The sequence below is a fragment of the Saccopteryx bilineata genome, chromosome 1, assembly GCF_036850765.1.
Source record: "Saccopteryx bilineata isolate mSacBil1 chromosome 1, mSacBil1_pri_phased_curated, whole genome shotgun sequence".
NCBI lineage: Eukaryota > Metazoa > Chordata > Mammalia > Chiroptera > Emballonuridae > Saccopteryx > Saccopteryx bilineata.
In genome coordinates, this window is record NC_089490.1 from 167,999,335 (window position 1) to 169,152,767 (window position 1,153,433).

Below are 1,153,433 nucleotides of genomic sequence, written 5' to 3' on the forward strand. Positions count from 1 at the left end.
ATATGCCAACAATGAAATATTAGAAAACGAACTCAAAAAAATAATCCCCTTCACGATTGCAACAACAAAAAAAAAATACCTAGGAATAAACATAACAAAGAACGTAAAGGACCTATATAATGAAAATTACAAAGCATTGTTAAGGGAAATCGAAAAAGATACAATGAGATGGAAAAATATTCCTTGTTCTTGGATAGGAAGAATAAATATAATCAAAATGGCCATATTACCCAAAGCAATATACAAATTTAATGCAATTCCCATCAAAATCCCTATGAGATTTTTTAAAGAACTGGAACAAAAAATCATCAGATTTATATGGAACTATAAAAAACCCCGAATAGCCAAAACAATCCTAAGGAAAAAGAATGAAGCTGGGGGCATTACAATACCTGACTTTAAACTATATTATAGGGCCACGATAATCAAAACAGCATGGTATTGGCAGAAAAATAGACACTCAGACCAATGGAACAGAATAGAAAGCCCAGAAATAAAACCACATATATATGGTCAAATAATCTTTGATAAAGGGGCCAACAACACACAATGGAGAAAAGAAAGCCTCTTCAACAAATGGTGTTGGGAAAACTGGAAAGCCACATGCAAAAGAATGAAACTCGACTATAGCCTGTCCCCGTGTACTAAAATTAATTCAAAATGGATCAAAGACCTAAATATAAGACCTGAAACAATAAAGTACATAGAAGAAGACATAGGTACTAAAATCATGGACCTGGGTTTTAAAGAACATTTTATGAACTTGACTCCAATGGCAAGAGAAGTGAAGGCAAAGATAAATGAATGGGACTACATCAGAATAAAAAGTTTTTGCTCAGCAAGAGAAACTGATATCAAAATAAACAGACAGCCAACTAAATGGGAAATGATATTTTCAAACAACAGTTCAGATAAGGGCCTAATATCCAAAATTTACAAAGAACTCATAAAACTCAACAACAAACAAACAAACAATCCAATAAAAAAATGGGAAGAGGACATGAACAGACACTTCTCCCAGGAAGAGATACAAATGGCCAACAGATATATGAAAAGATGCTCAGCTTCATTAGTTATTAGAGAAATGCAAATCAAAACTACAATGAGATACCACCTCACCCCTGTTAGATTAGCTATTATCAACAAGACGGGTAATAGCAAATGTTGGAGAGGCTGTGGAGAAAAAGGAACCCTCATTCACTGTTGGTGGGAATGTAAAGTAGTACAACCATTATGGAGGAAAGTATGGTGGTTCCTCAAAAAACTGCAAATAGAACTACCTTATGACCCAGCAATCCCTCTACTGGGTATATACCCCAAAACCTCAGAAACATTGATACATGAAGACACATGTAGCCCCATGTTCATTGCAGCACTGTTCACAGTGGCCAAGACATGGAAACAACCAAAAAGCCCTTCAATAGAAGACTGGATAAAGAAGATGTGGCACATATACACTATGGAATACTACTCAGCCATAAGAAATGATGACATCAGATCATTTACAGCAAAATGGTGGGAACTTGATAACATTATACGGAGTGAAATAAGTAAGTCAGAAAAAAACAAGAACTATATAATTCCATACATTGGTGGAACATAAAAATGAGACTAAGAGACATGGAGAAGAGTGTGGTGGTTACCAGGGGTGGGGGAGGGAGGACATGGGAGGGAGGGAGGGAGAGAGTTAGGGGCAGGGGGAGGGGCACAGAGAACTAGATAGAGGGTGGCGGAGGACAATCTGACTTTGGGCGAGGGGTATGCAACATAATTTAATGACAAAATAACCTAGACATGTTTTCTTTGAATATATGTACCCTGATTTATTAATGTCATCCCATTACCATTAATAAAAATTTATTTAAAAAAAATAAAATCAAATTAAAAAAAAAGAAAAAAAAAAGAAAAAAATTATTAATAATTCTGAAGTGACAGCATTGTGCTAAGTGCTTTATGTAGGGTCAGCTCATCATACGTTTGTAAATAATCTGATATGAATATTACTTCCCTGTTTTGCTGATAAGGACATGTTAACCCAGAGAGTTTAATAACTTATTCAAAAGCTTATGGCAGTGGTTCTCAAAGTGTGTGCCCTAGAAGACGTCCAGGTGTGCCCCATGGTATTCCAGAGAAATATGTGCCTGTCGGGGACCAAAAAACCAACAGGGTTTTTGGAGTTGAGATTTTTGGGGGACAGAGGTGTGGGGAATTGGCTGTAAGCTGACAGTCTGCCCAACCCCCCACCTCACTTGCCTGATTAGGTTGCAGAAGGCTGTTAAGCTGTGGTGCTGGATTGTTTACACTACCCCCCATGTTCCCCGGAAAGACTGGAGACAAGTTTCTTTATCCTTTGTTTGGTGTAACGTTAAGATGATATGTATGGTGGGGGTTTTCTGCACTTGGTAAAAATCTTGGGTTGCCTTGGAAATGTGATCAGAGACCATTGATTTGCTAATGGCCTCACTTTGCCCTATAAATAAAGCAAGATGTGGTTTTGGGGCACGCTTTGTTCTTGTCAGCAGCAATTACAGGGACCTCCTGACCCTGTATTTTCTTAATTCCACACTGTCCCCACTTGGGACCTGGAATTACTAGCTGCGCTGGTTTGCGGCATGTGCCCCGATATAAAAACAAATATACTCTATTATACCATTTCATTATGGAAATACCGCTCTTTTTGTTAACATATCATTATTATATTTATTATTAACACATCATTATATTAGTTTTAGATAAATACACCCAAATAAAATGGATAGATTTCTCAAAAAGAAGCGTGATATTTAAGAATTCAATTTTGGAAAAAGTTAAGTGTAAATAAAATAGGACTTGAAGGCTGATGGGCAGAATTTAATTTATAGCATTTTCCATCACTTAACACTGAACAATATGATTGGATTAGAAACTTATTCATGGAAGCTTCAAGTGATTTTGGTTTAACATTAACAGAAGAAGAAGAACTGACAGCTATATCCACTGATCGTGGATTGATGATTAAACATAAGGAATTGTCTCTTGAAGCCTTTTGGATTTCTATAAAAGAAAAATATGTGGAAATATCTAAAAAAGCTTTGAACACTTTATTACCATTTTAAATATCCTATTTATGTGAATTAGGATTTTCTACCCTCAACACAATTAAGAGTAAAAAGAGAGGAATTCTTCAATGTATTGACGAGGAAATGAGAGTTTGCCTTTCAAATATATGCCCAAACAGTGAAGAAATCTCTAGGACACATCAGGCTCATGTTTCTCATAAACACAAGAATGAGAAAACTTAACATATTTGCGCCAGGACTTGCCAAATTTACTAAATTTACTAAGAATGTATCTATATATAAAAAGATAACTTTTTTGTCATTTTTTCATTTTTTAACCCCTCTTTTTTACGAATTCTAAAAAGTATAACTCAAAAAATGGTAACATAAAAACGTTTTTTAATGTCAGAATAAATTTAATTTTGTTCTATTTATTTAATTTAATTACCATAAAAGTACACTTGGACTTTATATTTTTTAAATAATTGACTTAATTATTATAACATATTTTTCAGAAATTTGTATATAGTGTGCCTACAACTATTTGTAGGATTTTAAAAAGTTTGAGAACCAGTGGCTTATGGAATGGCCAGGATCAAACTGAGATAGTCTAGTTAAATATTATGCTCTATTGCTGATTGAATATTTATTTTTAGTCTTGCCCAAAATAGAAGTCTAACTCTTTGTTTTGTCTGAAAATTATTTGTTTTAGTATATAACCTTATAAACAAATTGTCTTCAACTGATTTATCTTTCTTCAGCAGAAGGGAAAACAGATACTTTCCATAATTGTGGTTAAGGATCATCCACTCTATACTCATTTATTTTAAAGCACTATGGTCTAGGGATTAGTTTTATAAATTAGTCAGACAAATTATTATGTCATTTTTTTAAAATGAGAAGATGAATTTCCTATTTTTTTAACTCATAGTTTATATAGAGACCTATAAATATTGCTTCTTAATTCCCTAACTTAACAAACCATGAAACTGGTTTGCAGAGGGGATTGATTCTTACCCCTCACAGTATCAGCACCTGTTCTCTTAAAAAGAATTCACATAGCTCTCCTCAGACATCATCACCTTCATTTCTATCTCTCTACATATTACATGTCCCTTTAGGAAGAAGAAGGAATTTAGAACAGAGCAGAGCAGAGAAGCGGAATCTTGTGGCCTCAGAATAAGAAGTTTGCAGAGAGATGTGCTGCTGTGGACCCCGAGGTGTCCCGATGACCACTTCCAGTTCCTTGGGGCCCCAGCTTGCTTTCTGAAGATGTCACATCCTATACAGCAGCAGTCCCCACCCCCCGGGGCCGTGGACCAGTACCGGTCCGTGGGCCATTTGGTACCGGTCCACAGAGAAAGAATAAATAACTTACATTATTTCCATTTTATTTATATTTAAGTCTGAACGATGTTTTATTTTTTAAAAAGGCCAGATTCCCTCTGTTACATCCATCTAAGACTCACTCTTGATGCTTGTCTCGTAAGTTCGACAATTATATTTAAAAATACCACAGTTTTTACGCCGGTCGCATAATTTTATTTTGTGCATTTATCCATCTCACCCTAAAGGCTGGTCTGTGAAAATACATTTTCTGACATTAAACTGGTCCGTGGCCCAAAAAAGTTTGGGGACCACTGCTGTACAGTAATTCCTGGAGATTTGAGTTGCTTTAGTGTGCCTCTCAAATATAATTACAATGACCTAGACCTAGACTGTTTCCAGCTCTGGCTTCCCATGTATGTGGTACACTTACCAGCGGGGCTCCTGCAGGACCTGACGGACGCACTGTGATGTCCTGGCAGGGGGAGCGGGCTCTACAGCTAGACTGCCTGGGTGGAAATCCCAGTTCTGCCTTTTACCGGTTGTGTGACCTCGGACAGTGTTCATGCTTTGGTTTCCTTATTCACAAAGCTTTATGCTGTTCTATTATTTACCACTTAGAGAAAATGAATTTCGAAGTCCACCCTGAAAGTAAGCATTGGCAAGAGAGTCCTTAGGAGTCTGGATGTCTGTGAGCGATGGGCAAGTGAGGACAGAATAATTCTCATGCTAACATCTCTCTTCCCAACTCAACTCACGTGATCAGTGGTGGGGCATGACATTATCTAGCAGTGCTTTGGTCCATTGTGTTAGTCTGCTGGGGCTGCCATAACAAAGTCCCACCGGCTGGGCACCTGAAATAACAGACATAACTTTTTCATAGTTCTGAAGGCTGGGAAGTTCATGATCAAGATGACATCATGGCTTATTTCTGGGGAGATCTTTCCTTCACGTTGACAGATGGCTGGCTTCTTGGTGTGTTCTCATATTGCTTTCCTCTGTATTTGCACAGGAGGAAGAAAGAGAGAGAGCTATTATCAGTTCCTCTTATAAGACACCAGTCCCACGGGATCAGGACCTTGTCCTTACTATGGATGAGTGGTAGTCAACCTGGTCCTTACCACCCACTAGTGGGTGTTCCAGCTTTCATGGTGGGTGGTAGCGGAGCAACCAAAGTATAAATAAAAAAGATAGATTTAACTATAGTAAGTTGCTTTATAAAGATTTATTCTTCCAAACTTAGCAAAAATCCGACATAAAGTAATTGGTAAGTAATTATTATTATATGCTTTAACTTGCTGTAACTCTGCTTTATAAATTTTATAAAGTAAAGTTACTTCCCTACTTTATAAATCACCATTACTGTGGAACCGGTGGACGGTTAGAAAATTTTACTACTAACAGAGATACAAAAGTGGGCGGTAGGTATGAAAAGGTTGACTACCCCTGCTATAGATGGAATGTTTGTGTCTCGTCACAATTTCTACATTGAAATCCTAACCCCTAGTGTGATGGTATTAGGAGGTGGGGCCTTTGGGAGGTGATTAAGGCATGAGGGCAGAGTCCTTATGAATGAAATTAGTGCCTTTATAAAAGAGGCCCCAGGGAGCTCCTTTGCCCCTTCTGCTATGAGAGATTATAGGAAGAAGATGGCTATTTATGAATCAGGAAGAGCATCCTCCCTAGACACTGAATCTGCCACTGACGTGATCTTGGACTTCCCAGCCTCTAGAAGTGTGAGAAATACATTTGTTGTTAATAAGTCATCCAGCCTATGCTGTTTTGTTATAGAAACCAGAAAGGACTAAGACAACTTTTATGACCTCATTTAACCTGACTTACCCCTTTAAATGCTCTATTCCAAATATAGTCCCGTTGAGTGTTAGAGCTTCAAAATATGAATCTTGGGCATACAGTTCAGTCTATATACATAAATCTCAACTGGAGACCTAGTTCTTTTCTTTTCTTTCTTTTTTTTAAATAATTAAAATATTTTAATTTTTCAAATTTTACAAAACACAAACCCATGTAAACATGTTACTTAGTCCTCTTCTCATGATTGTGAAGAGGACTGTAACTTATTGTTGATCTACTCGTGTGAGACCTAGTTATTTTCTATAGTATTTCTTAGTTGGTGTTCTTTTATTTCATGAACATTACATCCTTAAGGAAGCCTTTTCTGACCTTGGACTCCTTATGGATCAAAGCCCCCAGTCATGCCCATTTTCAGCAGCCTGGACTTCTCCTTTATAGGCCTTCCCACTATTGCAAGTAAATAGCAATTGTATGATTAATTGTTTAATGTCTTTCTTCCTTGCCAGATTATTTCCCCAGTGAAAACAGGAACCAGGTCTATTACGATAATAGCCATATCCAAAACTGGTTCTTGCCCCTAGCAATAAATTCCTTTTAAATGAGTTATTTCATTCACTCATTTATTTATACATTAGCTAATGTATTTAGTATTCACAAGCCCTAGAAACTGCACTACAAACAGGGAAGCAAAAACTACTGTGCCTGCATTCAAAGAGTTCACAATCTTACAGGCAGGTCTTCACCATTGTAGCTGGAAATTCCCCTTGAGAACCCAGTGAAAGAAGTGGTCCCTCTGTCCAGAAACTCTTCATTTAAAATAAATGCATGATGTTGTGGCTATGTTCACAGATCCCCTGAAGAGTATTCATTATCTTCCCAAAGATCCTTGAATTCTAAGGTCAGGATCCCGTCATGACAGACAGACTTGGAGACACAGCTGAGACAAGGAGAGATAAAGGAAGGCATCAGCATGTCCTGCTGTGGGTCAGGAAGGGCTTCCACTGGCGGAAATGGGTTTCACCAGGACAGGAAGTGAGAGCATTAGAGGCAAAGAAGACAATGTTTGTTTGGAAAAGCATGAGGGTGGAAAAGAACAAGTCACTTCAGGGGACTCCAAGTACCTTGTACAGAAGAGAATGTGTCAATGGGAAAAAGTGTGGAGGGCGAGGGGCAGGAAGAATTTGTTAGGAGAGAATACTGGAGCAGTAACAAGATCAGGGAGGACTCTGCTTTATCCTGGACTTGATGTTTTTATTGTATTTTTTTGTTACTGAATGCAGGGTTTTTTTTTAAGTGAAAGACAATGTTGGATTTGTATTTTAGAAGGAGCCCTCTGGTGGTGGTATTGAAGGCCGATTATAACCTGCAGACCAGCTATACTAGTCATTCAGGCCCAAAGGCCTGAACACAGGTTGGACAGGGAATTTTAGGAGAGGGTAAAGGCTGGAGTGATGTTTTGGAAGGAGAACCAGCAGAGCTCTGTGGAGTGTGTGAGAGTGGGTAGGAATAAATTCCACGTTTTTGCCGTAAGTGAGTGCATGATGCTGGCATGTTTAAAAGGTCTCCTTGGGCAGCCTCTTTGGCATGAGTGCCAATTCAACAAAATAAAAGTGCCCACGGATATTTTTCATTCAAAATAAAATACACTTTTGGGAATGCGGAAAAGTGCATTCCTTACCACTTAGATTACCCAGCAGATTGGAACAAAGAATGTCAAAAAAACCAACACTGCCTTTTCATCCCGGAAGTTGTACCTGTGCAATCACACCGAGGCAACATTCTAATCTTTTTTATCTGCAATGAGAGTGTGGGCTGCATTGAGCAGCTACGGTGGCCACATGCAAGCTGAGTATGGTGGGTTACTCATTCCTGACACATAAGTGTTCCTATAGATTAGGATTCCTGGGGATTATAAATCTTAATTTATTACAAAAATATCTGTGAAAGATTTAACCCACTTACTATTTGCTGCAGTGTCAAACTTCATCTACTAAGACAGCTGGCTTTCAAATAACTTTTTTTAAATAGCAGCTTAATAGATGTATAATACACATACTCTATAATTTACTCATCTTATAGTGTACAGTGTTTTCAATTTTTTATATCTTAAAATATTGTTTTCTCTATAATTATCTTTGCAATTAAATGGTATTTCTTTGGTAAGAAGAAAAACTACAACATATGTATATTTAAACATTTGGCTAACAGTTCTTATACAAAATAAAATTTCTCAGGTGCCTCTGATTATTGGAGTCAAGAAAGAATATAGTCTTGTGTGGTTTTAAATTAAAATGGGTAATATATTCAAAATATTATCACAGAAGCAATAATTGTAGTCAGAAAAAAAGACTAAAGGTGGACTGTGCTAATGGCTCTCTTTGTTGCCTGCTGAGGAGGACAGACCCAGTGTAATTTACAGCTTCTCAGCCCACTATCAAGGGGCAGGGGAGACCTTCCCCTGCCATACACCTCCTGGCTAATGGTGGATGTGTTGTGATGAGTGTATTCTCACCCAGGGCAGTAGTAGTAGCATTGAGGGGGAAAATAAATAAATAATAGCCTTGGGGTTTGCACTGAAAAATGTGTTGAAAGGAAAGCTCAACATAACTGTTAGTATAGATACACAGTGAGAAAAATTGGAAGATCTTGAGAAGTTTAAATATCACTTCACAATTTATATTAATGACCTCTGAGGTCAATGTAACAGCACTCAAAAAACCATGATTTTTGCAAAATAACAATTGTAGGAAAACTATAACCGTTTTCCTATTGTAATCAACAGAACTTGTGCCCTGTGATCCTGAATGCCAGGAACACACTTGGCAGTTAGGCTGACCCACATATTGGTCATTTGTCTAAAACAGAGTTTTCTTGTCAAAGTTGCATATGAACGGATAGCAACAGAGGGGCTTTGAAAATTTCAAAACAACCCATCTTGACATCACTGTTAGACTATTTGTTGTAAGATACAACCTTTATCTTGTAACTTTGAAGGTTAAAGCACCTCCTTATTCAATGCCTGCATCCTCTTTAAAGCCTGCTATACGCCAGCACCATCCCAACTTTCCCATAATCAAGTTTATTTCCTCATTGCTGTAAATATACACAGAGTAATTCTTATGTCTGAATGTTTGCTTATATTGTTTAGTTTCCTATTGTATTCACTTTCAGTATAATCTGCTTTGGTGTGTTGTCTTCTGCTTACAAAAATGGATGCTATAGGGGAGACCTGAAGATAGCAGCAGAGTAGGCAGACGTACAGACTCCCAGCTCACACCACTGAACTGGATTACAAACTAATTTATGAACAATCAGCATGAAAAACCAACTCTGAACTACAAGAACAGCTCTCAAAAACCAAGGAGCAAAGAAAAAGCCACAACAAACCTGATAGAGAGTGCCTGAATCTCTCTTGTTTACAGGAATGGGGTGGTGGTGGTGGTGAGGCTGAGAGCCCAGAAGGGCTCTCACTCCAAGGAAAGGAGCAAAAAATACTGCTCACAGCCACTTGCCTGGTGACCAGGAAATGAGGTGTGTTGAAAGGGCTGGCTTGTCTTCCAAAAAGAAAGGAGAGAGATAGAGAGACAGATAGTGAGGGGCAGAAGAATGCAGGGGATGACCTGAGAAGCTGACTCATCCAGTGCTGGAGGTGGCCATAGCTGGGGGAGGGGCTGATCCTTCCACAAAACAAAAGAATAAAGTGCTTCTGGGTCACAGATTTCCAGACATCTCTCCAGTTCCAATCAGTGCAACAAGACACAACTGAAAACAAGAAGTGGGGAGGAGGGGCAGAACTCAGGTCTCCATGGAGATCTGAGATACACCTCCCCATACTGAAGCTGAGAAAACACCCTGCCCCAGAGAGGGTAAATAGCAGAAGAGGCCTTCAGAGTCTCAGGTTACAGCCACCACATTCCTGAATACAGTTTCAAATAAGCCCCATGCTGAGATCAGTAAACAAGACTATCACCTGTTAAGAAAACAAACAAATCAAGACTTCAAGGTAGCCCAAATCCGAAAGTGGATTGCAAATAAGCTGATGCCAACCCAAGAAGACCTAGAAATAACACAATTGAAAACTGGAGGCAGAAAACACCAAGCTTAGACTCAACCAGCTCTACAAACAAAACACCCAAACACACAGACATAATAAGAAGACAGAGAAGTGCAATCCAAATGAAACCACAAGAGAAACCTTCAGGAAATGAACTGAGTGATATGGAAATAACCAAACTTCCAGATGCAGAGTTCAAAATAATGATTGTAAAGATGCTTAGGGATCTTAGAACAACAATGGATGGTCATTACGAACACCTAAATAAAGAAATAACAAGTATAAAAAAGGATATTGAAATATTAAAAAAGAATCAGTCAGAAATGACAAACACAATATCAGAAATGAAGACCACAATGGAAGGAATTAAAAACAGGATGGATGGAGCTGAGGATCGAATCACTGAATTGAAGGACAAGTTGAATGAAGGCATGAAAGCAGAGAAGAAAAAAGAAGAGACTCAAAAAGTCTGAGGAAACTCTTAGAGAGCTCTGTGACAACATGAAGAGAAATAACATCTGCATCATAGGGGTTCCTGAAGAAGAAGAGAAAGAACAAGGGGTAGAGACTTTGTTAAATCATATCATAGCTGAAAACATCCCTAAATTAATGCATCAGAAACTCTCACAAGTTCAAGAAGCATAGAGAACTCCATTAAAGAGAAAACCAAATATACCTACACCAAGACACATCATAATTAAAATACCAAAGCTAAGTGATAGAGAAAATATTAAAAGCTGCTAGAGAAAAAAAGGCTATCACCTACAAAGGAGCCTCCATAAAGATGACATCAGACTTCTCAACAGAAACACTTGAGGCCAGAAGGGAATGGCAAGAAATATTCAAAGTAATGCAGAACAAGAACTTACAACCAAGACTACTTTATCCAGCAAGGCTATCATTTAAAATTGAAGGAGAAATAAAAAGCTTCCCAGACAAAAAAACAACAACAACAAACACTCAAGGAATTCATTACAACCAAACCAATGTTGCAGGAAATGTTAAGGGGCATGGTGTAAACAGATCAAAGTGGAAAAAGAACATAGCAAAAGAGGAATACAGCTTTAAAGAATAAAATGGCAATAAACAACTACATATCAATAATAACCTTAAATGTAAATGGATTAGATGATCCAATCAAAAGACATAGGGTAGCTGCATGGATAAAAAAATAGGACCTGTACATATGCTGTCTACAAGAGACATACCTTAAAATAAAAGATGCACATAAACTGAAGGTAAAAGGATGGTAAAAACCATTTCATGCAAATGGAAATGAAAAAAAAGCTGGGGTAGCAATACTTATATCAGACAAAATGGACTTTAAAACAAAGGCTATAGTAAGAGATAAAGAAAGCCACTACATAATGATAAAGGGAGCAATCCAACAGGAAGATATAACTATTATAAATATCTACGCACCTAATATAGGAGCACCTAAATATATAAAGCAGACGTTGATTGTTTTAAAGGGTGAGATCAACTGCAATACTACAATAGTAGGGGATTTCAATACCCCACTAACATCACTAGATAGATCCTCAAGAAAGAAAATTAACAAAGAAACAGCAGACTTAAAGGACACACTATATCACCTCAATTTAATAGATATCTTCAGAACCTTTCACCGTAAAGTAGCAGAATATACATTCTTTTCAAGTGCTCATGGTACATTCTCTGGATAGACCACATGTTAGGGCACAAAAGTGGTCTCAACAAATTTAAGAAGATTGAAATCATATTAGCACTTTCTCTGATCACAATGGCATGAAACCAGAAATGAACCATAACAGAAAAACTCAAAAATTCTCAAACACATGGAAACTAAATAGCAGGTTGTTAAATAACGAACGAATTAAGAATGAGATCAAAGAAGAAACAAAAAAAATTCCTAGAAATGAATGATAATGAGCATACAACAACTCAAAATTTATGGAATACAGCAAAAGCAGTACTGAGAAGCCTGACCTGTGGTGGCACAGTGAATAAAGCATTGACCTGGAAATGCTGAGGTCGCCGGTTCAAAACCCTAGGCTTGCCTGGGCAAGGCACATATGGGAGTTGATGCTTCCAGCTCCTCCCCCCTTCTCTCTCTCTGTCTCTCTCTCCTCTCTCTCCCTCTTTGTCTCTCTCTCTCCCTCTCTCTGTCCTCTCTAAAAATGAATACATAAAATAAAAAAAAATTAAAATTAAAATTAAAATTAAAAAAAAAAAAGCAGTACTGAGAGGAAAGTTCATAGCACTACAGGCACACTTTAAGAAGCTAGAAAAAGTTCAAATAAACAACTTGACCCAGGATCTAAAACAGGGGTCCCCAAACTTTTTACACAGGGGGCCAGTTCACTGTCCCTCAGACTGTTGGAGGGCTGGACTATAAAAAAAAAAAACTATGAACAAATGCCTATGCACACTGCACATATCTTATTTTAAAGTAAAAAAACAAAATGGGAAAAAATACAATATTTAAAATAAAGAACAAGTAAATTTAAATCAACAAACTGACCAGTATTTCAATGGGAACTATGCTCCTTTCACTGACCACCAATGAAAGAGGTGCCCCTTCTGGAAGTGCGGCAGGGGCCGGATAAATGTCCTCAGGGGGCCACATGTGGCCCGTGGGCCGTAGTTTGGGGACCCCTGATCTAAAAGAACTAGAAAAATAACAGCAAGTAAAGCCCAAATGTAGTAGAAGGAAGGAAATAATAAAGATCAGAGCAGAAATAAATGACGTAGAGGCTAAAGAAACAATACAGAGGATCAATGAAACTAGGAGCTGGTTCTTTGAAAAGTTAACAAGATCGATGAACCTTTAACTAGACTCACCAAGAAAAAGAGAGAGAGGACTCAAATAAATAAAATTAGAAATGAGAGTGGAGAAATAATAACTGACACAACGGAAATACAAAATATTGTAAGAAAATACTATGAAGAACTGTATGCCAAAACCTAGACAACCTAGATGAAATGGACAAATTCCTTGAAACATACAATCTTCCAAAAATCAATCTGGAAGAATCAGAAAACCTAAACAGACCGATTACACCAAATGAGATAAAAGAGTTATCAAAAACTCCCAACAAAGAAAAGTGCTGGGCCTGATGTCTTCACAAGTGAATTCTACCAAATATTCAAAGAAGAACTAACTCCTATCCTTCTCAAGCTATTTCAAAAAATTCAAGAGGAAGGAAGACTTCCAAGCTCCTTTTATGAGGCGAGCATAATTCTGATTCCAAAACCAGGCAAAGATAACACAAAGAAAGAAAATTATAGGCCAATATCCCTGATGAATATAGATGCTAAAATCCTCAACAAAATATTAGCAAACCAGATCCAACTATATATGGAAAAAATCATACACCATGATCAAGTGGGATTTATTCTGGGGAGGCAAGGCTGGTACAATATTTGCAAATCAATCAATGTGATTCATCACATAAACAAAAGGAAGGAGAAAAACCACATGATAGTTTCAATAGATGCAGAAAAAGCATTTGATAAAATCCAGCACCCATTCATGATCAAAACTCTCAGCAAAGTGGGAATATAGGGAACATACCTCATCATGATTAAAGCCATCTCTGACAAACCCATAGCCAACATCATACTCAATGGGCAAAAATTAAAAGGGAATTCTCTTAAGATCAGGAAAAAGGCAGGGGTGCCCCCTTTCACCACTCTTATTCAACATAGTCCTGGAAGTCCTAGCCACAGCAATCAGACAAGAAGAAGAAATAAAAGGCATTCAAGTTGGAAAAGAAGAAGTAAAACTATCATTATTAGCAGATGATATGATATTGTATATAGAAAACCCTAAAGTCTCAGTCAAAAAACTGCTGGACCTGATAAATGAATTCAGCAAAGTGGCAGGATATAAAATGAATACTCAGAAATCAGAGGCATTTTTATACACCAACAATGAACAGTCAGAAAGAGAAATTAAGGAATCAACCCCCTACACTATTACAACCAAAAAAATAAAGTACCTAGGATAAATTTAACCAAGGAGACCAAAGACATGTATTTGGAAAATTATAAAACATTGATAAAAGAAATCAAGGACGATACAAACAAGTGGAAGCATATACCCTGCTCATGGTTAGGAAGAATAAACATCATTAAAATGTCTATATTACCCAAAACAATCTATAAATTCAATGCAATACCAATTAAAATACCAATGACATACTTTAAAGATATAGATCACATATTCCAAAAATTTATATGGAACCAAAAAAGAACACGAATAGCCTCAGCAATCTTAAAAAAGAAGAATAAAGTGGGAGGTATCACACTTCCCTATATTAAGTTATACTACAAGGCCATTGTACTCAAAACAGTCTGGTACTGGCATAAGAACAGGCATATAGATCAATGGAACAGAACAGAGAACCCAGAAATAAACCCACAGCTTTATGGACAACTGATATTTGACAAAGGAGGTAAGGAAATACAATGGAGTAAAGACAGCCTCTTTAGTTAATGGTGTTGGGAAAATTGGACAGCTACCTGCAAAAAAATGAAACTAGACCACCAACTTACACCATTCACAAAAATAAACTCAAAATGGATAAAAGTCTTAAATGTAAGCCGTGAAACCATAAGCATCTTAGAAGAAAACATAGGCAGTAAGCTCTTCGACATCTCTCAGAGCAATATATTTGCTGATTTATCTCCACGAGCAAGTGAAATAAAAGACAGGATAAACAAATGGAACTATATCAAACTAAAAAGCTTTTCACAGCCAAAGACAATAAGAACAGAATAAAAAGACAAACTACACAATGGGAGAACATATATGACAATACGTCTGATAAGGGGTTAATAACCAAAATTTATAAAGAACTTGTATATCTCAACACCAGGGAAAACAAACAATCCAATAAAAAAAATGGGCAAAAGAAATGAATAGACACTTCTCCAAAGAGGACATACAGATGGCCAATAGGCATATGAAGAAATGCTCAACATCACTAATCATTAGAGAAATGCAAATTAAAACCACAATGATATATCACCTCATGCCAGTCAGAATGGCGCTCATCAGCAAAACAACACAGAATAAGTGCTGGCAAGGATGTGGAGAAAAGGGAACCCTCCTGCACTGCTGGTGGGAATGCAGACTGGTGCAGCCTCTGTGGAAAACACTATGGAGATTCCTCAAAAAATTAAAAATTGAACTGCCTTTTGACCCAGCTATCCCACTTTTAGGAATATATCCCAAGAACACCATAGCACTGCTCCAAAAGGAGAAATGCACCCCCATGTTTATAGCAGCATTGTTCACAATAGCGAAGATTTGGAAAGAGCCCAACTGTCCGTCAGTGGACGAGTGAATTAAAACAGCTTTGGTACATATATACTATGGAATACTACTCAGCCTAAGAAATGATGACATCGGATCATTTACAATAACATGGATGGACCTTGATAACATTATTTGGAGTGAAATAAGTAAATCAGAAAAAACTAAGAACTATATGAATTCATACATAGATGGGACATAAAAATGAGACTCAGAGACATGGACAAGAATATGATGGTAATGGGGTTGGGGCAAGGAAGGAGAGAGAGAGGGTGGGGAAGGGGAGGGGCACAAAGAAAACCAGATAGAAGGTGATGGAAGACAATTTGACTTTGGGTGAGGGGTATGTAACATAATCAAATGTCAAAGTAATCTGGAGGTGTTTTCTCTGAACATATGTACCCTGATTTGTCAATGTCACTGCATTAAAATTAATAAAAATAAGATTTAAAATGGATACTATAAAAGTAGCCTTGTAATATACTGTTTTTCATGATAGCAAAGTCCACTGTAATGATGAGTGTACACTTTATGAGGTTCTATGCAGGGGAAAGTTTGCTGAGATCTCCCTGCTGCACAAGTGTATGTATTATAGATATTTCTATTTGTAATTAATCATGTTTTCTTATTTTCTTTGGCCACTAGGAAATAGGAATCACATAGGCATCCCTTCTTGAGTACTGAATATATTCTTATGACATGACTTTATGTGTAACTTTTCCACTGACCTCATGTTACTTCTCTGGCGTTGGGGAAGGTGAGAGCGGTCCCCAGCCCTTTAAAGTTGTTTACTCATTTATTTTTTTAAGATAACAGTACATTAATTCTGTGGGTCAGGATTCTTGGCACTGTGTAGCGGAATCCTCTGCTATGCCTCACAGACTTGAAGTCAAGGTGTTGGATGATGCTGCAATATTCATCTGGGGCTCAGGGTTTTCTTCCCAGCTCACTGATTATTGGCAGAATTCACGTCTATGCACCTGTCGGACTGAGGCCCTCTTTTTCTGACTGGTCAGCTGGGGCTTGCTCTTACCCTCTCAGTGAGAAGTTTATCACGTGGTGGTTTGCTTGCTTTCTCCAGGATGAAAGAAGCATTTCCTTTGCCTAATCCCTTCGTTCCTTAAATGTCTTTTAGCTTCCCTCTTCTGCCACCAGCCAGAGGGTTTCACCTGATTAGATTAGGCTTAACCAGATAATCTACATATGTTCAAGTTAATTGAATTGTGATTAATTATATCTTTAAGTTCCTTTCACAGTTGTTTCTAGGTGTTTGATTGCATAGCTGGGGTGGGAAGCAGAAAACCTTGGGAGGGTTACCTTTAGAATTCTGCTGATCACAATCCCCATACTGTAGGACTATGCAGCTGTGAAAAGGAATAAGAGGATCTCAGTACAAAGCTGTGGAGCAATTGCCAAGATATATTATCCTAAAACAAACAACAAAAATCCAAAAGGAGGTGTAGAACAATATTTACAGTGTAACAGGCGTCCCCAAACTACTGCCTGCGGGCCTCATGCGGCCCCCTGAGGCCATTTATCCCCCACACACACTTCCGGAAGGGGCACCTCTTTCATTGGTGGTCAATGAGAGGAGCACTGTATGTGGCGGCCCTCAAACGGTCTGAGGGACAGTGAACTGGCCCCCTGTGTAAAAAGTTTGGGGACCCCTGGATTAGAAAATGCATATATAATAGCCCACAGCCCAAGTCGAAAATCTGCCTGTCACTGCGTATCTTCTGGGTTCTAAGTATGATAATGAACTTGTCTATTTGATGGGGACTGTCTTGACAAAGTCCAGCATCTTAACAACCCCATTACTTCCGGGCAAACTGGCGTAGTTGGTCATCTGAGCTTTAATTTCGACTCCCCCGTCCCTAGGGGTGTGGAGTACTTTTCTCTCCGACCTGCGTGCCCATACCTCGCCTCTCCTGCATCAGTGCAAGTCCTATTATGCGGTGCAGCCCTTCTCGGCCAGGTTGGACATTCCGGCTCATTCAGGCAGGTGTCCACTGAGGGAGCGGAGCCCATGCACACTGATGCCACCGCGCTGACGCTTCACTCTTAGCGCTTCGTCCTGGCCTCTTGGATGGCCAGAGTCCTCGGGCAGGAGGAGGGATAGAGCGGTGCCTTTCACGTGCAGTTTGGCCTTTTTTTGGTGGCAGTTGAGCTTTTTTTCGTGGCAGTTTGACTTACTTATTCATTCATTCATTCATTCATTCATTCATTCATTCATTCATTCAGCGTTGATGGTATGGAGAGGGACCGGCACTCCTAGCTCTCTTTCCTCCAAGTTCTCAACTCGCTAGTCCGAGATGAACAAAGTCTGTGCTGTCTTTGGAGGCTCCCGGGGTACTGGCAGGGCGGTGGCCCAGTTAATGGCCCAGAAAGGCTACCGATTGGCCATCATCGCCAGAAACCTGGAAGTAGCCAAAGCCGCCGCCGGAGACCTCGGCGGTAGGTACCGAGCTGGAGCTGTCTGCTCATGTGATGTGGTCCAAGTTGCGCCCGCAGTCTCCTCGTTCCTAAAACGGGCGGGTCTGGGCGATCCAGCTGCCCACGTGCAGGCGCGCCTGTCCCGCGTGCAGACTGAGCTTGTACCGCCTTTCCCCGTAGAGTCCTCCTGCCAGGCTGCCGGCAGCAGGGGACTGAACCTCGGGTTTTCCTTGTGACCCAAGTCTTGTGAGGCCCCATTAATAATCACCCACCTCCCTGGTGCTAGCCTGGAGGACATGCTTTGGTTAGGCGTCTGGAAGGAGAGAGCCACAGGCCAGAAAGCTTCTTATGTAGGGCAAAGGGCTCACCTGGGGTGCAAGATCCGGCACCTGGGAGGCCCGTTTGGGCAGCAAGGAGTTCAGGCAGAAAAGAGTTGCTTCAGTTTTGCTGAATGCTGTTCCAGCCTGAGTGTGGACGCACAAAACTGTCTCATGGAGATGTTTGAGTACCAGCCAGTTTTGAGGTGTTCCTGGTTTGCTTTAACACCTCTGTAAGCACTTAATTAGTTATCAAATGCTTTTGGTGACTTTTTACAAATGTGCAATTGTGATTTGTCCTGGCAAATTCCTTTGTATTGCACTTAAACCTCAAAATAGAAAATATTTTCTTCTTTTCTTCTTGGTATTTGTAATGCTGGTGGTTGAGATTTTGCAGGTTGACACTGAATTCAGACAGAAGGTAGAGGAACTGCGGAGCCAGAAAGCACCGGGCCATACCCATTTATCGGAGGCTCGCAAAGACAGGTGAGAGAATACAATTCGCAGTGGAGGGCAAGGCATCAGGGAAACTGCACCTCATAGTGGCGGGAAAGCAATCCGGGAGAATTGCTTCTGAGGGAAAGCACCTGTAGCTTTGCATAGAGACACACATGTGGCTTTCTGCCACGTGCTCACACACTAATTGCGCAAAGTGCTTGCGGTAAACCAGCAAGCAAGCCTAACACAGCTGTTTTCCCCACATTGCACCCTTTAGGTTTGCTCACCTCATAATCTACACAACAGGTATCTTCCATGATGGTCTCTGTGCGAGGAGTGAGGTACCTTACAGCACAAGCTACAGGCGAAACCAGAGTTGTCAGGGGCAAGAGAGGCAAATCTTTGCCCTCTGGCAGAATACAGGCCAGAGTTTTGTCTGCACACAGCACAGTAGTTGGTACCAGAGGCTACCCTGGGTGGGCATACCAAACCTTATTAGCCCATACACCAGGATCTGCTGGTTCTATGTGTAACAGAATTGGAGAACTCATTATTGGCTGTAAAGAAATTACATAGGTGCCCTTCACTGATGCTGTCTCCCTGAGCACTCAAGGGATAATACACTTCTATCTCAGGTGGCCAGGTGCTGGTTGCTCAGGGAGTTAACTGGAGTCCAGCTCTAGCCCCTTACCTCACAGTGCCAACAAGGCTTCTCATCATAGGTGGGGGCCTGTACAGTCCAGGGCCATGTCCATTGAACCCACTGGCCTTTAAGGAGGGCTGTTGAGGCAGGCAGGAGCACGTTGCCCTGCCGTCCAAAGCTCGGCTTGAATAAAATGTCCTTGGTGCATATCTGCAACTGGATGGGAGCAGCTGCCCAGTGCAAGAGGGCCTCCCCCAGAGGCCTCCCTCCCATCGAGGTCTCTTATTCAAAATCTGGAGTACCATCCACAAATGGCATGTCCACCCTCCTGTCATAATCCCTGCTTTAAGAGTCCATTATACTACTCAGTGATACCAACAGCCTGTGGGGGTAGGGGACATGGTACTTTCAGTCCAGCACCAGGTCTTGAGCCCATTGCCTCACCATAGAACCTGTGAAATGGGTGACTTGTCGCTTTCAAGGACCAGCGGCCACCCGTACATAGCACTCAGGTGGTCCAGAGCCTGTATGACTGCCCTCTGGTCAGCGTTATAGGTGGGGTAAGCAGCAAGCAGACTGGTGGCAGTATCTACACAGGTGACTGCATACTGGTACCTGTCTGATTTTGGTAAGGGTCCAATGATGTCTATTTGCCACCATGTCAGTGAAACACAACCTCTCTGGATCTGTCCAGGTGATGTCAGTTGTCTCCGCGGATGTTCCTTGTAACACACTGCACAGTTCTCACAAGCTGCAAGAACCTCTGCATAAGACACAGGCAAGTTCCATGGCTTAACCACATAGTTTTCTGTCCCACATGGGGCAGATGCTGGTGGAACCACCGTGCCATGTCACCTGCAGGTGCAGTCTCCAACCATCACACCCTTGTCAAGGTGTCTGCCTCATTATTCCTAGGATGGGCTAGAGGGGCATGCTCCGTGAATGATATACTGTTGCTTGCGTCTGGTGTTTTATTTTCCATAATCCTGCCACATGGCCTGACCCAATAGCAGGCAATGCATTACCATCCGCTGGTTAATGTGCCAAATAGCATAGCAATCCAAAGGGTCAGCCCACGATGGACAGGCCAGCTGTCAGTACAAATCACCAGATGTGAAGGCTTATTATGGGCAATGAGCCATATGGCTATTAATTCCGCCCATTGGCTGCTTTGGCCTTTACTTGTCTTTATACAAATAGTGTCAGTGGCCGGATGGAAGGCTATGGCTGTCCACTTAGCAGGTTGGTTGCTGCTAGAATCAATAGTATACTAAATATCCTTGGGGATGGGCATCCGCCCCTCCTGGCAGGGACTGTCTTCAGGTTCTGCCTCCTGAGCCCCAGCTGCACCTGACTCTAAGGTCACATAGGTGACTGGACCCAAGACTTCCTGCAGGTCTGCCCCAACGGGCTGGTGCTAAGAGCACAGCCTTTTGCAGGTAGGCACCCCACTTGGCCAGAGTGGAGGTTTGGGCTGTACCACTATGTGGTTTGGTTGCTCAGTCTCTCACCCATCCAACAATAGAGTATGTTGTTTTGACCGTAACTGAAGTTGTGTTCATAATACTCAGTGGCTAGGAGGGCAGGATACACAGCTGCCAGCTGCTTCTCTGCTAATGAATAATGGACTTCAGCACCTTTCCACAATTGGGACCAAAACCCAATAGATTGCTGTAAGTGCTCTGTCTGTTGCCACAAGCCCCATCCAGACCCCTCAGAGGTTACATGAACATCCAGCTCACAGGGCCTGGCAGAATCAAACACATTCAAGGCCTGTGCCACCTTGACAGCTCTCTTAGCTGCTGCAAATGCACCTTGTGCCTACTCAGTCCATTCCTAGTGAACCCCCTTCTGAATAAGGTTATATAAGGGGTGCAGAAACTGAGCCAAATGGGGTATAAATGCTCACCAATACCCCAACAGACCTAGAAATTCCTGTTAACTGCTTTTACCATAGTGGGCATGGGGAAAGCTTGGATCTCATCTATAACTGTATCAGGGATAACTTTTGTTTTATTCAACCAGATAACCCCCAATAACTTAACAGATAATCCAGGTCCTTGTAATTTGCCCTCATTGACTGCCCAGCCACATGCTCAAATGGGATAGCAGGGTAGGGGCTGCTTGCTCCAATTCTGGAAGAGAGTCACTACTAGTTAGCATAGTATCATTGATATAATGGTACATATGAACTGCCTCTGGCTGTTTCCATTTAGCCAGGTCAGCAGCCACCAACCCATGACACAAGGTGGTGCTATGCAAATAGCCCTGTGGTAACACTGTAAAGGTCCATTGCCGCCCTTCCCAAGTGAAGGCAAATTGGTCTTAACTCTCTGCAGCTATATCAATAGAGAAAAAAGCATTAGCCAAGTCTGCCACAAAGTGGTATGTTCCCAACTCATGGCTTAGCCGATCCATCATGTTAGCTATAGAGGGAACAGTAGCGTGCAAAGGGGGAACAACTTTATTAAGTTCTCTGTAATCTACTGTCATTCTGTCATTCACCAAGTTCTGTCTGGTTTGCACACGGGCCATATTGGGGAGTTGTAAGGGCTGTTCAGCGGCCAGATGATCCCCACCTTTTCTAGTTCAAGGAATGTCCCAGTGATTTCTTCATAACTACCTGGCAGATGGTACTGCTTCGTGCTAGTCACATGCTGGGGGATGGGTAATTGCAAGGGGAAATATGCTGCATGTCCTGCTGATACCGTCTTCATGACCCAGACCCACAGGAGGGACTCCCTGGCTGTGATTTCCAACCATAGTTCTTGTAAGACATCTACCTCCAAAATATATTCAGTAACAGAAGAGACGTATACCTTGTATGGCCTAAGAAGCAGTCTTCCTATCCCCAATGGAATAGTTATTGACTTCATTCCAACAGTTTGGCCTCCAGAACTGTCAATGGCCACTGGGGTCCTAGCGAACCACTTAGAGTTCCCATAGAGAAGGGAATATTCTGCAACTGTATCCACCAAGACCAATATCGTTGTGCATTAGAAGAGGACCAGTGGATAGCCAGTTCCACGTGTGGCCTCTGGTCCCTGCCCATCCCTGTTAGGCAGGTCCCTCAGCCTTCCCCCTATTCAGACTGGAACAGTGGGTCTTGGGGGTCCTCCTCTCCTTCAGCGGTCTCCATCATGTAATCTTGTAACAATGCCGCCTGCGCACCAACCATTTACTTGGTAGCTGCTGGGGCCATTCGTCTCAGCAGCTGGAACCTCTGTTCTGGTTTAAGCTGCTGCCAAAGCTCCAAAAATACTTTATTGGACTTGCCATCTAACTTCTCTCTATCTGCCCCAGCCACATTCAAATCAACCCACATCTGTGTTTGGGTGACCTTTACAGGCCCATTGCTCTTATTGTCAGGGGTGGGCAGCATGGGCAGCATCCCTCACAGCTTCCGTGCTGCCTCCAGTTCCCCCAAATCTGCTACCATCTGTGTAACTGTGTTGATGGGCTGCCCCACAAAGGGGCTTAAGATAGCCACTAGTGACCCAAAAGGGGTTGATGGGGTGCTACAGAGAATAAGGTCCCTCATCCCTGCTGTAAACACTTCCTCATCTGGCCCACAGGACCTCGGGTTGAAAGCAGCATTCTTCATACCTAGTTCCTGAAGGACCTGGGGAAGTCTGTATATGTCTGCCACCAACTCACTGCCCCTGGCAAGTCTTCAGCATTGTGCCAGACTGTATGAATGGCATCCATCACCTACTCTAATAAGGTATTATTTCCCAGGTTGTCATGACAGCTCTGAAGATGCTGCCTCAAGAAGGAGTGTGTGGTAATGATGGCCAATTTCTCCATCTCTGTTCCAGAGAACATGGTGCCATCAACCCCCTACAAAAGCAGCAACCAGGCTGCCAGGGGTTCGGTGAGTTTCTGCCTGAATTGTGCCCCATCAGCTCTGCCTGGGTGTAGGGCCAGACCACAGAGTGCTCCACCACCTACAGAAGGGGTTGTGCCTGCCCCTGAGGGACTCTTGGTGCTGGGTTTTACCTTCTGGGTGACTACCAGCTGTCCTCTGAGTCAGTGGGTGGCAGTTTTAGCCTGAACCTCCTCCTCAGAAAAGGAGGAGTTGGAAATGCCTGCTCCTGCTGACTCAGAGCCACTCCACTGGCACAGACACTGCTCCTTCTTCAGCACCTGCTTTGGCTCTTGTGGCTACTTGCTGGTGCTCAGCCCGAAGCTGAGATTCGAGCTCTTGAACCTGCAGTTGTTTCTTTAACAACTGTCACTGCCAATGTTCAGCCTCCAGGACAAATTGCAGCTCACGGAACGCAATCCCTTCTCCAGAGACCGTTCCAGTTTCAGGTGCTGTTGGTGCTCAGCCTGAATCTCACACTGCAGCTCTCGAAGGCAGTCAGTGTTTTTCTCCAGTGCTTGTTCCAGTTCACACCACTGCTGGTTCTCAGCCTGTAGCCTGACCTGCAGTTCTCAAATCTGCCGCTCTTTCTTCAGAGACCATTCCAGTTCATGCTGTTGTTGGTGCTCAGTATGCAGTTCATCCTGGAGCTTTTGACCTTGGGAAGCCTCTCACACAGAGCTCTTGGTTTCTTCTCATAGAGCTGTAAAAAACACCCAGCCCATGGCCCCCAAAAGGACAGCCACAGGGAACCATATGCTGAAGAGCGACAACTCCATTACCCCACCCTTCGAGGGTCTTGGCAGCTCCATACTGATCTGACCTGAATACTGCCCACTACACCAGCTGTAATATTGGTGGTTGAGGCCAGGCAGGTTTGCATTGAATTTGGGCAGACAGTAGAGGGACTGGAAAAGCATTGGGCCATACCAGTTTATTGGAGGTTTGCAAAGATAGGCGAGCTAATAAACAAAGGAAAACCTGTTTTCACAGTGGAGGGCAAGGGATCAGGAAAAACTCACCTTGCAGTCACAGGAGAGTGATCTGGGAGAATTCCACTTGAGGGAAAGCACCCATAGCCTTTCATGGAGACACATGTGTGGCTTTCCTTTTTCTCTTTTCCTTCCTTCCTTCCTTCCTTCCTTCCTTCCTTCCTTCCTTCCTTCCTTCCTTCCTTCCTTCCTTCCTTCCTTCCTTCCTTCCTTCCTCCCTCCCTTCCTTCCTTCCTCCCTCCCTTCCTTCCTTCCTCCCTCCCTACCTCCCTTCTCTCCTTCTCCTTCTCCTTCTCCTTCTCCTTCTCCTTCTCCTTCTCCTTCTCCTTCTCCTTCTCCTTCTCCTTCTCCTTCTTCTTCTTCTACTATGTGAGAGGCAGGGAGGCAGAGACAGACTCTGCATGTGCCCCACCAGGATCCACCTGGCAAGCTGGTACCATGTGATGCTTTGCCCGCCTGGGCTGCAGCTTCATTATTCAGCAACTGAGATATTTTAGTGCCTGAGGCAAGGCCATGGAGCCATCCTCAGCACCCAGTGCTGACTTTGCTCGAACCATCTGAGCCATAGCTGCAGGAGGGAAAGAGAGAGAGAGAGAGAGAGAGAGAGAGACAGAGACAGAGAGACAGAGAGAGAAAGAGACAGAGAGAGAGAGATGAGAAGGAGGGATGGAGAAGCAGATGCTTGCTTCTCCTTTGTGTCCTGACTGAGAATTGAATCTGGGACATCCACATGCTGGGCTGATGCTCTATCACTGAGCCAACTGGCCAGGTCCTACAGATGGCTTTCTGCCACATGCTCACGCACTCGTTGCGCAAAGTGCTTGTAGCCTGTAAAATAGCGAGCAAGCCTAACAAGCTGTTTTCCCCACAGTGTTTAAACATTTGAAGAAAGTAATCAGTAAATAAATGTTGCTTTTAGTTAAAAGGTTTTTTTCATGGTTTGTAGTTTTAAGCTTTTTTTTTTTTTTATAGCTACCTGTTTTGTCTTATGTCTCCTAATTATCAGGCTTAATGAAAAATAATAATCAATTTGCAATAGTGAAAAAGTAAAAGGAACTCTAGAGTTTATGTTCAGGGCAGGGCCAGTATAACAATTGACAAAAACCTAACAGAATTAGGCATTCATTAAAGAAAAGGAATATAAAACCCAGAAGACTCGAGTTGAGTTGATGTGGGTCAATGTTAAAGCTACAAATGTTAGTAGAAGAATTTTTACTAATACATTATGCACACAAAAAAATGCCCTTCCTCTACCTTTTGTTGATTAAAAACAAATTTTAAGATTAACATTCTGTAGTATTTATTTGTCCTTGCTTTCCCCACCTGCCCTCAATCTAGTTTTATTAGAGTGAACTTCATGAGAGCAGGAACCCATGTCAGTCATCTTTTGTCTCTAGGTTCTGGGTTTGCACAGGCCTCGCTCATAGTAGGTGCTTAACACATGTGTATTATATTAAATAATTTGTAAATTCAAGTTACAATATATAAGTAATCCTAATCTTTGTTGTGTAGGTGGTCATTTGGCATTTAGCTGTGATGTTGCCAAAGAATATGATGCTCAAAATACCTTTGAGGAGATGGAGAAATATTTAGGTCCCATTAACTTCTTGGTAAATACAGATGGAATGAACAGGTTGGTCACAAATTTAAGTACATTTCTAATGTTATTTTTTTCTTAATATGTCTTTGATTAGTTTGAGTTAATGGAATTACCTTATTGTATTTCTAATTGAGATGAAAACTGTATTTTAAAATGTCTGTCAATCCATACTTTCCTTCATTTTGAGATAATACATAAAGAGTTCAGTTGGATCGGTTTTAACATTGTAATCAACATTCATATTGAGCGGTAGTCTTCCAACCCTTTAGAAGGCGCTCTCAGTTTCCCAATGAATATTCCTATAGGAAACCACTCTGACTTTGTCATCATAAATCAGTGTTGTCAGTTCATGAACTTAACATTAATGGGATCAAAGCAGGTATTTTTTTATGATGAATTTGGACAGCATACTTAGAATAATACATTAATTTTCTTGCTAAACAAGGAAATGCTATTATGGAAACTGCTTGGTTAATTTAAGCTCTTTTGGCTACCTGGCACTACTTTTCACAGTTCAGAACATGGCAAATGTTCTACCCGAGAGGGGACAGGAAGGCACTTCCAAGTGACTCCTCTCTGGTTGTCAGTTATTTCCGCGCCTTTCAAACCAAGTGTTAAATGGGATTTTCTAGGTATTTTTGCTCAGATATGAAGCATTTCTTACACTCTCCTTTAAGTAATGTTTTTTTATTTCTTTTTCTTTTTTTTGTGTGTGTATTTTTCTGAAGCTGGAAACAGGGAGAGACAGTCAGACAGACTCCCGCATGCGCCCGACCGGGATCCACTCGGCACGCCCACCAGGGGCGACGCTCTGCCCACCAGGGGGCAATGCTCTGCCCCTCCGGGGCGTCACTCTGTCGCGACCAGAGCCACTCTAGCGCCTGGGGCAGAGGCCAAGGAGCCATCCCCAGCGCCCGGGCCATCTTTGCTCCAATGGAGCCTCGGCTGCGGGAGGGGAAGAGAAAGACAGAGAGGAAGGAGGGGGGGTGGAGAAGCAAATGGACGCTTTCCTATGTGCCCTGGCCGGGAATCGAACCCGGGTCCCCCGCACACCAGGCCTACACTCTACCGCTGAGCCAACCGGCCAGGGCCTGTATTTTTATTTCTTGATGTTTTTGTTTTATATAATTTTTAATTTACATGCTTTTTTTTTTTAAAGAGATAGCCTTTTAGTAGAAGTACAACTGAAGACACGATAACTCAGCTTCATACTAACTTTTTGGGTTCCATGCTGACCTGTAAAGCTGCCATGAAAACTATGATTCAACAACAGAGAGGGTCTATTGTTAATGCAGGTGAGTTTTATCAGCTATTATCTTTCAGAGCCATAAAAATATGTAATTGGCTAGATTGGAATTTGTTCATGTGTGAAATTTGGATGAAATGAGTTATTTTATTATCTGTAAGAAAAGGATTTGAAAAGCTAAAACAGGAATTACAAATTCGCATCCTTATAGTGGACAAGTACATGTTAAATGTGTTGACACCACCACATATTTTGACAGCACAAACCATGTGATAAAAGGTGCTAAGCGTTGGTGTCCAGATGCCATTTGGAATGGCAGGGTGACCACTGCCCAGATCCAGTAGAATGTTACTATGCACACATGTGGTCCCAGTTTTATCAGCTATTTTGATTTTGTAAGAGAAATTGGACATCCTTATTTTTATGTTAAATCTGATTTTTAAAATATGGAGAAGAAATTGAAAAATTTTAGATATTGGGGGCTAAAATGATGTCGAGAGCAGTTGCCTGGGTCACTGATAAATTTAGTTCAGAGGTTTAAGAGAAAGCTTTCTTAGAGAGCAATGTTTTTTGGCCTGGCCAGTGCCGTAGTGGATAGAGTTTACTCCCAGAGCCAAGGTGGTCAGTTCAATCACTGAGACACCGGCTTGATCTGGTGGGCATGGATTTGAGTCCTGGTCAAGGCTCCTATGAGAAACAATTAATGAGTACACAACTAAGTGGAACAATGAGTTTTGATGCTTCTTTCTCTCGCTCAAAAAAAGTAACTTTTTCAGTTTTTTAGCATGGATATAAGTAACCTGTGTAGTATGAGCCTTTAGACCTTAATATGCAAAATGACTTGAAATTTTATTTAATTTGGTAATTTGAAAATAGTGTCATTTAGGATTTCTTTTTCACTTTTAATTTTAAGTGGTAATACCTTAAAAAGCTACAAAAGGGGGATGCTTCTTCATTGAAGTAAATGACCTTATTCTTTTAATATAGGAAATGACTTATTAATCAGAATGTAGGGTTTTTCTCTTTTGAAAATGAGAAAATAATACTGTGTTAATAAGCATTAGAATATTTATGACATTTACCCTTAAAAATATGAGATCAGTTTTATTCTAAGAGATTAGTAATGAGTGGACCTTTGCTTTTTCTTTTTTAAGAAAATTCATTTTAGAGAGAGAAGGGGGGAAGAGCAGGAAGTATCAACTCCCATATATGCCTTGACAGGGCAAGCCCAGGGTTTTGAATTGGCGACCTCAGGTCAACACTTTATCCACTGCACCACCACAGGTCAGGCTGGACCTTTGCTTTATAACACAGCCAGATAATGAGCAGTGTTTTTCAGCTACCAGTCCATAGATCAATCTGCCAGATATTTCGTGCCAGTCTGCAAAAGAGTTAACCATCCTGATGTTGTATGAAAATGATAGGCTCAATGATCTTAGTTGAATTGGCTTATGCTCAGGGTAATTTCTGCTTTAGTAGCCCCTGAAATAGTCCTACTCTTTTCACCAGTTCCCAAGTATGAAAGGGTTGAAAAACCACTGATTAAGATTCTTGTAAGCTGCTAGTATACTGGCCCATATAACTGCTCACAAAAATTAGGGAATCAGGGAGCGTGCTGATACTCCAGTACTTTCAGCCTGTTGTATGGTGCATTTTCACCAATGAAATAAAAGTTGGTTTTGCATCTCATTTGCATAATTGAACAACTTTCTTTGACTTGTCATTTGCTTTTCTGATATTCTTGTTTAATAAAAAAATCAAATGCTTCTTTTTTTAATCACTTCATATTCACTTTGAACTATCCCCTAATTTTTGTGAGCAGTACATATTACCTAATAATGAGGGGTGTCTTTTTTTAACTCTTAAATATCCACTTTTCAGATATATGTAAAAAATCCTTGTTATTCTCTTTTATACATGCCAAACTTTAGAATTGTGCTAAAGATTAATAAAATAGATAATTTAGAATAAATTAATAAAATCTTATTATATAGAGAAACTATATTAAGCTACTAGAAAATGTTATTTCAAATGTTACTACTTTTGACCAGAAGAACAACAGTATGTGGCATTATCCAAACCTTAAAGCTTCTTGTTTGATCTTTCTGCCATGACTGCATTTTCCATTTTTTTGTGTGTGTCTCTTCATATTCTTTTTCTTCCCAAAATCCCTTCTCTGTCTATCTGCATTTCTTCTGTCTGATATCTCCTTTCTCTCTTTCTGTGCTTTACTATTCTCATCCTTTATAATTCATATACCACGTAGATCAGGGGTTGGGAACCTATGGCTCGTGAGCCAGATGTGGCTCTTTTGATGGCTGCATCTGGCTTGCAGACAAATTTTTAATAAAAAAAATAATAACGTTAAAAATATAAAACATTTTCATGTATTACAATCCATTCATTTTCTACCGCTCATGATCATGGTTGCGGGTGGCTGGAGCCAATCACAGCTGTCCTCCGGGACAACACCAAAATTTTTTTGGATAATGTGTAACGTACACGGCTTATATGGCTCTCACAGAATTACATTTTAAAATATGTGGCGTTCATGGCTCTCTCAGCCAAAAAGGTTCCCGACCCCTGATGTAGATCAATATTTTACTGTTGGATTTGCGAATTATAATATGTAGTTAGAATGTTTTCTAAAATAAAATTACTTTTACAAAAATTTTGTGAGGTTCTTGATAATTTTTATATCATATGAACAAGTCACTGGTGCAGAAAATGACATCCTCACTTATGTATAGCATGAATTTATTTGCATACCATTGATATTTGAATTATAAAGTATTCTTTCATATTCATATAGATGAGGCCACCCAAGGATCTTTAGTAGGCAATACAAGTTATAATACATCACTGAAGGTAACTAAATGCAATTTTATAAAATGTTTATAATTGACGCTTTTCTTAGATGGACAGTGTAGGCCCAGTAGTTGCGGCCGCCATTGCTGCCAGGCAGGTGCAGGTTCCCATTAGATTCGGGCAGACAGTAAAGAAACTGTGGACCCAAAAACTGGTGGGCAAATTCCTTTATTCTAGCCTTGCATCCGGCAGGCTAGTAAAAACACACAGGGCTCAAAAACCCATTAATTCAGAGCTTACAAAGCTACTGACACATCCGGGTTTTCCTAGAATCAAAGGCCCCCACCAATCTCAGTCATCTCTGGTTCCCCATCTGCCAACATGGCTTCTTACTCTGCAAAACTGGCTTCTCTCTCCTTCCCCTCTATCTTGGCTTTTTCTAAAAAACTGCTTGAACTCATAGAGACCCCTCCTTCAGTAATATTAGCACAACAAAGCCTTTTCCCAAGCAGGAAGGTAATTAGCAGTTTCACCTGGCAGCACCATTCACCTAGGAGGTGGCCATTTTTAACAATAAAAGTGAGCAAACTCAGAAAATACAGATTTTACAAATTTATTTGCCCAACAGACAGTAATTCAAATTTAGTGACATTTATCTTCAGATGAACTATTTTTTTTAAGTAGAAATGAATGCTTTCTTATGTCTGTGTTATGGAATTATAAAATCAAGGAGCCATTATCTAACTTTTCCTGGTTATAAGCTCTCCTGCAGAAAACCTGGAAGCCTGTATGAGTACTGTAGAATTGCATCATGCTGATCTAGTCAAAGATGAGAGGGGGTTTCTGTCACTTAAGGGATCAATTCTCAAACCACATTTGGCATTTGAGGTTTCAAATAAGCATCTTTCACATCCTGTTTTCTGTTTTTCTGGAGCAGATTCAGACTCTTATTATTCGAATGACAATGGCTAGAATTCCTCATTTTAGCAAAGGACAAGGTAAAATGATTTGTACTTTGTTTAGTATAAAGTGTCTGCATATTCAAATAACCCAGTGAATTGGTTTTAATTTGCTTTCATATTTCTTTTCTAGGAAGTGTCGTTGGTTTAAAAGGCAATGCCGGCCAGTGTGTGTACAGCGCCAGCAAAGGCGGACTGGTCGGATTCTCACGCGCTCTTGCTAAAGAAGTAGCAAGAAAGAAAATCAGAGTGAATGTGGTTGCACCAGGTCAGTGAAAAGTTATCCTTGCACATAATTTATGTATATTTACGGCTTTATACAATAATCGCGGAGCTTGGTCTTGTGTCTGTCCGTGCGTCAGCACCACCAGGCAGCTCTCAGAGGACTGGCACAAGGACACGGACGCTGCACTGACATTCACCTCTTAGGCAGCGACATGCGGGAGGGCAGAGTGTGCCCTGCCAGGACTCACCTGCTGCATTGCCGGGCTGTGCACCAGCCTCAGGAGGAGGCCAGGAGTGATGCCAGGCTGCTCGGTTTGCAGAAACCATGTAGCAGTTATTTACTGAATGATTCCTCCCTGACTAAAACCACAACAGAAACTTCTCATTTAAAAATCAGTAATAGCCTGACCAGGCAGTGGCGCAGTGGATAGAGTGTCAGACTGGGATGCGGAAGACACAGGTTCGAGACCCCAAGGTCGCCAGCTTGAGCATGGGCTCATCTGGTTTGAGCAAAAAGCTCACCAACTTGACCCAAGGTCACTGGCTTGAGCAAGGGGTTACTCAGTTTGCTGAAGGCCCGCAGTCAAGGCACATATGAGAAAGCAATCAATGAACAACTAAGGTGTCCTAATGAAAAACTGAGGATTGATGCTTCTCATCTCTCTCCGTTCCTGTCTGTCTGTCCCTATCTATCACTCTCAGTCTCTGTAATAAATAAATAAATAAATAAATAAATAAATAAATAAATAAATAAATAAATAAAGTTATAAATTAAGAAGTAGGAATTTCAGGGGTGTGTGTGTGTGTGTGTGTGTGTGTGTGTGTAGAGGGAGATATTAATAACATATACCCAGTAGTTGAAAAGGTCAAAATTGTATATGTTTGGAGAACCTTTCCATTTTAAAGTGTTCTTGTTGGGATGATCTACTGATTTACTGCTCTCAACATTTGCTAATTAATTTAGACTTTGTCAGTTTCTCAAAGCAGAACTTTTTACATAATGCTTCTGTTACCTAAATATATTTCATATGTCTCTATTACAGAAACAATAGTTTTATATTTAAAATATCTGAGTAGTTCTATAATACAGTATGCTTTTAATAACAGTACAAACCGGAGGAAATAAAGAAGGCTGCATAGGTAGATCCTTTGTACACTTGACAAAGCAGCCATGTACAATAACTGATATACTAACTACTCCAGAAAGTCAGTATTTGTACAGAAAAAGAATTGCCTGAGGTCATGTAATGTTTCTTTAGAAAATAGACAAGGTACCTTTCACTAGACTTCATGGAACCCCAGAGAGCTATCTGGGATTCATGTTAAAAATAGAACACAAAGAAAAATTTGATGGGGAAAAAAAGACATTTACACAGACTGAGGAGGAAGCAGCATCTTTTAGAAGTCACTCTCTGGAGTACTGAGATTTTAAGTGAGTTTAGCGGCACAGCCTGGTCAGTGAAGGAGTGGAGGCTCCTTGAGCGATGTTACGGGAGGAGGAAGCTGGTTGTGCGTTGTAACGGAGGTGCGCACACTCGCACTCCGGCCCCAGCGCTTTCTACCACGTATGCAGGAGGCACTGCTTAGAGGAACTAGCCTTCTAAAATGAGACGTGTTTGGGAGTGGCCGACAGTGAAGTTGTTTAGGGAGGTGGCTGTTTAGTGAATTTTCAAAATAGTAGACGTCATAGGGCGTTACTTACCATAGAGCTGCCCTCCTGTAGGGCCTCTATCAGGAACACTTGTGTTCTTGTTAAAAAGGACGTAAGCCTGACCAAGCGGTGGCGCAGTGGATAGAGCATTGAACTACGATGCAGAGGACCCCAGGTTCGAGACCCCGAGGTAGCCAGCTTAAGCGCGGGCTCATCTGGTTTGAGCAAAAGCTCACCAGCTTGTATCCAAGGTCGCTGGCTCGAGCAAGGGGTTACTTGGTCTGCTGAAGACCCGCGGTCAAGGCACATATGAGAAAGCAATCAATGAACAACTAAGGTGTTGCAAGGAAAAACTAATGATTGATGCTTCTCATCTCTCTGTTCCTGTCTGTCTATCCCTCTCTCTGTCTCTGTAAAAAAAAAAAAAAAAAAAAAAAAAGGACATAAAAGCCAAGGAGAAGCTATTCACCTATAAGACAATACAAGTGTGATGTGAGCTAAGTACACAGAAGTCAGAGCCTCTTTAAGAAGTCAAGGGAATGGTTTTGTGCACCTGTTCCTTTTATTATGCTGACTTTGGGTAATCCACATTACTTGAACATATTGATGAGTTAAATGGGACATAAAGCCAATTAACTTGGTCTGTGAGTAACTGGTAATTGGAAAATATTAAAACATAATGACCAGAATTATAGTTCAGGTTGCTACAGGCTAAAGAAACTAATTCTTTTTTGTAGTTATTAGGAAGGGAGCCATTAATTGGCCTCTTAATTGGTACTTGTAGATTGCCATCTGGGTAGAATAATTCTAAAACGATTGTGAAAAGAATCAAGTAATACATTGGTGACTAGAAAAAGAATTCCTTGAACTTAATATTTTCTTTAAAATCTTTATTTTTAAAATTTAGTTATGAAATAATGTGAGCTGGAAGAAATCTTGGAGATCATTTATTCCAGTCGTTTTTTAACAATTTAGAAGACTGGACCCTAGGAGACAGTGGCTTGCTGAAGGTTTATGCCAGGACTGTTAGGAAAAGCTTTATCTTTTGGTTTCGAGCTAAGGTAAGCTTAATAATGGTCCCTTAGATTTCCTCTGTATCATTAGAAACTTTTTACGTCTTTTTTTTTTTTTTTGGTTCTTTTGCTAATGTGGTTTGTCTAAACTATTTGGAAATAATCTAATTTTTAAACTTTTACCATTTTATTATTTGCCTTTTGCCAAGTTACTAATTGTTAAGATTGCATGGGATAGTTAAGAGGCCAATAAAAAGGGAGATTGCAGTGTTGTGGGTGAGGAAGAGCTCATTCATGTAATTTAAAAGCTGATGGTGGCCTGACCTGTGGTGGCGCAGTGGATAAAGCGTCGACCTGGAAATGCTGAGGTCGCCGGTTCGAAACCCTGGGCTTGCCTGGTCTAGGCACATATGGGAGTTGATGCTTCCAGCTCCTCCCCCCTCTCTCTCTCCTCTCTCTCTCTCTCTCTCTCTCTCTCCCTCCCTCTCTCTCTCCTCTCTAAAAATGAATAAATAAAAAAAAATTAAAAAAAATTAAAAAAAAAAACCAGCAAAAAAAAAATAAAAGCTGATGGTTTACCTGACCAGGTGGTGGTGCAGTGGATAGAGCATTGGACATGGACATAGATAACCCAGGTTTGAAACCTTGAGGCTGCCGCTTGAGTGCAGGCTCATCCGACTTGAGTGCAGGCTCACCAGCTTTGAGCTTGGGGTTGCTGGCTTGGGCTCACCAGCTTTGAGTGCAGGGTCGCTGGCCTGAGTGTGGAATCATAAACATGACCCCATGGTCGCTAGTGTGAGCCTATAGGTTGCTGCAAGGTCACTGACTTGAGCAAGGGCTCATTTGCTCCGCTGTAGTCCCCTGTCAGGGCACCTATGAGAAAGCAATCAATGAACAACTGAGATGCTGCAAGGAAGAATTGATGCTTCTCATCTCTCTCCCTTCCTGTGTGTCCCTCTCTCTGTCTCTGTCAAAAAAGAAAGAAAGCTGATGGTTTAAGAGTAAAAGAAGCATTCCTAACTCATAATAAATCATTCAGCAGACTTACTGGAGTGTCTCTTATATGCAAGGGGCATGTTATAAAAATGAATAAGATAGTTCTGTCACAAGGACCTAAGTACAGTGGGAAAGACAGACCTATAAACAAATAATTATAATACTGTGTGATGAATATAAAGATATACGTAGAAGGTATGGAAACACCAAAGAATGAATACTTAATTTTGTTAGAGTGAATTAGTTGTCAAGGCAACAGGCTAAATTGTGGGAATCCAGTTTGTATACAAAGGGAAGTTTTATGAGTGTTATAGAAGTGTGTTTGTATGTATAATCTTTCCTAAAATTCTTTCTGATGCAATTTATACTACAGGAAAATAACCCTGTTGATAAAAAACTAGCCATTTAATAAGGTGATCTTTATTAGATTTAATTGGCTATATATATTTAGCGTGTTTCATAGTATGGATATGATTCATTTGTCAGAAGCAAAGTGTAAGTTGAAATAATACAATTAAATTGATTCTATGGATTATTTATTAATTTTATTTTCATGGGTAATTATAACCAGATTCTTCACCAGATCTTTTCATAGACATGACAAATACCAGAATTAACAAATATGTTTCTTCTTATATCAGTTTTTCTGGTCACCTTCAAATAAAGGTTCCAGGTAAGTAAAATAATTGAAAGGTAAATCATAACACAAAAAGAGAGGAACAAGGGAAATAATAAATTAGGCTGTCATTCATTTCCTACTATTATTGATTTTTTTAAAGATCAGTTCATTGCTAAACTTTGACATTACTTTAAAATAAATTATTTTTCACAAATAGATCTTACTGATTAAAAAATATTGAATATAAGAAATGGTATATGATAAATGGAAATTATAATGGGTAAAATGCTTTTAAAATATGTTTTTAATAACTAATACAAACATGGCATAAAATTAAAAAATACAAAAAGGCATAGAAGGAAAAGTGAGTCTTCTCTCCACTACTCATTCAGTCTCCCTTCCCTCAAAAGCAACAGACTCTGAGCTAGTTTCTCTACATTTCATAGACAAGTCAATAAGGCAGTGGTAGTCAACCTGGTCCCTACCGCCCACTAGTGGGCATTCCAGCTTTCATAGTGGGCGATAGCGGGGCAACCAAAGTATAAATAAAAAGATAGATTTAACTATAGTAAGTTGTTTTATAAAGATTTATTCTGCCAAACAGCGAAAATCTGACATAAAGTATTTGGTAAGTAATTATAATTATATGCTTTAACTTGCTGTAACTCTGCTTTATAAATTTTATTTTTATTTTTATTTTTTTCATTTTTCTGAAGCTGGAAATGGAGAGACAGTCAGACAGACTCCCGCATGCGCCCGACCGGGATCCACCCGGCACTCCCACCAGGGGCGAAGCTCTGCCCACCAGGGGGCAATGCTCTGCCCATCCTGGGCGTCGCCATGTTGTGACCAGAGCCACTCTAGTGCCTGAGGCAGAGGCCACAGAGCCATCCCCAGCGCCCGGGCCATCTTTGCTCCAATGGAGCCTTGGCTGCGGGAGGGGAACAGAGAGACAGAGAGGAAAGTGCGGCGGAGGGGTGGAGAAGCAAATGGGTGCTTCTCCTGTGTGCTCTGGCCGGGAATCAAACCCGGGTCCTCCGCACGCTAGGCCGACGCTCTACCGCTGAGCCAACCGGCCAGGGCCTTTATAAATTTTATAAAGGAAAGTTACTGGCCTGACCTGTGGTGGCACAGTGGGATAAAGTGTCGACCTGGAACACTGAGGTTGCCAGTTCGAAACCTTGGGCTTGCCTGGTCAGGAACATATGGAAGTTGATGCTTCCTGCTCCTCTCCCTTCTCTCTCTCTCTCTCCCCTCTCTCTAAAAATCAATAAATAAAATATTTTTAAAAAAAATTAAAAAAAAAGAGAAAAGTTACTTTCCTACTTTATAAATCACCATTACTGTGGAACCGGTGGGTGGTTAGAAAATTTTACTACTAACAGAGATACAAAAGTGGGTGGTAGGTATAAAAAGGTTGACTACCCCTGATAAAGCTCTTGCCTTCTCTCCCTCTTCCCCTCCTGCAGCCAGTGGCTCAACTGGTTCGAGCATGGCCCTGGGTGCTGAGGATAGCATGGTTGGTGAGAGCGCATCAGCCTCAGCTGCCAAAAATAGCTTGGTTGATTCAAGCACCGGCCCCAAACAGATTGCCAGGTGGGTCCCTGTTGGGGTGCATGCGGGAGTCTCTCTATCTCCTCTCCTCTCACTTAAAAAAAATAAGAAAATTATAAAGATCACTTAATGAATCCTATTTTTCATTTTTGAATTATGATTTTATAGAGCTAAATGAAATCTCAGTGATCTATCATTCTCAATCTACTTCGTTCATTTTATGATACAGAAACAGCCATATAATTTTAGAGAGTACATGAGTTTCCTCAGGTTATAACTTTGATAGTGTTAGCAGAATGGGAGCAGAATCTATATTAATGTGTCCTAATCTAGTATGGTTTTTTTTTTTACCACAAAATGCCATTTTTAAGAAAAGATTACCAGAGCCCACATTACAAATTGAGACTAGAATTTGTTAGTCATAGTGGAGGTCTTTCTGAAACTATCAAGGGAACCCCAAGATAGTTGGTGAGATGATTGAATTGCCTGTTGATTATTGACTCTTCATGGTAGCTGAACTTTCATTTACAGTTCACTTAAAATTATGCCAAGGCTGGCCATCTAGTTTTATCATTTCTGCGTCAGCTGCTGCTGTTATTCTAGCATTCCTTCTGACCATTGAATTGTTCTTAAGGATGAAAGAGAATGAGGGAAATGTTGCTGACTTTTTCAATAAATGAGGTGACAATGGAATACTACTCAGCTGTAAAAAGAAGGAAAGCTTCCCTTCTGTGACAGCATGGATGGACATGGCGTGTGTTATGCTAAGTGAAATAAGCCAGGCAGAGAAACACAAATACTACATGATTTTACTAATATGTGGAATCTAATGAACAAAAGAACAAAATAGTAACAGATCCACAAATACAGAAAACAGGCTGACAACTGTCGGAGGGGAGAGGAGTGGAGTGGGGACCTGAGTGAAAAAAGTGAAGGGATTAAGCAGCAGCAGCAAAAAAAAAAAAAAAGGCCTCATAAACAAAGACAACAGTATGGTGAGTACTGAAGGCAAAGGGGGTAGGGAGTGTTAGGAGAGGGTAAAGGAGGCTGAATGGTGATGGAAGGAGACTTGACTTTGGGTGGTAAATGCACAATACATTATACAGGTGATGTATTATAGAATTGTACACCTGAAACCTATGTAATTTTATTAACCAGTGTCATCCCAATAAATTCAATAAAAAAATAAAAATAAATGTGCTAAGATTTTATGGTTTCTCAGAGAAGCACACAAATAATATAATTTTTTTATTTCAAGCCCTCATTATGTATAATGAAAAGTTAGTATTGTGCATCTTTCTTCAATAACTTTTAATCTAAATACAAAAATAAAATATATCTGTTGTAGACACTTAGTACAGACAACTACAGAGGAGAAAATAATAATCATAACCTGTAATTCTAATGTCTAAGGATAATTATGATTAATATTTTGTTATATACTTTTTTCAGTCACTGGGATATTTTTTTGTTTTATTTATTTAATTTTTTTATTGAGGTGTAATTGACATATAACTGTATTAGTTCCAGGTATACAGTATAATAATTCCATAGTTGTGTATCCTGAAAAATGATCACCACAATAAGTCTAGTTAACATTTGTCCCTATGCATGTTACAAATTGTTTTTCTTGTGATAAGAACTTTCATGGTCTACTTTCTTAGCTACTTTTGAATATACAATACAATATTAACTTACAGTCAACATGCTATGTATTATATACCTGTGACTTATTTTATAACTGGAAATTTGTCCTTTTAAGTATAACTGAGTTCATTTGTAACCTAATTTATAAATATACAAATGTTTTTTTCTTACTTTAAATATCTTTCTATGATCATTTTAATGCCTGTTATGTGGATGTACAATGATTGATTTAACTAGTTTCTTATTGAAAGACATTCAGCTTATTTCCAGTTTTTCCCTAATAAAGTTGTCATTGTCATAAGCTTCATGGTAGAAGAATCTATGAGTATTTCTCAGAGATTTTTAAGAAAAAATTTAGCTATCTATAAGTGAAAACCTAAGGCAAAGAAAAATTAAATAATTACATAGTAGGGCATAATAAACCTGTGGCTTAATGCTGATTATTAATCCAGTGCCTAGTTCACTTTTAACCTTGTTTTTTAAATGGCAATGTATCTAGATTGATTTTTAGTTTGAATTATAAATAATTTAATTTTAACACAAGCCAATTTGGAAATAGTGTTTTTGAGATTGCACATTAAACTTTCATTTCACATGGCACGTCTAACTCTTAATCCATCTATTTTTTTTATGACTTTAAAAATTTGACCCTGGCCAGTTGGTTCAGTGGTAGAGAATTGGCCTGGTGTGTGGAAGTCCCAGATTTGATTCCCAGTCAGGGCACACAGGAGAAGAAACCCTCTGCTTTTCCGCCCCTCCCCCTTTTCTCTCTCTCTTTCTCTCTCTTCCCCTCCCACTGCTATGGCTCAATTCAAACAAGTTGGCCTCGGGTGCTGAGGATGGCTCCATGGCCTCTGCCTCAGGCACTAAGAAGAGCTCTGTTGCTGAGCAGTGGAGCAGCAGCCCCAGATGGGCAGAGCATCACCCTGTAGAGAGCTTGCCAGGTAGATCCCGGTTGAGGCCCATGCAGGAGTCTCTCTGCCTCCCTGCCTCTAAGTAAAAATAAAAAGAAAAAAATTTAATATTTTAAAAATTATTTTTCATTTTACAAAGAGTACTTATTTGCCTTCTTTTGAAGCTTAAGTGATTGAAAATCGTGAATAGTGATTATATAAGTTAATTATCTTATTGGTAATATATATATTATGTCTCAGACTAATCACAAGGTTTTATTAATAAATCTATAGTTCTTCTGGCATATGTCTATGATATGAGGCATTTAGGATTAGTTGCCTAATATATTATGTAGTACTTTACAGAACTTTAGGACATGTTCTCTGCAAGCTTTATTGCATATACCATTGTCCTGTTAAATTTTTAATATTCTGTGTATACTTGTATCAGAATTAGATATGACTTTTAAAATGTAATGTCCAGATTACTCAGTTATAATGGTGATTAGACTCAAGGGCACTTCATTGATTAGACAGTCACATCTACGTGGTGACACTTGCTAATCAAACCTATTCATGCTACAAATGTTGATTTCCATCTTTATTTGGGTATCTGAAAAGAACAATGTTTGAACAACTGTGTTTTCTAAGTGGTATGTAACTTATAGACTGGAGCGATTTTAGTATAGAGACATTTTTCAAGTGACATAAACACGTATTACCCTAAATGACATATTTTGTCTCAAAAGTGGAAAAAATTATGAAGCTTAATTTTTGTGAGTTATTTTATTATATCAGGCTGAATTCTCTAGAAGTTAACCTTGTGGGCCATTGCCAAAATAGGAGTATTTACAGGTCATTGGTTAGCTGTCAGTACTTTAGCAGCCCTGCTCAAGTTAAATACTGTGTTCTTTTTCATGTGCCTTGGAGGATCAGTTACTATACTGGTTGACAAGAACGTATTGGCTTGATACAGACATGAGTTTAAGTCTGTTTTTTGTCCTGTGGAATTACCCCTGGTTGAACAGCTGGGCATAATAGTCTAGAAACATAAATGTGGTACAGTTGATTCATTCTATAAAAATTCTCAATGATGATGGGCATCAACCTTTATCTTAAGTTTTAATTTAGAAGGTGAAAGTGTCACTTTTTAATCTACAAAACACTCAATATAGCACGTTGCTTAAAAATAAAAAAAGACATTTTAAAAATTAAGAGTATTTTGAATATGATTATTACCCTAAAATTTTAGATAGTACATGTTTAATTACTTATGAACAATTGTAAATGATAAATATACAGTAATAACAAATTAGGTGTCTTTACAAGGAACAGAAGCATTAGTTTTAAAAGAAAATACTTATCTGAAATAGAGACAGAGACATAAACTGAATGTACAGTAACAGGCAACATTTATTTTGCATTGAACTACTTTGTGGGGAATAGTGTGATATTTTAACATCACTGGATTCATACTGATTTTTGTTACTTAAAAATGTTTTAAATATTTACTGTTTTAAAAAGTAATCTTTTTACAGTTTTATTGGAGTTGAACATTATTTTAAATAATCAGATTTAATTTGACATTGAAAGTCAAGGCAAAAAACCTGAATAGGATATACAGTACTAAATAAATGCAGAGTAATAATAAAAAAAAGTAATAAAGCCAAATTTATGTTTAAGATAAGATTGCAGGTTTCTTAAAAATAACTTTAGAATTTATCTTTGAAATAGTCTTCTTTACTTACAAGAGTTTATTTAGGATGTAAGAAAGCAGTTAAGTGGGAATTAAATTAGTATTATTAACCAAATTGTCTACTAAATGCAGGCATGGTAATTTACAGAATTTGTCAAGCATTAACAGTCCCAGGCATATCTAGGAAATGCAACATTAAAGATGGTTTCGAATGCGGTCGCTGATGCTTCTAAGCGAGGAGTGTTTCTGCAGACAGAGCAGGCCATTTTTCTCATGCTGTCTCACCTGCAGGCTTTTGGCTCCTGCAGTTCTTCATTTGACATCCTCTCAGGCTTGAATTCCCTTCTCTGGACACCTCATGTCCTGAAATGATCAGTGAGACTGATTTGACTGGTGATCAGGAAGAAAGCAACTGATGACACTAAAATGTAGCTTAGGGATAGGTTTAAACTTGAAGTGTGTATATTGACACTTTAAAAAATATAACCCTTTTAACTATTGCACCCTCACCCCCAGTCCCTTTCAAGCTGCTGGTGTGATATGCAGAGAGAGCTTGCAGTTGGTAAAATAAGCTTTTACTGTTCCATCCCAGGTGAATTTTACCCATTTCCACTAACCTGGAAGAATTTGTAATTTAATGCTTATCAAAATAAATGCCAGCTGTTGCTTATGTTCAGAGATTCAAGAACTTCAATGAATTCTTAACAAGTCTCATCTGTAGCTGCTCTGTGACTCTTATGAGCCCATAATCCAACCTGTGTTTAGTACCTTTTAAAAAACGGTTTGTTCTTAAAGACAACATATTAAAATTTTGTATGGAAAGTTTTAAAATTGGTGCTGCTTCTCATACTTTATTCATATTCAGTTTATGAGATAGTTTTTAACTGCTTTCTAAAGATAGAATTATATGCTATAAATTACTTTGGTGAGCAATAATTGAGAAGATAACAGAGAAGATCATCTAATGTATATGCTTCTGTTATGTAGAATAAAGGAAGACTAGAGGTATTCTAGATTTACAAGAGTTTTGAGCCTGATCTGTGGTGGTGCAGTGGGTAAAGTGTTGACCTGAGGCCAACACAAACGCTGCAGGTCGCCAGTTTGAAACCCTGGGCTTTCCTGGTCAAGGCATGTATGGAAGTTGATGCTTCCTGCTCCTCCCCCTTTTCTCTCTCTCTTTCCCTCTCTCTCTTCTCTCTAAATGAATAAATAAAATCTTTAAAAAAATTTTTTAAGAGTTTTGACCTAACGCTGTTGAAACATTTTTTGATGCTTTCAAAATGGAAAAATGTGCAAATTGAGAAATCATACCACTACCCTAACTTGAAAAATATATGAAAAGAATTTAATAAGTTTAAGCTTTTTATATTAATTTTACTTTTAGCTAAAATATAAGCTCTTTGGAGTTAATGCCTGTTTTTATTTAGTGTGATCTTAAAGCAAGATTTTGTAGTTTTCAGCATACACATCTTTCACATATCTGTTAACTCTATTTCTAAGTACTTTGTGTTTTTTAGAAATATAGTGCCGTATACAACATCATATTAGTTTGATATGCTCCACATCATACAGTATTTGTATCTATTGGGAAATGATCACCACACTAAATCTACTTATTATTCATCACCACATATAGTTACAAATTTTTTTTTCTAGTGATGAGAACTTTTAAGATTAACTCTTTTAGCAATTTTTGGAGATAGAATACATTATTGTAAACTGTAGTCACTGGGGTGTACATTGCATCCCCAGGAATTAGTTATTTTATAACAAAGTTTGTACCTTTTAACCCTCTTCTCCCCTTTCACCTACCATCTACTTCTTGCCTCTAGCAAACACTAATCTGTTCTTCATATCTATGACCTCTTTTTTGTTGTTGTTGTTAAAGACTACACATGTGGGTGCGATCATATGATATTTATCTTTCTATGTCTGATTATTTCACTTAAGACAGTGCTTTCAAGGTTCATCCATGTTGTCACAAATGTCAAGATTTCTTTTTTTTTTTTTTTTTGGTGGCTTATATTCCTCTATGTGTGATATCACACACACACACACACACACACACACACACACACACATATACACACATATTTCTTTATCCATTCATCTGTTGATGAACATTTAGGTTGCTTCCATGTTGTGTGTGTTGTATATAATTTTAAAAATATTTTGAGGACCCTCTATACTGTCTTCCATAGTGACTCCACCAATTTACATTCCCACCAAGAGTGCACAAGGGATCTCTTCACTCCATCTTGTTATTTCTCGTCTTTTTGATATTAGTCATTCTGATAGGTGTAAGGTGATTCCTCATTATAGCTTTGATTTTCATGTTTCTGATGATTAGTAATGTTGAGGACTTCTCATGTACCTGTTGGCCATCTGTGTGTCTTTGGAAAAACGTTTATTCATATCCTTTGTCCATTTTTAGTTGTATTTTTGTTTTGCTATTGAGTTGATTGAGTTCTTTGTATATTTTAGATATTAACCCCTTATCAGATACATGATTTACAGATATTTTCTTCCATTATATGAAAGAAATCTTCCAAAATGAAATGCCTTTCATCTTGTTAATGGTCTCCTTTGCTGTGCAGAAGCTTTTTATTTTAATTTTTTTTTTAATTTTTTATTTTTTACAGAGACAGAGAGTGAGTCAGAGAGAGGGATAGACAGGAACGGAGAGAGATGAGAAGCATCAATCATTAGTTTTTCATTGTGCATTGCAACACCTTAGTTGTTCATTGATTGCTTTCTCTTATGTGCCTTGACCGTGGGCCTTCAGCAGACACAGTAACCCCCTGCTGGAGCCAGCAATCTTGGGTTCAAGCTGGTGGGCTTTTTGCTCAAACTAGATGAGCCCGCGCCCAAGCTGGCGACCCTGGGGTCTCAAACCTGGGTCTTCCGCATCCCAGTCCGATGCTCTATCCACTGCGCCACCGCCTGGTCAGGCAGAAGCTTTTTATTTTTAATCTATTCCCACTTACTTATTTTTGCTTTTGTTGCTTTTATTTTGGGTGTTAAATTCTAAATATCATTGCCAAAACTAACTCAGGGAGCTTGCTGCCTATCTTTTCTTCTAGGAGTTTTATGATGTCAGGACTTACATTCAAGTCTTTTGCGCATTTATGGTATAAGAAAGTGGTCTATTTTCATTCTTTTGCATGTGGCTGTCAGGAGCCCCACACTATTTACTGAAGAACTTTTTTTTCTACTGCATGTTCTTGCCTTCTTTGTTGTAAATTGGTTGTTCATATATGTGTGGGTTTACTTCTGTGTCATTGGTTTCTGTGTGTGTTTTTCTGCCAATACTATACTTTTTGATTACTATAGTGTTGTAGTATAGTTTGACATTGGTGTGTGTAATACCTCTGGCTTTCTTTTTCCCCCTTCAGGATTGCTTTGGTTATTCAGGGTCTTTTGTGGTTTCAAGCAGCTTTCAGAAGTTTTTGTTTTATTTCTGTGAAAAATGCTTGTTGGGATTTTGATAGTGATTGCATTGAATCTGTAGATTGCTTTAAGTGATATGGACATGTTAACAATGTTAATTCTTCCAATTCATGAGCACAGAATTTCTTTCCTTTTTTGTGTCTTCAGTTTTTTTCAACAGTCTTATCTTTTTCAAGTGTACAGGTTTCCCCTCCTTTGTTAAGTTTGTTTAGGCATTTTATTCTTTTTTTTTCTTTTTTCTTAAGTGAAAAGTGGGGAGGCAGAGAAACAGACTTCTACATGTGCCTGACGAGGATGCACTGAGCTAGCCCACTAGGGGGTGATGCTCTGCCCATCTGGGCCATTGCTTCTTTGCAACCAGAACCATTCTAGCACCTGAGGCGGAGGCCATTGTGCCCTTCTCAGAACCTGGGCCAATTTTGCTCCAATGGAGCTTTGGCTGCGGAAGGTGAAGAGAGAGACAGAGAGGAAGGAGAGGGGGAGGGGTGGAGAAGCAGATGGGCGCTTCTCCTGTGTGCCCTGACTGGGAATCGAACCTGGGGCATCCATACACAGGGTTGATGTTCTACCACTGAGCCAACCAGCCAGGGCTTAGGTATTTTATTTTATTTTGTTATGATTTTAAGTGTGATTGTTTCCTTTATTTCTCTTCTTGATAGTTATTACTATATGGAAACACAACAGTTATTTGTATATTGATTTTCATATTCTGTAACTTTACTGCCTTTGTGTATAATTTCTCATAGTGTTTTGGTGAGGCCATTAGGGTTTTCTATATATGAAATCATGTTATCTGTAAATATCCTAGTTTTACACATTCCTTACCAATTTGAATGGTTTTCATTTATTTATTTATGATTTATTTATTTTTGCTTATAGGCTCTGGCTAGAACTTTCAGTAGTATGTTGAATAAGAATGGTGAGTGTGTGCATCCTTATTTTATTCTTGATCTTACAAGAAAGGCTTTTAGTTTTTAACCACTGAGTATAATGTTAGCTATGAGTTTGTCATTTATACCCTATATCAAGGGTCCTCAAACTTTTTACACAAGGGGCCAGTTTACTGTCCCTCAGACCGTTGGAGGGCCGGACTATAAAAATACTATAAACAAATCCCTATGCACATTGCACATATCTTATTTTAAAGTAAAAAAACAAAATGGGAACAAATACAATATTTAAAATAAAGAACAAGTAAATTTAAATCAACAAACTGACCAGTATTTCAATGGGAACTATGCTCCTCTCACTGACCCCCAATGAAAGAAGTGTCCCTTCTGGAAGTGCAGCGGGGTGGGGTGGGGCGGATAAATGGCCTCAGGGGCCGCATGTGGCCCGCGGGCTGTAGTTTGGGGACCCCTGCTCTATATTATGTGGAGATACTTTTCTTATATACCCATTCTATTGAGATTTTTTATCATAAATGGATAGTATATCTTTTCAAATGCTTTTTCTGCCTCTATTGTGATGATCATATGATTTTTATCCTTCATTTTGTTTACACATTGTATCACATTGATTTTTGGATGTTGAACTATCTCTACATCCCTGGAATAATTCCCACTTAATTATGGTCTATGATTCTTTTACTGATTGCTGTATTTGAATTATTAATATTTTTTGGAGAATTTTTGCATTTATGTTCGTCAGAGATATGGTCTGTAGTTTTGTTGGTTTATTTGTATGTGTTGTCCTTGCCTGGTTTTAATATCAGGGTAATTGCCTTATAAAATGAATTAGAAAGCATTTCTTTCTCTTTAATTTTTTAGATGAGTTTGAGAAGACTGGGTATTTAATCTTTGAGCGTTTGGTAGAATTCACCTGTGAGTCTATGTGGTGCTGGACTTTTGTTTTCTGGTCAGTTTTTGATTGCTGTTTCTTATTTTCTTACTAGTGATCTATCTATTCAGATTTCCTATTCATGTGTCAATCTAGGAAGGTTATATGATTCTAAGAATTTATCTATTTCTTCTAGGTGGTTCGATTTGGTGGTGTTTATTCTTTCAGCATATTCTTTTATCATGCTTTGTATTTTTGTTATATCTGTTGTAACTTTCTATTTCTTAATTATTTGAGTATAGTCTCTCTTTTCTCCCCCCACAGTGAGGCTTGCCTATTTTGTTTTACTTTTTTGAAAAACAATTTTTTTTTTTGTTTTCCAGGGCCCTTTATATTCCTATTTTATTTACTTCTGCTCTGATCTGTGTAATATCCTTCTTTCAACTTACTTTGGGCTTCATATTTTTTTCTTCTGCTTCCTCGAGGTATAAGGTTACGTGTTTTATTTGAGATTTTTCTTTTTTAATTATAGTTTACATTCAATATTATTTTGTATTAGTTTCAGGTATGTGTATAGTGGTTAGACAATCATACACTTATAAAGTGGCCCTGATATTTCAAGTACCCACCTGACACTCTTATAGTTATTATGGTATTATTGACTGTATTCCCTACACTACACTTTACATCCTTGTGACTGTTTTGTGATGAGCAAATTGTACTTCTTAATCTCACCTGTTCTCACAGTCCTCAATGCACCTCCCCCAAGCAACATTCACTCTGTATCTATGAGTCTGTTCTTATTTTTGTTTATTTTCCACTTTAGTTTTCTCATAAGTGAAATCATATGGTATTTGTCTTTGTCTGACTTATTTCATTTAGCATAATACTCTCTAGGTCCATCCATGCTGTTACAAATAGTATGATTTCTGGGCTCTCCATTGTGTTACAATGACCTCTATATCTATTTTTATGCCAATATCATGCTGTTTTTATTACTATAGCCTTGTAGTATAGTTTGATATAAATAGTATGATACTTCCAACTTGGTTCTTCTTTCTGAAGATTACTGTGGTTATTCAAGGTCTTTTCTGGTTCCACAGACATTTTTGGATTATTTGTTCTAGTTTTGTAAATTACGCCATTGGTATTTTGATAGGAATTGCATTAACTCTATAGATTGCTTTGGGTAATATGGACATTTTAGTGATGTAAAGTCTTCCTATTCCTGAGCATGTCATATGTTTCCATGTATTTGTATCTTTTTCAGTTATTTTCTTCAGTGTCTTACAATTTTTTTAGTACATTCCTTTTACCTCCTTGGTTAAATTTATTCTTATGTCTTTTATTCTTTTGATTCAATTGTAAATGGAATTGTTTTCTTAGTTTTTCTTTCTGACAGTTCATTTTTGGTGTATAAAAATAAAACCAATTTCTGAACATTTATTTTATATTCTGCTACTTTACTAAATTTGTTTATTAGTTCTTGTAGTTTTTTGGTAGAATCATTTGGTTCTCTATATGCAGTATCTGTCATCTGCAAATAATGACAGCTTTACTTCTTCCTTTTTAATTTGTATACTTTTTATTTATTTTTTGTCTAATTGCTGTGACTAAATAAATCCATACCTATATGGTCAATTAATATATGACAAAGGAGGAATTCCAGTACTATAGATTGGTGAAAATGGACATCTTGTCTTGTATCTGATCTTAAGGTAAGAAGTTTTAGTTTTTCCTTATTGAGTATAATGTTATCTGTGGGTTTGTTATCAATGGCCTTTATTATGAGAAGGTATGTTCCTGCTATTCTAACCTTGCTGAGAGTTTTTATGAAAAATGGATGTGAAATTTTTTTCAATTGATTTTTCTACGTTTATTGATAATATCATATGACTTTTTTCCTTCATTTTGTTTATGTGGTGTAACAGGTTAATTGATTTGCAGATGTTGAATCATCATTGTATCCCAGGAATAAATCCCACTTGACTATGGTATATGATCTTTTTAATGTATTGCTGAATTTGGTTTGTTTAGAATTTTTGCTACTTGTTCATCATGATTGGCTTATAATTTTCTTTCTTTGAATGTTTTTATATGGTTTTTAAATAAGGAATGCTAGCCTTGTGAAATGAGCTTGTGAGATTTTTCTCCTCTTGAATTTTTTGGAATAGTTTGAGAATCATAGGTGTTGGTTCTTCTTTGAATGGTAAAATTTACCTATAAGACCATCCAGTACAGAACATTTGTTTATTGAAGGTTTTTTATTACTGCTTTGATTTTGTTGGTTGTAAGTGGTGTATTCAGATTTTGTTTCTTCCTGATTCAGTTTTGGAAGATTATGTTTCTAGGAATTTATTCGTTTCATCCAGATTGTCCAATTTGTTAGCATGTAGTTGTTTGTAATATAATATTTTCTTATAATTTTTTGTATTTCTGTGGCATCAGTTGTTACTTTTCCTCTTTCATTTCTGATTTTATTGGTTCCTCTTTTCTTTTTTCTGTTGAGTCTGGTTAAAAGTTTATCAGTCTTGATTATCTTTTCAAAGAACCAGCTCTTGGTTTCTTTGATTTTTTTTTTTTTTTTGTATTTTTCTGAAGCTGGAAATGGGGAGAGACAGTCAGACAGACTCCCGCATGCGCCCGACCGGGATCCATCCGGCACGCCCACCAGGGGCGACGCTCTGCCCACCAGGGGGCGATGCTCTGCCCTTCCAGGGGGTAGCTCTGCCACAACCAGAGCCACTCTAGCACCTGGGGTAGAGGCCAAGGAGCCATCCCCAGCGCCCGGGCCATCTTTGCTCCAATGGAGCCTTGGCTGCGGGAGGGGAAGAGAGAGACAGAGAGGAAGGAGGGGGGGTGGTGGAGAAGCAAATGGGCGCTTCTCCTATGTGCCCTGGCCGGGAATCGAACCCGGGTCCCCCGCACACCAGGCCGATGCTCTACTGCTGAGCCAATTGGCCAGGGCCAGTTTCTTTGATTTTTTAAATATTTTTTTATACTTTATCTTTTCTGATATTTATTATTTTCTTCCTTCTACTTACTTTGGGCTTTGTTGTTATTTTTCTAGTTTCTTAGAGTGTTAGAGATTTTTTTTGTTCCTTTATCACTATAAACTTCCCTCTTAGAATTGTTTTGTTGCATTCCATAAGTTTTTGTATGTTGTCTTTCTATTTTGACTTGTCTCAAGGTATTTTTTTTATTTCCCTTCTGTTTTCTTCTTTGATATATTGGATGTTTTATAGCATGCTGTTTAATCTATACATGTTTGTGATTTTTCCAGTTTTGTTGTAATCAATTTGCTTTTATATTATGGTTGTCAGTAAAGATGCTTGATATGATTTCAATCCTAAACTTATTAAGACTTCTTCTGTGGCCTAACATATGATCTGTCCAGGAGAATATTCCATGTATGCTTGAGCAGAATGTACCTTCCATTGCATTTGGATGGTGTTCTGTATATTTTTATGTCAATCTGGTTTAATTTGTCATTTAAGGCCATGTTTTATTACTGATTTTCTGTCTGGATAATCTGCCTATTGATGTATGCAGGGCATTAAAGTTCCCTGATATTATAAATACTTTCAGTTTTCCCCTTTACGTTTGTCAATATTTGCTTCATTTATGTAAGTGCTCCTATGTTGGGTGCATACATATTTACTAAAGTTATGTTCTCTTTTTCGAATGATGCTTTTATCATTATATAATAACCTTTTCCTCTTAGTAGAGTCTTTGTCTTAAACTCTGCTTTGTCTGATAAAGTATAGCTACACTGGCTTATTTTTGGTTTCCATTTGCATGAAATGTCTTTTTCTATCTTTTTACTTTCAGTCATTTTGTGTCCTTATAGCTGAAGTGAGTCTCATGTAGGTAGCATATGAATGGTTCTGGTATTTTTAATCCATTCAGTCATGTTATGTCTTGGAGAATTTAACTCATTTACATTTAATGTAATAATTGATTGGTATGTAATTATTGCCATTTTCTTAATTTTTTCTGGCTGTTTTGTAATTTCTTTGTTTTTTCTTCCATTGCCATCTTTTGTTATGATTTCATGAGTTTTTTGTAGTAATATGCTTACAGTCATTTATTTTTGTCTTTTGTATATCTACTATAGGTGTTTACTTTGTGGTTCCCATGAGGTTACATAAGACAATTTATATATAAAACAGCAAATTTAGGGTTGATAACAACTTAGCTTTGGATATATTTTAAAACTTTATATTTTTAATTTCCCATCACATATTTTATTTATTTATTTATTTATTTGTGAGTGAGAAAGACAGACAGACAGGAAGGGAGATGAGAAGCATCCACTCATAGTTGCATCACCTTGGTTGTTCATTGATTGCGTTCTAATATGTGCCTTGATCTGGGGGCTCCAGCTAAGACAGTGACCCTTTGCTCAAACCAGTGACCTTAGGCTCAAGCCAGCAACCTTGAGATTCAAGCCAGTGAACTTGGGGTCATACCTATGATCCCATGCTCACATTCTATACATAGAATCACCTCACATTCAAACTGGTAAGCCTGTGTTCAAGCTGGGTGAGCCTGCACTCAAGCCAGTGACCTCGGGGTTTCAAACCTGGTTCCTCAGCATTCCAGGCCAGCACTCTATCCACTGTACCACTGCCTACTCAGGCACATTTTAATTTTTTAATGTCACAATTTACATAATTTTATCCTGTGTATTTCTTAAAAATTATTGCAGTTGTTATTAGGTTTTTGTCTTTTAAGCTTCATACTACCTATATTAGAGAATAATCGGCCCTGGCTGGTTGGCTCAGCGGTAGAGCATTGGCCTGGCGTGCGGGGCCCCGGGTTCGATTCCTGGCCAGGGCACATAGGAGAAGCGCCCATTTGCTTCTCCACCCCCCCCCCTTCCTCTCTGTCTCTCTCTTCCCCTCCCGCAGCCAAGGCTCCATTGGAGCAAAGATGGCCCGGGCACTGGGGATGGCTCCTTGGCCTCTGCCCCAGGCGCTAGAGTGGCTCTGGTCACTGCAGAGCAATGCCCCAGAGGGGCAGAGCATCGCCCCCTGGTGGGCAGAGCATCGCCCCTGGTGGGCGTGCCGGGTGGATCCCGGTCGGGTGCATGTGGGAGTCTGTCTGTCTATCCCCGTTTCCAGCTTCAGAAAAAAAAAATACAAAAAAAAAACAAAACTAGGAGAATAATCCAAATAATCCACCCCATTAGAGTTTTATGAATTATATATTTACTTTTACCAATGAGATTTATTCTTTCCTATGTTTCCCTATTACTAATTAGCATCTTTTTGTTTCAGGTAAAGAATTTTCTTTAAAATGTTGAATGATATCTGTCCAGTGGTGAGGATTTTGCTTGTCTGGAAACCTCTTTATCTTTCCTTTAATTTTTTTTTTTTTTTTTTTAGGTGAGAAGAAGGGAGATAGTGAGGCAGATTCCCACATGTTCCCTGGCCAGGATTGGCCTGGCAACCCCATCTGGGCTGATGCTCGAGAACTGAGCTATTTTTAGCACCTGAAGCTGATGTGCTCCAATAGAGCTATCCTCAGCACCCAGGGCCACACTCAAACCAATTGAGCCACTATCTGTGGGAAGGGAAGAGGGAGAGAAGGGATAAAGGGAGGGGGGAGAAGCAGATGGTCATTTCTCCTATGTGCTCTGACTGGAATTGAACCCGATACATCCATACACTGGGCCAAAACTCTATCCACTGAGCCACTGGCCAGAGCTTTCTTTAATTCTGAGTGAGACTTTGCCCAATAGAACATTCTTGGTTGGAATTCTTTTTTCCTTTCATCACTTTGACTGTATCATGCCACTCCTTTCTGACCTGAAAACTTTCTGCTGAAAAATCTGCTTTTAGTTGTAGGGGGGCTCATTTGTATGGGAAAAGGATGGGTTTCTTTGTTACTTCTTAGTTTGTCTCAGGAGTTAGGATGGAGGTGTGTGTACAAGAGGCTGGCCCCTGGAAAACTGTGGATGACTGTGGTGGCACCTCTATGACGGGTACAATAGGTGGTGGTATTTTCTGAAGTTTTTTGCAATTCTCAATTGGGAGTAAACCATAGACTATGAGGGAGTTTGACAGCTGTTAAAACGAGGGCTTCCCAGTTTGGAGGTTTCACTGCCATTTGGAATGGTCTGTTTTCTATGATGGACTACAGCATGGTTGAAGTCAGAGGGAAGCATGACCCCTGGAATTCTGCCAATAGTGGAGTCTTAATAGGAACCATCCTGGCAGGAAGAAATGGACCAGTGTCCATAGTTGGGTCAGCCATGAGAGGTGGCATTCTTCAGTTTTAATTGAAGCAGCGGGTATTTTGTTGACAATGTTTGCCTCTGCATAATTTCCTAATGGTCCTCAGTTTGCTAAAGAACTTCTCCCTGTTGTCAGCAGCTCCGTTACCAACCTTATCTTGTGGAATCTATCAGCAATATCAGTAGGAATTTAATAACATAATTAGTTGTACTTCAAGAAAGGATCTAAGAACATCAAGTTGAAGATTGTTTTTAAAACCATACCTGGGACAACTGTGGCCAAAACAGGCTATGAAGAGACAGTTACCACTTTTTTTTCTATTTAAGGGAACATGGGGGACAGTTAAAAGATAAGCCATTTATTTGTTCACATGTGGATTTCATTTGCAATCAAAGCAGTTGTCTAGGATGTTTAAAAGGAAACGTACTAAGTGTGTAAAAGTTGAAGGACCTAAGAGCAAACAGCAGTGAAACATGGCTGTCATCTCCTTGTGGATCTCTCCGTTCTTTTGTGTGCTCTGTTAGTGAAACCAAACTTCTGGAAGTTATCATGTTAGATGCAGTCTTGAAATCTTTTGTGAGCCTTGGCTGTCTCTTTATACTCAACAGTGGGGCATTGGAAAGCAGATTGGGTTGAACTCAGGCCTGATGAAGTCTCTGGATCTACTTTTCTATCCAGTTGATGATTCACAGGAGGCACTGAGTACAGAGGAAGGGGAATTGCACCATGATTAGGAATTAGTAAAATCCAGGCTGTAAGACACTCTAAGGCTCAGCTGTCTGGTTTCTTCAACAAATAAATTGAAAGAACAAATAAAAGAAAATTAAAAAAATGGAGGGGAATGTATAGATTAAAAAAAAAAGACTTTATAAAGAATTGAATTTTAAACCAGGGACAAGGTAAACTTTGACTTAAAAAAGGACTAAAACAATAAATTTTATGTTGAATATATTTTACCATGTTAAAACAACAAACCAGGGGCAAGACTGAACTCCAGTATCTATGGGACAGGGGGAGGGGCTTCAGGGGTAACCGGCAAAGTTCTTTTTCTTAACCTGGATGGTGGTTACAAAAGTGTTAGCTTCAAAATAAATAACTACACTTTGTATTCATTTTATGTGAGGGTTCTTTGTGCCTTTATTTCATTTTAAAATAACAAGATTTTTTAAAGCAAATTGGGAGCTCTGTGTACGTAGGTAGGGTCTGTTGTTGGTGGTGTTCACTGTGGGGTGATGGGGACATATGCTTTCACTGGTAGGACCCACAGTGTCATTTTTTTTTTAACTCATTGGTCCACGCATGTTTTGGTCTAGGACCCCTTTCTATGATAAAAAATGATTAAGGACCCCCCAAATGACTTTTGTTTATGTGGGTTGCATCTATGTTATTTATTGTGGTAGAAATTTAAACTGGGTTAAAAATATTAATTCATTAAAAAATAGAGTAAAGACATTACATTTTAATACAAGTAACATACCATCATGAAAAATAATGTTATTTTTCAAAAACAAAAAACTGAAAGAGTGACATTATTTTACATTTGTATCACTCTTTTTAATATCCAGCTTAACATAGGACAGCTGGACCCACCATTGTTTCTGCTTTCAAAAATCTTAAAATGTATAAAACTTCGCTATATATTTCTGAGAAAGTGAGAGTGAAAATGGCAAATAAGATTGTAGTGGTATTTTAAAAATAGATTAGACCTTGATCACCTCCGAGGATCTAGGGAATCTGAGGGGCTCCTGGAACCCAGTGTGAGAATGAGTGTGTCAGCTGGTTTCTGTCGAGCTGTCCAAGTCCCTGGAGAAGACGCTCTTACCCAGAGAGCTGGCGCTCAGCACTGTGGAGCCCGAAGAGGGGAGGATGCTGTCACCATTCCTGTGATCCCTCCTTTATCAGTAAGGTGTCTGTCATCACTGGTGCCCGCTCTCTCAGGCCAGTCCCCTGTGCAGAGTACTTTCAACCAGTCCTGCTGGTTTAAACTCTGCAGTCACCTTGACTTCCAAAAGTACCAAGTACTCTTAACTCTAGAGTCTTTGAGGTGGTCTGTCATGGAAATTAAATTGTTTTTCAGTTTTCTGCATTCAGACCAAATTCAGCGGTTTTGGATCTGCTATAAGGTAGTGCCCAGCCTCTATCTGCTTTCCAGCTATCCAGACGTTCTTGCGTTTGTCTCCTCTCCTTTCTCTTTGTCCCTTTCGACTTGTACCTGAAACAAACAAACAAACAAACCTAAAATGGTTTTTTTAAAATTTGTGTTTGGGGACATAGTGTAGCTAAGAATGTGTGTGTTCAAGGTAACAGCTTTCATTGGAAATTCCAGCAGTTCCATTTAAATGGATGTTTTTCTATGTCTTATTAACATTTTGTGATAATGCATTATTTTCCTGTGGTGAATGCACATTCTTAGAGAATGTTCACTTCTCTGATCACATACTCCTCTCTTATATTGGGAAGGGTTCTGGTGGTATCATCTAGCATCCTGCAGAGCCTGAGCAGGTCGCATGAGGCTGCCTCTGCTGGAGCGGTAACCACTGGTTCAGTAAGTGAAGACAAAGTTCTTGCGATCTTTTGAAAATACAGGTAGTCCTATTGGCAAAGAACAGACATCAGTCTGTTGTTCTCACCAGGTACTACTGTACAGAACCATGTGCAAATACCACTGTCTCTTCTGACAAAAATTATTTATGTGTTAACTCTACAGAGGTTTCTTGAGGTGTTTTGAAAACACAATAGGTGTATACAGCTTTTAGAATCAACGGAGCAGGGAGGGAATTAGGATTCCTGCTCCTTCTAAAACAGTTGTTCTTAAGCTTCAGTGTCAGAATCAGCTGACGGGCTGGTGCGAGCTCACGTCGCTGGACCCCACCGTCAGAGGCTGCTTCAGCAGGTCTGGTGTAGGGTTCAAGTATTTGAATTTCTAGGAAGTGTCGGCTGGTCCAGGCATCGCACTCGGAAAGCTACTGTTCTAAGAGCTGACCGCACCCTTGAAACTTCCTGAAAGAAGGAATTTAGTGAAGCATGGCTAGTATTTAACATGGAGCTATTTCCAGTGAAGTAGGCAAACTCTTTAATTAGGTAAAATTTTAACATAGAGTGTAGATCAGTGGATAACGCAGAATAAAACAAAATATCATGTTTTGTAGGTTAACATGAATTGCCATATATAATTAAAATATTTTTCTTGTGATGAGAGCTTTTAAGATGTACTCTCTTTAGCAACCCTCAGATATGAAATACAGTTTATTAACTATACCCATCATGCTGTTTACCGCCCCCCAGGACTTATTTATTTTATAGCTGGGAGTGTAAAACTTTTGACCACCTTCACCCATCTCAACCACCTTCCCTTTCTATGACACTGGAAACTACCAGTCTGTTCTCTGTATCTACGAATTCTGTTTTGTTTGTTTCTGCTTTTTTTTTTTTAAAGATTCTACGTACAAGTGAGAGCATATGATACTTGCCGTTCTCTGTCTGACTTATTTTACTAGGTACACTAAATTCAAGGTCCATTTACGTTATCTCAGGTGACAGGATTTCCTTCCTTTTAGGGCTAAATAATATTTTATATACATATGTAAACACACACAACACCACAATTTTTTTATTTATTCATTCATTTGGGAACACTTAAGTTGTCTTTATGTCTTGGCTACAGATATTGTGAATAATGCAGCAATGAACACGAGGATGCTCATATCTTTTCAAGATAGTGGCTTCATTTTCTTTGGATAAATACCCAGAAGTGGAGTTGCTGGATTCTATGTTCTATTTTGATTATTTGAGGACCCTCCATACTGGTTTTCTGTAGTGGCTGCATCAGTTTACATTCCCACCACCTGTACACTATGTTTTCTTTTTCTCATATCCTGGCCAACACTGGTTATCTCTTATCTTTCTGATAATAGTCGTTCTAACAGGTGTGAGATATCTCGTTGTGGTTTGATTTGCATCTTCCAGATGATTAGTGATATTGGCCATCTGTATGTCTTCTTTGGGAAAACATTTATTCAGACCTTTTGCCAATTTTTTAATTGATTTTTTTTGCTACCGAATAAATAAGTTTTTAATATATATTTTTTTCTTTTTCATATTATTGTTTATTTGTCTCAAAGTAAAATGCAGACATGGTTTTTAAAATCACACAGTGCTACAAGTCTTTAAACAAAACTAGGTCTCTTACACCTCAGTAACAAAAAGCACAAAAGAGCCAGTTAAACAATGGGCAAAGGAACTAAATGGTTATTTCCCCAAAGAAGACTTGCAGATGGTCCACGGACAGATGAAGAGATGCTCACCATCTTTACTCATCAGGGAAGTGCAAATCAAAGCTACAGTGAGCTCTGGCTGGGTAGCTCAGTTTGTTAGAGTATTGTCCTGATATGCTGAGGTTGCAGGTTCAATTCCCGGTCAGGGTGCATCCAAGAGTCAACCAAGGAATGCATAAATGAGTAGAACAAATTAGTATTTCTCTCTCTCTCTCCCTCCCTCTCTCTCTCTCTCTCTCTCTCTCTCTCTCAAATCAATTTTTAAAAAAGCCATAGTAAGCTGCCTAACCTGTGGTAGCGCAGTGAATAAACTGTTGACCTGGAATGCTGAGGTCACCGGTTCAAAACCCTGGGCTTGTTCAGTCAAGGCACATATGGGAGTTGATGCTTCCTGCTCCTCCCCCTTCTCTCTCTCTCTCGCTTTCACTTTTTTTTTATTATTAATTTTACTAGGGTGACATCAATAAATCAGGGTACATACGTTCAAAGAAAACATGTCCAGGTTATCTTGTCAATCAATTATGTTGCATACCCATCACCCAAAGTCAGATTGTCCTCCGTCACCTTCTATCTAGTTTTCTTTGTACCCCTCCCCCTCCCCCTTTTCCTCTCCCTTCACCCTTCCCCCGTAACCACCACACTCTTATCAATGTCTCTTAATCTCATTTTTATGTCCCACCTACGTATGGAATAATACAGTTTCTGATTTTTTCTGATTTACTTATGTCACTCCGTATAATGTTATCAAGATCCCACCATTTTGTTGTAAATGATCCGATGTCATCATTTCTTATGGCTGAGTAGTATTCCATAGTGTATATGTGCCACATCCTCTTTATCCAGTCTTCTATTGAAGGGCTTTTTGGTTGTTTCCATGACTTGGCCACTGTGAACAATGCTGCAATGAACATGAGGCTGCATGTGTCTTTATGTATCAACATTTCTGAGTTTTTGGGGTATATACCCAGTAGAGGGATTGCTGGGTCATAAGGTAGTTCTATTTTCAGTTTTTTGAGGAACCACCATACTTTCTTCCATAATGGTTGTACTACTTTACATTCCCACCAACAGTGAATGAGGGTTCCTTTTTCTCCACAGCCTCTCCAATACTTGCTATTACCTGTTTTGTTAATAATAGCTAATCTAACAGGTGTGAGGTGGTATCTCATTGCAGTTTTGATTTGCATTTCTCTAATAACTAAAGAAGATGAGCATCTTTTCATATATCTGTTGGCCATTTGTATTTCTTCCTGAGAGAAGTGTCTGTTCATGTCCTCTTCTCATTTTTTTTATTGGATTGCTTGTTTATTGTTGAGTTTTATGAGTTCTTTGTATATTTTGGATATTAGGCCCTTATCTGAGCTGTTGTTTGAAAATATCATTTCCCATTTAGTTGGCTGTCTGTTTATTTTGATGTCAGTTTCTCTTGCTGAGCAAAAACTTCTTAATCTGATGTAGTCCCATTCATTTATCTTTGCCTTCACTTCTCTTGCCTTTGGAGTCAAATTCATAAAATGCTCTTTAAAACCAAGGTCCATGAGTTTAGAACCTATGTATTCTTCTATGTACTTTATTGTTTTAGGTCTTCTATTTAGGTCTTTGATCCATTTTGTACAAGGGGACAAACTGTAGTCTAGTTTCATTCTTTTGCATGTGGCTTTCCAGTTTTCCCAGCACCATTTGTTGAAGAGGCTTTCTTTTCTCCATTGTGTGTTGTTGGCCCCTTTATCAAAAATTATTTGACCATATATATGTAGTTTTATTTCTGGACTTTCTATTCTGTTTCATTGGTCTGAATGTCTATTTTTCTGCCAATACCATGCTGTTTTGATTGTCGTGGCTCTATAATATAGTTTGAAATCAGGTATTGTAATGCCCCCAGCTTCATTCTTTTCTTTAGGATTGCTTTGGCTATTTGGGGTTTTTATAGTTCCATATAAATCTGATGATTTTTTGCTCCATTTCTTTAAAAAATGTCATTGGAATTTTGATGGGAATTGCATTAAATTTGTATATTGTTTTGGGTAATATGGCCATCTTGATTATATTTATTCTTCCTATCCAAGAGCAAGGAATATTCTTCCATCTCATTGTATCTTTTTCAATTTCCCTTAACAGTGGTTTGTAGTTTTCATTTTATAAGTCCTTTACATTCTTTGTTATGTTTATTCCTAGGTATTTTATTTTTTTTGTTGCAATCATGAAGGGGATTATTCTTTTGAGTTCCTTCTCAGTTGTTTCATTGCTGGCATATAGAAAGGCTATAGACTTCTGTATGTTAATTTTGTATCCTGCGACCTTACTGTATTGGTATATTGTTTCTAGTAGTCTTTTTGTAGATTCTTTGGGGTTTTCGATGTATAGGATCATATCGTCTGCAAAAAGTGATACCTTTACTTCTTCTTTTCCGATATGGATGCCTTTTATTTCTTTGTCTTGTCTGATTGCTCTGGCTAGAACCTCTAGCACCACATTAAATAAGAGTGGAAAGAGTAGACAACCCTGTCTTTTTCCTGCTTTAAGGGGGAAAGCCTTCAGTTTTGTGCCATTTAATATGATGTTGGCTGATGGTTTATCATATATGGCCTTTATTGTGTTGAGATATTTTCCTTCTATACCCATTTTGTTGAGAGTCTTAAACATAAAATTGTGTTGTATTTTATCGAATGCCTTTTCTTCATCTATTGATAAGATCATGTGGTTTTTGTTCTTTGTTTTGTTGATATGGTATATTACGTTAACCGTTTTACATATGTTGAACCATCCTTGAGATTCTGGGATGAATCCCACTTGATCATGACGTATTATATTTTTAAAATGTTGTATTCAATTTGCTAGTATTTTGTTTAGTATTTTAGCATCTGTATTCATTAGAGATATTGGTCTGTAGTTTTCTTTTTTTGTGCCGTCCTTGCCCGGTTTTGGTATGAGGGTTATGTTGGCCTCATAAAATGTGTTTGGAAGTATTGCTTCTTCTTCAATTTTTTGGAAGACTTTGAGTAGAATAGGAACCAAATCTTCTTTGAATGTTTGATAGAATTCACTAGTATAACCATCTGGGCCTGGACTTTTATTTTGGGGGAGGTTTTTAATAGTTTTTTTTCTATTTCTTCCCTACTAATTGGTCTGTTTAGGCTTTCTGCTTCTTCTTGACTCAGTCTAGGAAGGTTGTATTGTTCTAGGGATTTATCCATTTCTTCTAGATTGTTTTATGTAGTGGCATAAAGTTTTTCATAGTATTCTACACTAATTCTTTGTATATCTATGATGTCCGTGGTGATTTCTCCTCTTTCATTTTGAATTTTGTTTATATGAGTTCTTTCTCTTTTTTCCTTGGTGAGTCTTGCCACGGGTTTGTCAATTTTGTTGATTTTTTCAAAGAACCAGCTCCTTGTTCTATTAATTTTTTCTATAGTTTTTCTGTTCTTTATTTCATTTACTTCTGCTCTGATTTTTATTATCTCCTTTCTTCGACTGGTTTTGGGTTGTCTTTGTTCTTCTTTTTCTAGTTCCTTAAAGTGTGAAATTAAGTGGTTCACTTGGACTCTCTCTTGTTTGTTCATATAGGCCTGGAGTGATATGAACTTCCCTCTTATCACTGCTTTTGCTGCATCCCATAGATTCTGATATGTCGTATTGTCATTTTCATTTGTCTGCATATATCTTTTGATCTCTGCGCTTATTTCTTCTTTGACCCATTCATTTCTTCTTTGACCCATCTCTGCGCTTATTTCTTCTTTGACACAAAGTATGTTGTTTAGTGTCCACATTTTTGTGGGATTTTTTTCTCTTTTTTGCAGCTGAATTCTAGTTTTAAGGCTTTATGATCAGAAAATATGGTTGGTACAACTTCAATTTTTCTGAATTTGCTGATGTTATTTTTGTGACCCAACATATGGTCAATTCTTGAGAATGATCCATGTACACTGGAGAAAAATATATACTCTGTCACTTTGGGATGAAATGTCCTGTAGATGTCTATCATATCCAGGTGCTCTAGTGCTTTGTTTAAGGCCAATATATCTTTATTGATTATCTGTTTGGATGACCGATCTAGGGCCATCAGCAGTGTATTGAGGTCTCCAAGTATGATTGTATTTTTGTCAGTTTTTGTTTTAAGGTCAAAAAGTAGCTGTCTTATATATTTTGGTGCTCCTTGGTTTGGTGCATATATATTAAGAATTGTTATGGCTTCTTGATTCAACGTCCCCTTAATCATTATGAAATGACCATTTTTGTCTTTGAGTACTTTTGCTGTCTTGTACTCAGCATTATCAGATATGACTATTGCTATGCCTGCTTTTTTTTGGATGTTATTTGCTTGGAGTATTGTTTTCCAGCCTTTCACTTTGAATTTGTTTTTATCCTTGTTGCTTAGATGAGTTTTTTATAGGCAGCATACAGTTGGATTTTCTTTTTTAATCCATTCTGCTACTCTGTGTCTTTTTATTGGTGAGTTTAATCCATTTACATTTAGTATAATTATTGACACTTGTGAGTTCCCTATCGCCATTTTATACATTGCTTTCTGTTAGTTTTGTATCTTGTTTGATTCTTCTCTTTCATTTTTCTATCTTTTGTTTTTGTTTGGTTGTATTCCATACATCTTTCCTCTGTTGCTATCTTTTTTAAATCATGTGCTTCTGTGGTGGTTTTTTCAAGAGTGGTTACCATTAAGTAATGAAAAGAGTACCTACCATATTCATTGTAGTACCCTATCTTATGAGTGTTTCTGAACTTCATCATCCTTTGCTACTGTTAATCTCCGTCCTCTCCCCTTTTTTTGCTTTTGTTGTCACAGTTTAAATTTGGTTTTATTGTGTTCTTGTTGGATCTTTTACTTGTGGTTTTGTTTTGTTTTGTTCTTTCAATCGGGTTGGAAAACCCCCTTTAGTATTTCCTGGATTGGGGGTTTTCTGATAATAAATTCCCTCATCTTTTCTCTATTTATGCATGTTCTTATTTCTCCTTTGTATTTGAAGGATAACTTTGATGGGTATAGTATTCTTGGCTGAAAGTTCCTCTCTTTCATGGCTTTAAATATTGGGGTCCACTCTCTTCTAGCTTGTAGAGTTTCTGCTGAGAAATCTGATGATAATCTAATAGATTTTCCTTTATATGTTTTATTCTTCTTTTCCTTGGCTACCTTGAGAATTTTTTCTTTGTCATTGGTTTGTGCCATTTTCATTATGATGTGCCTTGGAGTACGTTTGTTGTGGTTAAGAAAACTTGGTGTTCTGTTTGCTTCTTGAATTTGAGGCTTTAGTTCTTTCCACAGGCTTGGGAAGTTCTTGTTTATTATTTGTTTGAATGTATTCTCCATTCTACTTTCTCTCTCTTCTCCCTCTGATATACCTATTATTCTTATGTTATTCTTTTTGATGGAGTCAGAAAATTCCTGTAGGGCTGTCTCATTTTTTTTTAAATTTTTGAGTCTCTTTCTTCTTTTCTCTGTTGTGCCTGAAGTTGCTTGTCTTCTATGTCACTAATCCTACCTTCTTACTGGCCTGTTCTATTAGCTAAGCTTCTTACCTCATTTTTCAGTTCATGAATTGAGTTTTTCATCTCTGTTTGATTTGTTTTTATAGTTTCAATTTCCTTGGTAATATATTCTTTGTGTTTGTTAAGTTGTTTTCTGAGCTCTCTACATTGCCTTTCTGTATTTTCTTGTATATCTCTGAGTATTTTTAGGATTTCTATTTTAAATTCTCTGTCATTTAGCTCCAAGGTTTCCAATATATTAATTTTTTTCTCCATAGACTTTTCCTCATCTATCTGTGCTACCTCCCTGTCTTTTGTATCCATGATATTCTATTTCCTTTTCCTTAATGGCATCTGAGAGTTGTTTTGTTGATAGTATTAATGAGAATTAATAAAGAATAAAAAGTTAAAAAATAAAAAAAAGAATAAAAAAATTATTATCCCCCCCCCTTTTTTTCCTCTCCTCTCCTCTCCCCTCCTTCTTGAGAAAATCTTGTGGTGAACTGTGAATTATATTGTGCTATATAGAACAAAAACTACCTATAATGGAGGGCCTGAGTTGGAGAGAAGTGATAAAGGTGCAAAAAAGGGGGTATGGGCCCACAAAATGCAAAAAAGGAAAAAATTTGGGTCAAGAATAAAATGACTTGCTTTTATGTGATGATTGACTAAGAGATCTGATGAGAGGAATAAGAGGGAAACAGGATAAAGGGGGGGAATTAAAAAATTACTATTGTATTTAGTGGAGCAAGAACTAGATAAAATGGAAAGCCAGGGTTGGGAGCACTGCTAGTGAGTTTAAGAAGCGAATTAAAAAAAACCCAAAGCATCACAAAGAAAAATTTGAGTCCGAGATAAAGTAATTTGGTCGTAATTGAGGATTGAATGTGAGGAAAAGTAAAGGAGAAAAGAAGAAACTAACATAGAGGGAGAAAAAAAAAAAAAGAAAGAGGAAAACACAAAAAGAAGAAAAAAGAATAAAAGGAGAGAGAGAGAAAGTTAGGGTTTTAGAGTGCAACCCTCATAGAGAGAAAGGAAGGAGAAAGAAAAGATAATGGGAGATGTAACACTTATGGGTATAGTAGTTCAAGGAGAGGAGAGAGTAAGACTGGCAGAGAATTAAATGACCAAATTGGAGGAGGAAGAAAATAATCAAGACATGAAGATAAGAGAAACAAATGAACAAATATAATAAAATGGGATAGGTTATGAAGTCTGTGGATTATTTTTGATTTTGAGAGGTTATCTTCTTGCTTTTTCTTTTCTCTCCCTCTTCCTGGTTGGTGACTCTGTACCCCAGGTTCTGCCCCTGTGGCACACTTAGGTAGAGGTTTGCAGTTGATAAGTCTCTATGGCGATGTCATATATTGGGTTTCAGTCTCGTTGGCAGTCGAGGCTCATTAGCATTTGCAGGCTCCGCTAATGAGAGAGTCTGTGTTCCCGGAGCCTTTCTCCTAGTCTTTCCTTCCTGAATTAGTAGCCTGATGATCCAGCTATGGGGTTGTTGCTGCCTCTGCCTGGAGAGTAAGAGGCTCAAAGAGCTGGCAAATCCCCACTCTATTCCCACTCAGCACAGGGCTCTGGGTAAGGCTCAGTCAGTCAGAGCTGCTAGCATAATCAGGCGCGGCTTCTGCCCACTCAAAGACCTCTGACTCTGCCACTCTGTCCAGTAACATGGTTGCCCACTCCCGGGGGAATCTCTCGCCCACTCTCTGCGCTGCCGACCAGGATATCCAGCTAGCTGCCTCTCCCAGTGAGGTGCCCCGCCCACATGAAAAGTTCAAGCGTAGGAAATTTTGCTCCCGCTCCCTCCCTGCATGCTGCTTTTTTGGGTGCAGGGGCAACCCTGAAATTCCGGTTTTGGTCCACACAAAGGCCTCTGACTCTGCCCCTCTGTTTGATAACATGGGCGCCCACTCCCGGGGCTCTAGGAGGAATCTCTCGCCCACTATGGCTGTCCCAAGTGCCTTTCTTTGTCTGGGTTTGGCGCGAGCGTTAGCTTGTGTTGACTGGGTTGCCACAAGCACAGTTTTTCTTCAGCTTGGATGTCTGTGCCACAGCCTGGTTTGGCCGTTTGTGCCGCAGCCTGGATCTATTCATCCCCATTGCCTGCCTTAGTTCCTATACTCTCAGTTCCCAGTGAAAGCAGCCCTGATTTAGGTTAGTAAGGAAGGTGGAGTGTTTCTTCCTCCTTATTTCCTTCAGGGTTGATTATATATTTAGTCAATTTTTCGCTCAATCATACCTTTGCATTTAGTGTGGAACCTCTGGAGGCGCCAAGGATGGATTTTTCTGCCTCTGGTATCATTCCTTATGGCGCCATTTTTCTGATGTCACTCCTTTAATATATTTTTGATATTAACCCTTTATTGCATTTTCAGTTTGTTGATGGTTTTCTTTGCTGTGCAGAAGCTTTTATTTTATGTAGTCATACTTGTTTATTTTTGTGTTTGTTGCTTTTAGTGTCTGATTTAAGAAATTGTTGCCAAGAACTATGTCAAGGAGTTTACTATATATATTTTCTTGTAGGACATTTATGGTTACAGGTCTTATGCTTATGTCTTTAATCCAATCTGAGTTAACTCTTGTGTGTGGTCATTTCATTCCTTTGCATGTGGCTGTCCATTTTTCGCAGCACCATGTATTAAAGAAAGTGTTCTTTCCCCATTGTATATTCTTGGCTCCGTTTTGTAAATTAATTGACCATGTATACATGTGGGGTTTTTTTGTTTGTTTGTTTGTTTTTTTGGACTCTTGTTATGTTCTATTGCTATACATGTCTGCTTTTATGCTAGTACCATATTGTTTTGATAATTTGATAATTTGATGCTTTCTGCTTTGTTTTTCTTTTGCAGAATTTCTTTGGATATTTAGGGTCTTGTGATTTCATTCACATTTTAAAATTGTTTGCTCTATTTCTGTGAAAAAAATACCTTTGAAATTTGTAAAGGGATTGCATTGAATTTTTGGATTGCTTTGAATAGTATGGACATTTTAGCAATGTTAATTCTTTTAATTCATGAGCGTGGAATATCTTCCCATTTGTTTGTATCATCTTTAGTTTCTTTCATCAATAATATTTTATAATATTTAGTGTATAGTCTTTTACCTCCTTGATTAAATTTATTTTTAGGTATTTTATTTTTTTAATGCAATTGTAAATGGAATTGTTTTCTTAATTTCTGATTCTGATATCTTGCTGTTAGTGTTTAGAAACAACTGATTTTTGTATATTGATTTTGTTTTCTTAAAAGTTTACTGAATTTGTTTATCAGTTCTAATAGTTTTGTGATGGAGAATCTTTAGGGTTTATATATACAGGGTGGAGCAAAAGTAGTTTTACAGTTGTGAATAGGTGAAACAGTTTATTCTTTTATTAATATTTATTATTACATTATTTTCTTAAATTTTTTTTAAATTTATTTATTCATTATATAGAGGAAAGAGAGAGAAAAAGAGAGAGAGAGAGAGAAAGAGAAATGGGGGAGGAGCAGAAAGCATCAACTCCCATATGTGCCTTGACCAGACAAGTGCAGGGTTTTGAACCGGCGACCTCAGAGTTCCAGGTCGACACTTTATCCATTGTGCCACCACAGGTCAGGCCTATTGCATTATTTTCCATAAAAGAAGTAGAGAGCTGTCCAAGTGAAATTATAAAAAATTATAAACATCTAAGATCTTCAACTACGACAAAACTTCAGACACTCTAACATTTCCATTTCACATGTGCGCCAACTTCCCGCTGACCCTAGATTCCCTGACTTGGGAATGGCTGTGTTTTTTCACCTACATGTTCTATTAACTTGCAAGAAAACCGAAGAAAGGCCTGGCCTTGAACATGTCTCCTGCCCTTCTACTTTTATCTAAATGAATACACTGTCGTGAGTATGCTGGAAGCATTTCCCTCCCTTCTTCTCCCTATTCTTTCCAACCACCTGTTTCCTACAAATTCTACATGCCCTGGTCAGCTGGGTGGTTTGGATGCCTTTCCTGGAATGGACTGTAATATATTTCTGCTCTATTCAGAACACTTTATATTATTTATATTTAAATTATGTTTTCTTTTTCTTCATATCCTGGCCAACACTGGTTATCTCTTATCTTTCTGATAATAGTCATTCTAACAGGTGTGAGATATCTCGTTGTGGTTTGATTTGCATTTTTCAGATGATTAGTGATATTGGCCATCTGTATGGTTTGTAAATAAACTTTCTACCAAGGTAGCATGAGAAGAAAATACAACACATGAAGAAAAAAAGGTTAAGGACTAAGGGGTCACCGTTGTTAGATAGCACTTGATCCTCTTAAAATTTAAGCCAAGTAATTCCTTCCTTATGATTTAATATACTGTAAAACAATTTGCAAGGACAAGGCATGTACTTGGATTTCTTTCCTTTTCCTTCCTTCCATGTTGTGCTTGGCTCACTGTAGCTGTTTGAGTACACTGCTACTTTAGAATTCATATTTTTTGTGGTACAACTGCCTCATGGTCAGCATTCTGCACTGTCACGCTGTGTAGCACCTAAAGCTAGTGTGTAAAGGGGCTTTTGATAATAGAAGTTGTGGTTACCTTTGAACAGTGGTTTCTTTTAGCACTTTTGACATTTAACCATTTTATTTATTTATTGTACTTCTATTTTTTCCCAGCATCAGATGGACCCTGGTTTGTTAGAAAAAGCAAAGGATGTGAAGCCTTTGTCATCAGGAGAGTGCCTCATGCTTGCTGGTTGACATTCCTTGAGCTTGTGCAATCACTGTTCCTCCCAAAGCAGGAGTAGCTGCCCCACCAGAGCAGGTAGAACTTGGTTCCCACCAGACACTGGCAGCCACTCCCTGGGTGATGGCTGCCTCTCCAAGGGCAAGGGCTCCACCTCCAGCTCTTAATTTGTGGGCAGTTCTCCCCTACGTGGTAGCGGAGTTTCCACTAGAGAAGGGTGGGACTGAGGAAGTGGTGGCCTCCCCTCCCTGTGGGGCTGGGACTCCTTTTGCCAGATGTATGGCCAGCCTTTCTGGGACAGCAGAAACATCTTTCAAAGGGACATCTTCTTTTCCAGGGATGCTGGCTGGCTCTCTAAAGATGAGAGACCTGAAGGCAGTGACTGAAAGTGGCATCTGGCTTTCTCTGGGTGATGGTGGTCTCTTTTTTGTTGGTGGCAGATTCTCAGCAGAATATGGCCTTGCCTGCAGCATTGGCAATTTCTGGTGGAAAGACCCAGACTGCCAGTTCATGGAGGAAGCCATTTTTTAGTGAAAGAGACCTGCCCCTCCACATTCAAGGATGAATTCATTGTGGAGGCAGGCTGTATGTTCCCCTGGTGCTGGGACCTCTTCTTCCCCAGGGGTGACATCTTCCTCTTTCCCAGGGTGAGTCCTTGATGCTTGGGGATCAGTTCTTCACCACATGCTTGGGATTGTGTGATCAGCCAGTGTGTTACCATTAAGCTCTGGACACCTCCACATGACTGTGCCCTACACCAGGAGGTCTGTGTTACCTTCCCCACAGGAGAAGACAAGGCTGGATCACCAGGTACATGACTCTGGGTGTAGGCAGGGCAGACGCTTCATGGTGATTGCCTCAGTCGGGGCCTCCTCCTACTCCTTGGGATGTGGCTTCTTGAGTGCTTGATAAATGACACACAAGGCCAGTTTGGGCAGGGCTTTTTGTTTGTTTGTTTGTTTGTTTGTTTTTATTAAATTTAATGCAGTGACATTGATAAATCAGGGTACATATGTTGAGAGAAAACATCTCTAGGTTATTTTGACATTTGATTATGTTGCATACCCCTCACCCAAAGTCAAATTGTCTTCCATCACCTTCTATCTGGTTTTCTTTGTGCCCCTCCCTCCCCACACTACCCCTCTCTCCCCCTTCCCCGTTACCATCACATTCTTGTCCATGTCTCTGAGTCTCATTGTTATATCCCATCTATGTATAGATTCATATAGTTCTTAGTTTTTTCTGATTTACTTATTTCACTCCGTATAATGTTATCAAGGTCCATCCATGTTACTGTAAATGATCTGATGTCATCATTTCTTATGGCTGAGTAGTATTCCATAGTACAGTGTTTTCAACCAGTGTGCCGTGGGGAAATTAAACATGGGTTCTCAAACTACGGCCCGTGTGCCAGATACAGCCCACGGAGGCTATTTTTCCAGCCCGCCGCCAGCCGCCTCCATCCAAATATAAAAATTCCCCTCACAATCCCTCTAGCTATCAGCGACAGGAAGAGTGGAGGCACAGGGAATGCTCACTGACCAATCACCTTCTAGGATTCATCCCGACCACTAGCGATGAACCAGTAGTAGGCCGCCTCTCATCCACACCCAGGAAGGTCCCCGCTCAGGCTGCCGTGCACTTGTCATTGTGTGGCCCCGGCGAGTAGTTGAAGCTGCTACTCCTCCCCATGGTCCTGATTTCTAATCCTGGTCAGGACTGGAGGTAAATATTGACGCCACTAGATGAAGCCTCAGCCTCAGCTGGTTATGTCTATCCTGATGGTGTGTATAGATATTTGACCTTTTTCTTTTTAAAAGAGGCCCCTGCAGAGGGTGATATACAATGCATCACAATGCATCACAATGTTATCTAATTTTAAAGCTAAAGTTTGCTGATCTTCTTTTGGACAGTTTTTGGTTATCTGTTGCCAAGGAGTTTCCCATTCTGGCCAATAAAGCTATTTTGACATTGCTCCCGTTTTCAACCACATATCTATGTGAGCTGAGCTTCTCAAGCTTGACTGCGATTAAAACTAAAAACAGAGAGAGACTGAGAACTGTTGAGGAAGAGCTTCGTGTGTGTCTTTCTACCATTCCTGCCAGGATATCCCTTTTGTGTTCATTGAAACAGGCCCAGGTTTCACACTAAGTGAGTATAAATACATTTAGAAACTATATTATTAACAATATGTATAATATGTACTGTGTTAGAGTGTCATTTTGTGTGATTTTGGTAGGTGGTGTGCCCCAGGATTTTGTAAATGTAAAAAATGTGCCGCGACTCAAAAAAGGTTGAAAATCACTGCCATAGTAAATATGTACCAAAGCTTTTTAATCCACTAGTCCTCTGACGGACACTTGGGCTGTTTCCAGATCTTCGCTATTGTGAACAATGCTGCCACAAACATGGGGGTGCATTTATCCTTTTGGAGTAGGTCTATGGTGTTCTTGGAGTATAATCCTAAAAGTGGGATAGCTGGGTCAAAAGGCAGTTCGATTTTCAATTTTTTTGAGAAATCTCTATACTGTTTTCCATAGAAGCTGCACCAGTCTGCGTTCCCACCAGCAGTGCAGGAGGGTTCCCTTTTCTCCACATCCTGGCCAGCACTTATTCTGTGTTGTTTTGTTGATGAGCGCCATTCTGACTGGTGTGAGGTGATATCTCATTGTGGTTTTAATTTGCATTTCTCTAATGATTAATGATGTTGACCATTTTTTCATATGCCTATTGGCTGTCTGTATGTCCTCTTTGGAGAAGTGTCTATTCATTTCTTTACCCTTTTTTGATTGGATTGTTTGTCTTCCTGGTGTTGAGATTTACAAGTTCTTTATAAATTTTGGTTATTAACCCCTTATCAGATGTATTGTCAAATATGTTCTCCCATTGTGTAGTTTGTCTTTTTATTCTGTTCTTATTGTCTTTGCCTGTGCAAAAGCTTTTTAGTTTGATATAGTCCCATTTGTTTATCCTGTCTTTTATTTCACTTGCCCGTGGAGATAAATCAGCAAATATATTGCTCTGAGAGATGTCGGAGAGCTTACTGCCTATGTTTTCTTCTAAGATGCTTATGGTTTCACGGCTTATGTTTAAGTCTTTTATCCATTTTGAGTTTATTTTTGTGAATGGTGTAAGTTGGTGCTCTAGTTTCATTTTTTTGCAGGGAGCTGTCCAATTTTCCCAACGCCATTTATTAAAGAGGCTGTCTTTACTCCATTGTATGCTCTTACCTCCTTTGTCAAATATCAGTTGTCCATAGAGCTGTGGGTTTATTTCTGGGTTCTCTGTTCTGTTCCATTGATCTATATGCCTGTTCTTATGCCAGTACCAGGTTGTTTTGAATACAATGGCTTTGTAGTATAACTTGATATCAGGAAGTGTGATACCTCCCACTTTATTCTTCTTTTTTAAGATTGCTGAGGCTATTTGGATTCTTTTTTGGTTCCATATAAATTTTTGGAATATGTGATCTATATCTTTGAAGTATGTCATTGGTATTTTAATTGGTATTGCATTGAATTTATAGATTGCTTTGGGTAGTATAGACATTTTAATAATGTTTATTCTTCCTAACCATGAGCATGGTATATGCTTCCACTTGTTTGTATCGCCCTTGATTTCTTTCATCAATGTTTTATAATTTTCCGAGTACACGTCTTTAGTCTCCTTGGTTAAATTTACTCCTAGGTACTTTATTTTTTTGGTTGTAATAGTGAAGGGGATTGTTTCCTTAATTTCTCTTTCTGACTGTTCATTGTTAGCATATAAAAATGCCTCTGATTTCTGAGTATTGATTTTATATCCTGCCACTTTGCTGAATTCATTTATCAGGTCCAGTAGTTTTTTGACTGAGACTTTAGGGTTTTCTATATACAATATCATATCGTCTGCAAATAATGATAATTTTACTTCTTCTTTTCCAACTTGAAAGCCTTTTATTTCTTCTTCTTGTCTGATTGCTGTGGCTAGGACTTCTAGGACTATGTTAAATAAGAGTGGTGAAAAGGGGAACCCCTGCCTTTTTCCTGATCTTAAGGGTATTGCTTTTAATTTTTGCCCATTGAGTATGATGTTGGCTGTGAGTTTCTCATAGATAGCTTTTATCATGTTGAGGTATGTTCCCTGTATTCCCACTTAGCTGAGAGTTTTGATCATGAATGGGTGCTGGATTTTATCAAATGCTTTTTCTGCATCTATTGAAATTATCATATGGTTTTTCTCTTTCCTTTTGTTTATGTGATGAATCACATTGATTGATTTGTGGATATTGTACCAGCCTTGCTTCCCCAAAATAAATCCCACTTGATCATGGTGTATGATTTTTTCCATATATTGTTGGATCCAGTTTGCTAATACTTTGTTGAGGATTTTAGCATCTGTATTCATCAGGGATATTGGCCTATAATTTTCTTTCTTTGTGTTGTCTTTGTCTGGTTTTGGAATCAGTATTATGCTCGCCTCATAAAAGGAGCTTGGAAGTCTTCCTTCCTCTTGAATTATTTGAAATAGCTTGAGAAGAATAGGAGTCATTTCTTCTTTGAATATTTGGTAGAATTCACTTGTGAAGACATCAGGCCCAGCACTTTTCTTTGTTGGGAGTTTTTTGATAACTGTTTCGATCTCATTTGGTGTAATCGGTTTGTTTAGGTTTTCTGATTCTTCCAGATTGATTTTTGGAAGATTGTATGTTTCAAGGAATTTGTCCATTTTATCTAGGTTGTTTAGTTTTTTGGCATACAGTTCTTCATAGTATTTTCTTATAATATTTTGTATTTCTGTTGTGTCAGTTGTTATTTCTCCACTGTCATTTTTAATTTTATTTATTTGAGTCCTCTCTCTTTTTTTCTTGGTGAGTCTAGTTAAAGGTTCATCAATCTTGTTAACTTTTCAAAGAACCAGCTCCTTGTTTTATTGGTCTTCTGTATTGTTTCTTTAGCCTCTATGTCATTTATTTCTGCTCTGATCTTTATTATTTCCTTCCTTTTACTACATTTGGGCTTTACTTGCAGTTCTTTTTCTAGTTTTTTTAGATGCAGGGTTAAGTTGTTAATTTGAGCTTTTTCCAGTTTCTTAAAGTGTGCCTGGAGTGTTATGAACTTCCCTCTCAGTACTGCTTTTGCTGTGTCCCATAAATTTTGAGTTGTTGTATGCTCATTGTCATTTGTTTCTAGGAATTTTTTTATTTCTTCTTTGATCTCATTCTTAATCCATTCATTATTTAACAACCTGTTATTTAGTTTCCATATGTTTGAGAATTTTTGAGCTTTTCTGTGTGGTTCATTTCTAGCTTCATGCCATTGTGATTGGGGAAAGTGCTTGATATGATTTCAATCTTCTTATATTTGTTGAGACCAGTTTTGTGTCCTAACATGTGGTCTATCCTAGAGAATGTACCATGAGCACTTGAAAAGAATGTATATTCTGCTGCTTTAGGGTGAAAGGTTCTGAAGATATCTATTAAATCGAGGTGATCTAGTGTGTCCTTTAAGTCTGCTGTTTCTTTGTTAATTTTCTTTTTTGAGGATCTATCTAGTGATGTTAGTGAGATATTGAAGTCCCCTACTATTATATAGTATTGCTGTTGATCTCGCTCTTTATATCCATCAAAGTCTGCTTTATATATTTAGGTGCTCCTATATTAGGTATGTAGATATTTATAATAGTTATATCTTCCTGTTGGATTGCTTCCTTTATCATTATATAGTGGCCTTCTTTATCTCTTACTATATTCTTTGTTTTAAAATCCATTTTCTCTGTTATAAGTATTGCTACCCCAGCTTTTTTTTCATTTCCATTTGCATGAAATATTTTTTTCCATCCTTTTACCTTCAATCTATGTGCATCTTTTGTTTTAAGGTGTGTCTCTTGTAGACAGCATATGTACGGGTCTTGTTTTCTTATCCATGCAGCTACCCTATGTCTTTTGATTGAATCATTTAATCTATTTACATTTAAGGTTATTATTGATACGTAGTTGTTTATTGCCATTTTATTCTTTAAAGCTGTATTCTTCTTTTGCTATGTTCTTTTTCCACTTTGATCTGTTTACACCATGCCCCTTAACATTTCCTGCAGCATTGGTTTGGTTGTAATGAATTCCTTGAGTTTTTTTGTCTGAGAAGCTTTTTATATCTCCTTCAATTTTAAATGATAGCCTTGCTGGATAAAGTAGTCTTGGTTGTAGGTTCTTGTTCTGCATTACTTTGAATATTTCTTGCTATTACCTTCTGGCCTCAAGTGTTTCTGTTGAGAATTCTGATGTCATCCTCATGGGGGCTCCTTTGTAGGTGATAGCTTTTTTTTTCTCTAGCAGCTTTTAATATTTTCTCTTTATCACTTAGCTTTGGTATTTTTTTTTTAATAAATTTTTATTAATGGTAATGGGATGACATTAATAAATCAGGGTACATATATTCAAAGAAACATGTCTAGGTTATTTTGTCATTAAATTATGTTGCATACCCCTCGCCCAAAGTCAGATTGTCCTCTGCCACCCTCTATCTAGTTCTCTGTGCCCCTCCCCCTCCCCCTAACTCTCTCCCTCCCTCCCTCCCATGTCCTCCCTCCCCCCACCCCTGGTAACCACCACACTCTTGTCCATGTCTCTTAGTCTCATTTTTATGTTCTACCAATGTATGGAATCATGTAGTTCTTGTTTTTTTCTGATTTACTTATTTCACTCCTTATAATGTTATCAAGATCCCACCATTTTGCTGTAAATGATCTGATGTCATCATTTCTTATGGCTGAGTAGTATTCCATAGTGTATATATGCCACATCTTCTTTATCCAGTCTTCTATTGAAGGGCTTTTTGGTTGTTTCCATGTCTTGGCCACTGTGAACAGTGCTGCAATGAACATGGGGCTACATGTGTCTTCACGTATCAATGTTTCTGAGGTTTTGGGGTATATACCCAGTAGAGGGATTGCTGGGTCATAAGGCAGTTCTATTTGCAGTTTTTTGAGGAACCACCATACTTTCGTCCATAATGGTTGTACTACTTTACAGTCCCACCAACAGTGAATGAGGGTTCCTTTTTCTCCACAGCCTCTCCAACATTTGCTATTACCCGTCTTGTTGATAATAGCTAATCTAACAGGAGTGAAGTGGTATCTCATTGTAGTTTTGATTTGCATTTCTCTAATAACTAATGAAGCTGAGCATCTTTTCATATATCTGTTGGCCATTTGTATCTATTCCTGGGAGAAGTATCTGTTCATGTCTTCTTCCCATTTTTTTATTGGATTGTTTGTTTGTTTGTTGCTGAGTTTTATGAGTTCTTTGTAAATTTTGGATATTAGGCCCTTATCTGAGCTGTTGTTTGAAAATATCATTTCCCATTTAGTTGGCTGTCTGTTTATTTTGATATCAGTTTCTCTTGCTGAGCAAAAACTTTTTATTCTGATGTAGTCCCATTCATTTATCTTTGCCTTCACTTCTCTTGCCATTGGAGTCAAGTTCATAAAATGTTCTTTAAAACCCAGGTCCATGATTTTAGTACCTATGTCTTCTTCTATGTACTTTATTGTTTCAGGTCTTATATTTAGGTCTTTGATCCATTTTGAATTAATTTTAGTACACGGGGACAGGCTATAGTCGAGTTTCATTCTTTTGCATGTGACTTTCCAGTTTTCCCAACACCATTTGTTGAAGAGGCTTTCTTTTCTCCATTGTGTGTTGTTGGCCCCTTTATCAAAGATTATTTGACCATATATATGTGGTTTTATTTCTGGGCTTTCTATTCTGTTCCATTGGTCTGAGTGTCTATTTTTCTGCCAATTCCATGCTGTTTTGATTATCGTGGCCCTATAATATAGTTTAAAGTCAGGTATTGTAATGCCCCCAGCTTCATTCTTTTTCCTTAGGATTGTTTTGGCTATTCGGGGTTTTTTATAGTTCCATATAAATCTGATGATTTTTTGTTCCATTTCTTTAAAAAATCTCATAGGGATTTTGATGGGAATTGCATTAAATTTGTATATTGCTTTGGGTAATATGGCCATTTTGATTATATTTATTCTTCCTATCCAAGAACAAGGAATATTTTTCCATCTCATTGTATCTTTTTCGATTTCCCTTAACAATGCTTTGTAATTTTCATTATAAAGGTCCTTTACATTCTTTGTTATGTTTATTCCTAGGTATTTTATTTTTTTTTGTTGCAATTGTGAAGGGGATTATTTTTTTGAGTTCGTTTTCTAATATTTCATTGTTGGCATATAGAAAGGCTATGGACTTTTGTATGTTAATTTTGTATCCTGCGACCTTACTCTATTGGTTTATTGTTTCTAATAATCTTTTTGTGGAGTCCTTCGGGTTTTCGATGTATAGGATCATATCATCAGCAAAAAGTGATACCTTTACTTCTTCTTTTCCGATTTGGATGCCTTTTATTTTTTGTCTTGTCTGATTGCTCTGGCCAGAACTTCTAGCACCACGTTAAATAAGAGTGGAGAGAGTGGACAACCCTGTCTTGTTCCTGATTTAAGGTAGAAAGTCCTCAATTTTCTGCCGTTTAATAGGATGTTGGCTGATGGTTTATCATATATGGCCTTTATTGTGTTGAGATATTTTCCTTCTATACCCATTTTGTTGAGAGTCTTAAACATAAAATTGTGTTGTATTTTATCAAAAGCCTTTTCTGCATCTATTGATAAGATCATGTGGTTTTTGTTCTTTGTTTTGTTGATATGGTGTATTACGTTAACCGTTTTGCGTATGTTGAACCATCCTTGAGATTCTGGGATGAATCCCACTTGATCATGATGTATTATTTTTTTAATATGTTGTTGTATTCGGTTTGCCAGTATTTTGTTTAGTATTTTAGCATCTGTATTCATTAGAGATATTGGTCTGTAGTTTTCTTTCTTTGTGCCATCCTTGCCAGGTTTTGGTATGAGGGTTATGTTGGCCTCATAAAATGTGTTTGGAAGTATTGCTTCTTCTTCAATTTTTTGGAAGACTTTGAGTAGAATAGGAACCAAGTCTTCTTTGAATGTTTGATAGAATTCACTAGTATAACCGTCTGGGCCTGGACTTTTATTTTTGGGGAGGTTTTTAATAGTTTTTTCTATTTCCTCCCTGCTGATTGGTCTGTTTAGGCTTTCTGCTTCTTCATGAGTCAGTCTAGGAAGGTTGTATTGTTCTAGGAATTTATCCATTTCTTCTAGATTGTTGTATTTGGTGGCATATAATTTTTCATAGTATTCTACAATAATTCTTTGTATATCTATGATGTCTGTGGTGATCTCTCCTCTTTCATTTTGGATTTTATTTATTTGAGTCCTGTGCCTTTTTTCCTTGGTGAGTCTTGCCAAGGGTTTGTCAATTTTGTTGATCTTTTCAAAGAACCAGCTCCTTGTTTTATTGATATTTTCTATAGTTTTTCTGTTCTCTATTTCATTTATTTCTGCTCTGATTTTTATTATCTCCTTTCTTCGGCTGGTTTTGGGTTGTCTTTGTTCTTCTTTTCCTAGTTCCTTAAGGTGTGAAGTTAAGTGGTTTACTTCGGCTCTCTCTTGTTTGTTCATATAGGCCTGAAGTGATATGAACTTCCCTCTTATTACTGCTTTTGCTGCATCCCAGAGATTCTGATATGTCGTATTGTCATTTTCATTTGTCTGTATATATCTTTTGATCTCTGCGCTTATTTCTTCTTTGACCCATTCATTTTTTAGAAGTATGTTGTTTAGTTTCCACATTTTTTTGGGTTTTCCCCCCTCTTTTTTGCAGTTGAATTCTAGTTTCAAGGCTTTATGATCAGAAAATACGCTTGGTACAATTTCAATTTTTCTAAATTTGCTGATATTGTCTTTGTGGCCCAACATATGGTCAATTCTTGAGAATGTTCCATGTACACTAGAGAAAAATGTATACTCTGTCGCTTTGGGATGAAGTGTCCTGTAGATGTCTATCATATCCAGGTGCTCTAGTGCTTTGTTTAAGGCCACTATATCTTTATTGATTCTCTGTTTGGATGACCGATCTAGAGCCGTCAGCGGTGTATTGAGGTCTCCAAGTATGATTGTATTTTTGTTAGTTTTTGTTTTAAGGTCAATAAGTAGCTGTCTTATATATTTTGGTGCTCCTTGGTTTGGTGCATATATATTAAGGATTGTTATGTCTTCTTGATTTAGTGTCCCCTTAATCATTATGAAATGACCATTTTTGTCTCTGAGTACTTTTTCTGTCTTGTAGTCAGCATTATTAGATATGAGTATTGCTACACCTGCTTTTTTTTGGGTGTTGTTTTCTTGGAGTATTGTTTTCCAGCCTTTCACTTTGAATTTGTTTTTATCCTTGTTGCTTAGATGTGTTTCTTGTAGGCAGCATATAGTTGGATTTTCTTTTTTAATCCATTCTGCTATTCTGTGTCTTTTTATTGGTAAGTTTAATCCATTTACATTTAATGTAATTATTGACACTTGTGGGTTCCCTACTGCCATTTTATAAATTGCTTTCTGTTAGTTTTGTATCTAGTTTGATTCTTCTCTTTTGTTTTTCTATCATTTGTTTTTGTTTGTTTGTGTTCTATACTTCTTTCCTCTGTTGCTACCTTTTTTAAGTGAAGTGTTTTTGTGGTGGTTTTTTTAAGGGTGGTTACCATTAAGTAATGAAAAGGGTACCTACCATGTTCATTGTAGTACCCTATCTTATAAGTATTTCTGCACTTCATCGTCCTTTGCTACTGTTAATCTCCATCCTCTCCCCCCTTTTTTTCCTTTGTTGTCACAGTTTAAGTTTGGTTTTATTGTGTTCTTGGTGGAGCTGTTACTTGTGGTGTTGTTTTCTTTTGTTCTTTGAATCTGGTTGGAAAACCTCCTTTAGTATTTCCTGGAGTGGGGGCTTTCTGTTGAAAAATTCTCTCATCTTTTCTGTATTTGTGAATGTTTTTATATCTCCTTCATACTTGAAGGATAGCTTTGATGGGTATAGTATTCCTGGCTGAAAGTTCCTCTCTTTCAGGGCTTTAAATATTGGGGTCCACTCTCTTCTAGCTTGTAGAGTTTCTGCTGAGAAATCTGATGATAATCTAATAGGCCTTCCTTTATATGTTGTACTCTTCTTTTCCCTGGCTGCCTTGAGAATTTTTTCTTTGTCATTGGTTTGTGTCGTCTTTATTATGATGTGCCTTGGAGTGGGTTTGTTGGGGTTAAGAAAACTTGGTGTTCTGTTTGCTTCTTGAATTTGAGGCTTTAGTTCTTTCCACAGGCTTGGGAAGTTCTCGTCTATTATTTGTTTGAGTATATTCTCCATTCCATTTTCTTTCTCTTCTCCCTCTGATATACCTATTATTCTTATGTTATTCTTTCTGATGGAGTCAGACAATTCCTGTAGGGCTTTCTCATGTTTTATTATTTTTGAGTCTCTTTCTTCTTCTCTCTGTTGTGCCTCAAGTTGTTTGTCTTCTATTTCACTAATCCTATCTTCAATCTGGGCTGTTCTGTTAGCTAAGTTTGTTACCTCGTTTTTCAGCTCGTGAATTGAGTTTTTCATTTCTGTTTGATTTGTTTTTATAGTTTCAATTTCCTTGGTAATATATTCTTTGTGTTCATTGAGTTGTTTTCTGATCTCCCTAAATTGCCTTTCTGTGTTTTCTTGTATATCTCTGAGTATTTTTAAGATTTCTATTTTAAATTCTCTGTCATTTAGCTCCAAGGCTTCCAATATGTTAATTCTTTTCTCCATAGATTTTTCCACATCTATTTGTGTTACCTCTCTTTCTTTTGTATCCATAATATTCGATTTCCTCTTTCTTATTGGCATCTGAGGGTGGTCTTGTTGATAGCACTAATTAGAATTAATAAAGAGTAAAAAGTAAAAAAAAAAAAAAAAAAAAAAGGTAAAACACCCCACAAAAAAAACAGTAATAATTTATTATTTCCCCCTTTTTTCTTTCTTCTCTTTCCCTCCTCTCCCCTCCTCAGGGAAATATCGTGCCTATAATGGAGGGCCTGATTTGGGGTGAAGAGTTTAAGGGGCATAAAAAAGGGAGTAGGGACCTATTAAATGCAAAAAAAAAAAAAAAAAAAAAAAAGGAAGAAAATCTTAGACAAGCATAAGATGATTTGCTTGTAAGTGATGGTCAACTAAGACATATAATGAGAGGGATAAGAGGGAACCAGAAAAAAGGACCCAAAAAGAATAATAAAGAAGAGAAAAATAAAAATAATAAGTAAAAATCTGTTGTATTAAGTGGAGCGAAGACTAAATACAATGGAGACCTTGGGTTGGGAGGACCCAAAATGCCACAAAAATAAACAAACAAGAAAAAAATAAAAACAAAAGCAAAAAAGAAAAATAAAGCCAAAAAAAACCTTGAGTCCCAAATTAACTAATTTGTTCGTGATTGAGGATTAAATGGGAGGAAAGTAAAATGAGAGAAGAAAAAACGAATAGAAAGGAAAAAATAATAAAAAGAGAAAAACGAAGGAAGAAATAAAGGAAAAGAAAAAAAAACAAAATAAAGCAAAACAAACAAACAAAAAAAAACAAAAGAGGAGAGAGTGAGAGTTAAGTGTTTTGGAGTATAACCTTAAAGGAGGGTGAGGATGAAGAAGAGAAATAAAATGTAACACTCATGGGTAGTGTAGTTCAAGAAAAGGGAAGCATAAGATGGGCAGAGAATAGAAGGACCGAGGTGGAGGAAATAAAGGCAATAAGATAGAAGAAACAAACAACAACAACAAAAAATTAGTGGAACAAGTTGTAAAGTCTGTGGATTTTTCTTGATTTTGAGAGGTTAACTTCTTCCTTTTTCTTTTCTCTCCCTCTTCCTGGTCGGTGACTCTGTACCCCAGGCTCTGCCCCTGTGTTACACTTAGGTAGGGATTTGCAGTTGATGGGATTCTATGGCAATGTCATATAATTGGCTTTAGTCTTGCTGGTAGTCAAGGCTTGTTGGCGTTTGCAGGGTCCAATGATGAGAGAGTTTGCTTTCCTGGATTCTCTCTCCTAGTCCCCCCTTTCTGAATTAGCAGCCTGGTGATCCAGCTATAAGGCTGCAACTGCTTCTGCCTGGGGAGTAAGAGGCTCAAAGAGCTGGGAAATCCCCACTCTATCCCCACTCAGTGCAAGGCTTTGGGAAAGGCTCTGGCAGTCAGGGCCTCCAGTGTAATCAGGTGGGGGTGGGAGTCAATTGTTGTCAAGGTGACTGTTCAGTGCCTAGCATTCAGTTGGACTTCTCAACCCAGGCTTTCCACACTTTGTAGCCTGTTTTTGCTGGGAAGAAGAGGCACTAGTCTCTGCTTGCGACTAGTGTAGTATAGATCTTATTATCTGCCAAGTCCTTCTTGTTAGCGTTTATCCCTGAATATGGAGGCTCTATCAATCAGAAGTTGCCCCCGCCCCTTTAGCGAGAGGCACTAAAAAATATCACGCCTCTTGTCTTGGGTCGCTGAACTGAGAGAGATCTTATCAATTAGAACCCGTGGGTGCGCAGATTTCATGGGTTAAGCTAATTTCAGTGATTGGGTCGCAGCTGTGCTCCCGAAGGTGTTTTAGGCTGCCTGCGCGCGCCCCTCCCCCAACGCTTGATTGTTAGCTTGAATGGCTGGGTGAGGTGCCCCGCCCACGGAGAGAATCTCCCAAGTAGGTAAGACCACCCTGGTGCCTCTCCCGCTCGCCCTGCCGCTGGCGGCTGGATCGCACCAGGCGCAGGATAATGGGGCACCCTGGGTGTGCGGGCCAGTAGGGCGCTCTGGGCACGTGGAATGCCCAGGGCACGCGCGCAAATGGGGTGCTCCGGGCACCGGTGGCTGGCGACTCTCACTCGCAGTGTGCGGGCCGCTGGTAACGTTAGCAGTGCTCGCTCTGCAACCGGACCGGGCGTGGGCTCACGGCTGCTCGCGCGGCTCCCGAGTGTGGGCTGACTCACCACAAGCGCACAACGTCGCGGCTTGAATGAATGTCCCTGCGGTATCTTCCTCCATACCCTCGTCTCTCAGATTCAAGTGATAACAGTCCTTTCACTATCAGTTTGTGTGGAACTCCGGAATGCTCCGAGGATAAATTTTTCTGTTTCTAGTTGATAAATTTGTTGTGATTTAGGGGAGAGCTGTCGGACGTGCTGCTCACGGCGCCATTTCTGTGACGTCACCAGCTTTGGTATTTTAATTATGATGTGTCTTGGTGTAGGTTTCTTTGGGTTTCTCTTTAATGGATTTCTCTGTGCTTCTTGAACTTGTGAGAGTTTCTCCTGCATTAATTTAGGGATGTTTTCAGCTATGATATGATTGAACAAAGTCTCTACCCCTTGTTTTTCCTCATCTTCTTCAGGAACTCCTATGATGCGGTTGTTATTTCTCTTCATGTTGTCACAGAGCTCTCTAAGAGTTTCCTCAGACTTTTTGAGTCTCTTTTTTTTTTTCTTCTCTGCTCTCTTGCCTTCATTCAAGTTATCCTCCAACTCACTGATTCAATCCTCAGCTCTGTCCATCCTGTTTTTAATTTCTTCCATTGTGGTCTTCATTTCTGATATTGTGTTTGTCATTTCTGACTGATTCTTTTTTAATATTTCAATATCCTTTTTTATACTTGCTATGTCTTTATTTAGGTGTTCATAATGACCATCCATTGTTGTTCTAAGGTCCCTAAGCGTCCTTACAATCATTATTTTGAACTCCGCATCCGGAAGTTTGGTTATTTCTATATCACTTAGTTCAACTCCTGAAGGTTTCTCTTGTGGTTTCATTTGGATTGCACTTCTTTGTTTTCTCATTTCTGTGTTTGGGTGTTTTGCTTGTAGAGCTGGTTGAGTCTAGGCTTGGTGTTATCTGCCTCCAATTTTCAATTGTGTTATTTCTAGGTCTTCTTGAGTTGGCATCAGCTATTATTTATAATCCACTTTTGGTTTGGGGCTGCTTTGAAGTCTTGATTTGTTTGTTTTCTTAACAAGTGATAGTCTTGTTTACTGATCTCAACAGGGGGCTTCCTTGAAACTGTTTCCAGGAATGTGATGGGTGTAACCTGAGACTCTGAAGGCCTCTTCCACCAACTAATCTCTCTGGGGGCAGGGTGTTTTCTCAGCTTCAGTATGGGGAGGTGTTTCTCAGATCTCCATGGAGACCTGAGTTACTGCCCCTCCTCCCCACTTCTTGTTTTCAGCTGTGTCTTGTTGCGCTGATTGGAGTTAGAGAGATGTCTGGAGATCTGTGATCTGGAAGCAATTTAGTTCTGTTTTTTGAAAGGATCAGTCCCTCCCCCAGCTATGGCCGCCTCCAGTACTGGATGAGTCAGCTTTTTAGGTCATCCCCTGCATTCCTCTGCTGCTTACTGTCTGTTCCTCTCTCCCCCCTTTCCACTTGGAAGATAAGCCAGTCCTTTCAACACACCTTGCTCCCTGGTTGCCAGGCAAGTGGCTGTGAGCAGTATTTTCTGCTCTTTTCCCTGGAGTGAGAGCCCCTCTGGGCTCTCAGCCTCACCCTCCCCTCCATTCCTGTAAGCAGGGGAGATTCAGGCACTCCCTATTAGGTTTGTTGTGGTTTCTTCTTTGCTCCTTGGTTTTTGAGAGCTGTTCTTGTAGTCCAGAGTTGGTTTTTCATGCTGATTGTTCCTAAGTTGATTTGTATTCCAGTTTGGTGGTGAGAGCTGGGTGTCTGTGCATCTGCCTACTCCACTGCCATCTTTAGGTCCTTGGGCAGGGTTTTTAATGACAGAATCACCAGCACCATCAGCAGGAGTGGGATAGCAGGTTTTGGTCAACAGACAGAAACAGGAAAATCTTGGGGAATTGTGAAGCACCAAAAGCTCTGGTTGGCCTCCATTATGATGCTGTAGGAGCAGAGACTGAAGACAATGCCAGCATGGACAGGACCAACCAGTTCCTGATGGTGAAGATGACCTCTATGGTGAGAGAGAGCAGGTCTGACAGGGCCACGACCAGGAAGAAGACTGATAGTCACTCAGTGGTCCAGCCTGGTATGGCCTATCCACAGAGTCACCAAGAAGTTGACCAGGGAGGTGTCTGTGCAGTGGGCAATGACTTGGAGAAAGACCCAGTAGTTGATGAGCTTGACCTTCAGGCTTGCAATACAGTCCTTCATGCACGCCAGAGCACATGGCTGAAAGTTCAGGCCTCCATGTCCAGTGTCTCCTCATAAGGCCTGGTAAAATCTCTGGTTATCTTTCTCCTGCACCATCACCATGTGGCAGATGGCCAGCAGGCTTCAGAACTTCTGCCCCATCCTGTCCTGTCGACATGCACAATGCTCAGGAGCCTTGCGTATTGGAAGAGCAGCTTCCCATCGGCAGATTGGTTCCAGAGACAGAGGTTCTCCTTAATGTAGAGCCTCCTTCTCGTCTAGGGATTAGACAAGGCCACTGATGCAAGACTTCTGGAAGGTCACCATGTTCTATGTGAGCATGCTGGGCTTATCTGAAGAGATGTATTCCACCTGACCCAGGTAGTCATTGAGGCTGGAATGGGCTTTGGCAGGCATGTCCTGGGGCTAGTAGTACATCACATGTCCCTAATCATGAATTTGGCTATGATAAATATGGCCATGGGCACCATGACACTGAGCAGGGTGGGGAAGCCCCAAATGATGAGGAAAAACCCAGTGGTCACACTGTATATTTGCTTCTCAGACATATACTGGTGTTTTCATGGCCTTGAATTTTGTCATCTTGTCACAGAAGCCCTAGTTGAAGGCCATAAGGGATCAGCACTAGGGACATGAGGTCAGGCTCACTGATCTGTTCATCAGACAGTCTACTTGGTTCTCTTCAGATGGACCTTGCCACAGTTCCGCAGGCCCTTTGTGCCTAACTGGCACAGATGACCATTGCATAAAGTGTATTTGTGTGTCAGATCTTATAAGCAAGCAAGAGGATGTTGCCACTTTCCAGGGAGTACATTGTTTGCCCTCTACTTCTGGTGCCTCATAAAGAGGTGCATTCAACTGTGGGGTCCCTCACACACCAGACTGTGTCAGTTCCAGGAAGGCTCACTTATGCTGTACCTTGGACTGTCCCATGGTATTGGAGTCCTTGTTCTGTGGTACCAATGCTTATCTAAGGAGTGTCCTCAGCTCAATGCTGAGGGTCTGACACAACAGAGAGATGTACCTGCCTGCAGGAAGTCTGTCCTCTGCTCACTTGGATCCTGCCAGGACCCCTCCACTCCCAGTTCACATTATAGACTGACAGCTGGGGCTCCTTGCTCGGGACAGCATCAACTTGTCCAGAAACTCTCCGTTAATGACCGAGCCATCTTGACCTGTGGCAGGAACAAGTTTTTCAGAGAGCCGTTGCCTCTGAGCAGCTTGTTGCTCTCCCAGCAGGCCTCAAGGTCCAAACTATCTCCATGTCCTCCAGAATGAGCTTGTCCTCGGACAGCAGCTGTCAGGGGGAGCCGATATTCACTGCTATCTCTGGCTTGTCCCCTGGGAGTACCCAGGCTTTGATATTTCCTTACTCGTGACACTGGATGGTTTTCAAGGGACCTGTTTTTAATGACTGTGGCTTGAAGTAGCAGGAATTCCTGCTCCATCTCCTTATACACCTGGTACAGGGTGTGGGCCAGTTCTGAATAAGGATGCTCATCCCCTGGTATTGCTGCTGCCAGTCCTGTTGTGCCCTCATCCACCGTTTCTTAGGCCAGGCACAATGTGCACAGGGTCTACCCTGCAAAGGAGGTTAATGCCTTTCATGGTCTACTCTCTCAAGCCTTTCTTACACCAGCTATCAAAGATCATGGGCAGTGTTTGCCTTTTTGGTGTGAAGGTAGATGGAGCCCACAAGGTTTCAGACCAGTATGGACATTTATTTGCTTTTGGATGCTGTTAAGTCCATCGTGTCTAGGACCTGGTCTACCTGGTACTTTCCCAGCTGCATCACCATGATGCTCTCTTATGTGCATGCCAGGAACATGTAGCCACATTCTGAGGCTACTGTGACCAGTGTCTTCTCATCAGCGGAAGCTGCTATTACAACAGCTGGTTGTCTTTCTCCTGCACCATCACCATGAGGCAGATGACCAGCAGGCCCCAGAACTCCCATCCCATCCTGTCCTTGTTTCTATGTATAATACTCAGGACCCTCATGTTTTGGAATAGTAGCTTCCAATCAAAATTTTTTTTCCCAGAGGTAGGGTCTCCTGCGCTTCTGAACTGTATACAATGCCATTGATCCACCACTTTGTGTGTGTGTGTGTGTGTGATAGAGACAGAGACAGGCACAGATAGGGACAGACAGACAGGAAGGGAGAGAAATGAGAAGCATCAGTTCTTCGTTGCAGCACCTTAGTTGTTCATTGATTGCTTTCTCATATATGCCTTGACTGGGGGCTACAGCAGAGTGAGTGACCCCTTGCTCAAGCCAGTGACCTTAGGCTCAAGCCAGCAATCTTGGGTTTCAAGCCAGTGACCTTTGGGCTCAAGCCAGTAGCCATGAGGTCATGTCTATGATCCCACACTCAAGTCAGTGGTTCTGTGCTCAAGCCGGTGAGCTCACATTTAAGCCAGATGAACCCACGCTCAAGCCGGTAACCTTGGGTTTTCTAACCTGGGTCCTCTGTGTCCCAGTCCAACGTTCTATCTACTGAGCCACTGCCTGGTCAGGCATCCAACACTTCTTGATATTCATCCCATTCTGTGTGAGCATGCTGGTTTTGTCCAAGGAGAAGTACTTCACTTGGTCCAGGTGGTCATTATGGATGGTGCAGTAGACTTTGACAGGCATGTCCTGGGATGGTAGTACATCACACGTACCAGAAGCTGAAGATACTACATATTACCCAGGTAATGAATTCGGTAATGATGAACATGACAATTTCACCATGATGCTGAACAGGATGGGGAAGTCCCAGTACATGAAGAAAGACAGGGAGGTTACAGTGTACATGTCATTCTTAGACATGTAATTCTCAGACACAAGTGGTGCTTTCATGGTCTTGAATTTTGTCACCTTGTCCCAGAAGTTCAAGGCCATAAGAGATAAGCATTAGGGACATGAAGGTCAGGATCATAGGCTGTGTTCATCAGACAGTCTACCTTGATTCTCTTCAGATGCACCTTGCCACAATTCCTCATGATCTTTTTTTTTTTTTAAGCGAGGGGAGGGAAGACAGAGAGATAGATTCCCACATGTGCCCTGACCAGGATCCACCTGGCAACCCCTGTCTGGGGACGATGCTGTAATCAACTGAGCTATCCTCAGCACTCGTAGCTGATGCTTGAACCAGTTAAACCACTGGCTGCAGGAAGAGTAGAGAGAGAAAAAGGGAAGAGGGAGAAGAAGAGAAGCAGATGGTCACTTCTCATTTGTGCTCCGACCAGGAATTGAACCTGGGATGTCTGTATGCTGGGCTGTCGCTCTACCATGGAGCCAACCAGTCAGGCCCACCTTGTGATCTTGTCAGTTTGTGGTATCCAACTGGCACAGGTGACCATTCAGTGGAAGGTGTCTGTGTTTCAGATATTGTAGCCACATCAGAGGATGTTGCCAGTGTGCACGGAGTCTACCACTTGTCCTTCCACTTCAGGCACCTCATAAAGGGGTGCATCCAACAAGTGCGTTACTCAGTGGTTGACCTTGTAAGTTCCAGGCAGCTCACTCTCGCTGCACCTTGGAGCTGTCTCCTGGGTGTTGGCGTCTTGTTCTGTGGCACCAACCCAGTGCTACTCAGCTCAAACCTGAGAGTCTGACACAGCAGAGAGATGCACCTGCCTGCAGGAAGTCTGTCCTCTGCTCACCTAGATCCTGCCAGGATGCCTCTACTCCCAGTTCATGTTATAGACTGACAGCTGGGGCTCCTTGCTCGGGACAGCATCAACTTATCCAGAAACTCTCCCTTAATGACCAAGCCATCTTGACCTGTGGCAGGAACAAGTTTTTCAGAGAGCCGTTGCCTCTGAGCAGCTTGTTGCTCTCCCGGCAGGCCTCAAGGTTCAACCTACCTCCTTGTCCTCCAGAATGAGCTTGTCCTCGGACAGCAGCTGTCAGGGGGAGCCGATATTCACTGCTGTCTCTGGCTTGTCCCCTGGGAGTACCCAGGCTTTGATATTTCCTTGCTTGTGACACTGGATGTTTTTCAAGGGGCCTGTCTTCAATGGTTATGACCCAAAGCAGCTGGGGTTTTTGCTCCACTTCCTTGTACACCTGGTACAGAGCAGGGACCTGCTTCTCAAGGAGGACCCTGGCTTCCTAAGTCACTGGTGCCAGTCCTTGTTGTGTCCTCATCCACCTTTTCAAGGCCTGGCAGAGGAACTGAAGGGCTCTTTTGTCGTCCACTTTGTTAAGCCATTCTTAACACAAGCGATTCAAGTTGACAATCTGCTTAGCTTTCATATTTTGTTTTCTAAAAACATTTGTAAGACAGTGATTTCTTAGGTGAGATTTGCTTAATGTCAGTGTGCTTCCAGTAAATGAGAACTAGAACTTGCTATCATCTGAATGTTGGTTCCGCCACCACCCTGCACACGTCACCAGTTGATAGATTAGAATTCTAATGCCTGATGTGACGGTATGAGTTTGGACCTTTGACTGTAATTAAGTCAGGAGGGTCAAGCCCTCAGGAATAGAATTATTGCTTTTATAAAAGAGATTCAATAGAACTTCTTTCTCCTTCTACCATGTGAGAACAGAGAGAAAAGTTGCTGGCTATGAACCTATAAGAAGGTTGTCACCCAACCTTGAAGATCAAGTTCCTGGCACTTTGATCTTAAACTTCCTGCCTCCCAAACTGTAAGAAATAAATTCCTTTTGTTTATAAGACACCCAGACAGTGGTATTTTGTTATAGCAGCCCACAGAGACTGTAAGACTGTTTGTCATATGTCATTTTAACAAAGAAATGAAACTCATGGACAATCATGTGTATTTGCATAATAGTTTATCAACATAGCTTTAGTCCTGAAGAGGAAGATTTCCTTCTTTGGGTTTTCCCAAGCCATTTAATAATATATAATACACCATTAATCCAGAGGAAAGCAGGAAATCTATTCAATTAAAGACAAGTGTAATTTTGTACAATTAATCATAATCTTCTTAAGGGAAATAAAAATAATTTGTTTTTAGTAAGAAGGAACCTATAATTATTTGTGAGAGCAGAAAGCCCACTCATTAATATATCATGTTCACTTTGAATGTGGTGACATACATTACAGTTTTTGCTGTTAGTGTTTGGCATGAAAAAGTACGTGTTAAATCTTGTCATTTCTGGTGCTGATAATCTGCTTTGATGACAAATTAAAAATGCAGCGTGGCATTTCAGGACATAAATCTCCAATAATCAACCTGGGAGACCAGCACCAAACCCTCCAGAGAGGTTTCCAACATGAGACGATGACACTTCTTAATAAACGCCATGATAGGTGATGTGACTTGTCACTGATGCAGCCAGAGAAGCAGGACAATGTCACGCTGCTACAGTGAGCACTCAGAAGTTGTGCTCTATAAATCTGGAAAACTGGCTTCTAGAAATGCTCCCCTGGGGTGAAGAAACGCTGTGTGTCGGCCATGTGTCATGAAACCCTTTTGTCATTTGGGGTTGTGACTTCAGCATCGCACATCTTTCTTATGCACAGAAACAAGCATGGTGTTCCTCGTTTCCTGTTTCCCTGGGTCTGAGAGACCTTTCAGGTCCTTCGTAAAACTTTGTCTCTCAGAACATCCCTTTCGCTGTGAATCACATACTGCTTTTGAAGTTTTGTTCCATTTCTGTCTACTCCTTTACTTCTCACATCTTTATTTTTATCATCCTGTAAGACAGTAAATATATTGAGGAAACCATTTATATTTTGTTTTTCCCATGACACCTAATATAGTTCCTTACATAGACAATACATCTTTTTCAATGGGTTATTAAACATGCTCTTGAAGTCACAATTACACTTGTCACCATTTTGAGACTATATGCCATTTGTTTGTTTGTTTATTGGTAGAGAGAGAGAGAGAGAGAGAGAGAGACAGAGAGACAGAGAGACAGACACACTGGAAGGGAGAGAGATGAGAAGCATCAACTCATAATTGTGTCACCTTGATTGTTCATTTACTGTTTCTCATATATTCCTTAACCAGCCGAGCCAGTGACCCCTTGCTCAAGCCAGTGACCTTTGGGCTTCAGGCAGAGACCATGGGGTCATGTCTACGATCCCACACTCAAGCCAGTAACCCTGCACTCAAGTTTGTTAGCTCATGGTCAAACCAGTGAGCCCATGCTCAAGCTGGATGAACCCGTGCTAACGCTGGTGACATCGGGGTTTCAAACCAGGGTCGTCTGCATCCCTGGTCTCCACTGTGCCACCATCTGGTCAGGAGAGAATATATACCATTAAATTGTGCTTAATTGGAAATATGAAATAATTTGGAACATAAAAGAATAGAGAATAAAAGAATAATTTGGAACATAAAAGAATAGAGAATAAAAGATCTAGATTTTACATGATTATGGGATAATTTCAATAGGGAAATAGTGCCCATGTATATATTAAAACAATATACAGAATTTTATCTTGTATCTGATGAAACCTAGTAAAGAGCATTTAAAGCAGAATGCATATGCAAAGTTAAGCTTCTGTGGCAACGAAGGAAAACTAGAAGAGGAACCCTTGATCAGATCTGCCTCCTCTTATGGCCCCAGACCAAAGGGGCCTTGGGCAACATCTTGCTCCTGGACTGAACAACATCACAGCAATGGAGCCCAGGGCAATACTGGAAGTCACAGCTATGATTATTATATATATATTTACCTAGTACAGGAGCCGTGTTCTAGGCTTTGGCAATTTTCTCTGATCCCTCTCCTCTGCCCCTCACCTGGTAGTAAATGTGAACGGTAAGCCGACTTACTGACTGCTCACCCTGCCAATTTTCTGCCACTGAGGGGCCTCTGCTTTTCCCACTGATTTACAGTCTTCTCTGAATGCCCAGCCCTCTACTGAATCAAAATCCTTAAGGAAAACTAGGAGTCCAACTAATTTTTCAAGGGCGATAGGTGCCTTCATTAAATTTTATAGCCATCTGTTTCCTTCAAGACCCCCAAAATTCTGAGAAAAACTGGCTAGTTAGAGATTTAATTTCCCATACAAACCCTGAAATTTGAGTAGATAAAGTACCAGGATGAGCTAAAACTGCCAGCCTGGTCCTTTGCCATATAAGAGGCCCAACAACTGTCCTAGGAAAACACAATACCTTTTGAGATCAGAAGCAAAGAAAGGCCTCAGGCCCTTATCAATAGACTCCTCCACCATGGTCCCCTCAGACCTTGTAATTCCCCTATTCTAACCATAAGAAAATCAAATGGTAACTAATGACTGCAAAGGCTACACAGTTCAAGAACCCTATATATAGGGAGGATTATTCCCAGGGGCCTCATCTTCCCTTTCCAAACCCTAATACAGCCAATCTGAGAAACTCAAGGGCTATTCCCATAACACAAAATGATGATACAACCTCAACAACAAATTAAATCTTCCCCAGGCAATCCAATGGAAGTACTTAAATCCTTATGTGAAAACTGTCACTTTGGATGAGACTCCTTCTCTATAATGTGCAATTCTCTTTTTTCAAAAAAGAACCTAAATAAGACAATCAGTGCCATTTATGTGAATTGTTCTCCTTGTCAGTTTAATAACCCAAGGGCAAGTCAATCTCCTCCTCCTTCAGCCCCTCCTGTCCAATGTCAAAAGGCTTACCTGGGAGGAGACTGGCAACTGGACTTCACCCACACGCCAAAGTCTAAGGGACTAACATGCCATTTAGTTTTTATTGACACTTTTACTGGATGGATTGGAGCATATCCTACTGGGACAGGAAGGGCGTCAGAAGTAAGAAAGATGTTGTTTAAGGAAGTAATCCCCAGATTAGGCTTACCCTGGTCCCTACCAAGTGATAGCCAGCCCCCCTTTGTATCCCAGGTCACCCAACGACTAGCTATTCCCCTGGGAGTTCAGTATCACCTCCACTTCTCCCAGAGGCCCCAAGCATCAGGAAAGGTAGAAAGAGCTCATCTTACTTTCAAGTCTATCATTATAAAACTGAATCTGGAAATAGCTTTCCTGTGGGTCAAAACCCTCCCCCACAGCTCTTCTTCAGGTAGGAATTGTCCCACGATCCCCTCTAAAGTTAGGCCCTTATGAGATGCTCTCCGGACAGCCTTTCAAAGATACAGATTTCCTATTTGATTCTGAATCCGTTACCTTAACGGAATATATAACCTTCCTCGAACAAGTTCAAAGGGCCATCCAAGACTATGACAGTTAGAGATTCTCTGTCCCTAGGGTGGGTGACCTGGGAGGGGCAGCTCTCTTACCAGGAACGCAAGTGTTTATTATACAAACCTAGAAATACGGGCTCCCTCAAAATCAGTAACTTCATCATGGAAGAACCCCTTCTCTGTACTGCCTGCTCCAAATTTTTTTTCCAAGTATACTTTCTCTTTGCTTGCTACATAAACTTTCTCTTATAGTTTGAGTCATGGTTCTGTATTCTGTCTAAGCCGGAACTCCAGAACCAAGGCCTACCATCACCATTCCTACATTTCTAGCTCTGGCTTCCCGTGTGTGTGGTACACTTACTTGCAGGGTCCTGCAGGACCCGACGGACACACTGCGATGTCCTGGCAGGGGGAGTGGGCTCTACAGCTAGACTGCCCGGGTGGAAATCCCAGTTCTGCCCCTTACTGGTGTGTGACCTCGGACAGTGTAAATTCTCTATGCTTTGATTTCCTTGTTCGCAGACAGCAGGATAATCATATTCTACATCATAGTTTGCTGTGAGGATTAAATACATGTACACAGTGTACTTGGTATGTGCTATATAAGTATTCAATGAGCAACAGCTGTTATCTCAGTAAAGCCCTGCCTGTGCACATACTCATATATATATGTATTTACATATATACACACATATAATGTATACATGGCTATAATAAAATTCCTATAACCGAGAGTATGTATTTCATATGTATGTATATGAATTCACATACATAGATGTTTGCACACACCCTCCTTACCTGGCCTAAGTTTGAAGCTCTGTGCTCCTAAAGCACTTTGTCCACATTTATATTATAACCTTCATCACACTGCATTATAAGCTCCTTGTGTGCTGTTTATTTCACTACAGGTGAGATCCAGGAAGTCAGGTAATTATCTTCTTTGTTCTCTTATCCCCGGAGCTTTATATGTGGCGTTGGGGATATTTTTGACCAAACAGTAGACTTATAGTTTTAGATAGGTAGGTACTAGGTGACACTTCACTATTAGATTATCGTCCCCTTAACTAAATACTTGGCTCTCTGTTAATTTCACATGTCCCTAGGTGTCTAAATGCTTCACGCTGTTCTATTATTTACCACTCAGAGGGAATGTAGGTCAAAGTCTGTGAGCGATGGGCAAGTGGAAAGGGAATAGCTCTCATGGTAACATTTCTCTTCCCAACTCAACTCAGATGATCAGCAGTGGTGCATGACATTATCTATCAGTGCTTTGCAGCTTGGTTGTAGTGGAGAAGAAAGCAAATGACCCGTTATATTAGTCTGCTGGGGATGCCATACCAAAGTCCAACTGACTGGGTGGTGTAAATAACAGACATTATTTTCTCATAGTTCTGGAGGCTGGGAAGTCTAAGATCAAGATAGCCTCCGGGCTTGTTTCTGGGGAGAGCTCTCCTCCACTCTGGCAGATGGCTGGCTTCTTGATATGTCCTTATACGGCCTTACCTCTGTGTTTGCACAGGGGGAGAGTAAAAGAGAGAGTGAGCTCATTGGTATCTGTTCCTCTTTTTATAAGATACCAGTCCCATGGGCTCAGGACCTCATATACATTAGAGATGAAATGTTTATGTCTCCTCACAAATGCTATGTTGAAATCCTAACCCCTAGTGTGATGGTATTAGGAGGTGGGGCCTTTGGGAGGTGATTAGGGCATGAGGACAGAGTCTTTATAAATGGCATTAGTGCCTTTATAAAAGAGGCTCCAGGGAATTCCTTTGCCCCTTCTGCTATGAGTGTTTACAGTATGAAGGTGGCTGTCTGTGAAGCAGGAAGAGCATCCTCCCCAGACACTGAATCTGCCAGTGACGTGATCTTGGACTTCCCAGCCTCCAGAACCGTGAGAAATACATTTGTTGTCAATAAGTCATCCAGCCTATGGTATTTTGTTATAGAGACCAGAATGGACTATGACAACTTTTATGACCTCATTTAACCTGACTTATCTCCTTAAATGCTCTATTCCAAATACATTCCCATTGAGGGTTAGAGTTTCAACATATGAATCTTGGGGTGGACACAGTACAGTCTATACACATTTATCCCAACTGGAGATTTAGAGGTTCTTTGTAATATTGCTTAGTTGGTATTTATTTACTTTATGAACATTACATCCTCAAGGAAGCCTTTTCTGACCTCAAACCCCTCACTGGACTTCTTTTTTATAGGCCTTCCCACTATTGCAAGTAAATAGCAATTGCATGATTAATTGTTTAATGTCTTTCTTCTTAGCCAGATTATTTCCCCAGTGAAAACAGGAACCAGGTCTATTACGATAATAGCCATATCCAAAACTGGTTCTTGCCCCTAGCAATAAATTCCTTTTAACTGAGTTATTTCATTCACTCATTTATTCATCTATTAGCTGATGTATTTAGTATTCACAAGCCCTAGAAACTGCACTACAAACAGGGAAGCAAAAACTACTGTGCCTGCATTCAAAGAGTTCACAATCTTACAGGCAGGTCTTCACCATTGTAGCTGGAAATTCCCCTTGAGAACCCAGTGAAAGAAGTGGTCCCTCTGTCCAGAAACTCTTCATTTAAAATAAATGCATGATGTTGTGGCTATGTTCACAGATCCCCTGAAGAGTATTCATTATCTTCCCAGAGATCCTTGAATTCTAAGGTCAGGATCCCATCATGACAGACAGACTTGGAGACACAGCTGAGACAAGGAGAGATAAAGGAAGGCATCAGCATGTCCTGCTGTGGGTCAGGAAGGGCTTCCACTGGCGGAAATGGGTTTCACCAGGACAGGAAGTGAGAGCATTAGAGGTAAAGAAGACAATGTTTGTTTGGAAAAGCATGAGGGTGGAAAAGAACAAGTCACTTCGGGGGACTCCAAGTACCTTGTACAGAAGAGAATGTGTCAATGGGAAAAAGTGTGGAGGGTGAGGGGTAGGAAGAATTTGTTAGGAGAGAATACTGGAGCAGCAACAAGATCAGGGAGGACTCTGCTTTATCCTGGGCTTGATGTTTTTATTGTATTGTATTTTATTTTTTTATATTAAAGCAGGGTTTTATTAAGCGAGTGACAATATTGGATTTGTATTTTAGAAGGAGCCCTCTGGTGGTGGTATTGAGGGCCGATTATAACCTGCAGACCAGCTATACTAGTCATTCAGGCCCAAAGGCCTGAACACAGGTTGGACAGGGAATTTTAGGAGAGGGTAAAGGCTGGAGTGATGTTTTGGAAGGAGAATCAGCAGAGCTCTGTGGAGTGTGTGAGAGTGGGTTGGATTAAATTTCACGTTTTTGCCATAAGCAAGTGAGTATATCATGCTGGCATGTTTAGAAGGTCTCCTTGGGCAACAAAATAAAGGTGCCCACGGATATTTTTCATTCAAAATGAAATACGCTTTGGGAAATGCGGAAAAGTGCATTCCTTACCACTTAGATTACCCAGCAGATTGGAACGAAGAATGTTAAGAAAACCAACACTGCCTTTTCATCCCAGAAGTTGTACCTGCGCAGTCACACTGAGGCAACATTCTGATCGTTTTTACCTGCAATGAGAGCGTGGGCTGCATTGAGCAGCTACGGTGGCCACATGCAGGCTGGGTACGGTGGGTTTCTCATTCCTGACACATAAGTGTTCCTATAGATTAGGATTCCTGGGGATTATAAATCTTAATTTATGACAAAAATATTTGTGAAAGGTTTTATCCACTTCCTATTTGCTGCAGTGTCAAACTTCATCTACTAGGACAGTTGGCTTTCAAATAATTTTTTTTTAAATAGCGTCATTGAGGTATAATACACATACTCTATAATTTACCCATTTAAAAGCACACAATGCTTTCAATTAATTTTTGAAATTAAAAAATAGTTTTCTCTAAAATATTTTTTGCAAGCAAATAGTATTCCTTTTGTAACACGAAAAAAAAATACTACAGAGTGTGTATATTTAAAAATTTAGCTAAGGGGCCTTATGCATGCTGAATTTTTATCGTGCCTCTGATTATTATCGGCATCAAGAAGGAATATAGTCTTGTGTTAGTTTAAATTAAAGTGAGAAATATGGTCAAAATATTACCGAAATGACATGTGAGGTGAGAAGAGAAGACTGAAGGTGGACTGTGCTAATGGCTCTCTCTGTTGCCTGCTGTGGAGGGCAGGCCCAGTGTAATTTACAGCCTCTCAGCTTACTTATCAGGGGGCTGGGAAGACCTCACCCTGACTCACCTCTCCTGCCTAATGGTGGATGTGTTGTGATGAGTGTATTCTCACCCTGGGCAGCAGTGGTATTTGCAATTAGGGGATAAATAAATAAATAATAGCCTTGGGGTTTATACTGAAGTATGTGTTGAAAAAAAAAAAAAGAAGCTCAACCTAACCATTACTGTAGATACACAGTGAGAAAAATTGGGAGACTTTGAGAAGTTTGAATGTCACCTCACATTGTGTATTAATGACCTCAGATAGATCTAAATAAATGGAATAGATCTAAATAACCATGCATTTTGCTAAAATAACAACTGTAGGAAAAAGATCACCCTTTTCCTATTGAAATCAATAGAACTATTCACAAAGATTGACCCTCTCTGGTGTGCCCTGTGATCCTGGATGCCAGGAATACACTTGACAGTTAGGGTGACCCTCATATTGGTCATTTGTCTAAAACAGTTTTCTTGACAAGATTGCATACAAGTGGACAGCGAGAGAGGGGTTTAGACAAGTTCTGTCCAACCCATCCTGATATCACTATTAGTTCTAGAACGCTGCTTTTATCTCGTAACTTCTGGGGTTAAAGTGCCTTCCCACTTAATGCCCGCATCTTCTTTAAAGCCTACTATACGCCAGCACCATCCCAACTTTCCTATAATCAGGTTTATCTCCTCATTGGTTCTGATAAACAGAGTCATTCTTGTGTCTGAACGTTTGCTTATATTGTTTAGCTTCCTATTGTATTCACTTTCAGTAAAGTCCGCTTTAGTGTGCTGTCCTCCGCTTCCAAAATTGGATGCTATAAAAACAGCCTTGTAATAAACTGTTTTTCATGACAGCGAAGTCCACTGTAATGCTTCTATGCTCTTTATGAGGATGTATGCAGAAGAGAGTTTGCTGAGATCTGCCGGCTGCACAGGAGTGGGAATTTCTTATAGATATTGCTACTTGTAACTAATCAGGTTTCCCTAGTTGCTTTGGCCACGAGGAAACTTGGAATCGCATAGGCATCTCTCTCTCCCTTAGTACTGAATGTATTCTTATTATATGTTTGTGTAGCTTTTCCACTGACCTCATGCTACTGTTCTGGCCTTGGAGGGTGGGGTAGGGGGTGATTCCCCAACCCTTTAAAGTTATTTACTCCAGTATGTTTCAAAAACAACACATTTATTAATTTAACACTTTCTGTGGGTCTGTGTAGCTGAATGCTCTGCTTATGCCTCACAAGGTGTTGGATGATGCTGCAATACTAATATGAGGCTCAGGGTCTTTTTCCCAGCTCACTGATTATTAGCAGGACCCATGTCCGTGCACCTGTAGGACTGAGGCCCTCGGTTTCTGGCTGGTTTTAGCTGGGGCTTGCTCTTAGCCCCTGACGCTGTCCGTCTCAATGAGCAGTTTACAAGTTTACACAGCATGGCCGTTAGCTTGTTCCCTCGAGGCCGACAGAACACTTCCCATGCCCGAGTCCCTCTCACCCCTCAAATGTCTTTGGCTTTCTTCTTCTGCCACCAGCCAGAGAAAATGCTGTGCTTTTAAGGATTTTGCCTGATTAGATTAGGCTTTCCCAGATGAATTGGGATTTAATTATATCATTAAATTCCTTTCACCTTTGTTACTAGATAAGTCTTTGATTGTATAGCTGGGGTGGGGAGGGGAAAACCTTGGGAGGGGTTTTTAGAATTCTGCTGATCACAATCTGAATCCTGGAGGACTATGCAGCTGTGAAAAGGAAGAGGAGGATCTCAGTACACAAGATATATTACCCTGAAAAAAGCAAGGTATAGAACAATATTTACAGTGTACAGTGTTTGTTTAAGAAAGAGGGTGAAACAGGAAAGATATATGCATCTTCTAATATTTTCCAAAAGAAAGAATAGAAAAAATATACTTACCAAAACCGACAATTTGTAGGGGTACGAAAAAAATGGAACAGGGTTAAGGAAGGAAGCTAGACTTTTTGAATGTATCTGCATATTGTGATTTACACTTAAGAAGCATGAAATGTTTTATCTAATTAAAAGACAAAATTAAAGGAAATGATAAAAATAAGCCAGTTACAAAAATTGAAAACAAGCTGGTGTCAAGTTTGTTGTGTAACTACTTAGAGAAAAGAATATTTAAAGTGCTGTTAAATCACCGTATTTAAATAATGGTATCACTATAGAGACTTTAGGGATAAAGCCCAGTCCCATTAACAAACCTTAAACTGTATTCAGAATTCTTGTCATTGTTAATATTTGTATTGCAGAGGTTTCTCATTGTCCTCAATTTTTACAATTATAGCAAAATACACATAATATAAAATGTACTATCTTAACCATTTTAACTGTACAGTTCAATAGTATCAAGCACATCTATGTTGTTATGCAATCATCACCACAATCTCTCTCCAGAACTATTTTCATTTTGCAAAACTAAAACATCATACCCATTAAATAATAACTCTCCATTCCTCTTCCCAGCCTTTCCTTTCTCTTTGACTATTCTAAGCACCTCATATAAGTGGAATCATATAGTATTCATCTTTCTTGTGACTGGTTTATTTCATTTAGCGTAGTGTGCTCACGGTTCATTCATGTTGAGGCATATTGCAGTTTTCTTACTTTTTAAGGCTGAATAATATTCCTGTGTGTGTGTGTGTAACATTTTGCTTATCCATCATCCCTTGATGGCTACTTGGGTTGCTTCCACAGTAAGCTATTGTGAATAATGCTGCTATGAACATGGGTATCAGATACTGCTTTACAACCTTGTTTTTAATTCTTTTGAGTAATACCTAGAAATGGAATTGCTGGATTATATGGTAGCTCTATGTAATGCCGGTGGCCGAGGCCAGGCAAGTTCCCATTGAATTTGGGCAGAGGAACTGCAGTGCCGGGAAGCATCAGGCCATTACCCATTTATTGGAGGCTCGCAAAGAGAGGTGAACAAATAAACAACAAAAGAGAAAGAGCTAGTAAACAAAGGAAAACCTACTATTTGGAGTAAGGGCAAGGGAGCAAGGGAAACAGCACCTCACGGTGGCGGGAGAGCCATCTGGGAGAATGGCTGCCTAGTGAAAGCACCTGCAGCCTTATATAGATCAGGCACACACAGTGCTGCTCTGCACCCACACACCAATCAGGCAAAGAGATGGCAGCTGGTAAACCCGTGAGCAAGCCTAACACAGCCATTTTCCCCACACTCCATAGTTGCCTTGAGGAACACTGTTTACAGCCAACAGCAGTGCACAAAGTTCCAATTTCTCCACATCCTAACACACACATTTTAAAAAAAATAGTAGTTATTATTGGGCATGAGGTTTTACTCATACATATTTTTAAATATTTTTGCAAGTCATTTCCAATCCTTTTTGGATCTAGGTGGAATAAAAATATTTTTTAAAAAGGGTTAATTTGCTTAATTTTTTTCACTTCCCTTTCTTTTATTCTGCATCCAGTCCTCAAATCCAGCTTTTCCATGCATTTCTCTTTATTTCTCCTTTTAATCTAATTTTTTGAGTAAATACAATTTGTACTGTATGATTTTGAACTACATGATTATGAAACCAGTGTTTCATGTTTAGTCCTGTTATGCTAGGTTGTGTGTGTTTTTAGTAGTAATAAGTACGGTGTACCCTTTGCTGAACAATATCAAATGAAATATCAAGAAACGCTTCCTTTTACAGTAAAATAGTTACAAATGCTCAATTTTTAGCTTATTAACTCTCAAGAGCACTCAGCACATATCTTTAGAATTGCAGGAACCTGCTTTTGTTTGCAGCAGCTGATGCTTGTTTTAGGGATCCTGCAGTATTCAATCACTCAATTACCATTGCTTGAGCTCCTATTACATGGGATTCTGATGGGGCATGTGCCTTTGCAATAACATTTTAGATGAATGGTAACATCCGGTGGGGCCCATTTCTCAGGCAACTTGGGGAGGGGACAGGTAGGATAGTTTTCGGTATGAGTCTGATACTTGGGGACCACTTCTTCAACAGGTAGGGCATCTCCAGTCTGGCCAAAGACAAACACTGGCTGAAGGGCAGACACTTGATCTCTGAATAGTCTACAGTTGACCCTGGAACAATGCTCTGTAAGGGGCACCGACAGCCCACACACCAGTAGAAAATCCTGCTATAAATGCCTATATAGTCAAACTATGGTGATCAACTTGTCTCTTTTTGATAGGGACTGTGCTGATTGTAAAACAGAAAGTCCAGAGTCTTAACGACCCCATTACTTCCGGGCATAGTGGAGAGGCTGGTCACCGGAGCTCTAATTTTGACTCCCAGGTCCCTAGGCGTGTAGGGTACATTTCTCACAGGGCTGCGCGCCCGTGCCTGAACCCGCCTGCACCACGACTACAAGTCCCAGGATGCTGCGCAGCTCTTTTCCGGCCGGTCCTCGGACACTCTGGCTCCTTCGCGGCCGCGTCCTCTTAGGGCGTGGCGCCCGGGAGCCCGTGCGCGCTGACGTCACGGCGCTGATGCCTCACTCTTAGCGCCTCTTCCCAGCCTCCTGGATGGCCAGGGTGCGGTGGCAAGAGGAGGGGTGGAGTAGTGCGTCTTCTCGCGGCTGTTGGGCTCTTTATAGCGGCCATGGTATAAAAGTCCGAATCTGGAAAGAGACTGGCACTCCTAGCTCTCTTTCTTCCGAGTTTGCGACTCGCTAGTCCGAGATGAACAAAGTCTGTGCTGTCTTTGGAGGCTCCCGGGGCATTGGCAGGGCGGTGGCCCAGTTAATGGCCCAGAAAGGCTACCGATTGGCCATCATCGCCAGAAACCTGGAAGTGGCCAAAGCCGCCGCCGGTGACCTCGGCGGTAGGTACGGAGCTGGAGCTGTCTGCTTGCGTGATGTGGTCCAAGCGCCCGCAGTCTCCTCGTTCGTAAAACGGGCGGGTCTGGGCGATCCAGCTGCTCACGTGCAGGCGCGCCCGTCCCGCGTGCAGACTGAGCTTGTACCGCCTGTCCCCGTAGAGTCCTCCTGCCAGGCTGCCCGCAGCAGGGTCTGAACCTCGGGTTTTCCTTGCGACCCAAGTCTTGTGAGGCCCCATTAATAAGCACCCACCTCCCTGGTGCTAGCCTGGAGGACATGCTTTGGGTTGGCGTCTGGAAGGAGAGAGCCACAGGCCAGTTAGCTTCTTTTTTTAATTTAAATTTTATTCATTTTAGAAGAGAGAGAGAGAAGGGGGAGGAGCAGGAAGCATCATTTCCCTTATGTGACTTGACCAGGCAAGCCCATGGTTTCAAGCCGGCAACCTCAGTGTTCTAGGTCCACGCTTTATAAACCACTGCACCGCCACAGGCCAGGCGGTTAACTCCTTATGTAGGGCAAAGTGCACACCCGTGGTGCAAGATCGCCGGCGTCTGGGAGGCAGGTTTGGGCAGCAAGGAGTTCAGTAGGCGTGTCAGGCAGAAAAGACTTGCTTCAGTTTTGCTGAGTGCTGTTCTGGTTGAGTGTGGATACACAAAACTGTTCCATGGGGAGACGTTTGAGTACCAGCCAGTTTTGAGGTGTTCCTGGTTTGCTTGAATACCCGCATAAGCACTTGATTAGTTATTAAATGCTTTTAGTGACTCACAAATGGGGAATAGTGATTTGTCCTGGCAAATTCCTTTTGATTGCATTTAAACCTCAATTTTTTTTTTCTGATTAGTAATGGATCAGTAACTTGTTTTGTGAATTTAAGCCTCTTGATGATAGGGTAAATGGGATATTTGAAAGATAGTAAGATGCTGTAATTTGTTTAATTGCTAGGATGGACAGATGCACCTCATTTACTATCAGGGAGGAATTGGGGAAAAAAAGAGGCCTGGAGATGCAGGTGATGGCTGTGACCTTTAAATAACATTACATATTGGTTTATCCTAATTGGTTACATGGATTAAGAAAACATTAGAGTTTCTAAAAGAAAAAAGCAACATAATTTAAAAATCAGAAATTCAGTGAATGCTTCTTGCTGCTTATATTCATTGCCGTTGTGTTACTTTGACAAGGAGACAAGAAATGTCCTTACAGAGTCAACCCAAACCATCAGTGGATATTAAAACTGTTGGTTGAGATTACAAGGGTTGTTGTGGACTCAAGAACTCCTCAAATGAAAGCCAAGAGTGAGACACAGGATGCTTTGGAGCCTTTTAAGTCTTTGAATCATGTTCTGCGACTGATTGGTTTTACACCCAGGAAGTGTGACTTCTCAATGATTTACAGTTACCAAAGGCTTGAGGGGTTTCTTTTAGTTTGAACTATTCTGCAAAGTCAGCCAGAAGATGAGCCAAAAAAAAAAAAAAGTAGATTTTAGAGCATTGAAATGGTATTTTATTAAAGAAAGCGCATTGAAGTGCACTTTTTTTTTTGTTTAAGCATTTATAAAAAGTGAACATTAAAGAAAAGGTAAATAAAATTTGCTTTTAGTAAAAGACTTTTTTTTTCATGGTTTGTAGTTTTAATTTTTTTTTAACAGCTACCTGGTCAGGCTTGAAGAGTAGTCATAATAATAATAATTTATGTGTCATAGTGAAAAAGTAAAAGAACAATGAAACTCTAGAGATTATATGCAGAGCAGGACCAGGAAAAAAAATTGGATATAAAGCACAGAAGACTGTTGAGTCGAGATGTGATTAGTGTCAAAGGGATATATATTACTGAGTTTTATAAAGTGTTAATGAACGCAAAAAATGTTCTACTTTTTGTTGATTAAGAACACAATATAGCCCTGGCCGGTTGGCTCAGCGGCAGAGCGTCGGCCTGGCGTGCGGGGGACCTGGGTTCGATTCCCGGCCAGGGCACATAGGAGAAGCGCCCATTTGCTTCTCCACTCCCACCCCCTCCTTCCTCTCTGTCTCTCTCTTCCTCTCCCGCAGCCAAGGCTCCATTGGAGCAAAGATGGCCCGGGTGCTGGGGATGGCTCCTTGGCCTCTGCCCCAGGCGCTAGAGTGGCTCTGGTCGTGGCAGAGCGACGCCCTGGAGGGGCAGAGCATCGCCCCCGGTGGGCAGAGCGTCGCCCCTGGTGGGTGTGCCGAGTGGATCCCGGTTGGGCGCATGCGGGAGTCTGTCTGATTGTCTCTCCCCGTTTCCAGCTTCAGAGAAAAAAAAAAAGAAAAAGAAAAAGAAAAAAAACCACAATATACAGATAGGTTTCAGGTGAAGCCTGTATAATTTTATTAACCAATGTGACTCCAGTGAATTCAGTAAAAATTGAAAAGTTGAAAAACAAAACAAAACACAAGTTTTAAGATTGACATGCTGTAGTATTACCTCATTTCTCCTGGTCCTGTCCACCTGCCCTCAATTTAGTCTTATTAGGCTGAACTTCATGAGAGCAGGAACCCATGTCAGTCATCTTTTGTCTCTAGGTTCTGGGTTTGCACAGGCCTCGCTCATAGTAGGTGCTTAACAAATATAAATTGAATAATTTGTAAATTCAAGTTACAATATATAAGTAATCCTATTCTTCGTTGTGTAGGTGGTCATTTGGCATTTAGCTGTGATGTTGCCAAAGAACGTGATGTTCAAAAGACATTTGAAGAGATGGAGAAAAATTTAGGTCCCGTTAACTTTTTGGTAAATGCAGCTGGAATTAACAGGTTTGTCACAAATTTAAGTACATTTCTAATGTTATTTTTTTCTTAAAATGTCTTTGATAAGTATGAGTTAATATGATAATTAACTTGTTTTTACCACTAATTGAGATAAAAACTGTATTTTAAAATGTGGTCCGTCAATCCATACATTCCTTCATTTGAGATAATTCATGAAGGGTTCAGTTGGATCGGTTTTAATCAACATTCATGTTGAGCTATATATAGTCTTCCAGCCCTTCAGAAGGCGCTCTCAGTTTCCCAATGAATATTCCTATAGGAAACCACTCTGACTATGTCATCTTAAATCAGTGTTGTCAGTTCATGAACTTAACATTAATGGAATCAGAGCAGGTATTCTTTTAACTTTATGGTGCACTTGAGACAGAATATTCAGACTAATGTAATAATCTTTTTGCTAAACAAGGAAGGCTTAGCATGGAAATTGCTTGGTTAATTTAAGCTATTTTGGCTACCTGGTACTACTTTTCACAGCTAGGAACATTTGCCACTCTACCTGAGAGGGGACAGGAAGGCACTTTCAACTCGACTCTTTCTGGTTGTCAGTTATTTTAGTACCTCTCAAACCAAGTTTAAAATGGGACTTTCTAGATATTCTAACTCAGATATGAACAACTTTTTATACTCTTTTTTCAGTAATAATGTTTTGTATTTCTTGATGTTTTGGTTTTATACCATTTTTTAATTTACATGCTTTTAAAATTTTTTTAAAGAGACAGCCTTTTAGTAAGAACAAAAACTGAAGATATGATAACTCAGCTTCATACTAACCTTTTGGGTTCCATGCTGACCTGTAAAGCTGCCATGAAAACGATGATTCAACAACAGAGAGGATCTATTGTTAATGTAGGTGAGTCTCATCTTTGTGGTTTGTAATTATCTTCCGGAGCCGTAAAAATATGTAATTGACTAAATTGGAATTTGTTCATGTGTGAAACTTGGATGAAACGAGTCGTTTTATTGTCTGTAAGAAAAGGATTTGATTAAATGATTAATGGGTAAAACAGGAATCTCAAGTTCACATTCTTGTAGTGGTCAATTAGGTGTTAAATGAGTTGATACCAGCTTATATTTAGACAGTGCAAGCCATGTGATGAAGAACTAAAGGTGCTCAGCGTTGGTGTCCAGATGCCATTTGGAATGGCAGGGCGACCACAGCCCAGATCCAGTAGAATTTTGTTGTGCACACATGTGGTCCCAGTTTTATCAGCTATTTTGATTTTGTAAGAGAAATTGGACATCCTGATTTTTATGTTAAACCTAATTTTTAAAATATGGAGAAGGAATTGAAAAATTTTAGATATTGGGGGCTAAAATGATGTCGAGAGCAGCTGCCTTGGGTCACTGATAAATCTAGTTCAGAGGTTTAAGAGGAAGCTTTCTTCGGAGAGGAACTTTGGTACTGGCCAGGTCTCTGAGTTGGAGTGTTGTCCCAACATGCTGAGATTGTGGGTTTGATCCCCAATCAGGGCACACACAGGAATCAACCAATGATGGTATGAATAGCTGAAACAAAAAAATTGATGTTTCTTTCTCTTGCTTGCACTCTCTCTCTTCTTCTCTTTCTCTAAAAATCAGTACAAAAAACCCCAACAAAACCTAATTTTTTCAGTTTTGGGGTTTTTTTTGGCATGGATAGAAGTAACCCATAGTCTTCAGTTCACTTGCCTCACAGGGCAGATAAACCTGTGTAATATGTGCTTCCAGACCTTAAAATGCAAAATAACTTGAAATTTTAATTTGAAAATATTAGCATAACATCTGCTTTTTAACTTTAAGTGGTAATTCCTTAAAAAGCCACAAAAGGGAGATACCTCTTCATTGAGTAAGTGACCTTATTGTTTTTAATATAGGAAATGACTTTCCAAGCTAGAATGTAGGGTTTTTCTCTTTTGAAAATGAGAAGGGAAAAGAATACTGTGCTAGTAAGCATTAGAATATTTTTGACATTTACCCTTAAAAATATGAGATCAGTTTTCTTATAAAAGATTGGTAATGAGTTGACCTTTGCTTTCTAACTCAGCCAGATATGATGTAACATTCTTCTTGTAAGCTGTTGGTATGCTGGCCTGAATATATCACCCGATAATGAGGGGTGTATTTGTTTAACTCTAAAATATTTTTGTTTTAGATATATTTTAAAAACTCTCATTATTCTCTTGTATACATGAAAAACTTTAGGATTGTGCTAAACATAAATAAAAAGATAATTTAAAAATAATAGAATCTTATTACAAAAGGACTACTTTAAGCTCTTAGAAAATTTATATTTTAGACATTACCGCTTTTTAAAAAAAATTATCTATTAAATTTAATGCAGTGACATTGATAAATCAGGGTACATATGTTGAAAGAAAACATCTCTAGATTATTTTGACATTCGATTGTGCTGTGTACCCCTCCCCCAAAGTTAAATTGTCTTCTGTCACCTTCTATTTGGTTTTCTTGTGCGCCTCCCCTCCCCCAACCCCTCTCTCCTTCTTCGCCCCCTCCCCTCTCCCCCCACCCCTCCCCCCTGTTGCCATCACATTCTTGTTCATGTCTCTGAGTCTCATTTTTATGTCCCTTCTATATATGGATTCATATAGTTCTTAGTTTTTTTCTGATTTACTTATTTCACTTTGTATAATGTTATCAAGGTCCATTCATGTTATTGTAAATGATCCGATGTCATCATTTCTTATGGCTGAGTAGTATTCCATAGTATATATGTACCAAAGCTTTTGACCCAGCTATCCCACTTTTAGGAATATACTCCAAGGACACCATAGAACTGCTCCAAAAGGAGAAATGCACCCCCATGTTTGTGGCAGCATTGTTCACAATAGCAAAGATCTGGAGATATTACCGCTTTTGACCAGAAGAACAATAGTATGTGGCATCATCCCAAGATTCCAAAGCTTCCTGTGTGACCTTTCCTGTTTGCCTGTATTTTTCTTGTGTGTGTGTGTCTTCCTAATACCCCTTTCTCTGTCCATCGGAATTTCCTCTGTGTGACCCCTCTTTTCTCTTTTTCTGTGCTTCCCTGTTCCTGTCCTTTGTCATTCATATATCATGTAGATTAATATTTTACTCTTGGATTTGTTGATTAAATATGTATTGGAATTTTTTCTAATACAATGACTTTTTCAAAAATTTTGTGAGGTTTTTGATTAATTTTTATATCGTAAGTACGGGTCACTGGTGTAGAAAATTACTTCCCCACTTATGTTTTGCGTGAATTTATTTGCATATAGTTGATATTTGAATTATAAGTAATCTTTCATATTTATATAAATAAGGCCCCCCAAGAATCTTTAATGGGCGATACAAGTTATAATAAATCACTGAACGTAACTGAATTGCGATTTTAAAAGTTTGTCATTGAAGCGTTTCTTAGATAGACAGTAATTTAGTGAAATTTATCTTCAAATGAACTATTTTTTAGGTGGAATTTTTCCTATGTTTATGTTGTAGAATCATAAAATCAACAAGCCATTATCCGACTTTTCCTGGTTTTAATCTCTCCTGCGGGAAGCCTATATCAATACTGTAGAATTTCATCATGCTGATCTAGTCAAAGATGAGAGGGGGTTTCTGTCACTTAAGGGATCAATTCTCAAACCATGTTTGGCTTTTGAGGTTTCAAATAAGCATTTTTCAAATCCTGTTTTCTGTTTTTCTGGAGCAGATTCAGACTCTTATTATTCAAATGACAATGGTTAGAATTCCTCATTTTAGCAAAGGACAAGGTAAAATGTTTTGTACTTTGTTTAGTATAAAGTGTCTGCATATTCAAATAACCCAGTGAATTGGTTTTAGTTTGCTTTCATGTTTCTTTTCTAGGAAGTGTCGTTGGTTTAAAAGGCAATGCCGGCCAGTGTGTGTACAGCGCCAGCAAAGGCGGACTGGTCGGATTCTCACGCGCTCTTGCTAAAGAAGTGGCAAGAAAGAAAATCAGAGTGAACGTGGTTGCACCAGGTCAGTGAAAAGTTATCCTTGCACATAATTTATGTATATTTACGGCTTTATACAATAATCGCGGAGCTTGGTCTTGTGTCTGTCCGTGCGTCAGCACCACCAGGCAGCTCTCAGAGGACTGGCACAGGGACGTGGATGCTGCACTGACACTCACCTCTTAGGCAGCGACATGCGGGAGGGCAGAGTGTGCCCTGCCAGGACTCACCTGCCGCATTGCCGGGCTGTGCACCAGCCTCAGGAGGAGGCCGGGAGTGATGCCAGGCTGCTCGGTTTGCAGAAACCACGTAGTAGTTATTTACTGAATGATTCCTCCCTGACTAAAACCACAACAGAAACTTCTCATTTAAAAATCAGTCATAAATTAAGAATGTAAGAATTTCAGGTGGGTGGGTTGGGCTGAGGAGATATAGGTATGTTGGTCCAAAACTATGTATGTTTTGGACCAATTCCAAATTGTATACATTTGGAAAACCTTTCTATTTTAAAGTGTTCTTTTCTTGTTAGGATGGTCTATTGACTTACTGCTCACAATATTTGCTAATTAATTTAGACTTTGTCAGTTTGTCAAAGCAGAACTTTCCAAGTAATGCTTCTGTTACCTAAATACATTGCATATGTCTCTATGATGGAAACAGTACAGCTTTAATTTTTTTTTTTTTTAAAGATTTTTTATAAATTTTATTTATTCATTTTTAGAGAGGAGAGAGAGACAGAAAGGGAGAGAGAGGAGAGAGAGAAGGGGGGAGGAGCTGGAAGCATCAACTCCCATATGTGCCTTGACCAGGCAAGCCCAGGGTTTTGAACCGGCGACCTCAGCATTTCCAGGTCAACGCTTTATCCACTGCGCCACCACAGGTCAGGCAACAGTACAGCTTTATATTGGAAATACCAGACTAGCTCTACAACACTGTCCAGGCAGTGCCCAGGTACGAGGAAGATAGGCTCTTGTGGGCACGGGTACATTCACCAGTTAAATGCAGCTTAGATTCTGTCTTAACATAGTGTTTGTTTTTACCTTTCTGTGCATGTAAATACTGAAACATTTTAAAATATAAACTCACGCTATCCTGGGTGATGCAGAAGGACTTGTTGGAGAGGATGGGACTGCTGTTAGAGTCAGGGTTGACTCTGCTGCTGGAGCCAGTTTCTGGAAGTAGGCATCAGGGGAGGTTTGTACAGAGCTTTTCTCTTCTCAGCATCAATGGCCTGCAGCCTCTGAGGCCTTCGGTAACTGTGCAGTAAGCTTTGGTGGACCTCCCTCTCTGTATCAGGATCTTGCTCCTTTAACTTTGCCATTCCTGCTTCAGCGAGGCAGAGAATATCAGATAACTCTTTTATAGAAAACTGTTTCTGCTCTGGATGTTTTGGTCCCTGTTTGTTTCCCTAATTGCTATCATCTGCTGCTCTAGTTCCATAAGGTCGTCATTAGTTAGTTCTTTGCCACGGGAGTCGAGTAACTATATCATTTTTACTCATGTCCAACTGCAGTTGATTACCAATAGCTTTTATAGTACTCTGTTTGTAAGTACGAATTGTACATAAGTTGGATGTTTGTAACTTGGAGATGTACTGTATGCTTTAATAACAGTACAAACCAGAAGAAATAAAGAGGGACATGCAGGTGAGATCACTTGTACACTTGACAAAGCAGCCATGTACAATAACTGATACACTAACTACTCCAGAAAGTCAGTATTTGTATAGAAAAATAATTGCCTGAGGTCATGTAATGTTTCTTTAGAAAATAGACAAGGTACCTTTCACTGGACTTCATGGAACCCCAGAGAGCTATCCAAGATTCGTGTTAGGAATTGAACATAAAGAAAAATTTGATGGGAAAAAAAGACATTTACACAGACTGAGGAGGAAGCAGCATCTTTTAGAAGTCACTCTCTGGAGTACTGAGATTTTAATAGTGAGTTTAGTGGCACAGCCTGGTCAGTGAAGGAGTGGAGGCTCCTTGAGCGATGTTACAGGAGGAGGAAGCTGGTTGTGCGTTGTAAGGGAGGTGCACACACTCGCACTCTGGCCCCAGCGCATTCTACCACGTATGCAGGAGGCACTGCTTAGAGGAACTAGCCTTCTAAAATGAGACGTGTTTGGGAGCGGCCGACAGTGAAGATGGTTAGGGAGGTGGCTGTTTAGTGAATTTTCAAAATAGAAGTCACAGGTGAGACTTACCATAGAGCTGCCCTCCTGTAGGGCCTCTATCAGGAACACTTGTGTTCTTGTTAAAAAGGACGTAAAAGCCAAGACAACGGAGAGGCAATTCACCTGTAAGACAATACAAGTGTGATGTGAGCTAAGTACACAGAAGTCAGAGCCCCTTTAAGGAGTCAAGGGAACGGTTTTGTGCACCTGTTTCTTTTATTATGCTGACTTTGGGTAATCCACATTACTTGAACATATTGATGAGTTAAATGGAACATAAAGCCAATTAACTTGTTCTGTGAGTAACTGGTAATTGGAAAATATTAAAACATAATGATCAGAATTATAGTTCAGGTTGCTACAGGCTAAAGAAACTTTTAATTTTTTGTAGTTATTAGGAAGGGAGCCATTAATTGGCCTCTTAATTGGTCCTTGTAGATTGCCATCTGGGTAGAATAGTTCTAAAACGATTGTGAAAAGAATCAAGTAATACACTGGTGCTATAAAAATATTCCTTGAACCTAGTATTTTCTTTAAAATAATTATTTTTAAATTTTGATTAAGAAAGAATGTGAGCTGGAAGAGATCTTGGGGATCATTTATTCCACTCATTTTTATAGTTTATAAGACTGGAACCTAGGAGACAGTGGCTTGCTGAAGGTTTATGCCAGGACTGTTAGGAAAAGCTTTATCTTTTACTTCCAGCTAAGGTAAGCTTAAAAAATGGCCGTATTTGCCTCTTGCCCAATTACTAGTTGTTAAACTTGCGTGGGGTAGTTAAGAGGGCAATAAAAAGGTGCTAAATCTTATATTGACCATTATCACTCATTAGATGTTGTGATAGGAATTTTGGTTACATATTTACTTGACTTTTGAATAAAATACGTGTTTTCATATACCTCTGCCAGTTAGCCTTAGAATTTTTGTCCTAGCATACTATAGATGGGTATTTAAGAATTGATTACCTATATCAAGAACAGATATTTTGTTTAGATAATTGCTTGTTTTTAAGAAAAAGTCAGCAAAAGCCGACTTTTGCCATTTTTTCAAGTTACTAGTGACTGCAGCTTGGCCACTAGAGTTGGTGTTTTATTCTGCACTGAGGCTGAACCAGCAGGTATCAGGGATGGTCAGTCAAAACCTTCTGATAGCGCTTTTGCTGTATAGTGTGCCTTCATCCCAATTCACTGTTTAGTCAGTGACTAGCTAAATGTAAGCATTCCAAATCCATGATCATTTGTTTGATTGTGGTTTAGATACAGTATATCTGTTATTCCTAAATAAGTAAATAAATAAGTACCATCCAATAGCTGCTGTGTCATCTTGTCATGGCTTCCCACCTGTGTGTGCTTTCTGCAGCCTGACTAGCAGTAGTATCAGTCTCATCTGTCCACATGGAGGAGCAATCATTTATGGTTTTGGCTGCATGTATTTCCTTCCTTCTCTTCTAGGGATTGCAGTGTTGTGGGGGAGGAAGAGTTCATTCATGTGATTTAAAAGCTGATGGTTTAAGGGATAATGGAAGTGTTCCTAGCTCATAATGAATCATTCAGCAGACCTACTGGAGTGTCTTCTATATGCAAGGGGTGGGTTAGATTCCAAAATTACAAAAATGAATAAGATAGTTCTGTCACAAGGACCTAAGTACAGTGGGAAAGACAGACCTGTAAACAGATAATTATAATGCCGTGTAATCAATGTAAAGATACATGTACGATGCTATGGAAACACTGAAGAATGATTGCTTAATTTTGTTAGTGAATTAGTTGTCAAGGCAACAGGCTAAATAATGGGAATCCTGTTTGTATGCTAAGGGAAGTTTTATGGAAGTGTGTTTGTATGTATAATCTTTCTTAAAAATCTTTCCAGTACAATTTTACTACAGAAAAATCATGTTGCTAATGATGTGGCTGTTTAATAAGCTGACTTTTATTAGATTTAATTGGCTATATATATTTAACAGGTCTCATAGTATAAATATGCTTCATTGGTCAGAAACAAAGTTTAAATTGAGATAGTACAATTAAATTTATTCTATGGATTATGTATTAACTTTATTTTTGTTAGTAATTATAACCAGATTATTCACCAGGTATTTTAATAGACCTGACTAATACAGAATTAATAAATAAGTTTTTACATCAATTTTTCTGGTCACCTTCAAATGGAGTTTTCAATTAAGGAAAATAATTAAAAAGCACCTTATAACATGAAAAGCAAGAAACAGGGAAAGTATTAAATTAGGCTGTCATTTCCTTCATAATACTATTAATTTTTTAAATGATCAGTTACTTGCTAAGTTTTGATTTTGCTTTAAATATCAATATTCATCATGGATAAATCTTATTGGTTAGAAAATATTGTATATGAGAAACTGTTGATCAGTTGAAACTGTAGTGGGTAGTTGCTTTAAAATATATCTTTAATAGCTAATACAAACATGGTACAACATTCAAAAGTACAGAAAGGCACAGAGGGACAGTCTTCTCTCCTCATTTAGTTCCTTTTCTCAAAAGCAACACTGTGAGCTAGTTTCTCTGCATTTATATACAAAACAATAAGGTGTGTGTGTATGTTTAAGAAACACAAATTGTGTCATGCCATTTACAACTTTCTGTACCTCTCTCTATTTATAGACCAGTGTATCTTGGAGTTGATTCCATATAGAGCCGCTTCACTTTTTAAATAACATACCCTATTCTATGTTGATCTGCCCCTTTTTCAAGGTGAAAACACTTTCAATGACCTCTCACAGGTTGTGTGGCCTGGCCTTACTCTTTGTCTCCAAAAAGACAAACACTTCAGAACTACAGTCTACCCAGAAGCAGAGCAAATCAGCTGTTTTTCAATCCACTGCACTCATTTTATGATATAGAAACAGCCATATAGTTTTAGATAGTATACGCCTTTGCTTAGGTCATAACTTAATCTTTGATAGTTGTGGCAGAGTAGGGAACAGAATCTCATATAGTGTGTCCTAAACTAGAGGTCTTTTACCACATAATGCTGCCCTTGAGAAAAAGTCACTGGAGCCCATTACAAGTCGAGAATAGAATTTGTTCATCATGTTGGCAAGGTCTCTCAGTAAACCATTTTTACTGTAGTTTATTGAGTTTTTTTTCTTAAGATAAAAGCACACACTCTTTTTCTCTCTATATATACTTTTTATCCTTTTCTTTCTTCCTTCCTTCCCTTCCTTCCTTCCTTCCTTCCTTCCTTCCTTCCTTCCTTCCTTCCTTCCTTCCTTCCTTCCTTCTTTCCTATTTCTTTTTTTCTTTCTTTTTTTGCTGAGAGTTTTTCAAAATTTGAAAATAAGTGGGGAAATATTTTTTGCCAATTTTTCTAAAAGTCAAAATGACCTTAAGAGTAAAGGATAATTGTGTCATGAACTCTTTGGGAGGAAACAAGCTTTAAATGATACTTTTATAATTTTAATTCATTCAACTTCCTTAACGTGTTAGGTGAATTTATTTTTTCTAATACATTTCTCTGAGGCATCTTTGAAAATAAATGTGTCTAAAGACATTAAACTTTGTATATCAAGGAAGCCCAATGATAGTTCTTGAGATGATTGGATTGCTTATTGACTATTGACTATTCTCTGTAGATGAGGTTTCATCGGCATTTCACTTAAAATTATACCAAGGCTGGTCATCCAGTTTTATCATTGTTTCTGTCAGCTGCTGCTTTTATTTCTGCTTTCCTTCTGGCTACCTCATTGTTCTTAAAGATGAAAGGGAAGGAAGGAAATGTTGCTGACTTTAAATGTGGTAAGATACCATGGTAGAGATTTTATTTCATAATGTAATTTTTCAGTTAAACACAATATAAAATTGTTTTATTATTCCAGGCCCTCGTTATGGATATCTGAAGTTAGTACTGTGCATCTTTTTTCAGTAACATTTTATCAAAATACAAAAATAGGCCCTGGCCGGTTGGCTCAGTGGTAGAGCGTCGGCCTGGCGTGCAGGAGTCCCGGGTTCGATTCCCGGCCAGGGCACACAGGAGAAGCGCCCATCTGCTTCTCCACCCCTCCCCATCTCCTTCCTCTCTGTCTCTCTCTTCCCCTCCCGCAGCCAAGGCTCCATTGGAGCAAACTTTGCATGGGCGCTGGGGATGGCTCTGTGGCCTCTGCCTCAGGTGCTGGAATGGCTCTGATTGCGGCAGAGTGACGCCTCAAGATGGGCAGAGCATCGACCCCTGGTGGACATGCTGGGTGGATCCTGGCCGGGCGCATGCGGGAGTCTGTCTGACTGCCTCCCCGTTTCCAACTTCGGAAAAATAGAAAACAAACAAATAAAAAAAACCCCAAAATAATATATATCTGTTGTAGACAGTTAGGAAAGCACAGACAAGTATGGAGGAGAAAATAATCATTACCTTTAATTCTAGTACCTAAAGATAATCACTGTTAATATTTTTGTAGATACATATTTTAGTCATTAGTATATGTTTTTAAATTTTTAGTTTTATTGAGGTAAAATTGACACATTACATAATATTACTTGGAGATATACAGTATAACAATTCCATATTTGCATAGGTTGGGAAATGATTACCACAGTAAGTCTAGTTAATACCTGTCCCCATACACTGTTAAAATTTTTTTCTTGTTATAAGAACTTTTAAGGTCTACTTTCTTAGCTACATTAAAATATACAGTAGAGTATTAATGATAGTCACCATGCTGGACATTACATCCGTTATTTATTTTATAATTGGAAGATTGTATCTTTTTAATAGTAGTGTAACTGAATTCATTTGTAACCTACTTGTTAAATGTTTTATTTTAAATTCCTTTCTATGGAATCATTCTAATGCCTGCATATTGTTCTTCTGTGTGCATGTATCATGATTTATTTAACTAGTTTCTTAATGAAAGACATTTAACTTTTCCCTAATAAATCTGTCATTGTCATAGGCTTCATGATAGAAAAATTTATGATAAGCTCTCCAAAGACTTTTAGGGAAATGTTTGGATATTTAAAGTGAAAACCCAAGGCAAAGAAAAATAATTACATATTAGTGCATAATAAACTGTGCTTAATGCTGACTCTTAACGCAGTGCTTAGTTCATTTTTAACCTCTGATTTTCAATAGCAGTGTATTTAGATTGATTTATAGTTGGAGTTATAAAGACTTTAATTTTAACACAAGCTAATTTGGGAACAGCAATTTTGAGCTTGTACATTAAATTTTTACTTCACATGTCATGTCTGTCTTTTAATCCATTTACTTTTTATGAACTTAAAATTTTATATTTTTCTAGTTATTCATTTTATGAGAAGTATTTGCTTCCCTTTTTGAAGCTTAAATGATTGAATCATGAATACTGATTATATAAATTAAATATATTATTAATAATATGTATTTATATATTTCAGACTAATCACAAGATTTTATTAGTAAGACTAAAGTGCTGGCATATCTCTATGAGTCTGTTAGGATTAGTCCCCTAATATATTATATAGTACTTATATACTGTAGAACTTCATAGTTTAGAACATGTTCTCTGCAAGCTTTATTGCATACACCAATGCCATGTTAAACTTTTACTTTTCTGTGTATACTTCTATCAGAATTGGGTATCGCCTTAAGATTTTTTTTTTCAATATGAATATTGGAAATACTAGTTGGCCCTGGCCGGTTTGCTCAGTGATAGAATGTCAGCCTGGTGTGTGGATGTCCTGGATTTGATTCACAGTCAAGGCACACAGGAGAAGCACCCATCTGCTTCTCCACCCCTCCCCCTCCCACTTTTCTCTCCCTCTCTTCTCATCCTGCAGCCATGGTTCGATTGGAACGAGTTGGCCCGGGGCACTGAGGATGGCTCCTTGGCTGCCTCCTTAGGCGCTAAGAAGAGCTTAATTGTTGAGCAATGGAGCAACACCCCAGATAAGCAGAGCATCGCCACCTAGTGAGCTTGCTGGGTGGCCCTGGCATTTGCGGGAGTCTGTCTCTGCCTCCCCTCCTCTTACTGAATAAAAAAAAAAAAGAGTAGAAATACTAGTCTTTCTAATCATCAGCTGTCCTACTTAACAGCAAATGGAACTAATTTTTGTCATAGTGCCAAATCAGTTCATGTGACCACCTTTGGATTGCCTTCCTTTCCTCTGCCCTATCTTCCACCCCTCTACCATATGCAAGTAGAAATTAATAAATTCTGTTGTACTTTTATACATCTATAGGGATATTCACTAGACTTCCTTATTTTATAATTAGGGGTGCAAGTGACTGTTTTCTGCAAATTATAGGTTCCTCAAGGAATAGAATTTTTATTCATGTTTATATATACCTATTTACATTGTGCTATGACTTGGGCCAAATATTTGGGAATCATATTTTAGTGTTCATTAAATGTTCATTGAGTTAAAGTGAATGGAAATGTAGACTTGGTTACATGATTACCAGCAAAACTCTTTATTTCCTAAACAGGGTTTATTAGTAACCTCAAATTTTCTGGAGCAGATTTATTTTTATTTAAAATAGAGCAAATTTTTTTAGTGTCTCCCCTTTTCTACTAAACAAACATTTCTTTTTTAGGATTTGTTCATACAGATATGACGAAAGACTTGAAAGAAGAGCACTTAAAGAAAAATATCCCTCTTGGGAGATTTGGAGAACCTACTGATGTGGCCCACGCCGTCGTGTTTCTTTTAGAATCGCCATATATCACAGGGCATGTTCTGGTTGTGGATGGGGGATTACAACTCGTAATATAATTGACAGATTACTTGGTTATAATGGTGATTAGACTCAAGGGCACACTTTATTGATTAGACAGTCATATCTACATGGTGAATTTGCTAATCAAATCTATTCATGCTGCAAATGTTGATTTCCATCTTTATATGTATATCTGAAAAGAATAATGTCTGACTGATTTGTGTTTTCTAAGTGATTTGTACCAGATAAACCAGTGTTTTCAACTGCTGGTCTGTGGACCAGTCTGCCAGAAGTTTCGTGTCAGTCTCCAAAAGAGTTCACCATCCTAATGTATGAAGATTAGAGACCCAGTGATCTTAGTCCAGTTTGCTTATGCTCTGGGGGATTTCTGCCATGGTGGTCCCCGAAATAATTCTGTTTTCATTGGTCCCCAAGTGGGAAAAAGTTGAAAACCACTGTTATAGACTATAATGATTTTAGTATATAAACATTTTTCAAGTGATATAAGCATGTATTACTTTAAATTATATATTATGTCTCAAAAGTGGAAAATTATAAAATTTAATTTTCATGAGTTATTTTATATATCAGGCTGAATTCCAGGGGTCCCCAAACTTTTTACACAGGGGGCCAGTTCACTGTCCCTCAGACTGTTGGAGGGCCGCCACATACAGTGCTCCTCTCACTGACCACCAATGAAAGAGGTGCCCCTTCTGGAAGTGCGGCAGGGGGCCGGATAAATGGCCTGAGGGGGCTGCATGTGGCCCGCAGGCCGTAGTTTGGGGATGCCTGATTCTAGACGTTAACCTTGTGGGCCATTGCCAAAATAAGATATTTATAGGGTATATAATTGGTTAGCTGTCAGTACTTTAACAGCCCTGCTCAAGTTAAATACAGTATTGTGTTCTTTTTCATGTGCCTTGAATGATCAGTTACTATACCGGTTGACAAGAACGTATTGGCTTGGTGCAGACATGAGTTTAGAATCTGTTTTTTTGTCCTGTGCCATTGCTCCTGGTTGAACAGGGGGGCATAATAGTCTAGAAACGTAAGTGTGGTACAGTTGATTCATTCTATAGAAATTCTCAGGGGCGATGAACAGCAACTCTTACGTTAAGTTTTAATATCTTCTAAATTGATCTCATCATTTTAGAAAGTAGAAGTATTTTTTTAATCTACAAAACACTCAGGAGAGCAAGCTACTTAAAAATGGTATAAAAATAACGACATTTTAAAAAGAGTATTTTGAATGATTCTTACCCTAAAATTTTACATAGCACATACTTAATTACTTAAGAACAATTGTAAATGATAAATATGCAGTAACAACAAATTAGGTGTCATTACAAGGAACAAAAGCATTAGACTTAGAAGAAAATACCTGAAATAGAGACAAAGATGCAAACTGAGAGTAAAATAACAGGGAACATTTATTTTGAATTGAACTATTTTGTGGAGAATAGAGTGATATTTTAATGTTACTGGATTCTTACTGATTTTTGTTATGTAAAAATGTTTTAAATATTTACTGTTTTAAAAAGTATAAAAAGATTTTTTATAGTTTTATTGGAGCTGAACATTATTTTATATAATCAGATTGAATTGACATTAAAAGTCAGTGCAAAAAGCCTGAATAGGATATACTAAATAAATGCAGAGTAATAATATGAAATAAAATTAAAATGTAATAAAGGAAAATCTATATTTAAATTAAGATTGCAGGTTTCTTAAAAATGAATTTATTATTATCTTAGAATTTATCTTTGAAATAGTCTTCTTTACTTACAAGAGTTTATTTAGGATGTGAGAAAGCCAGTTAAATGGGAATTAAATTAGTATTATTAACCAAATTGTCTACTAAATGCAGGCATGGTAATTTACAGAATTTGTCAAGCATTAACAGTCCCAGGCACATCTAGGAAATGCAACATTAAAGATGGTTTCCAATGCGGTTGCTGATGCTTCTAAGCGAGGAGAGTTTCTGCAGACAGAGCAGGCCATTTTTCTCATGCTGTCTCACCTGCAGGCCTCATTTGACATCCTCTCAGGCTTGAATTCCCTTCTCTGGACACCTCATGTCCTGAAATGATCAGTGAGACTGATTTGACTGGTGATCAGGAAGAAAGCAACTGATGACACTAAAATGTAGCTTAGGGATAGGTTTAAACTTGAAGTGTGTATATTGACACTTTAAAAAATATAACCCTTTTAACTATTGCACCCTCACCCCCAGCCCCTTTCAAGCTGCTGGTGTGATATGCAGAGAGAGCTTGGAGTTGGTAAAATAAGTTTTCACTGTTCCATTCCAGGTGAATTTTCCACCCGCTTCCACTAACCTGGAAGAATTTTGTGATTTAATACTTGCCTAAATAAGTAGCCAGCTGTTGCTTATGTTCAGAGATTCAAGAACTGGAATGAATTCTTAACGCGAAGTCTCATCTGTAACTGCTCTGTGACTCTTATGAGCCATAATCTGTCCTGTGTTTTAGCACATTTAAAAAAATGGTTTGTTCTTAAAGACAGTATATTAAAATTTTTGTATGGAAAGTTTAAAAATGCGTGCTGCTTTTATTCATATTCAGATTATGAGACCGTATTTTAACTGCTTTCTAGAGATCAAAATAAATTATTTGGGGGGCAATAATTGGTACAGAGAAGATCATCTATGTCAGTGGTCCCCAGCCTTTTTTGGGCCATGGACCGGTTTAATGTCAGAAAATATTTTCACAGACTGGCCTTTAGGGTGGGACAGATAAATGTATCACGTGACTGAGACAAGCATCAAGAGTGAGTCTTAGACGGACGCAACAGAGGGAATCTGGTCATTTTTTAAAAATAAAACATTGTTCAAACTTAAATATAAATAAAACAGAAATAATGTGAATTAGTTATTCTTTCTCTATGGACCGGTACCGGTCCGCGGCCTGGGGGTTGGGGACCACTGATCTACTTTATATGCTTCTGTTATGTAGAATAAAGGGAGAAGACTGTTCTGGATTCACAAGAGGTTTAACCTAACGTTGCCGAAACATTTTCCCACGCTTTCAGAATGGAAGTGTGTGCAAACTGAGAAATCATACCACTATTCTAACTTGAAAAACATGTGAAAAGGATTTAATAAGTTTTAATTTTTTATATTAATTTGACTTTTGACTACAATATAAGCTCTTCAAGGTAAATAATTCTGTCTTTAGTGTGATCTTTTTATTTATTTATTTATTTTTTATTCATTTTAGAGAGGAGAGGGAGAGCCAGAAAGAGAGAGAGAGAGAGAGAGGAGAGAGAGAGAAGGGGGGAGGAGCTGGAAGCATCAACTCCTATATGTACCTTGACCAGGCAAGCACAGGGTTTCAAACCGGTGACCTCAGCTTTTCCAGGTCGACGTTTGTTTTATCCACTGCGCCACCACAGGTCAGGCTAGTGTGATCTTTAAGCAAGTTTTTGTAGTTTTCAGCATACACATCTTTCACATATTCTGTTTCTAAGTACTTGATTTTTTTTTAGAAATATAGTGATATAGCCTGACCAGGCGGTAGCACAGTGGGTAGAGCATTGGACTAGGATGCGGAGGACCCAGGTTCGAGACCCCAAGGTCACCAGCTTGAGCGTGGGCTCATCTGGTTTGAGCAAAGCTCACCAGCTTGGACCCAAGGTCGCTGGCTTGAGCAAGGGGATTCTCGGTCTGCTGAAGGCCCACGGTCAAGGCACATATGAGAAAGCAATCAATGAACAACTAAAAGTGCCACAATGAAAAACTGATGATTGATGCTTCTCATCTCTCTTCGTTCCTATCTGTCTGTCCCTAACTATCCCTCCCTCTCTCTGACTCTCTTTCTGTCTCTGTAAAAAAAAAAAAAAAAGAGATATAGTGACATATACAACATTATATTAGTTTGAGGTGTTCAACATCATTACAGTATTTGTATATATTGGGAAATGATCACCCCATTAAGTCTTCTTAAAATTCATCACCACACATAGTTACAATTTTTTTTTCTAATGATCAGAACTTTTAAGATCAACTCTTTTAGCAATTTTCAGGAATAGAATACATTATTGTTAACTGTAGTCACTGGGGTGTACATTGATTGCATACCCAGAAATTCTTTATTTTATAAGTTGAAGGTTTGTGACCCTCTTCACCCATTTTGCCCACCACCTACCCCTTGGCTCTGGCAAACACTAATCTGTTCTCCCTATCTATAAGCCCTGGATTGTTGTTGTTTTAAGATTTCTTGTGTGTGAAATCATATGGTATTTGTCTTTCTATGTCTGATTATTTCACTTAGGACAGTGACCTCAAGTTCTATCCATATTGTCACTTATGTCAAGATTTCATTCTTTCTTTGTGGCCAATCATATTCCTTTGTATAATATATTATACACCCATATGTGTATGTATGTATATATATCCGACAATGAACATTTAGGTTGCTCTCATGTTGTGGGTGTTGTTTATAATGCTGTTGTGAACCTGGAGGTGCATATCTCTCTTTGAATTAGTGTTTTCATTTCTCCAGATAAATATCCAGAAATGGAATTAGTAAATCATATATAGTAGTTCTTTTCTAAATTTTTTGAGGAACCTCCATAGTGTCTTATTTAGTGACTGCACCAGCTAACATTCCCACCAAGAGTGCACATGGGTTCTCTTTTTGTTACATCCTCGGCAACACTTATTGTCTTTTTGACAAGTCGTTCTGATGGGTGTAAGGTGATACCTCATTATAGTTTTGAGTTGCATTTTTCTGATGATTAGTAATGTTGAGGACCCTTTCATGTACCTGTTGACCATCTGTGTGTCTTCTTTGGAAAAATGTCTTTTCATATCCCCTGCCTATTTTTTAATTGTATTTTTTGCTATTGATTTGTATGAATTCTTTACATAGTTTAGATATTAACCCCTTATCAGATGCATGACTTACAGATATTTCCTTCCTTCTGTATGTTGCCTTTTCATTTTATAATGGTTTCCTTTGCTGTGCAGAAAATTTTTAGTTTGATATAATCCCACTTGTTTATTTTTGCTTTTATTGCTTTTGCTTTGGTATTAAATTCAAATATCAAGACCTACTCAAGGAGTTTACTGCTTGTCTGTTCTTCTGGGACTTTTATGGTGTCACGTCTTAAATTCAAGTCTTTTTTGCATTTATGGGATAAGAAAATGGACTGGTTTCATCTGTTTGCATGTGGCTCTCAGTTTGCCAATGTTGTTATTGAAGAACTTTATTTTTCCCATTGCATAGTCTTGACTTCTTTGTTGTAAATTAGTTGTTAATGTATGGGTAGGTTTACTTCTGGGATCTCAATTCTATGCCTTTGTTTTCTGTGTCTGTTTTCCTGCCAATCCCAAACTGTTTTTGATTACTGTATCTTTGTAATATAGTTTGGAATTGGGGAGTATAATACCTCTGCTCCCCCTCCCTTCAAGATTGCTCTGGTTATTCAGGGTCTTTTGTTATTCTATACAAATTTTAGGAGTTTTTGTTTATTTCTATGTTTAATACAGTGAGGATTACATTGAATTTGTAGCTTGCTTTAGGTGATGTGGACATGTTAACAGTGTTAATTCTTTTAATTTATAAGCACAGAATATCTTTTCTTATTTTTGGTATCTTCAGTTTTTTGCAGCAGCCTTGCAGTTTTAAGTGTACAGGTTTCACCTCCTTTGTTAAGTTTATTTCTAGGTATTTTATTCTTTTGGTTGTGATTGTAAATGTGATTGTTTCCTTTATTTCTTTTTCTGATAGTTATTACTATATAGAAACATGATAATTATTTGTATATTGATTTTGTATCCTGCAACTTTACACGCTTTGTATGTTATTATTTAATAGTGATTTGGTGAGGCTGTTAGTGTTTCTATATATAAAATCATGTCATCTGCAAATAAGACAGTTTGCATTTTAAAATTTTTTGATGCTTTTTGTTTATTATTATTATTATGCTTAATTGCTCTTGCTAAGACTTTCATTAGTATGTTGAATAAAAATGGTGAGTGTGTGTATCTTTGTCTTATTCCTGATCTTATAGGAAAAGCTTTTAATTTTTAACCACTGAGAATGATAGCTGTAAGTTTGTTGTATGAGGCCTATATTATATTGAAGTACTTTCCTTAAACACCTATTTATTGAGAGTTTTAAAAAAAATATATATGGATATTATTTTATTCTTTTTAGTGAGTGTAGAGGACTCTTGCATGTGCCCAAACTAGGATCCACCTGGCATGCCCACTAGGGGGCGATGCTCTGCCCATCTGGGGTCCTTGCTTTGTTGCAACCAGAGCCATTTTTTAATGCCTTATGTGGAGGCCATGGAGCCATCCTTAGCGCCTGGGGCCAACTCGGTCCATTCGAGCCATAGCTACAGGACAGGAGGAGGAGGAAAGAGAGAGAAAAATGAGAGGGGGAGGGGTGGAGAAGCAGATGGGCGCTTCTCTTTCGTGCCCTGACTGGGAATCAAATTGGGACATCCATACACCTGGTCGATGCTCTACCATTGATATTACATCTTTTCAAGTGCTTTTTCTGCTTCTATTGAGATGATCAAATGATTTTTATCATATTAAAGTTTACATTCAGTATTATTTTGTATTAGTTTCAGATGTACAGCATAGGGGTTAGGTAATCATATATTTTACAAAGTGGCCCTCAATATTTCAAGGTCCCATCTGGCACCCTTATAGTTATTCTAATATTGACTATATTTTCTACACTGTACTTTACATCCTTCTGAATATTTTGTGATGAGAAAATTGTACTTCTTAATTCCCTCACCTTTTCTCTCAGCCTTTAAAGTGCCACCCCCAGGCAACTTTCAGTCTGATCTCTGCATCTATGAGTCTGGTCCTATTTTGTTTATTTTGCCCTTTAGATTTCACATATAAGTGAAATCATAAGGTATTTGTCTTCACTGTCTGACTTATTTCACTTAGCCTAATATCCTCTGGGTCTATCCATGCTGTCAGAAATAGTAAGATTTCATACTTTTTATGGCCAAGTAATATTCCATGGTGTGTGTGTGTATGTGTGCATATGTGTATGTTATATCACAGCTTTTTAATTTTACACTATTGATTGGCACTAGGGTTACTTCCATGTCATGACTATTATAAATAATGCTGCAGTGAGCATAGGGATGCATGTATTCTAACAAATTAGTGTTCTGGGTCTTTTTGGATATGTACCCCATTGTTTAATTGCTGGGCCACATAGCAGTCCTATTTTTCCTATTTTGAAGACCTTTCATACTGTTTCCACACCACTCTGCATTCCCACCACTAGGATTCCCTTTTCTCCGCATCTTCACCAACAGTTGTTTGTTGATTTATTGATGAAGCCTTTCTGACATGTGGGAGGTGATATCTCATTGTGGTTTTAATTTGCATTTCTCTGATGATTAGTGACATTGACCATCTTTTATATGTCTATTGGCCATCTCTGTGTCCTCTTTGGAGAATTGTATTCAGATCTCTGCCCATATTTTAACTGGATTGTTTTGTTTTATTTAGTGTTGAGTTGTGTGAGTTTTGTTTGTTTTTTTTTTTAGATAGAGAGGGACAGATAGACGGAAGGGAAAGAGATGAGAAGCATCAACTTATAGTTGCAGCACTTTAGTTGTTCATTGATTGCTTTCTCATATGTGCTTTGACTGGGGTGTGGGGGTTCCAGCCAAGCCAGCAACCCCTTGTTCAAGCCAGCAACCTTGGGTTTCAAGCCAGCAATCTTTGGCCTCAAGCCAAAGACCATGGGGTCATGTCTATGATCCCACATTCAAGCCAGTGACCTCGGAGTTTCACACCTGGGTCCTCAGAATCCCAGGCAGACACTTTATCCACTGTGCCACCGCCTGGTCAGGCAGTTGTATGAGTTCTTTATAAAAATACATTTAGATATTCTGAATCAGATATTTTTCATTGTTGAATATCTATTTTCATTTTTAGTAGGTTGGTTTTTCATTTTGTTGATAGTTTGTTTCCTTTGCTGTGCAAAAAAATTTTAGTTTGATGAAGTCTCATTTATTTTATTTTATTTTTCTTACCTAAGAAGATGCATCAGAAAAAATATTGCTAAGAGAAATATCAGAGATTTCACTGCCCATATATTTTCTTCCAGGAGTTTTTTGGTTTTGCATCTCACACTTGTCTTTAATTCATTTTGAGTTTATTCTTGTACATGGTTTAAGAAGGTGGGTATGTGTGTAGTTTTCCCAAAACCATTTATTGAATGGACTGTCTTTACCCCATTGCATGTCTTTACCTGTTTTGTCATATATTAATTGACCATATAGGTGTGGGCTTATTTATGGGCTCTTCATTGTGTTATATTGATCTATATGTCTATTTTTATGCTGTTTTGATCACTATAACCTTGCCGTATAGTTGATAATCCGGTAGTATGATACCTCCAACTTTGTTCTGTTTTCTCAAGATTGCTTTGGCTATTCAGGGTATTGTGGTTCCATAGATATTTTTGAATTATTCTGTTTCTGTAAACAAACAAAAAACCTTTGATATTATATTAGGAACTGCATTGAATGTATAGATGGCTTTGGATAGTATGGACATTTTAGTGATATTAACTTTTCTAATCCATGAACATGGTATATGCTTCCACTTATTTGTATCTTCCCCAATTTCTTTCTTCAATGTCCTGTAATTTTATGAGTACAGGCTTTTGACCTCCTTGGTTAGTTTTATTCCTAGGTATTTTAATTTTTTTGATTCAATTATAAATGGAATTGTTTTCTTAGTTTTCCTTTCTGCAATTCACTTTTGGTGTATAAAAGGGAAACTGATTTCTGAATATTTATTTTGTGTCTTACTCCTTTACTGAATTCATTGATCATTTATCAGTTCTAATAGTTATTTGGTGAAATCTTTTGGTTGTGTATATACACTATCTGTCATCTGCAAATAATGAGAGTTTTATCTATTTCTCTTTTATTTGGATACCTTTTATTTCTACTTCTTGTCCGATTGTTGTGGCTAGGACTTCCAGTACTGCATTGACTAAAATTGGTGAAAGTGGACATCCTTGTCTTGTTTTTGCTATTAATAGAAATGCTTTTAGTTTTTTCTTGTTGAGTATGATGTTATCTGTTTTATTTACATTGTTTGTTATATATGACCTTTATTATGAGGAGATATGTTCCCCCTCTTCTTACTTTGCTGAGAGTTTTATGATAAATGGATGCTGGATTTTTAAATTGCTTTTTCTGCATCTATTGATAATATCATATGACTTTTATCCTTCATTTTGTTTATGTGGTATATCACATTAATTGATTTATAGATGTTAAACCATCCTTTCATCCTAGGAATAAATCCTACTTGATTATGATATATGATATTTTTAATTTATTGCTGAATTTGTTTTACTAATACTTTGTTTAAGATTTTAAAACTTTATGTTCAAGTATATTGGCTTATAATTTTCTTTCTTTTATTTAATTCAGTGAGAGGAGGGGAGGCACAGACAGACTCCCACATGCACCCAGGCTGAGATCTACTGGGCAAGCCACCTAGGGGGGTGATGCTCTGCCCATCTGGGACATTGCTTTGTTGCTCAGCAACTGAACTCTTCTTAGCACTTGAGGCAGAGGCCATGGAGCCATCCTCAGCACCTGAGGCCAACTCTCTCCAATAGAGCCATGTCTGCAGGAGGAGAAGAAGAGAGAGAGAGAGAGAGAAGGAAGAGGGGGAGAAGGAGAGAAGCAGATGAGTGCTTCTCCTGTGTGCCCTGACTGGGAATTGAACCTGGGACATCCACATGCCAGGCTGATGGGCTACTAATGAGCCAATCAACCAGGGTCAATTTTCTTTCTTCATAGTGTCTTTATCTGTTTTTGAAATTAGGAATGCAAGCCTTATAGAATGAGCTTGGGAGCCATGTTCTCCTCTTAATTTTTTGGAATAGTTTGAGAAAGATAGGTATTAGTTCTTTGAATGTTTGGTAAAATTTACCTGTGAAGCCATCCAGTTCACAACATTTGTTTGTCGAGAAGTCTTTTATTTAATTAATTATTGCTTTAATTTGGTTGGTTGTAATTGTTCAGATTTTGTTTCTTTCTCATTCAGATTGTCCAATTTTTTAGCACATACATAGTTATTTGTAATATTTTCTTATAATCCTTTGTATTAATGTGGTATCAGTTGTTACTTCTCTTCTTTCATTTTTGATTTTATTTATTTGGGCCCTCTTTCTTTCTCCTGATGAGTCTGGTTGAAGAATTATCAATGTTCTTTGTCATTTTAAAGAACCAGCACTTGGTTTCATTGATCTTTTATATGTTTTTAGATTCTATTTTGTTTATTTCTGCTCTGATCATTATTGTTTTCTTCTATTCACTTTGGGCTTTGTTGTTCTTTTTCTAGGTTTTTTAGGTGTAAGGTTAGATTGTTTGAGATCTTTCATGTTTCTTAATGTAGGCATTTATCAGTATGAACTTGACTCTTAGAAATGCTTTTTTTGCATTCCATAAGTTTTGGTATGTTGTATTTCCACTTTGACTTTTCTCATGGTATTTTTTTTAAATTTCTCTTTTGTTTTTTTTTCTTTGATTCATTGGATGCATCAAAGCATTATTGCCCTAGTATACTAGTATTAATGCCTGGCACATAATAGGTGCTTAGCAAATGTTCTTTCCATGTCTGATAGGAATGCTTCCAGCACATTTTAGGTTGAATCCTCATAGTGCTGGAAGTATTATGTATTATAACACAGTATTTTCTACTTTTATTAATGTACTTTCTGAGCCTTATTTTTCAAGACCTATTTTCAGATGTATCTGTTCATTTTGATCCTAAACATATGGGTTATGAGCAGTATGATCTCTGGTTTATTTACAAAACGTTAACTCTGACCTGTATCTCTGAGCATATCTCAGAGTAAAAGCTTGTTCTAAAAGCAGGGCTGCTGTGAACATTGCATTATTTACATCGACACTGTACTCCCCTTTTTGAAAGGGTCAGTTAGAGGTAAATACATGTGCTTTTAGGCTATTAGGGAAGTGGCAAGCAACCATACAACTTTCCCATGGCTTTCCAGACTCTGAGTCATTTTAATAACTTTCCCTGTGGTTCTCTTGTACTGAGCCCAGATTAATCTTTGTGGCCATTGCTGTTCCTCAGTCAGCAGTGTTATGCCCTTGGTCCCTGCTCCATGGTCTGCCTTGACCATTATCTTGACATTCATACATGATGTCAGTTCCAAGGCTGGTTGCCCCAGCCCTTAACCTTTGATCCATAGTGAGGGTGGGTGGGAGCTGGGGATATTTCTTCACAAAATACTTTGGAGTGCAACCTTCTACAGTGGATCTACTCTGCTTTTCAATTTTCCACATCTGGGAAATAGACTATCCGTCGCATGAGTGAAATGTGAAAGCCATTGAAGAGGAAACCATAATAGTGTAAAATATATTCTGCCATCTTTGAAAGAGTATTTATTATTCATAGTGCTAGCACTATCATTTCTATAGTTTAGTATTTAAATTTAGTTTTTATATCATTTGTACATTAATGTAATTTGGAGAGTCATTTCCTGTTCCTCAAAGGGAATCACTTTAACCTCTGATTCTTTTGGTATTAATCTATTTCTAATTAACATATTTCTTGATTATTCCAAATTAGCCATTTTATATCAACTTCCACTAAGGAAGATGAAGGTTTACTTTTCCTGGACCAGCACCCCTCCCGCTGCTACCTGCAGGCACACTTCTCACCCACCATTCCCCAGTATACTACATCATACTCAGAAATTACATACTGTAATTATATAGTCACTAATCATAGTTGAGGTATGTAGTATTTGATGGTTACTTTTTTTCTTCTGCACAATATTTTGTTTTTCCTGGAACTGATGATTATATTGTTTGTTCATTGGTTTAGTTTTCCATGTTCGCAACATCATGAATCCCTAACTCTTTCCAGTTGTGCAAATATCCTGTTAGTATATGCAGAAATACTGGGTAATTTATCAGTTATCTATCTTCAACAAATCTTTCTAGTCTCTTGATCTGCTGAAGTCTTGACTGGTTGTTCTCTAGATCTGCTGCATAGTTGTTATCGTGGGATCTTCTCTCAAATCATCTTGGAGATTGACATTTTCTTTCCTTGTCTAGGAAAAGACATCTCATGTCTTCCCCGTCTTTATTTATGACATCATTTGGTAAAGCACACTTTCTGGTAACTTCCAGAGAAAGATGCATGGGAGATAAAGTTTTTGAGACCTTCATTGTTTGGAAATAGCTCTAATTTTGACTGAGTATAAAATACTAGGTTAGAAACCATTTTCCTGCAGAAGTTTGAAGGAATAGCTTCATTGTCTTTAGTCTTCCAGTGTTTCTATTAAGAAGTTTTAAATAAAACCTGTGCTTTGTGTATTCACTCTGGAAATGCTTAGGACCTTCTATTTGCCCTCAGTGTTGTTATAATATTTTATTATGCCGTGCTTTTCTCTGGGTCTTTTTTTTATCTGTTGGTGGACCCTCAGTCAATCTCTTTTTTTTCCCTCTACTCTGGGACAGTTCCCAAATTTTATTTTTAAACTGCATTTGAGTTTTTAATTTTAACTACTTCTTTTTAATTCCCACGAATGCCTTTTACTTTTCTAAATAGTTTTTATTTGTAGCATCCTGTGTTTGCTTTCTGGATTCAGTGTTCTATTTCTCTGAGCTTATTAATAAGAGATGTTTTCTTCTCTGTCTACTCTGCTTCTCCAGGTTGCTATGTTTTCTGGATCCTCACCATATTAGATGCTGTCCCAAAATCTTTTGTGAGCCTTGGCTGTCTCTTTATACTCAACAGTGGGGCATTGGAAAGCAGATTGGGTTGAACTCAGGCCTGATGAAGTCTCTGGATCTACCTTTCGATCCAGTTGCTGATTCACAGGAGGCACTGAGAACAGAGGAAGGGGAATTGCACCATGAGTAGGAATTAGTAAAATCCAGGCTGTAAGACACTCTACTGGCTCACCTGTCTGGTTTCTGCAACAAATAAATTGTAAGAACAAGAAAGGGATGGAGGGGAACCTGTAGATTAAAAAAGACTTTAAAAAAGGATTGAATTTTAAATTGGGCACAAGCTAAACTTTGCACCTAAAAATAGAAAAAACAATAAATTTTATGTTGTATATATTTTACCATGTTAAAAAAACAAACCAGGGGCAAGACTGAACTCCAGTATCTATGGGACAGGGGGAGGGGCTTCTGGGGTAACCGGCAAAGTTCTCTTTCTTAACCTGGATGGTGGTTACAAAAGTGTTAGCCTCAAAATAAATCACTACACTTTGTATTCATTTTATGTGAGGGTTCTTTGTACCTTTATTTCATTATAAAATACTTTTTTTTTAAAAAAAGCAAATTGGGAGCTCTGTGTGCGTAGTTAGGGTCTGTTGTCGGTGGTGTTCACTGTGGGGTGAAGTGGACATATGTTTTCACTGGCAGGACCCACAGTGTCAATTTATTTCTTAGCTCATTGGTTCTCAAATGGCTTGGTCTTAGGAACCCTTTATATGATAAAAACCTATTAAGGACTCCCCAAATAATTTTTATGTGGGTTACATTTATCATTATTTATTGTGGTAGAAATTTAAACTGAATTAAAAATATTCATTATAAAATAAACACCATTTTAATTTGTATTTTAATATAAGTAAAATATTTTTATGAACAATCATATTTTTCAAAAACTTGGAAGAGTGACATTATTTTATATTTGTGTGATTCATTTTAATATCCAGCTTAATAGAGGACAGCTGGATATTTATTCTGCTTTTTAATTTATTCCACAATTATTTCTGCTTTCAAAATCTTTTAATACATAAAACTTCTTTGTATACTGCTGAGGGAATGAGTGAAAATGGCAAATAAGATTGTAGTGGTATTTTAAAAATAGATTAGACCTTGATCACCTCCGAGGACCTAGGGAATCTGAGGGGCTCCTGGAACCCAGTGTGAGAACGAGTGTGTCAGCTGGTTTCTGTCGAGCTGTCCGAGTCCCTGGAGAAGACGCTCTTACCCAGAGAGCTGGCGCTCAGCACTGTGGCACCCGAAGAGGGGAGGACGCCGTCACCGTTCCTGTGATCCCTCCGTTATCAGTAAGGCGTCTGTCATCACTGGTGCCCGCTCTCTCAGGCCAGTCCAGGGGCCTGGCGTTTCCCACCCAGTCCCCTGTGCAGAGTACTTTCAACCAGTCCTGCTGGTTTAAACTCTGCACTCACCTTGACTTCCAAAAGTACCAAGTACTCTTAACTCTAGTCTTTGAGGTGGTCTGTCATGGAAATTAAGTTGTTTTTCAGTTTTCTGCATTCAGACCAAATTCAGCGGTTTTGGATCTGCTATAAGGTAGTGCCCAACCTCTGTCTGCTTTCCAGCTATCCAGATGTTCTTGTGTTTGTCTCCTCTCCTTTCTCTTTGTCCCTTTCGACTTGTGCCTGAAACAAACAAACAAACAAACAAACCTAAAAGGTTTTGTTTTCTTTTTAAATTGTGTTTGGGGACATAGTGTAGCTAAGAATGTGTGTGTTCAAGGTAACAGCTTGCATTGGAAATTCCAGGAGTGCCATTTAAATGGGTGTTTCTCTATGTCATATTTACGTTTTGTGAATTATTTTCATATGATGAATGCACATTCTTAGAGAATGTTTACCTCTCTGATCAGATACTCCTCTCTTATATTGGGAAGGAATCTGGTGGTATCATCTAGCACATTAATTTTCAACTTACAATATTAGTTTGGTTAATTCTTCCGTGGGCCAGCACTAAATTTCTGGTGGACCGGCACTGGTCCATGGACTGGCTGTTGAAAACAACCAGATGATCTAGCATCCTGCAGAGCCTGAGCAGGTCATATGAGGCTGCCTCTGCTGGAGCGGTAACCACTGGTTCAGGAAGTGAAGACAAAGTTCTTGCGGTCTCTTGAAAATACAGGTAGTCCCATTGGCAAAGAACAGACATCAGTCTGTTGTTTTCACCAGGTACTACTGTACAGAACCATGTGCAAGTAGAGATTCTTTGAGATTTTTTGAGAACACAACAGATGTATACACCTCTTTGAATTAACTGAGCTGGGAGGGAATTAGGATTCCTGCTCCTTCTAAAACAGTTGTTCTTAAGCTTCAGTGTCAGAATCAGCTGACGGGCTGGTGCGAGCTCACGTCGCTGGACCCCACCGTCAGAGGCTGCTTCAGCAGGTCTGGTGTAGGGTTCAAGTATTTGAATTTCTAGGAAGTGTCGGCTGGTCCAGGCATCGCACTCGGAAAGCTACTGTTCTAAGAGCTGACCGCACCCTTGAAACTTCCTGAAAGAAGGAATTTAGTGAAGCATGGCTAGTATTTAACATGGAGCTATTTCCAGTGAAGTAGGCAAACTCTTTAATTAGGTAAAATTTTAACATAGAGTGTAGATCAGTGAATAAAACAAAATCCATGTTGTAGGTTAACATGCATCACTATATATACTTACACTATATTTTCTTATGAGAATTTTTAGATTTATTCTCTTAGCAACATTCAAATATACAATACAGTATTATTAACTATACTCACCAGGCTGCTCATTACCCCCAGGACTGACTTATTTTATAACTGGAAGTGTGTAACTTTCTCCCAGCTTCACCCATCTCACCCCACTTCCTGACTCTGGAAACTACCAGTGTCCACAGTGTTCTCTGTGTCCATGGGAGTTTTGTTTTATTTTCCTTTTTATTTTATTGTTTAGGATTCCACAGACAAGTGAAATCAAATAATAATTGCTTTTTTCTGTCTGATTTATTTCACTTAGTGCACTAACTTCTCGGTCTATCCATTGTTATCACAGGTAGCAGGGCTTCCTTTTTATGACTGAATAACATTCCACATACATGCACACACACGCGCGTGCACACACACACACTATATTTTCTTTATCCATTCGTTCATCAGTGAACACCTAGGTTGCTTGCATGTCTTGGCTACTGTAAATAAGGTGGCAGTGAACAGGAGGGTGCATATATCTTTTTTTCTTTTTAAATTTTTACTTACTGATTTTACTTATTTTGGATATTTAAAAATTATTTGTTTAGAAATTACATTTAATGGGGTGACATTGGTCCATAGAAACATAGGATTCAGGTAAACATCTCTAGAGCATTTGAACTGTTCATTGTGTTGTGTGCTTGTCACCCACAGTCAAGTCACTGCCCACCACCACACATGTGGGCCTCTTTGCCACCCGTCCCACCACTCCCGCCCTCTAATAACCGCTTCAGTTTTGTTTATGTCTAGGAGTTTGTTTTATTGCCTGTATCTTTTCAATTTAGTGTTTTTGTTTTTATAAATACCCAGAAGTGGAATTACTGGATCTTATGTTCTGTTTTTAATTGTTTGAGGACTTCCATACTGTTTTCTGTAGTGGTTACATCCATTTATTTACATTCCCACCATCAGTACACTAGGTTTTCTTCATATCCTGGCCAACACTGGTTATCTCTTCTCTTTCTGATAATAGTCATTCTAACAGGTGTGAGATAGCTCTTGTGGTTTGATTAGCATTTCCCTGATGATTAGTGATATTGAGCCACTTTTTCGTGTACCTGTTGGCCATCTGTATGTCTTCTTCAGAAAAATGGCTATTCAGATCCACTGCCAATTTTGTAATTGGACTTTTATTTTTTTTTGCTATTGAAGTAAATGAGTTTTTAAAATATATTTTGGATATTAACTCTATATTGCCTTTTTATTTTGTTGATGGTTTCCTTTGCTGTTCAGAAGCTTTTTAGTTTTATGTAGTCATACTTGTTTGTTTTTGTTGCTTTTAGTTTCCAATTAAAATATCAAGAACTATGTCAAGGAGTTTATTGTGTATATTCTCTTTTAGGAGTGTTATGATTTCAGGTCTTATGTTTGTCTTTATCCAATTTGAGTTAATTTTTGTCTGTGGTATTTCATTCCTTTGCATGTGGCTGTCCAGTTTTTCCAGAACCATGTATTTAAGAAACTGTCCTTTACCTATTGGGTATTCCTGGCCCCATTTTGTAAATATTCAACCATATATACCTGTGTCTTTATTTCTGGGCTCTCTGTTGCGTTCTATTGACTTGTGTGTCTGTTTTTATGCCAGTATCATACTATTCTGATCACTGTAGCCTTGTAATCTAGTTTGAAACCAGGAAGTGTGATGCTCTTTGCTTTGTTCTTCTTTTTAAGGATTGCTTTGGCTATTTAGGGTCTTGTGATTCCATTCACATTTTACAATTGTTTGCTCTATTTCTAGGAAAAATGCCATTGGAATTTTAAAAGGGATTGCATTAAATTTGTATGTTGCTTAGGGTAGTGTGGACATTTAGTTAATTCTCCCAATCCATGAGCTAAATAATATCTTTCCATCTATTTGTCTTGAATTTTTTCCATCAATGTCTTATAGTTTTCAATGTACAGTCTTTTACCTCCTTAGTTAAACTTATTTTTAGGTATTTTATAATGCAATTATAAATGGAATTGTTTTCTTAATTTCTTTGTTATATTTTGTTAGTAAATAGAAACAACTGATTATTTTTGTAGCTTGAAACTTCACAAAATTGGTTTTTAGTTTTAATAGTTTTGAGGTGGAGTCTTTAGAGTTTTATATATATGTAATATATCATCTTTAAGTAGTGACACTTCTTCATCCTTTGTAATATGGGTGCATTTTATTTTTTCTTTGTCTAATTGCTTTGACCAAGACTTCCAAAACTATGGTGAATAACAATGGTTGGAGTGGGCATCTTTGTGTTGTCCCTGATCAGAGAGGAGAAGCTGTCAGCTTTTTGCTGTTAAGCGTGATGTTAGCTGTGGGCTTGTTGTAGACTTCATTATATTGAGGTATGTTCCCTCTGTACTCACTTTGTTGACAGTTTTCTTATGAATAGATGTTGAATTTTGTCAAAAGCTTTTCTCTGCATCTGTTGAGATGATAGGATTTTTATCCTTCATTTTGTTAACATGGTCTACTCTGTTAATTTGTGGATGTTGAACCATATTTGAATTCCTGAGAGGAAATTCCACTGGGTTGTGGTATATGATCCTTTTAATGTATTGTTAAATTTATTTGCTATTATTTTGTTGAAAATTTATTTCATCTCTGTTCATCTGGGCTTGTAATTTTCTTGTGGTGTTCTTGTCTAGTTTGGGTATCAAGATAATGCTGGCCTTGAAAATGAGTTTGAGGCCTGACCTGTGGTGGCACAGTGGATAAAGCGTTGACCTAGAATGCTGAGGTTGCCAGTTTGAAACCCTGGGCTTGCCCTGTCAAGGCACATGTGGGAGTTGATGCTTCCTGCTCCTCCCCCCAGCCCCCTCTTTCTTTCTCTCTCTCTCTCCTCTGTAAAATGAATAAAAATAATTTTAAGAAATGGGTTTGGAAGTATTTCCTTCTCTTCTGTTTTTTGAAAAAAATTGAGGATTAGTATTAATTTTTTTAAAGTGTTTGGTAGACTTCACCCGTGAAGCCACTTGGTCCTGGACTTTTATTTTTTGGGAGGTTATTGATTTTTGAGCCAATCTCCTTACTAGTAATTGATCTGTTCAGATTTTCTATTTCCTGATTTAGTCTTGGTAGATTGTATGTTACTAAGTATTCATTTCTTTCAGGTTATACAATTTGTTGATGTGTAATTGTTGATAGTAGTCTTATGATGCTTTGTATTTTTGTGTTATCAGTTGTCATATCTCTTTCATTTCTGATTTTGAGTCCTCTCTCTCCCAGTCCAACTAAAGTTTTCTTTATTTTGTTTATCTTTTTAAAAAACAGATTTTGGTTTCATTGATCTTTTTTATGGTCTTTTACATCTCTATTTCATTTGTTTCTGCACCGATCTTTGTTATTTTCTTCTTTTAACTAACTTTGGTCTTTGTTCTCCTTTTTCTAGTTCGTTGACATGTCAAGTTAGGTCATTTGAGATTTTTATTGTTTCCTGATAGTCATTTGTCACTATCAGCTTCCCTCTTAAAACTGCTTTTGTTGCTTCCAGTAAGTTTTGATATGTTGTATCTCTCCATTAGTCTTTTGAGACCCTCAAACATAAGCCTTGCTGGACACCAGAGCACATGATCAAGGGGTATCTTCTGGGTGGCAGCCCAGATGTGTGCACAGCTCTTGTTCTGGAGTTGTCATTGACCTTGGACAAGGCAGAGGGAAAGTGTGAGGACAGCACCGGCCCTCTGGGGGCTTTGGAGATGATTACAGTTGGCTTTTAGGTCTGTGTTTCATTAGAAGCCTGCCTTTTAGGCCACACTTAGAGTTAGGTCCCTAGAGGTCTTAAATTAGATGTCTACCCTCAGGCTGACCCTTTAAGATAAGCAAGTAGGCCTCTTTTTCAGAGAGACTGGGCACTTTTCAGTCAGCTGTCTCTGTGCTGGGTCTTCGGGAGACTGAGTCTGTGCGTGTGCGTGAGGCCTTGAAGACCTGTTGCTCAGATGCTGTTGCCTGTGGGTCTAGTGGCTGCATGTTCTATTGGATTTTGAAGCGAGATGTTTTAGGGGTGCTTCTTTCATTTGCAGGTCTTAAAACTTGGGGTGCTTGATGTGTGGTTCAAACCCCTTCACTCCTCAGGGAGAAGCTCGGGGTTGAGTTTGCTCCCAACTGTGGGTTGCTCTGCCGAGGGTTGGGCTTTGGTAAGGTTGTGTCTCAACCTCTCCTACCTGTCCCAGTGTGTGTTTCCTGTTTGCCCAATGTACACGGCTCACTCAGCTACACTGAGTTTCTTTCAGAGGAAATGGTTCTGGAGCATGATGTGGTTTGGAATGTCCCGGATCCTCCTGTGTTGCCATCTTGCACTAGAACACTGCCTGTTTAGTTTCTAAGGGAAGGGGTATGGTAAGAGGTCGCAGAATACTTTTACCTGGGCCATCACACAAACCAGTGTTATTTTACACTGATGCGGTTGTCAGAATTCTAGGATGGCTCCCATTATCCCCCACCTCCTGGCGTACACACTCCTTCTCTGTTATCCAATCAAATACAAATTGCTTTGAAGCAATGTTGCAGATGTAATTTGGTCCCAAATCCAGTGATTTCTAAAGAGATTATGTGTGGGCTTGACCTACTCAGGTGATCCCTGAAGAGGGTTTGGGCTCCCCTTGACAAGTGATGCAAGGAGGGAGAGTCTCACTGCTGACTCCAATGATGGCAGGAATGCAGGTGGCCTGTAGGCATTGAGTGGCCCCTAGCTGACAGGCTAAGGGCAACTTGTGTCCTACAACTGTAAGGAGCTGAATTCCGTCATAACCACTGGAGCTTGGCAGAGCACCTTGAGCTCTAGATAGAAGAGTTTAGTGGACACATTGTAAGACCCTGAGCAGAGGATTGGCCATATCTGCCTGAGCTGGTTGGGGAGCTCAGAAATGAGTGTTGCTCTCAGCCTCTGTTTGCACCACTCATTACAGCAGCACTAGGAAACTAAAACAACGGACTGTTCTGCTTCACAAAATTGCAACTATTTGTTAAATATTTATTGATGTTAAAACCACATTACACCAGCACAACAATCCAAAGTAGTATGATAGTACTATTTTTTTATAAATACAACATAAAAGGTGGCAAAATAATGCTACTTAACCCCAAACCCAGCAAGTTAGCAAAAAGTCACATTCAGAAAAATTTGGCAAGTTAAGATATGACATAAGTCATAATACTACAATATAGAAAGGTCCATGAGGGACTTTGTATGGTATCTTAAGTTCCATATTAGTAATGCATACAAGTGTGGTCAAAGAAGCTGGTACCACTCTGCATAGAACATCTGCACCCAGTGCTCAAGCATATTCATTTAAAACCTGGTTGATTGGTGTTCTTACAAAGAAGTAGAAAGCTGTACACGTGAAGCAGTAATATGAAATATGGGATGGTACATGGATATAAAATTACTTTTAAAAATACTACATATTGTATTGAATAACTGAGCTAAGAGGGTTCAACATTTTTGTTATAAATAATGAAAGCTATATGTGTTTTGCATAAGGAATACAGTGTTTTCTTTTCATAGCAAAGTACCATTTAAGCCTCATGTTTTATAATATTAGGCCAAATTGTTTTTCCTCTTTTTTAAAGTTTATTGGTTCCGACTTAAAACAGTCAAGTCTGGTCAGAATCAACTCAGTCTAGCTGATGCAGAATCATATGCATTTAACAGTCTTTGCTGAGATGCCTTTACAAACTACTCAGAACTTAGCACCTTCCTGAAGCTAGGATTCATGGCGGCAGGGATGTGAACCGTATTTTCCATATCTTGGTGCCATTGAGAAAATGACATCATGGCACAAGCCTGTTTTTGTCTCTCCTCTGTCTCCACTTCCCTCCAGTAGACTAGATGCTACAGGCAATGTCTCGTGTTTGCCGGTCTCGCAGTCTCAGTCCATTTTCAACTTGCTCTAAACATCTAAAATCCTCAACTACGACAAAACTTCAGACACACTAACGTTTCCATCGCACATGTGCGCCAACTTCCCACTGACCCTAGATTCCCTGACTCGGGAATGGCTGTGTTTTTTCACCTACATGTTCTATTAATTTGCAAGAAAACCGAAGAAAGGCCTGACCTTGAACATGTCTCCTGCCCTTCTACTTTTATCTAAATGAATACACTGTCGTGAGTATGCTGGAAGCATTTCCCTCCCTTCTTCTCCCTATTCTTTCCAACCACCTGTTTCCTACAAATTCTACATGCCCTGGTCAGCTGGGTGGTTTGGATGCCTTTCCTGGAATGGACTGTAATATATTTCTGCTCTATTCAGAACACTTTATATTATTTATATTTAAATTAGCCTTTTAACATGGTTTGTAAATAAGCTTTCTACCAAGGTAGCATGAGAAGAAAATACAACACATGAAGAAAAAAAGGTTAAGGACTAAGGGGTCACCTTGTTTAGATAGCACTTGATCTTCTTAAAATTTAAGCCAAGTAATTCCTTCTTAATGACAATAGAAAACAATTTGCAAAGACAAGGCATGTATTGTACTTGGATTTCTTTCCTCTTCCTTCCATATTGCACTTGGCTCACTGTAGCTGTCTGAGTACACTGCTACTTTAGAATTCGTATTTGTTGTGGTACAACTGCCTCATGGTCAGCACTCCACACTATTATGCTGTGTAGCACCCAAAGCTAGTGTGTAAAGGCACTTTTCATAATCATAACAGAAGTTGTGGTTACCTTTGAGCAGTGGTTACTTTTAGCATTTTGGCATTCCAAACCACTTTAATCACAGCAATTCCAAAGTTTTAATTAAATTGAAAGATGAATGTGAACTTTCTGTGCAACGTGTACATTTCTATTAGCATTACCTACTTTAAGTTTGGTATGTCAAGTAAGAAAAATATTTTGGTTTTTAAAAGTTTCTTATAATCAAAGGTATGTTTCTGCCCTTTACATAGTGTGACAAAGGAATACGTTGGTGAAGGCAAGGCTGTTTCAGTGTTTCCGCTGGAACAAGGATGTTGGTTACAGGTCCTCACTCTCTACCAAGCCGGTGTTCAGTGTCAGGTGCGATGGGCTGGCTTCCGGCTGGAACGCTGCTTTGATGTCTAGTCCCTGGTCCGAAAGTGCTGCGTAGCGACTGGCTGAGGGGCGCACTCTCTTGGGCTTGGTGCTCTGCGGCTGCTGATGCCACTGGGCTGCAAGAGAAAGAAGAGAATGATCAGATAGCCCTTTGATGTGTAAAGTAAATAATAAATACATAATATCTTTTGATATACACCAGCCACATGTTCCTTAGGAACAACTGAACACATTCATGGTAGAAATCCTAAAATTTAAGGGTAGCTTTACATTTTACTCACATGTTGCAGACATACTGTCTATACAGGGTAGTGGGGCTGGTTAACAGATAATAAAGACAACATGTAGTTTATCTTTCTTTGAAAGTAAATATTTTTTGCAGCACAGGGAATCCCGTCAATAGTCTGTGAGTTTCCTAACTCACCTCCCCACTCTATTTTAATCTTCAGAGTTCACAATGTATAAATGCCTCAATAACTAGAATAGTTTGGTATTTTGGATGGACCTTTTAACACTAATCAATAGACAGCAATTGGGCAGTAGGGAAGGTTGAGGTGACTCCTTTTCTGAAAACCTCACAGTTATTTCTTATTGAAGAAAAGTTCTTAATTTTTTCTAGTGGTTTTCTCTATGGTTTGTAATAGATCACATTATACTATTGTACTAGTTTATAAATTCAATAAAAAATGATTCTCTTTGAATTTAGGATGCATGTACACAAATACACACACAATTGCAAACCTATTCAGCTGCTTAGGATGTATTAATGAGAAAAGCACTAAGCCACAAAAGTATGCATTCCAGGATCAATGGTACACACATTTAGGGCACAGTAAGACACTGTGATAGGATTATAATATAAAGAAATGTTAAAAAAGGCAGTCATTTGCAAAACACAGTAACAAGAATAATGTAAAAAAACATGTGGTTATGCCTTTGCCTACTGTTAACGCCTATGGATGCTTGGGGAAGGAAGCCACAACTGACTAGCCAACATGCATATTTTGCTAATAATGCAAAGTTCCTTATTGATACTTGGATATTTGTTCTCCTGGTGTAGTTCACTATTAATGTTGAGAAACTATGAACAAAAAGAGAAAGAGCAATATGAAATTTTTGGCCCAAAAAACCACTCTAGTTGTTTATAAGATTAAGTAACAGTAATGTGATTTGCTGTTTAGACGTCTAATTTCTCATCATTTCGAGACTAAGTGCAGTAGGACGAGACGGCACTCACTGTACACATCCAGCCTGGCCGTGCAGGACACAATTCCTGCTTCATTCTTGGCTGACACTGTATACCACCCGGCATCTTCCTTTGTGGCTCCCTGAATGAGCAGGCAGATGTAGCCATGATTATCCTGGTGCATGCTGGAGAAGAAGATGAAGTCATTAGGGTTCTAAATTTTTAAAATGTGTCTTTGTACATGAAGCATCATTTTTAATTAGATCATTAGAAACAAAATTGTGCAAGTAGCCGATAATAGGGTCATATTTATTCTGGAGAGGCTGCTGAGGCCCCATTAAAGTTAATGGGAGAGAAGAGCAGATGTCAAGAGGTTGAATAAATCTGTGCACTTAATTTCTAGTTAAGGATCTGCCTTGACAAAGCCACTGAATAGCTTCTCGATCCCCACTGCAGCAAATGAATTAGTCTTTTCTTTCCGATATGAAGATACACAAAAAATCACCGGGAGATTAAGTCAGAATATGCTTCATCACAAACCATTTTAGCTTCTCTTCTAAAAGCTTACTCACACATTAAAGAGTGACTTTTGCCTTTGATATCATCAATAGCATGATTCTTACACAGATATATATGCTATATAAATTGTGCTTCTTTTTTTTGAGATAGCATTAGGATTAGGTTAAGTCACTGCGTCTTCTCACCTCACTCGGTCAGTGCTGTGAGTGAGTGACTCATTTTCTTTCTTCCAAAATATCTGAGGTGGGGGCACTCCTGCAACACGGCATTCCAGGCGCACTGGGTACCCATCGGCAACGCCTGTGTTCTGCAGCTTCTCGACAAACACGGGGGGTTTGTGTGCTTCTTTAGCTAAGAAGACAGGAGATGAGTCATCTGTCAGTGATAGACAAAAAGAGCCCTGCAAAGAGGTCAGAGCTTCCTGAAATATTCCTTAACTAGCTCTTATTTTATGAGACCATTTTTCATTTTAGGTGGTATGATGTAGTCCTCTCTCCAAATTATTCTTTTACCAAGAAAGGTTACTATGCTTCGTTTCACTCATTTGTTTCCTCAATTAATTCAAGTCTGACAGGCCCACACAGCCCACAGGCCATCTGCTCTCCAGAATGCCTGTCTGACAGGCTGTGTGAGTCTCCCAAGGCATTGCTGGCGTCCTGGCTGGCTTCACTGCTAATCATGTCACCGTGCACGCACAGCCGTTACCAACCACTGCCACCTAGTGACGCTAAGGAGGACACGCGCTTCTAGGACGGATCTGCCAGAGTCCTCTCCCTGCCATCTGAAATGCTTGCTGTGAAGATTCTGAACCTTTTAAGTCTGGCTTAAGTGAGACGTACCATAGGATTTAAAAGTATTTAAAAGCAGAAATATGGGGGCATCTTCATCTAAATCTGGCCACTTTACATATATACCTATAAATTAGATTCCAATTTGTAGTCTTTGAAGGGCTAGAAAAAAGACCTTTTTACACTGAAGGAAGGAAGCCCATTAAAAAGAAGGGATAATTTCATCAGTCTGAAAAAATCAGCAATGATTGATAGTAACACTGTCATGTCACCGTTCAATGGGAAATTGTTTTCTTGGCTCTGACATGGAAACAATTTCTGAGAAAGAATAGGTTTAGTTATTTTCTTCTGAGCTGTGAATAATGAATTTGAGGATGTGTGTCTTTCTCGACCACTTCTTGTCCTCTGGAGCCGGAGTGACAAATACATCAAAGATGCCGGGGGAGAGACAGATGAAGAGGACAGATATTCTACCTGAGGTTTTCAAATACCCGATACTATCTCAGACTTCGAGTGATAGAAAGGGTTGTATTTTTATTGGACTTGACATGGTTACTGACCTCGGCTACTACTTGGGGGAAGTGGGGACAGACCTCACTTTGTATTCCTTCTGGGTCCCAGTTTTGAAAAGAGCACCTTACTAGTGGGCTACTCTGACACTGAGAACAGCAGTTGCCATTCTGGAGCATTGCTGTGCAGGGTGCTGGTGACGTGGAGAGTCACAGATTCAATCCTTACAAAACTCAGAGAGGCATTATGTCTCCCACCTTACAGGTGGAGAAACTGAGTTGCACTTGAGTTGCAGAGATGTTACATATATATGCCAAAGGATCCAGCTAGTAAACTAGAGCTGGGATTGGAACTGAGATCTGACGTCAAAGGCTTTGCTTTCAATTACTGAGCAGTGCCCTCTCCTAATGGAGCTGTCTCTTAGACCCTCAGCTATCAGCCCTGAAGGACAGACAGCACAGTTAACAGGAGAAAACCAAAAGCAGTTGTAGTCTGTCGAGGGATAGTTAGAGGAATGAATGAAATCAGTCCTAATGTGCAGTAATACTGAATACTACACAGAACCGTAAAGCATGGCTGACACATCGCACCCCAGATATTCATTGCTACTCTATTTCTTGAAAGAGCCCCGTGGCCTACAGTGTTTGCAAGACTGGCCCTCAGCTGAGTAACGGGACGCTGGGCTAGTCACTCAATCTGATTTCCAGTTCCCTATAATTAAGAAGGAAATTTGCTCTAATTATCTCATAGAGCTGTTGTGAGGACTGACTGAGATCATGTATATGAGGTGCTTTGCAAATAGAGATGTGAAAAATAGGTGTTTTTTTTTTTAAGAGAATAGATATCAGAATCTTTACTTATGTTAAACTCCTAAGAATGGTATAAACATATTGTCCTTATCTAAGGTTAAGGCTTCATATAACAATACTTTCTCAAAGTTTACCTAACAGTATAATCAATTAAAAAGCAAATCTGAATTTAATTTGATTGATGTTGGGGGTAATAAAATGTTTAAATTTGGGCGTTTTGAAATCAGTGTATATTAGTCCTTTAAAAGCTAGGTATGTCTGTAGAACTTTATGCATAAGCAAATTCTTATATGTCAAGTTTGGTTCTTGGAGGCCAAGGTGCTATTGCCCTTTCCTGATGTGACACTGAGGACCAACACACACAAGTAGGATGACCCAGAAAAGCCAAAATCCTTTCTCCCTGGGCAAGGCCAGTGGGAGAAAGGAAAGACAGATAATAATGGCTACACTGAAGAAAAATGAATGTTTCTGGTTTGGCAACATGTCCTATTGGCTAGTTTGATGATATAATCGATGTTTTCAGCAGTTTGATTTATTTTCCATATTAGTTACTAATGTAGCTTACATTTCTAAATCTGTTTATTTTTGGGGAGAGAGAGAGAGAGAGGACTCACAGCTGAGCCTACCTGCAACCACAAGCTCCAGGCTGAAAGAGTTCTGTCCTGCACGGTTAGTGGCTATACACGTGTAGATGCCGGCGTCCCGTGCGCTCACTGGCTCTATGATCAGAGAGTGCACCCCGTTCTCTCGGACGAGCATCTTGTGAGCGCTGTCAGGGCGGATTGGTTTTCCATCTAGTTGCCAGCTGAGATCTGGGGTTGGTAACCCACTGACCTAAACCAGAAGGAAATGCATGGGAATGTCTCCAATGTTAAAACAGTGAAATCAACAGCAAAGAAACCAGCACAAAGCCCTCCTCTGGTAGTACCGAAGATGGCTTTCAATACCCGCTCAGGTTCGTCTTTTGCTTAAAACCTTTCAGTAGCTTTCTAAGAACTCGTGGGCTCACTTTTAAACATTTCTTATAGAGCAACCTCGAGAAAAGTGAAATGGGGATTAAAAACTTCTGTCATCACCTACCTCAGCACAGGTTATACAGATTATTGGGCTGATGTCAGCAGAGGGCCCTGAGCCCTTAAAAAAAGGATATCCAAGCACAATAACCGTAACAAATACTCAGCTGGCATTTATACACAATGAAGCTTCTCTTTAAAGAGTTGCCATAGCTTAGAGACACGAATGCACCCATCACCAAGGAAGGCTATTACTATTGGTTGACAATCCTCGAAACTAATAACTATGAAATTACCCAGAAAGCCGTATCAACAAATTAGCATCACAGTAGAAACATCGTAAAATCGTGAGCCCATGACAGTTGTGTTGAACAGAGATCAGATGAAAGCACATTTAAGTGCTAATAACAAGTTGTGCTGTGAAGGATAGGGGTGGGTGCCATCTGTCAGCTCCTTACAGCTCTGCCTTTGATTTGAAATGGGGACAGAAGCACCATTAAGGAAGGCCTTTTACCCATCCCAAGTTTAACAGTGAGAAATTACAGACAAAAAGATGTCAGTTGGACTGTAAAACAATTTTTTTGAAGACTCAGCTCTGTCAGAATCAGCCAGAGAACTCAGAGATTGCATTCCTGCTGCATGACATTCATTTATACTACCTAAAAGGTGCCTCCCCACACACATGTTGCAAAGGTATAGAGAATTCAAAGGGAAAATGTTAAGTAATTTAAATGACTAATTGAAAAGATGAAGGGATTTTGGAAGCAAACAGCAGTAGTTAGGAGCTTGGCTTCTGAGGGGGTCAAGCTCTGCGCCGCCCACCTGTCCATCTGTTATCCTCCGGCTCTCCACATACAGTACAGGGCTTCGCCTGTCTGGAGGGACAGGGAGCGGATACTTCCGGCCAGGTTCCAGGCCTTTCCCAAGCTCGCTCCCACCGCATCAGGGTAGAATCCAGGTACTGCTGAGGCCACAGTATGTGTAGTAGGAGAGCTGCCTCAAGCACTGTTCTCTCCACCCACTTAATCCACAGTGCTCTGTGCCAGTGGACAGGGAAGTTCACATTCAAGGCAAAGGGGAAATGTCCGATTCCACTATCCCTTTTCTAGCCCCAGCCTTTCTGGTGGTGTAAGTAAAGAAAGCCTGATCTCAGGAACTTTTAAGGTCACTATAATCAAGTCATAATTTAAGTAGATCATTTTGTTCCTTATATACATTTCCACAAGCCCAGGTTTACTTTTTGTAAAAACAAACAATGGGACCAAATCTTCTGAAAACTTTACATTTGTCTTTTGCAGTCCCAAAGAGAACCAGCAGAGGGAGCCCAAATAATTTTTAGAAACCTTATCCATATTAAAGAGTTAAAATTTAAATTTAAGATCAAGGGCAAAAAAAATAAAAATAAAAAGTTCAGAGCATTGTTTTTTAAACATTTTTGTCCTTGAGCTCTTTTGAGAAATTGATGAAAGCTATTTCACATGTCCTTATGTAAGAAATTTCAGAGTTCACACATGGAATGAAACCTGACAACCCCGAGGTAAGTCCTGCTGTAAAGTGGGTGAAAGAGAGGCTCTCACTCCTCTTAGAGACTGAAATGGGAGGCACAGAAGTCCACAGACATGGATACAAGATTTGTATGAATAGACAGTCTTGAAGCTCCATTAATTAATACATTAGTTCAACACAATTAAAAGAAAAAAAGGGATAAAACCTCCTGGTGACTTTCTGAACTATGGTGTATCGGGTTCTAAGTAACGAACATAGATTTTACTGATATTTCTTCTGCTAAGCTGGAACACATTTTAAAGATTTATACTTTGCATAATTTCCCCAAAAGAAACTGAAGAGAAATGGCAGTGAGGGCAGAGGGAGGCAGCAGATGTACAGAGAAGAACGAGCGCTCACTTTGCAGTCCATTCTGCAGAGCTTCCCTTCCTGGACAGTCAGGTCTCCAGGCGCCTGCAGGAAGTGAGGTCTGAAGAACCGCTCCTGGATTGGTTCATTTTCATCGCCACTGTCCCTGGACCTAGAACGAGGCCTTTGAACAGGCAGAAGACACATAGGAGTTATTTCCGGGCTCTTAAGTCATCTGATTTTTGTTTGTTTTTTAAAAAAACAAAAAACTACAGGGGGTAATAATTTCATACCTGTGCCTTTCTACTCCCAAAGTTTACATTAAAAAAGTCAGCGAAGCAAAATCTTGTCTCCCTTGCAAGTTTATTATAAATTTAATAGTCTACTAATTGCAGATCTTTAAAGTTAGTGTAAATCATAAAAGGGGAAATGGGGTACTCTACATTAACCTGTTTTTTCCTAAATATTTGTAAAGCTGTATGAGAAATAGCAGCTGTTGCTCATGTAGCGCCAAATATTTTTCAACAAATTACTGTAATTTTCAACTGTGATTTTAAATGTATCAGAAATTACTTTATAAAAGTTTAAAACTTTCTAATCAAAATTCCATTTCACATTAACCAGGGGAAAAGCTGCATTTTAAGACAGGTGTTCTTTTCCATCAGTTATGCATGTAGCTAAAGATACTTTTTTTTTTGGCTTTCAAATAAAATTGTGCAAATCACCCAGATTCTGTGTTTCTCTTGTTTTTCAGTGTTGTAGGAGGCACCTTTAAGAGCAATACAATTTAAAGTAATGGAAGACTTAAGAACTAGATGTTGAATGCAAATTTTGCCTGGAATCATTCGGAGATAAGTTTAATAACACTTAACTAGAAAAAGTGAGAGTGGAACAAAAGAAGGTTAGTATAATAGGCTAATGATTATCAGCTTTTTTATATAGTTCACTCTTCTAAAAGTCCCTATCTAAGTTTTGAACAAAATGCTTTTCCAGGGGGCAGTGGCACATGGGGAAACTGAACTATATTAAAGATCATAAGAAAACAGGAGGAAATAACACGGGAGCATGTACCAATATGCTACTGAGTGAGTGTGTTTGCAGCCACAGATGCAGCCAGGATACTGGGAACAGGTCTTGCCACAAGTCAGTTAGAGTTAGATGTGCACGTGCTCAGGTGCCAGAATTGTCTTCCAAAAGTGGAGCAAAGGTCTCTGAGTCCAGTCACCCGAGGCAGTATAGACCCGCTGTCTGGTGCCTACACTGTACGTCCTGGGGACCTTCTGTGAGCCTCACTTAGTGTTTGTTCTCTTCACCAGTATTTGCATCTGTGGCCTCTATTCTACAGTCAGGACTATTGGAACATGCACTGTCTGTAAAATATCTAAATAGGAACCCAGGGCAACAGGTTGGTTGACTTACATGTTCTTTCTAAGTATAACCGGTACGAAGGAGTCACCCCCACCCCTGCTCATTTTCACTGCGTCAGCATCCTCGCTAAACTCAGGGCTTCTAGGAACTTTGGAAAGCACTCTCGTTAGCAGATGTTGGTCGAGCATTTTAAGTATGAAAAATCTTAACCTATAAAGATTACAGTCTAAAATAAACTGTTTTGAACCAAGTAACTAAAACATGAGCATTAATTAGTGAACTAGCTCATTTTAAGACACCTAGTGGCAATAGTTTATAATGGTCAGTCCATCCAGTTCTTGGTTTTGAACATTTGTGTAGCACTGACTAGTATTTTCATCAATATTTCTGCCATTGAAAAGTGCTGAGTCTTGATTTCTTCACGTAAAACCCGGGCCCTGCTGAACAAACTGGTGATGGCGTATCTGAGCAGGCGTGGCCACTTAGTAGACACGAGCCCCTTTCCCTTTCTGAACTGCGCAGGAGCCACACTGGATACTCTTTCAGGTTGTATTCACACCCTGTCTTCAAACTATGTTGACATGTATGGTCGCTGTGATTCTAATAGTGTTGAACTTACAGTAACACTTATGGAAAGGAACAGCTAAAATACCTTCTGACATGAGGGTGGCCCGAAGGAGAGCGGGGACTGCGACCTCTCTGGTTGACAGCCTGGACCATTAGCCGTCCCGTACAACTGACACGGCCCTGTCAGAGACACAGGAAAAGAAATTATTTGCCATGCAAAATAACTAGCCATTAAGCACTGTTCTCCTATTAAGCACTGTTTATTCTCCTATTCTCCATAAGACATTATTAACAAATCAATGTGCCATGTTATTAATGACTCCAGCCCCTTCTCAGAAATGTACTTTCTCTGAGTTAAAGAAGCTTTACTGTTTTATCTCGGGTGGTATTTAAAATGACAGCCCTGTCACCTGCTCAGGTCCCTGACATGCCGTGCAGCTGTCATGTAGAGCCACAGACGTCACTGTCGTGCGATGGCTCCGTCTTCACGGGCAGGTAGCTACTGGCTGCAGCCAATTGGGATATCAAACTAGATGATTTTAGTTTTCTTTCATATCTTTTCAGTAATATATTTACTAAATGTTAGTAGTATCCCTTCTAAAAATGATACAGTAAAAGAGACACCAGCTTGATAAAGGAGCATGATAAGCACGCATAAGGATGACAAGGACAGCATAAGGCATATAGGACACCAAGTTTGCATGACATTAACACATTTGAGATTTAAACACCAGAAGCAGGTGCCCAAAATATGCAGGTCATAGGATTAGGGCCTAATTAAAAGCTGTATTTTGTCTCTGAAATTTGCCAGTTGAAAATCTGATAAATGTTGTCATATGAATAGACAAAAGCAATATTAACAAGAGGTAGATGACATGAATATATCACCCATTGTTACCTTGGCTTTTTGTTTTAGCCCCTTCTCCTAATTTTTCGCACTCATCTCCCAGGAGAACGAGCATGTGCGCTTATATATTCTGACAATGGCCAAAAGGGAACACAAGGGAGGAGAAAGGGAAGCAGACTTCTCATTGGTTAGACTCAGGGAATTCTAGCTGTAGAGTGAAGAGCAGCTCCATGGGAATTTATACGCAAAATAAAATTTACTATTGACTTCCCTTCTCATTCCAAGTTGCCAGGAAGCAGGGGCAAGAGGTGTGGGTGTGTGTTTGGAAAAACTGCTTTCTCAGCTCCAGCTGAGAGTGGGCTGGGAGGAGGGTGAGGACAGGAAAACCTCACAGAAGGACTCACTGGGGGCGAGACTGTAGTTAGTGGGGCTCTCCAGCTCTTCCCAAAGCCGGGACCTCTTCAGGGCCATACCCAGCAGAAAAGGCAGAGCCACGCAGGAATGTAATACGGACAGGAGAAGAATTAGGAATTACCAAATAGAAGGAGGTGGTTAAATACTCTCAAGTACTCTTTATACTTGTAAGTTCCTCTAGCATTGACAATATTTGCTCTCAAGGTCACAGTTAAGCCTGACCAGGCAGTGATGCAGTGGATAGAGTGTTGGACTGGGACACAGAGGACCCAGGTTCAAAACCCTGAGGTCGATGGCTTAAGTGCAGGCTCATCTGGTTTGAGAAGAGCTCACCAGCTTGGACCCAAGGTCACTGGCTTGAGCAAGAGCTCACTGGCTCTGCTGTAAGCCCCTGCTCAAGGCACATATGAGAAAGCAATCAATGAACAACTAAGGTGCTGCAACGAAGAATTGATGCTTCTCATCTCTCTTCCTTTCTGTCTGACCCTATCTGTCCCTCTCTCTCTCTGTCACACACACACACACGCACACACACACAAAATTATTCATGGAGTTAGAGTTTAAATGAAATCTTTAACTCTGAATTTGGGGAAGTAGATACTGGTTGCTTAAAAAAAATTCTCTAACCTGGATTTGAATCTTGACTTTCCTAAAACTTTGGGCAAATCAGTGAATTTATTCAGGCCTTTGTTCTGTAAAAACTGGGGTCTGACTCATAATCTTGTAAAGATGAGATGATATTGTGAATATCAAGTGGTACAGTAGCCCCCTTATTCACAGGGGAAACAGTCCAAGAGCCCCAAAGGGTGCCCAAATGCGAGCGATATCCTGTTTTTTCCATATACATATATACCTAGGATAAAGCTGAATTTGTAAATTAGGAATAGTAAGAGATTAACAATAACAAAATAAGTAATAACAATATACTGTAATAAAAGTTATCTGAATGTGGTCTATTGTACTGTGTGTACCGTGTGACTATGACAGACAAAGGGACAATGCACGTCCCATGTGGGATGTCATACTACCAGCGCACAATTTAAAGCCTAATTGTTTATTTCTAGAATTTTCTATTTGATATTTCTGGACCACAGTAACTGAACTGTAGAAAGAGAAACTGTGGATAAGGGGGACCACTGTACTTGACATCATAAATTATTATTAAGTCCATCATTGCTGGTATTGTGTCCCTGTGGGGCTGAGGCATTACATATGCACGGACATGCATCAAGGTGATTTTAGGGCCAGCAGCTTGGCTGACTCCAGTCATGTTTTCTAAGTGGAGACACTTTTTTTGGATTCTTTCAAATACTACGTTTACCCCGTGCCTGTCCCGCCCCCCAGTGCTCTGCATGCTGGGACGAGCCCCGACGCCTTCGTATGACACTCCCAGGCCCTAGAGGAGGCCTGGTTTGTACACCATTTCTGTCCTTTACAGTTGAGTGACATCAGGCAGGTAACTTAACTATCTAAGTAAGTTTCCTTATCTGCAAAATAGAACCATAGTTAATCCCCGGTGGGTTCTTATGAAGATTAAATGACTTAATAGGTATAAAACCCTTGTGTTTCGCATATAGTCAGTCCTGAAGACGTTAAAAGTATACAGCACTGAATATAGATATAATTAAACAACCAGGTGGATATTAAGCATCCCTTAGAATTGTTTTGTTAAATACAATTTTTTCTCCACATAATGGAGTTTTTTTCTTCTCTCTGTCTCCACCCTCTACACTTTCTTATTAGGATGTAATTTACCCAAAGGAAAAAAGTCAAAATATTCTTAGCACAGGGGGCAGACTATGTGCAGAATACATCACCTTGCTAACTTTTGCTAGTGCTCAAAAGGTGCGAAGCACACAGGTCTGTGTATCCCAGGCGTTTATGTGATGGCTGCTCTCTCCACGCTACCCCCCCACAGTGCGCTTAGGATGAGCCTTGCCCCCTCTCCTCCCTTCAAAAGATAAAACAGGCTCGCATGGTTCTCTAAACATTACGCATTTCTACAACTACAGTGTTTTCAAGGCTTCCACTGCTACTTCTTAGAACCTACATGCAAATACTGTCACAGACACTTCCCTCAACTTCCCGAATTTAAGAAAAAGGAATCTGTTACACCATTTATCACCTTTTTGCTCCTCCATCATTCTTCACTTCTGAGCATAAAGGGGTGCGGCAGAATGATCAGTTTGATAATATAGTACTGGTTAACACAGGCTGAGGCAGAAGCTTAGAGCTGAGTAACCAAAACACAGTTTGTTCTTGTGTTATTTAATTACTGTATCACTTTCTATACAAACTGTAAGCCTACTGTTGCCCCACCCTGTGTATTACTCATCAATAAATGATCAGTGACATTTAAAAACTATGCAAACTAACAAGATGTATAATTTTGAGATTTTAACTTGGAGAAAGAAATCCAGAATTCAGTGAAGCACTTTTGAAAAGATGCCTCCAATATGCACAATGGAAAGTGAGGATTTTAGGTTTGAACATCTTATGAGAAAGATCATACAATATTAGCATTAACTAACTGTAATCATACTATTGTGCCAATTCAGTCTAATAATTGTCATAATTAGCAGCTCTGGTGCATATTAATACTGTTGCATTTGCTGTTAACTTTCTCATTTCTTTCCCACTTTCTTATTAACACATAAAGTAATAATGGAAGTGAATAAAGTGAAGGTTGAACTGAGCCAGGCAACCTTATCATGCTAAAAGAAAACAGTGAGCAAACCATCTTTTTCAGTTTCACTCAGCTATGTGTTACTTTTCTATTCCAAACAAACCCAGAGTTTGAAGCTATAGTACAAGTAATAAATTTGCATTCTTAGACTGATTCTATATTAAACATCCAGCTTCTAAAGATTATTTGGTGCCTCATGCAAGGCCAATTATTTATATAATATGGAAATAACATTTATATTTCGTAGTTTATGAAATTTAACTTGTGGCACACAGATCGTTACAAAAGCTTGCCACTTGTATACATAATGCAAATTGAGGAAACATCAAGCTGCAAAACAGCCGTTCCAAAATCCAAGTGCAATACAGAGTAACTTAGCAACACAACAAAACAAAGGAAAACATTTGTGTTTAGATTTAGTTGTCTTATAGACAGGATTACAGTCTAAAATAAATGGTGTTTGTGCTCCTCATTTTGGCATTATGTCTGGTGTAACACTGCACCATGACTCATTATTTCGCTAGACTATGCGATGGCTTGGTCTCTTCTGAACTGCCCTGGTGGCACGCACTGAGTGTGACACAGTCCAGTGTATGCTCAGAGCTGTGTTCTATCCTGAGTAGCATTGGATGTAGTCAGCAATACCTCACGTTTTTCTTATTCCCCAAAGATGAACCCAGGTGGAAAAATATTAACTACTCTGCTGGACTTCAGTATTTTTCTCTTTCTATGGTTCTCACCCTTGCTCCCTTGGCTGCGTTCTTTTCTGCACGTCTCCACTCCAGCCTTTCCCTCTTTCCCTGGTCTCCTCACAGCACGGAGGCTGCAGCGTGCCAGAAAAAGCAGGTGTAGTCAGTCGTCTACCTTTCAAAACCAAGTACTTTTAAAATGTGAAAAAAATTTGAAGATGCCCAGAGGGCATCAAGGAAGTAGGCGTCAACTTCATTTTTCTGTTGACTCTCTGTTAGGCTATTGGGATTAATATATCTTTACAATTTTTGTTTTTACATTTGAAATTGTTTTCAGAGCCTACTCTATCATGCTTTTAAATCATCTTTTAATTCACGAATTACAAGAAAGGCAAAATACTTTAGTATACAATAACAGGTGTTATAAAGTTGAGATTATGACGCCGTTAAACATTTCTATTATGGTATTCCTAAAGCAACAGATGATAACTTATGCCAAGGGTTAGGTGAAAAAGGGTCTGCCACTTGTTCTAGTTTATATACCACTTTGTTTTTCTAAAAGGTAGTGAAGTTAAATCCACCTTCTAGATGATGAGTCACAAAACCTATGTCTGGCGTATTTGGACGTAGCTGCTACCAAAGGCTCTAAGGTGGAAAAGGAGTTTTGCTCTTGAAATTGAAATCCACCAGGGACATGCTCCGAAACTTGCAACAGCGACTACCTAGTGCTGTAAACACAAAATTCTCTCACAGCAGTGAATTTCAATTTCTAAGTGCCCACTTTTAGGATTTCCTCCGATTCTCTTCCTCAGTTCCTTCTCCTATGCCTGTCTTTGGTCCTTTAGGTAAGAAAGGACATTTTACCTTCACCCTCTTCAGTTAGCGTAACGGGTGCATCCACTAACCTTGAGAGACGGTGGAATTATGATATTGGTGACTGTGACCTCTGGGGTTCTTAGACTCCTTTGCTCCCTTAGAGCAGTCATACTACTCTTTGCTTAATCAGAGGTGAAACAGAAGGTTCTGTTAGAAGGGCTGGGCTGATGGCTACCTGATGTAAGCTGACCCACTTCTTATTTCTTCATCTTCTCGTCAAAGGGCGGTAGAGTCAAAGAACCAGAGAGGGTTAACCCTGGGGCTTATCCTGGGATGTGGTGAAGCGGCAGACTTCAGGGCGGCCGAGGGTGAGGGCCGTGACTGCTGTCCTCTGGGCCTTCCCCAGCTGGCCGAGTGTGCTGGGAGCAGGGAGCAGCTTCCCAGCTCCCTGTGTGGCTCAGCCAGCTGTGCAGGGGGTGTGGCCGGCTCCCAGCCCCCCTCCCCCCCCCCACCTCGCTGCGCCTACAGCTGTGGTGGCCCTGGCACAGCCACATGTGCTGCCTGACTCCTTTGGGGGGGGTGGTGGTGGTAACCAGGCAGAGCCAGGAGGTCAAGAGACCACACACCAGCAACGTTTTGGGTAGAAATTCCATCCCAGGCCTGACCTGTGGTGGCGCAGTGGATAAAGCATCGACCTGGAAATGCTGAGGTCGCCGGTTCGAAACCCTGGGCTTGCCCGGTCAAGGCACATGCGGGAGTTGCTGCTTCCTGCTCCTCCCCCCTTCTCTCTCTCTCTCTCTCTCTCCTCTAAAATGAATGAATAAATAAAATAATTTAAACCTATAAATAAAAAAAAAAGTAATTCCATCCCAAACCGACTTGTTACTGTCTTGCAGTACTGTGGGGCTGGACACCAAGACACAGACTGATCCTTGATGTCCTGATGGTGCAGGCGTCAGCCACTCTTTGGGCTGCTGCTCTAAGACAGGGTTATCAGTGCCTCTGAATTAAAATAATGACAATAACTAGCACTTATTGAAAGCATAGCATGTGCCAGGTAAACTGGGTGCTTTACATGTATTACTTAAATCCATATCGTTATTATCATTTCCCAGAAGGGAAACGGGCACAGCGAGGTGAAGTGACTTGCTGAGGTCACATAGGTCAGGAGTGGCAGATCTGGAGCTCAGCTCAGGTCAGCCTGCTGTTCCAGTTCATGCCCTTCACCCTAAACCACACCCAGGCTCTGCTGTAGCATTAGTATTGCTCTGCAATTCTGGTCCGTCTTTGCTGGGCCATTTCTTTCTTTCAATTTCTGTCTCCTCCTCCTTTCGTATTTACGTGGGGCCCTGCCGCAGCCCTCTTTTATCTGATGACCCACCAGAGGTAAATAGTTTAAATGCTCAGAGACCACAAACCTGTGAGGCTGGGCTGCCGCCCTCAACTCTGCATGCTGCCACTGGCCCTGGGCCCTGAGTGAGACCCTCCCCTTGAGAGCTCTTCTACGTGTAAAAATTCATCATGTGAAGAAGACTAGAGGCAGACTCGTAATCATGCTTTTACATCTTTGTTTTTTGTTCTATTAAACTGCTTACTGCAGTGACACTCTGAAACTCTGGCCAGGGAAAATGCCTTGGAATCAATGGCAGGTGTCTGAGGAACAGTCGGTTCTGTATTCAGATAGATCCCAGCCCTTCTAGGGGAAAGAGGAATCACGAACCAGAAAATTTTGGCTTTTGTTGAGTTCTCCACTTTTAAGAGAAGTGAAAATAGAAATTTGTTAGTAATAGCCATGGAAACATTGAAAATAGTTTTTTAAAAAAGCAAGTTCTACTTTGGTTCCCTTAGGTCCACCAAACATGAACCAAACAACAACAACAGAAACATTAAAATGTAACTTTTTAGTAGAGGTTGTGATTTTGACTTTTTCAAGGTGATGGTCATGTATTCATTGATTGAAAAATCAGAACCTAGGAACGTGCGCTGACATGGAAACTGTCCGTTGACACTGAAGAGTTTGCTGTGCTGTCACAACCGAATTGGTGGATAATTTGAGGTTCATTCTAATCCTAATATTACTGCAGAAATAGATCTTTGCATAACAATATAGTACTGGGATAGGAAGAACACTGAATAAACTTAAAAGTTTGTTAATTTTGCTCAAGTTATCTATCATTTTCTAACATTTAGTATTTCCTTCAAAAGAAAGAATGAAACATGTAAGCATATAAAACAGGTCAGAGGCCCTGGCCAGTTGGCTCAGTGGTAGAGCGTCGGCCTGGCGTGCGGGGGACCCGGGTTCGATTCCCAGCCAAAGCACATAGGAGAAGCACCCATTTGCTTCTCCACCCCCCCCCCTTCCTCTCTGTCTCTCTCTTCCCCTCCCGCAGCCAAGGCTCCATTGGAGCAAAGATGGCCCGGGCGCTGGGGATGGCTCCTTGGCCTCTGCCCCAGGCGCTAGAATGGCTCTGGTCGTGGCAGAGTGACGCCCCCTGGTGGGCACAGCGTTGCCCCTGGTGGGCGTGCCGGGTGGATCCCAGTAGGGCGCATGCGGGAGTCTGTCTGACTGTCTCTCCCCGTTTCCAGCTTCAGAAAAATACAAAAAACAAAAAACAAAACAAAACAAAAAAAAAAACAGGTCAGAGATTTTAAAAAGATGACTTCAGGACAACCTCTATTAGTTAGATAATAAAATTGTTCATTTTAGTTCCATCCTCCCCCCTTAAAAAAAAAGCTTGTTATTTGCATGGCTTCTGCAGATTTTATAAAATTCTCCTGTCACACATTGAGCTCTTAAGGTATCAAAATCACTTCTTACTCATTTTTATGTCCCCTGTACCCAGCATAGTATCTTGAATATTCACGAAAAAAGAATTTGCAGTCTTGGAATGGAACATGATACCCAGTTAGCTGCCTACTAAATTCTAAGTAGTCAATTGATTTTTTTTTTTTACTCTAAATCTAAGGGCAAAAACAAGAGAAAACATTTAGATAGAAACAAAATATCTGCCTGACCAGGAGGTGGCGCGTCGGACTGGGATGCTGAGGACCCAGGTTCGAGACCTCGAGGTCACCAGCTTGGACTCAAGGTCGTTGGCTCGAGCAAGAGGGTTGCTCGGTCTGCTGTGGCCCTACAGTCAAAGCTCATATGAGAAAGCAATCAATGAACAACTAAGGTGTCGCAACAAAAAACTGATGATTGATGCTTCTCATCTCTTCCCGTTCCTGTCTGTCTGTCCCTGTCTATCCCTCTCTCTGACTCTGTCTCTATAAAAAAAAGTCAAAAAAGAAACAAAAAATCCTGAATACTACCCAGTACCCGCTGCCCCCCATCAGCAGGGGATGCATTCCGAGACCCCAGTGGAAGCCACAAACTGCAGTTAATTCTGAATGCTAGGTACACTGTTTTTCCTATATATGTGTACCTAGGATAGTTTAATTTATAATTTAGGCACAGTAAGCAATTAGCAACAAAAACGAATAGAACAATTTTAACAAATATACTGTAATAAAGGTTATGTGAATGTGGTCACACTCTCTTTCAAAGTATCTTATTGTGCTGTACAGACAGCTTGGATATGCTGGACAAGGGATTGTTCATGTCCCGGGCAGGACAGCGCGAGATCTCATCACACTGCTCAGAGCAGTGGGAAGTTTAAAATGGATTATTTCTGGAATTTTCCATTTAACATTTTTGGATGGCAATTAACCACTGGTAACTAAAACCATGGAAAATGAAACAAGATTAAGGGGAACTCCTGTATATGGGCACTATCAGAATTATAATTTACACTTACACATTATTTAAGTTCCATTGAGTTAAGTGTGTGTATATTTCCTTTAAATATTTCTTTTGTTTTTCTACAACAGCACATTCACACAACAGATCCTTTTATCTTCATAGACATAATCCTGTCTGAAATGATACTATTTATCTTGTTGACGGGCTTATTTCCTGTTTCAGGACTCTAGTGTGCACCACTGCAGCTCCATCGCCTGTATGACAGGTGTATGTATTAGGCCCTCAGTAATATTCATGGGAAGAATGCACATCTGCACAAGAATTATTCATACAGGAAACCACTGGGGGAATCAATAAACACACACACAAAAAAGAAGTTTTCTGTCTCTTCAAACAAAGATGAATGTAGAAATTGGGGAAATCGTTTCAAGTCAAAGAGATAGGATTCCACCTTTTAATGAAACAGTTCTGTTCTAGTAAGTGTCTGTTAAGCACCATACCTCTAACCACTGAACAGTGTGGCAGTTAGGGGTGCTGGCCTCCCGCCTGCGGGTCTGAAATCTGCATAGAACTTTTGATCCTCCCCAAACTGATAACCTGCTGTTGATTGGCAGCCTTACCTATGACAGGAACAGTTAACACATATTTTGTATGTTATCTATATTATAGTCTATTCTTATAATATAGTAAGCTGAAGAAAATGTTACTAAGAAAATCGTAAGAAAAATATATTTCCAGTGTTGACTGAAAACACACATGTGGAAGCGGGCCTGTGCAGCTCCAGCCTGTGCAGCCCCAGGGCCAGCTGCACACGGAGCTGAAGCGGGACCCGCACCCTCCTGTACCTGAGGGTTTGCAGCCATAACAGTGTAGTTCCCGTCGTCGTCCAGGGTGGAGGCCGTGGTGTGCAGAGAGCAGGTCCCGCTGACATCTCTCTGAATGCTGTAGTGATCATTCTTTGGCGAGATCTGTTTTCCATCTTTAAACCAATAGATCTGTGAAAGGAAACAGAGGAAGAACTAAGGTCTGTGTACTACTGTACGGGGACTGATACATAATAACCGTGCAGTCCGCAGAGCTGCTCCGAGTTTTCACATTAAAATATTAACTGGAACATCGGAATAGGAAATTGATTTTTGAGTGAAAAAACAGTAGGTAACAAGAAAATTTAATTCTATTTTAGTTCTTAAGAATTATATATTCTCCTTTTACTTTAAAAATATGTATGCCAATATGTAGGTATTTAACATTAATATTTATATAGAGGGATCTATATTGAATGTTGACAGTAATTTCTTTTTGCTTCCAGATTTTTTTTTTAGATTTATTCATTTTTTAGGGAGAGAGAAAGGGGGAGGAGCAGAAAGCATCAACTCCGATATGTGCCTTGACCAGGCAAGCCTGGGGTTTCGAACCAGCGACCTCAGCATTCCAGGTCGACGCTTTTACCCACTGCATCACCCCATCAGGCCCAGATTTTTTCTTTTGTTTTCAAATATACTGAATTAAAATGTATTACATTGTAAAGTGAAGGTAAAACAGTTACTGTATTTTAGAGAACAAAAACAGACACAAAACTCTAATCGTTCCACTGAAGTGTGTTGGACAGTAAACGGAGGTGAGGAGGGCGGCACCATTATGGGTTGGTGGCAGGAGGTACTCGACTGCTTTAATTCTGGGCCAAGGAGATTACGATCAGCGGTTGAAAGTTTGCTAGCTCTTCTCATTATGTTAATAATTTTCATATAACATTTTAACTTTGGTTGTTGAATTTTGATGAAATAAAATTTTTTTTTTTTTGTATTTTTCCGAAGCTAGAAACGGGGAGAGACAGTCAGACAGACTCCCGCATGCACCCGACCGGGATCCACCCGGCACGCCCACCAGGGGGCGACGCTCTGCCGTGACCAGAGCCACTGTAGCACCTGGGGCAGAGGCCAAGGAGCCATCCCCAGTGCCCGGGCCATCTTTGCTCCAATGGAGCCTTGGCTGCGGGAGGGGAAGAGAGAGACAGAGAGGAAGGAGAGGGGGAGGGGTAGAGAAGCAAATGGGCGCTTCTCCTGTGTGCCCTGGCCGGGAATCGAACCCGGGACTTCCGCACGCCAGGCCAACGCTCTACCACTGAGCCAACTGGCCAGGGCAAAAAAAATTTTTTTAATGGTCAAATGATCTTTTCTATGGATCCTCCTCCTTCCTTCCCTCTTCTTGAAATAAAATCACTGGTCAATGAATCTGTCATGATTTGAGTGATTCCTTTTGCTTTAGTTTCTGAACTACACAGTTGAAAGGGCTACCATCAGGATGCATAGTGGCAGCACTCCTAATGAGACTGAGATGACCAGCCCACTTCCAGACTTACCATTAAGGAAGAAAATAAATCCCCATCTTTAAGTCCCAAATTCTGTGTGTGTGTGTGTGTGTGTGTGTGTGTCAGAGACAGGGACAGATAGGGACAGACAGATAGGAAGGGAGAGAGATGAGAAGCATCAATTCTTTTTTGTGGCACCTTAGTTGTTCATTGCTTGCTTTCTATGTGCCCTGACTGGGGGGCTACAGCAGACCGAGTGACCCCTTGCTCAAGTCAGCGACCTTGGGCTCAAGTTGATGAGCTTTGCTCAAACCAGATGAACCTGCGCTCAAGCTGGTGACCTCAGAGTTTTGAACCTGGGTCCTCCATGTCCCAGTCCGACGCTCTATCCACTGCGCCACCGCCTGGTCAGGCAAGCCACAAATTCTTTGTTGTCAGTTTTGTTCCTTGCAACCAAAAGTATTCCTAACTAGTTCCTAGCAGAAGAAACCTACTTCAGAGCCTTCAGGTTTTACATAAACTTTTTCCTGAATACGAATCAATGCACAAATTGAGACCACAACGGCATTCAAATTCAGCTCTGTCAAAGCCTCTGAATCTTAAAAATCTTTCTGGAAAGTCCATTTCTAAGGTAGGAAAAGACCTGAAACATACAGCACTTCATAAGTGCATGAATATTCGGGGTCTGACTGCTGTAACTGTTCCAAACTCTATTGTTTAACCAGCTCCAAATTTATAGAAAAGATATTGTTAATCTACAGAACCTAAAAATGAATCAACTAGATGAATAACTATTAGTTCTAAAAGAGTAAATGATCTAAAGCATGACCATTCATAATCATCCTACTCTTCCTGGTGGTTTCATGACTGCTATTGGACGAAGAACTGGTCAGCATATAATTTCTCTCTTTTGCATTCTGCTGCTGTGCCAGTTCTTCAGAACCCTTTTTCCTTTAATCATATCTTCTGCCTCCATTATACTTGGAATACAACTTATGAGTGAAATTTAAGAAATAGTGTCAAAATTTTACTGAGCCTTGCTAATAGGCGAAGGGAGAAAAGGGTACAAGAAGTAAAAACAGTGAACCAGAAATTCTTTTCTGTCATCTCATGTCTCGATTAGAACAAGCATGTCAAGGACATAGTAATTTTTTTTTAACATAAGCTAAAAAAGGATGTAGTTTTAAAACATAATGAATGTTTCATACTTTAATAGCCAATATAATTTATATAGCGTGCAGAAGAAAACAACCCTCCAATAAACTGGCGGGGGGGGGGGGGGGGAGAAGAGGATGGCAATGAAGAAAGGAGGGAGGAAGGGGAAGAGAAAGGAAGGATGGAAAAGAAAATCTAATAAGTTCTAAAAAAATTAAGCCTCTTAAAGCTGTGAAACATTTAAATGTGTACTAGAAAACACAGTTATGTTATACACAGCAGCCCATTTTCAAGTTGTGTTCTTTTGAGAACAGGCATCAATAATCTTAGAACTATGTCAGTGATCTTAAGCCTTGAATAGGTTTAAAAATAATGTGGGATCTTTTTGTGGATATATTTTGAAAGTTATAGATACAATGTCTTGTTGACTTTCATTTATAAGCCGCAAGTTTGTTATTAATACATGCATTTGGTATGTTTGTGAACACACAGCAGTTATCCAGATTATGCCAAGAATATAATAAAGAAGTTTTTTCTAATAGTTTCAAGTCTCATTTTATTAGGGGGTGGATATGGGTTTGAATTTTGAAGGCTTTTTGTTTGCCCTATGTTTCTCTGACTGCCGGGTTGGAATCTGGTTTTAGGGAGAGTATGGTAGTAAAACCCACCTTATGGAGGAAACAGCTCAACACACACAGAGCATTAACACACGGAAGTGCCAAGTACTGTCACGTCACATTCCCTTCTTCCATCGCTGACTCGTCTCAGCTCTGTCACACCAGAGTTAAGATGCTAATTTCAGTGAGTGTATTTTTCATTTCTATATGCTAATTTTATAAAATTGCCTTGTTTTGGGGACTGTCCTTTCTTAAACTTTCTATTCCTTTAAAAACTGTTTTTAATCATCTTGAACATAGTTATTTTATAGTCTCAAGACTGTTCAGCATTGTGCAATACCTAGACTTCTATATTCCTGCTCCTGTTTCCTCATAGGGGTCTGTAAGTTTGTACTGGGGACTCCTTTTTCCTCCCTCCTACGCTATAGAAGTCTGATCTGCCCCAAATTATGAAAGCGTCCTGTGGGGCAGTGTTTGCTTGCTTCTACCATAAACCTAAAGATTTTAATCATCCTGGGCTCAGTTTCCTATTAACTTCTTAGCTTTTGACTCCATATCATGTGACAGTGTAAACTTCAAGTTTCAGGTTCTCATGGGTGGGGTTTTATGTGTGTGTTTTTTAATTCTTTTCTCTCAAGTTCTAGGGAGAAGTGTAATCATGGTATTGCTGTGCCCAGCAACTAAGCTGGTATTCTAGTCTCCCTTTAAAGACAGGGCAGCTCTTTATCTGCGTTTCCATGTCTGTAGGGAGAGATCCCAGCTAGGTCAGCCTAGTCCTCCTGAGTGCCAGATGTTCCTTTATTATCCTTTCTCCACAGGATTCCCATCCCCACTCCCTATAGGAAGGTATGGTATTGTAGATTAAAGGATTAAAGTGGGTTTTTTTTTGTTTCAATTTTGTTTCTGTGAGAGAGAGAGACAGGAAGGGAGAGAGATGAGAAGCATCAACTTGTAGTTGTATCACTTCAGTTGTTCATTGATTGCTTCTCATATGTGCCTTGACTGGGGGGCTTAAACTGAGCAAGCCACCTAGGGCTCAAGCCAGTGACCATGGCATCATGTCGATGATCCCACGCTCAAGCTGGCAAGCCTGCACTCAAGCCGGACGAGCCCACACTCAAGCTGGCGACTTTGGGGTTTCAGGCCTGGGTCCTCAGCGGTCCAGATTGATGCTCTATCTAGTGTAGCACCTCCAGTCAGGCTGATCTAAAGTTCTTATAATTAGTAGCAAGCATACTTTTCTGTATGATACCAGGCACAGGGTTCATGTTCAAGCCTGGCCACTTACCAGCTCTCTACCTTAGGAAAGTTAATTAGCCTCACTGAGCTCACCTTCGTTATTTGCATTTTGGGAGCAACAAAGATGACATCACATGAGTAAATGATGTATGTGTATGAAAAGCTCCTTGTCAATTACTCAATTGTTTCTGTTCTGTTCTGTTCTTCAAACCAAAACAACACCCCTATTCCACCCTTACTGATTTCCAGTGCCTCCTGAATTTGGCCCTGAACTTACAACACTTCAGACAGTTTACCTCATGGGTACTCAGAAAGGCAGTCTGTATCTCTTTCTCCTGCCGCACATGCTGTGGTGTGGAAGCTAAAGTCTTCCTCAGAAGATAGGACTCTTAACAAGCCATGCGAAATTCCAGCTCACCTTTGGCTTCGGGTTCCCAGTCACTCTGCAGGTGAAAGTTACAGGCATTCCCTCAAAGACCTTGTAATGTTTCAGCTTCGTCTCAAAGAATGGCGCTGCTCCATTTTCCACAGGCACGTCCCCGTACTGAACTTCGTCACCCGATTCGTCCACAGGAGACCTTTCCAGCCTGTACTCGATTTCACTGATGAGTCTCTGTTCACAGCTGGAGACTTTGTATTCCTGTATCAAACAGAGCAGATAACGGTAACTACCTCTGTCCCTTGTGACAATGTGTCACGAGTCTTATCCCCTCTCCAATAAGGCACTTTGAAGACAGGGATACTTTTACTACAGAGCCTAGAAGCAAGTCTGAGCCCACTTCAGTTCTATGTGAAACAAAAAAAAATCTGGAAGTGAGTATATATGATATTTCAAATTACCTTCATCCGATAAAAACCTAAAACTATTACAATAGATTTCTCTTTTCCTTTGGGGGGTGGGCAGGGAGAAACGCAACAGCTATATTTTCCTAAGCTGTTCATAAAAATATAGCACGATGGAACACTGATGTCTCTCTCCATAACAGTTGATGCGCATGGTGCACTTCTCCAGCAGGGTCCTAACAATGCCTGTGGCAAGCAGCTGCGACATTATGTAGCATCTCATCAAACAAACAATGGGAAAAGTGGCACTGTGGCTTTTTTTTGTTTGTTTCACTCAAAACAATCCTCAGCTCTGCAGCTATTAGGGACCACTTTTCTTTTAAAAATAGGGTTGACAGCCCAAATCCTATTTGCTTGGTTAAGAAACAAAAGCAAAGCAAAGCCCCCATCATCATCATCCTCTGATGACTAAGGTGGAGGTTGCAGCCTCTGGCTTACAGAGTACAATGAAGATGAGGCCGCCCATTATAGAAAACTTTCTACTCCACTCTACATACAAGATTGTTTTAACTAGGTTTTCCCTTAAAGAAGTTACTGACCTTGAACAAAGTTTGTTGGCTTGAGAGAATATATACAACGTTGTGAATGAAACTGCGAAACAGACACAAGTTTGTCTAACTACTATCAAATTAATCAGTTTAAGAATTAGTACTTTTTACTAGAAAGGCATTACAATGAAAAACTTTTCACAATTTAAAGTTGAGTATCCACTCATGACAATCAAATTCGTTTGTAATAAATAACAAGGAAAATGTCATTACAGTAATTTTGTTCATCTGATAGTTAATGAAAAGAGATACTGTCATAGTATCACAGTTCATATATGGCAGTAAAGACAGATATACAAGGTAAACAAAGGAGAACAGAAAACAGATACAGCGAGAGACTGGAAAGAGGAAAGGTGAAAAGCATAACCTTTTGACCATCCAGAGGACTCCCTACAGAAGCATGAGGAGACTCAATTTCCTGTAACGGTAGAAAAAGAGAAGTGAAGACTAATCATAGAAATAGTGAGAATCTAGCAAGGTTTCTAGTTTTAAGTGAGATTTTTGCAGTAGCTATATTTAACACAAAAACTTTCAGACCCATTCCTCAATAGACATAAGAGTTTACTTGATCCTTTAAACTTGTTTTAAAACACTATAATATGGAGACTACATCCAGAAACTCCCAACGGAGGCGGCAGAGATTAAAAAATGGCTTGAAGGGACTTTTTTTTGGTAGTAGCAGAACAGAAATAGCATTTTCGGTTGTCTGCTGATGGGTGATTTATAACTGTGTAAGTGAAGGAAAATAAAGACAGTGTTTTCTGAACATAGATATTTTACTTTAACTAGAAATTAAAAGCATAATTGGATATAGTCATTAGCTATTTCATAGAATTTCAGGGAATATAAGTTACTCTACACAAAACTCTTTTGCATGAAAGCAGAAGACAGGTAACACAGATATTTGAAAGAAGAATAAACTGATGAATAAGAAAATAAAAAGAGCAGATATCACTGACTGAAATAACTTTTTCTGTCATTTAACACTGTGTCTGGCAGTATAAATAGTGCTTTTCTTTGACCTGCCCTATAATTTTCAAGAAATTGATCCCAAGACTGTCCATAAAGAGTCTGGGGACAGGAGACATAGTAATAATTGTTATTTTTCTAAGAAGTCCAGAGGAACACAGTACCTGGTTAGCTGTTTCCTCCTCTGGCTCCTGGATATTAAAGACAGTTGCACTGTCAGCACCTAGTAACCGACGGGCCATTCTTTCTTCATATGTCAGCCTCTAAACAAAGTAAATCACAAAAGATACAAAATTAGAAAAATCAGTTATATAGTGCTTCATGGAAAAGAACTCAAAAACCCAAACAAATAAGTTTTGATGTTTTCTGTTGCACACTCTCTCGACTTTTAGACACCTGTATGCAAAAGGAGTCTGTTTCTTTCGCTTCTACTGTCCTGCCGTCTCCCCTTCCCATCCTAATGACCTCATCCAGTTTGGGAGAGTGGGGAACTAATCTTGTGAGCCACCAACTGATGTAACAGGAATTTAAGGTGAGTAAAATCAGCAACAAGGCAGAAGCCACATAGAAAATGCGTGTTGTAAACTTATCCTTAACGCTGAACATTTAGACTAGATGGCGGTGATGGTCCTCTCTGTTTTGGGGGTCTCACCACAGTGTATTTTTCCAGGTTGCTGTGTAACACAGGTGAATGTAGGCAAATATAATAATCCACAAGGAATGATTGTCCGTGCTGAGTTCACAAAGCAGCTATGAAAAATACTATGTAATGTTAATATCCACGATCCACGAATCGACTCAGATGAAAACTGCTTGCCCATCCAGCAAAGAAAGTGGTAATGTTTCTGCATGTAGCAACCAGCACATCTGGATTTGGCCAGAACCATTTTTACTTACTATTCTTACACAAAAGAAATGCCAACATTTTTATTTGGTCTATTGGGCTGAGTCCTGCTCTTGAGGGTTGGTTCTAAAATGCCTTGGAATTACAGATCTGGGATGAAATTTAAGAGACCATTTGCCCCATTGGGGCATTTTACAAGCAACTATTTGATTGAAAATAGAGAATAATTAGTAAGGCAGGACCTAAAAAAAAAAAGAGTACAGAAATTATTTCAGATGAACTTCCAAACTTCTGAATATAGATACTAATTCTATTGGAAACTCTCTAATCAGAAAAATATGTTGGGTAAATTTACAATTTCCAGTAATCATTGGTTGCAGTCCCAGCTGAAACCGGGAATTGAAACAAGTCAAGTGCCAAATGACAAACAGTTCTGAAGTTCAAATTATTTCCTTTACTAAGGAAGGAGTGGAGGACGAGAAGAGGTGAAGCAGGTGTTTGGTGCATGGATGTCTCAGTCCACCATGTTGTTATTTAAATTAACTGTCTCATGTTTCTTAAAAAAACAACAACCAAAAAACCCAAAATCAATGGATTCAATATTCAAAGAGAGTTTTAGATAGCTGCTTCCTTAAAAGCCCTTCTAATGATTTCATGGAGAACTGTGTCAACCTCAGAGGGAGGACCGGAGTAATTTCCTCTGTTTCTTTTAAGCCAAAAATACCATTTTTTTTTATAATGACAGAGAGAGAGTCAGAGAGAGGGATAGATAGGGACAGACACACAGGAACGGAGAGAGATGAGAATCATCAATCATCAGTTTTTCGTTGCAACACTTTAGTTGTTCATTGATTGCTTTCTCATATGTGCCTTGACCGCGGGCCTTCAGCAGACTGAGTAACTCCTTGCTCGAGCCAGCGACCTTGGATCCAAGCTGGTGAGCTTTTGCTCAAACCAAATGAGCCTGCGCTCAAGCTGGCGACCTCTGGGTCTCGCACCTGGGTTCTCTGCATTCCATTCCGATGCTTTATTCACTGCGCCACTGCCTGGTCAGGCCAAAAATACCATTTTGATGTCTAGTCCTTCACCAGCATGCACTTGTACCACTAGAAGCTGCACTGACTTTATAGCTTTGTTTCTAAGCACCATGCCATGTGGATACACAAGCCTGTCCTTGGAAGCCAAAAGAAGTAACAGAATAATAGGCAACACTATAAAAAGGTTGTTTGAAGGCCCATTTTCTAAAAAATGGAAACCTTACTTTTCTTGTCCTTTTAAACTCTCCAGTGGAACTTATTGTGAATGTCATTCACTGTGAAATATATTATATATATATATATATAGTACCTAACAGATAGATAAAAATATTATGTACATATAATACATATAGTATACTATAATAGATTAGAGAAGTCTTACTTTAACCAAGAGAATTTTAGTCCATAAGGAATTTTTTTTTTTTCTGAAGCTGCAAACGGGGAGAGACAGACTCCAGCATGCGCCCGACCAGGATCCACCCGGCACGCCCACCAGGGGCGACGCTCTGCCCACCAGGGGGCGATGCTCTGCCCCTCCGGGGCGTCGCTCGGCCGCGACCAGAGCCACTCTAGTGCCTGGGGCAGAGGCCAAGGAGCCATCCCCAGCGCCCGGGCCATCTTTGCTCCAATGGAGCCTTGGCTGCGGGAGGGAAAGAGAGAGACAGAGAGGAAGGGGGGGGGGTGAAGAAGCAAATGGGCGCTTCTCCTATGTGCCCTGGCCGGGAATCGAACCCGGGTCCCCCGCACGCCAGGCCGACGCTCTACCGCTGAGCCAACCGGCCAGGGCCCATAAGGAATATTTAAACAAAGGAATAGAGACAACAAACTGGAGAGATGTGTTTCCTTACCTGGCCTGAAAGAGTTCCCGTAAGCACTTGTTCTAATTTTTCAAAAGCTTTAGTGGACAGAACCAGAGAAAACTTGCAAGAGTATGTGCATATATACACACTTGTAATCACTCATTTCAGGGAGAAAACATTTTCCCTTCGTGAAAGTGTTCTATTCTCAGGGACATGAATAACTAACACAAGCTCTCATTAGAATTTTAATCTTCCCGAACTCAGATTAGGACGCCCTAATAATTAAAATTAGCATTCAACACCCCTCCTCCATTCCCTACCTTTCTCATCAAACTTGGCCTTTTCTCACATTTCTATTTCAATGCTTGATAATTAAAATTCCTAGAAAACAATCAGCATAGAGAGCTGTCTATTTTTAAAAAGGTGTCTGAGAGGGGATTTTACACAAAGAGGCCCTTTTCTTCCTGTCCTTAAGAGCCAAGCAAATTTTCCTGGTGCTAATTCCATAATAAAGCCACACAAAGGCTCCTTTCCTTCACCTGGGAAATCTTATTTGCTAGCCTTGCTTTTCTGTCCCCTTAAAACATTCTGATGGATTAGCAAAGGGTCAGTAAACAAAAAAACAAACCAACTAATGAGGAAACATTTAAGTCCAATGGAGAAAAACCATGTGTGTGTGTGTGTGTGTGTGTGTGTGTGTATGTGTATTTTTTTGTATTTCTGTCTAGGAGCGGCAGATGCCACAGAACCACAGTTCTCCTCTGGGTACTTGAATTCCAATTCAGCTCTGGGTAGACACCAATCTCCGGAGCACACCTCCGCCCTCCCCAAGCCCCATCCAGTGGTGGGAATTGCTCCTTTTTCTTTGTAACATCCCAGTTCCTCATCTGTTCTCCCCCAGGCCTTAAAATCAGCCCTTCCTCCTTCATCTCCAGTGAGCTATCCTGACTCCCAAGAGTCGTTTCAGGACTAACAGAAGGAAGCCATTTGTCTTTCTCCCTTTACCCCAGATTCAAGCCCTCATACAGAGCAAGCTGTTGAGATTCGGGGCTAACAAAATCAATGCTGTGGACAAGTCTTCAGAACCTAAGTCTCAGAGGAGTGAGGGGCGAGCTCTGATGCAGGCAGCTAACGTGGCAAGTTCGGGCCCCCCTCGTCTCAGTACCGGCTGGCCGTTGTTCAGCAGCTCCTCCTTGAAGCGAAGTTTCCGTTCCAGGTCTTGAATGACAGCATCCTTTGTGCCTTGAATCTCCTCATCAGAGGCTATCCGAGCAGTTCTGTTGGCTTTCTTTGGAAACCCCCTGCAGGACAATATCACAAGGCGGTATGGTCAGTTGTCAAGCCATATAACTCCAAGTCAAACATTCAAGTCTAACAAAGAGTACACTGTCAGCGTGTCTCTTCCCACTCTTTTTGTTTTTTATTGTTTTTATGCTACCTCTATTCCAACTAATCATGGAAAGGACTGTGAAAGCTGGATTTGGTGCTCAGGTAACACTAACTGGAACCAGTTTTCAGAGGAAGTTCAAATACCACTGGGGGGAATGTGCCTCAGAAGTGAGGTAAACGCCCAGCCCTCGGGATGCGGCCACTTACAGTGAAAACAGGGTGTGAAGTGTTAATCAGGCCTCAGCTTAAAATCTGGCTCTGCCTTGAAGTAAGTAGGTTTGTGACTTTCAGCTAGTTTCTTAACATTTCTTATGAACAAGAATAAAAATATATACCACATCAGACTGTTGAGAGGATTTGAAAGAGAGCGTATTTCTTTCAGACTTTCATAAATTCACTCCTGATCCTTCATAATCAATTTATTCCACAACAGTGCTGAGCCCACTCTAAGCAAATATTAAGTTTGCTACCTTCCCTTCTATTCTAACTTGACTAGGGGAGGCCACTGTTATAGGACAGGTCTGTTTTATACTAGAGGATGCTGGGAGGTCTGTCGGTCCTGTTATACTTGCTGTATCCTGAGCCTCCTAAACCTGGAGAGCCTGGGGCTCTTAGGACAGGTGACATGCCAGAACCTTCTTCTCCAAGATCAGTGACAATACCCTGAGGCACATGAGCCAGGCAGCAGAGACACTAGCTGTTTGGTGGGTGCAGAATCAACCACTGTTGGTGCCTTAAGCAATTTGCTTCCTATTTCTCTTCCTTTTCCCTCACAAGGCTGTGGGTAAAGATGAGAGAGAAATGGAACGCCTGTACCACTGCCTCCTGTGGTCCTCTCCTGGTCTTCCCAACAGCCATGCTTTTCTCCTGTCCCCTCCCTTCTCTTTGCTGAACTCCCTCTGATTTTGTTGAGGGCTCATCTTTCAATGTGCTTAGAAAAGGAGACCCCCACCCCCTTCCAAACTCAGAGGCGATTAAGTCCATTTGAGTGTTCTCAATCCTCTGCACAGTAAATAGTTTAGCCAGAGCCTGAGATGGAGCCCTGTCCAACGAGACTGGGGCAGTGGAGGTGGGAGCGAGAGTGTGCGGTGGTCGGTGAAAAATCGCCCTCTCCAAGCACACGGGAAGAACTGCCCTCTGCTTTCCCCGGCTACCACTGTGTCAGGATGTAACACCAGAAATGGCTGCACCACCCTGATCACGAGGGGAGAGCCCACACATGCCTAAGATGACACCCTGGAAAGAGGACCCTGGGTCCCTGCTTGTTCCGGGAACACTGTTAACCTAGCAGGGAACTACCTGGCCTCACACTTGCCACGTGGAACATTTCATCTGGTAGCTGAGTCTTCGGTTACCTGCAGCGGAAACATTCTACCTGATAGCTCTTCCAGGGCCCTCTTACTAGTCATTTGCCCAAAGTTTAAATAAGATGTGAGACATTGGTTTTAGAGGAACAAATTCAAGAAATAAAATACTGTGATATCCTGTGCTTGTAATGTCAAAGTGGTTAGTCCAACTTTTAAGTCTGCACCCTGCTCACTGGGAAGGGATTTTCATTTTTCAGGAGCTGGGCAATGAACTTGAGACATATTAATAGCAAGGGCCATAGGACTTATGATTTATAACCTTAATTTTTAGTACCCTTTAACAAAAATGTACATAGTCTGCCAACTTTCCTAAGCCTGGAGCCTCTCTCCCTTGCTCTTTTTCTTGGGACATCATCACCAGCCTTCAGGCTTTCATGTCTCCTTGGAGAGGAGGACCCTAACACCTCATTAGCTATGGCACCACGTTTATTTTCTTCATGACCTTGCCACACGTTACCGTTATACACATTCTGTGTAATTGTCTCTCCTACACCATGCCTCTCGCGTTAATCACAGCGCTTGTCAAATGGCAGACCCCCCCCAAAAAATCCATTCGTGGAGTGAGTGAATGGACAGATGTCCATCTCCACCTCTGACCTCTCTCTACCTTCCCTTTTCAGGCAGGAAAATTTATGCCAAAGCCATGTGAAATCAAACCACATGTAACAAGTCAGGCTCAGAACAAGTTAAAAAAATTACTCAATTTTGGAAATGGCCATTGGTTTTGACTATGGCCTTGCCTCTGAGAACCAGCAGAGCTAGGTTTGGAAGCCACTTGCAAGACAGTATGAGAGACAGCGAGCTCATTGTCCCTCAGCTTTATAGGGAACACACAGTTCCCATCAGTACTGGAAACCCGACAGCACGAACCAGTTGCACAACCGCGTCACGGTGTGCAGCCTGGGCGGCGGAGGCTTCGCCGTGTCCCCACAGGCGGACACAGAGCTGTGTCCTCTCGCAGATGAGCGTGAACGGGCGGAACAGGTCACCGCACGAGGGAGCAGGGAACTGGGGTTTTAAAAGACAGCCAGAAGTCCTCTCAACAAGCAAACACCTGTCCATTTTCTACTGAACAAGTCCTGCAGCTTAGAAAGCACTTTCTCAGTCCCCCTGCCTCTTCCAGGGGCCTAAGAGAACCACTCTGGGATGTTACCTACAGAGGACATTCCCCCAGGTGTTCTATCACTTCAGAGGACAGTAAAAACTCTTTGATCCAGACGAAACCCCATTACATCACACTGTTCTTCTTTCATCAGACCGCCCCCCCTAAGTGTATGAAGATCATCGGCATTAGAGGGCACGTACTTCATCCCTGTTTCCTCATTTTCTTTTACTTAAAGTATTTAAGGTACACATATTTTCTTGATTCTGAGCAGTTAGCATGAGAATAAAAATCAATCAATTGAAAAGAGTTTTAAATGTCTGACAGTTATTTCACAAACGGTTATTGAGCATCTAGCTTCCTCAGTCCAATCTCGGCACTCTTCTGCATAATACGGAGAAAAGAGCCAGAGCCTGAGGATGCTGCTTGATCACAAGAGGTAACTGATCAGGTGGAGAAGAATGGAGGGACCAGCTGAGCAATTCTAGGTGCGGTGGGAGCAGGAGAGATGCAGACAGACGCCGGCTGCGGTGACGGCAGGAGACCCTGGAAGAGGCAGGACCTAAGATCTGGCAAGATGAGGAGGATGGAGACAGTAGAGGGGAGAGGGGGACTCGGAGTCAGCATGACTCACGGCAGAGAGGTCGAGGCCTCTATGCTTGCCACTTAAATGCTGTGTGGCTAGAGTTAGTACCCAGTGGCTCTGTGCCTCGGCTTCCTCCTATGCCAAACGTAAACTGTGGGTGTTCGCAGCATGTATCTCACAGCATTAGTGGGGAAACCACACGAGGTAACACACAGCTCACTCAGGCCAGCAGAAACCATCCGCACGGAAGTGAACCCAGAGTCGGGGCTGCTGAGGGGATGGAACGGAAGAGGGCAAGGAGGTAAGAAAAGACGCCAAGAACTCTTGACCAGAGTTTCCAAAAATGTGGAAATAGCCTGTACTAACGGGCTTTTCAGTGCTCAACTATGTTCTGGAATACGGTTTAGAACAAAACTAAGACAATATACCATACTCGGACAAGGAGAGAGAGAACGGATGGAAGAAGGTGGTGAGAGCTGAGAAGTGACAGGTGTGTGAGTAGGTGACCATATTAGCACAGATAATCACAGTTCTGAGGGCTGACACTACAGCCAGGGCCCAAGTGACAGGAAGATGGCAGCGGTGTAAGGCCCTATGGGAGAGCTGGGCAGTACAAAGGTCCTGTGGCCAGGATGAGCCTGGCAGGGTCCGTAGGGCATCGCGAGCCTTGTGGAAGGAGGTGCAGGAGGTCCAGGTCACAATGTTTCTCAGACTAGTTTTAATGCAGAGCCTGCACTTTTTTTCAGAGAGCATCTCATTGGATGATGGAATTCAGAAGATGCTTTAGGAAGCTGTGTTAAAAATTGCGTAGAGCGTTAAGCCAGTCTATCAGGTTAGGGCTCGAAACCAAAATGGAGTCTGGGAGGGTGAGGCACCAGGAAAGAGAAGTAGTTACAGGTTTGCGGTCACTGGGTTTGTTTACCTAGAAAACTAATCCTGGGTTGGTGTTTAATGTAAAATGGTTGTGGTCTGCTCCCCCGCAAGGCACTTGCTAAATGAAGAGCAACACCTCGTTAGGAAATGAAGAGTGGTGACAAAGGGATGATTTGTACGCTTAAAAAAATGCTGCTTCAGAGTAAACTGTACCCAAACCAGCACTCTTCACAAAAACCCACACCAGCAAACAAGACATACAAGCCTCCTACACTAGACACTTCAGTGTCTACACTGCCTGAGTGCACAGCAAACACTACTGATCTGTCCTCCAGTTGCAACGATAAGTCACTCACCATTGCAAAATGCTCATGCAGCTGGGGGTACAAACATCTCAAGCATATTCACCAGCATCTGGAAGGTAGCACATTCCAGATTCAACCACACCAAATCCCAGAAGGTTTTTAAGTTTTTTCCTTCTTCCCTTGGCTACTGAATAATGTTAAGAGCATCCTCCCCTTGATATACTCTTCTAGGTCAATTCGGTCAGGATATTTCAGGAACTCAAATCTCCAGAGTACAATATTGATTTAAGAGGTCATGAGCCTGTCTAGGAAAGAGAGAAATTTTTTTAACTACTAGGAGTCCTCTCAGAGTCAGTGATATTTAATGGAAACAAAATTCCACAACATTCCAGAGTGAGCAAAATCATAAACATGTTGGCATTTCGTTATCCCTCATATTCAAGAATGTAATATATGAATTAATATATAAAAGAGCCCAAGATACACAAACTGATTTTTTTTATATATCAAAAGCCAAAGTTGTTAGGAGTACAGTGAATACCTCAAACTTATACTTAAGGAAAACATTTCACTTTATACTAATATTAATTGCTCTTCACATTACCTTTTGGGTTCTCTAAAGAACAAACACACATTCTCAGCTGCTCCTGGGGCAGATATTTCAACAAAACTGTCACTAGTAACAGCAGACCCTGAGACATCTCCTACCAATTTGCCGGGAAATACTTGCCCAGAATTGGATGCAATTTTGTGTAGAATCCTCTAAGACATGGGACCCTAATGAGCCCAATGACATAACCCTGGGATAGGCCCCAACCCCCTCAGGCCTCTGCTTCTAATGGGGAACGACAAGGCCCGGTGCACCTGTTTCCTGCAGGACAGGAGAGACAGGAACCGTGAGATAATGTCTGCAAAGTCCAGTGTAGCTTCTGTCTTTTCTCTTCCTATCTAACCACTGCCTCGACTGGAAAACTGAAGTACATCTGAATCTGCTCACAGACTGTTCCTTAAGACTCAGGGGATTTTGTTTTGCTGCTCAGCAGTGGTTTTCTTTAGTTAAGAAATATCAGGCATCTGATTTGAGATAAACCGGGGTAAGTCCTTAGATCTAATGAACCCCCCCTTGCTCAAACTTATTCCAGAACCCTGGGAAATCCCTTCACCTTTTGGGGCCTCTCACCTTGAATGCGGACAGTTTTCCCCCAACCTGTTTCTTATAAATCAGGGAGAAAGAGGGACAATGAGGTAATGTCTATAAAGAGCTGAGTGCCTACAGGAAAAAAGCTCCCATGAAGACATGTGTATACAAGCTCTTATTGTGACATGCTTTTACTTTGACAAACGCGGGGCAACAGTTCCAACCACAGCCCTACTTCTGTCAGAGAGGCAAAGGAGAGTATGCAATATGGTAGCACTTTGGCTATGAGGCACCCCCTCATGAGAACAGATTCCAGGAACGTCAAGGTGGGCAAACAATCCAGTGCAGTCAGTGCCAGTGTGGTTCTTGGGGATGGATTTGATCTGATTCACCTTGAGCCTGGTACAGCCACGCAGACAGCAGCACAGACAGAGCGGCTGCCCTGTCTTCAGGTGGCATTGTCGACCCTTGAATTCCCACCATCTCTTAAGGCTGACTTACTGTGGTGTGTAGAACAGGGTTATAACAGCATTGGAAGCTGTAAAACTATCAGCAATTGCGAGGGGAGTAGGATACATTCATTTTATAAAAGTGCAAACAGATTTCTAAGGCATGTTCTCCTTGCTACCTCCGTCTGAAAGATTTCGTCACCTTAACATGTGTACCTGTCAGCAGCTTTGAGAAGGGTGGTATTTTCTCTGCTAGCAACCCAGTAACCTTGGGGAAGAATGCAGCAGTCTGAAGACAGGAAGGCATTAGAGGAACTCCGTGTGCTGGTGTTCTCCAAATCGCAATCAGCTAAAAACCGAGTACTGCCACTTCTAGGCTTCTCACTGCCATTTGTCTTCTGACTGTGGTTTTTCACCGGCTTCCATGGCCTTTGCTCCCTGCCTTGACCTCTGCTACCCAGACATTTGAGAAACAGAACCTTATCTCCACAGACTATTTAGAAAGTTAGTAAATAACCAACCTATTCTTTAATAAGGACAATGCTGGACATGCAAATAGTCTAAAACAGCTAGTATGCAACTGATGATGAAGAAAACCTCTGAAATGTATACTTGAGATTTTGGTAATACAAAACAGGCAAAACAAAACAAAAAAAAACACAGCCTAATATATTTCTACTTTTGCTGAGTCATGTGTAATCAATCTATTTACCGAAACTTGACATATGGCAGAACCATCCAATTAGAGAAATAACACAAGTGAAACTGAATTTGCTGTCATACTGGCCAGAACTAACCAGTGAAGTGTAAATGAAAGTAATTTAAAAGACTCAACAAGAATTTGGCAGTTCCTCCAAGTGCAAGGATGCCAATTAGTCATGGCAGCCCTGACAGGGACTCTCAGACTTTGGCAAATTATGTGGATTATTATGATCTGTAAATAGCTACCTTTTAGTTTTTAATTCAGAATGCAAACGAGGGATCCCACCTTATGCCAGAGGAAAAAACGTTCTACAATTACATGTATCAAACTCCAAGAAAGAATTCAAGTGTGTGGTTTAGCAATAGGAAAAATTCTTGAAGATAAAGGATAAGCACATAATGGTGGCTCATTAGGCTGGCAAAGAGCTAGAAGCCTGCTGCCTGGTATTGCCACTCATCTTTGGTGTCACAGCACCTGAGTATCTTTGGGTACAGTTATGGATAGCCACACAAGCAGCATGACTTCTCCATTAACTTTAAAGAAATGGCAGGAGCTTGCGGTAACAATTATGAAATACTTTGACTTCATTAGATGAGTATCTGTGATAGATGCTATCTATCAAGTGCTTGTTACTTCAAGTAAGCTCTTAAAACTGCTTATCTTCTTAAGAGAATTTCAAAGTTCAAGATCAGAATAAACCATTGTTTCTACTTAGGATGATAAAAGGCATGACCACCCAACGCCTTTGACAGACTGATCTTTGACCAAATCTTTTATGACGATTATTAAAATATTTACATAGTACTTATCTTCTTGGGAAGCAAGATTTGGTACCATTTCATAGTAAGAGAGGGTAAAAAAGTGTCATGCAACAAATTCCCACCTTTTAAAGCTAACAGCGTCTTTGTAGCAAGATAATCCTTCATTTCCTAGCAGCCAAATAAAGACTCAGGGAAAAAACGGGAGAAAAGAGAAAGATTTTCTCAGGCAATGTGACTGACTCAACTTTCAATACAAGCCCATTATCACATCATTACTATACAGACCCTTTCCTTTAATCCACGTTTATGTATTCAATTGACTGAACTTTTTCCAAGAAAGACTTGAGGAGCAAGGTTCCAAACTCAGATTCATCTAATCAACCTTTTAGAAAGTGCCTGACAAAACAAAGCTTTGCTAACTGAAGCGCTTTGACACACCTTGTCAAAGTCAAACACAGCAATGCTCATTCTCAGGAGGCGCTAGTAAATCCGAGAATAGAAAACTTCTCTACATAAGTGAGAATAACCTGAATTCTAAGGTCTTCTCATTTTTATCATTTATTAGGGTTTCCTTCTTTTCTCTGTGAACAATATTGGGATTCTGGCAAACTCTTAAGTAGGATTTCGACAGGACGAGGTGAGATAGGGGAGCTGTCTTGACCTCTGCTAGCACATACTTCTGAACTCACTAGTAAAATGAGTTATGTGCTAACTTTTACACAATTCATTCTTCAACAAGACATGCCAAACACCTGTACAATGTTGCTTTGGAAGGCTTTACTGTACTTTTATAGATGTTATCTTAATTATCCTCATTGATTTTCTATTTTAAGATTTCAGAGAGCTGCACATCATCAAGGCATAAGGAAAGATAGGTATTAGATAACATTCAAATAGAGAAACAGAGGATCATATCACCTCCTAAGAGATCACTGGTGGCTGGGCGCAGAACTGGCACCATCACTTCTTCACTAGCTGGCACACGCCCTCACTTGTTTGCATCAACAACTTAAAGACACTGACATGTTTTCCCCAATCACTACATAACTGGGAAGTCTTCTTACTTTGGTTAATTTAGATAGTTCAGAAACATTGAGTGCCCCACCATCTCTATTGTGCTATTGATCGGAAGTATGAAGAGATGTAGTTCGGTGATATGAGCACGGATTTGGAGTCACACAGGCGTGGATTCAAATCTCAGTTTGGTAGCTATGTGACCGTGGGCAAAATCGCTTGACTACTGGAATCCTCAGCTATAGGTGAGGCAATCATCTCTCTCAGAAATGCACCAAACAAGAGAACGAAAGTGAACTGCCTAGCACTACCCTCAGTAAAAGGTAGCTGGCACCACTATCATCAAAATTAAGAGAACTGCTGAGATTTTGGATAGTTCCTGAGAAAGTCGGGTATTATTTATGCAGAACAAAAAGTGTTGACCTTAGTCATGGTAAGGCAGCTAGGAAAGAGCTTCTTGGTAGAGTTGTTGTGATAAGAATTTAAAAACTAGATGAAGGGAAGTATGTAAAAGTGTTACAATGGTCAACAGGCGCACTTGGATGGGTGTGTGAAGAAGGGGCAAGGTGACCTGAGGCGGGAGAGGGTGTGGCTGTCACTCACGCGGGGGTGACGCCCTTGGGCAGGCCCAGGGAGTTGACAGCGACAGGTGGCGGCTGCTGCGAGGGCAGGAGGGCGCTGAGGAAGGCTGCGGGTGTCTGGCTGTGGCCGAAGCGGCCGGCGGGGGAGGCGCAGTGGGAGCCGGGGGCCGAGCTCGGGAGCGGCGGTGGCGGCGGAGGCAGCGGGAACACGTCGGGCACCGGGAAGGCCGTAGTAGGGCTGAAGACTGGGGGCGGGGGCGGCGGGGGTGACGGCGAGGATGGGCACCACGGGGCCTCGGCCTCAGCGCCGAAGGGCTGCGCGAAGGGTGGCGCGGGCGCGCGGCCAAAATGCTTCGGTGTTGGGGACATGGGCGACGGGAGGCTGGAAGAGCTGGGGCTGGAGGCCGGCGTGCCCTGGCTGGACGCGGGGCCAAGGTTCTGCGCGGCGATGAACTGCTTGGGGCGCGCGTAGTTGAAGGAGCCGGAGGACTGCATGGTGGGGGCGGCGCGGGAGGCGAGCGTGCTCATGGGCTCCGGGGCCGCGGGCGAGGTGCAGGCGGCGAGCTCCGGCAAGGCGGGCGGCGGCGGGAAGGGCGGCGAGGCGGGCGCGCTGCGTGGGGTGCTGGTCGTGGGGTGCCGCAAGCTGGCCTCCTGCTCCAGGCGGATTTGGTTCTGCAGCTGCTGGATTTTCAGGGGGTCCCTGGGAAGACAGAGAAAAGCGACAGGATCAGGGAGGGAACCAGAAGGAACGCTCACTTGCTGCGAGGTTAAGTTGTGGACATCAGTCCCCATGCGGGCACACTACCCGGTGAGGAAGCCATGAGTGATTGGCCTGCAGAGTGTCCAGTTCATTCTGGACAAGGTGCAATGTCAGCTCAGTGCGATCTGTGAGCTCAAAGTCTAAGGTTTACCTACGACGATTCAAACCAGTTTACAAATCGTGATGGAAATTTTGTCTGACGTCCAGGAGCTGTATTTCATTTTCATAGAACCAAAAGTATTGAAAGAAAAACTTTTGACATGAGTCTCTCAGTCCTCTCCTTTGTAGCCAATTTTTGGAAAAAGAACTCTATCAGAATGAGAAAGTTGAAAGAAAAAAACACACTTGATTTGAGTTATTTTTGGCAGACTTAGGCTAGTCCTGTTTGCTGACTTCAAAGCTGTCAACGCGGCCTTCAATAAACACCACAGGCTGATTTTGGAGGTAAGCTCCACTTCCATTTCTGCATTCATTCTCTAAAATAAATACGCAAGTTTTACTGTACATGAAATTTTAGTAGGAACCTGAAATGCCAATTTTTCATACAAACCTTAATAAATATTGATACTGGTATTTTGTTCCATATCTAAAACACATGTAAATAATATCTATCTTTAATGTGGGGGTGTTTAATAAGCAATAACAAATTATTAATTTTATAATAAGGCAGTTTTAATTCCCCAAGTATTTTCCATCATGAAAAGACTGAATTTAATTTTTGAATTAAAATTTTAAATGAAGTGAATTTTTCATTTTAACAGCTAAAATTTTACTTTATTTTATTCAGGAGCTTTCCCATTTGACTGAATTTTACATGTTTTCCTTTATTTACAGCAGGATAGTGACCAGCGGCTGTCAAAAGAAAATTCAACAGAAGGTGGCACTATAACAGGCACATAAACCAGGACCGATTCCATGAATAATAGACAATGCTATGCCCCCAGCTTTAAACCTATTAAGACTAAGTAACAAAAACTCAAAATCTGCCTTATCCATAGGTATTGAATCTTCAAAATGAGGTTCTTTTACATTCAAAACAATAACGGGAACTAAAGCCGCTGGTGAAGATGAGAAACAAGATTTACTGGTAGGTTTGTAACCAAGTATCATTTGCTGTGGGAGCACCAGCAAAAAAGTTCTAAAATTCCTTTCTGCGTCTTCTGTTCGCTTCTGTGATTCCCTAGTAAAGTGACTATACTTAAATCCACGAAAAGACAGAGCAAGGAACACTTTTTTGGGAACTGAAAAGGATAAAAAGAAGATGGTTCTATATGCTTAATCTGTACAGAGCATCAAAGATTTATTTCAACACCAAAGAACTCTGTGGGGTCCGATGGAACTTACCCTTAACATTCTAAAAGCATTCACGCTAGTGCTGGAATTCACCAGGATGCCGAAGTCCCAGATGTCTGTGTGGTTTTGGGAAGACTGTCAGCACATGTGCTCCTGTGCTCATGTGTTTAGAACTGGCCCAGGAATAGAACTCATAAAACCACCCACCAGCTTTAAAAGCCATCATCCAGTGTTCTCATCCTGAATCCCCAAATACCCTATTCTGATCTCCTGCTTCCACCATCGGCTGCTTGTTCCCTAGCTATGGCAAAACGCATCCTATTCCTGGAATGTTCATCATCAACGTGTCACCTACCCTGTGCACCTGGGCTGGGAGTGGTCTGTGTGGTCCTTCCTCAAAGCCACTGTGCCCCTACTCTGGGCCAGCCTGGGCTCCCAGCAGCCAGAGCCTCAGCTGTGTTTTAAGATATTTTAAGCTTGGTCTGGAATCAGCAAATAGCTGTGTAAACGCTCTGGCAAGACTGCTACAAACATCATATCATACTCTATGTGCGGTGAGGAGTCCTCTACCCAGGATTATTAGGGAGAGGCTCCTGAGAAGCCAATCTTCAAAGAAGTCAGAGCAGGAAAGCCCAGATCACCACGATACCAGTTCTAACTTTCTTTATGAGGCCCAGCCTACATATCAGGCATTAAAAGGAACCACCAAGTTTGCTAACTCAAGCGGGCTCAAAACTGTTGAGATGCTTATAGTAATAAGTGACAGTTCAAGAAATTGTTAATGTAGCATTTCACAAGAAATGAATAGGTAGTCTAGTGTTTTGGCCACTAGTATATCCTGCAATGAGGAAGTCGGCTAGGGTTTTACACTCCCCCCATTCTGCACTGGGTGAAGAATACAATATTCAGAGAATTGGAGGGATGGGAGAAGGGAGAGCACAACAGGTATTTTGAATCTTCAAGTGTCTGACTTGATTTCTGTGTAAAATATAATTTAAAAAAGACTTGAATTAAATGGACCTGACATCTGGATTCTGAGATGATGAAATGCACAATTCTAGGTTGTTTTCTCAGTCCTCATTAAGTTTTTTCAATAAAAGCTAATTTTTACCGAGATCAAAGGCAATGGGAATGAAATATACCAGAAAGGGAAGATTACTTGTGGCCTTTGGAAGCCATTTAAGTTATTTATTATAAAAATTCATCACTTTTCTGGTTTCCCATTTTTTTCTGCTGCCACTTTTGTTTCTGCCAATGAACTAAAATGAAACCGAACGGACAGAGTTCTAGACAGCCCTAGTTGCAAGCCCTCAGTTTTGCACACCTGCTCGGTCCCACCCCGCCCAGCATGTTTCCCTTCTCCCCACCACACCCCCAATTCAAAAGAACTGAGCAATTCCCTACTCTCACCCCTCCTTCGATTCTAAAGGTCTCAATACTTAAGGAAATGAGATGCCTATATGCTTTTGTCATGCACCTATCATAGTCCTTTTACAAATGGGAAAGGAATTTTCAATAACTTGCTTAAGGTCACAGAGCAACTTAAACTGCCTAAGCCAGGTTAGACTAGTCTGTTCCTGGCTCCTTTCCCTACATCAGACATGTCAACATAAAAGTACCCTGACTTAGTACCAGACTTTTATAGGGGTGGTGGGATCGCTTCGTAAGTTATATGAATGTCTAACCACTATGCTGTATACCTGAAGTAATATAATATTGAATGTCAACTGTAATTGGAAACAAATTTTTAAAAAGAAGTAAAAAGGAACTCTGACCTTCAATATGATTTTTTAAAAATCTGTGATCATCTTTCCTTCCTAAGGATTTAACTCTTATGTCTTCTTGTAGCCATAGCAACCAGGGCCTTTTAATAATATACTTATGAGGGCCTGCCCAGTTATCTCAGTGGACAGAGTATCTGCTCGATGTGTGGACGTCTTGGGTCAATCCCCAGTCAGGGCACACATGAGAAGTGACCCTCTGCTTCTCTCCCCTCCCTCTTCCCCTTCTCTCTCTCTTCCTGTCTCAGTCAGTGGACTGAATGGTTTGAGCATCAGCCTCAGGCGCTGATTCAAGCATTGATTGATTCAAGCATCAGCCCTAGACTGGGTTGCTAGGTGGATCCTGGTAGGGGTACATGTGGGAGTCTGTCTCCCCTTTTATGACTTAAAAAAAAAAAAATATATATATATATGGTCTACCGGAAAGTTCTGTCAATTTCTATCACAAGTTTTGACACACAAGCACATGTTTATTTGGCGCATGTGTACCTCTCTATTTTTATCACTTAATGTATACATACTGACATAGCAAATTAACTAAAACAAAGTTGATTCACGTCAGTCTTATGTGTGAAGCGATAGTGTACCCATGGCTACTGATAAAGTTCATTTACGCCACTGTATTGTATACAAATTTCAACAAGGAAGAAATGCTACAGAAGCATGTAGAAATTTAGTGAAAGTGTTTAGTGAAGGTACAGTTTCTGATAGAACATGCAGAAGATGGTTCGAAAAATTCGAAACAGGTGATTTCGACCTTTCTGATAAGCTACGTTCTGGGCGACCATCTTTGATCGATGATGATGTTATTAAGACCATGTTGGAGCAAGATCCTTTTCTGACAACGTCGGAGATTGCAGAAAGGCTTAATTCAGCTCAGCAAATAATTTCGGACCATATTCAGAAGATAGGATTGGTGTGGAAATATATTATTTAATAAAGTTTATTGATGGTAAGAAAAATTTGTATTTTGTTTTATTCCAAAAATGGACGGAACTTTCCGGTAGACCATATATATATATATATATATATATATATATATATATATGAATATTTAACTTCAATCTCGATTCTTTCTAGGGTGAAATGGGGCAGCCATGAGAGGATCTTGGCAGCCCAGGAAGGAAATCTGTAAACACTAACTCAATGGAGTCTTCTACATTACAGAAAATCCAGCACCCCCTTGTTGGGGCACAGCTTTTAATAAGAACAATTTTACACACAGTCAGATGGGGCAAAGACTCGGGTTTGACAGAGAGATGCAGAACCCGATTTACTTTCTAGTTCAGTCATCTCTCCTGCCACTAGATTAAAGCAGCCTTGGAGAAAGTAACCAGCCACACTTTGGGGTGATGCAGGAGAAAAAGCCTAGACTCGCAGGTGGGGGGCACTGGCTTGGAACACAACTCTGCCAGCTCCTAACCGTGGGGCGATTGCGAGGACTCAGTGAGCACAGTGCCTGCTGCGTAGTAGGAGCTCAGTAAATGTCCCACAGCAGAAGAGAACAACCCATCCATCCTGGTTATTACAAAACGGAGGTTTAAAAAAATAATATTCTACTTACTGCGGGGGATTCTCATCTGTCCCCCTGCAAGTAGCTGGCAAGGGCAACAGCAGTGGCACAGGAGGACATGGGGAACCAGATGTGGGGGGAGTGGCCAGACCAGCTAAGGGGGCTGTTGTCTCCCTTCCACTCACTCACACAGCCGCAGCTCGTACCTCGGGTGGGAGATGAGGGACAGCACTTATACCATGTTCCTGCACTGACTCATATACAACCCTGGGCGGGGGCGGGGCTGGTGTTATTATCCCCGTGTTTTAAATTCCCTATAGGTTAGTGAGGTCAAGTAACTTGTCTAAGGGCAGAACCTGGAGGTGAAGAAGGGCGACTGGTTGGCTCCAAAGCCTTGAGCTGCATCATTCTCTCCAAAGTGCTCGGTAAAGAAAAAAGGTTTATTAAAATGTTAGTCATTGCTGCTATATATTATATTACTTTTTCTCTGGGGACCAGCAGCCCAAGTGCAAAATAAAGGATGTGAAAGTAAACTTTTGGACAACACACTTATGTAAATTGGAAATTCCCAGTATGTCTCTCTGGAGCAGTGTCTGGATGGCAAGAAGTCATGTATCCCCTGCTCACACAAATAGAGATGGAGTATTTATAGCTGTCTGGAGACACTCTGGGGACCACAAAGCTGGAAAACATTTGTGCTTTCAGAATAAGTATGCTGTTGGTTTATGTATTTTATTTTTTATTGCGTGATGAAGAGTGGCAGTGCTGTACCCTCTGAACCAGGAGCACCTCTGGTCCTGCTATTTATAAGCACTCTGAAGGCAGGGGCTGTGCCGTGTCAGCATCCTCACGACGCTAAGCCAGCAGGCAGCCTCGCAATACCCAAACTGACACTAATATGGCGGACACATCACCATGAGTGACAACACCAGTGGTAATTTTGGCTGCAACTTCTATACCCTGCTGTGCTGCTCACCAGGTGTAGTCAGCAGGGCAGTCCTGTCACAGAGGGCCCCAATGGACTGGGAATTTTAAGAATTTTCAAATGAAGGCAATTAAGTGATTTGCGGATAAACTGCTTTGTGTTCCCACAACATATTCCTTTCTGGCTGGGATTAGTTCAGGATCTTCTGAATGAGAGAGCTCAATATGTTAATTCAGAGACCTTATAGAATATGAAACCCCTACAAGGGCTTCATCCAGGGGCTACTCTCTAAAGTTCTACCTACGACTTTATGATATTCAGACTTCAGTTGTCTTGTCCATGTTCTATTACTACACTGCCATTTATGCCCCGTGTCATGGAAACTGGGTGCACTTGGTTACAATCAATCTCTAACAACTTGCTTGGTTTAGACTGTTATTACTGCCCCTCAGTAAAAGGCGTAAAAATCACAATCTTGAGAACAATTACTTACACAATAAAAATAGGTTAATATAAGCCAAATGAGAATGGATTATATTGGGTTTCAGGGAGGTTATATATAGGCACACAAATAACTATGAATCTAAGTACCTTCCCATAAGGCTGGGCAGAGGACAGAGGTAGACTTGGATTTTCTACAAAGTACCATGAGAATGTTAAAATCAAATTAAAATTGACCACTTTGGGCATGTGCGTTTAACATGTATTGCAAAATGCCATAGGTTTCTTTCCAAAAGACTGCTTCTTTGATCTTGAATTCATTCTGAGCCTTTTGTAAATCACACTGACTCTAGACAGAGCCGCGCCTGAGCGCAGTGAATCACCTGGGAGGGTTCCTACGCGACCGTGACCGAAGGGAGAAGTGGCCCGAGTGAAATGCGCACATGACGCGAGTCCCTTTTAGAAAGGGCTCGTCTTTTCCACGCAGAACAAGAAACTGCATTTGGCTCTGCTACCGAACCATAGTCGCTCTTTCTGTCTCAGTACATGAAGCTGATCTCTATGTGAAGTCATTCCGTGTACCAGGAGAGAAGGAGCAATCGCTGACCGATTCTTAATCCTCCTGGGAAAGTCTCTGCAATATCCAAGGATGGCTGAGTCTCTCATGCGGCACAAGAAGGAAGGACTGAGGGGCCGGGGATGTGCGCTCGGACACAGGTCAAGACCCGGAGGAGCGGTGTGTCCGGGTTGGAACCCTGCAGCTGACTACCCAGATGCAGAGGATGCTCCTGGTGGCGGCCCAGTTCTCTGTGGGATGAATGGTCATCTGGCCTTGTGAAGGCGGCAGCACATGCTGCAGGAGGAGATCCAAAGCGCTTCTGCCTGCCCCTCCCCGCAAGAAAAGGACGTGTTTCCCAATATAAACTGTACGTTGATAAGGGACAGGCTGCGAGGCTGCTGACCGCCTGGACAAGCCCAATGAAGCCAGCTGCCCTGGAACTGCTACGTTTCAGCCAGAGCCTTTGCTGGGGGAGGGGGAAGGATGGGAGGTCAGGGTCTGCAGCAGCATCAAGTCCACACCACAGCTACATGCCTTAAATAACTTTGTCTCTATTGCCACATGGCCTGGTGAAAACAGCAGGAAGATATTAGCTGCCGATTCTTATAAAGACTATGCCAATTGAAAGGACATGAAAAGGAATGAATATGGACTATTCCCTATTGAAACTATTGGGTACTGATTCTTAACAAAGTACATTTTAAAAGTAAAACCTGTTCTCCAACCTTTTCTGAATGAATGTGCTGGAGGTGAATCCAGTGACCTCGGTTCTAAGGAGAACACCACAGAGAAGCTGCCAAGACACAGGCATTGAGAACTTTGTCTCAAGCATAACATTTCTCTGAGATTTTAAGGAATCGGGGTTGAGGGGTGGACACTCAACTTTCAGTCTTACAATGAAATAAAGAATTTGGCATATTTAGGGTTTTGCTTGGTGAATGTTTCCTCAGATTCTCATTTTATCATTGAGGGACATGTCCCATCCCTGTGTCATCCTGTTTGATCAAGTTCATGTTTGCGGAATCGAGTGTTTCTAAAATAGTGGCATGTTGCTTGTATTTGTAAGAATGAATTATTACTAGGGGCAAAGTGTCATATCTTTCAAAAGAAACAGCAGTTACCTATTCACCCAGTAGCTTTATTCTATACTTTGTCAACGAATGGCTTTATTTTACTAAAAGAATAGATACAGTAGCCATTCTCTTTTCTATCCCTTTCAAACATATTATCTTCCATGTTTGTTCTGTTCACCTGTAAGATGTTCAATAAATACTGTTGAATTTTGTTAAAATTCCCAGATTTCTGTAAAGTACAAAACTAGCTGCTCCACCAAGCTAAACAACCCTTGGGGCCACAAGCTGCTTTTGTCCTAAGGGGATACAGCCACCTTGCACAGATAAAGCCATCACCACTCAGGTTATTTACAACACAGATTCAACCAATCTAGAGAAATGTTCAAATAGTTCAACTCTTGTTTGGCCACTAGCTATTGATGACTTTGGATAATTCCCTTATCTTCTTTGCAGCTCAATTTCTTTACTTTAAAATGACCTCATCTGTGAGGTCCTAATAAATTTTCAGATTTTCTGATCCTTTCTCTTTATTCCAGTAACATTTAGACATTACAAAGACACTGATTTTGAAGGAACCTGTAAACAACTATAATCAAGTCCAAGTGTGATGTCTATTCATATATATCGATTTTGTACATATGCTATTTACACATCTTTTTCAACTATTTTTGAAAAACAAATACATTGTTTTTTTCTTTCTTGGTGTTGGGCAGATAAAATGTATTATGCTCACTTTGTTAAAGATGGAGGCCGTCGCCCAGGTGATATTAATGTGTGTTGAGAATCCTTGTAGCCTGGGGCTTGGTTTTGGGATTAAGCCTTTCCCACCCTTTTTGATGTGGGGCGGTACAATCCAATCATGCCTCAGAAAGTGACTTTGTATTAGAGACTTCTCTATTTTGTATATTGGATTAAGAGTTTTGAATCTACACTATAAAATAGGGGTAGAACTGGAGCTGGCGCTCTTGGTTCCTGAGATTATCATTAGAAGAGAGAGCAGAGGAGAGCAGAGTAAAGCCATGTGGAGGAGGCCAGGAGAAGCAGCCAAGATGGTGGAGTGCTGAGTGAGATGCCAGTTTGTGTAGAGTTTGTATTTGGGATAAGGAAGGAGATGGGGAACAGAGGTGAATAAGTCTGGTGAGCTAGAAACCTTTGATTCTAGGAAACTCGGATAAGTCAGTGGCTTTGTGAGCACTGAATGTGACTGGGTTTTGGAGCCCAGTGTGTATTTTTACTTGCCCGCCGGGTGCAAACTAGAATTAAAGACTATGGCCCATCAGCTTTTGGCTCCGTTGTTTCTTTATCGACTGTCCGAATCCAATGTGAACCAGCATGGGCCGGGCTGCTTTGATAGTGGTGGCCTTGGCCTTGGCTTCTGGCTTTACACTTGGTAAATAAAAATAGATTTTAAAGGCATTGGAGAGGCAAACTAAAATAATTCCACAGTAAATCTTATAAAAAAGAAAACCATTTGGAGGGGGTGGAAATACTTTTATACTGTGAATAATCATGACCTAATTGGTTAACATTAGTTGCAATTTTTTTTCTTAAGAGAGATACACCTGTAGATAAGTTCTGTCCAGAAACTTAGAAAAACAGCTTTTGGATGGTATGTGTCTCTAAACAGTTCCTACGGGAATTGGTGGGATGTGGTTCTGCTATAACATTCCCTTAGAGAAGCATGTGAACTGTTCCAGAGGCTCAGTCGCCACTGTTCTGTTAATAAACCTTTCCCCTCTGTCGAGCAGATAAAATATATTACACTCACTTTGTTATAGATGGCACTGCCCACATGGAAGCCCGTTGCCCAGGTGATGATATTAGTTGTCCTTCTTGCTTGGGATGGGCGTGATTACGTTAATATGTGTCAGGGGAGGGCTTTCGCGCCAAAAGGTTTTAAAAGGAAGAGAGTTCCCGTTGTTCCGGGAGAAGAGTGATTACATTCTAGGAGGAGCCCATGCTGGAGGAGAGGAGAAGCAGATAAGATAGTGGAGTGCTGAGGGAGAAGCCAGTTTGTGCAGAGTTTGTACAGAGAGAAGGAGATGGGGAACAGAGGTGAATAAGGCTGGTGAGGTAGAAACCTTTGATTCTAGGAAACTTGGATAAGCCAGTGGCTTTGGGAGCCCTGAATGGAAAGGGAAGTGTTTTCCCACTGTGTGTATTTCTTGCCCTCTGGGTGCAAGTTAGGATTAAAGCTAATGGCCCACCAGTTCTTGGCTCCATTGTTTCATTACCTTCTGTCCGAATCAAATGAGAACCTGCATGGGCCAGGCAGCTGTGATGGTGGCCGTGGCTACTGGCTTTCCACCCTCTTTCCACCATAAAACCTTTTTGTGTCCTTTGGCTTGATTTTATACACTTTCTAAAAATTAATTTAAGGTATTTTGTTTGACAGAAGGATAGGGTCATGCTGTTCTAACCACCTGTAACCCAGCCGCCCCGGTCCCTTCTCTGCCCTCCTTCTCGCTCCCTTTGCAGCCTGACAACGTGAGCTCCCACTCTCCTTTCTGGAAACACTTCTCCCTGCCACCACTAACATAACACACCCATTCCTCTTCTCTTGCCTGACATTGTGCCCCCGCTCCCTCACGGGTCCTCTGCCAGCTCTCTAACTATAGACGTCCCATTGAAATAGAAACTTCCTTTTTTTTTTTTTTTTTAAGTAAACAGAGTTTTATTATGTAATTTGTTTATGAATAAATGTAAGTAATTTAGTACAACAAATTAACAAAAAAACTAATGTGACATGTTGAGGCGTTTTGCATCACCTATTATTATTTATTTATTTTTTTGTATTTTTCTGAAGTTGGAAATGGGGAGGTAGTCAGACAGACTCCTGCATGCGCCCGACCGGGATCCACCCAGCATGCCCACCAGGGGCAACGCTCTGCAAAGAACTCATAAAACTCAACAACAAACAAACAAACAATCCAATAAAAAAATGGGAAGAGGACATGAACAGACACTTCTCCCAGGAGGAAGTACAAATGGCCAACAGATATATGAAAAGATGCTCATCTTCTTTAGTTATTAGAGAAATGCAAATCAAAACTGCAATGAGATACCACCTCACACCTGTTAGATTAGCTATTATTAACAAGACAGGTAATAGCAAATGTTGGAGAGGCTGTGGAGAAAAAGGAACCCTCATCCACTGTTGGTGGGAATGTAAAGTAGTACAACCATTATGGAAGAAAGTATGGTGGTTCCTCAAAAAACTGAAAATAGAACTACCTTATGACCCAGCAATCCCTCTACTGGGTATATACTCCAAAAACTCAGAAACATTGATACGTAGACACATGCAGCCCCATGTTCATTGCAGCATTGTTCACAGTGGCCAGGACATGGAAACAACCAAAAAGCCCATCAATAGATGACTGGATAAAGAAACTTTCTTTACCTGCTTTTGGTACAAGGAGTCAACTGCATCACCCTCACTCCCCGATCTCTGTCTCTAACCCAGACCTCACTCAGCCTTGAATTCCAATTCTATTATATTCCTACGTCAAACTCAGTGTGTTTAAAACAGAATCCCTCTCACCCCACTCTCATTTCTTCCCTTAATAATGTCTGATATTTGAGGATTCCCCATAGTTGGTCCAAGACAGCCCTATCATTCTTGTCTCCAACTACCATTCGATCCCTACTCTTCCATTCTTCCAAAGTAGTCACATTGCTCCCGGAACTCACCTTGGGTTTTCCTGCCTCTTGGCCTTTCTTCATGCGCTGTCCTTTTCTGGAAGGCCCAGCCCCATTGAGTTCTCTCCCCCCACGGAGACTACCTCGATCCTTTTGTGCCCCTTCGAATGTCTATTTCTCGAAGCCCTTCCTAACAACACCTAGCAACTCCTTCTCCCTCCAACGGCTCCAGTCCGCAAGGCTGGCATGGTCCCAGCAGGGTTCGGCAGTGACATTATCACACCAGCACCAGTTCTCCCAGAGCCACACTTCTGTGGTTTTTCTGTCCTCTTGGTGCCACCCCAGTGAATACCTGGGAAGAGATGCCAGGTGTCCTCTGGTGTAGAATATGGGGACGGGAAGCAATCAGAGCTCTTTTACAGTAATGCCAGTACTTATACTTCTGGCATTTTAGTATCCAAAATCTGAAACTCCCAGACCCCAAACGAGAGGGTTTGTGAACCTGGTAGCGCAGATCCTAATTTGGCACCCGCGAGGCCTTCCAGCATGTCCCCGGCAGCGTCCTCTGTCCCGGTGCCCATTTTCCATTTTACTTGGTTATCAGTCAAAAATGCCCCACATTGATGTTTAGCTTGAGGGCCTCAGGGATATTTTCAGGACTTGGTGAGAACGTTAGTCATCTGCAGGCAAGCCTCTGCTTGTAGGGCCCATCTGTCCCAGTGCTGCCACACTCTACGGTCACCCTTTCAGGCTGTAGCCTGAGATAACAGGTGTCCCTGTACAGATAGAGGACATGGTTCCCTGTGTGTCCGTCCCTTCTGTAGCAGGTCTTAAAGTCAATCAAGGATTACTGACAAGGCAGCACCGACTGAGCTGGGGCTGGACTCAGAAGCACTGGTGTCTGCCTGGAGCTCCACACTGGTGTTGGGATTTGTTGTACAAGTTGTGGCTGATGTACTGCCAAGAGTTCTTAATTACTGATAGGAAGTGAGAGGATGTGCAGGTGGAGGTCGCGCTTTATTTCTGGAAGGAGAATGAGGGCCCTGGTCGGTGACATGGCAGTAAGCCGTCATAAGAGCAAGTCAAGACTCAGGCGTAAGTGGAGAGTGGAATGAGGTCCTTTTTAAAATCACACGTGCCTGAAATCCACAGAGTCAACATCTTGTTTTTATTGTCTGTCATTCTTCCCTTCACCGGATGAAAGCATTCCTCCCTTTCCTTAAGATGTGCTTCTATCATATTCCTTGTGGACCTGCCAGTCACTTTTCCCCAAACCGTGATCACAGGGAGAGCATAGTACATGGGCTAGCTAATCATTCTACGGCTTTGGCAAATTCTGTGAGGATAAGTATGTATATGGGCCAGGCCGGGCTAGTCAGGACTTTTCATACGAAAGATGACAGGGAAATGTGTCTCTTTGTCCTTTGACAACTAACCACAAAAATAAATGCCCCAGAGTTGCTGGTTGCCCTGGAAGGAGGAACCTACAAAAAGGAAACTAATAGATAAAAACTGAAGTCACGTGGAGAGAACAGACAAGAGACAGTTCAAACTGAGATGCTGTCTTAGCACCGGACCCAGCTCTGAGCCTCAGACCAGATTTCTCTCTGAATTCCATGTACACGATAGTGGCTCTCTCCTCTCCCTTCAGGGTGTTCTTTTCTTTTCTTAAGTTAGTTTAAATGCTCTCTAACACTTCCAAGAAAGTGGCCTCGGAGACCAACCTGTCCAATATCTTTATTTTATAGACACAGAAAAAGAAACAGAGAGAGATTAAGTCACTGCACAAAATTAGCAGCTTGCTAGTGCCAAAGGCCTGACAAGAACATCTTGCTGGTAAGAATAATATTAAAAAGTAACCCAAGAGCACTATCTGAAGTTGATGAATCACAAAATGGATGAATACTCAGATTGTTCATACAGCTGTGAAAGAAACGATCAGAAAGACCAAACACAAAGAGTATTCACCTTGGGACAGTGAGACTAGAGGAGGTGGAGGAGGTCTTCTTTTTGTATTTTATAGTTGTCTATATTTGTAGTTTAAATACTTTTTTTAACCCTGTGCATATAACAAGGAATAGAGTAGTTAAAATAGATAACAGTCTCAAAACATATAAATTATATAATTCTTAAGACATACACAATTCTAGAAGCTTATATTGTAAAGAAGATCTAGAGCAATCGTCTTAGATAGCGACTAAATATTCTAGAAGCAGCCACCCCCTGGTCTGCGGTCAGCAGAGCGGCTCTCCTCCAGAGAATGTCATCAGTCGTGACTGTCACCACCACTGCTGCCAGCACCAATGGCAAATTCGTGAATACTGTCACAAACGATTGTAGCTATTACTGAGCATTTTGCACCAAACACCGTATATGTGCTTCATTAACTTAACTCAACCTTTATAGAACCCTAGGCGATAGGCCTCTTTTTATTATCTCCATTTTACAGACGAGGAAACTGAGACACAAAGACATACCAAGTTCCTCAAGGTTACACAGCTGGAAGCAGCGCCGATGGGATTTAAATTGAGGTCTGCTCATGATTATTATGTGACAGCGCCTCTAACTGAGGCAGCAGGACATATCCAGTACTTCCATGTACAATGCGATTTCTGCAGCCACAGAAGGCCTTTGTCTTGCGGGTCCCACCCAAGACTAGCTGTCACTCTGTCACCTCTACCCCCTTTGTTTCTCTGTTCCTGGGGTGTAGACTCTGTGGTGGAACTCACTACAGCTACATACAGAAACAACCTGGCTGTGACCTGAAGACATTTCATTGGAATCATTTTAGGTAGGTAATATTTATGATCCAAATACTAAGCTTTACAAATGTGTATTTACTGGAGGAACTATAAGAATATACAAAGCAACTTAAAGGAGTTGGATTTGAAATCAAGCAATTAAATTTGCCCCCAGAACTTATTTCAGTTTTAGTGCTATCAACCAGCATGCATGACATTCAGAGAGACTATTAAATGCTTGGTCTCTACTAACTACACGTCATCTATTCACAGCTATCACTGGAGGCCGAAAATGCAGTGCAAGGGCTGGAAGACAGACTAATTGGTAAGAGATTCTCAGTGCATCTTTTTCAAGTTAAAAGCGAATCCACATTTCTGAGAACATTCAGGAACCATGTCACATAATAGTAATAAATACTATCCCGGAGTTCCTTGGCACAGAATGCCTACATACTTGTTGTTCTGTCCTTCCCCCTCCTCTCTGAAAAAGATGCTCACTGTAGAAAAGAAGAAATAAAAGAATGTCCTACGCAATTAGAATTAAACCCTTAAAAATGGCTTTGTTCCTGAAATCACAAATAGCCCTTCTTAGCCTCTCCTGCCAGAGGGCTCCTCAGTGCTGTCCCTGGTGTTAGTGATGATGCCACCCATTATTTGTGTGGCCTGGACGAAGGCCCAGGCTTTTTCAGATCAGTGAAATAGAAAGTTCAACTACTTTTAGATAGTCTTTTAAAATATGTTTTAAAGATCTATACCATGTTATAAAATCTGCTATCTGGTCTTTTAATATTAGACATCTGAACATTATTAATTTGTTATGTTACTCGATCGCTGGAGAGACTTTTTTATCATTTAAATATACTACTGGATTTCTTTTCTTTTTTTTTTAAATGTATCTTCCATATGCTGATGAACAACACTAATTTATAAAAATGAGTTTTTAGATTTCTATTAACATCAACCTATCACTGAAGAACCAAACATTTCTTAATAAATAAAAAACTGAAATATGTAGAAATGTTTTTTGGCAATCTCATGAGAGTAAGTAATGAAAGAAATGCACGTTTGGACTTGGGCACTCAGAGTAGTTTATCTTCTCTTAAAGGCTGACCATTGCTAGTTCAGTGTTAATGGCCAAGATACACAGCCAAGGGTTCCGTGGCGTGAATGCAGGCTCCGCCTCGCCTGGACACCAGGCTCCGATTTTAACCTCTCATCCAAAGAGGGAAAAGAGTTCTTGAAGAAAATCCAAAAATGCATTTTGGCAAGCTTAAGAGTCGTAGCTTAGCAGCATGAATTAAGAGACTTGTGAGCATGAAAGAGAACTGTAAATTTTAAAAGGCTTTGACCCTTCTTATCTTCCGACCAACTGACTCTGACATTCCTTAGAGGCCAAAGGATGAGACAGATGCAGGAACAACGGGCCGACTGACCCTCCCCTCAGGAGCCAACGGTAAATGAAGCCCATCCCAATGTGTCCTGGAAGGACTGTAATAAATGAGGTTCCCTCCCGGAGAAATGACTAAAACCACTAAAATAAGTCTTAGATAAAACCACCCAATTATTTAAATGCAATTACTCTTAAATAAAAATGGAGAGCAATTTATCATAGCCACATGAAGTTTCCAGCGTGGTTATATACATGGCTGTGTAATGTCGAGTCACTTCTCTGGCATCCCATCAAATGGAATCTTCTATCATGTGGTATTTACGGCCATCTCCAATATGATAAAAACCATGTAACATCTTGAAATGTCTTTTGAAAGAACACTGTAGTATGTACAGATGTAAAGAGCTTATTTTACGAATCTTCCCCAAAATGTGTAAATAACGAAGTCTATCGCATACCACCTTGGGTATTTATAATTGTACTGTAAGATTTTTATACTTTAGGTGGTCCTTCATTTAGGGGGTAGTATAGATACCTGGATCTGGTCATTCTTTTAAACATATAAAGCAAATGACAGTATAATACACCTGGATATAACTGTTCTTTTTTAAAATATAAAACAAATAATGGTAAAGGCCACTTGGGTGGGTGTAGGCTCTGTATGATGACGTGAAATCCACAGATGGGAGTCCCTGGATCACCTTGTCCCACACAGTAATAGGAACGTTTATCCAAGCGCAGGAGGCCAATGAGAGAGCCTAAATTAATAATTAGCATTTTTTGCTCTTAGCCTCTCCAAGGAAGATATCAAGCTACACTTTTTTTTTTATTATTATTAAAAGGCTTTTACTGAACAGCTAAACGAGAAAGTCATGTCTACCAAGACTACAGATAAACATTCCAAAGAATAAAGGAAAGGTCAGTTCCACACCAGCCAGGTTCCCACCAGGGCTACTTCTGGCTGCGGAGTGAGGGCTGAGCCTCTGCTTAGGACCAATGTTGTACTGACTGTGCACGTCATCCATCCAGGGACACAGCTACATCACCCGTGTGTGCGGATGTGTGCGTATATCCATACGTACAACTCAGCAGGATGCATACTGTCAAGTTTAAATAGGATACAATTATTGTCCTAAGAATATTAGCCCCGAGTACAGAGAATACCACGTATATTTAACTACATTTGAATTCCTAGCTTGACCTTTGAAGTATGACCTTATATCTTGACTGGGCCTACTGGTAAAGAAAGGCGCATCTGTAATCTCAGAAGCCCTATGCAACGCACACCAGGGAACCAATATTAATAAGTGTTGTTGTTAATGCCTTCTGAATAAGGCAGGATTGATGTAATAGTTATAAGTATAGGGACATCAAAGTTTACTAAGTGACTTTTGTCTTCTAGTGGACATTTGCTGATCTCTAAAATATATCATAAGGGTAAACTAAAGACCCACAAAAATTTTAAAAGTGTCACAATGAGCCAGAAGACAATGAAGTCATATATGGTATATATTAACTTAATAAATTTTATTTTTTTGCCTTTCTGGAGCTTCATGCTATCAGCTTTAAAAAATGATTACTATGGCCCTGGCCGGTTGGCTCAGTGGTAGAGCATCAGCCTGGCATGCAGGAGTCCCAGGTTTGATTCCCAGCCAGGGCACACACGAGAAGTGCCCATCTGCTTCTCCACCCCTCCCCCTCTCCTTCCTCTCTGTCTCTCTCTTCCCCTCCTGCAGCCAAGGCTCCATTGAAGCAAGATTGGCCAGGGCGCTGAGGATGGCTCTGTGGCCTCTGCCTCAGGCACTAGAATGGCTCTGGTTGCAACAGAGCGATGCCCCAGATGGGCAGAGCATCGCACCCTGGTGGGCATGCCGAGTGGATCCCGGTCGGGCGCATGCGGGAGTCTGTCTGACTGCCTCCCTGTTTCCAGCTTCAGAAGAATACAAAAAACAAACAAACAAATAAATAAATAAATAAAATGATTACTATGGATTATCAGTAGGATATTAGGATTCTGAGAGCGGGCACTCTGTACTTCACTGTGTTTCCACATGGAGGGACTTGTAGGTGAGGAGAATTCCTGGCCTGTATCCTCCTTCCGCTCTTGGTGGGCATGGGCAGTGGGTCTGGGCATGCTCAGATCAGCCCTTCCCTTCCTTTGCTTGCTCTGGTTCTGCCCACAGGGAGGGGTTTCCTCCCCCTCTGTGGAGGGGGCATTTTCCCCAGTGCAGCTGGTACAGGGCTGGCTAGGGATGGATAGGTCAGTCGCTTAACTCAAGGGTGAGGTATGAGCAGGCTTACTTGGCCCAGCAATGTATCTCTTTCTCCTCCATTTCTCCCCACTGCAAAGCTGAGGCTTGGGTCGCTCTCCCCCTGATGCCTCAGATTAGCATTCAAACGGTCCCAGTGAGTAGGGGGAAGGGAGAGTCCTCCTCAGATACACATTATTCATGCATCATTGGTCTGAATGCACCTTGGATATTACAGTGCAGCTTCCAGCCAACAGCCATTTGTTCAGTGTGTATAAGGGGAGGCCAGCCCCAAGCCTGGTAAAGGGCAGAGATGTGGGTGGCCTCAGGTTGACTCGATGAAAGAAAATAAAAGCATTAAATAGATCCACCTCCTCTTGGAAGGCAATTTGTGGACTATCTGTGATAGCTCAACTTCTGCCCTGGGTGGCAGGGCCTATTTATTCCTTACCTGGGGTGTGGGAGAGCTCCTCTCCATCGTCTGTCCTAAGGGGTTCAGGTAAGTGCGAACTGTTCTACAGCCTTTCATTTCCAGTGTCTCTACCCTCTCCTGAAGACAGAAGATTTAACTTTATACCCTTTTTCACTCAGCTGATCTAAATAGCTAGTGCAAATTTACTGACAAATCGTATGTCACATCTTTAGTTTCTGACCCCATAATGCTACCACTGTTTTGACTGTTATTGGTTGAAAAAACAAGGCATCAGTGTAATCTTTTGACCAACAGAATGGAACTGTTGTGGCTTAGAGGTTTAAAGCACAATGATAACAGTCAAACCTTTTTCTTCTTAAAGTTGTACTTATAACCAGTAAGTGTAGACATTTTTGTACAATATTTCTTATCTTTTGAAATTAAATTCTATTTCTTAAATTTCACGTGATAAACAAAATGCAAAACAAAAATCCTATTGGATTTTCATTTGCCAAAAAATGAACCTCAACCCACAACTCACATCTTTTATTTTTTATTTTATTATTATTATTTATTATTAAGTGAGAGGTAGGGAGGCAGAGCAACAGACTCCCGCATGCACCCTGATTTGCTCCACCCAGCAAACCCCCTACCAGGCTATGCTCCATTGCTTGGCAGCTGAGCTATTTTTAGCACCTGAGGTAAGGCCATGGTACCATCCTCAGCATCTGGGGCTAACTTGCTTGAATGAGCCACAGCTGCGAGAAGAGGAGAGAGAGCACAAGCAAGAAGGGGGAGGGAGAGGAGTGGAGAAGTAGATGGCCACTTCTCCTGTATGCCCTGACTGGGAATCATATCTAGGACTTCCACTGATGCTGGAAGGCTGATGCTCTACTACTGAGCCAACTGGCCAGGGCAACAACTCACATCTTATGCAAAAATTCACTCATATGAACCTTTGACTTAAATATGAACCTTAAACTATACAATTTCAAGAAGAAAACATAGAAAAATCTTTGTGACTATAAGTTAGGCAAAGATTTCTTAGAGACGACACCAAAAGTGTGATCTATAAAACAAACAAAATATTGATACATTGGACTTCATTAAAATTAAAAACTGCTGCCCTTCCAAAGGCGAACGACACAAAGAGGACACCTTGAACAGTCTGTCTTCATCTCACACTTTCTTCCCCCCAATCCAGTTTCCCTCCCCAGCATCAACCGAACACTGTTACCATTTCTCGTGTTTGCTACCAAGCTAGCCCATACATAACAAGCATAGAGAGATATTCTAGAGGGGTCAGCTAAAGTGGGTTTATAGTTGTGACTGCACGAAACAGTTTATTCTTTTTTTTTTTTTGTATTTTTCTGAAGCTGGAAACGGGGAGAGACAGTCAGACAGACTCCCGCATGTGCCCGACCGGGATCCACCTGGCACACCCACCAGGGGCGAAGCTCTGCCCACCAGGGGGCGATGCTCTGCCCCTCCGGGGCGTCGCTCTGTTGCGACCAGAGCCACTCTAGCGCCTGGGGCAGAGGCCAAGGAGCCATCCCCAGGGCCCGGGCCATCTTTGCTCCAATGGAGCCTCGGCTGCGGGAGGGGAAGAAAGAGACAGAGAGGAAGGAGAGGAGGATGGGTGGAGAAGCAGATGGGCACTTCTCCTGTGTGCCCTGGCCAGGAATCGAACCTGGGACCTCTGCACGCCAGGCCGATGCTCTACCACTGAGCCAACCGGCCAGGGCCTATTCTTATATTTTTATTTATTATTGTCTTATTTTCCATAAAAACAACTGTAAGCCTACTTTTACCCACCCTGTATATGACAATTCTATTGCTCCTTATCCCAAGATTTCTTTAAACATACTATTTTCATATTCAATACACTTACTAGATTATTCAGTGTGGCCCACACTTTTGACAGTGTTCACTGGACATGCACATAGTTGAAATCACATTCTTTGGAAGTTCATTAGTTTTGAAATTTGCTTAAGCAAATATGAAAAAAAAATAAGAAAAAGATTATTTGCTTCAGTTAAAACAAACAAACAAACAGGAATCGTCCTTAGTTATCAGTCTGGCTGTGTGTTACAGGCCATGCTTCATACTGTAGCAATGTCAGTCAGCTCTTGTATCCCGGGGAGAGGCGGTATCTGGGCCTGGCACCAAATTATGATCTGAAGGACCTAGAAACCAGTCTCTCCAGCTGCTTCCATTTCTTTGGGTACTTGTGTTTTTAAATAATAAAATTCTCTTTTAAAGAAAAAGAAAAATTACTTTAGTCATTTTGATACTTAGAGGAAGTATTTGTCTAACGCTGAATTGAAAACATTTTTCATACTACACAGCCCAATTCACTTCCTAAATGACTCATTGAATACCTAAGTAAGAAGAACACTCCTGTATTGCTCTAACTCATTGTCCAGTTTTATTTCTTCAGGGCATTTATCCTTGAAATTCCTGCATTTATGTATCTGTGTTTATACTTCCTGCCTGAGGCTCAGCTCTCCCCACCTAACCCTACCCCCTCCAGCTCTGGGAGATCAATGCTTCAGGAGGGGACGTTTTCTCTCCAGTTGTGCATGGCTGTGGTTTAGGACCTACGACGCACAGTAGGTACTCAACAGACACTTCTCCATTAAGTGAATTATGTTTCTACCACTGGGGACTGGCTCTTATTCCTACTTTATGGCTTAGAAATTCAGCAGCTGCTTCCAGATGTAAAAAGAGATGGAGATGGCCATTTAGAATATCTCACATTGTTTCTGCTACACTAGTTTGGAGCATCAAAGTTTGGAGCTACCTGATTTTATAACCTCTAAGCCTGTTCTGTCCAAATGCGGTAGGCACCAACCACACATGGCTACTGAGCACTTGAAATGGGACAGGTCCAAACTGGGCTGTGCGGTCAGTGTGAAGTACACACCAGATGTTGAAGAATTAGTTCAAAACAGGAGTCTAAAACAATCTTATTAAAAATGTCATATAGCCCTGGCCGGTTGGCTCAGCGGTAGAGCGTCGGCCTGGCGTGCGGGGGACCCGGGTTTGATTCCCGTCCAGGGCACATAGGAGAAGCGCCCATTTGCTTCTCCACCCCCACCCCCTCCTTCCTCTCTGTCTCTCTCTTCCCCTCCCGCAGCCGAGGCTCCATTGGAGCAAAGATGGCCGGGGCGCTGGGGATGGCTCTGTGGCCTCTGCCCCAGGCGCTAGAGTGGCTCTGGTCGCGGCAGAGCCAGAGCGACGCCCCGGAGGGGCAGAGCATCGCCCCCTGGTGGGCAGAGCTTCGCCCCTGGTGGGCGTGCCAGGTGGATCCCGGTTGGGCGCATGCGGGAGTCTGTCTGACTGTCTCTCCCCGTTTCCAGCTTCAGAAAAATACAAAAAAAAAAAAAAGTCTTATTACTTACATGTTGAAACTACTTATAATATATTGGGTTAAATTAAATATATTATTAACATTAATTTCACAATTTCTTTTTTCTTTTTAATGTGACTACCGTACTAGTAAATTAAAACTGCATTATGTGGCCGGCATTATATTTCTACTAAACATAGCCCCCGGAGGCATGGCTGGTTCTGAAAGTTGAAAGTTCCCTCATGTCTTCTCACAAGGGTTACTGTCTTCCTATCCTATTAGACAGCCCCCTCCCCCAAGGGCACCACTGAACTGGAATCACACAATGCAGAGCCCTAGAATCTAAGGACTTGGTCTCTGGGATGGGGGTAATGGACTGGTCCACAAGAGTGGCAAACAGATAGCCTCCCTTTTCTTCTTTATCTGATGACTTCCCAGCAAGGAATATCAGAAGTTCTTCTATGCCCGTGTTTCTCAAACTGCTCCCTTCTCCTAAGACATTCCCATATGGTAGGCCTGTTGGGGACACCTTCCCTGCTACTCCTGGAGAGGGACGAGGGGAGCCCATCATCCCTGGCGGAGCCTTCTCCTTCAGGCAATACAAGGAGACTCCATTTCCCTAGAGAGCGTTACCTGTGAGGATCACATGACGAGGCCAAGTTATACAGGGAAGCCAGTCCTGGCAGGAGCCTTCTGCCAATTAGGCACGGGGAAGAACTCTGAGAGAAAGGCGAACAGAGCAGGCCCTGGGGTGGAGAGGACTCTGCGTTTCCTCTCACACAATTCAGTATTAACTTGGGGTCATGTCAAAGAGCCAGACAAATGACGTGAGGCCTCAGCAAAGGAGGGAACAACCCAGTTACAAAGCCCGGGTTTGACGTTACAATAAGGGTCACATTTTCTCCAGTTTATAAAAATGTTTAAAAGAAAGTCTTAATGAAAAAGTACAAAACAATCGCCTACTTATCTTAAAACGCACAGGCTATTGTTATATTTAGAGTAAGTTTAGGGGGTGAGTGCGCATCTAGGTGGAAATGTGCTAGGTAGTGGGCAGAACGTGGCTTATTTGTAGAATACTCCCTTCAGGATGGCCTCCTGGGTCAAGTCCATCTTGAAAAGTAAATACAATCTTCTGATCATATTTATCTTATATATAATTTATATGTAATTATCTATCTTTTGACCCAAAAATCATTATCTCAGAGAAATGGCCCAAGTTAAAAAGAGATTGCAACAGATACTTTCTTCATCCTCAAAGTAAAAGGTAAAGTGTCAATGAAAGTGCCATATTAGGGTTGCTCAAACTTCATAAAAACAAGATGCCTAGAAAAATACAGTACACTGATGGGTGTATAACTTAAAAAGAAATACCTCCTGGTTTGGCTAAATTTAGTTGGCAGCCCTCACGCTCCACAGCACATTTTCCCCTGGAATTCAGCTAATACAAATAAAACAAACAGAGGGAACCTGGCCCCCCTCCATGGGCATTACATCATTCTTCCTTATTAGGAAAACTTCTTCAAACTTGACATTTTGCTCTAAATAATCAGAGTTTAATTCTCAAAGAGCAACAAGGAGCTGCTCTACTCAGAAGGGTTGCTTTGTGTCAGGTGAACTGTGAGTGACATATAGGTTCATTGTAACAATATTTTAATTCCCAACAGTAGCACCATTATGGGAAGCATTAAGAAGATACATTTAATGTTTCATGATGACAGTACATTTAAGAAAGCACATTTAATGTTCCTTACTTTTTGCTTTCTAGGTATGTTTGGTCATATGCCTGTGTTATGGGGAACAGAAACAGGAGAAACGAGAACTTCTTGGATTCTTGGTCTATCACAATTACAATATTGGTTTGACTAAAGATTTTGGCATCTGATTGATCTTAAGATGAAGTAGAGGTGAATAAGCTAAGAAAGACTCCTGCTCCTCTCCCCGAAACATCCATCAATGTGATGTTTAATTTGTTAGACAACTCTGGGTTATCATTTTTGTTCTGAGACTTGACCAGATTAACATGCTAACCTGGCAGCAAAAGCAAAAATAAACAAAGTGCATTCACTGATGGCCTCTGCACCGCAAAGCAGAACACCAGCAAAACGAGAGGACAACCTACCGAGTGGGAGGAAGTGTTTTCAAGTCATATATCGGATATGAGTTTAATACTGTAAAGCCAGGAGCCAGGGCCAGAGCCACTATCACAGCAGCCTTCTGGCCCATGCAGGTTCGCATTGGATTCGGACAGTCGGCAAAGAAACCATGGAGCCAAAAACTGGTGGGCCATAGCCTTTAATCCTACCTTGCACCCGGCGGGCAAGTGAAAATACACACTGGGCTCCAAAACCCCAGTCACATTCAGTGCTCACAAAGCTACTGATTTATCCGAGTTTCCTAGAATCAAAGGTTTCTAGCTCACCAGACTTATTCTCCTCAGTTCCCCATCTCCTTCCTTATCCCAGATACAAACTCTGTACAAACTGGCATCTCACTCAGCACTCCGCCATCTTGGCTGCTTTTCCTGGCCTTCTCCACGTGGCCTCCTCCCGCTGCTGGCTCTATTCTCTCTGCTCTCTCATGCTAACCTCAGGAATCAAGCGCCAAACTCTCATTCCGTCCCCATTTTATAGTGTAGAAATCCAAACCCTTAATCCAATATACAAAACAGGGAAGTCTCTAATACAAAGTCACCCTCTGAGGCATGATAGGATTGTACCGCCCTACATCAAAAAGGGTAGGAAAGGCTAAAGGATTCTGCCTGCCCTTAGCCCACCCCAACACACATTAATATCACCTGAGTGACGGCCTCCTCCTGTTATCTTTAACAAAGTGAGCATAATACATTTTATGTGCCCAACAAATACCAAAATATATAAAAAACTCATAATGCAACTCAGTTACAAAAGAAACAACAATCTCATTTAAAGTGGGCAGAGGATATGAATCGACCATTTTCCAAAGACATACAGATGGCCAATAAGTATATGAAAATGTGCTCAACATTACTCATCTTCAGGGAAATGCAAATTAAACCACAATGAGATATCACCTCTTATCTGTCAGAATGGCTTTTATCAAAAAAGACAAGAAATGACAAGTGTTAATGAGGAAGAGGAGAAAAGGGAACTCTTGTACACTGCGGGTAGGAATGTAAATTGGTGCAGCCACTATGAAAAGCAGTATGGAGGTTCCTCAAAAAATTAAAAATAGAACTATCATATGGTCCTCAGTTCTACCTCTGAGTCGTTATCCGAAGAAAATGAAAGCACTACCTGGAAAAGATACAAGAACCTTCCTGTTCATCACAGCATTATTTACAATAGCCAAGATGTGGAAACCTATGTCTGAATGAATAAATCTAGTATTTACTATTATTCAGTAACAAAAATGAAGGAAATCTTGCCATCTGCACGACACGGATGACATTTGAAGGCATTATGCTAAGTGAAATAAGTCAGAAAGAGAAAGACAAATACATATGATCTTACTTATATAAGAAATCTAAAAAACCAAACTCATAAAAAACAAGGAACTGACTGGTGGCTGTCAGCAGTCGGAGGGGGAGGGGAGGGGGAGGCTGGAGGAGGGAGGGGGAGGCTGGAGGAGGGAGGGGGAGAGGGGGGAGATGGGGGAGGGGTGAAAAGGTACATACCTCCAGTTATAAGATAACTGAGTCTGGGGGGTATAACATACAACATGGTGGCTTCGGTTAACAATGCTGTACTGTGTATTTGAAAGTTGCTGAGAGTAAATCTTAAAAATTCTCATCTCAATAAAAAAATGTAACTATGTGAGGTGGTGGATGATAAGTGAGTGTGGTAATCACTTTGATATATATCATACATACTAGAGAATCCCTACATTGTATACCTTAAGCCAGGGGTTCCCAAACTTTTTACACAGGGGGCCAGTTCACTGACCCTCAGACCATTGGAAGGCCAGACTATAAAAAAAACTATGAACAAATCCCTATGCACACTGCACATATCTTATTTTAAAGTAAAAAAAACAAAACGGGAACAAATACAATATTTAAAATAAAGAACAAGTAAATTTAAATCAACAAACTGATCAATATTTCAATGGGAACTATGCTCCTCTCACTGACCACCAATGAAAGAGGTGCCCCTTCCGTGGGGCGGGGGCCGGATAAATGTCCTCAGGGGGCCGCATGTGGCCCGCGGGCCGTAGTTTGGGGACCCCTGCCTTAAACTAATACAACGTTATGTCAAATGTATTTCAATAAAATTGGAAAAAATAAGATAAAGTCATATTTTAAAGTGTTGCTTAATAAAGTTGTTTATAAAAACCAACCAACAAAAAAACATGTTAACTAACCCAGACTTCTTGGTATGAAAGGTAAGATTTATGAAGTTAAAATGTATGTGTAAAATAAAAATCAATCAAAGCAAACCTCTTCTTTAAACACTTACTTTTCCAATAATACAAATAGAGTCATCCACCAGTTTGCTGATTCTCCCTAGTATTTTACCCTTCTTTCATGTTGACATAAGAACTATTCAATATTTTTATGAGAAAGAGTTGGAAAAAATGTTCTAAATCTAAAGTCCACAATGGTGCAATGGTATTGGTGAAGCTTATACTATATTCTTAAGTGATTAATTTACAAATAAGCCATCCTGAGATGCAGTGCATTGTGTGGGCACCGTGCTAACGAAAAACGAAGCCTTCTTGTGGCTGGGCTGCTCCAGGCAGGCAGGAAATGAGAAACGGCTCACTTATTTCTCCCTTTCTACTTCGGTTCACTAGCAAAATCAGAATAACCACATGTTCACAGGGACGCAGAGGATGAGGAATGGCTTGTGGAGAGACGGCGGGCCTGGAAAAGAAGGGGAACTGGTTCTAACAGTTCCAAGTTGATACTTCTCACTCTAGCCCAGGGGTCCCCAAACTACGGCCCACGGGCCAGCCGCATGCAGCCCCCTGAGGCCATTTATCCGGCCCCGCCACACTTCTGGAAGGGGCACCTCTTTCATTGGTGGTCAGTGAGAGGAGCATAGTTCCCATTGAAATATTGGTCAGTTTGTTGATTTAAATTTACTTGTTCTTTATTTTAAATATTGTATTTGTTCCCGTTTTGTTTTTTACTTTAAAATAAGATATGTGCAGTGTGCATAGGGATTTGTTCATAGTTTTTTATAGTTCGGTCTTCCAACGGTCTGAGGGACAGTGAACTGGCCCCCTGTGTAAAAAGTTTGGGGACCCCTGCTCTAGCCCATTGCTGAACTTGCTGAACTTCTTCCTTCCAACTTTTGTTTTTTCAAAGGAAAGAAAAACAAGTACACCAGCCTCTCTCGCACTCAGTACAACTCACATTGGATTGTGGATCATCCCGTTGTTTCCACAAAGGGCCCGGCGCTGGCAAATTGGGAAACAGCATTTCAGAACTCAAAGAGCTTTCCAGTCTAACAGGCCCTTCCATCTGCTGGGAATTCTATCCACATACCGTACTTCTTCCTGAATTTGGAATTAAAGGTCATGGTGTACTTCAGACGAGTGTAGACTTTGGACTGAGGCTGCCTGTGTTTATCTGACTGGGTGGGTATCTTTGATCACTTAGCTTTTCTGAGCCTGTGTCCTCATCCCTTAAATGGGGGCTATAATAGTACTTGCCTTTTTGGCTGCGAAGATGAGATGAGTTACTACATATAAAATATGTAAATTCTTACATATGCAGTATGAAGTAAGCAAAGCTTCAGCAAACCCTCAATAAGTGTTCGCAACTAATATTTGGGATGACCACAGGTTAGTGTCCAAATGTGGACTTTTTTGTCTGGGACACATGTTGAACTGGACAGAACTCTTGGAGAACAGAAAAATTGACAGTCCTAGGAGAAATGAAGCATTCGGTCACCCTATTAAGATTATATAACGCCAAGGTCCCATAATGATGGGATAAACTGATTTATAAAATTTGTGCCTCACTGGGTACTAGCGAGTATGAGATTAGATGGAATAAGAAGGCCTTAATTAAAAAAAAAATCACTAACTGTAATGTGAAATGTTTATCTTAAAATAGACCTAACAGTTATGGTAATCACCCATTTGTTGAACTTAGTACATTCCTTTTCAACATTATCCCAAATATATCGTTAAGGTTTGGTTTAAATCATGCTAGCGATGTTTTCGTTCCTCCTTGCAGCCGCATTTGCACAGACATCAGGGAACCTGGGAGCAGGGGAGGAGAGGAGCATTAAACACAAAAGTAAACAACCACAGGGCTGTGCTCTCCGTGGACCCAGTGCCTCCGGCTCTGCAGCAACTAACGGGGCTGCTTCACCCCGGACCTGGGAGGCTGTCCCTCAGTATGCTGTCACTATAGAAACAGAGAACACATCTGTTAAAAATGAGCTTTAGTGGAAAAAATTCAGCTGGCATTCTCTTTTCCTCCCTGTCGTCGTCTTTTTTTAAATAGCACTCTTATGTAAGTTCTTTACTATATATAGTAGAGAAGCTGATCAGACCTGTCTAGAGGCCGTCAGACCTGGGCCATTTCCTACCACCTCGTGCCCAAAGGCAGCTAGCTGTACCTGGGGGGAGGCGGGAGCAGGCAGGTCCCAGCCACCCAGGCTCCTTCAGTCGAGGACACTGCTGAGCTGCTGTCCCCTTTTGGATCGTCAGCCTTTCCACCTATACAACTGGCACGGCGCCTGTTTCTGACCTAACTCATTGGGGGTGCCTGTGGAACCTCAGAGAACATCTGGGAAACATTTTTTTGGCTTAGTCAACAATGTGCATTTACCCTCTATGTCCGTCCAAGATTTATGCAAGAGCTAGAATGCTCACATTCGGTCTAAGGGTCCTAGACTGTCCTCCAGTCCCTGACCAGCCTGCCTAAGCAAGATAACTATTTATTGTCTGTGTCTTCCACTAGGCTGAGATCTCTGTAAGGGCGGGATCCACATCTGTTTTATTCCCCAATATATTTTCTAAAGTTTAGCACTCAGTCCATGAATGAATGGATGAACCAATGAATCAAAAGCAATCCATCAGAAGAGGCAGTAGTAGCTAACATTTATTGAATACTTAGTAAGTGCCAGACACTGTCTTGCATATGCTCTCTCTCTTTCTCTCTCTCTCTCTCATGGGTATATATAAGCTCCTTCAAGTACAGGGGTCCCCAAACTATGGCCCGCGGGCCGCATGCGGCCCCCTGAGGCCATTTATCCGGCCCCCACCGCACTTCCAGAAGGGGCACCTCTTTCATTGGTGGTCAGTGAGAGGAACATAGTTCCCATGTAAATACTGGTCAGTTTGTTGATTTAAATTTACTTGTTCTTTATTTTAAATATTGTATTTGTTCCCGTTCTGTTTTTTTTACTTTAAAATAAGATATGTGCAGTGTGCATAGGGATTTGTTCATAGTTTTCTTTATAGTCTGGCCCTCCAACGGTCTGAGGGACAGTGAACTGGCTCCCTGTGTAAAAAGTTTGGGGACCCCTGTTCTAGTACCTACTAGCTGTGTGATCTCTGATCATCTTTCTGTACCTCAGTTTTGTCATCTGTGTAATAGAATAATATCAGAACCTATATAAATGAGAATAGCGCTTGGCACAAAGGTGTGCTATCATTGGCTGTTCTAATCCTCTCTTGCTCCTCAGTCAACGGCACCTTCACTGATGTCCTCCCTGCCTGTCCCTCACCTACCTTATCTAAGCCACCTCTCTCCTAGACACCCCCCACATGGTGTTCTATTCATGCAGCCCAGAGATTTTTTTCAACTTGCACATCTTGTGACTTACACTTACCAGACCTCGATAGCTTCCGTTTGCTCTGGGGATATATTCCAAATTCCTCACCTGGCCCACCGGCCTGGTCTACTGGCCATCGCCCCCTCTCCCTGTCTCACTGCCCCTACATGCTCTAAGTGTCAGCCCTACTGTCTCATGTGTGACTGATGCCCCCTGATTAACATCTATCCGCGCCCTCACTCCTCCTTAAGACGTCTGTGCAAACATCACTTCCTGGGGAAAGGTCCCTTCTTCATGCCTCCTACCTGAATGAGGTCCTTCAGTCTTTTGTCCTCAGAGGTCTCAGCACATTTTGTCACACAACTGCCATGATGTCCTCTATAAGGCTTTTATCTAGTCTCTGAGGTTTCACCCACGCAGACCCTGGGGAGTCCCGTCTAGCTTCAGTAAGATGAGAAGCAGGAGGCAGCGTGTCACAGAAGGAGGTGAGCATAGGCTGGTAGAATGAACACCTGCGATCTGGTGGGGACTTCTCCCACAGTGGCCCTCGCTGACTTCCTCGGCTCCTAAAATAATCTGTACCCACCTTTAAGGCCAGAATTTCTACTGGAAAACAAACAAACAAAAAACCCTCTGCACACACATGGGGAAAACTAGCAGTTATGCTGCATAAAATATGAAACTAAAAACTAAAAATATGAAGAAACTATATGAGCCCTCAGGGGCTGCTATCTCACTTGTCATTGTCCCATCACTGGCCGGCTGGGACTCTTCTCCCTTCAGCAGCAACGTGGGCTATCCTGTTTCTCCCCAGAAGACTGGATTTATGAACACTGATTTTATTAATCCGAAAAAGTAAACTCTAAACTTTTTTTTTGCAAAGTTTCACAGTGAACAAATAATTAATATTACCAATAATAATTAAGGCAGAAAAAAAATAAGGTGATCCAGCTCCAAGTTTTACTACCCACTCACTACCTACACACACACAGAATCTAAAAACACTATGAAGATTTCTTTTTTTTTTTTGTATTTTTCTGAAGCTGGAAACGGGGAGAGACAGTCAGACAGACTCCCGCATGCGCCCAACCGGGATCCACCTGGCACGCCCACCAGGGGGCGACGCTCTGCCCACCAGGGGGCGATGCTCTGCCCCTCCGGGGCGTCGCTCTGTCGTGACCACAGCCACTATAGCACCTGGGGCAGAGGCCAAGGAGCCATCCCCAGCACCCGGGCCATCTTTGCTCCAATGGAGCCTTGGCTGTGGGAGGGGAAGAGAGAGACAGAGAGGAAGGAGAGGGGGAGGGGTGGAGAAGCAGATGGGCGCTTCTCCTGTGTGCCCTGGCCGGGAATCGAACCGGGACTTCTGCACGCCAGGCCGACGCTCTACCACTGAGCCAACCAGCCAGGGCCAACACTATGAAGATTTCTTGATGGCTACACCCAGAAAACATTATAGGGAATCAATCAGGAGAAATAGTGGTTACTTCATTCATCTAACAGTCCACAAAAGAGAATAAATCTATTGTCATGGCTTAAGGGGATATTTAATGCCCTTACAAAATAACCAAAACTCAAGTTCAAACAGCAAATACAAACTCTTGTACCTACTGTTAACTTTGGGGGATGGTCTTTTTTTTTTTTTTTTTTTTTAAATTCTGCCTCTTGCTCACTAAGCTTGGTGAGCAAGAAATCTAGTATTGAACAAAACAGACACAACACTCACCCTCATGAAACCCTGGAAAGCCAGCAAGCAGTATGTGGCCTGAAACAGGAGTAAGAGCATTTAACCTCATTAAAGCAGTGGGATCCACGTCGCTGGGTATAGTCTCTCTTTCTTCAATGTGCAACTTAATTTATTTAGCTTTCAACTTGTGCAGCACTGTATGTCTGAAGTAAAGGCCATTGGCATTCCTACTCAGATGGCATGGGTGTGGGGGGCACTACGTCACCATCCCCTCCACTTCTGCAGCCCTGCTGGGAAGCTTCTACATGTCAGACTCACTCAGAAGGGCAGGTGATTTCCAGATCCACTCCACTGTCACCAAGAGCTAAGTTCTGGTGACAAAGCTGGCATGAGTGCCACCAGAATTTACTGGACTCCCTTTCTCTGCCCTTCAAAGCAAGTTCTTGCCTCTATTTCCCAGGAGGCTGTCACACTTTTCCAGGAGACACAAAATATGATGGATTTTTCAACATGAGTATTTGCTAGAATGGGCTATTATTTAGGGTTTCCACGAATGTCACCTATGTGCTTATTCAATGGGAATAAGAATCACTGTTTTGTTTTGTTTTTAATAACTTCTATCATTCATAATTTTTGATAAATTACTCCTTAGAATGCGAAAGTCTAAGTCCTCCAATAGAAAAGGTTTGAAACACACTCAAAAACATTCACAAGAGATCGGACAACTATCCTATTAACTTGCCAAATAAAGCTTTATCCTGCTTCTTTCTCTTGTCTTACATATGTTGGCCACTTCTAATGCGACGGGGCATGGGGGGAGGGGATGCATGTTCAGGAGACGGAGAAAGGTCGGCAGTCTCCAAAGTGGGGCATGAATGGTGGTGTGATCGGCAGGCCTGAGACACCCAGGGAGGAAGGGAAGAGAGGATGTAAGAAGTGAGACAAAGACAAGAGACTGTAGGAAATGGTGCACATGCTGGCCCAGCAGACTTGTCCCCGCCCACTGGCTTCTGCTTCAGGGATGCCCCGCCCAATTCACTGGTTCAGCAGATTTTTCTCACCTGCCCACAGTATGGACCAGGTCCTGTGGCAGGATCTGGGGACACGCATGCGAAGCCGGAGTTAGAAATGTGTTGGGCAGATAAAATGTATTATGCTCACTTTGTTAAAAATGGCGCTGCCCATGTGAGGCCGTCGCCCAGGTGATATTAATGTGTGTTGAGAATCCTTGTAGCCTGGGGCTTGGTTTTGGGATTAAGCCTTTCCCACCCTTTTTGATGTGGGGTGGTACAATCCAATCATGCCTCAGAGAAGTGACTTTGTATTAGAGACTTCCCTATTTTGTATATTGGATTAGAGGTTGTGAAGCTACAATATAAAATGGGGGCAGAACGAGAGTTTGCTGCTCTTGGTTCCTGAGATTATCATTAGAAGAGAGAGCAGAGCAGAGAGCAGAAGGAGGCCACATGGAGGAGGCCAGGAGAAGCAGCCAAGATGGCGGAGTACTGAGTGAGATGCCAGTTTGTACAGAGTTTGTATCTGGGATAAGGAAGGAGATGGGGAACTGAGGAGAATAAGGATGGTGAGCTAGAAACCTTTGATTCTAGGAAACTCGGATAAGTCAGTAGCTTTGTGAGCACTGAATGTGAGTGGGTTTTGGAGCCCAGTGTGTGTTTTTACTTGCCCGCCGGGTGCAAGCTAGGATTAAAGATGACAGCCCATCAGCTTTTGGCTCCTTTGTTTCTTTACCGACTGTCCGAATCCAATGCGAACCTGCGTGGGCCAGGCTGCTGTGATAGTGGCCCTGGCCGTGGCTTCTGGCTTTACAAAATGCATGTTTTGTCCAACACTTGGCTACTTCTGAGCTAGACCTAAGAGAATGTATTACTAACAGCAGAATTAGAAATATCATTAGAAATTAGGTAAGTGGCAAAAGGAAACCGACTTTCCCTGCGGTGGGCTGGGTTTCTCAGGCTGTTCACGAAGGTTTGGAATGTGAAGAATTGCCTCTTTCCGAGGACTTTTTATGAGGGAGCTTAATAGTGTATGCCTAGATACACCACATTAAAAACAGGTCATTTTACAGTCAGGGAAATGTTTTTCTCTTATCTTCTGAATTCTTGGCGGGATGGGGGCTGAAGGGAGAGCATCTGTGCCCTGGAGGCAGCGGGGCCCTACAAGGATGATACCCCTCCCAGGAGGCAGACAGACACAGGCCAAGGGCCTCACAAGCTCCGCCCCCCACTCAGCGCTGGCGGATCACTGCAACCTCGGGAGCCAGGCAAACCAAGTTCCCTGGCTCTCTACTTGGTCCAAACATTGTTTTTGTCATCAGCACCTTCATGTCTTCGTTTTTTTCAAGTATGAGGGAGGCTTATGGGAGTTTATTGCATTTTACAATTAAACAACTACACTGCTCACAAAAATTAGGGGATCAGGAAACATGCAGATACTCCAGTACTTTCAGCCTTTTGTATAGTGCATTTTCACCAATGAAATAAAAGTGGGTTTTGCATCTCATTTGCATAATTGAACAACTTTCTTTGTCATTTGCTTTTCTGATGTTCTTGTTTAATAGAAAAAAAATCAAATGTTTCTTTTTTAAAATCACTTCATATTCATTTTGAAATATGCTCTAATTTTTGTGAGCAGTATACATTGAGTAATTGACTAGGTGTTTATTCATTATATTTCATGAAACCAAAGTTTACCTTATTCACGCATATGTGTGCCTAACAGAAGAGAATAAGCTACGCCAGGATCTCTTTTTCCAGTGGGGGGGGGGAATGGAGCAGGGCTGGTTCTGCATTCTTATCTTGCTGTGTGCAGGGTCATAAGGTCAGCACATGTGGTCTGACTCTCCGTGCTTCCGGTTACTTTATCTCTCCAAACTCCAGTGTTTTCTTCTTTAAAAACAGGCAAAGTAATACCTACTAATGAGGTTTCTAAATTTTAAATGGGGTTGTATCTAAGTATAATGTCAAACTTTGGCTTTCAAGAAATTTTCCTTTCCTTTCACTTCCCTTCAATATTGATAAACTATGGACTTTCAGTTGGGTGGGTGCTGAAATCCTCTCTAAGGTCTCAGAATCTCGCAGAGAATTCAGTTCGAACTTATAAAAGCAGCCATCGGGGTCCCGACAGGTTTGTCAATGAAGTCATTGTTACTACAAAAAACTGCCACGCGCCAAAGTATACAGTCGCTTCCTTTATCCTTTTTCTCCCCAAGGAAAATCTGCTGGAACATTACAGGGATCACCTTAAAAAATATACACCTCTTCCCCTGCTGGAGTTTATACAATGAATAAATTTGATCTGGCTTCTTGAAAAGCAACTAACAACAAAACATCCCAAGCACTTAACATAACCCTGAGTCTTCAAAAGAGGCGCTTGCGCCATGGGTATGCAGAGGTCTGGAACCCATTACAGCTCAGTTCTCCAGGGGCAGCTTATCTCCTCCTCAGATGCTATCAGTTGCCAAGGAGAGATAAAGACAAAAGTCAACTGGTGCACCCAGTCGGAATGTGACCGTGTTCAAGAATGTTGCAATACACTAGGACTAATTTATGTCTCCATGTGAGTGGCTCTCATGCTGAGGACTGAAATCAGTATATTCTGCTTTAAGGAACAAATTCTCGTACTCTGCAGGAAGAGTTGCAAAACAGCCTCCCCTCTCTATGGAGTGTGATGAGTCCTCTTCTCATGCTGCATTTTAGGGGAGAGTTCATTTGTGTCTGCAGTGAACTTAGAATTAGTTACACTACTAAGAAATGTCTTGAAATAGTTTCTTTCTTTCCTGAAATCAGAGCTCCAAGTAGCTTCAGACATTGATAAAGTCCAAAAATGAAATATATCTATTCAGAGAGTTTAATCTTCTCATTACTTGGCAAAAGACCATGACTTAGAATAATTAATTATTCAGTGTGAGTGAGTCAAAGCCTCTCCTTTCAACTATTTATGGCCTGGATTGACAGTAGAGTCTACAAAGAAGGCTTGAATTCTACCATTTTTCCACTCTTGGAACTTAGAATAGTTTTAAGTCTGACAACTATCCTGACGTTTCGCTTTCAGTTGTCTCCTTTAATCTACTGAGTGGATTTACATTTCCTTCAAATTATTTTAGGGTCAGTGATGGTGTGAGAAGTCTTCTTTTAAGGAAAAAAGAAAAAAGAAAGAGCGAGAGACAAGGACTCCGGGGAGAACCGTGCCCAGATTGCACGGTCTACTTGCCGAGTTGAAAGGCAGTGAACAATGGTTCTTGCTCAATAGCTCCGTTTCCAGTGACAGACCACAAAGATTAGTACGGTCAATCTCTAAATTACACAAATTGACACTTTAATTATTAGTCTTAGAACCCATCAAGGAGAAGCCCTAGGACAAGATAGAGTGGCAGGCTCATACTTGCATGAGTGACCATGGTTCCGCAAGCAGGACCTGCTCTCAGCTTTATTCACTTTCATGTTGGGGGGGTGGTGGAAGGTAGGTGAGGAGGGGTGGGGAGGGGGTACAAAGGCTTCTACTTAGTTTTCTCTGTCACAACCTGAGGGGGCTGCTCTCCAGTCACGTCGCCCTTCTGGGTTCAGTTTTCTCACCGCTAAAATGAGTAGATGAGGTTAAATTCTAGCTCTAACGATCCCGAAGAACACTGACTGGGAAAGAGGGGGCCAGAGCACCACAGTTAGTTCTACTGCTAATTAGTTGTCTTGTAATATTTCCTGGACTTAGTTTCTTCCTAATCTTTTTTTTTCTTTTTCTCAGAAGGATAAGTAAGCATTCATGGTGGGAAATTCAAGGATAAGAAAGATAAAGTTCTAAGAAAGTAAAAGTGAAATTTCTCCCCCATAACTACCCACCCTCATGTAATTCCAACTCCCCAGGAGAAACACTGTGAATGTTTTGGAGCGACCTTTCTAGAATCTTTACTAGGAAATATAAGTATCCATAACACACACACACGTTTAGAATGTGCATTTTTGTTTACAAAAATGCAATCAAGCATGCACATTTCCCCTCTGCGACCCAACACACGTTCATGGATGCCCTTCCATGTCAGTACAGCTCTACTTTGTGCTTTGTAATGGTTCCATAGCATTCCCTAGGACAGATATGCCATTCTTTGTTAATGACAGACAGGATCTCAAGTACTCATTAGTACCAATGGTGTGGCAGGTATGGCAATGAAGATCCTTTGTACAACTCGCATACTTGTTTTGTGTTTTCCGTGGGAAAAATTTCTAGAAATCATTCAGTCAAAGGGTATGAGAGCCACACTGCCCTCAAAAAGATCTTCCCGTTATTTGAAAGAAGAAGAACAGATGATCCATTTCCCATCTTTTCCCAGCTGACCTTTCAGTTCAATTCAACTAGAAAGCCTTTAAAACCAGAATGGAAGACAGGGCTCCTCTGACATCCAGTCCCCTTTTGGCTAGTCCAGTAATTTCAAGCTTTTCTTCACTAACAAGTGTTACAATGATGTTTGGCTTTGGCCTCTGTTGCCAAATTAACCTTTTTTTCTTGTTAATATTGCTAGCCACAAATGACAGTACGGCCGACCCTTGAACAACATGGGTTTGAACTGTGTAGGTCCACTTATATGTGGATTTTAATAAGTACAGTAAATGTCTTTTCCTTATAATTTTCTTAGTAACATTTATTTCTCTAGCTTAGTTTATTGTCAGAATACAGTACATAATATTGATAGATATACATAATATGTGTTAATAGGTTATTTATGTTATTGGTTAGGCTTCTAGTCAACAGTAGGCTATCAGCAGTTACATTTTTGGAGAATCAAAAGATAATCACAAACCCTGGCCAGATGGCTCAGTGGTAGAGCGTCGGCCTGGCGTGTGTAAGTCCGGGTTCAATTCCAGGCCAGGGCACACAGGAGAAGCGCCCATCTGCTTCTCCACCCCTCCCCCTCTCCTTCCTCTCTGTGTCTCTCTTCCCCTCCCGCAGCCAAGGCTCCATTGGAGCAAAGTTGGCCTGGGCACTGAGGATGGCTCTATAGCCTCTGCCTCAGGTGTAGAATGGCTCTGGTTGCAATGGAGCAAGGGCCCCAGATGGGAAGAGTATAGTGGGCTTGCTGGGTGGATCCCAGTGCAGGCGCATGCAGGAGTCTCTTTCTGCCTCCCTTCCTCTCACTAAAATAAAATAAAAAATAAATTTTAAAAAATGTTATTAATCATGACCTTTTTACTCTACAGAGGGTGGGTTCCCCTGACTCCCACAGCATTCAAGGGTCACCTGCACTGCTTATTTCTAGAACTGGGTAAGAAATGGATGGCCTGGCATAGGTTGATCATTACTTCCAAATCTCACTTACTTAAGGGACAATAAATTCTTTTACAGTAGTGGTTCTCAAACTATGTTGAACCACAGAGAGCTTGAAAGAGCACAGATTGCCAAGTCCCCTTCAGAGTTTCAGTAGGAGTGGGGTGGGGCCCAGGAAGTTTAATTTCTAACAATATCCCAGGTGAGGTTGATCACACCGGTGTGAGGACCATGCTCTTTTAGAACTGCTGCTCCTCAGAATGCTGATTATAGGGCATAAACTTGCACTGAGAGGACAATTACCTTACTCTGGTCAGACTGTAATTTACATAAATCTGAATGATAATCAGTCCCCTTAATTACTGTAACACATTTTCTTTCTGTTACACATCACTACCATGACATTCTTTCTCTTTTAACAGGTCACCTGTAAGCAGCAAGCTGCAAAATTCTACATGGATTGTTCCCTGCTGTCCTCTTATGCGCCAGACCTATTCTCCTTCACATACTGCTGTTTAATATTTATAGATGACACTTGCAAAATAATCCCACCTCTTTCTCATCTTACAGAGGAAAACCCTTTGTGGACCAAATGTTATTGGAATTGACACTGATGTCCTATATGTTATTTAAGGCTTTAAGTATAGGTTAATCACCACATACCCGTAGCTCCTTAAATTATACATATCAAACAGACAAATCTAGCTCTCAGTTACCCAAGGTATAAAAGCCAACGTGAAAATGAATGACACACAAACTTGAACCTTCACTTTGTGTGGGTGTGCTTCCAATGAGAGCACTTCAAATATTATTTTCTGTTCTAGATCTTACATCCAAGAATGAAAACAGGAACACATGTGGTGGATGCAAATTGAACAAATGTACAATATACACGATAGGACAATGAATTTTGTTGGCAAAGAAGAAGAAAGCGGGTTATAGAACTTCGTTTCAAGGCGAGAAAGCCAAATCTATCAGGATGCATTGTCTAACTAGAGACCTTTTCTCCAATCCGTTGTAATGTATGTACTTGGTTCATGGTATGTTTTAAGAGTTGAAGTCACAGCATTAGTAGTTGAATTCATGTTAGAGAAGATAATTTAGTAATGAAATGACCAAAGGCAATCACTATGAGAAAAAAAAGAGGAACAAAAATAATGATTCGGGAACAAATATTTGCTCTCAAGTTATAGGAAGAGCAAGCCTCACTCCTTCACACCACATTAATTTGAAATTTGTGATGCCACTGAGAGTTTTTCACTAACGATTAAGAAGGGGGGCTTGTTAAATAATCAGTGGTAGAAAGATCAGCAGGGCTACTTCATCCAGGCTGCTCTCTCATCCTTGGGGAGCAGACAGTACATTAATATTCAGAACTGTGGCTTTATTTCCCAGCAACATTTTCTTTCTATTGATTTTTTGAGTTCCTTGTATGAATAAATCTTTCTTTCTAAAGAAATTTTGAGTCTAGAGTCTTTTAAACTCATAACAACCTGTCTAATGGGGTAATCAAAACCAGAGGATGTTATGCAAAGGAACAAAGGTGTTAATAAGAAGCCATAAATAGGTCCTAATATGCCTTTTTAAAGCATCCAGAGAGACTTCTCACAACTCAGAGACTGAACCTATGAATAAGGCATAGGCATATCAATCACATAGAGACTGATTTTTGAAATAGAGAAATCAAAAGACTTCTTATATGGACAGATAGAAAATATTCCGATCAATTTATGAGTGTGTCCTTTCATAGAAAAAGCTATTTGCACGTTTTCCACGACTCTTAGGATGTGACAAGCGAGGCCTTTCACAGTCTGGTGAAGCCCTCCTCACCTCCCTCCATGCGGGCTCCTGGCCAGTCACTTAAGCTGCCAACCCTCCTCTGGATGTACAACCCCTCCCGCCTCTGGACACACCACTAAGCTGCGTTCCCCACCTGGATTCAACTTTCATCAAACTTCTCCACTGGCAGGCCTTGGCTCCCTCCTGCAGCTTCCCCTCTCCCCACCCCCCACAGAGCTGGTCACCCCATCCTCTGACGACTCTGTGTCTACTTCAACTGCCGACTCTGTGTCTACTTCAACTGCCGGTGGAATCAATCCATTCTGCTGTAGGGCCCTCCCCTCCCCCAGCCCACAGGAGGGCCTGGTCCACCTCTTATTCATTCAGGGGGACACTGAGCATAGAACACGCTGCATTTGCGGAGTCAACGAACCATACTGGCTCTGTTTGCTGGCTTTTTAAAGCATATGGAGAGATTTCCGAGTATGTCATACTCCAGGAGTAACTTTTCAATATTTGGAATTCATCCTCTATTTGTGAGGAAGTTGGCAGGGAAGATATGCCGTGGGATATTATAGTTCAATTTCCTGTTGCACAACTTTTTTGCACCTCATATATTCTAATAAATTGTAGATAAAATTAGACTCCCATGGGTTAGAACACCACAGAAATCAGGAGGCCTTGTACGTGAAGGGTGCGTGGTGTTGAGGGGAGGCTGGAGCTCGCAAAAGCTCCACGTTGAGTTCCGTGCTGCTGACCTCTCTGAGCAGCACTCTCACCTCTCAAGGCTCAGTTTTTCCTTCTGTGAAACATATGCATTTAAATTTCTAAAGGCTGAATAATGATTTCATGAGAATGTTGGAAGAATTAACATAGAATTATATGAAGACACTGAAATGAACAGTACTGAATAAATGAATAAGGCAATTCATTTGGGCTTGTATATAAAGAAAGATCGATCAAGGGCCACCTTGATTTCCAGACTTGGTCCATCATGATTGTTCATTTTTTACAGGTGATCTAATAACTGTCTGTTGGAGGAATAGTGGCCCCAAACAAAACAGAACAAAATCAGAGCTCTTTGTCAGAGCTCTCTGATTTGCACAATCAGATACATTACTTTCCTCAGAGATGGTAATGCACAGTGAATGCACACCAGTAAGCCCCATCTTTAATGGGCAGGGGAAGCACATCTCCATTGCCCTTCTCTAGTCTGCTAAAATACAAGCAGCACCGACTTCTTCTGCACTTGCACAGAGGTTTAGTAAAAAGAAAAAAAAAGTAAGGCTGCAATTATTCTTCAGGCAATATGAGAGGTACCCATATTTTGGCAAGGTGTGGTAAGTTTGGCAGGTAACTCCCATTTTCCGTTAACACTGCTTCCAGCCCAGGAAATGTCTCAGGTGGCTTGGTAAGGGTAAGCTGCTGCCAGGTTTTCGGGTATGGGCTTGCTACCCTTGGGTGACATCATTTGACTGAGTTATTCACTCTGCCCCACAGAATCCTCTGCATTCAATTAGTCTCCATTTTTCTGAAGTACCTCATGTGATTCCAAACGCCTAATATGGAAGGCCTTGAATTCATGTGATGCACCTCTTTGGCTATTAAAATAGCAAAAGCGTTTACTAAGGTACACTTCAAAACTGGTATACAATGAGAAGCATTTCTGATTGTTCCCATCGTTATTACCTGAAATAATGGGCTAGAAATATGACCACAGCATTATGTCAACAGAACTTGTACCGCATATAAATACTGTATTTATCCTGAGGTCTAAGAACTTAGATCACTGAAAATCATATGTAAACGCTGAAAATGTTCTTTTTTAAACTATGTAAACTTTTCTCTAACTTGAGCTAACCAGAGAAGATAAATTCCCAACCAGGTGGAAACAGGGATTTTTTTTTTTTTGCAGCTAAACTTTTTTGTCCCCTTAGCTTAGAGGTTATACCAATTCATTAATTATCCCACGTTTCCCAAATTACAGAATGTCCAAAACGTATTATCTTCTGAAATACAAATTAGCATAAAGAATTCCAGAATGTTTGCATGGAAGTCTCTTATTTGTGAGACATGGCCCACTAATGGGCCATGCACTTAGAATTCTTTTTTGGCAAAGCCACCGTAGCCATGCTTAGAAGCTAGCACTGGACCACGGGACACTATTTCCCTGATCTTTGTATACTGTGATACACTCAAAACTGCACATTCGTTTAACCACTCTTATCGTCATTTTGGGAGGTAACGGGCACTTGGGACTTTGAAGCTTTATTTCTAATACAGTTTTACCGATTATGCATACACAATTTGACCTAGAAGGTGACACTTCTTCAGGCTAGATAGATACCTGAGATACATCTTTCTGCTGCTTCAGGACTAGGAAATACCATCCCATAAGGTCATCAACTTCTTATATGTTTCACCAAACATTCCATGTGAGTGCGAAAAGAAGGTGAAGAGGAAAGCAGCAGAGGTAATGAGCTGGGAATGCCTTTGATTTCCCTTCCTACATAGCATGGGACCATTACAGCTGAGAAGGTTACTGGAGCTCATTTCATCTAGTCTCTTTATTTTATGAGAATCCAACAGAGACCTCGGGCAATATGGGTTATCTGAGCTTTAATAAGCAGCCTATCAGAAGACAGACCTGGGTAACAGCCTTTTCTTCAGCTAGTTCAGAAAACGAAAGCCAGCAGAAGCTACACTTAGGAGTCACTGATGCATTTCTAAACTCAAGACAGCTGCACCATTAACTCAAGATACCTACGCCAACATGGAGATTTCTGGGCTGCCAAGAAAAACAGCAGGTGTATGTAAACCTTGCCAAAGATGACCCCTAGGTTCCATAAAATCCTGTGGTTTCATAATATTTTAACCTTTAATCTGACTGCTAAGAGCTAGGTTGCCGTCAGTCTTTTCCCGACTCATATTTAGTTGAATGCCTATTACCAATAAGAGAGGGGAGCTTAGTTGGTTAGAGCGTCGTCCTAATACGTCAAGCTAGTGGGTTTGAACCCTGGTCAGGGCACATACAAGAATCAACCAGTGAATGCATAAATAAGTGGAACAATAAATTGATATTTCTCTCTTTCTAAAATCAATAAATAACAATTAAAAAAATAAAATTAAAATGGAAGTTTCCGAAGGGATACTATATTTGAAACCAGACCCAAAGCATAGTGATGAAAGGATGGGCTGTTTATTTCAAAGTCAGAAGATAATCCAAAAGCCATTAGGTAAAAAAAAACCCATACCTGAGAGAGCAGAGCTAACTGTACAACCAAATATTGTTTTAAGATATTCAGTCTTCATCAAATCTTTGCTAATTATTTCAATGACTGAATATTAATAATGTTGGGGGATTACTCTGTGAATGCTACACAGCTAGCTTGTGTATTTAAACCAATGATTGCCTTTATTACACAGGCTATGAGATCATGCACTACCAATGTGATTTTGAAATATACCCTAATTATAGATGTAAGAACACTATAGTAAAATGAAACTATAAAACCCACAGTAACATTGAGCAAACATTTAAGAGTCCAGTTTGATTATCCTTGTCTTTCATTTTCAGATTCGTATTTGGCTTAATAAGTAGACAAAATCAAAATGACAGGGTTAGAAAGAAAATAAATACCCAGCAAGACTGAGCTCCAAGTAGAGTTGTAGAAGCCGTATTGGGTCTGCCTGGGAGCTACTGACACTATAGATACATACACACAGCAGGAGCAGACACAGAGCAGCCAGAGTCCCTGCATCACAGAGACTGTGACTCAGCTGCTAGCCCAGCGCAGGTGGCCAGGCTGCAAGGAGTGCCACTATGTAGTGCCCTGGGTAACCCAACCAGAATCTTCCACGGGGATCACATTCAAGTCAACTGGCCACTAGGATTTTAGGACTTTAAACATTTAGCATTCACCCTTAAACACTTCCCTCCTGCACTTGCAATCAGTAGTGTTCTCAATTTGACTGCCAGTTTTGCCATTTGTGCTTAAGCTTTTGAAAAATTCTGCAGGTGCCTATTGGTGCACAATTTTTTTTTCCATTTTTTTCCTAAGCTGGAAACGGGGAGGCAGTCAGACAGACTCCCACATGCGCCCAACCGCGATCAACCCGGCATGCTCACCAGGGGGCGATGCTCTGCCCCTCTGGGGCGTTGCTCTGTTGCATCCAGAGCCATCCTAGCACCTGAGGCAGAGGCCACAGAGCCATCCTCAGCGCCAGGGCCATCTTTGCTCCAATGGAGCCTCGGCTGAGGGAGGAGAAGAGAGAGACAGAGAGGAAGGAGAGGGGGGAGGGGTGGAGAAGCAGATGGGCGCTTCTCCTGTGTGCCCTGGCCGGAAATCGAACCCGGGACTCCTGCACACCAGGCCGATGCTCTACCACTGAGCCAACCGGCCAGGGCCTGGTGTACAATTTTAAGCAGTAACACTACCCTGCATCTCAGAGAGGATGCTACGTGTGCTGAAAAGAAAAACACAGTTGCAGTCCGGAGATCCAAGTCCTATGATAACTGCCCCTTTGGAAAGTCAAATCCCTCTCCACTAGGTTTTTAAAATCTGTATAGTGGAGCTAAGGACACCTGCCTTACTTACCTCTCCTAGGAGGATGCAGCAAAAGCCATGATATTTTTAAATGAAGACTCAGCTATCATAAACATCATTTGGAATGCACATGTTACAACCTTGATATGCTTGTGATGGGCCTATATTTAGACTTTCCTAAATCTCTAAATACAAAATAATTCCAAGTAACCTTTCAAATTCTATCATTTATTTGCACCCTGAAGTTAAGAAAGTTGACCTTAATGGGGGGAAAAAATCTGGCAGCTTCACACATCTGGTGGCTTCCCTGAGCATCACTCACTCTGTTGAACAGTTTTGGAAAAGCAGAAGACAAACTGATATTAAAGGGAATAATTTTGTCCATTTGCAAACTGACAACTCCTGCTGGTTGTGTATGAAGAAGGGCCAAGGAATGCTTGGGTTTGGACAACTGCCGCCCTAGTCCAAGATGATTTTTCTGCCTTTGAAAGAGATTTGTAAGTTCTTATGTACCACACTCTTTGCAAATTAAAAGCTCTGGTATGGTGAGGTCCAACTCCTTATCTACTGTCCCTGGGTACCCTGAAGTCACTAGCCCGGACAGATTTATAGTTGCTGGTGTGGACAGTATGTGCTCAAACATTCGGTTACATAACACAATGGTGTGATATGTGAGGAAAGCGTGGAGTACATTTGGATGCATTTTGCCTCCTAATAAGTGCCAAAAATAGATCTTTTTAAAAATCCACATGTCACCTTTCATATAAATACAGCCATTTATAGTTATGGGAAGGCACATTAAAAAAAATGAGGCTTTACCAAGAAAAACCACAGATTTTTCCAACTCCAGTTCTGAATTAGTTCATTTGTGGTTTTAATGGGATATGCTTTCCTTCGATCTTCTGTCATTGGGCAGGCTTTGCAAGACTGCAGTTTAGTCAAATGAGAGGACCTTTACACCACCTTCAGATCGTGAGCATTACATTTCCTCCTTTCTGCACTTTGTGGGGACAAACTCATCTCCCAAAGCTTTAATTACCACTCGTGTTGAAAACTCCCAAATCACTGTCTCTCACGCTGATCTCCCAGAAATCAGACTTAGATTTCTAACTGCCCTCCACTTGGTATGTTTACAACCAAACTTGCCTGACCTTCAGGGCTCCTCCCCTTCCTGCCCAGACCCCTGAATGGAAGGGCTTTCCACCCCACCAGGCAGGATCGTGGAAGGAAAGCTTGATGCACCCGCCCTCCCTCACCCTTTACATACTATCAACATCAAGTACAGTTAATGCTATCTTCTTTTTAAAGATTTTTATTTATTCATTTTGGGGGGGGGAGGAGAGAGAGAGAGAGAGAGAGAGAGAAGGGCGGAGGAGCAGGAAGCATCAACTCCCATATGTGCCTTGACCAGGCAAGCCCAGGGTTTTGAACCATCGACCTCAACCTTCCAGGTTGAGGCTTTATCCAGTGCGCCACCACACGGCAGGCTAATTCTATCTTCTAACCATCCCCAGAATCCAACCACTTCATTTAGTTCCTTTGTCACTAACTTAGTTGATACTATTCATATCTATTTCCTGCATTATTCTAACTATCCCAGTTGGTTTTCCTGTTTCCCATCCAACGACCTACATTGTGCTAACCCACCAGGCAGGACAAAGCAGAGGGAGAGGACCTCTTGGTTGTCTTCACCAAAGGCATGAGTGATCTGGTAGGAATGAGGTTTGTTTTAGGTAGTCATTGGAGAGTAATATAAAAGACCATACAAGTAAGGGTTGTTTCCTAGTCTAAAATTCAATCTTAATATAAAAGAGATGAGCTTAACTCCATGGAATAATATGCAATAGGACAAATTGGTATTCAGGTGCTGTGTTAGGGAATCTAAGTGTCAGCATTTTAGAGTAGGGAAAGATTAACGTGATGATTAGGATTGAAATTTTTAAATGAAATTTCTGGACAAATGTGTATGAAGTTTATTAGAGTAGTCATGCAACACATGCTAATCATATATCTACTATGTGCGGGCTTTGCTCCATTTAAGTGACAAATAAGGAAAAAATAGTAGGACTGTCCCTTTTTTCAAGAGGTGAATGAGATGATAGTATTCTGACATTCAGTATACTGCGCATGCCGAGTCAGCATTCAACCTTAGGCAGACTGGGAGAGTCCGCATCACCAGCTAATTTTGCCTTCACCTCTCCCAGGGGACTGTTTCACACCTTCTCTCTCCCCGGACTCCCCTCACTCAATCTCAGCCAACGACCACTCTTCTTATTTCACTGAGAAAACAGAAACAAGCAGTAGATTTTTCCCATGAGCTCCCATTGCCACTTCTAGCCACCCCTTGCATCTTGGACCTCAGATGGTCCCTTCTTTACGAGATTCCAGAACAACTACTACCTCCGAGCTCTTCGCAAAGGCCAAGCACCCAGTCATCTCAAGGATGTTCTTCCAGCCACTGCCCCCTCCCATTTTCGCTGATCTCTGGATAGACAAGCTCAAGCCCTGCATCTACTGTCCTTAGATAACTCCCCAATCCCTTGCTGAGTATTGACAGCGACTGATGAAAATGGCACATACTCAAGTATTCGGTGTTACACAATAAAACGATTTGTTTCGAGAAACGATAGCGGAAATACTCATGGACTCACTGTGTTGACTCGTGGCCATCTGCAGCCTGACTGTCTGCCTCAGGGAACCGCAGCCCCAACCTCTAACCTGGCATTAGCCTGATCCTCGTTCCCTAGCTTCATCTTCCCATAGCCTACATGTAGTTCCACTGGAAGCACCGGATGGTTAGGTCATTTTGTTTAAATTTTGTCTCCTATCACTGACATATAAGCCCCATGAAGGCAAGGATTTCTGCATATGTGTCCATTCAGGTCACTACTTTATTCTTGGTGTCTGAGCCAGTACCCAGGGCCCAGGATTCGCTCTACAATATTTGCTGTGTTAATGAGGCCCTGGCCTGGCCATCTCTGCTCTGTGTGACTCCGGGCAAACTACCCTCTCAAAATCTCCCTTTCCTCCTTTTTAAGATGGGGGTTCTAACAGTACTTACTACGTGGGATTTTGGTGAGAGTTGCCTGGCAAAACGAGTTAAGCATTTTAGTGCATTTTTTTTTTTTGTATAAAGTAAGTGTTCATCAAATTGTATTTATTCTATGGTTTAGAATATAATAATTATATGATAGCACTCAAGTTAGGTTAAGCCTATCCACTCCAAAATAAGAATTATTTGGGAATTTTATGAACTGGCATCAAAAAGAAAAATAAAATGCCTGTAAATCTGCTTTCTTCCTACTATTAAAGATGCCACTTAAAATCTAACCCTGACTCTAAAAATCAGTGAACTTACAACCAAGTAGTGCTGACGGCTAGGTCCAAGTTATATTGCAAAAACGGTTTAGTAAGAAAATAATGTCAACTAACAGGCAGCTCAGCTCGACTGGCTATGCAAAATAGGGCCCATAGCGGACTGAGAGCCAAGCCAATTTCTGTCCCATTCTCTGTGTCCTCTTCCCCCTTCACTATCCCCTCTGTTCCTATGAAGCCAGCTATTGCTGGGACCCCCCCACCCACAGCTCTGCAGTACCAGGGTGGGGTCTCTGTTAGCACAAGGGGAGTAGGAAAGGAAATGTATCTCTGTGTACCTTTATTTTCCCTTCAGGGTTTACATGGAAAGAGAGAAGGCGGGGTCCCTTTTTGCCATTGTGGCTGGGCTTAAAAACCATAAAACAAAACCAAACAAAACATGTTATATATAGTGGCTCGATTCTAAGGTCCTATTAATAAAGCAGCCGGATAGTTCGGCTACGATGTCCAGGCTGTGCTGGGAACCTAACCAGGCAGTGTGGCCATAGTTCCAATGAGAATGTGTGTTCAGAGTGCCCGGCACCCAATGTACAAACCCACATTCAGCATCCAACCCATCTGAAAGCTGAGGGCTGCTAAGTCTCGGGAAGTGTGACAGTTGCTCAAAGGCGTCACAGGTGTTTGAAAAGTGGGATCCAGCTTTTGATTCTGATGGGTGGTGGTCCAGTGGTGCTTCATTTCTATGTAGATGGGGTCCCTGATCCCAGTCCTTGAATACCAAACATGTGGTGGGCCCACCGGGGAGCATGCTGTGAGAACTTAACATGGTAAATACTGCAACACACCCAGGAGAGCCTAATAGTGACAGCTATTTTAAAAAAGGCTAGTTCTCTTTCCTCCCCTTGGTAAAACTTCAGCGTCTGTTCGTTTTCTTTGGTTTTGTGTGTCTTCCTATAAATCTATTTTTAACGCTCCTATATGGAAAAAAACATTGCAAAGCTTTGCCAATAGGAACCAAAACATGGTATTTGCTTCTTTCTTCTGGCTGACACACCTTGCCTGCAAATGGCAGCATCTCCCTCAGGAGGAAATCTTTCCCATCAAATAAGGCTTTCCACCATCCAGAAGTCAATGCCAAACTGTGAAAATCACCCACAGTGGTGGAGCCTTGGCAGTCGGGCCAATGCACATTCAGCTGGAGACTCAGAACTGACATTAACTAACCACCCACATCTTCAGTTTGTTCCCTCATAGTCATTATCCAAAATATACAAGTAAGAGAGGCTCACCTAACTGGAATGGCTTATGTTGCCAATTGCGGTTAACCCTAAAGCACATAACCAATAAGGCAGCTAAGGCTTACTGCTCAGGAAGATATCTATGCCTTCAACAGTCGATGGGGTTGGGCAAAGAGCTGAGCATGCCGCTGTTTTCAGAATGGTGTTTCTCATCTCCTGGCACCTCAGGCTTTGCCTACTTCCATTTTATCTCCACGCCTCTCCTGCAAGAATGGGCTATTGCTTTCCACTCATAAAATCTCCTTGGATGAATCCTTTCTCATCTACCATCTTTAATTCTTTACCCTTTGACAAAAACTGATACCGAGCATCCCTGGGGGGAAAAATCTCTTCTGTTAGTGTAAATTCTGAGATTTTCTAGAACCAAAAACCAGGGACACAGAACTAGGCAGAATCTTGTGCGTCAGTTTTATCTCTTGATGGTCCTGGATGGAATTCTTATTTTCCCTACACCTTTCTTTAAAATCTGATAGAGGTCCATTTCTTGTTCTGTGTCTCAATATTATTAAAACAGGCAAATAAGTATAATGTACTGGGAACACTTTCAAAGAAGAGGTTAGAGCTCTTTTAACAAATCCTTAATTTTAGAATCTATATTTAGCATCTTCCACCCTTCTCATTTGAAGAAGAAAATTACTTTGAAGAATTCTCTTGCAGAAGAGAATTACTTTGCAAGATACTAAATAGTAGGTAATTTTAGGAGCATAGTCCACTTTGATTACCCAATGTTTATCTGGATCCTCTGAAAAAATGCTAAAAGAGTACATTTTGATATGAAATTGTTTATGTGGAAACATATAGCATAGTTCTTAATGATTGTGAAAGTAACCTGGAAAGCGGGTGTGTGTGAGTGTGTGTGTGTATGTAAATCAACAATTGTTTTAACAATTAATAACTGAACAGGCCCTGGCCAGTTGGGTCATTGGTAGAGCGTTGGCTGGCATGTGGAAGTCCCAGGTTCAATTCCAGGTCAGGGCACACAGAAGTAACCATCTGCTTCTCCCCTTCTCCCTCCATCTCTCTCTCTCTTCTCCTCCCGCAGCCATTGCTCAAATGATCAAAGTTGGCCCCAGTGCTGAGGATGCCTCCATGGCCTCCTCTCAGGACCTAACATAGCTTGGTTGCCAAGCAATGGAGCAGCAGACCGGACACAGAACATCACCTGGTAGGGGGCTTGCCAGGTGGATTCAGGTCAGGGCAAATGTGGGAGTCTGTATCTGTCACCCCAACTCTCACTTAATAAAATAATAATAATAATAATTAAACAAATAAATAGCTTCCTCTTGAAATGATAACTTTAGCACCTTGAGCAGTGTAGACTCCTTGATAATTTCCAGGAAATGCATTATAATTCAGTAATATACAGTTGTTTCATATATAGTAGAATGTAAGATTTACTATAGGCTAGGGAAAATAATATTTTAGAGGAAAAAAAAAAAGGAGCTATCCTCAAAAACAATACAAATAGTATAACTTTACTACAGTAAAGTTTTACGCATCAACCACAATGCAATGTGGCAAGTAGTATTTACTTTTTATTCTATCTTAAGAAGTTTGAGAAGTCAACTATAAACTAGAGCCCACGGGATATACTGAAGCATACCAGGGCTACTCTAACTAGGACAGCTATCTATTGTTTACAAAGTCAGTGATCTCACCTGGAACAGAGTGGCATTCAGTTATTACACCATTTAAAGCAGGTGAGCAACTACATCAGAACAGCTGTCAGAATTCTGTGATTCACAGATTTCAACAGTCACAAAAAATAAAGCTACATCCTTTTCAACCACTTCCCCATGCTCTTCATGCAGAGCATCAAGTCTCCACACAGCCAAAGTGATGGTTAGGATGTTGGCTTATATTGTTACTCATTGTACATATCTAGTTTTCTATTAATGGATGTAGTAAGGGCAGTGGGCAACCCATCCCAATGCTTACTCTAAAGACAAAAAATAAATATTAAATAAATCTTATTGTATGTATAATAAATGGAATGAGTAAAAAATAAGGCTTAGGAATTAGTTGAAAAATCTGTTGATCATATAGCTCAGTGGTAGTCAACCTGGTCCCTACTGCCCACTAGGGGGCGTTCCAGCTTTCATGGTGGGAGGTAGCGGAGCAACCAAAGTATAAATAAAAAGATAGATTTAACTATAGTAAGTTGTTTTATAGAGATTTATTCTGCCAAACTTAGCGAAAATCTGACATAAAGTACTTGGTAAGTAATTATTATTATATGCTTTAACTTGCTGTAACTCTGCTTTATAAATTTATAAAGTAAAGTTACTTCCCTACTTTATAAATCACCATTACTGTGGAACCGGTGAGCATTTAGAAAATTTTACTAACAGAGATACAAAAGTGGGCGGTAGGTATAAAAAGGTTGACTACCCCTGATAAAGCTCTTGCCTTTTCATTAATCATTGTTCATAGATGTGCTAACCACTTAAACTTCCTTTCTCTTAAGGTATAACTCTTACCATCACTATAAGGCACTGGGATACAGGTACTTCCAATTGTCTGTGTATCAATCAATATAAGCAGATTAGCAGGAAAAATCCCCTCAAACCTCATCACTAAAGCAAAGTCTGCCAGGTCTTCAGAAAAAGAAGATCCCTTTCCTTAAAGATATAAAAAAACTGGTGCCTTTTCACTGAGATGGAAGCAACCAAGCCAAACTGCCTGGACAATCAACTGGCCAATTTTACCTTAGTGGCAGTTATTAAGACAGTCCTGTCAGGAGCCTTCATTACATAAACCAAGAAAATATCCTCAAAGGCAAAACTTGGCAGTTTGCCGAGTTGATAAGACCACTGCTGAGCTTGCAGGATTGGGCAGGGTGGGACTGGTGGTAAGGGTAGCTTTTAAAAGGCTGTTTACCCAGGAACATACTTATTCCATGTCAGAAACTCGTGGCACTCCGTTTTTGCCTTTCTCATGCTAGTCATCTGTGACTGCAAATAGAAATGTAGATCCAGCTAGCGCGGGACTCCCAAAGGCTCCTGGGTCTGTTCAGTGCACAGCGGTCCTGGTGGTCCTGGTTGTTTTGTCTGCACCAGCAGCAAGGCTGGGCTAGTCTAGGCCTGCTAATAAAGCAGGACCCAGCTCAGCAGGATGGGAAGGTGCCTGTACCCAGGGACACACGTTGCAACCCCCACTCCCCACGCCCCCTTCTGTCCCCACCTTGCTCTTGGCTCAAGTGACCCAAACTCTCCATTCTGGAGTCTATGACCACTCACCATGCTGGAAAGATGTGCCCCCAAATATTAAATAAGACAAATGAGAGAAGCCTCTAGACTCTGGGTGGGGCCTAGCCAGGGGCCAGCCTCCTCTCTCCCAACCCCACCTTCCGGGTCTGTCCTCCAGGTTTGGGGACACACAGAAACCCACAGAGGGCCAACCTAACTGTTCACAGAATCCTTTCAGTTGGAAGCCTCCGCCGCAGCCACGTCCCAGCCCCAGCTCAGAGCCCGGACTGCTAACAAAGCCGCAGCCACAACACTGCAGGGATGGAGCTGGGAGCCCACAGCACCAGCAAGCCTGGAACACACGCCTACTGTGTGCCGGCCACCGCACCCCGGCCAGGATGAGTCCAAGTTACACAAACTTTTTTCGAATGGCGCCAAAGTGGGGTGAACTCTTCCTAAAGAAAGGAGGGTGGAGTTGGAGAGGGGCACGGGTGCAGCGCCCAGGCTTGGCTCAGGATGGATGGATCCTTCCTTCCCCCACCAGATGCCTGGGAATGAGATCATCCCCCCCACCCCAACCCCCCACCCCCGGCGTTCTCTGCCCTCCCACACCAAGTTTGACTCCTTTACGAGAGGGGCCACGATTAGGGGAGGAATGGGCTCAGAAACGTCAAAGAGCAGAGGGATCACTCGTGGAGGCAAAGCATCCCCAGTCCCGACCCTGTTATGATGCAAAATTCCCATCTGGAGCTCAGCTTTCAGTGGTGCGGACGGATCAGGCAAGGGGAGGGGGAGAGCGAGCTCAGTGAGGGGACCGTAGGCGTCTGGAAACCCTGCCATTACAAGTTTTTCTGTCTTCCCCCCAGCCTGACACACACACCCCTTCTAAAGCCCTCCCACTCCCAGCTCTCCTGCTACCACCCTCCACTCCCTTTAATTCATCTTTTCTTACCAACCGAGGAGCCGGCTCCCGCACTTATTTCTCTGGTCTCTGCTCCGCGCCCGCTGCTTTCTAATCCCGGCCAGCGCAGCCTCTGAGGGCTGAGGCACCGGGCAGGTACCCGGGCTATATAACACGCTGTGACTCAGTGAGCCTCTGAAAAGCTTTTGCCTATGGTCCTTCAAAATAAGAGTCTCGGTCCCGGTGGGAGAGGCCAGCGGGAGAAAAGGAGGCGTGGCTCGGCCTCAGCGGCCCCCAGCTTAGCACAGGCTGCCCCGCCCCCCTCTCTCTAACCAAGTCCCTCCCTTTGCCTCTTTCGGGTCTCAAGCCCCCCTTCTTGGGCAGCCAAGTAATGAGTTGGGCTTTCCTGGAACTTCCAAAAATTGATAACGGGAAAGCATTTAACTTTTTTATTTTCTAGACCAATAGAGATGTTGGCTGTATGTTAGGAGGAGTTGTGACTGTGTTTTTTTCCTCTAGAGACTAAAAAGTAGTGTCCAAGGAATCTAACTCCAAAGCAGCATCGAGGGCAAAGGAATGAAAGCTCACGTTCGGAATGGAAGCAGCCCAGAAGGAACGACATAGCAGGGTGGGGCGGGGTGGGGGGAGGGGGGAAGCCGAGGTGGGGGGAGGGGTAGGATGGAGTGGGGAAGGTCCAGCTACTTTGGGCTGCTCACATTTGACCTGGGCGCTGAGGATTTGCAGGTATCATGCAGAATGATCTTGTAGCAAGCATTTCAATAAAAAAGAAATAATCATTTGTTACATTATTTTTAAGAAAGCAAAAGGATAATTTCTATATTTCCATTAATTAGTTCACTGGGATCTGTATATCAATGAATAACTAAATTCAGGAGCCCTGAGGGCAAGAGTGTAGCATTCTGATTTAGCAACTTCTTGGAATGTCTGTCCTTCTCCCTTCTTCTGTTATAAACTACTAGCAGCTCTGAGTCACTTGTTTTGAACTTACTACAATGGGACTTTCTAAAGAAGTGTTTTAGTTAGAAATTGACTCATTGATTCCAAAATTAGTTTTCTATGTAAAATTTGTCAATTACATGAGCCTAACCCTCAGTCCAGATGAGCAACTTTTTTTTTTTTTTCTTCACACACTCAGTGAAGGACACCCAGGACTCTGCACAGAATACTCCCTCCAGTGGCTGGGTAAACACCATGTCCCAGTCTTTTCTGTCATGTCTGTCCCACTCCAGTGTGTGCTCCTCGACCACTGGGACCAAATCTCTTTCACACACAATAAAGTGAATAAATGAATGCTAATACCTAACATTTATTGGACACCTACTGTTGTGCCAGGCCCTTTCTGCACAATGGTCACCAAGTAAATGCCAAGTAGATTTGAATGGTTAGTGAACTACGTTTGATTGGTCTAGTCATTTTATCCCTACCTTCATCACAGCAGGGTTTCTAGGGCCACAGTCTGGCCCTCTCTTTCTGAAACAGCTTTACTGATTTTTATATTAAAATTATTTCTGTAAAATAGTCACATAATAACTCCAAAGTGGATGTCTCTCTGTAATTCTACCCTCAGAGATAAACATTGTTAATGCTAACAGTCTACTCTTCCAGATTTTTGTATGTATATGTATTTAAATACATATATAAAACACAGATTAGATCATCATTTGCACATGATTCCATAACTTATTTTTTTTAACCTCCAATATACAGTAGCCAAGCATAATACAAGGTGTTATCATCTTTTCAATTCTTGAGATGGTGATAGATTATAAAAACTTAGTACTTGACCGTTTAACTTTGCTGATCTTTGAATTTTTAGTTGGCTCATTTCTGTGTTCAGTGACCATTAGGGCAGTAGAAATGCATCACAGGGTTTTGTCACAGACTGCAGTGTGACACTGAAAAGAGTCTTAAAAATAAATGTACCCTACAGTCCAGCAATTCCATTTCTGGGTATTTATCCAGAGGAACCAAGAACATAAAATTGAAAAGACATATGGATCCCCATGTTCACTGCATTATTTACAACAGTCAAGGTGTGGACACAACCTAGGAATCCATCGATAGATGATTGGATAAAGAATCCGGGATAAATACACACACTCACACACAATGGAATGTTACACAGCAATTAAAATGAGTGAAATCTTGCCATTGAGACAACATAGACAGATCTAGAGGGCATTATGCTAAGTGAAATAACTCAGGAAGAGTAAGAGCAATACTATATGCTTTCATTTATATGTGGAATCTAACAACAAAACAAACAAGCAAGCAAAACAAAAACATACTCATAGAAACAGTCACCAAAGGGATGGTTAACAGAAGGGTGGGGGTGGGGAATGGGTGAAAAGGGGAAGGGGAATACAGTCCACAGTATTGTGATAAATTTACATGGTGACAGATGATCATTAGAATTAGTGGGGTGATCATAATTTATGGTATACAAAGGTTGAATCACTGTATTGTATACCTGAAATTAATATAACTAATGTAAGATTGTATACCAAGTATACTTGGTCTGTGCCATTAACTGTGGGACTCTGGAGTTTTATTTCCACAACAATGGAATTAATTTAATAAATTTTAAGAAGTTAACAGTTCTTAAGTTTTGTGATTTATGATTTAGAAGTCCATTCTCAACAGAAAGAATGAAAGAATGAAATAGATAGTATGAGTTACTACTACCTCAAGCAGTTCCATCCCATGGGAGGGTGTCTAGGGTGGAGCAGACTGGGAGAGTTGGATTAACTGCCAGAAAACATATAATTCCCGTACTCTCAAAAGGCAGCAAAAGAAGCATGGCTCATTAGATCTGCCATCACTGCCTTATTCCCCCCACAGCGGCCCAGAAAGAAGCATTCATGTGGACCAGTTTTCATTTCTCAGAGCTCAAATCCAGGAGGACTTAAGGAACTGGTACAAAACATTAAATATGATAATGTTTTCCTCTCTGAAAGATGTATGCATGCAATGTGGGAGGCATGGATACAGCTTAGCTATAGCTTTGGCAAGTCCCAGAATTGTGAAAATATTTATCAGTAGAAACACTGATAGGAATGTCTGCCAAACTTGAAAAAGAGCACTCCATCATCTTGTGCACACTGCAGATTCTGATACAGAATCTTCTCTTTAGATAGCTCTTTCTCCATTCTCCCTTAGCTAAAACTGAGAGTCCTGAGGTTTTCAGGTAAGATGAAAGGGATGGGGAGCAAATACGCCAGGGGTTATATGCTCATGGGACTCCCTTTGACATCACTGGAAGTGTCTGGCAGAAAGGGTCCGTTCCAGAACTCCTACCTCTAGCTTCACCATTGTACACTTTGGCTCACAGACCTATAGCTCTAAGTGTACCAACTTAGTTTGAGATGAAGTAATTTGCTCAATTATCTAGTTGCTTAAGGGAGGAGCGTGTAATGGGTGAAGGTAATCCTTTAAATCATTCCTTTAATCTTTTTTTCATATTATCTCACAAATGAAAAGAGTGGAACACAGGTGGTTAAAAGCTAAAACAACAAACAGCCTTGGCTCAGTAGCTCACTCAGTAGCTCAGTTGGTTAGAGTGTTGTCCTGATATGCCAAGATTCCAGGTCGATCACTGGTCAGGGCACATATAGGAATCAACCAATGAGTGCATATCTAAAGTGAAACAATGAATCAATGTTTCTCTCCTTCTCTCTCTCTCAATTCAATAAAACAAAACAAAACAAAAAAACTTAAAATAACAAAAGACAACTATAAACAGATGGTATCCACTAAACAGACATAGATCTAGATATATAGTCATATGACATAATTGCTCACAGGTACACAGCAGTTATCTACAAATGTTCACCATAGAAAACAATATTTTATAAAGTAGATAGTATAAGGTTTACCAGAAAGTTCTGTTTTTGGAATAAAACAAAATACAAATTTTTCTTACCATCAATAAACTTTATTAAATAATATATTTCCACACCAATCCTATCTTCTGAATATGGTCCGAAATTATTTGCTGAGCTGAATTAAGCCTTTCTGAGATCTCCGATGTTGTCAGAAAAGGATCTTGCTCCAACATGGTCTTAACAACATCGTCATTAATCAAAGATGGTCGCCCAGAACGTGGCTTGTCAGAAAGGTCGAAATGACCCGTTTTGAATTTTTTGAACCATCTTCTGCATGTCCTATCAGAAACTGTACCTTCACCAAACACTTACAATAAGTTTCTACATGCTTCTGTAGCATTTCTTCCTTGTTGAAATTCGTATACAATACAGTGGCGTAAATGAACTTTATCAGTAGCCATGGGTACACTATCGCTTCACACATAAGACTAACGTGAATCAACTTTGTTTTAGTTAATTTGCTATGTTAGTATGTATACATTAAGTGATAAAAATAGAGAGGCACACATGCACCAAATAAACATGTGCTTACGTGTCGAAACTTGTTGTGATAGAAATGGACAGAACTTTCCGGTAGACCTTATATTAGCAAATCAAATACATGTCTTCTTTCCAAGTGTCTGTTAGAAAAGCCAACACTACAAGTATACATTGTCCAACCATCTTTTTCTACCATTTAAACTAAAGCTAAGATCTATATTTTCACTCCCTTTATTTTCAGATAGCAGTAAAAGGTATTTTGCTTAAAATAATGTTTTCATGAAAATTACCAAAAACTTGTGATTTTCCTAGAAGTCTCTTGACTTCTGGTTTGGCACATTCTCTAAAGCTGTTGCCATGTTCTGATATCAATTTAGCTAGCATAAGAGTTTATTTCTATTCACTTCTGGTGCTTTGCTGTTATTTTTAAAAACTTATTGATTTACCTCTTGTTATATTTTTAAAAGGTACAGAATCTTGATTAAATGGCCTCGTATTTGCAAGGGCACCCATCCATACTCAGCAAACAAGAACAAGACTAGAAAAATAGTAATTACTGATTCTACCTGATATAGGATCCAGCTAATGTTATTTTGGGAAAAATGTTCCCGAGAATAGAACGTTTAAGATCAGTTTTTATTCATTTTCTAATGAGCACTTAAAAAAAAAAATCTTGGACCACTTTGATTTTGACTTTTTCTAATTAATTGCAGCCTTTAATACAAAACATTTGTTTCTATAGCAACCTACCCGACTGCTATAACAAAACTGAGACACCTTTAAAAGCAAAAAAGAGCCTAAGCCCTGTGCATTATTTGGTCATGAATACACATTAGTGGGGGGGAGGGACCAGGCAAACCTCCAAGGACAATTTATACTTTCAACATAAAACAAATTAATGTATTCCACTGGCCAGGATAACTTCCTGGCTCTTTGGTTTGTGCATAATTTTTTATTAAGAGAAGGGAGAAAGGATACAGGAAAAGGAAAAGGGAACTGTTTGTACTTGTGTAAAGGGGACTAGAACCCAGAGGACAGAAAAGGCTGTATCAGGGGATCACCACAAGCAGGTCTGCGGTTGTGGAATGTAAAGAAAAGTTGTGAAATTGTACACAAAAGGACAGACTGAGCTTGTGAGAGCCAAGGACCTCTAGAACGACCACAGAGGAATCGGAGAGCAGAGCTAGCAGGGGCCTGGAGAGTGAACCCACAGCAAGGGTGTCCCGGAAAGGTCCCGGGCTTTGGAGCCGGAGAGACTGGGGTCAGTTGAGAATGGTTCCACGACCGTAAACTCACAGAGCTTTTGTCTTCTGGTCTGTAAAATGGACCTGAAGGTGCTTCCCTGGGACTGCTGTGGGGAAGGTAAATGAGAGGCTGCCTCTGCAGCACCTAGCACACTGTCAGGTAAATGTGTCCATTTATATACTTAGAGTATCTCAGGATTTTTTTTTAAAACAAAACACAGTATTTAGTTAGGAACAGAGTAAAAAAATAATAATCTGAACTTTGTGCTGACACTATCCTAATCACTTCAGATGCATTCTCCCATTTTAACCCACTCTACAAGACCCAGAGGAGTATGGCTGTTACCATCATGTCTCCTTCATGGAGGGAGACAGTGAGCTCAGAGAGGTTAGGTAACCTACTCAAGGACACAGAGCTGGTAAGTGGAGGAGCAATAACATAAATTGTTAACTCCAGAATCCAAACTCCAGGGATTATAAATTTGGAGTAAAAAGGACATATATACAATGGAGTACTATTCAGCCAGAGAAAAGTTGAAATTCTGCCATTTGTGACAACATGGATGGACCTTGAGAATATCATGCTGAGCAAAATGAGTCAGAAGAAGTTTAGAACCATATGATTTCACTGTACGTTGGACATAAAACTAAATGCAACAAATGAACAAAGAAGAAAAGCAAACAAAAACTCATAGATAAAGAGAATAATATGGTGGTTACCACAGGGCAAGGGCTTTGGGGGTACTAAAGAGTAGAGGGGGTCAAATATGGTGATGGGACAAGATTTGACTTTGGGGCATAGGCACAAATGAAATATACAGAAGATAGATCATGCAATTGTACACTTGAAACCTATAAAATCTTATTAACCAACGTCACTCCAATAAATTTAATTTAAAAAGTACAAATTTATGGAAAGTCCATTAACCATCTCAGGCTCTAAAGACCTCCTTAGTAAATCAGTCATTTATCAGTGCAGAGTTTTAATGTGCACAAAGATGTCTGCTTGACCTGAAACAGTTAAGGCAGCTTCTAAACATGTCCTGCTTCTCCCACAGAAGAATCTGACTCATTATTAAGTTTCCTTTTCCAAATCCAATGAGTTATGCTGGCTCTGATGGAATCATCCACAGATTCCACATGGATTACTGAAAAGGCATCGTTACAAGTAGGAATTTGCCTTTTTATGTGACTCTCCTGAGTAAAGAGTGAAATACTGTTATGAGCTGACTGGTTAGCTTAACTTTATCCGCATAAGAAAAATCGTAAGCTGTGTCTTATAAATATAGTGACTGATAATGGACTAATATGACATAATCAGTTTAGGATTACACATCTTTACATTTACATGAATTCTAATGGCAGTTTATGAAGTGACACATGACCTTCTTGGCTGATTCTATTACTATTACCTTTGGTGACACCATAACAAGGAATCTTGTGTTGCACTTTATACACATTCATCTGGACACTTCACAAAACATACAGGTCAGCTACCACTTACTTCTACTGCTGCTCCCAGGAATACAGGAAGAAAAAAAACTTTGGTGATGGAGCTGCTATGGGTGTTGTGGTACCTTTCTCAGAATGATGATTTAAATGCAAAGGAGACAAGGGACTCCAAGAGGATACAGGTACAAAACTATGTTGGCGGAAGAAGGGAATCAGGCATATTTTCCCTCCCCCTGAAACCTTCCCTTTACCAAATCCTTCACATCCTAAAGGTATCTATTCCCCCGGATTAATAAACAAATTCTCGGGTTCAAATTATTGGGATTATGTTATCTGAAGTACTTAGTTTTTCTCATCAGGGAAATACACAGAGATTTGCTGGGGTGCTGCAATTAAAGGTTTTCTAGCAAAGGTAACTGTACTAAGAGAACTGTTGAGATAGTTTTATAACATGTCTTTGACATAAAAAACATACAAACCTAGACTCTCGCATGAAAAGGTTATGAGGAAAAAGAAAGAACAAGGCAAGTCATATATTTCAATTAAATTTTCTTTCAAAGCCGAAATTTAGTGAATGCATTTGATATTGGGAAATTCAAATAGATCTATGACTGGTAAGACAAAATATTTGGTGACAGTAAAGGAATTGATTAATGTGATATATAGTTTATTTGACTGACAGTTAAGGCAACTGACTTAATAGTATGAGTACTGTCTATTATGAGCCTGTTAAATGAGTATGATATGTTGCCATTGATACAATAAAGTACTAGATTTCAAGAAAAAAATTCAGGATGTTTACCTACGATTCCATTAGATGTAAAAAATATTCCCATCGTTCCAAAGAATTGAGATTATTCTTAGGTCAGAGTATCATATTTGTCTCTTTGTTTTTAGTAATCTTAGAAAGAGTTAACTAATTCTGAGGTAATTTGATAAATTTATGGGAACTCAAGATACTCTTCAAATTAAACTTTGGTTCCATCTGCTATATTCAAAGAACCTAGTGGCCTAGAAATGTTTTCAAATGACCATGTCCTTTATAATACCGAGTTCAAAGAGAGAAGATTACACTGAGGGGAATCAGAATTGAGCACCAGTTTTTAAAATATAATTTTTGAGCAAAGTTGACAAAGATTCAGAAAGTAAAGTTTTCAGTGGAAAAAAACAGAAAGACAGCAACCATACATAAATAAAGATGAACTTTAGCCTCCTTAAAACCAAGCCCTTGGCCCTGGCCGGTTGGCTCAGTGGTAGAACGTCGGCCTGGCGTGCGGAAGTCCTGGGTTCGATTCCTGGCCAGGGCACACAGGAGAAGCGCCCATCTGCTTCTCCACCCTTCCCCCTCTCCTTCCTCTTTGTCTCTCTCTTCCCCTCCTGCAGCCAAGGCTCCATTGGAGCAAGAACGGCCCAGGCGCTGGGGATGGCTCCATGGCCTCTGCCTCAGGCACTGGAGTGGCTCTGGTTGCAACAGAGCAGCACCCTGGATGGGCAGAGCATTGCCCCCTGGTGGGCGTGCCGGGTGGATCCCGGTCAGGCGCATGTGGGAGTCTGTCTGACTGCCTCCCCGTTTCCAACCTCAGAAAAATACAAAAAAACAAAACAAAACAAAAAAACAAAAAAAACCCCAAGCCCTTTTCAAATCATTGTCTCCATTTTTTTAAAAAGCCTCATTCAGATTGACTTGTTAGCAACCACTGCATACACATTCCATCCCATTGTTGCAGTTAGTTCATTAGCTTATAGGCAGTAACATCATTGTTCATCATCATTCATGAGTGGTTCAAGTTAAGCCCACAACGTGGGTGTCACTGTTCTCTTGTTTGTTTGCCTACTGTACGACACTTCACAAAACCTTGTGTCCCGGTGATGGATAAACTGGTTTGGCAAAAATTATCTCTCTAGTTGACTGCAGTTTTGAGAACAAAGGCACAGTCTGTCAAAATCATCAAGGAATTCTGGATTCGGTCACGCGCCTTGTGGTCATCATGCTATGGCCAAAAGACCGACATGAGTAGCCCTACAGAGCACCAGTTTTTAAAATGGGATTTCTGAGCAAAGTGCTAAAAGTGACCTTTAGAAAGGTTTTGACCCTATAGGAAGTGCTGGCTGGGGGCACCCACTGGCTCTCTTGGGCCACGTGATGTGACTTCAGGAGAAAGGGATCCTTCAACCATCTGTTGCTCAGAGAGAAGCATCAAGAAAAATGGAAAAAAAAATGTTAAAGGGGACTAGCAATGTTCATTATTACAATGAGGATGAAAAGAGACAAGGCCAGTTGTACTTTATGAAGTGTCTTTGCCCACCATCCTAAGAAGGGCTATCCATTAGGCATGGCAGGGACAGAGCCAGTGCCCACAACACTTTTGACAGCCCAGCAAAATTTTAAATTTTAAATATTTTTATGCTCAGAAGGAAGAAAAAATAAATACACATGAATATTATAGTAACTATATAATAATAAATCCAGTTTAGATTTTATTCATTTTCATACTAATGCAGCTATAGAATATACAATGTGTCCGTAAAGTCATGGTGCACTTTTGACCGGTCACAGGAAAGCAACAAAAGACGACAGAAATGTGAAATTTGCACCAAATAAAAGGAAAACCCTCCCAGTTTCTGTAGGATGATGTGGCAGCATGTGCGTATGCGCAGATGATGACATAACACTGTGTATACAGCATAGCAGCCCACGGCCATGACAGTCGAGATGTGGACAGTACAGAGGAAAGTTCAGTGCATTCTGTGGCTCACTAAATTCGAATCCGTGACCAAAGTGCAACGTGAGTATCGGTGCGTTTATAACAAAGCGCCGCCACATAGGAATAACATTACTCGGTGGGATAAGCAGTTGAAGGAAACCGGCAGTTTGGTAGAGAAACCCCGTTCTGGAAGGCCATCAGTCAGTGACGAGTCTGTAGAGGCTATCCGGGATAGCTACCTAAGGAGCCCTAAAAAATCTGTGCGTGAGCCCACATTGAACTGCACTGAATAGGTATGAAACTGGGAGAGTTTTCCTTTTATTTGGTGCAGATTTCATATTTCTATCATCTTTTGTTGCTTTCCTGTGACCGGTCCAAAGTGCGCCATGACTTTACGGACACACTGTATATATAGTATTTTGAATGAAGAAAGGGATCCACAAAGACAAACATGCCTGGGGCCCATGACAGTCATAACACTGCCCTAACCTTAGGTAGCTGATGTTGGTCTGAACTGGGACATTTCCTTTTCATTAGATACAAAGACAAGATTTATCATCTAGTCTCTGTTCAGGGTTGTTTTTCTGTGTGAACCTAAACCTGTAGGTGTCAGACATTTTTAAAAAAGACGCAGTTTCACATTCTCAAGCTCTTTATAATCTAAGCGAGGAGACAATAATCAGCTGTGAGCAACAGGTGCTTTGCAGTTGTTCATTCATTGGACATTTCTTTTACGAGGTAATTACTCATAACTCCCTTGTGAACAAACTGCACATCTGGAAAAATAGAACTGCTCACTGGGAGTGAATTCCTGGCGTGTAGGTGAAGCACAATACCTAATTCATTTGAATACCTTTAAGAGGCTCACCAAAACTCCCCGAAGCACTCAGAAGCGGGGCTTCCTCGTGGCTGAAGAAGGAGTGAGCACCGGGTTTGAGGCTGCAACGTGGGAGCTGGGACTCCGGTTCAGAATGCAGCGCCTGGTGCTTCCCTGGCCGCCCGCTGTCGTGTACACACCGCCTCTCCCTGAGCATCTATTCCACCTCGTGCCCCCAACCTCATCTGTAAAATGCCGGACTTGCCCGTTATAAATTCTTAAAGAGTTTTTCAATTTCAACTTGTTCACGGGGATAAGAGAGCGTTTCTGCTACCAAAAAAACAAGAACAAACAAAAAAACACCTCTTTTTGTTGAAACAATTCCTCAGCTTGGCTCATTAGTATCACATGCCTATTTCATACTGATTTTTTTCCAGCTTTTTAAAAGGATGATTGACAAATTTTGTATCTATTTAAGGTGTACAACGTGTTTTGATATAAGTATACCTTGTGTAATTGTAATTATTACCACAATGAGTGAATTAACTTCTCTATAACCTCACAGTTACCATGTGTGTGTGCATGTGTGGTGAGAACAATGAAGATATACTCTCTTAGTTCTAGTATGTCGAACTTTAAATATGTACAAGATCTCATCAGGTCCTCTTGTAAACGGGGTCTTTGGGCAAAAGTCCCTTCATCTCTTGGTTTCCTCGTCTGTTCAATGGAGGGGTCAGACGGCATGATCCCTCAAGTTCTCTTCAGCTAGATGGTTCTGGATCAGACGGAAGGTCACCCACCCTGACCTTGGTGTAGGACTTTAATAGCAACTCTTCAAATGGGTGTTGGGCTACTACATAGAGCAATGATTTTCCATGACAATCTATAGAAAAGTGAGAAAAAAATACTAATACCTCTCTGTATCTTATCCTTTAAAATTTTCTATCTTTGTATATATTTTATATGTAATAATACATAATATATATTTGTATTTTAAATATACATATATGGATATATATACACACACACACACACACACACACACAAAATATTTTACTAAAGTGAATACATGACCAAAAATAATTAGTATCCCATTGTTTTAAGGTACAAACACATAACCAACTCAGCTCACCACCTGCTGCCTGGCCACGGGTCTGCTTTAGGCCTTTCACTTCCCCTCTAGCACTGTTTGGCTCATAGACATATAGTTTCAAATACGCAAATTTAACTTGGGATGAAGCAATGTAGCTCATTTTCCACTAGTTTGGGGAAGAGGCTGAAAAGAAGGAAGGTAATTCCTTTGAATTATTCCTTTATATGGAGGTTAACTGACCAGCCTGGACAGCTGAGGCCTTGAGACAGCCAAGCAGAGGCCTGAGGCTGCCCCGCCTGACCCTCCACCCCATCCTGCGAGGTCGAGTCAGTCATTACGGGTATAGCTTTATGTCTGCTCTGTTTGAACTTGGACGTTGTGGACAAGCAGAACACATGACCTCTCAATTTTCTTTTCCTACTGATATGGCAGAACTCATAATCCAAGAAGATAGAGACATTCATTACTCAACAATTTTACCTGAGATCCATACACTAATATGAATAGTATCATTAATGTCCTTCACTGATATTATATAAAATACTTCAAAAGTATATAGGTCTGCTTCCAATTTTTAGTTATGCAGGTAACTTTTGGAGCTCTGTAATTATCACTCTCATAATCAAATGAACAAACCACCACTTGGATACTTGGCTTGGCTATCGTGAAGCCATTATTTTTTTTCTCCATTAAAGTGAAATTTCTTTCTTACTTTTCGACATTTTCAAAAGAACTGTCATCAAATTCCAATTTTGTCACTTGCTGGCTGTGTGTCTTTGGGCAAGTTATCTAACATCTCTGTGCCTCAGTTCCCTCCTGTTGTGAAATGTAAACAATAACACTGCAGACGTCACTGGGCTGCTGTGAGGTTCAAGTGATTTGTAAATGATTTGGCACAGGGCACATGGTATTGCTGGCAATAAGCTTAGCAATGTCTATTGTTAATACTGAAAAAGATGGCTATGAGGCACCAGCAAAGAGTTAATAATACTCTAAATAAGTAACAAGATGAAGCAAACTGTTATGGCATCACCTTAACTAATTCAATGATATGGATTAAAACTCTTTAAACTCAGTCTATCAAAACAAGACTGACGGAAGTGCTATTTAAACTCATCACAGGAGGGGAGGGAGAAGGGTTGGGCAATAAAGAGATACTCAGTAGAAAAACATCCATTGGGAACTTAAACACTACATTCAACAATGGAGTTGGCTCCACCATGAACTCACTATGAGATCTTGTACATTCACTTCAAGTCCTGTGTCTCAGCTGTCAAACCTGCACTGTAGGAGGGTGGATGAGGTCAACATCTAACATCTATATTATTATTATTTTTTTAATTATTTTTATTTATTTATTCATTTTATTTATTTTTTTTAAAGTAAGATTTCCTTCTTTCTTTTCTTTTTTTTAATTTTTATTTATTTATTCATTTTAGAGAGGAGAGGGAGAGACAGAGAGAGAGAGAGAGAGAGAGAGAGAGAAGGGGGGAGGAGCTGGAAGCATCAACTCCCATATGTGCCTTGACCAGGCAAGCCCAGGGTTTTGAACCGGCGACCTCAGCATTTCCAGGTCAACGCTTTATCCACTGCGCCACCACAGGTCAGTATTTATTCATTTTAGAGGAGAGAGAGAGAGAGAGAGAGAGAGAGAGAAGCAGAAAGCTTCAACTCCCATATGTGCCTTTGAACCGGCAACCTCAGCATTCCAGGTCGACGCTTTACTGCACCACCACAGGTCAGGCAACATCTATAATTATTAAAGTTATTGTTGATCATCATAGGACATTCTATAAAGATACTTCTTTCTTTCTCTGCTTTTTGACACCTACGTATATATATAATTTGTGCATGGCTCTAAGTTTCAAATATCTTTTCATGGAAATAGAATAATTCAAATGAGCTGAATTCTGCAATGTGCTCTCCAAGTACTTGGAAGTTTTTACAGTCACTTTCAGGAGCAGAGTGATCATCAACACCGAATCACTGAAAGATTAAGTGGACTGTTGTCACTGAGGGCTGAGGTTAGAATCCTGAGCTCTGGACATCAAGGCTTGTGCCCAGGTGCTGTTTGGTGCTTTGAGAAGGAAATCCTTGGGTGAGTGCTCTCTTTCTTGTCCTCTTTAAATTGGGGCAGTGCTGCTGCGGCTTCTAAATCCTGGACTGACTCTGCCAGCCTCTGCTTCCCTCACATTAATCAAGCTACTCTGGAAAGATCACACAGAAACAGTCTGGGAACCGCTCTCTCTGCAGTTACATCTTGTTTGTCTCTGAGAATTACAGCTAGCTTTGCTATGATGCAAAAAACTGACATGTCAATTCAGTAAAGCAGTTCTCTAACTCAAAAAGTCTGTTACAGTATCATTAACTATGCCAACAGAACCTTGTGACTTTCCTTTGGCTGTAATCTTTCTTAGCCTGGAAACTGTTTTTTATTCATGTCTTTTCAAAACAGAGATTATTATGAAAAGGCAAAATAATTATGGCAACAAAAATGTATCCATATTTAAGTACACTAACACTATTATTTTCTCTGTGTTCTTTTCCAGTCTTCAAAGTGTAACGTGTAGAATTTTACAAGATGACTTTCAGCATCATTACAGTATTTGTCATCAATGTGTTTGCCTTACAGCCTTAATCATTCTTAGGTTTAGCGGCTGCATAAAATTCCACTAACTGAGACAAGAGAATTAACATTCTGTGTTCTCTGGCTCTCAGGTGTCCTTTCTTTTGCAATTGCACAAAATGATATAGTGAACATTTTTAGGCTTAAATATTACCTTCCTCTTTTGAATTATTTCTTCAGGGCAAATGCTAAAAAGTATGATTCTGTGTTCAAATATTGTTTACATAACTTTTGACATTTATTGTTAAATTGCTTTTATAAAAAACTCAGATTTTTTTTTGTAATGATAAACATTTTCTCATCAGGTTGACAGCTTTCCAAAGAGGATAACAAAGCTGGCTTATTAAGTAAGGCTTCCATCTAAATTGTAGGGATGATTCTTTTCAAAACCAGAATGTAGTGAGATCACCCAAGGCAAGTGGGCAGGCTTTCTGTGCCATGACGGCCCCTTCTTTGGTCCTCCAGTCAGTTCTCTACTCAAACTCCTTTTACTATTAGTATTCTAGCAGCTTCTGATTCAAGTATGGGCCATCTGATTGTGTCTATAGGGTAGGAGCAAAGGGGGAGGTCCATTCCCTTGCCTACCTTAAAGTTGCCAACAATGTAAAGTTATTGAGAGTTTAAAAAATTCTGACCCATGATGAATGCCTTCCATCTATTCCTAGCTATGAACATAAACTGATTTCTTCATTAATAGCAATAATTCATTTATGCTGGTTTTGTGGTCCAAAAAAGCTGTTTCTAACTATGTTTAAGACTATCCTGGCTCTGGCCAGTTTGTTCAGTGGTAGAGCATCGGCCTGGCATTTGGAAGTCCCAGGTTCAGTTCCTGGTCAGGGCACAAAGGAGAAGCAACCGTCTGCTTCTCTACTCCTCCCCTTCCTCTTTCTTGCTCTCTTCTCCTCCTGTAGCCATGGCTCGAATGTTTCAAGCAAGTTGGCCCCAGGCACCGAGGATGGCTCCATGGCCTCACTTTAGGTGCTAAAATAGCATGGTTGCTGAGCAACAGAGCAGCTGCCCTAGATGGGCAGAGCATCACCAACTAAGGGGCTTGCTGGGTGGATCCTGGTTGGGGTGAGAGTTTGTCTCTCTCCCTCCCCACCTCTCACTTAATAAAAAAAGAAAGAAAGGATATCCTGAGCTTCTTTTTCCAAACCTCTGTCCTCCTCCCCCCATATTACAAAAAAGTATCAAAATAAAATCAAGGTTAATTCATATCATTGCTAACAAATACTATTTGCCACTTTGGAGAGCTGGGAGATGAGACTAAGAAGAATAAAATAATACTGACTCTGAGAGTTTCTCTGCATAATCTGCCTCCTTTGACATCTTCTTTAGTAACTATCAACATAATTAAATTAGACAATAGGTCTAATGGACATTTAACTGATTTGTTAAGAGGTAAGCTTTTCCTCAAAGAATATAATTATAACTCAGTATTCAGGGCATGTCTGAAAAATGAGATTTGGGATATTTTTGTGGCTTCTTGGAAACTTTCATCATCTTTGGCTAAAAGTTCCATAAATTATACATAAAAGGAATGCTGTGGTGCTTCTAATGTACAACTTGCATTTATCCACGTTCAACAAGAGAATGCTTATTATTTCAGCTGTTTAAAGTGTTTCTAAACATCTCCGCAGACACATGTCGACAAAAAGCCAACAGAAAGGGAGAGAGATGCTTTGTATTTCTCACCCCTGCTTAAAGCCCACAGAAACAATTTTCCCTATATATTCTTGTGTAAGCAAGTGCAACAAAAATCCTTTGACATTTTTCTTTGCTTATTTTTACTCTCCCACATGGCCTCGAATCACTCTGACACACTTCTATTCTGAAAGCCTTCAGCACTGACTTCCTTATTTGGTTGCTGGAAATGCGCTTTGTCTTGTTCAAACAAGAATGTTTGCTAAACTTGCAAGCCTCTTTTCACCCCCGCCCCCTGTTCAGTGCTCCTCTTTTCACCCCCCCCCCTCAGTGCTCCTTACACACACACACACACACACACACACACACACACACACACACACACACACTGGCTCCAGCAGGTCACTCTGACTCAGCCTTCTCTGTTGTTCACTTGCCAATCACCCATTAGTTATGCCCATTTAAGGAGTACCTTTTGGAAATCATAACGGAGCAGAGAGCTTTCAGCTATTTGGAAAGACTGCTCTGTTGCATACACTCTAGTCACCACAAAGCTTGTGTTTCACACAACTGCCCTCTTCAGATGATAGGGTATGTGTTCAAAAACAAACAAACAAATAAACAAACAAATCCTCAAAAAACTCCAGGTTTCCTAATTTGTGGTTACCTTATTTGTCCGTGTTCTGGCACTTAAATTTGGCTGACAAAGTTGTTTTATTACGTATCCAACATTCCCCAATCTATTAGATACTACAATCTAATATTGTAAGAAATATATAACATAGGCCCAAATGGATCTGCTGATAACACAAAAGAAAGTGCGGGGTCCCAATGTGAAGAACACACTCCTTTCAGTGACTGGCATTCCCCTGTCCTCTGGAGTTATAAAGTGCTAGGCATTCGAGTGTCTAAGGGTATTTTCTGGTCTCTCTGCTCAGATGTGTGTGGAGAAAGCCAGCACTCCGCATTCCCATTTAAGAAAGAAGCAGCCATGGCCCCATCCAATAAAACAGAGCAGTGTTTCCTTACATATAAACAACTGAGAAATTCCTTGGGCAAGCACATAGAATAAAGCTTTTGGTTCCTAGAACAAAGCAGATGGTGGTATTTATTATGTCAAATAAACACATCATCCACATTCCAAAGGGAACCCTGAGACAATAAGCCGAACAAAGCAGTTTTCAAAGTTTTAATCCTTTTGCAATTAGCACTTGTCTAACTCGGCTGAGAAATTAGGAATGAGCTATTTTCCCAGAAGTCCCCTTGGTGATTAAATAGCCACAGTCTGTTCTCAACACTTGCTCTGAAACAGAATCAGAGCTCATTTCCAAAGGTAAGTAATATAAACATACAGGATATCCTATCACTTAATATTATTTCTCATTATCCACTGAAAAGAGTCTGTACACTTCTTGTCCATTGTGCTAATTATTGAAGCCTGTTGTTTCTCAGTTACTGGACTGGATGCTGCAACCAACCTTCCTGGTTGCCACACTGAAAATTACAAGGAACACATCAAATTCTATAGAAAGCACACTTTCTCCCTTCCTTGTTACCATTTAAGTCAATTTTGCTTGTTTGTGTTCACCATGGTGACCAATGTGGAAATAGCATTCGGCTTACAAAATTCCCAAAGTGGACTGCCCTCCTTCATTTAATACATTTCAGGCTGGCTTGGATGAATTCTTGTTAGCAGAAGTCCTAAATCCTTCTTGGATACAGGCAGAATATAAATTACAAACACGCTTTCAATCATTTCCAACGGTTGAAACCTCAAGAAGCCTGGATGTGCCTTAACATGGCTTGTGAGTTTAAACTGGTTCAAGTTTTAGAGCACATGAAAGTCGTGACACTATTATATTTCATTCTATCAGAGGAATACTGAGCTATTCTGCTAGAATAAAGGATGTTGTATGCCTGCAACTCAGAAGCACAGCCCCAAGCACATGCCTAGGAAAAAAAGAAACGCATGGAAGCCCATTTCTGAGTTTTTCAAATGAATGTTTGCATTTGCGCATTCATCTGGGAAGAAAAGTGGTCACGTTCACTAGACGGTTTAGAAATTAACTGTTTTATGGGAGAAAAATTTTAAATTGAGAAAATTCTACCATGATTTGGGACAGACATTCAGTTTCACTTTTAGCCAGTGTCCCAGAAGGCACCATGGGGAGCCACTGGCATCGAGTGACCAGCCCAGGGCTGGGCGTGGGGACCAGTGCTCTCCTGCCACCATCACGACAAAGAAGCTGTGTCCATTTGAGGAAGTCATTTCATCACTATGACTCATGCTTTCCACGTCTCTAAAATGCAGACATTGCTTCAGATCAGGGTTCCCTACGTGGCTAGGGTTCAGTGTTCCCAAAGAGCCCAGCAGAAACTGCATTTGTTCAAGGGAGACCGTGTAGGCTATCACTTATTAAATTGTGACCCCCATGGACCCTGCTTTGCTGGTAGATGAATTTGTGGTACATGAGTTGAGGGATTTGAAATGAGTTCTTAGTAAAAAAATAAAAATAAAAAAATAAAATAAAAAAGAAAAATCAGGAAATATTTAAAATAATGTCTCCAAATCTAAGTTCTTATGTTCTTAGAAGGAGAAACATTATTGGTTCTTATATTTTTGGTTTGTGGTCTTCCATGACTCCCAAATCCAGCTAGAAATGTAGGCTGACTGCAACCTTTGTCTTGGTGAGTTCTTGGAATCATGTACTTCCTGAGATTGGTTGGAAACTTCTCAAAATGCTGGCAAAACCTATTATTGACAGACTCTACGTGCATTTTTTTGTTGTTGCTTCATCCCACACTCTCCCGACAGAAGTCAGAGGTGACTCCAGCTGGGTGCCTCTCAGGCCCCATCCCTGAGCGCCCTGTACCTCTCATCCCACCCCTGGGCTTAGGGACAACACACCAGGAGGGATGGTGAGAGGCCCCACAATGAGGCGGAGCTCAGAGAGGGGGGAGAAGGTTTCTCAAGCACACATTTTTTGATCATCAGCTTTAAAGTGGAAAGAATGACTTATATCATTTCATTTTATTTTTTTCTGTATAGTGGAGTCAAAAATTACACACAAGTCTACCATTTAAAATCTATTGATTATGCTACTAATTTTTTTCATTTTAAATAGATTGAAACTGCCGTGCCCTGAAGGAGGGGAGGGTTCTCGGAGCAAGTTCTTCTTTTATCCCCCCTGTACACCTGGGAGAAGTATTGGCATCGTGATGTAGTAGGGAGAACCATAACCTGGGAGTCAGAAGCCAAATTAAGTTCTACGAGTCCAGTACAATCAATCATATTTTCATCATATCATTATTTACACAATGTCCACAGGCTTGAATCTTTACTGCAAGTTATAATGAATTGAAGAAGAAAATGCATCATTTGGACCTTCAAACATGAGGCAGGCTAGATAATCCAATTGTTTTTTTAAAATAATGACCTATTTTAAAAGAAAAAGAAATCCACACTGAAAGAGCTCCAGGGATAACAAGCCCCTCTGCACCAGCATTGCAGCCGTCAGCCAAAGGGTTAGGCTGAACCATCACCTAACTTTTGGTTGAATTCTTGAGTTCCGCAAACCAGTTGTTAAAATGGCACTTGTAATTACCATATTTCCCCATGTATAAGACACACCTTAATTTCGGGGCCCAAAATTTGAAAAAAAAAAAAGTATTACATAGAGTTATTGAACTCAAGTTTTATTCATCATAAAATTCATACAACTCCTCATCACTGTCAAAACTCCATCCATTAGCTTGTCCTCATCTGTGTCTGATGACAAATCACTGTCTTCATATATTTCCTCGTCCTCAGTTCTATGTATGGCATATGAAATGCCACACTTCTTAAATGACTTGACAACCATTGTATAAGGTGCCCCCAGTTTTTAGAGCCCAAAATTTTTGAAAAAGGATGTGTCATATACATTTTAAAATACAGTAGCATTCTAAGGTAGGCACCTGGGCAGCTGCCCAAAGTGGAAATCAAAAATTTACATTCCTTACTCTTTTTTTTTTTTAAACTTTTATTTATTTATTCATTTTAAAGAGGAAAGAGAGAGAGAGAGAGAGAGAGAGAGAGAGAGAGAGAGAAGGGAGGAGCAGAAAGCATCAACTCCCATATGTGCCTTGACCAGGCAAGCCCAGGGTTTTGAACCAGCGACCTCAGCGTTCCAGGTCGAAGCTTTATCCACTGTGCCACCACAGGTCAGGCTCCTTACTCTTTTTTAACATTTATCTGTGTAACAGCGTATTCTAAGCGCCTGCAGAAGTGTTCATTCTGTCCATAGGTGAAGAAATTGCAAGTGAGGACGCCAATCAAGAAACAATATGAAAATATCTTAAGTTTTATTATTCTTTTGTCAGGTATAATTTAATATTTTTTCATTAATATCACTGGAGAACAATTTTTTTTTTCATTTTCTGTTGCATGAGGTTTTAGAACTGTTTCTATATATTTCTGCATTGTGATTACAAATCTGAAATCCATTTTTTGGTGCATGCTCTAGTTTTTATGCAATTTTTAATTTCTTTTTGTTACCGTTAATGGCATGCATTGGTTTTTAAGTTGGAGTTAAAGGGCAACAACTCTTGGATTGAACATACCACAAGGCTATTAATGTTTTACAAACATCACTTTTACATAATTGTAGTTGTTTTTAAATATGAACATTTATTCTCTGATAAAAACATCCTCTTATTTTGTTTTAAGATTGAATCATGGCTTCTTTGAGTAGGTGTAAATGTAAGAATAGTCCTGACACCTTCTGTTATATATGTGGCTGTTACACACTTCAACATCAAAGGCACAATATTTTATCACTTGTGACATGTACATATATTGCCTATTTTCAAGTTCCCCTTGGTGATCAAGACAAGAATTGGGCTCCTCATATTGTGTGTCATAATTGTGAGGAAATGCTTCGTGACTGGACAAAAGGAAAACGCAAAGGAATGCCTTTTGGTATTCCCATGGTTTGGTGTGAACCTAAGGACCACAGCAGTGACTGTTATTTCTGTCTGATCCATACAAAGGGCATTGGCAAGAAAAAATGGCATATGACCGCATATCCTAATATTCCTTCTGCAATACGTCCTATCTCACACTCTGAGACACCCATTTCCAGTTTTCAATGGTTTTATTTCTTCTAATGATGAAGAAAGTGAACATGGTGATCAAGTGTATTTTGATAAGATGCATGAGAAAATGGTTGTAGAATCTGAAGGGTATTCTGATGCCAACCAGTCATTAACCCCTCAGCAGGTTAGTCAATCCGAATTGAATGACTTAGTAAGAATGACATAAAAATTGTCCTCGACTTTCTGCAGTATGAGGAGCATAACTGGATCATTTGTATGAATCTTAAAATAGTAAATTTCCTGCTAAAACAACAGAGAGGTTTCACGAAGTATCCTTGCTTTCTGTGTTTGTGGGACAGCTGAGCTCGTGAGAAACACTAGACACAGAAGGAGTGGCCGAAACGTGAAGCTCTGGAAGTAGGGATGCAAAATATTGTAAATGAACCTGTAGTTAATCGAGACAGGATCATTTTTCTCCCACTTCACATCAAACTTGGCTTAATGAATCAGTTTGTTCAGACCTTGAAAGAGAAAGTGAATGCTTTCAACATATTATTTCTTTCCCTTGTCTTTTGAGAAGATAAAAGCAGGTGTATTTGATGGACCTCAAATTTGAAACCTCATAGGTGACGAAGAATTTGCCAGGAAGATGAATAAGGAGAAGAAAGCAGCATGGCAGTCTTTTGTGGCAGTTACAAAGAACTTCCTTGGCAACAAAAAAGCAGAAAACTATGAACTTCTGGTTCAAAGGATGCTGTTGGCTTTCCGCGACATTGAATGTAACATGAGCATTAAGATTCACTTCCTTGGCCCTGGCCAGTTGGCTCAGTGGTAGAGCATCGGCCTGGCGTGCAGAAGTCCCGGGTTCGATTCCCGGCCAGGGCACACAGGAGAAGCGCCCATCTGCTTCTCCACCCCTCCCCCTCTCCTTCCTCTCTGTCTCTCTCTTCCCCTCCTGCAGCCAAGGCTCCATTGGAGCAAAGATGGCCCGGGCGCTGGGGATGGCTCCTTGGCCTCTGCCCCAGGCACTAGAGTGGCTCTGGTCGCGGCAGAGCGACGCCCCGGAGGGGCAGAGCATCGCCCCCTGGTGGGCAGAGTGTCGCCCCCTGGTGGACATGCCGGGTGGATCTCAGCCGCGTGCATGCGGGAGTCTGTCTGTCTCTCCCAGTTTCTAGCTTCAGAAAAATACAAAAAAAAAAAAAAAAAGATTCACTTCCTTGAAAGTCACCTTGATAAGTTTCCCAAATATCTTGGGAGTGTTAGTGATGAGCAGACTACTGCTGGAGCATCAAACAAGATTGTCCTTAACAAGTACACAAACGCAAGAGCTACAAATACAAATTTTTGCCTGAATAGAATTTAAATAAGTCTTGCACAAATTTTATGATTAAAATAAATGTTTTAATATGTTCTATTTTGAAACTATAGACAAATTCTGATGCAATCATATCTTTTAGTGTATTAGTGTATTTATTGCATTATATAAATTATTATATTTTCACAAAGATGATGCCCAAGAAGACATTTTACTTCATTATGTTAAACTAAATGTTGAAAATTTTCCAATAAGATGAAAACCTAAAATCTTGAATTGCAAAAGAACTGTAGCTTACAGAGAAAAACTAATGTCAGAGTTGAGATCAGCACACTTGAATTAGGTAAGAACAAGTGTTTTTGTGGATGCAACAAAAATTTTGTTCCCCAGTGTATTTTAAAACCCTTTCTTATAATCTAGTTTTGTGTACCTCTTTTATTGTTCTTATTTAAGTATTAAATGCACGAAATAATAAACTACCTTTTGACATATCTTTTTTTTATATTTAAAATGATCAGTAGGGCAAAGAACCGGTTGTTGAATTATTTGAATCCCAACCCCGGTCCCTGCCTGGGAGCCCAGCGTCCTTTTGGAGAGCCTGGCATTCCTGCTGGTAAGGGGGTGGGTAGGGCTTGGGAATCAGTGCAGTTTTTAGGCCTTTGTCTAATTTCCACACCCATATTTATATTCCAGGTTTTGGTGGCAAAAGAAGGAAAATCCTTGTCATATGCTGCCCCCCACTTATTCCAAATGCGAAAGGAAACACACACATACTCTTCAGTATACAACTTTCATAAATGAGTCTACATTGAAAACTGATTCCTCAGATCTGACTCAACCTAAACACTCAGCCAGGAGGCCTAATTGTGAATAGAACCTGCACAGAACATAATGTCTTCTCATTAAACCACTGATAGGAAGAGCTACAGAAATCTCCTCTGAAATGGAAAATCTTCACAAACTAGTAGGCAGGAGAGAGGCTGCAGCTGAAATTATTCCCAGCAGTGTGATGGAAATGTATTTTCCCTGACATCTGGCCGTGACTCAGATCGCCATCCTGAACGCTTCCTTGCTGAAATTTCTGCCCAACTCTGGTCCACAGGCGCTGCCCTCCTTGTCAATCCAGGCAGAGCAGCTCTCCATTTGACAGGGTCCGTGATTAACTGAAAGAGGCCCCAGGGAGACATTTTTATGCACACAGTGTCATGACAAACGGAGGTAAGTGAACCACCTTTGTGAAATAGCAAATAGGAGGGATTCTTAGCAAGCCCTGGATACCTCATACTGATGGAGGGTCAGGAGTTATCCCTGCTTGGCTCTTAATTGGCTTCAGGCCACACAGTTGGAGGTTAGTTTTCTCTGAACCCAAGTCTAGCCTTTGTCTCACCAATCTAAAAGAACAAGAAGAGTTTCATAGAGTAGTTTATTGATGTGTTTCTCATCTGTCATCATAACCACTCTCCTCTTTATGCTCTTCCCTCTCTTTTATTGCAATACACTTTTCCACTCTTTGATGTCCTACATTCTACTTTGGCCTTGTCTATGTTTTCTCATAAACTTCCTGAAACAGCGCTATGGCAACAACCCTTATCTCACGCAACAGATCTTCAGTAAGCAGATTGGGGGAGGACAGCCACCTTCAGCTAATGTTCCCAATCGGTTTTCACACTTCCATTTTACACCTCTAACACTCAAAGCTGAACATACCCTTTTCTCCTTGAAGCCTCAATATTCTAAATTTTCTGTTTCTCCTCTGTTCAATAAACAGTTTTTGAATACCTACTGGTTAAAAAAATACTTCCCTGTATACTGATGACAAAACTGGATCAAGATATTTATCTTCCCTTCCAAGCTGACGCACAATTCCACTCTAAAACTGGTAAGTGCTACCATAGGAGAGAAGGAAGGGAATATATTGAACCCAACATAAGTACTATGGCAATACTGGGAAAAGATCAAGCAAGAAGATGGGAAAGGCATCCTAGAGAATATGCTCGGCTGTCACATTACTTCTCATATTAGCTGAATCACATATCTAGGTACTTCTGTCTCTTGGTTGCTCACAATCTTTTTGTGTGTGGGTGTGTGTATGTGTGTACAAAGTTGCTCCCTTAAATGATTCACTGTAATACATGTTGCTCTCGTCTCCCATTCTCCGCAAGCCGCCATATCTCTTCCCGTATCTCAATATCTATTTTATCTAAGATATCTCTGTCATCATATCTGTGATCACTCAAGTTTCCTGTCCTGAACTTCTAACTTTGGGGGCGAAATACTATCTAAACCTCAACTTGTGTTCAAGGCCCCATGCCTCCCAGTCTCCCCCAGGGCCCTCATTCAACTGTCATACTTTCGATTCCTTGCACTTTCAATCTTCAAATCTCTTCCTCTTGTCAATGGGCTCCTGATAAATTTCTCTTCGTCACTGAGGCACCACTCTTTCCCTCTTTCCTTTCTTCACCAAGTGTTGTAAGAGCATAAGCTCTCTACCTGCTGTCTTTACATACTCCTTTTCTGTTTTCTTCTCTACTTCTTCTAACCTTGCTTCTTCCCCTTGCATGTACTCAGACTGGCCTGAAGGGGTCCTCTCTGTTCACTGAAGCACTAAATCCAAAAGCCTCCTTCCAGTGCTCCCTTGTTTAATCTTTTTAAAGAAAATTTAAATTGATTTGAGAGAGAGGGAACCATCTCTATGGGGGTGGGGTGGGGGGAGAAGCACATTGATTTGTTGTTCCACTTACTTATTCCTTCATTGCTTGATTCTTGTGTGTGCCCTGACCATATATTGGAGTGATCCTTTAACCAATGAGCCACCTGGCCAAGGCCACTCCTGTTTAATCTTCAACCATCTTAAGAATAAACTCTGCCTTCCTCAGAGGCTGACCGCCACTGTATGCCACAACACTCTTCTTCCTGTCCTTTTTTCCTACTTCTATGACCACTCCTATTTAGGTTTTGCTCACTGACGCTTTACTTTTTCCTGCCTGACCCTTAAATGGAGGCATTTCTCAAGTCACTGCCTTCAGTCCTCCTCTCTTCTACTCTACAGACTCTCATGGGTATTTCTCCCATTCCACAGTTTAAATCATGCTGCCTAGGTGGATAACTAAAGTATGTCTTTAGTCTCAAACTCTCTTCTGAGTTCCAGAAACATCTTTCCGACCACATATTAGATATGTCTACCAGGATGCCCATCAGCACCCTGAACACAAATCTAAAACTGAACTTACTGTTCCCTTGATTCTGCTCTAAGTGCCCTGGTTCAGGTCCCCATTCCTTGTCCTCGGCACTATTATAATCCCTTTCTGACTTGTCTCTTCCGTACATGCTCCACGTGGCTCGTTTCCTGAAACACAAGGCTTGTTTTAGAACTTGTGCTTCACAGGGGGGGCTGGCTAGGTATCTTGACCTTTCACAGAAAACACTAAAGAAATGCATGACAAATTAGAAAAACCATCTTCTTCGAACACTGAAATACTATCAAGAAGGTTTAATGAGGAGACATTTAAATACAGGTGGGCACACAGAGTGATCAGGAGAACAGTTCAAACTGCTTTACCCTGTGGAATTCTCCAGAAGCTAGAGAATGAGCTTTGGAGTTCATGGCCTCATGACAATGAGACAGAAGAAATAAAACCTCAGGTTAGCCTAAGTCGAGGAGTCTAACAATCATAGACCTTTCCCCAGAAAGTGGAGACCCCCCCCCCCCCACAAAAGGCCCTCATTGATAGAAGGAACCAGAGAAAACTGTTCAGCCACACAGCTATTGCCTGGGCATGACAAAGGAAGTTAGTTACCTCGGTATTCAGAACAGAAGAAGAAAACCAATCCTGAGTTGCTGAAACTACAGGTGTAAGTTCTTTTTTTTGCAGATTTACAACCCAGATTGCCATCCTCAGGATGATTTGAAAAAAGAAACAAACAAATAAAACCCCTCAGGCCTTGAATTTGGTTTAAAAGAGTCTCAGACTGGTGATTTCCTGAGATGCTTGCCTGGCAGAACGCATTTTCTCTAGAAGGTAGCACCTTGGTCACAGGCCTCCAGGAATTCTCAGTTTTCCAAGGAAGACCAGAGACTTACAGTACAAATAATAAAAATAAATAGACTTTCTAAGGACACATGGAAATAAGGAACCGTGAGGAAGAACCAGCAGAAATAATAGAGGAAACAGACCTTACACTTTCAATACTGAACTTACTAGATCTAGGATATCACAATAAGATTATGTTTAAAGAAATAAAATGTTTTTCTTTCTCTTTGTTTCCTCATTCCAAAGTCCTTAGTTGTTCCCCATTGCAAATACTTAAAATTCTCAACTGTTAAATTTACCAGGGTGTGCTTGCTTTCTTGTATGCATCTACTCAATTTTCAACACTTAGCTCAAAATTCCATCTCTTCCATGAAGTCTTCTCAGATCTTCTCAAAAAGAATTAATGTGTTTCCCTTATATTCTCATGGGTTCATGGTAGTATATCGGAGTCATATTATATTACAGATATGTCCTGATTTACTCAGTGGCCTGTAAGCTCTTAGGAATCCCATACTTCGCTGAATGTATCCCAACACCTTGCACATACTTTCTATACATGAGAAACTGACAAGTGTTTGTTGTTCAATTAAATATCACTCACCTTGCTAAACATTTTCTCACAGCTCTCAAATTATTGCAGCACAAAGAAAAATGTGGGTATGCACAGCTTGTCCTGACCCTCAAATTTCTCTATACAATCTCCTGTCTTGTCAATCAATTTCCTCACTGTGCCTTGTAAATTCTATGCTCACTTTAAAATTCCTTTCACTTGTGTTGTTTCCCCTCTCATTAAACTCTCTCCTCTCTGCTTATTGAAATGGGATCTAAGTTATTTTGTTTCTGGATTACACTTTGCATTGATATGTCAGTGTTGAGGCCGGGCACCATGGGATGTGCGCTTCACCCCCCAGAGCCTAGCACGGCCCCCAGCACATGGTTAGCATTCAACATACATGTGTTCAAAGAGTAAGTGAAACTGTATGTGTGTGTGTGTGTGTGTGTACACACACACACACACACATCTTGTCAATTCATGTGTGCTGTAAGCTTCAGGAAAATAACATGTATCTTCTTTTTATTCCTAAAATCTAACTGCTGCTTGATAAAAATTATCCATGTTAAATGACTAGTTCTTTCAGTTCAAGGGGGGCCATCTCCATTAAATTTTTACTCAACTTGCAGCCAAACAATAGTAAGTGAATAGCAGCCTGATTTTGCATTTAAAAATGATAGGTGATTGAATCTTAAAGGACTTCAATGTTAACATTTATTGAGTATCTATTATGTTGTGTTGGGCACTGGGCCAGGAGCAAGGGAAACAAGTATGATAACTGAGATAAAATCCCTGCCTTCAAGGATCTCACATTCTAGCAGGGGAACTGAGATAAAACGTGACCTAGAACTGCTATCATTTACCAGGAGGTAAAAACAGAGCAGGCCAAAGTAATGACTTCCAGAAGAAAGGGAGCAGAGAGAGGCTTCCCAGTTCACAAAGACCTCTTCTGAGTTACCCTAAAAGGCTGAATGAGTTTGGGTGAGGTCCATTCCAACTTTGCGGAAAACCATGTACAGAAGCATGAATTTCTGCAAGAGCCTTGCATGCTTAGAGCCATGAAGTCAGTTGGAAGCCAACCCGAAAGGAAATTCAGGCAAATTTAAATATTGGACTGATCTGAGAAAAGGAGAGCATGCTTCAGACCTAAACTGGGAGAAAAAAAAATCTTAGTTTTATTTTTTCTGCTCTCATTTTTGTTTCCTTCCAAGTGGTACCTGAGCTCCAGTCTCTCTTTCTCCCCTAACACAAAGCTTTTCCCAAATCTCACATTCCTTAAGACAAAAGTTACTTACTACACAATCTAATAGGAAAGGCTTGTTGAACTAAAGCACATTAACGCTTTAATTAATTTTTTTAATTAACATTTCTTTTTCTTTTTTTTTAAAAAAGATTTTATTTATTCATTTTTAGAGAGGGAAGAGAGAGAGAGAAGGGGAGGAGGAGCAGGAAGCATCAACTCCCATATGTACCTTGACCAGGCAAGTCAGGGGTTTTGAACCAGCAACCTCAGGGTTCCAAGTCAAAGCTTTATCCACTGCACCACCCCAGGTCAGGCAGAACATTAACACTTTTAATGCTCAGCAGGTGGAGTTTAGTCTCCGACTTCAAACTGCTGCTTAATGTACTCACTTTGGAAACTCTTAAAATGAGCAACTCCTGGTCTTTTCCCTTCACAGAGAAAAATATACATTTACCCATGCTTATTCTGAATACTACTTTACTCTTATTCTGAAAGGTGCAAGGCCTTTTAAAACACTGATAAAGATTTGATGTTGTAGAACATACCTATAATACTTACCCAATAGAAAAACTGATTCATATGCTTATTTAATAATAGGGTAGGACTCTGAAAATAGATATCTGTGACTGTGTAACAGATGCTGCCCAGGACTGCTGCCCAATAAATTCAAATGGGGCATTTGGTTATACGTTTTTGCATCCACATTTGATAGCACCATAAACCAGAAGTATCACATGTGACCACAGCCAGAGAAGGGACTTCAGTTACTAGTGCAGAATTTATTTAAGCGGCTATGAAGTAAAAGACAATGGTCTTGAAAATCTGAAGACTGTCCTGAAAAACATCTATCTGTAGACCTTCAGCTAGAATCCGATATGACCAGATAGATGATAAAGCAACTGGTTCCTGGTTTTTACCAACTTTTGGACAAATACATAGAGAAACATACCTTCCTTACTGAATTGTAAAGTGCTGCATGTGAGTTTCTGAATTAATGTATTTCCAGTTTGCTTTACAAAGAAAGAACACACTCCCCCCCACCGTTTCTTTTTTACTTTTATCAAAACAAAAAACAAAACAAAACAAAAATTTGTAAGGATAAACTTCCTACCTGGTGCTAGTGATTAATACACATTGTCCCCATACACAGTGAGTAATAACTCCTAAATTTGAATCTGTTTACAAATGAAAAAGCTATCTGCTATAAATGCAAAAGAAAAAGATGACAGCGCATCAGCAGCCCAGATGTGCCTGAACAGCACATCTGCCCCAGAATCCTTTAGCCACAGGAAAAACAACCCTCAACAAGCAGCCCTCAGTCCCGCGCGGGGTGTAAATCCCAGAGGCTGCGCCAGAGCCCTCTCACCAAGCCAAGGTCAGTGGAGGGCTCTTTCTAACAACACAGGCTCAGAAGCTGTTCTGAAACCCTCACAGTCATGGCCACTGTGAGAGATCCAAAGAGAACATGTAAAAAATTCCTGGAACATTCTTCAACTGGTGTAAAGTTCGTATTTCTGAGTGAGCCAGAAAGCTACTTCATAGGGCAGGAAGATTCTTTTCATAGATCCTTACTGGTAAGTAGGCTTTGTTGCTTTGTGTTGCTCAAGCCATTAACTCTTGTTATGTGAAAATCTCAAATTTAGACTGTGTGATATGTATGGCACAGAGAAGTGAAGCAGTAATTTCTTCATTATTAGAGAATTCCTAATAGGTAACTCCCACTTTTGTGGGTGATCAACACTTCCGAAATGGTGACTGGGCAGAGGGATCAAAGGCATCATGCTAAGAGTGCTAGCTGGCAGCCAAAGCCAGCCGACCAACCAACCAATCAACCATGTTTTCTTCTTCTTCATGGGCACAGAGCTACATTATTTTCCCCAATTCTTTCACTATTACAACTCGACAAATCAGTAAGAAAACAGCAGTGCGAAGTCTTATCTAGATACTGCCCAGGCTGCTCCTGCCCGCACTTGAAGGAGGGGCATCATTTGCTCCAGTGGACCCTTGTCCAGCGGGTGCCCCGTGCAGGGTGGCAGCACAGGTTTGCATAGGGCCAGCAGTTCCTCAGCACCAGATGCTCATCATAACAGATGGAGAGTTCTCAATCCCTGTATGACTGTCCTGGGGGTGCAAATTCTTAGTGTAGCCTGCTTCATCCGGGATATTTGGATGCAGCTTTCTCTTCTTTGGTCTTTTAAGTAATTCTTAAAAAAATGTTTCTATTTGCATATCTTTAAGAAAAAATTTTTTATAGCTTAACTAATAGTTACAAAGCAAACACACATGTAATCCCTGCCAAGGTCAAAAATTAGAACAGGACATATTGCAGCATTGGTCACGGTGGCCAAGACAGGGAAACAACCAAAGAACCCTTCAATAGAGGACTGGATAAAGAAGATGTGGTGCATATATACTATGGAATACTACTCAGCCATAAGAAATGATGATATAGCATCATTTATGACAATGTGGATGGAACTTGATAACATTATACTGAGTGGAATAAGTAAGTCAGAAAAAACAAAGAACTGTTATGATTCCATACATAGGTGGGACACAAAGTTGAGACTCATGAACATGGATAAGAGTGCAGTGGTTACCAGGGGGAGGGGAAGGGAGGAGGGAGGGAAGGGGTGAAGAGAGGGGAAGGCCATAAAGAAAACCAAATAAAAGGTGACGGAGGGCAATTTGACTTTGGGTGATGGGTATACAATATAACCAAATGTCAAAATGATCTGGAGATGGTTTCTCTGAATCTATGTACTCTAATTGATCAATGTCACCCTGTTAAAATTAACTGTCTAAATAAAATTTTTTTAAAAAGTAAAAAAAAAAAAAAAAAAAAAGACCAGGACACTGCAGACGGACCTGGTGAGTGCCTTCCCATCAGACAGACCCCTCAGCACACTCCTGACTTAATATGATTGTCTCCACACTTGATTTTCTTTATAGTTTCACTAGTGCACATACACATCTCTGACTGCTAAACTTGCCCCTCTCCCCTTTTTAGCTTTATTTATGTGAGATGTGCTATATATATTCTTTGCCTTGCTTCTCTTGCTCTTTATTACATTTATAAGATCTATCCATGTTGTTTTTGTCTAGCTGTAGTTCATTTATTTTAATTGCTGAATAATATTTGATTGAATAACTACCAGAATTTCCTTATGTGTTTTACTGTTGATGGACTTTTGGGGGATGTTTCCAGAGTTTGGCCATTATGAACAAGGCTGCCATGTGCATTCTAGTACATGTCCCTGGGTACACCTGTGGAAACACTTCTTTGAGGAATATACTGAAAAAATGGAATTGCTAGGTCCTAGAGTTTGTAGAACACTGAGTTTACTAAATGATGCCAGACTCATTTCCAATGTGGTTTTTACCGATTCATAAACGCCCTGGCAGTAAATGAAATATCTTTGCCAGAACTCGGAACTGTCATTTAAATTTTTGCCAATCAGGTGGGAGTATGATATCTCTTTGTTGTTTTAATTCATGTTTTCCTTATTACTAGTGCGGTTGAACAACTTTTCATGTTTATTGGCAGTGTGAATTTCCTCTTCGGTGAGGTGGCTGTTTCAATCTTTCACCTAGTTTTTAATTGGCTGAATGCCTTTATCTTACTGATTTATAGAAGTTTATTTGTAGGAATTCTTTAGTTCATAGTCTATATATCCTGGTAGAGGCCCAGTATTGTCTATATGAGTTGAAAATATATTCATCTCCGTGGCTTGTCTTTTCATGCTCTTTATGGTGTCTTCTAATGATCAGTATTTTTTATTTTATTATAATGTATTTGAAATTATCAAACTTTTCCTTTCATGTCTTGTTTAATCTGAGTTTTAATCTAAAATTAAATTTTGTATATATATATAATACAAAAAATTTATTTTAAAGATAGAAGCATAAAAGTTAGTAGGTATTATTTTTAAAAGGAGGAACTTTCAAAGCAAATGTTTTTTATTTTCCTTCTTTATTGAAGATATGTGGCCTGCCTCCGATAAGGACAACACAGTGTCATTCTGTTAATTCCCTTGAGAAGTAAGAATATGTATGTGTCATAGGCCTCAAGTAGGAAATGTCCCTAAGGGTACCTTATATCATATAAGAGCGTGAATGTACACTCATGCACATACTATAAAAATGCTTGTAAATTCTTGGACAATTTTTTGGCAAGATGCACAGAAAATAGTTTATAGTAGCTACCTATGGGTAATGTATTTTTAAATTTTTCTGCCTCAGGGAAAAATAATATAATGTTTAAGATAAATTACCAGAAAAGAGCATCAGATATACCAAAATTTATTTATGTATGTTCTTTCAGGAATCCATCTATCAAACAGATGTGCTGATTTTCAATGATCTCACATGTGTTTTTTCCACAGACACAAAACATTGTTTACTAAGTAAAGGACTACATTGAATTACAATGCGCTCAATCTTCCTTTAAGCAACAGGACTTGAATTCCAAACACTATTCCCAAATTCATTACCTAAATAAAAGATAGGGCAGCACAAGTGATAAGGACTTGGTCTACAAGTTCAATGTGAATAGAAATAGTATGTGTTAAAGAATTTGTGTTAGAAATTATTTTGGAGAGGCTTTGGTTTTCTTCTAATCAACTGATTAAGCAAAAGACAAGAATTTTTTCTTCTTCCTTTTACATTTTCTGCTGAACAAGTTCCCTGTATAAGGAACTCTGATTTCTCTCACCCTTTAACAAATGAGTCAGTTTATTTCAAGTTTGATGAACAAAGGACAGCAGTGAGCTATTTTAAGTATTATAGTTGTAGCAAATAATTTAGAATGTATATATAATTTGAAAAAATTTAAAAAACTTCAACAGATACTTACTATCTGTAATTTAGTAGCATAAAATTAATATATATATAGTATGATCCCATTTTAAAAACATGCACATTTATGCATTTAAAAAGTTAACAGTTGACAAAGAGGCAGGTTGCAGGAAGTTTATATAATTTCCCCTTTGTGCTTTACAGTTTCTTCAAATCTATATCTGTGTTCTGTCTTTGGGTAGATATGTAGTAGAAGCAATACTATAACAAGTATGTTAGTCCTAGGCATAGGAAGCTTTTGTTTCTAAGACATAGATGAATTTTACTGTATTCTGGCAATTCAGAAAATGGCATTGCAAATTTCTAAGTCTTAAGCAAACTTTTCCAAAAAAGAAAACCTTGGTTTTAAAGTTTTTATGTCTTTAAATATAATTTAAATTTCTTCTAATGTCATTTATATTCACATCAGCTTACCAACTAGTAGCTTTACCTTTTACATGGGTTAGGCCGGGGGAACTTAGCTATACAAAATGTTTCCTGTCTAGGGAACCACACATTTGGAAGTCTACTATCAAAAATCCATTACAAACAGAGAGTATTCTGGAACACAAACCCACACTGCCTTACATTACAGATGCCTGAACTGTGACTCTTCCAAAGTAGGGACAAGGCGGGCAACCTGGCGCCCTTTTGTTTGGGCACAACTCAGAGTTTGACATCCTTAACTTTATAGCCAGGTTGGGATCAGAAGAAAGTTTCCTGTCTAACTGAAATCGTTGAAAAATTCCACAGGAGATTTATTGAATTTGTGATTAATATATAGGAGAAATGTGCTCTGTAATTAAGAGAGAATACGAGGGTAGTAGGAGAGGGGGTTAATTAAATACAGCTCTCAGTAAAACAGCAAAATCTGGAATTGCAGTGTGTTCAATTGTTAATTTGGTCTCTCTCTCTCTCTTTTTTAATTAACTCTTTTTTTTGTGAGTTAATATGGGTAGTTTCACTTTGCTGTGGAAACAAGCAATTCTATATGTATCATTGCAACCTCTCCCAAGCCCTCTCTTCAAAGTAGAGCTGAGAATATAAATCTGAAACAGCAATCCCCTCACAAATCTAATCTCTTTTCATTAACGCGTCCACTCTTTTCCAAGGTGAAAGTGCCTAAAATTTTCTTGCTCATGCAGTTATCCCAAAGTAATGTAATTTGGGATGATCTGATAAACTCCTTTATTAGGAATTAAACAATTTCCTGGAAAGGATGATGAAGAGAGACATGAGTAGCTCTGTTTTTCCTGTTAGATGGTCTGGGTGGTCTAAATACACTAAAAGTTTAGACGCGTCACAAAAATATTAGTACACAGTATTTGGTAAAGAAGGTTAGAAGTCAAAGACAGGATTAGCGTGGCACAGATGCAGGCATTTCAAAACAAGCATACCTTCATTCAGAAATATCTGAAAGTCATTTAATTTCTTTTCTCTCTCCCCATCCGACTTTGCCTTTTTCAAAATAGGTAACTTTGTTGCACAATGTGGTGTGCAAGTTATGTTTTGCTGAGTTGTTCATCTGAAACCTGTATGATTTTGTGAACCAATGTCACCCCAATAAATTCAACAAAAACAAAAAAAGTAATTGTTTTCAAAAGAGATATCAAAATATTCAAAACCTTTACAGGTTTGAATCATAAGCGAACTGACCTCTCTCCTATATTTAGTTACATTTTTGTAAGGAAAGTAAAGACGACACAAACTAATTTTAGTTAGTTTCTTGGGAAGTCAAGTTTAGGTCAGGTACTTAGATATAGTCCAGGTTAACTGTATTCAGTAGAGAAGGCTCATGCAGAACAAAGGTACTTGACTCCATGGAGCCCAGCTTCACATGACCTCGAATTATGAGACAGGGAAAGCTAAATGTGTTTTCTATAACAAATTTATTATTGCTATCTAAAGGTGAGTGGTGTCACCTCGCCTCAACTTGGTCAGACTGCATTTTTATGAGAAATTCTGTGATTGCATTCCTGGCACATGAATATTTTGAAACTTCGAGTGCCAAACAGTATTGAATGAGAAAGTATATGCAGGACAGATGCCATCTGAAAACTTACCAGTCGCCAGTGGTTTTCAGCTTGCAGATGGACTCTCTACTCATTCCACAAATTTATTGAGCACAGCCTACAATTCAAGCCTCTGCCCTGATGGAGTCCCTTTGAGCCTGGTGTATCCTGACAACTCTTCCCAATGCAAATCATGTGTGCAAAGGCAGCAAAATCAGTTAACACTTTCAAAAACCATCACAGGACAGCCTGACTTGTGGTGGCACAGTGGATAAAGCGTTGACCTGGAACGCTGAATTTGCTGGTTCGAAACCCTGGGCTTGCCTGGTCAAGGCACATATGGGAGTTGATGCTTCCCGCTCCTCCCCTCTCTGAAATAAATAAATAAAATATTTTAAAAAAAAACAAAAAACAACCATCACAGGACAAGTGAAACGGCCAAACTGAAGGTGGGACATTAGTCAACACTGACTGATGTTCCCTTCTGTTGGGCCCTGTGAGGGATCCATTAAAAGAGTAAAACCTGCTCTCTGCTCCTCATGTTTTTGGGGATACAATACTTATTTTTAAAGCACAATTAGGGGAATACAGAGCGGTTCAACATTATCTACAGATGAACTGTTTTCACTGCAGGGACCTACAGGGAACAAAATGCTCTATATTCCTTAGATCTCATCAACATACAGACTTGTTTTAGTAGGACCACATGGATGCTCACAGTAATTATGATAGAAGAAGACCTCAAGCATCTGTGAGTTCTCCCTCAGGCCAAGGGGGGTCTGAGAGGGAGCCTGCCTGGGCCATTATAAAAGGAACTCCCCTGCAGAGGACTGTGTGAGTGCAGAAACCTCCCTGAGAAGCCCAGAGGCTGTGACCAGGAGAAGAGGGCGGAAGCTGCCATGCTAGAAAGCCGGGAAGGAGTCTGCGGGGAGAGGAGAGAGAGGCGGCCAGCCTTGCTCCCTGAAGGAGCCCCAGGCACTAGGCCTCACCTGGGGTGGCGTTAGGGTGGGGTGGGGAACATTCTGTGTAGGGCTGGGCCTGAGGTGGGACTGTTATACCAGTCAGGGTTTTAGCTGCTACAATGAGAATGCTTTAGTTTGATGAGAAAACTTCTATCTAGAGCTACTAAAAAGCGATGAGGTCTTCTGGGATTTCATCCAGGGCAGGGGAGGAACAGAGCAGTAGAGCAGCAGTTTACAAATGAGGGAGGACAGACTGGCTGTGTCTTTGCTGCAAGGATCCCCACTGTGCTCTGCTTGTCACATCTTTCTTGAACACGATGCACTTTCAATCCTCCCCACTCCATGACATAAGTACTTTGCTACCTGCTTTTTATGAATGGGCAAACCAATGCTCAGAAAGAGGTTAAGGAATCTCTAGCCATGCTAGTGAGTACCAGAGCCAGGATTCAAACCCCGGCCATCTACTAACATAGTCCAGACTCTTCTTTCTGACACTATGATTAGGGTAGGGTGGGGTGGGGTGGGATGGAGCAGGAAGGGAAAGTTAAATATATAATTTACTAGTATAGAGTTAAAGCACTGGTCTCCATTCTGCATATTTATTTTTACTTACTAATAAATTATATATATTTTTACACTAATATGTAACTACCTTTAAAAGTATGCCTCTCCATATAAAATTTAGAATATTTTATATATACATATATATGTGTGTATATATACATATATATGTATACATATATATCTATATATATATATATATTTCCCCCCTTGCTGGATACACATACTCAACATACTCAAACACACATGTATTTTGGAGTAGAATTCTTTGGTTGTGGTAGACCACTCGGAACTCTGTCCCTAGAGTTCCTGGGGTATAAGATCTTACCCTTTCCACTGTTTGGGTTACTTCTATGGAACAAGTTGATGACAGGAAGCTTTGAGATGAGGGACAAAAAAAAATCTTGTTGGAGTGGAGAGGACTCAGGAGGACTTAAGGACACCAAATGTGGGGTGGGTGAGGGAAGGCTGAAGGGCCATAAGAAAGACTCAGAAATGGAGCAGGGATTGTTGACTACAGAAAAATTTCTTTCACGTAGCAATATTCCTTGGTTAGTTCTAATAGTTTTCCTCAACTCATTACGTATCATGTAAAATTACTCTTATGATTTTTTTTAAAGCAACCATGTTCTAAAGAAACTTTTATTCTAAAACAGAGTATGGAAACTTTGCGGAGTTAGGTCCTATCTGGTGGCCTCTGCTCTGTGATATATGATACGAGGTGTGACAAGGAAGCTAAGAGCATGAACAAATCTCCACAGGTATCTTAATTCAAACATATTTACTTTAATAGACACCAGTTATGCCCAGATCCTAACCTCTGCTGGAGTGTACTGGCCTCATATGCTCTGAAATCATATACAAAATTGCATCCACATGCAAATGTTTATTTTCAGATGTAAGTGTCCATGGTTTTCATCAAATATTTGAAGAGTTCCTTAAGCCCCCAAATAAGAATTACTATATTGGGCCTGACCAGGGGATAGAGTGTCAGCCTGGGACGCTGAGGACCCAGGTTCAAAATCCTAAGGTTGACGGCTTGAGTGCAGGCTCACTGGCTTGCAGGTGAGATCACTTCTTTGAGTGTGGGATCACAGACATGACCGTATGGTCAGTGGCTTGAGCGAGGGGTCACCAGTGCAGCTGGAGCCCCCCAGTCAAGGCACATGTGAGAAAGCAATCAATGAACAACTAAGGTGCCGCAACTATAAGTTGATGCTTCTCATCTCTTTCCCTTCTTGTCTGTCTTTCCCTCTTTCTTGCACACACACACATTCAAAAAAAAAAAATTACTGTACTGGGTATTCACTTGAATAGTTCCTCTTTTAAAACAGAACTCATCTTGGGAAGGAAAGGGAAAATTTTTCTGTTTCTACCCTTAGCCAGGTGCTATCCATCAATAATAAAATATTTAAATTTACATGTTTCAAAAATCATGCCTCCTCTAGGACAGATAGTGTTTTTTATTTCATGGAAAGTAGTGCATTTTAAACGCCAATTTAAAAATTATATGTTACTTTTTTAAACCCTCAAAAGGAAAATAAAACCACCAGCAGTGAAAGAGAGTTCCTGTTGCTCCACATCCTTGTCAGCATTTGGTGTTGTCAGTGTTTTGGATTTTGGCCATTCTAATAGGCATGTAGTGGTGTTTTAGATTGTTGTTTAATTTTTGCAAAGCAATGACCTATAATATTGAGCATCATTTCCTATGCTTACCTATCATCTGTATATCTTGCTTGGTGAGGTAATCGAGCATTTTTATTTTCTATGTTTCTGATAGTTGGACATCTGGGGTGTTTGCTGACCTTGAGAGACTGCCCCTCCCAGCGCTAGCCAATTCCTACAGTTAGTAAATGAGCACGCCTTTTATATGAAAACTAACGAGTCTGGAGCCAACACCTCCACCATCTCTTCTACTGGGCTCTCACACTCACGGCCATTAGTCCCCTGTCCTAGTTACCCCAGACAGCAGACAGCCAGAGCAGCCCCTATACCACAAAGCTCGATGGGATTATTCAGACTAGCCAACACTAAGCCTGCTTGCCTTGCCTGTGCCTTCTCATGGAACCACAAGAAAGGCCCTTCCCCACAACCCCCCTCGGCCCTCTGCCTCCTGACCGCCCCCATGCTTTCCCCTGTGGCCCCGCAGGGCATGTCCCCCCACAACCTCCCTCGGCCCTCTGCCTCCTGACCACCCCGGTGCTTTCCCCTGCGGCCCGCAGGGCACATCCCCCCCACAATCCCCCCTCGGCCCTCTGCCTCCTGACCGCCCCCGGTGCTATCCCCTGTGGCCCCGCAGGGCACGTCCCCCCTCTTGGCACCTGTGTGTAAAAAACTATCTTTTGAATAGCACCCATCTCCTGATCTGTCGGCTTTATCCTTTATCACACCTAAATAATAACAACACTTATGTTTTAAAAAAAAAAAGAATATGGGTCTTCAGTTTATAATTATTTCTTAAACTGAACATTTCTATTCCCCATGCATTTTCATGGACATCACTTTATTCATGTTAAAAAAATAGACACATTTTCTACTTAAAAAAGTAATGCTGCATCTAAGCACAAAGAAGGTAGGATAATAGTTGTTATATATTCTGCTTTTCTAGACATTTTCCTAAGGAAGATCCAGTTCAAGGTAACTGTAAGGAAGATTCCTTACAATTTGGGAATTTGAGAAATTCCTGGGTTGCGACTTACTCTTTAGGTTGCTACTTAAATGAAAAGTAGGAATTAGGTGATTTCATCATCCATCTATGGGAATGAGCAATGTTTGCTGTTTAAAGTCACTGAATTCTTAGGATTGTTTGCTACAGAGCAAAACCCAATGAAAGCTAGCTACCTAAGAAAGATGCCAAAGTAGTTACAGTCTAACAGTTTAACACTACTAAACGTGTTTTAAATAAAATTGTATAGACTTTTTTGTTGTTCTTGTAAATCTCAAATCTCATTTACAATAATTTAAAGTTAATATTTAACCAAATGTTTAGACACATATATCAAAGTAGGAATGGATTGATTTGGCCCCTTGATGCCTGTTCTATTGAAATTCTCAAAAGCTGATTGCTTAGAAAGCTTAGAGCAATAAAGAAAGCAGTTAATTATCAATAAATATGTGAATTCTTAATAAATTAAGAGAAAAATTGTGTGAAAAAAGCCTCCTTATACAAAAGCGTTCTCATCAATTAAGTTTAGATCAGCTCTGTCCAAGAGAACCTTTGCTGAGGTTGTAAAGGTTACATCTGGACCATGTAATATGGTAGCCATTAGCTGCCGGTGGCTATTCGGTACTTGAAATGCGGCCAGAGTGACTGAGAAACTGAAATTTTAATTTAAATTAATTTTAAATACACATGGGTTATGGGCTCCTGCATTAGACAGCACAAGGTTTAACAGTTTTACCAACTTAGTAGCATTACCTTTCCCCTCTTGAAAAAAAAATACTGCATTTTGAGGTAACTTCTATAGTAATTCTGGAGAAACTGCAACTATTATAAATCAAGAGGTCTCTTTTACTTCCTGAACTTAAGAGGAACACATAAAAGATGCTCCAACAGAAAAGCTGAACAATGAAAAGTATTGTAGCCATTTCATCTTAGAATACCTACCTCACAGTGTAAGATCAAGCTCATTGTAGGTTCTTAGAAACGTTTGTGAAAAATGAGTAAGCTCATGAATGAATTGGCAGGCCACTTATTTAACTTTGCAACTGGAAAAAAGAAAGCCATGTTGACAAAGGGTAAACAATTTTTTTTTTTTTGAAATTTAGAGCCATTATCTCTCATCTTCTAAAACATGAGTTTCATAGGATATACATAATAGATAGAAATTTGAATGAATGGATGGAAATTAACTTAGCCAGATAGATAGACTGATAATTAGTTTGCTATATGGACTTTAGTAAAAGATTCTCAAATGTTAATTTCCCCTGGAATGCCTCCGTCTTGCTTTGGGATCCTATTCAAGGCCGTGGGACAGACCTTTCCATGTTCTCAACCCGTAAGTTTCTTCCAGCTTCAGTAGAAGGGAGCGGACTTTATATTATAACTTTAAAATTATACAAGTTAATTTTTAAAGCCTTCAAAAGGCAAATGGAAACCATGTGCAACCTCACTACCCAGAGATAAGTGGTTAGAATTTTGTTGTCTACCATCCAGTCTCTTGTCTTCCATGTACATGTGTACATGTAATATTCTAAAATTAAAATTGGACTGTACTTAATAGTATATTTAATATTTTTCAAGTGTTCCAAAACTGGGTGAATATATTTCTGTGCCAATCAGTATGCTTCAACCATATTATTTTAATCATTTTTATTGGCTACACAGTACTCCACTGTCTAGAATGTTCACATAGAGCACGATCCTCTCTCTCCCACTCCAGGCATTTTTCTATGTGGCTTTCTGATACTACTTCAAAAACTCTGTCTAATCAAATTGGTTTTAAAATTCGACATCAATCTCTACAATTTTATTAGAACTGACTCTACCCACTCCCCCTAAATCTCCCAGTCATGTCGCCTCCTCCCTTCGAGATGAAAGGACTTTAGATTTGAGGCTGAAATTGTCAACAGGGTCCCCTCCCTTCCGGTAAGCACGGGGGGGGGGGGGGGGGATGCAAGACCCAGACACACAGCTGTCAGATCTCCAAGCTAGAGGTGAGATTTGGGAATCAGGAGGAAAACGGGTTCATCCCTAAAGCAAATACGGGAACCTTTAGAAGACGCCTGCAGAGTTTCCAAGGAGTTACTGCTTCCCAGAATTCGGGGAGCCCCTCCAGATCAAAGAGCAAATGTTCAAATTCCTCACCAGAGTGCAGGGCTTATTGTTTTGGCCTAACATTGAAAGTCTTTGGGTTCATCAGCATAAAAAATAAATTTGCCCTGGATTTCTTCAGTATGTGATCCAAACATATTTGCAGAGAAGATAAGGGTCGGACGAGGCACAGTTTGTTCTAGTCAAGTCACCAATTTGGAACCAGAGGTAGAAGCAAGGAGTGTGCTCCCCTTTCATCTTTTGGACGAGCTTCCTTAGACTGCACACTCACATGCCCAGCTAGCATTTGAAAGCATACAGTACTCCCCTTGTTAAAACGGAATCCCACTGGCTAATTGATTCACAAGGCAGCTAATTCCATATTAACAACTTAAATGGGAATCAATGAAACAACCAGGGCTCCATTATGTTTCACTTGTGACAACTTTTCTTAAAAAAATAAAATAAAAAAAGCAAAAAAGGAGAAAAGAGCCAGAGCTTTATAAAAAGAAAAGTGTCTGGGCCATCATCCTGGGCTGGATGCCCCCACAGCCAGAAGCATTCCTCAGCCCGGCCTCCCTGCCAAGTCCCGGGAAAGCCACCCTCCAAGGCAGGAAAGGAATCCCACAGGTACCCCGTGACCAGACTGACCAGAGCTCAGAAGGACGCATTGTTTGCAGCCCTGCAGAGTCTGCCCGAGATGGGAAAAACCTGTTCACAGAGACCGCCGCGCACTTCACAACTCCACACTCCATCCTGCCATGGAACTCTCACTTGATCCACCGTTACAAGAAAGAGGGACACAGGGAACCCCTGTATCTTCTGTCCCTACCCCAAATTTGCGTTGATAGCAGCAGTTTCTTTCTTCCAAGTAGAGGAAGGTTTGTGTAAATTTCGAGACTCGGTGCCTCGACCTTTCTCTTGCCCGGTTCCCTGCTCTCAACACGGCGGTGTTTGCCTCTGTGCTGATGGTTCATAAACCTTTATTTTCAACCCCAGCTCAAGCAACCCTGTCCTGAGGCTGTCGCCACTTGTGTGTTTTCCTGAGTACTTCATTAACAACATGTGCAAAATCATTCCGCATTTTGTCCCAAGAAATGACTCTCCTGCCTGGTCTCCTAACACCTGTAGGCGCACTGCATGCGGGAACCTGTCGGTTACTTTATTCATTCATTTCCCACTTACTTCTTGTTCACTGAGGATCAAGGGACAATCACCAGTGCCTCCTGGAGGAGTCTGGCCATTGTTCTGACAGTAGGGAGCACGGCAGATTCTTGACTGTGTAACTACATGACCAAGTGTTACTGGGAAATTATTCTGTCCTCAAACTTACATCGTGTTATCACACCCTCTCAACCAATCACTGCCTCCACCCCCAGCATTTATTTGTCTTACAGATACTTACATAACATTTACTATGTGTCAGGAACAGTTAGAGGTATTTTACAAACATTAACTTTTTCAGTCTTCCTAACAGTCCTACAAGGAAACTTACATTATTGTCCTGATCTTAGGGACGAAGGAGAAGAGGTGCAGACATGGCCACCTTGCCCAGGCTGGCCTGATTGCCTCGCTTTCCTTTAAATATTAGCTATTGTTTTCTCTGAATGGACAGTCTTTGTTCCTGCTCCTCCCAGTCTCATAACTTCTAGCCCCAAACGCTCTTCTCTCTCTCGCTCTCCTCACTTGACAAACAAGTGCTGGTCTCCACGGCTCATCAGAGCAACACTTCCCCATGGGGACCCAGTTGTTCTAGTTTACAGTAGTCCTTTCCTTCTTTGGAAGTCTCCCCTCTGCACTCTCAGTCTGATGTCAGATTTACTGCCTGCAAAATTGCTTCACTGTCTTATTTTTCCCAACTACACTAGGAGCTCCTGGAGGTCAGCAAGATATCCTTTTATCTTCCTCTACTACTACCAGGTAAAAAGAAAGCTGGTACTCAGTCATTATTATTTAAGTAAGTCAAAGTGATAATATTGACATCATTCAAGAAAATGAAAGAATAAAAATTACCTAGAGGTGTCTTTCGCTTTTTGCAGCTACCTTAAATGTGCATTTTTTTCCCCTGTTCAATGAGAACAGCATATATTTGTGAGTAGAAGTGCTGTTTACTTTCTATTGCTGTTGTTTTGTTTTCATGAGACCAGGGGTCCACAAACTATGACCTGTGGTCCAAACTTGTCCTGCTTCCAGTTTTTGTAGATAAAGTCTTACCAGCATAAAGTCAGGCACATTTATTTCTGTATTGTCAACTGCTGTGTTCCCAGCATAAGAACAGAGTTTATAGTATTTGCCATTGATTTATTCACTTTCTTGACACTACCTGTATACTTCTCAAATTAAGCATCTATCTATGGTTTGGGATAAAAATCAGAGTAAATATAATTTGCTCTGCATCACAACACAGGTGTGAGTGCATTCAACAAGAATGGCCAAGGTAGTATACATTAAGGAGGTTTTTTTGTTTCCCATAAGGTTTCTCTTGAAACTCAGTGTCCCACTATATTATTCACACCAATGTTTCACACAATTGTATAAAGAACATTAATTCTCAGTGATTGTTAGCCATCTGTTTGTTGTTACCTAGGTTTTCAAAGTTGATGGAGGCAAGAGGAGACGTGGGTAATAAAGTCAGATAATCCCCAAACATTTAAACCTGGTTTCGGGAGGCAGGTGGAGACAGAATTTTGCTCTAACAGGTGCCAGGGTGATTTTCCCTTTTTTGTTATGTTTTAATCAAAGCAAAGTCAGGGAGGGAAGGCCTTCTCATTACTCATAAACAATAATGCAAAACAGTCAGTTGATGAATTAAAAAGCACGTATTTCCAGTAGAGCGATGAAACAACTTTTAGTTTGTACATGAACTTGTTTTGTTTCACCTTCATTCTTGGCTTCTGGGAACCACAGCTGCAGGAGTGAACTGCCTGCCTCGCCTCTCATTTCTGACCCCCCCTCCCAGGAACCCGCCGACCTCAGCGCAGTCCTCCTGTGATGGCGTGATCCTAGCAGTCCTCAGGAGTTCTGCCTCTGATAACAGCCCCGTGGCTGGGCCTCTCCAGCCTGCTGACAGGCTTCTCAATGTTGACAGCTGGGTCAACTCCCTCAAAGCTCCAAGCTGCCTATGCTCCCAGACTTCCTGTCACCGCAGTGTGCTGTGCTGGGCCTCTGCCTTTGACCCGACACCACGTTGTGATTGTCCTGGCTGCTGCACCAGCCACGTCACTCACGGCCATAGGAACAGCCCGGTGTGCAGCCCGGTTCTCCGCCTGGCCCGTCCTCACTGGCCCTGCTCCATGTGCTGCACTGCGCTCTGCCGGGTGTGACTGGACATTGGACAAAATGAAGCGCATGACGATCGTTCTCAACCCTCACTAAGTCTTCTCAAGTATCTTACTATTCAACAGCCACACACCTGGTGCATGGATAGCCACAGTCCAGTCATTTTCCTAATTTTGACTTCACACTGAAGTTATTAAAAGCCCTGAGGACAAAAAATCATGTTCAACAACTCTGTCATCACAAAAGCTAAAGAAGTCAGTGAGGATCTGTGTCTCATTTTCCTGGTTAAGTATATCAGTATGTTAGCATTTTAAAAACGTTCATGTAATGTTTTCAAATTCAGATTCTTATCTATGGCTCTTTCTAATACAATATATACACATACGTGTACACACATGTGCATGTGTGCACATTACATACGTCATCTTTGGCACTAGCCCGGGGACCATTCTCACAGCTAACCACTGGGTTTGCCCGTGGCCAATACTTTCATAATAACTGGCTACAGAAAGGGAAAAGGGAGAGGGAGGGTAAGAGGAATTACTGGACCATTTTGTGTGAAGGAAAAGCTCCCAGAGCTATAAAACAGGATAATTATATTATAAATAACACAAATCTTAAGAAATAGAAAACTAGTTATCTAGTCTGTAACATTGCACAAAAGTAGGTGAAGAGCAGGAAAGTTGGATTAAAGTCACCAGAGGGCCAGAAGGTATCAGTCAGGGGACTTCCTGTTGGTGATACTTGTTGTGCCAGGTGGGATGGTATGAAGAGGTTTTGTGCTGTGCAAAAGGGTGGGGGGACAAAACTCAGAAACATTGATACGTAAAGACACATGCAGCCCCATGTTCATTGCAGCATTGTTCACAGTGGCCAGGACATGGAAACAACCAAAAAGCCCGTCAATAGATGACTGGATAAAGAAGATGTGGCACATATACACTATGGAATACTACTTAGCCATAAGAAATGATGACATCAGATCATTTACAGCAAAATGGTGGGATCTTGATAACATGATACGAAGTGAAATAAGTAAATCAGAAAAAACCAGGAACTGCATTATTCCATACGTAGGTGGGACATAAAAGTGAAACTAAGAGACATTGGTAACAGTGTGGTGGTTATGGGGGGAGGGGGGAAAGGGAGAGGGAAAGGGGGAGGGGAGGGGCACAAAGAAAACTAGATAGAAGGTGACAGAGGACAATCTGACTTTGGGTGATGGGTATGCAACATAATTGAACGACAAGATAACCTGGAGTTGTTATCTTTGAATATATGTATCCTGATTTATTGATGTCACCCCATTAAAAAAATAAAATTATTAAAAAAAAAGGGTGGGGGGAGAAGATCCTTTGACAGACACTAACAAAGTATATTAACCCTTTGAGTAGTGAGTTTTTTGTTAGCCCTTTGAGTGAGGACGTACATGAATGTTTGTACTACTCAAAGGGTTAAGAAATTACAGTACATTAGAAATGAAGAAAAGGAAGCACAGCAAAATTCATAACAAAATAAAGAATTGTAGAAAAAATCTGAAGCGAACCTGATGGTTAAGGTATTGAAAGAAGAAACAAGTCTACTCAGAGTCAGCCATTACATTCCATTTATCTAGAGAACTCTTTAGAGCCACATGCTTAATTAAGAAAGTTGCAGCAGCTTTTACACAATCTGTTAAATGGGTAGGAAATACAAAAATATGACAGAGTAACAATAGTTTGACTGTGTGGTGCATTAAAAGCCAAATGAATCACAAAAATAGAAATATTTAAATCTCATAGTATGTGTTCACAGCTATTCCAGAACCCACCAGATAGCTGAAAGAGTGTATATGTCCGATGTGCAAGTTCAGTTCATACTACTAAACTTTAAAACTAGACAATATTCCACTATCGATATGAAAGAGAATATTCCAACATTCTTTATATTGAAGAATTTGAGATGGATGGTTTCTGAAGAAAAACGAGAGATTTTAAATTTGTAAAGCAGGATACAGAAAATGAAAAACAGAATAGTTATTGAATTCTTTTATTTCCATAAAGTAAGAAAAGCAATGATGGTTTTTTAACTCAAAAGGTAATTTAGCATAAGGGCTACATGCAATAAATGTATGGATCTGCTAAAATGAAATCATTAATCTCAGGGAATTTAGGAAGAGAAGATCTATTCTGATGCCTGGTGCTTAAATCTTTTAGATCAATGCAAACTTCCTATGATCCCCATTTTTCATGCTGAATCATATCACAATCTCATAAGTACTGATAACATTAATGATGAAAAATTCAATATCAACCTGTTCTTAGAAAGTGTTAAGAGCCAGTCTGTTTGGATTTAAATGCTGGCTCCTCCTTTACTAGTGGTGTGAACTTAGACAAGTTCAGTCTCTCTAGGCTCAGTTTTCTCTGTAAAATGAGTAAGAGCATCATCCTAATAGTGAATGAGAAGCAACAAGTGAAGAATAAATAAGCTCTTTTTCAGATATTTAGGGCAGTTTCTGGTACATAATCAGTACTATGTAAAGATTTATTTTGTAAATACTTATTGAATATTGACTTCCTAGAAGGATACAACAATAGCTAAATCATAGTTACGAGTGACACAAGCAAAGATTCAAGCTTACGCCTCTACTGATTGTAAAAATTTATATTCTAAGTGCCATAAATAGGCCAAATACACTGAATGCAGTGATTCTATCAAGTACTTCATCTGTCTGTCTTACACTATAAACATATAAACAACTTGGATCACTCCCTTAGAGAGTAGGATGTTCTTTTGCAGATGGCTGGGTCAGGCATGTCTTCTAGGACTAGGATTCTGTGAGTTAGAAAAAAGATTCTACTAATCATTCTTTTAAAGGGCAGAAATGGGAGCATTTGAAGACTTCTCTACAGGAAAAGAAAATCCCACAGGAAAGATAAGAGGAAGGAAGAGTTCTCTTGACTTTGGCGTTCCTACTCATTTCCTTTTCCTTGTTGATCCGTCACTGTGTCCTCCCCAAACGCACAAAGTTCATCCATGAGGAAGAAGAGTGGATGAACAAAAGGACAGTCTGAGGTGGTGGTGAGTGTGGTACCCACTCCTCTCAGTTCTCTGGGGCTGATTACAAAATAATCTGAGATTATGATAAACAATTGGTAGAGGTACTTTCTTCTCCCCAAGCCAGCTGGCTCCCTGAATGATAGCGCAGGAGTGGTGATTCAAAGAGCAGGTCAGATCCCCCGAAGCAAGTGCTAAGCAGGAAGCATTGAATGAGCAAGGTGGTGACAGTCTCGGAAGTTCAGTGCCGCTGTGTATAATTAACCTAAGGCCTGGACAGGTGTAATGAGCATCTCCAAGGAAGCAAATGACTGTGAAACTTGGATAGGAGGAAGTATTTTCTGAACATATCAAGAGGAGAAAAAAGCATGTTTTTGGTTTTCTTACTTGTGAACTCTGTGTGTGTGTGTGTGTGTGTGTGGCCTTGCGGGTCTCCACAGTTTCTGTTACCACAGATACCCTCTGTGTCTGTGCAGAAAAGCCCCTGGAATTCCCGGATATGTCTCCTTGTTTTGGCCCCCCAAATTCTATTGTCATGTGAGTGTCTTGTCGTCACGTATCCCTTCCTCCTTCAATCTACAAGCCTGGAGTCCGAATCTGCATGATGCTCATGTGCTGGTGAAGAAGGCCAGAGGTCATCTTCTAGTCCAATGTAGCATCCTGTACTTTTTTCCTGAACCCTGAGTCCCCCCATCACACTTAGTTTGGGGCAGTCACTACTTCAGTCCAAGGCAGCAGGAAGCCTTGTGTCAGGGCTTGTATATGGAGCAATAAATGGCATGGAGCAGATCTGCAGTGCTCCAACACACTGCCACAGCACTTACTACTTCTCCCCAATCTCCACCTTCCCAGGCCACACTGAGACTTACCAAGGAGTCTTCATCATAGTTAACTACTAAAAAGTCCACTGGCTTCTCTCTCCTACTGTTTTCCTAGTAAACCTTAATTAGGCCCTCTCTCTATGAGAGACTGTAGAGATTGATTTTGTGTGTGTGTGTGTGTCCATGATTTTCAATGATCCTCAGCCACAGACATATAAATATACTAGTGACAATACTGTTACTTATGGTCACTAAGTACGTTGAGGCCGGTTTAGCTGGTTTAGTGCACCAAGAGTAATCTAAAAGTTAGATTGGGAGCCCAAATGATCAGTGTAACTGGGATATTTAAAATATAAAGAAATTAAGCAAAATTATAGTAAATCAAATCCAACCATATGTATAGAAAGGATAATATATCATTTCTAAAAAGACTTTATTTATTTTAGGGGGTGGAGGAACAGGAAGCATCAACTCCTATATGTATGTGCCTTCACCAGGCAAGCCCAGGGTTTTGAACCAGTGATCTTAGCCTTTCAGGTAAACGCTTTATCCACTGCGCCACCACAGGTCAGCCTAATAATATACATTTTGAAGTGGGTGGTTCAACATTTGAAAATCATTGTAATTCACCGTATTTTAGAAAACTATACCATCATTGCAATAGAGGCTGAAAAAGCATTTTACAAAATCCAACACCCAGATAAAAATTCTCAGTAAGCTAGAAAGAGGAGGAAACTTCCTTAACCTGTTAAAGGGTTTCTATGAAAAAAAAAAGCAGCTAACATCATACTTAATACTAAACGACTAAATGTCTTCTCTTTAATGTCAGGAACAACACAAGAATGTCTGCTCTCATCACTTCTCTTTAACATTTTATGGAAGGCCCTGCCACTATAATGTGGTAATAAAAAGAAGTAGCAGGCATCTAGTTTGGAAAGAAGTAAAACTGTGCTTATTTTCAAACAACACCATAGTCTATGTGTTGGAAAACACTATAGAAAATGTGATGGAATTTACAAAAAAGCTACTAAAATTAATAAGTTAAGTTTAGCAAGGTTGCCGATTATAGAATCAATATACCAAAATCAATTGCATTCCTCTATACCAGGAATGAACAATCAGAAACTGAAATTTAAACACTCATTTACAATAGCATAAGCCCTGGCCAGTTGCCTCAGTGATAGAGCGTAGACCTGGCGTGCAGAAGTCCCAGGTTCGATTCCCGGCCAGGGCACACAGGAGAAGCGCCCATCTGCTTCTCCACCCCTCCCCCTCTCCTTCCTCTCTGTCTCTTTCTTCCCCTCCTGCAGCCAAGGCTCCATTGGAGCAAAGATGGCCCGGGTGCTGGGGATGGCTCCTTGGCCTCTGCCCCAGGCGCTGGAGTGGCTCTGATCACAACAGAGCGACACCCCGGAGAGGCAGAGCATCGCCCCCTGGTGGGCAGAGCGTTGCCCCCTGGTGGGCGTGCCAGGTGGATCCCGGTCAGGCGCATGCGGGAGTCTGTCTGACTGTCCCTGTTTCCAGCTTCAGAAAAATACAATAGCATAAAAATGTAAACCACTTAGGAACAAACCCTAGTAAAAGGTGTGCAAGACCTGTACACTAAAAACTACAAGCCAAGCTCGGAGAAACTAAAGAGGACCTAGTAAATGGACAGATACTTTGCTCATTAGTCAGAAGACTCAATATTTCGAAGATGTTAGTGCTCCTGAAATTGACCCATAAATTCAACATAGTCAGTTTGAATCCCACCAGGCTTGGGAGCAATGGACAATCTTATTCTAAAATTCACATGAAAATGCAAAGGGCCTAGAATAGCCAAAACAACCGTGAAATAGAATAAGACTGAAGAGCTAAGATCTGATTTCAGATGTACTATAAAGCAACAGTAGTCAAAACAATTCAGTATTGACATAAAGAGAAATATTCTAACAGAATGAAGAGTCCAAAAATAGACCCACAGATACATGAACAACCGCTTTTTGACAAAGTTACAAAGGCAACTTAGTGGACCACCTGGACATCCATATACAAGACAAACATGTCTCTCTATACCTCACACCATATACAAAAATAATTCAAAATAGATCATCAATCTCGCTGCATAACTTAAAACTTTAATATGTATGCCTGGAAGAAAACATAGGGGAAAATCTTTCCGAGCTTAGATTAGGCAAGAATTTCTTAGACCTAACCTCAAAGGCATGATCTTCAAACGATCATTTTGACTTCATCAAAATTAAAAACTTCCATTGTCACTGTTGAGACAATTAAGAGACAATGCACAGCAAGGAGAAAATATTTGCAAAGAATATACCTAAAAAAGGACTGGTATGTGGGATATATAAATAATAAGAAATAAGAATATGATACAATTAGAAATAGGCAAAAGATCTGAACAGATAGTTCACTAAGGAAGACACAAAGATGGCAAATAAACACATGAAAAACTGCTCTAATCATTAGTCATCAGGGAAATGCAAATAAAAAACCACAATGAACTATCAGTACACACCTATTAAAACAGTGAAAATTAAGAAAAACTGATACTACCAAATACTGGCTAGGATGTGTAAGAACTGAACTCTCATATACTGATGGTGGGAAAAAAAAGTGACATACCCTTTCGCAAAAACAATTTGGTAGTTTAAAAAAAAGTTCAATATTCACCTAGCATATAACCTAGGTGTTCTCCTTCTAGGTTTTAATCCAAGAGAAAAGCATGAGTCCATCCAAATACTTGTATGCAAGCAGCTTCGTTAACAATAAAAAACTGGAAACAATTTAAATATGCATCAACTGAATGCATAAACAAATTGTGATATATATCACATATATAGACATACATATCATATATACTATATACATATATAGCCATCATATATATATGTGTGTGTGTGTATGAAATGGAATCTTATTCATCAATCAAGAGAAATAAACTATATAAATGCACTACAACATGGATGAATTTTAAAATAATTATTCTGAGTGAAAGCAGACAAGAAAAAGAGTACATACTATATAATTCCATTTATATAAATCTCCAGACAACGCAAATGAATGTATAGTGACAGAAAGGAGATCAGTGGTTGGCTAGAAGGATCAGGTGGCAGGAGGAAGGGATGACCAAGGGCTAAAAAGAAACTCTTTTGAGAATCATGGACATATTTGCTCTCTTGGTTGTAGTAATGATTCCAAGGATGTATACATATATCAAAACCTATCAAATTTCACTATATCCATTAAATATGTGCTACCATATGTCAATTAAACCCTAAAAACATTTAAAAAAATTAACCACAGCCTGATCATGTGGTGGCGCAGTGGATAAGAGCGTCGGACTGGGATGCAGAAGGACCCAGGTTCGAGACCCTGAGGTTGCCAGCTTGAGCATGGGCTCATCTGACTTGAGCAAAAAGCTCATCAGCTTGGACCCAAGGTCACTGGCTTGAGCAAGGAATTACTTGGTCTGCTGTAGCCCCACGGTCAAGGCACATACGAGAAAGCAATCAATAAACAACTAAGGTGTCGCAATGTGCAACGAAAAACTAATGATTGATGCTTCTCATCTCTCTGTTCCTGTCTGTCTGTCCCTGTCTATCCCTCTCTCTGACTCTCTGTCTCTGTAAAAAAAAAAAAAAAAAATTAACCAAAAGGAAAACAATCTCCCAGCATGATAATACTGTAAGTTAGAATAATGCAGTAACTTTGTGGGGTGACAGGGACTTGGGGTGATCACATGGAAGGAGCTTCTTGGGCAAGTGGCAAAGTTCTATTTAGTGACTTGGGTGGTGTTTTACCCAGGGCTCGCTTTATATTCCTTCATTGCATATGCAAATTATATAATAAATTATATTTTATAACTATTAAACCATAAATTTGGTTTGTGTGGTTTTCTATATCTGTGTTTCATTTGACAATAAAAAGATTTTTTTTTTTAAATCCTAAAAAAGTAGGTAAGAAAATAGTGGCTTGAGAGGAAGAGACATAAAATGTGACTCAGCTCACGATAGGCACATTTCCAACTCTATTCCCAGGGCTATACAATACGGAGGAAAAGGAAATTGAAATGATACGTGGTTAAATTGAAAATGAAGTTAAATAGACTTGCTAAAGGGCTGGAGCATTTAATGAACATTTCCTAAATGCTGGAGGGGAAGCTAACTAAATGCTATCTGAAGTTGGGTGGGTACCTGTGACCTTTAAAACCTGAGTGGGAGACAGGCAGTGGGGTGGGTGGGGAGGCAGGGTGGGGCTCAGCAGATGCCATTGAAACTAAGAAACAGACATTAATAAGAAAGAAAGCCCAGGGTCAGCAGACCAGCAGGTCCTGGCTTATCCCTGATGAAATTCGTTATGGGGCAGTCTGTGACAGTGGTTGCCAGCACAGGTTTCAGAGTCAGATTGTGTGGGTTCATAGTTTATTCGGCAGACACTGAGACATGGATTTGTTGGTTGTCTGCTTCAGTTTCCTCATTTTAAGGTAGTGACTGACAGTGGTGTCAACTGTCGTGAGAATTAAATGAGAAAATGCCTGACATGTAGTAAATATGTTACGTATTATTAAAACTTAGTTTTTATATTTAAAAACTTCAGATTTTAGCAGTTAACTAAAGAAACATGGTTTAAAAAAACTCCAAAAAACCTTATTGCATTCCAGCCTATTTCCAGGTCTTAGCATGATAAAAACCTGCTAGAAGTTCCCACCTGGAAATTCATTTAGAATATGTTTTCATTCTGGGCTTCTTCAGACATTGGCACTTTGATGGACAGCGGGCAGGGGCAGGTTTTCAAACCAGTATGATTTTATAAACAGTTACTCATTTTAAGGTTACAATTTCTGGTACTTTGATCTTAAAACAATACTAATTTCATTTGTTACTGTTATTTTCAAATGATCCTCTTATACTCGTAATTCTTAGGAGAATGTCAGAGAGAGAATGATAAGCCACCATGGAGCCCTCCCAGAAAGGATGCCTCCTTGTGAGACAACAACTGTTAAAGAATAAATATAAGCCCATTAAACATCCAGCCAGTGACAGAATCCACACACCAGAGCGCACACTCCAAATAGAGAGGCTTACCCACCACCCATCCCTCCTTATCTTCTCTTTTTGATATGGAACTTACTGGTCTTTTATGTACATTTATTGAGAACTGCTAGGGCAAAGTCCTGGAAATACACAGATGAATGAAATGCATGCTTCCTGCTTTTAAAAAGCCTGCCTCCCCTGGGGTGTTAGATAATCCAGTTTGTACTATGTACCAGTGTCATTCACAGAGACAGGAGCTCTCTGTTCATAGGTTTCAACTTAAAAGCCGCTATTGACAAGACCAGATCTCAGCCCCGGAATGCCGTGTTCTTGACTGCGCAAGGCCATTCCGGTCTCTGTGCCATCAGTCTACGGCTGTTTGTGTTTCTTTGAAGATGTTCAGCAAGTATCTGCCTCATTTCACAAAGTGAGCGACTTAAAACATACAGAAAAGAAGGGGTGCACAATTAAAATAAAAATAAGAGCAGAGAGAATATGAAAATTGGAAGAGGGAGAAAATGGCCAATGTCATTTGTATGGACTCACTTGGGCACTAACCTGGCAAGGCTGCGTGGTGTTAGGAGCCTAGATTCCAAAGCCTGACAGGCCAGCTCTGTCACCTTAAGTAAGCTGTTACCCCTCTGTGTCTCTGTTTCCTTGACTGTAAAGTGGGAATAAAAACAAGGCTGACTCATAGGCTTTTGTGAGGTTTGCCGGCTCGGTGCATCCTCAGCACTATTAATAATACTGTCTGGAAGAGGAGACACGTCAACCAACCAGACTGTGCCTGTGCTGCTATTTGTACAATCAGCAAAATGGTTTGATTATTAATGGGACATAGGTGTCTTTTACAATAATATATATCACTTTCCTTTCCACCCCTAATACATCCTAAATACCACTTCAGGGAGCCTCTCGATGATCCAGTTGAGTGTCGATGGCATGCTACTGCCGACTTCCCAGCTTCCAGGGGACGTGAAGTGGACACTGGGGACTGGCTGACGAGTGAAAGCTCAGAACAGCCAAGGGCGGCCTTCTCTGTATGCAGAGACCAGCCACGCCACATACAACTAAGGGGAGTTTGTAGAGACAAGGAAGGTGGTCCCGATGGGACCAAGTGGTAGAAAAACTCAGTTGGGTGCATTTGGGGATGGCATGTGATGGCTGAGAACAAGCGTAGTCAGGGCCTTGTGTGTATCCAGAGTTAGAAACAACCCTGCTGAAGAGAACTGAATGCACCATGTGGATTCACGGCTTACAGGAGGGCCAATGCTGGGCCTGTTGATCTTTGGAGAATGAAGCAGTATTTGTCATACGTGAATGCATGGCTGTGTGCCTTCTACTGCTCCTGGGAGAGACAGCACTGAGCAAGCGCTAGGTAAGCAGGAGGACACGGTAGCCCGGCTTGTAGTTTCTTTCGGGCTCTGAGCAAATACACAATTTTGCAGTTAAGACAAAGAACATAAAAGTGCATTATGTTCTAATTAGGCCTATAAAATATGTCATTCATGTGCCATGCTTTAAGTATTAGGCTTGAACACTTCTGCAGTAAGAGGTAACCACGAATTTTTGTGTTTATAGTATTTTACCTACTACTTACATCTAGGGATTCATGCAAATACATGCCAAAGGGACACGCTTATCACGTATTTCAAATGCAATAACGTGTATTATTGAGGTAAGCATTCTGAGACCTTTGCAGGAATACCTATTGCAGTATTGGTTTCAGAGACTAAGTTTGGTTTTTAGGAACTTGTTAATTGGCTCCCAAAGCTCCGTCTGAGTTTACAGAAAATGGGGTTTCCATAGAACTTTGGAAATTGCTCATGGAAAAGTCATGGAGAACCACTTGATTTGAGAAAATAGTAGAAAGACCCACTTCAGTGGAAAAAGAAGGCAAAAAAAAATCTAGAAAAAAACCTGAATACTCTATGAAAATCAGAGACACCTCCTTCTCACATGAAGGTCAAAGCCAATCTGAGGTCTCTGCTTTTCCTGGATCGGCTATGAGGCACGCTGTCTCAGGCTCGTCTCTGAAAGAACTCGTCCATCATCAGGCAGAGTGGGAGAGCCTTCGGGCGTGAAGCTTGGTGATCAGTGATGGTGAACATCCTATCACCCAGCATGGGCTCCGAGCTGAGGAGGGCACACAAGAAGCATAGGACAGGGCCCCCAGCTGCAGGCATACAGACTTTTCCATTCTCCGTGGCAATGAAACCTTTAAACTATACCAGATCCTGAACTAAGGTTGTGGGTTGCATGAATCTGAATATTACCAGGAAGGGCACAATTTTAAATAGCCGGTTCAGGAGTATATGCTGAGTACCCAGCGTGACAGAAAGCACCACTAAGCTTAGTTTGCCAATTTGCTAATGTCTCTCTTTCCCTGGTCATCCTTGACCTCCATCAGTGTCCCCTCTTCCCTGGCCTCCACCCTCTGTCTGCCACGGAGACAGTGCCATTTTCACTTTAAGTAAAGCGAGAGTAGGTTTGGACGACTGCCTGTGTTTCCCATGGACGCTGCAGAAAGCTGTGCACGGAGAAGGAAACTCAGGGCCTCGTTGTGCAGGGCCTCACTGGGGAGAGATGAAATCGTTTAATAGCCATGTTTATGTTCTCAGTCTGTAGATTACTAAAATCCAGCAAGATTTTGCATCGAGCTTTGAAATGAAAAAGTATCCCCCACTCAATGGAAACAGGAATTTCATCCCTTTTGCCCTCCGGTCCTCTCTGCACGTTGTCAGTGTTCCTCCCACTTTTCCCTCTCTCCCGGAGATTTCTGAGTCACCCCAGAGGGAGACCCAACCAGACGTCTGGCCAAGTTTTGCAGGTTTAGCGTTCTCGAGACAGGCAGACTTAAAAGGTTTCCTTTCAGAGTTCCCCAGGCTCCTCAGACAGTCTGGAGCAAACACCGTCCTGGGATCCATGATAGAGTAGACACCAGAACCTGAGCAGGCAGGGGGCAGTTCAAAAGGTCAACCCCGGCCCGCAGCTGAATTCTGGGTGGCGGCTTTGAAACCAGCCAGGCCCTGCCTCACAGGGGCTGGGCGACAGTCCCCAGACTCTGCGCTCAATCTTAACCTTGTGTGCTTTGCCCTTTGAGGGATTCAAGCCTGCTATTCCCCGTCCCCTTTTCTCTCCCCAAAGATGGGAGCTTACAGAGACAAAGCAGATTTTTCAATGTCAGTGTAAAGACAGTTTTAACGAATGTCTCTGGCTTCATGCTCGTGGGCTGACATGTGCATATGTGCGCTTCCAAGATTAAGTGTGCCTGAACTTCTGATTTATGGAAGCCAGGAGAACAGCTCCTTCTTAAAATAATTGACTGAGTTAAAATAGACGTTCTTCGCTGGAAAACTCACCAATACACACTTAAACGAAACACATACCATTCAAATTAGCTGCCTTGGCTGGTCTTGTTTTTATATTAACTTAATCTGTGCTCTCCCAAAATTTAGTCTAATGTTACACTTTCCTAATAAAAACAATTTTAATTAATAGACCATATGCATGTGACCCATGAACATACAAGAGTATAAACATCTGTAAGGAACTCTTTTGATGCCAGTCTTGAGTCTATTAAATGTATCTTTCTTCTTTCTACTCTCAACCTTAACCTTTACTTCAATAGGCAATCCACAATGGTATAGAGCAGTGGTTGGCAAGCTCATTAGTCAACAGAGACAGATATCAACAGTACAACGATTGAAATTTATTTTGAGAGCCAAAGTTTTTAAACTTAAACTATATAGGTAGGTATATTCCTTATCGAGGTGGCACCCGCACGTGATATTTTGCGGAAGAGCCACACTCAAGGGGCCAAAGAGCCGCATGTGGCTCGCAAGCCGCGGTTTGACGACCAGGGGTTTAGAGCCAAGGGTCCCCGGAGCCATCACAGATAGAAGAGCTGTCTTTGCTCTTCTTTCTTTGCCATGGTTTTCAGATGCTACAACTTGGACAAACTAAAGTCTGTCTATGGATATGTGGCTCCCAGGGTAGGACATGATCATGTCAGGCACATCCAACAAGAGCCATCCCCTCTTATCCACAGGAGATATGCTCCAAGACCCCCATTAAATGCCCAAAACCACAGATAATACTAAACTCTATAAATGGTTTATTCCTATACATACATACCTATGATCAAGTTTAATTCAAAAATTAGTCACAGTCAAGAGAGTAATAACCAACAATAACTAAGAAGAATTATAACACTATACTGCACTAAAAGTTATATTAATGTGGTCTTTTTCTGTTCATGTGTTCCCCCCACAAATGTAATGTCTTTTGCTCTTATCATGCCCTGTGGCCATTACTTTTGCAGTTTGAAAGTCAACAGCAAAACCAGCACAAATTTCTTTTTCCTTCTTGACAATTTCGAAGACAGAACATTCATTTTTACCATGGATTTTAGCAACCTCAGCATATGGTTCTTTTCCTTGCTTATTGTGAATGTCCACCTTTTTCTTAAAGGAAGCACATTACGGCTTCTCTTTGGCATATCTAAGTGCCAGCATCACTACTCTTGCACGTTGGGGCCACTGTTAAATAAAATCAGGATGACCTGAACACGAGCACTACGTGCAGTACCATGATAGTTGATCTGATAACTGAGATGGCTACTAGTGACTAACAGGTGGGGAGCTTAAACAGCATGGACAAGCTGGACAACAGGATGATTCACATCCGGGTTGGGATAGTGTGAGATTTCATCACGCTGCTCAGAACGATGTGCAATTTAAAACTTGTAAATTGTTTACTTCTGGAATTTCCCATTTAATATTTCTGGACTGTAGCAGACCATGGGTAACTGAAACTACAGAAAAGGAAACGGTATATGCTGTCATGTGTTGTAAAAAGGCTATGTCAAAGTTCAAGGAGATACATATAAGGGAAGAGTGGATTTTCACAGAATGGGGATGGAAAAGCAAGTCAAGCAAACATCATGGAGGAGGTAAGATTTGAGCTGTGTCCTGAAGGATGAATAGGAGTTTTCCAAAAAAGACAAATGGGGAAGATGAGGAAGATTCTAGGAGATTACAGCATATATGGAAGTCTGAACCATGTTTGGGTAGGGTAACCGCTGGGCAGTGGTTGAAGACAAGCCTGGAAAGGCGGGCTGTTGTAGAGTGAAAACCATTCTTGGACTAGCGTTTTCTGCTATGGGTATGAGAATATTCAGAAGCAGAGTGATATGGTAAAATCAGCAACAGTGAGTGATAGAAATATCAGCATATAAGGAAAAACATAAACGCTGATATTTTTGTAAAATATTATATATACATGGCTCAAAATAATTAGGGAATCAGAGAATGTGCAGATACTCCATTACTTTCAGCCTTTTGTATAGTGCATTTTCACCAATAAAATAAAAATTGGTTTTGCATCTCATTTGCATAATTGAACAACTTTTCTTGACTTGTCGTTTGCTTTTCTAATGTTCTTGTTTAATAAAAACAAATCAAATGCTTCCTTTTTTTTTATCACTTCATATTCATTTTGAAATATCCCCAAATTTTTGTGAGCAGTATATTAGCATAAGAAGAGTTAAGAATGTTATATCTGGGTCCTATAATTTTGAAGGGTATTTTTTAATTTTTTACATTACTGGGAGTATATATTACTTGTATAATAAAAAGGGGAAGATCGTTAAATGTGTACATAACAGACTGAAGAGTAGGTCATGTGGAAAGAACCAGAGGCTGTGGCTGACCACAGACAGTCTGTGCCAAGGGATGGCAGTGGTGGCTGAAAGACCCAAAGGAAATGCCAACTTTGCTAAAAAGCACAGGATCTGGATTAAGTTTGGGTGAGAAGGTTGTGAGAGTCCCAATACTTCCCCATATTCATTAGATCCATTCCGAAGTGTAACATCCAGAACTGGGGACCACAATTTAAAGAGTTGAGATTCAAGTTTGTCCGAAAGAGGACTGTCAGATGAGGAGGATGTCTGAAAGACAGTCATAAAGGGAGATTTATGATGTCACTCTGAAGAAGGGATAACTTATGGGGGCCCTTGAAGCCATCTTCGGATACCTGACGATCCCCCATGTCAATGAGAGCTAAGACATCCCCTACAGTACTGAAAGTCGGAACTAATACTAATGGCTGGAAGTCATAGGAAGGGCAGTTTTGGCTGGATATAGGAAAAACAAGTTTCAATCACAATGTTATGGCTAGAAGTATTGAGATCATATCCAACAGCCCATAGCTGACATAAGTGACTCATTTTGAGGCACAGTGACTTATCCCTAAGACTCTTCAGTTGGTCGGTGGAAGAACAGGTCCAAAGAACTCCTCATAACTCCAAGTGCAATACTTTCTTCCCCCAACCCCCTGTCCTCATGCTGCCTCCCAGCCACTACAGATGCCCCCAAATGGCTTGGTTTTCTCAAGAAGGAGGCTTCTAATCTCCAGATGTGTCCAAGCACAAGCTGGATGGCCACCTGTCAAGGGTGTGCTCAAGGAACATCTGTGATGGGCAGGATGTTGAAATAGATCATCTCTGAGACTGCTTTCAAGTCTATGCTGCTACAGTTTGAATTTTGGAAATAACCTGAAGATTAGGGTGTGTTCATTAGAGCTCTACTATTCAGCAGAGGGAAAACTAGGAACACAGAAATAGTGCCTGGTATATGAAGAAGGTGGAGAAAACTTCTCAGTCGTTTCCCAGTTTCTTAACAGGCCCCCTCATGGTCACCATCAGTCTTATTACAGCGGCTCATCTCTCCCAACCTCACATCTGGCAGGAGCCAGGGTATGCTGGGTGGGGAGAAAACTGTCTTTTTGCTTTGGTCCCTACCCTGCCAACTAGAAATCATGATATTCTTACAGAAAGGGACTGAGTCCAAATGGGTGTGCCCCAAGTGATGGCAGAATGCCACCTGGAAATCATCACAGAACCGATTATAAAAACACTGTAAGCATTTTCATTCATTTTGGCCTATGCCAAGAAAATTCTCACCCTCCTCTCCTCCTCACCCACTGCACTAAAAAAAAATAAAATAAAATACACACACCCATTAGTAATTCAGCCATTTATTTGGCTCACAATCATAGGAAAAGGGCTGAATTGCTTACCTCACTCGTTGCATATACCCAGATCCTGAATCTACATTTAAAAGAATGTACAGTACAGGATTTCCCTCATTACCAGTGAACTGCAGGTGACACATTCATTAATTAAAAGCTATTTGCTGGCTCCTGGTATGTCTGTTCTTTGGGAAAGAGATTAAGATCTGTGGTACACAGTAAACTGACCTACACAACCGGAACCCACTTCCGCAGGGTAAGTTGGCTCTAAACTTAATGTCCATGAACACGTGACTCAATTAATCTAAGAATTGTTAAATGGGTGCTACTGTGATGTGATAGCTTCACTTTGAGGTCCTTCTATGCCCCTGAGTAACCATTCTTACTTTCATTACTGTGAGCTCTCTTTAGATGAAATTTCTGGGATATTCCTACCCCTGCATTCCTTATCCCTATTAAGATGTCACCATTCCTAATCTCCTGTCCTGGGGCCATGCTCTAATGCCCCTCAAGGTGTCTACTAGCTATTAAATCAACCATATCCTCTATCTTCATCATCATCATTGCTTCTATTATTTGAATATTTTCTTTTATATGTTTTATATTATTTTTCAATTAGCAATCATTGCACCTCAGATAAACCTCATTGGCTATGATCCTGTCATTGTGCGAAGCTTTATTTTTCAATTCTAGTTGACACTAAATATTATTTTATATTAGTTTCAGGTAAAGAGCCTAGTAGTTAGACAATCGGACAATCATATACTTAGTGAAGTGATCCTCCCAATAATTCTAGTACCCACCTGTTACCAGACATAAATATTAGAATATTAATGACTATATTTCCTATGCTGTACTTTATATCCCCATGACTATTTTATAACTACCATTGAATGCTCTGTCAAACATTGTGCTTGTGTGTTTTACAAATATCGCTCATTTTTTTGATTACTCTTTTTACTCTCACTTTTCAGATGATTAAAATTAAGTGCTGGAGATAAGATTTAAACAATTTTTTTTCTGACTCCTAAGTCTGTGAACCTGTAATAGAGGACCTGCAGGGGAACCTGCCTATGGTGAAGAAGTCTTCTTTCTCATGGATACTAGAAATCGTATATTGGACAGTGTATAAACACCGATCCAAATGAGGGATGCAGAGAAGAGGCTGCTCTGGCTAAGAGGGGGCAATGAGAAGAGACAACAGAGGGGGGTTTACAGATGCTGGAGGCCAGGAGAGATGTGGGACTACACCTACACCCAAAAAAGAGAAAAGGGAACTTGCTTAGATGATGTCGCTTGATTTAAGCTGCACGGGATGGTCTGAGGAGCCTGGAAGGAGTCTTTTTACCTGATACATGGAGGTCAGTTAGAAAGCGCTGGCGGTCAATATTCTGAGGGGGATATTTTGATTTAGAGAAAAACAAATTTTATAATTTTATAAGTGCTAAGGTATAAAGAGAGGTTTCTAGACTAGAGAATATACATTTATAAACTATATTTGATATTAAATATCATGTGTAATATAGAAACAAATGACCTTTGTAGCAAAATGATACAAAGAATTAGTCTTATATTAAATCACATTGTTCTAGGTCGAGTAACAAGTTAGTCACTCCCTCCTCTATTAATTCATTCACAAACACAGGGTGGGACAAAAGTAGGTTTACAGTGGCTTGTATGGAAAATAGTACACCAGTGAATAATTAAAATACAAGAACAAACTCTGTGTTTTGCATCCTCACAACTGCACACCTACTTTTGCTAATCCTGAATTTTTTGAGCACTTCCTACTTACAAACTGTTACATTTTTAAGAAGATATATAGAAATTATATCCTTAAAAAGGAAAATTTGTAGTATCTCCCAATAGGACTGCTGTCACCAATGTCTGTGAGATCATTAGGGAATGTCTGGGAAGTGAATTTGGGACAGAGCTCAGGGAGAGGGAAAGAGAGAGGGAGAGGGGGGAGGGGGGAGGGGGAAATGGAAGGGGAGGGGGAAGGGGAGGGGGAAGAGGAGGGGGAGAGACCTGGGAGAGGCCTGCTCACCCCTGACCTGAAGGAAACCGAGCTGAGCTCATTTCTCTTTGGTCTGGATTTCTGTAGCTGGTGCTGACTGAACACAAAACCCTTGCCCGGACTTTAACAGCTCCACACACAACTGCTTTATCCTCATCTCTGTTCCGGAGTGGCCTGCAGGTCCTGACTCAGAGAACAAGGCCTGTCCCCGCGCCCTCAGGGGTGGCAGCAGGAGAGCACCTTGATTCCCTCCAGGGAAACAAGATCTTCAGCTCATCTCCTGGTATTTCCTCTGTACGCTTGTGATTGGACTTAAAAAAAAAAAGAAAGAAAACGTCTGTCATCTATGTCACACGTATTCAACCCTTTTGAATGCAGTGTGGTCTATAGGAGTCAGATGAGGCCTCAAATCTCACTCTGCCCCTTCCTCCACGGGCGACCTGAGGCTCCGCAGTGTTCTAATGTACAAGTGCCTTTCGGATGAGAAGAAAGCACTTCTGAGAGGTAGATGTAAGGCCAAGCTTAATTTTTGTGAACCCTTGGACTTCCCATTCACTCTTTGGCTAAAAGAATGCCTGAAAATAAGATGCGTCAGATGATATTCTCAACACTATGTGGCACATTTTTCCTTTTTGGTAAATTCCTACTGAGCTTGAGCCATACTTCTCAGGACGGGCAAGACTCAATGGACAAAACAAACAAAATCATTGCTCAATTTGGACTTTCAACATAGATGTTTAAAGTTAGAAGGCAAACACTAGGCGGGAGTGTTCTGGATCTCGAATTTAAGAACCCAGGCATCTGGGGGAGAGAACAGAGATCTTTTCTTGGCCTCACATAGCTGGGCAGCGATTATCCAGACCCACCCTTGGGACACGGAGGCCAAAGAATGTCTCAACAAGCTCATGAGCTAAGCAGACGTTAGACCTCCTGTAGGGGGCTGTGTTTCTTCTCAGAGGGGGGAAGTAAAAATACCTTCTGGCTGGGGAGGATTTTTCTGAAAAAATTTCAAGGGGCTGAGATGACAGTTAACTTGCTGCTTGGGCCCCTTTCCAGGTACCCCCTACCCCCTGCTTCCCATGACTGAGAGCGGGAAGAAGGGTAGGAAAGAGATGGAAACCTCCAATAAGTTGGAGGGGAATCCAAAATCAGAAAGGTCCTACATAGCAATTTGGTACTTGAAAGTAGGTCACTAATCCTCCAGCCGAAAGGAGGAAGTCATAGCCCAGCAGCAGAGGGGATCAGTGATCAGCCTTGCGTTGGGTCCCCAGTGCCATAGCCACAGCGCAGCACAAGGGAGAGTCAGAAGTTTCCAGATGCTCCAGTGGATATGAGACAAGAGGGTCAAAGAGTCTGAAGATCCTGGAGTCGTGGTGGAAAGGGCAGAGGACGTGCAGAGTTTGTGGCTGGGAGGCAGAGGAGGTTTGCAACAGGGACAGAGGCTGACATCCGGAGAGCAGACACAGAGGGAAGTCATCGCAAGGGAAGCCAGGCTAGACCAGAAGCCTTTCACCCTGCAGCCACAAAGTAACGGGCTCTCTTCTCCTCACAGTCCCCTCCCGCCTCGGGGGAAGAGGGAAAGGATGGATGGGTGGGGTTCTCAGGGGCTGACTATGAGTCCATACCCTAGAGAGATGTACAATCATTAATCTAGAAGGCCTACTGTTTAAAACAGGAAGTGACTCACTACCTTGAATAGGTGAGTTGAGGACTACCTCCCTTCCCACTAACTCCAGCAAGTTTAGCTCATTCATTTCAAATGAACAGGGATGGTTGTTGTTGGGCAAATGAGTTTGTAAAATTTGTATATTTTGAGTTTGCTCATTTTTAGTGTTAAAAAATAGTTCTGGGCAGCATCAGGTATGTGATCTGTGAAACTGCAAATTACCTTCCTGCTTGGGAAGGGCTATTGTCTTGCTGATGTTTGCTGGAGAAGCCATTTTTGTGCCAGAAGGTTTGTGCAAAAAGAAGTCATGTTTTGCAGGGAGAGCAGAGAGAATGCAGGGTGCTGAAGAAGGAGCCAGTTTGTGCAAAGAGAGAGATGGTGTGGTGTGCAGATGGGGAACCAGAGGTGAGGGGCTTTTGCAAGCTCTGCTAAGACTGGTGTGGCCTTTGATTCTAGGAGGAACCGGAGAATGTGTCAGGGCTTTGTGAGCTCTGAATGAATGAAGAGGGAAGTGTTTTCCCTGTGTGTTTGTTTGCTCGTCGGCTGGTGCGAGACTTTAATAAAGGAATGTCCCACCACTTTTTGGCTCCACTGTTTCTTTACCGTCTGCTCGAATCTAATGAGAACCTGCATGAGCACGGCCACCACGGCACGACTACCAGCCATACAGTTGTGAATTTTAGAAACCTACTACCTACGAGAAGTAGTAGACTACTGAACCGGAGAACTGGAGAAAGGAAAGACTGGTGGGGTCAGTATAACGCAGCATACTTTGTTTTATACTTTTACTCTAAGAAATGCATTTGCACAGTCCCAGCCTACTGAGCCGCGGTCTATCATTTATTTTCTTTGGTGGGAGAAACGAGGGATTTAAACTATGCACAAGCGGGGCATGTGGGAGGGAAAAAGCCCCATTTAAAACCTTTCAAATTTACTGTTCGTGGTTACAAGTTTCCTTAGGAGACATAATATTTTTTTTTCTCTCATCTAAAAAAATAATTTGGACTAACCTCAAAAAAGCTGGATTTAATATTTCTCAGCCTGTTTCCAAGCAGACTAAAATACCAACAACTGCCTACCCACAGGGAGAGGTTTACGGTTCACCAAGTTTGCATGATTCATGCTGAAGAGCTTACATGCCAGAGACGCATGATGTGACTTCTGAATGCAGTCTATGGAACAAGCAATACCTACGGGGGCTTCATCACAGAGGCTGCCTGACCAGGGGTCACCGTTCAGAGCACGGAACCACCAAAAGGCAGACAAAGGCGAGAGAAAGGGCAATATTTCACGTTCGTTTCTGATCTGCATGGGAAATGCATTCTGGTAGCAGCTTCAGAAATTCTAGTTAGATGCATCTCTGAGGCCACAGTTTCAGACAAGCATTCAAACCCTCCCCAAAGCAATAGCTCTGGAGCCTGAAAATATGAGTTGCAAATATATATAGTTTTTTTTTTTAATAAGGTAAAGTCATGAGAAAGTCATTAGGATAGCTAAGCCGTGCTCAAGGCTGTCAGAGTTAGATAACTTAATGTATGTGAAAGAGCATTTTAATTGGCCCATATGATTAAGTTTTGTAGAAAGGCTTTATGAATTCTAAATGAGCACGATTAAGATCAGTTACTATGGCTATTGTCCTTTTTTTTTTTTTTTTCTGAAGCTGGAAACGGGGAGAGACAGTCAGACAGACTCCCGCATGCGCCCGACTGGGATTCACCCAGCACGCCCACCAGGGGGCGATGCTCTGCCCCTCCGGGGTGTCGCTCTGCCATGACCAGAGCCACTCTAGCACCTGGGGCAGAGGCCAAGGAGCCATCCCCAGTGCCCGGGCCATCTAGCTCCAATGGAGCCTTGGCTGCAGGAGGGGAAGAGAGAGACAGAAAGGAAGGAGGGGGGGGGGTGGAGAAGCAAATGGGTGCTTCTCCTATGTGCCCTGACCGGGAATCGAACCCGGGTCCCCCGCACGCTAGGCCGACGCTCTACCGCTGAGCCAACTGGCCAGGGCCACTATTGTTCTTATTTTCACTTTTAATCATCACTGCCAGCAGCAGTGACAACAGGCCATAGGTAACTGATCATACACCTAACTGTTGGGGTCCATCTGGCCATGGGAGAATGAGGAGGTCCTGAGATCTAATCATGAATAGACACAGATCTGTTCTGAGACTTACTTTCTCCTATCTGAAAAAGATCACAATATTTCTTTGCAACGCAAAAATGGCTTTAAGTAAAATAAAGGAATGTAAGTTGTTCTCATAATAAAATATTTAAAGTTTCTATTATATTTTCAAATCACTAAACGGGCATCTGATACAAAGGATGCTAATATGAGCCCTAGGCAATGATGATACCATCATATCTAGACCATCTGCAATGCAGTCAATGTTTCTTTAGACAGGTTGGCCTTTCAATTTTTATTTCAAGATATTTCTCTGACTTGGAAAAAGTATGTTGAAGTAGAGAAGTCATCTAAAACTTCTCACCTTGCAGGTAAGAAATCTGAGAAAAGCAACATTTCCAGCTAGGCATTATTTGTACGACTTCGCTGTGTCTACTTTCTTACCTGCCATTTCCTTTCATTGATACACTTCACTCCAGTTTTTGTCTCCACCATTCCATGGAAACTTCTCTTGCTAAAGTCAACCAGGACCTCCATCTTGCCAAGCCCAAAAGATCATTCTCAGTCCTCGTTTTGTTTTTTAAGACCACACAGCAGCACTGACAAACTCGTCACCCATATCTTCTGGAAAGGCTTTCCTCACTCAACAGCCTACTGTCTGGCGTTCCCTCTACCTTGGGTATCTCACCGCATCCCCTCCCAGACATCTTGGTGTTGGAGTGCTTCGGGATCCCATTCCTAGACCTCCTTTCTACTGCATTCACTCTCTCCAGAGAGGAAGTGTCTCACAGCCCTCATACTATCTCTCTCTCCGGAGATGTCTCTCAAATTTCCAGCTCTTGTTCAAAACCATTGTGATTTGTATATATTTCCAACCGCCTACTTGACATTTCCATGTAGAAATCTATAATAACACTTCAAGCTTAATGTGGTGAAACCAGAACTCTTAACTCCCTCTTATCTTCCACCCTGTCCCCTCCCGTACTGTGCACCATGTCCATAAATGCCAACTTTCACCCAGTTCTGTTCTCAGGCCTGAACCCAGAAGTCATCCTTGATTTTCTTTTCCTTATATCCCAAAAATTATCCATCAGAAAATCCCATTACATATGTCCTCAAACCCCATCGCTTCTTATGCCCTATACTACCACCACCCTTACAAGTCACTATAATTTTTTAGCCGAACTACAATAACCTACCAAGCAGCCTAGCTTTTTTTCCTTCCTGTGTTCAGCCTGTTTTCCATGCAGCTGGCAGAAAGGTATTTTAAAAATAAATTTTCTTGCTGAAAATCTTCCTGTAGTTTTCCATCAATACTTTGAATAAACACCGAACTCCTTATCCTGGCCTATGATTTTTCTGTTTATTTCCCTAGTTTCATCTTTCATCTCTATCCTTTTTCCCCCTCATGCTGGACCCACTCGGATCACCTTTCTCTAATCTCTCTTCCTCTAAGCTCCCACACATCAAGATCCTTTGCACTCCAGGGCTTTTAAACTTGATCCATCTACACGGAAAATGTTCTTCCTCCAGATCTTCGCATGGTTTGCTCTTTTAACATCACTCAAGTCTTTGCTCAAATTTCCTTCCCTGACCTTCTATCTAAAACAAATTTTTCTTTCTCAATGTCATTTTCTCTCAGTGCCTTTATCCTGTTTTTATTTTTTTTAATTTTATTTTATTATGGACAATGGTTCCAAAATGATTTTAAAATTCTTGGATTTAAATTTTTAAAAAACTTTTATTAAATTTATTGGAGTGACATTGGTTAATAAAATTATATAGGACTGAATGAGAGAAGATATTTGCAAATGACACCTCCTATAAGGGATTGATATCCAAAAGATATAAAGAACTCATACAGCCTGACTAGGCAGTGGCGCAGTGGATGGAGCGTCGGACTGGATGCAGAGGACCCAGGTTCGAGACCTCGAGGTTGCCAGCTTGACCACAGGCTCATCTGGTTTAAGCAAAAGCTCACCAGCTTGGATCCAAGGTTGCTGGCTCGAGCAAGGAGTTACTCGGTCTGCTGAAGGCCCATGGTCAAGGCACATATGAGAAAGCAATCAATAAACAGCGAAGGTGTCACAATGCACAACGAAAAACTAATGATTGATGCTTCTCATCTCTCCGTTCCTGTCTGTCTGTCCCTGTCTATCCCTCTCTCTGACTCTCTCTCTGTTAAAAAAAAAAAGAACTCATACAGCTACACAACAATAAAACCAAACAAGCCAATTAAAAAATGTGCAGAGGACCTGAACAGACATTTCTCCTGAGAAGACATACAAATAGCCAACATGTAAATAAAAGATGCTCAACTTCACTAGTAATTAGGGAAATGCAAATTAAAACTATTAATTATATACTACCTCACACTTGTTAGAATGCTTTTTTTTATAGTACTCATCAGTATTCAAAATGATAATGTTTGGTATTTGTTTTATCTATTGACTCTCGCAGACTAAAATTTAAGCTTCATAAGGGCAGAGCCTTTGTCTTATCCATTACCTAGAATAGTGCTTAGCATGTGTGAGGTACTGAACCTTTGTGTAGGGTTTGTTGAATGAAGTTGAATGACTGACATCAAACATTAAGTAGAATGATGGGAATGAGACAAGGAGGAGAGAAGAAAGCATTTTACTCTGAAATACTCTGTGGTATGTTGGTTGAATCCTCTTTTTTGATTTTAGAGTCATACAATTGTTTTTCTTCAGACTGTTCCCATGTAAAAATCATCACCAGGTAATAAGTTTAAGAAGCACCAGAATGGAAAATAATAGTCAGCATAATTTAATAGCATTTGGAAAGCAGTATCTGTAAAACCACAATTATGATCTTATCTCAGATTTGTTCTGGAAGACATTAATAGTAATTTCACTGCATAGCACTGAGGAATTTGCATTAAGATCAACCCATTTGAATGAACATAAATCCAATCATTACCTTAGGCTTATGAAATAAACCTTATGACCAAAAAAGGAAACTAAAAGGTATACTCATGTAACAAGCTTAACTAAATAAGGATGACTAAAACTTTAACAACACAGAATGGAACAGCACTGATAATTTGCCAAAAATACATAGTAGTGAATGAGGCTTCTCAAATATAGATTAACAATAACTTCTTATAAGTTTTGACATACATATCAGTTTCCTCTAAATAACAAAGAATAACACTGGTGCATCCTTCTTAAATCTATATAAGGACAATTACTATCGGTTCCAACCATTGAAGGGTTATAGAATTCTTATTCAACATCAACAAAAAGCTCTGGACTATTCCCCCATAAGTTTCTGACCTTATCTTCCTTTTAAAGTATTTGTAGTACTGTTTGCTAGTGTGTATATATTGTATAATATGTATTTGTTGTATAATATATTGCCCCAAAACTTATTGGCTTAATACAACATGTGGTGGTTATATGTCCTCCAAAGATAAGTGATGGGAATATTCTTTTTTTTTTTTTTTTAAATAAGAGGAGGAGAGATAGACAGACTTCTGCAGGCTCTCCCACCAGGATCCACCCAACAAACTCTTTCTGGGGCCAATGCTCGAATCGGATGAGCTATCCTCAGTGCCTGGGGCCAAGGCACTAATTGAGCCACTGGCTGTGAGAGGGTAAGAGAGAGAGAAGGGGGAGCAGGAGAGAAGCAGATGATCACTTCTCGTGTGTTCTGACCAGGGACTGAATTGGGATGTCTGCACACTGGGCTGACGCTCTATCCACTGCGCCAATTGGCCAGGGCAAGGAATATTCTTAATTTCAACTGAGACTTGTCAAAACTCTCTCTTGCTTGCTCAGTGTTCCATTGTTGCATAAATACACTACTAATATATTTGAGGGTTCCCCCCCCCCCCATGAAAGCTTTAGTCACAAACCTAGTCTGCTTCATCTTTCTCCTTCTGCATTCCTTCTCTTCTCACGGACTCTTCTTCCTAAGTTGTCCTCTCAAATAGTTTGCAACTCTTTACACTTTAAGTCTTAAAAAGATCTTACTTAGATACTGGAAGCAATAACAACCAACATACACTGGGAATTTAAGTAAGTTTTGTGGTCACTTAAAACTAGATAGGGAGGTCACCAGTAAATATAAATGACAAAAAAATTATTACATTTCAAAGCATATTAATGCTGATGCTAACATGTTCACTGAAGAGTTATCAGGGATCATTTAAAATGTCTAAATAGGTCTATCATGTGGAGCAGAAAATAAAAATAATAGGAAAGTACTGTCTTATCTAATCTCAGAGCAGAGAACAGTATAACAGAATTTTAAAAGGTACCCACGTGGAATTATCTTAGTACCACACCCTTACACATGCAACGAGGCCAAGAAAACAATCCTCCATTCTAGGGAAAGGCACCGTAATCTTTGCCTTTTTATTAAGAAAGTTATGAGAACTGATTAGATTATTGCAAGAAATGAAAATAACTTGGCATGGTACTCAAGAAATGGACTTTTAAGTTTGAACCTGACCTTGTGAATTCCTACATTTGGCAAGGCTGCAGGATAGCGCAGTGGGACTTAGTGTGTTGAACAGAACACTGATCCGTTGCACATTCCAGCCCTGACTCACTGGAAGCTGCTCGTCATGCACTGTGTAATCCTCAGGGCACTGTTTAGGAAAATTTGCTTATTTCATCTCCCTCAGTTCTGTGAACATGACCAGCTTTCCCATGCTACTGATTAAAAGAGAATTCCTATGTCCTGTCACCCCCCCCCTCCCTTTTCTCTATTATTCTAACCTCTAAAATCACCACCAAAGATGGAGAATATTTATAAATAACAGTAAGGAATAGTAAGTGTCTACTTCGTCTGTATTTGATAGCAGGCAACTATCTGCTTAAATGAACATGATACAACTACATGAACAAGATACTAAAATGCTACAATCCTTGTACTTCTGGGAACTGTGCTGATATTGTCAAGAAATTTTAATGCTCCAACTTGACATTAATAATGGCTTGATATTTACTAAGCTGTGACTAAATTAAGAAAGGCAAGGCTTGGAGACAATGTAAAGGGTCATGCCCAAAGCCACACAGAGAAGCCGGGAACAGAGCTCATGGGTATCTGATTTCAAAGCTGCTGCCACATGGTATTATTCCCCTAATGTGAGCATGTACACTGAATAGATTTTAGTAAGTCAAAACAACTAATATTAATAGATTGTTTTTCTAATCCAACAAACCTTAATATGAGGATATATTATGCTGCTTGAGTGGCTCCAAAGATACAAAAATAAAATCTCATTACCGTACCAGCTATTTGTTGAGTTTCCTTTACCTGCAGTTACTGACGGACGCTTTAATGATATAGAAAAGAATGATGCAGGCCTGCATACAAGAGATAAATCATCCACCCAAGTAACTGCAAAGTACAGTAATCCCTTGGGGACTAAAAGCAAAAAGAGTTCTAGTTAGAAGTATCAAGAAAGGCTTGGTGGAGAGAAGATTATTTGAGTGGGGCTCACAAGAATGACCAGGAGATGGATATCGGATGCCAGGGGAATGAGTGTTCACATCAAAGCCAGCTAAGTAGGATTATTATTTTAACCTCATTAAATTTTTCTTCTTGTTAGAAAAATAAGTCAATCTTTGGCCTCACCCTGCTAAGATTATAGTGAGTTACTAGATTATTACTTTTTCTTGAAAAAAGATACTCTTTTTCAAATGTGCTTCATTTCAAATGACAAACAACACTAGATAAGTTGTGGTCCATTTTGTTAGAAAGCTTTATAATTTATATATGTGGGGAGTATACCTTAAAGTGAACTGCAAGTCCCACAACCCTGCCCTTGAGTGCAGACGAAATCTATACTTTGTTTGTAATCAACAGAATATGGGAAAAAGTGAAAGTCACTCACTTGACTAAGTTACAGTGTATGGTAAAGGGGATGGGCTGTCACTGCCATGACAGGCTACCTATACATATGACTCTATCTTAGCAGATTAAAGAAAGACTCTCTTGCTGGCCTGGAGAGCTTTGAAGATGCAAACTGCCACATGGCAGACATATTCAGTAGCCTCTAAGGACTGAGGGCATCCTCCACACAATGATGAGTAACAAACTGGGGCCCTCAGTCCCTACTGAAAAAAAAAAAAAAATGAACTCTGGCTACAACCTGAAAGAGTTTGAAAGCAAGTTCTTCCCCATTGAGCCTCCAGATGAGAATGCAGCCCGGCTGACACCTTGATTGCAGCCCTATGAGACCCTAAGCAGGTGACCCAACTGAGCTATGTTTGGATACCTGATCTAGATAAACTGTGAGATAATAAATGTGTTGCTTTTAGCCACTATATTTGAGGCAATTCTACAGCAATAGAAAACTAATACACTGTTGAAATGAAGGTTTTCTTTGTGTGAAGATTTTGATGTATTCACTCCATATTGTTCACAACTATCTTCTGAATGATTTATCTGAATGATTTATCTATATCATTGGCTAGTTTCATCTAGCAAGTTTGTTGAACTATAGACTGCTGGGTCCCACACGCAGAATTTCTGATTCAGTAGATTTGGGGTGAGCCTAAGAATTTGCATTTCCCACAAGGTCCTGGCTGATGTTGCTGGTTTTGGGGGGGCACATTTTAAAAACCATTGATCTATATTCAGCTATTTTCTAAACATTTTTGTGTCAATTCACATCTCTAAAGAAAAGTGTTCCAATCTTTACTTTTCAAATGTTTGTCTTATAATCTAAAAGACTGCAGCCTTTGTATCAAGTATCAACTTTGTGCAAATATCTTCTCTTGTTCCTTCATCTATCATTCATTGTTCTCTTTTCTGAAGAAACAATTACAAATAAATTCAGAAAACGGAACACAATGGGAATATGAAATGGGAGCTGATAGAAACAGGTATTGGACGTTTCCCAGTATCTGAGTTAGGACTCGGCAGAAAAGATACTGAAATGCTTGGCCTCCCTGAGCCTAGGAGGACGGACAAACTGACGTGCAAGCCCTAGCAGCTCTTTATTCCACAGCTTTACAGAAAGATCGTTTGGCTTCTTTTTCTAATATAATTAAATGTCCTTCTCTTCTTTACATGTGGTGACCAAAGAGCCTGAACTTTCTCAGACAGTTGTAGTTTCATATATGTTGTCTCACTGTCATAACGTGTCTGAAATTTTGACTTGAAAATATGGTCATTGTATCTACATTTTTAATCTTAAGAATGATGCCTACCATTGGAACTAGGCTATATATACCCTTTAATGTTTTCTCTCAGTATCTAAGCCCCTGCTGACATAGGATTGAAAATTGACCCTCGCACTGAAGATGAACCATCCAGCCTCAGCCGCAGGGAGTGTCCTGACCTGTCCTTTCTCTAGGCCTTCGTGGTAAAAACTGACTGCCCCTTTGTTTGCCTGTTTAGAGCAGAACACCAACACTGCCATACAGCCAAGTATGAGAAAACTCAGGATACAAGAGGTATACACACTAATAACAGCTCTCTGTTCTTAAGTACCCAACCGGTGCCTTGATCTAGACACTGAGGCAATTTGTTAGTAAATGGACTACAACTTGATCGAACATATCTAACATCTGTTTCATTTCTGATCTTACCTCCCAAGTCTCTACTTATCAGATGGACTCTACTTTAGCCCCCAGACACTGTATGGCTGGCTTCCAGGTGTAAACTGCTTTCTCTGGAGACATCTCCGACCCGAATATGGTTAATTGATCATGCGGCTTTCTCCCTCAGAGAAACGTCCAGTGCCTTTTCTTAGACGCTACTCCTACATCATTTTCATTAATGGTTTCTCAGCCATTCAACTACTGTCTCAGCCTTGTGATTGCTTTGAGTTTCTGGGCAGGATCTTTAAAATTCTTAATATTTTCATATTTCTGACCTCTTTACATACCAACTGATTTCCTCCTTGATTTTTTTAAGACTATTTTTTTAGAGCAGTTTTAAGGTCACGGTGAAATTGAGAAGGTACTGAGATTTCTCTGGCCCCCCCTCAGGGAAAGCCTGTCTCCCCATGATCAACACCCCTCACCAGAATGCTACATTTTTTACAAACGACGAGCCCTAAAAATTCTCTGTGCTCAGCTTACTCACCTCTCCTTCCCCAATCACTCCTGGCAACCACTGACCTCTTTACTGTTGCCATCATTTTCCCTTTTCCAGAATGTCATATAGTTGGAACCATGAAGAATGCAGCCTTTTCCGACTGGCTACTTTCACATAGTAATATACATCTAAGTTTCCTCCATGTCATATCATGGCATGCTAGCTCACCCCTTTATAACACTAAATAATATTCCATTATTTGAATGCACTATAAGTGATTAATTCTGGGAGTTAAACTCTAAGCCATCAAAAAATAGTAACTTTCACAAGATCCATAGGTTTATAATATTGTTCTGTCTTGGGAAAAGAATTGCTACAGCACTCAAAAAATGACTGGAAACGGAGGAAGGTTTGTTATTTGTTCACTCAAATATTTATGGAAATGTACTATGTGGTAGGCACAGCGCTAATGCTGGACGAACATGAATGAATGAAACACCGTTTATGCCTCTGAGACTTCCTATTTTGTGTCAAGCAGTTCTCTTTGTCAGGGTTTACTGCCACTGCTCGAGTTCCCAATCTGGGTGAAGGGAATAGTTTGTTTAGGGTAATCTGATAATCCAAGCAAGCTTTTAAGAATCTACATATGCATACTTTCTGCTTAAAGGGGGAAGAAAGAAAAAAAAAGAAGTGGTAGCTGACTAGGAGACTTGATTCAAGATGGTGAATGAGGAGAGAAAAGCGATGAAAACAGGGACATTTCACGGGCCAGAAAAAACTAGGGGAATAAATCTGATTTTATTTTGGATTCATGATTTCCTAATCTTAGTGTACTTGTGATCAGGCAAAACTCAATGAACGAGTCAGAGGGATCAGACCTACCATTCCTGTGCACATACAGCAGCAAAAATTTACTCTGGAAAAGTTTCGTTCAACCCTCCTCTTCTCTCCTGCACACAGAACTCAGCATTTCCCCAGAGCTACCCGCTTTCCTGGGAGTGCTTAGATCCCACGCAAAATGGCCCGAGTGGTTCTGACACCGATCATGCTTTTACTACCAGAACAGTCACTTGGAATTTTGTAAGTAGAATGTATTCAATTGTAGAAGTTCACTGAGATGGTATCAGGGTGAGACAGGAATGAAAACAGTAAACAGGAGAGAATTTTTTATTACACATTAGAAAGTGTATGTCTAAAAGGATGTTATGAAAATATAAATATGGAGACATAATCTAAGATAAAATTTAGGTTACTATATTACCCTGGTTCTCTTTTTCAGCATTATTATTTTTTTAACAATTGCATCATTATATGCCCAGTGTCTCTGGTCTCTAAACCAATGGTATCAACACTGTTTGTACTTTGACTACTATGGTAAGGGGTACCAAATATGGTATTAACAATATAGAGAGATGATTCAAAAGAAAATTGAACCAGAAAACTTTGGTCCTGGGCTCGGTTTTGATGATGATGATGATGATTGGTCATGATGCTGATAAATAGTTGCTATCAACTTTTAGTCACTTAGCAAGTACCAGACATTATGCTAAGTGCTTTCCATGAATTTTCTGTAATACAATAATCTCAACAGTCCCGTAAGTGCTATTATCATATCATTTTATAGATAAAACTAGAGCTAAAAGAAGGCAAATGACTTATTCAAGGTCACTGACAAAATAATGAGGTAGAAGCAGGATTTAGGCTGATGTCTGACCCCAAAGCCTCTACAGTCCCCTTTACCACCACAAGACCACATCTGCCAAGTCACTTAAATTCTCTGGTGTCATCTTATTTCCTAGAAAAATGGAGGGGTTGAAACAAGTGACGTCTGTGGTTCCCCTTGGCTTTAAAATGTCATGAATCCTTTGGTCTACAGCTAGAAGACCATGAGATTATCTTGGCTCTGTTTTGTTGTGTTCTACACCCAGGGAAAGTCAGGGGAGTCTGTCTGTAACCTTAAGATCATAGTGGGTTGTCGTGCCAGTCCCCTGTAGACCAACCATGGTACAGAGACAAGCGAACCGACTGTCACAGATACTTTCATCCCGCTGGTCCATATTCCCAAACAAGCTGACCCAAAGCGGTAGACAGAAGCAGAAAGGAAAGAGGGCCCGTTGGAGTCACACCTTAGCAGCATTCCCTTCCTGGCTGGGCAGCATTCTGGAACTTTAATTAGACACTACTCTTGTCCCTGAGGTCAGTTTTTCTCCTCAGGTATCTGGAAAGGGAACTGCGGACTGCAGGAAGTAGTCTGTGACTGAGGTGACCGACTCGGAGTGTGGTCCTCTGAGTGTGAGTTTTCACTAGGGAGAGGCCTTCCCTGGCTTCTGACATCTGGTTACTTTCCCCTCCACCCCCCAGCTCCCTCGGCCAGGGAGAGCAAAGACAGAGGACCCCAAGGAGCTTTCGGACTTATTTTTTCCTCTGGGATTCCCCTCTCTCTGGAGCAAAGACTTCTCACACAAAGGAATCAAGTTCCCATATGCTACAATTTGGAAATTTCCAAATTCCCCCTATGCAAGTTTGTTTTGGATTCAGGAGATGTCCACAGATAAATGAAGGTCTCCTGAAGGGTGTTTTGAAAAGATTGCAAAACTGAATCGCAGTGAAAGTCAAAACTGCCAGAGGGCTTTTATTTTTAGGCTCTATGCCAGACCTGAACAAACAAAACAAGCAGAAAATACACAAGAACAGCAAGATAAAAGGCCCAGTCAGCAAGCTCATTCAAACTCTACGCACAACAGAGATTGGGGTGACCAGCCCCAGTTAAAGCTCTAAGTTTATCTTTAAGTTACTTACAGACCTAAAATCACGGTTCTGCCTCCTTGCTAGGAACTGAGTAAAACCGTAGGATCTATCATTACAAGCTGAGTGGAATTCTGAGTACAAGGGTACCTTCCCACAGGGCTGCTTAACTATAGGATAAGAAACATTATCATTAAAGTCTCCACCCAAAATCTAGTGTTCCTATTTTTAAAAATTGCAAATGCATTTGAACTAAATTGAATATCTGTCCTAGAACTGTGCTCATTGCTAAGGATTAAAAAATGATTAATACCTCTACAAATATGTTATTCCTCCAGAATATAAGAGCCTAGTGATATAATCAAGTATTCAAATGGATAAATGACACTCAGTTGGATAATGAATATAGTCCAACTATTAAACCCACAAATATTTACTGAGTGGTTATTGTGTGTCAGCCACTGGAGGAGGGCTGGGCCAAGGTGAATAACAAGGCAGATACAAGCCTGGTGTCAGAGAACCTATAATCTTGTGGGGAGACAACCCTTTCAGAGTAATCACAAGACGGTCATCCCAGGTGAAGTGCTCAGTGCCAGGGGAGACAGCGAGGGCAACCTAATTGAGTCTGTATCTCCTGGAAGGCAGAGCACAAGGTTCACATTAAGAGTTGGTTGGGCCTGACCAGGCGCAGTGGATAGCGTGTCGGACTGGGATGCTGAGGACCCAGGTTCGAGACCACGAGGTCGCCAGCTTAAGCATGGGTTCATCTGGTTTGAGCAAAGCTCACCAGCTTGGACCCAAGGTCGCTGGCTCAAGCAAGGGGTTACTCAGTCTGCTATAGCCCCATGGTCAAGGCACATATGAGAAAGCAATCAATGAACAACTAAGGTGTCCAACGAAAAACTGATGATTGAAGCTTCTCATCTCTCTCTGTTCCTGTCTGTCTGTTCCTATCTACCCCTCTCTCTGACTCTCTCTCTGTCTGTAAAAAAAAAAAGTGTTGGTTGGGCAAATGGCTAAGAGCAGGTGGGAAGGCTGAAAGTCCAGAGAGGGAACCGGAATCACTAAACAAAAAGGAGTCAAGGAATTGTCAAGGCAGTCTTTATAGTTGAAAGGAAACCCAACTACATGCAATACACGATTGTTTTCTCATATAAGTCTAACCAGGGACAATATAACTACAAATCACACAGCTTATGACTGGCATATGTTGAGTTGTTATAATGAGTTAATATGATAGCAGCTAAAAGCTAACAAACCAGTCATTTGCAACCTACTGGATCTTTTGAAATAATGAAAATATTCAAAAACTCCTATTGATTTTCTTAAACCATAGTTGGGAAACACCATCCTAGTAAGTATCTGGTGCATCATGGTGACTTAAGAGAAAATCTTGGGTCAGGTATATTCCCTGAACAGAAACTGTTCTTGCCCTGTGAATGTCATGCATTTGGCCTTCTAGGCAAATGAATTATTTATCAGCTATTAAGAGAACATCTTAACACTACCATGATATTTTAAACAAACCTGGCTTTAAAACAGTCTTCTCCTCCAAGTGGCTTCTTTTGATATATTTTTCCTTCTCCAGGACAAATTCAGCCTCAATTTTGAGTCAGAGGTTAGACAGCTAAGGCCACCTCCTTTGAGGGTGAAGCAAAAGCAGGAGCTGGGAGAGTGGAACCAGCCTAGGTCAGATAAAGAAGACAGGGGTGTTCAAGAGAAACTGGGTGGAGAAGTCAAGAAGGCTGGAGGAACCAGCAACAATGGCCAGGAGGAGGCTGAGAAGCCATGATCTTCCTGAAAGAAGTGGTTAGCTGAAATTCATTCATGCCTCTGAATAGAAAAGTCAGGTCTAGAACCATCCACTTTGCTTTCTTGGAAACCACATAGACTAGTTGACCACGGTAGCCTGCTGCGCAGTAAGAGCAAAGGCGGCCAACGGCTAGCGTCTGCCCACTTTGTCAAGCTAAAAACCCAGTAGGCTTTCTCTAGTGAAGCCAGAACATGCTGAAACACAGCCATTTGCCTTTGTGTACTGATCTCAGGGCACTGGGCTTTTGTGTGCTCTGCCGAACAGAAAAATAAAGTCAGCTGTTGACGAAGTCTGGTTCTCGCTGCTCTTCCTCAGCTCTGCAATATTCCTATTTGCCCTCCAGGATTTTCCCAATATGAGCTTCCTGGGACCACTGAACCTCAGCAAGACAGACACTCACATTCCAGGTTTTCAAAGGCTCTTTCATTTTCCTATCTCTTTCTCAATTATTCTTATCAAAAAAATCACACACATACCCACAAATATAAGGAAGGAATCTTGCTCAGAACTTGACTCCTTTACTATCTCAGAAGCCAGCAACCTCAAATAATAGAGAAGAAGACAAACAAGAATAGTTTTCTGAACTGTCACTATTCTGTTTAAAATTTCTTCCATTTTTGGTATCTTAGAAATATGACAGTGCACCAATCAGATCAGAGCTCTCCACCACCCAGAGTTGGATTTCGCTGTGCAGAAATGAGCCATTTAGAGAAATAGATCTTGAAGTCCATGGAAATATTTAAAACTTGGGATGAAGTTAATCAAGCCCATATTACACTTAACATTCTTCTCTATTAAATAAAGGTCACTTCCTTCAAGATACTATTTTGAGCAAATAAGATTTCTGCAATTCTGCAAGACTGAAGTTAATTAAACAGAATAGCAAAATGGAAAACAGATGTCACAGAATGTTTTAAAAAGATTTTAATGACATTCAGCCTGTTTTCTTAAACTCATTTGCAGTTGCTATCATTCTTAAGTTCATGAGTCGTTAGAATGGGAGGATTTATATCAATTTCATATAACTGGATGTTAAAGAACTATTCAAAGACAAGTACAGTTGGAGGAGTCTTACAGAGATTTTTTTTCTTCTACACAACTTGACCAGCTCTTTTGGCTTAAACTCTTGAACTCTTTTAAATTAACATTTTCCATCTTTCAAAAGAACTTTCTCTACCACCAACTCTGATGCTAGTTTTTAAATTTTATTTATTTATTTATTTTTTACAGAGACAGAGAGTGAGTCAGAGAGAGGGATAGACAGGGACAGACAGACAGAAACGGAGAGAGATGAGAAGCATCAATCATTAGTTTTTCATTGCGTGTTGCAACACCTTAGTTGTTCATTGATTGCTTTCTCATATGTGCCTTGACCACGGGCCTTCAGCAGGCCAAGTAACCCCTTGCTGGAGCCAGTGACCTTGGGTTCAAGCTGGTGGGCTTTTGCTCAAACCAGATGAGCCCGTGCTCAAGCTGGTGACCTCGGGGTCTTGAACCTGGGTCCTTCAGCATCCCAGTCCCATGCTCTATCCACTGCGCCACCACCTGGTCAGGCTGATGCTAGTTTTTAATGGTTCTTTCCAGTAGTCGCATGCTCAATTATCCTAAAAGCACCTGCTAGGTTGACTAAGAAAATTAATTTATCGTCAGTTCCAGCTCAGAAAAAAAATCGTAGCATGATGAAATTTCTGGAAATGCAAGTCATCACTAACTCAAGTATAGACATCCACAATCAGACTTTGAGTGTGTTTTTTTTAAAATATGCTGTCCAAAAGTCAAAATTATAAGGTTAGACTGAAGAGATCAAACAAGTTTTCTATTTATTTATTTATTTTGAATCGAGAGGCAGGGAGGCAGAGACAGACATGTACCCTGACCAAGATCTACCTGGCAAGCCTCTACCAAGTGATGCTCTGCCCAACTGGGCTGCAGCTCCATTGCTTGGCAACCGAGCTATTTTAGCACTTGAGGTGGAGGCCATGGAGCCATTCTCAGCACCTGGGGCCAACTTAGTTCAAACCATTAGAGCCACGACTGTTGGAAAGGACAAAGGGTGGGGAGGGGTGGAGAAGCAGATGGTTACTTCTTATATGTGTCCTGACTAGATTGAATCTGGGACTTCCACACATTGGGAGGAGCTGTATTGCTGAGCCAATAGGCCAGGGCCGGGTTACTTTTTTTAAAAGTGCATTTACGAAGGGAAAATGCAGAACTGTAAGAGGGACCAAGTAGAAGTCATAGAGAGTCTTGTCACTTTTTTTCTTCTTTTTTTAAAACATCTTTTAGAACAGTCCCCAGATTTTGAGACCATTTGATAATTACCAAGATATGCCCCCAGTAGCATTACAAAATTTACAAATAATTTTTATACAGTAAACGCAGCCATATTTTAAAAATGTCATGCACCATTTATTTCAGGATCCTATGGACATGGTAATTAAGAGGAAGCAATGAATTACGTACTCTACTGTCTATTGTTTACATAAACAACATCCCCATGCAACCTACAAATCAAGAGTTGTTTTAAACTGAAACAATGATCTCTGCTAAATCAGGAAAGAGATGACATAAATAAATGCCACAAGTCTGAAGCCAAGGAACAAGGGAAAAACTCTAATGACAACCGTAATAAAATACATCCGACACAAAAATTCACACAATAGGTGGGTACACTCACCTTGGGCAATGTCTTGCTTCTGGTAATACTTTTAATGTGTATGGTGGGGAGACCCAAAGCTTCTATATTAATCATCATCAAATGAGCCATTTTCCCTGCCTGAACTTTGTGCTTGAAAATCTCTACTTGTTTTCTAAAAAAGTTTTGTAATTTAAACTCTTTGTTCAATAACTATTATAATTATTAACGTTGTCATTTGACACTTGTAATATTCTAAGTATTATATATGCACATATAAAAAGAAAATGATGAAGAGCTAAAGGAATTGATTTGCTGTTAGTCTGAGTAGGTGTGAACATGCGGGATTAAGAAGGATTAACACGGGGAGAACCTGGAGGCGGAAAGATCAGATTAGATGTTGTGGGACTACTTGGAAATGAAATGTTCAGGCCTATAACAGAGTGGGGCCCATAGGAATGGAAAGGTAGGGAGAACTCATATTAAAGACACACAAAAAATTACCAAACATGTGGACTGTTCATGATACTTGTCACATCCAAGTTTCATGTATGTACTCTGTCGCCCTCAGTCATTTTGCATTCTTGAATTATCACCCCACCCCCTAACCCCTTTCAGATAGCTTGATTGTTAGAGCCTCATCCTGATACGCAAAGGTTGCCAGTTCGATCCCCAGTCAGGGCACATACAGGAACAGTCTGATGTTTCTCTTTCTCTCTCTCTCTCTCTCTCTGAAGTCAATAAATTAAAAAAAAAAAAGTCATGATATTATTCTAAGTGTGTGTCTTTTGAGAATGAGATCCTAGTTATAGAAAATGACTGGAAACATAATTGATTCCAAACCCTGACTAAGAACAAGTTTTAAGCTCTCCTTTTCCAAATCAGTTTCTGGCCACAAATCAATGAAAAATGCAAAGTGAAATGGCCTTGAAAGTTGAGGAACAGGACAAAGGTGATGCGGTTTAAAAATGAAAAAGGGTGGTCAGATTCTTTCCATGCTTGGAATTCACTGACACTACCCCTCCAAGTAGACTTCACAGTCCAGGAAATGCACTGGGCAACAGATGAGCCCCACAGCTGTTGCTGTCTCTAGCTGGCGTGGAGGCATGTTGTGCTCGGCCTGAAACCACTGCCACGGCACCTCAGAAAATCACGCTGTCCTTGTTCTTTGAAGCGAGACTACTCCACTTCTAATAAGCTATGCTCTTCTGAAGGCATTTTCTCTAACAAGGTCTTAAGTCTGTTTCATGATTAAGAGGTCACTGTAGACACAGGGAACAAAGAATTCTACTAAATACATTCTTTGTAAAGCTAGGTATATACCTAGGGATTGAACTGTCCCACATTCGTGGAAATAACCAGAATCTTACTGAAGAACGTGGGAAAGAGTTCGGGGAAAACAAAGCTGTATGCTTCCATTTTACTGCAGGGAACGTTGGTAACACAGAAAACTGTCTTAGGAAAGAAACTGGCATCTGCCTTCTGTGTCATCCATTAAGGAAAGTGAACGTGCTGTCCACAGAGAATATCATTTCTGAACTTCTTGTTACATAGCCAACAGTTTTCGTTTAATTTGTCTTAATCTTGCAAGTGTGTTTTCTTTCGTTTCTCTCTACAGATGTCTTCTCCATCTGGCACTCAAAAATATTGTTACTTGCATATAATTTTATTTTTTAAGAAGGAAAACCCCAGATATATTTTACATCAACAATCTTTGAGTTATCTTGAGGTTTGAACATCTTGTTAACGAGCCTCCATTCCGCTACCTTGAGGACTTTTGATAAGCACACCCCGTGTGTTAGCCCTCTTCATTTTACAGGGTCCGATTAAGTCTAGGTGTTTAAAAGACAAGGGAACAAAAGCTGGCATTCTGTTTTGCATGCATACAATCTTATGGAATTAGTATTGCAAACATGGTCATCACTTTGCATATTCCAGTTGTGCTCTAAAAGGTACCTAAAGTTGCCTTTTGAAAAAATAAAGTTTCAGAAGAGTTCACACGGACAAATTATCTGCAATCTGTTCCACAATGAGATAAAGCTCCTTCTTTTCTATCTTTGAACATTTCGCACTTCATGCACTCACCTCCCCTCACTGTTGTCTTCTAATGGCCTGCTTTTCTCTCCCTGTTTCTTCATCAAAATTGTCAGCACATTTTTGACACTGAGGTCACTAGTAATTCAAAGAATGAACTTGAGGGCCAATCTTTGTGAATTTTTTTTTAGAATTGCATTTCTCTCTTTAAAAAAAAATTATTGATTGATTTTAGAAAGCGGGAGAGACATCAGTTTGTTGTTCCACTTATTTATGCATTCATTGGTTGATTCCTGCATGTACTCTGACCGTGGATCAAATCTGCAACCTTGACGTATGAGGAGAATGCTAACCAACTGAGGTACCTGGCCATGACTAGAACGTTTTAAAAGATGTTGTGGCATGTGATATTTTACTGTTTGTTAGCTTCCAAACAGCCATCCTGTTCTACCCAAGTTGAATTCTGACTTTTTTTTTTCCAGAGAATAGATGGAGATCCTTTAAATATTGGGCTCTCAGCAAGCCCCAAGAATGTTATGACTGCTTTCAGCCATGTGATCCTTCTCCCCTTTGCCAGATACTCACTTTCCCATCCTTTCTTGGAACTAAAAATGGACCCAAGGCACAGTTGTGGTCAATGACACTTAAGGGAAAGTCTGCTGGAAAGGATTTTCTTCAAAATAAAATAAACAGAGCCTCCCAGAGCACTGCCTCTGCCCCATCCTTCCTGTTCTGGAGACTGGTGAGAGGACCTGGGATTTGAGTGGCTGCAGTCATCTTATAACCTTGAAAATAAGGCCACGAGTCTCCAAAAGCATCTTTGAGCTCCAGAAACAGGCCTGGGCTGCCAATACGCCTGCACTCTGTGTGTACGCATGCACACACACTCGTGTACATGTGTTTTGCTAAAGTATGAACATTAAGGGATATATTTATTATATATTATGATGCCATTTTTGAGATAGGAAAAATGAAAGAAAAACTGAGGCAAAGAAAAAAGTCAAATTAACATGTGATTAGAGGGAGACTTTCCAAAGCAGGGCTCATTCCACTGATACCATATCATTAGAGAGCTACTGGGTCCTTCTCTGTTATCTCCCTTTGGTAAAGTTTGGGTTAACCTCTGGAATGTTAGTAACATGTCCAGCTGTTAGTAGGAGTAACTTGACTTTTCACACAGTGGTCTTGAAAGTCATTTGCGAATGTGGGAGGTAGAGGAACGAAGAAAGAGAAAATCAGAATCAAAAACATACTTAATCCCCACTGTCCCAAAAGAGACACTTCCACCAACCATCAGGAACACAGACTCAAAGTTAAAGCCTACTGCTGCCGTCCAAATACAAAACTCGAAAGAGAGCAACCACAACACCCTTCACATGGTTTCTACCAATATGACTGTTGATTGTATTTACAACAAGGCAGTCTACTAGATCAGGGGTCGGGAAACTTTTTGGCTGAGAGAGCCATGAACGCCACATATTTTAAAATGTAATTCTGTGAGAGCCATACAACGACCCGTGTACATTACACATTATCCAATAAAAATTTGGTGTTGTCCCGGAGGACAGCTGTGATTGGCTCCAGCCACCCGCAACTATGAACATGAGCGGTAGGAAATGAATGGATTGTAATACACGAGAATGTTTTATATTTTTAACGTTTTTTTTTTTTATTAAAGATTTGTCTGCGAGCCAGATGCAGCCATCAAAAGAGCCACATCTGGCTCCTGAGCCATAGGTTTCCAACCCCTGTACTAGATGAACCCCCAAAAATTGAAGGCAGAGAAACTTTTTAATTAGAGAAAAGAGGTTTTAAAGCATGAATGGGTTTTTGGGCCCCACTTCCAATCTCTTTCTGAAATCCTGATTCTGGTCACAAGATAACAGAACTGAAAGGATTAGTGAAGAAAAGAGATAGACTGGGTTATCATAATAATGCATTTTAATTTTCCTATAATAGCTGGTTAATCTGAGCAAGAGTGAGGTCTTCTATCCTATAGCTGTTCTCACAGGAAAGCAAAGGACTTCTGCTAAATACCCTCATTCCTTCTCGCTGGCAGCCTGGGGGAAACACTGCCTGTCCCGGAAGTACGACAAGAACTGATGGCGTGAGAGCCAGGCACCTGCAGAGGAGGGCAAGGAAGCGAGGACAGTAAGGGAGGGGAGGGGACAGCTTCCTGACTGGCCTTTATGGAATGGATGGTCTGTCTGGTAATGAGAAGAGTACATAACGGTTTTGACCCATCTTTTGAACTCAGTGGGTATGCTGATTGCGTAGGAGGCAGATATCACTTAGGGGCAATGTTTTTCTGAGTTTTCCCTGGCCTTCATGTTCCCTGCCTTAAATAACATTTCCAAGAGGCCATTACATTATTCCAAACATCCAATGATGTTTACTGGCCTACAGCAAAGAAGAGTGAAGGAGGGATTGGTTTTCTCTAAAAGGCGACTGGATTTCCTGTCAATTCAGAGGGTTCTAAGCTTATTCCAAACAATACATATTCAATTTCTTCTGTATATAATGGAGTAAGCCTTCTCTAAATAATCTCTAGATTTGTTTTTCAAGTTATTTACAATTTAGCGCTGACTCTAACCCAATCAGTTACATGACAATCAGAGAGGAAAAGGGAAAGTGGGAGCTTGAGGAGAATTGACTAGAACAGCATCAGAAACTCTGGAAATTCTGCACACGTGATATTGCAGAACAGGGAATTCTCCAATGCCAGAGACTTGGATGAAAGTATAGGTTGGATGGAAGTTCTAGGTATATTTTACTTAGCATTTTTCTTTGTCATAGGAAGAAATGTCTATAGATCCTGGAGAAATTATAAATATCTCCCTAATGATATCTCAGTTGGTTATTAAAACAAAATGCTTTGTTTTATTTTCAAAGCAGAAAATGAGACAAATATGAGTTTCAGCCTTTAGCCATCAGCGTGTAACATGTCTCACAGAATGCTCCTCTCAGGGGTCTGTTATTAATTTTCTGTATGACTACATATATAAGCTTGCACAAAAGAACAAGTTGTCTACCAATATTTTGTAGCCTAACATCTTAGCCTATCATCAGCACTACTCTTATTTCTGATATTCAGTTCACTAGAGTTCATGTGTAATTCCTGGGAACTATAGGGTTATTTGAAAGAAGAAAGAAAAAAAAAAGCTCCTCCCAATTGGTCAGTGAATTTCTATAAGTATATATTTTTCCTTACCACTTTTAAGGTAGAAAAAGAAAAAAGGGAATTAACATGAGAAGAATTCACTTAGAGCAGTGGTTCTCAACCTTTCTAATGCCGTGACCCCACAATACAGTTCCTCATGTTGCGGTGACCCCAAACCAAAAAATAATTTTGGTGGCTACTTCATAACTGTAATTTTGCTACAGTTATGATTTGAAATGTAAATACCTGATATGCATTATGTATTCTCATTGCTACAAATCAAACATAATTTAAACATAGTGATTAATCACAAAAACAATATTTAATTATATATTGAGAAATATTTATTACTAATGGACCTCCTTACCTAGTGTATTGGGACTACCATTCCGTAAATAGCTGCTTAACTAATGGATCTGTTTTTTCCAGATTAGTGGCAAGTTTTCTATATAGAACAGTGGGAACTACGTCATAGGATACACTGCAGTTTCTGCACAGCATGGTATCTTTCAGGGCTCTTTCACACTATAAAGCAGCGGTTTCTGCGGTGGAATCCACATCTTATTTACTTCAATGGGAGACCTGTGGATTCCGCAGAAGAGAGATCCCCTGTACGGCAGAAATGCAGTTCCGACACATTTCTTTCTCTCCTATTCAAGTCATTGGGAGGCCGCAGCAGATTCCACTCAAATATAGAGCATGTTGTTTAATATTTTTCACGCTAGAACTTTTCCTAGAGCAGAAAAATTCCAAAGGTGGAATCCACTATCCCCAATAGACTTCTATAGGAGGCAGATCTTTTACACTGCAGAGTCCGCACAGCAGATTCCTCAGTGTGAGGCCTCTTTCAGTCTATTGGGGGTGGCGGATTCCACCTTTGGAATTTTTCTGCTCTAGGAAAAGTTCTAGCGTGAAAAATATTAAGCAACATGCTCTATATTTGAGCGGAATCTGCTGCGGCCTCCCATTGACTTGAATAGGAGAGGAAGAAATGTGTCGGAAACTGTCATTTCTCCACCTCTTATTGAAATCAAAAGGAGGCTGGGGCAGATTGTGTGGTAACCCGAGATTCTTGGGAGCTCTCTTCCACAAAATCCGCCGCACTCCCAATGAAATCTATAGGAGCCGGATTCAATGCCGGAAACCGCTGGTTTCAGCAGTTTCCTCATTCAGAATATAGGAAAATAGTGGGAGATATGGGAGATAATTATACATTGGGGAATAGTGTGAACTACATCTTATAGTGGTCTCTTATAGTATAAGACTGGTGTAGTTCACACTGTGAAAATGTATGGTGCTTTTTGTAAGTGTAAGCTGCTTTGTGTACTGTGTAATGATTACACACAAAGCACCTTACACTTACACGGTATTGTGTGTATGGTGTGTGTACTGTTTTTACATTATTAACCTTTTTTACACCAGCAGGCTGTCTCGCAGGCTCTCTTGGCTCTCCGCCTCTTGCCTCTTGGCCTCCTAGGCTTCTGTCCTCCTGCGCTTGCTGCACCCACCCACTGATGTCAGCAAGCGCCGGACACGTGTAATGTGCTGCTATGGACTGTGGAGCATTCCCCCGCTTCCCCCGCCCCTAGGCCCCTGACAGATGATGTAATCACGTCTGCGCATGACCACAGGCATTCAGTTTGGAACACACGTCCAAGCTGAATAGCTCTGCTGCAGACGGTAGCGCGGCTTCTCAGCGGCTAAAGCCATGGGAAATATGTATTTTCCAATGGCTTTAGGCGACCCCTGTGTTTTGGTCGTTTGACCCCCGCCGGTGTCGCGACCCACAGGTTGAGAAACGCTGACTTATAGAGTCTGCTGCAAGTTTTGCAAGTTGCATATTTCAGAACCTCACTATATGGGTAGTCAAGCATCTAAGTGTACACCGTTAACATTCTCTTAATAATAACAAAAACAACCATAGGCAGTATCAGTGGAGTCCTGGTCCTGAGGCATGCTCTGTGTAGGCACTTTATTTCATGTGAAGCAGGAGCTGTCATACTTCCCTTTTACTGAAGAAGCAGCTGAGACTTCGGGGCATTGAAAAGCACATCCACGTTCACCTGGCTTCGGGGTGGCAAAGATTCTATCTCTGTCCTGTGTTGCTCCCTTAGGCAGGAAAGAATCTTCCTTTAACAGTAAGCTCCAAAGTCACAAATTGGTATTTACTTAAACATGATTGATTGAATGGATGCAGCATTTGTTTTTGTTTCTTCCTTAAATTTCAAAAAGAAAAAATCAAGAGGTAAGGAGTGAAAAGCCATATTCATTAGAATGAAAAGTGAATGGGTTAGCTGTCACGGACAGCAGGAGAGAAAGGCAGAAACTTTGATGCCTGCAGAAGGTGAAGCCAACAAGAAGGAAGCTAATTTGAACAACTGAAAACTTGACCTCTAGATTCCTCTGATCTTGGGGGAGAGGGAGAAGGCTGGATACCAGAGGGCTGGTTGAAAGTTTCTAGGTCGTCAGCCAGCTGCACTCCCTACTCCTTGGTAGCGAGTCAACCATTCCTCCTCCACCTCAAGGAGACAGAAGGCTTCTATTTCGGAGAGGTAGAACTTGCAGAGTTTCAGAGGCACAGTAGAATGAAGGAGCAAGAGAAGAGGCTGAACATTGGGGCAAGGAATGAAATGAATGTGTCTACTAAATGGCGAAAGCCAGCTCCTACCCCCAGCTAAGCTCCTGCTAAGCATGTGCCTGCCAAGCATGTACCTGCCCTGTCCACCCTTGCCCAAAAAAGGAGACTGGACATCTTTACCTATGGAGAAACTGATTAGCCTAAAAACGACCTGTAGGTACCAGCACCTGGGGGTCCTTGTTTAATCATAGGGTGCACCTACTGGCTGAAAAATCCCAAGCAAACAAAGTTGTCAACCAACTTGGTATGGGAAGTCATGAGACTTATAAGAAAAGTTTCAAACATGAAATTTAGCCCAAATAAATACAAAGGGAAAAAAACTTGAAAGAATAGGGAAAATGCAGGGGGAGGGGGGAGCTAAATTAGAACAATAACAACCTCGCCCCAAAACTCTCCAATGATTAATATCTACAAACAGGTAAAGAATGTTATTGCATTCATGAAACAGAATAGAATGCCCTAAAAATTTTAGGAAATGAGAAAAAGACCTTTGGAAATAAAAAAAAAATATGGTAACAGAACAAGTTTAGCAGAATGTTTGGAAGACAAAGGCGAGAGGGTCTACAGAAAGCACAGTAAAACCAGGCAAGAAAACAAAGTCAGAACAGCAGGTAGAAGTTCTGAGGTCATAACACACATTTCAGAAATAACAGGGACAATAAAAAATAACATCAGGAATTTTCCAGAATGTATACCCATTAGTTTTTAGAATGAAAGAGCCCACTAAATATCTATCCTACAGTGTCTGAAAATGCTACATATCATAAAATTTCAGAACACTGGAGATAAGGAAAGTATTCTACATATTTTCAGAAAAAACAAGCAGGTCATATGCAAAAGACCAGAAACCAGACAGGCATTGTACTCGTCTACAATAACATCAAAACTAGAGGAGATCTGAAGCAATTCCTTCAAAATTCTTAGGGCAAGTCTATAATTCCAAATCCAGCCAAACTGTTGATTCAGTATGAGGACAGAATTAGACACTTTTCAGACAAGTAGGGTCTAGAAACAATCTGTCCTGCACCTTTCTTTGAAAGCTACCAGAGGTTGTGCTTCTGGCAAATGAGAGAATAAAGCAAAAAGGCAAAACCATGGCAGAGAGAAATCAGGGGCACCAGTACAGGAAAAAGGTGAGGAGCACTCCCAGGATGATGGAGAATGGAAGTCCCAGGGAAACAGCTGTGCATGAAGCCGGAGAGCAGTGAGAGGAGAGTGGAGCAGAGGACGGGGGGACACTGGGAGGAACATCTCTTACTGTCATAGCAGGAACATGCGAGAAAAACAACGTTTAAGAAAACGATGAAGCCCTGGCCAGTTGGCTCAGCGGTAGAGCGTCGGCCTGGCATGTAGGAGTCCCGGGTTCGATTCCCGGCCAGGGCACACAGGAGAGGCACCCATTTGCTCCTCCACCCCTCCCCTTCTCCTTCCTCTCTGTCTCTCTCTTCCCCTCCCGCAGCCAAAGCTCCATTGGAGCAAAGATGACCCGGGTGCTGGGGATGGCTTTGTGGCCTCTGCCTCAGGCGCTAGAATGGCTCTGGACGCAACAGAGCCACGCCCCAGAGGGGCAAAGCATCGCCTCCTGGTGGGCATGCCGGGTGGATCCTGGTCGGGCGCATGCGGGAGTCTGTCTGACTGCCTCCCCGTTTCCAGCTTCGGAAAAATGAAAAAAAAAAAAAAAAAAAAAAAGAAAATGATGAAGATACTGTGCTGGTGGCCCCGAGAAGACCCAACAAGGACACACATAGGTCAGTGTAACAAAAATTCATGACTGAAAAATAAGAGTCAAGGTGTCACAGCATCATTTTCTAAGTATCTCAATAACTGGTACTGTGGTTACTTATACTGGTTTAAAGTCTCTGAAATAATCTTTGTGTGTGTGTGTGTGTGACTTAAGTAATTCCTTATTTTAAAATGCTATACGAATGTGAAGCATGCCCAAGTCGTATAAGAAACAGCAATAAAACTTTCTGGAGGAAATAATGTCCATCATGTCTACTTACTCTAAGTGCAGGATGACAATAACTGCTTCTGTTAAAATAAACATCCAACCTATTACTTGCCTTGGTCAGGCGTGGAATGCCTGGCGCAAGGTGGAGGCTCTTGGCTTATGACTGTGTCCAGTGATTTTTCAATTTCTGTGAATTCCATGATAAGCCTGTTTTACCTTTCCACAGTATACTGAAGTATATGCTAACTTCAACATAAACCCAGAAGGGAACAGTGTGTTTCCTAGAATTAGAATCACTGATACTTACCAATTTCAGATGAAAACAGACTATGGGAAAAATTTGACACTAGAAGAAAAAAATGACCTATTGATCTGGGATTTGTATCTGACAGACTGCTCAGAACCAAGTGGAATGCAGTTAGCAAGAAAAATATGGTAATTTTATTATATCATCTCAAATTAATTTATTCTGGACTACTCAGTGTATACAGTTCAGACTGCTAGGATCTGGAAGAAAGAGATTACTACAAAATTTTAATTTATCCATCCATAGACATACACAAAGTTGGTATAATTTTTGATCACTTTTCAAAGGTCTAAGTCTTAAGAAAATGGCAATGTAACAGGTCAGCCTCCTTCCCAGCCCCGTGACACAGGCTCAGCCTCACAGGCTGGCCTCCCAAGAGCACTGCACATTGAAGATGTCTCTGATCCCTCCTGTCTTCCCTGGCATCTTCCTCATTTCGCCCAAATCCAAATTTATCTGTTTGAGGCCTGCCCTGCATTTCATCGATTCCAAGATCCTCCCGCAGGAGAAGAGAGCTGATTAGATGAAGTGTGAGAGCCAGTGAAAGCACGGTGTAGCAACTCTCGAATCAATTTCAGCTGGCATCGTCCTTTGTCCCGTCTCAAAGGACCAAGAGCACAGCCCAAATGGAAAATAGGCACCTTCCTCATTCCATGTTGCTTCCAATTTTAGTAAGAATTCCAGTTTATTTGGATTGCTTACTTTTAACACCCAAAGTTTAAAATAGAACTTCACTTTATAAAGGCAGTTTTTGGTCCCTTGTTATAAAAGCAAAACAACAACAACAAAAATGCAAATTTCTCCCTACACCACCATGATGGAAACAGGATCACTTAGGCCTCGTGTGTAAACCCACTTTCCAAGTAACGAGGCGTTCAGGGAACCATCTAATTGCCTTTAAAAAGCCTCTCTCTGCCAATTTTTGGTAAAAATAAAAACAATTCTTTATTATGGTTCTTTCCAGTAAGGCAGCTGTTTAGTATCAGAGAGTTTTAATAATGACAAAACCAATCATAAATCTGCTTTTAAAAATAAAATGATTAGAGCCAACATGAAGTGAAATCTGCTGTGATTCTAGAATGCTTCATCATGAATAATCCTCCCCTGTCGGTGTCAGATTGCTTTGTGATAGAAAAGAAATAAACGTGAACATTTTCCGCTTGATTTAGAGGGTGCCCTCGGAAGACAGCCAAGGCTGTGAAGGGAAGGAGTGCACCAGGCATGACAACAATCACCTCGACAGTCACCTGGAGCAAGAAATTCACTCCCTGGGGAAACCTCTTTCGAAATCCAAGCTACAAGCTCTACTTTAGAAATTATAGAGGTCAAGAGACATTTTTACTTTGCACTGCGTTCCACTTAGGCCATCTTTTATGGACTTTTTTTTTCCCTACAGAAGACATTATTGCACATAATGATACATCCTTGAAACCAGATGGCGTATGAACTATTTCAACGAGGACAGAAACAAGGACGAGAAAATATTTGTGGTCTTTCCAGAAATCTTTCATAGCCTTCACAATTAATGGCAATTACTAAAAGAGCAGCAAGTTTGAAATTATAGCCGAGGCATATAATTACCTATATTTGACCTATTTATAGAACCCTCTGAGGAAAAAGAATACCAGATCGCTGTACTGACTCTTTTTGGTTCCCGACACATAAAGTGAAGTAAAAATATTTGGATAGTATTTTAGTGATTCAGTGGTTTTTCTAGCTTCATTGCAGGAGGCTCACAGCTGGAGTCCCTCAAATACTACCTACTGTGATACATACATCATTACTTTTAAATTAAAAAAAAAAGAAAGAAACAGACATGAAAGACGTTGGGAAATGGAACAGGGCACACAGCAAATGCCTTTTCCAGGTTTCTGAATAGAGATGGAGACTAGTGAACTTTAGCAAATGTAAAGCAAATGCAGGTAGAAGTTGAATAAATGTACATGTGTTTCCTCTGAGCATCATTACAAACCTTAACAATCAATGTGTATTTTTACAACAGCTTTGATAAACAGAGCAGCCAGCATTGTCCTAACATGAACCACGGGTCAGAAAATATGAAACTGGGATAGCAAAGTTTGAGGTTCTGATTGCAGCGAATTCACGATTTCCTTTTGAATAATATGGGAAATTTGTGTGCTCAAATTTACATACGATTTATCCAGCCATGGAAATGAAAAGCTACATGGTTTCATGAAATCTACATATTTTACTAAATTAGCTTAATATGCACATATTCTTAAAACAAAATGAAAGAATATGTAATTCCTTGCCACATATGGAAAAGATTTTCAAAACAGGACATCAACTCCAGTATTATCCACAAGGTTTGTAACGATGACTTGAGTCAAGTAAGGAAACCATCATGCTTTGGCTTATTGAGAAAATGAAGAGTGTGCTTTTATGCATGTAACAGAAACCAACTAAAATAAACCTCCCTGTTACATATGTTCTCACCAGTAGGTGATGTGTTAGTATGAATGGAAAATGTACACATTCACAGAAAAAAACTAATCAATGGTAACAAATTGGCAACCTAATGTTGTTCAGCCTGCAGTAGACAAATTCTCTAGCAGGTCAAGTTGTGGATACGACATGAAAGTCAACATATCTGGTTCAGAGGCTCATCAGTTCAGAAGAATTATTTTAACATTTACTAAGATAGAAATAGGCTTATTCAATAAAAATCCAGCTCAAGTCCTACTTTAGTAGAAGAGGTTAGTAATGACAACATGGATCATGGTGCTGAAAGATAGCTGAAATATAACTGAAAGAAAGAGGGGGCTAAAAAAGATGTATGAGTCACAGTGGAAATGACTCTATCAACCTCCAATTATGAATAATCTTACTGGCTCTTTACGAAATGACAGAAAGTGATCCCCAGGATGACATTTTTGTTGCTTCACTTTACCTGCTCAGGTCAAACCTCTCCCTTACAGCTCTCTTCCTGTTCTTCCTTTACCAGTTGTTCCTGAGAAAGTCCCTTTTCCAGATCCCTCTCATTATCCATGGGATTCCTGAATGGTTTCTAATCCATTTTCCCACTTTCTCAAATTCTGGCATTGGAAATATTTTAGTCCTTCACTGAAGTCAGATTTCCCTTGATGAGGCTGCCAACCCCCTCATGGTCTTCTCTGAGCAAGGAGGTTCTGCATGCTGTTTCCCAGAGCTCCTCTTAGGACAGGTTTGCCATCATCACTCACATCTGCTTCTTTTTGAAGTTTGTGTGCTCCACCTATAATCACCCTCTCTTCCCTGCCTGTCACCAGCAACCTTGGTATTTTCTTATTTTTCTCAATGCCATTAGTACCCTAGCATTTCATTTCCTGTCATCAGCTTTGGCCATCATCCATGTCAATGCTCCCTTTAACATCTTGACTTCATGGTTCTTTGACTACTTCCTCTACTCCTGTGACCTTACCTTCCACTTAAACTGTCCATTCAGACAGATATTTCCCAATCCTTTATCACTTAGAAGGAGCCCTTTCTTTGGAGTTTGAACTTGCAGCGTCCTCACTTTGATCATCTACTGTTCCCTTTTCATACTTTCCTATCTCATATTACCTTTGAGTCATTTACATTGTTGGTATAACTTCCATGTTCTTGAGTCCTATCTCTTTTCCTCTTAAACCCTAATCTGGCTTAATCTGCTTCTCTCTCTAACCCTACACGCTGCTTGGATGCTGATCTCAGTGATGCTTCTCACGGATCAATAAATTAAACATTACAGAATCCCCATCTTGCCAGTACCACCTACTATATGAGTTTCTCTCTTCAGAGTGCTGATGATGGCTGAAATAAAAGTCACAAAACCACGCTTATTCACTTGTATGAATTATACGTTAAATAATGGTTTTGTAAATATATGGCTTATTTTTGGCTTTAAAATAAATTACCTTCTCCATATCACTTCTACCCTAGTACCTGAGATGGAAGATTGAAGGAATATCACATTCCTTCACATTGGGGAGGGGCACAGCCCTTTTTTCTAGCATAGGTTCTAAAAACCCAAGTGGAATCCTGCAGTCACTGGCTTCCAGGATGAGAGAGGAGTTTCAGGGAAAAAATGTGAAAGATTCAGGGCCAGAATGTTCTACTTCCAGCTGTACTCAGACTTGAGCTTGGTTATCGTGATTTTTAGAAGGGAGCATCCATGAGGAAGAGTAAAGTGAGCTGAGGTTCTGTAGCAGTGAGGGTGAAAGAGAGAGGACCCAAAGTATTCATTTCTTTTAAAATAATACTTTATAATTACAAAAGTGATAAGCATCATTGTTGAAAACTCAGAAAATCAGGACTCGTTAACAAGAAAATATAACCTGCTCAAAATTCTACCACCCAGAGACCCAAAGGTAATGTTTTGGTGTATTTCCTTCTAAATGTGTAAGAGTCATTTCAGTTGGTTAAAGTCTTTCATCAATCATCCCCACCTCCACACACACAATTAGTATTAAGCTGCATTTATCATTTTTGTTTCTAGTATTTTTTTCATCCACACTAAATTGTTAATATTTTGACATCAAATTCATAGCATTACCTCTGGGCATACTGTTCAAATGTGGTGCCATCTTATCTCTGAGCTGAGTCCCTTCTCCCTTAAAAATAGAAGGTCCCTACTCAGCAGAGACTTTTTTTCCAACTTACTTTATAAGCATCAAAACAACCCTTTCATTTAGGCAAAATGAGATGGAAATGTGGAAGAAATATTAAATCATCATGTATACTTTCATGGAAAGCACCAAATGTCTGAGATAAACCTATGGTATCTCTTACGGCTGGTTAAGTACTTCTTCGAACATACATAACGTATTTGAAAGTATTTCTAAGACATTTTAAACACTAAATAAGACTATTAACCATAAAAATAAGGACTCAACTTTCTTCTGGAAATATAATTAAAACAATATACCATATTTCCCCATGTATAAGACGCTCCCTTTTTTGAAAAATTGGGGGTCTAAAAACTGAGTGAGTGTGTCTTATACAGTGGTTGTAGATTTTTTTTTACTTGCATTTGACAGTGATGAGGAGTTGTATAAATTTTATGATGAATAAAACTTGAGTTCAATAACTTTATATATTTTTTTCAAATTTCAGGCCCCCAAATTAAGGTGTGTCTTATACATGGGAGCGTCTTATTCATGGGAAAATATGGTATTCACCAAGACACCAGCAGAGCAAAGCACTATTATCCTAAGATCTAAGAACGTGACACTGTGACAGAGCCAATATTCACATGAAAAAATCATGAGGAAGAATACATCAACATGTTATTCCTTAGTTAAATGTTTCATTCTTCCAGGAAGTTCCTTGATAAAAGTTTCCATTTCAGGGAGGGGTTGTTTTCAAAGTGATCCAACACCAACAATGTTAATGCAATGTCATCATCATATTATATTTATGAAGAGGCTATAGCCACATAGCCAGGTACTTCAGAAATAAGACCACAACTGTGCCTATATTCCTTATTTATCACTCTCCAATGTGTTTGAGGAGTGTTTGCGTGTGTGTGTGTGTGTGTGTGTGTGTGTGTGATTTTATAATAACAAATTTTTTAAGAAACTACTTTTTGGGCTAATATTATTTTGAAGGCCCCTCTGGTTCCATAGCTGGCACTTACACTGCTACTACACTGCTTTGTTATTTGACAAGACTCAGCAAATATCTGTAGTAAAAACAATTTAATTAGAAATGGAAGCTGGTGTCTAAGTTTTCTGAATCAAAAGCAGAATGGCTAATCTTCCAAACATTGAATTGGGAAGACAAGGCAGTTAGAGTGCACTGAACCTAATTTAGAAATCGGTTATTCTTCTACAAAATTTGTGTGATGTTAAAAGATGTGTAGAGCCTGACCAGGCAGTGGTACAGTGGACAGAGCACTGGACTGGGATGCAGAGGACCCAGGTTTGAAATCCTGAAGTTGCCAGCTTGAGCATGGGCTCATCAGCTTGAGCACAGGGTTGCTGGCTTGAGTGTGGGATCACCATGGTTATATAGATATAACCTCATGGTCTCCAGCTTGAAGCTCAAAGTCGCTGGCTTGAGTAAGAGGTCACTCGCTCTGCTGTAGCCTCCTCCCCCCTCACCACATCAAGGCACATATGAGAAAGCAATCAATGAGCCACAACAAATAATTGATACTTCTCATCTCTCTTCCTTCCTGTCTGTCTGTCCCTATCTGTCCCTCTCTGTCACACATACACACACACACACACACACACACACACACACAGTATACAACTCTGTGTGTGTATTCTTGTCAAAATGATCTTACAGATCACTGGGTTATAAATTATTCGGAGATTAACATTTTTGTCTTTTTTATCTTTGTGTTCTCTGCACCCAGCATTACCCCATACTTTGCAGATGCCCAATTAATAGTGAGGGAATGAAAGGTGTGCTAGATTTTTAAATACTGTACACTTATATACATTGAAGGACCTCTTCACAATTGCTTGATGATCACATCTCTTTGACCTTTGTTACCGATTTTGCCCCAAATTGTTTTGTGTCATCTTTTTGCCTTTGTGTTTGTGTGTATGCCTGTTTAAATCTACTGGATAAGGTTTACACTAGACTAGAACCCAGGAAGCCACTTGTGTTCTAATGTCAAACAGTTTTATAGTGAAATCTTGAACCCTAACTAGTAGAGGTTAAAGAATGGAAAAATGTTCTACTTTCTAAGTCACACCGACCAAAGCCCACATTGGAGTTGGAGCAGCCGTCCAACACAAACAGGACAGGAAGGGAGTAGCACAGAAGCCCTCAGCTCTTCATCAAAAGTCCGGCATATGACGGGGGCGTTAACATGTTGAGTATACACACCTTGAAATAGTTTGATTGTACTGTGGCCAACTGACATTGCTAGTATGTACTAGAGAGTGAAAATGTCCTCCTAGACCTTCCAAGTGTCTCATTTTCTCCATAAGGCTTTAAAGTAAGATGTTAATCAAATGAGAACACAGGAGAAATGAGGAAGGAGTTGAAAGGGTTCCCACGTTAAGTAACTTAGTTGGACCAACTTTTCTACTGTAATTCTATCCCATGGGACTCTTATTTAATTCTTTCATAGTCATCCCATTTGTAAGATAAATGAAGTCAGTCTTAAAAGCACTGTAAAATGGGGAAACTCTGGGATTGGTCAGGTTTGGAAATAGATGTCTATCAGAGGTTCAAAGTGAAGCTGAACCAATGGGCCTGCTCTAAATGTGGAAGATCTTTCTCTTCCTCCTTCTTGATTTGCTTTTGTTTCATTCATTCAAAAAATGCTTTTGAGCATTACGGTTGTCAGGCCCTGATCCAGATCCTGGTGAAAGGGTAGTGGAAAAGAAAAGTCAAGGTCCCTACTCTCAAAAAACTTAGGATAGTGGGGGAAAAAATACACCAACTGACAAGCAGGTAAATAAGAGGCTATGAGAAATAATTACATGCTAGGAGGTCATTAAAGAGGCTGATTTATTGGAGCATGGCTGGGTGGCTGCTTTAGATTGGGTGGTCAGGAAAGGTGGTGACATTAAGAGTCGAAAGCAAGGAGGCAGGCATTAGTAGCAGAACATTCCAGGGAGTTGGACATTCCTCCGGGCGAGGGAACAACTTGTGCTAAAATTTGTGTCTAGGAGTGCGGAGGAAACCATAAAGAACTTCCAAATATAGCAAGCCTGGCCCAGCTAAGTCACTGATAAAGGGAGTGACACAGGCCGCTATTCCTTCTCCTCGGTCTCTTAAACACTTCACCCCTCACTCCCGCATGTGCAGGGTGAGAATATTTCTCTGATTGGACACAGAGTTATTACTGGGCTTATTATTGCTCATGATTCTGAAGACAGCTTTACTTTGTCAGTCTGTGACTGGGCTGAGGTGGCACATAAAATCCCTGATACCTTAGTATGAAAAAATTTGCAAGAATTAAGAAAAACAGAAATTTTGTTTCCTATTCACACACTGAGCCCTAAATAAAATTAAAAAAAAAATTCTTTTAAACCTTCAGGCATCATTTCTAGAGAGTGGGAGGCAACCAGACTTATATGGTACACTGCAAACAAGGAAAATAATATAACAAGCCATTCACTCGTTAGGTTTATGTTTGTTCCTCTCTCTTTTTCTCTGAAAAGGAACCTGATTTCAGTACCCGCTGCTTCTTTTCTCTGTGATAGAAGCTTATGAGTGTCTGTCACATAAGTGACTATATTATAAGTGTTTTTCCTGTGCAGTGTCTAAGAGCCCTTCTAGTCCCACAGTAAGCAGTAAGGCACATGGCAACTGACTCTTATCAAATGGCCTACATGTTAATCAGGTTTAACTCAGTGTCAGGGACAAAGGCACTTGGAGATGCAGAAACTGACGTAGATGCTTCCATGATACTGAGCCAAGAACTCACCCTCAGGACAGGTATGACAGACCCACCAGGAGACTGAGAGAGTTACAATGTTATTAGTGAGGGTTTCTGCTGGCTAATAGATCAGGGCTGGACCTGACAAGAATTCATGACATTTCTATCTTTTTTGTTTTAGTTCTTTTTTTTTTAATTCTCTATGATCAGTATTGGAGCTATTTGAGAGAAAAAAATGTAGAGATTTTCTTTCTGAAATTAATCTTTTATTTTATTTTTTTTCAGGAATCTGACAAATCAAACACCATTTTCAGGTTAACTTACAGCGAGAGTAAATATTTCAGTTTCTGTTATTTTCCCCCCTCCTAATTGTTTCCTATTTGTTTGATTACCAATGATTTAGATGAGCAAAGTGCCATAAATCCCAAGATATAAACCTCTCAAATGGGGAATAAAATCAAAGGCTGATGAGAAAATAATAGAGAAACCCAGAGATTTACACAGGCAGCCATAAGAAGTAAAATCTCATTTTTTGCAACATATAAAAAGAAAAAGACAGGCCCTGGCCAGTGGGCTCAGTGGTAAAGCATCGGTTTGGCATATGGATGTCCCTGGTTCGATTCCCAGTCAGGGCACACAGGATAAGCAACCACCTGCTTCTCCACCCTTCCTCCTTCCCCTTTTCTCTCTCTATCTCTCTCTTCCCCTCCCTAAGCCATGGCTTGGTTGGAGCAGTTTGGCCCCAGGCACTGAGGATGGCTCCATGGCCTTGCCTCAGGCATTAAAATAGTTTGGTTGCCGAGAAACGGAGCAATACTCCAGATGAGCAGAGCATCGCCTGGTGGGGGGCTTGCCGGGTGGATCCCAATGGGGGCCGCATGCAGAAGTCTTTCTCTCTGCCTCCCTGCTTCTCACTTAAAGAAAAGTAAAAATGAAAAGGAAAGACGTGTGAAAGAATGTCACATGGCCGTTACCTGTAGTCATTAATTACCAATAGCTTAGATGCCATTTGAAATTATTGGCAGATACCATTCAACAGCATCCCTCTATCAAAGAACACAACTTGTAAAACAATGAGCAAACATTTTCAGAGAAGACCGTGACACTAGAGAATGGAGCGGAAGAGCTCAGACCAAAGTAATGCAGTTGGTTACCTCAAGAGGGTGGCTTAGAAAAGAAGCAATGTGAGAGTTCACTTTTCCATTAATTACATCTGTATTGTTTAAATTGTCACACAAAGAGGCAGTTACTCTGGGCCCTGGCTGACTGGCTCAGAGGTAGAGCGTCAGCCTGGCATGTGGAAGTCCTGGGTTCAATTCCTGGTCAGGGCACACAGGAGAAGCGCCCATCTGCTTCTCCATCCTTCCCCCCTTCCTTCCTCTCTGTCTCTCTCTTCCCCTCCTGCAGCCAAGGCTTCATGGGAGCAAAGTGGGCCTGGGCGCTGAGGACGGCTCCATGGCCTCCACCTCAGGTGCTTGAATGGCTCTGGTTGCAACAGAGCAACGCCCCAGAGAGGCTGAGCATCACCCCCTGGTGGGCATGCCAGGTAGATCCCGGTCGGGCGCATGCGGGAGTCAGACTGCCTCCCTCTTCTAATTTCAGAAAAATAAAATTTTAAAAAAGATGTAGTTACTTTGTAATTAAAACAAAAACCAATAAAGTATTCTAGTTCACAGAAAAATTTTAATATTTATATTTTAAAGTATCATCACATATGACTTTTTAGTAAATGGCAGGCATACAACATGAAAATCACCAAGGAATACTCTAAGGATATACTTAAATACCTGAAGATTTGACCAAAGAAGACCATGGTAAAACCTGGTACAAAGAAATGTTATTTCTAAGCTACTAAGTTTTATGATCCGGTGCTCTGCCTTCCCCTAAACTTCTTCACAAAGGGAAGAGTAAGTGGGTCTTAAACACTAAAGTCTGTTTCTCCTGTATCCTATTTTATATTGAAAATCTGACTAATAAAGCATGACATCACTCTTCAAACTTGTGCTTAAGCTACTCACCCTCTTAATAACCACAAAATTGTTTTGTCTGTGTTTGGTAGACATGCCCCCGCCCCCCGTCACGTACACCAACATTTACCATAAAGCAGAGCTAAAAGCTGAAGGGCTGTTGAAACTCCTGAGATAAGAAGGGCTGAAATGCCTGTTAACGACTTCTGTTTGTTCTTCTGTGATTTATTCCTAATTTATGACAGCCATTATAGTGGATACAGGTCACTTAATCAAGAGCACAGTCACGTCCTAGTCATTAAACAGCATTCACCCTTTCTTCCTCAGGAGAGCAAGTCCCTGGTTTTATTAAAAGCACTGCAAATACATATTCAAAAAGCAAGGATAAAAAGAGTCAGCAGTGGCAATTAATTTTATGGGTTGAAACGGTAAGAGTGTAAATCTCTTTTAAGGCTGCCGCTCTTGACCTCATTTTACCTGTTCAGCATCTCAGTGGAGTTGGAAGCAGAAGTATTAAATATTCACCTGACATCTTCCACACTACTGTAGACAAACCTAGTAGCCCTATGGCCTCAAAACCGAGCCTGGAAGGCATTCAGAATTAAGTGCAGGGTAGTCATAGATAAATTTTTGAAAATGCAACTCAAGATTATCCAGAAGTTAATTTTTATAAAATTGTCCATTTGTTAATTTAAGATGTTCATCTGGCTGCTTTATTTCATTAGTCTTATAACCTTCATGAAATCCCTTGCTAAACAATAAAGTGATGTACAAACATATGATATTCTTTATCTTACGTATCCTAACGTTTCTAACAAATGAGCTGATGACAGAGAAAAGAGAGCAGACTGTTCGGTACCGGAAAAACAAAGAGTAACGCCTCTCCCACAGTCATCTTTCCTGCCCCAAATCAAACACATCAGACATTACGGGAAAATCTAAGGGGCTTTCCTAGATCCTGGCACATCTGCTCTCAAGGAAGTGTGACCTTGTCGAGTATGTATACATTTTACATGCCTCTGACATTTCCACTGGCCTCTATCGAGGTCTGTTATGCTATGATAGAACCTTTGGAGTTAATTGATTTCTGCCCTTCTCTGACACTGTAATGGCTCCATTCATAGCAGCTCTGAGCTGTGGAGTGCCAATGGAAACAGCTCATGCAAGGTTTATCATCCTAAGAAAATAGTGGAAATCAAACATGAAGCTGGTATTCATGGAACACGCAGCTCCATGGAATTCCAAAGCCAAGGAGGTCGTGATGTCTTCCTGACAAGCCTGGTTATCTCTGGTTTCCCTCCCCTCCCCAGGCTCTGTACAAGGAATTTCCACCCTCAGCTGTTAGTCTCCCCAAGCTTATCTGTGTCAGATTTCCTTACTGATTCTCAAATTTAAAACATTTGCAAATGCTTTTACTAGAGAGCTCAAAGAAGGTCCCCTCGCCCAACACCTCTGGGGAGCGGCTACATCCTCACTGTACGTTGGAAGGCCACCCCGAGCACAGATATTTTCACAGCTGAAACCAGTTACAGCTTTTAGCCAAGGGAAGATGTAACCAAGCTTCTCATTTTCCTTCTTTATTTTTAGGTATCTTTTCTGTTTTTGAAAGATCCCTACTTGGTAGTAAAGTCACATCAGCCGGGAACCACTTGCCCCCGGGAAGGGGCAATAGGCCACATAGCTGATTCCAGGCAAGACATTGTCACCGACCGGAGAGGTGATTTAGCAGGGGTATGGAAAGTATTAGAAAACCATGCAGAAGTACTCACAGTTTTGGTTTGGCAAGCAGAGGTGGTGGCTCCTTTGTGGGCGAAAGCAGGACAGCTGGTGCTGGAAGAGATTTATTGCCGTTCGCTTTGCCGTTAATCAGCCCATTCACTCCATGGCTGGAGTGGACTCCGTTCGTTTCCCGCTCAGCAGAATTGAATTGCATTTGAAGGGCTGCCATGCCACGTCCCAACTCTGCGCTGTTCACCTGCTGGATCTCAGCTGATTTCTTTGAAGCCAGCTCAAAGGGACTTGTCTCCAAGATCGGAGGGGGGGGCGGAAAGTGCTGGAAGTGATCGTCGTTGGATTCACCCAGGGAGTCATAGCTACAGTTTTCAGTGTTGGCTAAGGAAGGGGAAAGAGAGGGAAAAAAATAAGATGCTACTAATTCAACAGCTATTTTCACACTGTTATAGATTGTCAGAGGGTCCCCTGTCCCTTGTTGTGACAGAAGAGGCAGCTCTGCTGCTGGCACTGAAGGCAGGAGCCCAGCCAGCTGGAGGGCTCGGTTCTCCCAGGCTAGTTTTGGGTGACTGCTACGTGTTTCATTTCCTGAACGAGCCCGCAAGTGAGGAAGCCAGCTACCAGCTCATTAACAAGCTTCAAACGAGAGCTAAAGACAGAACTTAGTTAACAGATGACAACACAAACAGTACCAGCTATCTCACATCTCAGCCACGAATCTGAACATCCTACCTGAACTTTACCGATCTCAGCTCAAGCTCTCAAGTTTTATGGGATAAGCAATGAAGAGTCACTCTATTTAAAGCTAAGCAGAGCTTTGAGTCTAAGAGAAATGCCTTATGATCTCATAGATACATATATTTTGTTCCAATTCAGATGATTGCCACAGCTGTAACTCAGCACAAAAAAATATGCTTTTTTTACTTGTTATCCTTAATAAAGTGAACACATCTTGGGGTAAGCTCATGCCTTCTTTGGATTTCTAGCTTTGCCTAGAGCCCAGTATAGCTCCTGGAATGTACTCAAAAGTGCTTACTTGAGGTGAATGGATACCTCAAAAGTATTTATTATGTTTGGCCTATAGTAGATTTACCCTAGTTAAAAAGGGAAGTGCTGTTGCCTGGGTTGGCTAGCTCAGCTGGTTAGAGCGGCTGTCATCCCAATACACAAAGGGAGCAGGTTTGATCCCCAGTCAGGGCCCATTCAGAAACAGATGGATGTCGCTCTCTCTCTCTCTGGCTCTATCCCTTCCACACACACATTCTCTCTTTAAAATCATTAAATAATATTTAAAAATGGCAAGCACCGCATGCTCATTTTTGCCACACAGACATTGAGAGTCCAGAGTTTGGGCCATACTGTTGGCAGTTTGACTATGGCCATTTGGTGGGACAGTCTTCAAGCCACGTCAGTACTGAAATACTGGGGTCTTCCTCATTCTGTAGTTCTGATCATGACACCTTTAAAGCACTCACTCAATCACTGTGTTCCCAATAAGGTGACCTTTTACATTTTATTTTCCTTCTTCTCTTTTTCTTTCTTTTCTGTTTCTTTCTTTCTTTCTTTCTTTCTTTCTTTCTTTCTTTCTTTCTTTCTTTCTCTCTCTCTCTCTCTCTCTCTCTCTCTCTTTATTTTTTTTAGCTTTCAACTCTCTCTCAGGTGCCTTTATTTTAAATATGAATCTCAACTGTAATTGATAGAATTGGGTGCCAAACTTCATGGGAGAAAAATAGTTTTAGGCACTTTAGGGAAGTATTCTTGAGGCACATCATGATGCTCTGATTAAGCTAAGCATTCACATTTCTTAAGATGAAGATGCTGGAGCAATTCCCACGCTAAGGTCCCTTCCTAACCCAGGCTTGATTGTGCCTCTGCTGCCCCCTAGCACCAGTTCCCTCTCTTCCACAGAAATCAAAGTGCGATTCGATCCTTCCCTCCAAGTCCGTCTCATTCAGCTAACAACCCCATTTATGATTCCCCATTATATGCACTAAGTGCCAGGCTTGGTCAGAGAGATATTTTAAAAATTGCTTTTAAATAAACAACAGAGATGAGGCAATAATAATAAACTAAGGTACAGCAAATCAGCAAGAGCAGAAAAGACTCAATTAAAGTTGACATAAAGGAAAAAGCTGTCTCATGTTTCTTTTGCTAGTGGTAAATTTCTGAGTTTAAAAAAGTATCCAGATATTTCTGATTAGGTGATTTAGTAGCATATTGTTTTAGGTTTTCATATCGGAGTTATATTTCACTATCAGTGAAATTTGATATCTGAGATCTTTACAGCTTCTGCAAATTCCATTAGGTTTATCTTGTACTACATTTTCACAAGTTTCAATCGTGGATTAAATACCGATTTATTTGTACAAGGACTTCCTCTTTGTGTGGGCGCTGCAGACAATGACAGCACCCACCCCCATGCTGATGTGAGCAGAGTTCTCGGTTTTCAGGAGGTCGTTAGAAAGACAGCTCCATTGTTTCCAAGACTGCATGGTTTAAAAAACTGCCCCACGCATGTCCAGTGGCTACAATACCATTACCTTCTCGTTTTCTCATGCCCACTTTCACTCCCTCTGCCCCAAAGCCTTCTGCTTGCTTGTCAGGACAACTCCCGGAGTGGCAGCAACCATTCCTAATGGCTAAGCACTCCTCCTGGGGTCGTTCTTTCCTTTGGCGAGCCATACCACGTGTGGGGAGCAGAACCCCATCCTAGTCGCCCCTCACATACCTGAGGTGACAACCAGCTGGGCAGTGCTGGTTACCGAGCCATAATCATTTCTGGCTGAGCATGTGAAGATCCCCGCATCTTCTGGGAACGTCTCGGCGATGACTAGGGTACAGATCTCCTCTGGAAGGGAGAACAGAAAGCATATACCTCCTCAGAATGAAACCATCAAGCTGCTTTGAAGAAGTCAGACCCTCTGCCTTTCTTAAACAATCAAATTAGATAGATCCTCTTAGAAGTGCTTTATAAAAGGGTTCACAGATAGACTCTCTTTACATTTAACTCAGCAGTTCAGCAGAGTGGTCAACGCTTTGGAGTCAGATCCATCCTTTCCGATTTCAGACGAGATCGGCCTTGGTTGCCTCATTTACAAAATGAGGATAATATCTACCTAATGGGGTATGTTAGGATGAAACGAGATGTTTGCAAAGTGCATGCCCTGTATTTTGCATGTGGAAGAGGCTCAGGAGATGCCAACTATGTTGAGTTCTGTCTACAACAGTGTAGCTGATTCTTACTTTTTCTCAATTGAAGAGCGATTAGTGGAGAAAGTCAAGCTTCTTTAAAAACGATGACAATGGGGAAATTTTCACTTTTTGGTTAGATGGGGTCAGATCTGCCAATGACGGCAAACTTTCCTTGAAATCAGCAATCACAACTATAACTAAATAATTCATGGTGTAATGGTTCCTGATTCCTAGACTAGAGTATAACCTCCATGAGAGCAGAAAGCATTTGCTTTGTTCCTGGCTGTACTCTCAGCACCTCTGAGACAACAGGTTCTCCATAAATATTTCTGAATTAGGTATGGATGAAATTTAGATCAAGGGGAAAAAATCTGAGCAAACATTTGCTTTACAAAAATATTTTTTCTAGCCCTGGCCGTGCACCTTGGTTGGTTAGAGTGTCGTCCCAAAGCGTGGAAGTTGCTGGTTTGAGCCCAGTCAGGGCACATACAGGAACGAATTGATGTTCCTGTCTCTCCCCCTCGCCATTGTTCTCACTAAAAATCAATACATAAAAATTTTAAAAATACATATTTTCTAAAAAAATTCTCAATAAAACCGATTCTCCTACAAGCTTCCTCTGTGTGTTTCAAATGTGATGGAACAAAATTCACTTGACATGAATTTTCAGGAAATTGCATACAAGAAGGTATATGCAAGTATAGAGTCAATGACCAAGTGAATATCTAAAAAATGTTACAAGCTTACAGAACAAAATAAAAAAAACAGAAAAGCACTGAGAGGTTCTTTTTTTTGATCTTCACTCATTGCTGCATCTCAGTGATTTTTACCAGATTAAAATAATAATCCAGCGCCCCAAAGGGCGTTTAGCTTTTCTTCTCTTGGAACATGTCTTTCAAAAGTGACAAAAGGCTACATTTTGTTGCTAGAAAGGAGCATCGGAGCTTGTATGGTTCTGCCATTATGAGCATGAAGAAAGCCATGCGGAAATGAGAAGAGCCAGGCTGTAATATTGCGTTTTCATCTGGTAGCGTCTCACTTGGACAAAGACCTTTAACACGTCTGTGAAATACATTTTGGGGAGGAGTGGAAAGCAGGAAATGACTGCTTATGTCAAACACAGGGAGTTGGAGGCTTAGCGATGTGTACTAAAGAAAAAACAAAAACCTGCCTCCAGTTTAGATGGAAAACATTTTAATTATTAATGACTACTGTCATCCATTTTAATTCCATTTTCCTAAATGAAAGATTTTTGAGGGCATAGAATAAATCGGAAGCTGCTGTTGTTGGTAATAAATTTTGTTCTTTTATAGTTACCTGAAAATGACTTAATCACATCAGTATCTGCCTAAATTTCATTCAAGTTCTTGGACATACTGAACGCTTGGTTAAAGACAAACAGAATCATTTTGCTTGCAGAAACTCATAAAAAGAAGAGGCAGCAAGGATTTTACTAGGTCCCCTGAGTAATAAAGAAACATTTTCATAAATCCCTTCCTTCACAGCTTTATGTGTATGTGTGTGTGGGGGAGAGTCCAGCTTCACTAAAGAGAAACCCAGCTTTTACCTTTAAATCACATGGTTAGGCCAACTCAACCGACAACAAAGAATTCTGGGCTAAAATCAATGAGATGAAATCCAGTGTGATTAAATGTAAGGCTTGTATAAATTTTTACAAAGGGTTTTCTTTTTTTATTGTGAACTGTATCATATTTAGAGAAGTATATTTAAAATGTACAGTTTAAGAAATAGCCATGAAATGAACCCCTGTGTACTCAACATTAAGTCTAAGAAATAAAATGTTACCAATACTTTAGAAATCTCCTGGATGCACCCTGTTCCTGCTCCTTTTGAAATCTTATTCCTGTGATTTTGTAAATGTGTTTTTACCACATATGTACATAGCCTTCAAAAATGTGTTATTACTTTTTTAAAGTTGAGTAATAAGCACAAATCTTGCCATATAAAGACAAACTTACCCCTGTTAAAAAAAAAGCTCCCAGGAACTATCTGGAGGCACAATGGCTTCCACTTCCCGGTGAGTTTACAAAAGCCCTCACAGAGGTAATCAGTGGGCAAGGCCATGAACTACAAGGCTCGGTGGGGACATCTGGTGGGACTAAGTGTGGGCAGGAGCCAGTGGAGTGGGTATCTTCAGACAAAGTTTTTAAGTTCAACACGGCCAACTTCCAGACCTCAGCACTGGATCAAATCAGAACACTCCTGCGGTGGGGGTGAAATGGGTGTTCCAGTGATCCAGGAGGCAGTGCATGGAGGGGAAGGCAGACCAGGCTAAGTCGAAGGAAGGATTCGGGTCAGGCTTACCCCCCTACCATCTGTCACCAGGGCAAAGGAGCAGTGGCAGTGAGCACAGTGATGAGAGCTGCCATGTATCTGTTTCTCGAGTCACACTGATCCAACCCGGACTTGTCCGCCATTTCTGACATACTGCTTCTACCCTCCGTGGGGCTCTCCTCCTTTGCCCTTCACCTGTAGGTGTTTCTGCTTCCTATACCCACAGCTTACCCTTCCTGGGTGAATTCTCTTGCTGTGGTGAAGCACATCCTACAGAAAAGTGTGGGGATAAAAATCTTTGAGACCCTGCATGATTAAAATATCTGGACTACATCTTCATTCTTAATTGACAATTTGGCTGGGTACAGAATTTTTAATTTGAGAGAATTTTACTTCATAATCTCGAGGGCTCTGCTTAATTGTCTCCTTGTGTCCAGCATGCCTACTGAGAAGTCCTAAGTCATTCTGAGTGTGTCAGTCCGCATGTAACTTGATGTTTTCTCCCTGGACACTGGTAGGATCATCTCCTTGTCCCAGATGTTCGGAATTTCACAACAATGCACACTGCTGTGGGTTTATTTTCATACCATCTGCACTCAGTGGGTCCTTTCAATCTGGACAGTGATAGTTTGGGCAATTTAAAAAATATTTCACCAACAGTCTCTTCCCCTTCTTTGTACTCTCCCCCTGGAATCTCAATGATGCATGTCTAGTCTACCTAGAGGGCTCTCTAGTATCTCTCGCTTTCTCATCTTTCCCCTTATATTGCTTCTATTGTTCTTTTTGGCTTACTCTGTAGGACATTTCCTCATTTTTATTTCTGCTACTAATTTTTTCATTCCAAGAGCTTTTTGTTTTCTAAAAGCTCCTCCCTCCCCATAGCTTTTCAGTTTTACTGCTTGGCTATACTGATTTTCTTGTCTGAGAGTGTGAATTTGTTTCGATACTTGCTTCTGTCGGCAAGTCTGTTTTCACCAAGTTGCCGTTCCGGGGAGTTGCTTGTTTTCTTCTATTTCATCTACAGTAGAGATTTCCCCAGGTGTCTTTCATCTTTTGCGGTCTGAGATGGTTGTGAGTTGCTTAGAAACTCTGAGCATGGGAGAGAAGCCTTGGCCTTCCTTAACACAATCTAGATGGACTCTTTGTTGGAGAAACTCCCATACCATTATGTATAGATTTTTCTCTTGAGATGTTCAGATTGCCCAGAAAAGAGTCTTTAGTCTCTGCCAGGAGAAGAAGAGTTCACAGGCCAGAAGAGTTCATAAGAGAAGAACAGTGCGAGTACAGGGGGAATGCAGGAAGAAGACTGGAAGTGGGAACATTCAGCCTTTAAAATTCTATGAGTCTCTCAATTTTCTTTCTGGTACACACTCAAATGGGTCATTCCCATCTCTCCCCTGAGATTAAACCAAAATTTCTTGGTTCATGAAATGCTAAGTGTCTCAGTGATTTTTTTCTGTTATGGCACTCCAAAGCAAAAGATATAGCTAACATCTTCATTAATCAGGTAGTTATTTCCAAAGAACTTCAGCATTTAGGTCTTAAGAGTTAGTTACTGTTTGAAAGAAAAGTACACTTAAATAGGAAGAAAAGGATTCTTCTTTTGTTCCGGAATAACCTATTACTTACTAATGGGTGTGTGCAACTGCTGGATTCTGCACAAACCTTCTTGTAATCAGAATAAACACAGCCAGCCTCATTTCATGTTCCACACTAGTTTTCATGTAGTACTTACTTTTTTACCACACACACATAAAAAACTCACTTTTACAAAAATATGATATCATAGGGAAAAATGTAGAGTGATCTAATGTTGAAACTCGGAACTTTTTCTAACTAGTAGTTATATCTATCAGATGTCGAGTACCACGTGTTTGTATGAGAAGTTTCAAACATTACAGCAGTTTAGTGTGACATTCCAGGGCACCCTGTGACACGGTTTGGGAACTAGGGTTTTTATACAGCCCACTTTCGTTTAACCCACCACCTTAACCTGGCTTTGAATTAAGTTTTTAACTATGTAAAATCTACTGGAATCTCAATAAACATTCTCATCACTGCCCTCCTGCAACTCAGCCCCTTTATACATTTAACTTAACAAAGTATAATTTACTTCACATCTGGAATCAGTGAATCAAAACATGGACTTGACTGAACAAGATCTAGGACGATGGGTGGCAGTGGTTGTCAGGGGTGCATATGGAAAGTAGGAGATGGCCCTGGCTGGTTGGCTCAGTAGAGGGAGTATTGGTCTGGCATATGGATGTCTCAGGTTCTATTCCTAGACAGAGCACACAAGAGAAATGACCATCTGCTTCTCCACCTCCTTCTCTTTCTTCTTTCCCTCTTCCCCTCCCACAGCCAGTGGCTCAATTGGTTTGAGCATGGCCCCAGGCACTGAGGATGGCTTGGTTGATTCTAACATTGGCCCCAGACAGGGGGTTGCCAGGCAGATCGCAGTTGGGGTAGATGCGGGAGTCTATCTCTCTATCTTCCATTCACTTAAAAAAGAAAGAGAGAGAGAGGAGAGAGAGAGAGAGAGAGAGAGAGAGAGAGAAAAGAAGAAGAAGAAGAAGAAGAAGAAGAAGAAGAAGAAGAAGAAGAAGAAGAAGAAAAGAAAAGAAAATAGAAAAGAAAAAATACAAAATAGGAGACACCATACTTTAATATGTGTAATTCCCCAACCAGTAAGACACTTTTTTGTATTTTCAATTGTGCACGCTATTAGACAATGCTATAAAAGTAACTCAATACAGGTTGTGGCTGTTTTCAGACAGCTGAGTAAGGGCCGGAGTATTAACAGCTGTCAAGTGAGTCTTCTGTGCTCTCTGCCCTCCCCGTCCCCCCAGACTAGTCTTTGAAGGATCCAATCAGTGAAAAATCAGAATGTCAAAGAGGAAGCCCAGAGCAGGTAATATGACAAACGGATGTTGGTCTTAAGTAAGCTGACTAGCTATTAATTCACAAAACAGTCTGAAAAGATTTGTGATGCAAGCTGACTTCTGTCTAGACAGAGAAGGGAGTGTAAAACATATTAGACAGATGCAACACAGTAGTGACAAGAAAAACCTGCTTCAGTTGCACAAATGCTTTGGGAGGGCATTTACTAGTTCCTTCTTTATCTAAATACCTCATCCCTAGTGGGGCTATCCGTAGGTACTAGTGAGTTTCAAGTTTATTTTTAGAGCTTTAAACCATCTTACACATGAAAAAGACATGGAAGAAGAATAAAGAGAAGAAAAAAGATAAAACGAATGAGGCAGGAAAATGTAGAAAGAGATAGGAAGGGAGGAAAGGTGGAAGGGAGAGGGAAAGAGAGAGAGATTGACTGAACGCTAGCCAAAGAGGAGAATATGTCAGAGCAAGAGAAGAGAGACTAATAAAATCCGAATGCTTAAATATGTTCCTGAATTTCAAAGGCTATTTATGTTGTAGCATTTGGAAAACATCACTGACCTAGTTCTATAAAATTTATCTCTTGCCTCTGATGTATTTACGTAGTCATGTCTGTTTTTCCCTTTTCCACACAACAGTGGCAAAAAATCAATTCTTAGGGAAGTCAATTCCTACATATATTTTAGACAGTTGAATAGTTCAGTGGTCTACTGGATATAACAGTCAATCGGGCCATTTAAGGAAGGTAAACAGTTCAATATATATATATTTTTTCCCCCAACAATGCTAATGGTCAACTTCATGGTCAATGTAAGGAAAACATTTGGCTACTAGTGAAAGAATCAGAGTTTTGTCAGGCATGCCAAAACATTGTTTAAATACAAATATGTTTCAACATTTGCTTGTTTTTAAGTCCTTACTCATAACAACTTACATAAAGAGGCGCTAGAACAGTCATTTTTAAAGTTTTTTGTTTGTTTAAAAATATAATCATGAATTTAACTCTACATGCCAGTTGCATTTTGATGCTCTACTATAACAGAGAAAGGAGAGATTCTAAGAGTGTTGTGGTTAATATAATTGTGGCGAAGTTATCTCAGGTCAGGGAAAACTAGCTGCCTTTTGTTTTCAATAGTTTTTATAGTGTATTTTTTTTATTGTTTTGACATATATTTGCTTAAAATATTTCTCTACCAAGACATATTTGTTTTCAGCAAATGCTATTATTGTGGTTGGAATGAAGGAGTCTGGTTTCTTAAACGCTTTTAGATCTAACAAAAGGGAGAAGAAAAATAAGAAAATTTCATGAACATGGAGAGGAGAAACTGTTTTATATATTACTAGGATATGCAGTTTAAAAGAAAGGTCTTGTCCTGACTGGCTTATTTAGTAGATGATAAAGCATCACTCCAGCACCCCAAAGTCATGGGTTCGATCCCTGGTCAGGGCACATATGAGAAGCACTCAATGACTACACAACTAAATGGAACAACTAAGTGGAACAAAAGGATGCTTCTCTTTCTCTGCCCCTCCCTTCCCCTCTCTAAGTCAATGAGAAAAATAATTTTTAAAAAGTAAAAAAAAAAAAAAAAAAAAAAAGGAAGGTCTCCCATTGCCTTTTCATGATTTTGCCACATTAAAACCAAAAGGTATTTCAGTAAGTTCTAGAGATCTTATTATTACAGGAAGCTACTGAGGACTAATTTTAGTAAATAATTCATGAGTAAAACTATTGTCTAGAAGTAAAACAGCCAGCCATAACTGAAACAGGAGTGTATGTGGTATGAAGTAAGGGGGCACAGAATGGAGGAGGCGGGGTAGGAGATACTTCTGATCTCCCCCCTCATTCCAATTTAGTCCTTCTTAGCCAGTATATTCAGGGTTTTCAACTTTAAACAGGTACATACTCAAAAACTAAACTATGCAGTTTGTAACGAGTGTTTTGAATTTTAGGATGATGGTTAGTTTAAGACTTTCCAACACAGATCATGGGAGCATTTCATAAATCATCACCACCTCTGTAGGTGAGGACAATGGATAACAACATGATGAAAAAAAATTGCAGGAATTCACTCAGAATCCAAAATTGCAACATCAAAAGCAGTCTTAATCCATTCCAGTAGTAATGCTTTTAGAATTTTTGGCCCAAGATTTTAGTTTTATTTGTATATAAAGCATCAACAGACATGGATTTGTTCACATAAACTTTCTTGCAGATAAAAGAGCTATTTGGTTCCTACTTCTCTCTCGGGCTCTCATAATAAATGCAAAAGATACGCCCTAACTCCTTATAGGATTTCCATAGGAGCTCAGGCAGTAGGTTGAGTCTCAGAAGTTCCATGTATCAAGGAACCAGTACTATGGCATTTTATACTAAGATGTTATGACAGACAAAGACCCAAAGTTGTGTTATTTTCATGGTTTAGAAAGTGACTGCAATATCTGATGTGGTGACTGGCACATTAAGTGGGGTGACATGCTCTGGTTGTAACTCATGACAAGAGGGCATCAGATCAATTCCAGCTGTTCCCTAAGGGTGCTACTCAGCATTCCCTAAACTCTGGATCCTAATAGGATCACTCTCTGCTTTCAATGACCCAATACTCAGACGTGAAAGGTTCAGGACTGACCACAGTAATCTGAGTTGCCGGAGCCCACAGAAAATGTTCATGTTCTCAAAGAAGAGACAGAGCAAGGTCACGGTTCCCAAGGGACTTATGGCAGGAAGGATCTGCTTGATGCTTTAACAGAAGCACAAATCTGATTGTCTACCCCTTGGCAAGGAGTAAAAGAGGTGACTTTGCTGATCGGAAAAATACCAAACAAAGTAACCTCAAGGAGGTTGTACTATGAAACACTTAGACTAAATATTTAGTTCCCTTTAAAAACATCATTTTAATCCATAAAGAGTCAAAAATATTTTAAAAAGTCTGAGGCAAGAGAAAAGTTGGACCCTGATGTTGCTGGATAACATAGCACTCTGATGAGATCAAATGACCTGGTAATTAAGCGAGATACTAGGGCAGGATGACTTTCTTCATGCTTGTAGAACAGTAAAATTTTATGGCTTAGGGCACGTAAATGAGACATGCCTGGTGGTCAGTGTTGCTTCTATCCTTGGGCTGCTCTCATGCGAGACACATTTCTGCTCTGGGGAGTCTGCTTGTTAGGGGTTTTGGTCAGCAGAAGTATGCACCAGACTGTTCTTTTCTGCTATTTTAGGAGGATGTTTTTTCATCATTAGCTTCGTTTGCTTTCTGAGTATAAAAGACCAAATTTTTTAAAAAGCCTGAAGTCACTGAGCTTGACCTTCTTGTCTGAATGGAACTTAATGTTTTACTAATAAAGAGGTTGATGTAAAATGCAGTGTCCAGACCTCATTGATAAAGAAGATATTGTCTTTAAGGGGGTTTCACATTTCCAGGGAACTGCAAAAACATTGTTCTGCTTATGGCTTTGAAACAGAAACAAAGAACGATTGAAACCCAAAAGATACATGACCAAAGGAGGGGAAAAAAAAGAAAAAGAAAAAGCTTCTTACCAGGTTCAGCTGTGGATCTAGGTTCTGTTTGCCATATGAGAAAAATAAATAAATAAAAATGGAGTATTAGAACAGGGTTCCATTAATAACAGACATCCCTATCTTTTTCTATTACCTTGTCCAGGGCATGTCTGCCGAAATGTTATAGACAAGCTCCATAACACCAAAGCGATAGAGTGATAGATCAATTTACATTTCTACAAACACAAAAACTCAAATTCCAGTAACAGCTTACACTAGGAAGTTATTTTAACTTCAGTTCACAGAAGGTCTTATAGGAGCTTGTCAGCCTCTTAAAATTATTTGCCCAACTTTGAGTTCAAATGTATACATGCATATTTTTTTCTGAAGAAAGAACATAACTTTCATCAGCATTTCAAAGGGGTCCACCAGCCAGCACCCCCACCTTTAATTTATGGACCGCTTACATTTGCAGAATAGCTGGTCTCATCCCTGTTTGAAAACAGAGATCAGTTCATGTAAAAGACTAAACCCTTGCTGATTTTTCTGAAGCTTGAGAGAAGACAATGGTTGGATTTGGGAGAATGGCCCCCTCTCTCCTTACTTTTCTGTAGAATCCGGAAGTCTGGAGAGTCCTGGATTTCACTGCCTTGCCGGAACCACTGGACCTGCAGGGGCGGCGCGCCTCGGACCCGGCACTCCAGAACCACCACCTGGCCCTCGGATGCTGCTATGTTTTGCAGTTCCTGAAATTTAAGAAAAACACTGCCTGTCACACTTTGGTGTGTTCTTACACACACTCACAACAGAGAATAAAACTTCCAAATCTCAGAGAAAAAGAAATAAAACCATGAAACTTGTGTCATAAAAGAATTATCACTAACTCTTATGAGGATAAACACCTTTAAGTTTGTTCATCATCGGCTTTTCATAATCCCCATGTAATGAAATTAGTATGGTTTTAACCCTGGGCCTAGAGTCATTTTGGACCTGTCTGCAAATGTATTGACTGTTTTGTACTTATGGAATTTTATGGTAACAATTGTTATCATAAACAATTTCTTGATCTACAGTTAAGAGTAAGCTGATGGAATGCAAACTCCTTACAACAATTCCACACCATGTGGATGCAGAGTCCTATGAAAACCAGACAGGAGCAGAGAAAAGACGTGTTTGTTTCCACATGCGCCAGCCTGGTCGTGTACTCCCGGCCACCTCTGCCCAACCCCTGCCCTACGTCAGGTTTATTAGGATAAGGGAGTCTGGTACATTGGCATTTTGAGGTCAGTGTATACATTTGGAAATGTAGCACTGCTGTCTTCTTCACCTTAATTTCCTCCTCTGTTGCTATTACTCTTGCTGTTCCCGTCCCCCCTCCCCCCACTCCAACTCCAGACCAATAAATTTTTTACAGTCCAACCGGTTAGAAATTAATTGGGCTTCAGAGATACAAAGAGGTACAGCTTTTATAAGCTTGTTATTAAGTATCAAAAGATTCCTATTTCCCTTGCATATGTCCCCTCTCTGCACTCCTCCTCCAGGATTACTAACAAAGGTGCTTCCTTAAAGTTTTGACTAAACTTCTGACTATAGAGTATTGGCAGTGATATAGGGTATGTAGAAGTCTTGGATAATTCAAATATGCTCAAGTAATTCACCTATACAAATATAAAATTCACATTAGGAAGCGTTTTGTTTTGTTTTTTATTATGTTTTGGTTTTGTTTTGTTTTAAAATGATCTGAAAATACAACAAATGGTGTGCTGGGAAAAACTCTATCCTGTAACAAATGGCTAAAGTGCTGTGGAAATTCTAAAGTCATGATGTTGGCAGAGGATCTAGAATTAGTGAAGGCTGAGAACACATGTGATAGAATTCCGCTGGTGAAGAATGTCTTCAAGTAAAAATGGGATGATTATTGACTCTTTCTGATTGCATTCTTTCTCCCACCTAAATTTTAACGGTAGAAAAACCTCTGGTTTTAAATGGATTTTTTTCTTTCTGACTGAGTCCTGAAAGAGCTAATTTAGTGGATCAGAACAGGAAAAGTGTGGCTCATGTGGTCATGGGGGCCAGTTTGTGTGGATTAATTATTAAATGCCTCCGAGCTCGTCCAGGAAGCCGTTCAGGGTAGATTACAAGTGGTACACGGATATTTTTCATGCTTGAGCTCAAAGGCACCAAGGAGTCTCTGACTTATTTGTAGGATTGTGTTTTGGTCAAACATTAGAAAACCAGAGATGTAGGAAACGGGTAGAAGCCTAGGACCTTAAATAGTCAAAACTCCATTTTATTTCAAGATTACAATTCAGCTCTTCCTGGTCCAAAAAAAATTTTTTCTTTTATCTTGGCAAAAGCCACACTAAACATAGCCATTAGGAGAACTTGCAGGAACATGAGGAGAGGAGGCCTGAAGGAGACAGAGTGCCAGCCTTTAGACATGGCACTTGTTATCTGGACCATTCATTCAGGGTAGAATCTGGAACCCCTGGTGTCTCAGGGTCCGTGAACATCTCTGGATAGACATTAAGTCCACGTGACATTGTGACTCCTTAGAGGGGTCTAACTATTTGGGACGAAATGCCACATGGAGCTAGTTGCTCTCCTGGCCTCATGCATGTCCCTACAACTCACAGTCCCACAGTCCACACCAGCTCTGTGGCTCCAGATAAGCCCGGTGGCCCGCAGGCAGAGGTGCTGACTGCAAAACCTGGGGATGTTTCCCAGAGCAGTACGAGAAAACAGATGGAGGCACCCGTCCGACTGGCGAAGCCCATCCGCCATCTGCTATCAACGCTCACGCCCAAGAGGAAGGCCAAAGAAGATGCTAAGGTCAACAAAGCAAAGGCTAGCTTAGTTACAGAGATCGGCAGATTTACCTTCTAAACCTGCCTCTCCAATAACCCCAGCCCAGGCCCACAAACGACCCTGCAGAGCAGGGCGAGAAGTTTCACAAAGGCAAAAGCGGAAAGGGAAAAAAGCAGATACAAACAAGGAGGGAGGCAATGGTGCGGAAAACAGATGTTCCATGGTCCAGATGTAGAGAGTGGAGTCCCTGGAGATGCCCAGTGAGGTGTGCTCTGAGCTTCCCATCACCACATAGTTTGAGATTTTAAAAAATCAACCTTAATAAAAAATGTAGAATTTCCGGTGATGGTCTTGTAAAACTGCTTGTGAAAAGCTCTTAAACTACAATGTAAATGTGAACATCCACCCTTCTGTGAACGTTTCCTGTTCTAAACATCAAAGGACTGCTTCCCTGGCTGTTTACAGTGATACTGGCTTTTGTAGGTTTTAACATGATTTATTTTCTTTTTTTTTCTTTGGTAGTTTAGCCAGGAGGGGACTTTCAAAGCTGTTGCCTGTGTCCTACAGTAAATGGTCTGTTTATGAAAAGATCTTCAATAAAGCAGAATACAGGCTGGCTTAGGAGGAAAAAAAATCATTCCCTACATGAAGAAAATTAAAATGCTCTTCTCTACTGCCTGGCAGAAGTCTTACAGATTTGCTTGTCATCTTTTTCTTCCTTTGACTTGGAATTGATTAATGTAAAAAGTGTGAGGTAGAAATTTAACTGACTAGCCTGACCAGGCAGTGGCTGAGATCAGAGTGTTGGACTGGGACATGGAAGGCCCAGGTTTGAAACCACAAGGTCCCTGATTTGAGCATGGGCTCATCTGGCTTGAGAGCGGGCTCACCAGCTTGAGCGCAGGGTTGCTGGCTTCAGTGTGGGATCATAGACATGACCCCGTGGTCGCTGGCTTGAGTTCAAAGGTCGCTGGCTTAAAATCTAAGGTCACTGGCTTGAGCAAGGGGTCACTCGCTCTGCTGTAGCCCCCCGGTCAAGGCACATATGAGAAAGCAATCACTGAACAACTAAGGTGTCGCAACAAAAAACTGATGCTTCTCATCTCCCTTCCTATCTGTCTGTCCCTATCTGTCCCTCTCTCTGTCTGTCTCTGTCACACACACACAAAAAAAAAAGAAGAAAAAAGAAATCTCACTGACTAAGTTTGAAATCTAACTGACAATGTTTCACTTCTGCTGAAGCCTTCCCTCTTTCCCCGGTGGTCGGCAAGTTTCTGTAAGTGCTGGAGTAGGCTCTGTCCTGACCACCATCAACCTGACTAATTTTGGGCCAGCTCTACACTGTCCTAATAGCATACATTTAGGAAGCTGTGTCTCAGAGGACAAATCCCACCCTTCCCTAAAACCACCTTAATTTTCCTTTTCAGTAGTATCTTGGCTATTCTTAGCCATTTTCATTTCCACTAAACTTTTAGAATCAAATTGCCAAATTCAGCATTAAACAAATAAATACAAGAAACCCACTGGAAATATAGTTAGATTTGTATTAAATGTACAGATTAATCTGGGAGTCATGACTTCCTTACAGTCTACCAGTCCCCAGCCATGGTGTCTTTCTCCATTTAAGGTGGGAGCGGGGGGTGGGGAGAAATGCTTCATGGAATCATTTCTGAGTTGAACAGTTGTCCATTGAAATGAATGTCATTCAGCTTGGCAATGTGAAACACTTGCTTAGAACAAAGTGAAAGTTAGTCATATCTATATCTATCTATAGATAGATATAGATAGATAGATAGATAGATAGATAGATAGATAGATAGATAGATAGATGTTTTTAATTTCTATAAAGCTTGCTGTTTTTTCCAAACCATATCCTAGACAGAATTTTGTCTTAATTTTTCTGTCTCGGCTTTCCCACTCTATTCTGACATCTCTCAGGTCGCTGACCATGCCCACATTTCTTGGATTCTTCACAAGATGACAGTCACACAGCCATCATTCAGCAAAGCTCTGCTTAGTTCCAAAGGTAACCTTGACAGTAGGTCTACTGATCTGTTGGCTTTAGTTTTGCAAGATTGCTACACGAAGCCACATGCAAGTGGGATTCAAGCACCAGAGCAAATACAGAGAATGAGACTTGCAGATGTCAGACCTTTGTGAAAACAGGAGGAAAGTAGGCAGAAGTGGTTCCATCAGGTCTGCACAGATATGAGGTTGGACTGTGAACCTGAAAAAGCAGAAACACATGGATCAAATTCTACATCTGTAAATCACTGAAAAGATGGGCTAAGCAACCTCTCCTTATTAAGACGGCTCCACATGAGTGAGCCGAGTGAATGAAAGTCCCTCCATACATCATTTTGCTGATCTACTCTCACAGCACAGACACCGCCTGCTTCCTCGCTGCACATCTGTTACTCTTCTCTATTCAAAGGGATATTCGAGGCAAAAGTCCCCTGGTTCCTTAGGGACTCTGAATTTGTAAATGCTATTACCAAATGGATTTCTGTGTGTGGGACTTCCACAGGGGTCTGTTTAGAAGCTCTTACAGACATTATACTTTATTTTGTTCTTTAATATAGTCTGGATTCATTGAATAAAAAGCACAAGTTACTAGCAGTGGAGGGCAAATTATCGAACGTCTACCGATCTTATTTTTAACATGTATTCTTTTTTGATATAGCTAGGGATTATAAGAAATGAAGAAAAAAGGAATACAGACTTTTCTTTCTTGATGTGCACTTAATGAATGGTACTCATCTCTGGAAGAATATAAGGGTTACAGAGTGTGAATGGAAAATACTTCTTTGTGTAAATCACTTATTTTCAAACATTCTGGATTGAATCACTTATCTATATAGTTGTTACTAGTCTTTTAACCTAAGATAATGGCGATCTGATATTATATGTCCAAATGTGCCACAGAACATCATCGAGGATGCTGGGAGAGTAGCAGAAATGCTAGGATGGTAATGAGCCTCACTCATTATCCTTATAAGACTTTATATAGGCTTGTTATTCAGGAGGTTTGGTTCTCACTTTTACTGTCTTTTTATGTGCAAAGAATATATGAAGACTAGATAGTATAAAGTCTTTGCCAGGCACTGTTCTAAGTGTTATATAGTAATTAACTCTCTGAACCTCATGACAGTCTTGTGAGATAGATGGCTTTATCATTTTCATTTTACAGATGAAAAATAAAAGGCATAGAAAGGTTATAGGACTTATTTGAAGTCCCTTGTTAGTAAGTGGTAGAACTGGGATTCAAACCCATGCAGTATGTATGCAGGGCGTTAACCTTTACATCACCTTGCCAAAAACAAGCAATGGAGTTTCTCTGAACACTTCATTCTGCCAACTAGATATTCAGTGTTCATGTCAAGTTTAAACCACTTTAAAACGTACTTGTTTATGTTATTATGACATTTACATATTTAGATGCTTGTGTGCCTTTCTGTTTTGAGGCTTCTGGGTTACACCTTAATCAAGTCTCTCTTATTCAAGAAGTGTTTCATGTGTGTATTTCCTGTTTCCCTTGCCCAGTTTATGGACAGCTTGGGAATGGAGCTGGTGATATATATTTTTTTCTGTTGTGAAATGCCCAGCAGTGATAAGCACTCATTAAATACTTATCAATATTAAAATGTTAAAACATCAGATAAAGCCTACCATTCAGTGTGTCCGTAAAGTCATGGTGCACTTTTGACCGGTCACAGGAAGGCAACAAAAGACGAAAGAAATGTGAAATCTGCACCAAATAAAAGGAAAACCCTCCCAGTTTCTGTAGGATGATGTGGCAGCATGCACAGATGATGACATAACACCGTGTATACAGTGGAGCAGCCCACGGCCATGCCAGTCGAGATGTGGACGGTACAGAGGAAAGTTCAGTGTGTTCTGTGGCTCGCTAAATTCGAATCCATGACCAAAGTGCAACGTGAATATCAGCACATTTATAATGAAGCGCTGCCACATAGGAATAACATTACTCGGTGGGATAAGCTGTTGAAGGAAACCGGCAGTTTGGTGGAGAAACCCCATTCTGGTAGGCCATCAGTCAGTGAGGAGTCTGTAGAGGCTATATGAGATAGCTACCTAAGGAGCCCTAAAAAATCTGTGCGTGAGCCCACATCGAACTGCACTGAATAGGTATGAAACTGGGAGAGTTTTCCTTTTATTTGGTGCAGATTTCACGTTTCTATCGTCTTTTGTTGCTTTCCTGTGACCGGTCAAAAGTGCACCATGACTTTAAGGATACAATGTATATGTCACCTCCAAGTAACTTATACTGATTGGTTCTTTTCAAGTTTATGAGCTCAAATGTCTTTTCTCTCTACATATCACATATCTTCATAGATCTGCATACTCTACATATCACAGTGTATATGTCACACACCTATAATTAACAAAATACCTATGAGTGCTCGACAGATAGAGGGCATGGTAATGCTCACTAAACATACTTAACATACTCACAAGTAAGGAAGGGGCTTACAGTTGAAGAGTACTGGGGAAAGCCTCTTGTGAGTGTTCCATTTAAAGATACTCATCACAGCACAAAGGCAAAGTAACATAGATTTGATTTAGAGACATTTAGATTTTAATATTATTACTTTAAAAAAATTCATGTTGTTTGTGTTTGTATAGTAAACTATGATTTCTTTCCTGTGGTACTGTTGTTCTTTCTTGGATAAAGCAGTCTTACAATGAAATAAAAGCAAGATAAAAATATGGTGAAGTCAAAAAATTTGATTTAGCCTGACCAGGCGGTGGTGCAGTGGATAGAGCGTCAGAGTGGGATGTGGAAGGACCCAGGTTTGAGACACTGAGGTCACCAGCTTGAGCACGGGCTCATCTGGTTTGAGCAAAAGCTCACCAGCTTAAACCCAAGGTCGCTGGCTTGAGCAAGGCGTTGCTCGGTCTGCTGTAGACCCCCAGTCAAGGCATATATGAGAAAGCAATCAATGAACAACTAAGGCATTGTAATGCACAATGAAAAACTAATGATGCTTCTCATCTCTCCGTTCCTGTCTGTCTGTCCCTGTCTATCCCTCTCTCTGACTCTCTCTCTGTCTCTGTAAAAAAAAAAAAAAAAAAAAAAAAAAGATTTATTCTTCTCATTATCTGTTTAGTGCTTAGAGGATGAAAACACTTGTTGGTATGTGGACTTCTCTTGTATTCTCACTTGTTTAAATGAGATAATAAATTTGGCTAAATTGAAGAAAGCACATATGTAGGGGAATAATCAACTAGTTGTAGTTAAAACATATACTGCTCACAAAATAAGGGGATATTTCAAAATAAATAAGAAGTGATAAAAAAGAAGCATTTGATTTTTTAAAATTAAACAAGAATATCAGAAAAGCAAACAACAAGTCAAAGAAAGTTGTTTGATTATGCAAATGACATGCCAAACCCACTTTTATTTCATTGGTGGAAATGCACTATACAAGAGGCTGAAAGTACTGGAGCATCTGCACGTTCCCTGATCCCCTCATTTTTTGTGAGTAGTGTATTTTATCAGATTGTTGGCTGTTAGGGAAGTTCCCAATGGCAAGGCAGATGTTGACTGACTGGTGGTGTGGCTTTGGTTAAAGAATATTTTTAGTTGATTAGAAGAAAGAACTTTACCTACCATATTCTTTCCTCCCAGTTATATTTCCACTTAGAAACTATATTTCAAGGGCATAAACTAGTAAAATCAAAGCTATGTTTTTTAAACCAAGACATTTAGCAATGAGTTCTATTCCTTGTGGACTCTGGTCCAAGGCACACTGACCTGCTGAACAGGGACAGATAAGGGCTGAATCACAGCGGTGGTCACTCCTGTCTTTGGAGATGAGGATCCTATTGTCAGGGAAACGGAAGTTGTTTTCTTTTGAGCTCTAGAGGATGAGGAGGCAAGTGTTCAGTCAGAATTTTTTTAAAGTAGATACTATTCTTTAAAACATTTCCACAGAATAGCCCAGTTTCTTTTTATGTACTTAATCCACTTCAACTGTGAAGTGCTTTAGAAATGGAAACAGAATAGCTGCAGCCAATAGGTGCATCGAACGAACCATACTGATGGTAGGAAAATAAACACATGGATAGAAGAAAGGTAGCTATATGTACCACAGCCATTATCAGTGAACCTACAGTGTTGAACTTGAAATTTTTAAGTGAAAAGAAAATACTTAGAAAAAGTCTAACCTTTAGCAGCAAGAAGATATTTGAAATCTTTAGGGTTAGGGTTCTATATTTATTTATTTTTATTTATTTATTTTTGTATTTTTCTGAAGCTGGAAACGGGGAGAGACAGTCAGACAGACTCCTGCATGCGCCCGACTGGAATCCACCTGGCACGCCCACCAGGGGCGACGCTCTGCCCACCAGGGGGCGATGCTCTGCCCCTCCGGGGCATCGCTCTGTTGCAACCAGAGCCACTCTAGCGCCTGGGAAAGAGGCCAAGGAACCATCCCCAGCGCCCGGGCCATCTTTGCTCCAATGGAGCCTCGGCTGTGGGAGGGGAAGAGAGAGACAGAGAGGAAGGAGAGGGGGAAGGGTGGAGAAGCAGATGGGCACTTCTCCTGTGTGCCCTGGCCGGGAATCGAACCCGGGACCTCTGCATGCCAGGCCGACGCTCTACCACTGAGCCAGCCAGCCAGGGCCAGGGTTCTATATTTAATTCAAAGTTTTGTTTGTCTATTTTAAGTCTAGCAGCTGTTCTTTGTTCTGGTTTCTAATTTTGTTGAGAGTGTCTTGAAATTTTTGTCTTTTCTTAGTGCATTAAAGTTAGTGAGGTGTACACAAAGGTTAAGAAGAATTGAGTTGTAGACCCAGTTTTGTTAAGTCGCTGGCTGTGGACTCCCCAATAAGCCGTGTAACCCATTAAACTTGACATCCTTATCTGAAATGAGAGGTGGTATATGAAATGAGAGGACATATATGGCCTTAATAATATCCCATTAATATTAATATTTGGTGGTTATCTGATGCTGAATAAACATAATTGTTATGTATATACTATTAGATCAAAAGAATTTATTAGATCATTGAATTTTCTACAAAATTCTCGCAGATTTTAATTTCTGCAAAATAATTAAGATGTTAACATTTTACTAATAACACATATGTCTTTGTAGGAAGAACCTGATTTTGAGATTTTCACGATAAGATCTAAGTAGAAATAGACTTAATCCAAATGGAAACACAATTCTGGCCCAGTGACATCTTTTCCAATTTATGTAAATACATTGATCCTCATTTATATTTTAGTAGTGATTTAATGAATTTTCTCTCAGCTGTCCTTTTCATAAATTTATAACTGGTTATTATCTTTAAAACTAACATCATACATGATTAGATTTTGGCATATCAATGATGAAATGCAGACTTCAACGTTCACTCATAAGTTAAAAATTATGTTCCAAGTTCACGTATTTGATCTTCGATTGACATCAGTTGACCTTACCCATGGCTTCACACCCCAACAGTTCTGCTGATATCTTTGCTCTATAATTGGTGGAATTGCAGGCACTTACTGTGGCATAGCTCCACGTTTTGATATGAAAGCTAAACTTTCACTGTCAGAATCTGTTGAACTTGCACCTAAAGAGTAAAAAATAAAGTTAAGATATAAGGAGTACTTATAATTGCTTCAAAGAGTAATGTTTTTTTATTTTTAAACAATAACATATAGAGTCTTATTTTGAAACAGAGAACGCTCAGATCATTTTTACTTAAGACTGTACCTTCAGAAAATCTTTTTTCTTAAAAAAAGAACTATGAAAAGTTTTCTTCAAAGCAACATGCTTTTAATGCCAGAGTTATTAGTTTCATTTTAATCACTTTAGCCATCAGAACCATACTTTTAAATAGCTTATAAACCGTGAAACAAATCTGAGTTTGACTGTGGGTGAAACATTCACGATTTTAAACATTAACCTTTTGCCAGGAGATTTCATGGTGTGGATTATTAATGTCCTTATTACTAATTAGGAAATGCCTTCAGACTCTTGGATAAACTAGAATATGACAGTGACTTCATTCTTGAATAAAAGGGTCTCAGATTTTGGATCATCTTTCCAAAATCATTTGCCTCATTGCTGTCTTTGAATTAAGGGTCAGATTTTTAGTCAAAACGCACACTGTATTTACATTTTAGTCTTCTTGTATTTTGTGACAAGAGGTTTTAGATGATATTTAAAATAACTGTGATGGTTAGAAATATATTCATGATACTTCCTTTATATAACTTACATTATTTTAACTATTTAAAAATATTTTAATGTAAAATACATGCTTATAGAAAAGTAACCAGTTAGCACAGAATTTTGTGATATTATAGTAAAGACCAATTGGTACCTTCTCTAATGCCATTCTGCATATGTTAATAGTCTGGTGTGTGTTTTTCAGATAAACTTAATGTATTAACACACAAATATTTACATACACACTTAAACAAAGAGAATCATACTATATGTACTCTTTGCAAATAGTCAGATTTGCCTATCAATACTTTTAGCATAGATACATTTACTTAGTTCTCTTGGATGGCTGTCTAGTGTTTCTTCCCATGACTATAATATGTTTTTCCAGCCTTCTTTTGATGTTGAAATAATCATGTTTAGGTAACTATTGGAATGATTGTTGTTCCTTCCAATTTATTTCTATAATTACCCCCTAGTATAGGCTTTCTTCACCTAGTTCCTGGACTACTACAATAGTCTTATCTGGTCTTTCAACTCTCTCAAATTTGTCTTCAACTGATGCAGATTAATGTTCCTATCTTCCAGAAACCCCTGAAATTCCACATCATGTAACCCCAATCCAGGAAGCTGAACATACTCCCTGGTGCATATTCCTCTAGGTAATGGGAACACAACGTGAACACACAGACACACACACACCTCTACCTTTAAGGAGGTTACATTCTTTTGAGAACATACACAATAGACAAGGTAAATACCTGGTATGGTAGTGAGTGAAGTAAAAAAACATGAAGCAGGTAGGGGCATTGGGAGCAATGGGAGTGCAGCGGGATGCACTATTCAGTACAGTGGGAAGGAAGGCTCCACCTAGATGATGACTTTACATAAATCAAGATCTGAAATTGGCTTTCCCTTCTTGGTCTTCCCCATGACTGCACCTTTAGTTGTGTTATTCATTATTGTAGGAAACTCCTATACAGTCTTTTCTTAAACAGCTCTCTTTTTTTTTTTTAATAATTTTATTTTTTTAATGGGGTGACATCAATAAATCAGGATACATATATTCAAAGATAACAAGTCCAGGTTATCTTGTCGTTCAATTATGTTGCATACCCACCACCCAAAGTCAGATTGTTCTCTGTCACCTTCTATCTTGTTTTCTTTGTGCCCCTCCCCACCCCCATTTCCTCTCCCATTCCCCACACCCCCCCGTAACCACCACACTCTTATCAATGTCTCTTAGTTTCACTATTATGTCCCACCTATGTATGGAATAATACAGTTCCTGGTTTTTTCTGATTTACTTATTTTGCTTCGTATCATGTTATCAAGATCCCACCATTTTGCTGTAAATGTTCCGATGTCATCATTTCTTATGGCTGAGTAGTATTCCATAGTGTATATGTGCCACATCTTCTTTATCCAGTCATCTATTGATGGGCTTTTTGGTTGTTTCCATGTCCTGGCCACTGTGAACAATGCTGCAATAAACATGGGGCTGCATGTGTCTTTACGTATCAATGTTGAACAGCTCTCTCTTTTCAGATCAGCCCTGTCATTTTTCTGAACTCTGTCTTCTTTGAACACCTAGTGTTCTTGTTTACAGTACTCACATCACTTACAACGTCTCATCTGCTAGGAAATTACAAGTTCTTTGAGAACTGAAGTGGTATTAGGAAGAAAACTACCAATTTTTGAGAACTTACTATTTGCCTGGCAGTCTACTAGGCAATTCATAGCATTTCATTATTGTAATAATGAACCTCACTAAGAAGTGAGTTATATCCAATTACTGAAAAGAAAATGTAGGAACCAAGAGCTTGTATAATTTGCATAAGGTCATATAGCTAGAAAGCAGTGGAAACAAGATTTACACTCGTATTCTGTGAACTCGCAGTCCATGACCTGCCCCCTTCCACATGACCTCCAGTGTGGTACATGAGGTGTTGGCTTCATTCCTTGCTCATGGCTTCAGACCTTTAACTCCCAGTAGAATGAATGAATGGAAATAAGGAATTGCCAAGTTTGTTTGAGGACAGGCAGTAGACTGCAACAATGAAAAGGGCAGCATCTTTGCAGGGGAGGACAGCGGTAGAGGTGAGTGTAAAAACACAGGGTGGAATACCAGATTCAATGTGTTTGAACTTTATATCTAGGCATTGAGAGTGGAGATTGGGAAAATTAACTGTGCAGGATGAACTGAGGAAGCAGGGAGAAAAGCAGAGCAGAAGAAACAGCAAAGCATCTGAAAGATGTGATGGACAAGGAGACAGTCTGAACTGCGGTGAGGAGGTGGGAGAAGCTGAGCAGGGAAAGTGAGAAACACCAGTGGATTTGGTTATCAGAAAGTCACGATAACCCGAGAGAGACCAATTCTACTGGCAAATGTTCAGAGAGGACAGGCAAAGTCCTATGGGCATTATCACAGACACTTTCAAAGTGGCCCGAGATTGGGAAAGTAGCTATTTTTCATATAACTCCAAACATTTAAATCATTTTTTAAAAATCCCCTCTAATTATCTCTAGAAAATATTTTTTCATTCTTTTTTGCTACCTTTTTTTCCCCAGCTGATTTTCAGAAAAAAAGACCAAAAAGCTTGATGTCCCTGAGAACACATTTGTTGGTTTTTGCACACCTGTCCAAGCCTTGTGAACTCTCAATGTCACCTTCCGTCTCAGGTGTCAGAGCAGCTCCTGCAGATGGTAGCAGATCAAATCTCCCCATCTGTGCCAACGAGTTCCCTTCCCTCCCCGAAGGGCAACCCTTCCCTCCCTCTCCTCTTCTGCCTCCTCCCTTAGGTCATCTGCTTTGCACCTGGTCAGGAAACACCGCTCCTGTCTCAGGCGAACAGTTTTCTCTGTATTTATCAGACCGCTCCTTTCAGGATTTCAGGTAGGCTCCAATCTGAAGGAGGCACACGCTGCAGTCCTTGCAATTACTATTTATCTGCACATCAGATATTTACTCGCTGACATGCTAAGTGTTCCCGCATTGCCTCCCACACAGAGTGAAGGAATCAAAGGCTCACGTCTCCTCTCTCCTCCAGGGTAAAGTGCAGGTGGATGTGTCCCCCAAACGAGTCTTCTGTCTTAACTTCAAAAGCTATTCCTTTTCCATTTTCAAAATTTACCCAACTTAATACTTCCTTGTATGGAAAAAATAAAATGCACAATAGTGCAGTTTAAAGAAAAAAATCATGTGGAATCCCACCACCCAGATACTTGGAGCACAGCTTTCTGAAGTTTAGCCTGAGTACATATAAATAAAATGTATTTTTAAAAGATGACAATGCTATCATATTGCTTAATTATTGACCCATCCCCCCACTTAATACATGTCAGTAAGTATGCACTTTGATCATTTTCTAGTGGCTGTTTCAAACTCATTTATGTGGATTTACCAGAATTTTATTATTCGACTATTAATGGATATATGTATTATTTCTATTTTTAAACATCTCAACAGAAAACTGTGTAAAATAGCAATATATCAAAATGCTCATTTCTCTATACTTATGAGATCACTTTTATTTTTAGTTTTGTCAATCTGATATCTTCCATGATTTAAAAAACAAAACAAAACTTTAGTTTCTAAGTGAAAGTAAATTAAAGGTAAATCATATAGTTTCAACTTTAGAAAACAAGAAGTCTTCATAAAAGCAGATATCAAGCACTAAAAAGGTATACACACACACGGGTATATATGTACCTGTTTTTAAACCCTGAGTGACTTCAGAGAATCTCATTATAAAGTTCATTCTTTTTTAAAAATTCTTAATGTAAAGGTCTTTTTAACTGAAGTATAGTTGACACATAGTATTATATTAGTTTCAGGTGTTTCTGAGAAAAATGAAACCCTCATTTGAAAAGATATCTGCACCTTTATGTTCACTGAAGCATTATTTACTAATGCGAAGCTAGAGAAACAACCTAGGTCTTCATCAATAGATGAATGAATAAAGAAGTGGATCCATACATGTGTGTGTATACACACACATGCACACACAACCATGACAAAGAATCAAATCTTGACATCGGCAACAACATGGATAGACCTAGAGGGTATTATGCTAAGTGAAGTAAGTCAGAGCAAGACAAATGTTGCATCATTTCACTTATGTGTGGAAGTTTATCCTTCTGTACATGTTTTGCCTTTCAAAATTTAGGGTCTATATATATATATACACACACACACACACACACACACACACACACACACATACACACACTCTTCCTCCGATACTCATTTTTCTCCTTCCCTTCTTTCAGTTGCTATAATTACCAACACAGCAATAATCATTCAACCAGTTCAAAAAACATAGATGTAAATTCTGTTGCTATTGCTTTTTAGTTACAAGACCTCATGCAAATTACTAAGCTCTTAGTTCCTTAACAATTTTTTTTTAGCAAAAATAGGTTAAAGCTTAAAAACAAGGTACAACAGTGTATACAGGGTAAAATATACAGGATAGTGGAATTACATGTAGTTTTTATATTTTTATTAATACGGTTTAGATTTTTTTCTTAATGTGCTTTTTTTTAAAATTTTATTTATTGACTTTTAGATAGAGGGGAGAGAGATTGAGAAGGGGGAGGAGCAGGAAGCATCAACTCCCATATGTGCCTTGACCAGGCAAGCCCAAGATTAATGTGCTTTTTTTTGGTAATAGTAACGGTAGTTGACGCTACATGCCAGACTAAGCTCTAGGCAATGAACTCATTCAGCCCTTATAACAACCTAATTTTCTCCATGCAAAGATGGAGAAACTGAATTCAAAGCTAGTGAATGACTGTTGAAGGTCACAGTGCCAGAAACACTAAGCTTATCAGATAATATTCTGAAAAACAGCCACAGTGGGGCTTAGACTCCTTCAGCTTCTCTTAACACACTTTTAAAAGCCAGCAGAAGAAACCTAATGTTCAGAGAGGCATTTTCTTGCCGGGATCAGCAGGAATAGTTACCCATATAATATCTCAGCATTCGTCAAAATGTCACTTAAAAGGGACACACGGTTTATTTGGTTATTCCAAGAACTGAGAACCTCTAAATAAATATCAAACAGAAATCTGCCAAAATATATCAAGCTTAAGTATTCCTGGCCCCTCCCTTCCTCTTTAATGCCGCCCTGGCCTCCTCTCCATTAGACCCAACTCCTTACCCTCGATGTTCAGTTTAATCCACCTTCCTTCATTCCACATTTCAGAACCAGCATCCTGTCCTTTCTGGAGCTTCTAAAACTATCTGTGTAATCCATTTTGCAATCAGGAGGGTTGGTGGTGGTGGAAACCTGAGATGTCTGTGTTTATTTCGTACAGACATGCTTACCTTTCCTATTTACATCACAAAATTTTGAGAACATCTCATTACCCTCTAGTCCTTGCAAGTACCTCCCTCACCAGCTAGCACCCATGTGGGCCAGACTCTGTTTCCTTCCTTCCTTCCTTTCTTCCTTCCTCTTTTTTTTTTGCAAAGACTTTGTTCTCTATCTTTTCTCCCTCCATTCTGGGAGATCTATGGTTTTCACCTTTCTTGTATTACTTTCATTAGCACATAACATACTCTATTAATTCTGGTCTAACAACAAACAAGGAAACAAAAAAACTGTCTTTCTTATCCAACAATTCCATTTTTGGGTATTTATTCATAGGAAACAAAAGCACTAACTCAAAAAGATATTTCACCTCGATGTTTATTGCAGCATTATTTACAATAGGCAAGCCATGGAAACAACTTGTTTCCATCGACGGATAGATAAGAAAATGTGATATACATGTGTGCACGTGTGCGCGCGCGCACACACACACACTGGAATAATATTCATACATACATAGAAGGAAATCTTGAAAGTTGCAACCAAATTGATGAATTAAAAAACAAAAAATAAAAAAGCACAAACCCAAACTCACAGATACAGAGAACAGACTGGTGATGGCCAGAGGTGGGGGGTTAGATGGGTAGTGAAATGATTAAAAGGGGGTGAGATGATACAAACTTCTAGTTATAAGATAACTAAGTCCTGGATATGTAATGTACAGCCTGGCAACTATAGTTAATAATACTGTATAATATAATTGTTAAGTTGCTGATAAGAGATTTTAAAAGTTCTCTTCACAAGAAGAAAACATAACTATGTATGGTGATGGATGTTAACTAGACTCACTTTGGTGATCACTTTGTATGTAATATATACATGAAAAGTCATTATATTCTACACCTGAAACTATTATTATCTGTTAATTATACCTAAGGTTAAAAAATAGTTTCTTGACCCCACATTTTATTTTTTGCAAATACGGGCCCATACCTCTGCTATTTTTGAACAAAATGTCCCCAACACAAGCTTGTATTTGTTGCTTCTCCTTTCATATTTTGCTAACTTTTCTCAGCTCATTGCATTTGGTTGTCGGCTGCCTCCAGGTTGCCCAAAAGCCTCTTGTTAAACGTCCACAGTTGCTAAACTCAATGGTTCCTTTCTGTCCTCATCTGCCTGGACCCTCAGCAGAAGTGGACAGAGTTGGCATCACCCCCTTTCTGAAACGCTACCTCCTGCCTCACACGCTCTGCCTGGTTTCTCTCCCATCCCTTCTTGCTCTCCTTCACTGGCATTTCGTCTTCCAGAAACTTCCACAGGTAGGAAGTGTTATCCAGGCTCAGACCTGCTTCCCTTTCTCTCCTCCCAACTCCCCTTCCTCCCTGAGAGGTCTGTCCCTTCACACGGCCGGTCCCATAGCTTTAGTTACCAACAACATCCTGATGCCACACGTTTTACTCCCTGTGCCCAAGACTAGACTCATATGTCCGACTGCTGACTTGACATACCCTCTTAGCTATTTAAACAAGAACTTCAAACTTGGCATGCTCAAAACAGAATGCTTCCTTCTCTCTGTCCCCTGATCCTGTTCCTCCTCACTCTTCCCCAACGCAGAGAGAGGCAACACTGTGCACCCAGAGGGTGAGGCCGCCACCCCTGGAGCCACCTGATTCCTTTTACCCCCCCCCCCCCCCGGCCCACTGCACGACTGCGGGATCCCCCTCTGCCTTCTTCACACCGATCTGCCTCTCCCGGGCCCGTATCCACCCTCCCCTCCTGAAGCACCACCATTTCTCCTCCCTACTGCTGCAACTTCCATTATAAGCCAAAGCAACAGTGTAAAAATACAGGGGAGACAAAGGGGGGTTTACAGTCGTTCCTACGGCAAATAAGACAATAACAAATAATACTACAAGGATCAGCTGTTTTTGCGCTCTCACAACTGTAAACCTACTTTTGCCCTTGTACAAATCAACTAATGCGACCTTTCAGTGTAAACCCTCCATGGCTTGCGATGTTATTTAGAAAGACGGCCACACTCCTGACAGTGACCACAAGGCCCCGCGTCCCACAGGGGCAGCCGCTGCCCACCCTCCGAGCTGCCTCTTCTCTGTTACGTTCCAAGCACGCTGGTCTTCCTCCTGCGCCTCAGCACATCTGGACTGCCCCTCGCAGGGCCTCGCGTGGGTGCCCTCCGGGTGAAGCCCTCTCTCACCAGTCTTCCTACTGGTTCTTCTCAGGGTTCTGGTCTTAGATGAAAAGTCCTCTCTCCAGAAAGGCCTTCCTGATCAGCCTATTTATTCCATCAGCCACCCTGACTTTCTCCCCCGCCCCCGCAGGTGTGGGGATTATTTATGAGTGTGCCGGTTTATTCTCCCGCCCGCCTCGGGTGTGCTGGAGAAGCCAGAACACAGGCCTGTCCTGTTCGCCCACATGTCCCCAGTGTCTGCATCCCTGCCTGTCCTGCAGTAGTTTCTTAGTATCTACTGAATGGGATCTGAACACTGCTCAGTACGGGCCCTGAAACAATGCTCTGTTCAGGTCCTGCATGCATCCTGTCACTTGATTGAGGTGATCACAGCGAGAGCACTGCTGCCTCTACCATGCGTTCATCCACGTTCTATTCTGTAGTGGTGAAGAAGGCAGATTCGGAAATCAGATTGACTGGTTTTGCATTCTTAAACCCCGCGTGTGCAGGTGCGTGCAAGCGCCTGTGCATGTGTCTGTGTGTGATCTTGGGCACTCCTGAACCTCTATCTGCTCCGATTTCCTCAACCATAAAATGGGGGGTAGTTTTTGTAAAGATGAAATGAGATCTGGCGTGGTCTCTAGTTAACGCTAAATAGAAGTTAGCTGCTATTCTTAAGCTATACTTCCTTTTGTATCAGTCTAAAACTTGATGCATAAGGCAGTGAAATTCTGACAGTTTCCATCTAGTAGGTTGTTAAACTTTTAGGGGGCTGTGTTTGGATTTTTACATTCTACAGAAAACCTCCTGCTCTCTGATAGACCCTCAGTGATTACAGGCTGACATACTAGTAACAACAAGCTTTAGGAAACAACTTAATAGAGATATGACTGAGCCTAATTTAGAGCTGGTTAACTAAAATATAAGTTTCTTAATTGCAGTCATAATGGCCTAAGAATTTATCTAAAGTTCATGTTCTCTGGGATAAAAATACACTGAAATCTCTCAGGTTTTTTTTAAAATTATTATCCATATTTCACAAGGCCAAAGAGTTAGCTTTTTATACTAGGCATAAGAGACTGAATCTTATTGGCTCTTTATTCTAACTCCTTCCAGCTTCCTTTTCCCTCTCTTCACACACAATCTATCCGAAGTCACAGGCACCCAATGGCAGGCTGGCTAAGTTCAGTGTGCTGTGGGAAACTGTGCGCTGGAGAAATCCCCTGTCCTTGTTGAAGTTCAGGGCATGGAATATTCATGGCATATAGAACCAGAGGTGTGTTTTTCCCATAATGAGTAGCTCATCCAGATGATGTCAAAGGTATAAGAGGATTGGTGGTTTAGCAGCTTCTACACAGAAGAGCCAAATTTAATTAAATAAAATAAAAGGCCCTGTTGGGTCTGCCAGAGGTAGGTACTGAAACTGGTTTCTGAGGTAGAGACATATTTTCTTTATTTCACGTGAAAAGTGAGTGTATCTTATATGCATTGCAATTACTCTTTTAAGTTCATTTGTGACCATATATCACTTTAAATATTTCTATTATATCACTTATTATATATAATATCACTTATCATATCATTTTATGTACTTTTTTCCATTGTTTTTTTTCACAGATGTGCCTATCTCTACTATGAGATATCAGGTACTATGTCTTAATCATATTTATACTGGATTGTCTCACACATAGTAGGGCCTTAAAAATGCTGGCTGAATTGAGTTGATAGGCTATGATTTAAACTAATGTAAATTCACTTAACATCTGAGTATATAAGCAATGCACACTAAAGTTCACCACATTTCCACCAGTGTTGAAAGCAAGTAAAGCATTTAATGTTAAGGTGCTCTATCTGAATTTAAATTTGGGAGAAAAGTCTGATTATCACTAACAAACAGGTTTTGTTTTTGTTTTTTTAGCTTAGTGTTTTTATTTTATTTTATTTATTTATTTATTCATTCATTTTAGAGAGGAGAGAGAGTTAGAGTGAGAGAGAGAGAGAAAGAGAGAGAGAAAGGGGGGAGGAGCAGGAAGCATCAACTCCATATATGCCTTGACCAGGCAAACCCAGGGTTTTGAACCGGTAACCTCAGCATTCCAGGTCAATGCTTTATCCACTGTGCCACCACAGGTCAGACCAAACAGGTTTTTAATGGAAGTTTCAGTGCCCTTTATTATATTCTAAAACATACTTCAGGAAGTTTGCTACACAGTCGGCCCATGACTATACTTAACGGTTAACTTATTAAAAGTTAAAATCTTTTGTCATTCTTTTTCTATTGCTTTAGCACTTTCATATATGTGTGTGTGTGTGTGTGTGTGTGTGTGTGTGTGTGTGTGTATATATATATATATATATATATATATATATATATATATATATATATGCCATAGTGCAGGGGTCAGGAACCTTTTTGGCTGAGAGAGCCATGAACGCCACATAGTTTAAAATGTAATTCCATGAGAGCCATACAATGACCAGTGTGTGTTATGCATTATCTAATAAAAATTTGGTGTTGTCCCAGAGGACAGCTGTGATTGGCTCCAGCCACCCACAACCATGAACATGAGTGGTAGAAAATGAATGGACTGTAATTCATGAGAATGTTTTATATTTTTAACGTTATTATTATTTTTTTATTAAAGATTTGTCTACGAGCCAGATGCAGCCATCAAAAGAGCCACATCTGGCTCAAGAGCCATAGGTTCCCGACCCCTGCCATAGTGGTTAAGAATATGGGTCCAGGAGAGAGACTTCCTGGGTTTAAATCCTTGTGTAACTTTGAACGAGTCTCTCTAACCTCTCTGGGTCTCAGTTTATTCATTTGTAAAAAGGGAATACTAATAATACCTCATAGGCTTACAGTGAACTTTAAATGGCTATGTATATATATTATGTGTGCATTTATAAGTCCCATGAAAGAATTAGTTACTGCTATTTACAGAATGTTTGCTTTTATTAACAGGACAAGGTCCCTCAAGGAGCTCACAGATGTTTGCTTTCAAAGATAATTCAGAGAAACCTTTTAATAGAAGGTACACACTTTTAGTGAGTGGTAAGAATTACTTCTAAAACTACATTGTTTAGTTCTTGAAGGAGCTATAAATGATGGTTCACATCCTGCTTTCTTTTACTTTAAATAGTAAAGAAATTTGGTGGAATTGCACAGTTAAAGGTAGTAAAAAGATGAAGAATAAGGTAGTGGAGACCTCAGGAATTTTACATTTCTTTCTATATTTTAACTACTATTTTGAAAAGCAACTAATAGGGTGCATATCAATTTACGGATTTAGAGACAGTATAACACTACTTAACACATTCCCAACTAAAATTATTGGCATTGATTAACTGCAATAATAATGTAAAACTATATACTTTGATATTAACTTTTCTAATTTGGTACAGGCTGAGTCTTGTTAAAAATGAATTGATAGAAACAGAAATATTCCCCTACTCAATTTAATTCTTATTTATCATCAGGAATAACAAGAGTCTTAAAAGAGGAAGAATTTAGCCAAAATGAGAAAACTTTAAAATATTCACTTATTCTCATGAATGATTTCCTAAATAATTTAGAGTTTAACTTTGGTTGATTGATACAGTAGCATTTCAGTATGTTTCCATTCTTCACTAGAGAAACCAAAAATAAACTGGGTACTTTATATTTTAAATAACTTTTAAGTTAATGTAGCTGAAATGTTTCAAATGAAAAGGAACACATGTCGACTTTAGACAAGGTTGATGCATGCCTAAGAGTCAGAACTGTTTGATTTATTTATAGAGTTTTCAGGAGAAATGAGTTTTGAACCACTATTATGCCGTTTGCACATTCACAACAAAGCCAGCCCTACGGATATTGAAGCCGTTAGACCATTCACTCCTTTACCACACATCTCTCCTTACCTTCGATGAACACCTCTGCAGATGTTGTGTCTGAGCCGCTGGGATTCGTAGCCAGACAGGTATAGCGACCTGTGTCGTCCTCAAAGGCTTCTGCTATGACCAGGGTATGGAGGTCCGCACCGTCACAGTGGATCTGAATATCAGGAGTGTTCCGCAGCTCCTTCCCCTCACAGAACCATCTGCAGGCCAAATGGGGGTCAAAGAACAGGAGGTAAAGAAAGGAAATGGTGATGCTGAGAATAATAAGGCAGAAGTGAGCGACTGGATGCTACGTAATCAGATGCTTGTGAGATCAGAAAAGAGCTGTACCGATATGACTGGTGGAAACTCTACATTGTAAGCCGTGAAATGACTGACTAGGCAATTCCCCCAGGTTTTGTTTATAAAGCATCTTACCAACCTTGAAATAAGCCACATCATCAAACTTGGAAAAACCATTCCAGTTACAAAAGGAAAGAAACAGGACTTCATAGTGCCTTAATACATATTTTATAATAAATTACTCCTAGGTTTATTACAGCTTTATCTATTATTTTGATCTGAAGAAAAATATGAAAGTAATATAAACGTTATGCTCAAAATATCTAATGTATCAAGGGAAACTAATCACCACATTAAAAAAAAATTAGAGGCCGCAATATTTTTGTTGACCCTCTGATTTCTGATCAGATGAGCAATAACAGATTTAATGCCTTCCACATTTCTGATATTTACAAAACTTTCTAGCAGACCACTTGGCTTCTACAACTAGAGAAATGGAGCAAGTTGTAATTCATTCTTGCTGGTCAGCACTTTTCCTTTCCCAAACAACCAGGACCTTGGTATGGGAGGCGGCAAGCTGCCAGACTATGTTAACACAGGTCCCTCTCACAGTCTTTCCTTGATTCCCTCAGGACCTCAAACTCTCAACAGGAGTTTTATAAAAACTATGAAGCTGCCCCAATCTCCTCCCCCTCCAAATGTGATTTATTTTTAAAGAAATATGTAGGAATGTGCCACTTACAACTAAAAGGATTAAAGTTTCTCGGACTGGATTGTCCATTTAGCTTTTAATCACCACTTGGAGATTTTTCTGAGTCTAATTTCTAGAAGATTCTTTGAACATGGTACCCTTTGGTGTAAATATGGCACTGAAGACTGAATTTTTTATATTGAGATAGCATAACATAGCTATTGCTCAGTGCTGGGATTCAAACAATTAAACAACTGGTTCTCTGCCCTAATGACCATTTTAAGTATAAAAAGCAATATACCAATAGGTAGTTTGTTATTTCATACATTTAATACTTAAGAATAAAAGAGGTACACAAAACTAGATTATTATAAAAAAGAATTTTAATATATTAATAAAAAATATTAAATAATACCTGACAAAAAACAATAAAACTGTTATTTAAGGTATTTCCATATTGCTTCTTGATTGGTGTCCTCACTCGCAATTTTTTTTCACTGATGGATGGAATGAACATTATTACTACGGGTGCTTAGAATATGCTATTATGCAGATGAACGTTAAAAAAGAGTAAGGAATGTAAATTTGTGATTTCCACATTGGGTGGCTGCCCAGGTACCCACCTTAGAGAGAACCCTGATTACAAGTGCCATTTTAACAACCAGTTTGCCAAACTCAGCAAAAATTAGATATTGGTTCTGCCAAACCGGTGTGAACCGGCTGAATCCCACCACTGGTATTGGCCCATATTTAATCTGAAAATTATGTTAGTAAAAATATCTGTTTGCTAATACTCATAGTATTAACTCCAGAAACTATTAAAAAATAAATATGGGATATTCACAAAAGAACAGATATAACTTGGGGAATGAAAATACATTCAACAAAAGTTCAGCCAACTGAGCCTCCTATGCAATGCAATGCATCTAACTTTTGAGACAACTGAGAAAAGCCGTCCGTATTTCTTGCTTCTGGGTATTTTGTAGTTTCCTTTGTTTTCATCAAGTCTTAAGAGAAAATCCAGCCAGGAACCATCTTTCAGTTCCTTCTCGTCTGTTCTCTTTCCACACTCATGGTCCAGGTCTTCACCCATGAGAACGATGGCTTAAATTTTAATTGATCTTAAGTCTTTAAATTGATCTCTTCATCTCCAGTAAGCTGTGGATCCTCCTTATATCCTGTATCAGACTAAAGTTCTTGAAACGCTTCCCTATATCATTCCCTGAACTTCAGGCCTATATTGAGGCATTTCATAGAACTTGGCCCAATTTTCTTGTCTATCATTCTCCTATTCTAATCCTCTGTTGTCAAATATTCGCATGGATTTATTGTTCTTCGCACAGCCCTCATTGTACCATTACTTGCCTACTTTCCCTTCCTTGGAATTCTCGTCACTAATCCCATCCAAGAGCTGCTCCTCCTTGCTGCCATGTGAGAGACTCCTTCAGCACTCTCGTAGCTAAACGCACACTTGCTGGGCATCTTCTGTGTGGGAGGCATTGCACCAAACACTACAGGTGACAAAAAGAATACCTGGGAAACCCTGAAACTAGTGGAGGAGTTCTTGTGTATTAGAATTTTTTTAATCATTCATAAAAATATATACACAAACTATTAGAGGACAAAATGAAGCATGCAATAAAGGTTTGAGAGAGAGAGAGAGAGAGAGAGAGAGAGAGAGAGAGAGAGATATTAGCGGCTTTGGTCAGATGTGCTTCATGGGGAATCCTCAGCCAGCTCCCAAAGAGAGCAGCGTAGCTTGACCTCCAACTTCCCGCTCAGCCAACTTACAGCCTGCGGGCCCACTGCCTATTTTTTGTATGGCCCCCGAGCTAAGAAATGGTTTTTAGATTTTTAAATGTTTGAAAACAACGTAAAAAGAATACAATTTTGTGACACAGAAAAAGTATATCAAGTTCAAATCTCATGACCAATAAAGTTTTTTTGGATCACAACCATGTTCATTCATTTATATATCATCAATGGCTGCTTTTGCATTACGATGACAAATTGGAGTACTTGCAAAAGAGTGTATAGCCCAGAAATCCTAAAATATTTATTATCGGGACGTTATAGAAAAGTTGGCCAACGCCTGTTCTAACGTTTTGCTTCTAAAAGTGTGATCCTTGGACCAGCAGCCTTAGCATCATTTGGGAGCTTATTAGAAATGCAGAATCTTGACCCTCATCCCAAACCTACTGAATCAGGCCCGAATCCCCTGGTACTTCATGTGCGTGTAAAAGTTAAAAAGTTCTGGTCTGTTGTGGTTGGATCACACGAACTTGCTTCAGAGTCCTGGCTCTCTATCTTGGTTATTCACTCCTTTAACATAGCAACCACAATTTATGTGTTTTGTCTCTCTGGCCCCTTGTACATAAGTGCATGGAAAATTGTGTTCTGTTTGTTTCCCACTCTCTGCTTAAAAAGTCTAGCATTATTCATTTGACCATTGATAATATATCACTTCAGGATATCTTCTGTGTTGTTTCCTTATACCATTATTTGAAATCTATTGCATTTATGTCTTATTTTCCCATCTAAAATATTGATGTCTTTGCAGAAAAATACATTTTTAAACTTTTTAAAAGTGATCCACATAGTGTATTGCACATAGTTGACGCTTTACAAATACTGTCTGCTACTCATCATTTTAGAATGTTTTCCATGAATAAGAGATACTGAAGGATCTGTGGCCTACTAGATTTGGAAGATGCTACATATCATATATCAGTCCTTGATGTTTGCAATTCATATTTTCTTATCAAAGGCCCTGAGAAGTCCTGCAGAAAATAATTTAACATGATCTGATCTAGCATTTACTTATCTGGTCATAATATTCTTTCTCATTCAGCATCTAAACATTTCATGTGTTAGTTGCAGAATGCTTTTCTAGCATATTTAGCCCATAGAATCTATAGTTTAAAAAAATGAATTAAGATCAATTATAATCTGAGCAATGAGGATTAGTATAAGGCTGAATAAAATAAGCACAAAATACTTGAAATATGTTTTAGTGCTGGCAGAAAGATTAAGGTAACAAATGCATTTTGTGCAACAGTCTAACACATCTATTTAGTCTTCTGAAATGGCTCATTATGTCTTGAACATTTGCATATGGTGAAATGGGTGGTGCTTACAATCTTTTACGCTGACCTGCTTTTTGCTTTTTCAACACTCAGGCTTTTTGTTATCCAACTCCATAAAATTTAAAAAGCATCTCAGATGGTCACACACAGAAGAGTACACAGGAAAGACTAAACTTGTACATATCAGGTGGTGGGTACAATAATTAACATAAGCTCTTCTATCGCTTTGACACCATCAGGGAAAGTCAGATTGTTACTGAAGTAAGTACCTGTTAAGCGATCAGTTCTGTGTTGTTAAACTGTTGTAAGATGGGGTGTGACTCAAGAGGAGGAGAAAAAAAAACTGCAAATATTTAGATGGTAGACTCCCTGTAGTAACTAAAAAGGGCAGCGTGGTTCCTGGCCAATATTTAGATAAATGTGTGTGTCATTTATGATTGGAACCATTTGCACATTGGAGTTCATCATGGCCTAGCAAAGAGGCCCCTCCCAGGAATGGCTCATTCTTAGCTCGAGTAAAAGATTCTCCTTCAAGCACTCCTTTCATTTGAAAACTAACCAATCCAGAGCCACACCTTGGCCACCTCCCTTTGGGGTTCTCACACTCAGGGCCATTATCCCCTGTTCTAATCACCCCAAGCAACTGGAGACAGCCCCAATGCCCAGGGCCCGCTGAAATGACTCAGACTAGCCAATCCTAAATCCGTATATGCTGCTCCATCCATTCCTTCCCGCGGAAACCACAATAAAGGCTCTTGCTCATGGTCTGACCAACTCTGACGCTTCCCTGTGTGCCCTACCCCCCATCACCCCATGTTCACCCTACACTCAGCCCCTCCAGTGCAGCACGCTCCCTACTCTTGGGCACTGTGCTGTAACGACTGTTCAATGGCACTCATCTCCTGATCTATGGCCCTCACCACACCCGAATAGTAATAAAGCCTAAGTTAAAAAAATTTTATTAAATTTATTGGGATGACATTGGTTAATGAAATTACGTTTCTAGTGTACAATTCTATGATAAATCATTTGTACATTGCATTGTGTTTGCCACCAAAAGTTGAATCTTCTCCCGTCATAATATATTTGACACCCTTCACTATGTCCCCCAACACCCCTTTCTCTCTGGTAACCACCATACTGTTATCTGTGTCCATGTGAGTTTTTTTGTTTGTAGGATATAAAACTTTCAGTTTTATAACTCACCAGTGAAATCACATGGTTCTTGATTTTTTTCTGTCTGACTTATTTTGCTTTGCATATTTTCAAGATCTGTCACTGTGCACGAAAATGAACTCAAAACCTACTTTTTAAACATTGAACTAATCAGAGAAAAAAAAGCTTACAAAGATAGGATTGAACAGATACACAGCTTAAATAATAACGTCGTTTCTGCCTTAAGATCTAAATGAAGAAGTTTATCCACTCGCACCTAATGAAACTTCAGTGCACGTAAAAAACACACAATGAAACCTCTAATCTACTTAATGCATGGATCAGATGACAAGCTAAAATATAAAGCACACAAATTAGGACTAAGTGTACAGGTTTGGTAACAGCATTGCATAGGTAATGTCCCCTTTCCTTAGCCTATGGCAGACATCACTGATTGATCAGAATGGTTTTCCTGATGAGAGGGAGTGTCTGAGAGCCCTCAGCATGGCTGTGTAAGCAGGCTACAAAGTAAATAAGGTTGAAGCCTGTAATAAAACATAGCTGGCCATCTTGGACTTGGTCTCTTTCTGAAAAATACGTTTTGTCTTTCCTTCATATGCTGAAATTTGCTGCTACTTTTTATGAGGTAAGAGTGGAGGAGAGGTTTTAGTTGAGAGAGAGCATGTGAAAGCATACAATGTGGCTAAGAGTCTCCGTAAGTAAAATTCCACTTGACCCACTCAGATATCATTTTTTTTTTTTAACACCTGGAAGCCACTTATCCAGTAGACAGGACACTGGGTAGCATACTGGAGAATCAAAATCCATTTCTCTACATTTCCATTCTGTACCTCTGATAAACTTCAAATTGACTCATACTTCTACTATGCTACCATAAAATGGTTAAAATATATAAGTATAATCTCATAGAATGATGGAGGACACAAAATTTGGGGACAATAATAATTTGAATTTCTCTCAGTCCTTAAAAACTAAGGGAAAGAGTTAATATTTATTAAATGCCTATTATATGCTACACACTTTGTAAACATGGCCTTATTTCTTAACAACATTGTAAAGTAGTTTGTCATATTTTTTAGATATAGACAACTCTCCCTGATCTATACAAATGAAAGAGAATATGGATGATTTCATTTAAATAATCTTCAAAATTCCACTTTCCTCAATATTTGCTCCTTCACCTCTCACAGAACTTTTACTAGGGAAACTAACAAATTTTAACAAAGTTTACTGATTTCTCCTTTCTAGTCTCTGGGGGAGCTACTAAGCAGCCACACAATGAGGAGAGGAGAAGAAAATCTTAAAAAATTAGTGTGTGTGGTAAATCCCCATTCAAAAGAAGTTTGCAAACACTCCAACCTAAAATGAGATGGTGCCAAAAATTCAAGCATCTTATAATGGCACCAGCAGGATGTGGTAGGACTGAAATTCAAGAGGTCGTTTACACAGAAAAGTTCAATATGGGGTGGGGCCAAAGTAGGTTTACAGTTGTCCGTATGGAAAATAATAACAACACAAGAATAAACGCTACGTTTCACATACTCACCACTGTAAACCTACTTCTGCCTCACCTTGTATTTAATTGTTCATACCCTACATTTTGCGGTGAGGTTAGATGTAACCTCTGACCGCTCTGAGGCTGATGGTCGGAGGAGTGTGGCTGTGTTGACTGGTCAGAAAGAGAACTAAATCGGGGTGTCCCAGCGGCTTCTGAGCAAGTGTCTGTCTTAGAGAATCACCGACTGTTTTGATTCTTGGGTAACTTCAGAACATTCTCCTCCCTGAGGTGGCCTTCCTTTTTCCTTCTCTTACAAACCTGGCAACCGACAGTGGGGCTCAGAGCAGTTGGGATATATATCTGCGAGAGCTCAGAACACTCGGCGCTCTGACAGAGGCCAATATTGTCCATTTTTATCAGAATAAACTCAACCACTTAAATGAGACGATCTAACAAATCCTCTGGCAAAGTATAATATATACTATCTGGTGCAGCAGACTAATAGTTTATATTTTTAAAAATCACTGATGGCATCGCTTGGCTTACAAGTTGACTACTAATATCTATCCGGATTCTACCACTTAAAAGGAAACATAGATGTCATGACTAATAGCTTCTTTTGGTATCTTTATTTTTTTGAGGCACAGCTATGTATCGTGGACATTTTCTGTACCCTGCATTTTAAACATGTGGCTTTTAAAATGAACACATCTGACTTATAAAAGTTATGAAGCTTCATCAATGAATCTTGGCTGATAGTCTCCAACTCTGCTAAGGAAATGGTAAATCTTAGAAGTCACTTAATAGAAACAATAAGGTTCTTTAAAAGAAAAACCTTTAAAAACAGTTGACTTTTTATTTTTCTTCTGTTAAGTCAGTTCCCCAATGCTCAGGGGAGAACAAAATTAAATTGAAAGATGCCTGTCTATTTTTGCTCCACATCGCCACTGATTTGTACTTCCTAGAAAAATTTATCTTCAAAAGGATGTCAATGGTGACTTCAAGATGGCAAATTTAGCCCACAGCTGCCTCCGTTTCCCAGAGTACAAGCAGCCATGTGGGTTCATGGAGGCATATGCTTGAAGAAAACTAAAGGAATCAGTTTCCTTAATGTTATTATAACAAAAATAAAGGGTATTAAAAAAAAAAAAAAAAAAACCCAGACATCAATGGTTCTGCGATGGTTATATTTTCCAGGTGTTCCTCTCTCCCAAAGGAATGACGGTGCTCGCCACGAACCAGAGAACCACCGAAACAAAATTGGCAACTTAAGCCTAAGATGAATTTTGTTTATGCCTAACTCAAAGTCAGGCCATCTGTAAATATCGCATTTCATACATCCGCAATTAAACACCAATTAATTCTTATGGAGTATCTTTTGTCTTGTCACCAAAGACTTCTTAATTTTTTACATATGTTCGTTATTAACCACAAGACACTCCATGTTTATGTTGTCATGTGGATTAATAGGCAGACCAAAGTGAAATTAGTTCTTGTCTAAATTTATTATGGCTATAATTTCATGACCGCTCAGCTCAAAGACCAATAGCTAAATTCGTGTGGACGACAGATGTAATTTAACCTTACATTCCAAAAGAGACCAATAAATAGACTGACTTTTTGAAATTCAAAGCCCAGGAAATGATAATCTAGATTTTAATCCCATATAAGACTCATGTCTAGCAATTCTTTCCTCTAATAATCATTTTCTATCCTAAGAAACAAAGATAAATAGAAGGAGAGGGCAGCCCAGATAAAGCTACACTTCAAAAAATGATTTTATCTTATCAGATAGACCAAGATAGGTAGCTGTATATTTGGACACTATGAGCATACAGATATTTAGTCACCAACCCTAAAAAACAACTATAAAAAATAGGCAACAAAAATCTATACTATTTGTGCTGCCAGAAGCTGTCAAGCTTTTATTAGATTGCTCCCATATTTTCACATTGGTGATCTAGGAGAAAGGGTCTGGAACTGAGCATCAGCTGTTCCGGGTTCTGGTTTTGCCTGATCAGTAGACCAGCGAAGCTCAATGTTATCCCACTGCTCTCTCTTCTGAGGTTTGAGTTTCCTTCTTTGTGAATTGCAGGGATTGAGCTAGACCAGCATTATCTCATCTGTGTCCCAAAAAAGCAGTTCTGTGGCAAGCTGACAGATACCATTGAAAAAGAGTTCTGTGGCCAATTAGGTTTACAGAGCACTGGGTTAAACAAAATTAAACAACTGTCTTTACTACAGAACTTTTTTTTAGAGCTTTGTACTGAATTTCCAAGAGAGAACGATGGCAGGCCTCATCCTCAGTCTTATCTGAACAGGGATCGGATGTCTTGAGAATCACGTTGAAGGAGTAGTGTTCTGTGAAACACATGTTGAAAGACACTGGGTTGAATGGTATCACTAACCTCCCATCTAACTTATAATAACATTAATACCTGGCCTATACTGTACAACTACCTGTTCCAGTGCTTATGTCAGCCATCAGTAACAGGGCAAAGCTCTCTTCCCCACTTCCTAGATTTGGTCTCAAGAGTCCTCAAATGGTGCTCTGGGCAGCCACTGTCAGTTGATTAGAGTTGGCGCCTGAGTTGAAACATACTCGCCATGGCTATGTTTAAATATTCTTTTCTTGGACAGGAATCAATATGAAATGCTGAATGCCAACATCCCCTCCATCCTTGACTATTAACTCTAAGAATATATATATAATTTTTTTGAGGGGGGGGCAAGCTGCCATTTTGCCTTGGCACATGAACTTACTCTCTTTTTATTTCCCTTTTGGAAAACACTCAGGGTGACCATATATGGTGCAAGTCAGGACATTTCTGAGAGTGAAATAGGCTACCATTAATAATTACAGGAATACTACAAAGTTTTATTAACCAATGACACCCCAATAAATTCAATTAAAAGTATATAATGACGGAAATAAATGGCATCATTTTAAGAACACCAGGATGTGTAGTTGTCCGTCTTATACTTCATTGCAAAAAGCAACCTGAAATTGTGATTTTGGCTTTAGTGGCTATTTTGACTCTCAGCAAATGGGATTTATCCCCATGAGTAGACAAAAATAATTCACAGTAAATGAGGGGGGGAAAGAGGTTCCTAACCCTCTGTTTACTCATTCACAAATCCATGTTACATTGGTTGGTTAAAAAAATAGATTTATCCTCACCAATCCTCTATGCAAACAGCAAAACAAGTCAGCATGATCTGACATGTCACACTTCAAAGTTCCCTACATTGTGAAAAGGTGTACCAAGTGCTTCCAAGCCTTCAAAGCGTTGGGGGAAAGAGGATTATACAGAGAGCTTGAGAGAGAGAAATTGCATACATAAAACAGCTAGAGGTGCACATTCAGCTATTTCATTGCTACAGTTAGGGCAGGTAATTATTAGCCATTGTTGTCACTTGGATTACATTCCAAAGGGGATAAAATGGGTGATGTTTTATTAGACAATGCTCTCAGTCTTCCATGCCTTTGGAACTTGTCCACTGAAATACCATAATTACCTCAGAATTGTGAAACCCAAAACGACTACAACCAAAGAAGGGCACGGAGCAACAGGTCCTCTTGGTAGTTTCAACCCTATACAGTTACAGAACCCCACGTGCCACAGCGCATGTGTGGACTCCTAAACGCCCAGTCGTTATTTCCCTGCATTAAATGAGCAGTTACACTGAACACAACCTTTTCCGTAGCAGTGAGACATCTTTTCCCAAAGTTAACGAACAGATTTCATCTACAGTATTTCCTACTTTTATTAGTCAGTTCCTCAATTTCCTGCCTAACCCGTGTTGCCAGCTAATCATGATTAGGGGTAAGGGAGAAGGAAACACAATGAAGTGATGGCAGAGAAGGAAGGGGAAAACAGCTCTCTTTCTAAAAATGCTGAAACTTGCAAAGTCAAAGGGCTTCGCAGCTTGATCCTTCATTGCATCTCCATAGGAGCCTGCAGCTGACCCTGTGCTGGTTTAGCCCCATGAGTGGAGCCAGAGCTCAGAGGCAGCAGGCTATGGGGGCAGCACCAGCCTCTCAAATTGGGGGGCTGTTCTCACCAAGGCTTAGAGAGGGGCTCAGTGGCTCCTTGCACAGTGTTCTGGCTCTAGGTTGGCCCAATGATGAGCATCGTTAGCTCAAACATGGCCAGTATGCTACCTGAGCAACGCCGAGACAAACATCGAAAACAGCGCAAGCAAGGTTCAACTGTCCACCTAACCAACTAACTCATTTCAAAGCCATCCCTTTCCTGAATGTGTTCCCCTTGTTTTTACTTTGTGTGCCTTCGAGAAGTCTACCCTTAGAGGTCAGCTTTTCAAGGAGAGCTATAATAAAGGGTGTCTCCACTGAAGGACCGGTGGGGTGGGAGTAGGGGAAGAGACTCTTGATTAGACAAGGAAAAGTGAGGTGCAGAAGGAATTATATTGATAGCAGGTAGCACTCGGGGGCCCTGGACCAACTAAGTAGCGAATGCCTTCATCAAAAATGTTGAGCAATATTTTAGCACACACACACACACACACACCTGTATTTAACATCTGACACATATCTGACATGCCCCGTAAATCAAGCTCCCAAAAGAATCTCAACATTCTGCAAATGCCACATTGCAACTACCTTTCTGATTCTAGTCACACAGGTAATTCTCTAAATTGTACCTACCCTCTTTCTCCCAACAATTTGGATCAAATACATACTTTTGAATCTGTAGAAGAGCAAACCATTTCCCACGAAAGCTGCCTCCGCTGCTTCCCCTCAGCTAGTGGCCTGTGGAGCTGTGGGTGGAGCAGGGTGGGGCCTCAGGTGTTTGAGCAAGAGCAGGAAGTCAGGACTAATTACACCTTGTCTTACTTGGCAATCTGAACAACAAATAAAATTCAGTTGATTTTTCAGAGCAAATTACCTCAGGCTGACAGTTTCTTTTTTTTTTTTTAAGTGTTAAAATTAATGGTATGATCAGATATGAACTTAAAATCTTTTTCTTTGAAAAATATGGGTTTTTACGATGAAAAAACTCTCCTTTTGGATGACAGAGCACCTACCGCCTGGCTTCATTCCATCATTCCATATATCCTGCATACCCCTGTGATTACAAGCCACAATTTTTAAAAAGCTGGCTTCAGGGGCACATAAAAACTTTGCAGAAGACAAAACAAAACAAAAATCTCTAAAACTATTACATGGTGCAAAGGCTCTAATGTAAGCAATTTAGTAGTTATAGGAAGTTATGATAGTTTCTTGCTTATATAAATAAAAATGTGGTTTTCTGTATTTAAGAATGTCACTGATAGGCCTGGCCAGTTGGTTCAGTGGTAAAGCGTCATCCCGGCATGTGGATGTCCTGGGTTTGATTCCTAGTTAGGGCACAAAAGAGAAGTGACCACAGGAAAGGTGCTTCTCCACCCCTCTCCCTCCCCTTTCTCTATCTCTTTCTTTCTCTCTCTCTCTCTCTTCCTCTTCTCCTCTCCCTTCCTCTCCTAAATCCATGGCTCATTTGGTTCCAGTGAACTGGCCCCAGGCACTGAGGATGGCTCCATGGCCTCTGCCTCAGGCACTAAAATAATAGCTCAGTTGGTTGAGAGAGCAACAGCTCAGATGGGTATAGCATCACCATAGGGGGCTTTCTGGGTGGATCCCTGTTGGGGCGCATGCCTCCCCTCCTCTCACTTAATAAAAAAAAATAACAAATAAATAAAAAGAGCCTGACCAGGCGGGGCACAGTGGATAGAGCATCAGACTGGGATGCAGAGGACCCAGGTTTGAGACTCCGAGGTCACCAGCGTGAGCACGGGCTCATCTGGTTTAAGCAAAGCTCACCAGCTTGGACCCAAGGTTGCTGGCTTGAGCAAGGGGTTACTCGGTCTGCTGAAGGCCCACGGTCAAGGCACATATGAGAAAGCAATCAATGAACAACAAAGGTGTAGCAACGAAAACTGATGATTGATGCTTCTCATCTCTCTCCGCTCCTGTCTGTCTGTCCCTGTCTATCTCTCTCTCTGACTCTCTCTCTGTCTTTGTAGATAAATAAAAAAGTTTAAAAAAAAAGAATGTAACTGAGGATAATGGCTACATGTATTTGCTGTGCTGGAAAAGGACAATGTAGTTAAATTTGCCTGGTGAAGCAGGATTCTAATTCTGTGTATTTCCAATATGCATATTTCAGGACACCTAATACCACGATCCCTGCCTCAACTACACCTCTCTTTGTTCCTCCTGAGATGAGTTTGTGACAAGGGAGAGTGCCTACAGCTCCCTTGATCCTTTCAAGTCTGTGTACATAGTGAGAACGCCTTTCATCACTGCCTTCTCATCCTGGCAATTTAGAGATGTTGTGGAAATAAAGTTACCCTGTGCTAGAAAAAAATGAAGGAATCCCTGCTACCCGTAAATGCTTTCTCACACGCATGTCTTCTCTCAATTTTAGAGGGCATGAATCATCACAGTCTCCCTTTAAATTTAATGTTCCATTGGGTCACTGTTTTTCCAGGGTATAGCCTGGGCTTCAAAATATTAGTCTGGGTACTATGTTAGAGGTCAGTTTTGAAGGATCTTCTCTGAGGTTTCTTATGGCTAAAATCATTCCATATGCCCAAAGATGGGACAGACTGGAATGGGGCAGTGAGTTTCTTGCCACTAGATATATTAAAGATGGAGGAACAACCAGCAGAGATCTTAGAGGGAGAGTTCAAGAACTAGATGGTTAATTGAGCACCTATGATAACTGGTCTATAATCTTTCTTTTAGCAAACAATTGACAAGGATGCATGAAAGAGGGCAAAAACTCCTTATGCCTGGTGGGCTGAATATTGTACCAAAGAATGGCATAATCTTCTTATGATTCGTTCATTAGATTAGCCTAATTTAATCAAGATAAAACTTGAGATTTCCAGGGGCTTTTCAATTAGGATAGTTTATGGGGGAATGCATTAGCTGTTCAATGAAGCTTATATTCAGCACACCCAATGCTACAGTGCTCCCATGTTTGCAAACCGTTTGCAATACAAAATATACTTTAATATTTCATACTTCATACAAAATCTTGGGTAAATAAGTGACATTTAAGTATTTCCTTTAAAGAAAAGCTCTCTAAATTTACTATTATTTATTATTATTAACTTGCTTTGTCCTAAAGTTTCCAATTTTCCTTTGCTGAGGCTGTTTTAGTCTTTTTACATTAATGTAGAACCTCTCTGTGGAAATGTTTGTGTTAGGAAATCACATGCTAAAATTCAAATCCAATGAGGCATCATTTAATTTTTTAGAAGCACATTTGAGAGCTTTAAAAAGATCTAAAACTTTTTATATCATTTCACTGAGTAATTCTTACAAAACTTTATTTATACAAGAACTCTGAGAGTATCCCAAATTCCCCAATTTTTGATTTCCCTTCTTGTTTTTTTCACTATTTTTTCTTGCAGAAGAATTACCCACCACACCTAAGGAGTGAAAGAGAATCATGATTCCTGCTTGGGTTTGACTCACCCATAAGAGTATCTGCTGGGATGAAAAACAAAACAACAAAAAAAGCACTTTTCTCTACAGAAGGAGCTCCCGGCCATGGTCACGCTGTGTGAGTCTAAACAAGTTACACCTGCTCTCTCGACATGTCAGCCCTCAGAGCTGAGCCTCTGGAGGAAGTTCTAGCCTTCCAGCTTCTGCATGGAGTTCCATCCACTTTACGCCATCAGGAATTGTCTATCCCAGCATCGAGGTTTCCCCATTAGGGAAAAACAACTCACGGAAAACTGCCCCTTTAGCTAGCTATAGAGAATACCATCTTTAGCTATTCACTTCTGGTCAAAAGGAACTCTCCTGAATCAGATGCAAGATGGGTATTTTTGATCAATATTCATAATATGCAGAGATTCATAATCACGACCTCACATTTTTTAAAAAATCTGTCCTCATGTCACTGGGAGGAAGAGGACAGATTTCTTCTTCTCCCTCCACCTCTTCTTTCTGTAAAGCATCATTATGATTTCTAAGTGACTAAAAATTAAAGTTCTTAATAGCTCTAAAACTCGGGTAAGATTAGAAAAAGATTTTCTGGCCAGTGGCTGAAGAGCTAGCCTCCAACACTGCAAAGAAAACGTTAAATCTGTTGCCAGGTCACTTACTGCAATGTTAAAAGCTAGATGAGTGAGTTGGCCCAACACTCTGGAGCCTAATCATGTAATTGGAACTAAAAGACTGAGGAGATGGAACAGCCTTCTAACACTATTTTAGAAGTGATTTAGTGATCCCTGTACAATAATTTTTCGGCAATTCGTATAACCAGAATTTATAGATTTATTCCTAACGTCAGGAAAAACTGACTTCACTCTTGTACCCTTTGCTTTCCCATGTTAATCTTTAAACAGCAATTAGCTGAGTTAAATCATGATCTTGAAAAGGCGTTCCCTCCGCCCCCTTGGGGGACAGGATCCTTTGCAAAGTTTGGATTGTATCACTTCACCTTTAGAAAAACCATTTGTTTAAGTACATTTACATTTTTAGCAAATAACATCATTAGAATGTACATATTTTACATGGAGGAGGAAAGAAGGGATTATTCACAAAGCCTTGTTGCACATTTGCAATATTACGCACATATGGCATGTGTGAGGTATGTAAGCTTGTCAGTGGAGGTGGTGGCGGAGGACGGGTGCAGGACGTTACCTATTGGGAGCTGGATGATCATCTGAAAGGAAAATGAAAACATTTCAAGTATAAGCCAACACTCCCATATGTTGAAATTTGTTGTAACTAGGATGGGAATATGAATGGGTGTAATCTTTTAAGAAGAGAATTTGGCTACAGTTCACATTTAGAATATACGTGCACTTGACCTGAAGTTTCATTTCTAGAAAGTTTTGATATGCTCCCACAAGGCGCAGAAACATAAGAAGCATATGGACCAGGATGTTCATATTAGCACTTTTTTTGAAAAAGTAACAAACACTCATCTTGCTCTGAATGTCTACGAGGGAATGGCAATTTAATTATGGGAGCAAATAATTATGGAAATACTATGCAGTCTTTAAAAATATTACATAAAATGCCTAACCAGGCAGTGGCGAAGAGGATAGAGCATCGGATTGAGATGCAGAGGACACAGGTTCAAGACCCCAAGGTTGCGGGCTTGAGCACGGGCTCATCCAGCTTGAGCACGGGGTCTCTGGCTTGAGTGTGGGATCATAGACGTTATCCCATTGTTGCTAGCTTGAACCCAAAGGTTGCTGGCTTGAGCAAGGGGTCACTTGCTCTGCTGTAGCCCCCTGGTCAAGGCACACACATATGAGAAAGCAACTGGTGAACAACTAAGGTGCCACAATGAAGAATTCATGCTTCTCATCTCTCTCTCTTCCTGTCTGTCCCTCTCTCTGACTCTGTCAAAAAAAAAAATTACACAAAGCTATCAGAAATATCCACAACAGTGTAGAATGGAACAGTAGACTTCTGGAGGGTCATACAAGAGACTTGTCACTTTTAAGTTATGTGGAGAAGAGGGACCAATATTGAGGGAAGACAGGGAACTTTCACTTTTCATTTTGGAGCTTTCTCTTTTTTTTAATTTTTTTTATTTATTCATTTTAGAGAGAGGAGAGAGAGAGAGAGAAAGGGGGGGGGCAGGAAGCATCCACTCCCATATGTGCCTTGACTAGGGAAACCAGGGTTTTGAACCGGCGATCTCAGAATTCCAGGTCGACGCTTTATCCACTGTGCCACCACAGGTCAGGCTGGAGCTTTCTATATGAAAATTTTTTCCTTTTTTACCAAAAGCAAATATTGCTTCCTACATGTTAAACTCACTAAGATGTACACAAAAAGGAAACCTAAAGAAAACCAGGACAATATTAGGATACCCATTTTTCGCATTGTTAACATTTTAAAAGTTAAAAAGAAATATATGCTTTTTAGAGAAATTATGTTTTATTAAGAGACTTGCATTATTAGTTCATTATTGATTAATTGCTGGGGTCTTTCAAGGCCTATTTTATTAGTTCAGCCCTCATAAGGTTACTAGGAGGATTAAACAGGTGATGCATGTCTAACTTCCCATGGAGCTCGATGTATTTTACTTAAGAAGTTTAGCCAGCTGTTACAGTTTCTTACAAAAGCCAAGGGAAGAGTCCATTGTAGGGGCACACAAGCAATTCGGAAAAGTCTCTGACTTTGGAGGTATGTGACGAAATATCAGTCTTCTACTTTTTCTATTTGAGAGGCCCTCCACTAGACCTGGTTTATAAGTTAATGAGTTTGTAATATTTGCTTTTATTCTTTTATCTATCTATGAAGCTGCCTACTGCTGGGAGGGCCACTGGACACCTTCTAAAATCATGGTCACAGTAAGAATAAAATGGACTCGATTGAATAAACATTAGCATACTGACTTATATACATAACTATTTAGGTCTAAAACTAGATCCATTGAAGCAAAGAGATGCTTAAAATAAATTCCCACCGGCCAGGGACTGTCTCATCTTGTTTCGGGTAGTGGGAGAAAAATATCACAGTGTATCATAAATGAGGACCTGTAGAATGTGACACGTTAGGGTTGTATTCTGTTGTGTTTCCTTAACAACCAAGCAGTAGCTTATAGGAAAGTTCCTGGATCTGCTCAGTTCATGTCCCAAGAACAGAATGGCTTTTAACTGTGTAGTGATTCTTACGCTCAAAGGAATGTGAGCTCCATCCTCTAAGCATCCTCTTGCTGGGAGGAGAGAGAAGCTAATTAAAAAACAAAATGAAGACCTGGTTGTGGAGGAGAAGACCTGGCTGACCATTCACATCAAATCACCTTGGGAAACTGTCAACAACCCCAAGGAACGACCTTTGCATATCGCAAGGGAGATATGATAGAGCCTTGCCCTAAGTATACAATGTGCCTACTCACCTATGGCTTCTACTCCAGTGGGGAGAGAGATAATAAGCACTTAAACTATAACAGAAATAAAATCATTTCAGACAGGGTAATGACATAAAGAAAAGAAAACACAGAAAAAGTGATCAGAGTTCCATTAGGCAGGAGGGTTGTAGAAGAGAGTGAGGTCATTTCATGCTATGAGAGTACAGTATTTTGTTTTGTTTTTAAACACCAAAGTTATATAAGAATAAAGACATCAGCAAATTTAAAAAGCCTGAAAGCAGATGCTTGATGCAGAAGAATTCATGCCTGGAGATCTCTAATAATGAGCAACACCTCACCCATCTCCACAGAGGCTCCCTGCCCTCCTTGGAGTTATTAGGACTAACTAGCACATCTCCTACCTTCCAGGCAAATAAAATTTACATGTTCATTCCTGAGAGCAATCTCAGATTAATTTCTACCCACCAGGACCCAAGGCATTTTCACTTATGACTTAATACAGATTTCAAGTCTATCTCTACAGTAAAGTGGCCCATTTTCTCCCTCCATTATGTCATAGATTCCTCATTCTTCTTTTTCAAGTGATAAAACAGCTGTTGCTAATGCATATGAACAGATTTCAAAAATGGAGCTATGACATTATAAGCATTTGTCTAGTACAGTGTTTTTCAACCAGTGTCCCGCGGCATACTAGTGTGCCCTGAGACATGGTCAGGTGTGCCGTGGGGAAATTAAACATGGGTCCCCAAACTAGGGCCTGCATGCTGGATATGGCCCGCGGAGGCTATTTATCCGGCCCACTGCCAGCCGCCTCCATCCGAACGTAAACATTCCCCTCACAATCCCTCCAGCTATCAGCGGCAGGAAGAGTGGAGGCACAGGGAACGTTCACTGACCAATCACCTTCTAGGATTCATCCCCACCACTAGCGATGAACCAATAGTAGGCCACCTCTCATCCACACCCAGGAAGGTCCCCGCTCGGGCTGCCGTGCACTTGTCATTGTGTGGCCCCGGCGAGTAGTTGAAGCTGCTACTCCTCCCCATGGTCCTGATTTCTAATCCTGGTCAGGACTGGAGATAAATGTTGCCACCACTAGATGAAGCCTCAGCCTCAGCTGGTTATGTCTATCCTGATGGTATATATAGATATTTGACCTTTTTCTTTTTAAAAGAGGTGCCACAGAGGGTGATATACAATGCATCACAATGCATCACAATGTTATCTAACTTTAAAGCTAAAGTTTGCTGATCTTCCTTTGGACAGTTTTTGGTTATCTGTTGCCAAGGAGTTCCCCATTCTGGCCAACAAAGCTATTTTGACATTGCTCCCGTTTTCAACCACATATCTATGTGAGCTGAGCTTCTCAAGCTTGACTGCGATAAAAACTAAAAACAGAGAGAGACTGAGAACTGTTGAGGAAGAGCTTCGTGTGTGTCTTTCTACCATTCCTGCCAGGATATCCCTTTTGTGTTCATCGAAACAGGCCCAGGTTTTACACTAAGTGAGTATAAATACATTTAGAAACTATATTATTAACTATATGTATAATATGTACTGTGTTAGAGTGTCATTTTGTGTCATTTTGGTAGGTGGTATGCCCCAGGATTTTGTAAATGTAAAAAACGTTACATTACGCGGCTCAAAAAAGGTTGAAAATCACTGGTCTAGTAGCTACTGCGAAGTGTTCAGCATTCTCCTTTGTCTGAAATGTTGGAGGGCTCTGGTGAATAGAAAAAGCAGAAGAAAAAGCTTACGGGGTTGTTGGGTAAGGACTGCCTGGGGTACTCCCCTGGGGCATATTTATTCTTTCTCAGCAGCACACAAACCAAAAACCAGGAGAGGTTTCCTGTCAAATCGCCTTCGGAAGCTGTCTAACCCCCCGGGAATGACCCCAGCAGACTGGAAGGGAGCAATGATGTAGCCTTGTTCTGAGTATGCAATTTGGATAAATAAGGAAAAATAAGAAATTCCTTTCTTAAAAATAAGTGGTAAATCTCTGGGAGCGCTTTAACTCGAGGGGTGCACTGGAATACAGTGGATACGTGGAAGGGGCACCGAAAACCTGCCTGGGCTTCTTTTTTCCCCAACTACTTTCGAGGGTGCGTGCCCCCCCCACACACACCGAAGAGGTAGTCTCCCACGTAGACTTACTCCTATTGGATCTGCTATTATAATTTGTCTTCCTAGCAGCCTTACAAACATCTTTCTTTTCTTTTTTTCCTGTAAATATTTTAATAACTAATCCTGAATGCTGAAGGAAGAGAAAAGCATGAATAAGAAGCTGGTGTTCCATCGTGGTAAACGAGCCAGAGAATTTATTGTGCACTGCAGTCAGCAAAGCCAGCCAAACCATTCCTGAAGAACGGGACTAAGCTAACCAGACCCTCCTAAAATTTTACATGTCAGAGAAAAGATTTCCATTCTTATCTTTACTTCATTTCAGGATGTCTGGGTTTAAAGGCTAGCAAAAGTCTCCAATTCTTTTCAAATCTGAGGATGGGTGCAGTAGCACTTTTGAAGCTCACTGCCTTAAGGAAGGCAAGCACCAGAGAGGTAGCACTATTTTTTCTTTTGAGTGGTAGATGTTTCCATTTCATTTTTTTTTTTCTTTCCCAAACTATTTTTGCTAGGCAAATTGGGAGGGCAGACTACGTTTTCATAGTTTATGCATATGTACTGTTTTATGCACTATCAACATAAATACCTTAAATTTTTTAGTAGTTTTGAGGACCAATATCCTCTCATATTTATACCATAATACATGGAGAAATTTTCTGTATTTTTATTGTGTTGTTACCAGAACAGTACATATAAAGTTTCCATGTCATAAAGTGCTATGTTCTTGAAGGAGGAGACTTACAATAGCTGTTACCTTTACCTTCTGAGACTTTTATAATGCAAGACATCACAGTTAAGATACTATTTATTTTGTGATAAATAAAAATAGACTGTTTCTATAATCACTACTTGGAGCCACAGAAATTAATCTTATGCCACTGATATCAAGGGGAAACCAGAGGTCTTAAGCTATGTGGTGGCGGTGGGCCAGATCTTGATTCATTCTTGGAAGCCTCGTAGACACCATTTCACAAGTGATGCCTGGAGACCACTTTAAGTATATTGCATTTTGGTGTAAGGATTGTTCTGGAGAGAAGAAATATTTCCGGGCTGGGTGGTCAAGTTGTAAATAGGGACTGATGGACTGCTATCTTCGAAATTACGCAGCCATGTGCTCTCTGCACACCTGTCAAAGCTTGGCGGCAGAGCCCTGGGCTTGGCCCGGAGCGGGACTGCAGTCCTGCTGAGGAAGCAGATGGCTGGAGGCTCCGAAGTCTGGGACTGAAGGGAATTCACCAGCAGTGTGCTGCTCGGTGGGTTCTAACTGAGAGTCCCATTTCCCAGCTTGCCAGAAGGGAGCCCCTGGCAACGTGATCCAGGAGGAGAAGGGCCCAGCCGTCAGGCAGGGCCCCTGGCCCCTCTCCTTCTGCTGAAGTCTGTGTGGGACAAGAGAGCTGCCTGCCGTCAGGAACAGGTAGTGGATGGCCTGGGATCCGTAGGTGAAGCTACATGCTGCGATCCTCTGAACAGCAGCCAGAAGACCACTTTGCCACCTGGTGATGGAGTTGGCTTCCTGCCCCGGTTTCTTCTTAGAATAGCAAACAGCATACAAGCCTCAGCATCCCTGTGAGGTCGTCTCCTAGTTTTTAATAATTCCTTGTATTTATTTAGTGCCTTTTTCCTCTTCCAAGAGCTAACTATAAGTGTTTTCCATATGTTACTTCAATAATCCTCATTGCAGCCCCGTGCCTGGGCTGGTTAGAGAATGGTGCTAATGGGGCCAAGGTCAGCCCTCGGTCTCTCACAGGCCCCCTGTGGTGGCAGCCCCATTCGCACTGAGAAAGCCTGTCGCATGTCTCACTCTGCACGGCTCACCATAACCAATTATTCCAAAAGCTTACAAAAGGCCACAATGATAACAGGTGGTGGCAATAATAATAATAATAATAATAATAATAATAATGGCAGCTAACACTTAATGACTGCTCACTCTATACAGGTATTTTCTAAGTGTTTATATATTAACTAATTCAGCTCTCCCAAAACCTCCATAATAGGAGTACCTTTGTTAGACCCATTTTAAAGAAGAGGCAATTGAGGTTCAGGAAGGTTTATGTCCCACAGGAAATGGTAGAGCAGGTATTTCAATTTCATCCCTCTGCTTCAAGGGATCAAATGCTGAGCCACTACTCAATGCTGCTCCCTATCAGCAACATTGTGAGTGGCACATCTCAGTACTCACATTCTTTGTCATGTCTGGATATTAAGAACAACTTACTAATAAAGAGAAAAGATGTGAAGAGTTGAGAAGACAGACTCAATTAGCATTTAAAGGGTACTATTGACAATACACAACCAGATGCCATGCTATGCTATATACTCCATGGGCTTTGTCTGTAATCTTTGTAGCAGCATTTAGAGATAGGGACTAATGCCTGCATGTTATAGCACAGAATGAATAATGAGAATGAGAGAGGCTAAGTAATTGGAATACTGATATTTAGTGTAAGAGCCAGAATTAGAAAGAAAATGTGTTTCTAGTGCATATGCTATTTTCATGAAATTACGGAGACACTCCCAATTTAAAGGAAATATATGTGAAAAAGAAATAGAGGTTTAGCAAAGATGAGACTTATCATGGGAAATGGTGTCCAGGATTAGATGCATGCTTTTGGACTTCCCTTGCTGTGTCCTCTTCCCGACAACTACCAAATGACTATTTTCGCCCTGTTCACATATCACAGTCAAAAAGAAAATAAACACAGCCACAGAGACAATGTTGGGCAACGGGAGAGAATAGGAGGCCACTTGCTAGGAACACAGGAATACCCAAATCTGTATTATGTTTATTGGAAGAATTCAGCGATACCTATCTAAAACATTCAAAGTGAATGCTCAATAAACGTTTAAAAGACATTAACATCCAAAGAGCGCTTGTCTTTCATTTGAAACAGATGGGAGTAATTACTTAACCGTTGTCCTCTCTGGACACACCAAATGGTTCTGAAAGAATGGCCTCCAGAAAGCATGGGCTCTGGCATCAGACACACTTACCGTATTTCCCCATGTATATGATGTACCCTTTATTGAAAATTTGGGGTCTAAAAACTGGGTGCGTCTTATACAGTGGTTGTAGATTTTTATATTTTTACTTGCATTTCCCACTTGAGTTGTATGAATTTTATGATGAATAAAACTTGAGTTCAATAACTTTATGTAATACATTTTCTCCCCAAATTTCGAGCCCCCAAATTAAGGTGCGTCTTATACATGAAAGCGTTTTATACATGCGGAAATACGGTAGGTTGGAACCCTGGCTTTGTCATTCCCATTCCCTCCATGAACTTGGTTGGATGCGTTACTTAGCCTTTCAGATGTCCAGTTTCCTAATCTAGGAAACGGGAATAAGAATGGTCCCTATGCCGTGGGATTATTAGATTAAAGGAGAAACTACAAAGCGGCTCCCAATCAGAGCCCAGTAAAGGCTAACTACTAGTATTACAGTGAAGATCTTCATGGCCAACTAAAATGTAGAACTCTGCTTATCTTTCCCTGTTTTGTTTTGTTTTTTTTTGTGAGATTCCCTCATGATCTATAAATGGAGTTTACTGGTGTGTCACACTCTATGGCTTCAGACACCCTTAATCAGCTTTCTTTCCTACAAGTGTTCATTTGTGGAAAAGAATTCTGCTTTTTCAGCAGAGTTTCCAAGTGCACTGGCAGGGTGTGTTGGGTGCCTTGATTAATGGTTCAGAAGATATTCATATTGGTAGTAATAACTAGCACATGTGTATTGGAAATCATACACAGCATATTGTGCACTCATATTATGATAAACAGCAGTGAGATGTTAAACAGGGATGGTTTGGCTAGCTAGCTGTGATAACTGTTAACACTGCAAATGCCAGCTTCTGGATTGCAAGTTCCTTGCAGCTTATATATCAAAACCCAAAGAAAGAAAAGCCCCAAATTGCTTCCTGTGTATTATCCTCAAGTCAGACAACGCAATCTGGGTAGGAATTCCACCCGAAAGCAATACTTCCACTGTGGTTAGCAAACCAGACTGCTTTTCCTTTTCAGTTTAACTTGACCTAATTAAGGCTAGGGTGTACAATCTTGACATAATGCTCTGGGATCCTTTAACAAGTCATTTCACATTAGTATTATTCCATACCTTGCCAAGTTATAACATAAAAGGTAAGTGCTTATTTCAGAAAAAGTTACACTTTCTAATTCAAATAATATTTTAAGGCTCGTACCAACAGGGCTCTAACCATCTGTTTCCTTCCAGCCCCAAACACTTTGCTGTTTTCTCAAAGCACTCTCACATCTGCTAAAGATAAGGCTAGGTACACATCTGACCATCACTCAGGAGACTTCTGCTGGGAAATTTCTCTTCAGGGTGTCGCAAGCTAGCAGAGGCAAGGCAGGGGGAAAGCACGGTTTCCCCACACTGTGTTACTTGCTGTCGAAGTATTTTATTGTTTCCTGCCCCACTATCCCAATCTTGAGCGTGTTTCTTAAGAACTACAGAAGAGTCAAGTCTATTGTGCAGAACAGTGTTTGGTTTGGTTTGGCTTTTTTATTTTTAAGTGAGAGGAGGGGAGATAGTGAGACAGACGCCCACATGTACCCCAACCCGGATCCACCCTGCAACCCATCTGGGGCCGATGCTTGAACCAATCAAACCACTGGCTGCAGGAGAGGAAGAAGGAGAGAAGGGGGACAGAGGTGAGGAGAGAAGCAGGTGGTTGTTTCTCCTGTGTGCCCTGACCAGGGACCAAACCTGGGACATCCATATGCCAGGTCAATGCTCTATCCACTCAGCCAAGCAGCCAGGGCCAGAAGAGTGTTTTTCAACAGCTGGTCCACGAACCCGTCCACCAGAAATATTGTGTCGGTCCACAAAAGAGTTAACCACCCTGGTGTCGTATGAAGATTATAGACCCAATGATCTTAGTAGAATCTGCCATGCTTGGGGTGATTTCTGCCTTAGTGATCCCCAGAATCATTCTATTTTTACCGGTCTCCAAGTGTAGAAAGGTTGAAAACCACTGGTGTAAAAGATACACCTGCACTTGAGAAAAGAACATAAAATAGGCAGCGAGTGGAACGTGTCTATCAAGACTGGGAGTCGAACTGGCATGCATGTAAATTTTCAACGACTCGATTAGTTTGCTTTGACCCCAGAAACTGTCTTCTTCAGAATGGCACTTCCTCCTCAATAAAAACATGCATAAAGGGCCCTAGTCAGAGATTTCTCACATATTGGATGAGCCTGAAAGACTCGGGTGACTTATATGCAGTAGAGCTCAGTATTTTTAATACAGTGAACACATATCTCCCAGTGCCCCGCGACTAGGAAATGGGCACCGTGGGTAACCACCCTGGACGAGCTTCTTATCAAGTACAGGGGAACAGGACACAACCCCGGGAGAGTCAGCATGGTGCCTGTGCGTAGTGGGTGCCCAATCAGCATCCACTGCGCACCATGCACTCTCCAGTCATCTCGTTGTCTCCTAGAGCAGACAGGTTTTCAAATTTCAACTGTGAGCTTCGCTAAGTGATTCGCATTGTGGTTCACACACTGTCTCTCTTTGGGGGAACTGGCCAGGAAGCTTTCTCTCAGGGGAGCTCATAAGCAATCCCCCACTGGAGTGCATGTGATTAGAAGGTTTCCCAGATGAAGACCTCTTGGAGAGTCACCAGATCCCCTCTTTAGGTTCATGGTTCAGGTCCCTTATATGCTCACATCTGGAAAGGTCTCAGGGAGACAGGCTGTTAATTCGGAGCTACAGAGATTGACGTTTGGGGCCAAGGCTTCTCCATGAGCTGCGTGGGGTGCCAAGATAAGAGTACTCAAAAGAGGGGAGTCACACAGGCGGGCAAAATGAAGGAGTCCACAGCAGGATAGAACCAGGGCTGGGAGCAGGTTCCAAGAGCCACAGCCATGGGCCCAGGGTGAGCAGGGAGCCTTCCTGAATAACTATTTGGATTAGGGGTCAGTAGCTGGTTTTTCTGTGCCAGCTTTGTCATAGGGCAAAGGCAGACCTGCTGCATTTATAGAGTATGTTCTAGAAAGGATAGCCTAAGAGAGTTGTTGTGGTGGGTTTGGGTTTTTTTGGTGTTTTGTGGTTTGTTTATTTTTTAGTGAGAGAGTGAGGGATAGATAGGGACAGACAGACAGGAAGGGAGAGACATGAGAAGCATCAATTCTTTGTTGTGGCACCTTAGTTGCTCATTGATTGCTTTCTCATATGTGCCTTGGCTGGGGGCTCCAGCTGAGCCAGTGACCCCTTATCAAGCCAGCGACTTTGGGCTTCAAGCCAGCGACCATGGGGTCATGTCTATGATCCCATGTTCAAGCCAGCAACTCTGTGCTCAAGCTGGCAACCTTGGGGTTTCAAACCTGGATCCTCAGCATCCTAGACCAATGCTCTATCCACTGCACCACCGCCTGGGAATGGTCAGGCAAGAGGGGGTTTCAAGTATGATCTACTGACACCTGAGAACCTGAGGTGCTCGTTAAAATACAGTTTCCAAGGCTCCACTCAGCCTTCATGAATCAATATGACTTGGAGCCAGAGCCTTGGGATCTGTATTTTAGATAAGTAATATCCCTCAGGCATTTTTGGAAATTCTAAGGTTTTAAAACCATTGAATAATGGTAAAGTACAAGAAATTTAAAGACAAAAAACCTGAGTTCTATTCTTGGCTGTGTAACCTTGGGAGTGACTCGACCTCATTGAACCTTAAGTTTCTTCATCTGTAAAATGGGGATAATGTATTTTTTTCCCTAATGGTTGGTTATATTAATGAAGATTATCATATCATATTTCTGAGCCAAAGTGAAACCTTAGAGACTCCCACCATTATACCTATGACAGATTTTAGGCTTGGTTACTTATTTCAGAACTGACCAGTGTTAGAGCTCTTAACTATGTTACTTCTGGGAGGCTCTCCAATGGTCTCACTTTACCCAGCACTTACGACTCTGTCTGACGGTCAGTTTGAGGACCAGCACGGGGAGCCGGGCTGCTTCCTTTGCAAATCCTGGAGTCAAGAGGCAGAAGTGCTTTGAGGGCCAGAAGTCTCAGGGGTCTGCTCCTCTGTGGGTGAATTCCAGGGACTTTTAATGTGCTAAGCTACTTGGGACAGTAGCTGGGGTTAAGAATTAGGAAGAGGAAGAATAGGATTAGAGTCCCAAGTGAGCTGATGAATTGGAGAAGGAATCAGGAACAAAAAAAAAAAAAAAAAGCTCAATAGGAAATGTTCTGGAAGATACATAGAGGAAATGATTATCACAAACACGGCTAAGCAATGTGCAGCCAAATGAGAATAATAAGCTGAAAACCAGCCAATGAGGTCCCGTGGTCACTTAAAACATGAGCGTGAAAGCTGGCTGTGCTGACTGAAGGGACTGTGAGGTAATCATCACTTTATCATACCTTTATGAGACTTCTCTGTCCAGCCCTGGACTTCGCAGTTTGAGAGGCATGGAGTAATTGGACATAGTTCAACGACAGAAATAAAGATGATGAAATTGTTGGAGAACAAGAACTATGAGAAAAAGCGAAAAAAAGAAAAATCTGGTATTATTTAACCTAGAGAGAGAGAAAGAGCTACCAGGAGACTTAACTCTTTTATTCCATGAACTAAGAGTTGAGAGTGACCAACCTTAGTTTGTATTCTGTTGAGGAGTAAATAGGTTTTAGTTCCATAAAAGGGTGATGTGTTAAGGAAGGAAAAATATTTGTGTGTGTGTGTGTGTGATGAATGTTAAGAACCTAAATAGGATCTTATGGCAAGAGAAAGGCTCCCTTCTAAGGGGCCACAGCAGACTGAGGGATGAGGATGTGACAAAATGCCGATCTAAACTATTTTGAAAGTTGGGAGGAAAGACAATGCTGCCTGGATTTGAACCCAGCCCAGTTCTGGCCCAGAGCTGTGATTTGGGGCAGGCCATCACTTCTCTGACCTTAGGTTCTGCAGCTTTAAAATAAAAGGTAACAGACCCAATGATCTTCAAGGCCTTTCTCAGCGCTAAAAAGTCACATTCTGCAATGTTCAAGAGTAATAAGGTGGCTGTGTTTCATGTGTTCAAGTTTTCCTTCCAATAAGGTGACAATAGTAAACATGCTGGGGGGTGGGGATTTGATCAGGGCTTGCTGGGCTGATGCCAGGGGTCAGGTGGAGCAAACTGTGCAGGGCTGTTCCCCTGTGGGGACTATCTGGTTCCAAGAGACAGGTGGAGAAGGGAATGCAGGATACTCCTGGGAAGGGGTATGCCTGAGTGGATGGGGAGGGTGAGGGCTGCGACTGAGCTACCCAGAAATGAAGACAGGGAGAGAAGAGAAGATACGGGACATGAAGCAGGACAAATGGATGAAGATGACCCCTTAGTGAAGGAAACAGCCAAGCCCTAGGCCCTGGCTAGACTCAACAGCCAATGAGGCCATTCAAGGCACAGCCAGAAGATTAACTGCCATCCAAAACCAAGAGGATGGGTCTATTTTCAGGTAGGAGAAGCCCCAATGCCCCAGATACCCAAAGATCTGAAAGCACACAGGCTTTGAAGCAAGACAGACTTGGTCTCCATTCTGCCTCTGCTACTTACATTGGGCAAGCTGCTGTCCTTGTCAGACATAACTCCCAGGTAGTAAAGTGGGGATAACAGAACCATCTCATCATATTTTTATGAGGATTAAACATGACTATGTGCCTGATAATAATAAGTACACAAAGACTGCTATGATTCTGATCTGGGCCTGGGAATGGAATTAAGGCAGAAAAAGAAACTTCTGTGTCCTTATGGTTTATAGAAAAGGCCTGAAACTGGACAAAGGCTACTACTAACAAATGATGCAAACTACGTTTTTCATAACATGTTCACCTATGTTTCTCCATCTGATCCTCAAGAACATTTCACTTCATAGGAGGTATTATTACTGTCCCATTCCAAAGATAAGAAATCGAGGCTTAGAGGGGATAATGCCTGTTCCGGGTCAGTCAGTAAGATGTAGAGCTGTGGTAGTGACTTGAGTCTTCTAGCTTCAGTCATTGCATTTTTCCTAATATCTATTTCCTGGGAGAGAAACAGGAAGAACATGGGACATGAACTGGCACCTTAAAATTATAACCAAGTTACCTGACTGTGAGATGAACATTGTACTTTGGTCTGAGTGCTCGTCACTGTCCATGGACAGTCCAGTCCCTTGACTCTGAGAGGCTGCTAGACCCTAAGCCTCTCCTCTTGACCCCAGCCTGCCACCAATCCCGCCAATACAAGCAAAGTCAGAACTAGACGAGCACAGCTTTCTGCTTGTCACACTTACTGAACAAAGGGAATTCTTCTGTTTGTGTCTTTAAATAGAACGATGACCACTGACCTGTAGTCGTCCCTTTCTCAAGAAGCCCTTAGTAAACCTTAAGACTGTGACTGAATCACTTAGCTCTTTTTCCCTCACAGCCAAGTAACCATCTCTCTGATCTCTTCTCACAAAATTCCTTTCCAACCAGCAAAGCGCGCCTGTGACTCTCCTCTCCTACGTTAGACACTGATCCCATGAACAGACGTGCACTTCTCGTGAGTCAAAGCTCACTGCTTCTGAGCCTTGAGAACGAACCTCCCTGCCAAACCTCGACATTGAGCTCCTCTTTCCTTCTCACCCCAGAATGCACTCAGACACTCTCCGGGACCCTTTCCTGCTCTGGGATTGTTAAAGCATTTTAAAGGGCTGACATTTTCTTTTCAAAATACTTTTGAGTCCTGCTAGAAGCAAGGAATATGACTAAGTAATTTCTTCAAGTCCCTTCCAGCCAGTGAATTATCAGACACAGACTTTTAAACTGGAATGGATTGTTGTATTCTGGGCCAAATGTCTCATTTTTGCAAATAAGGGGAGCGAAGTCCATAGAGGTTACAAGCTGTGGAGGCTGCTTGCTACAGTGGAAAAAACACGGGATCTGAAGTTAGAAGTTCTGGATCTGAGGCCAAACTCAACCAGCCACATGCTGTGTGACCTTGAGGAAGTCATTAACCTCTATAGCTTCAGTTTCCATACTTGTAAAAATGGAAATAATACTACATCCTCTACCTGCTTTCTACTGTAGTTCTGAGAATATGACATTATATTTATGGACGACAAGGCAAAACTGAATACTTGATCAACATGTGGCTCTATGAAGCTGCTTGTCCAAATCACCCTGTGGCAAAACCAGGATCCTCAATTCCATTGTAATTCAATTTCCATCCTACAATGCTGCCTTCTTGACATTCTTCCAATTCTGCAGTTATAAGATTTTCTCATAAGCCACCACACTAATTCGATCTCCACATGCTTTTCTTTAAAACCCTGAATATACATAGACTCACACTGTGGGACTCCAGTCTGGCTCAGACGGATTAGAGACCGGCAACTTTGAGAACTTGTTGGGGGATCTCTCAAGCAGCCTTCCATTACATCACGGTGATGGCCCTCAGACCTTGGATTGATAGCTTCTGAGGGACTGGATACATCCACAAGCTTTCCCTGTAGCAACTGAAATCAGTTTCACCACCAAACTGGACATTGGAGAGGGCTATGTGATAGCTTATAACAAACTGTTAGGCTACAGCATGTACCTTGAAGATTGAAACAAGATGAGACTGAGCCACAAAGTAAAGTGATAATAGATAGTTGAAGTTCACGCTGGACAGAGATTTGGGAACATATTCAGTGGTAATAGGTAGTTTACTGTGCCAATTTGTGGTAGTCCACATAGGAGAGGCAGGAGATGGCAGCTTAGTCCCACAAATGAAGTGTGGGCCCAAGGGACCAGTAATGGAAGGGGCCACTGGGCTCTGCTCTGAGCCCCACCATCAATTAGTATTAATGCAATGGAAAAGATCTACCATGTTTCATTACAGTACAATGGAGGTTGACCAAAATTATCTCTCCGTTCACCAAGAGATGTGTAGACACTATGGTACTGATACTCTGTGGCCCTCTGGTATAATAGGGTACCTCCTTCATACTGGAGCCTCCCTAAAGTTTGATACGGGAGAGTCTTCTTTCAGTTATTGGAGTTGAGTCTATTCTCTGACAATTGTCTTTGGCCCTTGAAGAGCACAACAGAGAAATCGGACTTTTTTTTTAAGAATAAAAAATGTTTCAAATTTCAAAAATGATGAGGTCAAGCCTATCATAAATAGAGAGTATAGCTGTTCTCTCTAAGCAATAAAAAGGAAATAAAAGGGGGAGGGGAATGCTGTGAGCTGGTTCAGCCAACAGTTTCCATGTTAAAAAAAAAAAAAAGTTCAAGTTGGAGCCATGTGGTCTCAATAAAATAGTAAAATATATTTTCTTTACCCTACACTTCATGTGCCCATAACCTTCCTTTTAAATCATCGCTAACCAGCCCCAAATCACTGACCGCAAATCATTTTGGTGGCTTTGGTCTCCAGGCAATGGAATGTGCTGGAGCAGACGGGGAGTCGCTACCAAGAGCTGGGAGGGAGCTTCCACTCCCTTCGCTCAGGCACACAGACCCCAGCAAAGCCCCAAAAGGGTTCCGCACTGAGATAGCATATGACATCATAGCCCAATCATTCAGGAAAAAAACTGCAATGGCTGCAGAATAGCACAACGTGCCACAAACCACAGTGGGCAGATAAAGCCGAAGAACAGCTTTTCTTATGAAAACATTCTCGAATACCACAGGCAGCTGGCAGGGACAGGTTTAATAACATTTACAGAAACCCACTGTAGCCATCAGACCCACCATCTTTGGAGGTGACCAACAAATGAGGAGGTCGCTGAAGCCCATCTTTGAAATGGGAAAACCAGAGGGCTGGAAGTTCATGTCACTGCATTTCATAATGTGTGTTACGATGAGATTTGACCCAGCTGTAAAATCATTTGATAGGCTTTGAAAGGATTTCCAAGGGAACTAGACCTCAATAAGCAACCTATTTTTAAATTTATAGCTGGAGAGTAAGTGCAGCTGAAGGTGTGAGAAATAAATTATTTAATTCATCATTAATTTAATATATACCAAGCTTGTCCTAGGCATAAACAAAGCTCATGTGACTGCCATCTGCCATCACATCAGAGGACCTAGACTTGTATTTTGCAAGTGCCACTGAAACTTTTGTTTATTTTTTTAAAGAACTGTTCAAAGAGTTAAGTATATACACTTTGAAGGGAAGGTAAGTGTATTAGGGGTGTGCCTTTAAGCTCCTCGGAGGAACGGAGTTCAGTGTGCATTGGTCAAGTATGATTAAACGTCAAGGGACAAAACTGTCCAAATGAAATGCTATCTTGATGAGTACTTAAGCATCAGCTTAACAATAATTACTAAAGTGGGAGTCTGAAAGGAGAGTCTGCGGAATCTTCTATGAGACAACAAGGATATGCCTGAAAAGTCCCATGGACTTTCTAATTTTAGCTCCAGTGAATGAACACTGCTGCTAATTCCAGCCTGTGATTTCACCTGAGTGAAAGGAGAATTTCTATAGAAAAGAAACAACAACAAAAAGACAAAACCCAGCAAAACCACACACAAAAAAAAACAACAAATGAAAACCCTGTGGTGATCAAAGTAGGTCTCATCCCTAAAGGAACAATGAAAAATTACATAGTAACTAGAGACACTAATGTCTAATAGCTATAACCTTTTCAGAAACATGTCATTTTATAACCTGGTAATGTATCTGACAATAATCTTTTTCATCAGACACCCCAGGATAACTTTCCATTTCAGTTGGGGTGAGGGGGAAGCTCTCATGCACACTCATAATATCTTCACCTAACTTCCAAAGCAATGGTTGGAGAAAATGCAAGACTCTTGGGTTACTGGAAATAACCTGTTTGCCATTATGCGAGCAATTATACGCCAGGACTTGCTTTTTAAATTGCTGGGTTCAGCAGAGATTTCCTTTGGATTTATCAGCAACAGAAATAAACAAGCATTCCACTGAGCTCCAGTTGGAAGTGTGAGAAGAGCTATTGAAAGTCTTTTTCATCAGGTGGACAGGAATGCAACTCAACCTACAGTGATGTTCAAGTCCATTCCAGTATCCTGATGACTTTCCTCATCATCAGGAAGTTGAAAACAAATTTCAGCCCCCTTCTCAGACGGCCCTCCCCCTTGGCCCTAGTCATACACCATGTAACCCCTCTGCTTCATCAATAATGGCCCATCTGCTGTCAAGCGAGAGGGGACTTCAGCATCCTTGTGGAGCTCAGGTGTCAGGGTCTTTAAGCTGTTGTGCAGGTAAACTGGGGGAAATATCTCTTTAAAATTCCTGCTGGATACCTCCGAATTAGCTCATTCCCAGAACTGAATCTTTATAAAACAGTGACAGTATGCTTTCTGTAAAAAAAACTAAGAAACTCAGTTTTTCAGTTTAGTCTTTCCATGTTAGGGGAGGCATCAGGAATGCATTCTTCCCTATTGTAGTCTGCCTGCCACTTGTTCCTGAGAACCGCTGCCAGATTGAATGCTAAGGAAGACAGGGACCCCATCCAAAGGGCTTCATAAGAACAAGAGAACCAGTGCCGAGCAATTGAACGTGTTAGACAAAGGACTTAAGTCACGTAAAACCCAACCAACCAAACACACACACAAACCAACAACTTTCAGGCGCTGAAGAGCAACAGGTGTGAAAACGCCCAAACATCGTCATGGGAAAAATCCCCAAAACCTGCCATTAAAGGGTTTCCAGCTAAAGTTCATTCAGCAACGGAGTAGCAATTAGGCTGTCAGAGACTGCTTGCCCCGTGCAAGTTTCCTTCTACTTCAACCGGGACGGAGCAGATGACAAAGACATTAGAAAGTACAAACCAACCTAGTGCAAACCGCTCCAGGCATATAAACGCCAGAAAGAGAAGCTTCTCTCAAAATATATTTTTTTAAATGGGAAAAAAGGGGGGAGAAATTCTATCTCACACGCCTCTCTCCCCTCCCCCACCAATTCTAACAACAGGAAAGTCCCGCGAAGCAGGACCCCACCACCCCGGCCGGCTAAGAGCGGTCAGAGGAAGGATTAGGAACACAGCGGCTGCAGACGGTCCTCCGAGCCCACCCCCAGGAGCCCCAGCCCGCTTCACAGGACTGCCCCACACCATTGCCCAGAAACGCTGCAAAGCAGTATTTCCTGCACCGCTACATGCATGTAATGCTCTCACTTACCCGCTGAGCAGGAAACGCCCTCTGCCCCTAAAGAAGCTCCTCTCCGGGGTCTTTCAGACCTCAGCTATGCCCAGCGTGCAACTGCACAGCTCTGAAGTCAGTCTGGTTTGCAGATACAACAGAGAATATGAACCGGCAGCGAGCGGCCAAAAGCCCGGCCCCTCGCAGGCTGCGATGAAGACGTCTTGGCGTCCCCGGGCTCGCGGGAAGCCTCCTGGCGGCGAGGCCGCGGGGAGCAGGCTCGGCGGAGGCGGCCCGACTGCAGCCGCCGCAAGCGCGCCGCGACTCGCCCCGGGGTCGCGTGTGCACGGGGGTGTCGGAGAGGGGGCTGCCGGGGAGGGGGAGAGGGTGTGTCCTCCGGAGGAATGCCGCTAACTTCCAGAAATAACACTGAGAGGTCGGGACGGAGGGAGATCTGTCTCCCCTTACTCCAAGCTCTGATCACACTTGGGCTTTTGCTTTGGGGAATTGCAACCCTTGGAGAGTTTAAAGAAGCGAGTTCCGCCCACGCTATCTAACCTCGCTTCAGCTGGGGTTTGAAGTCTTTCTTTCAGACCTCTGCTCATTTAGTCGATCAAGACACCTTTGGGGGAATCCAGGTAGTGGCTAGTAGTGAATTTGTATCAGTGATCAAAGAAATCAATTTCCATCGCGATCGTCCTTATATACTTTTCCAAGCAGGGGTATTTTCAATTACACTCTCCATCTACATTACTTCTTGTGAATCAAATTGCTTCTCTGATGCTGCCTCACTGCAAAGCTATAAATTAATTACTACATTGCACATGAAGCTCCCAGGAAAAGGAATGCCAAGAATAAATCTGGATTTTGTTATTTAAAAAAATTTTTTTTTTTATGTTGAACAAGTAAGTCTGCCATTAATCAGGTCTTTCCACCAACATCTAGGAACAGACCCAAGATTGCCACTCACTGAGAGAGAGGAGCATGTGCCTGTCTGGCTGTTCTGTAGTCTTTCTTTAAAGCATTATGTCATAGTGACTCAGTTACCATGCAGATATTATGGAGAAACAAACAATATGAGAAACGAAACCAACCATTTTATAAAGAGGTACCTACTTGTTAACTATAACCAATTAGCAGACAGGACCTCATTTTTAAACCTTTTAAAAGATTAGTTCACCACTCCCACTGTTCTCTGCCTTGTAGTCACAGAGCTGCTTGCCATTGGTCAGCCTAGGAAATAGAAACCCAGTACTGTATTGTATTTAGAAATCTAAGGAAGAGACTCACAAGGGACCCAATGGAGCTATCAATTTTAGCGGAGCATATAAAATGTCAAAAGCACGACACATTCTTGAAGTCAATTAGAAAACATATCAGAAAGTGTGTTTCAGAAATAGAATTATGTGGAGCGGTTCAAAGTAGAGTAGTGTAAAAAATTTTTTTGAAATGGAAAATGTAATGTTAAGAGTTTACTGTATGTCTTTAGTTCATTTTTCTTTTTTACCCTGAGGAAGTGCTGGACCATGAACTATTTTTTTTTTTCTGTATTAACCCTTTCACCCCCTTTTGGGGGGAATCAGTGTAACGTTAGTAAGGATGAGTTTGATTTTTAAACTGAAAATATTCTGAGTTTGGTAGGTTCAGTCTCTTGTACACCATTAGGTTCTTTTATTTTGTAACTCTGCACTCCATTCGTAGAGTTCTACTGGAATCACTGAGAAACAGAGCCAAGTACTTTCGTTCATCTGAAAGGCATCAGCGTAAAGCAGGGTTGGGTGTGGGTCTCTCTAAGATACATCTGACCCTAGCCACCTTTCTCACCTCCAGGAAGTGGTGTTAGAACCATCTTTCCTCTGTGAATTAGCATGAACGTTTTAGTGATTAAAATGCCAGGCAAAGGCAGAAGAAAACATTGGGGCCAGGGCTTCAGTAAGTGATGGTCATCATGAACACAGAAACCTGAGTAGCCCCTTTGCTAAACCGCTTTTGCTAAAACTGTGACCATTTTTGAAGTCTGATATTTAGCTGCGACATCCAACATATCAAATGTCCTAGTCAAAGATGCCACTCCCTTCAGGGATCCTGTTTGCTTGCGCAGATGAGACTAAAGGGGTAAAGGAAGTTTCTGAAGCCCTTCAACATGTTGACACAAAGAGGCAACCTTCTGGTGTCAGCTTGTAAGGCCTCCAAGTGTTCCTAGAAACTGCCTTTTGCGTCTATGCCCTGCCCACCTGCTTGTGCCCCAAAGGAGAACTGTCCTAAGGCTGAGTGCTCTGTCAGGAGACAGAGTGGTGACAACGTATGTGACCTGTGGAGAACTCATCTCAGAGGGTGGAGAGGAGAGCTTGTTGAAAATACAGTTTTACCAGGCCCTTCTTTGAACTATTATTGGATTAGGTTCTTTCTGTCTGAGAACCATGACAGCAGTTTGTGGGTGTGAGTGTGTATAATTTTTTTTTTTTCTACAGAGACAGAGAGTCAGAGAGAGGAATAGACAGGAACGGAGAGAGATGAGAAGCACCAATCATCAGTTTTTCGTTGGGACACCTTAGTTGTTCATTGATTGCTTTCTCATATGTGCCTTGACCGCGGGCCTTCAGCAGACCAAGTAACCCCTTGCTTGAGCCAGCAATCTTGGGTCCAAGCTGGTGAGCTTTTGCTCAAACCAGATGAGCCCGCGCTCAAGCTGGAGACCTTGGGGTCTCAAACCTGGGTCCTTCCACATCCCAGTCCGACGCTCTATCCACTGTGCCACCGCCTGGTCAGGTGTGAGTGTGTATAATTGAATGCTTTGAATAAATGATATATTCACATAGTTTAAACATAGGTGTATATACTGAAGCTCCCTTCCTACCACTGTTTCCGATAGGACTAGTCCACACATCTCCTCACAAGTAATCACTAATATTAGTGCTTTCTGTAGATTTCCACATTACTTTATGTATGTTCCTGAAAATATAAATTCTTACTCTTCCTTTTTTTTTTGTTTCTTAAAAATACTATGTGCAGAACTATATGCATTCCCTTGTATAAATGCACCACAGTTTATTTAATCAGCACCCCAACTGATATTTGAGTTCTTTCCAATATTTTGTTATTAAACAATGTTACAAACTTCCACATATAACATTTCCATTTGTGCAAGTATATCTATGGCAGTGGTCAGCAAACTCATTAGTCAACAGAGCCAAATATCAACAGTACAACGATTGCAATTTCTTTTGAGAGCCAAATTTTTTAAACCTAAACTATATAGGTAGGTACACTGTTATTCACTTAATTAGGGTACCCTTAAGCTGGTCTTTGCTAAAAAACATCCTCAATCTGATTGAGCCGCATGTGGCTCACGAGCTGCGGTTTGCCAACCGCTGATCTATGGCATTAATTCTACAGTGGGATTCCTGGATTCTGCATTTCTAACTTTGGTATATATAGCCAAATTGCCCTTCAAAGGGATAAACCCACTGACTCTCCCACAAACAGTGCCGCCTAGTGCTTGCTTCCCCACGACCTTGCCAACGGAGTGTGTAATCACACTTCTGGGTGTTTGCCAATCTGATAGGTGAAAAATGATGTCTTAAGATAGTCTGATTTGCATTTCTCGGATCTTGCATGAGGTGGAGCAATCTTTTCATATGTTTAAGAGCCAACTCTCTTTCCTCCCTGTGGCTGCTTTGTTTATGTACTTTCCCTACATTCTACTGAGTCCTTGACCCTTTTCTTTGTAATTTTCTCAAAACTTTGTATATATTTAAAAAATTATCCCTTTGTGTTCTGAGCTACAGGTTGTTTTCTCATTTTGTTATTTGGCTTTTGATTGGGCTTATAGTATCTTGTGAGTGTGCAAAATTTTCTGATTTTTATATAGTCAGAGAAAGTTATGTAGAAATGCCTTTCTTATACCATATGCTCTTGTGATTTTATTTTATCATATTTAAATATTTGGTCTATTTGTATTTTATCCTTGTGTAGTTTTTAAGATATTATGGTATGGATCCTGCTTTATTTTGTTTCAATTCATGACCCAGTTGCCCCACTAACACTTTTTAAAAACATAGTTAAAAATTTTTAATTGTTTTATAAAATGCATAACATAAATTTGTTTTTCCTTACGTGAGAAGCAAGGAGGCACAGAAACAGACTCCCGTATGCACCCTGACTGACCGACTGGGATCCACACAGCAAGCCCCCTACCAGGCAATGCTCTGTCCATCTAGTGCTGTTGCTCCATTGTTCAGCAACCAAGCTATTTTAGCACCTGAGGGTGAGGCCATGGAGCCATCCTCAGCACCCAGGGCCAACTTGCTCCAACCGAGCTATGGCTGTGAGAGGGAAAGAGAGAGATCGAGAGAGGGAAGGGAGAGGGGTAGAGAAGCAGATGGTCACCTCTCCTGTGTGTCCTAAATGAGAATCGAACCCAGGACATCCACACACCGGGCTGAAGCTCTATGGCTGAGCCAACTGCCAGGACCATAACATAAAATTTATCATCAAGGTTCATTCATGTTGTGGCCCCTGACAGGATTTCCTTCTGAAGAATACTCCATTATATGTGTATACCACATTTTCTTCACCCCTTTATCTGTGAATGGATATTTGAATTGCTTATTTGAATTCCTCTTGGCTATTGTGAATAATGCTGCTATAAAAAATGGGTGAGCAAATATCTATTTGAGATCCTACTTTAAAATCTTTTGAATATATACCCAATAGTATGGATGCATTATATGATACGTCTATTTTTTATTTTTTGAGGAATCTCTATACTGTTTTTTATAGCAGCTATACCATTTTATATTCACTCCTTTGCCCATTTTTTAATTGGGTTATTTTTTTTGTCATTGAGTTGTAAGAATTATGCCTATATTAAGTTAACCCCTTATCAGATACATGATTTGTAACTATTTTCTCCAAATCTTTTGGTTGGCTTTTCACTCTGGATTTTGAAGCCCAGTTTTTCAAGTTTCCTGTAGTCCCACTTGTCTAATTTTGCTTCTATTGCCTGTGTTTTGCCTTATTACCACAGTATAATATTAGGCCTTTACTAGTATTTACTTTCGAGGTATCATTTACAATAGGTATTATATTCCTGTACATAGTTTGGTCTACTTCTGGACATTTTATTTTGTTTCTTTGGCTGATTTCCTAGTTCAAGTGCCTCTAGCACACTGTATTAATTATTGAGAATATTAATTTTAGTAACTTGTGGGCCTAATTCTCTAATAATTCTCTAATTGCTCTTCTCTCTGTTTCCTGTTTTTCTTATGAATATCAGAGTAAATAAACAGTAATAACAACAGAAATCCCTGTTACTATTTTAAAAATTAGAATTTAGATAATTAGCACAGAATCAACATCTTAATGTTGTCAAGTTTTCCTAGCCAAGAAAAAGGTAGATCTTTTCATTTGTTAAACTCATATTTTGTGGACTTCAGGAATGTTTCACAAGTTTTCTTCATCTGTATCCTGCACATTTATTGTTACATGTATGTCTAGCTATTTTATTGTCGTATTGCTATCGTAAACAGGGTCTCTTCTTTCATCACATCTTCTTCCTGTATAATTACAGGGTATTCACTTTGTACCATTTTACCTTACTAAATCATCTTATTGCTTATAGATATTTCTTGATTCTCTCATATTTCTAACCATATAATAATATCATCTGAAAATAAAGATGAATTTTCTGCTTTCTGATTTTTATACTTTTAATGTCTTTCCTAATTTCATTATCTGTTAGGTCTAGTGCAATGTTAAATAGCAATAGTGAGTGTTCTTATCTTATGTTTGATTTTAGGGGAAATGCCTCCAGTGTTTTCCCAATAGGCACTGTATGGACTTTAGCCTGGGAATGATAAATATTATTATGCTAAGAGAATATTAATTTATCATTATTTTATTGAGGATTTTTTTTCTTGGCTTAACTATCACTATTGGCTTTGGTCCAAATGCTTTTTTTAATATCTTTAGAAATGATCACATAATTTTTCTCCTTAGATCTATTAATTTGATAGAATATAATAAATTCTTGAGCAATCTTTGCATTCCTGAAATAAGTTCTATTTAATTGTGGTAATATTTTTAATGTGCTAGTAGATACTATTTGCCAATATTTTATTTAGAATTTTGCACTGATATTCATAATTGAGATTTTAATTTTTTTAACTTGTTTTATTGAATTGTGATCAAATGTTGTCTGTAATGTTTCTATCTTTTGGAATTGATTGACTTTATCTTTGTTTTCTAATTTATCATCAATTTTCTTGTATGTTTTTTGGCCACTTGAAAAAAAAAATGGGAATGTCTCTATTTTCATTGTATAGAGTTGAATAACATATATATTATTATTAATTATGTTATTTGTGGTTCCTTAAAACCTCAGATATTTTATTTCGATGTGTCATGGCCTGAAAGAGTTTTTATTCTGTAGATTTTTTTCTTGCTTTATATTCATTTTCTGTAATTTCTGCTTTATAAGGTGGCTTGTATGTTATTTGGTGACTATATATTCCTAGTTGTTAAAGCTTCATTTTGAGTTTTTTCATTTAGCATTACAAAGTGCCCTTTTTCTGGGTTATTTATTTGTCTTAAATTGCTCCTTCTCTGATAATAAGGTCATCACCTTACTTTATTTTTCAGTTACCTTTGCCTGGCACGACTTTTCTTACTCTTTCGCACTCAAATGTTCTCAATCACTGAGTCTACACGTGTCTCTGTGCATCAGGTTCCATTCTGTGCTGGAGCTCACTGCCTCCATCCCTGCTCCCCTGGTTCCTGACCAGGTGCTGCTGCAGAACAACGGGTAGTGCTTTCTGATATTGTTCTCAAGGGAGCCTTTCCTCTTCAGGGAGAGAATATTTTTCCCGGTGCTTTGGGAGATCCCAACGCCTAGTTTGCTTCCGTGCTAGTTCATGAACAGAGTGTTTGTACCTGTCATTTAGGTTTATATTTACAGTATTTTTTTTTCAGGGGTCCCTGTCATTTCTATAATAGAGTAAATTTAAACAACTACTTCCAGGTTCAGCTTTAGAATGATTATTTTGGTAGTGATACAAGTGCTATACTCTTTGGGCAGTGTGAAACATGATCTCTTTTGGTGCTCCCAGTAATATCGAGTTTGGCATAGCAGGCATCCCCATTAAACAGCCGGGAGAGAGCGAGGTAAGTCTTCTCAAAAAATTGTTTCCTCTGACTTCTTACACAAGCAGATGGTTTGGCTTTTAGGTATACAGCAGAAAGACCTTGATGTGGCAAGAGAGGTTTTCTAGGGCCAGAGGACAGAGTTTCAAAATCATAATAAGTAAAGTGATAGTAGGTTTAACTCTCTTCTAAAAATGCTACTATTGTGGGAACACTGGAGAGTTTACTTAGGGAAGTCATGGAATCTGCTTTTCTGGGGAAACATTAAAACTAAAAGAGTTTGAGTGTGGTCCTGCCCTGAGGCACGGGGGACTGGACAAGCCTGCAGAGTCTCCTTCCTCCAGAACGCCCAGAAAGAACATTTCAGGAATCCAAATGATCACACTTGGGCCCCAGACGTATGGTCTATCAGGAGATTGTTATCAAGGATATTCCGATTCAAAGGCATAAAGTGGGTATGTAACAAGATGCTACCTAATGGGGAGATTTAGGTCAGGACCCAATGACAGCATAATAATGCTACTTCTCTTTTGGAGTTAGGGATAGAGAAATTACAGTCAATTTCAAATTGCCTCATGTCAAAGGAAACATAGAATTTCCTCATCTCTTTTCTTCTGGATTGAGAGGAAGAAGGAAAAGGGGGGGACATACATGGACATCTTTCACACTGAGACACCTCAGGATTATGTTTTCTTCTAACCAGAAATTCCTGAGTTGTCCCCAGATGCAACATCTGAACCACGCCGACAAGCAAGATATTGTTTGAGCAAGACTGAAATTCTGAGCATTCTTAGAGGCTTCATAAAAATCCCCAAATGATGGACAATTGCTTGTGTTGTGGTCATGCAAAGAAAAGCCCCCTCGTGATTTGGGATCGAGTTTGTTCATTTTATATTTATAGGATCTACACCAAAGGAATGTCAAATTTGGCATGGGGAGAGGGTGGGGAAGCAGAAAGAACATAAGGAATGGAGACCAGCTTTTGTCTGATTGTGAGTGTGAGTGCATGTTTGTGTGTGTGTGTTTTTACCTAGAGCTTATGGAATATAAGGAGAGTGTTTTATAGTTTTGTTTTTAAAGCAGAAGCTTCTTCAGGTCTCTAGTGTGGGAGAATGACTGGAAGAATTCTTTACTTTTTTTGTTAGCAGCACCATCTGTTTACAATGAAAGCTTGGCCTCCACTTTTGGCCCAAGTAAAAGCCCTAGGGTGCCCATATAAGTCAAAGGGATGAAGCATGTGTTTGCAGACCTGAAGAATCACCCTCTTTTGCCGGCATGGGGCTTTCATGGTAGATTTACACAGCATCTTCTCCCTACATCAAGTCAGGATGATAAGTTTCTGAGAAGCAAAGGTGGGTCACAGGTCACTGGAATTCACAGCCAGGCTACCACTTAATGAGAGGATGGACCCCTGGGCTCACAATTGCCCAGGGAGAGGTTGGCAAGTGGGAAAAGAGCCATACCTTTCGCCACTTGTCATGGGATTCTTACACAGTTGGGAGAGGGAGTTACACACCAAAACAATGGAAATATGGAAACACAGTCTTCACATAATTTCTAAAGTTGGGCGCAGGGTTCAGATAAACAGTAAAGCACAAAATTAGCAAACAAGAGAAAATTTTCTAGTACCAAAGTATCAAGTCTGGGGTGGAGGGTGGAAAGTAGAAGGCTAAGGGGTTGGAAACAGGAGCCAGGTGTCCTGCCTTTCTCATTCTGGCTCGTGTTGGGTCACTGCTCCCACATGGGGTTCCACGACCCCCTGCCTAGTGGCTGGTGATTTTCTCCCTCTCCTCAGGAATAAACTGGAGATAAGGATTTGTGGGACAAAGGCAAGAGCAAATAAACTGTAAGTCTTGAAAATTTTTATTAATGATGAGAGAATTTTCACATAACGATGTTATTTGCTTGCCATTTGACCAATTAAGTGGTTATCCGCTATTTATTGAACCCAACCTCAGCTGGATTACGTGCTGGAAAGCCCAGGCCTACACTCTCAGAGGTTTATTAATGTCTGAGGAAGGGTAAACAAAACAAAACAAACCCGCATGCATTGGAAACAGCTTCAGAATAATTAACTATGCGTCTGCTAGTCTGCAGTGTGGCTCTCAAGTTGTGCACCTTGGAATCAAATGGGTGTTGATAAAATGCTGAGTCCTGAGTTCTCCAGCACTTATATTCAGAGGGTCAGGGGAGGGACCAGGGAGTTGTATGTGAAAGCAGGATTCTCAGTGGTTCAATGAAAATGAACCTCAAAACCTACTTGGAGAGCCACTTGTCTAGAGTATTATTTTATTTAAAAAGAGGTAGCAGGGACATAATATTTATTGATTTCTTATGACCTATAGTTTTTGCACACACCATGTTGTTTAATTCTGGCAACAAAAAAAAACTGTATCCTCTAGTCAGTCAGTGTCTGCGCCTAGAATCTGGACTCCTCTCTTGAAAAGGGTGCTGCCTCTTCCTGAGATGGAGATGGTCACGGTGCGCAGGGAGGTTGCGCAGCCTGGGTTCAATGTGCACTTGTGCCAAGCAGTGACCCCTAACCCAGCCTCCACATGGGTCCCAGGGCTATCTAGCCAATGCAAATCTACCATGGCATAATAGTATATGATTTTCATTGCTCTGCAGCTGACTTTTTCCATTGAGCAGTACAATTTAGACATCTTTTTTGGTTGAGTTCCCTGGTTTTCTGCCCGCTGGAGGATATTTTTTTTTTAAACAGCTTTTAATATAAAAAAAAAAAGAAATTAAGTATCATTAATCAAGCCTGTTGACTGTATTGTTAACTTGGAGCAAGGGTGGTTTGTGGCTTGGATTCAGTTAATTTCTCTCTGTTCCATGGCAGCAGGCTGTGCATTTTATCCACCAGTCTTAAACATTTATTCTACAAGTCAAGAAAATGTGTGGACGGATTTGCACAAACTCATCACTATCACTGGAAGACCTTAAAGTGCACATTCTACTGATGGTTGGTTAGGAGAACTATATTTTTTCATTATGGAGCAATGTGTTTTTGTTTAAGACTAAGTTTGGTTACAGTTATAGCTGATGTTTTTGAATGCCTACAGAAGACTAGGCCTGGGATGAACCCAGACTCCTGGATTCTGTTCTTTTCAGGAATCCATTAGTAATAAGATTCAGAAGCATCCATTCAATCCTAATTAGACTTCTCTAACATTGTGTACGCAAGATAACCCTAGAGCTTGTTATAAATTATACAGATTCCTTAGTCATTCTCATCCCTCACTGCTAAGGCACCATAGATCTGAGATGGTTGCATTGAAGATCCTCACCCCAGTATAAGAAATAGCACATCCCCTAACTTGTCCACCTCTACCATCGCCAGCCCAGTCTCAGCCACCATTCTTTCTCGCCCAGATAACAGAAGAACCTCCTGACTGGTTATCCCCACAACTGAAAGAGTCATCATCTTAACATGCAGATGGAGTTAGGTCATTCCTCTGTTTGAAACCACTAAGTGGCTGCCCAGTGAGATTAGATTAAAAACAATGTCATTTAAATGCTCCATGGGACATGGCTGAGGTGGCTGCTGCTGACTTCTCCAACTCCACTATCTTCCTTCTGTATTCCTATCCGCTTGTTCTTTTTCAGCTCCTGGACCATGTCCACGGCGTTCATGTCTTAGGCCTTTGTACCCATTTCTACCTGTCCTCTAGGTCTTCACGCTTAAGTCATTTATTTCCTCAGAAAATCTTCCATCATTGCAATCCGCTTTCCCACCACCTATCAAAGGTATTTTGTGTCGGTGTGTACAGTGACTCATGCAGAAGGGTGGGCTCTGTGAGCATGCTCATTTCTGTCGGTCAACATCCAATGCAGACCTGGCTCATAGTAGCTGCTTAGAAAGAAAGGAGCAGCCAGGGCCTGGTCATGGCCAGGCACCCAGCTCATAAAAAACTATGTGTAGTGTATGAAGCATCCAGATATGTTGGATGTAGTGTTAAAAGTAGGATAAAAATTATTGTTGCCTTCTAGAAACCCAAAAATGAACCTGAAGCACATCTATGTGAAAGAAATGTGTTAAAGAATTTATAAAAACCGAACAGATTATGCAACTCAGGAATCAAGCAGGAGTAACACTTATGAATAAAAAAAATACATATTTCATAGTAGCCAGTACTTACCTTGGAGAAAATAACTTATTCTCATGACTGGGCAGAGGTGACAGGTAGCATGTTTGATCCCTGATGTTATTATCTAAGAGCTTCAAACCATAATGAAGTGAGTACAGGACCCCTGCCATGTATATCCACTGTATTTAGAAGGGATTTCTGCATCTCTTCTCAATATTTTAATATGGCTGGTCTTTCAAAATTCTTTTTTTTTTTTTGCACAATGAGAGGGGTAAAATAGTGACTAAGATGGGTGCGTAACTGAAAGATTTTTTGACATTCATTGACATATTATTCTTGCAGATTACCTGTAATACCTGTAAGAGTATGGCCTGTACAATTTTAGTAACAGTCATAAAGGTTATCCTTTATTGAGAGAAATTGTTAATGATATGCCAGGCTTTATATATAAATATAAGTATATGTATATAATTTAATTCTCCCAATAACCCTGTAAGGTTGGTTTTATAAGTATTCTCATTTTATAGGGCAGGATAAAAGTTTGAAAGATTTGGGTAACTTGCTGAAAAGCACATGAAAAATAAGTGACGCCACTATCCAGACTCAGGGAGTCTGATTCTTCCTATAGTCTTTGTTCTCAGTCATCTCGTGATACTCTTTTCTTGCACTGACAGATTGCACAAGGTTGCGGATCCCTCCACTCCTTGATCAGCCCTGATTCCTTCTCTGGTGACTCAGCAGCTGCTAGAGTTCTGAATCCAGAAGTGAGGGAGCCCATCTCCAAACCACATGCTCACTGTGGACTGCTTGCTTTATAAGAAAGCTACCCATAGGTAGTAACTAGGTTCTAGAATTATGGAAGGGAGTGCAGACTATTTGTCTTGGTGGTGATATCTTTAGGATTAGGTTCAGCTACATGTAACATCTTCACACTAAAAACAAAACAAAAGTCAAGAACGAGTGACTTAAAAATTAAACTAGAAAGATATTTAATTATCATGTAAAAGAGATGGAAAGTTATGATGTTTAGTTCTGTTACAGCATCATCATGATAATTAGGGGTTTAAGGTTCCTTTTACCTCGCATTCCTGCCCTTACTCATGGGTGACCTCATTTCTAAACTGGCTGCTTGAGTGCAAGTCATCATGGTCATATTCCAGCCAGGAAGAAGGAAGGAGCAGGTAAGAAAGATGAAGGGCATGTGTCAGCTGTCTTTTAAGATGCCCACAGCACTTCCGCTTGTATCTATCTCCATGGCCGTCTGGACTTAGCCAAATGGGTGCAGTTAGTGGTTGGAAGCCATGCACCTGGCTAAACTCAGGGGTTCTACTACTTGAGGAATGAGGGAAACTAGCTTTGGCTCAAGCCATCAGCAATTCTGCCATGGTTTTCATTTTGGTATCTTTTATGACATCCCATAGCAGTCATTCCCAAAGCTTTAGGGTCTTAAGAATTACCTGGGAAACTTTCTAAAAATTTAGATTCTTGGAGCCACTGTGAAAGATTCTGGTTTAGCAGATTTGGGATGGGGCCAGTACTCCTTATTTTTCTCAGGCAGCCTGCCTCCTCACTCACTTGATTTCAATGCAAATGGTTAGGGACTCACCAGCCTCTTGAGAAATACCATATAAGGTTCCAATCAAAAACCAGGAGGAGCAAGTAGAGAATCTGATGAAATCTGTAAAATTGTATACATTATCTAACCTGCTTCTCTAAGTAGCCACAGTGGAATTTTCCAATAGAAATAAATGCAATAAATTCTCCTTTGTATGAAGAGGATGACATCAACAAAATAGTCTTTTAATTCTGTGGACCACCCTACTCTAAATTAATTTTGGATATTTTTCAAACTTACAATTCATTCTTTCAAAATTATCTCATGTAGATTTTTTTTTTTTTATCTTTAAGGTCTGAAATGAAAATAGCCATAACCATCTCAAAAGGTGCATGCAGTCATTAGAATCTTTTCTCCATATGACTTGAAGTAAAACAAGTAAGAAATAAAACCTCTTAGAAAGGGGTATACAAAATGAAGGCAGGATAGTCATGGTTACAGATTCTTTGGTCACAAAATTAAGGTTGACTCCTTGCAATACAACCCAGTTTAAACTCACAGACAAAAGAAGTACATGAAGAATAGACAGAAAATACTATAGCAATCATCAAAACTCAAAGAGAGAGAGAAAGTGAGAAGAAAATAGCAATGTTATCATTTTTTCTTTAACAATCACATCATAAATCATCTTCCCCAGCTAGCAACAAACCCTTTTCATCCATAACTTGAAGGCAGAGACCTCATAAATTGACTCAGATATTCTTCCCCTGTTTGACCACAAAGCAGCAATTATTTAAAACTGTTGATATATTTTTTCAGAGTGAGTCACTGGTGGGATTCAAAACAACTGACATTCATTGCTTTGGTGACTGACACCTTGAAGATAATGCAAGAGAAATCACAAGCACCCCATTCGGCTGGGGGTGGAGTGCAGCCCCTTGGTCTTTCAGATGTCATCTCAGACATCTCTGATTTTTGTCCTGAGGATCACTAACATTGTTACACGCCCAGTCTACCATGGATGGAGCTGCTTTTGATTATCCAAAGAGAATGAATTTAAAAAACAAAACCTGATCCAAGAAGGAATGTAAATCCAGTCTCTTTGTGCCCTGTTGAAATGTAATGTCAGTACTTAAGAATTCCTTTTGCCACTAAATGGACTCAGGCCAGATCCTGACACTCAGCCCCCAAGTTCTGTTGTAGTCCTTGTGAAACTGTAAGGAGAATGTCATCATGATTACCAAAAGTATGTGTGGATAGATGGTAATGAAGATAAATCTTTTTTTTTTCCTTTCCTGATATCTGAGCCCCTTGTGGTAAAGGCTACAATGGTGCTTTAAAAGAATAAAACTTATATATTTATTTTCATGATATTTGGCTAGAAAGTGTGTGAAACTGAAGCAGAAATATGATTCCTAGTCTTAGTGTCTTTTATATGAATTTAAAAAGTAATGTTTCATAAGTTTTTTATTTTTTAATTTATTATCTTCCCTAAGAATTAGGGCAAAAGTCCTCAAGAGATACATGCATTGCAAGAAATAGGAGCCAAACCCCACATGTAGGAGTTTATTTAATTTTCTTAGCCTATTTCTTTAATCATATCACCCTAACTGATCAACCTATTCATATCCATGCACCTGTGATTCCTGGCTCCAGCTGTCCCTCACATTTGAAGAACCTTGCCGCCATCTTGTTTTAAAGACCTACAGCCTATTGACAATATCACTGCAGTTTTTATTAATGTATTCAGTTTGGGACAATTCAAACAGCTCATTGAAATGGCACTATCCCACACTGAAGCGGTTTATTTACTCTGCAGGGCTGTGGAGAAACACATGCTTTTGGAAAGAAGAGAGGCCTTTGTTATTAGGATTGATTTCATTTCATTGTATTTTTGGCTCCTTTTTCAGCATTATTAGTTCTTTTCTTATGATCCTTTTTGGAAAAAAAAATACTGAAAAATATACCCAAGTTAGTGGACACAATAGGGACCCACCACATCTGGAAGTGTAGAAGAGCAATGAGAGTTCGCTACACAAAAGCAAAGGCAGAATGAGACCATTTAATAAACACTTATAAAAGCATGCATGATACTTCTAATGGGGTTTTCACCAGAGTTCATTTCATTTGTTTATTGCTGCTTTATGGTTTTCCAGTTGGAGAAAGCTATTTCAAACATGTATGATACACATATGAGCAATTTCCAGAGAAGAAGAAATTTTTGGCAAAACCCTTCTAGCAGCCAGCCAGAGTAGCTGCTCTCTCCCTCTTCTGGTCTGAGGGCTATTGATTTGGGCTTCTGGGCTTTCCCTAGAGCAGCCCTGTCCCTGTCATGGGCCTCCTGTTAATTTATTGCAATTATTATTTTTTGAATATGAATAACAGAGTCCGCAGTGTCTTTTTTAATCATTGTAAAGTCCAGGACTTTTAAGAAAAAACGGTTAAGACCAATGTAATGCTTACATGATAGAAAAAAAAGACAACGAGAGGCAGAAACCCAGCCAAGAGGTAAAGAAACTTTTCATTTTCTCCATTAAACTGGAGAGTCTCTGCTAGAGTCAAGGCGCCATCCACACAGACAGATTTACATCTGATGGACATTACTTATGACATTACTTAAGCAGAGAAAGAACAGCCGAAACTAAATTCTCCAGCCTTTAAATAAATTCCCAGCTACAAACCAGAAGAATAACACTATGAGGTCTTCAGGGCAGCTATATGAATCAAGTTTCTTTTCACTATGTTGGCATGATTTTTTGGGATCCATGTATTATTTATGTGGCTTCACTACCATGCTCTTAAATGGTCTTTGGACATATGCCCATGAACTAGTTTAATCTAATTCTTCCACTTTTATTCATAATGGGTTCTAGTCTTCATAGCCAGCATGACTTAGGGCACACTCTGTATCTCCTGGAAGACTTGGGGTGATCCCAGCGACTCATTATTTCTAATTACCTTATATCTGAGTGTGTAGCCCTGAGCTCACTCCACAAATCAGCCAAAAAAGGTAGGATTCTTCTACCACTTTCCTCTCAACTATAAATATGTACATTTCACAACTGGACCCTTGCAGCCAAAATCTAAAACCTGCATCGATTTCTGGCATTGTTATCTGGAATACAGGATGTAGCACAATTAACTGTACGGGGTGTTGACACACAGCCAAAAGATGAGCAAAAGATGATGTGGATAGGTAAAGATTAGGGCTGGGGCACGGGATAGGGCTGCAGGCGTCCTGAAAAGAATTACGGTTTATACTCTTCGATTCAGCACAGCCATCAAAAACATATGGTGCCTCAGTCAAGACATTTCCTTAATGATATTTCAGGGTCTCTATTCATGTTGGGTATGGAACTAGGGTGACCAAGTGATCTGGGTTTGCCCTGCACTTTCTTGCTTTCAGCACTGAGTATCCTGTGTCCCAAGAAACCTTTCCATCCTAATTAAAACCAGGCTGACTGGTCAACAAACAAGGACACAAACACAAATAGGCATTTGAGAGACATAAATGCAGACAACCCATTTCAAAGAGTGCCACTGGAAATTAGGTTTTTTTTGTCACACCAGCTCCCAGAATATTTTCATAATTCTCCCCTTGTTGGTGAAGGAAGCTGGCAAGGAAAAAAGCATTCAAGAAGCAGCACTTACAGCCATTACATTAGCAAGATGGACATCCTTATGACATAAGCCCAGTAGTTCTGAATACTTATGGGGATGGTGTCAGTAGAGAGCTCTTTGAGTTTCATGGTTTCAGAGACACCAATCCTAAAGTGTATAGTTATCTTCCTTTCACACCCCCTTCCTCTCAGAGAAATTCTCCGCTGTGCTGTTTGGCTTCAGGGCCCTAGGAGAAGACTTTCAGAAAGTTCAGCTCTATAAAGCACTGTGCAAACCCTATCCCTTAAGAGCATGTAATAAAACAGAAAAAAAAATTTTTTTTTCTTTAGAGAGAGGCAGGGACAAAGAGACAGAGACATAGCAACATCGAGCTGTTGTGTCCTCTTTGTGTCCTGACCAGGGGTTGAACAGGCAACCTCTGTGCTTTGTCAGAGAAAAATATCTTTTTAAAAATTATTCTGTGTGACACATCTCTGTTTCTCTTGGATGGGCCACCTAGTTGAGACAGACTTCAAAGCAGGTGCAAGACAGTCTGATTTAATTCAGCTTCCATTTGGGGAGCAAAGGCCTTGGATGTTGGACCCAAAGAATAATGTGCAGATGCCCCTTGGATAAAATCATGACACCAGAATACAGCCAAGAATGTATTCACCATTGTTTATCTGTTGAAAATATGGAGGAAAGGAATGGTGGTGGGGAGGTCAACATGACACAGGCCATATGTTTCTTGGAGTGTCATTCTGAAATCAGATAAAACTGGCGATTGCTCTGGGGTCAGAGCTAGCACTGTGGGAGAACTGTGTGCTGAGGCTGGGTGGACCATGGGGGCTGCCACTGGTAGGTGGTGACAGCTGAGTTCCCTTAATTAGAAGAGATGATATTAGACCTTGTAGGTTGAGCACTTTTATTAACCTAGATATTAAAGACGCTGCTCTGGCATGTCTGTGTCCTTCTAAAGTTCATATGTTGAACCCTTAAGCCCTAATGGAATAGTATTTGGAGATGGCGCCTTTGGGAGATAGTTTAGGTCATGAAGGTGAAACCATCATGAGGGGATTGATGTCCTTGGAAGAACAGATGAAAGAGCTTGGCTCCTCCCTTTTTTGTTGTCTGTGCCGTGTGAAGACAGAGCAAAAAGGCGGCTGTCCGCAAACCAGGAAGAGGGTTCTCGCCAGGAATTGACTGCCCTGGAACCCTGATCTCAAGCTTCCGCCTCCAAAGCTGTAAAAAATAGTCTGTTGTTTAGGCCACCCCATCCATGATTATTTGTTATAGCAGCCTGCCCTGACTGAAACAGGCACCTTATTTCTTCACAAAACTGAGACATTTCAGGAAGCTGGTGGTGGACATGTTTGGGCTGGTGTAGCTGATTTCATTAATGGGGACTGCATCCTCTGAGCTCATCTTGCCGGACAAAGAATCAAGCAGCCTTAGAAACCGCTGGTGAAGACCGCATTCCACCAGAAACTAGAAACATATAAAGAGTGTTACATCATGTTCTGAGTGATTGTGCTTTAAACTGGTGCTGGAAGGGCAACAGCTCACAATAGGTAAAAGCTAGAAATTAAATGTAGCCAGCAGAATTTGTCATTTGGACTTGGTTATAGAATAAGACTTCACAGGCCTCCGTTTGGGTTATAGATAATTTGATAGTCCTACAAAATATACATGTGAGGTTGAGAGTTGATGTGATTTTGATGTTGAGGGTGTTTTTTTGTTGTTGTTGTTTGAGTACTTTGTTGTTTTGTCATATGTTAAACAGGAAGGGGAGAGTAGGATCATACTTCTGTGTTTGGGCTTTAGGGACTGTGGCAGCTGACCCCTCAACGAGGTGTGACAGAACACAATATATAGAATCAGAGGCACCTAACTGAGATCGGAGGGAGTGATTTATAGCCAAGAGTTTTGAACAAGCGGAATGACCTCAATTTTCATTGTTGGTGGAGCTCATTAGACAAGAGAAAGAGAAAGAGGCAACTGTGGTAGCCCACAGGGAACAAGGTCAAATGGCAGAGTTTGGCTAAGGCTTACAGAGTCGACTTGAGAATCAGAAAATAACTCAGTTCATTGCTGTCAGATCCAGACCAGCAAGGGCCTGGTCATTCATGACCAAGGGTCCAGCCAGTGTCATTTGGTGCTTATTCATAGATAGTTTTCAGAATTTGCTTCCAGGATTGGTCATAAACTGGTCAAAGATTAAACTCTAGATATTAGCAAGTGGAAGACAGATTTGACAGTCCTGCTGCTGAATATTTAACTTCCGGATTATTCTAGAGTCCCCAGCTTTGTGGGGAGGCAGTGCTCTCAAGTCCCTTGGAAGAGATTTCCCTTGGCTCAGCAGCAGACAGGAAGGAAGTAGGTGCTGAGGTGTGAACTGGAAGGAATCATGGGTGCCCCGTGGGGATGGCTCCTGCTTTGTGGAAAACTGCAGTGATTTTATAAGACAAAACTTGGTAAGGCAGAAAGTATTTCCAGCTCTTTCCCTTCCTTATCTTCTACAATCCTGAGACTATTGTACTGATCAGCACAGTGACTGGAGAAAAAGAAAAGACACTGAAAAATGCGAAAGATTCATTTAAGTTGGGGCACAGAGAAAAAACCCAAACAAACAAAACCAAAACAATGACAATGACAACTAGACAGCTCTGGATATGGGAGACGGGCTTTGAGAACCAAGGGGCTGGGGTAAGGGTGGCAGGTTAGAGGGGAGAAGAGGAATATCTAATGAAGCTTCTTAAAGATGTTTGGATGTGTATTAAACTATGAAATTCCTCCTCTTAGCTACTACAAGACACTTCAGGAAGCACTTCCATCATATCTGAAGGATTTGGGGCATGATTTTGTGTTACTTTGGGAAGCAGTGCCATACTGATATAATTCATGAAGTCTCTATCTCATGAAGCCTAACACTACACTACTTCATCAACATGATAGCATTTGACAGGAGACAATGAAACCATCTTGAGATGCAGAGGTGGGCTCATTAGATGTGTGATGGGACTTGCTGCCAACCTGCTCAGACTTGTGCCTCAGAAAAATTGTGCATTTTAGTTACAGCTTAAGTTAGAAAGCATGTAGCAATTCACAGTAATGAACCCCTAGTTGTGGGCTCCAGGATCTCTCCTTCCCAACCACACACTGATCGATGTAATAGGATCTTGCTCCATGGCCACAGCTACTTGGTTTCCTTAAGGATGGGCATGCAGCCACATGGACCAACCAGAGTCTCCTCTCTGGAACTGCGGAAAGGAGACCCGTGGAGGAGCCAACTCTGTAAGGGGTAGGACCTGTGACGTGCAAACTTGGGAGGCCATATTTTCAACCCCACAGACTAGAAGACAGAGGAAGATGTCAGCAAAGCATGAGAGACAGGGCAGCAGGATCCTGAGGTTAGAGGCTTCCTGTTGTCATCTGTTTCTGAGGCCCAGTGACATCCCTGTCCTTGGGTTTCCTCACCCTAATAATAATGTTTTCTTTTTGCTTATGTTACCATAAGTTGATTGTCTGTTTCCTGAAAACAAAATAGTTTTTTTTTTTTTTTTATAACAAGCACAAATAATTAGTTTTATAGAGGAACGGGTGACAGCTTGACCCTGCCTCTCGGCTGAATTACGCTAGCTCTGTCGCCCTGGACAAGCCATGTAAACTTCCGGTTTTCTCAGCTGTAACATGGACATGATCATTTTTATCAGCCTTATAGATCTGTCACAATTAAATGTGCCAGTAATACACGTAAAGCACTCAGAACAGTCCCTGGTCCTCAGTAAATATTATCTATTATCACTGTTACTGATACTCTAATTATTGAAACTTTGCCATATTCAATTATTTAATTTTTATAGAAAAAATAGCTCATATTGATAGTGAGTAAACTTTCAAAAATTATAAAAACCTATATTAATATTGCATAACAAAAAGTCTGAAGACCAAAATACACACTGTAAATCCCTCTGGTGTCAGGAATTTCTTTTTCATAGATATTTTATACTATCTATTTTTTATGAGAAGAGATTTTCTCTTGTTGGGTAACTGTGGTACTGAGTATAGGTGGTAGCAGCTACAGAGACCGGGGAGAGCAGAAATGCTCATTGCAGGCCCCCCAACGCACCAGGCCCAACCCCAGAAAGTCCTGCATTGCTCATTTTTGGTTTAGGCTCCCTTGTCTCCCTTGTCTTCCTTGTCAGGCTCCATTTTCTTGGATTCCCTGAGTAACATTTATGATAGCCCTCAGGGTCCCTTGCCTCAAAAATTGGCCAGTTTTCTAGTGTCCCACGTGCTGGTTCCTAAGCAACGCACTGTGGGCTCGGAGCGTTTTCTTCACGCTTAATTCTTTGAATTTTTGGATCACTCATTGGAGACTAGACAGCCTACTCAGTCACTAGTCATGGATGTAACAACAGTTGTTGGAAGCTTTCAACTTTTATTTTGAATCACCTAGCAAACTTTTAGAAATAGGGATTCTGTTCCCAGAGATTCTAGCTGACTAGTCCAGGATAGAGGTTAGGCATGGGGATTTGTTAAATCTCCCAAATTAATCCAACGGGCAGCCAGGCTTAAGAATCTCTGCTCTGGGGGCTGAGAACACAGGGCCCGAGTCAGAGCAAAGGTGAGGTTTGGAATGCTTTGGAGTGACCACCAGAGACATCCCATTTAAATAGGTTGGTCACCTACTTGATCGTACTCCTGCACTGGAGCAGCCCTTCGGAACCAAAAACAAATTCAGTTTCTGAAGGCATGCAACTGCAAGGGTTTTACTGAAAAACAAAGCAAAGCAAAACAGAGCATTCCGGAAAACAGCATCAGTTGAGAACTTTGGTATTTTTAAACCTCTGTTTGCAACACTGAATAAGACTAAGTATGCCAGGCATTCTCTCAGAGTCTCATCAGGCCTGTGTCTGAATTTCAGATGAATCACCGATGACATTGTAAGGTAGCAAGCATTTTCCCAGGAAAGCTCTTCCTAGTCATTCATGACAGGAATTCTAAGAGACATGCATTTTGTTCAACCTGTCTGCTATTAAAAATCACACGCACATTTACCATTCCTATTGCAACATGACAAATTTACACTTTATACAAATAAGTTCTTTGTTCCTCCAATTTCTCTGTGCCTTAATCAAGCACAGAGAGTTAGTCTGTTAATGTAACTATTCGCTTTTGTTATGTCTAGAGATGTTAAAATTCAGACACTATTATATCATTTTTTTTTCAGATTGTTGGGCTTATTGTTAAACTGGCCACATTAAGTTTTCTATTTATAAGATTTTATGAGATGTCTCTGGCAGTTGGTGGTTTCTTAAGGTAAACTGAGACACCTCCTTTGATTGGTTTCTACTGGTTTAAGTTAAACTAGGACTCAGCGAAATAAAGATTGTGGGTAGACGCTGTACTCTCTGTCCCTGTGACTATCCTTGATCAAGAGAGAAATTTGGCTTGTGATTGACAGTGTCTTTTTGTCCCTCTTGGTTTATGTAATACCCCTAAACTTATTGTCTAAGTCTCAGTTATTATATATAGCATTAAACCGGTTTACTTTTTTCTCATCACATCTCTCATAAACTAGTTTCTTAAGGGAGATTTTTCAGAGTTATTTTCTTGAATTAGTATAAGATAAGAAGTCTAAGGGTAGAATTTACCAGATTATGTTTCATAGTTAATCCCATAAAATACTTCTGATATAAACGATTTCATGTTCAAGTATGTTAAGGAAGTGATGCAGACTGTCTCTCTTGTTGGAGATTTACAATGCACATTAGTGTAAATCCATTCTCTGAAATGTCCGCAATTAAAAAAAAAACAACTTTGGTTTTGCTTATTCTAACATTTCCTAAACTAATTTGACTACTTAACCCTTTTTTGGCGTTCTGCAGACGTTTTGAGATGGGTTGAGTTTATCAGTTATACAACATTGGGCAAGTCACTTAACTTTTTAAAACTTGCCTTGTTTTTAAAAAGGGAATATCTATCCCTACACCTAGGGAAAATCTTTTGTAAACTGAGGATTACTATAAAAATAATAGAAAGCATCTTGAGCAAAATATAATGAACAAACTTAGAGTTTGGATATAGGAGTTTTTTGTATTTTGAAAAATATTTCTTTCCTGTAATTGATATAATAAAATGTTATTGATAAATTATACATTTAAATTTACTGGAAATATGTTCTTTTTTGTATTTTTAGAAATAGTTCTTTCTTATAGTTGTTGATAAGGTGTAATAAAACGTTATTGATAAAATTATACATTCATAATTAACAACATATTTTCATCTGAGGGAGATTTAATTACTCTTCTTCAAAACTATTCAATAATAGTTAATAATAAATAATCTTAGATAAAGAAAAAAACAGTATTTTTTTTAATTAGGAAAATAAATCTTGAGGCATTTTGAACTGTAACTTAGCCAGGCCAGGAATGTTTAATTGGGCTATTTCCAGATGATGCTGGGTCGTACAGGCTCTTTCAAAGATCCTCTAATCAGGCCAAAATTAGAAACAATGGGGGACTTGATAGAAATAGAATTTCTATCAGAGTGCTTAACCCATGCTTGGAATATCACTACACAGATTTAATATATTTGGGTACATTTCTCCTCAAAGCTGCCCTCCAGGAACCACATTTTCCTGCATTTCTGTAAATAATAATAGTCCCTTACTTTGCAAGGTGGTTTGTATTTTTATGTCCTTTACAGAATCTGAAATGGTTGAAAAGGAGTCTAGTGACAGAGTGCACTAAAGACAGGTAAGGGCAGTCCGAGCGACATCACTGGGATTCTGCCAACATGGGGAAATCCATTTGTGCCTGCACACCTGCTAGTACTTCTGTGTGGTTCCTGCCCCACTCTGCTCTGTCTGACGGCTGAGACTTAGCTCAAAGTGCACCCCCTGCAGGAAGTCTTCTGGAGTCTCTGCTCCTCTGGGTTCCCTGGACGTGAACACCTTTCTCTTACAGCAGCTGTCGCACTGGGTGATACTTTATATTTACCTCTTTACTGCCGTCACCAGACTTCTCCTTGAGGTGTGTTAGTCAGACTCAACAAATGATTGAATGGCTGAGTGAATTAGTGGTCTGCACAGTGCTCTCCAGGCAAGTCCATTGCCCTCTTCTGACAAATAATCTGTCCCTTCCAGAACCTCATTTCAAAGGGATTTCGATTCTTAGTTGCCATGCTTTGTACCTAATGGCTCTGCCAGTGTTGCCCCAACTGGCTAGACCAACTGCTGACCCAAACACTGACCTCTCTAGGCTCTGCTCTGAACTGTGGTTGTCCCACCTGATTGTCCCCTCCTGTCTTGGTTTGATTTATTGAGAGGCACAGAGTTACAGAGTACAGAGGGCAGAGGGGCACGAAAGTAGAGAGGCTCTGAAAGATGGCCCATGGACAGCAGAAGTTGTGCCATGAAACACATGCAGAGCACTACTACTGGGCTCTGGAGCCGCCTGATGTATTCTTTTCTAGCAAGAAATGGATCCCCATTTCTCCAAACCAGGCTGTGCCACTGCCGAGGCTCTGCATTCTCTTATAGTCTCTCATGTCCATGTCTTAGACTTCGATTACTTAAGCTAACCTAAGCTTACCAGACAGTGTGTTTTCATTTCTATTTTTACCAATCAGGAAGCAGAAGGTTAGACTTGCTCAAGGAGAGGGATAGGAGATGAGGCTTTCTGCATGTGATCTTTCTCTGGAGTGGATCTCATCTCTAAGGCAGGTTTCTCAGTGTGGTCCTGAATCACAGGGTGGTAGAGTTGGTCATTGACTCTTTCTAACTAGCTGTTTATGGTGCTCTTAAGCATATGAAGTTTAAGAATCATTGCTCTTTAATGACATATGAATTCAGTGAATGCTCTAGAGTTTTTCTGGACCAAAGTGACCAACAACTCATCTTGTTTGCCTGGGGGCCATTCATGCCCAAAGAGCAAATACCATTGGATTTCTGTTATATGTGGACTCTAAAAGGCTAAACAAATCAATAAACAAATCTCCTAGATACAGAGAATAAACTGATGGTTGCCAGAGGGAATGGAGGTGAGGAATGGGAGAAAAAAGTAAATGGGAATAAAAGGTACAACCCTTCAGTTATAAATTACAGAAGTCACCAGGATGTAATGTGCAGCACGGGGAATATAGTCAATAGCATCATAATAACTTTGTGTGGTGACAGATCGTTACCAAAGTTTTCATGGTGATCACTTCATAAGGTATATATATGTTGAATAACTACACTGTACACTTGAAACTCATATAATATTGTATGTCAACAGTACTTTAATAATTTGAAAAACAGTTTTGCTCTGAAACAAGCCACTTAGTCTCTTAGATTCAGTCAGACTATAGACATCTTATGTATCATATATTTTAAAATAATTTGTCAAAAGCTAGATTTTTTTGGTACCTATGTTGTAACTAGTTTAAGATTATGTTTAAAAAGATCTGTGGCAAATTCAAGTTTGCAGAAGAGAAAACATTGAGACACAAAGAAATAGTCATAAATCATTGATTTCTTAATATCCTTGCATCACTTAATAAAGTATGCTAAAGATGGCTTGTGAACATGTCCACATGTCCCCCTCTCTCCCCAGGTAAAGCTGACATTGCATCATACGTCCTACATGCTTTATGAGTTACCTTTTTCTTTTTAAGGCGCACACCCTTGCAAATATTCTAGAATACACCCATCACTCTCTTCTGAGATAATTAGAAGTCTGCTAGTCTCTTGTACCCTGTTAGTAACCACTTAAAGGCCAGAATTTCTTTATACCTCCTGTTTGATCATGGTGCCCATGCCTCAAAATAATAACTACTCTGGCTTCAGCACAAAGTACCTCAAATAATTCTAATCACCCAATCATCATGATATTTTATTCTACTAAGGTATTATTCAAGAAATCCTATAAACTTTGGATTTACTTTTGTATGAAAGTTCTGGTCACAAGAGTGAGATTAATACAGAGTAATCAGAAATGGAACTCCAAGTAAAAGACAATAGTTAAGAATGGTGTAGGCCATTTACAAGCCAGATTTCCCTAGGAAATGCTCTTTAATTTAATATTTAATTTAATATCTTAAAAAGATGAGTCGAAAGAGAGAAAGTAATAGTTTATGCATGAGAAGTCACAGAAATCGTTTTTGAGCTGCAGTTCTAAATATTTTTATTAGAAAAATAAAATACTTTGTTAAAAGAGGGAATAGTATTAAAATATGCAATATTTGTAAGTTCTATCAGTCTAATCCTTAGAAGTAGCAACTGTAAATAGTATGATTTGTGCCTGCCCAGAAATTTTCTACAAAATATAATTATATATAAACTTAACTGTGGCTGGGCTATGTATACTGTTTTATAGTTTGCTATTTTTTTCATTAAAAATATAATTTGGATATCATATATATGTATATAACTTATTTTTAATAGCCACATAGCATATCATAGTATGGCTATCCATAACTGATTTTATTTGTCCTCTAATAGGTATTAGACTGTTTCCATTCTTTTCCTCTGTTACAAACAATGCTTTAAGGAGCATTCTTGTACATAAAGTTCTGTTCATTTGTGAGAGTCTATCTGTAGAGTGAATTACTAGAAGTGAAAGTGTTGGGTGAATGGCTTTGTGATTCTGAACTTTGGTAGAGGCTACCAAACTGTCCTCCAAATATATGATTAGGATTTTTCTACCTGCACCAGAGGGTGTGCTGAGGAGTATGTACAATGAGCTAATTCATCTTCAGCTTCAGATCTCCTTAATCCCATGGGCTTCTTCAAAGGCGTGGGATCTGGAAATGCATAGCTGTTTCTAATATTTTTGTAGAATAAGCAAGTAACAATTGGTTATGACTACTTTCTCTTTACTCTGACTTCTCTGCTGTCATACTCCTTATAGGCCAGGTGGAGTTAGAGTGACTGTGGCTATTTTGGGGAATTAGTGGAATATGAAACTGAAGCAATAAAGATGAATGCTGAAATCAACAGAGGTTAGTGGGACATAAAGAAGTGAATTGTTTAAAAAGTTCAAGTCACTCCGAAAGTAATAATTCATTAAAGAACACAATATAAAATTTTAAGTAGAGATAGTGAATAGGCTCTTGACTTATTTGATAATCAACTTTACGAACAAGAGTGAATCATGTTAATACATTGAAAATGATTCAATTTCCTGTTGATTTGACAGGAAATACTGCCATGGAGAACAAGAGCATAAAGCTCATAGTACACCACCATGACAAGGACATCAACTACTAAGGGCAATGCTATCAGGTCAAAGAATCTCTAAGATTGATGAGTCACTATATAACATTAGACATTCCCTGAAACATTACAAATCATGTGAAAGAAACTCATTATATGCTTTCCAAGTTTGATAGTTATTTAAAAAATATACATGCTTCCAATAAGCTGTGAATCTAAACTTTCCTGAACTATCAAAATTAAAAAATTTTTGATCAAGTCAACTGTGATTACATTTTTATTCTCTTTCTATAAAATATTATAAAATTTTCACATGAAATGATAATCAGAAAGTATGCAATAAAAATGCAGGTATACAAGTATTATAGAGGTATGCAGAGCAGTAAATTAATACAAATACATTATTTTTATGGACTTTGTGATATTTATGGTATTTCTTATCTTTTAAAACTTTATAATTCACTTGAACTATAAAGAATTTAAAAACTGTATAATTCATTAGAATTTTTCTCATTCTAAGTGAAAATTCAACGTCATACTTAATAACGTATTGTTTTTCTCAAAAGTCCTCCAAAATTGTTTGAGCTTCAGGCACAAATGCTGGATCCACCCCTGAGTTGATGAGACAGAGTTTTTCTCACGCACTTGCCAAGACTAGGTAGTATTAAAATATTTTATGCTTGCCAATCTGATAAGTGACACACGGTATATCATTGTTGTTCTAATTTATATCTCTTTAAGTACAAGATAAGTTGAGCATCTTTTTGTATGATGATCTTCTATAGAATTTCCTGTTCATTATCAATTGTCTGTCTACCCTTTTTAAAAAATTCATCTGAGAACCCCGGGTAAAGCACAGCTCTCTACTCTGTCAATCATGCTGAAAATCTTTTTCTCAGTTGTTTTTGGTCCTTTAACTTTGCTTATGGTAGAAAAAAATTTTTTTATCTCATTCAAAACATTTAATTTATATTAGACTTACCTATGAACAGCAGCACTTTGAAGACAGTAAAAGTGCTGCATTCAATATATTGAGGCTCAGATATAGGTTGACTCCAATTAAATATGCTTAATGTTAAATAAGTATAATTTAAGAAATATCAGAATTCTGAATACTTTGGCTTATTATCTCTAGGCAAAGAGGTGGTTTACATGTTTTTGTTTTTGTTTTGTTTTTTCTCCAGAGGAAGTGCCCCTACCTTTGTGCGCCCTGGACTGAAATGTCCAGAGGTCACTTCCCGAGGCTTTTCAGCTCTGTGTGGATTTTGATGAGTGAACAGTGCTAACCTCATACAAAAAACATGAGTGCCCCACGTAAACACATTCTGTTCATTCAAAAGCCTCCCCTGGGACCACAAACCTTAGCTGCTCACCTGCCTCACAAGCTACTTCTCACCCTTCAGGCCCACTCAAGCGCCACCTCCATAAAGCTTGTCTGGATTCCCGAGGAGCAATCCCTCACTCTCTCCCTGATGTTTCCGCAGCGTGTCTCACAGGATCCCTGTGGCACTTACAATGTATTACGATGTAATGTATATTGTGCATATTTCTGAGCTCTTGGTATGTAGGAGTATGTCTCATTCATCTTTAAATCCTCAAACTCCAGCGAAGGATTTGGCAACATAATAGGTGCTCAAGACATATTTAGGCAATGTACCTAAAATCTGTAAATATGATTTAAATGGAGGATGAAATGGTATACCCAAACCACCGGAAAAAATCGTATTACAGGTACATTTATAACAACAAAAGTGTGGTCTGGGGTGTTTTGGTGACAATGGGAAGTAGAATACTCTGTTGAGTAGGCAAAAATAATGCACTGTGGGCTGATTTTATTCCTAGGGTTTCTCAGATCCTCCACTCTTATGGCCAAGTGCACATCCGTGCTCACTCTCACGCTCCAAAGACATTGCCACAGGAATCCAGAGACACTGTCTTGCTTCCCTATAAATGGGTTAGCACATCTACTGCAATACAACCACACCGTACATTAAGCGAAAGCTGCTAACATCCACCGAGAGGCATGACTTTGTCATTAAAATGCACTTACTCTAATACGTAGTCATTTGTATAATGCGACATAATAAATGTCTTGGACAAAGGCTTTAAAGCCTTTTACACACTTATACTCATTGATGGGATCTGGTGAAGGAAAGGAGTCCCCAGGGGGGATCACTACACCATGTGCTTCTGGCGTCACCCCGTCTGCTTGTTCTGTGGTACAGACCTCCTCAATAAATCACTGTGCTTGGGAAGTGTAACTTTCTCACTTATTCTTCCGCACTTTTCAAAGGAGAGCAGAGTTAGGGAAGTTAAAACAGCCTGATATTTAATTGGTTCTAGACGTGCACACTGACAGATATTGTTAAAGAAACCTAATTGTTGGTTCAAAGAAGAGAGCAAATAACCCCAGGCTCCAGCACTGTTCATTCTGCTGGAAGTCAGGGACAGAAACATACTCATTTGGGGTCTTTATTGACATCTAGTCAATTTCTCTAATCCATGCCCTTCTGGTGATCGATCATTCACTTGGGAAAACGCGTCCCACAATGACTAGTTCAAATGCATGTGACCTTTCGTTGCAAAAGAGATAATTCATTTACTCAGAATAAATAACTCTAATAAGATTCTATTATTTGAAAGTCATCAGCCCAGCAAACTTTCTATAGCACTCTGACATTCCCATATAGTGTTCGTTAAGTTTATTCTGCTCTTGATCTGCTGGGCCACTGACGTCCAATGCTCTGAATCTACACTGCTAGCCCCGTCCTACAAACCTCCAAAAAAAAAACTCATCTTACTCTGTGTCTTTCCATAAACACAACTTTTCTAAAAAAAAAAAAAAAAAAGATAATTGAAAAACCACTTTTATATCTTGAAACTGTTTAATGACTATAATTGCATCCACATTGCTTTCTTCTAGTTTTTCATTTCAAATGAAATGAAATAGGATGAAATGAAATGAGATGTACATAGAGCACACACACAACCAATTAGTTGGGATTTTGTGGTGTGCCTGCTTTGTAACATTCTTTGTAATGGAAAACATATTCCGACCCCAAACAACTGACAAGTAAACTGCAAAATACTGCTTTTACAAATCACTCCTTGTATTTTATTTCAGTAGAGCTGCATATTTCCATTTTAATTACTTGTGGATAACCAACTTGCTTTTTGGCCTCCTCCTGTCTTCTGGCCCCTCCCCGTTCAGTTTCTGGGTAGATGATAACTTGCCAACAGAGACCCAGCTGGGAGAGGCTGCCTGTGGAAGGGGACATGTGCATTTGGTGTGAATTTCAAATCTAGACTTCTGATTATCCATGGTTTCATTTGTACCACTGCCCTTTCCTTCTGCCTGGTGACTGGTAATCTCTCTATTAAGTAAAGTACTTTTCTTGGCTGACTGAACATATAATGAGTAGGAAAAGTAACGTCAGGGGTTTCTCTTATTCCCTTTCATTTGAACAGACCCAGCAAAGGGAAGGTGGTGTGATCAGTCCACTGTATTTGAAAGAATCCAAGAACCTCTAGCTGTAGTTGAAAAAAGGTTTAATAAATGAAATGAGAATCATAAAAGTGAAGGGGGGCCCTGGCCAGTGGTGCAGTGGATAGAGTATTAGCTGGGAGCACCAAGGTCGCCGACCTGAGCCTGGGGTTGCTGGCTTGAGACCCAGTCAGGGAACATAAAAGCAGCAACCAGTGGTATAACTAAGTGGAACAACAAGTTGGTACTTCTCTCTCTCTCTCTCTAAACAACAACAACAACAACAACAACAACAAAAAACCCAGTGTGGTAGGAACCTTATAAGGGCATTTGATTTACTTAACTATAAACATTTAAAAATATATATCATGGTTTAAAAAAATCCAATGGAGCCTATAAAATTTATAGACAAGATTATTTGGGAATCATAATTTCACTGTGTCATACTTCATTGTTCCTTGAAGTCATTTTTGCACAGTTGACTATTTTTCAACGGTAAATCTCAGAAGTAAAACCTTGATGCACATGACTGTTTGGTGTGGTTCTAGACATGTAGGTGTCTAGTGAATTTTAAAGCTCAAATCTGTCAGAACAGTGACCTAGATTCTTCTTCAAGTTGGGTCCTGTAGGGCTCATTGCCTCACACAGTACAATAGCACTATTCTTTACACTTTGGCTTCTAAACAGATCAGCCTAAGGTAGAAAAGACACACGATATAGATAATGAGCTTTTTTATTTAATACTTCAAATTGCTACCTCGACAATAGTGATTCGAATCTAAGGAATAAGCCACAATAGAAGAAGAGTTAGTGTCTAAAGGTAAAATCAAGTAAAATATTTTAACTTGATTTTTTTTCTGCAATGTGGTTATCTTCGTGTAGCAGAATTCCTGAATTTTAGGAACAGATCAATGTGTTACGTTGTGTGCGCCTTTTCTGACAATTGGTTTTTGAGGCACATCCTGCCATGATATAACCAGTTTTTGAGATACACCAATATTATATAGAAATAGAAGTAATCATACATGAATGTAGAGGCTGTATTACTGAGTGAATTTCACAGGTTATGCTCAAGGGTGAAGGTAAGGATTTTGTGAAAGGGCATACTGGTGACGAGAAAGACTCTATAAGAGTAAAATTGTGATACATTTTATTGACTGTCTGCTCTGCCCCAGGCTCTGCTGTACACTTCCGTCTCTGATTCTCACACCAATGCTGTAGGGAGATATGTATTATAATCTTCTCTTTGTAAACTGGCAAGTCTGGTCATTGAGAGGATAAGGACCCAGTTAGAATAAAATGGTCATTCTATTTGGCTTACTGGGATTTGAATCTATCACTTATTGCTACAAAACCCCATGCTCTTAGTATCTTGAAGCAGACCCACGGTATTCCTAACATTTCTCTAACGCCCTTGCATGAGAGAAGACGTTGCAGGAACTCTGTTGGAAGGAAGCTGGGCTTTGCTCAGATAAAAAGTACAAACTTTCTTTTTCTTTTCTTTTTTTGTATTTTTCTGAAGCTGGAAACGGGGAGAGACAGTCAGACAGACTCCCGCATGCGCCCAACTGGGATCCACCCGGCACGCCCACCAGAGGGCGATGCTCTGCCCCTCCGGGGCGTCATTCTGTTGTGACCAGAGCCACTCTAGTGCCTGGGGCAGTGGCCAAGGAGCCATCCCCAGCGCCCGGGCCATCTTTGCTCCAATGGAGCCTTGGCTGCGGGAGGGGAAGAGAGAGACAGAGAGGAAGGAGAGGAGGAGGGGTGGAGAAGCAGATGGGTGCTTCTCCTGTGTGCCCTGGCTGGGAATCGAACCCGGGGCCTCTGCACGCCAGGCCGACGTTCTACCACTGAGCCAACCAGCCAGGGCCAAAAAGTACAAACTTTCTAGATCCCTTTCTGGAGTGAAGAGAAAATGCTCTTCATCACCTGTTTCACCCCTCCCTTCACTTCCTTCTGCACTGAAGTATAGGTTTGCTTATCTATCAGTTAGGTTATAGTGTGCTAAAAACATCTCCTACACCAAAGCCAGTCCCCTGCATGTCATTCTCCTAGTGTTTTAGTCACTCGGAATCATTCCTTACTGCTACCAGAAAAATAAAATTTAAAACCATATGTCCTGATACTTAGAAAGCACTTACTATCTGATTATCAAATAGGTGACATAGAGTAATGTACCATTTGTGTGTAGAAACCCAGTGTTATCCTTGTGAATGCCTGATGATATGGTAACAGTATGGTACAGACTAGGTCAGAATTTCTCTGAGGAAGCAAACTATTTGTCAGAACAATACAAGATATACCCTGGAGGTCACTTGACATTCAAACTTGTTTGAAGGGGTTAAGATTTCTGGTCAAGTTGGGGAAAGAACTTTGAGCTAAGTTGGCCAGTCCCAGAGGCTTCTGTGAATTTAATGGCCGTGACATTTGGTGCAAATGGACTTCCTTGTAAAAACTGGTTAATGGCTGGGTGTTACACTCAGGCTGACATGGTGTCAAACAGAGGCAGCATACATGTTTGAAGAACACAGGAAAAGAGGATACTGAGAGCAAAAGCAGGATATTAAGAAATCTTTAAGGTTTTAAGTCTTCCTCGCATGGTGGTATACAAAGAAGCCCAGTGGGTTCGAGTGTCTCAGTTGCAAGAAGGCTCAGCACATCTCTGGATTCCAATATAATTTAACAACTAAGCTTCTCATCCTTCATAACCCCCAAAATGTCTCTTTCCTATCTTTGGTATAGCATGTCAGTTCTGAAAAGAAATGTTGACCTGTTACCCTTGCCCTTGCACTTGCAAATATGAAGAGATTGGCTCAGCCAATCACCTTTGGTGATGGGGTGAGGGGAACAATAGACAGGATTATCCAAGAAAGATCTCCTGGCATGTCAGTGAAGCATGGGCAGGGATAGTCACAGGAGGGAATGAATATGGAATAGCCTTCAAAAATGACTCAGAATTCTGACTCAGAGGGATTTGGGCCAATTTCTGAGCTCATCCTGGAACTTCTTAAAGCACCTGTGCTGTCCCTGGAGGTCTCCCACCTAGATTGGGACTTGGGCCACACCTGTTTGGCCCCGAGGAAATAAGCTGATGAGAACCCTGCCTGCAGTGGGACGAGACAGCTGTTCCCATTAGAACAGACATGGGTCAGGTTGAAGGCTTTTCTAGAAGCATGATTTATCATAGATTTCAGTCACAGATCAAATCGCGGCACATACGGGCACTTTAAGAAAGGGTATACAAACTTCCCCTGCTCAGGAAGTCAGTTCTGAGAACCAATGTGTTTGTGTTCGACAATAGCTGGTTTGACTAGAAATGCTGTCCTATGATCTAGTTTTACTGAAACCCTTCAAATTTTGATCCAAATATGAAAACGTACTGTCAAGTTGAGAATTGAAATTCACATAAGGTTATAAATTGAGTGTTTCCTAGAGGGAAATACTTGAAAGAAGAAATTGGCTGAAGAAAAATTTTACTTGAAGGAGTTTTTGACGGGGATTGAACAAGGATGTTCTTAAAACATCTTGTTCATCCTGCATTACCTTTTTTTTTTAATTTAGCCAAGTAAACTGAGAAGAATTATTAGTCAGAGTCTGCTAAAAAAAAAAAGGGTATCAGAAACTTTCCTTTTTTCCATAAATACCTGCCGACAACCCATCTGGGGTTGACGAGGTAGACAAAGAGGATTTACGAAGCTCCATGGTTCTCCATCCCATGTTTCTTTGCCTTTGAAGATTTTTTGAGTAATGGGCCAGTTTTGTAGCTTGAGGGGTTTGGTTCCAGGGAGTTTTCACAAATCCAAACTTCCAGGGCAACCAGTGGTCCTGCTAGGGAACTGGGAATGGGATCTTGGAGATGAAAGCAAATCAGTGAGTCAGAATTTCACAAACGTATGAGATCACCCGCTGGGAGTTATGTGGACTCTCCATTGCATTCTCAGGCCGCACTGGAGACTGACCCAACTCTAACAGGGCCAGAGAATACCAGACTCATCTTAAGGATGACTCAACTAAGTTTCTGACTAAATGAAAGTCAGCAGTACACTCACTTCTAGTGATGATCCTCACAGTCCTAATCCCTTTGCTTCTTTCCTCTCCCCTTGCAGTCTCACCTGGCCTTTTGAGTCTCCCTCACCCTCCCTTTATATGCTTTTCTTGCCTATTCATGAGTCATCTGAGCACTACTGGGCCAAGTGGTGACTCTGTTCTTTGGCTGTTGAGAAGGGCGGGAGAATGCCCCCAACTCAGTGTCTGTAGTAGATTCTCCCGTGGTAGGGGGTGGGGGGAGTGGAATTCTCACTTCCCAGTACTGGTCCACCAGGGGACAAGTAGAACAGGAAAGAGAGCAGCTGGCCAGGGTTAACCCTAGTCACACACAAGGCCATCTGAGATTGGAGAAAAATGGAAAAGTAGGGAGGAATGGCAAAACCGCCCCTGGTCATCACCTTCACATCCACCCAAATGCTGAAGCCTCCTGCTCTTAAAGGTTCCTGGCAGAGCCAGTGCTGGGCCGTCTGTCCCAGGAGACCTGGTGAGCTGTCTGCTGCCTCTGCCAAGCAAGGCTGCTACTGGATGATGTCAGCGGTTTCTGCTCTTCAAGGGCTAACGGGTGTGCTCTGGCAGACTAAGTAAAAGATAAAAACGATTTCAAATATTCATGCCATGATTTGACCAGATGCCACCTATATGACCTTTTCAAAAAATTTCTCTTTCAGTTATGTACTATCAAGACTCCAGAATTATCCAAAAGCCAAGACTTTTCTGGCTAAGGCTAGCAGGTGGTTTGTTTATGTCTGTATACCAGGGTTTCTCAAACTCAGCACCATCAGCATTTCGGGCTGGCTGGTTCCCTGTTGTGGGGGCTCTTCTTCCGGTGCCTCACAGGAAGTTTAAGTAGCATTTCTGTCTTCTGCCTTCAAGGCGCCAGTAGCTTCTTCTTCCCAGCTGTGACAACCAAAAATGCCTCCGGACATTGACAAAGGTCTCCTAGGGGGCAAAATCTCCCTCCCATCAAGAGCACTGCTCTACACGAATTCTGTCCGGGATGCTGCACTTGTCATTTCATTTACCCTCTTGTCACTAGGAGTTTCTGGTCATATCTATTTGCCTTGATGGAATGTTTATTTATTTATTTATTTATTTACAAGGAAATTTAGGAGAAACTATCCTTTAAGTCTTCAAAAGCTTTAATGTAGAATGGAGAGACTGAACTGATGATTTGATAGATGAAGGTTTGAATGCAGCCCTAGTGTTGAAATTAGGCCTGTCCCACCAATGCCCACATTGCCCTCAAAAGCATGACCCCTTTGAACCCAGAAAGCAATAAACTCTGCTGCTCGGAGCATTAGGATAAGCAGAAATTGGATTTCTAATTAGAATCCAAGGCTAGATGATAACCCATACTTGGAAACTGATTCAACTTGCGTTTTCACCTGAAAAGTCTGTAAATGTCTGGCTACCTCAGTGTTATCAGTTCTAAAGTAAAGGTATAGACTAGTCCCCTTAACCCCAATTTCTAAATCAATGGTCAGCCAGGTCTAAGGTAATTGGGACTAGCATCCAGGCAACAGTCAATTCTGGGCTGTGCTGGGTGACAGATCCCAAGGCTCAGTTACAAGGTCTAAAGAGATGTGTTTAAAATGTGCTCTGTGTTCCTTAAAAGAGAGTCGCTATATACATTTGGGACATTTCCAGTCCCCCGTGGTTTGCCATGAGTTTGAGGAATACTGGAATAAAAGGGGTAGAAGCTCAGCTTTCTTTTTGGTGGGGCTGGAAATAGAACCCTGATAATTATTGCTTGGAGAGAAAGCTTACTATAGCTATCTTAAAGTGCTCTTCACTTGGGCTAAACCAAAAATTTTCAAAGAACTTTCTTCCCAATTTCAAACAAAATTACCAGAATATAAGCCAATTCATCACATCTAAACATAGCTTTAGTGTGGATAGACCTATGGTTAACAGCATTACTCTATCGGGTTTCAGGAAAAGGCTATACTAGCCAATGCTATTTTCCTGACATTCTGCCGTGTAAAGGACTTTAGATCCAATATTTTAAATAGGACGTCGATTGTGTGAAAGTCACAAATCCGGTCTCCTAGGTGTGGTAAGCGGATTCTGCAAGTTGACACTTACATTGCTCTGAAAACTTGGGTCATGTAAGTCGTGGGTAGTTGGCTATTTGGTTTTACCCCCTGCCAGGGAGATCTTCATCCATTACCGTGCCCACATACTACCTCAGCTGGTGCCTCAGAAAACAACAGGCTGCACATCAGACTGGCCCTAAGGTCTTGGAATTCAAATGTCCAGACCAGGGGCACACAAGACGCCTGTCCACTGGGGACTGGATTCTCAGTCCCTCTCCCTTTTCTCTTCAATGGCAGAATGCTTCCATGTGTAGTCATTATTGTGTAGGTGACCTATGGGATGTCTCTAAACAGAGGTGGATTAAGGTCGGTTGAGGCCCCGGGTACAGAGGAAAATATCGGGCCCCTTAAGAGAGAGAGAGAGAGAGAGAGAGAGAGACAGGGAAAATAAAAATACATGTTAACCATATTTTTAAATAAATAAAAAATATTACATACTATTAGTGTTAAAATTGCACATATGAAACCAAACTTGGTGTCATTAGAAAAAAATTGTAAAGTTCGGGTTTTGCGGGGCCCTTCAGAAGTCGGGGCCCAGGACATGCACCTGGTGGGCCCATCATTAAATCCACCTCCGTCTCTAACCCTTATTTGTAAAGGATCTTAGAGGGCTTGGGTTAGTGGAGAGAAGTGGGGTGGGTACAAGCACAAAGTGGTTTTCAGTTCTTTTTCTGGGACCTACCAGCACAGCTGAAGTCACACCTCTAATGTCCTCATCCATAAGATGGGTTAGTAATGTCTTACTCTGCCTTCCTTTTCTTACACTGACTCACACACATGCATATAACATATTCTCACACTTTCACACACACTCACATGTTCGGCTTATACTGACACATGAACCACTCATGAGGTTGTTGTGAGAGCTGAACAAGATAATAGTTATGAAACCAGTTGAAAAACGAAAATGTCCTGTAAACTTGAAAGTAGTTTCTTGTTATGCATCACAGACAGTGTATCCTGTGTGCCTTACATCTTTAAGAGGTTTCTCAGTACATTAGAGCTGCTGTTGTGTCTGTTTTCAAATAAAATTCTTTTCTAAAACAAACATGTATTCTTGTCAATTAAAATTTCTATTATATTATCTAAGTTGAATTTTCATCATAAAAAAAACTGTTCATTGTTATTTGAAACTGGTGTAAAATAACAAATAGGGAAAAACTCCAGTGGAAAATATGTACTGTGTGTGTATGTGTGTGTGTGTGGTTCCTTGCTGAGGAAATATTTTGCTCACCATCATACTCCTAGTATCTGGATGACAAGAAATGTTTGTTAAATGAATAAATGAAAATGTACAATAACTTTCCATTAAAAATCCCCATCAAGTCTCTCCATATTCTTAGCCATTAGAGAATTTTCCATCACACACGGTTCACATTTGAATACTCATATTCAGAAACACAGCTGAGTGCTCCCAAAGGCTACTCATTTTTGGATGGCAGAAATACACCAAAGATGAAAATAGCAAACATTTAAAACGTCTCTGACATGCTTGGTGATTAAGATAGAAAACAATTCTTCAGAAGCTTTGAAAGTGGTCTTTATTTTATGTAGCCCATTTTTCATTAAGCAAGCCATATAAATTAAGTGTTGGCCCTGAACGGTTGGTTTAGTGGTAGAGAGTCAGCCTGGCATATGGATGTCCCGGGTTTGATACATGGTCAGGGCACACAGGAGAAACAACCATCTGCTTCTCCACCACTCCTCCTCTCCTTTCTCTCTCTATATCTCTCTCTTCCCTCTGGCACCCATGGCTTACTTGAAGCAAGTTGGCCCTGGGCACTAAAATAGCTCCATTGCTGAGTAATAGAGCAACGGTCCCAAATAGGTAGAGCATTGCCCCATAAAGGGCTTGCTGGGTGGATCCCAGTTGGGGCACATGTGGGAGTCTGTTTCTCTGCCTCCTTGCTTCTCACTTAAGAAAAAAAAGAGTGTTAGTGCATGTCAAAATGAAGGCTGAAGTTGAAATCTAAATAAAATTTTAAAAATACAAAATTATTTTTTGTCGAGATCCACAAAAGACCATTCATTCATGAACATATCTCTTTAAAATACTATTTGTTCGATTTGAGAACCAGTAAATGATAGATATATGAATTTCCCAGAAATTCCAATGGCCCTTTGGTTGTTATGCCTGACTGCCTGACCTCACCCTTACTTACTGGATAATGGCCCATGAGGCAGAAAAGTTCCAGGAAGATGGTCAACCTGCCCCAAGAAAGAGCGTTCCAGGAGGCTGAAATCCTAAAACCACAGAAGGGAACATACCAGAACTTCTGACTCAGTACCCCCTCAGGCTCTCCCAAACCCTATAAAAATTCACCCCATAGTCTGTACTGGTGCCCTTTTCCCCAGAGAAGTGCCTGGCAGGGTTCTTTTCTTCCTTTCAATAAAGCCTATTACTCTAGTCTTTTCAGACTCCCATGGATTCCAACAGTAAATATCACCTGCATTATTTGTCATTTGTTCCATGTCTACAGGTGTTCCAAATCAACCTAGTAACATTATAGCAATTCAGCAGAGGGATGCTTATGAGGTATGAAAATTAGAAGTTATTCATATTAATTACTATACATGAAACTTGAAGAGAAGAAGTGAAAAAACTTGAGGATTTTAAGGCACTACATAATCAAGGGCTAATTTCTCCATGATATCCACAAGTAATGGTTTCAGATTACACAAAACCGCACCAAAGTGGGACAAGACAAGTAGGTTGGAGATGGCATCTGATCTTTACTGAGTACATCATTTCACATGCCTGTAAGTGAAGCCTCTCTTTACACACTCATAAACTGCATAAAGCAACATATGCTACTTGGTTTTTTCTCTTGTTCTTTAGGCTACATCAGTGGTAGTCAACCTGGTCCCTACCGCCCACTAGGGGGCGTTCCAGCTTTCATGGTAGGTGGTAGCGGAGCAACCAAAGTATAAATAAAAAGATAGATTTAACTATAGTAAATCGTTTTATAAAGATTTATTCTGCCAAACTTAGTGAAAATCTGACATACAGTACTTGTTAAGTAATTATTATTATATATTTTAACTTGCTGTAACTCTGCTTTATAAATTTTATAAAGTAAAGTTACTTCCCTACTTTATAAATCACCATAACTGTGGAACTGGTGGGTGATTAGAAAATTTTACTACTAACAGAGATACAAAAGTGGGTGGTAGGTATAAAAAGGTTGACTACCCCTGGGCTATATGATAGATACATTAGGGCTGACATATACAGAAGAGACATATAGTCCTATTAGAGAATGCTGATGAGTATGCTGTTTACTTGTATTTTCAATTCTCTTTATTTCTGTAGGTCAAATAAGTTTGTAAATATGATGTATATGTTTGCTTGCTTATAGTTTGCATTGGGTGTGGGGGACAGGCTGTAAGCAGGCAGGGTTCTTATAGCCTAAGGCTTAGTTTTAAGACTAAGCATTTCCCACCCTTTTAATACTAAGATCTTCTCAACACTAAGCTTTTCTCCATACCCTTGACTGTTGCATGATGTGGGGTGGTGCACTCTTATGAGGAATCCCATTTATGCCTCAGATGAGTGGCTTTGTATCAGAGACTTCCTTATTTGTATATTGGATTAAAGACTTTAATTTCTACACTATAATATGAGGCAGACCAGTGGCACTCTCTCTTGGTTCCTGCTATTAGCATTGCAGAGGAGAAGCAGCCAAGATAGGGGAGTGCTGAAGGAGAAACCAGTCTGTGCAGAGAGAAGGAGATGGGGAACAGAGGTGAATAAAGCTGGTGAGGTAGAAACCTTTGATTCTAGGAATAGTTGGATAAGTCAGTGGCTTTGGGAGCCCTGAATGGAAAGGGAAGTGTTTTCGCACTGTGTGTATTTCTTGCCCACCGGGTGCAAGCTAGGATTAAAAGCTAATGGCCCACCAGTTCTTGGCTCCATTGTTCCATTTCTGTCTGTCCGAATCAAATATGAACCTGCATGGGCCAGGCAGCTGTGATGGTGGCCATGGCTACTGGCTTTACAATTTCTATTATATTTATATATCTTTTTATTATCAAATCTAGTCATCTGCACTCTAGCACAACTTTGGTCCTTCTTGGCTTTCAACAAAGGGCGAAGTACTGGGGACAGGTACTATGAGATCATTCAAGGAGGAGTGGAAGGTCTTCCATGCACAGGCACTAGCTTAGGGTAGAGACAAAAATGAGTATAACATAAAACCATGTTTTAAATATCAGCTAAAAAATTATTTTGAAAAAAATGTTGATGTAATAAAAGAAAGCCTTCTTAAGCAATCAAAGTTCATCTTCAATACAGGGGTATCACCATGATGGTGCTATTTTCTTTGTCATTTTTCCTCTAAATAATTATTTTAGGAACACTGACCTAGACCATTTCTATTTCAACCACCCAAAAGAACATGCATGTTTACCTACCTCAATACGTACTAATTTATATCTACTCGTACACTTATACATTACCTACTTTTATAGAAATTGCTGCAGTATTTGAGTAGTGTAAAGCCAGCAGGCAGGGCCAGGGCCACTATCACAGCAGCCTGGCCCATGCAGGTTCGCATTGGATTCGGACAGTCGGTAAAGAAACAGCGGAGCCAAAAACTGATGGGCTGTCATCTTTAATTCTAGCTTGCACTCGGCGGGCAAGTAAAAACACACACTGGGCTCCAAAACCCAGTCACATTCAGTGCTCACAAAGCCACTGACTTAACCGAGTTTCCTAGAATCAAAGGTTTCTAGCTCACCAGACTTATTCACCTCTGTTCCCCATCTCCTTCCTTATCCCAGATACAAACTCTACACAAACTGGCATCTCACTCAGCACTCTGCCATCTTGGCTGCTTCTCCTGGCCTACTCCACGTGGCTTCCTTCCGCTGCTGGCTCTACTCTCTCTGCTCTCATGCTAATCATCCCAGGAACCAAGAGCACAAACTCCCAGTTCTGCCCCCACTTTATACTGTAGCTTCACAACCTCTAATCTAATATACAAAGTAGGGAAGTCCCTAATACAAAGTCACTTCTCTGAGGCATGATTGGATTGTACCACCCCACATCAAAAAGGGAGGGAAAGACTTAATCCCAAAACCAAGGCCCAGGCTACAACGATTCTCAACACACATTAATATCACCTGGGCAATGGCCTCTTTAACAAAGTGAGCATAATACATTTTATCTGCCCAACAAGTAGTTGGCAAGTTCAGGTTCTCCAACATTCACAGATTGAAATTTAGCCTTTGGTTGCATTTGATATTAATGATAGCTGGCAATTATTGATTACTTACTGTGTACTTCAATACAGAATTTCATTTAATATTCACAATGTCCCTCTGGGGGAGACATCATACTTGCTTGCATTATATGAAGGTACAAATGATGCTTAGGGAGATTAAGTAACTTCTGAAGTGTTGGACTCTACGTGGTGTGACCAAAACCGGTTCTATAAACCATTGTGGTAGATTACCTTTACGTCCCGTGTGGGAGAGTTAATGGGACTTCCTAAGGATTGAAGCAAGGTCTGCCTCAGGTGAAAGTATAGAGCTGAACTCTATTTTTAGTTATTTTTTTCTTTATTCCTTTCTCTTGTCTCCATATGCTCTTTTCCCCTCCTATGAAAACCCTTTCACTAGTTGAAAATTAGAAAACTGCTAGGAGGTAGTTAAAACTTGAAATAGAAAGATACAGAGGATACCAACTGAAATTCTGTAAAACAGTTTCATGAAATGTTAGTGGGTGTGCCTCAAATAGTTTTCTTTGTTCAAACGAGTCTGGGAAATTGTAGGGAATCACCCATTTAACCTTGAACCCTCTATGCCTTGGATTGGGGAACTTGAGTTAAAAGCCTTGAGTGAATGTCTCTTGGATGCAAACACCAAGAAAGTGTGAGTGGGTGACCTTTGTGCAGACACAAAGAAATGCATGTGAACGGGCTTTAGAAAATTAGCCTAGAGGTTCTGGATTGCCCCTTCCTTTGTGCTTGTTAATTAGCAAAAGAAAAGAATGTTCTGATCAATTGAGCCCTTTCTCCATGTCAGCAAAATATCCATTAATCATTCTTCCCCTTGTCACCTGATCTCCCTCCCCTGTGATCCAGTTACCTCTGTTCTGCTTCTGATAAAAGCTAAGGGAGAAGGGGATTCAGGGGGTCTCTTTTTGCTTCCATTGGCAGGCCTCTCCCTCTCTCTTCCTCTTTACATAGGTTTGTGTCTTGAGTAGGTTTTTGCCATGCAACACTGGTAGTTCCCAGCGGGCTGGAGTACTACAGGAAACCCTGAGTTTAAAGATATAAACAACTGGCCCTGGCCGGTTGGCTCAGTGGTAGAGCGTCAGCCTGGCATGCAGGAGTCCTAGGTTCAATTCCTGGCCAGGGCACACAGGAGAAGCGCCCATCTGCTTCTCCACCCCTCCCCCTCTCCTTCCTCTCTGTCTCTCTCTTCCCCTCCCGCAGCTAAGGCTCCATTGGAGCAAAAAGTTGGCCTGGGAGCTGAGGATGGCTCTATGGCCTCTGCCTCAGGTGCTAGAATGGCTCTGGTCGCAACAGAGTGATGCCCCAGATGGGCAGAGCATAGCCCCCTGGTGGGCATGCTGGGTGGATCCCGGTTGGGCGCATGCAAGAGTCTGTCTGACTGCCTCCCCGTTTCCAGTTTCAGAAAAAAAAAAAAAAAAAGATATAAACAACTTTCTTTTCTTTTTTAAAACAACTTTCTTTATCATAGGTTTCTTTCTTCCCCATTAACATTGAGTCTCTCTCTCTCTCTCTCTCTGTCATCTATCTATCCAATTATCATCTATTATCTGTCAGTCATCTCTTAACTATGTGTGTTTATGTTCTTTTTTCCCCTGCATGTCCATAAACATTTTCTACACTCACTATCTAGCACACTAATTTTGGAAATGCTTTTCTAAAGGCTATTTGACTCAAAATTACATGTTTGAAGCCCTATATTAATGGAGGATATATGTCCAGGCAAACTGCTTACCCTGGAAGATAATGTAGAGCAACCACATTTTTGTTTTAAATTTCAAATTAACAAGCTCATGAATATTCCAGACCACCTCGTCTCAGTATGTGCTATATGCAAAGGAAGTACACATTACGCTCAAAGAACTTTTAAAAGTAATAGTTGGGTCTTTATAAGAGTTTCCCCAGGAAGTGACGGGGCCTTGTACACAGTCCTGAACTTCCTTTTTCACGTCTGCCCTCCTCCCTACATTCCACTTCTTAGGCAGCTGATTAGCTCCTTGCCTTTCTCTTCTGCTGCCCATCACCTCACGTGGGCTTTCTCCTTTTACTTCCCTTCTCTTCCTCTCTTGTCTAGTGTCCTTCAAGGGCCCCTGGAACTGAATGTCTTCTATAAAGGTTAACATTGCCTCTGTTTTTACAAATTGTCTCTCTACCCTCCACTCCTGTCCCTAGCACAACAAACACCCTTTTCTATAGAAAGGGAAGGAAACTTGCAAATACTTTTGACATATGTTAAAACCTTTCCATATTAAAAAAAACATCTGAATTAAAGTACACTAAAAAGTGTTTCTGTACAAGGCCAATTTATTTGTAGTCCTTCAAAGCATTTAAAATTAATCCAGGTATGCTGAATTTCATAGGAAGTGAGGCTCTTCATATCTTATACACCAATCATTTTATTTACCACAGCGTAACAGAATGCAGCCAATTATTGTTGCAAGCACATTTCCTCCATATACAGGCCACAGATCATCATCTGTGCTTGCTCATTAAAAAATACAGATTTCTGGGCCCCAATGGAGGGTTATTGGAACAGAATCTTGTGGCAGGATCTGGGCAGCAACATTTTTAAAGCTTTTCAGATGATTCTAATCAGCAGCTAGAGACAAAAACTTCTCTAAAGTGATGGCAATCCAATAGCAATGACATCACTCGGATGTTTTGTAGGGATGCAGAATCTCAATCCTACCCAGATCCAATGAAGTAAAATCTGCTTGTTAACTAGATGCCCGGGAGAGTCGCAGCTACATTAAAGTTAGAGAAGCATGGTACACAGGGATGGTTAAAGGGTGATTACTGAACCACCAGCAGCACCAGTATCACATAACTTGTTAGAATTGCGAATTCTTAAGCCTCAACCCAACTTAGTCAATCAGAAACTTGGAGAATGGGGTAGGGTGAAGTCCCAATTATCTGTGTTTTAATAAGCCTCCAGGTGATTCTGATGCATGCTAAAGAGAAGGAACGACTGCTGCAATTTATCTTTTTCTTAAACACACCTAATGACAAGTGCTCATTAGGTTTATTCAAGGCAGATAGTTAGCTGGGGGCAGGGACCTGTTGTGCAGTCCTGATGAGTAAGAGGCATTAACTAGCGTCTCAAGGGCTAAGTAAGCCTTTAATTCCAGATATTACAATAATAGCAGATATAACAATTGGGAAAAGACAGGTAATAAAAATACTGACGAATGTTGATCTCCATTTTTGAGTCAGAGAATGATAAATACATTCTACGCCTGAGGACTATTTCTAGTTCTAATGTTTTACTTTAGCTTTTTTCCCCCTTCCTGAGTCTTCAGAGCAACTATTGACTTCTCTGTCATGTTATGAGTACTCTGTTGTATGTTGAAAACTTTACTTTGAAACACTCTCAATCTGAAACTCAAATTCAGGACAAAAGAGCAGGTACTGAATACTTCTTTCCCCTATTTACATAAAGGGGAGAGTTGGTGGTGTGAAGGTTTTTGGGAATGCCTCATCATTCGACTGATTATTGAGTGCCCATCATAAGTCAGATGATATTGCATATTAAGAAGTCAAAGATAAAAAGGAAGTTTCTTCCTTCAAGAAGCATACGGCCTATTAGAGAGGCAAACATAGCCGCTAAATAGTTTTGCTACAATATGATGCAAATGGAAGCATAAAATGATCATGACAACCACTGACCTAAAATTAGTTTGAAAATAAATTTGAGGAAGCTGAGATCAGCAAGTAGAAAGACCAATAGGAGGCTACTGTAAGAGTTTAAGCAGGAGGTTGAGCAGTGGCACAGTGTAGAAGGGTCATCCGTGTAAGCGTCTTTTAAAATGGAAATTATTTGCAATCAGCTATTGATCCGTTGCCCTTGGCAGAAGTAAAAAGTGACTCGGGTGATCCGAAATAATTAAAAAAATCTCTGACTTTGGAAGGTTTAATAACAGTCATATTTTAAAAGATCCAATAAATGTCTGATGCTTCTCAACATGCCCTTTTTATTATCTCCAGCATTCCATGGCTGTATTGTTTATGCCAGTACTATGCTTAATTAAGCACCATGACAATATCAATAAGAGTCGGAAAGCAAGATGTGGCACAGAACGTCCAAAAATGCAGCTCTCCTGGCAAGCTAAGGATAAACCTTACAAAAAAGAGAGATGCTTCCCAGAAAGAAAATTTTCCTGTTAACTAAAAGATCCAAAAGTAAGATGTTAGATTCCAAGATTGAATGAGCCTAGTGATCATGATGATGTTAGTAGTCTGCACCACATAGTGTCAGGGTTAATATTCCACACCAATGATGTTATGCTGCGCTTCGTACATTTTAAGAAGGGTATTCTTATGCTTTCTGATTACAAAATGAACAGAGGTTAGGAAAAAGGGCCTTCTATAAGCATGGTTTTCTCCAGGGAGCCTTGTCTAACATGGTTCCTCTCCAACTTCCCGTGTTCTCTTAGAATTCTTTGCATTCTTCCATCATAGCACTCATCCTTCTATTGTCATTTTCCCCACTGATAAAAGCCAGAAGGGTGTTTGGGTTATATTTACTTACCAGACCACCAGTTGTTTTAGCCATTCATTCATACTTTACTTTAGGTGCTGTTTTAGGCACTGGGGATATAGCATTGGAAAAGACAGACAGAGTGACAGTTACTTTGGAGTTAAAGGTCTAGTAGAGGGAGACAGACAAACATATACACGGGAAATAAAGAAATAATCTTAGATAGCAAGGAGTAATATACAATTAACAAAACAAAGCAACAGGATGGAAAGAAATGGGGTGGAAGAGGTGTCCTTTAGCTAGAGTGTTCAGAGCTGGCCTTCCTAGATGGTAACTTTTGAGCTGAGACTTGTGAACATGAGAAGATATGGGCCTTAAAGAGCAGTTTGGGCAGAAGAAATGGTAAATGCACAGGGCCTGTGATTTCCTATGCTTGCAGTCTTAAGAAATGGAAATTCAATTTACTATATGAGAACATAGCTATAGGAGTCAGATGATAAAAAGAGTGTTAGATGAGTTTGGAGAGGTGGGTAGGCTCTAGCTTTACTTGTAGGCCCTATTAAGGAGAGTGGCTTTTGTTCTGTGTGTAATAAAAAGCCTCTAATGGGTTACAAGCAGGCTAATGTCATAATCAGATTTATATTTCTAGAAGACCACTCTGACCATCGTATGGAAGACAAAAGAAGGGCTATTATTCAGAGGTAGCTGCTGAGGTCCAGGAAAGAAGATGATGGCTTGGACCAGGTTGAGCAGGGCAATGTTCAGTTTTGGAGATTATGCCAATAGGCATCAGTAATGAAGTAGGCTGTGATGGAACAAGAGCCTGTCTCCTAGGCTTGTGTTAAGCATCTGGATAGTTGATGGTGCCACTTACTAAGAAAGTATGAGGAAGACATTGAGAAGTGGGATGTCAAACCAAATGTTTATTTTGGGACAAATTGAGTTTGAGAAGACTATTAGACATCCATATGTTCTGGAAGGATTCAAGAAACCAGGGCAAATCAAATGGTGGAGAGCCCTATTAATATTTTTCTATCATTATAGCGAAGTCGTTAAGATCCTGGTCTTTGGAGGGAGACAGACCTGAGTCTGTACCCAAGTTTCCCTCCTTCATCAAACATGCCATCTTGAATAACCACTCTCTTTGAGTCTTGGTTTTTAAAGCTGGCAACTATCTATCTCACTGGATTGTTTTGAAGATTAAATTAGACCATGTATGTGAAATCCTTCGTGGAGTGCTCAGATAATAGTTAATGTTTAATGGTGCGGCCCAAGACTGATGATTACAATGGTGGTGATGATGAACTGGTTAAAGAGACAAATGCAGTAGGGGACTTCATGGGCAAGTAGAGAGAGAGAGTTGTGTCCACTGCACTGAGAATTGCAGTAACAGCATCTCTCTCCTCATGGTTTAGGTTTCTATTATTTCAGGTCTCATGAGGGCCAACTCTATTCCCCAGATTAACATACCATATGTATAATTTGTTCTCCTGATCGTGAATAAAATACTTCTTTTTAAAACAGTATTTTTAAAGAGGTTTTTAAAATATTTACTAAAATGTACAGTTGACCTTTGAACTGCATGGGTCCACTTATTCATGCATTTTTTTTCCAACAAATACTCTAAATGTATATATTTTCCCTTCCCTGGTTTTCTTAATAAAATTTTTCCCTCTAGCTTTATTGTAAGAATACAGTTATAATATATATGCATATAACATTTAAAATATATATTAATTGACTATATTATTGGGCTATCAGTAGTTAAGTTTTTGTTTGTTTGTTTTTTTACAGAGACAGAGAGAGAGTCAGAGAGAGGGATAGACAGGGACAGACAGGAACAGAGAGAGATGAGAAGCATCAATCATCAGTTTTTCTTTGTGACACCTTAGTTGTTCATTAATTGCTTTCTCATATGTGCCTTGACTGAGGGCCTTCAGCAGACCAAGTAACCCTTTGCTCGACCCAGCAACCTCGGGGTCTTGAACCTGGATCCTTCCACATCCCAGTCTGAGGCTCTATCCACTGCGCCACCGCCTGGTCAGGCAGTAGTTAAGTTTTTGAGGAACCAAAAGTTATGTGTAAATTTTTGACTATGCATGGTGGGCAGGTGGGCACCCTTAATGCCCACGGTGTTCTAGGGTCAGTTGTACATGACAAAAAACTTGCCGTTTTATCTATATTTAAGTGTAAACTTCAGCGACATTAAATGCATTCACATTGTTGTGCAGCTGTTACCACTATCTCCAGAACATTTCATCTTCCAAAACTAAAACTCTGTAGCCATTTAACAACACTTTCCCATTCTCTCCTTTCCCAGTTATAGCAACCATCATTCTACTTTCTGTTTCTATGAATTGACTATCCTAGGTACCTCATACAAGGAGAATTAGACAGCGTTTGTCATTCTGTGACCAGTTTATGTCACTTACCAGAATGTCTTCCAGGGTCATCCATGTTCCATATTTTGTGTATCACTTCCTTTGTCAACAAACAGTGGGGCTGCTTCAACCTTTGGTTATTATGAGCAATGCTCTTATGAACATAGGTATACTTTACAGGAGGTTTTATAGACAATATAAATATTCAGTTGATTATTAATTTAATTATTTGTTTTCTCTCTCAACAAATACTTCCTCAAGTGCTTACTCAGGCTGGCCCTGATGGTGCTTATATGCAAAACTTCCATAACTCAGCTTGTTGTTTGCAATATTCTCAAGAGGCAATAGAATTATTCAGAACATTAACTTCTGTCTAGGTTGAAAATGTGCAGAAAAATCTTTAAGACCCTTTGATTTATCAATTCACTCAGCAGGCAATTTTTGAAGGATGATGTTGTACAGGGCATAAAACTTGCCTCGAAAAATCATTCATTCTGCTCCCACAAACCAGACTTAGAATGCTAAAAATTGTCAATAAAGAGTAAGCAGAACAAAGAAAATTGAGTGGCCTGTCCTGTAGAGTTTTCACAATTCTGGGTCTATGAAAAGTAACTTATACTGTAGAAGTCAACTGGAAGTTAGATAAAGTCAAAGATTGTCAGAAATTTTTTTTTCTTAGATAGGTCTTAAAACTACTAATTAATTGGTTGATAAATTATATAAATATATCAATTTCATGTTTATTGTAGCAAGTCAACTCTTAAGGTGGATGAATTTGTTTAGGCTCCAAATTAGAAAGGAAAAAAATTCTCTAGTTATAAAATGGATTTAGTCAGAATCTTCTACTTGGAGAGTTCACAGATTCACACATAGAATAAACAGGCGAGTTGGCTGGTGTTTAGAGCAGGTGCTGTGGAATATGTGAAGTAGAAGAAAAAGAGGCAGCCATGGTAATAAATGGAAGAAAGGAGAAATGAATGGTAAGGAAGGCAAGGGTGGACAGCATGAAGTGCCAAGCAAAGTCACAGCCCCAAAGGTTTTAAGACAACTCTGCTTCTTTCTTTGAATGAGAACCCTGCCATCATTTTAAAAGACCAGCCAAAGAAGTAAGCTCCAGAGAGTGAAATCAAGGTTACAAAACTGAGTCAGGCAGAAAGCCTAAGCAAATGCTTCACAAGGCATACTTTTTGTATTTACCTCTTTGTTATCCCTAAAATGCGATTTGAGAAGCAATGCAGGTGGGAGAAAACTTTTCTAATTTTAGGTACGTTGAAGGGTAAGAATTGATCAATATTCAGACGTTTACCGAGATTGTCAATCCAGGACACAAATGGATGCGAACAGCTGTGTTCCACAATCTGACCTCAGGACATTGGATCTTTAGTATTTCCATAATATGACTGTAAAAAATATGTCCCTCTAGCCTTATTTGCTTCCCTTAATGGATAATGCTTCTGGCTTGGATCTTTGTGTGGAAAAAAAGGATCTTTTGTCTCATAAAATGTTACAGATGCTGCTATGGTAACACACTTTAATTTTATTCCTATCTCAGAAGATAAACATGGAAAAATGCAATTGGCAATTTAATCTAATATTTAGCATTAGCTTTAGGTCCACAGAACATTTTGGGTTTTGTTTTTAAAGAACATTGGCACTTTTGTTAACCTGCTGTATTCAATTATGCAGAATCCTAAAGCCCTGTCTAAAAGGTATTACTCTGCCAACTTAAAAACACCATGTGGCCAAGTTTCAAAACCCACGGGGTAAAGAAAGCATGCTGCATCTATGACAAAATTCTTAGGTGGCCAGAATGAGTATGCATTTGTGGGAATTTTCTTTGGGGCTAAAAACAAAAACCAAACATCTCAGCATTTACAAAGACAGTATCAATTTGGTTTGAAATAAAACCCATCAGTTGAATGGAGAGAACATTCTTTTCCTAGTCAGAAACCTGCAACACACTGTGTTAAAATTTTTGACATTAAAGCAAGACGTTTACTTTGCACTCAGTAAACAACCCAGGTTATTGTACCCAGAGGAGGTAATCTGAAACCCCAGTTCCCTGTTGGATTATAACAATATACATTTACACAGGAGACAGAAACCTTTCGTGCATGCCAGCATCCTGAAGCAGGGCAAAAAGCACAAGGAGGACAGACACAGGAGGTGTGGTCACTATTTCGCTCTATGGATCTCAACCTTGTGACATTTTCTTAATCATTGCAAGAAGAAACCAGCCTCCAATGATGTTTTTAAAAAGCTCATCTGTGCACTTACTCTCACTTCACAATTTTTTTATTAAAGTTTCTCTTCTGTAATCTAACAGCTTGGCCGCAGATGAGTTAATAAAGGGTGTGGTCCGTTCACATGAAGTTTCAATTATAAAGCAGTGGGGGTCAAGTCTGATTTTGATTCACCATATGCCACACTAACTGGTTCCAAAGTGTCCATTCTGCTAGTGTCAGAACCGAGTGCCTGGTTAATGCACTAAGTGATTAGAAAACATGCAGTCTAGGGCGAAGGGGTGTAGGGGGGAAATGGTGATGGATGGAGATTTGACTTGGGGTGGTGAGCCCACAATGCAGTGTACAGATGATATGTTGTGGAATCGTGCACCAAAAATTTAAAGCAAAAACAATAACCAACAAAAGCAAAGAAAAATAAAGAGAAAGAAAACATGCAGTCTGCTAAATTTTATTTATTCCAGAACTTTCTACAATAATAAAAACCATCATTGTTACTGACATTTAATAATACCCATAATGAATGGACTTAACACTACATTACTTTTCAAATACCACAACAAATACAAATTGCTAATAATTGAACTGAAGTGCCTTCCTAAGTTGTTCTTGAAGCAAACTACAGCACTTTGTAATATTTTCCCTTCATAAAAGTCCCCAAGTATTTACAGTTGGTAGATGAGATCATACTCTTGAACCGGTAAAGATTAAATGAGAGGGGAATGAGAGTGAAAGAGGGGTTGTTCGCGCTAACACTACTTGTATTGAAAAGATTTGACCAGCACTATCGGGCTCCCATTGGTCACTTGGCAGGCTGAGACAATATTTGCCTAGTTGCTATGTGGAGAGGGGAGGCTGCCAATTCACTTCACTAATAAGCCTGAACCTGGCCTTTGCAGATAAGAGTGGCTATTGTTTGAGTTAATGTGTTTGCTGATAAGATGCTCACCATTGAAGGTAAAAGATGTTTTTCTTTTGTGACAAACTATAGGGCTGCTATGGACAGTTCTCTGCCACTATTCAAATTCTAACAGCGGTGGCAAAAAGTACACCAAGAGATGACTTTTGTTTTGTTTTTTTAGACTTTCTCCTTTCAAGAATCCATATCTAAAAAAGACTTCACTTAAATATATATATGTATGTATATGTATACATACTATCCTTGAAATAGAAAAGAATAATTCATCTACCCTAACTCTGAAAATCCACTAAAATATAATTAAAGCAGTTACATGGTGCCTATATATACAAATACACACACACACTCACACACACACACACACACACACATTTAAAAAAATTTTTCTTAGTAGAGGTTTACATTAGAAACATTTCCCCAAATTTCAGGTGATGCAGTGAAGCAGTATGAATTTCTATATAGGGTATATATACACAGACTCCATTAGCAGGCTGTGTGAGCACACATAATGCACACATGTGTACAAGTTAAAAATACAGGACTAATGTAAAGCACATGCCAGTTTCGGCAGGATTTAAAAGAAATTCAATGGCAGATGTTTCTCTTTTTGTATTTAGTGAAAAACCCTACTATTTTTTTTCAACTTGTACTGAGTGTGAGTGCATTTTTGTGGGACTGTGTGAAGTGAAGACTGTTTGGATCCTGAATTTAACTTCATGTAATGAACAGGGGCACAGGAAAACAAGTGTATTGGATAAGCCTTTAACAAATAATTGTTAGTAATGGTGTTAGTGCGCTAACTACTAAGAGAAAAATGGAAAAGCTTATTGATTTTAACAAGCAGGATGCTTTTTAGTTTTCCATGCACCTCTCATTTGCTCATTATTGCTAGTTAAGTAAAGCACAATGGATTTTTTTGGCTATATGTTTGCTTATTTGTTATTAATAGAAATCAAAACTAATAAAATGATAGATTTATAAAAGATTAAGAAGATTTCTCATAGAACCAGAAGGAATCCTGGTGCTTTACATTCTGCATAAAACTGAAGAATGTCAACTTTCATCTTGAATAGTTTTCAAAACAAAAAATAGAAATGTTTTAAAAGAATTAAAAGAACCTCTGTGGCCAACTCAACAGGTGATTTTTCTGGTATCTAAAAAAAATAATTTCTTGAACCCAAAAATATGAGGACCACTTGATGCTACTCAACTTTGCCTACTTCTAAAATGAACAACTGACAGGGCAAGGGGCAGGGGAGTCATGGTCATAGCTAGACAGGGTGCTGCAGAATGTGGTTCCCATTGTTTCTCTGTGTCATCTTCCCAATTAAGAAAGATATTTCAGAGGACAAATCTGGTGAGTCCCCAGCCTCATTGCGTTTGCTGATCTCTGCTGAGCCTGGCAATCCAAACTATGTGGAGACCTTTCATTTTGTTCCCATGAATAAATGGTCCCACTCTTTATATCAATATACAGATTTCTTTTCTCCCTTTCCTTTCCTTTCCTTTCCTTTCCTTTCCTTTCCTTTCCTTTCCTTTCCTTTCCTTTCCTTTCCTTTCCTTTCCTTTCCTTTCCTTTCCTTTCCTTTCCCTTCCCTTTTCCTTCCTTCCTTCCTTCCTTCCTTCCTTCCTTCCTTCCTTCCTTCCTTCCTCCCTCCCTCCCTCCCTCCCTCCCTCCCTCCCTCCCTCCCTCCCTTCCTTCCTTCCTTCCTTCCTTCCTTCCTTCGTTCCTTCCTTCCTTCCTTCTTTTTTTCCCCCTTCTTCTTTTCCAAGTGAGAGGAGAGGGTGTAGAGAGACAGACTCCTGCATGCACCCTGACTGGGATCTACCCAGCAATCCCCATCTAGGGTTGATGTTCTGCCTATCTGGGCCCATGCTCACAACCAAGCTGTTTTTAGCACCTGAGGCAGAGGCTCCAAGGAGCCATCCTCTGCATCTGGGGCCAGTGCACTTGAACCATTGAACCATGGCTGTGATATGGGAAGAGATACAGAGAAAGAGAAAGAGAGAGAGAGAGAGAGAGAAAGAGAGAGAGAGAGAGAAGGGGGGAAGAGTGGAGAAGCAGATGGTTGCCTCTCCTGTGTGCCCTGACCAGGAATCAAACCCAGGACATCCACATGCCAGGCCGATGCTCTACCACTGAGTCAACTGGCCAGGGCCAATATACAGATTTCTTTTGCTTAGCACTTTAATGCAATATCCATCTTAGTAAAAACAAGGACTAAAATAAAAGAATGAGATCAGTATGCTTGTCACTGTGGGAAGAAACGTACTAAGAAGCAATATGTTTATTGAATAGAACACATACATATCTTCATGGAATCAACATAATTTCCAAATGTAAGTAGTTAGAATTGGTAATTATAGGTAATTGTTTTCCCATAAAACCTGGAAGAATTTTATTCTTTATAACAAGGTCTAAATCTAGAAAAGAGTGTGAACTGAAGTTGGTGTTTCCAAAAATATATGACTTTTTAGTAATTGTAGGACTCCAAGCACTCCCAGAGAAAATTTTCTGTTGGATGATGGCCAAAGAGATTAGCTAAATGCTAAGAGGCCATATCCTTTCTCTTACGTTATCTCTGATCTATTTCAAACTATTATAATCAAAATAGTCCCTTTGTGTCCAGAGTTTGGTCATAGGACAGGTCAAAACTTCTATGGGTATTTTAGAAAGAAAAAAAGAAAGAAGGAAAGAAAGAAAGAAAGAAAGAAAGAAAGAAAGAAAGAAAGAAAGAGGCACTATAAAACACAAAACACACTAATTCTTCAACAGACATCAGCATTATTTGGTGATATTTAGTAGACAAAATTTTCTTGAGGCTATAAAATTTAATGGGGCATAAAAATATATAAAAAGGAATCAGCTCTCCCATTATGATAGCTCCCTCCCCCCCCCCCCAATTCAAAACAGGATCTCTTCTTTGAGATTTTCTTTTTTCCCATGAAGTGGGGTGATGGTGACAAGGTAAAATACATTATTTAACAACAAACTAGAAATGCTATGACAAAACAAACTCTTGCACCAAGGAATGGTCTTTTCAGAGCAGAAATTTGACCACGATCTTCCCTGCTTGAGGGCTTTGTGGCCTTGTCTTGCCATCCAGGTGACACTGGGACTGGCCACCCTATCTGCCCAGTTTCATCCTGTCCCCCTCTCTGGGGCACAACTTGCTTCTGTCAAGTTGGTTTCAGATGAGTGAATGCATGGTATTCTTTCTTACCTCTTGCTTTCACACTTATGGTTCTCTTGGCCCTTCCTTGCTTTTCCTGACTTAACCCTCGCCTCCTCCCGGTCTCAGCTTTGGAGACTCATTGTCCCCTTGCTCCATGTCACCACAACACTCAGGGTTTCCTTTTTGCAGCACACATCCCCTGTCTAATTCCTTGTGTGTTCAAAGGATGGGAACTGGCTCTAAATGTCCCCTCATGTATCCTCAGATAGTAAACAATAAATGTTTGTTTCATGAACATGAGTTTGAGCTAGAATAGATGCGTATGTTGGTGGCATTGGTCAGAAAAGAAATGTAAAGGACTAAAGTTTTCCCCAGGCTAATATGACGTGAGGAAAATATGTTGCTACTTTTGACATGCAAAGATAATGAGGGTGATTCTGCTTTTGATCAACCCAGAGATCTGTGACTTCATTTTAATCTGCAGGGATTTTCTCTAAAAACATGTAGATGCAGACCCCAAGTTAATAATTACATCAATCACCATGGAATCTTTGAGAGATTAATTTTAAATGTATAGTACATATCATTATCTACACTGTTGTTTTTATTTAATTTCATTTCTCGGTTCAACCCCCAAGCTTTGAATTTCTCCACGGATTTCTGTCATCCATCTCAGTCAAGAATGTTAATAGGTATTGTATATGATTCCCTGCTTGGCCATAAAGATAATATCTTATTGCTTCTACACACAATTTTAGATTATTTCATCTGTTCTAACAAGCTCTTGAAGAGCAGTGTATTTCATTTGTATTTCTATCTGTGCCTCACACAATTTGATGCTATAAAAACTCAGATTCTTCTATGAAATATGGACAAATGAATAGAATGATAAGTGGTTACATTTTTACAAAAAGAATCATAAAGAGCTTAAAGGTGAAAACTTCAAGTAGACTTAGGGGGAATAGATCACCTCACTTTTAACATTGGTTATGTTGGAATCTACATGGCCTTATCTAATCTCACTTTAGTAAGAAATACTGGCTTTATTAACATTTAAACAAGAGACCTGGAAATGCTAATTCAGGTATCTCTGTAAGTGTCCAGAGAATTCCCTGTGAGTCACTTTTCAATAGTGTGAACTATGATAATGTCATAGTAAAGGACAGCAGGCTCAGAATGGGGCTTTCATCCCCCTCCCCCCCCGCCCAGTGGAGCCCAGACAAGTTTTCTTTCACAGTGCTTCTAGAATTGCTTCACAATCCTTTTACTTCTATCAAATACAGACTGAAAATCAGTACCTTGGGAAAGAGAGACTATAAGAGAGAGCCTAGTTCCTGGGAGATCTTAGTTTGCAGTTCACATCATATTAGGAAAAACTTTTATAATGTATTATATGTATAAACGGGGAACCCCACCACTTCCTCACATGCACTTTAACTGAGCAAGAATAGGGTTTCTTGCTAAAACTTCCCACCTCAAAATCAACATTCATTTAAAAGACACATATATTAAAGTTACCAACATAAAGAAAAGCAGAAGAGGAAAATGGATAGTTTCATGTGTAATATTTTCAGAGTTGCTCAATGGGCTCAGTTGTATAGCACTTGGTGTTAACCATTGAGATGAAAGATATCTGAGTGATGACGTGCTGCCTCAGATTATAATCTATGTGTCCTTTAATTATTACTAGAGACTGGCCAAAAAAACCCACTGTAGTAAATCATAAATCCCTAATGGGGCAGGTCATGGTGAGTAGCCATGCCCCAGGCATATAACTTCTTTAGTGAAAGGTTATTAAGCAAGCCCTATTCATTGTTCTTGTGCCTCTAGGTTAACACCTTTGAGATGGCCAGAAGTGATACTTCTTGAAGGTATAACCACTCCTTAAAAAGCGCATACTCTTAACTATCCTATAATCCAACCCCTGCCTTGCATTCTCTCACCTTTATGTAATCTTATGTTCCTTCATTAATTTCAAATAAATAAAAAGAAGCTGCAAAACTGTTGTTCCTTGGAGCATTTGCGATCTGCTCCCTGAACTATGTTGTCATATTGGCTCAAATAAACTCATCCATACTTTCTATAGGTTTGGGTGTTTCTTACAAGACCCTAAGGCGCTGACTAATTTCATTTTCTTTTTTTCTTTTTTTTTTTTTTTTCCATTTTTCTGAAGCTGGAAACGGGGAGAGACAGTCAGACAGACTCCCGCATGCGCCCGACCGGGATCCACCCGGCACGCCCACCAGGGGCGACGCTCTGCCCACCAGGGGGCGATGCTCTGCACATCCTGGGCATCGCCATGTTGAGACCAGAGCCACTCTAGCGACTGAGGCAGAGGCCACAGAGCCATCCCCAGCGCCCGGGCCATCTTTGCTCCAATGGAGCCTCGGCTGTGGGAGCGGAAGAGAGAGACAGAGAGGAAAGCGCGGCGGAGGGGTGGAGAAGCAAATGGGCGCTTCTCCTATGTGCCCTGGTCGGGAATCGAACCCGGGTCCTCCGCACGCTAGGCCGACGCTCTACCGCTGAGCCAACCGGCCAGGGCCTAATTTCATTTTCTAGCAGATCCAGATTCACGTGGCTCCATGGCTTTCAATGTCTACATATGCCGCCTTCCAACCTTTTATCTCTAGCTCTGTCTTTCCACTGCTCTCCAGATTCTTGCACCCAAGTGCTCTGAGATTACTAACCAGACAACTGATAGATCTCCAACTTAATGCATCTAGAACAGAATTCTTGATTCCAACTCTCGTCTCAGTCACCTTCCTGTGAAACCTGTCCATCCACCAGCTGTTCCCATTTGAGTTAACAAATCCACTATCCACTCCACTGAGCAGGCCTCACATTCATTGCCTTTCATTCTTTTACTTCTCAGTTCCCACAACTGATCTGTCAGTCTCTCCAGCCCAACCTGCATAAACAGATGACAAATTCTACTTCTCTTCACCATCCCCACGACTACAACAAGCCATTCCAGTTTTTCCTTTGAACTTATCTCTCTCCTTTCACATACTCTCCAAAGTTCATTCTCCATAGAAAGTATGTCTTCTGACAACAAAATTCAGATCATTTTTCTCTCTTCCAATCATCCAATGGCTTCCTATTGCAGTTAATATAAGAGCCAACTCCTGTCCACGGCATGCTCTAGGCACCTGGCTTTTCTGCTCTTCACGCCTGCCACTTGCACTTCCGGCTCAGGACCTTTCTCCAGTGGTTTTCTCTTCCGGTCAAATTCTCCTCACTGTTGACCTGTTGTTCTTAAGGAGCTCTTCCTTGACCATACCATTTCATGTAATCCTGCATCCCTGGTTACTCTCCAGCCAATATTCTTCATCTCCCTCGAGCTTTTAACAGCATTTGAGGTTATAGAACTTATTTATTTACTTGCTCTCTTGTTCCTCTTGCCAGAACAGAAACTCCTCGAAGGCAGGAGCTTAACCTATCTGGTTGATAACTATATCCCGAACACCTAGAAGCCTGACTTCTCCCTGAGCCCCATTTAATGATGAATGAATGGTTAAGTGAATGAATGAATCTCAGGCATAACTGAAACACCTGGGCCTCTGTTTTCTGCTTTCAGTATTGTGAGGTTAGGAAAACATGTGTAAGTCACCAGGACAGTGTCAGAAACATAAAACACACTGACAGATACTGCATTACCGTAGAAAGGATGTTCTCAGCACATACTGGAAGGCAGAGTGAAAAGATACTTGGAGCTAGAAGTACGTATTAGGTTTGAGTTCTTGTTTATTTTATTATCTGTGTCACCCTTGAGCCAGTCTTTTAACTTCTCTAAGGCTTAATTTTATTCATCTATAACATAACAAATCAGTTGTTAGGAGATATGTGCTTAGGCAATGTCTGTAAAAGCAGAATATAAAGTGTAAAGTGCAGATCAAAGACCTATAATTTAAATATTATCATTACGTGGAAATGCCTGTTGATTAGTGGAGGGAAAGAGTTATGGTAGCTTTTCTTCTTTTCACTAACATTTCGCCTGAAATAGTTAAATGGATATGTGTTGAATTTCAATACTGGTTCCATTTTAGATGGGCTAGTCTGTCCAAAAGCCAATGGATGGGATCTCCTCCAGTTCAAGTAAAGGTAAACTTTGCTATTTCCTGTAATGCATTGAAAAAATAATAATTAAAGGTTTGAATAATCTGTCAATTCTAAGCATGAATGAAACTTATTCATAAAGAAGTTTATGAATAAGTTTTGAACTTCCTTCTCCTAACTAGAAAAGAGTTTTGAAAATCGGTCGTCTGCTTATCAGGACTTATTAGGTGGCCTGCTTCTTTCTAGCATCTGTCTGAGTAGCTTTTTCTAGCATCTGTGTGACGACTTTTGTAACAAGGGTCCTGGAGGTGACAAGGGCTCCCTGGGTGATCCTTGCATCGAGGGCGGCTGAGGGCCCTGCAGGATGGGGCCTCAGTAGCGCCTGCCTGGGTCTCGCTGCCACATACCTGGCTCCAGCACAGATGAACGGGCATCTGAAGTGCCTCCCCCTTGACAACAGATGTGTTTTCTTACTTTTCCACGGACAGTGCTTTCTCTGTTAGTGCAGGTAATTCTGCTTTGCAATGCAAATAAATCATAACTGTCTTAGCTCAGGCTGTTACAACAAAATCCCACAGGGCAGCTTGAATAATAGAAACGATTTCTCACAATTTCTGGAGGTTGGGAGTCCAGGATCAGGGAGCTCGCACAGCCAGGTTCTGGTGAGAACCTTCTTCCAGGCTGTGGACTGCAGATTCTCTCTGTGTCTTTACATGATGGACAGGCAAGAGATCCCTCCAGGGTCTTTTTAATAGAGACACTAATCCCATGCATAAGGGTTTGGCCCTCATGACCTAATAAGTCCTCAAGACTCAACCTCCTAATACCTTGGCCATCATGTTTTCAACATATAAATTTTGGGGGAAACATAAACATTCAGACTATAACATTCTGTAAATATTAGTCAGGGTTCTCCAGAGAAAAAGTATTGAAAAGATATAGGTGTAAGAGGAAATTTATTATAGGAATTGGCTCATGCAATTATTGATGCTGAGTTATGCCACAGTTAGGCTGGTATGCTGTCTGCAATGTGGAGAACAAGGGATGTTGGTAGTATAACGCATCCAAGCCTGAAGGTCTGAGAACCAGGGGAGCCATGCTCTAACCTCCTATCCGAGGCTGAAGGCCTAAGAATGGGTGGAGTGATAGGCTGGTGTAGCGCAGAGTCAAAGACTTGAGATCCAAGAGCCTCCCTGTTCAAGGGCAGGAGAAGATGACTGTCCCAGCTCAAGGAGGTGGGGGTGGAGAACTCACCCTTCCTCCACATATTTGTTCTATTCAGGCCCAAGCCCATTAGGTTTTTTTACTCTACTGATTCAAATGCTAATCTCTTCTGGAAACAATCTCACAGACACACCCACAAATATTGTTTTACCAGTTATCTGGGCCTCCCTTAGCCCCATCAAGTTGACACAAATAATTTACAATCACAACCATCAACAGCCTAGTTATACTAGAATAGTTTTGGGTGCGTTACCATTTTTCAATAGAATAAAATCTTTGTCCATTTCTAGCAAGGATATCCAAATGGCAAATCAGTTTTCTGTGAAAATATATCTAAGGGTTAAAGTTCCATGAGAATAGGATTGGAACTGCTTTCTATAATGTTACTATACCTAGTTTTTAATACAGTACCTAGAACTGGTTGGGTACTCAATATACGGTGGTTAAGTGGATGTTTGAATGGTTTAGTGAGATTCTTCCCTGATCCACTGATGACTCGATCACAGAAACAGGTACTATGGGAACAGATACTCCCTGGGAAGGTGCTAGGAATCACTTAAATTATTTTATTATCATTTAATTCATTTTCAATACTAAGAATAATTTCTTTCCTAATAATTGTACTCTTTCTCTCCCAGTTTAAGTAAAATGTTTAGAGAAAGTTTCAAAAGAAATCTGTCTGTTTCAAATTATGTGTGAACCTGATGCTAGAAATTGCAGAGTCGTTTCAGATTACACTGTCAGCATTGTGTACAGCTCTTGTATTTTCTACTGTCGGCCTCCTTTCCAGCTGCAGTTTTACTGGATAAGAAGGACTTCATTCTTACAGGATTGTGTAAGGTGATGGGTGTCATTGTGGAGAGCAAGTGAATGGCTTTATAGAGGGGAGGGGATTGTTATTTAGGTCATGCATTTCATTTAGGATACTTTAACTATTTTGTTTCAAAGCAAGCTACAAATCTAGTTATTAGTCCTCAGAAAGAACATTCTATAACCTGTTTCAGTTCAGGCTTGTCATGAAGTTACTGTATTGATAATCACACCCCCTTCCTACCCTACTTGAACCTGTATTTTGAGGGTAACTTTAATAGATGAAATATATGTTGACATTTGTAAAAGTTGTAAAAATATTTATAAAAATATGCTGCCACTTTCATATGAACTTGAATATTTTTTGAATAAGTAGCTTTATATTATATATTGCTTTATTTAAGAGACTTAAGTTTCTCTAAAAGTGGATATTATTACTATACTAATGTTCATTCATTAGGAACATGCATATTTAAACATGTTATCTGAAAATACTTCAACTATGAATTTTGATATAATTCTATTTTTTAATGATCAAAATCTAGTGTCAAGGTCAGGCCAAACTTCAACCAGTTCAAAAGAAACAGTTCTTGAATCATTTATCAGAAGTGTTGGGTTAATACCCATGCTCTGTACTCTTCATGACCCCTCTTTTCAGCAAAACTGTCCTGAACTCCTCCATTTTTTTTTTTTGTAGCCTTGCTATGGCATTGGCTGTCTAACATGTTAAATTAATTTGAGCTTTTAGAGATTACAGTCTTCACATGAAAATAATCTTAAGGCAGATATTTTATGGGCAAATATAAAGTGTTGTGAAAAACTTGTTATGGCTTAACAATTGGGGTTCCTTTTGCACTTTACTGCATTCCTCTGGAGAAAATATTTCTGCTTTTATTGACAAAAACATCTGTGATTCAGGGTGAGTTAAAGGGGGAATTTCTAGCATCATGTTGGAACTACAAGGAGTGATTTTAGAATAACTCAAATCATATGGATAGTCCAACCATTCTAACCCAGTTCTGTAGTAACCTCTTAGTCTGGGATTTCAATTGCTATGTGGAAAAATTACATGGCAATGTTAACCTTGTCATTTTGTAAACACAGAAAGTAGACACACCTAGGTCACGCTTTACAATAAATGGCAGATCATTATTGCTTCCTTTGGTATTTCCTTTGTAACACTGATTATGATGAACTCCTGGCATAGTGACAATAAATGCCATTCCAAAGAAATTCCATTTTCACTTATGTAATAGGATGTTCAAATGAGGCTCTTTTGGCCTCTGCTTCAATTGAAGCACAAGTGTGGAAGACGTCAGGAACCCCTGTGTGTATGAGACAAACTTATATGGGTTTTCAAAGAAAATAATTAAGAACCAGTTTCAAGACCCTTGAGCCCTTGAGGTTATTAGGAAGGTTATAAACAGTGGTCAGAGTTTGGAGAGAGAGGAAAGCTGTGCAAAAGATTCATTTGGAGACACTCCAATGAAAGCACTCCTCACTCTGTAAAAGGGTTGAGAGAGGGTGTTACCTTCAAACCAGGAGCCTGGTGCTGGGGGAAAGGCCATCGCTGGAACTCTGACATGTGCCTCTTGCATTTGAGACACACAGAGGATTGGTGCTCTACTTATGCCTGAGAAAGCTGCTGTATGCTGTGGACTGGGGTCTACTTTGTCCTGGTAAATATATGGGCAGAGAAGCACTGTGTTCCTCTGTAGAGGAACCAGGGACAGGTTGATATGTTTTCACTCCCAGTTTGTGGAGCCAGGGATATGGGGCTTGTACAGGTGGGACACGGAGAACGGAGCTGCTGTAGGTCCTGTCGGGCAGCTCGGAGGCAGGAGCAGAGACCTCGTCTGAAAGGGGCCGGACATGAAGCACTGACTTGCAGGGAATGAGGAAGGAGTCACGAATGGCCCTTGGGAATAAGAATGCATCTGCCAGGTCACTGGAACTGAAGAAGAGGGACTCAGCAGAAAGTCTCTGCTCCATCTTAGCACTCACACAAGTACCCAAGGAAAAAAAGAGCTGACTTTAGCCACCACAGGTCCAGAGAGAACAAAGCCACCTAGCCAAGTTAACATTATCCCTCCCCCTCACCCCCTAGGCTGTCTTATTACTGATGACAGCTGTGCTGTGACTTTAAGGGAACATAGGGAGTCTTATCTAAGAGTGGACAGTTTGCATCCAGGGAAAAAAGATTACTCAGTGGAATGGAATAAATTAAAGAGACAGTGGAAGAGAAGACCATACATTGAGATTCGTTTACTTTCTGTGTTGTGCTAGTTCAACATCTTGGTTGTGTCTAGAAGGAATTAATGATATGTTTCATGGCTGTAGGTTTCAAAGTTAGCTAGGGAGTCCGATAGTAATTCTGTTTTGGAATGGACTCAGATCTATTGGAACCTCCTCAGTGGAACTCTATAGGGCAGGGGTCGGGAATCTATGGCTCATGAGCCAGATGTGGCTTTTTTTTTTTTTTTTTCTGAAGCTGGAAACAGGGAGAGACAGTCAGACAGACTCCCGCATGTACCCGACCGGGATCCACCCGGCATGCCCACCAGGGGGCGACGCTCTGCCCACCAGGGGGCGATGCTCTGACCCTCCGGGGCGTCGCTCTGCCGCTACCAGAGCCACTCTAGCGCCTGGGGCAGAGGCCAAGGAGCCATCCCCAGCACCTGGGCCATCTTTGCTCCAACGGAGCCTTGGCTGTGGGAGGGGAAGAGAGAGACAGAGAGGAAGGAGGGGGTGGGGGTGGAGAAGCAAATGGGCGCTTCTCCTATGTGCCCTGGCTGGGAATTGAACCCGGGTCCCCCACACGCCAGGCCGACGCTCTACCGCTGAGCCAACTGGCCAGGGCCCAGATGTGGCTCTTTTGATGGCTGCATCTGGCTCACAGACAAACCTTTAATTGAAAAATAATAACGTTAAAAATATAAAACATTCTCATGTATTACAATCCATTCATTTCCTACAGCTCATGTTCATGGTTGCGGGTGGCTAGAGCCAATCACAGCTGTCCTCCGGGACAACACCAAATTTTTATTGGATAATGCCGTAATGTACACGGGTCGTTGTATGGCTCTCATGGGATTACATTTTAAAATATGTGGCATTCATGATTCTCTCAGCCAACAAGGTTCCCGACCCCTGCTGTAGGGCAACATGTAGTGGATAAATACTAGGTGGAAGTAGAAGTTGAGAGAGCCCATTGAATATTGATGCCTCCTGGGCAGAATGGCTGAAGAAACACCTCCTCTGCTGCCTTCTGATGAAACAGGGCTGCAAACTACAGGCAGAAGTGGCTCACTGCTTCTTGACTTTACACCGTAGTCACAAAAAAGTATGGCGCACCCTATACTTTAGGGGCAAGGGAGCATCAAAGCCTCAAACTTTAAAACTTTTTTCAATCACTCCTTTCTCTCCAGTACAAATTCCCGTGATTTTTTTCCTGAATCTTTTTTGTGAAGCTACTCTTGATTAGGATGAGAAGTCTGAAATTGACAATGATGTTCCCCTTAGCAAGACTAAAAGCATAACAGAGAAAAAGGGTTTCAAGCTCGTGTGTGGGATGGATGTTTTTGGCTTTTTAAATTCATGCTACCAAGAGATTAATTTGCAGGCATTGGAAGCATCCTGCTGTGCTCTGCTTACTCTCATCTGGGAATTCTACATCCAGAAAACCCATTTTTAAGAAATGGAAAATATACGTACATAAACAGAAGATGGAAAACACTTCACTTTCTTGGAAGTTCTCTACTTTAAGAAATACTAATAAAGTGAACCCACCATTTTATGAGCACATAATATGTATTAGGAATTTTGCTAAGAGGTTTTCTAAGCATTTTCTCTTGAAACTACAGTACTGACCTTTAAGGTTGTTTTATCTACATTTTACAAAAGAGGAAATGAAGGTTTGAGAAGGTTAAATAATGAGTCTTAAGTCACACAACTAGTTTGCATCTGAGCCTGGAATTGATCCTGTCTTTTTGACTGGGTTCCTAGCTCTTGACAACTATGCTATAACAGAGCTAAGCTTTTGAATAAATTATTAATAAGGTGTCAAGACAGGCCATGATGCTGAATACATAGATGGATAATGAGGGATTAAATCAACTGCCTTGGAATGAACTGCATTTGTTTCCAAACCTGTTATACTTGGCAAGTCCGTTCAGAAATGGAACAGCTGGCCTACTTACTCTTACAGTGATCTTCCTTGCCCCCTGACCTAATTGTATAACAGAAAGCCGGGAAAGGGATGATTGATCTGCTAATATTGAATCCTTCCTTCTAATAGTCAGATCTAGACTTCTAAAAAAATAAAAAAGAAATTGAACATAACCTTGTGGCTGCTCTGGAAGAAACCCAGGGAGAAAGCATGTTTTCTCAGCAAGCAGAGTCAACGGAAGGCTGGCTGCAGTGCACAGGTCTGAGTAAAGTGGCTCCAGCCCCAGCAGAATACCCCCAACTCACTAAGTGGACCCAGGTGACCTCCTGCCTTCTTGGTTAGGGAAAGGCTGCAACCCGCTGTGGGTTTTCCTGGGGCTTCAACCGTCCGGCGCAGTGTTTGTGGTCTCCTGCTTCTCTGATGCCTTTCTCTATGCTCTGCTCCCAACCAGCATGAACACATACCCACTCAGCAATCATTGCAGCGTTTACGATGTACCAACAAGTTCAACTCATTAAAAAGAAATCCTTAATAGTGATAGAGTTGTATACACATTCTTTGGCCTTATCTTTCACAACTCACTAGAGAAAGACCGGACGTCAGAAAAATAAACTAAATGCTTTTATTGTTCATGTTTTTCTCATGATAAATGTATCTCATTGCATATAATTAAAAAATGCAGAAATGTACACAGAAATAACACTCAAAATCATGCTACCTTAAAGGCAAACACAGTTTTTAATTATATTAATGACTCTCATAATTACCTTATTTTAGAATTAGTACACTCTATTTGCCTCACTTTACACTCCCCTCAACTTTTTTGTAGATATTTATAAGAGTCTTATGTGCCTTTCTCTTTCCAGACTGACTTACGATCTTCACTGTCCCTTCAAGTCCCTTCACGGAAATGGTTCTTACTTTGATCACATATGGGGGCAGCAAAGATAGACTTTTAAATTGGTTTCAGTTTCATACTCCACACTTACTGGTGGGGAAGCTTGAGTGCTATTACCTGATATCTCTGAGACTCAGTTTTCACATCTTTCTTTTTTTTTTTTTTTTTTTTTTAATTTTTTTTGTTTGTTTGTTTTTGTTTTTTTTTTGTTTGTTTGTTTGTTTTTTTCCTGAAGCTGGAAATGGGGAGAGACAGTCAGACAGACTCCCGCATGCGCCCGACCGGGATCCACCCGGCACGCCCACCAGGGGCGACGCTCTGCCCACCAGAGGGCGATGCTCTGCCCCTCCGGGGCATCACTCTGCCGCGACCAGAGTCACTCTAGCGTCTGGGGCAGAGGCCAAGGAGCCATCCCCAGCGCCCGGGCCATCTTTGCTCCCATGGAGCCTTGGCTGCAGGAGGGGAAGAGAGAGACAGAGAGGAAGGAGGGGGTGGGGATGGAGAAGCAAATGGGCGCTTCTCCTATGTGCCCTGGCCGGGAATCGAACCTGGGTCCCCCGCACGCCAGGCCGACGCTCTACCGTTGAGCCAACTGGCCAGGGCCAGTTTTCACATCTTTCAAGTGGATCAATGACACTAGAGACTGACCTCAAAAGGATGTCATGAGGCTTTAATAATTCCACACAATGTGCAGGGTATTGGCATGATTCCTAACCTGTGTGAAATATGTAATGATTGTTAGCTTTTACATTTTTCCTTAAGATTTCCCCAGCTTTCTAAATCTGTTGTGATTTCAGACGAGCAAGGATAATGTTTTTCATTGAGTTTCCAAACAGAAAACCTTAGCTAATGAGCTGGATGAAGTTTTTGCTAGTCAGTTTGAATTTAGAGCTCATGGACCAAGTGGGTGGTGTGAGACAACTCTTATGTTCCACAGACTCATTACTTTGCAGTATTAAACTTCCTTAAACACATAACCTCACACTTGTCCACATTTAAATCCACTTGCCCCTTTGCTACCAACTCAAAAAGCAAACAAATCAACTTCCCATCTCCTCCCCATTCAAAAAGAAAACTCATAGGAGATTAATGTTATTTGCAAATTGGAAATGTCACTGCATACTTCCTCTTCCAAATCATTATTACAATATTAAAAGCATTGCAAAAGTATCACAACATTTTCAGCATTGGTCATAAGAGAACACTACTGTTTAATTATACTTTGTTTACAAGTAGATTTGTCATTGGTGTCCTTCTTCCAAATCAGTTCACTCTTGTGTGTGTGTGCTTTAAATCTATAATTCTCGTTATTTATTTATTTATATTTTAACAAGTCACAAATGTACCTCTCAGCTTCCTAATTCAATTAAAATAAGAAAACAAAGCAATGCAAAGCAAAGCTATTTTTATTTGAACTGTTATCAGAGGCCTTTGAAAATCTTAACAAATTTATTTTCAGTTTTACTTTCATCTACATGCATACCTCCTCCTTCAAAGAGTAGATAATAGTCATAGTTACTGTTCTTGAAATTTTACTGTCTTTTTAAAATCTAATTTACAAAGTACTCAAGAAGTCTACTGCTTGCACACAAGGAACTGTGACTCCCAAGCTTGTAGTTATGAGGTACACGCGTGGGATCCTTCTCTTTAATAAGGTCACATTGCCAGTTCTTAAGCAAGTTAAAAAAATAGAGCTAGTAGTTTTCTAATTTTAGCCTTGAATTTCTTTCAATTACTGAAATGATGTGCAAAAAACCTGAGCAATCAATTCATGAAGAAAAAAAATTCACAAGACTTATAAACACTTAAAAATGTAATTGACATTTAAGTATTAATATAAAATTAACATTTAAAGAAAAATAAAATAGGTTTACTTTATCATTAAATTAGTAGAGATGGAAAAAAATAGAGTATTCTGTCCAGGCAAGAATGCAATGATTGGACTTTCTCTTACACAGACCAGTATAAGAGTATATATGAATAACTTTTTGGAAAACAATGTTTACAGTAAGTCTATAAGGGATAGAAAAACTTATAATATGTAACAAAGACACAAATTATAGTGCGCAGATAACTCTAAACTTTTTTCACTGGACTTATAAATGGTAAAACTTCCTGAAACATTGCAGAATTTTGTAGCATACCAGTGCTGGCAAATTTTCCATTAATTCAAAATGTGTACATTAGAATCAGTAACAAGATACAGTGTTAGAAACCATTTATTCCATGGAACAATGGTGGCAGGTAGGTTAAACATTACAGTTCAATGAAATAACATGTGCTTGGGACAGAATATCAAACTGAAAATCAAAGCCAAAATAATACATGAAGAATGCATGATATGTGCCTCTAAGCAGACAAAAACACTGACTTCCTATAAATGAGAATAACTTGCTTACATGGCAAAAATTTGATTTTGAGAGTCCAGTGTGATTAGTAAAGTTAGAAATGAGTGTACTCACATTGTGAGTGAGGAATGTAAATTCAGAAGTCCAGGTGAGTGTCTGGCACAGAGAGATCCTACTAGTGACTCCTTAGAAGCTCATAAATATCTCTAACTTGACGTCCAGATTGGTTGTAGGAACTTACTGTGTTTTGTCATTTTGCCAAAGAAGTCAATTTTTTTTCAGTTCCACATTTGGCTTTCCCAGTGAGTCTTACAGGATTTTATTCTATTTCATCCCAGAGAAACACAGAACTACAGTAACTAAAATATTTGTATGTTTGCAGGAGCTCCTATGGCTTGGATATGGTAATTCTCTTCATTGGGTGTGATTGAAGAATGGATTTTATATTTTCCTTTTCTATTTTGATGGCACTTTTATAGTTTCATGTTGACTTGAACAAAAGAAAGCCATCCCTCTAAGTTAGGGTCATCCCTGATACCAGAGAAATGGCACTGTGCTTCTAAAGAAATATCTTCAATGTTTTGTATTCTCTATTGTTCATAATTGAGTTATTTATTCACTCAGATTTATATGGGGGGTCCTCGGGTTATGACAGTCTGGACATATAATGTTTTGCGTTTATGATGCTCACTCCCATAAAAACTTTAAAAAATTGAGATGTGAGTGTTTTTGCTTACTCATTTTTCTGTTACTACAGTACACTGTACAGTACAGTATATTTATGTCCTTTTCCTTTTTTCTGTAGCTTAGTTGTGTTTTTGTGTTCTAGATTATGATTTTACAACTGTGTTAGGACAGGTAAGTGATTTAAGCTAGAATGTGTTTCAACTTAACACCAAAATTTGGGTTACATGTTATATCACTATCGTAGGAATGGAATTGTCGTAAAACGAGGACCACCTGTATTCTCTGTTTATAAAATGATTCCACAAAGATATTGGGAGGAATACATATATGAAAGTGTTTTGTAAATAATGTAACTCTACATAAACAGATTATTATCTGCAACATCACCAACTTCATTGTCTTTTGTCAAATGCTACTAAAAAGTAAGATATAGAAACGTCTTTTGGTTTTATGAGTGTTATAAAGTTGTTTTTAAAATTCCACGTCACATGTTTTTCCTTGAAAGAATGACCACAAATGTCTAATAGTTACCTTCTCCAAAACTGAATCAGCATTTGATAGATATCTTGGTTTGGCGTCTCTCACCAATATATTGAAATAAATTGTGAGATATATTTTTCATAGAAAATGAATACCACCCCTCCCCCTTTTTGGAAATAGTTGGACAAAGTCTTTAGTAAGAGGGAGGTTTTCAGTTAAAAATGTCAAGACCCTGTGGTACTAGATGATTAAACATTGTGTAGGAATAAAGGGTGGAAAAAAACCCAATTAATCAAGTAGTTGATATTAACAATATGTTGTTTATCTAATTAACATCATATCAAACAGATGAGCATTTAAATATATAAACTGTTAGCCTGAGTCTGTGTTTTGAGACTGTACAAACACTTATGCAGAGACATATGACTTAAACAAAATTGTTTTGAACACCCATCAGGATGAACATCTGTTTTCCATTGACTGCTCTTATGCTTTGGTTTAGAGGTTGCAACACTGACTTATTATTATAGAGGTGTGACATCACAATCACTGGACAATTTTAATTTTTACAGTGAAACCTTTGGAAAAGGAGAAAATTCATCATGTGAGAAGGATACTGCGTGGAAGTTTAATTAAGCACCAGAAGGTGAAATGCCCGTGGCTTAAATCATCAGATGGGTGTTTTTTCCATGAGGAAGTTAGTTTCTCCTCAAGCATTAAGAGAAATTTGCATTTGTTTACCACCCTCTCCACATAGGATTTAAAAAGTTAACAGCAAGAATAAAAACACTTCAGGAAATAATTCTAAAGAGCCTTTAAAACAAACCAACATGGAAAGCAGTTTTATGTAAAATTTCTTATATTTTCCTTGTTCTTTATTATTAGGACTCTCCTCCATAGAGCTTTCAACTTAAGCTTTCGCTCAAGCTTTATGTCTCATACTGTGATTCCAGCTGGGACTACACATTGAATTCCCCTGATGATGCCTAGGCCTCCCCTCCCGCCCCCTAGACCATTTCAATAAAAATCCCCGGGGGTTTAGAATAAATTATCAATATTTCATTTGCCATTTCTGAGACTCAATCTCAGGGAACCTCTTGAGGTCCAACTAGTCACTGGAAAGAACTTAATCTTCCAAAAAACTATCTCCAGTGATTGTTTCTTCTCTCTGTGCACACTAGAACACAAAGAGGTGTAAAGGCCGCCCCTCCCCTCTTTATAGTAGAGCAGTAATGGTAAATATTAGCTCTTAGTGGTTGAACTCTCCTGTCCCCTTTCATCTTTTAGAATTTTTCATTAGTGGCTTGAACTAGGATACTCGTATCTCCTTGATTTTTCTGTGTTAAGCACCTGGTGCATTTAGTCTGGTACATAGTAGGTGCTCAGGAAGCAGATGTTGGATAATTGTATGTATTAAGTGCTCATCTGGAAGGAGATATTCATGGATACCCCAGAGGGCTTTACAGTCTTCATGGCCTTTATTGACAGGGTTATCTTGTCCTGACACAATACAGGGATGGTAAGTATATTAATAATACATACACTTACATCAACATTAGTTTAAAAAGCTGATTTTGCAAGTATATGTACACACTCACATACACGTACATCTTGATTTTCATAGCAATCTGAGGCAAATTCACCAGAGATTGGTTTTTCTATTCTATCATTGGGGAAATGGAGGTTCAGAAAGGGCAAGTAACTGGCCTCATTCACGGGACACCCAGCGAGTGATACATATGGGTCGACATTCCAGGGCTTGAGATTCATATTCCTTTTCTTTTTCTACAACACTTTCCAACTCCTTGCAGGGTGAAGGCATCTGGGACAAATCTGCAGCTGACTCAAGGGAGGGGCAGCAGAATGAGAACTGAACTATTTCAGCAGGTGGAAATGCTGGCCAAGAAAACCCCAAAAGATGAAATTTAATAGGGAAAACTATAAGGTCTTAAATTTAGATTATAAAATAAAATTCTTTAGTGCTGATTTAAGAGAGGAAGAGGAGACCTAGCTTGTTCATGTAAAAAAAAAAATGAGATAAGCATGTGATAGACTGAAACATGACGTAAATGTAGGTGGCTTTTATAGCGTTGACATGAGAAGAGTCCTCTGTTCTCTGTGCCAGAAAGCAAACCATTTGGGATTTTGTATTATGTCTTAGCCACCACATTTTAATTGGGACAGTGACAAACTGAGGTTGGTTTGGAGGAGGATAACTAATGTCATCCACATAACATCTGGCATTCTCAAAACCCTGGGCACACAAGACCTATGCAAAGTGTAACGATCCTAAGAAAACTTTGTAAGTCTGCCAGGGCTTAAATTCTCCAGGTAACATCTGGCTTAGAGCTTTTGCTTCTTTAAGTTTTAATTAAAGTATCCTGCCTGAATTATATGTACCTATGGTACGCTTTAGGGACTGAGCTAGCTAGGCTTCTTGTTCTGGTTTCCACAGAATTCCACTCACACAAAGGCTTTGGGATGCTAAGAGGTTTTTACTGATAATTTGATGAGACAAGGAAGGTATATGGAAGAGGAACAATACAAATTTTAAATTAAAAAGCAGACATCCTTCTTAAGACTTTTCTTTCTTTCTTTCTTTCTTTCTTTCTTTTTTTTTTTGGTTGGCCATGCTGCCCCTGGGAATTTCTTACTGTTTCCTGATATGTTCTCAGCACTCTGATTTTACTGGCTGCTCTACCCTCTCACTTTTGTTCTTCATTCGTTTCCTTTCAGATTTCCTGCAGGAATTGCATCTGTTTTTTGAATTACTACCTACAGCAATCCACCTTCCTCCATTCCTTACTGTCAAACTCAGTTCCGGCCAACCTGTGCATCTACAGCAAATAAGATGCTCAGTTAAACAAAGGGGCCACTTTAGTTTTATTCCCTAGAATGGAATTGTGCATTTAAGTGGTATTCTATTCCCCCTATTAAATCAGGAAAATGAAGGGTTTGAAATAAGTGCATCTTCCTTGTTGATCAAGCTACCCAAAAGGAAATTATTTGGAGCAACCATGACAGATCGAGCAATTCAGTCTCATACTATTCATCACCAGAACGCCGCAGCCCTGTGTAAACAGTTTCAACTTTCTCGGGAAGCAGCACGGCAGATTGGTAAATCCTGTCCAAGGGGTCCTATACTACAATCTGTCCCTTCATTTGGAGTTAACCCTCAAGGACTCCTACCAGGACAACTTTGGCAAATGGATGTTACTCATATACCTTCATTTGGCAAACAGTCCTATGCCCACGTTACAGTGGATACCTATTCTGGATTTATAGTAACCTCTGTCAGAACAGGAGAGTCTGCTAAGCATGTTATAGCTCATTGTCTGTATGCATTGTTCTATTATTGGATTTCCTAAACTGGTTAAACTGACAATGCTCCTGCATATGTAGCAAAAGCATTTACTGTATTTTGTCAAACCTTTCGAATTATGGGTATCTCTTACAATCGTTAAAGTCAAGGTATTATTAAAGTATACCCAGAAAATATTTTAAGGTCAATTTAAAAAAAATTTTTAGAGTGACGTCACGGAAATGGCGCCGTGAGAAGCGCGTCCGACAGCTCTCCCCTAAATCACAACAAATTTATCAACTAGAAACAGAAAAATTTATCCTCGGAGCATTCCGGAGTTCCACACAAACTGAAAGCAAAAGGACTGTTATCACTTGAATCTGAGAGACGAAGGTGTGGAGGAAGCTACCTCAGCGACGCTCATTCAAGCCGCCAGGGAGTGCGCCCGCGGTGAGTCAGCCCATATACTTGGGAACCGCAAGCCGCCGTGAGCGGCCGACCGCGAGCCGCCGCGAGCCCGTGAGCCGCCGCGAGCCCCCGCGAACCGCCACCGCGAGCGGCCGCCACGAGCCGCCGCGCGCGCGCCCGGTCCGGTTGAGCACTGCTGACGTTCCCAGCGGCCCGCACACTGCGAGTGGGGGTCGCCGGCCACCGGTGCCCTGAGCGCCCCATTCGCACGCGTGCCTTGGGCATTCCACGTGCCCAGGGCGCCCTACTGGCCCGCACACCCAGGGGGCTCCATTATCCTGCGCCTGGTGCGGTCCAGCCGCCAGCGGCGGGGCGAGCGGGAGAGGCTTGGGAGATTCTCTCCGTGGGCGGGGCACCTCACCCAGCCATTCAAGCTAACAATCAAGCGTTGGGGGAGGGGCGCGCGCAGGCAGCCTAAAATACCTTCGGAAGCACAGCTGCGACCCAATCACTGAAATTAGCTTAACCCATAAAATCTGCGCACCCTCGGTTCTAATTGATAAGATCTCTCTCAGTTCAGCGATCCAAGACAAGAGGCGTGATATTTTTTAGTGCCTCTCGCTAAAGGGGCGGGGGCAACTTCTGATTGATAGAGCCTCCATATTCAGGGATAAACGCTAACAAGAAGGACTTGGCAGATAATAAGGTCTATACTACACTAGTAGTAAGCAGAGACTAGTGCCTCTTCTTCCCTGCAAAAACAGGCTACAAAGTGTGGAAAGCCTGGGTTGAGAGGTCCAACTAAATGATAGGCGCTGAACAGTCACCTTGACAACAATTGACTCCCACCCCCGCCTGATTACACTGGAGGCCCTGACTCTCAGAGCCTTTCCCAAAGCCTTGCACTGAGTGGGGATAGAGTGGGGATTTCCCAGCTCTTTGAGCCTCTTACTCCCCAGGCAGAAGCAGTTGCAGCCTTATAGCTGGATCACCAGGCTGCTAATTCAGAAAGGGGGGACTAGGAGAGTGAATCCAGGAAAGCAAACTCTCTCATCGTTGGACCCTACAAACACCAACAAGCCTTTACTTCCAGCAAGACTAAAGCCAATTATATGACATTGCCATAGAATCCCATCAACTGCAAATCCCTAACTAAGAGTGACACAGGGGCAGAGCCTGGGGTACAGAGTCACCGACTAGGAAGAGGGAGAGAAAAGAAAAAGGAAGAAGTTAACCTCTCAAAATCAAGAAAAACCCACAGACTTTACAACTTGATCCACTAATTTTTTTTTTGTTGTTGTTGTTGTTGTTGCTTGTTTCTTCTATCTTTTTGCCTTTATTTCCTCCACCTCGGTCCTTCTATTCTCTGCCCATCTTATGCTTCCCCTTTCTTGAACTACACTACCCATGAGTGTTGCATTTTATTTTTCTTCTTCATCCTCACCCTCCTTTAAGGTTATACTCCAAAACACTTAACTCTCACTCTCTCCTCTTTTGTTTTTTTTTTTTTGTCTTGCTTTATTTTGTTTTTTTCTCCTCCTATTTTATTTCTTCCTTCATTTTTCTCTTTTTCTTATTTTTTCCTTTCTATTCGTTTTTTCTTTTCTCATTTTACTTTCCTCCCATATAATCCTCAATCACGAACAAATTAGTTAATTTGGGACTCAAGGCTTTTTTTTGGTTTTATTTCTCTTTTTTGCTTTTGTTTTTATTTTTTTTTTCTTGTTTGTTTATTTTTGTGGCATTTTGGGTCCTCCCAACCCAAGGTCTCCATTGTATTTAGTCTTTGCTCCACTTAATACAACAAATTTTTACTTATTATTTTTATTTTTTCTTCTTTATTATTCTTTTTTGGTCCTTTTTTCTGATTCCCTCTTATCCCTCTCATTATATCTCTTAGTTGACCATCACTTACAAGCAAATCATCTTATGCTTGTCTAAGATTTTCTTCCTTTTTTTTTTTTTTTTTTTTGCATTTAGTAGGTCCCTACTCCCTTTTTTTGCCCCTTGAACTCTTCACCCCAAATCAGGCCCTCCATTATAGGCACGATATTTCCCTGAGGAGGGGAGAGGAGGGAAAGAGAAGAGAGAAAAAAGGGGGAAATAATAAATTATTACTGTTTTTTTTTGTGGGGTGTTTTACCCTTTTTTTTTTTTTTCTTTTTACTCTTTATTATTTCTAATGAGTGCTATCAATAAGACCACCCTCAGATGCCGATAAGAAAGAGGAAATCGAATATTATGGATACAAAAGAAAGAGAGGTAACACAAATAGATGTGGAAAAATCTATGGAGAAAAGACTTAACATATTGGAAGCCTTGGAGCTAAATGACAGAGAATTTAAACTAGAAATCTTAAAAATACTCAGAGATATACAAGAAAACACAGAAAGGCAATATAGGGAGATCAGAAAACAACTCAATGAACACAAAGAATATATTACCAAGGAAATTGAAACTATCAAAACAAATCAAACAGAAATGAAAAACTCAATTCACGAGCTGAAAAACAAGGTAACAAGCTTAGCTAACAGAACAGCCCAGACTGAAGATAGGATTAGTGAAATAGAAGACAAACAACTTGAGGCACAACAGAGAGAAGAAGAAAGAGACTCAAGAATAATAAAAAATGAGAAAGCCCTACAGGAATTGTCTGACTCCATCAGAAAGAATAACATAAGAATAATAGGTATATCAGAGGGAGAAGAGAAAGAAAATGGAATGGAGAATATACTCAAACAAATAATAGACGAGAACTTCCCAAGCCTGTGGAAGGAACTAAAGCCTCAAATTCAAGAAGCAAACAGAACACCAAGTTTTCTTAACCCCAACAAACCCACTCCAAGACACATCATAATAAAGATGACACAAACCAATGACAAAGAAAAAATTCTCAAGGCAGCCAGGGAAAAGAAGAGTACAACATATAAAGGAAGGCCTATTAGATTATCATCAGATTTCTCAGCAGAAACTTTACAAGCTAGAAGAGAGTGGACCCCAATATTTAAAGCCCTGAAAGAGAGGAACTTTCAGCCAAGAATACTATACCCATCAAAGCTATCCTTCAAGTATGAAGGAGATATAAAAACATTCACAAATACAGAAAAGATGAGAGAATTTATCAACAGAAAGCCCCCACTCCAGGAAATACTAAGGGGGGTTTTCCAACCAGATTCAAAGAACAAAAGAAAACAACACCACAAGTAACAGCTCCACCAAGAACACAATAAAACCAAACTTAAACTGTGACAACAAAGGAAAAAAAGGGGGGAGAGGATGGAGATTAACAGTAGCAAAGGATGATGAAGTGCAGAAATACTTATAAGATAGGGTACTACAATGAATATGGTAGGTACCCTTTTCATTACTTAATGGTAACCACCCTTAAAAAAACCACCACAAAAACACTTGACTTAAAAAAGGTAGCAACAGAGGAAAGAAGTATGGAACACAAACAAACAAAAACAAATGATAGAAAAACAAAAGAGAAGAATCAAACTAGATACAAAACTAACAGAAAGCAATTTATAAAATGGCAGTAGGGAACCCACAAGTGTCAATAATTACACTAAATGTAAATGGATTAAACTTACCAATAAAAAGACACAGAGTAGCAGAATGGATTAAAAAAGAAAATCCAACTATATGCTGCCTACAAGAAACACATCTAAGCAACAAGGATAAAAACAAATTCAAAGTGAAAGGCTGGAAAACAATACTCCAAGCAAACAACACCCAAAAAAAAGCAGGTGTAGCAATACTCATATCTAATAATGCTGACTACAAGACAGAAAAAGTACTCAGAGACAAAAATGGTCATTTCATAATGATTAAGGGGAAGTTGAATCAAGAAGACATAACAATCCTTAATATATATGCACCAAACCAAGGAGCACCAAAATATATAAGACAGCTACTTATTGACCTTAAAACAAAAACTAACAAAAATACAATCATACTTGGAGACCTCAATACACCGCTGACGGCTCTAGATCGGTCATCCAAACAGAGAATCAATAAAGATATAGTGGCCTTAAACGAAATACTAGAACACCTGGATATGATAGACATCTACAGGACACTTCATCCCAAAGCAACAGAGTATACATTTTTCTCTAGTGTACATGGAACATTCTCAAGAATTGACCATATGTTGGGCCACAAAGACAATATCAGCAAATTTAGAAAAATTGAAATTGTACCAAGCATATTTTCTGATCATAAAGCCTTGAAACTAGAATTCAACTGCAAAAAAGAGGGGGAAAAACCCACAAAAATGTGGAAACTAAACAACATACTTCTAAAAAATGAATGGGTCAAAGAAGAAATAAGTGCAGAAATCAAAAGATATATACAGACAAATGAAAATGAAAATACGACATATCAGAATCTCTGGGATGCAGCAAAAGCAGTAATAAGAGGAAAGTTCATATCACTTCAGGCTTATATGAACAAACAAGAGAGAGCCGAAGTAAACCACTTAACTTCACACCTTAAGGAACTAGAAAAAGAAGAACAAAGACAACCCAAAACCAGCCGAAGAAAGGAGATAATAAAAATCAGAGCAGAAATAAATGAAATAGAGAACAGAAAAACTATAGAAAAAATCAATAAAACAAGGAGCTGGTTCTTTGAAAAGATCAACAAAATTTACAAACCCTTGGCAAGACTCACCAAGGAAAAAAGACACAGGACTCAAATAAATAAAATCCAAAATGAAAGAGGAGAGATCACCACAGACATCATAGAAATACAAAGAATTATTGTAGAATACTATGAAAAATTATATGCCACCAAATACAACAACCTAGAAGAAATGGATAAATTCCTAGAACAATACAACCTTCCTAGACTGAGTCATGAAGAAGCAGAAAGCCTAAACAGACCAATCAGCAGGGAGGAAATAGAAAAAACTATTAAAAATCTCCCCAAAAATAAAAGTCCAGGCCCAGACGGTTATACTAGTGAATTCTATCAAACATTCAAAGAAGACTTGGTTCCTATTCTACTCAAAGTCTTCCAAAAAATTGAAGAAGAAGCAATACTTCCAAACACATTTTATGAGGCCAACATAACCCTCATACCAAAACCTGGCAAGGATGGCACAAAGAAAGAAAACTACAGATCAATATCTCTAATGAATACAGATGCTAAAATACTAAACAAAATACTGGCAAACCGAATTCAACAACATATTAAAAAAATAATACATCATGATCAAGTGGGATTCATCCCAGAATCTCAAGGATGGTTCAACATACGCAAAACGGTTAACGTAATACACCATATCAACAAAACAAAGAACAAAAACCACATGATCTTATCAATAGATGCAGAAAAGGCTTTTGATAAAATACAACACAATTTTATGTTTAAGACTCTCAACAAAATGGGTATAGAAGGAAAATATCTCAACATGATAAAGGCCATATATGATAAACCATCAGCCAACATCCTATTAAACGGCATAAAACTGAGGACTTTCTACCTTAAATCAGGAACAAGACAGGGTTGTCCACTCTCTCCACTCTTATTCAACGTGGTGCTAGAAGTTCTGGCCAGAGCAATCAGACAAGACAAAGAAATAAAAGGCATCCATATCGGAAAAGAAGAAGTAAAGCTATCACTTTTTGCTGATGATATGATCCTATACATCGAAAACCCGAAGGACTCCACAAAAAGATTATTAGAAACAATAAACCAATACAGTAAGGTCGCAGGATACAAAATTAACATACAAAAGTCCATAGCCTTTCTATATGCCAACAATGAAATATTAGAAAACGAACTCAAAAAAATAATCCCCTTCACGATTGCAACAAAAAAAATAAAATACCTAGGAATAAACATAACAAAGAACGTAAAGGACCTATATAATGAAAATTACAAAGCATTGTTAAGGGAAATCGAAAAAGATACAATGAGATGGAAAAATATTCCTTGTTCTTGGATAGGAAGAATAAATATAATCAAAATGGCCATATTACCCAAAGCAATATACAAATTTAATGCAATTCCCATCAAAATCCCTATGAGATTTTTTAAAGAAATGGAACAAAAAATCATCAGATTTATATGGAACTATAAAAAACCCCGAATAGCCAAAACAATCCTAAGGAAAAAGAATGAAGCTGGGGGCATTACAATACCTGACTTTAAACTATATTATAGGGCCACGATAATCAAAACAGCATGGTATTGGCAGAAAAATAGACACTCAGACCAATGGAACAGAATAGAAAGCCCAGAAATAAAACCACATATATATGGTCAAATAATCTTTGATAAAGGGGCCAACAACACACAATGGAGAAAAGAAAGCCTCTTCAACAAATGGTGTTGGGAAAACTGGAAAGCCACATGCAAAAGAATGAAACTCGACTACAGCCTGTCCCCGTGTACTAAAATTAATTCAAAATGGATCAAAGACCTAAATATAAGACCTGAAACAATAAAGTACATAGAAGAAGACATAGGTACTAAAATCATGGACCTGGGTTTTAAAGATCATTTTATGAACTTGACTCCAATGGCAAGAGAAGTGAAGGCAAAGATAAATGAATGGGACTACATCAGAATTAAAAGTTTTTGCTCAGCAAGAGAAACTGATATCAAAATAAACGGACAGCCAACTATATGGGAACTGATATTTTCAAACGACAGCTCAGATAAGGGCCTAATATCCAAAATTTACAAAGAACTCATAAAACTGAACAACAAACAAACAAGCAATCCAATAAAAAAATGGGAAGAGGACATGAACAGACACTTCTCCCAGGAAGAGATACAAATGGCCAACAGATATATGAAAAGATGCTCAGCTTCATTAGTTATTAGAGTAATGCAAATCAAAACTACAATGAGATACCACCTCACCCCTGTTAGATTAGCTATTATCAACAAGACGGGTAATAGCAAATGTTGGAGAGGCTGTGGAGAAAAAGGAACCCTCATTCACTGTTGGTGGGACTGTAAAGTAGTACAACCATTATGGAGGAAAGTATGGTGGTTCCTCAAAAAACTGCAAATAGAACTACCTTATGACCCAGCAATCCCTCTACTGGGTATATACCCCAAAACCTCAGAAACATTGATACGTGAAGACACATGTAGCCCCATGTTCATTGCAGCACTGTTCACAGTGGCCAAGACATGGAAACAACCAAAAAGCCCTTCAATAGAAGACTGGATAAAGAAGATGTGGCACATATACACTATGGAATACTACTCAGCCATAAGAAATGATGACATCAGATCATTTACAGCAAAATGGTGGGATCTTGATAACATTATAAGGAGTGAAATAAGCAAATCAGAAAAAAACAAGAACTACATGATTCCATACATTGGTGGAACATAAAAATGAGACTAAGAGACATGGACAAGAGTGTGGTGGTTACCAAGGGTGGGGGGGGAGGGAGGACATGGGAGGGAGGGAGGGAGAGAGTTAGGGGGAGGGGGAGGGGCACAGAGAACTAGATAGAGGGTGACAGAGGACAATCTGACTTTGGGCGAGGGGTTTGCAACATAATTTGATGACAAAATAACCTAGACATGTTTTCTTTGAATATATGTACCCTGATTTATTAATGTCATCCCATTACCATTAATAAAAATTTATTAAAAAAAAAATTTTAAAGGGGGAAGTCATATCCTGGAACTCCTACGGGTCTACCATATCATGCTTTTTACTTAAAAAATTTAAATTTCTTTTCAATGCTGATGAACAGGAGATGCCAAATCTTCTCCTGCAAACTTCTACTTCTTTTATTTGATCCAGCTAATAACACTGTTTTGTCTTTTTCCAAATAGCTCCAGATATACGGAAAAGGTTTATATAGGCGGATGGGGATCCTCAAACCCCTCAGCGAGATCTTCTGAGCATGCCCTTTAAGGTACCAAGAGGCAGAAAAAGCCCAATAGAGATCAGGTGAATTACCAGCTTTTAGGATATGCCCTTAAAGGCTCCAACGCCTCAAAAAGTCTCATAGGAGTCCATCTGGGTCCTGCTTCAATAGTGAAACAGAAGGTCATTGAGCTAAAGCCTGCCAGGCTTACATGCCTTTGCTGTGAGGAAAAGGGACAATGGAAGGTAGGCTTCCCCTTCGCTCCTCTAAGGGAGGGTTCAGTCTCTTCCAGCCCTGCTCCAGCCACCTATGACCTAACCTTGCCCAGAATGCTGGAGTTTGCCACTGAAGGCTGAAGGTGCCCAGGGCCGTTGACCCCATCTATGACACTGTGGACGAGCCTAGGGCATTTATTCCAAGAAGCAGGTAAACTGATCTCATTTGCACAAGGGCCACTTAAGTATGTCTTGCCTGAATAGTCAGATTTTTTATTCTTCCCTCAAAGATCTCTGTTGTGGGTGTTGATATTCCTATTTCTGCTGCTTTGTTCAATATATAGTGTTTCCTTTATTCCTCCTACCTCAATGCCCCACTCATATTTCAGGCTGGGACCTACTCCTAATTTAGAGCTCTCTCTCCCCCTTTTGCCTACTTCTATTGTGAAGCTACCTTTGCCACCCAGCTTAGTGTATCCCAAGGTTCTCTTTACCACGCCACAGTTGCAGAGTTCCAGGGAAAAGCACCCTGGTCTCATCTCTCCAGGCAGAGGAGAACAGAGGCTCCATCTCCACATATGCTGCAGATGGCTTTTCCAGTCTACCTGAATCATTACCAGCTAGAAGCAGTGGTTATTGGGACTTGGACATGAGCTGCAAAGTATAGAATTGTGACAACAATTCCAGTGCCATGCAGACTTTTCCTGGATGTGGACTCTTTCTGGACTCCTGCTCCTTGTGATAGCTCCTAACAGACTGAACTGGGGTTGGGTTGCATTCACAGGGATTTGGAATGGTGTTGGGGCCAACTTGGACTTGGTGAACATGTTAAGGACACTACTCTTTTATGGATTTATGGATTCTTGTTATATTGGCCAAGAGTTTGCTTAAAGGCTTTAATCACAGTAAAAAATATATATATATACACACATATATACATACATATATATATGTATATATATGACTGGATAAAGAAGATGTGGCACATATACACTATAGTATACTACTCAGCTATAAGAAATGATGACATCAGATCATCTACAACAAAATGGTGGGACCTTGATAACATTATACGGAGTGAAATAAGTAAATCAGAAAAAAACAAGAACTGCAGGATTCCATACATTGGTGGGACATAAAAACAAGGCTAAGAGACATGGACAAGAGTGTGGTGGTTATGGGGGGGGGGGGAAGGGAAGGAGGGAGAGTGGGAGGGGCACAAAGAAAACTAGATAGAAGGTGACGGAGGACAATCTGACTTTGGGTGATGGGTATGCAACATAATTGAGTGACAAGATAACCTGGACATGTTTTCTTTGAATATATGTACCCTGATTTATTGATGTCACCCCATTAAAATTAATAAAACTTTATGTATAAAAAAAGAAAGAAATAAGTGCATCTTCCTAGGGCTTATTTTCACTAATTTAAAATAATTAGCTTATTTAACAGTGCTGTGTGAGGGAGCATTCCACCTTCCTCTCCATAATCATATATGAATAGAAACTAGTCTTCTTGAGTATAGAAAATGCATATTAGGTAAACTCAGTTGTTTTGTCATGATGAATGAATATGGGTAGTTATAACAATATCACCTCTGAGATAGGGAAGGAATAGTGCAACATTGTACATATGGAATGAAGGTAGGGCAGATGTGGGAACAGGATTAACAAAAGGCTCAGTCTAAAACAGTGAGGAAGGCGTGCCTTTGTTTAGACACAATTTGCTACATAATATGGGCTGGAAGAAGCAAAAGAGAAAGCGAAATTGAAGTAATATTGAGTTCAATTAGAAGAAAAGTTAAGAAAATATCATTGATTGTTGGGGACTCAGGCTTTAGAGAGAGACTAGATAAGGAATTTGAGTTTTGGAAACCAGAGAGGGCGGAGAAAAAAATAAAAAAGTTCATGGGGAAAAGCTTCAGCCTGACCTTGGGTTATTTCTGGCCTGAACTTGGGTTGTTTCAGCCTGAACTTGGGTTGTTTCTGGAAACCACCATTTGCTTTCTTTTCATGCACTGAGAGGATTAGCCTTAATGTCCAATGACAGATTGGTGTAGCTAGATTTGAGAAATCAGACTAGTATTTGTCTGGATAATGCTGGCCTCCACCCAAGCTGAGTGGCGGTCATTTAAAGACACACATATGGTTTTTGGGCCCTAACAGCCCCCCAAATGTGAAGTTGCTCTTGCCCTCCAGCCCTGGGGATGGCTCAGTCACTAAGGTTAGCTGGGTCAGCAAGGTTAGCGAAGTTAACAGTGTCCTACTGTAACAATGAGAGTCTCTTGTCTTTTAGGTTGGGCTGACCGATGTGATTACCTGCCAAATCAGTGAGCTTTTCTAGGGAATGCCCTTGGAATAAATGCCCTTTCTGAATAAACTAGGAAATAATAAAGTATGTGAAAATTTCTATAAATGCCAATAATAGAAATAAATATAAAACTTAATTTTTTGATGTCACAATTCATTAAAAAATTTTACGACTTCTAGATGCTTTTAAAAGTCATATTATGATTTTATATTTTACATTAAAGTAAAAAATTTAAGTAGATATTTGTCTTAATTTATTTGAAAAATGAGCCAACTGTCCCATCCTCAAGTATCCTGTAAGTAGAGTCTGGGCCTGGGCAATTTCCCACTGAGGGACACAACTACAGACGTGTGATTAACATTCACATTAACCTTAACACTCATCAGTACTGGGAGCTGTTCTGCAGTATTATACTACTCACATCAGGAGTTGCATTTATTTCTTGTGATACCCACAGGGGATAGCATAGTGCTGGGCACATAGTAATACTGACAATGTTTGTCCAGATGAATGAATAAAGCATGTGCATATCTTGATAACACGGCAGGATAGCAACAACATGGACAAAGAACTAAATGTCAAATAACCTTATAATCAGTATTTATTAATGAGAAAAAATCTTGAACAGAAAATAAACTTTAGTTTCTAATTTATAAAATTAAAACATAGACATAGATATATATGTGGCTAATCAATGATATTTGGAACAGCCTTGTTATAGAAATAAATCAAGGAATTTGTTTTCAGGACTCAGGTAGTAAAAATATAAAGGTTATATTTATGGCAATTATTGTTGCTGTGTAGTAGACCCTCTTATCTATGGGGATACAGCCCAAGACACCCCCCTATCCCCCATGGCGCTTAAATCGCAGATAGTATTGAACTCTCTCTATATATACTGTTTTTTTTCCATTATCTACATACCTATGATAAATTTTAATTTATATTTTAGGCACTGTAAGATATTAGCAACAACAATAATAAAATAGAACAATTATAACAATATACTTCAATAGAAGTTATCCACATAATAATGTGAAGTTTAATGTGGTCTCTCTCAAAATATCTGATTGTACTAGTACCCACCCTCCTCCCTGTGATGATGTGAGATGAGAATGTGCCAGACCTATTCCTGAATCATCGTAACCATCCCTCACTTGCAGTAAATGGCTTGGAGTCACTTGTCTCTGGAGACCCCTTGCTAAAGTCTTCCGTGCTTTCTGGCATAACACGTGGCCGTCAACCCCGTCTATCACCCACACATTTAATGCTTTTTCTATGTTGACTGAACATTTATAAGACACTGTGGCTCTAACTTCTGTAGTTTGAGGTTTCACAGCAAAACTAGCACAATGTTTTTTCCTTCTTCACAATTTCATAGATGGAAGATTTGTTCTTATAATAGATCTTAGTAACCTCAGCATACTTTTTTTTAAGTTGAGAAATTTTACCTTTTCAGTTAAAGGAAATATAATACTTTATGGCTTCTCTTTGGCACATGTGAATTGCCAGCATCACCACTCTTGTGCTTTGGGACCATTAATAAGCAAAGTAAGGGTGACTTGAACATGAGCGCTGTGACACCATGACAGGCTATTTGATAATCAAGATGGCTACTAAGTGACTAAGGGTAGGAGCGCGGGCAGGATGGGGTCACAAAGGGATGAGTCACATCGCAGGCTGGACAGAGTGCGACTTGCGAGATTTCATCATGCTACTCAGAATAATGTCTAATTTAAAATTTATAAATTGTTTATTTCTAAATTTTTTTCATTTAATATTTCAGACTATAGGGTTGATCATGGGTAACTAAAACCACAGAAAGTGAAATTGCAGATCAGGAGGAACTACTGTGAATACTGTAAATATATCCCAAATAGATACAAGTTCATCTATTAATATTTAGTCAATAAATTTTTAATGAGTGGACAAAACTGGAATAATTTTTTTCCTCATGGAGTTTGCCTTCTCTTTAAAGAGAGTGGATTTCTCCCCCCCAAAAAACAGTAATGTGCCTGACTAGAACTAAAAGTTTGTGAGACTTTAGGAGTGAAGTATAATGTTTGGATTTATTATTTGCTAAGATGCTGGAAAGGTGGGAGGGAGCCCATGTTGTCTGTAAGGCAGGGGACCTTTTCCCCGCTTGGCTGTGTGTGAGAAGACACCCTTCAAATAACAACGCAGGCTCTTGGGATAGATAGGGTGTAATAGGTACCATATACAATAATCAATAAAATTAATGCTTTTGTTCATCTCATTGGCCTCACTATGGTTGTAGAAATGTCTGTTCCTGGAACAGCAGCAGGGACAGAGTAAAAAAGCTTGCTGAAATTGTTGTTTCTGTTTTTAATTTTCTTCTTTTTTCAAAGGAGAGGAGGGGAGACAGACAGATTCCTGCATGTGCCCCAATCAGAATCTACCTGGCAACCCCATCTGGGGCCAATGCTTTGCCCACCTGAGGCCATTCTTGCAACCGAGGTAATAGCTCCTGAGGCAGAGGCTCCATGGAGCCACCTCAGTACCTGGGGTGGATGCGCTTGAACTAATTAAGCCATGGCTGTAGGAGAAAAAGGGAGGGAGGGAGGGAGGGAGGGAGAGAGAGAGAGAGAGAGAGAGAGAGAGTGAGTTGGGGTGGGGGGGGTGGAGAAGCAGATGGGCACTTTTCTTGTATGCCCTGACTGGGAATTGAACCTGGGACATTCACATGCTGGGCCGATGCTCTACCACTGAGCCAACCAGCCAGGGCTAAAATGATGGTTTCTACATTAAACTAGATGCTCCATTTAGGAGCACATCTTACCCAGTTAGTTCAGTTAAACTCAACTATAGCCCATGGACAATGGAGACAGGGCTTTGTAGAGAGGGAAGATACCATAAAGAAGAAGAAGACAAAGATTTACATAGCGTCAACCATGAATCAGGTGTCTTTCTGATCACTTTTTAATCTATTAACTCACTTATTGTTCTCAACAACACTATCCTGTCTAGTTTACAAATGAGGAGAATGAAGCATAGACCTGGCAGGTGACTTTCTCTGTGCCACAGGCTTAGTAAATGGTGGAGCTGGGAACTGGGTCCTAGCTGACAGCACAGGGCTGTGCTCTTCAGCACTAGGCTATCCTTTCTCTTAAAAGCAGTCGAGGCCATGCCAGCCCACGAGGACTTGAGGTCTGTTTCAGTAGAAGCCTCACACAATGTTAGTATTAACAAAAGATCATGTGTAATTTATGTGATGTGCAAATGGCTGATGTAAGAGGTGCAAGGAGGCAGGTAAGCAAAGAGGGGCTGGTGGAAGCCTTCTGGCCGTGGCCCCTTCTCTTGAGTCCTGAGGAAGGGAGGAGGGCGAAGCAGCATTTTGGCTGTCTGACTTAGTGACCATGTTCAGGATGCACTTGAGGGCATTTACCTCTACTTATGCAGAGTGCAAAGTCCTTTGGCTTTGCTATTTGATTAAAACCTATGACCCTTGTGTCATATAGAAAAGGACCCCCCAGAGCTATTATTATCTCTCTATTTTCCAGATGAGAGAAAAAAAACAATAACCATCCTGTGTTGCTGATAAATTTCAAGGTTGTAGCCAGAATCTCGGTCAGGCCATATCTAGGGAAGTAATGCAAGTTGGGAGGTTGTTATTTGAGTCCAGAATTTTTTGAGAATATGAAAGTTTCTTATGCGAGGCTGGTTTCTGCTTAAGTTTTTCATACACAATATAAATTTTAAAAAATTAGTTTTACATATTTATGGGTTTAATTCCCTTATTTATAGAAACTGTGAGATTATGATTGATGTGAAGTGTCAAGTTAGGTAAAATAATAGTTTCTTAGGTGAGAGCACTTACTATACTGCCTCAGATTCTACTAAAAACCTTCCACAGTGGCGTTACCTGGGGAATGGCAGTTTTATTCAGTATAAAAGCAGACTCCAGAGCCGAACAGCTTGTGCTGGAATCCTGGCCTTGTCACTCACCACCTGTGTGATGCTGAACACAATACTTACCCTCTCTGTGCCTTCGTTTTCTCATTTGCAAAATATGGATGATAACAGTATAATCTTAAAGATGTTTGAGTGTGTCTCTGTACATGTGAGAGAGTGATGGTTTTATAAACTTAAGAATTTGAGCGTATATATAGTATATCCACCTCACCCCTGTCAGCTCCAGAGGGCAGAAATTTTCATGTCTTGTTTGCTGCTATATTCCAGGCACCCTGAATAGTGTCTACACATAGTAGTTGCTCGATAAATATCTATTGCTTAGAGGACAACTCTTTAAGCTTTTGCAGCAAATGAATTAGGTAATCAAGCAGCTTGTATTTATCTAAAGACAATATATACTATAAAGTGTGTGTGAGAGAGTAAAATAAAATTCAATTTGCAGTTTTCTTAGTTGACAACAATATGTGTATCATAATTAATAAGACAAGGAAGGGAGAGCTTTTTTCTAAGATAGGAGTCTGGATTTTGTTGTGGAGATACTGTTGTCTGAACAATTCACATATGAGAAGAGTAAAAATAAAGAAAAATATAAAAATCTAAATAACATACAAATGGATGAAGGAATGAGCTGCCTCCTTGAATACTCATCTCCATCTATGTTCTGCTGAATTGAGTAATAAACTGCTCATTTTATTGAGTCCTAAGTATCAGTGAGACAACATATCTGCATAAACACTGCAGTGTGTTTACACCATGGTGTCATTTTATTTTAAGTATAAATTTCATTGAAATGAACTGGACTTTTTATCAGGGAGACTGTAAGCAATTTTGATGCCCCGGGGAATTCTGAGACAAACTACAGTTTCCAAGATAAGTCAACCAATTTAAAGTATATCTACAGTTCTTTCGTGAAAATGTAATAGGAGATGAAGGATGGGGTGGTGTGAGAAGCAATGCCAAATAAAAACTCCAGCTCCTTGAAGTTATTTCAATAACATTATGGTGCAAAATGGTCCTTTATCATTCCAGCAACAAGTGATTTTCTCTTCCCACCTCCTGGAAACTGTCTGTTTAGGGAGAGGCTCAGACAATACTGTGAACACAGAAGGAATATATATATTTTTCACCATGGATTTCTTGTGGTTACTTGGGTCCCAACTCATTATTAGAGTCTTGTAGCCATTGCTCATCAGGTACTCTGCGTTGTGGGAAGAAGCCACAGACCAAGCTTTCAACCTCATGTACCATGCTTCTGCCCTCTGAGTCAACCAGTATAAGGAAGTTACCAGATTTGTCTTTAGACCAATGGACTGAAACCTGCCCCATCCAATCAGAATTGCACAACTACATTCTCATTTACATCTAGACAAACCAATCCGAACTGTATGACTTGGAAACCTCATTTACATAAAATCGACTAAATTGGGTACTTGGGTGGATACCTCCTTTCTAAAAGAACCTCCCCTTTGTCTCAGTGGAGAACACTTTGTTTCCAGCAGAGGCTGTGTCTCCCTGGTTTGCCTGAGTAAAGTGTCTCCTTTCCACACTTTTTTTGGGAACTCTTGTTGACAGTACTCACAAGGTTTCTTAGCTAGGGAGGAATTTGTTTATCATCTCTCAATTCTAATGAGCCATTAAAACATAAAACAAGAAGACAAAAAGAGAGGTAAGAATGTAAAAAACAAACACAAACATGCCTTCTGCTCCTTTGTCAAAATGGACAAACTAAAAAAGGACTGAAACTCATTTTTAATAGCTCGTTATCTTAGCCAGAACTCAGGCTCCTGGCGGGCTGAAATAGAATGGTTGCCTTTAGGCTTGGCTAGTTAATTTCCTTAAGAACAGGAAGTGTGTGAGGTGCCCTCTGCTGTTTTGTGTATCAGGAGCAGAGAAGGAAGCCTGGAGAAAGGCAACATTACTGTAACAGACACAAATCAAACTTAATTACCCACTCTTATAATGGGAGAGCCTTTCTGATCTTTTAAGCTTGCCTGTGATTTATCTTTGGAGACTCTGCCTGTGAAAGTGAAAAGTTGAGAAGCAACCTGATAGGAGCAGTCTATTACTGTCAGGAACTGTGCAAAGACTTCATGGAAACCAGCTAAAGTAGCTGCTAAGGAGAAAATTATAAGGGCTCATGTTCCAGCACCAAGATTGGAATGATCTGGTCAGAATACAGTGTCGCAATTAATGTTCTTTGTTAGGTACCATTAAGATTCTTGGAGGACAATATAGTTTCTTTCACAAAAAGCATGACAAATCTGAGTATTGCAACTGTGTTTCAGTTTAGAAGAATCAACAGGGAATGAACAAGGATGACAAAGGTAATTCCGAGCTATTCGGTGATGAGGCTCAATGCTGTGTTTCATGTAAACTAACTGTGGAAAGAAATTATGAGAGGCTTTTGCAGAACATTTAAGTTTTCTACTGAATCCTAATTTAAATAGGAACAGTGACAACTTGACTTGAGGTCTGAAAACTTAGATTTGAACTTAGATTTTATACTGTTCTAGATGATAAACAGTGGAAAAGTTATTTAATTTCTCTGAGCCTCAGTTTTTCTCATTTGTAAAATGGGATAGCACAGCTATTGGGAAGATTAAGTGAAATAAGGTATGCCATTAAAATGTTTAAGAAATAAATCGCAGATTATAATTCTGGAAGCTAGCTCTGTTACACATTATGAATTTATCTAGATCTGTGGGAAATGTCTGTGTTTTGTAGTCCATAAGATTAATCGTTTTATTGTGGGGATGGGGGTAATGTTAAATCCTGAACAACGTGAATATGGAATCATAGTTCCAAAAAATTAGGAAATTTTTGCAAAGACAAGAGAGATTTTAGAGTTGGGAAGATTCCCCCCTCCCCCGCCCCCCAAAGATCTGGAATTATTCCAAATGTATTCCCAGTGAAATTTGAAATTTAATCTGAAACCAAGTTTATTTTATGTGTAACTTCGTATGATTGCCTCTGTTCTGGAAAGTATGGACAAGCTAAATAGGTAGAAATATAACAAATTAATCTAAAAAAATTAGTGTCATGGGCTTATTAATAAAATTTAATTAATTTCATAATTTTATTTAAATTTAAAACAAATCTGACCTGAACTTGGAATGTCATGACTTTAGCAGTTTCTCATTCTATTATACCTTTAGATTCTCTTTGTATGTTTACCTTTTCATTTGAAAAGCAAGGGCTTTAAAATATTGTACTGTATTCCAGACAGAAAAAAAGGGAGTGGACTGTGAACTTACTCAGAATAATTAACTGCTTCTGATACTTTCAATCATGAGGCATATTTTACAATTTTATACTTTATCCATAATAACTCCCATTTTGTCTCAGCTCACATTTTTTTCTTTATCTTACTTAATATCCTACTTGCTTAAGTAAATATCTCACTAAGTATTTACTTTTAATTTCTCTATATTAGAACAATTCAAATGAAAACACAGCTTGTTTTGGTACTGCCACTCTTGTGTGTTAAAATGGGGAAAGGATCCAAGAATATAAAATATCTCACAGAGAGTTTCTTGAATGGTTATTCTCACTTTGAGTGGGAGAGAGTCCAATTTATGACATTAGTAACAGGTTAAATGTGAATGTAGCAATAGTTATAAATTATGTTAAATTGGTTTTAAAGAAAATAAACTTTTCCTTCTCATGAATCTTCATCCATTTTAAAGCTTTCAAATATTTAGATAAAATTTTCTCTCCCATTTTCATCTGCCTTTGCAGTCTGACTTTAAGCCAGGACTTGAAGCAGAAACACTGGGCTTTTGCAAAAAACGCTTGTTCCCACAAGATTGCCAGCCAAATTTTGCAGACTCAAGATGTTTGGAGAGTTTGGATAATCATCACAATTTTTGGACGCCTATCTGAGGTAAACATAAATGCCAAACCTTGAGGGTCTCATTATTACTGTAAGCATGATTCAATATGAGGTATTTCTGTTCTTGGCTGTTTGTTTTAAGATAATTATTAGGTTTCTTAATTGAAATTTAATTGGAAATACAAAGTAATGCATGTTAGTTTATAAAGCATCAGAGATAAACAATTTGCTCCAGTGTACCACATGAGCAGAAAACAAATTAACACATTCTTAGAATTGCTAAATGACAATTATGCTAATTGTTTCAATATTTGAAAGGATTGTATTATTGATTGATTAAAACATTTGTTTGTTGTCATAGTTAAATACTGTATGTAGCTGTAGTTGAGATGAGAACTATTTTTTTGTGCCTGAAATATTTCCTCTGTTCTATATTCTCCACCTAAACAAATGTGTCCGTAGGAAGGACAATTTGTAAATGCTAAAGTCTAGAAAATTTTTTCAATGCGGAATATTTTCCAAGGTAATATGAGGGTGGCTCATTAATGCCTTAAACGCCAAGAGAGCCTTGTCCTTGTTACAGAGTTTGTGGCAATCAGAGAAAAAGCATGTTGTTTTCTTTCATTTGTTTTGACAAAAGGTCAAAGGGAATCCATTTGGGCTACAGGAAGAACTGAAGAGGCGTGTCAAAATTAGGGCATTTTGGTGGGAGCCCTGAGAAGCAGGAGGAAGTTATAGATATGGGATAATTCAATTATTAGAGCTAAAACTGGAAGGGAGAGAAGCAGAAAACTTATAACTTTACGATTCGGGACACATCTACTTAACTCTCCTTTTAATTAAGTCAAATAAAGAGTGACTGAAAAAACTAGTTTATTAAATGAAGTCTCTAACTGGCACCTGGGTGCTTAACATTCTTTAAATCTTGTACATAATATACCACGTTGCTTATGTGATTATTTACGCGATGATGCAACAGCTGTATTTTTAAGTAGAAAGAATATGAAGCTGGGTTTCTGCTTTTGCTCAGTTACCTCCTAAGACTAATTTTTGGACACTTGCCATTCATATGTTTTCCTTCTTTTTTTTTAAATGGCTAAAAGTTTTAAATTATTATTTTATAGATTCTTGATATAGATATCATAAGGGAAGATTATTTATCAGTTATTTGAACAGGTGCTGATAATACCCTTTGTTTGCCTAAACTTGCTGAGTTTCCCAATAGGGGGTCAATTGGTTTTCAGAGAGGTTGGTTCTCATTGTGCTGTCTTCAGTTTTGCAAGATGTTTACGCTAAATGCCACAGACATCGTTTTTTTCCATTCACTGCGATCCCCACAATGTGATAACCCTGTACATTTCCAATCATGCCTTAGGGAATGGTATATGCATACGCACTCCAATACTGATCCCACTACTTCTTCCTCCCACCACCATGTAAGAACCACTGGTTTAGTTCTATGAATCTAAATTATTACAGAAAATAAACAGCTCTTTTGATAGTATAAGGAAAACCCAATTAAGAATCAAGAAATCTAGGTTTTTAGTTGTAATATTGAATCTTTTGGAAAATCATTGAATTTCTTGAACCTCGGTTTTACTCATCTATTAAATGGTAATAAATTTCCTGGTGTTAGAAAACTTTATTAAAATCAAAAGATCTTATGAACATTAAAATGCTCTTAAAAGTATAAAAATCTATGTAAGGATATAATACTATGAATAATCCTCAGCAGTCATTATCTTTGGGTAAGATAATGATAGTTAATTGGCATGAAAGAAACTATTAATGTTTCAGACACTGTTCTAGGACATGTAGAAAATTAAAAGGAGAATAAGGCACTAATGGTGTGAGTGGATCTCACACTACAAGGGAAAGACAAAATGTGTATGGTTGATAAGATGACAATACAAAGGCAGTAAATGATTAGAACCAAACGTGAAGTTAGCAATATGTACTAGAGAAGTTTAGAAGAGGAAATGTGTTCAATGGGAGATGTAAAAGGCTAAAAATTGTGAGGGAAACACCTCCCCTATCACACCATTTGAGATGCTGTTCTCTTTCATCATAATAAACATGAGAAAAATATCAATCTTCCCCATATGGACTTTTTTATAGGTCATAGATCTTAGGAATACATGATTAAAACTTTCTTCTTGGGAAATATTATCAGATGACAACCCATCTCCCTGTTGGCTAATAAGACAGAGAAGAAGTAGTTAAACAAAAGGAAATTAGTTTCAAACACATATGGTAGCAATTGGAATGTCCTCTGACTCTCAGACTGACACTTTTGCTCCTAATGTCCCTATAGCCTCTGTCCTTTCTCGGGCTCTGGTCTGACTCCTGCTGGCTTTGGTCGCTGTACCCTGGCATCAGTCCCACTCTTCTCCTTGGGCTTGGCACTCCTGGATATGTAGTTTGACCTCAGCTTGGAACCCTGGAAACCCACCCTCTCTTTCTTCTAGAAATCTTGTTAACTTGCTACCTGAAAAGAAATTTCTACCTTTGTCTTTCTTAAGATGTTAAAAGACCTCAGTAGTGAAGAGATGCCTATATTAGAACAACCTGATTAGCCATTTAATATATTATATAACATTATTAGACTGTTCAAATATTTATTAATCTGAAATTTCTCAAAGAAAACTACATTGTCAGTTGCCAGACCTTGCATTTTTACTCTTCTTTCTTGTCTTCTTTGATGTGTAAACCCTTCCCCTCTTTGTTGAAAATGTCTTTCTTTAGCTATGACATTGAACTCTCAAGATTCTTCTTCTCTGAACACTCCATGTTGGGTGTTCTCTCAGCTGCCCCAAGTACAGGGCATCCCACAAGGGTCAATCATCAATCTTCATCTCTCTTGTCCACCCATCCGAGGGACCTGGCTGTCTCTCCACCTGACATCCCTCCCAAGCTACGGCTCTATTTCAGATCACAGTTAGGACCTTTTATATGTATTCTCTACCTGCAATTGAAAATCAAAACGAACATATTACCTATCACCTTTTTCCTAACAGCCAAAATAAATCTATTCCTCTTTTGGTCTTTCCTATCCGAATGGCATCATCATTCACACAGGCAATCAGACTAGGAGTTTTAGGAATCACCTTTATCATTTCTTTCCCTTATAGCCTTAATTTCCATAACTCACCAAATCAACAAAAGTTACTTCAAAATGTTCCTCTAGTCTGGCCTCTCATTTCTATTGTTGTAGCTTTTTTCTCCCTCAATTTCTTGTTGGAAATTATTGTAATAGCCTTGTAATTGAATTAGCAGCCTCTGGTTGCTTTCCTTGGCAATTAACTCTAACTCTGCTGCCAGAGTTAATGTTTTCTCTTTTCAATAAGAGAAAGGTAATAAAAGATCATATTAAAAATTAAAACAATGGCAGGGGATAAAGGAAAAAGTGAATCTTTCTTTTTTTGTGTGTGTGTGACAGAGACGGGCAGAGAGAGAGGGACAGATAGGGACAGACAGACAGGAAGGGAGAGAGATGAAAATCATCAATTCATTGTGGCACCTTCGTTGTTCATTCTCATATTGCTTTCTCATATGTACCTTGACTGGGGAGCTACAGCAGACTGAGTGACCCCTTGCTTGAGCCAGCGGCCTTGGGCTCAAGCTGGTGAGCTTTGCTCAAACCAGATGAGCCCATGCTCAAGCTTGCAACCTCGGGGTCTCGAACCTGGGTCCTCCATGTCCCAGTCTGATGCTCTCTCTGCTGCACCACCTCCTGGTCAGACAAAAGTGAGTCTTTCTTTCTTCTTTCTTGAGCTCCCCAAAGTTTGATGTATATTCTTCCAGACATTGTTCCAAAACATATGCACACAAATATGATTTGCATTACTGTCCTCAAGAATTGAATACTTCTGATGAAATGTCAGGTATTCAGCTAGTTTTTTAGTTGGGTAACCTATTTTGCTCTTAAAAGCTTTTATAATTCTCTTTATCTTGAAATTTCATGAAGAGCTTCATAAGTCCTTTAACACTGATTCTTTCCCGACAAATTTGAAGATGCTTTCATTTCTACAGAAAAGACTAATTTTCTCCTATTATTTATTTCCATTATTTCCTTCCCCTGCATTACCTTTTTTTATTCCCCTTATGGAATTCTACTAGATGGAACCTGGCCTCATGATTCTCCTTTATCTCTATCCTTTTCCCAACATTTATCATCTCTTTTTTTCTTTGTGATCTCCATTTAAGAAACTTCACATTTTCCCCTTCCCTATGAGAAAATTAGTGCTCTCCTTTGCTTATTCAGACTATCTACTACAATTTTTATTTTCATAATTTTGTTTTAAATTTCACTATGTTCTGTTCTGTTCTTTTTCCCCCAATATAACACATTTTTATTTTATCAACACTGTATCTTCCTGTTGTTTAAATAGGAGTAAAAAAAAACCTTCTCTTTTAAACTTTTTCTTAAGATACCTTGGCTTCCTGATTGGATTGGTTCTGTCTATTCATCTTGATGAAGTGAGAGAAGCAAAGTTCTCTCATGTTATTTATTTTCTTGTAATACCTGGTGATTCTTGGCGGGTGGATCATACTTATGAATCAAGACCTAAAATGGCTGGTATAAGTAATATGCTATGTTTTCTTTGCTATAGCTAAGATCTTGTTGCTTTTAATAAGAGGAGAGTCTATAGATGGGAAGATTCCTCCATAAGAAACCATACCCCCAACCTGTATTGTCAAGATAGGAAAAGATTTATTCCAAGGATAGGTGATTTTCTGTTGAACATGCCTTCAGCAGGGCAGCTGTTTGTGTGGCCCCGGGGGTCATCAACTTTGTGAAGATATCATTTGTGTCTGTCTAGTATCTGCATTGTATGAGCATCAATCTGAAAGAGAGTTTTCCATCAGCATTCATAATTTTTGCTGAGTATTCTCAAAGTGTGGCCTGGCCCCTTTGGCTCATTTATACATTTCATAGCCGCCAAGTTCATTAGAACTGAGGCGGAAGATATGTGACTGGCCTTACCCAGTGTCCCACCCGGTCGGCCCTTTACTCCTGACTTTGCAGCTTTGCTCAGGTCAAAACGTTGGTACTTGATCATTCCTCTGCTTTAAGATGAATCATGTTCATGCCTGGGTTATTCTCTCCAAAGATTTGGAGGCAGGCAGCTTTAGTCCCTGTAATTTGCTCAGGCAAAATAATAATAAGATTCTGGGCCTAACCATGGATATGAGATTTATCATCATCATCTTAAAAATTATATTAGTCTTTTTAAGCAATGTTGTTTGTTTCTCTAAAATGGCTTTATTATCAAATAGGATTTAAAAATCATCACATAACCTACACTTAAACATATTCACATGTTCATACATATTCATATATATAAAATCAATAAATCTTGCTACTGTATGCAACCCCTAATAATAGGTTATATTATTTCTCTTTATAGTCATGCCTTGAATTAGGGATATGTGATAAGAGGGAGAATATTTTTAAATATGATTTATAGTTTGCACAAAAATTCCTTCCAGCAAGAGAATCTCTGTTTGAAATATCTAGGTGTCAGATGATTCCAAGACTTTGGAGGAGGGGAATGTTGCCCTGTCTATTAGAAGAAAAATAATTCAGAGCTTCTGTTGCTATCTAAAAGAGAAGGGAAGGTTGAAGAAGTGGAGGTGGATTAGGAAGAGAAATGGGGGCAAGAAGAGAGAGGCAAGGACAAGGCAAATCTGATAAAAACCCACAATGGCAGGTGGTCTTGATGGTTACAGGTGAACACACGTGTCTCCCCAGATTATGTGCCCTCCTAGCTTGCATACATCGTGTACATTCCTGATCTCTCATCTCTTACCTGTTTCTTTTCACACTATTTTCTGTGAACGTTCTTAGGCTTATGAATGTGAATAAAAATGTTTCACTATAAAACTTAAAAAGATGCTGCCTTTACCCATCTGAGTCCACTCAGAGCAGCATGGAAGCTGGTGCAGGATCAGGAGCCCAGGAGGTGAGGAAGGATATGAAAGAAATTCTAGGGTATGTTTGGAACTTCCACAAGCCATAAAATTGGCAAGAGTGGGTTACAATTATATCTATATCTTGAGAGGCAGGAACTTCCAGTTATAAATATGTCATCTGTCTCCCTTCTGCAATTCCAGATTTACCAAAGTGAGGGGCCAAATCATTATACTCTTGGACAGCACTCTGTGTTTGTTATGTGAATAACATATTCCAAATTCATGCAGTAAACATTCAATAACATGAAAGGAAAAGGGCAGAAGACCACTAGCAACAAAATATTTAGTTTAGTGAGAAGGTGGAAATTATCAGATAAAATACTATACTTCTACTTTTTGAGAACTACCTTCCTCTGTTGCTGGTTGCAGGGGTAAATTAGAGTTAGATATTGTTATTCATTTCTGTCAATTGTATACAGTCACTATTCTGGAAAATAAATTGTCTGAAAGGATTTATTCCATCTATTTCAATATGTATGATAATTATTCCTACATAGGACCCGAAGACCCAGCAGGTTGATAAAATAAAATATTTAAAAAATATGTGCCATCTAGAGTGAGGGGAAAAACTAGTTGAGAAATAAGAAACTAGTTTGAAACTTATACATATTGTAAAATAAAAATAAGTGTTTGAACCAATAGTTTAGGTGAAGAAGATATATGTTTTGCTTTGATGTCTTAAAATATAATATTTATTTTCATTAATTTAATGTTTCTCATTTCTAAAAACAAAAAAGGTCAATACCGAATAATTTTGTATGTGATTTAAAAGTCACACCTGTTTTATTTGATTCTGTAATAGCCATCTGTCCTTTGAGACCTCCTACGGGAGATGATATTATTGAATTAGTTTTGAGATCGTTTTTGAAAATATTTTTCTTATTAAATGATTATTCTCTAGCTTTAATAAAACAGACATAAGTTGAGTGTAGCAAGTTACCAGTTTAATGTTCTGGAGGGGAAAACTAGCTCTGGCTTTTCCATCCACATCTTGAGAATGCAGTTCAGTGAGAGTCTGGGGAGGTCACACCCTTCTCACCTGTGTGATGGACTGCTCTTGTCCTTCTTCTGGCTCCACCCTTGAGTGTATACCGTGCTATAGGGTACACAACTGAAGATGAGAGCCAAGCTTTGTTCTCTTCCTTTTTCATCTTTTTTAATTTTAATAATTTTTTATTTTTCAGTTACAGTTGACATATAATATATTATTTTTCAGGTATACAAGCCAGTGATTAGACATTTATAAAACTTATGAAGTGGTCATTCTGATAAATCTAGTACCCATCTGACACCATGCATAGTTATTAGAATATTATTGACTATATTCCCTATGCTGCACTTTACATCCCCATGACTGTTCTGTAACTACCAATTTGTACTTATCAATCCCTTCACCTTTTTTACCCATCTCTCCAAGCCCCCGCCCATCTGGCAACTAACAAAATGTTCTTTTTATCTATGGATTTGTTTTTGGTCTGCTTGTTCATTTGTTTTATTTTTTTAGATTTCACATATAAATGAAATCATATGGTATTTTTTGTCTTTCTCTGCCTTATATATTTTACTCAGCACAATACCCTCTAGGTCCACCCCTGTTGTTGCAGATGGGGAGATTTCTTCATTGTTTCATTATGGCTGAGTCATATTGCATTGTATATATGCACCACTTCTTTATCCATTCATCAAGTGATGAGCACTTAGGTTACTTTCATATCTTGGCTATTGTAAATAACACTGCAATAAACATATGGATGTATATGTCTTTTCAACTAAGTGTTTTGGATTTCTTCAGATAAATTCCCAGAAATAGAATTTCTGGGTCCTTCATTGTCTCTTGTTATAGTCTTTGTTTAAAGTCTATCTTGTCTGGCATAACTATTATTATCTCAGCTTTCTTTCTTTTTTTCTTCAATTTTTAAATTCATTTTGAGAGAGAGAGAGAAGGGGGTGAGGGGTAACAAGCAAAAACTTCCATATGTGCCTTGACCGGGCAAGCCCAGAATTTCAAACTAGCAACCTCAGTGTTCCAGGTCAATGCTCTATCTACTGCGCCACCACAGTGCAGGCCTTTTTTTTCTTCCAATTTTCATGAAATATCTTTACTTTTAGTCTGTGTATAGAGCACAGTTCTTTCATGAGCTTCCGACTCATATGCTGAGCTCTTCTTCCTTACTATTAATCTGGACTCTTTATCTATCTCCAATTTGACTTTAAATTCAAACTATCTCCCTGTTGTACCACCGGCCTCACCCTCACCTCATGGTTTCCTGTGTTCTGGACCCTCATTAGAGTCTACTCAGCCCAGCATAATAGACATGAGAACTATGTCTAAGAGTACACACCTGTGATAGCAAGCCTTCAAATGGGAGAAGATAACAAGTTGTTTTATGTCCCTAAGTTTTGGACTGTTTTTAAGGCACCATTAAATACACAAAACACCACTCCAAATGCATAATACACCAATAATTAGAAGGTCTTCCAAATATCAAACTTTTGGAGTTAGTAATCCCAGATATACCACCAACCAGCGGTGTGTCTTTGGGTAATTTACTCACCTCATTGAACCTCAGTTTCCTCCTGTATAAAATGGTGATACCATACAATCATAATAGGGCCTACTCTATATATCCCTCATGAGGATTAGATGAGAGAATGGATATAAGGTCCTTAGAAAAATGCCAGGCATATGTCATGCTCAATTAAGTGTTATTCATTTTTTTTCTCACTGACAGAGAAAGTATAAATGAGAAAAGTCCACTAATAGCATAGTGTGTTTTCCACCTTCACAGCAATGCAATTCTTTTACCAAACAGCAGAATTGGAATTAAGGTTTACTTTAAAAGTCTAAGAGCAAACAATGAGAAGGTAAAGGAAATGTAGAGCTGGTAAAATAATTTCCAAGCTGGATACCTTGTCTGTGAGTAATCCAGAATTTACCAATACAACTTCAGGGTAAAGTATTTCAGGAATTGGTCATGTGGATTATAAGGATTTAGGGTCATCTTCCTACATAGATAGAGGCAACCAGAAGGATGCTGTAGTCTCAGCTACAAAAAAGAGATGCAATAAATCTCAGATAACTCAAGGAGGGTTCCAGCATAGTAGTAGATCCAAAGGTGGTGTCACGGTATAGGGAAACCACAGGGATAATGTGTCAACTGGAGTTATAAAGCAGATTGTTACACTCCTAATCCTGAAGGACCAATGCAGGAAGTGGCTTCCTGAACACAGAAGAGGACATAATTTTGAGAGATCTCCATTTGATAGATAGATACAGGACAAACCCATAAAGATGAAGTGAGGGGACCAAGCACCTTGAATTCCTCTCTTTCTTTCTTTTTTTTTTTTTTTTTGTATTTTTCTGAAGCTGGAAATGGGGAGGCAGTCAGACAGACTCCTGCATGCACCTGACCGGGATCCACCCGGCACACCCACCAGGGGGCGATGCTCTGCCCACCCGGGGCATCGCTCTGTTGCGACCAGAGCCACTCTAGCGCCTGAGGCAGAGACCATGGAGCCATCCTCAGTGCCTGGGACATCTTTGCTCCAATGGAGCCTTGGCTGCAGGAGGGGAAGAGAGAGACAGAGAGGAAGGAGAGGGGGAGGGGTGGAGAAGCAGACAGGCGCTTCTCCTGTGTGCCCTGGCCGGGAATCGAACCCGGGACTTCCGCACGCCAGGCCGACGTTCTACCACTGAGCTAACTGGCCAGGGCCCCTCTCTTTCTTTATTTCTTTCAACCTACCAGGGCTCCCTGAAGGCTGAACCCAACCAGAGACTGAAAAAATCTGTTGTGATACCTCCTGGGTCAGCTTCCATGGGCAAGAGAGGTGGGTAAGAAGAGTGGAGAGAGGTTCTGCTGGGGGCTGTGAAAGGTAACCAGTCAGAGGATTTGGGGGGGGGGGGCAAAAGTAAGAGCAGACCAGAAAGCAGATTCATATTTAAGTACATGTATTTTTATAACCTTAATAAAATTTTCTGTCAGCTTGGTCCAAAGGAATATTTGCAAGTTTCTTTTCTGATGCCGTTGTGAAGGCATGAGGAACCCAAAGGAGGTACTGTGTTCACTTCCTTCCATGCCGATGCTGCCAAGTCATAAGGAAGCAAACCGTGAATAGTACTCTTTTGGCAATGACTTGGGTCACTTTAAGATTGTTGTCACATAAATATGGCAAGCAAATAACGATTCCTTCACAAACAGCTGAGACAAATTCCACAACTAGTCAGCGGAGCAGGAGACTTGCCATGTCGACTTATTTCCCCTGGAGATCGGACCTGGAAATATCTGGTCTATGGCTGTGGTGATGGTCTCTAGCACTCAACCATCTTGAGCTCTGCCTTTTCTCATTTCTCTTTGAAACGGTTTCTGAGGCCATCTGCTTCTAATTCTTCACCTGGCCTCTTTTGATTCTGTTTTGAGCCTTCATTTGCCTCTCAGTAATTTTTTAACCCACGACTTCAGGCTTGCTTACTGCTTTGATAATGTAAGATCTGTTGACTGCATTTGGTTAGCAAAGCATTGCCATGCAGGTGAGGGTTTGAGAAAATACTCTACATGCCAAGAGCCTTAGGTAATTTCTAATACTTGTCACCCATCATCCTATTATGTAGAGTAGATTCGTGCAGGTATGGCATTATATTGGAATGCTTAAGGCAAACTAAGTTGTGCTTCTATATATCTACTTGAGGGGGAAGCAGGCTTCCTGGATGAAAGTGAGGCTACAGGGCAAAAGATAGTGCTTAGTGTGGTGAGGGAAAAAGAACTGATCTGCAATGTGGATATGAGTGAGAGAGACGAACCCAGCCCGTCTTTCAGTTTGGATCATAATTTACTCTTAATCCATGGAAGTGAGAAAATTTAACAATTCAACCAGAACAAACTGTAATGAAAGACAGGTTTTGGCTGGGTTTGATCTTTTTCTGATTTGTCAAAATTTGAAAGCCAGACAACCATCAAAAGGAGAAGAGAAGAAACACATGTGTGACAGTTGAGAACTTGAGGAAGACCCCTTGGAGTCAAGAAATTGCTGAGACCAAATAGTGCATTCTGAACTGCAGGTAGCTGAGAGCTAGTCTTGTGTTCTGCGGAAAACATGGCTCTGTGAGCTCGGGAAGTATATGTGGGAAGCTGAACTCTGCTGGAAGGGAACAATATTTTTTTTCTTCTGGCTCTTGTTAGAAGACACACCTTTAACTTTCAAAAAAGCTGAAGCCATTTTACAGATCATATTGGATGAATAATGTTATGAGTTTAAGATTTACAGATGAGAGGGACTAGGTGAATATGAAAATTTTAAATTACCTAAAGCAACATAGAGATTTAATGTAATCCCTGTCGAAACACCAATGTCATTTTTTAAAGCAATAGAACAAAAAATAATCAGATTTGTATGGAACCACAAAAGACCCTGAATAGCCAAAGTTATCCTGAGTAAAAAGAACAAAGAAGAGGTATCACACTACCTAACTTCAAATTATACTACAGAGCAACAATAATCAAAACAGCATGGTATGACAGAAAAACAGACATATAGAGCAATGGAACAAAATTGAGAGCCTATAAATAAAACCACATGTATAAGGGCAAATATTTTTTGACAAAGGCACCAAAAACACACAATGGAGAAAAGAATGCCTCTTTAATAAATGATGTTGGGAAACTTGGAATGCCACATACACATTAATTCAAAATTATTCAAAGACCTAAATATGAGATCTGAAACAATAAATTACACAGAAGAAAACATATGTACTAAACTTATGTACCTTGGTGTTAGAGAAGACTTTATGAATTTGACCCCAACTGTAAGGGAAGTAAAGGCAAAAATAAATGAATGGAAGTACATAAGAATAACAAGGTTCTGTACAGTGAAAGAAACCTCCAACAATACTAAAAGGCAAGCAGCCAAATGAGAAATCATATTTGCAAACAACCGCTCCAAAATATATAAATAACTCATATAACTCAACAAACAAACAATCTAATAAAAAAAATGGTCAGAGGACCTGAACAGACACTTCTCCCAAGAAGACATACAAATGGTCAATATATATATATTATATATATATATATATATAATATATATATATATATATATATATATATATATATATATATAAAATGATGATGCTCAACTTCACTGGCTATTAGAGAAAGACAAATCAAAACTCCAATAAGAGGCCCTGGCTGGTTGGCTCAGTGGTAGAGCATTGGCCTGGCGTGCAGGAGTCCCAGGTTTGATTCCCAGCACAGGAGAAGTGCCCATCTGCTTCTCCACCCCTCCCCCTTTCTTTCCTCTTTGTCTCTCTCTTCCCCTCCCGCAGCCAAGGCTCCATTGGAAGCAAAGATGGCCCGGGTGCTGAGGGTGGCTCTGTGGCCTCTACCTCAGGTGCTAGTATGACTCTGGATGCAACAGAGCCATGCCCCAGAGGGACAGAGCATTGCCTCCTGGTGGGCATGCCAGGTGGATCTCGGTTGGGCGCATGCGGGAATCTGTCTGACTGCCTCCCCATTTCCAGCTTTGGAAAAATGCAAAAAAACAAAAACAAAAAAACAACAACAACAAAAAAACTCCAATAAGATACCACTTCATACCTGTTAGAATGGCTATTATCAATAAGCCAAGTAATAGCAATTGTTGGAGAGACTGTGGAGAAAAAGAAACCCTCAATCAATGCAGGTGTTAATGTAAACTAATAGAGCCACTATGGAAAACAGTATGGTAATTATTCAAAAAATTGAGAATAGAGTTACCATATGATCAAACAATCCCTTTTCTGGGTATCTACCCTAAAAACTTGAAAGCATTTACTCTGTTCACAAAAATGAGGGGATCAGGGAATGTGCAGATACTCCAGTACTTTCAGCCTTTGTATAGTGCATTTTCACCAATGAAATAAAAGTTGGTTTTGCATCTCATTTGCATAATTGAATAACTTTCTTTGACTTGTAATTTGCTTTTATGATGTTCTTGTTTAATAAAAAAATGAAGTGCTTTTTTTTATTGCTTCATATTCATTTTGAAATATCCTCTAATTTTTGTGAGCAGTATATTTGCAAAGATATATGCAATCCTATGCTCAGTACAGAATTATTCACAGTTGCCAAGACATGGAGACAACCAAAGTGTCTTTTAAATAGTTGATTAGATAAAGAAGATACGGTACATATATACTATAAAATACTATTCAGCCATAAGAAAAGATGAAATATCTCCGTTTGTGGCAACATGGATGGACCTTGAGAATAGTATGCTAAGTGAAAATAAGTCAGTCAAAAAAAGCTAAGAACCATATGATTTCAGTCATATGTGGGATATAAAACTGAAACTCATAGACACAGACGACAATATGGTGGTTACCAGAGGGAAGGGGGGTTGAGGGTAGTAAAGAGTGAAGGAGCCAAATATATAATAACAGAAGATGATTTGACTTTGAGTGGTGGGCACACAATGCAAAATAGAGATCATATATCATAGAAATGTACACTTGAAACCTATGCAATCCTATTAACCATTGTCACTGCAATACATTCAATATAAAAAAAGAAAAATAAACCAGCAATGTAAGTATTACAAGTATATATCAATATTATATATTATACAGTAGTAGTAAAGTTACTTTGATTTGGGGTAGGATATACACACCTTGTTAATGGATTCATCATTCTACTTGCATTGGACCATTAGAAATTGGAAAAAGGATACAATCCAAACATACAAACAGTTCTTGTACTAAAGTGATTCTACTGGCCGTTTTCTATGGAATTTCAGTTGTTTACATTGAAAGTGATGGTATCTCTAATTTGAGGTAGTACATTGCCATGTTCCATTAACAAATAGTTAATAAACAGGGTCTTTGAATTGTACACTCCAGAAATCTTCCATTAAATTATTTCCCCTCAAGTATTGAAACCTCAGTTGGAAACGAGTTGGTCAAGATATTTGTGGAGCTGAACGTGTACTACTGGGTAGCACGTATTTCTTCTAAATGGAGCTGACCTAAACCTGAGGTAAGATGGCATTTTCTTGGAGCACTGCCACCTACCTCCCTGTCTTTAGCACATGGCATGGCCCCTGATGAAGGTTAGTTATGTCGGGTTGAGGAATATTTGTCATTTTGATGTGCACATGGACTTTTAGTGGTATAATGACATTCATCCTATGCATTATCTGAAAGTCAATTTGATTTCTTCAATATTACTACTTCCCTCATAATAGCTGCCTGTTCAAAGATAAAAGAGTTTATTCTATAAAATGGGTCTTATTGTATTATATTTTATAATGGCTTTTTTTTTTTTATAGAAAGGGTCTATCAGAAATCAACTGAACTAACACGTTGAAATTGTTGGGGCTCGTTCCCCCTCTGTTTTAGGCAGTGATGATTTGTCCTTGTTCTTGAAGGATGGGATGATTTCATGTATCAGGATTCTGGCCAACATATGATAACATATTCTTAATTAAAATGCTGGCCATGAAACATAAGAAGTAAATGGTACATACTAGATTACAAATCATATCTGTTATGTTCTGCTTGGGATTACTGCTCTGTTTACAAAAGAGAGAGACCTGGTTGATAGTGGGAGTTACAGCCCATGCCCTCACAAGCTACATCAATGGAGATTGTTCCTGCTAATAAAGATGCTGGTTCTCCATCATATCAACACTACAGAGTGGGCTGGGAGTGGACACTGAGTAAGGACCACTAAATCATTTATCATGACGCTTTCCTTTTCTAAGTCTTCCCATCATTGCATGGGGCAATGGAAGGAAGCCATTCATAGACATTTTGCTTTTAAAGAAATACAACTACCATGTTAAGTGCTTTTAAGGGTATGCTGGGGAATCACCCCAATTTTCTGTTGGAGCATCATTCTGTAAGAAAGGCTGTGCACCTCACTTGGTTTTGTTTGTCAGTATAGTGTCAAGTGGACCATTGGCCAATCTTCCTAAACAATTCACACTTTAGCTCTTTTTAAAAAAAAACATTAATTAATTTAACATTAGTTGACCCTAACATGGCACTCTCTACATGACACCATTTTTAAATGAACCTTTAAGATGGAAAAAAACAGCATGTAGTACCAACAACACAAATAACTCGACAAAAATGATAGTTCTGGCCAAACCTGTTTGTGCACAGGCAACGACAACCACAGCCTGACTCTGGACTGACTGATCATAAAATGCTCTTTCCTGAAGGTGTGTTCAGATTACAAAGATGTGAAAGTATAGCACAATATATACATCTTAGAATCCAAAAAATATGGTTAGCATCTACCTCTAGAAATAAGTGAGATTATAAATGGAAAGACGTTAGAGGAATGCCTGGCACATGCTTAAATACTCAAGAAAAGTTGGCTATTATCATTATATCTATTATAGTACTAGGAGAATGACAACTTTTTCAAGGTTTTAACTTCAGTAGCTCTGTAAGGAAAATAAAGAGGAATTACTTAACTCATGATGTTATCAACAAAGGGTTGAAAAAGAAGAAAATGGCATGTTAGCATAAATTTTCTACAGGTTAGTTATACATATAATTTTGCACAATGACTGCATATACATACTGCTACAGTTAAGTTTCTGGTGTTAACTGTCAAGGTCTCTTTATTTGGGGATGATGAAGTTCCTAGACAGGTGTGAGTAGCTCCTACTACACTCTTACGCTTTATCAAATCCTCGTATTTCTCAGTAGTGGTATATTACTCTAGAAAGCTTGCTGGTCCACATTGGCCCCTTCAACAAAACCAAATTCATATTAATGATGTGGAGAATTCTTATCCTCTGTCTGTTGTGGTTCAAGATCCAAGACTGAAACAGTAACATATCCACCTCATCTTCTTAAACTTCATCAACTATGCATCTATTGCTCTCTCTATTCATAAGAACAATGGGAACATTTTTTGTTAATGCAATTGGTCTGTGATACTTTCTATGATGGTAAAAATAAGTTTGAAAATCTCTCTGGCTTTCAAAGGAAGAACCAATTTCTTCAAATGTTAATTTCTTTCCTCCCTCCCTCCCTCCCTCCCTCTCTCCTTCCCTCCCTCTACCTTCCTTTTTTCCTTCTTTCCTTCCTTCTTTCTCTCTCCCTCCCCCCTTTTTTTTGTATTTTTCTGAAGTTGGAAATGGGAGGCAGTCAGACAGACTCCCGCATGTGCCCGACCGGGATCCACCCGGCATGTCCACCAGGGGGCGATGCTCTGCCCCTCTGGGGCATTGCTCTGCTGCAATCAGAGCCATTCTAGTTCCTGAGGCAGAGGCCACAGAGCCATCCTCAGCACCTGGGCCAACTTTGCTCCAATGGAGCCTCGGTTGCGGCAGGGGAAGAGAGAGACAGAGAGGAAGGAGAGGGGGAGGGGTGGAGAAGCAGATGGGCGCTTCTCCTGTGTGCCCTGGCTGGGAATTGAACCCGGGACTCCCACATACCAGGCTGACATTCTACCACTGAGCTAACTGGCCAGGGCCTCTCTTCTCCCTTTTTTCTTCCTCCTCCTTTACTTCCTCTCCTTCTTTCTCTTTGAAGATTCTCCTTCATTATTTGGAAATAATTTTCATCAGACTTGTTTTCTATTTTTCCATTAGAAAATACTTCTCCAATTCCAGCAACCAATACTAAAAGCTGTCACCTTAAAAAAATCCTTATTCCTCAGGGTGTTTTTATTTAAGTTTCCTGGCCCACATGTGGATTGTATAAACAGTGATTGGAAACTGTTTCTGTGGCCTAATTTACCATATGCTGTTACACAGAACCAGACTTCACTGTTAGAATTCATAACCAGGAGAACAGAGTTTCCATTTGCAATTAGTAATCTTTCTTCCAGGAAAGACTTTTGATTGGGTTTCCTCTATCAGTGCTCAGGTGACTAGCAGTTTACTCTTATTTCAGCAGATATGAAATATGAAAACTATTTCTTGGCCCAAATTATAATTGAATAGAAAAAAATAATTTCTATCACTTCACATCATTTGAATACACCAACCTGTAGGAAATTTTTGCATCTTGGTTCGCATGGTGAGCTGTATCAAATTTCAGACTTATAATTATACTTGCTTCAGATGCATTGTAAAGTAACTCCTTGTAACGGTCAAAAGAATGCGATGTCTAAGTGGAGTTCTTAAATTGCTGTAATTATGCCTGAACAGATTCAGTGATCCATGATGTAGTACAGCCCCAAGGCGAATGAAGAAACATGTCAAGAAGTTCTTAAAGTAACCAACTCTACAGAAAAGATTTGACACATTGAATGTAGTTTTGATTGCAAAAGAATCTGAAACTTCACAAATTCTTTTAAAACAACTGTTTCACAGTAGTTTGCATAACAATAAATTAGACTTCCAAAAATCCCATTCTTTTTCTTCTGAAAACTTGGCTGTATGGTATACTACTTAGTAGGAAGAAAATAGAAAATCAAAGCCCATTTAATCTAGCTAGGGGGAAAGCCTGCATTTGTTACTTAAATTATTTTTAGTTTTCTTCCTGCTGAAATTATTGGAATACAAAAACAGGGAGTGGTGCAAGTGTTGGGGAACCACTTTCAACAGGCATTAAAAAGTATTAAATAAGCAACCGTGAAGTAAACTCAGGAAAATTGCTAAACCATTTGTAAAGCAGCAAGAAAACAATAGTCAAAGAGATTTGATTTTTTGGAAGCCTTTTTAAGTGGACTGTAATCCATCCACAGTGTGGATGACCTTCACAACTTTGAGGTAATTAGTTGTAGGAGGGAGGGGTAGAGATGGAAAGAAATTACTTTGCTTTGGCTCTGTTCCATGCCCTGTAGCAGTGAAGGAACAGAGAGGGCCAAATGAAGTAAAAGTTTCTAGAAAATGACAAAAGACAGAGACAAGGGGAAAGTATCCTACTGTACACCATGGTGGTTATGATTCTGACCTTGAGATAAAAACCTAGGACTCACTGTCCAAAAAGGTCAAACATCTTTCAAGATATATTGTATTCCTTATCATTTTTTTAGTCTATCATGTCGAAGCATGCCCTCTCCATAAGTTCTATACCACTGTGAACACTTAGAAATGCAAAAGAGAATTACAAGATGAAGATTTTAAAGGAAGGAAACAGATTCAAAAAACTTTGAGAAGGTAGGGTGTAGGGCATTTATACCATATTGATGACAATAAGCAATAAAGTGAATACTTTCTAACAACAATACATAACTTTATAATAACATCTTAATATTTATTAAGATATTACTATGTGTCTGGCACGGTTCTAAATTCTTTCCCTGTCTTGACTGACTTAACACTCATAGTAACACTAGAGGTAGGACTCTTAATATTCCCATTTTACCAACAAGGAAACACAGAAAAGTTAAATAACTTGTGAAGGTGATGCCAAGTAGATAGAGCCAAGATTCACATTCACTCCAGAATCTGTATTTGAAATTATTAAACTCTTCTGTTGTTTGTTCCTTGAGCATATATGATTTTATGCTCAAACATATTTTTAATTCTATGGGGATTTTTGGTGACTACCTCCATTTCTTAGGAAAATTGATGTTGCTGTTCGTTTACTGATTGATTTTCTTGTTAAATCCAGAAACTTGACATTGAGATGCAAACTAAAATGACAGAATCACTTCTTTAGAACAGATGCTGCTACTGTCTTATCTGAGCACTGCTACTTCATTGCTAGATATCAATGACCATACGCATACTCCATATTTGCCTTGATTCTTAAGCTCGCTTCCTGATTCATTGAGACATCAGTATTAGCAGCATTGTCATGTACAGTGTCATGGACCTGTCACAGCATCACTGTGTCATGGTGGACCAAGAAGAGGTGATAAGGCAGGGGCTATAATGTTTAAATCATTAAACAAGTCAGGGGCAGCATTTCCTGGGTCCAGTGATATAGAATTAGTCCATTTGACTCACTGATCTCTAGAAGCAGATTCAATATTTGTATTAATGATGGTGTTTTGACTATTTAAGTATTGCAGAGATACAGCTAATTTTTTAAATGGGAATTACATATGGGTAGATATTGGATGAAAACAGGGATTGAGAAAAACATGGGAAGACTAGGAAAGAGGATGAAACAGCATGATAGATGTATCCATTTTATTCATTAACTCACAGAAATCATCTGCTTGGAAGAATCAAAATTAAAGCTGTCTGCATTTCAGGGAAAACAACTGTGTCACTCTGTCTGTTGCTTAACCTCCTTTGGTTCCTAGTTCAATGGCAATTTAATGTCCTAGAAAACATTTATTTCCCTCTGTAAAATGTAAAAACTTTGTTTTTCAGTTCAATGGAAATGTACAGAAAAATAAACAATAAAAATGAATGAAATGAAATGATAAAAGAATGAGAAATAAGAAACTATAAAATTGTTATTTCCTTTTAAATCTTCCCACTTTTGTTTGTTCCTACCACTCAGCAACAATGATGGAGGGGAGACAACTAGGTTGGTGAGATAGGGATATATATACAACTGTTATTCATCTTCAGACTTTTGCTAGTTCTAACAAGGTACCTTGTGTTACATGTGTGTATATGTGTAAATATAAACATTTTTCTTAAGAGTGAGATTCATATAAAAATTTTTGTACCCTCTACAGCCAATACTCTGGGAAGACCACACCACAAAATATTTTTGGTACATGACTAAATACATAGAATATTCTATTAATAATATCATGAATTCAAAATAAGAATATTTCTAAAGGCTCTAAAGTACAACTAAAACACTCTATAAAATTGGTTAGCTTATAACTCATGAGGGCAAATAGTTGAAAGCCAACCTATCCAACTTGCATTGCTTAACACCAAGACATTTTTAAAATGGCATTTAAGCAGTAAATTAGGCTATTAATTAGGAATAATGTTGATGGACATACCAAATACCTAATTGGCACTTGTGTCTCTACTACCCATCTTCAGATATAAAAAACTGTAAACACAGTTGAAGCCCTTCATGTACCTCTTATCATTCACATTCTTCTTTGTCTCTGTGGTTACCATCATATGAAGTTTAGAATTTGTTATTCTTATTTTTTTCTATAGAGTTCTTTTACTATATACCTAAGCCTGAAGTAGTCCTATTTTGCAATTTTAACTTCATGTGAATAAATTTATTCATGCAATTTATTTTATATTGCTATTATGTTTGTGAGTTTCAGACATCCTGATTCATAAAACTATAGTTTATTTATTATATGAATTTACATCACAACTTATTTTTTTTTCAAGCTTCATTGAGATATAATTGATATATAATAGTATATAAGTTAAAGATATATAGTGTGATGATTTCTCATTATCACAATAAGGTTTGTTAACATGTCTATCGCCTCACATAATTACAAGGTTTTTGTATGTGTGTGTGTGTATGTGTGTGTGTGTGTGTGTGTGTATGTAATGAGAACATTTAAGATCTACTCTCTTAGCAATTTAAAGTATATAATATGGTATTGTTAACTATAGTGACCATGCCGTACAATATCTCTAGACTTATTCACCTTATAATTGGAAGTTTCTTCCCTTTGACCAACATCTCCATCAAATCTCCCATTCTCCAACTCCTGGCAACCACCATTCTACTCTGTGCTTCTATAAGATTGGCTTAAGCCAGGCAGAGAAAGAAAAATATCATATGACCTCACTCATTTGAGGAATCCAAGGAACAATGAGAACTGAGAAACGGAATTGAGACTGAGTAGGGATCAAAGGGACCAGAGGAAAAGAGGGCAGAGGGAAAGGGGATGATAGGATGGGATAAACCTGAAGGGAAGGGGGGAGGATGCTGTTGGGAGGGGGTCAAGGGAGATGTTGAGGGGAATACGGGGGAGGGAGGAATGCATTTGGGGTGACCCTAGAATCTATGTAAACATAATTAATTAAATTAAAAAAAAGAAATCCAAAAAAATAAAAATAAATAAAGGTTAAAAAAAAGATTGGCTTTTTAAAGATTCCACATATGAATAAGATTATAAAGTACTTGTCATTCTCTGTCTAGCTTACTTTTCTAAGGATAATGCCCTCAGGGGCTGTCTATGTTGTCACAAATGGTAGGATTTTCATCTTTTTTATGGCTGAGTACTATTCCATTTTATAGATATGACACATTTTCTTTATTCATTCATCCAATAGCAGATACTTAGGTTGTTTTAAAATGGCTATTATGAAAAGGACAAGACATAACACGTGCTGGTGAGGATGTGAAGAAAAGGGAACCTTGTGCACTGTTGGTAAAAATCTAAATTGACACAGTCACTGTGGAAAACAGTATAAAAGGTCCTCAAAAAATTAAAAACAGAACTACCATAGGATCCAGCAGTCCCGCTTATATGCATAGGAAATGAAATCACTGTCTCAGAGAAATACCAGTTTTCTTTTTGATGAACATTTAGGTTCTTCCCAGTTTTCTTTTTCTGAAATAATGCTGCTATAAACATGTTTATACATGTATCCTTGTACACATGAACAAAAGTTTCTTTCAGGTGTGAAAGTTTTTTCTTAGGAGTGGAATTTATTCATTTATTATTCACTACATACCTACTGAGCACCTATTACAACCCAGACACCATTCTAAGCCTAGGGACACAACAGTAAGAATTGCAGGGAAGTCCATATTCTCAAGGAATTTATATTCTACCGAAGGAGACAGACAATAAAAAAATTAAGTAAAATATAGTTTGTATAAGGTAAATTCTCTGAAGACAAACAAAGCCAGAGAGTGGGACAGTGTGCTGTGGGCAGGGCCTGTTTCTTCACACTGTGTAGGTACGGGTGGCTAGCCTCTGAAGGTGACATTTACGGAGAGATGTGATGGAGATGAAGAACCCAGCCCTGCACATATCTGGGGGGAGAGCATTCTAAGTAGAGGAAGGAGCAAGTGCACAGGTCCTGAGACAGGAACATGCCTTGTTGCAGGACAGCAAGGAAACTGCTGTGGCTGGAGAGGTAGAGGGTGGAGTCAGAGAGATGGGGCCTTATTCATGTTTGTGAGGACTAGAGATTTACTCTGACCGAGATGAGAAGGCACTGGATAGCTGTGCACTGTGCTGTGGCCACAACTGCATTAAAAAGAACCATTGTTGGGTGCTGTTTAGACTCTAATGAATAAGGGTGGAAACAAGGACATAGGTTAGAAAGGAATGCAGATATCCCAGAGAACAATGATGGTGGCTTCGACCAGAGCCTTATTAGTGGGGGTGGTGCAAAGAGGTCAGATTCTGGGGATATTAGGGGTAGAGCCACCTGGTTTTGCTGGATGGATTGGGTGATGTAGGTGTAAGAAAAAGAGGGGCTGAAGATGACGCCAAGGTTTTTTCCTTGAATACTTTGGAGCTGGAAGGAGCACTGTCACTTGTTGACATGAAGCTTTAGAAAGAGACTTTTGGAGGAGAGGAGAATCAGAAGTTCAGTTTTAGATATATTAAATTTGATATGCGTATTTGATATCCAGGCACAGATATCAAGTAGGCAATTGGGTATTACATGAAAGTTTAGGGTATATATATCTCTAACTTTATTGTGTATCGCAGAATTGTTCCCCAAATTGATAGTACCTATGTACATTTTATGTTCAGTAACAACACTTGTATTGTCAAATTTTCATATTGATAATCTAAGAGTACTATCTGGTAAGATATTAGGGGATATTAGAGGTAGATAATTGTCATTGTGGACAATATTCTTTAACGAAACAAAGCTCCTAGGCTAAGCCACATGGCTCTTAATTTTACAAGAACTGCATGCATATTCATGATCTAGTGGCCGATGGTGCTATTGCCACATTTTCCCAAAACAAAGCAGTCAGTAAATGGGATATACCACATCTCTTTAGTAAGAAGAGTGAATTGGCGGCCATAATGTTTATATTTCTGTTTTCTTTTGGGGAGATAGTAATTTCCACAGACAGCATTGCAGCTGTGATATGGCTAATCCTCTTCCTTTGGTTTTGATGATGATCAAAGTCTCATTAATGTAAACTAATTGGAGGCATTGAAGATGCTGAGTATTGATTATAAAAAAGAAAGAATTTAATTGCTTTCAATTATGTACATTAATTAAAACTTTCCTGGGCTAATAATATTAGTGACCTAATAGGCATCTTATGATTAGATATGAATAATTATACTTAGAATATTCAACATGCTCAGACTATTACTGGATTCAATTTTTTACTGCAAAGACTAGGTGTTTAAAAGTGTTTTTGTAATGAATATATACATATTTACCTTACAGTGTAATTTGAATATAAGGATGGTTTGGGCTACTGTTTATGAATTGTGGATATTGTTTCGTTTGTAGTTATTTGATGGAGAATATCTGCCTCCCCACTTAAAAATTTTTTTTGTTTATATTGATTAAATTATTTTACAGTATTAACTTACTAAAAGAGAGAAAAAGAGAAAGAATAACTATGAGTGGGAGGGGGTTTGGGGAGAGGAGGGGCACAAAGAAAACCAGATAGAAGGTGATGGAAGACAATTTGACTTTGGGTGATGGGTATGCAACATAATCAAATGTCAAAATAACCTGGAGATGTTTTCTCTAAACCTATGTACCCTGATTGATCAATGGCACCACATTAATAAAAACTAAAAAAGGAAAGAAAAAGGTAAAGAAAAAAAGAAAAATGTTATGGAAATTATCAGGCTGCCAATTCTTTAAAGATATTCAGAATATGAATTTTAATTCTGGAAGATTTTAAATATATCTGTTGCATGTATCTCCATTTCTGGAGCTAGTAAGTAAGGTTTGAACAAGCAGCAAAGCAGCAGCAACGGTAGCTGAATCCTCTCCTGAATCGCTAAATGATCAGGAATCAGAAAACCTGAGTTATCTTCCTGTTTCTATGGCTAATTATTTTGTGTTACTAGGCAAATAATTTTTTGTATTCAATCTTAGTTTTCTTATGTTTATGTGCTTTAAAATATATGGTTGCCAGAATAAATTATTTTGACAGTTCAAACTGAAAATATAAGGCCTAATTTTTATAATATTATAGGTAATTTTAAACTAAAACCCTTCATGAATTTTTCAGCCACTAACAAAAGTTGAGAATGTAAAGAACAGGAAAAGTGAATGATATAAGGGAATTCTGACCTTTAATGTCGTAATTCAAATTGTCAACAAATAATTTGCATATAATTTGAGTAGTTTATCAATGATATATAACTGAGTATCATCTAAAGTGTATATAACTTCAATTATTACCTACAAATGTTTCGCTCTTTTGTTGAGTTTTTGTTGGAACTATGAAAGAATAGAGGAGAAAAAGAGAATGTTTTCTGTCCTATTTATAGGTATGGTTATAACTGGTGCTTGTGCCCATGATGTCTGGGGGTGGGGAGTGATTGTACAGAAAGTAGGAATGTCTTGAAATGACTGGCCTGGCTTTGATCCTACTGTTTCCATCTATCCTTCCTTTAGCTGGAGCAACTTCATTCACATCTGTAAGCTCTCCTATGTCCAGGTTCCCAAACCACATGTCTGTATTTAGGCCGAATTTCAGAAGCTCCAGGCCAGCAGCGTAGTAGCCCAACCATGCCAGTCTAGCAATTTGTTTCCCTACTGTGGACCCAATAAAACTTTAGTCCCTAACATCCTGCCTCATCTAATCATATCTGAGTCTTTTCTTCTTGCTCTGTTTGTTCATCCTTTTGAAACAGTAAAGAGCTTTGCTTTTTCCTTAACTAAACACTGAAAGGGTAGAATTTTCTTCCTGTGCTCTAGTCCCCTGGCCCAGTCCCCTGCTACCTGCCCCCATATTTTTCTCTGTGGGGCATTACTTTTTAGTGAGCCTGGATCTTACTGTTGGCAACTGCATCACACTGCACTCACCTCTGGAGCAGCTGCCAACCTCTCCACACTGAATGTCTCTGCACTTATCAGCCAGCATCTATTGAGCCTCTCTGCACATAGAGGCCTCTACCCACAAGTTCTGCCTTCTGTTTCTGGGGCCTATAGAGGTGGCCAATGAATGGGTAGGGCTACTGAATCTCTGAGTTCCAAGGCCCCTGGACTAGTCGGTTTGAGTCAGGTTCTAAAATGCCCCAGTGCAGGGAACTCGTTATTAAAGGGCTTCTTCCTTATACAAAACTTCCTTCACAGAAGATTTTCTCTTTAGACCATCATATGTCTCATATGGAAAAGAGCTCAATGAATGTTCTTTTTTTTTGTATTTTTCTGAAGTTGGAAACGGGGAGGCAGTCAGACAGACTCCCGCATTTGCCCGACCAGGATCCACCTGGCACGCCCACCAGGGGGCGATGCTTTGCCCATCTGGGGCATCGCTCTGTTGCAACCAGAGCCATCCTAGCGCCTGAGGCAGAGGCCACAGAGTCATCCTCAGTGCCCGGGCCAACTTTGCTCCAATGGAGCCTTGGCTGCAGGAGGGGAAGAGAGAGACAGAGAGGAAGGAGAGGGGGAGGAGTGGAGAAGCAGATGAGTGCTTCTCCTGTGTGCCCTGGCTGGGAATCGAACCCAGAACTTCTGCATGCCAGGCCAACGCTCTACCACTGAGCCAACCGGCCAGGGCATGAATGTTCTTAAGTGTTTGGTGCACTTACAAATCTATGGCAGAGAGACAAGAATCTTTAGAAGAAATTAAAAGAATTCAATGTGCATTTACTTTGCTACTCAATAAAACAAAACAAAAAAACCTAAAAATCAACCCCAAACCTCCCAAACTCAAAATAATACAAAAATGACCAGCTAATGATGGCCATTTAAGCAATGGAGCAAAGACTTATTTACCCTAGAGGAACACAATTTATAATGACTAATGAATATTGGTCAAGGGCTTTGGTAGACAGAAAGATGACAAAAAAACAAACAAACAAAAAAACTAGTTAATAATTCTGTAGCTATAAATTTAATTAATGCCCCTTCTCTCCATAAAAAGAAAAGAGGTAGAAGCATGAATTTGATGCCCCCCCCAAACTATCAAATGGTTAAGTAAACTTTGGTATGGTTGAATCAATCCTTTGATGTCAAATGGATTGATTTTTGTCATTTTTGAAAGGGTATGGTATACTTAATTGCCATGGTAATATATTTGAAAGGGGCCTATTTTGGAGGTAAATGTAAGTGGAGCTGTTTGAATGACATGTGAATATATTTCTTATGAAGAATGATTTGTTCCTAAGATTAGTGGGTTTAAAAAAGTCTAAATAAAATCCAAAAAAAAATTACTCAATTTCATTTCTATTATAGGCAAAACTAGAAGAAAAATTTTTTATGGAAAAGATGTAGTGAGATGACAGAATTTAGGTTGACATATTAAGTGAACTCATTAAGAAGTTTTTACTGCCCCCTGCTGTCTGTTTCTAAAAGGAATACAGTCAAATTACTGGGAAAACAGACTCAAGGTGAATTAGTTGAATTGGTTGGAAAAAAAAATCCCTGCCTCTAATTACACCACTTTTTAGCCGGTCATACTAATGCTTATTCCGTGTTTGTGAGCAATGACTCATCAAACTAAAAAAAAAACACCAATTCTAGCAAACTGTGTATTAGTGGATATAGGGTGAGAGGTAAAGTTTGTGATTTGTGAAATGCTATGTTAACGTAAAGTACCAAGTGTTTTTTAGCTAATAATGTCCTTTATCATTTCTCCAACTTCCATATGTTTGAATTTACTTTTTTATAGTTACATAATTTAGGTAACATGAATTTCATTAATAGAAGCAAAACTTTCAAAATAAATGACTGAATGGCTTCTTTTTTATAGTGTAACCCTAACTTGAAATGTTAAACCACTAGTAGATATTTTGTATGGTTCAGGCTGACTTAATGAGGTGGGGGGAAATCAAGAGTGAGGAATGGCATTCCAGAAGGGTGTGGTAAGCATGAACTGCTCAGTGAGAGGGGGGTTTCTACTCAGTTTCCTATCCTCCACCTCATTTTTCTGGGAGTTTAGAATTTTATGGTCTTTTGACAGTATTTCTTGAAAATGAGCATTGGAAAAACCTAATTTCAATAAGGTTAACACTAGGTCTTCCAAGTTCTTCACCACAGCTGCCAACACCGCCTTCTACTTCCTCCTGTTCGCAGGGGATTCTTGTAGAATCATAAAATAGCCCTGGCTGGAGAGTTCAGTTGGTTAGAGCATTATCCTGATATGCAGAGGTTGCTAGTTCAATCCCTAGTTAAGGCACATATAGGAACAGATCAATGTTTCTCTCTCTCTCTCTCTTGCTTCCACTCTCCTTCTAAAATCAGTAAATAAAAAATTTAAAAAGAATAAAATAAACCCAATTTTGTTCCTAAAACAATTTAAAAAAATAAACAAGAAATAATAAAAATAATAGGTGATAGCAATGTAGCAGTCACTGGGGGCAAGGCCATGTTTTACTCTTTCCTGTATTATTTAATTTAGTCATAAAATAGAACGAGGTAGGTAGTATTATGACTCCCATTTCACAGATACAGAAACTGGATCACAAAGTCACTTGCCTACTTGGTAGAAGGTGGAGCCCTGATTGGAAACCCTACAGGCTGACTCCAGGCTCACTCCTCTGAACCTTTGGCACAGAAGGTATAAACTCTGCAATGAAGGAAGAGGAATTTATGAAAATAGTAATGGACATGGTGATGTGTTTATTGACTCTGACTCACGTACTTGTACTTGTTCCTATTCTGCGGTACCCATACTCTAGTGGCTAGAACTCGTTTGTGTGTAACAGACCATCACACTCAATTTGGTTCATCTTTGTTAGGAAAGTTCTGTCCTTGGTTGCACAACATGGAAGGTGTGTGGGTGTGTGTGTTTACCTTAAGTGAGTATGTGTTGATTTAGCCAATGCCTCAGACAAGATTATAGATTTGATGGCTATGCTTGTGGCTGGCCTGCGCACACCTTTTCCTTTCATCTGTGTGCTGCCAGACATCTAGTTTTAGCCACACGTGCAGCCATCTTCAGCAGCCTATAGTCAGATTAGGTACACACTTGTCACAGTGCTTTGAAGAAATCAATTGCACATTTTAAGTTTCCCTGGCTGTTATTCATTCCAGAGTCCAATATAACAACCTGTTTGTACTCCTCTATGCCTATCTGGTCCTTTGCCTTCCTCATGTATTAGGTGGTTCATGACAATAACTGTACCTACTAGGGACAACCAAGTCAAGGCGTGTTTGCAATTCTAGGATGCTTTCACCTTGCAGGTGCTTGCAAACGCTACCTCAGGCTCCAGAGGGCTAACTCTGCAGGCACATTAAACCAAAACCAAAACTCAACACGAATCATATGATATTCATAATAAAAAAAAATTTCTTACCTGACTCGAGGAGTTGGGTTTCCAGCGACTCGACACTCCAAATAAACTCTGCTTCCTTCTGCCACTTCTTGGCTCCGCAGCTTCTGAATGAAGCGAGGGGTGGATGGGAAGGGGAGTGAATTCTGGGGCTGCGGGTGATGAGAGATGCTGTTGCAGGGCACTACCTCCTCGTCCTGGTCCGCGGGGTAGCACAGCCGGGCCTCTTCCGGGTCCGCGGGGTAGCACAGCCTGGCCTCCGGTAACTTGACCTCCGCTTCCATCTCCTGGTGGTCTTCAGTGGGGCTCTGGCTGGCGGACGCACTCATCAGGGCCGATGGCTGCTTTTTTGGAGACAGGTACCCACTGTCTGGTGATGAGGTCTCCCCATTTGGGCTTCTGTTTCTTGGCTTGGCTGCTTCTCTAAATATGGATGTCAGCTCCTCGATGAAATTAGCCGCCTTATCACACAGCTGGCTCTGGGGGCCAGATTTCCCTTGATGTGCGGGTTTGGGCTTCCCACCTGTGTTGGGCGTTTTGGCCCCACGTTTTTCAGCCTTTCGGAGGCTCCGGATGTAGCTGGGTCGGGCAAGCAGGGGTGAGATGGCAGGTTTCTTCTTTGAACCAGGAGAGGAGATAGGCTCAGTGGGTCCTCCTGGCCTGTCCTCCTGGGGTCTCCCTGGGGAGGCTGGCCCACCAGGGTTGGTCTCCTGGCGGGAAGAGTTCTCACGGAGGCTTACAGGAGAGGTGTTGAAAATCTGGGAGATCTCCTTTTCTGAGTCAAAGTCTTCTGTCTCAGAGTTGGCGATAGCTCTCCGGGCCAGGTCAAGGCTCTTGTTTATCTCTTCCTGGCTGAGAAAAGCAGATAGCTCAGGGAAGAAGTCAGCATTCTTGCTTTCTTCCTGCATGTCTGATAGGGAATCATAGAAGGAGTCATGGGAGGAAGTCTCTGACATATTTGAATAGTCGTCATACACTCTTTGGTTTCAACAGGAAGGCTAGAGGCACTGGAAGTCAGTTTACTTCTGTTCTGAAAGACAACGTAGACAGAATTGCCATGAGTAGTAGTGTGTGTGTGTGTGTGTGTGTGTGTGTGTGTGTGTTATCCTAGTGGTACTAATTTACAAATTGGGAGAAACATTAAGGTAAACAAATATGCAGTTGATCCTAGAACAACACAGGTTTGAACTGCATTTTTTTTTGTTTTGCAATAAATACTGCCTGCCTGCCTATTCTCCATTTTGCCTCTGTGGATTGAACAAACCCCGGTGGAAAACAGCATTTTGCATTCCCAGCGGCAGATTCACAATGCAGATCAAAAAAGACTGTTTTCTATCCATGGTTGGTTAAATCCGCAGCTGCAAAGGGCCAGATGTAGTTACATTTTGGGAAGTCAAAGTTATCCATGAATTTTCAACTCCAAAGGGGCAGGGGCACTGGTTTCCAGAGCCCCTCCATTGGTCAAGGGTCAACTGTACTTTTTAAAAGATAATTTTTCTCTATGCTATAAGTTGGAAGAAGCATTAAGTATACTTGTATTTATCATCTTAATTTAATATTTACCCTATGAGTAACAGTAAGTATTTTACAACAGGTATTGAATAATTCAAGAAGATGCTACCTGCAGTACATACTATAGGTGACTAAGTGTAGTGGACATTCTATACTTCTCAGAGCCTCCTTGCCTTCCACCCCCTCCTCCACACACACCTTATGAAAGCTCTGATTTCATTCATGTTATGAGATTAGTAGCTTATTGATATTTTTAGTAAATCTGACCCTGCTTATAAAATAATTGCAAAAATACATTTTGATTCCAATCTTTATTTTTTCCCGCTTTCAGTGAAATACTTGAAATCCTCCTGTCTCATCCTTTCCTCTGTCCAGCCATGTGCATTCATATTCATTCACTCAACAGTTAATTTAACACATAGTTAACAATCACTTACAAAGTTTCAGGTACTAGAGGTATAGTCATTACCCAGACCAGGGATTGGCAAACTATTTTGTAAAGGGCCAGATAGTAAATGCTTTTGACTTTGTAGGCTACAAAATCTCTACTGTAGTTACTCAAATTTGCCTTTGGAACATCAAACCAGACACAGAAATAAATAATAAACATGCCTGTGTGCCAATAAAACTTTATTTATGGATACTGATATTTGAACTTTAGAGATTTTACATGTCAAACACATTATTTTGCCTTTGAATTTGATTTTTACAACAGTTTAAAAATGTAAAAATGTTCTTAGTTTGCAGACCATGCCAAAACGAGCAATGGGATGGCTGTGGCACAAGGGTTGAAGTTTGCAGACTCTTGATCCATCTGTTGACACAATCCTTATGTTTAAGGAAGTAAAAGTCATGTGGTATAGTAAAGAGGGTGGAGTGGTAAGACATTAAACAAATGGTATACAGATGATGTAAAATTTGGATAAGGTGGCAAAGGTGAGGGAAAAGAGCTTGGTTGCTATGAGAGCCTTATTTGAGTTTCAAGGACATGTGAGGGAACTATGTGCCCTTAAATAGGACATTTATTATTATTATTAATATTTGTATTTTTTTGAATTGAGAAGCGGGGAGGCAGAGAGAAAGACTTCCACATGCATCCCACCAGGATCTGCTGGGCATGCCCACCAGGGGGCGATGCTCTGCCTGTCTGGGACATTGCTCTGTTGCAACCTGAGCCATTCTAGTGCCTGAGGCAGAGGCCATGGAGCCATCCTCAGCACCCAGGCCAACTTTGCTCCAATGGAGCCTTGGCTGGGGAAGGGAAGAGAGAGATAGAGAGAAAGGAGAGGGGGAGAGGTGGAGAAGCAGATAGGCTCTTCTCCTGTGTGCTCTGATCAGGAATCAAACCCAGAACTTCCACACGCCGGGCCGATGCTCTACCACTGAGCCATCCAGCCAGGGCTCTAAAAAGGACATTTTTATGGGAATATTATCCACATTAATTAAAAGTTGTTTCATCATCTGCCAAATATTGGGCGTCAATTTAAATCCCACTGCATTTTGAACTAAATATGGTGAAGCAGTGACTCTCCTGTTATTTTAAGTGTGCTGCTCTTTTTCTATATATTGTTCATTAAGTGATAGAGGGAAGATCTAGAAAGCCTCAGAAGTGATCTTTGCCTCAAGATTGAGTCTGAATCAACAAGCAACAAATATTAGTTAGAATGTGAAGAAGAGGGAACCCTCCTGCACTGTTGGGGGGACTGCAGACTGGGGCATCCACTGTGGAAAACAGTATGGGGTTTCCTCAAAAAATTCAAACCTTTGACCCTGGCCAGTTGGCTTAGTGGTAGAGCATCGGTCTAGTGTGTGGATGTCCCAGGTTCGATTCCCAGCCAGGGCATACAAGAGAAGCGCCTATCTGCTCCTCCATCCTTTCCCTTCTCCTTTCTCTCTATCTCTCTCTTCCCCTCCCTCAGCCAAGGCTCCATTGGAGCAAAGTTGGCCCAGGCACTGAGGATGACTTTATGGCCTCTGCCTCAGGTGCTAGAATGGGTCTGGTTGCAACAGAGCATCGCCCTGGATGGGTAGAGCATCGCCCCCTGGTGGACATGCCTGGTAGATCCTGGTTGGGTGCATGTGGGAGTCTGTTTTTCTGCCTCACTGCTTCTCACTCAGAAAAATACAAAAAAAAATTAAACTGTCTTTGGCTCAGCAATCCCACTTCTGGAAAAATATCCTAAGAATTCTAAAACACTGATTAAAAACTATACACACACACATATGCACCCCTATGTTCATTGCAGCATTATTAGCAATACCCAAGATCTGGAATCAGCCAAGCACCTTACAGAGTTAGGTTAAGGGGAGGTAAGATGAAAGAAGTCAGTGAGAAGGCTTTTGTAGTATTTAAGGGTTGTATATGTTTCTCATTGTTCTAATTTTGGTGTCCATTACCTGAACCTCCTTCTTAGTTTTGGATAATTTCTCATATTATGAGCCTCTTTGAGAAACTAAGTTTACTTATCATAATGGGGTGTAAAATCTCCAAATATTTGCTTTCCCAGCACCTTGGAGGCTGGGCACAAGTCTTGGCACTTGGCAGTTAGATGCATCCATCTTGGACTTTGAAGCAGGGTCCCAGGTGAAAGCATTCTGACAGCTGGACACTGCGTGACAGCAGAGGTAGCCCCAGGGCAGCAGCGATGGCTGTGCAGAGGGACATCTAGGGCTGGAAGAGCAGCTGTGTATGGACTGTTCAGCTGCGGCAGCAGGGATAGCCACACAGGAGCCTTTTTCTGGCACGGTTTTGGCTGTGGTCTTGCCTCCAGCACAGACTTCTGGTTTCATTCTGTGAGTTGCCACAACTTTTATCAGTAAATCTCTTTGCACTCAAGTTGACCAAGGAATATTTCTGTTGCTTCTTACTAATGAACACAACTGATAGTAGATAACAAAGATGATGGAAGTGTGAACAAGTGACATTGAGGTAGAACACAGTGGACTGAACCAATAGATAGAAGAGCGAAAGAATAGATAATTGCTGACTGATTAAAATAAGAGATGATTCAAAGAAGGATTATAGATTTCTCACTCAAATAATGGGATGGACAGTGCCCTTCACTTAACACAATAGGGGAAGCAAGTTTTGAGGAAAAAAAGAAGCTTAATTTTGATTTGTACATTTTGCATCTGGGGGAACTCTTGGACCTCTGGTGCTGATGGCAATCTGAGATAGTGGTCCAGAGCCCAGAGAAGGGAAAACAGAGCTGGACTGGGGATTATTGGCCCACGGGTGGCCCCATAAGCCATGGGAGTGAATAAGGTCATCAAGAGAGAAAAGGAAAAAAATCTTACAGGGAGTTTGGGGGAAACCAGGAAGCGGAGTGTCATGGAAAAATTCCATGAAGAGGGTATGCCCTTTTGATCAAGCAACTGGGAGATTTATTACAATTGACAATAGCAGTTTTGGTGTATGTGACAGAGATATAGACCAAATTTCAGATACAGTGATAAATTATGGAAAGAGAGGAAGTATAGGTTGCAAGTGTGGTTGACTCTCTGGAGAGTCAGAGAAAAGAGGAGAGACAGCATAGTTGAACAGAAGTGTGGAATCTGGGGAGGTTGTTTATTAGGATGAGGAGCAGGATCATGCCTCAAAACTGAAAGGATCAGTCAGTAAAGGGGGAGAATCGGAAGAGCCATGTAAGAAAGTAGGGATGATATAGAACAGGTCTCCGAGGATGTGAGATGCAATGGGTTATTAGAGGACAAATGGCTTCAGGTTGGAAAGGGACAGTTCTTCCATTGTCAAAGGAGAGAAATAATAAAGGGCATGTGTGTGTGTGTGTGTGTGTGTGAGAGAGAGAGAGAGAGAGAGAGAGAGAGAGAGTGCTTCTGTGCATTTGGAAGTTTATAAGGACAGTAGACAATTTGTTGGGTCCTGGCTGGGTGGTTCAGTTGGATAGAGTATCCTCCCAACATGCCTAGGTTGTGGGTTCAAGCCCCCAGTCAGAACACATACAAGAACCAACCAATGACAGCATGAATAAGTGGAACAATGAGTCAGTTCTCTCTCTTCCTGTCTCTGTCTCTCTCCCTTTCTCTCTTTCTAAAAATTAATAAAAAAATCGTTGTTGTAGAGGGGGAAAATTCCTTAAGGATTTATAGGCAGAGGTGAAGGCTTAGTTGAAGTTAGATGTGACATATTTATAGTATCATTCATCTGTGCGATTTGGCACTTCTGACTGCCAGAGGTTAGAATTCTAGGTGAAGGTGTGGAGGTAGATGACCCAGGGTTGGACACACAAGTAAGATGGAAAGGAAATGGGCAAGGTTGTTGGGAATATTGACAAGACAGGGGTGGATTCTAAAATCTATTTTGGATTGAAATTCATAGGTAGGAGATCGAATATAAGGAGATTAGAGGACTAAAAACATAATGAAAACAAAAAATAGACATAGTGAGAATGACTGAGTGAGACATCTGGAAGGATGTATAAGACAGTGAGATGTCTAAATGGATCATTTCAGAGGCAGAACCTTTTGACTTGAGACTACATTTAGAGTGTGGCCCTGTGACTGTCTTTGACTGTTTTTGTGAAACAATGTCAGAGTTGAGTAGCTGCAACAAAGCCTAAAATATCCAAACTTTTGCAGAAAAAGTTTGTTAATCACCTGCTAGGGAATTTCAGCCCCCCCCTTTTTTTTTAAAACGAGAGGAGGAGAGATAGGCAGAATCCTGCATGCGCCCTGATTGGGATCCACCCAGCAACCCCTGTCAGAGGCCAATGCTTGAATCAACCAAGCCATCCTCAGCTCCTGGGGCCGACTGGCTGCAGGAAGGAAAGAGAGAGAGGAGGGGGAGAGGTTATGGAAGAGAAGCAGATGGTCTCTTCTCATGTGTGCCCTGACCAGGGATCCAACCTGAGACTTCCTCATGCCAGGCTGATGCTCTATCCACTAAGCTAGCCAGCCAGGGCTGGAACATCAGCTTCTTAATGAATTCATATAATATACATAAGCACTAAGAGTGAATGAAGATCGTAATAATAATCATGGCTAACGATGGACTGCTCACCATGAGGTAGGCATTGTGTCAAGGAGCCATTAAGTAGATTGTTTCATTTAAAATGATCATGACAGGCCCCAGCTTAGAAAGAAGAAAACTGAGGCAGAAGATGTAAGAAAGCCATGCTTCAAATCCAGATGGCGACTCCATAGCTCATGATCTTAATCATACACTTTACTACCATTATATTATAGTTTTAACAACCAAGCATCCTAAGCAATATATCAGACTAATAAAACTGTGGATCAGAAATCAGAGTTCTGCTATTAATATAATTCTATTTAGTCTAAAGTAAACATAATATAATATATTTTAAAACTTCATGAAAAACATTATATGAGGAAGCTTAAAGTGAATTTCTGAATAATGAAACAATTTTCAGTTTTTGTTTTTAATAGGAAGTGTTTGCCGGAGGCAGATTAAATCACCTGCTTATTAACTTATAGTTTGCTTTTAAAGAGGCGCCATCTGACAGGATCCAGTTGTCAGGATTAGGTGTAGCTTAAAAACTGCTTGCTTAGTGAAAAAGAAAATAATAGCTTTATGGCATATATGGTTTGGGTTTAATTTGCAACACAGTTATTGCTGCTAGAATAGGCATGTCGTCTCAGGAAAATACTCATTTAATGTGGATGAACAAGGGAGGTTTCCAGGTGGCCCAAACACCCTGGAAAATTATGCTTCAGAGATTTCCGTATCAGTCAACACCCCAAAATAAAAAGGTTGTAATCAGAAGAAATACAACTGCAAACATCTTCATTATTTCTCTGAGATTTCATGTTTTATTTCAAACAGTGCTTTTGGCATTTCTATGCTGGTGTGATTGACACAGAAATGAAATACATTAAAAAGAACTAATTATGCAGTTTTTAATGAGTAAAGAGGAAGTAGGATAAATGCCAGAAACATGAAAGTGTTCCATTTCTCAAGTGGAGTTGTTCAGATTTTGAAATTTGGGAGAATATTCTCATACATTTTACATCTTCTCTGTCCCTTGCCTCTGTTCTCTTACCTGAAAGAATTTGAATCGCCTGGAAACTCCTTTCTTAGTATTTTTCTTCTTTGTGTTGTTTTCATCATCTCCATCATTAATAGTTTAGCCTGCCACTCTCCCCAAAACTCTCCTGAGCCACGATTGTTTTCTACTTTCTTGGAATTTGTGTAGTTCTAGCTTCTTCACCTTGGGAGAAATGGCTCTAATTTGGCTCCTGCTCATTTTATAGGGATTCTTTCTCTTTCCCACCTCCCTTTCCTAGAATAATAAATGAAACTAATTGTACAACTCTTTTAACGTTTACTATGTGCGAGGGAAATTTCAAGGAGGTCAAAGGGGAGCCACACATAGTTTTTCTCCTTTAATGATTTTGTAATCCAATAGGAGAGATTAGAGGGATTATGATAAGAGTAAAACTGATTTAAACCATATTTACAAATTTGGTCATGTCACTCCTTGGCCAGTACTCCCTCCCCCAATGACACTCCTGGGATGATAAGAGGTCTAAAGCATGGTATGCAGGTTATCTACACGCCCCTGGACAGTCTGCCCCGATGGAAACTCTCCAGCCTTTTGCCCGTCATCACTCGGACACACGCTGCAGTGATGCCTTGCTGGCCTATTCGCCGTTCCTTGAATGTTCTACGTTCTTTCATGTCTCCATGTTTTCTACATATTGTTCCTTTTGCCATTCCCTTCTGTTTCTCTGTTTCAAATCCTAGTTCAGCCTTGAAAACTTTACTTAATTTCACTTCTATTTAGTGCTTTTTTCCTATGATTTCCAAATCAGTATACGTAATTTGCTTCTCCTTCTGAACATGACAATTTGCACGGCATTTATTATAGCATTCATCTTACCGAATTATATGATAAATATGAGTTTAGAGAGAACTCTTTCTCCATTAGACTCTGAACACCTTGAAAGCAAAAGCTGCAGCTGACAGTCTTTGTACGGCTAGTGCTTGGCTCAGTGTCTGAATCATGCAGGAAAATAATGATGGTATGGTATTTGATATTTGATATTTGATTTTGAGAGTTACACCTGCTTTAGATTCTCTCAAATGATAGCAAGGAGGCAGTTGCAGGTGTCCTCATGGTGTTTGGAAGACAAATTATTGCAGGTGAATTTTGACATTTATGCATAATGCCAAGGTCAATCTTTTTTTTTTTTCAAATTAAAGTACAGTTGACATACAATATTATATTAGTTTCAGGTGTACAATATAGTGCTTCAACATTTCTATACCTTACAGTGTGATCACCACAAGTCTAGTAACCACTTTTTTTTTTCATTGGGAATATTAAAGGTATTTACTTAAGAATTTATATAAGGGGGGATTTTTGCAATCTGTTTATGGAATACTTTGTAGAGATATTGACAATTTTGAAAAAAAAAAAAGAGCATTTGATGTTACAAAAAGCCTGGCAGGCACCAAGACTCACACGATAGCTCATATCACATGAGCCAGGCAACTTAGAGTCCAAACAGCAATGTTTCAATAGGCATTTAAAAATGTCTATATGGTTAGAAATAAATACATGAAAGAGATTGGAAGAACACGTACCAAACAATTAATGCTTAATACCTCTGTGGTAGGGATTAGGCAGGGACAGGGTTGAAGGGTGGGACATTTAGTGAAATCTTTTGTTGCTTATTTTACATTCTGTGATTAAAAAAGTTAAAATTATGAGTGATTTAAAATTTTTAATTTAGTATTTTTATTTTCATATTTAAGCAATTACTAAAATAGAGTAAAAACTTTTGGTACAATGAGTCAATACTAAAAGCATTTTAAAATAAAACCTAAACTATGAAAACCAAAGTTGAAAAGCTTTGAAACGTTTTTTCCTTTTGTTGTGTTTGCACTCTGGGCCCAAGATGGAGCTACTCTCGCCCATGGTGCCACATCAGCAAACTGAAACTTAGATAATTCTTGTGTCCTTGTAAATGTTCTACTTGACCAGAAACACAATCTATGCAGTCAGCCAATCCCCAAACGCCAAGCCAACTGGGCTCTGTACTGACCTCCTTGTTTCTTCTTACCCAAACATGGTTGACTATGTAGCCCAAGCCAATCAGATATTTTCTAATTTTCTCCTTCTTTTTCTTTATCCTTTACTCTATAAAAGCTTCTTGCCCTTTGCCCTATTTGATAGTTCTTTGAAAAGAGACTTGCTTCATGAAGTGTTAGTTTTATCACCTAAATTGTCTTCCTTTCTTTCCTTTCTTTCCTTCCTTCCTTCCTTCCTTCCTTCCTTCCTTCCTTCCTTCCTTCCTTCCTTCTTTCCTTCCTTCCTTCCTTCCCTTTTATTTGTAATGTACTTTCCACCAAGGGTCTTATAGAACAAAAGACAAACATAAAAAATTTCTAAAACCTTATCTGATGCAAAAAATGCACAATTTCATAAACTATTTTTAAAAATACATGTGGATTTCTTTGTATTAATCTTTAAGTAAATCATCATTATAGGAAGATATTTATTCTACATATTTATTCTACAGTTTCAAATACCCCCCCCAAACTATATTTTATTTCAATTTTGGGGCATAATATAATAGCTCATTTAATGCTCATAACAGCCATGTAACACATTTTACAGAGAGAGTATTAGGAGTTATCCCTGGGAGCCTCTTTATGTTATTATCTTTATCCACCATATTGAATCAGTTGCAAAAATCTAGATCTTCCTTCTATACCATCCATTTCCACTGCCATTGTCCTCATTCAGGGCTTCATTCTTCTCATCTAAATTCAAAACCTATTTACTAAATTTGTTTCTATAGTCTCTAATCTGATTTAACAGTTATAAATTAAAGTCAGAGCCATTTTACTCAATATTTATTTTCTTTACGGGAATTTAACCAGGATACAACCATGAACTTTAGGTGACCTAACTTTCTGACTGGCGCTTCATTACTGCAATACCCTTTGATATGCTCTACACACAGTTTATTAATGAAGTGGAGGCTCTTGTCTTGGAGGCAGATTTCAGTTGGTATATCTTTGAGAGCATGTAGCATGTCAGATTTATTTTGAAGCCTGACTAATGTTTCCTCTCTACATTAAAAAAAAGATGCAGTCAAGATATCTGATTGTATTGCCTAGTGTCATTTAGATCATTACTCTGTGGTGAAGTACGCTATAAGACCTTTTTAATACTCAGTTTTAGCAATAAAACACAGAAGCCCAGACAGGGAACTGACATAGAGTCACCAGGATACAGACCCTAATCCATCTCAGACACTAAAACTCTAGAGGACTAATTTGTTTTCTAGGAATATGTAATCGTGTATTTATGAAGCAGGAATTGGCTTGATAAATCTCTTAGGCCTTGTCTATTGTTAGCAATATTTTGTCAGATAGACTCTACTTTTTAAAATCTAAATAATTGAGGTGAGCATTCAAGTTCTTTCTTTGAGGAAAAAAATGTTAGGAAGTATATTTATCAAGTAATAAAAATTGAATTTCTGTACATACATGATTGAATAGATTTGAATAATATTATATATATTTGCAGGCAAAGGATTCTATATGTGGTCACATTATTCATACTAAAAGGCAATTAGTATTTTTAGCAAATCTTAAAAAGTAACATGAATCTGAAATCATTTTGTATTAACCTCACATACTGGATCAAGACAATTTCATGTGTAACTTAAAACAATGTGAAATAAAATTATGCTGTGATATTTAAACTTGATTGGACTGTAGTTTCCCTTAATAAGCTGTATCTTTTTAGAAAAGTATGTCAATGTTTTTAAAATTAAATTTATTGGGATGACATCGGTTAATAAGATCATATAGGTTTCAAGTGTACATTTCTATGATACATGATCTGTATATTGCATAGTGTGCCGACCACACAAAGTCAAGTCATCTTCTGTCACCATATACTTGTCCCCTTATTCTTTACTATCCCTCCCTTTCCTTTGGTAACTGCCATACCGTTGTCTGTGTCTATGAGTGTCAGTTTTATATCCCAAAATGTATGTACACTTTATGCATAGATATAATTTAAAATGTCTGCTATTTCTCTCAACTTATTTTTAAAAATCCTTTGGAAATGTAATTAACAACTTAAAATGTTACTATTACCTAAAGTATATCATTTAAGCCATCAGTATTTAGCTAAAGTATGAGTAAGGTTCATATTAACTGCATTCTTATTTTCTGTTAAAACCCAGACACAATCTTGACAAGTGTTGGTTCCATAATTACATTTAATATTTTTGGGATTGGTTGCACCAATTTAGCATGCTTAAGAGTATGCTAAAGAGTATAGAAAATGTAGTCATAGGTAGGAGTAAACCGTGCTGATAAATTTTACATATTTCGTTTTTGAAAAGATGTCAAAATTCCCATTACGTCCCTTTTCCAAATCAGAGCAAAATCAAGGCATCTCCTAACTGGTATTATGTCTTCAGGCAAACTACTATTATATATATATATTTTAAAAATAACAAATATTGCCCTACTAGTTAGCATATTAAGATACCTTACAGACCTTTCAATCCTTGGTTAGTTTGAAGACTCCAAAAAGGTGATGGAGTTCAGATGAGCATTTCTTCTTTTCTGGGGGAAGCAGAGATTGGCCTTGCCTATTCATTAATGACTGCTTGGTCCGTGGTCACTTTGAGGCGACTGTGGCCTCAGAATCGCATCTGTCCTCTTACTCCACTCAACTATATTTGGTAACTGAACTCATGTTTCCTCAGACTGCCACCATCAGGAATTCCAGCAGAGAGCTGGGAGGCAACCCCAGGTCTGAGAGCTGGGTTCTTCGAAATTGAAGGCACATAGTGTAGAAAGATTTTTTTTTTAAATGGATCTAATAAACACCGGTTTTATGCTTATTCCTCTACACCCTGACCTTGTGGCTGAAAATCACTTTTCTTTTTAACCTATTCTTAATCAATTAGAAGTACAGTGAGTAATTTCATGGAGAAAAATGTGAGACTCATAAGAAATGCTCTTCTTACTATAATCTTCTGCTCAGTGCATTTAACTTCTAGTCATATGATAGATTAATTTAAAATCATAAATCTTGTAATTTTTAAAAAATTAAGCCACTTGTCAAATGGAGTGGAGTTGTTTGCTGTTCTCTTCAAGTTGTGAATTAAAATTATTATATGACTATGACATGTAGTAAAGACATAATGCATAATGGGATTAAATAGACAAACATACAGGAAATGAATTTTATACACATTGCAACATTGAGTTCTTAGCCCAATGCCTATCACATCATGAGCATTCAACAAATATTTGTTGAAGAAATAAATAAATGTTGAATGACTATTATTCAGGACAAGTATGAACCCTCTTACAAATGGTAAAAAAAAAAAGTGTTTCATACCATTTTATTATTCTGTAGAATCTCTTAGTAACATACTCTAATGTTTTGAACTTCCAAATAATAAGTAGTTGTGACAAGAACAGAAAATTTCCCAAGGTCAGATAGCAGGGCCAAATCTAAGGGGCAGAAAATCACAAAACCTCCCTGTTAAATTTGCTTAGAAATGAAGTGCTGTGTTTTCCTTTGTCTGGATAATACCATTATAGTTGATCTAGTTTCTAATCTAAAGAACACAGAGGATGATAAAGACGAGGCACCAAAAGACATTTCTGGGACCTGGATCAGGGAAGGGACCAGAGGCTTCAACTGTATTTAGTGCTCTATTTCCAAAAAAAAAAAAAAGGTAAGGATGGGAATACTATCAGTAGGCATCCATAAGAGAAAAAAAATAGTAGCATTTGATACATCTTGGTTTGTTGTATCTGTTACATTAATATCTATACGTTTTGTGTTTGAAAATGTCATTATCGAAAATTAAACAAAAAACTCTGTTGTATCCTAAGATAAACTGAATGTGGAAGAGATTATAGGAATAAATATGTTATAACCCCTCCATGATATTACCTTTGTTATGGAAAGAATTGCTGAGATGAACTAAGCAAGAGGTTAAAAATTCCATATATAACAATGAATATATTATTATTAGTAGTATTAAATTGATGATAAATGGATACTAATCATATGACTCAACATTCATTTCCATTTTAACAAATTGTATTTTGTATTAATGGTAAATTGTGTGGCATCCATCAGGTTTTGTTTTTTTCACTCTCTGGATCAGACTGCGTCCAGGCAATAACTTGCAAGTCCCAGGTTCATTTTATAATCCCACCTAAACTGTATGCTGAGGTCATGCAGATGCATGCTGCTATTTTCCTCTTACCAAAACATTCCCAGGAAGATAAATATTCTTGGGATTAGTGACACATTTTTTTTATTGTTGTGGAATCATTCACAAATACATGAAAATTTGTTTCTCCTTTCTCTTTCTAAGAAGTATAGCCAAGTTTATATGTTTAGTGTTCCTTTGTTACAGGAGAAAATTCACACATTTTGTAGAAGTGAAAAGTTGAAAGTAGCATGTGACATAGATTTGTCAAAGTGACATTGATTTGTATATATGATTGAAATCATATTATTGAATTATCTGCATGAGATGGGGACTGGTGCTTCTATGGGAACATGGTAGTTCTAGCCTGTGCAGAATAAGGTTCTTGGAACCAGGAAGGACAGAGGGGTGGTGAGTTCTGTAATTTACTATGACACTGAGCAGGCTTTGGGCATAGATGCCTGGGCACTGAGCATCAAGCATCAGCCTTGGGAGCTGCAGTGAAAGGGGTGGATGCCTCTACTTTCTGCGGGCCCTTGGGGCTAGAACAAGAAACCTTACAATGAATCTTATGGTGATGATGTTGGACTGACCAGGAGGAAACCTCTCCCACAATTCTCTGAAATGCCTGGTTACTAAATCTTGCTGTAATACCAGGGAAGTGATAAAGCTGTATAAAGAAAAAAATATATATAGCTTGTGGTCCTGAGAAAGGCCTTGAAGCTAGATATAATTTTATTTAAAAAGATAAAGAAGTGTAACTTTTCTTGTACAGTGTGAGCAGTGCAGAAAACCATGCTTGTTTTAAAAATATTTTACAGATCTGAAAAACAAAAGTTGTTTTCCTTAGAAAAGCCTCTGGCCAAAGCTCTTAAATTATTATAACAAGTTTCAACTAATAGTAAAGATGAAATTTAGTGCAGTACTGGCAGTCCCCGGGTTATGAACAAGATAGGTTTCATAGGTTTGAAATGTTTAAGTATTTATATGCACAGGAAGGTAAAAATAAATATTGTTAAAATAAACATCTATCTAAGTTGCATTTAATAGGTAAATCTACCTGTTCTAACTTACATACATAGTCAACTTAAGAACAAACCTGGCTCTGGCTGGTGGCTCAATGGATAGAACATCAGCCCAGTGTATGGTTTCAGGATTAATCCCTGGTTAGGACACACAGGAGAAGCCACCATCTGCGTCTCCCTGCCTCCCCTATCCCTCCCTCTCCCCCTACCACAGGCAGTGGCTTGATTAGTTTGAGCATAGCCTGGGGCACTGAGAATAGCTCCATTGGAGCACATCAGCCTCAGGCATTAAAACTAACTCTGTACTTGAGCATCAGCCTCAGATGGGGTTGCCAGGTGGATCCCCACTGGGGTGCTTGCAGAAGTCTGCCTCACTGTCTCTCCTTCTCTCATCTAAAAAAAATTATAATAATAAAAAACTTTTTAATTTTTTTTTATTCAGTGAGAGGAGGGGAGGCAGAGACAGACTCCCGCATGCACCCCAAATGGAATCCACCCGGCAAGCCCACTAGGAGGTGATGCTCTGCCTATTTGGCATGTTGCTCCAATGTTCAGTAACCGTACTCTCCATAGTACCTGAGGTGGAAGCCATGGAACCATCCTCAGTGCTTGGGGCCAACTCACTCCTATTGAACCATGGCTGCAGGAGTGAAGAGAGAGAGAAAAAGAGAGAGAGAGAGAAAAGTGAGAAGGGGAGGAGGGGAGAATGGGAGGACGGGAGGGGTGGAGAGGCAGATGGTCACTTCTCCTGTGTGCCCTGACCAGGAATTGAACCTGGGACTTCCACACACCAGGCCTACACTCTACCACTGAGCCAACCAGCCAGAGCTAAAATAAAAAAATTTAAAAAACAACAAACCTATAGAACCTATCTCATTCCTAACCTGGAGGCTGCCTATGTTACAGTTTGTTATGCAGCAATTAGTGCAGTAATACAGTTTGCTTTGCATTTTTATATACAATACTTACCCTAAAGCCCATTTCTGTGCATCCAACATTAGGAAATAATGTTAGTGGCCCCTTCACTGGGTCTTAGTTTATTTTCCAAATAATTATTTCTTATAAAAAATTTTGCTCCTTTGAAGTGCTTAGGTTTTAGGTGCCCATCCTCCATTCACTCTTTTTCAATTAAGAGTTTTAGTCTGAAAAAAAAAAAAAAAAAAGAAAAGAGTTTGAGTCTGATTGGGCTCTTGATTCTCTTCACTCCAAGTCTTCCAGTATCCTGGGCGATGTCAGAATCTATTTGTCTTTTTACTCCACATCCTGGGATGTTGGTTCTATGACTGCTTTTTTTCTAGTGAATTTCATCTCTGTTTTTCTTACAGATACATAAATGGATCTGTTCCACCTCTCACATAATGTATTAGTTACCGGTACATATGGTTTTATAAAAATAATTATTTTAAAAATGAGTATCTTAAAACAATAAGTATTTATCATTTCACACAGCTTCTATACGTCAAGAATCCAGCAGAATCTTAGCTGAGTGATTCTGGGTCAGGGTATCATGAGATTGTAGTCAAGATGTTGTCCACAACTTTTTTCATCTGAAAGCATGCCTGGGGTTTGGGGATCTGCTTTCCAGGTGGTCACTCATGTACCTAGATATTTAGTGGTGTTGTTGGCAAGAGCCATATGGACTTCTCCACATCACTGCTTGAGCCTCCTCACGTCATGGCAGCTAGATTTTTCCAGAGTGAGTGATTCAAACAAGGTGCAAGCCACGTCTTTGACAACCCAGCCTTGAAGAACACATTCCATTTTTGCAACATCCCATTTCCACAGGTCATTGCTATTCAGTGGGGGAGGGGACTCCACAGGGGCATGAGTACCAATTGGCAAGATCATCGGTAGTCATCTTGGAGGCTAGCTACTACACATTTATTCCATTCGCCACTTGGACATGCTCCAATAGTCATGCTCCATTTTCAAAAGTGCAAACTCAAACATCTCATTACTCAACTGCAAATTTGATCCTGCAGCTCTCTAAGTCTGTGACCACACTGACTTTTCCTTTTCACTGAGGGTTCCAGGTTGCAGGCCACTCTCTGTTTTCCTATTGTCTATTAGCCTGCCTTAGGATATATTTTATTAAAGACATAGTATATTTTGGTGCGCTGCTTTACAAACTTCCTTTTGATGATGTAGATTCTGGTTAGACAAATAAAGTATGGGTCACCAAAGCTGCTTTGATGAAAGCAGTGTTAAAAAGTGGTAAAAAGGAGTATGCAGACTGTATCATTTATTTTCTTTGCTCTTTTCTCCCTGAGTAGCCCAGGAAGCCCTGAAAATCCCCTGGCCCTCAAGGAGCTGGCCTACTAAACCCCTTTCTGAACACTTTTTCTTTTCCCTGTGTTCCTGGCATGGTCCACCAGCAAACAGGGACCATGGGACCATAAATAAAATAGTCACTTAAAAATCTGATATATTGAGGCCCTGGCCGGTTGGCTCAGCGGTAGAGCGTCGGCCTGGCGTGCGGGGACCCGGGTTCGATTCCCGGCCAGGGCACATAGGAGAAGCGCCCATTTCCTTCTCCACCCCCCTCCCCTCCTTCCTCTCTGTCTCTCTCTTTCCCTCCCGCAGCCAAGGCTCCATTGGAGCAAAGATAGCCCGGGCGCTGGGGATGGCTCCTTGGCCTCTGCCCCAGGCGCTAGAGTGGCTCTGGTCGCGGCAGAGCGAGGCCCCGGAGGGGCAGAGCATTGCCCCCTGGTGGGCAGAGCATGCCAGGTGGATCCTGGTCGGGCGCATGTGGGAGTCTGTCTGACTGTCTCTCCCCGTTTCCAGCTTCAGAAAGAAAAAAAAAAAAAAGAAAAAAAAATCTGATATATTGATAGATACAGTCTAAAAATGGAGGCATAAAATACTTGAAGAATTGTCCTAATAAGCCACTTATTGGCCCATCTGAGAATAAGTGTCCTTTAAATCATGGCCAGTCTTTCTACTTTGTATCTGGCTTGGAGACATGTCACAGAATCAGGTATGCCCCCCAAAGACTTGTTTGAGTAAACTGGTTATATACATGTATATATACTGTATGTAGCAGTAAATTTCAGATTTGTCCCTCATGAGCTATATATTATGAACTGTGGTTAAATCTGTTGCATGTGTGTAGCCCAAGCTTGTGGGTGGTCTTTGTATCACATGCTGCTGCTATTTGGGATGTTTGCCAAATTGTGTATGTACACAGAAACAAAGAGAGAGAAATGATGTTATCACAATGGTCATAAAAGTAGAGTTGAAGTTGTCTGGGAATAGATTCTATAATCCATGTTTATATATGGGTATTTGAGCACTGTTAGGTATTATGACTCTTAATCAGAAACCATCTCATTTTCAATTTGGCCTATAGGGCCCAATTATAGAGAAGTTTTATTTTTCTGGGCTTAAGATCCAGTAACATTAATTTCAAAAGCAGGTTTTATTGAATTTAAGAATAGTTTAACCTTCCTTTATAAAGACAGAATAACATAGATATCAAATCAAATAAAGAGAGAGAAGTACCAATTGTTCTTTTGAATAGTAATATAAAATCTGGAAAATGTATTAGTAAACAGAAATCAACAGGATATTAAAATAAGATTACATAATGAACAATCGGGTTGTATCCAAGTAATAAAGGTTGGCTTAATTAAAATCCAAAGATCTAATACTTGATTTACCATATTAATAAGTGAAAACAGAAAAGCTATATTGTTTTCTCCATAAATTATTAATGAGTCTTTGGACAAAATTTAGAATCTAATGTCAATTTCCAGTTTTGTGGGATGAGAAGAGCATGTTTCTACCATTATTGATATAAGGTGTATTAAAGTATATGAGTTTATGTGTGCATTCATGTACATATAAACATTTATTAACACTTTTTTATTGGAGGAGGAATAGGCATATAAAACTGCTGAAGTACTAACAAATTCCTTATGGGGAAAAATAAGAAAGGGAATAATAAATTAAATGAAATTAAATCTTATGCTTGTATAGGAAAAACATTACATTTAAATGGCAGCATAAGTTAAATAAACTACATATATTTTGTCCTAGTTCTTGGCATCATTTATTCTACTGACCTTAAAAATCTGAATTCTGGTCCTGGATCCCAGTTGGCTCAGCACTAGAGTGTCGGCCTGGTGTGTAGAAGTCTCAGGTTTGATTCCTGGTCAGGACACACAGATGAAATGGCCATCTGCTTCTCCACCTCACCCCCTCTTCTATCCCTGTCTCTCTGTCTCTGTTTCTCTCTTTCTCCTACAGCCATGGCTCAAATGGTTGGAGCAAGTTGGCCCCAGGCACTGAATGAAGATGGCTCCATGGCCTTGCCTCAGGCGCTATAATAGCTTGGGTGCTGAGCAACAGAGCAGCTGCAGAAGGGTAAAGCATCACCTGGTAGGGGGCTTGCCAGGTGGAATCCGGTTGTAGCGCATGCAGTAGTTTGTCTCTCTGCCTCCCTACCTCTCAATAAGAAAAAAAAATGTATACCTATTTCACTTCATTTACTTCATTCAGCAAAATAAAAGTTCTTTAGGCTCATACAAATTGTAGGGTAAAAAGGGATGTGGATTGAGTAAGTGTACTGTTATGAGACTATATTGAAGATAAGATTAGAGTAAAAATATACATAACTCGGTGCAGCATTATCATATATGTATAAATAATTATACCTATATCTTATTATCTATGTTTATAATAGCTCTCTTTTTCCTGGAATATGAATAAAAAAGTTCAATGTTTTCCTGGAAGGTAAACGTGACTAATCTGTGAGAGCAAATGCAAAAAAGGCATCAGGAAATACCTTGACTATTAATCTTTCACTTCTTATACTTGTCCTTATTAATATAATAATTTTAAAAATTTAGTTTCTAATATAGTTTAGCAAGAAATGATATGAAATAGATATCCCAAATATACTGTTAAGTGAAATAAGCACATTGTATACTAGTTATTATATCTGGAAGGTAAGATTAAAGGCATCTTTCAATTATTATTATTATTTTTTGTATTTGAAGTTTGTTGTCCTTGCATAACTCTTACCATAAAAATATCAAATCCCCTCCAAAATCACCACACAATGAGCCTAAAGATATTTTAATCTTTTAAAATCCTTTCTTGACTGATGAACCTACTAAAGAGTAACATTTTTTGAAGTCCTTTGGGTATAATATGGATTATATATATTAATTAAAGAATATTAATTAAAGAAATATTGAATCCAGTATGTTTCAATTAGGGGAATCGAAATAAAATTTATTGACTTGAAAATATTAAACAGGATTTCCACTACTGCGGGGCAGCAGTTGCCTGCTAATTTGTTAATCATAAGATCCACTTACAGGCGGACATGTTCTGCGTTTGAGCATTTATCTTCATCTGGCTGACTTTAAAATGTCATATCCTTTGACCTACTCTACCCTAGATCTGTGCTGAGGACACAATCCTTACTACAGGAAAAGCTTTATGTAAAAACATGTTCAATTCTACGTTATTTATAATAGCAAAAAGTTGAAGCAACTTAAATACAAGTTATGGAACAACTTAGTAAATGCATGGAATTTTGAAGTAGTCATAAAAAAGTGTTTTTTCTGGCATTTATATTAGTATAGAAATAAAAAAGTTCATTATGTTATACTAAGGGAAACAGGAAGGTGACCAATAGTTCTACAGTTCGACAGTAATTTAAGGTTAATCTTGGCATGGTTGAAAGATTTAATGGTTTAAATGGAGTTGGTTTGGTAGTTTTAAAATGTGTAAAACCATCATTAAACTGCATGAGACCATTTCCCACCCCTTCCACTACAAGGGAAAGGCAAATCTTCCAAAATCTTGCATTTAGAATGTCTTTGAGACTTATTTGACCTACCTCAAAACTCACAGCCTTTTGTTTCTCTGAAAATCCGCATTTTACATGCCTCTTGGAGGTACTCAGTGAGGGCAGATCAAACTAGCAAGTGGAGAGGTCGCTGCCAGATGACTAGGGACAGCTGTATAACAATTTCAGAAGCTGCTGACCCAAGAAAGTCTAATGTGGAAGGACATGGCTGTCACTCCCTGGGAAAACAGAAATGAAAGGAGATGATAAAGGAGGAAATCAGCTGTTGGACCAAAAAAGGATTTAAACATTAAAAAAATGTTAACTATTGAAAGCAGTTGCTCTGCCATGCAAAATCCCGGGATCGGTCCATCATCCACTTCTGTTGGCCTAGCAATTTGCTCAGCTATTGCTATTTTGGGAAGGAATTTTTACAGAGCTGGCTTATCTTCAGCCCTGGAGGTTTCCTCTGATTGACTGATCAACAGGTGTTGAAAAAGCCTGTGACAGAAATATTGCAGAGACAGGACACTCATCAACTTCTGAAACGGTGCCTGTGGTTTCACTGGAGTGTATCGTTCCTTAATTGGGAGCCTTTCTGCAGGAGAAAGCTCAACATGTTATTTACAACATCTACAGGTCATAGATACAGCATATGCATTTCCATAGATACAGCATATGCATTTGTTAATGCCATGCTTTATTTGTGATTTAAAAATGGACTATTGTACGAATGATTACACAACTGAAACCTACATGAATATGACGTAGAATGAATTTTTCAAAGAAATCTTGTTGACTTTATAATTCTAAAATATATTGGACAACCTTGATTTAATTTTTTCCAAAAGCAAATTGTCACAAAAGGTATTAAAACAATGGTCATATCAGTATTAGAACACAAAACAAAAAGTGTATAGAAATGGTTAGATTGTCAAGCACTTAAGGAATATAATGTTATACTACTTTTATGCAAAATTGTATTTCTTGATTTAAAACATTTTATTCAAAGCAAAAAAAAACATGTATGTATAAATGATTCAAAAATATTTCCTCTTTATTGAATTTGTTGGGGTGACACTGGTTAAAAATTAGATTTCAGCTGTACAATTCGACAACACATCATCTGTACATTGTATTGTGTGTTCACTATCCCAAGTCAAGTGAATTATTCAAATTTGCATTAAAATTTAAATAAGGCCAAAATTCTCAATGTATTTATCATGCTATATATTCCTATTATATTTAGAGTAAAAGCCAAAGTCCTTATTTTGGTCTCTGGAGTCCTACAGAAACTGTGTCCCCACTTTATTTTTTGTGACTTAATGTTGTCCTACTTTCACCTTGGTCTTTCAGCTTCATCAGGACTGAACTTTCTGCTGTTACTTGAACCCATGCGACTCTCTCTGCCTCAGGGTTTTGCTGTCTCTTGGTCACTCATCGGATCTCCCAGAGGATAGAATGGCAAGGCCCATTACTTCTCTCCGGTCATTAGTCAGAAAGTCGCCTTCTTGGTGGGGCTTTCCCTGTTTATCCTATCTAAAACTTTCTTTTTTCAATCAATATTGTTGCTTTTCTCTTGTGGCTTATCTTTAACCCCATGTTCTTTTCCTTTCTTTTGTTATTATTTATATACTGTGCTATGCTAGAATACAAGCTCTGTAGGCAAGTGCTTTGTATTTTGTTTACTCTTCCATCATCAGTGTATAAAAAGGACCTGGGACCCAGTAGATCCTTGATAAATACAGGTTTAGTAGATGATTATAAAGAAATGACGAGAAAATATGGCATCTGAGTGTAATTGGTTCAATACTACTGTTATCACTCAACACAAGGCTTTTAAGGCTTGCCTTGTGACTCAGGGGAAGACATGTTTTTTAGTGCTCCACTCAGGGTTCCCAGTATTCCCTGAGGATGATGATGATGATGATAATAACAACAACAATAATAATAATAGTAATACCTGCCTCCTATTGCTTTGTACTTGGCCTCTCTACAAATACTAATTCATTTACTCGTTTTACAATGCTATAAGTTGGATCATGTTATCTATATTTCATAGATGAAAAATTGAGGCTACTTAACTAACCTCCTCTATTAAAGCTGATGTGTGGAGGAATTGTTATTAGATAGATCATCTGAATTAGAATACTTATTTGTCATCATGAAGCTATGGTGTTTGGGAGATCTAAAAAGAGATGAAATATGAATAGGCAGATCTAATCTGAAAGCAATGAAGAAATGCTAATGGATTTTAAACCAGGGAGTGACATGATTAGGTTTATACGGTAGAGAAGTTGCTCTGGCAGCAGAGTGGAAAATGGAACAGAGAGGACAGGCTAGAGCCAGGATGTAAGTAGGTTGCTGTAATAATACCAGATGACAAGCCATGAAGCTCATTCTGGTCAGTGGAAGAGGTGATAGAGAAAAAAATTGAGATATGTCATGAGCTAGAACAGGGATTGGGAACCTATGGCTCATGAGCCAGATGTGGCTCTTTTGATGGCTGCATCTGGCTTGCAGATAAATCTTTAATAAAAAAATAATAAAGTTAAAAATATAAAACATTCTCATGTATTACAATCCATTCATTTCCTACCACTCATGTTCATGGTTGCAGGTGGCTGGAGCCAATCACAGCTGTCCTCCGGGACAACACCAAATTTTTATTGGGTAATGCTTAATGTACACGGGTCGTTGTGAGGTCAGGAAGTAAACTTCCCTCCTTTTAATCAAGTAGTCAGCTAGCTAATTGCAGAAACCCTTTTGACGAAGAAGATGGCTAAAAGAAAAAAAGATGAGGAGTATCGTACTTTTCAGCAGGAATAGACAGAGGAATTCACCGTTGTGGAGAGAGCAGGTTCTGCAGTGTGTCTAATATGCAATGATAAAATTGCATCGATGAAATGGTCAAATATAAAGTGGCACTTCAACACACGGCATACATTTGCATCGAAATATCCAGCGGGAGACAGCAGGAAGAAAGCATGCCAAGAGCTACTGTGCAGAGTGCAAGCTAGTCAGCAGCAACTCCGTGTTTGGACCCAACAAGGTGACTAGAATTTGGCTAGCTTTGCTAGTGCTTTAGCAATTGTGAGAAACAGAAAGCCATTCACAGATGGGGAGTATGCCAAAACATTCATGCTTGATGTTGCCAATGAACTTTTTGACGACTTTTTGGATAAAGACAAGATAATCAAATGAATAAAAGACATGCCTCTGTCGTCAAAAACTGTTCACCATCATGATGGCAAATCAAATTGAGGCAACATAAGTGAAGGAGATAAATGCAGCACCATTCTTTTCTCTCGCTTTGGATGAGTCAACAGACATAAGCCATTTATCCCAGTTCAGCGTAATTGCAAAGTATGCTGTTGGTGACACACTACATGAGGAAAGTCTTGCTGTTTTGCCTATGAAAGAGACAACAAGAGGGGAGGATTTATTCAAGTCTTTCACTGAGTTCGCTAAAGAAAAAAATCTACCGATGGATAAACTTATTTTGGTGTGTACTGATGGTGCTCCGTGCACGGTGGGGAAAAACAGAGGATTCGTAGTGCTTCTTTGTGAACATGAGAAGAGACCCATCCTAAGTTTTCATTGCATCCTACATCAAGAGGTGCTTTGTGCTCAGATGTGTGGCGAGCAGCTTGGTGAGGTGATGTCACTGGTCATTCAGGTGGTCAACTTTATTGTTGCTCGAGCTTTAAATGATCACCAGTTTAAAGCACTGCTGGATGAAGTTGGGAATAATTATCCTGGTCTGCTTCTGCACAGCAATGTGTGTTGGTTGTCAAGAGGGAAGGTGCTCAGCTGTTTCGCGGTTTGTCTAAGCGAAATCCGGACTTTTCTTGTAATGAAAAACATCCTGAGTTAGCTAACACTGAGTGGCTCCTGAAGTTCTACTATCTCATGGACATGACTGAACATCTGAACCAGCTCAATGTGAAAATGCAAGGCGTTGGAAATAGTCTTATCACTTCAACAAGCAGTGTTTGCATTTGAAAACAAGCTGAAACTCTTCATTGCTGACATTGAAACAGGTCCTTTACTACACTTTGAAAAACTGGGATAATTTAAAGATGCATGCACAGCAAGTGACCCTGCTCAACATCTTGATCTCCAGCAGCTAGCAGGCTTCACATCTAATCTCCTGCAGTCATTCAAAGCACGCTTTGGAGAATTTTGTGAGCGCACTTGTCTTTTTTAGTTCATCACCCATCCACATGAGTGTGCAGTGGACAGTGCCGACTTGAGTTACATCCCTGGTGTCTTCATCAGAGATTTTGAGCTACAAGCTGCTGAACTGAAGGCCTCAGACATGCGGGTGAATAAGTTCAAGTCACTGAACGAAGATTTGGAAAGACTTGCACGACAGCAAGCGGAGCTGGCGAGCAAACACAAGTAGGGAGAAATGAAAAAACTTCAACCCGCGGACCAGCTGATTGTCAAAACTTGAAGTGCGCTTCCTGTCACATAGTACTCACTGCAGCATGTGAGTATTGCTGTACTGACAATGTTTGGCTCTACGTATGCATGTGAGCAGTCTTTCTCACATCTAAAGAATGCTAAGACCAACCTACAATCATGTTTAATGGATGGAAGTCTCAACGCCTGCATGAAGCTTAACCTCACCACGTATCAACCAGACTACAAAGCCTTCAGCAAAACATGCAGCACCAGAAGTTAATGGTAAGAAGTACTTTATTCATCATTGGTTAGCAACAGCATAACAACATTATTAAAAAGAATTCAGAGACTTATTATACTTTGAAAGTGTTGGTCTTACATAAAATGCACACATTTACTTTATTTAGTGTTAAACATATTGTATGGCTCTTACGGAATTACATTTTAAAATACGTGGCATTCATGGCTCTCTCAGCCAAAAAGGTTCCCGACCCCTGAGTTAGAACATACTGAAGGTTGAGGAAAGTGAGGAACCAACAATGGCTTCCAGGTTTCTTACTTGGGCAGTTAGAAATATAAGATGATGCTATTAATCCTGACTAGGAATGTAAGAAGGAAAGTAGATTGGGAAGAGAATGCTGTAGCTTAATTTAAGGAAGAAGAGGCCCTTTCAAAAAAAAAAAGAGACTGACATAAAATCTCAAATATAGCCAAGAGGTCAAAACAGCATTGTTTGGATTTGAAAATCAATATATCATCACTGCTGATATTTGACAGATGAGTGGCAGGGCAGATTCCTGTCTAAAGGTAGACCAAATCAATCATCTTTAGGCGCTTGTAGGGGAAGAAGTAGAGGTGATGGATGTATAACCCTACAAGATACCATATTGAAAAGGAAAAGATGAAATAAGTCAAAGACTCATTATTTTCATTGTTTTAAAGATGGCAGTGACTTGACTAATTTACTGGAAAGGATGTTAAATACTGTTGTATTGTATTCCTGTTGCTTTTGTAATGAATTACCACAAACTTAGTGGATTGAAACACACAGATTTGTTCTCATAATTTTGGAACTCAAACTCTAGATCAAGTGTTAGCAGGATTGCATTACTTCTGGAGGCTTCAAGGAGGGAAATATGTTTTCTTGCCATTTCCAGATTCTGGAGGATGCCTGCATCACTTGGTTGGCAGCACCCTATTCCATCTCTAAGCCAGCACCTTCCTCCTGGCTGATCTCCGATCTGTCTCTTACAGGGATTTGTGAGATTACATTGGGCCTACCCTGGATAATCTCTGATTTCAAAATCTTTAAACTAATCAGCCATGGAAATTTGCCCTGTAAAATAATATTCCCAGTTGTGGGGATTAAAAATATCACATCATTGGGGGCCATTTATTTATCTACCACAGTTCACTCTATGTCCCCAAATATTCACATCTATTTCATATGCAGAATATATTCACCCCATTCCAAGTCCCCCAAAGCTTCAACCCATTATAGTATCAACTCAAGTCTAAACTTTCAGTTAATTCTCATCAGAACAAAGGACCTAAATCTTATCATCTAAATTATTTAGATCAGGTATAGTTGTGACTTTATTTTTTTAAGACTCTTTTTTCCCCTTTTTATTGAATTTATTGGGGTGACACTGTTAGCAAAATTATACAGGTTTCGGGTGCACATTTCTACAACACATCATCTGTATGCCGGATTGTATCAAGTCTCCGTCCATCATTGTTTTTCCCCCTAACCCTCCTCCAACTCCCCCACCTGTTTCCCCCAGCAATCGCCACACTGTTGTCCATGTGACTTTGGATATGTAGCATCCTGAGGCAAAATCCCTGTCCACAAGATGACATCAGAGTAATGGCGGGGTAGGAAGCGATACCGATAAATCTCCCCCAAAACTCAACAAGATCTTCAACCAGAAACAGAAAAACCTATACTTGGAGCCTCCAGAAAAAACAGAGCCACAAGTAAAAGCTCCAAGAAGAACACAATAAAACCAAATTTAAACTGTGACAACAACAAAAAGAAAGAGAGGGAGAAGATGGAGATTAACAGTAGCAAAGGATGATGGAGTGCAAAAGTACTCACAAAATAGTTTGCTACAATGAACAGGGTAGGGACTCTTTTCATTACTCAAAGGTAACCACCACTGAAAAAACCACCACAGAAGCACATGAAATAAAAAAGATAGCAACAGAGGAAAGATGTATGGAATACAACCAAATAAAAACAAAAGATAGAAAAACGAAAGAGAAGGATCAAACAAGACACAAAACTAACAGAAAGCAAGATATAAAATGGCAATAGGGAACTCACAAGTGTCAATAATTACACTAAATGTAAACGGATTAAACTCACCAATAAAAAGGCACGGAGTAGCAGAATGGAATAAAAAAGAAAATCCAACTGTATGCTGCCTACAGGAAACTCATCTAAGTAACAAGGATAAAAACAAATTCAAAGTGAAAGGCTGGAAAACAATACTCCAAGCAAATAACATCCAAAAAAAGCAGGTGTAGCAATACTCATATCAGATAATGCTGACTACAAGACAGGAAAAGTACTCAGAGACAAAAATGGCCATTTCATAATGGCTAAAGGGACACTGAATCAAGAAGACATAACAATTCTTAATATATATGCACCAAACCAAGGAGCACCAAAATATAAGACAGCTACTTATTGATCTTAAAACAAAAACTGACAAAAATACAATCATACTTGGAGACCTCAATACACCGCTGACGGCTCTAGATCGGTCATCCAAACAGAGAATCAACAAAGACATAGTGGCCTTAAACAAAACACTAGAGCACCTGAATATGATAGACATCTACAGGACATTTCATCCCAAAGTGACTGAGTATACATTTTTCTCCAGTGTACATGGATCATTCTCAAGAATTGACCATATGTTGGGCCACAAAAACAACATCAGCAAATTCAGAAAAATTGAAGTTGTACTAAGCATATTTTCTGATCATAAAGCCTTGAAACTAGAATTCAACTGTAAAAAAGAGGAAAAAAATCCCACAAAAATGTGGAAACTAAACAACATACTTTTAAAAAATGAATGAGTCAAAGAAGAAATAAGTGCAGAGATCAAAAGATATATATAGACTAATGAAAATGACAATACGACATATCAGAATCTATGGGATGCAGCAAAAGCAGTGATAAGAGGGAAGTTCATATCACTTCAGGCATATATGAACAAACAAGAGAGAGCCCAAGTGAACCACTTAACTTCCCACCTTAAGGAACTAGAAAAAGAAGAACAAAGACAACCCAAAAGCAGCCGAAGAAAGGAGATAATAAAAATCAGAGCAGAAATAAATGAATTAGAGAACAGAAAAACTATAGAAAAAATTAATAGAACAAGGAGCTGGTTCTTTGAAAAGATCAACAAAATTGACAAACCCTTGGCAAGACTTACCAAGGAAAAAAGAGAAAGAACTCATATAAACAAAATCCAAAATGAAAGAGGAGAAATCACCACGGACACCGTAGATATACAAAGAATTATTGTAGAATACTATGAAAAGCTTTATGCCACTAAATTCAACAACATAGAAGAAATGGATAAATTCCTAGAACAATACAACCTTCCTAGACTGAGTCAAGAAGAAGCAGAAAGCCTAAACAGACCTATCAGTAGAGAAGAAATAGAAAAAACCATTAAAACCTCCCCAAAAATAAAAGTCCAGGCCCTGACGGCTATACCAGCGAATTTTATCAAACATTCAAAGAAGACTTGGTTCCTATTCTATTCAAAGTCTTCCAAAAAATTGAAGAAGAAGAAATACTTCCAAACACATTTTATGAGGCAAACATAACCCTTATACCAAAACCAGGCAAGGATGGCACAAAAAAAGAAAACTACAGACCAATATCTCTAATGAATACAGATGCTAAAATACTAAACAAAATACTAGCAAATCGAATACAACAACATATTAAAAAAATAATACATCATGATGAAGTGGGATTCATCCCAGAATCTCAAGGATGGTTCAACATACGTAAAACGGTTAACGTAATACACCATATCAACAAAACAAAGAACAAAAACCACATGATCTTATCAATAGACGCAGAAAAGGCTTTTGATAAAATACAACACAATTTTATGTTTAAGACTCTCAACAAAATGGGTATAGAAGGAAAATATCTCAACATGATAAAGGCCATATATGATAAACCATCAGCTAACATCCTATTAAATGGCACTAAACTGAAGGCTTTCCCCCTTAAATCAGGAACAAGACAGGGTTGTCCACTCTCTCCACTCTTATTTAATGTGGTACTAGAGGTTCTAGCCAGAGCAATCAGACAAGACAAAGAAATAAAAGGCATCCATATCGGAAAAGAAGAAGTAAAGGTATCACTTTTTGCAGATGATATGATCCTATACATCGAAAACCCCAAAGAATCCACAAAAAGACTACTAGAAACAATAAGCCAATACAGTAAGGTCACAGGATACAAAATTAACATACAGAAGTCAATAGTCTTTCTATATGCCAACAATGAAACAACTGAGAACGAACTCAAAAGAATAATTCCCTTCACGATTGCAACAAAAAAAAAATAAAATACTTAGGAATAAACATAACAAAAAATGTAAAGGACTTATATAATGAAAACTATAAACCATTGTTAAGAGAAATCGAAAAAGATATAATGAGATGGAAGAATATACCTTGTTCTTTGTTAGGAAGAATAAATATAATCAAGATGGCCATATTACCCAAAGCAATATACAAATTTAATGCAATTTCCATCAAAATTCCAATGACATTTTTTAAAGAAATGGAGCAAAAAATCATCAGATTTATATGGAACTATAAAAAACCCCGAATAGCCAAAGCAATCCTAAAGAAAAAGAATGAAGCTGGGGACATTACAATACCTGACTTCAAACTATATTATAGGGCCACAACAATCAAAACAGCATGGTATTGGCAGAAAAATAGACACTCAGACCAATGGAACAGAATAGAAAACCCAGAAATAAAACCACATATATATAGTCAAATAATTTTTGATAAAGGGGCCAACAACACACAATGGAGAAAAGAAAGCCTCTTCAATAAATGGTGCTGGGAAAACTGGAAAGCCACATGCAAAAGAATGAAACTGGACTACAGTCTCTCCCCCTGTACAAAAATTAACTCAAAATGGATCAAAGATCTAAACATAAGACCTGAAACAATTAAGTACATGGAAGAAGACATAGGTACTCAACTCATGGACCTGGGTTTTAAAGAGCATTTTATGAATTTGACTCCACAGGCAAGAGAAGTGAAGGCAAAAATTAATGAGTGGGACTACATCGGACTAAGAAGTTTTTGCTCAGCAAGAGAAACTGATAACAAAATAAACAGAAAGCCAACTAAATGGGAAATGATATTTTCAAACAACAGCTCAGATAAGGGCCTAATATCCAAAATATACAAAGAACTCATAAAACTTAACAACAAACAAACAAACAATCCAATAAAAAAATGGGAAGAGGATATGAACAGACACTTCTCCCAGGAAGAAATACAAATGGCCAACAGATATATGAAAAGATGCTCATCTTCTTTAGCTATTAGAGAAATGCAAATCAAAACAGCAATGAGATACCACCTCACACCTGTTCGATTAACTATTATTAGCAAGACAGGTAATAGCAAATGTTGGAGAGGCTGTGGTGAAAAAGGAACCCTCATCCACTGTTGGTGGGAATGTAAAGTAGTACAACCATTATGGAAGAAAGTATGGTGGTTCCTCAAAAAACTGAAAATAGAACTACCTTATGACCCAGCAATCCCTCTACTGGGTATATACCCCAAAAACTCAGAAACACTGATAAGTAAAGACACATGCAGCCCCATGTTTATTGCAGCATTGTTCACAGTGGCCAGGACATGGAAACAACCAAAAATCCCGTCAATAGATGACTGCATAAAGAAGATGTGGCACATATACACTATGGAATACTACTCAGCCATAAGAAATGATGACATCGGAACATTTACAGCAAAATGGTGGGATCTTGATAACATGATACGAAGCAAAATAAGTAAATCAGAAAAAACCAGGAACTGCATTATTCCATACGTAGGTGGGACATAAAAGTGAAACTAAGAGACATTGATAAGAGTGTGGTGGTTACGGGGGGAGGGGGGAATGGGAGAGGGAAAGGGGGAGGGGAAGGGGCACAAAGAAAACATGATAGAAGGTGACAGAGGACAATCTGACTTTGGGTGATGGGTATGCAACATAATTGAACGACAAGATAACCTGGACTTGTTATCTTTGAATATATGTATCCTGATTTATTGATGTCACCCCATTAAAGAAAATAAAATTATTATAAAAAAAAATCCCTCTTCATCTCTGTGTTATCTTTCAAGCTACAAAACAACTTCATTGTGCTTAAGATTCAATGGTAGGACAGGAATAGGGTACCAGTTATAGACATTCCTGTTCAAAATGAAAAAAAAAATTGAAGAAAGGTGTCGCCGATCCCAAGAAACCTTAAAATCTAGTAAAGCAAGTCTTGGGAATAATTTTTTGTGGCTCTGGGGAAAGGTAGCACATGTTTGCAGCTGAGTAGTTTAACAGCCTGTTTCTTGCCTGTAGAATTTTGTGAGTCTATAGCCTTCTTTCATTCATCTCTGTCCCTTTCGATTTAACCTGGCTGAGTTTCTGCTGATATAACATCCCTAAGCACCTTGTGGATCTCCTCCACTGGAGAAGAGTCTTCCTTGAAAATCCCACTTATATTTCTGACTTTTGCTGAGAAGGATAAAGGGATCCATGAGCCATATTTCTAATCTCTTCATGAGCACACTGTGTGATTAATTACTCTTTCCTTTTGAATTTTTTGAGGAACTAGCAAAAGGTTGTCTGGCCATATTCTTGGCTTTTTTTTTTTTCTTTTTTTTTTTTTCAGAATGATCTCCTGAAAGTGAATTTTCTAATATTAGTATTTTTTGTAGTCCCGATAGACAGAATTTCCCAAGTCATTGAATCCTGGTTCTTCTTGCTTAACAGTTTTTCCTTCTTATATAGACCCCTGTGACTATATAGTTCCACACAGATAATCCAAGGTAATCCCCCCTATCTCAAGATTCTTAGCTTAATCACATCTCTACAATTCCTTTTTAAATTTTTTCTTGAGAGTACACTTATTCAAGCTGCGGACAGTGAAACAAGGAAGGGTTTAGGATAGATGAAACAACAGGAGAGAGCCTAGGTGGGGCTTCTTTGGCTCTCTGAGAAGTCAGAGAAGAGGGGAAAGATTCAGGGAGTTCACCTGGGACAAGCTGCTGCCCATTGCTCCCCTGGTGAAAGCCTCATGGGGACCCTTAGGGTTTAGGAGATGCATGCCTGAGAAAGAAGAAAGGTGTGTTTTTGCTGTGTAAGATGACATATTCACAAGTCTGAGGATTAGGGCATGAACATTTTTGGGAGACTATTGTTTAAACTACAATTTCAATAGACAAAGAGAGGTTAATGGTACAGGAAATTAACCCTTTGGGTAGTGAGTTTTTATCGTACTCGCTGATAGTGAGTTTTTATCATGCTCGCTGATCCCCGGGAGTGAGGTTTTTGTTTTTTGTTTTTTTTCAAAAAATGAAATTAGTTCCAGTCACAGTTTTATTAACTTAAAATCATGTTTGTTTGGTAACCAATTTATGGAAACAAGAACATACATTTGCCTTTTTTTAATGTTGCCTTACACATTTAAAAAATAAATCGATCATACTCTGGATGGTCAGGAGGGACAAGGATGTACATGAATGTTTGTACTACTTTAAAGAAAAAATGAGCCTGACCAGGTGGTGGCGCAGTGGATAGAGCGTCGGACTGGGATGCAGAGGACCCAGGTTCGAGACCCCAAAGTCGCCAGCTTGAGCGCGGGCTCATCTGGTTTGAGCAAAAAGCCCACCAGCTTGAACCCAAGGTCACTGGCTCCAGCAAGGGGGTTACTCGGTCTGCTGAAGGCCCGCGGTCAAGGCACATATGAGAAAGTAATCAATGAACAACTAAGGTGTTGCAACGTGCAATGAAAAACTAATGATTGATGCTTCTCATCTCTCTCCGTTCCTGTCTATCCCTCTCTCTGACTCACTCTCTGTCTCTGTAAAAAAATAAATAAATAAAAAAGTTTTGTCCTGGCTGGATGGCTCACTTGGCTAAAGCATTGTCTTGCAATGCAGAGGTGGCTGGTTCAGTCCTTGACTGAGGCACATACAGAAACAGATCGATGCTTCTGTCTCCCTCTTACCCCCTTCCTCTCTCTGGATTCAATAAAAATATTAGAAAAATTGAATAATAAAAAAATAAATACAAAAAAATTAAAAATTAAACAAACAACAATTTTGGCCTGACCTGTGGTGGCGCAGTGGATAAAGCGTCGACCTAGAAATGCTGAGATCGCCGGTTCGAAACCCTGGGCTTGCCTGGTCAAGGCACATATGGGAGTTGATGCTTCTAGCTCCTCCCCCCGTCTTTCTCTCTGTCTCTCTCTCGCTCTCTCTCTTTCCTCTCTAAAAATAAATAAAAAAAATAAGACCAAACCTTAAAAAAAAAAAAAAGAATCGAGTCTGTTAAATAAATAAATAAATACATTTCAAAAAGTTAAAAAAAAAAAGAAAAAATGGGATGAGGTTGTTCAAGAACCTGGAGTAATTGAATCTAAATCATAGGGAGTTAGTTGTGCTGTTTATGGAGCACCATATTGTCCTTGTAGGCTATGAATAAGGATATAGATGATGTCAGACAGATGAAATGATTCTCTTTGAAGTAGCAGATATACATGCTGGAAGGACTTGAAGAGAGCAATACAATGTAGCATTTTCAGGGCCACTCTAAAATAAACATGGAAAGGGGGTCATAAGCCACACATGTGAGTTGATACATAGTAGACAATTTCTCTTCATGTCCTGGCAGGGAAAAGGATTGTTTTGCTAACCCAGGTCACTGGACTGCTGAGTAGATGCAGAGGAAAGTCAGAGGATGAAGCAGTTGAGGGTGTTAATGAGAGAAAGGTTGAGTGACTGCTTATGGCGACAAGCCAAGGAAGGCAAAAGCAGGAGGCTGCAAAGGAGGCCAAGAGACGGGGATGATGGGGAAGGCTCTGAAAAGTGGAAATGGAATTTATGATTCTCAAGTTTCTGAATAAAGTCCAGGGTGGAGCCATGGGAGTAGATTGTTTAAGTGGAAGAGAACCAGTTATCAATTTGTAGTAGTTTGCCTATATGTGTTGTATATGTACTTTGGGGTGAAAGGTAGGAAGAGTGGAGTTCACGTCTAGAGAATCCCCGCCTGATAGATCTGTATCATTCAAAGACAAAACAACAACACTATCTCTTTTCATCAAAAACTTGTTGGACCTATTTCAGTAATAAAAGAAGAAATAAAAATTAAATTGCATGTGCTCTGGGGTAGAACACTAATACTATAGCATTTAAAGCACTTGCATGAGGTAATTTCGTAGCTACAGAGAATATTGTGCTTAGGCAAAGGTATGTGGAATTAGAGAACATTTCAAAACTCTGGCCACCATTTATTAGCTGTAGGGCCATGGGCACACAGCTTAATCTTTATAATTAGTTCACAGGGCCTTAGATCTATAAGCTGCTCAATAAATATTTGAGGAATTATAATGCCCAACATATGTGGAAAGCACTTGCTAAGCATTTATATGTATTTCTTCTTCTAACTTCACGCCTTTATAATAAGTACACTGTGATTATCCCCAATTTATAGATGAGGAAAGAGAGGGAGAGAGTGGTTACATAGACCAAGGACTCACAGTTAGTAATTGCTGTGCTCACATATAAATCCAGATGGTCTGACCTCAAGGCCTAATGCTCTTAACTATGTGTTACACTGAATGATTTGTAGATTGACTGCCAGAATAAGTGATTAAATGGGAATGACTTAACAGACTGTGAGTCGTGATGATCGAGGGTGTGGAAAACCTAGCTGAAGTTATTCTGTCTCATGGACCTTGACAAAGAGAATTTTATTTGACTTGGACAAACTTTTTATTTGCTTTGTACTGACCCAAACCAAATGTTATAGGACATCTTCTTGCCCTTCATGCTCTCTCCTCACCAACTCCAAGCCTAGATAGTAGATCTATGATAAAGACACATCATTTTAAAATGATTTCTTTGATATATCATCATAGAATTCCCAGTGATTTCTTAATTGCATCATATTTTATGATTTTTTTTTTTTTTTTACGGCTTACTCTGCTTAGGATGGTTCAAGACAGGTTGTTTTTTTTTTTATCATTTGTGAGTACAGTGACTAGGAGTACTTGGTGAGATTATCATTTTGGGCCATGCACCCTCCACTATTCTCAGTTGCTATTAATGGAGTAACTAGAAAGCAACATAACCACAATGCTGAGCTCTGACCCCGCATGACTTTTGCGTACTATTCTGTTGTATGAGTCTTCTTCAACTTTGACTCTCTTAAATGGTTTCTAGATAGATAGATACAGAAACTTATGCTTTAAAGAAAAAAGTTTCAACAACTTTGGTTAAGTTTCTGAGGTGTGCATTTACACAAGATTAAACTGAAATTGCTTGATTATGAGGGAAGGCAGGTTAAATTGAGGCAACAAGAGAAGAAGAAAGAGAAACGTCCAACCGTCTATTCTGTTACTCTCTCGTGGAAATCGTTTCAGAAGGGAACGGTGGAGGAAGGGTGAGTGAGCTGTCCTTAATCCAGCTGTGGTGAGGTATACTCTACAGTCCACATGTAGCTTGTTCCTGGGCAAAGAGAAGAGCTGCACAGTCTTCACCACGCATTATTCTGCCACGGAAGAACAGCTGCTCTGCTCCCCAAGAGGCTGTCAGCACCAGGCACTCCTAGAAAGAACTGCTGTTGGTCTCTTTCCAGTCAGTTCAGATAAATGCTTACCAGTATCTAAAGCTTTTGACTCATTATTTATTTATCTTATTTAATTTAATTTTTATTTTTGCAAAATGAAATAAGAGCAGTGTGGAATTATGATTGTGTTTATGGTTGAAGATGTAGCCAACACCAATGATCTTTTATATATCATCTTCTTATAGCATCTTTTTTATCTCCTAGGTTGTTTTAAGGTATACCAGCTAATTACTTGTGTAGAGGAGAACAAGTGAGTTTAATATAGTCTTTGATAGAGTTTATAAGTTGAATAAGGATAACTGTAAGTTGATAATCAACTTCACAAGAGGATTCTAGAAAAACACCAGTCATGTTAACAGTGCATTGTATACATTATCTCATTTAATTCTCACAACAAACCTGTGGCATAGGGCTAATTATTTTCATTTTAGAGATGAGGAAATTGAAGCATTTATTAGAGGATAAGAGACACTTTGAAAATTGCATCACAATTACTCTATAAACCAAAATAGAAGCATAACATCAGGAAGAACCTGATAATTCCTAGAAAACTAAGTACTTAAGTAAGGAATATTTTCATTCATAGAAAGACAATGTGGTCACCTGTAATATATAATTTATGAGATGCAAAATTCTCACCTTCCAAGACAATGACACATTTTCTGGTCTGTTCAAATATATACTATGCTTACTATCTAGCACAGGCATGGCCAACATATGGCCCGCAGGCCGCATCTGGCCCTTGTAATGAGTTTATGCGACCCACAATTAAATTTTTCATATTCTCCCTAGTTTAAAATCTCAGCTACCCAGAAGCAGAAGTGTCTTTGATTATTATAAATTGAGATATTTAAGAAGATAGTGATACGCAGAAAAGAATTCCGCATGTGACTAATCTAGGGTTAACTTCCAATAATTGGTCAAATGGATTCGCAATACTTCTTTATTTTTTTAAAAAAATTTCATTATAAAGATTTGCAACTTTTGTACTCGTCTGTACTCGATATGAACTGTTTGACGTTTAGCGGCAATATGAAACCCACATTCTTTTAGGCGGAGTTTGCCAGTGAGCACCCAAGGTCAAACAATTTGTTATTTTTGTGGTCAAGTGTACTGAATCAAGTGGCATTGTAGCATAGACAATAGCTGCAGTTGATAACTGAAAACGTGTCCAGGCTGTTCGTAAAACAAAATAATTGTTTTATTTGTGATAAAACCCCTTCAAGTTCATTCTATTAATTAAATATTGTTTTGATTGATTGTGATACAGTTTGGATATTTATACGGTCTGTAATTATATTTTTATTAAAATAATATTGTATATTAAAATTTTTTTCACTCACATTTATTCATAAACAAATGACATAATAAATTTTGTTTACTTAAATGAATTGTTTTTGTATTTAACATTTTTTAATTTTAATATCTCGTTCGGCCCGAGAAAAAAGTTTTCTTTCTAATCTAGCCTGGGGGCAAAAACTGTTGGCCATGCCTGATCTAGCAGGCTCAATAGATCTAAGCTGAAAGTTGTTGAATGATGGTTCTTTACATAAATGTTGCCTAGCATAGTTTAAAAAGAAAATCCACTGGGTATATTGAACTTCTCTGAGTCTCACCACAATCTTGAAAGAAAAGAGTGTAAATACTGTCATTTTCATGTCCTAGTTGAGCAAAACCCAAATTGTGGGAGTTAGTAATTAGAGCTGTGATTAGAACTCCAACTTTGCTACACTTTCTGCTTCACCAAACATCCATTCTTCCTACTTGTGCTATCTTTGGAGTGTCTCCTTTAGCTCAGTATTTGAACTAGTAATAGGTATTTTTTTAAAGCAAGAGTTCCTTCAAATTGAGAATTGTAATGCTTTGTTCTTAGAGATTGGCAATGCACATTAATATTATAAAAGTCTTGATGTAAAGATGCATCGTTGCCTGACCTGTGGTGGCGCAGTGGATAGAGCATCGACCTGGAACTCTGAGGTTGCCGGTTCGAAACCCTGGACTTGTCTGGTCAAGGCACATATGGAAGTTGATGCTTCCTGCTCCTCCCCCCATTTCTCTCTCTCTCTCTCTCTTTCTCTCTCTCTCTCTCCTCTAAAATGAATAAATAAATAAATAAGTTAAAAAAAAGATGCATGGTTGTTTTTAATAGGGTATTCCCTGTAGATCATCTACCCTTAAATTATTTGCAAAGGTCACAGTTTGAAAAGTGATTTTTTAGCCCTTTAGCCCACAAGAAATAGGAATATTAGTATTTGAAATCAAAGAAGTCTACAATGTAAACTTTATGATAGTAGGGTTTTTTTTTTCTCCCTGTGCCTATAATAGTTTCTGGCATAAAAGCAAGACTAAAAGCATCAGTGAGAGGAATAGTTAGTGCATGTGTTCTATAGGCTTAAGATAGAATGTGGGAAGCTACTGGAGAAATTTCTCTGAGTGTCTGAGTCTGAGAGCCTTTCTCTTTATGAAGTTGACCCAGATTTTACATATGCTCTTCAGCTAACAAAACTTTATTTCTGGCCCTGGCTGTGTAGTTCAGTGGATAAAGCATTGTCCTGTGCACAGAGGATGCAGGTTTGATCTGGGGTCAGGCACATAGGAAAAGCCATCAGTGAGTGCACCGGTAAAAGGAGCAACTAAGTGGAACAATAAGTTGATGCTTCTCTCTCCTTCTTTCCCCTCCAAATCATTGGAAAGGTTTTAAAAAAGCTTTATTCCTTTTTGCACAATCATAGAATCATTTTTATTTGTAAATACATCTCAAGTTCAGTTTCAAAAAGCAAGTTGTATGTTTTGTCTGAACTGAGGTCACACTATTAGTGTTTGTTTTCCAACAGTCCAGTGCCCCCAGTGATATTCTGGAGAGATGTTTCCTAGAGAAATGTCAGTTTAGTGTCCGGTAAAAATAATCAGGAATTAATATGAAAACTTATCAGTGAACTTTGGGGTTTTTCTGCTTCAGTGGATTAGGAATGCTTCTTGGTTAAGATTTTTTAACAGATCCTTGCATGGGTAGAATATTTCAATTTATGCCCTTCAATGTCTCTGGATTCATGGATAAAATATGATAAAATTATGGGATAAAACATGAGATAAAATATAAAGTAACTATTCCCAATGTATGTATTTATTCATTTTTCTATCCATTATTTATTTACAGATGGAAAAGTATAGATGCTTTCTGATCTTACTCTGTCCCCTCAATAGAGCATCCAACTTTATGATATGATGGTTTAAGTTCTTCTTTTTCTTTTCAAAGTGAGAGGAGGGGAGATAGACAGACTCCTGCATGTGCCCTGACCGGGATCTACCCAGCAATCCCTGTCTGGGGCCAACGCTTTGCCCATCTGGGATCATGCTTGCAACTGAGCTATTTTTATAGTGCTTGAGGCGGAGGTTCCATGGAGCCATCCTCAGGGCCCAGGGCCAATGTGCTCAAATCAACTGAGCCATGCTGTAGGATGTAGAGAGAGAGAGATAAAAGGGAGGAGGAAGGGTAGAGAAACAGGTGGTCGCTTCTCCTGTGTGTCCTGTCCAGAAATTGAACTCACATCCACATGCCAGGCTGACTCTCTACCACTGAGCCAACCAGCCAGGGCCTAAACATGTTCTTAATCAATTAAAAATATAGTATGTGATACCAAGTAAAAGAAAGGTGACACTCATAAGGACTGCTCTTTTTACTATAATCTTCTGCTTTATGCATATACATTTTCCTCAACTGGTAGAGTACCTTAAAATGGTAATTCAGTAGTCACTTAAAAATAGCTACTTCTTTTATCCTCTTGGTTATGTAAAAATGATCATTTAATGATAACTCACATTATGGGCATAGTTCATAACAAGAAGTTTACGTAGTCAGGATTCTTAGAGCACTGGGGTGAAAGCACTTTGTTACACTGAGTTCAGTGCCTGGGACATAAAGAGCCTCCAAATGTTGTTGAAAGAATCAATAATTGAATGAGTATGAACTCAGCTTGCATATTTTTATAGGAAAACATTTACCCTTTAAAGTGGTGCTTTCTAAGATTGTATCCAGATAAAAGCCCCAAGCAATTATCTGTCTATATTGATTTAATTCAGTATATAACAGCTCATCTCTCCATTTTTATCTATTAATAGCTTCCTACATGGGATTATAAATACTTACAAATCATATAAGTTTAAGACTAATGACTTCTTCATATTACTAATAAATGGGAGACCATATAAGCCACCAGAGAATGTCAGAATAAAATTATGTTCTGTAGGGTAGAACACTTATTCATAATAAGGATAAGCCTTCCTGTAGTTTTGAAAATGCTCTATCACCATTATTTTACATGTTCTGTAGCATCTCCTTATGATGTAGTCTAATCTCCCAAGTGGCAAATATAGATAATAAAAACAAAAAAGCATTTCTGTCCTCACATCTGATAGCAAAACCCTAAGAGGCAAACTGATTATTTAAAACTTTGTGTTTTGTTAACTTAGAATTGAAGTACGAAGTCCTCCTTTATTTAGATAATACCTCATCATCACATATGATCCACTTTCTTATCTAGAGCTTCTTAGTGAGCTTGGCTGATGGAACCCAGGTTTTCCCCTCTCCAAAACCTCCAAACATAGTAGTGCAAACCTAACAGGACAAAGACTAGGGCAGGAGATGGTGGAAGATGCCAGAAATCAACAAAATGGTTTGGAAGTGGTAAACAGATAAGCAGTAGTCAAACTAAATTAGACAGCAGAGAAGGTAAAAAATAGAGCCCTGCAGAAAGAGGTGCTGGTGAAGTTGAAGCATGACTTGTCTCACGGAGGGCCTGAGAGACTTGGGAATTGAAGGCACCAGCTGCTTCTTCGCAAATAGTTTTATTTGGCAAACTATGAGTACATTCGGGGTGAGTAGGAGCTGAAAGTAGGGTCTGAGGGGCAGTTAGACACCACTTTCCCATTCCTACTTTTTCCCAAAAAGGCTTCCGACTTAAGGCACGAAGCCCAGAGGACAGCATGTGAATCACTGGAAGAATTCTGGGGGACTTGGATTTCAGAGGAGCAAAATAAGAATTTAAACTGTACCTGTGATTCTATTTCTTCACACAAGAAATGATTCAAACATATAGAAATGTTAGCATGTGACAAATCCTGGTGGTGCTGTGTTAGGGAATGGAGTCTCAGGATGAAGTAGGGAAATGGTGATACCGTCATACTGTATGCGAAAAGTATTGTCTATTTCCAAATAAAATGAGTGCTAATTTTCAAACAGAACTATAACTTTACAAATCTACTGTCACACCAATGTTTATAAATGTTTTATTGTTGAATTAATAGGACATTGTGCAGAGTCCGATCATTGCCCTCCTACCCCCGCTCACACTGGGTCAGTACCTTTTGGACATTCCAGGTGAATTTCACAACCCCATCTCAAAGCATGTGTTGAGAAATGTGTACTTACTTTAATATTTTCTTTAATAAAACATTACTCAGTTCTGAGGCCCTGGCCAGCAGCTGGTCAGTATTTTCTCTTGAGCAGTCCTTGAAGCCTACACCCCCAACCAGGTCCCATTCTGGGCTCTCATACTCCAGGCTACTGTATTCATAGTAATTGCCCCAGGGCTAGGTACCAGACAGCCAGGAGCAGTTCCTGTGCCCCAGAGCCCACTTAAATCATCCAAACTAACCAATTGTCAACCTGCTTACCCTCCCTTACCAACTCATTCCCAGGGAAACCAAAATAAAGGCTCATGCCCACAGTGCTCTTTCTCCTTCTTCCTTTGACTCAACCGGGCGCTTCGTCTGAGTGGCCCTCCCCAGGGAACTGTGAATAACAACTGTCAAACTCTTTCGGTCCCTGTGTCTTGATCAGCATTTATCTTCATCACACCTCATCCAAGGTCCTATGATCAAAGCAAGTTTACCTTGCACTTTCACATTCACGAACAGAACCCATTTCCAGGTGCATTTGAAGTTGAACAGTGGCATCGTTGACCAGTCCAGCTTCCAAATAATTATTTCTTTTTATTATAAAAAGACCTGCTCTTCTGAAGCTCTTACTATTTATGTTGGCCATCCTTTTTCCTACCTCATTTAATTAATACTTGGATCCAGCTGGACTCTTGGTTTTCTTCTTCACCCCATGTCCTGCCATTGTCCTGTGTGACATTGGCACACTTCTGTCTATTTTTTTCAGCCCTGGCATATGCCTTCATAATTGTTGTTTGACCTGTTTATATATTTGTATCTTCACCTCTATTCATCTTCAACCCCTGGTTCTACAGCTCCTCTCAGATGTGCTCCACTTCCAAAATACTAGCTTGAAATGTATATCAATGATACATTCTTAGAGAGCAAATTACTCGGGAACTTAGAGGGTTAAAGCAATCCATGAGAATCTAGTATGTTTTTATCCAGAGCACTAAAAGTGACCTTCATTGATTTAAATCCCTGGGACAAAGCATCCTCTACTCCAAGCCAATTCTTTTCTGTGAATTTCCAAATCTTTAGATTCATTTATAAGTGGTTAATCTTCTGCGCACATTAAATGTTCACACTTTAAAATGTTCTTATCTTTTGACCTGTTCTATCCTACTTTCCTTTGAGGACATATATGTCATGTTTACACCAATATTATTCATAATAACAAAAGTTGGTAATAACCTAAATCTCCAATGGTCAAGTAAACTCATGGAATTTTAAAATGATCATAGAAATTAATGTTTATGAAATGATTATAATAGCATAGAAAAACTACTTTAGAATGCTAGTGGAAAAAGAAAAAAATCATTTGGATTTATAATATGATTGAATTATTAAAAACATAAGCATCTTTATGGCTGGAGATTTTAATGTTTTAAATTGAGTTGATATAAAGAGAAATGAAGGCATCACTGAATGAGACAGTTCATTTTTTATTTTCTTTTTCACTAGTGGGGGAAAGGCAAAGCTACCAAAATAATTGGATATCTCTAAACAGCTTTGAGGCTCCTTTGCACTAACTCAAAACTCTCTCTCGGTTCTCTTCAAGTTTGCATATAACATGTGTGCTTCATGGAGATTCTTAGTGAGGAACTATCAATCTTACAAGTGAAGTGGTTGCTGCCAAACAACTAGGGACAGCTGGATAGCAATTTCAAAAGCTGCTTACCATAGATGAAAGAAAATTGAACATGTACGTGTGTGCTGTCACTCCCTGGGAAAAACAGAAATGAAGGAAGACTATATAGTAAAGGAGGAAATCAGCTGTTGGACCGAAGTGGGATTTAAATATTTTTTAAATGCCAACCATTGAAGACAGTTGCTCTGCCACACAAAATTCTGAGATCTGTTCCCTGTCTACTTCTGTTGGGCAAACAGTGTGCTCAGCACTATTTTGAGAAGGAATTTTTCACAGAACTGGCATATCTTTAGCCCCTCGCGTTTCCTCTCATTGACTAATCAACAGTTGTTGAAAAGCCTGTGGCAGAAATATCACAGACCCAGTGTGCTCATTTTAATTTTAAAACCTGCATCTGTGATTTTGTTTGATATTTTATTTGTTTCTGCAGGATAAAGAGGTAAATAAATTATTGCTGACATAATTACTTTTCCATGGGTATTCATATAAATGTATGAACACCATATGTTTATTTATGATTTATAAATTTAACATTGAGGTTATGATCACACAATTCAAAGCTAAATGAATTTAGTAGAGGATGAACTCTTTTTGTAATGAAAGATGTTGGTATTATGATTTTTAGAAGTCATGCATCAATCTTGGCTTTAAAATTTTTTTTTACAACTTGACCAAGCAGTGGCACAGTGGATAGAGTGTCAGACTGGGATGTGGAGGACCCAGGTTCAAAACCCCGAGGTCACTGGCTTGAGCACAGGCTCATTGGGCTTGAATGCGGCTCATCAGCTTGAGTGTGGAGTTGCTGGCTTCAGTTTGGGCTCATAGACATGACCCCGTGGTTGCTGGCTTGAGCCCAAAAGTCATTGGCTTGAAGCCCAAGGTTGCTGGCTTGGACCCAAAGTCTCAGCTTGAACAAGGGGTCACTTGCTCTGCTGTAGCCCCTCGGTCAAGGCACATATGAGAAAGCAATCAATGAACAACTAAGGAGCCACATGAAGAATTGATGCTTCTCATCTCTCTCCCTTCCTGCCTGCCTATCCCTATCTGTCTGTCCCTCTCTCTGTCTCTTTCTGTCTCTGACACACACACACACATACACATTGATTATAGCTAGAAAACTAAGTCATATTAAATTCCTTACAAAACTACATGTTAACTAAACTTCTGAAACAACTGTCACATCATAATCAGAGAAAAAGTAGAAAAACAAAACAATGTAGCATTAAATTGCTACTCTGTTAATTTTTTAGGAATTAAAATTTTTTTTTTAGGAATTTAACCATAAGATCTAATTACATATCACCTAATAAATAAAGGGGACTTATCCTCACTGCTTCTTTATTTAACAGTCCAATTTGGCATGTTCCTAAACCTGAAATAAATGAAAGGCTTCTCATAGTGGATTATCACAACCTTAATGCTGTGGGCCCCATTAAAGGCCCTCAGGCCCAATACTTAATATTATCAAAATTACTGGCTCCATCTTATCAGCAGTGGTTAAATAACTTGCTATTATAAAAATGACTAGTACAGTAGCCTCTCCCCCCCCCCCCACACACACACTCCTTATCTGAGGTTTCACTTTTGTGGTTTCAGATACCCATGATCAGCTGTGATCCAAGAAATAAAAAATAGAATTTCAGAAATAAACAAGTCATCCATTTTAATTGTGTGCCATTCTAAGTACATCCCGAGATGTCCTGCTCAATCCTGGAGTCACCCCATCTTCTAGTTATCACAAAATCTGCCTCCCACAGCCTCACCCTGCTCCCTAGTTAAAGCCCTATGTGGATCTGCATGGTGTGCGGGCTCCCGGCCTGGGCTGTGAGTATGTGTGAGTAATACACTGCTGCAAATCACATCTGCCCAGCATTAGGTTTCATGCATTTGATCATTACCTAAGTCTAGGGCAGAAATCACTTCTTCATGAATAGAGTGAAACGAATCATATCAGATATTTGGAGGGTGCTAAAAAAAGTGCAAATACTAATAGGTAGATTTAATCTAGAAGCAATGAGGAAGTGTCAAAGTGTCTTTTAACAGGGACTTGACATGTTCTGTTTTACACGTTTTTAGTGTGTTACCCTGGAAGCAGGGCAGAAAAGGAAACAGAAGGGCAGACTGGAGTCAGGAAGGGAATAGTCTGTTTCAGTAATCCAGTTGAGACATGGTGACACTTGTAACCTTTAAAAAATGGGAGAAAGAAGAGATTCGAGATTCAGTAAGTGTTAGGATTTCAAGTTCACTGGGACTTAAGGGAGATGAACAATGGTTCCTAGGCTTCTGATTTGATCAGTTTTTTTTTTTTTCCAGAGACAGAGTCAGAGAGAGGGATAGATAGGGACAGACAGACAGAAACGGAGAGAGATGAGAAGCATCAATCATTAGTTTTTCGCTGCAACACCTTAGTTCATTGATTGCTTTCTCATAGTGCCTTGACTGTGGGCCTTCTGCAGACCAAGTAACCGCTTGCTCAAGCCAGTGACCTTGGATCCAAGCTGGTGAGCTTTGCTCAAACCAGATGAGCCTGTGCTCAAGCTGGCGACCTTGGGGTCTCGAACCTTGGTCCTCCACATCCCAGTCCGACAGTCTATCCACTGTGCCACCACGTGGTCAGGCTAATTTGATCAGTTGTTATGTGATGATTCCACTGATGCTGACAGAGAAGGTGAGAAGAGAAATGGAGGTAAAGTAGAATACTGTATCTAAAACCAAGGGAAAAGAGGCTCATTGGAAAAGAGATTGTTGAAAAACCTTTCAAATATTTTAGAGAGAAAAGTAAATTGATCATAGACTAAATAAGAATTGCTCGGAGACAGCAATCACTGGATCATAGCTGTGTCTTTGACAGGACAGTCTCCAAGCAGATCTGCAGGAAGGGGGCTTAGGATTTGCGGTATGGTGAAGTGTAGACTGTGGGTGTCCACTTTTGGTACTGTGCCAAAAAGAGAAAAGGTGGAATAGATCAGGGGATATTTTTACTAGTGTTTTAAAATGGAAGTGACTACATCTTTTAGTGGAATAAACAGTACATTTTAGTTGGTAAGGTGAAATTGAAGATACAACATACTGAAGAATAACAAACTGAGGTGCTTGAGGAGGAGGCCAAATCCAGATTAAAGGAAGTCAGCTGTGTTGGCTGTGGGTGGCGCCTGGTGTATTCTTCTCAGACTCCAAGTAAGGATGTTATATGAAGTTATCATAAAATTAAGAGAGAATTGTAAAAATTAGAAAGGACTTGAGGCAAATATAAAGTTCTGTAGGGTTCTAACCATTATTGTAAAATATTCCAAAGGCTTTGGAGAAAATAAAAAAGGCATCAGATGTATTTGTAAAACAGTTTGATGAAAGACAAATTGAGTTATCTCCCTCAGTGTTCAGAGGCAGAAAAGGATTCATTCAACTGAGCAAATCACAGGCAAAAAAAATATAGAGGAAAGTATTACAGATCCAAGCAGATAAACATGTTAGTTGGGGAGAGCTGGAATTGTTGACTCATGCCTGTTATTCTGATAAGAAAAACATTCAGGAGTCCCAAGAGGTTGAAGGGTAGGAAGTAAAAGGGAGGGGTCTGAAAAGTAGAAATGGTGTTTGTGATCAGTCAGATTTGGATAAAGTCCAATGTATGCTCAAGGTAGTAGGATGTTGGAGTGGAAAAAATAGTCTAGAGTGGAGCTTTTGTGTGTTGGTTAAATATATTGGGGTGAGAAATTGAAAATGGTTGGGTCAAGGTTTATTGAGTTTTCACTTGTCATTTAAAATGGAAACAAACATAATCATTATCTGCACTAAAAAACTTAACATCTCAATAATTGAGCAAAAAAGAGGGAAAAATGAAATTATGTATCCATTAGTGAGAGACTTTCCGTTATAGAATGTGCAGCATTTATCTGAGATCATATGATAGAGAAGACTGCAGGTAGACCTTTGGTTAAACCAGGTTTTGAATCTTGACCCCGTTCACTAGTTGTTATCCCTCTAAGCCTGTTTATTTCATCTATAAAATGACAAAACCAATAGCACACACATCGTGAAATTTCTACTTCTTATAATACAATCCATAACTTCTGCTTCTAGAAAATGTTATCAATTTGCTATAGTAGTTTACAAAAGTGTATTGGTTTCCTATTGCTGCAATTACCATAAACTCAGTGGATTAAAATGACACAAATCTATTCTTTTATAGTTCTGAAGGTTAGAAGTCCAAAGTCAATCTCACTGGGCTGAAGTCATGGTGTCAACAGGGCTGGTTCCTCCTAGAGGCTCTACAAGAGCACCTGTTTCTTGCCGTTGCCAGCTGGCTCTTTAAATTGCGGTGCGTTCTTCCATCTTCGAAGCCACCTCATCCTGTCCCTGACTCTGCTTCTGTCATCACATTGCCTTCTCTGACCCTTTGCTTCTCTTTCCCTTTTATAAGACCCTTTGAGCCTACTTGGATAATCCATCATAATCTCATCATCTCAAAATCCTTAATTGGGTTTACTAGGCAAAGTATCTTTTGCTATGCAAGCTAACATGTTCACAGGTTCCAGGAGTTAGGACATTGACTTCTTGGTCTGGAGGGGTAGAGGGAAGGGGGAGGGCATTATTCAGCATACCACGGGCAAGTACATTAGAGATGTTTGTGAGCAACGGATATGAATACAGTGTAACCTTAGACCAGCTGTGTGTTACATTCCAAATTTCTTTAATTTATTTCTCAGTGTCATCATCAACAAACACGTCACAAATTTGCAAATCAAACAATGATAGCCTGACGGATGTGAAAAATGACCACCCTCTCCAACCCCACCTTTTTCTTTAACAACTTGATTCACAATGTACGTGTCATTCACTGCACTCTCTTTTCTCTGTTTTCCCACAGGTCTGCTCTTATCTTTCCTGCAGACAGAGCAGCTCTGGCTTCCCATTGTTGCTAAGACTACTCAAAATTCATTGCTACCCTCACATCCCACTTGCTGGAATTCTCATATATTTGCACATTTATAGCATCGTGTAATTAAGCACACGAGGACATGAGAAAGAGGGGCTAGTGCTGAAACCCAAATTGCAACTATCAATAGGTGGAACTTAAGTGGAAATTACATCAGTTTGGGCAGAAAAAAAAGTGAGCATGTTGCACTTTCAATTAACTTTTAATGGTGTTTCTTGGCCCTTGAAAAATCCAAATGTACAATAGTTCACACAGAACAGTGATCATCAGCTTCTCTCATAATAGAAACTCTGAGTTCATGTACTCTTATGTACTGTTTTTGTTTTACTTTTTGGACAAAGATGGAGCAGCAAGACCACACATCTGACTGTGGAATTTCAGATTCTACAGTGTCTTTATAATTTCATGTATTTCTAAGTTCCCCCTTTACTTGATTTTGCCTTGCTTAGATGTCCCAGATGTCTCTGCCTCATTTCCCTCTATTTTATGTTTGAATTTCAAAGCCCATATGATTGCCACTCTGTCTCTTTCATCACTCTTTCCTCAGGCTCAGATCGAAGGGAAAGATGCTAAAACTAGCTCTTCCTAAAGCTAATTCCCAATGTCCGATTGCGAAGAACGAAACTTAACTGGCGCCCAAGCGAGAAAGGAAACCGAAACTCACTCCCTAGATTTTAAAGTACAGGCTGGGCGGCTCCGCTCAGTTCAGCGCACCGATCTGCCTCGGGGCTCGGCTCACGGTCCCCTCTCGGCCACTCCCTTCCCGCGGTCGCGCCAGCCAGCGGCTGTTTGGACGCAGCAGCTCCGGGTTCCGAGTCTGGAGTCTGGGGTGAGGAATGGGTGGTACTGCGGAGCCCGCTGTAGGTCCGGGGGTGGTATGTGGGTCCAGGTGAAGGGTGTCCCTGGACAGGATCCAGGAGCGGAGATGTCCCGTGGGGGTTCTAGGTCTCGGATCAAAGCGGGAGGGTGGGGGGCGGTCCGGCCCGGGAGCTGCTCTTGGGCACACCTGCTTGTGGTGCAGGGAGCTGCTGGTGCCACTGGGCTCCAAAGGCGAGGCGGCGACGGACTGGCTTCCGATGGTTCGGGATGCAAGGCGTGGGGTGATGCAGAGAAAAGGGACACCTGCGATGGGCGCGGAGGTCGGAAGTCTGAGGGAGAAAGGCGAGTGACAGGCCTGTGAAGGGTCCTCTTCAAAGAAAGTGCGCGCGGGGAGGGGGTGGGGGGGGGTGCAGGTACAGTATTGAAGACAAGCAAGAAACGTCACATCTGAGCACAACCGAAATAAACCCTAAGCATTGGCGGCAGCAGGCAGCTTCGTCCCCTGTGCAGCGTCTCAGGCCCAACTCCAAACTTGCAGAATTCGAATCTACATTTTATTACGATTTCCCAGGTGATTCCTCTGCACCCTTACAAGAAAAATGTATTTCTTTCGTAAAAATTAAAAGAATGTGTAAAGAGACATAGATTAGCTTTCTATTGCTGCATTACAAATGATCACAAATTTAGTGGCTTAAGTCAATAGACATTTATTATTTTATGGTTTCCATGGGTCAGACGCCCTGGCATGGGTTGACTGACTCCTTGACCTGCACCTCACCAGGTTGAAGTGAAGGGGTCTGTCATCTCATCAAAACTCTGGGTGTTTATTAAGGTTGATAGAAGAATCCAAGCCCTTCCAGCTCTGGGATTGACCTTCCCTGTTTTCTTGCAGATGGCTGGGGGTTACTCTCCATGGTTAGAATGCACCTTCAGGTCCTAGCCAATGGCCTTTTCACAACTTGGTGGCTTCTGTCTTCCAAGCCAGCAGGAGAACCTCTCTGCTGTCTGCCATGATTAGAGTCTTACCTAATGTAAACTGATCACGGGAGAGGCTATCCCATTAAAATCCATAGGTCCCGCCACACTCAGGGGAGGAGGCTATATGGGCATGCAGAGCAGGGTGGCTGGGGCCCCCACCCCATCTTAGACTTTGGCCCACTGCTGGTCAGCTCTTCTCCAGACACTTTCAGAAACTTGACTCCTTCCATCAGATGGCTCCACCATTCCCTGGACCTTCTTTTCTGGATTGTATCATCTCCACCCTCGTCCATAATCCAGTTTCTCTCTTTCTCCCCTCCTCTTCTCATCTTCTTTTTCAAGATTGAATTGAATTCAAAGAAGGTGCTAACACTACTGTGATTGGATGATAAGTCTAAGTTTGTTATAAACTCTTTGATCCTCTTGTAATTATATATTTGGCTAATTGGCTTTTTTGTTTTGTTTTGTCATTGCTATTAGAGCTTTGATCAAATTCAGGTTTATTTATTTTTTTATTTTGTCTATGTTGATGTGAGTCGGGGGTGCAGAGAGAGAGATCAGATGAAATATTCGTGAACTAGCAAAGGACCACCACTCACTCAGGCAAATGGCGCTGAGTTCGCGCTGTGTCCTATTTTTATTCACAAGATTTCAAAAAGCTTGTTTACTTAGAAATTGGCATAACATCAAGCATAACCTTTACTTAAAAAAATTTAATTTTTGTATCCTCTGTGGGTGACACAGAAGATGCTTCATAACTGTTTATTTGGTTTTTTTTTTTTTTTTTTTTTTTTGTATTTTTCTGAAGTTGGAAACGGGGAGGTAGTCAGACAGACTCCTGCATGCGCCCGACCGGGATCCACCCAGCATGCCCACCAGGGGGCGATGCTCTGCCCATCTGGGGCATCGTTCTGCCACAATCAGAGCCATTCTAGCGCCTGAGGCAGAGGCCAGGGAGCCATCCCCAGCACCCGGGCCATCTTTTGCTCCAATGGAGCCTCGGCTGTGGGAGGGGAAGAGAGAGACAGAGAGGAAGGAGAGGGGGAGGGGTGGAGAAGCAGATGGGCGCTTCTCCTGTGTGCCCTGGCCAGGAATCGAACCCGGGACTCCCGCACGCCAGGCTGACGCTCTACCACTGAGCCAACCGGCCAGGGCACCTTTACTTAAAAATACATGGAATACGTCTGCATGATAGCTTAATAACAATACAATATCAAAAGGCATTAACTGTTATTACTTTTATGGTTTCCACAACATTCCTTTCTTTTATCTCAACAAATAGTCTTGAAGGAAGCAGTAAAATCTTATGAGAATGTTTTACTGAGAAGAGATTCTAGCAACCATCTTCAGTCACATAGACTTGTTCCAGTGACTCGCCTTCGAATCACAAAACAATTCTCTTGGCAAAACATCCTTTTCTTGTTGGCTGTGTTCCCATTCAAGGTCGTGCAATGGATTATTCCACTACACATCTAGAGTATTTGAATGATGGTAAAGTTGTTTTATAGGGAAGTAGATAATTGCCTCTACATTTTTTTGCTACCACCTGAAAATACCAAGATAGAGTAATTTATTAGGAGTTGTAAAATACTGATATTCTATCATTCCATCTCTTTGTTAGTTGGATTACCTCCAGCTAATGGAAATGAAACTTGCCACTTCTATTATTCGGTAACCCAGTGGTTCAGTACTTATATGAAAGGCAGATTGATCCTTGATTTCAGAAATTCTTTTTGATATATTATCTTTGAATCCTATTTATAGACATTCTGCTATGAAAAATGAGGAACTTAGTACCATATTTCCCCATGTATAAGACACACCTTAATTTTGGGGCCCAAAATTTGAAAAAAAAAAAGTATTACATAAAGCTATTGAACTCAAGTTTTATTCATCATTAAATTCATACAACTCCTCATCACTGTCAAAACTCCCATCCTTATCTGTGTCTGATGACAAATCACTATCTTCATATATTGCCTCATCCTCAGTTCCATCTATGGCAAGGGTCCCCAAACTTTTTACACAGGGGGCCAGCTCACTGTCCCTCAGACCGTTGGAGGGCCCAACTATAAAAAAACTATGAACAAATCCTTATGCACACATCTTATTTTAAAGTAAAAAAATAAAACAGGAACAAATACAATATTTAAAATAAAATAAAGAACAAGTCAATTTAAATCAACAAACTGACCAGTATTTCAATGGGAACTATGCTCCTCTCACTGACCACGAATGAAAGAGGTGCCCCTTCCAGAAGTGCGGAGGGGGCCGGATAAATGGCCACAGGGGGCCGCATGCGGCCCGCGGGCCGTAGTTTGGGGACCCTTGATCTATGGCATTTGAAATGCCACACTTCTTAAATGACTTGACAATCACTGTATAAGATGTATCCAGTTTTTAGACCCCAAAATTTTCAAAAAAGGGTGCATCTTATACATGGGGAAATATGTTATATATGCTTTTTCTACTATTCATCCCTTTTTGAACTTCTCAGTGTGGTTAATTATGTTATTTTTACATTGTAAGGGTTAATCATAACTTACAGTATTTTATGACTTTGATTCTTGCAATTTGTTTCTATGTTGAGTCAAAAATTTAAAAAAATCAGTGAACAGTAGTTACAGAATTATGATTACCTACACATTATTCATCATAGAAGCAATCTATATGCTTGTCTGGAAAATGTACTAGATTGTTAACATTACTATTTATAATTGATACTGTGAACCTAAAAATAAAGACTTCTCAAGGTGAGAGGAAATAAGCATTTATTTGAGATCAATGAGAAGAGCTACTGTATTTGGGAAGAATTGATTCAGGCAGAAGCCCAAACAATGTTTTGATTAGGAAACAAAGGCAAGGGAATTTATGAGAAAGGGAAGAGGAACAACTACATCAGTAGAAGAATAGCATTTCTATTGGTGCAGATAGCATAACATAGTGGCCTAAATTCTAAATAGTCTTTAAAATTTTTAGCATGGTAGACATCAATCTGGTTCCATAATATCTGCTTTCTTGTCTTTGCTCAAAGTTCTTGGGGACACAAGTCCTGTTTTAACATTTCACAGGTGTAAGGCATACAAGGTCAAGGTAGTTTCTCTGGCATGGCAGCCCTGGCCCGGTTTTAGAGTGACTCCATTTATTATTTTTTTATATTTTCCCCCCTTCTGATCAAGACATTTCTTTGAAAGCATCACTGATCAGTCAGAAAACAAGACTAATTAGTTGTTAAAAGCATCATTGATTCTTTGTTTTCAGGTGGCTCATTTTGGGTATCTCACACCATTGTTGGTTCCTCATCACCAGGAAGGCTTATTCCTGTATCTCATGTCCCATGTAGTGGCAGAAAGAGTGCTTTTATTTTCCGTAAGAAACTTGGGCCACATTTAAACAATAAAAGTGCCAGAAAAGAGGAAGCCTTTTGGCCCTGGCTGTTTGGCTCAGTGATAGAATGTTGACCCGGTATATGGAAGTCCCGGGTTCGATTTCCGGTCAGGGCACACAGGAGAGGCAGTCATCTGCTTCTACATCCTCCAGTCAAGTCTTCGTCTATCACCATTTATCCCCCATATCCCCTCCTCCACTGTCCCACTCCCACAATCACCACGTTGTTGGTGAGTTTTTCTCTTTGTATTTCTGTCCTTTTTAGATCCATCCACCCCACTCCCCTCTTCCTGCCTCCACCATGACAGCTGTCAGCCTATTGTAGAATTGTGCACTTGACACCTGTATAATTTTGTTAACTAGTGTCACCTTAATAAATTCAATTTAAAAATTTTGAAATGGTAAATAAAGGCAGCTGGCCACTGATTAGGAGAAAAAAATAAAGTTATTAGAAACCTGCATTTTATAGTACTTGTCAGGTTTTCTTTTAATGAATCTTTGAAGATGAAACGCATTTGTAGGAATATTTTTTCCCCAAAGTATAAAACAGTAATTGTCTGTGAATGACAAAAGACTTAAAAATGGCTATGATCACAAATCTTGTGAGAGTTCATATTCATGCATATATATTTAAATGATGTAATTGACTTAGTTATTCATTCCAAACTTAATTTGACCATATATAAAATGTTTTTCTAAGACCCCTTCTCCACCAGCTTTCTGCAATCTGTACAAACCTTCTACAACTACATATACCTTTCAGTTTTTATCCTATTATTTCTTTTCTTATTTTGAAACAGTCATTTTACTTGAGGAAAAAATTACTTTCCTTTTTCTTTCTTCACCAACCAATCAACCAACCAACCAACCAACCAACAAAACACCTCGTGTACTTTATATCTCCCTTATCTCAAAAGTATATTCTGTTTTCTTTTCTCACAACAAAAGTACACCTTCATGCTTCATATTTTCTTCTATTAAAAATATACATCCTATATTTTATATATAGTGATTTCATTTTATTGTTATTTCTTAGAAGTTTTGTAAAAATCCATAGTTCTTTCACAAAACCATTTTGGTAAGGGAACTTATATTAGTAGTTTGCATTTTTATTTTAATTTTTAAATTTTATTTTTTTTTAGGAAGGGGGAGTGTTGGGCAGATAAATTATATTATGCTCACTTTGTTAAAGATGGCGCTGCCCACATGGAAGCCTGTCACCCAGGTGATATTAATGTGTGTTGGGGGTGGGCTGTGGGCAGGCAGGATCCTTGTAGCCTGGGGCTTGGTTTTAGGACTAAGCCTTTCCCACCCTTTTTCATGTGGGGTGGTACAATTCCATCACGCCTCAGATAGGTGACTTTGTATTAGAGACTTTCCTATTTTGTATATTGGATTAAAGGTTTTGATTTCTACACCATAAAATGGGGCAGAACAGGAGCTTGCTCTCTTGGTTCCTGAGATTAGCTATAGAGAAGAGAGAAGAAAGCAGAGAGAAGAGCAGAGAAAGACCACGTGGAGAAGGCCAGGAGAAGCAGCCAAGATGGTGGAATGCTGAGTGAGAAGCCAGTTTCTGCAGATTTTGTGCAGAGAGAAGGAAGGAGATGGGGAACAGAGGTGGATAAGTCTGGTGAGCTAGAAACCTTTGATTCAAGGAAACTCGGATAAGTCAGTAGCTTTGTGAGCACTGAATGAGTGGGTTTTGGAGCCCAATGTGTGTTTTTACTTGCCCACCAGGTGCAAGCTAGGATTAAAGATGATAGCCCACCAGTTTTTGGCTCCGTTGTTTCTTTACAGACTGTCTGAATCCAATGTGTTCTGCATGGGCCAGGTGGCTGTGATGGTGGCTGTGAATACTGACTTTACAGGGAGCATTGGCCAGCAAAGGTCTCTCAGAGGTTGTATGGCCAGTAGTCACGGCTGTCATGGCCATTTACATGCAGGTTCACATTGGATTTAGGCAGATGGTAAAGAAAGAGTGGAGCCAAAAATGGTGGCCAAACACACAAGGAAAACACTTCCCTCTGGTTCCACAACCAGGAGAATCTTCTCCGATTTCTCCTAGAATCAAAGGCTTCCACCAGTCTCAGCGGTGCTCACAAAAGCCCCTCACCTCTTGTTCCCCATCTGCATACCATCTCTCTCTGCACAAGCTGGATTCTTTCTCAGCACTCTGCATTCTGTCCCCTCTCACTCTGCAAATATGGCTTCTCTCTGCTTCTTTTCCTTCTCTCTGGTGAGAAAACCTCTCCTCCAGCAAACATTTAGCAAAACAATGGCCCTTCCCAAGCAGGAAGGTAATTTGCAATATCACAGACTACATATACCTGGCATTGCCCAGCCCCCGATGTGAACTCTAAGCGAGCAAATGTAAAAATTATGTTTTACAAACTTATTTGACCAGCAGAGGTAAAAACATGTAAATAGAGACTTGGAGGATGAGTTGAAAGAATCCAAGTAAGGTGGGAGAGGCAAAGGCTGAGGATGTGCAGTTAGGACTCAGGAAACCAGAAGGACTTTACAGAGTGAAAGCAGCATTTGCAAATCCCCGGAAATAGAGAAGCTTAAAAAAGGCATATTTAGTGTTGAAAAATTGTGTTCTTTTTCAGAAATTTATGATGTAAACGACTTCTTTCTGACCCATGTACCTACCTCATCTCAATATTTTAAATTGGGCTGGGTTAATTGTAAAGCCAGTAGCCAGGGCCAGGGCCACCATCAGAGCAGCCCAGCCCATGCAGGTTCGCACTGGATTCGAACAGTCGGTAAAGAAACAACGGAGCCAAGAACTGGTGGGCTATAGTCTTTAATCCTAGCTTGCACCGGCGGGCAAGTAAAACATACACACTGGGCTCCAAAACCCACTCACATTCAGTGCTCACAAAGCTACTGATTTATCCGAGTTTCCTAGAATCAAAGGTTTCTAGCTCATCAGCTTTATTCTCCTCAGTTCCCCATCTCCTTCCTTCTCTCTACACAAACTCTACACAAACTGGCATCTCACTCAGCACTCTGCCATCTTGGCTGCTTCTCCTGGCCACATGGCCTCTTTCTGCTCTCTGCTCTGCTCCCTCTGCTCGCTCATGCTAATCATCCCAGGAACCAAGAGCACAAACTCTCATTCTGCCCCCATTTTATAGTGTAGATTCAAAACCTTTAATCCAATATACAAAATAGGGAAGTCTCTAATACAAAGTCACTTCTCTGAGGCATGATTGGATTGTACCGCCCCACATCAAAAAGGGTGGGAAAGGCTTAATCCCAAAACCAAGCCCCAGGCTACAACGATCCTGCCTGCCCCCAACACACATTAATATCACCTGGGTGATGGCCTCATGTGGGCAGCGCCATTTTTAACAAAGTGAGCATAATATACTTTATCCGCCCAACATTAAGTAACACTCTCTGGCAGGAGGCACGTCTCAGAGCCAGCCCCTGCAGTGTGCCCCCCTTCCCAGTGAAGTGTCATTCCCTAGAGATTGAGCTAACCATTTTATACTTAAAAGCCTCAATTTCTTCAGATTGTACCATGTTTACTATGTTTCCTAACCACTGTGTAAGAGGGGTTTTCTCTTATTTGGCCTTTCATTACTGTGTTGGAGACTAAAAGTTGACAGATCTCATTGTATTTGCATTTTTAATTTTTTATTTATTCATTTTAGAGAGGAGAGAGAGAGAGAGAGAGAGAGAGAGAGAGAGAGAGAGGATAGACAGTGTTGGGCAGATAAAATGTATTATGCTCACTTTGTTAAAGATAACACGAGGAGGCCGTCGTCCTGGTGATATTAATGTGTGTTGAGAATCCTTGTAGCCTGGGGCTTGGTTTTGGGATTAAGCCTTTCCCACCCCTTTTGATGTGGGGTGGTACAATCCAATCATGCCTCAGAAAGTGACTTTGTATTAGAGACTTCCCTATTTTGTATATTGGATTAAAGGTTGTGAAGCTACAATATAAAATGGGGGCAAAACAAGAGCTTGCCCTCTTGGTTCCTGGGATGATTAGAGGAGAGAGCAGAGCAGAGAGCAGAAAAGAGGCCACGTGGAGTAGGCCAGGAGAAGCAGCCAAGATGGCGGAGTACTGAGTGAGATGCCAGTTTGTGCAGTTTGATGCTGGAGAAGGAAGGAGATGGGGAACTGAAGAGAATAAGTCTGGTGAGTTAGAAACCTTTGATTCTAGGAAACTCGGATAAGTCAGTGGCTTTGTGAGCACTGAATGTGAGTGGGTTTTGGAGCCCAGTGTATGTTTTTACTTGCCCGCCGGGTGCAAGCTAGGATTAAAGACGATGGCCCACCAGTTTGTGGCTCCGTTGTTTCTTTATCGACTGTCGGAATCCAATGCGAACCTGCATGGGCTGGGCTGCTCTGATGGTGGCCTTGGCTGTGCCTATTGGCTTTACAGACAGAGAGAGAGAAGGGGGGGAGGAGCTGAAAGCATCAACTCCCATATGTGCCTTGACCAGGCAAGCCCAGGGTTTCGAACCGGCGACCTCAGCATTTTCAGGTCAACGCTTTATCTGCTGTGCCACCACAGGTCAGGCTGTATTTGCATTTTTAAAGCCCCCTGTCCCCCTTCAGTATTTGTGAACAATGATTTTCTTAGTACCTGGGTGTTTACATTTCTATAACATGCTAAGAGTTAGAACTTTCAGAGACAGAGGAAGAGCGTAAATTATTTAGGATTATTTATTTGACTGTGCTTTCTTTGTATCTTAAAATACTAGATAAGCCTAATTGATTTATTTTCCCCTTTTGATAGAGAAAGAGAGATTTTCTTTGAAAAGTTACAGAAGCCCTCTTAACATCCCAAATTTATTCCTAGGTCAATAAGATTTAATTTAGAATATCTGATTGTGGGAAGTTTGTTAAACATATTGTTGGTCAAATAAGTTTGTAAATAATGATATATATGTTTGCTCCCTATAAAGCCAGGAGCCAGGGCCAGGGCCACCAACACAGCAGCCCGGCCCATGCAGGTTCGCATTGGATTCGGACAGTTGGTAAAGAAACAAAGGAGCCAAAAACTGATGGGCCATAGTCTTTAATTCTAGCTTGCACCCGGCGGGCAAGTAAAAAATACACACTGGGCTCCAAAACCCAGTCACATTCAGTGCTCACAAAGCCACTGACTTATCCGAGTTTCCTAGAATCAAAGGTTTCTAGCTCACCAGACTTATTCACCTCTGTTCCCCATCTCCTTCCTTCTCCAGCATCAAACTGCACAAACTGGCCTCTCACTCAACACTCCGCCATCTTGGCTGCTTCTCCTGGCCTCCTCCACGTGGCCTTTCTCTGCTCTCTGCTCTGCTCTCTCCTGCTAGTCATCCAGGAACCAAGAGGGCAAGTTCCCATTCTACCCCTATTTTATAGTGTAGCTTCACAACCTCTAATCCAATATATAAAATAGGGAAGTCTCTAATACAAAGTTACTTCTCTGAGGCATGATTGGATTGTACCACCCCACATCAAAAAGGGTGGGAAAGGCTTAATCCCAAAACCAAGCTCCAGGCTACAAGGATTCTCAATACACATTAATATCACCTGGGCGACGGCCTCCATCTTTAACAAAGTGAGCATAATACATTTTACCTGCCCACCACTCCCTTATAGTTTGCATTGGATGTGGGGGGACAGGCTGTAAGCAGGCAGGATTCTTATAGCCTAAGGCTTAGTTTTAAGAATAAGCCTTTTCCACCCTTTTTGATGTAGGGTGGTGCACTCTCATGAGGAATCCCATTATGCCTCAGATAAGTGACTTTGTATCAGAGACTTCCTTATTTGTATATTGGATTAAAGGTTTGGATTTCTACACTATAAAATGGGGGCAGACCGGGAACTTGCTCTCTTGGTTCCTGAGATTAGCATTAGAGGAGAGAGCAAAGAAATGAGAGCAGAGAAAGGCCACATGAAGGAGAGGAGAAGCAGTCAAGATGGCAGAGTGCTGAAAGAGAAGCCAGTTAGTGCATAGTTTGTGCAGAGAGGAGATGGGAACAAAGGAGAATGAAGCTGGTGAGGTAGATACCTTTGATTCTAGGAAATTTGGATAAGTCAGTAGCTTTGTGAGCGCCAAATGAGTGTGAACCCAGTGTGTGTTTTTACTTGCCCACCGGGTGCAAGCTAGGATTAAAGATAATGGCCCATCAGTTTGTGGCTCTGTTGTTTCATAACTGTCTGACCTAATCTAATGTGAACTTGGATGGGCCAGGCTGCTGTGATGGTGGCCATGGCTACTGGCTTTACACATATCAAAAGTTTTAAAAACATTTGGTCAAATAAAAGTGTAGTCATCATGTGTTGGGCAGATAAAATATATTATGCTCACTTTGTTAAAGATGGCGCTGCCCACATGGAAGCCTGTCACCCATGTGATATTAATGTGTGTTGGGGGCGGGCTGTTAGCAGGAAGGATCCTTGTAGCCTGGGGCTTGGTTTTAGGACTAAGCCTTTCCCACCCTTTTTCATATGGGGTGGTGCAATCCCATCACGCCTCAGATAAGTGACTGTGTTAGAGACTTTCGTATTTTGTATATTGGATTAAAGGTTTTGATTTCTACACTATAAAATGGGGCAGAACAGGGGCTTGCTCTCTCGGTTCCTGAGATTAGCTTTAGAGAAGAGAGAAGAGAGCAGAGAGGAAAGCAGAGAGAGGCCTCGTGGAGGAGGCCAGGAAAAGCAGCCAAGATGGTGGAGTGCTGAGTGAGAAGCCAGTTTGTGCAGAGTTTGTGCAGGGAGAAGGAAGGAGATGGGGAACAGAGGTGAATAAGTCTGGTGAGCTAGAAACCTTTTTTTTTTTTTTGAAGATTAATACCTTGGAAACTCATGTAAAATTCAGCAGGATTCAAAGTAATTACTGACATGATACTATTTTGTCATCTAACTTCATATTTAAATTGAATACATGATTTTATACAGTGTTAAATTATTTTATATAGCTAATGTAAAATGAGCATATACGTTTTTGAAACGTATTTGAAAATACGTTTTTATTCTAAAATCACATTTTTTTTAACAATTTTATTTTTTTAATGGGGCGACATCAATAAATCAGGATACATATATTCAAAGATAACAAGTCCAGGTTATCTTGAGTTCAATTATGTTGCATATCCATCACCCAAAGTCAGATTGTCCTCTGTCACCTTCTATCTAGTTTTCTTTGTGCCCCTCCCCCTCCCCCTTTCCCTCTCCCTCTCCTCCTCCACCCCCTCCCCCCCGTAACCACCACACTCTTATCAATGTCTCTTAGTTTCACTTTTATGTCCCACCTACGTATGGAATAATGCAGTTCCTGGTTTTTTCTGATTTACTTATTTCACTTCATATAATGTTATCAAGATCCCACCATTTTGCTGTAAAGGATCCGATGTCATCATTTCTTATGGCTGAGTAGTATTCCATAGTGTATATGTGCCACATCTTCTTTATCCAGTCATCTATTGACGGGATTTTTGGTCCTGGCCACTGTGAACAATGCTGCAATGAATATGGGGCTACATGTGTCTTTACGTAGCAATGTTTCTGAGTTTTTGGGGTATATACCCAGTAGAGGGATTGCTGGGTCATAAGGTAGTTCTATTTTCAGTTTTTTGAGGAACCACCATACTTTCTTCCATAATGGTTGTACTACTTTACATTCCCACCAACAGTGTATGAGGGTTCCTTTTTCTCCACAGCCTCTCCAACATTTGCTATTACCTGTCTTATTAATAATAGCTAATCGAACAGGTGTGAGGTGGTATCTCATTGCAGTTTTGATTTGCATTTCTCTAATAACTAAAGAAGATGAGCATCTTTTCATATATCTGTTGGCCATTTGTATTTCTTCCTGAGAGAAGTGTCTGTTCATGTCCTCTTCCCATTTTTTTATTGGATTGTTTGTTGTTGAGTTTTATGAGTTCTTCGTATATTTTGGATATTAGGCCCTTATCTGAGCTGTTGTTTGAAAATACCATTTCCCATTTAGTTGGCTGTCTGTTTATTTTGTTATCAGTTTCTCTTGCTGAGCAAAAACTTCTTAGTCTGATGTAGTCCCATTCATTAATTTTTGCCTTCACTTCTCTTGCCTGTGGAGTTAAATTCCTAAAATGCTCTTTAAAACCCAGGTCCAGGCCCTGGCCGGTTGGCTCAGTGGTAGAGCGTCGGCCTGGCGTGCAGAAGTCCCGGATTCGATTCCTGGCCAGGGCACACAGGAGAAGCGCCCATATGCTTCTCCATCCCTCCCCTTCTCCTTCCTCTCTGTCTCTCTCTTCCCCTCCCGCAGCAGAGGCTCCATTGGAGCAAAGATGGCCTGGGCGCTGGGGATGGCTCCTCGGCCTCTGCCCCAGGCGCTAGAGTGGCTCTGGTCGCAACAAAGCGATGCCCAGGAGGGGCAGAGCATCGCCCCCTGGTGGGCAGAGCGTCGCCCCCTGGTGGGCGTGCCGGGTGGATCCCGGTCGGGTGCATGCGGGAGTCTGTCTGACTGTCTCTCCCCGTTTCCGGCTTCAGAAAAATACAGAAAAACAAACAAACAAACAAAAAAAACCCCAGGTCCATGAGTTTAGTACCTATGTCTTCTTCTATGTACTTTATTGTTTCAGGTCTTATGTTTAGATCTTTGATCCATTTTGAGGTAATTTTAGTACAGGGGGAGAGACTGTAGTCCAGTTTCATTCTTTTGCATGTGGCTTTCCAGTTTTCCCAGCACCATTTATTGAAGAGGCTTTCTTTTCTCCATTGTGTGTTGTTGGCCCCTTTATCAAAAATTATTTGACTATATATATGTGGTTTTATTTCTGGGTTTTCTATTCTGTTCCATTGGTCTGAGTGTCTATTTTTCTGCCAATACCATGCTGTTTTGATTGTTGTGGCCCTATAATATAGTTTGAAGTCAGGTATTGTAATGTCCCCAGCTTCATTCTTTTTCTTTAGGATTGCTTTGGCTATTCGGGGTTTTTTATAGTTCCATATAAATCTGATGATTTTTTGCTCCATTTCTTTAAAAAATGTCATTGGAATTTTGATGGAAATTGCATTAAATTTGTATATTGCTTTGGGTAATATGGCCATCTTGATTATATTTATTCTTCCTAACAAAGAACAAGGTATATTCTTCCATCTCATTATATCTTTTTCGATTTCTCTTAACAATGGTTTATAGTTTTCATTATATAAGTCCTTTACATTTTTTGTTATGTTTATTCCTATTTTATTTTTTTTTGTTGCAATCGTGAAGGGAATTATTCTTTTGAGTTCGTTCTCAGTTGTTTCATTGTTGGCATATAGAAAGGCTATTGACTTCTGTATGTTAATTTTGTATCCTGCGACCTTACTGTATTGGCTTATTGTTTCTAGTAGTCTTTTTGTGGATTCTTTGGGGTTTTCGATGTATAGGATCATATCATCTGCAAAAAAGTGATACCTTTACTTCTTCTTTTCCGATATGGATGCCTTTTATTTCTTTGTCTTGTCTGATTGCTCTGGCTAGAACCTCTAGTACCACATTAAATAAGAGTGGAGAGAGTGGACAACCCTGTCTTGTTCCTGATTTAAGGGGGAAAGCCTTCAGTTTAGTGCCATTTAATAGGATGTTAGCTGATGGTTTATCATATATGGCCTTTATCATGTTGAGATATTTTCCTTCTATACCCATTTTGTTGAGAGTCTTAAACATAAAATTGTGTTGTATTTTATCAAAAGCCTTTTCTGCGTCTATTGATAAGATCATGTGGTTTTTGTTCTTTGTTTTGTTGATATGGTGTATTACGTTAACCATTTTACGTATGTTGAACCATTCTTGAGATTCTGGGATGAATCCCACTTGATCATGATGTATTATCTTTTTAATATGTTGTTGTATTCGATTTGCTAGTATTTTGTTTAGTATTTTAGCATCTGTATTCATTAGAGATATTGGTCTGTAGTTTTCTTTTTTTGTGCCATCCTTGCCTGGTTTTGGTATGAGGGTTATGTTGGCCTCATGAAATGTGTTTGGAAGTATTGCTTCTTCTTCAATTTTTTGGAAGACTTTGAGTAGAATAGGAACCAAGTCTTCTTTGAATGTTTGATAAAATTTGCTGGTATAGCCGTCAGGGCCTGAACTTTTAGTTTGGGGAGGTTTTTAATGTTTTTTTCTATTTCTTCTCTACTATAGAAATCTTTGATTCAAGGATAAGTCAGAAGCTTTGTGAGCACTGTATGAGTGGGTTTTGGAGCCCAGTGTGTATTTTTACTTGCCCACCGGGTGCAAGCTAGGATTAAAGATGAGGGCCCACCAGTTTTTGGCTCTGTTGTTTCTTTACCGACTCTCTGAATACAACATGAACCTGCATGGCTGGGCGGCTGTGATGGTGGCTGCAGCCACTGGCCATACATATGAAACAATAATTAACTATATTACACTTAATTATTCATTTAACCAAAGTGATAATAAAATATTTCAAAGAAAAATACAGAAGGTTACATAGTTGTGATCAGAATTTAGTCCTTTTAATATTAAGAACTCTTGATTTACTTAAGCAATTAAAGACCTGAACCAAGGAGACTAAAGACTTGTACTCGGAAAATTACAAAGCACTGATAAAAGAATTCAAGGAAGATACAAACAAGTGGAAGCATATACCGTGCTATGGTTAGGAAGAATAAACATCATTAAAATGTCTATATTACCCAAAGCAATCTATAAATTCAATGCAATACCAATTAAAATGCCAATGACATACTTCAAAGATATAGATCACATATTCCAAAAATTTATATGGAACCAAAAAAGAACAGGAATAGCCTCAGCAATCTTAAAAAAGAAGAATAAAGTGGGAGGTATCACACTTCCCGATATCAAGTTATATTACAAGGCCATTGTACTCAAAACAGCCTGGTACTGGCATAAAAACAGGCATATCGATCAATGGAACAGAGCAGAGAACCCAGAAAAACCCACAGCTCTATGGACAACTGATATTTGACAAAGGAGGTAAGGAAATACAATGGAGTAAAGGCAGCCTCTTTAACAAATGGTGTTGGTAAAATTGGACAGCTACCTGCAAAACAAATGAAACTAGATCACCAGCTTACACCACTACAAAAATAAACTCAAAATGGATAAAAGACCTAAATGTAAGCCGTGAAACCATAAGCATCTTAGAAGAAAACATAGGCAGTAAGCTCTCCAACATCTCTTGGAGCAATATATTTGCTGATTTATCGCCACGGGGAAGTGAAATAAAAGACAGGATAAACAAATGGGACTATATCAAACTAAAAAGCTTTTGCACAGCTAAAGACAATAAGAACAGAATAAAAAGACAAACTACACAATGGGAGAATATATTCAACAATATGTCTGATAAGCGGTTAATAACCAAAATTTATAAAGAACTTGTAAATCTCAACACCAGGAAGACAAACAGTCCAGTCAATAAATGGGAAAAAGAAATGAATATACACTTCTCCAAAGAGGACATACAGATGGCCAATAGGCATATGAAAAAATGCTCAACATCACTAATCATTAGAGAAATGCAAATTAAAACCACAATGAGATATCACCTCACACCAGCCAGAATGGCGCTCATCAACAAAACAACACAGAATAAGTGCTGGCGAGGATGTGGAGAAAAGGGAACCCTCCTGCATTACTGTTGGGAATGCAGACTGGTGTAGCCACTGTGAAAAACAGTATGGAGATTCCCCCAAAAATTGAAAATCGAACTGCCTTTTGACCCAGCTATGCCACTTTTAGGAATATACCCTAAGAACACCATAGAACGGCTCCAAAAGGAGAAATGCACCCCCATGTTTGTGGCAGCATTGTTCACAATAGCAAAAATATGGAAACAGCCCAAGTGTCCGTCAGAGGTCGAGTGGATTAAAAAGCTTTGGTACATATATACTATGGAGTACTACTCAGCCGTAAGAAATGATGACATCGGATCATTTACAATAACATGGATGGACCTTGATAACATTAAACGGAGTGAAATAAGTAAATCAGAAAAAACTAAGAACTATATGAATCCATACATAGATGGGACATAAAAATGAGAGTCAGAGACAAGAACAAGAATGTGATGGCAACGGGGGTAGGGGGGGTGGGGGGAGGGGGGATGGGGCAAGGAAGGAGAGAGGGGTTGTGGGAGGGGAGGGGCACAAAGAAACTCAGATAGAAGGTGACAGAAGACAATTTGACTTTGGGTGAGGGGTATACAGCATAATCAAATGTCAAAATAATCTGGAGATGTTTTCTCTCAACATATGTACCCTGATTTATCTATGTCACTGCATTACATTTAAGAAAAAAAAGAAAAAAAAAGACCTGATGATAAAAAATATAGAAACTCATTTATATTAAACATAAAATCTTTGTTTTCATTATAATCAGTTTAAAGAACTTGTCAGTAGTCCAGGAAAAATTTTTTTAGCAATGAAACAGCATTTAAGTTTTAGTTTTACATAAGGCACCATTGATGTTAAAGTTTAATTTTAAAAAAATAACCCATATTACCTGACCAGGTGGTGGTGCAGTAGATAGAGTGTTGTACTGGGATGTGGAGGACCCAGGTTTGAAACCCTCACGTCACTGGCTTGAGCAGAGACTCCCCAGCTTGAGTGTGGGGCTGCTGGCTTGAGCCCAAAGTTGTTGGCTTGAGTAGGGGGTCATTCACTCTGCTGTAACCCCCTGGTCAAGGCACATATGAGAAAGCAATCAATGAACAACTAAGGAGACTAAAGGAGCTGTAAGAAAGAATTGATGCTTCTCATCTCTCTCCCTTTCTGCCTATCTGTCCCTATCTGTCCCTTTCTCTGTCTCTTTGTCTGTCACACACACACACACAAAATAACCCATATTATAGGAAATTTAACTTTAGCTAGTCTAATTATAAGAGGTAAGTTAAAAAAAAACTTTTTTATTGATTTTAGAGAAAGAGAGAAAGAAAGAGCGAGAACAATATCTATTTGTTGCTCCTTACTTGTGCAATCATTGATTGTTTCTTGTATGTGCCTTTGCTGGGGAATGAACCGCAACCTTGGTATACTGGCATGATGCTGTAATCAACTGAACTACCTAGCCAGGGCCTAAGAAGTAAATTTTTTAAAGAATCAGGACAATTTTTATTTCTTAACTTATATAAGAGCTTAATTTCTTTAAGTCAATTAAATAGAGCTCTTTATAAACCAATTTTATTCATTCTCTGGAGGTAGACATTGTAAGGCCAGTAGTTGCGGCTGTTGTGGACGTTCACATGTGGGTTCTCCTTGACTTCAGACAGATGGTAAAGAAACAGTGGAGCCAAAAACTTCTGGGCCATTCCTGTATTAAAGTCTCACACTGGCCAACAAGCAAACACGCAGGGAAAACACTTCTCTTAGACTCATTCAGAGCTCCCAAAGCCCTGATACATTCTCTGGTTGCATAACAGGGATAATCTTCTTTGGTTCCTTCTAGAATCAGAGGCCTCACAAGTCTCAGCAGAGCTCACAAAAGCCCCTCACCTCTGGTTCCCTATCTGCACACCTCTCTTTCTCTGCCAACATGGCTTCTCCTTCAGCACCCTGCATTCTCTCCTCTCACTCTGCAAACATGGCTTCTTTCTCCTTCTCCTTCTTCTTTCTCTGCACAACTTTCTGGCTTGAAAACCTCTCCTCCAGCAAACATTGGCAAAACAATAGCCCTTCCCAAGCAGGAAGGTAATTTGAACTTCACAGATCACATATATCTGGTACTGTCTATCCCCCAAGGCAAACTATAAGCGAGCAAAATAAAAATTGTCTTTTACAAACTTATTTGACCAACAGACATACATATACCGAGAAAGATAAGCAGACTTGATAGTTTTAATTAAAAAAAAAGTTTAGGCCTGACCTGTGGTGGCGCAGTGGATAAAGCATCGACCTGGAAATGCTGAGGTCGTTGGTTTGAAACCCTGGGCTTGCCTGGTCAAGGCACATATGGGAGTTGATGCTTCCAGCTCCTCCCCCCTTCTCTTTCTCTGTCTCTCTTTCTCCCTCTCCCTCTCCTCTCTAAAAATGAATAAATAAAATAAAAAAAAAACAAAACAAAAAAAACAAAAAAAAAGTTTAGCCATGAAACAGGTAAAATAAGGCAAAATTCATTAACTTTTAATATTTATAGAAGTTAAGTTAATTCATTCAGGTGGCTAAGACTTTAAGATTTGCATTTGTGGTTAAACAGTGTTTTAAGGAGCCTGAGGAGAGGGCTGGTGAGGCAAGGGAAGCTTTTCAGCCACTGTGTTCTCTTCCCTTTGGTTTGTTTAGTCTCAGGCACTTGTGGACTGTGTTACAATTCTGGTTATGTAATATTAGGAAGACCTTGCAAGCTACCGAGGCTTAAACATGTTTTTAAATTTTTTTTATTTAAAAAAAATTTTAATTCATTTTTTTATTATTAATTTTAATGGGGTGACATTGATAAATCAGGGTACATATGTTCAGAGAAAACATCTCCAGGTTATTTTGACATCTGATTATGTTGCATACCAATCACCCAAAGTCAAATTGTCTTCCATCACCTTCTATCTGGTTTTCTTTGCGCCCCTCCCCTCCCCCCTCTCTATCCACCCCACCCCTGTAACCACCACCTTCTTGTCCACGTCTCTGAGTCTCTTTTTTATGTCCCACCTATGTATGGAATCATATAGTTCTTAGTTTTTTCTGATTTACTTATTTCACTCAGTATAATGTTATTAAGGTCCATCCATGTTATTGTACTGATAAATGATCCGATGTCATCATTTCTTACGGCTGAGTAGTATTCCATAGTATATATGTACCAAAGCTTTTTAATCCACTCGTCCTCTGATGGACACTTGGGCTGTTTCCATATTTTTGCTATTGTGAACAATGCTGCCACAAACATGGGGGTGCATTTCTCCTTTTGAAACAGTGCTATGGTGTTCTTGGGGTATATTCCTAAAAGTGGCATAGCTGGGTCAAAAGGCAGTTCCATTTTTAATTATTTTAGGAATCTCCATACTTTTTTCTATAGTGGTTTCACCAGTCTGCATTCCCACCAGTAGTGCAGGAGGGTTCCCTTTTCTCCACATCCTCGCCAGCACTTATTCTGTGTTGTTTTGTTGATGAGCACCATTCTGGCTGGTGTGAGGTGATATCTCATTGTGGCTTTAATTTGCATTTCTCTAATGATTAGTGATGTTGAGCATTTTTTCATATGCCTCTTGGCCATCTGTGTGTCCTCTTTGGAGAAGTGTCTATTCATTTCTTTTGCCCATTTTTTGATTGGATTGTTTTTCTTCCCGGTGTTGGGTTTTACAAGTTCTTTATAAATTTTGGTTATTAACCCCTTATCAGACATATTGTCGAATATATTCTCCCATTGTGTAGTTTGTTTTTTTTATTATGTTCTTATTGTCTTTAGCTGTGCAAAAGCTTTTTAGTTTGATATAGTCCCATTTGTTTATCCTGTCTTTTATTTCACTTGCCCATGTAGATTAATCGGCAAATATATTGCTGCAAGAGATGTTAGAGAGCTTACTGCCTATGTTTTCTTCTAAGATGCTTATGGTTTCACAGCTTATATTGAAATCTTTTATCCATTTGAGTTTATTTTTGTGAATGGTGTAAGTTGGTGATTTAGTTTTATTTTTTTGCAGGTAGATGTCCAATTTTCCCAACACCATTTGTTAAAGAGGCTGTCTTTTCTCCATTGTATGCTCTTAACTCTTTTGTCAAATATTAGTTATCCATAAAGGTGTGGGTTTATTTCTGGGTTCTCTGTTCTGTTCCATTGATCTATATGTCTGTTCTTATGCCAGTACCAAACTATTTTGAGTACAATGGCCTTGTAGTATAACTTGATATCAGGAAGTGTGATGCTTCCCACTTTATTCTTCCTTTTCAAGATTGCTGAGGCTATTCATGTTCTTTTTTTTGGTTCCATATAAATTTTTGGAATATGTGATCTATATCTTTGAAGTATGTCATTGGTATTTTAATTGGTATTGCATTGAATTCATAGATTGCTTTGAGTAATATAGACATTTTAATGATGTTTATTCTTCCTAACCATGAGCACGGTATATGCTTCCACTTGTTTGTATCTTCCTTGATTTTTTTTTATCAATCTTTTATAATTTTCTGAGTACAAGTACTTAACCTCCTAGGTTAAATTTACTCCTAGGTAGTTTATTATTTTTGTTGCAATAGTGAAGGAGATTGTTTCCTTAATTTCTCTTTCTGACTGTTCATTGTTGCTGTATAAAAATTCCTCTGATTTCTCAGTATTAATTTTATATCCTGCCATCTTGCTGAATTCATTTATCAGGTCCAGTAGTTTTATGACTGAGACTTTAGGGTTTTCTATATAAAATATCATATTGTCTGCAAATAATGATAGTTTTGCTTCTTCTTTTCCAATTTGGATGCCTTCAATTTCTTCTTCTTGTCTGATTGTTGTGGCTAGGACTTCCAGAACTATGTTGAGTAAGAGTAGTGAAAGGGGGCACCCCTGCCTTGTTCCTGATCTTAAGGGGATTGCTTTTAATATTTTCTCTTTGAGTATGATGTTGGCTGTGGGTTTTTCATAGATGACTTTTATCATGTTAAGGTATGTTCCCTTTATTCCCACTTTGCTGAGAGTTTTGATTATGAATGGGTGTTGGATTCTATCAACTGCTTTTTCTGCAACTATTGCAATGATCATGTGGTTTTTCTCCTTCCTTTTGTTTATGTGGTGGATCACATTGATTGATTTATGAATATTGTGCCAGCCTTGCCTCCCAAGAATAAATCCCACTTGATCATGATGTATGAATATTTTATGTATTGCTGGATCCGGTTGACTAATATTTTGTTGAGGATTTTAGCATCTAAATATGTCAGGGATATTGGCCTATAATTTTCTTTCTTTGTGTTGTCTTTGCCTGGTTTTGGAATCAGAATAATGCTCGCCTCATAAAAGGAGCTTGAAAGTCTTCTTTCCTCTTGAATTTTTGAAATAATTTGAGAAGGATAGGAGTTAGTTTCTCTTTGAATATTTGGTAGAATTCAGTTGTGAAGCCATCAGGCCCAGGACTTTTCTTTGTTGGGAGTTTTTTCATAACTATATATTTCGATCTCATTTGTTGTAATCGGTCTGTTTAGGTTTTCTGATTCTTCCAGATTAATATTTGGAAGATTATATGTTTCAAGGAATTTGTCCATTTCATCTAGGTTGTCTGGATTTTGGCATACAGTTCTTAATAGTATTTTTTTTTACAATATTTTGTATTTCTGTTGTGTCCATTATTTCTCTACTCTCATTTCTAATTTTATTTATTTGAGTCCTCTCTCTTTTTTTTCTTGGTGATTCTGGTTAGAGGTTCATTGATCTTGTTTACCTTTTCAAAGAACCAGCTCCATTAGAGAAATGCAAATCAAAATGGCAATGAGATACCACCTCACACCTGTTCGATTAGCTGTTATTAGCAAGTCAGGTGATAGCAAATGTTGGAGAGGCTGTGGAGAAAAAGGAACCCTCATACACTGTTGGTGGGAATGTAAAGTAGTACAACCATTATGGAAGAAAGTATGGTGGTTCCTCAAAAAACTGAAAATAGAACTACCTTATGACCCAGCAATCCCTCTACTGGGTATATATCCCCAAAACTCAGAAACATTGATATGTAAAGACACATGCAGCCCCATGTTTATTGCAGCATTGTTCACAGTGGCCAGGACATGGAAACAACCAAAAAGCCCATCAATAGATGACTAGATAAAGAAGATGTGGCACATATACACTATGGAATACTACTCAGCCATAAGAAATGATGACATCGGAACATTTACAGCAAAATGGTGGGATCTTGATAACATGATATGAAGCGAAATAAGTAAATCAGAAAAAAACAGGAACTGTATTATTCCATACGTAGGTGGGACATAATAGTGAAACTAGGAGACATTGATAAGAGTGTGGTGGTTACGGGGGGGAGGGGGGAATGGGAAAGGGATAGGTGGTGGGGAGGGGCACAAAGAAAACAAGATAGAAGGTGACAGAGGACAATCTGACTTTGGGTGATGGGTATGCAACATAATTGAACAACAAGATAACCTGGACTTGTTATCTTTGAATATATGTATCCTGATTTATTGATGTCACCCCATTAAAAAAAAAAAAAAAAAAAAAAAAGAACCAGCTCCTGGTTTCATTGATCCTCTGTATTGTTTCTTTAGCCTCTATGCAATTTATTTTCACTCTTATCTTTATTATTTCCTTCCTTCTACTACCTCTGGGCTTTACTTGCTGTGTTTTTTCTAGTTCTTTTAGATGCAGGGTCAAGTTGTTTATCTGGGCTTTTTCTAGCATCTTAAGGTATGCCTGTCATGTTATGAACTTGCCTCCTAGGACTGCTTTTGCTGTGTCCCATAAATTTTGAGTTGATGTATGCTCATTATCATTTGTTTCTAGGAATTTTTAAATTTCTTCTTTGATCTCATCATTAACCTATTCGTTATTTAGTAACATGCTATTTAGTTTCCAAGTGTTTGAATATTTTTCAGTTTTTCTGTTGTGGTTGATTTCTAGTTTCATGCCGTTGTGATTGGAGAATGTGCTCGATATGATTTCAATCTTCTTAAATTTGTTGAGACCACTTTTCTTCCCTAACTTGTGGTCTATCCTAGAGAATGTACCATGAGCACTTATAATTGTTTATTGCCATTTTATTCTTTAAAATTGTATTCCTCTTTTGCTATATTCTTTTTCTCCTTTGATCTGTTAACAACAGGCCCCTTAGTATTTCTTGCAGTCTTGGTTTGGTTGTAGTGAATTCCTTGAGTTTTTTTTGTCTGGAAAGCTTTTTATTTCTCCTTCAATTTTAAATGATAACCTTGCTGGATAAAGTAGTTTTGGTTGTAGGCTCTTGTTCTGCATTACTTTGAATATTTCTTGCCATTCCCTTCTGGCCTCAAGTGTTTCTGTTGAGAAGTCTGCTGTCATCCTTATGGGGTCTTCTTTGTAGGTGATAGCCTTTTTTCCTCTAGCAGCTTTTAATATTTTCTCTTTATCACTTAGCTTTGATTTTTTAAGTATAAAGTGTCTTGGTGTAGATTTCATTGAGTTTCTCTTTAATGGAGTTCTCTGTGCTTCTTTAACTTGTGAGACTTTTTCATGCATCAATTTAGGGAAGTTTTCAGCTATAATATGATTGAACAAAGTCTCTATCCCTTGTTCTTTCTCTTCTTCTTCAAGTATCCCTATCGTGCGGATGTTATTTCTTTTCATGTTGTCACAGAGCTGTCTCAGATTTTCTTCAGACTTTTTGAGTCTCTCTCTCTCTCTTTTTTTTTTTTTGTTGCTGCTCTGCTTCATGCCTTTATTTATCTTGTGCTCTAACTCACTGATTTTATCCTCAGCTTCATCCATCCTTCTTTTAATTCCTTCTATTATGTTCTTCATTTCTGATATTGTATTTGTCATTTCTGACTGATTCTTTGATTTTATTTCACTGTCCTTTTTTATATTTGCTATGTCTTTAGGTGTTCGTAATAACCATCTATTGTTGTTCTAAGATCTTTGAGCATCCTAAAAATCATTATATTAAGCTCTGCTTCTGGTAATTTGGTTATATCTTACTCATTCAGGTCCTTTTCTGAGGATTTCTTTTGATTTATTTAAGTTGCATTTCTCTGCCTTCCCATTTTGTCTGTGTATAAGAAGGTTTTGGCCACTGGAGTCCAGTGGGTGTGGCCTCTGTGTTCCCTAGGTGTGTTCTGTCTTCTGGCCCACCACACCCTCTGCTGCTGCTGCCTAGGGCGTTTGGGTATTGGCATTACCGGTGCTAGCCTGCTGAGGCTGCTGCTGTGGTTTCCACTTCTCCACCGGAGGGGCTCTGATCACATGCCGGGTCTACAAGCCTTGGCAGCCTCGGCCTTTCCCCCGCCCCCACTGTTGGGTTATGCGCCCTGCCTGGGCCGCAAGCCTGGGCACCACAGGCAAGGGTGAGCACCTTTGCTCAGCTGCAGATCTCTGCCTGTTTCCGGGCTTTCATCCCGCCCCTGCGGGAAAAGCCCGGTGGTGATTTGGCTGCAAGCCTCAGCTCTGTAGGCCAGGCAGGGCTGCACACCCGCTCTCAGTCATGGGACCTCGGCTGTTCTTGGCTTTTGCCTTACCCTCATGAGAGGAGCTGGCTTGAGCGTTATGCTAAATACCTTGGTTCTGTGGGCTGGGTGAGGCTGCATGCCCATGTGCCCTTGCTCAGCAGTGGGTCTCTGCCCCTTCTGGTGTTCCTGCCCTTACCCCCACAGGTGGAATTTCAGGCGCCTGCAGCTGGGCCTGACCACTTTCCTGCATCTCCTTCACTGCCACCAGGGAAGACTGAGCTCACACTGGGTCCTCAGTCATGGCCAGCCGGCTTCTGCCCTTGCCAACAGAACTGTGCTTCTGCATCCCTTTGCCGCCCACCCTCCGCTGAGCCCTCAGCCATGTGGGTGTGGGTGCTGCAGGTCAGACCCTAACACTCCACACTCGAGTCCTGAAAGCTCCCTCCTTCTAAGTGACTCTGCTCTGAGTGCCATGGGAGAGTTTGTTTGGCTGGTGTCCTTCTTCCCTTTGCTGGTATTGCTGGTTCAGATTTAGGAGTGACTAAATAGTCGCTTCAGATTTGGGGAGTGACTCAGCCCAGGGGTTAGGATGGCTGTCCCTCAAAGTGTTTCTCCCTGTGCCTCCTAGCTTATACTCACTTCCCGCTGCTCCAGTCCTCTCCTCTCTCCTCGTCCCCCAGAACCCTGGGTGGGTGTTTGAGAGAGGCTTTCTGCGTGATTTCTTTAAGAAGAATCCTGGGTCTGAGAAATCTGTCTCTTTCTCACAAACAGTATCCTGACTTATTTCACAGCTAAATACTGTCTATATGCTTCTTCTAGGCTCTGGGGCTGCAGGCTGGGGCTTTGTTCCTGGGGCTCAGGACCCTCCCCTCTCCACTAAACTCACTTCCTGCCATGCAAATCTCTCCGGGCTGCCATTTGCCCTCGGGAGCTGGGCAGCCTTCTCTGTGTTTCCGCTTTTCCTACCACTCTCAGTGTGGCTTCTTTGGTGTTCCTTGGTTAAAGAGTCCTCTTAGTTTAGTCCATAGTTGGTTTTTCCTGATCATGGTTCTTAAAATTAAGTTGTAATCCACTTTGGCCCTGGGAGGTTGAAGTTGGTACGTCCACCTACTCCATTGCCATCTTGCCGCTCCCGAGGCTTAAACATTTTTTATTCAACTTCCAGGTTTGCCATATTTCTAATCATAGAGTTAGTAAATTCTTTAAAATATCTTGTCCAGTTTCAGGTAGGACAAATTTAAGGCACCTACTCAAATAACCAAAGTTTATTTTAGGATTCTCTTAAAGAAGTTATTTTGTATTTTAGAAACTTCTGATTAGATACCAAGTAATACGTTTCACTGTCTTTGAAAGGTTTGGATTTTTTTTTTTTTTGTATTTTTCTGAAGCTGGAAACGGGGAGAGACAGTCAGACAGACTCCCGCATGCGCCCGACCGGGATCCACCCGGTGCGCCCACCAGGGGCAACGCTCTGCCCACCAGGGGGCGATGCTCTGCCCCTCCAGGGCGTCGCTCTGCGGTGACCAGAGCCACTCTAGCACCTGGGGCAGAGGCCAAGTAGCCATCCCCAGCGCCTGGGCCATCTTTGCTCCAATGGAGCCTTGGCTGCGGGAGGGGAAGAGAGAGACAGGGAGGAAGGAGGGGATGGGGGTGGAGAAGCAAATGGGCGCTTCTCCTATGTGCCCTGGCCGGGAATCGAACCCAGGTCCCCCGCACGCCAGGCCGACGCTCTACCGCTGAGCCAACCGGCCAGGGCCTGGATTTTTTTTTTTTAATGACAACATAACAGACATCAACAAGAGAAGGAAACAAAAGAATACAATTAAATCAGGACTCACAGGAGGCTTACCCATACCCTCTCCTGGCACTTCTTACAAGCCTGAGCCATGAAAAGCCCCTTTTGAGGGAAACAAATTAATTTTCCCTATACAGTCATAAGCCCCTCAGGCTCCCATCACTGCCAAGGCATCCCACAACATGCTGGCACCTATGACAGCACCCCTGTTTGAGGAAAAGCCCCTCTTGAGAGAAAAACCTCTCTCAATCTCAGATAAAGACATTTGAGCTCAGACAAAAACGGAGAGAGGTTCAAACCTAAGATGGCTTCATAGTCAGGGAGGCAGCAGTACATGGAAGTAGTGAGCACAAGGAGGCTCTGAAGGTGCTGTACCTGGTTGCAGGGGATGCTGGATTGTGCACGTGAGATGACTGTAGGTCTATTTAATAGTTGCCAGAATGCTTTTCTAATTTCAAAGTATCATAGATATTCTTTATTTTTCTTCTTCTATTTGATGTTTTATTTTTTATTTGACAGAGAAAAAGGGAGAAAGAGAGAGCGAAAGGAAAGAAGAGAGAGAGAGAGGAACATCATGTTCCACTTAATTGTGTCATTGATTTCTTCTCCTAGGTGCCCTCACCAAGGCTTGAACCAGCGACCTCAGGGGTACAGCCAGCACTATGGAGGTTGAGCCCTGACAGGGCTGGAATGAGAGACCTCGAGGTGAGCCGGCTCCCTAGGGCTCAAGTCTATAACTTCAACACTCTGGGACAGGATGACACTCTATCTTCTGTGCCATTAGTCAGAGTTTTGATGTTTTAATTAAACTTTGTATTTTGAAATATTTGAAGATTCTCATGTACTTGTAAGAAATATTATAGAGAGGTTCTATCTACCCTTTACCAAGTTTTTCCCATGGTAGCATAAGGTAAAACTATCCTACAATATCACACCGGGATATTGACATTGATACGGTCAAGATTGAGAACAGTTCCATCACAAGGATCTTCACTCCCCCTTTATAGCCACACCCCTCCCATCTGACTCCCACCCCCTCCATATCCTTTGGAAACCAATAATTTGTTTTTCATTTCATAATTTTGCCATTTCAAGAAGGTTACATATATGGATTCATATAGCTTGTATTCTTTTGAGGTTTTCTTCCACTCATTAAAATCTTTGGAGATTCACCTGGGTTATTGTATATATAAATAGTTCCCCCTCCCTTTTTTTGTAAATTGTTGAAGAATAGTCCATGGTACAAATATAACAGTTTAACCATTCACTCATTGAAAATTATCTGGGCTGTTTACAGTTTGGGGCAATTATAAATAAATCTGCTATGAGCATTTGTGTACAGCAGTGGTCCCCAACTCCAGGGCCGCAGACCGGTACTGATCTGTGGGCCATTTGGTACCGATCCTCAGAGAAAGAATAAATAACTTACATTATTTCCATTTTATTTATATTTAAGTCTGAACGATGTTTTATTTTTAAAAAATGACCAGATTCCTTCTGTTACATCCATCTAAGACTCACTCTTGATGCTTGTCTTGGTGACGTGATACATTTATCCATCCCACACTAAAGGCCGGTCTGTGAAAATATTTTCTGACATTAAACCGGTCCGTGGCCCAAAAATGCTTGGGGACCACTGCTGTACAGTATTTTGTGTGAAGTTAGTTTTCCATTCCTCTTCGATATATATGTTTAGGAGGCCAATTGCTGGAGTGTGTGGCAGAAGCATGTTTAGTTTTTTTAAAAAATGCCCAACTGCTCAACAGAGTGGTTATACCATTTTGCATTCCAACCAGCAATGTAAGAGTGATCCAGTTTCTTCATATCCTCACCAGCATTTGGTGGTGTCACTATTTATTTTCCCAGTTTTATTGATAAATAATTTATAAACATGACTATATCATTTTAGGGCATACAGCATGATAATTCAATTTGCATGTATTGTGAAATAATTACCACAGAAGTTTTAGTTAACATTCATTTTCTCATGTAATTACACTTATTTTTCTTTACATTTTCCTTTAATTCTTCTGGATCATCCATAGTTTCACTGTTTCTTGATTTGTTTTTTCAAATTTCTATACTATCTCTTTAAATAAAATCATTTAAAATAGGTAGTTGGTGAAATTTATGACTTCTTAACTGTCTAGTAACATCTTTTTGCCCTCTCAATGGCCTGAATGACTGGATACAGATTTCAAAGTTCTGATTATTTTCTCCTCAGAACTTTCAAAACACTATTTTTTAATCAAAACATCTAATAATTCTGCTGTTTTAATGGGTTATAATTGTGTGCCAGGTCCTGTTTTCATCAATTGGTATCTGTCAGCTCATACATTTAAACAGCTTGAAAACACACCAGAGGAGAGTAATATCACTGTCCATCCCAATCCCAACTTTATTAATGAGTAAACTGAGACATCGAGAAAGTAAATAATTTGTCTGAGTTTATAAAACTATGTTTCAGAACTAGGATTAAAACCCAGGAAGTCTGCCAGCAGTGCTCACGCCTAACCTCTTCAGCTATGGTCTCTTTGACTTATATTTCTTTGTAGCACATCTTGGCTCTTCCCCACCCTCCTTTATTTTATTCTTGGCGCTCTGCAATGAGGTGTGTCTAACAGTGGTTTTATCCTTTGTCTTTATTTCTGCTCAGCATTTATAAAAAATATTTTCAATCTAAAACTATATATTTTTTAACTCTGGCTTGATATTATTATATTGCTTTATTATATCTTTGATTATTTTATCCCCACCCCACTTTGGAATCTTAGTTCTCTTCTACTGGAATTATTATGAGATGCATTTAGAACTTTTTGATTTATTCTTTATATTTCTTACTATTTTTTTCTTTTTATTCCTTTGTGTTTTCCTTCTGTCCTTTAACATTTTCTAGATTTTAATCCCTAGATCGCTAGCTTGAGATTTCAGCATGTCCATTTTATTGTTCTACATATGATTTTTTCTGAAATTGTATTTAAATTTTTATGAGCATTAACTTTTTTGATGTAACAGCATGTTGTTTTATTAGACAGTATCATTGTGATTATTGAGAACTCTTATTAGAACTTTTTAAAGGACTATTTTGTCCCTGAATCATGTTTATTCATTTGGCTTCTCATTTCCTTCCCCTCAAATGCCTAATGATTTTATTTTTTATATATACATATTGATGCAGTGGTTATTATGGTAGGTAACTGGTTTTATTTTTCCTATCATGCCTCTTTCTTAAGTGAGAGTGAACTAGACATATGATTATAAATTTTGTGTAAATATTAAGGCAGGTATGAGTTTGGAGTAAAATTTAATAAGGAAAGTTTCCTTTAAGATATGTGACAGAAGAGTAGATAGGAGGTTATGGCATGCTTTAATTGTCAAATTAAGAAGGTTTTCCTTTTGCCACTATGGCTATTGATGAAAAGTTGTGCAGTGACTAACAGGCACACATTTCATTAGTAATTGTTATTTAATTTAAAAACTGTATTATTTCTCTTATGTGTATTATATTTTCAAATAAAGTTGTTAGGACTTAATAATTTTTTTCAAGCTATCTACTTAATAAATGAACTATTAGATATTAATTTTATCCTAGGAGTACCATAAAAAATTCCTGAGATATTAAGGGTATTGTGAACATCCGGGGACTTATGAATTAACTTACTTCATCTTGTAGCATCTAACACTATTCTGAAACTTCCCTGTTGGTAACATGTTTGGGGTTAATTTTCGCTTGTCTACTTGATTCTCACTGACTCATCTTTTCTGTTACGCGTAGCACCGTTTGGAGAACTAAGGAAAGACAGTATGGCTAAGTGCAATAAGTGAGTTTGAGGACTGCATGACATGGAGGGCAGAGAGTTTTCAGAAATATGTCTAAACTTCTTCCCTGGGCAGAGGTTCTTATCTAATTTTCATCTACAGTCAAGTTTCTCTGTGTTATGCCATGTAGAATGACGTGCCAAAGCTCAAACTTATCATGAAGCTTCACATCTCTGTGCATTAAACCAATGCCCTTTGCTACCTGGAATGCGATCTTCTCTTTTACCTCTCCCAACATGCTAAAATTCTTCATCATCTTTTCAACATGACCTTGAAACCTCAGAACACAGGATCTTGACCATGCCAGTTTGAAGAACTTTTCAATTCTCTCATGGCCTCTTGTGCCATTTCTGCTCAATTACTCAGCACATCGTACTGTTTGATTTCATGCATATTAGGGTATGTTTCAGCAAGTACAATACTTGGTGAGGAGTAGACGCTTTATATCTTCAAAAAAAGATGGAATAACTGGCTGAGTGAGAGACCATGCTTCTGCCCCCTGTCTCTGTTGTCTCCTAAACATTCTAGCCCATAGTAATTTCTTCTTTCTTCACATTTACTCATTTTTACAGCCATATTCTTTCCTGCATTATTAGCTTCATATTTAATTTTAATGTGTCCCTCACTGTTATGTGTTCCTTAATGTCATGTAATATGTATCATTCTGTTAAGTTTCATAGTCCTAACACACTGTGCCTATTTGAGAAATACCTCATTCTTTGCTTTCTGTGATAAGATGCCCAAGTGCATTTTCTTTGGCTCTTTGTAGTTTCCTTAGTGACCTTTGCAGACTCTTCCTCCTCTTCTGACATTTATTAAATATTAGTGGTGTGCAAACTGATTGTCAGTCCTTTTCTTCTTTTCCATGGTGCTGTGTCTTTCTGTTTAAGCAAGCTCATCTACATCACTGACCTCACTTAATTTTAGTTCTCAAATTACTCTCTATTCAAGTCTAGCCCAGATCTTGTGTTTGACTTCTACAACTGTATATTTAATTATTTACGTTACTTATCTATGGTAAGTCTCCAAAGCTAGTCAAACTCAGGTTGACCACCAATGAAATCATGATCTTTCCCTGAAATGTCACTTGGTTCCAAGGTTTCCTTCCTACGAAGAGGCCTAGTCACCCGGTTGCATCAGGTAGAATCCTAGAGCGTTATCCTTGAAAACTCTCACTCTCTTCTCTTTTCCATCCATACCTGATTCATTGCTGTATCACTTCAAACTCACTTTCTTTAATAATGGTATGTGCTTCAAACTACTATTAAGCTCTATTAAGTCAAACTACTGTCATTACTCATATAAACAATGGCTTTCTCTCTACTAACTGGATCTTTGCTTCCATCCTATCTATTTTCTGTGCTGTAGCCAGTGTAATCTTACAAAATGCAAAGCCAGTCATAACACCTGCTTAACATCTACCAGTGGTTTTTAGGATCCAAAACTTGCCCTCCAAGGCTCTGACTGCCCTTTTATTTCTGTAGTCCTCTCCAGCATAGCTACTTCTTCCCTCACTCTTTCCACTCCTGTCTGACTGGCCTCTTTTCAGTGTCTAGTTCCATCTACTCTTTTATGCTACATGGCATTCTAGTATTCTCTTTGCCTGGAATGCTACTCTCCTCCATCTTGCTTAATTAATTCTTGTTTCATCTTTCAGAAGTGAGCCTAAGTATTACTTCTTTGCAGAAGTTTCCTCTGACCTCTTTGACTTTGTCACATTTTTTTATACACACACACATATATATTTAATTTATTGATCTTAGAGACAGAGGAGGGAAGGGAAAGAGAGGGAGGAGAGATAAAAAGAGAGTGTGAGAAAGATCAATTTGTTGTTCCACTCATCGATGCATTCATTGGTTGATTCCTGCCTGTGCCCTGACTGGGAATTGAACACACAACCTTGGTACACCAGGACAACATTCTAACTATCTGAGCTACCCAGCCAGGGAAGACTTTGTAACATTTTAAATTTTCATTATTTATATTATTAACTGATTAATATTTTTCTTTCCTGAGAGATTTTTAAGCTTCATGAGAACTGACAGCATGTTGACTTTTGCGTGTTCTTGTATTCCCAGCGCCATATGTTTTGTTTAACCTGCAGTAGTTATTCAATACTCTTTGTTGAAGAAATACAAAAATATTCTAATTTTTCTTTTCTTTTTTTGTAGGTCTGTTATTTTCATTAATAACTGCCAGTAGGAGTACCCAAGTAAAGGATATCTGCTCTATTTAATAGTTTCCAGTTAAGGTTGGAGGGACAGGTAGCCACAAGAATGGGTAATTTTCACTTTAAAATATTCATGTTATAAAATAATGATTCTGTATGCTGGAAGTTTTAATAGAATTAAAAGAAGTTTATTACTGTTTCTTTTTTCTCAATCATAAGTAAACAATTGCTTTTTAAAGAAAGATTGATTGAAAATAATCCATTTTCTCTCTCTTTTTAGGTTCAAAAGCATACACAATGATTCTAAAGACAATGTCAGAATTAATTTTGAATGAATTGCCAAAAGCTGAGTGAGTAATGTAGTAATGAATCGAGAGATATAAAGTTGTATATCATGTTCTTCTATATCTATTTGACTTCCAAATGATATCTATTTATCTAGATCATCTTAGTATATATGATAGTATAGTATTTGTATATATAGTTATATATGATTATTTAACACAGAACTTTTTGAGTTGTTTGATGGTGAATTGAGGCAGTTTTTTTGTGCTTTCTTTGTCTAAAGCTGTCAAAGAACCCATTGATTTATGAAAGTATGAGACTGACTAAGCAGAAAGGAAATATAATACAGGACTATGTTCACAATATAGGTGCTAAACTCCTGAGTCCAATCCAGATTGTCCCATTTGGCCTTAAATAATTTTCACTATCATTTTGAACCTTAGTTTCCTTCTCTACAGAATGGGATTGATCTTGCCTTTTTTCTATGAAAGATTGTTATGCATATAGAGATCTTTGAAAAGTTTTAGCATTGAGCCTGACAGTAAATTCAACTAGGGATGATGCTGATTATAAGATAATAACAAGGCTATTACCTTTGTTGCACCTTACTTAATTTATATGTAATTTTATTTTAACTGTTTTTATTTTAGATATTCCAGTATATTCAATGATTTTGTTGAATCTGAATTTTTTCTGATTGATGGAGATTCATTACTTGTCACATGCATTTGTGAGAAGTCATTAAAGCAGGGACAGGACCTCCACTTCTTCTATCTGGTTGAACGCTATCTTGTGGATCTTATTAGTAAAGGAGGACAATTTGCCATAGTTTTCTTCAAGGTACCATGTGACAGTTGAGTTCCTTTCTATGATTTGAGAACTAAAACAATAATTTATTATAGTATAACTAGTTTTTTCTTATTACAAATTGAAATATATCTGTAAATATCTAGAAAATTTAAAAGGAAGAACATAAAAAATTTATAATTCCAGTATTAAGGAATTTCTACATTTAAGACTATTTTTTAGTCACAATAATGGAACTATATTGTAAAGGCACAGGATCATGAAAGAGAATGAGAAATCTCCTAAACAGTAGTCTAATAACCTGGATTCTAGTCTTTTATCTATCTTCAAAACTCAGCAATCAATCTATTTGATCCCAGAAGAATGTCAAAGTCACTAATGCTGCTTCTTTATTATTTGCTCTTTAGTAAATACCTCCAAGGGAATACATCTGCTCTGCTTTTTATTTTATTAATACAATTTTAACAATTTCAAATACTGATACAGTGGTACCTTGACACACAAGCACTTTAAATCATGAGCAATTTGAGAGATGAGGAGTCATTCACAGGATTTTTTTCTTTAAGTCATGAGTGGATATTTGAATCACGAGCTTCTGCCACCCTCCACTAGATATCCTGCCAAATGTTCTGAAAGGGCGGAAGAAACAAACTTCCATGGAAAGGTTTTTGTTGAAATGGCCTCTAAGTGAAAGTGAGGAAAGTGTGGCGAAAAAGCCAAAGTCAGTTAAGAAAATGATGATTGTTAGGCAAATAAGTTTGTAAAATTTATATTTTCTCAGTTTGCTCACTTTTATTGTTAAAAACAGCCTGGACAGCTGTCTGTGAAATTGCTAATTACCTTCCAGCTTGGGGAGGGCCATTGTTATGCTAATGTCTCCTCCCCCTCTGCCAGCATTTTCGCCTGACTTTGAAGGTAAATACATTTCATAAACCAATTTATTTCTTCACACTCTCTCATTTTATTTATTTATATATATATGTATTTATTATTTATAAAGTACATTTTCTTATTTAAAAGCATATAAAACAAAAACTTTGTGTGGTTTTTGGGGTCCAGAATGGATTAATTGCATTCCCATTAATTTAAATGGGGAAACTCGATTTGACACACGAGCTAATTGAGTCATGAGCTCGGCCATAAAATGAATTAAACTTGTGTGTTAAGGTACCACTGTATGTATAACCATTACCACCCCTTCCTCATCCGATCCCTGAAGGTAACTAGCGTGTTATCTTAAGAATGATGGTATATATCTGTTCAATCATTTTGTGATTCACATTATTGTTAGAATTTTGAACACTGCTGACTGCTTGCAAGCAGTGTTCTGAATAAAGAACCTGGATTCTTGTCTAATATGTACAGTCAGTTGATTGCACTAATTTTGGTCTGTTGAGAAAATCCTGTGCTGCTTCAGGAGGGTCACAGTGACCCAGGACAGTCTTCTGAAACAAAGTGACCCCTAATGCACTTTCCATATTCTGGATAATTTATGTCTACCATTGGGTTTGATATATTTTTGTGTCCCTTTTTACTATTTAAAATGAGATTGGAGAGGAATTGAATTAGAGTGGAAATAAAAACTATGATAAATCCCAAGTGTTGTGTGCCTACTTAAAATGGATACCTGATTTAAATCCAAGTTGTGGTTTATGGCATGTATTTGTGATATGACAGTCACGGTTTAAAGGTCTGTTCCCTGACTATAAAACAGAGCAGAAGTGTGTTGGAACCTATTCCTTTAATGGCTTTAATGATATGTGTTAATCAACTAATTTTTCAAACTACTAAGTGATAATTTCAAAATAATGTACTTTACTCCTCCCACACAGGATGCTGAATATGCATATTTCAACTTCCCTGAACTTCTTTCTTTGAGAACTGCTTTAATTCTTCATCTTCAGCATAATAACACCATTGATGTTCGAACACAATTTTCTGGATGCTTATCACAAGAATGGAAAACTTTCTTGGAAGAGAGTTACCCATATTTCCTGATAGTTGCAGACGAAGGCTTGAACCATGAACAAACACATCTTTTCAACTTTTTAATCATTCAGTCTTGGGCAATGAAAGTCAATGCTGTGCTTTCCTCAGGGCAAACATCTGATCTTCTTCGACTTTATGCATATTTTATACCAAGCAAGTACTATAATCAAAGGTTTTTCAAGGAGGTAATTTATATCAAAAAGAATTTTTTTGTAGAATTTTACAAAATTTTCTAAACTACTTGGCTCAGTTTTTTTTTTTTTTACCTCTTATATGGAAGTTATCATTGTTTTAACAGAGAGGAACAGAACATCAGTAATCATAATAATACAAATACAGTCATTATTGAGCACTAGCATATTGTCATAGCAATAGCGCTTGGTTCTTTCCATGAGTCATTTTATTTAACCTTCACAACAACCCTGTAAGATAGGTGTGTTAGTAGCATCTGTGTTTTGCAGATAAGGAAACAGATACTTGAGTAAGTAATCTGCTCATCATCAACACCAGATTAATAAACAGAGTATGTATATAAAAGAGGCAGTCTTATTCCATCCATCCTTTATCTGTTTCACTACTGTGGATACTGCTTTTGAGTTAATGAGATACAGATATGCATTCAACTGGAGATAAAATTATGCCCCTGTTGCTGAAACATACTAGTGAAATGATAGTTAAAAAAGTAGCTTTTAATGCAAAAACCCTGGAGAAGGTAATGAAAAAGGAAAATAACCGAAATAAGTTTATTTCTGAATACTAAATCCTTAATAGAATTTAAAAGTAGTTCAAATTTTAACTCTATGATCTTATTTTGTTATATTAGTATATTTGACTTTACTATATTGAACTCTCAGGAGTCAAAAGTGTATATTGATTTTACAAATAAATCTAATTTCTGTTTAATTTTTATTATACTGGATTCTGAATATGAAAATAATTCTATATGGTTTTTGAGTCAGTTAGCATTTTTTACTCTTTGAAAATAGTGTCACACCTCTCTCATGGTTTTGGAGACATCCAGATGGTTATCATAAAATCTGATATGATGGCTATCATAAAATCTGCTTTAGTTAGAACTCCAGTTATTAAACTCTAGTTGAGTACTCTGAGAAGAACAGTCCTGGGATTCATTTTTATTTTGAGAGAAGGTACAGTAATCAGTTGATCTCATTTTATTCTGTTAGAGCAATTTCTAAATCTGAGTTGAAAGATGCACTACAACATTCTTAAGAGGAATATTTTACTGGAGGATGTTATATTTGCTAAAATAATTTATTTCCTAATTTATCAAACAATCACTTTAAAGACATTATTTCATTTATTTATCCATTGAGGACTGTGAGATAATAAATAAAAGTGCAATGTATGTTGCTAAGGGCTGTTGCTGAATGATAGGTATCTGGGAGGAGGTCATTATTTATGTGCATATATAAAATTTTTCATAATAAAATATAAAGTATTGAAATTACACAATGTTTCTTTCTGAGATGTTGGAAATAATGTAAAATTAGATTATGGTAACAGTTGCACAACTCGATAAATTTGCCAAACATCATAGAATTTTACCCTTAAAGGGAGTGAATTTATGTTATGATAATTATACCTTCATAAAGTAGTTAAAAAAAATTAAGTACACTGACTTCCCAGACAGAAGTTGATTTGGCAAAGACAAAATAATGCCTGCTGGTGGGCTTTGAAAATATTGTTGATCTGTAATTTCTTTAGTGTATTTTTTTCTTTTTTGCTTAGAAATATATTAATCATATCTCTAATATCTGGTTTTTCTGTATTGGAACATAATTAGATACTTTATTTATAACAGTTTAAGTGACTTGTCTTCCTTTTACAGAATAAAATGAGGATTGAGAATGCTTATCAAGTCCTGATTAAAAAATTGAAAGAACGTCATGTTTTGGCATTCCAAACTGTTTTTGGAAATTTAAGATGGCATAATATGATGGAAGAGGTACTGAAACTTATTTTAAAAGCCTTTTGTTTGAACTAATTGTTTAATTATATAAAAATGTTCCTATATAACTCTCGCACAACTTCCTCTAATGTTTTCATCTTATGTAACTATAGTGCATTGACCAAAACCAGAACATTAACATCAGAAATAACACTATTAGGCTTTAGACCTTACTTGAATTTCACTTACTTTTCTACTAATACTGCTTCTTATTCCAGAATTCTATCCAGGGTCCCACATCTATTTACTCAGCTATTTCTCTCTAATCTCCTCCAATCTGTAATATGTAGTTTCTCAGTCTTTCCTTGTCTTTCATGACCTTGACATTTTGAAAAGCATTGATCAGTTATTTTATTAATATCCTTCAATTTGGGCTTGTCTGTTGTTTTCTCATGGTTGGAATGAGGTTATGTGTTCTTGTCAAGAATGCCACTGAATTGATGCTGTGTCCTCCGTGTAGTAGTATCAAAGGGCTCATAATATGGATATGTCTAAACACTGGGAAAGCTGGTGCCTGCCAACCCTCTCCCCTCTAAAGTTACTCTTTCCTGACTCTACAAATCCTATTTCTTCTCAAACAATTGATTTTAGACCTCACCAGTGGCCTTTGTCTACAACAATTATAAACTGATATTTTTACCTGTGGTTATTTTCTATTTTACTCTGTCATTCTACGTTTATTAATTAGAAATATACTGGGTGAGAGAGTTCATTTATCTGTTTATTTACACTAGCGTAGATTAATGAATATTCATTTTATAGTATAGATTAAAGTTCAATACAATAATTATTTTGGTGCTCAAACTGTTCCAGGTTTGAACATTAGAAGCTCCATCAGCTTTGCACCTGCATTCTTTTACCAGCTCCCCATCTGTTTTATTTTCTAAATCACTTTATTGAGGTTTGATGACATAGATAGTGGTGATGGTTACACAGAAATATATTTATCTCCAAACTCATCAAGCCTCATTCTTTTTTGAGTACTGTCTTACTTTTTGAAGCCACAAGATGTTCCAATATCCTCTTGTATTTTCCCTGCCTCAGTCCTGAAATCAACCACTTTTCCAAGGAGCTCTGGTTGCTTTTATTGGAAAATGGCATTGGAAGCCAAGATCTGAGAATAAGGCATGTTTGTTGTTACTGGAGTGCCATTGCTACTAGGACTTATAAACTGGGTCTGTCTCCTTAAATCCTGTGCCTGGCCTTATGTATGCCATCTGATGCTTTAAGTTGTACATACTTGAAAATTTGTTGTCTGTAGTCTGTGCTCTATTCTACCTGGTTACTTTTACTGAATTTTTAGACTGAGAATAGATTTAATTCTAGTGGTTCTTCCAATTCACTTTTCACTAATGTTTCTCCTTTATAGTTCCTATAATTATTCCCAATCTCTCTCCAGTCACTATAAAGCCTTGAGTTGGGATAAAGTGTGGCACAGGATCATGCAGGATTGCAGAGCTGGAATTTGTTCATGTTTTTCTTATACAGTTATTTTGCAGTATCATTCTTCTATCTTCTTAATTCTGAGAGTATGATTTTATGTAGAATATTTATAGATATAAACTATTTAATATTTTTAGGAAGCTGATTATTACAGACTCTACTGTTTTCAACTACATGGAAATGCCACAAAACATGTGTATGATAGAATTTTAGGAAAATGCATAATATAAAAAATATTCTATGAGTAATATAATGCCTCACATTGGAATATAGAGTAACTTCAATTTAATTAAGTGTAATATCTAGATTTCAGTATGTCCTAGTGTTATTCCTCCAAAATTCTTTCATACTCATTACACCATGATTACACATAGATCTACCACTTAGAGGTAGAAACTTATATTTTTAAAAATTTATTTACTTAGAAAATTAATATTAACAGAGTGACATTGATCAATAAGTGTACATAGATTCAAGTAAACATCACTCCATCATTTGATTAGTCAATTATGTCGTATACTCATCGCCTACTGCCAAATCATTTTCCGTCACCTTATATTTGTCCCTCTTTAGACGTTTCCCCCACACCTCCTTCCCTTCCCTTCCCTACATTGCCCTCCCCGCTGGTAACCACTGCACAGTTATCTATGTCCATGAGTCTTAGCTTTGTATCCCACCTATGTGTGAAATCATACAGTTATTAGTTTTTCCTCTTTTATTTATTTCACTCAGTATAATGTTCTCAAGGTCCATCCATGTTGTCATAAATGACCCTATGTTGTCATATCTATGGCTGAGTAGTATTCCATAGTATATATGTACCACATCTTCTTTATTCAATCTTCTATCGAGGGGCACTTTGGTTGTTTCCATGTCTTGGCCACTGTGAATAATGCTGCAATGAACATGGGGGTGCATGTGTCTTTATGTACCAATGTTTTCAAGTTTTTGGGATAGATACCCAGTAGAGGAATTGCTGGGTCATATGGTAATTTATGTATTCTTATACAGTTGAGAATATATCATTCTCAACTTTTACAAATAACTCTGTGAAGAACATCTTGGTACATAAACCTTGGTACACACTTTGTATTATTTACCTAACCTAGATTTAGAACTTGAATAGCCCAACAAAAAGTGTCACCAAATATTTAATGATAATCATAAGTATTGCCCAATAACTTTCTAGTAATTCTGTACCTATTAATACTCGTATTAGTAAAGTATGAGAAAAATAACATTGCATGTCAGTGCTGTTATCATTAAAATATACTTTGCTGACTTGAAAGGAAAACTATGATACCTAATTGTTCTTTTTATTACCAAAGAGATTTAGCATTTTTTCTATTATATTTGTATTTCTTTTGTGTATTACCTGCTCATGCCTTATTAAAGGCTCAGATGTTTTCCTATTGATTTATAGAACACTTTAAAAAATCTATATTTTTAAGGGTTTCACTGAAATATTTCTTATAATTTTTTATTTAAAATGTTTATCATGTTAACAGAAATATTTATAGTTTTATGTGATCATATCTGTTTTTTTCTGTATGATTTCTTCTAGTAAGATCAGTTATAAATAAAAATATTTTTATAAATATCATGACATTTCACTATTTCCTCTGTGACAGGCATGTGAAACTATTTCTCTGCTTAAGCAAATCTGGCCAGAAGGATCTGACATTCGGCGTGTTCATTGTGTTACTTCATGCTCGTTGTTTCTGAGAATGTACCATCACTTTTTAGAAAACAGAAAGAAGAATACCTCTTCTCAGAAAACTAAAACTAAAACCCAAGAGGTGTGATTGTTATAGCTTTACTATGAAACACCATTACTCTCAACCTTTGAAATTTTATTGATTTTTTTATTGATTCTAATTTATTGTGTTTACATAGATTGTAGTGTTGCCCCGAATTCATCCCTTCTCCCCCTTATTCTCTTCAACATTTCCCTTGCCCCCTTCCCCACAGCGCTCTTCCCCCTTCCCTTCAGGTTTATCTCTTCCTATCATCTCCTTTCCCTCTGTCCTCTTTTCCTCTGGTACCTTTGATCTCTCCTCTGTCTCAATTTTGTTCTTCAGTTCACATTGTTCATTGGATTCCTCAAACTGGTGAGGTCATATGATATTTTTCTTTTTCTGCCTGGCTTATTTCACTTAACATGTTGTCACAAAAGGTAAGATTTCCTTTTTTTTCATTGGTCCCATAGTATTCCATTGTATATATGTACCACTGCTTTTTAATCCACTCGTCCACTGATGGACACATGGGCTGTTTCCAGATCTTCACTATTGTGAACAATACTGCCATAAACATGGGGGTGCACTTCTCATTTTGAAACAGTGTTATGGTATTCTTGGGGTATATTCCTAAAAGTGGGATAGCTGGGTCAAAAGGCAGTTCCATTTTTAATTTCTTGAGGAATCTCCATACTGTTTTCCACAGTGGCTGCACCAGTCTGCATTCCCACCAGTAGTGCAGGAGGGTTCCCTTTTCTCCACATCCTCGCCAGCCAGCACTTTTCTGTGTTGTTTTGTTGATGAGTGCCATTCTGACTGGTGTGAGGTGATATCTCATTGTGGTTTTAATTTGCATTTCTCTAATGATTAGTGATGTTGAGCATTTTTTCATATGCCTCTTGGCCATCTGTATGTCCTCTTTGGAGAAGTGTCTATTTATTTCTTTTTTCCATTTTTGGATTGGATTTTTTTTCTTCTTGGTGTTGGGTTTTACAAGTTCTTTATAAATTTTGGTTATTAACCCCTTATCAGACATATTGTCGAATATATTCTCCCATTGTGTAGTTTGTCTTTTTATTACATTCTTATTGTCTTTAGCTGTGCAAAAGCTTTTTAGTTTGATATAGTCCCATTTGTTTATCCTGTCTTTTATTTCACTTGCCCATGTAGATAAATCGGCAAATATATTGCTGCAAGAGATGTTAGAGAGCTTATTGCCTATGTTTTCCTCTAAGATGTTTATGGTTTTATGGCTTACATTTAAATCTTTTATCCATTTGAGTTTATTTTTGTGAATGGTGTAAGTTGGTGGTCTAGTTTTATCGTTTTGCAGGTAGCTGTCCAATTTTCCCAACACCATTTGTTAAAGAGGCTGTCGTTATTCCTTTGTATGCTCTTACCTCCTTTGTCAAATATCAGTTAGCCATAAAGGTGTGGGTTTATTTCTGGGTTCTCTGTTCTGTTCCATTGATCTATATGCCTGTTCTTATGCCAGTACCAAGCTATTTTGAGTACAATGGCCTTGTAGTATAACTTGATATCAGAAAGTGTGATGCTTCCTACTTTATTCTTCCTTTTCAAGATTGCTGAGGCTATTTATGTTCTTTTTTGGTTCCATATAAATTTTTGAAATATGTGTTCTATATCTTTGAAGTATGTCATTGGTATTTTAATTGGTATTGCATTGAATGTATAAATTGCTTTCAGTAATATAGACATTTTAATGATGTTTATTCTTCCTAACCATGAGCACAGTATATGCTTCCACTTGTTTGTATCTTCCTTGATTTTTTTCATCAATGTTTTATAATTTTCGAGTACAAGTCTTTTATCGCCTTGGTTAAATTTACTCCTAGGTACTTTAGTTTTTGATTGCAATAGTGAAGGGGATTGTTTCCTTAATTTCTCTTTCTGATAGTTTATTGTTGGTGTATAAAAATGCCTCTGATTTCTGAATATTAATTTTCTATCCTGCCACCTTGCTGAATTCATTTATCAGATTCAGTAGTTTTTTGAGACTTTAGGGTTTTCTATATACAATATCATATCATCTGCAAATAATGATAGTTTTACTTCTTCTTTTACAATTTGGATGCCTTTAATTTCTTCTTTTTGTCTGATTGCTGTAGCTAGGACTACCAGAACTATGTTGAATAAGAGTGCTGAAAGAGGGCACTCCTGTCTTGTTCCTGATCTTAAGGGGATTGCTTTTAATTTTTGCCCATTGAGTATGATGTTAGCTGTGGGTTTGTCATAGATGGCTTTTATCATGTTGAAGTATGTTCCCTGTATTTCTACTTTGCTAGTGTTTTTATCATAAATAGGTGCTGGATTCTATCAAATACTTTTTCTGCATCTATTGAAATTATGATGTGGCTTTTTTCCTTCCTTTTGTTTATATGATGAATCACATTTATTGATTTACAAATATTGTACCAGCCTTCCCTCCCCAGAATAAATTTCACTTGATCATGGTGTATGATTTTTTTCATATATTGCTGGATCCCATTTGCTAATATTTTGTTGAGGATTTTAGCATCTAAATTCATCAGGGATATTGACCTATAATTTTCTTTCTTTGTGTTGTCTTTGCCTGGTTTTGGAATCAGAATAGTGCTCGCCTCATACAAGGAGCTTGTAAGTCTTCTTTCCTCTTGAATTTTTTGAAATAGCTTGAGAAGGATAGGAGTTAATTCTTTTTTGAATATTTGGTAGACTTCACTTGTGAAGCCATCTGGTCCTAGGTTTTTGTTTGTCAGGAGTTTTGTTTTTTTTTTGGTTGAGAGTTTTTTGATAACTGTTTTCATCTCATTTGTTGTAATCCGTCTGTTTAGGTTTTCTGATTCTTCCTGATTGATTTTTAAAAGATTATCTGTTTCAAGAATTTGTTCATCTCATCAGGTTTCTAATTTTTTGGCATATAATTCTTCAAGTATTTTCTTACAATTCTTTGTATTTCTGTTGTGTCAGTTGTTATTTCTCCATTCTCATTTCTAATTTTATTTATTTGAGTCCTTTTTTTTTTTTCTTCTTCTTGGTGAGTCTAGCTAAAGGTTCATAGATCTTGTTTACCTTTTCAAAGAACCAGCTCCTGGTTTCACTGATCATCTATATTGTTTCTTTAGCCTCTATGTCATTTATATCCGCTATGATCTTTATTATTTCCTTCTTTCTACTACCTCTGAGCTTTACTTGCTGTTCTTTTTCTAGTTCTTTTAGACGCAGGGTAAGTTGTTTATTTGAGCTTTTTCTAGCTTCTCAAGGTATGCCTGTAATGCTATGAACTTCAGTACTGCTTTTGCTGTGTCCCATCAATTTTAAGTTGTTGTATGTTCATTATCATTCATTTCTAGGAATTCTTTAATTTCTTCTTTGATCTCATTGTTAACCCATTCGTTATTTAATAACATGTTATTTAGTTTCCTAGTGTTTGAGTTTTTTCAGTTTTTCTGTTGTGGTTGATTTCTAGTTTTATGCCATTGCAATCAGAGAAAATGCTTGATATGATTTCAATCTTCTTAAATTTGTTGAGACCTCTTTTGTGCCCAAACATGTGGTCTGTCCTTGAGAATGTACCATGAGCACTTGAAAAGAATATATATTCTGCTGCTTTAGGGTGAAAGGTTCTGAATATATCTATTAAATTTAGTTGATCTAGTGTGTCTTTTAAGTCTGCTGTTTCTTTTTAATTTTCTTTCTTGAGGATCTATCTAGTGATGTTAATGGGGTATTGAAATCCCCTACTATTATAGTATTGCTATTGATTTTTCCCTTTATATCCATCAAAGTCTGCTTTATATATTTAGGTGCTCCTATATTAGGTGCATAGATTTTATAATGGTTATATCTTCCTGTTGGATTGCTCCCTTTATCATTACATAGTGACCTTCTTTATCTCTTACTATAGCCTTTGTTTTAAAGTCCATTTTGTCTGATATAAGTATTGCTACCCCAGCTTTTTTTAATTTCCATTTGCATGAAATATGTTCTTCCATCCTTTTACCTTCAGTCTATGTGCATCTTTTGATTTGAGGTGTGTCTCTTGAAGACAGCATATGTATGGGTCCTGTTTTCTTATCCATGCATCTACCCTATGTCTTTTGATTGGCTCCTTTAATCCAGGGGTCTCAAACTCGCGGCCCGCGGGCCGCATGCGGCCCGCTGAACAATTTTGTGCGGCCTGCAGACTAATCCATGAAGTTCAAAATATTTTGGATAAAATTAAGTAAGCCTAGGGGCCTACTTGTATTTTTCATTTCTCTAGCATCCTAGCTAGATATTAGCTTAGTTAACAGCAGTTGTGATGTGAACTACAGTTTCTGGTCATTTTGTGACACTGAAAAGTGTTGCGTAACAGTTGCCTTTTGTAGACCTAGTGCGGCCCGCCGAACGGCTGTGATCTTGCTCTGCGGCCCACATGCTGAGTTGAGTTTGAGACCCCTGCTTTAATCCATTTACATTTAAGGTTATTATTGATATGTAGTTGTTTCTTGTCATTTTATTCTTTAAAGCTGTATTCTTCTTTTGCTATATTTTTTTCCCTCTTGTTCTGTTTACAACCGGCCCCTTAACATTTCTTGCAGCATGGTTTGGGTGTAATGAATTCTTTGAGTGTTTTTTTGTTTGGGAAGGTTTTTATTTCTCCTTCAGTTTTAAATGATAGCCGTGGTGGATAAAGTAGTCTTGATTGTAGGCTCTTGTTCTGCATTAGTTTGAATATATCTTGCCATTCTCTTCTGGCCTCAGTGTTTCTGTTCAGAAATCGAATGTCATCCTTATGGGGGTCTTTTGTAGGTGATAGCCTTTTTTTCTCTAGCAGCTTTTAATATTTTCTCTTTATTTCTTAGCTTTGGTATTTTAATTATGATGTGTCTTGGTGTGGATTTCTTTGGCTTTCTCTTTAATGGAATTCTCTGTGCTTCCTGAATTTGTGTGACTTTTTCCTTCATCAATTTAGGGAAGTTTTCAGCTATGATTTGATTTGATTGAACAATGCCTGTATCCCTTGTTCTTTCTCTTCTTCTTCAGGAACCCCTATGATGCAGATGTTATTTCTCTTCATGTTGGTACATTGCTCTCCGAGTTTCCTCAGACTTTTTGAGTCTTTTCTTTTTGCTGCTCTGCTTCCATGTGTTCATTTATCTCAGGGTAGTCAACCTTTTTATACCTACCGCCCACTTTTGTATCTCTGTTAGTAATAAAATTTTCTAACCACCCACCGGTTACACAGTAATGGTGATTTATAAAGTAGGGAAGTAACTTTGTTTTATAAAATTTATAAAGCAGAGTTACAGCAAGTTAAAGCATATAATAATAATTACTTACCAAGTACTTTATGTTGGATTTTTGTTAAGTTTGGCAGAATAAATCTTTATGAAACAACTTTCTGTAGTTAAATTTATCTTTTTATTTATACTTTGGTTGCTGAGCTACTGCCCACCTTGAAAGCTGTAACGCTCACTAGTGGGCAGTAGGGACTAGGTTGACTACCACTGGTTTATTTTGTCCTCTAACTCACTTATTTGATCCTCAGCTTCATCCATTCTGCTTTTAATTCCTTCCATTGTAGTCTTCATTTCTGATATTGTATTTGTCATTTCTGACTAATTCTTTTTTATTATTTCAATGTCTTTTCTTAAATTTGCTATCTCTTTATTTAGGTGTTCGTTATGTCCATCTATTTTTGTTCTAAGATCTTTGAGCATCCTAACAATCATTATTTTAAACTGTGCATTTGGTAATTTGGTTATATCTGATTTGTTCAAGACCTTTTCTGGAAATTTCTCTTGATTCATTTAGGTTGCATTTCTCTGCCTTCCCATTCTGTCTGTGTATAAAAAGTGTGTAGTTACTGGATTCCAAGGTGTGTGGCCTCTGTGTTCCATCGGTCTTTTATGTCTTCAGGCCCGCCACCCCCTCTGCTGCGGCCTTGGTATTTGGGTATGGGCATTGTCAGTGCTGGCCTGCTATGGCAGTTGCTGTGGTTTCCACCTCTCCTCCATATGGGGGGGGAGGGCTGTTTTCACGTACCCGGTCTAAAAGCCTCTGCTGGCCTTGGCCTTCACCTTGCTCCCAAGGGTGGGTCTGTGCGCCACGCCAGAGTCGCAAGCCTCAGCACTGCAGGTAGGGCTGTGAAATTATGCTCAGCCGCATGTCTCCATCTGTTTCCCAGGTTTCACCTCGCCCCCTGCGGGTGGAGCTGCACTTATGTGCCAGCTCCATGGGCTGGGCAGGGCTGCATATCCACACTCAGCCATGAGTGTCTGCAGTTTCCCAGCTTTCTCCTTTCTCCTGTGGGTGGGATTACAGGCAGGACCACTATTGCTCACCCAACCTGCAGCTAGGTTGGACCGCTTTTGTCTGCCCCTTCTGCTCTTGTTGGGTGAGACTGAGCTTTCGCCAGGCCTCAGTCATGGCCAGCAGGCTTCCACCCCTGCCGATGGGACCATGCTTCTGTGTCTTGCTGCTATCCACCCTCTGGCAAGCCCTCAGCAGTGTGGGTTGGAGTGCTGGTGCTCAGACCTCAGCACTTAATACTGTATTCCTGAAGGCTCCCTCCTTCTAAGCGACTCTGCTCTGAGTGCTATGGGAGAGATTGTTTGGCTGGTGTCCTACTTCCTTTTACTGGTATTGCTGGTTCCAGGGGAAATATTCACTTTAGATTTGGGGGGGTGACTCAGCCCAGGGGTTAGGGTGGCTGTTCCTCAGAGTGCTTTCTAGATTACACTCTCTTCCTGCTACTCCGGTCCTCTCAACTCTCCCCAGTCTCCCAGAGTCCCAGATTAGAGATTGTGAAAGAGGTTTTCTGCACGGTTCCTTTAAGAAGACTCCTGGGTCTGAGAAATCTGACTCTTTCTCACAAACAGCTAAACACTGTCCATATGCTTCTTCTAGGCTCTGGGGCTGCAGGCTGGGGCTTTGTTCCTGGGGCCCAGGACCCTCCCCTCTATGCTAAACTTGCTTCCTGCCACATGAGTCCCTCCGGGCTGCTGTTTGCTCCTGGGAGCTGGGCAGCCCTTTCCACTTTTCCTACCAGTCTTAGTGTGGCTTCTTCAGTGTTCCTTGGTTAAAGAGTCCTCTTAGTTTATTCCAAAGTTGGATTTACGAGATCATGGTTCTTAAAATTAAGTTGTAATCCACTTTGGTTCTGGCAGGTGGAAGTTGGTGTGCCCTCCTATTCCATCACAATCTTGCCACCGGAAATTTTATTGATTTTCATTTACTACTTCTTCCATTTGATATTCATTTATTTCCCTAATTTACTTACATAAACTTTTCAAAAAGAGAAAATCTATGATTTTTTAAAATAAAAATCATATATTGTCCTGTTATAAGATTTAGTGGTTTACTATGCAGATGTTTATTCAAATTTGTCCAAACTTCCAGAGGAAAGGGAAATGAGAAAGAAAATTCACACTTGGTGAGAGCTTATAATATTACATTATTCTGAGTTCTTTATATGCTTCATGACATTTAATTCTCACAATAGCCTTTTTTTATTAAATTTAATGCAGTGACATTGATAAATCAGGGTACATATGTTGAGAGAAAACATCTCCAGATTATTTTGACATTTGATTGTGCTGTATACCTCTCCCCCAAAGTCAAATTGTCTTCTGTCACCTTCTTATCTGTGTTTCTTTGTGCCCCTCCCCTCCCCCACTGCCTCTCTCCTTTCTCGCCCCATTCCCCCTTCCCCCCATTACCATCACATTCTTGTTCATGTCTCTGAGTCTCATTTTTATGTCCCATCTATGTATGAATTCATATAGTTCTTAGTTTTTTCTGATTTACTTATTTCACTCCATATAATGTTATCAAGGTCCATTCTTGTTATTGTAAATGATCCGATGTCATCATTTCTTATGGCTGAGTAGTATTCCATAGTATATATGTACCAAAGCTTTTTAATCCACTTGTCCTCTGACAGACACTTGGGCTGTTTCCAGATCTTCGCTATTGTGAACAATGCTGCCACAAACATGGAGGTGCATTTCTCCTTTTCGAGCCGTTCTATGGTGTCCTTGGGGTATATTCCTAAAAGTGGGATAGCTGGGTCAAAAGGCAGTTCGATTTTCAGTTTTTTTGAGGAATCTCCATACTGTTTTCCACAGTGGCACACCAGTCTGCATTCCCACCAGTAGTGCAGGAGGGTTCCCTTTTCTCCACATCCTCTCCAGCCAGCACTTTTCTGTGTTGTTTTGTTGATGAGCACCATTCTGACTGGTGTGAGGTGATATCTCATTGTGGTTTTAATTTGCATTTCTCTAATGATTAGTGATGTTGAGCATTTTTTCATATGCCTATTGGCCATCTGTATGTCCTCTTTGGAGAAGTGTCTATTCATTTCTTTCGCCCATTTTTTGATTGGATTGTTTTTCTTCATGGTGTTGGGTTTTACAAGTTCTTTATAAATTTTGGTTATTAACCCCTTATCAGATGTATTGTTGAATATGTTCTCCCATTGTGTAGTTTGTCTTTTTATTCTGTTCTTACTGTCTTTAGCTGTGCAAAAGCTTTTTAGTTTGATATAGTCCCATTTGTTTATCCTGTCTTTCATTTCACTTCCCCTTGGAGATAAATCAGCAAATATGTTGCTCCGAGAGATGTTGGAGAGCTTACTGCCTATGTTTTCTTCTAAGATGCTTATGGTTTCATGGCCTACATTTAAGTCTTTTATCCATTTTGAGTTTATTTTTGTGAGTGGTGTAAGCTGGTGATCTAGTTTCATTTTTTTTTTTTTTGCAGGTAGCTGTTCAATTTTCCCAACACCATTTGTTAAAGAGGCTGTCTTTACTCCATTGTATTTCCTTACCTCCTTTGTCAAATATCAGTTATCCATAGAACTGTGGGTTTATTTCTGGGTTCTCTGTTCTGTTCCATTGATCTATATGCTTGTTCTTATGCCAGTACCAGGCTGTTTTGAGTACAATGGCCTTGTAGTATAACTTGATATCAGGAAGTGTGATACCTCCCATTTTATTCTTTTTTTTTAAGATTGCTGAGGCTATTCATGTTCTTATTTGGTTCCATATAAATTTTTGAAATATGTGATCTATGTCTTTGAAGTATGTCATTGGTATTTTAATTGGTATTGCATTGAATTTATAGATTGCTTTGGGTAATATAGACATTTTAATGATGTTTATTCTTCCTCACCATGAGCATGGTATATGCTTCCACTTGTTAGTATCTTCCTTGATTTCTTTTATCAATGATTTGTAATTTTCCAAGCACAAGTCTTTAGTCTCCTTGGTTAAGTTTGCTCCTAGGTACTATGTTTTTGGTTGTAATAGTGAAGGGGATTGTTTCCTTAATTTCTCTTTCTGACTGTTCATTTTTGGCATATAAAAATGCCTCTGATTTCTGAGTATTGATTTTATATCCTGCCACTTTGCTGAATTCATTTATCAAGTCCAGTCGTTTTTTGACTGAGACTTTAGGGTTTTCTATATACAATATTATATCATCTGCAAATAATGATAGTTTTACTTCTTCTTTTCCAACTTGAATGCCTTTTATTTCTACTTTTTGTCTGATTGCTCTGGCTAGGACTTCCAGGACTATGTTAAGTAAGAGTGATGAAAGGGGGCACCCTTGCCTTGTTCCTGATCTTAAGGGGATTGCTTTTAATTTTTTCCCATTGAGTATGATGTTGGCTGTGAGTTTCTCATAGATAGCTTTTATCATGTTGAGATATGTTCCCTGTATTCCCACTTTGCTGAGAGTTTTGATTACGAATGGGTGCTGGATTTTATCAAATGCTTTTTCTGCATCTATTGAAATGATCATATCGTTTTTCTCCTTCTTTTTGTTTATGTGATAAATCACATTGATTGATTTATGAATATTGTACCAGCCTTGCCTCCCCAGAATAAATCCCACTTGATCATGGTGTATGATTTTTTTCATATATTGCTGGATCCGGTTTGCTAATATTTTGTTCAGGACTTTAGCATCTATATCATCAGAGATATTGGCCTATAATTTTCTTTCTTTATGTTGTCTTTGCCTGGTTTCAGAATCAGAATTATGCTCACCTCTTAAAAGGAGTTTGGAAGTCTTCCTTCCTCTTGAATTTTTTGAAATAGTTTGAGACGGATAGAAGTTAGTTCTTCTTTGAATATTTGATAGAATTCAGTTGTGAAGCCATCAGGCCCAGGACTTTTCTTTGTTGGGAGTTTTTTTTTTTTTTTTTTTGGTATTTTTCTGTAGCTGGAAACGGGGAGAGACAGTCAGACAGACTCCCGCATGCGCCCGACCGGATCCACCCGGCACGCCCACCAGGGGCTACGCTCTGCCCACCAGGGGGCGATGCTCTGCTTCTCCGGGGCGTCGTTCTGCCGTGACCAGAGCTTCTCTAGCACCTGGGGCAGAGGCCAAGGAGCCATCCCCAGCGCCCGGGCCATCTTTTCTCCAATGGAGCCTTGGCTGCGGGAGGGGAAGAGAGAGACAGAGAGGAAGGAGGGGGTGAGGGTGGAGAAGCAAATGGGCGCTTCTCCTATGTGCCCTGGCCGGGAATCGAACCTGTGTCCCCCGCATGCCAGGCCATTGCTCTACCCCTGAGCCAACCGGCCAGGGCTTGTTGGGAGTTTTTTGATAACTGTTTCTATCTCATTTGGTGTAATCGGTCTGTTTAGGTTTTTTGTTTCTTCCAGATTAATTTTTGGAAGATTGTATGTTTCAAGGAATTTGTCCATTTCATCTAGGTTGTCTAGTTTTTGGGAATACAGTTCATAGTGTTTTCTTACAATATTTTGTATTTCTGTTGTGTCAGTTGTTATTTCTCTACTCTCATTTCTAATTTTATTTATTTGAGTCCTCTATCTCTTTTTCTTGGTGAGTCTAGTTAAAGGTTCATCAATCTTGTTTACCTTTTCAAGGAACCAGCTCCTAGTTTCATTGTTCCTCTGTATTGTTTCTTTAGCCTCTAAATCATTTATTTCTGCTCTGATATTTATTATTTCCTTCCTTCTCCTACATTTGGGCTTTACTTGCTGTTCTTTTTCTATTTCTTTTAGATGCAAGGTTAAGTTGTTTATTTGAGCTTTTTCTAGCTTCTCAAGGTATGCCTGTAGTGCTATGAACTTCCCTCTCAGTACTGCTTTTGCCATGTCCCATCAATTTTGAGTTGTTGTATGTTCATTATCATTTGTTTCTAGGAATTTTTTTATATCTTCTTTGATTTCATTCTTAATCCATTTGTTATTTAACAACCTGCTATTTAGTTTCCATGTGTTTGAGAATATTTGAGCTTTTCTGTTGTGGTTCACTTCTAGTTTCATGCCGTTGTGATTGGAGAAAGTGCTTGATATGATTTCAATCTTCTTAAATTTGTTGAGAGCACTTTTGTGACCTAACATGTGGTCTATCCTAGAGAATGTACCATGAGCACTTGAAAAGAATGTATATTCTGCTGCTTTAGGGTGAAAGGTTATGAAGATATCTATTGAATTGAGTTGAACTAGTGTGTTTTAAGTCTGCTGTTTCTTTGTTAATTTTCTTTCTTGAGGATCTATCTAGTGATGTTTATGGGGTATTGAAATTCCCTACTATTATAGTATTGCTGCTGATCTCGCCCTTTAAATCCATCAAAGTCTGCTTTATATATTTAGGTGCTCCTATATTAGGTTCATAGATATTTATAATAGTTATATTTTCCTGTTGGATTACTCCCTTTATCATTATGTAGTGGCCTTCTTTATCTCTTACTATATCCTTTGTTTTAAAGTCCATTTTGTCTGATATAAGTATTGCTACCCCAGATTTTTTTTTCATTTCCATTTGCATGAAATGTTTTTTTCCATCCTTTTACCTTCAATCTATGTTTATCTTTTGTTCTAAGGTGTGTCTCTTGTAGACAGCATATGTATGGGTCCTGTTTTCTTATCCATGCAGCTACCCTATGTCTTTTGATTGGATCATTTAATCCATTTACGTTTAAGATTATTATTGATATGTAGTTGTTTATTGCCATTTTATTCTTTAAAGCTGTATTCCTTTTTGCTATATTTTTTTCCCACTTTGATCTGTTTACAACAGGCCCCTTAACATTTCCTGCAGCATTGGTTTGCTTGTAATGAATTCCTTGAATTGTTTTTTGTCTGGGAAGCTTTTTATTTCTCCTTCAATTTTTAACGATAGCCTTGCTGGATAAAGTAGTCTTGGTTGTAGGTTCTTGTTCTGCATTACTTTGAATATTTCTTGCCATTCCCTTCTGGCCTCAAGTGTTTCTGTTGAGAAGTCAGATGTCATCCTTATGGGAGCTCCTTTGTAGGTGATAGCTTTTTTTTTTCTCTTGCAGCTTTTAATATTTTCTCTTTATTGCTTAGCTTTAGTATTTTAATTATGATGTGTCTTGGTGTAGGTTTCTTTGGGTTTCTCTTTAATGGAGTCCTCTGTGCTTCTTGAACTTGTGAGAGTTTCTCCTGTATTAATTTAGGAAAGTTTTCAGCTATGATATGATTTAATAAAATCTCTATCCCTTGTTCTTTCTCTTCTTCTTCAGGAACCCCTATGATGCGGATGTTATTTCTCTTCATGTTGTCACAGAGCTCTTTAAGAGTTTCCTCAGTCTTTTTGACTCTCTTTTCTTTTTTCTTCTCTGCTTTCATGCCTTCCTTCCCATTGTCCTCCAACTCGCTGATTTGATCCTCAGCTCTATCTATTCTGTTTTTAATTCCTTCCATTGTGGTCTTTATTTCTGATATTGTATTTGTCATCTCCGACTGATTCTTTTTTATATTTGCTATTTTTTTATTTACGTGCTCATAATGACCATCCATTGTTGTTCTAAGATCACTAAGCGTCCTTACAATCATTATTTTGAACTTCACATCTGGAAGTTTGATTATTTCCATATCACTCAGTTCTTCTCCTGAAGGATTCTCTTGTGGTTTCATTTGGATTGTACTTCTTTGTCTTCTCTTTTTCGGTGTTTTGTTTGTAGAGTTGTTTGAGTCTAGGCTTGGTGTTGTCTGCCTCCACTTTTCAATTGTGTTATTTCTAGGTCTTCTTGGGGTGTTATCAGCTATTATTTGTAATCCACTTTCAGATTTGGGCAGCTTTGAAGTCTTGATTTGTTTGTTTCTTAACAGGTGATAGTCTTGTTTACTGATCTCAGCAGGGGGCTTCCTTGAAACTGTATCCAGGAATGCAATGGGTGTAACCTGAGACTCTGAAGGCCTCTTCCACTAACTAATCTTTCTGGGGGCAGCGTGTTTTCTCAGCTTCAGTAAGGGGAGGTGTACCTCAGATTCCATGGAGACCTGAGTTACTGCCCCTCCTCCCCACTTTTTGTTTTCAGCTGTATCTTGTTTCACTGATTGGAGCTGGAGAGATGTCTGGAGATCTCTGATCCAGAAGCAATTCAGTACTGTTTTTTGGAAGGTTCAGTCCCTCCCCCAGCTATGGCCGCCTCCAGCAGAGTCAGCTTTTTTAGGTCATCTCCTGCATTTCTTAGTCCCTCACAGTCTGTCCCTCTCTCTCTTCTTTCCACTTGGGTGATAAGCTGGTCTTTTCAACACACCTCGCTTCCTGGTCACCAGGCAAGTGGCTGTGAGCAGTATTTTCTGCTCTTTTCCCTGGAGTGAGAGCCCCTCTGGGCTCTCAGCCTCACCCCCCCCATTTCTGTAAGCAGGGGAGATTCAGGAGTTCTCTACCAGGTTTGTTGTGGCTTCTTCTTTGCTCCTTGGTTTTTGATAGCTGTTCTTGTAGTCCAGAGTTGGTTTTTTACGCTAATTTTTCCTAAATTGATTTGTATTCCAGTTTGATGGTGAGAGCTGGGCATCTGTGCATCTGCCTACTCTGCTGCCATCCTGTACCACCACATCAAGTCCTCACAATAGCCTTTTAAGGGAGGTATTATTATCCCTATTTCACATATGAAAACACTGATGTTCAATGTTCAACACAGTTCAGTGTGGATTGAATCTCAGTCTGTCTTGTTCAAGTTCCACAATACAAAACTATTTAGAAAGAATATTCTTGCTATAGTGTCTTAGTGACATCCTAGCTGGACAGATGCTAAAAGTCTCAACCTTTTTATAGTTGGTATAGTTCATTAAGAATATGTTGATCACTATGGGTTTTCTCTCAACTAAATAGTTATCTCTGTAATACTCCAGCTCGCTGTAGTACTCCAGTGTCGTGTGGAAAAAAACCTACTCATCATACAAATTTGTCAAGAGGAAGAGAGGGAGGCCTGCCAATGGAGGCAAATAGGCACCTCCTGAATCTCCCTTTTCCTTAGCTTTTATTATCAGAAGCAGAACAGAGGTAACAGGATTACAGAGGAGGGAGATCAGGTGACAAGGGGAAGAATGAATAATGGCTGTTTTGCTTACATGGAGAAAGGGCTAAATTGGTCAGTACATTCTTTTCTTTTGCTAATTAACAAGCACAAAGGAAGGGGCAATCCAGAACCTCTAGGCCAGTGGTCTCCAACCTTTTCTGGGCCACGGACTGGTTTAATTTCAGAAAACATTTTCACAAACCGGCCTTTAGGGTGGGACAAATAAATGTATCATGTGACCGAGACAAGCGTCAAGAGTGAGTCTTAGACGAATGTAACAGAGGGAATCTGGTCATTTTTTAAAAATAAAACATCGTTCAGACTTAAATATAAATACAACGAAAATAACGTATGTTATTTATTCTTTCTCTGTGGACTGTACCAGTCCGTGGCCTGGGGGTTGGGGACCACTGGTCTAGGCTAATTTTCTAGATCACATGCATTCCTTTGTATCTGCACAAAAGTCACCCATTCACACTTTCTTGGTGTTTGCATCCAAGAGATATTCACTCAGGGCTTTTACTAAAGTTTCTCAATCCAAGTCATAGAGGGTTCAAGGTTAAATGGATGTGTCCCTACAATCTCTATGTATTTGTGCACACATGCACACAGTCGCACACTCTTAGACACACACATTTGTGCACATGCTATTTTGTATGCAATTTGAGTTCTGGGAATTCTTGGTTAAAGATTCTTAGTAAAGAAAAGTGAAGTTTGTTTCTCTCTTCTATAGTTTTAGAAATGAATAGGGCTCATCATTTTTTACCTAGCATCCTTTATGCAGTATTCAACTTTTCAATATCTGCTTGAATATATTCTTAGTAAAATCTTTGTACATGAATAGATATGTCATTTTAAATTGGTATTGGAAAAATGATACTAAATTAAATGTATCTCTCTGGAACATCTAATAATTAGCCCCTATCTGGCCCTTTGAGGTACTCTGAAACAAGTCTTAGTCTTGTTTCACTTAGAACCTGTAAACATTTGAAGATGCCAATGAAGTGCTTGTCCTATCATGTTAAATATGATCACTCCTTAACCCTTTTTCTAAATGGGTGTTTTTATAAATGTTATGGTTTTCTCACTCTGGTGATTTTCAGTATAACTTTAAAATTGGAAACAAGAGCATTACTGCGTAGTTCTATCAGTACCGAGTCCTGTAGATCATGACTTCCTTATCTACTACGTCAAGTTTGGTTTGACTAAAAATACTGAAAATGCTTTATGTAAATTTCTATTGAACCAGAAGTTCCCTGTCAGTCTTACCTCACATCTGTAAAAACTCAATCAAGTCTATGTATGAAGAAAAGGACTTTCTCTAAAATGTGGAATGAAGAATGAAATAATGCGATTCCTGCACAGAAGAATGTGGCTACTGACTTTTGTTGCACATTCTGCATGTGAATTTCACAACCACCTGATCTCTGGCTTAACCTTCTTTATTTTATTCAGGAGAAAAGTAATTGCTTAAGCCTACAAGAGGTGGAAGATTTTTGTAAACTGCATTGTCTCAGTATGGTTTTTCTACTCCACTTACCTCTTTCTCAAAGAGCTCGTACTAGATTCATCACTTCCCATTGGATTAGGGACATTCTGCCTTTCCTGAAAATGGTAAATATATTCCTATTAGTTTATTTATTTATTGTTTCAACTCTTTGAGATGTAAAAACCACAGTCACCTTCAAAAGTAGATTTATATGACAAGAATATCAGTCCTTTGGGGGTTTTAAAAGTTTAATGACCTACATCAATCACTTTCTGATTCTAACAGCTCTCTTTGGTAGGAATAATAAACAGAATGCTATATATTCAGCCTAAGGAAAATTTCCTTTTTTCAATATTTTTCAAGCATAAGTTTTGGTGTCATCAGCTGTAAGGGATTGGTGACCACTGTGTTCTGCTTTTGAGAGGAATTGATTAAATCAATGTAATAGTGTATTACTTTTGTCTATTACAGAGGATAGTTATAGAAAGTACACAGACTTTAGGAAAATGGAAAGCAAATGTGACAGAAAAACTTACCCAGTAGCTCACCACTTAAATCAATTTGGGTATTATTGACATTTTGGTGTATTTTTTAAAATTTTAAATGCTCCAATTTTTCTGTTGGTATTTGTTATTGTTTCTAACATTGAAAATCTATGTGTGTGGTTTTTTTACATGTATTTTTTTATTTCCTTTCACATTCTCAGTTAACCTCATTGTTTAATGCTTACCTAGTTGTATTTTAATGGATGTAGCATGCTTTACTTATTTCTCTATTATGGGATATTAAGAAGGTTTGAATTATTGTGTTATAGTGTTGCTATTTTCTAGATTGAGTATAAGCCTTTCCATTTAATTTGGGGGTATTGACTTAGACTGATGTCCAGCAATGAGATTAATGGAGCAATTGACATAAGCTCTTTTGATACTACTGTATATTCAAATATTAAAGGTAAGTGTTTTAGAACCAATTTGTTAGGAATCAAGTCCATAAATATTTATTTAAAATACATAAATTGTATAAATCACTAGGGATACAGCAAAAAATAAATGAAAGCATATTTACTCATCCTGCTCTACCATCTTTATAAAACCACATTTTGCAGTAAAGACAGATATTGAATTTTTAAAGTTACTACAAAGAAGGAACTACAGGTGGCTTAGCATATGATAATAGAAAGACTCAGCTCAGTCTGAAAAAGAGGGCTTCTTTTAAAAAATGAAGTAACCCAAGTCTTGAAGGATGAGTAGTAGTTAGCAAGTTGAGGAAAAGATGAAAACTAGACTGTAGAAAATAAACAGGATGTGTGATCATCCTGAAGCTGGTATGACCAAGGAACTGAGATACAGCCAGTGTAACTGGAATAGAAAAAATATGGAAAAATAATAAAGCTGAAGAGATAGATAGGTAAAAAATGAGTCATGTACAACTCTATAGATCCTTTTAAGGGCACAGAGATAGAACTTGATCATAAACACAATGAGAACCAATTGATTGGCTGAGAATCATTTAAGCAAATGAATGGCACTTTCATTTAAAATTTTTCTCTGGCTTACAATGCAAAGTTTGCACTGTAGAAACAAAAAGTGGATTTGGGGGAGCAAGTTAGATGACCTTTGCCTTTGTTCATATAACTGTTGATAATGTTAGGGACTAAGGAAACAGTAAATAATCATGAATAGCAGTGGGCCTGTAAGTAATAAACTCTTTCTTTCTTTAAAGTTTCCTAATACTTATTACTGAGGGGCATCTTACAATTACAATAAGAACTACAAGGGTAGAGCGAGTTGTAACACTGGTTTGGAAAGGGGAAATGTCTGTGGAAAGCTCACTGGCCCAGGTGAGTGGTCCAGGCATTTCTAGCCAATAGCATCACTACTGACTGAGATGCATACAGAACAGTAGTGACTTATGCCATGACATTACAACATTACAACTTTAGGACAGGTTACCATATCTCTAGGCAATAGGAAATTTTCAGTTCTGTTATAATCTATGGAACCACCATTGTGTTTGTGGTCTGTCATTGAGGTTGTTGAACCCTTGACTGTACTTGTAGATAAAACTACATTCAAGTAAGAGGTTCTTGGTTCTTTGATGTTTATGGCTTCATCATGAACCTTGGGCAGCCTCCTTAACTTACCTGGTTAGAGCTAGGATGTTTGATGTAGTAGTCAATAGCTACAGTGGCATACTCAGCACTTAAAACGTGAGTTATCTGAATTGAGATACGCTATATGTTTAAAAGAAACACCATATTACAAAAACTTAGCATGAAAAAATGTAAACTAGTCTGTCAATATTTTTACATTGATTACATGTTAAAATAAAAATATTTTGGATATGTTGGGTTAAATTAAAGTGAAAATTAATATTAGCTTTTATTTATTTATTATTATTGTTATCTTTACTGTAACTTCAGAAAATGTAAAATAACATGTGCAGAGTGCCCATGTTACATTTCTCTTGGATAATGCTGGGTTAAAGTTCCATATCAATAAATAGTAGGTATATAAATTACACACATCTGGCAAGTGTTTGTGTTTTATTATTAAGGGACTATGGAGCAGAGAAGCCAGCTTTCCTGCTTTAGAGTTTGCTCCCCAAACACCATTATGGCCTGAGAGGATGACAAGGCTCTTACTTGCTGAGATGGCCTCTTCATGCCTATACTACTGTGAGCTGCTCACAAAAGTTAGGGGATATTTTACAGCTTCATACTCATTTTGAAATATCCCCTAATTTTTGTGAGCAGTAGAAGTGTAGTCAGTGAAAGCATTCTGTCTGTGCGAGGTAGGAACACAGCATCATATCATAAACCAGGTACTGCACATTCGTGTAGGTAGAAGTGAATCTTTGAATTTGAATGAATAAGCATCTTCTTAACAAGCAAATACTCTTTATTTTTATGTTCTTTTGACCTGAAATTAAAATATTTCTGAACCCTTGAGACTGCGTTTGTGGATTACAGTGTGAGAAAAAAGAAATGGTATTAAGAATCAAATATGAATTTCTCTGCTTCACAATAAAGAACTATACTGAATTCATTTTTTTGGTCAGTTTGATTTTATATTGTACTTTAGTCATTTAAAGTATAAAGTATCCATAGACACCTAGATTGAAAGGCTTACATTAATCAGGGTTGGAAAGAGCCTTGCCAGTTTGCCTGTCAGGTGGATTATAGACATTTTTGTAGTCATATTATATCTTATTGCTACTAAAGAAATGGTCAATAACTTGGTTTTATTTCCAATTTTCAGAAAAAGTGGTGTGAATATTTCATCCTAAATAATACCCACATTTTTGAATTTTGGAATATGAATTTAACTCACCTTTCTGACTTAAATGATGACCTTTTGTTGAAGAATATTGCTTTTTACTATGAAAAGGAAAATGTTCAAGGTACTACCTTAGTGTATTACAGTAACTATACATTCATCCAGAGTTAACCTGTATGAAGAGTTCAGAACTTCAGCCTGACCTGTGGTGGTGCAGTGGATAAAGTGGCAACCTGGAAACGCTGAGGTTGCTGGTTTGAAACACTGGGCGTGCCCAGTCAAAGCACATGCGAGAAGCTCCTTCTGTCCCTTTCTCTCTCTCTCTCTCTTTCTCTCTCTCTCTTCCCCCTCTTTCTAAACCCAATAAATAAATTCAATTAAAAAAAACCCAAAATTTAAATCTTCAGAATTATTTCTGTATCTCCAATATATAGCATAGCAATCATTCTCCTTCCAATTCTTGTTCATACGTGTATACGTTTTATTTAATTACAATTAGAATATCATATTATAAAGCTTCTTTTTTTTTTCTTCTGAAGTTGGAAACAGGGAGGCAGTCAGACCGACTCCCGCATGTGCCCGACCGGGATCCACCCGGCATGCCCACCAGGGGCGATGCTCTGCCCATCTGGGGCATCGCTCTGTCACAACCAGAGCCATCCTAGCGCCTAAGGCAGAGGTCATAGAGCCATCCTCAGTTGTCTCGGTCAATTTTGCTCCAATGGAGCCTTGGCTGCGGGAGGGGAAAAGAGAGACAGAGAGGAAGGAGAGGGGGAGGGGTGGAGAAGCAGATGGGCGCTTCTCCTGTGTGTCCTGACCGGGAATCGAACCCAGGACTCCTGCACACCAGGCCGACGTTATAAAGCTTCTTTTAACTGAATATTAGTTCACAAATATTTTTGGGAAATATATTGATAATTTAACAGGTGAATTATAGATGCATAACATTTTTTCATAATGTTTAATTAATGCGATCATCCTACTATTATTCGATATTTAGGGAACTTTTTTCAAAAGATAAAACTGGTTTATGCATTTATCATGTGTTCGTGTTTCTTTCTTTGAGTTATTGTCTTAGAATAACTTCCCTGTTATTTTTTAATAGTAAAGAATAAAACATATTTTAAGAGAACTACAACTGGTTGAGCGTTATTGAAGCTTCTTTGACCTCTAGGATTTGGTTCTTTCATGTTACAAACATCGAAGTGAATTGGCTCCGTATAAGTTTAGGAATCCTCTATAAATTTTCTCATTTCTGAAAAATCAGAGTTTTTATTCAGTTTTATTGGTTATAAAGTTATTTGTGGCATGCCATTTATTTTTACCTTAAATGATAATTAGATATTCACCATCTTTTATTGTTAAGAGTTATAATTTTAATAGTCAGTGATAAAATTGGAAAACAAGAAAAAATAAAAATCTACAATCTCATTGTTAACAGTAGGGATCATTTTCATCTAGGGACAGTGTGAAAATTTTACATTTTGACAAATAGTTTAGAGCTTTATGAATTTAATACAAATGTGTGTTTCTGTGTATGTCTGAATGACTTTTAATATTTAGCATTTTTAACTATTATGTAGGCCTGCACTTGAATTTGGGAAATATCATTATGAAGGATTATGAACATCTCTGGGATGTTATATCAGAGTTGGTCAGTGAATTTGATGTTGGAAAGCCACTTCCTCTGAGAACAACAACACTTAATTTTCTCCAAAAGAAGTCTTTACCAATTGAAGGTAGTAAATATTTAAATTAATCTGAAATAAAAGCATCATTTCACTGAAATTGTTTTTGAAAGTACTGGTAACTAAATGCTGGTAAATAATCTCCTGGCACTATGCAATTTAATAGTAAATGGACTTTGTTGTCATATTATTGGGGTGATATGCTATAATTATAGTTTTAAAGTATTACATCTTTTGCTTGTAGCTAATGCTGTTGTGATTCTTTTTTTAAAGCCAAATATATGTGACTTCCATTTTCATTAATTTTGCAGTATAGATCAAATGATAATCTCTGTGGGGAATATTTGAATTGCTGGATAAGAGATCCCAAACATTTTTTAATATAATTATAGCTAAGCTCAAAACAACAGAAGGGAAATCCTAGGGGACAAAAATAAGGAAAGAGCCTGTTCTCTGGGTAATACCAAGTAAATCAGTCTGAGAGTTTCTGGTTATTGATCTGTCCTCCTATGAATCTGGGGCTCCAGCTTACTCAATAAGCAGGGTCAAGACAACTCTCAGCCAGAAATTAACTTGGAGTGATCAGAGGGATCTGGCCAATTCTCCGCAGAGGAATATAACATGAACTCTGGTTTTATAGGATATATTTCTACCAAATATTAGTGCAAATACAAATTTATAAAATAACAAAGGACTAGAACTCTTAAATACTTCATATTTTATAAATATCAAGTATAAAATACATACGTGTTTTAAAGTGCTTAAAAATAAAACATGAGATTTGAAACATGAGAATATAAAATATTATAAATCATCATTTATATTTTAAAATAACCAAACTTGTAGAAATGAAAGTATTATAAACAGATGAGTCTTAAAAAGCTGATTGGTTATTGCTGAAGAGAATTTGTGCACTAGAAATAGATCAAAAGAATTACTCATAGAAATAGAGATTAACATGTTGTAAAACTTAAATTGACACAATGTTATATATCAGTTATATCTCAATAAAGCTGGAAAAATTTTTAAATAAAAATAAACAAAAGAAATACAAATAAAACAATGTAAAAGTGATGCTAAAACACCCGAAGGATAAAATGAAGAGGTCAACTTTCCATTCATTTGGGGACTCAGAAGGAGAAATCGAGCCATTGTGCCTTGGGCAATAATTGAAGAGATCAAGGTTGCACATTTGCCTGGCTTGATGAAAGACAAGAATTTTCATATTCAGAATGTATTATGAATCTCAAGTAGGATGAATTAACCATGTGCACACTCACACTTTTAGACAAATATACTCACTAGATACAATAAAATAAAATTGTAAAACATAAAAAAGAAAGAACTATCTTAAAAGAATCAGAATTACAAAAGAACAAAAAGTCGAATAGACTTTCAATAATAATGATACAAGTCTGAATAGAATGGCATTATATATAATTCTTAAAATATAATTTAAGAATGAAAGAGCAATGTGGATATGTTCAGAAGTACAGAACTGATTTATCCATCATCAATGCATCACTGAAGATATTTCTATCTGATAATTTTCAGGAAGAAAATGATCCCAGAAGGAAAGTGAGAAGAAAAACTAATGGGAATTTAGGGTGTATTAATAAGGATATTTTCCATAATATGGAGAGACAATATATGTCCTCTTTCCTCTTGTCAGTATGAGTTCTACCAGTCAGAAACTGGTGTGCAAGTAGTTTCCTGATCCCAGAAAGATCAAATAAGGTAGTGATAAGATTAGAATAAGAAAAGAACATAATGAATATAGGACATGTTAATTAGTAGGTTTCCATTGTGGCCAATCACAGGTATATTTTACTGAGAATCTCAGTCTTTGGCTGAAGGCTTTCTCTGGAGCATTAAATTATTAGCATTGCTCTGTGTGGGCTATAAGATTAAAAATGGTCAGGCAGAGTTTGTGGACCTTGTAGTAGGAAGGTATTTGGCAAAGATAGAAATAGTGAACACTAAGCTGGTAATGGGCAGAGCAATAGCAGGTCACCTAAAATTATAAACACTATACTAAATAAAAGCTTTTATTAGCTATCATATATATTATATATATGTGATACATATGATATCTATCTACCCACCTACCTATCTACCTACCTACCTACTTAAATGATGTCTATTTTTTATACTCTGCTTTGTCCCAAAATGTTTTAATGTGGAAATAGGCTGAACTTTTTAATGTGGGAAGGTCTGGATTTGATAAATATAAATAAGATTAATAAAAAATGCTTTTTATTGTACAGTTTTAGAAACTAATGTGTAATAGCTCTGCATGAAACTTTCACATTTGACCTTGTCTTAACATTTTATATGTTTACAGCCACCTCCACAGGAAAAATGCCCAATTTGGGTTTTATTCCAATGTCATCTGAGTTGGTTGATAGCTTTGTTGGAGACATTTTGAAAGATTTGCCTTTCCTAAAGAGGTATGGGGCCAAAAGTGCCTCTATAAATATGTGTGCGGAATGGAAGACTTAATCACACAATTTTCTCTGAAATGAAGCAGATATACTAGTAACAGTACATTAGATGTAATGCATGTTTGTAACAGATAATGAGTTTACTATCAAATTTATCAATGCCCTTTGATCAATACTAGGTGAAAATCAACATGGTTTTAATCTCAGAGTAAAATCACTCTAGTGGCATGTTTGTAATTAATAAATATTTGTTGCTGTTTGTGGGACTGTTAAAAATATGGAGTAGCTTCTGGGTTATTAAGCCTCTAATAAGCTGCTCTTTGGATTCAATCATTTATATGATATCACAGAAAGAGGAAAGGGGGTTATGGTTTTTAAAAATATTATTACAAAGTGTAATCTGTGTTATGTTACATTTGAAAGCATGAACTTTAAAAATATAAATATATATACATATTTTATCTCATAGGAATGATCCTATTGTAACTTCACTGATTAAACATAAGGAATTTGATGAACTTGTTCATTGGCATTCTCGCAGACCCCTTAGTGATGATTATGACAGGACAAAGTGCCAGTTTAACGGTGAGCTCTGTGACTCTGTGCCCTGACCAGGGAATTGAACCAGCAACCTCTGTGCTCTGGGACGATGCTTCAACCAATGGAGCTATTCTGCCAGGGCTTAATTTCTTTTTGATTTATTGTTTCAGAGAGACAGAGAGAAAGAAGAGAGAGGGGAGGGGGAAGGGAAGCATTCATTTGTCGTTCCACTCAGTCATTCATTCGTTGGCTGCTTCTCATGTGTACCTTGACTGGGGATTGAATCCACAACCTTGTTTTGGGACGATGCTCTTAACTGACTAAACTAACTGGCTAGGGCACAAATTATATTTCTTGAGTTAGACTAATCTAGCAGATATTTAAATGAAAGTCAGTAAAGATGATAATGAAAAATTCAATTTCATTTACTAACAGTCATATATACATAGGTATGCAGGTGACTTAGGAGGAAGTACACACATATGGCATTTGTCCCCACAAAGGTTAGAAGCTGTATCAAGCAAAGATGGTTTGTTGATAAAGAAATCTGTGTATTCCTTGATGCCCAAAATGTTCAGGTTATAGTCTTTCAAGTGATTGCAGTTGCTTTCATGCCACCCAATTAATTACGTGTAACAAGTGTCAGCATTTTGTCTGCTTTCACGGTTAGGATGGTAGGAACTGCAAAGAGAGGCCATGAAACCAGTAACAGTCGATCAAAATAGATTAAATTAGGGATCTGGTATCTTTGATTCATTCCTTGTCTTCATCTCACCTTTGTCTACCCCTGTGCTCCCTCCCACCCTTTCTCAAGTTGACAAAACTTACTTTCAGAAGAATTGAGGAGTGTGCTCCTATGAAACACTTATCAGCCTGCTTCTATAAACAGCTCCTGAGATCTCACAAGATGCGAGGGGATCTTTTAGAATAACCATTAACATCCTTCACAGTGGTTTGATTTGATATATGTAGATAGACATAAAAAATTAATTGGCTTAGTTATTTCCTTTGAGTATTATAGTTTTCTTCAGTAAGGGAGTAATCACATCTTCTTTGTTAAGATTTCCTGTGTTATTAGATTTTACCATAGGGCAAGTTTTTCTCAGCTACCAAGCTCTTGACTCTGTGGCTATGGTCTAGGATTTTTTTTTTTTTTTTTTTTTTTGTATTTTTCTGAAGCTGGAAACGGGGAGAGACAGTCAGACAGACTCCCGCATGCGCCCGACCGGGATCCACCCGGCACGCCCACCAGGGGCGACGCTCTGCCCACCAGGGGGCGATGCTCTGCCCTTCCAGGGCGCAGCTCTGCGACGACCAGAGCCACTCTAGCGCCTGGGGCAGAGGCCAAGGAGCCATCCCCAGCGCCCGGGCCATCTTTGCTCCAATGGAGCCTTGGCTGCGGGAGGGGAAGAGAGAGACAGAGAGGAAGGAGGGGGTGGGGGTGGAGAAGCAAATGGGCGCTTCTCCTCTGTGCCCTGGCCAGGAATCAAACCCGGGTCCCCCGCACGCCAGGCCGACGCTCTACAGCTGAGCCAACCAGCCAGGGCCTGGTCTAGAATTTTTCTATCAAGTGATACAAGAAGCCAGAACATCCTAAAAGGATATCTTCTTGTCTCTGCCTCTACATACCTCTTCTTAATTTTATTCACAGAGCACATAACAGAGGTAATGCCTAGAATCTGTAATTCTTTATAGCATCCTGATATTTATTTATTATTGAGAGGTAGATAATGAAAGAGTACTTTGTCACTTAGATTCTTTAAATAAAGTAAGTAATTTTTCCATAGATGAGTTAATCTGATTGTAAGATTCCCTCTTTAACAAAAGTAAACAGAATAAGTTACTGTTCCAAACTAAAAAGAAAAGTACATATTTGGGTGGAATGATGCAAATAATTACTGAGAATAATAATTAAAAATACAGTTGTGTTACACTTTGTCTTTTCTTTTTTTAATCTTATTTTTATTCATTTTAATGCAGTGACATTGATAAATCAGGGTACATATGTTCCGAGAAAACATCTCCAGATTATTTTGACATTTGATTATGTTGCATACCCCTCACCCTAAGTAAAATTGTCTTCTGTCACCTTCTATCTGGTTTTCTTTGTGCCCCTCCCCTCCCCCATCCCCTCCCTCTCCTCCTCACCCCCTCCCCACCCCGCCACCCCACCCTCTGTTACCATCACATTCTTGTCCATGTCTCTGAGTCTCATTTTTATGTCCCATCTATGTATGGGTTCATATAGTTCTTAGTTTTTCTGATTTACCTATTTCACTCCGTATAATGTTATCAAGGTCCATCCATGTTATTGTAAATGATCTGATGTCATCATTTCTTATGGCTGAGTAGTATTCCATAGTATATATGTACCAAAGATTTTAATCCACTCGTCCTCTGATGGACACTTGGGCTGTTTCCAGATCTTTGCTATTGTGAACAATGCTGCTATAAACATGGGGGTGCATTTCTCCTTCTGGAACTGTTCTATGGTGTTCTTGGGGCATATTCCTAAAAGTGGGATGGCTGGGTCAAAAGGCAGTTTGATTTTTAATTTTTTGAAGAATCTCTATACTGTTTTCCACAGAGGCTGCACTAGTCTGCATTCCCACCAGCAGTGTAAGAGGGTTCCCTTTTCTCCACATCCTCACCAGCACTTATTCTGTGTTGTTTTGTTGATGAGAGCCATTCTGACTGGTGTGAGATGATATCTGGTTTTAATTTGCATTGCTCTAATGATTAGTGATGTTGAGCATTTTTTTTCATATGCCTATTGGCCATCTGTATGTCCTCTTTGGAGAGGTGTCTATTCATTTCTTTTCCCCATTTTTTGATTAGATTGTTTGTCTTCCTGGTGTTGAGATTTACAAGTTCTTTATAAATTTTGGTTATTAACCCCTGATCAGACGCAATGTCAAATATGTTCTCCCATTGTGTAGTTTGACTTTTTATTCTGTTCTTATTGTCTTTGGCTGTGCAAAAGCTTTTTAGTTTGATATAGTCCCATTTGTTTATCCTGTCTTTTATTTCACTTCCCCGTGGAGATAAATCAGCAAATATATCGCTGCGAGAGATGTCGGAGTGCTTACTGCCTATGTTTTCTTCTAAGATGCTTATGGTTTCACGCCTTACATTTAAGTCTTTTATCCATTTTGAGTTTATTTTTGTGAATGGGTAAGTTGCTGGTCTAGTTTAATATTTTTGCAGGTTGCTGTCCAATTTTCCCAACACCATTTGTTGAAGAGGCTGTCTTTACTCCATTGTATGCCCTTACCTCCTTTGTCAAATATCAGTTGTCTATAGAGCTGTGGGTTTATTTCTGGGTTCTCCATTCTGTTCCATTGATCTATGTGCTTGTTCTTATGCCAGTACCAAGATGTTTTGAGTATAATAGCCTTGTAGTATAGCTTGATATCAGGAAGTGTAATACCTGTCTTTTCTTTTTCAGAAAAATCTAGCGATCCTTATTATCTTAGATCTGTACAAAAGTATCATGTTTTTCAACGATTTTATGGAAGTTCATTAGAATCAGTATCTTCCAAACTCATTGTCACTCAAGATATCAAGCCAAAGAAGAATTTCAGTGCACCCAAGAGCAAAAAGGCAAATGTATGTTCTATAGTGTCTATCAAAACTTTTTACTTTTCTTTGTCTCTTCTTGATCTGATATTTGTTCAGTCTCTTTGGTAGTTTCCTTCCATACTATGTTCATATATATATATATGATCATATGGCAATATGATCATATAGTATATATGTGTATAGTCACCTATTACTTTATTTACTTGCTAAGATACTCTAACCTGCATATCTACATATAATGAAACATACCCTTAATTAAAAAAATAAGACAGTAAGTGGCTAACAGCTTGGATTTAGAAATGTTGATGTAACAGTAAAAATATAGCTCTTGGGAGTTCTGCCTCAAGATGGCTATCTAGGAGGTTCCTGAACTTACCTCCTCCCAAGGACACACTGAATTTACAGCTTGCTTAGTTATTCCCTATAAAATTCCCTCTGAAGGAATCCAGAAACTAGCTGAGTGCCACCTACACATTGGGTAAATGAGAAAAAAATAAAACCCAAAAAACAGGAAGAAGAGGCTGAGACATACTTTTGCAATAAACCCCACCCCCGGCATAGTGACATACCGTGTAATTAGAAAGGAACTCATAATTCTCATCTCTCTCTCTCTCAGGAGGGGTTTGGAACCAACTCTTAATGAGCCCCACACACATCTACTCTGAATGCCAATGGGGCTTGCTTCTACAAGATCCATAAAATTATAGCAAAGACACAGTTCTTAATAGGCTTGCCCTGCACTTGCTTAGCTGTCTCCTCAGGGCTCAGACAAAGGCAGCTTACTAAAACACTCTTCTCCCATTCTTTCCCTGAAAGGTGCCAATTTATATATTTCAAAAGCTGCTGCCTTACAGTGTCTTCTCACCTTTATATTCTCTCTTGGCCTGCTGCAGGTGGACAATGTAATAATGTAAATAAATGTAAGATGTTTTGCATATGCCAAATGGTAAACACCATGCTAAAACCTGTAATATATAGACAAAAGATAAAAATAAAGAAATCTAAGCATACCACTATAGAAAACTATTAAATCACGAGGTAAGAGACAAAGAGAAGAAAGGAACAAAGGAATTAGAAAATCAGCCAGAAAAAAATGAACAGAATGGTAATTGTAAATGTCAACACTAGAAACTTTTAAAACTGTAAGAACTTTTTATGAGTTTATTTGAACCAAAATGTCCACAATTGCTGGGAAGCACAGTCTCAGTGGATTGAGAAATGCTCTGGAAAATGGCGGTTTTACCACTTATTTTCTACATTAGAATCAAAGGGGAAGACATATGGGGGTCACATGAAATTGACTAGGGAGGCAGGAGAAGGAAAAGTGGAGACATCTCTGGGATTGGATAAAGAGTAAAATGTATATACTGAAACTTCTTTTACTTAGGCCGGCATAAGATAGTTAATAGTTAATTAACAGGATATACAACATGATAACAACAACAGGGATTATATTGGTTCCTGCTCTGGTGGGATGCCTGCCCTGAGGGGAGCAGGAAAAGATGACCCTTACATTTCAAAGGCATGTTATCTGCTACATTATTATAGACGCGTAAGACAACAGATCAAGGTAAGCATTGACCTTTGTTAGAGAAAAATACCTTCCAAGGACATGACTACCCACTACAAACTGCTTTTAGTTAGAAAGTTTTAATTTTAGACCATCCTGTGTGGTTACTTTAGGTCTCTGAGTTTGTAAGGCTACTAGGCAGGCCTCCCTTGGGTCTGTCAGTTTCAGCATGTGGCCCCTTTTTTGTCCACATAAGTCAGTACCTGTCAATAATTAATTTAAAGGTAAATGTACTAAATTATTCACTCAAAAGAGAAAGACAGGTCGAATAAATAATAAGAAAAGACCCAACTATATACTCAATTCTGCTTTAAGGACACACATAGACTAAAGGTAGAAGAGTAGAAAATGACATCACATGCAAATGGAAACAAAAAGAAAGTAGAGGTAGCTATACTTATATTAAAGAAAATAGACTTTAAGTCAAATACTGTAATAACAGAGAAAGAAGTCATTATATAATGACAAAACCTGAAAGCTTTTTCTCTAAGATCAGAAATAAGACGAGAAAGCCCACTCTTTACACTTTTATTCAAAATATTACTGGAAGTCCCAGCTAGAGCAATTGGCAAGAAAAAGAAATAAAAGGCATTCTACTTAAGAAGAAAGAACTAAGATTGTCTCTATTTGTAGATGACATGATAACATATGTAAGAAACCTAAGATTCTACCAAAAAATGACTAGAATCAATAAATAAATTCAGTAAAGTTGTAGGTATAAATCAATATACAAAAGTCTTTTGCATTTCTGTACACTAATAATAAACTGTCAGAAAGAGTAATTAAGAAAATAGTTACAATTACAATTGCATCAAACAGAATAAAATGCTGAGAAAAAAATAACACTTTACTAAGGAGCTTTAAGACCTATACTCTGAAAACTATAAGGCATTAATGGGAATGCCTGACCAGGCGGTGGCGCAGTGGATAGAGCGTTGGACTGGAATGCAGAGGACCCAGGTTCGAGACCCCGAGGTTGCCAGCTTGAGCGCGGGCTCATCTGGTTTGAGCAAAGCTCACCAGCTTGGTCCCAAGGTCGCTGGCTCGAGCAAGGGGTTACTCAGTCTGCTGAAGGCCCACGTCAAGGCACATATGAGAAAGCAATCAATGAACATCTAAGGTGTCACAATAAAAACTGATGATTGATGCTTCTCATCTCTCTCCTTTCCTGTCTGTCTGTCCCTGTCTATTCCTCTCTCTGACTCTCTGTCTCTGTGAAAAAAAAAATCTCTATTACCTAAAGCAATCTACAGAGTCAATGCAATCATTATCAAAATTCCAGTGGCATTTTTCACAGAAATAGAATAAAAAATTCTTATATGTAAAATCTAAAAAAGAAAAAGTCAAACTTCTAGAAAAAGACAGTAAAATGTTGGCAGGGTTTAGTTCAGGGGTCTCAAACTCAACTCAGCATGTGGGCCACAGAGCAAGATCACAGCCCTTCGGCAGGCCTCACTAGGTCTACAAAAGGCAACTGTTACGCAACACTTTTCTCACTGCAGTTGTAAACAAAAAAAAATCAGTACAACAAGCACAATCGTACATGCAGTTTACTCAGTGTCACAAAACGACCAGAAACTGTAGTTCGCATCACAATGGCTGTTAACTAAGCTAATATCTAGCTAGGATGCTAGAGAAATGAAAAATACAAGTAGGCCCCTAGGCTTACTTAATTTTATCCAAAATATTTTGAACTTCGTGGACTAGTCTGCTGGCTGCACAAAATTGTTCGGCGGGCCGCGAGTTTGAGACCCCTGGTTTAGTTGAAGGAAATAGGAAGAGGTTGGTAAAAGGGTATAGATTTTCATCTCTAAGAGGGATAATGTTGGAGGTGCTAATGTAAAACATGGTGACTATAATTGATAAAACTGGGTTGTCATTGAAATTTACTAAGAGAGTAGATGTTAAATGTTCTCACCAAAAATAAATAAATAAATACATAAATAAATAAATAAATAAATAAATCTGCGAGGTGATGGGTGGATTAATGGACTCATTATGGGGAATCCTTCTAAAATGCATACCTGTATCAAATTCCCATGATGTACACTAAATATCTTACTATTTTATTTGTCAAGTATGCCTCAGGATAGCTGAAATTAAAAAAGGAAGTCTAAGAAGATATGAAGACATTTGTTCTAATAGTAAAAATGTAGCCTCCCCAAGCCTAGCGAGGTGGTCATTGTTTTCTCTTTGTCACGATGATCTTTTTTATAGTCAAATTTATTGTTAATTAGATCATCCAATTACAGCCTTTTCTATTTCATTTAGGGCTACCAAGAGGCTGCTTCTTTTTTTTCTTTTGCGAGTGGTTATAAAATGTCAAGTTTTCAAAAATTCTTATTACAAAGTACAAGTTATAAAAACTGAAGAAAATTTCATGCTTTTTTTTCTCTGCATTGTTAGAAATTAAATTGTCTCATGGAATTAAACTCCTTTAGCTCTGTATAACTGTGCTCTTCTGGCAACAGTTTAATAAATCTGCGTATTCCAGATAGAAGCATTTTCCTTGGCAAAGATCCAGGGGTCGTTCTTGTCCTGTTGAGACAGAACCATGCTGAGTTAACCTAAGAAGGGGCATTTGGAAAATTAAAACATTTGGAAATCTCAATATTTATTGATTAGAATTAAATACTGAGAAAATGATGGCAACCAAGGTTGACTTTATTTTAGGCAAAGTTTTGATATTAGTGTTCTGACTAACCAGAATAGTGGAAGGCTTGTTGAAATTCTCTTATGAAAACAATAATCTTCTAACTTGCCTTTGTATATTGATAAACCAAATTGGTAAAAGTATAGTAAAAGTGGTCCATTTGTGTTTACGTCGACTAAAAATCTAGATAGAGTAAATCAGTTGTTTCTTCCATCTACCTTTTACCTTCATTTCCTTTCTGTTTCCTCATTCACTCATCAAACATTATAAACTAAATATTTAGGCTTGAGATGTACAGACAACTTTCACACATCACTGTTACAAGGAAATTAATGGATTAATGTAGAGAGGAATTATGATAAGTGAAATCATAGCTATAATATATATGATGTGTGCTTTGATAAAGAGATACTCAGGAAGAGGAGGAATATATAACATAGTCTCAGGAGAGTTAAGAATGGTTTCATATAAAGAATATTTTGAAGGGCATATAGGAGATAGGGAAGTGATCTTGGAGGAAAGAAAGAGGAAACCAATTCTAGAGAGAACAGCAGGAACCAGTGCATGGAGACATGAAAGCATAGTGTCCTGAGGTTTCTGATTTTTGTTATATATACTCTTTGTTTCATAATCTACCACTCAGAGACCTAGAACATTATCTCCATAAAGTCTTTATACTCAATAAATTATACTATCTTAAGTTTTTAATTAAGAGAGGCTTTCATTTTAAAAAACAAATACAAACTAAAATTGTGCCTATTCAGGAGTAGGGTGATGGTCAAAATAATCAATATACACTTAAAAATATTGTCTTATTCATAAAATATCATCTTGGATTATTTTCAACTTGATTCATGGTACATTTCTTTCCTTTTTTGGGCAGGAGACAAAGGCTGAAATAATTGCTAGAGAGAATAAAAAGAGGTTATTTGCCAAGGAAGAACAAAAAGAAGAGACAAAATGGAATGTTCTGTCATTTTCCATTGAGGAGGAATTGAAAGAGAACTTAAACTCTGGTATACAGAAACTAGAAGATTTTTTGAAATCATGTAAAAGTAACTCCGTAAAATTTCGAGTTGAATTGGTAGGGTTGACTGCCTGCTTAAAAGCGTGGAAAGAACACTGTAGAAGCCAAAGAAAAGGTATGTGCTTGTGCACTTTTCTATTTTGATGTGTTGGAGAATTAATGAAAAAAAGAATGATGATAGCACTTGCTAACTGGAAATTTGTTTTAGGAGCCTTAGATGCGTTATCTGATTTTATCCTTCCTCTAAGTAGTCTTACCTCTATTTTATCAATGAGCAAGGAAATTTCAGAGAGGGTCCCAGTAGCAAATATTCTTCACATTCATAAGTAAATTCAAATCAAATCACAAAGAGAAGTTTGAAAAAACTACTTACAAAGTTGTGAAAGTTGGTAAGGGGACCAACAAAGATGGTGAGGCACCCAGGGAGAATCTATCATTCATCTTTAAGATGTGAAATATGAACAATTTATTTCTGGGTAAAACTGGGATCATGTTTATTAGCATGCTGAGCTCTTCCAAAAGTTGCTGTGGTTCCATGCACTCTACAGTTTCTACAGTAGATAATGAGGGGAAAAGAACAGATGGGAAGAGGAAGATAAAGGAAAAATAAGACTGGGTAGAGATAAGTAAATTGATAGCAGGTGAAATGAACATATGCCATACCTAAAAACTTCTGAATAAACCTAATAGGTGTCATTTTGAGCATCTCCATACCTGAATCCATTTAACACATGGTCACCAGTTTCTTTCTTTCTTTTTTTCCATACTGTTCTTCTATGAACTTCAATCTGCTCCAGCAAAGTCATCCTTTCACTGTGGATTTCATAACAATGAAAAGTGTAAGACTTGGCTTATGTGTTTCTTCCCGACAAACATGTTGTATCAGGATTTAAGTTGGGTGTTACCAAGAGAGATCAGAATTTACAGTGGCTTACCTTTCTAGGGAGTAAGAATTCTGTACTAAATTTCTTTTGAAGCTTCTTATAGCATTTAGTAGGTATTTGGTAATATTTGCTAAGTGTAGGTTGATTGGAAGACAGGTAGAATCAAAGACAGACTTAAAATGGTAAGTATGAAAAGAGTAGCAGTGAAGAGGAATAAAAATGTTACTATATACATATATGACTAAAGAAATGAAGAAGAATTAGCAAAGTCTGTATCTGGCAGCTGCATTAGACTGATTGAATTGAGGTTCCAATGATTACACCAAATAGTCATCTATGATCACTAGTAGACCTCAATAAATGTTGCTAAGTTTTTAACCAGATATTTGCTTTGAACATAGTAGAGAAGGCATGAAAAAAATAGATTGAGAAAATATTTGTTGGTTCCCCAGAACTTAAAGAAATTTGAACTTTAACAATCTTATTTTTATCATGAACTATTAGATTTTTTTTTTCACCAATCCTTTCACAGCTACTTCTCAACTGGAGATGATGAAGTGTGTGTAGTTGCACTTTAATATGATTTTATTTAGTACTTTGTGCTCCAAAACGTCCATTGATATTAATTAAGATAGTGAATTCAGTTAGGTTAGATAGATTGCCTGGATGACTAATCTTGGATAATAATTTTTTTTTTTTATTTCTGGTGGTCTTTATAACAACTTTATTGTTTATTCTTTGCCAAGGTAAAACAATAAAAGATTTAAGTATAGCTGCTCAAATGATGAAAAGGATCCACTCCTTGATGGACAAATATCCAGAACTTTTGCAAGAGACAGATCTGCAACTCATAGCCAGATGTCTTCAGTGTTTAGGATTTGATGAGTTGGCAAGTTCTTTGTATCCAACTGAGGTAATATTTTCAGAATTGCTCCATTTTAATAGAGTAGTTATTAATTATACATAAAGTGTCTTGCAACATTTTTTAACTGAAAATATTTACTCTCAATTCATAATCATTATTAGTAATCCAGCTATCCCAAATTGAAGTCATGTAGAATTTGAAAGCTTGTACAAGTGCTAGTCTGGACAAGCATTCAATGACAGATAGTCTCTAATGACCCTTAAAACTAATCTTGTGTTCCATTCCAGCAAAAAATGTAAAAACTATATTGTGATTCTTCAATTGTCTTTAAATATATGATAATGGGTATTTTAAAATCTCAAATGATGATGAATTATGAGTGATAAAAGACTTCAGTAAATATTACAAAATATAAAAAGTAATAAATAATTTTCTCATACAAGCGCTAGTAATAAATATTTTAATTACTTAAATGTGTTGTAATTTTAAACCACTTTCAAGATGGACTTTTGAAATAATGTAGGTTGCAGGAGATGACATAAAGGAGAAGAAAAGTAATAAATACTCAGTTGGCATTGGGCCTGTTCGGTTCCAACTGCAACACATGGGCCATTATTTGATACGAGAGGAGAGAAAAGACCCAGATCCCAGAGTTCAGGATTTTATTCCTGACACGTGGCAGGTAATGGTTGAATGAAATGAACATTCTTGTATTATATTAGTAAATGTGATTTTAAAACCTTCTTATTATTGTGGCTGTACATATTACATTGTCATAAACTTTGAAATATTGAGTCATGTCATTTAAAATTATTTTGTCATTGGAAATATCAAATGTAGATACTTTACCAACTTAAAGAAAGTGAAAATTTCCTTTCGTTTATTTTTTTTATTCGTAGATCATTTTCTGGAGGTACTCTGATGAGTTCACATGTGTATTCTTGAAGTTGTGTGTCATCCAGTTGTATCATTATGCACAGCCTCCAAGTTTTCTCTGTGCCAGTACGGTTTTATATGTAAATATATAAATGTGCACAGAGATGATAGGCAGCTTAAACTGGTTATACAATTGTTTAGGTATGTACATGCCTCTTTTGTCATTTTAGTAGCTATTCTCTAAATAAATGTAAAGTTAATATTTATGGATATAAAAATTGGAATAAAATGGCATGTTTTGTATAGATTGAACCATATAAAATTGCTGATAAATTGAACACGTTTATCTACAAAAATGTAATTACACAGGTTCAACCTAATAGACTATCCTAGTCATAATTCATCTTTTTTGTTTTATATTAAGGAAAGTGATATAGAAAAGTTTTACTTTTATTTTACATAACATTTTCTTTCTAGGACAACTCAGTGTTGATGTGTTCTTAAACTTAGCATCAAAATGCCAAACTCTACCTCTAAGGGTGTGCCTTCAGGATTTTGCTTTGGAGAATCACAAAAATTCAGAATGAGATGAGTCTTTACTCAGTACTAATATTGCAGTCAGCCCAAGACCCAGTCCAACTACATCATGGTTTACCGTTTTCCTACACTGATCACTTTAGGATTATATTTCTAGGTCTTAGGCAATTTTTTTTCTACACTTAGATTTCACAGTCAGAGCCTAGATAATAGTACATATTACTCTGTAATTCCCCAAGAAAATTTAATCTCACAGGTTCCTTCTAATATAGGATAATCTATTGCTAGTCATAATTGTGGGACTCTAATATTTTTCTTTGTAGTGGTTTTAATTTATTTATTTTAAATTAATTTGTTTTTAATATTCCTGCTCCCTTTTTTGTCCCATTCCTCATGCTCATCTCTGGCAACCAACAATGTGAGCTTTGTTTTCTATTTTCTTTTTCTTTTTAGATTCCACATTTAAGAGACAATACAGTATTTATCTTTCTTTGGCTGGCTTATTTCACTAAGCATAATTATCTCAAGGTCCATCCATTAAGCTGTAAATGGAAAGATTTCATTCTTTTTTATGTCTGAATAATATTCTAGTGTGTGTGTGTGTGTGTGTGTGTGTGCATGTGTGTGTGTGTGTAATGTATACTCGTGCATATGACACATTTTTTTTTATACATTTAATCACTGATGGACACTTAGGATGTTTTCATGTCTTGGGTATTGGAAGTAATTCTGCGATAAACATGGGGGTGCTTATATCTTTTCAAGTTGTGTTATTATTTTCTTCCAATAAATACCCAGTAGTGGAATTGCTGGATCATATGGAGCTCTACTTTTCATTTTTAAGAAACTTCCACACTCTTTTTCATACTGGCTACACAAATTTACACTCTCACCACTAATGCAGAATGGTTCCCTTTGCTCTACATTCTCCCCAACACTTGTTATTTCTTGTCTTTTTTGATTGATATCCATTCTATCAGGTGTGAAGTGATATCTCATTGTGGTTTTGATTTGTATTTCCCTGATTATTAGTGATGTTAGACTTCTCTTTATGTATCTGTTGACCATTTGTAAATCTTCTTTGGGAAAATGTCTATTCAGATTCTCTGCTCATTTTGTAATTAGATTGTTTGCTTTTTTGGTATTAAGTTGTATGAGTTCTTTGTTATTTTGCATATTAGTCCCTTATCAGATATAGAATATACAAATATTTTCTCCCATTCAATAGGTTGCCCTTTATTTGTCCATATTTTCCTTTGCTATGCAGAAGCTCTTTAGTTTGATGTAATTTGACTTGTTTGTTTTTGCTTTTGTTGCCTTTGATTTTGATGTCAGATTTAGAAAATCTTTGCCAAGTCATATGTCAAAGAGCTTAACACTTATTTTTTCTTCAAGGAGTTTCATGGTTTTAGGTCCTATATTTAAGTATTTAATTAATTTTGAGTTTATTTTTATGTATGGTATAAGATAGTGGTTATATTTCATTTTTTGCATATGGCTGTCTAGTTTTCCCAACACCGTTTATTGAAGAGACTCTTCATTAATCTCACAGGCATTGAAAGCTTTTTAAAAAATAAAATTTATTAGGGTAACACTAGTTAATATAATTATACAGATTCAGGTGCCTAATTGTACAACACATCTCTGTACACCATATTGTGCATTCACCCCCCTCCCCAGTCAAGTCTCTGTCTATCACCATTTATGCTCCATACTCTTCTCCCCTTCCCCCATCCCAGTAATCACCACATTGTTGTTTGTGTCCATGAGTTTTCTTTTTTTTGTCCTTTTTGTTTTATCCCTCCACCTCCCTCACCTGGCACCTGCCCCCACCCCTCATCCCATGGACCTGGATATCATTATGCTAAGTAAAATAAGCCAGTCAGAGAGAGACAAGTACCATATGATTTCACTCATATGTGGAATCTAATGAATGAAATGAACTAACAAGCAACATAGAGACAAACTCATGCACAGACATTGCAATTCTTCTGATGCTCCTTTCATTCTGAGGAGTGTCCCAGAGTGGACCTAGATTAAGAGACTATGCAGGTAAGGGTTTTGGGTTTATTTATTTTTTTACATACTTCTCATCATACAGGCTTATGATTCTTTGAGTAGTCATTATTTTGATGAATAAAAGGATAGGCTGAAGAGATAAAGATCCCTCTGCGCTCCAAAGCAGGTACCCAACATCCCTCAGTTCAGAAATTACAGTATAAGTAATAAAATAATGAATCGAGTTCTTTTTTCTTCTCACTGCTTTTTCATCATCTTAAAAATATGTATTGGCCACTTCTTATAACTTAATTTCTCAAAGCCATTCAGCACTTAATCAATGACAAATATTTAGAAAAAAAGTCTTCTCAGTAACAAGATATTTTATTCAGACTCACCATTTTTCACACACAAACACGCCTTCAATTGCTCAAAAACATGACAATTTTCTCTTCTGAGAGAATATCATGAATTCTTCAGATTTTTCTTTTTTCTTTTTTTATTTTTCTTCTTTTCCAAGTGAAAGGAGGGGAGATAGAGAGACAGACTCCTGCATGCGCCCCGACCAGGATCCACCCAGCAAACCTTGTCTGGGGCTGATGCTCTGCCCATCTGGGGCCATGCTGGCAACTAAACTATTTTTAGTGCCTGAGGTAGAGGCTCCATGGAGCCATCCTTAGTGCCTGGGGCCGATATGCTCAAACCATTCAAGCCATGGCTGCGGGACGGGAAGAAAGAGAAAGAGAGAAAGAGAAGGGGTGGGTTAGAAAAGCAGATTTTGCTTCTCTTGTGTGCCCTGATTAGGAATTGAACCCAGGACATCCACACATAGGGCCAGTGCTCTATCACTTAGCTAACTGGCCAGGACCACTTTAGATTTTTCTATATGTACATTCATGTGTTTGCAAATCCCAATCATTTCTTTTGAGGTTCAGAAAATTATATTGAAAGCATATTCATATATTTGTTTTGGTAACATGCTTTTCACATTATTGACACAAATGGTGCTGTGAACCCTGCAGCGAGAGCTCCTTGATGTTGTGGATAATAATGAATCAGCTGTGATTGTTGCACCAACATCCTCAGGGAAAACCTATGCTTCCTACTACTGCATGGAGAAAGTACTGAAGGAGAGCAATGAAGGGGTGGTTGTGTATGTTGCACCAACAAAGGTAGTGTTCAAGTGATTTTGGTTTGCTCTTGCATTCTTGAACCTTGTCTTTAAAAATAGTGCATGTATTTATGTGGTAAATCTGTTTCACTTTTTATATGTATTCATTTTCTAGTATTATTGAGATATAATTGACATATACCATTGTATTATTTAAGATGTTCAATATAATGGTTTGATATATGTATATATTGTGAAATAATTAACAAAATAAGTTTAGTTAACATTCATCATCTCAAATACATTGTTTTTCTTCTGATGTAAACTTTTAAGGTCAACTCTCTTAGAAACTTTCAAATATCATACAGCATTGTTAATTATAGTCTCCATGCTGTACATTATAGCCCCAGAACTTATTTATCTTACATCTGAAAGTTTGCACCTTTTGACCATCTTTACCCATTTTATCTACACTTCACCCATGCTTCTGGCAAACAAATCTGCTGTTTCCATGATTTAATTTATTTTTAACCTGCATTTTCTCTTTAGTTTCAGAGACCAAAATAATTCTTTCCTTAGAACTGTTGTGAGGAAAAATCTGATTTTATGATCTTGTCATTTGGCATTATGCTTGAAATGAGAGAAGTACCCACACTTTGCTGGGCAATGTAGAGTCACTTACTAAGCTAATAGTGCCTCTGCAGTTTGTGGGGTTTGTCTAATCAGCTGTTGGGCCTAGTGACTGCCCTATTTCTTTTTTATTTTTTTTAACAGAGACAGAGAGAGAGAGAGTCAGAGAGAGAGATAGACAGGGACAGACAGACAGGAATGGAGAGATGAGAAGCATCAATCATTAGTTTTTCTCTCTTTTTTTTTTAATCATTAGTTTTTCGTTGTGCATTGCGACACCTTAGTTGTTCATTGATTGCTTTCTCATATGTGCCTTGACCACGGGTCTTCAGCAGACTGAGTAACCCCTTGCTCAAGCCAACGACCTTGGGTCCAAGCTGGTGAGCTTTTGCTTAAACCAGATGAGCCCACGCTCAAGCTGGCGACCTTGGGGTCTTGAACCTGGGTCTTCCGCATCCCAGTCTGACGCTGTATCCACTGCGCCACCGCCTGGTCAGGCATTGCCTTATTTCTTAAGCCAGGTTGTTTTGTAATATTTCTCTTATGATCTAGTACTCATAATGTTGAACTTGAAAAACAGAAAGTATGATTTTTTATCATTTAGGAGAAAGTTTGATATATGGGAAATGTAAGTGTGCATATCCACATTCACAACCCTTTGTTAAAATGTGAATACAATTAAGAAAGGCAAATTTAAATGGGATAACTTTAATTCTATAGATTAATGTGAATTAAGGCTTCATTTTATTTTCTAGGAAAATGTGTTAAGTAAATTATGGTCAGCCTCAGAACCAAATTAATAATATAGTAATTAAAATTAGCACTCTATTTTTTATTGTAGTTTTTTTATTTCCCATGGTTATAAAAGCAATAAGGGCTCATTGTAGAAAATTAATAAAATATATAAAGAAAAATTAAGGTTGCCAGAAGTGAAATTGGTAAGTCAACACAATACATATTGCCGATTACACTTCCAAAAGTTTAAATCTATTTTTATTCCCACTGTTAGTATGAGACAGTGTGCATTTTCTTATCTTTCTCAATGATCCTAAATCATTTAAAAAGTTTTTGCCACATTAATAGGTGAAAACTTTTAGTTTATATCTATTTTATTTTATTTTAAATTTGCATTTTTGTGAATACTCTTGATTGGATATCCTTATGTGTGATTTTTGAGGTATTGATAGTTCTTTATCCACAAACCACATGTGGATGCATTCGCCCATTTTTCTTTTGTTGGGGGAAAGGGAAGGTCTTTTTATTAATTTATCAGAACATTGTATTACTAGTATTCTATTTTTCTTTAAATTTTAATGAATATACTTTTTGTCATTTTGTCTTTTGATTATGTTATAGTTATATTAATGATGGCAATATTATGTTAATGTCTTTGTACAGTCATTACTTTCAGTATTTTCATTTAGCTTTTCTATGTGTGCTCAAACATATAAAATATATGAAATGTTTATTCTCTGTTATTTTTATGTTTGTGCTTTAAGATTTATATTTTAATATGTGCATATTCTTTTTTTCAGCATAAAGTGAAATAGATGTTCATAGGTTTCCACACACTCACATTCCATTGACCGGGCTACATGGTTGACCCAAGCATGGTTCCCCTTACTCATGTCTATATTCAAACTTAAGATACCTAAGGAAGTCTCCAAATATAAGCACCACAATGTTACCTTGACTGTCCCTCACTTGACCTTTCTTCTGTAGCAGACTCACAATTATCTCTAAACCTTGGTCATTCGGATATCAGCTGTTTTCCTTTTTCCTATTGTGTCAGCAACATTTCCTGTTTTTTCCTTCTGATGAAGCCATTGTTCCCATTTTACTTTATGTTGAGGTTTATCAATGGGGTTCACTTGCTTAGTAAAGGATCTCAAAGAGAGTGTGTTAGTGTATTTAGGGTAGATGAGTATGAGAAAGCAGTTACTAAGTTTTCTGCACTTAGAGCAGCACATAATTTTATATAGTTCCTGTTGTTCTATGAGATTTTACCTGCCCTTTCCTATGTGGTTAATGGATTTTTTTCCCTTGTCTATTAGGCCCTTGTTAATCAAGTGGCAGCAACTGTTTATAATCGTTACACCAAAAATATGCCAAATGGTGAATCTCTATGTGGTGTTTTTACAAGGGAGTATCGTCATGATGCCCTAAACTGTCAGGTAGGATATATTACTTAATGCAATTGTTATCAAATGATACAACAGTACTTATATGTCTTTTCACTAGAAATTCAACATCCTCACAAGGCCTTTGGAAATAATAATTTTATTGAATTTACAGATGAGATGGCTTCAGAGAAAATTTAATATTGTTACATTATAAAGAGTAGATAATAAAAGGACACTTACATTTTAATTTCAGATTTCAGTTATGGTTCATTACATCATCTTGGTTTATAACTTGATTCAAAGTGATCTGAAGAATCCAATGTTATAAAAAATTAACAAACACCAATTTCCAATCAAAGTTACTTTTTCTAGTCAAGTAGGATTTTCTTACTTTTCTTGGTGAGTAGGATACTCATTGTAATTTTTAAGTGTTATAGTATGGATAGAAAATTGGGTGTTATGTAAATCACAGACAGTTTTTCTCTTTATCGAACTCATAAATAAACAAGACTAAACAAAAAGTAAAAACATGATTATAGAACATTGCATGGCAGACGTAGAGATGTGCTACCCAAATCACTTTCAAGTAGGGACATGCTGCCCAGAGGTTGGAGTGTAGCCAAGATGGATGCCAGCTGTCAGTTCCCCCTGTTCTGCCTTCGTAGTTCTTATCCCATGACTGAGTGAGGCAGCGGCATAAACACTGGGACATTTTGGGTTCATCTGGAATTGCTCTGACAGCCAATATTTAGACCAGGACTCTGAGCCAGGTTGGTTACGGCTTTCTCAGGTCTGTTTTGAAGTTCAGCTTCCCCTTCTGCCCTGTCCTGCTTCCCATACTTTTGAAGTTGTTGGTTCTTCATAAACATTTTTCCATCCAAACTATACCTCAGCATCAGATGTTGAAGAAATAAACCTGTGACAATTAATTCTATTTTTATTTCTTTGAATACTCATGAGTAGAAATTTAAATTTCAAATATGATATTTTCCATCTTGCTCTGCAAAATTGCAATTTCATAAGGTTCCAACTAATACATCAAAATTTTAATGAGCCCTGGCCAGATAGTTTGGTTGGTTAGAGCAGTGGTCCTCAACCTTTTTTGGGCCACAGACTGGTTTAATGTCAGAAAATATTTTCACGGACCGGCCTTTAGCATGAGACGGATAAATGTATCACGTGACCGAGACAAGCATCAAGAGTGAGTCTTAGATGGATGTAACAGAGGGAATCTGGTCATTTTAAAAAATAAAACATCGTTCAGACTTAAATACAAATAAAATGGAAATAATGTAAGTTATTTATTCTTGCTCTGCGAACCGGCACCAAATGGCCCGGGGGTTGGGGACCACTGGGTTAGAGCATCATCCTGAGGTGAAGACCGTGCCTGTTCAATCCTGGTTAGGGTACATACAGATTGATGTTCCTGTATCTCTCCTGCACTCCTCCTTCCTCTCTCTAAAGTCAATAAAATAAACATTAAAACATTTTTAATGAAACATTCTCAGAAGCAATACTATATCCTATTTATCGGCTGGTATATTCAAGAGTTATAATTCAATCGTTTATATTCTTATAACTATATTTGTACATAGTAAATGCTCCTTTGTTTATACAATATTCTTATTTTTAGGTACTTGTTACTGTGCCTGCCTGCCTTGAAATTCTAATGTTAGCTCCTCATCGCCAAGCCTGGGTGAAAAGGATCAGATACGTTATATTTGATGAGGTAGGTGTGGTATTTTTTATCTGGGTTAATTTCCTAGTGTCCATAAGCACTATAATAGAGATCTTGGTACTTCAGGACATTTGTCCCTTTGTATGGAGTTCAGTTTGGGGAGATAATTCCTTCTGAATGGTTTTCCTGGGGGATCATGCTTAAACTTGGGATCTATTTTCCTGTTGTGACTCAGTAGGGCATATCTGTGCATGGTGCAGAGCTCCATATGGGAGAGGAACCTGTCATTGGTGGCTACTGTTTCAGAGCAGCAGAAATAACCAGCATGGCATAAATTTTCCTGGACAGAGATGTCAAAATTCAATCTGTACTCTCTAATGCAAGGAATTTGGGCTCTAACAACGTCACTTTTGTAAGTTATTTTATCAGTCATGGTCCCAACAAGTGGCACACTAAAAACACAATTCAAGAAGAATAATTTCCAGAGGTGTGCATGAGGAACTGTAAAGGTTAGTGCAGTAGTTCAGAGCTAGTAGCTTACCCCTGGGTTTGAAGGAATAAGGCAGAGAAGCAATTCTCATTGAGGTGAGCACACGATGAGGTGCAGTTACCTTAGCTGAGGGGCATACCTGGCTCAAGGTAACCCTTAGGGAGGGAACCAATAGAATAAAGACTTCCTATTCTCTTCTCTTCTTCTAATTACTTGCCAAGGCTCTCCACTGAGCAAATACAGTGGAACTAGAGAACATTGGAGCCCTTTGTAAATAGTCTCTACAGCAGGGGTCCCCAAACTACGGCCCATGGGTCACATGCGGTCCCCTGAGGCCATTTATCCGGCCCCCACCACACTTCTGGAAGGGTACCTCTTTCATTGGTGGTCAGTGAGAGGAGCATAGTTCCTCTATTGAAATATTGGTCAGTTTGTTGATTTAAATTTACTTGTTATTTATTTTAAATATTGTATTTGTTCCCATTTTGTTTTTTTACTTTAAAATAAGATATGTGCAGTGAGCATAGGAATTTGTTTATAGTTTTTTTTATAGTCCGGCCCTCCAATGGTCTGAGGGACAGTGAACTGGCCCCCTGTGTAAAAAGTTTGGGGACCCCTGCTCTACAGATTGCTTTTCCAATAAAGATTTATAGGAGAAAATGGAAGCTATTTAGAAAATATTTACAGCATTATGATTAGGAATATTTATTTAAAGAAACTTAGAACATTAATAAACAATATAGTCTATTGATCCAAGGAAATTTTAATTTAAAGAAAGAAAACATAATGTCTATATTTAACTGAACTTTTCCTGCTATGAACTTGGAGCTACTCAGCAGGCTGTTCTGTAAGGTTTGTTTGATACTGATTTTTGGTTAATCTGTATGTATTGCATCTTGAGGACCTTGAATGTTCTTGTTCAAAATCTATCCAACAAGTTCATTTTTGCAATCCAATACCTTAATTTGTACTCTAACCTCTAAACTCTGAGATGATATGACCTTTTTATATAAGCGTAAAGCTGAAAGGTTTTGAAGGCTAATATTTATTTTGGTAGGGTCAGGGAAATGTTCTATCTAGGACCGTGATGGGGAACCTTTTTATAAAAACCGCCCACTTTTGCAGTGCTGGTCAACCTGGTTCCTCCCGCCCACTAGTGGGCATTTCAGCTTTCATGGTGGGCCAATCGCGGAGCCATTTGGTTGCTCCGCACTGCAAATGTGGGCGGTTTTTATAAAAAGGTTCACTATCAGGATCTAGGACAAAGCAAGAAGTTCATGTTCAACCAAATGGTGTATTATTTGACCAGGGAAAAGCCAAATGGACAATGGAAAAAGTATTGATATTTTAAATCATCTGGCTCTGTTGGTAAGTCCTTTCCAGTTGATTGCCAGGTGTCATCCTTTAATCTGTTCTAAAAAGACCACATTTGAGACTCTTTCCTGAATCTAGTTCAATTTGTTTTATTTGGTCAAAAGACAATTTATTTATTCAGTGAATATTTAAGGAGTGTCTCCACAATACCAGACACTACTTGTGCTGGGGATGCCCAGGTCTAAGGTCACAGAGTAATGGACAAAAGGGAATTAAATAATTAAGCACAGACATGACTGTGCCAGCCCACGTTGGTCCATGATGGGAAGAGAAAGATGGGTTGTCATGACTGTGACAATGGCAGTGAGGTGGTAGGAGGACAACTCTAGAATGGGCAGTCAGAAAAGTCTTTCTAATAGAGTGACATTACAATGAGATCTATACAGATTGAAAAGAGCGGGGAAGAGCATTTTCAGCAGAAGGAACAACATATGGGAAAGCTCTGGAGCAGGCAAGTTCTGTTCAAGGAAAAAAGAAAAGGCCAGTATGTCTGGAGCAATGTTTGGAGAATGATGGGAAAGAAGAAAGTGATGCCAGCAGGGGCCAAAGTATGCCAGGCATTACACACCTGGTTAAGGGGTTTATATTTTGTTCTGCATGTGATGGAAGGTATGGAAGGAAGTTAACTAGGGAAATGGCCTAATTTATCTTTTAGATGCATTGTTTCAGCTATGATGTGATGCATGTAGGGGCAGGAAGTGGGAAGTTAGCAGGATAAGAGGGTGTGTGGTAGTGCCACAACACTGGTGACTTGGTTGGCAGCAGACATGGAGAGAAATGCATGGATTCGAAAAAAAAATTTGTTTTGAAAGTAAGATAAAGAAGAATCATTGATGGATTGGTGATGGGGATTAGGCAAAATTTATGAATCAAAATTTTCAATTGCCCAAATTTTCCAATATTTATATGAAGTCAGCACAGTTGATTAAAGGTAAATGGAAACTAAGTATGACGATTCAGCCTTCTGTGTCTTATTTTCATGTGCTATTTTTAAATGAAGTTTTTAATGAAGAAATTTTTGTCTTTAATAGGTCCATTGTCTTGGGGAAAATGTTGGAGCGGAGGTTTGGGAGCACCTCCTTGTCATGATCCGGTGTCCCTTTCTGGCTCTTTCAGCTACAATAAGCAACCCTGAACATCTCACTGAGTAGGCACTGGGTTCCAGTTTGGATAGATGGTTATCTATTTTGAACATCTGAGTATCATACTTTCTCTATGGGTTCTGGAATGTTTCATAGTTTTTGGTGAATTTCTTAACTTAGCTGTAGGTATTCAAGGAAAGAATCGCTCTAGCACCTTTTGGCAGATACTGAGCAAGGTCACACTCTCTAAGGGAAAACCAAAGACTCTCCCAGCCAGGGCTGCAATTAAGTAAGAAATTTCTGCCACACCTCAGAAATGTTCCTCAGAAGTAATCAATTTATGTTCTTTTTTTTTCTTTCTTTCCTTTACCAAGAAATAAAAATAAAATGAAATAATTTCACACTCTATCATGAACCTTGAGTTTTCACACTGTCCCACTTTGTAGATGTTTAGAAAGATAGCTAAACCTTATTAATTGAAAGCCCATATCAACTCATCATTGGGCTATATCTCTGCCCACTAATAATAACAATTAGAGCGAAGACTCCAGTGTGGCACATACTGTTCTAAGTGCTTTACATGAATCGATTTAATTTAAATGCCCAACAGTCCTTATAATTTACTACTTCCATTACTACTATTACATAGAATTTTTAACACCGCACTTACTATTTTCATTTTAAAGTGTAGAAAATGAGGCATAGAGAGATTAAATGATATAACAAGAATCACAGCCAGTAAGGAAGGAAGCTGGGATCCAATTTGCTCTGTCAGGTTGCACGGCCTATTCCCTTAAGTACAATTTTTAAGGCACATTACATTCTCTTTATTAAAAGTATTTGACATCACAGAAATTAGTTCCAGGTTCTGCCTAAATAATATGTACACTTATTTTTTAAGGTGGCTACAATCAGTAAAGCAGTACTGGAAACAAGCAGACAATATGATTGAAAAAAATCTTTCTTCTAAAAGAAATGCTGGCTATCGGGCCAACTTTCACAAAGACTTTCAAATGAAGCAAACGTATAAAGTTCGACTTGGTATGTTTGCTGTAGTCATGGGAGTTTTATTCTTTACTTTAAAATGATTCCAGTCATGGTGTGTTTATTCACTTGGAAATGCTTGCTGTTCATTTTTAGTGCTCTATGGAGAGAGATACAATGATTTAGAGAAGCATATATGTTCAATAAAAGACGATGACATTTCTTTTGACCATTTCCACCCATGTGCCACACTAACAACAGACCATGTAAGTCATACTTCAGCAATATTTGTTCTGAATAATCTAAAGTAGATATCACAGTTAAAAAGATGCCTGGTTGATACTTACCAGAATGAAGGTGTTGATATTTAAACTTAGTTTTAAAATAACAAGAATAGCTTTGTAGTTTTCAATAGTTGCTCAGTGGTTTTTGGATCCACAAAGCTGAAAAATGACTAAAGATTTTAACTGGAAATTTTTTGATTAAATTATTTATTCTTGGCCATTATCTTTGCCATCTTTGCTCGTGTCCTTTCTTCCAGCCCCCATGACTGTCAGTCCAGTTCTCTGAAACTAATTCTTCTCTTAGTGCAGCTACAAATGCATGTGGACAATATCTAGTACAGGGGTCCCCAAACTTTTTACACAGGGGGCCAGTTCACTGTCCCTCAGACCATTGGAGGGCCAGACTATAAAAAAAACTATGAACAAATCCCTATGCACACTGCACAGATCTTATTTTAAAGTAAAAAAAAAAAAAAAAGGGAACAAATACAATATTTAAAATAAAGAACAAGTAAATTTAAATCAACCAACTGACCAGTATTTCAATGGGAACTATGCTCCTCTCACTGACCACCAATGAAAGAGGTGCCCCTTCCGGAAGTGCGGCAGGGGCCGGATAAATGGCCTCAGGGGGCCGCATGTAGCTCGCAGGCCGTAGTTTGGGGACCCCTGATCTAGTACATGTGAGAATCTGATCACCCTGAATTAGGTTAAACAAGAAAAAGACACTTTTCAATAACTTATTAATCACAACATGGTTTTTTGATAATGAAGCAATAAAATGAAGGTCTTAAGAGGACTTTATTTGAGGCCCTGGGGTTTGAGTGGGGGAAGATTTATTAATTTTTTTTCTTGCATATTTTTTTCCTTTCTCATCATTATTCCCAGGAATTCTAATTTCTATTGTCCAATTATGCCTTCTAAGGTGGCAATTTTTAAGGCACATTTAGATGTCACAGGAAGTAGTTCCATGCCTAAAAAATGTTTCTGGATCCACACAGCTAAATTAGATAAATAAGTAATATAGATAATTCTGACTTTGCCAAGTCTTTAGTGGCTTTTATTTGAAAATGGCTAAGTGCACAACTCCTAGCTTGGCTTCCAAGGTCTTCTGTGACCTGCCCCAAAGTCCTTTCTGTGCATCTACTTGATGTATCTTACTTGGATACCCTTATGATTTATCTTTTTCCTGGAATATTTTACCTCAGTTGCGAAATGCCAGTTGTCCAGAACCTGTTTATCTTTTTGACTGTTCTAAATGTAAAACCACTTTAGAATTCTTCTGTGACTTTCTTAGCTGGATATAATCTTCTCTTCGTTGCACATTTTCTGTGTGTCTTACATATATGACAATAATTATAGCCATGCATGTCTTTTTTAACTGACTTGAATAAGACCTTGAAGACAAATTTTCTGTCCTTATATCATAGTTTCCAACAAACTGCTATGTACATAAAAGATACATAACAAATGTATGTTAAGTAAAGATAGCCAGCATAAACTGAGCACTTATGTTGTGTTCTAAGAAGTTTATATATTTTGTTTTTTTAACAATCACAATTTTAGTATGAATGCCATATTAATATTTCCATTTTACAGATGAGGAACGTGAAACATAGAGCACTTAATTAACTCACTGTTGCATTAAGTAAGTGTTCAGGCTGGGATGCAGTCTCAGATTGATTCCAGAGCCTGCTCTTTCATCTTAGTCTCAGGCGTGGGTCATTCAAACCCTGAATCCTAATAATAGTGATTTTAAAATTGGATTTTATTATGGATGTTTCTCTTTTGTGTTACAGTGGCCCAATTCAAAATCTAAATAAAACTAAAATATGGCCTGATGGTAGTTGTGCAATGGATAGAGCATTGACATGGGAGGCTGAGGTCCCAGGTTCGAAACCCTGAGGTCTTCGGCTTGAGTGCAGGCTCACCAGCTTGAGCATGGGTTCACCAGTTTGAGCACAGAGTTGCCGTCTTGAATGTGGGATCATCAGAATGATCCCATGATTGCTGGCTTGAACCCAGAGGTCTCTGACTTGAACAAGGGACCACTGGCTTGGCTGGAGCCCTCCAGTCAAGGCATGTATGAGAAGCAATCAATGAACAACTAAAGTAATCCAACTACAAGTTGATGTTTCTCATGTTTCCCCCTTCGTATCTTTCTCTTGTTCTTTCTAAAAAAAAAAAAAAAAAAAAAAAAAAAAAAAAGATATGGACAAGATTCCAGTAACCTAACTAAAACCCCAAAGCTAGAATATCAATGATAAGCCACACATGAATAATAAAAGACTCGTTTCTCTCTTCTTTTTTTCTTTCTCCATTATTACCTTGTCATTTTAAAAATAGCATAGTATTTTAAAAGCATTATTTATTCTGGGTAGAATGGTTCAAGGCAGGTAATCATTAAGTAGCAATGAGTTCAGTGGTTTGGAGTAGTTGACAAGATTGGCATTTTGGTCCAAGTGCCTTTCCTTTATTTTCAGTAGCTATTAATGGAGTAACTGGAAAGCAGTGGACTGCTACAGTGTGCTCTGACCCCATATGACTTCTGCAAAGGTCATGCTGCTGAATGAATCTTCTTCAGATTTCCAGACTTTTGCAACTGGAATATAGGAGGACCGCAGAGGCATAGACATTATTAAATATGTTTTGACAGCTGTGTGTGTGGCCTGTGTTTATATTGGATGCTTCCTAAAGTAGCAGTGTTAAAAAGCAAGTAAAGCAAGTAAACCTTTCCAAATGAGCAAATCACTGCATATTACACATCGGGTTAACATGAAAGAAGTGAGTGGCAAGAAAAAGCGTAATAAACTGTGCAACATAATAAGAAAAAGCATCCACCCTGGTGGTTTCCTCTGTAGCTCTATCATAGAAATGGTTTCAGAAGGAAAGGAAGGGGGGAAGAATGAGTGAGCTGACCTTAATCCAACTGAGGTGAGGGATTGCCTTCAACCCATATAAGACTTGCTTCTGGCAAAGAGCAGGATTTGGCCTTTGCCACCGATGATGCCACACAGGATCAGCTGCTCACTCCTGGAGAGCTCTCAGCCCCCAAGTCCTTGAAAGAACTGCCTCCTGTCTATGTCCACTGTGGATCACTGTTTACCATCACCTGGAGAGTGAGAGACAATGCAATTTGCCAAAGTAACATCATGGTATCATGCTGTTGTGTTTATAATGAAGACTGATTTAAATCTACAACTGAAAAAAATTGCATATACATTTATGAAGTGACATTGCTTCATGACATTAAATAAGTTTCAGGTGTACAATCTGTAATACACTATGACCTTTTATTTCTCTTCCTTTTGCTACCAAGACTGGCTCAGTTTTTGCCAGTTCATTGCTTCTTGTATGTTAGAGGAATAACTGAATTCAATTTCTAGCTTTTGGCCATTGGATTGTTAAATTGACTTTTAAAATTAAGAACTTTAAATTGATTAATAAATCACATTGATAGTTGAGGCATCAATCATGTGCCAGGTATTTTATTAGGCTTATTACATATATTATCTAATTCTTACAACAAATCTATGTTGTGGGCAGAAGTATCTTCCATTTTAGAAATGAGGAAACTCAGGCTTCTGTATAGGCGTAAGACTTAAGAAATCATAAGCGCTCCAGAGAACAAAATAGATTTAAATCTTGAAAATTACTATAATTCTTGGATTTATTGTATGTTATGTTTTAAGTTAGGAAAAATAAATTACCACTTTCAGGCAGTAATAATAGAACAAAATGCGAATGTTCCAAAATAATATATTCATTTACTATTTTGGTGTAACATGGTCCTTACAATAAAGTGGCTTTCAGAGCTCAAACTGAGAGATGCTAAATGATGATTCAGGGCGATTATTTGCATCCTATAGTTTTTACAAGCCTAATTGATTCTTTATTGATATATATTTGACATATAAGATTGTGTACGTTTAAGGGATCAACATGTTGATTTGATTCATTCATATTATACAGTATGATTGTCATTGTGACCTTAGCTTAAACCTCTATCAGGTCACATAATTTTAATTTCTTTTTGTGATGGGAATAATTACATCTCGTCTCTTAGCATGTTTGAGGTTTATAATAGTGTATTGTCTATAATCACCATAGTATATAAGGCCTTCAGGACTTCTTTATCTACTAGTTTTAAAAGTTTAAAAACCATGTGCTGATATATTTATCTTGTTTGATTTTACTATGGTCTGTAAGGTAGGAGTACAGATATATTTTTGTTTGTTGGTTTAAGTGAGAAGAGATAGAGAGACAGACTCCCGCATGAGCCCCAACTGGGATCCAACTGGCAGCCCCTGTTTGGGGCTGATGCTCAAATCAACAGAGCTATCCTCAAGTGCCTGAGGCCAATGCTTGGACCAACTGAGCTATCCTCAGTGCCCGGGGCTGACACTTGAACCAATTGAGCCACTGGTTGCAAGGAGAGAAGAGAGAAAAAGGGGGAGGGGGAGGGGGAAGAGAAGCAGATGATCACTTCTTATGTGTGCCCTGACTGGGGATCAAACTTGGGATGTCTGCATGCTGAGCCGACACTCTATCCACTGAGCCAGCCAGCCAGGGCCAGGGTACAGATATTTTAATTTCTATATCATGGATGAGGAACTACCATTTATAGGTAGAATTAGAACTAGATCTTCTGATTAAAAATTTACTGAACAATTTTTTTTTCAACCATGTTTTTTGGAATCACTTTTTTAGCTCAGAATTTTCAATCCAGAGTCATAACGTGTTAGCACCTATTTACTAAAACAAGAATACTATTTTCAAATAATTTTGGAGAAAGCTGCATGCTAGAGTCCCTTCTTTGTGATTTAACTTTTCCCATGCAAAATCTTGAAGAAGCCTATTTAATGAAACACCTATGAAAACACATCCTTCCCTATTCTTTTGACAAATACCTATTAACATCTCAGGGATTATAGTTTCACAGACAATTAAATAGTAACAATAGTGGTTGAATCCAGTAGAAAATAATACAATTCAAACTTTTTGAGAGCAGGAATTTTGAAATTTATACTTTAAAAATATCTGTGGAAAATTAATGATGTACTTATTCAGAAGGCTCAAAGTAGAACCAACTGAGTGTCTTAAAAGTGATCTGATAGCCTGAGTTTTAAAGTTGACCCAGCTCTGATCTTAGAAGTCAACCCAATAAAATTTGCTTCTTTTAGCCTGGAGTGGTACTCAAAGTAAATAATCATATTCATAGTTAAAACTAATTTCAGTATTCACTGCTGGGTCGAGGTCTTGTTTTGTTGTTTAAACTGAGTCCACAGATATTTTAGCTTCCCAGTACTCTGATTTGAATGAAAAGTTCTTAGGAAATAACACAAAATCTTTTTTAATCTCCCCTCCTTCTTTTCTATTTCAGTAAACAGGGTCACTCTTGGTTAGTATTTTGTTTGCATTTAGCACTAATCAGCATTTGAACATTTTAGTTAAGTGCTGTTTTCAATGTGTTTGGATGTGTATTAGTGACTATGAGGCAAAGGTTTGAACATAAGATAAAATAAAGGGAATATTAAAAATTACGATTTTATTTTAATCGTAGATTGAAAGGTACGGATTCCCTTCAGATCTTACCCTTTCACCTCGAGAAACAATCCAGCTTTATGACACCATGTTTGAATTCTGGGAAAGTTGGCCCAGGGCCCAGGTAAATAATAATTATGCAATTAACTTGAATTACATTATAGTGATGGTAACATTGCTGTTTGGAAAGATAAATTCTTACCCTTACTAATCACTTGCAACTGATCTTTTAAAATTATCAATAAACTCTTCGTAAAATACAGTTGCCCTGTCTCTGACATTTTTCTTTCTAACATCATATGTTTCACTTGAATGGGGTAGAATGTCATTGAATTCCTGAAAATACTTCTTTTTTCAGTTTCTGAGATACTTCAGTCTCCTCTTACATCTTTGATTTACACATCTCCATTTTATTTTATTGTACTCCCCTTCTTTCTCTGTGTGCTAATTGTTGCCTGTTTTCATCCATCTGGCTCTACTCTGTATTCTTTCCTTTGATGAGGTCTTTAATTTAATTAGGTTTGTGCTCTAGAAACTATGGGGAAAAAGAAAGTTCAACAGTATGTACTTTCAAGAAGCGTGTATCCTGTTAATGAAGTGTATAACTGAGGAACATCTTTGCATGATTTTATCTAATTTTGTGGTACTTCTTCCCCAGGAGTTTTGTCCAGAGAAATTTGTTCATTTTAAGAATAAAATAGTCATTAAGAAGATGGACGCTAGAAAATATGAAGAGAGCCTAAAGGCAGAATTAACAAGTTGGGTTAAAAATGGCAATGTAGAGGAGGTAATTTTCACACATTTATTTTTTAAATTTCTATCCTCAAACGATTGTGTTGGCATGGCTCCAAGTGTGCCACTTAATACAACACCCTCTACCCTCTGCACCCTGCCCTCCATGCCTGTGTGTTTGGTGAAACACGCTATCTTCTTTGTTTGCGTTGCATTGTTTAGTCATTACTGCTTTCTGGTTTTTGTTTTTAATCTTTAATTCTCATGTTAGTATTTTTCACTAAACAGGAAATCTAGTGATTCTGAGATAGAATACAAAGAGAGAAAGGAAACTGGTTTTGGTTTAATCCTCTGTGCCCCAAACTACTGGTTCTCGGTAGGTGTTATAACACAGAAGAGAGGTGCCACACTCTCCAGTCAGTGTGCTTAGTGCTGTGGAAATACAGACACTGGAATCACAGTAAACAATAGCTGAGAAGAATTTGTTACTGTTCTTTTGTTTTTATTGTTGTTGATCTTTATAAAAATGTTTTTTATTTAATGTTTTAATTGAATTTATTGAGTGACATTGGTTTCAGGTGGCCAATTTTACAACACATCTCTGCACACTGTATTGTGTGTTCACCACCCATAAGTCGAGAGTCTGGTCATCACCCTTTATCCCCCCATACTCCCCTCGTCTTCCCCTGCCCTCCAACATTCACCATACTGTTGTCTGTGTTTATTTTGTATTAACTCTTTGTATATTAAAACCTTAACCTGGTTTATCATATAAATGATGCATATTTATTTTATATAAGTTGCTGGTCTTTATATTTTGAATTTTGCTTTACTGACACATAATGAAGTTTCTGATTTTGGGGGAGTGATGTATATTAGATTTTTCTGATGTGATTTTTTTCTATTATATTTTAATTTAGATTATCTCCCCCCATCCAGAAAAATAGTATCATTAATTTAAATTTTCTTCTGTTTATTTTGTCATTGAAAAACTTTAAAATGTATTTGGAAATAATTTTTCTATGTGATATGGAGGAAAACTGGTTCACCCCACTTTCTGCCACAGTAAAACCAGCATTGTTTACTAAACTGACTGATTAGTGTTGCCTTAACTTGCATATTATGTTGCATATATGTCTATGCACCCATATGTTACTGTTTACCTTTTTATTCTCACATATTGATTTGTATATTTATTTCCTTGATGGTTCTTTACAAAAGTTTATAATACATTATTCTTTTCATATATTATTTTAAAGAACCATGCTATAGAAATTAGACAACAATGAAAATATTGTAGTCAAAAGTAGTAATTCCTTTTTTATTATGCAGAATGTAAAATAAATAATATATTTATTTATTGCTGCAGGCCAAAATGGTCCTGAGGAATCTTCGTCCCACTTCTGCTTTCAGTTCAGAAAATATGATAACAATGTTTCCATGTCTCGTGGAAAAGCTAAGGAAAATGGAGAAGTTACCAGCGCTATTTTTCTTGTAAGTCATTTATTTTATTAATATATTTTTACAAAATGTATTGGTGTAAATAATTTAAATTAAATTGTTTTTATTTGCAATTTGTATATATTTATTCCTTTAAGTTAAGGAAAATTTTACCAACTTTACTCTTCTAATACAGTATTCATTATTATATTTGGTGCCCATTTGTCACCAGAATGAATATTTAAAAATATACCTTTCTAGGTTAATTTTTAATCAAATATTTTTATTTGTGCTGTTATTAGAAATTACCATCTTTATTTAGTTCCCTTCTCTATTTCTTGTTTTTTTCTTAGAATTGTATCTTTATCTAGGTTTTGTTAAATACCGACGGAAATAAATACCTAGGTTTAGTAAATAACTACATTCTTTGCAAAGCAAATTAAATGTTTATGTGTGCCAGAATCCCACATAAAATTAAAGTATCCTTACACTATTCTAGAATATTCTAGAATATTTATTGGTGGGATATTTTATTTTTTATTTTTAGCTAGGAGAACTATCGCTTACAGGCACTGATACCTTGATAAATAGCTTAACATGGAATGTAATAGTCCAGTTTTAATAAAGTATAATTATACAAAAGTATAATTCATCAATTGAATAACACTATATCCTGGATTAACCTTGATCATACATTTTGGAATCAGAGTAGAATGCCTTCTTTACTTTAAGCAATATCAAACTACTTTAAGCCATAGAGGCTTTATTTTAATAAGGCCATAGAATTTTGCTCAGGTAGCAGAGTTCAATGAAATTTATTCACATGTAAACAGACATGCTTAATACAGAATATATGCCTAAACCACAGTAACTTGGATTCATGTAAAAAGAGAAGCAACATAATCAAGGTTAAGAACATTAAGGCTTAGAGGCCAGGTAGTGCCACATGCAAGCTGTGAGACCTTGAACAGGCCACTTAATTTCTGGATGTCTCCATTTTCTCAATTGTAAAGTAGGGCTCAGAAAAGTGTCTTTCACATAAAGATGTTGTACTAAATGAGTAAGTACAGTTAAGACATTTAGAATAGTATCTGACGATAGTAAATAAAATGCTTACTATATTTGTTATTTTGTTTACTACATGAAATTTCTTGCCATGTGGCACAGACTGCCACTTTCTTAATTCTTCCTTCACCACTGTGTCTGTTTACTGTTCCCTAGCTAACGTTTCCTCTTCATGGTAGTTCTGTAAAGACTTTAGAAAAGGCTTTTGCCTTACAATTTACATTTAAAAATTTACTGTGTAGACTGAACTTATGATGAGCCATGGTTAATAAAATGGTGATGGCTATTGGCTACATCCGGCCACAGCATTGTGCTAAAAAAGTATTGTAGGAAAATAATACTTAAATGGATGGTTCAGTCTCATCAAAAGTGTTAGCTTCCTGATACAGGGCAGTGTATGTGATAGAAGAATAAAGAATGTTTGATTTTACTTCTCTGAGAAACGTTTTATTCTTCACATACCAGAAGACTGTCCTGCACTAGTTTGGCTAGTTAATTGTTCAGTTCTGAAGGGGCCAAATGATTACAAGGGGACTAGTTTTTAGATTAAATACCAAACTGCCAGGATGGCTGGACCACTATGTCCGTAGGCCTTACATTCCGAAAGATATAAAGCCAAGACCCTGGATTCATTTTTGGATTGTAAAGACCAGCAACATCTGGGGTTCATTTGGTCTCTGGAAAGAAGTAATCACATTTCAAAAGCTTAGGGTGAGAACCTAAGATTCTCTCTATCCTGCCTAAAAGTGAACAATTTTACTGTATGATGTCACTTATATGTCCTAGAAACAATGATTGCCAGACACTGGGGATGGGGTGTGATAGGGTGGGGTGGGGGGAATAAAATGGGGAGATGTTGATCAAAGGGTACAAACTTCCTGTTATAAGATGAACAAATTCTGGGGATGTAATGTACAACATGGTGACTATAGTTAATAATACTGTATTGTGTACTTCAAAGTTGTTAAGAGAGTAGATCTTCAATGTTCTCATCACACACATATGCAGACACATTATATAAGATGATGGATTATAAACTAATCATATATCATCATTTTGCTATATATACATGTTCCAAATCATTGTGTCATATACCTGAAACTCATACAATGTTGTATGTCACTTATGTCTCAATAAAACAAAACAAAACAAAAAAAAAGAAGGCATTAAAATTTACAAATGATTTGGCCATCAGAGAATCTTAAATATTTCCATATTTAAGGAAATATTTCCTTAGTGAAAGGTCCCCATAAGGGCCTTTCACTCTGTATTGGACAGACCTTAAAATTAGTAAAATTAAGTACAAGAATAACTATAACAACAATGCAAATAAATAAAAGAGCAAAAATTTTTGTTTAAAAACTGTTTTCCTCATTTTTCACGAGGGAGGGAGGCACCTCTCTTCTGTGTATAAATAGAGAGAACCCGTGTCCTCTGTCCCTTGCCTGTGGAGTGTTGACTATTCTCACAGGAAACTTTTCCAGGGGCTCTCGTTGCCGTTGCCCCGGGTAAGATCTTCAGTAAGGAGGGACGCTTCTTATGTACTGTTAAGTAGTTAACTAAAAGGAGTCTGCTGACCCAGAATGCCTTGTGTGCCTATTCAAGATAAAACTGATAAAAATGGATATTAAAACTCAGTAGGTATATGTCAGGGTGATAGCTGAAGATGGAAACAGGGTTGCATTCTATTAACGATATTTTCAAGGCAAGCATTCTTTTCATTTATCTCCAGATTCAAGTTAGGGGCTGTAGAACAGTGCGCTAAAGATGTGAGCGAGTTTTTACAAAAGACACAAGAGAGAATAAGGCCCCCCACAGCTGATAAAGAAGCCCATGACATGGCTAACAAACTACGGAAAGTTAAAAAATCCATCGAGAAACAAAAGACAATGTAAGTATTTAAACAAAGTGACTGTTTAAAATGTCAATTTTATGCTCGGCAGAACTTTGCTCTTTTGACTCCTCTTCCTTGCTCTCAGTGTCTAATTCTGACAACTCTAGGCCTAACATGTTCATTCTCCTTTTTATCCTCTTATGCTCTCCACCTTTAATCACTGCCTGGTTTAAACACTCATCATATCTTCCTTACAAAGGTTTTTTTTTGTTTGTTTGCTTTGTTTTTTACAGAAGCAGAGAGAGAGTCAGAGAGAGGGATAGACAGACAGACAGGAATAGAGAGAGATGAGAAGCATCAATCATTAGTTTTTCGTGCGACAACTTGGTTGTTCATTGATTGCTTTCTCATATGTGCCTTGACCGTGGTCCTTCAGCAGAGCAAGTAACCCCTTGCTCGAGCCAGCAACCTTGGGTCCAAGCTGGTGAACTTTGCTCAAACTAGATGAACCTGCACTCAAGCTGGCAACCTTGGGGTCTTGAACCTGGGTCCTCTGCATCCCAGTTCAACGCTCTACCCACTGCGCCACCACCTGGTCAGGCTTTTCATTTTTATTTATTTTTTATCTCAGAGCCTTAAGGTTCACCAGTCTCCCACAAATGATTGATTTTGCTAATTTCAAATTGGTTACATTACCTCCCACTCAATAGTCTACCTGCTTCCTTGCTTAGGACTTGAAAAGTCTGGAGACAACTTAGGTGGTGTAAGCCTTTTCAGTAACTGACCCTCTGATAAGACAACTTTTCTTTGGATCACTAGAACCCACTATTTCAAGTTGATAGTGATCAGTCATTCAAGCTATATCATTATAAAGAATGTTTTAATACCTTGTTTAGCTCCCTCATTATACTGAGGGTGAGTGGGGAGCCCTGCCCTGGCCCTGTGCTTTGGACAGTTCCGCTCTGTCCTTCCTCTGTTTGCATTCATTCCCATAACGTTGTGGGTTGATGGACTTAGGAGGCATGCCCATTTGGAACTCACGCTCACCCTTTTAAGTCCCACGTTGTTCTGGAGCTGTATTTATTAAGGTAAGAGGATGGAATGTGTTATTTTACAGTTCATAACCTTGACTTAAAACTTATAGATAGACAACAATATGTGGGCCTCCATTAGTATTCTGTTCCACATTCCACAAACATTAGGGCCAGCCTAGTCTTGGCATTCTTCCCTGAGTTAAAGGTAATGTGAGGTGGAAGTGAGGATATTTGATGATGGTATGCAAGTGAGCTCATCTTCTCATATTTGGCATTTTCTTATGTGTACAGTTAAAAGACCAACCGAAAACTCTAAGAAAGAGTAAGTGATCTGAGTATCTCTAAAAGGCTATTTTACACTGGCGTAAAGGATAATAAACACAGACTGGTGACACAGAGTTATCTGCCCTGGGATTTATGGAGCAGTGTCAGAGGTCAGATTCCCCAGAAGCCCCTGCTACATTGGGGATGTCTATTGTAAGGGATTCACTGAATTGGTGTGCTCATGAAAGACTGTAAGGAAGTGAGGGAAGCAAAAGAAGGCAGATGAAGAAGATCAGCAAGCATTGGGTTTTGCTAGAATATTGCCTGAGCCTGGTCCATCAGAGAGATCTGGAGGCAGCACAGAATTGTCCCAATTTGAGTCAAGGTGGGCTGACTTTTGTACCTCCTATCAATCAGTTCCAGGCTTTGGGCCACTTCCTCATTCCTAAGAGAGGTTGTAACTGCCCAGGAATTTGCAGGAGATTGTTGTCAATGGAGGGCAATTCTCCAGGGAAGTGTGCAGCCAAGAGTCCATAGCAACCAAACTCAGAGCAGCTGTAGCATCCATCACAAGAAGAGGATAATGGCTTGCAGTTGGCAACATGGAGCAAGGACGACACCTACCTTTACCTACAAGCCTAGGGTTCTAAAGGCAGAGAAAGAAAAAATGATTGTCGCCTAAGCAAATGGGCCATTTTAGCAAGGGGAAGTGAGGTCGTGGGAGAAGTGGATTTGTCAAGAAGGCTTCATATGGCAAGAAGGGAAAAAACATTCAGAAAAAATATAGGTCCACAGGGGACTTTTTTATAGGGACAAGTTCCAGAGGCCAATGAGAAAGAACATTAGAGGAAGAGTGAGTCAGGAGAGTACAGATGTATATAGAAGTCAAAGTCTGGGTTCAAATACAGTGAGGAAGATTTGGAAAGTTTTGGGCTTCCTGTGGTGACCCAATTTGATTATTTATGACTTAAAATTTATTTTTATGAACAGAGATGAAAAAAGCCAGAAGAAGCCCAGAAAAATGGATAAAAGCCTAATACATGAAGCTGAACATAATCATCTACTCAAGAGTCTAGAGAAGAACCTGGAAATTCCTCAGGAATGCACATATGCTGATCAAAAAGCAGTGAGCGCTGAGGTCAGCACTTCCAACGCAATAGTTCTTCAGAAAATGATTTCACTCATCAGCCATTACTTCTCAGTGATAGTGTTGAAAGTAATAACTAAATGCGATCTGTACCAGAATAGATATCTCTATGTATGACCATAATTCTTTTTATTTTATTTTATTTAAAAATTTTTTTATTTTTTTTTATTTTCTGAAGCTGGAAACGGGGAGAGACAGTCAGACAGACTCCCGCATGGCCGGACCGGGATCCACCTGGCACGCCCACCAGGGGGCGACGCTCTGCCCACCAGAGGGCAATGCTCTGCCCCTCTGGGGCGTCACTCTGCTGCGACCAGAGCCACTCTAGCGCCTGGGGCAGAGGCCAAGGAGCCATCCCCAGCGCCCGGGCCATCTTTGCTCCAATGGAGCCTTGGCTGCGGGAGGGCAAGAGAGAGACAGAGAGAAAGGGGAGGGGGAGGGGTGGAGAAGCAGATGGGCGCTTCTCCTGTGTGCCCTGGCCGGTAATCGAACCCGGGACTTCTGCACGCCAGGCCGACGCTCTACCACTGAGCCAACCGGCCAGGGCCCTGGCTACGCATAATTCTTAAGGGTTGTGCAGACCATGTCTAAAAAAGACAGGACTAGGACTTATAGATTATTTCTGTAATCAAACCCTGAGAGTGCCTGCCCTTTGGCTATTTGTTTTCGTGGTACTGTCTTTCACAGCTTGAATTCTGGACTTCAGTCTCACATGACTATTTTAGTACCTGTGGACCAATATGCTTTAAATCATATACACAGAATCTCTCAAAATTAGAGGTCTTTTATATTATACTCAAACATTCCACCAAAAAGGCATTAAAATATCTACAAGTGGTATTCCATTTCTTCTTTAAAATGTTTTTTAATAATACATGAGATACAAATTAGTAACAATAAAAGCAATGCCATCAATCAGAAGTAATCATTACCCTTCTACATGAACCTTTTACATCTTTTGTGACTACACACACACACACACACACACAAACACACAGGAATACATACACACAAAGTATTGATATATATACAGGGTGGGGCAAAGGTAAATTTATAGTTATTTGTATGGAAAATGATACAATGATTAATAAATAATAATACAAGAAAAAACTCTGTTTCAATTACTCACAACTATAAACCTATTTTTACCCCAGCCTGTGTGTATATATATATATGTATCTATGTATGTATGGATATGTATGGATAAACACACACAATAGAATGGATATATATATACAATAGAATGGATACAATACAATATCCATTCTATTGTATACAAGTATACAATATATGTATACTTGTATATATATGGTATACAGTATATATATACAAGTATATATATGGAATATATATAAGTATACAGTATATATATGGAAAATGATACAATGATTAATAAATAATAATAAAAGAAAAAACTCTGTTTCAATTACTCACAACTATAAACCTATTTTTACTCCAGCATGTATGTATATATATATGTATCTATGTATGTATGGATATGTATGGATACACACACACAATAGAATGGATATATATATATATATACAATAGAATGGATACAATATAATATCCATTCTATTGTATATAAGTATACACTCTTTTGTAAACTTCATGGTCTCTTTCTTTTTGGTAACCATGTATTTGCATCATCATCATCTTTTTTTTTTTTTTTTGTATTTTTCTGAAGCTGGAAATGGGGAGAGACAGTCAGACAGACTCCCACATGCACCCGACCAGGATCCACCCGGCACGCCCACCAGGGGTGACGCTCTGCCCACCAGGGGGCGATACTATGCCCCTCCGGGGCCTCGCTCTGCCGTGACCAGAGCCACTCTAGCGCCTGGGGCAGAGGCCAAGGAGCCATCCCCAGCGCCCGGGCCATCTTTGCTCCAATGGAGCCTTGGCTGTGGGAGGGGAAGAGAGAGACAGAGAGGAAGGAGGGGGGGGTGGAGAAGCAAATGGGCGCTTCTCCTATGTGCCCTGGCTGGGAATTGAACCCGGGTCCCCCTCACGCCAGGCCGATGCTCTACCGCTGAGCCAACCAGCCAGGGCCTAGCATCATCATTTTTAATAGAACTGCTATTTCATTGTATAGATGACTATACAACTAAAGTGTCTTAGAAATTATTTTTCTATTTCTACTTCCCATAGGCAGTGTTGATCTTTGAACATTTACCTCTGTACACAAGTGGATTTCCTCCTTAGGGTATAAATAATTTTTTAAGTCTCTTTGTGAGCAATTTACCGTATAGAATAAGGAACCTGCTCTGTGTTTTTGGAGAATTCTCTTTCTCTCTGAAAACTCCTAAGGCTTCACTAGAGAGCTGGCCTCCCTCAGGCAGGTCCAGGTCCTGCATTCACAGGTCCCCTGGGTCTTTTATCTACTGCTTTGTCAGTACTTTCCATCCCTAAAATTGGGATGGGGTGGTGAACCAGTGCAAGATCTTCTGCTCAAAGATTAGGGAGTGTTTCCCATAGTTACTGTTGCTGCCATAAAATGTTCTTTGTACTCATGTTAAATCCATTTTAAACAGTTGCCACATGTACCCAAAGTATCACATACATAGTATATCTGTTATTTTCATTTAAACACTTTTTCTGATTTAAATTAATATTAGATAAAAATAATCAAAATCCCTAAAAACTCTTACTTCTTTCAGACTTTGCAGATGGTGTTCGATCGAGTAAAATTTACAAGAAAAGGTGCAGAATTGAAGGCTTTGGCAAAAAGGGGTATCGGATATCATCACAGATCTTTGAACTTCAAAGAAAAACAGTTAGTTGAAATCCTTTTTAGGAAAGGATTTATCAGGGTAGGTAAATATTTTCATTCTGAAATTTGTGGCTGTGTCTACATGAAGATGAATACCCATGAAAAGTAGAAAATAAATAACCCCGTTTATTCTCTTCTAAGTATATCTTTTTTTTATGACCCTTTGATATGACTGCATATTTCCACCTCATTTGAGGAAGAGGATTCAAATTTTTCAGTTTCTCAATTTTTCATGAAATTTAAATAGTCCCTAGAAAGATACTTTTCTAAATATTTCTATAATTAAATTACCTAGGCTGATTGTAGAACAATGCTTTGCTTTTTCATTTATAGTATCTGGGGAATTTTGTCAGCTGTTCATATAATTTTAGCTATAGACATTCTCTCATGGGCTTGGACAACATTTATGATAGTGCTTTGATCAGATCTTTTCTCAAAATAGCTAAAAGAAGAGCAAGAATGTATCACTTCCTTGCGGCCCACTGCATATCTTGGCAGAGTTTTTAGATGTGTCACTCCTAAATGCTCTCTCTTATCTCTCTTATAGTGGACAAGAGGAAGATTTCCTGAAATAGCTTACACACCAAACCCTTGTTACGTTTTATTTTTGTCCCATGAGGATGCATGGAGGATAGTCTGGATAAATTCACAAAGAAGTTTTATATGATTTTCTAGTTAATTTAGATCCTGAATAATATTTAACAATAGACCCTGACTTTTTCAAATTATCCATATGACATTCTTTGTATATGATGCACATTATATTTGTATATCTGTGAGAGAGAGATGGGGGGGAAGGAGGGAGGGAGTGAGAGAGAGGGGGGAAGGAGGGAGGGAGTGAGAGAGAGGGGGGGAAGGAGGGAGGGAGTGAGAGAGAGGGGGGAAGGAGGGAGGGAGTGAGAGAGAGGGGGGAAGAAGGAGGGAGGGAGAGAGAAAGGGAAAGAGGGAGGGAGTGAGAGAGAGGGAGAAAGAGATTGAAAGAGAAAAGGTTAAGATTGGTATTGAGTTTGCTACTCTGGGTAGTATTGGTGCCAATGCAAATGAGTCCTTGCATCATCACAAGAAAAGAATTTCAAAGTGCACATGTGTGAGAGAAGTTTAAGTGTAGTGGCAAGATTTATTGGGGTGAAAAGAAATAATACATCCTTAGGGGTTAGAGAGTGGGCAGGCTATAGTAGCAACTGCTTTGAGGTCCTTAATAATCCCTCATGTATTTTCCTGATTTGGAGAACAAACAGGCTGTGATTCAAACTATTCAACCTATATACTGAGTTTTCCCTGGGCTGTGCTGGGCTCTCCTCCAGCCAGTCCCTTTCTTGGTTTTCTTGGATTCCATACTATTATCCTAGTCTATCCTGTGCCATCTTGGCTTCTGCTGTGCATGTGCCCAGCAAATGAATTTCCTTTCCACTGTTTTATTCTCCTACTTCCCCCTAGCTGTTCCCTGAGAGATTGGAAAGCTGGTTCTCCCTACCTGCTCAGGGAGTGAAGTCCCTTTCGTAGCAGATGTGGCCGCCCCTGGGGAGTCTGTGAAGCTGCAGCTTTAATCAGGCTTAATGTCTGATTCCATTTGTTCCCGTCTTTTATTAATAACTAGCTGCTGATGCTAACGGTATCTTTTAACCCTATATAAGTACTGCGCGCACACCGATTGTGCGACTGGAGCTCCTCTTTTAATCCTAATAAATAAATGTTGAGGAAAATCTGACATCATAATTAAAAGGTAATTCTGTAATCTGGAATAAAACAAAATACATCATTAACAACTTTGCTCAGCTTTTCTCTTAAATAATAACAAGTTATTTATTTTAAAACTTAATAACTGGAGACAAAAATTTTCTACATGATAATGAATTGAGGGAAAGAGGCACAACTGTTTTGATCAGCATAATCTGTATCTAAAATAGTACCTGTTAGATAGTAGTTACTTGATTATGATAGAAAAGGTACTATGGAAAAAGTGATAGCGTTGTTACAAAGAACACATTTCTGAAAAGGCATTTATCCCAGTTATAGTCTAAATTTAGTGTTCTTACTTTTTCATTTTTCTTATGAAATACTTTTGGTAAATGGTTAATGGCATGCTGCTTTTTGATAGACTTATATAGATCTCTGTTACAAAATAATTAGAGAAAATGACCTCATACTGAACCATGAACATTAACCATGGCACAAATGATACTCAATATAAAAGGGGAAAAAAGGCAATTAGAAATACCCAGTGGTATATGAAAAAAGAAGCACAAGTGGGTTATTTGGTAAACTTAAAGTTGGCCTGTTCCTTTTCTGGTCAGTTATTGTGGCCATTCAGGGATGAAATGGGACTTTACCTCACTTTTATTATTTAGATACAATATTGCCATAGAAATAACCTTCACGAATAAGTTATAGTGATAAAGTAGATGATTGCCCAGACTTTGGAAAAATATTAGGGAAATTTCTCCTCTAGTTATTTGTTTAAAAATATTTACTGAACACTTATCACGGGCCAGGTACTTTTCCAGTGTGGGGCTAGAGTGGTGAATGGAGCTGGGATCTGGTGCAGGACAAGTAAACAAACAATATTACTTGAGATAGCCATTCATGTTATGAAGAGAAATACAGTAGAATAGGGAGAGCCATAATGATGGTAGGGGTGGATATTTTGGAGATGGTAAGCCAGAAGTTTCTCTTTAATATTTGAGCAGAGAACTGAATAAACCAGGTAAAAGACTGTTCGGGAAAGAATATTATGTACCCAGCAAAGAGTGAATGGTATGATGGCCCTGAGCTGGGAATGTGCTGGATGTGCTTGTGACCAAGTAAGAATACCAGTGGGTTTAATTGGAGTTCCAAGTTCAAAGTCTATGGCATTTTAGAGAAATGCTATTTTGTGAGGTAATTGTTTTATTCTCTTTCTAGGTGGTGACAGCTACCGGGACACTTGCTTTAGGCATCAATATGCCCTGTAAATCTGTGGTTTTTGCTCAAAACTCAATCTATCTTGATGCTTTAAATTACAGACAGGTATTGTAATATGCATAAATTCTCTGTTGCACTACTAAAATATGACTATAATAAAAATTGTATTTAGTTTACAAATATACTGCAATTTATGGACTGGCACACCTTGACATTTATTTGTGCCTGACTGTCATTTTCAGATGTGGTATAAAGTAAAGCTCATGAGTTTGGGATTACATAACTATCACTAACTAGATATGTGACCTCAGCTGAGACATGCAAACTGCCTGGTCATTTTAGCCTTTAGGATAGGAATGATAATTATTATTCTATAGCATTTACAAGAATTAAATGAAGTGATTTTAGGGAAGACACACATAGAAGGTGCTCCATAAGCATTTACTCGTTCATCTCTTGTGTATGTGACTTTGGGCCATGGCGTTATCTTTAATACATCTCTCTTCTTTGCTGCTGACCCACAATCTATTACCAAGCCTCTTGTACTGATGTCCTGCAGTGGTATTTAATTTTTGCCTTGCAGTATTTTTCCACTCTTTCATCAGACATTCTTGACTTTGTACGATTAGAGCAGTTTTCCTGAATTTTATTTCTCCTTACTCTGTCCTGCATGTAGAGTTTGGTGTCACATGATTTACCTGCTCAGGAACATTGGATGATAATTTTTGCTGGAAGCATCAAATTTAGGTATCAGCCAACATTCCAGTTTTTATCAAAGTGCCTCCCCTTTCTCACTCTACTCTTCTTATTTCTTTGTAACCCTTGTTCCTTATTTCCCACCACTGTAGCAACCCCTGTCCTTTTCACTTTTCCTCCTGCTTCTGCTCCAGGTACTCTCCTCACTTATCGACTTTGGGAGTCTCATCAGGTAATGAACTTGGGAGTCAAAATGTCAGGTTTGAATCCTGAATCTCCCCGGCAACTTTCTGATTGTTTGACTGTGAGCAAATTTCTTATATATCCCCCATGTCCCACTGGAGACAATGATTAGATTTACCTCATCTAGTCATGGGATTTCTATTAAAAAGTTTCAAGGACTTAGCACACTCAAAGCACGTAATAACTCAGAATTAATATAAACTTCTTAGAGAGTTGGTTCTTGCTTCTTATGAGTACTGTTTCTAAATTTTATTTAATTTATGAATTCCCTCAATTTGTGCATGATTTTTGTGGCGATTTGTAACTCAGCATACTTGTGTGTGAGATGCAGTGAGAGAGAAAGGAACGAGGGAGGGGGAGATGTAATAAGTTAAGCTGTAAGTAGACTTGAAATCAGGTCTTAATCTTCTTGGTTTTTTGGGGTATTTTTTTTTTTTTTTTTTACAGAGACAGAGAGAGAGAGAGTCAGAGAGTGGGATAGACAGGAACAGACAGACAGGAATGGAGAGATGAGAAGCATCAATCATTAGTTTCTCATTGCACATTGCGACACCTTAGTTGTTCATTGATTGCTATCTCATAAGTGCCTTGACCGCGAGCCTTCAGCAGACCGAGTAACCCCTTGCTGGAGCCAGCGACCTTGGGTCCAAGCTGGTGAGCTTTGCTCAAACCAGATAAGCCCGCGCTCAAGCTGGCGACCTCAGGGTCTTGAACCTGGGTCCTTCCGCATCCCAGTCTGATGCTCCATCCACTGCACCACCGCCTGGTCAGGCCTTCCTGTTTATCTTCTATGTAATCCTATACATAATACCAGCACAATTTTTGTCATGAAATATGTACATAATAATGATAGATATCTCATTTTCAGCTCTGTCTCAGCCATGGTAAATTTCATAAGGGCTACATAGTTGGATTTTAGTTTCAGTTATTTAGTGATGGGGCACAGACACAATTTACTTTTTCTAACCCTATGTAAAGGCTTAATTCTTAATGTGATGTTAAAAGTTATTTAGGTAAATTTTACATCGTTATTCTATTCTGTTTCCAGATGTCTGGACGTGCTGGAAGAAGAGGTCAGGACTTGCTGGGAGATGTATATTTCTTTGATATTCCATTGCCCAAAGTAGAAAAACTCATAAAATCCAATGTTCCTGAGCTGAGAGGACAGTTCCCCTTCAGCATAAGCCTCATTCTGCGACTCATGCTTCTGGCTTCGAAGGGCGATGACCCAGGGGACGCCAAGGCAAAGGTAGTGTGTGTGTGTGTGTGTGTGTGTGTGTGTGTGACATTTTCTAAGGTAGAGTATTTATTACTGGCCTGGCTGTGGTCAGGTCTTCTGTTCTTTTAGAAATCTGTAGCAACAACTTTCAGTTTCAGCAGTCTTTGTAAAGTCTTTTTTTTGTTTGTTTTTTTGTTAACAAGTTCAATTTTATTAATTTTAATGGGGTGACATTGATAAATCAGAGTATATATATTCAGAGAAAACATCTCCAGATTATTTTGACATTTGATTATGCTGTATACCCCTCACCCAAAGTCAAATTGTATTCTATCACCTTCTATCTGGTTTTCTTTGTGCCCTTCCCCTCCCCCCAGCCCCTCTCTAAGAGAGGAGAATAATATTAATAATTAGTTTTGTTGGTCTCCTCTGTCAATCATAGAATTTGTGGCTGGGTAGGTATTTGGAATCACCCAGGATTATGGTTTTCGTATGTGACAGGCATTGCCCTATTGTAGTAAAGGGTGCTGGCGATGGGTTTAAAATGATCTGGGTTAGATTGCTATTTCCACCATTAGGAACAATTGTTTTTATAAACAATTTTTAATTGTCTATATTGTTTTAATTGTTGTAAAATAAAAGATAGTTTGTTTGTTTTTTTATAAAATGTAACCTAAGTTTATCAAGTCATACTTGGCTAATGTAGAAGGCTGAAAGAAGGGAACAACACCCATACCAAGCTTCATTATTTCAAGCTTATGTAGCTTCTCTGGACTGGAAGTTCATCTCCTACTTTTGCCAGTCTTACTGACCCCATGATCATGTGGATGTCAATTTATCACTGCAAACTACAAAATACATTGCTAACAGGGTATTTAAATATCTTAATGAGACTTTAATTATGTGGTCTACATCCTTAAGTTTACAGTGAACCCCCATGAGTTGCTTACCCTTATATGAACTATCCTGCTATTTTCTGTCTGTTGCCATCAATGACTAATTGTAGAGCAGGAGAGAGAAGTTGTAGAACAGGGCATCTCTGATACTCTCAAAAATTATCAACTCAAAGTAAAGCTGATAAACAGTACACCCCTTCTTTATTTCCTTCTTTTCTTTCTTCTCCCATCCTCCCTCTCTTCCTTCAACCTAGTCCACTGGCCTTATAATGAGTAGCAGTTCTCCCTAGGTTCTGTAAACTTCACTCCCAAAGGCTTAAATTTTGATGATCTTGGGGAGTTTTCTTTGTATTGGAACCTCATAGACATTTTAGTGGACAGTTGTAAGATAACTTAACTGCTACCTTAGTGCCATCTGACACTGGAAACCCAGCAATATTATTAATTTATTTTAATCCACCCAATTCCATTATTTTTGTACCAATACTTCAGAACATGGAGTCATACAGTATCTTATTTTCTTCCAGAACTAGCCAAGAGCTATAAACTTTTAATCTCAATTTGCATTTATTACCAGATTATTTGGCATTATCTCTCATTTATGATATTCTGTTTTATACATTCTGTTTGTTAGAAGAAGGATCTGCCATGTAAGAATATGGTGAACAAGTAATATGAAATCTATTGAATCTTATTTTGTGTGATGGTCAGTCAGAGGAGAGACTCAGAAAAACAAAGTATTATTCTCATAGGTCCTAGAGACAGGAGACACAGCATGCTACACAGGGTGAGTGCCGAAGATGCCAGTGTGGTCAGGAGGCAGAAGACAGGTGCAGGGAGAAAGTTCAGGTCACTGCCTTTATATGAGTTTCCACAGGAAAAGCAAGACAGATAAAAGTAAACAGTTTAGTATTTTCTAATTTCAATAAATCCAGAAGGCTTTGGGCTATATGACTGGTCTCTAGCTGATGTGTATCTGGCTCTAGGGTGATTTAGGGCAAGAGAAATATTGGCTTGGTGTATGCAAATTAAGTAAGGAAGTGTGTGTATATATATATATAGTTGGTGGTATAAACCTGGGATTGGTTGGTTTGCTTAGGATAGGCATGCTTTTAGTTCAGTTGTCATCTTTATGTAGCTAACCCTGGGAGGGGTAGTTTCACCCCAGCCAGAATGTGTGTGTGTGTGTGTGTGTGTGTGTATGTGTGCTTAAAGATGTTAAAACATCATAATATACAGAAAAAAACTTAAATTACTATAAACCCATATTATCACAAATGTATTTTGTGTCACTAACATGGTGTGACTTCAAGTATTCTTCTTTAAAGGTGCTATCAGTGCTGAAGCATTCATTGCTGTCCTTTAAACAACCCAGGACCCTGGAGATGTTAAAACTTTACTTCTTGTTTTCTTTGCAGTTCCTGGTGAAAGAGGTATGATTGCATTTTGTCCGTTTGTCTTTTTGTGAAATAAGAGTGGTACTATCTCTATTTCTTATCATGTTGAACTTATTGTAGTCTTTAGGATGGTATGGGCAATTGTTAACATTGCTTATAATTGATATAATTATCAAAATTAGGCCAGGTAATGATTATAAATTTCTCTATTGGCAAAAAAAATATCTCTATTGGCATTAATTACTATTTTAAGCTGGCACTTACTATTAATATATTACTTACTAATGAATGTATATGGTGTGTTGAAACAAAATAATCAATTATTTTTGTTCTTTAGGGCTATATTGATCAAAACGGAAATCCGATGGGGTTTGCTGGGCTTATGTCCCATTTGCATTACCACGAGCCTTCTAATCTTGTTTTTGTCAGTTTTCTTGTAAGCGGCCTTTTTCATAATCTCTGTCAGCCAATCCAGAAAGGTAAGCTAAAATTAACAGCAGAGTATATAATGAAGTTAGCACTTCAGAAATATTTTTCTATAAAGAAAATATAAGGTAATAGTCAGATAATGTAGAATACCAAATTAGATAAACTTTTATATACCTATGAACATGAATTATAGAAGAGACAGCTATGTTTTCTGATACCTATTTTAAAATGTCAATTTATTAACTTCATGATTCCTGAACTCCAAGATTCAGAATATATTAAATAATGTATTTTAATAAATATTTTAAAATTAATTTAATATATGCTCATCATAGAAAAAGGAAGGAAGTATGTTAAAAATAATCTTTTTTCTTTGAATATAATTGCATACTCTATTTAATTAGCAAATACTATATTAATTGTATAATCTTGAGTCTTGTTTTTCCCCTAAATATGTTTTGCCAATATTATGTAAATTTTTAATAAATTTATTTGCAATGCCCATGTAATATTACATTTAGCACACTTATTCATTTTCATAATTAAATAGACTCCTTAAACAGTGTCTCTGACAGAAATGTTTTCCTCTTTGTACTTAAAGTTTTTAGAGTTCCTAATGCCTGGTGAAATCTGACTTTTAAAACATTACTTTATCTTCTATTATAAACTGTTAGGAATACTCTATTTTGCACAATAGTAGTAGTCACCGAGTTCTGAACATGCATTGTTTTGTGAAACAAGAATACTCTGGAAATTCTGTCCTCCTAAAAGCTTCATTAAAGGAGAAATAATTTCATGCAACAGGATGTGTAGTTTATTGCTCTGTGTATTTGTGGAGAGGGCAGTGTAAGTGGTTACAATTACGAAGATAGAAAATTTGGTAACTTTATAAGGCAGATGAGGTGGCAATCACTATTTCATAAGTGAGGAAAGTGAGGCACAGAGAAGTTAAATAAATTGCCATGGACACAAAATTTTAGTGTTACGTCCAAGGTTCGTATATACTTAGTATTCTGACTCTAGACCCCAAGTTATTAAATGGAACACCTTTCAAACCACTACATTATAATTATCATGTATTGTGATGGATAGAGAGTAACTCAGGTTGACCTACTTTCATATGAGTGACAGGAAGACAAGGCAGGGAAAGGTTATTTGTGGACTGCGTTTTGGAAAGCCTTGAGATTGAATTGTGTTTATGATACAATGAGATGCAATTGGAGATTTTTGAATAGGTAAGAGATGTAATCAGAAAATGCTTCAATTAAACTGATCATAGACTGAAGAGGGGAGAATCCAGGCAAGGAGGTAAGGCAATTTGTGGTTGCAATAACTAAGTTCTTAAGTAGAGTGGGAATAGCAGGAATAAAAGAGAAGGCACAGATGTGAAAATGCCAGCAGATCCAGCTGTTCCTTAGTTGCTCTACTTTTCAAAAAGTTTTAGAGTACATGAAATGAAAGGCAAAGTAATATTTAATTTAAACATTAAAAATGAGACTAACATACTTCTTTACTTTTGTTAACCGAATACTTTGCTTTATGTAGGCTCAAAGTATTTTTCTCAAGATGTTATGGAAAAGCTTGTGTTAGTGTTGGCAAATTTGTTTGGAAGAAAATATATACCAGCAAAGTTCCAAGATGCTACTGTCAAATTTTATCAATCAAAGGTAAAATTTATGATTCTGACAACTCCAAATAATTAAGATCAATAAATCCTACCAGAAATGATTCTACAGCAGTGGAACTTTATTAAACATAGGATTCATTTGTTTTATATACTAATAATTTGTTCTTTCTGTAATCATTGATATATTTAATCTAGAATTCATAAATTACCCCTTAAAATCTATTGAAAGATTAAATGACTTAAAGAAAAAAATGTTGTTCATGATTTCTATTTGAAAGTATCAAATTATAACATTCAGTGGCTAAAGAAAACTGTAGATAATTATACATTAAATTAATTAATAATTCTCACAATTGAATCTACAGTTCTCTTAGGATTTTTTTTTTTTACTTTAAGGTAGGGTTGTGGACAGGAAGTATATGTTTTGAGCTATAATATTCTTACTGAAAAAACTTTAGAATAGTCAATAAGAAATCCTCTCTTGACTCACATAGACAAAAAGCAGGAAAAACCCTTTTACAATTTTATTTGCAACATTTCCTTTGATCATGATTTCCTATCACTAAATCAACAAAAAGTACTATTGCTAATGTACTCTATTAGAATCTGAGAAAGTAGAATAGACTGGTTATACCAGAAAATCTTTGTAAAAGGTGATGAGGATTAAAAAGAGAAGATATCCTCTATATTATCTAACCCCCAAGGTCAAATTACAAATCTGAGCACTGAATGTTCTCTAGACCAGCTAACACAACTTTAGGCATTGACCTATATTGTTGCATTTTTTTCTTTTCTTTTCTTTCCTTTATTTATTTTTAAATTTTTTTATTAATTTTAATGGGGTGACATTGATCAATCAGAATACATAGGTTCAGAGAAAACATCTCCAGGTTATTTTGATTATGTTGCATACCCATCACCCAAAGTCAAATTGTCTTCTGTCACCCTCTATCTGGTTTTCTTTGTGCTCTTCCCTTCCCCCCCTCCCCCCACTCCCCATAACCACCACACTCTTATTAATGTTCCTGAGTCACATTTTTATGTCCCACCTATGTATGGAATCATATAGTTCTTAGTTTTTTCTGATTTACTTATTTCACTCAGTATGTTATCAAGGTCCATCCATGTTGTTGTAAATTATCCAATATCATCATTTCTTATGGCTGAGTACTATTCCATAGTATATATGTACCACATCTTCTTTATCCAATCATCCATTGAAGGGATTTTTGGTTGTTTCCATGTCTTGGCCACTGTGAACAATGCTGCAATGAACATGGGGTTGCATGTGTCTTCACATACCAGTGTTTTTTAGTTTTGGGGGTATATCCCCAGTAGAGGGATTACTGGGTTATATGGTAGTTCTATATTTAATTTTTTGAGGAACTACCATACTTTCTTACATAATGGTTGTACTACTTTACATTCCCACCAACAGTGAATGAGGGTTCCTTTTTATCCACAGCCTCTCCAACATTTGCTATTACCTGTCTTGTTGCTAATAGCTAATCTAACAGGTGTAAGGTGGTATCTCATTGTAGTTTTGATTTGCATTTCTCTAATAGCTAATAAAGATGAGTAACTTTTTATATATCTGTTGGCCATTTGTATTTCTTCCTGGGAGAAGTGTCTGTTCATGTCCTCTTCCCATTTTTTTATTAGATTGTTTGCTTGTTTGTTGTTGAGTTTTATGAGTTCTTTGTATATTTTGGATATTAGGCCCCTATCTGAGCTGTTGTTTGAAAATATCATCTCCCATTTAGTTGGCTGTCTGTTTTGTTGTCAGTTTCTCTTGCTGAGCAAAAGCTTCTTAGTCTGATGTGGTCCCATTCATTTATCTTTGCCTTCACTTCTCTTGCCTTTGAAGTCAAATTCATAAAATGCTCTTTTATAACCAAGGTTTTATAAGGTCCATGTGTTTAGTACCTATGTCTTCTTCTATGTAATTTATTGTTTTAGGTCTTATATTTAGGTCTTTGGTCTATTTTAAATTAATTTTAGTACAAGGGGACAAACTGTAGTCGAGTTTCATTCTTTTGTATGTGGCTTTCCAGTTTTCCCAGCGCCATTTGTTGAAGAGGCTTTCTTTTCTCCATTGTGTGTTGTTGGCCCCTTTATCGAAAATTATTAGACCATATATGTGTGGTTTTATTTCTGGGTTTTCTATTCTGTTCCATTGGTCTGAGTGTCTATTTTTCTGCCAATACCATGCTGTTTTGATTATCATGGCTCTATAATATAATTTAAAGTCAGGTAGTGTACACCCCAGCTTCGTTCTTTTTCTTTAGGATTGCTTTGGCTATTCGGGGTTTTTTATAGTTCCATATAAACCTGATGATTTTTTGTTCCATTTCTTTAAAAAAAGACATTGGAATTTTGATGGGAATTGCATTAAATTTGTATATCGCTTTGGGTAATATAGTTATTTTGACTATATTTATTCTTCCTATCCAAGAACATGGAATATTTTTTCATTTCATTATATCTTTTTCGATTTCCCTTAACAATGCTTTGTAGTTTTCATTATATAGGTCCTTTACATTCTTTGCTATGTTTATTCCTATGTATTTTATTTTTTTAGTTGCAACCATGAAGGGGATTATTTTTTTGAGCTTGTTTTCTGATGTTTCATTGTTGGCATATAGGAAGGCAATGGACTTTTGTATATTAATTTTGTATCCTGCGACCTTACTGTATTGGTTTATTGTTTCTAGTCGCATTTTAAAATCACATGTACATTCTTGAGCTATTATTTATTTTTTTAAAATAAATTTATATTAAATTTATAAAAGAAAATCTCAGCCATGGCCAGGTAACTCAGTTGGTTAGAGCATCATCCAATACACCAAGGTTGAGAATTTGATCCCCAGTCAAGGTACATACAAGAAAGAACCAATGAATGCATGGAAAAATTAAAGAACAAATCAATGTCACCAAAAGAATTTATCTATTCTGAAAATGGCTTGAAAATTGTACTTAGCAGATTCAGAGAGCCGCCCCTATGAGATAAAACAAACAAAACATATACCCACAAAAAACAAAACAAATAACCAATAAAGCTGTTAGTGATCATATGAAACTGGAGAAACAAAACTAGAAATTGGGAGACTTAGAGAGTTTTAATCACAGGACATTTACTGGGTACCAGGTCTACTGAGGCACTACACCAAATTTCTTGTAGTCTTATGACATTTGTTAAGTGAAAACCCATTGGAGGGAAGGGTCTGCATTTATTTAGTGTTATATTCTTTCTCAAAACATTTTTGAAGCCATTTAGAGCTGCAAGATATAAAAGTAAATTAGGACATAGATGGAATTTTTACAGTCTCTTAGGGCTAAGAAGACTGAGACCCACCACCTTCATACTAAAATTTTAAGAGGATCATGAGGTAAAAACAGAGATAAATCAGATATAGATTGAAATTTATTAAAACTGGAGAACAGATAAACACCCTTCAATCTATACTTGGACTGAAATGATTCCATCTTCACTCTCTTGATCAAACAGAAAAGTGGGGGAATTCATTCTGGTGGGGCAAAACATCATTTAATCTTTAGTGTCCTGTTATAAGCATTTTCTGGTGCAAAAACCCCAAAATTCCCAAACTAAAAAAAATGAGTAACAAGAATATATGACCAATTTAGTAGGAAGCAAAGCAGGCAATAATAGTAGACAAACAGGTGATCCAAGTCCTGGAGTTAAGATGAAAAGACTAAGTATGCTTAATATGCTCAAGAAAATAGGGGAAGAAGTAGAATACAGTGGTAAAAGGATGGAGGATTTCACCAAATAATTAATGGTCATCCCATAATTAAAAAATGTAATACCTGATCAGAATATACAGATCAGACGTTAGAATCAGTGAGTTGACAGATAGCTCAATAAAAAGTATCCAAACTGTAGTCCAGGGAAAAGAAAATGAAAATAAGAGATTAATTTGGAAAGTGTTGACATCATAACAGTGTTAATTCTTCCAAGCCATAAACATGGCATGTCTTTCCATTGTCATATCTGCTATAATTTCTTTCATCAGTGTTTTATGCTTTTTAGTGTAGAGATGTTTCACCTCCTTGGTTGAAGTTTATTCCTAAGTATTTCATTCTTTTTGGTGATACTGTGAATGAGATTGCCTTAATTTCCTTTCCAGATACTGAGTGTATAAAAACACTACTGAGTTTTTAATGTTGATATTGTATCCTGAAACTGCTGATTTTGTTTGTTAGTTCCAATAGTGTAATGTGGTAGAATAATTAACAAAATATTAGCAAAATAAATTCAGTGAGGTTTTAAAAACCCTACACTCAAGTGTGTTTTATCCTAGGATGCTAGTGTATTTTGTATTGTTGCTTGCTCTCCAAACGTGTCACTAGATTTTTTTGAACTCCTACTTTCAAGTCGAATGTCATTTGAAGGCAGGCTTCCATTTAAAAGGTAGTTTTGATTAAGGAATTTGAAAACCCATTTCCCATTTTTAAGAGTAAAGATTTTGGTTTTGACAAATGCAAAAAGAAACAAAAATGAATTTTACCTTAACTTCAAAGATGAAGGAACAAAATGGTTATGTACATAGATATTGTATTCCCATGTATAAGATGCACCCTCTTCAAAAAATGTGGGGTCTAAAAACTGGGTGCGTCTTATACAGTGGTTGTAGATTTTTTTACTTTGCATTTCCCGCTTTTTCGCCCAGAGAGGAGATGTATGAATTTTATGATGAATGAAACTTGAGTTCAAAACTTTATGTAATACATTTTTTCCCCAAATTTTGGGCCCCCAAATTAAGGGGTGTCTTATACATGAGAGCATCTTATACATGGGGAAATGTGGATAACTGTAGAATTATATTGCAATATTCGTTGCCTTTCTTTCAAAATTTCAGTTTTCAAGGAAAGTATATAAATCTCTCTGAAAAATATTTGGCCATGTGATATTCTTCATGATCTCCTCGATGGTTTAGGTGTTCCTTGAGGATCTCCCTGAGGATTTCAATGATGCTTTAAATGAGTATAACATGAAAGTTACAGAGGACTTTGCCTCCTTCTTACTAATTGTTTCCAAATTGGCTGATATGAAACAGGAATATCAACTCCCATTGTCAAAAATAAGTAAGTATATATTATCTTCATTGTGGAACAATTTAAAAAATAAATAATCTTGCCTAATTTTATCCCAGAAGAAGGACAAAGCCCTGAAAATATCCATCTGCCTGAGAATAGGGGATTCTCTCTGCTTTTCAAAGAAAAAAACTGATTATTAGAAGTTAAAAGGGCAATGAGGAAGGGATCTGACTGGAATCCTTTAAAAACCATCATGATTAAAGTTAGCCTTTGAGTCACTCTTGAAAAATGGAGTAAGGACATATCTGAGATGAAGAGAACCTAGAGACTGTTCTGTCATTTCTTTTCTTGAGAGGAAAAATGCACAGTGTTCATAACATTGACTCTGGGCAGATACCTGTGTCCCCACTTTGCCTACTTATTGGCAGTGAGACATTGACAAATGACTCCATATTCATGCCTCAATTTGCTCAACGGATGTATGAGAAAAAGAATACCATTGTTTACTTAGTTTGAGTGAGGTTTAAATAATTAAGTTAATATATGTGACTACCTTAAAACTGTACCTAGCACATAGACACACTGTTAGTCTTTACAGTTGTTTTCCACAAGCTAATGGATGGAACTTGTGCAAGGGGAAATAAAGAGGAAAAATGTTACTGGGATAAAGAGAATGGGTTGATAGAGAGTAGTCGTTTCCTGGTTACATTGCCTCCTAACGTCCTCAATTGAAGAAGGTCAAGGAGGTGGAGCTTGTCACTTCCTGGGCCTTATTAAAGTAGGAAGCACATGGGAGAGCGTAGATAATAACTGTAGAGCACTGTGAGCCTCCCAGAGGAGGCAATACAGGAATATGTGCATATCTTGCTTCCATTTTGAATGCATAATCTGGTGCTTTGTAAGAGTAGGAATGGGAAAAAATATCTCTTCTCCTATGCCATCTGCAAACCTATTGATAGTGGCTACTTAGTTAACCCTGTCTAGAAGGATTCTGAGGCCAAGTTTAAGTTTGATGGGATAAAGTATTAAAGTAATAATTTTGTGTTACAAGAGCATACAGTTGAAATTTAGTCTTTTATTACCTGTTGATTAATGCAACTAAAATATAAAACAAAATTTTATAATATTGACAATAATATTAATAGTTAACATGTACTGAATATATTCTGTGCCAAGATATATACACTGTTTACTTTATGTGATATATCTTACTTAATCTTCATTATGACGTAGGTCCTGGAAAGTTGCATGTCTAGAGAAGGTATATAAGGCTTGATAATTGGGCTAAATTTAAAAACAAATCTATCCTAACCTATTATGACCAGGTTTCACAGGTCAAGAATGTAAAGACTCTGAACTTGTGTCTCACTTGATGAGCTGTAAGGAGAGAAGAGTAGCTATTTCTCCATTTGTTTGTCTCTCCGGGAACTCTGATAGAGATTTGCTTCAACCAAGAACTCTAAACCATGTAAGTAGAAAATGGGGTTTATAAATATAAGGTATTTAAGAAAAAAATGGATTTGTACTTTCAGGCAGCTTAGAAAGGATTTTAGATTTTCCAAAGTGAAGAAAAGAAAAAAGAAATTCCAGGTGTATCCACCGAACTATCCAGGAGATGGTGCTCTTGGGCCAATATAATTTCAGTTTCTCAGTATTGGCCTGAGGGACCCTGCTCCACTGTATATAACCTTCAGGACTGCCACTTTTCTTCCAGATTTGATGACTCTAGTGGACATTGACACTAGTTTGCGGGGATAAAAGCACATAAAACTATCTTTGTTAATCTCATTTATATTCTGGATCACTGATGTCCATAGTGGAGTACAAGAACTTGATACACTTAGAATATGTTGAATAACTCATTTGAAAGTTGGAATAAACTTGTAGGAATTTAATTTATATTTTAGTACAAAATTTGAGAAAGAAAATACTTTATTACATTCAATATTATGAAATGACATAGGCATCTCAACACCATTCAACTCCAAAATTAGTAGTCCTCTCTCATGTAAAATAGTGCAGTGTCATTTAAAATAATTTTTGGGGGGGAGGGTTTAGGGGGGATAAATAATGATGAAAGGAGACTTGATTTGGGGTGGAGAGCACACAATAAAATATACAGATATGTTGTAAATTGGGCACATGAAACCTGTGTAACTATGTTACCCAGTGTCACCTGAATAAATTCAATAAAAAGAAAAAGATAATAAAAACTATAAAGATCCTCATGCATTTTAAATGGACAACTAAATTTTTCTCATACATTTAAAAAAAATTTAATGATATACTTTCCAGCTGCTGATAAATATTTATATGTTAAAATAAAACCATTGCATGTTTAAATGTATAAAGTGGAATATAAATCCAAAGTGTTTAATACCCATAATTTTCAAATTAAAAGCAAGTCAATAAAATTTTTAATGATTTAAAATTTGGTATAGTTATTTTTCTCTCGCATTTAAATTCTACATTTCTTTACATAATTTTGCCATAATGTAATTACCTTAATAAAGTCACCGTACCTATCATATTTCTTAGCTTAAATAGTATGCAATTCCAAATTTAATGGTTATTACCTGTTGACAACAGAAACTTAAATATAGTACAAATTATGAAGAGTAACTACTGTAAGTAAATTATTGTATTGAAAATGTATGTATTGAGATGAATTAAGCTATTTCTTTTTAATTAGTACAGATAACTATGAATGAATATTTACTTATTTGCAGTATGAGACAGGGTTCCAGCATCAAATTTTAACTTGAATTCTAAGAAAACTTACTTAAATAGATGCTACTTATCTATTTAAGTAAGTTTTCTTAGAATTCAAGTTAAATAACAATACACAATTCTTCTAAAACTTTCTGAGTTGTTATTTCCAAATCACCTTACAATCTGTCATCAAAATATCATAGTATATTTTAATGTCCTCTTAATTAATAACCTAATTAGATTCATTTTCAGTTTTGTTGACTTCAAATAACTTGAACATATCTAATTTTTAAAAGTTTTTTTTTTAACTTAGTCCTTAAAGTCATTCACTTTCTCCATAGGAAAGCAAATTTGTCATTTGTTACTGCTCTGTACATTTGAAAACCCTGAGAAAATGTACCATAGTAAGTTCGGGAGGCTATTTGTTTTATATGATGAGATAACGCATTTTTGAAAGAGGCAAGAAGGAAATTTTTTAAAATATTATTTTTAGAGGGGGGTAGAGAGAGAGAGAAAGAGAGAGAAGGGAGAGCAGGAAGCATCAACCCCCTGATGTGCCTTGAACCAACAAGCCTGGGGTTCAAAACAGTGACCACAGTGTTTCAGGTGATGCTTTATCCATTGAACTACCACAGGTCAGGCCAAGAAGGAATTTTTTTTATATATATACTGATAAGGAACATAATTTAAAAGCAATTTGGAGGGCAGTTGTTGGGGGTTGGACAAAAAGGTGACAGTATTAAAAAGTACAAATGGCTATTTAGAAAATAGTCATATGACTATTTCCAAAATACACTTGATGGTAACATTCCCTTTGCCTCACTTTTTACTTTTTCCTAGTGTAAGTTATAATCTCTTAAAAAATAGTTTGCTTTATTGTTTCTTATATTTTAGTGTAAGACTAAGTATGCATGCATACTTTTTTTTTTTCTTTTTACAGAGAGAGAGGGGTAGATAGGGACAGACAGACAGGAAGGGAGAGAGATGAGAAGCATCAATCATCAGTTTTTTTGTTTGTTTGTGTTTGTGGTGTTTTTTTTTTACAGAGACAGAGAGTGAGTCAGAGAGAAGGATAGACAGGGACAGACAGACAGGAACGGAGAGAGATGAGAAGCATCAATCATTAGTTTTTCATTGTGCGCTACAACACCTTAGTTGTTCATTGATTGCTTTCTCATATGTGCCTTGACCGCGGGCCTTCAGCAGACCAAGTAACCCCTTGCTGGAGCCAGCGATCTTGAGTTCAGCTGGTGAGCTTTTGCTCAAACCAGATGAGCCCGTGCTCAAGCTGGCGACCTCGGGGTCTCGAACCTGGGTCCTCCGCATCCCAGTCTGATGCTCTATCCACTGCACCACTGCCTGGTCAGGCCATGCATACATATTTTAATGACATATAGATAAGCAATAAGGCATAAAAACTAATAAGAACACCCTTGTGTTCCTCTATTTCATTCCCTTTGCTTTTCTCTTTCTCCATATCAACTGTCTTAAACTTTGTGTTTTTATTTCCCTAAAAATGTCAGATTCTAAAATCACATTTTATTTTTGCTGCTTTTGAATTTTATAAAGAAACGAAGGAATACTTACTGTGGTCTCCTAGATGTTGCTTTAAAAAAAAACAAAAAACAACCCAACACTTATGCCTATAATATTCATTCAGATTGTGAAATGAAGCTCTATTTTATTTTTACTATTTTATGATATTTCATAATGTGAAAGTAAAATAACCTGTTGATCTATTTTCCTGTAAATAAGTGTTGGGATTTGTTTTTAGTCTTTATTATTCATAGGGTTGCTAAGAACATCCGATAAACAGGTGCAATGGTTTTCATTGAGTATAAATTTTCTGGATTTTCAGGGCCAAAACAATTTCCTGGATCATGATGAAATAAAAATATTCTAAGAAATGTTAATAATAGAAACTTTTCAAGTTACTACCAAGTCATTTTAGCATGAAGTTATACCAATTTACACTCTCACTAGCAATGCACTAGAGTTCCTATTGAGCCCACAAAGTATAGTTTAAAAAAAAAAGAGCCAACATGGAAAACTATCAATTTTTTTCTTTCTTTTCTTATTTTTCTTCTTTTCTTTTCTCTTGCTTCCTACCCTTTCTTTTATTCTGGTAATTGGATTATAAAATTTGTAAGTGTTGTTCAGTTGAACTCTTCTGCTGAGACAAACAAGGTACAACTCCCTGATGTTGTGTTTATAAAGATATTTCTTGACTCTGGCCAGTTGGCTCAGTAGTAGAGCATCAGCCAGGCATGGGAAAATTTTGGGTTTGATTCCCAGTCAGGGCACACAGGAGAAGTGACCATCAGTTTCTCCACCCCCTTCCCTCACTCTCTTCCCCTTCTGCAGACATGGCTCCATAGTTCAAGCAAGTTGATCCCCTCTCCCCCGGAGCTGAGGATGGCTCTATGGCTTCCCCTCAGGTGCTAAAAATAGCTCACTTCCAGAGCAACAGAGCAATGGCCTAGATGGTCAGAGAATCTCCCTTGAAGGTTGCCAGGTAGATTTCTGTCAGGGCAAGTGGGAGTCTGTCTCTCTGCCTCCCCTCCTCTTAATAATAATAATAATGCTCTGGCCGGTTGGCTCAGTGGTAGAGTGTCAGCCTGGTGTGCAGGAGTCCCGGGTTCGATTCCCGGCCAGGGTACACAGGAGAGGCGCCCATCTGCTTCTCCACCCCTCCCCCTCTCCTTCCTCTCTGTCTCTCTCTTCCCCTTCCTCAGCCTAGGCTCCATTGGAGCAAAGTTGGCCCAGGTGCTGGGGATGGCTCTGTGGCCTCTTCCTCTGTGGCGCTAGAATGGCTCTGGTTGCGGCACAGCGCCGCCCCAAGATGGGCAGAGCATCGCCCCCTGGTGGGCATGCCGGGTGGATCCGGTCGGGTGCATGCGGGAGTCTGTCTGACTGCCTCCCCGTTTCCAACTTCAGAAAAATACAAAATAATAATAATAATAATAAAGTATTTCCTGTACCAATTAATATAATGATAAAAATTTTAATTAGCTTTTCTTTCTTAGCAAGTCTTATACTATAGGCTGGATGGTTGAAATTGCCATCAGTATTCTGTGAGGCAGTAATATTCATAGGTGGAGCCCCAAGCCATTCTATAGGCTTGCTTAGTAGGGCACCACACGAGTGTTTTGAAAGAGTGTGCTTTAAAAATATTGGTTAAAGGAAGTAACTGAAAAGCACAAAGTAAGAAATTGTAAATATTTTTGTGCATAAAAAACAAATTAAAAATTGAATTTCTTCAGGTCGTTCTGCGTACCATTGGCATCAGTCATGCCCAGGCTCCTTTGCTTTGGTCACAGAAGTTTGACAGCCAAGGCAGAAGAATGCCACTTAATGCTTATGCACTTGATTTCTTTAAGCATGGCTCCTTGATAGGATTAGTCCAGGACAACAGGTAAGTTTTGTTTGTCTCCATATTTATCACTATCTTTGTTTCTTTCTCCATGTCCATATCCATGTCCATGTCTTTTTTCATCTCTGTCTCTACCTCTATTTCTATTTCTATATCTATACCCATCTCCGTGTTGATCTCTATCTCCATGTATATATATCAAATGAGTGAACTTTTAGCTAAAGCCTCTTAACAATTTCAAGTACAGGTTAATTATGCTAAACATACTGGAAATAATGATTTCGAATTCAAGAGTTACAAGTATCACAATCATAGATAATTAATCAACTGCAGAAGTTGACCATCTCTGAAGATCAAAATAGGAATGTAAAATGCAAGAGAGTGAAAGAATAATGATTTCTTATTCTTATAGGCCAATGGCAAGAGAAAATAATGATTTCTTTGTTATTTTTATTTGTGCTTTACCAGCAAACTCTTGGGGCTTAGGCTGACTCACTTGACATAAAGATTCATGCTACACATATAAATATTTTTATATTCACAGATATATTTTTATTTAGTAAGTATCCTACTTATTCATTACTAGATATTTTAAAACTGAGTAACAATAACAAATAATGTCATTATCTGAAGAAACTATATAAAAATTATATAATTCAAACATCTGAAGGCTGAAAAAAGTGACAATTGTTTTAGCTCTTTGGCAGAGAAACCATTTTTAAAAACAGTAAGCAGGAATAAAACCTCTTGGATTTGCCTAGAAATGGAGAAATCATCAGCTCAGGCACTGAGCACATAGATGTGGGGAGGAGCTTTCTGTCAGTCAGGAATTCAGGATACATTTTACAAAATTTTGAATAGGCCCTATTGAATTAAAGTATTTAAAACCTTTGACACTTTTGAGAAATAGTGATCTTTTTAAAAAATATGACTCATTATAGTGGATAAACCAGTTGTGATAGTAGCAAAGAATTTGTTTGGTTTTTCCGTTTTGATTCTCTGGCTTTCATTCACTCTCTTGCATTTTACATTCCTATTTTGATCTTCTGAGATGGTTAACCTCTGCGGTTGATTAATTATCCATGATTATGATACTTGTGACTCTTGAATTCGAAATCATTATTTCCACAAATTGAATCACCACCTGGGAGTCTTTGGTGGAAGTGATCTGGTAAATAAGTCTTGACAGACAAAAACAATCTAGTATTGACAAATCCAACATTTCAATATGAAATAAGAAGTTTAATGTTTCTACACCATTAATTTTCCAAATGTTATTTTGTTTAGGCTGAACGAAGGAGAAGCTTATGATTTGTTGAAAGATTTTTCACTCACCATTCAATCTATCAGGTTTGTTTTATATTTTAAATACTGATTTTGAATTTCCAATAATTTAGTGGTAATTTGGAGAATGTTGAGCTCATACTCCAAGGTGTTGTTGAACCTTTTAGATGCTATGCATTTCAACTCCCCCAAAACTGTGCAGAACTTCTCCTCAACACTCTGTTGCATTATTTCTATGTTAGAGTCAATTCCAACATCCACTGGACATAAAGTGTCATCCAGATCAGAGCCTCAGCCCCAGGCCTTATGCACCAGCAGGCAGCCATTCCAAGCTGCAGTAATACCTAGTATCTCAGTTTCCACAATGTATAGGTCAGCTACGTGATACTTCAGAGGGCCCCTTAGAGATCCACGAGATTTCTTGTTTATATTCATTTACATATTCTTATCTGTCTCACTTTATCCAATGTTTTCTTCAGGCTTCATCCAACTCTGGTTTCTCCTATTGGCTTCCTGTTTTCATCTTTAGTGGAGCCCAATGAGGACCCAAGTATTCCACACTTGGTGTGGATCCCCCATTCTTAGATTCTTAGGCTTTATTCTCACTTTAAACATTATGTACGGGGTTGGGCAAAGTTGGTTTACAGTTGTGAGTTCATGAAACACAGAGTTTATTCTTATGTTGTTATTTATTATTTTATTATTTTTCATACAAGCAACTACAAACCTACTCCTCTTGCCCCAGCTTGTATATACATACATATAATTTGCTGTGAATCCCTTTTTTATTGTGTTTTGGCTAATCAGACCATTTTATTTCTTTGATTGAAGATCGATCAGGCATGTTTGTCCTTTTTATATGGCTAATGAAACTTTTAGCATGGTGGGGCAGAAGGGACTGCTCTAGACTGAGTATCTCTAGATTGAGTGTTACTTAAATTTCATAGTTATATGAAGTTATAGTCTCCAGAGCATTCCCAGAAACTTCACAGATTGAGCCTGTCTTAAAAGCTGAGTCTAGGAAAATCATTCTTTCATTGATTTATTTTTATAAAAGTATTGAAGTACTATTAGTTTGAGGTATAGCCTAAACATTCGATATATAAAGAATTATTAAATCTATTCCCGATTTTAAGAATTTTACAGTATTGTGAGAGGAAACTGACTTGTAGATACTTCAATGTAGTAGTAAATGCTAGGATGACAGGTAAAAGGGTGACTCACTTTACCTTGAACTCAGAGGAATATTCTCAAAGTAATTTGTTGCTAAGTTTTAAAGGATGGGGCAGAGGGAATATTGTTTCCAAGAGAAAGAAATGAAAAAAGGCCTGATTGTCAGACATAGGCTTTCAGCTCAACATGGTGGTGTGTGAGACATGCGTGTTGCAATAAGGATTGGGGAGAAGCTGAGTTGCTTAAAGCAGCTTTAAAGGCAATTTGGATATATATGGGGAAGGGTATTCATGATCACTTACGGTGTTTGAGCTGAATATATTGACTAATGTGTAGGCATAAGAATGAGTGTGATTTGGGTCTGCATGTCTGTATGTGACAGAATGTGTATGATTTCTGTATATGGCAGAGATACAAAGGCTCTAATAGTCAAGCAGGTGAGAATGAGTGAGGGTCTGAAATAAGGAAACAGAAGTAATGTGGAAGAAGAGTGGTTAGAAAAATATTTATGACATAGTGGAATATAAAAGAACAACAACAACAAAACCAGCCAACCAGCAAAACAAAACAAAAACAGACCCATAGAAACACAGACCACACTGAGGGCATGGAAGATGGGGGACGGGTAAAGGAAGTAAAAGGGAGTATAGCCAGTAATGAGATAAGTTTGCAGGGTGACAGATGATTACTAGACTGAGTGTGGTGATCACATTTTAAGGAATATAAATGTATAATCACTATGTTGTACACCTGAAACTAATATATAATATTGTATACCAACTGTATGTCAGTAAGATAAAAATAAAAATTAAACAAAGCATTCAAAGACATTGTTAAGCAATTTCATTCAGTTGGTGAAGATGCCAAAGTTTCTATTTTAGTTAGTAATACATAGGAAACATAGGAGTGCGGATGAGATTTGGTGACTGGCAACCAAAAATAGTGTGTTGTAATATCTGTGGGATGTCATTCAAGAGAAAATGTCTAGCAGTCATAATTATAGGTCTGGAAGGAGGAGGAAATTCAAAGTTGTAAATATAGATCTGGTCATTCGTTTTGGAAGGTCAATGGAGACGCTAGGTCAAAAACTGAAATTCTAGTGGAACTAAGGCAGATACAATTGTAAAAGGCATACAAAAATCAGATCTTGATTGTTTTTAGTCTTTGATTAGCCCACGTACAGTGTTCATTCTTGAATTGTCTCTCTTCTTTCTTGTCACCAGAGGACTGTATATTAGTTATTTTATTGCTGCTAGAACAAATCACCACAAAATTAGTGGTTTAATCCACAACAAATTTATTCTTAACAATCCTGGAGGTCAGAAGTTCAAAATGGGTCTCTCTGAGCAGAAATCAAGGTATTGACAAGGCTTACTTCTTTTCTTGAGGCTTTAGGACCATTCACTTATTATTTATGCCAGCTTGTAGAGGTTGCTGGCATTACTTTGATCATGGCCCCTTTCTGTGTTCGAAGTCAGCATTGGTGGGTAAAGTCTCACTTTGCATCACTTTATTCTCTCCTGCATCCCTTTTCTACTAATAGCGACCTTTGAAACTATATTGGGCCTACCTAGATAATCCAGGGCAATGTACCCATCTCAGGGTCAGCTGATTAGCCATTTCAGTTTTATCTGCAACTTTAATTCTCCTTTGCCATGTAACCTAACGTATTCATAAATTTCTGGAGACTAACGTGGGTATCTTTGGAGGGCCAATATTCTGTTTACTGCACCACGTGTTCTTTATTTTCTCATGCATTGAAGTAAAGAAAGGAATATTTTACTCTTCAAAGAGGACTGTGCATTTCAGTATGTATGAGACACAGTAGCAGAAAAAACACAAAATGGCTTCAACGGAGACTTGAGGGAGAAAAGAAAGGGAATTTGTGTGGCTGCTATTGAAGGGCGGAGGTAACAGGTTCATGGAATTTGGTGACTTTAAAATCCTTATAGTAACAGACATGGACTATAGTAATAGCCTGGGAGTTATCTTGTTATCTTTATTTGTTTCTGTACATGTTTTTTTGAGATAAATGTTTCTTATCATTATTCTTTATATTTTGATAATGTTTTATCATCTAATGAGATTTACTTAATTCTGCCTACCTGGAGAAAACCCTTCTTGTAATACTGACTCCTTTAAAATGGATGTTTCATATTCATTTATTTTTATTTACAGTGTTTCCTTGCGTGAATTATGTGAAAATGAAGAAGACAATGTGGTCTTAGCATTTGAACAACTTTCTAAAAGCTTTTCTGAAAAACTTAGTAAAGTCTAAAACAAAGTCTATTCAAACCACTTGAAATGTTTCCATGGGCATTTTTCAAGTCGTATTTTATGATTCTTATGTTTTTTGTCAGAAATACATATTATGACAAAGTAGAAAAAGCCAATACTTTGGAGTCAGAGTTGTGATCAAACCTGCAATGTTCTCTCATGCATATCCTTGGACAAATTGTTTAATAATTCTGAGTTTTTATTTCTTTATATAGTTGAGTAATAATGCTTTTGTCTCAATTAGTTTCCAATTGAGAAAATGCAAGGACTTTGTATGTGACTGAAAAACAATTTTTACTCTGTAGATTTAAACAAATATTACATTCTGAATATTTTCCCCTCAATGTCATAGATTGTAAAATGTCAGTTATGGCTGGAATAAATGATCACAGTATCCTGAAGTTAATATTCTCCCTAATTGACCAAAATGTGATTATATGACTTACATATCTGGCCATTAGTATTTTTCAGTAATCTTAAACTACTATTTTAAAATTATAAATGAGAGTTTGAATGTAAATTCTGTGAAGTTTTAAAATTAAATATAATTAATGATTTGCCTTGATTTTAATTGTATATAAGTGACTTGAAAACTAAAAAGAAATAAAACGAGTTTAATCTACATACCAGTGGTCTCTTTATGTTAGATCAATGCATCGGTAAATACATTTGCACACACATATGTAGTTTATATAATAGTTTATGTATATGTTTGACCCTTGAATAACATGGGTTTGAATTGTGTGGTCTACTTACACATGGATTTTTCCCAATAAATATATTGCAGTTTTGTGTGTGTGTGTGTGTGGTGGAGGGGAGGAATTTGTGACAATTTGAAAAAACTCATAGATGAACCATGCAGCCTAGAATATTTTAAAAATTAGAAAAATGTTAGTTATGTCAGGAATTAATAAAATATGTGTAGATATTTTAGGTACTAGTCTATTTTATTATTTACTACCATAAAATATGACAGAGCCAATCAAGGAAATTATGAAGGGATTGTGGATATGATAAAACGGTGGTGTTGATGGTGAAAGGTTGTAAGATATGGATCTTGGAGAAATTTAAGAGCTGGTAGACACCACACCAGAGGACTTAGGAGAAGATGACGTGATGGAGATGAGTGTTTCCAAACAAGTCCCCATCGATGAGAAAGGAGATGCAGAAGAGGCAGCTGCAGAAAACAAATTGACATTGACCATCAGGCTGGTTTGGAGTATTCTAGACAGCTTCTGACTTCTTTTACAACATGGACCCTGCTATGTTACAGTCACTGAAACTAAAGAAAATGGTGGAAGAAGAATTGGAACTGTATAGAAACATTTTTAGAAAAATTAAAATGCAAAAATATCAAACAGAAATTAAGGTATATGTCCATAAAGTTATGCTGAGTGAGCCTGTCTCTCCTGCCTCCCTTCCACCTTCTCCTCCTCGTTCACCTCTGCCACTGCTGAGACAGCAGGACCATCCCCTCCTCTCTCTTCCCCATGCCCATCTGCCCCGTCAATGGGAAGAAAACAAGGGCAACAGTGGGGTGATGGCTGGAGTGGGGGCAGATGGAGAAGTATATGGGGGGTAAATAGTGATAGACAAAGATTTGACTTAAGGAGGTGTACAGAGATGTGTTGTAGAATTGGGCACCTGCAACCTATATTATTTTCTTAATCAGTGTCACCCCGATAAAATTCGATTAAAATAAAAAATGTACCTCTTATTAAAAAAAGAAAACAAAGATGAAGATCTTTATGATGATCCACTTTCACTTGATGAATAGTAAATAATCATCATTCTGTGCAGTTAATAAACTTATCTGTTGTGTATGTGTGTCTTTCTGTAATAATAATAAGTGTATGGCTAGAACTATATGAGACATTTTGTGTCACCATCATCATCATCATCATCTAAGTAATCAATGTGTAGAACATTGTCTACAAGACTTGATTAGAAGTAGATAGCCTATCCTTACAGAAGCATAAGGTCAGTGATATTTCATATAAAAGTAATAATAAGTTAGTTTTCTTACTGTTTTATACATTTGCTTTTAAATAGTTACATTACCATGCCATATATCTCTCTTGCAATTGGGGACACTGTGTATCAGGTTATCATCACAGGTAAGTGAGTTTTTAAAAAAAATAACATTGTTTCCAATACTGTGTCATGAATATAGCTGTAGTACTGTGAGACATAAAATTTTATAATGATTCTTTTATTAGTATATAAGCTAGATGTCCATGAAGGAATCCTATTGATTATAGTAGGCTACATAAAGCAATCATATTGCTACTTCTTAGCTATTAATGCATTAATTATTATGACTATAAATAAATGTTAATTTCTTTTACAGATTACATTTTTATTTTTAAAGTTGTGTTAGTAATACTAATAACATTTACAGTGTTTTATAGAATGTAAGGCAATATTGATGTAGGTACTGAAAGTCCATTTATCTTGTAAGCAGTGTATACTTATAGTACCAATAAATACAGTACTGTAAATGTATTTTCTCTTTTGATTTCCTTAATATTTTTACCTCTCTAGTATACTTTATTGTAAGAGTACAGTATAGAATATACCAAATTTGTGTTAATCAACTGTTTGTTGTATTGGTAAGGTTTCCAGTTAATAATAGGCTATTAGTAGTTAAGAGTTGGAGGAGTCAAATGTTATAGGTGGATTTATGACTGTGCAGTGGGTCAGCACAGCTAACCCCTGTGTTGTTCAAAGGTTAACTTAATCATATTTCCTCCCTATCCTCAGCCTCAGATCACAGTTCTAGAATATATTTGTTCAATAAACTTGAACAAAGCATTTCATCCTCAGAGTAAAAGATATATTCTGTCCTATTACCCATATGTCTTACAGGTGATCCTTTGTGTGACAATATTTTTATGTAGATTTTATTGGCTTAGAAAAACACTTGTGGTTCATTTTGTCTGGAGACAGAAGAATTTTATTTTCTGGAGCTGACAGCATTGATGTGCCATATTAGGGATCTCTACTTTCTTTGGCCACATTCATTTCATTAAGAGTGTGTGCTACAACAATTTCTGAACATCAAGATTCTTAGAAACCAAAGTGGTTTCTACTATTCTTTTATCTTTGCTAAAAACAGTGATACAAAATATTAATATATTGTCATGGTTTTCACTTGCAAATATATATTTGCAAATCATATATCTGATAAGGAATTAATATCCAAAATATATAAAGAAGTCACACAACCCAATAGAAAACAAACAAACAATTTGATTAAAAAATGGACAGCAGATCTGCATAGACATTTTTTCAGAGAAAGCACACAGATGGCCAACAAGTACATGAAAAGATGCACAACAGCACCCATCATCAGGGAAATGCAAATCAAAACCACAATGAGATACCACCTCATACCTATTAGAATGGCTATCATTAAAAAGGACAAGGGGTTACCAGTGTTCACAGGATGTAGGAATTTTTGTGCACAGTTATTGGGAATGTAAATTGGTGCAGCCATTATGGAAAACAATTTGGAGGTTCCTCAGAAAAATTTTAAAAAGAAGTACCATATGACTCAGCAATCCCACTTCTGGGTATTTACCTGAAGGAAACAAAGCACGGACTAAATAAGATAATCTGCACTGCCATTTTTTTTGAAACATTAGTAGCCAAGACATGGAAGCAACCTAAATGTGTTAATGGATGAATGAATGAAGAAAAAAATATGCATATAATAGAATATTATTAGGCCCTGAAAAAGAATTAAATCTTGCTATTTGTGACAACATTGATGGACCTTGAGGGCATTTACAGTAAGTGAAATAAGGCACAGGTGAAGAGGGTCGAAAGGTAAAACTTTCTGTTATAAAATAACAGTCATGGGATGTAATATATAGCATGGGACTATAGTATATAATACAGTACTGCATATTTAAAAGTTACCAAGACAGTAAGTCTTTAAAGCAGGGGTCCCCAAACTTTTTACATAGGGGGCCAGTTCTCTGTCCCTCAGACTGTTGGAGGGCTGGAGTATAAAAAAAACTATGAACAAATCCCTATGCACACTGCACATATCTTATTTTTAAGTAAAAAAACTAAACGGGAACAAATACAATATTTAAAATAAAGAACAAGTAAATTTAAATCAACAAACTGACCAGTATTTCAATGGGAACTATGCTCCTCTCAATGACCACCAATGAAACAGGTGCCCCTTCCAGAAGTGCGGTGGGGGCCGGATAAATGGCCTCAGGGGGCCGCATGTGGCCCGTGGGCCATAGTTTGGGGACCCCTGCTTTAAAGTTTCCATCACAGGAAAAAAATTTTAACTGTGTGGTGTTGGATGTTAACTAGACTTATTGTGGTGATCATTTCACAATATATGCAATATTAAATCATTGTTTTGTACACCTAATACTAATATGTCAATTATATTCCAAATGAAAAGATAATGAAAAAGTAAAACAGAGGATCCTGTATAGTCTTTACTCAGTTTCCCAAATGGTAATGTCCTGCATAATTATAGTGCAGTACAATATCAGAATCTGGCAATTGATATGATATAATATCCATTATTCCCATTTCATCAGTTTTACACAGATTCATTTGTGTGTATTTACTTCTATCGAGTTTTATCGTATGTGTAGGTTTGTATATCCATCACCATAGTCAAGATGCAGAACAATTCTATTACTATACAAAACCCTCTTACTGTCCTTTTATAACCACCTCCCTCTCTCTCTGATGTCTCTCCTGTTCTCCTTCTTACCAGATTCCACATCCCTTCACCCCCAGGCTGTCACTAAGCTCCAACAACTGCTAGCTGTTCCTAGTTCTGTATTTTTTTTTTAAGTTTCAAGATCTATATAACTAGAATCATATAGTATGTAGCCTTTTGATATTGGCTGTTTTTCATTCAGCATAATTCCCTTGAGAGCCATCCAGGTTGTTACATTTTCAGTAGTACATTCCTTTTTATTGCTGAGTGTTTTTTTCCATGGTATGGATGAACCACAATTTGTTTAACCATTCAAGCCACTAAAGGACATTTGGGTTGTTTCCAGCTTTTGACTATTAGAAATAAAGCTGCTATTAATATTTATACTTCCTCTGTTTCTTATTTTTCTGGGGTTTTTTATTTGTTTGTTTGTTTGTTTTGCCTTTCTGTGAATTATGTGAAAATGTTTGGATTCCAGCTTGGTTTATTTATATGTTTTTGAGTATATCACTTTGTATAGTTTTCCTAGTGGTTACAATATACATACATAATATATAATGGTCTACAGGCATCAAGATTTTACCACACTACTTTTACTTATGTCCTTTTAACCCTCCCACTTTTAATTAATTAATTTTTTATTTAAGTGAAAGGTGGGGAGACAAGGAGGCAGAGACACAGACTCCAGCATGCATCATGACCTAGATCCACCTGGCAAATTCCTTATAGGGAGATGCTCTGCCCATCTGAGGATGCTGCTCTGTTGCTCAGCAACTGAGTTATTTCAGCGTTTGAGGAAAGTCCATGGAGCTATCCTCAGCTCCTGGGGCCAACTTGCTCAAACCATTTGAGCTATGGCTGCAGGAGAGGAAGAGAGAGAGAGAGAGAGAGAGAGAGAGAGAGAGAGAGAGAGAGAGAGAGAAGGGGGAGTGGAGAAGAAGAGGGTCGCTTCTCCTGTGTTCCCTGACTGAGAATCGATCCCAGGGTGTCTACACACTGGGCTGATGCTCTACTGCTGAGTCAACTGGCCAGAGAACCTCCCCACTTTCAACTGATAATTTTTTTATTAATTTTAATTCAAGTGTCCCACTCAATATAACACTCTCACCCCCACCCCCATGTCCTCCATTACACCCTGTCAGGCAAATAAGTTTGTAAAATTAGTGTTATTTGGTTTTGCTCACTTTTATTGTTGAAAATGGCGCTGCCCATGTGGGGCAGCTGATTACCTTCATGCTTGGGAAGGGGCTTGGTTATGCTAATATGTGGTGGAGGAGGGACTTTTGCAGAGAAAAGTTTTAAAAGGAGGAGCCAGGAGGCCATTTTGGGGAAGATGACATTGTTGCAGAGAGAGGAGACCATGATGTTGCAGGGGACAGCAGCCATGTGGTTGCAGAGGAGGCAGGCAGCCAAAATGGAGGCATGCAGAGGGGACTGAGTGAGACTAGTGGGCCTTTGATTCTAGGAAAAAAAAAACTGGAAAGATTCTCCAGGTTGTGGAACGGGAGGAGATGTGAATGGGTTTTGGTGCCCATGTTTATTTTCTCGCCCGCTGGCTGCAAGCAGGAATAAAGGATGGCCCACCAGTTCTTGGCTCTGTTGATTACTGTCTGTTCGAATTAAATGGGAACCTGCACGAGCCAGGCAGCTATGATGGTGGCCACAACTACTGCATTTACACACCCCTTTAATCCCCTCCTCCTAACTTCCTCCCCCCTTCCCTCTGAGATTTGCTGTCCTGTTATCTAGATCTATGTGTTATGTATATATAATTTCACTAATCCCTTCACCTTCTCTGATCCCATCCCTTCATCCCCTTCCCTCTGACAGTTGTCCCTCTGCTCCCTGTGATCCCACCTCTGCCTCTATTTTATTCTTCAGTTCACTTTGTTCATTAGTTGCACATATAAGTGAGATCATATGATATTTGTCTTTCTCTGCCTGGCTTATTTCACTTAGCATAATAATCTCTAGATCCATCCATGCCATCATGAAAGGTCAGATTTCCTTCTTTTTCATGACTATGTATTATTCCATTGTATATATGTACCATTGCTTTTTAATCCATTTGTCCACTGATGGACACCTGGGCTATTTCCAGATCTTAGCTATTGTAAACAATTCTGCAGTAAACATGGGGTGCATGTCTTCTTTTGAATCAGTGATTTGGTATTCTTAGAATATATTCCTAAAAGTGTTGTGACCCATGCGACATGTATATTTCAGGGTCACGAATGGAAATGGTGCAGAATTAATGAAAATAGTCATAAAGAAATAAGATATATATGATGGGCTCAGAAGGGCTCCATTCAGTTCTCTGCTATCTTCTTTAGCAGGAAAGATGGTCATCCCAGAGAGCACATGTTCCTTTAATATATAGGGATGAATGGGCCATTAGCAAATCATTTAAATTTCCAAGGCAACTGAAAGACATCCCCCACCATACTAGTTAATCTAACTTTACACCAAGAAGAAACTTGCTACTAGTTCTTCCGGGGAATATGGGCGGGCAGAACGAGAATCAAGCACAGCCTCCTGCAACTCAATCAGGCAAGTGAGGTGGGATGTTGGGCCCAACACCTCTTTCCCCTAGATATCCAAACTGCAAAATACCCTATTGGCTTACTTGGTCCCCAACAAAAGTGGGATAGCTAGGTCAAAAAGCAGTTCAATTTTTAATTTTTTGAGGTAATTTTCTTAAGTATTTTCTCCACATACATTGAGTACTACATCAGATGATATTAACATTTTTACTTCAACTATCATATATGATTTAAGAAGAATATCCTATTATACTTAACCCCATTTTATCTATTCTGGTTTACTTTTTCTTTTATTTCTGAAGAGTCAAGCTTTCTTGTGCAATCCTTTTTTTTTTTTTTTTTTTTTTGCTTAGATTTCCAGTTAGTTTCACCTCACACTGCCTTGTTTATGCTCACTGATGCCAGGTCTAAGAGAGGGTAGGGGCCTCAACGACAGCAGAGGAGGATAAAACATAGTGGTGATTAGTGTCTTCGCATATTACTTTGGGCAATAAGAGAACCCAGAGAATGCATTACGATGTTATTCATCAAGTCTAATGGTCCTTATTCTTGTTTTTGACTTATGTCGAGGGTTTTTGTTGTTGTTGTTGTTGCTGTTGTTGAAAGAAAGAAGAGTTAGGAAGAATGGAGTTGCTCTATCTTGGATTTTTATTAAAAGAAAAGAAGATTTATAAATGCTGAGTAAAGATTGATTTTATATTTTACATGAATTAATATCTGGATCAAGGGAAAACTTAACCTCCTCAACTTGATGTTGTTATTTCATCAGTAACTTGTGCCAAGTTCAGGAAGTCTCATGGCAGATGAGCTAGTCTTCCATAGCCTGAGTATTTTCTGAAAGACTATTTCTGCTCCTCTCTATATTCTTTTTATTTTATGACAGAGACAGAGAGATGGACAGATAGGGACAGACAGGAAGGGAGAGAGATGAGAAGCATCAATTATTCATTGTGGCACCCTAGTTGTTCATTGATTTCTTTCTCATATGTGCCTTTATTGGGGGGGGTCTCCAGCAGACTGAGTGACCCCTTGCTCAAGCCAGCGACCTTGAATTCAAGCTGGTGAGCTGTGCTCAAATCAGATGAGCCTGCGCTCAAATCGGCAACCTTGGGGTTTTGAACCTGGGTCCTCTGCGTCCCAGTCCGATGCTCTACCCACTGCGCCACAACCTGATCAGGCTCAATATCCTTTCTTGATCCTGTCTTATATATTTCTCTTCATTTAAAGCCCATTTTATCATCTTTGTAATATCAGAAGAAGTGACAATTCCCTCTAGTTGAGTGATTATTAGGGGAAGTGATATCGATGTATTTGATGTTAAAACCAAATTAGCTGTTATGCCATACCTTGGCATGGCTACATAAAACCAAATTTAACTTCCTACTTAAATAGATCGATAATGCTTGCACCACACATTTTGTGATGTTGGAGTTGATAACAAGCCTTTATTATAGTCACAGCAGCTGAACAGTGTCCTAGAAACCAACAAAACGCAGATTCTTTCATTGCAGTGACTTGATCTCTTGGCCCAATATTACATACTTACGAAGTCCCTTAGGGAACAATGTGTAATCATGCCTTGGGCCTAGATGATTTTATGCAGGAGGCTAAAGTAAAACTCAGTTTTACAAATAATATATTTAGCTAGCTTGGTTCTTTTTTTGCCTAATTCCTATAATGAATATTTCAAATTTTTACAGTTTTTCTCACATCTTCTGAGCCATAAGTTGTTGGAGTCATGGACTCTGGCTTCTTTTCCCCTTAGCCTCCATAGCCTCTAAAATTCTTCCATCAAAGAATTTGCCTCACCACTTAGGATTTGGTATGGAGTGAAATGAAAAATATGAAGCCTAAGACACAAGAAGACATGGGGGGGGGGGGAGTTTTCAGGGTACATTGCAAAGGAGGTGTGTGTGTGTGTGTGTGTGTGTGTGTATACAGGTAGTGGATTCTTAGCTATGTACCATGTAACAATCCTTTCTTCCCTGGAAAATATGTTTCATAAATAAACTACCACTAGGGTTTTCAGAGTATAAAAAATTGAAAGGCCTAGGCTGTTCCAGTTTCATGAGATAATTCATGTTTGATATAACAATAGTGGGAAATGAAAGTATGAGATTTTCTGCAAAACTTTTATATCTTTCACTTGTCATCTTTGAGGGAAATTTCTACCTCATAATATAATCAGTACTAAAATCTTACTGACACAGCCTCCACAAGGTCTCTTAAATTTATATTCTATTTCTATCTACCATGCCTGCCCAGATCCATGTTGTTAAATTATTAGAATGCATTTAATAACATACTAAGTTCTTGTCTTCTGAGTTAACCTATTTATAACTATCCAATTAAACTTACTAAACCCACATTCATTCATTCCTTCCTTCCTTCCTTCCTTCCTTCCTTCCTTCCTTCCTTCCTTCCTTCCTTCCTTCCTTCCTTCCTTCCTTTTCCCTTTAATCCTTTTCCTCCCTCCCTTCACATATCTTTACTTAAACTCAGTGCACATTTATTGAATGTTTCACTGTAATCTACACGTAGCAAGAGACACTGGAACTGAAGGTCAAGTTGAAAGACTGAGATATGTATATTTTATGATATTAAAGGAAGACTACATTAAAGACTAGTTACAATTTTACCTTTGGTACGTGCTGAGTACTTTATAGAAATTATTTCATTTAATTTTTACAATACATCTCACAGATAAGTGTAATTATTGTTTGCATTGTGTAGCAGTAGAAATTTAGATTCAGAGTGGTTAGATCATTTGCTCAAGATCATGCAGTTAGTGAGTATAAAGCTCACTTATTTGAGGAATTTGAACCCAAGCAATATGACTTTAAAAGGCACCCTCTTAACTGCCATTCTATACTTCTATTCAACCATAACAATAACAATAATAATGATAATAATAATAACAACAATATTCATTGGTAATAGATAATATGCTAGGCAATATGCTAAATGTCTTACAGGTTATATACCATTAAATTCATAAAGCATCACTGTGAAATAAGCATATATAATACAGTACTGTTTAGAAACACAGAAGAGGTAGCAATTGCACCCGCTTAGGATTATTGAGGAAGACATCACACAGGCAGTTGGACTTTAAATTAATTAAACACTTCTTGGAGATGCAGTGGAGGCAGTAAAGCTTTGGAATGAAACTAGCAGTTACGTAGTGGCTAGAATAATATATAGTACTGGAGACACATACTGGAAGTTGACCCTCTTTTTAGTTAGGTTTCTAGAGATATCAGGCAGACAACCTATAAACAGAGGTTATCAGATGAGGTGGTGGTTGGATTTGAAGCCTTTGGTTCTTTGGAGAGAGGAGTATGTCTCAGTGGGCTCATCCTACTGTCATGGAATCAAATCCCCTTATTGTGATTGTATTCTTATCATGGAAACTAACAATCAACATTGACTAGAAATATTTTTACATTATAATGAAAACTTCTATTCGTTGAGTGTCTATTAAATGCTAGATGCTTTATAATAAAATTTTATATTAAAATAATGCCAGTAACTATAATAAATCTCACTTGTGCATTTCAGGCACTGTGCTAACTACTTTACAGAACTTATTTTTTAATTCTCAAAACAACCTGGCAATGTAGTTATTATTATCATTCTTTAAAAATGAGAAAACTGAAGCTCAGAAGAGCTCACTGGACATGTGTAAACCCAGTTCTGTCTAGCTCCAAATGTCTTCTTTTGATTACAAATCACTGTTTCATATGCAGAATACTATTTACTGTCACCCCCAAAAGAAAATCACATTATTTTTATTTTTGGATCAAGAAAGCAGATTGGAGACATTTAAGGTCTTTATAGGGTTAGAAAATGGTTGAGAAAATATATAAACTTATTTTGTGAGAGCTGTAAAAACTATGTTTAATTTCTTTATATCTTGCTGGATACGCTTTGCTGTTATTTTATTTTGGATTTGTTTAGGATTTTTCCTGATGTTTTGTTTAGGATTTTTATATCTACATAAATTAATGATATAAACTTGAATTTTTCCTTTACCATGTTTGATTTTTTATGGCAAGGTTATTATAGAGTCAAAAGTAAGTTTGGAAACATTTTTTTCATCTATATATTATTTATGAATTGTTGGATAAGATTGGAAGAACTTGTCCCTTTTATGTTGATTCTTTTAATTGGAAGAGAGAAGTGGTGTAAATTTTAAGTGTTAACTAAGGCTTTCTATTTATTCTTTAGTTTCTTTGGCACATTATAAGAAAACTTCCATATTATCTGAATTTAAAAAATTTTAATTTTTATTGACAGTACTTTTTCTAATTTTTCAAGTTACTAACATATATGTAGTTTGATTCCCTTTTTTGTTTCTAAAATTATTGTTTTTGTTATTTGCTTTTCTTGGCAAATGACAATGTTGATTTTATTATTTATAAATAATTGGTTTTGGTTTTATCAATTTTCTCTTTTTTACATATAAATAAATATTTTCACTCTTAATTATTTACTTCTTTAACTTTCTTTAACAGTGTTCTTGTAATTTTTTCTTTTTTTTAAATTTCTTTGATTATGTCGCATGCTTAGCTCACTAATTTCCATTCTAACTTCTTTTATATATAAATATTTAACGTTATAAATTTCTCTCTAATCACAATTTTAGATTCATTTCATACATTTTATAAGCATGAAATGGTTTTGATAAATTTTTTTACCTTAGTTAATTAGAAGTGCTCTTATTAACCTTCCAGATATTAAAAAAAAGGGTTTTTATTTTTTTAATAACCTTCCATTATTCATTATGAGGTCAAAGAACATAGTCTCTAAGACACTAAATGTTTGAATTTTGTAGACTTATTTTGTTACATACTACATGGTTAGTTTACATGAGTGCTCCTTAGATGCTTAAATAGACTATGCATTCTGAAATTATTTCTACATCTATGCAATGCAAACAATATGTAATGCAATCAGAGAAAGGTTCCTAATTAAGAACTTTGTTGTTCAAATTTCCTTTAATTGTCCTAAATTTTTATGCCTGTAACATGAAAACTATGAAGAAAACTGGCATGTGACAGTGGAGTAGTATATCTCTGTCCCTTTAAAACCCTGAGGGAGATTCATTGTGCTAATTCTCTACTGAGCACTGCTGCTGAACAAGGCGGCTTTCCATTGTGGAGTTTTACCTTCCACTGGACATTCCTCTGAACATTAAATCCATTCAGCAGATTGTTTTTGAGCATAATAACATGTCGGGTTCTAGTCCACAGTGATAACGACTGTTGAGTTTGTGATGAATAATCTTCAGTGAGTCTCAAGACCCCAATTAATTATCCCAAGAGTTCCTCTATCCTTGCTCTAACTTTGGTAGAATTTTAAAAGCAAATAAAAGGAAGAAGAGGCAAAGGCATGCATGAGTTTCAAAGGAGTGGTTGAACAGTCTTGGAATAGTTGGTAGCTGGGGCATGTCCAAGGCAGCAGGGAAGTAATGAGGTAAATGTGCATGTATTTTGACCTTTGCCTTCGTTGTTTATTTTTCTATGGGGTGTGTCCTAAAGAAGTGGGGTGATCTGAGAATCTGTCATTAACCACATAGGTTTCATCTTTTCTAAGAAAATGAAACCTAAAGCAGTGTGACTAACCTGGTGCAGAGAAGTTGCTGCCCTCGGTTCTTTCGTCTTGTGACTGTTGCTGGCTGTTGGACTGTGAAAAGGAACAAGTGATCACAGGTGAAAAGGGGTTTGGTGCCTTGTGTGTAGATGAATTAGTGAGAAAAAATGAGTGCTTACTTAAGAAAGAACTGACTGCCAAGAACAAAGTTAAACTTGAAGGTTAGTTAGATTTAGGTCAGAGAAGTGGTGGTGATTTTAGTCCTAAGACAAAATATTTGCAAATAAATTAACTCAAATATCCATTTCAAGTTGATGTCAAATGGCTGCTTTATATTGAATTTTATTTATAAAACATACTAAGGCTTCCCAGTACCAGTTGATTAGGAAAGATAAATGTGAATACAGTTTTGCATTAGGCTTATAGATTACTGTAACAGACAAGGCAAACATAAAAGGAGACACACACATATTAACTTAAGTAAATATTTCTAACTGGTTTGGAAAGTCAAAGATAGGACAGTGATGAGCTTGGCAGGATTGATTGAGAATTTGCATGGAATATGTTTTTTCATCTCTTCACTTTCAGTCTGTGTGTATCTTTTGTTCTGAGGATGGTCTCTTGTAGACAGCATATATATGGGTCATGTTTTCTTATCCATTCAGCTACCCTTTGTCTTTTGAGCATTTATTCCACTGATAATTAAGGTTTTAATTGATAGGTACTCATTTATTGTCATTTTATTCTTAATACTTAATGTTCCTCTTTCTTCTTTTTAAAGCAGGACCTTTATCATTTCTTGCAATATGGTTTGGTGATAATGAACTCTTTCAGTTTTTTGTTTGCTTGTATCTATAAAGCTCTTTATTTCACCTTTAATTTTAAGTGATAGCCTTGCTGTATACAGTAGTCTTGATTGTAAGTTCTTGCTTTCCATCACTTTGAATATTTCATGCCAATCAGTATGGCCTGAAGTGTTTCTGTGAGAAATCAGATGACAACCATATGGGGGCTCAGTTGTAGGTAATTAATTGCTTTTCTCTTGCAGCTTTTAGGCGTCTTCTCTTTGTCTTTAATCTTTGGCATTTGAATTGTGATGTATCTTGGTGTGGGTCTCTTTGGGTTCATCTTGATTGAGACTCTTTGTGCTTCCTGAACTAGTGTGACTTTTTTCCTTTACCACATTTGGAAAGTTTTTAGCTATAATTTCTTCAAACTCTATCCTTTGTTTGCTCTCTTCTCCTTCAGGTACCTTTATGATGTGGGATAATGTTTTGCTTGATGTTGTCCCAGAGGTCTCTTAGATTTTTCTCATTTTTTAAAATTCTCTTTTCTTTTTATTGTTCTGGTTAGGTGCTTGCTATTATCTTGTTCTCTCAATCGCTGATCTGATCCTCTACTTCATCAGACCTGTTTCAGAATTGTATTCTTCATTTCTGACTGGTCTTTTTTTATGGTTACCATGTCCTTTTTAATACTTACTGTGTTGTTTTTTAAGTGCTCATGAAGATCATCTATTCTTCTGAAATTCTTGAGCATTCTTATAACCATTGTTTTAAGCTATGCATCTGGTATCTTGGTTGCTTCCATTTCATTTAATTATTTTTCTGGGGATTTTTCTTGTTCTTTCATTTGGGGCATATTTCTTTGTCTTGCCATTTTGTCTCTGTGTATTCAGTAGAATTGCTATGACTCCTTAATTTGTCATGATGACTATATTATGTAGGTTTCTTATTGATTTCACCACTCCAGGAATGTTTCTTGTGGCTTCTGTGTGCCCTTCTGTTGTAATTGAATCTTGAATGCTGCTAGTCCCTTCATGGATGGAGTAAACCCTTCAGGCTGCTGACTATAAGGGTACACTTTGATTATTCTGTATGAGTGGCTGTGCAGGGGCTACCCTCAGAAGTGGAGTTGTTCTCAGCAGGTTCTGGTGTTTGCCAGACTCCCTCTTTGGTTATGTCACTTGTGTTGCTAGTTGGGTGCTGCTCTGATGTGGTCTGAAACCCACCATTGGTTGTGTTGGTTCTGGGACCACTTGGGCAGTGTTTTGGTACAAGTTGATGTCAGCCATTGTGTGAAACTAGCCTTGAGCAAACTGTCTGGAGCAACCACATTATTTACTGTTTGTGGCTGTTTCTACTGGGCCTGGGTGTGTGTGTGAGGGACCAATCTTTGTATAAGGGGTGGCTTCCTCCAGCTAAGAGCTGTGGGAAAATCAAGAAAATATCTGAGGTTCTCTGAGGTCTGCCTCCACCAGTTGGCTACTTAACCTTCTCCTGAGATTGCCTGGCCTTCCTTCAGAGCCTTCTGAAGAAAGACTATAGAGTAGTCCCCATGTGACCATGACCTGCAAACCTTTCCACAGGGCATGAGCTTGGTAGGATGAGGTGACCAGGATAGAGATAATAGGGATAGTATGTCCCCTACTTGGGGGCCATGTAATCAGGCATTCAATGAGGGGAAAGTGGCCTTTATCCCAGAGCCATACCATACAGTCTCTACCAGGATCTCCAACTCTAACTCTCCAAGGAGGAGTGAATATAGCCAGCTGTTCCCTCCACAGAGCAAGCTCAGAAGGGCAAAGCCACCAAGGCTAAGGACTATGATTAAAAGAGTGTCCCAATTGGGGTGGTGCCAGCCAAGCTTGTAGGAGGGGGACAAATACTTCACCTCTCTCCTGTTTCATAGCTTTCAGCACCTATCAGAGATCCAGACAAGAGCCTCCAAAGGAGACACTCCAGAGGCCCCAGCTCTGAGCAGCCCTTTATTTTCCCCATGGAGCTGAGTTAGCAGGGCGAGGCCACCAGGACTTGGGAGGACAGATCCAAGCAGTCTTTTGTTGGGGGTGGTGCTGGCAAGCCTATAGGAAGGGGATGGGCACTTCTTTCCCTTCCTGGGCAAGAGCCTCAAAGGGAGATGTGCTCTAAAGTTCCCAGCACCAAGAGCTCTCTGATTCACTTCCCCCTACCCCCAGTGGTACTGAGTTCACCAGGGAATTCCAAAGGTTCCATCTCTGCACTCTGATCCCCCTATTGAAATAAACTCAGCAGTATGGTGCCACAGGGATTAGAAATGCCAGCTAAATGATTCGATGGGTGGGGAGCACGTGGTGTCGGCTCTGCACTTGAGATGGGAAAGACGGTTCCCTTTTAGAAAGCCACACAGCTCAATCACTGAGTCTCCACCAAGAGCTTCTCTAGAAAAAGAGATCCTGCTATGTTCAGCCAGTAGACCCTTCTGCAGGACTCCACAGGGTGGTGTTGCCAATAGTTGGAGGTCTAGGCATTTCATTCTCCAGACTGGTGTTGTAACAATAGGAGTGCTCAACCCCAAAGAGATGGCATCTGGGTCTCTAGTAGACTCCCTTCTCTCTCATATGAACTGGGGAAACCCTATTATTTTCACCACCAGATGCTATGTGGGATTCTCTTTTTGTTTCTGTTGCTGTGGATCAGTGTTTCTGAGTGGCATGAGACCCTATGCTTCAGCGGGGAGGGAGTTTTGCAGCCGAGATATTCCTCTGGCTTCTCAGCCACTGCACATGAGTGCAAGGGACAACCCTTTCCGTGTCTCCACCCTTCTTACTATTCTCTATGTGACTTATTTTATAATTAAATCCTTGATTATAATCCTTCAGTTCAGCTAGCCTTCAGTTGCTCATTCAGATTGATAGCTCTATGTTAGCTGTAAATTGGCCTTTCACTGGGAGAAGTTTAGTGTAGTTTGTATCTATTCTGCAGTCATTTTCAGAGTCCTATTTGTTGTCTTTTTAATGGTAGTCATTCTGACAGGTGTGAGGTGATACATCATTGTGGTTTTAACTTGATTTCTGTGATGATTTGTGATGTTGACTATTTTTTATGTGTCTGTTGGCTAACTGTATGTCTTTGGAGAATTGCATGTTTAGGTTCTGTGTCCATTTATTAAATTTGTTTTTCTGGTATTGAGTTGTTTAAATTCTTTATATGTTTTAGATACAAACTCCTTATTGGATAGAGCATTTGCAAACATCTTCTCTCATTGCCTTTTTGTTTTATTAATAGCTCCCTATGCAGTGCAAATATTTTAGTTTGATATAGTTTCATTTCTCTATTTTTTGCTTTTGTTGCCTTTTCCTGAGAAAACATAACCAAAAATTATTGCTAAGGCCAGCCTCAAAGAGTTTACTGCCTATGCTTTTTTTAAAAGTCTGGTTTCAGGTCTTACATTTAAGTCTTTAATCTATTTTGAATTTATTTTTTGTATACAGTATACAAAAGTGGACTAGTTTCAATTTGTTTGTGTACTGTTCATTTTTCCCGACACCATTTATTGATGAGACTGTCTTTTGCCCAGTGTATTGTTTTTGCCTCCTGTGTCATAGATTAATTGACTATATATGCCTGAGTTTATTTCTGGGCTCTCTATTCTATTTCATTGATGTGTGTGTGTGTGTGTGTGTGTGTGTACATGCATATGCCAGTACCATACTGTTTTTGTAACTATAGTTTTATAGTATAATTTGAAATCATTGTGCACGATAATTTCAACCTGTTCTTCTCATGATTTCTTTGACTATTCAAGATCTTTTGTTTTTCCCTATTTGTTTTGAGATTGTTTTTGTTCTAGTTATATGAAAAATGCCATAGGTATTTTCATTGGGATCACATTGAACCTGTACATTGTTTTCAGTACTATGAATATTTTAACAATTCTTTCAATCAATGATCACATTATAAACTTTCATTTATGTCTTCTTTAATTTTCTTTATTACTGTCTTATAGTTTTCAGAGTATAGAAACTTCACCTCTTTGTTTAAATTTATTCCTAGGTATTTTATTCTTTTTGAGACAATTACAATTGGATTGTTTCTTTATTCTTTTCTAGTAATTTATTGTTTGTGTACAGAAATACAGCATATGTCTGAATATTAATTTTATATCCTGTACCTCAACTGGATTCACTCATAGTGAATAGTTTCTTTTGGTGAGGGTGATGGAATTTTTTGGTAATCCTAATAGTTTTTTTTGGTGAGGGTGATGGAATTTTTAGTGTTTTTTAAAATATATAATATCATGTCATCTGCAAATAGCAACAATTTTACTTCTCCCTTTCCAAATTGGATATCTTTTTCCCACCCTTCTTTCATTATTGTGGCTAGAACTTCCAGTACTATGTTCAATAAGAGTGATGATAGTGGACACTTTTGTCTTGTTCCTAATGTTATAGAAAAAGCTTTTCACACTTGCGTTTGATGTTAGCTGTGGGTTTGTTAGATATGATCTTTTTTATGTTGAGGTATACTTCTCTTATACCCACTTTGTAGAGAGGTGCTATCATAAATGGATATGGAATTTTGTCAGATAAGCGTGTGCTTCTTGATCCTAGAGGCCTTGAGGATATTGCCTAGAATAGTGTCTAATGTTACAGTAAAGTCTCAATAAAAATGGTTGAGTAGATTAATTAATTAATTAATTTTATTATTATAGGGTGACATGTATTATAGCCAAATTATTCTCAAGTACTCTTTTACACAAAAATAAAATATTGACTCTTGTGAATCTATATATTATATATTTTCTTTTTATATAATTTGATCATTATATCTGTTATTTCTTTCTTCTTCTTTTTTTTTTTTTTGTATTTTTCTGAAGTTGGAAACGGGGAGGCAGTCAGACAGACTCCCGCATGCACCCGACCAAGATCCACCCGGCATGCCCACCAGGGGGTGATGCTCTGCCCATCTGGGGCGTTGCTCTGTTGCAACCAGAGCCATTCTAGTGCCTGAGGCAGAGGCCACAGAGCCATCCTCAGCGCCCGGGCCAACTTTGCTCCAATGGAGCCTTGGCTGCGAGAGGAGAAGAGAGAGACAAAGAGGAAGGAGAGGGAGAGAGGTAGAGAAGCAGATGGGCGCCTCTCCTGTGTGCCCTGGCCGGGAATCGTACCCAGGACTCCTGCACGCCAGGCTGATGCTCTAACACTGAGCCAACCGGCCAGGGCCTATATCTTATTTCTTTTTAATAATCAATAACAGGCCCTGGCCGGTTGGCTCAGCGGTAGAGCGTCAGCCTAGCGTGCGGAGGACCCGGGTTTGATTCCCGGCCAGGGCACACAGGAGAAGCGCCCATTTGCTTCTCCACCCCTCCGCCGCGCTTTCCCTCTCTGTCTGTCTCTTCCCCTCCCACAGCCAAGGCTCCATTGGGGCAAGGATGGCCCGGGCGCTGGGAATGGCTCTGTGGCCTCTGCCCCAGGCGCTAGAGTGGCTCTGGTCGCAACATGGCGACGCCCGGGATGGGCAGAGCATTGCCCCCTGGTGGGCAGAGCGTAGCCCCTGGTGGGCGCGCTGGGTGGATCCCGGTCAGGCTCATGCGGGAGTCTGTCTGACTGTCTCTCCCTGTTTCCAGCTTCAGAAAAAAGAAAAAGAAAAAAAAAGAGTCAATAACAATAAAATATCTTGTTGACACTATTAATATAACTATCAATTAAAGTTTATTTACAGACAATTATTATATCTACATATAACTATATTGTGTACCTGAGTATGTAGTACCTATGATTGCATTTATTTGCTTTAGGTATACAGTAACAATTTATTAGTATGATCTCTGAGGATCCACACTTGACCCTTTTCTCCACAAGCTGATGAGTGAACATTCTGAAATAATACGAAGTTATTCCACCTGTTGGCTGACAAGACAGTGTCTCACTGTTGGTATCTTTCTTGGTGTCACCACTTTAATATTCTACTATTACAAAAAGAACAGATAAAGAAAAAGTACACATGTTGATACAGTGAGAGAATGCATATTTCATAAACTCAGTTAAAAAATGGTAAATGTCATTGGGTACACAGAAACCAGCAAACTTAAGCAGTAATTGTATGCTAGCTAACTCACTGTAATGTGGTTGCCTACGTACTCAACTATAAAATAAAATAATACAGTCAAAGTAATATATATATTTTAGTGAGAGGGAGGGAGAGCGAGACAGGAAGGGAGAGAGATGAGAAGCATCAACTTATAGTTGCATCACTTTAGTTGTTCATTGATTACTTCTCATACATGCCTTGACCCAGGGCACAAACTGAGCCAGTGACCCTTTGCTCAAGCCAGTGACCTTTGGGCTCAAGCCAGTGACCATGAGATCATATCTATGATCCCATGATCAAGCCAGTAACCCTGCACTTAAGCTGGCAAGCCTGTGCTCAAGCCACAACCTTGGGTTTCAAACTTGGGTCCTTAGCATCCCAGGTTGATGCTCTATCCACTAAGCCACCACCAGTCAGGCCAATCAAAGTAATATTTAAAATAATGGAAATTTATCGGTGTAGATGTAGACTGTTCCAAATTTAGTATTTACATAGAAATTTTCACTGTTGACTAGTTTTCTAGGATCAAATCCTCCTTTAAGCATGCATGTTATTTTTTGTCTTTGGAAATGTGACTGTTACATATATATTTTCAGGAATGTGTTCTACCTGTTCTACTCTACCCTGAAACTCCACCATTCCTTTTGAGTGACTTAGTTGAGGAGAGGATTGTGGAAAATTATCCTCGTTAGGAAAGTAGGCATTGAGGAGATATAAAGAAAAGAAGGATTTAAACAGATTTTACCTCTAAAAGAAATAAACTACATTGCAATATGTTATTTTAAATAAAGTGAAAATTAATAGCTTTGTTTTTACATAGATCATGGCTTCAGCACCTACTAAGTCACATGAAAAATCAAGCCCTAGTAACAGTGAAAGTGAAAGTGAGAGTGACACAGAAAGTGACAGTGATGACAGTGAGACCACAGAGAGCTTGTCCTCATTTGATCAGTCTGAAGAAGAAGATCATTTAAGCTCAGAAGACATTATAGAAGAGCCACCTTCTGAGAAGTTACCAGGTGAGACTGAAATCAATGAAGAGGAGCCTTCAGATGTTCCAATTACAGATGATAACAGCTATGGTTCAGAAAAATCAGGTGAGGCATTGCCCATGAATGAGCTCCCTTTCTCCCTCCTATCTCCTTCTCCCCTTACTTCTCCTCCTCTTTCTCCTCCTCCTCCTCCCCCCCCTCCTTCTCTCTCAACAATATTTATGCCTTTGGAAATTTCTCTTTTATATTTAAAAATATTTTTGTTGTTGTTTTATAGTTGATCCAGAATGAATAGTTTGCTTACCTTGGAGTCTATATTGTAAAAATAAAAAAATAGGTTTGTAATTTTTTTACAAGTGTGTACAGGTAATTTTATTTAAGTTGAATATGAATCTGTTATACTTCACTCTAGCATATACCTTAACTTTTCATCAGTCAAATAATCAGTAAATCCTTGGGGATAGGGATTGAGAATCAGCAATTATAATAATATTTTCACATGGTTCTGATTCTAGTACTATGTAGGTAAAAGCAGGTCTACATGACTCTGCTTGACTCAAAACTTTGAAGAGTACTGGAATGTCAAACTTGAGTTTCTAAATTAAATATGGGGTATAGCAAAAAATAAGTATATAGTTGTGAGTCTGTGAAAACAAAGTGTTTATTCTTTGTACTATTATTTTCCATATGAAGAAGTGTAAAACTGCCTGACCTGTGGTGGCGCAGTGGATAAAGCATCGACCTGGAAATGCTGAGGTTGCCGGTTCGAAACCCTGGGCTTGCCTGGTCAAGGCACATATGGGAGTTGATGCTTCCAGCTCTTCCCCCTTTCTCTCTCTCTGTTTCTCTCTCTCCCTCTCTCTCTCCTCTCTAAAAAAAATAAATAAAATTAAAAAAAAAAAAAAAAGAAGTGTAAACCTAATTTTTCCCTACCCTGCCTCAGGACATAAAATACAATTATACTGAATGTAAAAAAAAAATGAATACCATGTTGAGTTTTTAATAGATAGCTCAATAAAATATTTTTATAATATACTATATATTATCAGATTAAGGGAAAATACTTCAGTAGATACAGAAAAACATTTTAAAAGTCCAAGAGTCACTCATGATTACTTTTTTTTTTTTTTTTTCCTGAAGCTGGAAACGGGGAGAGACAGTCAGACAGACTCCCGCATGCGCCCGACCGGGATCCACCCGGCACGCCCACCAGGGGCGACGCTCTGCCCACCAGGGGGCGATGCTCTGCCCCTCCGGGCGTCGCTCTGCTGCGACCAGAGCCACTCTAGCGCCTGGGGCAGAGGCCAAGGAGCCATTCCTAGCGCCCCGGCCATCTTTGCTCCAATGGAGCCTTGGCTGCGGGAGGGGAAGAGAGAGACAGAGAGGAAGGAGGGGCGGGGAGGAGAAGCAAATGAGCGCTTCTCCTATGTGCCCTGGCCGGGAATCGAACCCCGGTCCCCCGCACACCAGGCTGACGCTCTACCGCTGAACCAACCGGCCAGGGCCATGATTACTTTTTTAACAACTAGGAAAAGAAGATATTTACCTAAACTTAATAAAAACAGCTTGTGAAAAATCTACAATCAAACATTGAATAATGATAAAATATCACTGTAGTGAGGAACAAGAAAGTATTTTTTCTTTCAAACTACTATTTACTATTATTTTAGAAAGGCTAGTTGGTGTAAAAGTAATGCCAGAAAAGTAAATAAAGTCTGCGAGGATAGGGAAGAGAAAATATTTGTTATTCTAATCTACCTTGGATAGTGAACAAAGTCTACCTAAAATGTCTAAGAGAATCTACATATGGCTGAGAAATTTCCTTTGGGATACAAGATTGACATTTTTAAAAATATTGACCTTAATCAATACCAGTATGAAAATGTCCATTAGTATGGAATATAATACTGATTCTAAGCACCAAAAATGACTAATTGAAAAATGCATTAAAAGAAAGAAAACTTATCAAATTGTCCATACAAACTAAAATATACCCAGGAACAAATCAAACAAAACATGAATAAGAAAATAATTATGAAACATTATGAAAAACTTAATTACACTGAATATATCTAGAAATGTTCTAGGTTCTCCCTTGTTAACATTCAATATCATAAGTATATCTAGTATGACCAAATTAATCTTTAAATTTAATACATGCTCAATCTGGATTTATTCTTTTATCCTGACCCTACAAAAAATAAGGCAGTAGAATATCTTAAGAATCTTGGATAAACTTCTTAAACAAAATATAACAAGTGCTGGAATTCTTAAACAAATCATAATTTCACATAAAAATTAAAAGTCTGACAAATTTTACCATAATCAAATAAAAGAACATTTATGTAATCAAAGATTCCAAACCAAGTTAAAGAGACAGTCTGGAATAAAACCATAAATATAGGGATCATTTATCTAGAAACTAAAGTTATATGCTAATTAATTGGAGGAAGACAACCCAATAGAAAATTGTCAAAGGTTGTTAAAAAGGAAACCACAAAATAGAACTCTGTTTAAAAAAAGTATATAATCTACAAAAATTTATACTACTATCCTTGGTAGTAATATAAATTAGAACTATGAGACCCTATTTTACATTTCTCAGGTTAGAACTGTTTTAAAATTTTACAATATCAATACCTTGAATGTGAACTGAATGCTATCTGGTAAAGTTGCTCACTTCTCTAATCCTAACCTCTTAGACAAATTCTTGCATATATATGCTCAGTGAGATATATTAAAATTTTTATTAAGTAATGCTACCCTAGTAAATTCAATTGAAAAAAAATTGAAAAACGAAAAAATAATGTATAATATGCCATAACTTATAAAACAATGACAAGGAAACAAAACAACCTAGATGTCTATCGGTATGGAATTTGGCTTTAAAATGTGATATGCTCATAAGGTAGAGCATTATTGGCTGCTGAAATGAATGTACTATATCTATGTGTATCAATATAGACCTCAAAGTCATACAGCTGAATGAAGAAAACCAATTGCAGAGTGATACTATTTAGTTAAGGAGATATAAAAGGGTATTATATATATATGACAATACAAAATTATGGCAAAGAAACATGTTGGTTGCCTCTGTGGTGGGCAGAATGAAAATTTAACTACATCATTAATGTTTCAATAAATAAATTTGAAGCAATTGGGGAAAATATTAACATTTTTAAATTGAGATACATAGGCCTTTGTTAATCATTCTTTATATTCTTTGTATTTTTAAATTGTCACCAGCTCTCCCCTCTACCAAAATGATCAGCTGAAATTTAGGCTTGCCTAATCACCAGCCATCTTTTATTTTCACCTTGATTAAATTCTCTAGATTTTAAAAAAACTCTTTATCTGGATGATGAATGAATAACATTTACCCATAGCAAGTGTTAATAATTTATCTAAGCTCACATTGAAATATTTTTTTTTCTTCTTTTCCAAGAGAGAAGAGGGGAGATAGACAGACACCCACATGCGACTGACCAGGATCCACCCAGCAATCCCTGTCTGAGGCTGACGCTCTGCCCATATGTGGCCATGCTTGCAGCCAAGCTAATTTTAGCACCTGAGGCAGAGGCTCCACAGAGCCATCCTCAGTGCCTGGGGCCAATATGCTTGAATTAATCAAGCCATGGCTGTGGGAGAGAGAGAGAGGGAAGGGGAGGGGGAGGGATGGAGAAGCAGATGGTCACTTTTCCTGTGTGCCCTGACTGGGAATTGAACCCAGGACATCTACGCGCCAGGCCAACGCTCTACCACTGAGAAAATGAGCCAGGGCCTGAAATGTTTCTTAACTATTTACAAACTAAAATAAAAATAAATGAAGGAAATACAGTAAACCAACTTAATGTGTTTCTAAAATTATCGATGCAACTGAAATTAAATGTTAAAATATTCTTCCAAATGAATATTTTCACATGATTCTACCAGTTAAACAATCCTTTAGTAAGCAAAAGTTAAGACCTGATAAGAGAAAACTTCTCTGCTATCTTACAGAAAGTTTTTAAATCTTGAATCTGCAACTATTTACAACATCAGCTTGTTGGGTTGCTTCTCACAGCATAGATGTGAAAATAATAATGATGAATAATAATTTATAAAATTCTAGGGTTACAAAACAGTAAAGACATTTGAAGACTTCTACGTTAATTGTAAGAAATACTAAATAAGTATAACTATTGAATATATTGCAAAAGAATATATATACCCAAGTGTGGCTTTACTGGAATTAAGAGGTACCAATTATTAATAAATCTGGCCCTATATATGGGTATGTCTAGAGACTCCCAATATTTAAATATTTTTATAACACTTAAAACCTCTCAATTATGCACAAATCCACTTTCTTTGCAGAAGGAGAACTTGAGGGGCTCAGTTAATATCAGTCATAACAATATGAGAGACGGTTTGTATTGTAAAAAAAAATGCTAAGAAATCTACAGTGTGTTTTAATGTTCCTGCTATTTCTCCTGAGACCTCATATACTGAATACATGACTGTTTATTTCATTTCCAAGTCCTAATTTCTTGGTAAAATACATTTAACAAGGACATGGAATATTACAAAGAAATTTTCAGGATAGATTTATTTCAAAGATTTTTTTTCCATATACAGAATATTAGAAAAATACAGATTTCACCATGTTATTGTTTATCTTCCTTCAGTAAGAGAACTTTTGAAGATAGACACTGTAACTATATCTATATATCTATTGAAAGATATCTATGTATATATTAATATGAGTTAATTTTTAAAGTGGTAAATTTTTAGTTTTCTGGACATTTTTATCTTTGTAGACTTAATATAGTTTATGTTTATGACTTAACTCATTTGCAGCTGGGAATTTATTATTTTAGTGTTTATAAAAAATTTAATTTTAAAACTTTAAGATTAACTTACCTTGTCCATAATTATTCTTTACATTGAGTAATGTAGGCATAGTATCATTTTTAACATATTTGTTTATCTTTTGACATGTTACTGAGCATTTCAGCCATGTTTATGTAGTCTTGTATAAAATATAAATAAAGTTAGCAGCAGAAAAAATTAGTTAAAATTGAGGACTAACCTTGTCATTATTTTTAAAGGATTAACTGAATGTAAGGAAATTCTGAGGAAGCTCTCATTGTTGATTTGGAAAACTCTGTCGAAATCTAAGTAAGTACAACTTAAAATTTTCAAAGTAATATATCATTTTAAATCATTCATTTCCTCTGTATGGAATAATTTTTCATCCTGCTAACAATCATTTTGGAGAAACTTTCTATGGGACAAGAGATTAATAGTTTTTGAAAATAGATAAATATCTTCTTCTTTTCGGAAGGGTTATGCTATATGGCTTTTATTTAGTAGCAAGGAATACTATACTGAGAACTTCAAAGAAAGGAGGAAAGAATCATTTTCTTTTAATATTGCACAAGACTAAAGTAGCAATTTAATTGGTATTATAATATATGTCAAAATATTTACAAGTCTCATAAAATTGTCTTTGGTATGTTTTAACTAATGCCAAGACATTATATAACAGCAAGGACAAATACTGTGCACCAAATCAATGCACCATTTCATTCCTTAAACAGCTATTGTTGTGTGCCTGTTAATAGGTGAGGCTCTAAGGATACAGTGATGAGTAAAATGTCCTGTTGTGGGTGATTTACTGAGTCTCATCTTATGTTGCTTATCTCCAAATTTCAATTCTCTAAAATAATTTAGCATAAATATAATATAATGCCAATTCTATGCAATTATAAAATAAAACCCAAACCGAAAATATCATTTATAATATGTATGCTTTAAGCATATATCGTGACCTATGCATAATTTGATTCCAATAATTTTTTAAGTATTTATCTCATGAATCCTTATAGCAACTACATGAAACATTATCTGCTTTTAATTCTCACTTAAACTGAGCAACTGTAACACAGGATAGAAGAGAAGCAAGTAATCTGAAGTCTCAGAGCTTGTCCATTTTTTAATTGGGTTGCTTGTCTTCTTGGTGTTGAGTAGTATAAAGTTCTTTATATATTTTGAAAATTAACACCTTATCAGATATATCATTGGTAAATATGTTCTCCCATTTAGTGGCTTCACCTTTCATTTTGTTGATGGTTTCTTTTGCTGTGCATTATTTTAGTTTGATGTAGTTTCATTGATAAATCAACAAACAACAAAGACGTGGAGAAAGGGGTGGGAGAAAGTGTGAACTGTTGGTGGGAATGCAGACTGTTGCAGCCACTGTAGAAAGCAGTATGAAGTTTCCTCAAAAAATTAAAAATAGAACTACCTTTTGACCCAGCTCTCCCACTTCTGGGAATATAGTCAAAGAAACTAGAAGCACAAAGACACATAACAATATGGTGATAGCCAGAGGAAAATGGTGGGAGTAGGTGGAGGTGGGCAGAGTGGGGGAGAATGGGAATGGAAAGCACTGTGCTTGGAGCAATGGGCACACATGCAGTGTGCAGGTGGTGTTTGGTTGAGTTGTACACTTGAACTCCGTATGGTTTTGTGTATAAATGCCACCCCAATAAATTCTATTAAAAAAAGAGAAAAATATGAGAAAATAAATAAATAAATAAATACATCAATAAATAAGTTCTAGAACTTGTGACAGATCCACCTGGCAGTCTGACTGCAGAAAATGCAATGTCATTCACTATTTTAAATATGCAAAGAATGAATTCTGAAAAAATACACAGCAGAAGTAACATCGCTCTGCAATGTTTTGATTTTTTTTTAAAGTAGCATGTAGTAGTTTCCCTTTTCAGGGCCAAAAACTAAAGAAACAAACCCTCCTCCCCCAAATTTAAATGAGAACAAAGTGTGTAGTTCATATTTTGTACAACACCAGCTGTTGGAAACGATGTAGCTGAATTGAGTTTCTGACATCTGCTAATGCAGGTATAACTATACAATTGCTTTAGGAAACAATTTGTTATTGTCTTATGAGGTACTAGTCAGTAATTACACTAATCAAAAATACTCTAGAGTTTAACCTGTGTGTTAGGAAGCATCCACAAGAGTGATTATTGCAGCACAGTTGTAACAGCACGAAACAAAAGGAGTAATTCAAATGCTCATTGAGAAGAGAAAAATATAGAGTAACTTGTGATGTGGACATGTACTTATTATTATAGTCCAGTAAAGTTATCTAAGTGTAGCTTCCTGTAACCATATGCCTAAATTTTAACAGTAATTGGTAATTAAGTTTAAAAAGTAAATTATATAAAACACAGATAAAACATTGCCCTTTTAATAAAGATGCAAAAGTAGGTATACATATACTGTCATAAAAACTTTAAAAAATTAAGCAAAAGAATGTGTAAACTAAACTCAAGGTAGTGGTTGCCCTTGAGGCAGAGGTGGGAGAAGAGTTTTGAAAACAGCTCATAGCGTAGATTTAAGTTATAGAAAATTTTCTGTATCTTAGAGTGGGCGGAGAGTTTGCAACTCTTCATTATAGGTTCATTTGAAATGCAAAATAAGATAATTCCATACATATAATTGACCAAAGATTATGATTGATTTAATTTTTACACTAGAAATACAAAAATAGTATTTAAATTGAAAATAGAGATATACCTTTTTTGTAAATTTATAGTTACACTAGTGAATTTCAGTTTCACAACAGAATCAGTCATATCTTTAAGGGCTTATTCACTATTACGGAATAATGGTAATGGCCAGGAAAATTGTTACTTAAATATAATGGAAATTTGAAGTTAACTTTTCTTTAAGTTTCTTGCTTAAACTAGAAGAAAATTTGTATAACCAATTGAATTGTGGAATTTTAACTCACACTACAATTATTTTGGCCCTGGCTGGTTTGCTGAGTGGTCAAGTGTCAGCCCAGTGTGTGGAAATCTTGGTTTCTATTCCTGGTCAGGATGCATAGATGAGACCATCTGCTTCTCCACATTTCCCCATCTCTTTCTTCCCCTCCTGCAGCCATGACTGCAATGGGTCAAGCAAAGTTGGCCCTGGGCATTGAGGATGACTGTGTGGCCTCACCTCAGGCACTAAAATAACTGGATTGTTGAGCAAAGGAGCAGCGGCCCAGACAGGCAGAGCATTGCCTGGTAGAGGGCTTGCCGGGTGGATACTGGGCATATGTGGGAGTCTGTCTCTGCCTCCTTGCCTCTCACTTAATAATAATAAAAAAACCTACAATTATTTTTATAATCTTTGCATTATGTGTTTTATATTTTTATTCAGAATGGTGAGCTTACTTAAAGACTTTGTTGAGTCTGAATTTTTTTTGATTGATGGAGATTCATTATTCATCACTTGTGTTTTCAATGTGAACTTCAAAAAAGGACAAATTCTTCACTTCTTCTATATTGTAGAACAATTTCTGCATGACTTCATTCAAAAAGAAGCCAAATTTGTAATAGTTTTTTTTAAGGTAACAAACATTTAATTCTCTGTTCTCATTTTGTTGAGTTTAAAAATATATATTTATTTTTAAATGTGATCAGTCATTACTAAACTTTTTTAGGTATTTTGCTTCTTCAGATTATAAATAAAGTCTCTACTAATATAAATAACACCCAATATTAATAATAAAAAAATAGCTAATAAGTCTTTATCTGATATTTCTACAGGACCCAGAAAAATTATGTTAATAACCTTGAACTCCTTAACTCTTTGTATCATGTTAATGCAACATTTTATATATGCTAATATTTAGAAAAATAATCAGTTACTTTATTTTTATCTCTAAAATTAACATTGATTTCCTTTTTCTACAGGATGCAGAAGATCTATATTTTAATTACTCTGAACTTCTGGTCCTTCGTACATTATTGATTCAACATTTAGAATATAATACTGATGTCACTATTCACACAGAATTTTCCAACTGTCTGACACCAGAATGGGAGATATTTCTTAAAGAATGTTATCCATACTTCCTAATTGTCTCAGAAAAAGGAATAACATCTCGTCAAACAGACTTTTTAAACATTTTTATCATTCATGCTCTTCAGAAGAAAATTAATATTGTACAGTCTTTGGGAATAGAGTCAGATGTCCTTAGAATTTATGGATACTGTGCCTCAAGTACCTTTTCACACAAACTGTTTTTTGAACAGGTAAGTTAGGTTAAATTAAGAAATAAGCAGGCCCTGGCTGGTTGCTCAGTGGATAGAGTATCAGCCGGCATATGGATGCTCTGGATAGGGTTCCTGGTCAGGGCACACAGGAGAAGTAACCATTTTCTTCTCTCCATCCCCCATGCCCCCTCTCTGTCTCTTCCCCTCCCACATCCAGTGGCTAGATTAGTTCGAGCATTGACCTCAGGCACTAAAAAATAAAATAAAGTAAACAATATAAGTGTAGAAAAATTAACCAGAGTATCAATAGCATAAGTCTTTATTCCACAATTCTGGGCATAAGAACACTCTGAAGGCATATTCTAACATAGGGAAAGAGGGAAGAATTTATTCTGTATGGCTTTAGCAAGAGAAGTTAGCTTAAGTTCTTGCATCCTCAACATTTGTATGGGCAAATTTTGAAAGGTGGGGAGGAAAAATATGGGCTAAGAACTGGGAAGGAACAGTTAGTTCCAAAAGGCCAAGGACATGTGAGGACCACAGTGGGAAATTCCCAGTCAGGGTCTTTTACATGAATTATATGTACATGTGTATACACATGTATACATATTTATATACACATTCATTTACACATATCTATATTATATATGCATATATTTTTGTGTATATATTTTATACATACATATTTGTATATATTTATGCATGTGTGTGTGTATGTTCTGAGATGATTTGGTCTATATTCTTACTTTCAAAATTAAGATAGCTGATAGAGAAAATATTGGATCACCTTATTTGTCAGTACTTTTTTTGCAACTATTTTGAATAGTTGTGCCTATTTCATATAGCTATCACTTACAATTTTCTTTCTTTCTTTTTGTAAATAGATAACAGATCAATGTGGGACAATATAGAACAATTTTATTACTACTAAGGCCAGTACATTTTTTTTTTTTAAATAATTTTATTTTTTTAATGGGGTGACATCAATAAATCAGGATACATATATTCAAAGATAACAAGTCCAGGGTATCTTGTCGTTCAATTATGATGCATACTCATCACCCAAAGTCAAATTGTCCTCTGTCACCTTCTATCTTGTTTTCTTTGTGCCCCTCCCCCTCCCCCTTTCCCTCTCCCATTCCCCCCTCCCCCCCGTAACCACCACACTCTTATCAATGTCTCTTAGTTTCACTTTTATGTCCCACCTACGTATGGAATAATGCAGTTCCTGGTTTTTTCTGATTTACTTATTTCGCTTCGTATCATGTTATCAAGATCCCACCATTTTGCTGTAAATGTTCCGATGTCATCATTTCTTATGGCCGAGTAGTATTCCATAGTGTATATGTGCCACATCTTCTTTATCCAGTCATCTATTGACGGGCTTTTTGGTTGTTTCCATGTCCTGGCCACTGTGAACAATGCTGCAATAAACATGGGGCTGCATGTGTCTTTACGTATCAATGTTTCTGAGTTTTTGGGGTATATACCCAGTAGAGGGATTGCTGGGTCATAAGGTAGTTCTATTTTCAGTTTTTTGAGGAACCACCATACTTTCTTCCATAATGGTTGTACTACTTTACATTCCCACCAACAGTGTATGAGGGTTCCTTTTTCTCCACAGCCTCTCCAACATTTGCCATTACCTGTCTTGCTAATAATAGCTAATCGAACAGGTGTGAGGTGGTATCTCATTGCTGTTTTGATTTGCATTTCTCTAATAGCTAAAGAAGATGAGCATCTTTTCATATATCTGTTGGCCATTTGTATTTCTTCCTGGGAGAAGTGTCTGTTCATATCCTCTTCCCATTTTTTTATTGGATTGTTTGTTTGTTTGTTGTTGAGTTTTATGAGTTCTTTGTATATTTTGGATATTAGGCCCTTATCTGAGCTGTTGTTTGAAAATATCATTTCCCATTTAGTTGGCTTTTTGTTTATTTTGTTATCAGTTTCTCTTGCTGAGCAAAAACTTCTTAGTCTGATGGAGTCCCATTCATTAATTTTTGCCTTCACTTCTCTTGCCATTGGAGTCAAATTCATAAAATGCTCTTTAAAACCCAGGGCCATGAGTTGAGTACCTATGTCTTCTTCTATGTACTTAATTGTTTCAGGTCTTATGTTTAGATCTTTGATCCATTTTGAGTTAATTTTTGTACAGGGGGAGAGACTGTAGTCCAGTTTCATTCTTTTGCATGTGGCTTTCCAGTTTTCCCAGCACCATTTATTGAAGAGACTTTCTTTTCTCCATTGTGTGTTGTTGGCCCCTTTATCAAAAATTATTTGACTATATATATGTGGTTTTATTTCTGGACTTTCTATTCTGTTCCATTGGTCTGAGTGTCTATTTTTCTGCCAATACCATGCTGTTTTGATTGTCATGGCCCTATAATAGAGTTTGAAGTCAGGTATTGTAATGCCCCCAGCTTCATTCTTTTTCTTTAGGATTGCTTTGGCTATTCAGGGTTTTTTATAGTTCCATATAAATCTGATGATTTTTTGCTCTATTTCTTTAAAAAACGTCATTGGAAGTTTGATGGGAATTGCATTGAATTTGTATATTGCTTTGGGTAATATAGCCATTTTGATTATATTTATTCTTCCTAGCCAAGAACAAGGTATATTCTTCCATCTCATTATATCTTTTTCAATTTCCCTTAAAAATGGTTTATAGTTTTCATTATATAAGTCCTTTACATTCTTTGTTATGTTTATTCCTAAGTATTTTATTTTTTTTTGTTGCAATCGTGAAGGGGATTATTCTTTTGAGTTCGTTCTGAATTGTTTCATTGTTGGCATATAGAAAGGCTATTGACTTCTGTATGTTAATTTTGTATCCTGCGACCTTACTGTATTGGCTTATTGTTTCTAGTAGTCTTTTTGTGGATTCTTTGGGGTTTTCGATGTATAGGATCATATCATCTGCAAAAAGTGATACCTTTACTTCTTCTTTTCCAATATGGATGCTTTTTATTTCTTTGTCTTGTCTGATTGCTGTGGCGAGAACCTCTAGTACCACATTAAATAAGAGTGGAGAGAGTGGACAACCCTGTCTTGTTCCTGATTTAAGGGGGAAAGCCTTCAGTTTAGTGCCATTTAATAGGATGTTAGCTGATGGTTTATCATATATGGCCTTTATCATGTTGAGATATTTTCCTTCTATACCCATTTTGTTGAGAGTCTTAAACATAAAATTGTGTTGTATTTTATCAAAAGCCTTTTCTGCGTCTATTGATAAGATCATGTGGTTTTTGTTCTTTGTTTTGTTGATATGGTGTATTACATTAACCGTTTTACGTATGTTGAACCATCCTTGAGATTCTGGGATGAATCCCACTTCATCACGATGTATTATATTTTTAATATGTTGTTGTATTCGATTTGCTAGTATTTTGTTTAGTATTTTAGCATCTGTATTCATTAGAGATATTGGTCTGTAGTTTTCTTTTTTTGTGCCATCCTTGCCTGGTTTTGGTATGAGGGTTATGTTGGCCTCATAAAATGTGTTTGGAAGTATTGCTTCTTCTTCAATTTTTTGGAAGACTTTGAGTAGAATAGGAACCAAGTCTTCTTTGAATGTTTGATAAAATTCGCTGGTATAGCCGTCAGGGCCTGGACTTTTATTTTTGGGGAGGTTTTTAATGGTTTTTTTTATTTCTTCTCTACTGATAGGTCTGTTTAGGCTTTCTGCTTCTTCTTGACTCAGTCTAGGAAGGTTGTATTTTTCTAGGAATTTATCCATTTCTTCTAGGTTGTTGAATTTAGTGGCATAAAGTTTTTCATAGTATTCTACAATAATTCTTTGTATATCTACGGTGTCCGTGGTGATTTCTCCTCTTTCATTTTGGATTTTGTTTATATGAGTTCTTTCTCTTTTTTCCTCAGTAAGTCTTGCCAAGGGATTGTCAATTTTGTTGATCTTTTCAAAGAACCAGCTCCTTGTTCTATTAATTTTTTCTATAGTTTTTCTGTTCTCTAATTCATTTATTTCTGCTCTAATTTTTATTATCTCCTTTCTTTGGCTGGTTTTGGGTTGTCTTTGTTCTTCTTTTTCTAGTTCCTTAAGGTGTGAAGTTAAGTGGTTCACTTGGGCTCTCTCTTGTTTGTTCATATATGCCTGAAGCGATATGAACTTCCCTCTTATCACTGCTTTTGCTGCATCCCATAGATTCTGATATGTCGTATTGTCATTTTCATTAGTCTATATATATCTTTTGATCTCTGCACTTATTTCTTCTTTGACCCATTCTTTTTTTAAAAGTATGTTGTTTAGTTTCCACATTTTTGTGGGAATTTTTTCCTCTTTTTTGCAGTTGAATTCTAGTTTCAAGGCTTTATGATCAGAAAATATGCTTGGTACAACTTCAATTTTTCTGAATTTGCTGATGTTGTTTTTGTGGCCGAACATATGGTCAATTCTTGAGAATGATCCATGTACACTGGAGAAAAATGTATACTCAGTCACTTTGGGATGAAATGTCCTGTAGATGTCTATCATATCCAGGTGCTCTAGTGTTTTGTTTAAGGCCACTATGTCTTTGTTGATTCTCTGTTTGGATGACCGATCTAGAGCCGTCAGCACTGTATTGAGGTCTCCAAGTATGATTGTATTTTTGTCAGTTTTTGTTTTAAGGTCAATAAGTAGCTGTCTTATATATTTTGGTGCTCCTTGGTTTGGTGCATATATATTAAGAATTGTTATGTCTTCTTGATTCAGTGTCCCCTTAGCCATTATGAAATGGCCATTTTTATCTCTGAGTACTTTTCCTGTCTTGTAGTCAGCATTATCCGATATGAGTATTGCTACACCTGCTTTTTTTGGATGTTATTTGCTTGGAGTATTGTTTTCCAGCCTTTCACTTTGAATTTGTTTTTATCCTTGTTACTTAGATGAGTTTCCTGTAGGCAGCATATAGTTGGATTTTCTTTTTTAATCCATTCTGCTACTCTGTGCCTTTTTATTGGTGAGTTTAATCTGTTTACATTTAGTGTAATTATTGATACTTGTGAGTTCCCTATTGCCATTTTATATCTTGCTTTCCGTTAGTTTTGTGTCTTGTTTGATCCTTCTCTTTCGTTTTTCTTTCTTTTGTTTTTATTTGGTTGTATTCCATACATATTTCCTCTGTTGCTATCTTTTTTATCTCATGTGCTTCTGTGGTGGTTTTTACAATGGTGGTTACCTTTGAGTAATGAAAAGGGTCCCTACCCTGTTCATTGTAGCAAACTACTTTGTGAGTACTTTTGCACTCCATCGTCCTTTGCTACTGTTAATCTCCATCTTCTCCCCCTCTTTCTTTTTGTTGTTGTCACAGTTTAAATTTGGTTTTATTGTGTTCTTCTTGGAGCTTTTACTTGTGGCTCTGTTTTTTTTTTTGTTCTTTGTATCTGATTGGAGAACCCCCTTTAGTAATTCCTGGAGTGGGGGTTTTCTGATGATAAATTCCCTCATCTTTTCTGTATCTGTGAATGTTTTTATTTCTCCTTCATATTTGAAGGATAGCTTTGATGGGTATAGTATTCGTGGCTGAAAGTTTCTCTCTTTCAGGACTTTAAATATTGGGGTCCACTCTCTTCTAGCTTGTAGAGTTTCTGCTGAGAAATCTGATGATAATCTAATGGGCCTTCCTTTATATGTTGTATTCTTCTTTTCCCTGGCTGCCTTGAGAATTTTTTCTTTGCTGTTGGTTTGTGTCAATTTCATTATGATATGCCTTGGAGTAGGTTTGTTGGGGTTAAGAAAACTCGGTGTTCTGTTTGCTTCTTGAATTTGAGGCTTTAGTTCTTTCCACAGGCTTGGGAAGTTCTCATCTATTATTTGTTTGAGTATGTTCTCCATTCCATTTTCTCTCTCTTCTCCCTCTGATATACCTGTTATTCTTATGCTATTCTTTTTGATGGAGTCAGATAATTCTTGTAGGGCTATCTCATTTTTTTTAATTTTTGAGTCTCTTTCTTCTTCTCTCTGTTGTGCCTCAAGTTGCTTGTCTTCTATTTCACTAATCCTCTCTTCTATCTGACCTCTTCTATTAGCTAAGCTTGTTACTTCGTTTTTCAGCTCGTGAATTGAGTTTTTCATCTCTGTTTGATTTGTTTTTATAGTTTCAATTTCTTTGTACATATATTCTTTGTGTTCATTGAGTTGTTTTCTGAGCTCCCTAAATTGCCTTTCTGTGTTTTCTTGTATATCTCGAAGGATTTTTAGGATTTCTATCTTGAATTCTCTGTCATTTAGCTCCAAGGTTTCTAATATATTAAATTTTTTCTCCATAGATTTTTCCTCATCTAGCTGTGTTACCTCTCTTTCTTTTGTATCCATGATATTCGATTTTCTCTTCCTTAATGGCATCTGAGGGTGGTTTTGTTGATAGTATTAATGAGATTTAATAAAGAATAAAAAGTTAAAAAAAATTAAAAATCAAAAAGAGTTGTTTTTTTTTAAAAAATTAATAATGAAATAAAGAAAAATAAAATAATAATTTTTAAAAAAAGGAAATTATTCCCCCCCTCCTTTTTTCCTCTCCTCTCCCCTTTTTCTTGAGAAAATCTTGTGGTGAAGTGTGAATTATAACAAACAATGCCTGTGATGGAGGTCCTGAGTTGGGGAAAAGTAATAAAGGGGCAAAAAAAAAAAAAAAAAGGAAAAAAAAGGGGGGGGCGGTATGGACCCACAAAAAGCAAATAAGGAAAAAATTTGGGTCAAGAATAAAATGATTTGCTTTTAGGTGTTGGTTGTCTAAGAGTTATGATGAGAGGAATAAGAGGAGAACAGAAAAATGGGGGGACAAATTAAAAAAATACTATTGTATTTAGTGGAACAAGAACTAGATAAAATGGAGAGCCAGGGATGGGAGCACTGCTAGTGAGTTAAAAAGGTGAAGTAAAAACCCCCCAAAATGCCACAAACATAAGTTTGAGTCCCAGATAAGATAATTTGTTTGTTATTGAGGTTTGAATGAGAGGAGATGTAAAGGAGAAAGGAAGAAACTAATATAGAGGGAGAAAAGAAAGAGAGAGAGAGAAAAAAAGAGGGAACCACTCAAAGAAGAAAAAAGAAAGGAGAGAGAGAGAGTTAAGGGTTTTGGAGTGCAACCCTCATAGAGAGAAAGGAAGAGGAGAAAAAAGATAATGGGAGATGTAACACTTATGGGTAGTGTAGTTCAAGGAGAGGAGAGAGTAAGACCGGCAGAGTTAATCAGCCAAATTGGAGGAGGAAAAAAAGTCTCAAGAATGAAGATAAGAAACAAATGAAGAAATATAATAAAATGGGATAGGTTATAAAGTCTGCAGATTATTCTTGATTTTGAGAGGTTATCTTCTTGTTTTTTCTTTTCTCTCCCTCTTCCTGGTCGGTGACTCTGTACCCCAGGTTCTGCCCCTTTGGCACGCTCAGGTAGAGGTTTGCAGTTGATAAGTCTCTATGGCAATGTCATGTATTGTGCTTTAGTCTCGTTGGGAGTCAAGGCTCATTAGCATTCATAGGCTCCGACAGTGAGAGAGTCCGTGTTCCTGGAGCCTTTCTCCTAGTCTTTCCTTCCTCAATTAGTAGCCTGATAATCCAGCTATGGGGTTGTTGCTGCCTCTGCCTGGATAGTAAGAGGTTCAAAGAGCTGGCAACTCCCCACTCTATTCCCACTCAGCACAGGGCTCTGGGTAAGGCTCAGTCAGTCAGAGCTGCTAGAATAATCAGGCGGGCTTTCCGCCCACTCAAAGACCTCTGGCTCTGCCACTCTGTCCGGTAACACAGGCGGGCACCCACTTCCGGGGCGCTTGGAGGAAACTCTCATTCACTATCTGCGCGCGCAGACCAGGATATTTGGCCAGTAGTCTCACGCTCTGAGTGAAACCCCCAACCGCATGGAAATTTGCAGCGCTGGAATTCGCTCTCGCTCCGTCCCCGTGGGCAGCTTTTGCAAGGTGCTGGGGCGGCCCGAGATTCCGCTTTTGCCCACACAAAGGCCCCTGACTCTGCCCCTCTGTGCGATAACACGGGCGCGCACTGCCGAGGCACTCGGAGGAATCGCTCACTACCTATCTGCGCGCGCACACCAGGATATGAGGCCGGCCGCGTTTCCCTGAGTGAAACCCTCACCAGCACGGAAAATTTCCACCGTTGGAATTAGTTCTCGCTTCCTCCCGTGCACGGCTTTCCCAGGGCGCTGGGGCTGCCCAGAGATTCTGCTTTCGGCCCACAGAAAGGCCTCTGACCCTGCCTCTCTGTGGGGCAACACGGACACCCACTTCTGGGGCTTAGGAAGAGATCTCTCGCTCACTAACTGCGCACCAACCAGGAGAACGGGTAAAATGGCTGCCCTGCTTGTCTTTCTTTGTTTGGGTTTGGCGCGAGTGTTAGCTTGTATTGCCCGGCTTGCCACAGGATCAGTTTTTCCTCCGCTAGGATCTCCGTGCCACAGCCTGGTTCAGCCGTTTGTGCATGGCCTGGATGTATTCACCCCCTTTGCCCGCCTCAGTTTCTATATTCACAGTTACCAGAGAAAGCCGCCCTGTTTAGGTTAGTGAGGAAGGCGGAGCATTTCTTACTCCCTATTTCCTTCAGGATTTGGTTATATATTTAGCCAATTTTTCACTCGACCATACCTTCGGGTGTATTGTGAAGCATCTGGAGGCTCCAAGTATAGGTTTTTCTGTTTCTGGTTGAAGATCTTGTTGAGTTTTGGGGGAGATTTATCGGTATCGCTTCCTACTCCGCCATTACTCTCCAGTACATTTTTAATGGTTGGTTTTGTTAGAAATAAATGCCCTTTTATTTATTTTTTTCTTATATTCTAGTAACCTCAGCAGTGCATAGTTTGAACAAAAGGAGTGGAAGTCTATTTCCACTTGAATTAACAGACTTTTTGTTTTGTCTATAGTAAAATAATCATAGTTTTTAGATTAACTAGAGTTTTGCAATAGGCATTTATTTTTGAACCAGAAGTCTTACTTATGTGCTTTGTTTTTTAGCACGAGCTACAACTGCAACGTGCCTTACATGCCTACATAATAAGGCATTACAGAAGTTTGCAGGAAAGAAGATTTCTGTACAGTCATTTAAAACTAAACTTGGAAGGAATGCAGAAAGAGGTAACAACACATTTATCTGGAAAGTAAAGTTCAGCATCTGGGAAATACGCTTTTAATGATTTGTTGCTTCTGGAAGACAGACATTTATTTTAACAGACATTCATATCCCTGCTGATTTTATAGACTTGCCTCTTTAAGCTGTTCTTCTTCAAGCATCATAGCACTGAGGCAGAGGGAGTCTTACTAAATTTATTGATTGCAAAACCCTAGACATTTTCTACAAGAGAAACACCTTGGTATAACATGTACAGTAAAGTTGGAGGGAGAAAACTATTGTGATAATTTAAGATCTCAAACTTTTATTCTTAATTATATGGGTAACTACTATGGAAATGTATACCTAAAAGATAGAAATTTTTTAGTGTTTTAGAAAGGAAAGCTTATGAGGACCTCAGTCAGTGATTGTTTTACCCTTCTGATTACTCCGAACTCACTGTCTGATATTGTTTTCCTTTCTGTAGGTCATTTGTTTTGGAAGACTAGGTATGTTGTGATGATATGTTAAAGGTTACATGACTATAGAGTCAATCTGCTTATGAGCAATGTCGTTAGTTTCTCCTGTAGACAGCAGCCTATTAGACATCTCCTCATGGATTTTATTAGGCATCACAAAATTAACATGGCCGAGTTTAAGACCTTGAGTCCAAACCCATTCCCTTGGCATCTTCCACATAACAGTTAACGCTATCTCTATGCTTATAGCAGTTCAGGACAAAAACCAGGAAGTATTTTTGATTTCACTTTTCCCCCTCATACTTACATTGTATCCACTAGTAAATCCTTTCATTATGCATCCAGAACTTTCCAACTTCTCACCATTTCTATCACTCTGACATTAGAGACTGTCATCTCTTGCATGGAAAAAACACAGTAGCCTGAAATACATCAACCTACTTAAATTTCTGCTTCTTCTCTTGATTTCCTATGATTTACTTTTTACACCACAATCAGAGTGATCTTGTAAAAATGTAGACCTGATATGATGGCCCTACTCTGCTCAAAACTCGACAATACTGTGTTATCAATTTAAAAAGAAAATGCTTATAAACCCCACCTAGGATGTAGACAGTAAACAAACAACTTTAAATAAATGACTAAGGTTAAGGAACTTGTCTAATTAACATCTTAAGTTTTAGGAGAAGTCAAGTTTCTTGGCTCAGACTTGTATACCCTGCTGCAGGTGGAGAAAACCGTCTGAGGTCTGCATAGTTACCTCCTGCTCTTTTCTAGTTACCTTGTTGAGCTTTAAAATTTCTTTCTCAGCCCAAGTGTCCGTCAGTGGACAAGTGGATTAAAAAGCTTTGGTACATATACACTATGGAATACTACTCAGTCATAAAAAATGGTGACATCGGCTCATTTTACAACAACATGGATGGACTTTGATAACATTATACTGAGGAAATAAGTAAATCAGAAAAAACTAAGAACTATATGATTAAGTACATAGGTGGGACATAAAAATGAGACTCAGAGACATAGACAAGAGTATGGGGGTTATGGGATGGGGGGGAGAAGAGGGGGGAAGGGGGAAGGGAGGGGCACAAAGAAAACCAGTTAGAAGGTAACGGAAGACAATTGGACTTTGGGTGATGGGAATGCAGCATAATCAAATGTCAAAATAACCTAGAGGTGTTTTCTCTGAACATAGGTACCCTGATATATCAATGTCACCCCATTAAAATTAATTAAAAAATTTCTCTTTTCTAACTTTCTCCAAAGTATGGAGGTTGTAGTGATAACACTTTCAGTAGCAGGGGTTTATAATTATCAATTTTTGAGTAGGTAGTTTTGAATATTAGGCAAATATATCATGTTTGTCTCAGTTGCCTCAGTGGTCACTGCAAATTGTCTGAACAACATTGAGGAATTTACAATTTAGTCATTCATGAACTTGCAAACTGGGTATAGTTTATCTTGATTTGTTAGAGAGTATACACGTCAGGATCAGAAGTCATCATTAATATTAAAATGGTACTTAGAACCTAGTTAGATACAGCCTCACATTATTTTTCATTAAACATTTTTTCCCAACTACTCCTCTTCTTTAGGCATTTCTTTTATATTTTTCTTTAATTCTTTGAAAGATTAAATTTCAGTAATAATATTATTCCTGAGAAGATTAAAATTCTTTTTCTAGGATTAAATATCACCTAAGCTTTGTCCCTTATAATCACTAGGTCTCTAAAAATTTTTACTGCAGATACAGCAAACCTTATCCCTGCTTCAAAATCTATGGCCCGAAGGAGCTGATGTGAGAAGTGTTGTCTGCTCTATTTCATGTGCTGTGACACTAAAACTCTACGCAAGAATGTTACATGAAGCACAAGACTCTGAAAATCTAAACACCTGCACTGAAAATTATAATACACAGGTGGGAGCCTTTCAAAATTAATCTAATTATTTAATGTTACTTTTAAAGATGTGGCAATGCTTATGAGTAGTAACTACAGGTATAACCTCATCATCAAACAAAAAATACGTGTTTGTCACATGTTTGTTGAATAAACATTGATAAATACATTGGTCATATTCTTATGAAGGCATGCATGGCTCTTTACAGAACCAGTTAGGATCATTTTTTTTTCCTGGAATGAGTTGTCTTCCCTGTTCCAAAGGACAAATATCTATTTCATTCTTGTTCTCAGCTGATCATCCCTGCTGCTGAGAATTTCATAGACCAACTTCAAGGCATAGTTGGTGACATCCCTCAGGAGATTTAACATTTGTGATAGCTGCTGAGAGTGGTGTTGCTGGCTGTCATCAGGATGAACCACGTTTTCTGTTAAGAATACCAATATCTATGCTGTACCTCTGAAATTAATATAAAATAATACTGAATGTCAAATATAGTTGGAAAATGTTGCTATTAATAATAGAAGCTAATTTTTACTAAGTCTTTATTATGTGCCAGTGTCAGGTATATTATACACATTATGGTTAATCTGTATAGCCCTTCTGCTTGATGAGTATTTTTATTCTACTTTATATAGAGAGATGAATAAGAGTCAAACAGCTAATTGGTGGCAGAGGAGGTTGCAAACCCAAATTTGTTTCATTTTTTGCTAGACTACACTGCCTTAGTATACAGGTCATATCTTCTAATAAGCCCTGGTCTTCCACATGGGAACAGCTGTGACAATAAGAAGCCTATTACTCTCCTTGTATTCCTGATTTGAGGTTGAAAATAATTAGATACTAAACATGGTAATCATCTTCCACCATTTTAAAATATGAAAGTATTAGACACAATATATTCTGGGCCTACATTTTTTTAAAAAGTCTTCACTTCTAAGAAGAATAATTAGTTATACTGTTTAGAAAAATAAATCAAGCCCTGGCTGGCTGGTTCACTGGATAGAGCATCAGCTTGGTATGCGAATATTCCAGCTTCAATCCCTGGTCAGGGCACACATGAGACGTGACCATCTCCTTCTCTTCCCCTTCCTCTCCGCCTTTTCTTGGTTGGTCCAGGCATCAGCCTTAGGCATTAAGGATAACTCAGTTGATTTGAGCATTGGCCCCGAGGGGCGTTGCCAGGTGGATCCCAGTTTGGGGCACAAGCAGAAGTGTGTCTCACAATCTCCCCTTTTCTCACTTCAAAAATAAATAAATGAAATAAATAAATCATGTTTATTAAAAAATTTTAAAAAACAAAATAATTGAATAGATATACCTCTACCATGTAAGCAAATTATGAGTAAGATGCTTTATGGTATGGTTTTTTCATATCTGAATTTTTACATTGCCTGCCTGTCAGTTGATATTTTAAAATTCATGTTTTTCTAGGACTTGAAGAAACCACCAACACCAAATGAAGCCGCAGATCTCTGCAGAATGCACTGTCTTAGTGTGGTTTTCCTTACCTCTGTTTCAGAGAGCTAAGAGTAGAATTATTACTTGTGTTTGGGACAGAACACTTCCACCATTTCTAAGAATGGTAGGTGAACCACATAGAAATTCACAAATATTATAAATTCAATAAAGCAAAAGTTAGGAGGCAGAATACTTTGATTTTTCTTATATTACTTTTATTTTTGCATGCAGTTTAAAAATTGTTACAGCAAACAATTCATGTTTCTAGGAAAAATAATGCTATCATAGTGTAGAAAACGTACTCATGAGAAAAAGTACTTTACCCATAAAAATCCATACTCAGAAGAATTCCAAACATTCATATAATTTTTGAAGAAACAACAGATCTTAATATTGATATATACAAAAGTGACAAATAATAAATTTATACCAATTGCATGTTAATATTTTATTATTAATTAAAATAAAAATATGAATTTGTCTTATGTCAGCTATTGTAAAACTTTAAACATCTTTCTTTCCATATTTAGCCAAAGTTTGATATTTTTGTATAGTGCAGCAATTTTCAAACTTTTCATCTTATGACACACTAATTACTAAAATTCTGTGGCACATCAACATATTTTTTTCCAATCTGACAAAAATTAGGTATAATTTTGATTCATTTACATCAGATGGCTATTGTGTTAGCTGTTGTCTTTTTATTTATTTATTTATTTTTGGACAATCTAAGCAAAAAGAGGTCTGTACCCCTGACTAAATAATCAGGTATTACATGTTTTAAAAATTCTTGCAACTCACCAGTTGAAAATCACTGGTATGGTATGTTGTAATCTTTTTTTGGATGAACACTCCAACTCAAGAAAAATGTTTCATTTTAGAGCAAAATTAATCAAAGAGAATATTATATAATCTCATTTATTGTACTTAAGCCTACCAAGAGCAAAACTATTCCTGATACTGTAGCACAGTATGACAAAAGAATGCTAAGTTACAGAAAGCTAATACAGTCTGAGATATTGAAAAACCATTATAATACAAGAAATTAAATCATAGTTATATTGTTGTAAAACTACATTGATTGTATTACCTATTGTCAGCACAATGATATTATACATGTAGGTGACATTTTCATTGTATACTTAAGAAATCTCATTTGATATATGATTATATTTTATTTAGGTCCTAATTTATTAAATGAGAGCATAAGCAACTTTTAATTGAAACTATAGCCATAATAATGACATACCCATTATTTTTCTATAATGACTATTATTTTGAGTCAATGAACGAATATTGATTGTGCTCATGATTGCGATAAATTCAAAAGAATCATTTCATTTTAGTGCTGCAAGGTACTTTGGAAGGTATAGATTAGCCATGTTATAATACAGTCATAAAAAATGAAACACTAAGTAGGTAAGTTATTTGTATACAGTCATATATTTTGTCAATGCCAGGACAGTAGCTTTGTGTTTTCATGTGTATACTAGTTCTGTTTCTTAGTATAAGCCATAAATCATGTTGAGGAAGGTTAAAGGAAGACATGAACATTCTGGGAAGATTTTGTATTATTAAAACATGACTCTCTCTCTCTCTTTCTCTCTCTCCCTCTTTTTTGTTTTCTAGCTACATATGTGTGAGTTTTTTATCCTAAAGGAATTAAAGGCTAGAAATAATTGGAATATAAATTTCACTGGCCTACCTGACTTAACTGATAAGAGTCTGTGGAAAAATATTGCATATTATTATGAAATTGAATATAATAGCGGTATGTCCTGTTAAATGTTGTTAAGTATTTCATTCATTTTTGGTGGGCGATTGAGAATTGTATCTGACAAATAATGACACTGAGCTATTCATTAATTAACTAAAATAGGATAGGGAGCTTTCTTTGCAGATTTTTTTCTATAGAAAATCTATTTTCACAAGAGGTAAATAGTATCAATGAGGATCTTGTAAGGATATTTTTTTTTCAAAACTATGAGACAATATTAGCTATTGAAAAGGGGCAAGTTTAAATGGAAGAACTATGGGAGCTACTCCTAGAACACTATGATAAATGTTACCATTTATAGTATATCCTTCCTATATTAGGTCATTTGTAGATGTTATAAAATGATATCATAGCTCCATTGCTGATTGTTTTGGACAAGGCATTGGTTCTGTGAAAACTGAAGAGGAGTGTTGGGTTGAAATATTATGTGGCGAAATGAAGATGCACAGTGCAGAAGCCTTGCCCCACTTCCTCCATCCTGACCTTCAGAACTTCCGGTATTGGCTCTGGACTCCTTCACCTATCATATTGGATCCATGGAAGGATTTCTCATGGCCCATCTAGTTTTGTTTTCTTAGAGACAGAAAAATACAGCAACACCAGAAGCAGTTCAAAGATACTTCCTATAACATTAGTTACAACATGAAAAATATGCCAGAGCCCATTCTCTCTTGTTTTAAGCATCCAATATGAGATGCAGACATAAACTTATAAAATAATTCATATATTCATAAAACATAAAATATGCTATTACTCAGGTTTTAACTATTGATTTGAATATATTATTTCCTTCCACCTAGGGTTAAACTTGGACATGGGTGACACTTTGAAACAGAGCTATCAGGAATTATGGAACACGGTCTTAACGTTATCTGGGGATGGTGATTTTGGAGGACCCATGCCCATGAGGACAACATCCAGACCATTTCTTACACAGAAAGAAACATCACCTAAAGGTGCTGACAATTTTTTTTTTAAAGTTGATCTTATTCAGGACACAAAACAATGAGCAGTTTTATCCATGTTTAGAAAACAAATCTGAAGTCTTAAAGTTTGGTCTTTTTCACAAGGTTAGTATTGCTTCCTGCTGATTACCTTCCACACCTACACATCTTCTTTGCCTTCTCATTGCTCTATTGGTCTATCTATCTATCTATCTATCTATCCATCTATCTATCATCTATCAATCATCATCTATCTATTGTGAGGACCTAAGAAAGGGAGTCAACTTTTATTAAATACCTGTTCTGCCAGATATTGTGCTTTGCCATTTGCATGAATTTTCTTATTTGGTTTTCAAAACAGCACTACTCATGGTATTATTAATCTCATTTTGCAGAGAAGGTCTTGGGAAGTTGTCTTAAATCACATAGAAAATTTATGGTAGAAGGTTAGAATCCAAGTCTGTCTCCACAGTCAGACATCAAGAGCATCTTATTAATATCTTCATTGTATTTTCTTAAAGTGTGAGTTTTTCTAAGGCTCATGAGAAGAAGCCTGCTTATATTTAAGTGCCTGTGGGGTTTGTGATTGACCAATTAGACAAACCTATTTATGTAAAAAAAATTTTTTGAACTAAATAAAATATACAAAGGTTTTTTTAAAAGTTCCAGCTGATCAAAGAAACAGATATTACTTAACTATTATTTTATTTTATTAATACTGATTATTAAATTTGAAAAAAATTTATTTTTTTTTTTTTGGTATTTTTCTGAAGTTGGAAACGGGGAGGCAGTCGGGCAGACTCCTGCATGTGCCCGACTGTGATTCACCCGGCATCCCCACCAGTGGGCGATGCTCTGCCCATCTGGGCGTTGCTCTGTTGCAACCAGAGCCATTTAAGCACCTGAGGCAGAGGCCATGGAGCCATCTTCAGCACCCGGCCAACTTTGCTCCAATGGAGCCTTGGCTGTAGGAGGGGAAGAGAGAGACAGAGAGGAAGGAGAGGGGGAGGGATGGAGAAGCAGATGGGCACTTCTCCTGTGTGCCCTGGCCGGTAATCAAACTCGGGACTCCCGCACACCAGGCTGACACTCTACCACTGAGCCAACTGGCCAGGGCCTAAATTTGAAAAATTTTTATAAAACCTTATTTCTTTTGGTCTATGGAAAAATAAGCATATTTCTTACTGTGGTTCAGAATAAACTTATTTTTCTAGATCACATACTGATTTCATAACTATTTCTTAAATGCTTTCAGTTGTACTTGAAATGAAATTCTATATCACTCAATATACACTTACATTTGTGACTTGATAGGTGTAATATCAAGTTGATCTAAATATCCTATCTGCAACAGCTCTGTTGAAATATAATTTATTTTGAAATACACGATGAAAATGTTTAACTTTGCTCTTTCAGAAACATTTGCATCACAATGGTAACTTATTATTAGAGTTTTGTGTTCAAATATTAATAGTATTCCTAAATATTACCAGGATCAAATCAAGGAATTCATAAATTAGGACTCATTCCTCTGAAAGCCGAGATAATAGAAGATTATGCTGGAGATATTTTATCAGAACTAACTTTCCTAAACAGGTATTTATAGAAAACTTTGCCTGTTTGTAGTATCTACCCATCAATCTACCTATTTATCTATTAATCTATCTGTCATTATATCACTGGATATAATGAACTGGATTTATTGTTGTATACATTGTACAATTATGATTAAAATTTCACATTGGGAAATATTGGGTTCATATCTTTGTGACCCCAGGGTAGATGTAGTAGAGCAGTGGTCCCCAACCCCCGGGCCACGGACCGGTACCGGTCCGTGAGCCATTTTGTACCGGTCCGCAGAGAAAGAATAAATAACTTACATTATTTCCATTTTATTTATATTTAAGTCTGAATGATGTTTTATTTTTAAAAAATGACCAGATTCCCTCTGTTACATCTGTCTAAGACTCACTCTTAATGCTTGTCTTGGTCACGTGATACATTTACTCATCCCACCCTAAAGTCTGGTCTGTGAAAATATTTTCTGACATTAAACCGGTCCGTGGCCCCAAAAAGGTTGGGGAGCATTAAACACTATATAAAATGTTAAGTCATTTTTAAAAGTCATAATGACAATTTTAAAATTAAATACTGTAATCCAAAAAATGTTGGATATGTTTAGAATGTATGTAACCAGGATAGGGTTAATATATAAAGAATTTAGTATAGAATTCCTACAGATCATGAGAAAACTATGAATGAGACAGAAGAAAAACAGAGAAAGACTAGGAGCAATTACTTTAATAGATGAGCAAGTGTGAAAATAGCCAATACAACTTTGAAAAGATGTTTAATGTCACTGTTAATCAATCAAGGAAATAAAGATTAAAACTACAATTAGCTGTTATTCGACACCCTTCATTTTGGTAAAAGTTATAAGACTAAATGACACCGAAGATGTCAGCAATGGAAACAAGCTGGAGAGACAAAGGGCTTACTCAAATGTCGCTAAGTTGGTAAAACCTACTGAAATTTAGGATGTACCTTTTCTACAACCTGAAATTTAAAGAAACTCTCCTATATTTGAGTAAGGAAAATTTTCATTAATGATTATTGTGGCATTATTTGTATAGAAGTAAAGTAAATATCCATAAATAAAAAGTACATTGTGGGAAATTAATACAATGTAATACTATGTAGTAAAAATCAATAACTGCACACAGGCACACATATAATCATATATGAGTTTCAAAAATATTATATATATATATATATATATATATATATATATATATATATATTTGTATTTTTTTCAAAGTGAGAAGCAGGGGTGAGGCAGACAGACAGACTCCTGCATTCACCTGATCGGGATCCACCCTGTGGCCCACCAGGGGGTGATGCTCAGGCCCATCTGGGGCATTGCTCTGTTGCAATGGGAGTCATTCTAGTACCTGAGGTGGAGGCCATGGAGCCATCCTCAGCACCAGGGCCAGCTTTGCTCCTATGGAGCCTTGGCTGCAGGAGGAAAGAGAGAGACAGAGAGGAAAGAGAGGGGAAGTGGTGGAGAAGTAGATGAACTCTTCTCCTAAGTACCCTGACCAGGAATCCAACCTGGGACTTCCACATGCCAGGCTGACACTCTATTGCTGAGCCAACCGGCCAGGGCAAAATCTTATTGTTAATGCAACGCAGTAAGGTAGAGAAGATATAACTGTCATGATGTTATTTATGTGCAATTTATTTGGTAAGGGTATATAAGCATGCATGGGCATGATAAATGCAGGGTAGCAGTCATTTTTTGGAAGAGAAGAATGAGATTTCTTAGTGGCAACTAGGAGGCTTAAAATGTATCTGCAATGGTTTAATTCTTTAAAATAAATAGCTTTTGAAGCAAACCTCAATAACCATTAATATTTAATAAAGTGAGATCCCATTTTCATGGTCATCCAGTATCATAATAACTTTATCAACTTTTGCAAGTTTTGAATTCATATTTCTGGCATTTTTTTTTTTTGCTATGAATTTTCAAAATTGTATCTTGACTCAACTCTCTAAAATCCTGATGCTAATTGGATGTCTCATAGATATCCCACATGCAATGTGTAAATGCCCAACTCCTGATCTTCTGGCAAGAACCTCCTCTTTCCTCAGCATTCCTACCTCCGTCTTGTCTTTTCATCCAGTTTCTTTGTCCAGAATGCTTAGAGTCCTGCTTGACTTTTCTTTCCAGCTCTCATACGACATCCAGTCTTTCCACCAAATTCATTTCTTTTCCTCAAAAATACATGTAGAGTAATTCCTGCTCTTGTTCCTGCCCACCCAGACTACCCTGTTACAACCTGCCATTTTCTTTCTATTATTGCAGTCATTCCCTAACTGGTCTCCTACTACTTCTGCTTTGCCTCTTGCCCCACAGTCACAGCACAGAAGCCAGAACAAGTGCTGTGTGTGTGTGTGTGTGTGTGTGTGTGTGTATGGGGGAGAGGGAGAGAGAGATGGAGGGAGGGAGAGAGAGAGAGAGAGAGAGAGAGCTGGGGTGGGGTCAGATTATTTCTCTCCTCTACTCAAAACCTTTTAAAGAGTTTCAACTCATTCAGGTAAAAAGTACTACAGGGTTATACTGCTCTCCATCTTTGAACCTACCTTCCCTTACCTCTTCGACCTTATTACCTACTAATCTCTACCAAATTCTCTTGCTCTGTCTTTGCTGGCCTCCTTACTGTTTTCCCCCCAGCCTTAGAGAGATATAATTGACATATGTAACATTGTGTAAGTTTTGGTGTACACTGGGATGACTTGATACACAAATATATTGCAAAATGATCACCACGATAAGGTTAGTTAACACAGTCATCGCCTCACTTCCCCCTTTTTTTGTAGTGAGAACATTTACAATGGACTCTCTTAGCAACTTGCAAATATACAGTACAGTATTGCTAACTAGAGTCGCCATGCTGTGCATTGCATCCCCAGAACTTGTTCCTCTTATAACTAGAAGTTGATATCCTTTCACCAATATCTCCCTCTTTTTCCCATCCTCAGCCCTTGCCAGCCACTATTCTACTCTGTTTCTATGAGCTTGGCTTTAAAAAAAATTCCACATAAAACTGAGATCAAAACATATTTGTCTTTGATTTATTTCAGTTAGCATAATGTCCTCTAGGTCCATCTCAAATGGTGGAATTTTCTTATTTGTTTTCTAGATTTATATATATTTTTTATTGAATGTAGTATGGTGAAGCTATGATTATATAGACTTCTACGTGCTCACTTCTACAACACATTTCTGTACACCCTATTGTGTTCCTCCCCAAGCTAAGTCTTTGTCCACAACTATTGCTGCTCCCATACCTTCTTTCACCTCGCCCCTTCCCAGCAATCGCCAAACTGTTGTCTGTGTCCATAGAATTTTTTGTCCTTTTTAGCTTTATCCCCATACCTCCTTTGCCCAGCCCCCCTGGCACCCCTGTAACTGTCAGCCTGTTCTTTATGCATTAGTCTTTATTGCTAAGTAATATTCCATTGTGCATATCTATCTATAAATCTATCTATCTATCTAGCATCAGTCATTATCTATCTATCTATCTATCATCTATCTATCTATCTAATCTATCTATCATCTAGCTAGCTAGCTATCTAATTTTCTTTATCCATCATCTGTTAATGACTATGTAGATTGTTTTCATGTGTTCACTATTGTGTTTTTTAAACACAATATTTCCATTTCAGAGCCTATCTATTTGCTGTTCTGTTTACTCAAAATGTTCTGACTCAAACCCTTAACCTACTGCTTAAATACCTTCTCATGAAGGCTTTTCCTGACCACTGTTATTAAAATCATAATATCTCATCCACCCAGAATTCACTATTCTGTCTTCCTGCCTTATTTCTCTCCTTCATGCTTTTTACTGTCTGGCATAATATGTAGAGTCATGTACCACATAACGATGTTTTGGTTAATGATGACTGTATATACAACTAGGTCCAGTAAGATTATAATGGTTTAAAAGCAAAAAGTTTGCTTGTGATATTCTAAAGGAAAAGGCTGTACCCAACTACAATGTTGAATTTACTTCAGGCATTGAGTGGTTAAAATAGACAAGGAGGTTCAGCATGCTTTCTTGTACCTGCCCAAGGCTCTGGCCCTGACTTGGCAAGGGAGTGAGAAGAGGGGGCATTTTAGTATACTTCTTATTGAACTTTATCTCTCTAGGTCTCTTTTGATCTCTGCTCTTCCTTTTGCTCCACTATTCTTCCTCCCACTTCCTGACATCTATTCTCCCTCTGAAGGTACCTCCCTCCACACCTTCTCCCTGTCCCTGCAAGTGTGGTTATGTGTACATACACACTTTATCTTTTACACCATATGTTTATTGTAACTTTTCTGTCTTTAGATACACAAGTACTTACCATTGTGTTATAATTCAGCACAGTAACATGTCATACAGGTTTGTAGCCTAGGAGCAATAGGTTATAACATATATCCAAGGTGAGTAATAGCCTATATCTAGGTTTATGTAAGTGAGTTCTATGATGTTCACACAATGAGGAAATTTCTCTATGCTTGAAATATGTATTTTACACATATAAACACAAACAGATAAGCTAAAATAATCCAGACATGTCTCTCAACTTTAGAAATATCTCTTATAGGTAATGCTATATATACTTCATTTATTTGGTGCCTATATCAATCTCACATATAGATAAATTCTGAATGTGTACTTACTGCTATAGAGCTGATAGCTCTACAGATATTCTTGCCCACTTCTTGACTACTTCTTCAAAGGATACATTGTTTTAAAAAACATATTTTGTTTATTTATAATTATAAAATTAAGGGTAGAGACCATTAAATAAGTTCATGGCTCATAGGAAAAACTGAAAAAAAATTATATGTTTATTATAATGTATACTTTTTGATTTTCTTTCACCAGTGATGACTCAGCTGTTATATCTCTTTCTAAGAAGAAAGAATTTGATGAACTCACACACTGGCATTCTTCTAGACCTCTCAGTGATGATTTTGAAAGAATGAGGTGCAACAGTGATGGTAGGTGAAAGTAATATTGTCAACATTTTCAACATTCTTATATAAAAAAATGTATCCTATAAATAAGAAAAAAATGAGTCATCTGAGATTAATGAAATCTAATTTATAATCTTTTCCTTCTCTCTCTTGGGCCACCATACAAATTTCCAATACCTTTTACATATAAATGAGGAAGATACTTTCTCTAGCATGAAAAAGAAGATTCCAATCAACTTATTGCAGGGGGAAAATTGTTTTGTTGAGATGGGATCTTTTAAAAAAATTCTTAGGTAGCTATAACAAGTTGCTTTACTTCTTATTATTAATGTCCTTCAGTTCTCTGCTCTTCTCAATTAAAGATTCCTGTTGTATTATCTCACAAGAACTAATACCTTCATTAATCACATTATATTTTAATTATTTTTCCAAATTACTAATTATAGTATTTGCTTTAGCATACTGTTTAGTAATTGTTAATTAAGTGAAATAAATAATAAATATTCAAATAATCTAGTAATTATTTTGGCAGTGAGATACCATAGGCCGATACAGTTTTCTAATCTTGTTACCTTCTTGGATTTAAAACCAATGCAAGAAAACCAGTATAGAAAAAGATCAAAGATCAGTTGCACACAATTAGGATTCCTTATAGATTGGGAAGTGGAAGCCAGATTGGTATCGCAAGACTCTGACACACTCATTCAACATTCATCTTATGAATTGGAAGTTACTATGGCCGGGTTTAGGCTGGGCCCCAGGAATCCAGCAGGGAATATAAAAGATGTTCTGTTCTTGTAGTACTCACCATCTAGCAGGGAAAGCAGGTGTTGAACAAACTATCCCAGAAATAGTTATTTAAAATTATGATGAATACTACAACTAAGTGCAAAGATTGTGATGAAAGTTGGCTCGAGGGATTGGAGGATTTTCAAATCTAAAAGATGAACATAGTTAGGTGTGTGGTAGTGATGGAGACCGATGAGGAAATGGCCACAGAGCCTTGTAGTACAGAGAGTGATATGAGGTAATCCAAATCATGCAAACTTTGAAGAGGATTTTGAGTAATTCAAGAGCAACTGGAAGCCACTACATGAGCCACAAGATCAAGTTTACATTTACTCTGGCAACAGTGTAGAGAAAGATATATTCCTTTTAGTTGTGTCCAGTACTGATGTAGAATAAGAATACTCTGCAAATTAGTAATTAATACCTTGTCCAATTACCTGGAATTTTAGCTTAATGTTCCTGACCTAAATTTGAGGGGGAATTTTCAGAGACTCTGTTTCTAAATTATAGTCTATTGCGAAGTGCTCAAGTCCATCCTTTTATCTTGACCCTATGCACAGGGCCATCAAAAATGCCAAAGGACTGAAGTTTCTTTTGTGGTTCTCATGTCCTAGAAGAAAAGTAAAGTATATGCTCATCATTGATCTTTTAATCTATAATTAGATTAGTGCAAATTTTAGGGTTCTTTGTCAAAGCCTTTTTTATGAAGGTTTTCTAAATGAAATCCTTAGTTAAAAATAGCTTTGTCAGTATATTTTAATGATGTATTTATTCCCTGCAGCTAAATCCAAAGATGCCAAAGGAAGAAGGGACATGCAGAAATTACATCATTTTTATCATGTCTTTGGAAAATCCTTGATAGGAAGTAACAGATCAGTAAGGATAATAAGAGGGAGAGCTTTGCCACCTCCAGAAAATTCTTCAGTGCAGAAGAAAAAAAAACACCAGGTATGTTTTTGTTGTTGTTGTTCTTTTTTTTTTTTATACTTTCCTTTTCTCTTTTTTTTTTCCTTTTATTTTTTAAGTGAGAGGAGAGGAGATAGTGACACAGACTCCCACATGCACCCTGGCCAGGATCTACCCAACAACCCATCTGGGGAAGATGCTCAAGGACTGAGCTATTTTTAGTGTTTGAGACTGACCCACTGGGACAAAACCTTCAGAGCTATCCTCAGCACCCAGGGCCATGCTCGAACCAATGGAGCCACTGGCAGAAGGAGGGAAAGAGAGAGGAAAGGAAGAGAGGGGAGGGGTGAGAAGCAAATGGTCACTTCTTCTGTATGTCCTGATGAGAAATTGAACCCAGCACATCCATATGCTGGGCCAATGCTCTAGCCACTGGGCTACTGGCCGGGGCCAGCCAGGTGTGTTCTTGATCTGTCTGGGCTCAGTCATGTGAAGGACCTAAGGGTTGACTCATTTCACATGGGATCTTCATTAACAATGAAGTGCTGTGAAAACGGGCAATCCCATGTGTTAGCGGAGAAGAAAAAACTTTTTATAAAACAATAATAACTGTCAAATCAAGTATACTATAAAATACTACCCAAGAAGCCCTGGCTGGTTGGCTCAATGGTAGTGCGTCGGCCTGGCGTGCAGGAGTCCTGGGTTCGATTCCCGGCCAGGGCACAGAGGAGAAGCTCCCATCTGCCTCTCCACCCTTTCCCCCTCTCCTTCCTCTCTGTCTCTCTCTTCCCCTTCTGCAGCCAAGGCTCTATTGGAGCAAAGTTTGCTGAGGTGCTGAGGATGGCTCTATGGCCTCTGCCTCAGGCTCTAGAATGGCTCTGAGTGCAACAGAGTAATGCCCCAGATGGGCAGAGCATCGCCCCCTGGTGGGCATGCTGGGTGGATCCCAGTCGGGCACATACGGGAGTCTGTCTGACTACCTCCCTGTTTCCAACTTCAGAAAAAAAAATACTACTCAAGAATTATAAAAGATACTTTTAAATTACATGTAAAGCAAAAAGGAAAAGTATAATGAAGAAAATATAATCATAATAGGATTTTAACATTGTAGGACAGGGGTAGTCAACGTTTTTATACCTACCGCCCACTTTTGTATCTCTGTTAGTAGTAAAATTTTTTAGCCACCTACTGGTTCCACAGTAATGGTGATTTATAAAGTAGGAAAGTAACTTTACTTTATAAAATTTATAAAGCAGAGTTACAACAAGTTAAAGCATATAATAATAATTACTTACCAAGTACTTTATGTAAGATTTTCGCTAAGTTTAGCAGAATAAATCTTTATAAAACAACTTATGATAGTTAAACCTATCTTTTTATTTATACTTTGGTTGCTCTGCTACAGCCCACCATGAAAGCTGGAATGCCCACTAGTGGGTGGTAGGGGCCAGGTTGACTACCACTGTTGCAGGACATTTTCTATAGTCATTTTCCCTTCATGTGATTAAAAATCTTTAGAAACACATTTTTATGGCTGTATAATCTACAGTATGATATTCTATTATTTGTTTACTTATTTCTTTTGAAACATAGAAAAAAAAAGATAAGAAAAAATAGTTGAGAAAAGTCTATACTCACATTCCACAGATGAGGACTATTAACATACTGACATACAACCATTCTTTCAGTCACTTTTATTCATGATGTGCTATTTTCCCCCAAAAAATTTCTTTTAATTTTAACTGATTTCCCCACCTATCAATATGTAAGGACCGTTTTTCTGTGTCATTAAATATGCTTTCATAGTAATACATTGTTTCCCATTTTTTTAACGTTTTTAAAATTATTAAATTTAATGCAGTGACATTGATAAATCAGGGTACATATGTTGAGAGAAAACTTCTCCAGATTATTTTGACAATTGATTATACTGCACACCCCTCACCCAAAGTCAAATTGTCTTCCGTCACCTTCTATCTGGTTTTCTTTGTGCCCCTCCCCTCCCCACCCCTTCTCTCTCCTTCTTCGCCCCATCCCCCCCACTCCCCCAACCCCGTTACCATCACATTCTTGTCCATGTCTCTGAGTCTCATTTTTATGTCCCATCTATGTATGGATTCATATAGTTCTTAGTTTTTTCTGATTTACTTATTTCACTCCGTATAATGTTATCAAGGTCCATCCATGTTATTGTAAATGATACGATGTCATCATTTTTTATGGCTGAGTAGTATTCCATAGTATATATGTACCAAAGCTTTTTAATCCACTCGTCCTCTGATGTCTTGGGTTGTTTCCAGATCTTTGATATTGTGAACAATGCTGCCACAAACATGGGGGTGCATTTCTCCTTTTGAAGCAGTTCTATGGTGTTCTTGAGGTATATTCCTAAAAGTGGCATAGCTGGGTCAAAAGGCAGTTTGATTTTCAATTTTTTGAGAAATCTCCATACTGTTTTTCACAGAGGCTGCACCAGTCTGCATTCCCACCAGCAGTGCAGGAGGGTTCCCTTTTCTCCACATCCTCACCAGCACTTATTCTGTGTTGTTTTGTTGATGAGCGCCATTCTGACTGGTGTGAGATGATATCTCATTGTGGTTTTAATTTGCATTTCTCTAATGATTAACGATGTTGAATATTTTTTCATATGCCTATTGGCCATCTCTATGTCCTCTTTGGAGAGGTGTCTATTCATTTCTTTTCCCCATTTTTTGATTAGATTGTTTGTCTTCCTGGTGTTGAGATTTACAAGTTCTTTATAAATTTTGGTTATTAACCCCTTATCAGATGTATTGTGGAATATGTTCTCCCATTGTGTACTTTGTTTTTTTATTCTGTTCTTATTGTCTTTAGCTGTGCAAAAGTTTTTTAGTTTAATAAAGTCCCATTTGTTTATCCTGTATTTATTTCACTTGCCCATGGAGATAAATTGGCAAATATATCGCTGTGAGAGAGGTCGGAGAGCTTACTGCCTATGTTTTCTTCTAAGATGCTTATGGTTTCACGACTTACATTTAAGTCTTTTATTAATTTTGAGTTTATTTTTGTGAATGGTATAAGTTGGTGGTCTAGTTTCATTTTTTTGCAAGTAGCTGTCCAATTTTTCCCAATATCATTTATTAAAGAGGCTGTCTTTACTCCATTGTATGCTCTTACCTCCTTTGTCAAATATCAATTGTCCATAAAGGTGTGGGTTTATTTCTGGGCTCTCTGTTCTGTTCCATTGATCTATATGCCTGTTCTTATGCCAGTACCAGGCTGTTTTGAGTACAATGGCCTTGTAGTATAACTTGATATCAGGAAGTGTGATACCTCCCACTTCATTCTTCTTTTTTAAGATTGCTGAAGCTATTCCTGTTCTTTTTTGGGTCCATATAAATTTTTGGAATGTGTGATCTATATCTTTGAAGTATGTCATTGGTATTTTGATTGGTATTGCATTGAATTTATAAGTTGCTTTGGGTAATATAGACATTTTAATGATGTTTATTCTTCCTAACCATGAGCATGGTATATGCTTCCACTTGTTAGTATCTTCCTTGATTTCTTTTATCAATGTTTTATAATTTTTCGAGTACAAGTCTTTAGTCTCCTTGATTAAATTCACTCCTAGGTACTTTATTTTTTTGGTTGTAATAATGAAGGGGATTGTTTCCTTAATTTCTCTTTCTGACTGTTCATTGTTGGAGTATAAAAATGCCACTAATTTCTGAGTATTGATTTTATATCCTGCCATTTTGCTGAATTCATTTATCAGGTCTAGTAGTTTTTTGACTGAGACTTTAGGATTTTCTATATACAATATCATATCATCTGTAAATAATGATAGTTTTACTTCTTTTCCAACTTGAATGCTTTTTATTTCTTGTTCTTGTATGATTGCTGTGGCTAGAACTTCCAGGACTATGTTGAATAAGAGTAGTGAAAGGGGGCACCCCTGCCTTGTTCCTGATATTAAGGGAATTTTTTTTAATTTTTTCCATTGAGTATGATGTTGGCTGTGAGTTTGTCACAGATGGCCTTTCTCATGTTGAGGTATGTTCCCTGTATTCCCACTTTGCTGAGAGTTTTGATCATGAACGGGTGCTGGATTTTATCAAATGCTTTTTCTGCATCTATTGAAATTATCATGTGGTTTTCCTCCTTTCTTTTTTTTATGTGATAAATCACATTGATTGATTTGTGAATATTGTACCAGCCTTGTCTCCCCAGAATAAAGCCCACTTGATCATGGTGTATGATTTTTTCCATATATTGTTGGATCCAGTTTGCTAATATTTTGTTGAGGATTTTAGCATCTATATTCATCAGGGATATTGGCCTATAGTTTTCTTTCTTTGTGTTGTCTTTGCCTGGTTTTGGAATCTGAATTATGCTTGCCTCATAAAAGGAGCTTGGAAGTCTTCCTTCCTCTTGAATATTTTGAAATAGCTTGAGGAGGATAGGAGTTAGTTCTTCTTTGAATATTTAGAATTTACTTTTGAAGCCATCAGGCCCCGGACTTTTCTTTGTTGGGAGTTTTTTGATAACTGTTTCGATCTCATTTGGTGTAATTGTTCTGTTTAGGTTTTCTGATTTTTCCAGATTGATTTTTGGAAGATTGTATGTTTCAAGGAATTTTTTCATTTAATCTAGGTTGTCTAGTTTTTTGACATACAGTTCTTCACAGTATTTTCTTACAATATTTTGTATTTCTGTTGGGTCATTTGTTGTTTCTACACTCTCATTTCTAATTTTATTTATTTGAGTCCTCTCTCTCTTTTTCTTGGTGAGTCTAGTTAAAGGTTCATCAATCTTGTTTACCTTTTCAAAGAATCAGCTCCTAGTTTCATTGATCCTCTGTATTGTTTCTGTAGCCTCTATGTCATTTATTTCTGCTCTGATCTTTATTATTTTCTTCCTTCTACTACATTTGGGCTTTACTTGCTGTTCTTTTTCTAGTTCTTTTAGATGCAGGGTTAAGTTGTTTATTTGAGCTTTATCTAGTTTCTTAAAGTGTGCCTGTAGTGATATGAACTTCCCTCACAGTACTGCTTTTGCTGTGTCCCATAGATTTTGAGTTGTTGTATGCTCATTATCATTTGTTTCTAGGAATTTTTTTTATTTCTTCTTTGATCTCATTCTTAATCCATTCTTTATTTAACAACCTGCTATTTAGTTTCCATGTGTTTGAGAGTTTTTGAGCTTTTTTGTTGTGGTTGATTTCTAGTTTCATGCCATTGTGATCAGACAAAGTGTTTGATATGATTTCAATCTTCTTAAATTTGTTGAGACCACTTTTGTGCCCTAACATGTGGTCTATTCTAAAGAATGTACCATGAGTACTTGAAAAGAATTTATATTCTTCCGCTTTAGGGTGAAAGGTTCTGAACATATCTATTAAATTGAGTTGATCTAGTGTGTCCTTTAAGTCTGCTGTTTCTTTGTTAATTTTCTTTCTTGAGGATCTATCTAGTGATGTTAGTGGTGTATTGAAATCTCCTACTATTATAGTATTGCTGTTGATCTCACCCTTTAAATCCATCAAGGTCTGCTTTATATATTTATGTGCTCCCATATTAGGTGTGTAGATATTTATAACGGTTATATCTTCCTGTTGGATTGCTCCTTTTATCATTATGTAGTGACCTTCTTTATTTCTCACTATAGTCTTTGTTTTAAAGTCCATTTTGTCTGATATAAGTATTGCTACTCCAGCTTTTTTTTCATTTCCATTTGCGTGAAATATTTTTTTCCATCCTTTTACCTTCAGTCTATGTACATCTCTTGTTTTAAGGTGTGTCTCTTGTAGACAGCATATGTATAGGTCCTGTTTTCTTATCCATGCAGCTACCCTATGTCTTTAGATCGAATCATTTAATCCATTTACATTTAAGGTTATTATTGATATGTAATTGTTTATTGCCATTTTATTCTTTAAAACTATTCCTCTTTTGCTATATTCTTTTTCTCCTTTGATGTGTTTACAATAGGCCCCTTAGCATTTCTTGCAGCCTTGGTTTGGTTGTAGTGAATTCCTTGAGTTTTTTTCTGTCAGGAAAGCTTTTTATTTGTCCTTCAATTTTAAACGATAGCCTTGCTGGATAAAGTAGTCTTGATTGTAGGCTCTTATTCTGCATTACTTTGAATATTTCTTGCCATTCCCATCTGGCCTCAAGTGTTTCTGTTGAGAAGTTGAAAGTCATCCTTATGGAGGCTCCCTTGTAGGTAATAGTCTTTTTTTCTCTAGGAACTTTTTATATTTCTCTTTATCGCTTAGCTTTGGTACTTTAATTATGATGTGTCTTGGTGTAGATTTCTTTGGGTTTCTGTTTAATGGAGTTCTCTGCACTTCTTGAACTTGTGAGATGTTTTTCTGCCTAAATTGAGGGAAGTTTTCAGCTATAATATATTTGAACAAAGTCTCTATCCTTTCTTCTTCTTCTTCTTCTTCTTCTTCTTCTTCTTCTTCTTCTTCTTCTTCTTCAGGAACCCCTATGATGCACATGTTATTTCTCTTCATTTTGTCACAGAGCTCTCTTAGAGTTTCCTCTGACTTTTTGAGTCTCTTTTCTTTTTCTGCTCTGCTTCCGTGCCTTTATTTATCTTGTCTTCTAACTCGCTGATTCAATTCTCAGCTTCATCCATCCTGCTTTTAATTCCTTCCATTGTGTTCTTCATTTCTGATATTGTATTTGTCATTTCTGACTGATTCTTTTTTATTATTTTAATGTCCTTTTTTATATTTGCTATCTCTTTATTTGGGTGTTCATAATGACCATCTATTGTTGTTCTAATATCTTAGAGCATCCTAACAATCATTATATTAAACTCTGCATCTAGTAATTTGGTTATATCTGACTCATTCAGGTCCTTTTCTGGGGATTTCTTTTGATTCATTTCTGTTGCATTTCTCTGCCTTACCATTTTGTCTGTGTATAAGAAAGTTTTGGCCACTGGAGTCCACTGGGTGTGGCCTCTGTGTTCTCTAGATGTGGTCTGTCTGTAGGCCCACCACCCCCTCTGCTGTTGCTGCCTAGGGCATTCGGGTATGGGCGTTGCTGGTGCCTGCCCACTGGGGCTGTTGCTGTGGTTTCTGCCTCTCTTTCACGGGATTGCTGTGATCACGTGCTCAGGTGTACAAGCCTCATTGGCTTTGGCCTTCACCCTGCCCCCGCCGGTGGCCTTATGCTCGGCCCTAAGGGCAGGGGTGAGCACCTTTGTTCAGCTGCGGGTCTCCGCCTGATTCCGGGATTTCACCCTGCCCCTGCAGGAGGAGCCTGCTCATGGGATGGCTGCAAGCCTTGGCTCCACAGGCCTGGTCGAACTGCCTGCCCATGCTCAGTAGCGGGACTCTGCCTGTTCTGGGCTTCTGGTTCCACCCTCATGGAAGGAGCTGGCTCCCAAGTCAGGCTACAAGCCTGGGTTCCGCGGGTAAGGCAGGGCTGTGCTCCTGCACCCTTGCTCAAGGGCGGGTCTCCACCCCTTCCAGGGTTCATGCCTTTCCCCTGCAGGGTGGATTGCAGGCAGCCCGCAGCTGGGCTTGACCACTTTTGCACATCCCCTCCTCCCTAGCCGGGCAAGACTGAGCTTACACCTGGGCTTCAGTGGTGGCCACCCTTCCACCCTTGCCAACAGAACCATGCTTCCGTGTCCCGCTGCCGCCCACCCTTGGGCGAGCCCTCAGCCATGTGGGTGGGGGCTCGGCAGCTCAGACCCTAACACTCACTACTGTAGTCCCCAAGCTCCCTCCTTCTAAGTGACTCTGCTCTGAGTGCCACAGGAGAGCTTGTCTGGCTGGTGTCCTGCTTCCCTTTGCTGGTATTGTTGTTTCCAGGGGAAATATTCACTTCAGATTTGGGGATGGACTCATCCCAGGGGTTAAGGTGGCTGTCTCTCAAAATGTTTCTCCCTGTGCCTCCTAGATTACACTCTTCCTGCTACTCTGGTCCTCTCCTCTCTCCCCACCTCCCGGAGCCCTGGGTGAGTGGTTGTGAGAGAGGTTTTCTGCACGGACCCTTTAAGAAGGATCCTGGGTCTGAGAAGTCAATCTCTTTCTCACTAACAGTATCCTGTCTTGTTTCCAGCTAAATACTGTCCATACACCTCTTCTAGGCTCTGGGGCTGCAGGCTGGGGCTTTGTTCCTGGGATTCAGGACCCTCTTCTCTCTGCTAAACTCACTTCCTGCCACGCGAGTCATAGCTGCTGTTCGCTCCGGGGAGCTGGGCAGCCCTCTCCACGTTTCCACTTTTCCTACCAGTCTCAGTGTGCCTTCTTCAGTGTTCCTTGGTTGAAGAGTCCTCTTAGTTTAGTCCAAAGTTGGTTTTTCCAGATGATGGTTCTTAAAGTTAGTTTTAATCCACTTTGGTTCTGGGAGGTGGAAGTTGGAACGTCCCCCTACTCCAGTGCCATCTTGTCCTCATTATTTCCCATTTTTTAAACAACTTTTTAAAAATAAGACATATATAAATTAATGATATTCAGTACATTTGGTACTAGAAAAGTACTTTAAAAATTACTAAAATTTTGCCTCACCCCCAAAGTTACTTTTATTAACTGTCTGGTGAATATTCCTTCCAAAAATTTCAGTCTATACATATTTAACAAATATACACACAATTTTAAAATTTTCATAAGGTTTTATTTTTCTTATTGAACACTGTGTTTTGAAGAATATTCTATTTTTTTTAATTTATTGAATTTGTTGAAGTAACATTGGTTAATAAACTTATATAGGCTTCTGGTATACAATTCTAAAATACATCATCTGTATATTGCATTGTATATTCAACACCCCAAGTCAAGTTTCCCTCCATCACCATCTCTCACCTTACCACTTTCCCCTCCTGCAGTCTTCACACTATTGTCTGTGTCTACAAGTAGTTTTTTCTTTGTTTAATCCTTTCACCTTTTCCACTAAGCCCTCAACCCTCATCCCCTCCAATAGTTGTTTTTCTATTTCAATTAGCTTGGAATAACCTTTTTCTTTTAATATTTTCTTAATATTCTATAATACACTTATTTTTTTATTAAATTTTTATTATTTTATTACTATTACCTGTCCTATGATAAACATAATTTTATCAGAGTCTTTCTACACTTTTTAAATAGAGAAGTAATTGTTGGAATAAAGACTATAAAAATTTTAGGGCTTTTAGTATACATTTGACATATATTTTGATATAAATTCTCATTAAGATGGCAATCCAAATTTTATTCTTATTTTAATACTAATACAAATAATAATATGTTATTGATTTAACAAACTCTTATGTGAAAAACACTGTGCTCAATTGCAAAGTTAGTGAGTTATTGATCCAGGATGGACCCTAGAACCTGCCCTTTTAACCATTCAACTATAATGATTACCATCATCAGTGTAATTTAGTTTTCTCAAAGAGAGGTTTTATTTCAAGTCTTTGAATATCAGTGATATATCTCTCCAAAATTTGAGTCCATTCGTGTTTGTTTCCTTATGAATTTCTTGAATGTCCTTTACTATTGCCAGAGTATTTTCCTTTTGCTTATTCATGGCTAAGAACTATAAATATTAAGAACATAATATCTTTGTTATACATGTTGAAAATATTTTTTTAGTTTATAGTCTCTATTTTTTGCTTGAGAACGTAGAGTTTTTCCTGGATGTTATCCTTGTAGACCACTCTCTCCAGTGATACCTTTTTACCTGTGGTTAGGCTGTGTTACTCCCATGAGAAGCTAACATCACTTAATCAATACTTATGGTCCATTGTTTTCATATTAGGAGGTAGAAGGTGGAGGTGATTTAAATAAGGACATGACCTAAATTCTAGACAAAAAGGTCTGTTTCAGAGATTGGCTTTGGCAGTATTCTCTTTTGCATACAGTAGTCTAGATATTATAATATTAGATATGATGATTTGATACTCCATTTAGACTTATTATTTTTCTTCTGGGAATAGCTAGGCAAAAGTTACATTTTTTTTCTATAAGCATAACATGCCATTCTCTTGGACAGCTTTTGTGATTATACCACATTTGCCTAGTTTTATAAAAAGATAAATATCTCAATTGGATGAGTTGAAAATTGTTTTTCTTTGACTCAACCCCACAAACTTGGAATGCCCAAAGACTGGTTTTCAGTATAATGGAGTAAGAAAATGATAGCTGAGGATACAAAGAAGAGAATGTTAAATTATTATGTTTATATAAATATATATGTTCCCATTGAATTATTTGGGACCCCGAAATTTCTCTTTAATTTGCTACTTCAATGCACTAAATGGTAAACTAATGGCCTAAGATATTGAATATTTCTTTCAAAAATATCAAATGTGAAAGACATTCTTTTGGCTACATCTACTGAGAGGATGAAGACCATTCTCAACAGTCACACTATTGACATTACAGAAAATGTGGACATTGACTATGAAGGGACACACACTTATTGTGAAGGGACCCAGAGGCACCTTGCAGAGGGACATTAAGCACATCAATGTGGAACTCAGTCCCTTTGGGGGAAAAAATAAGGCTCAGATTGACCAAATAGTGGAATAGAAGGAGGACCTGGCGATCATTTGCACCATCTGTAGCTATGCACAGAACATGAACAAGAGTCTCACACTAGGCTTTCAGTACACAATGAGGTCTGTGTATGCTCACTTCCCCATCACAGTTGTTATTCAGCAGGATTCTTCTTCTTCTCCTTCATCTCCTCCTCCTCCTTCTTCTTCTTCTTCTTCTTCTTCTTCTTCTTCTTCTTCTTCTTCTTCTTCTTCTTCTTTTTGTGAGAGTGACAGAGACAGAGAGAGGGACAGACAGACAGGAAGGGAGAGAGATGGGAAGCATCAACTGGTACTTACATCACTTCTAGTTGTTCATTGATTGCTTTCTCACATGTGCCTTGACTAGAAGACTCTAGCCGAGCCAGTGGCCCTTTTCTCAAGCCAGTGACCTGCGCTCAAGTCAGTGTCCTTGGTCTTCAAGCCAGCAACCTTTAGGCTCAAGCCAGTGACCATGGAGTCATGTCTATGATCCCGTGCTAAAGATAGTGACCCTGTGCTCAAACTGGTGAGCCTGTACTCAAGATGCATGAGTCCACTTTCAAGTTGGTAATCTCAGGGTTTTGAATCTGGGTCCTCAGCATCCCAAGTTGATGCTCTAGCCACTGCGCCACCACTTGGTCAGGCAGGATTGTTCTCTTGTTGACATCTGAAACTTCTTGGGTGAAAATTCCATCTGCAGAGTTCAGATGAGGTGAAGTGTTGCTTGTATAGTAGCTTAAACCCAGAAAGATTAGTTAATTTTGAAAGGAAATAGCATTGATCTTGTATCAAATTCAACTGTTTTGGTTCAGAAAGCCAGAACAGTTAAAAACAAGGATATCAGAATATTTTGGGGTGGTATCTATGTTTCTGAAATAGGAACAGTTCAATAGGCTAGTGAATAAGATCTAAATTGTCCAGCTACAGAAACAGCAAGATTCCAAATGATTATTCTGTGATACATGCAATAAAAGCCATATATTATTGTGGAAACATTTGTTTTATTGTTGATTTTTTCTATTTTTTTGTTTGTTTTAGAAGACGAATGCAGAAAAGTTTATTGAAGAAAATCAGAAGAGACAGCTAGCTAAACTAGAGAAAAGAGAGGAAGAAAGGTGGAATAACTTATCCATATATATTGAAAAAGAAATTAAAGAAAATCCTAATTCTGGGATAAAAAGACTGGAAGATTTTCTCCAAATGTGCCCTGTTAAATCTGTAAAATTTGCTGCAGAAATGGTAGGATTGGATGCCTGCTTCAAATTATGGATGGAATACTGTTTAAAACCAGGTACATAAACTATCAACTTTAGAAATTTCTTAAAATAAAAGAGCAAAATAATTGATATTGGCTACATATGTTGATTCTTTTGGGCTGTGTGACTTTGGGCACTTTTTGATTTCTAAAGAGTTAGATTTCCTTTTGTCTGATCCACTAATAACAATATGACTATTTGTGTATGTGATGGGTATTAGTCAATTGATTTAATTTGAAATTCAATTCAGTAAAATGTTCTTCAAGGCCAGTCATGAGATGAGTACCTTATTAGGTGTCCATGGGGCTTCTGAAGAGAAGAGATAGGACCTGCTTTGAAGGTGCTTAATGAACATCTCTCAAGGGACTTAGGCAAGAACTAAATTAACTGCAACATAGCATAATAACCACAACCAAAGCTATATGCAGTAAATTTTGATGTAAAATCAAATGTAGGTTCTGTGACATTAAGCAAAACAGCATATAGTGAACCTAATTTTACCACAGGCTGCCATATTTTTCGCTCCATAAGACACACCTGACCATAAGACACACCTAGGGTTTTAAGAAGGAAAATAAGAAAAGAAACATTCTGAACCAAATAGTGTGTTAAAATATTTAATAAAATATACCACAATAATATTTCAGCAAGGTAAACTCAACAGCAATATTAACAACCATTAGCATTGTTATTAACAAATGAGAAGACATTTTAATGTTCAAACTCTTCTAGTCCACAGCAGCTAACAAAATTATCATTCTCTTCATAAGACGCATGGGCATTTTCCCCTCCGCTTTTGGGAAAAAAGGGCATCTTATGGAGCAAAAAATATGGTAATTGATATCAACAGCATTTAAGTTCCTAAGGCATCTCATTAACATTATAATGAAACAATATCAAATGAAATTATGTTATTCAAGGACCTACTATATGTATATGTAGGTTCTCTGAGGTGGTTCCATTACCTTGGTAGTACATATAAAAAACTGAGTTTCCAGGAGAACAAATTATGTGCCCAAATATTAGTGACAGAGCAGAACTTTAATACAACATTCTTACTCCAAAGCTTATGCACAAATTAACTGATTAGTAACTTGGGGCACAACAGTACTTGGATGAGGAACAGAAAATGAATATTTTTGATTGTAGGGAAGATGAAAAATATTTATCTCTTAATTGTATTCACAGTAAAGTAAATATTAAAAGAATAAAATATGGAATGCCCTCCTTTAAAATATGTCAATTCAGCCCATTCTCCATATAAATCCTTATGATTAATAATAACTGCTACCATTATTGTATCATTTTATAGAAATTAATTCCTTTAATCTTTATAATAACCATATAAAATGAGACCTATTATTAGTATCCTTATTACCTATATAAAGAAAGTGATGCCTGACCTGTGATAGAGCAGGGGTCAAGTGTTGACCTGGAGTGCTGAGGTCACCTGTTTGAAACCTCATGCTTGCCTGGTCACGGCGCATACTACTACAAGTTAATGCTTCCCACTCTTCCCCTCTTTCTCAGTCTCTCTCTTTTCACTCTCTAAAAATCAATAAATAAAAGCTTTTAAAAAATCAAAATTAAAAAAAAATAAGCGAAGCATATAGATGTAACTTTCAAGTTCCTAAATCAAGTACAGGCAAGTAAAATTTGAATTTCAGATAAGTAGCAATTTTTAAAAATGTAAGTATATGTCATAAAAATGAAATATATATCTCCTGTATTTTTACTTCCTAAAGCTGGCAATACTACTCTCACTCGAGGCCATACTCTTTTTGTGTGTGTGTGTGATAGAGAGAGAAAAAGTCAGAGAGAGGGACAGATAGGGACAGGCACACAGGAAGGGAGAAAGATGAGAAGCATCAATTCTTCATTGCAGCACCTTAGTTGTTCATTGATTGCTTTCTCATAAGTGACTTGACTGGGAGGCTACAGCAGACTGAGTGACCTGTTGCTCAAGCCAGCAACCTTGAATTCAAGCTGGTGAGCTTTGCTCAAACCAGATGAGCCTGTGCTCAAGCTGGTGACATCAGGGTTTTGAACCTGGGTCCTCTGCATCCCAGTCCGACGCTCTATTCACTGCACCACCATTTGGTCAGGCTGAGGCCACCATCTTAACTGTTATGCAATTGACTAGCTGCTATGTATTCATCAATTATTTTGAATGATTCACATCAATATGATTTCTTATCCTGTAATAAAATTAAATCAGCTTTGGAGGTTTTATTATCAATATCTTGTATAACTTTAGTTATGCATGCCATTTTTTTTAAACAGAAGCAGAATCCAGAGATATAAGCATAATAATTACCTTGATGAAAAGGATTCACACAATCCATGAAAAATATTCAGAACTATTACAAAATATACATCGACAAAAACTAGCAAAATATCTAAAATATATTGGATTTGACAACTTGGCACACTCATTAAATCCTCAGGTAGATGCTATAGAAAATATTACATGACATTCGTATGTGTGTATGTGTGTGACATTTTATGGAAGGTATTCAGAATTAATGTCTTTTAGATTAAGTTAATAGTTAGCTATGTATTATCCTGGGTAGACACAAATTTAATATTAATTATGGATGTGTTTTTACCTAGAATAGATGTTTTATTTGTACTAGGGGTGTTATAGTCTAAATGTTTGTGTGCCCTCCTCCAAAATTCATATGTTAATTTCCAGAGTGGAGTATCTGAAGCTGAAGTCTTTGGAAGGTGATTAAGTCATAGGACTGGAATCCTCATTAACAATAATACGTAGTGCCTTTATAAAAGAGAGCCCACATTAAGGTGTTTAGAAAATATGAAGCACCATGTTGGCAATTAATGCTCAAAGCATTTCAGAAAGAAGGTTCTTGTCCTGAATTTGCAACATTTCTGAAAGTTTGAGATTGATTTTAAATAAAAATATATTAACACACACACACACAAGACTGCAGAAAGCTAGCTCTTCCCTTTGCCATGTGCAGAAAGATGGGCAAATAAGGGAAGACTACCAAACACCAAATCTTCCAGTGCCATGATCTTGAACTTTCCAGCCTTCAAAGCTATGAGAAGTAAATGTTTGTTGTTTGGAAGGCACTCAGTATATATTTTTGTTGTAGCATCCCAAGTGGATTAAAAACAGGAGCTCCCCATTTTACTTAGAATTTTTTTTTAACCAAAGCTCCCAGGGCCCTGATTACCTATCTACTTTCAAATCATTCTGTTTGTTAAGTGAATAGGATTCCTTTATGCTTCAGTATGGCATCAGCTGTTTCTTCTATGTGCACATATATTCCTTCAGATCTTAGCATAGCTTATTCCTTTGTTGTTAATAATGTTTTAGGTGAAACATCATGTTATCAAAGAAACATTTTATGACTGACTTGAGACCATCCAATCTTAAGTAGTATTTCCTCCACTCTTCCTCCAGCCTATAAAGTCACTAAGAAATTTATCCTTCTTAACAGCATGTGTCACTATCTAAATTTTTTGTGTATGTTTATCCACTTGTTTGTTGTTTGTTTCTCAAAATTGGAATGTAAGTTCAATGGAAGCAAAGCTTTTTTATTTCTTATTTATTGCTCTGCCTCTGGAAGGAACAGTGAAAGAAGGGATGAGTAAAGAGAAGGAAAGAGTTCTCCTTTAGATGTGATTGTTGCCTGTACATATTGTTGTCTGTTTATTGGGAGGTTTCTGAAGACTTCTAGAAAGAACTGAAATTCACCCTCAGAGAGATGAATCAACTTAATTTTTTTCTCTAGCAAAACTTTACTTACAATTATTTCTATTTGATGTTCTTACATATACTGATTTCTTTAAATTTCTTATTTGTCTTTAGCTCTTCAAAGGGGTGCATTTGAAGAGAAAATGGATTAAGTCAAAATAGCTCTCAAATAATGACTTGAGAAGCATAAGACAGTATACATATTTAGAAACAGGGCAGCTGTACTTCTGCTATTACTTCATCTTGGTAAAGTGAAGATGCGTTCTGTTAGTAGGGGAATAGAAGGGGTAGGTAGAGAGGATACCAACTCAGGGTGACTACCAGAGAGAAGCATAGTTAGCCTTGCATTTCCTCCTGCACTAGTTCTTTCTTAAATGGTTCAATAACTTTTCTGAGTCCTCCTACTGCCCCACCTCAGATATCCAGCCTTTTGCTAGTTTGCCCATTCCTGAAGAATGCTAACTATGCCCATAAATTCCTTCTAGTTGCATCTTGTTCCCGTAATCTCAAGATGACTTTGGGCCACTCCTTGGCAATTCTGTAGAACCCTTTGAGAGCTCTTCCGAGTGGCTTTTGTTATTTTCTATTATACTTCAAATTCAGCATGGGAAAAGCCCTACATTTTGATTACACAAGTGACATACCTAATATTCAACTGTAACATTTAAGAAGGCCTTGTGATATAAAAATGAGTTCCAGTGCAGAAAAATATCTCAATGCAGAATGTGAGATGAGCTCATAATTTAGTTCCAACCACAATGTGGACAAGACATCTCTTTCTTTGATTGTTCTATACTTACCTCACATTGCAAGAAGATATAGTTTATTTTCCACCAAGGGAGAGCTATGTTTCCCCCCTCCATTGAGAAATTGGGAGAAAAACAATTTCCTTAAATAAACTCACAAGCTCTAGGAAAGCAATTCTCCTTATTAAGATAAAGAATAAAAAACCTAGACGATGATGGACAGATTTCTAACTCCCCACTCTTTCCAACTCCAGATCTGGACTTTCTGTTCCAGCTCTGAAATAGGAATTTACTCCATTCTTGCATGACCAAAACTCTTTTTTCTTTTTTTTTATTAAATAAGAAAGTAAACAGAAAAAATACTGATAATTTAAATTTTTAAATATTTTTTTAGTAATTTTCAATCAGAGTGTTTCCTGCTTTAAGCCATCATTATTTTTTAAATGTTTGCAGTTAATTATCAACCAGAACACAGTAACATATAAATTTATTTTTCCCATCCTTTTCTAATATAATCATAATCAAGTGTTATAAAACTTTCAAGAATAGAGATTATGTCAAATATGGGAATTTGTTATGATGGTGGATTCCTCAATGATGAGATATTTAACCATAGAGTAGAATTCTTTGAGTGAAATAATTTGTAATATGATATATACTCATTATTAATCCTTATGAGAGTATTTTCTTTATGAAAAATGCTCTTTTAAGATAGGCAAGAGTTCCTTAATTAAAACACAAATTTTAATGTGTGTGTGTGTGAGTGTTGAGAGAGTTGTTCATATTTAATAATTATCAAAGATTGAATTGATTTATAATTAGATTAATTTTATTTTAAATTTTACTTATAGTCTATAGAATGTGATACTGACACATAAAATAGTATTTAAAAATTAGAGTGAAGATATAGTCTATATCTTATCTTCTATTGTTAATTCTCAACAATTATGAAACATGAAATAATGTTGTTGAAGCAATTCAAACTACAACATGATTGATAATTATTTTCTTGCCCAGATTAAAATAGTATACATGAAAATCTAATACATAATATTTACTTTAGGTGCAAGAATCAGGTACTGAGAAGGATATTTCAAAATATTCAGTTCATATGGGAGCAGCTCGGTTTCAGTTAACATATATGGGCCCTTACCTATTTCGAGAAGAAAGAAGTGATCCTGATCCCAGGGTGCAGCATTTTATACCAGACACGTGGCAGGTATTTACTGAAAAAATCGGCAGCCTGGAAAAGTGAAGAAACCTGACGGAAACAGTTGGTTGACATCTCCTTGTGTGCAACAAATTCTGGATGTGTCAATCACTTAGAATGCAGTATAATGCCAATGAAAATACGGAAAAGAGTCAGTTAAAAAAGTTGGCTCTTTTAAATGATAGAGTCTGAATTAAAAATTAAGATCTCTAATTTCAGTTAGACTGCTCTTAACCATTGCACTGTGTAATTATTATCTACATCAATTTAATTTCAAAATGTAGTGCCTGATGTTTAATGATATATATTTGGCAAGAGTTGACTGGTTTTGCAAAGTAGCAGTGATTGTCCCAATGTTAAACAGCAGAGTCATTCATAATATATCATTATAAGTAAGGATAACTATCATAGATAGCCTATTACATATGTGCATGTGTGTTTTTTTGAAAAAATGACATTTTTATGTATTCATTTATTGTCCCATAATTTATAAATAGAAAAATGGAAATACATATAAAAGTAGATTTCAGTAATTTTGGTTTTAGTCCAAGGTTCTCCAACTCAAGGTAAAAAGAATTCAGAGAGTCAAACTGCATGATAACCTGGGCAGGCCCTGTTGTGATAATGTTTGTTTATTTGGGTATTTTGATCTAAGTTTAAGTAAAGAATTTTTCAGTCGAAAGTGACAGTGAGTTGAGTTATTTCCAAATAGCAGAAAACGGTGATTCCCTTAAGTATCATCTGCTGTTGTAAACACTACTATGCCTCAGAAGGAACCATGAATACTAACTTGCCTTAGATATAGTTGTTTGTCTTTAAATTAAAAATTGGGACTAAATATGTATTTTAAAATGAAATGTGATCTTTTATTTTTATCTAGAGGGAACTCCTTGATGTTGTAGATAATAATGAATCAGCCGTAATCGTTGCCCCGACTTCATCAGGGAAAACGTATGCTTCCTACTACTGCATGGAGAAAGTACTGAGAGAGAGCGATGAAGGGGTGATTGTGTATGTTGCTCCAACAAAGGTAGTGTTGATATATAGTAAGATATATAGTGCAGATGACACTATATATCTTACAGCAGTTTTCCTCAACTCGAGTTTGTGCCCTTAATCATGGGGAGGTAGCACAATGTCCAGGCTGCAGCACTGCAGTCATAAGTGTTGGATTGTGTGCTGTTCTGAGTAACGTGCTGAAATCTTGCACCATTTCATTCTGTCCTGCCTGGGACACAAATCATCCCTATGTCTAATGTATCCGTGCAGTGTGCACTACCTGGCCATTAATCACTTAGCAACCCTCTTGGGTCAGCTTAACTGTGCTATCACAGTGTTTGTGCTCAAGTAATCCTATTTTACTGAGAAATGACCCCAAAATGCAAAAATGGTAACAATGGCAATTGGGATATGCCAAAATGAAGCTGTAAAATGCTTCCTTTAAGTGAAATGGTATGTATGCATAGAAAAAAACCCCATAGTATTATATAAGATTCATTACTATCCCCAGTTTCAGGCATCCATTAGGAGTCTTCAAACACAGGTTCGTGGGTCAGAAGAGGCTGCTGTACTACTCTTCTAAGCATTAAGTGAGATGATGTATGTAAAGCATTTAGTATTTTGTCTGGGTATAAACAATGATCACTCAGTGGTACCATTAACCTTTATTTTTTTACTCATTTTATTACTTAAACCTGCTTAGGTCCAGCCCTTATTAAAAATCAGGATTTAACACTTTTGAGACTTTTGCTAAAACAAACCATCTGATGTCTATGCCAGGGTTAGAAGAGTATAGATTAGTTTATAAGAGAGAGGGGCAGAAGGAAAAGCAGCGTTCTCAGTTTTGTCTTCATGCTCTGAGAATAACCTCCAATTCCTGCAAGTGCTGTAGGCTTCTTCCTTTATAACAATCTGTGTAAAAAGAAGTCTACAGACTCCTGGCTAAATCAGAATTTTTCTCCTCATATAGAAGGGATTTGGGTGTTCCATCCTTTTTCTTTCCCTAGGAGAATTCTTTTTTTTTTTTAATCTTTTTTTATGTATTCATTTTAGAGAGGAGAGAGAGAATGAGGAGGAAGAGGGAGAAGTGGGGAGAAGCAGGAAGCATCAACTCCCACATGAGCCTTGACCAGGCAAACCCAGGGTTTCAAACCAGCGACCTCAGCGTTTCCAGGTTGATGCTTTATCCACTGTGCCACCACAGGTCTGGCCCCTAGGAGAATTCTTAATTGCAGTACTTAAAATGCACTAAGAGAAAAAATTTAGAATGCTAGTGCTGGGAGAGTTCATCTCTATCATATCACCCAGTCCTCTCACTTTACAGATGAGAAAATGGAGGCCTAGTGAAGTTACGTCATGTGCCTATTATTGAAGAACCAATTATATTTTTAAATGAAAAAACATCATTTGATTTCACCAGTGCAAATATATATCATGTTTATGTGACATAGAGTGTTTATTGTTTTTAGCCTTCACATTAAGAAGCACTGTGATATATTATACATTAAGGAAAACTTTAAAATGGGACCAGTGGGAAGCATTTGGTACAACTAGTTCTTTTATTAAGAAAGAGTTATATAAAACTGTCACTATACCTTTTGCATGTAAGTTTGTTCCCTGCTTACTGAACTAATTTTTTCAGTGTTATTGATAGTTACTGAATAGCCGATTGTGTCTTTTATGATTTCAGGCTCTTGTTAATCAAGTGGTAGGAACTGTCTGCAGTTTATTTACCAAAGCGCTGCCAAAGGGATTAGTGGTGTGTGGAGTTTTCACAAGAGATTACCGTCATGACACCTTGAATTGTCAGGTACGTCACAGACATGAACATATAATAAATAATAATGCATATTAAGTTACTTCAGTAGACACCTCACGGTTTTAACGTGAGGATGAATTAAGTTGACAATTATTACCCTGAGAGACTTATTTATATTTTAACATTTTGTTGGTATTATTTTTATTTAATAATGTGGTTAGCATTCAAAAAATTATATTTTCCACACAAAGTATATAAAATGCTTTTCTTTTCTGAAATTTCAACTTGAGCAAGCAGCTTCCTTCAATAATGATGGTTTCAAATTGTGGTGACTTTATATCCCAATGTACTACATGGGAGAATGTTTCTTAATAAGCTAGCTTGACTTTTTGAATGTATCAACTATGGCATACACTTGTTATACAAATTTATTTTATTTTTGACAAATGAGATTTTTATTGTAATAGAAAGGCCAATATGAATATACTATGTCATCTAAAATATTTTGTCGATGTTAAGAAGTTAAAGCTTGAGATTTAAAAAAAAAATTAAGTCATTGGTTTCATGTTTTTTAACAGATATTGGTGACAGTGCCTCAGTGCTTGGAAATACTCTTGCTATCACCTCGTAATCAAAAGTGGTTGAAAAGGATGAGATATGTCATATTTGATGAGGTATGCTACCTTTCACTATCATTATTCCATGAAAAATTTTATGTACATACATTATATAGCTTATTTATTTTAGGAAAGATGGTGATCTTATGGATAGTTATTAAAAATATTCACTTTATGGAAGGGATAGAATGAATGTGCTGGTATTAAAAGATAGATCTGAAAAGAAAAAATGAAAAAAATTCCAGAATAAGAGTGATAGTAGCAGAGAAAATGTATCCCAGAAATCACTGGACACATCAATGATACTAGCAATAGACTCTTTTTGTCTCTTAGCTAAAGAACTTCTTTACCACTGAACCAACTATCTTTTAATAGGTACTTGCCTGTTACTTATACCAGTTCCATTAATGGCTAAAATTAGTCATGTTACTTTATTGCTAGTTTAAAAATGCTTCATACTGTTAGCTAGTATTCATTTGATGAAATAAAATGCAAAATACAGCCCTGGCTGGTTGCTCATTGGATATTGGCCCAGTACATGGACTTCCTGTATTTGATCCTCGTCAAGGCACAAAGGAGAAGTGACCATTTGCTTCTCTTCCTCTTCCTTTCCCTCTTCTCTCCCTCTTCCCCTCCCATAGCCAGTGGTTCAGTTGATTCAAGTGTGGCCCCAGGCACCGAGAATGGCTCAGTCAGTCTGAGCGTGTCAGTCTCAGGTTCTAAAAATAACTTGGTACTGGAGTATTGGCTCTGACGGGGGTTGCCGGGTAGATCCTGGCTGGGGCACGTGCCGGAGTCTGTCTCACCTATCTGCCTTCCTCTCACTTAAAAACAAAAAACAAAATACAAATAAACAAGTAAACAGACTAAAATAAACAAAATAGGCTGCAAATACAGGAGGATGACATAATCTAAACATAAATTTTGAGTTATATTCTAATGCATATATGTATTCTTTTCCAATACATTAATGTATTGAAGGTTTACCATTAATCTTAAAGTATTACTTTAGCAACATTTGAAACATTACGTTTTTTATGATTCAGTTTAAAATATCTTTTAATTGCCATCATAATTAACTTTTTGGTCCATGGGTTAATTAAAAGTATATTTCTTAACCTCCGAATATACCTTATTTTAAAACTCTTTTAAAAACTTTGATTCCCGGCCAGGGCACACAGGAGAAGCGCCCATTTGCTTCTCCACCCCTCCGCCGCGCCTTCCTCTCTGTCTCTCTCTTCCCCTCCCGCAGCCAAGGCTCCATTGGAGCAAAGATGGCCCGGGCGCTGGGGATGGCTCTGTGGCCTCTGCCTCAGGCGCTAGGGTGGCTCTGGTCGTGACATGGCGCCGCCCAGGATGGGCAGAGCACCGCCCCCTGGTGGATCCCGGTCGGGCGCATGCGGGAGTCTGTCTGACTGTCTCTCCCTGTTTCCAGCTTCAGAAAGAAAAAAGAAAAAAAACAAAAACAAACAAACAAACAAAAAAAAACTTTTATTGAATGTATTGGTGTGATAATAGTTAATAAAATTATATGTGTCAGGTATATAATTCTATAATATATCTATATATTGCATTGTGTGTTTACCATTCCAAGTCAAGTCTCTTTCCACTATCTTTTTGCTTTGTATTTTTAGCATAGTTCCATTTATGTCAAGAATATATCTTTGTATTTTTTATCCTTTGAATTTCAAATTAAAAATAATTTTATATTAGCAACACATTGAGAAAATGAGGTAAACAAGCATTTTATTTACTTTAAAAAACGTTTTATTGAATGTATTGGGGTGGCATTGGTTAATAAAATCGTATAGGTCTCAGGTGCACAATTTAGCAATACATCATTTGTATGTTGCACTGTGTTAACAAACATTTTAGTGTCATTTATAATATCATAAAATATACAAAGTACTTTGAAATAAATTTTTAAAAAGATACTCAGGACTTTTATAAAGAAATCATTAAACTTTACTGAGTGGTATTTAATAAGACTTTTTTAAAAGATAAAGTCAATAGAAACACCTAAGAGAACAGTCCATGTTTTTGCATTGGAAAATTCAAAATTGCTATCAGAACTGCACTGATTATGATTACGACAGATAATTTTGGACACAAATAAATTATTTTGTACAATTAGGCCCCCATATTGTCCTATAAATTTAGTGCAATCACAATAAAAACTCACCGATTCAAATGACAAAACCTCACAAAATCAGCTTACTTTGTGAATACACACATACATATACAAAAGTACAATAAAACCATTCCATAATTTAAAAAACAACAACAGCATAGTAACTATTGAAGGAGCTTGTTATAATATGGACTTCTGAGATACTGGACATATTTGTCTTGATTTATGATGATGTTTGCTTTACTTAGTTAACCTGAATAATACTTTGTTAATATGAAAGTCTATTTTTATACAATTGTTGAATGTTGTATTTCACAATAGAACAGATTTAAAAAGAATGCAAAGATTGATTTAAGTTTAAATAATTATGTTACACAAATTGCTATACATAAAATTGCTATTATATACATAATAGCTACCATTATTTTAATGTTTACTATGGATATTTATTCTAAATGATTCCCAGCTATTATGGCATTTACTGTTCAGAAAAACCCAGTAATGTAGTTATTATTTTTATGGGCACTGAATTGAGGCAAAGAGAAATTACTTTTCCTCAGTTCACCCCATGTTAAGTGCAGAGTCAAAATGGTAACACAGGCAGCCAGCTCCCGTTTCCTATGCTTTCATGCAGCACAGACACACAGAGGTATCTGTGCATGAAAATGATAAGGTTAAATGTCCTCTACCATAAAATGAAGGGAAACATGACAAAATGTTTATTTTAACTCTTATCTTTTATATCTTTATTTAAAACAATAAAAAGAGTGCTTCTTATCAAGTCTCACTTCATCATTATAAATTCAACACTCATCTCCAATTTACTAGGAATTCAAACACATGCACATTTTGTTAAAATGACCTTTTCATCAATATATTTACATTGTCTTTTGCATATATTTATATTTTTTCTTTTTCTCTCTATTTTGACTAAAGTACTTTTGAAAGCTTCTCTTGACCTCTTCACAGTGCCTGTTTATAGTAGATAAATGCTTCATAAAGGATAAAGGTTTTAATAAAATTCAGAAATGCATAAGCTAGACTTGAAATTGAGTTTTTTTCCTGTTTTTCATATTCTATGAAATTTAGGCCATAATATAGATAAGGATCTAATTTTATTAAATGAAAGTTTATTTTTAGCTGAGAAGTTTACACAAATTATTTAAAGTCGAATCTTTTAAAGTGGTTCTGTCTTTTATATGTTATTATTAATTACCCATATCATTGTGGCAAACTAGTGAGTGAGTGAATAATCCTTGCACATATCTTGCCCCCATTTACAGTCAGGAAACTCAGCTTTCTCTAGATTTCTAATTAGTACAAAAAGTGCTCTATGTATATTTATAGACTGAAGCCTGGAGAAGTTTATGTATTTCAAAGTAATTGTTTCATAAACATTTTAATCTGCATTTCAATGACAAGACTAGTGACATATGAGTAAATGTTTTATTTTTATAAAGATTTTTCTTCATTCTGCTTGTTTTCTGGTAGTTCCTATAATTCAGCCAATAATTTTTTAAAAGACTTTATTAATTTTAGGAGAGAAAGAAAGAGAGAGAGAGAGAGAGAAGGAGGGGAGCTGCAAGAAGCATCAACTCCTATATGTGCCTTGACCAAGCAAGCCCGGGGTTTCAAATTGCTGACCTTAGCATTCCAGGTCAATGCTTTATCCACTGTGTCACCACAGGTCAGGCCTAGCCGATAATTTTTTATGAGAGAGAGTGAGAGTGAAAGAGAGAGACAGGAAGAAGGAGAGAGGATGAGAAGCATAAACTCCTAGTTGCTTTCACTTTAGTACATTGAGCTTTTCATATGTGCCTTGACTGGGGCCCTGCCAGTGTCCCCTTGCTCAAGCCAACAACCTGGCACTTTTTATGCCAGCAACCTTTGGGCTCAAGCTGGTGAGCTTTGGAATCATGTGAATGATAAGCCAAAGACTCAGCACTGATGAGCCTGCTCTCAGAGCTAGCAGCCTCAGGCCTCGAACCCAGTAATCTCAGTGTTCTGGGTTGATGCTTTATCCACTGCGCCATCACAGGTCAGACCAGCCAATATTTTATTAGTAAACAAGAATTACAGAGTGTATTCTTTTGCTCAATTAGTTCTGGCTTATGAGTACTATTACCATGGCAAGTGATAATCTTTTTCAAAGTTTATCCATCATCATTCATAATAGAGCAAGTCATCTCTCAATATGTTATTCTCAAACCCAGTTTAATTCTTCTCAAACTTCACTGGGATTCTTTGACCAACTTTGTCAGTGGTGAATGGACACTACTGAATGTGGAGAGAGAAGGAAATAATTCTGGTAGAATAATCTATTAATATTTTGGTTAAAATTCTAACTAATTTTATACTGAGTCTACTTAACCACATTTTCAGGTCCACTGTCTTGGGGGAGAAATTGGAGCAGAAGTTTGGGAGCATCTTCTTGTTATGATTCGGTGTCCCTTTCTGGCACTTTCTGCTACTGTCAGTAATCCTGAACATCTCACCGAGTAAGCCTTTTGCATTTATTGTAATTGCTGTTAGTGCTAATAATGATAGTAAAAAACAATCCAGTCATAGATATTTAAATTAATCTTTAAAACAAAAGTATTTCTTCAATGGAGATTTGTTTTCTTCAAATTTTTTATATTTATCTAGAAAATATTTTCTCTCATCCTTTGAATAGATATCATTCACATTTCTGGTTCTCAAGAAATTTGTGTGAGAGTGATTTAATTTTCCTGTTTAAAGCTTGACCTTTAGAATCTCAGAGAACAGCATAAGGTAGTTTAGAACTATCCTTCCAATATATTATGCACGTACGTTACTTTTGTATCAAAACACCAAAAATGTTTTCAAAATGAGTCAACACATATGGCAGAAATGAATAAAACTGTTCTATTGGGCCAATGAATTTCATAAGAAATCTTAAAGTATCAATTCTCGGTGATTGCATAAAAGTAACAACTGATTAAACCTTGTGAATATAAATATAGTTTTAATATGTTAATGTTTGGAGAGAAGATTTTTAATCTCTTAGATCAATTTTTTAATGATTTTCCTCAGAAAGCAAATGATGCAGTTTTTTGTGATGATAATACTTTCTTCTTTTAATAACTAGATGGTTGGTGTCAATTAAAAGATACTGGCAGAATGTTGAAAGCACAATGGAAAATTCTGGTCCATCGCAAAATGCCTTGAAAGTTGCAAAGAAACAAGAGAGAAAAAGAATAGAAAAGCCATCGTACAGAGTTAGACTGGGTATGACTATTTTATCTGAGAAGGGGAACTCAGAATTATTGATTACACTCTACATGCATGTAACATATTAAGGCTCTTATATATGTAAACCAATTTGATTCTTACTACAATTCTGAAAAGAAATCAATTTTGTTTTAATATACAGAGGAAATTAAATAAGAATATTAGCTCTAGGAGATAGCAATGCTGAATAGCACACAGTTAACAAATGGTGGATCTAATAAACTTGAAGACCAAGCTTTTTGTTAAGCTGAGCTATTTTGAAATAATGTGAATTCTTGCATAATTCAGTGTCATTAAATATAGAATTATAGCACAGACAAATGTTTCACTTCCTATTTTGTAAAAAAAAAAATTAAAGACAAAACCATTTTTAAAGGGCAGTTCAATTTTGGTTTGCTAAAAAATCAGTACTTCAAATGTCCAGTTTCACTTGTGGTCCCATTCTGTGCTATCTTTCGTGTTTCATATTGTGGTAGTCTTTCTTTTCATGAATTTTCTTGACATTTGGATTATTCATTGTTCCTTAAAATTTGCTTTTGCTTTTTTAATTCCTACTTTTCTGGAATTACCTTTCATCTACATTTGACCAAATTCTGTTTTTTCATTATTTAAGAGATATTGTCTAGAGGCACAGCTAAAATAGAACCTTAATTCTTTTATTTCAAGTCCCATAGTATGTCCTATGTTATGACATTTCCTACTGTCGATTGTTACTATTTTTATTTGTCTTTTTTTTTGGAAAGCACTAGACATTTTAAATATATTTATGTATGTATATATTTAAATAAGTAGATAAAAATATATATAATGTATTGGATGTAAATATATGTGTGTGTTTGTGTGTATGTATAATTTTTTTTTAGTCCATGTCATGGTGTCTTTTTTTATATGTACTCTAAATATTTTATGACTGAATTAATGAATGTTGCTATGACTGTTTTCATGAGGATTCTATGAAGTAGTATAAAGTCATATTTTTCTGGCTACTTTTCAGCCAAAAGCTCTGCAGATCCCTCATGCTTTAACTTAACAAGTATTGAAATGTCTGATATCTGCCAGAACCCATTATTGAACTAAACTCTGCTTTTCTGAAGCTTAAATTTTAATGTGGACATAGAGCTTAAACAAGATGAATAGACAATAAAATAAAAATAAAATACATAGCATGTTAGGAAGTGGTAAACACTAAGAAAAAATATAAGCCAAGTATAATATTAATAGAGATATTTAGAATATCAGCTTCTGGCCTTACTTGTGGTGGTGTAGTAAATAAAGTGTTGACCTGAAACTCTGAGGTCATCAGTTCGAAACCACAGGCTTGCCTGGTCAAGGCACATATGGGAGTTGGAGTTGATGCTTCCTGCTCCTTCCTTCCTTCTCTCTCTCACCTTTCTAAAATAAATTTAAAAAATATTTTAAAAAATAAAAATAAAACTGTAATATCTGCTACTTTAATTAAAGAAAATAGACAACAACAAAATAAGACATTATCTTTCTTTAACCTGGCAACATTATTTTTTAATGGTGGAATGATAATATAATAATAATAGTAACAATGATACCTAATGTTCTTAATTAATTGTATGACTGTATATATATTTATCCCATGCTCTATTACACAAAGGCATGTTTTACAAGAGTACATAGAGAAATAAATTAGAAAATAATAATAAAATACCAGGAACTGAAAAGCGATGATTTAACACAATTGAAGATTAAAACCAGGAAGAAAAGAAAAGCACAAATGTGCAGTGTAGACACATGGAATCCTCTTTCAATGTCTTCCCAGTGCACAGCACTGCTTCTAATGTTCTATTGGTAATGGGCTCATGCATAGCTCTTCCTAGGCCTGCTTATCATTGTAAAATCATAATTAGGTCATTGTTTTGAAAGCAAACAGAGCTTAATGACTGTTTCAATTCTATACTTACAGTATGGTACAAAGAGAGATACAATGATCTAGAAAAGTACGTGTGTTCCCTAAAGGATAATGAGTTTATCATTGAACACTATCACCCATGTGCAGCACTTACAGTCAATCATGTAAGTATAAACCATTTTGGAAAATGAGCATGTATCCAGGTTAAAAATCTCTGTATGGGACATAAAATTAACAGTTTTGTATTATATGGTTTTTAGATAGAAAAATATGGAATCCCTTTCGACCTTGGATTTTCTCCAAGGGAGAGCATACTGCTTTATGATGCGATGGTACACATTTGGCCAGAATGGACAAGAAAGAAGGTGTGTGAATATATATGCATGTTATTGTTGTTATCTCTAGTTCTTTGGCTATGGCAGTCCATCAATAAGGAGCAATGTCATGAATGGTATTTTTTCTGGTATCAATAAAGGCAGCATATTTCTTTTTTTTAATTTTTTTATTTAGACAGTTAAATTTAACAGGGTGACATTGGTCAATCAGAGTACATAGATTTAGAGAAAACATCTCTGCATAATTTGGACAGTCGATTATGTTGTATACCCATCACCCAAGTCAAATCATCTCCTGTCATCCTATATTTTGTTTCTCTTTAAGCCCCTCCTCTTCACCCATCCCTCTTCTTCTCCACCCCTTTTTTCCCCCTGGTAACCACTGTACCCCTGTCTATGTCCATGAGTCTCAATTTTGTTTCCCACCTATGTATGGAATCATACAGTTAGTTCTTAGCTTTCTCTTATTTTCTTATTTCACTCAGGATAATGTTATCAAGGTCCACCCATGTTGTCATAAATGATCCGATGTCATCATTTCTTATGGCTGAGTAGTATTCCATTGTATATATGTACCACATCTTCTTTATCCAATCCTCTATTGAAGGGCATTTTGGTTGTTTCCATGTCTTGGCCACCGTGAACAATGCTGCAAAGAACATGAGGGTGCATGTGTCTTTATGTACCCATGTTTTCAAGTTTTGGGGATAGATAACCAGCAGAGGGATTACTGGGTCATATGGTAAGGCAGCATATTTCATTGTTAAGAACTTAAACTCCAGAGCCACAGTGCTCTAGAATTGGGCAAGTTAGTTAAATTTTCTCTATTATTCATATTATTCCTTACCAAAAAAAAAAAAACTACTTTGTTGAGCTATTGTGAAGATTAACTAAATTGTTATTTGGGAAATGCTTAGAATAGTGCCTTGCCATGATAAAAATAATTATGTATTCTTAAAATTAAAATTTTAAATTTTTTCATTTTACCTCTAAAATAACTGCTGTATTAAAAAAGTTATGTGTTGGTATGTTCTTATGAAAACAAAATATTACACAACCATTACACAGAGAATGGAACCATCAGCCGACATGCCATTAACTCCATAAATGAATATGAATGAGTACTGACTGCTTGAGAGAGCTCCTTCACTATGGTGTATATGCAAAACTTTAGAACGGATGATGACTGTAATTTTCTTGGTATTTGTGGTTCTTCATTTTCAAGGAATTAGAGCCTGAAGAATTCAGCTGTTTCAAAAATAAAATAGTCATTATGAGGGTAGATGCCAAGAAATACGAAGAGGAACTGAAAAAGGAAATGATTCATTGGATTCAGCAGAACCCAAGCAAGGTAGTTAAAATCATTTAGGATTTCTTTAAATTTGAGATTAATATGAAATGGATCTGACTTTTCTTAGTTAGGTTCAGGAGAATCATCCACATAGCTCTTGAGGACTGGAAGATGAATACCCCTTTGCTATGCTTTGTTATTCTAGCTTAAATTTAGTTAGCTAGGTATAAAAATAAAATGAAAAGAATCATTATGTGAACTCCAGTTTGGACAACCCACACATACCATGTCTTTTCAGTGTCCCCAGTTGGGGTCTTGCTTTTCATAGAAGACAGGATTTCTCTTATTTCTGATACTACTGGGTAATTTCCCTGATTTTCTTCTCTAGTATTTCCCTAAGGAAGCCCTTTTAGTTTACTTACTTTTTTGAAGAAGTGAACACTCATTTTCTTTCTGTTGCCAACAAACTGGACAAATAAAAGAAAATATAAGTATTATTTAATTTATCTTACTGTTTTATTCTTTGACTTTACTTTCTTTTTTTCTTTTGTATTTTCCTGAAGCCGGAAACGGGGAGAGACAGACAGACTCCCGCATGCGCCCGACCGGGATCCACCAGGCACGCCCACCAGGAGGCGATGCTCTGCCCCTGGGCGGGGGGTGCTCTGTTGCAACCAGAGCCACTCTAGATCCTGGAGCAGAGGCCCAGGAGCCATTTCCAGTGCCCGGGGCCATCTTTGCTCCAGTGGAGCCTTGGCTGTGGGAGAGGAAGAGAGAGACAGAGAGGAAGGAGAGGGGGAGGGGTGGAGAAGCAGATGGGCACTTCTCCTGTGTGCCCTGGCCGGGAATCGAACCCGGGACTTCTGCACGCCAGGCGGATGCTCTACCACTGAGCCAACCAGCCAGGGCCTCTTTGACTTTACTTTCTATGATGATAAAATCCTGATGATACTTTTCTTTCTGAAAATGGATACTATAATATCTCAATGGAACAAGCAGTGGCATATGTCCATAGTTACCCAGGGCTAACTAACCAAATTGTTAGAAGGAAAGAAATATGGTCCAGCTTATTTACATATACTGAAATGTAATTTCAAACAATCTTGAGTGCTTGGGACCCAAAGTCATGGTTAATATGGGATCACTTCTTGATCAGCATGGTTCAGGTAATGAGAGCAGAATTTCAATTTATCCCTACTTTCTGTATTTTCTTTCCATGTGGAAAGGAACCCATTTTTGTGTGTTTGTGTGTTATTTTTTATTTTAATTGCACACTGACTTGGACAGACTACCTGATTTGCAAGTCTGAAAACCATCTAATATCAAGAATTGCTATTATATTAAATAGAAATTTTCAACACTGGCTGCTTATTTTTAAAATGCAGCTAATCAAAAATTCTGATTGGGTTGACATTGTGTGGGTTTGGGGCATTGAAATTTAAAAAGAATATTCTATGAAATTTTAATGTGCAGACAGGGTTGAGGATCTTTGGTTTAACATTGCTATTATCTGGCTTTTACGACACTGGGATATATACTAAATAGCAGCCTAGATCAAACTTAATTTTACTTAGCCGTCTTGACTTAATATATTTAAGGAAGTGGCAAATCTCTCAGTTCTAATTAGTTCCATCCAATATGCTTGCCAGTAGGCACAAGTCATGTATTTCTGTCTCTTAACCAATGACATGCCCTGTGGCAATAAGCTGTGCCATTCATAACATGACAACCCTCTTCTCAGCTATTGTATCCTGTTTAATAATTTTTGTTGGAAATTTTACATTCTTTTGAGCTAAAACTTTAGTTTTAAACATTTATTTTTCTTAAATATTTATTTTTGATATTTTGTTTAAAATATTATTTGTAGCCCTGACTCAATCCCAAGGGTGCTAGCTTGACCCTTGAGGTTGCCAGTTCAAGCTCCAGTAAGGACACATGAGAGCCAGTCAGTGGTACAACTAAGTGAAACAGTGAGCTAATACTTCTCTCTCTCTTTCTTTCTCTCTCTCTCTGTCTGTCCCTCAAAAATATATATTATTTGTAGATTAGAAGGGTATATATAGAAAATCAGTTGAATGAGTAAATGAATAAAATTTTCTCTATTTATTTAAAAAAATTTAATTTTTTAATTTTTTAAAAAGTCTTTATTTATTCATTTTAGAGAGAGATAGAGGGAGAAGAGAGAAGGGGGAGGAACAGGAAGCATCAACTCCCATACGGGCCTTGAACAGGCAAGCCTAGGGTTTTGAACCGGTGATCTCATCATTCCAGGCCGATGCTTTATCCACTGCTATTTTATTTTTTACCAGGCATCCTCTGGTACAATAAACTAAATTCTACTTTTAGTTAGTATTTATGTGGACAGCTTTTCTTCTTGCTATATTATTTTTATTCAATATTTATTATTTGTAATTAGAAGGCTAATTATAAATACTAGCTTATTTGAATTATTTTACTAGATAAACTTCTAATTGTTTTGCTTTTTTAGTTATATCATTTCTTTGTGGCTTGATTTGGCTTTAATTAATGTTACAATTTTACATTAATGGGGATGTCAACACATTTTCTATTTATGAATTAAGATATCTCTCAGCAGATATTTAGCATGTCCTAGTTGATATATTTTAGTTTTAGAATCAGTAACAGTCTTTTTCCTGTGTTGGCATCTATAACATTTTTTTGTTTTTTTGAAGTTCATGAAAGGCTTTTTAAATCAGAAAGTCTAGTTCACTATTATATTCAGCAGGAAGTTTTATTGCTGGTCTCAGGGTTCAAAATTTTATTTTATTTTATTTTTATTTATCCTACTTCTCTAGTTGATTTTTTATCCATGTATCTTCCTCTTTTGACTCCATTGGCATCGAACTTATTAATTTCTATTTTTCAGAACTTCTTATTCTGGGGTTATTGTTCTGCTTCCAAGCCCTTATCAGCTAATTTCAACTTGTTTATAATGTCCTGTGTTTATCTGGGATCATCTTATTTCCTCATTAGAAGGGGTTATATTTCTCTTGTTCCTTATATGCTATTATTTTGGGATTTTCTTTCTTTCATTTTTTTTTGTTATTTTTGGACTGTGAATATTATATTGTGAAATTTCTGTATTCTGTTAGAGTCTTCTGAAGAGTATTTCTTAAAATTTTATTTTAGGAGGCAATTATAATTGAAACTCAAATTACAAAACCTGTTTTCTGAGTGATAACTAAAGTCTCCATTCTTTTATCCTTAGTTGACTCATTGAAGCATGCCTTGTCCATGTGTGGGTCGATAGATGAATTTGGGCTTAGTTTATTCAGACTGTAGGAATTTTCTTTTGTAGCACTCCCCTCTCTGGAATTCTCCCCTCACTTAGTGGCTATTGTTCTCAGCTGGATTTTCTGTTTCTCTCTACAAAAGATTATTTTAAACTACACAATGCTCAATCCCAACATTGATAGGTTATCTGGTTTAACAGTTGATTTGCTGTATCTTTTATGACTGGGTTCCTAAACACTTGGGAAGTTAGCTGAATTCTTTTACATAATTGTATTTGTTCACATTTCTTAGTGTTTCTAGGACAACCACGGTTTGCACCTGTTGTTTTTATCTTCCTCAACCCCTTCACTACTCATATTAATTTGATAATGAATTTGGACAGACATAACAGATCTGTTTTGTATTTGTAGAATTTTGAGCAATTTTGACTCTATGTTAAAGTCCCACTTACCATACCCTGTGTTCACTCTTTTAAAAACCAACATCAGGCCCTGGCCGGTTGGCTCAGCGGTAGAGCGTAGGCCTGGCGTGCGGGGGACCCGGGTTCGATTCCCGGTCAGGGCACACAGGAGAAGCGCCCATTTGCTTCTCCACCCACGCCCCCTCCTTCCTCTCTGTCTCTCTCTTCCCCTCCCGCAGCCAAGGCTCCATTGGAGCAAAGATGGCCCGGGCCCTGGGGATGGCTCCTTGGCCTCTGCCCCAGGCGCTAGAGTGGCTCTGGTCTTGGCAGAGCGACCCTCCGGAGGGGCAGAGCATCGCCCCCTGGTGGGCAGAGCGTCGCCCCTGGTGGGCGTACCGGGTGGATCCTGGTCGGGCGCATGCGGGAGTCTGTCTGACTGTCTCTCCCCGTTTCCAGCTTCAGAAAAATACAAAAAAAATAAAAAATAAAAACCAACATCAATATGTGACAAATCTCTGTCCCCTTTTGTAAACACAATGCCATGATATTATATAGCCATGATTGCAATATTGTAGCAATATATCATTTAAGTTTTTTCAGATTTGAGTTTTACTTAAAAGTACGCATGATTTCAATATCATTTCCAGCTTACTCCATGAAAATGCAATAAGCCTTACCAATTTGATTTTCAGTCTCAAATGCCAGCTGATTTTATCTTTTCCTCACATTCACCAAAATTTCATGATTTGTCTTTTATTTATGATAATTTTATTCAGATGAATCAGTTACTGAACTATCTTAAGCCTCAAACTTTTGACAGTGCAGAGATTAAAAGGGAAAGAATGTTTCCTGGTTTTGTGGAAAAACTTAAAGAAATGAATAGGCTGCCTGCAATATTTTTTTCGTAAGTAACATTTACTTAACATTACACTGAATATTGTATAAATTTAAAGACTTTTGAAAATGATAATTGAGGATGGATGTATATAACCTCTGATTCATATTGGTAGAATATTGAGAAATTGTAACTCTATTTATGTTGAAGTCAAACTTAAAATACCAAGCTGCATATAAGATGAGAGGAAGAAATACTTCTCTTATCAAATTATACTTTCAAATCTAATTGTATACTTTAGTAAAGTAGAATTCTCAGGCCTATCAGTTATTAGAAAATTTCTATGTATCACCAAAGTAAGAAAAAGAAAAAAGAATAAAATATAATCTGCCTTTGCCAAAAGAGAGCATGAACATTAACACACACATGCATAGCACATACACACAATATGACCTTGTTCTAAGTATCATATTTGTGGTATAGGCTGTTTGCAGAAGTTGTTACATCTAAATTCTTCACTGAAAAACAAAGCTATTCAGTCTGCTAGTTTCCTTTTTTCTATTTTTTCCTTTATAGTATTAAAAGAAAAGTTATCTGGGGCTTAGTGGCAACATCAGATAATTAGCAGTCATGTTTTAATTATACTTAAAGTAATTAATGACTTGCCTTTGGGAAATATTTAATCAATCTATATGGATGAAATGGGATACCATTCAGTTCATTTTACCTTGCTCCTTGGTCCTGGACCCAGGACTCAGGGATGTAGAAACAATCTGTGACATGACTGCCCTTAAAGAATTGGTATCATTGGAAGATTGGATGTATATCACCTTGAAACAGCTATATTCAATAGACTAGCCAGTCAGTATATATAACCAATTACCTAACATTTTAGTATTTAAGGCATTCTGTGTTTTGGGGGGTATTTTTGATAGTAGATATGAGGAAATATTTGTCACCTCTGGGAACATAGGATAGTAAACAGTAAATTATTGATATTAGTTGTAAAACATAGTCTGGCCCTCAAAGGTATAACATAATATACATTTTAAATAAATGTATGACAAAGACATTAAGTGCTTTAGAGTTTAGTGGAAAGAGAAAACGATGAGTGAGGGTGGTTAAAGACACTTTTACAAAGGGATTGAGTCTCAAAGTTTAGATATTCTAGACAAGGAGAACAAGGGAGGAAACATAGATCTTATTTTTTCCCTTTCATTGAAACTAACAAGATCTCCAAAGCACACAAACAATTAAAAGGTAGTGTATGAATAAAACTTACATGATTATATATAATCTACCATTCTATCTCTCTCATATATATATATCTGTCATATATATCTCATAAGATAGACAAGAGATGATTGATATGAACATGCAAGTATTAAAAATTCTGATATATTTTTAATTTAGGTATAACATTCATTCAGTAGAACGATCAGCCTCAAGAGTTCTTATGAATTTGATCAGCAAACAAAAAACTCATAATGATCCAAATTTTGAAAGAGAGAAGAATATTTTGCACAAGAAACTGTGGAAAGCAATGAGATCTCAAAAAAGAAACTGTGCTGCGTGAGTATTTTTACTTGAGTTGTGGAATATTAAATGTTTAATAAAATGTATGAGCGTTCAACTGTTTTCATAATTCAAACTTGTCTTTATAATGTGATGATATGTATTTTTTCTCTTTTTCTGACACATCAAATTAATTTATTTGTATAGTACTTCTCTTTTGGGGGGACGTCCACTTTTGGGGGATTTTTTGAGTATTTTGATAATTATACAACAATTTACAATAATTATCTTCAGTATATTAGTGTCTTTTCATTTTTTTAGAAGTGCAAGTTTTAGATTTGCTTTTTAGAAATTTTAAGTTTTCAAACTAGCTAAAAATAAATTGTATAATTTTTTAAATGCACTTTTAAAGGATAGTTTATTAAAATATCATATGGCTAATTAGTCAGAACAAGTTCTCTAATATATTTGTCACCTAATATAAAATAGAAAATATGTCTTAACATAACATATACAAATATGTAAACAGATACCTCTATTTTTGTTTCATTTTAATGTACACATTAACCTGCAAAACATGATGCGTGGATTTTTGTTACATAACTTTGGTTGGTAATAGTTATATAATTCTCACCGTCACTCAGGATTCTTTTCTAGCATTTGTTCTTACCTACACATGAGAGAAATGATAACCATAATGCAATAACTTATTCTTCTCTGACTGTTTATGGTATGTTTCTGAGATGGAGGTAGTCATAAGAATAGGTTTGAGTCTTGAAAGAAAGAATAAACTTGCAGATAGCATGGCTGATACAGGCCTACTCTAATGGCACAGCAGGCTGGCCAGCCCTCCTCTGTGTGCCATTCCACCCAAACAATGACTTACTGAAAAGTACCCCAACATAGCTCAAGGCTATTTGTGGCACATACAGAAAATCACGTACACTATATGTTAGAAGAGAGTCTGGCAGATAAAAATTTTCTATACTTTTTAAAATATATATATAAATATTTTGCATTTGTATGCAATTATTAGGAAAATTGAATTTTTTCCTAAACTTAATGTCAAAAATATCATTCCACTGGATACAGAAAGTAAATTAAAATTTTGTTGGTTTTAGAGATGGAAGAGATGACATAGGGTTGTATGTGTGTGTGTGTGTGTATGTGTGTGTATTAAATGCATATTAATGCATACATTTAAAATATACTTAAATGATAAGCTGATAAAGAGACAATTGAGGCCTAATGAGTACTCTTTAATAGGGAGATTGTGTTTGGGGTTTTAATTACCTAGAATTCTTTTCACCTGGCATTTATAGATATAACCTCAAACTTAAAAAAAAATAAAAGAATATGTTATAATCAATATATATACTGATTGTCTGAATTTTTTATATTGCAGGTTTTTAAAATCAGGATCAAATGCTAGAATTCAAAATATGATTTTAATGGCAGCTGAAATAAAGGAAATAAAGAAAATCCTTAAGAAGCATTATGAAGTTTCTCCAGACTGCACTTACGCTGACCATTCCCCTGTGGATAATCAGGTAAGAGGAAAGAAGCAAGTGCACATTCTGGGGTGTATTGACTCGGTGGGGCTGCTGTAACAAAGTACCTGGGGTGAGAGACTGAGACATCAGAAAGGTATTTTCTCCCAGACCTGGAGAGTAGAGGTCTGAGATCGAGGTGCTGGCAGTGTGTGTTCCTTCTGAGGGCTGTGAGAGACGGATCTGCTCCAGGCCTCTCTCCTGGGCTTACACATGGCCATCTTGTCTCTGTATCCTCCTGTCATCTCCTCCTTTACGTGTCTGTGTTCAGATTTCCTCTTCTTGAAATGATACTAGGTGTATTGGAGGAGAGTCCACCTTAGTGACCTCCTCATTTTAACTGAATTACTTTGTAAACATCTCCATGTGCAGTCACATCTTCAGATACTGGGATTAAGACTCTGACAGAAGTTTTGGAGGGACACGAGTTAGAGATTTGTGCGAAATCTATGAAATTGTATTAATTCAAGTTAATTATAACTATTCCTTTCTATAGACAGATACATAAAAAATTAAATTTAAAATCTTTTTTTCTGAGCTATATAGGTTTAAGCAACAACTTGCTAAAAGAGCCTCAAGATTCTATTTGTCTGTCTTCTGAAAATTCTTCCTTGTCTGTTTTTTTATCCACCTTGTACTTAGTTCTTTATACCAGAAACTGTGGAGTTATAATGGTCTTATACTTCTCCTTTATGCCCAGCTCATTCAGAAACTTAATCTAGAATGTAGATAGACACCTTAAACAATGGGTGCTCATAAAATGTTTATTGGTTCAACTGGTAGTCAGAGAAATGCGGTTATTACTTGTTTACGCTTTTTCTCTTTCCTTAAGTTATGGGAGAGGGAAGGAAAAAGAGGCAGAATGAGAGACAGAAAAAGGAATAAGCAGAAAAAGAGAGAAACAATAACAGTGACTGACAGAAATAAGGAAATGTACAGAAGTGGATAGATGGAGTGAGAGAGAGAGAGAGGAGAAAAGGGGATAGGCAGAGGGAGAGAAAGAAAAGGTTTTGGGGAGAGAAGAGAGAGAGAGGAAATGACAGACACAAAGAGAACATACAGAAAAGATCGACAGAAAAACACCAAGAAAGAAAGAGTGAGAGAGAGAATAACCAACTCTGGTCAGACATGACTAGAGGTGATAATGAAAATGTAACCCAGTAAGTTAGATATGAATAAACAGCAAAAATAAAAACCTAATTGAGATGGTAGGAACTAAGCTGAGAATATGCAGGAATGGGTTCTGGTAGTGGCCTCAGAGCACTCTGGTCCCTCACCTGCCTGTTGTCCTTTCCCTCCCATGATTCCTCATTGCTCCAGGGTGAGCTACAGCCCACAGTTCAGTCCAGAGCTATATCCAGTGAGTAAATGCTTTGGGACCAAGGCTAGGCATCAACCTCTCGGTGGGTATGGGGAAGAAGATGGGGGGTATATGTTCCTGATGAAGAAGTGGATGAAGAAAGGATCACCACATATAAGGATAGGCTGCCTTTGCTCGGACAGATATCAAGCTTTGAATGCTGGTTACTATGAAACCATTCTACTAAAATACCATATCGTGGATATTTTGTAGTTTAAATAGCCTTTGGGTTTGGGCCTAAAGCAAAATTATTTTTAAAAGTTTGTCCAACTCTGTGTTGATTTCTAAACAATCTTATTTCATGACATCATTGTTAAATTGAAGGATAAATGCTTTAATTTGATACTGCAAACTCTTTGTTTGGGGTATTTCAGACTTTAACCAAGATCTTACGTAGACTGAGAGGAACAAGACAAGGCTACAAACTGTACGGTCTGTTAAAGCGAGGCATCGGCTATCACCACAGCTCAATGGAATACAGACAGAGACAAGTTGTAGAGATGCTTTTCAGATTAAACCACGTCAAGGTTGGTGAATTTTGAGTATAACTTTCCTAAAATCAGTGCCTTCATTGTTTTAGCCTGAGTAGGAGAAAGAAATCTACCCTGGTAATTTATAGGAAGGTCACTCTAGGTACCTCTCCATAATCCCTCCATTTGAAGGGATGTTCAGTTAACATTACAGCATATTATATTCTTTAGCATACTATATATAAATGTATTTTAAATACATTTTGCATACTTAATATATAATGTAAATGCAATTAGGGACCCTGTTTACTTTGCCTAATGGTATATAATTAAGTCTATTATTAATTACCATTACTTAAAAAACATTTTGTATACATACATAATTTATTTAAACATTTTGTTAATGTTAACATTTTTTGCTTATAAATATATATCGTCATTTCTGATTGTTGATGGAATTAGCTGATTCTGATTCTGAAAAGTGAAATAACTATTTCAAAGAGCAAAAGTAATTTTCAGGCTCCAGAAATATATTGCTAAATTTCTTTCCAGAATGACTGACTCTATTTGTTTATCTCACCTTGACAAATTTTGAGTACCATGGCTAAAAATAGAGTTGTGAATATAGTGCAGAGAGTATCTTATATGCATGCACCCTATTTCCCATATTAACATTTTCCATTAGTATGGTACATTTGTTAAAATGAACTAATATTGATAAATTATTATTGACTAAAGTTTATTATTCGGACTTCCTCAGTCATTCCTCTAATATTCTTTTCCTGTATGAAGATCCCACCCAGAATACAAAATTTTATTTATATGTTAGACCCCTTTAGGCTTTCTTGGCTGTGACAGTTTGAAAGATTTGCCTTGTTTTTGAAGATATTGATGGTTGTAAGGACAATTAATCTTGTAGACTTTTACTCACTTGGGATTTTTCTAATGTTTTTCTCATGATCACATAGGTCTGTGTATTTCTTGAAGGAAGACCACAGAGGCAATGTGTCATTCACATTATATTATATTGTGATTATTGACTATGTACATAACATCACTACTGATGTTAATCTTCTGCATCTGGCTGAAATCATATTTGTTAGACATTTACACTATAAAGTTATCTCTTTTTTTGTATTTTTCTAAAGTGAGAAGTGGGAGGAGGCAGACAGTCAGACTCCCACATGCACCTGACCAGGATCCACCCAGTATGCCCGCCAGGATGCGATGCTCCGCCCATCTGGGGTGTTGTTCCGCTGCAACCAGAGCCATTATAGCACCTGAGACGGAGGCCATGGAGCCATCCTCAGCGCCCGGGCCAACTTTGCTCCAATGGAGCCTTGGCTGTGGGAGGGAAAAAGAGAGATAGAGAGAAAGGTGAGGGGAAAGGTGGAGAAGCAGATGGGCGCTTCACCTGTATGCCCTGGCTGGGAATTGAACCAGGATTTCCACAGCCCGGCCAATGCTCTACTGCTGAGCTAACCGGCCAGGGCCTAAAGTTACCTTTTATTCTCACTTTCCACCTTAGCAGGACATCACTATGTTCAGCTCACATGTCAGGAGTAGATAGTTCAGTTATACTTTACATTCTTATAGTTGGAATATCTACATCAGGGGTAGTCAACCTTTTTATACCTACCGCCCACTTTTGTATCTCTGTTAGTAGTAAAATTTTCTAACCACCCACTGGTTCCACAGTAATGGTGATTTATAAAGTAGGGAAGTAACTTTATTTTATAAAATTTATAAAGCAGAGTTACTGCAAGTTAAAGCATATAATAATAATTACTTACCAAGTACTTTATGTCAGATTTTTGCTGTTTGGCAGAATAAATCTTTACAAAACAACTTACTATAGTTAAATCTATCTTTTTATTTATATTTTGGTTGCTCCGCTACCGCCCACCATGAAAGCTGGAATGCCCACTAGTGGGCGTAGGGACCAGGTTGACTACCACTGATCTACATAAATGATTATAATTATTCTGTACAACAGCTGTGTCTCTTCTCCCTCATTTATTTATGTATCCAACACTTATTTATATCAGGATGGACATATGAATATCTAGTTTATGCTTTGGATTATAATTCAATGTTACTTTATTTATTTTCTTGTTCAAATTGTTACACTTTTGGCAATTGGAAGATCTTTCACTTGCTTCCTGTTTCCCTTTTGTATGTTTTGGTCACTGTGAATTGTTTGTTTTTGAGCACTTTCTTACTATCTGGCAAAGTAAGATGTTCAGTCATCTTGTATATTTCTTGCCCCAATCTTAGAATAAGCCCTGTCTCCAAAGAGCCCAGATTTTTTTAAGACAAGCCTGAGAAACTATTATAGCCAGCAGACATACATATCAAATGTAATGTGATATAGGAAAAGGACATTAGGTAAAAACTGAGGAAATTTGGGGAAAGTATGAGCTTTAATTAGTAATAATGTATGAATATTTTTTCATCAATTGTAACAAACATACAGGACCAATTTAAGACATTACTAATAGAGGAAACTGGGTACAGAGTACAGGAACTCTCTATTATCTTTGTAAATTTCTATAAATCACAAAAGTTTCAAAAATTGAATTTATTAACAATATGTTCTATAGATGTATTAGAATATTTGTTCTTCAGATACTGGCTTCAGTATCACTGGTAAATTTTTTGGAATTAATTTCAGGACAATGAAAATTGTTTAAAAGTACATAAAAGAGTAATCCTAGAAAAATGCAAATATAGTTAAATTAAAACCTGTATTATCTGAATGAAAAAAACACCTTGGAATAAAAGAAACACAAAATATGTTACAATAGTTTATATTTCAGAAATGGAGGTTGTTTGAGGTAATGTCTAAAAGGAGATAATTACTGATTAATTTTGGACTTTTGAAAGATAAATATAGATTGTGTAAATTTGTCAGTACCCACTGGAAGAACAGAATTTGAGTGTTCAACATCTAAACTATAGAGGAAAAGTAAGTGGCATGAAAAATATCTGAATAAATCAAAATGTATACAAGAAAGCATACATAAGGACTTATAATACTGTGACTAACCATATAAAATGGTAGCCAGATAATCAACTATAACAATTATATTAAATAGACTGACATATGTACTTAATAACTTGAATTAAGAGAAGTATTTTTGAAGTTGGTTAACAAAATATTCAACTATGTGTTGAGTATATGAAACACATTTAAAACATAAGAAGAAGAAAAGAAGTGTAAGGAAACATATGAAAATAATTACCAAAAGAAAGCTGATGCTCCTATGTTTATATTAAACAAAATATATTTTATGATGAAATCATTACTGGAGGTACAAATGGATCCACTACTAGAAAGATATACTAATTTAACATTTTTACATAATCACAATGTAAACATATATTTAACAAATTATACTGGAAATAAGAAAATGTAGAGTTGATAGATAAGTAAAATACTATATAGCCAAACTTATGTGGTAGAGCAAAACTAGCACTCAAAGAAAAATGTATGAGCATAATTGTAACTATTTTAAAGTGAAAAAGTCTAAAAGAGAAGAAAGAAAAGAGGATGAAAACCATGAACAACCTCATATTTGGGATGAGTTTGGAATAAGATAGAGATAAGACAAATTCTGTCTGTCAGCTTCAGTTTTTTGTTGTCTGGTGTGTTTTTTTTTTCTTGCTTGTTTTTCTAAGAAATGTGAGTTAAATAGTATTTTTAAGTTGAGGCAAGTCCCAGGAAATGCCCTTTATTCATATATCTTCTCTCAATTAAGAATACCATTTCTTACTCAATATAACATCAGCTCTTCTCCAGAATAATCTAAAAGCTCCTATCATATTATTTAGTCCCCATTCATCACCTCCTAAAACTGGTTCACAGACTGACCAAAGAAATTTTATATTAATTATATTAAGTTACAACCCCTTTCTCTGAAACTAAACTCCTTAGAGTATTTTTTTTTAATTCATTCAGTGAGAAAAGGGGAAGCAGAGAGACAGACTCCTGCATGCACTCCGACCAGGATCCTCCTGGCAAGCCCACTAGGGGCAATGCTCTGCCCATCTAGGGTATTGCTTGGTGAGCAACCGAGCTCTTAGTGCCTGAGGTGGAGACCATGGAGCTATCCTCAGTGCCCAGGGCCAACTTGCTCCAGTCAAGCCATGGCTGCAGGGTGTGGGGGAGGGAGAGAAACAACAGGGGGAGAAGTGGAGAAGCAGATAGGTGCTTCTCATGTGTACCCTGCCTGGGAATCAAACCCTGGACATCTACATGCTGGGCAGAAACTCTACCACTGAGCCAACCACCCAGGGCCTAAAGTGACTCTTTATTGCTTGATGTGACCTGGTTCTTGCTATCTCTCACCAAGTTTATACCCTGCTGTTTTCTTAGAAATGTCTTTATGTATGTATAAGTAATACTCCTTTTACAACCTAGTGTTTTATTTATACAAAAAATTAAGTTTACTGAGTGACTGTGATTTCACATCTTATTGCAATCTAAAAATGCTAGATAATTGTAATATTAAGGAAATCATTAAAGTGAATGCAGATCTCTATGGAATAGATATTTATTCCAAAAGAAAACATAGAGTTTGTATTTTTGATGACATTGGCTTCCCATTAGAGTTTTACTCAAGAAAAATGATTTTAGGAGATCTAATATGGTCAGCATTTAAAGGTTATACATACATTTATGTATTCCATATTAAATTATTATTATTTTTCTACTCTTTACCCTTAGGTGGTAACAGCTACTTCCACCCTTGCTTTGGGAATTAATATGCCATGTAAATCTGTTGTTTTTATGGAAGATTCTGTTTTTTTGGATGCCTTGAACTTTCGACAGGTAGTTATAAATATAATCTGACTGTGTTACATTTGCATACATAGTAACTGGGAATATCTATTTAGTAAGCCAAAAGAAATCATTTTTATTCTGAAACATTTGGAGACTAGCACTATATTTTAAAAGCGTTCTAAATAAATGACATTGTATGAATGTGATTATATTTAAAGATGTGTTGAGCACTTATTGACAGGCTAAATTGATCAGTACTTGAGAATTTCTGCTCTGATAAATATTATTGACTTTAAAGAAAACTAGTATGAAGAAGAGGTAATTATATCTTCTGAGAACTCAGAGATGACAGGCATTTACAATTATGATTTCAGTGTCTACGGTGTTCTCAGTTCAGACTAGTTTCTGAAAATACACTGGTAAATAAGACAGAAATTGCCCCTATTTTAAGTCATGATCTCAAAACATAGGCATTTAAAAAATGCAAACACACTTTAGTAATATATTTGTAAAATAAAATAATATTTTAAACTTGGCTAAAATTAATATACCAAGCAAGAAATAACTCATTGAAAGTTTAATGTTTCATGTGGTATAGGTAAGTTAGACATTACCATTTACAGAGAAGATTTGAAATGATTTAAAAATGTTATGTGATCATCTTTTTAGATGTCTGGTCGTGCGGGAAGGCGTGGAGAAGATCTAATAGGAAGTGTGTTCTTCTATGGTATTCCATTACCTAAGATAGAAAGGCTCTTAAAGTCAAATGTGCCCAAACTGAAGGGTCAGTTTCCTCTAAGCATAACCTTGGTTCTCAGACTCATGCTTTTAGTTGCCAAGGCGGATGACAAAGAGGATGCCAAAGCAAAGGTACACTGTTTCATATTATTTAAGTTACTTAAATAAATATAATAATTTAAGTTCAATTTTATGTTACATAAATTACATAAGCTGAAGGAAATAACAGTGTAGTGTAAATAAGTTCATGGTAACATTTGATTCTACTTTGTAGTATGCTTATTTAACACAAAACTATGCTTTTAATTTTCATAATTTCAAACATATGGTAAATTAAGCCCATGATTGTCCTGTTGTAATTACCACTGGGCTCTGTATATGTTAGAAAAAACACACATATTTTTGTAATTATTATATATGTGGTCTAAAACATTTGAAAATAAAAATTTCAAAGAAATAACTGACTTGAAAAATGTAAGAAGTACTGAAACATTCATAATTATTGGTCTGTCTTCTTATAGCTGATTTTACTTCTTACCTGTTGTACATAGAGGTGTAATTATTTATTTTTCCCTCGTTTTTTTTTTACCATTTTGTATCACATACACATATAATATAAAACACTATGGAATGTCTAATTATAATACATATAATAATTGCAACATTATTGAATAAAGCAATGTTCAATGCCTAATTTAAAAATATAAACATACATTATATGTAGGACATAACTGTGTAATATATTACCTTGTTTTATAATAGAAATGTTTAGTTGTTTTTTGGATATTACATTTGGAAGGCACACTATAAATTTCTTTAATATCTAACTTGATATTTTGATATATGTATGGATAGGCATTGTCGGTTCTCCAACATTCATTGATGTCCTTCAAGCGACCAAAGATCAAATGCATGCTAAAGTTTTACTTTATATATTCACTGCAATTCTTGATCAGAGAGGTAAGATTTAAACCTATTGCCTCTAAATTAAGGTGTTAGTGCACATGCTTAACTCCATTTTACTAAAATGCCCTTTATTAACAACTTATTTGTTCGATATTTCTAAGATCTAGAGACTGAAGTTAATGTGTTAATATTAATTTATAGGGATACCTGAATCAAGAATGTATTCCCATTGGGTATTCTGGACTTGTGTCCCATTTGCACTACCATGAACCTGCAAACTTTGTTTTAGTAAGCTTGCTGGAGAAACGTTTATTTCACAAGTTGTGTATTCCAACTATAATAAATGGTAAGCAAATATTTCTTTCCCAACGTTTACTTATTAAATTGTGTGTGTAAGCATACACATAGACCTCATGTGTGTTTACATATATCTGTATACTCCCAAGAATGCATTCAATTTAGATGGTGTGGTTTTCAAACTGTGTTTTCTCTTAATGTATTTTGAATATTTTCTTATTTTATGTCATTACATATGTGTAAAAATATTAATGTATGCACGGTATATTTGTAAAGTATTGTAAATATTCTAAGGACTATTTAATATGTGTTAAATTTGACAAATAAACCTTTAGAATAATAAATATTATTGGTTTGCAATCATAGGGTTATATATATATAAAAATGAATTGCAATAGGACATGTAAAATCACTAATTATTCATTCTTATCTGGTTATTGATATGAAATACAGGCATCTTTGTGATATTCTCACGTGTAAGTCTTAATCATTACCTATATCATAGTAAATATAAAGTAACAGTTCAAAGTCAAACATAAGCTGCAAGAATTTATTGGCATCACAGTGTTGTCTTCTGTAATAATTGCCTTTTTTGAAATGATAAATTTATTTTCTTTTTTATATAATTTTAACATAGTAAAATGTAATTTCCTGTGGAGAAATAAAGTGATGTGATTCTAATGAAAACAATTCAAATGTGTAATGAATATCCCATTGTTCATCTTATTTTCAGCAAATTTCTAATTGTTAAAAGAACATGAAAATTAATGAAAAATTTATATTATATACCTTACAACTACTAATATATCAAACCATAAAACCTTGGGTCCATATAAATTTATATTTTTTATGAAAGGATCATAGAAAGTAATCCTCACTAAATTCTATATATTTTATAAATATTGTAAATAATATAGCATAATGTTAAAGGAATAGAAAATACTGAAAGAATTTGCCATAATGCTATTATTACAAAAGTGTCAAGATAAGGTGTTTTGTTTGCTTACTGGAAATCTGGGAGCGTCACTCTCAATGCTCTGCGTTTCTGCAGTAGTGTGGCTCGTCTTCACGGTCTCAGGAGTGGCTGTCGGGTGGCAGTGGCACTCTGTTAAAATCTGTGGCTGATTAAAAATCAAGACTCAGACATAGGTTGTCCCTATAATACTGCCAGGATTTGGGCATATGGAAATATGGGGGAAAAATATTCCAGGGAGAGAGAAATTAAGATATACCATGTCAATAGGAGTAGTTGTGAGATTTCTCTGGACTGTAAGGTATGCCAGAGACAGCGAGGGTGCAGGTTAACATTTAGCCTTGAATGGCAGATAAGGAATTTGGAAGGCAGTATAAGGCCTTCATTTCCTAGTAGGCTTTGAAGAGAGGTAGAAAAACTGAGTAGAACAAAGCAGCAAAAGGAAAGTTTAAAGCCCATGATGTAATCCAGGGCAATTTCAGAATTAAAGGCTAAATGTCTGTCCAATTTATTTATTTATTTATTATTTTATTTTATTTTGTTTTTAGAGAGAGGGACAGGAAAGAAAAGGGGAAGGAGAAAGATGAGTAATATCAACACATAGTTGCTTCACTTTATTTGTTCATTGCTTGCTTCTCATATGTACTTTGACTGGGGGACTCATGCTGAGCCAGTGACCCCTTGCTCAAGCCAGGATACTGTTGATGTTCTTGTGCTCAAGCTGGTGCACCTACACTCAAACCAATGAGTCCGTGCTCAAGCCGGAGACCTTGGGGTAGCAACTCGGGGATGTCAGTGTCCCAGGTCAACCTTCTATTCATTGTGCCTCCACTGGTCAGGCTATTTATTTATTTTGGGAGAAGGAGGTTTCCTACAGCAAAGAGTGGAGGATACCAAGTGTCCCTGCCAATAGGAGGCCAATTAGTCTGCATTATTATAAAGTAATATTGTAATGTGTTTAAAAATTCACCAAACATCTGGAAAGTGACTTTTTTCCAAATGTGTCTTCACTTCAGATTTTAAGTTTAAGTGTTAAGAACTGGCTTAGTATATATTTTGTTTTGTTCTCTAAAGTTTTGAAAAAATTAAACTCTTTATTTTAAACAGGCCAAAAGAGCTTTTCTAAAGATGTGATGGAAACCTTAGTGGTGGTGTTAGCACACCTTTTTGGAAGACTGTATCTTCCTCCATGTGTGAAAAAGTATAAAAAGAATTTTTCTCATTCAGTGGTAAGAAATATATGTATACCATAACCTTGTAATTTTTATATAAAATCTTTCCATTGCAACATGCAATACATCACGTATTCTCAATAACAAAGTTTTGCTGTCATTCACTTGAGTTGCCTCTTCATCATGCCTCAGTTCTTGGTGTATGCAATGACTTCTCGGATAAGGGTAAGATTGCAGTCTTGTTAAAATATGAAAGACTATTCCCGTTAGAGATTTTTGCAAGTGAGTAACATGGGATTTTTTTTATTACATTGAAGATAACCTGAATCATTACATTTAATGGTGAATTATTGGCCACAGGAATATTTCATTTGAAACAAAAAGATATGAATGCTTAGTCTAACAGCCATTTAAATTATTGTTCAGGGAATCCTACTCATTGCCTAATTACAAGAAATAAAAATATGATATGATTATGGGAAAGGTAAACATTGTGAACGTGAAATATGGAAGAGTAACTTAAAGCCAGATAGATTCCTGGACTCCTTCCCAGTTTTGCTACTTAACGCATGGGTGGCCTTAAGCAAATTTCTTTATCCAGGCCTGTTACTTATCTGTAAATTGGGACTCAAAATAATATGTACTTCAAAGAATTACCTATAAGAATTGAATTCATTAATATATCCAAAGTGCTTAGATCAGTGCTTAGCACTTAAGAAGCATTCAGTAAGTGTTAGCTCTTATTTTGACAATTATTTTTATTTACAGTAGAAATGCCTGCTAAAAAAGCCAAAAGGATCAAAAGAAAAATGTTCAAAATTAATGACAGTTTAGTAAGTTTTCAAATATAAGAGTAATGTAATGAAATATATAGCTTTTTCATATATCAAATTTATGAAAAAATAAAATGTAAAATAATCTTACCAATAGTAAAAAATCAACATTACCAAAAAAACTATAGTTTACTTATTAATGTGGCAAATGTTGTAATTGAGAGTTATGTTGACAGGATTGTAAATAGATACATCCTTTTAAATATTCTTTACTGTAGTATGTTTACTTCTTGGAATTTATAATAATGATATAATCAAAATGATGTAAAATGTTATTTTATTAGTTTCCTGAGACAGCTATAATAAAGTACCACAAACTGGGTGGCTTAAACCACAAAACTTTGCTGTCTTAGTTTTGGAGGCTGCAAGTCAAAGCAGGGTTGGTGAGGCATGAGGACTGAGGGAGAGTCTGCCCCAGGCCTCGCTCCTGGCTGCTGGTGGGTCTTTGGCATTCTTTGGCTTATAAGCACATAGCCCTGATTTCCACCTTCATGTCACAAGGCACTGTCCCTTTGTGCATGTTTCTGTAACCAAATCTTTCCCTTTAATAAGGAGATCAGTCAGATTAGGGGCTCTTCCTATTCTAGTATGACCTCATCTTGATAAGGTTACATTCTGAACCTTAACATTTCAACATATGATTTTTGAGGAGCAACACAATTCAAATCATAACAGGCATAATTATTTATAATTGAAAACTAGATGCCACCTATATATATCCAAAAAAAGAGACCTGTGAGATGAATTTTAGCAAACCTGTATGTGGCAATATTATATAGCTACTAAAATTCATCTTTTCAAATAATATTTCATGACATGGGAATATACTCCAGATATAATGTTGAGTATAAACATTAGACAGGAAAGAAACTAAAGACAACAAAATTTGTATAGAAACAACTAGAAGGAAATACTATTCACCCAAATCTTTATAGCCTATATTCTTGGATGGTAGTGTTGTCAAAGGAAATAGGATTCTTTCACGGTATCGCAGGAAATGCATTTCAGGAATACACATGTAGGAGGACTTGAGGTATAGTGGCAGGATTTCTTGGAGCAAAACAAAGGACTGCCCCAGGTGCACCATGCCCGATGTCTCATCCAGGACCAGACGGCTCAGCTCCATCTTGTTGTGGAAAAAGTCCATCCTCTGGGTCCACATGTCACACTTGCCTCTACCAAGTGCACAAGAAGAATCAGGACTCAACACTGCGCTGTCATTAGCCCGGCGCCCGAGGCTCCAGTAGTCTAGCACATTATCTATTCCTGTCCAGCCTGTGATTGGCACTACATATTTGGCCCATAAGGCTGCTAAAGGGAGAGAGTGCACGGTTGCTACCCGGTTGGGCCTTTGTTTAGTTTTGTTTATATTGCCTTGGGCTTGGGTGAAAGTAGACTTCTTTCAAATGATCCAGTCTTTTTCCTTGATATTCCTGGGACTTTCCTGGTGCCTACCCCAGCAATCTATCCCTTTTGTGGCTCTTCTGGGATTTCATGCCCTTATCCTAGCCAATCCTTTTCCCAGATTTTCCCTGACTAGACTCCTCCCCTTTATGGTCACCATTTTGACTTCTACTGTGCACTCCTCAACAGAGGAGTTTTTCCATCACTGTTTATTCCCCACCCCAACCCCATAATCCAGGCTAACCAGTGGTGGGGTTCAAACAATTTAACAACCAGCTCTTTGCCCTAATGATCATTGTAAGTATAAAAATACGATATACTGAAGGGTAGTTTATTATTTCATGCATTGAATACTCAAGTAAGAACAATAAAAGAGGTACACAAAACTAGATTATGTTATTAGAAAGTTATAAAATATTAATGAAAAAATATTAAATAATACCTGACAAAAAAATAAAATTGTTATTTAAGCTATTTCCATATTGCTTCTTGTTTGGTATCCTCACTTTCAATTTTTGTCACTTGTGAACGGAATGAATATTACTACAGGCATTTAGAATACGCTGTTGCACAGATGAATGTTCAAAAAGAGTAAGGAATGCAAATTTGTGATTTTCATAACGGGCAGCTGCCCAAGCACCCACCCTAGAGAGAACCCTGATTACAAGAGCCATTTTAACAACTGGTTTGCTGAACTCAGCAAAAATTAGGTATCAAACCAGTGCATACCCTCTGATTTCCACCACTGAGGCTAATGAACTGGTTGTTCCCAGGAGAGATGAGCAGACCGGTCTTTCCTGGCAACTTGGGGATTAACGTCCCTTTGAAGAGCAGGTAGCTGTCCCCTGGGGTGTTGGTGAAGCTGTAGCTTTTAGATTTAATCATGCTTAGCCAGTTTTGCTCCCTTTTGTTGATACCTAGCTAGCTACCTACTATAATAGTAGGGTTTTAGTTTCTGTATGTATATAACAGAATTTACACTTAAAAATATTTTTATTCAGACTTTCAAATATATTATGACCCTGTGTCTCATAGACTTTGGTAATCCTCTGCATTTTTTTAAGTCACAGTACTCTAATTTATTGTTCCTAGGTAATTCTAGATGATCTTCCCAAAGAATTTGCCACAGTGGTAGAGGAACACAACAAGAAAATTCAAGAGAATTTTGGTTCCTTCCTCCTAACAATTTCTAAATTAGCTGACATGAGAAAAGAATACCAACTACCTCTCTCAGAAATTGGTAAGATTGTAAATGTTCATAAGCAGAATGTGAAGTCCATCAAAGAAAATAAATGTAAATGTTTTGAGTTAAAACTAAACTTGGCAGAACAAGGATAAAACTATTACAAAAAGAATACACAGAAAACTAACACAAACCTTTAGATTTATGCTGTGGAAATTATATGCTGAAAACCTGTTATTTGTAATTTTCTAAACTGCCATAGATTTGTTTTTACACTACTTAAAATATTTCTATATTTTCTGATGTCATTATAAATTAACAGACCATGTAATTGTCTAAATTTATTCTGAGATATCTCTTTCCTATGGATGCTATTTTTTTTAGAAGCTATTGATGCTCCTAACTAGTTAAACTGTCAAACCTGAATAAAATTAGAAATATAAGAAAAGAAATATTGGCATATTTATTACTGGTCATGAGTATGCTACACTTCCTTGAGTATTATAGGGGAGCATTAAAAAGATAAGGCTTTGCCTAAGTCTTTGAGTAAAGGACAGAATAAATAGAAAAGAAAAGAAAAATAAAAAAAATTCAAATACTTTATTATGATACATAAAGTAAAGGTATAGGAAGTAGAGAATATACTTAGTGCCCTAAAATGGAAAGATAGAAGGATTGAAAGAGAAGGTAAAAATGGGAAGAGAGCAGAGTTTGTTTTCCAGAAGAAGGTAGGAGGAAATAGAAAATGGAGCAATAAAGACTTACCAAGGAAAAAAGAGAAAGAACTCATATAAACAAAATCCAAAATGAAAGAGGAGAAATCACCACGGACACCGTAGATATACAAAGAATTATTGTAGAATACTATGAAAAACTTTATGCCACTAAATTCAACAACCTAGAAGAAATGGATAAATACCTAGAACAATACAACCTTCCTAGACTGAGTCAAGAAGAAGCAGAAAGCCTAAACAGACCTATTAGTAGAGAAGAAATAGAAAAAACCATTAAAAACCTCCCCAAAAGTAAAAGTCCAGGCCCTGACGGCTATACCAGCGAATTTTATCAAACATTCAAAGAAGACTTGGTTCCTATTCTACTCAAAGTCTTCCAAAAAATTGAAGAAGAAGCAATACTTCCAAACACATTTTATGAGGCCAACATAACCCTCATACCAAAACCAGGCAAGGATGGCACAAAAAAAGAAAACTACAGACCAATATCTCTAATGAATACAGATGCTAAAATACTAAACAAAATACTAGCAAATCGAATACAACAACATATTAAAAACATAATACATCATGATGAAGTGGGATTCATCCCAGAATCTCAAGGATGGTTCAACATACGTAAAACGGTTAACGTAATACACCATATCAACAAAACAAAGAACAAAAACCACATGATCTTATCAATAGACGCAGAAAAGGCTTTTGATAAAATACAACACAATTTTATGTTTAAGACTCTCAACAAAATGGGTATAGAAGGAAAATATCTCAACATGATAAAGGCCATATATGATAAACCATCAGCTAACATCCTATTAAATGGCACTAAACTGAAGGCTTTCCCCCTTAAATCAGGAACAAGACAGGGTTGTCCACTCTCTCCACTCTTATTTAATGTGGTACTAGAGGTTCTAGCCAGAGCAATCAGACAAGACAAAGAAATAAAAGGCATCCATATTGGAAAAGAAGAAGTAAAGGTATCACTTTTTGCAGATGATATGATCCTATACATCGAAAACCCCAAAGAATCCACAAAAAGACTACTAGAAACAATAAGCTAATACAATAAGGTCGCAGGATACAAAATTAACATACAGAAGTCAATAGCCTTTCTATATGCCAACAATGAAACAATTGAGAATGAACTCAAAAGAATAATCCCCTTCACGATTGCAACAAAAAAATAAAATACTTAGGAATAAACATAACAAAGAATGTAAAGGACTTATATAATGAAAACTATAAACCATTGTTAAGAGAAATCGAGAAAGATATAATGAGATGGAAGAATGTACCTTGTTCTTGGCTAGGAAGAATAAATATAATCAAGATGGCTATATTACCCAAAGCAATATACAAATTTAATGCAAATCCCATCAAAATTCCAATGACATTTTTTAAAGAAATAGAGCAAAAAATCATCAGATTTATATGGAACTATAAAAAACCCCGAATAGCCAAAGCAATCCTAAAGAAAAAGAATGAAGCTGGGGGCATTACAATACCTGACTTCAAACTCTATTAATAGGGCCACGACAATCAAAACAGCATGGTATTGGCAGAAAAATAGACACTCAGACCAACGGAACAGAATAGAAAGTCCAGAAATAAAGCCACATATATATAGTCAAATAATTTTTGATAAAGGGGCCAAGAACACACAATGGAGAAAAGAAAGCCTCTTCAATAAATGGTGCTGGGAAAACTGGAAAGCCACATGCAAAAGAATGAAACTGGACTACAGTTTGTCCCCCTGTACTAAAATTAACTCAAAATGGATCAAAGATCTAAACATAAGATCTGAAACAATTAAGTACATAGAAGAAGACATAGGTACTCAACTCATGGCCCTGGGTTTTAAAGAGCATTTTATGAATTTGACTCCACAGGCAAGAGAAGTGAAGGCAAAAATTAGTGAATGGGACTACATCAGACTAAGAAGTTTTTGCTCAGCAAGAGAAACTGATAACAAAATAAACAGAAAGCCAACTAAATGGGAAATGATATTTTCAAACAACAGCTCAGATAAGGGCCTAATATCCAAAATATACAAAGAACTCATAAAACTCAACAACAAACAAACAAACAATCCAATAAAAAAATGGGAAGAGGATATGAACAGACACTTCTCCCAGGAAGAAATACAAATGGCCAACAGATATATGAAAAGATGCTCATCTTCTTTGGCTATTAGAGAAATGCAAATCAAAACTGCAATGAGATACCACCTCACACCTGTTCGATTAGCTATTATTAGCAAGACAGGTAATGGCAAATGTTGGAGAGGCTGTGGAGAAAAAGGAACCCTCATCCACTGTTGGTGGGAATGTAAAGTAGTACAACCATTATGGAAGAAAGTATGGTGGTTCCTCAAAAAACTGAAAATAGAACTACCTTATGACCCAGCAATCCCTCTACTGGGTATATACCCCCAAAACTCAGAAACATTGATACGTAAAGACACATGCAGCCCCATGTTTATTGCAGCATTGTTCACAGTGGCCAGGACATGGAAACAACCAAAAAACCCATCAATAGATGACTGGATAAAGAAGATGTGGCACATATACACTATGGAATACTACTCAACCATAAGAAATGATGACATCGGAACATTTACAGCAAAATGGTGGGATCTTGATAACATGATACGAAGCAAAATAAGTAAATCAGAAAATACCAGGAACTGCATTATTCCATACGTAGGTGGGACATAAAAGTGAAACTAAGAGACATTGATAAGAGTGTGGTGGTTACGGGGGGGAGGGGGGAATGGGAGAGGGAAAGGGGGAGGGGGAGGGGCACAAAGAAAACAAGATAGAAGGTGACAGAGGACAATCTGACTTTGGGTGATAGGTATGCAACATAATTGAACGACAAGATAACCTGGACTTGTTATCTTTGAATATATGTATCCTGATTTATTGATGTCACCCCATTAAAAAAATAAAATTATTAAAAAAAAAAAAGAAAATGGAGCAATAAATTCTGGTTTGGTTTATTTATATTTGTAGATAGAGTCAGGTTTATGTAGGACAAAGAGAAAATAGTTAATTCAACCATGGAATGAGAAATTAGCTAGTAATGAGTCAACTTCATGGAAAAGAATGTACATATTCCCAGGCTGTTTCCTACATTTGGGACTTGGAGTTGTACATAAAATTATTTTTTGTCTTGTTTTTCCCTGAGTTGATTACTGTAATAGGGCGAAATAGTAAGTCTCTCTCCAAAGATGTCTGAGTCTTAATCATGGGAACCTGAGAATAAGTTATATTATGTAGCAAAGGGGAAACTAAGATTGCAGACTGGCTTAAAATTTCTTTTATTTTTTTAAATTTTTATTTATTCATTTTAGAGAGAGGAAGGGAGGCGGGGAGAGATAGAGAAAGAGAGAGAGAGAGAGGAATTAATTTGTTGTTCCACTTATTTATGCATTCATTGGTTGATTCTTGTGTGTGCCCTGACTGGTTATCCAGCCAGCAACCTTGGCATGTCAGGACAACACTCTAACCAACTGAGCTACTCAGCCTGGGCGGAATTAAATTTTCTAATCAACTGATCTTGAGATGCAGAGATTATACCGGGTTATATGTGTGGGCCCAATGTAATCAAGAGAGCCTTTTTGATTAAAAATAAAGAGAAGCAGAAGTATCAGAGTTAGCGTCAACATAAAAACATCCAAATCTGTAAAAAAATTTTTATGAGTTTACTTGAGCCAAACTCGACAATTGCCAAAAAGCAAAGTCTCAATGAACTGAGAAAATGCTCTGGAAAATGGCAGTTTCACCACTTTACACAGTAGAATTACAGGGGAAGATGTAAGGAAGTTACATGAAATTGATTGGAGCTAGATTAAGAGAAAGCAATGTGGGGAATCTTTGGAATTGGGTAAAAAGTAAAAATGTATATACTGAAACTTATTTCACATAGGCAGGAATAAGAGAGTTAATAGTTAGTTAACATGATAATAATAACAAAGGGTTTGTTGGTTCCTGCTTTGGTGGGATATCTGTCCTGAGGTTGGGTGGGGTAGGAAAAGATTACCCTTATATTCAAAGGCATGTCATCAGGTACTTTATTGTGGATACAAAAGACAACAGACAGGCTCCATTAAGGTACATAAACATTGACCTTTGTTTAGAGAAAAATACCACCCTAGGACCCTGATGGCGAACCTATGACATGCGTGTCAGCACTGACACGCGGCCACATGCGGCCGCATACCAGAGAAGTATGGGGCCGCATGCCGAGAAGGACGTTTCATCCTCGGCATCTGCACGGCCAGGTGCAGTAGACGAGGATAAAACATTTGCTGTAGTGCAAACACTCTGTGCCAGAGGTCTGTAGGCCAAAACAACAGAACCCCGGCACAGAGCTTCTAGTTCTGGGACTTCCAATTAGGCCGTTTTTCTCAAAGTGACACACCACCGAGTTATGCTCGGTTTCTTGGCGAATTTTGACACACCAAGCTCAAAAGATTGCCTATCACTGCCCTAGGACATGACTGTCCACTATGAACCACTTTTAGTTAGAAAGTTTTAATTTTAGACCATCCTATGTGTTTACTTTAAATCTCTGAGTTTACCAGGTCATGAGCTTGTCAGGTTTAGTTTGTAGCCCTGTCTTTCTTTTTTTTTTTTTTTTTTTTTCATTCACATTAGAAAGATGTGATATGAGAAAGATTTTTACCAATTATCACTGGCTTTGAAGATGGAAGAGGCCACAGACCAAAGACTGCAGCAGCCTCTAGAAGCTGAAACAGGCAAGGAGATAGAGTCTCTACTAGAGGCTGCAGGGAACAAATACGGCTCTGAGGACTACACCTTGTTTTTAGCATAGTGAGACCCATTTCAGATCTATGATTTTCAGCACTGTAAGATAATCAATTTAGATTTTGTTAAACCACAAAATTGGTGGTAATTTGCTACATCAACACGAGGAAATGAATGTAATTTCTAAGAAGTGACGTGTAAATAAATAACAGTGACAAATAATAGGCATAATTTTTACTGTTTTTTAATTGAGGTGAAATTCATATGATATACAATTATATAATTTCCAAGTACTGTATGCACTTCAGTAGCATTTGGTACAGTAAAATATTGTGCAACCACTACCTCTAATTAAAACAAATAATGTCAGATAATTATAACTGTTAAAAATTATAAGGTTACTTGTTAATAAATCCTAGCATAACTTTAATTTTGTAGGTTTAAGAGTCAAACATTAAACACTTGTATTTGTCTTCTAAATTTGAGATTGATGGAATGATTTACAAGAGAATACTATGGATAAAGCTAAATTAGAAAACATTGTTTTCATTTTCAATGAAATGTGTTTCATAATGCAAAGCCCTGAGTGAAATTGCACTTGCCTATCCCCAAGAAGAATCAGCAATGCCTTTCTTCTGGGATTCTATCCTCTCTAAGTTACCACATGTAATAGAGAAAATAGTAGAATGTATCTTCTTAGTAGTCAGGTAGATGTTTAGCAGATATTGAAAGACAGAAATGGATGGACAGAAATACTGACAAAGCCAGACACCGAGAAGTGTGTGTAGTAAAGGTAGAGATACATAGGGGAATCGGTACATAGAGTGACACACATGAAGAGAGACAAAGACAGAGAACTAGGTATTAATAGAGAAATGAATAGATATAGAGAAATAGAGACAAACACATCGACAAAAAGATAAGAGAGACAGACAAAGACAATGAAACAGAAAACAGACAGCATTACAGAGAAAGGTAGAAAAGAACAAACATGACAGACAAAGCCAGGCAGAGCGAGCAACAGAAGAGAGAAGGTGAGTTGTTTGAAGAGAAACAGGGAGACACACAGAAACAAGTGTTATTGCCATAGAAAGAAGTCAGAGGACGAAGAAATGGAGAAAAGTAAAAGGGAAGATTTATAGATAGAGATAGATAGATAGATGATAGATAGATAGATAGATGATAGGTAGAGATCATAGGGAACCATTTGAGATGGACATAACAATGACTCCTTTTCCCAAACGCATAATCAGGCCTGGAGTAATATGAGTGAGCACCACAGAACCTAGAAATAGTCCTCGATTACTTTTCCGTGCAAGTGAATGAAGTAGGAATTTCCTCCCTTCTGTTGGAATGTGAAAATAGAGTTAGTGTAAGAAAGGGGGAATGATGTCAATTTTAACTCTATTAGGAGAAATTCTGCAATTTTTGTAGCTCCATAGTAGCTGGACAGGAATGAATTGATAATGAAATCCTTTCTAAAGCATAGGTGGATGGCGCTGGTTGTTGACTGGCATTCCTCAGATCTACGAAGGTCCAATGAAGCATGTTGTCTACTCTGTCCATAGTGTCTTTCTAATTTCTGAGTTGATGGACATGGAGTTCCCCAATTGGACCAATTGATAACTACAAATAATAGAACTACTAGCAGATGCCAGAATGATTTTATTTTATGAAGAACATCTCAGTAATCATCTGGCAATACAATTCTTACATTTTTCTCTTAAGGTACTACTTTGGTTAAAAAACAACAACAACAACACTTCAATAATTTCCCTAGCAGTAATGGAATAAGCAAGTATGATTTGCTTTAAATCATTTCTTCTGAATAAGGGAGCAGTTTTCAATTATTTTCTTATTTGGTTTCTAATTAGATTTTTCAGATAAGGACTGGGAAGACTGTGAGCTGGCCTCCCACCTGATGCCTGGGACTGAGGGCAGAGCCGCCGTCTCCCCCTTTGCATGCCTGTCCCACATAACCGATCAAGACTTATTTGATACTAACGTAGTGAATGACATATGTAAATTGTGCTGTGAAACTTTCTTGTGTCCTATTTATCATTTAAGAGAAATAATTCAGTGTGATTATAATACTGGCAAAGTATCTAGTAAAATAAAGCCATCTTATTCATATTCCAGAATGCTGTCACTTTCTCTAAAGGGGAAAAAAAATTCTCTCTCTCTTTTTTTTACTATAAAAGTAGTTATAAAATAAAAAAGAACTGAGTTAGATAATGAAAAGAATGTTATTCTCTCAGTTAATGATCATGTATGAATTATGTTATCTTCCTTGTGTGAGTCACTATAGGATAAGCCTTTGCCGCTCCAGGGGCGAACTAGTCACCAGCAGCATCACCATATCACATGCTAGAAATGAAGGATCTGAGGAGCCACCTCAGAACACCTGAGCTCAAAATACACATTAACATGAGACAGACACATAGGTACAGAAAACAGACTGATGATTGCCAGCTGGGAGGGGAATTGGGGGATTGCTGAAAGGTGAAGGGACTGGAAAGTACACACTGACAGTTACGAAATAGTCCTGGGGATGTAAGTACAGCCTAGGGAGTATAGCTGATAATACTATAATAACTATGCATGGTGCCAGGTAGATACTGGAATGATTGGGGTGAACGCTTTTTAAAGAATGTGACTATTAACCACTATGTTGTCCACCTGAAACTAATAGAAACTACTGCTGAATGTCATTGAAAAAACTAAAAAAATAATAAAAATTTAAAAAAAATCAAATAAACAAAACACAACACTGGAGGATCCCTGCTATAAAGCATTTGAGGGCAGTTTGTGTTTGCTTCATATTTGTGATCCCTGCATCTAAATATGGTGCAATACAGAGTAGAAACTCAATAAATATATATCAAGCACCTTCAACAACCACTTCGTTTACTACTCCAAAAGTTTGGGAGTAGAGAGACTGCCGTCCTAGAAGCCTGACAGCTTCTCCATAGCTTGTTGATGGAAATAGTTCCAATGACTGTGACTTATCACTGGACAAAGTCAGATACCTATATACTGAAAGAAAAATAGATGTGTGTGGGAAAAAAAAGAACAAGCACTATTACTATTATATGTAGCTGATACAAACATATTTGCAAGCTCACAAATATTTTTTCAGGAAAAATTATTTTAAAAATATTTATAGTGTATTTCTAAGGCTGTAAAAATGACTATATCCTAATTCTGAAAAAAATTAGATATGTCATTTTTTATGATTTCAAAATAACTAATATTTTGGAATTAATGTTTTTACTGACTTTATTTGTTCTTTTATATTGAAGTTTTAGAGAATATTAATACACTGAGCATTTTTACAATATTTTATTAAAATATATTGAGTTATTGTTTTGGTTAGCTAGATGTAATGAACCACAATAATCAAATTGTATAATAGGTTGAGACATATCTCAAAAGAAAGTGCTAACAATCTGAAATCTCTGCATTCCTCAGGCTATGTTACGAACAATTGATATGAATGTTAAAAATGTTCCTTTCCTTTGGTTGAATAAATATGATATGAATGGAAGGAAGTGTCCACTAAATGGTTATGTACTGAACTTCTACAGAAACCGTTCCCTATCAGCACTCACTTTTGATAACTGGTATGTCTTTTTTATGTTTTAACATTCTTTATAGATATATGTGTTTGTGTAATTAATGTTTCTTGTTCCGGGGCATTTAGCTTATGAGAATAATTTGTTTTCTTTTTAATTTTTAATTGAATTTATTAAGGTGACACTGGTTAACATAGTCATACAGATTTCCTGTGCCCAGTTCTACTACTCATCTCTGAACAGCTCATTGTGTGTTCACCCTCTAAGTCAAGTCTTTGTCCATCACCATTTATTCTCACTATAGTCTCCATATCTCTCCCACCCTGGCAATCACTACACTGTTGTCTGTTTCCACAAGTTGTTTCTTTTTGTCTTTTTTTGATCAATCCCTACACTCCTCTCTCATCTAGTCCCTCTCCCCACCCACCACAGCCATCAGCCTGCTGAGACTCTGTCTCTATTTTGCTTTTTTAGTTCATTTTTTAAATTATAGTCCACATATGGGTGAAATCATATGGTACTTGTCTTTCTCTGACTGGCTTATTTCACTTAAAATAATGCTCTCCAGGCCCATTCATGCTGTTGCAAATGTAAGATTTCCTTCTTTCTATGACCGTGATGGCAAACCTTTTTATAAAAACCGCCCACTTTTGCAGTGCTGGTCAACCTGGTCCCTCTCGTATACAGATACCACAGCCTTTTTTCCCACTCATCTACTGGTGGCCACTTGGGCTGCTTCCAAATCTTGGCTATTGTAAATAATGCTTGCAGTGAACATATGGGTGCATATATTCTTTCAAATTAGTGTTTTGGGTTTCTTCAGATAAATTCCCAGAATTGAAATTTCTGTGTCATAAAGCAGTTTCATTTTTAATTTTCTGAGGTAATGCCACACTGCTTTCCACAGTGGCTGCACCAGTCTGCACTCCCATGAGCAGTGAGGGGAGGTTCCCTTTTCTCCACATCCTTGTTAACACTTGTTTTTTTGTTGTTGTTGATTTATTAATAACAGCAATTCTGACAAGTGTGAGGTGATATCTCAATGCAGTTTTAATTTTCATCTCTCTGACAGTTAGTGAGGTTGAGCATCTTTTCATAGGTCTAATGGTCATCTGTATGTCCTTTTTAGCAAAGTGTTTATTCAGGGCCTCTGTCCATTTTTTAATTGGATTGTTATGATGAAATAATTAAAGAAGAGTCATGAGATGCCTTTTACTTGGAAACACTTGAAATTGTGTTGACTCAACTGAGATCTTTGCCCTGGGCAGCTGCAGTGGTTCCTTCGCCTTTCTATTCTTCCTTCCTTCTTGAGTGCTGAGCTGGGCACAACACAGACAAGTGCCTCCTTTCAGTCCTTTCCGTGGCTCCCAGACAGGTTACAGACAGAGAAACACAGTCTTTGTTAACAGGTCCAGATCTGCTCCCTCCGGAACCAGGGATCGGGGCCACAATGGGGACACAGACTGCCCCTAAGCTGGAAGGAAGACCGGGAAAGGGCACATAAAGATGTCACAAAGCTTTCCTACCTTTTCTAACCCTTTTCAGATTTGAGTTAAACCTTTGACTATCTTCCAGAGTTCTGACAAAGTTAATTGTGATAGTTTTTGCTTGAGATATATATATATATATATATATATATATATATATATATATATATATATATATATATTGTTGATGTTTCTCTGGAAGGATGGGCCCTTGGAGCTGCCTACTTTGCATTTTCAGTGAGAACACTGATATTAAGCACTGTTTTTAACATGTGAAATACACCCTAAATTTGTTAATAATAGTATGCTATTATATAAAAGCACTGCAAGTAATTTTTTTTCTTGATAAATGATTAGATTCTTTACTAGTTCTGCCAATTTAGAACTAAACTGAGCATAATAAAATACTAGATACAAAGAAAACAAACTCTTCTCTGCAGTCTTCCATATCTGTTTTTATTTTGTTTGTTAAAAAGTCAGCTACTAGGTAGTAAATTATGATTTACTAATAAGTAAAGTAAGCTTTACTGCAGATTGATAACACGCCAAAAAAAAGTTATTCCTTTAAATATGACTTTGTCTTTTTTTCTATAGGTTAAATATGGGAGATGCTTTTAATTTAATCAGGAATTTTGCACTTGCTGTTCAGTCCATCAGGTATTGTAAACATTTTTGCATTTGAAGATCATATAACCAGCTAAACATCAAGTACAAATGACAGTGATAATAATTTAAACACTTAATCTTTTACAGGATTTCACTGAGTGAATTGTGTGATGACGAAGATGACAATGTTGTGTTAGCATTTAAACAACTAAGTAAAGCATTCAAACAAATCTTAGGGAGCAGAGTACAAGACTGAATGTTAAACTTTGTCCAAGAAAACAAAGATGGTCCAGAATTTTCTTGCTCTTTGTGTTTCAGGAAATGGTTTACTGCAGAGAACCACCCTTTCTTATTTGACTTAGATTAGACTTGCGGGAGAGCCCCTTGTTTACCTAGGACAATCCTCAACATATCCTCCAAATCCCCATCCTTTGTTTCATAAATGATTAGCTGAATTGTTTTCTCCTGCTGACAAGATTACTTGCCTACTTGTCTTGACCAACTTTCCTCAAGCTTCTCCCCTCCCTACAGGTCCTGAACTTTAATCTACCTGTATGCCCCTCCTGAAAACTGCCTGGAGACATTCTCAGATCAACTTTCCCCCATCAACTGTCCAATCTCAGATCAATTATAACTGGGCAGGTCAACAACCGACATTCCCAGGTCAACTCTCCAATCATATGACACATTCATGCCATTCCCTCAGATCTGCCTTCCCTTTTATCCCTAGAAACTAAAATTCTTCTCAGGCTATCCTTGGAGACTGCTGAAAATCTCATAGGCAGAATGTTTTTCCTGTTTCATTAGCTGTCCATTCCCTATGCAATTAGCCATGCCACTTGTTGCAATAGTTTCTTCAAATAAAGTCTCTCATTATTGAAGTCTGGATTTGTTTTTTATTTGATTTTCATTCCCTGCCAAAGAAGTATTACCTAGCTAAAGTACAGATTTTACAATTTGTTGAACAATTTATCTAAAGATGTACTAGTGAGAAAAGTTTTTATTTAAATATCTAAATTCTCATCAGAAATTCTAACAATATTTTTCTTCCTTTAAGAATTTTAACTTGCATGGCCAGGTGGTGGCACAGTGGCTAAAGCGTTGGACTAAGATGTGGAGGACCCAGGTTCAAAGCCTGGGGTCACTGGCTTGAGTGTGGGATCATAGACACGAGCCCATGGTCACTGGCTTGAGCCCAGGGGTCGCTGGCTTGAAGCCCAAGGTTGCTGGCTTGAGCCCAGGGTCACTGTCTTGAGCAAGGGGTCACTTGCTCTGCTGTGTCCCCCAGTGAGGGTACATATGAGAAGGCGATCAATGGACTAAAGTGCCACAATGAAGAATAGACACTTCTCATCTCTCTCCCTTCCTGCATGCCTGTCCCTATCTGCCCCTCTCTCTGACTCTCTCTCTGTATCTGTGAGAAAAAAAAGAGAAAAAATAGTTTTAGCATTATACCAAATGTTTCAAATAATTACTACTTTTGGCCAGAAACCAAACCCAATTTAAAATGACATAGCAGTAAGTTGAAATTTTAAAAAATTTATTTTTCAATTACAGCTTATATTCAGTATTATTTTGTATCATTTTCAGGTGTACAACATAGTGGTTAGACAATTGTATAGTTTAAAAAGTGATCTCCCTGATATTTCAAGTACCAACTTAGTCTCATAAATAGTTATTACAATATTGTCTATATTCTCTATGCTGTAATTTATACTTCAGTGACTATTCTATAATTGCCAATTTGTACTTCTGAATCCCTTTATACTTTTTACTTAATTTCAATCTTCCTCCCCTCTGGCAACCATTAATCTGTTCTCCGGATCTGAGTCTGTTTCTATTTTATTTGTTTTGTCCTTTGGATTCCACATACTATATAAGTGAAATTATGTGATATTTGTCTCTTTCTGACTAACTTACTCACTTAGCATACAGCTCTCGAGGTCCATCCATGCTGTTGAAAATGGTAAATTCCATTTTTTTATATGGCTGTGTAATACAGTGTAAGTCTGTAAAGTCATGGTGCACTTTTGACCGATCACAGGGAAGCAACAAAAGACAATAGAAATGTGAAATCTGCACCAAATAAAAGGAAAACCCTCCCAGTTTCTGTAGGATGATGTGGCAGCATGTGCGCATGTGCAGATGATGACGTAACACCGTGTATACAGTGGAGCAGCCCACGGCCGTGCCAGTCGAGATGTGGACGGTACAGAGGAAAGTTCAGTGTGTTCTGTGGCTTGCTAAATTCGAATCCGTACCAAAGTGCAACGTGAATATCGTCACGTTTATAATGAAGCACCACCACATAGGAATAACATTACTCGGTGGGATAAGCAGTTGAAGGAAACTAGCAGTTTGGTGGAGAAACCCTGTTCTGGTAGGCCATCAGTCAGTGAGGAGTCTAAGGATAGCTACCTAAAGAGCCCTAAAAAAATCTGTGCGTGAGCCCACATTGAACTGCACTGAATAGGTATAAAACTGGAAGAGTTTTCCTTTTATTTGGTGCAGATTTCATGTTTCTATTGTCTTTTGTTGCTTTCCTGTGACCGGTCAAAAGTGCACTGTGACTTTACAGACACACTGTATTCCACTGTCAATCTTGAAAGTGATTTTGGAAGTCTGGAATGTCTCATGTACCCAATCGTGGTGTGCTAAATGTCCTGTGTCATTTCTTCTGTCAGACACCAGGTTCTGGTATGTTTTTCATTTCTCCTAAGACTGGTAGAAACAGATCTGTAGGAAATGGGCTACAGGCAATTGAAAAATGGTCCATGTAGAATATAGCACTTCTGTTTCACCAGTTAGATTAACTGCATATATGTCCTCATTTTTCCTCGCACAACTTCCCTAATCACTGCTTTCTGTGATCTTGGTTTTTGTGTTTCCCTTACTGATGCTGGGAGCCCTCTGTCGTGGGCTTGGAGATCCATATTTCTGCTTTTATTCTAGGCTAGGTTGTGGCATTAATCTAGAGTCTCTCCCAAATCTGCCTTAAGTGAGTATTTTGTTGTTGCTCCTATTTTACTAAATGTTGAAATACCCAGGGGACTAAGCTGTTCTTATGGCACAAAGCGTTTCACTTTCAAAAAACTTGGTTTCTGATGTTAATAAGTAAAAGCAAAAGCAATGGGCAACTGGTTGTTTAGATACCAATGTTAAAAAAAAAAAAGAGATAAATTGCTTTTATCAGAGTGATTGTCAAATATACACGTGTGTGCACACACACACAGCTGTTTTTATATTCAAATGTCTTGCACGTCTAAGCCTGGTAAGCATATACCTGACTGCACTTTGCTGTATTATACCTCTATTTTCTTTTAAAGGTGGATCTACATATTCACTTTAGCTTAACTGAGTTTGTGCAAGAATTTTGAAAATTCTTCTAAGGGGCATGGCCACACACTGTGTTTCTGCTGGTCTCCCAAAGCATGCTAGGGACAGCTGTAAGCAAAGTCTTATTGTAGGGAGTTGATGACTCACATTGAAATAAAGTCTAATTCAATGCAGTAACATTTTTTTATTATTTCATCATATACAATTTAACAAATTGTTGATTTAGATCAGCAAAAATTTAGTCTCACATAAATTTATCATTAGAGTTTTCTGGCTTAGAATAATTTTTAAGATAGAAGAGGAAATAAGATTGTATAGTTTTGTTACAATGCTACTAACAATGCAAACTCATGACAAAAATCTCTATTTGACATGTATAGAAAGAGAAGTGCACAGTCGTCCAAAGCCTTCCTTGATTTAGTAGTCTTCCACATCCCCAGCACAGATGGCAAGCAGAGCTTTCTCATAGTGCCCGGAAGCAAAATTCTGGGAAAAAAATAATAATGTGTTTGAAACAATATGTCACAATATTTCTAAAAAGAACTTTAATGCCTCTGAAATACAATATGAAAGACCCATGGGCATTAGCCTTTCCAAAATTATTTATTTCTTCATCTAAAGATTTATATATGTCTTGAGAATGCTTCTCAGTGCAAGTCGTTCAGTAGAATGGGGTTTATATAAAGTTGACTGAACCCAAGTGAAATTAAATCTTCTCAACTTTAGAAAGAGGTGTTCTAATATTATTGCTATAAATCTAGATAGAGTCTGGAGGGCAAGTTGACAATATGCCTTAAAAAGATTTCTAAATGTTTCTATTAATTAATGCAGTAATTCTACTTCCAAAACCATATTCTAAAGAAATAATTATTGATTACTGATGAGCACATTTATGCTTCAAAATATATACCATAATGTTATATATAATAATGAAAAATTAAAAAGCAATATTTAATAATGTAGAATAGTTTATGTACTTTACAATTTATATAATAAAATAGTCTTTTAAGTAGTAAAACATATTATATTTATATATTTTTTTAAAAAGACAGAAAGTACCTAAAACAAATTTTATTACTGGTTATCTGTGGTTGATAATGAGGGTAATCTTTAATCTTCTTTTTATGATCTATAATTTCTATGTTTTCAAAACAATGATAGTAGTAAATACATGAAATTCTAAAACCTTTTTTTTTAAGAATTAACCATCATTTAATGTTTTTTAATCCAAAGTCATGTAATTATAATTTACTGCTTTAACTCTACCTAGTAAAGTTGCATGAATATGTTAAATGTTAATAGGTTTTGAGGTAGCTGTGATTATTTGTAGTAAATTTATTAGAATTAGATTATTCATTTAGAAAATGAGATTTATTTATTTATTTATTTAGCAAAATAAATTTAACATGGTGACATTGGTCATAAGAGTACATAGATTTTGGGCAAACATCTTCACACATTTGGACAGTCGATTATGTTGTGTATCCATCACCCAAAGTCACATCATCCTTCATCACCTTATATGTGTCCCTCTTTATATGCCTCCCCTTCCTCCCTCTGTTTCCCCCTCCCCTTGTCCCCTTGGTAACCACTGTACTTTTAGCTATGTCCATGAGTCTCATTTTTGTATCCCACCTATGTGTGGAGTTATACAGTCTTTAGCTTCTTCTGATTTACTTATTTCATTCAATATAATGTTATCAAGGTCCATTCATATTGTCATAAATGATACTATGTCATCATTTCCTATGGCTGAGTAGTCTTCCATTGTATATATATACCACATCTTTTTTGTTCAATTCTCTGGCGAAGGGTACTTTGGTTGTTTCCATGTCTTGGCCACTGTGAATAATGCTGTGATAAACATGGGGGCACATGTGTCTTTATGTACCACTGTTTTCGAGTTTTGGGAGTATATACACAGTAGAAAGATTGCTGGGTCATAAGGTAGTTCTGTTCTTAATTTTTTGAAGAACCACCATACTTTCTTCCATAGTGGCTGTACTAATTTACATTCCTACCAACAGTGAATGAGGGTTCCTTTTTCTCCACAGCCTCTCCAACACCTGTTATTACCTGTCTTGTTGATAATAGCTAATTTAACAGGTGTGAGGTGGTATCTCATTGTAGTTTTGATTTGCATTTCTCTAATAACTAATGAAGATGAGCATCTTTTCATATATCTATTGGCCATTTGTATAAATTATGACATGCATATCTCAATAAGAAATGTTTATCATCTCTACTAGTTTTGGGATGTAGGAAAGTTTTATTAAAGGCACAGGAATAAGATTTCTCTTAATTGTTTCACCAACTCTTCCTCTTAAAAACCACTCTGGATACTGAAAGACCTACAGAGTCTTTTGTTTTTTTTATGGTCTTTTGGTATCTGGGTTGTCGAGTTGCTTCTGGATTATTCTTTCAATTAAAAAGTCATTCATGCAATTGAAATTTTCAATGAAACAAATGTGAATAAGCTAGGCATATGTGAAATGGGAGTTAAAGTATATTCTCAGGGCTCCAAGCTTGGTTTGATGCTCCGCTTGGTGCTTTCTGAAAATTCTTTATAACTTTTTGTAAAAGGAATCGAGCATTTTCATTTTCTATTGCATGTCTAAAACTACATAGGGCATTCTATATATTCTGAAAATTCTTCGCTAGTTTTTATCAAAATCTCGAGGAAAGTTTAGACATCGCAGAATGATAAAACTGACTTGTTTACTTCTGAATCATTGCTTCTTAGTTCTTCAAGGGCTAAAGGGGTAGGAGTGTATATAGAATTTTACGGAACTGTCAGTGTTAAATTCCTCTAACTTACCATTTGTGGGATTTGATTGGCTGCCTGCCTTCCTTTCTGACAATATGAAAGGACAGCTGATCTGACCTAAGAAACCTCTTCATGCTTTATGTGGTCTTGTTGCAAAATGTATTTCTTTAAATGCTGATCATACTTCAGAATGTAGCTTGTAAAACACCTTACACAATTAGGGAATGAATGTTTTACCTGAACACATCAATGATTTTTGCTTAGAACCCATGAAAGAGGAATGAGATCTGAAGGGGTTTCCTCAGTTAGCACTGCTGACTGTAAGGGCTGTCTAAGGTACTAAAGTCGATTATCCCTGTCAATTTAGTTAACTTTTTAGGCTCTAACATGAGGTTATTTCAATGAAAGCTCTTATTTCAGTTTCAAAAAGGACAAACTTTTGTGACTTATGGGTGAAAATAAGTCACATGTGTGAGACTTACCTTGATATCATGAAATAAGGATTTTCCATATCTCTCTCTGTACTGCTTCCTTATGGTCATCAGGTCTATTTCGCTTCTTGCAATTAGAATCCTGATTAAAGTTTTATTATGGAAACCAAAGTCCTAAAAGATACACAAAAGGGAAGGAAAAAAATATTTGAGAAAACAGTACCTTGCAATTATTCTGACTAAAATAGACTCATCCTCTTTTCTGTATCCCTGAAACACAGGCAGAGCCATCCAGGAGTGCCCATGTCAGATTCGAGAGTTACCTCTGCCTCCCTCTCTCTTGGTACAGACACAATCAAGCTCTCCCTATTTGACCTCTTCATCTCTCATTTCCAGTGTCACTGTCTTGATGCTAGCTAGCTCTTACCATTTCACCCTGAGTCTGTAATTTTCAGCCTTGTCACCTTTCACACACTGCATTATAAAATGCAAATCTGATCATGTTCTCTTTCTAGGTAAAAATTCTTCTTGGCCAGTGGGGCCGGGGCGGGGGGGGGGGGGGGACCAGGTGGGAGGAGATTCCAAACTCTGTTAGATGAATGTTGATATGACTAATGCAACAATTACATTTTTATTTTGTTGTCTGTTTGTTATTGAAAATTATAAAAATATCAATTCCAGGTACTTGAAACATTTACTGATTTAAACCCAAATACTGAAAAATACAAAACAATGTTTTGTGTACTAGCTTCAGAAAGGAGACTGTTTTTCAAACAAATTGTAAGTTGTCTCTTCAGATGGAGTGATGGTGACATCCAGTGGCCAGTAAGTATAAAATAATATTTGATGTCTGAATGTTTTAGGTGCAGACCCACTAACAAGCCTTTCCTAATTTGAGTTGAACAAATGAATGATCTAACCAAATTTCTACATTTAACTAATTTATTATTCATGTAATGTCTACTTGAAAAAAGCACAGAAATTTTCTTTGGTTAGAGGTGGTGAAAACATTTTTATCAATAGTTTACATTTTAGGGCCTCATCAAAAATTTAATTACTTGAATATACACTCCCTCTTTAATTTCAAACTATTTGAGGGTACACACACCTTACTTTTTACATTGAAACACACACAGCATGGGTAGTGTTATTTACTATTAGAATAAGTAGCCCTCATTTTGGCATAAATAGAATCAGAGTAATTGTGATTGGGTTCCCATGGTCACTCACCGGCGAAACTTTATTCTATTTTTGGAGAAGAAAACTGTTGAAATCATCTAATAGCATTTCCCAATACACCATTTTATATACTTTTTAAATCAAATCAATATTTTCTGCTTGGAAATATAATAGAATAAACAGTGAGCATTTGATCTCCCTCTGTGTCTGATGATACATAGGTTCTTGTATATAAAAACAAAAATTACTTTTTACACAAGATATGTAGCAAAAATATTATTGACAATTAGCATGTTATCCTAGTATGGTGGCTATTTTTAAGAAGTTTGCTAAAATTTCTTTGAGGATAAAACACTCTAATGATTAAAATTGTTATCCGGCTGAATTGTTTTTTAATAATTTTCATTGTGTTTTAAAGGCTATGACATATGTATAATAATTTGTATCAGATCATTTCTTTTTCTAAATGTTTTATGCACATGATGGTTAAGGTGTGAATTGTCTCAGGCATTGAAGTATTTGTTTCTTTAAAAATGCGTGCACCAAAGGATGTGAGATTAGCTAGCTCAATAAACTATGAGAAACATTCTCATATAATTACAAAAATAGCTTTAGAGTTTACTGCTGTCTAGCTTTCTCATTTAAAGTATTATTTTTAAAATACAATTTTATGTTTTAAAATAACCACTGATATTATTTTGTGTTTTTAAACTTCAAGAATGTAGCAATCTCTTACCGAGGGTATGTAACATTCTGGCATTTTCTGCTTGATGCCATATGTCTTGTTCTTGCTTGCATGAGTATAGGTAGGGGTCTTTAGCAATATACAAAAGCATCTGGATTGTCTAGTTTGTTCAGTTGCTAAGAAATGCTAAAGCACATGGAGGTGACAAGCCACAAGGGATCATACTTGTTATCTTCCTCAATTTGATACAGAAAGCAGAGCATTATTACCTGATAGGACTCATTTGCTGTATATTTTTCACAAGAGCATATTTTCTTTTGAATGTGTATATTTTCATACAAGCTTAAAAATGAAAATCAATATTTAAAAATGGAAGTAAAACTAGTTCTTTGAGGAAGTAGACATGGTTTCCAGAGAAATTTTAAAAATATGTGGGTCATACTTACATGGACTGCAGTATACAGTCTATAAGCAAAATAGGCTGGTTTGTCTCGAACACAGAGAACTACAAAATATCAGAGAGAGAAAAAAAGTTTGAGAGTAACAATATATATTTTCTTCAATATTTGAGAAACAATGAGCACACTTTTTTCTTCTGTTATAATCTTGGAAAGGCCTTTGTGAGGTCTATGTAGAATCTCTCATTATATAAATACATTGCCTTAAAATTTCAACATTTAGATGAGTGGTAAAACCATAACCAATAAAAAATATAAAGAAATAATATTATAATGATTATTCAGATTTCCATTTATCTCAATTTCTTGGAACTCTTTTATTTTCTTCATAAAATATATCCTCTTTATCTGAAAGTTAAATAAAGAGAATGAAAGAGACTCAGTTGATACCAACCCCAGGCGTCGAGCCCGGGACACCCGTGGAGAGATCTGCTTCTATCTGTGTCCCCGTTCGCCCCTCGTGGATCCTTCGGGGCCAGCAGACAGTTGTAACTGGTGTATGTCAAAGGCATGAGGAGATTGAGGAGCTCACCTGGGACAGCTGAATAAAGGAAGAGCCTGTAAGGGAGGCAGAAAAAGAACAAGAGGAGGAAGGAAAACCCAGAGGGTCCCACAGAAGCCAGATGCCATTAAGGAAGAGAAAATCGAATATCATGGATACAAAAGAAAGAGAGGTAACACAGATAGATGAGGAAAAATCTATGGAGAAAAAATTTAATATATTGGAAAACTTGGAGCTAAATGACAGAGAATTCAAGATAGAAATCCTAAAAATCCTCTGAGATATACAAGAAAACACAGAAAGGCAATTTAGGGAGCTCAGAAAACAACTCAATGAACACAAAGAATATATGTCCAAGAAAATTGAAACTATAAAAATAAATCAAACAGAGATGAAAAACTCAATTCACGAGCTGAAAAACAAGGTAACAAGCTTAGCTAATAGAACAGGCCAGATAGAAGAGAGGATTAGTGAAATAGAAGACAAGCAACTTGAGGCACAACAGAGAGAAGAAGAAAGAGACTCAAAAATTAAAAAAAATGAGATAGCCCTACAAGAATTATCTGACTCCATCAGAAAGAATAGCATAAGAATAATAGGTATATCAGAGGGAGAAGAGAGAGAAAATGGAATGGAGAACATACTCAAACAAATAGATGAGAACTTCCCAAGCCTGTGGAAAGAACTAAAGCCTCAAATTCATGAAGCAAACAGAACTCCGAGTTTTCTTAACCCCAACAAACCTACTCCAAGGCACATCATAATGAAATTGGCACAAACCAATGGCAAAGAAAAAATTCTCAAGGCAGACAGGGAAAAGAAGAATACAACATATAAAGGAAGGCCCATTAGATTATCATCAGATTTCTCAGCAGAAACTCTACAAGCTAGAAGAGAGTGGACCCCAATATTTAAAGTCCTGAAAGAGAGGAACTTTCAGCCACGAATACTATACCCATCAAAGCTATCCTTCAAATATGAAGGAGAAATAAAAACATTCACAGATACAGAAAAGATGAGGAAATTTATTATCAGAAAACCCCCACTTCAGGAATTACTAAAGGGGGTTCTCCAATCAGATAAAAAGAACAAAAAAAAATAAAGCCACAAGTAAAAGCTCCAAGAAGAACACAATAAAACTAAATTTAAACTGTGACAACAACAAAAAGAAAGGGGGGAGAGGATGGAGATTAACAGTAGCAAAGGACGATGGAGTGCAAAAGTACTCACAAAATAGAAGCACATGAGATAAAAAAGATAGCAACAGAGGAAAGATGTATGGAATACAACCAAATAAAAACAAAAGATAGAAAAACGAAAGAGAAGGATCAAACAAGACACAAAACTAACAGAAAGCAATCTATAAAATAGTAATAGGGAACTCACAAGTGTCAATAATTACACTAAATGTAAATGGATTAAACTCACCGATAAAAAGGCACAGAGTAGCAGAATGGATTAAAAAAGAAAATCCAACTGTATGCTGCCTACAAGAAACTCATCTAAGTAACAAGGATAAAAACAAATTCAAAGTGAAAGGCTGGCAAAAATACTCCAAGCAAATAACATCCAAAAAAAAGCAGGCATAGCAATACTCATATCTGATAATGCTGACAAGACAACAAAAGTACTCAGAGACAAAAATGGCCATTTCATAATGGCTAAGGGGACACTGAATCAAGAAGACATAACAATTCTTAATATATATGTACCAAACCAAGGAGCACCAAAATATATAAGACAGCTACTTATTGACCTTAAAACAAAAACTGACAAAAATACAATCATACTTGGAGACCTCAATACACCGCTGACGGCTCTAGATCAGTCATTCAAACAGAGAATCAACAAAGATATAGTGGCCTTAAACAAAACACTAGAGCACCTGGATATGATAGACATCTACAGGACATTTCATCCCAAAGTGACTGAGTATACATTTTTCTCCAGTGTACATGGATCATTCTCAAGAATTGACCATATGTTGGGCCACAAAAACAACATCAGCAAATTCAGAAAAATCGAAGTTGTACCAAGCATATTTTCTGATCATAAAGCCTTGAAACTAGAATTCAACTGCAAAAAGGAGGAAAAAATCCCACAAAAATGTGGAAACTAAACAACATACTTTTAAAAAAAGAATGGGTCAAAGAAGAAATAAGTGCAGAGATCAAAAGATATATAGAGACTAATGAAAATGACAATACGACATATCAGAATCTATGGGATGCAGCAAAAGCAGTGATAAGAGGGAAGTTCATATCACTTCAGGCATATATGAACAAACAAGAGAGAGCCCAAGTGAACCACTTACCTTCACACCTTAAGGAACTAGAAAAAGAAGAAAAAAAGACAACCCAAAACCAGCTGAAGAAAGGAGATAATAAAAATCAGAGCAGAAATAAATGAAATAGAGAACAGTAAAACTATAGAAAAAATTAATAGAACAAAGAGCTGGTTCTTTGAAAAGATCAACAAAATTGACAAACCCTTGGCAAGATTTACCAAGGAAAAAAGAGAAAGAACTCATATAAACAAAATCCAAAATGAAAAAGGAGAAATCACCACGGACACCGTAGATATACAAAGAATTATTGTAGAATACTATGAAAAACTTTATGCCACTAAATTCAACAACCTAGAAGAAATGGATAAATTCCTAGAACAATACAACCTTCCTAGACTGAGTCAAGAAGCAGAAAGCCTAAACAGACCTATTAGTAGAGAAGAAATAGAAAGAACCATTAAAAACCTTCCCAAAAATAAAAGTCCAGGCCCTGACGGCTATACCAGCGAATTTTATCAAACATTCAAAGAAGACTTGGTTCCTATTCTACTCAAAGTCTTCCAAAAAATTGAAGAAGAAGAAATACTTCCAAAAACATTTTATGAGGCCAACATAACCCTCATACCAAAACCAGGCAAGGATGGCACAATAAAAGAAAACTACAGACCAATATCTCTAATGAATACAGATGCTAAAATACTAAACAAAATACTAGCAAATCGAATACAACAACATATTAAAAACATAATACATCATGATGAAGTGGGATTCATCCCAGAATCTCAAGGATGGTTCAACATACGTAAAACGGTTAACGTAATATCAACACAACAAAGAACAAAAACCACATGATCTTATCAATAGATGCAGAAAAGGCTTTCGATAAAATACAACACAATTTTATGTTTAAGACTCTCAACAAAATGGGTATAGAAGGAAAATATCTCAACATGATAAAGGCCATATATGATAAACCATCAGCTAACATCCTATTAAATGGCACTAAACTGAAGGCTTTCCCCCTTAAATCAGGAACAAGACAGGGTTGTCCACTCTCTCCACTCTTATTTAATGTGGTACTAGAGGTTCTAGCCAGAGCAATCAGACAAGACAAAGAAATAAAAGGCATCCATATCGGAAAAGAAGAAGTAAAGGTATCACTTTTTGCAGATGATATGATCCTATACAGCGAAAACCCCAAAGAATCCACAAAAAGACTACTAGAAATAATAAGCCAATACAGTAAGTTCACAGGATACAAAATTAACATACAGAAGTCAATAGCCTTTCTATATGCCAACAATGAAACAACTGAGAACGAACTCAAAAAAATAATCCCCTTCACAATTGCAACAAAAAAAATAAAATACTTAGGAATAAACATAACAAAGAATGTAAAGGACTTATATAATGAAAACTATAAACCATTGTTAAGAGAAATCGAGAAAGATATAATGAGATGGAAGAATGTACCTTGTTCTTGGCTAGGAAGAATAAATATAATCAAGATGGCTATATTACCCAAAGCAATATACAAATTTAATGCAAATCCCATCAAAATTCCAATGACATTTTTTAAAGAAATAGAGCAAAAAATCATCAGATTTATATGGAACTATAAAAAACCCCGAATAGCCAAAGCAATCCTAAAGAAAAAGAATGAAGCTGGGGGCATTACAATACCTGACTTCAAACTCTATTATAGGGCCACGACAATCAAAACAGCATGGTATTGGCAGAAAAATAGACACTCAGACCAACGGAACAGAATAGAAAGTCCAGAAATAAAGCCACATATATATAGTCAAATAATTTTTGATAAAGGGGCCAAGAACACACAATGGAGAAAAGAAAGCCTCTTCAATAAATGGTGCTGGGAAAACTGGAAAGGCACATGCAAAAGAATGAAACTGGACTACTGTTTGTCCCCCTGTACTAAAATTAACTCAAAATGGATCAAAGATCTAAACATAAGACCTGAAACGATAAAGTACATAGAAGAAGACATAGGTATTCAACTCATGGACCTGGGTTTTAAAGAGCATTTTATGAATTTGACTCCACAGGCAAGAGAAGTGAAGGCAGAAATTAATAAATGAGACTATATCAGACTAAGAAGTTTTTGCTCAGCAAGAGAAACTGATAACAAAATAAACAGAAAGCCAACTAAATGGGAAATGATATTTTCAAACAACAGCTCAGATAAGGGCCTAATATCCAAAATATACAAAGAACTCATAAAATTCAACAACAAACAAACAAACAATCCAATAAAAAAATGGGAAGAGGACATGAACAGACACTTCTCCCAGGAGGAAGTACAAATGGCCAACAGATATATGAAAAGATGCTCATCTTCTTTGGCTATTAGAGAAATGCAAATCAAAACTGCAATGAGATACCACCTCACACCTGTTCGATTAGCTGTTATTAACAAGACAGGTAATAGCGAATGTTGGAGAGGCTGTGGAGAAAAAGGAACCCTCATACACTGTTGATAGGAATGTAATGTAGTACAACCATTATGGAAGAAATTATGGTGGTTTCTCAAAAAACTGAAAATATAACTACCTTATGACCCAGCAATCCCTCTACTAGGTATATACCCCAAAAACTCAGAAACATTGATACGTAAAGACACATGCAGCCCCATGTTCATTGCAGCATTGTTCACAGTGGCCAGAACATGGAAACAACCAAAAAGCCCATGAATAGATGACTGGATAAAGAAGATGTGTCACATATACACTATGGAATACTACTCAGCCATAAGAAATGATGACATCGGATCATTTACAGCAAAATGGTGGGATCTTGATAACATTATACGAAGTGAAATAAGTAAATCAGAAAAAAACAGGAACTGCATTATTCCATCCGTAGGTGGGACATAAAAGTGAAACTAAGAGACATTGATAAGAGTGTGGTGGTTACGGGGGGAGGGGGAAAGGGAGAGGGAAAGGGGGAGGGAAAGGGGCAGGGGCACAAAGAAAACTAGATAGAAGGTGACAGAGGTCAATCTGACTGTGGGTGATGGGTATGCAACATAATTGAAAGACAAGATAACCTGGACTTGTTGATCTTTGAATATATGTATCCTGATTTATTGATGTCGCCCCATTAAAAAAATTAAATTATAATAAAAAAATAAAATAAAATGAATAAAAAAAAAAGAAAGAGACCCTGTTTACCCCCACTGTTATAGATTTTTATTACTGTACAATTCAATGTGACATAGTCCCATGCACTTCATCTTCCCAAACAATATTTTTAGAGTCTATATAGACTTGTGAATTGTTCTGCGATCTCATTTTCTTAAGAAAAAAATGTGTGGACAAATACTGGTCTATACCAATGTTGGAAGTCATCTAATCAAAACCATGATGGAATATTAGTGCCTTAAGACGAGCACTTTCATTACTTTGCTGCTGTTGTTTTACTGTTCCTTCTGCAGTGCCTAAATCAATGACCAGAATAGTAAATACTCAATAAATGTTTATTGAGTGAATGAATGAAGCAGGTAAGTTGTTTCCTGTTATTTCTAATGTCTGCTATTTCCTGTCTCATGCCTACCACTTTGCTGGTGGCTGTGGTATAGTGGAAAGGGAGCTATCTTGATATTCAGATGACATGAGTTCTAATCATAGTTCTCATTTTGTTGCTAATTAGTTGATGGACTTTGTAGTAGTCACTTAACCTCCTAAGGTTTTGTTTGTAAAGTCAGGAGATTTGATGTATGTGATATATGGAAATATTTAATTACGTTGAGAATATGATAAACTATATGCACCTCAGAAAATAAACAGAAAAATATCTGTACTTTGTATACTGTTTTTAGGGATTCATAGAACCCACCAAATCCTTTTTAGGGAACTCTAGCTTAGCACTCCTTAAAATTTCATCTCTCAGCTTTCATGCCCATGTATGTCTATCCCATTCTAGGAATAGAAAAACCAAAACATTCATTTGTTCTGCAAAGAAAGTGAATACCTGATGTCTGCCTCCTATGGGCAATGCATCACGATGACCCCTCATTTGTAGTGCTTGCAATGAGTGCTATCAAGTCAAGTCGCAGCACAACACAAAGCAAGGCACGGGTAGTTAACAGTAGCTTTTATAGATAGCTACCATTTTTTCCCCCTTTGTGTAGGGATGCTTTCTTTTAGGAAGAAGCAGCAGATACGTTTCTCTCACAGTAGCCTGTAGAAATCACTACTAATATAACAGCTTGGTAAATAAGTTTACTATAAGTTTTCTTATAGTAAAACTTACCCTTAAAGACAAATTTATTAGAGATGGTAACAAAACATTCTTTTCCTGGTGGAGAAAAGAAACCCATATTGCTAGCATGTATCTGCTTTTTAACAAGAGAATAGTAGTCAGTATATATAAAATGAATTTAAAGGTGTGAGATCCCAAATATTTGAGAGAGAGAAAGAAAGAGAGCAGCTGAGAATCCTATGTTTCCTAGTGTGAAAATTGAATCAGCTATTACGGAAGGGTGTGCATTCATTCAATTTATCAGGTTGTTAGCTTAGTGCATTTTATCAGTAGCTGATGCACTTTTCCTCTGTAAAGTTAACATCCCTTCTAAACAATCAAATTCAAGAGAAAGTGACTTAATCAAGAGTTTACTCATCCATCTTTAATATAATCAGAGCCAATCGGCATTTGTTGTGTTATAAAAGGTCTGCTGTACACCAAATATATTACTTACCTATTGCAACTAGCAGCTCTTTAAAATATCCATCATAACATTCATTAATGGCTTCTACTATGTCTTGTCCAGAAATATTTTGAAATTCCTGGAAAACTTTAACAAATTGATATAATTCAATAGAAATATTATAAAATTATAAATCTGATAAATTTAAATTACAAATATTGATTATTTTGCTATACATAGTAAAGGTAAATAAAGTTTAGGGGTGGGAGTTGGGTTGAAGTACACAATCTTTTAGCAATTTTTATAGATTTTTATATGTTTCATATATGTAAGAAACCAATAGAATTATTTTTGAATAAGAGAAACAGAAAGGTACAGCAGTTTGGGGAAAAATCAAAATGCAACTAATATGAGTGCACCTCTAAGACCAAAATGGAAGCTTCACATAAATCATGATGTCAATACAGTAATAACAATTGTGACTCACAATAGACTGATTAAGCTATGTTCATTATATTCTTTGCAAGAGAACTTATAGTATGCCTTACAGTAAATAGCTAATACATTTGAGTAAGTTCTCCACCAAAAACAGAGATAGTTTTTAAAGGTTCAGTATTTAAAGGTTACAGTCAGTTATTGGAAAAATTAAAATTATAGGAAAGGTTTATTCTTTAGTAATGTCATTAGATGAGACATATCTGTATAAACATAATTCAAATCAGTACCTTTGAGATAACTTTCTTCTAATTACATGTAACATTCTCCCCCACCCCATTTTTTCTAATTAACTACATGCTTTCTATCATATAATCAATTAAGTACCTAACAAAAAAAACCTGATTGATAATTACCCAGCCACAGATGTTGATAACTCTTGTTGCACAGGATCATTTGTAGCATGGTTTTGTGTTCCCCTGTCTTCTGCTGACAGGCTTCCCACAGGACCTGAAACATCCATCATACGTGCAGGGACTAGCACCAGAGCCTCCCCAGAGAAGTTTAGCAAAGGTTATGTATAGTCATTTTGAGGCTGGTTCTATTTACCATCGCATCCTGAGCAGCCATAGCCGGGTCCGCATACCCTTCCTCTCTGCTTCCCTGTAAAATAAACACAGGTTTTCCTTTGTAGCTGTTCTTAACTGACAACTCATCTAGAATTATTGGGACAAAAACCTTTGAACCACAAACACAGTGGTAATTCCTGTCATTATTTAGAGTTAGTCTTCTATTTCTTAAATATGTTATGAAATATCTTTTTAAATGTGGGGTTTTTTTTCTTTGCAGCAGTGGGAATATTTCAAAGATGTTGCAATGCTTTTCACTTTTTCAACTTTCTGTGCAGTATCTTCTTCTTCCCCAGCAAAAAGAGCATCTGCAGCCTGGCCGTGGGGGGAAGAGGTGGGATGTAACGTTGTTCGAGTGAAAATGTACAAAGAATGGGTTAATATTTGGTCTCTATGTGTAGGATGTAAATGGATATATGCAACAATAAAATAATCATGAAACATAGGATTTATGGAGTGATTATATTTTATATATTTGTTTCATCCCCATTGCTTCATCATATAAAGCAGTGCTTTTCAACTGCCGGTCTGTGGTCTCATCTGCCAGAAATTTCATCTGTCTGCAAAAGAGTTAACCACCCTGATGCTGTATGAAGATTATAGACCCAGTTTCTGCTCCTATTATCTTTTCAAACTCTAGAAAGGGCCACATTGCTATGACACAGCATGATTGGGCAGAGGGAAGTACTGAATATACCTCTCTTGAATTCATCTTAATACCCAAGTCACATGAATGGGTTCCAAATTTCTTATGTGCTCCCGATGAACTGTCATGCTAGCTGAGAAACTGGCTAGGGAGCTTGGCAGATGGAATCGTTTAGGACTATTGCAGGCACAGATAGTACCAGAAGCCAAGGGCTTACATGGCAGACCACATTGGCTGGAACTGTGTGAGACACAGCTAGATGTCAGGAGCATTCTTCAGTTCCAGTGAAAGCAAAGTTGAGGCTGAAAGTTATTTGGCTCTAACCAAATGGAGACAAAATATAAAACAAATTCACCAGCTGTATGGTTTGACAGTGGACACTGAGAAACAGTCATATTCTGGACATCTACACCTCAGATGCTCCATGCCCAGAGTTCTATAGCAGAGATGAACAGGATGCAGAGAATATCTTGGTGACCTGACGACAATGTCGCTCTCCTAATGACAGCTCATAAAACACACACACTTTCCCACCAAGTGCCTTCTTAGAAGGAGAGAGGAGGGCCAGAAATTAGACACTTGAGTATTTAACTCAATAAACGTACATGTGAAAATAACCATGTACCCAAATTGTTTCACATATTGTATGGATTAAATTTGCTATATTAGATTAAATATTAGGGTTTTTTTTTCCCTTGCTAACCACAAGTTTAAGGCATATGAGAAAGATTGATTTATTTGTAGTGAAAATTTCTTGTCTGCAACTTTTTAGCTCTGGAAATTTAATATTTTTAATCATAATTCAGAAATTATTATTTATCAAAGGACTACAGCTAAGAAAAAAATTGACATGAGTATCAGACACATTTTCTTCTGCTCCATTTCATTTGCTTAAAATATCAGGTGACTAAGAACACACAAATGCAATTCTTATTTTTAAAATCTATCTATTTATGTATATAAATAACTATGCTTTATACATATATGAGCAAGGGATAGAAGACGATATTTAGAGTGAACATAATTGTATTGAGTGGTAGGATTATGGGTGCTATTTTATTTTTAAATTATGGAACTGTTGAGATTTAGGGACCTTAGTGATTGTATATTTTTTGCCCCTTGAAGATAAAAAGATATATGGGTTTATAGATACTAAATTAACCAGTTCTGATTGTTAGAGAAGGATGATTATTCTATTTCAATGTTATTTCTATTCCTTGGGTTTGGCTACTAAACTCAGCCTAAAAAAACCCTCATTATTTTAAGACAATCTCCTCTGGTTGTTCTCCTATACTTTTAATTTACACAAAGCAAGAAATGGCTTTGAGTAAATTTAATGGATATATACTATTTATTTAATAACATAAACTGATCATGGTAATTCTTAGTCTTCATCTTAATTGACCTATCAGAGAACTTGAAGCGATTATTCACTCTCTCCTTCCTGCTGTACATTCATCACTGGGCTTCCAGGATCATGAACTCTCTTTTTTATTCTTTCTACTTCATTGGCTAGTCTTTCCCAGTCTTGTGTATTGTTTTTTCTTCTCCTTTTTAATCTCTGATTATTAGAAAGTTAGAGGACTCATTGTTTGGTCCTGTTCTTGTCTGTACCTACAACCCTTCCCCTGTTAATCTTAACCATGCACTTGGCTTTACACCATTCTTGTTCTCTTAATGAATTTCAATTAAACTAGATATCTAAGTAAACATGCACCCTTGGAAAGTTTCTCAGAAATATTTAAGAATTTTATGCAGTTCTGTATATCGAACATTTTTCTTGAAAGATAAGATTTTTGGACATTTAACTCGAAGTGGTGCCTATCTGTTTACCCCTTCGTGCAGTTGATTGCCGAGAGCACTCTAAGCAGACTGCTAGAGCCAAAGGATATGAATAAGTAAGTTTGTGATTTAGCTTTTCCCACCAAGGCAGAGTCAAGCTGGTTTTGTCATCTAAAAAGCCTAAGATAGCAGCATTCATATGAGTAATTGATGTAAATGCCAGAAAAATGGCATAAATGAGTGCAGAACTTGGATTAGGGGCAAAATAAAAATGTGAAAGAAAGAAATAAGGTGGATTAAAATATAACTGATTTAAAGTAGGCAGGCTTGACTACAGATGATCGCCGAAAGGTTTTGGCAATAACATCCCCTGAGGCCTCACTGCGCAAGTCTGAGAAACTGTCAGGAGCCACGACAGCAACGTCGCGGAAGCCGCATCTAGTTTGGTAGTTTCCATTCATTTTCTTTGTATCATCTCCAGTGTGATTTGCACATATTGATTAATTAACCTCTGACTCATTTTTCATTATTCAGTAGATAACTAGATTTCCCATAAATCTTGTTTAATAAAAGCACACGGGAAATGTTGTGAGCCAGTGAAATGATTGGCATCCGTTTTCAATAAGAATGCGTTCTGGCTGAGTCGTTACCTTATTAGAAATAGACCTGTAGGAAAATACTCGATAGATTAAGTGAAAGATCTTCTCTCCCAGAAAATATGACAGTAATTTTCAGCACTTTCCATTTCATGAACACTTTAAGGGCCCAGTGCTCTCATTCCCTTGATCTCTGTCAATTTACCAAAAGAGGTGTGTATTAATTTTCACAGTGTGAAAAAGTTGAAAGCCATGGACAGTCTTCCCTTTGATTTTTGAAAGTAACCCAGCACAGGGAGGTAAAGAATGTAATGATAACAACTGAAGACATTTAGACTATTTGTACTAGGAAGGCACTGAGAGAAGAATGGATTCACATCCCTTATTTTACAGAGTGAATGTCTCTAATCTGAATCACAGAAAGGTTAAATGATAAATTCAAGAACATATACCTGAATTATAACAGAGCCAAAGGAAACAGATATAAAAAACCATACTATGTTGTTTTACAGAAACAATGGATAGATAGATAGATAGATAGACCCACAGACAAACAGACAAGGACAGAGAGTTTAAAAATCCCATCTAGAGAGTGTAAGAGATTTGGTTACACTGCAGCAACCTTCAGGCCACAAACCCCTTTAGTAAGGAATTCCATTTTCTTTTTGTAAAATATGTACACAGATTGTCTCTGAGATGGTGGACCCCACAGACAGTGGTCAGAAGAAGGGATGGGCTTTTTCAATTTCCTAATTCATATCTTCTTCCAGTCTTCTCAATTTACTGATCCAAATTCTAAATCAGGAGGTCCCAACTGAAGAGCCAATAATGTAGAAGTCAGAGTCAATGAAAGAGCTTGAACATATTTAAAATAAATTATACATTTTGCTAAGAAGTATGAAGTACCAAGGAAATTTTGATTTCTGAAAAAAACATATTAAGAGATTTTATGTGAAGATCACCTTTTTATATGTTTTACTTCTATTTTCTATTATGAGTAAAGCAATTTCTATTACATATGTATTATTTTATACATTTCAAATGTGTTTTAAAATTTAAGGGAAATGTGAAACTGTATAAGTATATAATCTTTAAGTAAAGATTCTGATAAAATGTAGGTCTCTATTTACCCTCATTTTGATATTCTATGTTGATAGAAAAACTTTATTATACTAAAAAACTATTTCAAGGTAACACACACACACATACCATTTAAGTTCAAATTTTAGAAATTGAACTTAAAAAGTTATAGTCTATCTTATTTAGTCAAAATACAAATTAGGTGAAACCCAGTCATGAAATAAATTGTTGTGTGTTATTTTCAAATGTGTGTCTGTACAGATTACCATTATATACATATTTACAAATACCTATACTCACCAATACACTCTATCAATAATAAAGCATTATTGTTTAATTTCATGAAAAAAGAACTGCAATTATGATAAGATTGGTTGCCCTATTATTACATCAAAGAAAAATACTATTTCTATTGGTTTTTTTTTTTTACCTTCTTTACTTTCTCTCACATCAAATTTTTAGAAGTATGTTTTTTTTTCCTGCAATATAAGACTATTTGCTCTGTGAAGATACATTGTGATCCTGATTCTCAGATATCAGTTACTTTTAGGTGCTGTATAGCTCAAACTTTAAAGAGGCGCTGAGATTCCAAGAGGTTATTTGTATATTGGTCATTGATATTTTACCAAAAAAAAGTAGAACTGGCATGGAATCAAATTGGGTTGAAGGTGAATTAAAATGAACAATGGAGGTATAGTGTACTAAAGTCCATTTTCATATTAGCCCTCTCATGCAGCAGCTGTGTAATGTTGGGCAAACTAACATTTCTGGGCTTCAGTTTCCTCATCTCTCCAAGGAAGAGATATAGCCAATTGGGTTTCCTGTTATCTCTATTCCTTGGGTTTGGTTCTATTCCTTTGGGTTCCCTGGGAAGGTGATTCTGAGCTGGAGAGAACATGCTCTTGTTTATTTTACAATGTGCTTGGGTTCAACACCGATCAAAGAAAGAAGCAGAATTGAGCAGAAGAAGCTGAACTCTGATATAGTCCTACAAGAATGCTAAGTAATCCTCATGAAAGACACTTTTTCCTATTAGACAACTTATATTTTTCCTTAGTAATTATAATAAATTTCTATTTGGATACTAAGAAAATAAAAACTTGTTTGACATCAGAATGCAGCTCATAAATTTACAATGAGATTATTAGCTTTACTCTTCTATTAGTAATAACACATATACTAACATGAATTTCTGACTGAAAACTGTTGTTTTAATTTATATTACATAACATCATTACTTGAAAATAAAAAATAATGACTCATCTAAATTGAGAGACTGTTTTAATTATAACTAATCTATGACATTTAAAAGAGAGCATTCATTTGACAAGTAAGATTATTTTAAAATATTAAAAATATAAAAAACCAAACTATCTATTCGCCACTGATATTACAATCCTAGATCTAGAATCCTCAGAAAAGAATTTGGTTAATTGAGATTGGTGATATGAACAAGTTCTGAATTATGCAGTTAAACCATGCAGCTCTAAAGCAAATAATCAAAACTAAACACACAAGAAAATTCTTAATTTTGGTTTTTTTAAATTAAATTTTTAAATTTAATTTGCTTAGTACTAGGCTGCTTTTTAGCACTTATAGGAGTTTGAAGGAATCCACTCAGTGCAAGTTACCATTCTTCTCTAGTTGGAACAGGATCTATTTGGCTTCCTTCCCAACAACTCTTTTGTACATTTTTATCACTAATTCAAAACTGACAATAACTTGTGCACACACACACACAAACACCCCCACACAGACAAAAAATTAAAATCTGTGCTTCCAAGTAATGAATGGAATTGTTAGTTTGTGCTCTAATCTGGCTAATATATTTATCTGTTTTTTCAATTAAATCAAATAAAATATGTGTAAAGTACAGTATCAAGTTCTTAATCATATTAAACACACACTAAAGGAAATTATGCCACCTGTCTTTGATTTGACATATGAATCCACCCCAAATGAGGAAGATAGCAAAATAACATAGAAAGTATACTATTTATATCTATTTGTCTCTATACTCAACTCATGTTTTTGTTTCTATAGTGATATGAATTGACTTAGTATTCAGTAAGTGTTATTATATAGAATTTACTGTTAAATTGGTGTGAAATGGAGTTTTCTGCTTTGTTTTTTGAACATGAAACATATCTATTTTTTAATAGTGCACAATGGTGTGAGTTTTTGAGTATCATACCTGGACCAAATTCATGAGAGTATCTCTGAAGTGTCCTGAGGTCTCTGAATAAATGTCTTCTTGAAGGTTACTGCTGTATTCTGGGTAAGAAAACATCCATGTTAAAGGTCTGAGTTATTATAAAACCAAACGCTACTTCCTCAGTTGAGAGCAGAAAGTACAGGAAATATAATCAATCCGTTGGTATTTCTTTGTCTTATACTACCTTCTACTCAGAGGAAACCAATAATCACTTCACCAAAGAAATCTGACACATAACAGCAACATAAGCATGGCTCTGTTTTCTTAAAAAATATTATCTTCATTCCACAATTGAAACACAACATTGGAAGTCATTTCACATTCTCTAATTCTCAAAATTAAGAATTATGGATTATGTTTCCATAGACTTCTGTTTAGCACAGAGTTTTCCCAAGTGCTTTCTCTCACTTTAATATTTTAACTGAAGGGTCAGACTTAATTTCACTTGGGAAAGTCTTGTTTTTGTTCAAAGGCAATATAGCAGACTGTCTGGAACATTTGGTTGACATTCGATATCACATAATACATTGTGCATTAAATCTTTTTGAAAATGAAAATAGTTAACCTTTCTACTTTTAAAATGTGTACAAATCTGATTTTGAGGTAGATTACAGTGATTATGAAATTTATATGAAATGAAGTTGTGACCCATATTTGTACAACTGGCTGAACAGTTACTGCATTTTGCTTTATTTTGTCTACGTACCTGGTCTCTCCTGGTTAAGAGACAAAATGTTCCCTAAACCACTGTGCAGGGCACCTTTTTGTCTTAATGTAAACATTCACCTCATGGAAACTTAATTATTTTCCTGGAAAATTTGGTTAGTTTGATTGTCAAAGGAATTGTTTAATTTTTAATACCCTAATCATCGATTTTATTTAATGAATTAATTGCTTTTGAATAAGTGATATTTCAAATAGAACTTTCTTAGAAAGTCCTTTAAAATATATAAATGAATATTATTTGTGTTACTTGAAAAATATAAAGTTTATATGTGTGTAAAATATATGTCTATTTCCTTACGCAAACAGTAGGCTTCTCGCATTTGAAAAATTTCTCCATTTGTTCTAGAAGCTAATATATCAATGAGGCAATTCTCTTCAGTGCCTGCTCCCTGGAAAGACAGAAAGAGAGAAATATGAAGGCATTTGTATTGGGAACTGTAGTGCCCTTTCTGTAATATAAATGGATACAGCATTTCAGGAGTTCTGAGAGGTGGCAGAGGCCAAAGACGTGTGTTTGGGCTCAAGATAAGCCCGATTCAGTTCTGACTCTGCTATGTACCAGCTGTTTGATCCCGAGAAGAGGATATTACTTGAAATCTGTTCATTCATTTAGAATAAAACAACATGGACATTTCTAAATCATGTGGAAAAAGGTGTTTAAATAATGCTCATGACACTGATTTAATGCTGCTCAAATATATCAGTTCTTCAGCAAGCTGAAACCAGAACCTGAGTCTCTTAATTTCCCAGGGATGTTTAGGGACGTCTCCCTGCCTTTTCTAGATTGTACTATTTTGTACTATTTGCCTAAACATTTGAATTGGGTACTTTCCATGGTCCCTCACAGCCAAATGCAAGTATAGGGTGGGGCAAAAGTAGGTTTACAGTTGTTTGTATAGAAAATAAAACAATAGTTAATAAATAATAATATAAGAATAAACTTTCATGTGCCCACAACTATAAACCTACTTTTGCCCCACCCTGTATTCTTCTCTGATAGTACTTTTAAAGACAGCACATCTTTTAACAGACAAGCTTCAGAAATCCTTATGATTCTATGAGTTATAGTTAAAATATTAATTTCATCAATACAGTAGCATGACTTTTTTCTTTTAGTTTTTAGTCGCATAATTTTGCAAGAGGAACTGACACATGCAACTGCAGTTGAAATTTATATGAATTTTATACAATGACTATTCTCTATGAATATGCGATGGACAGAATTCAGGTTCCCTTAATTCTTTTTTTCCTTTCCTCTTCCCCGTAGCACATCGTTCACAGATTGTGCTAATCTGTCATTGGCAGGTGTTGTATTGGAATGATTTCAACAGTTCTGCAGGTGTTTAATATCAAACATTTGGAAAGATATAAAAAAGTCTTTTTGCCCCTCATTTCTACCCCAAAAAATCTCTAACAAAAATGTAGTCAATTTATTTCATAGAAATTACTGTGAGAAAGAAGATTCTAATCCTTTGGTAGTAAAATTTAGCTACATCTGAGCAATAGTTTTTGTAAAGGACTTACTTAAGATCACAAAAATATGCAAGTAAAGATGTCAGCTATATTTGCCATCTGGTTCAGTATCCTATTTTCCATAAATGAGTCAGATATTCACAAATCATTTAAAGAGGTTCACATAACATAACATTTCTCCCTTAATGTATGAATACATACTGGGGAGAGACAATTCTGAATACATCCCTGAAATGTACTCCTTTTTCCTTTTGGTAGCTCCGCTGGGTGAGTGAGTCTGAATTGGTACAACCAGGGAAGAGGCTAATCCCAGCCAGTGGGCTCTTCTAACAGGGTCACTTCTGTTGACTACAGTATTTCCATTGTTTCATCTTTGTTCAGATATTCTCTCCCCGATCACATGTAGCAACATCACGGTAGAGAAGGTAGTTTCTTCTCTACCAAAATATGGACCTGTACCTGTTAATAGGAATATTTTTGCATCAGACCACTACCTTCATGGCATGCCAGAGTTCGTGAGCATCATAAGACGGTGGTGGGTACATGAGGCCAACTATGGCATCTTTGAAGTGATCTGAAAGCCTCTCCTTCAAGTCACCAATCAGGTCCTATGAAGGGAAAAGTAAATACTTTTATTGTATCAGTTACCAACTTTACAAAAGAAACAGAATGATTACAGAGAGCCTTCTAGCAAAATTTCCTTTTCAGTGTCATTTCACATAACAAAAAGTGTGGTTTTGATACATGGATTACTAGAGATGGTGCGCTTGTGGCAATGAAAATGACTGATGTAATCACATCTCTCCAGGAGACGTCACCCATCTGGACATTCTAGTCATATAAACAAGGAACAATATTCTTTTTCTAATCTCAAACCCAACCCTCTTTGCACCTCATTATGAAAATAAAACTTGAAACCTAAAACTATTTTAGCTCGGAGTTCTTAGTTTTCTTGTGTTAAATAAATGGAACATTAGTCCTTAAATAAAATATGCATTTTATTTTATTATTATAGCAGTCTCCCTTAGCAGTGGGGTGCCTGGTTCTACTATTGCCAAAAAGCTTGTGTAAATGATTTAAGTACTCTTAGAACTTTCCTCAAATAGCTACATTAATACACGTATTGAAGATATTGAAGTTAAACACATACAGAAAAACAAGCATGCTGAATTTTACTCCTTGGATGGCATATAGAAAAGTATGAAATTGATCATTTTATTTTGGCTTTTATTTTTAGTGTACAACAGGTATTTAAAACATATTAAATTAATCTTAGTAAGGTTACAAAGATATCTGTTTAAAATTTATCATTTCTTGCTAAAATGTATTAAGTATATTCAATAATATTTTAACATATGCAAAATTTTATTTCTGAGGAGATTTAATGATAGAATTCAAATGGAAAATACCAGTTAGGCATAATAAACTTTAATACAATAAAAACAAAATGGTTATAATTTTTTACTTAGTATAATCTGACAGCAACTCTCCTATAATGTGATTTTCTCTTTCAGCAAATAAAAGCATTCATCCACTGGATGAGAATTCGTAATACTGAGAATATGTTGAATTTTTGCTAGGGTTTATTGATTAATTTAATGATCAATTATGTCCAGAGTTGTGTCAGGTAATTTGAGTTCATATAAAAGCATAAAATCTCTATTTTTATTTATTTATTTGTTTGTTTGTTTGGTGACAGAGACAGAGAGAGGGACAGATAGGGACAGACAGGAAGGAGAGAGATGAGAAGCATCAATTCTTCGTGGCAACTCCTTAGTTGTTCATTGATTGCTTTTTCATATGTGCCTTGGGGGGGGGGCTATAGCAGACTAAGTGACCCCTTGCTCAAGCCAGTGATCTTGGGCTCAAGCTGATGAGCCTTGCTCAAATCAGATCAGCCCGCTCTCAAGCTGGTGACCTTGGGATTTCAAACCTGGGTCCTCCGCATCCTAGTCCGATGCTCTATCCACTGTGCCACCACCTAGTCAGGCAAAATCTCTATTTTTATGGAGCTATGTTCTATTTAACTCCCTTATTATTTGCCAGTGACTTTTTCTAATTTGTTTACCAAATAGTAGTTGTGAAGCTGATATTATGAGCCAGGCATGCTTCAAGGTATTGGGACTATAGCAATAAATAAAACAGATATGAAGATAAGAACTTGTAAAGCTAATATTTTCATATCCACCAAGCTCAATGAATATTTTTTGAATGAAAGGTTGTAGTTACTCAACAGATATTTATTGAATACTTCTCCCAGACATAGTGGTAAATAAGGGAGAAATACAATCTCTGCTTGCAAGGAGATTCACATCCCACAAACCCAGAGGTAGCATACGTAAAAATGTGAGCTGATATACTTTCTAAGGCTTTCAATATAATTTCCACATAAGATCCTAGAGCAGTAGTACAAGATGGCTTAAAGAATTCAGATACGAGATCAGAACTGATTTATAAGATTAGGGACAAAGGACAAGTAGCATTGTGACAGGAGATAGAGAAGCCATTGCAATGGTTCATTTTGTGTCAATGTGACATTTTATGTTTCAATCTTTGACCTACCTATTTGGTCAAACATTATTCTAGATGTTTCTGTAAAGATGGTTTTTAAATGAGATTGACATGTAAATCAATCTTTCGAGTAAAGCAAATTATTCTCCACAAAGCAGTGGGCCTCATTCAGTCATTTAAAGGCCTGAATAGAAACAGACTGACCACCTCCAAACCCCCCCCCTCCCCGGCCCCAACACACACACCAACCAGAAGGTGTGTGTGACCATGATTAGAACTAAAGTGTAAATCCTCCTCAAGCATACTGGCCAGGAGTGCAGATTTTGAAGTTTCTGGTCTCCGTAGTCAATGTGAGCTAATTCTTTAAAATCTCTCTCTCTATTTATATGCATGATAGATATAGATAGATACAATTCCTTTCTCTATTCTAATAGGGAAAGAAATACTGAGTTGTTTGTTTGTTTGTTTGTTTTTTGGTGTGTGTAAGGATGGGTAGGAACAGGATGGCCTGGGAGCTCTGAGTGCTAAGAGTGGCTCAGATAATGGAGAAGCAGTCCCCAATTCACTCTTCCCAGCGGAAGTCTGATCTTGCGGGACCTCCCGCCACCTCAGGAGTTCTAAGGAACCACAGGTGATTCCTGTCATGAGAAACACCTGGGTGACTCTGTGAGGTGGCCCGGTGTCTTGGACTCTTCCGTAAAGAGTCTGGTGTACGTTGCCTTCCAAGCAAATATGTAGACATATAAGTGCACATATGACCTGTACACCATCAAAGCAGGTAAGTCAGTTGGTAAAGAGAAGTGTTGAGTCAGAGATAATCCCGTGTCAATGGGCCTGCATCTGTGGTGTGACAAAGTCAGTCTGAGGAGAGTGAAAGATCCACATGAAGAGAAGATGGAGGTTAAATTAGGCTTATAGCGCAGGGCTGTGTGGTGATTGTGGATCTCTGCTCCTGTGGCTTTTGGTGACAAAGAAACTCTAAGCCTGTGTTCCATTCATTCACCGAATGATGGCTTCTTGAAATGCTAATTTGCTCAATATGCATCACTAAGAGTTATGGAACTTAGTATTAGATATTTTAACTTTAAACTTTTACACTTTCAAAATGGGATATCTCTTAGAAGATGTGTGCCCTTAGAAATATTTTCTTAAAAGATTTCTAGCTAGTTATTTTATTGTTTTAAAAGTCTAGGATACAACACCTATTTCTTTTTTTAATGTACCTTTCCATGTTAAAAAAAATTAAGCTATTTAAAAGGAATCAGAAGTCTTCTAATTTAGTTTTTAGCATTTTCTTTAAACTACTATACTGTAGAAAAATTATACACCCCTCCATTAATATTAGTACCATAAAGTAATGTTTCTTCAATCGGGCTGGGGATTGGACAATGTGAGAAGTTTAGATGAGAGAAAGAGTTTGTAAAGTTATTGATGAATTTAACATCATATCCTGTTTGGAGGTGGGACGCTTGTTCCTTTACTCAAACTGAACATCACTGAAGTGGCAAAAACAGTATATACAGACTTAAAACAATAATCTAGTATGTATTATTTAAGACCATAAAGAGACTCTAAAGGGCAGTGCATTGAGACTCATAGAGTTATAAAAATTCATAAAAGAAAGCTACTTTTAGTAAAATGAGGGTTCATGGAAAATGTAGATATGCACTAAACCTTGAAAGATGAGGTGGGATTTATTAGACAAAGGCATAGGAGATATCAACAATAGACAATGTGCCTGACCAGGCGGTAGCACAGTGAATAGAGCATCCACCTGGGATGCTGAGGACCCAGGTTTGAAGCCTGAGGTCACCAGCTTGAGTGCAGTATCATCAGGCTTAAGCACGGGGTTGCGAGCTTGAGTGTGGGATCATAAGCATGACCCCAAGGTCACTCACTGGCTTGAGCAAGGGGTCACTGGCTCAGCTGGAGACCCTGGTTCAAGGCACATATGAGAAAGCAACCAGTGAACAACTAAAGTGCCACAATGATGAGTTAATGCTTCTCATCTTTTTCTCTCCCTGTCTGTCTGTGCTTTTCTCTCTCTCTCTCTTTCTCTCTCATCAAAAAAATAGTAGACAGTATATAAAGACAAAGAAAGCACTGGTCTGGGTAGAGTAAAATGTGCATATGAATGGATAGGCTAGCTTTAAATAAGTGGTTGAATGATTTGAAATCTAAATGTTTTAAAGGAGACTGTGAATGTCAGTTATTTTAGATCAGAGTGGGAAGACCCTGATAATGGAAATTCAAGCAGGTCAGACAAAGGAGTGTGATGATTATAATAACCACTAATATTTATTACTCACTGTCTGTCAGGCAGAATTCAGAGTATTAGAATAGCTGTAATTATTCATTACAACAACCCTATCAATTAGGAATTATAATCATCCCATTGTATAGGTGAGGACTGTGGCACATAGAGCTTAAGTACAAGTTTCTTATAAATCAACAAGGAAGTGATGGAGCCTGGGTTTTAAATCAAGCATTTGGCCCTTCTAATCTTTTTTTTTAATGCTATGTAGGCCATAGGAAGCCACTAGTCATATATTAACAAGGTAATGAACATAACATGCAGGTGGTGAATGTAGTATTTATGGACATTTAAATTTAGTGGCAGTGCTCTGAATGTTTAAAGGCAAATAGATTAATCATAGTAATTGGCAGATGGGAAGGTAGAAATATTAGGATTATTCTCTGTTGGGAAAATAAAATATATTATGCTCACTTTGTTAAAGATTGCACTGCCCACATGGAAGCCCGTCGCCCAGGTGATGATATTAGTTGCCCTTCCTGCTTGGGATGGGCATGATTATATTAATGTGTGTTGGGGGTGGGCTGTGGGCAGGCAGTATCCTTGTAGCCTGGGGCTTGGTTTTGGGACTAAGCCTTTCCCACCCTTTGATGTGGGGTGGTGCACTCTTTTGAGGAATCCCATTATGCCTCAGATAAGTGACTTTGTCTCAGAGACTTCCTTGTTTATATATTGGATTAAAAGTTTTGATTTCTATACTATAAAGTGGGGCAGACCTGGAGCTCGCTCTCTCTCAGTTCCTGAGATTAGCATTAGAGGAGAGAGCAGAGAGGAAAGCAAAGAAAGGCCACGTGGAGAAGGCCAGGAGAGGCAGCCAGGATGGTGGAGTGCTGAAGAAGAAGCCAATTAGTGCAGTTTGTGCAGGGATAAGGAAGGAGATGGGGAACAGAGGTGAATAAGGCTGGTGAGCTAGAAACCTTTGATTCTAGGAAACTCGGATAAGTCAGTAGCTTTGTGAACCCTGAATGTGTGGGTTTTTGGAACCCAGTGTGTGTTTTTACTTGCCTGCCGGGTGCAAGCTAGGATTAAAGATGATGGCCACCAGTTTTTGGCTCTGTTGTTTCATTACCGACTGTCCGCATCTAATGCAAAGCTGTATGTAAATGGCCACGGTGGCGGCTCCTGGCCTTACATCTCTCATTTATGAGCCCTCCTCCAATTCCAAGTGAAGTTGATTATTTCTTTGCCAGCATTGCTCTATCTTCTCATTTTTTACACTAGATTTTAATGACCATATTATTTTCATTTATTTCTCCCAAAAGTCTATCAGGATGTGGATTTTCTCATACATTTTCCTTAATTTATCACTTAGCTCCAGAACCGTACAGAATATACAAAATGTGTGGAGTATAAAGTATATGTAACATATCAATAAATGTATAAACAAGTGAAAGAATAAACATATGTGGAAAGAGAAAAACCTTAATTTACTGATTATACTGATTATATTGAAAGGAAAAAGAAAATGTTCAAGATGAAGACTCCTTGGGCATTGTAAATGCCTTTTCTTTATTCTTTAGACACATTTCTTTGATCACTGTTCCTCCCAAATATTTATAATCTCTTAATTTATTTTGTATACTAATACTGAACACCTCTGTATACATATATTCTACTGTAGATTGAGATTAGTAGTGCCAGTAGATGGCGCTGGTATATTTTTGTTTTGTAACTCAGGTGTATGTCTGTGTATGCATATATGGCTATGGGTAAACTGATATTGTGAAAGGTTGCTATGAAATTATATAATTTCAGTGAAAGAAGAGGTATCAGATATATCATCTAATGCCAGTTTCTGGGGGCAGAGTGTTTAGGTTTGAATCCTGGCTGTGCAAAGTATGGCTGTGGGATTGTACTAAGTAACCTACTTAGGTTACTTAACCTCTTTGTTTCCACTCCCTCCCTATCTGTAAAGTGAAAATAATAGCAGCACCTTCCTCAGAGCCTTAATCTAAGTATAAAAATATTCAATTTAGGTGAAAATTTTAAATATATTCTGGCACTTGTTAGGCACTCAAAAATGTCTCCCCCCTCAAAAAAAAATTAAGTAGTTTGCTACAGATCAAAAATGGCTAATACTATATCACCCTGTCTCTCCACTCTTCTGTCCTTCTCTCTATCTCAATCTCTCTTTCCACCTCAAAAGTTTTATATTATATTTCTCACAATTTTTACATTACCCAATTGTCTGTAATTTTATTATATCTAACTTATAAATACATCCAGAAACTGATGACTCTCTTACCCCTTTTATTGCTACAACCCTTGTCCAGGCCAGTACTTACTATATTAATGTGGTCGTGTTTACCACTCTTCCATAGTAAAGTAGTAGCCTCCAAGTGAGTCTCCCTTGTAGCCTGTACCCTACACTCTCCCCTCAACACATCTGACGGTGTGATCCCATAAAAATACAAAATCAGGTCAGTTTCCTCTCCTTGAAATGCCCTTCCCCATTCTAAACTCCAGGATACACTAGAACTTTTGTTGTGTAGTTGATCTCAAGATAAAGAAAACATGTCAGGTGTTTTAGTCCATGCGGATGTTAAAGTTCTTACCATGGTTCACAAATTTCAGGACATGTTCTTGGTCACTTCTCTGCCCTCACTCCTCTTCTTACTATTCTTGCTTATGATTTCTCTCCTCCACCTACAGCGGGCTTCTTACTGATTCTGGAACAGCAGGCCTGCTCCCATCTCGGGGTCTTTGCTTTTGCCCTTCTCTCTTCCTTGAATGTTCTTTCTCTAAATATTCAAATGGCTCCTCCCTCCCTGCCTTCTCCCTGAAGCCTGCCTTGGTTATACTACTTATATTACACCTGGTCCCCCAACACTTCCTGTATTTCTCACCAGGTGTCTATTTTTTCTTATAGTCTTATTACCTTCTAACATGTCTATTTACTAAATCTTTATTTGTTTTTCCTAGGTAGAATGTAAGCTACATCGTGGCAGGGCTTTGGTCTCATTTATTCATGGCTCTTTCATGGCCCATAGAACTGTGCCTGCTACACAGAAAACACAAAATTCATATAAAATGAATAAATGATGACCACTTGTAATTTAATTCAACCATTATTTGTTTGAAATCATTCTTGGCTATTCAAAGACAAACAAAACAATTATATTTAGTGGAAGGTGCAGAAACACAGAAATTACAAATTCCCTTCAATGCCCAAAAGGCTCAGTGCTACAGCAGTAAAAATAGTATGATATTATCTGGACATTGAGCAGAAGATATTACTTTCAGCTGGAAAGATAAATATTGAATGATATGTTTAAATAGCTAAACTTTGCAAGTTGAAAGAGGAGCCTTCAAATAGAATCTCTAATTAGAGTCTTAAGTTCTCACTTGGAGTTATATAAATAGCTTTGCAGAGGCAACCTTTGGAGTGTGACTTTCCCCAGCCTGACCGCCTCTGCTTTCTTGTTTGCTGAAGACTTGCCTTAAAGGGACTCTGTGGGAATCACAGCTTGGCCTTGCATTAAGCTAATGAGTACTTGCTTTTCAAATTGAGCTAATGAAACTGCAGATTACCCCTGATGCAGCTTTTCTGACCACTCCATTCAAACTGAGAGTAAAATGGCAGTCTCCTTCTTGTTCCTCTTTCCCTTATCTAAGTATGTTTACTAGGGGCAAGAAGTAGAAGGAAGACCAATGTTTTTTTGTGTCAGGATATGCTCAAGGGAACAGTGTTTAGATTTATATGCTTTCAATTTATATGCCTTTTTCTATTATCATAAAAATAATAACTTGCTATTTAAATACTTGATGATGTAGACCCATACAAAGTGTAACTTAAAATGTGTCTTAATTCTACCCATCCCAATATTTATTGTGTAAATACTTGCCTACCCCAAAATTTATCATGCAAATACTTCCACCATTTTACATGATAGCAGTGTCTGTGCAAGCTGAATATTCTATTGAGCAGCTTCACTTTAGGGATGTTTTCACAGTATATTTAATTATTCACTTTTCACTGGAAATTGGAATTGTTCATTTTTGTCTGATAATAATGATGATACTTTTCTTTGGTTGTTGTTGGAGGATCAATATATAGATGATAAAACTCTCACCATCCAAAACAACAAACTATAACAAACATTCCATCAAAAGAATGGATGATCTCAGAAGAAAGAGAAACCCCTGGGTATAAAAAGCAGGAGATACATGAAAACCAGAGAGTAAGCAAATGAGCTGACCTGGGTGATGACCTTACAGGTGTTTGGGAGAAAGTAGAAGTTGGTGTGAAAAACTATTTGTTTTGGGTTTCAGAGCCCAAGTTAAGACCATTTATGAGCCAGTGTAACAGAGGAAACTATGTCTGAAATCTCTTATGTGAGGTTGGTATAACTCTCAAAGGATTATACCCTCAGTAAAGTGTGAACTAGGACAAAAATACAATTGATCCCTGAACAACACGGGGGGGTGGGGGAGTAGGGGGCACCAATCACTGCACAGTGGAAAACTCATATATAACTTAAGTCAACCCTCCTTATACACGGATTCCCACCTGTGGATTGACAATCCGTACCACTCAGCATTGAAAGATGGGCAGAGAGCTCAGCTCTCTTTGTCTGGGTTTTGAATTGAAGAATGTTTCCCCTGAGTTTTCAAAATAATACTCTGACTCCTTTGGGCTTGAAATGTCATATGAACCGAGACTCCATGAAGAGAAATCATCATGAATATTGATCTTGAGCTGGTGATTCTTTTGGGACACCAGGAAGAAGCAAATGCAAAACAAATCTAGAGAAATTCTCTGACTCTCCAGGAAAAAATATCTTACTGAAGAATGAATGCAAGCTATGCTTTAAAAGTTCTCACAATAAAAATTTGATATGCACTTAGAATCAGTTTTCCAGAGGGCTAGATGGTGAACTCTACGAACAGCAGAATTCGAAACCTATGAATTTGAGACAATAACAATCTGAAAGAACACTGTGAAAAAAATAACAGACTTGAAAAGAAAGCAAATATAATTCTAGAAATAAAAAACTTCTAAAGTTAAAAATCTAACATATATTTTAAAGATTAGCTATTAAGAAGCTAAATATAGAATTAGTAAATTGGAGAACTATCTATAAAAAATGACTTAAAAAATTCCACAGAGACAAACAAGAAATAGGTGATATGAACATACATTTAAAAGACTTGGGAGGCTGAATGGTAGGAACAAACTTTTGTCAAATGGGATATATAGCAGGAGAGTATGTGGGCAATGCCAGAGAGATGCTATTTCAAAAACTATATTATGGCCCTGGCCAGTTGGCTCAGTGGTAGAGTGTCGGCCTGGCGTGCAGAAGGCCCGGGTTCAATTCCCGGCCAGGGCACATAGGAGAAGCGCCCATTTGTTTCTCCACCCCTCCCCCTCTCCTTCCTCTCTGTCTCTCTCTTCCCCTCCTGCAGCCAAGGCTTCATTGGAGCCAAGATGGCCCGGGCGCTGGGGATGGCTCCTTGGCCTCTGCCCCAGGCGCTGGAGTGGCTCTGGTCGCAACAGAGCGACGGCCCGGAGTGGCAGTGCATCGCCCCCTGGTGGGCAGAGCGTCGCCCCCTGGTGGGCGTGCCGGGTGGATCCCGGTCCGGCGCATGCAGGAGTCTGTCTGACTGTCTCTCCCCGTTTCTAGCTTCAGAAAAATACAAAAAAACCCAAAACAAAACAAAATTATATTATGTGTGAATCCTTAGTTATGTAGATAAAAGTACACAAATCTGTTGACAAACATAGTAAAATTGAGAGTACCAAAGATAAGGAAAATACCTTAAGTGCAACCCAAGAATCAAAGGTTACCCAGAAAGCAGAAAAAGTTAAAATTATATCTGCAAAGACCAAAGAAAAAATAATTAGAATATAACCTAGAATTCTATAGCCATCTAAACTAATATTCAACAAAGGAGAGAAAAATGAATATATTCTTAAGGAAAAGACTAAAATAATTTAACAATTATTTGTCATTTCTGAAAAAAAAGAACTTGAAGGAAATGGCATTGACCTCAGAAACATGGAGTTGGATATTAGAAGAGAAATGAACAAAAAAATTGAAACTAAGAAGCATTGACTTATAAAACAGCAAAAATAATTATTTTGGTGAGTATAAAAACAATGTAGAATTAAAAAATGTTTGATAATAATAATATGCTATTGCCTGGAATATATCCCCAACTTTTATATTAATGTCAGGCATAAAGTTAAACGTTTTGAAGATGAAGCAGCAAATGCTACAGAGTTCATTTCAAAGACAAATTGATTTTAAAAACTTCTCAAGTATTAGTCAACTCCAAATCAGTCAAAAGGTGCAAACCCCACGGTTGTGGCCAGAAAGAAACCTGATTCTAGCCACTGCAACAAGAGTCTACGTAGCTGAAACATCTGGTGTCCACAGTGATGAACTTGTCACCTAAAACAGGACATTGTGTAGGCCCAAACATCAGAGTTCATTTGATTGAAGTTTGTATAGCTAACACCCAGAAAATAAATATCTTCCTTATTGATGCTGATCCCCTCTTTCCCCTCATGTCTTTCCCTCCCCACCCCCTCAAACTTCTATTGCATTTGGAAGAGAAATAATTAGGGGTGAGACCAAGGTCTTCCTGTCCCATTGTGTACTAAAAGCCATTCATACTAACTATGCTGAAGGACTCTCAGGAGTAGATGGACTCACATTTTTATGAATTTGTTGGGTATAGCCACCCAGCTACCATTCTAGGTGAGCCCATTGGTTGAATTTGGGGAATATTCAAATTCTAATGATGGGTGTGAGCAAGGTTTGCAGTGGAAGAAGGGAAGCTAAAGAAGCTTGTGACTGGGGCCCTTTGGGCTGATTCACTGTAAGATTCTAATAAATTTCATTGTTAAATATAGTTTATACCTATGTTTTATTTTTTAAATTTTTTTTTAATTTTTTTAAATTCATTTTAGAGAGGAGAGGGAGAGACAGAGAGAGAGATAGAGAGAGGAGAGACAGAGAGAGAGAGAGAAGGGGGGGAAGAGCTGGAAGCATCAACTCCCATATGTACCTTGACCAGGCAAGCCCAGGGTTTCAAAACGGTGACCTCAGCATTTCCAGGTCGACGCTTTATCCATTGTGCCACCACAGGTCAGGCATATATTTTATTTTTACCGTGAATGCTTATAAGTACCAAAGGAAATACTTTTGATAGGAGAAGAGCCACATACAGGGAAGGGTTTCTACCTCTAGCCATATATAGGAAGGCCCCATAACCCCAATGGTCACTTTCTTTTAGAAGTCTCAGTGGCACGCGCTATGTTAATAGGAACCTCTGACAAGAAGAAGCAGCCTCCCAGATGTGTCTCTTGATTTTAAATTTGTTGTCTTCCTCATACAACTTTCAGGTACATCACTTTGGAAAAGCAGCTCTTGTTTTGCTACTGAACTCTTATAGAAACCGAATGCCTGATCTTTGGAAGCTTGTGACTGTTGTGGAATTTTGGTGGGGTAACTAGGACTCAGTGACTACCAAGGAGAAAGGAGTCAACAAGTCTCACTTGTCAAATAGACATGGCACATTGAAGAAAGCATCTGGCTTGGCCCCAGGAGCACCTAGGCTTTACATGAAAAATCACAGCCATTATCTTTTTTAGAAAGACTTTAACCCCCATTTGGTCTTGAAACAAGCTGCTGAATCAGTGGAGACCTCAATCAGTTGCCCTAAATGCCTTGACCTGGTTCACTGATGGTTCAGACACACTGAAACCAGATGGTGTCCACTAGGCTGCTGGGGCTGTTCAACTCAGTAACAGCTGTGCAAAACCAAGAATGGATGATTTTTGTTCTATGGGCAGAAATCAAAGCCATTCTTATAGTTCTGGACAGCACTCAGCACTCCCCTTGATAAACTTTTTTTAAAAATCTTTTTACCCAGTCTTAGGCTGTTAGACCTAACTCTCTGTTTTTACACTTGGAAAATTAGAGGTTGCATATGAATAGGCGGTTTCTTTGGGGTTGTAATGTGGAAATAAACTGTGGCTACTGATAGGAGTTTTTATGTCATTCTTACAGATGCCCACAATACAGGCTTATGCCCTGGTGATACCAGTGGACACCCAGCTGCTGATCAAGCCTGCTGTGCCCAGATTATACCATTGCTACCTGGATTCATCATCATACTGCACTTCACAACACATACATCATTATCATCTGGGCATGTACAAATATTCTATGTGTCTGAAGTCAAAGTTACCACTGCTTCTCAGCTTTGTGACTCCAGTCAAAAGTTGCCATGCTTTACTCATGGTGAAGAAAGTCAAAGTTCAAAGGGCACTGCTCCTGCACAGCCCTTTCCAATGGGCTTTATTAGTCTTTTATCCCTTCTTAGGGCCTCTAGTTGGCTCACCACTTTTGACACTTTTCAAGTTACAGTGCTTCTAGTCCTGTTCAATCATCTGACTCTGGACACACCATTATGGTCCTTGAAATTAATAATTGTCATGTATTAGGCTTTCCAGACTGACTGACCCTGTACAGTTTTGACTATAAAAGCACTCAACAATAGACTGATATTCAAGGTATTTGATGGTTCTTCCATGCTTGCCACCATTTATAAGCTTTGGGTATTGGTGATAATTGATCAACTCAGTAAGACTTCTGACTCTATCTCCTTTAGCTCCTTCTGATATACACAGCTTTGTAAGTGGTTTGTTCCTGAATGCCATTGTCCCTCCTGATCATAATAAAGGTGGAGGGTTAATGGGTTATAATAATATAATAATTGTAATAAATATTATATATATGTATATATCATCTAATTGGTCTTCATCCCAGTTCCTGGACCAGATCTAAAACCTTGTAATTTTCTGAGTGATAGGATGAGAGCTACATCTTTGTCGTTTATAATAAGCCCATTTCCACCATACCTGAGTTTGTGCTGATAAAATAATCTTAGAGGAAGCAGGCTGATTGTAAGAGGAACCAACCATATGATTATAGAATTGAAAGCTTCTGCCCTACCCTTGATCTTTAGGGAGAAGAGAAGGACTGGCAACAAACTTATTCGCCAGTGACCAATGAGTTTATCAGTCATGCCTATGTAATGAAGCCTCATAAGAACTCTGACTTGAGAGGTCTGGGGTGCTTCCAGGCTGGTGAACATATCAAGGTTCTGGGAAGGTGACATGCCCAGAGATGGTACAAAAGCTCTGCCCCCTTTCCACTTACTTTGCACTATTTATCTCTTCCATTTTGCTCTTCCTGAGTTGTATCCTCTGTCATAAAACAGCAATTGTAAGTATGACACTTTCCTGAGTTCTGTGAACCATTCTAGCATATTATCAAATCTGTGGAGAGAGTTGTTGGAACCTCTGATTTATAGCTAGTCGGAAGTACAGGCGACAATCTGGAACTTTTGATTGACATTTGAAGTGGGTCGCAGTCTTGTGAGACTGAGCCCTTAACCTGTGGAGTCTGTGGTAACTCTGGGTAGTTAGTCTCAGAATTGTTTAATTGGAGGAGACTAATTCCCCATATTTGATGTCAAAAGTGAAGTGTTGAACTTGTGTAAGTGTAGAGAGAAACAGTTTTCCTCTATTACATAGACATATTTTAAAAATTTGGGACTCTACCCTAAACATTCCTGGGCATGATGATTTTTTTCTCTCAAATTGCCAACTTTGGCCTGACCTGTGGTGGCACAGTGGATAAAGCATAAAGCGTCAACCTGGAAACACTGAGGTTGCCGGTTCAAAACCCTGGCTTGCCTGGTCAAGGCACATATGGGAGGTGATGCTTCCTGCTCCTCCCCCTTCTCTCTCTCTCTCATTCTCTCTATCTCTCTCTCTCTCACCCCCCCTCCTCTCTAAAATGAATAAATAATAAAAAAATTTTTTTAAAAATTGCCAACCTCAGGGTATACTAGTTGTTCTAATCACAAGTGGGCACAGGGTTTCAAACAAGTTTGGTTTAACCACCAAGGTTATCTCCGGACCCTCCTAATTCTCGATTATAAAGATAATGACTACTTGGTTGAATACACTGGCTGTGTGTTAGACATAATGACTTTCTTGAAGCTTTCTTAAAATACCTTTGTCCTTTCTGCATCTGACCCTTCCCCCAAAATATTCTGAGTGTAAATTGGAAATAATAGGAAGAAACAGTGAAGTTATAACTACCAGAGTAATGACAATTTTCTAGTGGTAGAGTAAGAACTACAACCTTGGCCCCTGGGGAGGGAATGTCTAATCACACCACTTTGGCTCTTTTAGGTATTCAGGGCAGCCTCAATTCACTGGCCAAGATTGTTATGAATGATAGACTTGCCTTGGACTTCCCCTTTATAGGACAAGGTGAAGTCTGTGCCATCGCTAATACATCCTGCCGTATCTAGGTGAAACCTTCAAAGCAAGTGGAAAGGTCATTACTAAAACTTAAGGAGAAAGTCACTCAGCTTTATAAGATAGGTCCTGATGATTTATGGGATTTGTTCAGCTCATTGGGTCCAGGCCCCTGTGGGGGCGTGGTTGGGATCAATACTGCCAATTGACCTCCCCTTGCTTCTTGGTGTCCTGTGATAATTAAATGCTGTGTGAGACAAATTGATGGATTTTGTCTCAGCTTTTGTTGGTCAGAATAATAGAAGTGGCTTAGGGATTGGTGTACTCAGAATAAAAGAAGTCAATAGCAAAAGTGGAGGAGAAATGAGGGGTGATATTGTTGGGAGGCAATTTTCCGTAGTTTTCATGTTTCTGAATGTTATGCAGAGTGAGCCTCTGACAGCCCTTCATTCTGGATTACTTTTCCAGGATGTTTGTATAAATAGCATAAGGAGATAGAGATAGTGTTTCCCTATCCTTTCTGCCCATAATAAGTGATTCAAGTTTCTAATCTGATGGTTTTTCTTCAGCAGTGCAACCCATTGCTTGTACAGATGTTATCTGGTCATTTTTGCATTGATCTATGGGATTTAGGCTTGGGCAATAGGTGCAAAAATTCTGACACTCTGGCTACCACTGTTACTGTGAATGGTAAACAGCCTTTTGTTTTTGGTTCAGGAGTCTCCTGGGTTTCACCAGTATCTGTGCCATCTTGGCTGGTTAACTTGCTATCTTGTAAATAGATTGAAGTCTTATAGCCTTCACAGTTCTTGATACAAGATTGACAACATAGTGTGAAATGAATCCACATACTTGAAGACAATGTTTTCAGTCTACATACAGAAGACATGGCTAATGTTTAAATTATATAAATAACTACAAATTGATAATTAAACTGCAAGCTGCTGAACAAAAAACATACAAAGAATATAAAGAGTTAACTTAAAAGAAGTAGGAAGCAGAATATAAAAAAAAACAATTGAAAGGTGCTCAACATTATATGTTATTAGGGAAAATGCAGGTTAAAATCACAGAGACTCCATTTACATCCATAAGAGTGGTCAAACCTAAGAAGTTTTATGAGAATTTAAAGGAAATGGGAATCATTATATATTGCATGTGGAGTGTAAATTTATAGAACTGCATTAAAGAGTATTTTGAAGCTTAATGGGGTCTGGCTTTAATAGTATTCAATTTTCTTTTTCTCTCTTTTCTGCCCACCCTCCTCTCTCCCTCAGACTTTGTGCTCCTCCCTCCTTTCCTGGTGGAGGCTGTATATATTATTTTAAAGAGAAATAATTGTTCAGGATGTAACAGACACTCATAGTTGTTTACTATATTTAGAAAACTTTGATTCTATAGAAAACCTATTTGAAAAAAAATTAGTTTTTGATGGTAAGTTCCTAGTTTCACCAAGAAGAGTACATTTAACCCATGATATATTTGAAAGATAAGGTAATTATATCATTTCAAATTATTTAACTCATGCTGATAAAATTAATCTGTGATAAACTGAATAGTAAAATTTAACCTTTGAGGATAAAACAATATCTATCCCATCACTTCCAAACTAAAAGTAAGGATAGAGAAGATACAACACCTATTACTTGTACTAGTGTCATGGTTATTTTACCCCAAAAGTAGTTACTTTCCTAGCCAACACTTCCTAGGTATGTTGATATTTCAAGATCAGTATTTTTCATTATGAAGATGAGAGGTGGGAATGTTATGAGAACACGACAGATTTGAACAGTACACTTGAACTCTTTATACATTCACAACTCCTTATTGAGTAACAACTGTTAGTCTGTTTAAGCTGCCATAACACAGTAGCATAGGGTAGTTGGTTTAAAATAAAGAAGTTTATTTTCTAACAGGCTAGAGTCTGAAAGTCTAAGATTAAGGTACCAGTAAGGATGGTTTCCAGCGAGACTTTGTTTCCTGGCTTACAGCTAAACACCTTGTTCTGTCTTCACATGACCTTTCCTCTGTGCACAGACCCCTGGTATCTTCTTCTGCTCATGAGGACACCTGTCTTATTGGATTAGGAACCCACCCTTATGACCTCATTTAACTTTAATCATCTCCTTAAAGACCCTATCTCCAAACAGTCACATTCATAGTTAGGGCTTCAACATGTAAATATTGAGGGGATAACATTCAGTCTGTAATAGCAATTATATGCCTGCCATTGTTGTAAATGTTATGGGGAAACATTAGTGAACAAAACAAAGATTCTTCCCTTTGTTGGGCTTGTGTTCTAGAGGAAGGTAACAAACTAAATATTATTTATAATATGTATTAAATTATGTAATATGTTAGAAAGCAATTAGTATTCTAGAGAAAAGCAAAAGAGCAGGTGAAAGAGATGTAGAGTATCAGTATAGGTTTGGGGTAGGTGACAACTTTAAGCAGGGGGATCAGATCAGGCCCTCTTAGGTAGCTGCCACTGAGTGAAGGCTGGAAGGATACGAGGGAACTAACAGTATAGACACCTGCCCTTGTTAAGTCTGGTGTTTATTCATTTGAGAACAACAGGCATTATTGAGAAGCTTTAGTAGACTTGATGAAGAGTCAGATAACCTTGGTGCAAGTTCTAACTTTGTGTGATTTTGGGCAAGTCAGCGCCTACACTAAATTACATAGCCAGCACCAGGGGGTTAATGAATTCCAGATATCAGGACATTTCAGAGCTGATCATCCTTATTTTAGATGAAAATTGGAGAAACAGATTGCTTCGATGCTGAATTGGAACTCCTCCAGGAATCATCGATTGCCAAACTTATCAGGTAGGGGTAGGCTCTGTCCCCAGCCTCAGAGGCAGTTCATTGTCTCCTTGTTTTCTCTGCACTGTCAATAGACCAGCATTTTCTTTGGTGTGGACGATCAGAGTGACCTCATTTGTGATATTGATAAATATGTCAGTCAGAGGCACTCCAGAGGGCTTTTCATTGAAGTCTAGGAATCCATTTGTGCTTGAGATGAGGCACAGTTGTTAATGGAATTCTGCAGCTCTTCACCGATGTTGACTAGCATGAATATCAAACATCGTGTGTCTATGGAGCAGACTTAGCACTGCCCTTTACTGTGCCGCTAAGAAAAGAATTCTGTCAAATCTTGATAATCCGTATTAACAACAAATAAAAATGTCAATGATTAAGATCCAGGAAATCTATAAACTCTGTCCACAGAAAGGGAAAAGTAGCAGCAGATACAGCGTGTGAAACGGAAGAAGGAATCCTGAGCATGATCCACATGGGTGGACAGGAAGCCCTGACGGAAGGTCAGGCTGAAGAACCTGAGAGCAGCTAGAGCAGGAATGAGGGAAAAGAGAAATGTAAGCAACTTATGAATATTCATTTTAAGTATAAAGGCAATAATAAGGGGAGGTTTTTTTTCTTTTTAAAGAAAAAAAAATACATTGGCAGAATATAATTCATGAGGTTTCCTGTTCTCTAAGTAGAGTGTTTTGTCTGTGTCTGGCTTGGGGCTGAGCACTGCAGCAAATGACCCAGCCCCTGGTTTTCCAGGAGTTTACAGTCTAGTCAGCAAGGATGACAGGAAACCAACCCAACTCTGGGTGTCGAGGCTGCCATAGCGTAATGCACAGGGAAGTATGGGAGCCCAGCAGGAAGCACCTAGCCCAGAGCAGAGAGTGAGTGAGCCAGGCGATGGTTTCCAGGAGCGGCCCAAACCTTATTGCATAGTATAAGGGGATGTGCAGTCAGCTGCTCCTTCACAAGGTCATTCAACAAACATTAATTAAGCAATCTTGGCATGTGAGACAGACATCGGTCCTGGACTCCAGGGATGAACAAGATGCATCTCAGTTTTCAAGGATTTAGACTCCGATACAGGGAAACAGATCTAAACAGCTCACGAATGTCTCATTGGGTACCAAGGGGAAGTTACATAAAGGATGCTGTAGTAACACAAGTCTGCTTCACTCTGTTTGGGGGGTAGTGGTGTGAGGAAAAGTGTCCAGTGTCCGGGAAGCTGAGTAGCTGTGTAGCGTGGGAGTGGAGAGTCTGGCCACTGAGGATAGAGGAAACACCATGACTACAGGGAAGGAAACAGGGATAGTTAGTTTGTAGAACTACAGGTAGTTTTGTTTGGCTGTAGTTGACAGGTGTGAGAAGGGAGAGGGCTGAAGATGGGGAAAGACACAAAGCCAGCAAGGCTCTGTATGCCCTGGACATATGGATATTTGTTAGTAAGAATGAAAATAAATATTTTGGGATTAAAGCATGAAAGTATACATTTAGGTTTGGAAACATTCTGGTGTAGCTAGGCTGGGGGGGGGTGTGGAGAACTGGGAAGAGCAGCTACCAGCCAGGAGGCTCACCCACCATGAGCCTGGGCTCCAAATGATGAAGCCCTGAATCAAGTCTGTGTAAGTGAAGGGAAAGGGGACATGTGAGAAGGAGAGTAAATTGCAAGACTTGATAACTGGTTTTATGAGAACAGTATTTCAGAGGGAAGAGGCCAACATGATTCCCTGTTTTCCCGTTGGTGCAATTTAGTGTAGAAGCCACGCTTTTCCATATGGCATGGGTTATTCAGTAAACGTGAGAATTGAACAAACTTTGAGAGCTTCTGGATACAGGGAAAGTGCTCCACTAAAATATAAATTGTTTAATGGATTTTACATTCCTGAGTGTAAGTATCTCATTTCTTAATTGCTTTAATCTGCTATGTTGTAATGTAGAGATTGATAAAGTAATGCTTTAACCTGAATTTACCTGACTGTATAAAAAGCAAAGATGTCTGTAAATCTTTTGGCTAAAAAAAATTACTGAAAAATGACCTCTCATCTCAGTATACATATTAAAACATTATTAGATGACTAATGCTTCAACTATTATAGTTTTTATATTCTGCAAAGGAAAACTAGCGCCAGTGCCATAGGAACACAAGCTGACAGTTTTACCTGGACTAACAAAACGTAACTGGTTTCCTTCTGTGGCCTAACTCAACTAATTTCCCTAGTAGTCGTGGCTTTTTGGTTTACTAATTCATTCTAAAGCAGAGGGATAAATGGGATATCCTTTATTTCATGTATTTCAGTTGTTCAAAGACTGAGGTTTCGAAATGAAGTAAATTTATGGACTAACATTAGAAGAGAAGAGTTTTATGATAGTGTTTCATCGACAGTGCTCAGGTGACAAAGTAATTGATATTTCAGGCCCTTTTGGCCTGAAGAGTTTTTGTTCTGAATCTGTGGTTTAAATGCACAACAAAAGAAAGCAATCTTTAATGGTACTTGCTTGAAATTAGAATGTGATTACTTTAAAACACTATAGAGAGTTTTATTGCCTTAAGCTATTTTTAACTGCCATCCTTTTTTAATGGTCTCTTCAACAGCATGCTGTTAAAGGAAAAGCTAGTAGATAATTCAGTTTGGTTGAGAGTTAGGTGAGGACCTGTGGAGAATTACAGGGAAAGATTTTACTTTTTGACCTAGTGATCATTATTAGTTCTTTCTCTGCTTTATCTGAAGCTTGAATTGGGTATTCCCAGTGTGACATTTTTAACCTAATTGGACTAACCAGTAATGTAAGGCTAGAAGAATTTTCATTTTCCGAAGCTGAATGATTTTTGAGAAAAGACTGGTGGAGTCACTGTTAATGTGCTCACACACAGATAACATTAGATGATATATCTTTCTTGTAATCCTTGAAGCATGCGAAAGACATAAGAACTGTTTCAAATATACAGTGAGGTCTGAATGAAATCTTTGTCATCTGTGCGACTGAAATGAAGAACAGTACCTATTCTCTGAGAGAGTGGTCGTTTCTCAGTCGTTTGCCCTAGAAGTACATGAGTCAAGAGGAGGAGACCTTACCCGGCCATACATGCTCTGGTATGCCTCTGCAATCATCTGCCTTTGTGAATTACAACGTTGAGTTAGAATATTGATCAGTATGTCTTTGTCACAGCCTGGAAAGAAATAATAATTGAAGATTAGTAAAGTTGCTACTTTGTATTTAAGAAGAATCCATTCTCTAAGGGTTAAAACCAATGTGCAAGCTTTTATGCCTGATGGCACTTTAAAGCAGTGGGCAATCTAACTAAGATGTGAGATCCCAGAACAACAATTGATCAAGCCAGTGTTCTTCCTGTCTCTTATTTTGGTGCTAGTACTACAGAATTTCCATTAAAAATATATCATAAAAAATACAGGGTCTGACCAGGCAGTGGCGCAGTGGATAGAGTATTGGACTGGGATGCAGAGTACCTAGGTTCAAACCCCTGAGATCGCTGCTGGAGTGCAGGCTCATCTAGTTTGAGTGTGGGCTCACCAGCTTGAAGCCCAAGGTCCCTGGCTTGAGCCCAAGATCGCTGGCTTGAGCAAGGGGACGCTCTCTCTGCTGTAGCCCCCTAGTCAAGGCACATATGAGAAAGCAATCAATAAATAACTAAGGTACTGCAACAAAGAATTGATGCTTGTCATCTCTGTACCTTCCTATCTGTCCCTATCTGTCTCTCTCTGCACACACACACACACACAAATTAAAAGACAGTCTTTCGCCTGACCTGTGGTGGCACAGTGGATAAAGTGTCAACCTGGAATGCTGAGATTGCCAGTTTGAAACCTTGGGCTTCTCTGGTCAAGGCACATATGGGAGTTGATGCTTCCAGCTTTTCCCCTTTCTCTCTCTCTCTCTCTCTCTCTCTCTCTCTCTCTCTCTCTCTATTTCTCCCCCTCTAAAAATTAGTAAATAAAAAATAAAAAAATAGAAAAATACCCCCCCAAAAAAAATTTTAAAAAAAGACAGTTTTTCCTCAACCATCTCTCTTACCTCACCAAAAAAAGGCTTCTTTGACCTTCAAGCTGATTAATGTTTAAATGGGCACAGTCTCTCTCTCATTTTACAGTTGGAGAGATGACTTATAATGAACATACATTCAAACACAAAAAACAAGGAGACTATGAAAGTACAAATGTTAATATAAGCAGGTAGTTAGATATTGGTAGGGAAAGAGAGCAAAGGGCGTTGGATATTATATTTTATAAAACTTGGAAAGCCTGCTTCAGTTAGAAGCTTTAGCATTCCTTTTAGCTTAATTTGCTAGAAGGCTAAAGTAGTCACAGGCTTATTTGCACATTTCAGGAGTGCATTGTGCCAGGTTTTTCCAGCCCTCCCCAGGGTAAAACCATTCATACCTGAACTGTGGGGAAAATACTTCTGTGCTTCTGATTGAGGACAGTGTGGAAGCCAGAGTGGCAAGCAGCGAGGCTTGTCAGTGTAGCCTAGCACAGTGGTTCTCAAACTTTCTGAAGTTGGGGCGCATTTAAAATCCTACAAATAATTGTAGGAGCACTATATACAAATTTCTGAGAAATACATTATAATTAAGTCAAATATTAAAGAAAATATAGAAAGTCTAAGTGTGCTTTTCTGGTAATTAAACAAAATAAATGCAAAAAAATTAAATTTATTTTGACATTAAAAACATTTTTATGTTACTTTTTTGAGTTATGATTTTTAGAATTTATAAAAAGAGGGGTTAAAAAATTTAAAAATGACAGAAACTTATCTTTTTATATTTATAGATACATTCTTAGTAAGATTTAGAAAATTCGGCAGGTCCTGGTACAAATGTGTTAAGTTTTTTCATTCTTGTGTTTATGAGAAACATGAGCTGATATGTCCTAGTGATTTCTTCAATGTTTGGACATATATTTGAAAGGTAAACTCTCATTTCCTCGTCAATACATTAAAGAATTCCTCTCTTTTTGCTCTTAATTATGTTGAGAGTAGAAAGTCCTAATTCACATAAATAGGATGTTGAAAATTGTAGTAAAATGTTCAAAGCTTTTTTAGATATTGCCACATATTCTTCTTTTATAGAAATCCAAAAGGCTTTAAGAGACAATTCCTTATGTTTAATCATCAATCTAAAACCCCTACCATATATATCATCTTAACTTTACATCAAACAAAAGATAGAAGAAATTTGCCTCTAGTCTTTCCAGGGAACATGGGGGATAGTGTAAACAATCCAGCACCACAGTTTAACAGCCTTTTGCAACCTAATCAGGCAATTGAGGTAGGGGGTTGGGCAGACTGTCAGCTTACAGCCAATTCCCCACAACTCTGTCCCCCAAAATTCTAAACTCCAAAAAACCCTGTTGGTTTTTTGTTCCCAGACACATATTTCTCTAGAATACCATAGAGCACACCTAGAAATCCTCTAGGGCACACTGATATCAGTGCACCCTGGTGCACACTTTGAGAACCACTTGCCTACAAGAAGAATCTGATTGGTTAATGGGATTAACCAACATAAGCTTATGAAATTTTAAAGAAACTGATTGGTTGACTTTAAACCAATCTTTCCCAGCCTGAAAATATAAACACAGGCTTGGCAAAGCTTTCTCTTCCTGCTTGGAAACAAGCTTGCCCATTCATGGGATCTCCAGACAGCAGCCATGTTGCATGTTTTGGCAGCCTAGTAGGATCCCAAGTACAGACTTTGAGCAACACCTGAATTGGACTGAGCTTCGATATGAGCTAAACCTGTGGTTTTCAAAATTTTTACACTTGAGCACCAGTGAAAATAGGAGAATTATTTCAGGGATTGCTAAGGCAGAAATCACCCTGAGCATAAGAGAATTTGACTACAGAAGAGAATCTTACAACATCAAGGTGGTTAACTCTTTTGTGGACCAGAATGGAATTTCTGACAGACCAGTACATGGACCAGCAGTTTAAAAACAGTGGGCTGAACCATGGCACAGAATATCTCAAGTTTGGTCTTTAAACTGGGCTTAATGAAGGCAAGACTAGAGTTTTTCCTTGGTGAGATAGAAATAAAACTGAATATCTGTGAGCAACCTTCTCTTTCAACTCCAAATAAATCTTACTGCAAAAGCCTAAGCTTCTCCAAGTGTAGGCTGTTAGAAATCCTTTTCTCTTGACATGGCTACCAAACCACATCAGAACCAGTTTAGAACTAGCATTACAAGGGGTGTGCACCCTGCTGAGGGATGATGTGAACCCCTCATGATTTCCATGAAACACTGTCTCTTTTTCTGGTGATAAAAGCTCTATTTCTGGGCTGTGTGGCCTCTAGTCCTCATATATCAGCTCATTGTACAGACATTGCACCTGAATGCACAACTAGTTTAGATAAATTCAGCTGTAATTATGGTCATAGTAGAGTGATCAAGAAGGCCTTAACATTTTCTTTACTAAAATTAGGCAGGTTTCTTCCTGATTGTAGGCCCTTGATCTCCATTTCCTGAGAGTATTTAGTCTGGAAAACTTGCAACTGTAAATTCTGTCTTTACCCTTTTGAGATGTCAATCTTCTCCCAACCACTAGCCATTTTTACAATCCATAAATGTCTTTCTCAAGGACTTGGGAGCCATCTCTTTAAAATATAATCATCCAGAAAGTTAAAGACACTATGTAAAACAGTATAAAACTTTCTTAGAAAACTAAATTTAACACTACCATATGATATAGCAATCCTACTTCTGGGTATTAATCTAATGGAATGAAGTTATTATGTTGTAGAGATATCCATTGTAACAATATTCACAATAGCCCCATGTACATTGTAGCAATACTCACTTAGGTGTTCATAAACAGATAAATGGAAAAAGACAATGTGATATATGCATATGTATACACACAGTGAGGTATCATTCAGTCATAAAAAGAAAGAAAATCCTGCCATTTGCACAATGCAGATGAATCTTGAAGGCTAAGTGAACTGACTCAGAGTGAGACAAATACCATATAATATCACCGATACATAGAATCTAAAACTTCTGAATTTATAAAAAACATTCAGGCCCTGGCCAGATGACTCAGTTGCTTAGAACATCATCCAGATTCACAAAGGTTGCTGGTTCAATCCCAAATTAGGGAACATAGAGGAACAATTGATGTTTCTGTCTCTCTGTCTGTCTCTTGCTTGCTCTTCCTCTCTCTATAAAATCAATCAATAATTTTTTTTAAAGAAATATTCAAGTGCTGGATGGGTGGAGGAGATGGGAGACATTTGTCAAAGGGCACAAAGTTCCAGTTAAGAGAGGAATGGGTTTCAGGGATTTAATGTACAGCACCAAGACTTTAGTTAGCAATCCCATGTTACATACTTCAAAGTTGCTAGGAGAATAAATCTAAATGTCTCACTAAAACAGCATAAAAAAAGAAAAAAAAAGTAATTATGTGAGGTGAAGGATGTGTTAACCTTATTCACGTTAATCATTTTGCAGTATGTAAGTACCGTATTTTTTGCTCCATAAGACACACATTTTCCCTCAAAAGGGGTGGAGAAAATGCCCATGCGTCTTATGGAGCGAATGTTCATTTTTTTTAGCTGCTGCGGATTCCTGGACAACTAAAAGTGTATTTGAATATTAAAGTATCTTTTCATTTGTTAATAACAGTGCTAATGGTTGTTAATACTGCTGTTGAGTTTACATTGTTGAAATATTGCGGTATATTTTATGAAATATTTTAACACACTATTTGGTTAAAAAAATTTTTTTTCTTATTTTCATCTTTAAAACCCTAGTTGCATCTTATGGTCAGGTGCATCTTAGGGAGCAAAAAATACGGTATATCAAATCATCACAATGTACAACTTAAACATATGTAATGTTATATGTCGATTGTATCTTAATAAAGCAGGGAAAACATCACAGTCACCAAGGAAAATGTCAGTAATTGTCCTTTTCAGTTTCAATTTGCCAGGGTCATGAGGATGGGTAAACGTTTAAAGCTTTTTGAGCTGTGTTTGTGCTCTGGTGTGCTAGAGTGTGCATGGAAGTCAAAACCACAACCTTCCCCATTTCACCAGCCCTCAACACTGACAAGCAAATATCACAGTGGTCCAAATGAATCCATCTTCTGTTCCTAAAAGTACAGTGGCAGGAACATTGAAACCAGAGCAAAGAAAATTTTATATAGTGAAGAGATTGCTCTGATCTACAGTTTTTTAATGCCAAAATTACTCTCCTGAATAAAAAGATAATCCATCACTTTTTGTTACCTTGTCTCTATATTTTGTCTAGTGATTGCTGATATTTTAAAAGACATGTCAGCATTGCAAGCCATTTAAAGTCCTTTACTGTTTTCCTATGGGGTTCTTCTAGTGAATAAAACACGAAGTGAATAAAGTTCTCATAAAAGTGACCTTGTCTTTAAAGCGAAGAGCAGGCTTTCTTATGAAAGGCTCTGCATGTTTTATGCAGATGTTTTCTTTAGGTTGCCAGTGTTTATATACTGCTCACAAAAATTAGGGGATATTTCAAAATGAGTATAAAGCCATAAAATATCCCCTAATTTTTTTGAGCAGTATATTTGTGCTCACCAAAAGTCTTCATAAAATAGCTATTACTTAACAAAATTATATAGATGTTTAACAGTGCCATACTGTATCTTAAAAATTAAATCTTTTTTAAAAAGAACCCAACAATATTTTTCCTTTATATATTTCTTTACTAAGCTCTAGTTTCATTCATTGACTATCCATTTATTAAACACTCGCACACCACACTCAGTGCTCTGGGGGCTCACAGACCAGTCAGCCAGTGAGACAAAATGGACCAGTACAATGAGATCAGTGATACCAAGTGCAGAATCAGGTTGCCCAGGTTTGGCATATCTGGTTGTGTTTGTAGTTCCCAAAGACAGATATAAAAGGAAGACTCATTAAAGAAATTTTTGGAAAAAGAGAATTTGGATGCAAAATAAACAGGAGAAGAAAGTAGCACTCCCAGCAGGGGCATTGCTGGGTGAGTTTATAGAGTGGTGGAAAAAGCAGACCCATTTGAGGGTACAGGAGGAAGTTTGATTTAGCTGGAAGTGGAAGTAGCAAAAGAATCAGGCTAGAAAACAAGGGCAAAGAAAGATGTTTTATCCTCAATTAAGGGTTTTTTTTAGAGGCGGTCTGAATTTCATTTAGTAGTTAGTGATGAGACATTTAAGAATTTAAGGCACAAACATGTCAAGATCAGATTTGCAATTGAGAGAGGCAAATCTGTTCATCATTATTGTCTTGTCCTCTTATTTTTCTTCTTATTCTACTTTTTTGCTCAGATTTTTAAAAAACCTGTTTAGACCTCAGCTATTTAGACCAATATTATAGTCTTAAAACAAGGTAGAATAAAAAAGATAAATTATTATAAAAGATAATAGAAATTTCCAGGCTTACCAAATCCTTGGAGTGCACCCCCTAGCATTTGGGCATCCATTATAGGATCAAAACTGGGAGCCGGGAAGATGGTTCCTTGCACCTGGTGGGAAGAGTTCATGAGAAAGAGATTGCAGTGATTTGCATAAAGGATTTCAGCATTTTTTTCCTCAGATAAATGAAAACAAAATATATTCTATATGTTTAAATTACTATAAGATGTACACGTGACTATAAGTATGGCATGAGGAATATAGTCAATAATACTGTGATAATTACATGTACCTGGTAGGTACTGGAAATATTGGGGGACCACTCGGTAAAGTATACAAATGTCTAACCACTGTGCTGTACACCTGAAACTAATACAAAAATAACATTGACTCTAAACTGTAATTTAAAAGTTTTTAAATCCTTTTAGAAACAAAAAATGATGTTAATTTTATGTTAGTGCAAAGAGCAAATTTGATCAAATTTTATTTAAAATTTAACATAACCCTCATACCAAAACCAGGCAAGGATGGCACAAAGAAAGAAAACTACAGACCAATATCTCTAATGAATACAGATGCTAAAATACTAAACAAAATACTGGCAAATCGAATACAACAATATATTAAAAAAATAATACATCATGATCAAGTGGGATTCATCCCAGAATCTCAAGGATGGTTCAACATACGTAAAACGGTTAACGTAATACACCATATCAACAAAACAAAGAACAAAAACCACATGATCTTATCAATAGATGCAGAAAAGGCTTTCGATAAAATACAACACAATTTTATGTTTAAGACTCTCAACAAAATGGGTATAGAAGGAAAATATCTCAACATGATAAAGGCCATATATGATAAACCATCAGCCAACATCATATTAAATGGCGTAAAACTGAGGACTTTCCACCTTAAATCAGGAACAAGACAGGGTTGTCCACTCTCTCCACTCTTATTTAACGTGGTGCTAGAAGTTCTGGCCAGAGCAATCAGACAAGACAAAGAAATAAAAGGCATCCATATCGGAAAAGAAGAAGTAAAGGTATCACTTTTTGCTGATGATATGATCCTATACATCGAAAACCCAAAGGACTCCACAAAAAAATTACTAGAAACAATAAACCAATACAGAAGGTCGCAGGATACAAAATCAACATACAAAAGTCCATAGCCTTTCTATATGCCAACAATGAAATATTAGAAAACGAACTCAAAAAAATAATCCCGTTCACGATTGCAACAAAAAAAATAAAATACCTAGGAATAAACATAACAAAGAATGTAAAGGACCTATATAACGAAAACTACAAGACATTGCTAAGAGAAATAGAAAAAGACACAATGAGATGGAAAAATATTCCTTGTTCTTGGATAGGAAGAATAAATATAATTAAAATGGCCATATTACCCAAAGTAATATATAAATTTAATGCAATTCCCATCAAAATTCCTATGACATTTTTTAAAGAAATGGAACAAAAAATCATAAGATTTATATGGAACTATAAAAACCCCCGAATAGCTAAAGCAATCCTAAGGAAAAAGAATGAAGCTGGGGGCATTACAATACCTGACTTTAAACTATATTATAGGGCCACAATAATCAAAACTGTATGGTACTGGCAGAAAAATAGACACTCAGACCAATGGAACAGAATAGAAAGCCCAGAAATAAAACCACATATATATGGTCAAATAATCTTTGATAAGGGGGCCAACAACGCAAAATGGAGAAAAGAAAGCCTCTTTAACAAATGGTGTTGGGAAAACTGGAAAGCCACATGCAAAAGAATGAAACTCGACTACAGCCTGTCCCCGTGTACTAAAATTAATTCAAAATGGATCAAAGACCTAAATATAAGATCTGAAACAATAAAGTACATAGAAGAAGACATAGGTACTAAACTCATGGACCTGGGTTTTAAAGAACATTTTATGAACTTGACTCCAATGGCAAGAAAAGTGAAGGCAAAGATAAATGAATGGGACTACATCAGAATAAAAAGTTTTTGCTCAGCAAGAGAAACCGATACCAAAATAAACAGACAGCCAACTAAATGGGAACTGATATTTTCAAACAATAGCTCAGATAAGGGCCTAATATCCAAAATTTACAAAGAATTCATAAAACTCAACAACAAACAAACAAACAAACAATCCAATAAAAAAATGGGAAGAGGACATGAACAGACACTTCTCCCAGGAAGAAATACAAATGGCCAACAGATATATGAAAAGATGCTCAGCTTCATTAGTTATTAGAGAAATGCAAATCAAAACTACAATGAGATACCACCTCACCCCTGTTAGATTAGCTATTATCAACAAGACGGGTAATAGCAAATGTTGGAGAGGCTGCGGAGAAAAAGGAACCCTCATCCACTGTTGGTGGGAATGTAAAGTAGTACAACCATTATGGAGGAAAGTATGGTGGTTCCTCAAAAAACTGAAAATAGAACTACCTTATGACCCAGCAATCCCTCTACTGGGTATATACCCCAAAACCTCAGAATCATTGATACGTAAAGACACATGTAGCCCTATGTTCATTGCAGCACTGTTCACAGTGGCCAAGACATGGAAACAACCAAAAAGCCCTTCAATAGAAGACTGGATAAAGAAGATGTGGCACATATACACTATGGAATACTACTCAGCCATAAGAAATGATGACATCAGATCATTTACAGCAAAATGGTGGGATCTTGATAACATCATACGGAGTGAAATAAGTAAATCAGAAAAAAACAAGAACTACATGATTCCATACATTGGTGGAATATAAAAACGAGACTAAGAGACATGGACAAGAGAGTGGTGGTTACCAGGGGTGGGGGGAGGGAGGATGCAGGAGGGAGGGAGGGAGAGAGTTAGGGGGAGGGGGAGGGGCACAGAGAAAACTAGACAGAGGGTGACGGAGGACAATCTGACTCTGGGTGAGGGGTATGCAACATAATTTAATGACAAGATAACCTAGACATGTTTTCTTTGAATATATGTACCCTGAAATATTAATGTCATCCCATTAACATTAATAAAAATTTATTAAAAAAATAAAATAAAATTTTAAAAAGTGTATATGTATTCTATATATAATAATATAGTATAATACAGTAAGCTAGAGAAAAGAAAATGTCATTAAGAAAATCATAAAGAAGAGAAAATAGATTTCTAATATTAAACATATTTATTGAAAAAAAATCTTTATATCAGTGGACCTGTGCAGTTTAAACCTGTGTTGTTCAGGGGTCGACTGTACTAGGCAGTGTTTTTTAAAAATATATTGTCCTCTACTATATTGGCAACTGTTATTCATGGAAATTTAGATACTAGAACCAATACTAGAAAAACGTGAGAATGAAATAAATATATATCTTAAACATTAAGAAGCATTTTAGAAATTGGATATTTTATAGAAAATGAAAAAAAAGAAGTATAATGAGGGAATTCATGTCATTATATGAATAGGAAGTGTCACTTGCTGCCACTCATTTTCTATGCCTCAGGGTCCTAAAATATTGGAGAAAATGGAAATGTGCGCATTTAGATTATGAGATTCATAAACATTGAGATGATATAGATAGGAAAATATGGAAACCCGACTGACACCCCACTTAAGTTCTGTCTCTTGCAAGTAATCAAATGGCAGAATGTTTAAGTTAGGCTTTGAAAGCACACGGTCACACAGAGCCAGCCAGGACTAGGCACCAAGTGACCACACTCAGCACCAGAGAATTGTCAATCAAAATTTAATAAAGAAGGGGAACTCCCCCTCTGTTTGTTGCCAGTGTGCCCAGACATATTGGGAAAAAAATGTCTTTCTACGGCATACGGCTCCACCAGAACTCGAGAACTCAGACATTCATTGAGCTCTTCGGCAGCAGTAACATCTTTGCTGGAGATGGAGCTGCCCAGTGCCCGTCGTCTAATGGTAGAAAACTAATTAATTGATGAGAAGAACACTGAATCATAATTTCTTATCCAATAAATATACCAATACCAAAATATTTATGAAAATATTTTTGGCGAATTCAGAACATCGTTCACTTGAGTTAAAGCTAAGAATTAAATTCAGTTTGAATTTCATTTGATATTAATAAACATGAAATTGTGTATTTGAAGTAGACTGGATACCATATAATAATTGTGATATGGCCATATTTTCCTACTTAGAAGAACAACCATGTTAGTGAAATATTCTTCTTCAATACCTCCATGTGTAATTAAAATAAGAACATAGTTTTGCAGCTTATTTTGCTGTAGTGCTTGCATTTACAAACTAAAGTCTGATATTTTGAGTTTATCAGAGATGATGTAGAAACTGTTCTCTTGAGCCAATCCTCAATTCTAGAAGCTATTTATTAGGAGACAACATGTGTTTTATCTCTATTTGCTAACCTGTCCCATTTGGGTGAGACTCTTTTAGGAAAATAGACTTTGGTGATTCTTTTATTTATTTAGTTTGAGCAGCTTGTTGTAATGTAAATTCCTAGGCTGAGTTCTCCTCACCTCAAGCATTTTTTTTGAATCTTATAATCCTAGAGGAATTTAATATTAAACGTGAAAATGATTTTCTCTTCTGCTATTTGTCACTGCTTTTTACTAAATCCTTTTTGCCTCTTTGCCTCTGCACATCTTTGTCAGTTTTCTTCATTGGGAAAAGTTAGAGGTTTTTCTGTTTGTTTTGTTTCTGAGGCATGGAGAAGAGATACTTTATTTTCCCTATTTTAGGAGTTAGAAGACTTGTTTGGACAAGTTTTGTGTGGACAGTACCATTTGTTGCCTTGGTGACCTTAATCTTCCTGAGTTCTATCAACCAAAGGACTGTTTTAAAGTATAAAAGACAAAATGTATTTGAAAGCAGTAAAACACTGCTAAATAGGTGTGAGTTACCTAGGCAATTTTAATCACAGAGTGCACCATTACTACAAAATGTGTCATTACTTTTTGGACTAAGATCCCTAGATCTTCTACTGGAGTAAGTGCTATAAATATACATAATATACGTAGTATATTTATAAATAAAGCTCTGAAAGTTATAAATCAGGAGAGTTAAAAATTCTGTAGTGATTTGTTAGACAGTCTGTAAATGGGAAAAAAAAGTCCACAGTTTTTTATTCATGGTTTTTTTAATCCTTGTGCAAATTACTAACACAATTTATTTTTACAGACTAATGTAAATTTACTTTTTTAAATAGTTTGCACTATCTGCTTTTCCACTTAAAATTATTATGTCCTTGTCATTTGGTCTTCAAATAAAATACTAAAAATGTTTTGGAAATAAATTCAACACTAAAAATAAGAGATAAACAATTGTGAATGCTTTGTGATTCATGAAAGACAAATTTTTTAGTAAGCATTTGTCATTCATGCCAAGTTATATAGCTTATTAAATCATTACACTTGTTTTTATGCCAGTTGTTATGCTTCAGTTAAGCTCAAGTCAGTGATTTTATTTCATATAAGATACATAATGTTCCTTTATTTTGTCATTGGCACACAGAATTTTACTTCAGTGATTGTATTTCCAGCTGTTTTGAGATGTAATTGATATATAACATTGTGCAAGTATAGAGTATACAATGTGATGATGTAGTATGTATATATATTATGAATAATTACCACAATAAGGTCAGTTAATACATCCATCATCTCAGTTTCCTTTTATTTATTTATTTTTGTTTACTGATGAGAACATTTAAGAACTGTTCTCTTAGCAACTTTCAAGTACACTATACAATACAGTATTGTTAACTGTAATCACCATGCTGTACCTTATATGCCCAGGATGCACCTTATAACTAGTACCCTTTGACCAACACTCCCAATCACCATTTCCCAACCCTGATCTAGCCCCAGGCAACTACTAATCTGTCAATGATCATTTTGACTGAACTGACCTGTTAAGTCTGTTGAAACAATCAATTACCAGTTTAAACTTTGTCCCCTTGAAGCAAGGCTCTTAGCATAAACAACTCCATTTTAGCTTCTGTCTGCCATCTTGAACTCTAAATAACCCCAGAATCTGTTTTTCTTAAGAATCCCTACCCTTGGCCTCAGAGCTGGTTTTGCAAGATTGCAGATGTGTTCAGAATCCTTAAGTCCCAGGATGTTCCTCCTCAAATTGCTCCTGTAGATGAACTTTGCAAAAGGTCAACAAGAGTAATGAGCTTGTTTTTCTGCTTTTTTTTTTTTTTTACAGAGACAGAGAGAGAGTCAGAGAGAGGGATAGACAGGGACAGACAGACAGGAACGGAGAGATGAGAAGCATCAATCATTAGTTTTTCGTTGCGCGTTGTGACACCTTAGTTGTTCATTGATTGCTTTCTCATACGTGCCTTGACCATGGGCCTTCCGTAGACTGAGTAATCCCTTGCTCAAGCCAGTGACCTTAGGCTCAAGCTGATGAGCTTTTACTCAAACCAGATGAGCCCTTGCTCAAGCTGGTGACCTCGGGGCCTTGAACCTGGGTCCTCTGCATCCCAGTCCAATGCTCTATCCACTGCGCCACCACCTGGTCAGGCTGTTTTTCTGCTTTTATAACATGCTTTGCTAGGCACCCCTTCCTCCCCCTACCCCAGCCGGGATGTAGATTTTTGTCTTTAAAATCTTACCCCTGACTGTGCTCGGGGCCGCAATTTCTTTAGGACACTAGCCCGCATGTGGTCACCAGCTTCTGTAATATAGACTCCTAATTTGATAGTTATCAGTATGGCAGATTCTGTTTCTTTCTTGCTGAATTGGAATATAACACCCTAAGTTAAACAATTATTTGAAAAAGTTAATTGATTAATTGCTTTGGGCAATAAAACAGTTTTCAAATGACTACAATACACTGATAGGTATATATTTATCTATTTTAAGGTTATTTGGTCTGTCCTTTGAATTTTTTCCCAATTATCTGTACTCAACAATATTCTATACATTTCTTAATACCCAACACTACTCTTTCTGATTAAATCAATCTATACTAAGCATTTTTCACTAATTCCTGAGCACTCATTGTATTTTTATTTATATTTAGTTCTTTATGTTTTCTTGTTTGCTACCAGTTCTTAAAGTTGGGTATTTGACTGTATTATATATAGTATTGTTTACAATATATCACTGTAGCAAGTAGTTGTTCTATGGCTTCATTTCTTACTTATGTCCCTTGTCTTCAGAAGATATATCAAATCTATATCATGATTTTCTGTCTACTGAGACTTCTTTTTAAAATGTCACCAGCTTGAATACGGGCTTATCTGGTTTGAGCAAAAGCTCACCAGCTTGGACCCAAGGTCGCTGGCTCGAGCGAAGGGTTACTCAATCTGCTGAAGGCCCATGGTCAAGGCACATATGAGAAAGCAATCAATGAACAACTAAGGTGTTGCAATGCGCAACAAAAAACTGATGATTGATGCTTCTCATCTCTCCACTCCTGTCTGTCTGTCCCTGTCTATCCCACTCTCTAACTCTCTCTCTGTCTCTGTAAAAAAATAAATAAATAAGTAAAATAAAATAAAATGTTCTCATTTATTGGTGATATCACCTAAATGAAATTATTTCTTTTCTTTTCTTTTTATCCTTCTCTTTTTTTCTTTTTTATCTCTCTTCTCTTCTCTTTTTTTCTTCTCTTCTCTTCTATTTTCTTTTCAAGTGAGGAGAGGGGAGATAGTGAGACAGACTTCCATATACACCCTGACTGGGATCACCCCACAAACCCCCATCTGGGACTGATGCTTGAATCAGCTGAGCTATTTTTAGCTCCTGAGGCTGAGAAACTATGACCAACTAAGCTATCCTTAGCACCCAGGGTCACACTCAAACCAATAGAGCCACTGGCTGCAGGAGGGGAAAAGGAAGAGAAAGGGGAGAGGGAAAGGGGTGTAGCAGATGGTTGCTTCTTTAGTGCCCTGACCGGAAATTGAACACAGGACGTCCATATCCCAGGCCAATGCTGTATCCACTGAGCCAACTGGCCAGGGCCAAAATGATTTCTTTAAAAAGTATTTTTAATAATATTTTTTGACTGAATGACCTGTCCTTATATATAATTAACAGAAAACTTTTTTTTATAAATAAAGGGCATACATAAATTAATCAATTCTTTTAATCATGTCATTTCTTGTTTTGTATTAGGAAAACTGACAAGAAATGAATCAATTATACAAATAAGAGTTAGCCATGCCTGACCTTTGGTGACACAGTGGGTAGAGCACAACCTAGATAGGGGTCGCTGTTGCAAATTCAGGGCTTGCCCAATCAGGGCACATACTGGAAACAACTACTACAAGCTGAAGCTTCTTGCTTTTTCTCCCTGCCCCTTTCTCTCTCTCCTCTCTCTAAAATCAATAAATAATATCTTAAAAGAAATTAGCCAAGAAAAATGGTGTTCTGGGAGGTGGTGTTCTGAGATGACAGGGAAAAATATCCCCAACAATATGTGTGAACAAGTAAGAAACGGTAACACAGTCAGGCCGAACATTTGACTCATCTGAGAAAAAAGATAGAGGTGAGGAGTGGCAAAGACATGATTACTAAGGGACACATAAAAGGTTTTTAAGGGACAGAATGAAATCTAATTTGAGTTCCAGTAGTAACACACTGTAACAATATAAAGGATGAAACAAAAAAGATGACATAGGTTGTGGATGGTTAATTTGAAACTTAGCTGAGATATAAAGCACATTTGAATTAAGACAAGTAGCATGTTTTTAACGAATACAGATTGCTTGCTTACCTGAATGTAAATAACTTACTGATTTATGAAATATATTTTAAGTTAATCCAGTAATTTTAGTTGAATCTTTTGAAAGTCAGAAACCATTATTTTGGGTGTTTTTCAGTATATATACCTTTTTAAGTGATGTCCTTTTTTATATATATACATGCTCCTAATTCTTTCATGTCTTAGAGAAAATTGGAAATTTTGAAAAAGTGGACACTTTCCAATTTGACATGAAAAATAATATGTATTTGGTAAAAGTATTTTGTTTTTCTTGCTTTGAAAATTGACAGATTCGGAAATAGTATCAGTTATATAAGGCAAAATAAATTTTAATGCCTGTTATTTCAATTTGAATTCTTACCACAAGGTAATCAAGATATAATCTTTGCTTCTAGTCATTTGTAAATTTAGGTTTTGAAAGAAAAATAGAAAAGTACTGCCTTTTTATAAGACAAAATAAACTGCCTCATAATTTCACTCTGCAAAAAAGCATGAGTAATTTGTAAATTTAAAGTTGATTCTAGACTCTATCCTCTGAGTAAATAATAAATACATAGATTTAACTGACAAAAAATTTTAAGTTCTTATCTGAACATGAATACAGACTGAAATATATATATTTTGTTCATGACATTGATAAAATTATTTTCATCATCTCATAGCAATAGGTACGTCAATAAATGTTTCATCTTTTATTTATTCATAGCTAATTCAGTGGCTGGGGTCCATATGCCCATAACCCTCCAAAGTTAATGTTCATAGGCTAACCACATTTTAGTCCTTTTTCTCAAGTGCTTCCTGAATCACACTCACATTGGCAACCTGATGCCTCAAGACTTTTATACTTTGAAATATGAGTCAAGGGAAGTTGGTCATTTGACTAACTGGATGCTCCTTTTAACAAATAATTTGGTGTCACTGAAATACCTCAGTTTTAGTGTGGTTGAATAGTACAGTGGTACCTTGAGATATGAACAGACTAACATACAAATTTTTAAGATACGAGCTGCGACTCGGTTCGTATTTTTGTTTGAGATCCGAGCGAAATGCTGAGATACTAGTTGTGATTCGGGAAGCTGCCGCTAGTTGGCGTGTTGGCGCACAGGTCCAGTATCTGCAGTTTGATGTATGAGTTGACTGACTTACAACCTCGGTTACAGAATGAATTAAATTTGTATCTCAAGGTACCACTGTACTATATTTCTAGTTAATTTAAGATTTTTAGAGCCCTGAGAAGAAATTTTACAGAAATCTTGTAGTACCCTTTCCATAGGGCATTTCCCTTGAACCAAGCATTTCTTTGTCTTTGAGACATTGGATTTTGGATCACTACTGGCTTGGGTCAGAATCCCCTAAGCATCCCTGAAGGTCTTCAGCTACCTTAATCTCTTCTGACTTATATCTGACCAGAGTTGTTCTGAAGTATTTTCAATGGTTAACCAACACTAAAAGATGGCTTAACAAGCATATTTTTCCTCTCTTATCCTTCCACAACTAGTGTATTTTCAGTACAATATTGTCAGTTCTATCCTCTGAATAGCATTCAATGTGGTTCCCCTTTTGTTACTACTACTTTACTACGAGACTTTACCACTGTTCCCTTGGGTTTCATCCAATAGGCTGCTTAGTAGGTCCATTGTGTTTTCACTGTCAGAATGATCCTTTCATTTGTCTTTGCATGCCTGAAATCCTTCATGCCTAAAGTAATGCTTCTTAGTATTTGTTTTCTACTCTGGCCCATGGGATGGATGACTTTGATATGAAAGAAACACCCCTGGGAACATCTGGCTTTATAAACATGTCGTAGTACACTGGCCTTAATGACAGTTCCTGTTGCCTTCTCAGCAAAGTATATGGTAATACAATTGAGAATATCATAGGGCAGAACATGAAATATATAGAATGGAAAAAGACATTCAAATTTTGGCTCACTATTACCAATGACAATGTTTTTGGTATATAATGCAACTCTTTCCTATGACAGACTAGAAATTGTGGGATTCAATTCAAATATTTTACCAGAGGAAGAAATATTCTTCATGACCTAGTTTTTTACTATTTGTGTTTATTTTCTCTTTCCTGAAACTCTCTATTCCCACACTATGACACACACCAACACATACTCTAGCTAAAAGTGACTTCTGTGGAACTGTTTATTCTGTTCCATCTCTGTGAAATTTTTCCCCTCTCCCAACCCACTCCACTTTTCCATCTCATGATTCCATGTTATGATTAGGCTAAACATCTATTTGAGATTTAATTTTCAAACTTTGGCTCCAGTGTCATCTTTGACAAGGAGCCCTTTCTGATGCCTCTCATAGCAGGGTCTACTTTCTTCCCAGTGCTTCCAGTGGGGGTCAGAACTGCAGTGCATCCCACTGTAGCGGCGTTTCTAACTATAGCAGGTTTCTAAGAGGAATGAGTCCTGTTCACAAGGCTTCCTTTGTTTTATTGAGAATGAATGTTAATGTGAGTGGTTGAGCAAATTGGAGACAGAACTGTTCTCCTGAATAAAGGTACAATATTTGGATTTCCAGGAAACAATAGGGCAAGCGCTATGATGACTAGCAAGAATGAACAGTGAGGTAGAGTGACTCTCTGTGATTTCTTCCTGCTATTAATAACTTCATTAGTATTTGTTAACAGGTATTGCATATGGACTTTTTTTGTGTGTGTAGAAACTAGGGAAAATGATTAAGTTTAGGAGTCGATTTTGGGTAAAAACAGAAATAACCTGGATAGCTGTAGAGGTTCATGTGGAGAAAAGATAACAAGTGTAAGATGTTGAGAATTTGAAATCTGCCCTGGTCAAATAGTTTGGTTGGTTAGAGCATTTTTCCAAATATGGAGAAGTTGCCGGTTCGATCCCCGGTCAGGACACATACAGAAACAGATTGATGTTTCTGTCTCCTTTTCTCTCTCTAAAATCAATAATTACATTAATGAAAAGAATTTGAAGTCTGGGGATGTCTTTGGACTTCACATCACAGGGTATTTGAGACAGTGTGCACTCCCCATACATATTCTAGCTGTTTCTTCCTGCTGCTCCAAGACTCTAAGTTCTCAAAACCACAGTGTGTGTGTGGGTTTTTTTTGTTATTGTTGTTGTTTTTACAGAAACAGAGAAAGTCAGAGAGAGGAATAGATAGGGACAGACCCACAGACAGGAACAGAGAGAGATGAGAAGCATCAATTATCAGTTTTTCATTGCGACACCTTAGTTGTTCATTGATTGCTTTCTCATATGTGCCTTGACCATGGGCCTTCAGCAGACCGAGTAACCCTTTGCTTGAGCCAGTGACCTTGGGTCCAAGCTGGTGAGCTTTGCTCAAACCAGATGAGCCCGCGCTCAAGCTGGTGACCTCAGGGTCTTGAACCTGGGTCCTCTGCATCCCATTCCGATGCTCTATCCACTGCGTCACCGCCTGGTCAGGCAGATGCTACATATAGTTGAAAATAATTGATGATTTAGTCTTTTTAAAGTTTTCAATAGATTTTCAGAATTTAAATGCACATATTTCTTCACCAAATTAACTTAAAATTTGGCTAATGTATAATAGAGTGTTAGGTATTTCCTCTCAATATTTAAAAGTCACACAACTGGAATTGAGATCTACACCAAATAATATTATGACTGAGTATAAAATTTCTGTGCAGATTCCCAGTTAGGTTACTGACTAGTAAATCCTAAATTTAAAGGGAATTACTTCTTAATCATCTGATCTCAGTCATAAGCTCTCTCTCCCTTGTCTTATGACCCTCCTATTTATCATTAGATTAGGATGGTTGAAAAGGGTGTCACTATGTCACTGTTCTGGAGAGACTGCAATTGACATGGATTTTAGAAAATGGGTGTTATTAGTGGAAGGTAAAAAGAAAGAATGAAAAAGTTGAGAACTAAAAAAGAATGCATCCAGATGAAAAGAACATAGTCAAGGGGAAAATTGAGATTATATGAAAAATAAAGAAAATATTTATAGTGTGTGCACTAGAATATAAGAATATGTTATTAATATCTTAAAAGATTTAAATTTGGAATTTAGTCTAGTTTCACAGCAAATGTTCTCAGTTCTTAAGTTCAAATATTTAATACACTGATAATTAATATATTATTAGCCAAATTTTGGAATTGACTGATATCATCATAAGAAAGAATGAAACCATAGCTTGGAATAATTTGTATATATAGATATAATTGCAGGTCATAATTACTGTAGTTTTTATAGAATTTAAATATTCTGGTTCTTATATTGAATAATTAAATAAATTATTTCATGTTCATAGGTAATATAATTTCTATTTGTATGCAGAGTTTTACTTCATAATTTTAAGGCACTTTAAATATTAATTGATGTTAGCTATACTTATGATCGTGTATTATAACCTTTGTCAATTTAATCAGTTATTATTTGAATAAAATGAAAATAAGCAATTAATATGTGTAATATATAAGTTGTACTTCATACTATTATTAGTTTTACTATGTAACTGCAAAACATATATATACACCTAATTAAAGGCAGAAGTGATAAGTTGTATCATAAAAGTCTAACAAATTACCACAGAATTTGGAGGAAAGAGAAAATCTTCAAGTGAAAAATAAGAAAGAGTTCAAGAGGTGGCTTCTCAAAGAGGTTTCATTTGAGACAAAAATATCATGTTTGGTTAGATATCAACAAGTAGAAATGCATTGCTTGGAAATCTCATTTCTTCCTGAGGTTCTATCTTATCCCCAAGATAGTTTTTTGGGCTGACATTATTAGTTTCTTTTTCATTGTATCATATTATTTCTAGTGTAACTGCTTCATCAGAAATCTAAATACGCCCTGGCCAGTTGGCTCAGTGGTAAAGCGTCAGCTCAGTGTGTGGATGTCCCAGGTTCAATTCCCTGTCAGGTTACATAGGAAAAGTGACCATTAGCTTCTCCACCCCTCCACTTTCCCCTGCTCTCTCTCTCTCTCTTTCTCGCTCTCTCTCTCTCTCTCTCTCTCTCACCCTCCCACAGCCATGGCTCGATTGGTTTGAGTGCATTAGCCCCAGATGCTGAGGATAGGTCTGTGGAACCTCGACCTCAGGTGCTAAAAGTAGCTGGGTTGTGACCATGGCCACAGATGGGTAGACTATTGGCCCCAGATGAGGGTTGCCTGGTGGATCCTGGTCAGGGCACAGTCTGTTTCTCTATCTCCCCTCCTCTCACTTGGAAAAGAAAAAAAAATAAATAAATGAAAGAAATCTAAATCCTACTAAATTCTTGGAATGAAGATATCAAAGGCCTATGAGCTATAGTCTTATACATAATGAAAAAAATATCTTACTATATATTATTAAATATGATGTATAGTACTATATAATACTATGAAATATAGCATTTTATAAATAATGTTTCTAAGAAAAATTTTAGATAAAAATAAAGCAGTTCATAATTAAATATAAAAACAAGCATTATAGATACTAAATATTTTCAATTAGTAGAGTTTCTATTATTTTTTATTATTTTCATAAATATTCTATATTAACCCGATAGTTTAGAATTAATGGTATAAAATATAGAGAAAAATAGAAAATAATTAGTTTTATTTCATATTATATTTCTCCAAATAAACAATAAACTATACATAAAGATGTTATTACTCATTTTAACAATATTTTCAGAATTATTTTCCTCTCACTTAAAAAATATGTATATTTAAATAAAGCTCTAAAAATCTCCTTTTACATCATGAGATACTTCTGATTGAGATATTCTAAAAGGCTTTACATCTTCCTCTTAGTGGAACACCAGCTGGATTTTGAATAATTTAGGAATAACTCCCCATTCATTAGTATGACTTATTAGAAAAGGCAGAACACTGGTACTATCATGCAATACCTCCTGCTCTGAAAGCAATCACATTACAATCATTTCATCCACCAATTGGTTTGAAGGATTTTTCAGGAGCTGTGAGCACAGCGTAAATCAAAGGGAATAAGAAGAACCTATAGAATTACAATAGTGTTGTCTTCAAGATAGAAACATGGCTCTGAGACGACTGTGCGGCTGTTCATCAGGTGATACATTACCTAATCATTTCAGCTGAAAGAGAGGAACTGGTTTTTATTTAATCTTTTTGAAAATCAGCTGTTCAGCATCCCATGCTGTAAGGCTGACTGTGCATTTTCCCCCTTTTATTCTTTTCTTTAACTTTTCTATGTTTCTGGGGTTTTTTTTTCTGAGAAAGAGAAAGAGAGAGGAACAAAGAGAGAGAGGGGGGGGGGAGAGAAGGAGGGAAGTAGGGAGAGAAAAGCATCAACTTATTGCTCCACTTAGTTGAGCATTGACTGCTTCTTCCTCTTTTTTCTTTATAGCCTTACAACAGTCCCCAACCCTTACACAATGGCAGAACTGCAAACAGGTGAGTCAGTTCCTGTTCATAAGGAGCTTAATACTTAGTTGGTAAAACAAAGACTATGATAAGAAATCATGGTACAATGTGGTTTATGCCTACTAATGGTCTAATTAATAATAAGGTGTCATAATACTTTTTATTTTCATCAATATTATGTTATTTAAAGACCTGAAATAACATTTAAATCTGATAAACATATTTATGTTCCAAATAAAATAAGGTGTAAATGTATTTAGCAATCCATGACATTCAAGAGGTGAAGAGGGCACTATACTGCTTACTATTTGTAGAACTACTTTGCAAGTAAACAGCACCTTTATATGCTTTATTTAACTTGATGTTATCAGCAAGATTTTATCAGGCAAGGTAAGTGTTCTTATTTCTATATTATGTATCAAAATGATGACACAATATTTGTACCAGGCCATTGGCTTGGCAGTCAGAATAATAGTGCTCTAACTTAGAGTCGGTACTTTTCCAATATAGTTTATCTCTCAGTCCTCTTCTCTTTAACTTTGCTATTGTCCTCCTTTTTCAAAAATTAATGCTACTTTCATATTTATTTATGTTTCTTATAAAATGGTTAAAAAATTCTAGTGCACAAGATGTAATCTAGAGGCAATAAAACCTATAATAATTTAACATTTTTAAAAAGAGTTTAATGAGAGGCAAACTCAACATAGGATCTAAGTGATTGCTCATACTCAAGAAAAACATGCAGTCCTGAATTTCACCCTTCAGATAGAAATGATTCTAATATTTAATGGTGCAGAATTGTATTTCATGGAGTTTTTGAATTTAGATAATTGTGCTTAATAAAAGTAAAATGTATAGCAAACACACAAATACATATATGAATATATATGTTGTTTGTAACATGTGTATATATCCATGTAACTTTCACTCTCATCAGGGATATTCTAGGACCTTATAATGTTTTTTCGGGCCCCTTCCCAGTCATTTCCCATGTTATCCTCAGATTTAAGTAGCCTCTATGCTGCCTTCTATTTTAATTTATCCTGTTTTTCCACTTCATATAAGTGGAATCCTTCAGTATTGCAACTTTTGTGACTGGCTTGTCACTCAACATTAGTTGTTATTTATTTTTGAGAAAAATTTTGACTTTATTGGGATGACATTGGTTAATAAAACGATATAGATTTCAAGTGTACAACTGTATAATACATCATCTGTATATAAACTGTGTGTTCACAATCCTAAGTCGTCTCTTTCTGTCGTCATTTATACCCCCTTTACACTCTCTACCTCCCCCCATGTCCCTTTTCCCTCTTTTATTCGTCTGTGTCTATAAGTTGGTTGTTTTGTTTTGGCTAAATCCCTTCACCTTTTTCACCCAGCCCCTCAACCCCCTCCACTCTGACAGCTGTCAGTCTGTTTTGTGTACCTATGAGTCTGGATTTATGAGAACAATTTCTACAAAAGGATATTGCAGCTCTTACATGATGATTCTATAATCTCATCAACTCTCCTCTACTTTGATACTTTAAGTAACCAGTGCTCTCAAAGCACAGTAATCTATTTCACAAATAGAAGTCGCCTCCTGGTGATTAAAATCTCTTTAGCCTTTTATAACAGAAATCAATGAAAATGTTAGCTAGTGAACTGTGTGTTCTTGAGATGTTAATGGGAACCATGGTAACTGTCTACCATTACACTTCCTTTTAGACACCAAAAGACTACTATAGAAAGTGTCATGATGCTCTGTTCCCAACATATTTTACCTTTTTAAGAATACTTGATTCTAGCTCATTTTTACCTCCCCACCCCTAAGTTCATATTAATTAAAGCAAGAAAATATGTTTTTTTTTAAAAGAAGCCAGTTGGAAACTCAATAACATTTCAGCTGGATAACCCATAAACAAGTTGTATATTTATATAATAAAGAAATTTTATTTTTCTATTTTAAAGGAAATTTAACCCAAACAAAAATTTTATAATTTTGGAATTAATCCTGATAGAATATAATTAATATATATTAATTATATATAGTTAGAGTAATGGACAGTTTTTTAGGGTAATTTTTGCTCTGAACATTAAATAAATGTTCTTCATAGCATTTCTAATCTATTCAGTAAGATGTACAAATCTCAAAAAAAAAATACTGAAAAAAAAAGTGTCATAGTAAAGGTATCATTATTAGGAGTTTTCTTTATAGACATTAGTTGGAAATTTAGTCATAATTTTCCCTGGCAATGAAGAACTCAAAAAGAACACATTATATCCTATTTGCTTTTATGGCAATTGGTCCACAGCTTTCTACTTCCTTAATAAAACACATTGATGGTATTATCATAAAGAATTTAAGGTAAGTACGATTTCTTAGTTAACTTTGCAAATAGCTGAAATTCTTTTAAAATGTTTGAAGCATTTTAAGATAATTTTAAAATTTCTCAAGAGTACCTAGTTTTATAAGGACATTGGTTTTAATATTGTTATGCTTTTACTTACAAAAGTTTATCACTATTTTAAAAAATAGCAATTGATGTGAACTTATTGTATAGCATATATTTCAGAACATAACAAATATTTAGAAAGAAAAAATAATTCAGAAAACACTGGTGCTCACCAAATTAAATGGTAAGGTACCTCTGCTTTTTTAACTTAATCTTCAAAGTAGTCTTTTAGCCACTTGCTAAACCATGCAATAATATCAGTATAGTCAGCCACCGAAAAGGAAAATCCAATCTTATTATTTTATTTTTAAAAATAATACTCAATTGTTTATTTTTATACTTCAAAGTAATGATAATGCACCTAGAATTTTCTTACTATGTACTCAAGTACAATTCCATTTTCTGCTTTAAACTTCATTTGTAATGTTTTTATAACACTTTTCTTTATTCAAAAAAATGTAATAGCTAGAGAGATGGAAGAATAAGAGTTAAAGCAGTGGTAGTATTTATATCATTTACAAAAATTCAGGGTATATGCCAAAGGACCCAAAAATCCATCAACATTCCTACGGTATCTTATATTCAAAAGAAAATATCTGTCAAACAAGTATGTTGTGATGGAATGCAGTCAGGCATGGATTGCTGCAAATAAGACATGTATCTGTCTACTTTCAGGAAAGCAAGTGTTGGTAGAAGTGTTTATTTGATAGACAAAAAGTTAAGGTGTTTATATAAGACTATACTATTATAAATTCGGTATCCTTATAATTCAATTTTTATTGAGGCCATAACCCACTGACAAGTGCAACCACATTCCAAAGTGGAGGACAGGACACCTAGATGGGGTTGGCAAAGAAAATTCTAGAAACCAATTTAGTAACTTTTAACCACTCACCAACTTAGAAGAGTTGAAGAGGGTCTATTTAAAATTGTAGAAGAGATTAATCAGGTGGAATTGATAGTGGTCTGTGAGACCTTCCTGCACTGCCATGTGAAGTGAGGTGAAAGGTGAAGAGGGCGATATCATCATCAAGGAGGCCACCCAGGGAAGTTGATATGTATTCATGGAGTGTAGGGAACACAGTGCGCTCACACTGAAAAAAGGCTAAAGCTGAGAGTGCATGGCTAACTAGTTGTTTTAAGGGAGAACCGTGGCTTCACTTAGCAATGCCTGTACTCTAAGAATTTATTGCCCTTTCAGAGTTTGTTAGGACATAAGAGGTGTGTTTGCCATTGACCAATTGACAGCTACAAGAAGAAAGAGTTAGTCATTTATTTTGGTAGGGATCTGGCTCCAAATTTTCCTTCAAGAGGAGTAATAGAAACTCTGAGACCAGATTATAAATTTAGAAGAAGATTACTGTCAATGAGAGGTATTTGAAAAATCTACTGTGGTCCCCAAAAAAACATCTTTCCTGACTGGAGATCATCAGTGCCGTGTGACTAAAATTCCACTGAAACAAAACCAAAGGCTTCCCTGAAATTCTGGAAGCCTCAGTGAGACCACTCTCAAGTCTGAGGGACTGACCCAGAGAAGAATAAAAAACTCATTCTTGCCCTGTTTACTAATTTAGATTTATGACCTGAACTTTTAACAGGTGAAAGAGAGAAGCTTTAATTAAGAAGAAATGTTCAAGGGGGTGGGGAAAGGTGAGGGACACAAAGAAAACCAGAGAAGGTGACAGAAGACAATTGGACTTTGGGTGAGGGGTATGCAACATAATCAAATGTCAAAATAACCTGGAGATGTTTTCTCTGAACATATGTACCCTGATTTATCAATGTCACCCCATTAAAATGAATAAAAAAAGCATTATTAAGGGAAAAGCTGAATTGCACAAACCACCTTTGGAATATATACAAAAGTTATTAAAATATAAATTGGTCCTAGCTTATAAAAATAAAAAAAAAATAAAGAAGAAATGTTCAGAGTTTTTACCTTGCACAAATGCAGACATTTTTAAATTTCGATAATTTTTTCCAAGTTAAATTGATTTATGAATATTTAATTAGATAAGAGTAATACACGAGTCATGATATCTCATGCAGACTGAATATTTGGTCCACCCAGATTCCTATGATGAAGCCTAACTACCAGTAGGATGGAATTTGGGCAAAGAACCTTTGGGAGGTAATTAGATTTAGGTGAGGTCACGAAGGTGGGACCCCAGTTCTTATAAGAAGAGCTGGGTCCCTCTCTTCTGCCATACAAAGACAGTGAGAAGAAAAACTTCTGCTATTTTGCTTCCAATTTATTTTACATTAAACTGAATTTTATGTTTGATTTGTAAATCTATTTTACTTTCTGTTTTTGATTGGTCTGCTTATACCATTGCCAGTGAGGTCCATGTGAAAAGAATACTGATATGGTGATGATTTCATGATATATTTTCCTCCACTGAGGACCCCTCAGGGAAAGCTAACAGGTCCTCCACCTAATGTGGAGTGTTAACTATTCCTAGGATCTCAAATGGAGTGGTCATGCTTTCTATACCAGGGGTCCCCAACCCCAGGGCCGCGGACTGGTACCGGTCCATGGGCCATTTGGTACTGGTCCGCAGAGAAAGAATAAATAACTTATATTACTTCCGTTTTATTTATATTTAAGTCTCAACGATGTTTTATTTTTTAAAAATGACCAGATTCCCTCTGTTACATCCGTCTAAGACTCACTCTTGACGCTTGTCTTGGTCAGGTGATGCATTTACCGTCCTACCCTAATGGCCAGTCCGTGAAAATATTTTCTGACATTAAACTGGTCTATGGCCCAAAAAAGGTTGGGGACCACTGCTTTATACCACTGACCTAAATCCCACCATCTCTGTAGCTAATGTATCTTTATCCTGTTTCTGATTAGAGGGAAGGCATGAGAAGAAACATACATCTGTCAAGTCAGTGACAATTTGGAACAAATTATGTCACATATAACCAGGAAACAGCTAGTAATGAACTTTTCTGTACATTAAAAAAAAAAAAGGTAACCAGTAAAATTTAGAAGTTTCCATTTCCCTTATTGATGAGCCTATATTTCCCACTATTGTAAGGATGGTTTAATTTCAAGTCATCTTTGATACTTGCTAGACAACATAGCAAGTTACTTTCAACTCTTCTGATTTATACTTTGTGGAGTTACAGTCATAGACAGAACTTTGTATACTTCATTTATTATGACAATGTGATGTATATTTTAATGGGTAGTAAGTATTAATCCTATTCCCTCTCTTCCTCTTCCTTCTTATCACCATTTGCTTCAACCTGTAATCCCACTTATGTTTTGGTTGTTCTTATGAGAGTTCCACAGGACGCCATCATTTTCAAGAATCATTGATACAGAATTAGAAGTGATAACTTAATTGAGGTATAAAATTAAAACCATGAGCATTCCAGGCATCTGCAGATACATTTATAATATTTTTCCATTTTCATACACTATATCTTAGAAAGTCATAATGAATGCTTGAAAATATTGTTGATTTAAAATTGTTCATACCATGCAACATTATAAAGTTCATCACTGATCTTAGCTTTCAAGACTATATAGACATTTTCTGAGTAAAATCAGACAAGAGAAACAAAATTAACATCTCAGTTAACTTGCATCATCATGCAAGTTCGGTGTCTACAATACTCAATTTCTTTCAGTGCTTAAAAAAATTAGCATTAAATGTGTATGCTAGAACAGAAGAAAGTTCTCAGTTCAAATATTTAAGCTTTTATCGTAATAAATTAGAAGAATAACAGAAAATTACACTTTAAGCAAGGAGGTGGTAGAACATAATAAAGACTAGATATCAATAAAATTTAAAAGAGAAAAAATTATGCTATGCAAAATAAGTTGGTTAGAAAGAGTTGAGAACCATATGGTTTCACTCATATATAGGATATAAAACTGAAACTCATAGACACAGACAACAGTATGTTGGTTACCAACGGAAGGGGGTGGTTGGGTAGTATAGGGTAAAGGTGGCCAAATACATGGTGATGGAAGATGATTTGACTTTGGGTGGTGAGCACACAATGCAATGTGCAGATCATGTGTCTTGGGGATATATACCTGAAACCTATACGATCATGTTCACTAATGTAACCCCAATAAATTTAATAATAAAAAATAGAAAGAAAAATAAATAAAATCATAAGCTTATTCATCAAACAATAATAAAATTTATAAAATTCTAGCCATATTGACAAAGAAAAACATAGAGGATACAAACTATAAATATTAAAGTAGCTGAGAACATCATTAACAAAAGATGTGCTATGAACAATTTAATGCCCATGAATATGACAATTTAAATTTCTTGACAGACAAAAACTATCAAAACTCATTCCAAAATCAAATAACATGAATAGTCAGATATTTATTATGAAAATTCAATTTATAGTTAGAAGTATGTCAACAAAGAGAACTTCAGTTACATAGTTTTACTGGGAATTTCTATCAAACATTTAAGGAACAAATAATAACTGATTTTACAGACTGTCTTATTGAAAATAGAAAATAACACTTTCTAACTTATTTTATGGAGCCAAAATCACTCTAATGCCAAAACAATACTGACATATAAATTTACAAAATAGTAATCCTTAGGAACATGGATATAAAATTTCCCAACCTAGCCTGACCAGGCGGTGGCACAGTGGATAGAGCATGGGACTGGGATGCGGAAGACCCAGGTTCAAGACCCCGAGGTCCCAAGCTTGAGGGCAGGCTCATCTGGTTTGAGCAAAGCTCACCAGCTTGGACCCAAGGTTGCTGGCTCGAGCAAGGGGTTACTCGGTCTGCTGAAGGCCGGTAGTCAAGGAACATATGAGAAAGCAATCAAAGAACAATTCAGGTGTCTCAATGAAAAACTAATGATTGATGCTTCTCGTCTCTTGCCATTCCCATCTGTCTGTCCCTATCTATCCCTCTCTCTTGACTCTCTCTCTGTCTCTGTAAAAAAAATAAAAAATTTCCCAACCTAATATAAGGAAATCCAATATAGCAATATATAAACCAATAATGCATATGACCACATGAGGTTTATCCAAAGAAAGTAAGGCTGATTTGACATTCAGAAATCAATCAATTTATTTCATAATATTAATAAATTTAAAAGGAAACTCATATGACTATCAAAATATAATAATAAAAAGCACTTGACAAGTATATAATTCATTTATGTTAAAAACTCCCAGAAAAATTGAAAGAGAAGGCAAGTTTTAAAATCTTAAAGACATCTATAAAAGCTTTGCAAATATACTTAACGATACATTCTTATACTATACATTCATATACTTAATGGTGAAATAGTGAATAGTTTTCTGTCTCCTTCCCCTATCACTGCCCAACCCATACTGGGAACAAAGCAAGGATATCTTTTATTGTGACTTTTTCAACATCCTACTGAAAATCATGAGGCAATAAGGAAATATAAATAAAAGGCATATCTATTGGAACACAAGAAATAAAACAATGCTAACAATAAAGAAGACTCAAACAAATGGAGATATATGCCACTATCATTGCATGAAAACAGCAACATTTTGTGTAGCTTTGGAGAATTTGATTGTAAAGTATCTGTAGAACTGCGAAGGTCTTAGAATGCTGGTACAAATTTGAAAAAGAAAAACAAAATTGGAGTAACAATGCTAATTCATATAAAAATTATTATGAAGCCACTGAAATAACAAGAATGAGAAATTGGCTAACATTCCAGAAAAAATAGATTTATGAAATATAAAGAGAATCTAGTAATAAATCTATATAAATACAGACAAATAAATTTGTCAAAGTAGTAAAAGCAATTTATTAGAGAAAATTGCTTTACCAAGAAATAATGCTATAAAACTGTATATTCATATGAAAAAATTAAACTTGAGCTATAACTTATATAAAAATTAATACCAAATTGATCAAAGATCTATATAAAATATAAGTGTATAGATATCTGGAAGAAAATATTGTATAGGAGAAAATCTGCATGACTTTGATTTAGTCAAAGATTTTTTTTGATGGCAACAAAAAGTATGATCTATAAAGAATAATAAATTGGACTTTGTCAAAATTGACTACTTGCTCTGTGAAAAACACCATTCAGAGAATGAAAAGAGTTGTCATTGAATTAGAGAAAAAATTTGTAAGTCATATTTCTTGAAGACCTTTTATGCAAATTATATAAAGGACAATAAAAAATAAAAACACCTGATTTAAAAAATAGTTAAGTATTTTAAACAGACACATTCTCAATTAAGGTATGGTAAATAAACATATAAAAAACTATTATTTCATATAAAGAAATGCAAAGTAAAATTATAATGAAATACTATCACAATACATTGTTTGGTAGGAATGCACAATTGTGCAGCCACTTTGAAAACACAGACAGCAATGACCTACAAAGTTAAACAGACTCCTACTAGCAATCTCAATCCTAGATATTTATCTAAAAAAAATGGAAATTTATCTTTACTCAAAAACCTCAACTTGAGTGTACACAGAAACTTATTTGTATTTGCTAAAAGTTAGAAACAACTCAGATGTCCTTCAAAGTGAATGGATCAACAAACTGTGGTGTGTGTTCATATAAAAGACTTACTTACTACTTACTCAGCAATAAAAAGACAGAACTATTGATTCATTCAAAACTCAGATAAATATTTCATGCATTCTACTAGTGAAAGGAGCCATATTCAAAAGGTTTAATCAACTGTGAATCCATTTATATGACAATCTGGAAAAGGTGTACCTATAGGGATGAAAAATATATCAATATTTGCCAGGGTGTGAGTGTTGGGGTCATGATTGGCTATAAACGGTAAGTATGGTAGAATTTTTAGATGATGGTAGTCTTCTATAAGGAAATGAGTTATTAGATAAAACAATCAAAACTCATACAACTGTATACCACAAAGAGCATATTTTACTACTTATAATTTTAAATTAACAAAATCAGCTATAATGTGGGGAGAACCCAACAGTGAATAGAGATTGTAGCAAACCAATTTGTCTAAATTACAACTGAATCTCGGAACCATAATGAAGTGGGTTGGGAGAAGGAATATGCCTTAAGTAATTTTGAAAAATAGTGTCTGACTAAATACTGTAAAGCTAAAAGATGAAAAGAACCTAAATAATGTTTTCTTGTTGGCAAATTTTTTCTCACAAGGCTACGATTTTGCAGGTTTTAACCTACATGTATGCTAGAATTGAACAAATAAGAACATATATTTTAGACTTTGATAGTCTTGGTTTTTACTGTGTGACAAGTTATAAATAATCAGAAGGCTAAAATATTGGTAGGTGATTAGATTTAAAGTATCAATATGAAGATAGATGCGAGAGAACGGAAAATAGTAGGTGATAGATAAATGGATGGATAGACAGATACATACATACATACAAATGTACATACATACATATAAACAGAATTATAGAGTAGATGTGTGTAGATATATGGATTAATATATACACATTTTTTTTTGTTTTGTCTTCTGAAAGAACATATAAGCAGTTATTTTCCTATAATAATGAGCACACCTAGCATCCAGAGATTGACTTTTTTTTTCTCTTTTTTTTCTTTATTTTATTTTATTCTTTTATAAATTTTTATTAATGTTAATGGGATGACATTAATAATTCAGGGTACATATATTCAAAGAAAACATGTCTAGGTTATCTTGTCATTAAATTATGTTGCATACCCCTCGCCCAGAGTCAGATTGTCCTCCGTCACCCTCTATCTAGTTTTCTCTGTGCCCCTCCCCCTCCCCCTAAATCTCTCCCTCCCTCCCTCCTGCGTCCTCCCTCCCCCCACCCCTGGTAACCACCACACCCAGAGATTGACTTTTAAATATTATTCCTTAATTAAGGAAATAAGATATCCTTGAGGAAGTGGTTAATTCCCAGGCTGGGGCAGGGAAAAATACAATGGACTATTTACCACAACACAAAGTTTACTACATCTATTCTAAAATTAGTTTCTACATCAAATTTTAGACTGCACACATTTTCTTTTGAATATTTTCTAAATGTACAGACATAAAGGATTAAGAGAATGAAAAGAAATAAACCTAGATTATAAAGCTGAACTCCAGTATCTTTTAGGAGAGGAAATGAAGCAAGAGATTTGAAAGAAAGGCTGAGTGAGACCCATCTATTTCTTCATTGTTATCGGCAGACAAGTTATATGATATTTAACCCTATGATTCTAAGACAGAGTATTATTGAGTTCTTACTTTCCTCTGGTAAATAACTGAAACCATTTTCATGTATGAAGCATTTAAATTACTTTGAATCTGTATTATAGATACATAAGAAAAAGACCAAGTCCACTAAGTCATGAAATTAGAAGTTATTGACTACTTTGAAGGATGACTTGGCATTTTCACAGACAGCCATCCTACTATTCACAGTATCTGGGTTGAAACAAAAGATGAACTGTAGGAAAGTGCCATCTGGAAGAGCTTTTGTTGGCCATTAAGTGACATATAGGTTTAGTTGTGACTTATTTTTTCTATTTTGTTTGTTTATTTGGTTCATTATATTCCACATGTAAGTGAAATCATATGCTAGAGTTGTGACTTTCATTGTACAAAGAATTCTCACATCAAAACCAATAATTTACCTATCAAGGGGTTCATAAATCTGACTTTATATTTAATTTTTTAACTTTTCTTTTTGCTTTTAAGAGACTACTATACTCTCTGCAAATATTTACTTTTTATATACAATCTACATGTTTGATTAAACACATAGCAGTCAGTATGACAGGTGATGAAATGTACACAGAAGAAGGTGTGTGTGTCCCAGTTACCACACCTTTGTCTTTTAGCACCTTTGTCTCTTTTCTTATTTACCATTGAACAATGACATTTTGAATCTGGCAGTTAAATGAAAGCTAAAGGCGTACATATATTTATTATTTCTAAAGAATTGAACAATAATTCAAGAAGATTATTATTATAGTGATGCAATAATACAAGAATCATTCAACTATAAAATACAATATGATTCTTATATTTTTAAAACCATTACTGATATACATTACTTAGAACAATGTGTCTGCTGGGGTTAAAGTACTTTTTTCATAACTTGAAAAAGTATTTTTACAGTGTTTTCAGTTGTGGCTTATTTAAAAATAAATATCGCAATTAAGAGATAAGATGGTAAAATAAATTGAGATATTGTGTCACTTTGTTACAAATTGCCACAAAATAAAGATGAAAAGCCAATCCATAGTAGGCTGTGAGTGCAGTTGATTTTACTTTATCCATAATAGGAGTACAAAAAAAGATATCTTCTGTACAAATAGCCTATATTACTTTTATGTTTTGTACATTATACTTGTCATGGTTTATTAACCTATTTTTTTTTTCTGATTCCTTCCAGTATAATTACCAGAATGTCTGAAGGATGTAAATAAAAGTGTAGTTGAGAAAGAATATCCACATAACTGTGTGTGGTTGATAAGAGGTGATGCTGGCAAAAAACAAACAAAACAATAATGAGTCTTAAGAAATAGTCTTTCCTAGGCTTCGCCTGAGAAAGGCAGGCCCACAAGCTATGCAGTTTTATGACTCCTTGGAGACAATTCAAAAGAAGCTGAGGCAGGGAGATTGACACTATGAACTCAAATACTTTTAGAAACTCCTGTAATTCTTTCCTTTTTGAGGAATCTGGCTGAGTCCTCCCGATTGCAGTGGTTTCTGATAATAGAAGAAATCTGCATTAGAGAGAGGGCAGAGTGGTGGTCTAGGAGGTGGTACTGCACAAAGAAAATCAGGAAGTGATGCCTTCTAAATGTTGTCTTTCTCTTTTCTCCACTCCACCTAATCCCAGAAATATGTGGTTCATTAAAATAACTGTGAGTTTTATTGCTGAAACATAATTTGTTTAGACTTTAATCTTGTGATTTAAGAAAAAAATATATATAGTTTTTAAAATAAGTGATTTGTGATGATCTGATAACTGTTCTCTGTACTGTTTGGTTAAATAGGTTAATTAATTAGAAAAAACAGAACTGAAATATGATTAACCATAATTTTTTTTGTTACTTGGGTTTTATAACTTCCAGTGTTATTTAATTTGAAGAGGATTCTGGATTTAATCAAATGCTTATTTAAACGAGTGTCTTGTATTAATGTTACGAGTAGAAGTATACTATCAAAATAACTTTCTAGATAATTTTATAATCATCTGAAAATGCCTCTCTTTTAGGAGAAGACAACATATCTAAGAGGTATGTGAAAGAGGTGTGTCACCTTCCACAAGCCTTTTAATCTGATACTATAAGCACTCTGTAAAATGGAAGCAATGCTACAGATTTCAGCTGTATTATCATACTTGCTATTATGATAAATACTCAGAGAGTCTGTAATCTGTAAATGAGGAACAAAAGGTTTCTCACAATCTCCTTTAATGTTTCTATCTTCTAGTCCAGGGGTCTCAAACTCGTGGCCCGCGGGCCGCATGCGGCCCGCCAAACAACTTTGTGCAGCCCGCAGACTAATCCACGAAGTTCAAAATATTTTGGATAAAATTAAGTAAGCCTAGGGGCCTACTTGTATTTTTCATTTCTCTAGCATCCTAGCTAGATATTAGCTTAGTTAACAGCAGTTGTGATGCGAACTACAGTTTCTGGTCATTTTGTGACACTGAGTAAACTGCATGTACGATTGTGCTTGTTGTACTGATTTTTTTTTGTTTTCAACTGCAGTGAGAAAAGTGTTGCATAACAGTTGCCTTTTGTAGACCTAGTGCGGCCCGCCGAATGGCTGTGATCTTGCTCTGCGGCCCACATGCTGAGTTGAGTTTGAGACCCCTGTTCTAGTCCATGACTTTAATTCCAAAACGATAACAGATTCTATACATCAATTGAATGCAGTTTTTGACAATCATATGCACTGTTTTCTCCCTAGTACATAGAAGTGGAGCAAAAATGGAAGAAGGGAGACCAAGTTGGAAGCTATTGCATAAATTTGGTAAGTGATGATGATCGTAGCTTGCACTAGGGTAGGTTGAAGTGGAAGTGGTGAGAGGTGGTCAGATAATGATTATATTGTGAAAGTGAGCCAAAAGGTTTTGTTCATGGATTATCTGTAAGATATGAAGGAAAGAGAGGAATCAGAGAAAAATCCAGTTTTTAATTTTTCCAGTTCAAAATATATTAAAGAGAGGCTTCAGTGAAAGTTGAAGCCATAACCAGCATGAATCATAACTTTTGTTGAATCAAAGTGTGTAAAGTTCAGACAATGTAGTCTTATGATAGTAAAAAGCAATCTAAAGTATGAGTAACCTTTTATTAATATTTGTTCAGTAAGTCATACTGCAGATAAACAGTCAGAGTCAGATATCTTGGATAGAAGTGTTTCTCCAAGGAATACCTTGCAATAAGAAAATCCTGCTTTAAAAATAATCTTACCTAATCAACAGCCCCTGCTCCCATGGGAGGTCTTCTCAACCTGCAATCTCTTGGACAGAAGGCCCTGACTTTCTTTCTGACTTTCTGAGTGCTCTTCCTTCATTAAATGGAACTCACTGCTAAGCACCAATGCATTTATTCTATACTAGTTTGATTAGAATGCAGATGTCTTACTGCCGACAGTAGACATGGCCCAAATTGCTGTTGTCTGACTTTGTTACTTCTGAGTCATTCTGGGGGGCAAATTTATTAAGTAAGAACATCTTTGTAAAGATACCACTGCTAATTTCATATTTCTTAATTGAGTTCACAAAATATCTATTCCTTGCTTCATAATATGAAGTCAGGATAACCATGTTTAGACACTTTTTGTCTTTTATTTTTGTGTTAGAAATGGAATTAGGCAGGATCCTATTTCACCACTGCCTGGCTTTTCACTTTTGGGAAAGGTGTTAACTACTCTAAGCCTTAGTATATTCATATGGAAAATGGGGATGCTAATACTTTCCTTGAAGGTTGCCAAGACTAAAAATAATATATGTAAAACCACTGATCAGACAACCTGGTGTCTCTAAGAAAAATTTCAAAACTTTTCCATGCTAAGTGGTATTCTTATAAAAAGATCTGCTTTGACTATTAAATTGGACAAGGCAAGCAAATTTCCTGATGTAGAGAGGCAGAAAATTTTAATAATTCTTTCTCTACTGTTATATATGTTTAACATTATATAACATATCATTAAGTGTGGAATATGATATAAATATGTTATATTGCTTATTACTATGATTAACATTTTCCTATCAGTTTATAAGTATGGTAGGAAAAGGAATAAGATTAAAGTTTATTTAGAGGAAAAAAGAAAGGGTCTAATCAAATAAATGAACCTATAGTAAATAAAATGCTGCCATACGAAAAAGGGGAGATCAGTTGATAACTAACGGGACAAAAATAGTCAACAATTTCATTAGAAGAATCAGGGCATATATTCAAAAGAGGCAGTATATTTTAGCTTGAGTTACAATCACAGAGGGGTGCCTGGGTCTGGATCCTGGCTTGAGTTTATTTGTTTTTTAGCACTCCACAGTGCAATTTCCTCAAAGAGGGATACTATCTCGGTAAAGGTGATTTATATCTGACTAATTAATAAATTGAAAGAATTCCAGGCTTGTCATAATCATTTAATTAAATCTTGCTTTCAATAGACAGTCTTACAGTCAAGCACTTAAGTAAAATACACTTATGGATCAAAGGTAAATGTACCCTCTTAATGTAACTAAACCACTTAAACTACCTTCATCATTGAGGGCTATCTAACTCCATAATCCTAGAAAATAATTTTAAAGCATTATATATGCTTATTTATTGTAAAAATATAATTACTTTTTTTTTTTTTCTTTTTGTATTTTTCTGAAGCTGGAAACGGGGAGAGACAGTCAGACTCCCGCATGCGCCCGACCGGGATCCACCCGGCACGCCCACCAGGGGCAAGGCTCTGCCCACCAGGGGGCGATGCTCTGCCCCTCCGGAGCGTCGCTCTGCCAAGACCAGAGCCACTCTAGCGCCTGGGGCAGAGGCCAAGGAGCCATCCCCAGCGCCCGGGCCATCTTTGCTCCAATGGAGCCTTGGCTGCGGGAGGGGAAGAGAGAGACAGAGAGGAAGGAGGGGGTGGGGGTGGAGAAGCAAATGGGCGCTTCTCCTATGTGCCCTGGCCGGGAATCAAACCTGGGTCCCTCGCAGGCCAGGCCGACGCTCTACCGCTGAGCCAACCGGCCAGGGCCTATAATTACTTTTTTATGATTCTTGCTTGACTTATATTTAAATTTTCTATTTTAGTTTTATAACTGAAACTAGTGAATCACATTGGTGTTTCCCAAAAATAGCCATGCATTTATATCAAGTGTATAAATTCAGATCTCTATGTATTGAATCAGAACTTCTCAATAGAGTGCCCAGGACTCTATTTTTAACAAGCAATCCCATCAATTATTATCTTCATTATAATATGAGAACTTTTAGCTTTCTTGCCTATGGATGAGCAAGTCCTTTGCCTGAGGACACCAGACCCAAAATGGAATTAAACAGATGAACTGGATCTCAAATAAATATTGGTCTCTTTAATACTGAATTCTAACCACTTAGGCCATATGTTTTAAGATAATAAATAATTGTTTTAAAATATAATGACACTGATTATATAAACCATTTTATCATCAAAACTTACTCCATTTATCAACAAAAATTCAACACTTATCTCTGATATAGATGACCAAAACACTTAAAATAAATTTAGATATGTTCAAAAGCAACTCTTTAATCTCCCATATTCTTTATCTGTTCTAGAAACATAGCAAATCATTACATTTCTTTTAAACCTTGTTATTGTAACTTCTAATAGTTCCTGCAATATAATTTAAATATTCTCTACGTGTTTCTTTTGCTAAGTCAGTACACAAATCTTAATATAAGATATACACAACACACAGAATATATTATTTCTGAATAATTGTATTTAAATGAATAGTAAGAGAGAAAACTATATAACTTTTTACAAATTAAATAATTTACTATACTTCCTAAATTACCTAATGAATTTTATTTCTCTGTAGGGAATGTAATTGCCTCACAATTAATAAAACAATAATGGTGTATTTCAACTGCCAATAAAATCTTGAAATCTCAGGGTGAATTAAGATTCTTAAGTTAACAACAATGAGGGAAAGCAGCCATATTTAAGTCCTCATCTAATATTTAATTTGAAAAAAAAAGTAAATTTAAATTTCCAGTAATTAATACTTTATAAATAAGTAAATAACATTATTTTTTGCCAAAGTTTAATCAAATAATTATGATGTAATTTTTGCATAAAATAGAAAGCTCTCTGAAAACATTTTTCATAATATAGATTTCTTGAAAAATTATCAACATATGACACACTTATATATAATTCCAAGATAATGTGAATGAAATACCCTCTTTGTAAACAATATATATTTAGATAACTCAGTGTCCATATTGGCTGCTCAAAAGTTTGTGGGCTGTTAGAATCATCAGATCAAAATGATTTAGACAAAGAAAATAAATGAAATGACTAACCTGAGTAATATATTGCTTAAATTCAACAGATGATTATTTTAAAATAAAATGTATTTTCTAAGGAGATTATAGATTTAAAATAAAAATTAACAATCAAACTTTAGTTTCTGTTAGAGAGAAATAAATATAGAGACAAAAAATCTTATCAGAATTTAGAATTATGAATGTAGGGTAACTAAATTGCCTCTATGGAATGATACATTACTTCATAATTAGCATGAATTTGAAATTTAGTAATATTAACTTAGTTTAATAGTTATATTGAACACCTACTAATTGAAATTTTAATAAAATAAATTAAAACATCAACACTACTGTTGAAAATGTCAGGTACCACAAATGAAATTTTTAAAGTAACTTTTAATATTCAAAGACTAGAAAGTTTTACAGAAATAGTATACTTACATAGTTTGCACAAAACATTTTGATGATAGTGGTTAACTTCTGAGTAGATTTTTAGTAAGTGGTCAACTCTACAGACTTGTTTTCCTGCGTAGCTAGAAAGAACTGAAATTCACTGTTCAATCAAGTTTAAATATATCTACCTTTCACCTTGGTTTCTCAGGCAAGAAAATGTAGAGTCAATTCTGGATATAATATGTCTCGAGATACAGTATCTATGCTGAGCTATCAGTTATAGGTGACTAGGCAGAATAAGTGCACAAAATAAATAGCACCAGTAGGCTAACCCCTAGTCCTGTGTTGACCTAAGAAACATAAATTAACCAATCAATGGAAGACGTGTAATCTTTTGAAAAAGCTGGTGACTTATGGAAAGGTAAGTTCATTAATCACAAAGTTAATAATTTCTTTTTGCTTTATCGGTTTTTACATCCAGACTTTTTGAGGAACGCAAACACCTACCTTCCTTATTTTTCAAATTGCTAGGTTCTGTGTGTGCTGGTACCATTTAAAAAGTATTTTTAACTATTGTACATATAGTTTTATGTTAAGAAATAGTGTATTTAGGACAGAATTGATTACTCGGCAATAAATCTTTGGAGAAATGATATATGCAGCACTATTTTTATACTTTCTATACATTTTATTTTACTATTTACCTTTATTACATTTTAAGAAAACAACTTTTAAAAACACCTTTGAGCCCTGGCCGATTGGCTCAGCGGTAGAGCGTCGGCCTAGCGTGTGGAGGACCCGGGTTCGATTCCCGGCCAGGGCACCCAGGAGAAGCGCCCATTTGCTTCTCCACCCCTCCGCCGCGCTTTCCTCTCTGTCTCTCTCTTCCCCTCCCGCAGCCAAGGCTCCATTGGAGCAAGGATGGCCCGGGCGCTGGGGATGGCTCCTTGGCCTCTGCCCCAGGTGCTAGAGTGGCTCTGGTCGCAATATGGCAACCCCTAGGATGGGCAGATCATCGCCCCCTGGTGGGCAGAGCGTCGCCCCATGGTGAGCGTGCCAGGTGGATCCCGGTCGGGCGCATGCGGGAGTCTGTCTGACTGTCTCTCCCTGTTTCCAGCTTCAGAAAAATGAAAAAAAAAAAACAAAAAAACAAAAAACAACCTTTGAAGTCTTATATATCATATTATCAGGAAATATTTATTGCCATAGATTTCATACATTATTCCAAAAATCAAAATGTGTATTTTACTACTTTACTGCTACTTACCTTTTAGTGAACAATACATTGTTTATTTAGTCTATAAAGAGTTTAAAATATTTTGAAGACAAATTAGGGATAAATAATTCTTGGTTGAAATAATAGAAAATTACAATAATTGGGGGGGGGGGTCAAAGATGGCCCTGGAGTAGGCAGACTCACTGACTCCCACTTCCCAGAACCAAGGTGGATTACAACTTAAATCTGAAAACACTCATCGTGAAAGCTAAATTTTGGACTGAACTAGGAGGATTCAACAACCAAGGACCACCAAAGAACCCACATGAAGTCTGGTAGGAGGGGCGGAGATGCAAAGGCTACCCACTCCCGGTACCAGGGAGCAGGGAACAGGGAGCGGAGTCCGAGAGGAACTTTCATGAAGGGGAGGGCTGTCTAGCCAGTTGCAGGTCTTTATTCCCAAAACCAAATCCCAGCCTAGAGCCCTGGAGCCAGGAAGGGGCTGACAGACTATATTTGGCTGAGAAAAAAGCCTGGACACAGTTTGAGAGAAGGAGTCAGGACTCTCAGACCCAGGCTCTGTATTAAAAGAACTGCACAGAGAACCTCATAGCCACTTTCCCGGGGCTCCAGGAGGGCACCCTAACCCCTGGGCTGAGTCACTCCCCAGATTTAAAGTGAACCAGCATCACCAGCAAAGGAAAGAAAGTGCCCTGCCCACTGGAGGCTCCCTTACCTAGCTAGACCAAAGCTGCTTAGTGCCAGGTGCCATGTTAGGGACACAAACAGGGTGTGCGAGGTCTAAGCTACACCACCCACTGCACTGCTGGTTGCTTGCCAGGGGCAGACAGGCCAGAGGCAGCAAGGCGCGGCTGCGGAGGTTCCAGTGAGCACTTGCAGGCCAGCCCGTAGAGCCCAGACCACCGTTGCGGCTGGGAGAGCCTGGGCTCACATACACTCCTGCTTCCTGAGTAGCCCGCCCTGGTGAATGTGGAGGCTGAGAGTCAACAAAAGGGTAACGCAAGGGCACCTGCGAGCCGGCCAGCGAAGGTGGAAGTCACCTGGCAGCCACGGGGAGCTGGGCAGGCGCACAAGCTGGCCAGGGCTCGGCTTGCCCTAGGCAGCAATCCGACTGGAGGCAGGGCCCCAGTGGGGAAGCACAGGCGCATGCGCGAGTCCCCCAGCGATGGCGGAAGTTGCGCCAACTACTGCCGGAATCCCGGTGGTGTGCAAAGCTGCTCAAGGGGCAGACATTCCCTCAGCAGAAATGCTAGCACAGGCGACCTCAGCAGAGATCCCAGAGGGCGCGCATGACTGGGAGGCGGCCGCTGAGATCTGAGCTGACTGAGGCAGTCCCTGAAGCTGTCCAAATGGGCACACGCAAGTCCAACAAGGGCAGCAGTGGTTGTGAAGGTGGGCTGGAGCCAGCAGTGCCTGAGCCCAAAAGCCCAGGGCAGCAATAGCGGCAGTGACCTGGTAGAAAGACCACAAAATGGGAGCTAAAATGTCTAGATAGAAAACACATGAAGCAAAGAAGTAGGCCACATTTAATACTGTACCTAATCACTGAATTATAGTACTGAGCCCAACAATTAGCCAGCAATAAAAGACAACAGAAAGGAGTTTAGGGAAGCTTGAACTTTTCAAGAAACTTCTCCCAGGCCAAGAGTAGATAAAAGCAAGCCTAGTAGTGCAGCTGGTATTTACAATGGCACCTGCAGCCACCAGAGGCAGCCACAAGATCTGGATAACCTGTAGCTCTCAAAAAGTGGTTAAGAACAAGTCACAGGCAGTGACTCCCACTGACCTGCCCCAGGCCCCAACCAGGGAAGTCCAGGGCAACATAGATAAAATGAGAGGACAGAGAAGTGCAATCCAAATGTCTCAACAAGAGAAACCCTCAGAAAAAGAGCTGAGTGAGATGGATATAAACAAACTACTGAAGGCAGAGTTTAGAATAACGGTTATTAGAATGCTGAAAGATCTTAGAACAACAATGGATGGTCACAGTGAGCACATAAATAAATAACAAGTATTAAAAAGGACATTGAAATAATAAAAAAGAACCAGTCAGAAATGACAAATACAATATCTGAAATGAAGAATACACTGGAAGCAGTTAATAGTAGGCTGGATGAAGCAGAGGATTGAATCAGCGAATTAGAAGACAAGATAAATGAAAACATGGAAGCGGAACAGCAAAAACAAAAGAGAATGAAAAAATCTGAGGAAACTCTAAGAGAGCTCTGTGAAAGTCTAAAGAGAAACAACATCTGCATCATAGGAGTTCCTGAAGAAGAAGAGAAAGAACAAGGGTTAGAAACCTTGTTCAGTTAAATCATAGCTCAAAACTTCCCTAAATTGATGCAGGACAAAGTCATAAAAGTTCAAGAAACACAGAGAACTCCATTAAAGAGAAACACAAAGAAATCCACACCAAAACACATCATAATTAAAATAGCAAATCTAAGAGATAAAGAGAAAATATTAAAAGCTGCTAGAGAAAAAAAGGCTATCACCTACAAAGGAGCCCCCCTAAGGATGACATATAACTTCTCAACAGAAACACTTGAGGCTAGAAGGGAATGGCAAGAAATATTCAAAGTAATGCAGAACAAGAACCTACAACCAAGACTACTTTATCCAGCAAGGCTATCATTTAAAATTAAAGGAGAAATAAAAAGTTTCCAAGACAAAAAAAAAAAAATTAAGGAATTAATCACAACCAAACCAAGGCTACAAGAAATGTTAAGGGGTATGTTGTAAACAGAACAAAGGGGAAAAGAATACTGAAAAAGAGAAATATAGCTTTAAAGAACAAAATGGAAATAAACAACTATATATCAATAATAACCTTAAGTGTAAATTGATTAAATGATCTAATCAAAAGAAATAAGGAAGCTGCATGGATAAGAAAACAGGACCCATACATATGCTGTCTACAAGAGACACACCTAAAAACAAAAGATACACATACACTAAAGGTAAAAGGATGGAAAAAATATTTCACGCAAATGGAAATAAAAAAAAGCTGGGGTAGCAATACTTATATCAGACAAAATGAACTTTAAAACAAAGACTGTAGTAAGAGATAAAGAAGGTCACTACATAATGATAAAGGGAGCAATCCAACAGGAAGATATAACCATCACAAATATCTCTGCACCTAATATGGGAGCACCTAAATATATAAAGCAGATTTTGATGAATATAAAGGGTGCGATCAATTTAATAGTAGGAGATTTCAATACCCCACTAACATCACTAGATATTTCTTTCAAGAAAGAAAATTAACAATGAAACAGCAGACTTAAAGGACAGACTAGATCAACTCAATTTAATAGATATCTACAGAACCTTTCACCCTAAAGCAGCAGAATATACATTCTTTTCAAGCCCTCATGGTACATTTTCTAGGATAGATCACATGTTAGGGCACAAAAGCAGTCTCAACACATTTAAGAAGATTGAAATCATATCAAGAATTTTCTCTGATCACAATGGCATGAGACTAGAAATCAACCACAACAGAAAAACTCAAAAATTCTCAAACACATGGAAACTAAATAGCATGTTATTAAATAACAAATGGGTTAACAAATCAAAAAAGAAATAAAAAAATTCCTAGAAACGAATGATAATGAACATACAACAACTCAAAATCCATGGGACACAGCAGAAGTAGTCCTGAGAGGGAAATTCATAGCACTACAGGCATTCCTTAAGAAGTTTAAAAAAGTTCAAATAAACAACCTAACCCTTCATCTAAAAGAACTAGAATAAGAACAGTAAGAAAAGCACAGAGATAGTAGAAGGAAGAAAATAATAAATATCAGAGCAGAAATAAATGATATAGAGGCTAAAGAAACAATAGAGAGGATCAATGAAACCGGGAGCTGGTTTTTTGAAAGGATAAACAAGATCAATGAACCTTTAATGAGACTCACCAAGAAAAAAGAGAGAGAACTCAAATAAATAAAATTAGAAATGAGAGTGGAGAAATAACAACTGACACAACAGAAATACAAAATATTGTAAGAAAATACTATGAAGAACTATATGCCAAAAAATTAAACAACCTAGGTGAAATGGACAAATTCCTTGAAACATACAATGTTCCAAAAATCAATCTGGAAGAATCAGAAAACCTAAACAGACTGATTACAACAAAGGAGATTGAAACTGTTATCAATAAACTCCCAAAAAACAAAAGCCCTGGGTCTGATGGCTTCACTGGTGAATTCTACCAAATAGTCAAAGAAGTACTAACTCCTATCCTTCTCAAGCTATCTCAAAAAATTCAAGAGGAAGGAACACTTCCAAGCTTCTTTTATGAGGTGAGCAATACTCCGATTCCAAAAACAAGCAAAGACAACACAAAGAAAGAAAATTATAGGCCAATATCTCTGATAAATTTAGATGCTAAAATCCTCAACAAAATATTAGCAAACTGGATCTAGCAATACATGAAAATAATCATACATCATGGTCAAGTGAGATTTATTTTGGGGAGGCAAGGATGGTACAACATTCGTAAATCAATTAATGTCATCCACCACATAAACAAAAGGAAGGAGAAAAACTATATGATAATTTCAATAGATGCAGAGAAAGCATTTGATAAAATCCAGCACCTTTTTATGATCAAAACTCTTAGCAAAGTGGGAATACAGGGAACATACCTCAACATGATAAAAGCCATCTGTGACAAACCCACAGCCAACATCATAATTAATGGACAAAAACTAAAAGCAATCTCCCTAAAATCAGGAATAAGGCAGGGATGCCCCCTTTCAACATAGTACTGGAAGTCCTAAGTAGAGCAATCAGACAAGAAGAAGAAATAAAAGGCATCCAAATTGGAAAAGAAGAAGTAAAACTATCATTATTTGCAGATGATATGATACTGTATATAGAAAACCCTAAAGTCTCAGTCTAAAAATGACTGGATCTGATAAATGAATTCAGCAAGGTGGTAGGATATAAAATTAATACACAGAAATCAGAGGCATTTTTAAACACAAACAATGAAATGTTAGAAAGAGAAATGAAGGAAACAATCCCCTTCACTATTGCAACAAAAAAATAAAGTACCTATGAGTAAATTTAACCAAAGAGGTTAAAGACTTGTACTCAGAAAATTATAAAACATTGATAAAAGGAAGACACAAACAAGTGGAAGCATATACCATGCTCATGGTTAGGAAGAATAAACATCATTAAAATATCTATATTACCCAAAGCAATTTATAAATTCAATGCAATACCAATTAAAATACCAATGATATATTTCAAAGATATAGAACACATATTCCAAAAATTTATATAGAACCAAAACAGAACACGAATAGCCTCAGCAATCTTGAAAAAGAATAATAAAGTGGGAGGTATCACTCTCTCTGATATCAAGTTATACTACAAGGCCATTGTACTCAAAACAGCTTGGTACTGGCATAAGAACAGGCATATAGATCAATGGAACAGAACAGAGAACCCAGAAATAAACCCACACCTTTATGGACAACTGATATTTGACAAAGGAAGTAAGAGCATACAATGGAGTAATGACAGCCTCTTTAACAAATGGTGTTGGGTAAATTGGACAACTACCTGCAAAAAAATGAAACTTGACCACCAACTTATACCATGTACAAAAATAAACTCAAAATGAATAAAGACTTAAATGTAAGTCATAAAACCATAAGCATCTTAGAAGAAAACAGTAAGCTCACTGACATCTATCGCAGCAATATATTTGCTGATTTATCTCCACAGGCAAGTGAAATAAAAGACAGGACAAACAAACAGGACTATATAAACTAAAAAGCTTTTGCACAGCTAAAGATAATATGAACAGAATAAAAAGACAAACCACAAAATGGGAGAACATATTCAACAATGCATCTAATAAGGGGTTAATAACCAAAATTTGTAAAGAACTTGTGAAACTCAACACCAGGAAGACAAATAATCCAATAAAAAAATGGGCACAAGAAATTAATAGACACTTCTCCAAAGAGGACATGCAGATGGCCAATAGATGAAACAATGCTCAACATCACTAATCATTAGAGAAATGCAAATTAAAACCACAATGAGATACCACCTCACACTAGTCAGAATGGCTCTCATTAACAAAACAACACACCACACGGTAGGTGCTGGTGAGGATGTGGAGAATGGGGAACCCTCCTGCACTGCTGATGGGAATGCAGACTGGTGCAGCCACTGTGGAAAACAGTACGGAGATTCCTCCAAAAATTAGAAATGAAACTGCCCTTTGACCCAGCCATTCCACTTATAGCAATATATCCCAAGGGCACCATATTACCGACTGAAAAAAAGAAACGCACCCCCATGTTTGTGGCAACATTGTTCCCAATAGCGAAGATCTGGAAACAGCCAAATTGTCTGTCAGTGGACTAGTGAATTTTAAAAAGCTGATACATATATACAATGGAATACTATGGTGCCATGAAAAAGAAGGAAATATTTTAAAGAAATAGAGCAAAAAATCATCAGATTTATATGGAACTATAAAAAACCCCGAATAGCCAAAGCAATCCTAAAGAAAAAGAATGAAGCTGGGGGCATAACAATACCTGACTTCAAACTCTATTATAGGGCCACGACAATCAAAACAGCATGGTATTGGCAGAAAAATAGACACTCAGACCAATGGAACAGAATAGAAAGTCCAGAAATAAAACCACATATATATAGTCAAATAATTTTTGATAAAGGGGCCAACAACACACAATGGAGAAAAGAAAGCCTCTTCAATAAATGGTGCTGGGAAAACTGGAAAGGCACATGCAAAAGAATGAAACTGGACTACAGTCTCTCTCCCTGTACAAAAATTAACTCAAAATGGATCAAAGATCTAAACATAAGACCTGAAACAATTAAGTACATAGAAGAAGACATAGGTACTCAACTCATGGACCTGGGTTTTAAAGAGCATTTTATGAATTTGACTCCAATGGCAAGAGAAGTGAAGGCAAAAATTAATGAATGGGACTACATCAGACTAAGAAGTTTTTGCTCAGCAAGAGAAACTGATAACAAAATAAACAGAAAGCCAACTAAATGGGAAATGATATTTTCAAACAACAGCTCAGATAAGGGCCTAATATCCAAAATATACAAAGAACTCATAAAACTCAACAACAAACAAACAAAGAATCCAATAAAAAAATGGGAAGAGGATATGAATAGACACTTCTCCCAGGAAGAAATACAAATGGCCAACAGATATATGAAAAGATGCTCATCTTCTTTAGCTATTAGAGAAATGCAAATCAAAACGGCAATGAGATACCACCTCACACCTGTTCGATTAGCTGTTATTAGCAAGTCAGGTAATAGCAAATGTTGGAGAGGCTGTGGAGAAAAAGGAACCCTCATACACTGTTGGTGGGAATGTAAAGTAGTACAACCATTATGGAAGAAAGTATGGTGGTTCCTCAAAAAACTGCAAATAGAACTACCTTATGACCCAGCAATCCCTCTACTGGGTATATATCCCCAAAACTCAGAAACATTGATACGTAAAGACACATGCAGCCCCATGTTTATTGCAGCATTGTTCACAGTGGCCAGGACATGGAAACAACCAAAAAGCCCATCAATAGATGACTGGATAAAGAAGATGTGGCACATATACACTATGGAATACTACTCAGCCATAAGAAATGATGACATCAGAACATTTACAGCAAAATGGTGGGATCTTGATAACATGATACGAAGCGAAATAAGTAAATCAGAAAAAACCAGGAACTGTATTATTCCATACGTAGGTGGGACATAATACTGAAACTAAGAGACATTGACAAGAGTGTGGTGGTTACGGGGGGGAGGGGGGAATGGGAGAGGGATAGGGGGTGGGGAGGGGCACAAAGACAACAAGATAGAAGGTGACAGAGGACAATCTGACTTTGGGTGGTGGGTATGCAACATAATTGAATGACAAGATAACCTGGACTTGTTATCTTTGAATATATGTATCCTGATTTATTGATGTCACCCCATTAAAAAAATAAAATTATAAAAAAAAAAAAAAAGCTGATACATATATACAATGGAATACTATGGTGCCATGAAAAAGAAGGAAATATTACCTTTTGCAACAATATGGTTGGACCTGGAAACTATTGTGTTGAATGAAATAAGCCAGGCAGAGAGAGAAAAATATCATATGACCTCACTCATTTGAGGAATCCAAGGAACAATGTGAACTGAGGAATGAAATTAAACCTGAAGGGAAGGGGGAGGGAGCTGTTGAGAGGGGTTTTCAGGGAGATGTTGAGGGGAATATAGGGGAGGATGCTTTTGGGGAGAAACTAGAATCTATGTAAACACAATAAATAAATTAATTAATTAAAAATTACAATAATAAGAATCCACTGATCTGCAGTTATAACTAGGATTGCTTTCCCAAAATAAATCTGATGTAAAAAAATTATTAAGCAGGGTAACTGAATGTGATATATATTGATATTTATGAGCAGAAAATTACCTGACTTTTGCAGCGTTCAGTTTTTAATGGAGTCTGTGTAACTTAACAATATACTTGGTACTGTGAAAGATGCCAAGCATGATGCCTGCTTTCAAAGAAGTTATAATCTAGTCAACTAACCCTGTGCGTGTACATGTATGTGTGTTTTTGTATTTGTTAAGTGTCTGAATTTGAGCCTTGTTTTTGCTCTGTGTATATTTACACAGCATATAGTAATTACTGAATAATAGTTACACTTACATATTAAGGATTCAGAATGAAAAACAAAGGAAACTGAGGTTTTGAACTCAATTTATCATTTTCTTTTTTATAATTTTTTTCAAAGGTTGATTTGTGGCTTTCGTTATAGACTAAATGTGTCAATGCGAAATGAAAATTGTCAAAATATTTGATGCACGTATATTTTTCCTAATATCAGATTTGATAATTTTGGTTATATTTACTATTTTCCTTCCAGACAATGATTACTTATGGCTTATTTTATTCATTATTATTTTATGGTGTATCTCTCTACAAAATATACCCAATCGACACTGGAATGTCAGGGATTTGCTTTATAATATTTCAGGAAAAAAAGAGTGTGGGAGCTATTAAACCAGTATGGTAAAATCTTTTTGGGATATGACATTCAATTAGATAATTTTGTTTTTGTATTTAGAAATTTACATAATAAACTTTGTTTAAAGTATGAGTTTAACTCATTGTCTCACATTTAAATGTGGTTTGAGTATCTACTATATGACAAGTAATAAATGCTAATAATAACTGAAACTTTATATTAGACACTGGTTCAAGTGAATTTACTTGTATAAATGAATTCAGTTCTTATAACTCTATGGGCTAAGTACTCTTATTACCCATGTTTTAGTGCGGAGGATACTGAGGTGTGAATAGCCAAAAAATTAGCCTGAAATTACAGCATAAGAAATCGTAAATAGAAATGTGAACTTAGTCAGTCTAATATCAGTCATATACTTGAGAGAGATTACACTATTGCTCACAATTATTAACTCTATCGCTTATATGATATACATTATTCACCCTTCACCTTGGGTTGGTCATGTGAGTTGCTTCAAACAAAGGAATATGAGCAGTTAGTGGTATGGTACATCTGAGCACAAACTTTTATTTCCTTTTTTTTTTTTTTTTGTATTTTTCCGAAGTTGGAAACGGGGAGCCAGTCAGATAGACTCCCGCATGCGCCCGACCGGGATCCACCCAGCACGCCCACCAGGGGGCGATGCTCCGCCCATCTGGGGTGCCGCTCTGTTGCAACCAGAGCCATTCTAGTGCCTGAGGCAGAGGCCACAGGGCCATCCTCAGCGCCTGGGCCAACTTTGCTTCAATGGAGCCTTGGCTGCGGGAGGGGAAGAGAGAGACAGAGAGGAAGGAGAGGGGGAGGGGTGGAGAAGCAGATGGGCACCTCTTCTGTGTGCCCTGGCTGGAATCAAACCCGGGACTCCTGCACACCAGGCCTACTCTCTACCACTGAGCCAACCGGCCAGGGTCTGAGCACAAACTTTTAGACACCTCATGACTTTCTGCCTTTATTTCCTTATGCTTCTGCTCTTGGGCTAATATAGCACAGGCCAGAATAGAAGCTTAAATTAGAACCCTTGGGAACAGTCCCTAAGAAATGCTTCTTAGGTGTGCATTATCTAATTGACACCCTAATTTTAACAATATTCATCATATTATTCAGGATGAAAGCCACTCAAATTAACCTTCAGATTTTTTTTCATAACTATTCACCAGGCCATCTTCTAAATAAAATTTTCAATTTCTGTGTGGTATGCCATAACAAACAAGCATTTAATCCTCTTGAGGGTCAAATGTTGTATCATTCATTCTATATATTGGCATGTATTTATTAAGTAACTAATATTTGCCTGGCAATGTACTAGGGTCTGGGATACTTTATTGAATAAGATAAAGATCCTGGCCTTTCTGGTATTTATATTTATTAATTAATGATTTGGAGTTTTTATTTTATGCATAATTCTAAAAAGTATAATTAATGTATGTTGTTTAACATAAGTTTATATATATTTAACTATAATAACACTGCCTCCATGAGTATTACAAACTGTCTAAAATTCAACATCATAAAAAAGGAAGCTATAAAAGGACAAACTTCTTTTCAATTAGACTGTGGTCTTCAAAATGTTTTGCATCAATATTTCCTAAAATTTTTTTGAAAAAAATATGCACTTTTTTATTCTTTTGTAAAGGTTTTATATAAATATTTTCATTCAAGATTAGATACTTGCATTTTTTTCCTTTTCTGTAAGTACTCCATGAAATCCAAATACCATGACAATACAGTGCCCCCAATCATACATCTAAAAAATACACAATGTGCTCTTAGTTGTCAGTTGAATATTTTACATCATTCCTCTATCTCTCTAAATAGAAATTTCCATTCTGCTTCTTTTGGAGAGATCATTTTATTACATATTTATAAACTATGAGTATATATTTTTAACTATAATCTTGCCTGTAAAGGTTTCCATTTTCAATTAAATCTGAAAACAACTGGTTCTGGCTTTTGTCCAGTAATCTTTTTTTTTTTTTTTAATTTTTATTTATTTACTTATTTTTTACAAAGACAGTGAGTGAGTCAGAGAGAGGGATAGACAGGGACAGACAGACAGGAACGGAGAGAGATGAAAAGCATCAATCATTAGTTTTTCATTGTGCGGTGCAACACCTTAGTTGTTCATTGATTGCCTTCTCATATGTGCCTTGACCGCGGGCCTTCAGCAGACCGAGTAACCCCTTGCTGGAGCCAGCGACCTTGGGTTCAAGCTGGTGGGCTTTCCCTCAAACCAGATAAGCCCGCACTCAAGCTGGTGACCTCGGGGTCTCGAACCCGGGTCCTCTGCATCCCAGTCCGACGCTCTATCCACTGCGCCACTGCCTGGTCAGGCCAGTAATCTTTTTTTAATTTCACAGAGCAAGTTAATATAAATTGTCAATTACTAAGTAAATACTCTTAAAGTGTATTATTCACTAAGTTTTGAAAGTATATATGTATCTGTGAAACTAAAACCACAATCAAGATTCAGAGTATTTCCATCACCCTCACCCCTAGTGGTCCCGTTTCCCTTTGGAGTTTCTTCCTCCATCCATCTCTTCTTCCAGGCAACTACCGAGCTGTTTTCTGCAACTGTTGAATAGTTTATTTTATTACTTTTTTAGACTTCATTTAAATGGAATTATATGATATGTACTCTTATTTATCTGGATTTTTTCAGCATAATGTTTTTGAGATTTATTCATGTTTGTGTATATGAAGAGTTCTTTCCTTTTTATTGCCAAGTAATTCAATTATGAGAGTATACTGCATATTATTTACTCATTTTCCTGTTCATTTGTTATAAAGAGGCTTTTATGCCAACATTTGATATTATCACCTTTTAAATTTTTAGTCATCTAATTATGCAGTTGGATCACACTGTACTTTTAATTTGCAACTTCCTTATGAATAAAAATATAAAGTTATCTTTTTATGTTAAAAACCATTTTTACATCTTCTTGAGTAATTTGTTCAAATATTTTCTTACCCATTTTCCAACTGCATTGATGTTTTTAGGACTGAGTTATAAGAAATTCTTGTGCATTCTAGATAAACATGCTTCAGCAGCTTTGATTTGCTAATATTTGCTCTCAGTGTGAACCTTGTCTTCTTGTTTTTGAAATGATGTCTTATAAGTAGGAAACATTTCTTTGTGGATTTTTAATTAAAAATTGCACAAAATCCAATTAATAATTTTTTTATTTTATATATATATTTTTTATTATTAAATTTAATGCAGTGACATTGATATATCAGGGTACATATGTTGAGAGAAAATATCTCTAGATTATTTTGACATTTGATTGTGCTGTATACCCCTCCCCCAAAGTTAAATTGTCTTCTGTCATCTTCTATCTGGTTTTCTTTGTGCCCCTCCCCTCCCCTAACCCCTCTCTCCTTCTTCACCCCCTCCCCCCTCCCCCAACCTCCCGCCCCTGTTGCCATCACATTCTTGTTCATGTCTCTGAGTCTCATTTTTATGTCCCTTCTATGTATGGATTCATCTTAGTTTTTTTTTTCTGATTTACTTATTTCACTTCGTATAATGTTGTCAAGGTCAATCCATGTTATTGTAAATGATCCGATGTCATCATTTCTTATGGCTGAGTAGTATTCCATAGTATATATGTACCAAAGCTTTTTAATCCACTCGTCCTCTGACGGACACTTGGGCTGTTTCCAGATCTTCGCTATTGTGAACAATGCTGCCACAAACATGCGGTGCATTTCTCCTTTTCGAGCCGTTCTATGGTGTCCTTGGGGTATATTCCTAAAAGTGGGATAGCTGGGTCAAAAGGCAGTTCGATTTTCAGATTTTTGAGGAATCTCCATACTGTTTTCCACAGTGGCTGCACCAGTCTGCATTCCCACCAGCAGTGCAGGAGGGTTCCCTTTTCTCCACATCCTTCCCAGCACTTACTCTGTGTTGTTTTGTTGATAAGCGCCATTCTGACTGGTGTGAGGTGATATCTCATTGTGGTTTTAATTTGCATTTCTCTAATGATTAGTGATGTTGAGCATTTTTTCATATGCCTATTGGCCATCTGTATGTCCTCTTTGGAGAAGTGTCTATTCATTTCTTTTGCCCATTTTTGGATTGGGTTGTTTGTCTTCCTGGTGTTGAGTTTTACAAGTACAAGACAGCCTCTTTAACAAATGGTGTTGGGAAAATTGGACAGCTACCTGCAAAAAAATGAAACTAGATCACCAGCTTACACCACTCACAAAAATAAACTCAAAATGGATAAAAGACTTAAATGTAGGCCGTGAAACCATAAGCATCTTAGAAGAAAACATAGGCAGTAAGCTCTCCGACATCTCTCGGAGCAATATATTTGCTGATTTATCTCCACGGGGAAGTGAAATAAAAGACAGGATAAACAAATGGGACTATATCAAACTAAAAAGCTTTTGCACAGCTAAAGACAACAAGAACAGAATAAAAAGACAAACTACACAATGGGAGAATATATTTGACAATACGTCTGATAAGGGGTTAATAATCAAAATTTACAATTAATAATTTTTAATGTTATACTCTTTTTACAGTTTAAATTATTTTTTGCCTACTCCAATGTTACAATGTGTCTTCTAGAAGTTTGCTTATATCCTTTTCAAGATGTATAATCAATACTCATATATTGTATGGTATAAAGTAACAGTAGTGTTTCAGTATTTTTCCCATAGGGCAACTTGGCTGTTAAACTTTGTTTAAAATATTTTTTTCCCTCAGTGGATTTATTTTGGCATTTCAGTCAAAAGTTTTTTGTTTTTGTATTTTTATACATGTGGGTCTGTTACTGGATCGGTCATTACTCTCCATTAATCTGAATGTCTTTCCTTTCACCAATACCACATTGTCTTAGTTTATCACTGTGGCTTTAGAGGTGTAGAAATCAAGTAATGTGAGTTCTCCAAATTTATTAATCTCTTCCTCCTCCTCCTATTTTTCCTTATTTTGGCTTCTATAAGTTATTTTCATTATTTTAAGAGTTTTAAATGCCTGTCAATTTCTTAAGAAGAAAAAAGCCTACTGGAAGCTTTATTGGGATTGCATGGAATTTATAGAGTTATTTGGAGGAGAAATGATTTCTAAACAACAGTTAATCTTTTGGTTTATGAATATGGTATATTTCTTAACTTATTGAAATTTTTTACTTTTATAAATTTTTTTTTCAGTGAATTTTTTAAAAAATAATCTGGAATGCATCACATTTTTTTGACTCCTTTGAAAATCATATTTTGTTTGCTTTTTATTTTACCATTATTTTGTACTAATAAATGAGTATGTTATAAATTTGTATATATTTACATTGTATACCTTGCTAAGTTAACTTGTTAGATTTTGTAGCTATTTTATAAATGCTTAGGGCATTTTACATAAATAATCAAGACAATTTGAAAATATGTTAATTTTATTTCTTCTCCAATCTGTATGTTTTCTTTCTAAATTCATTTTTCTAAATTTTTTTATTTTATTGTCTATGGAATTTAGTATAATTCAGACATCCTAGCCTTTTATGAATACTAAAGGGAAGCAGTGAGTTTTACATCATTAATTATATTATTGAGTACGTGTCTTTAATAGATATCTTTTCAGTTTGAGGAAGTCTTAACCCATATATTCACATGAAATACTCTGCTTGGTCATTATACATTATATTGGTAATATATTGTTAAATTTGATTTGTTAATATATGTCACCCTGGTCCATGTACTATTTCTCTGAACTTCTTTGCCCAGAACTTTAAAAATCTTTATATTGGGCATGCTCACTAGCAATCTCTATAAACTCACTCTTTATATACTTCAATATTTTGCTAAAACAAAATAGCAAAAGTGGTCATTCCTGAATTATATAGCTCATCCCTTATAATATATTTTGGTTGCACGTATCACACTTGTCCTATGCAAAATGCCATTGTCATTTTTGGTAGATTGCCAAAGAAAATGGATGTCAAAATTTAAGGCACCTTTCAAGTAAATCTACATACAGTACACAAGATTTCCATGTCATGGAAAAATGAACAAAATGTGCTTTAAAAATTATTTTTATCTCTGCACTTTGGACATGTGTTATTCTAAAGTTCATTTAAGGTTCATTCTAATTAGTAATTGGCACTGACTCTTTCCATTTTATAGCAATAAAATTTATGAATAAAAATAACCAATTTTTAATTATTCTTCAAATCAGATCTTCAAATCCTTATAGAAGAAATTTCATTAAAAGTCAAAGAGGCCCTGCCTGGCCAGTTGGCTCAGCAGTAGAGTGTCAGCCCATCAAGTGGAGTCCCAGGTTTGATTCCTGGCCGGGACACATAGGAGAAGCACCCATCTGCTTCTCCACCATTCCCCCTCTCCTTTCTCTCTCTTCCCCTCCCTCAGCGAAGGCTCCATTGGAGCAGAGTTGGCCCAGGAGCCAAGGATGGCTCCATGGCCTCTGACTCAGGCGCTAGAATGGCTCTGGTTGCAGTGGAGCAACATGCCAGAGGGGCCGAGCATTACCCCCTGGTGGGCATGCCGGGTGGATCCTGGTTGGGCGCATGAGAGAGTCTGTCTGCTTTCTCACCCCCTTACTTCAGAAAAAAAGTCAAAGAAAAATGCAACACACTTAAAGTTGTTTTACTCACTTTGAAAATTTGATTCTAGCACATTAGTCATGTATATTAATTTGAAACAAAGTTCACATTCCAGAAAAAGTATTTTTTATATATTTTATAGATAAGTCAGAGAAGTAGTGTCATTAAAAAAGAAGAAATATTTGTGCTGCTAAATTGGTCTCATCTGAAATTATTAAAAGCATAGTATATTAAAGAGCAATATCAAATGTTTCTGGATCATATTTACCTTTTAGTTTATAAGTAAATTTTCTTTTGTTTTGACATATACTACATACAATGCACCTTATTCATAAAATTTGATATTTTTGACTTGGTAATAGGGAGACACATGTTTTCTTCTGAGCTAATGTGACCAAATTAGAGCCTTAACTTAAACTTTTCTTGAAATCCATAAACAAAGCTCATATTAAAATATGAAAATATTCTATTTCATATATATTATATATAGTTATATATATGCTAATCTTATCCATCAAAATAAAAATTATGTTTTAGATAAGATAAGGGATTTTGTTATATGTGTGACTGAAGCAATTTAAAATATTAGAATTTATATATCCAAGTATGTATGGTGTTTTACCTTAGGATGTTATATATTTATAGAGGTAATGTTGCTATTACAGTGTTGAAAGAGAATTTTCTATACCTAATATATCAGCTTTGATCTAAATACATTAAATGATTTAATTCATTCCTCAAAACAGCCTTATGAAGTATTATCACTGCATAATATAAATGGGAATAGAATAGATTGAAAATTAGATTCAGATAATTGAAAAGACTCATAGACTTCACAGAACACCCTTGTATCAGGCTTTCAATAAATGTAAGGACAAATTTATCATACTGAACCCCACATGGGAGTTCTTTTATCTTCCAGTTATCTCAGGCCCATTTACTGGAGCACTGCAATTCTATTGTCTACTACCTGAAAATTGGCAAAAAATCATGTTTTGCTATTGTCTAGTTCCTCTGATGCTGCAAGGAATACCTCTCAATTATGATTATTTAGCAGATTTATCTTTTATCTCTTTGGTTAATGTAACATCATTAACACTTCAACAGTGCGGCTGGGTTTTTTTTTAGGTTGAAAGTGGTTTTGACTGGTCTTCCAACCTTGAGTACCATCTTCAATCATGCTGCTTGTTTGACACCCTTTGACAACATGTCATAGGGAGGGGACGATTCCATTACATCTTTGTGTAACTCCACGGGAAGAGGGTTATAGGGCCCAAATGGATGGCAGCCTTTGTTCATATATATTATGAGTACTCCTAGTGTTCCTCCCTATTGTGTTTTTGAATACAGTACAGTATTTTGTTTCATGAGGAAATTCTTCTCTCCATTTTCCTCCATATAGGATGATGACATAACATAACCCAAAAGGAAGGGTCTCTCTCTCTGAAGTTTCGAAATAAGTTTATGTAATAGAAATAACTTAATGAAAGTTTCCAATAACAAGCCAAGAATTGTTTTCAAATGGTGTACCTTGCAGTTATGACAGGTTAGTTTCTAATCCAAAATGCCAGCATTTACCTCTGGATGTCAGTAATAGGATTTGGCCAAATGCTCCAGTCAGCTTTTGAGAGATACTTAAAAAATTATTTGAACATGGTTGTCTTAGATAAACCCAGAGTAATAGGGTCAAAAAGGACTAGATTGTGCTATAGTAATTTGAAGGTCTTAAAAAGAAAAAAAAAAGATTGCTGTTGCTCAAAATTTCACTAAAATTTAGTTTTATTTTCTTGGTAAATTTAAAAAAATAGGCTAACAAATTTCTCAGAGGTTGTATGTGACTTCTACAGAAACAAACAGCCTAATCAATTTTTGTACTACTTGCTTTGATTTGGAGTTGGCAGAAACAAAAACTTATTTTTGCTTGTCTGAGAGATGCCCTAGGCAATCGTTTCTAAGAAATATCTAGCAGTTTCACTGTTTTTGCTGAGCCCTCTTCTGTAGTTTGATTAACCAGCTGTAGGTCTAATAAGTTTGCAAATATGATGTTTTTGTTTGCTTGTTTATAGTTTGCATTGGGTGTGGAAGACAGGCTGTAAGCTGACAAGGTCCTTATAGCCTAAGGCTTAGTTTTAAGACTAAACTTTTCCCACCCTTTTAATACTAAGATCTTTTCAACATCCTTCTAATACTAAGATATTCTTAAAACTAAGCTTTTTCCCCACACACTTGACTGTTGCATGATATGGGGTGGTGCACTCTTACTAGGATTCCTATTTATGCCTCAGGTAAGTGGCTTTGTATCAGAGACTTCCTTATTTGTTTATTGGCTTAAAGGTTTTAATTTCTACACTATAAAATAAGACAAACCAGGGCACTCTCACTCAGATCCTGCCATCAGCATTGCAGAGGAGAGGCACCCAAGATGGCGGAGTGCTGAAGGAGAAGTCAGTTTGTGCAGAGTTTGAGCAGAGAGAAGGAGATGGGGAACAGAGGTGAGTAAGACTAGTAGGGTAGAACCCTTTGATTCTAGGAAATTCAGATAAGTCAGTGGCTTTGGGAGCTCTGAATGGAAAGGGAAGTGTTTTCCCACTGTGTGTATTTATCGCCTGCCACGTGTGAGCTAGGATTAAAGGTAATGGCCCATCAGTTCTTGGCTCCATTGTTTCATTACCATTTGTCTGAATCAAATACAAACCTGCATGAACCAGGTGGCTGTGATGGTGGCCGCGGCTACAGGCCTTACACCAGCTATTTTCTCTGGTCATATGACTAACTAGCACTTATAAATCCATTTCAGTTTAAGGTTTAAATAGAGATATCAAAATTATATTATTTATATAATAAATGTAGTTTTTAACTGAATTGGCTTAAGTTTATCTCTAATATTCAAAATATTTAAAGAATACATACAACTCAATAACAAAAATACAAACAATTCCAACTTTAAAATGTAAAAGATGAATAGATATTTTTACAAAAAAGACTTACATAAATGGCCAACAGGTACATGAAAAGATGCTCAACATCACTAATCATCAGGAAATGCAAATCAAATTCACAATGAGATATAATCTCATTCTTGTTAGGAGGATTACCATCAAAAAGACAAGAGGTAATAAGTGTTGGAGGGGGTAAGAAGAAAAGGAAATTCTTTTCCACAGTTGGCAGGATTGTGAATTAGGTCCGCCACTGTGAAATACAGTCTAGAGGTTTCTCAAAAAATTAAAAATAGAACTACTATATGATCCAGCAATTCTACTTCTGGTGTATATTCAAGAGAAATGAAAAGAAGATAGTAAAGAAATATCTGTACTCCTGTGCTCATTGCATTATTCATAATAGCCAAGTTATGGAAACAACCTAAGTGACTGTCAATGAATGAATGGATGAAGAAAATAACAATGTATACAATGGGATATTATTTAGCTGTTCAAAAGAAGAAAATTCTGCCATTTGTACCATGGATGGAGTTTGAGGGCATTAGGCTAACTGAAATAAGTCAAGAAAGGACAAATACTGTATAATGTCCTTCATATGTGGAATCTAAAAAAGTCAACTCACAGCAATAGATAGTAGGATGGTGGTTACCAGGGCTGGAGGGTGGGGGAAATGAGGAGACAGATACAGGTCAAAGGGTACAAACTTCCATTTATAAAATGAATACTTAATGGGGATCTAATATACAGGGGAAAAGTCTGTTTATCTCATTAAGTGTGGCAATGGCAGGAAAATTTAACTATCTTTGTGAAAACACAGTAAAAGTATATTTTTCCATCCATTTCACATGAATGCAGTTTGGCTTAGAATTTCTTCATTAGTAGAAATGGAAAAGAAATCATATACCAAATTGGTCACAAAATTATGGTCTCCCTTAGTTTGCTGCACAGTTTGAATAGTTAATGTCATTTGCACATTCCTTGTGGCATAGAGTTATTACCTATTAAGATTTCTGTAACCTATGGTGAATCGCCAGGATTCATCAGCTCTTCTCACTAAACAAGGAATTTGTGGGTATTGATATACCTGCATCTAAAAGATCTTTAATTAAAATAGAAATTTCTTTGTGCACTTCAGGTATCTGACCTTAGCACATCTTAATAGTTTTAAATTAACCACTTGAATGGGCTTAGATAATTTTAAAAGTTTTCATTTACCATGCTCCATTAAAAGAGCATGAAAAACAGGTTTGCAGGACATTTTCTCCAATACACTGGGTCTTCCATATGAACATTACAAAAGTTTAGAAAATAAATTCCTACATTTAAGCCATGCTTTTACCTGTATCCTCTATAGTTACTCACCATATCTACTCAATTTAATTATATTGCATATTAACTTTTTATTATTGGGCTTTTAGTAGGACATTGTATTGGGCATCAGTGTCTAGCAATCTAAGTAAAATTTTTTCACCACCTTCTGGCCATTTTACTTACATCAGTGTAAATAGCCTTCGTTGTTGGGATTGAGCTAAATGACCTTGGCCCTCTGGTCATTCAGAGATATAATCCTCTCCTCTCTGTTCTACAAAATTGCAAGTGACATTGACTCAGGGGACTATATATTCCTTTTGTCCAATTGTCAAAGTTTTCAAAATTCATTAAGGCTAGGGAAAATTGAGCAAATCTGTCACACTGCTTTTACAGTTTGAAGAATTGATGGGCAATCAGACCGCTTAATCTTTTTATATAGTGATTCATTAAATTTTAGTAGTAACACCATCTATCATCTCCCTTTTAATGATATTTTTAATCAGGCTTTTGAATAGTTAACATTCAGTTTAATTTTTCTGAGTTTTTTTTTTATAGTGCTCTTTTCATTCTTATTGTCTTTCACTTGAACAATCTTAGTCACTTTTCTATCACTGGCCCTAGCTACATTAAATGGCACATGTATTGCCCTACCTCCTCTTGTTCCTAAAATAAAGCTATACACATATAAGAAGTTTATGTCTCTGGAGCCTCTTATATCACAGCATCAGTTATATCTCATCTGAAAGAATAGAATTATTAGAAGACACCTTAGGGTTATTGCAACTACTACGTGTTACTTTTTTCCTCAACATTTCAGTGGCCTCAGGATTCCAATTTAATATTTAAGGGTGGATTTGGACAATTCTCCTTTTCAGGGCTTGTTTATTTATTGTTGCCTTTATAGAGTTTAACAGATTGGGAGTTTGCTGTTCTAGGTATGTTTATGCAAAAGTTGCAATTAGGGAGGGTCCTGAGTAAGAGCTAACATTCTTGTCTGTTTAAGAGTATTTGATAAAAGGGAAATAGCTCTTTGAGTTCCATGAATAATGACTGATACCAGTAAAGGTTCAGAAGTGAGTTGCTGATAATTTACAAAGTGGCTTAACGATTTTACTGAATATTTCCAAAAAAACGGTCCTTGGAATTTCCACCTAGGAGATTGTTAAAAACGAAAACTTTTAGTTCTTCCTCACACCTACTGATTCACAAGTTTTGGGGAAGGAACTTGTGATTTTTATTTCACCAGGTTTCCAAATGATTCTGAAGATTGAGATCCACAGCTTTAAAGGATTATTGTTCTTCTCACAAATAATTGTTGAGAAGTAGTGAGTTGTAATTCAAGAGAATCTGCTCTTTGTTTCCAGTTTCTACTCTTGTCCAGATGTTGCTTCTCTCCTTACAGTCTTCATTTCATCTTGAACTCGGTCATAGCAGGGTAATACAGAAATTGTTTTACAGTTCTGAGAACTGGAGCAGGGCCAAGGACACATTTATTTAGGGATGAGTGAAGGAGGGGGTGAAGTATTATAAACTAAGGGTGAGGCTTGAAATTGACTATGCTTTACAACATTGCTTTAGGTCTGGGCCAAGACCTGTAACAACTGGGCAAATGGATCCTGATGGATCCCGAGATGTTTAAATTTGCATTACTAATGTTCTGTGCATTATTCAGGCTTTCCAGCTATTCCATGAAGGACTTCGATGTGATGAATTGCAAGGCTGTTATTCATCAAAGTCCTGTCACTAAAAACATGTGATTCCACAGGCCTCTTTTGGTTGTATATTTTTGTCCAAGTAATATAATATCCTTAAATTTAGTTATCTATTTTTTTTAAAATTTTCACTACTGAAACCATTTTTTTTTTTTTTTTTTTTTACAGAGACAGAGAGAGAGTCAGAGAGAGGGAGAGACAGGGACAGACAGACCGGAATGAAGAGAGATGAGAAGCATCAATCCTTAGTTTTTCGTTGTGACACCTTAGTTGTTCATTGATTGCTTTCTCATATGTGCCTTGACTGTGGGCCTTCAGCAGACTGAGTAACCCCTTGCTCGAGCCAGCAACCTTCGGTCCAAGCTGGTGAGCTTTGCTCAAACCAGATGAGCCCGTGCTCAAGCTAGGAACCTCGGGGTCTTGACTCTGGGTCCTCGGCATCCCAGTCCAACGCTCTATTCACTGTGCCACCACCTGGTCAGGCTAGTTATTTTTTATGATGTTCTCTTGTACACCAAGTTAGCTGATTTACCATGGGCTCTTTAACTTTGTTTCTTCTTCTTCTTCTTTTTTTTTTTTTGTATTTTTCTGAAGTTGGAAACGGGGAGGCAGTCAGATAGACTCCCACATGCGCCCTACCGGGATCCACCCAGCATGCCCACCAGGGGGCGATGCTCTGCCCATCTGGGCATTGCTCTGTTGCAACCAGAGCCATTCTAGTTCCTGAGGCAGAGGCCATAGAGCCATCCTCAGCGCCCGGGCCAACTTTGCTTCAATGGAGCCTTGGCTACGGGAGGGGAAGAGAGAGACAGAGAGGAAGGAGAGGGGGAGGGGTGGAGAAGCAGATGGGTGCTTCTCCTGTGTGCCCTGGCCGAGAATCAAACCCAGGACTCCTGAACGCCAAGCCGACGCTCTACCACTGAGCCAACCCGCCAGGGCCTAGCTTTGTTTCAATAATCATGTAACTTAATCTGTCATAAACTATACAGTTTATTTGAAATACAAAGCTTCCCATTTAAAACATGGATAGACCTTGAGAACATTGTACTGAGTGAAATAAATAAATTAGAAAATGCTAAGAAAAACTATGTAATCTCACATATAGGTGGGATATAAAACTGAGACTCATGGACATAGATAAAAGTGAAGTGTTTATCAGGGAGCGGAGGGGTAGAGACAGGAGAATAAAGAGGGACAAATATAAGGTGGCAGAAAATGACTTGAGGGCCCTGGTCAATTGGCTCAGCAGTAAAGCATTGACCTGGCGTGTGGAAGCCCTGGGTTCAATTCCTGATCAGGGCACACAGGAGAGGAAATCATCTGCCTCTCTATCCCTCCCTTCTCTTTCTTTCTTTCTTTCTTTCTTTCTTTCTTTCTTTCTTTCTTTCTTTCTTTCTTTCTTTCTTTCTTTCTTTCTTCTTTCTTTCTCTGTCTTTCTTTTCTTCTTCTTCTTCTTCTTCTTCTTCTTCTTCTTCTTCTTCTTCTTCTTCTTCTTCTTCTCCTCCTCCTTCTCTCTCTTTCTCTCTCTCTCTCTCTCTCTCTCTCTCTCTCTTTCTCTCTCTTTCTCTCTCAATTCTGCTCCTGCAGCCATGACTTGATTGATTTGAGCATGTTGGCTCCAAATGCTGAGATTAGCTCTGTGGAACTTCCACCTCAGGCACTAAAAATAGCTCATTTCTGAGCATGGCCATAGATGGGCAAAGCATCAACCCTAGACAGGTTTGCCAGATGAGATCCTGGTTGGGATGCATGTGGGAGTCTGTCTCTGTATCTCCCGTACTCTCACTTGAAAAAAAAAGATTTGACTTGAGATGATGGGCACACAACACAATAAACAGTTCAAATGCTATAGAGATGTTTACCTGAAACCTATGTACTCTTACTTACTGTTCAGTGTCACCCCATTAAATTAAATTTCTAAATTAAAAAAAAAAGAAAAGAATTGTAAGAAAATAAAATATAAATCTTTCCTATTTTATTATAATATTTTATATATGATATAAGTGAAAGTGAGATGGATATACATAATGTTTTTAATTTTAAAAATAGTAACTTCTTTTGAAAACAGGAGAAGTCTCACAATATTGGAAAGCATATTTTTCTAACTAGCAATATGGGATATAAACACTCCATAATTATTTTCTTTAAAAACTAGGCAAGGAGGCAATCAAGCATAATTAACAGTGCTGCAATATAACTTTAATGGTAGTGTATAAGTGCTAAAGGAAGGATATCTGACCTCAGCATTGTAATCTCGTAGATGCTTGACTTTATTCCCTGTGCCCCCATTTCAGAAGCAGATTGTGCAAGTCAAAGGAGCAAAATACCCACCTGTTTATGTTTTGCTGTTACCTTGACAACTGGTAATTGGTATTAACTGTTGTTTCATTTGTAAAGTGAACCGATTTTTTTTTAACAGGCAGTTTTATTAACAACAGTTAGTTTAAATATATAATTGTGGGCAGCTCTGCGCAATTAGCATTGTACATGCAGATGGCTGAAAATGTCACTGTAATTACTTTTTATGATTTTTAAATACAATATCCATTCATCTAGGAAATGTATGGCAGTTAACCTTCTGAGGGTTAGGGGTATAAAAATGATTTCTTCTTTTCTTGTCATGCCTCCCCCACCATAACTGTTTTTATCATCTCTCTATGTATTTGTATTCGTGTTTTTAATTTTAATTTTTTTTAAGCGAGAAGAGGGGAGACAGTAAGACAGATTCCTGTTTGTGCCTGGCTAGGATCCACCCAGCAACCCCATCTTGGGGCAGTGCTTGAATAGAGAGCTATTTTTAGCACCTGAGGCTGTAATGCTCAGACCAACTGAGCTATCCTCCAGTGCCCGGGACCATGCTCAAACCAATTGAGCCACTGGCTGCAGGAGGTCAAAAGGGAGAGAAGGAAAGAGGGAGGGGAAGAGAAACAAATGGTCACTTCTGTGTACTCTGACCAAGAATCAAACCTGGGATGTCCATATGCCGGGCTGATGGTCTATCCACTGAGCCATGGGTCGGGGCCTTGGCTTTTTAATTTTTAAAAAACTGTATGTTGACTTCTTGATCATCATAGTTATATAGTTGATATTTTTTAAGACATTTAAATAATCTGTTCCTATATCTGGATACCAAAATTAGATACTGTGGTTCCTTCCCCCCATAAAGATTTAAAGAAGGCCATGACATTTAATAGCACAAATAAATGAATAAGTTCAATGATTTTAAAGTCATTTTAACTAAAGTTCAAATTTACAGGCAAAAATACAAAAAGAAATCTTTTTTCTCTATGAACCCAGTGACAAGAAGAATCTGACTGCTGTGTGTGTATGTGTGTATGTATGTCTGAGAGTATTGTTTCTGTGTATACATTGTGTGAGTGTTGAGTGTTTTTTGGGGGGAGTGTCTGTTGTTTGTGTATGTGGCAGGCTCAGAGGGGTGGTAAGTGAAGAAAGGGCATAAGGGCAGAACTGGAGTAAAAAATCCAATACGTATTTTTCCTAAGAGATTTGTATAAAATGTCGTCAGTACATTTTTTTTCACTGTTTTTCTCAACTGTTGCTTGTGTGTGAGAAGCATGAACTCATCAAAAGAAAAAAAATACAGTAAGAAAACCTGTAGAGGAAATCATTATGCAAATTCTTGAAAACGCTTCCATAATTTTCCCTTGATCATTACTGAGGCATAAGTTAGGAGGTTTAGGTTATTACTTATTTTTTCTTTTGACAGAAATTCAGCAGTTGTCATGAAGTTGTAGGTAGTTGCCAGATCAGCAAATAACTAATTGAATACTTAGAGATTTTCTTGCTGTATTTTTCAGTTTCATAAAATGGGCATTTTTCTTTACTTTAAATATAATTTTTTCTTTTAAATTTGACAGTGTAATGACTTTTACTCTTAACAGTAACATTGTGTGAAGAACAAAGGTGAAATATATGTATATAATTTAATTTAAACCAGTGGTAAAATATTATAAATACATTATATTATTATATGAGTGTTTTATTTTTTGTGAATTTTTGGTACAATTATGCATGGAGTGATTTTTTTACTTTTTAAGCAATGGAGTTAATTAGCATCTGTTTTCATTCAGAAGATATGGCTTGTAATGGCAGTATTTTTATTTTTTAATTGAATTTATTATATTTTATTTTTTGAAAAATATTTTATTCATTGATTTTAAAGAGTGGAGAGAGAAAACAGGCTGGCAGGAAACATCAACTCATAATATACTGCTCACAAAAATTAGGGGATATTTTAAAATAAATATGAAGTGATAAAAAAAGAAGCATTTGATTTTTTATTAATCAAGAGCATCAGAAAAGCAAACGACAATTCAAAGAAAGTTGTTTGATTATGCAAATGGATGCAAACTCATCATGATTATTATTTTGATTGAGTAGCAAGTGACATATCAAATGCTTTTTTTTAATCGCTTCATTTAAAATATTCATTTTAAAATATCCCCTAATTTTTGTGAGCAGTGTAGTTGCTTTTCGGATGTGCCTTGACCAGGCAAGCCCAGGGTTTTGAACTGGCAACCTCAGCACTCCAGGTCAATGCTTTATCCACTGCGCCACCACAGGTCAGGCTTTTAAATTAAATTTATCGAGATGACACTGGTTAATAAAATTATATACATTTCAGATGTGCAATTGTATAATACATCATCTGTATATTGTATTGTGTGTGTCTCCTTCAGTCTGTATTTACCTCCCCTTTACCCTCTTCTCCCTCCCCGAACCCCTTTTCCCTCAGATAATCTTCACACTGTTGTCTGTGTCTAAGGTTTTTTTTAGCTTAATCCCTTCACCATTTTTACCCAGCCCTCCCAAACTCTCTCCCCTCTGACAGCTGTCAGTCTGTTTTCTGTATCTATGAGTCTGTTTCGATTTTTTTGTTGTTTATTTTGTTCCTTAGATTCCACATATCAGTGAAATTATATGGATTCCACATATAAGTGAAATTATATGGTATTTGTCTTAAAGTACTTTTAAGTATAGAGGGTGCTTTTGTCTGAAAATATTTCGACACTGTAGTTACTTCGGGTAATTGCTAATTAACAGTTTTTAATTATAAAATTAAAGGTACTACAAACCATTGCATATAAACCAATATAGTTTCAACTCTTTTGATTATTCTCATTTCTCCCATATTGTGCTTTCTGATGATATAATAAAATAGTACATTTATCTTTGAGAATTTATTCTCTTAAGCTTCAGTATCCATTAGCTGTTAAAAATTACTTTTTTTACACATATGATTGTTATAATTATTTTTTATATCTAATTTTTTGTATAATATATTTTTTATTATTTTACTTACATTTTTTTTATTATTTAGATAAGTGATATAAAAGGCCTTTAGATTTTGCTTTAATATGCATAGATATATAATATATGGTATTGTAATAACATTTACCATGAGATATACCCTATTAAGTTTTTAAGTATGTATACTATTGTTAATGTTGGTAGATGTTGGTAGAGCAGATATCTAGAAATTATTCATCTTGCATAAGATGGATGTTATCTTTTTTTTGACAAATATATTGCTTCCATTTTTATATGACTGAATTTTCTTTTCAGAAGATATTTTTTCCAAAAATTTTTTTTAAATTAATGATGTTTTTCTTGCCTGTGGGATAAAATATGCATTTCTTCTCTTGATTTTATGAAGTCATATACAATCTAACACTAACTCATCACTCTGCTTTGTCTCTAGCCACAATCCAAACTTCTCTCCTTCCTCTAAGTCTTGTGCTGCACTGAGCAATCCTTTATGCCGAGTTTTTCTGGGCTATACCCTTGAAATAGCATTTTTCTCTTTTCAGTTTGCAAGTTCTTCAAGACTTAGCTAATGTGCTTCTTCCTGTGGAGGTAGATTGAAATTCAACAAGGGGGCCCTGGCCGGTTGGCTCAGCGGTAGAGCGTCGGCCTGGCGTGCGGGGGACCCGGGTTCGATTCCCGGCCAGGGCACATAGGAGAAGCACCCATTTGCTTCTCCAACCCCCGCCCCCTCCTTCCTCTCTGTCTCTCTCTTCCCCTCCTGCAGCCAAGGCTCCATTGGAGCAAAGATGGCCCAGGCGCTGGGGTTGGCTCCTTGGCCTCTGCCCCAGGCGCTAGAGTGGCTCTGGTCTTGGCAGAGCGACGCTCCGGAGGGGCAGAGCATCGCCCCCTGGTGGGCAGAGTACCGCCCCCTGGTGGGCAGAGCGTTGCCCCTGGTGGGCGTGCCGGGTGGATCCCGGTCGGGCGCATGCGGGAGTCTGTCTGTCTCTCCCCGTTTCCAGCTTCAGAAAAAAAAAAAAAAAAAAGAAAGAAATTCAACAAGGGGAATTTTGAAAATAAATAAATTTGGCCTGACCTGTGGTGGCACAGTGGATAAGGCATCGACCTGGAACGCTGAGGTCACTGGTTCAAAACCCTGGGCTTGCCTGGTCAAGGTACATATGGGAGTGGATGCTTCCTGCTCCTCCCCCTTCTCTCTCTCCTCTCTTTCTCACTTCTCTAAAATGAATATATAAAGTCTTAAAATAAATAAATAAATAAATAAATAAACAAATTTGATCTAATAAGATACATAAGGACATACATTTATATTGTTTTTAAAAGTATTTTAAGTTTTAAAGGTTATTTTGTATATTACTTATAAACCATAACTTTAAAAATTCTAATGAAAGTCATTATCATTAAATGAAACATTAACTATGCTATCTAGCTAATATGAATTTCATATCATAATATTTATTTCCCATTATATTTTGTCAGTGTTCCTGCTGATATTCTTTGTATCTTTAGCAAATTATTCTAACAGTCATAAGATTATAATAAGATTATACCAGTTAATATAGTTGTCTTACTTAGAAGTTAATGTGAGATTTGTGTTCATAATTTTGGTTTCTTTTATTTCTGAATGATATGATATTTAATTAGCAATTTTCAGTGCTTCGCTGTCAGCTTAGCATTGTATTTCAAAGTGATATAGATAATTAAGTACATAAAGTTAACTGCTGGCACTTAAATTAATAGAGAAAGAACATTTTGAAAAAGAAAGACTATATTATATACACTTTGTGAATTAGCATTTTGTACTTTTCCAGTATGTCAATGAGCATAAATAATATTTTGGTAGCATGATTGCATGTGTAGTTTGAAAAATTTTATTTTAATAAATTAAGGATTCATGTATAATATTTTTTTAAAAAGTGCATCTTTTATTTCATACCTTAGTTTAATAATATTTATATAATTTATCTATATATATGTGTGTGTATAAAATTAATTTCTGAGTATTGGTCCTTTTCAACCTTCAGATTTAGACTAAAACCTGCCGGTGTTCAGGGTGGGATTTACACCATTGGCTCCCCTGGTCCTTAGGCTTTCAGATTCGGACTGGAACTGTGTATGTCAGCTCTCCTGGGTCTCTGGCCTGCCAACTGCGAGTCTCAGGACTTCTCAGTCTCTATAAGTATGTAAGCCAATTACTTACAAAATCTCAACCCTCTCTTGCTCCCCCATACCTCTCTCCATGTTTATAGATGTACATAAACACTTGCTATTGGTACTGTTTGTCCTGGAGAACCCTGACTAGTAACAGTGAAATACAAGTGTATGTAATACTTGATGATGTTTAACAAAAAACAGATAGACTGGGTGCCTTTTCTCTCTCTGGTAATGGCTGAGAGAGACTGTGTAGAGGAGAAAGAAAGAAAAGGATTTTGCTAAGAACATGGGTAATTTCAAACCACATACTTCTCACTCAGTTAACAGCAGAACATGCTAAACAATTGCCTCACAGAGACCCAAAGAGTGACTGGATGCATTTTGAAGAAACTGGTATTAAAAAAAAAGTCTTCATTTCAGGAATTAATAAAGGCAAATGAATGATTTAGCTTGGAGGGAAGTAGACCAAGAGGAGAAATGACAGCTTTCAATACTGAGGGCGATATGATAAAAAAAAAAAAAAAAGGATACCTGTTTATTTACTTATTTTTTTAAGTGAGGAGGGGAGGTAGACAGATTCCCACATTGTGACCTGATCAGGATTCACCTGATGACTGCTGTCTGGAGCTGATGCTCTGCTCATCTGGGACCATCTGACAACTGAGCTATTTTTAGTGCTGAGTTGTAGGCTCCATGGAGCCATTCTCAATGCCTGAATTAATCTATCCATGGCTGTGGGAGGGGAAGAGAAAGAGAGAAAAGGGGGAGGAGGAGAGGTGGAGAGGTGGAGAAGCAGATGGCACAGATGGTTGCTTCTCCTGTGTGCCCTGACCAGAAATCAAATCTGGGACTTCCACATGCTGGGTTGACACTCTACCACTGAGCAAACCAGCCAGGACCAATACCTGTTATTTGATCTGATAGATTTGTAAAGTGGTTGGAAGAAAAGACATAATTTTTCTGAGCTGATCCAGCTTACAAGGAGGCAGGAATCCATTCTAACTATTGTTTTATTATAAAGAAATAAGCTCCTGATACAGATGCTGGAAGTGCTTAAATAAGAAACAAATAGGAATAGTCCATAAATGTTTAAAAATTTTTAAAGAAATGCTTGTCTATAATTTTTCCAACTATATAATTCACTGAATCTCACCTCAAACTGATGAGGGATGTATTGGTTTATATATTTGACTTAGCTTTTTTGGTTCAGATTATCCTCAAGGATAAATAAACTTTTAATTTTCTTCTAGATTTATTGATATTTATTTCCTGGGTAAAATGAATTTGTAATCATATCATTGTGATAATATTGATAATATAGAGAAATAGTTTTATCTTGTAAAAAACAAATTAGTTACATAGATTAGAGGAAATAGAGAGGACTATAAATTATTTATGATCTCAACTACTGTACATTCTAGACTTAGATTAGCACCTATAAATATACTTCAAATGAAACAACTAATTCAATATTTTGTACAAGTATATGTAATATTTGATGTAACTGGAAAAAATAACTTTAAATTTTCAACTGAAAGAAAAAATTTAAAATTATTTTTCTGTCTTGTTTAGGACACACTAGAGGCCCTCCCATTGATCCTGTCAATTTTTTCTCATTTTCAAATGTTACTTAATTTTTAGCTTTAGGAAGAATCCTAAAAATTACCTAGACTAGATGGAGACTTTTCATTTTGTTGCTAAGAAAAGTAGAAATTTATGATATGCAAGAGTTTGCAAAATTATTCTTCCAGTTCTTTTACAACGAAAATTAATGAGCTGTCTAGATTCTCTTACTACTCTGCTCTGACTCCCCAAAGTGAAGTACTGTAAACTACATGGTTTCTCATGGACTGGACTATGCACCTGTTATCTTTCCCTTTACCTGGGTGCACACATGCCGGCGTGTAACATAATCACATCATTTCAAAGTTGAGAACCTTATCACTAACAAATTTCAGCAATATTGAGCTTTAATTGTTGAAAATTGGATTCAGTTTTCAACTGAATTGAATCATTTATTTTGTAAATTGGCTGAAGTCCATTTAACTTCAGGTTTCAATATGGCTTGTATGTTACCCAAAGTAATATACAAATTTAATGCAATTCCCATAAAAAATCCTATGACATTTTTTAAAGAAATAGAACAAAAAATCATCAGATTTATATGGAACTATAAAAACCCCAAATAACCAAAGCAATCCTAAAGAAAAAGAACAAAGCTGGGGCATTAAAATACCTGACTTCATATTATATTATAGAGCCACGACAATAAAAACAACATGGTATTGGCAGAAAAATAGACACTCAGACCAATGGAACAGAATAGAAAGGCCAGAAATAAAACTACAGATATATGATCAAATAATTTTTGATAAAGGGGCCATCAACACACAATGGAGAAAAGAAAGCCTCTTCAACAAATGGTGCTGGGAAAACTGAAAAGCCACATGCAAAAGAATGAAACTCGACTACAGTTTGTCCCCTTGCACTAAAATTAATTCAAAATGGATCAAAGACCTAAATATAAGACCGGAAACAGAAAAGTACATAGAAGAAGACATAGGTTCTAAACTCATGGACCTTGGTTTTAAAGAGCATTTTATGAATTTGACTCCAAAGGCAAGGGAAGTGAAGGCGAAAATAAATAGTGGAACTACATCAGACTAAGAAGTTTTTGCTCAGCAAGAGAAACTGATAACAAACTAAACAGACAGCCAACTAAATGGGAAATGATATTTTCAAACAACAGCTCAGATAAGGGCCTAATATCCAAAATATACAAAGAACTCATAAAACTCAACAACAAACAAACAAACAATCCAATAAAAAAATGGGAAGAGGACATGAACAAACACTTTTCTCAGGAAGAAATACAAATGGCCAACAAGTATATGAAAAGATGCTCATCTTCTTTAGTTATTAGAAAATGCAAATCAAAACTGCAATGAGATACCACCTCACACCTTTTAGATTAGTTATTATTAACAAGACAGGTAATAGCAAATGTTGGAGAGGCTGTGGAGAAAAAGGAACCTTCATTCACTGTTGGTGGGAATGTAAAGTAGTACAACCATTTTGGAAGAAAGTATGGTGGTTCCTCAAAAAACTGAAAATAGAACTACCTTATGACCCAGTAATCCCTCTACTGGGTATATACCCCCAAAACTCAGAAACATTGATACGTAAAGACACATGCAGCTCCATGTTCATTGCAGCATTGTTCACAGTGGCCAAGACATAGAAACAACCCAAAACCTCTTCAATAGATGACTGGATAAAGAAGATGTGGCACATATGCACTATGGAATACTACTCAGCCATAAGAAATGATGACATCGGATCATTTACAACAAAATGGTGGGATCTTGATAACATTATACGAAGTGAAATAAGTAAATCAGAAAAAATCAAGAACTGCATTATTCCATACACAGGTGGGACATAAAAACGGGACTAAGAGACATTGATAAGAGTGTGGTGGTTACTGGGGGGGGAGGGGGGAAAGGGAGAGGGAAAGGGGGAGGGGCACAAAGAAAACTAGATAGAAGGTGACAGAGGACAATCTGACTTTGGGTGATGGGTATGCAACATAATTGATTGACAAGATAACCTGGACATGTTTTCTTTGAACATATGTATCCTGATTTATTGATGTCACCCTAGTAAAATTTAAAAAAAAAAGAAAAAGAAAAATGTAACATCTATTGATAATGAAGTTCAAACGGAATAGGAAAGAATAAGATGGAAAGAAAATAAAATGAACAAAGTGGGAAAAAAAAGACAAAAATGAAAAAAAGTTATAAGAAAATATGGCTTGTATATATAACACACCCAAATTTTTTGTTTTTAATAGTACAAAACTTATGATGCAGGATTTTAATTCACTTAAGGCTAACCACTTCTCCAACTGTATCTACTACAAGTGCTAATAATAGTAATCTGGAGATAAGATGTGCTTAAAAATGTTTGGGCTAGAAATATTGTTATCTTACAGTACTGAATTTTCATTTATTTGTTTCCACTTTAAAAGCTGTTAAGTCACATTTGAGTTTCTTTTCTTGCCATTACAAAGGATTATGGTATGTTCTTGAGCACATATTTTAGCTGTTAAAAGTAAAAAAAAAAAAAAAAGGTCAGTTTTTGTTTTTAAATGCAAAATGACAAAGCAGCCAGAGATGTTTAATGAAACTATTGCCAGGCTGTGAATCCTTATGGAGGTATACAAGTGAAAACAGAGTATTTCAACATTTGTCACAAATGCTTACTAATGAATACAGCCTTTAAAATGTGAATAGTTTCAACTCCCTCTGATTCTTTAAAATACGTATTCAGCTAAAGAAAAATACAGTACTGTTCATATTCCAACAATCTTTTTTAAAATGGAATATGCATGGAAATCTATCAATGTTGCCAACGTTAGGAAAGTGTTCCTTCTGAGGTAGTCCGCAATCCTTCTGTTTGTCACAAATTTGCTTGAAGGATTTCAAAACTTCATACTTAAACATTTTCCCCAAAGCAGATAAAAGCTTTAGTGGCAGAATTAGAATCGTTATGACTATATCCTATTGGTATAATGATAGCCAATATGAAGCTTTTTTTCCCAGGCTTTTTAAAAAAATAGTTCTCATGACTAGCTTTTCTTAATTAAAAAAGTATTTTCTATTGATTTGAGAGACACAGAGAGAAAAAGGGGAAGTGAGGTGGAGTGAAAGGAGAGAGGAAGAGAAGCATCAACTTGTTATTCTACTTAGATGTTTCATTTAGTTGTGCACTCATTGTTTGCTTCTCATATGTGCCCTGACTGGCGGTCAAATCTCCAACCTCGGAGCACCCAGGCTGACCTCTATCCACCAAGCTACCTGGCCAGGGCCAACTCCATTTTTTAAAATTTTTATCTTTTTAATTTTTTTATTTTAGCGAGAGGAGGAGAGGAAGAGAGACAGACTCCTGCATGTGCCCTGACTGGGATCCACCTGGAAAGCCCACTAGAGGGTGATGCTCTGCCCATCTGGGGCCATGCTCACAACTGAGCTATTCTATCATCTGAGGCAGAGGCTCCACAGGACCATCCTCACTGGCCAAGGCCAACTTGCTGGAGCCAATTAAGCCATGACTCCTAGAGGGGAAGCAGGGTGGGGGCAGTGTGGAAAAGCAGATGGTGGCTTCTCCTGTGTGCCCTGACCAGGAATTAACCCTAGATATATATCCACATACCAGGCTGACACTTTACCACTGCGCCAACTGGCCAGGGCCATTTTTTTTTTTTTTTAAAAAAGGAAACATTTTAGCCTGACTGGTGATAGTGCAGTGGGAAAAGCATCAACCTGAAACACAGGTCACCAGTTTGAAACTCTGGGCTTGCCTGGTCAAGGCACATATGGAAATTGATGCTTCCTGCTTCTCCCCCTTCTTTCTCTCTTCCCCTCGCCTCTCTAAAAAATGAATAAATAAAAAAAAATTTAGCTTCCTTGTTGGCTTTCATAAATTCATATGAAACTAATTGTTGTAATGTTTTTTAATGCATTTTCAGATTTCCGGATTATATATTATTTGCTTTTTCTCTTTGATAATAAAATTTTTGTGGCAATAGCCAGGACCTAAATGGGTCATTATATTGTATTATGGAGAATTTATTTCTTCCTATGACATACTTAATTTCAGAGATTTTAGATGATGACAGAGAACATCATCTAATTTTTAAAGATCTTATACCACTGTCTTTCTCACTGCTACTGTCATTCCTAATGATTCCTTATATTTACCTAAGAGAATGCTTAAATTTGACATACTCTATTTATTTTTTCATAAGTTGATGAGATTAGAGGTATTATACAGAGTTGGGAAAACCTAAGAATAAAGTTTGCATGATTGTGGATTCAGTAATGAACTTGTCAATCAAGTTTAATTCAGGAAGGGCAGAGCTGAACTAACAGGATTAATTTCCTGGAAACCTATATGGTAGAATTAAGAAGTTTGGGGACCAGAGAGATTGTACATGTCTACCTGTTGTTATAGGTACAATGGTCAATTGTCATCAGAATGCTGCCTCACAGCATCAGATGGGAAGAGGCAATTAGTATAAGCCACTATATTTGATGGTGGGGTAAGAGTGCTGTGGCCAGATAAAGTTTGTCATTAAGGTCCCATGCTTAATTTCTCCATCCAGGTAATAACCAGGCCCGATTCTGCTTAACTTCTGAGATCAGATGAAATCAGGCGTGTTCAGGGTGGTATGGCTGCAGACACCATGCTTAATTTCTGATTCTGTCCATGGAAATTTTTGGTGCAGAACTTACAGTCTGATGAAATAGTAAAGTAAAATACACAAAACATTGGTTTTCAGGCATTGATATAACAGGAAACGGAAGTCTGCAAACCTTGAGAGAAGGTGCATACATGTTATCAGTCCTAACATTTCACTGGGCTTATCAACTAGATGTTCTTTTCAGACGACTGTGCACAAATGGAGAACACAAGTAGAGCTAGACAATCTCTCCAGATAAGGGGGATAAAGATAGGAGCTGTAGGAGTCTGAGGCAGCTGTAATGTGTGGGCTGAATACCACTGTGGAAGTAAATCTGAGATAAAAGGAGCTCAGGAAATGAGCAGAAGAATCCTAGTGAGTGTCTGGCTATTTAGATATGCCTCTCTGTATTTTCACCTAACAGATGTATCATTTTACTTTTCATATTTACTATATTTCCCCATGTATAAGACGCATCTTAATTTGGGGCCTGAAATTTGGGGGAAAAAAAGTATTATATAAAGTTATTGAACTCAAGTTTTATTCATCATAAAATTCATACAAGTTCTCATCACTGTCTAAACTCCCATTCATTAGCTTGTCCTCATCTGTGTCTGATAAAAAAAAATCACTGTCTTCATATATTGTGTCATCCTCAGTTATGTCTATGGCATTTGAAATGCTACACTTCTTAAATGACATGACAATGATCTCCATCTTGATATTATCCCAGGATCTTTTCACCCAGGTACAAACTTCTCCTATAGTTGGTTTCTTCACTCTTCCTGCTGGTGTCAAATTGTCCCCAGAAGACTTCAACCATTGGTTGCATTCGTCTCTCATGGCTTTGAAGGGTTTGTTAATACTGACATCAAATGGATGGAGCTGGGATGTCAAGACTCCAGGTATAATGGCAAGTTTTGTTTTTTGCTCTGCAGCAATCTTCTTTGGGTTTTTTTTTGTTTGTTTGTTTGTTTGATTTTTTTTATGTGTGCCCTGAACTGATCAAGCACCAATAGGGCAGGTTTGAGTAAGAGCCCACCTGATCTCTTTCTCCAAACTTTCTCAAACCAGATCTTCATTCCATCCTGATCCATCCACCCCTTGTCACAAATGTAGACCATCACTCCTTGAGGAATGTCTTCTTTTGGCATTGTTTTGCATTTGAAAATCAGCACAGGAGGCAGCTTGGTTCCATCGACACAACAAGCTAGAACAACTGTATAATGGCTCTTTTCAGTTAGTCTGAAAAGTTAGTTTTCACCCCCTATCAATAGTTCTGTTACTTGGGACATTAAATTGAAGGGGGACTTTGTCCATATTTGCAATCTGTCCCAACTCAAATTGATGTGTCTTCCGACACTGAATTACAAAATGATGAAATTCAAGGATCTCCTGCTCATAGCTTTCAAGTTTTGGGGGGCAAGTCTGGTGCATGTATGCATGCTTAGTCTATTCCATTTCATGAACCTGAAGCACCATGTCCTCCTCTGAATTCAATAACTTCTTTTTCATCAGCAATTCTTCTTGCCTTATGCTGGACCATCTTTGTGGACACAGGAATTCCAATTGCTCTTTGCTCTGCAATCCATATCTTCAATTTTCTCTGTAAATCAGGCCATTTTGCTGACTTACCTCTCATGGCCTTCTTCTGCTGTGATGTTTTCAGTAGGGTTTCTTCTTTACGTAGCCAGTCTCAGATTGATTTCTCCATTGGAGAATGACCAAACTTATGTTCAGCAGCATGATTTCCATTCACTTTTGCAAATTAAATCACCTTTAACTTGAATTCAGCGCTGTACAGAAATCTTTTCTGAGCCATTTCTGGGCAGAACGTGGCAAAACATAACCTACAATAATACACCAGTAACAAGTGCAAAACAATGAGTGCAAAGACAACAAGCGCAGAAAAGCAGGAAATGCAAGTAAAAATATCTATAAATGCAAAATATCTATAAAAATTATTAATTATGAGCTATATAAATATCTATATGTATCTTATACATATTATAATATGTATAATACGCACCCAGTTTTTAGACACAAATTTTTCTAAAAAGGGTGCATCTTGCAACTTATACATGGGGAAATGCATGTTTTAAATGGAGTCCACTTATAGTTCTGGTGTGATAAAATACTGCAGTTTTAATGTTCCCCATGAAGTGAGACATCTACTAAAAATAGATTATTCCTTTATCATTTACTTCTGGTGCCATTTTTACTGTATATGAAGGGACTAAACATACATTAGACCTAAGGGTTGTAGTTTATTTGTCATTAATCCATTTGCCTGTTCTTGCTCTAGTTCCTTATTATTTTGGGGGGGGGTTCTTTGTTTTTGTTTTTATTACCTTGTAATATATCTAAGGCTCTGGTGGGAAATTTGCAGCAAATGTGAAGAAATTTCCCAGAATTTGAAGTTCCTGAAGTGTGTTGTTGTGTAGTAAGATAATGTTATGATAGCAAACAGCTATCTAATCTCAGAGTCTTAAAATGACCTGCATTTGGAAGTTACATGCCATCTGTCATCAAACCATTCCTGAAAGGCAGCATGGTACAGTGATTAAGAGCATGGTCTATGGAACCAGACTGGTGAGCTCTAATGTTAACTCTATCATTCATTTGCTGTGAGATTTTTGTTGGGCTATTAGCTTTTCTCTTGATTTCAGATTTCTGGACTCTAGGACTGTGATTTCTGGACTCCGAACTCTAGGGCAATAAATCTCTGTTGTTTTAAGCCACATTGTTTGTATCAATAATATTTGTTACAGCAGCCATAGCAGGTTAATATACCATGTAAGTATATATTAAATTATAAAATACATTTATAGAATTTGGTTTAATAATAACTAATTGTATATTATAAGCTGATGTTAAGTTTCTGATATAAAAATACTAATGGAATAAAAATTTGCAAACCTGTAGCCTGACAAGTGGTGGTACAGTGGATAGAGTGTCAACCTGTGACACTGAGAACCCAGATTCACCACCTGGAGGTCACTGGTTGAGTGCAGGCTCATCAACTTGAGTGCAGGGTTGCTGCCTTGAGCATGGGATCATAGACATGATCCCATGGTCACTAGCTTGAGGTCAAAGTCACTGGCTTGAGCAAGGGGTCACTTGGTTGGAGCCCCCCAGTCAAGGCACATATGAGAAGCAATCAATGAACAACTAAAGTGACACAACTATGTGATGCTTCTTATCTCTCTCCTTTCCTTCCTGCATGCCTACCTGTGTGTCTGTCTGTCTCTCAGTCTCTCCAAAAAAAAAAATTGTGAAACTATAGAGTTAAAAGTACATGGTAGCTGAGCCTCTCAATTTGTGGACTCAAAAAATTCATTTCCCATTACATTGATCAAAAACATTATGAACTACAAAAGTACAAAAATGGAAGGATATTTAAGCCACATGTAACACATTTTAAGTATGCTTTCAAGCTTATTTGCAATCACAATTAAATGCCTAGAGAAAATTTAGAAAGAAGTCATATTTCCATTGAAAGAAGAACAAACTCTATTTCAAATATGTGAAGGAAAGTTTTTTCTCAGCAGGACCATAATAATCAACTACTAGTTAACAAATGCTAATGACATTAGTTCTACTGTAAGACTTCTCAAAGAGATACGAAGTAATAAAAAATGTATGCTCATTCATTGATGTGTACATATATATTCCAAGAGAGAAAAATTATTAATTATGAGCTTTTATGGAATGGAAATGTTAAAATATTTCAATTAGTTCAGACTTATCAATGAATATCTCAGCAAGAATATTTTACATTCACAATAATATGACTAATGCAAATGTAATAATACTAGATTAATTAATAATATTTGGCAATTTATGTCAAATTGGTATCAGTCATACATTTTAATGATGCATTAATTATTATTAAATAATTTAAAATATTGAAGACCATATGACATACACTTGTACCAATTTATTTCATTAGAATCAGGAATAGGCACAGCAGACTGTTATAAATAGTGAGTTTTTTAATGTTTAACACAATCTTTATAATCATATATCTAATTTTTATGATATGTTCAGGTTTCAAAGGAGGAACTTTTATTTGTCCAGTGGAATATTAATTTAACCAGAATATAACTAATTATCATATGAAATAATCAACTGAAGGGTGAACATCAATTTCAGAATTCAATCCAACATTTTCAATTCTTTTCTTTTTTAAGAGAGAGGATGGAAGTAGGTGGGGGTAAGGGAGATAGGAAGAGAGAGAAGCATCAATTCAGTCTTCCATTTAGTTGCGCAATCACTGATTACTTCTCATACGGGCCATGACTGGGGCCCAAAGTGGCAACCTTGGTGATAGAGCCAGAGCTCTTGGGGTCCGGCCAGAGAGACCTTGGTGCTTTAGGACGATGTTCTATCCACTGCACCCCCAGCCGGGGCCTTTAATTAGTTCTTGCATATCTAAATTAAATTATGTCTTAGGGAGCCATAGATACTCATACATGCAAAGCCATTTAAAAACATACACTGGTGTATATTCACTAAGCAAGAACGTCATTGTCTGTGTGGTTTTGATTGTAGGAAGTATGTGAAGAGATTGGTGAAATGCAGACAGCTACATGTGCCAGAGTAAATGACCATTTTACATGGATGTTCCTCTTAACCAGCTGCTTTTCCATTGTACAACGCAGCCTGTAAGATAGCCGCTGACTTTGACTCGTCGTTCAGATTCTGTCCCACGTAAGATGGTCACAGCCTCAGGTTAAAACTGACATTTTCAAAAATATAAATAGTCGTGGTAATTGCTAATAGTTCTGAGAGCTTGCTGTTTCTATTCTAACTGTTCAGGACTGCAAAGCTGGACAGTGACAGAATGTATGTGCATCCAGGTAGACTGGTTCCAGAGTCTTTGTTTTTAATCTTGAAGCAAAAAGTGACTTTATATAAAATGCTTAGAGACATAACAGTTCTTGCCTTTCTTCAACAATATTTAATTTATTACCTCATTCATAATGAAGGCAGATTGCCTTTGCCTTACATATTGAGAACATCATATCCATTTCTTCATCAGGAAATAGTAAATGGTTCTCAAATCTGCAAATTCTCTGAATAATGATAGCCCAGTACAGCCTTTCTTAACATACCATACAGCTTGTTAATAAATATTATTAGTACAAATAGGATTCAGTAATCAAGAAGTCTGGGACACTAGAACTAAAATTAAACATGTTTCTTTATATCAGGTTGTTTCAACTTTTAATATAGTAATGAAGTTTTGATATCTAAGAGGGGAATAGAGTATATAGGCCTTCCAAATTCTTTTAACTAAGTGTAAAAGGCCATTTTAATTGGTTTTGGTTCCTGGGAATTAAAAATAACCCAATTATTTAATTTAGAGCAGTTTAAGGTTTACAAAATAACTGAGTAGAAAGTTCCTATGTACATCACTCCTCCCAATTTTCTGTATTAACATCTTGCCTTAGTACTATACATTTACTAATATTGATGAATTAATATTAATGTATTAACTAAAATCCAGTTTTACATTATCATTCACTCTCATTGTTGTGCAGTTCCACGAGCTTTGACAAATGAGTAATATCATGCATCCCCATTACACCCCATGAAGGATATTTTCACTGGCTTATACTGTATATGCCTTTGCCACCCCTATGCATCACTGGCCCCCCAACCCTCCAACTCCTGGCACTGGCAACCACTGACTTTATTCCATTGACTTTTTTACTGTCTATCATTTTGCCTTAGATAAGAGTCATACATTTGAAATTTACAGTATGTAACCTTTTTAAAAATGAATTCTTTCACTTAGCAAAATGCATTTAATGTTTTTCTATGTCATTTTTTACATTTTAACCTCAAGAGCTCATTTTTTTATCTTCAAATACTGTTGCATTGTCTGGATGTACCAAAGTTTGTCTATCACTTTACCTATTGAAGGAGATCTTGGTTGCTTCCAATTTCTGGGAATCATGAATAAGGCTGCAATAAACATTGGTATGTAAATCTTTGTGTGGAAAATAGTTTACAGATTATCTGGGTAAATGCCTAGGTGTGCAATGGCTAGATTGTATGGTAAGACTATGTCTAACTTTGCAGAAAACCTCAAACTATCTTCCAAAGTAGCTGTATCATTTTGCATTTTCACCAGCAATGAAAGAGTTCCTGTTGCTCCACATCCTCAACAGCATTTGATGATGTTATTCTTGTTCATTTTAGCCATTCTAATGTGTATAGTGATATCTCATTATTTTAATTTGCAATTTCCTAATCACATATGATATAGAGCAGCTCTTTCTATACTTATTTCCATCTGTATATCTTCTTTGGTAAGGTGTCTATTCAGATAGTTTGTCCACTGTTTAATTGTGTTGTTATTGTTGAGTTTAAAGGGTTTTATATATATAGCTTGTATACAAGTTCTTTATCAGACATGTGTTTTAAAAATAATTCTTGCAAGGCTGTGAATTGTTTTTTTTATTGTCTCAATTATGGGTTTTTAAAGAATTAAATATAATTACAAACTGCAATATCCATCTATTTATTTATTGTGGCCGTACAACTTATATATTCATGCATATTTGGCTTCAATGAACAATTCTCAGTCTGCTTTAAAATTAATTATATGTGCTTTGTACTTACACTCCCCCTACCTTAACCCATACTGGACACTAGAGGGGTGAATGCCTTTGCTCTTTTAGGACACTAAGATACCTCGTGACATTAATATTACCATGTGTAATCTGCTAGATCACAGATGGTGTATCAGGGTAGATTGCACATTTAGCTATTTGATTTCTGCAATGAGGATTAGATATTATCTATATTTTTCAAAAGTGTAAAATTGTCTTTGAAAATTTAGCTTATTTGCCCAGAATTTAAAAATTGGCAATTGGTATATTTTGGACTTTAGCCTCCTCTGTATGACTTCAAAGCCAACATAGGATGATTCCAACAATTCTTTCCAAATCTGTTTTAGAGGGGAAAGACAATATGATTGCCTAATATACAAAAGTCTTTGTCATCAGTTATCAACTCCAATGAAAAAAGTAAATCCCTGTTTATGTGTCTAATGCCTTATTTATTTAAACTACTGTTTTCTGTTATCTGGTGGTTCTAAGAATTAAATAGAGAGTGCATATGAAGTGGAAGCACATTGTTTTCCCATAGTAAGAACTCTATAAATTGTAGACATGCCTGTAACTAACAGAAAATTATTATTGCTTTTATTTTTATTTTTTATTACAATTATTAGTCCTTGTTACCTGTAGAATATGAGACTTCCTTGAGCAAATCAATTGCCTAGTCAGCTCCTCTGGTTCCTCAGAAGTAAAATGGGAATTATGATACACATTCCTTCACAGGGCTGTTGTATTTTTTTTTTTTTTTTTTTTTTTTTTTTGCATTTTTCTGAAGCTGGAAACAGGGAGAGACAGTCAGACAGACTCCCGCATGCGCCCGACCAGGATCCACCCGGCACGCCCACCAGGGGGCGACGCTCTGCCCACCAGGGGGCGATGCTTTGCCCATCCTGGGCGTTGCCATGTTGCGACCAGAGCCACTCTAGCGCCTGAGGCAGAGACCACAGAGCCATCCCCAGCGCCCGGGCCATCTTTGCTCCAATGGAGCCTTGGCTGCGGGAGGGGAAGAGAGAGACAGAGAGGAAGGCGCGGTGGAGGGGTGGAGAAGCAAATGGGCGCTTCTCCTATGTGCCCTGGCCGGGAATCGAACCCGGGTCCTCCGCACGCTAGGCCGACGCTCTACCGCTGAGCCAACCGGCCAGGGCGGGTGTTGTATTTTTTGAAATGGGTAATACGTGTAAATTACTCAGCGGAATGACTGACTCAAGGTCTCTGCTCAGTGAAGACAGCCGATCTCCTTTTCTCTTTTCCCCTGAAGAGTGTTGACCTGAAGCTTTTCACTGGCTGTCAGGTATGTATATGATCTTATTACTGATACTGTGGAGTTCATTTGCCCATCGTTCTGAAACATCAGTTTGTTTTCTGTTTGCTTGATTTTTGTTTTTTGATATTTCAAGCTGGTAAATGATCCTGTGCAGATGAGATATAATATATTTGTTGATTATCCACAGGGGCCAAAGTAACTCTTGGGTAAATAAGTAAATAAAATAAAATAAAATAAAATAAAATAAAATAAAATAAAATAAAATAAAATAAAATAAAATGTTTGCATGCCATCAGTGTAAACACAGAAGATATTTTAGCAGTTTCTGTACCCATTTTAGTGTATATCAAAGAAAAGCAACTGAAAAATAGTCAATGACATAACAGCATTAATGAAAAAATGACTTGCTAACATGAAATAGAACATGCCCCTCTCCTTGTAAAATGTAGATTATAGATGAAATGAAAACCTCGGCAAATAACTCTTTTTATGTTGTTCATAAGTAATAACTGATTCACTCAAGCCTTCCCATGACCTGTAGACTTCCACCATTTTAAAGATTTGATGATGGGGTCCATATTTAAATGTCCTCTCTAGATCCCAGGATGAATTTTTTTTTTTTTTTTTAGAGAGGAGAGGGAGAGAGAGAGAGAGAGAGGAGAGACAGAGAGAGAAGGGGGGAGGAGCTGGAAGCATCAACTCCCATATGTGCCTTGACCAGGCAAGCCCAGGGTTTCGAACCAGCAACCTCAGCATTTTCAGGTCTACGCTTTATCCACTGCGCCACCACAGGTCAGGCTTGATGATAGGGTCCATATTTAAATGTCCTCTCTAGATCCCAGGATGAATTTTCCTATCTTTAAGGTTATATCCATTGCCTTTTCTTCTATTTCTCATACCATTCTGTATGGTATGCTAAAATACAGGGTTATTGGTCTCAATATTATCTTTTCTCATCTCTCAAGGATCAAAAGTATAAAAAAAGGGTTAACAAGAGGAAATTGAACACTTCATTCTTGTGTTAGATATCAGAAAAAAGGATCTATTGGCTAATGAAGGCAGACTGAAGATTATTCAAATAAAAAAGTTTATAAAGCAGAGTTACAGCAAGTTAAAGCATATAATAATAATTACTTATCAAATACTTTATGTCAGATTTTCGCTAAGTTTGGCAGAATAAATCTTTATAAAACAACTTACTATAGTTAAATCTATCTTTTTATTTATACTTTGGTTGCTCTGCTACCACCCACCATGAAAGCTGGAATGTCAACTAGTGGGCGGTAGGGACCAGGTTGACTACCACTGAGATGCTCCAACCAAGCAGACGATCCCTTTGCTTCTCTGTTGCCTTTTCTCCTCTAGCTGTGCTTGTTTCCCTAGGGAGCGGCCCCTCAGAGTCAGCCAGGGTCTTTGTATTTTCTGTAGTTCAGCTTTCCTGTGCTGCCTGAAAGCTAGACTCTGTGACCTGCAGTAGTAGAGGAATTGTGATATTTGGTGTGTCTACTTGTGAGTCACAGTTAGATCTTGCCTTACTTACCTGTCAAGTATGGTCTATAACCTTCACTGCCTTTTCTTCTCAGTCTTTAAAAACTATCAAAGATAATCAACCTAGAAACTAATTTTAAATTTCTAAAGAATAATGATTGAATTTCAAAACATTTCTTGTTTTAAATGATTCACTGAAAAGGTTTATGGCCCGTAATAATAGCCAGAAAAATTAACCTCAGACAAACATCAATTCGTACAAATTTAGTGAAAACGTCAATGTGGGAATTTCAATGTGATGTTTTAAACTTTATTGCAGAGTGTGGGCATGGCTATTAGCAGTATGTACTATAGTCCTTTCTCAACAACTTTCTTGCTACTTCAGATAATATTTTGAAAATAAAAACATCCAGTATTATTTCCCACTTATGAGTGAAATCATATGGTTCATGAGGAAAGTAGGGTGTTTGGGGGGGGGGTAATGGACAAAGGGGGTCAAATATATGGTGACAACAGACAACCTGACTGAGTGGTAAACACATAATTAATATACAGATGATGTATCATAGAATTGTACACTAAAACCTATATAATTTTATTAACCATTGTCCCCTCAATAATTTTAAAATTCTTTAATGAAGTGAAAACATTCAAATTGAAGAAATTATATATATATATATTTTTCAGTTCCTTGCTCCCCTCCTCTTCTATCCCTCAGCCCTGTCTTACCCCTTCCCCTCCCAATTAATGACTATGACCGTGTACACCTAGCTTTCAAAGTGAATATTATTTGGCTACAAAATCAAGGAATAATTGATTTAGCATGTTATTTGCACAGATGGTGGTTGGTAAATAATTAAAAGTGGTAACTTGTTATCTTTACAGTTGTGTTTTCCCCCCCAAATTACATTTTATCCCTATTTGTATGCCACTTAATATAGGTCTTTCTTTTTTTATTATCAATTTTAATAGGATGACATTAATAAATCAGGATACATGTGTTCAGAGAAAACATCTCCAGGTTATTTCACTTAGTATAATGTTATCAAGGTCCATCCATGTTATTGTAAATGATCCGATGTCATCATTTCTTATGGCTGAGTAGTATTCCATAGTGTATATGTGCCACATCTTCTTTACCCAGTCATCTATTAAAGGGCTTCTTGGTTGTTTCCATGTCTTGGCCACTCTGAACAATGCTGCAATGAACATGGGGCTGCATGTGTCTTTACGTATCAATGTTTTTTAGTTTTGGGGGTATATACCCAGTAGAGGGATTGCTGGGTCCTATGGTAGTTCTATTTTCAGTTTTTTGAAGAACCACCATATTTTCTTCCATAATGGTTGTACTACTTTACATTCCCACCAACAGTGGATGAGGGTTCCTTTTTCTCCACAGCCTCTCCAACACTTGTTATTACTTGTCTTGTTGATAATAGCTAATCTAACAGGTGTGAGGTGGTATCTCATTGTAGTTTTGAGTTGCATTTCTCTAATAGCTAATGAAGATGAGCATACTTTTATATATCTGTTGGCCATTTGTATTTCTTCCTGGGAGAAGTGTCTGTTCATGTCCTCTTCCCATTTTTTTTTTTTTTTTTTGCATTTTTCTGAAGCTGGAAACAGGGAGAGACAGTCAGACAGACTCCCACATGCGCCCGACCGGGATCCACCCGGCACGCCCACCATGGGGCGATGCTCTGCCCACCAGGGGGCGATGCTCTGCCCATCCTGGGCATCACCATGTTGCGACCAGAGCCACTCTAGCGCCTGAGGCAAAGGCCACAGAGCCATCCCTAGCGCCCGGGCCATCTTGCTCCAATGGAGCCTTGGCTGCGGGAGGGGAAGAGAGAGACAGAGAGGAAGGCACGGCGGAGGGGTGGAGAAGCAAATGGGCGCTTCTCCTATGTGCCCTGGCCGGGAATCAAATTCCCATTTTTTTATTGAAATGTTTGTTTGTTGTTAAGTTTTATGAGTTCTTTGTATATTTTGGATATTAGGCCCTTATCTGAGCAGTTGTTTGAAAATATCATTTCCCATTTAGTTGGCTGTCTGTTTATTTTGTTATCAGTTTCTCTTGCTGTGCAAAAGCTTCTTAGTTTGATGTGGTCCATTCGTTTATTTTTGCCTTCACTACCCTTGCCTTTGGAGTCAAATTCATAAAGTGCTCTTTATAACCAAGGTCTATGAGTTTAGTACCTGTTTTCTTCTATGTACTTCATTGTTTCAGGTCTTATATTAAGGTTTTTGATACATTTTGAATTAATTTTAGAACAAGGGGACAAACGGTAGTAGAATTTCATTCTTTTGTATGTGGCTTTTCAGTTTTCCCAGCACCATTTGTTGAAGAGGCTTTCTTTTCTCCGTTGTGTGTTTTTGACCCCTTTATGGAAAATTATTTGACCATATATATATGTGGATTTAATTCTAGGCTTTCTATTCTGTTCCGTTGGCCTGATTGTCTACTTTTCTGCCAATACCATGCTGTTTTGATTGTCATGGCTCTATAATATAATTTGAAGTCAGGTATTGTAATGCTCCCAGATTTGTTTTTTTTTCTTTTTTAGAGTGCTTTGGCTATTCAGGGTTTTTTATCGTTCCATATAAATCTGATAAATTTTTGTTCCATTTATTTAAAAAATGCCACTGGAATTTTGATGGGAATTGCATTGAATTTGTATATTGCTTTGGGTAATATGGTCATTTTGATTATATTTGTCCTTCCTATCCAAGAACAAGGAATATTTTTCCATTTCATTGTATCTTTTTTGATTTCCCTTAACAATGCTTTGTAATTTTCATTATATAGGTCCTTTACATTCTTTGTTATATTTATTCGTAGGTATTTAATTTTTTTTTGTTGCAACCATGAAGGGGATTGTTTTTTTTACTTCATTTTTTGATGTTTCATTGTTGGCATATAGGAAGGCAATGGACTTTTGTATATTAATTTTGTATCTTACGACCTTACTGTATTGGTTTATTGTTTCTAGTAATCTTTTCATGGAGTCTTTGGGGTTTTCGATGTATAGGATCATATCATCTGCAAAAAGTGAAACCTTTACTTCTTCGTTTTCAAAATGAATGCCTTTTATTTCTTTTTCTTTTCTGATTGCTCTGGCTAAAACTTCCAGCACAACATTAAATAAGAGTGGAGAGAGCGGACAACCCTGTCTTGTTCCTGATTTAAGGGGAAAAGTCCTCAGTTTTATGCCATTTAATATGATGTTAGCTGATTGTTTATCATAAATGGCCTTTATTATGTTGAGATATTTACCTTCTATACCTATTTTGTTGAGTGTTTTAAACATAAAATTGTGTTATATTTTATTGAATGCCTTTTCTGCATCTATTGATAAGATCATGTGGTATTTGTTCTTTGTTTTTGTTGATATGATGTATTACGTTAACCGTTTTAGGTATGTTGAACCATCCTAGTGATTCTGGGATGAATCCCACTTGATCATGATGTATTATTTTTTTTTTAAATTTGTTGTTATATTCAATTTGCTAGTATTTTGTTTAGTATTTTAGCTTCTGTATTCATTAGAGATATTGGTCTGTAGTTTTCTTTTTTTGTGCCATCTTTGCCAGGTTTTGATATAAGGATTATGTTGGCCTCATAAAATGTGTTTGGAAGTATTTCTTCTTCTTCATTTTTTTGGAAGACTTTGAGTAGAATAGGAACCAGATTTTCTTTGAATGTTTGATAGAATTCACTAGTATAGCCATCTGGCCCTGGACTTTTTGGGGGGGAGGTTTTTAATAGTTTTTTCTATTTCCTTCCTACTTATGGTTCTGTTTAGGCTTTCTACTTCTTCATGACTAAGTCTAAAAATATTGTATTGTTCTAGGAATTTATCCATTTCTTCTAGATTGTTGAATTTAATGGCATAAAGTTTTTCAAAGTATTCTACAATAATTCTTTGTATATCTACAATATCTGTGGTGATTTCTCCTCTTTCATTTTATTTTGTTTATATGAGTTCTTTCTCTTTTTTCCTTGGTGAGTCTTGTCAAAGGTTTGTCAATTTTGTTGATCTTTTTAAAAAACCAACTCCTTGTTTTATTAATTTTTTTCTATAGTTTTTCTGTTCTCTATTTCATTGATTTCTGTTCTGCTTTTTATTCTTTCCTTTCTTTGGCTGATTTAGGGTGTCTTTGTTCTTCTTTTTCTAGTTCCTTAAGATGTGAAGTTAAGTGGTTTACTTAGGCTCTCTCTTGTTTGTTCATATAGGCCTGAAGTGATATGAACTTCCCTCTTATTACTGCTTTTGCTGCATCCCAGAGATTCTGATATGTCATATTGTTATTTTTGTTTGTCTGTATCTGTCTTTTGATCTCTGGGCTTATTTCTTCTTTAACCCACTCATTTTTTAAAAGTATGTTGTTTAGTTTCCACATTTTTGTGGGATTTTTTTTCCTCCTTTTTGCAGTTGAATTCTAGTTTCAAGGCTTTATGATCAGACAATATGCTTGGTACAACTTCGATTTTTCAGAATTTGCTGATGTTGTTTTTGTGGCCCAACATATGGTCAATTCTTGAGAATGATCCATGTACACTGGAGAAAAATGTATACTCAGTCACTTTGGGATGAAATGTCCTGTAGATGTCTATCATATCCAGATGCTCTAGTGTTTTATTTAAGGCCACTATATCTTTGTTGATTCTCTGTTTGGATGACCGATCTAGAGCCGTCAGCGGTGTATTGAGGTCTCCAAGTATAATTGTGTTTTTGTCAGTTTTTGTTTTAAGGTCAATAAGTAGCTGTCTTATATATTTTGGTGCTTCTTGGTTTGGTGCATATATATTAAGAATTGTTATGTCTTCTTGATTCAGTGTCCCCTTAGGCATTATGAAATGGCCATTTCTGTCTCTGAGTACTTTTGCTGTCTTGTAGTCAGCATTATCAGACATGAGTATTGCTACGCCTGCTTTTTTTTGGATGTTATTTGCTTGGAGTGTTGTTTTCCAGCCTTTCACTTTGAATTTGTTTTTATCCTTGTTGCTTAGATGAGTTTCCTGTAGGCAGCATACAGTTGGATTTTCTTTTTTAATCCATTCTGCTACTCTGTGCCTTTTTATTGGTGAGTTTAATCCATTTACATTTAGTGTAATTATTGACGCTTGTGAGTTTCCTATTGCCATTTTATACATTGCTTTCTGTTAGTTTTTTTTTTAATAATTTTATTTTTTTAATGGGGTGACATCAATAAATCAGGATACATAAATTCAAAGATAACAAGTCCAGGTTATTTTGTCGTTCAATTATGTTGCATACCCACCACCCAAAGTCAGATTGTCCTCTGTCACCTTCTATCTTGTTTTCTTTGTGCCCCTCCCCACCCCCTTTCCCTCTCCCATTCCCCCCTCCCCCCTGTAACCACCACACTCTTATCAATGTCTCTCATTTTCACTATTATGTCCCAACTACGTATGGAATAATACAGTTCCTGGTTTTTTCTGATTTACTTATTTCGCTTCGTATCATGTTACCAAGATCCCACCATTTTGCTGTAAATGTTCTGATGTCATCATTTTTTATGGCTGAGTAGTATTCCATAGTGTATATGTGCCACATCTTCTTTATCCAGTCATCTATTGATGGGCTTTTTGGTTGTTTCCAAGTCCTGGCCACTGTGAACAATGCTGCAATAAACATGGGGCTGCATGTGTCTTTACATATCAATTTTTCTGAATTTTTGGGATATATACCCAGTAGAGGGATTGCTGGGTCATAAGGTAGTTCTATTTTCAGTTTTTTGAAGAACCACCATATTTTCTTCCATAATGGTTGTACTACTTTACATTCCCACCAACAGTGTATGAGGGTTCCTTTTTCTCCACAGCCTCTCCAACATTTGCTATTACCTGTCTTGCTAATAATAGCTAATCTAACAGGTGTGAGGTGGTATCTCATTGCAGTTTTGATTTGCATTTCTCTAATAGCTAAAGAAGATGAGCATCTTTTCATATATCTGTTGGCCATTTGTATTTCTTCCTGGGAGAAGTGTCTATTCATATCCTCTTCCCATTTTTTTATTGGATTGTTTGTTTGTTTGTTGTTGAGTTTTATGAGTTCTTTGTATATTTTGGATATTAGGCCCTTATCTGAGCTGTTGTTTGAAAAAATCATTTCCCATTTAGTTGGCTTTCTGTTTATTTTGTTATCAGTTTCTCTTGCTGAGCAAAACTTTTTAGTCTGATGTAGTCCCATTCATTAATTTTTGCCTTCACTTCTCTTGCCATTGGAGTCAAATTCATAAAATGCTCTTTAAAACCCAGGGCCATGAGTTGAGTACCTATGTCTTCTTCTATGTACTTAATTGTTTCAGGTCTTATGTTTAGATCTTTGATCCATTTTGAGTTAATTTTTGTACACGGGGAGAGACTGTAGTCCAGTTTCATTCTTTTGCATGTGGCTTTCCAGTTTTCCCAGCACCATTTATTGAAGAGGCTTTCTTTTCTCCATTGTGTGTTGTTGGCCCTTTTATCAAAAATTATTTGACTATATATATGTGGTTTTATTTCTGGACTTTCTATTCTGTTCCATTGGTCTGAGTGTCTATTTTTCTGCCAATACCATGCTGTTTAGATTGTCGTGGCCCTATAATATAGTTTGAAGTCAGGTATTGTAATGCCCCCAGCTTCATTCTTTTTCTTTAGGATTGCTTTGGCTATTCGGGGTATTTTACAGTTCCATATAAATCTGATGATTTTTTGCTCTATTTCTTTAAAAACCGTCATTGGAAGTTTGATGGGAATTGCATTAAATTTGTATATTGCTTTGGGTAATATAGCCATCTTGATTATATTTATTCTTCCTAGCCAAGAACAAGGTATATTCTTCCATCTCATTATATCTTTTTCGATTTCCCTTAACAATGGTTTATAGTTTTCATTATATAAGTCCTTTACATTCTTTGTTATGTTTATTCCTAAGTATTTTATTTTTTTTGTTGCAATCGTGAAGGGGATTATTATTTTGAGTTCCTTCTCAGTTGTTTCATTGTTGGCATATAGAAAGGCTATTGACTTCTGTATGTTAATTTTGTATCCTGCGACCTTACTGTATTGGCTTATTGTTTCTAGTAGTCTTTCTGTGGATTCTTTGGGGTTTTCAATGTATAGGATCATATCATCTGCAAAAAGTAATACCTTTACTTCTTCTTTTCCGATATGGATGCCTTTTATTTCGTCTTGTCTGATTGCTCTGGCTAGAACCTCTAGTACCACATTAAATAAGAGTGGAGATAGTGGACAACCCTGTCTTGTTCCTGATTTAAGGGGGAAAGCCTTCAGTTTAGTGCCATTTAATAGGATGTTAGCTGATGGTTTATCATATATGGCCTTTATCATGTTGAGATATTTTCCTTCTATACCCATTTTGTTGAGAGTCTTAAACATAAAATTGTGTTGTATTTTATTGAAAGCCTTTTCTGCGTCTATTGATAAGATCATGTAATTTTTGTTCTTTGTTTCGTTGATATGGTGTATTACATTAACCGTTTTACGTATGTTGAACCATCCTAGTGATTCTGGGATGATTCCCACTTGATCATTATGTATTATTTTTTTAATATGTTGTATTCGATTTGCTAGTGTTTTCTTTAGTATTTTAGCATCAGCATTCATTAGAGATATTGGTCTGTAGTTTTCTTTTTTTGTGCCATCCTTGCCTGGTTTTGGTATGAGGGTTATGTTGGCCTCATAAAATGTGTTTGGAAGTATTGCTTCTTCTTCAATTTTTTGGAAGACTTTGAGTAGAATAGGAACCAAGTCTTCTTTGAATGTTTGATTAAAATTCGCTGGTATAGCCGTCAGGGCCTGGACTTTTATTTTTGGGGAGGTTTTTAATGGTTTTTTCTATTTCTTCTCTACTGATAGATCAGTTTAGGCTTTCTGCTTCTTCTTGACTCAGTCTAGGAAGGTTGTATTTTTCTAGGAATTTATCCATTTCTTCTAGGTTGTTGAATTTAGTGGCATAAAGTTTTTCATAGTATTCTACAATAATTCTTTGTATATCTACGGTGTCCGTGGTGATTTCTCCTCTTTCATTTTGGATTTTGTTTATATGAGTTCTTTCTCTTTTTTCCTTGGTAAGTCTTGCCAAGGGTTTGTAAATTTTGTAGATCTTTTTAAAGAACCAGCTCCTTGTTCTATTAATTTTTTCTATAGTTTTTCTGTTCTCTAAATTCATTTATTTCTGCTCTGATTTTTATTATCTCCTTTCTTCGGCTGGTTTTGGGTTGTCTTTGTTCTTCTTTTTCTAATTCCTTAAGGTGGGAAGTTAAGTGGTTCACTTGGGCTCTCTCTTGTTTGTTCATATATGCTTGAAGTGATATGAACTTCCCTCTTATCACTGCTTTTGCTGCATCCCATAGATTCTGATATGTCATATTGTCATTTTCATTAGTCTGTATATATCTTTTGATCTCTGCATTTATTTCTTCTTTGACCCATTCATTTTTTAAAAGTATGTTGTTTAGTTTCCACATTTTTGTGGGATTTTTTTCCTCCTTTTTGCAGTTGAATTCTAGTTTCAAGGCTTTATGATCAGAAAATATGCTTGGTACAACTTTGATTTTTCTGAATTTGCTGATGTTGTTTTTGTGGCCCAACATATGGTCAATTCTTGAGAATGATCCATGTACACTGGAGAAAAATGTATACTCAGTCACTTTGGGATGAAATGTCCTGTAGATGTCTATCATATCCAGGTGCTCTAGTGTTTTATTTAAGGCCACTATGTCTTTATTGATTCTCTGTTTGAATGACCGATCTAGAGACATCAGCGGTGTATTGAGGTCTCCAAGTATGATTGTGTTTTTGTCAGTTTTTGTTTTAAGATCAATAAGTAGCTGTCTTATATATTTTGGTGCTTCTTGGTTTGGTGCATATATATTAAGAATTGTTATGTCTTCTTGATTCAGTGTCCCCTTAGCCATTATGAAATGGCCATTTTTGTCTCTGAGTACTTTTCCTGTCTTGTAGTCAGCACTATCCGATACGAGTATTGCTACACCTGCTTTTTTTTGGATGTTATTTGCTTGGAGTATTGTTTTCCAGCCTTTCACTTTGAATTTGTTTTTATCCTTGTTACTTAGATGAGTTTCTTGTAGGCAGCATACAGTTGAATTTTCTTTTTTAATCCATTCTGCTACTCTGTGCCTTTTTATTGGTGAGTTTAATCCATTTACATTTGTAATTATTGATACTTGTGAGTTCCCTATTGCCATTTTATATCTTGCTTTCTGTTAGTTTTGTGTCTTGTTTGATCCTTCTCTTTCGTTTTGCTATTTTTTGTTTTTATTTGGTTGTATTCCATACATCTTTCCTTTGTTGCTATCTTTTTTATCTCATGTGCTTCTGTGGTGGTTTTTTCAATGGTCGTTACCTTTGAGTAATGAAAAGGGTCCCTACCCTGTTCATTGTAGCGAACTATTTTGTGAGTACTTTTGCACTCCATCGTCCTTTCCTACTGTTAATCTCCGTCTTCTCCCCCTCTTTCTTTTTGTTGTTGTCACAGTTTAAATTTGGTTTTATTGTGTTCTTCTTGGAGCTTTTACTTGTGGCTCTGTTTTTTTTTGTTCTTTGTATCTGATTGGAGAACCCCCTTTAGTAATTCCTGGAGTGGGGGTTTTCTGATGATAAATTCCCTCATCTTTTCTGTATCTGTGAATGTTTTTATTTCTCCTTCGTATTTGAAGGATAGCTTTGATGGGTATAGTATTCATGGCTGAAAGTTCCTCTCTTTCAGGACTTTAAATATTGGGGTCCACTCTCTTCTAGCTTGTAGAGTTTCTGCTGAGAAATCTGATGATAATCTAATGGGCCTTCCTTTATATGTTGTATTCTTCTTTTCCCTGGGTGCCTTGAGAATTTTTTCTTTGCTGTTGGTTTGTGTCAATTTCATTATGATATGCCTTGGAATAGGTTTGTTGGGGTTAAGAAAACTCGGAGTTCTATAAAAATGAGACTAAGAGACATGGACAAGAGTGTGGTGGTTACAGGGGTGGGGGGAGGGAGAACATGGGAGGGAGGGAGGGAGAGAGTTAGGGGGAGGGGGTGGGGCACAGAGAACTAGATAGAGGGTGGTGGAGGACAATCTGACTTTGGGCGAGAGGTATGCAACATAATTTAATGACAAAATAACCTAGACATGTTTTCTTTGAATATATGTACCCTGATTTATTAATGTCATCCCATTACCATTAATAAAAATTTATTTAAAAAAAAAAAAAGAAAACTCGGAGTTCTGTTTGCTTCTTGAACTTGAGGCTTTAGTTCTTTCCACAGGCTTGGGAAGTTCTCATCTATTATTTGTTTGAGTGTGTTCTCCATTCCATTTTCACTCTCTTCTCCCTCTGATATACCTATTATTCTTATGTTATTCTTTTTGATGGAGTCAGATAATTCTTGTAGGGCTATCTCATTTTTTTTTAATTTTTGAGTCTCTTTCTTCTTCTCTCTGTTGTGTCTCAAGTTGCTTGTCTTCTATTTCACTAATCCTCTCTTCTATCTGACCTGTTCTATTAGCTAAGCTTGTTACTTTGTTTTTCAGCTTGTGAATTGAGTTTTTCATCTGTTTGATTTGTTTTTATAGTTTCAATTTTTTTGGACATATATTCTTTGTGTTCACTGAGTTGTTTTCTGATCTCCCTAAATTGCCTTTCTGTGTTTTCTTGTATATCTTTTAGGATTTTTAGAATTTCTATCTTGAATTCTCTGTCATTTAGCTCAAGGTTTCCAATATATTAAATTTTTTCTCCATAGATTTTTCCTCATCTAGCTTTGTTACCTCTCTTTCTTTTGTATCCATGATATTCGATTTTCTCTTCCTTAATGGCATCTGAGGGTGGTTTTGTTGATAATATTAATGAGATTTAATAAAGAATAAAAAGTTAAAAAAATTAAAAAAATAATAAAAAAATAAAAAATCGAAGAGTTGTTTTTTTAAAAAAATTAATAATGAAATAAAGAAAAATAAAATAAAATAAAAATTTTTAAAAAAGGAAATTATTCCCCCCCTTTTTTTTCCTCTCCTCTCCTCTCCCCTCTTTCTTGAGAAAATCTTGTGGTGAACTGTGAATTATAACAAACAATGCCTGTGATGGAGGGCCTGAATTGGGGAAAAGTAATAAAGGGGCAAAAAAAAAAAAAAAAAAAAAAAAAAAGAACGTATGGACCCACAAAAAGCAAATAAGGAAAAAATTTGGGTCAAGAATAAAATGATTTGCTTTTAGGTGTTGGTTGTCTAAGAGTTATGATGAGAGGAATAAGAGGAAAACGGAAAAATGGGGGGACAAATTAAAAAATTACTATTGTATTTAGTGGAACAAGAACTAGATAATATGGAGAGCCAGGGATGGGAGCACTGCTAGTGAGTTAAAAAGGTGTAGTAAAAACCCCTCAAAATGCCACAAACATAAGTTTGAGTCCCAGATAAGATAATTTGTTTGTTATTGAGGTTTGAATGAGAGGAGATGTAAAGGAGAAAGAGGGAGAAAAGAAAGAGAGAGAGAGAAAAAAAGAGGGAACCACTCAAAGAAGAAAAAAGAAAGAAGAGAGAGAGAGAGAGTTAAGGGTTTTGGAGTGCAACCCTCATAGAGAGAAATGAAGAGAAGAGAAAAGATAATGGGAGATGTAACACTTATGGGTAGTGTAGTTCAAGGAGAGGAGAGAGTAAGACTGGCAGAGAGTTAATCGGCCAAATTGGAGGAGGAAAAAAAGTATCAAGAATGAAGATAAGAGAAACAAATGAACAAATATAATAAAATGGGATAGGTTATAAAGTCTGCAGATTATTCTTGATTTTGAGAGGTTATCTTCTTGCTTTTTCTTTTTTCTCCCTCTTCCTGGTCGGTGACTCTGTACCCCGGGTTCTGCCCTTTTGGCACGCTCAGGTAGAGGTTTGCAGTTGATAAGTCTCTATGGCAATGTAATGTATTGTGCTTTAGTCTCATTGGCAGTCGAAGCTCATTAGCATTTATAGGCTCCGACAGTGAGAGAGTCCATGTTCCTGGAGCCTTTCTCCTAGTCTTTCCTTCCTCAATTAGTGGCCTGATAATCCAGCTATGGGGTTGCTGCTGCCTCTGCCTGGATAGTAAGAGGTTCAAAGAACTGGCAACTCCCCACTCTATTTCCACTCAGCACAGGGCTCTGGGTAAGGCTCAGTCAGTCAGAGCTGCTAGCATAATCAGGTGGGCTTTCCGCCCACTCAAAGACCTCTGGCTCTGCCACTCTGTCCGGTAACACAGGCGGGCGCCCACTTCCGGGGCGCTTGGAGGAAACTCTCACTCACTGCAACCAGGATATCCGGCCAGCAGTCTCACGCTCTGAGTGAAACCCCCAACCACAGGAAAAAGTTGCAGCGTTGGAGTTGAGTCTCGCTCAGTCCCCGTGTGTGGCTTTTGCAAGGCGCTGGGGCGGCCCGAGATTCCGCTTTGGCCCACACAAAGGCCTCTGACTCTGCCCCTCTATGCGATAACACAGGCGTGCACTGCCGAGGCACTCGGAGGAATCTCTCATTCACTATCTGTGCGCGCAAACCAGGATATGAGGCCGGCCGCGTTTCCCTCTGAGTGAAATGCCCTCCAGCACGGAAAATCTCCACCGTTGGAATTAGTTCTCGCTCCCTCCCATGCGCGGCTTTCCCAGGGCGCTGGGGCTGCCCAGAGACTCTGCCCTCAGCCCACAGAAAGGCCTCTGACCCTGCCTCTCCGTGGGGCAACACGGGCACCCACTCCCGGGGCCTAGGAAGAAATCTCTCGTCCACTAACTGCACGCACGCCGACCAGGAGACCGGGTAAAATGGCCGCTCCGCTTGTCTTTCTTTCTTTGGGTTTGGCGCGAGTGTTAGCTTGTATTGCCCGGGTTGCCACAGGATCAGATTTTCCTCGGCTTGGATCTCCGTGCCACAGCCTGGTTTGGCCGTTTGTGCCACGGCGGCCTGGATCTATTCACCCCCTTTGCCCGCCTCAGTTTCTATATTCACAGTTACCAGAGAAAACCACCCTGTTTAGGTTAGTGAGGAAGGCGGAGCATTTCTTACTCCCTATTTCCTTCGGGGTTTGGTTATATATTTAGCCAATTTTTCACTCAACCATACCTTTGGGTGTATTGCAAAGCATCTGGAGGCTCCAAGTATAGGTTTTTCTGTTTCTGGTTGAAGATCTTGTTGAGTTTTGGGGGAGATTTATCGGTATCGTTTCCTACCCCGCCATTACTCTGACGTCATCACCCAAAAAGCTCTGTTAGTTTTGAGTCTTGTTTGATCCTTCTCTTATGTTTTTCTATTTTTTGTTTTCATTTGGTTGTATTTCATACATCTTTCCTCTGTTGCTGTCTTTTTTAAATCATGTGCTTCTGTGGTGGTTTTTTCAATGGTGGTTACCATTAAGTAATGAAAAGGGTTTCTACCCTGTTCATTGTAGTGCACTATTTTGTGACTACCTTTGCACTCCATCGTCCTTTGCTACTGTTAATCTCCATCCTCTTCCCCCCCCCCCTTTCTTTTTGTTTTTGTCACAGTTTAAATTTGGTTTTATTGTGTTCTTCTTGGATCTTTTACTTGTGGCTTTTTTTTTTTGTTCTTTGTATATGATTGGAGAACCCCCTTTAATAATTCCTCCTCCAGGTCTTTTTAGAGCACAGCCCTGAGTATGAAAGCTCTGCCAACCAGAGCCACCAGCTTAAGCAAGTAGGGGGGTGAGTTGACTTCTGTTCAGGCTCCTTTCTAAGGTTCCCCAGGTATATCTAGTTAAATTTGCCTTAGCGTTCTGTTGAACTACTCTCTGCAGGCTTCTTTCTTGTTAAGAAACCTACAGCTTAGCCTGCCCAACTTCTGCAGTGTTCTCTGAGGTCTGTTCTGTAGGAATTTGTTTTTTACCCTGTATCGGCTGGCAGGAAGTTACCCCAGCTATTGTGAGCAAAGGAAGAGGCCCTAAAAAATATAACATCTCTCCACTGAGTTCTCTTGGATCGCTGACCCAAGAAAGAAGACCTTGTCAGCAGATCCGCTGCCAGGGTAAGCTAGCTGGGCAGTGAGCAGAATATGGGTTAAACTAATTTCAGCAATTGGATCCACAGATCTGCTCTAGAGACTCTCTGCAAGCTTCCTGCAGGCCCCTCATCTTAGCACTTATGTATTTTTTTTTCCCGAGTAATGTGCTTTGTTAGCCTGTATGGCTGGTGGAGGCGCCCCCCCCCCCCCAGAGGTCTGAGTTTAGGGAAGCTGGCTTTCACACATTCCCCATGCACTGTTGTTCAGGGAGCACGGATTACACCGAGACTCTGGTTGCAGCTCATGCAGAAGGCCACTGCTGACAGTCTCTGACCCTGTCACTCTGTCGGGAATGTGGGTTCCCAGGCCTGGGGCACTAGGAGGAACCACTTGTACACTGTCTGCACTCACCAACCAGGATATCAGGAGTAAACAAGACAACTGCTTGCCCACCTCTGCCAGGGTCTGCCTCTGGTGTTAGCTCTGTGCACCGTGTGGATTGAACCACGGGCACACTCTCTCCTCAGCTTGAATGTCTCTGCTCTATCCCAGCTTTTTCTATATTCCCGGCCCTTGCTTTTTCTCAGTTCCAAGTGAAAGCAGCCCTTGCTCAGGTCAATGAGGAAGGCGGAGTGCTCTGTTCCCCATCTTATTTCCTTCAGCGTCGATTATATATTTAGCTACTGTTTCACTCAGTCGTACCTTTGTTTGGTGTATGTGTACTTCAGATGCTCCTGGGATTGTTTTCTGTCTCTAGTTGTTGAATTTGTTGAAATTTCAGGGAGAGGTATCGGGAGCCCTCCTCATGGCACCATTTCTCTGACGTTACTTATAGGTCTTTCAAAGTTATATTTTTTGTACAATTGAAAATAATAGTAAATTGTGGACCTCATGTCATACCTAGAAAATAATCATATTATGTAATACAGTTCCTTCTGTTTGCTTTTTGCTGTTTTCATCTTCATTTCCGTGAGCAGCCAGAATTATTGAAAAACATTCCTACTAAATTACTTCAAAGAAGAATTATTGTTTCACTAGAAATATGAGATATGTTTACTTCTACATTAGCTTATATATTTTGCATTTGATATAAATTCTTAAAGACAGAGTATATTCTCTTTGTGTGTATTTCTGTATTTGATGGGGTAAGAAATGTATTGCTTATAGTCACTTGATAAATATTTACTGAGTGAATAAATTTGGAATTTATATACCATACCCTATTAATTTTCTGTGTGATATTGTGTTTTTAAAACAAATCATTTTATTCTTTTAATATTTGCATACTAAGCTCTCATTTTAAAGGCTTATAACAACATATCTTTAAGCTTTCTTACAATGCATTTTGTTTCACTGCATTTATTATTCTTTTCTGCATATAAAAAGAATGCATGTTTATAGAATATTTATATATATGTAAAAGTCATCTCTAATTTCAGCACTATATACATTCATATGTTCACTCTTTTTGTGTGTTTGTGACAGAGGCAGAGAGAGACAGAGAGAGGGACAAATAGGGAAAGACAGACAGGAAAGGAGAGATGAGAAGCATCAACTCTTCATTGCAGCACCATAGTTGTTCATTGATTGCTTTCCCATATGTGCCCTCACCGGGGGGCTACAGCAGAACAAGTGACCCCTTGCTAAAGACAGCAACCCTGGGCTCAAGCTGGTGAGCCTTGCTTAAACCAGATGAGCCTGCGCTCAAGCTGGAGACCTCGAGGTTTTGAACCTGGGTCCTCTGCGTTCAAGTCCGATGCTCCATTTACTGTGCCACTGCCTGGTCAGCCTGTCCACTTTTTAAATAAAATAAGTGTAAATTTTTAACTAAAAAATAAAAAAAAAACAATGTGCTTACTTATTTTTGCAAATTCTTATATATGTAAAGTGACTTCCTTAGAAATAGGTTGTTCTATACAGACATAGACATATTAATGGTTCTTAAACTAATTACTATTTTTTATGTTAGTTTTTAAAAATTTATTTAAACAAAAGAACCCACATATTTCACTCATTTCTTTTACTTCCTAATCCCCTATCTCTGGTCATCAACCACCAATCTGTTCTTTTTATCCATAAACTTGTTTATATTTCTATCTGTATAGGTATATAGATGACGTAGATACAGATTGCACATATAAAAGATATCATAGGGTATTTGTCTTTTTGTCTGACTTATTTCACTGAGCATAATGCCCTCAAGGGTCATCAGTGTTGTCAGAAATGGCAAGATTTCATTCTTTTGTATGCTTGAATAATATATATATATATCACATTTCCTTTATCTATTTATCCATTGATGAACACTTAGGTTGTTTCTATATCTTGGCAATTGCAAATAATGCTACAGTGAACATGAGGGTGCATATATCTTTTCAGTTAGTGTTTTCATTTCTTTGGATAAATACTCAGCAGTGGAATTGCCAAGTCATATGTAGTTCTTTAAGTTTTTTTGAGAAATTGCCATATTGTTTTACATAGTGTCTGCACCAGTTTACATTCCCATCAACAGTGCACAAGAATCCCCCTTTTTTTTCATTTCATAATATACATTCTAACAGAAGTGAGGTGGTATCTCATTGTGGTTTTAATTAGCATTTTCCTGATGATTAAGGATGCAGAACATTTTTTTCATGAACCTGTTGGCCATCTGCATGTCTTTGGAAAAATGTCTACTTAGATCTTTTGACCATTTTTAATTATATTTTTCTATTGAGTTGTATGAGTTCTTTATATATAAATATTTTGAATATTGATTCTTTATTCAGTACACAATTTGTACATATATTCTTACATTTTGTAGGTTGACTTTTCATTTCCTTATAGATTTCTCTTGCTGTGAGTTATTGTTTATTCCAGGTGATGGCAGTAAAGGACCTTTGCTCCAGTTGCAAAAATAAAGAACAAAGTTCAACACTTAAACTTTTTCCATACAAAAAACAATCCCTACTTGCCAGATCTCTCTCTCTCTCGATCCCACACACACATACACATCCACTCAGTTTTCCTAAAGATATATGCAAAGTAACAGAAAATTATTAAACTGACAACATACTTTTAATCCTAATAAATAAGTTATGTGTATGTTTTTGTTTAATTTATCATCTGTTTCTAGTTTATGGCATGTTTTAGCGTAAGATTCAACTCACTTATATGTCTTGATGAGGTAGTAGAAATATTTATACTCTACCTAGGACATTTTTAAGTGTACTTGGATAAAAATAATAAGTGGCATGTTGAGACATTGGTGAGACCTCAGTAAAGCTGTTTAGTTCAAATTTGTCAGGTAAGGCAGATGGCAGTGGAGGTATGTTATGTCAATGACAGATTTTAAATGAAAAACATTACATCAAGCCTTAAGATTGTCAAGTAGAATTGCAACAGATAGTACAATGAAGAAGAAATAAATAGTAGAGAAGATGCTTAAAATTTTTGTTTAAAATTGACTCATAAACATCATAGAAAATAAATTCCTCAAAATGGTTTTTCACTGCTGACTTATAAGCATATTCTGATTTCTTATCTAATCAATGAGGCAGTATCCCTGAATTTGTAAATGTATGTGCAATAATGATGATATTTATAACTGTATGAAAAGAAAAATGATTACTTGTTGATATTAAAACAGTACCACCCTGTATGATTGTTTCTGCTCTGAAGATATATGTCTTCTTATTCACTGCCTCATCTTTACTATTATGCAAACTTCATATAAAGTACGTTTTTTTTAATTTAAGTTTAAAAACAGGGCACTTTTTAATTTAAATAAGGAGCACTGTAACAAACTCAGAAATAAATTATACTTTATATGCTTCCCACAGAATATTTTTTGACTGATTTTAGAGAGACAGAAGAAAGAAAAGGATAGAGAGAGAAAAAGACAGACAGAGAGAGAGAGAGAGAGAGAGAGAAGCATTCATTTATTGTTTTGCTTAGTTGTGCACTCACTGGTCTCTTCCTGTAAATTCCCAGATAGAAAGTCACACTCACAACCTTGGTGTCCTGGGATGACACTCTGACTGATTGAGTCAAGTGGCCAGGGCCCCTACAGAATATTTTTTAAAATAATATTATACATATAAAATATATGATATACATTTATGTTCAAGATGATTTCTGAGCTAACGTTTTAAAATACTGTCAAAACAAAACTATGCAATTAGTGAAGCAAGTAAAGTTCTTACAGAACATCTCTAAGATGGTCATTAAATCATACAACTGGAAGAGTAAACTATGCAAACAAAGAATAAAAATGTACAATGAAGACAACAACAATAAAGATGGATAATATAGAATAAGATAGCAGTAATTAACCTAAATAGCATACAATTCTTTGCCTCTTGACTGCAAAGAATTATAGAAGTATTCTTAGGAAACTTCAGCAATAGTATGTTTATCCAACATCACTAACTATTCAGTAGCTTCTCAGTTGGAATATGCATGTGTGTTATGTTTTATAATTAGGTAACAAAAAGTAAACATCATTACTGAACTATATAACTTAAGGAGTTTCTATTTTACCCTATTGGAGACCCATGAATTGAATCTTTTATTGCATTCTTCCTACTTCTCCCTGCTCACTTTCACAAGCACACAAATTGAGAACTATAAACTTCATAGTTAACTTAAGAAAAAGATTAGAGCAAGCTGTATAGCTAGAAAAATCATTAAATGATTTAGATATCAGGCCACACTCACTGTCATGTTTGCAATATTGTCTTTGATCTTTCCTAATTAGATATATGACATTATTTCTATTCTAATTCTAGTGATAAAACATAGGGTTTTAGTTAAGGTAGAAACCATGTAGATAATATTACATTTAGCAGATAACAGATAATTTGCTTATCTTATAAAGGAAGAACACTCAGCACAGAAAGCTGTCTTACAACTAGTTGATGGCTGGAACCCAAGTGTTTTGTACTCCTGGATCAGAACTCTATATTTTCAATATTGTCTATTCTGCTTCTAAGCATATGACGTATCTAGAAAGGCAATAAAAAAAAAGCTAAGTATTAAGAAAGATAAAACTATTTAGGAAAGAAGTTTGTCAAATGCAAAAACACAAATTCTTTGCAAGTCTTTTAAACTTTTTAAATATTCTTTCTCTATCAAAACATTTACAGAAAAGGCAATAAGAGCTAATTGACCCCAGGTCTGGGAAGTAGAATACTTAAGTTGCCTGCTCATTGCAGTCCAATGGCTGAGCATGGCAAGTTACTAATCATACTGATTCCTAGAGATACAGGACTCTTCCGTAGCAGATTTTGGACTCAGGACACCCCTGTGGCTTTGCCATACCATCCTCAGGATGAGTAATAGTCTATTGCTCAATAGTGTCTCTCTCATAGGGTAAGATTTTTCTTGTGGTCTGATGATTTTTTCATTCTCTACCAGCTTTGTCCTATTTTCTCTCACACAGACATTTTACTTAATAACATATGTATTTGCTTCTTTAATAAATCTTGGGATCAGTATCTTAGAGGGTTCAAACTAATGGAATGACCAAGAACTTTCTGGATTTCAGAAGTCTTTCTCATAATACTCCAATACCAACATTGCCAAACATAAAGCTGGTTATAACTAATTAATTAAGAATGGCTAACTTACAAGTTGCATTGGCTTTTTTAGTTAACAAATTATATGTGGGCCTGACCTGTGGTGGTGCAGTGGATAAAGCATCAACCTGGAACACTGAGGTCGCCGGTTCGAAACCCCGGGCTTGCCTGGTCAAGGCACATATGGGAGTTGATGCTTCCTGCTCCTCCCCCTTTCTCTCTCTCTCCTCTCTATAATGAATAAATAAAAAATCTTAAAAAAAAAAAAAAAAAAAAAAACCTTTTAAAAAAAAAAAGTAAAAAACAAAAAAAACAAATTATATGTGTAAAAAAAATGGAGTCAAAGAGCAAATATGTCAAGCATTTGGTGATAATATGCTTTATTATGGTGCTTTCTAATTACTTAAACTTGTCCTGTCATAAATTTTTATTTCTTTTAAATATTATTGTTTTCTTAGTATTTAAACACACACAGGCAAGGTCCTCTTACCTGGTTCATTTTGTAAGGTTAGCATATAAATTGAGAACATAGAACCTTAATTGATAAAAGAAATGGCAGTATCAGGAATTATTGCAGTGCGGACGGTTTCCCTCTAATCTCGAAGAAGCTCTGTATATATTCAGAGCACTTCCCTGAAACCAAAATTAGAACAGCATCAAGTTCACTTTTCACCACAGGGAAATTTTTAGGGTAGATCCATAATCAAGGTCAATCCTATTGAACAAGGGACTAATTAAGTGTTCACCAGTAGTAATTGCCTCTTTAGTTGTATAGGTTACTCCTCTCCACTGCTCTCTGAAGACTTTTAAAAATATAGTAGCTACAGAAACAGACCTGTATAAAGTAAGGGTGGGTTGAACTGTAGAATCTAGTATCAAACTGGAGCTACAGCTTCTCCTCTGAAATGATAATAGGCAATTATGCCAACCAGAAAAAAGTATTATCATTGACCTTCAAGTGAGAGAATGGATACTCATCTGCAAAAATTGTTTATAGAATTTTCCAGAAAGTCAGCTTTGTAGCAGTGGCACATTCTATTGAATGTTGATATAGTCTATATGCAATTTGGATTTCTCCTTCCCCTCAAACAACAACAAACAAACAAAAATCTTTTTGGTGGCAAACAGTGAAGCCACTCAAATATCAAATCAGCTTAGAAACATACACATATACATAAAATTACAGTAATTCCCACAATAAAAGAACTGTGTTTTCCTCCTCAGTTTTATTTGTGCAACTTAAATAATAATAGTAATAAAAATCTACATAGTATATGAACACTCCTTCAAGCAAAAATATTTGTCTTTTAATCTCAGAAAACTCATATTTGAAAGATGGCTCTGAGGAGGTAAAGTATGCACAAATAGACACGCACACAAACACACACACAGATAATGGGCAAATACAACAAGAAATTTTACTCTCAGTTTACTTAATCTTGCTGAATATTGCTCAGTCAGTTGGCAGTTGCTGCTATACAATTAGAGACCCTGAATTCCCCAACATAAAAAAAGAAATGAACTGAACTTTTGATATAGAGAGCCAATACCCAATGGTCTGTTACTTTACCATCTGAATTACATAATTTCTGAGCCCCTTAGGCAATTTAATAGGACCTGACTTGTTTTATTCTCTCCTCCCAATCCCACTGAGACTACAGTTCAATCTGTCAGGTCCTGTATCACTTTCGTACCACATTCTTTTACTCCTTGTATCTTGAATTTGACTCCTGTTCTCTGGGGATCTGAGTGCAACTGCCAGAAGTCATTTCACTGTCACTTTTAACAACCATTGGGAAGATAGACCTACGTACATCTGTCTGTGATGAGTTTGAGTTTCTACCGGTCAAAGCACAGGGCATTAAAAATACTCAATTTTGTTTTACAAGTGTGTTGAGTAAAACTCATTTTAACAATTGGAGATCACAGCCTAAAACATATTCTTAAAATGATCTAGGAATTGTTTTTTGGGTTTTTTTTTTACCACTAGACACTTACAGGATAAGTTAATAAACAAAATTAAGAAATATGGAGTAGAACTGAATCTTTTTGTAGTTGCTTTTACACAAATCAGCTTAAATCTCCTTCCTGTTTTCATTTCAGTTCTCTTCCTGTGATTCGATAACTGGAATTTTGTGATATTTAAAATATTTGAGTCCTCAAATTCATTTTATATAATATAATAATATTATATTATTAGCTACTATTTACTGAGTGTTTACTATACATTGTGCACTGGCTGTTCTTACTGCTGTATAGGTAATGACTTATTTAATCTTCACAGGTACCCTGCAAAGAAAGCTTTATTTTTATTCCCATTTTACATTCAAAAACAACAACTGGAAAACAATTCTCCATCTGCCTATATTGATATTCTAATATTGGTGCATAGCCTTCTTTTCCAGGACTTACTCAGTGGAAAGAAATGGGTTTTAACTGAAGAAACAAGAAAGAGAAATAATCTCACAATGATAAGCATAGGTTTAGCTGCCTAAATGGATCGCCTCTGCTTCTGGTAAAGGCTAGTTTAACAAGTTGGTTAATCAGTAAAACTGCATCTATGTGACACCCTCACTTTTTATCTCAATTCTGACCAATATATTGCTTTGCCAGAAGGTATTTATAACAATGAAATTGACATAGGGTACAGATGAAATGTCATTTTATCTCCCTTTTTTATGTGAGGCAAAAGCACTTCCATGAGACTCTACATAGAAAGGACAGGAATATTCTTGCATTATCTTATGGACTTTGTTTTGATGATAGAACCATTATGGAGACTTGGAATTTGGAAGAAGAATGAGGAAAATTTAAAAGTACTCTTGATTCTTAATGCATATGTGGCAGATTCACTAACATCTAGGTGAATGCTTTTTTTAAACTGATTTTAGCATTGATCCTTGAAATTGTATTCCATATAATTAATACTAAATTTAATAAAGTTTAAAGTTAAATATACACACTCCTCTCCCCGACAATACCTTAGCACCTAGAGTTTTAAGTCTTATAAACTTCCACAATTACATGTTATTACTGTCCAATGTTTTAATTTTCTATCTTTAAAACTGTGTAGTAGACAGTCTTTTGCCTCCTATACCCTTAGGTAATGGTGTTGTCCCCATCACTCTGTTATGTCACATGATAAAAAGGACTTTAAAGATTTTTTTTCTTATTTTTTTGTTTCTTTTCTTTCTTTTCCCTTTTTTTGTTTTTTCTTATTAATTTTAATGGAATGACATTAATAAATCAGGGTACATATGTTCAGAGAAAACATTTCCAGGTTTTTTTGACAATTAATTATGTTGCATACTCATCACCCAAAGTCAAATTGTCTTCTGTCACCTTCTATCTGGTTTTCTTTGTGCCCTACCCTTCCACCCCTCCCTCCCACTCCTCCCTCCCCCTTCCCATAACCACCACACTCTTGTCCATGTCTCTTAGTCTCATTTTTATGTCCCACCTCTGTATGGAATCATGCAGTTCTTAGTTTTTTTCTGATTTACTTATTTCACTCCATATAATGTTATCAAGATCCATCCATGTTGTTGTAAATGCTCCTATGTCATCATTTCTTATGCCTGAGTAGTATTCCATAGTATATATGTACCATATCTTCTTTATCCAGTCATCTATTGAAGGGCTTTTTGGTTGTTTCCATGTCTTGGCCACTGTGAATAATGCTGCGATGAACATGGGACTGTATGTGTCTTTATGTACCAATGTTTTTGAGTTTTGGGGGTATATACCCAGTAGAGGGATTGCTGGGTCATATGGTGGTTCTATTTTTAGTTTTTTGAGGAACCACCATACCTTCTTCCATAATGGTTGTATTACTTTACATTCCCACCAACAGTGGATGAGGGTAAGACTTAGAAGATTTAATTAATGTTACTAATCATGTGACTTTGAGAAAAGGAGAGTAGGGCAGATTCTCCCCCATTTAATTTTTTTTTTTGTATTTTTCTGAAGTTGGAAATGGGGGAGGCAGTCAGACAGACTCCCGCATGTGCCCGACCGGGATCCACCCAGCATGCCCACCAGGGGGCAATGCTCTGCCCATCTAGGGTGTCGCTCTAGAGCCTTTATCTAGCACCTGAGGCAGAGGCCACAGAGCCATCCTCAGCACCCGGGCCAACTTTGCTCCAATGGAGCCTCGGCTGCAGGAGGGGAAGAGAGAGACAGAGAGGAAGGAGAGGGGGAAGGGTTGGAGAAGCAGATGGGCGCCTCTCCTGTGTGCCCTGGCCGGGAATCGAACTCAGGACTCCTGCACGCCAGGCCGACGCTCTACCACTGAGCAAACCGGCCAGGGTTGCCCCCATTTAATTTAATCACACTAGCCCTTAAAAGCAGAGAGAAGGACTAGACCACTGTTGGTGGCTTGAAGATGAAGGTGGCAATGTTGAAAGCACAAAAAGGACATGAATTCTGCCAACATCTTTATGGAGCTTACAGGCTGAATTGCTCCCAGAGCATCAAGATAAGAATCTGTTCAGGCAACACCTTGCTTTCAATCCTGTTGGGCTCTGAGCGGAGGACCCATCTGAGATGCAGTCCCATGGAAAGACGAGGTAATAAGGGCCTGCTGTCTGAATCTGTTAAGCTGGTGGCAGTTTGTGGCAGTAGCAGTGGAAAACAAACGCAAACTGCATAAAGTATAGTTACTTTTGATTATTTGAAGATGTCATATTTGCAAATTCACCTTTTTGCTAAACTTATTTGTAACACCTAAACCAGTACTTGTGGCCCTTTGGTGGCCCTTCCTGAATGTGCACAAGAAAGGGAAATTATATGAGTGGCCCAGTGAGCACATTCCCAGCTGAGGTCAAACAAGGTCACCTTCTATCTTCTGAAACAAAAATCCTTTCCTTTTTTTCTTTTTTTGAGTCTATTTAGTGCCATGCGTTTCACACATCTGTGCTTTCTGTTGGTGATTTCACTGTTTAAGATATTTCCTAAACACAGTTCTGCAGTGTTATCTAGTGTCGCTAAGTGCAAGATGGCTATGATGTGCCTCACGGAGAAAAACGAAACAAGAACAACAAAAAACCTCCAACACCAAACATGTGTTAGAGGAGCTGTGTTCAGAGATGAGTCACAGTGCTGATAGCAGCGAGTTCAATGCTAATGAAGCAGCACTATGACCCATCCAGAAAATGAAAGAGGAAATTCTCAGTCTGTATGTGAGGCCATTCCGGAAAGGAACCTCTATAGTATGTGATGAAGCTATGGAAAAAGTGACTACATTTGTAAATTCATGAGATGACTACTAATAAAAAAAGTGTAGTGAACAGCATTGTGGTGAGGTTGAAAGCCAAAGCAATTACAGTTGTGTTGTCCAGGGACAGGAAAACGGTCCACCGTTCTCGGCGAGGGCTGCCTGACTCACACATTTTGGATGGGGGTAGGACATGAAAAATGTTAAACGTGCAGAGGAAGCAGTCCTGAAGATCTGGAGGCTGAGGCTGTGAAGGGCATTTAAAATACTCACTAAATATTAGACAGGAAAAATGTTATGTGGAAAAGCAGGTTTTCAATGCTGATGAGACTGAGTTGTACAAAACATTGGCTATATTTAACTCAATTCATCACTTCTAATATTTTGAGCTAGAGTCAAAAATGACCTTTTATTGAGAGTTGGGCTCCAAGTGGAGGTGGAAGAAGTGCTCTCATTATGTTTAATGCCAAGTCACATGCCTTTTAAATCCTGGGATTTCTCTCTCTCTCTCTCTTTAGTTTCTTTATCTTCCTCCAGATTTCTTAACTACTCTTTGTATTTTTAATCTCTCTGTGCTTCATTTAAAGTTGTTTCCTCAGCTCTATCTTTAGATCACCAGTTCTTTTTTTTTCTTGCTCTGTTTAACTTGTTTTTCAGCAAATCTACTGATTTTCTACTTCAGTGATTATACTTTTTCATTTCTAGAAGCACAATCTGGTTCTTTTCCAAATAAGGCAAGGGATTTCTATATTTACTTCTTGCTCTCTCATTTTCCTGATTTCATTTCTTTCTCTGAACATGTCATCATAGGCCAAGTAAAACCTCTATGTGATAAGTTTAATATCAGACATTTTTCAAGAAGGTCTAATCTTTCTTTGGTTCTCAATCTGTTATTTCTTTGTCTATATGATTTTTAAAATTATTTTGAGCTCATATTTGGGTTAATTTAACTTCTGGCAAACCAAGTCTAAATTTGGGGTGTTTTTTTCTAAGATGATTTGCATTTGCTACTTTGTGAGCTAAAGTGATGCTAACCTGGGACCATGGTAGGCATTTGAATGATCCTGGCCTACTGCAAGAGTTTTGTGAGTACACCCAGGCCCTTGTCCACACATCCTAGGCAATGTGGCCATTTGCCCAATTGCAATCTTGAGTGTTGTTTGTGTATACATCATAATTACTATCTGTTTTAAGTAATACTTTTTATGTTTTCATTTTTTAAAATATGTAAAGTTAATTTTTTTTAGTTTATTGATTTTAGAGCGAGGAAAGGAGAGAGAGACAGGAACATCGATCTGTTTCTGTGTATGTCCTATGGAGGATCGAACCCACAACCTTTGTGTGTTGGGGACAATGTGCTAACCAACAGAGCCATATAGCCAGAGAAGCAATACTTTTAAAATAAGGCTTTCTTATTTTATGCAGAAATAGTAAAGCATTAAAAATTCTGTCAATTTAAAATTTTTATTTACTTGGAATTTTATTATTGTAATCAGTGATTATTTCCAAATATTATTGAAAGAGAAGAAAATAATAACTACTAAAATTCCTTGACACATTAGTAAGTATTATAAAAAGCACAACAAAATTTGCTTGAAATGTACATATATAATATTTTAATGAAGTAGTGTATAATGTATATGTCTATATGCCTATGCTTATATTTGTATATATATTGAAAACCAATTTTGAATGTTCAACTTAATGAATTTTATACATTTATCCATCCTGGTGAACACCAAGGTTACAGAACATTTGCAGCATCTGGAAGGCTTCCTTGGACCCCTTCTAGTCAATAACTCCAATGGCAATCACTCTTTTAATCTTTCACCGAAGATTAGTTTCGCTTGACCTTGAAAGCTTTTCAATGGAATTTTAAAGCATACAGTTATTAGAGGATGTCAGGAAGATGGCAAAATAGGTAGATCCTAAATTTACCTCTTCCCACAGATGCACTGAATATACAGCTACACACACATCATTTCCCTCTGTGAGAAATCCAGAAACTAGTTAAGTGATTTCTACATTGGACGTCCAAGAAAATACCCACTTTGAAATGGGTAGGAAAGGCAGAGAGATCCTCTTGTCCTAAATCCCACCCTGGCACAGTGCCATACCAATGGGAAGGCTACCCCCCAACCCTTCTCCATCAGGAGAAATGGGTTTGGACCACCAACTTTTAGGGCTGCCCCCTGAGGGGCATGACCTCGAATCACCGAGCTCCGAAAGCCAGTGAAGCTTGCATGAGAAACATAGTAGCTCCACAGTCTTTCCAGTTCTCACTTTCTTCCATGTGGATAAGAGTATAGTAGAATGTACTTGTGGTTTTAATTTACATTCCCTAGTGACAAGTGATTTTGTTTTTGTTTTTGTTTTTTTATAACACATTGAGAGATCCTCTTCTGTGAAATGCTTGTAAAAAGTATTTCACCCACTTTCTTAAATTGGGTTGTCTTTCATCTATTGACTGGTAGGACTTTCTTTATATATATTTTTGGAAGTAGTCTTTTATTCAGTTCTATTTGGAAGAGCAAGAAATTTAACAGTAAGAAAAGATTCTGTGAGTCGGATGGAGTAGTGTTTCTCTTTGTGGTTTACGTCAGAGCGGACTCAAGGCCGGAGTGTGCAGGCATTTCGCTCGGTCACTTGTTACCTGTTTCTTCTCATTAAGCCAGTCTTCAGCAGCTCTTGTGAGATGGAATATGCATTCTGTGTAGGAGATGAAAGAAAGCGAGAACCCTGAATCTTAAGGGTGAGTTGGTACAGTATTAAGATTGCTCCAGTTTTATATTGCCTAGTATCATTGCTCCAGGTATTTGCCAGTTATGAACAATTCTTCCAGATGCTTAACAGAGCAACAGGATGTTATACATTTAACATGTATATATGTACATGTTAAATTTAGGAGCATCTTAAAAATTCATGCCCCTGATGAATGGGGGGATTCAGCTGATGCAGGTTTTCAACCTGATAATTAAAAGAGTTCTAGAAATAGAGGCTAATTGAATTTCAACTTACTTCTCTTTCCGCATCAACAGCATGATTTTAGACACTTTTAAAAAATAGCTCCAATATTCTCAAATATTTTATTGTAGTATGACTTTAATGATCTTGGAAGTAGGCTTATTGTAGATTGCATTTCAGACCTCCTTTGGAGCGACTTCTGTTCAATGCTTAGATCTGGAAGAATAGGTTTAATTCAAAAGTCTGCTCAGGTATTTAAGATTTTTTTTTTTCCTTCTTCAATACACTGGAGTTACAAATCAAACTTTGTTTATCATGTATATTCCTTGCACAAGAGAGATTTTTGTATCTTTATATTACCTGGGATTTTATTTTTGGGTTCTTGTGTAGTACACATTGAGCAAAGCACATAACAATCCTGTTTTACATTCAAACTTGTAAAAAGACTTTAATAATTTTTCCACATACAATGCCAAAGACCTGAGATCCCCATCTGTGAAATCTCCCTGGGTCTATGGATCCATGAATTAAGAAGCCCCTCCCTATTACAGGGCCCGACACAGGACCTTGCTGTGCATATCATAACTGAGTGTCCACTTCTGTTCAAGTTCCTGCAGGAGACAGTTGTGGAAACACAAGGAGGAGTGGTGGCACGGGGACGGGGATGTGGAGGGAACTGTGTACAGAGGGTGTTGACAGGATGTGAGAATGATTTTTCTAAGGCCCTGCTTCTATCATCAATGTGGAAACCATATACATCTAAGGACTAGACATTTAAATCTGATGAACCCCTTCAAAGTTACAGTCTCCTGATTCTATAGTTTTATCAGCTTTGGGAACTCAAATCAGTGCAACTGTCTGCATGTTTCAGAAATGCACCATTAAGAGTTTTTCCTCATTGTTTTCAGAAGGAAAAATGAATCAAGTGCTGGAGTGAATGAAGAAAAAAATATGTTCCTAATTTTTTTCTCCAGGAATTAACAAGGACATGGAGACTTCTAGAGAAAAGTTAATCTTGTGGGTTATGTTACTGAATTTGCCAGGACATCAAGATTATGTAATCTAGAGACCCATTTGAATTTTTAAACCCTTCATGACTGTAAACTCTGTATCAGTGGTCCCCAACCTCTGGGCTGCAGACTGGTACCGATCCGTAAGCCATTTGGTACCAGTCCACAGAGGAAGAATAAATAACTTACATTATTTCTGTTTTATTTATATTTAAGTCTGAACGATGTTTTATTTTTTTAAAATGACCAGATTCCCTCTGTTACATCCGTCTAAGACTCACTCTTATCGCTTGTCTCAGTCATGTGATACATTTATCTGTCTCACCCTAAAGGCCGGTCCATGAAAATATTTTCTGACATTAAACCAGTCCGTGGCCCAAAAAAGGTTGGGGACCACTGCTCTATATTACAGAAACCTTCATACATATAAGTTTATTTTTGCTCTTTGTACATGCAATGCTTTTAGAAATTGCATCGAGGACTGACTGGGTGGTGGTACAGTGGATAGAGCATTGACCTGGGATGCTGAGGACCCAGGTTTGAAATCCAGAGGACACCTGCTTGAGTTCAGGGTTGCTGGCTTGAGCATGGGAACATAGACATGACCTTGTTGTTGTTGGTTTAAGTCCAAAGGTTGCTGGCTTAAAGATCAAGGTTGCTGGCTTGAGACCAAGGTCACTGGTTTGAGCAAGGGGTCACTGGCTTGGCTGGAGCCCCCTGGTCAAGGCACTTATGAGAAAGCAATCAACTAAAGAGACACAACTATGAGTTGATGCTTATCTTTCTAACTTAGTGTCTGTCTGTCTCTCTCTCTCTCTCTCTCTCTCTCTCTCGGCTAAATATAAATAAATAAACAAATAAATAATTTGAGTAAACCTTCATTTTTCATTACTGTTTTTAATTTTAATGTTTTCTTGAAGCTTTTTAACTTGTATTTGTTATGGATGTATAAAGTATGCATTAATCTGTCTCTCTCTGTCTCTGTCTCCCCTCTCTCATGTATGTATAGAATTAAGATTTGGGACTATGACACCTGGGAAAATAGAAATTCCTGCTAACTTAAATATAAATAAATTAGAAATGTGGGAATTAAATTTCAACTACATTATCTTATTATCAAAGGACAAAATAATTTAGTCAAATGCATTTTGGCTTTGCTGTGTATTAATTACTTTAAAATTAGTGAGATGTTGATAACTATTGCTCATATTTAAACAAGATCCTATGTTAATACATAGCACTTAAAGTAAAAAGGTTCTCTATTAGTGATAAATACAGAGAAGATATCACATGTTCAAGTTAATTTCTTGCATAAAGATTGTCAATCATTCTGCATTAGTTTGAATAGTGTCCCCCCATCATGTCCACTTGGAACCTGTGAATGTGATTTTTTAGTTGCTTGTTTTATTTTTTTAATTGAATCTATTTGATAGGATGACATTGGTTAATAAAATTATATAGGTTTAAGGTGCACAATTCTATAATACATCATATATATGTTTTATTGTGTGTTCACCACCCTGAGTCAAGTCTACTTCCATCACCATTTATCCTCCTTTACCCTCTTCTCCCTCCCTACTCTTCTACCTTTCCCCATTCCCCATTCCCTTTGACATCAACATACTGTAGTTTGTGTCTCTTTTATTCTCTTTGCTTAATCTCTTCACCCTTCTCACCCTTGGCCCACCTCTATCCTCTGACTGTGATCGTAATTGGACAATGTTCTTTGCAGATGCTATCTAGTTAAGATGAAATCATACTGGATTAAGGTGAGTTCTAATCTAGTAAGTGATGTGCTTATAAGAAAGGAGACATTTGGACATATAAATAGACAGAGGAAATATGGCTAAGTGTAGATAGAGGCAGAAATTGGAGTGATGCTACCATAAGCCAAGGAACTCAAGGGTTTGTGGCAACCCCCAGAAGTGAGAAGGGACAAAGAAATATTCTTTTCTAGAGACTTCAGAGGGAATATGGCCCTGCTGACAGCTTGTATTTTGGACTATTAGCCACCAGAACCCAATAGAATCAATTTCTGTTGTTTTATGTCACCTGATTTTTAATAATTTAAGATGACAGTCCTAGAAACCTAACACAGATTCCAGTTGTTCCCAGATGAAATCCAAAATCATTAATAAGGCATTTGGATCAGACCCTTACTTGGGTCTGCAGGCTATCATCTGCCTTACTCTTTCTGTAAAGTAAATTGAAAAATGTTATCATTACAGGTTTTACTGTCAGATAAAATTATATATGTTCCAATACAAATCCCCATTTTGAAGTTAGAAAACAAAACATTTGTCAATAAAATTCTATACGGCCAAATCTCACAGTGCAACTATGACTATACAGAAGTGGTTTTACAGCTGTATTTTTAAGTCCTGGTGGCAGCAGTGATGGTTTATTGACAGCTATGACCAAATTACTGCTGAGTCATCATTATGTTTGTAATGATTCATAGGGATAGAAATAGAAAAACTAATAGTAATCCACCCATCTGCATGAGTTTATTAAAATTGCAGGCATGATTTAGTTTAGGAGTATGAACTTTAAGAGTATGACTAATATTCAAAGGAATTTATATTAATTATATATATTATGATGTTGTTTACAATGAACTATTTGGCTGGCAAGAATCCTAAATTTTGGCAAAACACCTTCAATACAAGACACCAAAAAAACATTAAAAATTTTTGGCTTTTCTTCTGAGGTCATAATTTTATCTCAATCTCTTTCTAACTGTAAGTAGTGGCATCTTCTGAATATTAGGTTCTTCATCAGTAAAGCCAAGCTAATTAACCATAGCATTATAGTGAGTATAATAAAGTGTATAATATATTTCTAGGATAAAACTCAATGTATCACCCATTTTTCTTAGTAATGGTGGTAATTTCCTCTTTTTAGCTGTGACAGAATGGTAAGAGATCAAAGACAGTGTGTACCTGCTAGCCATTGTCACAAAAACGTTTCATGGCAAACCAACCCAAAATGCAGTGACTTTTAAATAACAATCATTTTTATCGGAGATCTGAGGGTTGTTTGGGTTTGGCTGATCTAGTTTGGCCTCAGCTGGTGAGATTCCTATGCTCCCTATGTCTCTATCTCCTCATGGGCACATTCTTCTCATAATGCGGGCAGAGGTTCAAGAGATGGAAGCCATAGCAACAGTTTTTCAAACCTTTGCTTACATTACAATTGCTAACATCCTATTGGCTGAAACAAGTCCCACGAACAAATCAAGCTGTGAGGAAATACATCCCTACCAAAGGTAGGGGTGGGCGGTACAAGAATTTCAGACTGCAATAGAGAATTGTAAATTTGAGTCATTTATTGCAACTTACAAGAGCCACTGGTTTCAAATTGTTTATAAAATAGTTGAATAAGGACAGGACAAACATTTTTAGTAACAAAAAGACATTAGATGCCAACTGAAAAGATACCCTCAGTTGAGGTTTGGTGAAAGGCACCCAAACCAGTGGTGGCGGGGAAAGTCCGGGGCGCCGTCAGTCCAGCCCTGCTCTGTCCGCACCGCTGCAATCGCACACAGCAGGGCCCTTTGCTATTGCAGCCAGCTGGGCAAGAGGGCGGAGCATCTGAACTCAGCCTGTGGATTGCCAGTGATGAAAGCACACATCAAGCAGCCTCACCCGCTGTGTGCATAATCTGAGCCTGCTAGCAGGACTGCCCAGAAACCTCTAATAAAAGTGTGTGAAACTCATGAAAAAAAAAAAAAAAGAGTCTGCTTCTATCTCCATGAAATATAGGACCCATAAGCAAATAAGCAGCGAGTTAGATTGGACATCTTAAAAACAGTTTATTCCTAAGGCAATAAAGACCCTAATAACATAACATTTTTCCAGTTGCTATCATCTTGAAGTTAACAAGAAAAATAAAGGATTCTACTGTCCTTACAATGTACCACCTGAGGCTCACAACCATTAATAGGCTGCAGCTCTCTATATTCAAAATTTCTGGGTGGCCTGCTCTGGTGGTGTCAGACATAGAAATAATTAATCATTGAGGCCATGAAAGCAGGCAGAAGCGTGATTAACTGTACATCAGAATGCATGGATCAAAATCTACTGCAGTTTCCCAAGTGGATACCATTGCAACAGCAAACTATGCTTAGAAGAGCTAGCTAATTAAAGGACCAGACTATCTCTCAAAGGAAGTAACATCATCACTTTGCTTGTCACTGGGGATAATAGTGGCAAAGTGGAAAAATTGTGTGCTTTGGAATCAGATGGCCCACGTTTGTGTCATGAATCTACCAGTTAATTATCTAACAGTTATGAAGACTTTTTTTTAACCGTTTTGACCTCATTTTCACAGTTGTGAAATATATGTTATGTTTTACAAGGTTAGGAAAACCAATTGAAGTAATATTTGTGAAAGGGATATCTCAAGTATAAACTATATTTGGTTGATATTTCAAGTTAACAGACTGATATCATGGCCCCAAGGTTCTGTCAGTTAACGTCACAGAAAGACAAGGCATGATGGCCTTGATCACAAAATGCCATATAGGTCATGTTAAAATTTTTTGGACTTTAGAAGTGAGAATAGCTTTATTCCTAGTTTCATCTTTATTCCTCGGCTACAAAGTGCATGGCTAATGCTAGAGAATGGCCCTACATACAGGGCACTTTGTTACAGGGTGCTTTGTCCAGGAACATGAAGTTGCTTAGAATGAATGTTGTTGTGTTGCTATAATTCCCATTGGCATTCATTCAGTTGTAAATTTTCAACTTGTGCATTTTCTGAACTAATAATAACCTCAACTATAGGAAAGACCTACAGAGGTAGACTCTGATAGTTAATTTTAATGTGTCAACTTGAGTAGGTTAAGGGATGCCCAGGTGTCTGATATAGCCTTATCTCTGAGTATGTTTGTGTGGGCCTTTCTGAAAGCTATTAGCATTCGACTAGACAAACAGAGTAAAGAAGATTGCACTCCCCAGTGCATGGGAACATCATTCAATCTGTTGGAAACAAAAAGGTGGAGGAAAGGCGAATTTACTCTCTGAGCTGAGATGTGCATCTTTGCTTTTCCTGGGAGCATTAGGGTTCCCAGTTCTCAGCCCTTCAGACCATGGGCTTTCCTTGGTTATCCAGGTCAAAGATAGCAGATTGTGGGACTTCTTGGCCTTAATAATCTAGTGGTCCAATGCCTATAATAAAGTTCCTTATGTATTTTGGTTCTGTTTCTCTGGAGAACCCTGGTTAAATCATAGTTGTAACTGTGAGGCAACTCAAATACTAATGAGTTGCAATTCTAAATGTGGCTTGAGTTCATCTATTTCTATTTTCTTCTCTCATCATGTTTGCTTTGTGATCACTGACAAACAGTGGTTACAAAAGTCACTTTCAAAATGAAACAATGTCCTTTATGCATTTTTTTTCAATAAGAGAAAAGGTGATTTTTTTATATGTAAGTATTCCATGATTAAATACCAAAAAATGATGTATATATAGTTGGGAAGTGAGGGGAGTTTTTAAATTAAATCTTAATTTTTAAGAAAATCTATAATTTGATACTTAGTAAAAAGAAATTGTAAAGTAATTGTTTCATATGTGTCATGAACTAAAGCTTATCCTTGGAATGAAGGTAACTACACAAGAGTATCTATCTCATCTTACCTATGTTGAAAGCATGACGCAAGGTTATGATTCACTTCCTGGATTAGTCATTGTTTCACCCTGATGAGAAACCTGCTGATATATCATCAGAAAATGGCAGATTTCTTTTTTAAGCAAGCAAAGCAAAAAAGCAGTAGGAAGGAAATCAGAGTTGCCGAATAAAATCATGTAAGAATTCTGTTTGATGCTACTGAAAAGTAATTGAATTGAAAAAGTGAATGCCAGGCAAACAGCTCCATGAGAAGTAAATGACATGCAGATATGTTGACATTTGAGCTTGTCTTATTAGAAAGAAGGAAAAAATAATCTCCAAATGTAAACTTTTGGAAATCTTTCTCCACCCTTTGTGACCAGTTGCACGGGGATCTCCATTTCACTTAAATTAGTTGAGAAAGGTTCTGGAATAAGTTTTAATATACATTGCATAAACTTCAAAAGGGATATTTAAATATGTTAAGTAGAAAATAAAATATCAAGGGGAAAGAGTACACATTTTTGAAAATTGTTTTTAATTTAGTGTGTTTTTAAACGTGATGGCCAAATTCAAACTAAAATAATATAAGGATCTCAGTTAACAATATATATTTGTTTTTGTCATGATGACTGCAACCTAAGTCAAGTAAGCTATTGGTAGAAATAGTTTTTATATAGAAGCTGATGAAACCCTATCGTAGCACAGCTGGGACACATCTGTTATCTCAGCAATATTCAGTAGTCACAAGTTACCCATTTATACATAATGAATGCTTTTGATTCACATCTGCATTACCAATGGCTAGACCTTTTCTATAGTGCATCATTCCACAAAATTTATGCCATTCTCTAAACATGTATTGAGTAGCGGCAGTTCTGGGTGGGTTTTTCTTTCACTGTAGTTTTGATTGAAGTAGGTAACAGTTTCTCTAAAACAGTATTTCTTGCTGTGTTCTTTGCTGGAGGTATGCTCTCAAGATGAAAACGGGATGTGTACACTAGCATACATTGGGGGAGGGGGTGCAGGCTGTCAGGTGCATGCAGAAGGACAAACTTCAGCCCACAAGGAAAGTGAGCATGTTGTGGTCATGCACACTCTTGCTCACTCAGTTCATTGCATGCAAAAGCTATGCTGTGGACTCATCGTCCTTTAAATTAGGTCAAGTGTTAGTGTGTTGGTGACCGAATCACTGAAACACTTATTTCCTTCTTTTACTAATAATTTTACACAAAGGAAATGAGTATAAAAGGATCGTACACAGATAAGTATAAAATGAACATCAAATAGTAGCCTTAAAAAGGTGAAAAAGGTCAATTGTAAGACTGCTTGTAAACTGAGAAAAATATGGAAGAAAAGTGTATAATTTCCCATGGTTTTACTTTGGTGGTAGAACTTTTGGTTTAGAAAAATATATAAATGCTCAACATCTCTGTTATTTTATCTATCTAATTACCTACTTATTTGTTAATAGGTGACAGCAATAGAAACAAGCAATTTGGTCTTGTTTGAGGGTAAATTTTGAAGCATGGATGGATGAGATATGAGGCTGAGGAGGTGGACAGGGGCCAAATAGCAGATGGTTGTATTTTCTGAATGGAGTAGCTTGAAATTTCCTCCACAGATGGGGGTTACAGATATGGGCTGATCGCAGTGAAGGATCTTAGGTAGAGAGCAATATGTAGAAGATGGCTGTCTACAGAATAGAGGGTAGATTATGTAAGTGTTGAGGCATCAGAACAGAAACAAACAAACAAACAAAAAGTACTGGTTCTTGGTTAGTGAAGAATCTTGGAAAGAGCCAATGGGAAACTTGATGAACATCTTGTTTCAGTTACTTGGTATCACAATCCTCCCTTCTACTCTAATAACTGGTGTGACTCCTCATGGATGTGCTACAATTTTGAAATTTGTTTATTATTACTATTCAAATTAGGGGGAAAATTATAAAATCATTTGAAGATTTTTACTGCAGTTTTAATACACTTAGGCAGATATTGTTTACTGAATTTCTGGTACATGCCAGGCGAAAGCCTGTGTCCTAAGAATTTAATAGTGAGCAAGACTAACATGGTTCCTGGGTCCTGTGTGTCCTTGAAACCACCTAATGTATATTCAATCTAGGGGATGGTGTACAGACAAGTACTCATGGAAGTAGAATATAATATAATAGGCAATATATAGTTATGTATATAGTACAGGTAACATACAATTAGGTGAGGAATTGTGAGGTTGGGGCAGATGAATAACTTATCCCAATTAAAGGAGTCGGAAAGAATTTGGGAGGCTTTAAGATCTTCCATGAAGGAGGAGTGGGGATTAGTTAGAGACAATACAGGAAGAAGGGAAAGTTCAGGCAGAAGAAAGAGCAGGTATAAACAGAAAGCCTGGCTCAGCTAGGAATATGACATTAACTCAGCCTGGTGAGACCAGAGACTGGTTCAAGAGGGAGAATTCAGAGATGAGGCTCACTGTACTGCGTATATTTGTCATCCTAGAACACAAGTTTCCTTGGAGTAGGAGGTTGTTTGTTATAATTTGTCCTGTCTGTTGGTCAAATAAGTTTGTAAAATGTGAGTTTTATGTTTGCTCGTTTATAGTGTGCATTGGGGGCTGGTTAGTGCCAGGTATATGAGGGTCTGTGAAATTACAAATTACCTTCCTGCTTAGGAAGGTCCTTTGTTTTGCTAATGTTTGCAGGAGGAGAGGTTTTTGCGCCAAGAAGTTTTTGTTGTTGTTGTTGTTGTTGTTATTTTTTTTTACAGAGACAGAGAGAGTCAGAGAGAGGGATAGACAGACAGGAACGGAGAGAGATAAGAAGCATCAATCATCAGTTTTTTGTTGTGACACCTTAGTTGTTCATTGATTGCTTTCTCATATGTGCCTTGACCATGGGGCTGCAGCAGACCGAGTAACCCCTTGCTCAAGCCAGCGACCTTGGGTCCAAGCTGGTGAGCTTTGCTCAAATCAGATAAGCCTTCGCTCAAGCTGGGCGACCTCGGGGTCTTGAACCAGAGTTCTCTGCATCCCAGTTCAATGCTCTATCCACTGCACCACCACCTGGTCAGGCCAGAAAGTTTTGAGAAGAGAAGAGGGAGAAGAGGAAGAGAGGAGCCATGTTTGCAGAGTTAGAGCAGAGAGAATGCAAGGTGCTGCTGAAGAAGCTGTGTGCAGAGAAAGAGAAGGTAAGCAGATGGGGAACCAGAGCAGAGGGGTTTTTCTGAGCTCTTTTGAGACTGGTGGGGCCTTGATTCTAGGAGAAATCTGAGATGACTCTCCTGATTGTGGAACCATAAAATGTGTCAGGGCTTTGGGAGCCCTGAATGAAAGGGAAGTGTTTTCCCTGTGTGTTTGCTCATCGGCCGGTGTGAAACTTGAAGAAAAGAATGGCCACCATTTTTGCCCCACTGTTTCTTTACTGTCTGCCCGAATCCTTTGTGAACCTCCATGTGCCTGGCCATGACAGCAGCAACTGCAGGTCATACACCATCCCAACCTTTTCAATGTCCAACGGGTGCATTTGAGACAGAGTACAACAAAGGATTCTAGGTGACTCAAATGCAACTACTTATGGCATATATAGCTACTGCTCCTAGCAGGGAGGTTGGTGGGTGGGGAAAAGTGGGGAGGAGAGTTTTACTGACAGGAAACCAGAGCACTCAGAGCATTTGTGCATTTCTAATCTGGTAGGCTTCTTTGATCTAAACAGGCACTCCCTTGGCTGTTCCCTCTGGAAATATGCTTCATGGCTTCCCAAACTGCAACAACTAGAATACTGATGGCTTTGCCTTTGCTCAAGACAGGTTTTCTAGCACTTAGAATTCAGTGTCTTGACTTCATGTAACTAATGCATTTTTTTTTCTTTGGCCCAAGAACAAGTTTCTCTCGAGATCCCACACTTTCTGTTCTTCCTTCTCTTTTCCATAGTAGAGCTGCCTGCCCGCTATTTATCAGAGGTTCTGAAAGGGAGGTTTAATTTCCGAACTATTCAAGGAGGCTCTTGGGGGGTGTCATTCACTGCACCGCTGACTTCTGGACCAGCACAAATTGAATTCCATGCCTGCGTGCTTATCTGTCTCTGACAGCCCCTTGGCGGCTCAACTCTCACAGTGTGCACGCAGAAGCTGCTGCTGTGCCCAGCCCCCTCACTTAGTGTCTCTCCGTCCCTCTCCCCTTCTCCTGCAAGTGCTCCTTCATCTAGGGCTTTCTGGAGTGTCGGCTCCTGCCCCGTTGACTGCGGTCTTCTTCAGCAAATGCCAAACCTAAAGTGTGTGTGGGACAGTCTCCAGATAAGCACCACTGCTGTGCACTGAATAATAACACATTTTAATTTGAGTGTTAGCTTTTGCCCAGCGATCTCTGAGTACTGCACCTAATCAGAAAATGCGAAGTGCTAAATTAAACTAGAAAGAAACAATATGCCAACAGAATCCCCAATTTCAGGGAAATAAGGGAAATACCCCTTCTTAACAGGAGAATTGAAATACTTTTTCAAAATGAAAAGCAGAATCTTCATGCTTTTGGAAAGGTATAAGAGAAATCTTGAAGAACCTGTGATTTCCATTGCTAAAAATAACAGAAGACAGTTTCTTGACTTCTAAACATGAGAGAACCCCAGTATGAATGAGATGCAGTTATAGAACATACTGACAGGTGGGCATCCTGAGATGATGCACACAGCTGAAAATAGGTGCCAGGACATCTGCTGTCATCACTGCTGATAAGCTGGCTTATTTGTTCACCAGTACCCTTTCCTTCCTACATCTTCACAGTTCCCCGTGGGACAGTTACTGAGGATGGACAAATTGAGAAGCAAGAGTGAACATCCCAAAGGACATGTACCCAGTGAGGATACATGGATACCTCTCCAAAGAAAGGTAGTCGCCTCAATAAGTTGGCCACAAGATAAATGACCAACATATAGTTGGACTTATAGCATATAGGAGTCAGGGAGGGTGCCAAGTCTCCTTGCAAATGTGTATGTAAGTGAAAGGGAGTAGATATCCTAGGAGTATATCCATTCTTAAACCCAGAAGTAGGTGACTCCTCACAGCTCTCCCAAGTTAGATTTCTGTAAAAAAATACTGCACTTCATGTCCATACAAAAGCTGCTACTTGAGTCTGATTTTACCCACATTCATTAAACTGTAAGCTATGGCAGTTCTTGCCAAAGACTTTTATTAGGAATCTAAGAAAGAACTCAGGAGAGCTGTTTGACTTCTACATGACAGTACATTTGACTCTTCAGATTTTCCTTTAGTGGTAAATTTTGCTTCTGCTGACAGCAAGAATAATTGCTGCACACAAAGTTTAACTCTATTTTCTTGCTCAATTTTTACAGCATAAGCAGTTCTGGACTACAGAGTTTTTCAGACCAAATTCTGCTCTGGGCAGGAAAAGCAAATTGTATTCTGATGTTCAACCCTACAATAGTTATTGTGTCCTTATGAGAAGAGTGTTTACTTTGAATTGATCTTGGTATTTCATATAATAAAAAAAGTCATAGATTGATTTATTTTTAAAATTTTACCTGCTAATTGTTTTATTAAATAAGTGTAATAGTATGAGATTAAGTTTTCATATATTCAAGTATTCTCAGCTGTTTAGGTATTTGTATCTTATTGTCTTGCACTATCTACAGACTATCATGTATAATTACTGCACTCTTCCTCCACTTGCAATATCCACTTAGGAATATTAGCCTTGTAGACAAGGAATGACTTTAGCCTCAATGTACCGTATTTTCTTATCTATAAATATTTTCACTGATATGACCTGTTCCACCTGTTTGGGATCAATAAAAAATGGCTACTACTGTTTTAATATTCAAAATATATGCAATATGATTCTGAATCCTCAGAAAAATCTATTCTTCATGTGAGGTCCTTCCCAAGTAATTATCAGAGACCTCAGAAATGCAAATACATTGATGATTTTCTCCACTTATTTTTTTCCATGTTTTCCCTGTTGGGAGACGCAATTCTCCAGGCTTCTCTAGTCCTGACGTCTGACAGAAGGCTGCTGGTTTCCAGCCCTTCTCAGAGGACTCCTCTGTGGTCACAGATTTTCATTTCTGCCTTGCTGCAGTCCAGGAGAAGGCTTTCTGATTTTATTTATCATAGGAATTGATGCGGAAGCTTGTGATAACAGCACAGAAGACCAATTGTCTGATGCAAAGCTGTTTGCCAGAGCCAGAGATCTGCATTATTTCTTCTTATAGCGAAAAAGCAAACTCTCCTGTCCAGGGTTGTACTCTGCCTTGGACAGACCACAGGTCAAAATCCTGAAGTCTGGGCAGAGGGACTCTAAAGTTGACCAAACCCCTCACTAATCCCATTCTGTGGCAGGACCAACCATGTCACAGAATAATTTGCAAAGTCAACATGACTATCTTTCTTCTCTTGTCCAACAATAACATCCCAAATACTCAGAGGGGACGTTTACTATATCTGGATTATTCATTTCTTACCATGACCAATTTGTTCCAATAATGATCAAGATAATTCATAGGTTTTGAAGATAAGTACTGATTATCAATAATTTTGTTGTTTTGAGCAAATAATGAAATTAAGACTTTTACTGACTTCTTGAAAGTTACCAAAAACATAGGACATAAAAACATTTTTTTAATTATATTTTTTGGATTATCACTCATAATAATTATATTTTAAGTTTACATTTTGAATATTGCTCTTGAATTTTTATTATTAATTTTAAATTCATAATAAAATGTAGAATACTTAAAACATATATTATATTCCCAAAACTTAATGACAGGTTGAAAATAAAATACAAAATATTATTTTTAATTTTTATTGAATTTATTGGAATAACATTGGTTAATAAAAATTATATAATTATATAGGTTCAGGTGTACAAATCTTTAATCCATCAAATTATATATAAAATGTATTGTGTGTTCACCACTTCAAGTCAAGTCTCCTTCCATCACCATTTATCCCCCTTTACCCTCTTTTATCTCCCCCTACCCTTCGTACAGGAGAGAAAGGGAGTGGAGAAGCTAGACAAAATATTTTAAATAATAGTTCACTAAAATAGAAAACTAGGTTTACAAATAGCTGCAAAATAAATGTTTTTGTCAACTCAAGTTGCATGTGCTGGCAGTCTTAGCAACAGGCATTTTACAACCATAGGCATTACTCTTCACACCTCTCAAGGTCTAAACCATTGGCAGTATGACTTTGTGGTTCTTTCTCCAAGAGGTGAAGTGTAATTATCTATCTCCTGGAGTTGATCCGACACCGAGACTCCCTTTTGTTGATAGAATGTGGCAGAACTGATTGTATACCTGTTCTAAGTGCAGGCCTCAAAAGACCTTTGTACTTCTGCTCTTTTTATTGGAACTCTGCTACCACCATATTAATAAGCTCTGGATGACCTTACTCATATGGTACCATCACCACCAGCCAATCAACAGAAAATGTATGTGGCTTTCCTTACCAACCAATCCCCTTTCGGCTAGGTAACCATAGCCACATTTGTCCCGGCTAAGACTAGCAGAGCTTAACCCATCACATAGCATAGCCATGTGATGCATAAAAATGTAAAAATTAAAGATAATTATTATTTCACATCACCATTCTTTGGCTGATCTGTTCCACAACAAAAGATAGCTGATAGTTGGTTCATGAAATGGGTACTTGTCATAATACAAATGTGCCTGGGGAACTGGTTGAGGCTGGAAATATAAGGAAGAAATTTTTGCAGTGTTTGGAATTTGGTGAAGAAATTGGTCTTGCAGGCTAGGAAACTGACATACCAAATTATATATAAAATGATTGATGAAACAACTGCATATAATAATAAGGAAGATAGAAAATATACATCATGGACTCTGGATTTAGCTAAAATAATCTCAAGGGAGAATGTTGAATGTACCAGCTGGTTGATTATAGCTATATATGATAAGACATGGGAAGAAAGAAAAGACTAAAAAAGAAGTTGTAAATTTGCAAGTAAAATTTAGAAGAGATCAAGTGGGATCAGGCTTTGGTTGATTCAAAAATTAAACATCAGGTCTTCTTAAGAGTAGGAGATTTCAGAGTAAACTCTGAGTTTTATGGATAAGAATCAGATTATGAATCTTTATTGAGACTTTTTAAAGAATTAAGTTGATGCCTATAGACTGTCTCAAATAGGAAAAAAAATAGTTTCTATGAACCTAAAGGGCACAGTAGCCTATTCCCAAATTAGCAGCATATAGAAGAAAAAGCATATTTGAAATCAGTTGTCATATGGCTTTTGTTAAATGGAGTGGAGTCATTCAGATTTATAAATCCACAAAGATTTTAAGGCAGTTGCAGTTTCATAAATGCCAATAGTCTGTCCTAAAAGGGATTGAGATAGTTCAAATTGCAAAAGCAGTAGGTGCCCAAAATTTCTATAGGCAGGTAAAAGGCAGAGAAATCTATATATTTAGCTTTCAATATGAGCAATTTTTTTAAGTCAAGGGATATAATGAAAATCTAAAAAGATACCTCGAAAGGACTAACTCACATATTGGAAATAAGAGTGCTGGAGGACAAAGAGTGCTATTTTTCCCATGAAAAGGAATGTGCACTAATTAAGAAATACTTTATGCTTCCAAAGTAGGGGTACCAAAGAACACATGCCCAGTGGGATTTAAAAATGGCTATGGACTAGTGATGACTATGTACTAGTCATTTTCACTAATGTAGAGTTGTATCTAAGGGACCACTTTCAGATATGATGTAGATTATAAACTCCTATACTTTTGAGATGAAGTGAGCATATGTTGTATGTGGGAGAGTAGGACAAGACCAGAGGGAGACCAGAAGGAAGACTGTGGTCATTTATTTATAAAAAATGGCCCAACTCTCTACCTCATATTCCATATCCACAAGCAATGTGGCTTTTCAACCATCATTGGATAGAGCCTTGCTTTGGCTGGTAAACAGTGGGAGAGGTGAGAGCCTGCCAGTTCTAAGCCTAAGTCTCAATAAGCCTGCCATACTTCTGCCCTCCCTTTTGTAACCCAGTGGCCACCATGTAAACAAAGTTTACTACCCTGCTGAATGTTGAACTTTGTGACCTAGTCACTCCTTTACCCCTGCTAATAGCCTGTCACCAAACCTGTGAGTGAGGTTATGCTGGAAGTCACCTCCATCCAGTCTACCTACAAAATGACTGTAGACACATGAACAAATCAAGCCTAAATAAGTTGGCCCAGATCAGTCTTTAACTTAATATATTTTATATGATTTGGGATTATTTAAACTATATAAACTTTCAGTGTTCATATATATATATATATATATATATATATATACACACACACACACACACACATAAGTAATGCATTATGTATTGACTGATATTTTGTATTATTTTGTGCAAAATATGAGACACCTAAAAAAATACACCTAGAATTGTTTATTGCATAAAATACTATTTCCACATATTATTGTTTTATTGTGTAAGTGATAGCATGAAATAAAATGTTTACTATCTTGGAACTTCATTTTGCTTCCAGGATGGATTAAGCCTGGTATTGAAAGTCAGTTGCTCAGCTAAGCAGCAGACAGGAGGCTTATCTCTTTGGTCCCATAGCCTTTGTTTTCTTTGATGTCAATATGAGCAAATGGTGTGGGAGACTTTTCTTTTCTAAATGAAACGTTGAAGAGCTCAGGGTGCTGTGCTAGATGTACCTCTGGATAGGTGAGTCTTTCACTTGCGATCTTGATGACCTGAGTAAGTTACTTAAGCTGAGCCTACGTTCCATTCCACCTGGGTAAATGTGAGCTATAAAACCTAGCTTTGAAATTTTCTGACAAAAGTTTTTGTCTATAACACATTACTGGAAAATTGCAGGTGCTCAATAAATGTTTGGTGAAAAAACACATGTCATAAGAGAGATTCCCAACAAAGGTTCTCAATGAAGTGCTTCTGGAATTTGAGAGACAACTAACCTTAAATATACAGGTAAATATGGGAGAAACAGGCAGAAGAAGAGTTGTTTTTCTTCTCTTGGGTATAAGACAAACAAAAATATAACAAATTTGGAGGTTTTTAAATTATTGATAATGAGCATATAGAGTCCCTAGAGCTCTAAAAAGTGGTTTATTATAATTATAAAATAGAAATGACTATTTTCCAGAAGAGAGAAGGCAAATTTGTTACAATACAGTGTCATATTTCTGAAATGAAGATCTATAGCAAATTTCTATAAGTGTATATAGGTATTTTATTTATGATATCTTTTCTGAGATTTTTCTACTATCATTTATCATATTATATTCTTTTCAGCTCAGCTTTTAAACACTGAAGTAAGAGATTTAAAAATAGTAAGATCTAGTTGAAGAAATTGTGTTGGGCAGGTTCAAATGAGTGATGCTCTAGGCCTCTGTGTTGTTTAAAGATAAACTGGCCATTCCTAATACTATTAAGTGTATCCATAAAATGGTTTACACTTAGAATTTATATAACTGCAAAAAACATTGGATCAAGACATAGAAAATATGCTAAACTTAATTTTAAAATTTTATTTTAAATGGCTTCTCCTCTTTGTCCTTCCATAGCAACAGATGGCTTTTATGATAGCACTTTCATTCAATTTTGAATTATATTTGGCTATGCATATAATTTTTGAATGTGAAAATAAAATTTATTTAAACCAAGATAATTTCTACACCTAGAGCAGTGGTGTGTGAATGGTAGGTGCTCATGATTGGTTCATTGCTATTTTATATGGTTAATGCAACCACGGTGTACAAAACTAAGAGATGACATTTCCTTTACTTGAATTGATTACACAATGTTTGAAGACTTATCAAGTGTAAACTTATGGCTTTGTGACTTAAAGTCTTCAGCTTTGAAAAGATAAAGTTGCTCTGGAATAGAGTTTTATGAACTTCTGCATATATATGCTTAATTGGGAAGTTTTTGGTTAAATGGATTTACAGGTATCATTTTTAGAGAAGAATGATCAGACTGCCGAAATTGATCACTAACCAAATGTTCTTGTCCATGTAAAGGTGGACATATGTGATCACTAAGATTTGTAATACAACATGAAATGCTCAAGTCAAGTAAATTAAATGGAGGAAACCAAATGTATCGGCAGGAATAAATGCAAGTTTGATAAAGTGATGCAGAGCCTGGAAACAGGATTTGTCTCTAAAATTAGAATCCATAAATGAAAGGCAGAAGTTAGATGATAAACTCACTTTTTGATATCTTAAACCTTTCTGTTAATAGTTTTATAAATTTTTGTTAACTTTTTTAAATATAGTCACTTCCTTTTTAATAGTTATAATTGTCCTAAAATATAATCCCTGTCTATTTAAGGAAACAGACTGATGCAGAGAATACTCCAGTATGAGAAACCTTTCAACCATTTGGAAGGCTGCAAATGTGGTTACAGACGTAGGTTTGATGCCATCTGGGATTAGCAGTTTTAAATTAAAGTTATTTTTTCTATACAGTTGCTTTGGTACTTTTTTTCTTTTATTTTTCAATTACAATTTACATTCAATACTATCTGGTTTTAGTTTCAGGAGTACATCATAGTGGTTAGACCAGGGGTCGGGAACCTATGGCTCATGCTCCAGATGTAGCTCTTTTGATGGCTGCATCTGACTCGCAAACAAATCTCTAATAAAAATAATAATAACATTAAAAATACAAAACATTCTCATGTATTACAATCCATTCATTTCCTACCGCTCATGTTCATGGTTGCGGGTGGCTGGAGCCAATCACAGCTGTCCTCTGGGACAACACCAAATTTTTATTGGATAATGCATAATGTACACAGGTGGTTGTATGGCTCTCATGGAATTACATTTTAAAATATGTGGCATTCATAGCTCTCTCAGCCAAAAAGATTTCCAACCCCTGGGTTAGACAATCATATATTTTACAAAGTGATTCCCCTACCCCAATATTTCAAACACCCTCCCAGCATCATACATAGTTACTATTTCAACATTTTTTGAATATCACTAGTGACTTATATATATATATTTTCTCAACAAATAATCTTCTCTTTGAATAATAATAGTTTTCCGGAGAGACATGATATGCCAGTACAGAGGGGGCAGATTAGCTTATGTTACACATGGAGATTTAAATATGCCCAAATGTGAGAAGAAGCATGATTACAGCTGATTTACAGTTCCCACTGAACTGAATCCTGCCTATTCAGATTTGTGTCTCATCCTAAGATAATGAGAAAAATGATCTGAATGCTTCTTAGGTTAAAATGATAAAATTAGTTAAACTGCATATTCATTCCTTTTTCCCTTTGGTTTTGAATGTGCTGCATCATCAGTGTGTTGATATATTGTCATTACCTTGACATTGGCACTAATGTGAGCTTTATTGAGTGTCATGTTAGCTTCTTCTGGCTTTCTCATCACTTCTTTGTATTAGTGTGTATGCCATGGCTGGGTTTATTGGTTTGAGTAGAAATACTTTCACAGGAAGAAGTTCAGTTTCCTGTTTAATGGCAGAAAACAGCTCTTGATCACTCATCCACAGAATTCTCTCTTAAGCTTCTGAATCTGAAAATCCCTGCTTCTGCTCCTGTGTCTTCAGATTTACATGCGGGGGGCTGTTGGTTCTCTATTTTCTCCTTTGTTGATGTAGAAGTGCACATGACTTCTCTACTCATGCCAGGGCTCCAACTCCCCACTCCCAATTCCACCGTGCTTAACCAGACTGCACAACCAGGGAGAGCGCTCATCCTGACCTGGGTTGTGATTGAGCACATAAGACTGTCACAGACAAGTCACAGAATTACCCTATTCTTGTTTTTTTTTTTTTTTTTTTTTTTTTTTTTTTCATTTTTCTGAAGCTGGAAACAGGGAGAGACAGTCAGACAGACTCCCGCATGCGCCCGACCGGGATCCACCCGGCACGCCCACCAGGGGCGACGCTCTGCCCACCAGGGGGCGATGCTCTGCCCATCCTGGGCGTCGCCATGTTGCGACCAGAGCCACTCTAGCGCCTGAGGCAGAGGCCACAGAGCCATCCCCAGCGCCCGGGCCATCTTTTGCTCCAATGGAGCCTCGGCTGCGGGAGGGGAGGAGAGAGACAGAGAGGAAAGCGCGGCGGAGGGGTGGAGAAGCAAATGGGCGCTTCTCCTGTGTGCCCTGGCTGGAATCGAACCCGGGTCCTCCGCACGCTAGGCCGACGCTCTACCGCTGAGCCAACCGGCCAGGGCCCTATTCTTGTTTTATATGGCAATAATATAAGCAAGAAGCAAAAGAGTTTTCAAGAAGGTAGCCTGTTACTGCTCCAACATTTTTCTATCTGAGACCTCCTTAAATTGCATAATCTGTTTTCAAAGGCAGACAAATGTGTTTTAGAAACATGTCTAGCAAAATACATTTGTACTATTTACATTTGCTGTTTACAGAAGTACATTCCACTTAGCTAGAGAATTGCCACAAATGAAATGGCTTATTCTCCACAGTAAAGAATAAATGAAGCATTAATATAAACAGATAACTGCAAATTTAAACAAATACTCTAAATACATGTAAGGAAAACAAGGATGACAAGTAAGTGGAATCTCTAATTTTGCTGTTTTAGATAGTTTAGCAGAAGAAATATTACTTTTTTTAAAAAAGGTATTGATTGATTTTAGGAAGAGAGGAAGAGAGAGAGAGAGAGAGAGAGAGAGAGAGAGAGAGACATCAATTTGTTGTTACAGTTATTTATGCATTATTTGCATTATTGGTTGATTCTTGTAAGTGCCCTGACTGGGGAAGGAACCTGCAACCTTGGCATATCGGGGTAATTCTCTAACCAACTGAGCTACCCAGCCAGGGTGAGACATTACTTTTTTCATGTTTGTGGCTTGGCGGAACATAGCAAAGGAGCACCTTCTAATATCCACTCTGTTCACAAATGATCTTGGAGATGATCAGAAGAAAAATCTTCTCATTTACTTCTTTTGATTAGTCAAAGGCCTGCTGCCTCTTAAAGTAGGAGCTGCCCCTGAAATTTGACAACACATTGCCTGGGTTTCATCACCAACTGTGATTGCCTTAGCTAGTGTGCTTCATATCATGCTGGGACAGTGTATTAAGTAATGCAGTAATGATATAAATACAATAGTAATCTAAATAGTCAACATTAGGCAGAAAAGAGAAAGATTTCGCTTAAGCATCAGTGCTTAGTTATATAAGCAGCCTGACACCTATTTCTTCACTCTGGTTTTTTGAAAACATGCTGCATTTTATTAAGACATTGAAAGATACTAAAAGCTATCAGCACTTTAAAACAGAAAATGTTGTTTAGGAGAAATTTTGCGATGGTTGCTGTTTTGTTATTTTGGCTCATCTCCATCTATAAGAAATTCTATGCAAATCTGCCTAATTTTAAGACTGCTCTCAGGGGAATTACTGAAGGGGGATCTGGGGATGCTACTGCCCATGAGGCTCTTTGTCAGAGCATTTTGCATGTTTAGTTGTTATTTTCTACAAATGCAAAAGATTACTTAATTAGTTTACTTGAAATATTAAATATAGCTGTATTAGTCACTTCATATGAAAGCAGTGTTCCTGTCATTGACTATGTCCCCAAAATAAGGCTTTAGAAATTTAACCATTAAGATCAACACATGCATCCTGTGGTTTACTATACCAGAACACAATAGTAAATCAGGTTAAAAACAATGCAAAGACAGCTTATATTTAAGATGGACCCTTTTGGATTGGCTAAAGATTGACTAATTTGAGAGGTAAAGTATAAGCATGACATTTCTTGAGTGGCAATTCAGAAGATAATATTTTAGCTCCAATAGATAATTCCAGTGCTCTGGAGGAAAGTGGCCAAGTGATCTGACTATTCCCATTGTGCTGGAGTTCGCATGCTTTATAAAAGAGGTTTGCCAAATGGTATATATCCTTCCCCCAATCCAGGATTAAAGAAATGAATCATACTACTGCCACTTTTTCTGGAGGATTTCTCTAATCTGCATTTTGGTTGTTTTCACTTTAAAGATTTCATTAAAATATTAATATGTTGAACTATGGTCTTTCTCATCTCTAAGTGAGTTTTAATCATGGACCATGTGGTTTTAAACTCATAGTAATACTGCATTCTGGTTTCCTAATTGTGTAGGTTTATGAGACAGTGAGTACACCTTTATAATTTGGAGATATAAAAATAAGTGGCACTAGATATATTATATGTAAGTTAAAGAACAGGTAAATAAGTTTATTGTACTTTAACATTATTAGTGTTTTAGCCTAGATGAAACATTTAGTTGTTTTCATTTGAAAGTGACATACATATGTTGTTATTTACAGGATGTTAGATGCGTCTGACAGTACAATTCAAAGTTATTTCAAGGTGTCATTAGAAATCATTCTTCCAAGCTGATAAACCTAAGGGAAAAAATTAATAATTTTGTTCAACTTTTCAGACCATTTTATTTATTTTCTATTTTTGATAGAGAAATTTTACTCTCAATATCTATTACTATTTCATGATGTTTTTACCTTCACCAGTTAACTGTCCAAAAACAAAAGTAATTTATTAATGTATTAGGTTTATCTTAACTACTTGATTACTATAAAAGTCATTAAAATAAATCCAATGCAAATAAAGATTATATCCAATTAAATATTTAAAAAATTTAAACTACATAAAATTTTTTAAATAAAATTTTATCTAGAAAATAAAATCAAACATGGTGAACACGTTTTCCACTTACCTCATATATAAAAATTAAGCTACAGTAGTAGCTTAGTGCTGATAATTAGAACAAAGAACAGATCATATGTTGATTCATTTATAACACAATTTTTATGGTTTGAGTTGTGTCCTCCCCAAATATATGTTGAAAATCTAACCCCCAGTATCTCAGAGAGTTGCCTCATATTGCAGATGTAATTAGTTACAATGAGACCACACTGGAGTAGGTGAGCCCTAACCCAATATGACGAGTCCTTATAAAGAAGAGAATATACACAGACACATATGCAAGCATGTCGTGCAATGACAGATGCAGAGATGGGAGTATTACCATGTCTTACAAAAACCTATATGATTTCATTCCATGTCTTAAGCTCTATATGATTTAGCCCCTGGGTACATTTTCTTTCTTATTTCATAACATTCTTCTTTTGGTCATCTCATTTATTATACTCATTTTGCTATTTTTGAAACAGATAGGGCACAGTCCATATCAGTGTCTTTGCAGACATTCTTTGCTCTAATTTATAACTCTTTAGGGAAGCCTGGCCATTCTCATTAACATAGCACTTCTCATATCTCACTACCCACTTATTTGTTTATTGTCTGTTTTCTCCAATGTTCTACATGAGTACAGGAGTTTTGTTTTTAACATAATGTCTCTGGAAATAGAGCAGTGTTACTTAGTTGCTTCTCATTAATTATTTGGGGAAGAAAGCTCACCTATGAATAAATCAGTTGAATACAGATTTGTCATGTGAAATATATCAAGTTGACCTGATAAGAAGTCAGTATGGAAAACAAAGTTTGCAATGGAGAACATATAGAAGGTGGAAAACAAAATATTTTAATTCTAACAGTTCAACTGGGTATGGGACAAGTGACTTGATTCTATCCAAGACAAAATTTTGGGAAAGTTACTAGGAAATTTTCTTTCTTAACTGATTAATTCTTTTTTAAAAAAATGAAGAATGCACTATTTATTCCCCCTTCCCCTGCCCCCCCCTTTTTCTGATTTGAATATTGCTGCAGCAGCTTTTATCTTGGGAACACGAGGGGAATGTCAGGAGAACTGCAGTCTTGACATTGTTTAAGCTGCTGAATCAACTCCCAAAACTTTCTACCAATAGAATTCTTGTAATATGGGAAACATAATCCCATCCTTGTTTAAGCTACTGTAATACAGTTTTTGGTCTCTTACCTTTATAGTCAATCCTAACTGACAAAGAAAAATTGATTCTTTTCTCAGTGCTTTCTATTTGAGCTATAAAACACATCTGTAGAAAAATTAATTTTCATATTCACTTTTCTTAACCTTTATTTTCCTAAGTCTCTTGTTAAATTTATAAATTCTCTTCATCTTTCTACATCCAACAGTTAATTTTTAGTATTTATCTTAATTGACATCACAGGGGTATTTAGCAATGTCATTTCCGTCTTGATGAAATATGGAGTGATTTGGCTTTGTCATATCTTGACTTCTAATTAACTGGTTATTCTAAGTGCCCTTTGCTAAAAATACCAGCTTCTCAATGTTTGTGAGCTTTAAAACTTGGCATTCTGGTTTCCTTGTTATCTATGGTCTCTCCCTTGATAACCTAGTGTGTTCCCATGCCTTTAAGTACTCATAAAGGCAAAATGAGTATACATAAAGGCAAAATGAGTATACATAAAGGCTGATGATTGCAAATTTTTATCTTCAGACCTTGGAATCTAGGCCTCTAGGTTCACACAGTAGACTGCCTACTGAGCATCTTGTCTTGAATGTCTCAAGAGCTTTTTCAAATAAGAGGAAATATTTTATTTTATATTTTTATAAAGCTGGAAACTGAGAGGCAGTCAGACAGACTCCCGCATGCACCTGACCGGGATCCACCCGGCATGCCCACCAGTGGGCGATGCTCTGCCCATCTGGGGCATAGCTCTGTTGCAACCAGAGCCATTCTACTGCCTGAGGCAGAGGCCACAGAGCCATCCTCAGAGTCCGGGCCAACTTTGCTCCAATGGAGCCTTGGCAGCGGGAGGGGAAGAGAGAGACAGAGAGGAAGGGGGGGGGTGGAGAAGCAGATGGACGCTTCTCCTGTGTGCTCTGGCCGGGAATTGAACCCGGGACTCCTGCACACCAGGCCAATGCTCTACCACTGAGCCAACTGGCCAGGGCCAGGAAATATTTTAATTTCACCCTTTACTCATGTCTTCCTGGGTCATTCTTAGGTCATGGTGGGATGCCACTATTAGCACAGTTGCACTAATCTAAAACTTGTTAGTTATAAAGGGGAAGCTCTTCTTTTTCTCATTCTTATTTTTGTGTCAATAACTTCGGGTTGATTTAAAAAAATTTTTTTTCTTTTTCTGAAGCTGGAAACGAAGAGAGACAGTCAGACAGACTCCCGCATACGCCCAACCGGGATCCACCCAGCATGCCCACCAGGGGGCGATGCTCTGCCCCTCCCGGATGTCGCTGTGTTGCAACCAGAGCCACTCTAGCGCCCAGGGCAGAGGCCAAGGAGCCATCCCCAGTGCCCGGGCCATCTTTGCTCCAATGGAGCCTCGGTTGCGGGAGGGGAAGAGAGAGACAGAGAGGAAGGAGTGGGGGGGGGGGGAGTGGAGAAGCAAATGGGCGCTTCTCCTGTGTGCCCTGGCCGGGAATCGAACCCAGGACTTCTGCACGCTAGGCCGACGCTCTACCACCCAGCCAACTGGCCAGGGCCACTTTGGGTTGATTTTAAAATAATATTTTTCACCTTGTATTTATCATTTCTGTAATGAACACCTCAGTTCAAGTCATCAATGTCTTTTATCTGAATAAGTGAGAATGCTTTCTGGGTCTGTCTTGTCTTCTACAGTCCATTCTCTACAAAAAAGCAGTGGTAAAATGGATTAAAAGATAAATCAGAGTATTGCTCTTTTCTTGCTCAAAACCCTCCAATGAGACCTTACCATGAAAAATTTACCATAAAAGCCAAATACATCTACACAGCACACTGTGCCCTACATGGTCTGAAACTTGCCTACTTTCTTAATCCTATCTGTTTCTGCTCTTCACTTCATACAGATTGGCATGGTGTCCCTAAAATCCTTGATTTTAAAAACATATGTGGTTTCTTAAGACCATTCATTTGTTCCTCTCTTGACCTGAGCCAATCATGCCACAAATTCTTTCTATCTATTTTAATTTACTTTTATATTCAAAATTCACCTGCTTAGAAAGGTGTTATGACTACTCTAATTGAAATCACAATCTGAGTTCACTCCCTTACCCTATCCCGTTTTGTTTTTTGCATAGGTGCTATGAAATGAACTATAGATATTATATCGTATTACAAGTTTATTGAATAAATTCTCTACAAGAAGGTAATCTTAATGAAGATAAAAACCTTTCTACTTTTTTCTTGAAATAGGGTCTGACAAGAGGCAATTAATGCTTTTAAGCTGGAAGATTTGCTCAAAATATTTTGCAAAATCAAACAAAACATCATTGAAATCTAAAATGGAAAAATTTTCTAATAATTAATTTTTTCTTATTTTTTTACCTTTCCTCTTATTAGACTAGATAGTAATCTATTTCATTGTATTTTTAGGAGAGCTTTTCCTCATATTTACTTATATATATATTTTTCTTAATTATTAGCATCTGTTTTTATCTGAATATCTTACAAATATGATATTTTAGGTTTAAATGTATTGCAAATGTAAGTAGGCAAAAATAAAATTCCTTGAATGAAGTATTGAAGAAATTACAATATGTAACTATTGGGGAATTATTTTTAGAAATTATAAATTGTTTTTTAATTATTTCATTATAATAATAATAATAATGGAAAACTATATAGTAATTAAGCCAGACTCACTGATAATTTTTTTTATTTATTTTTTATTTTTTACAGAGACAGAGAGTCAGAGAGGGGGATAGATAGGGACAGACAGACAGGAATGGAGAGAGACAAGAGTCATCAATCATCAGTTTTTCGTTGTGGCACTTTAGTTGTTCATTGATTGCTTTCTCATATATGCCTTGACTGTGGGGCTACAGCAGACCAAGTAACCCCTTGCTGAAGCCAGTGACCTTAGGTCCAAGCTGGTGAGCTTTGCTTAAACCAGATGAGCCTGTGCTCAAGCTGGAGACCTCGGGGTCTCGAACCTGGGTCTCCACATCCCATTCCGACACTCTATCCACTGTGCCACCGCCTGGTCAGGCACTGATAATTTTTTAAAACACAAAAGTCTTAAAAAGCAATATGGTCAATATTTACCTCTCTATAGTGTGATAACAAGAGATCTTAATTTTCTTTTTTTGTAATTTTCATATTACTAAATGTTTTAATAAGAGGAAAAAACATATAGCAGTAACTATTTTTTCATAAATTAATTATAAAAATGAATATGTAAAATGGCATTATCTACACTGAGTTTAATTTTATGAAAAAAATGTTCATTTTCCAGAACCCCTGTGTGAGATAATGGAAAATATATACTGGTCTCTGTGCTTGGTTCCTAGCACTGCGCTCCTAAAACCCTTGTGACTTTGTAAGTGGAACAAGACTAGGAGCATTTTTTGTTCTACTGAGGCAGTTCTGGGTGGGCTTCTGTATGGGGCTGGTATCAGAAAGACCACACCTTAGTTAAAAGTTGGCAATTTTCTGCTGCATTCCCCATCCTCCAGAAAGGGAAGAGGGGTTGGATGTGGAAGTAATAATTGATCATGTCTACAGGAGGAAGCCTCCATAAAATATTTCTAAAGTACAAAGTTTAGAGAGCTTCCAGGCTAGCAAACACATGCACATGGGGAGGAGGAGGGTGTGAGACACACCTGAACTCCACTGGAACAGAAGCTCCTATAACAGGGCCCTCCCAGACCTCTCTCTACTATGTCTTCATCTGGCTGTTCACCTATGTCCTCATTATATCCTTTAATAAACGGTGAATGTTAAGTGTTTCTGAGTTCTGTAAGCCTCTCTGGCAAATTAATTAATCCTGAGGAGGGGGTCATGATTACCTTCAATTTGTAGCCAAATAGGACAACAGTTGTGCGTAACTAAGAACCTCTTACTTACAATTGACATCTAAAGTAAGGTGGGAGCAGCCTTGTGGGACTGAGCTCTTCACCGGTGGGATTTGGCACTCTTTCCAGGTAGATATTGTAAGAATTGAGTTAGATGATGTGACACCTAGCTGGTGTGGATTCCTTGGTAGGGGAAAGTCTCCACATATTTGGTGACCAGAGCGTCAGAAGTGAAGTGTTCTGTGTATTTTGTGTGAGTAGTAAAGGACACACACCAGAGAGAAGAACTACAGGAGGTGGAAAACTGGCCTTTTTACTATTCAGGAAGACTATATTTCCCTCAATCTATTGCATAATTTGAAAAATACAATAAAATAGGAACAACTAAATTTTATTTCGATTCAAGGACAAGTATAGGGGTTCCTCAGGTTACAACACAGTTCCATTCCTATGATATAATGACATAACCCAAATTTATGTGTAAGTTGAAACACACTCTAGCCTAAGTCACTTACCTATGCTAAAACAGTTGTAAAATCATAATCTAGAACATAAAAACACATTTAAGCCACAGAAAAAGGAAAAGGACATAAATATACTGTACTGTACACTATACTGTAGTAACAAAAAAGTATGATAAAAATAAGTAAGCTGAAACACTCATGTGAGGCCATTAGTCACTGCCATCACGGCCATGCACACACACAGGTTCCCATTAGATTTGGACAGACAGTAAAGAAACAGTGGAGCCAAAAAATGGTGGACCATTCCTTTATTCAAGACTTGTACCAGCTGATGAGTAAACACTCAGAGCTCACAAAGCTACTGACATATTGTCTGGTTCCCCAACCAAAAGAATCTTCTCTGGTTTTTCCTAGAATCAAAGGCTTCAGCGGTCCCAAAGCCCCTTACCTCTGGTTCCCCATCTGCCAACATGGATTCTTACTTGACAAAAACTGGCTTCTCTCTTTCCCTGCCATCTTGGCTTCTCTCTGCTTCTCTTCCTTCTTCTCCTTTCTTTTTAAAACTTTTTTTGGCATGAAAACCTCTCCTCCAGCAAACATTAGCACAATGGCCCTTCCCAAGCAGGAAGGTAATTTGCAATTTCACAGATCACATACCTGGCGCTTTCCAGAGCCATTTTTAACAACAAATGTGAGCAAACTCAAAAAATACAAATTTTAAAAACTTATTTGCCCAATAACTCATGTCTCATTTTTTTAGTTTTTATGGGAGTGAGCATCATAAACTCGAAACGTCGTATGCTAAGATTGTTGTAACCCAAGGACCCCCTGTTTACCCGTTAAAGAAAAAAATGATATTTTTGACCCATATATCAAGGTTAAAGACTTAATCCTTAATGTTTGAAAGGCTATTTGGTAAATAATTCCTGGATTAAAAACTCATAGCCCTTTTAATTTGGGAAACATTATCTCAGGCACAAAGCTTTCATTTGTGTGTGGTTTTCTGTCTCTTGTATTTGTGTTTCAAAATTTGCAAATTTTGTTCAAATGCAACATCACTTAATAATCTATGAGAAAGTTCTTTTTACCACTCCCAACCTCATATTTGTCTGAAGAGAGTGAGAAAGACAAATTCAGTTAGTAGATCATTAGTTCCTCATTGCCTTGGAGTATAGTCTAAATTTTTTGACAATGGTACACAGTTAAGCCTAATCCAAAGGGACCCGAAACATTAAAGACACGAACAAAGTCCATCGATTACACATCAAAGCTTTATTGTCTAGCTTGGCCAAGCGGCGGCTACTCTGACAGAATTCTGAGGGAGAGCGCGCCAGCCCTTTGTTCTACCTAGTTTTTATAGTTTTGTAAGTGGGAAGTACAGAAGCAAATATTGTAATTAGGTGCCCCTTACCACTATTGGTTATAGTCATATATCCTTTAACATGATAGGACCATGTTCAATTTGCAAGCCGTACATCATTTTGGAGAAAACAAAATTTACAAGTCAACAAAATGGTAGAAAGATGTCTCTTTACATGTTAAAAGGCATTTCTATATTTTCTAGTATTTATCTGCCATCTCTTTGTCCAGAGTCACACACATTAACTATATGCATTCATATGGGAGAGGTAGTTTCCGTGGGGACAAATGCCCACAAATGGCTCATTGCTATAAGAAAAGGTTTATTTTGGCATTTCTCTTCCTGCACCTGGCTAGCCATTCACCCCTTTCCCCACAGGTGTGGTGGAATGTCAGGGAATCCATGTTTTCCTTCCTTTTGCATTTACAATACAATGCCAAGGGCCATCCTGGTTATGCCAATCACACAGTACAGAGACTATTTCTCATAATTTCTCTGCACATCTTAACCCAAATTAATAAAATGGTCTTCAAGCCTCTTAAAATATTAACATTAATTCTGTAATTTTTGGTACCTTACAACACACACGGGTGAAGTGGCACAGTGGCTCCTCACACACATTATAACTTTTATATTATTTATTTATTGAGATATTTTCAGTGCCTGGAACATATTAGTCAAAAAGCATTGATTGTAAAAATGAAACAGATAAGATTCTTTGTTCTGTTCTGGACTTAAAAAAAACTAGTTTAAGAGGTTATTTGCACAGGCTAAAGATCAACAGTTGGATAGGGCTAGAATTGATATTTGACTGCCCCAAATGCATCTCAGTTCTCTATTGCTATCCCCCACATCATGTGTGGTGAATGGTTGGAGGCAGAAGCAATAGAGAAAATGGCTAAAGAAACCCCCAGAAAACAAAGAAGAGATGATATATTCACTCCTTTTAAAATAATCCAAATGCTAATGTTCTCATTTGGTTTTAGCTTGAAAATCTAGTATGGCTCTTACAAACCAATTTCCTACACTACATTGGCAATCAAGTACTTAGCTAAAGCATGCTGTGAATTCAAATGGACACATCTAAACTAAAATGGCATGCGTTTTAACATTATTCCAACCAACAAGTCTCTATTCAGAATCAGAATAAGCCAGGATTTTATTGAATAGAGAGCCTGAATGAAAGTGATATGTTGAAATCTTTTCTTTTTCTTTTTCAAAGTAGCTTTTGCATTGCTTTAAATGACCTCTCTTCTATAATAAAAGTAATATAAAGTCACATCCTTTCAATATAGATAATATTCAAGTTTATTATTCTTGTAAGAAAAAGAGAGTTTGCAGTTTCATGCCAGTGATCACATCTGCAAACAATCACCAAGCAAATCTATTTCTCTGTACATGTCCATTGAAAGTGTGAAGATGACTATATTTACTATCAGAACCATCTTGTTGAAATTATAGTTCATCCACAAAGCCCTACCACTGACAGGTAGATAAGCACTATACAAATGGAAGAGCACAATTAGATACCAATATTATGATTTCTGAACTACATATGTATTCTTAAAGCAGCTTTTGATATCAGCTCTCAGTTCTTAAACTCAGCAAAGAAAGAATTCAGAACCATAAACTCTAGCTTCAAAGGAAGTTTATTTAGCATGCTGTTGGTCAAATATGTTTGTGAAATATGATTTTTATGTTTGCTCGCTGAAGAGCTTTTGTGAGCTCCTCTGTGACTGGGGAGTCCTTGATTCTAGGAGAAACCAGAGAAGATTCTCCTGGTTGTGGAACTGAAGGGAAGTATTTTCCCTATATGTTTGCTCATCGGCCTGTGGGGTGCGAGACTTTAATAAAGGAATGGTCCACCATTTTTTAGCTCTACTGTTTCTTTACCATCTACCTGAATCCAATGGGAACCTGTATTTGAATGGCCATGATGACGGTGGTCTCTGGCCATACACAGGCAAAGCAAAATTACACTATGTGGACTCTAATGAACACAATAAACTAAGGAACAAAACAGAAACAGAGGCAGGGTCACAGGGAGCAGATGGACAGCTGTCAGAGATTAAGGGAGAAGAGGTGATGGGATCAGAGAAGGTGAGGGGACTAGCCAAATTATACATACATAACACATAAATACAGATAACAGGACAGCAAATCCCAGAGGAAGAGGGGAGATAAAGGTAGGAGTGGGGGAGGCAAAGGGAATGAAATGGAAATGGAAAGAGATTTTGCATGAGGCACTGGGGGGTATGATGTGGGAGGCTGAGAGTCTCAGTTTTCATATTCCACTTGGCAAGGAATTTTCCTAGCTTCTTACTATCCTGTCTTACTACTATTATGCCATGAATACCAGTGACTTATTTGTAGTACATAGTGACTAAAAGATATGCTATGAGGCTGTAAGGATAACATCAAACTAATTCTAACTTACCCCTTAGATTTTACATGCATAAATGTATTCAGTTTAATATAGCATTTAGTGTTATTCCAAAATCACCAAATAGGACTTTTAAATAGGACTAGTAAAGAAAATTATAGTTTACATGAAGAAAGTAGAAAATATTAAAATATAACTAATTATGCTAACAACAGTTTTTAAAAGAATTTATTAATGTAAGATTAGAGAATAAAGTATGGATTAAAAAAGTACTACAAACTAAACTTCACAAGCTCAGGGGTGGCCTGCATGGTGGGCGCTACAAAAACAGAATCCAAAGTATCCACTTAGGATGGTCTGAAATTAAAACTTTCTAACTAAAAGCGAGTCACAGCAGGTAATCATGTCCTAGGTGCATCTTCCTTAAAAACGTTCAATTTTTATCTTAATTGAGCCTGTCTACTGTCCTTTTGCATCTATAAAAACATGGACAATGAATAAACAGATAGAGGAATTTCAGTACACATATGTAAATGATAAAAATAGCCCAATGAAAATGTTAAAAATGAAAAATTAATGTAAGTAATTAAAATTTTATTGGGTGAGCTTACTCTTTGACAATATCAAGTAATAATATGTATTATATATAATGATATTACACACTACATATTATTGTAGTCACAAGAGGGGAAAAAAGAAAGAAGAGCTAATGCCTGAAAATTTTCCAAAATCAAAGAAAATTATCAAACTGTTAACTCTAGAAGCTTTGCAAAGCCCAGCAAGGATAAACTAAAAACAACAAAAGACTAAGGTTTGTTAGAGTGGAACTGCTAAAAACTAAGAGTGTAATGTGACCAGCTTCTTTTATTACTGTTTGATTACTTTTACACTTTACTATCCACCTTTCAGTATTCTTCGGTATTAATTCTGTGTTTTTTAAACATCAAATACCTATATATTATTTTTTAAATCAGTATCAAAAAGTTGGCAGACTACAGTGGAACAAACCTGGCTTATGAGCCTTGACTGGCTTTTACATTTTTAAATACTTGAAAATATCAAAAGAATAATATTTTATGATACATGAAAATTATGGAATTCAAATTTTGTGTCCACAAATGTGTTTGTAGGAAGGCAGCAATACTTACTCATGCATGTGTTATTGTCTATGACTGCTTTGCACTACAACAGCAGAGAATTTAAGAAGTGTGAAAGTAACTGTGTGTATGTAGCACACTCATTGCTCCATACTGCTACTTGACCCTACAAATTGTGATAACACAGTTATAAGTTGGAATCATTTCAAATGCCACATGTCACCATAACACATTTTGTTTATTTTATCCGCCAGTGCATTCTCATTAAGTTAAAATAAGAAAATTGGGCTTCAAATGTCGCATTTTTAAGGCACGGTGTAGTATGGATTATTTGTACCGAATTAGGTAGAAAATCAATGTTTACTACCCTCTGCCAGTATACCTATGCTTAAAGAATATATCAACAGAGTAAGCCCTCATCACAATGGTAACATCTCATAGACAAGCGATGTCCAGAAACACTAGAACTTTTAAAACAGTGTATCTCACCCCAGCAGAATTTCTTCACAAAAGTGAAAAAAATTAAAACACAACTACCAGAAAAATAAATTTCCAATTGTTTTATCTATTGGGCAAGCAAGAAAAGCAATTTACTGATGGTGAGCTAGTTAAATCATATTTGATTGCAGCCGCTGAAGACAAGTGTTGAGAGAAAACTAGCAGAAGATGCTAAGCCATCGGCAAGGACAGTTGCATGCCAAGTTGCTTTGGAAGAAACATTAATAATCTATTTGTCTTCTTCTTTTCCTTTTTTTTAACAAGGCAAATGAGTTCAAATTGTTTTTCTTTGCTCTTGATGAGTTGATAGATGTTACTGACACTCCTCAGCTGTTGTTTAGTTAGAGTCAATACCAAGTTTTAAGTGACTGGAGGATTAATCTCTAAAAATGATGTGCGTGAGCAATGAGAGGTATGGATTTTTTTTTTTTTAAGTTGAGAAACTGTAACCGGAGAAAAAGCCAGACTCAGAGTTAACCGTTACCCCTTTTGCCATTTTTTTTTTTCATTTTTCCGAAGCTGGTAACGGGGAGGCAGTCAGACAGACTCCTGCATGCGCCCTACCGGGATCCACCCAGCATGCCCACCAGGGGGCGATGTTCTCCCCCTCTGAGGCGTCACTCTGTTGCAACCAGAGCCATTCTAGCACTTGAGGCAGAGGCCACAGAGCCATCCCCAGTTTAAAGAGAGACGAGGACAGAGTAGATACAAGGTGCGTCTTTATCAGAGAACCAGTAGCCCTGAGAAGGCAGGGAATTCTGTCCAGAAAGCTGCTTTAACATTCTCCTGGTCCTGGAGGTTTTCATAGGGTTCAGAGGAAAGAAAAGGTAAAAATCCATGCAGTTAGTCACATAACAATGTGCAGGAAGTGGGGGTTCAGTTGCAGGACCATTTCCTCTGCAAGTTCTTCTGATGTAGCACAGGCTTAATCAGCCTGTTCCTATCTGGTGTCCTTGGAAAATCTTTAAGGCACAGGGGACAGGTGTCTCCCAGGAACAGCTGGGTCCTGGTGCCTCTGAATTGTCTGTGAAAAGACTCCCTATTTTCTTAGGATATGAAGTAAAGATTAAAGATTAGTGAATTAAGTTACTAATTAGTTTATAGGCTTTGACTTTCACAGTAAATCCTGTGGCAAGGCTTTTATAAACAATTATTATGATTTAAACTCCCCTAATTGTTAGGTCCCTCCCCAATATAAGCTTTCCCTAACATTTCTGCAAAGGTAAAATTTTCACTTCATTTCCAAGTAAAGACCAGGGAGATATTAAGAAAGATCAGCCAGCAGATTAACTATTTCCTAACCCTTACATATCTCCTATTCATTACAACTAAAAGCTACTATTACTGAAGCCAGATTTCTCCCTTTTGGGCTCCCTTATCAAATCAGTAATTCAGTAAAACCTAACATGGAATTTTTATGTGGACAAATTTACAAAACTTATAAAAATGTGAGGTGTGTAAAGCCTTTGGTTTTTCTATTTTGTTTTTCTTGAGCAGATATTTTGAGGCAAATATTTAATTATGTTTTGTTGAATCAGTGGTGTCAACAGTGAACTTCATTTCCTCTCAAGGACCCAGTCATCCTTAGTTCTGTGAACTTGCATCTGAAACAGAAGCTGAGGGTCCTGGCTTGCCCTACCACTCAACAGTTCAATGACTTAGCAGCGTCTAAGTTTCATTACAGTATTCTGAGCTCCAACTCTATACTGAAATTTTTTGAGAACTGAGGAACTACCCCCAACCCCTATATGTGCTATTTATCAGACAGTAAATAACATTGAGTTAACTTTTGCTGCAGACTTGATAATGTTTCATAATGAGTTCAACCTAAAATTAAAATGCATAAAAGTTCTTAAATAGTAAACATATACTTTGATAAAGTCATTTTGACAACTAATATTGTTCTCACTACAAGTAATAGCAAGTTACTTTATATACTTCATGTTCCATCAAAAGTTAAAACAAGAAGTAGGATCTTTATTTCTTCATAAATTAGTACCAGATTGATTTTTCAAACTCAAACAATAGCTCCAGCAATGTATTTCATAGCTGATATAAGAGCAAAGAAAAGTTTTGTACTTTTTAATTCACTTAGTTTAGTAATTAAGGAGCTTCTACCTGGTTTCCAATTGGAAGTATGGTAATAATGTGCAATGCAACGATATATATACTTAAAGATAAATATCTAGAATGGGATCTAATAGAATGCTCTACAAAGCATTTCGTTTTTTTATTAATTTTTAGAGAGTGAGGAAAGGAGAGAAACATCAATGCATTGTTCCACTCACCCATGCATTCATTGACTGACTCCTGCATGTGTCCTGACCAGGGATTGGTGCATCAGGATGATGCTCCAACCAACTGAGCTCCTTGGCCAGGGACTATAAATACTTTGCAAAAGATGAATATCTTCAATTGAAAGCATTTGGTTGTGGAATGAAAGTGTTTGGCAGGATCCCTGTGAAAAGACGTTTTCAATGATGATGTATGTAAAATATCTTTACAGGTTAGCATGAACAGATGAACATTTGCAATGGATTTTGATAAAGGCTAATGCTGTCATTTAACCCCATTTAGTTGAATTATCTTCCCCTCCAAAATATCATTCTTTTCATATAACTGTATTATTAAAAAATTATACTCCATTGTTATATTTTCTATTTCATCATTAAAACTTGCAGAGAACTGTCTTCTCTTAGCAATATAAGTATCTATTTAATATCCTAAATTCTGTTTCTTAATCTACAAAACCAGAAGTACTTAGTGTCTGGGCCTTTATAGAACAACTTTGTAGAGTTGTGCTTGAAGGCAGGATGTGAACAGTTTCAAAAGCAATGTGAAAAATGTGACCTATCTCAACAGGTGGAAAATTTTAGGTAGATCTTATTGCTGTTAATTTCTAACAACCATTAGGAAACTACTAAGTCCTCATAAATGTGTATTCAAAATGCAAGTTTTATTAATTTACTGACTCATTACAGTTATCTTGAAAATGGGAACTCCTAGCCTGACCAGGTGATGGCACAGTGGATGTGAGAAAAGGAACCCTCCTGCACTGCTGGTGGAATGCAGATGTTGCAGCCACTGTGGAAAACCGTATGGAGATTCCTCAAAAAACTGAAAACGAACTGCTTTTGACCCAGCTATCCCTTTTAGGAATATACCCCAAGGACACCATAGAAGGGCTCGAAAAGAGAAATGCACCCGCATGTTTGTGCAGCATTGTTCACAAAGCGAAGATCTGGAAACTCCCCAGGTCCATCAGAGACGAGTGATTAAAAACTTTGGTACATATATACTATGGAATACTACTCAGCCATAGAAATGATGAATCGGATCATTTACAATAACATGGATGACCGTGATAACATTATAGAGTGAAATAAGTAAATCATAAAAAAAACTGAGATGGATCCATACATAAAGGGACATAAAAATGAACTCAGAAGCATGAACAAGAATGTGATGGCAACAGGGGGGGGGGTTGGAGGAGGGGGATTGGGGAAGAAGGCGAGAGGGGTTAGGGAGGGGAGGGGCATAAAGAAAACAGATAGAAGGTGACAGAAGACAATCTAACTGGGGAGGGTATACAGCACAATCAAATGCAAAATAATCTAGAGATATTTTCTCTAAAACAAATGTACCTGATTTATCAATGTCACTGCAGTAAATTTATAAAATATAAAAAAAAAAAAAAAAAAAAAAAAAAAAAAGACGCATATGAGAAATCAATCAATGGTCAACTAAGGAGCTGCAAAAAAGAATTGATGTTTCTCATCTCTCTCCCTTCCTGTCTGTCTGTTCCTATCTGTCCCTCTCTCTGACTTTCTCTGTCTCTGCCACAAAAAAAAAAAAAAGAAGTGGGAACTCCTTCTCCTAGAGTGTCACTTGCTTTTTTTTTTGTATTTTTCTGAAGTTGGAAACGGGGAGGCAGTCAGACAGACTCCCACATGCGCCCGACTGGGATCCAACAGGCACGCCCACCAGGGGGCGATGCTCTGCCCATCTGGGGCATTGTTCTGTTGCAACCAGAGCCATTCCAGCGCCTAAGGCAGAGGCCATAGAGCCATCCCCAGCGCCCGGGCCAACTTTGCTCCAATGGAGCCTTGGCTGCGGGAGGGGAAAAGAGAGACAGAGAGGAAGGAGAGAGGGAGGGGTGGAGAAGCAGATGGGTGCTTCTCCTGTGTGCCCTGGCCGGGAATCGAACCCAGGACTCCTGCACGCCAGGCCGACGCTCTACCACTGAGCTAACTGGCCAGGGCCTAGAGTGTCACTTGGTTTTAACTGTATTAGTAAAGGATAATAAGATACTAGTATTCTGCAATGTTAGAGTTACTTTAACTGAAAGAATTTGCAATATGTAAGAATGACTTGCATTTGCTCTTCTCTTATTTCTCCAATCGAACACAAATTTCAGAAGTTTAGGGACCTACTTTCTAGTCCAAAGTTATATTCTCAGGGCTTACAATAGGCCTTGCATGGAGTATCCCTGAAGTATGTTTGTTGAATAAATGAACAAACAAAAGAGTGAGATTATTAACAATAAATTAAATAAAAAATTATATAACACTGCATTATAAAGAATGCTTTCTAACTTTCTAATTTAGGTTGTCCTTGACTGTCTTGACTTAAGACTCTCAGATTGACAAACTATTTCTTTTGCACCTTTGTTAGGTTTTGGATTGGTTGGTTAAATGCATGTAATAAAGCACTTTGAATAATTTCTCCACAATGATATGTTCCCACAGTGAAAAGCCCCCAGATGATTTTATTCTTCCTTCTCTTCCTTCTCATCATCCTCCTCTTCCACCTTCCCCTCTTCTTCTAAAAAACTATAAACTAAAGCTAAGTGAATAATATAAACCATTTATGATTCGAATCTATTCTAAGTCATCATGGTTAAATACAAGGTGAGGTAAAAGTAAGTTTACATTTGTGAGTATGCAAAAGACAGTTTATTCTTGTTTTATTACTTAGTAATTATTGTTATTTTCCATATGAACCACGCAAACCTACTTTTGCTCGACTCTGTATATTGCTGATAGAGACTTGAAATGAAAAGAACTAAAATTTGAAACAGAACTAAAAAATGATGAAACATAGTCTCTTTTTTGACACCATATGAAGACAGTATGTCTTAGCGGAAGAGTAGTGGCCTAAATGAACACAAAAATGAAAAAGGAACCATTTAGAACTGGTCAATGTTTAGCAGTGTAGATGGTGAGATAAAGAGCACCCTACTCAGTAAATGAGTGTGTTCTGTTGTGTGAAAGAATCTGGAAGCAATATCCTGTGTTTTCTTTGCTCAACTCATATGCTAAGTAACTCTTTTGTGATCCTCTTTTTTTGGGTTGGGGGTGGGGGTGGGAGTAAAGTCACCAAAGAGAAACTTAAGTGTTCTTTTCAAAATTGATGGCGCTTTGTTTTATAATTAAATAATTGGCAATCTTTTATTTCCTATTTCCTATTATGGTGACTTCTCTGAGCCTATACTAACAAAATCATGTTTCTTAACCTATAGAGGAAAGCAATGCCCTTGCCTTAGAGAAACACACCAAGAAAATGCCACTCTTAGAGCCTATCATCAATGAGCTGTTTCCTCTCCTAGACAATCAGTAGACTGGCACCATTTGGCAGAACAAATGGGTCTTGTAATGAATGTACATATGAAAGAGTTGAGTCTCAAGATATTCTGTGAGATCAGTGGTACTTCCTAAATACCAATGTTATCATGGTTACTTATATTTCAGTAGTGAAACATATCTGTAATGAACAAAACCTCTGTGTATTGAGGAGTAATATAACTGTGGGTAAAGTTACTTTAATGGACAAATCATTTTATATTTTTTTAAATTATTTATTCATTTTAGAGATGAAGGGAGAGAGAGAGAGAGAGAAGGAAAGGAGGAAAGGAGGAAGAGGAAGCATCAACTCCCATATGTGCCTTGACCAGGCAAGCCCAGGGTTTCCAATCAGGGACCTTAGTGTTCCCGGTCAATGCTTTATCCGCTGCACCACCACAGGTCAGGCAACAAATCATTTAAAACAAACTTTCACCATCTGTTTTGCATATAAATACAAACTCAAAAGAAAAAGTATTCATATAAAAGGCAATGCTTTGTTATGCTGTGATTTAATTTTCTTATTCAAAATATCATATTTTTGTTATTCTATCATATTTCAAAAACATCAGCTTAGGTTACTTCTCTTTATTGCTGTGAATAGTATTTTGTGGCAAACAGATTCAGTGTATAAATCAGAATATGGATAAAACAAAGGAGCATGAAAACTAACTGCTTCTGTAGTTGGACTCCATAAAGAATTTCAATTTGAACTTTAATAATAGATTTTTAAAAATTGAATTTTGGAGGGTGACACTGGTTAATAAAACCGATACAGGTTTCGCCCTGGCCGGTTGGCTCAGTGGTAGAGCGTCGGCCTGGCGTGCGGGGGACCCGGGTTCGATTCCCGGCCAGGGCACATAGGAGAAGCGCCCATTTGCTTCTCCACCCCCACCCCCTCCTTCCTCTCTGTCTCTCTCTTCCCCTCCCGCAGCCAAGGCTCCATTGGGGAGCAAAGATGGCCCGGGCGCTGGGGATGGCTCCTTGGCCTCTGCCCCAGGCGCTGGAGTGGCTCTGGTCGCGGCGGAGCGACACCCCAGAGGGGCAGAGCGTCGCCCCTGGTGGGCGTGCCGGTGGATCCTGGTCGGGCACATGCGGGAGTCTGTCTGACTGTCTCTCCCCATTTCCAGCTTCAGAAAAAAACAAACAAACAAACAAAAAAAAACCATACAGGTTTCAAGTGTACAACTCTGTAAAACATCATCTGCATACTATATGATGTGCTTCCACACAAATTAGTCTTTTTCCATGACTGTGTATCCCCCCTTTGTCCTTCTCTACCCCCTCTTTCTTGCTGGCAGTCACCATAATTGTAGGAATATGCTGTGAAAACATGCCATTAGGATGAGAGTTAGAGACAATGAGGTGTCCTAGGGAGAAAGCCCTGAGTGGACAAGAGTCCAGGGGCCTCTCTGACCCCATACTGGAAATAGTATGTGCTGAAAACAGCAAAACAGCAGGGTAAGATTCAGCAACAGAACATGTTTAGGCTCTCAGAACAGAGATTTGGAGTCAGCACATTTCTTATATTTTACTTCACCTCCTGAGAACTTTTGTCTGTTTCCTTGAGTTATTTGTACTGGCTAATAAATATCTGAGTAAGGTTGAGGACAGAACTTCAGTCCTTTGGTCTGCTGACCGAACTGTTGCCTCCCCTCAGCCCCTCAGAGCATGTCATCTGGTTTCTGGTGTCATTGTCCCTATGACACATACTGTTGTCTGTGTCTTTTGTTTTCTTGTTTAATCCCTTCACCTTTTCAACCAGCCCCTCTTACCTCCACTCCTCTTACAGCTGTCAGTCTGTTCTATGTATCTATGAGTCTATTTCTATTTTATTAATTTATTTTGTTCATTAGATTCTGCATATAAGTGAAATCATACAGTAATAGTCTTTCTCTGACTGGCTTATTTCACTTAGCATAATACTCTCCAGGTCCATTCAAGCTGTCACAAATGGTAAGATTTCCTTTTGAACTGATGAGCAGTATTTTGTAAAGTGTACTGTAGCTTTTTTGTCTACTCATCTACTACTGATAGGCACTTGGGCTGTTTCCAGATCTTGACGATTTTAAATAATACTGTAATGAACATATGGGTGCATATATTCTTTCAAATTAGTGTTTTAGGTTTCTTCAGATATATTCCCAGAAGTGAAATTTCTGGGTCATGAAGCAGTTTTATTTTTAATTTGGGGACAGCTTCATACTGTTTTATACAATAGCTACATCAGTTTGCATTCCAACAAACAGTGCACATGGGTTCCTCTTTCTCCATATCCTCAAACTTGTTGTTTGTTGATTATTGATGATAGCCATTCTGACAGGTATTTGGTGATATATCATTGTGGTTTCAATCTGCTTTTCTCTGCTGATTAGTGACATTAACCACAAAAGACTTCAAATAGCCTCAGCAGTCTTGAGAAAGAAGAACAAAGTTAGAGGTATCCTGCTACCTAATATCAAACTATACTACAAAGCCAAGTAGTCAAAACAGTACAGTAATGGCATAAAAGCAGGCATATAGTCACTAGAATAGAATAGAGATCATAGAATTATACCCATGCCTTTATGGTCAATTATCATTTGAAAAAGGAGGCAAAAATATACAACGGGATAAAAAGGGTCTATTTAATAGATGATGTTCAGAAAATTGGACAGATGCACACATATCCACAAAATGGAACTAGACCACTTCATTGCACCATATACAAGAATGAACTCAAAATTGATTAAAGGCTTACAAGTAAGTCATGAAGCCATAAAAATTCTAGAAGAAATCATAGGCAGTAAAATATCTGACATTTCTCACAGCAATATTTTTCTGATATATCTCTTTGGGCAAGGGAAACAAAAGGTAAGATGAACAAATGGGACAACATCAAACCGAAAAGCTTTTGCACAGCAAAGTAAACCATCAACAAAATGAAAAGATAACCCACTGAATGGGAGAACATATTCATCAGTGATATATCTGATAAGAGGTTAATATTCAATATTTATAAAGAATTTATGCAACTCAACACCTAAAATGAAAACAATTTAATTAAAAAAATGGGCAAGGGATCTGCAGAGACACTTCTCCAAAGAGGACATACAAATGGTCAACACACGTATGAAGACCTTGCTTTTATCTGCACTGGTACCCAAGCCCATTTTCTCTATGCTCTCACTACAGAATTTCTCTAAATATTATAAATTTTAATGCTTCTTTTAAAAGTACTTTTAAAAGGGAACATACTGTTCATACTTCTGACAAAAATATCCAAACCCAACTTTAGGAAAGTTCTTTCATCTTAAGGTTTTCCTTTCATGGGTACACTTCTTAAGCCCTAGGATGCTATTGCCTTTCTGTTAATATTTACAGTTACTCTCCTATTTTATTGCTTACAACTTCTTTATATTGGAGTTCCTTCCTTAAACTACAGTGTAGGTACTGTCTCCTGATTGGACTCACACTGCTAGATAGGAATTACTGAATACCATATAAGTGTATCCTATTAAATCTGATCTAATCTCTCCTTACCTTGGACCCAAAAATGTCCATGGCCATTAAAAGACCATCAATATGATGAGAACAATGAAGTTAACTGATAGTTGAAAAAGACAACAGTTTTAATCAGTGCATTTAATTCTGTATGTGTGAACACACACGCATATATAGGAGTTTGGGCTCTGGAAAGGGGCCATGCACGTTAGTTTAATATGAACTTCTCAGCCCTGGGAATTCTAGTTTCTGTCTGGACATACTTTTCCCAGTGAAAAGTTCATCCCAGCATTGGCAAACAATATGTGCAGGACCAATCCAGTTTCCCGTGTGCTTTTGTAAAGGAAGCTTTATTAAAATATACCTATACACATTTCTTACGTATTGCTTATAGCTGCTTTCGGGCAATGATGGCATTTTTGAGTAGTAGTTGCAACAGAGATTATATGGCTCACAAAACTTAAAATATTTATGTCTTGGTTTTTAAAAGATAAAACTTGCAGATAGATGGCTGCTCTATACTACTGAGTGGCATTGAAAATTTGAGTAGATACATAGCCATTTTTGTTGCATACAATGAAAATGAGTGTCCATTGATGTCAGCCATTAGTTTCTGATCTAAGAACCAAGGACAGTTCTATGTAAAGTCAAATAAATATTTAAGGAACACTATTATCTTTTCTATGCAGAAATCATTAAATTTGACATTTACTTTCTCTGCAATGAATTATTGTTAATGTCAGAAGTATGAAAAGAATGCAGTTACAATTTTTTAGAGTTTTTGTGTTAAATGCAACTGAAAAAGACTATTGAGCTGTCAGTAAATTATTAAATAAATTTAATTATTATTTTTAATATTGTTACATTTGTGATTTTCAGCCTTTAAAAATAATATATGTAAGCTTGACAGGTGGTGGCACAGTGGATAGAACGTTGACCTGGGACATTTAAGTGACCTGTTTGAAACCCTGAGGTTGCTGGCTTGAGTGTGGGATCATTGTGATGACCCCATGATCACTGGCTTGAGCCCAAAAATTGCTGGCTTGAAGCCCAAGGTCACAACCTTCAGCCCAAGGTCATTGTCGTGAGCAAGGTTTTACTGGCTTGGCCTGAGTCCCTCAGGTAAGGCATGTATGAGAAGCAATCAATGAACAACTAAGTGACTCAACTATATCATCTCTCTCCCTTCTTGTCTATCTGTCTGTCTCTCTCTCTTGCTAATAATAATAATAATAATAATAATTATAACATGTGATCTCCCATTCTAAAAACAATCCAACAAATATATACCTAGTATTTGTAATGTATACATTCTTTTTTCTTAAAATAGTCTCCAAAAATAATAAAAATGTCAGGTCCCTCCAATTTTTGATTGACTTTTATGAAAAAGCTGACCATAAGGTAATAAAGTTGATTATATTTTGAGAAAAACAAAACATTGAATTTTTTTAGACAGACTTTTAAAAATAAAAGTTCCTTACAAACTTTGAATAAGGAATATAGGACTATGTATATAACCTCCCAAGATTGATGCTTATAAAGACAAAATTATTCCTATTTAAGAATGCCTTCTACCTAGAATGTATGTGTATGCTAAGAATATGTCCTTTCTCATTGTTTGTACTTTTTGTACTGTTTTGTTTCTTTTCTAATTTAAACATATTCTAAACATTTGAACCAGCAAAGTAGTTTTCCCAAAGATAAAACTGAGAGTAGATATTTTTGCTTTAGCTCATTTATTAGTTCTCCTTAAGATTTTCTCTTTTAAAGTAGACTTCCCACTGATTTTTTTTTACCTGAAAAGGGGGGCTCAGTTAGGGAATTATCGTCGTTTTAAAATCTAAAAAACAAAATGAACAAAGCATCACTTAACTACCCACAAGTGGAAGTGAGACAGTAAAATAGATAAATAAGTGTGAGCATCAAGAGAAAGATAATTATAAAAGCATGTTAGGAAGAAGCTCAGAAAGGAAAAGCAGAGACGTTAACAATTAGGAGAGGGAGATGGAGAAGGAGGAGAAAAGTGCCGACTTAAAACAGCCCATGAAATGTCTGTTATAGGACAACAGGAGTTGATTTCTTGGAAAGGAAAAATAAATAATTTACTCAACAGTGTTATGTCTTTGCTTTATTGCAGGCCAGGAGATAGACCACAGAATCAAAAAATAAAATGTCATCGTGTATTACTAAATTTTTCACTCAATTTAAAAGGGCTTGCTTCGAAAACGAATACAAAAGATGCTGCCCAATGAGGAAGATGGCTTAAGCTGTTTTAGAGAACACAAATTATTTCATTGATGTGGTCCACAGAGTAATGCACCTCTTTCAACATGTCCACACCCTAACCTCCAAAACCTGTGAATATGTTAAGTTACATGGCAAACAGGAACAAAGTTTGCAAGTGGAATTAAATCTGTTAATTAACTGACTTTGAGATGGGAAGATTATATTTGGTTGTCTTGGGTGGCCAAATAATCACAAGGGTGCTTATCATTTGAAGAGGAGGGCAGAAGAGGGAGAACCAGAGAGATACAACATGAGGAACACTTGGCCAGATGGGCTGGTGAAAGGTGGAGGAAGGGGCCATGTGCAAAAGAATGCAAGCAGCCCTAAGAAGCTGGAGAAGGCAAGAATTTTATGTATTCCACCCTAGAGCCTCCAGATGAAATAGAACCTGGGCAACACCTTACTTTTAGTCCAGTGAGACTCGATAACTGTAAGGTAACAAATGTATGTTGTATTGACCCGAAGTTTGTGAACAATGTGCACTTAGATATATTAGATGACTTTCAAGAATAAATTTAGCCATGTGGTAAAACTTGTGAAGAAAGATTTTATTCCTTTTTCCTTTCATATTTTCCACAATACTTTTACAGGTAAGGATATTAATAAATCCTTCCTTAATTAATAGGTGAGTTAAAGTACCATTTCCCCATCCTCATTAAAAGTGAGCTAAAAACACTATTGTTAGTGTCTAGTCTTTCTGCTTATCAAAGAAAGGTTATATGATCAGATACCCCTAAAGATTCTATTCATTTCAAACTGAGAACATTGCTTTCTTTTATGATTCAGGATGAGAGAAGGTAGATCAGATTAGTAAAACAGTTTTTATATTCATTTCATTGTTCTTACCACTCTTCTTTAAAATACTTCCATAAATGAGTTCTTCCCTTACATTTTTTTAATAATATAAAAGAATTAGCTGAGAGACAACACAAAATAGATTCAAAACATTATCATTGATAATAAATGTAGTATTTGAAAGGTAACCCTAAAACGTGGAGATTTAAAAATACACGTATCCTTCTGAACTGTGGTGGCACAGTGGATAAAGCATTGACCTGAGATGCCCTGGGCTTGCCCCGTCAAGGCACATACAAGAAGCAACTTCTACCTTGTCTCTCTCTCTCTTTCTTCTCTCTAAAAATCGATATGTCTAAAATACAAAACTTAAAACCATACCCTTATTCAGTAAACTGAATTGCACAGAGGCCCTGGATTTTTAATTTTTAATTTTTATTTTTGTATTTTTTCCTAAGCCAGAAATGGGGAGGCAGTCAGACAGACTCCCACATGTGCCCGACCAGGATCCACCAGACATGCCCACCAGGGGGTGATGCTCTGCCCATCCGGGGTATCGCTCTGTTGCGACCAGAGCCACTCTAGCACCTGAGGCAGAGGCCATGGAGCTACCCTCAGTGCCTGGCCAACTTTGCTCCAATGGAGCCTTGGCTGCAGGAGGGGAAGAGAGAGACAGAGAGGAAGGAGGGGGGGGGGGTGGAGAAGCAGATGGGCGCTTCTCCTGTGTGCCCTGTCCAGGAATCGATCCCAGGACTTCCGCATGCCAGCCGACGCTCTAGTACTGAGCCAACCGGCCAGGGCCGAGGCCCTGGATTTTATGTGTATTATTGTATATTTTGTTAAAGAAGTACTGTCTTCTTGAAACTAGTGTCTGATGGAATCTTTCACCAAGTATTTCGTAACTGACTCCTCATTCTCTCCAACCTTTGAAGCATTTTTACATGCAAGGATTGCAAGGACTGCAAATAGGAGATGTTATTCATCATGTCTAGAAAAAAATATTCTCTTCTATAAACATGCCAATATACATTTTTCAACAATGTCCCCAAAGCATTTCACAGTGCCTGCTCCATAATTTATCCTGATATTTGCTTTCTAGAGACAAGTTGAAGACAAGCTTAATCTGCTTCCTTTTTTACAACAAAAAAACTTTTTTTCCAGGTTTATGGAAAAATAATTGACACATTGACATACATCATGGCATACAGCATGATAGTTTAAATTACATATATTGTGAAATTATTGCCACAATTGGTTCAGCTAACATCTGTCTTCTTATATTGATAACACTAGAAAGAAGAGAAAGAAAGAAAAGAAAAAAAAATCCTTGTAATGAAAACTCTTAGGTTTTACTCTCTTAACTTTCTCATCAGTATATTACACAGCACTACTAGCTATAGCCATCACGTTGTACATGACATCATGCACTTACTATCTTAAAACAGGAGGTTTGTAACATTTGACCACCTTCCTTTAATTGCCTTTTTCTCCACCCCCTGCCTCTTGTAACCAGAAGACTGATCTCTTTTACTATAAGTTGCTTATTTGTTTTTGGATTCCACATATAAGTAAGATTATAGAGTACTGGTCTATCTCTGACTTATTTCACTTAGCATGATACCTTTAAGGTTAATCTATGCTGTTGCAAATGGTAAGATTTCCTTGTTTTTAATAGCTGAATAGTATTTTGTTGCATGTGTATATATACATATATATTTATACATATGAACTATATGGTATAACTTTTTAATCTTTTTATCCATCAATGGACACTTAGGTTGTTTCCATATCCAGCTGTTATAAACAGCACTGCTATGAACATAGGGATGCAAATATCTTATAGAGTTTGTGTTTTTTGCATATATTTCCAGAACTGGAATTTCTGGATTGTACAGTAGTTCTATTTTTAAAATTTATAGGATCCTTTTTTACTGTTTTGCATAGTGGTTGTACCAATTCACAGTCCACAGTGAGCAAGTTCTATTTTTCTCCACATCCATCCACCTTTATCTCTTATCTTTTTGATGTTGGTCATTCTAACAGGTATGAGGTGATATCTTATTGTGGTTTTAATTTGCTTTTCTCTAATGACTAGTAATGTTCAGTACCTACCTGTTGGCCTTACTTACAGGTTTTTTTTGGAGAAATATCCATTCAAATCTTTTGCCCATTTTATTTTTTATTTTTATTTTTTTGAGAGAGACAGGGAGAGGGACAGACAAGGGCAGACAGAAAGGAAGGGAGAGAGATGAGAAGCATCCATTTTTCATTGCAGCACCTTAGTTGTTTGTTGATTGCTTTCTCATATGTGCCTTGTCTGGGGGCTCTAACTGACCCAGTGACTCCATGCTCAAACTGGCAACCCCACACTCAAGCTGGTGAGCCTATGCTCATGCTGGATGAGCCCATGCTCAAGCTGAATGAATCCGCTCTCAAGCCAGCAACCTCAGGGTTTTGACTTGGATCCTCAGCATCCCAGACTGATACTATTCACTATGCCACTGCCTGGTCAGGCTTTTACTTTTTAAATCGGTTTATGTTGTTTTTCTGCTATTGAGGGTTATAAGTACATAACATATTTTGGATATTAACCCTTTATCAGATGTGTGATTTGCAAATATTTTTTTTCATTATTTAGTTGTCTTTTTCACTTTGTTGATGGTTTTCTTTTTCTGTGCAGAAGCCTTTTTGTTCAATGTAGTCCTATGTTTATTTTGTGGCTTGTGCTTCAGGTATCATATCCAAAAATATCATTACAAGGCTCATGTCAAGGAGCTTAATTCTTCTGTCTTCATCTAGGAGTTTCATGGTTTCAAGTCTTTTATTTAAGTCTTTAAACCATTTTGATTTTATTTTTTGTGATGTATTATGAGTCCAGTTTTACTCGTTTATGTGGTGAATATTTAATTATCCCAGCCCCATTTATTGAAGAGATTGTCTTTTCTCCATTGAGTATTCTTGAGTCCCTTGTCAAATATTAGTTGGTCATATATGCTTGAGTTAATTTTGGGCTTTTGTTAATCTGCTTTTAATATAAATGTCTCTCAAACTTCAGTAAAATATCTAAACTCTTTCTTTGAACATTTTTTTTTTCTTACTTGACACAAACCAAGTATATAAAAGAGCACAGCACAGTTCCCTTGACATTCATGGGTGGTGATAATTTTAGATAATTTTATGTGCCAAACACAAGGCAGAACATGAAGCAGAACAAGATGACTTAAAGATCATTGCCTTCTCAAAGGTCATCCAGCAAGAGAACTAAAGAGAATGAGATCTGCCAATTTGAGCTCGTCTATTTTGATGCTTAAGTGCTATAAAATTTAATTTTTGAATAATTCAGTGTTGCTGTTTCTACTTGCTTGTATTAAATGCTGAAAATTTAAGTAGGTCAAGATTGAATAGCTTTAAAGATAACAACTACTTATCTGCTGAGTTATTTTTACTAGAGATCAGAAAGGGCAATGACATTCCTGATAACAGCAATGACAACAAAAATAGCTAATTGTCTGGCACTATTCTAAATGCTAAGTCATTCAGTTAACTATATATCACCCACTAGTAAAGAGAAGAAACACATCTAAATATATATTTATAATATTGTCTCTGCCACTTACATCCTAAACATAATCTTGGCTCCTTGGAGTTGAAGATGAAATAAATCAAAATTCCAAATATATTTATTAAAAATTAGTGGACTGTTCAAAATACTTTCATTGTACATGATTACAGAAAAAAGACAGGAAAGATACAAACCTCTGAATGATTTCTTTGTGGTATGCATAACTGAACTGACCAGTTCTTCCAGAATTGTTTGAAATTCTGCTTTGCTTATGTAGTAGAAAGTAAATTTAAAAAATGTTAGTGTTCTGATGTGCCATTAATGTCTTTTGTTTTAGTCCTAGGTAGAAATAGCCATTTAATTAATACATGTTGATTTTAAGAGTAGGTCTCTTTTTAAAATGGAGGATATATTTTCTATTATTTTTTGAAATATTATCATAACTTGTTATTGTGGAATAATTTCAGACACTGAATAAAGTTCCAAAAATATTCTAAATAGTTCTTATGTACGCTTTACTCAGCTTCACTGAATGTTAAGATTTTAAATGACCTTAGCTCAATTGTCAAGACTAGGAAATTAACTTAGAAAAAATACTATTAACTAACCTATGTGTCATAGTCAAATGTTACCTATTGTCCCACCATTATCCTTTTTACTGTTCCACAAAACCCAAATTGCATTTATTTGTCACATCTCCTTAGCAGCCTCCAGTACAAAACAGTTCCTCAATCTTTCTTTGTCTTTCTGATGTGTAGCTTTGTATCAAGGACTTGCTTGATTTGCATATGGCTATATAATAAAGCAAACTGGGGCTATGGGGCACTCGGATATTGCCATCAGCATTGAAGAGTCCTCCCGATCCTATCCTTTTTTCTTAATAAGTCTGTTTTCTTAATTCTGTTCCGTTCACATTTAAAACCCAGAATTAGGAGCTGCGCTGGTCCATGGCAAGTGTCCATTGGTGATTCTTGCTTGCAATAATTACTATTGTGGTATTTGACAAATAATGACTTTATATGTTCATTCTAAATAGTTATTATTTAGAAACTTACATTGAAAAAGTGCTGTGTCTTCATCCCCATGTACCATATTTTTTGCTCCATAAGATGCACCTGACCATAAGATGTTACCAGGGATTTTTAGGAGGAAAATAAGAAAAAAAAATATTCTGAACCAAATGGTGTGTTGAATTATTTAATAAAACATATCACAATAATATTTCAACAATGTAAACTCAACAGCATTATTAACAACAATTAGCACTGTTATTAACAAATGAGAAGAGACTTTAATGTTCAAATGCTCTTCTAGTTGTTCAAGAATCCCAGGAACTCATCATCACTAGTGTCAGAATTTAAGAAGTTCAGCCTGACCAGACGGTGGCGCAGTGGATAGAATATCGGACTGGGATGCAGAGGACCCAGGTTCGAGACCCCGAGGTCACCAGCTTGAGCGCGGGCTCATCTGGTTTGAGCAATAAGCCCACCAGCTTGAACCCAAGGTCGCTGGCTCCAGCAAGGGGTTACTTGGTCTGCTGAAGGCCCACAGTCAAGGCACATATGAGAAAGCAATCAATGAATAACTAAGGTGTTGCAACGTGCAATGAAAAACTAATGATTGATGCTTCTCATCTCTCTCCGTTCCTGTCTGTCTATCCCTCTCTCTGACTCTCTCTCTGTCTCTGTAAAAAAGAAAAAAAAGGAAAAAAAAAAAAAAAAGAAGAAGAGAATTTAAGAAGTTCAGTTGCCCACAATCACTGTTATCACTTTCTTTGCTATTTTCATAAATGATACCATCTTCAGAGCCATCTAAGGCATTGCTAATGCCACATTTATTGAATGACCATACTATGGTTTCATTCTTCACTGACTGCCATGATGTTTTCACCATGCACAAACTTGAGTGATAGTGGGTCTCTTCATTCATCCAGTTGGTGTCAGATCATGATTACCAGCAGCCTTCCATTTGTTCCACTCTCCTTGAATAAAGATTTTAAGTGGTTTGTTAATATGATAGAAACATTGAGAAGTTGCAACTGGCTGGTAAGACCCCCAGGAATATAGCTAGATGAGTCTTCACATTTTAAAGTTTTGTGTGTGTGTGTATGTGTGTGTGTGTGTGTGTGGTTTTGCTAATATGTATGTACTCTAAACTGGTAAAGCATTAATAGGGCAGCAAGTGACAACAGCACTTCACACAGAGCTCCAGCAGCTGTAGCACAGCCCTCCACCACTGCAGCGTACCTCTTACTTCTGCACTCCATGATGCCAGGTGAATCCACCCACACAGTGTTGCTGGCCTTTGCTCCTGCGCTGCGTGCAATTGTGGAAACCAGAACCAAGAGATCACTCAGCAGATGCTGGGGTCCCGCCTGCTGCGGCGGGTATGATTACGCTGCCACTGGTGCTCATTCTTAATATGAATACTGGCACAGTGCCCCGCAGCATCTAAAAAAGATGAACATTTGCTCCATAAGATGCACAGGCATTTTCCCTCCACTTTTGGGGGAAAAAGTGCATCTTATGGAATGAAAAATATGGTATTTGTTTTTCATTTTTATCAATATAGCTCACTAGTATACATATTTTTCTATGGGTTATAGTTCAATAATATTATTTATGTAGTTTCTCAAATTGTCACTAATAAGGAACTCCTTCAAGGTGGCTCCATTGTCTTTTATAAGGATACCTTTATTATTATTGTTGTTCTTATTATTAATTTTCAGCACTATTTCAGCACAATAATTACCTTTTATTGGAAAATGGTTTTTAGAAACCAAGATACAGTAGTTAATTGCTACTTTGTTATTATCTCTAGATATTCTCAGTAGACAGAGCTAGGAAAAATAGTTATATGCATACACACACCTGTATTGTGTCAATATCAACTTGTATATAAACATATGGAAAATCATGAGTTTTTACTGGTATGTTAAAGTCCATTCCAACACCTACCAGGCGTCCCCAAACTACGGCCCATGGGCCGCATGCAGCCCTCTGAGGCCATTTATCCGGCCCCCCACCGCACTTCCGGAAGGGCCACCTCTTTCATTGGTGGTCAGTGAGAGGAGCAGTGTATGTGGCGGCCCTCCAATGGTCTGAGGGACAGTGAACTGGCCCTCTGTGTAAAAAGTTTGGGGACCCCTGCTAGGCTAACTCTATCTTTCCCTTTTTCTTATTTTCAGCTTCATTCTCTGAAAGTGAAAAGTCTGCTCTTTGAATCCACAATAAATATTTATCTGTTCAATCCTACAATACTCATAATATCTTAGAAATTAGTCTCAGAGTGCCTAACCCATAACTTTGTGAAAAACAAATCTCCACATTAGAAATATCATTTGTGTATACTTAGTGTAGTTATATCTTTAGTGTTACAATATACAGTCAAAATGTGGTCTTCCTTGGTTACTTTGATTTAGTCTTTCATTCTCCAGTACCATCATTTTGGTTATTTGATTTATAATAATATTTATAATATTTGTAATAATATTTTTGGGGGTATATAGGATATTACCATGGTTTGAAAAGTTACAACAGCCCTGGACAGTTGGCTCAGTGGTAGAGTTATCCACCCAGCATGTGAATGTCCAGAATCAATTCCTGGTCAGGGCACACAGGAGAAGCGCCCATCTGCTTCTCCAACCCTTCCCCTCATGCTTCTCTACCTTTCTCTCTTCTTCTCCTCTCCTGGAGCCATGGCTCGATTGAGTGAGTTGGCCCCAGGCACTGAAGATGGCTTCATGGCCTCTGCCTCAGGCGTTAAAAATGGTTCCGATTGCAACCGAACAAGGGCCCCAGATGGGCAAGACATTGCCCCCTAGAAGGCTTGCTGGATGGATCCCAGTTGGGGTGCGTGTAGGAATCTGTCTCTGCCCACCCTCCTCTCACTTAAAATAATTTTTTTTAAAATAAGAAAAGTTACAACAATATAAAAAGTTTTATCAGAGAAATGTGACTCCCCCCCATCCCATTTTACCTTATTCTCGTTCCTCCATTCTTTGCACCCAGCTTATACCTGTCACCAAGAGGTAACCAATCTAATTAATGTTTTATCATTTCTGTATTTTTTTCATAAAGAAATACCATATGTGTGAATATTTTATTATATATTTTTGTCTCTTATAGGATGTTAGCATACCACAATCTTTTGTACTTTGCTCTTTTTAATCTAAATTATATATTTTAGAATTGACTTTATATCTATATATAGGATGTTTCTTACTGATTTTATATCTCCTAAGTACTCCATTGGTAAAACTATATCTTTTAATCACTTTTTTTTACATGGAGACATTTGGGTTATTTTAAATTTTTAAAATTACAGATAATGTTGCATTGAATATATTTGCTCTTTTTTTTTTTAATTATGGGAGATTTCTCATCAGGGGAAATTCCTAGAAATAAAATAGCTAGGTCAAAAGATAAGTAATGAAGTAGTTGTGTTAGATATTGTCAATTTCAGCAATATGAAAACTTTTGTAACAAAAGTTTATGTTTCCCTATGTACCAACATGCCAACAGAAAATTGTCATATGTTTAAATTCTTCCTAAGCTCATAGGTTGGAATGGGCTTATTTTTGTTGTTTAATTTTCATATCTCTATTATGTGTAAATTTGAACATTTAAATATGTTAAAGGACATTTTTATTAAGTTGTTTTTTTTTCAGTGAAATGCATTGATTGTTCTAGTAGATGAAAATTGTGTAAAATTCCAGAAAGTTTTAGTATGTAGTTATCTATTAATTGCTATCTATAAATAATACTGTGTTAATATAGTACCACATTTTATCTCATTTTAATTCCCATCTCTTCAGTGTGAGAGCTTATGGACAGAAACTTTCTGCAATTTCAGACTAGTAAAGGATAAACTGTAACAATAAACAGGACAAGATGTAGAATCTTTGTCAAATAAGGAAGTGGCACCTAGAGAAACTTGGAGCTGAGAAAAAGGGAAGAGAGTAAGTTTATCTGAGGAGAACTGATCTTGACTAGAAGAAAAAAAGATAAAATTGCCTTTTTTATAACTTTGCCTAAAATTATTCAAGTAAATAGGCTTTGACATATACATTTCTGTGATTTTTGTGAGTGAACCTACCCTGGCCAGGTAGTTCAGTTGGTTGAGCATCGTCCCAATGTGCCAAGGTTGCGGGTTCAATCCCTTGTCAGGACACATGCAAGAATCAATCAATGAATGTGTAAATAAGTGGAACAACAAATTAGTGTTTCTCTCAAATTAATAAGTAAAAATAGTAATTAAAGAAAGAGTGAACCTAAATACCCAAAAGTGGTGTTATGGTTATACATGATTTTCTTGGAACACGTACTCCTAGCTCTTCTCTTCTATTTACTGCTTTATTCCTTCCAGGACAATTCTCTGATTTTAGTTTTTCTCTGTTTCCGCCTCTAATCACTTGCCTATGTGGCTTCGTACCAGAACATGCCGAGTTTAGTGACAATGCACATCTTTCTTTTGTTATCACAGTGCAACTTAATATGTAAGGGAATTTGCAGCATGTGTAGATTTGGATATTAAAAAGAGTTATCATTCTACTATATGTAGAAGTGTGGGTACATATCTTTTAGGAAAATTCACGTTGCTTGACATTGCATATGCTGGCCATGGATTTGTTGATGAATTTCCAGGGGAATGGGACCACTGTGTCTTGTGGTTAGTGGTTAAAAAAAAAGAGACATCATTTATTAGAACATTCACAGGGTTTTATGGGGAAACATTCTCACTTCAAATAACTGTGTGAAGCCTGAAGAATTTAAGAATGCAACGGTTTTAACACTCAATCACTGAGTGATAAGAGATGCCATTTGTGAAATTATAGCTTAAAAAGTGAAAAAAATTGTCCTACTACTTTATATTTCAGTGAGTCAGTTAAGTGTATAGTACAGAGTCAAACTTTAAAGTAATGTTTTTGAGTAGGCAGAAGACACTCTAAGTATTTACTATAATAAAAGCATGTAATTTAGAGCTCATAAAACTGAACTGAAAGCTCTGAGAACTAATTATCTTCGGATGCTCTTAACCTTATTTCAGGTGGTGTCTAATTTAAGATAATAAAGCAAATTAGGAGGCATGGAATGTCAAAAAACTCATGTAAAAATGTCAAGGTCAGATGTTACCACTGCCAATAACAATAAGAAAAATGAGCATTATGACTTTAGAATAATTGTACATGCAGAGAACTGAAGAAACACAGCATAAATAGTTAGATTCAAATTTTATTTTAGGTAGCAGTTATTCATGATTTCCAGACAATACACATAGCTGACATCTATCCATGCCATTTTTCATGTGGTATATTTGATGACTGTTTGCCAGACACTGTGTTAAGCCAGATACATAACATGCTTTAAGAGACACAACGACTGGTCCCAAAGTGTTTGTAGTCATATACAGATATAGCTTCCATTACTTTTTTTATTTTGTGATAAATAGTAAATTGAATTATGTGTTTGTTTTTTTTGTAAATACTGCACTGGAAGTGTAAGAAAAGCATTTAGCTTGGCTTTTAGTTGAGAGGAGAATAAAATAAGGCTTCTTTGAATGCATGAGTTCTAGAATATTACTATAATGATTATTTGGAGGAAGACAAAAGAAAAGGCATGATAGGTAAGAACAAACAAAATATTCAAGATGAAGGGAATAAAACAATATCCCAGAAACAGAAGAGTAGAAACAAAGACATAGATAGATAATTTTCCATCCATTAAAGGAGAAAAAAATTAATCAAGAAATCTCAACCAGTGCAAGTTGTGATTGTTAATTTTGTCAACTCAGTAAAGTGCCCAACTATTTAGTCAAATATAATTCTGCCTGTTTCTGTGAGGGTATTTTTGGATGAGTTTCAAGTTATATTGATAGACTGAGAAACATGATTGTTCTCTCTAATGTTGATGGGCCTCGTCCAATCAACAGAATGTCTGAATAGAACAAAATGGCTGACACTTCCTGCAATAAGAGAGAAATCCTCCTCCTCCTCCTCCTCCTCCTCCTCCTCTTCCTCCCCCTCCTTCTTCTCCTCTTCCTGTCTGACTGCTTTTGAGCTGGGACATAGGCTATTCCCTGGCTTCAGGCTCAAGTGGAAATAGTACATCTTCCTGGGTCCAAGCCTGCCAGCTTTGGGTCTATATCTACATCATTGGCTTTCCTGGTCTTCGGCTTACCAATTGCAGGTCTTAGGGACTTACCTGTTGCCATGACTGCATGAGCCAATTCTTTATATTAGATAAATGATAAGTGAAAAAGTAAATCATTTCTACTGATTTGGTTTCTCTGGGGAACCTTGACTAATATACAGTGTGAGAGCTACTAAAAACTATCTAGAAGCCATGGGCAATTGAAAATACTAATAATATGACAGACATAAGTTCAAGCATGTCTGTAATCATAAAAATGTTATCAATTTGAAAGCACAATTTCTTATATTAAAGGTATTTGAACAGTTATGGCTAAAAAGTGAAATAGTCCTGGTGGTAAAATAATTGTACAGGCTAAAATGTGAAGCCTCATTCTCCAAACAAGTATTTGATCTCTTTGTTCTAGTCATCTGCCTCAATATTGACATCATTCTTGGGGTCAATAATGGGCTGTGTCAAACCAAAGAGAGCCATGGAATAGAACAAAATGGCTGTTTTTTGTCTTTTTTTTTACCTCTGTATTTTAACAAGTCATTATAATTGTATAAATTATCAAGATATAATAAAACTAGAGGTAGAATTATTATCTGTTGTTTTTGAGTTTTCTACCTCTTGAGCCAAGTGACCTGTATATATAAAATCTATCCAGGGCTACAGGATACCAAAAAATACTAATTTTTCTACTGCCAGTGACTTCCCTTAGTTTATTTTTTTCCCCCTTAAAGCAAAGATTGGAAAATAGTCCCCAGTAACTCTAGGAAACAGAATATTCAACACATGTGACATCATAGCATATATATATACTCATAGTTTCTTCCTGAAAGAGTTGTCTAAGCTTGACTGTATTGTCATGCAGGATTTATTTGTAATCATTATTATGCTGTAGGGGCTGAGAATCCAGAGATAGTTCACATTGGCCAGGAGGAGCCGGGAAATGGGAGTTTTCATGTTGAAGGGATGCTCAAGGTTTTATTTTATGGCCGATTTGTTATTGTTCAGTGTCACAGTTTATAGGTCAATATATTTTACTATATTGCAGAATGTAGATTTATTTGGCTGTTTCATAAAATGATGTATACCAGATGTTTATTTTTAATGTGAGCATAATTTTGGAATATGTGAATCATAAAAAAGTACTATAAAAACCGACTAATGAGGTCACTCAAGTTAGGTAACCATATTCATAGCTAAGCACCTGTCCAATCAGCATGATGATGAAAGCATATTAAAATCTTCAACTGTTTTCTTCTATTTTCCACTCAATTTATAAAACAGTTTTTCACAAAGCACCATTTTTAGATTATTTGAATGGTGTTAATTGCATGAGTCAATGTGGATCTGAACTAAAGTATACAGACCTCTCTCTGCTTTGAACAACAGTGGTTTATTGCCTTTATTAAGGAAAACAAAGAAACAATTATATGGATTAGACTCATAGAACTAATGCACAATTATCCTTTGCAGCTTTTTTTCTTCTGTAACAGAATCAAGTACATTCGTGTGCCATAAGATCCACAAAATATAGGGAGCTACATAGTCAATATTGTTTTAGTATTACTTTATAGTATGCAGGTCTTAGGGAATCTGAACATGAGGGGTTTATTTTAGTTCACAATATAATATGTTCCTATCTTGTGATTTCTTTTCTTCCAATGTATTTGAGTTGCTATGTGTAAGTTTTTGCTCCTTGATTGATATAGAACAGGAATGACTTCAAGAGACTAGTTTAAAGTATAGGGAAAATCCAAATGGGACCTTACATTTTAGGCTGTGTAATTATTTTACCATCAGAATGACTCAATTCTTTATTATCAAATTTATCATTACTTAATAATTTATTTTGCTCTATAGCAGTGATTCAATAAAAAAGATGCTGACTAAAGAAGCAATATTTATACTTCTGAGTGCTCTTCCACTACTGTGGATCTGGCACTATTTATATATTGATTGTCTAATTAAACAGGCATATATATTAAAATTAGGTGCTCATAGTTTTGCATTTATTTTCTCATGTACGTGGCATCACTTGCATATTCCTTAAAGAATGAATCATATCCAACAGAGAAGACATTAACTAGTTTATAGCATGACTTAAATTCATGTCATCAGCAAATAATAAACACTATGGTACTGGCATAAAAACAGACATATTGATCAATGGAACAGAATAGACAACCCAGAAATAAAACCCGTGCCTCTTTGGTCACTTGATATTTGATAAAGGAGGCAGGACATATAATGGGGTAAATACAGTCTACCCAACATATAGTGTTGGGAAAATTGGACAGATACATACAAAAAAATCAATACCATACACAGGAATAAATTCAAAATGGATTAAAGACTTAAATGTTAGATTCAAAACCACAAAATCTTAGAAGAAAACATAGGCAGAAAAACCTAACCACAGGCATTTCTCATAGCAATATATATTTTTTCCTGATATATCTCCTTGGGCAAGGCAAACAACAAAATAAACAAATGGGGCAACATCAAGCTAAAAAGGTTTTTCACAGCAAAGGAAATTCTCAACAAATGAAAAAACAACCCACTAAATATATCTGATAAGGGGATCATATACAGGATTTATAAACAACTTAAAACACACACACACACACACACAAAGATAAATGGAGAAAAGGGAACACTTGTGCACTGTTGGTGGAAATGCAGATTGGTAGAGCCACTGTGAAAAGCAGTATGGAATTACCTCAAAAATAAACTTAAGAATGGAACTGTCTATGACCCAGAAATTTCACTTCTGGGAATGTATCCAAAAAAACCCAAAACACTAACTTAAAAGAATATTTTCACCTTATGATCATTACAGTGTTATTTACAATAGTAGATATTTGGAAGCAGCCTAAGTGTTCATCAGTAGATGAGTAGATAAAAAGCTGTGGTACATTTACCACAATGGAATACTACTCAGCCATTAACAAAAAGAAAATCTTACCTTTTGCAACAGCATGAATGGAACTGGAGAGTATTATGCTAAGTGAAATAAGCCAGTCAGAAAAACACAAGTACCATATGATTTCACTTATATGTGGAATCTAATAAACAAAATGAACTGACAATCAAAAAAAGAGACAGACTTCTAGTAGAAAGCAGGCTGACAGCTGTCAAGGTGAGGGGATGCTGGCTGAGGGGAGGTGGAGAAATTGAGCAAAAAAAAGGACAGAAAAAATGGAAAAAACATGGGCAAGAGTGTGGTGATTGAGAGAAGGAAAAGGCTGAGTGGGGGGAGTGGAAGAGGGTAAAAGAAGAAAAAGAACTAAAAAAAGTTAAATTCACTGGCATAAATAGAGTAAAAGATAAATTTAGGATATACCTTTTATTTAAATGTTTTAAAATTTTTATTGATTTTAAAGAGGGGAGAGAGAGAAGAAGGCGGAGTGGTGGGAGAAGGACAGGGAAGCTCATGGTTGCTTCTAGCATGTGCCTTGACCAGGCAAGCCTAGGGTTTCGAACTGGTGACCTCAGCATTCCAGGTCAATGCTTTATTTACTGTGCCACCACATGTCAGGCTTTTTTTAAAAAAAAACCTCTTTCTATAGTGGACATGCAATATCCAGATTGAATTCTTCAAAAATCTAAAATTCAGGCTGTAAAAACAATAAAAAATATAAAATCCTGCCTGACCAGATGGTGGCGCAGTGAATAGAGCGTCGGACTGGGATGTGGAGGACCCAGGTTCGAGACCCCGAGATCGCCAGCTTAAGCGCAGGCTCATCTGGTTTGAACAAAAAGCTCACCAGGTTGGACTCAAGATCTCTGGCTCGAGCAAGGGGTTACTTGGTCTGCTGAAGGCCCATGGTCAAGGCACATATGAGAGAGCAATCAATGAACAACCAAGATGTCGCAATGAAAAACTGATTATTGATGCTTCTCATCTCTCTCCATTCTGTCTGTCTGTCCCTATCATCCCTCTCTCTGACTCTCTCTCTGTAAAAAAAAAGAAATAAAAAATATAAAATCCTAACTTCTGTTACTATAAGCAAGACAACTTCAATTGTGAATAAACATTTAAAATTGCACAAATAATATCATTTTAGTGAGTTTGCTAATGAAATATGCTAACATTATATGTTAACATTGCCTTGAATATTTTCAATGTGTAAGTTTTGGTACTGGCTAATAAGAAGCAAAAAAATTAGACTTAAGTAAACTAAATTAGCAACAATAAAAAATAGCATAAAATATATACAAACTAATATACTAGAAAGGTCAAATATTCTGAGAAGTTTCTGAGAGAAATCTTCATTAATTACAAAATTAGAGGTTAGAAAAAAATTACATCTCAGACAGAAGAAATGATATAAAAAGGATTAAACAATCAGTTTTTCCAAAAAGAAAATTGCCTGTGGTCACATAGGTACATGCAAAGACTTTGGAATGCAGAAGGGAGAAAAGAGTGCACGAAGTTGCTGCATTTTTTTTAAGTTTGCAATATGGTGAATGGTGTTATGTAAAAAAAAAGATTTTCTATATTAATTTTTTATCAAATTTTATATGCAGATAATACATTTTAATCAGATTTTTCTCACTCTTATGCTACTATAAAAACCATATGGCAGGAAAGGCACTTTATGCCTTAGTGATGGGGAGAACTAAGTAAAAGAAACAGGAAATTGAAGATGATAAAACATAAAGATGAACACTATGGTGAGCACATTCTAGAAAGAGGTGGGACATTTATCTATAATAGATTAAAATTATTCTTTATTATCCTTTTACAACATATAGGGGCATGCAGAAAAATATGACTCATTGAAGAAAAATATGAACATTTTTGTTTTGGAAAATAACTAAAAAATTAAATACCCTAGAGGAAAATATGAACTACGAAACTTAATGCCAACAACCTTATTAAAAAAAGAGATGATAAAGGTGCTGTGCTCAACATGTATATTTAAATAGAATGAGGAATATTTTTAGAGTAATGTCAGTTAATCATCAGGATAATTAATAATAATGTAAAAAAATATGCTGGGATATTTCAGCTGCAGCTGAAAGTCACTAAACTCCTTGACTCCGGAGGAAATAAAAGTCACTAACTAACAGAAATTAAATCAGCTCTTAATTGTATGAGAACAAGATGAAGAAAACCAGCAGAGGGTGAAAGGTAGAGACTTCATGAATTAAAAGGACAGAATTAAAATTACTGCTAACGCTATTCTACAGGATTTTTTAAAATCATTCAGCAGTAGAAGAAGTGTTATAATAAAGCTCTTAAAAAATTGTGTTAAGTAGGATTCATTGATTGAGACTTTAAATCATAGAAAACTTTATAAAAAGCTGATAATATTTCCAAATGATAAAAAGTATTCAAGGGCATATCTGGCAAGTCCCTGATTAGAGCAAAGTCTTTCACTAGCTTTCAGTGTTTCTTCCTATTTAATCTTATTTGAAACATTCAGAATTCTGGTGCTGCACTCCAAGTCTTTCTGTTTTGTCTTGTTCTGTATCAGGGGAAAGAAATCACACAGCATGCTCATAAAGACATTAAAGAGAGGCTGCTGTTGTTGCTTAAAACACATTGTCTCGAGGGTGGGGACAACCACAGCAATCTCAATTTAGGAGAAAGTGTTGGAAAAATCGGACATGCACCACACTGACCCACATTCCTAGTTTACTAAGTGCATGAGCCAGTTCTTCCTCAGGTAAGAGAAAAATAGTTTTTTAATATACAGAGAACATAATAGAGGTATTAAAAACACACTGTTTCTAACTACTCTATTTGTGCAGCAGATCTCTTCCCAATTTTTTTATCTTCCTATAGTGCACTTTTCTAATGGAATTTTTGCTTATAAGATTGAAAACTAACCTAGCTGGATAGCTCAAATGGTTGAAGTGTCATCCCAATATGCCAAGGTTACAGGTTTGATTCCTGGTCAAAGCACATGCAAAAATGAATTCATGAATGCATAAATAAGTGAAACAACAAACCAATATCTCTCTCTGTCTGTCTTTCTCTCTCTCTCTAAAATCAATAATTTTTTTTTATTTTAAAAACAAGTGGTTGGTTATGATTTTGTTTACCAGCCTAAAAGATTCAAGATAAATGGGGTAGACTATGAAGCAACATATTAAATAGACTTTCTAATGTACTGGAATCCAGGAATTCCAAATTTTCTCTTAGAATTTGAGAAATATAAATATTGGTATTTTAGTAACAAAGGCATATGTATGGTCTTCATAACTCCCAAATTTTCTTAATACACACACACACACGCACGCACGCACGCACGCACACAAACTCCTGGTTTGTAGATGAGCATCTTCTGTCTGTGTCATCACATGATCACATAGTCTTTCTCTCTGTGAGTCTCTGTCTTCACTCCTCTTCTTATAAGGACACTAGTCATTTGGATTGAGGCTGACTCATATGACTGCATTTTACTTTAATTATCACTTTAAAGACCGTATGTGCAAATGCAGTTGCATTCTGAAGTGTTGGGGGTAAAGACTTCAACATGTAAATTTGGAATTGAAAATTCTTAGGTTTTGTTATATATGATTTTGCTCTCTGGGTTTGAAAATAGACACATAAGCATGGACAATGAGACATTAATAAAACCCTTGTTTCTGTTTAAGCAATTCAGTTCCCGCCTGGCCCAGAATGAGTTAGGAGCCTCTAGAAACCTTGCTGACCATGGTGCTTAAAGGGTAATCTTTTACTACTGGGTGAATCATCCAGGTTTAGAATATTCTTCCCCTAATTTGGTAAACAAAATTAAATATCAATTTTTCTAAATTTTTTAAATTTACAGTTGTTATTTTTTTTAAATCATTTACCAGTTTTACTTCCAATGCCTTGTCTTTAATCTTATAATTTTTCTTCCTTTTCTTTTTGTTCTATCATGTATATTATCCCTTGCAAGATGTAGCCTATGGACTTAAAATCATGACAAACAGGAAATAAATGTTTAAAATTATATTTACTCTTACATTGAGATACAAAAGCTTTGCCACATCAGGGAAAAGGTAGTTGAATAGAGACATAAAAGCTGGTTTAAAGATGCCAATAAAAGAAATTGGATCTCTTTTTCACTTCAAGAAGAAAAAAAAAACACTTGAGGAGCTCAGGTAAAAATATATAAGAAACATCTTACATAATTTTTAGGTATCATAGGAATTTTATTGATTGAACAAAGCCTAATACATGCAGCACACATTTAATTTCTTAGTAAAAAACATCTGCCCAGGATTTTATTTTGTCACACATATTTACTATTAAAATTCACTAAGTATTTATTTCATAAAATTAATAATGTAATATGCATCTATTAAATATATTTATATTTATTAATTAAGTTGAAATTGTTACTCTCTTAGTATCTCTTTCCAGTTATGAGTTAGATTGACCGAATATTTTTCTGATTTTAAGTATAACTTTGTTGAAGAAAAATTTTTAGAAATTCCTAATGCTATTAACTTGAAGTAACTTGCTATTTTATCCATTAAAAACTGCTCATTTTTACCTGTAGTACAGCTTGAAGGTAAAGATCCATTTGTTAACTCTAGGCAAATTGACAAAGGATCACTTTCTGGTATCAGAAATACTCATATTTTACTTTTAGTCAAAACAGAACAATGAGATTTACCCTCTCTCCTGAAACAACCAAAGAAAAAGAAAAGAAGAAAGAAGGAAAGAAAAAATACAAAAGAAAAAAAAAGACAAGTATTTATATCTTCTTTTTTTTTTTTTTTCTGTATTTCCTCGAAGTTGGAAACGGGGAGGCAGTCAGAAAGACTCCCGCATGCGCCCAACTGGGATCCACCCGGCACTCGTACCAGGAGGCGATGCTCTGCCCATCTGGGGTGTCGCTCTACCACACTCAGAGCCATTCTAGCGCCTGAGGCAGAGGCCACAGAGCCATCCTAAGCGCCCGGGCCAACTTTGCTTCAATGGAGCCTTGGCTGCGGGAGGGGAAGAGAGAGACAGAGAGGAAGGAGAGGGGGAAGGGTGGAGAAGCAGATGGGCACTTCTTCTGTGTGCCCTGGCTGGGAATCAAACCAAGGGCTCCTGCATGCCAGGCCAATGCTCTACCACTGAGCCAACTGGCTAGGGCCTAGAAAAGACAAATATTTAAAACAAAGGTTGCCAAGTGTCTGGACATCAGTTAACATAGCACAGACATCCCTGAGAAAGAAAAAAACATAAAAGTTTGACTCCATGATTGTGAGACTTTTAAGGCATTGATTCATAAAGAGGCTACTCAGGTGTAGCCTGGCGACTCCCTGAGTTGAGAAGCTGTTACTGATGTTTCAGGGAAACCATGGTGGCTACTGTTGGCAAGAGTGTATCGAAGAGAAAGCTGTATAAAGAAAGGTGTAAAGATCTGGAAAGGATGCTCTTTGCATATTTAGCAGCATACTGGCCAACATTTGCATAAAAGAAAACTACCTGAGAAAAGAGAAAGACACAGGAAATAGATTAAGGGTAACAATGTCAAATGCTAATACAGGGCCTGGAATAGTGCCTTTTCTATCAGCTAAATTGGAAAAATCTCATAATTCATGGAGCACTGGGTGAAATATCCAGAATCATCTTGCCTTAACATAGAGGAAAAAAGTAGTCCTAGACTAGACATGGCTCTGGTCTTGTCTAACATATCTTAAAAGCAAGACACAAGAGGATCAGATGATTTCCAAAGAACTGAACTGGGTCCCAAACCAAAGTAGTAGATTTATAGAAAAATGAAAATACTTAGTACTCAATAATGTATAATACACGACATGTGGTATAAAATCAAGCAAACAAAAATGCAAGAAATAAGTTCCAAAATGATGAGAAAAAAATCAGTCAATGCCAATGTAGAACAATCATGGTATTAAAACTGTTTTTATAACTTTACTTCTATTGTTAAGAAGTTAATTAGAGACAATAAATATATCAAAACGCCCAACTTGAACTTCTAGAGATGAAAACTACAATGTGTTGCATAAAATGTATTCTGGATAGAATTAAATACTGGTAAACTAGATATCACAAAATAACAAATTAGTAAACTTGAAGAGAAAACAAAAACTTTGATCCAAAATGAAATAAAAAAATATTAAAGAATTATGAAAATCTGAAAGAACATCAGTGAACTGTGATGTAATTAAAATCCTTTTTAGAGATGAGAGCACAAAAATATTTAAATAGAGAATAGCCACATTTGTTTTTTCAAATTTGATGAAAAATAAAAACCTACAGACCCATTATGCTCAAATAACGTCAAACACAAAAACCATGAAGGCAATTGTACTTATATTTAATCCATACCTAATTTTAGTAAGATTTAGATGAAACTTTGGCCTTGATCATTCCACAGTTGATGCTAGAATGGATTAAGACTCTTGACACTGTTGAGATGGAGGCAAATGTAGTTTTTATGTAAGACCAACATAAATTTTGGGAGCCAGACAACAGCATTATGGACTAAATTTTGTCTTCCCCAGATTCATATATTGAAGTCCTAATCTTCAGTACACTTCCAAATGTGACTATTTGGAGACAAAGGCTTGAATGGGGTTACTAAGGTGCTGAAGTTCTTTAAAGAGAGGGAGACAACAGAGATGCCTGTGGATAAATGAAAGGCCGTGTGAGGATACAATGAAAAGCAGTCATATGCAAGCCAAGGAGACAGGCCTCAACAGAAACCAAACTTGCTAGCTCCTTGACCTTGGCCTTCAGCTTCAGAACTGTGAGGAAATTGTTATTTAAACCAACTAGTCTGAGACACTTTGTTATGGCAGCTCTAGCAAACTAATACAACCTAATAGTCTGTCTTATACCCAATGCAGCTTAGCCAAAGGGCACGCATCCAAAATTTGCTCTTTTCTTGGGACTCTGCTATCTCTTTAATGCTGACAAATCAGCTCAACTGTGTTCAAGTACACATTGTTATAGAAGTCCTCACTTAACTTAGTCAATAATTTATTGGAAACTATGACTTGAAGTCAAACAATGTATAAACATAAACCAATTTTACCATAGTCTAATTGATATAAACAAGAGTGCCATTTGTATAGTAGATTTTGGGTCAGAGAAACATCACTAACCTTCTAATTAAAGACCCAAAACATTTCTAATATTAAACAATAAAATAAATGCAAGCTATATATACATTTAAGAAAGATTGAAAAAACAAGAAAGATAATTCTTTTTCAGTTCATGCTCTCAGGTATCGAAAACCTTTTCTAGACAGCTCACGGCACCAGGTAGGGCCCCACCCTGGACAAGACACCCATCCCTCCCAGGGCATACTCGCTTCCACACTCATTGCGGCCGGGACAATGTAGTCATGTTAATCACCTAATGTGCACCTCTTTGGGATGTGGGAGGAAACCAGACTCCCTGAAGAAAGCCCCTATACACATGGGAAGAACGCACAAAATTCACGGTCTGTAGCCCCAGGAGGAAATCATTTTTGTTTTTCCCATTAATGTTATGTGATTTTGCTTGAAACAATATTATTTTAGTACCTGCTGTTTAATACTGTGCACTAAGGAGGAAAAATAAAGCTGATAAAGCAACCAAAAAAACTAGCAAGCTGATCTACTTACATTCAAGAAATTTGGCCTGTAGCTCATTTGGAATTCTACTTCTTACTGGCCAGTGCTTGGGGTAACAGTGCGACTTTCCTTTACAGTAAAAGCTTTGATTTAGGATACACAAATCAACTGATTGCACAAGAGCTTACTCTTCCTTGGTCAGGGTGCATCTGTGTTCTGGTATATAGGGTTCATTGCACATTTTAACTCTCATTGTGCTGGTCTTACTCTTTTGGAACAGTGTATTGCTATGTTTTTTATGGAAGACATAATAAAACCTGTAAAGTATGAGGAACACAAAGCTGTCACCAGACATCGATCCACAGCCCATTCTCTACTGGTGACAGTAAATTAAATTTCAGCTCTTCTTCAAAGTCTGGAAAAGAGAATAATAAATAACATCAACCCCCTTTTCTCATAATAGTTTTAACTTTACATCAAAATCAACCCAATGATAACATAAGCAGTTTTTAATGCCACACAGTGAACATTTTAATAGACTTTCAAATATAGCTTTTCACTACAATTCTCCTTTTGTTGTCTTTCCAACCACATGATCAAAGCTTTGGGAAGCATTTAACATTTTCATACTTTTCTCTGTTTCAATTAAATTTTGTAAATAGTACTATACCTAAGCCCTGAGAGCATCACACAGTGTGTTGAATGAGTTTAACTCTTCCATTTCAGTTACTACATATTGAAGATTAACAAAAATAATATATCTAAATCTATATGTAAGGCTGTGTGAGTGTGTGACTATGGTAGAGTAGGAAAATGCAGAAAAAAAAATATCTAACATTCTTATATTCTACTCTTCATAGCATGTTTCCAGTGCCCCCACAGTACTGTATGCCTATTTTTAAAAGAACCACAAAGTAGAATATAAAAGAGATGGTTGAATTCTCATTCTTCCTTAATAGAATGTGCAGCTTGGACCCTGGCCGGTTGGCTCAGTGGTAAAGCGTCGGCCTGGCGTGCGGAAGTCCTGGGTTTGATTCCCGGCCAGGGCACACAGGAGGGGCACCCATATGCTTCTCCACCCCACTCCCTCTCTTTCCTCTCTGTCTCTCTCTTCCCCTCCTGCAGCCGAGGCTCCAGTGGAGCAAAAGATGGCCCGGGCACTGGGGATGGCTCCATGGCCTCTGCCCCAGGTGCTAGAGTGGCTCTGGTTGCAACAGAGCGACGCCCCGGATGGGCATAGCATCGCCCCCTGGTGGGCGTGCCGGGTGGATCCCAGTTGGGCGCATGCGGGAGTCTGTCTGACTGCCTCCCCATTTCCAGCTTCAGAAAAAATAATAAAAAAAAAAAAGAATGTGCAGATTAAAATTTAGGGTTTAACATTAGACTTCTAAAGTACGATGACTGGGTGGAGAATTAGGGAACAATTTTTTTCAGGTTCACCTCCTCTGATTACTGCTTCTTAGTACTCTTTGCTGGTTCAGCTTTTCAAACTGAACTCTCCACGTTGGTTTTCCAAAGGTGCTTGTTTTTGGCATTTGCCTTCAAAATAGAAATTTATATATGGCTTGAAATGACATCTATATGCAACCAACTCCCACATCTATATATTCATAATAGATTTATCTTCAAAATTCTGATTTAGAAGCCTAGATCTGTCTGTCTATTGGATACCTCAGCTTGGATGTCTCCTAGAAAAAAACATTAAAGTGTTTGATTGTAAAATTTTAATGACTTGTATCTATATTTGTATTGTCCATCTAAGTAAATACCATGACCATTTAATCCATAGTGTATGATAGGGACTTAGGTAAGTATTGATGTCTCTTTTTCATTTCTCATGCACACTCAATAAATTACAATTCTCTACTTGATCTCTAAAGAGATTCTTAGTCTTCTCACTTTTCTCCTTTCCACTGTTATCCAACATCATCTTTCCAAATTATTGTTACCGTCCCTTTCTCACTGGACTTTCTGATTCTATTCTTAGTCCCCTCCAGTCTATTCAGACCACAACAACCAAATTCATCTTCTATAGTGAAAGTCTGTTAATATGAAGCCCCCAAATAATCCCTACATAGGCTGGTATAGTTTGTTCCCTGGATAATACTCCAGCCAGCTTCAGCTGCGTTTTTCTTTCCATCATAGTCATTAGTTGGATTTATCAACTATGCTAAGTCTTCCTTCTGAGCTCACATTACAATCATTCTTCCTTGTCCCCATGAAGTAGACATGGTCACATGACTTTCTTTGGACTATAAAATATCATCGTGATACTTGTCACTTTCATGCAGCCTTCTTTAAAAAACAATAGAGAATTTATCATTCTCTTATCACTAATGAGCTATATAATAAAGGATAGCAGATTTGGAGGGTGAAACTAAATAATCATCATTTTACTGAGATTTAAGGATTGTTTGCTAGCCTCTTTATTCTCTAGCATGGCCCATCCTATATTTGAAGAGCATACCAAACTCCTTTCTATTTCTGGACAATCACATCTGTGTTCCCTCTATCAGAAATGCTCTCCCCATCTTCTTTCTTTCTACCCATTTAACTTCACCTTGTTAGCTTTAATTTTTCTTCTGCACATCAGACTAAAGAGATCTTTTTAATGCACTGGCTTATATGCTTTTATAATTCCTGTAATTTTTAAGTACTTATAATTTCAAGTATATGGTTGATGTAAAATATAAAAATAAATTATATGTTTACTTGAAAAATATCTAGACTGTAAGCTCCATGAGGACAAGGTCGAAGCCTCTCTTTATTCACAAGAATGAGTAAATGAATACAATTTGGTATTTGTCTACAAGGAGAAACAGTTTGGAGTTCATCAGACCTGGCTTTAATTTGGGCTCTGTTATTCAATAGTATAGAGCATTTGAAAAATTATTGAAAAATTGTCTTGTAGATTCCTCATCTGTAAGTGGGATAGTGTTTATCTCTAAAATTTGTTGAGATATGTAAGTTCAAGGGCTTACAATGTTCATTGTGATGTTAGCATGAAGCAGATGCTCAATAACAGCTCTTTTTCCTCCCATGCTAACCATGTAATAGGTCAATGTCCATAGCGTGTATCAGAACTACTGATAGGCTCACACAAAAAGGAAGTGCTGATTTTCCATACCAGTTAATTTTTAGAAATCTTACATTTTATTTGATGACAAAATAACCTAGACATGTTTTCTTTGAATATATGTACCCTGATTTATTAATGTCATCCCATTACCATTAATAAAAATTTATAAAAAAAAAAAAAAAAGAAATCTTACATTTTTATTAGCTGTATTAATTTTTATACCTATTAAATTATTTTATCATAATATTTTAAATCATGTTATTTGCTAACAAAATTTCAAATCTCAACTTGTTTCTCCACATACTGCTTTTAAGAATAAATAGTCTTAAATTGACATGATATGTCTGCATGCTATTGCTGTATGTCTTATTAGATGGGCTGGCTGTCAATCACACTGTGGGAGGTTTTACTCTAAGAAATTTGAGAATCATTAAGGAAGCTTATTCAACCCACAGGCTGATAGATATGCTCTGTGCATTCTGCCTAATTTAGTCTTGATTTTGGATAATTAAATTTTATGAATATGCTTTAACTCACCACCAAGGACACAGCATCATACAAATTGTTATCATTTTCTGATATTGGGGTTGCAAGAGTAGTAGGGGTTTGGTATATTTGATAGTTTAATAAGTTAATTAATAGTAGTTAGAATAATGTAGATAGTGACTTTGACCAAATTTTAGACAGGTTTCTCTGAACACTCTTTTCAATAAGGCTACTCCTTGGGCCTTGTTTTCAAGCCTGTGTAGCCCTATTGTAGCAAGAATTCCACTCCTTCAGTCCACGTGGACTGCTATAAACAAAGTACCATAAACTGGGTGGCTCTTAAATAGGAGATATTTATTTCCCACAGTTTTGAAGGCTGGTAAGTATAAGATCAGGGGACCAGTAAGTTTGGTGTCTTGTGAGAGCCCCTTTCTGGCTCTCAGATGGCCATTTTTGGGCTGTGTCCTTATATGTTGAAAGAACAGAATTAGGGAGGGAAGATAATAGAGAATTCAACAGAGACAACTCTCTTAGTCATAAACTTGTCAAACTTGTCAAATCTTCCAATATCCAACTATAAGATAACTGTTTGCTTTAAAGCATATGTTTATATTAACCCAGCAACTCTCTTTTAAACAAATTATCTCTTTAACTCCTAACTATTTTTTTTATAATACTGCTTTTATGTAAAAATAGTCACAATTGCAAATTATTTTACAGCTATTTTCCACAAATTTATACATTTGGGAATAGATTTTGAATCTTGTAAGACTTAAGGTTTGGGTCCCCTTGTTGGGTGAGTTGGATTATAAAAACCGAAAAGATATACCCTAGATATTTTATGTCTGTTAGAGGATTATTAAATATGTAACGCTAATGTGCCAAGACTATCAAGAACTGTTTTAATAATTATAGAATTTTAAGCCAATTGTTAGTAGCCCTGATATGAGTAAGCGAGTTTGTGAATTATGAAACTAAGATGGACTCCCATGTATTATTTAACTAGTTATATAAATAAAAATCTCAATTACTTAAAAAGTGGCATACAAATTGAGCTTCTAGTAGTTAAATAAGACATTTCATTAAATAAGAATCTTCAGCACTTAGCTCTGAAACAGTTGCATTGGCAGGACAGTATTCTGGGAATTTGAAATGGAATATATTTAAAGGATAATTTGATTTTTGAGGCTTTCCACAAATCTGAAGATTATCCCAGCAAACATAATTCTATTAGAGTGAAATACATAACAATATAGGGATACTGAGTTCAACAACAGATGTTGACATTTAAATAATGTAGTATTTTTATCAATGCAGCATTTCATTTATTCATAAGATAAACTTCCCTTTAATTTTTTTGTCAGTTCTAACAAATTAGAACATACATCTGTGAAAAAATGTCACCTCAGAGTGCTGTACCAGCATTTCTTGTTTTGAAAATGTGCTCTCTAAGCATATCTTCCTTTGTTTCATGGTGTTTGCTTGTTGTACAAAATTAACTTCACAACAAAACTGTCCAATCTAATGTTTATGTTTGAACTACTTAATCAAAAGACAATACTTTTTGTTTTAAAGTTTGTTAATTAAAAACAATTTCTTCCCCAATACAACTTAACTGTAGTGACTCCTGATACCAAATGCTAACTAACTGAACCATAATAATATTAACACTATTTCCACTAGATTAAGGTTATAAAATTATTAATGAGTTTCAATAAACATAATCAATTTTAAAACACAACTATGCTTTTCTGAAATTGACAGAGATCTTTGCAGGGGAGAACTAAGCCTCCAAATGAAGTAAATGAAGCAGTCTACATTTAAAATATCTATAGCAGAAAAGAAAAATTGGAAAGGTGTAGGAATTTGAGGCAAAATATGAATGACACTTTTCCTTGAATAGTAACAAAGCATTATGGATCAGAGTAGCCTAATTATTTCAAGAACATTGAAAAGAAATATGTTAAGATGTAACTAATTGGGTAAATAAAAGACATTAATTTCATCACACTAGTACTTCCGTATGATTTTCAAGAAATGAAAATTCACATGGTTTAGGTTGTATTCATACTAACTTTAATAAAAAAAAAGAAACTAAGGCCCTGGCTGGTTGGCTCAGTGGTAGAGCGTTGGCCTGGCGTGCAGGAGTCCCAGGTTCAATTCCCGGCCAGTGCACACAGCAGAAGCGCCCATCTGCTTCTCCACCCTTCCCCTCTCCTTCCTCTATGTCTCTCTCTTCCCCTCCCACATCCAAGGCTCCATTGGAGCACAGTTTGCCTGGGCGCTGATGATGGCTCTGTGGCCTCTGCCTCAGGCGCTAGAATGGCTCTGGTTGCAACAGAGCAACATCCTCGATGGGCAGAGTATCACCCCCTGGTGGGCGTGCAGGGTGGATCCCAGTCGGGCACATGCGGGAGTGTGTCTGACTGCCTCCCCGTTTCCAACTTCAGAAATATACAAAAAAAAAAAAAAAAGGAACTGGGCATTCAAAGTTTATGTATTCACAGTAAAAATTTTCTTGAACACTTGTTTAAACAAGAAGATTTATTTTATTTAATAAAGCACCAATTTTTTTATTCATTTTAATTTATTTTGTTTACATAGATTCTAGGTTGCCCTGAATGCATCCCCCTCCCCTGTATTCCCCTCAACATCTCTTTTCCCCCTTCCCTACAGGGCCTTCCCCCTTCCCTTCAGGTTTATCCCATCCCATCATCCCCTTTCTCTCTGTTCTCTTTTCCTCTGGACCCTTTGATCTCTCCTCTGTCTCAATTCTGTTCCTCAGTTCACATTGTTTATTGGATTCCTCAAATGAGTGAGGTCATGTGATATTTTTCTTTTTCTGCCTGGCTTATTTCACTTAAAATAATAGTTTCAGGGTCCCTCCATGTTGTCGCAAAAGGTAAGATTTCCTTCTTTTTCATGATTCCATAGTATTTCATTGTATATATGTACCCCTGCTTTTTAATCCACTAATCCACTGACGGACACTTGGGCTGTTTCCAGATCTTTGCTATTGTGAACAATGCTGCCATAAACATGGGGATGCATTTCTTCTTTTGAAACAGTCCTATGGTGTTCATGGGGTATATTCCTAAAAGATGAATAGCTGGGTCAAAAAGTTGTTTGATTTTTAATTTTTTGAGAAATCTCCATACTGTTTTCTACAGAGGCTGCACCAGTCTGCATTCCCACCAGCAGTGCAGGAGGGTTCCCTTTTCTCCACATCCTCGCCAGCACTTATTCTGTGTTGTTTTGTTGATGAGTGCCATTCTGACTGGTGTGAGGTAATATCTCATTGTGGTTTTAATTTGCATTTCTCTAATGATTAGTGATGTTGAGCATTTTTTCATATGCCTGTTGGCCATCTGTATGTCCTCTTTGGAGAAGTGTCTATTCATTTCTTTTGCCCATTTTTTATTGGATTGTTTGTCTTCTTGGTGTTGAGTTTTACACGTTCTTTATAAATTTTGGTTATTAACCCTTTATCAGTTGTATTGTCTAATATGTTCTTCCATTGTGTAGTCTGTCTTTTTATTCTGTTCATATTATCTTTAGCTGTGCAAAAGCTTTTTAGTTTTATATAGTCCCATTTGTTTATCTTGTCTTTTATTTCACTTGCCTGTGGAGATAAATCAGCAAAATATAGCTTTGAGAGTTGTTGGAGAGCTTAATGCCTATGTTTTCTTCTAAGATGCTTATGGTTTCACAGCTTACATTTAAGTCTTTTATCCATTTTGAGTTTATTTTTTGAATGGTGTAAGTTGGTGGTCTAGTTTCATTTTTCTGCAGGTAGCTATCCAATTATCCCAACACCATTTGTTGAAGAGGCTGTCGTTACTCCATTGTATGTTCTTACCTCCTTTGTCAAATATCAGTAGTCCATAAAGGTGTGGGTTTATTTCTGGGTTCTTTGTTATGTTCCATTGATCTATGTGTCTGTTCTTATGCCAGTGCCAAGCTGTTTTGAGTACAATGGCTTGTAGTATAACTTGATATCAGAAAGTGTGATATCAAGAAGTGTGAATATCCCACTTTATTCTTCCTTTTCAAGATTGCTGAGGCTATTCGTGTGTTTGTTTTTTTTTGGTTCTATATAAATTTTTGGAATACGTGTTCTATATATTTAAAATATGTCATTGGTATTGCATTAAATTTATAAATTGCTTTGGGTAATATAGACATTATAATGATGTTTATTCTTCCTAACCATGAGCATGTTATATGCTTCCACTTGATTTCTTCCTTGATTTCTTTTATCAGTGTTTTATAATTTTCTGACTACAAGTGTTTAATCTCCTTGGTTAAATTAACTCCTAGGTACTTTATTTTTTTGGTTACAATAGTGAAGGGGATTGATTCCTTAATTTCTCTTTCTGACAGTTCATTGTTAGTGTATAAAAATGCCTCTGATTTCTGAGTATTAATTTTATATCCTGCCACCTTGCTGAATTCATTTATCAGGTCCAGTATTTTTTGACTGAGACTTTAGGGTTTTCATATACAATATCATATCATCTGCAAATAATGATAGTTTTACTTCTTCTTTTCCAATTTGGATGCCTTTTATTTCTTCTTCTTGTCTGATTGCTGTGGCTAGGACTTCCAGAACTATGTTGAATAAAAGTGGTAAAAGGGGGCACCCCAGCCTTGTTCCTGATCTTAAGGGTATTGCTTTTAATTTTTGCCCATTGAGTATGATGTTGGCTGTGGGTTTGTCATATATAGCCTTTATCATGTTGAAGTATGTTTCCTGTATTCCCACTTTGCTGAGACTTTTGATCATGAATGGGTGCTGGATTTTATCAAATGCTTTTTCTGCATCTATTGAAATTATCATGTGGTTTTTCTCCTTCCTTTTTTTTATGTGATGAATCACATTGATTGATTTACGAATATTGTACCAGCCTTACCTCCCCAGAATAAATCCCACTTGATCATGGTGTATGATTGTTTTTTCATATATTGCTGGATCTAGTTGGCTAATGTTTTGTTGAGGATTTTAGTATCTATATTCATCAGGGATATTGCTTTATAATTTTCTTTCTTTGTGTTGTCTTTGCCTGGTTTTGGAATCAGAATTATGCTCGCCTCATAAAAGGAAATTGGAAGTTTTCCCTCCTCTTGTATTTTTTGAAATAGATTGAGAAGGTTAGAAGTTAGTTTTTCTTTGAATAGTTGGTAGAATTCACTGGTGAAGCCATCTGGCCCTGGGCTTTTGTTTGTTGGGAGTTCTTTGATAACTGTTTTGATCTCATTTGTTGTAATAGGTCTGTTTAGGTTTTCTGATTCTTCCTGATTGATTTTTACAAGATTATATGTTTTAAGAAATTTGTCCATTTCATCTAGGTTGTCTTATTTTTTGGCATAGAGTTCTTTATAGTATTTTCTAACAATCATTTGTATTTCTGTTGTGTCAGTTGTTATTTCTCCACTCTTAATTTTAATTTTATTTATTTGAGTCCACTCTTTTTTTTTTTTTTCTTGTTGAGTCTGGCTAAAGGGTCATTGATCTTCTTTACCTTTTCAAAAAAACAGCTCCAGTTTTATTGATCCTCTGTATTGTTTCTTTAGCCTCTATGTCATTTATTTCCACTCTGATATTTATTATTTCCTTTCTTTTATTACCCCTGGGCTTTACTTGCTGTTCTTTTTCTAGTTCTTTTAGATACAGGGTTAAGTTGTTTATTAGAGCTTTTTTAAGCTTCTTAAGGTATGCTTATAATGTTATGAACTTCCCTCTCAGGACTGCTTTTGCTGTGTCCCATAAATTTAAGTTGATGTATGCTCATTATCATTCGTTTCTAGGAATTTTTTTATTTCTCCTTTGATCTCATTGTTAATGCATTTGTTTTTTAATATCATGCTATTTAGTTTCCAAGTGTTTGAGTATTTTTCAGTTTTTCTGTTGTTGATTTCTAGGTTCATGCCATTGTGATCAGAGAAAAGTTTGATATGATTTCAATCTTCTTAAATTTGTTGAGACTGCTTTTGTGCCCTAAAATGTGGTCTATCCTAGAGAATTTACCATGAGCACTAGAAAAGAATGTATATTCTGCTGGATTAGGGTGAAAGGTTCTTAAGATATCTATTAAATCCAGTTGATCTAGTGTATCCTTTAAGTCTGCTGTTTCTTTGTTAATTTTCTCTCTTGAGGATATATCTAGTGATGTTAGTGGGGTATTGAAATTTCCTACTATTATAGTATTACTGTTGATCTCACCCTTTATATTCATCAAAGTCTGCTTTATATATTTAGGTGCTCCTATAATCGGTGCGTAGATATTTATAACAGTTATATCTTCCTATTGGATTGCTTCCTTAATCATTGTGTAGTGACCTCATTTATCTCTTACTATAGCCTTTGTTTTAAAGTCCATTTTGTCTGATATAAGTATTGCTACCCCAGCAATGTTTTTTTTTCATTTCCATTTGCGTGAAATATTTTTTTCCATCCTTTTACCTTTAGTCTATGTGCATCTTTTGTTTTGAGGTGTTTCTCTTGTAGACACCATATTTATAGGTCTTGTTTTCTTTTTTTTTTTTTTTTGGTATTTTTCTGAAGTTGGAAATGGGGAGGCAGTCAGACAGACTCCTGCATGCTCCTGACTGGGATCTATCCAGCATGCCCACCATGCGGTGATGCTCTGCCCCTCTGGGGTGTCGCTGTGTTGCAACCAGAGCCATTCTAACACCTGAGGCAGAGGGCATAGAGCCATACTCAGCACCCGGGTCAACTTTGTTCCAATGGAGCCTTGGCAGCAGGAGGAGAAGAGAGAGAGAAGAAGGAGAGGTGGAGGGGTGGAGAAGCAGATGCGCGCTTCTCCTGTGTGTCCTGGCCAGGAATCAAACCCGGGACTCCTGCACGCCAGGCCAACACTCTACCACTGAGCCAACCGGCCAGGGCTAGGTCCTGTTTTCTTATCCACGCAGCTACCCTATACCTTTTGATTGAATCATTTAATCCATTTATATTTAAGGTCATTATTGATATGTAGTTGTTTATTGCCATTTTATTCTTTAAAGCTGTAATTCTCTTTTCCTATATTCTTTTTCCCCTTTGATCTGTTTACAACAGGCCTCCTAACATTTCTTGCAGCGTTGGTTTGGTTGTAATGAATTCCTCGAGTATTTTTTTGTCTGGGAAGCTTTTTATTTCTCCTTCAATTATAAATGATAGCCTTGCTTGATAAAGTAGTCTTGGTTGTAGGCTCTTGTTCTGCATTACTTTGAATATTTCTTGGCACTCTCTTCTGGCCTCAAGTGTTTCTGTTCAGAAGTTGGATGTTATCCTTATGTGGACTCCTTTGTAGGTGATAGCCTTTTTTTCTCTAGCAGCTTTTATTTATTTATTTTTTTCATTTTTTTCTGAAACTGGAAACGGAGAGGCAGTCAGACAGACTCCCGCATGCGCCCAACTGGGATCCACCCAGCATGCCCACCAGGGGGCGATGCTCTGCCCCTCTGGGGCGTTGCTCTGTTGCATCCAGAGCCATTCTAGAGCCTAAGGCAGAGGCCACAGAGCCATCCTCAGTGCCCTGGAAAACTTTGCTCCAGTGGAGCCTTGGCTGTGGGAGGGGAAGAGAGAGACAGAGAGGAAGGAGAGGGGGAGGGGTGGAGAAGCAGATGGGAGCTTCTGCTGTGTGCACTGGCCGGGAATCAAACCTGGGACTCCTGCACACCAGGCCGACGCTCTACTGCTGAGCCAGCTGGCCAGGGCTCTAGCAGCTTTTAATATTTTCTCTTTATTTCTTAGCTTTGGTATTTTAATTATGATGTGTCTTGGTGTAGGTTTCTTTGGGTTTCTCTTTAATGAAATTCTCTGTGCTTCTTGAACTTGTGTGACTTTTTCTGCATCAGTTTAGGGAAGTTTTCAGCTATCATTTGATTGAACAAAGTCTCTATCCCTTGTTCTTTCTCTTTTTCTTCAGGAACCCCTATGATATGGATGTTATTTCTCTTCATATTGTCACAGAACTCTCAGAGTTTCCTCAGACTTTTTGAGTCTCTTTTCTTTTTACTGCTTTGTTTTTGTGCCTTTGTTTATCTTGTCCTTTGACTTGCTGATTTGATCCTCATCTTCATACATCCTGCTTTTAATTTCTTCCATTGCGGTGTTTATTTCTGATATTGTATTTGTCATTTCTGACTAATTCTTTTTTATTATTTCAATGTCCTTTTTTTATACTTGCTATTTCTTTATTTAGGTGTTCATTGTGTCCATCTATTGTTGTTCTAAGATCTTTGAGCATCCTAACAATCATTATTTTAAACTACGCATCCAGTAATTTGGTTATATCTGACTTGTTCCAGTCATTTTCTGTGGATTTCCCTTGATTCATTTGGGTTCATGTCTCTGCCTTCCCATTCTATCTGTGTATAAGAAGTGTGTGGCCACTGGAGTTCAATGGGTGTGCCCTTTGTGCTCCCTAGGTGTAGTCTGTATGCAGGCCCACCACCCCCTCTGCCTCTGCCTTGGGTGTTCTTTAATGGGCATTACCCAGCACCAATTTTTATTGTAAAAATTTTAATGTCTATTTAGAGAAGCAGAGCCAGTCATATTTTAATTTTCAATGATGATGAAGCCAAATATAGGAAAATATTTGCTCTTCTATAAACACATATTTTAACCATTTAAAAAATATTTTTTTATTTTATTTATTCATTTTTAGAAAGGAGAGAGAGAGAGAGAGAGAGAGAGAGAGAGAGAGAGAAGGGGGGGAGGAGCAGGAAGCATCAACTCCCATATGTTCCTTGACCAGGCAAGCCCAGGGTTTCGAACCGGCAACCTCAGCATTTCCAAGTTGACGCTCAATCCACTGCGCCACCACAGGTCAGGCCATATTTTAACCATTTAAAAGTAAAATTTTATTGCATAAAAATACAATTTTTATTTTTGTGTAATAATGCCTAATATTTGTATATTTTTCCCATAAGTATTTATTAAGACCTCTCCTTACAAACTACTTCATAGTGAGAAAATAATAAAACATAGACTGTCTTTGTCAAGGAACTAGCAAGTATTTGAACAAACATTCACATTTAATTTTTTCATTTTTCTATAATTTTGCATTTGTGATTTTATGAATATTGTTTCATATTCAGGTTATTGGCTCTTTAATTAATAATTGCAAATATAATTATAATTACAAATATAAGTCATACTTCTGCATTCAGCATAAATCTTTGACTTGAACAATAATTATGTTGTTGAAGGAACAACTGAAAAAAAAATAAAACAACTGCTTACAAACTTTTGACAGTATTTGGGCATAACTGTGACCCCTGAGAAAAGGGAAAAAAAAGCCAAGGCCTGTAATGGGCTCTACTTTCTGCCTTGGGGCATATTCCTCTCTGTTTCTTTTTTTTATTTTCTATTTTTTAATAAGCATAGCGTAGATAGTGAGCCAGTCTCCCACATGTGCCCCAACCAGGATCCACCAGAAACCCCCTCTTGGGCCAATGCTTGAATCAACCAAGCTATTTTTAGTGCCTGAGATTGAAGTGCTTAGACCAACCAAGTTGTCCTCAGTGCCCAGGGTTGATGCTCCAACTAATTGTGCCACTGGATGTGGAAGGAGAAGAGAAAGAAAAAGGGGAGAGGGAGAACGAGAGAAGCAGATAGTTACTTCTCCTGTGTGCCCTGACCAGGAATTTACACCTGGACATCCATTTGCTAGGCAGACACTCTATTCACTGAGCCACAGGCCAGGACCTCTGCTGTATGTCAACAGAGGATGAAAGTTTTGCTGAGTTGAAAAGGCAAAGATCAGAGTTTAAGAAAGCTGAAACTATGGTATCATATTAACCAGATATTCTACTAGTGACAAAAAGAGGAACTCCATGAAAGAGAACAAAAAAATCTCCACAGGAAAGGATACCAAGTTTTACAAACATAGGGTGAACATTCAAGAGGCTGAACAAGAAAAAATATCAGAAAACCATCAGTTGGTTAATTTCTAGAACTCATCAAATGTGGGAAACACTTTGAGATCAACATATAATAATGCATATGGTAAAGACTCCATATGGTTTCCCCTGGGTAGTAGGGCTAGGCTATCCTTAGAATAGATTACTCTCTTGACTCATTCTAACAAGCCTTAAAAAGAAGCCTCAACATGAAGCAAATTTTCAAGTAACCTATAAGAACAAATTTCAACACTCTTCAATGTAGCCAAAATATCAGTTTGTTTAAGATTATAATAACCCAAATGTTTACTATCTAATCAAATATTACTAGGCAATCAAAGCAAGAAAATGTGACTGTAATCAGGAGAAAATTAAAATCAGGCAGTTGAAAGAAATTCAGCAATGATCAAGATGACAGAATTAGCAGACAAGGACTTTAAAACAGCTCTGTAAGTATACTCATAGATATAGATAAAACATGAACATTATGAAGAAAAATAAAAGATAAAAAAGAAGCAAATGAAATTTTAAAAGCTGAAATAATATATGTACTGAATTGGCTTCATAGTGAATTAGTTATCAAAAAATTAACACACAAATTGAAATTACCCAAATTGAATCACAAGGAGAAAAAAATTTAATGCCAGAAATAAATAAACAGAGCTATGGTGACCTGTGGAACAACATAAAGTAAACTTATATATGTAATGATAGTTTCAAAAAGAGAGAAATGCAGGAAAATATTTGAAGAAAGGATAGTCTTTTATTTTATTTAATTTGATGGAAACTATGAAGCCAATAGCATATAGAAGAAGCTTAATAGAATCCAAGCAGGATCAACATAAAAGAGAACTCCCTCAAGGCACATAGTAATTACATTGATGAAAGACAGTTATAAAGAGAGAAATCTTAAAGGTAGCCATGGAAAAAGATATTATATAATGGGACAACAACAAGAAAACAATAGGAAACATTTTCAGATGAAAACAAGGCAAGCCAGAAGACAAATGAGTGATATTATATAATACTGGTAAAAAAAACCCCAAACACAATAAAAACTGTGAAGAAAGAACTACATATCCATCAAAAACATTATTGGAAACTTACTCCAGCAGACTTGCACTGTAAAAAAGTATTAGAGCAAATGTTTCTGATAGACAATTTGGATAGTTTTATGTAAGTTAAAGAATAGATTTATAATTACAAATTACCCAACAAAGAAATCTCCAGGTTCAGATTGTTTCAATGGCAGATTCTATTAAATATGCAAAGAAAAATGAACAATAATACTACAAGTTACTAATTATTAAAATAGGAGGAAGTGGAAAACTGACAACTTGCTTATGAAGCCAGGATTTCACTTTTGTGTTACACAGATATATTATGAGAAGAAAACTGCAGGTGAATGCCCTCATGAACATAGATTTTAATAAATGCTTAATAAATGTTGGCATGTTGAATTCAACAATATATTAAAAAGATGATACGTTTTGAAAAAAATGAATTTTATTTCAGAGATGCTGGGCTGATGATGGCCTTCAAAAATCAATGTATTTCAGCGTATGAATCAATGACAAGAAGCATATGATCATCTCAATAGTTGCAGAACTCACAATTGACGTGGGTACCCACTTAAGATTAAGGAGTGAAATGCTATGTCTTCAACCTGATAAAAAGCATTTAATAAAATCCTAGCATTCTTATATTGAAAGGTGAAAGATTGAAAGCACTCCCTAAAATTGGAAACCGGCAAATGATATCTTCTCTCTTTATTACATTTTTATTTTCTTAGAGGCCCTAGCTAGCACAAGGCAGGGAATGAAAAGGAAGACGCTTTAGAAAGTAAAATATACAACTCTTTTTTGCACATAATAGACTCTCTATGATGATTCAATGTGCACAAAAAACATGCTGGACGTTTTCATTCTTTAGGGAAAGAAAGGAAAATAAAAAGATACCACAGCATACTACCAGAATAACTCTGATAAATACTAAATTTTTGCAAAAATGCAGAGTGACTGAAAGAAATTAAAAATACAGAGATTGGCAAAGTGGGTTTATATTTTTTCTTTAGAAAGACATGAAGGTTATGATTATTACAATAGGCTTTAACTTAAAAGAATGTCACAATGTGACTGTAAACCTACTTTTGCCCACCCCTGTAGTCCAATGTTTTTGGAAATCTGGGTTTTCGATAAAAACAAGCATATGTTTACAATACCATCAAGTATTTTCACTTCTAGATATTTAAAAAAATAAAGTACAGTGTGTCCGTAAAGTCATAGTGCACTTTTGACAGGTCACAGGAAAGCAACAAAAGACAATAGAAATGTGAAATCTGCACCAAATAAAAGGAAAACTCTCCCAGTTTCTTTTTCTTTTCTTTTTTTTTTTTTTTTTGTATTTTTCTGAAGTTGGAAACGGGGAGGCAGTCAGACAGACTCCCACATGCGCCCAACTGGGATCTACCCGGCATGCCCACCAGGCGGTGATGCTCTGCCCATCTGGGGCGTTTCTCTGTTGCAACCAGAGCCATTCTAGCACCTGAGGCAGAGGCCACAGAGCCATCATCAGTGCCCGGGCAAACTTTTGCTCCAATGGAGCCTTGGCTGCGGGAAGGGAAGAGAGAGACAGAGAGGAAGGAGAGGGGGAGGGGTGGAGAAGCAGATGGGCGCTTCTCCTGTGTGCCCTGGCCGGGATTCGAACCCAGGACTCCTACACGCCAGGCCGACGCTCTACCACTGAGCCAACCGGCCAGGGCTCCCAGTTACATACCTATTCAGTGCAGTTCAATGTGGGCTCACGCACAGATTTTTTAGGGCTCCTTAGGTAGCTATCCTGTATAGCCTCTACAGACTCGTCCCTGACTGATGGCCTACCAGAACGGGGTTTCTCCACCAAACTGCCGGTTTCCTTCAACTGCTTATCCCACCGAGTAATGTTATTCCTATGTGGTGGTGCTTCGTTATAAATGCACTGATATTCACATTGCACTTTGGTCATGGATTCGAATTTAGTGAGCCACAGAACACACTGAACTTTCCTCTGTACTGTCCGCATCTCGACTGGCATGGCCGTGGGTTGCTCCGCTGTATATATGGTGTTACCTCATCATCTGCGCATGTGCACTTACTGTCACATCATCGTACAGAAACCGGGAGGGTTTTCCTTTTATTTGATGCAGATTTCATATTTCTATTGTCTTTTGTTGCTTTCCTATGACAGGTCAAAAGTGCACCATGACTTTACGGACACACTGTATATATCCATATACTGTTCATCTTCTGATGATGTAGGCCTGCCACTGTGTTCATGCATAGCAATTGTTCAGAGTATAGTCAATTCTACCTTTTTTATAAGAGAAATTATTAACCCTTTGTGTAGTACAAATGTGCATGTACAACCTCACTTACAGAGTTAACAAAACATTCACTTCTCAATGGGTTAATAGGTAAATGAAGTTAATTGATAAGTTTACATTTTATTTAAGAAGGCAGAAAAGATTCCTAGAAAACTAAAGAACAAAAAATATAGATAAGTTGATATTTCACAGAATTTTGATTTGCAACCATACCTGAACAGTGATTGCATAAAGTCAATTATGGACGGCAGTGGAAGCAACCAAAAAGGAACTATATTTTATTTACAATCTGAAAGTAAATTTAGAAGTTAGACGACAGTTGAAGTAAACTAGTCTGAGGCAAAACATAAAAGTAAATGCATACCTTATTTTTAAAAGTCTTTCTATGAATTTAGTGAACATCACAAATGTCATTACAAGCAGTTCTATCTAATGCAGAAATACTGACCTAAACAAGAGAATAGTCTAGTTGTGCACTTAACATAATAGAAATACAGACTTGCAGCAAGAGAAGTAGAACCAAGTGATGTTTCAGCATGGAAATGTCTGTCTAGTTAGAGAAGAGTCCCCAAGTGATGTGGACTTAAAATGGACCCTGAAGAATGGGAAGTGTTAATGCATAGGTTTTCATCATAAGGTGTCTCTGGAAATGCAGGATATCTTCAAAACAATTTTTAAAAATCAGAAAATATAATCATGTAGAGACCCAAATGATCATTTAATTCTTCTATATTACAGGAAGACAATTATACATAAAGACCAACAATAAATGCTACAATTATATGTATCTGTAAACCTTAATTCAACCTTTGTCATTCTAAGTGCAAACAATTTTATATAATCATTAAACCCATAACAGAATACTTAAAATATTGATTTGTCTTCCTTATAATCTACTTGTACAAGAATTTAGCCTGATGCTCAACACATAGCTGAAACCTGTTAAAATAATTATAGCATACTTAACTACATTATTAGGAAACTGTTCAGTAACTTAGTTGGAAACTAGAGCTAGGGAATAATTCAAAATTCAATTAAAGAAAATTTATGATTTTTGTCATATGGGTATGCTGAATTGAAACAACTCTATGAAATGAGTCAAACCCTTCCAATACCCTAATTCTATAGTTGGCCATGTGTTTAATTGCTAATGTGTACAAACAGTCCAGGACTATATGTATCACAAGCAAAATTAAATTCATCTTTTCTCTGATGGATCAGAAAACAGAGATTTTTATCAAAGTTAAATTGACAGGAATAAAATATGACCTTGGACAAGCTGTATGTTTTCCTTGGCAGCAGAGATTTTTGTTTCTTTTCAACAAGGTTTTGTTGTGGTGGTTACTTATGAACAGTTACTATATTGTTCCTAATGCCAATAATTCAATTACTTTAATATTTTGTATATAACTAAAAACTTTCTTTGTGGAAAAGGGCTCCATGAAAGAATTTGTTGTTTCTTTTAAGAACATTGTGCCTTTTCTTTGTGCCTCTATTATATTGAGTTTTCTTTTTTCTTATCTGAGAAAACACTTGTTCTGGCTATTTGATTACTCTTGAATTTGAAGACAAAGCCAAAAAAGAATAATAGCTTCTGCCTTTAGCCATAACCTACAATCAGTTCCTATACTCTTTAGAAAACAGTACTGTTTACCATTCCCATCTTAAATTGCTTCTTTTGTTTATCTTAAATATATCCTACAAGTTGCAATTCATTTTATGGTTTATGCTTTCTGAGTTTATCCCGATTTAATCATATCATATGATTCTTTTAATAGTCCTTTTTACTGGATTGATTTGTTTTTACATTGCTTAATTTATATTTGTCTGTGTTCTATATAACTTAGGTTTAGATGAACTTGACACAAGATTTAGGTCACTGGCCTTTCAACAATTCTTAAGAGTTATCTGCTATATGTACTATTTAAGATTAGGATTCTTTTTCTTATAGAAGCTTTATTTTTTCTTTTTTAAAAATTTTTATTTATTCATTCATTTTAGAGGAGAGAGAAAGAGAGAGAGAGAGAGAGAGAGAGAGAGAGAGAAGGAGGGGGAGGAGCAGGAAGCATCAACTCCCATATGTGCCTTGACCGGGCAAGCCCAGGGTTTTGGATCCGCGACCTCAGCTTTCCAGGTCGAAGCTTGATCCACTGCACCACCACAAGCCAGGCTATTTTCTCTTTTAAAGAACAATTTACAGTTTTGGAAATTTATTTTCTAAAACTCTTTTTATTTACATTGCAACAACTTTAGTGGTACATTGTAAGCTGATTCTCGATTTGTTTCACTTGGCAAATGATTGAAAATTATAGTATGGTATAGTAAGATGATGATGAGTGTCTGCCTGTCTTCTTTCCCTCTGGATGGTACTGAGCTTGTCCTGCAGGGGTGGAGTACAGAGCAGATTGCTAGTTCCCAGTAGAACTGATAGGAGCTTTTCATTGTTTCCTCAGCAGCCAGGGCTGCTTGAGGTGAGTTTGCAGAAACTGGCTAATTTGAGTCACCAGTTACTGTTTAATACCTGAGTTCTAAGTATTCTAGAATTAACCGAGAGAGTTCATTGAAAGAGTGCCTTCTGATACCAGCTGGCTGGAGGTACCCTTGACGTAAAAGTAAAACTTAAATCATCTGGATTGTAATGTCATCCTGGTAGAGAATCTGTTCAGAGGACTGCTATAGTCACAGGCAGGTTAAAAATATTTTCCAGAAAAAAATTTGGACCTCATAAAAAATTTAAAAATTTTTTAAAAATCTAAAAAGCAAAACAAAACAAAAGAAAACTGAGAAATAATTGGCTGAAGCCACAGGTGTCTCTCTCATCACAATGAAAGACTGGTAGACTTCCTTTGTTTAGCTATATTAAAGACAGGAGTTATCAATTATCTGATTTCATTTTTTAAGGTTTTTTGAGTAGGATTATATTGGTGATTGTTTAATGGATACACTAAAATAAGCTTGGTATACATCAACATATTGTATAAAGTAGTTGAGAAAGAGTTCATCTGAAAATTCTGGTAAAATGACAGATTATTAATCACAGAATACTGACGTTGGGCTGCCATTTTTGAAAATAAACCAACCATGATTTTGCTAATTGGTTTGCTCCTCAAGTGCATTACCAGTATAAGAAAACCTTTATGGGCAAAAGGATCATGCTTTATTTTTATTTGCTGTCCAGATTATCCAAGTGCCTTTCATCTGTGAGTGGAACAAGTATTAAATGAGTGTTTTAAAAACAAAGCTTGAGGGTGGCTTTGTCCCTCCTCTGAAACTTCTCTACCTTCCTCATTTATCACGTCAAAACTACACAAGCGGATTATCATTCCTGCCTCAGTCTGATTCTTAAATTTATATTAGGGTAAAATGTTTTTGGGGTGGGGTGGGAAGTGTGTCCTAATGCTGCATCTGTTTAATGGAAATTTCCAGGTGTCTTTCACTTGGTCGCTACATAAGTGTCCTCTGGAAGCTGGGCACAGGGAGTATATTTGGAATGTAACCTGTGGAGTAGTGATGACAGAAAGACTGGGAAGGAGAAAAACCTGTGTAACTAGGGTTCTAGGCCACCCGGCCTCTATTTTCCTGGGACTTCTGAGAAATTAACTCCACCACACCGACCATAATGTCTTATACATAAAATTCAGAATTTAGCAAAGAATTGCAAAATAAAAAAGGAGGCAAAAAATGTGTGTTTGTGTGTGTGTGTGTGTGTGTAAATATAAACCACACATCAGTAGATGCAGTATGCATGTGAGAGCCCGGCTAGAGCCTGGAGCGCCTGCCTAGTAGCTATGCCAAAAGGACATGATCCGGAAGTGGGAGCGCATTCGCAGTTGCTCCCACAGTTATATGACCTGCTGCCTTGTCTATAGTTTACTTCAGCAGAAGGGGAGTTGTGCATATGTGAATTGTTCTGCACCGTATAAAACTGGCCTTAGGAAATAAAGTGCATAGTAGCCAATGTAACTTTCTCTCCTCCATGTCTTCTTGTGCATTCTTTTCCCTGGGCACTGCCTCATGTCTCAAGGGATCTCTTGACCCTGACAATATAGAACTATTTGGAACCTCATTCAACAAACCAATATTAAGTATTAAGATGCTCTTTTTAAAAAAGTTTATTAGGTATTTGATATTAAAGGATAATTTAAAAAAATTTAAGTTGTATGTGGTTATGTCAAAAGATGTTATTATATTTTAGAAAAGCATTTTGAAGTATTTGTGAATATAATTATATTACTTCTGGTGCATCTTTCAAAATAACCAATTTAGAAATTGAATAAAACAAGAATGGTTTTGAGTTGATAATTCTATCTCTGTAGAGAGTGCATGGGAGTTTATTATACTATTACTTCTCCTTTTTTAATATGTTTAAAATGTTCCATGATAAGAGAGTTTCTAAAAGTACTAGCATTAATATATTCAACAACAATATTATGCAATTTTTCTCAATACAAAAATAATGGAATTGCTTAAATAATTGATGGGAACTTAATTTGTAGTTCCTCATTACCTCTCTAGCCCTATCACCTCTCACTCTTTCCTTTCCCCCTTTACTTTACCTCAAGAACATTAGATGGGCTCCTGTTTTAGAACTTGTACATCTAATAGCTCTCCTGTCTGGAATGTGTTTCTTTAACCATCTACATGGCTTATGACTTTTCAATCTCTAAACAATCTCTTATTTTTGATGAGGTGTACCTATCAATTTTATTTCAAACAGCAACTTTTATGACCTTCTACTCCCATTGGAATGTTTTTCCATTTTTCTTAACACTATTTTATATATACACTATATTTTTTTTCTTTTTTACAGACTCTCCCCCCATCACATAAAATGTGAACTCAATGAGGCCTGAGATTTTTAATCTATTTTATTCACTACTGGTTCCCTGGTACCTTTAAAACCTTCAACAAATATTTGTTGATCGACTACATGCATGAACTTATCACTAAACTATAAGTTAATCTATGTATTTACTTTTTGCTCTGCCTTATTATTTTGATTTTTTGTCTGCTATTGAAAAATATTGTCAAAAATGTTCAGTCTTATTATTCTTGTACTTTACACTTAAAGCTATATAGGATATCAATTGATATAAGATGTCAACATATTATATATTAAAATTTTACTATAGTACTTTACATTTACATTTCTATTTTTTATTTACTAATGAAAATAAGTGCATTCCTTCGGCAACTTATCATCAGGTTAGACTTTACTACCAGAAATACATAAAATACTCTAATTTTAAATTTTACTGCACATATACTGAAATGATTATTCAAATTTTAAAATTAAAGTTCTCTAGTAAGTTCCTCACTTAGACTTTAAAGATTTTTTGTTCTTATACCAAATGCTATCATACATGAATATGACAAAAAAAGATGCTCTGAGTTTTTTTAGGAGACTTATTTTTATGATATGCTTTTTCTCTATGTGTAGAACATCATACAAATTACATTTTGGGTGATGAAACTTTAAGGGACAGAAAAAGATTACCTGGGGATATAAGAAATGGGCCTTAGTAGATATTAGAAAATAAGTCTTATTTGAAAGTAGTTCAACACATAAATTGACTTTCAATTGCTTTAGTGATATGTGCTATTATATTCTTTGTACAAATTTGTAATCAAATGTTACATGTTAAGTGTGACCTGAGTAAATTCTTTCAAGAAAGTGGTGTTTGATTTCTTAGCTATTGATTATTAATGAAAGTATATGCTGAAGTTTCATTCAAGCTAGCACTTGTTAGAGAACAATATGCGTTTTGAGTATCCTTGTAGAGCCCTGGTTTCTGTCACTTCACATGTGTACAAAGGGTTGATGCAGTTAGCAAAAGTAATGATAGTCACTTTCCTTTTTAAGTGGGAGGTAACCTACACAAAGGTAAGAAATCTCTATTCTGTTTAGAGAACAAAAGATATCTGAAGGGACTACTGTCTATCCATGTGAGTTGAAATGTATGTTATCTTTATATTTTTATTTATCTATGATACCAGATTCAATTAATAGCGTTCAAAATTAGAGCAATGACCCAAGATGATGGAAATTTCAGTGATTTCTATCTCAATGTGTCTCTAACCAAAGAAATAATTGCTTATATTCTTGTAAAAATTTGTAGCCCAGTGAAAACCTGGGAAAATTAGTCAATATCAATACCAATTTCATTCCCCTAGAGACAACATGTTTTTCTGTGTTCAAAATTTCTTTGCATCACTCTTACTTTTTTTCAACTTTTGTCTTTATAGAGTTGAAAAATAGCCTAGTCAGACATAAACAAAAAGTAGGAATAATCTAGATGAATGAGATAACCCACAAAATTGCAATGTGTGACCATTTTTCTTTTCCTTCTCTACCTGTCTGGCTTGCTCTTCAGACACACTGTATGGAAAGAAAAAAGATGTAAGAAACTGTGTTCTTACAGGACTGCTACTGTTTTCAGTTTATGGCATGTTCTTTAACCCAGACAGACGTTTAGACACTCTACTGAGAGCACCTTTGTGAATTTTCTAGAGCTCCCAATTATGAGACATGTCAAAACAATTTCTCTAATGGGGTGATGTATTGCTCTCTAGATCATAACTTGTGCTTTGTTCTATCTCTAGACATGAGGAGATAACCCAGCTTCTCTTTGTTGAAAGTCATTCACCACTGTGTGTCTTGAACAGGTCCTAAGGTCAACTCCAGCATCTTTCTTTCATATAGCTGACTATCTGATGTATGGGAAATAAGTCTGTCTCTTGCTTTAACAAATTTGGGGATCGCATTGTTCCCAATGAAACCATTTTAATTTCAGTGATTGTATAAATAGCTTGCAATCCATTTTCTCACTGTGTATATTACTCAGGTGAGACTCAGACATGTATGTGTCCACACTGCAGGACTCACATGTGAATATCTTCTATTCAAGTCCTACTTCCTCGAATGGGTGATGGGGGAAGGTAAGAGGCTATAACACTAACAAAGCGCCAACAATTCTTACGAGGGGAAAATACCTATCAGTCTTGACTCTCCTTTCCTTGACTTCTGTTATTGTCTTTTATTAGCTGGATATAGGTGTTTAGGGTTGCACATCTACTCTGTGCTTTGAAAGTCCTGAATATCAATGTAACTTACTGTAGTTTTAATGCTTTATGAAACAGACTGAAGGAGTTCCACTTTCCATAACTTTTTAATCATGGGAAAAAAAGACTCATAACTTTAATCTTCATGTTTTCATACATGACCTATGGCCAAATGAAAAATCTGGACTTAGGTAAGAAGAGACCTTATTCAAAAGATACTTTGTAATACGGTGAGGGGATTATTGCAATGAGATAATGTTCTGATTGTAAAATCTGTAAGCTTCACAAAGAAAGAAATTTTTTCTCACCAACAGGAGTCAAAGAGTCTTGGAAGAACTGGGTATGTGGGAGTGTGCTAAAAGGGTGGGTTGGCCTGGCATTTGAGCAGGAAATGTTCTCTGGGTGCAGGGGTCTGTAAAGCAAAGATAATTCCCAATCAGGTAATGCTGGCTTAGGCTGAGAGCTATTCCATGTTCTGGGGCATTTTAGGGGGTAAAGGGGTGGAGACAAGAAGCTGCATTAAATTTGATGAAGTCAAGTTAGTAGGGATTTCTTCCAGTCTGGTCATTGAGTACAAAGAAGGGAAATCTGGAGGGTCAGCAACTGGCCTTGACTTAGGTAAACAGGGCTCCATGAATCTTAGCTGCATTATATGGGGAAAGAGTGATTCTTCGTAAACTGTTTCAGGATAACAAAAGGGTGGAGAGATTTTGTTTTCACTGTCACTGTTTTCCTGAGCACAGGACTGAGGAAATGTTTGACATTATTACTTCACATCATTTGTGTAAACTGACCAACTTATATTTTATTAACTAAGTGTTCTTAGTTTCTCCAGTCGCATCTTCCAAAACAAAAATAGATGAGATTTTATTTATTTATTTATTTATTTGAGAGTAACAAAAAAAAAATAAAGGATAGGATGCAATTTTCCAAGGGACACTGGAAGAAAAATTGGCTTTGGCAACTCTATTTCTGAAAAAAGCCCAAAGCTTCAGGCCCATAAAATGAGGCCATGTAGCTAGATCCTTTATCACATCCTTTTTTTTTTTTTTTTTTTTTTTTTTTTTTTTAAGGTCTTTTTTTTGTGTGTGTGTGTGTGTGTGTGTTTTTAAATTTATTTATTCATTTTTTTTTTAGAGAGGAGAGAGAGGGGGAGAGAGAGACAGAGAAGGAGAGAGAGGAGAGAGAGAGACAGAGAGAGAGAAGGGGGGAGGAGCTGGAAGCATCAACTCCCATATGTGCCTTGACCAGGCAAGCCCAGGGTTTCGAACCAGCGACCTCAGCATTTCCAGGTCGATGCTTTACCCACTGCGCCACCCCAGGTCAGGCCCTTTATCACATCCTTGATAAGAGTCCCCATGTCGATAATTCTGGGCAATTTTAAGCCTAGTGTGGAATATATTTGCTTTCAAGAAAACTAGAATGCTCCTACGTAAGAGGAAGCAAAGTCTATCCTATTAGTCTGAGTAGCAGACTGGAACAGAAAACTCCAGTGTCTCTTTGCAGGTTCAGCAGAGATTTGCTATGGTCCCTCAGGGCCTCCCCTGCCTAGGGCTCGGTGTTTCTACAAGTTATTTTTGCAAAGAAAACACAAAACCCCAAAAACATTTCAGAAGCTCCTTAAATAATTATTGACACACCAGGAGTGCTGGATTTTGCTTGAATATTTACATACAAATAAAAATCAATATGGAAGGGTTGTAAAAATACTAAATATGTTTATTAGAACCTGCGTGCTATCAAAGCATAAAATAAATTTTTATTTGAATAGTTATTATATATACCAGCTTTCCTCTAAACTCTGTCCACATATTCCTTTATTTAATACTTGCAACAAGACTTCAAGGTTAGTGCTATTAATACCTCAATTTTACACATGAGGTAACTAAAGGAAGAATTGAATAACTGGCCCCAGTTCACATGTTGGAGGTGTGAGGTTTTCTATTGTGATGAGTTGACTTTGATAACTTACTGTTACTAGGTAATCCAGGGGTCCCCAAACATTTAAATTTACTTGTTCTCTATTTTAAATATTGTATTCGTTCCCATTTTGTTTTTTTACTTTAAAATAAGATATGTGTAGTGTGCATAGGAATTTGTTCATAGTTTTTTTATAGTCTGGCCCTCCAACGGTCTGAGGGACAGTGAACTGGCCCCTGTGTAAAAAGTTTGGGGACCCCTGAGGTAATTCTAATAAAGAGCCTAATGAGAGCAGAGTCTCAATCAACTTTCTGTATCAACAATTGGTCCATCAAATAGGAAGCTTTTAGTAAATAAAGATTTTTAGTTATATCAATATATGGACAGAATACATATCATCTGTCTTAGATTTGAGGGAGTTTTGAGGGAGTGTGCCTGCATACTAAGCACTTATAATTGAATGCCATCTCTATTTAGAAACTTTGCCAAAAAAAAAAGTCTGAATAGATTCACATTCTTATAATTGATATTTCTAGTAATTAATGTTATGGTGAATTACATATTTTACAAGCTCTTTTTTGGAGGGTTAATGGGGATAGTTTTAGCCTATAATTCAGCCTCAAGATAATGCTGGAGGAAATGGGGATATTATGCATTAATAGATTCATTTGTCATTGCATTCTAAAGCCTGACAGACCGTGCAATACCCTGTTTTCCTTATGTGTCATTGTTTACCCCTCATGCACGGACAGGCCCTGTGGCTCTTGTGGGTTTATGAAATTATATTGGGAAGTCTATCAATTAAGTATTGCTTTTTCTGGTCATTTTTACACATGACAGGTACATAATTAGGTAATTATGTCTCTTAGAAAATAAACCAATCGACTTCCTTTTCCTGGAAAGATCAAACAGAATTCAGAAGCTAAAAAGGGGTCCAGATATTCACTTGCTTCCAGTTGTACAAATATAAGCTAAAGGGATTCACTGCCTGAAAAATACAAAATGCGTCCCTGGAATTTATATCATCATTTTAGTCTATGTAGCAGATCGTTCTGGAATTCTTTGAGTTTTCATGATTTAGAAACAACATGTTCTAAAAATTACCAACACATTGCTTCCCAGCAGGCAGACGCCTTGATACCCATCAGAACTGGATATCCTTGAGGAAGATTTGGCCCTAAAAGTATTGAAAAGGATCAAAAGCAGCCCAGGAAGTGAGAATGACTTTCCTAGGCTAAGCCATATGCTCAGCTTCCTAGCATGTTTCTGGCAGCTCAGAGCCACCATGGTTCTTCAGGAAGTTTTGAATTCCTTTGTATCCCAAAGAGGGACGCATGTGTAAGGCTGTACTGGATTAATCATGAATAATTTCACTTTTATCTGTCCTTTGTGATGGCTAGTCAGGCCAAGATATCTGCAGAATATAGCTTGTTCAGTAAGTGTATTGACAAACAGGAAGAAAACCTGGAGTTATGTAGTTAAACCTTAATTATTTAATGGAGGGTGGGGGGAGCATGTCATTAGAAGTCAGCAAGGGAAATATTTGTTCCTAATGTAACACCAGACACAGGAAAAGATAAATTTGTGCGGCCTAGATTCAAATCTGCTACAATCTTTTAGAGATTAGTGATTTACCGAAAGCTTCATTAAGTTAAAGAACTAAAAAAAAAAAAAAAAAAAAAAAGGTTCTGATAAATTAGCAAATTTTACATTTCATGTCACATAATGTTGAAGTTCATGGTTTAATTTTACCACTTGCAGGGACCTGAGTGGTTGCCAAGAAATATATTGTGTCCTCTTGAAAATTAATGCATACATATAAACTACTATTATGGATACTAATATATTTACAGTTTCCCTGCTCTTTACTTGGTAATTAAGATGTACCAAAAGGGGTTCAGGCTAAAGTTTAGTTAATAAATGAACTAGACAATTGTCCTCTGGATCAGGGGTTTTTGTTTTCTCCTTTTACTTTAAAAAAAAAATTTTTTTTTTTTGTATTTTTCTGAAGTTGGAAATGGGGAGGCAGTCAGACAGACTCCCGCATGCGCCCGACCGGGATCCACCCGGAACGCCCACCAGGGGGCGATGCTCTGCCCATCTTGGGGTGTTGCTCTGTTGCAACCAGAGCCATTCTAGTACCTGAGGCAGAGGCCACAGAGTCATCCCCAGTGCCCGGGGAAACTTTGCTCCAATGGAGCCTTGGCTGTGGGAGGGGAAGAGAGAGACAGAGAGGAAGGAGAGGTGGAGGGGTGGAGAAGCAGATGGGCGCTTCTCCTGTGTGCCCTGGCTGGGAATCAAACCCAGGACTCCTGCATGCCAGGCCAACGCTCTACCACTGAGCCAACCGGCCAGGGCTTCTCCTTTTACTTTTTTTAATTGACTATTTTCCCCACGACTATTCTGTACCAACCAATTTGTACTTCTTAATCCTTTCACCTTTATCAACCATCCCCCCAATTCCCTTCCCATCTGGCGCCATCAGAATGTTTTCTGTATCTATGAGTCTGTTTCTGTCCAGCTTTGTTTATTTTCTAGTTTCAATTGTAGCTATTATTTAGAATCAAAGAACCTAAAAGAGCCTTCTAGACAACAAAAAGTTAAAGGAGTTCCTCACCACCAAACCAGTGTTACATGAAATGTCCATGGGTCTTCTTCAAGAAGAAAAAAAAAAAAGATAAAAATATAGATATGAACAAAATCATAGCGATGGATCAGCAGTTCTTAATAAGCACATCAGAGACCCCAGTTACTACCTGTTCCTAAATGTCTTAGGCACTTCAGAAGCATCTTATCTGTACATTTATTTCTGTAAGTTAAATTCCTACTTTGTTTCAAGGTGAAGAAGAGTAGATCGCCTCCTCCATGCCTTCTCTCATGTTCCATTTATTTAGTTTCTGAGTTCCTAAAACATAGTGTTCTTTTACTTGTCTATCCAAGTATTGTTTTCAAGGTTTTGTTATTTGTATGCCAACCCCCCCCCAAAAAAACAAACTTTTAACATATTATAGAACAGTAATGCAATTTTTCTATCTTATAAGAAGCAAGATTTAAATTAGGCAAAGACCATATGCCAATATTGCCACATTTCCCTTGCAGTTTTCCTTGCTTTAAACTCCAAGAAAAACTCTAGGAATTAATTATCATTTCCGATACACATATGAATTACATAGAAGCTATCATATGGGGGTAAGGGAGACTCTGAGTTCTTTTCTTGACCTTTTAAACCTAAAAATACTAAAGGCTTCTCACTGATGCTCATCTCTAGAGCTGAACACCTACCTGTATTGGTACCCTCTGTATAGAGTGTCTTTATTAATTTTTTGAACCTTTCTTGAGGGATTGTATTATCTGCCAGGACCTTGACTGACTCAGGAAGGAATACTGCAGCCTTTTTTCCTTTGGATTTTTATAAGCCCCAGAATTTTACTATATTATTTTGCATTTGAAAAGAGCATTTCATTTTAGCCCATTTGGCTTTCAACACTCCCTTTCTTTAAGTTTATAAAATTATTTAACCCCCTGTTTTCAAATGGGATTTATCCCGCTACCCATTTTCTTCATTTTTAGTGAATTTCTGGATGAATTTTAAGGATGTTTTCTTCCTGATGACCCTACCATCATGTATGGGTTTGAATTGCTAGGGAATGACAGTGAGATGGAGGGACTAGTACAGTTGTGCCCCACTCTCTGTCCCCTCCCATGCCCTCAGTGGACCCTTGTGCCCTTGCCACAGCCGTGGGGAAGAAGGACCGCACTGCTGGGTCAGTTCAGCATTACCCCTCCCGGAAGACTGAGACATCGTGAAGGAGAAGTAATACGTCCATCCTCTCACGTTTCATGGTCAGTAGCCCAGGTCCAGGGTGCTCAGGATGGAGGTTTGTAGTAGTGCCACTGTGGTCCTGCGACATTGCAACCACTTCCCCGTCACGCCTCTGCCTCAGACAGTGGAACACTGGGGAAGTAGACAGCAACACAGATAGTACACAGGTGGCACCAGCCTGGGTTTCCTCCGTTGTAAGACAGGTTCATTTTTGTTTTCTCAGAATCTCCTGGAATGTTTCTGCAATATAATATGTTTCAGCTCTAAAATTCCAACACTAGCGAATTTAGTGCCGTGGAATGTCCCTCACAAGACAGTTAGTTGAATGTGTATTTCTTTCCAAGAGTTAGTCTCTGGAAAAAGAAATTTAATTATTGGAAACTGTTTGATAGTAGTGTTTTCTATATTTCTATGTCCACTAATTAGGATAGTAATAGTTGATTTTTAAAAAGTATGGCCTGAATCAGACTGACCAGGTGGTGGTGTAGTGGATAGAGTGCTGGACTGGAATGCGGAAGACCCAGGTTGGAAACCTTGACGTCACTGGCTTGAGCATGGGCTCACCAGCTTAAGCATGGGGTCGCGGGCTTGAGCGAGGGATCATAGACATGACCCCATGGTCCTGACTTGAAGCCCAAGGTCTCTGGCTTGAGCGCAAGGTCACTGGCTTGAGCAAGTGGTTACTCACTCTGCTATAGCCCCCCAGTCAAAGCACATATGAGAAAGCAATAATGAACAAATCAGGTGCTGCAACAAAGAATTGATGCTTCTCATCTCTCTCTCTTCCTGTCTGTCCCTATCTGTCCCTCTCTCTGTCTCTGTCACAAAAAAAGTATTGCCTGACTCAGAGAATTAAGCACATATATACATAGTTGCTGATGCTAAAATGTTACAAACTAAGCATGTTGTATAATGTGAAATTTCTAGTTTCCAAGTGGAATGTTTATAAATTAACATGGTCTATAGGAGATTTAATTTGTAATGCTACAGGAAAGTTATTAAGCACTGTGATTTCCAAAAAATCATTACACTTTTAACTTATATGAATTATTAGTGTAATAATTTTGAAGAAAACATTTACAATTATCAAGGGTATAGATTTAAAACAGGAAACTGATGTGCTTAAATTGCAAATTTATTTATTAGATATGTACAATGAGATTGTACGTATCTAATAAAATGTAGATTTAAATATAATTATCATAAATTAAAAATATAATTTAAAGACACAATAAATTATAAACTATAAATCAATCATCACAGGTATTCCTGAGAACAGTTATATTATTCCTTAGAGAAATTTTCAAACAATTTTTCTAATTTTAGACTGCCGAGATGGCTAAATTTTCTTTTATTCACTTTAAAGGTACTTGGTTTCCCAGTTAAGCTCTCAGTATATGCTATTTGCTTTTCTAACAAAATAATGAATACTCTGCCCACTGTAAACTGATGGTTTGAAGAAGGCATAACTGCATGGAATGAGAAAAAAAAAAAACCCAAAAAACTGAATTTTGCCTTTATACTGCTTCATTATGTTTTCTTTTATAAAAAGAAAGTCACCAGACCTAAAAAGGTAGTCATTTTCATTCTCAAAACAATTTAAAATTTAAATCTTAAGTGACATAACCAAGGCAAACCAAATTGGCACAGGAAAAACAAATGCAGATAGGAGTTAGATGGCACACAATAAGTATTCACACCAATATCAAATTAGTAGAAAATTCTAGTTTCTTATATTTCTGAATGCATGTTAGCACAGAACTCTCAATGAAGAAATAATGGGACACTCAGCCTAAAAAAGATTGCTCGCCAAAATTTCAGGAAAAAAAAGTTTTTGTTTTACATTTTTATGCTCAATTTTCATGTCATTCTAAATAGAACAGAAGTGCTAACCTCTTCATTCTTATATTTTTGAAGCTATTTGATGCAATAAAAGAAAGGGTTTTCAAAAAAAGGCTTTATAGGCAATTTTTTCTTTATTCACACATGCACAGTAAGGTATATTTTATAGGAGATTGTTCTCTTTTATGATTTATCTTCTTTGAAAATTAAGATCTGAAACCCTACTATCAAAAACTTAAAATAATTTTTTTCTTTCTTTTGTAATAAACAATAGAGATAGAATTGACATATAACATTATACTAGTTTCATATGTACAACATAATGGTTTGTTACCCATATATAGGGAAATTACGACCACAGCAAGTCTAGGTAACATCCTTTACCACACATGGTTACAAGAATCTTTTGTGATGACAACTTTAGAGATCTACTCCCTCAGCAATTTGCAAACATAAAATAAAGTTTTATTAAATATAGTCAGGATGGTCTACATTACAGCCCCAGGACTTATATGACTGGAACTTCGTACTTTTTTACCACATTTTACCTACTCTCCTCCCCCTACCTCTGGTAAAACCAACCCATTCTCTGTATCTATTGTATCTATGTGTTATTATTGTTTTTTGATTCCATGTATAGGTGAGATCACAGGTTATTTCATCTCCTGACTGTTTAATTTTCTTTTAAAAATGACCCATAAAGCAGAATTTCTGGACCATATGATAGTCTGTTTTTAGTTTTTTGAGAAACCTCCAAACTGCTTCCCATCGCGGCTGCACCAATTTACACTCCCATCAACAGTGCCCAACTATTCCCTTCCCTTCAGATCCTCACCGCTGCCTGTTATTTCTTGTCTTTCTGATCATAGTCATTCTAAAAGGCGTGAGGTGATATCTCATTGTGATTATGACTTGCATTTCCCTGATGATTAGTGATGTTGAGAACTTTTTCATGTACCTGTTGGGCATCTGTATGTGTTATTTGCAAAAATGTCTATTCAATCCTCTATTCATTTTTAACTCTTTGAGTAGTGAGTTTTTTCATGCTCGCTAACCCCCAGGAGTAAGTTGTTTTGTTTTTTTCAAAAAAAAAATTAGTTCCAGTTCCAGTTTTATTAATTTAAAATCATGTTTGTTTGATAACCAATTTATGGAAACAAGAAGAACATGCATTTGCCTTTTTTTAATGTTGCCTTACACACATATGATAGTACTCGGGGAGGTCAGGCAGCACCAGGAGGTACACACTGAAGCATTCGTACTAAAAGGGTTAAGTTGGATTGTTTTCATTTGCTATTGAGTTGTTTGAGTTCTTTGTGTTGGATATTAACTGCATATCAGATATAATTTGTAAAAAACTTTACCTATTTCACCACTTATCTTTCCATTTGGTTGCCAGTTTCCTTTACTGTGCAGAGCTTTTTAACTTGTAGTCCCACTTGTTTGTTTTTGCTTTTGTCATCTATGTTTTTGGTGTCAAAGCCAAAAAATTATTGCTTAGACTCATGTTGAGCTCGTTGCTTATGTTTTCTTCTAGTATTTTTATAGCTTCAGGTCTTATGTTCAGTCTTCAATCCATTTTGAATTGATTTTTGTGTGGGGTTTAAGATTGTGGCCCAATTTTATTCTTTTGCATGTGGCTGCCCAGTTTCCTCAAAACTAATTATAGAAGCAGTTTTCTTTCCCTATTATATATTCTTGGCTTTTCATTCATAAGTTAATTAATTATATATGTGTAGTTTTATTTCTGGGCTCTCCTTTCTGTTCCATTGGTGTATATGTCTGCTTTTTTATGCCTATATAATACTATTTTGATTACTAGAGAAACAGAAAACATATAAGCAAAATAAAAAATGATTTTAAGATACAGTCATATGTGTTCACTGAGTCTAAAAGCTAGTCCTTGTTATAACATATTTTATGTGCTTTACAATATAGATTGTATAGAGAGTCAAGAACATTGTTCCCAAAGAGAAAAGGGATTTAACCACTCATGAGATAGCTAATGATTATTCCAATTCCAGTAATTGTTTCTAGAAAGTTTTTCTTTGTCTACAGTAAATCTTCTTTCTGCTTGGAATAGAGACAGACTGATGAAAACAATGACCTATGAAATATAGTCTTTTAGTAGCTGTTGAAGGCCTTATCCTTTGCTTTTAAACACAAGGAGATTAATATACAAGATGGGGCTGGATAGGCTGTTGGCAATTAGTACAATTTTCTTTATGTGGTTCCTTGTTTTTCTGCCATGGCTTGAGAAGGATATAGTGTACAGATATTGATCCTTCATAGATTCCCTGTGTTACTGCTTTTAAATTAGAAATACTGAAGTTCATAAGACAAGTTACCTTAATTTTCTCAAATTACTTATCCCCTGAGTTTTGTGTGAATTTTTCTTGGTGTTATATAAGTTTTCATCAATCTTCTAAACAAAACTATATTTATCATTTGTATTCATTGTGAGATGTGTACATCCTTACCAGAGAGAGAAGATTTTATTAAGGTATCTAACTAATGCTCACTCTTAAATATAATATATATATAGCAGGTATTCAATAAATAATTTTGTGACAAGATAAATATGCAATGAAAAAATATTGAAGTTCACTAGAGCATTGACTTTGTCTAGTTTTATACTGGTATAGTCATAACACTACCTAGCACTGTACCTAGCACATTGTAAACACTCAATAAGCTTTTGTAGAAAAAAGAAAGAAGGGAGAGATGGAGAATAAGAAGCAGAGAGGAAGAAAAAGGGAATAATGACTGGAACTGAAGATCTCAACTTTTTGTGTATTTATAATGAACTTCCTCTGAGGTTAGTTATTTATAGTATATTTCTTTGTGGATATTTGGTTATGTTGCTTGTCTGTCTATTTCGAGCACGTGTAAGAAGGGACACATATAGATTTTGTAAGGGACGATTTGGAGATAATGACTTTTGCCTGCAATCATGAGAGGTAATGTGCAGTACACCCAGTGTGAAGACTGGTGACAGGAATTAGATTAACTCATGTCACTACTGTGAAGCAAGGTTAACTTGAACTGAACTGTATCTCATCCCTGCATCCTCTTAATAATGGCCCTGCCACAGGATGGTTATGAGATCAATTAGCTGAATTGTGAGATAAGAAAAGCTTGTAATGATGCCAAAATATGACACAGTCTGTATGATATCTTGGAATATTACTATTTTATGGATTGTGTCACATATTGAATCTAAGTAGAAAATAATTTTGAATTAAAGCTTGTAGAAATGATGTTAATAGAAGATGTTGAAGATAAAATCTGTCTTCTCTCCTATTTCTTCAAGTCTTAATGGAAGTTGCACAACTCAGGCTTAAGATTTTTACATAGCAAAATGTCACTGTTTCCAAATATTCGCATTTGTATTTTTTGGAAGAAAAAAAATTGAGGAAAGTGGTAATGTATGTTAGATGAATTTTTTTTCTTGTACACTGTCTTGGCTTGGATTTCTCCTATAAAATATTTAATATCACTGTTAAATTTATTGGTGACATTTTAAGAAACGGTGTTTCTTTTTCAGTCATGGTGAGGTCAAGAGGAAACCATTTCCCAGAACATAAATAAAGCGAGAAAAATGTGCCACAGTTGTTAATTTTTTACTGACAAACTGTGTAGCAGGTTGATCGAATTGCTTACTCTTTTATGTGATTACATTCTAAAATTTAGTGGCAGAATTTGAGCCTTCTTCTTGAACAATGATCACAAAGATAGCTGGGAGACAGGGAGGTGGGAGAGGGGTTATATACCTACACACAGGGTTTGCCAGTGATGGAGAAAAGGAGAGTTTCCAAATCAAAAGAAATGATAATGCCACAGCTCAATATAAAAAATTATTAATGAGTTTATTTATTCCTTAACTATAATCTCAAATGTCTTCTGTATCAGGCATTATGCTTGTCATAAAAAATGAAAACAAGAATAATACACAGCTCTACTTTTGTGATGTCCACACTCCTATGAGAAACAAAGTATTTAAACAAAACAGAAAAGTACAGCAATGCTATACCAAAATGGAGATAACTAAAGATATTTTTGCAATACCAAAAATAGAGATACAGTGAGTTACCTTTGCTGGAAGAAAATAGAACAGACTCTCTAGAGAGAGGAATCTGAACTAAGTTTTAATAGTGACGAAAACATGAGTAGTACAATGGGGATGGAGGATAGTCCAGACAGAGAAAAAAGGCTATACAAAATCATGAATGTATAAGAGCCATAGTACAGGGGAAATGCAAGTATTGTAGTTCAAATTGCCTAAGAGGTGCAGGTGGGATGCAAACTTGAAAAGAAATCCAGGATACTGACAAGCCATGCTGAGAAACTTACACTTATCATTTAAAGGAACAAGGGCCACTAAAGGATTTCTAGAATGAGTAATGGCATGATCTGATTTGGATTCCAGGAAGAGCACTTTCACCACAAGATGGAGAAGAAATTGGAGAGGAAAGAATGACTACAGAATGAGAGAACATGAGTCTAAACAAGAAAGTCATATGGCTGGAAGAGTGGCAGAATCTTTAAGAAATAACCTGACCATTGTTTTAGGTTCAGACAGAACAGGTGTCAGTCCTGGAGAGACCACATATAATATATAATTTAAGAAATAATCTACTGATTAGGCTTTTATTGAAATAGTTCAAAGGTAACGGTAATATAACAAATTAAAGATGTTCAGCAAATCACCCATATTTTGTTCACCATGACATTGGAAAGTTAGTCTGTAATTGGTTCTCCTCCCCAGCCTCTGTGAGGGTATTTCTAGTCACTAGGTGCTTTAATTTTCCATTGTGAAAAAAAGTATACAAGATTAGTATTTCATAATAATTATTATTCAATCTGTATTATAGTTATTCAAATAAAAAACACATTTCCAAAGTTACCTGGTTTGAGTAATATTAAGAAAAAAGTTTTCAAGGATTTATCATAGAAATTTCAGAAAAGTTAACTTTCCATATTAAAGCTCTGAACTTGAATTCCCTTATACACACTTCTGAAATTATATTTTGGCTTCTGGACCCAAATTTCATAGAATGGAAATTACTTGTAATAACTCATTAATGACCTCACAATAAACTTCAAATCAGCAAATTAAACCTCTTGCAGATATTGTGTGTTGCAAGGTCATAGGCATTCATAGACCAGTGAATCTTAGAATGATCAGTGTGCTTTTTTGACATTTTCTTCATTATCACCAGAAGATTGTTAATTAAAATAGATGTTCTAAAGCTTAGTCAACTCAAGGTAGATAAACATACAGATTCAATACTGTGTTTTGTGCTGGAAGCATAACAGAGTCCTGGCAGTAACTACATTTTGTTGCTGTCTTGTGTGTTGATGGCCTTTCCTCAGAAAACTATTCCTTATGTGAGATTGATAGACCTGGCACATACATTGAACATAATCACTTACTTGGCCTTATTGTAATTATCTATTGCTTGGTCTGTTTTCTGCTGATATATTGTGAGCTTTAAGTGCACTACGGTGACTTTTTCTCTGCCCAAACCTCTGGCATTGAGATTTTTTCCATGGAAGGCATCAATAAATATTTGGCAAGTGATTAGATTAATACAATGTATTAATACTTTAAGAATTCCTTGGGCAGTAAATTACCTAATTTTTAGAAAATGAATAATATGAGAAAAATTAACTTTCCTCTAAATGACAAAATACAATTATTCAATTATCTTAGCTATAAGCGACAGTACTAAGGTCTTCTGGGCAGTGAAATATGAGGAAAGGAACCTGACTCATATTAACTATAATTTGTAAGATAATGAACTATAGGGTATGAATCATAATTCCAGAAGGAGAGATAGGAGTAGTTTCCTAAAAATAATAGCTACTATAATCTAAAGACCCGAACAAACAAGAAACCCACCTCTTATTATCACAATTTGTGATGCAGCTTCTGCCCCACTAATTATAGCTTTCATTGCTCCAGCACAAGCCAGGCTTAGTGGAGCTGGAGCAAACCAGAGACGGTTAGCTAATCTAACTCACAACATAATTTTTGTGTGGTTTTTGATTATTAAGAGTTAAAATTGCAAAAGATAATGGCTGAAAGTGAATATCAAATTATATAATATTATTAAGAAAGTAGATTGACCCTCCATGTTTTCAATCAAAGCCTGAGATATTGGGGAATCCCTGAAAGCTTGAAATGTTTAGATTAAGAAATTAACAAATTAGATTAAGAAAAATTTATAGACCTAATAAAAAATCCAAACGAAGTACAAACCATCCAACAAATAGTTTCAAGCTGTTTTTAGATTATCCCCTAAGACTTAAGTGTGGACTGAAGATATATGTATTTAATGGCACATTTTTGACTTTCTAGGAAGTTTCAACCAGCCTGTACCCATAAAAGCCTTCCTTGTCACAGTATAAAATGGAACACTGCGTATGATAAATCATGGCTTTATCAATATACTGTGCCTCATATATATATGTGGCAGTGTCCTGAAAATAAAACAGCTCATAAGTCATGGCTCATTTGAACTTTGGCTGGACCAGAGGTGAACAGTGATGCTCTCTGTTCAGCTCTGTGTGGAGGAAAATGTCAGTTTCAATTTCTGGACTCTGTGCATCCACAAACACAATCTAATCACACTCATCTTGCTGTTCAAAGTAATCTCTCATCTTCTGTAAAGTAATGGAAACTGACAGGTTGGGGAATCACAGGACTGACAACGCACAGCCAGTGTTCATTTCAGAGGCAGTTCTCTCCTTTAATTCAATGATGGGACAAAAGACTCTCTCATTTGCATGAGAGAAATGTTCATCCACTCCCATAGCACCTTGTGCTTCATAATATCCAATTTAAACTAGAAAAGCATTTCTATAGCCATAAAAGCTATTGGAACATAGAAAAAAAAAGAGAAAAAAATCAAGTGTTAGAAAAATAAATACCAACTCCAATAAGCCAACATAATGTCATCACTTCTGTGGTGATCAAGAGAACAAAGTATGAACAGGGATGAAATCATCACAGGGTTGTAGCAGAAATGTGCCATTCAAGAGCCATATAAAAGTATCAAGTAGGTATAAAAAATAAAGGGAAATAAGTTGGAAGCTAACTTTGGCACTATATTTAGAGGTGAAAAATTTACTGAAAGGTGATATAGGAATCCAAACAAGATTTAACTTTCTTAATTAAAGGAGAAATTGGTTCTAGACTGAAAAACTGTGTTCAAAAACCAATTGTTTATTTGCATTTTTGCACACTCACGGCATGACCTCACCTGGACAGCCGTTATTTTTGTGAGTCCCACTAAAGCAAGACCCAGAAATTACTTACCTACTATGCTAAAGAAGGCAGTGCTGCCCTCCAAAAACTTAATATATTGGAATGTAATCAAGAAGGAGCCAAATAAGAATTCACTCTTTTAGTTGTGGTGTTTGGCATATTCCCATGAAGAAAATACTGGTTAGTGATCCTGGAAGCAATGCCATACAGTGGACAGTGTCTCCTCTGTGTTCTCACAATGTTCTGGGTTCATTTTATATGGCAGCTATCACATTGTCACAGGCAAGTGTTAGTCCTTTTCTATTTTTATTTATTTATTTATTTATTTATTTATTTATTTATTTATTTATTTTTACAGAGACAGAGAGAGAGTCAGAGAGAGGGACAGACAGGCAAGAACAAAGAGAGATGAGAAGCATCAATCATCCGTTTTTCATTGTGACACCTTAGTTGTTCATTGATTGCTTTCTCATATGTCCTTGACCGTGGGCCTTCAGCAGACTGAGTGACCCCCTGCTTGAGCCAGCAACCTTGGGTCCAAGCTGGTGAGCTTTGCTCAGATGAACCAGTGCTCAAGCTGGCAACCTCGGGATCTCGAACCTGGGTCCTCCACATCCCAGTCCGATGCTATATTCACTGTGCCACTGCCTGGTCAGTCAGTGTTAGTCCTTTTTTAAAAAAAAATACCTAAAAATATTAACAAAGGAAAGCATGTATATAAAGAAAAAGTGTTACATTTATTTATATTCTTGTCTTTCTCACTAGATCATAAGAACTGTGTTTCAGTTATCTTTCTCCACCTGACATAGTTTTAGGCACACACTTGGCATTATATAAGTGATTATTGAAAAAAATGCATGGATATTTTGGGTTTAGGTTGACTTTCAAACTTTTGTAGAGTCTAGAAATCATTATTGTTAGGAATTATAAGCAAATAACTAAGGTGAACTTTATAAAGTTTTAGAAATGTCAATAATTTGATTAGTTTGTCCTATCAAAATATTTCTAGTATTATAGATTCATGCATTAATATAGGATGTTTTTAGATTTAAGAATGCTAAACAAAGGAAATCAAAAGTGAGAAAGAGAATTTGCAGGAGGTAGAAACAAAATATTAAGACCTAACGAACACTAAGAATTTATCATAGTATGCCATGATTATAGTTAAGACCAAAAGTTGCTTTATATATTAATATATTTACTCACTGCTTTATATATTAATATATTTACTCACTATCCATTCATTCAATACATGTCATGTCAAACATATAGTATATGTTCTGGGTATGGTAACAATAGGGAACAGGAGAGGAAGAGCATGTCTTAGGACTTATGGGTAGGATAGATACAGTGAGAGCTCCATGAAGAGGCACCGAACCTGGAGCTTGATGATCATTAAAAAGTGTCGTAGGCAAAGAGAACAAGAAAAAAATTAAAATATGCTAAGACACAGAGCTAAGAGATGCCATATATTCTCAAATAATTAAAAGTTGTTTATATGCTCTTTCACAAGACTGTACATATTTTTGTGTATGTGTGTGTGTGTGAAAGGTACAGGTAGGGACAGAAAGACAGAAAGGGAGATTAGAAGTATCAAATCTTCATTGCAGCACCTTAGTTGTTCATTGATTATTTTCTTATATGTGCCTTGATTGGGAGGCTATAGCACAGCGAGTGAGCCCTTGCTCAAGCCAGCGACTTTGGGCTCAATCCAGTGAGCCTTTCTCAAACCAGACGAGCCGCACTCAAGCTGGTGACCTCATAGTTGCAAACCTGGGTCTTCCGCGTCCTAGTCCGATGCTCTATCCACTGTGACACGGCCTGGTCAGGCAAGACTGTACATACTTATCTAGGAAAGATAACCTTATTCAAATATTTGTAGACATATCAAACTGCATAGTCAATGTTTTTTTCACTTTTAGTAAGGCTTAATTTCTTTCCTTCCTTCTCTCACCTCCTCTCAGTCACAAATAGTACTTGAGTTTTCGGTTATCTCAAGCAAGGCAGGCCTAACAGAATGCGACCTGGTTTGCATGACCTGTTTTATTAATATGCATATTGTTAAACTTAAATGAAAAGTTATATTTCCCATCTTGAACCCCAACTTATATATACCCCAAGTAGTCTAATCTTTCTCTAAAGCATTTGACAGCAATGGCATAAATGGAGCTCAATAGAGTAGGACAAAGTGCTAACGATACAATCCATTCCTGAGCTAAAAATAAGTACTGATAATCCCTTGACAAGCTTTCCAGTGGAAGCAGTGACTCCAAAAATGTTGTAACTCTGCACAGTTGTATTTTGTTTTTTAATGTTATTCTAATACTGATCCTTCTAGGAGCATTTCCTAGAAGTGTGGGTATAAAACAGGCAGCCTAATAACAACTTGAGATTTTATGCAAACTTTTACATGACTAAAACATGCGCTATTTTCCACAGAGTGTGTCCAAGGTTTTCATCAGATTCATCCCGGGGCCCATGACCGATCAAATTATTAACTCTATTTTTAGGAATTATACAATATGTCAAAATCAAAAGTGAAACTTTAAGGTCTGTCATTTCAGACACCGGTTTCATCCACTGCAGATAATCTGCAAGTGTGACATTAGGTAGAAGGTCAATGCCTGCTTTGGGTAACAAGGCCTTTTTGGAGGAAATTGCCCTCTACCAGCATATCATCTTTCTCATCTACTTAAGTGGAGTAGGGTATGAAAATAAAGTGCCACAGCTTGCTTCATTTCTTTTCAGGCATCAAGACTTTTTCTTGAAAGTCTTAAACCAGAACTAATGTTACTAGTGACTGAACATAATTTCTTCAGTATTCCTTCTCAGCCCGAGTGGCTTTGCAAGCTTGTGCTAGGATTTAAATGCTACATCTGTGATATAAAGTAATAATACAGCTGCTTTTACAAACTTGGAGCATCCAAGAGGACAGGCACTTGAAAATTCCTCTTTGCCATTAAGGTTTTTTGCAATGACCTAAAATAGATAATACAGAACTCCTCAAACATGCAAATTATTACCGAGGTACTAAAACTAAAAGTGAACCATTCCTACACAGTCCTATCTCTTAGAAATAGAAGAGCTCCTGAGAGTTTCTCACAGGATTCTGCCTCCCATACAACCATGTTGAAGTGTGTGTTGTAATCAAGTGATTAACGAAAATATATACTTTCATGTCTCTAGCTTATTAAGACAAATAGTATACATAAGTTTTTAACTTATAAAACTGTTTCTCCAGCATGAGTTCATTTTATGTCCTTGAAGAGAGTGGGTGATAGTTGACTCCTGTTAGATGTTCAAGTTTGTCTCTGAGAAAGACATGTGAAAACCCTAACTCTCAGACTTATGTAGAGGGGCACAAACCTCAGAATGCAACTGACTTGGAAATAGGGTCACTGTAGATGGAAGAGAGGGTCATTGTATACTGGAATAGAGTGGGTCCTTAAGCCAATGTGGCTGATGTCCTTTAAGAAGAGAAGAGACACAGAGACACAAACTCGTGAAGGAGGAGCTTAGAACAACTGAGGCACATGCTAAAGTGCTGAAGCCACAAGCCAAGGAATGTGACATATTTCCAGAAACTAGGAAGAGGCATAGAAGGACTGTCATTGCAGGTTTAGGCAGGAATAAGGCTCTGCCCACACCTTGATTTCTAACTTCTAGCCTCCCCACCTGTGCAACAATACATCTCTGTTTTAAGTAAGTATATCGTAGTACTCTGTTAACAGAGCCCTAGGAAACAGACACAACTCCTAAGAACTTCCAGCTGAGATAATCTATGAAAAACAACCATTTGTTGCTATTATTGGTTGTGTTACACCAGTGGTAGTCAACCTGATCCTTACTGCCCACTAGTGGGTGTTTCAGCTTTCATGGTGGGCGGTAACAGAGCAACCAAAGTATAAATAAAAAGATAGATTTAACTATAGTAAGTTATTTTATAAAGATTTATTCTGCCAAAATTAGTGGAAATTCCACATAAAGTACTTGGTAAGTAATTATTATTATGTGCTTTAACTTGCTGTAATTCTGCTTTATAAATTTTATAAAGTAAAGTTACTTCCTTACTTTATAAATCACCATTATTGTGGAACCAGTGGGCAGTTAGAAAATTTTACTACTAACAGATACAAAAGTGGGCAGTAGGTATAAAAAGGTTGACTACCTCTGTTTTACACTATGCAAACCCATCATAGGCCCACCCCATTTTCTTCATCCAGCTATAGCTGTTTGTTATATACAACAGCACTATTATGTATCGACAAAACAGCCTTGTAAGTTATAGTGCTATAGTGAGAAAAATAGGCATCAAGATACTTGCATAATACTCAGAAAATAAGAACAGGGGAGCAAAATTCAAATGTCAAGTATCAGTTTGATTTACGCAAGGAAATGTGAATAGGAAATCAATTACATTTTGTATTATATTAATTCTGACTTTAAAATGGTTTAGCTTCTAATTACAAATAATTTGCAGGAAACTTAAAATGTAGCATAAATCATTGAAGTCATAAAACCTACAATCTGTAAAGGTGTATCATAAATATTGCAGAAAGTGTGAAGAAACTCTAAAAATTCAATCTATATTTAATACAGTTCTCCGGGTTCTTTAAAAAATTTGACTTCTCTTCAAAAAATTTTATTAACTGAAAAATCTTAAAATGTAGAATTTTCAGTGTATGAAAAACACTACCTTTTGCTTTAAGCTATTTCTGAAAAGAAGACCGAAAGAACACCATAGACATTGTAGTTTTGGAATGTGTTGTTGATTGTCCCTGGTTTTAGTGGAGAAGAAATAATTGGGCCACAATAAATCATCCATCCCCGTTGGACTTACCACTGAATGGGTCATAGACCTCGTAAACTTTCTTTTCTTTCCCTTTTCTACTTTAGCAGTTTAAAGATCAGGATGATTATCACTAGTGAGACCCAGTCTCCTACTACAAATACATTATTGATTTATCGTTTCCCACAAGGTTTTAAGGATAAAAAATGATTGAGGTTAAGGTGCCTTTGCTGTTTTCAGTGCCCACCCTGTGACAATTATATGTGTGAAAGGGTATTGACAGAGAGCTCTGGGGCCTCTGATGAAATACAGCGGTCAGGGTGAAAAAAACATTTTTCATTTAATAAACACTTCTAAAAGGCTTGTCGCTGCATACAGTATTTATAGGCACGGCTCAGATAGTTCCATTTTCTTTGAGTCCTGCTTCTATAAAACTTCCTTAATCAGTTAGAATTGGATGTGACTCTTATACCATAAATCTCAGAAAGGGATCAATTTCAATGAGCCCCATTTCAGGGGCATCTAGAGCATGCTTTATATATATTATAATGAAATGCTTCTAGAAGATTTTTCTATGCTTGCTTTCCAAACTGGGGTACAGAAACATTCATTAGCTGAGAAAATTGGGACTCAGTGTTCTAAAGAATCTGAAATATTAAAAGCAAGATGTTTTAATTCCTCTTAACATCCTCACCACACATTATGTATTGAGTATTATTTTAAATCACTTATTCTCTGGTCAGGATATTCATGTTGTTTCTTATCCATTACATGCCTTTGGTCTCACAGGAGCCATGCCTGTGAAGACCTCTGGAGGTGTTTTTTAAGGAGAGCTAGATGTGAGTACTATTACTTTAAAGAGGTCCAGAGTCAGGGAGCATTGGTCTTGCCGATAGCTTTATTAACAGAGATGTCTAACATCTCTAGTTTTCATTTCAGTAGTAAGCAATACTGTAGAAGTTGTAGGATGCCTTTTCTTCTACCAGAAACGATAGTTTCTTGATTCAAACTTTTCACTTTTTATAAATAAAATTTTTTTTTTAATTTTATTTTTCAGTTTCAACTTGCATTCAATATTACTTTGTATAGTTTCAGATGTACAGTATAGTGGCTAAACACTCATATAATTTACAGTGTTCTCCCTTCCCCCTGATGTTTCCAATACCCAACCTGGCACCATAAATAGTTATTCCAATACTAGCGACTATATCCCCTATGCTGTGCTTTCTATCTTTGTACCTGTTTTGTAACTACCAATTTGCGCTTCTTAATCTCCCACCTCTTTCACCCAGTCCCCCATCACTCTCCCTTCTGGCAACTATCAGTCTGTTTGCTGAGTCTATGAATTTTTTTTAATTTTGTTTGTTCATTTATTTTGTTCTTTAGAGTCTATACATAAGTGAAATCATATAGTATTTGTCTTTCTCTGGCTGACTTATTTAGCTGAGCAGAATACCCTCTAGAATCTAGAGTCTAGCTCCATCTGTACAGTAAGTACTATTGTGATAAATATGGTTTATCCCAGGAGTGAAATGATACCACAGAACGTTCTTCATGACCCAGCAAGATGAAGCCAGCACATTTTAGTCTAGGTCAGTGAATGAGAGTATGTGTGGGCTGTGGGATCAGATAGAGAATAATATTTCTCCAAAGGAAGGAATGGAAGAACTTTATTTAGTCCCTCTGAATCTATTTATTCCATTGTACAAATTGGGGATAATGCTTTCTCATCAGCATAGTAGAACAGACATTATCTATATACTTCATAGCATGGAATATGAAATTAACTTTATTTTTTTAATAAATTTTTATTAATTTTAATGGAGTGACAATAATAAATCAGTGTACATATGTTCAAAGAAAACATCTCCAGGTTATCTTGTCATTCAATTATGTTGCATACCCATCACCCAAAGTCAGATTGTCCTCTGTCACCTTCTATCTGGTTTTCCTTGTGCCCCTCCCCCTCCCCCTTTCCCTCTCCCTCCCTCTCCTCCTCCACCCACATAACCACCACACTCTTGTCCATGTCTCTTAGTCTCATTTTTATGTCCCACCTATGTATGGAATCATGCAGTTATTAGTTTTTTCTGATTTACTTATGTAACACCATATAATTTTATCAAGATCCAACCATTTTGTTGTAAATGATCCAATGTCATCATTTCTTATGGCTGAGTAGTATTCCGTAGTGTATATGTGCCACATCTTCTTTATCCAGTCATCTATTGAAGGGCTTTTTGGCTGTTTCCATGTCGTGGCCACTGTGAATAATGCTGCAATGAACATGGGCTACATGTGTCTTTACATATCAATGTCTCTGAGTTTTGGGGGTAATCCCTCTACTGGGTCTTAAAGTAGTTCTATTTTTAGTTTTTTGAAAAACCACCAACTTTCTTCCATAATGGTTCATAATGGTTGTACTACTTGACATTCCCACCAACAGTGAATGAGGGTTCCTTATTCTCCACAGTCTCTACAACACTTGCTATTACCTGTCTTTTTTTTTTTTTTTTTTGTATTTTTCTGAAGCTGGAAACGGGGAGAGACAGTTAGACAGACTCTCACATGCGCCTGACTGGGATCCACCCAGCACGCCTACCAGGGGCGACGCTCTACCCACCAGGGGGCAATGCTCTGCCCCTCCGGGGCGTCGCTCTGTTGTGACCAGAGCCACTCTAGCGCCTGGGGCAGAGGCCAAGGAGCCATCCCCAGTGCCCGGGCCATCTTTGCTCCAATGGAGCCTCGGCTGCAGGAGGGGAAGAGAGAGACAGAGAGGAAGGAGAGGGGGAGAGGTGGAGAAGCAGATGGGTGCCTCTCCTGTGTGCCCTGGCTGGGAATCGAACCCAGGACCTCTGCACGCCAGGCCGACACTCTACCACTGAGACAGCTGGCCAGGGCCACTATTACCTGTCTTGTTCATAATAGTTAATCTCACAGGTGTGAGGTGGTGTCTTATTGCAGTTTTGATTTTCATTTCTCTAATAACTAATGAAGATGAGCATCTTTTCATATATCTGTTGGCCATTTGTATTTATTCCTGGGAGAAGTGTCTGTTCATGTCCTCTTCTCATTTTTTTATTGGATTGTTTGTTTGTTTGTTGTTGAGTTTTATGAGTTCTTTGTATATTTTGGATATTAGGCCCTTATCTGAGCTCTTGTTTGAAAATATTATTTCACATATAGTTGGCTTTCTGTTTATTTTGTTGTCAGTTTCTCTTGCTGAGCAAGAACTTCTTAGTCTGATGTAGTCCCATTCATTTATCTTTGCCTTTACTTCTCTAGCCTTTGGAGTCAAATTCATAAAATGCTCTTTAAAACCAAGGTCTATGAGTTTAGTACCTATGTTTTTTTCTATGTACTTTATTGTTTCAGGTCTTATATTTAGGTCTTTGATCCATTTTGAATTAATTTTAGTATAAGGGGACAAGCTGTAGTCGAGTTTCATTCTTTTGCATGTGGCTTTTCAGTTTTTCCAGCACCATATGTTGAAGAGGGTTTCTTTTCTCCATTGTACGTTGTTGGCCCCTTTATCAAAAATTATTTGACCATATATATGTGATTTTATTTCTGGACTTTCTATTCTGTTCCAATTAGCAGGGAGGAAATAGAAAAAAATATTAAAAACCTCCCCCAAAATAAAAGTCCAGGCCCAGACAGCTGTACTAGTGAATTCTATCAAACATTCAAAGAAGACTTGTTCCAATTCTACTCCAAGTATTCCAAAAAATTGAAGAAGACGCAATATTTCCAAACACATTTTATGAGGCAAACATAACCCTCATACTGAAACCTGGCAAGGATGGCACAAAGAAAGAAAACTACAGACCAATATCTCTAATGAATACAGATGTTAAAATACTAAACAAAATATTAGCAAATCAAATACAATAACATATTAAAAAATAAACATCATGATCAAGTGGGATTCATCCCAGAATCTTAAGGATGGTTCAACATATGTAAAACGGTTAACGTAATACACCATATCAACAAAACAAAGAACAAAAACCACATGATCTTATTAATAGATGCAGAAAAGGCATTTGATAAAATACAACACAACTTTATGTTTAGGAGACTCAACAAAATGGGTATAGAAGGAAAATATCTCAACATGATAAAGGCCATATATGATAAACCATCAGCTAACATCATATTAAATGGCATAAAACTGAGGACTTTCCATCTTAAATCAGGAACAAGACAGGGTTGTCCACTCTCTCCACTCTTATTTAATGTGGTACTAGAGGTTCTAGCCAGAGCAATCAGACAAGATAAAGAAATAAAAGGCATCCATATCGGAAAAGAAGAAGTAAAGGTATCACTTTTTGCAGATGATATGATCCTATACATCAAAACCCCCAAAGGTTCCACAAAAACACTGCTAGAAACAATAAACCAATTCAGTAAGGTCACAGAATACAAAATTAATATACAAAAGTCCATAGCCTTTCTATATGCCAAAAACAAAAGATTAGAAAATGAACTCAAAAAATAATCCCCTTCATCATTGCAACAAAAAAATAAAATACCTAGGAATAAACCTAACAAACAATGTAAAGGACCTATACAATGAAAACTACAAAGCATTGTTAAGGGAAATTGAAAAAGATACAATGAAATGGTATAATATTTCTTGTTCTTGGATGGGAAGGATAAATATAATCAAAATGGCCATATTACCCAAAGCAATGTACAAATTTAATGCAATTCCCATCAAAATTTCAATGACATTTTTAAAAGAAATGGAACAAAAAATCATCAGATTTATATGGAAGTATAAAAAACCCCGAATAGCCAAAGCAATCCTAAGGAAAAAGAATGAAGTTGGGCGCATTACAATACCTGACTTCAAATTATATTATAGAGCCACAACAATCAAAACAGCATGGTATTGGCAGAAAAATAGATCAATTGAACAGAAATTAAATTTAGTTAAAAACAATATATTTAAGAATAACACTACAATGTAATATGTTTGAAAGTTAAAGTATAAATTCTGAGTACTCATCACAAGGAAATAAACATTTTTTCTCTTGTTTTTAAATTTTTAATCTATATGAGATGATGAATGTTAACTGAACTTATTGAAACAATCATTTCACAATATATGTATGTCAAATTTTTATGCTGTACACCTTTACCCAGTAATTCTCAAACTTTTCAAAGTCAGGGCACATTTAAAATCCTACAAATAATTGTAAGCACACTATATACAGATTTCTGAAAAATTGTTATAATAATTAAGTCAAATATTAAAGAAAAAAATATAAAGTCCAAGCATGCTTTTATGGTAATTAAACAAAATAAGTACAGCAAAATTAAATTTATTCTGAAATTTAAAAACACTTTTATGTTACAATTTTTGAGTTATGCTTTTTAGAATTTGTAAAAAAGGGTTAAAAAATAAAAAACAACAAAAAAGTTAATTTTTTACATATATAAATACATTCTTAGTAAGATTTAGTAAATTCAGCAGGTCCCAGAGTGAATGTGTTAAGTTTTTTCATTCTTGTGTTTGTGAGAAACAGGAGCCTGATGTATCTTATCAATTTCTTCAATGTTTGGGTATACATTTGAAAGGCAAACTCTCATTTCCTCATCAATACATTGAAGAATTCCTCTCTTTTTACTCTTAATTGTGTTGAGTTCAGAAAACCCCCACCATACATATCATCTTAACTTTACACCAAACAAAGGATAGAAGAAACTTGCCTCCAGTCTTTCCGGGGAACATGGGGGATAGTGTAAACAATCCAGCACCACAGCTTAACAGCCTTTTGCAACCTAATCAGGCAAGTGAGGTGGGGGGTTGGGCAGACTGTCAGCTTATAACCAATTTCCCACACCTCTGTCCCCCAGAAATCTAAACTCCCAAAACCCTGTTGATTTTTGGTCCCCAACAGGCACATATTTATCTGGAATACCATAGGCTGCACCTGGAAATCTAAGGTGCACCAGTGCAGTCTGGAACACACTTTGAGAACCACTGTCTTAACCTGTACAGTGCTCTATGGCAGTTATATCTCAATAAAACAAAAAACATTTATATAAAATACTACCATTATTAGCATTAGTAGTGGTAATATTAATTTATAGTGACAGCAGCCTGACCAAGTAGTGGCACGGTAGATAGAGCATTGGCTTGTGATGCTGAGGACCCAGATTGAAAACACCAAGGTCATGGGCTCATTTAGCTTGAGCACAGGGTCACTGGCTTGAGCATGGGGTCACCAGCTTAAGTATGGAATCACAGACATGACCCCATGGTTGCTGGCTTGAACCCAAAAGTCTCTGGCTTGAATATCAAAGTCGCTGGCTTGAGTCCAAGGTTGCTGGCTTGAGCAAGGGGTCACTGGCTCAGTTAGTGCCCCCCTACCCTAGTCAAGGCACATAAAAGAAATCAATCAATGAACAACTAAGGTGCCACAATGAATTGATACTTCTCATCTCTCTCCCTTCCTGTCTTTCTCTCTCTCTAAAATAAAATAAAGTAAAATAAAAATTTATAAGAATGCAATTGTCAAAGCAAACTATCAAGGGATTTAAATGTATTATGAATTTAATACCATTAATAAGGCTTTGGAAATTTAGAATACATTTTATAAAGTCTTAATTTATTTTATTTTCATATGGTAAAATAACTAAATCTCAATCTGTATTTAAGTTACATTTTTCTGGAACATAAGGAAGATATTTACCTTTCTACTTCATTATTGAAATAAAGCAGAATATTCTAATAACCTCACAGTTCATATGACATCACCATGTATGCTTGATTACTTTATATACAAACTGAGAAGTTTAAAAGAACTTTTGTGTAAATATAGTTCCAAATGTGCTTATAATTACGAATGGAAATGATTATCTATCACTATCAGAAATAAACTGTTTCTTATTAATCACAGACTTTAATTATAGCTTTGGATTTAAACTCATTTGGAAATTTTATCCATAATTGTTTTTATGAAGATAGTCAGATCCTAGTGAATTTATTTTTCTGTCCCCCAATGGCAGAAATTGTGCAAGATTTACTTTTCTTGGTAATAGTTACAATTTTAATTCACTCAGAAAAGTTTGCTGATTTGTTTAGCCCATTTTTCTGTCAAAATTACTTCCTTTTTTAAAATGAAATATAATTGACAAATAATACTGTAAGTTTACGGTGTAAAACCTATTGCTTTGACACATTTGTATATTGCAATATGATCACCATCCCAGTCTTAGTTAACAGCTTTCTCCTTTCATATATATATATTTTTGTGGGAAGAACATTTGTAGTCTCTTGACAAATTTGAGGTATGTATTGCAGTATGTTTACTATGACTATTATACTATGCATTAGATCTCCAAAACTTATTGATCTTTGAATTGCAAGTTTGTACCTTTTGAGCAGTATTTCTCAATTCCCCACCTCCCAAACCCTGATGACCACCATTTTACTTTGTTTCTATGATTTGGCTTTTTTAGATTCCTGATCATATAAGTAATATCATACTGCATTTTTCTTTCTCTGATTGTTCTCATTTAGCATAATGCCCTCATGGACTATTTATGTGGACACAAACAGCAAGATTTTTTTCAATAGATATGTTGTTATCTATTATATAATATATCATATTATGTTATATGTTATATTATTATATATATTATTGCATATATATATTACATCTTCTTTATCCATGCATATTTTCTTCCAGCAGTTTTACAATGAAAAGTCATTTTATTTTATTTTATTTTTTTAATGGGGTGACATCAATAAATCAGGATACATATATTCAAAGATAACAAGTCCAGGTTATCTTGTCGTTCAATTATGTTGCATACCCATCACCCAAAGTCAGATTGTCCTCTGTCACCTTCTATCTTGTTTTCTTTGGGCCCCTCCCCCTCCCCCTTTCCCTCTCCCTCTCCCCCCTCCCCCCCGTAACCACCACACTCTTATCAATGTCTCTTAGTTTCGCTTTTATGTCCCACCTACGTATGGAATAATGCAGTTCCTGGTTTTTTCTGATTTACTTATTTCACTTCGTAACATGTTATCAAGATCCCACCATTTTGCTGTAAATGTTCCGATGTCATCATTTCTTATGGCTGAGTAGTATTCCATAGTGTATATGTGCCACATCTTCTTTAACCAGTCTTCTATTGAAGGGCTTTTTGGTTGTTTCCATGTCCTGGCCACTGTGAACAATGCTGCAATAAACATGGGGCTGCATGTGTCTTTACGTATCAATGTTTCTAAGTTTTTGGGGTATATACCCAGTAGAGGGATTGCTGGGTCATAAGGTAGCTCTATTTTCAGTTTTTTGAGGAACCACCATACTTTCTTCCATAATGGTTGTACTACTTTACATTCCCACCAACAGTGTATGAGGGTTCCTTTTTCTCCACAGCCTCTCCAACATTTGCTATTACCTGTCTTGCTAATAATAGCTAGTCGAACAGGTGTGAGGTGGTATCTCATTGCCGTTTTGATTTGCATTTCTCTAATAGCTAAAGAAGATGAGCATTTTTTCATATATCTGTTGGCCATTTGTATTTCTTCCTGGGAGAAGTGTCTGTTCATATCCTCTTCCCATTTTTTTATTGGATTCTTTGTTTGTTTGTTGTTGAGTTTTATGAGTTCTTTGTATATTTTGAATATTAGGCCCTTATCTGAGCTGTTGTTTGAAAATATCATTTCCCATTTGGTTGGCTTTCTGTTTATTTTGCTATCAGTTTCTCTTGCTGAGCAAAAACTTCTTAGTCTGATGTAGTCCCATTCATTAATTTTTGCCTTCACTTCTCTTGCCTTCGGGTGTATTGCGAAGCATCTGGAGGCTCCAAGTATAGGTTTTTCTGTTTCTGGTTGAAGATCTTTTTGAGTTTTGGGGGAGATTTATCGATATCGCTTCCTATCCTGCCATTACTCTGACGTCATCTCCCGAAAAGTCATTTTTAATTTTTTTAATTTTTTTTCTTCTGAAGCTGGAAACGGGGAGAGACAGTCAGACAGACTCCCGCATGCGCCCGACCGGGATCCACCCGGCACGCCCACCAGGGGCGACGCTCTGCCCACCAGGGGGCGATGCTCTGCCCCTCCGGGGCGTCGCTCTGTGGCGACCAGAGCCACTCTAGCGCCTGGGGCAGAGGCCAAGGAGCCACCCCAGCGCCCGGGCCATCTTTGCTCCAACGGAGCCTTGGTTGCGGGAGGGGAAGAGAGAGACAGAGAGGAAGGAGGGGTGGGGGGTGGAGAAGCAAATGGGTGCTTCTCCTGTGTGCCCTGGCCGGGAATCGAACCCGGGTCCCCCGCACACCAGGCCGACGCTCTACCGCTGAGCCAACCGGCCAGGGCCGAAAAGTCATTTTTAAGTCTTTAATTCATTGAGTGAATTTTGTGAGTGACATAAGATAAGCCTGGACATATACAAAGGCTCTGTCATCTGTGAGTGTCTATCTAAACACTCTCCAGGTTTTTCTTGGCCTGGCCAAGGGGCTGGAGCTAGGGCTGGGGCTGATTCCCAAGCTCTTACTGGTTCCACAGCTGTACTGATCTGCTTACTGCCAGATGTACAGGTGAGCGACACTCCTCTTGGGTCCTTTGGCTTATGTTTCTAGGCCCCACAATGTCCACCAATGCACTTTTGTTTGTGGATAAATGCTGAATTTTAGTTGTGAAAAGGGGGACACAAAGGAGGAGCCTTTTATGTCACCATGATGGTGATATCGCTCCCAAGGTTACTACTGTCTTAAGAATCAGGGTTGTTGTTTTTTTCCTATTTCTTTAATATGCCCTGCCATTATCCAACAGGATAATTATACATATTTCAATGAATCTTAGAAATGAAAATGATTTAATAATGATATTCTTTATTATTAAGAACTAGAGAATCTTCGGGGTCAATTATTTTATTGAAGTTTTCTTTTGACTTTAAGGCTTAGTAATGTTTATTAGACAGATTATATGAAACCCCTAGGAAAAAATAGTCATTAATATGATTTTTAAAAAATTGATGGAATATTGCTTTGTTGTACTATAACTATTGCATTGTATTAGTCCTAGAAAATAGAACATTCAATTATATTTATTCCCATTTAGAAATCCTACTCATATTTGATATGAGGAAAAGGAATTAATTAATGTTAGGCCACAGTGAGGTTTGTGTAACAAAAACTTTCACCATTAATTTTCAAAGGCGTTTTACTCCAAAGATAACTAATATCCATGTGACCATTTGGGAAATTCCCTGTAAATTTAAGTCTCTGCTTATATCACAGAAGGCAGAAAATTTCCTTGTTTGTGTTCCCAAAATAGAGTTGATTTTCATCCCTTTTAGATGTGACTTGTTCATAAGGTACTTGCATTTAGACACTGCATTTGTCTCCGCCATGGCATCGAGTATTTGATAATTGATTTTCCTCTTGTATGGTTGACAAACCCTTATTATGGCATGAAGACTAGTTAATATTAGTGGCAGTAAGTTATTTGGGGAAGCTGCAGCACAGCATGGAATGTGATTCTGCCTAGCTCTGGTTTTGAAAAACCCTCTCCCATCTGGTTTGAGGTAAAGAGGCAGTCCAGCTTTATGTTGGGTGATTTTCAGAAAAGGCGAAAACTGGTATGAACATTTGCTCAACAGAAATTATTTTTATTTTAAATAATGTATCCACTACTTTTATCAAAGGTATCTATGGTCTTCTAGCAGTAGACAGAATTCAAAAAAGCAAATGTATACAAGAAGTGTACACAGATCAAATTCCTCTTATAAGCTGCCAGTTTTTGACCCTCGAAAGATTTTGTTTAAGCATGTTTATGAATTTATTCATAACAGATTAACAACTTCCTTATTTAAACTGTCCTGTACTCATTCTGCCTCTTAACTGTTTACAGAAGTGTAACTGGGGTGACTTGGACTAAAAGCGGGATATTGAAGCAACCAGGGAACAGAAACATCAGGAAGATTTTGTTACCCCTAGGCCTCGGTAGGCAAAGACAGATGCATTACCAGAACCTAGCAAGAGCTGCAACTTGGATTAAGGACTATCTAAAAGGGTCTTGAATTTTAGGAAGAAGCAATCAATGCCAGAACCACTGTGAAATTGGAGAGTTGGATGGAGGAAAAAATATTCCACTTCTCAGTGTTGCATCCCATGGAACAAATGGAACAAATGCAGCTGCAAACCACTGTATTAAAGGAAGTTGGTGAGGTCAGTCTGGTGAGCCTTCCTGGCAATGGAGCAGGCGGGGAGATGCAGAGAAGGCATTGAGAGGAAGGACAGACAACACCAATCATAGATGGTGAGCTTCTGAGGGTGGTGCTTGTGTCTCATCTGCTTCTGTGATCCATCTCCACCCACTCCTGAGAGAGCACTGAGCACCAAGGGTAAATGACCTAAATTTATAGAGGTTTTCCAGTCGGATCTGGTGAGCAGCTTTCCCTACTAAAAATTGTATTTGCTTTCAGTTGATAGAGAATCCGTGAAGGTGGAAAAAAAGAGTTTTTATTTTACTTCTACAATTTAAAAGCATGTTTCTTGTCCTCATTCCTCTAAATGAAAGATACAGGGCCACTGAGTAGATTAATTGCACTTAAACTTTATTTTGTACTTTATTGGGTCTTTGGGATTTCAGCTGATCCTGTCTTTCTCGGCAGTGTAGTACTGAGGATGCAATATTACCAGAACTGATTAAAAAATCAAACAAACAAAAACCATTCTTTATTTTTTTATTTTTTTTACAGAGACAGAATCAGAGAGAGGGATAGATAGGGACAGACAGAAACAGAGACAGATGAGAAGCATCAATCATTAGTTTTTTGTTGCGACACCTTAGTTGTTCATTGATTGCTTTCTCATATGTGCCTTGACCATGGGGTTATAGCAGACCGAGTAACCCCTTGCTTGAGCCAGTGACCTTGGGCTCAAGCTGGTGAGCTTTGCTCAAACCAGATGAACCTGTGCTCTAGCTGGCGACCTCGGGGTCTTAAACCGCATCCCAGTCCGACACTCTATCTATTGTGCCACCACCTGGTCAAGCCAAAATCATTCTTGTGAGTAGTTACAGAATTTACTAATGTTTAGAGCACAATAAATTATTTCATGTAATTATCTTGATGTTGAGGGACTTTTTAAATCCCAGAATTAGACCATGTAACTTTTTAAAAGACATAATATGCTTAGGATAATGTTTTCTGTGGAATATGTTCCTCTACCGAGCCACTATTACCAAAACATGGTTTACTTGGATGCCTAAATTTTATTTGAAGCTTGTAAAGTAATATGTTAATTTTATTATTAATATGTTTTTAATATTAATACAGGAAATATAATATATATAAATTATTTAAAAAATTAGCGACAGGCAGTTCTCACTTTGGACAGTAGCAAAAAGCTATAAAACCAACCAGGCCAGCTAAGCTGTATAAAGTGACCTTAATAATTAACAGGAATAATTGTGATTCTTCTGTGATGTAATGTTAAAAATTTTGTACTGCTAGGTGTAAATATATAAGTAAAGGAACAAATAGAAATATAGCAAGTGAGATATTTAGTTATTACACTATATCAGAATCATAAGAAACATTGAGAATTCAAGTCTTTATGGCTGTGTAAAAAGTATCAAGTATAGTGCACATTTCATTGACCTGCTTTCTCTTGTATATGTGAGCAGTGTTATTTCTTATGTGCTATATGAATAGTTGAAGGTTAATTAGCAGTATAACTAGGTGGTTATGCTGCCAGTCTCCTTCAGACAATAAAAAAAAAGTATAGTTTGAGCGTTATTCTCTTTTTCTCATCTACCATGTTATATAGAACAGACATCTTTTCTGTGCTTATAAAACAAAGCAATCCTCTCTAAATGTAGATCAGCTTTCAACATTTTATCCTTTGCAATTCCAATGTTTTGCAGGCATACCTGTCTCTGAAACATCTCTTTCTATTGTTACAGCCGCTTGTCTTACTCATTTCCCTTAGTTCCTCTGGCTGCATGGCTACGGTGCCAAAAATGGCGGTGCTATTAACATTCTCACAGTTAGTTCTTTCTTCTCTGATTTCATTTATTTTCCATGTAAATTTCACTTTTTAGATTATCACTTTTTGTTTTGTTTTTGCAGTGATTTTATGAGCTTTGGCTGATTCCCTCTTTCAGTTATTCCTTTTTTTTTAAAGAATTACAAACACATTTTATTGAGGTATAGTTGACATGTAACATTATATTAGTTTTGGGCGTACATCATAATGACTTGATATTTGTATATATTACAAAATTATCTCCAAAATAAATCTAGTTACCACCTTTCACCTTATGCATAATAACAAAAATTAGTTGTTCATATAATGAAAAATTTGAAGACTTACTCTCTTAACAACTTTCAAATACATAATACAGTAAGTATTATTAGCTATAGCCACCATGCTGTAGGACATCCCATGTCTTGTTTATTTTATTTTAATTTTTTATTGATTTTAATTTATTGTGTTTACATAGATTCTAGTGTTGCTCCAAATACATCCCACCTCCACTGTGTTCCCCTCAACATCTCTCTTGCCCCCTTCCCTTTAGCGCCTTCCCTCTTCCCTTCAGGTTTATCCCATCCTATCACCCCTTTCCCTCTGTTCTCTTTTGTTGTGGTCCCTTTGATCTCTCCTCTGTCTCAATTCCGTTCCTCAGTTCACACTGTTCAAGGATTCTTCAAATGAGTGAGGTCATATGATATTTTTCTTTTCCTGCCTGGCTTATTTCACTTAATATAATAGTTTCCATGTCCATCCATGTTGTCACAAAGGCTAAGATTTCCTTCTTTTTCATGGCCCCATAGTATTCCATTGTATATATGTACCCCTGCTTTTTAATCCACTCGTCCACTGACAGACACTTGGGCTGTTTCCAGATCTTTGCTATTGTGAACAATGCTGCCATAAACATGGGGATACATTTCTCCTTTTGAAATAGTGCTATGATGTTCTTGGGGTATATTCCTAAAAGTGGCATAGCTGGGTCAAAAGGCAGTTCAATTTTTAATTTTTTGAGGTATCGATCTTGTTTACTTTTACAAAGAACCAGCTCCTGGTTTCATTGATCCCCTGTAATGTTTCTTTAGCCTCTATGTCATTTATTTCTGCTCTGACCTTTATTATTTCCTTTCTTCTACTACCACTTGGATTTACTTACTGTTCTTTTTCTAGTTCTTTAAGATGCAGGGTCAAGTTGTTTATTTGAGTTTTTTCTAGCTTCTTAAGGAATGCTTGTAATGCTATGAACTTCCCTCTCAGGACTACTTTTTCTGTGTTCCATAAATTTTGAGTTGATGTATGCTCATTATCATTCTTTTATAGGATATTTTTTATTTCTTCTTTGATCTCATTGTTTACCCATTTGTTATTTAATAACATGCTATTTAATTTCCAAGTGTTTGAGTATTTTTCAGTTTTTCTGTTGAGGTTGATTTCTAAGTTCATGCCATTGTGATCAGAGAAAATGCTTGATATGATTTCAATCTTCTTAAATTTGTTGAGACCGCTTTTGTGCCTTAACATGTGGTCTATCCTAGAGAATGTACCTTGAGCACTTGAAAAAAATGTATATTCTACTGCTTTAGGGTGAAAGATACTGAAGATATTTATTAAATCCCATTGATCTAGTGTGTCCTTTAAGTCTACTGTTTCTTTGTTAATTTTCTTTCTTGAGGATCTATCTAGTGATGTTAGTGGGGTATTAAAATCTCCTACTATTATAGTATTGCTGTTGACCTTGCCCTTTATATTCATCAAAGTCTGCTTTATGTATTTAGGTGCTTTTATGTTAGGTGCATAGATATTTATAATGGTTATATCTTCCTGTTGGATTGCTCCTTTTATCATTATGTAGTGGCCTTCTTTATCTCTTACTATAGCCTTTGTTTTAAAGTCCATTTTGTCTGATATAAGTATTGCTACCCCAGCTTTTTTTTTCATTTCCATTTGCATGAAATATTTTTTTCCATCCTGTTACCTTTAGTCTATGTGCACCTTTTGATTTAAGGTATGTCTCTTGTAGACAGCATATGTATGGGTTTTGTTTTCTTATCCATGCAGCTACCCTATGTATTTTGATTGGATCATTTAATCCATTTACATTTAAGGTTATTTTTGATATGTAGTTTTTTCTTGCCATTTTATTCTTTTGCTATATTCTTTTCCCCCATTGATCTGTTTACAACAGGCCCCTTAACATTTCTTGTAGCATTGATTTGGTTGTAATGAATTTCTTGAGTTTTTTTTTTTTCTTTTTCTTTTTGGTCTGGGAAGCTTTTTATTTCTCCTTCAATTTTAAATAATAGCCTTGCTGGATAAAGTAGTCTTGGTTGTAGGCTCATGTTCTGCATTACTTTGACTATTTCTTGCCATTCCCTTCTGGCCTCACATGTTTCTGTTGAGAAGTCAGATGTCATCCTTATGTGAGCTCCTTTCTAGGTGATAGCCTTTTTTTCTGTAGCAGCTTTAAATATTTCCTCTTTATCTCTTAGCTTTGGTATTTTAATTATGATGTGTCTGCCTTCTCTTTATCTCTTAGCTTTGGTACTTTAATTATGATATGTCTTGGTGTAGATTTCTTTGGGTTTCTCTTTAATGGAATTCTCTGTGCTTCTTGAACTTGTGTGACTTTTTCCTGCATCAATTTAGGGAAGTTTTCAGCTTTGATTTGATTGAATAAAGCCTCTGTCCTTTGTTCTTTCTCTTTTTCAGGAACCCCTATGAGGCAAATGTTATTTCTCTCCATGTTGTCACAGAGCTCTCTTAGAGTTTCCTCAGACTTTTTGAGTCTCTTTTCTTTTTGCTGCTCTGCTTCCTTGCCTTTGTTTATCTTGTCCTATAACTCAGTGGTCCCAAACACCCAGGCCGCAGACTGGTACTGATCCATGGGCCATTTGATACCAGTCCGCAGAGAAAAAATAAATAATTTACATTATTTCCGTTTTATTTATATTTAAGTCTGAATGATGTTTTATTTTTAAAAAATGACCAGATTCCCTCTGTTACATCCGTCTAAGACTCACTCTTGATGCCTGTCTCATAAGATTGACCATTATATTTAAAAATATCACAGTTTTTATGCCAGTCGCATAATATTATTTTGTGCATTTATCCATCCCACCCTAAAGGCCGGTTTGTGAAATTATTTTCTGACATTAAACCAGTCCGTGACCCCAAAAATGTTGGGGACCACTGCTATAACTCACTGATTCGATCCTCAGCTTCATTCATTTTGCTTTTAATTCCTTCCATTGTGGTGTTCATTTCTGATATTGTATTTGTTATTTCTGACTGATTCTGTTTTATTATTTCAATGTCCTTTTTTATACTTACCATCTCTTTATTTAATGTTTGTTATGATCACCTATTGTTGTTCTAAGATCTTTGAGCATCCTAACAATCATTATTTTAAACTCTGCATCTGATAATTTGTTTTTTTCTGACTCATTCAAGTCCTTTTCTGGGGATTTCTCTTGATTCATTTGTGTTGCATTTCTCTGCCTTCCCATTTTTTCTGTGTATAAGAAAGGTGTGGCCACTGTAGTCCAATGGGTTTGGCCTGTGTGTTCCTTAGGTGCAGTCTGTCTGCAGGCCCAACACACCCTCTGCCGCTACCTCCGGTATTCAGGTATAGGCATTGCCTGCAGGCTGCTGCTGTCGCTGCCTTTTCTGTCTCTCCTCCACAGAGGGGATGTATTCATGTGCCCGGGTCTACAAGCCTTAGCCTTTGCCCTGCTGCCTCAGGTGGTGCTGTGTGCCGCACACCGAGCTGCAAGACTCAGCACTGTAAGCAGGAGTGAGCACCTTTGCTTAGCCACGTGTCTCTGTCTATTCCTGGGCTTTAGCCCCACCCCTTTGGGCAGAGCTGTGCTCCTGAGTTGGGCCTCATGCCCGGGCTCCGCCAGCTGGGCGGGCTGTGCACCCGCGCTCAGTTGAAGTTATCCATCTGTTCCCGGGCTTTTGTCCCGCCCCCATGGGCGGGGTTGCCCTTGCACCTAGGGCCTCAAGCCCTGGCTTCACAGGCTGGGAGGGGCTGTGCACTTGCACTCAGCCATGGGTCTCCACCTGTTCCTGGGCTTTCTCCCCACCCCTGCCCCTTTGCATAGAGTTGCACTCACATGTAGGGCCACAAGCCATGGCTCTGTGGGCTGGGAGGAGTTGCGTGTCCTGCTTAAACCTGGGTCTCTGCAGAATCCAGGCTTTTGCCTTTCCCCTGCCAGTAGGATTGCAGGCGGGCCCGCAGCCAGCTGGACCACTTTGGTGCACCCTTTCCTCCCCTGCTGGTGGAGACTGAGCTTACGCCGGTCCTCAGTTGTGGCTGGCCTGGCTTCCTCCTCTGCCAACGGGACCATGCTTCCACATCCCATCGCCACCTGCTATCCCTCAGTAGTGTGGTTGAGGGCACTGCACCTCAGACCCTAGTACTTGATACTGTATTTCTTAAGGCTCCCTCCTTCTAAACGACTCTGCTCTGAGTGCTGCAGAAGAGCTTGTTTGGCTGGTGTACTGCTTCCCTTTGCTGGTATTGTTGGTTCCAGGGGAAATATTCACTTCAGATTTGGGAAGTGACTAAGCCCAGGGGTTAGGGTGGCTGCCCTTCAAAGTGTTTCTCCCTGTGCCTCCTAGATTACACTCTCTTCCTGCTACTCCAGTCCTCTCCATTCTCCCCATCCCCCGGAGTCCTGGGTGAGCGGTTGTGAAAGAGGTTTTCTGCATGGTCCCTTTGAGAAGAATCCTGTGTCTGAGAAATCTCTTTCTCACAAACAGTATCCTGATTTGTTTCTAGCTAAATACTGTCCATATGCCTCTTCTAGGCTCTGGGGCTGCAGGCTGGGGCTTTGTTCCTGGGGCTCAGGGCCCTCCTCTCTCCACTAAATTCACTTCCCTCTATGCAAGTCTCTCCAGGCTGTGGTTCGCTCCTGGGAGCTGGGCAGCCCTCTCCACATTTCTACTTTTTCTACCAGTCTCTGTGTGGCTTCTTTGGTGTTTCTTGGTTAAAGAGTCCTCTTAGTTTAGTCCAAAGTTGGTTTTTCCAGATGATGGTTCTTAAAATGAAGTTGTGATCCACTTTTTTTCTGGGAGGTAGAAGTTGGTATGTCTGCCTACTCCATTGCCATATTGCCACGCCTTCAGTTATTCATTTTTAAAAATAGTCCCCTAGGTTTATTTAGGGAGACAAAAAAGGTAGACAACTATTAATATATGCTTTACTCTCTGGTGTAACTGAATAACAGATGCACAGGGACCAGTAACCAACAAACTTGAAAGATATGATGTAATATATCACTGATTATCATGTATATTTATTATTTACATACTAATTTGGAGGTTGAAGAGAAGCAGTAAAGGTTATACTTTTTACACTAACAACTAATATTGTAAATTTGAACTAAATTGTTGGAGGATTCATACTATTTAATTAAACCATGGTAACTGAAATTTATGCATACTGGAATTGTGCAGAGCAAGAACTGCTTGTATTAAAAGCTCATTTGTTATTCTACTAGCTAGAAAAATTATTAAGTTTTATTGTATTACTTTCAATAATAATTGCCTAAACATTTTTTTGCAGATATAATTATCCTGCTTCTACAAATTTGATTTTTTTAATGTTAAGATATACTAGGTTGGCTCTAAATTTTTTAAATTATACTGATTGTGAGAGTTAGACAGAGTCAATTATTAACATTATATTTATGGATATAAACCTTTTTACATAAAGGTCTTATAGTGATGATAAGACCTCATGGATGGTGTAAGAAGGGGACAGAGCATTAAAAATAAAAAGAGAAATAGATAATAAATGAATGGAAAAGAAAAAGAGATCCCAAGAGATCAAGTCCTGCCTGTGATTTCTCCTAGTTGATGCAGAAGAGGGTGAAAGAGAAATGAGTATTGTCACATGGAACATGAACATTTTAGCAAGAGATGCTTCTAGTAAATATAAACGATGAACATGCACAAATTTGAGATACACAAAGCTCCTTCAGATAGTGTCTTGATTTCAATATTATGAAGAAAATTAGTGTTCTGGAAAAAAATAAATTTTGGGCACCCCCTTAAAACCAACATCCCTCCCTTTTTTCAAAATTTATTCATTTTAGAGAGGAGAGAGAGAGAAGGGAGGAGAAGCAGGAAGCATCAACTCTCATATGTGCCTTGACCAGGAAAGCTCAGAGATTCAAACCAGTGACCTCAGCATTCCAGGTCAACACTTTATCACTGCACCACCACAGGTCAGGCTACATCTCTCCCTTTTAAAGTCTTTATTCTTAAAACATTTGGTTTTACTGCCAAATCAGTAGTTGGACAGCGGTGAGATTGTGACCTCTGAAAGAAGATAAAGTCCTGTCTCTGGGGCCATTTGTTGAAGCATGTCATCACATGAAATTTTTAGGATATATAAATGAAAAATTTCAGAATCTATAGATGAAACTTTGTTTTATTTTGTATGTGAACATCAATTTGATGAGGAAAAAAAACTTTAGTATTCTTTTCTTATCAAAACTTTGTGGACACTACTCTTGTATTTTCTGGCACAGTAAAGTTAAAAAGAAAGTCTAAAACTGGCCTGTTTATTTTTATTTGAAAATATTTTCATGTCTTATATGAGTATATAAAGACTTTTTTAAAGTTAATTTTGAGGTTCAATAACTTTACCAATTTATTCACCAATGTTAGTAAAATTTTAATAATATTGTGTATACAGTGAGCCTTTTGATTTCTTAGATATGGTCCCTTTATTTCCATTATGTCTTTGAATAAATCTGTTCCATTTTTATATTTTTAACTTTAATTTATGTAGGAACATCACTGATGATCATGGTGACTCACCATAGTTTGCAAGTTCATACCTCCTCTCTTCCCCATGACTGCTTTCCTCTTTTCATCACCCGTCAGTATTCTTTAATTTTTCTCGACTGCTTTTCACTTCACAGATACAGGTTGATTCTGATTTTTGCTCTTTCCAGTGTTGTTTTAATAATGTACAATGACATTGTCTCCTTTCATTCTTTCCTTAGCTCTGACATCTTCAGTTATATCTGAGTCTTTTATCTTTCTTCCTTATCCTAATGCATCATTTCATAATTTTTAAAAATTTGAAATTAGGAGCTTTTTCTTAAAATTTTTCTGACATAATTTTAAAACTATATCATTTCTTTCTACTTCCTTTATTATGTTTATTTTCTTTAAAAATTTTTTCAATTGATTTGACGGAGAGGGGGAGAGAGAGAGGGAGGGAGAAGCATCGACTCACTGTTCCACTTAGTTGCTCCATCTAGTTGTGTATTCATTAGTTGCTTCTCATCTGTGCCCTGACCAGGGATCAAACCCATGATGTCAGCATGCTGGAATTATACTTTATCCACTGTGCCACCCAGCCAAGGCCATGTATATTTTTTTATCATTAAGAAGATATTGCATAAATCCACAAAGTATTTTGTTTTGTTTTCTTTTTACCTATCTTTGGGGGATATTTTCTATGTAATCCTTTTCAGTTCTCCCTTGCCCTCTTCTCTTCCTCTTTCTCCATCTGTCTCTACACATCATTAAAATTCTCATCACATCATGGAACTTGAGTGAAAAGTGAGGGTGTGAGTATATAGTGTTAATGCTTACACTTTAAGCTTCTTGGCAAAGCTTAGGGTGAAATTAGTGTTGGGGGAGCAGATAATATAACAAAAAATTAGAACATTGAGCAAGGCAGTGATGATGTTTTAGCTCAACATTTTATACTGGTAATTATTAAAAACTGTGCCTCAACACTGAGCCCTGCTATGTGAGAAGCATATTCTCTTTCACTACTAAAGTTGGAAATTGACTCAACTTTGCTACATTCCATACTTTTATTAGAAACAAGAGTTAGAAATAAGCCTCTTAAGTTTGGTTAAATAGGACCAAATATATCTTTCTTTCTTATGGTCCTATTTTCTGCTATTTGTTCTCATTTATAAAATTGAGTTATTAGAGATAGTTCATTATTATTTGGACATTTGCCACCACCTCCAGACCTTAGATGATTATCTTTTATTTCATATTGGAATGAAACTATGTCCAAGAAAAGCCATGGCAGAGCATGAAGCCAATGTTGCTCTCTCAATTCTGTCTCTACTAATGCTACATGGCAGGTCAATAGAGATCTCAGTTGGCACCATTGATACCATGCCATTGCCAGCTCTTTCTTCTGTCCCCACAAACTTGGGAATGTTGGTGGTTTTCTATCAAGTCTTTTTCTAATAATTTCAAATCACATATCACACTTTTTGGAAAGGTAGTTTTGTCTCAATTTCCAATATTATTTTTTAGCTAATTATAATCTTATAAAAATGCTTTTTGTAATGTTTCTAAAAAACAGTTTTAGAACTTGTGATAGGAACCTAATCAGTGAAGATTTCTCTCTTGCCATTTGTTTTATTTCAGTGAATAAATCCATCCTGATGCTACGAGTTGTATCTCAGGCGAGGATAAAAACTAATGTGGCAAAAATAAACCATATTTGAAATATCCTGCATCTGTCAGTATTCTTTAAAATTTTTTATTTCCCATAAAATAAAACTCAGATTTATAATATGGCAAATGGTGTCTTTTAACTCTTCAGTCTCATCTCTTACTCTTCATACCTACAAATTAGGGCTGCAGCTATAGTGACATAGTTACAGTTCACCTTCTTCCATAATTTCTCTCAACTTTCTTCCTTTTAAACTTTACTTCTTGATCCTGTGCCTTACTCCTAAATCAGTTCAGTCACTGTGTTCTCCTGGAAACTTTAACATCTACATCCTCACACAAATACATACACCAGACACACAGACACACCTGCACAGGTATCATACCATCAGTTTGTGCCTCCATCATTACAACTATAACTCTGATAACTGTCTGTTGATTTTTCTGTTTCTGCTAATGAACTGCATACTAATTGGTTTATTGTTTAACCCACTGTTGAATACATAGTTCTTTTTTATGAATGAGTAAACTTATTTGTTACTTATAAATGTGTGAAATCATTCTATACTTTTGTATATTTTTAGCTTTTCTTACTATTAAGAATACCTTGTTACTATATGTAATATAAAATATTTGTATATAATTTATAGTTCATCTGAAACAACTCTCAACATGTTCTTTTGTTACATTCCATTTTTAGTTCTCCAAGAACAATGTCCAGAATTTAGAGAACAATGTTATGTTCACTTTTTTTCATATTTTTCAAGACTTTATAATTTTTTTATTTATTTTAATGGAGTGACATTGATAAATCAGGGTACATATGTTCAGAGAAAACATCTCCATGTTATTTTGACATTTGGTTATGTTGCATACCCATCGCCCAAAGTCAAATTGTCTTCTGTCATCTTCTATCTGGTTTTCTTTGTGCCTCTTCCCTCCCCTCACCCTCTCCCTCTCCTCCCCCCCCCACAGTAATAACCACATTTTTTAAATAATTTTATTTTTTTAATGGGGTGACATCAATAAGTCAGGATACATATATTCAAAGAAAACATGTCCAGGTTATCTTGTCGTTCAATTATGTTGCATACACATCACCCAAAGTCAGATTGTCCTCTGTCACCTTCTATCTAGTTTTCTTTGTGTCCCTCCCCCTCCCCCTTTTCCTCTCCTTCTCCCCCCTCCCCCCGTAACCACCACACTCTTATCAATGTCTCTTAGTCTCACTTTTTGTCCCACCTACATATGGAATAATGCAGTTCCTAGTTTTTTCTGATTTACTTATTTCACTCCGTATAATGTTATCAAGATCCCACCATTTTGCTGTAAATGATCTGATGTCATCATTTCTTATGGCTGAGTAGTATTCCATAGTGTATATGTGCCACATCTTCTTTATCCAGTCTTCTATTGAAGGGCTTTTTGGTTGTTTCCATGTCTTGGCCACTGTGAACAATGCTGCAATGAACATGGGGCTGCATGTATCTTTACGTATCAATGTTTCTGAGTTTTGGGGGTATATATCCAGTAGAGGGATTGCTGGGTCATAAGGTAGTTCTATTTTCAGTTTTTTGAGGAACCACCATACTTTCTTCCATAATGGTTGTACTACTTTACATTCCCACCAACAGTGAATGAAGGTTCCTTTTTCTCCACAGTCTCTCCAACACTTGCTATTACCTGTCTTGTTAATAATAGCTAATCGAACAGGTGTGAGGTGGTATCTCATTGCAGTTTTGATTTGCATTTCTCTAATAGCTAAAGAAGATGAGCATCTTTTCATATATCTGTTGGCCATTTGTATTTCTTCCTGGGAGAAGTGTCTGTTCATGTCCTCTTCCCATTTTTTTATTGGATTGTTTGTTTATTGTTGAGTTTTATGAGTTCTTTGTATATTTTGGATATTAGGCCCTTATCTGAGCTCTTGTTTGAAAATATCATTTCCCATATAGTTGGCTGTCTGTTTATTTTGTTATCAGTTTCTCTTGCTGAGCAAAAACTTCTTAGTCTGATGTAGTCCCATTCATTAATTTTTGCCTACACTTCTCTTGCCTTTGGAGTCAAACTCATAAAATGCTCTTTAAAACCCAGGTCCATGAGTTTAGTACCTATGTTTTCTTCTATGTACATTATTGTTTCAGGTCTTATGTTTAGATCTTTGATCCATTTTGAATTAATTTTAGTACAAGGGGACAAACTGTAGTCCAGTTTCATTCTTTTGCATGTGGCTTTCCAGTTTTCCCAGCACCATTTGTTGAAGAGGCTTTCTTTTCTCCATTGTGTATTGTTGGCCCCTTTATCAAAAATTATTTGACTATATATATGTAGTTTTATTTCTGGGCTTTCTATTCTTTTCCATTGGTCTGAGTGTCTATTTTTCTGCCAATACCATGCTGTTTTGATTGTCGACCACCACATTCTTGTCCATCACCCTTAGTCTCATTTTTATATCCCACCTATGAATGGAATCATATAGCTCTTAGTTTTTTCTGATTTACTTATTTCAATCAATATAATGTTATCAAGGTTCATCTATGTTGTTGTAAATGATCAATGTCATCATTTCTTATGTCTGAGTAGTATTCCATAGTATATATGTACCACATCTTCTTTATCCAGTCATCTATTGAAGGGCTTTTTTGGTTGTTTCCATAAGACTTTATCATGTTTAATTGTTTGGTCTCTTTAAACAAATATTCTAATCAGTTGGCACTATTCAGGATTTACTCTCTATAGCATTTCTTATCTATTTCACTTTATTTTTTTCTTTTTCTGGGTCTTTTATAGCTTTCATCAAGTTTTAGGACTATCTACAACTCAATATTTTATGCATAAAAATATCCTAGTTTCTTATTGTATAGGATAAAAAAATAATTATATCTATTTTCAAAAATTTTTATTTACCTGTACTATCATTTTAATCTCTCCACAACAATAAATTGGTTTTATATTTTCCAAAAGTAATTTGCAATGATTTCTTAAAAAAATGTTTTTCTTAAGTTAAAAATAAAAGTTCAGGTCCTTTTTCTTGTCTATTTAGTTTTTTTTCAAAATGTCTTATCTGCATGTAAGTTCATCTGCCACGTTTCAGGCCACAGTCAATGTGAAAATGTTCCCCGGTAGTTTTTCCTTATCGACTTGGCATTTCACTAACTGGAAGAACATATTGTTGCTTTCAAATTTGCTATTTTGGTACATAGTTCCTTGTAATTAAATTCAAATAATAAAAAAGAAGAGCTTGATTTAGCCATCAATTTAGGTAGACTAAAAGAATCATGGAACATAGTGTCAAAAAATGTAGGCTTGGGGAGCACAAGATTTTGTTTTGTTTTGTTTTTTAAGGTAACAATGGCCAGCTTCTTAGCAATCAGTAACTAAAGGTGTCAAAAGTATTTTAATTTAGTTTATTTATAAACAGTTTCCTTCTACATAATAATCTAGTTTATATGTACAATTATGGATATAGTGATATCAGTATTAGATTTTTGTCAAATGAATGACAATGCAGTTATTGGACCAACTGGACTTTCTTTTTGAACCATGAAGCACTTTTAGTGAAAAGCATATTTCATTCTGAGTCTTAATTATGGCTTTAATTCCAGACTTGTCTAAAAGAGTACATTTTGAAATACCTATTCCAATTCAAACCTTTTCAGGGCTTAGCTACTGAGAAGTACTGTTGAGTGTAGGTTTGAGAGTCATATGTTTGATCGTAGGGATATTGTGGGTTTTTTAAAAATACATATTTCAGCTCAAATTTTCTCAATTACAGGAAAGATTATTTATGATTCAGACAGTACATGAAATTTCCATTAAAAAGATGGGTCTGAAATCATGGTTCATACCATGCACATTCTGTGGAATTCCTCTGAAACCACACTCATATGTCGACCAAAAACAAAGTGCTACAGTTTTGTTGTTGTTGTTTTTATCTCTGATTTTGTTGAACTTACTGTGGAATTGGGATTGACCAATAAACATTCCCTCGGATGTGGTCTGAGTGCTACTAACATATCTGCTATTTTTTTAGTAGTAGAAATTTGACTAAACACTGTAACTTTAAAAAATTCCTAATTCCGCCCTGGCCGGTTGGCTCAGCGGTAGAGCGTCGGCCTGGTGTGCAGGAGTCCCGGGTTCGATTCCCGGCCAGGGCACACAGGAGAAGTGCCCATCTGCTTCTCCACCCCTCCCCCTCTCCTTCCTCTCTGTCTCTCTCTTCCCCTCCCGCAGCCGAGGCTCCATTGGAGCAAAGATGGCCCGGGTGCTGAGGATGGCTCTGTGGTCTCTGCCTCAGGTGCTAGAATGGCTCTGGATGCAACAGAGTGACGCCCCAGAGGGGCAGAGCATCGCCCCTTGGTGGGCGTGCCAGGTGGATCCCAGTCGGGCGCATGCGGGAGTCTGTCTGACTGCCTCCCCATTTCCAGCTTCGGAAAAATGAAAAAAAAAAACAACCTAATTCCTTCTTTCTGATAGAGAGAATTAGGATAAAATTCAGGTCCTATGTACTCAATCTACATGCAATGTTTGAGTTTAGTATTTCTACTTCAAAAAATCTTGAACAGTCTTGCTTACAGTCATATGTTTAGATTTTTCATATAATAATAAAGTAAATTGGATCTGAGATATCAAAATATATGGAATTCTTTCATTCCAAGATAAGAACAGAGTAGTCAGCTCAGTAAAACTGATTTATTTCCATTATGTTGTTTTCTAACTACCTCAGAAAAATCCAAATCTTGGTACCTCATGTTTTAAATACAGTGTGTCCGTAAAGTCATGGTGCACTTTTGACCAGTCAAAGGAAAGCAACAAAAGATGATAGAAATGTGAAATCTGCACCAAATAAAAGGAAAACCCTCCCAGTTTCTGTAGGATGATGTGGCAGCATGTGCACATGTACAGATGATGACGTAACACTGTGTATACAGTGGAGCAGCCCACGGCCATGCCAGTAGAAATGTGGACGGTACAGAGGAAAGTTCAGTGTGTTCTCTGGCTTGTTAAATTCGAATCTGTGACCAAAGTGAAATGTGAATATCAGCGCATTTATAACGAAGCGCCACCACATAGGAATAACATTACTCGGTGGGATAAGCAGTTGAAGGAAACTGGCAGTTTGGTGGAGAAACCCCGTTCTGGTAGGCCATCAGTCAGGGATGAGTCTGTAGAGACTATACAGAATAGCTACCTAAGGAGCCCTAAAAAATCTGGCATGAGCCCACATCGAACTGCACTGAATAGGTATGAAACTGGGAGAGTTTTCCTTTTATTTGGTGAAGACTTCACATTTCTATTGTCTTTTGTTGCTTTCCTGTGACTGGTCAAAAGTGCACCATGACTTTATGGACACACTGTACAACTCTGTATCACTTTTCAGCCTCTTACCTACCCATTCTCCAGACATTACTAAAGAGACTGGCTTGTACAGGCATAACCAAAAGTGCAAGAGAGTTTATATCTCTTGTGGAGGATGGGCACTAATGAATACGGACTTTTCTGTTTGGCACCTTGAACAAATAATGCTGACTTGATTGTATTTGATTGTACATGACTCATAGAACCAGTTCAAGCTCTTTCACTCACAGAGGTGATGAGCTCAATGATTATTTTGACTTTCTTCTTTATGTGTTTCACTTTTCTAAGTCCCTGATTCTTCATGTAGGAAAACAGACCACTGGTCCTCAGGTCCTTGGGTCAAGTTCTATTCTCTAAGGAGAAGTCAGGATAAGAAATTTTGCTCATTATGTTTCTAAATCCTAAACAATGAACATAGTGGAGAACAAATCATGAAGAAAAGTGATCATTTCTTACTTTTCTCTAGTCAGTGAAACTTTCATAACCAAGTATAAATTTTTTATAGTTACATCTAATATGACCTTAAGTAAGTTCTTTATAGCACCCAAAACCTATTCCTATTTAAATATTTCTCTGTTAGTAACAACTCAATACTTTGTTTCTAAATAGTATTTTTTTTATTTTTCTCTTTTATGTTATTGCAAATAGTATGGCTGCTTTCACAATTTTTAATTTTCAGAAGTATTATTACATTTTGCCTAGGTATGCTTTAGTAGTTTTAATTTTCCTTGTTTATTTATAGAGCTTTTAATATTTGTTTTATGTTTGTTAGGTAAGTTAGAAAGATCTATGTCATTATCTGTTCAAATAATAATACTATTTTTTCACCATTTCTTCTGAAAATCAAACCAGTTATATTAGCACATTTTCAAAGTATCTCATATACAATTTTATTGTATTTTATATCTTTTGCTTCTCCATGCTTTGTTCTAGGTATTTTCTTTAAAATTATTTTTGCATTCATGAATATTATCTCAGTTTTGTTTAGTATGCTGCTAAAGCTATTTGTTTAGTTGGAACTTTCATTTATGATATATGACATATTTCATCTTGTTTTTTTTTTAATCTTGCTTTTAGTCCTTGTATATGTTAATTATAGTTATACTAAAGCTCATGCTTCATAACATCATTATTTGAGTCTCTTTCTTTTAGAACCATTTTCTAAAATTTCCTTCAAAATTAAAATTTTCATTGTGCCTGATTTTTTTCTGATTTAATACCAGGCATTTGGATGAAAAATAAATAATGTCATCTTCTTCAGAAAGAGTTTACAGTTATTTCTGTTACACAGTTAGACTAGGGTCTCTGGCCACCTAAGATCACTTTCATTAGGAATTTAGTATTGTGAAATTGGATTTTTTTGTTTTGGTGAATATTTTTTATTTTAAGATGTAGACCTTTGGGATCCCAGATAAAGCCTGGAATATTTAACAAGATTCATGCTGTTTGGTCTCTGAAGTCCATGGCACAATGTCATTAGTCCGCTGAAAATTCTGCTTAGCTTCTCAAACTCTCAGTTGCAGCTTTTAAAAGTACCTTCTAGGAAAATTTTATAGAAAAGTAATTTCAGATTATGGCCTCATTTCTCTGCTTCTCTTCTCCATAATATTCTTGTGCTACAAACGCTCTTCATTAGTAACAATACAATAATTTATGAGCAGATTTCTTTCCATATCATTTCAGAGAAAACTTTGAGTCTAAAACTCTTCCTCCATTAATACTATAAGTGAAAAAAAACATGGTTTTATTTTGTTCTCAACTTGAATTTTGACTAGTATGTCATTATTACAATTTTTATAATTATTGTAAGTATTCTTTAATAATTTAAGGTAACTATAAATTGGCACCTGGTTTGACAATTTACTCATGTTAGAAAGCCCTGATCTAAAAATCCTGGTATTTATTATTCTTAATTTGAGATTATATATCTCATCTATCTACTTATTTTGTTGTTTTCCCTCTCTCAATGTGAGAAAATTATAGATTTATATTAAAGTATTGCTTTGTCTTCACATAGACAAAACACATTTTAAAAATTTATATTCTGGCCCTGGCCAGTTGGCTAAGTAGTAGAGTGTTGGCCCAGCATGTAGAAGTCCTGGGTTCAATTCTAGGTCAGGGCACACAGGAGAAGTGATTATCTACTTCTCTAACTCTCTCCTTCCCTTTCATTCTTTATCTCTCTCCTCCTCTGTACCTCCCCTCCACTCCTTTCCCACAGCCATGACTTAAATGGTGTGAGCAATTTGGTCCCGGGGCCAAGGATGGCTCCATGACCTCACTTCAGGTGCTGAAATAGCTCAGTTGCTGAGCAACAGAGCAGCAGCCCCAGATGGATAGAGCATTGCCATTTGGGGGCTTGCTGGTTGGATTCTGGTTGGGGTGTATGAGGGAGTCTGTCTCTGCCTCCCTGCCTTCTGCCCCTCAATAATAAAAGAAACAAACAAATAAATAAAATTTATATTCTAAGAAATTATTCTCGGTTTAGATAAGATAATGAATTAAGTGTGTACCTATCTATTCATGTTAAGCCCTTTTTATATCTTTCAAATTAGTAGGGATCTTTGTCCCCTATAATGACTAAAACCCTTTATAATTTTTATTTTATGCAATTCATGATTATTGTACTTAAGGTTCTTACTAAATTTCTTATAGCAAGTGATATACTGCTTTTTATGTAGTAGACACCCATGAAAAGTTATTTTAAGTGAATAAATTTACCCTTTGTCTAAAGTCTAGTGAGCCTATTTAGAAATAATTAAACTTTAGAGAAAACATATGAATTAACAACTGCTTTAGTATTTCTAGACTATTTTCCCTGTACCATGGGGTATTACAAGTAACTTGGCACTAAGACAGCCTTTATTAGAGGAGTTTTTGGCCTGAGAGTTAGTTGTCCCCTTCTCCTTGTGAATTGAATAATTTGTTATAATCAGCAAAATATCTTATAATTAACATTGATAATCCTATTCATTACATATTGGTTAAAAATAAACAAGAAGTCTCAGCCCTGGCTGCTTGGCTCAGTGTTAGAGCAGCAGCCCAGTGTGTAGTTGGCCTGCAGGTTCGTTTTCTAGCCAGGGCACACAGGAGAAGCACCCATCTGTTTCTCCACCCCTCTCCTTCTCACTTCTCCTCCCTCCCTTCTATCTTTCTTCTCCTCTTGCTGCCATGGCTTGATTGATTTGAGTTAGCTGGCCCTGGGCACTGAAGATGGCACCAAAGCCTTGCCTCAGGTGCTTAGAAGAGCCCAGTTACTGTGCAATGGAGCAACACCCCAGATGAGTCGAGCATCACCCTCTAGTAGGCTTGTTGGGTGGATCCTGGTCAGGGCACATGCAGGAGTTTGTCTCTTTGCCTACCCTCTTCTCACTGAATAAGGAAAAATAAATAAATAAACAAGAATTCCATTCTTTCTAGTGCTGTCCTAACATAAAGGGCTCTAACTAAATCCAGACAAAATGTTTTAGCTGAATTCCAAGTCACATATAAAAAAGGCTTTTCTCATATTTAGCTATTTAGATTTGGAAGATAATTTCAGCTCCTTAATTTAAACAAATAAATTCACAGAAAAAATAGTTCTAAACTTTATCTTTGCACCCTATGGAGTTCTCCCAAATTCTAAATAACCATATGTCTTTAAATTCTCCAATATGCTACTAATTCTCATAACTTCTGATTTGGAAATTAAATTTCCTGGAGATTTTTTATTTTTTGGTAATTACTAAGACATGATAATTATTCTATGCTCTGTCAATAAAACTGATCAACACTGCAGTTTAGGGTGATTTTATAGCTTCAATATTTATGTGTTCCAATAAATACCAATAACATTTATACATTTATCGATTACAAAGCACTCTTTTTCTTAACATAAAGTTTGTATTTTTTTCTAAGCAAATATCTTTTGGTTCATTCATACTTAATTTTCAATACCAAAATAGCTTCCTTTTCTAGCTACCTTATTTGTTATAGCTTATCATAGGCTTATCATTGGCTAAGGTATTTGAATTAACAGAGCACATTGAATTCTTAGTGGATTATAACAATTATTATACTGCACTGCTATAAAAAATAGCACATTTTCTATTATACACAAATAAATCTAATTACCTTTCCCTTCTTACACTATTATAGAACTTCCTCTAGAGAATTATTAATAATACTTAGCCTTAAGTTTGTGAGGACCAGGTGAATTACTGAGTTTGAGTCGAAACACGTACAGATGAAACACTAATTGGTAGAGAATGATCTATAGTGACAGCCATCTTCTCAGAGAGACAAACCATCCATTTCCATTTCTTAATCCAAAAGACTGTGAAATACAACCTACTCTGAGCTCATTAGCTGGCAAAACTTGACATGAATTGACTTGAGACTACATATTGTTCTTTATCTACTTTACTCATAAATAGCCTTACATTTTTACGTGGATAACTTGTTTCATTACAAATACTCCCTCAGGAGAGTAATATAATTAAAAGAGTGTGTCATATCACTTTTTTTAAATGTGAAAAATTTAGAATTCAAAAAATGATTTGATCATATGTATTTCAGATTATGGGTTGTGCATTTGGTGGATTTATTGAAAGGTGTTTTTGAACATTTTAATATGTATATTTAGGGACCCAGGTGGTCATAGATTCTTCATCCCACTAAGTGAGCAGGACAGAGACAGAAAGAGCAAATGTCTGGATGCTGTGGACCTCAGGGATAAATGTGCAAGGATTTTAAAATAAAAGGTAGGACCATGCAATACAAATTCTCGAAATTCAGCAGGGCACATGTTAATATAGGAGACATGATTGTATTTGACAAAGTAAAAGAACTGGATCCAATGTCTATAATTTGATGATAATTTGTTTAAAAAAATTTTTTAAATGGAATAGCTGAAGGATAGGCTGAATTCCTCCAAGGGTAGATGCTGACATGTTTATATTAGAATATGAGCAAAAAAATATATATTTTTAAAGAGTTTATTTATTGATTTTATAAAGAGGGGAAAGGGTGGGGAGAGCAAGAAGTATCAACTCATAGTTGGTTCACTTGAGTTCATTGGTTCCTTGTCCTATGTATCTTGACAGGGCAAGACCAGGGTTTTGAACCAGCAACCTCAGTATTCCAGGTTAAGAATCTAGCCACTGCCCCACCACAGGCCAGGCACATAACGATATTCTTACTGTGTTCTCATGCAAAAGCCTCAATTTCTTTAGCATTTACTCTCAACTTGAGTAAGTTCTTATTATAATGCCCTGTTCTGTTCTCAGAAATATTCCTTATAAAATGCATTAATTATTTCTTGGTTATTGGACAGGATAAATATTAAGTTTCAAAGTTTTTTGGTGATAATTCTATACTCAAGGAACTAAATAAAAATGAATATTGTATATTATGATCCATGCCAAGCAACCTTGTGGCATTGCATGCATTGGTTATGTAAAATAGTTTGTGTAAATGTTTTAGATATTCTTTCTTTCTTGTTCTTTTATTTTTTTCTATTTATCTAAAGTCACCCTTAAAAGCAAAATTGAAACTGGGATCTTTTTTAGCAATTCTGTGTTTCCTTATTGAAAGAGTTTAGCAATAAATAAAGTACTTTTAGTTGTATTTTAAGAGGGCACTAACATAAACTAGGTGACTTTTCCTTTGATTCCAATTTATAGCTTTCAAATCTGCAGTAACTGCAATGTTTGCAGGACTGCCTAATTACTCTTCTTATGGAATGAAGCCTACATATTGATTTACCTTGAATCTTTTGAAGTGCAAGGTGCTAAATAAATAAATATTGATTTTATATGAACCTAGTAAATGGAAAATCAGGCTATAACACCATAGTACATAAAACAGAGCTGAAAGAGGCCTAGAAAAGACCTACCTTATACAACAGCAGTAAAAGTCACATGCTCCAGTTTGTCCTGAAGGAGCAATTAAATTGTCCTTGAGAAAGCTACTTAAAGCTTACCATGAGTATCATCTCTATCCATAGCTACAACATAGTTACAACATCACTGTGATTTCCTTGGAAATCAGGTGGATCTCAATGAGGGTTGTATAATTCAGTTGTAATTTTTATGTGGTTATGGGAAGAGATGAGCACAGCATTGACTTACTATGTCATTTTGACCAGAAGTACAAAAGTTGAGTTATTTTATGGAAGGGACTATGTGCTCTCTTTCTTGCTGCCTTATACAAAAGTAAATATCAAATTTCAAACATAAATAGTGATAAGTTAAATTTCCAATTTACATCTACATTTTGGAGAAATTATGATTAATGTGAAAAATCACTACTTTTTTTGTTTGTTTGTTTTGTAATGCTTAATACTCTACCCCAGAGAGGTGTGCGTAAGGGTGTATAGATATGTGTGCATGGTATGTAGAATAGTGGTTCTCAACTTTTTTATACTTGGGGACTGGTGAAAATAGGAGAATTATTTCAGGGACCACTAAGGCAGAAATCACCCTGAGCATAAGCAGATTTGACTAAGATCATTGTGTCTGTAAACTTCATACAACCTCAGGATGGTTAACTCTTTTCAGAACAGGACAAAATTTCTGGAAGACCATTCCATGAACCACATGTTGAGAAACACTGATGTAGAATTATGCTCTTGGAGAAGGAAGAAAATTCCTTTAGCTAAATCATACAGCATGGCTCCTTTCTTCCATCTAATGCAGTTGGCATAAATGAACAAAAAGGAAACCAGAAGAGCAAAAACTAACAGGAAGCATATAGGCAAAGGCTGTGTTACAGGAGAAAAAATAGTTCCAAGTATTCTGAATTGGTGACATTTACAGTTTGTTTATATTATTCAATATTTTGAATTACAAACCATTTTTTTTTTTAATCTTTTTTTTTTTTTTTTTTTTTTTGAAGCTGGAAACAGGGAGAGACAGTCAGACAGACTCCCGCATGCGCCCGACCGGGATCCACCCGGCACGCCCACCAGGGGCGACGCTCTGCCCACCAGGGGGCGATGCTCTGCCCATCCTGGGCGCCGCCATGTTGTGACCAGAGCCACTCTAGCGCCTGAGGCAGAGGCCACAGAGCCATCCCCAGCGCCCGGGCCATCTTTGCTCCAATGGAGCCTTGGCCGCGGGAGGGGAAGAGAGAGACAGAGAGGAAAGCGCGGCGGAGGGGTGGAGAAGCAAATGGGCGCTTCTCCTGTGTGCCCTGGCCGGGAATCGAACCCGGGTCCTCAGCACGCTAGGCCAACGCTCTACCGCTGAGCCAACCGGCCAGGTACAAACCATTTTAAAAGTTAGCAGGGCCAATTCCTTCTTGAAACATACACTTGTCTTACTCTTACAAAAATGAGATCGTCCCAAACCACAAAGTTTACGTACTAGAAATAACTCTAGCCTGACCAGGTGGTGGTACAGAGGATAGAGCTTTGGACCGGGAAGTAGAGTACCCAAGTTCAAAACCTCGAGGTTGCCAACATGAGCATGGGCTCATCCAGCTTTAGCACGGGCTCACTGGCTTCAGCCCAAAGGTTTCTGGCTTGAAGCTCAAAGTTGTAGACTTGAGTCCAAGGCCACTGGCTTTAGAAAGGGGTCACTTACTCTGCTATAGCCTTCCAGTCAAGGCACATATGAGAAAGCAATTATGAACAACTAAGGAGCTGCAACAAAGAATTGATGTGTCTCATTTCTCTCCCTTCATGTCTGTCAGTTCTTATCTATCTCTGTCACAAAAATAAATAAATAAATAAATAAATAAATAATAAAATAACTCTAACTGCAATTACCCAAGCATGCATTGAACTTCACAAAATATAATTTAATTAAAATAATGAAATGAAAACATTATGTACTGATCTACATACTTTTAATTGTTTTTATTTATATAAACATTACCATTTTTTAATTATTGCCCATTCTGAACAAACAACATTCTAAACTCAAAGTATCTGTCATAGTCATGCTTCTTCTAACATCAGAATGTACACTTTTAACCTGTGACTTGCAGAGTTTTATTTGTCATAACCTACAAAGGAAGGACATGCTTTTAAATGGAGCACTTGTTTAGACAATGTCCTATTTCTGAACCCTACTAAGAACACTGTCAACACATCTACTGTCCAATGGAATAATAATTCTACACATCATCTACTGAAACTTGCTCTTCCATTAAATGCTAATTGACACAGGCCTTCTAGTGAGTGTTTTGAGAATTCTGCTGCATGAACAGATAGATGCCTTTGTAACATAAATACTATTATAAACCTGAGGAATGTAACTACAACCTTTCAGATCAAATGAGAACTATATCAAATGATCTTGTTGTAGATGGAAAAGGTAATGCTTTGAAACATCTTCTTGAGAATATGTACTTTTTCCTAAGGGACAGTTTTAAAGAATTTTTAAGATTTAAAACAATGAGTTATGCAGTTGTTTCTAATTGTTTTACAGATTTTGTACTTTTGAAAAATGTTTCCTTCAGAAATGAGCTGGAGATTTACAAAACACATTCATCCAAATCTGAGATCTAATTAGCAATCTAGCAAGCATGGAAACAGCAAGGGTCTTTATTGCTCTATATGCTGTTTAAACCTGAGATATTTTCCTGTAATTATTCCCATTGAGGTATGTTAGTATTTCAGTTCTCACATTTTATTAGATCTTTATTACATCCAATGCACTATAAAAATAGCAATATTGAAACAAAATGTAACAATTTAAAATTGTTTTTTTTTCTGTTCTCATATATATTTACTGACTTGCTTCATTAATTTATTTATGCTTTTAGATGCTGAGAATACAGTGATAAAAGAGACATAGTAGTCCCCTGCCTTTGTGGAGTGCATATTATAGTTCAGGAGTAGAGAAAAGAAACATATTCAAGACAGGATAAGAAGACTATCTGATGATCATAAATTATGTGCAGGGCAATAAAAGCAAGTGATGCGTTAGAGAGGGACTTAGTGGCAACGTTAGATTCAGAGGTCATAGAAAGTTTATCCTCTTGTTTTAGGAGACAGCGATTATGTTGCAATCTGAATAGCGTGAAGGACTAAATGCAAAATAAGAAGACAGGATATGGCAGGAAGAGGAAATGCCTGCAAGAAGGCTTGCAGGCAGGAGCAAATAAAGTGCAATGTAAGAACAGCAAGAAAACTGAGGTCACTAACATGTAATTGGTGTTCAGGAGAGAAGGACCAGACTAGAATGCCAAGATTGCCACAGATTACTTGGAGCATTATAATCTTAGGGAAGGAGGTTGTATTTCTGTCCCAATGTGACAGAAAACCATTGGAGACTTTGAAAAAGTCATGGTAGAGCTGTTGTCTCACCAGAAGACTGTAACTCCTACTGGCCTGGCACTACTGAAAGTGAAAAGAGAAGGGCAGATTCTGGCTATACTTGGGTTATGTAGACAATGAGACCTACTGATGGTGGAGTGTGGGAAGGAAGAGAAACAAACAAGACAAAAATAAAGTGAGATATTGTGGAATAAGCAACTTTATGTGCAAGGCAATTTTGCAGCAAAGAACAATGATGCAGACATGAACCTACTGAACCTCACTATAGCAGCTCAATACTGCTAGACACAACATTTTGACTAATACTCAAAACTGAGAGGCATTTTCTGGTTAATTATACAACTGAACAACTGATAAAATATTTCTTACAATGCTTTCAAGTTTAGTGGTTAAGGAAGCAGCCTCCACCACTATTTTTCTCTCAACAAAACATATGCACATTTCTACCACATTTAAATTTATCACAATGTACCTTTCAAATATTGAAAAAATAAGATGAGGGGGGAGGGAGTTGAGGGGCGGGGAACAAAAGAGGTGTAAATGGGGACACAGGGTGGGGGTGACAGTGTTATATTCAGTGGGACACCAATCCATTTTAACACAATAAATTTAAATTAATAAAAAAAATCTGGTTTATTTCTTTTTTTTTTTGTAATTTTTCTGAAGTTGGAAATGGAGAGGCAGTCAGACAGACTCCTGCATGTGCCCAACCGGGATCCACCTGGCATGCCCACCAGGGGTCGATACTCTGCCCATCTGGGGCATTGCTCTGTTGCAACCAGAGCCATTCTAGCACCTGAGGCAGAGGCCACAGAGCCATCCTCAGCACCCAGGCCAACTTTGCTCCACTGGAGCCTTGGCTGCGGGAGGGTAAGAGAGGAACAGAGAGAAAGGAGAGGGGGAGGGGTGGAGAAGCAGATGGGCGCCTCTCCTGTGTGCCCTGGCCGGGAATCGAACCCGGGACTCCTGCACACCAGGCCGACACTCTACCACTGAGCCAACCGGCCAGGGCCTGGTTTATTTCTGATTTGCACAAAATATACAGCTAAACTTCTAAAATAAAAAAATTTACAACCACATAATAAATCAAACAGAGTGTAACACTTAAGGACAAAATGTATAGATAATCCATTTAAAACAATACTGAATATCAAAACTGTGACATTTGTGTGCCCTTCATCACTACATACATTTTCTGTGTTGGCATAAGAAAAAATAACCTAAACTATAATGATAAAATAATAGAATAAAACGTTTTAAATGCATATTTTTATTAAACCTGAAATTTTTTTTAGGCTTTTCACTAATAGAATCTCATTTGATAAAATAAATATTTAGTTGAACTCATTCAAAATATAGAGGTAAAATCATATAAAGAATACTTAGATGAAAAAGATATATGACCCAATTTAGCTGTTGACATGAAGTCTAAAAAGGGAAAATTTTAACTTTTGTTTACAAATTCATATATACTCAATATGGCTACATCAGTGCTGCCCTAAAATTATACTGTGTTCCAGACTTATTTTGATATCAGTTATCTGGGTTCTCCCCAGAAGCAAACAATAAGACAGGATTTGAGTTAAAGACCGTTATTTGAAAAATGAAATAAAGAATGTTAAGAAAGTCACAAAAGGGTGTTATCTAGTTATCACCATGAGCCACTGGAGCTCAATCTTCCCTGAAAATTGGGTGATCATGTCAAACCTCCGTCAGTATTCTTAGAATATATATCTCTTCTTCTCCTTAAAATTAGGTGGCAGCTGCTCCTGAGAGCACTGAATCCCCAGCACTTCTTACCTGCCCCTCCTGTGGACCAACAGGAAGCCCTCAGGTGGAGTCACAAGTGCCTTGGGAGAAAGCCATCATTGTTGAAAAAAAGAGATTGGGTATTTCCCCCCCTACTAATTATATAGCAATCAAAACTTACTACCAAACTATCAGAAAATCATGCCAGAGATTTTAAGGTCTGGAATATAAACTTGACTTGAGCTGGCAGTGGATTTGGGCTCTAGACTTTTGATCTTGGTATATTCATGAAAAGAAAAACATCACGTCTGGGTTCTTTAGCATATGTAATCAGGAACAACACAAGTGTGCATAAAATAAAAACAGGCTGGGGCAAAAGTGAATTTACAGTTTTTTGTATGGAAAATAGTACAATAATTAATAATCATACAAGAATAAATTCTGTCTCATGTACTCACAACTGTAAACCTACTTTTGCCACACTCCGTAATATAATGGAAGTTTACTGAGTCTAAATAAGAAGCAAGAATAATTTGCACCTTTTTCTTAGTCAATCAAGATGCTAAAATAAAATATAATAGACTATGTAGTTTATAAAGCAACAGAAATTTGTTTTGCACCATTCTAGGGTGTAGAAGTCAAGACCAGTGTAGAAGTGTGGTCAGCTGGATGTCCTCTTCCTGAGTCATAGCTAATGTCTTTTCACTGTGTCCACACATGATGGAAGTGGCTAGGGAACTCTGTGAGATCTCTTTATAACAGCACTAATCTCTTTCATGAGGGTTCCAACTTCATTGTATAAGAACCTCCCAAAGGCACTACAGATATCATCACTTTTACAGATATGGATTTCAACATATGAATTTAGTGGGAGCACAAACATTCACAGCATAGTAACAATAACCTTAGAGCATTTTGTGTCTTTTATGTGAATTATATTACAAATTCTGATGATTTAGTGAAGCAATTTTCCAACAACTCAATGTCTTTTCCTTTTTGTATACTTGACAAATTTGTCAAATAAATGGTTGTACATTCTTGCCAATACACCAAAGACCAATCCATTTGATGACTCTAACCACCAGTTTTTGAGTATCTTCATTGTAAAGGCATTAAGAAATATTTTATATAAATTGCATAATTTGGAAGTAGATATAGCTCCACATATCTCAGGAAATGTTTTTTAAAAAGCATTCAAATTCTTTGTTGGTCTTCAAATTATAACATACATTTATTTTAAACAAAATTGTAACATCCAGTTAAAATTTCAATATCCATTGCATATAGATTTTTGAAAACAATAGATAAGTTAGTTCTTTTGAAAATATATAAGTCAAATAAACTGAAGGTCAAGGTATCTGGAAAAATATAGATAGTTTTAAAAAATGAGAATTCAGAAAGTATGGAACTCAGTTATTATTTACTGATAAAGTGAAGATAATTAATAGGAGAATATTGAAATTTATATACATCTATGATTTATTTATGTATATCAACCTATGACTAATTTATTTATATAGATCCATGATTTATTCTACAAACACACATTGAGTGGCTAATATCTGAAAACTTTTTTTGATTATGAGAATGACTATAATTTATAATTTTTATAATTCTAGTTACCACACTTGTGAGTCTGTCAGAATTTAGAAAATTATCAAAAATGTTTGAAATAGCCTTCAATTAAAAAGCAAAAATTTGTACTTTATTAAATTCAGAAACTAATAGAAATGTGCCAAATATATATCAGATAAATAGAGCAAAAGCATCATGAGACATCCTAGGTTAATTTTAATGTAGCAAGATATTTATGGAAACACATTATAAAGAAATTGGGAATATTGGTGCATATAATGAGCCTATAATGTGAAAAATGTACTCAAGGAACATAATTATAAAGGATCAATGATAAAAAAAAGCATAATAAAAAAAGCTGATGGCTGACTTTTCCGATGCATCCAGGATAAGGACTAAGTTTATTGATATGAAATACTGCTATTGTAAAGAAATTACATATTATCATAAAGCAATACAGTCATCCCTTGCTATATCACAATTCACTTTTCACAGCCTTACTGCAAAGTGGATTTTTAAATTGTGTATATCTACTTTTGTATTATGGATTTTTTTGCTACATCGCGAGATTTTGCAGTGTATAGGTATTTTTATATTTTCATTATTTTTGCAGCAAAATAAGTGTGGGAAAGGTTAATGACACTGTGGAAAAGGTTTATAAGAGTGTGGGGAGAGTTTATAAAGCCTTATAATATACATATATAAAATAAATATTAAAAAAATAAATATAAGGTTGCTACTTTGCGGATTTCTGCCTATTGTGGGGGTTCTGGAACCTGACCCCCACAATAGCTGAGAGACCACTCTATTTGATATCCTGGATTTTCCCATACACAAGAATTGATTAAAATTTAAGGTACACAGTTTGAAATATGATTTCACTTTGATTTTGAAATGGAGCTATAAAAATATAAAAGTGAGAGAATTTTGAAAATTACTATTTCTATTTTTAAGGCTAGATTTCAAAATTATAGGTTTAATTAAACATTGAAGGCAGTCTAGTCAATCTTATTTGATCATAAGAATTATGTGGAGTGCTTTGTAAATCTCTCACCAGCTGAACATTATGATCAAGTGTATGCACACACTACTTTTAAAGGCCTTCTTTATCTATCTACTTGACAACCCATTTTCTTTGGTGATGCATTGGTAAGAAACATTTTTTTTAAAAGGATGAGACAGTGGAATGCAATACTCTCCCAAAGGAACAATTTCCCCCTAAAAAGAGACTGTTTAAAGTCTACAGAAAAAAATATTGCCTCCCATTAGGTGACCTCAGTATGCAGCATTTTTTTTTCAAGCAAATCTAAATTCAACAGTAACCTATCTCCAGATAGCTTTATATCCAATATTTTTTTCTACTTGCCCTCTAGATTTTGCCAAAAGGATTCAAATAAAGGATAATTTCACTGAAGTTGAAGGTTCACAAAACCTAGTTTTAATAACATCAAAAGCTCTTAAGAATGTTTGGAAAAATGTGCAAAAAAAAAAAAAAACTAGATCACCTTTCTTTCACCATACATTAAACTCAAAATGGATTAGAGAGTTAAATGTTAGACTCAAAAGCATAAAAATCCTAGAAGAAAATATAGGCAGCAAAATCTCTGACATTTCTTATAGCAATATTATTTATGATATATCTCCTTGGGCAGGAAAACAAAAGAAAATCATAAACAAATAGGACTGTATAAAACTAAAATGTTTTTGTACAGTAAAGGAAACCATCAACAAAATGAAAAGACAATCCACTAAATGCAAGAACATATTTGCCAATGATACATATGATAAGGGGTTAATATACAAAATTTATAAAAAACTTATAAAGCTTGACACCAAAATAAACATTCCAATTACAACATGGCCAAAGGACCTAAAGCAGGGGTCGGGAAACTTTTTGGCTGAAAGAGCCATGAACGCCACATATTTTAAAATGTAATTCCGTGAGAGCCATACAACCAATGACCCATGTACATTACGCATTATCCAATAAAAATTTGGTGTTGTCCTGGAGGACAGCTGTGATTGGCTCCAGCCACCTGCAACCATGAACATGAGCGGTAGGAAATGAATGAATTGTAATACATGAGAATGTTTTATATTTTTAACGTTATTATTTTTTTTATTAAAGATTTGTCTGCGAGATGGACCTGGAGAACATTATGCTAAGTGAAAAAAGCCAGTCAGAGAAAGAAAAATACTATAGATTTCACTTATATGTGGACTCTAATGAACAAAATTAAAAACAAAATAGAAAAAGACTCATAGGTACAGAGAACAGACTGTCAGCTGTCAGAGGGGAGGTGTTTTGGTGGAATAGGTGCAAATGCCAAAGGGATTAATAATAGTAATAATAATAATAATAATAATAAAAAGATAGACACAGAGGAAAAAGGGAGGGGGTTGAGGGGAAGTAGAAAGGGTCCTGGGAGGGTATGTGGTGATAGAGGGAGACTTGACTTGATGTGGCGAACACAATATCTAGATGATGTATTATAGAATAATACCTGGAACCTATATAATTTTATTAAGCAATGCCATCTCAATAAATTTGATGAAAGTAAAACATACAATGATTACAAAAAGAATGTTTCCATATAATGTATATTAATTAAATGCTAACAAAGCCATTCAAGTGTACATTTTTTGACATTTCTTTTTTATCATTATGTAACCAAACAAGTGGGTTTAGCTGCCTGTCCCAACACAGCCTAAACTCGTGAGGTAAGTGCTGATGCAAAGGGAAAGAGGTTTATCCAGGTGATGCAATCTGCAAGAATGGTCTTCTCTCTTCTCAAAAACCATCTTAACTTTCTGCTCAAACTCGAAGTTTTTATAAGGATGAAGGGAGGTTTTTTTGTTCTTTTCAATTATCTTGCTAACTTTTGGCATGTTTATTATAAGAACCTTCCCCTGTACTCTCTTGGCCAATAAGGGAGACTCCCCACATGCTCTGACTGCCTGAGATACCATTACGTCTGCAGTATCAGAGATAATGCCTGTAACAAGAAGATAGTACATGTTTTCTAGATAAATAAAAATGAGTGATGTATATTTGAGTATCTGAAATAAATTAGTCAAAATCAGTAGTATGAATGGTGACCAGCAAATTCATCAACAGACTGCACAGGCTCAGGGTTATGGAACATTATTAGAATGGGGGCAAAGAAATGTGTTAACTTGTGCATGTTGGGGACAGGGAAAGCTTGAAATTGGTTAAATTATGGCAATATCTCTAGGCTTTATAAAGAAAAAAGAAACTGCAGTTTGGGTAGACAGTGCTTAGATCAAAAGAATATGCCTAGGGTAAGGGAACTGCTACAGAAATAAGAGAAAAATAGGAAAAAATACTTTTAGGGATAGTAGGATATCTTTATGGGAACACACAAAAAATAGAAGCCTTGAAATATGTATAAAAGACAAAATGGAATGAAGAATGAATTAACTTGGAAAATGCAAACTGGACTCTCAAGAATTTATTTGCCAGAAATCATGGCAAGTTACAGGCAATTTCCTCCCTGCAATATGGAGATATAATTGACATATAACTATTGTTATTTTTTTGCCTTTTAAAATATGTATTTACTTTTGATTAGGTCACATTTGGAACTCGCTCAAAATTCAGAAGGTACAGGAGAAAATAGAGCGAAGCACTGTATCTCTCCTACACATCCCTTGCCTGCTTCCTTACTTTCCCCAAGGGTCTCTCCTCCACAACTGTTTTTTTTTTATATGTATATTCTTCTAGATATGTTCCATGCACATCGTTGCTATCAATAGGGTGTAGGAAGCTTTAATCCAAGGGTGTCCACACTCATCATCCCTGCAGTGACTGGTGCTTCAGTCTCCTCCTGTAGTCACTCTCTTCTCACAGATTAGTCATTTTCTTTTACTTGAGAAATAAGCCAGAATAGCATGCTCATTAGTAGTAATGAATAATGACTTAATTGCTTCCTTATTTGCATCTAATCATGTAAAGGTCTTCAGCACATCCATTAACTTGAGATTGACATGTTTGAAGGATTCAAGTTTGTTCTTTTGAAGACTTCATAATAGCTGTTCATTATTTTAGGAATTTTGTACTTAGAGAAAAAGTATTCCTCAGGAATAATGAATACAGTTAGCACTTAAGAGAAGTTAATCTCGAGAACACATATATTTTTAATATTTTCTTATATATTTATTAGATAGGTCTTAATTGCCAATCAATTTCATAAACCAAAAAAGCTTAAGAAGAATGCTTTGGCCCTGGCCGGTTGGCTCAGTGGTAGAGCGTCGGCCTGGTGTGCAGGAGTCCAGGGTTCGATTCCCGGCCAGGGCACATAGGAGAGGTGCCCATCTGCTTGTCCACCCCTCCCCTTCTCCTTCCTCTCTGTCTCTCTCTTCCCCTCCCACAGCCAAGGCTCCACTGGACCAAAGTTGGCCCGGGCACTGAGGATGGCTCCATGGCCTCTACCTCAGGCGCTAGAGTGGCTGTGGTTGCAGCAGAGCAACGCCCCAGATGGGCAGAGCATCGCCCCCTGGTGGGCATGCCAGGTGGATCCCCATCGGGCGCATGCGGGAGTCTGTCGGACTGCCTCCCCATTTCCAACTTCAGAAAAATACAAAAAAAAATGCTTTATAAGTTCATAATCTTTTATTCAAGCAACAAAAAAGTCAACAACATTGACCTAAACAAACAAAAAATATGAATATGCATAATATATAAAAATAAAACCATATATATATAGAACAGAACAGCCCAGAGGAAGGCCCGGCTTCAAGCTCTATCAAGAGATTCATGATACTTTTCTCTAGGCTCTGCCCTTTCTGTAAACAGCTCCATTTCTAGGAATCAGCCTCATATCCATGGTGGCTACTCTCATAGAAGCAATAATGCAGGATCCCCCACCCCCCATACATCTGCTCAATCCATACCACTTAGAAAAGAGAGCCTCTGTTCCAGTCTTATTCAGAAGAAAGAAAAAATATTATACAAAAGCCTGCCCCTGACAAATATATTCTTGTGTGTCACTAACCCGAACTGGGTCATGTTGCACATTTTCATCAGTTAATTAATGTGATGGCGTTAGGGTGGGACTGTGGCAGGTGAAAAACGATGATTGATGTGAAGCCTTAAGGGTAAACCTCTGAGCTAATAATGGAGTCCGTCACCTGAAACACAAGGCTGAGACTAGGAGAGGAGGGAATTCCAAAGAAACATGTAGTTGATATTAAAAAGGAGAAGATGGAAATGGCTGATGCAGACGGAACAAGTCCACAACCAAACTACACAAAGAAATTAAAAGTTACCTCTTTTAAGATAAAATTCATGAGTATATCTAGCAAGCATCTTGAAAAGTGGTAAATGTATAGCCTTTTATATAATTTTTAAAGCTAAGTATATTTTAAACTGTATATATAGAAAAAGATGTTATTTTAATAACATTGGGTAGCCTAAGAGACCTCACCAGGAACCTTACAAATAGGTTCCTTTATTGACTTTAGGAGAAATATAGCAATGACATTCAAGTACATGAAAGGTTAGTTAAAAGGCTGGTGGCCAGCTGTTCTCAGTTTCTGCAGAGGATGCCACCAGGGACATGTGTTTAGGTTGGAGCACAAAGGGCTTGCAGATAGTGTCTGTGCCAAAAGTTCAGAAATAACAAAAGTAAAATCAGTGAATCACTGGAATAGTAATTAGTAAAAGTTTGTTGTCCATGCATGAAAAAGACAGTCTGCAAACCAGGAACACTCACTCAAACCAAAACATGAAATGAGACTCGAGGGTATTGTTTGTAAAGCAGTTTATGCAGTGAGAGCAGTGACTGTTCTTGGCAGAGATTGGCTCTGATGTTAGATTTTTTGGTTACCTCATGTCATCTTTGGGAAAGAGTTTGTGTTTTGCTTATGACTTCCAGAGGAGTAAGCAAGAAATGTCCCAAGTTAGTTTTGCAAACTAAGCTAAATTAAGCTTTATTTGTATGACTAAACTGGTTTTTATCTGCTCAGGGAATGTTCAAAATTGTCATTTTTTTTGTTTGTTTGTTTTGTTAACGTCAATTTTCCTGTTGGAGTTATTAAATCCCAGGATGAATTAACAATCAAAGTTCTGGAATTTACTCTGATTGACTCTATGAAATAAAGGGATTTTTTAAAAAACTAATATGATTCAGAGAAATACTGCTTAAAGGATAACCTGGACAACTTTTTAATAAATATTGAATAAACGATTTTTTTAAAGATTGATATTTTAAGCTGAAAAACATCAGCCAGAAATAGACTGAAATAAGATAAATCCTTTTTCAAGTAGAATTGAATCTCCACTTCCTTATTTGGAATACTAAATCAGCAAACTGGGATTGATTATATTCTGGAGATTACAGCAAATGTGTCTTAAAATATCAGTTTAAAATCTTTATATTTAAATTGCTACTTTTAAAACAAAATCTATTCAGTCTATAAACACCTTACGTGCAAGATTTTTAGAACATGAGAATAATTCCTTGGTTGAAATTAAGATCGATAGTTTTTCTAATGGCATAAAATCAACCACATTTTAGCTCTGTGCAATTTAAATCCTATTAGCATACATTAGTCATAAACCAAAATTTAGTTCTACTAGTCAGGGTACTTCTGTCAAGTAATTATTGGATATAACATTACTGTATTGCTCATAGCTATGCATGTGTCCCTTTGAGAATGTAACACACACTTCAGAAGAAAGATAGAAAGCAAAAATATTGCACACTGACAAACAAAAGTCCATTAGAATCAATGTTTTCTTTTTCCTTTTAGCTTTGAAATAGTTCCACATTTTGCTTTTTGTATTCTGACTACATAGATGGCATCCTACAGCCAACACTTTAATTTTAACCTCTTAAGAGTAAAGGTTCACAATGGCAGTGAAATAAGTAATGCTTTTTTTTTAATATGAGAAATTATAGGATATGGAAATAAACTCTGAATTACAAATTTTTTCTTGTAGAAATTGGGGAATGGGCTTTAGATTTCCACAGTTATTAAGAAATGTTATTCCTCTTAAGTGACTAATAAATTCAGTGTCAGTATAATTCGCCTCTATGATTACTTATATTTGAAACAAAAAAATTAACCTGTTTTTGCATTTAGACTCATGTAATTAGTGCAAGAGTTTTGGGGGGGGGTTGTTTTTCATAGGTCAGCATTAAAGGAAAACTGTATGAAAAAAAAGTGATAGATTATCTTGCTAACTGATGTCTATCAAAAAAGTGTCCTTGAAAATAAATGAAATGCATGCCTGACCATGTGGTGGAGCAGTGGATAGAGCATCAGCCTGGGACACTGAGGTCCCAGGTTTAATACCCCGAGGTTGCTGTCTTGAACGCAGGCTCATCTGATTTGAGCATGGGCTCACCAGCTTAAGCATGGGGTTGCCGAATTTGAGAGTGGGATCACAGTCATGACCCTATGGTTGCTGGCTTGAGCCCAAGGGTCGCTAACTTGAGTAAGGGGTAACTGTCTTGGTTGGAGGCCCCAGTCAAGGCACATATGAGAAAGCAATCAATGTTAACAACTATAAGGTGTCACAACGAAGAGTTGATGCTTCTCATCTCTCTCCCTTCTTCCCCTTCTCTCTCTAAAATGAAGAAAGAGAAGAAAAATAAATAAATGCCTTCAAATTTATTTTGCATGATTAATTTAGATAGTAGTATCATGCTTTTTAGATTCCAAAAGCATGATAATTTAGGATTTCAAAATACTGGAACACTGAGAAGTAAGATAGCTGTTATTTCTACTCAGAGAAATAGAACCGTATAATAGATTCAAGATCACTAAATTATCCTATGATTTACAGATGCAGTTTAAGGACACTTTAATACAAAATCAGATCAGCAAAAGCAACAGTATCTTATTCTCTTCCAATGACTTTTAAAATTCCTTTATGTCAACAAACTACATTCTTTGTTTTCTCTTGCCAGCTCTGCTTGTTTTATATTGATATATATAAAGGTTTTCTTTTACGTAGTAAATATAAATGTACAAATTCACTCATAAACATTAATACTGTTTTGATTCTTAATATATCAGTTTAGAATCGTGTCAGTGGAAACTTTCTGCTGTGTGCTCTTGCCTAATCTGAACGTTACCCAAGGAACGATGTACATTTCTCTATTTGAATCTTGGTGTCCTCTATCACAACTGAGATTGCTTGATTTCAAAACTCTGCACTGCATCTGTCTGTGTGTGAATTCCCATGTCCTCAAGGAAGCTAATTTTCCGGAAGCATGCTGCCTCAGGAGTGCTCGACAATATAAAGATGGCAATCCCTGACCATGGGCATACCTAAATATGGGCATAGCATGACTCTGTGGAAGTCTTTTGTTCCGGCTGTCCTCATTAATAAATGTCATACTACTACTATTGTGAAGAACAAACAGTACAATTCACTCTGAGAAAACCTATCTGACCACTTTCTAAGAAAACCTAAACATCACAGTAGGATTGGGAATCCTTATTTTGAAATATGACCTAACACAAGTGAAGATACATGCTTTATCACCTTTATTACAACTATTTTGGGAATATTGAATTTTAGAGTAATGTGTAAATGCAAAATAGAACTATGGCAAGTGCAAAAATAAAAACTATTATTTCCATAAGGCTCTGTCCCAATGCAGCTATTTCTCCTTGTTACTTATATTAAACTCGTTCTAATGCTATACTTGATTCACTTCTCTTAAATAGTCTAGGAAATGGGTATTAAAGATATCATTTCCAATTTATATTTATGCACACTGGCATTAAGAAAAAGGGCAGTGACCAATTTAAAGTTAAATGATAATAAAAGCTATAAAATCAAGGTTTTTTAGGAAGAAATTATAGAATTCAACCATCACAATTATTTGCTGATTTAATCAATGTACCTGAATCCATTTCTTTAAATATGACACCTTTTAGAAAATAAATTAGGTCTTTCTCCTATGACATTACATATTCCATATTCTCCCTCACATGTTAATTGTCAGCCGATAACACAGTTCCCTGTGGACTGATGAAACAGCTATGAGCAGAGAGGTGTGAGGCTCAAGGATTAGACATGATGGTCCATAAATTTCAAGAGCAGTAACAGTGGACCAGGAGAAGGAATGATTATAGAAGTCTTATTACTTATACCTTTTTAAATATCTTACACTTAATTATAAAGAAAATGATAAAAAATTAAAAAAAAAAACAATGTAACTAAGAGAGTGACACCATCATGCTTAGCTGGAATACAGGTAATTCTTTTGCTCTTTGGGAAAAGAGTTTGCTTGAGATAAACCTGGAGGTAAAGTAACCAATTAGAATGTCGTTGTAGTAATAAGGCAAGAGGTGAACGGTGACTGTGGCAGAATAGACAAAGCAGTAGCAATTCCAAACTACACTCAGTGCAAAAAGGGAAAGAAATGTTTAAATCCAAAATTATCAATTTTATTTTATTGTTACTCATTTTTTATTTTTAAGGAAATACTTTGTTTTTTCTGTTCATTTTTTCCGACTCAATAAGATTATCATTGTGCCCCAAACTCTTTCATTTCGACTTTTATCACAGATTTCTTTATGTCCAAGGTATAAATGGCACCTAGCTCTCAACACTGCTTCCCTTACTGGTAACGCTAATGGAAGTGGTTATGCTTCTACACCTCATAAGCCAGGAGGCTTGGCGCTGCATTCTTCTGGTTATTCATCATTTGTTCCAAATCATTACTCTTTCTCCTTTTATAGCCCTTCTAATTTTGAAAGTCATGATCATGGCATTTCCTTTCTTTAACACCTTCATTTTTCTGCCATGGAAGCATTTGTCAAAGTTTGGATTTCAGAGAACTGATGATCTCTGGCATTCTAACACATGATCCCCAAGTTCAAGGCCAAGATGCACCACTTCTAACGCATATGAAACAACTAAATTGTTTTGTTGACATTGGCTTGATTACCTGAATTCTGCATTTTCAACAATTAGTGCATGCTTTATTTTTTAGAGGGAGAAATAGATGTCATGTTATTGGAGGATTTTTTTTATTGAGATTTAACTGACACATTGCATTCCATTAGTTTCAGATGTTCAACAAATGGTTTCATGCATGTATATATTGCAAAGTGATCACCACTTAATCTATTTCAACACACAGTCTTAATTTTTTTTCTTGTGATAAGAACTTTTAAGATCTCTATAGCAAATCTGAAACAGAACACAGTATTGTTAACTAAGTTCCTTCCTGATAATTGGAAGTTTGTACTTTTAGATCTCCCTCACCCATTTTGCTAACACACATATAGTATTTTTCTTTCTCTATCTGACTTACTTTACTTAGCATAATGCTTTCAGTGTGCATCCATGTTATAACAAATAGCAGGATTTCATTTTTTAATGGCTAAGTAACAGAATATTGGGTGTCTGTATCTCACGTTTTCTTTCTCTGTTAATTCATTGATGGACACCAAGTTTTTTACATGTTTTAGTTGTTGTAAATAATGCTGCTGTAAACTAGGTAGGGGTGCAGATATCTTCTTAAGTTATTGTTTCCATTTCCTTTGGATAAATACCCAGAAGTAGAATTGCTGGATCATATGCCAGTTCTACTTTTAATATTTTGAGGAACCTCCATTTTGCTTTCCTTAGTGGTTGTACCAATTTATAATCCCACCAACAGTGCACAAGAGTTCCTTTCCCCCACACCCTCATTATCTTATTTCTTGTCTTTTTGTTAATAGTCAATATAATGGGTGTGATATCTCACTGTGGTTTTATTCTGCATTTTCCAGAGTCTTTGGAAAATTGTCTATTCTGATCTACTGTTGTTTAATTAAATTGTTTTGTTTACTATTATGAGTTCTTTGTATGTTTTGAAATATTACCGCCTTGTCAGATATATGATGATTTGCAAATATTTTCTACTCTAGTAGTTTGCCTTTTCATTTCGTTGATGGATTTCTTTGCTGTGCCGAATGTGTTTAGTGTGGTGTAATACCACTTGTTGATTTTTGCTTTTCTTTCGCTTTTGTTGTCAGATCCAAAAAATCTTTGCCAGGACTAATGTCAAGGGTTGTTTTTCCTATGTTTTCCTCTGGGAGTTTTATGGTTTTAGATCTTACCTTCATGTTCTTATTACATTCTTCTGTGCATGAAGGAAGATAGTAATTCAATTGTATTCTTTTGAATATAGCTGTCAAAATTTCTCCACACTATTTATTGAAAATACTGTCCTTTTCCCATTGTAAATTCTTGACTCATTTAATGTAAATTAATTGACCATATATGTATGGATTTATTTCTGGGCTCTTGAATCTGTTTCATTGGACTGTGTGTTTGTTTTTACATCGATGCTATATTGTTTTGATATTTTGTTGTTAGTGTATAGAAATGCAACTTTTATTTTTACATTGACTTTATATTCTGCAACTTTCCTGAATTCATTTATTGGGACTAATATGTTCTTGGTGGAGTCTTGGGGTTTTTATGTATAATGTGTCATCTGCAAAAAAGAGATAGTTTTACTTTTTTCCCATTTAAATACCACTTATTTTCTTTTTATGCTTAACTGCACTGGCTGGGACTTTCAGTACTATTTTCAACTAAAGTGGTGGAAGTGGATATCATTTCTTGTTCTTGAAATTAGAAAAGTGATTTGCAGCTTTTTTACCATTGAATATGATGTTAGCTGTGAGCTTGTCATATACGGCCTTTATTCTAGTGGGATACAATCTCTCTATAATCACTTTATCATTTTGTCACAAATGGATGTTAAAGTGTATCAAATGATTTTCCAAAAAAAATTATTCATTGATTTTAGAAAGAGAGGAAGAAGATAAATAAAAAGAAACACTGACATGTTCCACTTATTAATGCTGTCATTGGTTGATTCTTGAATGTGTCCTGACCACAGATCAAGCCTACATAACCTTGGCATGTTGTGATGATGCTCTAACCAACTGAGCTACCGTGCCAGGTCTCCAAAATACTTTTTATGCATTGAGATATGATTATATATTTTGTAACCTTTATTTTGTTAGTGTAGTACATCACATTGTATATTTTGAACTACCTTAGCATCACTGGAATTAATGCCACTTGATCATTGTATATAATGCTTTTGATATACTGTTGAATTCAGGGAGTTGAATTTGTTGAGAATTTTTGCATCTGTGTTTATCAAAGATAGTGATCTGTTATTTTCCTTTCCTGCAGTCTCCTGGCTGTCTTTGATATCAGAGTAATACTGACCACATAAAATAAGTTTAAAAGGGTGCTTTTCTCTTCTATATTTTAAAGAGTTTGAGGGTTGGTATTAATTTTTTTTTATATGTGTGAAAAACACACCAGTGAATCGGTTTGGACCTGTAGTTTTGTCTGTTGGATAGTTTTTAATCACTGAATAGATTTTCATACTGGTAACCAACCTGTTTATATTTTCTATTTCTTCATGATTCAATCTTGGTAGGTTGTATATATCTAGGGATTTTTCCATTTCTACTAGGTGATGTCCAATTTGTTGGCATATAATTGTTCCTATAATCTCTTATGAGCTTTATATTTCTGTGGTATCAGTTATAACACCTCTTTAATTTCTGATTTTATTTGAGTCATTTTTTCTTGGGGTGTTTAGTTAAGTTTATCAGTTTTGTTTATTTGTTTAGTCTCTATTTCATTATTTTCCACTCCAGTCTTTGTTATTTTCTTCCTTCTAATAAATTTAGGTTTTGTATGTTCTTCTGTTTTCTAGTTTCTTGAGGTTTAAGCTAGGTTGTTTATTTGGGGTATTTCTTGTTAACTGTAGTAGACATTTATAAATGTGGTATTCCCTCTTACAAAAGCTTTTGCTGTCTGTCATAAATGTTGATATATTGTTCCGTTTTCATGTATTTTTAAACTTCTTTCTTGATTCCTGTATTGACCAGTTGGTTGTTCAGTAGCATGTTGTTCAAGCTCCATATACTTGTGAAATTTTCAGTTTTCTTATTGTAATTTATTTCTAGTTTATACTGTTGTGGTTAGAAAGATGCTTGGTATAATTTCAGGTTTTTATAATTTAATAAGACTTTTTTGTAGGCTCCCATATAATCTATCCTGGAGAATGTTCCAAGTGTGCTTGAGAAAAATGTGTAGTCCCTTGATTTTTGCATGTAATGTTTTGAATATGACTTTTTAAGTCCACCTGGTGTAATAACATGTGTATAGGGCCAGTCTTTTATTGATTTTGTTGCCTAGATAATCTAATCATTGATTAGTGAGTAATAAAGTCTCTTACTATTATTGTATTGCTGTGTATTTCTTCCTTTAGATATGCTAATATTTGCTTTATATATTTATGCACTCCTATGTTGGGTTTACAAATGTTTGCTTGTGTTATATCCTCTTGTTGAACTGATTCCTTTATTATTTGTAATGACCTTCTTTCTCTTATTACAGTCTTTATCTTAAAGTATATTTTGAATAATACAAGTATAGCTATTCAGCTCTCTTGGCTTCTATTAGCATGGAGTACTTTTCCCATCCCTTCACTTTCAATTTTTGTGTGAAGAGAGTCTGAAGAGATATCTGAAGAGAGTCTCTTCTAAGCAGCACATAGACCATTCCTGGGACTTTGTGTGTGTGTGTGTGAGTGTGTGTGTGTGTGTTTCTCATTCAGTCCCAAACTATCTTTACTCTTTATTCTTTTTTTCTTTTGCTGTTCTGATTGGTCACATTCTTCTGCTTCATCTAGTCTGCTGCTGAACCCCTAATGGTATTTTTCAGTTTAGTTACTGTATGTTTCAGCTCTGTGACTTTTATGTGGTACTTTCTTATGTTTTCTATGTCTTTGTTGAATTTATCACTATGTTCATCCACTCTTCTTTTTAATTCAGTAAGTAGTTTAGTGGCCATTAGTTTGAACTCTTTAACAGGTATATCCCTGATCCATGTTTTAATAAAATCTTTATCTAAGGTTTTATCTTGATATTTCATTTGAAATGCCCTCTTTTGATTCTTCACTTTCCTCGAGTATTTGTGTGGGATTCCCTGCTTTAAATAAAATAGCCACTTCTCCCAGTCTTGAAGGGTGGCCTCATATAGAAGATGTAACATACTGTTCAATCATCCCCTGACTCTTGGTTGTCTATCAAACTTTTGTGATTTTCCAAGCAGCCTACTTTTTACTCTTCGTGGCTCCCAGTAGTTGAGGGTGTGCCCAGTCCTGTAAGTGTCCCAAAGGGAAAGGTCTCAGTCTTCACCTGGTTTCAGACTGTTTAGAACCAGACCCTCAGGCCAAACTTTGAAAGCATTCAGAAATCCCCCTTTTAATGGAGAACTGAGCAATGGGCATTTCTCTATGCACCATCCACACTGACTGGGGTAATTGCTATTGTCTCAGTGAATCTGGCCACCAGAGTAAGCTACCTTGGGATGTGCCCTCTGGGCAGCAGCTACAAAGCCAGGATGCCAGATTTGTACACAAGCTCCTTTCTCAGAGACATGAGCAATCTGTGGTGGGGCAGAAGGACAGTTTTATGCTGCTGCCCAATGGCTTTCCTGGTCTCCTGAGATTTTATCAGCCCCTAGATGTGTGTTTAATTAGCAGCCTGCCCCACAGTCTGCAGTGATGAGGATAAATAGGCTTCTTTCACAGAAAGACTAGGGTTTTTCAGTCTGCTGCCTCTTCACTGTGCCCTGGGGTATAATCATTTAAGAACTGTTTCTTTATTTGTTATCGTCCTATGGGACGCATGATCATAAGCCCACTGGTCACCAAAGCCATACAATCCCTGGGCAGCAGCCATAAAACTCTGACCCCAAATGTGTGCACAAGCTCTTTTTCAGGAGACACTGCAGCCAGAAGCATGGCAAGGGGAGAGAATAAAGAAGACAGCTGCCGGCCTCTTTTCTTTGGAGAGCATTTCATTAGGCCCCTGGAGGTGTGTTAAATTAGATGCCTGCCCCTCAGGCTGAAGCTTTAAGATAAGCAAATAGGCCACTTTCACTGAAAGACTTCACTCTTTAGTTGGCTGCCTCTCCACTCGTCCCGGGGATAGAGCCAAGTGAGTCTGCATGGACTGTTTCTCAGTTTTGGATTTTCAGGACACAAAACCCATTGGCTTTAAAAGCTAAATGTTTTGGGGGCTTGTCTCTCAGGTGCAGCTTCTAAGACTTGGGATGCCAGATGTAGGGATCAAATTCTTGATCCTCAGGGAGAAACTTGGAACTGTGAGTTCTCTCTGGATTGCGGATCACCCCACTAGGGGTACAGTTTATCGTGAAATTGTGCCTCAACCTGTTCTACCCACTTCAGTGGCTCATTTGCCTTATGTGTAGGAGTCACTCAGCTACATTTTGGGTCTCTTTCCGAGGAAACTGTTCTACATCATTATATTCATTGTTCCCATGGGGGTACATGAGTTTAGAATCCTACTAAGCCATCTTGAACCCAACCCAGCTGAATAATTTAATGAAAAATAAAAAGGATTTCTATAACATCTTTTTATAACTTTTGTTATAAAGTGTATCTGGAAATGCTTAATCTTTAATTGAAAGTTTTCTAAAAAGAAGTAATTTAAGACATAGTGAGAAGTGAGTTTATTTCAGTGTGTGTGTGTGTGTGTGTGTGTGTGTGTGTGTGTTGCTTTTTACTGGCTTTAAAAACCCAAGTGTTCTTCAGAATTACATTTGGGAAATATTAATTTTGGGTATAGTCAGATTTACAAGTGGTTCTGCATTCAAAACCATATGAGTGTTAGAATTTGTAAGATAATCTTTAGTGAGATCTTATATAAAAAGTGAGAAAAACACTGAGCTAGTATTATAGCCCTCAAGAAGTGTTAAGACTTATTCATACACTTAGAAACTTATCTTATGCTTGAATAAGCTAATATCCACATATGGTTGAAATGATTTAAGTTATTACTGTGTGTTTAAACCATTTATTTTAGTTCTATATTCCTTTATTGATTATTTACTCTGTATCACTATATCCTTTTAAAATCTCTTAACACCAGCCTGACCAGGCGGTGGCGCAGTGGATAGAGCGTCGAACTGGGATGCAGAGGACCCAGGTTCGAGACCCTGAGGTCACCAGCTTGAGGCAGGCTTATCTGGTTTGAGCAAAGCTCACCAGCTTGGACCCAAGGTCACTGGCTCGAGCAAGGGGTTACTTGGTCTGTTGTAGCCCCTGGTCAAGGCACATATGAGAAAGCAATCAATGAACAACTAAGGTGTCGCAACAAAAAACTAATGATTGATGCTTCTCATCTCTCTTTGTTCCTGTCTGTCTGTCCCTATCTATCCCTCTCTCTGACTCTCTCCCTGTCTCTGTAAAAAAAAAAAAAAAAGAAAAAAAAGATTTCTGAACACCACCTTACCACCTTTGTCTCAGGCATTGTGAAATCAATGGTACCCACTCTCTGATTTTACTTATTTAAATCTAGCTAAAGTTTTCTTCAATTTTGTTTCTCTTTTCACAGAACCAGCTTTTATTTTCATTGATATTTTCTGGCCTCTTTTCATCTTTTCTATTTTTGTTTTCTGATTCACTCTGATATCTCTATTCCCTTAACTTCTATAATCTCTGATATTTACCAGCTACCTTTATGGGTGTCCACTTGCTTTTGGGGTAAAAACAATTATCTTTGGAAATCTAAACATTTAACCCCACCTATTCGTGCATTCCAAAAGGAGTTTAATTAGTTAACAGCTAGAGTGGGAAGGTAATGTTACTAAAGGACTGTTAATGTTCATTTGCTCTGCATGTGGCCTCCCTGTATGTAGGTAGGCTGGGGTAGTTGGAAGGTGAAGTATGTAAGCATAAAAGATAGTAAGAAGACGACAATGGAATCTTCAGCTCACTCTCAGTATGCCTTCTACGTAAGCATATGTAGCGTAAAATGGTATTTATGCCTCTCTGCTTCTTTCAGTGGGAATTCCAAGAAAAGATTATGATTTCACACAATTCCTGGTTTTATATATATTGTTTTGATTTTATTTTCCTTCTGTTTTATTGAGATATAGCTGACACACAACACTGTATAAGTTTAAGTATACAGCATAATAACTTACATATATTGTGAAATGATTATACGTTTAGTTAACATTTATCCCATCATTTTTTGTGTCATGAGAACAATTAGCAACATTCAAATATACCACACAGCAGTGTTAACAATAGTAATCATGTTGTCCATTACATCTCCAAAACTTAGAACTAGAACTTTGAACCTTAACCACCTTCATCCAATTCCCTCACCCCTCACCACCTGCCTCTGATAACCACAGATCTGACTTATTATTCTTTGAGTTTAGTTTGTTTTGTTTTAGATCCAGATATGTTTTTTTTTCTGATATTTCACTTAGCATAATGTCCATTCATGTTGTTACAAATAGCAAATGTTATCCTATGGATATATCCATTCATTTATTGATGGACACTGAGGCTGTTTCCATGTCTTGGCTGTTGTAAAGAACAGTGCAATGAGCATGGACTGCAGGTATCTCTTTGGCATAATGATTTCACTTCCTTTGAAGTGACCTTATTTCCAGAAGTTGGGTCATATGGTAGTTCTATTTTTAATTTTTTGAGAATATTTACACTGTTTTTCATAGTAACTGTACCAGTCTGCAGTGTGCAGGATTCCTCCCCCACACACACATTGTCATTGAGATTTTTCTCTTGACTTTTTGAAAACAGCCATCCTGACAGGTATGAAGTGATGTCTCATCATGGTTTTGGTTCACATTTTCCTAATGGTTTTGATACCTAACCACCTTTTCATATACTGACCATTTAGCTATTTAAGGTATTTTCTTTGGAAAATTGTCTACTCGAGTAGTTTGCCTTTGTTTTTGTTGTTATTTACTAGATTCATTTTTCTCTTGAGTTTTATGAATCCTTTATATACCTTGGATATTAACACTTTATTATATATTGTGAAATATTTTCTCCAATGCTGTAGGCTGCCTTTTAATTTGATGACATTTTTTTCCGCACAGAAGCTTTTTAGTTTGACGTAATCCTACTTGTTTCTTTACTCTGCTTTTTATGCTTTAAGAGTCATATCCAAAAAAATCATTGCCAAGACCTATGTCAAGGAACTTTTCTTCTATGTTTTCTAAACTAGTTGTTGTATGGTTTAAGGTCTTATATTGAAGTCTGTGATTCATTTCACATTAATTTTTCTGTGTGGTGTAAGATAGGAGTCTAATTCTAGTCTTTAATATGTAAATATTCAAATTCCCCAATACCATGTGTTAAATAAACTATTTTTTCCATTGAGTATTATAGGTTTCCTTATCAAGTATTAGTTTACGATAATCATGCGTTTATCTCAATTATATTCCATTGATGGTGTGTCTGTTTTTTATACCAATACCATACTATTTTGATTACGACAGCTTTGTAATATAGCTTGAAATCCAGAAGTATGAATCCTTCCACTTGTTTCTGTTTCTCAGAATTGCTTTTGCTTTGGCTATTTGGGTTATTTTGTAATTCCATACAAGTTTTAGGATTGTTTTTACTACTTCTCTAAAAAAAGGGCATTGGAATCTTTTTTTTTTTTTTTTTTTTTTTTTTTTTTTTTTTACTGAGGGAGAAAGAGAAGGACAGACAGACAGGAAGGAGGAGAGATGAGAAGCATCAATTCTTTGTTGCAGCATCTTAGTTGTTCATTGATTGCTTTCTCTTATATGCCTTGACCAGAGGGCTCCAGCTGAGCCGGAAACCTTAGGCTTCAAGCCAGTGACCATGGGGTCATGTTTATGATCCCTTGCTCAAGTCAGCAACATCAGGGTTTCAAACCTGGGTCCTCAGTGTTCCAGGTTCACCCTCTATCCATTGTGCCACTGCTGGGTCAGGTGCTATTGAGAGCTTGTTAGGAATTACTTTGAATCTATAGGTTGCTTTTGGTAATATGGATATTTAAACAATATAAGTTCTTGCAGACCATGAAAATGGGACATTTTTTAATTTATTTGTGTCTTTCTCAAATTTTTTTCACTGCCTTGGTTAAATTTATTCCTACACATTTTATTGTTTTAGATGTATTGCAAATGGGATTATATTTTAAAATTTCTTTTGTAATATAATTTGTTGTTATTGTATAGGAACTCGACTAATTTTTCCTTTTCCAAAGTGAGAAGCAGAGTGGAGGCAGACAGACAGCCTCTTGCATGTGCCCAACCGGGATCCACCCAGCATGCCGTCCAGGGGGCGATACTTGGCCCATCTGGGGCATTGCTCCACTGCAACCCAAACCATTCTAGCGCCTGAGGTGGACATGAAGCAGTCCTCAGCGCCTGGGTCAACTTTGCTTCAATGGAGTACTGGTTGTGGGAGAGACAGAGAGAAAGGAGAGGGGGAAGTGTGGAGAAGCAGGTGGATGTTTCTCCTGTGTGCCCTGGCCAGAAATCTAACCTGTGACTTCCACACACTGGGTCGATGCTCCACCACTAAGCCAACCAGCCAGGGCCTTCTACTAATTTTTGTATAATTTTGTGTCCTGCAACTTCACTGATATTGTTAACTAGATCTAATACTTTTGTTGCCATTTAAGATTTTTCTTTATATAAAATCATGTCTTCTGAATATAGATACAGTGTTGTCTCTTCCTTTCCAATTCCTAGTACTTTTTTTTCCCTGAATTGATTGCTTTGGTTTGGAATTCTACTACTATATTGAATAGGTGTGCTGACAGTGGGAATCTTTGTCTTATTCCTTATTTGAGACAAAAATATTTCCACTTTTCACCATAGCATGTAATGTTAGCTCTCGTTTTGTTGTATATGGCATTTATTATATTGAAATAGATTCCTTCCATACCTGGTTTGTTGAGTTTTTATAATAAATGGATGTTGAATTTTTTCAAATGCTTTTTCTGTATCTATAGAGCTGATCATATAATTTTTCTTTCATTCCTTGTGATATATCACATTTATTGATTTGTGTATGTTAACTATTCTTGCATCCTGGGAATAAATGTCACTTGATCATAGTGAATAATGCTTTCAATGTGTTGCAAAAATTCTGAAAAATACTAGCAAACAGAATTTAGCAATTATATTCATCAGATTACTTATAAACACTTTACTTTCATTTCTTATTTTATTTGTGTTATTTTTGTTTGCTTTGTTTGATGAGTCTTGCTAGAGGCTTATCAATTTTATTTGTCCTTTCGGAAAGCCAGCTCTTAGTTTCATTAATCTTTTCTATTGTTTTTCTATCTTGTTTATTTCCACTCTAATGTTTTATTTTCTTCCTTTACTTGCTTTGGATTTTGTCTTTTCCTGTTTTTCTTATTCCTTTATGTGTAAATTTTAGATTGAGATTTTTTGCTGCTTTTTATGTAGGCTTGTACAGCAATAAACTTTCATTTTAGAACTGACTTTGATGCATCCCATAAATTAAGATTGTGTTTTCATTTTTTTTTGTCCCAAGGTAGTTTTTGATTTCCTATTTGATAACTCGGTTGTTTAATCTGCACATATTTGTGGGATTTCTTTTTTCGGTTTTCTTCCTGTAGTAGTATATATCTAGTCTATACTAATGCCACAGTGGTCAGAAAATATGGTTGACATAATTTCAATAATCTTGAATTAATTGAGGCTTCTTTATGGCTTAGTATGGGAACTATCCTGGAAAATGTTCCTGGTGCACTTGAGGAAAATGTGTAATTTGAAGTTTTTGGATGAAATGCTTTATAAATGGTGAACTGTTTTAATATGTCATTTAAGGCCATTATTTCTTATTTTCTGTCCAGATGACCTATCCACTGATGTAAGTGGAGTATTAAAGGCCCAACTAATATAGTATTACTTTTAATTTCTGCCTTATGTCCATTAATATTTGCTTTAAATACTTGGGTGGTCCTATGTTGGGTGTCTAGATAGTTACAGTAGTTATATCCTCCTCTTGGATTGATCTCTTCAAAATTATGTATTTTTAAAATCTCTTTTTACATTTTTTTGTTTTAAAGTCTACTTTGTATAGCTACCCCAACTTTCTTTTCTTTCTATTTGCATGGAGTATCTTTTCCATCCCTTTATTTGTCTATATGTGCCTTTTAATCTAAACTCAGTTTCTAAGCCATGTGTAGATGATCCTTTTTTTTTTTATCCATCTTGCCTCCCTATGTATTTTGATTGGAACATTTAGTCCATTTATATTTAGAGTAATTTTTGGTGGTTATATATATCCATCTAAATATTTTTATAGTAGTCTATTTAATCACATTCTGAATGTACTACATTTTTACTCCCTTTTACTATCTCTGCAGCTGTGCTGAACAGGGCAGTGCCTTACTATCTCCCTACCTTCCCTGGACAGAGCAGCCCTGCGTGCAGGTACTGCAGCAGTCACCGCAGTCCAATGGAAGCACAAATCAGCAACCTGCTATATCTACGATCAACCTCCAGCTGGAGGGGCCCCTTGTATGTCCTCCTGTTTCTGCTGGATGTAGCTCCAGAAGGGGTGGTTGGGGACACAATACAGTGCCATGAAGGTCAGCCAGAGAACCTGGATGGAACTCCCAGTCGCTATCCACGTGCAGGGCAGATGAAACACCATGCTTGTATTCAATACTTCCTCTGGTCCTGGTTGTTCCCTCAGCTCCCCGAGGACGTTCAGTTCCCAGTAGTTTCTTTCTCTCTTGCTTGTTTTGCAGAAATTGTTCAATTGGCTCACAGTTGTCTGTTGGAGGAATTGTTCCAAATGTGCAATAGTTGGGCATTAGAGGTGTTCTTGGGAGGGGGAGAGCTCAGTGTCCACTTCTGTTGCCATCTTGGACCCGCATCTTCACCTAATTTTTAATTGATAGAAAAATAAGGCCCTTGCTGGTTGACTCAGTGTAGAGCATTGGCCTGGCATGTTGATGTCCCAGGTTCGAGTCCCAGTCAAGATACACAGGAGAAATGACCATCTGGTTTTCCCCGCCCCCCCTTCCCTCCTGCAGCCATGGCTTGATTGGAGAAAGTTCGCCCTGGTCACTGAGGAGGGCTCCATGGCCTCTACCTCAGGTGCTTAGTACTCCGTTGCTGAGCAATGGAGCAATGCCCCAGATGGGCAGATCATCACCCCCTAGTGGGCTTTCCCAGTGGATCCCTGTCAGAGCACATGCAGGAATCTTTCTGCCTCCCCTCCCCTCACTGAATTAAAAAAGAAAGAAAGGAAGAAAGAAAGAAACAGTAGCCATTATTTTCTAGCTAGAGAGTCAACTCTAAAAGTAGGAAAGAAAGATTACTACATTTTCCATCAAACTTCCAAATTAATTCTATTGAAGTATATTTTAAATATTCTTTGAAAACCTGGAAGGAAGGAAACAAAGAGAAAGATACAGAAAGGAAGATAGAACAATAGGTCAACTAGTGCTATTTGCAACTTTTTATCTCTATTAATAAGATTTTTATCACATTATGTAACTAAAAAAAATGCAAAAATCAGCCAAACTGACATCCCACTATAGTGGTAGTTATATATTACATTTTAGTTTAGAATGTTGTGGCCTAAAAGACTTATTTACCTTTCCTAATCTTCAAGAATTTTGCTCAAGAGGGCTATTCATTGAAGAAATAATTACTGAAGAGGGTTAAAAAAATGGGAAAACATTTAATACTAACTTTAGCCTATTCCTGAAAGAAAAAGAACTAAACTGTAAGCCAAACTGTGTTAGTGGTTTCCTATTCAGACACCCTGGAAACTCTGGGGCAGTCTGTATATTAAACCATTATCCTGGAAAAGAATGGAAAGCCGATGTTAGACTCTCAGGGAAGCAGCCTGGTCTGGCCCAGGTGTGCCTATAGCATTGGAGTGTGAAATAAACTAAAACTGTGGGGCAGATGCTTAGTTCTAACAACAATGTCTCTGACCAGTAGTGAAACAGAATCCAATCGATATCTCAGATTCTTATCAATTAGCCTGAAAACGTCTCCTTGCCTGGGTTTAGTAAATATGGACAGTGAACATAAAATAATATGATTTGGGCAGAAGAAATACTTTTTTTTATCCCAACACAATACTAGAATTTCACATTTTGATGCATCAAAAAACTCTCATTTTTACTGATTCCTTCATAGTTATAAATATAGATGGTAGTAAAGTGCTAATAAAAACAGAACTGGCATCTGCTTCTTCACACTTTTGACAAAGAAAAAAAACCAAGACAAGATTATTTTAATTATTACTAGTTTATCGTGGTATTTACTTCTGTTTTTCTAAGTACCTGCTAATGTTGCTATGGGTCAGGTTTTACCTGATGACCTTTCATTGGGAAGGGTGGGGGTTTTAGACCGTTTAAACCACAGCCACAATTTCACACACACTTCCCCGTTATCAAAAATATAGGACTAATACAGTATTTGGGTAAAGTCAATATTCACCATTTACATTCATACCTCTATGTAAATATTATAAATAAATTTGCTCTCTACAACATATTTTACTCCCTTTACTTAACAGCTGTCTTTAAAAAATATTTTCTTAGTTTGTATACATTTATCACTATTTTGCTTCCAAATTCTTAGGCCATAAGTCTCCTCTAAATATGAAAATCAGTTTTGTTTTTGTCCTGGTGCCATGATTCTTGGAATGTTCAATTTTCCTGGTCTTAAGTATTCTTATTGGTCTCTAGCCTGGTCTGGGATTTGCCTTTATACTCTCCTTTATTGGATTCACTACCTGAACACTTGTTTTCCACATTCTTGAAATATTCCTCCATTAATGAAAATATTCTCCAGTTACTTTTTTTAAAATTCATTTTAGAGAGGAGAGAGAGAGAGAGAGACAGAGAGGGCGGGGTGAGGAGCAGGAAGCATCAACTCCCATATGTACCTTGACCAGACAAGTGCAGGGTTTTGAACTGGCAACCTCAGCATTCCAGGTTGCTATTTTATCCACTGTGCCATCACAGGTCAGGCCTCCAGTTGCTTCTTTAAAAAGGTGCCAAGGAAGCATATTTTATCATGTCCAAAATGTCCTCACTGACTGATTTTATTTAATAAATGTTTGGCCTAATATGAAGTTGTATATGTAAAAGAATTTTTTTCCCTCAGAATTCCTAAGGCATTACTCTATCTCCAATCTTTCTTATGAGCACCTAGTGAAAGGTCCAAGCAGAAGTACTAGTGAGTTCATACCCCCATTGTTTTTAAGGTACTAGGATGTTTCTTCTTGCATGCTAGCCACTACTTAGCTATTAGCATTTTATTACATTTTTTCTACATTCTTTTATTTTTTTATTGTGGCCAAGGCCAGCTTCCCTACTGTGTCTGAGCCCAAGGTCACACCCTGTCTCACCTTGAGGGTCCCTAGTATTCCCTTGATTTTAGACTACTTGGCTGTCCTGAGATATCTGCTCTCTGATGGGTTCACACGAATTTATAATTCAAGACATTCTTTATTGTTTATAGAGTGGGTGAGGTTCTCCCCACTTTTACACTTTAGGAAGAATCTAGAAGCCCTGTTTTTAATTTTTTTAAATGACATTTTGAGACTAATAAAATGAAATTTTGTTGTTACATTCTTTTGATATGTGTAGGCTATACTGGTATGTGTTTGCTTTAAAAATATAAGTGCATGGAATGATCAATGTTAATTGAATAGATATTCTGAATATTAAGTGATAAAAATTTTACACTAAAGTAAATACATCTAAAGACTTTTAATATTTTTTTTAATATTGTAATGATGCTGTAATTCAGGCCACATACATTTCAATCAGTGTCTATTAATCTTTTACATTTCTGAGTATTTTCTGTTTCCCCCAAAATGTCCATAGGTGCATTTGGGGGAGGAGGGTTCCCCCAAGCATACACTCATAAAGGTGCTATAGGATCAGTCCTCGGAGATATGGCTTATTCCTCTGAATCAAGGGAGATAAGGGTCCCCCCCCCGAATCAAGGGTACCCTCAGATCAACTCTCATGTGTAAAATGGATGGAATATAAAAACTGAGCGAGTGCTCTTTCCTCTCCATGTGTTGACTCATGGCATGATTTAGGTCATCTCAACTGAAGTGTTGTTATACAGACTGATAATTTTAGTAGTTGGCTCTTAAATTTTATTAAAATGATCAGTTAGCCACAGATGCCATTAAACCTAATTATTCTCATTTCCAGTTTTTTCTAGTCATATATAAAACTTAATGATATAAAAATTATACTATGCTTATAAATATATAAAATACACAGAATATATGTCATATCAGATATTTTCAGATAGGACAAAGCTTGTTTGGGTGCTGGATTAGCAGCCCTTAAAAATTAAAAGCCAGGTATATGTCATTGTGTGAGTTCACCTAACTAGAAAGGGATATCTGCTTGTATGAAATGAGGTGAGGATTTCTGAAGCATTTCCGTACTTAGGAGATTCTGATATTAGAAAACAGTTGTAAAAGTACTATAAATCCTGTAAAAGAACTATATTTTTAAAATTAATTCTAAATTAAATTTATTATGGTGACACTGGTTAACAAAATTATACTTGTTTCAGGAGCACAATTCTACATAAAAGACCTATATTCATAGTCTCTCTCTCTCCCAGGTTTTCAGTTTCTCTCTTAGCCTTTCCTCCTGTCTCTCACATAATCACAAGATAAGTAATTATTTATTTTACTTTTTGCTTAAATTCAGTATTTATATTGGCCGTTATTCCTGGTACCTGGAATACAACTATTTCCTATGCTGAATCAACTGAAGAACACAAAATTTAAAAACAGCCAAAGATCCAATTTTAATATGTTAATAACAAAAAACTACCCGGGCTAAAAAGTTGGACTAATTTTAGAAGGAAATGATTCTCAAATTTCTAGAAAACATGAAAATAAAATGTGTTTGTAACTATGCAAGCCTGTGAATACATTATCGGTAACTTATTTTGTTGTTTTGAGTCCTTGTTTCCATGGATCATATTTATACATGGTCCTTCAGAGTTGTCAGAAATATCCTTGTAGACAAATGTAGACTCTCTTACTGCTTTAAAATCCCAGAAGGCAAAAATATGTTACAGCAAACTATCACAGTTTAAAATTCCATTTAGGTTAACATTTATAAATATTTAACATTATCCACTGAAAATAAACTTTCTTTAGGAAAACAGATGCAGACATTTATATTTGGTAGTTCCTTTTCATCTAACATGTTTCATGACACTAAGCTTAATATAAATATGACAAATCATGTAATTATAACCACTAAATAAATAGTTGCATTTTTCCTGTATTCCTTATGCTTCTAAAGATGAAGTGGTAGAAACCGCACTATAATAACTCATGCTAGCTATTTTTTGGATCTCAGTTCATTTTTCTAGGAAATGAGGAGATGGTCTAACAATTCAACATATTTTACCACCTATTTGTCTTGTCAATATTGGCAAATCCTTTAACTTCCCCCAAATTGGTTACATTATATGTAAAATGAAGGAATAATGGGAGCCAACATTCCAGTACATATTATACATTTAGTTTTTATCTAGATTGTGGAGAATGTTTTAAATACTCTATTGACCATTGACACTTTTTTCACTACAAAAACCTTAAATGAAGTAAGAAATAAAAATAAAAAATCCTGGTATTAATAAATGAATTCAAAGAAACAAATGGCCGTATCTATAAGAAGTGTTTCTAATATTTTTGCAATCATTGTTTTGTTCTTTCCTTGGTTTATTAAGGAAATTGATCTGTTACTACGTACCAGCTCTAAAATAGAAACCCACATTGCAGCATTCAGTAGCATACAGAAAGTGATGAAGACATAATAATAATTACTTTAAGAAATTGAAAGTAAATAGTGATCTATTTTCTTAAGGGTAAACATAATTTTAGTTGCTTTCAAGATTATATACTTTAAGGTTATATAGACTAGGAAGCAATCTAAGGTCAATCACTGCATGATTAAAATTTGATTGTGCAAACTATAGGATAAAATATCAAGTCTCCAGAGTACCATTTGTTAATAGTGAGGAAGAACATGCCAGGAATCTGTTTCTGCACTCAGACAATGACTGTCTGGCATAAAACGAAGTGAATTTTTGAAACACTGGACTCTACCTGAATGCTTTTAGTGTCTAGAGAAATACTTGAGTGATAAACTACGGTTAATATTGGAGAATTTTGGTCTTCAACATGCCTACTGGCTACCCATCCCACATCCCAAAACCCTGTACCAGGAAGCTATTGAGATGGTACCTGTGTGTCTGTCATGGGTTGTTGGAGCCAGGATAGACATTAAGGACATTGTCCCCCAACTATGGGTTTATATGTTCTGATTTCTAATAGTTGCTTCTGGTGGCCAAGACATCTAAGGAAGCCACCAGGAGATTTAAAGAAGCCACATCTGGATTTTGCTATACATTCAATCAGCAGGGTATACAGGAGAACTCAGCCACTGCACAAACCCAAAGAGAGAAAGAAGTAAGCACAGAAAAGAACAACAAAGACTGGATGCCATCACCTCAGGCTGATTACCAGGGGGGAATACCTACAACAATTAAACAGAACAAACCCTATGGAAGAGGGATAATCTCATTTTCAGAGTTACCACACTATAAGATTCAAATTAATTTTTCAACAGAGAAATCACAAAGCCGGCCCTGGCCGGTTGGCTCAGCGGTAGAGCGTCGGCCTGGCATGCGGGGGACCCGGGTTTGATTCCCGACCAGGGCACATAGGAGAAGCGCCCATTTGTTTCTCCACACCCCCCCTCCTTCCTCTCTGTCTCTCTCTTCCCCTCCCGCAGCCAAGGCTCCATTGGAGCAAAGATGGCCCGGGCGCTGGGGATGGCTCCTTGGCCTCTGCCCCAGGCACTAGAGTGGCTCTGGTCGCAACAGAGCGACGCCCTGGAGGGGCAGAGCATCGCCCCCTGGTGGGCAGAGCTTCGCCCCTGGTGGGCGTGCCGGGTGGATCCCGGTCGGGCGCATGCGGGAGTCTGTCTGACTGTCTCTCCCCGTTTCCAGCTTCAGAAAAATACAAAAAAAAAAAAAAAGGAAATCACAAAGCATACAAGGAAACAGAAAGTATGGGTTATTCAAAAGAACAAAATAAATTGACAGACATCAGACTTAAAGGGCAAAAACTTGAAAACCACTGTGTTAGAAATGTTCAGACATGTATAGAAAGGCATGATAGGAAATGACATATGAAAGAAAATGAGAATATCAATAGAGATAATTATAAAAAGTAACCAAAATAAATTCTGGGACTTTAACTAGAATCACTGAAATTCAAAATTGATTATATATATATAATCAATGCTAACTAAAATAACAAAATAATAAAAATAGGTTCCAAAGGATTTGTCTACTAATCTTAACTACTAGAGTTAAGTAGTTTAATTACAGATTGTATTAGTGATAGAAGTTGTAAAAATCATGAATAACTAAGTTTTGATCATAGATGTTAGTTATGGCTAATCCATGAAAGAAATAAACCACATTTAATTATGAGTAAAAACAGTGACTTCCAATTAATACTTATGATTCAGAAAACTATGTATTTATGAATTGAAATTCAAAATACTTTATATGATACCCAAATTTATAACTTTAGGACAGCATAGTAAAACAATCTTGTCCCTGATCTGAATAAAAATAGTTCAAAACAATATATTATTACCACTAAATAGTTTTCAAATCAGCAGATTACTAAATTTCAGTGAATGAAATATAGGTTGAATGTTTGAGGATCTATGAAAAGTTTTGGATATAGTTAATATAGAAGGGTAGATTAAAATATAAAGTTAATATAGAAGGGTAGATTTAGAAGACATAGGTACTAGATAAATAAGAAATAGGAAATAAGGCTAATAATAAAACACTTAACTATCCTAGAGACCACCACCCCCAAAAAAATTTCTTCATGAAATAAGTCTAGATATGACTAAGTTATGGTGATGCGTCATCATAAAATGATAGGAAAAAAAACTTGAGAAACAAAACTGATAGAACTCAATGCTATGGTTACCCATTATATCTATTTATTTTATATACAAAGAATAAAAAGGCATGATAGATCTTTTAGGTCTTCAGAATAAGACCAGAATGTAAATAAATAGCACTTGAGACAAAAAGTCATGGATTTTCCCCAAATATCACCTAGAACAAGAAGAGAACTCCCAAGTGATTTTTCCGATGACCAATTATCAAGACCAGTGTACTGGAAATCTAGGAATAAAGAATATAAATTAGAAAAAGGTCAAACAAATATAAATAACATATCCAGGTGTGAAATTTAGTGGGTATGCAATGGCAAATGATATACTAAAGAATTATGCAAACAGGATAATATAGTAAAGCAGACTATTTTTTTAAAAAGATATCTTATATGGACCTAAAGATCAGAGCAATACCAGTACTCAAAGCATAAAGCAATCAAAATGTTTGTGCAAAGGTAATAGTGCATGAAAATACAGTTTACTTAGCTATTACATAGAAATAATCAAGGAAGTGGATAAGCAAATAAAATTTATAAACTTAATGTAGGCTATTCTGATTGGACCAAAGTAAAAGGATAGGCAAATAATGATTGTGATGCTGAGAAATACTGTCATGTATACTTAGAAGTGATATCAGAATTGAAAATATTACTTGCCTACCCAGTAATTCCCATAAATATTAACCTGGTTTTGAGTTTTTTTCATTGGATGATCAAAATGGAGCACTCTTCTAGCAGTAATTGGATTAACCCTGGCTGGTATCACTCCCAACATGGATATGGATTCTAGGATATTGAACAATTTTTATCTGAAATACAGAACCTTAAAATTTGGGAAAATAGTAATTTAATTTAAAAGTTTGATATGGAGTATTATAGATGATTTTAAAAAGGAGGCCAAATTTGTACAATCTAACCAAGACATATATAAAAACTAAAATATGAGGAAGAAGTTAGGTTTCATCCAAGTTATATTTTTCTATAATAAAACCATTTAATTTTTCAGAGAAAGAATGAGAGAAAATAGCTTCCTCTTCTGCTCCACCTTTCATATGCATAGTGACAGGGTAAAATTATCAGCCTCTGGTGAACAAATGGGGAAACTTTAGAGACAGTATTTAATACTGAATAGGAAGATATAATGACCAAGTATTAAACGGAGATTCAAACAAATGGACTCCTTGGAGTTATGTTGCCTCTTGCTTTAGGGACATAGAAAGTAAAGGAAACCCTTGAGACTGTAGAAGATACTGTGCAAATTGGACTCATTTTGGTACATTTTAATAAGATTTGATGTTATATTGATAGTAATATTAAATAATAGCAAATAACTATCAAATAAGACCTAAAAAGTGATAGACCTAAATAGAATAGA

The 1,153,433-nt window shown here is 38.0% G+C and overlaps 6 protein-coding genes, 1 non-coding gene and 2 pseudogenes across 21 annotated transcripts; 7 read left to right on the forward strand and 2 right to left on the reverse strand.

The window, feature by feature from the left end:
- Positions 1-17,808: 17,808 nt before the first annotated feature.
- LOC136319418 (3-oxoacyl-[acyl-carrier-protein] reductase-like) lies at positions 17,809-31,112 on the forward strand. The gene is made up of 4 exons (XM_066252687.1): positions 17,809-17,989; positions 25,736-25,886; positions 26,997-27,118; positions 30,970-31,112. Exons 1-4 carry the CDS (start codon positions 17,848-17,850, stop codon positions 31,110-31,112), a joined length of 558 nt encoding a protein of 185 aa, XP_066108784.1. The 5' UTR covers positions 17,809-17,847.
- Positions 31,113-52,278: 21,166 nt separating this feature from the next.
- LOC136320242 (mitochondrial import inner membrane translocase subunit Tim17-A pseudogene) lies at positions 52,279-52,786 on the forward strand (annotated as a pseudogene).
- Positions 52,787-99,952: 47,166 nt separating this feature from the next.
- Positions 99,953-215,305, forward strand: LOC136337775 (3-oxoacyl-[acyl-carrier-protein] reductase). 2 transcript variants are annotated; one of them, XM_066279560.1, is made up of 6 exons: positions 99,953-100,257; positions 102,903-103,023; positions 103,752-103,888; positions 106,864-106,998; positions 191,761-191,812; positions 214,985-215,305. In XM_066279560.1, exons 1-6 carry the CDS (start codon positions 100,116-100,118, stop codon positions 215,079-215,081), a joined length of 684 nt encoding a protein of 227 aa, XP_066135657.1. In that variant the 5' UTR covers positions 99,953-100,115; the 3' UTR covers positions 215,082-215,305. The 2 variants fall into 2 exon arrangements, with proteins under 2 accessions (XP_066135657.1, XP_066135648.1); XM_066279551.1 differs by lacking the exons at positions 191,761-191,812; positions 214,985-215,305 and adding an exon at positions 115,693-117,429.
- On the reverse strand, positions 136,259-719,856 carry PALLD (palladin, cytoskeletal associated protein). 10 transcript variants are annotated; one of them, XM_066279491.1, is made up of 23 exons: positions 532,678-532,797; positions 520,679-521,684; positions 367,518-367,696; positions 355,446-355,512; positions 353,702-353,807; positions 350,075-350,149; positions 345,719-345,860; positions 345,154-345,177; positions 335,959-336,078; positions 333,269-333,611; positions 176,782-177,459; positions 167,657-167,792; positions 163,975-164,073; positions 163,209-163,259; positions 161,869-162,090; positions 156,977-157,126; positions 147,023-147,117; positions 145,054-145,186; positions 142,762-142,969; positions 140,214-140,379; positions 139,561-139,694; positions 139,359-139,404; positions 138,376-138,439 (listed from the first exon to the last, which is right to left on the reverse strand). In XM_066279491.1, the coding sequence occupies exons 2-22, from the start codon at positions 521,608-521,610 to the stop codon at positions 139,391-139,393; spliced, it is 4,074 nt and encodes a 1,357-aa protein (XP_066135588.1). In that variant the 5' UTR covers positions 521,611-521,684; positions 532,678-532,797; the 3' UTR covers positions 138,376-138,439; positions 139,359-139,390. The 10 variants fall into 10 exon arrangements, with proteins under 10 accessions (XP_066135560.1, XP_066135551.1, XP_066135596.1 ...); XM_066279463.1 differs by lacking the exon at positions 139,359-139,404 and having other exon boundaries at positions 136,259-138,439; positions 520,679-521,679; XM_066279454.1 differs by lacking the exon at positions 139,359-139,404 and having other exon boundaries at positions 136,259-138,439.
- LOC136337723 (probable ATP-dependent RNA helicase DDX60) lies at positions 569,223-698,984 on the forward strand. 4 transcript variants are annotated; one of them, XM_066279407.1, is made up of 40 exons: positions 569,223-569,357; positions 596,154-596,246; positions 601,532-601,640; positions 601,811-601,880; positions 602,466-602,655; positions 604,455-604,796; positions 606,461-606,577; positions 609,655-609,822; positions 625,511-625,669; positions 628,805-628,946; positions 630,406-630,561; positions 632,855-632,960; positions 633,424-633,539; positions 636,943-637,103; positions 642,183-642,441; positions 643,124-643,165; positions 643,957-644,123; positions 644,599-644,757; positions 648,509-648,658; positions 651,282-651,401; positions 652,984-653,079; positions 655,924-656,039; positions 656,876-657,015; positions 657,115-657,224; positions 662,806-662,910; positions 663,445-663,573; positions 664,888-665,012; positions 667,756-667,914; positions 670,146-670,293; positions 672,963-673,115; positions 675,977-676,081; positions 677,964-678,164; positions 680,359-680,463; positions 680,765-680,906; positions 682,402-682,523; positions 687,442-687,589; positions 688,867-689,009; positions 693,517-693,668; positions 694,914-694,976; positions 698,262-698,984. In XM_066279407.1, the coding sequence occupies exons 3-40, from the start codon at positions 601,637-601,639 to the stop codon at positions 698,359-698,361; spliced, it is 5,190 nt and encodes a 1,729-aa protein (XP_066135504.1). In that variant the 5' UTR covers positions 569,223-569,357; positions 596,154-596,246; positions 601,532-601,636; the 3' UTR covers positions 698,362-698,984. The 4 variants fall into 4 exon arrangements, with proteins under 4 accessions (XP_066135504.1, XP_066135513.1, XP_066135519.1 ...); XM_066279416.1 differs by lacking the exon at positions 643,124-643,165; XM_066279422.1 differs by lacking the exon at positions 609,655-609,822.
- On the forward strand, positions 711,191-815,363 carry LOC136337740 (probable ATP-dependent RNA helicase DDX60). Its single transcript, XM_066279442.1, is given in 39 exon segments — positions 711,191-711,316; positions 718,869-719,145; positions 724,131-724,200; positions 727,261-727,450; positions 727,797-728,138; positions 737,061-737,180; positions 739,384-739,554; positions 740,970-741,037; positions 741,039-741,120; positions 742,626-742,767; positions 743,574-743,729; positions 745,211-745,313; positions 750,155-750,270; positions 751,817-751,983; positions 763,483-763,735; positions 765,984-766,147; positions 769,231-769,386; positions 770,258-770,407; positions 772,067-772,186; positions 772,714-772,809; positions 777,266-777,381; positions 777,993-778,132; positions 780,069-780,178; positions 780,275-780,379; positions 781,575-781,700; positions 786,072-786,199; positions 787,544-787,702; positions 789,051-789,195; positions 790,930-791,082; positions 795,755-795,859; positions 796,481-796,681; positions 797,405-797,509; positions 797,657-797,801; positions 799,833-799,954; positions 803,227-803,374; positions 810,698-810,840; positions 812,295-812,446; positions 814,480-814,542; positions 814,639-815,363. Coding segments are annotated over 38 exon segments (5,415 nt in total). The 5' UTR covers positions 711,191-711,316; positions 718,869-718,871; the 3' UTR covers positions 814,748-815,363.
- Positions 762,271-763,337, forward strand: LOC136337784 (large ribosomal subunit protein uL6-like; annotated as a pseudogene).
- A 2,638-nt stretch (positions 815,364-818,001) lies between the features above and the next one.
- ANXA10 (annexin A10) lies at positions 818,002-900,322 on the reverse strand. 2 transcript variants are annotated; one of them, XM_066253434.1, is made up of 13 exons: positions 900,102-900,322; positions 867,711-867,792; positions 861,379-861,473; positions 840,879-840,992; positions 839,210-839,300; positions 838,165-838,244; positions 831,847-831,900; positions 831,654-831,747; positions 830,854-830,949; positions 823,742-823,888; positions 823,336-823,394; positions 821,077-821,199; positions 818,002-818,313 (listed from the first exon to the last, which is right to left on the reverse strand). In XM_066253434.1, exons 1-13 carry the CDS (start codon positions 900,117-900,119, stop codon positions 818,245-818,247), a joined length of 1,122 nt encoding a protein of 373 aa, XP_066109531.1. In that variant the 5' UTR covers positions 900,120-900,322; the 3' UTR covers positions 818,002-818,244. The 2 variants fall into 2 exon arrangements, with proteins under 2 accessions (XP_066109531.1, XP_066109533.1); XM_066253436.1 differs by lacking the exon at positions 823,742-823,888.
- Positions 900,323-1,096,399: 196,077 nt separating this feature from the next.
- Positions 1,096,400-1,096,529, forward strand: LOC136321232 (small nucleolar RNA SNORA19). The gene has a single exon (XR_010728509.1). It is a non-coding gene; the product is annotated as a small nucleolar RNA SNORA19 (small nucleolar RNA).
- The last annotated feature ends 56,904 nt before the right edge of the window (positions 1,096,530-1,153,433 follow it).

Coding starts and splice junctions, on each gene's coding strand:
- LOC136319418 (XM_066252687.1), top strand. CDS start 17,848: ATGAACAAAGTCTGTGCTGTCTTTGGAGGCTCCCGGGGTACTGGCAGG. Junction 17,990..25,735: donor CGCCGCCGGAGACCTCGGCG/GTAGGTACCGAG, acceptor TTTGTTGTGTAG/GTGGTCATTTGGCATTTAGC. Junction 27,119..30,969: donor AGGGTCTATTGTTAATGCAG/GTGAGTTTTATC, acceptor TTTCTTTTCTAG/GAAGTGTCGTTGGTTTAAAA.
- LOC136337775 (XM_066279551.1), top strand. CDS start 100,116: ATGAACAAAGTCTGTGCTGTCTTTGGAGGCTCCCGGGGCATTGGCAGG. Junction 103,024..103,751: donor AATGCAGCTGGAATTAACAG/GTTTGTCACAAA, acceptor ATTTTTTTAAAG/AGACAGCCTTTTAGTAAGAA. Junction 106,999..115,692: donor AGTGAACGTGGTTGCACCAG/GTCAGTGAAAAG, acceptor TTTCTTTTTTAG/GATTTGTTCATACAGATATG.
- PALLD (XM_066279463.1), bottom strand. CDS start 521,610: ATGTCAGAGACTTCCTCCCATGACTCCTTCTATGATTCCCTATCAGAC. Junction 367,697..520,678: donor AACCCAACTCCTCGAGTCAG/GTAAGAAATTTT, acceptor TTTGGCCTGCAG/ATGGTTCTGTGAGGGGAAGG. Junction 350,150..353,701: donor TATCTGTCCCTGTTCAGCAG/GTCAGTGTGCCT, acceptor CTGCTTTTTCAG/GTTCACAGTCCAACCTCATA.
- LOC136337723 (XM_066279407.1), top strand. Junction 657,016..657,114: donor AACGTATAAAGTTCGACTTG/GTATGTTTGCTG, acceptor GTTCATTTTTAG/TGCTCTATGGAGAGAGATAC. Junction 662,911..663,444: donor AAAGTTGGCCCAGGGCCCAG/GTAAATAATAAT, acceptor CTTCTTCCCCAG/GAGTTTTGTCCAGAGAAATT.
- ANXA10 (XM_066253434.1), bottom strand. Junction 831,748..831,846: donor TGGCTGCTCAGGATGCGATG/GTAAATAGAACC, acceptor TGGATGTTTCAG/GTCCTGTGGGAAGCCTGTCA. Junction 821,200..823,335: donor GACTGTATACTGCAGTCCAT/GTAAGTATGACC, acceptor TGTATCTTTTAG/GACTTTGGTTTCCATAATAA.